This window comes from Halictus rubicundus, chromosome 2, assembly GCF_050948215.1.
Source record: "Halictus rubicundus isolate RS-2024b chromosome 2, iyHalRubi1_principal, whole genome shotgun sequence".
In the NCBI taxonomy this organism is placed as follows: domain Eukaryota; kingdom Metazoa; phylum Arthropoda; class Insecta; order Hymenoptera; family Halictidae; genus Halictus; species Halictus rubicundus.
Window position 1 is genome coordinate 5870496 of NC_135150.1, and position 1153433 is coordinate 7023928.

Here is a 1153433-nt window from a genome sequence, read left to right on the forward strand (position 1 = left end):
GTATCAAGTATGAAAATTGAAAAAAAAAGAATCCCACTAATTTTTTGAACGCTATACCATGTGTTCTTAAATAGTAGTACACATCAACTTGTAAATTACAATATACATATGAACTAATAGTGGAAACGGTAATCGTAGATTATCTTTAAGAAATAATTCTTAATATGGCTTCAAAGAATCAATTAACCCCCAAATACAGGGTGATTTTTGGGATCACATTTAAGTCATATCAGACTCTTCAGGGTAAGATATTTGGAACCTATCTTTTGGATAAACAAATTATAAATCTCACTATACTTAAAATTTAAAATGACGATATTTGAGTTTTACTTTTATGAATTGACCAGCTGTCCAAGAAGATTATATATTGATACGAATAAACGTGCTGAAGAAACTACAAGAGAGAACAACATTCCCGCGAAAATGAATTTACAAGCAGCTGCCATATGCTATACAAGGTGTTCATTTGAACAGTTCGCACAGAGAGCTGTTCCAAAATTTGTTTTTATAAATAAAGTAATATTTATAACCAGTGGAGTAAGTACGTATGTTCTATTTCAATACTGTTATCAAACAAAAGTTAATCTCAATCTAGTATTCGTTAAGCACACAATGATCGTTAGATCAAATCCTTGAAAAAGTATAATTGGGCATAGAATAGTTAAACAAGTGATACATCTATTTGACAGAAGCATGGAAAAGAACACCTTCACTATTTCTATTGTATAGGGTAGGTTATAATTAATGATATAGAAATCGATTAAGGTTGATATGAGTCACGAATAATTGAAAATAGTAAAAATTGTGAGAAACTGCAATTTAAATAAATCGCTAGCGCAAAATTCAAAGTTTATTACATCTTTTATTGCCTGCAGCTTTTTTATGTTCAACCGATTTCGATGAAACATTGTACATGTATTTAACTCTATGAGATTTACAGAAGTCGTGTTTTAAATTTTCGTTACGGGCACAGATAGAAATGTTGAAAATCGTGAGCTTCACTTTTTCGCAATCCCGAACAATAGCAACTTTAAAAAATATATTTTATACTTTACCTAGTGAACTAATCCTTCCAATATCTCAAAAAGCCTGGAGTCGCTTGGTAGAATTTTAAAAAATAATTTCGTTTTCAAAAGATGTTCACTTACTTTTGTCTCCGGTTGTATTTCATAAATGCATCAAATCCGCAGTCTAGTGATTACAGAAAAAAAAAAGAAAAAAAGAATGATTAACTATTTTCCGTCACATTATCGCAAATCGGCAAAAGAATCGTGCGGACCGTTAGATTGAACAAGTCTCGCGTAGTTTTCGCGCGCGCGTGCGCGCGCACTGCCAAAAAGTTATCGAGAGAAAGCGCAATGCTAAGTGTATCCGCAATAATAATCCACTGGGCGATTGATACAGAGGTAGGATGATTGCGGTGTACCTGCGGGCCGATTGTGGCGGCGTTAGTGAAGTCAGCGTGAAGGTAGGGATATTAGAGGTTAAAGGGCGCACCCGCCATGTTATTACGACTCACACCTGTACCGCAGGTAGGCCAGCCGCGGCCGAAACTTTTCTCCGGAGAATCTACTTAATGGTTCCAGGATATCGTAAGTCGGAGCTGTAAATAAATTATTATACTGCGCCCGGTGGTCTTTAATCGGACGTTGCATAGATATTGCCCTTTAATCATGCGACGTGTAACAAGTTGCAATTTCGAAACGAGATTACGTACGCGCGTTCCGGGTATATTACCACTAGGATTCTATTATAGTTTCGCGTTACGTTACGGAACAGCTGCGGGAACCGATTCCATACCCCGATTGCGTAGGTTCCCGCGCGTAATCATTTCGGAATGATACTTCCACCGTTGATTTTTTCTTCTTAATTAGCAGTGCGAGAGAGCCGTTACGCGTAATCGCCGCTTTTACCAATTCGAATGCATCTACGGGAACGTTTCTGCGAGCTTCAACTCCGTTATTCGTATTGATTACGGGCATCTCGAGTCTTTGGTTTATTTAAGCATTCTAATAAGGAATGGCGGAATCAACAATTCCGATTCTGGTGGCAATAATTGGTTAAGTACGTTATAAATATTTGTCCAGGCGTATATTTGGAAACATGAAATCCTATTTATATACCTTACTGTAATAGCTTTTATTTTATCGTTCCAGATGTTGAACTATTTTTTAAGATTATAAATAGTATAAAAGCGTTTTTATTAAAATTTAATATGTAAGATGATTTTAAAAATAATATTTAATTAAAACATTACCTTTTTCAATTTCTCGAATCTACACCCTCTAAGAAATTACAGTTCATCACCGTCCACAGCAATAAACAAATTTAGAGAAAATGACTCGATAACGTAGATACTAATATTGAAAATGAAGGGTAGCTGGAAAATAGAATTGTACTGTGCATCAGTTCTTATACTTGCGTATCTCTGTTTATTAAAATTAATTTCACTACCTACCGTTTATTGAAACTACTATTATATCAGAACTAATTGAAAATTTTAAGTCCCATTGAACCCTTGTTTATAATCATCTCGCAACGCTGATACGAAAATCAGTATACAGATCATTTTACTGAGATCGCGAGAGTCCCCATACCAATTGAAATGATAAGTGTTCGTTAAATAACAATTTCAATTAAAGATTTGAAAAGGTCATCTCATTTGCAACAGTCTGATAGGTAGACTCTCATATTTAACACTAAACCTACCGACACATTTTGTATACCTATTCCTACCGTGCGCGGTCAAAATGAGCGGTCCTTATAAAAAGTTATTGTTAATATAATTAAACGTAGATATTAATCGATTTGTTTTACTGAATGAATTAGTAGGTGAACAATTTTCATAAAATGACGATACAAATTTATTTTTATATAATTTAAATTATATCAAAAATATTGCAATGCTCTCTCCTCGATTTACAAAATTGTATTGTGTCGTCCATTTCTCCGGTTTGGATGTATTTGTCATGAAACGTGTGTAACTTGATAGCGTCTTATTCAATAAGGCGGCTCATTTATTTTGAGTTGGCCACATTGAGAATAGCCTTTGTTTTATACCGGGTTTTTAGGTTCAGAAGAGCTATTTAAATACCATATTATCTCGTGCGGTCAAATTGACCGGCCGCGGTAGGTAGGACTGGTTACAAATATTTCTTGAAAAAAAAAAAAATAATAAAACGGGAAATAAACACTGAAAAATTCATTGTATAGATACTATATGAAAAATCGTAAAGATAAATGTAATTGTAATGTAAGGTCTAACCATGTTGTATGTACGAAATTTCATCGAAGTGTATAACGTCGACTGACTTGAACAGTGCCGGTGTCACTCGCGGCGTACTAAAAGCCGCCCCTTCCCCCAAACAGTTAAACAGCGAAGTCGACGGCTCTAATTTGTAATTTACGAGGTGATGAGGGAGAAGGTAAGAGTGCGAGTGACGCGACCACTGGCGAGGCCAGGCTTACTGCGGCAAATGAGCGAAGACAAGAAGTATTATTTTTTACAGGGGACGACCCCCAAGCGAGCAAATGGCCTGTGTCGCCTCTCCTCTATGACTCCTACGGGATTCTTTTCCTCTCTATCGTCCCGGAGACCCATCGTTTAAGTAAGCAGGATCGTCTTTTCCCCACCCCCTCCCGCTCTTGCCCCCTTCCCAAGCGACCCTCAACCACCCAAAGGGTTGAGACTGGGCGAGCTGTAAATTACCAAGAGGGCATTTTGATTAAATTTTTTATTGTAGCAGCCCGGCTACAACAGGAGAGCCGAGGCCAGGGTGATTTAACCTCTTCTGTCGGGTCCCCGTTTTTATTTTCCATTCGCGTACCTGAATCACTGATTAGAAGTAATAATTCGGCTCCCGTGAATCCCTATCGTGAGAAAGTTTGCGAATAAATATCAACGAAATGATTGTTCGCATGATTGTTGCTTGTTTAGCAACTTTATGTAAATTCGGATTGTTGTAAACAGGTGTAAATAGACTTTTGTTTCCTTGGCTAATGAGTTCGATAAATTGGAAACAATGTTACTTTATATTGAATTTCATTTGTGTCTCCCAGTAAATAAATGATTCTAGTTTCTTTAAATCGAAATGGATTCGTTAATATTCATGGATGATTTTAATTACGATGAAATCATAATATATTAGAAAATATGTGTTAATATATTTTTGAATCTTTTATGTACTTGAAAAGCTATTTGTTGTACAACTGCACAGAAGTAGTCTAATAAAATTGTAGGTATTTGTGTGCACTTTAAGAATCAAAGCATTTCTTTCAAACTTGAAATAAAATGAAATTTGTATTAGGGCAAGGTTGGTCAAGTCGTACCACTGCCTAAATCGTACCTTCGGAATTTTGGACTTTAATCAACCATATTGGTTCACGTGGTGTATGTCTGTCATCAACGTTGCAGTAACAAATTCTCTCAAAAAGTGAGGTTACTGCTGTTTTCTTATCATTTTCTGTATATGTTTGGTAGTTTATACAATAAGTAAGTTACTGATGAAGTCACACTTCTTGTTATGTAGTATTTAAATAGTTATTTAGTACAAACAAAATCGTATTAGTTTCATTCAGTGTTTTCTTATCTTCATTTGGAATAAAACTTTTGCTGTATCTTAAATCGTACCCATATGAGATTCTGGCAGAAGACATCGAAGAAAACATGCTTCAGTGCCTAAAATGTAAGACATGGGTGCATAATATGATAAAAATATTTGCATTTACGTACGACATAAGGTGTATGATCGGTATCCTTAGTCGTACCAATTCTAACTTTGTGTATATGTGCTAATAATTACTATTTCCATGAATATTTTTTGATTTTGATGTTACAGTATATTCAATAAAATTTCAATTGATACAAAAAGACATAAATTGTATTCATTTCAATTTAAACCAACCTTACCCTATACAGTCAAGAGCGAACCACAATAAAAATAAATTAAGAATTTCCGTAATTCTTGTTATAATACTTGCATTCTTGTATTTTGACGCATTGAATACCTGCCATGTGCATACAAAATAATTGCCATAACAGTATGTTATTGTTGCACTTATTTCCTCTCCTGGAAATATGACAAGAAATCTCGAAATTCAAAACGGTCTAATTTGTAGTCTAAAGTGATATTATACTTACACGTGAAAACAAAGGTTCTGGAGACTGTGTCAATTGAGAAGTAAATTTAATATAGAGATTTAATTTATATTGTAAAACAATATTTTTAATTTTACTTTCCACCTACATTATAATGTAGACAATTGGGGCAAGTACTTTTAAAAATAATTATATAATAATCATATTATTATATTTTTCTTGATAATCTTTTCTCAACGGCTTGGTCTCGTTAGCATCTGTTAAGAATTGACAGAATTGTCAAAACTGTCGAAGAATCGATACATATCTGAGAATTAGGGGAAGTGGGATGGAATTATGTGAACGTGCCTCGCCTCTCATATTTTATATATTTTTCCCAGGAGTCTCAACCCGTAGTATTCAGTACCTCACCTCACTACACATAAGATCTTGTATGTTGAAAAATGTTAGGAATAACCGAATACTAGAAAATCTATTCCTTACTAACAAGAAACCAGAATTCTGTTATATATTTTAGTATACTAATTACGTTTGCAAATCCACTGTCCACATCTGTGAATGACTTTATTTTAAAGATTAAATTTTCCGAATGATTAGATTTATTCAGAATCTTTCAATCATTGTTCCAAGCAATTCAATTACACTATTCAATATACTCTATGCAGAATTGATCAGTGAACTAACGGTGGAGTACTGTATACTCAACAATGAGATAACAGAAAAACCATAGTTTTCTTAGTCTATTTAACTAAATTCTGTATTACATACACATCACTTTCAGTTACTATTATTATACCTTCTATGTTTTACATTTATAACTGTTGAGATGTTCAGCTTCGCTGTTTTATTACTTTATCAATTATATTCGGATTAGTTGTAGAGGATTTTAACAATTTCAACAAATTTTCACCACTCCGACTCCGGATTTTATGGATTTATGACAAAAGCGAGTAGGTGCAATTTAAAACATTGACAAGATTAAACGACTTGAAGAGTATTAATGTATTATTTTCACTGTGTTCAAATTATTCGCGAAAGATATATATTTCCATTTAGCTTCTGTGTCTTATAATTGATTGATTGAACTTTTTATTTTGCATAAAGTTCCGCAGTATACAAACAACGTATGAGCGAAGAAAATAATCAAGTCTACCGTTCAACCGATTCAATTGCAACATTCCACGGCATTCCAAGCGTCCTGGACATAAATTTCCTCCCATTTATCCATGCCGAGAACGATCTGGAGCACGGTGGAACACGGTCGAGATAAAAAACAAAAAATCATGCACGGTCCGAAAGTCTTGCTGCGTATAAACCGGTCCGTGCTGATAACAGAAATTCCTTTGCACATCCCTTGGTCATTTGCGAAATGTCCAACGAGGGACGGCGGTCGGTTGCGGGGGTGAACCGACTCAACAAGTGTTACGTCGGAACGAGTTTGCGTCTACGGTTCGGTCGATTCGCGGGGGTGTCGACATGCATTCTCATTCCGCGTCTCGTAATCGGAGGCGGTTCCTGCGCCTCGCAAGTCTCATAGGTTGATGGTAGGAGTTACCTGGAGGTCATAGTGCAGCTACGCGAAACGACTAGGGTGACTGGATACTAGAGTGTCCTGTCCACTGAATGAACACCTCCCAGCGAATGGACATAATTCTTATTAAACGAAAAAATAACATTTACGATGCCTTCTAACAAAATCTATCGTCTAATCGTAAACGATTAGCAACTTGTATTTTGAGGTCGTTCGATGGTCCTATGATAAGTTTGCTCGGATAATTATCATCCACCGAGGTACCTCTGTTCATTCGTTAGAAAGTGATGATCGTTCATTGGTCATTCGGCCCATTTTTCATTTAAACCTACACCAGATTTTGAGTACAAGATACAACCATCGAATATTAGCATTATGTTCTGGAGTGTAAGAACTTAACAATGACACAGGCTTCCTATAGAAATAGCATTCGGGAAATGAAATAACGATTTCGCGAATACTAATTTCAACATACATGCAGCTTAAGGGCGTTTACGCACTGTCGACCAGTCGACGAGTCCTCGAAAGTTGTCAGAGTCGCGCAGATCACCATATAGACTCCCATTTTTCTTGCCTTGAAGCACCTTCAGGTGAAAAAGTATTGATAATTTCCCCCCATTTGGCACTTTTAATATCCCGCTTTGCGTAATTATTATCGGATAAATCTCAAATCGCACGAGATTTAATTACTAAAATAAACTGTTCTGTATCCATACTCATTTGATGCACGTAGTCCCCTGGTCGCCAAGAGGTTGTTTATCGTGCAATGCATTTCAACTATGTTTTCGTTGATTGCGACGACTCGCTGGTTGCTGCAAGTAACAAGAATTTTTTGGTCTCTCTAATTTTCATCTACTAATCTACTAATTTTTTTGTCCATGACCGTATACACCTAATATAGTTTTGTCGCGGGACTGTAATAACACGATCGTTACTAATAGCCCAGCTTGACCGACCCCAACAGAAGAGATAGGGAAACGAGGGCAGCGTCCCGACGCTGTGAATCGAAGCTCTCCGGGTGCAAGTTCCGGATGCATCGGTCGGCGCGGCGTCGCGTCGGTATCGACGGTGCTTGGTCAGGGCGTCGGAGGCGGCGGCGGGGTGGCGGTGGCGGTGGATACGACGTTGGTGGTGGGTTCCGGTGGTGGTGGCAGCTGGCGTGGAGAGCGGGGCCGAAAGGAGGGAGAGAGATCGCGGGTCGCGGCTAGGTAGGAAGGACGGTCGGCTCTCCTGTGTGGCAAAACGCTCGGAGGGGGAGGGTGGAGGCGGTTAGGTGTCACGTGGGCGCGAGTAGGCCCCGCCTCCGCGAAGTAGCTCGAAGTAAGTACGGTGCGTCATTCATGGCCGAGCTAAAGGCTGCGCCACTCTCCGGGTCCGTCCAGCTGCAGCGGCTCGCGAGAGGAACCAACGGGAACACCTGTCTCCCCCGCGTAACCGTGAGCATCCGGCGAGGACCGCGCCGGCGACGACGACGTCGACGTGTGATAACGCGCGATTGTTCCGCGAGGGTGTCCGGTAGGGCCGTGTTCCGGGGCCAGTGGCAGGCTCTCGGAGAGGGGCCCGAGAACATGTGCCGGCAAGTGTGTCTAGTGATCCCTAGCCGTCTCTAATAAATATTGTTTCGTTGTGGAACGAGGTATTTGGTGAGAGAAGCAGAGGGGGAGGTCTTGTGGAAGGATTATTCCACGCGGTGTAGTACACGATTGTTCGAGATATTTAGTATAGCTCGCCGTAATACATACGTATATCGGGTGACGAGAGTTTCACGGTGTAAGTTTGTTCGAGAAGACGAGACGCTCCGCGACAGACGGAGAAGTGTTTTGTTGTTTAACGTGCACTGACAGGTGGAATCGCGACTTGGGTGTTAGAGGGCCTATAGTGTTTCCACGGACGGGCGACATCCACGTTCGTGGTGGAGGGCTGGCTGATGCACCGCGGCGGCGGTGTCGCCGGAAGCGGTGCTGGTGGAGCCGCTGGTATCGCCGGTGGATCGGCCGGAAGTGGCGTGTTACCCACTGCGAGCCATCGCGGACTCGAACTGGAACATCCGTCGGCGATGCCGGGTGCGCCGGGGTTCCACTGGGGAGCGATGCTCGCGGGACACCACGCGGCCGCCGCGGCGGGCATGATGCAGCCTCCCCTGTCCGCTGGGGGTGAATACGCCCCCGCGCCAGCACATCACGGGCCCACGCACCCCGCTATGCCCATGGACCTTCATGTTCATCAAGGATTCCCTTACTACAGGTTAGTCCTAATGCCTCCGTCACTGATGGACACCTACCGAAATTGCCATAATACTTATGAGATACTCGGGTACTCGGTTACCTGGGACATCCATGACATTATCTGGTCAAAAATTATCTGGTATGCATGATTTTTCAGGGGTTGTTTTCTCCTTCGCTTGTTGGAAAACTCATTGTAGGAAGATGAAACTAAAAATGTTATTATTTTTGTGTAATATAAGTAATTGCTCTCCTGTGTTTCATAGACGTGCACATGACGTCAATGCATAAAGATCCGGAGTCTGTTCGTGAGATACCTGAGTGTATGAGATTATTTTTATTATTATTATTACATGAGCTGGTTGAGAATATATTAATTTCTATTACTCCCTAGCCAGTTAAGTGATTGTATACTCGTTATGTTTACAATCTGAATAAATATTCTACTCGTATTAATTTATATGTTGATTTGGTACTTAGATTATCCCCCACACGCTCCTCAGAAATAATTGCGTAAAATAGTCCGGGATAATATTTTTTCCATTTTTGGTTTAAAATTAAAGTCGACAAATTATGTTTCATTCGCAATATCACATTTTAAAGAAATATATTTCACAATACAGACAGAAGGAGATCAATCATTTTACAGTATGTAAAAATAGTAAATAGATGAATTTTCACGCTGAGAAACGTATGAGAGTTAAGAGATAAGGATATATAATTCATTGCCTAAGTATTCGACATAATCATATACATTATCCGATACATTATAAGCGTCTGGGTACCACGAAGAGAGTACTCTGGTGAATCGTGGAGCGGGTTGTTTTTCTGATTTTGAATACCTCTGGGTAGTCGATGTTTGAACTAACATCGACACTATCTGATGTAAATACATCAGATCTGATGTAAATACAACAATCTGATGTAAAATTGTTCATCTGAGAAACCGACGGAGTTAATCCGTTAGGACGACGTCTATGCTCTGTGCTAACTCTGACGAACGTTTCAAAATACGTGGTCGGATTGTTAGACACGATACACTTTCATCCATTATTATTGCTTTCCAGGAATTAAAGAGAGCTATGAAAAACAGTAAAATGTCTATATTACCTAGTGATCATGATAACATCATGCAACGTCTTGTCGTAAAGGGTTTGCTAGGGCTTGAAACGATTCGGAAAATAGCAGTCTAAAATACTTATATAAACTTTGTGATTATAACATGCTTAAATCACAATATACATAACATCATTGTGAAGAACCATTATTTCAAATAACTGTTATGAATAAGCAAAATTTGCAACCGTCTTCTGTTTGGGTTTCGGTTCTTGAATAGGTTTTCATTTTGGTTCTATAACTGTTATTTTGTCAGTTCAATGTGGGATCTGAAATGGCTCTAGTATCGGTTCTTGTTTATTTTCTGCATTACAATTTGTTCTGAACTTTCACTTTGTTCTTCACCGCTTGTCAATGAAGTCAGATATCGTAACTAATGTTCTACTGATCCACCTAAATATAATATCACAATCACAGGATATTTAACGAATTATAATATGTATAAGCAATTTATATAATATATATAATACAATTTTGTATTGTATTCTTATATTTTATTTGTTACATAAACAACAGCATAAAATGCAATACAATTGAAATGGGAAATGTAGAATGCTCGTTTGTGGAAAACTTTGTTTGAAATCTATAATATGCCCTCAGTATTCCTCCATTTTTTTTTTGATAGATACCGTCAAAATGAAATCGGACGTGAATCCATAATTCGTTGCGGGTAACTTCTGCATGCCTTTATATGTACATATATCAGTTTGTCAAATTTCATCGAGTAGCGAAGATCAACAGTCTAATTGAAGAGTGATTAGGTTGTCATGCGATTTGACAGCGAGTTTAGAAGAATAAAAGACGAACGCGAAATAAGTGTTCCTTATGACGTTTTCTTATTTCGAAAAATGAAATTACAGTTCACGTTGAATAGAAACTGGAGAAATTAATTTCCTGAAAACAATTGACAAAAGAGAAGACTACTTCGAAGGGAACGGCAGCCAAATTTAAATTCACTGATTCATAGGACTTTCATAAAATGACTCGGATTTCTTTTCACAGTTTCTTCCATAATGTCAAAACTTCACCGTTTGAGCTTAAATTTCATTTTTGGAAGCAACACGAAGTCATAAGACATGCCGAAGTATTCTCAATGTCTGGTCGTTTTCTCGCTTTTGTCCTTATTGTAATTTCAGGTTCATTTTCAAATCGCAGAACCACGCGATCACACTACTTGTCGTATACACAGTTTTTGAATTTATCGTATACACAAGATCATAAAGTAGCGACCCGCAAAACTGTTTTATAACGCAGAGAAACTGATTGAGTCTAGTCTCTTTTTGATAGTAACAATGAAGATACTCTATCAGAATCTAGATACTCTTAGCAATCGAATGGTGACTATAAGGCATCACTAAAAATTGCAATATCATTGTTCAAAATATTTTTTACATTGTTAAATTTTTACATTATTAAACATTTCAGTATTGTACGCGTAAATTCCACCATTTTCGTATGTATAACACGAAAAAAATATATACAAGGGAAATATTATAGGTAGGAAGAAATGTTTCGTTTTGGAGTTAAAATAGCTTCGAGTACAAAGGGTTAAAATAACACATATGTAGACTATATACAACCACTTCCTATGTGTACGCAGCATACTCGGTTTATGAAAGAAATTACTTTAACACACATGGCTCTAACATTTGACCGGTTGTATAAAATCCCGAATCTTGCTAATACTTACATTAAACTTTCTGCATTTTATGCAGTTGTAAATTGAATTTTTAAGTCGTTGAGAGCGAAACAAAGCGACTATTTTCGTTGCGAAATACAAGGAAATTTCATGATGTTCGAGTTAAGGGATGTGTAGTTGAAAAATACAACTTCACATAGCCCAATGAGTTTGCAACTGTACGTAATAACTGGACTGCATTTATGAAGTAATTGGTTGGGTGAAATATAAAACAGTAAAAGATTAGAAAAATTTAAGAATATTGTAATGTTGTTTTTAATATAACAAAGTGATTGAGGGATGAAATCAGTTTTTCTTTCACTCCTGCTGCCCACAATCAATGCAGACCATTTTAATTTTGCATGAAAATCCGCAGTCTAGTAATAATTGAAACGAAAACCAATGAAATATCTATTGTAATGGAGAAATTACCGGCCGTCGTCCTTTTACAATTTAGTTCCGTTGTTTCCATACCGGATTCAATGTGTGGATAAGAGCATAGGTAGGTAGTATTGGGTTTGGAAATGTACCCTGTAAATATTTCTCTGCTAAACGAATACTCCCATGTTTACCCATTTCGAGCAAACACCTTACTTAAATACCGTGCTGTCCGCTGGTTTCTATTAGACGAACGATCGAGTTCATTGACGTTCCACTGATACTTTACAATCCGTTTACATCTTTTACTTCGACTCTCTAATTACTTCTTTCGCATTACTTGTTTATGTTTCGTATGCTTAATGTTTCAAGCAAAATACATTTATTAAACATATTATTTTATCAATCATATCAGTGACTTGTTTATTCGTGTATTTACTACGCTGAGTAAAATCGTTTCTTCCTCTTTTCTTCGGGGGGTTATAAAGTAATATATTTATTTTACTAGTACATGCATGCGTGATAACGAAAGTATATATGATTTAGAGTAATGTGTGTTTGATTTAGAGTTCCCGTTATCATATCAACATAATCTGGAAAACAAGGATAACATTTCCATGAAAAGAGCTGCGACACAATGCATTATTTTTCAGAAAAATCGTTTCAATTACATTAGCAACTACATTGTGACGAAACAAACTCGAATAACTTAAATCCACTGGAGCAAATTGGAAAAAGTTATTGAAAGGTTAATAATGACTAATGAGTAGAAAGTGACATAACTTTTATGCGATAAATACTTAACTCGTTGGCTGCCACTGTTACAGATATATGACGGTCTCAATCTCGCAATTATTTTAAATACAGTCAATTGTATACACTTTGTTGTCTAAAGTCGTAATACACAACAGAACGTTGTATTTAGTAGAACATTTCGCAGTGAAGATGGACAACGAAACAAATTCCGGTAGCTAATGCGTTAGATCATCAGGTAGCCAATACTCGAAGGGCAATTTTCGAGTGGACCATAAATTGTCGATGAAATGGTAAAGTACCGTTTATCGGAGTGGCAAGAAGCGCGACATCTGAGAACACGATGCTATTTAAAAGAAAAACGAGTGAAATAGCGTGACCCCGAGGGGTGGATAGGTGGTTGGGATATCCATAAATTGCGCAGAAATATCGGTCTTTTGCGCGAATAATTAGACGGCGTCCGCGACCCCCTTCACGTACACGTAATAAATAATTCCGGAAGATCGGCAAACGTACATAAATGAATAATTTATGAGACAGGATACAATAATTAAATGAGCAATAGCTGGTTATGTAGTTTGATGGCCGAGCGTGTTCTTCCCCCGTGGCGGTTTAATGAAACATAGACCGCGCGGGCCCCGAGTTACTTTTCATATACTTTGAGGGGCGATTACGCGAAATAATATGTCCCTTGTTCGCATCGCGTAAATTACGGCGAAAACTCTATACCGGCCGGCGCGCAGATCCGTGAATTTTATTTCATGAAATTGGTCGGCCTAATCGCATCGCGGCGAGATATCGATGCCCCGGCATGCTCGACACGTACCGGCTTTAATGTAATTTGGCACGTGGTAAGAATGTACCGTGCATAAACAACTCTCCTAGCGCAAATGACAGAAAAATCTCGTTCTGATGGGGATGCTAGCGACTCGTCTTGTTTTGCGAACACGATACTGCCGTGCGTCTTCATCTTCCCGATTATGGGCTTTCAACGGTACCCACTAAATGATTAAATCGCTGCAGGTGTAGCTTTGTCCGAGCCCTATCTTGCTTGTTGACAGCTTGTCGTTCCCATGTAGCATCACGATGCATCGTATAGATCAAAAGGAAACGGAAGTTTCTTTTATATTTTCTTTCGCATCGAGACTGCTACTTTCTGTTGTGTATTAAAATTAAATAAATGCGACATCTTAAAGGAACCACTATTTAAGGAGTAATTTTTCATTATAGAAAAATGGGTGGGTCAACTACAAAACAGGGAATATATTTGAAGCATTCAAAAGTGTTCTTGCGTTATTTCCAACTCATTAATATTATTAAGGAATTAAATAAATGTCTATGCAGCCTCTGTACGTTGCAATTAATTCAGACTATTTTTATTTTGTATAAAAATCCGCAGTCTAGTTATCACTAATTTCCTTCAAAAAGTTCGTTTACTCTATATAAACATGAAATAAATGAATAATAGTTTTATGTCAAAAAGAAAGTCAAATAAATGTAATATGACATTTGTGTTATTATATTCTGAATAATAATAATAATTATTATTATTATCTAGGCAATTATTTATTGAATAATAAACGTGCGACCAACATTTTATAACCAACAGTGTAATTCGTTACCACGATTGTGTTGCGTTCTAAAGTAAGAATAGAACTGCGAGCATCGCGCACGCTAATGTAAATTTATGCAAGCCGAGAATAGCAATTGTATTTATGTTGGAAGAAAAACTTTGAGATTAAGACATGATGTACAAAGTAAGAGAATACTTTGAGAGACGTGTCAATTCGCTTCGTCCTTTTCAGTCACAGATAGCGATCGCAAAGAACAATTAAATCCAAAGAAAACAGAAGAGTTCTTTATGGTACATTGTTCGGTCTTTCAAGAGTTCGAATTTCTAAATACCAAATTATTTTGATCTATTATTATAATCAAAACTGATACCAAGCTAATAGAATGTATCTTACTCTAACATATTTATATTCATTAAGCCTCGTACACTCTTTACGTGAAAATTCACTCATTCTCTGTTTTAAATTCTTAAAACTTTTTTATTTCTATATGACTGTAACGTAATTTGATGCGGTTGATTGACATACGGAATTATGGATAAAGAATAATTAGTCAAATGAAACTGTGAAACAAAAAGAGACGAATGTTAACTGAAAATCTTTTGTGAAACTATTTTTGGGAAGTGTACGAGGAATGAACGTGATTAAATTACACTTGAAATTGGAATTGACATTAACACTAACCGTACCACGACCGGTTCCACATTTTTTATTTTGTAATTAGTGAAATTACAAGTAATTCATTACAAGCAATTAATTAATTAAATTTGGTTCCATTAGATGTTGTCAAATAAATTTCTTCAATCAACCACATATTGTTAGAAAAATTGCGAGAAATCGAGATAAATCCAATCTTGTAATTTTTATAAAACGTATACCTGTCACATTTCATGTTCGGTATGGTTAGTGCTAAATTTCGTTTCTCTTGTGATGCAATCTTCCAAAACATTATAACAAAAAATTTTGATTAGTATATTGCATATTAGATTTTCCGCTACAAAGCACCGGACAACATTATGTCACAAAATGTAAGCTAATTCCAATCATGAGAACAATGGAAGACAATTCACATACGTCAGCCAGAATTCGAAAACTACGTGTGTTTCATGCAATTAAGTGACTCGTAACTGGACAGCGGATTTTATACATTCATGACAAAAATGAGTAATTTAAACCAGAAAAAACATTTGAAGAATTGGAAAATACTGTTATATTATTTTGAACCTATTCAGCAAATTAAGTCCGTTGCAATTCAAGCGGGAAACTTTTATTTTGCAAAAAGATCCGCCGTCTATTTATAACTTACGTGTAGCTAGTTCCAGATAGGATGCCGCCGACACATGATCGACGTAGAAAAAAGTCGGCCGCGTTTATGCAACTGACGCTTGTAGACACAACGCGCCAGAAGTTTTGAAATTTTCGGGATCAGCACGAGCCACTGCGCGGTAACTGGTTCGCTGATAACGCAACGCTGTCAGCGCTTGTACCGTGAAACCTGTTCGCCGTTGAACAAGCGTATCTCGTATAATATTTATAAACCCGATTTCGTCTCGTTCGTAACACGAGCGCGCGCAATGTTAATAAATTTCAGGCAGACAAGTTTATCTAGCATCGGGCGATCCTATCGCCCCGAATATCTACCAGAACGCGCGCAGTGTCAACGGAAGGATTCAATGAAGTGTCACATATCCGATTCAAAATTATTTTCGAGTACTTTTTGTTTTTATTTGAAAGCCTAAGCGGAACTCCGCATTGGTAGTCATGCACGAGAAACATTAAAAACTTCAGCTTCAATTTTTATTCTTAAATTAAGTCGCATTCTGATAATGCACAGGACTAAAAAAACTGAAGAAACAATGTCTAATAAAATTGAATGGAAGCATCAGTACAATTTCAACAACTGCAAAGTAATAACATTGAAATCGGTCATCATGGGTGATGGTGGGTTCCGTGTTAATGCTCGTACAATTTCACCTGCTGATGTATTTCATACTATTACTAACATAGAAAATGATTTGAATAAAATTTAAGTCCTTTCACTCTGATAAAATGAAAAGAAAAAATCAATTTCGAATGAATATCGTGGTCGTTAAAATTTCTTAACTTTTTTTTTAAAGTGTTATAATATGTTTTAACTAACTCGCGACCTCATGCTTGAATTTCTAGCGCCGCGTCCTCGAGGAATTCCGGCAAATTCAATTAAACGCGTCAGATAGATCGTGCCAGCGGTCTTCTATATATATAATAGATGTCGATTCCATAATTTACAGGGGCCGATACACGGTTCCTTGTAATTGACACAACGATCGATAGCGTCGATCCGTAGATCTAATCGAGATTGCCGGTTCGATAGGAGGTTTCTCTGCCCCCCCCCCCCTCACCCTTCTCCCACTCTCTTGCGAGGGAGGCCTTTCGAAAAGCGGTAACGTTGCTCTTTGTTAATCGTCGCGCGCGCGCGCGTACATGTGCTCATTGCTTCCACCGTCTACTATAATTATTCACACTCCATAATGCAGTACATGGCGATATGTAATCCCCGGCCCCGGCTCGAAAGGAAGTGTACGAGCAGTTCGTGTAATTATACACTTCACGGACTTAATCTCCTAGGAAATTGTATTAAGATTTTTACGGAATCCGCATGCGTTGTGTCGTAAATCCATTCCACCGCCGCGCCGAGAGGGAAGCGGTGTACGGGCAAATTGAGCTTCGGCGGTTTTCAATAGTACCGAATTAATCGCACGCCTGTATTATTTGCGCACCCCTTTCTGTCGGCTATCTATTTGCCTTCTTTTCTCTTCGTTTCCGCACGATGCGTGCGTACGAATATCGATGGGGACGGTCGGCCGACTACCAAAACGGAGAACTAGCTCGCCGTCAATTTGCTTGCTAGAAAAATAGAAAATATAATGCCATATCATCTCGTTCCATTTTTTGATTGTGAAAAATAGTCCCACTTTAAAATACCGGGTGAACCACGAATCGTGACCAGTAGAGATTACTCTGTTATTAACAGTCCGATCGAATGATCAGACATAGACTTTTATCAGATATAGCATGGTTTCAAGAGAGCTTTCATGTGATTATAGCAAATTTATGGTCAACTACTTTTTTTCATGATTTTTCAAGGTCACCTTCTATATTTTGTAAATACACCTAAATTTTACGCCTATCTGTTAGAGAATTTCAAGATAAATTCGGTAAGTATCATAACATAACATGTGTTACTTTTTTTGTCATTTGGGTCGAGAAAAGATTAAAGGAATACATATTCTATACGCGTTCCGATGTTGTTGAAAGATCGAAAGTATTGATTTGAGCTCTTACCTACTGTTTGTAAACATTTCGTTCAGTACATTGGAACACATCTAATGATATCTGAACAAGTGAATCGTTAGTAGTCTTTGCGGTATTCGTATGTGTACACGTTCCATAATGAGTTACAGTATCGACGAAAACTTAGAGATGGTTTTGATTTACGGGGAGTGCGGGCGTAATTCAGTGTTAGCTCAACAGTTATACGCTGCACGATTTCCAGATTTCCAGAGAATTGTAGATGTATGCTCAGCTATCAGTGCAAAGGTCATAGAAGGTGATAAACATTCTTTTATTTGTTCCAATGTACAGAACAAAATGTTTACAAACCGTAGGCAAGAGCTGAAACCAATAATTTTGATCTATCAACAACATCGCAACGCGTACAATGGCGTAGCATATGATACCGTTTGTAATATTACAGTTCTATTCTAGAATATGTATTTCTTTAATCTTTCCTCGACCTAAACGATAAAAAAATAACACATGTTATGTTATGATACTTACCGAATTTGTCTTGAAATCCTCTAACAGATAGACGCAAAAAAATTTTATGTGTATTTACAAAATATTGAAGGTGACCTTGAAAAATCACGACAAAAAGTAGTTGACAACAAATTTGCTATAATCACGTGAAAGCTCTCTTGAAACCATGCTATATCTGATAAAAGTCTATGTCTGATCTTTCGATCGGACTGCTAATAACAGAGTAATCTTTACTGGTCACGATTCGTGGTCCACCCTGTGTATTATTCGAACGGTCTCCGAGTGTTCAGGCAGTTAAGAATTGCAGTTAAAACGTAATGTTAAATTCTTAAGAAATTAAAAAAACTTTGGTAACTGTTACATGCTACCATTTCATTTAATATCTCACAGATGCCAGAGAAAACGGATGAAAATTCGATCAGGATTGTTATAATTTTTCTCAGAATCTCTGAAACGTTTGAAACAATGATACTTCTGGAGTGTTACCGAATTTTCTCCGCTTTTTAATTTTAAATAAATTACATTCATCGGTTTCTGCATAATTATTTAAACATTATCGAACATTGTGAGATTTGAATTCTGATTATGATTCGGCGTGAAAGTCCGAAATTGTTGCTCGTGTCCGCATGGGAGAATAATATCGCAATTTTGTACATGTACAGTGAATTCTCCATATATGTCAACAACGCGGGTCTTGCCAGAGTCATGTATCGTCCAGGAGACATACCCGATCCGTGTTATGTTTACACTCCTCGGCGTTCGAATCCTCTCGAGCTTCGTGGCACCTCACGGGGTACACCCCGCGGGAGTGGGTATAGTTCCGCGACGTTTATCATCCAGACCTTGGCGACATATATAGAGAAATCACTGTATTACTTACACTTGTTAATTTTTATCAATGCTTAAACCAAAATCAGTTCTTTAACGAAGAAAATCATTCAGCAGATGATAGAAACTATAGTTACCTGTAATTTAACCCTTTACGGACGAGTTTTTTTGAAAAACTAAGTATATTTTCCTCGGATAATTATGAAATGTATTGAAGTCTTAAATACTGAGAAAAGTAAAAGTACTGATCGCTTATTATATATATAATTCAATTATTTATTTACTGCTTTAGAAATTAGAATTCATCGATATTCCTCCCGAAAGCATTAAACAATTTGTTTTTGCATGTCAGATAATTCATAAAACATTGAAATAGAAAACAAACGACAACAAAATAGAATTGTACGTCTAGTTCAATTTTTAATTCGCACTTTCAAATAGCAGGTATCGATGAAACATTGGAAAAATTGGAAACTGTATATCGCTATTATCACCACTTTATTATAGGCCCCTCTGATAACTAGTATCGACCGAAGTTTGTCATTAACTGAGGACATACAATTTTAAGCAAGGCTGAAACTATCAATTTTGCTAACACCTTCACGGTATCGATCCAATTTTGACATTTCTTCCGATCCCTGGCTGATAACTTCGAAGACAAGAGCGCCCTATTGCAGTTATCTCGATTAGATCTCGCGATCCAGTCTATCGATCGTCGTGTCAGTTACTCGGAATAGTATATTGTTCCGTGTATCTAAATTATGGAATAGACATCTTAAGTATAATAACATTGTATCGAGAATGTTGCTGGTCAGAAAAATGTAATCGGAGCTTGGATTACCGTCCACGTTCGATACCGATTCGTGTGGTTTTCTCGTCCGGCAATCTAGGAAATTGATAATGAAAGAAAGTCGTTGGTGAATTTTTTCTTACCGGGGGAATTGTGCGCGATCTGCCCCGCCGCGCAGAAAATTGTTTCGCGAGTGTTTCAATTTCATTTGGAACGATCACGATTCTGCGTCGATGATTTTATCGTACTATCAATGGTCCCATAACGGCGTTGCGAAATATTAACTGGTTGCTCGTTACAAACATTACTGATGATGGCGAATACCAATTTAATAACTTGTTAAGAATACCTACGTTATTGTTATTATGTAAATCTTTACAAAAAAATACGAGTAAACCTTAAACTACTTCAAAAACAATTGTAATAAAGATCGTGCTTAGAGTATCGATGCAAAATAAAAATGAGTCAATTGTCCGTAATAAGAATGAAATGAATGAATGAATGAAATGCTTCTAATGTCTTCACAGCCTTATATTTCGCATATTAGTTTTTATCATAAAAACATAAAATCCGCAGTGAATTATGTTATACATACATACATAACTTTTAATTTTGCCGAGGTTATGGCTACTCTGACAGATACACGCAGAAACATCATATAAATATTTTTCCCCGTCAGAGTATAAACATAAATTTGTTGGCAACAACACATTTTAAATGACCTTTATGTATCTTTGAAATGTACTACAAGGTTTGCAAGGTTAAACATGAGTTCTTCTCATAAATATCATAACCTCATTAATCTCAAAACATATTCACATAACAATATGTAAATATTACATACATTAAATATGCCACATCGTTTGCAACATTAACCATGCGTTTGTCTCACAACTAACGTCCTTCATACTCTTAAGTAAAATTCAGAAACATAATCACAACAAAATAATATAGAACACTAAAGGTTGTAATAATGTTTTTATATTTCACTTAAAAGTATGAAGGAAATTCGCATTAATAATGGGATGACCTTGTATAAAAATCTAGTTTGCTCGAATTAATTATAAAACAGGATTAGTCGTTTTATTGTGGAAAAGATTTCAGCCTCTGAGGTTCGGTATTGCAGATTTTCGTTTAATGCATCTACTAAAATAAATAGTTGTAATAAAGCCGACTTTTACGGCCACGTTACAAGAAATCTAATAAGATTCGATCGAGCTTGAATGGCGTGTAATGGTATGGAATTAAAAAAGCCAAGGGATATGCCATGAAAAACTACCCTACCATTTGTCCTTATTCACCCAGATTCTCGTCGATTAATTAGCATCGGCGTGATAAGCTGACGGAGGGATCGATTGTGACAGCGAGAACAGTGGCCGGTCGCAAGAAACGGCACACAAGAAACTTATTATAATCCGTGGCTCGTCCGGGTTATTAGCATTCCGCTATCAATTATCCAGGAACTCCAACGTTCAAAATAACGACTGCAGAGACGTTCGCTGTTCGACTCCGTCGGCATCTTTCTTCTTTCAATCGGCGGAGCAAACACGTTCTTTAATCACTTGAAATCATTCTGACCTAAAACATATTCGGTCATAAACTAAGTCTTCCTGCTTTTTTCTCCTCTAGACTCTTTCTTGTTAGAAATAGAAAATATTTATCGATCAGTTGCACAGGGTGTCCCAGGTTTTCACGGACAAACTGCGGTGTTGCGTTCTTTACATAAAAATAAGAAGAGAATGTTAGGGGGTGTTTTTCAAGTACCGAACACATGAGGCTCTCTCAAACTACACGAAATTAGACAGATCTTCTAGATCTTTTCTTTGCATTAACCACGGATAACCAACCTTTCGGAAAAATGATGGCGAATTACATTTTTGCCGAATGTTTCAATTAATAAAATCAGAACCAAACCCTGTAACTTTAGTTTCGTTCATCCCGTTTCTTCATAAAATAAAATATTTTTGCTGTCGAATATAACAAATTGATCTTTCTATACATTTTCGCATGTATAGTTTAGTTACCTAGGGTTACATTGCAGCAAGAAGTTTAAGTATTCGATCGAATAAACGAAATAATCAGAAGAAACAGACTTACAGTTTTAAAGAAGCAAGTAGTGACACTTAATGTCAGACACTTTAAAAAAATATGTTAAATTCATTACTAATGATTCGAACATTCACATCCCATTTTTGGCAACTCGAAAGTTTAATCCAATCTTTATCATTGCTCTATAAGCAAATTATACATTCAGTTTCTTTAACAGCCACACCAGCTAGAATGATTTAGTCTCATGTAGTTTTTAAGACCTGTGCTCGTTCTATTGTTTTCATTTTGTTTATTTTGTGGAACTCATTAGTTTCATTTGGATTCTTTTAACCTGTTTTTCACAGGTTACACCTTTTCGTTGTGTCATTTAGAAAATGTCGGTGTAGTATTATTACCCCGAATTCTGCAATGAATATTTTGTTACTGAGCTACAAGCAAATAAATATTGCATACGTGAAATATCTGGTAATGGATTTTCCATTGCAGTACAGGAAAAGTGTTTGTCTGGTTTTGTTGTTTACATCAATTACGAGAGGAGGCAGATAAACATTTAATTCTGTCATTAATAATTTTAACAAACCGAAAGTAATATATCGATATTCTTAAATTATTTTATCTCTCTACCACTATCAATTGCATGTACTCTTTGTTAAGAATGGTGTGTCTAAGAGAGCTTTTTCACATTTTGTACTTCATTATCAAATTTTCTTCATCGTTCAGAATTTCAAGGAAAAGAAAAAAGAAAATTTATATTTATTGTATGCCTATGTTTTCTCCAAAGGTTATACATCGACTACAACGAAACAGAATATTATTTCGGTTTAAAGGAAATTAATAACATACATATTTATTAGACTCTGTTCAGAATCTTCGTCACGAGTCTGACTCGATATTGTGGGGCAATCTTTTCTTTTTTGAGTTCTGGAGAAAAAATCGCAAGAGATTAGAAAATTACTTAATTATTGTCCAAACGTTTAAAGAAACCCCTTCGCTCTAACTGGCCGGAGTAGAATACTCCCTTACGCAAACATCCTACTTCTCCTTTAACTTTGTTTTCCCCCTCTCCCGCCTTTAGACTACATTCAGGTTAAAATGTCTCGAAAGAATTCAGACGACGACGTTTGCTTTTAACACACCGTTCCCGATGGGTGTTTAACGGATAGATTTAAGTGGTGCTCGAAATATAATGTCACAGAAGTTGCTTCGCGGAAAAGTATGCCCATCCTTGATCCGCGAGAACGGGAATACGCAGACAGTGTTGACCTAGCGGTGCGTCGAGCACCACTTGTTGCCGTGTCGTACCTTAAGTACTTCTGTCAGTAGACTCCGCTAGATCTTGTGGTTACTCTCAAGATGGCCCCGAACCTCTATCTCGTGTATTGACGGATGCAATCGTCCTGTATTTGCATCAGACTAAACAGTTCTGATAATCGTTGCTCGTTAATCTCCGCTTGTCTTCGCTAATCGAACTTATACCGCCTCTCCTCCTCTTCGTACACGCGCTGCGTCTGCTCGATAAGTGTTCCTACATAGGGTGTAACATATGAAATCTCATATTACTTAACGCTAAATCTATCGAGTATTATCAAATTGGTGACCGGAGACTCCAATTGGTGCTTTTAATTTTTCGAACGTTGTTAAATGGTATTTTATGCATCTTCATTTTTTACGATTCTGATAAAAACAGGTAAGCACGATTCCTATTAGCACTATTCCTATATACTTGATTTATCACTTCACGTCATATGTTGTGAAAATGTGTATATTGGAGAAATTCGTCTAACATGTACAATTTTTATTCTAAAAGAACGCTGTAAATTGTGCGCATAATTTAATTTAATTTATCAAGCGCAAGCCAACTTATTAAACTAATTTAAATATTCAATCATGTATATTTGTAATATCTAAAAGGAATGTCCACAACATTTTTTTTAACATAGTACTATACACTATAGTTTTTAAATTAGTTAATATCTATATTCAAATTACACTAGTCTTTAATATCTATATTTGGTATAAATATACAAATTTGGGATTTGTTAATCAATAGATTGTTTAAGTAGATAATCTTTTTAAAAATCGCCAGAACAAATGTTTAGAATTGTCGGCACAATAATAATAAATTAATGCAAATACTTGTATTAGGAAACGATTTAAATATTCCACCGATGAACTTTGAAGTAGAACGGACGATATCAGTCTTCTTACTTGGCCATTACAATAATTTCTTAGACATGCTACCTTAAAGGGCTCAGTTTCCACATTAGGATATTACAATTAACTCTAATGAACCTCATCGTGTGTTGACCTACTTACATCTTACCACCACAAGCAAGACGATGATTAATGATCTGTATGGACCGTAGCAGCAGTATCTTTTCTTACATGGAGATGCAAAATTATTCTCTCACGATCTATAAAAATTTCCTGGCTAAAACGATATATATATATTTAATTTTCTCCATGCAAAAATTTCTATTATGCCATTATATTATTGTAACATGCTTTAAGAAGTTCGACTAAAAACATTTCCGGAATGCTTATACTTATTTTCATGTTTTACAATTGACTTATTTTAAGTATGAATTTTTGTACATGAAAATCACTATTTAACGATTTTCGACTATTAAATGTATTATTTAAAAGATTAATTAAAAGGCATGAAATCTTTCAAATTGAAAGAGTCTGTTTTCATAATGAGTGCAATGCTAAACGTAACGCGTTGAAATCGTCATTTTTGTCAGTTGTCCTAAATCGTTGTGGCAAGTTTCTACGCCTCATACGAATATTGTAAGACGTTTAATATGCGAGCACTGTTTGCCAGCCATTTCAAATTCTCACATCGTAATTCAGCGGAACAGTTTCGTAGAAGCTTTCATGAAATTTGTTAAAAGCAACACACGTGAGAACCGGTTACACACGTGCCGAAGTGGCGAAGTAATAAATATGAAAGACTTAAGCAGCATGATAAATCACGCGAGAGGACGCGCGACATTGGATCCTGCTATAGTAGAAAATATTTGTAAAATCATCGCTTTGGTGGAACGAATCATGTTTATGACTTTCGCCTCTGAATTTTATAGCTTTATTAACTATATTACGTTCACTGTTCGTGCGTATCTCTACTAGGTTCTTTTTGTTTTCGTGAATAAATGGATTTATAACTCTGTTATGATCATCGAACATTACATACTTCATTTAAATGCGTTTCCCGATTAAAATTTTCCTGTCATCGAAATTGGTTCATTTTGTTAATACTAAAACTACAGTAACCGTCAAAATAACAGATTACAATTTTTTAAATTTAAACTATTGAGTAAATTTATTTCTTTGAGCATGGATTATGATAAAAATCGTCGGATTATGATAAATCGTATAATAGTGACTTTTAATCCTCCGTAAATGTAGTGTTAATAGTATTTTACTTTTAAGAAAATTAGTGTACACTGAAATGTCGTTGTAATCGATACTAATAAAATTAGTTCACTATTGAATAATTTGCTATTACAATACTGGGAGGATCTCTAGATCTCTAAGATCTCTTGTTAACTAAAAATGGCAATGCATAATATTAATCGTAATCTTACATTTATAATTACACTATCAATTGCGTTTCTTCGTCAACAGTCACTCGCAGGGAATGATGAATTAAATTGCAGAGTCTGGCTGTGTATATAATATCATTGGACTGATGGTCTGGCGATAGACAGACAAACCACAGCCGACTCGTCATCAAATCATAACATTTCGTCACGAAAAAGAGTAAGCCACCGTTAATTCATCTACATCTGAGAATACGAAATCATTAGTAAATATTTTTGTTCTCGTTTCGAACTGTAAAGTATAATTTCTCTTAGCTAAAATCAAATATTGTATTTTTGTTAAAATATACAATACTATAACTAGACTACAGATTTGATGCATTTATTTACGACAAAAATGGTGTAATTTAAATCGTTAAAAACATTAAAAGAATTTAACAATGTTATCGTATGATTTTCATGACCTATTAAACATATTAAAAAGGAAAATAACTTTCTATTGAAATAGAAGTCAATAGAACTCAAGTTTGTCGCAATTGAGGTAGAAAATTTTTATTTTGCGTAAGGATCCGCAGTCTAATTATAACCATTAAAAAACGGTGAAACTGCACTGAATGCTTATTATTATTTTATGGAGTATTTATACTTGTGACACGCGTTTTCTCTTTTAACACATATCATACCGTGTAGTAATCAGTTTCTGAGAGATCCAACGAAAAATGAAAATACTTTGGGGAACATCAAATAGTGCTTAAAATGTGAAGACTATATTACGAGTCGTCCGCAATCCCACGGTGTCACTGACGCCGCTAAATGGGACCGTGTCGCTGAAGGGCTAAAAATGCCGATTGAACAATCGATCAAATCGTCTGTTATGACACGTAACGTGCAGTGCCAACGACTTAGCCAGAAAACCTGCACCTACACTGTCCGAAATTTCTATAAAGCCACCATGTTTTCTGATAAATTCTTATTATTACTCCATAAGAATGAAAAATTTGTGTTTGGTACCGTATTCCTATTAATTAAAGAAAGCGTATACCTCGGATCCAAAAAATAAATACACCATTTATTTAAAGGAAAATATAAAAATATAATTCAACAGAAAAGGAAATGCTTTTCAGAAATACATTCAATTATTTTTCCCCTATTGCTGTATTAATAATTAGTGTAATCTCCGTTTTGTTGAATAATATCCGAAATTCGGTTTGACATTGATAAAATTAACTTTTGAAGCGTCTCATTTGTGTCTGATTTGCAGCCTCTGGTCCATCTAGATTTAACTTTTTCCATCTGAAATGATAATCGATTCCAATTTCTTCGAACCTGTTTATGTTTTTGTTTCGAAGGACTGGTTTGCGTAGCAGCCTCGTTGTATTCTGTTTCACGTAGGAGAAAATCAAAACAATCCCAGAATTTAAACATAGCATTGTAGACAGCACAGTCTATGTACACTGGCTCACGAAAGTGTTCGAACGCTCTTTAAAACAGTATAAAGTTTTTTAAATTGGACCAAACGGCCTGACTTTTTTTTAGCAATTAGAAGAATTGGTTTACCGAATGGCGTGCAAAAAAGATTTTGAAGAAATTTCAATTACTAGGAATTATAAGAGCAAATAAAAAAGGCACTTTCTAAAACTTTTTTATTTGAACCTGTAATGAAAATTTAAAATATGCGTCTTGTAGATGTATGTTAGTTATACACATACAGAAAATTCCACCGAAATCGGTTGACGCAGATAAAAACGGCACGCATCCAAAGATGTTAGAATCTGTGGATTTTAACGCTAAACCTATCACGGACGGTCAAATTGACGTTTCAAACTTCTGGGTACAATTTCGTACATACGACATGATCACATCGCTATTTATCTTTACGACTTTTCTTATAGTATCTATACAATGTATTTTTCAGTATTTATTTCTCGTTTTATTTTTTCTTTTTCAAGAAATATTTGTAACCTGTCCTACCTACCGCGGCCGGTCAATTTGATCGCACGAGATAATATGGTATTTAAATAGCTCTTTTAAAGGCTATTCTCAATGTGGAATGGCCAACTCAAAATAAATGAGCCGCCTTATTCAATGAGACGCTATCACGTTACGCACGTTTCATGGCAAATACATCCAAACCTCAAAGGTGGACGACACAGTACAATTTTGTAAATCGAGGAGAGAGCATCGCAGTATTTTTTATATAATTGAAATTATATGAAAATAAATTTGTATCATCATTTTATGGAAGTTCTTCATGTAGTAATTCACTCAGCAACAAATTGACTATTATCTACGTTTAATTATATTAACAATACCTTTTTTTAAGGTCATTCTGACCGCGCATGGTAGAAATAGGTGTACAAAAAATGTCGGTAGGTTTAGTGTTAAGCAGAAACTGACCAAAAGTCGTGAATAACTACGCTTTTCACCATTTTTAACTATTTGTAACTCGTGTGTATCTGAATCGATTTCGATAAAATTTTCAGCATGTGTATAACTAACATAAATCTACAAAACGCATATTTTAAATTTTCATTACAGGCTCAAATAAAAAAGTTGCACAAAGTGCCATTTTTATTTTCTCATGCAATTCTTACCAATTGCAATTGTTTCAAAATCTTTTTTGCACATCATTTGGAAACCAGTTCTTCTAATTGCTCAAAAAAGTCAAGTCGTTTGATCCAATTTGAAAAAAGTTATACTGTTTTAAAGGGCGTTCCAATACGTTCGGGGGCCTGTGTATCTGATTAGCAAGAAAATATATACAGATCCAACGGGGGACAACATAATTAGCAGTACTTTCAAAATATTCCGTGAAAATGAAGGTGGCTTTGTAGAAATTTCGGGCAATGTATTCCGGATACATTGTTCGTGCGATCGCGTGATCAATCCTTCAGTTTGTGTCAATGCACTGATAATGCAGGGTGATCGGAGGCTCGCGGGGTGGTGGGGGGGTCGAATTTGATCGCGAGTCGACCAGTTAAAACTGGCGCACGATTATCAGTCGTACAACGACACGCGTGGCCGACGCACACGGACGGCAGAGGGACACGGTCGCACAGGCATTGAGAGGCATTATTGAATGATGGCTCGTCCAACTGCTAATGGGGCCGGACGCTCGCGCGACCGGCCAGAGAAAGAGAAAAAGACGGCCAGAGAGAAAGAGACAGGACCCAGGAAAAAAGGCCTCGTAAGAAACGCGCTGTTCGCCGTTGTTGCTGTTGCACCGATGCATCCGATGGATGCATTCTTCCGCCGTTCCCCGAACCATTCGATGCCAGCAGAACCGAAGAACCCGAGACTCGGTCTGGCCTGGACCTGAGTCTCCCCTCTTTCTCTCCTGTCTCTTTCTCTCTTTTTCTCTCTCCCGAGAATCAAGCGATAGTTGCAAGACTCTGCAGGCGTAGCCAGGCTGGCTGCTGACCAACCGATAAATAAAATAACCCTGCGCCCCCTCCCTCTCCCTTTCTCGTTCTATCTCTTTCTGTCTTGCTCTTTACATCTCGGTGTATGTATGTACACGCGGTTCTCTCCGTGTGGGACATCTCTCCGCGACCTTCGAGTAACGTAATGGATGAGATTACACGAAATTGAAGACCATGGATACACGTTTCATGAAATTTCCGTTTCGGATTCAACGATTGGTTTAATCGATGTTGACTCGGTGCAAAATTAGCTCTGCGGTGGATTGAAAATGTTAGAGGACCGTTTCAATAGATGCAGCTGGAGGTCCGACGGTCAGGGCTTACCAATAGGCTAACTTGAGGCTGTAAGTTAACACGTTGACTGCCATGTCACCCATATGTGGGTGACGGAATTATTTGTCCAGGTTTTGAAATGAATTTTTACGTTAATATATTCATTGCACCAAATTTGATTAGGATCTGTAAAATTCAAGAAAGCTGAAGGACTACTTAATATCACAAATTTAATTTCTTTCAATTTTTATTTCATTAAAAAACTAACTTTGATTTTATGGAACTTTTTAGGTTTCTAGTTTGGCGGTCAAAGTGTTAATAGTAAGCAAACCTGAATGAAGTGACATTTTTTGGCCGAACTAAGCCCGCTGCATTGCGATTTTTTTCGCATCTGCGACGCTTAGAAATTAAGATAAGGTTACAACTTTCTAGAAGAACGAGAAAATTTCTATTTATGTCTACGCGTAATATGTCCAATATGTGACTATGTGAAACTAGTCGAACTAATTTTAGGCATGCTGTTATTTATAACCATAGATCGTCACATCAAACCTCTTATATCTCTTAAATAAATGATTTTTTCACATAAGTAGATCAACACTTTCTTGTCAAGAATATCAAGATGCGTTACGTGGTGCAATAAAAATTATATGTTTACATTTTTAAAAAAAGTTAATGACCTTCATATGTCTTCTACACGTCTACCTACAAAAAAAAAAAAACTATTAACGTCAGAATGTGCCTTCATATCATTCAACGCTACGTGAACCATTTTCCGTTACGAATAATAATAGTCATGTACATCTTGCATAAAAATGATGAGGACGTATGCATTAAAATTTTTAGCGGTTTTTATTTTTATTTTTTAAAGAAATATGTATATTGAACAGTTTTCTACGAATGTGTCTTTTTAGGTCCCGCAAACCTAGTGTGTTAATTTTCCTTAAACCGAAATAGAATTCTATTTTATACAGGTATATAATATGCATAAGTTCTAATCACTGTCTAACCATAGAATAAATCGTTATTAATATTTCATAAAGGAGGTTTCATTTAATAAGACATTTAAACAAGGACCGGCATCGAAACAAATGGCGGTAGCGGACGTGTTAATGTTAGCGGGGCAGAATTTTATTTCGATTTGAAAGAATTAATAACATGCATATTTAATAGAATATGCTAGAAATCTCCGTCACCAGTCTGACTTCATGTTGTACAGGACGGGGCTAATGAACAATTATTATTCTGTGTAATAGTTATGTATCCCAGTAAACAATCTGCTATGAATTTGACATCAAAAGTCTACAAATTCCTAGTCGTCTGTTTCCGAATTAGGCTCGGTATTTGAGTGCAAAGTTTGCAGCGAAAGTTCCATACTAAATTGACGCCAAACCTTGGCAGCAGCTTACAACCTTCATTACAGAGGGCAGGTCGCTCGTACTAAGAACAGACCTAACCTTGCTGTAAGACCAAATGTCGGGCAAAATCGGAGTAAACCTTTCTGTAGGAGGGAAAATGGAATTAAATTATTGAAAATACATGAAACTTCAAATTATATAATTTAGAAGTTTAAATAAAATTCCGTTTTCCTTCCCACAACAAGGTTTACTCCGATTTTGCCCGATATACTCTTACATCCGCTATAAGTGGGACCGACCTGCCCTCTATAACAAAGCCAAGGTTTGGACCCAATTTTGCATGGACTTTTGCCTGCAAACTTTGCACTCAAATTCCGATCCACCTGTTTCCGCATTTGGCTAGGAATTTGTCGACAAGTTTTGGTGCCAAATACATGCAAAATAGGGACCAAATTCTGCTCGAAGCAGGGTTTGGTACTAAATAGACAAGTCTTTTGCTCGCAAAAAAACAGCATTTGGCTAACTGGATATAATCTATGGCTGTTACCAAGGCATTCGATGGATGTTAAACAACGTTTGCACGCTGGTATTTTGCAAATTGTGAAACAAATAACATTGATCGTACCGTTAATAATAACTTATTATTAATAAAATTAATTATTATTAATATTTTATGAAACCATATATCCGTTTCATGTTTTGGAACTCGAAGGTAATTATAGAAAATGTCGGAAACGACTTACAGATTATAATAACGTCGTAGCATCATACAACGTCGATTATACAGAACGAAATTGACGATTCAGTCGTCATTCTTGAAGAATTAAGGGTATGAAGGAAGAAATATTCGAAGTCGCGTATTACAATAGGTTATCTCTATCCTATGAAAGATTCTTTTATACCGTTTTTACCATTTGCTCTCTTATGCTTTCGATACAGATTTCTTGGAGAACTCGTTCACGGGCAACTAGTTTCTTCGGATTCGTTTATCAGTAGAGTTGTTATTTCCTGATGAGAGTATGAAAGGGATGGATAATGGATTTTATTGGGCGCTGTTTTGCCTCGTTATGTTCGTGTTTGTAGGCTTCGCGGTGCAGCTACAACTAGCTTGTCTAGCAATTTCCGGTTACAGAAAGTAACCAGTGTCTTTATGTTTGCAGACGTAATTGTGGATACGGTTTCTGACCTCGTAACAATTTTTACTGTAATTATTTTCTTCGTGTCCAGGGTGTTATTATTCTATTTGTATTAGCCATTTAATCCGGTGATTCGGATGCGTCTGCCTGAAATAATTTCTAGCTTCCCTGATTCCTGTCACTACTCTTCTTTACCTGTATTCCTTAGACGCGTTTATTCTGTTCACGGTTCTACGAGTTTCGTTGCTGCATGAATAATTTTCTTGCTCTTCATCTTCAGTAGTTAATTCTTTAAATTTTATGCGGTACTTGTTACAAACGGAATTCTATCTCCATAAGATGTTGAATAAAATAAATATTGTAAATGTTATCTAATTATATACTTCGCGACGTGGTTATGTCATTGTGGAAAATGTCGTTTCATTCAATATAATAAACATATATTATTTTTCCAAACCCATAAAAAGAAGAATAATATATAAGGAAGATAACTTAGAAGTTATATATTAGAATATTTAGTAACTAATAAAGAAATGATTCTCTTAAAAGGAAAATAAACCTTTTCCCAAGTTCCACTTTTACAGTTTCAGAAATTTAAGAAAATAATCGTATGTTATTAAAAAATTAGCGTTTCACTTCTCAACATTTTTATATGCGTTTCTCATACTTTTAAATACAGAGTTATTAGTGTCACTTGTCGGAACTAATTATTCAAACAACCGTTCAATTGAAATCGTAACAACCAATTTCTGAATGAAAATCTAGCTGTGCTGAATACTTACAATCTTCTTCTGAAGTACAGTGATTTCTCTATATATGTCGCCAAGACCTGGATGGTAAATGTCGCGTAATTATCCTCACTACCGCGGGATATACCCCGTGAGAAACCACGAAGCTCGAGAGGCCTCGAAGACGGAGGAGTGTAAACATAACACGGCTCGGGTATTTCTCCTGGACGATACATGACGTTGGCAAGGCTCGTGTTGTTGTCGTAAATCGAGAATTCACTGTATTGATATTTGAAAATTATAAATGTTTAGCAAGACTGTAAGAGACATTTTGTCAGATGGAGAAATGGTACGTTCCACATACTTTGGCACTAATAATTTGATCGGTACAATTTCCAAAAATTGTCAAAGAAGCGTTTAACGCGATTGACCGAGCGTAACCCTTTAAACTGGAGAAGGATAATTGGCAGTGTGCAGCTACACTATCTATAAGGATTCAAACATCCACGCTGCGATAACCCGCGCGCCACCCGTTAATTTCAGCGTCGCTTCCTCACACTACGCAACATCCACTCTGTGTTCTCTGAAGGTCTTTTATTTGCTCTTCGCTTTGCTTTATCTGCTAACTTTTGACCCCGCGAGTACCCTTTTCCATATCCCCCGTGCACATTTTCCCGTGATCCTTTACCTGTTCGCAATCCCATCGATCCGCATCGAGTTCCCCGTAGCTTGGTGTTCCTACTCCCTCGCGATGCCCTTTCCCTCGGCCGAATTCTCCCGATTGTTCTCTCTTTTTCTGTTGATCGGCCGATCTCCGTCCCACCACCGTCCGTGTCCCTCCCGAATCCCTGGACCAAGCTGCATGGCGGGGTACCCGTGTGCAGCCCGGTAGTTGGAAGCGCGAACTTTTTTCTCAGCTATCGGCCAGTGGATCGCGCTGCGATGCTGGACTGCAATCAGAATTGATTATAGCCTGCCGAAACTGCGCCGCGGCCCGGCGCGTTCATATTATACAACTCGCCTGCGGCTCTGCCGCGTTTCTCGCTCGCGCCAACAGGATACCAGCTCGCTCGCTCGCACGACGGCTCCCCCTCGAGTCAAGATCATTCGGCCGACCCCCTCGATATGCACGGCTGTCCCGTGCCCGACGTCACTGACCCACTCGTGCCGAGCCTCCCGAGGGATCCTCGTCCTTTGTCGGAACGTTGCCCGGCTTTCCTTGAGCTTCCTTTTTCCTGTGCCCAGCGACCTACACCACCCCGAAAAACGGCCCGTCCTGGCCGTACGCTGGATCCAAGAATTTAGTCACATTTTGCCAAAAAATCTAGATTCTAGCGGTGTTATTGGGCGTCTGATCGTCGAAGAATTTCTTGTATATCAACGTCGTTCCTTGTACGAAATAAGACAGATTCCTGTTTTCCCACTCAATTTGAGCATCCCCCAAAATCTTCCAAAAACCAATGACTTATCACTAGACTGCGGAAGTTTATGCACGATAAATATGTAACATGCATATGACATTTATGCACGAAAAATATGCAAAATATGCAAAGTATATAGATATATATAAAATGTAGTATAATAAGCAATATATTAGTATGTTACAGAATATTCATGCGTATTGTTCGCGTGACAATAATTACAAGCATTTTTCCAAATCTAATGTTGTTAATTGGTGGTGTTTGTCTGTCAAAATTAATTTATACGCGGGGAATGACCGCTCTACGTTACACGAAGTAATCGGTGCGTATTTAAATTTACTCCAACATTGTTCTGGCACACTTATTGGTCCTTGAACGCCCTCGTTATTTAAAATACTTGAAATCTTCGATAATGTAGAAAACCGTACATTCTTTTCTAAAGTAGTATTATATTTTTATTATACTACTACGTATTATACTACTCATATATATTCCGATTGATTCATTTAACGTTAAACTTATAGTTTCCAGTTTCCGTATTGTACATTAAGTGTTAAGCAAGTTGATCTTGCTGGTGCACCTCTTGTGCAATTGTAATTGCGGTAGCATCCTTTGGCTTCAATGATTGAACTACCTATCAACATAAATGAAATTTCTGGATAAAATTGTATTCAAATCTAAAGAAATTCTTTATTACCACTCACGGGACTTTAAAAAATCTTGACAAACCTCTTGATTTTAACGAAATGGTCAGCATAAAATAATGCTGCTTCAGTCCATGTACCCCACCTGGTTAGGACTGGTTCTGGCGGCAAAGAAATATTTTTTAATTTCTTCCGATATTCTTCTATCCGAAGTGGGGCTTTTAAAAAAATCTTGTTTCATATGGCCTGTAATTGTGTGGACACTACACAATTATGATATGAAAGTTTGGTGATAGACGAAACTAATTTGTCAAGATAGATATTTCACATAAGCACGATAAATAACATATGCAATATATTATTGCATATGTTTTTAAACATAAATACACAAAGCATATGCATTATGCAAAAAATGTAAAATAAAAAATGTATTTTTATAGTACTCTAATCACAAAACAAATTTCTGTCCGGGTCCCATTCTTTTAACTATTTCCTATAAAAATATGCATTTGCATAAACTTCCGCAGTCTACTGGCGGAACTCTTGACTTATTCGTTCATAAAGTTTTGGTCTCGATCTCTGTCGCTATGCTTAAAAATAATATTACAAGGAAGTATATTACGAAAAAGATCACGTTCGAAGGTACGTGTGCACTACAATTTGTTCAATTTCCTCTCTTTGTGTGTTTGTCATATGATGCAGGTCATAGGGGCCTCGTCAAAGGTCAAGTGTATACCGACAACCCGTAAATCACCGAGAAGCTCAAAAACGAAATTCCATAATTGGGCTACAATTATGTGAAAATATAAAAAATCTAGACAGAAAGATAGCATTGTGAAAAAAGATGGTCATTTGGCCGACATTGTGTTTCACGTAGAATTGTAACCGATCACAATACATTTTATAATACAAATTTTCTAAACCTGAATGTAAGAAAGGTAATTGTGCATAAAAGGTTCCTGCTCACCGACTTTGATAAAATTTAAATATGTTGTAAAACTCAACACTCTGAACAACTTTTCATATGCATACAACCGCCGTTCAGCCTTAATTTTTGAGATACTCGCGAAACACTGCAGCTACTACCACATTGAATTTTGTCTATACGTACACGTCCGAGGCGTGCGTATGAGTCAGCATGGTGCGACCGCTCATCAACGGTTTTTACAGATATATCACCACGATTGTGAAACGATCTATATACCTCGTGAACTTTTTACAACAAATGATGATGAAGGTTTGGTTCCTTTCATACAGAACATTACGGGCTGAATTTTATCTTTTCTAAAAATTATAGACTTTTATTCTTTTTAGTAGTTTTCGACGAAATTTAATCCAACAACGACACCATAAAAATTGGTTTGAGTTAGTTTTGGGTTAGAATATGGGGTAAACTTGTCGAAACACCTCTTCCTCACTGATTTTGATGAAATTGAAATGTGTTGTCAAGGTCATCATTCTGAATACAGTGGTTTCTCTATATATGTCGCCAAGATCTGGATGATAAACGTCGCGAAATTATTCCCACTACCGCGAGGTATGTCCGTGAGGGTCCACGAAGCTCGAGAGGCCTCGGACTTCGAGGAGTGTACACATAACACGGCTCGTGTATGTCTCCTGAATGATACACGACGTTGGCAAGACCCGTGGTGTTGACATATATCGAGAATTCACTGTAACTGTTTCCTATAGATGTAACCGGCGCGACCGTCTCTTTTAGTTTTCGAGATATTCCCCGAGCCAACCCCCTGCATCCCTCTCCGAAAAACCTAACACAAACTCACACTGAAATTTATTTAAATTTGATCGAAAGTCTTCAAAACTCGAGTTACTTTGTTGTTCTTTGTTTTACTAAGTTTGTGTTAGGTTTTTCGAGGTGGAGCTCCGCCTTAATATACAAGGAATAGATGTTCAGAACGATGACCTTGGAAACAGATTTCAATTTCTTTAAAATCTTATGATTCCTAAACGCCACCGCTCAAAGGGTCTAGCCGGTAGTCAAAAATGCCTTTCAGCCGATTTTTACCGGAAATGACTTGTTCGATAGCTTACCAAGACAGAACCCTTGTGACTAAGTTTCAGCCCTATACCTAGTCTCTAAGTGTGGTTACGGGGATCAAAGAAAACCCCAGTTTTTGCCCTATTTTCCCATTTAATTGCATCTAAAAATTCTAAAAAAATCTGACACATTTAGCATATGGAATCACATATTGGAAAATTTTTTCCGATTTTTTAATTGCAGACTTTAGCTGTAAAAAGTGAAAAACTAGTAAAATTGGAAAAAATACAAATATCGTATTGAAGCTTAAAAGCAACCTCCCTGGAAATTAATTTAACAATCTGGCATTGTCATCAATATTAACTCTAATTTTTTTATATTTTTATCTAGGGTGCGTCATAGTTAAGAAAAAAAAAACAAATAACACCTTTAAATAAAAACTTTAGCTTGATTTTATTGTCTTAATAACTGTGATAATTCTCAATTTTAATTAATCATGCTCTGTGGCAATTTTATGCACTCGCTGAATATTACTGTCAAACTTTGACTTCTCATGTTTAATCATTAATACAAAAGCTTTTACCTAATGAAGAGACAGAGATTTTTCTGTTGTGAAACTGCGTTGTAAAGATAGATGACATGCCGCCACATTGTCAATTTAAACATTTCTGTAGGTTTGAGATCCCGTTGTTACCGGGATTGTTTTCTATGAGAGGATGCTTTGTACTTTTCTTGTATTATACGACCATAATTGCATTAATCATGCGTGGACATCCAGATTTTATATCAAGACTGCCCACGTACACCGCTGCGCTATAAAGTCGTTAAAAATCGCGTACATTGTCACCGAAATTACAGTTTCCTTCAATTCCCGGACAGGCTATCCAATCAAAGAAATATCTCGGGAATGTTTCTCGCGGTACAGGGGCAAGTAATATTCTGCAGCATCGGAAACGTTAATTAATGGGTCGTACATCAGTGAAACCGAAGGGTGTGTGCCGCAGAAGTGATTTAATATCCGCTTTAATTAGTTTGAAAAACGCCCATTCAGAAAAAGGGAACGCTACGTCTTGCACGCTACTTCGCTACGTTTTATTTCGCGGCACTTGGTATCAAGGCCGTGTGCGGTTTAGAGTTCAGCGTTCAGCCAGGTGTTTCAGGAACACTGATGAAACATTTTGTACCTCGCAGACTCCGAGTCGAATCTACCTGAAAGAGTACACAAGTGCGGTTGCACAGTATTTTTTTTTGTAAATTGAATTCCCCTCCAAAGTCAGATAATGCGAAATATTGGATGAAATTTAATTGATTTTCTTTATACAGGGTGGGCCGCCACATTTTGCCATCTAGATTTACGTCATTATTATTACGCATAGCAAACAATGTTTCAGATGAAGTTGAATGGTTTTGAGAGGGGCACATTCTGATGGTACATTTTTTTGTAGGTGGACGTGTAAAGGACATATGAAGGTCATTAATGTTTTTTTTAAATGGAATCATGTATTTTTTATTGCATCGGCTGATGCTCCTTCACATTCTTTACAAAAAAGTATTAATCTATTTGTGTAAAAAAATCATTAGTTTAGGAGATATTTTAATTCTAATTTGTTAGGAAATCTCGACTTTCTGGTCAATATTATGAATTCAATGTGATAATGTAGTAGGAGAGCAAGAATTATTAATATAAATATTTACATTTTCTGTGTTGATAATTCTTGCTCTCCTACTTATTGTGAAACTTAGACTTATTGGTCCATACTTTATCGAAGGATCACTAACCGGACCAAAATATGCACATTTTTTATCAAATACTCTATGGACATTTTTAGATGATTTACCATTGCATACACAACAAATACTGTGGATTCAACAGGATGGTTGCCTTGCTCATTATTCAAGAATAGCAAGGGATACATTAAGTCGAATGTTCCCAAATCGTTGGATAGGGCGAGGTGGCCCCATTAATTTTCCGGCAAGATCACCAGATCTAATGCCCCTCGACTTTTTCTTGTGAGGCTACTTAAAAAATAAAGTGTACGCTGAGTCTCCGACTACAATGGCTAATATGAGGGATCGTATCACCAATGAGTGTAACAAAATAACATCAGATACACTACGCAATGTTAGTGAGTCATTAACTTCTCGATTCAGAAAGTGTTCTGATGCAAATGGTCGCCACATTGAACCTTTTTTGTAAAGAGACATTACAATTGAAATATCTCCTAAACTAATGATTTTTTTACACAAATAGATTAATATTTTTTTGTAAAGAATATGAAGCAATAAAGGTGCAATAAAAAATATATGATTCTATTTAAAAAAACATTAATGACCTTCATATGTCCTTTACACGTCCACCTACAAAAAAATGTACCACCAGAATGTGCCCCTCTCAAAACCATTGAACTTCGTCTGAAACATTATTTGCTATTTGTGCTTATTTGCTATTGCAAAATGTAGCGACCCACCCTGTATACTGTGATAAATTATGTTCATCGTGAGACTTTCATCATATAAAATATCATATAAAATATAATCATACATGATATGATAACACAATAAACATTAAAAGAGAGATATATAACATATACAAGGTTGTCCGTTTAAGTAAGACCACCTAAATATCTCTTCAGGTTATTGTGATGCAAAAAATATTTGTTACGTAACGTGCACGGTATGAGTGGATCAAATATCTGGCAAAAATATTTTCTTCCGAAAGTAATTTTTTTCGGAGTTATCAAGGTCATCGGTGTTTTTTGATACATAACTATATTTTTTTATTGCATCGTGTAACTGATCAGAAAGTACATCCAGATATGTATAATAACATGACCTTGAAATGACCTTGATCTTCGAAAATTAAAGTTTTACCTAGAACTGATGTCTATCGAGATCGTAGGCTTGACCAAGACTCTACAATCAAGAGCGTGAATGTAAATAAACATGTGGAGTGTAAACGTCTGGTGTGACATTTTAAATAATCAAATAATTGGTCTTTATTTCATAAACGGTACTTTAAATGGAGAAAAGTATGCAATATCCTTGCAAAATGAGCCACAAATACTTGTAGAAGATGTACCACTAGACATTCGTTTAAGAATTTGGTATCAGCATGACGGTTGTCCGACACATTCGACACGTCTTGTCAAACAAATTTTGGATGTAAAATTTCCAAATCGATGGATTTGACACACACACACACACTCACGCACACACACACGCGCGCGCACACACACGCGCACACACACACGCGCGCGCGCGCACCATGCACACGCAAACACGCACATGCACACGCGCGCGCACGCACACACGCATGCACACGAAAACACACACACACACACACGAATCAAGGTCAATTGAAGGTGATGTTATTATACATATCTGAATGTATTTTTCGATCAGTTACACGATGCAATAAAAAAAATGTAGTTATGTATCAAAAAACACCGATGACTTTGATATCTCCGAAAAAATGACCTTTTGAAAAAGATATTCTTACCAGATATTTGGTCTATTGACACCATGCACATTGCATAACAAATTTTGAATCACAATAACCTGAAGAGATATTTTGGTGGCCCTACTTAAAGGGACCACCCTGTATATATTTAATGAAAAAATGTAATATCTCTTTCTTAATATTCCGTATGTTCTAAAAAAAGTATAATTAATATAGGCACAATAATTGGAACCCCCACAGTAATTGGTTCCCTTACCCTACATTTCATTCGAGAAAATTAATTATAAGCCTACCGGAAATGTTTGTGCTTAATGTATATTCACTAAAAATGTTCAACATTATTAACGAAACTCATTCTTTGCTCAAAAATTGTTTGTCGCTTATTTCTTTTAATATAAAATCTTTCCAATAATTTGATAATCTTCAAACTTGTAACACCGTGGGATGTCGATATTATGGCTTAGCATTTAACGGCTTAGTATTTTACGGCTTATCCTAAATCACCTGACTGTAGCATCTACCGTTCGGAGGTTGGAGTGAGCGTTATGCTCGATCGAAGTTACTTCGAATCTTTCATCCCTGAAAAATCTGTCAAAGGTCTTGTGGAACTGGATAGTTTCAGCCGTGGTCTCCACGCGTCGAGGCTACCGGTATTCCGCGGCTGGTTATACGTAACGCGCGCAAGAAAGCAGACATGTAACTGAATAGACTTTTTTAATGGCCACTAAATTCTCAGGAAATTCCAACGTTCTTGAGTGGCAATCATTGGCCGTACCCGATATTTCTCATAAATCGAGAACTGTATCGCCGGAGTCAAGGTCCGCTGCGGGAATGCGTATTTCGCAAACGTCCAACTGCCAACTTTGAGGAACAAAGTACCATATTAGTCGTTACTCGCTGGGAAGCGGGTAAAAGTCGCCGCCCGTAGCTTTGTATCTTTACGGCAATATACAGTCTCCATTATCTTGACAATCATTGCGTGTTACGGCAATTTGTAGTTTATTCGCCCTTTACGGTGCGACGCTTGCACCTTTTACATGCATTTTTTAACCGACTGCGTGGGATAATTTTTATCATACACAGTCAATAAGAACTGTCTAAAATAACTCGTGACAACAAACAAATCTAGCTGCATCCACCTAATAAACGTCTCCAAATGCAACGTAATTAGTTTGAAACTTATATTAATTCTTACAGACAAAATAAAAACTTTTTACACCAATTTTAAGCAACAGAGACCATGTTGAAATTTATTTCTTTTTTTAATAACTTCATTAATTTGAAAATAATATATCGATCTTCTTAAATTCTTCTAATCTTTCTATTATTCTTTTAAATTTCATATTCACTATTTTAACATAAATATGCAAAATTTGCAGTCTAGCTACGAACATAATTCTGGAAAAAATTATTAATTAAAATTCTGGAGAAATTAGTTTATGGTATACTCTCTTTTACACAGTATTTCTTCTAAACATCTTTATAAAAACGAGATTGTATAACATTGTTCAAAGTCAGCATATGTCTGACAATGGTAGCATACTTCAAGCCGCATTACTCTTTTGAATTTATTTATTTATAAAATATGAAACTATAGTTTATTTCTATGAAATTTGGTGTCCACTAAAAATTGGTTTAATATTACTGTTATTGCTTATTAGCATCAGTGAATTTTGATCAGTGTGTAATAATGTTTAGCAGATATGTGTAGCAACTGCTTCCACAGTGCAGATGCGTTTTTCCCACGTAAAATGACACCGAGTGATATGCGCCAGCTATGAGTAATGAAGCCCGTTGAACCGTGAAATGTGAGTTTTTATATCAAACTTTCCCGTTGTGCTTCTTAGTGTTCGGGCCAATATCCTTTTTCTGGATTTATTACGTCAACCTTATTACAGCTTATGCAACTGCTGATAGAAAATCGTACTCGAATATTGCAGTGCGTAGATGGTTGTTAGTAGAAAGTTATACCCATTTACGTGACACGAGAATGTCTTTGAGAATCACGCTGTGCGAGTCGATTTTATATGCAAATAAAAGCTATCGAACGCTTTAAAAAACTATCTAAATATAACGCTGCTTGTCAGTTCACATGAATTTTGTGCAACGACGCTGACACATGCTACATTACATTTTATTGTTTCTTGAAACCGCTCCATTACGATACGTTGAAAACGCAATATTTTCTTGTATCGTCTTTGATGACATACCACTAGACTGCGAATTTTTATGCAAAATAAAAATGGTCTAAGTCAACTGTAGGAAACAGAAATGAAATAAAAATGAATTTTTTCTTTTAATATTTTTAGTAAGTCAAGGTTAGTGTGATAACGCTCGTAAATTCTTTTAACGTCTTCATAATTTTGTATTTCGTCTATTCATTTTTGTCGCGAATGCATAAAATCCGTAGTTTTTTTTTGTGATATATGGAAAGTTTTAATGAAGCTCGTGGCATTTTGACGTCCCCAAAGAGTTAAAAAAGAAACGTTGTATTACCAATATAAATTGATTATACAATAAATAATAACAAGAATTTAACTAAAACAAGAAAAATACCTGTAGTTCAAGGTAATTCGTTTACATCTCCGAAAAGGCCTAGTTCCATATGTCTAATAATTACTCTAAAAATAATTCTTAAAAATCACTATATTGTTTTTGTCGTTACACGAGATAGAGCCCCCCCCCCCCCCAGCATCAGCATGCAAGAAGTGACCCTTGCGAGCGTACAATTGAATGTACCTACTCGACAATGAAGCAAATGAGAAAATACCAGTACAGCGGGGCAATGGCTGCTGCCAAATCCTGCGAAGGCTAATTTTTACACCCTGTTGGAAGTTAATAGGAAGGCCGCGAAGAAAGTGTGTGTAAGCGGCCGGTGGATGTCGGCAGCTCGGCGCGTTCCTAGGGGAAGCGAGTAAAAAAAAATGTTTCTACAACCCCTCGACAGTTCTGACTCCCTAAAGTCTTCGGAGCGTAACTTAGCATACTTTATTTGATTTTTTGTATTGGATAATAGTCTCAGGTAATAGGGTGCCTGCGAGCCGGCGCGAAGTTCAACCCGAGAAAACGGGAGGAGTGCGCGAGGAGGGGAAGGGAGTGGGGGCGAGAGAATTTTCACGCCCCCACTACTTGCATTAACAAATTTACATTTTTTAAATGGAAGGGTCGTCGTGCTCTCGGGGTGATAACTTGCGGGCCATTTGTTCCTCGAAGAAATGAAACCGCCCGGCGACATTGCGTCTTAATAAAGAATCGAAGGCGTTTAGCATGTTAAATCGCAGACTTCGCGTGCCTTCGTTTCTGCTATTACCGCGAATACGATACAGATCGGGTTTCCTTCCTTATCGATTATTTTACGTGTTTGCTACATCGGCGCATCGTTATTTCGGCAACTGATTCGTCACGAACTGTATCTGATTTCTAATATTCTGCTGAATTTACCATTTATCTCCTTGCTACGAACTACAATCTCTACACGATAAATATCCCAAATATCTAACCTATTATTGTCCCAGAACTACCCCACTAGCGCTCCAAAGCTCGAGTGGCCTCGGTCGCCGAGGAATATAAACATAATACGGATCGGGTATATCGTTGTGAGACCAAGAGACCACTACTAATCCAATAAAAAAACTTCTTTATTATTCATTATTTTTTTATAAGACTTTCACCAACATATTCGTGGCATTTTTTTAATGAAAATGATAGCTATTTATGATAATATTTATGATAGATATTTATTTGTGTGATGGACGATGAAAGTTACTTCCCACTGCAATTATATTAACGGAAAATTAGTGTAAATATGATCCGAATTATACCGTATTTGGTATCACTTTAATTGGAAAAATTTCACAAATATATTGGTGAAAGTTCCATAAAAAAAAATAATGAAAAATAACGAAGTTTCGTTATTGGATTAGAAGTGGTCTCACACGATCCTTATTATGTTTACATTTCTCAGCGACCAAGACCCTCGAGCTTCGCTGTCCTTTTCTACGTTCGGCAGTGTATCAAAGAATAGTATCTTCCAGCCGATATATGCCCCTAGTCGGTCCCTTGTTTTGGACATATGTATATCGAGTAAACACTGTGTACAAATTAATGTGAGGAAGGAGGACATTCATTGGTACATGTCTGGTGCCAAAGCCTTTTTAATAGTAATTGTCAAGAGGTACCATTTCAATAATATAATATTACATTTAAATTTGGAGTGTTTTATAGAAAAAAAAGAGAATTTGGGATTGATTGGTCCCATTAGCAATCAATATGTAGAACACGAATGAGTTGAATATAAACTGTGAAATTGTGATTTTCGTATTGTCTAATAGTGGTCTCTAGTGAAAAAATAAAGAATCGCAATGTTGTTGCATATGATGTCTTTTTACATGGGCATGTATATTTTTATTCTCGTCGTATAATAGTTAATGTCAAGATCAATCCAACGACCTGCGAATATAAAAAATAAATGGAAATAGACATAATTAAGAAATAACTATAACAGAAAAATCGATACTATCTAAACTAATGTATCGAAGTTTATGGATATTATTTTGAACTTTCGCTGAAATAAAATTCCTTTACTGATGTTTCTGTTATACTATTTTTTAATTGTATCTATTTTTATTCATTTTTTATATGTGAGATCACACGAAGTTATCTATATTATGTGTCGTTGGATAAAATATAGATTCCTATTCTTAAAAAAACACCAATGACTTTGAAATATCGAAAAATATGAATTTGTGAAAATTTGTTGCTTGCCATATTATTTATCCTTTCAGAACAGATCATGTTCTCCCGTGACATCTTTTTCTATTAGCAATAATAACGGAGATACTTGACATGTGTAAGTTAGATAGAACACTATGTACATTTTTATTTTACCAATGGTTTAAAATATAACACGCTATAACAGTAAAATAACGTAATAAGAACAACATACAGTTGATTTAATGGAGTGGCGCAGAAGAATTTTGTATTCATTAAGACACGCAGCAGTGCAACTGGTTTGACAAGCTGCACGAGCCGAGCATTTGACAAAAATGCATTACTGTATATATATAATAACAACATGGCTGTGTTTTGGATTTTTAAAATTCATAATACTTATGTACTTGTATGTAAACTGTATAAAACCAAATTCCTTGTATAACGTTAGATCTGTCACTTTTATTCATTAACTTTTTTTTAACAGAGATTGATGAGAAACAATATATTGCAGTGACTGCAATGCAGTCCTTCTAATAATAAGGAGCTGCTTTTTAGATTGAAATTTAACATAATTAACGGTTACCTTTCGTTGTCATCAATCCAGGAAAAGAATAAATGAAACATTCAGTTTGAGCATGTCGAGAACTCGTAAACTCAGTTATTAGAACAGAAGAAAGTGCCCATTAACGTATAAAACGTCCATTCTATTCGCAAAATCGGGCGAATCACGGTCCCCGATACGCTTTACTTTAACCAACAAACGAGATCTCGTTTCGCCGAGTAGGTTCCCTTCATAATTTGTCCGGCGTGCCTTGTTTTTCTCTCCTTAATGTCTGCGCATTTACCCGCTATCATATTAACCTTTTCGTTTAAGTACATATTAGGCTGCAACGTGCGCCCATTAGCATTACATGAAACCGCGACGATAAGATCACGGACTATTCTATGCGAACGCCGATACGTTTAAACGGACGATCGACGTCCACTTACGGATCAAACATGACCTCATTACCTAATGATTGACTGACGGTAGTAAGTCGGAATTAATCGGCCCGAAGACATCGGGGGAACACGTTAAAAAATTGTCCTGTAAATTCTTCGTTGTTGTTAGCGTCCAGGAGTAATAACGAGACACTTATGCTCACAGTGCTCACAGCAGGAAAGTTATGTCGTTGGAGTTTCTCTTCATTAAGATTGTTGTAAACGGTGCACGAAAAATGTGCGTATAATTTTTCAAGAAATTTCAAGATTGAAAAATGTAAACATACAATGATTATAATGCACAATTTGATTATAATTTGTAATAACAAGATACATGAAAATAATAGTTCAAGATAGTTGTATGGTATATTGATAGTTATCTCGAAAATTAGAAAACTTGAAAAGTTACTACAATAAGTATTAAACAATTTTATATCCTCTATAATGCCCTACGAAATGAATATTCCCTATAAAAGCCCCATAAAATGAATGCCTTTATATCGATATAGTTACATATCTTGAAAATTAGAGAATATAAAAAGTTGTTGAAATAAGTAATAAATATTTTCACATGCTCTATGAAACTCTAAAATATTTCATAAATAAAAGTGTTGATAAACACGTAATTTTAAACAAATTTGATCGCGCAGTATTACAAAGTACAAGAGACTGTTAAGTTAGTAGTTTAAGTGTCGAGGTTCTTCCCGCAATAAACGGAGGAGGATTGAAAGAGGAAGGATGCCGGTCTCTCGTCGAATATCGTCCTCGAGGGGTCAGAACAGGGGCCACCGATACGGTGGGCATCAATCTAATAGTAATGAGCAGTGATGCTGGGCGGAAGACTTTGAAATATACATTATGCGGGGGATTATGTTTATGCATGCGAAAAAGGCGGTGAGAGCATTTTTCTTTTGATATGCGTTTCGCGCCTCCCGCGAGGAGCGTCTCTCCGTGCCGCGGGATCAGATTTGAATAAAAGTATCTGCCGAGTCACTCTGCCGGGGAGCAATTCGCCAGCTGCTTTTTACAACTGTGTGCTCTCATTAAATATGTATAGATTCGCGCCCCGAGCGTGTTCCCCCAATTCGGCTGGCTCTCTTATATACCTCTTCGATAATAGAACCGCGCGAACGATTACGAAAAACATATGTTTTAAAGATTGCACGCCGCGGGACAAATATATCGTACATCCTATCATTTCTTTCCAGATTCACCCGATCCGGCGCGCACGGGTCATACTAAATCGTTAGGATAGATCGGCTCGGTGGAAAAAGCGATAATTTTCAAGTCCAATACGGTCGCGTGATTTATTTAATCCGTACGACAATCAATGGGCACTTTCAACACGCGCCCATCATTTTTGCTATATTCCTGTTTAAAAATCCTAAAACCGCTGTTGCTCCCCGTATTTTGCATGATTATACATTTGTTTACGTTCATGACATAAAAACCTATACTAAACGTCTTTATATGTTTTATGTATACAGGGTGCCCAACGTTTAAAATCCAAACATTGTCTGTATATCCTACGGGTCAAAATAAGAAAAAAATGTTATATACAGGGTGAGTCCGCAGAAACAGGACACCTAAATATCTCCGGTGTAAGGGAAAAAATTTTCAAGGTCATTTTTTTATGAGATATCAAGGTCATCGATGTTTTATTTAAATGGAATGATATATCTTCGTTAACATAATGTTGTAGCTGACAAAGTAACAGATTCATCCATGTAACACAATATGACCTACAAATGACCTTCAACCCAGAAAAATGGAATAAATAAAATTCAACGTGTAAGATTCATTTACTTTATTTCTGTTACGCAAAATGTTCAAAAATATTCCCTTGAGCTGCTATACATTCAAATGTATCGCAATATACAACATAATAACAGATTCGGTGTTGACAGGAAGACATTTATGATATACCTTCACCTATACATTCGTACAGAATCGAATTTATCAACTATTAATTACTCTGAAGACCTTCTTGCTATCAGATTTCCACTGTTTCTAAGATTTCTAATCTATCAGTTTCTCGATGAACGTTTCACAATGAGTTACTCGAAGGAAGATAAGATTGATATGATTTTCATTTATGGAGAAAGTCGACAGTGTTTAAGAGAAGCAGTGCGATTGTACACGGACCGATTTCCTAATCGTAATTGTCAATCAGTTTCCGTTTACTCCAATTTGATAAATAAATTCCGTGAAACTGGTAGTGTTGAAAATAAAAAATGTACGAAGGTGAGGACTTCACGACTAAATGAATGTATAGCAGCTCAAGGGAATATTTTTGAAAATTTTGCGTAACAGAAATAAAGCAAATGAATCTTACACGTTGAATTTTATTTATTCCATTTTTCTGGGTTGAAGGTCATTTGTAGGTCATATTGTGTTACATGGATGAATTCGTTATTTTGTCAGCTACAAAATTATGTTAACGAAGATATATCATTCCTTTAAAAAAAAACATCGATGACCTTGATATCTCATAAAAAAATGACTTTGAAAATTTTTTCCTTTACACCGTTACATGTGGCCCTTCGAGCAGTGTAACTTTGTCCTCAGAAGTTTTTTTGTACAACGAAAAGTAACGGAGATATTCAGGTGTCCTGTTTCTGCGGACTCACCCTGTATAATATAAATGATGTTTCGTAAATATCATTAATACGAATTAACAATCAATAGAAGAAATATTGTTAATATCAATGTAAAATATCTTTCATGACAAAAACAGAAACGAAATAATTAATTGTGATAATTAAAAACATACCCGTCTCTATCACAATTGTTGTTTTAAGGTTCCATTGACTCCTGTTTTTCAATGCGAACTATTCACTTCGATTAGTACTAAAACAATGTATAATAGATTAAAAATAGATATACAGAATTATGAAATTTTATTTTTTATATTATTCCTGTTTACTCGTTTTGCAAGAAAGAATTTATATTTAATAAGAATTGGCACCCTCTGTCATTTACATTCTTCCCATCGTCATAATGTGTCTAAATTTGATTGTTAGTAAATAAATTGGTAAATATAAATAGCTCACTTTATTATTAAATGAAGCGAGTACCATGAAATCTGTCCCCACTAGGTTCATTTGCGCTGACACTCTGGGATAAGTGTCACGATTTTACTAATTACTCTGAAAGTTAATCTTGGGGACAGTCATGAATATTAATATTAAGTCTTTTTGTCATTGATAATAACATTGGCGCTTTATTGTATCGAGAGGCGACAAAATTCATGCTTTCTTTTGCTGTTCAGTCCGTTAAGCCGATAGTTAATTATCGGCTAATTGCTCCGACCGATAATATCCGTAGACGTCGAAAACGTTAACTGACGTGATTAAAAGATAGTAATCCATCACCCCATCCAATTCAATCCATGATAACGCACTTAATATGAATAATATAGATGACCAGGAGGGATCAATGAATATGTGATCGCGGGCACTCGATTGAGATTAATTGGTAATTACGCACGAGCGATAATATTTCTCCAGAAATGAAAATTCTCTTCAGTATACAGGTCGTTCTAAAAATATATTTATTATTTAGGGAATATCTCTATTATAGTTACATTCGCTTATACGAGTATCCACTTATTTTTAGAATTGTGAAATGTGTCACTTTTCTAGATTTCTGTATTTCTGGACTAATGTACTTATTAAGATGTGACCGACATTTATTACAATATGCGTACAAATGTATAAAATTATTTAATAATTTTTATAAATGCAATTTAATGATTTTATTTATTATGAAGAGACGTTCAGAAGTTTAGAAGCAGTTCAACAAAATTTTAATCAGATTCAGATTGTTTATTCTACTGACAATCTTATGCATTGTAGTGACAAATCTATACATACATTATACGTAAGAGGGTCAACTTAAACGTAACAAATGAAAATATTGTTATTAAATTCCAGTCTCGTCAAAATGACCACCTTTTTTTATAACGTCTAAACAAAAAATGGTCCTACATACTAGAAAAGTTATGTCTACATAAAAAAGAAGAACTAGCCGAATACACACACACACGTAAAAGAAAACAAAGAATTTACAAATTACTTATACATATAGTGAATTAGCCCCACTACCGCGGGGTATACACTGTGAAGGGCCGCGAAGCTCGAGAGGCGTCGCACAGTGGCCAATTTGGACAAAATCGGATTCAAAATCAAAGAACTTTCGATAGAAATGAGGTAGAGCGATGAAATTTTTTTAAAATGAAAGCTGAAACTTTGTAGAATATAGGAAAAATAGGGAGATTATTACCATCCAATCATTTCAACGAAAAAATGACTTCATTAGTTTTTGTCACAAAAATCTATTTTTTGCAAAATCCTGAGGTCGTAGACAAATTTTGAGACCAGATTTGAAATCAGCGTGAAAAAATCTATGGGAAATGATGTATAGCATGTTAAAAAAAAATTTTTCCGCGCGTGGTATTGGAAAAACCATAATTTTCTTGAAATTGTGCAAGTTTAAGGAATTTTCTCAAGGTTAAAAACGTTCGTACCATAATCTCCCTATTTTTCCCATATTCTACAAAGTTTCAGCTTTAATTTAAAAAAAGTTTCATCACTCTACCTCATTCCTATCGAAAGTTCTTTGATTTTGAATCCGATTTCGTCCAAATTGCCCACTGTGCGTCGGACGCCTAGGAGTGTAAACATAACACGGCTCGGGTATGTCTCCTGGACGATACACGACGCTGGCAAGAATCGTGTATGTCTGTATATCGAGAATTCACTGTATTTAGAATCTATAATTTATTTGTTAAACTATTGAAAATATAGAATAAGCTTTTGCCATGGACGGTTACTTTACTTTTAGCGAATCAATTTAGTGTTAAATTTGTTTAATTAAAAAATGTAACTGTTTCTAAACTTTCGAACGATAGTGTATGTTATGGTCCAAGCATTAACTATAATTTCATCGGAGCTCCTTCTTAATTGAAATATTATTGTAAAAGTTATCTGAATTTAAACATCTATACTTTCGAAGACACTTGCAGTTCTCTTATGGCGTCATACGTTTCAACATTTTTTTAAATGTAATGTTTTTGTTGTAAAGTACATAACAATGGCTCACTCATTTCAATGTAAGAGAAATGTAACGCGAACGATCGTATCACGTGTAAATTTCAAATGAATTCGGATCGGTGGCGTTGGACGCTCGTGAATCATTGAAAGCAAACTTCGACATACATAAAAATGAATGACTCGCGCGCGAAACGAGATAATAATGAGACGGTCCGCGCCGTTTCTCGTTGCTCAGAACGCATACAAATCCAAGGGGTTCTCTGCAGCAGTCCCGCAATATTTCATCAGAAGTACGAACACGATGGTGTGGATATCTCAGTTAAATCCAATTTTAATGTATAAAGCATTTTTACATTGTACCTTCTGTCGGCCGTTGAAACTTTTCCGATCTTTGTGAAATCGATCCCCTGATACAATGCGAGTAATCGGATTCTATTTCTGTTTACGTGAGAGTTGAAAGATCATTTTCAGATTTTCTATTTTAAAATAAGTGTGTAGTGCTCAAACTTTCATAGCACCGTACAAGACGTATCCGAAATTATGATACATGCGGTCGGGTGGTATTTGCAGGAAAAGTCGAATTAAAAGAACAACATCTGTTTGTTTAAGGCTACATTTTAGAGTAAAATGAGTTTGAACATTCATCAGTAGAATAGATCAGTAGACGGATCCTTATGCACGATAAAAATTGTCTGCATAAATTGTTGGCAACAGGATACGAATGGAAATTTGATTTTTCCTTTGACGACTTTAATAAGTCGGAAATAATACATCGAAGTTGTTTCCGGTCATCCGAAGTAGATATGGCAAGCCATGAACAGACATATCAGCCGATTCTGATTTAATTAACGAGAAAGTTTTATTCCTTTTTCCGACTTGTTTTTACATGTAAAATTACAAAAAGAAACCGATGGTCGAGCGTCACTCTTAAACGATGAACAAAAATAGTAATAAATCATAAATTATCTAAATGTTAACCTATTTTGGGTTAAATCATTTACAGATTCACATGACACTTGTAGTATTTCTCAATTATCCTAAATAAGTTATTAATAGTACACATGGAAATATAATTGTATTGACGTTATAGCAAGTTCTGAAGTAAAAGAAAGAGAACGCTGTGGACCACGAGGGGTTAAAGTCTAAATCATAAATAGATTACGGTAACATCCGTCGATAACATCATACAACGTCGATCATGCAGAAAGAAATTGACGGCCAGTCGTTGAAGGGTTAAAATAGAAATAATATAAAAACATTAATAAATCAGAAATTTGTAACATATTAACCTTGTCTTAACCCTTACTATTTACTGATTTACCCTGCATTCATCGATAATGTCATAACTACACGATATGTAAAAACAATTGTGTTACCTCTCAACTGTTCCACATAAGTTACTAAAATTTCATAGGTGAATACAATTGAATTACGGACGTTGTAGAGAGAGCAATTTAGATCTCAAAGGGTTCAACTGATACATAGAAAATTTCTATTGCGATTGAACCTCAATAAATAATTTGTTTCCGCGTCTTAAACCTCTAGAAACCATGCGGTCGATCGCCGAACCATTCTATCGTCGGAGAGTTAATATTCAAATGTTGTGTAGTAAATGCAGAGGGCCAAATGAGAGTGCAACGGGCATCGCAGTCTAAACGACTACTGTACGGAGCAATTCGCAACACTTTAAGCGGGAATGATTTGTTCGGGTGCTTCAGGTAGCTGTTTACGAGCGGAGGACCATCATCAGGGCGTCGGTGAATACACATCCGATTTCTTTAGGCCGCGAGCGTCGCGAGCTACGCGATTGCACAGCACAGAACAGAGCAGAGCAGAGCAGAACAGAGAAACGTGAATGTAGGTAAGCGCGACTCATCGGGCCCGACACCGGTTAGGTCGAGTTGAATCGAGTTGATAAGGTTAACTGAGAGCTACGGGGGCGTAGGGAGGTCAAGTGACCATGTGGGCGGCACTGTTCGTCGTCGTCACATACCGTCGCGATTAACTCCGTGTCGGTATACATGTATATTCTAAGTATGCACGTCTCTATAAACGTCCGTGTAAACGCGGCTTTCGGCCCGAGCGCGAACCTCTGATTAGACCAAACTTCCGATTAAACTGCCCCAAGAAAGCGTTTAACGCTTCATTCACCGACTTTTCTCACCTAGACTGCGAGACTCGCGACGAAGACTCGACAGCTCGAGATCATACTACGTATCTAATAGATCATCTCACAAGTTATCCGATTTTTTGGACATATCACTTACAAGGGACATCATCCAAGTGTAACACGCCGATTTTAATGAAAATACAGGATATAGTTTGTTGAAAAGTATTTTACACTCATTTTTTTTATCTGCAATCATGTATGGATTATTGGGGGGTGAAAATAGTACTCAAAGTTTGTGGTGAAAACCCTATTTTTGCAAATATCTCGGGAACTTAAGGGTCTAGGAATGATTTTCTTTGTAAATCTGCGCGTTTTCGATCGATGAATGTAGTCATATAAAAAGATTTCAGAAAAATTATTTGTTTAAACAATATTTCAAAAATTCATCTCTTTTTCTGAAATCTTTTTTATGATTACATTTCTTGTATGATTACAATCCAAAAATGGGGTTTTTACCACCAACTTGGAGGGCTATTTTCACCGCTAAGATGTGGATCATTGCAGACAAAAAAAATACGTGTAAAATATTTTCCAACAAACTATATCCTTTATAAATTTCACTCAAATCGGCGTGTTACACTTGGGTGATGTCCTTTGATAGGTGAAAGTGTACAATTGACTGGACTGTGCAATTAAATTTGAATGTAACAGGTGAGGTAAACCTTCTGATATGTGACTTTTTGTCTAACAATTATTTAATACTGGATCTATAGATTACTAAAGCTGACTATTTTACATTACTCTATAAAAATAACAAGAATGAATTTAATCAGATTTTTACTGATTTTTAACGTAGTATAATATATCTTAAGAGATAAGCTTACTGTATAAATTACAGTGAATTCTCTATATATGTCGCCAAGGCCTAGATGATAAACGTCGCGGAATTATCCCCATTACCGCGGAGTATACTCCGTGAGGGGTCGCAAAGCTCAAAAGGCCTCGGACGCCGAGGAGTGTAAACATAACATGGCTCGGGTATGTCTCCTGGACGATACACGACGCTGGTAAATGCATCTTTGTAATCGCAATAGGTGATTGTAAATTAACAAATTTGAAAGCCGCCATTTTGACGTGTTCTAATATTAAATCATAAAGGTAGAGATCGGAAGAGTAATGGGATTTTTTAGTATGTCGTATTGCCATGCAAGGCATGTGGGACTTTTTAAAACATAAGTTCTGATATTGTAAGTTTCGATGAGAACCGATGGAGAAATATTTTTGAAAATAAAAGTACGTTTTGAATAGATCTAGAAGAATATAGAAATAGAAATTTTTCTGTAACAGGATTACATACCTTGTTTATCAATATAGTACAAGTTCTGAGACATGATAATAAATACCGGACATCATTCAATAAATAGAATTACGACAACATTAAATAATTCTTCTAGTTGAATTTTAAATTGATATGTAGCTTACCTAAAACATAAGCCAAATGTGCAACAAGATATTTTGTCTACTGATTTAAATAACATAATAATAAGCAAATGCATGCTCACATTTTCTATCATAAAAATGTACATATTATATATAGTTGTATTTCATTTAAGTTATACAAAAATTTTGTTCGCGTATTATTCTAAACAAGTTCTTTTCTAAAAAGCAGTTTTTGTTGTATAGTTTTTAAAATATTTGTCTAATAAGAACACTTTTCAAAGAATTAATTTTGTAGCAATTAAGAAACACTTTATAATAAAAATTGTTATAAAAATTCCACGGGAACAACTGTTTCGTTAATGATTCCGATACATTCTTTTATTTTTTTCTTTGATTACAATAAAATTCGGTAAGTAAACCTAGTATCTACAGTCATACCATTATTGGGAAATATTACCAAAAAGGTTATACTGACAATTAGTACTACTTATTTACAGTATATTATGTTATAAATTATCCTTAATTTTCTGTTACTTTTGGAACAGATGGTCATCCTTGTGTTTCTGGTTAAATATCCGAAATTTGTTGCACTATTTTTGACACTAACAATAAGGTAGTTTACAATGATTGGCATTGTCAGATCTGCTAATAAATAGACCACTACATGTTTTAATATAGTATATTTATATTGAACAATATCAGCATTCGATTTAAAAAAAAGAGCTATCCATAGAATACAATATACATTAATAATTAACATTTATTTTTTTGTAGTTTTTGTAGCAACTAGATTTCCATCATTCTGTATCATTTGTGTAGGATATTATTTTTAGATGTTGCACCTATTAAATGAGAAAGTGTAATTCAGTAGTAATAGCAGATTTAATACTATCAACAAGGGTTAATGTCGTTAAATAGGGGGTCAGAAATGCATAGACTGTAATCATCCACTGCATAATTAGAGTAGTAGAAATCCTAGTTAGTCTAGAGTGCTATTTGAATAAAGATTTGATGCTAAACCAATTAAGTAGTACTGTTATTAATCGTGACTATAATAATTACTTAAATATAAACATTTTTGGAAATTTTTGCTTTAAACATTTTTATATTATGGGGTAATACATAAAAAAATTTAATTAAATCGGTTAACTATTTCTATAGAGCTACTTCTATTAACTAATTTATAAAGCTATTTTTATTTCGAATTTATTAGTATTTAACCTATGTATAAAACCTAACAAAATTTAGACTTCAATAACACTAACATTTTAGTAAATCTTAATATATCTCGAAATTTGTACATTAAATTTTTATTTGATCGCTGTTCTATTGGAGTCTTCGATAAGTATTTAAGAGAAATATGTATGCATATTTTAAAGGTTGTACTAAAATAAAAAGTATACTGAAAGTTTACCAGATTTTTAAGTACATAACAGTTTAGAAATTCTTATATTCCAGAAGTGCATGACATTTGTCGTCTAATGATGAGTATATGTGCACCGTGAATGCATCGTAAACTTTGGTGTGAACGCGACCTAACCGCGAACAATTTCAAACAAGCTATGCCAATTGGAAGGATAACTGCGTCCGAGTTGAATAAGGGTTTTCAGCGTGTCTACTTGACAATTCTCTATTCAAAAATGTGATTTGCTATGCTCCGTTTGTTATCCTTTAGCGGTGCAATTTTCTTATGCTACTTATCAAGACACCACTCGATATTCATCGATCGAAACACGAACTATGCGTCGTGTTAAACGTCGGGGTTACTACTTCACGAGTAGGTCAGTAGCCAGTCATGTATGAAGCCATTAAGCAATCAGAATACCTATTGTACTTAGGCTGATTAACAATGACAGTATGGTAAATACCTTGTCAGATGAATACTGATTGTTTAGAGACTTCATGTGCTGCAAGTACCAATTGAGTAAATGTAGTAGAAGCTTTTTTTGGACAAATATGTTCTGGCAGGTTAGTCATCAAATGCATTTCAAATTCAGTAATTTTCTAATATGTTTTTATGCAGTAATTATTTTTTATTTTGTTCATAATATCAATCACATTGTGTTTAATGACTGCACTACGGATCTTTATGCGAAATAAAAATGTTCTGCATCTATTGTAAAAAATGGGAGCCACGTGGAAGTTTATTTTTTGTTTTAATAATTTTACCGAGCTTGAAAAAATACATCGAGATTCGTTCCCGAATTCTCTAAATTCATCTACATACTTTCTTATGATTATTTTTCAACTTTTTGTACTAAATTCTTAAAAATTTGATGTGTTTGTCTAGAAAGGGCTTCACTAAATAATTATTACTTTTAACCACTAAAATGTGCCAATAAAATTAATCACATATTACGATAATCCAAATTTTGCGGAACTTAAAGGGCAAAATTAATAAAAAACAACTTACAAAAAATAAGATTACAACTACCCATAAGTACGGGAAGGTTAATCGCCAGAAATAATATTGTAGCCTGTTATTAACTTATTGTAAATAAAATTTCCCACTAACATGAATATGTATAAATCTCCATTGAGATTTTCTAAATAAAAAAAGAAAGAACTATTTAAAAATATATATAAATCAGGATCACAACAGCCAAATTGTTCTAGCTTGATATAAATGCATACTAAACAGTCAAATATCAAATTTCAAATAGAAGTAAATTGCAAGTTCCATATTGTTACTACATCTATTATACGAAGCTTTCGAACTTTCGAAAGCGAAGCGAACTTTTGAGGCAACCTAATATATTATCAAGTTTTATGCACATACTTATACTTGCATGCTATACATCAAATATGTTAGGGAAATGATGAACTGAATCTAAAAAGATTCAAAATAATTCACAAGTTTAAGAGCATAGGAGGCTTACGTAAGGCACCTGCGCACATCCAAAAGAGTCACGAGGATTCAGATGATTCAGAGAACTCGAAAATAGACATTATCGAACGAGAATGCCCCATTTTTAAATTTTCATCACTTATAAATACACATTTTAATACAATGGAAAAATTTTCTGCATTCCTTGCAAGAAATAGTTCATTTCGATAGGTTGAAAATGGCGTGACAGTATTTTCAAATACTAGAACTACCGGTCCAAACCACAACTGATACTGTATAATGTTTTATAATAATTACAAGGGTCAATTCAGTGAGACTTTATACGATTTTTATTTTAATATGTGCTTCGATAAACAACTTCATTGAAAGCTAAACAGCTTCATTGAAAATTTCTCATGAAAGAACTTTTATAATTTCAATAATTGTAAAAGAAGATATCAGGAACAAGTCATTTTAGCGATTAAATTCTTTACATATTGTTACGGATTTATGTTTCACCTACACATTTTGTCATGAAAGCATAAATCCCTACGCGAAGAGTACCCCGATTAATTTGGTCTCCTACAGACTATCGTTGCAAACGACTAAACGAAGATATTCCTCAAGACCACGTCTCAAGAGAGAAACAGAAACCACAGATGTAGTATTAGTAGACGTACAGGTTGTAAAGAAATTTTTAGTCTTGGCTGCCATGGGCGTATTTTACATCTTCGGTTCGATGAGGAAGATATAGAATACGATTCGAAGATATAGAATACGCCTAAGGCAACTAAAACCAAACATTTCTTTATACCCTACGCATAACCAAGAAAACTTCCAGTTCCGGTTTACAGAATTGTTTGTATATCAGCATCAATGGTCCGAGTATTCGAGTTTGCCACGTATCGATAAATTCTAACGTTGAACCGGCGTGCAAGTCGAAACTGTCGCGTCCATCATCCTCGGCACATAAATATCGTACGAATGCTTCTCGCCACCATCAGCATCGCAAATTGCGGCTGCGGCGGGTGTGCGGCGGGAACGTCACAAAATATCGGCTGGAAACGTACCGGCTCGATAAATTTATTTCTCCTATCGATGAAATCTGTTGACAAACGGCCGGGCACAATAAGAGCGCAACGACGCGCGGCAATGCGCCGTGATGCGCTGCGTCCGCGGCCGTTCTTTGCGCGTCTCGCTACCTGCTGAGCCATGACTTTCGCCGCATGATGTGGTGGTGCATACCGTCGAATGGGTGTCCTTTCTTGCGGGAACTGGTCCGCGTTCCCTGAAGGGTTGATAATACGCCGATTAAATTGAAAACAGCAAAGCTAATTGCGCTACGCCTGTATTATTCATTGGATCCAGCGGTGGGGCTCGCCGGTAGGGATGGGATCAAGTTCAATGCGGACTCACGAATCCGAGTCAATTTGAACATGTACTCAGAAGTAGATTCCGGATTTTGTACATTTGTAAGAAAAATGAGTAGATCAAATTTCAAACGGTATAAACATCGGAGAAATCGGAGACCACTGTCCTGTTATGTTGTTGTAGATGAAATGTCCGATTTTAGAATGCAATGTTCTAAAGCGTTCCGATGAAGAAATACAGTGATTTCTCTATATATGTCGCCAAGGTCTGGATGATAAATGACGCGGAATTATCCCCGCTACCGCGGGGTATACTCCGTGAGGGACCGCGAAGCACGAGAGGCCTCGGACGCCGAGAAGTGTAAACATAACACGGCTCGGGTATGTCTCCTGGACGATACACGACGCTGGCAAGACCTGTGTTGTTGACATATATCGACAAGTCAGTCTGTTCTATTACAATTTACAGGTTCGTTATACATCACTTTAAGGTACAAAACTGATCTTTAAGACCTTACCTTCAATTTTTATTTGGATATCCAACTTTACTTTTGAATAAAGTTTTTTTCAATATCAACCAATGTGACCGCAGGCGTTGACAATCTTTTTGTTATACTTCTAACCTGTATGAGCTAGTTCCAAATCCTAATGTATAAGTAGTCTGCTCTGATAGCTGATGCTACTACTGTTCGTCCGACTTCGCTGTTTGTCTGGTAGTTAAAGTACTCATAACAATAATTATATTCTCCAAAGTAGTCATAAATATTTCAAAGCTAACCGGTCTAAATATAAGACAGCTTATCTCATCTTACTTGGTGAAAATCAAACTAAACACAACATGATTTCGGCAATATCCAATATAATCATTATTATTTGAAAAATACACCTATTATAAGTGGTTTACGTAAGTCGTGTCAGAGAGTATTTCTTCTACCAGTAGATGGAATTATTAAGATGAATTTCAAGTGGAAATTATACTCATTTATAACTACGTCAAGACAGCTTACAGGTAATGTGTTAATATAATGAATAAAATGATGAATAAAACGATATTAATTGTCTTCGCCAAACGTAACTGATTTTGCTGCAATCACGTAAAGTCTTTATTTTTTTTTTATTTTTGCATCGTTTATAGGAAATAGGAGCTAAATAGATTATTCTTTATTCCTTCAATATTTTCGTAGATTGAAAATACTATATGCATATCGATATTTGAAAATTCTTACAATTTGTTTTACTGTTCTAAATTTCACTACATAAGTTTTGTCATAAACGCATAAAATCCGTAGTCAAGTCATTATTCCAGTTACACTTGAAAAATGTTAGATACGTTCTTCGTAAAAATCGACAGCGATTGTTAAACACCTCTATAAGTGTGCAGCACGGTAGTAGCCAAAGCTCGCGGTTTCGCCCTCTTACTCGTGCAGTACACGACCGAATACGGTGGTTATTTGAGAAAAACCACGACTTTCCTTCTACTGCCGCGTTCTTGCTGCGTACATGCGTTCAACTTGGTGTAATTGTTACTTGTTTTTGTTGCGTCGTCGGTGGTTCCCCTTAATGCTTTCAGAAATTTGTTGAATTACAACACGCGCGACGTATTGGGGCATAATGTGGTGGTTTTTATTGTTATCAAGAGATCTGCCGTTACAAGAAACGATTTCTGGCCAAATAAGAAACACCGTTCTCTAATGTGGCTTTAAATATTTATTTTGTAAAAGAATACATACTTTTTGGAAGCGAAACAACACAATTCTCACAGTTTTTCTAATGTTTTAAGTTACACCTACTCATCGTTGTCATGCATCAAATCTGCTCTAAAAGCGTAAAACAAAAACGGACGAAACATCATCAAAGGCTTTTTCATGCAACCATTGGGTTAGAACGATAGTTCGTAGTGTCTTTAAATTAAAATTCAAAGATAATTGCAAAGAGTATTTTAATTAAAAATTTTAGAATTGTACTTCAAAAACGCTACAAACTTTCGTTCCAGTCCAATAATTCTGAGGAGCGTATAAGAGGGTTAAAAAATACAGTGCTTGTTGCGCTGAAATATTAATTCGATCATTAGATTGATAATAATCGGGTTCCGTCGAGACTTTCCCGAACTTTCTCACTGCAGTTGACACGCTGAAACGTCGAACGTCGTTCCGCCAGTTATCGGCAAAACGAAGAGGAGCGTAATGATACGACCGCGAAAACGTGGAAAAGCATCGGGACGCGTGGTCGTCGAATTGTTATTAATAACAACTGGGGCCGGCTCGTAAATCGCGGCTAACGATTCCGAAATACGGCTGCACGGTCGGCGACCGACCGGCTGAATGATAATCGCCCCTAATAACACACGCGGAGCGCCGCGCCGGCTTCGGATGTGAAACGGGGGATCTCGCCGCGGCACCCGAAAAGTATCACGGCATACCTCCACGCTTCGGTATATTGAAATCTTTCTGGAAACGGTGTTGGAGCAAGTGTGCGGAGAGGGGGTATCCCCTTCGAAAGAGACGGGAACGGCGGCGGCAGTTTGCGTCGACAGCCACTTGCCGAAACGACCCAGTACGCACCCCGTGAAACGCTAAAAGGCTAAAAGGTTTCCGTCACGGGACGAAACGACCGGCTGCGATCGGTACGATGCCGCGATGCCGACGACCCAGGTAGGAGGGTTTATTCCGAAGGACGGTATTATAACTTACCAGGTGGTATAACTCGGACGGAGACGAGAAATTAGCAATTTTTACCGGTCGTCCTGGCATGGCACCGCGTCCCGGGAGCGTTCCCCGAGTTCCAAAAGGAACGGGCCCGGGTCCCCGTCGCCCGATAAACTTTCCAGGCAGAATGATGATAAGTCTTATGCATAATTTCCCCGGGTGTACACCGCGAGATTGTACTTGAGATCCGATAAAAATTATATGATATAATGTGGTACCGGGTGATTCGTAGCCGGCGGCCGATCGACGCTCGGACCAGCCGATTCGTATCGTATGGCGTTTTTTATCGGGCTCTCTCGAGCTCGAAAGACGATTACTCGGTGGATCATGTCTTTAAGCCGCGGTGCCGACGATGTTTTCTCTCCCCCATGGACAGCGATGCCCGAGCTATAACGTACGCCATAAAAATCCTTAAACGAGATAAGAAGCTTGTTAATCGATCCACCGTGAACGAATAACTGCCCGCTTCAAATGGCAACGATAGTTTGACTGTGACTGAATAAACGTAACCGGACCCGTGGCGACGGATAATTTCCGTGATTATATGCGGGCCGTTTCTTGCCGCGATGTTGGCGAGGACTCTCCGATCGGTGATCGCACTGTTCTTCCCCTTTTTTGGCTTTTCTTACGCATAGCGGGATGTAGAACATGCGGAGTTGTTGTAGCACCGCCGCTCAGCGCCGCGCGAATTGATATTAATGCGTTTAACCTTCCTGCTGCGAATGCGAAGTCCTACGGCTGTTATGTTATTATTAGACTGAGGATCTTTATGTAAACTAAACATTGTTGGCATCAATTGCAAGGAATTGTAAAAAATTCTTTTTTCTTTTAATGTTGTTAATAAGTTGAAGCTAGCACATTGATATTATTAAATTCTCTTAATCTGTCTACAGTTTTAACACTAGGTTTACGGGACCCGTCAAAATGACGGGTTCTAATATTTCTAATTTACGATCATTGAGATTGTGAAGATCCGTCTACGTGGAATTATTCAACACATTTATTCCTTTGGGTACATATTATTTAAAAAATGGCTACAATCTTGTACAGAAGCATTCTTCTTATTTTTACAAAGTAATGTAAAATACTCACTTTTAGTGCTCCGTAAACCTAGTGTTAAACTACACGAACTCAGTTTTGTCAAAGATGCATTAAATACACAGTCTAGCTGTTATCGATACATTTATAAAAATCTGTGGCTATTAAGATATTATTACAACTTTTATAAAAGCTTCTTTGATATTAGGTTATTATTATCGCTTTTATAAAAACTTATGGCTATTAGATTATTAATAACAGATGAAACCTTTGACTATTAGGTTATTATTAATACCTTTGTAAGAATTTGTAGCTGTTACGTTATGATCGATACATTTATTTAATCATCTCTATTTTTTATATTCATGTTTTTCCTTTTCTTTATTATGAGTATAAACATAATTACATTACATACTCCCTTACTTATTTATTGAAAATGCTTTAATTGAAGATTGCGCCTATTAAGCGTAACAAAATTATTTTCTCAATGATGTTACAGTCTTTACGGAGTTTAATCCAAGTGAAACGATTTTAGTAACCAGCAAAACAAGTATGAAGTATAGTATATATCCTACTGCACAAGCAATAAAATCTTTTTCTATAAGCAATGTTCAATTAATGGGGCAAATATTGTACGAGAATGTTTGCAGAAATGGCTCGAGAAACCATAAAACCTTTCACGCTGTAATAAATGCTTTATGATATTGATTACTTTTTTTCACAGTATTAAACGAGTTACCAGTTCTCGAGTTATTATACGTTTAATGCATTCGTATTGCTGATTTTATGAGGCAATGAAACCATTTTCATGTATTTATATTATAATGTATAATGAAAATGGTAAATCCTGACTGTTTAAGGTCATTTAAATTAGGAATTTAATAAAATTTTGTCAATCATTTTGGTAGAGTGAAAATAAAATAACATTACCGAAAATTTTATTACAAATTTTAATTTTTTCGTTTATAAGAGATATGCAAACGTTTACTGTTTAGTCGTAATCTATAATAACCTTCATGTACTGCAACAGTAACGCAACACGTTACTAACGCTACACGTTTTTGATATGAGAAAATTATAATACTACAAGATATTAAAAAATTCTTTTCTTAAACATCATACTGTTTCTATAGAAAATTCTTTTTTTGTAAGTGAGCAACAGTAACGAAAAAATTCGACGGTGCTAATCAAACGTGCAAGAATGTTCAGTTAAAACTCAAAGAGACGCGAAAAATGCTTTGAAATGCGAGGCACGTAAAAATTGTTTCGCGCGAAAATATTCAGTGGATAAGTGTGCGAAGAGTTAAACCTTTATCGTGTCTGTCAGTCACAGAAGTAGTTTATTAACGCGAAAATAATGTTATCTGTTTAGCGAGTCCCTCTTTTAGTTGAAGGAAGTTAATTAGGCTGCGGCAATTATGCAAAGTGTTGCGACCACTGTCCTCGCTGATAAGTTACAGCCATTGATTGTCGCTGTTACAAGATACTTTGAACACTGTATCTTCTTATCTCTCATTGATTCTTCTTTTTTGCGCTCTGCCCACGAAATCTTTTCATTAAGAGAAAGTTGAAAGCAAGATAGATATTTATAGAATACATTTGGAACGATTTACATACCTGTAACAGCACCAATTTTCTATTTTGTCAGCGTTTTTTAAATTCCAGCTGAAGACACATGTAAACAATAGTTATACTAGTTAATGTTTTCCTTTTCTAAAAATGTACTCCACTTAAAAGTTTCTACTAATAGCTAGAACTGATAATGTCACCGAATTTATTAACAATCAAAATTTAAATTTTCTGAAAGCAATTAAAACAAAATACAAAATTAAAAAGAAAAAACAGGATAACGAAAGCAATGGATAGGGAACAACATAAGCTTTTCATACACCTTAATATTTTGTAACTGGCGAGCTTTTGCCTAAAGGAGAATGCATACGATGTATTTGACTCGTGTGAATTTTTCATATTTATGATAATTGTTGCAGAATGGAGACCATGCCTACCTGAGAAATACCTGTAAATAGGACATTAACATTATTTCTTTACGACATAGAAAAACAAACTAATGAGCGAACAGTGTTTCAGAGAACCATTAAGAGACACATAATAATATTACAATAACTCTTCGCTTTTGATGTAATAAGTACAGAGCGGATCATTGTGCAAAATAAAACTTTTCTACCTTGAATTGCAACAAACTGGAGTGAAAAAGAAATTAGTCGATTCCTTAATATATTTAATAGATTGAAAATAATTGAATAGTACTTATAAATCCTTTCAACATTCTTACTGTTTTAAATTACGTCTACTGGTTTCTGTCGTTAATGCATAAATGACTCATGACATGGAAAAACAACATTGCTACACTATTTTTCAGCTATCCAACTATCTTCGCAAACAGAAATTTTTCATTTTAGATAAACTTTTTGACCTCACATTTTGATCAGTATTTCGTGGGAAATATATCGCTGGTGCTGGTAGAGGTTCAGTGTTAAGTTTTCCAAAGACCACCGGGAATATTCGTGTCGGCAATTTCGTGACAGGCATTTCATGGCGAAGCATTCAAACAGCAATATAATTCACGTGTCGGCTTACGCGTTTGTTCAGAATAGCGCAGAAAATTTCCGCGAAGACGCAGGCGGCATTACATTGCCGACAATCTATCGCCGCGGAATATCCTCGTTGGCCTGCGAGACCCTTTTACTCGGGAGGCAATACCGTCCGAGTTCCAAGTGAACCATTTATCCTGCTCACCTACAAAATAAATACTCCGGCACGTCACCGCGCGGAGCAAGTAAATCGTCACGGCGACTCTTTCCCGAGCGGTCCATCATCCCAATTACAGGTAAAACCGTGGTTGCTTGTGGATCCCGCGCGCGCGAGCCACGCAAAAGGTTCTCCCACGCGCGACTGAAGAAACAGACGATTCCCCTTTGCCAGCTGACGAGGTCGTGGCAGAGAAATGGGATGCATCGAGTGCGGTGGCCTGTTGGAAGGCCGTTCTCGTTCCGTATTCGAAATATCGAGGCCAGGATAGATAACGGGGCGAGGAAAGCCGAGGTGTCTCCGAGTGGAACTGTCCTATTACCGGGCAATACGGTAATGAATCTCCAATCGGATGCAAATGAGCCAATTCGGGGGAATATGGAGGCGTGCGGTCCGTACAGGCGGATACGGGCGGGTACGGGCGGGTGTAGGCCCGAATCGAGGAACAGTTGGTGTGGTATCGGGGCCCGTGTAAAGGGTCGGAGCAAGGGCCGAATGGCTCGGGGGCACGTGCACGCAAGAATACATTAACACGCGCGTGCTTCTGACGGACTGCGAGCAACCAGGGAGCCGTGGAGCGGATACCCGCGGTCAACAACACACGCAGACGTTTAGGCGCCACGGCCTTCGAGCCAATAAATCCACGCTGCCTCATTACTAAGCTTGTCTCTTTAATTGAAATCTCGTGTTTTTCCGAGCAGACTTTTTTGCCGGTCCCGCGAGTTCCAGCTTTTATTTAAACTCCGCGCGACACCTCGCGATATCTTTCCCTCGCCGCTCTCGGTCCAGATGCCACCGCTTTCTGTCTTCTTCTTGTACCCGCGCGCAGACCACGGGCCCTCGGGCCCCCACGATTTATGCGTCTCATTCGGCCCGGCATACGTTCCGTGATCCGTTTCGTCTCTTCGCTCTTGCTAATCGCTTCGTCACGTCCAGTCGAGGTTTTTCAGCAAAACGCGCCTCAACCGGACCATTTCGGTTAAGAGGTGACAAACTTCTTGTGAATTCGGTGGTAATGATGGCCGCGACGCTGCTGCTCCCTTTCGCAGGTACCTCGGTGCATGAGCCGGAGCTCTAACCCCTCGGCTTACGTGTTCTCTGACAATTGGGTTCGTTGCAGATCAAGTTCCTTCCAAAGTAGCATATCTAGAAGTCTGAGGGATGCTGGAAGAATAATGAGAATATTGTGAGAATGATTATTTAACCATTTAACTGAGTGATCTTGCAATTGAACATATTCAAAGACCCAGAGAAAGGCAAGCAACATCGAGGTAGTAGACATTTTGCAACATTCGACGTAATTACAATATATTTGCAATGAGGAGCAAAATTGAACCGAGGAAACCATTTATTTTAAAAATCGTTATCCGTGTATTTATTAACAGTAAACCTTTGTCAAGCACAAAACATGAAAGTGAAACGCCTTGTAGAACTGATAGTTCTGTCGAATTTCCAATAATTTTCCATGAAATACTTCACCATATGAGCCTAAGCTGCAACCAGAACATAGCAATCAAAACATAAGAACTAATATTATTATAATGTTGAAGAATTGCGATTTATAAAACTGATGAAAAAAATAAGTATTTTAATTGTTGGTTTTACTTGTGAATGATTTATAGTAATATCATAATACGGAGCTATTAGGCAAACTAAATCCTTTGATTAATGTTCTGATGTATGACTCTTTTTCCGCGAAAAGGCCCATAAAAACTGATTAAATTAACAATATATTTCATAGATACAGTCATTTAAAACTGTTTTTTATAAAAAAAAAAACAACTATACGTACACGTGAAAAATATTTAATTTTATTAATTTTGTATAATTTCTACTTACAATTAGCAATGGAAGGAAGTATCTAGAAAAGATTGTGCATGTGTCTATCACATTAGTAGCCATATGTTTAACAGCCAAACTACATTTCAGAATAGAACGACGCGATTTCGCTCTAATACAGTTCGATAGTTGGAGAAATCCCTTCCACACAATACGCTATTGATTGATTCAGAGATACACGAGCCATTTACAGACATTTACAGAAGATAAATCGGTCAAATCGTTCGATGGACGCTTAACTTTTCAGATTTAGCATAAAATTTCTTATTGAATCACGAAGATTAAAAGAACTTCTAAACATAAATGTACATACATATACTATTTCATGAATTTTCTTTATTTTTCGTTTTGTGGAGTTAACCGATGGCAAATGAGCGATTCACATAACCGGTAAAAGTTGATCTTGAGAACCAAGAAATATACAGAAAGGGATAAAACTAAAATCTACTTTCTAAGTATACACTGCGGAGCATGACTATAGCACCGCTAACACTTTTAACATTTTCGACCTGTAAGAAGATAATTCGGAAAAGCCAATCATATGATTTGAAAGAGGATTGTAAATAATGGAACCAAAATACTTTTCGAAGCACGATTTTGGTGGAGGCACACTTATGGTGTGGGGTGCGCATTCTGCTCCAGTGGCAAGCTCAGCTTAGCTTTTCCAACTGCAAGAATGAATAGCGCGGAGTATATTGGAATACTCCAAAATCATTTATTGCCGTTTATTCATGCATACGATCACGTTTCATGGACTTATCAGCAAGACAATGCTGCAATTCACAAAAGCCGACAAATTACAGCATGGTTTGAAATGGCCTGCATACTCCCCAGATCAAAATCCAATCGAAAATCTATGGGGTATCATGGTACGGCATGTTTATAAAAAAAAATCGACAATTTTCAAACATTTCGAAGCTAAAAACAGCTGTTATTGAAGCGTGGAATGATATTACTGAAGAAACTTGGAAAAAACTAGTTGACAGTACGAACAATCATCTTTTTGAGTTAATACATGAAGAAGGTCTTACTCATTATTGAAACTGCTCACTTTAATAACCTAAATTATAAATTTAACATTTTATTGACATTAATATTATTATTACGTTGCACATTCATTGGCGCTTTAGTTATGCACCATTGAAATACTTATTTTATTAATATAGTTCATGTGAAATAGATGTTATTTTTGTTCTTCTTTCATTAATTATAATTTATTTCTGGTCCCTTTCGCGTGGTATTATCAACATTTAGAAATCATTATTTAGAACTTCAAAATTCTTGAAAATTGTAGTGGTGCCATAGTCATGCTTCACAGTGTAGTTTACCGAAAAAAGGGATAAAGTTCAAGAGAGAAGTTCAGAAATTCTTAATTTTTTGTTCAGAAAGCCTAGTGGTACAAAAACAGCATACTTTTGTTACATCTAGAAACCTAACTACCGTGTTACGGGAGGAAGAGACGCGTCTATTGTGTTTTCTTCAATTTTAAAGGCACTGGAACGAAACTCCGAAGAAGTATATGTACTTCTTTGGACGTAAAATTCACTGAGCCGTAAAAAGATTGTGGGTGGACCCGATGCATAAAAAAGTTGAAGAACTTAATTTCTATACAATATCGACGGTTAAATGCTTCGGCACAGCAATCGGTACAATGGAACGTGTTCTTCGGTCCATTACTAATTTCGATTGTCTTGGCAAAGAGCGGATTTATCGAGTGATTTTGGTCCATTGTGTGCAGGGTGCTGCGCGAATGGAAGACATATTTTTACGCGAAATAACGGAAAGTAAAAAAGCGTGTTCGATTAAAGCGTGAAGGTGTCATGGCGCAATATGGAGGGGAAAGCGGCGTTATCGAGCCGAACGCACTGCCGCGGCTAGTCCCTTTCGAAAAGCTGATTTCAATTCCATCCATTTTTATAGGCACAAAGTGATTTCGATCGTGGAGCCGATGTGTATTTCGCAACAGGCCGCGGGAATGTCATAACGCGTGTCACTCTCGGACGCGTTTCTTACCTGAAAAGTCGGTCGCGTTCGAGCGGGGCCGAGCTTTTTCTTCGTGGCCAGCGAAGCGTAATCTTAACCAGGTTAACGTAAAAAGCCTAATCATTCGACGAACGCCGGTTTTTCGATAGACCGACGGAAACGCGATGAATACGCATACACCGGGGAAATTTCACCGTGGAATTGGACGATTTTGCGGGAGTCGATTGAGATTGAAAGCTTCTTGCATCTCTGATTATTATGTCGGTCGGACAGTGAATCCAAGAAATATTTGAACTACAAATTTCTGATTCTTGAAAAATTTACAATATTTAACCTCTTGTGATTTCGTAAAAAAACAATCCTATAGTTACTTTCGTACACCATTATTCATTTTACTCTAAGACATTTTTACATGTACCAGATGAGAAATTGAAGACCCACTTTGTTTGAAAAGTACTATGCATTGTAACCTTTGTAAAAACTTTAACAAATTTCTCTCGCGAATTTTTCACACTTCACTTACTCTTCTTGCTACTTTTAGTACTTGGTGGTTCAATGTTAAATGGATCACAATTTTATGTAAATTAAAAAGTAGCTTTTCTAAAATATATTAGGTAGACGTTTCGCAGAGAACAAGGTATTTGTAGAAACATAAAATGTCTTGGAACAACTTCAAAATAAGACAACTGAATGGATAAAATGTGGAAAATTAAAATGGGTGTAAGAATATTAGCTTGTACCTTCTTTCACTGTTACACATATTACATGTTTACAGAAATTTAACTGAACAATGCGACAAACTTATTGCAAAAGATAGCATAAAATATCTTGTTATGCGTGTGAACAAGACTAACGTGGAAGAATGGCCTAAGAATGAAAAGAATGCAACTGCAATAAAGTCTCTGTTACACGATTGCCCTTTCACAATACATCAAAGTATTACCGTACACAGTCATAATTATTTCAATATGGCGACCTAGTATCCAATTTTGGGATTGTATGAAAACAACAATTTAGCACATTTATTAACTTACGTATGGCAAGAAAATTATTATAACTTTTTATAACCAATTAATATGTCTAACTGTTGGAGTATCCATTATAAATATATTTAAAAAGAAATTAAATTATTTGTAATGTTAAGTCCATTTTCCAGTAAAAAATACATTATTCAGTGCGAATGTATTAAGGACAACAATAGCTATCATTAGAGTGTAGATTTTTATACAACATAAAAGTTGTCCAAGTCTCTTGGGAAAAAACAAAAGTTAGTAAAAGTGCATTTTAATAATTTTAATAAGCGGAGAATAATCATTCAATTTTTTCAATAACTTTACAAACTTGTATTTGATCAATTCACTTATACCATAAATGCATAAAATCTGCAGTCCAGTTATTAGGGTAATTCCGGGAAAGATTCACCCATTTTGCTTTTTGTTTATAAAAATTTTATTGAAAATAATTGAAAGTATAGGCAGGCATAGTTTAATTATTTTTTAAAACGACGTTAAATGAGTAAAACTTTTATTTCAATATATTAATATGCTATTTAAAAAAGTTCAAAAAAGTGCATCTCTCCCTAAAGCCTGGGGTTAGATGCACTCCTAATTGGGGATAGACACACTTCTGATTGGAGATAGACGCACTCCTTTCGTTTATACCTTCTCCTCCCTACTTGTATTCTTTTTTTTCTGTACCACATATTACATAAAGAAGAATACATAGTACATGTTCCATGGAGCCATATAAGGCATTCTAAACAAGAAATGCAATCTACTTTAGGTGTGGTTGAATAGTCATCTTCTAAACATTCAATACAATAATTATTAGAATCTACTAGACAGTAGTTTTTGTTAAAAATTAAATATTTCCTTTTTAATTACCTAATTACAGAGCAATAAATTAATCAATTTTAATTAATTAAAGTGTAAGATATTAACATATAATGTGGCGAAAAAAAGGGATGCTTCATTTTTTATAAAAACGACTGCCTAGTACACTTACATACACCTACATTAAACGCGCGTCTGTCCCTAAATTGAGGGCGAGACGCACGGATACGAAAACAAAAACCAGTACAAAAATTTTGTCAAAACACGACAAAATTCGTAAAAGAGAAACCATGGTCACTATTTAAGTCGATACTGATAGTTAAAACCATATCATAAGAAGGTAATAACATTTGTACTGACCACTTACAAAAATATTTTACCAGAAGTTTGGGGCAGTAAGAAGTTTTTATACTTGTGTTACACGTAAATAATATAATACACGTGTTCTTCCTTTTGAGATTATTTACAAATGTTAAAATGTTATAAATGATAACAGAAAAACAGTTGAGAATCGTCCAGTATGCCACAATAATAACTGGTGCATCTCACCCTATGGTCTCTCCCGGAATTACCCTATATACGTGGTCAGTAATAACACAATTATAGTCACAAAAAAATCTTAACAAACTGGTTAAAAATCTAACATAAACTCTAGATATCAGAGGTTTAAAGAGAGTAAAGCCGTACAAGACGACAGAAATTATAATAGTGAAATGTTAGTACTCGTATTTTTGGTAGTTGACTCGATAAAGCCAGTTGTAAATATAATGTAGATGAGAAAATTATCATCTCTTACCTATATAATAAAGTCAGACTCGTGATGAAGATTTCAATCTATTAGTTTTCTTTCGATATACATAGGACGATGGCTCAGGACGGCTTTCGCTGTATTTTGGATGAGGGTGCCTATGCGGCTTCATTTTGTTCTTGAGTGGGCCTAGAGAGAACACGGAGAAGGAGTATAAATATTGTTTTTCTATTAGAAACCTATTAACCCTTAAGCAAACTATTGAGGTCGATGCGGCCCCAATGAAATTTATGCTAATAATTATTTAATGTGTATTAAAAATATAACTATTTGTAGATTTCGATGAAACTTTACTGTTTCACTTGAGATGAAATATAATTTAATCGAATCATCGCATTTTTAAAGTACATTTTGAAGGTCCACTTAAGAGTCAATAATAGGCAAATAGGGAAACATGAATATAATAGTAAAATAATAGATAATGATGAGCTAGCTCCGTCGAGGGCAGCAGCGAAAGAATATGCAAGTCTCGGTCGGAAATAAATGACAAACCCGCGCATCAGTAGGTCAAGCCTTAGCGACGTATCGAACCGATCAGCGACTCTTCTAGATCACCGCGTCGACTTCCACATATATTTTCGGGGTACGTGATCAAGCAGAGAGGCGCGCACGACGAAAGAAAGGAAAGAAGAAAGCGAAGAAGGAGGAAGAAGGAGTCCATATCAATTTATCTCATCGAAAAATAATCGTCGAAGCTACCGGCGCACGGCAAAAGCACGGCCGCGAGAGCGGGCCGGTCGCAGGCGGGTTTGCTCGTTAAAGATCACAGCTGAAATATCGCGGCCCGTGTTCGGGTATATTTGAGCCAGACTTCTGGTTACGCGTCCTCGGGGCTGTCGCCGGGAAAAAAGTTTGAGTCCCTTGCAAGACAGCATCCTGCCGGTCAGTGATCCTGGCGACGCGTCGGCTCGGCCGTGGCCAGGCTGTTTCGATGTAGGTAGGTATATTCAGCACGGACATGGGCATGGGCACGATCCATGATCCACGGGATCCACGTTCCAAGTTGCGGACGCCACGGCAGCCCACAAGCAGTCTCTCCCGACGAGCCCGTTCGGTGGTGGATCGAGCGGGGAAGCATAGCTGGCGCATTATCACATACGTTAAGTTTTTCTGGCTCTATTGGCCCAGAGCCGGGTCACGAAAAACGACTGATTAATCGAACCAACACGGCGAACATTCTTGCGGCCTCATATACAGCCACGGGAACCAGTAGCGGACCACTGGCTGACTGGTACCAACACCACACCCTGCGCTCCTACATTCGCACGGATGTCGGGAGAAGAGACACGAGCGGCTCCCAGAAAAACTCTCCCAATACCATCGGGAGGCCAGTTCCGCCAATGTCTTCGGGACGAAAACCGGAATGCGTTTCTTAGGGGTTTCTCTCTCTCTCTCTCTCTCTCTCTCTCTCTCTCTCTCAGTGCGTCGCGTCCTCTGAACTTACAATTAACGCGGTACAATATCGTATGCGCGCGAAAAATTGATCGCCTGTGTGGTTCGCGAACGAAACCGTCGCATCTGCTCTCGGTGGAACTTACGGTCGTTGATCAAATTATCGGAGCCACTTGCATATATTAACACGTTCACTGTCCACTGTGAAATTTAAGCAGTCCCAGGAAATCAAAGTAGTTTAACCCTTTAGCTACTGATATATATTCACAAATGTATCTGTCTAAACGCAAAAAAAAAAAAGAAGAGTTGTACAAATGCTGATACATTAAGTTCTGATCTATATGTGATGATTTATGTACATAAGAAACATAAACATTCTACGTACTTATTGCATCGACGCGATCTCGACAAAATAAATAAAAGTCATTAAGGTACCACCGTTCCCGGCATAATTCATCAAATCGCTTATTGACGACAGCCGTAGTTAAAGAGTTAATTAACCCTCATCCGTCCTTCATTTTTGCAACTTAACCTCTTAACGCACAGTTTTTTTGAAAAAACCGGCCAATAAAAATCAATTTTTGATATACTGCGCTTTTGTTCCATGGAAAAAGGCTATATTTTATTCTTGAATAAATAAGTGTTACAGCTTACAATCCCATGTAAATGATAAATATCAATAAAACGATTTTTTTCTTTGCTTTCACATTGTTATTTTCAATTCTCGATTATATTCGAGTGTCAAAAATTATAGCAGCATAAAATACAACGCCGCTCGAATTATCTCGAGTGTGCACAGTTTGGCCTGTTTAGCGCGCTCGAATTAACTCGAGCGTACAAGTTAAGGGGTTAATGTGTCCCTCGTTTCGCAAATTGACACCATGGTAAAACATCAAGTGAAATGAAACGATAAATAGATAACTTTGCTAATTATTTTATTGAGAATACTTACTACTTATTCACGGTACAGTGAATTCTCGATATACAGTGACTCCCAAAAATATTCGGACACTAGCTATAACTAACTTTACGACTTGATAATTCCTTTGTTAATAAAGCAATCGTCCCGGGAATTGTTTCTAGAAATAAAAGATCTATTAATGTTGATAAGCATAAATAATTTATTTCAAAAATATACATAAATTCCACAATAAAAATTAGTAAAAGAAATAATGTACCATTTTTGGCTCACAAAAATATTCGGACAATATTAATTTTTCAATTTAGATAATGTAATTTAGCATTATAAAATTTGTTTAATACTTCGTGGCATAACCATTTTGTTTAAGAACATGTCTTAACCTGTTTGGCATATTGTTTGTAATTTTTTTTAAATATTCAACAGTTATATTCGACCACTCAGTTGCAAGTCTTTGCTTTAATTCAGCTATCGATGTAATTGGGGTTTTTCGAATTTTTCTATCCAATTCATCCCATAAATTCTCGATAGGATTAAGGTCCGGTGATTGGGGCGGCGAATGAAGAATTTTGGGGCAGCGTTATAATAAAAATTCTTGCACAATACGTGACTTGTGCTTGGGGTCGTTGTCTTGGTAAAACTTGAAAGTATTATTAAGCCCCATTTTTTCAGCACTTTGAATTAAATTATTTTTGAGTACATTTAAATAATGATTTTTATCCATGATACCGTCAATAAACACTAGGTTACCGACTCCATATGACGAAATGCAACCCCAGACCATTACGCTGTCTCCGCCGTGTTTCACTGTACCTCTTGTATTTTCAAAATTAAACTCTTTATTCGCTTTCCGCCACACCATAGTTCTTCCGTCGGAATTGTACAGCAAATATGACATCCTTCCACCATGTCTCATCCTTAGAAATTAGCTCTCTTGCAAAAGTTTTTCGTTTATTCCTATTCTTTTCGTTGATAAATGGTTTTTTTCTAGCTACTCTTCCATTGTAACCAGCTTGCCTCAGCACTCTCCGAACTGTTTCGGCTGAAACATTTTTGGAGCTTTCTCCTAATAGCTCACTAACTAGTTTTGGGGCACTTAAGCGCGGATTTTTGTTCACTTTCCGAATAATTTTGCTTTTCTCCCTCGTACATAAGAGACTTGCTCTTCCAGTTTGCGGAATAGAATCAATGCGATCCTCAATATAAAATCGTCGACAGATATCTGCAGCAGTACTTTTACTTATACGAAGCATTGCACTAATATCGCGATAGGTTTTTCCTTTTTCTCGATGAAAAATTACAAGCTGTCGCACATCAAAACTCGTATTCTTTCCTTTGCGACCCATTTTGAACGAATTCACGTTTACTACTGACAGTAGTGAGGTGGCATGGACATCTAATGGTCCACGAGATTCTGTTTGTAAATACACGTTTTCCCGTTCTTGGAATATCGGTTCCCCAGAAGGCGATTGCCAGAGAAATATAATACGTGTCTGAATATTTTTGTGAGCCACAAATGGTCCATTATTTCGTTTAATAATTTTTATTATGAAACGTATGTATATTTTTCAAATAAATTATATATGTTTATCATCCTTAATAAATGTTTTATTGCTAGAAACAATTTCCAGGGCGATTGCTTTATCAACAAACGAATTATTAAGTCATAAAGTTAGTTATACCTAGTGTCCGAATATTTATAGGAGTCACTGTATGTCAACAACACGGGTCTTGCCAGCGTTTTGTATCGTCCAGGAGACATACCCGAGCCGTGTTATGTTTACATTCCTTGGCGTCCGAGGCCTCTCGAGCTTCGTGACCCCTCACGGGGTATACCCCACGCTAGTGGGGATAATTCCGCGACGTTTATCATCCAGGCCTTGGCGACATATATAGACAAATTACTGTATGTTGCTACCATATTCGCATTTTTCGATGTCATTCACACGTGACTTTGTCATAAATTCCACCGCATAATATGCCACTTACTTTTAGATTTTGTGAATAAACAGAGTGTAGTTCTGTGATTGCAATATTCAATTGGTTTTTGTAGCAAAAGTTTACGCTGTCACCGATAAGAAATTAGCGGATCAGTACTACTTACATAAACATAGTTTCACCACCTTGTTACGTTGAAGTCGCTAAATGTAAGTTTCACTGATACGGCTTCGCTCGATAGTAACTTAGCAAAAGCAAGCTTGATTGACACGAGTATTATTCAATGACAACGTTGATGGACACTATCCTCGATCAACGATAAGAAGTGTATATAAATACTTTGATAATTTCGCGGCAAGAATACATACATTGAAAGGACATTACTATCGGTTAGTGTTGCTAACGGGCAATGCAAGTGTCAATCAAACTTTCGGTGAATACTTACCAGTCACAGTGTAATATCGGTGAAACCAATCGCTGGTTATTTCAATGTACTATCTTTTTCGCTCATTGCAAGTCACGATGTCTCCAATCTGATTTCTATTGGCCTCTGAAGCGTAAACAGAAGGGCTTTGTTCATTTCTTCATAATTCATATCGGCATTACAGAGTTCGCGTATCTAAGACTCAACTGATTATCTAAAATTCGGTACTTAACGTGTTCTGCTGCTTCAATTTCTTGAACGCGAAAATCTTTGAACTTTTTACAGAATAAATTGTCAAGATTATTACAAGATATATTTATAACCACGAGAAGAATTGTCCAGTAAGACGACACACTGGCGCATGGTTATAATCAAGAAAGTAGTTTTTTGAATGAGAAATGTCAAAGGTAGATTGTTAGCAATGGCTATGATATTAAAATTTATCTTGAGATAATATTCTGTTTTATTGTGCATTCTTGATTAGCTAGTAAAAGAATAAACAGAAATTTGAATCGAGATTTTATCCTCTCAGATTTCATTTCTCATTAGAAATGATATTATGATATTATTCTACGTTTTTTATGATACTTATTTTAAAAAATATTCGACATTAAAATATAGAATCCTATTCTAGTTGTATTGCCCAGATAGCACGTGACGTCTTAAAGACATCTTTATTAGGTCCATTTTACGTCTGAAAAAAACATCTTTAAGACGTCTTTTTCGAAATGTTTTATTTCAGAGGTCTTAAAGATGTCTTTCTAATTTTGTTATTACTTGGAATGACAAAAAAAAATAAATTTTATTTATTACAAACACGTGGATTAAGTACATAGTGCACAATACAATTGTACATATATACGCAGTAATATATACAGTATAATATATATAAATTATATTTGTGCTGTAAATGTGCTGAATATATGTATATACATATATAAACGATTACTCCAGATGATTGCTGGCAACTCGAAGTTGTACCGGGAACCGACGGGCGCATTCGTTGACTCCTGCCTCGAAGTTTAGGGATCTTTTCTATGGCCTAAACCTACGGTTGTGCCTCTCAAAAGAATAAGGACCACACGTTCTTAAGGGACCTGGTCACAGAGTGGGGGAGGACTTCTCTTCAGTTACCCTAGAACTGTTCAGGGCCGTGTTTCGTTTAACTTTCGAGCGATTTCGTTAGGTCTAGTTCAGACACGGCGCGGCGGAAACTGCGCGGTGCCTATTTACATTAACGTCTTCATATTCGTTCAATTGCGCTGTTTCCGCTGTGCCTGAACTATCCCTTAGTGTTGTGAGTCGTCGAGTGTTGTGAACTGGGCACTTTGGACAGCATTATTCCAAATCGTTATTGCACGTCGTTATTTACATATTATTTAAACAAGTAAGTATTTTCATTGCTATTATTTGTACCGTTGTTGTTTTTACTTATGCCCTTCTGCTATATTTATTTCAGTGTTGTTTTATAACTTTTCTTAATTTTCGTTCATTTTTTTTAGGATACAGTTTGTCTGATTGCTACTCGAAGTGTTGCTGTAGGCTAAAGTGCCTAAAGTGCACAAGAGGCGAAAATACTTGGAAGCCAAAGGAACACCTAGGCATGTATGCAGATGTGGCTGACGAGGTCGGCCGATTGTATTAATTAATAATTGTTAAAAACATATCTTAGAATTATTAACAACATTGTATTAATATTTAGGTACCCATAGTTACGATAGAATAGCAAAATTATAACAAATACACATGGAATACTTTTTGTCCATCAAAAGAAATATCGATGGTATTGTACTGCTTGTGGTAAAAGAATCACGAATTTTAATTGTATTGTTTAAGTTTAATTTTAATGTTTAATTTTAATTTTAATGGTTAATGTTTAATTTTAATGGTTAATGTTTAATTTTAATGTTTAATTTTAATTTTAATTGTAATGTTTAGTTTTAATTAGGAATGTTATTTTATTATTAATTAAGAATGTTATAATAAATAGTAACAATAACTATAAAATATTGCTTTATTCATTTAAATTTATTTTATTTTAATTAACATTTATGAACGTCTCTATGACGCTCTATATAGGCGCCCTCCGTGTCAGAAAGCCAAACTACGTCGAGCGCCTATAGGCGCTCTCAGTATCACAAACGCAAAATTTCTGAGCGCCTATAGGCGCCCACAGTAGTCAAAGGGTTAACAGCATATTACAGCCCTTGTTGTCCCATGCATCTTTTGTTTTGAAAACTTTTCTGCTACTATCATACTTTCGGAGTTATTGTAGGTGGCAATAGTTAATGTCTCACCCTGTATACTGTGGTCGGTAAATGTCACCCAGATAGCACAGAGACGTCTTAAATATTTAAATATTAAATAAAAATCAAAAAAGGAAAGTTAGAGGGAGTGGAGGCATGCGCACTGCTATTCGTATCCTCAGAAGCAAACAATAAGCGAATTTTGAAGGCATAACTTCGTACTGTGGTAATTATGTTCTGCTCAGTGAATCATTCCATACCGCCTGATCCCACAATTTAAATTTAAATTTAAATTTTACAATTATTTTCTTGTTTTATCCCTAGAATGAAAAATTCGACCGTACCGTACGGCCGGTGCGTGCCAAAGTCTGCCGTAGCCAAAGGGTTAATCCTTTTTTCGTAGGTGGAGTCGCTTCATTGATCTGAAGGTCACCTTTGTTTTTTTAAATAGAATGCTATGTTTTGGTACCTGTTTTCTGATAGCGGATATTGAGACGAATCCAACGAGGTGCAACATTAAGGTATTTGAAAATCAGTAAAGGTCATTTGACAAAAAAATTTATTAGGTTTTTATCTCTCGCGACGGCTACAAATCTTACCATTCTTATGTCCTGCGATATCGTTCAGAAGTGTTTATTTGTCATTGCTAGGTTTAGTAAATACGCTGGAAGATGTCCTCAACATTCTCACCCTACATGCCGTATAATTGAATACATGTATACAATAAATTGTTACAGCATGTGGTTCGATAAGTGCCGAAGTGATAAGAAATGCTACTCAATCCGTTGTAATAAGATTGCAGCTCTGCATTGATACGAATGGCAATCACTTTGAACACCTTCTGTAAATGCAAGTTTATTTCGCCTTTTTTGTCAAATGATCTTTGCTGGCCTTCAAAGACCTTAATATTCTACCTCGTTGGATTCGTCTCAATAGCGGCTATCAGAAAACAGATAGCAAAACATAGCATTCTATTTAAAAAAACAAAGATAACCTTGACATCAATGAAGCGACTCCACCTAGGAAAAAAAGTGTTTCGTTGCCGGTTGGCACCGAAAGGCGCTTTAAAAAATTACTATGCCTATACTGTTGGCGCCTATCTAAACTTAAAACTTTAGATTTTAGACTCTAGTAAGACTTTAGTAAATTTCAAGAAAATCTGAGCGTTAAGAGGGGTTAAATGGTGGATTATTGGAATAATTACCTTACGGAAATCACATCACGAACTCCAACAATTTTTTGACTAGAATTCGACGGAAACGTGTCGCCATTCTAAACGCGGCGAGTAGAACGCTTGTTAAAAACGTCGGCGGCTGCGGGAAGCACTTTCCCTTTCGCAGTTCGTAGCGGGACAGAAAATGCCACTTGTTATGCCGACACATCGCTTAGTTATTACGTCACGCGTATCCGTTCCCCCTCGTTCGACAGTTCTGCTTTGGCGAAACGGCCGTTTCTGCGTTTGAGGCGTCGTCGCCACCCCGGCCTCGTACTCGCGACCTCACCCCCGGAAAACTGTCGTTCCGCTCGTGGCCTCGCGGCTGATCAGGAAGCAGCCCGTCCTCGGGACAGACATTCCGTGCAGCCGGTGTAGCCGAAGTTAAACTTTACACCGTTTCGTCGCCGACTCGCCCCGGACACGTGATCGCGCCATGTGTGGACGCAAACTTGTCCCCCGTCCACATACTATCACTGCTCCCGTAGGGCACGTTTGCGGTACGCCCCCCCCCCCCCCCTACACCCCGGCCCGCGTTAAAGAATTTCGTGCCATTTCGACGAAAAATCTATTTCCCCGTATCTACCAGAGGTGTATCTGTTTTCAGCGTCCATCAATCTCGAAAATGGGGAGATTAGGGACAAATGTAACATTGTTTACATTTCTTACCCAGCTGCCAATTACTTTCTAAAGATATACGAAAGAAAATAATGTCTTATGAAAGTATATTTATCGGTCTATCAGCTCACCCAGCTTTAGCCTTATATGTATGTGACAAGTGGTTATAACTAGGTTGCAGATCTCTATGCAAAATAGAGTGGGATAGAAATTAATTTTCTTTTTTATTGTGTTTACTAGGTTGAAAATAATATTCTTTGAATATTTTTACGATTTTTAATTACATCTAAACGTTCTTGTCATAACTGCGTAAATGCAACAACGCAGTCTGGTTATAACAATTTTTCGCAGTTTCTGTCATTGTTACTCTGGTCCCTCAGGACCAGGATGCAATTAACATATTTAATATATTATGGGGACAAGAGTAACGTTAATTAATTTGAGGCGAATTAAATAAAAATATTTCTTCCAACGCGAAACAAGATTTTTTATTAAAAGACACATTTAAATAAATATATTATAGTTTACGTTTATTAAAGGTGTGGGCGACACCTTTTTGTTCGAAACACTTTTAAGATTTTTAGATTGTAAGTACTGTAATTAAAAGTTAACGGTATCAACGATCTATGAACTTGTGTTTGCTTTCGAACCAACGAACTGATAAAAACCAACCTAAAATGCAATCATACGCATCAGCAGCAACTTCAAACCCCTTCCCCCGAAACGATCAAGCAATAATATTAGAATCAGTTGAAGGAATACCTATCAAGGACTACGTGAATTCTATTTCTAAAATAATACAACCGAAGCAAATCATTCCATGTCACGAATATCAAATGGTAGAGTGTGTATATATCTTGACTCTTCACAAACAGTCTCACAAATAACCTCAAAATTTAAGGAGCTAACAATTAATAATCATAACGTCCACCTGAGATCTCTAATAACGCCTTCTCAGAAAATTATATTATCAAACGTCTACCCCTCGATACCTCATGATGTTATCCAACTTGTATTCAAACAAAATAACATCCGTACCACCTCAAGTTTGGCCTTTATCAAAGCGGGCTTCAAAGAACCTGAACTTGCACATATTACAAGTTTTAGTAAGAGGTTATAGTGGAGTGGCGAGGCGAGCATAGCGGAGAAAAGAGCTGTGCGGTGAGCAAAGCGATGCGGTGCGTGTTTATAGTGACGCGGATAGCAACGAGAGGAACAAACCATCTACTTTTTCTTTGGTATGCATCGAAATGTCGTCACGAAAACTTCGAAAGCTCATGTTGGCCAGCAATATTCTTACTAAATATTATATATTAACTTCAAATTGTGTAGGACGCAGAATTAGGAAGTGGTCAGTCCATCCGATTAATAAAGATAAAGAAGAAAGTGGGGAATTTAATCGTTTATATTTTAAATTGAGGCAGCACCCCGATAAATTTAAACAGTATTTTAGAATGTAGATCGTAGCATTCGATCGGATTTCCAATGTCCAATGGACAATGGAGTAATTTTATTCAGACTCCAATCGGTATTGATGAACGCTTAGTTATTACCATAAGGTAAGTCAAGCTAATTCCGTATTATATAAAAGGAATAAATAAATCATTTCTACTCATTAAAATTTGAATACATTCGTAATATAAATAATTAATGATACGGATGAGGAATTTCATTGAAATTCCATTTCTTTGTTGAAGAACTTGCTTTTCACTATTTTTTTTTATAGATTCCTTGCGACTGGTAGAAGCTTCCGAGATCTTTCTTTAACATTTAAACTTGGCTATACTACCGTCAGAAGAATTATATAGTCAATGGTACATTTATTATGGGAATGTCTGCAGCCCATTCATATGAAATCACCAACTTTAAACGATTTTTTGAGAACCGCATGTGATTTTTATAATATTTGGAATTTTCCGAACGTAATTGGTGCAATTGATGGGAAATATACGCTTGAAATGTCCACCAAACTCTGGGACAATGTATTATAATTATAAGCATTTTTTTCAATTGTTCTACAAGCGGTTGCAGATGCTCTTGGAAAATTTATTATTGTGGAAATTGGAGGATATGGAAAGCAAAGTGATGGTGGTATTTTTCGGGCATCAAAATTCTTTGATTTAGTGGATAAAGGAAATTTAAATATTCCTCGAGATTCGCCATTGCCAGGAACATCAGATCCAATGCCTTCTCTATTTATCGGAGGTGAAGCTTATCTACTATTAAGGCATCTGCTAAAACCATATAATCGACGAAATTTGGATCCACAAAAAAAGTATTTTAACTCTCGCTTTTCTAGAGCGAGACGTATTGTTGAATGTGCATTTGGAGTTATGACTGCAAAATGGAGAATTCTTTGGAAGCTAATTGAAACATCGTCTGAATTTGCTGACAATATTATCAAATGTATATGCGTTTTCTCTATTTCTATTAATTGGGATTCTATTTCCTGATTAGTTGAAAGATCATTCGATCTTTTTGATTTTCTCGTGCTGCTACAGTCGGCAACAGATAAAACCGGTGAGGACGGTGTAGTAGATGGCGGAGAAAATATATTAATATTAGCATCTTCGAATAAGTTTTCATTCGGATCTAACAGTGTATGATCGACTACTAAATTTCCGTTATTTTTCCGAGGGATTTTATCTTTAAGAAAACTTAATGAATCAAAATACTGCCATGAAGATAGTGGCTCTGTATGATCCAAATGATTGTCAGCGTCATCTAGATTTTCGTATTCTTCAGTTCCAGCTCCTGATCTTGGTTTTACTTTCTTTAGCATCTTGGTCCGAAATTTATCACGCAAATTTTTCCATTTGCTTCGTACAATTTTACCTTGAAGTAAAAAATTAATATTGTAGCATCGTAGAAAATGCGAGCACATGACGCGGGCTATTTATTTGTTCCTTTTTTGAAGAACTCGCTTTTTACTACTTTTTATTATGCGCTATTAAGGTATCTGCTAAAACCATATAATCGAATAAAGCAATTGCGTTTTGTATAATGCAAAAAAAAAAACTTAAAAATGTGATGATTTATCTTCTATGTATATATATGTTATAATTACTTGTAAATTTCATTTCTTTTGCTACTTCTTCCCATAGTTTATCCAGCACGTATCTATTGTGATGATTTTTGTCCTTCTGATCCCATAAAGGACGATTTTTAAAAATTAAACTAATTAATAAATCAAGTGGCATGGTACAGCCGAAACATTTTTGTTTCTATGTGCACCGCTATTATACATCTTGCTCACCGCTCTCGTCACCGCTCCACTATATACAGTTGCATTTGATTACATTGGTTTGATTTTGCCGCGGTGTTCACCTCATTACTATCCTCGATCTTCACCGCTCCACTATAACCGTACTCTTAGACGTTTAATTTCTACGTAAATTCGGAAGACGCTTCAAAAATTCCCCAAACTTTTCTAATCTCACACGATAACACGCAATATAGAATCTTTGCAAGTTCAGATAAATTAAAATGCTTTTTCTGTGGCTTCGAGGATCATGTTGCCAAACAGTGTCCTAGAAACGAAAACATCCAGATGAGCAGTGACGAATCAAGCAGCAAGAAAGACACAACTTCGAATACTAAAAGCATTCCCACAATCACAAACAACCCACAATCTGTGAATGCGACCACTTTAAAATAAACGTAGTGTGGCGAAATATTCATGTACAGGGTGAACCATGAATCGTGATCAGTACAGATTAGTCAGTTATTAGCAGTCCGACCGAAAATGTTTTTATCAGATATAGCATGGTTTCAAGAGAGCTTTCACGTGATTATTGCAAATTTTTTGTCAACTACTTTTTTTTTCACTTATAATTTTTTTACACCTATCTGTTAGAGGATTTCAAGACGAATTCGGTAAGTGTCATAACATAACATATCTTACTTTGTTTATCATCTGGGTCGAGAAAAGATTAAAGAAATACATATTCTAGAATAGAACTGTAATATCACAAAGAGTATCGTATGCTATGTCATTTTATACAGTGACTCCCATAAATATTCGGACACTAGGTATAACTAACTTTATGACTTGATAATTCGTTTGTTGATAAAGCAATCGCCCTGGAAATTGTTTCTAGCAATAAAACATTTATTAAGGATGATAAACATATATAATTTATTTGAAAAATATACATACGTTTCATAATAAAAATTATTAAACGAAATAATGGACCATTTGTGGCTCACAAAAATATTCGGACACGTATTATATTTCTCTGGCAATCGCCTTCTGGGGAACCGATATTCCAAGAACGGGAAAACGTTTGTTTACAAACAGAATCTCGTGGGCCATTAGATGTCCATGCCACCTCACTACTGTCAGTAGTAAACGTGAATTCGTTCAAAATGGGTCGCAAAGGAAAGAATACGAGTTTCGATGTGCGACAGCTTGTAATTTTTCATCGAGAAAAAGGAAAAACCTATCGCGATATAAGTGCAATGCTTCGTATAAGTAACAGTACTGCTCTCTCTCTCTGCAGATATTTGTCGACGATTTTATATTGAGGATCGCATTGATTCTATTCCGCAAACTGGAAGACCAAGTCTCTTATGTACGAGGGAGAAAAGCAAAATTATTCGGAAAGTGAACAAAAATCCGCGCTTAAGTGCCCCAAAACTAGTTAGTGAGCTATTAGGAGAAAGCTCCAAAAATGTTTCAGCCGAAACAGTTCGGAGAGTGCTGAGGCAAGCTGGTTACAATGGAAGAGTAGCTAGAAAAAAACCATTTATCAACGAAAATAATAGGAATAAACGAAAAACCTTTGCAAGAGAGCTAATTTCTAAGGATGAGACATGGTGGAAGGATGTCATATTTGCTGATGAAAGCAAATTCAATCTGTACAATTCCGACGGAAGAACTATGGTGTGGCGGAAAGCGAATAAAGAGTTTAATTTTGAAAATGCAAGAGGTACAGTGAAACACGGCGGAGACAGCGTAATGGTCTGGGGTTGCATTTCATCATATGGAGTCGGTAACCTAGTGTTTATTGACGGTATCATGGACAAAAATCATTATTTAAATGTACTCAAAAATAATTTAATTCAAAGTGCTGCAAAAATGGGGCTTAATAATACTTTTAAGTTTTACCAAGACGACTCCAAGCACAAGTCACGTATTGTGCAAGAATTTTTATTATACCGCTGCCCCAAAATTCTTCATTCGCCGCCCCAATCACCGGACCTTAATCCTATCGAGAATTTATGGGATGAATTGGATAGAAAAATTCGAAAAACCCCAATTACATCGATAGCTGAATTAAAGTAAAGACTTGCAACTGAGTGGTCGAATATAACTGTTGAATATTTTTAAAAAATTACAAACAATATGCCAAACAGGTTAAGACATGTTCTTAAACAAAATGGTTATGCCACGAAGTATTAAACAAATTTTATAATGCTAAATTACATTATCTAAATTGAAAAATGAATATTGTCCGAATATTTTTGTGAGCCAAAAATGGTACATTATTTCTTTTACTAATTTTTATTATGGAATTTATGTATATTTTTGAAATAAATTATTTATGTTTATCAACATTAATAGATCTTTTATTGCTAGAAACAATTCCCGGGACGATTGCTTTATTAATAAAGGAATTATCAAGTCGTAAAGTTAGTTATAGCTAGTGTCCGAATATTTTTGGGAGTCACTGTACGTTCCGATGTTGTTGATAGATCGAAAGTATTGATTTGAGCTCTTGCTTACTGTTTGTAAACATTTCGTTCTGTACTGTAAAAGAAACATCTTGCGCTATCATGTATACACGCATATATGTCCGTTACACGAGAAAAAGTGTCGTTCCTCGAACAATATTATGACGCGCAGTCTTCGCCCCCTGTTTCGTCACACGCAATAGCTGATCAACGACGACTCGCGCTATAAGGGCAAATATATAAAAACTGCGGACAACCAGGTCTTCGTTTTCGAATAATCCGTTTGGGAAGAACCAGTTAACGTTCACACTCGACAGAGAGCAGTCATTAAAGCATTTCTACATTACATGTTTCAATCTCTTGAGAAAACCCTTCCACTCTACAGTACATTGGAACACATAAAATAATGTTTAGCATTTTCTATGACCTCTGCACTAATAGCTGAGCATGCATCTACAATTCTCTGTAAATTTGGAAATCGTGCATTGTATAACTGTTGAGCTAATACTGAATTACGCCCACACTTTCCGTAAATCAAAACCATCTCTAACTTTTCGTCGATACTGTAACTCATTATGGAACGTGTACACATACGGATACCACAAAGCTACTAACCATTCACCTGTTCAGATATCATTAGATGTGTTCCAATGTACTCAAATCAATATCTTCGATCTATCAACAACATCGGAACATGTACAATGGCGTAGCATACGATACACTTTGCAATATTGCAGATCTGTTCTAGAATATGTATTTCTTCAATTTTTTCTCGACCAAGATGATAAACAAAGTAACGTATGTTATGTTATGATACTTACCGAATTTGTCTTGAAATCCTCTAACAGATAGGCGTAAAAAAATTATAAGTGAAAAAAAAAGTAGTTGACAAAAGATTTGCAATAATCACGTGAAAGCTCTCTTGAAACCATGCTATATCTGATAAAAACATTTTCGGTTGGACTGCTAATAACTGACTAATCTCTACTGGTCACGATATAAATAAATAAATAAAGTGTTACTATATATAAATAAATTTATTAGGAATAATTAAATTTAATTAAATATATATATAAATAATTTATATATATATGTATATATAATTTAATTAAATATATATATATAAATAATTTATATATATATATGTATATATAATTTAATTAAATATATATATATATATATAACCCTTAGACTAATGGACAAAAACTGTACGATTTCGCGCATTATTAGAGAGATTAAGAACACGATAATTTCTGAACATTAGACCAAGTGGCAAATGCGCGTAGTACTACGTGCAGTAGAAAAATAGGATACAACCATCTATTTCAAGCGAAATAATTTGAATTTCCTTCACGAAGATTGCGGAGTTCGTGGCTAATAAAATTTGAGTAGCTCGAAAGACCTCATCATCAATATCGCACGCAAATCAACGCGTAACCATCAATTTGCTGCACGCGATGCGGATCATCATCAATGCGAATCTTTTCTGAAATATTACCGTTGCTCACTTAAAAGCTCTCAAGTGAAGTAAAAAAATAACGAAGGTCCGCTAAAGTATTCGAAAATTGTATGCTGCCGTAAATTAAAAATTAACGTTCCTGGGCTATAAATAGATTTCGTTGTCACGTAATTACACGAACAACAGGTTCTTTTAATGTGTGAATTACCTCTTGAACATAAAAAATCCACTGACATCTTATGCAGATTATGTCAACAGTTTAGAGGTGAAACGTTGGTAAGGACGTACACGTTTGTTGCGCATAAATCGTTTGCTAGTTGTTGGACGTCAACAAATTCAAAACACAACATCAAAAAACACTCTTTTCCTTCGAGAACTGAAGAAAAAATTGAAAAGCTATATTGGACTATTGTTGAACATTCTCTTCACTGCCCAGATTTATAAATTATTCTTAAAACCAATTAGTTTCTATTACCATTTAAAAGTAATTTATCGCACGTCTCCTTTTACTTAATGTTACGAAATGTACAATCTACATATTTCTTTTACTTCTGCCCTTGTATGACCTTCAAAGTCATTGTGTTACATGTGAGTGAATTTGTCTTGATCCACGCTTTCATAGATTCACGCTGACATTAGAAAACATATAACATTCCATTTAAAAAACTGAAGGTTATTTTCTTTTCTCGAAAAATCATGTAAATGAAAAAGTCGACAGTTCGATCTTTTAAAAATACTGTTTGGGAGAAAAACGCAAGTTCAATTTACCGCAAACGCCCTGTATAAAAATAACAAGAAAGTAGTATAATTTGTTCTATGCAATATATTCATGCTCAGTCGCCAATAACTATTAGTAGTTTTTAATGGGTCAGCTACGTCCTTGTTGATGACGTCAGGGATCTTCACTAATTATTCAGTATATTTGTAAGCGCACTGTATTAGTGCGATTTTAATTGTTGTTGAAGGCAAGATCAACGAATACCCTATAGCGAATAGCTGTTTAAAGCGATGACCTTGCCAACACAGTTCAAGGCCATTGAAATCAAACATCCTAATAATTATCTTACCGTCATGTTCCAACGTCGAGAGCCCTCTTTCTTCCAGCTTTGTGTATCGGTAAAACATGCACGCCACGCCTAGCAGGGCCGGCGCAGAGCGGGGCGTGTTGTGAGGTCGCGGATGGGAGTCTGAGCGATTTGGTGACATCAAAGTTTAATAAGCGCCATAAGCCGATCCGAACTGCGGCTAAAACTCGCCGAGCAATAAAACCAGCAATAAAGCGTTCGCCTTTCTCACGTCCCGCGGGTGGAGAAGCGACCGGAGCGTAGCGGGGATGGTGAAGGAAGCGTGCCTCGCTTGCATGGTGGTTAACCGAAAGGTTAGAAGGGCGGGAACACATTAGCGGTAGAAGGTGGCGTGCTCATAGAGACGTCCGGTCGCCCAATTACTCCCGCATTAAATCAATGTTCCTCCAGGCTGGGCCATTCCAGCATCCCGGTAATAAACCGTGGGCAACATATCTGCACGACTTACGGCTCATCCCTTATGTCGCTGCCTCGACACCACCCCACCTCTGCGAACAGGCAGAGGGGTTGAACAGACCGAGGCTGTCGAGAAATGTGCTTTCTGTCGTAATATTTGGCTTTAAATCATGTCGCGCTGACAGGCCCCACTTTCTTCGCACCTTCTGATTCATCCGCGACACCGCTTGCGATCTTATTCTCACGTTCCCCGTTGCCACCCTCCCTGACCCTCGTGTTCGACGGCATTTTGAGTTTCAGTTTCTTGTAGACGGTGACACGGGCGATGTAGATCGGTTTTCAAGGGAGCTTCGTCACTTATCGGAACCCTTTTGGGGGAATTCATGTTTTATATAACTTAAGTGCTTGTTTCACTTAACACATAATATTGTAACTGCAAAACTGCAAACATTCTTTCAAACTATTTCTCCCTTTAACATTCTAAGTATTGTTAGCGAAGTGTCATACATTATTTATTAAAGTTAGCATATAGGGTGTGTGTTGGGTTCTCGAAAAGAACTCTCTCTTCGTATTTAATCGCGGAAATAAATATATCTTTATTCAATTAAATACAAGCTGTTGCCGGCGGAGTTTATCTTTGGGCAACTAATTCCAGTAGTCGAATGGACGATGTTGTGTTTACAAGTGTCGGTTGAAATTGAAATAGCCTTGTCTCCGACACGAGACGTGCTGTTCGCGAGAACGTTAACAATTTCTTGAAAGACGTTGTAAGTGTCTAGTCAAGCCGGAATATCGATATAGTCTCGGAGAGATCTAAGGACTATCTGCTGCCCCGAGGTCCGCTGTTCTTTTTTGTCACCTCGGTGGTGACGCTATTTTGTGGCCATGGGCCCGTTTTCGGGGGAAGAACCATCCCTATTCGTTAATTTGACTTGAGGGCGGAGGATCTTCTGGAACGGCCCTCACCGGTGGAGGAGGAAGTCCCACCTCAAGTCAAATAAGGAAGAGTTCCCAAATTGCGCGATTTATGGGACCCCGGAGCAGCGCGACGAAGGCCTAAGTGGCCCACGTAAGCCGTGCTAGCCAAGTGGCTAGCAGCTAATTTATTGCCCCTTGGCCGAGGCCCGGTGACGAAGACCAAGGGCTGGAAAAACGTGCGTTTACTGTCTCTGGTTTTCGTCCGTTTGACGAAAACCAGAGACACGGTTATTGGGGTTGTAGCGAAACCCGAGCGTACCTCGCGTCGTGCGGAAGAGGATTTACGACCCCTTGGCCGCCGCGTGTAGTGGGCCATAAGGCCCGCTGTGTCCGAATCCGGAACCCTCAAGTACCTCGCGGACGGTACACGGTGTGAGGGTCGCACGGATTGACTTATGGCCACTTTTCCAATGCCATCAGCTCGAATCCTCAAGCGCCTCGCATGCGGCAACTCAAGGATTAGCATTCTTCGTGATTAGTCGAAGGACGGACAAAAATCGGAAAAGGGCCTTCAACGACATCTGGAGAACGTGAAATTACGCCGTAAAAATGAAACTACGATATTCTACGGGGGCCGCGGCATGCATCCTCTCGGAACCGTACATGCTCCCCCCGTTGAACTATACAAGTAGTTCAAAAAATCGCGCAATGTCGTTAATTACGATAAATCGAAAGGAACATCACATAACATAAACGTAAATCAAAAACTAAATATAAAGAAAAACCGATATACAAAACGATACGTAAAAATACGAAATATTCGAGAAACACGTAAAACGAACGAAACATAAACGCGTATAATATATTAATAATATGTGTCTAAAACTAAAATGCATAAATGATAAACGAAATACAAACGAAATATTAAAAATTCGAAAATTAAGGTTTCACGGGCTCGATCGGTAAAGGCGCGAGGTGTCGAGTGTTGCGTTTGTACGTGCCGTGAGTTGTGCGTACAGTTACCGCGCGTATTATGTCATCCTTGCCTGGATGAACCTCGATGACCCTTCCGATGTTCCATTGGAGTGGTGGCAAGTTGTCGTCCTTTAACACGACAATCGTCCCTTCCTTGATGTCATGTGAACCCTTTGTCCATTTTGCTCGTACGTTTAGGTGGTTGATATATTCCTTGTACCACCGGCTCCAAAAGTCCTGTTTTACCCTTTGAATATGTTGCCAGGTGGAAAGCCGATTGGTAGCTGTCTTGGTAAAATCGACTTCTGGTATGCTCGTCATTACGCCACCAATTAAAAAATGACCGGGAGTCAGGGCGGATTGGTCGTTAGGGTCTGAAGAAAGGGGTGTCAAAGGACGTGAATTTAGGATTGCCTCGATTTCGGTAGTAAAAGTCGCAAATTGTTCATACGTAAACAGTTCGTCGCCGACAACGCGACGTAGGTGGTGTTTGAATGACTTTACCACTGCCTCCCACAATCCCCCGAAATGGGGAGACAGCGGAGGTGTGAAGTGCCACGTAATCTCTTTTTCTAAGATATATTGACGGATTTCTTCATTTTCGCTTAAGGTCCGAAGCAAATCCGTCATCTCATTTTTCGCACCGACAAAATTTGTTCCGTTATCGGAATAAATGTTCCGACAAATGCCGCGTCGCGCAATAAAACGTTTTAATGCGGCTAAAAAGGCTTCCGAGCTCATGTCGCTGACGACTTCCAAATGTACGGCTTTTGTCGCGAAGCAGACAAACACAGTAACGTAAATCTTAATACGGTTACGGTTGCGGTATCGTCGTTCCTTTATATAAAAAGGACCGCAACAATCGACTCCGACATTCGTAAATGGTCGGGATCGCGAAACTCTAGCGGCCGGTAGATTCCCCATGACATAATTAGTCATCGGAGGATTACATCGAAAACATTTTATACATTGGCGGATAATTTTTCGCGTTATGTTTTTCCCATCGATGGGCCAATACAATTGTCGAACGTGGTAAAGAGTAGCTGTCAAACCCGAATGATAACCTTGTACATGAGATTCGCGAATAATGAGATCGGTAATATGATTATTTTTCGGAAGAAGAATCGGATGCATTTGATTAAACGGTAAATTTGAATTTTGTAAACGACCTCCAACACGTAAAATGCCCCTTTCGTCGACAAATGGGGATAACGGTAGCAACTTGCTTTTTGAATTTAATTGCGAACTCGTTTTTAAATCCTGCAATTCTTGAGCAAATGATTGCTGCTGAGTTAGCGAGATAATTTTTTCTTTCGCGCGTTGCAGTTCTTCGACAGAAAGATGTCCGGTGATTCGGGGTCTCGATATGAAACGTAGACAATAAGCGATGACTCTGGTTAATCGGCGGATACACGAATATTTACTTAAAATTTCCAAAGGTTGTACGGTGGTGGAGATTAAACACGTAAGTTTTCGTACTTCCGGTAAAACTTCTGGAATTTCGAAATGCGAAATTGGCCAAAATGTTTCGTCTAATTTCAGCCACGGTGGCCCATAACGCCAGAGACTGTTTGCCATGAAATTTTTAACGTTAGAACCGCGTGAGAGTAAATCGGCAGGATTATCGATCGATCGAATATGTCGCCATGTCTTAATATCTGTCGTTTCTTGAATATTGGCAACCCGGTTCGCGACAAAGGTTTTTAATGTATTCGGAGACCGTTGTAACCAATGAAGAACAATTGTAGAATCCGTCCACAATACGGTAGAGTGGATTTCCCTTCGGATTATTTGTTTAACATTGGTATACAGTTCGGCAAGCAATTTAGCTCCACATAACTCTAATCGCGCTAAACTAATGGTTTTTAGCGGAGCTATGCGGGATTTGGCACAAATCAAATGAACTGCGATATTTCCAGACATGGATATAGTGCGTAGATAGATATTGGCTCCGTATGCGCGCTCACTAGCGTCACAAAAGCCATGCATTTCAATTCGTTTAACTTCGTGTTGCGAAATATGCCGTGTAAAAGTGAAATCTTTTAACAGCCTTAACTGCGCTTGATAATTCGACCACTCGGTTTGGATATCTGCAGGTAAGGATTCGTCCCAATCTAGTCGCAGTTGCCATAAACGTTGCATAAGTATTTTCGCGCTTACTGTTACAGGTCCAAGGAGACCTAATGGGTCAAATATTTTGGCAATAGACGAAAGGATTATGCGTTTAGTATGCGTTTGCCTGTTGTCAATAGATACGGTATATCTAATTGAATCGTCACGTGGATTCCAGATCACGCCGAGGGTCTTGACGGATTCATCGCCGAAATACTTCGGATGAATCTGATCTTCCGATAGTTCTGATAATAAATTTGGGTCATTCGATACCCACTGTCGAATGTTAAGTTCCCCTTTCTTCAACAAATTAATAATATCGTTACGTAATTTACGGGCTTCGCGGAATGTTGCAGCACCGGTCAAAAGATCATCAACGTAAATGTCCCTTTTAATGACCTCGGATGCTGCGGGATAATTGTCCGATTCGTCGTTCGCTAATTGGTGTAAACACCGTATTGCCAAGTATGGGGCTGAAGCTACACCGAAAGTGACTGTATTGAGCTCGTATGTAGAAATTTCGTTTTTGTCGTTCCGCCAAAGAATCCGTTGATACGGACGATCTTCGGGACGCACGAGAAATTGCCGATACATCTTCTCAATATCCCCGGTTAGCACGTATGCATGACTTCGAAATCGCAATAATAAAGAGAAGAGATCGTCTTGAATCGTCGGACCAACTTCGAGTGCATCATTTAACGATATACCGGTATCCGATTTAGCCGACGCATCGAACACAACTCGACATTTCGTCGTCGAGCTGGTGGGTTTGATGACGGCGTGATGCGGTAAGTAGAAACCGAAAGAATTGTCGGGTGAGTCTATCTGTGTCATATGACCTAACGTGATGTACTCATTTATAATCGCGGTATATTCCGTCTTTAGATCGGGATTTCGAGCGAATCTGCGTTCTAAAGACATAAATCGGTTTAATGCTTGTGTTCGGGATTCGCCGATGTCTCGCTTCTTCTCGTTGAACGGAAGCGCGACAACGTATCTCCCGGATTGTTCGCGTGCAACGGTACGGATAAAATGGGATTCCACTTCATTTTCAATTGCCGACAAGTGATATTGTTGTGGTCCCTCTTCGATTTCCCAGAATTTTCTAAGATCGAAATTAACGGTATTGAGGAATGTTCGCGTTTTTCCGATAGAAACAGTAGGTGCGCTCCCCCCGATGACCCATCCGAATTGGGTTTTGTGCAAAATCAAATCTGGTTTTCCCTTCGATTGAATCTGCAGTTGACCGATACTGAAACTAGATAATGTTGGTCCTGTTCCAATCAACATATCTACAGGGGAAGGCTTGTGAAAATGAGGATCCGCAAGAATAATATTCGAAGGAATTCGTAATTTACTGCGATTTATTTGGTGGTCTGGTAAGTGTCCTGCGATACGCGGTATGATAAAAAAATCGAGAGTGCGAGAAAATTTATTTAATCGAGACATAATCTTGACCTTTACAATCCGACTCGTAACCGTTTGAAGTTCATTCAACACATCGATATTCACCATTTGCATGTTAGTAGGTAGATTTAATTTTGCTGCAAATTCTTCGGTTATTAGGTTCGCGTTAGAACACGTATCTAATAAAGTGCGACATTCGATAGGTTGTTCTTGGTTGTCAAATGCACGTACGATTGCAGTCGTTAACAACCCGTGAGTAGCTCCGTCTGTTATTAAAGTTTGATGATTTTCGAATTTGGTCGGAATATCGATGTGGTTAGTCTGGCGTCATTCTTGATTGTTTAATTGCGGATCCGAACGAGATTTGATTTTTTCCAAAGGTGCGTGCGCGGTTTTATGCAGTCGTGAATTGTGTTTTAATTTGCAAAATTGGCATGTCCCCAACCTGCATTTATCCACCGAATGACCGGGCAACAGACAGTTCAAACATAATTTCGCATTTTTCACGGCTTCGATACGCTTTTCTATATTCATGTCTAGAAAATGAGGACATTGATACGTACGGTGCCCTTCGTTTTTGCAAAAAGAACAGGGCCATACTCGCGCCTGAGTTGCAAAGGCGGTCCGGCGTTGAAATTTCGGTGACGGAGGAGGTGAATTTCGCGATCGCGTTTGTCGAATGTACTGATTTTCACGTTTGTAGCTCGTAGGGCGAGACGACGTATATACGGGCGGTTTATTCATACATGCAATCGATGCATAATCCTGCGATTGGTGGGAAGCATTATGTAAGTGTTTGAATATGTCGTTTACTTTCGGAACTTCTGTGTCTATTAACGTATGCTCCCACGTCTTTCGCGTTTCGTCTCCCATCCGAGAAATGACAATGCTAGTTAAGAGATCATTAGCTATGTCTTCCCATGTTCTGCCTAAAGCTTCTAACGATCGAATATGAAGTTGCATATGCCGAACTAATTCTCGAATCGCGTCAGAAGAGTCATTTTTCATGAACGGGGTTTCCCGTAATAACGTCGCATGTCGCAGAACTAATACGCGTTTATTGTTGTATATTTCTGTTAAGTGGTTCCATACCACGTCGTAATTTTCTTCGCTTATTGTGAACGCTTCTATCGATTCTTTGGCTTCCCCGGTTAACGACAAAGTGAGATACGTTAATTTTTGTATCTTTCTCAGACTTGTGTCTGAATCGATCATCGATAAAAATGCATCGCGGAACGTTACCCATTTCTCTATTCTTCCGTCAAATTTTGGCAAATTGATGTTTGGTAGGTTTACAGAAATTTTATTCGCGGTTATTTTATGTTCGGATAAACTAACATTTTTATCATCATTCGGTTTGATTGACAGCGAATCTTGGAGCTCGAGAGCTGCCGCAAGAACTTCGTCATACGCATTCGTTATTTCCTCACGTTCTGATTCTATGGCATCATAATCCTCGGTTAACATACCCAGTTCGTCTTGGTTGTCGTTAAATTTTAGAAAAAGAGATCGGATTCGATTTATGCGTTCTTGTAATTTAATAAGTTCTCTTTTTGATTCTGTGAATGACTCGACAAATTTACCTAATGAGGTGATTTGAGCTTTAAAATAACTTCGATTCTGTTTAATCGAACGAACTTGTTTTTCAATGGCTTTGTCGGCTTTCTCGATATGTGCCATTTTTACCACGAAATTCGAGACAGGGAAACGAAAGGATAAATGGGAAATTTAATTGGCGCGAAAATTAAACGAGCCTACCTTCGCCGGTGCCGTCGTCCACGGAGTTGTCCCTGGTCACGATAATGCAGGAACGTCTCTGGAGTTTCGGAGGTTGACTGCTGACGTCGTCGTCCACGGAGTTGTCCCTGGTCACGCTAGCGCAGGAACGTCTCTGGAGCTTCGGAGGTTGACTGCTGATGCTGTCGTCCACGGAGTTGTCTCTGGTCACGGTATTGCCAAAGATGTTGAACTTCACAAAGTTCGTATGCGAATATGTTCATTGACCGACACTTTATTCACTCCAATTACGCCACTGGATCCGGTTCGAAGGACCATGTGTTGGGTTCTCGAAAAGAACTCTATCTTCGTATTTAATCGCGGAAATAAATATATCTTTATTCAATTAAATACAAGCGGTTGCCGGCGGAGGTTTTCTTTGGGCAACTAATTCCAGTAGTCGAATGGACGATGTTGTGTTTACAAGTGTCGGTTGAAATTGAAATAGCCTTGTCTCCGACACGAGACGTGCTGTTCGCGAGAACGTTAACAATTTCTTGAAAGACGTTGTAAGTGTCTAGTCAAGCCGGAATATCGATATAGTCTCGGAGAGATCTAAGGACTATCTGCTGCCCCGAGGTCCGCTGTTCTTTTTTGTCACCTCGGTGGTGACGCTATTTTGTGGCCATGGGCCCGTTTTCGGGGGAAGAACCATCCCTATTCGTTAATTTGACTTGAGGGCGGAGGATCTTCTGGAACGGCCCTCACCGGTGGAGGAGGAAGTCCCACCTCAAGTCAAATAAGGAAGAGTTCCCAAATTGCGCGATTTATGGGACCCCGGAGCAGCGCGACGAAGGCCTAAGTGGCCCACGTAAGCCGTGCTAGCCAAGTGGCTAGCAGCTAATTTATTGCCCCTTGGCCGAGGCCCGGTGACGAAGACCAAGGGCTGGAAAAACGTGCGTTTACTGTCTCTGGTTTTCGTCCGTTTGACGAAAACCAGAGACACGGTTATTGGGGTTGTAGCGAAACCCGAGCGTACCTCGCGTCGTGCGGAAGAGGATTTACGACCCCTTGGCCGCCGCGTGTAGTGGGCCATAAGGCCCGCTGTGTCCGAATCCGGAACCCTCAAGTACCTCGCGGACGGTACACGGTGTGAGGGTCGCACGGATTGACTTATGGCCACTTTTCCAATGCCATCAGCTCGAATCCTCAAGCGCCTCGCATGCGGCAACTCAAGGATTAGCATTCTTCGTGATTAGTCGAAGGACGGACAAAAATCGGAAAAGGGCCTTCAACGACATCTGGAGAACGTGAAATTACGCCGTAAAAATGAAACTACGATATTCTACGGGGGCCGCGGCATGCATCCTCTCGGAACCGTACAGGGTGTCCCAAGAATGTTGTAGTTCCTTGAAAGTGATGATTCATTGGCACGGCCAATGGCAACGCAACGCTCAGCGGGACTTGTCGCTAAGTCGCAATCCGCCCGCTGTTGCCGCGCCCTAATTGGTCCGCGTTTTTCGTTCATAACTCCTTAACAAAGCCACGGAAAACATTTCCGCAAAGGAAAAAGCTGTTTCAAATGACCTCAGGAATCATCCTTTTCAAGGAAGTACAACACTTTTGGGACACCCTGTATAATTACAGCGATTCCCGTCTTATAAAATAATTGAAGCATTAGGGGTATCACTGCATTTGTCATAAGACAAGCGTTGTGTGTTACACTTTTGCTCGTACACGTTATGTGTTGCTGAACCCTTGAAGTGAATTGTTGAGACTGTCAGATTATTCAAAAAGCTGACGATTATCTAATGCTCATTTAAATTTCACTCTACTTTTTGTACTAAATAATAAAATTAATTTAAATTTACGAGGTTGATAAAAATAAAAATTTAATTAATTGTTCAAATCCATATTGAAATTCTACTGAACACATTAGGTGCTGTGTTAGTCACCGACGATACAAAATTTAATAACTAACATCCTTGTATTAAAAGTTACGAAATTTCAGGATTATGGAAAAAGAAACATTTATCCGAATACTGGTGTTAATGGAAAGATACTAGGGTGGGGAAAGATAATAAAGTTAATGGTTAAATATAGTTCCATTGAATTAAAATATTTTTGGAACTCGCGATGTGAAAATCCTGCAAATTCGCTGAATAGGGGACTTTTCCACGGCATCTGCACGGGACGAACTCAAACGAACTGAAGTCTATAGCCGCGTTCAACCGTGAGATTAGCCTCGCGCACAATTTACGACGGCGATCTTATTCACCTCTCAGCTTCTATATAAAAGCTTTTTCCTGTAAGCTGCGATACATCCTTTGGACGTCGGGGCTCGCGTAAGAAGAAGCCCTTTGGAGATCGTACACCATAACAAATTAACACTACTTGCTTATAACCGATGCTAAGCTACGAATCCTCCGCATTTATGGTTTGCGCAAATATATGAGATACGAAGAATCGAACGTGTGTATTACGGAAAATGTGATCGTCCAATAATCTTAAATATTTACTCGCCAATGTAAGTAGATAAGAAAATCGTCGCACAAAAAGACTGCGGATCTTTATGCAAATATTAATTTTTGTTGCCTAAATTTTAAATTTTGCCTAAATTTGTTTTCCTATAGTCATATAGTTTTCTTCAAAGGTGGCGACTGCAAGGAAATAATTAGACAGCGAATTTTATGCATTCATGGCAAAAATGTTTAAATGAAATACAGTGTAGTAAAGATGGCAGAAGAATTTAAAAATATACACAATCTTCATTTCATTAAAACTATTAAAAGAAAAAATACATATTTATTTAACTTCTTACAATTGATACGGAAAATTTTTATTTTGCATAGAGATCCGCAGTCTAATAGTTATTATCTGTTTATCGCAGTTGTTGGCACATAGATATTAGAGGGAAACAAATGACAATGAAATAAAGATGCACATTTTGTATAGCAATATATAAATTCATAATAGTTACGATCTTGGTTATGAAATTATAAAAAATTTTGCACATTTAAAAATTATTGTTACACGAAAAGCTAATATAAATGAGTATAAAATTTACAAAGCAGTGTTCATACATAAGAATCGTTGTCACACAAAAAGTTGATAGAAGTGTCTTGGATGTTTCAGGTACCGAGATGACGCTCTCTGTTGGACAGACAGGTAAGACTTGCTCGACTATAAAAACTTAAATGCAACCGAAATTAACATTTACAATATAATATTATTAATTCTATTCTTTACCGCAACGTGCATTATTGCAAAATATTTGACAAATTCTAAGTTACGAATGAAAGCCTTAATGGACTACAGACACAAATTATGAATTCAGAGGCGCACAAGTACGAATCAAGAAATTAACACTAAACCTACCGACACTTCTTGTACACCTATTCCTACCGTGCGTCGTTAAAAACAGTTATTGTTAATATAATTAAACGTAGATAATAGTCAATTTGTTGCTGAATGAATTAGTAGACGAACAACTTTCATAAAATGACGATTCAAATTTATTTTTATATAATTTCAATTATATAAAGAATACTGCGATACTCTCTCCTCGATTTACAAAATTGTACTGTGTCGTTCAGCTTTGCGATTTGGATGTAATTGCCATGAAACGTGCGTAACTTCGTAGCGTCTCGTTCAACAAGGCGGCACATTTATTTCGAGTTGACCATGCCACATTGAGAATAGCCTTTCTTTTATATTGATTGTTTAGGTTTAGAAGAGCTATTAAAATAGAAGAACTATTTAAATACCATATTATCTCTTGCGGTCAAATTGACCGGCCGCGGTAGGCAGAACAGGCTACAAATATTTCTTGGAAAAAAGAAATAATACGAGAAATAAATACTGAAAAGTACATTGTATGCATACTTTAAGAAAACTCGTAAAGATAAATAGCGATGTGATCATGTTAGGTTTGTGTTAGCAATGTGATCATGCGACCGTGATAGGTTTAGTGGCAATGTGTCACAAACATTGCTGAAACTATCGATCCTTTCAGTCCGTTTTGTGAAGTAAACATACACACGAAGACCGACTCACGACACAAAGATCGCCGGGCCAATAAAATCATTATGATCAGAAAAGTCGCTCGGATCGCACGACCGACACTTCGATCGTCGGAATTCCCTACGAACCTTGAACTGATATCCGTGAAATTAGAGGGACCGTTAAATGTAACATGGAAGACACACGCGCAAGAGGCGTTAGCCGGTTCGATGAAAAAGGAGCCGCGGGAATGATTTTAACACCGTTTTAAACGATCGCGGTACTTTCGATTTATTTCTGTTTTCGCCGGAACGGCCAACACAGGTACCGTGGAAGGAAACGGGAAGAGGGGACATTGGGGAGAAAGAGAGACGGACGTTAGGACGAGGGCGAGGTGTGTCAAAAAGGAGAGACAGAAAACGTGGCAGGAAAGGGGAACGGCTAGGGATATAAAGGAGACAGCGCAGGAGCGAGGTGAATAATACAGAGAGATAGACGTTGCGAACGCAATTCCATTGTTCAAAGTGAGTACAGAGAGCCGGAGGAGCGTTCGCTAAAGCAATGAGCAAGGCAACGAGCTTTTGCCACGAGGTTCTTGCCCACCGGTATAAATCAACTCGCGAGTGACCAAACCACTCCGGCTATACGATCCGCCGTATACACCGGCTACATCAAATTAGCGACACTTCTTTCGATCGACATGTCGATGCCGAGTTTTTGCTATCCGCGGAATACTTTCTCTCTGCTCTGACTATCCGCGGCGTCGGATCCACTTTTTGTTTTCCTTTTTTTTTTCTTTAAACCGAGACTGTGTTCGGTGGTCCTATACCGATCTTCTGCGGATCCGTGTAAATTATTGGCCCAGCACTCAACGAATTTTCTTCCTAACAATCGAGACGGATGAAATGAAAAATGTTTTTGGCGGTTTGTTTATCGACGCGATCTTTATGGAAATTTGTACTCTTATGAGTAAACAGCGGATATTATGCGTTTATAACAAAAATGGGTAAGTGTCATTTAAAACGGTAAAAACATTAGAAGAATTTGCAAGTACTGTTATACTATTTTAAATCTATTAAACATATTATGACAGAAAATAATCTTTTCTTCATTCCAGTTTGTTGCGATTCGGGTAGATAATTTTTATTTTGCATCAAGATCCGGCTGTCTACTTATGAGATAATGTACGAATGCTATAGTAAAATGGAAATTTTGGTTCTAACGTGCCATGCTAGTCTATTTCAAAATACAGTGGAACTTCCATTATCCGAACTGAACAAGAGAGTTCTTGTAATAGAATAAAGTGTTTACTCGATGTATGTCCAAAACACAGGTCTAGCCAGGGGCATGTATCGGCCAAGAGATACTATTCTTTGATCCATGCCGAACGTAGAAAAGAACAGCGAAGCTCTAGGAGTCCTCGGTTTATGGCCCTCGTGGGGTATACACCGTGGTGAGGATAGTTCTGGTACTTTTATCGGCTAGGCATTTGGGACATATATAGAGTAAACACTGTAGTTACTTAATGATAATAGGAGATTAAATGTAAGGAAATTTTTATTAAGGTATTTATTCATAGGTTTGTTCAATAACATGATAGGTTATCTCCAAAATGGCAAAAGGTAATAACGCAGTATGGAAAATATGTTATTGAATAAATCTACGAATAAATATTTTAATTTTATCTTTCAATCTTAATTTAAAAACGCTAAATTTTTTCGTTCCATCCCAATAATTTAATGTTCTTTACGTCGAATAGAAAGTCATGATTAGATTGCGGATTTTTATGCAAAATACACATTATTTTTGCGTTAATTATAAAAATCAGGAGTCAAATAAGAAATTGTATCTTTCAATTTTAGTGAATTAAAAATGTTCCTAAATACTCTTAATCTTTTTACTATTTTAAATTGCACTTTGTTATTTTTGTTATAAATGTATAAAATTCGCAGTTATGATTATTGTGCACGTGTGACGATGATGTAGAACGTGTTAAAAGATCGTATAATATTTAATTTGCGAATAAATTTGGTTAACAAAAGAAATATTATGATCATTATACAAACACTAAATGCTATAGATAGAATTTAAAATTCAAGCAGCGTTTAAAGGAAAATCCATTGTAAATGGCTCGCACGGAAGAAGGGAAATAAATTAATGACGACACCTGGGTCGGCGTAATCAACTAAAACCGAAGCGACGTTAATTGCGAACAGCCGAACCCGCCGCGATAATTAATAACTGGCGCGACGTTATCAACTCCGGGGCCCCTGTGTCGTATCTTTCGATCTTTTTGCTTGCTCATGAAACGCCGACGGATCTTCGTCCGCGCAAAACGTAGGTACAGCGTAATTGGTCCGCGCGATTCGATCGCGAAAAAGAACGGCCACGCATATTACACGCCATATCCGGTCACGCATATTTTATTCGGCCATTCGTAATTCATCGAATCGCTTTTTTATAATTCGATCATTCGAGTAAATCGCGGCTCGATCGTTCCCAGGGTATAAATCGTTCCTCGCTAATGTCTCTATCGTAACCGTTTGATTACACGTTCCGAACTACGTTCCTCGATGACTCACGAATATGCATAAATGTTTAAACGCGGTATAGGAATGTTGCTATCAATTCTGTTTTATTTTTTAACTCTTTAATCACCTACAGATTTTGATGTAATCCACAAAATTCGAATCAAATGTAATGCAACTTCATTATATTTTTGGCTCATCTACAACGAACACAATAAAAAATTGCCTCATTTTTGCCCCTCTAATCTATGTTATAAAATGTTTTGCAATTTATATTTTTATTTTACACATGGTACAATTGACCACAGTCAGGCAAACGTGTTACAAGTGCACCAGTAAATCAATGAATGATCATTTTGCATTTTCGTATACTAAACTATTTGTTGAAAAAATAAATTCCCAGTTAGTCCGTATATACGATACAATTTTCAAAACATACTAATTTCTTTTAGAATCTCAGCACAGTTACTTACCCTAAAAACTAATTGTTGGAAGAAAGTTTAGATATAGTTTGAGAATGTGAAAACTCATACCTATTGAACAATCAATTACTCATTATAATATCGATTAAATAAGTAATATTTTCAGATACAAATAATTTTTTATTAGACGTAACTCTGATTCGTCAAATCCGAACAATATATTTTATTGAGAAAAATTAACTTTGCATTACAATATTGTCTTTGATACTAATTGACAAACTGATTTAGGGGTATAAATCCTCAACTGTCGATTTCCAATGAATATTAATTTATCATAATCCATAACTTTGCTGGAACATCGTTTTTGCACGTACATACATGGTCCGACTTCGACGGTAATCATTATACAAACATCATGCCTCTGTATTACAAACAGCTACGAAAAAGGTAAAATAGAAAATAGTTTTTATATTTGAAAATATTAATCTTTTTATCTACATGCGAGAAAATATATTTCATGCGTGTAACATGTTTTTCATGTGTCTAAAACCTTGTACGTCTTATGATCCCATAACTAATCGGTTAAAGTGGTCTAATAATATTCGCATTGTAAAAATAAAATGTGAAAACTTTAATGCCTATAATTTCTACTCGATGTAATCTAGTAACGACAAACCGAAGCCAGTTTCCTTAATTAATTTCTTACGTGTAAAACATTATATAATCCCTACTTTGATTAGAAATATACTACACATATGTATACATTCATTTATAATAACACTTTGTACAAGTAATTGTATTGTTCACAGTGAGCTATTTAAGATAAGGCGAATTGTTTTAAACAAAGCTGTTTAGTTTATGAGGGATAATTAGGTGGTGAATAAAGTTTTCTAAGAAGTTACATTTTTAGTAATGTTATAATTGAAGTCATTGAGAAATGAAATTTTTAATCATGTTATAATTGAAGTCATTGAGAAATGACATTTTTAGTCATGTTATAATTGAAGTCATTGAGAAATATAATATTATGCAAACTGCTCTAAATTTACCATTGTTGGTCATTGTTAGCAATAAGAGGTTACTGCTCATTAGTTTTTACAGTCTTTGCTTCGTCTTCCCTACCATTTGTACAAAAAGGGAAGAGGCATTTTCTCGGTGATTTTTCAAATTAGCCAGACACCTTTAAAGAAATGAAGAATGTTAATCGACGATAGGTCCGTAGTACATTTTGAAAAAATAGAGTATGTCGCTAAAAAGTTAAAATAATACGTACGCGGCCGGTTAATGAACAGTTGTTTTCAAAGAGATCGTTAGAGACGGGTGATTTATAAGTGGTGAAACAAAACTATTAGGATGGGAATTCGTAAAGCGGGCAATCTGCGGGGCCCTGTTCCGTAGCAGGTTAATAATTATTGAACTATCGATTAAATGTTCGGCCAAGCTGATTGATCAGCGTTTATATCGCGCATACATCGGCCGCGTCCGCTCCCTACAATTTTCAACCGGGCGCCCATCTTTCAAGTGCATCACGATCTTTTAGCTCACCAAAGGGCGCTTCACTACTGGCCTAATGGCGTTGTTCAGGGAAATTATCGATAATGAATAAAAAACGTGTCCAGATTATCGTTCCCTCCTCGGCTTCTTGTTGGATCTCGAACGGTATCAGTTTATCGGCTAATGATTTTAATTGATGTTACCGCCACGCCGAGCGAACCCTGTTGATTGTGACACTACAATTTTTCAGCCGAAACTGAGTTAATCAGGTGTTGCGATCCTGCCGTCGACATTCCTCGCCAATTTGACAATTTTAATTGATTCGTGATGATTATTGCTTTAGGGAAGATTGACGGAGATGTCATTTTTCCCGAATCAAACAATACAGTGACAAATTCTCTTGTGTTTTGATTTCTATAAAAGTGTCTGAGAAAGTATCTGCATAAAAATTATTTTTGCTTTAGCAAATCTATTATGTTATTAAACAATTTTACTATTTCAATCTTAAAACTCAACGATACTCGGGTAAAAGAATTCCCGTTTACTGGGAAAAATAAACGAATACTTAACTTAATAATTAATAAACAGTCGAATACTTTTCTTATCAACATTTGCTTAAAGTTATTATGTATTGTATTGGGTTGTAACATAAATTCGTACTCATTGCAAATGCAAACAACTGTGATTAAATAAAAACTAATTACAGTCAACGATTTTATAAATAATTGATAGTAATTTTCTACTTTGTTAATAAGTAAAAAGAAGATTGATCGATCCATCGTTGTACACTTATTATAAATACATAAAATTTGTAGTCCACGTATACAATAATTGTGGGATACATATTTTGCTCGAGTTTTGCTATTACACTACATTAATGCATTGTTGTTTCATTTAGTTTATTTCTAGTATATTTAATTGACTATGATCAAATTTTATTAACAAGCGGAAAGTACAAAATAAGGCAAGCAAATATATCCGGTACGTGATCTATAAAGTATAGAATAAAACACAATATCTCAACAACCAGAATTTTTGTGTAAAAGAAGATTTTTAAGGTTCCATTTGGCACAGCACAATTATTGGAAAGCCTGTTCATAAGCTTCCGGTAAGTAAATTTTTAAGGGTTATGTAGGTAATTTATTATGCATACTGTCATGTACAATACTTCATACACGCTCTGGTGATAGTGACGAGGAATAGGGACACGACGATTCGGATAACTAGACTAGTTCGGGTAACAGGAGCCCCCTAACTCTCCCCTCCACTACGGTTTCTTCGTTCTTATAGTGGCGGTTCATTTAACTCGATATACTCACCTATTTGATATATGCCGCGAGTAGTCAGTTCGCACAATAGGAGCTCAGATACGAGTTCGGTAAAATGGGTATTCGATGCTGGTTCGAATAAATAGAGTCCCACTGTAAGTGTATGCTAATTAAATTTTGGATACAGTGCTTTGCGCGCGTGTAACCCCGAAAGACAGTTAGCCACACCTGACCATCCGAACTGATTTCTAAAACCTACAATCTCGGGCATCCCGGGCATCTCGGGCATCTGAGCGAGGATCTCTCCACTTCTGTGGTCCGCGGAGCGGTACCAATCGGCCCCATGATTTACACTCGTTAAAAACGTCGATCAGAAATCAGTCGCGTACCGAAACCGGTGGCCGGAGAGATCGGACGTAATAACAGGGGCTGGAGTGCGCACGGTGCGGCGCGGCACGGCGCGATCGATTCTTTGCCGGAAGCCGGATCGGATGGATCGAGTCGCAAACAGGAATATACGCATACCGGCCGGGTTAGCCGTCTCTTAAACAACCACAGCGTATTTTTTTGCTGGCGTTCGATTTAACTGGATGTCGTTACTACGCTCGGCATTGTTGTCCGCCGATTCGTTCATCGATTCATCCTTACTTTCCGGCTGAACGTTGCCCCGCGTCTTCTCTTCGTCCTCCACGCAGTGTGTGTGCTCCTCTCCTTCGTGCTCCCTCTTTCTCGGGCTATCTTCATCGCTCTCCCGGCCTGGCGAGTGCCTCGGTCTCCCTCTCGCTTCGGCCTGCCGATCCGATCCGATCCGATCCTATATTTATTGTATCGAGGAGACCAGAGCCGCCGCATTCCTCGCGCATGCGCCGCCCGTAATGAGCGGTCTCCAGTCCTGTCTGTCTTTCCATCCCGTCCGTCCATGGGTCTGTCCAACCGACCGGTCGTAGCCCCCCTTGCTCACCCTTTCACCCTACCACCTTGGCCTCCTCCACCTCCACCTTCTGCCGATGCTTGCTCCTCCGCCGCCTCCACCGTCGTCCTCCTCATCCTCATCCTTATTCTCGGCGTCCTCGTCTTTCCACGTCAACTTCTGCTCCTACTTCGACGGATCTTTCTTCTTCTCCTTCCTCCTTCACCTTCTCCTTCCCTTCCCTTCTTCTTCTTCTTCTTCTTCTTCTTCTTCTTCTTCTACTTCGGTTCGGGCTCCCGCAGAAGTCGCTTCTGATTCATCTTGGTTGGAGGAGGGGGGGGGGGCAGATCACTTCACGAAAAGCAGGATACTCAAGTGAACCGCCTGGTCTTCGAGAATTTCGATACATTTTCACAAATCGACTGTTTTCTGGAAATAGAAAACTGGGTACAGTTGCACTCCATTTGTTGGAAAAATATTTTCTCGAATAACCGATGAACCCCTCGAACTATAACGTCGAGTCAGACTCGTAATGAACATTTCGAATGATATCTACTAAGTAGGAATGTTACTCCTTTCTTTTAAGACGAACTAACCCTTACAGTTTTTACTCAGATTACGAAGTATCGTACTAGAGGACCTTCCTAGAATCGGTATAAATTTTCTCAAATAGGCTTTATAGTATAGTATAGAATAGTATAGTATAGTGAAGTATAGTATAGTATAGTATAGTATAGTATAGTATAGTATAGTATAGTATAGTATAGTATAGTATAGTATAGTATAGTATAGTATAGTATAGTATAGTATAGTATAGTATTGTATTGTATTGTATTGTATTGTATAGTACAGTATAGTATTGTATTGTATAGTATATTAGAGTGAGTATAGTATAGTATAGTATACTATTTTATAGTATAGTATAGAATTTAAGGGTAAATAATCCGAATGTTCTGACAAAATTAAAAAAGCTTGACTTTAGCGATTATCGTTCAATACAATAGCGAAAGTTAGTGTACAGAAATGTTGTTGGAGTCCTGAGAGACCCCCGTACAAGTGTACAAGTTAAGGGTTAATTCTATTCGTTTGTAACGAATGTTTGAGTATCAAAGTAAATGTAAGCGTACAATGAACATAAACTTTCTTTCCTCTTATGTGAACTATGAACCCTGAACTACCACGCTGGCAGAAGGAAGGACAGTCTCACGTGGTATTATTACGTAAAAGAAGATTTTTAAACTTCGTTTTGGTACAGAATCATACTTACATTCATAAACATTGGAATACTGCTATAATCCGCGAAATGAACTAGGCATGTGACTGAATCCACTAATCTGATCGTGAACTCTGGTTAATTGAATGAAAACTCGCAAGAAGTTGAGAAACTGCATGCAATTATTATACTATGAACTTCCTAGTCAGATGAATTGTTTGTTCCCCGACGGGTGTATACAGAGTGATCGGTAACTGTCGGTACGATGGAACAAAAGGGAGTGATTCTACATAAATAAATAATTCGAAAATGTAGAATCAAATTTTTGCATACGAGGCTTTGTTTTCTAGAAAATCGTCTTTAAAAATTCCGTGAACACGCGTGTTGTTGAATAAGAATCGTGTGACGTGTCTGTTCATGACCTAACATTTCCACTTCTTACAAATGCTAAGCACATGAACTTGACGGATTTTCAACGTCGATTTTCTCAAAAACGAAGCCTCGTATAACAAAAATTTTATTCTACATTTTCGACTTATTTTTTTTATGTAGAATCGTCCCCTTTCCGGTTGTGCCACCAGTTAACGATCACTCTGTATATTTAATGACGTAATAGTGTAATATAAGTGGAGCAATTTGCGAAGACTTCGCTTCGGTTTAAATTGACTTCAACAATTACGGAAGAATTGAATAAACACAATTCTTATTAACATTTATCTACATAATTTCCATTATTTTACCCTCCGCCGCACATAATTCCTAATTGATCATAATATTCCTTCGAATTTGTATTTTTCGTGAAAACAGGTTAAAAGGCTCTTAGAATGTTTTTAAATGCTTCTAAGACCTCCACCCCCCTCCCCCCGCCCCCAAAATAAGAAATCAGGATAGAGAAGGAAAGAGCCATTGTGCCGATTACGTTAGTAAAAAGCCATATTGCCGGCGGAAGACTGAACAAATAATTCAGTAAATGAGCTTAAAAAAGTTAAAAGTTAAGAAACAATTGAGGAGAGCAGGAAAATATACCATAAGAGCGAGCAACCACAGGAATTATAAGTATCGGTCGATGGACAGAAAATTGATCACTTCGTTATCCGTTACTCGAACAGAAGTTCTGTAAAATAAAGAATGTCGCAACACTGAAAAACGTTAGTGTCCATTCATATTGGTACAGTGTTTGAAAAGGAGCGGCGTTCGAATTCTCGGCGCGAAACGAGAAACAAGAGGACGAGAGAAACTGGACGACAGGCGCGGTTAACGCGTCACCGGGCAGACCAATAGGAAAGATTCGCTTCCGTGGTTTGCTTATCGATTCAAATCGCGTGCAGCGTGTATGAATGAAGGAATGAGTGGGCGAGCCGAGCCACCGGTTGAATGGAAGCCCCACGGGTGACCACAAGGCACACGCGCGCGTACAAACTCCTCTTTCTTTCGTTCTTTTACACGCTCCCTTTCTCTCTCTCTCTCTCTCTCTCTCTCTCTCTCTCTCTCTCTCTCTCTCTCTCGCACTCTCCGCGCTGGCGCACCTTTTTTCTTTGTCCGACAGTAGTCTCGTACACTTGACCCTTGTGGCGAAGAACCGATGAAATCGTTCCTAACACTATCCGGCTTCAGACTTTACCGTCCACCGCCATATCTGTTTCGATTCATCTTTTTCCGAATATGTTCCGTTTTAGGGTTGCTTCTTCCAGTAACTCGCCCCAATGAGATGAAAGATAATTTTCTTTGCGTTACGTATTCAATTTCAGCGGGATTTAAAAAGTTACGTATATTTTTCAAAACGTATCGATTATTGACATACTATAATTACATTAAATTATATCGTATATTAAATGTGCCGTTTAATGCATACCTGGTCAGGTCAAAACAGTTAATCAATGGATAACAAGGAATTACAATTATTACAGCTATTACAATTAATCATGATCAAATCCTTAGGGTGTGATGTCAAATCAAACCGATAAATATTGACCTATTTTCGGGTTCTCCTATTTTAGGATTTGTAAAATCGTCCAAATTATTTTACTTCCCCTTATAGTTCAATGCAAGATCGAATAAAGTATAACAGTTTGGAACAATTTATGTGTATTCAAAAATCCATTTAAAGCTATTGTGCCACATATTGCTCATTAAAACAAAACCGACGTACAAGTTCTATTTCATTTCAATTCTATAAAATTCTGTCTGATTCAGGTGTACAATTTGAATCTCACTTTTTTATCTTCCACTTTTACACTCGCGTTAGTATTTCGAACGACTGATTCCAAGAAACAATACAATGAAAATAAAATTCAAGAAAATAAAAGTCCGATACGTTCGAATGCTCGGCTTGCTCGGTGATTCGACGACTAAAGAACAATTCGTCGAACAATCTCGGTCGCAGGGATGCGATGAGGCAACCGAAGGAAGAACCTCGCCTCGAAAGCCGTGAAAATATCCCCTTACAGCCATTATTTCGTTCAGTTTTCGTTTCTTCTGACAGTTAGCCGCGCGATAGTTTTACATCCGAACGTTCATTAATTCAGAGCTCGTCCGCAAGACGTCTTTTATCGGTGGCTACCGTCGAGGTTAACGATTCCACGTAAGAAGCCCCGCTCTCCCTCTAATAGCTTGTATCGGCATTCCAGCGATTCAAAAAATGTGCCAAACCGCTTCCCTTACCTCGGCGACTTTTGCATTCCGGGTTTTTTCCTGGCCTACGTCGTCGATATATTTGCTGCGCGGCGGATTTTCTTTTTGGCCGGTTCACGGTATCCGCTAATTAATATAATCGCGCGCGCGACTCGTTGTTCTTCTTGTCCCCTCGTCCTTTAATGGAAATTGCGCGTGCTTCGGCCCGAGGACAGCACTTTTGAAGAATATGGCGGGGGGTTCGGCGATGCGACTTTTGTAACAGCGTTTATTCACGCTGCTAACTGCTCGATGGACGTGTAGAACATGTTACCCAATGCCTCGAGATGCGTGAAAAAGATATTTGCGAGAAACTTACCCCCACTATCCACGCACCCCTTGAGGGACCAAGAAGCTGGATCGTCGAGACGTCTAACAGGATTAGTGTATAGCCGGGACAATACTAATGATTAAACTTTCTTGGCTTTAATTATTTTCTTGTGAAACTTTTGTCAACATATTTGTGACATTTTTCTGATTAAAATGAGACCAAACATGACATAATTCAAGGCATATCTGCTTGTTCGTAGAACGTCGACTATCCGAATCTAAATTCTCCACTTTCCGAATACGTACTTCATATTTCATACGTAATCTGAAGCGATCAATAGACAACACTGTACAAATCAATAACAATTTAATCCAAAACTGTAGCTAGGAAACTGTTCCATTATCCGAACACTCGTGTTTCGCCGACTAGTACATAAAGAATGAATAATAGACGCACAAACCAGTTTAAGAATCGTTTGGACAAGGTACAGTATTTAGAACAATTTTGATGGACAAAATTATTTCGATTTCATTAAAGAATACTGTACAGAAAGATTTAGAAAATTGTTATAAAAACGATACGAAAAATTTAAAGTTGTATTTTTTCTGAAATAATTAACATATTTAACTAATGTAATGTAGAGTATTACTAATTAGATTTAATGTACCGTGCTATAAAAAAAGATAGCAATGATTTATACAAGAAGTGTTGGTACATAATGAAAGATATAAATGATAAAAATAAAATTAATTTATTTCATTTTGATACATTATGTAAATTTGAAAAATACAATAAAACACATACAAAGCTGAAAGGTGAGGAATAACTGGTGTCACTAATTGTAAGAAAAAGAAATAGTGTAATCCTCGGTATAACGATTTAATGTTGTGATCCCCCATTTTCCCAGAAAATACATAATTTAATTTTTTTCCTGTTTTATGAGAAAATCATTTTTATAGGTTTTTGGGGATTTCGGACCTTTCACTGTGAATATCCTCTGAATGATTTTTTTCGACTTTTCAGAGCAAAAACATGTCATGTCATGAAACATTAAATCGTGTATAAATAAACGAGTACTAGTATAACAAAGTAAATAAAATTATTAACCGTTTTACAACGCTGTATAACTTTGATACACATTCGTTACATGAGTTTCATAAGTCACGTTTTATTTTATTACTAGAAGTTATCATAACATTTTATTATTTTCCTACCTCCTTGTAACCAAAGAATTTCTCTAGTGAATATTTATCAAACCATTTCACGTTATGCATAGGTATATATTTCGTTCTTGCTCGAAAAATGATATTGTAGAGGAATGAAAGCAACATCCAAAACGTAGCATCCCCTAAAGTTGAAACGTCCCTCCAATTAGCGGGAGCTTCCAACATGCTTTCTGAATCACTTAGCACAGCGATCTTTCTTCCACCCGACAATTCTATTCGGCAAATATCCGTCGCATTGAAACGGTTAAATGCAAAACGCGCGAATGAAACGCGATCAGACGGTGGTGACGTAAGGTCGTTCGCGGTGGGACACGCGTATCGCGGCGAAGCCAATTTTCGAGCGCTTTGTGCCGCGCGCGCTGCTAAAAATGCGTGTCGAATCGACAGCGAAGATCAACCTGACGAGGCAGCTTCGAGAGATCCGTCCGGTACGATCTCGAACGGGCATCGGATCCTCTCAAAGCATTCCATTGTAGTGGCCGTGCTTCTAGAAACAATTCACCGATCGGCTCGGATTCGTCGCCGGTTTTTCACCGGCCACGTAAAAATCTTTCCTCGCTCTCCAGCCACCTGATCAACGTATTACAGTAAAACCTCGCTAGTTACAACCTCGTACATTGCACGGAATCCTCGTTTGTTGTATCTAAGCGATTCCCATCAGGAGGTGTTCAAGGCTTTGGAACTCGCTGCGGGGATCGTCGTGGCTACAGTCAGGGACAAAAAGATAGGACAGACTATTAATTTGTTAATTTTTATTTATTAGATAACATGAAATGAAATTTCTTGTACAGAGATCGTTTTACACTGCTTTTATTTATATCGTTCAGTTGGTAAAACTAAAATGTTCCTCCGCGTGAATTCATCTAGAAAAATGTAAATTTTCAAAATATTAATGGGACTAAATGGACATGTGTTTAAAAATGGAACGAACAAAAAAGAATATACCAGTTTCGTTTAATGTTCAATATTTTATAGAGCCTCCTTTATTGTTTATCACAAAAATTATTCGCTTGGACAGAAATTTGTATAATTTTTTAATTGTTCCCTGCCTTAATTGGTGCCATTCATGTTTAATACATTGTTTTAACTCGTCAAGAGTTATAGATTGTCCTTGACATATAACGCTATCGCAAGGTTTCTTCAGATATTTTTAGTAATGTTAAGATCCGGACAACTTGCTGGCCAGTTCAGAATTTGAATTGTTTCATCATTGATTAATAGTGTGTTCATTTACTACCACATTTTGACCGGACATCGCATATGCTATCGTCAACATGCTTATTTGTCCACAAACATTTATTTGAAACAAACTTTATTTAAAAGTAAAATTAAATATCTAAATAAAAATTGAAAATAACTATTTCTTGATCAAAACATTTGCGTTCTAAAGTCAGACATTTCATATGCAAGAACCTAATAGAAACCTTATGTGGTTTAAAGCAATAAATAAATAATAATAATAATAACCTAATAGAAACAAAGAAAGATCCATAGCTACATTTTTCGTTGCACAACCTCGATTTTTGCACGCCTTCTCGGTCCCGTTTCGTGCAACGAGCGAGGTTCTACTGTATTGGGTTCTTCTCATCAGCTGAATACGAGCTCCAACATTAACTAGCCAGCTTCCGTTGCCATGCGTATTCATGGTGAACCGGTACGCGTGTATTAATTGACAAATAACTTTTTGCCCTGGCTGCACCGTATACGGACCGCATTGTCTGCGATTATGTACGTCCCTGTGCGATGGCTTTTCTTTTCTCTTGGCTGTCGTTGTTCTTTCTTTTCTTCTCTTCTCTCTTCTTTTTTTTTTTTTTTGGTCGGCCAGAGCGGCAATGAAATGCTGTTTTCCGAAAATGGCGCTGGAATGAGGACAGGTCTCCGGTAGCGGCACGCACCGAGTCCTATCATTTAATTTGGTATCGGGATACTTACGGTGTGCCCTCCGTTGAAACCCCTCGGACGAGGATTTTCTTTCTTGTCTACTCCGCCGACGGACGAATTCCGTCCTCGCGGATTTCGCGAGCCGTTTTTTCACCGGACGATCCGATCTGCAGCAAATCCATTTTTACGACACCGTTTACGCTAGTTCCCGATTCCTCTGAAGCATAAAGCGTGTCCTGATAGTCACGAATTTCCTGATCTGCCAGATCGACGAACCTTCGGTGTCGGAAACTTTGAGATTTATTGCTAGACTGTGCACTTTAATGGAAAATAAAAATTTGCCAAGTCAAGGAACAAATTTTTATTTTGCATTAAGTTCCACAGTCTGGCAACAAATCTGAAAATTTCCGACATGCATGCCTTCTTTAATTAATTTTAATAAGTTGAAAATAATGTAGTAATATTATTATGTTCTTTCTAAAGTGTGCACTTAATAATATACTCACAGTTGTGTGTTTCACCTGTTCATTTTTGTCATTAATGCATTAAATCCACACTATCACGTGTGTTTGACACCTTATGAGTTTTTCAAAAACTCCTGCTCAGGTTTTGGATGTTTCTCCATTTCATTTCATTTTTTATGAAATTCGTCTACGTTTATTATTATGTGTGTGTGTGCGCGCGCGCAGAAAGTATGAAAAAGATTCTCCCTCGGTTTCTTCTCTATCCAGGCTAGCAGACATATTCGTCACAATTTTTCAAACTTGTTTCTCCATTTAGTGAGTATCATGTTTGATTTACACCTTTTTAGTCTATTTTGTATTGTTAATGGTAGTTTGAATGGTGTTGTCTATTATACAATGCTGCACGAAAGTATTGGAAAAATACAATTTTTAGCATAAATGTGCATAGCTATGAGAAAATTGAATTTTTGGTTCAAAATATATTTATTAATACATTAATAAATAAATTAGTAAATAAAATTTTAAACATTAGTAAATAAACATATGTGCCCCAAGCGTTTTACATAGAAGGACAAAAGTATCGGCACATTTGAATGATAATGTGCATTTGTAATTAAAAATAAAATACTAATGTTTTCCTGTTGGTCCCTTCCTTAAAGAGTTTTCTGGTCTTAAAATCAAGTCTTAAAATTTGTTTAGTACGATTCTTTTCATATGCTCAGTTGTATGAAATTGTGCGAGTCGTTTATCAATGTCAAAGATGTCTAAAGAAACACATTGCAGCAATTAAAAAAATAAAACGAATTCACTCATTAGTACTTATGCCACAAGTAAGTCGGTGGCAATGAGCATCATCGTGTTGTAATAGTACATAGCATAGGAAACGTCCTCGTAAAAGGCAGTCAAAGTGGTTAGCTCCTAACTACTCTCGTAGATGTCTACCAGCCGGACTAGTTGCCGGTTAAGGAGTTATAAGAGCTAGTGTAACCAGGCTACGCTTCACTTTTTCTTTCGTAGGAAAAGTATCGCTCGTTTGCTAATGGGACGCAGATACATGCTTCATTATTAAACAAGTGAAAGTGCCTTATTTTGTTTTTCCGTCGCACGTAACGTAACGATTATTAGATTTCGATATGACTGACGGTAGATGTTTAGAAAACTTTTGTATTCTATTGTCACATAACTTTCGCAGTACTGTTACATGGATTAAATTATTTGTCGGTTCACTGATAATTTGAAACGATAAATTACTAATAATAAAATTTCAATTTTTTGTTTTTAATGCTTATTCCACTTCAATGGATTTCCAATTTGGACAGTTGAAAAATTTTGTAATTATTAAACAATTTTTTAAAACAATCATAATAAATACATTAGCATCGATTTTTCTGGCAACACTTACTAACTTTTTAAAAATTTCATGTACTGTTATGGCGATTTGAGTTTAACACTATACAACAAATATATGTTCAATAGTTGTCATAAAAGTCGCTGCCCTTATCTGAAATAGACAAATCAAAAACATTGTTACTCTGTACGAGCTTGGCCATCGTTTAAACTAAAATAAATAAAAAAAAGAAAGAAAGAACAATAAATAATAAATAATAATAAGAATAAATAAATAAAGAACAATAAAGAACAAAATACGACAGTATTTGGAAAGCAACATTTAAAGAAAGAAAGTAAACATTAAATTTTAGAAATATTGATTTAGCTTATGCTTAGACGAAAAAACAACATTTGGGCACTAAATACATTTGCCGATTTATAAGTAAATCGACATGAGTATTTATTAAATTTCTCGTGGAATCTTTGTTTAAATAGATAGTATATTGTCGAGCGCTCCGATACAATTTAAAATAGAATCTAAACAAAAAAATAAATCGGAAGTGTAAAATGGTACGTTTTCAAGTATATTTATTTCGAAATAAATCGATGTTCAAAATTTATCTGTTGCACATGCATTCTTGCAATCAATAATATAACTTTCTCAAATACTAAGTGTCATAAAAAACATGCTAAATTTTTACTTATTTCACATTTACTTAAATTCAATTCAGAAGAAATTCCACATAATAAAAATTTTACCAAAAACGCAACCTGGAACAGGAGTGATCACAAACGTTGACGATCATGCTTTTTTTAACGTGCTACAGAAAAAGTCGGTGCTCCATCTTCATTTGCCTGAGATCAGAAGGGCCACGATGCCAATAAAACGACCTATCTCGATAGTAGTTTGTGTGTCTGTGCCGAAACCACGACGCTACCCCTCTAGTTCTACTCAACTTCGAAGGGAAGATCATCGATTAAACTGCGATTAGAATATACTCTTACAAGAGAACAATCGCCAATTTTTATACAACTTTGAAAAAATGTAATCTTTACAAAAACATTCTATATCTATTCTTTTATGGTTTGTCGTTCATATTGAAGTGAGAACAAATCGTACAGTTTAGGCGAGAAACGCTTCAAGTGTATAAATATATATACAGGGTGGGTGAGCACATATTACCATAATATAATATATTATTATTCGTAGCGGAAAATGGTTCCCTTAAAGTTGAATGTTATCAAGAAAGGCACACTCTGACTTTAATAGTTTTTTTGTTGGTGGACGCGTAAAGGACACACGAAGGTCATTAACATTTTTTTTAATGGAAACATATACTTTTTATTGCACCACTTAACGTATCTTGATATTCTTTACAAGAAAGTGTTAATCTACTTAAAGTAAATTAAAATTTGTGAAAGTACAAGATTAAACGGTAAGAGTGCAGTGCACAGACGACATTGTTGAATGATTAAGAACATCCTCCGTCAACTAAAGGCCGCAAAAGTTTCTGACAATTAAAAGTGGACCGGTCTCCTCTCCGCAGTCCGTGAAACCGGCGAGCGCGAAGGCTAGGGGTTGAACAGCCCCCGCTCCTCTAGGGGTAGGAAAGCGTGCCGCTCGTGGAGCGCGCGCAGCAGTCCTGTTCGTTCGGTGGGGATGATATTTGACGGGGGTGGACGTGGCAAGGCCGAGCATGAGGCCGCCACGCGCCTCCACTCGATGACACTTATGCACACGCCCTCAGACCGCGTGCGTGTTGCGCCTGTCAAAAGTTCTGACCTCACTCGCGTCCTCCCTTTCTTTCCCTCTTCCTCTTTTGGGGGCTGTGCCTAGTCACTGCAAGTTGAACTGCACCTCGACCACGTGTCCCTCACCTGCCCTCACCTGCCCTCACCTGTCCCCTCACCGGAACCTATCAACCGAACTGCTAAAATTATTTTTATTCAAAATTTTAAGGAAAATCGTAGTCAGTGATTTCGATAAACGGTAAAGTGAGACGCATCGAAGTGAGATTGTAATTTAATAGTGAATTTGTTGTCACTTGTGATTGTTTACGATAATCGTGGGCCTTGTGAAGATTGAGGATTATTAGGCTGGTGATTTTTTGGGCGGGAACAGTTTTCGACATTGAAAGAGCTTGTTAGAAAGATTTGACTAATGGACACGCAAATGTACAGCAGAATGTGGCAAACACCGAATCTGTACAACACCTATAAATACCCCGCCATTATGCAGCTCCAGACGAACAATAACGAATTTCATTCGTGGTTTCATTCTAGGAAACCGTCCATGGACGATGTCGGAAATCCTACCTCTGTCAACGCACGGTGAGTACGTTTACGATGTTGAGTAACTCGGCGGAACTTGAAACGTGTCGTGTTCTCCGGAATCGCTGACAGTTCGGATTACACGTGTTCGAACAAAGATTGATTTGGTATTTGCGCTGTCATTCGATGACGGACCAACGAAATTTTTTATTTATGCGCAAAATTTTTGTTTTATTTGTTTAATAGACCATCCAGTTAATTTTTGTTTGGTTCTAGTCACACAGATTATGTGTGTATAAAATTAAACATTTATTATGCCATTACAAAATTGCATATATTTAAATCATTGTTCTAGCTACTGGATTGATTGTTCAGTGATTGTTACAGCAGTTCCAACGTTAAAATTTCTCAACTTTTTAAACCGATTCAGGTACACATAACTCGTTCAATTTTTTCAAACATTCCCAACATTGTAGAGCTTCGCCAAATTATTATAATACCATTGCTATATAAAACTGCCTTCAATGGTCCCAATAATTTTAGACGCAGGGTATACAAACTGTTATAACATTGACTTCAGTTTTCGAAATATTCACGATTAATCTTTATTTCGATGAACTGTTATGAAGAATCGAATTTTTAATTATTATTTAAATACCTTAACCGTTATTTTTCTTGTATCCACTTTCCACGAGAAATTTTTTAATATATCTTTTCTTAGGAGTACATGTTACCATAAAAATCGTATGAAACCTGAACAAATTCAATCTTGTTGTTATTATAAAGGGATGAATGTAAGTCACGTTTAGGGTTCGGTAGTTCTAGTGTTAATAATAACTATCAATATTACTGTGTATGTGTATATAATTTAACAAAACCATAAAGGAAAACCTGGAAATATTTATGCATAACACTGATTCCTAACAAAGTGCTCAACTAAATAAAACAGCTACCTACTTTTTACATTCAGTCTACCGGGTGAACCACGAATCGTGACCAGTAGAGATTACTCTGTTGTTAGCAGTCCGATCGAAAATGTTTGTATCAGATATAGCATGGCTTCAAGAGAGCTTTCACGTGATTATAGCAAATTTTTAGTCAACTACTTTTTTCATGATCACCTTCAATTTTTTGCAAATACACCTATAATTTTTTCACACCCGTCTCTTAGAGCATTTCAAGACTAAATCGGTAAATATCGTAAAATAACTTTTATCTTAATGTAAGCGATGTTCAAAATGGTGTCCGTCAACTACAATGACGAATGCAGACGAATAAAATGGTGTTTAGCACTTTCTATGACCTCTGCACTGATAGCTGAGCATGCATCTATAATTCTCTGTCACATATCTTCCGGCGTTGGAGGACTGCTAGTAACAGAGTAATCTCTACTGCTCACAATTCGAGGTTAACTCTGTATATTATGCAAGACAAAAAGTTTACAAATAGAAGTTTTGACGTCTTATTTCCCACTTTTATTCTATTTTATGTAATGGTTGTTACAAAATATGTAATATAGAAAGACCATCTAATAAAATTAATGAATTACACATATTAAAATTCGGCAAATGCAACTTCTTGTATATATCAATTAAACAGTTGGAGATCATTTATAATGTCTGACTACATTGACGAACGATGAGACTTCAAAATAAATGTTAATGTGGGGAAGAAGCAAGATTCAATTTTAGAATTGCTTCGGAACTGACATTAAACTGAAAAAAATGAGATGGGAGGAATTTTAAAAATATATTTTAGGATGTCGAAAAATTGTTTAAATATATTGCTTTCAAAGTAAAATTGAGATGCGTTGAGGTCGGGCGACCTAATCCACAACTAAACGGGAACCATAATCGAAACAGATAATAGTTGGAAATTTCAGTAACAAATTATTTTGCGGAACCGTTCCGAGCCTAGATTAACCGCTTCGAACACGACTCGGACAAGTTAATCGTCTCAATTAGTCGAAAATCTGCGGCGATTAGTGCGTGCAGCCTACGGGTTCGACGACAAACAGGTTAAACGTCGTGTCACTCGGGCAATCGTGGCGTCCGTTGGCAATGCAAATTCAATTAACCCATCGATCGAACACGATTCCGGCAATGACCGGTAATAATCTGGCAAACAATCGGAGAGCCCGCTGGAATATCGATATCGGCCGGCTATCGGCGTCGGAAAAGGTGGCAGATCCCAGGTAAAATCGTCCTGCTCCCCCCCCCCCCCCCCCCCCAATCGGAATTATCGGTTGTGATCATCTACCCCTCTCATTCGGCATCGAGGAGAAGAGCCTATCTGCCGCCGTAACAATTGAACCTGTAATAGAATCACATTTATTCTTATTACCCGACGAGGTCAACCGACCAGCGAACGTCCAACCTTCGCCGTGGACCGATCCGACTTCAGATCAGCTTTCCTAAGCCATTCCACGAGCTACGTTATTTCCCCCTTGGCTCTACGCACACACACGCGCGCGCGCACACGGCCACGCACGCACCCACTCTTTGTTTAGTCCTGCGGTATCCTCTCTTCCGTTGAGAGCTTGTTCCTTTTCAAGAGAATTAACACTTCACCTGTGTTAACCCCTTAAGGGCTTGTTTAATCGTGAGATGGCTTATTTATGTCGCTAATTTGTACAACCCTATCTTAGCACTGCAAGCCAAGGACCAGACACGACAATTATCCAAAAAAATGATTGTAAACCGTGGATTTTTATTTATAAACTGTTCGAATAAACAACTAATTTAATTTCTAATCGCTACAAGGCTTATCATACTAAACAAATTCATTCAAATAATTGATTTTCCCTTACACATTTATTATTCAGAACTTCTCCTTTCATTTCAAAACATGTATTTTATTTTAAGACTACTTAAATTGGTTCATATAAATTTATGCTCTATAAGTTATTCGGTAATTCAATGTTAACGTACAATACCACTTTCAAAACATGTATTTTATTTTAAGATTACTTAAATTTGTTCATATCAATTTATGCTCTATAAGTTATCCGGTAATTCAATGTTAACGTACAATACCATTTTCAAATTTTCAAATATTAAGAATATTATTATTTATTTCTAAATATTATGAAGTACTAACAGTATGACCTCGCATTAAACATGCAGGAATTGCTTGTTCCCAAATCAGTTCCTGTAAACAGACTACACTTTATAGAGTGCACTTTATATTCTTGAATAGTACAAGAAATAGAATAGACATGATCTTGTGTAAAAAAAAAAGTGATAACGTGTCATGGTTGTACCTATAAGTTAAAAAAAAGTATTGTTTGATTGGAAGAATGGATACCGAAGGATAGATTTTGCTTGAAGGTGTTCGAATGCGAAAGGGTACGCGAGATCAAGAGGGTATGCTAATTTTGTCTGTGTCGTGTGGGGTAGATTAGGGCTACGGTAATATTTGTAGGGGTTATCGTGTAATTTAAATTAATGAGAGACTGAAACCCGAAGATCTCATTATGTTCAGTTGAAATGTGTCCCATTGGACATGAAGAAATCTTGTAATTATGAAAATTTTCGATATCTGCATTTCCATGCACGCAACTATTTCATTTTATTATATCAAAATTTGCTGCAACGAACTATTATAGAATGTTTAAGATATTAATTGGAATAATTAGTTCGACCAAAAACATTTTTTGAATTTAAAGAATAAGTTTGGTTTTACGTAAGAATTTACGTCATGAATTTACTATTCAAATTAAGAATACTTACAATTTCTTTGAAGCTGTTGTTTTCACACGATAATCTGTACACAATCATTCAGAATAAACATAGCAAATGTTTACAATCGTGTCATATGCAATAATCACGTCAAAATTTGTGTTTTTTCCGTGCTTAAAAATAATTTTCTTCATAACGTTATAAATAGAAATACAAATGGAGAAAAAAGGTGATGCAACTCTGATTCCCTTCTTGTTTTTGAAGATCAACAATTATCAAGATCATGAATGAGGAACTTGCTTTTTCAATGAAACAAAATTGAAAATCTAGTAGTCAAGAAACTGCGATCATAAGAACTTTTTGTAAAGAGCCGAGAATAAGAATGCGCGTGGACACATCAATTATTTGTTAGAATTTTTCATGTCTGACAGTTCTTAACGAGGGCTTATGCACTGCTCGGTTTTTGTTTAATTAATACAACGGTGACTCATGCGCCTATGTCACGGTGCGCAACAAAGCATCTACCACACACTGTATCTTATTCTCCATCTCGCCGCGTTCTTCAGGACTGAACCTACAAGACTATCAAAACCTTTGCTCGCGTTATGAAGATGCCGCCTTGTAGATATATATAAAATTTCTGCGGAAAGTCCTAACCCATTCTGATGTTGACAATAATTCATCAGCCTGTATTGTTGTATGGTCCGAGGCAGAAGGACAACGCGGTCCCCTCTTATCTTTCCCCGAGATTCCGTCAAAATCCAAGGTCTCTTCTCCGGCGAAACATATGTATGTATATTGCCGAGATTATGGTCACTTTTTAAAAACTTGCGAATTATGAATATTTTTAATAATGACGTTAATTAACACGTTCACTGCCGAGTCACAACCTTAAAAAATTTCAATAAAATCGAAATAATTTAATTAGAGAAATCAAAACTGGAAAGACGAAATTTATCATACTAATTCGTCCTTCAACCGTGAGTATCTTACATTACCAGTTTGTATCTCATAGTTTCTATCTTAATTTAGTTTCTACGTTAATCAAATTTAGTAAGGTTCGGATAATCGAGGTTCCACTGAATCGTCAATTAAACAAGCAAACATGGTCGAAATTGTATCGTGTTTGGTCTCATTTTAATCAGAAAAATCTGACAAATGTGTTGGTAAAAGTTTCATAGAAAATTAATTAAAAACAAACAAGTTTTTCGTATCATGTTGCACTTCTCAATAATCGAGCTTTCGACTTAAGGGGTACACACTGCGACAGTGAGGATCAATTTTTCACAATTATAGTGCAGATCTCTTTCATATACAGTGGCGGCCATATCCTTTCGTACACTTCATATTTTAACTTTAAAACCTGACTTATTTCGTATCAACAATTTATTTCTAAGAGTGTTAGACCCTGATGTACATATCTGCAGTAGAACTTTGACTTATTTCGAGAAAATAAGTATTTTGTAAACATTTTATTGCGATCTTTCTGTATCGCACAGCTAAGCCAAATGTAAACAATATTTACTAGTATCTGCTGAGCAGTGTTTACAGTTACATGTATTACAATAGTGCTGTGATGAGTAAAGGAAGAAATATCACGCCAGAATAGCGGCGATTAGTGCAACAGCTTCGGAAGGATGGAATATCCTACCGAAAGTTTTCGCAAAATTAGAAATATTCGTTATGGCTTGCCATCATTCTATACAACATATCAAACTTCGTGGAACACCAGACAACGTTCCTTGTAAAGCGACACCTCGAAAAACTGATCAAAGAACTGATCGCAAGATTCACCGATTGTTTGAAGCGGACAGATTCAAAACTGCAGTTGCCATTCACAATGAAATATCAATAGATCTCCATGAAAGAATAAGTGTTAGAACTGTCCAGCGAAGCTTTAGTGAGTTTCAATTATACGGACGCGTTGCCAGAAAGAAACCGCTCATTTCAGAAAAAAATCGTCGGGCTAGGATTGCTTTCGCGAAAGAACATTTAAACTGGACGCCCCAGCAATGGTCCAGAGTAATTTTTACAGATGAATCGAAATTTAATCGATTTGGATCTGATGGTAAAGTGTACGTGAGACATCGAAAAGGAGAAGAATTTCATAAAAATTGAATTAAACCAACTGCAAAAGGAAGTGGTAGCTCGGTACTCGTTTGGGGGGCTATGGCAGTGAAAGGTACAGATCCTATTCATCGGATAACTGAAATCGTGGACAGATACGTGTATTTGGATATTGTAAAGAATGTATTGCTACCATTCGCCGAAGAATACATGCCAAAAGAATGGATCTATCAAGCGGATAATGATCCGAAACATTCCGCAAAAGTCGTCAAGACATTCTTGAGTGACAATAATATTCACGTAATGAAGTGGCCAGCACAATTTCCGAATCTGAATCCAATCGAGATACTGTGGATTGATGTCGACAAACATATAAATAAACATAAACCGAAAAATATTGATGAATTGTACACTATTGTAGAGGAAGCATGGAATTCGATACCTGCTAGCAGATGTGCTAGACTTATCGAATCCGTGCCCCGAAGATGTGTCGCAGTTATCAAACATAAGGGTTTACATACGAAATATTAATGTATTATAATTATGAGTTAAAGAAACATGTGAAAATATAGGTGTTTCGATGTGTACTTAACTATGTGTCCGCAGAAAATTTGACACTTCAGTATAAAAATATAAAAAACTTTTTAATTATAGTAAATTAAGGAAAGCTATTTTGATATCTTATTACATATATTGTAAACTTATAAAAAATATAATTGATTTTCGTATACTTGTTTAACGTATAAGTGTACAGGAAATAATATTTAATTTTATTAACTGTACGTAAGTATATGGCCGCCACTGTATATTGAGACTGGAATAGTGACTGGAATCACAATTTATCGAAATCGCTGATCATTCCGGCCCTAGTCCCGTGCGTTATCTATACCAAGATTAAAATATCCCGGTAAAGTGATCGGACGTTCGCACGTACTAATGGCGGAGGTGTCCGTAGCAGGTACGGCTCAACAGTTAAACTGCGGAGGTTCGTGTAACGCGGCGGAACGACAAGTAACCGTGAAGGTGCGATGATAAAGGAAAGGTACCTACGTGGGCGTTAACGGGTGGCGACCTCAGAGGCGTAACCAATGCTCCAGGCGACAACCTTATCGAATGGCAAGTATGCCTCTGCTTCTGCTGCCAACCTAACAAGCTGCCGCCTGGAGTCTTTGCCACCGTTAAAATATTACAATTTTGAAGAGAAACGGATTTGCAGAGCCAACGGTAACCTCTATTGACGCTTCGATGATAAGCCACTTTAGGTTTTCAGGCCTCCCTTGTGATATTCAAGTCAACCAGTAGAATTAAATTTAGGATAGATGAGTAGCCTGGCGAACTTTACTCGCATTTACAGATTTATACAAGAATTTGAAATACAAATTCCGGTGAAATTTTATTTTCTTTGTTGTCGGTCTTAGGACATATAAAACAAAGGTTCAGTTGGAAATTAAATAAAACTGATATCTCGATTGATATTTTAAAAATTAATTATTCAATTCAAATGAATTTTTAAGCTTGTTTCCACTTTGTTGGTATGGAAAAACACCACACAACTGCACGTCTTCCGTGCGAAGCTCAGGTAAGCTCGGGAATCTTCGGCGCGTGTCGGTTACCGAGTCTGCGAGCGTTGGCGCGTGTTGAAGCGTATGGTTCGTTTTTGTTCGATGGTCGGTGAACGAGCTCGGGACGTTCACGAATTATTGTTAAGAAATAAACCGTTGTTATATTGTTGGCCGATAGCTGCGGAGTGTTATTTGTGAGTCCTCATAAATCCTACACACTTGATTGTATCCACAAAATTGATGTCATTGGACTCACTGTGGTAAAAGTTCTTGTGCATCTATTGAAAACAAAATGAACATTTGAGTTAAAAAAAATTGATAACGTATAAAACCGTTTCTTGTAACCGCGTGCAAATTAACCCTTTGCACTCTCGGCGCTGTTTTCAATCTAAAACTAAATTTTTCTTCCGTCTTACAAAATTTTCATTTTATTCGTACGAAACTGATCCGATTTCTACATATAATATTGAAATGTTTAGTAATATATTAAATACAAATTTTGTAATGTAACAAATATTTTGTAATATTTTTTGTAATTTCTTTGAAATAATGCCACAACAATTTCTAGTGGTGCTTCAGAGTCACCACTCGAGTGCAAAGGGTTAATTCGCAGATGATTCTTCATGAATTTCCTTCTATTCTTCGAAATCACTCCGTTACAATTACTCCATTCTACAAGCGACTAATGAATCTGGAGTTAACCCTCTCAAAGGGTAGGGCTATACGATTAGTTGACGTAGTAGCGCATCTTTCTCGAAGAAGAATTATAAAATTATAACATTCCACTAGCACTATGCAACTTGAAAAATTTATTTCTCAATTTTTTCCGCAAAAGGTTCCCCATTCTTAATTTCATGCATGTTATATTATACATACAGCTTGCTCTGACCGTACAATATTAACCCTTTGCACTCTGAACCATTTTGAACGTTGACTATCAGCTACTCAGCGCTATTTTGTGGCAGAAACGTGCATTTACAGACCCTCGTATTATTTAGTATAGTTTTGGAACCAAGTAACGTATTATAATGATATTGGACTTATATGAATTGGTTGACATCGAGAAATGTATATTTGCAAAATTATCAATATTTTATTTTATATAATTTTGTACAGTGTGATAAACCTTAAAACACTCCCCAATATGCATTGCAGGCTGATTTGTGCACGTTTGACAATAATAAGTCGTTTGACGCCTCCCACCAGGTGTTTTCCGGTCAGAACAAACAATGCAATCCCGTTTTCTTTGTCCCACATCGGGAATATGTAGTTTATTATCTAATCTATTGAAAATCACCTCTCAACTGGTCAATGAGTGACTTGACAAACTTGTGGTGCGTCATTGGCGTTTGATTATTTGTTTCTTTTGAGATGCGGTAAATAATGTAGAAGTTAATGACACACATTTTCAACCCCGAAAAAACTAACTTCCTCCACCATTTACTTACGGAGAAAACAATACGTCGAAGCGTCACTTTTCCGATTTTCTCACTCGTTAGATCTATCTATACCGCTCGACGCTTCAAACCAGAATGAGCTCAGCTTTGAAAATCTTTTCCTCCAGTTTTGGACTTGTTTATTTATATTTATAAATCTCACTATACAGTGCGAGTACCGACCTTTCTTCTACAAACTCTCCTTATCGCTCTTTTCAAGTGCGATAAAACCGGCTGACATTTTTTTTATATACCTTAGTAATTTTACTATATTTTAATTTGATTTCTTGCGCCATTTCAAGTGAAAACTTCAGGGAAACATGCATGTCTCAAAAAGTTGCGCTGAAATAACTTAATTCCCCGTAATCACTAATAAACTTGAATGTCCCATGAGAGGGGACAACCGAGTGATATGCTAGACTTACGATGTTCCATGAGAGGGGACAGCGGAGTGCAAAGGGTTAAGTTAGACCCTTCGGCCAGCAAAATGTTAATAAAACTGCTATTTCAAAATCTAACTGCTACGTCTCATTCAGAAATAGTGCACGAACTTTCACAACCATCTAACACAAACTTACGTGTACAAAACAAGCCTTGTCTTCGATACAGTAGGACTCCATACGAACCTGTCGGGGACCCTATAATAGGCGTCCACCTGTCTCCCAACACTACGATTTTTCGTTCGTTCGATAGGAGTTCACGTTCCTATAAGAGGATTTCGCTCGGTTGACCACGGGCACTGTCAAAATTTAGTTCATACAAACTGTGCCCGGAGAATTTTTCCCACGCCGGCCACATTGAAATCTGCTGCGCAATGAATTTTTGCTGGTCGCGCGAAACCAGCTGGTTGGGATTTTCGTCGTTGGAAGAAGAGAGTAGTCTCTTTGGTGAACGGCTCACCTGACTCCGCAACCGTTACGGAGGGCTCCGTTCGGTGCCACTATTAATATTAATGCATTCCGCCGTTCTTGCGGCATTGTACTCGCGTCGACGTCGCGGCCGCATCCCAGCGACGACGTCCGACGACAACGTCCAACAATATCCTCGCGACGCGACATCCACAGCCAGCAAGCATGTGCGCGCTGCCGCGAGCGAGAGCGTTCCAGTAAAGTGGCAACTCTTCTGCCGGTTGAAGGCGGGTACCTATGTCCACTGATTGTCCCGACGGTTTTGTCCCGGTGCCGGCTGAATATTCAACCGGCCGATAAATAACGCTGAAAGGAAGAGAAACGAGCGAAACAATGACGAGCAAGATTTTTCCCCGCGGCCCCGTTCAACTCGTCGCCGCGCCGCCGCTCGTCGGCTCCGGCTCCAGCTCCAGCTCCGACTCTCCGGAGGAGACTTTTCTTATGCCCAGACACCTCCGGGAGTCCACCCTGTTCCGAGAGAGCGGCCTCTCTATTGTCGCGCGATTTCCTCCCGTCTTATGAAACCTCGACAATGCCCGTTTCTACGCTCTCGCCTACCGTAACCAATCCCGCGTTACGCTCCAGCCCGACGATCTATACCACGCATTCTTTTCTTTTTAAGTATACCTCCTCGTGTGTCTGTGCACTGTCCTCTCCTCGTTGCCTCGCGTCGTAAGCCCTCCTTTCCTTCGGGTCTCTTGAAGTGACTGCTTTTTTTCTTCGAGTTTTTCGCTGTTTTTTTCTTCAGTCGAACGCCCGTTTAAACGTTTCTATGTTCCTTTATCGGTGATCGTTCGTAGTCGCTCGGAAGTACAGGAGACCCGGTATGGTTAGTATCGCTAGACTGCGGATTTTATGCATTTATAACTGAGTGGATGTTTCTAATGCGAAACAGTGACATTTAAAAAACTTAAAGATATTGTTGAATTCTTCCCAATTCACTAAAATTAAAAGAAACAAATGTACCTTGCACCTTGCTTGCATATGCTTGTACCTTGAAATTAATGCAGACAATTTTTATTTCAAGCTATAGCTACTATAAATGTCATTTTGACAAATCCAATATAGACTAGCTACGTCTAACTTCATAAAAGAGATTAGCCTCGTGGATATTATCAATAAGATTGAAAGTTAATTTATTTTTAATTAAATTTTTGTACGCTAACTTTCCCTACTGTATAATACTTTAATAGCTTGGGTTTCTGTCATTTCGTCAGAATAATCGGATCGTTTAATCTTAAAATATATACTTACAGATATCTAAGAAAATTTACACAGAATTTTAGGAACGTACCAGTTTGATTCATCATAATCCGAATAAACACTGTACCAGTTAAGGGTTAAACTATCTTTAGGAATTTAAGAAAACGAAAACACTGACAAATTAGCTAAAAATCATCTTCGGTGTGTTCCTCTAAAATTCCTTAGACAGATTTCAAAGAACTAACCAACGATATATCAGAGAAAGCTACCCCCTACATCGTCACTTACGAAGGGTTGATCAAAGGAACAAACTATTTTAAACGTGAAAAGTCCAAACCACGGTATACAGGGAAAAAATCTAAATAGGGCAATTTTAACTACGATCGATAGATGTAGATCAGACCATTACAACTTGGCCTTCTCTTTAGCTAGAATAGGAATAATAAGTGATCCCAAGTGCCCATGTGGCTATTAAAAGTAGGACTTTTAGTCCATGTACTATGTCAATGCTATTTATTCAAGGATTAAAAGAAAAGCTGTATTGAAAAACTCAGGAGGCTTAATTGCTTCCTCCCATTATTGCTTCCTAAGAAATTGTAACTTTTCAATCTAACAATAAAACAAAAATGAATTTGTAATCTCCGACACATGACAGGGGAGACCGGGGAAAGTTGATACAATGAAATTATCTGGACACTGTGTATATGTAGCACAATTTTGACTATATATATATGTATCAATATACTTCACAGCAGTATCAACTTGCCCCGCGGTAGGACAAGGTTTAACACTTTGACTGCCAAACTAGAAACCTCAAAAATTCCATAAAATCAAAGTAGGTTATTTAATGAAATAAAAGTTGAAAAAATTAAATATATTTTTATAAATAATAAATATAGTTTTAGAGATCCTAATCAAATTTGGTACAATGAATATATTAACGTAAAAATTCATTTTAAAGCCTGGACAAATAATTCCGTCACCCACATATGGGTGACATGGCAGCCAACGTGTTAATCTGCAAAAATTAAAAATATAGAACGCCTTTGTTTATAAATATGGACCAAAATGGAAGATTTAGGGAGCTACCAAGCAACCATGCGACTAGCCATGGGGCGCTGATGCTTCTTCACAAATCTTTTTCCTTTGATCGACCAATATAAAGAAAGGATTATGCGAACATTCGGCTACAGTATCTGTCATCGTGAATTATCACGCCGTACGTTAGAACATTCGCGAAGACTTATTATCTGACATGATTTAGGAGTTAAAAATTTACTTGGCCCTTCCCAAGAGTACGCTTCCACAGGCAAGCTTCGCATATTTTACTTGCCATATACGTTATCGCGAAAGTATCAATTGAATGATAATCTGATGATTAATAGCAATGATTCAGGCCACCGACCGTTCTTAGCAAAAACGCACCGCTGCTTTTCGACAGCTAGGTTCACGAGGGAGTAATACATTCTTTCTAAATAAATATTATCTTTCGATAAAGAATCACTTTACAAGTGTGAAATCAACTCTTAGTGTTTTTGTATTTCGAATGCACCTAATTTTCAAATGAATTACAGTGACAGTCTAAGACGCAATAAATCTTGATTCGTAGGTCAATGTGATTTCAATGTTTGATTAATTTTTAGTCTGATAGATTTTAATTATGTTCAATTTTCTCGCGATGAAAAAAATTGCAGAGAAAATGTAAAATAAGTATGAATAATTAACTTATACATTTAATACACTGATGCATTATTTTATAATCTAGGTTCCGTAAAATATTGCTGAAATTTTAAAATGGTAACGAAAAATCTTGTAAATGGAAGGTGAATTCGCGTTTTATGTCAGCAGCCCGGATCCTGTCGTCCTTTAAGCTAGAAAGCCACTATTCTTTGATGCAGTTCCGAACCTAAAAAAGGACAGCGATAATCGCCACCAGTTACCGCTCGCCGCGGTCTGTAAACACGTCCTAATTCGTATGTCTTACACGTTACATGTCAAAGTCACAGCGGGGAAATGCTGCCGACGAGATCCTATTATTCTTTGATGCCGTGCCAGACGTAGAAACGAACAGCGAAGCTCAAGAACTTCTTTATTTTTCATTATTTTTTGTGGGACTTTCACCAACATATTCGTGGCATTTTTCTAATGAAAATGATACCAAATATGATATTATATCGATGATATTTACTTGTGTAATGAACGATTAAAATTAAGGACGCAAAGAAGAACAGTGTATGGGAAAGAAAGAGACGCGGAGAGTCGAGGTGTTCGAGAAAGATGAAAGATTGGCGTGAGCTTAGGCCTTTAAATCAAAACTTGAACTTTTTTATTATGAATTATTTTTTACGAGATTTTCATCAATATATTGGTTGAATTTTTCTGATTAAAATGATAGCAAATACGATACAATTTGGAATATATTTATACTAATTTACTGTTAATATAATTGTAATGGGAAGTAACATTCATCGTTCATTACACAAGTAAATATCATCGGAATTATATCATATTTGGTATCATTTTTATTAGAAAAATGCTACGAATATGTTCGTCAAAGTCCCATAAAAAAATAATGAAAAATAAAGAAGTTTGGTTATTGGATTAAGTCCAGTTAAGTATACTGTTCTCCAGGTCTCACAATCCTCGGCGGCGGCGGCGGTTCTCGAGCTTCTTGGCCCCTCACGGGGTATACCCTGCGGTAGTGGGGATAATTCTGCGACCTTTATCGTAGAGGTCTGGGCGACTTATATCCCGGATTCACTGTACCTAATGTGAATCACTGTAATGTGCAAGGTAATAACCAGACTGTGGATTTTTATGCAAAATAAAAATTGTCTGTATTCATTACAGGAAGGGGAGTTACATAAAAATTTATTTCTCTTTTAATAATTTTAATGAGCTATAAAATAATGTACTAGCAATATTAAATTCATCTGATGCTTCTTCTATTTTCTATTCCATCTACTTATTTTTGCTATAAATATATCAAATCCGGAGTCTAGCGAACCTTCATGAAAATTTTCGTCTTCAAGGACTAATTGGTGAGAAACGAAAATTATATTGGAGCTTGCTACATTTTTGGTGCTTTTTTGTTACCACTTACACAAAAATCAGTCAACATTCCATTGCAATAAAATTGTTATATTCCCGAAAATTATTCAGTAGCACCTAGTGGAAAACAGTTCTCAGGTTAATAATAATTTAAATTTCTGGTTTTATACTAACGCTCAGAAAGAAACAAGTAATTAATGGTGACGAGTCAAGCTTGAAAACCTCCCCACTCCTTTCAAAATTAACGAAGATATTTAAACGAGTAATCATTTTTATAACTACAATGACCACTTATTACGAATACAATAATTGTGACATCAAATAAGACAAGGATACTGTAAAGTGTAAAATATGTAATCATGTGTACAACAAAAATTTGGATCATATACGTAACAAATAATTAATGTAACTAATGCACAAGTTTATCAATCCAATTACAAACGTACTATCCGAGCTTCTAGCGCTGTAATATTTTTAATTATATCATGCTAAGAATCTACCTTTCTGTGGTATTATTTTCTACAGATTTAGACTTTCCAACTAGTATTTAACTAGTATTCACTAGTATTACAATATGACAAAACTTTAAAATAAATCATAGATTCGCGTCAATTTTGAAACTATTTCGAAAATACAAAAAGTGGCATGGAATGTTATGTCTCAATATCATGTAATTTTAAATATTCCGTAACGTAGCAATGTTATTGTGTGCCTCTTCTGCAGTGTAAAATACAACAACGACAAAAGAGGAGAATAGTGGGTGCAGTGTTTCAATGTGATATATGGATACAGTGTGAATGTGCTCGTTATGGCTCCGGATGTTACACCTGTAACTACTGCAAGTAAATTTTAAGGCTCTGATTGGAAAAATGAACAAGAGGAAGTTGTTTCTTAAACAAATTAAGATATTTTCAATCGGGTTATGCAGCTGGATTAATTATTAAAAAATACACATCTTGCTATTTACACCATTCCTATAACTCTAATACAAAACTGCCGGATAAATGAATGGATGTCTAGTACAGTGGTTCTCAAAGTTTTTTGTCTGGCGGCACACTGAAATCATTAAACAAAATTCACGGCACCTCTATTATTATTATTTTTTGGATTTTAAAGTTAGTAGAGATATAAAGGATGAGACGTATTTGCCTTTTTACACATAAACAATTCAAAATTTTGCGGCACCCGAAATCTACCCACCCTGATCTAGTAGAACGGCGTATACTATATTTCATAATATTTACAAGAAGATGTAAAAACAATTCGATTCACTCAACGTAAAACATATGGTGATAGTCAGGTATAGCTCAATGTATGACGATTGATGATAATTGCAGGACACTGATACAAAGAATATACATGTATACACGGTGAGTCACCTGACGTTTGCACCTTAAATATCTTTGTTGTTTCCGAAGATACGTAAAATATGGTAAGGACAAAGTTGAATGGTACAATGGGGCTGACACGATGCCATAAAAATTTTGTATTTATGTCATTTTTTAAGAGATATCAAGGTCACCTTGACTCTTTTAAATGGAACCACCCTTTTTTTAAACACCTACAATGACAATCCCTTTCATTAGGAATTCAGTGACTATATTATTCCAAGGTCATTCAAGGTCAAGGACAGAAAAAACGTATAAGATTTAGAATATGAAAGCAGAATACGTTTATCACGGTTGAGACTTATAGTAAATAGTAAACATACTATGGTCGTAGTTAAAGTAAGCATACTAAGGTCCTTCAATGTTATTGTTATTCAGCATTCTTATTTACTATCAGTTTGTTTCCAAACGCGATTCCGCTATGTCTTATTCAATGACTGAAAAGTGTGATATGATCACGATTTACTGTGAATGTAGACAAAATGCAGTGCAGGCCCGATTATTTTATGAAGAAAGGTACCCCGAGCGAAACACTCCTTCTAGACATACTTTCATTAATACGTACAGGTTATTTCGAAGTACTGGAAGTCTACATGCAAGACAGCACAAACGGAAGAATCCCACGACTAATGAAGACAATGAAATCCATATTTTAGCACCTAAAGCTGTCAATCCTTACGTGAGTACGAGAAAAATTTCCTGGGGAGCAGGCATAAGTCAAAGTAGCGTAATACGAATTCTGGCCCGACATAAATTTCATCCGTTCCACATATCGCTCTATCAAGAATTGCACGGGAATGATTTTCAAAATAGAATTAACTTTTGTCAATGGGGATTGCTTCAAAATCATTAATTTTTTTCTAATGTCTTGTTTACGGACGAAGCAGCATTCACTAATCGTGGCTCAATTAATCTACGGAACGCCCATTATTGGTGTGTGGATAATCCGCACAGGCTGCGAGAAATTGATCATCAAAGACAATGGAGCCTAAACGTGTGGTGTGGTATTTTGAACGACAAAGTAATTGGACGATATTTCGTTAACGGAATGATAACGGGATAGAAATGCGCTCAATTTTTGCAAGAAGATCAAGAATGATCTTGGATGAATGATTTTGGAGAATTTTGTTAGAAGATGTCCCTTTACAAAATCGCTACGATATGTGGTACCAACATGACGGTTGTCCTGCTCATTATGCACGAGTAGCAAGAGAAACGTTGGATTCTCGATATCCAAACCGATGGATTGGACGAGGCGGAACAGTTTCATGGCCAGCACGTTCGCCTGATTTAAATCCACTGGATTTCTTTTTATGGGATCTGCTAAAAGAGACCGTGTACATGGACGCTCCAATAACAGTTGAAGATATGCGTCAGCGTATCATCAGAGCATGTACGAATATCACCTCTGATGTACTTATCAGAGTTCAACATTCCTTCGGAACTCGTTTACATCAATGGATCGACGTAGACGGCCATCATTTCGAACATTTATAAAATACAGGTATTCTGCTTCCATATTTTAGTTTTATACGCTTTTCTGTCCTTGACCTTGAATGACCTTGGAATAATATAGTCACTGAATTCCTAATGAAAGGGACTATCATTGTAGGTGTTTATAAAAGGGTGGTTCCATTTTAAAAAGTCAAGGTGACCTTGATATCTCCAAAAAATGACATAAAAACAAAATTTTTTTTGCATCGTGTCAGCCCCATTGTACCATTCAACTTTGTCCTTACCATATTTTACGTATTTTTAGAAACAACAAAGATATTTGAGGTGCAAACGTTAGGTGACTCACCCTGTATATGTATTATATTAATATATAAGTATGTATATTACGGCATACGAATAGGTATGAAATTTAATGTGTTTGTATCTTAAAAAGAATGGAATATCTGCACCTAACATTTTACATATACATATTAAGTATAAGTGAAAGTTCTTTCATGTTTTGTTATGTCAACTTTCAAGAAAAGGATTAAATATCTACCCCCAAACATTTTTCACGTACATATCAAGTCACCTTCAAAGCTTGTAGCTAATAAGTCCACACATATCGCAACAAAACTTGCGTCAGTTTTGAGGTTATATATCATACTATACTCAGTAATAGAACTTGGTTCAGTAAGCTATTATTTTATGATATTCATCTATTCGACAACTGCATATTGCATGAGAACCAAATAGAAAGTAACGGTGTGAAATCAGCAATAACTTATGCGGTGTATTTGCCGAGGCCGCAGTAACTTCAAGAAGATGATAACAACCCTAACCGCGAGACGGTGCTACGGACACGGGATAGGATAATCGGGGCGTCAAAGTTAACGAGAGCGAGGTGCTATTCGCTGTGCGTGAATCAATGGGCAGCGTCTCGAAGGGGGTGAAAGGCCCCCACGGTTAGGGTTTAAGCAGTCCGGCGACGTCTCGCAAATTATAAGAACGTGCGTCCGGCGAATGCACGTGGCGCAGCCGAATTTCTGCACGTGGGTCGAGCGGAATTCCTAATAAGTCAGTGACTAGACAGAAGTCTCGCGCTCGTATCGGCGTGCAGCTTGCCTCGCGGCGGAGATAGAGTGACGTCACGGATACGTGGGATTCCTCTCGAGCAGCTGGATCACGTGCTGCGGCCGAACGTGAGGCTAACTTAAATGCGGATCAGGGAGAACCGTTCCAAAACCGATCCCAAATGAATGCACCGGTCGCGATTCAAATTGTTTTCACGTTCTTCCGTCGCGCTATCGACCCTCGCCTTCAATGAAGCTGGTTTCTTTAGAGGTCAATAGCTCTCGAGACGCACCGACGCGACGCTCGTCCGCGAGCAGATTGTCACAATTTACGTGCTCTGTCTCGGGGATCACGCGGCAGATCCTTTTTTTAATGCTCCTATCAAGTTACGCGGTGATCGCTATGGGAGGCATCGGTCACGGTGATTCATTGACGGACGTTGATGGTGAAACGAGCTGCAAAATGGAGATAAGAATCTGGTAAATAAAAAACGTAAAAAACTAAAAAATTCAATTTTTATCGTAATACAATCGAAAAAGTAAAATTCGTTGATAAAATATGTCTTCTTCAACCAAAGATGTCGCTGCTTGACGATTTTATGGTCTGCCGGACAACTCATCCCCAATACATCGAAAGCCATCTCCGAGCCATCGTCTTACATCGAAAGAAAACTGGATACCGCAGCAGTCGAATGTTACAATTTTGAATTAATCACGGACTAACTGCAATTTCATGACCACATACTGTCACTCCTCTTTCGGAAAAAGCTGTTATAAAACGCAGTGCATTCACTGAAACACTTTCACTCTGCCCATTTTTGTATGAGGAAAATTTATTGTCTTGAAAGTAGAGAAAAGTTCTAGTTAAACGGGAACATTTATTCTGCTCTTAAAATGTTAAAGTTGTGACAAGCAAATTTTCATCAATTACCATTTTTACATATGATAAATGGATAAAATTCACAGTTTAATTATCAGTTACTAGGAGAGGAATACCATTTCTATATTCTGAATTTTTTACAATAATGCTACTCGAAGTATAGTCAGAAGCTGGAAAAAATAGCATTCGCTGGATTTCTTTTAGGTGACTCAGAAAGATCGTTCGTCGGCCAGAAACCGGCGTTATCTCGATAGTCGGCCAATTTACACGAAATTGGGGGCTGTGTAAATAGAAGCACGGCTGATTTAATTTCCCGTAATGGCAATTGACTGCGGCTGTCGCGGTCCTCAACGGTCCCAGTAGAGACCCGTTGTTCCTTTTCCCCCCGCGTCGGAAAAGAGAATCGATAACGAATCGAGGAAGACGAAATTTCTTTCGACGCACGGTTCCCTCGCGTGAATAGATATCGCAGAAATCGTTTTTTAAACGTTGCCTCACAATAAGTCAAGTAGGCACGACGATTGCATAAAATGTACGTTCGAAATTATCTCGTGTGTTCGATTTCAAAGCGGGCGATGTTCGAGTTTCTAGTGAAACATAGAACAGTTCAATATTATGGAATACTTCGTGACTCCTTCATTAATCATTTTCGTCCACTCTGTAAAATCTCTGCGACTACACCGTCAGTTTTACTTACTTCGCATGTATGTGTAGAATACAATCAAATAGAAAATTAATACGTTCGCTATCAGCCGTCACATTGTACGTGTATATAAAGACCATAATGTGGCGTAAAGAAAATCAATCTAATATTTTTTGCGATTTCTTTAAATAATATTTTTTTCGTGTTTTGTGAGATGATATATTGCATAGAATACAATTATGTAGCTTATTAATGATAATAAACGATTGTAGTGGATGTGCTAATTTTAGTAAATGTTCCTCATTCTAGACACTATCTAATAGTCAACCTTCCTGAAAACTTAAAAATAAATAACTACTAGCAAACCCTTAATTTCAATTAGCACAATGGTCAGCCCATTCCTTACTTCCAATGTGTAGGCTTGTATCCCCATATTATACATTTAGGCAATGCTAAAGATGGCTAAATACTAGCCTGAAGTGACTGAATACTGGAACAATTCGATGGCTCCAATTTCGAAGTATTTCATACAAAGATTGTTCCGTCCGATACGGAACACCGTACTTGGGGGTTCTCTGTGAGGGCGCATGGAGCACCGTACAGAGGTTTACTGCTTCCGCATGTCCGAGGGGTACCACAATAAACCGCCGCTACAGGCCGAATTGGGGTAATTCTAAGTTATCGTTACGGTCTGCAAAAATCATATTTCGAACTGTTCCTAAAACTCTTCCAAGGCCAACATGTGCAAAGCGTCTTTTCCTTTATCTGCCAACTACCCCTATCCACCCCCTTCTCCTTTCCAATCCTATATATTTGTCTCCACTTTCCTTAAAGAAGAGAGAAGCACAGTAACCGTCACGCTTAAAACATCGAAACTGTATCTCGCTGCTACTGTCAAAATACATTATTCAAACCTCCATCGACTCGTTTCAATTAAGTTCTACAGTCCACTTAATATACATCTCGATAGGATTTCTACCGCAGAAATTCCTCCGCGTCGTTTGATCGTCGCTAAAATAATTGTCGACGCCGCGACGTACAAAGATATCCAAAAAATAATTCTATATGATTCTATTGGAAAAATACTTGCAACATGAGGTTACTTAAAAAGTTCGTGTAACATGATTTTATTGAAAAGTAGCGTTCAATATAATTTTATTCCAGTAAAAATTCAATACGATTCTAAGTTTCATGCAATTCATGAACGTGGCTTGAATAATTATTATTTACATATTATTATTATTTTTTTAAGAGTTCCAAATTCCACTACTGGAATAGAATTTTATCCAATCCTCTCATGAGGTAGAATTATATTAAACTTACTACCGAAATAGAATTTTATAGAGCGCCTCTCTAATACAGGTTCATAGAAAACTCAATGCCAAATTGGAATTATATTGCGGCTGTAATAGAGAATTATATTGATCTATCATGTTAAATGGAATCATATTACACGCACTTTTCACATAGCGTCAACCTGGAAGCATATAGAGATAGAATCATTTATAATTACTTTTCAAATAGATTTCAATTCGATTTTCCCCCGAAGTAACATTATATGAATAGAAACCGTTCTATGGGCCTTCTATTAGATACCCACAGTGGGTGTAAAAAATATTCGTAAACTATAAAAAAGGAAAACTTTTTTAAAATTAGACCAAACGGCACGGTTTTTTTTTTTTTTGAGATGTTAGAAGAATTAATTCCCTAGGTTATGCGTAAATAATTTGGTTTTAAAAAGTGCTATTGGTCGCAATTGCGGAGAAGAAAAGAAAGGTCATGATTTTTAAGCTTTTTATCTGTGTCTATAATGAAAATTTAGATGTCTTTCGTAGATCTAAGTAAGTTACACACGTGCACAAAGTTTCAACGAAATTGATCATGGTTGCTGTGAAACATAATTGATTGAAAAAAACAAAAATTGAAAGATACTAAGAGTTTGCGATTTAAATGAATCGCTAAATTCAAATATTTTCACCTCTTATAATGCATATAGCTTTTTTATGCGTCAACCGATTTCGATGAAAATTCGTATGTGTGTATAACTTGCTTAGATTCACAAAAAGCACGTTCTAAATTTTCATTGTAAGCGCAGATGAAGAACTTGAAAATCGTGACGTTAACTTTTTTCGTCGAAATTTTGTAAAAAAAAATTATTTACGCATTACCTAGTTAACTAATCTTGACATTTCAAAAAACTTCAAGCCGTTTGGTCCAATTTTCAGAAAGTTACATTCGTTTTCAAAGGGAATACTCGTTACACTGACTTTATTCGAATATGGAAGTCCAGTACATAAATTGTTAGCATTCGATAGACAGATTCAGATACATCCGTAACGACGACGTTTCGAAAATCACGGGGCGTCGAGCGCCGTGGTGTCGTTTTTTGTTGATTTAATTCAGCCGGGCTCGAGCCGAAATAGGAAAAGTACACGGGAACAGGGAAGGGTGAAACTCGGCGTAAAGAAACGCAGTAATTACGTGTTCAGCCTAATACGTCCGGGCAGTGAAATGCCACACGAGGCCGGGATACTGCAGTCGCAAAATTTCTCCGCGCAAAACCAACGGAGTAACAATGGGTATTTTCATTAGTCGAGTGGTCCGGGCCGAACGGTAGATATTTGATTCGGTTTTTATCGGTTCGGCCGACATTCCGGTCCGCGGGCTCGCTCCGCTCGATGGGATCGGAAAAACGGCCGCAAAGCTGACTTCTCGATCGCGATATCAGAAGAAGTTCCATTTAGGAGAAAAATAGCATTGTAAATGTACCGTGTCAAGCGGAGCTTGTTTGTCGTGAACTTGAGTTTCGACCGGCAAAAAGTTGCACGCCCGAGAGGTACAATGCCCCCCCTCCTTCCACCCACCCCCTCAATCTGTCGGTTGGCTTCGATTACCGGAACGCGCGCCGATTTTGTGGATTTGCGAATCACAATGCGCACCACATTCCATCGATTACAGTAGATTTTCGAATTAGGCTGCTGTGCGAATAATGTATTTTCTATACTTGCGCCATGATAAAATTATAGGATTTAAAACCTTGCCTACCGGAAGCCTATTAACACGCTTTTTAATGGCCCAGCTGTATGTAAACAAAGCACGATAATTTTCAACAATTCCGTAAGAACATGTTGCATTACATTAATTCTAAAGATTTGTTGAATTATGAATGAAATTGCTGTCACTTTTGAACAACTTATTGAGAAATTCTGAACTGATGATCTTCGATTTGCAAAAAACTATTAGAAAACTGTCGGTAAGTAAAGTGTTAAGAATAAACTTAACTTTTTGAATTGAAATATTTTTATTTGATCATTACAAAAACATGAGAAAAATTAAAATTTTGTAAGGTAATTTGTACAGTCTTCTCAGCATACTTTCGATACATTTCATACAATTTATTTTTTGCTTTTTATTGTCATATTGAAATTAAACAGTCAACTAATTGTTGCTTCAATAGATTCTTGATTGCGTTGAGATCTGGATAATTTCCAGGCCAATCGAGAACCTTAAATATTTTTCTGTAAGGAATTTAGGCGATGGCAAGGCACAGTATCATGGATGCGACTAATAATAAGAATTTAGAGAAACTAGGTTTCCAATTAAGAATTCGTCGATTAATGTACTAAACTTATTTCAAGTGTCCTAATCATTTCAGCATCCACTGTGCTAGATGCAGAAGGAAAATTCCGATTTTTTTCGGTAAAAACTTCATTAAAAAAATAATTATGGAAAGTTAATTACGAAATTATTATTATTAAGAATTACTAATAATTACGACATATTAGTTATCCAGGGTTAAAATTGCTGAAATTTTAGACTCTTTCATGAGAAATGATTGAATATATTGCTCTATAGAGTACACAGGGTGTCAAAAAATGCCGGAAAACCTTGAGAGGGTTGGTTCCTGACGTCATTTGAAGTAGCTGTTTGCTTTATGAAAATGTTCTTCACGGTTTTGTTTTCGAGTTATTAACGAAAAACACGGACCAAATAAAGCGCAGCTATAGCGAACAAACTCGGCTCGGCGACTGGTCCCGCTGAGGGTAGCGTTGCTATTGGCCGAACCAGAATCCGTCCACTGTAACCGCGCTCTGATTGGTTCGTGTTTTTTATTAATAACTCCCTAATAAAGTTAAGAATAAAGAAAAAAGAATCGCAAGTTACTAAGACTCGCAAAAGAAATAGTAAAAGTTGGTTTTTTCAGCTTTTTTATCTGAGCCTGTATTGAAAATTTAAGGAATGTGTTTGATTCGCTCGAATAAATTATATCCATGCTGAAAATTTCACCGATATTGGTTACTTCGGTTACGAGTTATAAACGATTACAAGAACAATCACTATGATAAATTTGATCTTCCCAGTTTTGATTTTATTACATAGTTAAAATACTTTGATTCTATTGGATTTTCTGGCACTTGTAATTTGATAGTGAACGTGTTAAAACCAATTGACGTTTACATTTATCATGAAATGGTCTTTTTCGTTCTACTTTATTTTTCAAAATCATGCGGTTAGATCGGGGAATTTGAATTTTGTTATTATGATGACGCTCTAAAAATGTAAAAGAATAAAAGAATTTTCCAAAAACATGTATAAGTTACTAATCAATAGAAAATTTTTGCATAAATCAAATATAATATTCATTACAATTGTTTAGTTTCTTGAGTGATATCGGTTGAATGAAATTGCGTGTTGTTTATGATATTTTATAATAAATGTTTTAAGACTTCTCGAATTTTGTAATCTCATTTGAAGTGTGAATAACACTTTTATGGCATTGTAAATACATAATTGTTAATTGCATGAAAAATTTTGATGGGACATTTTGAGTAAATTCAGTTTATCTGGTACACATACAATATTAACCTGAACTAATGGCACTGCAAAAGAAAAAGAATTTTATCTATGGAAAAATGTCTAGTTAAAATTCAAATTCAATTGTTTCAAATACACAGACAGTTTAATATACAGTGTTTACTCTGTATATATCCCAAATGCCTAGTCGATAAAAATCCCAGAACTATCCCCACTGCCACGGGGTATATACCCCGTTAGGGGCCAAGAAGTTCGAGAGACCTCGGTTGCCGAGGAATGTAAGGTCGCGTGGACCAAAGAATAGTAGTAGTGGTAGGTAGTCTCCTGGCCGATATTTGTCCGTGGCTAGACCCGTGTTTTGGACATATATCGAGTAAACACTGTAATTTTAATCGACTCTGTCCATTTATTCTTTTATGTGCAAGCGCCCCTCTTTAAATTGTGCTACCAATTTGGAAATAACACTTCTTAGAAATTTGGCAATACCAGTCTGACTCCAAATCTGCACAATTTCCATAATTCCATGTAATCAAAATTACCATCGCAAGTTAAAACCCCCGTCCACAATTATCGAATTCACTTACGCGCAAACAAGAACCCCGCAACAGACATGAAACAAGTGAAACGAATGACGCTACAATTTCAAACTGGTTAACAAATTGAAGAAGAAAAGATGGAGGATGAGGAAGGGGACAGCTAATGGAGGTGCAAATCCCGTCCAATAAAAAGACGCGACAAAACTGGAACGCCAATCGCCGCGCACACACTTGCTCGAATTTTTTCGAGTCGGACAATGTTCGGTCTCGATGTCGAAGAGCCCGGCAGACTAAACGGACTGGTCTTATCTAATCTCAATATAATTACGAGTGCACATCATAAAATTGCTTATTATACTATGGAAAAGTTGATTCGGGGACCATAATACGGGGTTTGGGAATTAACCTTACCTGTCTGCCTACCTACGCTGGTGATGATTATGTCTACTTATAGGTATAACTACTTATGTGCACCAAACTACCCGTCTACCGGCTCAAATAATCTTCGCTGTGCTCTCCCCCCTCCCCGTCCCCCGTGTGCTTCTTCTTTCTCCACCTGCCTTTCTACCTTCCTGCTACCCCATCACTTTGTCCTCCATCCCCCGGCGTTCTTTATTCCGTCCTTCGTTCACCAACTTCGGTCTCTCTGTTCTCTATCCTGTCTGTCTTTCGCCTCTATCTTTCCTCTTTTCACGACGGGAGAAACTAGTTTATAAAACGAGTCGGGCACACCGGCCCTTTTTTTCCGTTTCGAATGACCCTCGTGTGCCGTGTCCCGCACTAATGCCGTGTAGTGACAATGCTTGTTTATGTGTTACAGATTTGACGAGAGACACTACGCTTTCGAAAGGTATGCTAGTTTTAGTTTCGAATGCATGCCCAATCTCTCTCACTCTCACTCTCGCTCTTTCTCTTTCTTTGCGCCGCTCAAACACCCTTTCTTTCACCAGTCTTTTTCGTTCTTCTCGTTTTCTTCCTCTTTTATCGTCGCTGCGTTTGGTATACACTTTGTTCGCTTCGTCGTCGGTGGGATAGTTTTATCTTTTTATCGGTTTTGCGAGACCCGGCAGTAAATATAATTGGCAATTATGGATATTGGGAGAGAATGTCGATTTGTATTCGATTACACTTTGAGTGGTTGGTGCTGTCTTATTATTAATGCGCAGTGAAAAATTTCTGCGTCCGTTGCGAGAAACAGGAGACACTCGGAAATGTCCTTCTGTTTTACATAATTTTAGCTGATTGAAAACAGTAATCAATGTTCTTCAATTCTTTAAATTTTTCTACTATTTCAAATTACTGCTCAGTAACTACTCCTTTTATTGCATAAATACACAGAACTCGCAGTGCACATATTGCAACACAATTCATTGATTGATCTTGAACAGTCGTTTTTATAGTAACAGTCAACGAAAGTTTGTTGGAATTTATGAAACGCAAGATGACAAGTGTAAGTAATTGCTGTGATGAATGGCGACTGTGAACTTTTTCTTTCAGTAAACAGATAAATTGTTTCAATTTTATTTGCTTGTAATATTAAAATAAAGTTACAACTGGTTAGTTGCAAGGACCACGAATTAATTTATACATCTATTATTTCTGTTTCCACAACCATTATTGTTAAATCTCCAGGAATGACTGAGAAAAATAAATTTGATAAAATATCAAAGGTTTATGGAAACGACACACCAATTAAAATTACATTTTATCGCTACTAGTAAAGAAAACAAATAAGATATATGTACTTCACAAACCTATCATACGTTTTTAATAGGTATATACATTAGTAACATTATATATTTTAATAAGAATCGGGTCTGCAGAAAATCTTGAGAATTAAAGAATATTATTAAAAAAGATATAGGATATAAAGATCCGTTTGTTTAGCTATGTATCCTAAATACAGAAATAACACGATTAAATAAAATACTTTTCGTGTGGTAATTTAACAAAATGTCCAATTAAAATCGTGCTGTCGAAACGACGGAGACTCGCAACCGCCAACAACAGAAGATTAATGGTCTAGAGTAAAAGTCTCGAATTTTTGTTGCAAGAAGTTTCATGCGATAAAATTAAGAAGGGTGGCAGGTCCCATTTGATAGATTCGACGAAAATTTGAAGCAGCCCACAGCTGCGCAAATTGAGGAGCGCATGGACCGCCCGAAAATGAGGAGTAAATGACGTCGGGAGAGTTTTTAAGGTGTCGAGTCAATTTTTTGCTCGGATGCAAATTGCCCCCGGGGGCACGTGTGTACTTCACGGTATGACGAATTTAATGGCAATCGCCTTTTCGTGCAGGTGATCCATAGAGAAATGAAGTGGGTCCATTGAAGTAAGTAATTATTGACGTTAAAAATGTCTGTCGGAAGATGACTGTAATTCAATATTTTTATTCACAAATGCACCGAACAATGGAACGTTTAGCATTCTCGTAACAATTATTTTTTGTCACTTGATATAATCAGTTTTATTATTCGGGAAGTCCAGGAATACCTGTTATCAATGAGCAGAATTTTTAGTAAATTTACTGCAACATAAAATACATCACACATACAGTCTTTCCATCGCGTTATACAGGAATCTATTGTATAAGTATTCAATTCCTTTTCAAATAAATATAAATATATGTTAAATCGATATTTACGAAAACGAAGATTTATAATTAGAATAAAAGTAAAATGAAAATTGAGATATGTAGTACAATGAATTTAATTTTATTTAAAATAGTACTAAAATTCAATATTTTTACTCGCAGGGTATATACGTAATATAATAAATAGGCTGCGGAGTTCTTTTTTCGCGAAATATAAATTTTTTGCATTAATTGCAAGGACCAAAAGTGCAGTGTATTCTTGTCTAGTTACTTTCGTCGTGTCTCGTAATAAAAAATTAAGAATTTCGCTTAGTCCCCTTTAAAAAATTTTTAATTAATTAGATAATTTCACATACACTGTGAAGGAAGATCTATTTGTAATGCAGCACACAAATAAATAGCAACAGGTACGATAAATGAATAGCTTCTCAATAATTTATAGTTTGTACTATTTTTTGTATAATTTAGGGGCTTGGTTACTTCTATTTCAGGGATAAATTAGAATTTCTCTTGAGTCATAAAACCTCGTATTTTTACGCAGACGGCAATCGTTTCGGCAAATTCTGTCGCTTGAGATTCAAGCAGAAGATCAAGCACCGTCCCCATCCGGGCGGATTCGCATAGAAACTCCTTAGACGGGGGAGCCTGAAAGTAATTATTGCGCTACACGACAATTAACTTTTTTTAAAGCGCGAGCGGGCGTGCGCACACAGTCTCGCTACTCTATGATTTCGCAGGTTGTATCAGAGAGATAATAACGTCCGAATATTCCCGGGCGGAATGGAGAATGGTGCCCGTGTTAACCGGAGCTCACGAAAGAACCCCGCTTCGTCTCGGCTTGGCTCTGCGTATTTTCCCTTCTCGTCCGAAAACACCGGCTCCAATTAGCCGGATAAATCGCTACGATAACCTAATAATGATTCTATTAACAATATAAATGGGACTAAACTGCGACACGGTGTGGTTCGGCCGTAATCGCGGAGCATCGCGCCGATAATAATGCCTACATTATGATCAAAAAGTATCAGGAATTTGTCAATAAAACAAAAACGGTGTAATTATTCATCGATATTTATTTTATTCCCTTCAAAGTAATCTCCATCGCAAGCAATACACATATTCCAACGCTTCCTCCAATCTTCAAAACACTTTTCATAAGCCGATTTTGGAATCGCCTTCAGCTCCTTCTGCGAATTCTCCTTTATCGCCTCAATCGTCTCAAAACGCTTTCCGCGAAGTGGTAACTTGAGTCGTAGGAACAGGAAAAGTCACACGGGGCCATGTCAGGTGAATACGGAGCTTGCGGAACGGTATTAACGTTGTTTTTGGTCAAATAGTCGCGTACAAGATGAGATGTGTGAGCCGATGCATTGTCAAAAATTCAGCACTCTCGACACAAGCCGCGCTTCAACTCGTCTCATGCCCAAAACATTCGAGCACAATTTTCTTAACTTTTTCGATGTTTTCGTCAGTCACAGAGGTGGATGGACGACCGGAACGAGGCAAATCATCAACCACAGTACGGTCTGCTTTAAACTCTTTCTACCACTCGTATAGTTGTGTTTTCGACATTGTCGAGTCCCCGTAGGCTACCGTTAACATTTTCAACGCTTCCGCACATGATATTTTGTTATAAAAACAAAATTTCAGGCAGACTCTTTGCTCGACTAAATTCGACATAGCGAAATTCGCAGAGTACACCAAACAATGACTTGTTTACAAAGCTATTACGCACAAACTATCTGACAGATTGTGCTTAAAAGTGCAATGTAAACAACTGACAGATGTACCGACCTAGAAAAGAAATGATCTTGACAATATCTCAAGCGCGGTTCGTTTAAATGAGAAAATCATAAGGTATTACCGAAACTTCTCGCCTCGCGTTTTATTTGCGCGCCGGCGCAACGACTGCAACACCTAATTCCGTCTGCATCGCGCATAATATAAACGCATAATACTTCCTACGGATCTCCATAATGAACGGTTCAAAACGGGTCCTATGAACTGCGATCCTTTACGTGGGCTTATGCAACCACCGTCGCGCTGTTACGGGCCGGCCGACTCGAAAATTGTGTTCGCACCAGCTCCACCCTGCTGGAATGTGGTTGCTCTATTCTGGACACAGACTCGAAGATAGCTACCCGACAATTTATACTGCTTGTCGATCTCAGAATGTTACTCTTGCGGTTGTAGAGTCCGTAATTGACGCGGACTTGAAGGGTAACATACTCTGCAAGTGAAAAGTATTTGTACACTTATGTGTACTAGCAACAGTATTCAGTTGATGATACAATCGCACGGATTCCCTTGTGTCGATCGAAAATGTATGTCGCAATATAAAATGTACATTGAACACAATACCGGAAGCTGGTTGTGTGATTGTTCTATGAAATTATAAATTTAAATGGCAGTGTATTACAATGAAAATATTAATCTTTGAAAATCAATGGATTTTGATTTTCTAATTTGTATTATCTAATTAATATTATACCTCTCGAATATTACGATAATTTAATGTTATTAGTAGTTAATGTTATTAGACGGTGAATCTTTATAGAAAATAATAATTGTTTGTATCAATTGCAAGACCAAATAAGAATTAATTTTTCCCTTTTAATAGTTTTCGTAAGTAGTAAGTGACGTGAGATATTATCAAACTCTTTTGATTTTTCTACTGTTCCAAATCTCACCCATTTTTCCGAAATGGAAAAATCAAGTCCGCTGTTTAGTTATTACATATTTAGCGTTACTCACTCGAAAATAAAACATAAAATTTAATATTTCCCGATAATAAAAAACTTGAATTCAAGAAACAAGTTCCCGCAAACCCACGTTTTCGCATTGTTGTCACAAGTTCCTCGCTCATAGCCATGAAAGGCAGAGTATTGTTTAAAATTGATAGAACATAGAATTTCATCAGCGCGCACCCCTATTTATAATATTTCCATAATGCGGCAGTTGGAACAGTGATTCCGCGCGTCGTGTCGGCGTCAATTATCGTATAAATATTATCCGGCCTTGCAACGCGATTATGTAAAAATTCGAAGCGCAGAGCAGAATTGCAAAACAGCCGCGCGCGCGAGCCGTCGACGTCGATTTTAAGTTGTGGGATATGTTTAACGTGTCGTTGTATTATAATGCGGCCAAACGAGCGCTTTTGTTTCCCAGAGGACCGCTCGGACCCCTCGTTCATCTTCCGCCGCTCGTGAGATGCTTCATTTTGTCCCTAAATCTTCCACCTTCTCCGACCTATATTTCTTCGCAATTCCGATCTTTATACATTCAATGGCAATTAAGTGGAAATCGATTTAAGTTCGTTGAGACACCGAGCTTGAAAAGTTACTTTTAATAGCTCGTGCTTGGCAATGGATATAGAATTTGGAGCATTTAATCACTAACTTCAGGTAAAATTTGGAAGAAAAGTGTTTTTGTAGCTTAAAATATTTTTTAACTCTTTGAATTGAAAAAGTTACTTTTAATAGCTTATTGTTGGCAACTTTATAAAATTTAAACCATTTAGTCACAAAATTTTAAGTAAAATTTTCAATAAAAATATCTTTACTGTTTCAACTATTTTTAAGCTCTTTGCGTAGTACAGTCTACGCATTTTAAACCTTATGTGACCTCTGTACTCTCTACCTGTAAAGTCTCTATCTCTATACTCTATCTGTGAAGTCTGTACCTCTTACACTCTCTATCTGCGAAGTCTCTACCTCTATACTCTCTATATCCTTTATACTCTCTAAGCTCACCCTCTGTTCACGTTTTGTGTATATTCTTTTCACTGTTCACATATACTCTCTACATTCTCTAACACTCTATTTTCCACTTTGTATGCTGCGCATACTTGTTGCACTCTCTACACTCTCTATATTATTCGCTACTTTCTTAAGCATTGATTATACGCAGCTAGTATAGGAGAGTTCAAGGTAACTTAGCTAATGAGGTTAGTTGACTAATTAATTCTAATTATTGTATTATAGAGTGGATGGTTTAAGGTTCAAAGGGTCCTTACAAATGGTTTTAATCTTTAAACGTGTAGTAGAGTCAGGAATCAAACATTTTCTTATGTGTTTTGCAAATTCTGTTGTGCAAATATTCTTATTGTGACTTTTGTAATACATGGTATATTTCATGAATATCTTATGGAAATTTGATACTTTGAATATAATTTACGGTATTTTAGTTTATCAGACATGTTGAGGTGTTGTTGGCTCGGCCCTTAACACATTAAAACTAGAATACTAGTGCATTAAAAATGAGAAGAAATAGACGCCATGCCATTTTAACAGATTTTGTAAAGAAGTATTGCAACAAGAAAAAAGACACATCCATCAAATAGAAAGTGATTATAAAGAAAATTCAAAAAACAATGATGCATGAAGTAGTCAAATATTCCTTAAATATTTTTAAATAAATGTTAAGTCAACTAATTATGTAGCCGGGGTTTCTCTAGGTTTATTGCTTTTACTGATCTAATTATGGCAAAGACTGCAATCTAGGCTGAATTAATACAGTTTGTAAAGTTAAAAAAATCAGTAAAACACTAATAATTCATTCATAAAATTAGATATGTTAATAATTAGTAAACCAGCCCTGGTCTCCTTTACTTGTTGCAAGCGAACGAGCAAGTCATAGTAAGCGTAGCGAATATCAAGTACAGTGAACTCGATCGTTGGCTCGCTAGGTGTTTTGTTCAACATCGAATGTTTTGCGCATCGTAGGTTTCTGTGAGCAACAACACACCGACTCGTTTCTTCGCTATATAATTTCACACGTAATCATTTTTGCTATGATTAATACATACGTCAATACCGATTCGCTCTGGTCGTTCGCTGACAAGTTTACTATCCCTAATTGATTGCATTGAAAGGGTGATTAATACCTGCAAACGATATCGCTCGGAAGCATCGAGCGAATTAGCTCCACTTTAATATACAGGGTGCTCGAAATAACGTGTTAAATACTATTTTCCCCACAACCATAGCAAATGTTGATTCTATTTTTCTTAATTAAATAAATTAGAAGGCGAAGTAGAATAAAAAGATATGATAATAGATAGATAATATGTGATTCTATTCGAAACTTGAAGAGGTGCTTTGAAGCATTCAAGACTAATAGAAATTAGTAATGGAACTAGAAAAATCGGATTAAATGTGTGGCATCAAAAAATTTTCTGACACATTAGTAAATAGTTTGAAATCTATATTATGTTTTTCCGTTTCTTCCTTTTTGTATCAACGTCTATCTATACATACACAGGGTAAGTCTAATAAGTTATTAGACTTTATCAGTAATATTATTAGTAATAACGCGACGATCTCAAATAGCTCGTAAGTTATTTGTTGTACGAAAAAATGTTTCCAAGAAAAGTTTCATGGTTTCCTGGCGGACATACATTGCTAAAATCTGTTTTTTATCGCCTGGCTTTTTTATCGGGATATGAAGGTCACCTTCAGTTTTTTAAATGGAATGCCTAACATTTACCAACGAATTGGGATAAAATATCAAATTCTGCTTTAAAAAGTATTAAACCAAATAGGGCTTATTCGATAAATGACTGCGACTTCATGGAAATTTTTGGAGAAATGCTTTGGTAGTTAACCCCTTGCCCTACAATATCGAGTCATACTCGTGATGAAGATTCTAAACAGAGTCTAGTAAATATGTATGTTATTAATTTCCTTTAAACCGAAATAAAATTCTATTTTGGCGTTGTTAATGTATAGCTACTGAAGATCATATAGCCATACAATAGTCTCCTTTCTTTTAGGAAATTACGAATTACAAAAAAAGTTCTAATCCTTGAAACCGTAAAATTAGTCGTAGTGCAAGGGGTTAACTTGTTAAGTAAACAAAAATGAACGATTAGTCGTTATCCACTGGGGTGTCGGAATAACATTTGCTAGACCGAGCCTGTTGTTATACGCTTTATTATTCGTTACAGATGTCGCGTAGAATTAGAAACAGCCGAAGGCGACGTAACTGATTGAAATCGCGCGAAACGCGTCTCTTTTCGAGGGGAAGCGAGATAAATCGGATATTGCTCCTTTAGCGGCGTCAAATTGTCCACGGTTCATCGCATAAGTATAGACACGAGGCGTCGGGTTTCTTATTAAGGTGGAAAGTAGGAATGCAACTTACGGAGCATCGGAGGGTATAGAGTTCAACGTTCGATTCAGCTCGGCACAATTCCACCAATCCCTACGAGCGTCTTAAAAGGCATTTTAAATCGGCGTGTCGTGAAAGAATCTCATAGAGATGCGGCGTATAAAGGCATTCCACTAAACCCTCCTCCCCTTTCTCCCCACCCCCCTCCTTTTCTTTCGCCTCTCGCCAGTTCAACGTTTTGATCTATCATCATCGGGGACTTTCTTCGGTTCCATTCTTTTCCTGTTATTACACCTACGTACTCTCTTCTTCATTACGAGCGCCAGGAACGATGAAATCTCTACTCCTATGGAATGACTTTCAGCCTCTGACTAGTTCGCCAACTAACGACGCTGCGTACGAACGCTGAGTCTTTTCAAATCCCATCGCTTTTTCGAATCCTTCCGTTTTTTACAACGTGATCTAAAAGTCACTAAACCGTTTTTAAAATGGAATAGGATAATTCCGGGAGAGATATACCGCCTTTTGTTTTCTGTTTATAAAAATTTTATTGAAAATAATTGAAAGTATAGGCAGTCATAGTTTAATTATTTATTTAAGTCTCTTTAATAATATATAAAGTTAAATCAATAAAACTTTTATTTTCATATATTAATGTGCTTAAAAATATAATATGTTTAAAAAAATTCGGAAAAGTGCATCTCTCCCTAGGACCTGGGGTTAGATGCACTCTTGATTGGGGATAGGCGCACTCCTTTTGTTTATATCCTCTTTTCCCTCCTTGTACTCTTTTTTTTTCTCTACCACGTATTATACAAAAGAGAATACATCGTACGTGTTTCCTGGAGCCATTTGAGACATTCTAAACAAGAAATCCAATCTGCCTTAGATGTGGTTGAATAATAATCTTCTAAACATTCAATTCAATAATTATTAGAATCTATTAGCCAGTCATTTTTGTCAAAAATGAAGCACCTCCTTTTTAATTACCTAATTACAGAGCAATAAATATAAACTAATTAATTTTAATTCATTAAAGTGTAAGATGTTAACAAATAGTGTGGCAAAGCACAAGTCTCAGGTTTAATTTATCGCTTTTTAATTAATTAAAAAAAAGGTGCTTCATTTTTTATAAAAACGACTGCCTAGTACATTTACATACCTTAATGGTGCGTCTTTCCCTAAATTGAGGGAGAGACGCACCTATACAAAAACAAGAACCAGTACAAATAATTTTGTCAAAACACGATGAAAAATCGTAACAGAGAAACCATTGTTACTATTTAAGTCAATACTGACAGTTAAAACCATACTATGAGAAGGTTTGCACTGACTACTTACAAAAATATTTCATCAGAAGTTTGGAGCACTAAGAAGTTTTTATACTTCTGTTATACGTAAATAATATAATACACGTGTTCTTCGTTTTGAGATTATTTAATATTAAAATGTTATAAATGATAACAAAAAAAAACAGTTGAGAATCGTCCAGTATTGCCACAATAAAAACTGGTGCATCTCTATGGTACGTCTCTCGGAATGACCCTAACCCTTTTATTTTTTTTTAAACTTACATTTATTCTTTTGTGAAAAATTTGAATTTCAAATGGTCTAGTGACTCCTAGCCACCCTATATTTATAAAGATTTATTATGGATTACTGAAATGTGTACACTGTTTATACTGTTTTCTTTACTAATCAAATCACAAAGATGTCAAACATCCAAATTTTCATGGATCTTCAGTGTTATTAGTTCTATAATAAATTAGTTTAATAATAATAGTTTACGACAGCATATTAAATCCTCGGAGTACTAAATAGATTTTTCTGAGACCGACAAATAAAAAATAACCATTTGATAGTGCTTTATAAACATTCCAATAGTTCAGTATGCTTAATAAAATTCAATGTTCTTATTTTAATTGAAGTTAGTCTTATCTTTTTAATCAGATCGCAAATTTAATTTTTTATTATATTACTGAAGACATTCGTGCGTAAAATTATTTTGTTTTGGAATAATCCGTAACAGGTCAATACGTGTTCATAATTTTCTTCAATACGAGTAATAATTATTATATGATTGCAATTATATAAATTATTCAGCACTGTCTTCAAATAATACAATTATTCATTCTTAATATAATTATTCAGAAGTCACTGAACACAGTAATTGTTAATCGAACAGTGTCAAACGACTTCACCGGGTTGATTACTGTTTTTCAATCATTTAAAAGACAGGATTCATAGAAGTTCAGATTAAACAATGTTCGAACTTATACTAGAATGAAATACACAATTTCCCGGTTGAACAAATTCTTGCTTCGGCATAAAAACCTCGACGGATTACGAGGAAAAGCCAAAGCAAGATGCAATAAATTTATTCTATTAAGCAACTACAAGAATTTCGCCGTACGAAAGCCCAGTATCAAATAGTGTTTAAATATAGATAACGAGGTTAGAAAATCGGCGTTTCAAGCAATTTACATGCTAAAGGACATTTTAGTCTAAAACTAAGAGAGCTCTCTTACCGTTAATACTCAAGTCTCTGCGCGTAGTGATCCACAGCAGAGTTCCACTGGAACTCTGCACAATTGCCGGCTGGCCCATAGGGCACTCCTCTGCCGGCAGCACTACGGCTAGCCTTGCAATCCGTCCCAGCTTCGGGATTCACTGGAAAGGAGCTTCAAAGCTGCCAATGCCCTTGGATCTGTGAGCCGGCCTGGGAGGATTCAAGTATTGCCGAACCGAGTGCGAAACCAAATCTCCTATTACCCGGAATCACTCGCGTGAGCATTCAAACCAAAAAAGCAACTCAATTTTCAATTACGAACTATCGCATGAAGGACCCGAGTCGACTCTCTCCTTCTGACAAGTAAATTCAACCTTTTTTCTCAACACACTCTTTCTTTGTTTTCGACCGTTTCCACAACAACGCCTGCTTGTCAATCGCGACCACCGTGAATCGCTCGCTAGACTCGCATATATATCTACATGACGCGATTATCGTCTTCCTTCGCGATGATACGATCGACATTACAAAATCGCCGCGAACAATTACATTTATTACTCTTTTAATTTTTTTATATTTTGCAAACCTTAAATATCTATTTAAGATTTGATCGTTCACTTAGTATGTATATAGTATATAGTATGTATATAGTATATAGTATGTGTATATAAAATACAGTATGTGTATTTATAAAATACAGGTATTCTGCTTCCATATTTTAGTTTTTTACGTTTTTTCTGTCTTTGACCTTGAATGACCTTGGAATAATTATAGTCACTGAATTCCTAATGAAAGGGACTATCACTGTAGGTGTTTAAAAAAGGGTGGTTCCATTTAAAAAAGTCAAGGTGACCTTGATATCTCCAAAAAAATGACATAAAAACAAAATTTTTTTTGCATTGTGTCAGCCCCATTGTACCATTCAACTTTGTCCTTACCATATTTTACGTATCTTTAGAAACAACAAAGATATTTGAGGTGCTAACGTTTGGTGACTCACCCTGTATATGCAGGGTGGCCCACATAACTCTGAACAGCTCAATATCTCGAAAACTATGCCATCGATTTTAAAGTTCTTAGTCTTAAATTGCATGGAACTGAAGGGCCTTTCTGACTACATAAACGTGAAGTAGCCTCCCTTTCCCTTTAACGGGGGAGGGAAGGTACCTTTGTAATTTTAAATGGAACCCCCTATAAAATGTTACATATTTAGATTCTACAGGAAAACACAAGTCAATTTTGTCTGAAACATTTTTTTGTCAGATACTTCCATGATGAGATATAACAGTTTGAAGTTTCGAGTTGTAGGTACTTGAAGCGCTCGGAAATAGCGTTATGGAATTATACGCGTTTGAGTCCTTTGCTTATTCGTGAAGAAATAAAATGTACTTTAAATTAAATGTTCAAAATGTCCACCACGGGCTTGTAAACATTTATTTACTCGAAACATCAAAGTTGTTCTAACATTTTTTAACATTTCGGGAGTCACTGAAGCGCAAGCGTCACGTATTCTTTGTTTCATATCCTCTTTTGTCGTCGGTGGTTCAAACATAACTTTGTCCTTTACATATCCCCATAAGAAAAAATCTAATGGTGTTAGATCGGGGGATCGAGGAGGCCATTGACGAGGTCCCCCACGACCTATCCATTTGTTCCCAAATTTTTTGTTCAAAAATTGCCTGGTGATGATTGCAAAATGTGGAGGAGCGCCGTCTTGTTGGAACCACATTTCTCTTCTAACGTGCAGTGGCACATCTTCCAAAAGCGCAGGCAAATGATTTTTTAAGAAATCACAATAACTTGCAGATGTTACAGTTTCGTGAAAAAAATAAGGTCCAATCACAAAATCTCCTATTAGGCCACACCAAACATTTAAAGACCATCGATGTTGAAAGGGAACACATCGCATCCAATTTGGGTTTTTCACGGCCCAATAATGCAGATTATGTCTATTTACATGCCCTGAATTCATAAAAGTGGCCTCATCGGAAAAAAGTATTTTGCACAAAAAGTAATTTTCCACAACACCCTGCAGCCACTCACAAAATCTTACGCGGTGATCGTAATCTGCTATCGAAAGCTCTTGTGATAAAACCATGTGATATGGATGATACTTTTGCCGTTTCAAAATTCGTTGAATTGATGAACGACTAATATGTGATGTTTGTGCAAGTGTACGTTGACTAATATGTGGATTTAATGTAATTGCAGCAAGAATACTGGCACTATTATTTTCATTAGTGACAGCTTTAGGTTTATTGCGAGTTTTTTTACACAATTCACTGTGCTCGCGAAGCCGCTTTTCTAAATTATGAAATGTTGCATGACATTTTTTGATCCCATAACGTTCAAAAAACACCTAACGTTACTAACATATTCACTTGTGTGTCAAAAGTAGCCATAATCACAATGTTACTGCTTGAATAACAGCTCTAAACTGAAAACGTTTTCATAGATAAGTGAGTCAAACTCAAGAATTGTAAATATTATTGTTTGTGTTTCTTCATGAATAAGCAAAGGACTCAAGCGCGTATAATTCCATAACGCTATTTCCGAGCGCTTCAAGTACCTACAACTCGAAACTTCAAACTGTTATATCTCATCATGGAAGTATCTGACAAAAAAATGTTTCAGACAAAATTGACTTGTGTTTTCCTGTAGAATCTAAATATGTAGCATTTTATAGGGGGTTCCATTTAAAATTACAAAGGTACCTTCCCCGTTAAAGGGAAAGGGAGGCCACTTCACGTTTATGTTGTCAGAAAGGCCCTTCAGTTCCATGCAATTTAAGACTAAGAACTTTAAAATCGATGGCATAGTTTTCGAGATATTGAGCTGTTCAGAGTTATGTGGGCCACCCTGTATATATATATACTAAGGCAACCATAGTCATTTATGACAAATGTGGTAGGCAACGTGTAATAGGAGAGTACTCTCCTACTTCTGAGGAGAGTTAGGTGGTATGTGATCTGACGGCGTATGGTTAAATGAAAATATGGTTAACTGTACACGGTTAGGTTTCTACACGATTATGTGTGCAAGAATGCTACTAAACCTCACGCTTTACACGCAGTGTTGATTACTGTAACTGTCGTTGTCTTTGCAAGTCGTCACTAGGCACCTATTGATGCTCCAATGTGTATACCAAGCCTTAAATATAATTTTAAAAGACATATGCTAAACAGTTTGTATTATCTCTTAAAAATACAAGTACTGAATGTACACAGATGTCCTAAATGAAGAATATTAATAATTCAACTGCAGATTTTATACATTCATGGCAAAAATGAGTAGGTGTAACTTAAGCCAGTATAAGGGATAAAATGATTTAAGAATGTTAATTTATTATTTTCAGCTCGTTCGAATTATTTACTATTATTTGACTCCAATCTCTTACAATTGACGCAGACAATTTTTATTTGGCATAAAGATCCGCAGTCTATTAATAATTAATATTTTCGTTAAATATCATAAATGCATAAGTTCGTCGTCAATTAATTAGTAATGAAACTGTTATGTTGTAAGCTAAGTTTTTATTTATAAATGACTTTAATTTATCAATTGAGTAAAAACCTCGAATAAGGGTCTACGTTCGAACCTTATTCGAGGTTTCTATTCAATTGTAAAACCGTTGATTTTTTACAGAAAAATTGGAGCGCTAGCAGAAATTGTGTTATTAACTATGGAATGGTTTTTACAATATTTTTTGTAACAAGGAGTACAGTAATAAAAACACACTGACTTGGTTTAAAATGTGATATTATAAGTAAAATTAATAATATTGAGAGATTCAAAAATCCAAACCATATAGTTATACAAGTCCACGGATTTTTTTATAATCTAAAACATATTCAAAAAAATGTGTATCATTCCACTGGGAGAAGTATCAGTGATGTTTAAATCTCTGAAAAATACAATCTTGGAAGAAATGACTTTACATATAATCATTAATAACAGACAGGCATCTCCACTTAAATGGCCCACCCTGTATTGTTTAATGATTACAAATCGTGTCCATTTTAATAAAATTAAACTGCAATAAAAATTTCTAGTAAGGGTTTCTAGTTAGGGTGCCGTCACCCTAACCTGCATAATCTTTCTCATATTTCGTTCGTTTATGAAATTTTTAGTTTACGTTCCCATTGTTGGGTCTACTGTATAGTGACATCGTGAGTTTCTGAAAAAGTCGGAGGTAAATAATGCTCTGCCAACGGAAGGCTAGGATAATGGAGCGAAGGTTGAAGGTTGACAGAGGGGTGAAAATGACTACAGGCTATAAACACTCTCCGCCACCGCAAGCCCGAGATTCGATAAGCCGACTATGGCCTTTTATTAGGATCCACTCAACGCCGGCAACGTAAACTCCACGCCCTGTTGAAGCGGTCTTTCTACTAGCGTATTTCTCTAACTATATTTCCATGTTCCAAATCGCGCGTGGAATGGTGCATTCGCGCGGAGGAGAACACTGAAAAACAGGAACCCCACGTTTGTGTCTTTCATTCGAAGGGGACGAGGTAATACCAAGATATTTGATCAAATTTCTTCCAAAAATATTAACTATTTTTATTACTAGGTACTTCATCCTAGATAACCATCTCCAAATCTCTGAATCTCCAAATGCTTCAATTAATAAATTCAATACCAATCTTAATTTTTAAATTTCACATATTCTATTCATTCAATTATATTCGTTTTCCTAATTGGCGTCGTTATTTCCATCCATAATTTAGTCATCTAGGGATGAAGAATGTTACATTCAAATGATAGCAAATAATAGTCGTTCACATCTGTTGGCATATCGATTATAATATATGGATAATGAAGATATTTGTGCAGATTTCAAAATTAAATTTTGAGTGTGTTCATTTTCCTTACGATTTTCGAAATACCGAAGGATTTATAAAATAATTACTATTGTAAACTTTAACTTTTCTTGTACATTGTACAAATTACTTTCATTTTGTGATTGTTGGATCGACGGTCAACTATTAATATTGCTACTGAAAATGTTATCGAGTTGCATTTATACCGTAACAATAGTTACTGCACACTCAGAAAACTTCTATTCGCAACACAACATAGCCATCATTATGATAGCTACCATTATCATTTTAAAAATTTCTCCAAACTATATCATTTGGAGAACATTAAGTTTTTGAAAAAACTGATCTAATTCAAAATTAGTCTGACGACGTCTCATTAGAGGGTCCACTATGTGCAGTACTTTTGAAGTGTTTACATGTTTACTATCAACTCACAACCCCCAAAACATTACAAAAAAATCAAAATAATTTAGTCAATGAAACTGAAACTGAAAAGGTTAATTTTAATATAGTGATTATTAGACGGCGGATTTTATCACAAAAATGGCTACGTACAATCTAAATCTGTGGACATATTAAACAGATTTAAGGACATCTTAATAATACAATTAAAAGAAGAAAGAAATTCGCCTCTTGGATCTTGCGATCAATGTATAATTTTTTCTTATTTATAAAAATCCGCAATCTAGTGATTATTTTCTCAACTTTTCTGTATCATTCGAATTCCAATATTTGGTTTACTAGTGTATATCACAATAAAAATTTGTTTTCAAGCCTAGTCAAAGAATAATATTAATCATATATGAGCATACATGAACGTGTATGAATTACTACTTACAATTAATAATGCCAAAAAGTTGCCCGACACAATTCTCGTTTCACGTTGCCGAATTCTTCCATTTCGAAGGCATAGCAAGCAAACGGCATTTATTTATTTATATTTGCATTTATCCGGATCTGCGTGCGTTAATAATAGAACCGAAGCACATACACATGCCGTCCGGGTGTGTTCACCCTGAGGAGGCATCGCGCTACTCATTTATTCCATAAATCTGACAATAAATAACGGACATATTGGGGTGCTCGTGCGGCTAGGGGTATCCGTAGCTGCTTATCGTATCCCACAAATGCGCCGGAACGCATTTAAAATGTATTGAACTGTCACGGGGCAGTGGTTTCCCGGATTTTTACATTTTTCATCGGCGCCGCCCGGCTGCAGGTTCGCGCGGATTACTGAATTATTGTTGTCCTAAGTGTGTCGGTCAAGGGGGAGTAAACCCCAAGTTCCTCGGAGTCAGGGGTAATCCCTGACCATAACAGCCCCGAGCCCCGGAACCCTCGATTCCCCACCATCGATGATCGTCGCACGCCGCCTTCGCTCACCCGAGGAAAGCAGCCCTTCCTCACGAGCACGCGCCCCTTTGCCAAATCGTTGGTCGTTACGCGGCTACGGGCCTTTACGTCCGCGGCTGCATACTTCTGCATCCGCAACTGTCGTTAGTCTTTAAACGACGCGATTCGCCACGGCTTCGACGGCCCACGAAACTCGACATCTGCGGATTATTCGCCGGAGATCGCCTCCCTCTGATCCGCCGCGGTCACCAATCCATACTAGCTAACAAACTCTCGTCTGACGAGTGTCATCTTCACTTATTCCATTTCATTTTCAGAAACTTTTTCATGACGTATCGAGTGGGTAACTAAGGACCCTAGAACCCACTTTCCCTAGAAATGCTATTAAATATCAAACAATTTTTCCGGCACGAATAATCCATACATTTGAAGATTAAATCCTCCTCTTTACGACTCGTCAAAAATTCACATACGATTTTTCTTCACTGTTTTATGGATAAAAATTGGGGGCAGGTTTGGTTGTATGTTACTGTAAAGTTGGTTGTACACCCTTCATTCAACCCTCAATAAAACAATTAAAAATATCATACGTCAAGTTTAGTTTATGTATTTGTCAAGAGGAGGATTCATTCTGCAAATCTACGGGAGATTCATCAACGAAAAAAATTTGTCAACCTTCTTAGCACTATTCCTACCGACACTTCATGTATACCTATTCCTACCGCGACCGGTCTTTAGCACAACTTATATTTTTTAATATAGAATGAAGATAATAGCCAATTTGACAGTATAAAAATATAGTTTCTTTTATTTAGGAGTATATAATGTATATTTTATTCGTTTTCACCGCATAATATTTCGTTTACTATACCCTCTTGGGCCTGATGTTCCCCTAAAAATATTATGAATAGGTGCTCTTCTTTTACTTCTTGCCAAACAGTTCCGTCTACAGCAGTTTCGATTACCTCTTCCTCATTCTCAATGTCGGAAGTAATTAAAAATCTCCTTCTCTTTCGTCCTCTACGTACGTTCGAAACATTCTCTTCGTCCTCATCGGTGTTCGAGTCGTTGTCAAATAGATCATAATTTTCCGTATTGTCATTTTCAATATCAAAACTTTCGAACGTCTTGACATTTTGGGAATGAATATTCAAGGGATAAAATAAAAATTCAAATATAAAAATGTAAATCAAGATGGATAAAAAAATGAACAAAAGATAAAATGTGAAACTTACTACGAAGTATTGTTGGTTTGTTCACTTTTTTGAAAATGACACTTATAACACGTAATACAATATAAAATAAAAGTAGAATAATAATAGAATAAAAATACAAAATAGTAAAAGACTGCCGAATATGCTCCTTGTAACTTTCACGTTTTGATGCTCTCTGTTCAGCTCACAAGACTTTACTGATTTGAATTCGTGAGAAGACGTCTAGGCATCTCCTTCGGCTATGACTTTATTTATTTTACAGGCATAGTAGATAAGACGGTGTAAGAAAATCCGAGATTCTGGACCGCTTCGGATACCAATCAGGCAAATAAACACCGCGAGGCCGATAGGCGAGCGAGAACTGTAAACACTTTGAAGTGCCGTAAAGCAGTCCCTGGATGGCACTTTTCGGCTAAAATCATACCACAACTGCCTTACCTTTCGTTTGTAACGACTTTATAGTTTTGGAATTGAGTCTTTGAAAGAATACTATTACAAAAAGATATAAATCGTTCTACCGGTCAAATGACCGGTCGCGGTAGGTAAGGCAGACTACAAATTTTTCTCAGAAAATAAACAATAAAAAAAGAAGTGAATATTGAAAAATGTATTATACGCATATTTTAGGAAAAGTCGTGAAGTTTAAAGGCGATTCAATTACTTTGTATATAAGAAATTCTAATCGAAATTTTAAAAACGGTCATTTGACCGGTCCCGGTAGGAATAGTGTTAGAGACGCTGTTAGAGACAAAAGTAGCCATGGTTGGCAAAAGTAGAATCCTCAAGCTTTAACATTAGGCCAGATTTATTATTGCACTTTTTTTTTAATTTTTCAACGAAATAATCATAATTTAAATATCACCGGCTTCTCGAGAATGGAAAATTCAGTATTCAAACAATTTCTGGATTGACTGTACGTAAGTAAAAGCGTGCGCACTGTACTTTTAAATTACGTATACTTTGTTCATTTTATTGCATTGAACATTTATTAGAAAAGTCTAGTCTTATTAGAAAATTAATTTAAAAGATCTCATTGATTGCTATAATTGTGTTTTTCGTTCTAATGAATATCAATCACATTAAAAAAGATATATCAATTCTTCGGAATCCAAGTTATTGTTAGAATAAAGAAATATAGACGTATGAAAAGGAACGTAAAATTTTGTTCAATATTATTGAACATCTAAGCTTGTTTAAATTTGAAAATATTGACGGAAGGGGTAAGTTGGATGAAAAGTATGTTTGAATTGGTGACGATCGGAAAGGACAACGGGAAAGGGTGACAAGAATTACGCTATTAGAGGATAGAGGGATATCGGCAATTCGGTTTCAGCAAGGGTATACGTTGCAGTGAAGACGACAGATATGGAGCTTTGAATTTGTACCTCATTTTCATACATACACATTCTCATGGCGTTTATAGCGGAACTTTTGCGTATATACCTGTTACATGCCTGTTATGTTAGCGTTACGTCCCACCGTTCCCTTTAGAACGGTAGTCGTGGGCGCCGCGAACTGAGAACATTCAATTAATGGCAATTAAAATGTAAGAGCATTCAATCAAATTCCTATAACCTATATGTCTTTTTACACAGTAGTTTCTTCTACACGATTCCTTTTAATACGTTTCATCCACTGTTGCACGATTTCTTAACACGTTTCGTTCATAGTTACATATTTTTTTACACGTTTTATGCACATTTAAGCAAATTTTTTTGTTCCGATAACAACAAAAGATTGTGCAAGAGAAGATTGTTCAATCATTAAAAACTGAAGTTAAAAAAGATTAGAGAAACATTTTTAGTAAGATACATGTTTAAACATGTTTAAAATAGTTTTATTATCGTAACAGATTTCTAACCGTTTCATTGATACTCAATAAAGTGTATTTTATTACTTCAATGAAATTAAGAAAAACCTTGACAAGATCAAAAGATGGTTTTTTTTTGTTAATTGGAATTCCATGAATTTTGAAAAAATAAATTGAGTAACTAAAACTCAGATTAGCGTTACCGGGATAGTATGTATTGAATACAATATCGTAATTTTATTAATTACGGAGCATGCATAGTTTGCGAAACATTATTATGCATGTTTTAATAAGATTAATACTAACCTAATTATAACATAGGCCTTTACAAAGTTTTTTAGCATTTGATTCTGTTTGATTTTAAACTGATATTCTTGAAAGAAATCATTAGCAAATTATTTGTCTGACTGTTTGACGTATTTTTATGAATTAATAGATTTTTTAAAAATTTCTTCTTGTACCGTAGTTTAGTTGTTGGAAGGACAGCTATCAGTTAGTCTTTTAACTTAGAAGTAAAAATTACTTTTTAAATAATACTCATACTTTGTACAAGATAGAAATTATACTATCAATTAATAATTTTTCAATTCGATAAAAACGAGTAAAATCGTTTATAATTTTAACTGAAATATCTAAATCGAATTGTGTTTTACTTCATTGTTAAAACACGACATTGGCTTGTAAATCGCTCGGGGACACAAAAATGTGTCGACGAATAGAAAACATGAATGCTACATCGAGAGCACAAATCGAACTCGCGACATTTTAATTCCGTCCGGACAATTCGTCCCAATTAATCGGAACACGCGACAAGCGAGAAGGACCCCGTTAGGCAAGGGGAAGGGAAGGGAAGGATAGACAGCCTCTAATCTGCATCGGCAGATTGCTCTGAGAATTGACACCGTGGATTTTGCCTCGCCCTTCGAAGTTGCTACACTTGACATCTCATTTGAAATCAAACCGTCTCGGCCAGCTCCTTAGAGGTCCCTCTCGCGCGCCTTCCGCAACAGGACACGAACTCGATGCATACATTAAGCAGCTTTAATTGAGTAGAGTTCCCTGGACGATCCGCCGGCAGCGAAGTAATAACCTCGCTAAATCTTTTCCGCCGGGGGTGGAGCCACTTCACTGGAGACACTTAATGCGTCAACTTCCGCAATCTGGGGATCATATTCGAGGAATAATCCGCCTCTCTCAAAACTTTGCATTGCGTAATGTACAATTATCACTCCAATGCACTTGCTAAATTTTAGAAAATATATGAGTTTTTCTGTCTTCACCCTTTATAAATAATTTTTCCCGAGGAACGAAACAGTTAAGTATTGTTTAAAACGTGGATTGTAGAACTTTTTTATGTTATAAGTTTTTTGCTTGATCGCAAATTTTATGCATTTATCAGAAAAATGAGTGGGTAAAATACAACAAGAACCGTAGAAAAATTTAACGAGAAAAAATAAATTGTTATTGAATTCTAATTTCTTATAATTGCTAGTATATCTCGTAAATTAATCCTCACATATAAACAAATATTCAAGTCGTTTGGTCCAATTTTAAAAAAAGCTATTATTTTTCCGTATCCGCGTATAATACACTTTGTATATGGAAATTCGTAAAAAAATGTATATTTCGAATAAAATAGAAATGAACATATACAATGAGAGTCTTCTAGAATGTTTCTGTCCGCGTCCTATTTCTGTACCCTTTTACAAAAATGCAGAGTGTTCCAAAAGTTACTTCCTCAAAACGAGAGATTTCTGACGTCATTTGAAGTAACTTTTTACTTTGCGAAAATGTTCTCCGCCGTTTTGTTAAAGAGCTATTAACAAGAAACACGGTCCAATCAGACGGCGACTACGACTGACGTTTTCCGGCTCGGCCAATGCCAACGCTAATGTCTGCTATAGCTGCGCTCTGATTGGTCTGTGTCTTTTTTTTAATAACCCCTTAACAAAGCCATCGAGAAAATTTTTGTACAGGAAAATGTTACATGAAATGACCTCGGCAATCCTGTTTTTCAAGGAAGTACTACATTTTTCGGACACCCTGTATACATTTTCAGAAAATTACGCAACGTAATAATAACATTAATATCGGATAACAGTCGGATAGCGGGGAAAAATCAGTAGGCACTTGTTGCAATGACGTGCAGCGTCAGTTCAATTCCCATAAACAAATTAGTTTACGCGGCAGGAGAACCCTGCTCGGTAAATTAATATGTACGCGTATCTTACAGATGAAACAGCCCGTGCTATCAGGGAAATACGAGACTGTGAAAGATGCAGCCTATTTTCTCGCTGGCGAACCGCCCTCGGCGTAATAGCAATTCGCCATCGGTCCCATTGAAATTAATGGTTATTAAAAGCCACGCTCGCTCTCCTCTCTCTCCACGGCGGACGAAACTTTTTCGCATATTCAGTGACTATCGATACGATGCCTGTAACCGTTCACTGTTCCTCCCCCGCGTACCAATGGGAGAACTGATAGGCGAGCCTGCCTACCGTGAATTTGACAGACGATTAAACATTCAGGACCTGTAGCTCTGATTTTATCTTCCACTTACGAAACGCAGGAATTTTCTTCTTTGTTTCTCGGCCGGCGAGTCCCCAGAAATTGAAAGCTTCAATGTCTCGTGGAATTGTATCCTCCCGTTTTTCCTTTTCATTTTTTCGCCCTCATCTGCATGGCAATGTCCGAAAGAAACTGCTTGCTCAATCGCAATTTTCAAATTGGATCGTACGAACAAGGTTAAAATGTTAAGGAGAAATTGATTGAGCATGCGTGAAGAAATTTTGTTCGCAAGAAACTCGATTTCGAATACGACTCGAATTTCTTGGAACGAAAAATTTCGCTTTTATACATTCAACACGATCCCTTAGGGGAACATGTGTATTACGATGACCAGACTAGGAGTTTTATATACTTTCAACATGGTTATTACATGCTTTTAATATGCTTATTTAAAACTGAATAAGGTAAGGGATCCAAGTACTGTGGGTCTACCAATTACTGTGGCTATATTAATTATACTTATTGTTAAAGCATAATGAATATGAAAAAAGAAATATTAAATTTTCTTCGTTAAAATCAGTTATTATATACACTCCCGTCCATAAGTCACCGGACACTTATTAAAATTGGGATGCAGATGATAACTTTGTTATTAAATGATTTGTATTATGAAATAAAAATGGTACTTATTAATATTTTCTAATGTAGAGAACATGTAAATCAAATTGTATGTCAAAGATTTGACCAAAATATCTCATTTTTTCTTTCCATCAATACATCCGCTTGAACTAATCGTGGCATTCTGTCGACTAATTTTTAAAATTTTTGTGGGATAATTATTTTCGATTTTGTATTCTAGAGCTGTCCATAAACGCTGTTTTGATTTTGGACACGCTTCTCTTATTCTATCTAACTCATCCCACAATTCTCAATCTCCTTCTTCCAACATTTATTCAAATTGTATATGTATATTTTTAATTCTGCATTCAAATATTATCGTGTAGTAGCTGCATATAACAAAATCAAACAATAAAATCAAGCTTGAAACTTGTATTCTTGTTCTAATTACCAATTTGCTGAAAATAAGTAAATTGTCCAGTTGAAAATAAGCATAATTAATATAGGCACACTAATTGGTACCCCCACAGTAATTGGGTCCCTGTCCCTAGGTTCAAAAGTGTCATTCAAATCGTATTTATGGAAGAATTTAATGGAATAAAAATCAGCTATAAGTTGACTTTTATCATTGTTAGATGCAATGAATAACAAATAAAATTAGCTAGAATTAAATTTCATTAAATTTTGTATTTTACAAAGTACTGATTTGTATGCTGTAAATGCATAAAGGTTTGCAATTAGCTCTGAATTAATTTTTATTTTGCATAAAGATCAGTTGTCTATTTATTAGATTCTTTAAAGCAGGCCTGAAAAATCTGGACATACATTCTTAAGAGGTCAAAAAGTCAAAGAGGAGCACGATTAGCATTCCATCGTTTACATATTCTTTGAGAATCCGTTCCAGGGGGAGCAGCCTAATCCGTTTCAGTCGTTCAGTTTATTCCGCATTGTGCTAAATACACGTACAGTATTCCGAGCTGCATAAGGCACGGTGTGCACGTGGAACAGACGCGCGGGCTATTCAAAAGTTAGTATGCAATTGGAGAAAAATGCGTGTCGTCTCGCGTCGGCACCCGCTCAAAAGCTTGGGAAAGCATTTCCATACATTTACAATTCTATTATGCACTTCTTTATGAGGCCGCCCGGTGTAATAAGCGCAGTCAAACGCGGAGGCTTATTACCAGTTATCGGTCAATGTTCGATCGACATTTCACGCCTGATCGTTGCTTTAACGATATTAGGCCGTTTCCTAACTTCATTCTTAATTCTCCATTAACACTTTGACTGTCAAACTAGACACCTCAATAACTTCATAAAATCAAAGTGAGTTATTTAATGAAATAAAAATTGAAAAAATTAAATGTGTGATATTGAGTAGTCCTCCAAGTTTGTTGTGTTTTACAGATCCTAATCAAATTTGGTACAATGAATATATTAACGTAAAAATTCATTTGAAAACCAGGACAAATAATTCCGTCACCCACATATGGGTGACATGACAGTCAACGTGTTAAACAGGGTACCCTAATCCACACTTAATAAAACCAGTTACAGTCTCTGGCAAAATAATTAGGACCGCTCACAATTTCCAACGTTTTTTGTGTATTTAGTCAAATCTTTAGGCTTGAATGGAATTTTTAAAAAAAATGTATACAGGCAGCAATATTTGAATCTTTTGAGCATAATTTTTGAGCAAATTTATTAATTATCAATTCGTCTGTACGGCTGTAAGGAAGTCAGTCTTCAAATGACTGAAACCTAAGATTATTATTTACAAGCTGTTTTAATTTGACAAATTCTTAATGGAGCTAAATGTACAATTTAGGAACACTGTAATATTTATGTAATATAAGCGACATGTCAAAATATTGTATTTGCTAAACAAAGCGCTTGGTTTAAAACAATAATAAATAAATAAGTAAATATGTAAATACATAGATACACATTTGAATTGCGCCAAATTTCATTTTGATATTATTCCTATATTTTAATTCATATGCAACTAGATATTTCCTATTTTCGTTGTTAATTTAAAGTTGTTAAAAAAAAAAAATCAGCTGTTACGTCGCGACATAGCAGTTAACGTGTTAATCAGAAAAATTACAAGGTAAACCTACTTAAGAAACGGATCGAACAACGTGGCTGTTATTAAAATTGACATTTTCTCGTTAGAACGTTAGAAGGTTCTCGCGAATGTCTCGCAGGCCGGCGATCAACATGCATAAAAGAAGCGGCTCCGCACAGTCCCCAATTCCAGGGATTGCGGAGAGCGATCGCGATCCGGAGCCCCGTCGATGGGATTTCATTAGAGTCCCGTCGATATCAAGGCGAGGAAGAAGTCAGGCCACGATTAATAAACGTTCTCGATCGGCGTCGTATATCAGGATGGGTAATTAAGCGCGTAACTATAGAATCTCGAGGCGTGGCGGCGGTGTGCCGGGTAACCTGTTGTGCCACGACGAGGAAGGGCGGTATTATTAGTCGCAAGACGCTATAAATATAAGCCGTTACGAATTAAAGGAACCTCCTTGCCTTTATTACAACATTTTTAATTACTGCGAAATGGCTGGAAATTTTTTTCTCGCCTCGCTTCCTCCCTCCAATTCCCTTTCACACTCTGCCCCCCCCCCCCTGTCTCTCTCTTGTTCTTTTGCGTTCTCTTTCCGACTCGTTGCCGCCGAGAGGCGGCCAGCTATCGCCGCTTCCTTTTACGAGCTGCGAGAAAACACACGGCGCTAATTAAACGAAACGCTTCAAATGCCGAAGCGCGTTAGATCGGGCCCCTTCTCACTTTTAAATGCCGCTCTTCGATCCTCTCTACCCGGAGAGGAGTCAGTCTACTTCTCTCTACCAGGGGGGTGCATCGGCGAACCGTCAAGCCGATCCCGATCGTTCCGAGGGAAATGAACGCGTAACGAGAATCGCTTGGCGGAATCAAGGATGCTGAATTCTGAACGACTATGGTGATCGGCCTGGTTCCTGGAACTGGGGACGCCTGACGAGTTTGCAGCTCTCGATTCGTTAGCTTGTAAGGGATCGAGAGTAATGCAATGTCACTTTATCCTTGTGTAACGCGGCCTCTAACAGTCACACGAACGCTACAATACTGCGGTCTAGAATAGTTGGAGAAATTCGACGGTCTAACCTACATAGCGCTCGCGGATTACATTATACTAACGTTGTTTTTTTTTTCTGTTTCGTTTCTCTCAGGTTTTAAAAGTCACACATCAACTTTTTGATTTTTAGCGAACCGTAGTCTGTTCTGCTGTTCTTTCTCCTACATTCTAACAAATTATCCTTTCATTTTTCATTAACACGTTGATCGCCACAAACTAGTCTTCATAAAGGTCACGAAAAATTCAGTTTTATGTAAGAATAGAAAAGAAAAGATTCATTATAACTGCGGATGTTTCAGCAAAATAATTGATTGCAAGAAACAGGAACTGCATAGCAATTTATTTCTTCTTTTAATTATTATAACGGGTAACAAATAATATAAACGAATGTTTACATTTTTCTGAAATTTGTAATGTTTAAAAATCCATAAAATCCGCAGTCGCATTATGACAATTATTTTCTGAACCTTCTTGTACCTTGTACGTCCTGACAAAGTGTGCACTTAATTACAATGATTCATGTAATTGTTCATGCATCCTTTAAATCAGAATAGCCTGTTTAAAAGTGAACGAAACGAATTGAGTTTTTCTGCGAAACTGGAACGAGTAGTTTAGTCGATAATGTGCAATGAGAATTATGAAAATATTGCATTTGGTCAGAGTGGCAAACAAAATTGTATTTTACAACTTTTTTTATCAGAGCCTCTGATGGAAATTTAAAAAATACGTTTTGTAGAGCAATTAATATACATTCTGAACATTTCATCGAAATTTGTTAATGTTGTTACGAGTTACAAACAATTGAAAATAGTAAAAATCACAAAAATCGCGGGAAATTTAATAGTTTACAGTCCAATTAACCAACTTTGATGAAATATTCAGCATATATACAATTGACACGAATCAATACATTTATGCACAAATATTTTTTTAACTCTTTATTACTGATATAACAAATCAGACCCACAATGAAAACTTAAAAACAAATTTTAAGTCCAAATAACATTTCTTTTTATACTAGGAAATTGTTAAGAACAAAGGACTTCTACTTTTTATAACTGTGCAAAAAAAATACGAAAAGGGGTTCAAACGTACGAAAAGACATCAAATGAAACCGCTTACGAAAGAAACAAAATTTTACTGAACTACGGTAAGGGATCCAATTACTAGGGGGTACCGATTACTGTGCTTACATTAATTATATTTATTTTTAAGGTAAAAAGAGTATTAAAAAAAAATGATATGAAATTTTTTCATTAAAATCAGTTAATATATATATCACTTTTTTAATATTCATTATGCTCTAAACATAACTATAATAATATAGGCACAGCAATTGGGCCCCTTACCCTATTTATTTAATGATTTCATTAAAACCTAAAGCAATGTGAAACATAAAATTTCACAGTCTAGAAATTACCATTAAAATAGTGGTAGAACCTCGTTTGATCAAATGGACTACCGCGTGTATAGCAGCAAGAGAAGAACGTATACCATTTTGAACTGGATATTTCTATAACGACATATTAACTTTTATGGAAATTTTCGGTACCAATAATAAATTCATACAATATAATTAGTAAATTATCTAAATATCATGTTGCATACAGTTTTGCATATCTCTATATATGTCGCCAATGCTTGCATGATAAACGTCGCGGAATTATCCCCACTACCGCGGCGTATACCCCGTGAAGTGCCACGAAGCTCGAGAGGCCTCGGACGCCGAGGAGTGTAAACATAACACGGCTCAGCTATGTCTCCTGGACGATATACGACGCTGGCAAGACCCGTGTTGTTGACATATGTACAGTGTGTCCCACGAGCTCTGCCCACTTTTTTTTTTTTTTTTATTAAGCTATAAAACCCCACATGGGATTATTAGCAGCATGCACATGGCTGTGCATGCTAACTTTACATTACGTAGTGGCTTATAACTAGGATTGAGACAATAGAATGAACGTTTTCGAATACAATAATAACACTAAGGATATAAACAGTGAGACTAAAGAAATGAATGTATGAGAAAGATCGAATTATTTGTTACTATTAAGCATAGTTTCCACGCCAATAAATATGTCAACATCCTCTAAATATTTTTGGAGTTTAACATTGCAAGTAGACATGCCTGTGCAATTCCAAAAGACAGCTTTGCTCGAAATATTAATATTCATGAATAGTGTAGATAAGCTTAAGTTTTCTGTGGAATGTGAGCAAGATCTTCGAGAGAGAGGGTCACATCGGAGTCGGTTCCAAGGTCTAGAGATGTATTAGAGATATCTTTTTCCTTATCTTCGGACCAGCTGTTGTTAAGTTCCAATTTCTTGATAATTCTAGAGGTTCTATTTTTAATAGATCTACTAGAGAGACTAGAGTAAGTTTCCCGAAGCATCTTCACAAGTTGAGATAGGTCGTCAGTGAAGGAGTGGGCCAGTTGAACGATGTTTGAATTACTCTTGGCTTTTGATAGAAATTCTTTGTATTGATCGTATCGTAAGATATATGTATCAGGATGTTGACTAAGAATATGCCTAATTGGATCCAAAGCTTGGTCCAATTCATCCATTGTCTTAGAGCTAACCATTTCACTAGAGTTCTCAATTTTTTTCTTTTTCTTAACTGGAACGACTGACCTTTTAGCTGAGATAGGATTTGAGAAGTTTGCATCAGCTAAGTCATTACCTGAAGTAATGTTCAAAAAAACAGTAGAGTGTACTTTTTTTAGGTTTCTCCGAGATGCCGTGTGAAGTATTTGACGTTGTAGAGGAGAGAGGTCTTTTACTAAAACCTTTGGTTAATCAGGAAAGGTTTCTTGCAAGTCTTTTTGGTTGATTAATTGAGGACAGTTCATCGTGTCCACGTCAGGATTCTCTACACGAGTCAATAAGGAAGAAGCGTTATACTGTTGAATTGGATTATAGATAGAGGTCGGGCAGTGTTTAGCCACATGACCTTCCTTCTTACACAGGAAACAAGTTAGACTATCCGTTGAGATGAAAATCCAGTATGAAGTATCCTCGAAGTTAACTTGTATTTTCTCCGTAAGTTTGCTTACATCATCTGGATGGATGTAGATTTGTCGACGGAAACTGAGGATATGTGAGAATCCTGGTTCAGAGAATCCCACTCTAATGAAGGACATGGGTGAAACTGTTCTAATTCCCATTTGTTTAAAAGAGTCCAATATCACAGCATGTGGGATGCCAGGGCACACATTAGAAAGAGTAATGCGTTTAGATTTCATGATACAAGGTCTAACAGATACTAGACGGCCTTTAATATTTATACAGTCATTTTTTGACGTGATCTCGGCTACTAAGGATTTCTCAGATAAGTATATACATACTCTATTATTAGAGATTCTTGAGCCAAACCTTATATTGATAGGATTGGTGACCTTTGCCACTGCAATTATGTATTCTTTGATGGTGATGTCATCATGTGCGTCTAGAACTATGGCATATTCTTTCGAAGGAAAACAAACTTTTTGCATTACACTGGCGTATGTAGCTACTGTGGCGTTCTTAACTTGCAGTACATTTTCTGTGATCATGATTTCTGTGGGAGAGATTCCTGTACACAGGAATATATCTCTCGACAATTAGAATTTAGGAATACAAACTCGCGATTCCAATCGCGACGAGCATCGGTATAAGGAAACACAACACTCACTGTATCCAATGGCAGATCATAACACGCGTACCTCGTGGAACAAGACAGACGTCTTGACTCTTTGAACGTCAACACGCGACTGTTGAGCTCTGCCCACTTGAATATCTTGGTTATTTCAAACAATACGAGAAAATGTTATTTATAGAAGTTGTAGGGTTTAAGAAACTACATAATATGGTATAAATGATATTCTTTCAAGTGGAAGCGTAGAGAAAATATAGAGGTCACCTTTGTTTTCTTAAATGGAATGTCCAATTTTTTATGCTCGATTTCGATAGATTGGCGTATTTTGAGTATAAAAGTACTAAAGTGTATTTGTCCTAAAACTTACCGTTGCTAAGATATTTTACTGTTTTCATGAAGAACACGTTTTATTATTGGAGCGTCTATTGTAGCACACGCTGCGATAATTCGTTGCTTCATATCTTCCGGAGTTGTTGGTGCATCTCGATACACAACATTTTTCAATGTTCCCCACAAGAAAAATCTAGGGGTGTTAAATCTGGACTTCGTGCTGGCCAGCAAATAGTGCCACCGCGTCCTATCCATCGATTTGGGAATATTTCATTAAGTGTACTTCTCACCCTGCGAGCGTAGTGTGTTCGACATCCATCGTGCTGATACCATAATGCCTGACAAACGCGTAATGGCACGTTTTCTAGTGAAAATGTATTTCTTAAGAACGTATCATATTTTTGACCAGTAAAAGTGCCGTCAACGAAATAAGGCCCAATTATTTGTTGCCCTATGAGTCCACACCACACATTAATGGACCAGCGTCTTCGATGATCAATTTCTCGTAGGCAATGAGGATTTAGTACTGACCAATAATGTGTGTTATGTAAATTACCACGCCCAGTACTGGTAAAAGTAGCCTCATCGGTAAATAGTATTAAAGAGAAATAAAGTGGATTGATTTATAGCTGCTCTTGAGCCCATCCACAAAATCTAACACGATTTACATAATCCATGTCATGTAATTTCTGGTGAAACCTAATGTGGTACGGATGATATTTGTGACGAGTGAGAATTCGTGATAAATCTGACGTACACCGATATGAGGGTTATGATGTACCATTGCAACAACATTCATTTCATTACCTTCATCACTACATACAGGCTTCTCACGTTTCATCTTACGAACAGCGAGACTTCCAGTTTCTTTTCATTGTTTACACAATCTTTGAAAAATCTTGTGTGAAGGGCATATGCGGTTTGGATATCTTTCACCGTATATATTTCGAGCCACAATTGCGTTTCTCTTACTTTCTCCATAAATTAGAAGCATCTCCAATTGTTCTTCCAATGAAAATTTCATATTGACTATCTTATGTTCACTAACTGAGAAACTGACTGACACTGAGAGACGTCGAAAGCCTACCAATATTTACATATGACGTAGCGAGCATATCCTTGAATATGTTCCACAATGAAAGTAATAGAATGAAAACAGTCAAATATCTCAGCACCGGTAAGTTTTAGGACAAATACACTTTAGTACTTTTATACTCAGAATACGCCAATCTATCGAAATTGAGCTTAAAAAATTGGACATTCCATTTAAAAAAACATAGGTGATCTCCAGGTGATCTTCTCTACGCCTCCACTTGCAAGAATATCATTTATACCATATTATGTAGTTTCTTAAACCCTACAACATCTGTAAGTAACATTTTCTCATTTTCTTTTCGATTCAAGTGGACATAGCTCGTGGGACACAATGCATATCGAGAATTCACTGTATTTATCAACGTTTTGTCGTGGGTTCGTAGGAATGTAGGAATTGTAGTGGAGCGACAATCGACGATTGAATGATTAAATGATTAAAATGATTAGAACGATTTTTTTGTACGCAAGAAAGTAGAAGTTTACACAATGGTGATATATTCTGGCAGTAGGTACAAATACGTTGGTAGCGAGGGCAGAAGAATGGCCGTGGTGATATAAATCCCACTTTAGTTCGAGATACGTATGCGTTTCAGATAGAAGCAGTTATTCATAAGCAATGGCGCATAAATAATACAGTACACTGCTACGTTACTGAAACATTGAAAGTCCTGTAAATATTGCATCTGTTCAAGGGTGAATCGAGATACTTGTTATCTCTCTCCTTATGCATTCTTCACTTGGAGCTCTCTTGCTTCTGATGGTTCCACCTGAAATTCTTTAATATGAAAAATGTTTCGCAGCGAACAATACAAGCGCCCCAATATTCCACATTTTAACTCTTACAACCGAATCTTAAACATTTACTTTTCTCTCTTGCAGTAATTCTCGTGTAGACATACTATGTCTTAAGAGAACTTTTTTTCGTATAATTAGTAATGTTATATGCAATACTTATCATTCTAATAATGATTAAAATAGAAAAAGTTTCATTTATGTTCTCTTAAAAAAGGACATCCATAAAAGAAAAGAAATTCCAAAAAGCAAATTGAGTAATTATTTTACCAATTTAAAAGACTTTTCATGTGACATTAGACCTCTACCGTTTTTAAAAATTTGAAAATAAAATTTTTCTAATGGTAAAAATTCGCAAAACAGCTCGAATTACACTCATTTTTATTATAAATGCATAAAATCCACTAATTGTTGATAAAAAGTTTGCAGCTCCAAGTTCCTATGATATTTGTCTATTTTTGGTATCGGCAAAGTATACTGTCAAAATTTAACCACATACTTCGATGGCACTCTTTACATTCGCATAACCGAACTTTATTAACACAACAATGCATTCGTACCAAGGTACTACATGGCAATAATGCTCTGTGTAAAGATTAATCCGTAAGCTTTGCAGAACACTATGCAAATCGTAATGAAACCTGCAGACAAATTTTATAATAAGCACACTGGCGTGCATTACGCAAACGCGATACCGCACCAGAAATGGTGCAATGTCGCTTTATGGCAGAAAGAATAAGGAGAGATATTTAGCACATAATGTTACGGGTACTCATGAATTACAAGTGCCGCATATTCGTTGTGGATATCTCCGGAACATTTATCTGTTCACAAAGGAACGCATATGGCGCATTCGCGGTTATAAATTTCGTGTCTTAAGCCGCGGTATCATTTTAAATAGAGGCAGTATCGTAAATAATGACGCACGCTCTTTCGAAAGGAGCCATTCTTCTTCTAGAAAAAGATTAATAAGAACACAGAGTCGAGTTTTTTGCGCATCACAGAACTACACACGGCACAGTTTGCAAACAATATTATACAACATATTGTGCGAAATATTGCGATATGTAACACACGAAATTCCATCACGTTCGGTTCTTATCATTCCTTGGAGTAAGTAAACATTCGTGATACCTTTCGAAACGTCGAATTACTCCTGCGCATCCAAATTTTATATTGTCCTTTGAGGATGATAGTGTCCACATCTTGAATGCTTATCAGTAGACTGCGGATTTTACGCTTTTATGATAAAAATAAATAAGTCAAATACAAAACTGAAAATACAGTAGAAGAATTTAAGAGCATCGTTTTATTAATTTCGACTTTCTGACTTTGACCTGGACAATTTTTATTTTGCATAAATATCCGCAGTATTCCACTCGTCAGTTTTAAGTGGTTGTAGTTAATTTTGGAGATTCTAAAACGAGATAAATTTTAATTTTTTACTCAGATCTTGTGAAACGCCAAATCTAATAAATAAATAAATGTTTCTGTTACAATTGGTTGTATCATTAATACGGTATTTTATTGTAATTATGGATAGAAATTATAAACATTATGTCTTAGTTCTTGTTTAAGTAGTACAATATTGTGATACGAATTTAAATGGCGACGGGTATTCCAAATTTTTAAATGTACATTTGCATAATTGATCTGCTCTGAATTTGGACTGTGGATTTTATGCATTTGTGACACGTATGAGTAGGCGAAATTTAAAACAAGAGAGAGACCAAAAATGTAAATGCGTCTATAATATCTCTACCAACTTATTGATATTATTAAAGGAAAAAAGAAATTTTTATCTGACTCCCGTTTTTTGCAATGAAGGGAGACAATTTTTCATTCACATAAAGATTCGTAGTCTAGTGACCGCATGTCATGCTTCAATTTCATACATTTTTATTTCTTTTTACTTTTTTTCGTATATTTCTTTTTATTTATTTTTTTTTTCGTTAAATTTGGCTATTAAAAATGTCACAATACAAGCTTCGTTATTGTTTTATTATACACGACTGTTTTCACACAAGTTTCATCTATGTTATAAATAGATGTGATCAGCATAGTTAATAAAAATAGTTAATCGCTAAAGAATAAAGTCCTCACTTTACATTATAATCTAGTTAATTTCAGCATTAATAACGTTCAGTAGCATTAGTTTTATAATAATGATTATTAATGAATTCTATAACGGCTGGTCGCCGATGACTTTTATGGCATGCCACGTGTTAAAGTTAAAGTTTTCGGAATTAAAATTAGTAACAAAATATCGTTTGTTTGAACGGACCAATTACAAAACGCTTGTTTAAATCGTCCTCGGAGGACAGTCGATGGGAACACGGAAGGACATTAATCAGATAGTGGAACGTCATTATGCGGAGCGCCGTTCGCGCAGCAATCTTGTAAAACATTATTCTAACTAAACTGTCATAAACGAGAGGAAATGAAAAGAGCTACTTAATAGCTTATGTATGCAAATGCGAGGCGGCAGATTGCGCGGAGTGCTCTCGAGTGAGAGAAATAGCAGCAGCCGAGGAAACGGTCGAAAGGGTGGCTCTCGTCGCCGCCCTTCAGACGACTGCTCCTCCAATTTCCAATAATAAGTCTTGCCCGCCTTCAACCGCGGTTATACTACTTCAGTGAAAACCCTTGGCAACTTACAAAAAAGGTTACAAAAAGGTTCCTTGTAATTACTTAGAATTAAATACACATATATTTTATTTTTATAGCCCAGTTTTTTTTCAATTGTGTTTATTTGTGAAAGTGGCATTGTCACCGGGGTCACTAGCGACCACATTAGTTTACATGAAATGAATCAGTTGTTTGAACAAATCAATACGAAAGTGCACTACGAAACATGTTATAATTAGACTGCGGATTTTGCGCCTTTATAATAAAAAAGAATACATAAAATACAAAACTGTAAAGATGTATACGTAAAATATGTGTTCCACTACTATACTGAAAATTTGTATATAAATCAATATTTTTTTATTTATAAATATAAGTATTATTAAAATAATAATTTTAAAAAATTCAAGATTTTATAATTTTATTATGTAAATATTATATTATTTATTACCTTTCGTATTAATCGTTTCTATTCGCATTTTTATATAACAATGAACCTGCTTAATGAAATTTAATAACGGCGGCTAATGCTCAAAAGTGATTAATATAGAATATTATAGCGACTAATAATAAATATAATTTGGTAAAGTTTAATTTCTAGTTAGAGTCTAACTTATTATACAAGAAGTATTTTATGTTTCGTCAGTATCATTATAACACTGGCAGAAATTTCATGCTATTATATTCATAATTTAATCTAAAGATATTGAATAAAGTAATATAAGTGTAGAACATTTTCCTTCACTCGAGTTATGTTAATGAAAATATAAAGGATAATACAAAAATTCAAGAAGTCCGAACGTAACAATGTCCATTGAATGCGCTTTAGAACGTTCCCAAAGAAGTCAAATTACACGCTTGTCGCCTTAATGCCATTACCGAGTGACTGCAAATGCAGCCCAGTGAATAATGATTCACGAAAGGTATGTAAATTTCAAAGACATTTCCTACATATTCATACCGCGATTCGCGGTTTAATGAATGAGTTAGAACTTCTATTAACAAATCGAATGTTTACATTTCCTCTTTTAAAACCATCGTTCACTAACCTCGAACCAAGCGCAATGCTGCGACTTGGTAAGATATAAAATAATTAATTACGAAGACTAGAAAATGCATAACTCATGCAAATCATCGGTGATAATGAATGCTGATGTAAAATCGTTTGTCATTCTGTCATCCGACGGTCCATATTATAATTCATCATGGAAGTCCAATCATAGAACTGATATGTACGTATCTAAGCAAAATCATGTCAAAAAATCATTTCACCGTGGACCTAGTAATTGGAATATCAAATTTTATCGACTACTGTCTATCTATGTATGTGAACAGTGATCTGAAAAGTATTTAATGTCCATACAAATGCATTTATAAAAAAACAAATCGTGTTGTGAAAAGATTAAAATTGAAATTGTCATAGTCGTTCACCCTTTTTACTATACATCAGTTTAATTGTACTTCACAATTTTCGATATTTTATTAATTAAAGTTTAGTATATCCTCTGCTATTTTAGATTTCAGACAGTCGTATAAATTATTAAAAAGTATTTTCAGTCTATTCTTGACGGACAGTGGCTCCGAAAAGTATTTAAACATCACATTTCCAGTTCTCGAAAAATTATCGGTACATGTAAATTGTACAACAAATAGTACAACCATAAACCCGGACTCATCCTAAAGCAGGTTGCTTTCATAAAATACTGTTCATTTTTCTTTAAGATATTTTTGCATGATGTAGCAGGTAGGAAATTGCGAAATCATTTTTCCTCAAATATGCTGTAAATTCAAACGTCTCCAAAAACGTCCAAAAATTTTTCTCACAAATGAGACTGCATAGATTTGAAGATTCAGCCTCCTCTTCACAACGACTCATAAAATCCTCATGATGTAACTTACACTACTGTAAAGTGTCGCTGTAAAGTGGAAGTATTAGTCTTTAAATATAAGGTGGTTTCAGTCACGAAAAAAATTTATCAAAGTTTTCACAGACGTTCGAATGTGCAAAATTTTTTGGAAAAATCGCGTCAAAATTTATGTAAATACTATTATGTAAGCATAAAACAAAAGTGTATCAATATGTTGTGGATATATTCTTCCCGTCGCATTCGATTGCTAATTATAAGGGATTGTGTAGTTTGTTCTCCTCGAAATGAATATTCATGCCGCAATCATAGCCTCCTAAAACTGTCGTTGCCGAGTTTACGCGCGATCCTTATCCCTGAAATTCATTATAATACTCGTCCGCGAGTTACAATTTCTCCCGGACGCTCATTTCTTACTCGGCTGAAGAGACAGATGACCATTACCGGGAATAAAAATGGCAGATTTTCAGCTGACCGTTTCAGGCCGCGTAAGAAAATTATGCAAATCAGGATGCAAAGTGCTCCATACAATATGAAAAACGACAATTGAGTTTTTACAACGAGACTACCGAGCCTTCCTATTTTAGGGAAGCTTATTCGGGCTTCATTGAAACGGGCATTTAACGTTCCAATGTAAAATTATTATAAACGAGCGTGGTAACGTGAAATGGCGCCACTTATGCTGCGACGCGATATACATACAATACAGGGTGTCCCATTTTATTGTATAAATGCGGTAAACTCCAAAATTATTCGTTATTTGAAAAAGTATTTGATATAAAACTTTTTTTGTTTCGAGGACGATGGAATCCAGTACCGCTATTTTGTTTGTAAATGGCACACGGAAGTCATCTTTATTTTTTTTTTTTTTTTAATGGAATCATATAATTTTTTATATATTATTCGATACATCTCGGTATTCTGAATAAAAATGTATGAACCTATTTATGTCGAGAAACTATTTCTTTGAAAGATATTTTAATTGTAATATTGCGAGTCCCTATTATTAGTACATGAGTGTATGTACACTCGCGTGGTATTCTATGACTCGTGGTATAGATGAATACATGTTTATTCAGAATACCGAGATGCATCGAGTAGTATATAAAAAATTATATGATTCCATTAAAAAAAATAAAGATGACCTTCATGTGTCCTACATGTGTATTGTCCTTCACTTATAAACAAAATAGTGGCATCGGTTTACATCCCTCTCGAAACAGAAAAAGTTTCGTATAAAACATTTTTTCCAATAACCAACAGAACTGGAGAAAGTTGTATTTATTGGTTAAAATAGGATACCCTGTATTTGTGAATATTTAAGCAGTACATAGCTTTCCGTAAAGTAATGTTTCATATAGGAACGCTAAGATTTAATCTACGACGTAATCATCAACGGATGTGGAGTTTATGTTTTTTAAAAATTGATTTTTTATTAATTATGATGTGGACCGGTCAGACAACTGTGCATAACCTAGTATGGAAGTTTAAATAAAGATTATCACAATGTAGTTCAAATAATTATTTAATTCATATTCGCATTTATACTCAATGTAGATATTATTTGCTATATATAGAAATAATATATATTTATTTACAATTTCAATTTTAACAACTGTTTAACTTACGCGGAGTTTGTACATTTTATGGATGTTATTTTATTCATCACTTAAAAATAAATAGATCTTCAAAAGCAAAAATGTTTCGTACACAGTTGATTACCACAAATTATAAATAATTTAAATAATAAAAGAATGAAAGCTATTTAATGTGTTTTCTTTTGTAATTATAAAAATAAATTGAATATAAATTCTACTAACTTGAATTTGGATATTTTTATAACTCGAATAAAAATGAAAGCTAAGACTCTCGGCTAGATAAACAAAATTTGCCTATCGATTATGCAAAACTATATAAATTTTGTTATTTAATGATATTGTTATTTGAGTGATTGTGATTTTGTATCATATTTGTCCAAATAACTATTATTACCGAATAAAATTAAAAACAACGTAAAGTGTGTCAACAACTGGTTCGATGATTTTAAAATCATGAATATTAAAATTGTACATAAACATGTACATTAGTATTTAAATGATGCGTGTTTAAAGTCTCACTAATTTCTATCCTATTCCGTACTTCAGAATTTTTGAATGCGGTTGAATAATAATTGGAACGCGTTCCGCGGATTGTATCGCTATTATTGCGACATGCTAGAAACTCGAGAAGCATAATTAAACTAGGGTTGAGTTCCCGCTATACACCGAAGGAGGATCGCTCCTCAATCCGGCTCCTTGATCCAATTAACGCGACAGAGTAATCCCCCGGTTCGTTCCTGTTCTGCCCAGGTACCGTCGACATCGGTTCAGCCTAGCTTCATCTTAAACAATTTCATTTGCATAGCAAATAATCAAACAATTTGCTTTGACATTTAAATTAGCGAAAGAAAAGCGGTGCACGAAACGCTGCGGCGCTGTCTCTAATTTTCGAAGACGCCAACTAACCGAACGTAATTTCTCATTTGCATGTTCCGTTTTCTGCGATCCTTGCGATTCGATGTTGAACAAATTACATTTTCGTAAAAACATCCATCTTTTTCAGCCAAGCAAATTTCTGCGAAACCATATACTATTAAAATGTATATAAAAGCATTTGGCATTTTGCACAACATGCTCTTGATTATGACTGAATTTTTATGAAAATTCGTTATGACAATGAATACTAAATGAACGAGATTACATGTAGAGATATTTATTATGTTGATGTGATTATTCATCATGCTACAAATCAAGTTTGTACAATTGTAACGAAACATTTAGTATTACATATTTTTCGAAAAAATTATTAGAACATTACATATCGTTTGCAACATGTTTCTTTTTTAGAAAAAGAAAATTTTTGTATAGAGATCTGCAGGCTACTCGTTATTAAACACTTGATAATTGCATAAATTTCCATGCTCCCCGATTATCGTATATAAACTAGAATAAAGGAAGACTGTCTTCTTTAGCAGACGAGAAAACTCACTGTGAGAAAAAATAAAGGAAAACAGAAATCGTATTAACTTCGGATAGACTTATCCAGCTGCAACGTTTGACCTGAACAGTTTTCAAATTCGATCAAGTCCCTCGCCTCTCCGGCGTTCCTCAAAACCGATTTCTCATGACTACGAGCCCAGGAGGCTGCTCCCAGCTGTTCGACAACGGTCCGCATCAAATTGGAGTTGGATTTGGTCCGCCGAAACTTCGATACAATTGAATGCTGATCCGTCTCAACGGCGAGAGAGGCGGGCCATTCTTATGTATGAAATCCACGTGCAGCCTAGATGGAGAAGTTTCGGGATGACGCGGCGCGACGGTGGTCGCTATCACATATAGATATTATTGTTATTGCAGCATGTAAGCATCGGTCGCGTAGTAGGGTGGCTCTGTCGTGTGCTCCTAAGGGTAGGTTTCCAAAGGGCGGAAGGTGGTTCAACGGAGTTTTTGGTACGGGGTCGAACCGTAGAGGAGACTTGGTAGGGCGGAGGAGGGAGGGGGGCAGAAGCCGAGTGTCATTATGCAAAGGAGATGGTCAGTTCGGTAATCCAGGGATCCCGGTGGCCAAAGGTCGTCGCATTCCAGACATCTTGCGGAATTGTTTCTGCAAGATTGTCTGTGAGAGCTACGAGCTCGGAACCGCCGCCGCTCTCCGTTCCAAAGTCTGATGGATGTCCCGCTATATTGAAAGAAATATCTCACGTGAACTGCGCCGGTTATATTCCATCCTTTAATGGGGTTCTTGCTTCCCGAGACTGGCAAATGTAACTACTGATGTCTGCATCTCTTTTCAGTGAAATGTGGCGATCTCTACCACTTGAAATTTTGCAGAAATTGTAGAATGTGGTGGGGGTGAAGGAAATCGTGGTGGATCTGTGAGTCCGATTGCTTTCGGCCATACCGTATGTCATATCATGTCTGATGGTAATTTTCAATATGAAAAAATTAATAACTATATTTACAGACGCGATTGACAATAAAACTTAAGTCCGTGATTGTGTATCGATTTGTCTCATGTTTCGTGACCAAAGAATTTTAAATACATTATTCAATACATTGTAATTATAATTTAGAATTTTTTGGAATAGAACAAGACATAATTAATATTGACAAATATTAGAGATTTTACGTCTCGCTAGTTTAGTATCCAATCAAATTTATAATCAATAAGGCAATATTTGGAAATATAAAAGAAAGATTGCGTCCACTCTTTCTTTTTCACTGAATGTCTACTACTACCAGCTATACAATTTATGCAAATTTTAAAACATGAAATTTGAATAGCCTTGAGGTGTATTTTTCATACATCACGCGTTTCAAGGTCACCTTGATTTCTTGAAATGAGAAGACCTACCTTCTTTATCGTGAATCGATGGAGTATCAAACTCTGCGTAAAAATTTGTACACCATCATACGTCCCAAATCTGACAGTTACCGATGTATTATCCACATAATTTTGAAATACTTATTCACTATCGGAAGTCAGTAGATGCTCGAACTAATGTCCCTCAACTGGAATATGATAGGTACGTATTAACAATTATTTCGCTAATATCTCGTTAACTATTAGGACATAACATAATTCAATACTCTCCATCGATTTACGATACAAAAGATGGGCCATTCCATTAAAAACAATCGAAGTGACCTTAATTTCTCCAAAAAGAAAAGCATGTACAGTATGTAAAGTGGTCTTCAACTACATTTAAATTCCACGTTTTAAAATTTTCATAGAGTGTATAGTTTCGTAGTTATTCGACGTAAATTAAGTTCATCGAAACGCTCCGTATAAAAATGAATGCCCTCTGCATGGACAAGCGTCGTCACCCGGATGATCAATAGATTCGCGCGCAATAAACATTTAACGGCGTGAAGCGGTATCGGCTGATCCCGAATTGCGCTATCAAGCATCCGCTCCCTCCGCAAAGCAGCTCAATTCCGCGAAAAGCGCATCGCGTCGCCGACACTGAAAACGCTAGCAAGAAGAAGAAGAAGAGGAAGAACGCTATATCAAGAACGACCCCCATCGGACAGTGGAAAGGAATGAAAAGAGAAAGATGGAGGTGAAAGAGAATCGCACATAACGCCGTTAACGTTCTTGGGCGCGAGAGAGTATTCGGTTAGCCGGTCGGTCGGCGGTGGTGCACGAGGTTCCATTGAACGGATTTAGCGGCTTAGGAAAAGTGCGAGGAAAGAAACGCGGCCGAGGACTTAGCGTCGCTCGTAAAAGGTCTGGGCTGGCGATGATGAGCGTGGCGGTGGCACGCACACATTTCCAGCTGAACACGGGCCAGGCGCACTTAGGATCCATAGATGCGATCGGGAGCCACTCTGAAAACACATCGGTGCCCGGTATCGCGTCGTATCTAAGGTATGGATGAATCATTTATCGGGTCCATAACCCGGGACGGCCGGCCAACCGGTCAGTTTTATGCCGGCGCAGTAGAATTTGATCAAACTTCGTTTTGCGGCCACTCGGGGAGCAATAAGAGACCGGCTCGCCCCTAAAACTCTAGCCCCGAAGGTCTCGTACCTTCCGCCACCCGACGAATCAGCCCTACTTCACCCACTTCCCTGCCCACCCCTTGTCCACCTAGCCCGCCCATTGAATCCCGTTTCTGCAACGAAATGACACCCCCGGACGACCACAATCGTATCATAATTACTCAAACACGGGAACACCCTCGCTCCATTTACAAGACACTTCTCTCTTGTAAGGTCGGGACGCCGAGATCGGCCGGGGAAAGTCCTCTCCGAGACGGCGAACTTCGCTTTGGCGATGGTTTCATGGGTATCTTTCGGTGAAACGGGTTCTGTGCTGAATTCTAGGGGTGAAATTAGACTGTTTGGAAGAGCTGCTTTCCTGGAGGGTGTGAACTATGTTACCGAGGGTTCGAATAAAAACTGTTAAAATTGTCGATTACTTATGAACCAACTGCAATTTAATGATTTTGATCTTCTCTGTTCCGAGAAAATTGTTTCCTATTGTTAAGACGTGCTTGTCGTATGGTCGGCTCGAATTTCAGTTTGAGTCTACGCTGCTGTCGGGTTTGTTAAGAGTCTTTGTAGTACCTATCTCCTGACCTTAGACCATATATACTTATAGACCCGGCATGCCGGGCATAGGTATAGTATGTGTATAGGAAAGCCAAGAATTCAGTGAAGCAAAGATTGTTGAATTTGTGACGTCGCAAGATAATTCTGAAGATAATTTCAAAATGGCTGACCCAGCAGACCGACGCCGATACTACGCCGCCACGCCATTACACATTGTACATCACTTGAATAACTCCGTTTACTTCCTCTAAAAACCAGTTAACACTCACATCAGTTAAAATATCTTATGCCAAAGTCAATTACAAAAATTGTAAATAATGTTCGCCCCTCGGTATTCCAGGACTATAGCGAACATATGTATGACGCTAGTATGCAAACAAATCATATTATAGAATTAATAAAAATAATGTCATGTAAATATTGTCATTTAAAGTTGTATTATATAGGTAAATGCACACTTGATTGTAAAAAAATACGCAGTAGACTAACGAAAACGATTTTATTTTGTAATCAATAAGTCTGACTACTTTGAAATTTTGTGTGAGTGTGTACATATATAATAACTTGACTGCGAATCTTTATACAAAATAAAAATTGTCTGCATCGATTGCAAGAAATACAAACTAAATTGAATGTTATTTCTTCCCTTAATGATTTTGATAAGGGAGAGATCATATATTGATCTCCAATTTTTAAAATTTTTCAACAATTTTGAATATCGATTCCTAAAATAGTTACAATGTAAAATGCATAATACAATTATTGCTTCATACTTCACTGTAATTAGTGTTCCTTCTCGAGAATTCTTTCTCGAGAATTTCTCGAGAAATTTAAATCTAGGAAAATTCTTATGAATCTCATTTATTTTATAATATGTTTTCGGAAATGAATTTTTAGTTAACTCAAATTGCATATTACTAATCAATCGCGTACGTACAAGCATATCTACAGGCAGCATATCAATGTCTACGTATGCATGTTTGCAATGTGAAAATTTATAATAATTGTTGCGAATGCAGTTTGATGTGAGGTAATGCACTTGGTGCTTTAATGTTCGCTGCACGACACAATGTGATACAATGTTTAGGCGGCACCGATGAAACTTCGGAAAAGTGACGATCGCGTTACTCGTGATTCTCTGTTTTGCGTGAACAAACAGGCAGTCTACGATTGAATTCCAAAGACGAAGGTTTAGTTCTTGTGTACGTTTCTGCATAGTTGGTGTCAAGTTAGTTATTGCTACTATAATTTATTTGTTGTAATTTTTATGATTTATTATTTGTATAATCTGGTTAATCATAATATTTTAGCCTGTCAGTATGAGTAAGACATACAAAGATTGCTGGGAATATTTTTGAAAAAATAAAAACAAAGAGTCTGCTACCTGCAATATTTGTGAAAAACAGCTTTCATGCAAAGGATCGGCAACCATAGGTCTTCGTAGGCATCTTGAAGGTGTTCACAGTTTTAAAAGAGTAGAAAAGTAAGGATGAACCAAGTACCAGCAGTTCTAGTTTTAAATCCGTCAAACGATTTCGGTATTCAGGTGACAATGAAACAATTAATAAATTTATTACACGACCAACTTTGTCGGAAATAATATCGAAACTGGCAGCTGTTGATAGATTTTCATTTCATCAAATCACTAAAAGTGAATTTATAAGACACTCTTTTTTATCGCTCAAAGGATTTAGTCTCCCTTGTAATTCATCAGATGTAATGCAATTAATGATGGAGTATTCGCAAAAAAAAGAAGAATTAATTCAAAAAATAAAAACACTAAAATTAAACAACAAAAAATTCAGCATTTTCTATTGATGAATGGACGAGTGTAAACAATAAAAGATATATAGATGTACATATGTATTCCAGTAGCAAGGAATCTACCAATCTAGGGTTAATACCAATTCATGGAAGCTGTACAGCTGAAAAAACTTTAGAAGTACTTAATGTAAAACTAAATTCTTTTAGTCTTTCACTACAAGATGTTCTAGCTGTTGTGAGTGATGGGGCGTCTGTTATGCAAAAATTTGGACGACTCTCTCCGGCATACCAACAGCTGTGTTATAATCATGGGATACATTTAGCTATTTTAAAAATATTTTATGTAAAAAAAGATACTGATGATACCCAATCTGGTGATTCGGACGAGAACAATAGATTTTTAGAAAACGAAAATAAGGATTCAGCCGATTCAGATTCCGATGTCGAAACAATAGAAACCTCAAATGTTCAATTACGACCAACAATCAAATAAACAGTCACAGCAATTCGAAGAATAGTAAAAATATTTAAAAATTCGCCGGTAAAGAATGATATTCTGCAGAAATATGTAGATTAAGAACAGAATACAAAATTTTGGATTGTAAAACTAGGTGGAACACTATGGAGGCTATGATTAGACGATTTTTGAGAGTACCGAATCCTATTAAAAGAGCACTGTCTGAAATAAATGCAGATTACATGTGGAACGATTAATATATTAAAATTGCCGAAATTTTATTAGCAACATTAGAGCCTATAAGAATTACAATAGAAAATCTTAGTACAGATTTAAATTCTTATTTAAAACTTTAGAAAAACTGAATACTGAATTGAGTAATGAGTTTTTTGTTGTTATTAAAGAAGAAATATCTAAAAGAAGAGACAAGATTGTTGTATTCCTTATGAAATATCTGCATAATCCAGAATCTCTGCAAAAAGATTCAGAAGATACATTTTTTTATTTAACATCCAAGGCAAATATGTAATATATAAAATGGCAAAACAAATTCTAAGCAAACTTTTCGGAAAATATAACAATGATTCTTATGAAAATAGTGACAAACTTTCAGATTCTCAGAATGAGGAACTATCACTGGAAGAAGAGTTAGAATTAGAAATTGCCGATAGCCTTCAAGAATTTAGTGTCAAGAGTTTAGCGGCAGAAGAAAATAAATTCCGGGCTATAACAAAGGAATTTCAAATTTTCTAGTCCACTGGAAAAAGGACACCCAATCTTCAGCAACTTTTGGATGTTCTGTATACGATAAAGTCAACATCCACACAAAATGAGAGAAATTTTTCTACGGCTACAGATTTTGTTAAAAAAAAAAAAGAAGTAGATTATCTGATTCTACATTAGACGCATTATGCTTCTTAAGAAGTCATTTGAAAACAAAAGCGTAATGTTTCACTTTATAAAAGTTTGGTTTTAAATAAATAAATTTATCGGTTATATTTAGCGTCTATTTTTTCCTTGTTTTTAAAGTTATGTACATATTGAACAGGGATAAACACTGAGTTAAAGTTTTTCGCCCTTTCGATAAATATTATTAACGATATTCCAAATATTATAAGTTTCCCAATATTTTTTATTTTATTAAAAATTCTCGAGAATTATCGAGAATTATCGAGAAATATAGTCTTATTTCTCATTTCTCGAGAAGTGAAAAATGTTGAGAAATCAGGAACACTACTGTGGACAAACCGCTGTGGATTTTCGAAGAAACAACGAAATTTCAATATTTTGTTCCAAGCTGTATTAAAAATGATTCGGCCTATGTATGATGGTGGAAGGTAGTCATAAACCAAGGCGATGGACGATTCTTTAATTTGTTTACATTGCAAGAGAGTTGAGGGGTTACGGGGGTTGATTTCATCCCTCACAAGTATCGTTTCGCCGCCTCCGAACTACGCATACGCGACGTAAAAACGCGATAAAAAACTTCCTCGCTCGTAACTCAAGATTATATTCATTCTTCTCGGGTCTATCGTTCCGATCTTCATACGCGAACAATATACGCGTAAGTTTTTGGCTTTGGATATATTGATACTAGGGAAACCTTACAACTTTTATTAGACATTCTTTTTCTAAAATGAATTATTTTCTAGAGTAAAGTGCCTGATAATTAACTGAAATAATTTCTAGACCTTGGTGTCGATATTTGACAGCAAATGTATTGAAAGAAATTTTAGTCTTATTGTATTTTTAATTTATTGAAACCGATATCGATGAAAATAAAAATCTGTTGAATGTTTGTTACTTTAAATCGTTTTATAAAAATGTAAATTTGTATAAAGATTCGCAATGCGTTTATTAAGATACTGAGGTTCAAATAATTGTGTAGGGCTGATTCCTGATGTTATTCGAAGTAACTTTTTCCTGTACGGAAATGTTCTCAGCGGTTTTGTTAAGAAGTTATTAACGAAAATCACAACCAATCAGAGCGCGGCTACAGCGGACGGATCCCGGCTCGGCCAATGCCAACGCCACGCTCAGCGGAACCTGTCGCCGAGCCGAAATCCGAAGGATATCCGATAGGATGTTCTAATGAAAGTAACTCGGTTGTACCACGCCAACTGAGCAGCGCAGTGACAGACCGCTTATTTTGGGGGCCTGGGCTCACACTGTTTTGGGGGCCTACCCAATTAATCCGAATAAACTCAAGTACCAAACATTTTTGTACAATTTATCTTTAAGTAAGTTTTCGATTCAAATTGTTTTCATTTTTATTATTCTGACCGCAAAAGGGGTCGTTTGACTGAACGGGGCCCTGGGCTGCAGCCCATGAAGCCCATGCCTAGATCCGCCGCTGCAACTGAGATTCTAGAATGGAAAACGCAAGACACATCGAACCGAGAACGGTGAACAAAACGAGCGGTGTAGTTGCTTCGCGTATCGCGTTACGAACAATTCGAAACAATTATCCGGTTCTCTCGCCACTTTGGCCTCTGTGAATATTCATTAAACTATCGCGTTTCGCGGAAACAGTTTAAAAATCGTAGCCCGGCAATTACCTAGCGACGATATCGCGGAGCGGGAGCAAATTAAAAAACGCGGCCTAACCGCTGACCGGTGATCACCGGGGCCGAGCGCATCGCAATCATCCCCGATTGAATTATTGAGAGATTGCCCGGGCACGTGTAATTACCGATGCGAAAAGTGATTCTTGGCCGGTGAACAAGTGCGTCCGAGATAAATGAAGTCAAAGCTCCGCGTGGGGGAAAGAAAAGGTGTGCGAGAGCGGTTCGTGATATGCTGCTTGTTCTTCCTCTTTCCCCGTGTACGAAGAAGCCGATCCTGTCCGGTCCGTACAAACTCATAAATCTCGGTGCAAATAATTGCTTGGCTACGCTCCGTGTAAGAAAGAAAGAGGGAGGGGGAGGGGAAGGAGTCAGATCAGTGGTGTTGATTTAGCGGTGCTCAGAGGTCACGTGTTTTCGTTACGGCGGCTACGCCAATGCGTATGCCCGATCGGGAGAACTCGAAGCTATTACCGGACACAAATCGTTTCTGCAGGTGTACATCCACTGCGCAACCACCCTTGCTTCGCGACAAATTGATCCTCCTCAACACTAATGAGAGAGTTCGCAGGAATTTTGTTAAGCTACATGCTACTTAGGCGGTACAGGCTCGACCGAAAGTTACATTTTTTCGCTCTGAAACACTGTATACTTCACTTGTAATTCCTTCTTCTTTCGAAATAAAGCTTAACGGAATACTTACTTGAGAAACTTGAGAAACAATTGCTCGAGTTTGGCTTGATGTTAGTTCAAATCGATCAGACATGGCGGTACAGTTGAAGTAGATTGAGTGTATTGCACTGTATTATTTTAAAATATTATATATTTTTTGCTTTCAAAATAATTTTATAGCAAATTTAACCCTTAGAACTCGAATGGCGAGTGTAAGGCGCCACTAAAAATTGCTGTATCATTATTCAAAATATTTTTTACATTATTAAATTTGTTTGTCTTTAATAAATTACTAAACATTTCGGTATTGTACGAGTAAATTGCACCATTTCTGTATGTATAACATGAAAAATATATACAGGGTCAGTCATCAAACGTTAGTACCTCAAATATCTTTGTTGTTTCTAAAGATACGTAAAATATGGTAAGGACAAAGCTGAATGGTACAATGGCTCTGACACGATGCAAAAAAAATTTTGTTTTTATGTCATTTTTTTGGAGATATCAAGGTCACCTTGACTTTTTTAAATGGAACCACCCTTTTTTAAACACCTACAATGATAGTCCCTTTCATTAGGAATTCAGTGACTATAATTAGTCCAAGGTCATTCAAGGTCAAGGACAGAAAAAACGTATAAAACTAAAATATGGAAGCAGAATACCTGTATTTTATACATGTTCGAAATGATGGCCGTCTGCGTCGATACATTGTTGTAAACGAGCTCTGAAGGAATGTTGAACTCTGATAAGTGTATCCGACGTGATATTCGTACATGCTGTGATGATACGCTGACGCATATCTTCAACTGTTGTTGGAGCATCCGTGTACACGGTCTCTTTTAGCAGACCCCATAAAAAGAAATCCAGTGGATTTAAATCAGGCGAACGTGCTGGCCATGAAACTGTTCCGCCTCGTCCAATCCATCGGTTTGGATATCGAGAATCCAACGTTTCTCTTGCTACTCGTGCATAATGAGCAGGACAACCGTCATGTTGGTACCACATATCGTAGCGATTTTGTAAAGGGACATCTTCTAACAAAATTGGCAGATCTTTTGCAAAAATTGAGCGTATTTCTGCCCCGTCATCATTCCGTTAACGAAATATGGTCCAATTACTTTGTCGTTCAAAATACCACACCACACGTTTACGCTCCATTGTCTTTGATGATCAATTTCTCGCAACCAGTGCGGATTATCCACAGACCAATAATGGGCGTTCCGTAGATTAATTGAGCCATGATTAGTAAATGTTGCTTCGTCCGTAAACAAGACATTAGAAAAAAATGAATGATTTTGAAGCAATCCCCATTGACAAAAGTTAATTCTATTTTGAAAATCATTCCCGTGCAATTCTTGATGGAGCGATATGTGGAACGGATGAAATTTATGTCGCGCCAGAATTCGTATTACGCTACTTTGACTTATGCCTGCTTCCCGGGCAATTTTACTCGTACTCGCGTGAGGATTGACAGCTATAGCTGCTAAAATATTAATTTCATTGTCTTCATTAGTCGTGGGATTCTTCCGTTTGTACTGTCTTGCATGTACACTTCCAGTACTTCGAAACAACCTGTACGTATTAGTGAAAGTATGTCTAGAAGGAGTGTTTCGCTCGGGGTACCATTCTTCATAAAGTAGTCGGGCCTGCACTGCATTTTTTCTACATTCACAGTAAATCGCGATCATATCACACTTTTCAGTCATCGAATATAACATAGCGGAATCGCGTTTGGAAACATACTGATAGTAAATAAGAATGCTGAATAACATTGAAGGACCTTAGTATGTTTACTTTAACTACGACCATAGTATGTTTACTATTTCCTACAAGTCTCAACCGTGATAAACGTATTCTGCTTCCATATTTTAGTTTTATACTTTTTTTCTGTCCTTGACCTTGAATGACCTTGGACTAATTATAGTTACTGAATTCCTAATGAAAGGGACTATCATTGTAGGTGTTTAAAAAAAGGGTGGTTCCATTTAAAAAAGTCAAGGTGACCTTGATATCTCCAAAAAAATGACAAAAAACAAAATTTTTTTGCATCGTGTCAGCCCCATTGTACCATTCAACTTTGTCCTTACCATATTTTACGTATATTTAGAAACAACAAAGATATTTGAGGTGCTAACGTTTGGTGACTCACCCTGTATATATAGAGGGGAAATATTCAAGGTCAGAAGAAATGTTTGGTTTTGGAGATAAAATAGCTTCGAGTGCAAAGGGTTAAGACTGAAAAATATGTTAGCACCGAAAGGAAGAGGATGGTATATGTTCTGAAAACTAGTACGTACAAGCTAATTTTTTATCAATCGATAATATAATAAAATAGTTTATGACTTACTTTGACCACATAAATTAGTTAGAAAGCCAGAAAATTCCTATTAAGCATCTTCATCTGCAACAATAAGTCAATTCAACAAATGCGATAGCTTAATTTTATAAATGAATGCATAACGTTACAAGGAAAGAATATGTAGCGTTTTTATTGATTTGTCGAAACCTACAATTTAATAAGGTGTTAATCCAACTTAATCCGACTTCGATTTTTTTTATATTCTAAACTCTGATCTATGACTTCTAAAACGACTGTGCATTGCCAACAATTATTTTTGTGGTCATGATTTAACTACATATATGATTTCCTATACTTATATCAAGTATTATTGGTATTACAAATTCATTAACATATTCATTTTGCCATTAACGTTTATTTCTTAATGGCTGGTTTTATCGAGAAAATGTCAGTAGTATGAGAATTAAAATGAAGGAAAAGTCAAGGAATAAAAAGGAACTTATTTTCTACTCGATTAATAATAAATACAGACTAGTATGAAAGAGTTCAAATTCATTCAAGAGAAATTCAAATTCAGTCAAACGCATGTGCGTCGAAAACCCAGTATTTAACCAGGAAAAATTTGAATTCCATCAATATTTTTATTAGATTAGTAATAAATGTGTGTGCTTATCGAGTATATATGCGTTAAGAAGAATCTGGAAGGATCTAGAAGAAACAATTGAGAATAGTATGAGAGAGAGATGGAATGAGTGAGGAGTGGGAAGAACGGAAAAAGAAGCGAATCGAGGAAGCGTTGTTCGCGGGTTTTGTATGAGATTGAATGTGGCCACGTAAGAGAGTGCACGTGTTATAACGTTTGTTGTATACTTGTTATTAATATATTATAACCAAAAGGTAAAACGAAAGAGTGAGTGTTAATTTAGTAGACAAAAATCCCCAACAATAAAGGCCACTAATAAAGAGATCAAACTGATTGATGCCAATTTAATAAAGATTTCTTTATTAATTTAACAGAGATTTCTTTATTAATTTAATGAACATTTCTTTATGAATTAAATAAAGATTTCCTTATTAATTTAATAAAGATTTCTTTATGAATTTAATAAAGATTTCTTTATTATTAATAATAAAGAATTCAAATTCATTCAAAAAAGTTCGAACCCAGTCAAATTCATGCATATCAAAAGCTCGGAATTCCAGAAGAAATTTGAATTCCATCAAGTTCACATAATATACCGTCGAAAATTCACCAAATCAAAAGTTTCAATTTGTTCAAATTTAAAGGATAATCAGGATACGCCGGGAAGAGGAGAATTCAAGAAAAAAGTGCAAAGAAGCATTTGCGGTCGGAAGGTCAGGCTGGAAGGGTGATTCCTAAAAATTTAACGCCATTCCGTCCAGAACGGCCATGCATCTTCTATGAAATACGATTTCTGAATTTCGCTCGATGGTTTCCGAGAAGCGGTAACCACAAAGACAACAGGCACACCACTTTCTTACCCGAGCGAAGTTCCCGAGCCACTGATGGACACTTCTGCTGTGTTCTAAGAAACGCTATCGGTCCGGTAAACGCACTGTCCTCGGTTAGGGACAAAAAGAGACCCGGGCCCGTCCATGAACGTAGAGATTTCATCGAACCGGGCTGTCATTAACAAAATTTTAACTAGTTCAATGTAACGAATGGTCATTATGTGACAAAAAGGGGACGAAATAAAAAGTGTCGATCGAAATAAGTAATCTTTCGTTTTTAAAGAAATTACGGTTGACCTTTGTCCATTTCATTTAACACAATGAAATAAGGCAGTTTAAGTTATTTGTCTAAATAGAAAAAAAAGGAAAAGAAAAGAAAAAATCGAAATTTTGAAAAAATTTTGCGCAACGTGAAAGACGTAAATAAAATAACTTATAAATATATATAAAAATTACATTAAAATAATACATATCGTACACATTTCAGAGACCTATAGTACGTAAGATATGCTGCTGTTGAACATAGATAATCAAACAATTCGTTTTACTCAGTTAACCAGGTTAAATGACAAAGAAATGATTATAGTTAAGGGGCTTTAATAGAGTTAACGCTCTACTCTTACAACATCGTGTAGTTTTATTTGAAGGCAGAGAGACTTCGAGACATTAACCTTTCGTCTTTCAAATTGCCATATAGTAAAGTAGAAATTGTACGACCAATGTCAAAAATTTCCCCAAACTAGAGAACACTTTAATTTATTAAAGCGCTATACTACAAATTTTCATTCCACTTTATGGCATTCCGTATTTGAATTAAATATAAATGTAATTTAAGTAGAAATGCCCCTCACTGGAAACTTATCTGAACAAAACTGAATTGTCACTGAATTAAAATGGTACTACATTTGGTAATTTGTGACCCAATGTACCGATTGCACACGAATCCCCTTGGTTTCAGTCTGGAGTCGTTCGTCGAATGCTGCACCGACAAGTCTAATATTTGTAGTGCTCGAACGCGACTCGCACACATGTCGCGAAAATAGGTGAGAGTATTACGTGTCCTTCTGGCGTCAGAGTACCTGAGAATCCGCCTCGACATCGGTAATTGTACGTATAACACGAATACTGACTACCCTTGCTGGAAAGAGAAGGTTTTCTTCCTTCATTCGGGTTAACATTTAAAACCGGAGATCGAAACAAATTTTTCCTTCTAAAAAAATTCGAACTTAATGTTCGTTTAGACAAATATTTTAGAATCTGAGTAATAAAGGATCCGTAAAAACAATTTATTTCAAACTTCTGCAGTTAATGGATTGCAGAGCTTGATGCATCTACAGCGTGTAGAATTTAAAAACATGCGTACATTAACATACATTGGTAGGTACTCCTACTTTACTTTTACCATAGAGAATCGTTTAGTCAACGAAACAAAATATTTCCCTACCCTATAAAATGATTTATAGAAATGGGAACTTGCATCAAGAACCGCGGTCATGCTATCAGCCTCCAATATTTTACCCTATCTTTACAAGCAGAAAAATGTAAATTTATTTCTGGTTTGTGCAAATTTTCATTTTAACAATGACACTAACAGTTTTATTATCCTAAATATTTTATAAGAAAAATTTGTACGAATTGTATGTACATAATCTAGTTTGTTCCTTTAATGGTTACAGAATATTGTCTCATTGTTAGACCATTTGGTTGGTAGTGCATTTACAACAAAAACATTCTATTAAATTCTTATGACTTGTAATTAATGCAGAAAATTTCTCGTTTGCATGAAAATTTGTAATCTAATCTTCCATTGTGGGTTCACTTGTTATATCGCCACTGCATGGCTGCAGAGGACTACTGTTAAGAGAACTCGAGCATCAACGAATTAGAAGGTTTCGGTCGAAACAGTGACAATAAGAATCCGGTTTCTATTTTCTTCCGTCCTTTCCTTTGTCACGCACATATTTCGCCCACTTCATTTATCCCGGAGGGAGCATTTCAGCCTATGTTTACCTTCAGGCGACATTGCTGCCTGGAGACTTCACGTAAGGTGAAATGCAGCCTCGTCTCGACAAAATGCAATGGAATATTTAGCGAATCATCATGGTTCATATCGTAACATCAATAAGTTATTCTTTCAAATGTATCTTTTGGGCATCTTACGAGTACATCAAATTTCTTATTGGCTTCAAATTTTTCCGCTAACGCTATCCTAAAGAATATTATTCGACAGAATGCAAACGGAAAATATTTATATTGGACAACATCTAGAAAAAATCAGATAACACTTATTGTAGATAATATGCATATCTATTACGTCTAACTATAATATACTTTAATAATGACACTAATATATTCTACTCTAATTATAACGTTATGTATACTGTAGATTTTATGCATTTGATTTTTATACATTGAAGAGGATTGATATACCTACATTCGACCTAGTAGAATTATTAAAAAAAGAAAGAAATTCTTGATTTCTTGCAACAGATGCAGAAAAGATTTATTTTGCATGCTAGTTATGATTTAAAATTAACGTACGCCAGTGCAAATGTTAAAAAGTAAAATTTCTGAGCAACTTAAATTTTTGTAGATCATTCTTTCGACCCAAAACTGTGAGTTTAAAAGAAAAGACGTATCCAAAGCGAAAGTATAACGTTATTGCATATTCAACGCTTTCACCCCCTGTCGCATTACACCGTGCAACCCCGAGCGCGTAAACCGTTCCCGACTTTACGATGCTATATACCAACGAGTTTATTCTTTTATTACGAACATCATGTTTCCGACTTTCGGGGCCCCATGCATCACACATTCTATGTATTACGTACGTACGTCTCCTACCGTCTTGCGTGATCCTTGCCGAGTCTTAATATGTTTTCCCCAAACCATTCTGTTTTCTCCAGTCTAATACAGCTTCCACTTTATCTAAAAGCTCTGGTTAGCGCGGCTAAAAAATAAATTGCACGAATAGATTATTTTACGCATATCCGATCGGCATTTTGTTTCTATTCTTTCTTATATTTTTCTAATAAATTGTGATTTAATTTTTCGTTAATGCTCACGGCTTATTTTGATTCACTTGGAAACTAGCGTTTTTTATTTACTGACAGACACAGATGCTAGTGACTCAGGGCAAAATGTCTACTTTTAGTTAGATATGTGCTAACATTGTAGTATTTACGCTGCAATTAAATATGTCGTTTAATTTAATTCAGTTTAGTTTAATTCAATTATGGACTGACTGTAATAATGAGACTGATTGAATAAAATAGTAGCAGTTTTCTTTAATATTCTGCACGGACAAAAATTTTAAAAATAAAAACGGAAATGATTTTTAGTTAAACCTAATACTTTATTCACAGTAGTGATAAGTGTAATTAACCAGCGAATTTTAATGATTTCCTATTTTAAACTATAATTTTATCGCTTATATTACTAAAAAATTTCCGTTCGACGACATTTGTGTTATTGTAGTCGTTTTTGTGCGTTTTACCGGCGTCTGTTAACAACGATGATAACATTAATCAGTTTCATATAGAATCGCTACCTTAAACAAAATTGTACTACACGAAATAACAGTTGAAAGCGTTTCGGTTCCGGTGATTCGCGCGGGTAGACTGTTTCTGAAAAATACTTGACAAATGTAGAGCCATGATAACAGCCGCAGTAGACGAAGCCTTCGGACAGACCGGTATTTCTCCGCTGCGCTAACGCAGATGTCAGCAACGATATCATCTACCATGCGTTAAAGTCTCAGGTTACCTCTGCACCGCATGTTGCCGGGTCATTGGGGCCGCGTTTCATCACAAACCGGGCCCCTGTACTTTTACTTTCCTCTCTGCATACCAGGGTAAATGGCGTCACTCGTTTATCTGACAAATTTACCTTCAATCCGCGCGTTAGTTATTCGACTACTCGTTAAATTCAATCATTAGCGTGTCCTACGTACTCTCTCATAGTAAAGAGGAAAACGAGAACTTCTTTTCTAAACGTATGTATCGGATAACTGCAAAAGTTCATGTCCGATTTTCAGAGACATTTTTAACGTATTTTTAACCTATTTACATCATAAGAAATAATAAAAAATAATACCCTTATCACTAATTGTCTTTTTAGTAAATTGAAGTACAAAAATTTTGCAAAGTAATTGAAAACATTCTATTTCAGTAATTTTGTACACATTTGTTATAGTACATATTGCCAAAATTGCACGTATTATGTACGCACTGACGACAGTGACCAAGAAAGTACAGCGTTTGCATATGATGCAAATGGGTTAAAGAAAAACCGTGTAGTTTTAACGAAATAGAAATCCATTAGCTTAAAAACGTTGGGAGAGAATGGTGATAACCATGTAATTAATTAATAAAACTGTTATAAATCAGTTCAGTATAATTATAATTTCATTTCTTACTCAACAATAATTGTAATCATATGTGCACTTTCCACCGGAATATACAAAATTAATTAATTTAATCTCTGAACTGTTAATGACCACGGTCAAAATGACCGGTTTTCTACTTCACAATTATTGAAATTATAAAAACGTTGTAATAGGAAATTACTGAATTGACTTCTTCGTTTAAGCAGATATTATAATAAAAATCCTACAAAATTTAGGTAAATTCAATCTTCTCCCTTCTATAAGACGTTTCACTTTTATATGTTTTGTGCTTTCTAGGTTTAATGTTAATTCTCGTATTTGTTTGCACGGAGGTTCTTGTGTTAAATTGTATTATATTGTTTTACCATTATGTCAATTGTGACATACAAGGGAGACATTAATTTGCGAAACTGAGAGACGGTTGAAATTTGCATAAACGTATGCATTCTAATCTTTCGTATCATTAGTCTATCATTATCAAACGTTTAACCGCGCACTGCAGCAAAGATGCGAAAGGAAGGAGTTGTCGAAGGCCCGCCGGTCAATCCATCGGATTCATTAACGCCGGGGCTGGATTCGCGTACCAGTGACGTCACTGCAACCATCGAATTACTCCGGAAGTCGTCTCACGTTCCGGCCAGTTCATTCTTCACTCGTAGGTAGCCCTGGTAGACTGGTTGATGCTGTGACGCCCCTTTTATAAAGCTTGTCCTACTGCTCCGCGTGTACCTGTAAAGCCGGGCAAGAAGAGCCGCCTGCCATAACAGGGTCTCGTGGTATCTTCGGCACAGCTCCGATTCCGATGATCTTTCACCAATCTCGTCTCTCATCTTCATCTTTTTATATCATCTCCTCCGCACTCCGTGCTCTTCTTCTTCTTCTCTCGGGCCCTCCTCCCCCGTCGTCGCGCGTCGCTTCGGAAACCAATCCTCTTGTCTCTCCTCTTCTTTCTGTAATTTCCCGTGCGAGCTGCTATCCTCCTGTCCGTCAACCCTCTCCTTTTCTTTCGCTTCCTGCTTTTTTCCCCCTATGTCAAAGGTTTGTTTGCCGTTTAACCTCTTAACCGGGGGAACGATCAGCCCGCACCTTGGTTTCAGTCTAAGATGAATTCGCTGACTTTTACACTGTTCCAAATTATTACGTGGTTACGTAATTATGAATGACGGTTTCAAAGTGTGCTTAACAAATAATTTCAAGGGATAAACATTTGTTTTTAATCTTTTAATTGAATTCGCTATTCGAGTTCTACACCATCTTTTAGAAGCTTTCTATTTTCTTCTTAATTCAATACATCATTCGTTCAGTCCATTATGTCGTGGTATTCATATTAGTAAAAACTAGATTGTATTTACGTTGATTATGAAAAAATTTTTATCACCCCAATTTTATTTGCCTTCCATTATAACTGTTTACGATTGAGAAGTCGTCCAGTTAATAGGTGAAAGAAATAAAATCTGTTTTGCAGTGTTAGCGTTTTAATCCACGTATGCATATGCACAGAGAGCATGGGTATTTAATATTATATTCATTACTGCTCAAAAGCATTTAATCGCTTATGGTAATTACTAGACTGCGGATCTTTATGCAAAATAAAAATGTCCTAGTTCAATTTCCAGGAACAGAAATGAAATAAAAATGTACTTTTTCTTTTGATAACTTGTGATTATTTTTGGATCATCGATTAATGAGTTAAATACGCCAAAAGAAACAGTGCAAAAATTCGCATTTCAACGAATATTTGCATCTTTTTTGTCAAAAATTTAAAGATTTATTTATATCCTCCTCAAATAATCTAATATTTATCTAAATAAACAGAATGTTTTTTCAAATAAATGAATGAAGATACTTGTCATATTCGTTTTTGAGAAATAGCATTAATTTTGAGAATTGACCATTTTGTATTTTTCTGAACAAACTCTGTAATGAATATAACAAAATTATGTGATAAAAATTAAGTAACTGCATAAAAAGTAATCTATACAAATTTTCTATGGAATTGATTTATTATTTACCAGGATATTCTTGGTGTACGAAATTGTCAATACAATTTATAAAATAAAAATTTTAAATCCTTAAAAATTCTCGATTCAGACGTAATAGTGCAAACATATTTCAAAAACTCGATTTTTTTGCCAATCCAGATGAATGCTACATCTGAAATATTGTGCTTGTCAGCAATAATTATTCCCGTCGTTCATATTATATATGCGTGTGCGTATAACTTATTCTTAACGTGTCAAGTAACGCAATTTAAAATACAAATAATAATGGCGGTACGAAAATCACGCGGCCTCATATAATAAAGATAATTAACGCAGCTTCGTAATCGTGTAAGCGGTATATGGAGGGCGGGGCTGCTTGTGTGTGATTTAGGGCTTAATATTGCACATCGAACGTTGACCACAGATGAGTTTTACGAGTTGGCACAGCCGTACAAACGAAGATTTCAAATGACGCTTTATGGCGTTGCCTGGGTCGTCTGTTCGATAAAAATTTTATTATAATTTAATCCTACATAAAATTATTTCAACGGAACAACTTCAATTCTCAATGACTATGTGAGAATATTAATTGTACAAACAATATTAGTCAGAAATTGATATGCTAGGCCAACGTTGGCTAAGTGTCCAAGCTGCTCAAAAGAATTTACATTACATAAATATTTAGCTCTTATTTGTATTTTGGATTTTTGGCTTTTTAAATAGCTTGAGAGCTTGTTTCATTACACAAAACTGATTCACATCGTCAGTTTAGATATGTAAATATAAAATGGCATCAAAACTGTTTGATACACAGAAACTTCTTACACACGATTCCAGCCATCATGTCTTAAAATAAAAGGTACTACTATGTTACTAACTTATACTAATATATACCAACAATACTACTAATTTTTTAGGTTTAGTTATTATTCGATAAAGACAGGCACAAATAGCAAATCTTTAAAGCTGTCATAAAATTCAAAATACTTAAATTAGAAACATCTTTTAAAATATATCTAGAGGCACTCGTTAATTTACATGCCTACTATCACTGGATGGATATGGCTATTATCACCATGGAGCACTAAAAGTGACTAATTTATATTATCTTACAAAAATAACAGGAACACGTTTATTCAGATTTTTAACCATTCTTAGGACGTATGTATAAAGAATTAAATTATTGAATGAATTCACCATAAATAGATATTTACAATATCAATAATCGTAAATTAGAAGATCTGGAACTCAAAGATCTGGTGGCCTTGTAAAATAACAACATTGAATGTATTTAGATATTCTGCAACTTTTATTCCAACTGGACAGGAAATTTTTGTGAAAAATAAAAGTAATTTGAATTAATCGGAAGATATAGGAACTATATAGATATTCGTTTCTTTTCTTAATAATTTTAATGGATTGTAAATGATACAACTGTATTTTCAAGTGGCATAAATATCTTCACTGTTTAATATTTAGCTACTCATTTTTATCATAAATGTATTTCTATAATTTCAGTAATTGTCCAGTAAGAAACCGATCGATTTGATTATGATAAGTTTAGCGTTGAAGCTTCAGTATTTATAATTAGACCATAGATCTTTATGCAAAATAAAAATTGCATGCTTCAATTGCAAGAAGTTTGAACCACGAAAAAATTTCTCTCCTTCTTTAATAACTTCAAGAAGCTAAAAATACTACGTTGTTACTTTGAAATTTGTACACCTTCAAACTACAGCTACCCATTTTTGCAATAAATGCATAAAATCCGCAGTCTATTGATAGCAGAAGAATATAATTTCATTTCAACTGAAAGCAAGTGAATAACACTAATGTTTAGGAAATTCTGTTGGAAATGTTCGTCACGACCCTGACTGAATATTATATGGCAAGAGTTAATTCAGTTTAATAGGAGTTTATTAAGAGTTAACCAACTGTTGGTATGTGATACGTTAACCCTTGGACTCTTATGAGCTCTAGGCCTATGCCGGAGTCGTTTCTGACCAACACCAATATTTCACTACAGTTTTCTTTAGATATAAGGCGATGTTTCGGGACCGGCTTTCGTCGTATTTCGGATGAAAAAGAGAAAAGAGAAGGGGATAGCGATTTTCTTATTTCGAAACAAAAATTGTCGTCTTATATCGGAATAAAATTGTACATATCGAGTTTATCCTCACCGCGACGGGTCACGAATGACTCCGGCATAGCATACGGAAAGTTAATAGAAGAATGTCGAAGAGCTTAGCAGGAAAAGACGTTGTTGCTAAATCAATAATATCGCCCGGATGTGGCATCGTGCACGAAGACGTATGCATTTTTGAAATTATTAATTCTCGCATCATGTTCGTCGCGGCGATGGATGTTGAATAAAATAGCCTCGCGCAGGCCGAGGATTTAGGATCGATCCATGGGGCTGAATGGAAAAGGAGCGAGAGAGGAGGGAGAGGAGCTAGAGATTTAAATGCGTCGGCGTACACGTGCAACGAACATTGCATGCTATTATCAAGGATATCCGAGGTAATGATCAGCCGATCGTCTTCACTTGTTTATGGCGGTGGTTTGCTCGCGATCTTGCCTCTGTAATTAATTTAACCAGCGCATTTCTGTCTATTTCTCTTCAACGGCCGGAACGAGCGGGCACGGTTCGCATATACGCGCGAGATGCGAACCGTTGATCAACTCCTCTTGACTTACGATGATGCACAGCCTCTTATGCGAATTTATCCGGCCTTTCGCTCCTTACCAAGAAAGAAACTATTAACTGGCGACTATCAGCGTCGGACAGGTGAAGTATTATGTACGCGGCCGGACTTTCGCGAAAAATCCGAAAGCCAATTAGCGCGCCGGGCCCGCGCTTGAATAGTTACACCGAAAATAGATGTTCCTTTCGAGAGGCGGATGTAAATCAGCTGCAATTAAATTCTTAATTAAGAGCGCCCACTGTGCCGCGTTGATGAAGTTCGCAATTAGACGAGAACATGCTTTCTTCCCCTTTATTTTCTATATTTTTTCCCCCCGACCGTTGTTTTTGTCTTTTTCCACTCTGGTTTCTTGTTGTTGTCAGTTTTGCCTTACATTCCACGGGGAATAGTTGCAGTAACAATCGGCCGTAATTTGCATATGAAATGGACCGTATAATCATTTCGTGCTGGCTGTTTGAAATTAATCCTCACTTCATCTTCTCTTTGTATTATACTTCGTTTGATGTTGATTACTACTATGTTGCAAAACCACCCTTTTCGAAAAATAACCAACACTCCGAAGGAATTTACGTTCTGCAACACGCTTGCACCGGATCACTTTATATTTTGTCCGCCAATCGAGGATGATGACTTAGTTCGTCATACTTGTTGAACTTACTAGTTACCCTTGGTAGCTAATTTTCATATTTCTTTGCCTAATGATACTTCCACTTAATCATGTTACTTATGCTGACGTAAACCATATACTAGACATGTTTATTGAAACTACTTCAAATTGATCTTCTTCATGCTTAAGTATGTCGGCATAAGTGCTTAGAATTATACAGTTTCTTGGTTAACGAGGATTCGCTGCATACAAATTCGTGATTATTAAAAGTTGGCTATGTAGCATAGCCTTTGTGATTGAACGCGATGCAAATTGTTCAATTCATCGACATAATAATTTCCTAAAGTAATGTATTGTTACGACATGTAATTTTATGGAAATGGTGCCATAGTAGAATGTTACTAATTATAGTCATTGCTGGTAGATAATTGCATACAGAGTATGTTTCATTTCTACAGCATGACATTAAATCGTTTAGTTCATAAAAACATAAAATATCACTTAAACCGTGGCTGCCAACATTTGTTTCATTGTTTTACTGTGGAACGTATTACTAGTATTACAGATTAAAACCTAAAGATCTGCTTGCCTGGACAACAGCAACTGTAAAACATTTGTAAAAACATTGATAAGTTCTTTTTATTTGGCTTTGAACAAGCATGAAGATTAGCAAGAAAAAAAAATATGTTGTAACATAATAATTGTACCGGTAGCAAATCTAAATATGTTTTAATTTTAACAATTTAGTTGTGACTCATTACAAATGCAGATAACTGTGATTAAATAAAAACTACTTACAAACAACGATTTTATAATTCATTGTACTTCTCTACTTTGTTAATAAATGAAAAGAAGATATTGATATTGATATTAATGCGGAAGATCGATTATGGTTGTCACAAATGCTATAGTACAGAAACAATTGACAGTCAAAATTTATTGATAGCTCCGATAAATTTTGTCACATATTTTCGACTACTATATTTTTTACTTGATCTTGTAGCTTAGAGTATTTTCTAAGTTACTTTAATGACTTTAGTGCATTATGTAATACAGACAGGTTAGATAACTTAACCACCGGGGGCAGTACATGATGCCACAGTACATTCAAGGTTATTTGTCACATGTGACAACCTAATGACTCTGGTGATTTAATTCAATTTATTGATTTTGATTAGGTCTGCTGACTTATTAATTAGCCACAGTATTTAATAAGATTCTGTTATGAGAGGTATCGAACAAATTATATGTGAAACATATTTTTATCCATCAAACAGCTTTTAATAGAATTTAGGTGTGAGGTATTGAAATATATGTGAGGCTGTATCTCCTCTATTTCCTTCCCGCAACATTCTCTCTCTACACTACCACACCAGCACACACACACATCTTTCTACTGCCGCGCCATCTCCCCTCACATATATAAAACTACCTCCACATGTTAAACTATTTTTATTTAATCGTAATGATTATTTAAAATAATTTGCAACCGAAGAATTTTCACAATTCTTAATTTTGTTGCAACAAGCATTTCAAAGTTTAATTTTATGTGTTATATGTAGTCTTTCAGATGCATAATCATATCAACAAAATGAGGTTTCTAATTGGTTTTCTTATAAATATTCATAAGTTTGATTTTGTGTTTGAGACTGTGTAACATTTATAACAACCACTTACGTAATGCCGTCAACAATAAAGATAATAGTTTCATAATTAAATGGACTTTTCATTAATTAACTTCGTTATTTAAAATTTGTGACAATCAACCCCAGATAGGGTGAGAACCAACGCAAGCTCGGGGTGCATTGTCACAAAATCTTTCCTGAAGATAATTTAAATTAATTTTCAATCGTATTGATAATATCCACGAGACTAATTTTATTGACAAAGTAAGCAGTTTATATTAGACTCATCAAGGTGGTGTTTCCAGTAGCTATAACTTGTAGAAAAATCAAAGTAGAGAAGTGTGACAACCATACCCAATCTCCCCCATACTGTTTTGTGGTTTGAGAAACAGAGATCAAATTTCCCGGGCCATAAGTGCGCATAACGCGGAAGAAAGGCGACGATTAGTCACGAGCTATTAACGAGGAATCCGGCCTGTAAACTAAATTGCCGTATTACAAGCTATTCTTATATTACGAAGTTGCAGCGAGGCCGCTCGTTACCTAAATCCGAGCGTTAAGCATTAAAGTCTCGACCGGCTTAAACAGCATATTAAAGTTCGCGGAACAAGAAACATTAGTGAAAACTTAGCATTCAACGAAGCAGCCTCCCTCGTGCGTAGTTCCATTCTTTAGAACGCTGGGTTTTAGGATGCCCGGGCGAAGTCTATTATTCAAACAATTCTACCTTTTCAGCTTCACGATTTTATGCTTTCCGTAAATTCTGCGTAACAACGGCCTTCATAAATAATACGTGAAACAAATATGAAAGGGTGAATTTCTTCGCATTAAAACATAACATGTAGGCATACGCAATCGCTTTGTCCATTAGATCTAGATATCATCGACAAGAAGATAAAGAACATAAAAATAAATATTTGGAAAATCACTTTTAATCATAAAATCAAAACCCAAAATTTTCTACGACATTTAGTAAAAATTACAATCGTTAAACCTTATAGTTATAGCGCAGATTTTAATTTAAATTGTAAACTTAGTCTGTAGTTATCCAAGAAAGTGGAATTTATAATACCTACTTGTCAACAAGAACTGTAAAATTTTTAAAACCTGGGTGCTTAGTCATTTAATGGTTCAAAAATATAGAGTACTTCCAATAAATAATTTTGGAAGATTGAAAACATTAACTTCTTATATTATATGTACAAGATTGAAAAAAGAAGATTGATGTTAATTATATTTATTTATGAATTTCTTGTTCGAAAGACAAATTTAAACAATTGATGACATCACACAACATTGTGAAAGAAGTAAATGCGGTTCTATTTAAAAACAAAATGATTAACAAATTAACAGAACGTTTATACTAATTCTTAACGAGGTATTCGTCATGAACTAAATGGTATTGGAATTTATTGACGAGTAAAAGGATATACACTAGAATGAAGAACAAAAAGATATGATAATAATTTTACCTAAAAAGGTTAAAAAATGAATATTGGAGGAAAGAAATTATCCTCGAACACTTTCACCAAACAATTTACTTAAGGGTGTGGACTACTTCACTAGTGTGCGGCATACTCACACCAATTAGGTCAGCAGACATGCATATACAGGGTGAGTATGGCAGGGTGAATAACTTCTACATTTTTTGAGATAGGAAGAAACGTTTCAGACAAAAATTATTTGGTTTCGATGGACCCATTACGTGGCGTATGTAATGTTTTTTCAGGTGGAGATGCTTAGGAAAGTTGAAGACCAACTTAATTTTTTAAAATGATTGCATTACGCAGTAAAGTGCGCGATGATTAATAGCAGCACAGGCTCTTTTTATGCGTTCCTGCGTTTTGTATCTGTTGTGACCAGATTATTTTGGATCGAAGCAGTTTCTTTACATTTTGAATTGACTTGTCAGTTTGATTTCATTAATAAAGCTGAAAGTATCATACTACGTAAACATTCACAGTGAATTTATATTTTTCGTTCTTTTTTCTGTTTATGACCTTAAATGACCTTGAACGACTATATATGTGGTTCCATTTTTTAAAAAACTAAGTTTACCTTCAAGTACTTGCTTCGGCAGTACATATACTAAAATTGGAATGATACAGAGAAGATTAGCATGGCCCCTGCGCAAGGATGACACGCAAAATCGTGAAGCGTTCCACATTTTTAAATATGGGGGACTGCTGCAAAAAGCCACATATCCAAACTTGAAGCACTACAATCCATTATCCTTAGAACCATTGTAAATGCACCGTGGTACGTGAGAAATGAGCAAATTCGCAAGGACCTCAAGGTCAATTCCGTGGAAGAGGAGATAAACCGACTATGCAACAGATACCAACTCAGACTGGAAAATCATCCAAACGAAGCAGAAAAGAAGCTCTATACAAAAAACCTGCCTAGAAGACTACGCAGGAAGCACCCAACTGATCTTCTACACAAGGCTTAAAATTGTGTTCTCTAAAAAGATATTTTCTACTGGGAAAATATCAACGGGCTAAATTCACTTATCTTGTTAAAACAATCTACCGAATGTCCTCTGGGACAAATTGTAGAGTTTGAGGGAGTTAATAAAAATAAAAAAAGTTTACCTTCAAATCTCCTAAGCATCTCCATCTGAAAAAAGTTATGTATACCACGTAATGGGCAACCACATAACTATGGAAACCACATAACTGTTGTCTGAAACGTTTCTTCCTATTTCGAAAAATGTAAAAGTTATTCAGGTGGCTTGTCTTAGGTGCCTCACCCTATATACGAGAATTGTAAGGGTTCCGAATATTACGCTTTTCGCCACGATAACGCAACGATGTGAATTTTGAGTAAATTCGCGCGCTAGATAAAAAATCAATCTAGCGTGGATAACCCCTCAGAAGTTTTACTTTTGCGTATATTTTGTTGATTATTTACATATTTAATTGGTGTGAGTATGCCGCACATTCGTGAAGTCAGTTCACACCCTTAACCAAAAAATAAAATCATTCTTCATTTAACACAGTTCTGATGTTAGTTGAGAGGCTAGAAAATTGTAGTTGAACATTAAAAACCGGTAATTTTGTATAGGAAAAGTGCAGCTCAAAGTATATCGCGTGTAATTCCGACGGTATCATTCGGACGAAGGGAACGGTGCAGCTTCTAAGGGTCGCTCTCCATCTAATCTAGTAATGCGACACGCCTAGGGACACCGGAAAGCTTGTCCAGGAATGCCGGGAAAGGGGACATCATCATGGAATCGCTCCAATGGGAATCATTGTGTCTCATCTTTCTACCTTCTTGCTTAGTCATACTTATAACTTTCTTGCCTTATTGTTCTGCACCTTCGTCCCAGAGGAGTGAGACACACGCGCGCTGGTTTCACTTACCTCCCTACACCTTCTCCTAACTTTGAGCACAACATAATGCTACGTGTCCACGTGAGATGAACTCTCGTGAATAGAACTCTCTCATGATCTAATTCCTTTGGTCCCTTGAATGTGGATTCCATTCAAACTCGTTGCAGCAGAGTGATCACTGTTGATCTCTATGGAAAATGAAAAATTGTCTGCTATTAATTACTAGAAACTGATATTACACAGAATCTATTTCATCATTTGGTAACATTCGTAAATTGGAAAGTAATCTCTCGACATATGTGAACATTTCGGGACCAAAGTAGCAATTATATCGTGTACGAAGAAAAGAACAGCGGAGATACAATACTAATCAAGTGACAAAGCTTTTCTGTTTTTAATTATTATTTAATGAAATTTTTGCCTGCATATTTGTGAAATTATTCTTATTGAAATATCACCAAACCATGTGATTCATATTTATCTACTTCTTTAATTCACGGGATAGTAAAGTCTCCATTATCTGTACCAATCAGTGGAATTTGTATGTTTGCAATTGATATATGCAATTAGAATATTGAAAATATGTGATATTAATAGCAACTTTGTGGTTGAATGTGATTTTTATTCTAATAACAGTGCAATAAAAAAATTTGTTTTCTGTTTCCTGCGGATTTTAAAGTTCTTTCTTTTCTGAAGGTTTGAGTGATGTTTGATGAGGTTAGTGTTAGGTTTAAATTGAAAAATATTACTAAAAACAATTTTATCAGTTATAATTAAGTGTATACCGAGTTTAATTGCGAAAATTCTCACGAAACTAATTTTAATATACTATGTATTGTATTGTTTGAAGGAACTAAGCAATGTAAGGACAAACCTTAAAAAAAATAATTTGATGTATAACTTTGAAGATAAAGGAAGCGACGATTATATTCATACGCATGTGAACAAAATTACTTACAACATTCATCTCAATAACAAATTTCAAAGTAAATCAGTATGGCGAATATAGGCTATATTGTACTCTAGACTATTACTTTATTCTGAGAATGAAAGTTTCAAGAATTTATTCTCCAATGAAGATACAATAATTACTTTTGAATTTGTTTCTTCGGAAATGAAAGAGTCTAGTATATGTGACTTATATTCATTGAGAGTGAAAGTTCCAGAAGCTTACACCCGAGAGACGAAGTCTACTTGCAAGCAGAGAGACGTAATATTACTTTCCGGCAGTTCTGAATTTTATTTTTGAAGATAGAACTCGCAAGAATCAACTCTCATGTTTACACAGGCCTGAGACCAACTTCCAAAGATTGCTTCCGCGCGGATAGAAAGTATAAACTGTTGTGAAGTTACCACCAGGACCGTGTCTACTCGGCAGTTCTAGTTTTCTAGTAAGAAAAATTCACCAGTGGACACGTAGCATAGCACGAGCAACCCGGAACGTAGCCAGACATAAATTACTTCCGGAGTGTCGCCTTCGGATAATAGAATTTCTCGTGCTTGAGAAGATTCTACGCCAGAAAACTTTAAACGTATTGTCATGTTTTTATTTATTATTTTTATGTATAAAAAAACTATTTTATTAATATTTTTATGTATTATTGTTACATTTATTTATGTAAATAAAGAAAATAAATAAAATATGAATGTAGATATTTTTACTTGATTCTAATAGTTGTATGTTGAATTTAAGCAAAATAGGAAAACAGTAATTCGTTTTCCTTTGTTTATTCGTTGATAAAATAATTCATTAGAATTGTTATAATGACCTCCCCATATACTCATATAATTTTTGTTTGTTTTCAGGTAAGTTCCTCGTATTTGGTGACTCACTCACTTACACACCTGGTGAGTCCCATTAATTACAATACCTTTTCAATCTTCAAAGACAAAATAAGTTATAATTTTAAAATAACTGCATAATGAGGTACTTTCACCTAATACTTATTTTAATTAATAGATTAACCCTTTAGCCACTGGTATATATTCACAAATGTGTCTGTCTAAACGCAAAACAAAAAAAAAAGAAAAGTTGTACAAATGCTGATACATTCATTTCTTATCTATATGTGACGATTTATGTACATAAGAAACGTAAACACTCTACGCACTTGTTGCATTAACGCAATCTCGATAAAACAAATAAAAGTCATTAAGCTACCCCCGTTCTCTATTGACAACAGTTATAGTTAAAGCGTTAATGATGACTTATTTTTGTTTGAAACATTTTTCTGCCAAATCATCGGAAAATCGTGAAAGTTTTGAAAGTCTTGAAGGTCTTGAATCGTATATTTTAGACGTCGACACACAAGACGTTCAGACGTGACATTCGACAGTCTACATACGATGGCAACACGTACGTGCACCAACGTCCTCATGATATCGACAACTCATAGATACCAGTGCTGCTTAATCCCTAAATCGACTAACAAATGAGAAATAATGAATGAATGTCGAAGATTTATTCGTGAATAACGAATAACAATTTTATTGGAGGAAAAGTTATTTGTTAGTTACAAATAAATCTGATTCTTATCCATTAGTTGTCGATACTATGAAGCCATTGGTGTTAGTGTGTTTCGACTGCCGACTGTCGTGTCTCGCGTGTCGTTGTCTCTATAGCATACAACTCAAGACGATCAAGAGTTAAGAAGACTATTAAGACTATCAAGACGATGAAGACTTTCAAGAGTTTCAAGATTTGCAGGAATTTCAAAGTTTCAAGTTACGAATCAGATTCGAAGCGGTTCGAAGCGTCTCAAATCCCATCGCCAGTTAACAGAAGTAATACGAGTATCGGATAGATCGAAGAAAAACGCGTAACTGTTTCAATAAACAATAAGACAGCTAAAGTCAGAATAGTCATGGACGGTAAAAACCGAAGCAAAGCGTATTAGCCGCGGCGCCGATCACGGTTACGCGTTAGGTCCGCGCTATCAGTGACAAGATGCATCTTCATATTACTTAAATCGTGATGTCTTCCCACACGGGGACGACGCGACGGGGCAAAGCGTGCGGCGGCAAAGGAACGAATGGACACACGGACGAACATACAAGTAGACAGATTCAGTGAGCGGAGCGATGCCATGCTGAGGCGAACCCGAGCCGCCCCTGTAATCACAATTGAAGGCTATTTTCTCACCGCTCTGATGATGCACTCTGATGATGCCTACCTCGCATATAACCTCATAGGATCATCTCCATGGTGAGCATAGAGAGGAGGCCGAGTTTAGTTCCTCCGCCGCGACCGGTCTGGTGGTTCCGAGCAGAAAATAAGTATAGAAGATGATGGACGCTCCGAGTAATTCCCTCTAATAATTGAAATGTACCCGCCGGACCGCTTGGCCGAGAGCCTGTGCCAGTTTGCGGTGCATGCGTATGGGTTGATACATAATTGCGCGCGCACTATCAAGTCCAAAACCAATTTCGATTTCGTCCCCCGCGCAAAAAGAGGAGACCGATGCGGATGTGCCTTCTACGGCCGCTGACGCCCCCGCTCCACGCTCCGTAGAATCGGCAATCTAGATGGACCAAAGTTTTTTCGGTGATCGTCGCGAGATCCTCGTATTAACTTACCGAAGAAAATCTTAAACTGTCAATCTAGCTCGGCCAAAAGTCTTTTTTTATAACTATTCTAGGATCTTCTAATTCTTATTGTAACTTACTGAAGATCTCCAGCTGTTTTACATTATAACTGCGGTTCCTTTATGTAAATGGAATAAAAAATTCCCGTAAAATGGCAGGAAGTTGCAGATAATCAAGGCAAATAGTAATTTGAACATTCAAACGTGTTTCCTTTACATTGTTTGAAACTTTCTCAGAAATATGAGCGAATTATGGACATTCGCTAATTTTATAAAGCCCAAGAACTAGACAGTGAATCTCTACGCAAAATATCTTGCATTAACTGCAAAAAGTAGGATTTAAAAAATTTAATTCATCTTTTCACAATATTAATAAACTGCAAACAATATTACTATGGTCTTAAATTGTCCTAATGTCTTCTCTATTTTTTATTCCGTCTGCCCCTTTTTTTTTTGTAAATGTATAAAACCTACAATCTATCGATAGTGGTATCTATTCAAAGTTGATTCTATCAGAGGTGTGTTTTTGAAATAATGTAGCTCGAATTGGTAACATATTTTCCTGTTTTATGTCGAATATTTGTTCACAAAGTTTATGTTTTAAGATATATTATACCTATCTTATAATATGTTCTTTAGTTAACAAGGACAGATTAATTTCTTTAAAAATGAGATTTCTATTCATATTTCTCGAGTAACTGTGCTTACAATGCCAAGAGCGAAGACCCAACAATTTGTTTACTCTTGACGAATCAAAACAATGCATTGAACATAAATGACACCAATTAAGACAAAAACCAGTTAAAAAATTATAATTATTATTATTTATTATAATTATGATTATAATATTATTATAATTATATTATCATTATTATAATCATTATTATTATTATTATTATTGTTATTATTATTATTATTATTATTTTACAAATCGCTGCTAAAACGAATAATTTCCGTGATAAAAAATAAGAGGAGGTTCTACAAAATATTGAATATTAAACGAAACTGGTAAATTCTTTTTGTACATTCTATTTGTTAAACACATCTGCTGTTATTTTATCCCATTAAGTTTTCTTGAAAGTTTACATTTTACTAGATAAATTCGTGCGAGACGACATTTTAATTTCACCAACTGAATCAAATAAACAAGAACAGTGTAAACCGTGTACAGTGATTTCTCTGTATATGTCGCCAAGGCCTGGATGATAAACGTCGCGGAATTCTCCCCACTACCACTGGGTATACCCCGTGAGGGGCCACGAAGCTCGAGAGGCCTCAGACGCCCAGGAGTGTAAACATAACACGGTTCGGGTATGTCTCCTAGACGATACCCGACGCTGGTGAGACCCGTGTTGTTGACAGATATCGAGAATTCACTGTACATGGGAATTTTCATTTCTGTTATGTGCTACATAAAAATGAAGAGATTAGTAGGGTGTCCTATCTATTCGTCTCTGATTGCATATCCCGGTCAGCCAATGCATTTCATCCAGATTTGAGCGAAAACAAGAGTCGAGAAAAGACAAGGCGTGTCTGAACAGGGCAGAGGTGGAGAGGAACCAGCTGGCGCTGTCCTGTCGGGGGCATTAATCATCGAAGTATCTAAATGACGGGATTCCGATGTATTACCATATAAATGACATCATATTTCTGGTCAGGTTTCCCCAGTTTGTCGGGTCGCCCTCGCGTGATGTATGGACGACGGCATATTGGCGGGGCCACCCACCCACTACATCACCCCTATCGGCTCGGACTCTTACGCTATCGTCTTTCCTATCACCGTTGCGCGACGTTACCCCGTCTAACCTACCCCGTCCTACCACGATATTGGAACGTCTTTGGACAATGAGAACATCGATCTCGTTATTACGTACGTGTCGTTTATTGACTTCGAGATGATGAACACCTTTCCCGGACTTGACAGTGTTTCGAGGTTCAATCGTGGGGTCACGAACATGTTCTGCGGATTGAACAGATGTAAAGACGCTGAACAATTTTATTGGTCGAGTATTCGGTATACCGGATTAACGGATTGTCGTTACTAAATTTTTCCATCTTATGTTTACGCAAATTCCCATCGCCTACGTTTACATTAAGACTATTTTGAAATTGCAATTAGCTACACACAATTTTGATCATTCTTTTTATGAAGAATTGGCGATCGCCATTTGAAAATGTACGTTAGGAATACTATAGGCAACATTATCGATCTTATAGACAAAAAATATGTTTTTTCGTATGGTGGCTACAATAATTCGATCACCTACTCTGTGATTTTTAGTGATTCAGTTAATGTATCCTGGGTTGGCAAATATATTTATTTTTTATCTAAGACTCGAAAATGGTTGTTCATAGTTGTCAGAGATTAGACAATTATACTAATAATTGCAATATTATTATTACAATTTACAGACTTCTGAACTAAATTAGATTCTTACAGTGCTCAATTTACTATTTTCATGTTTCTTATGAGCGTATAGACATTATCTTTAGTAACAACAATACTCTTATTTATAGCCACTTACGCTCCCATGTAAATGGCCGTCTAAGATTATTTATCTTTTCGAGAATATTCCCCATCAGGTGTCTTCCCCTTAACTATTTCACTTTTTCATCTCTTTTTTAATGTATTATCCTTCTTGTCTCCTTTAAATATATTGTAACAATTCTATTTATTTTTAAACAATAACATTCATTAAAAATGTGGAACATTACAGTTGCCAATTGTAATTTGAACAATATTACAGATATCAACTTCGAAAAAATGATATTTGTAATACTGTTCAAGTCACAAGTGTTTTGGAGAAATACACAGCATACTTTTGACCCTCGTAACTCAAAAAATTTAAACCGCCTCTTATTATAGACTAATTGTAATCGAAGAATCGAGTTCTACAAGTCCGTACATAATAATTACACAAAAATTATGACTTCGAGTATGCAACGTGCGATCACTTGGTGTCGAATGGCCTATATCACTTTGTTTTTAGTAGGTTATAAATTTACGTGCTTCGTAATTGTTTTCGACATTCATCTCTAGGCTGGCTACCCATAAACTTCTAATGCTTGTGTGTTCACAATAATGTAAAAATATTTACAAAGTTTAAAATAGGTATTCTATTTTATTGACCAGCCAGAATATGAACGTAACTGAAGCAACGTCATGCGTAACAGAAATTCCCAAACAGATCCGAAACGCTAAGTACAGTACAGTACTGTCTCGATATGCATGTGTGTGATAGATATGTGCGTGACATACTCTTGAAAAATATATACCCACAACATTGATTTCTCTATATATGTCGCCAAGGCCTGGATGATAAACGTCGCGAAATTATCCCCACTACCGCGAGGTATACCCCGTGAGGGGCCACGAAGCACGAGAGGCCTCGGACGCCGAGGAGTGTAAACATAATGACAAAACTTTTATTATTAATTATTTTTTTATAAAACTTTTACCAACATATTTTTGATATTTTTCTGATTGAAACGAGTTCAAACATGACATAGTTTGGAGCGTATTTGCTGCTTGTTCAATTGACGATGAAGTAGAACCTCCCTCCATTAACTGAAACGATAATGTCTGAATTTTCTACTTGTTTCTCATGTAAACAGTTCAATCTAAATCGATCCATGTCGTACAGGGGGATTGGTGGAAATGGATGTAAGAAAGATGCCGAAAATTAAGCTTGACCTTGAATCACAAGGTCAAAAGGTCAATTTTTCTTATTGCACCTTATTCTACTCACCACAAGGATAAAAAGTGCGAATGGACTCAACTTTATGGAGACTCAGTAAACACTCAACTGTTCTCTTAAAAAATTGTGGTGAAAGTTTTTTCATTATCAACCTGATATTCATTTATATAAAAATTACTTGATTTCGCTATCGTTAGACAAGAAACCCCCACTTAATTGAAACGTTGATATATAAACAATAATACCATTCTTCTAGTTAAAATTAACTTTCCTCCAGAGAATGAAGCAGAAAAATTCGAACCACTCGAAGCGCTAAAACCGGAAATCTTTGTTTTCATTCAATAATGACCCAACCAGCGTTGGGTACTACAAAAAATAGTCAACATTAGACTCATCGATCGTTCCCCTCCACGGAAATCTTTAGTAAAAGGCGAAAGATTTATGCGTGATCTGAAGGGAAACCAGAGTGACGAGCTAGTCACCGCACTGTCTAGATATAACCCTGCACTGACATTTTTACCAGCGAGAAAATTCGCCATCTAGCGGAGGGAAAATGTTCAACGTTGGGCACATTTCGAGCAGAAAAATGTCAAAAATATATTAATAAAATATTGACATCGAGAAATAATGTACGCGATATAAGTGACATTTCGGTCCCGAAGTTGTCACAAATATCGAAACATTACCGTAATTCCGCTTACAAGTGTTTCTCGCACCCAACCTCGGATCGGTACAAGCGATCCATAGATCAGAAGGCAACGGTGAATTAGATTTTGACTTGTCCCGCGCCAGCGGGACATCCTGACACCACTAAAAGCTTAATTGACAGGAATGACGGAGACCCATGCGGTGATCGATCATCGTGGAAGAGGATGGTTTGTCACTGGTTCAGTCTCCCAGTCATCTCGTTTCTTCGACGGGCCGGGGCAGGCGTCAACTCTTAACCACCCACCCTACATTGGTCACCCCTGAGTTACTCGATTCGTACCTTTCTCGTTCGCCGTCTCGGGGGCGAGCATTATGGATACCGTTCCCGGGGGCTCATTGGTATTCCGCGACGGCCACGGTCTCGCAGCACTTTGCGAAAAAATTTGAAGTTAATAAGAAAAGCCGACGGAAGCCAGATGGCTTTCGTTCTACTTCGACTTCGTTGGCCCTTTGCGCGCCGCCACTCCGCCTTCACCCCCGCAGCGCTGATTTTTCTCCGCCTTTTAGCGGCGGCTGCAGAGGCGATGAATCGTGGAAATTTATCATTGTTTTCAACCCGCCGGAAACTTTTCTTACCGAACACCAGGGAAGATTACTGTCCCCTGACACCGTGACATATATCCTCTTTATTGGGTCTAACGAATGGTGGAAAATGGCAACACCTTTTCTTGTGACTGCGGGGTGGTGTACACGACAGTGGAGGTATGCATGGTTAGGCTCGTTGGTGAGAGATAATATTTGTTTCTATAAGTTAATCTGTGAATAACGTTAATAAACTGTAAAATGAGTAAGTTTCGTTGCAAGTGTAAATATGTTCTGGTTCTAGGAATTTAGTTATGACACTATGCTCCTTTTAATCAATAACCACTTCTAATTAGTCAAGAAACCAGTTTTTAATGAAACACTTGTTTCCATTATGGTCAAGTATTATATGCTAAGCTAATTACGTAACTAAGAGATGGCTATATCAAATGTCTTATGGTTATTTTCTAACGTTGCGGATCTTCAATAATTTATACCGAATGGAGTATGCAGAACACAATGAAGTATAAAGTATAGGCAAATACTTCTGTGGTAGTGGTTGTTTTTTTAAACAATTCTATTTGTATACAGTCTGTTTAAGCAATTTTTTATCGAGTTATACGAAAGTGTATTGTACATCTTTAATTAGAAAAGCGAATTTATCAATATTTTTATCATGTTACAACTTCCGTTTCACTAAATTCTTATCAAGAAAAGTACCACCAGTGACGTAAACGTAACGTATCGAGTAAATCTCATAGATCAGAATCAAATCAATCCGCCGAGTTCCATGCCAACAAGCAGGAAGAAATTAACGCGAAAATGTTCGCGAAGGATCAAAGCCGCTCGGAACGATCCGGCGACATTTCAGCGTCATCGTAGACATCGGAAGGTTCACGGCACGGTGAGAAACGACAGCGGTGAAGTTAGCGGGTAATTGTGCGGTTAGAACCCCTCTTGTGGCGTAATGAAGGAGTCGTCAACGAGGCCTATCTGCACTCAATTAGCGTGATTACATGTTCCCTCCTTTCATCGTCCGGAATATCCCGTCGCGACATCAGCAACCGGGTAGGTCGGGGTGTAATTGCGCGACACGTCCGAGATTGAGCTTTATAAAAGTTCCGGACGCCGCGTAGTCGTGGAAATCCTTCTCGCAAAATCGGCCGGGCGGGCAGCTCGTTTCGTTCCTCGGCCGAAGTAAACGGCCGAAAACGAGGCCTTGAGAGGGGAAAAAGGTAAATGCGCGTAAACGTGGTCACGAAGGGAAGAACCGCGACCGCGGTCTACATGTTCCTCGTCACGTGGATCATTGGTAACCCCTGTTCAGAAGGGAAGAACTTCTTTTTAAGAGCATCGCGGAATCACGGAACTGAAATAAAATCCGCTATATGATATACTCTCTGCTTATATGAACTCCATTTATATGAATTAAATTTCAGCAGTGCCTGATTAAAGGAATACTAGCTGGGCGATATCGACTTATACCAACGTGAACTCCTATTAAATGAACTAAAAATCATAGTCAGTAGTGGAAGACAGGTGGACTCCTATTATATGAACCACCCGATTATGTGAACCAACTTGTCTCCCGACAGGTTCATATCAATGGAGTTTTACTGTAATCGGAACTTTTTTTATGTATGTGTTTCACGACCCATCGACCTTCTAGACATTAACGACAGAATAGTGAACTTTAGTTTTAAGAATTTCGGTGCAGCTTCTGCGTGTTCTTCTGACGTGAAAGCTATGGATGATTTTATCTTGTTCAGCTGTCTTGATAACTGGAATCTCTTAAATTCGCATAAGAGGTAGCATGTTTATAAGTAGATTTCGGATCTCTACGCAAAATAAAATTTTGTTACATCTGTTGCGAGAAACAGAAGTCACTTGAAAATGTCTTCCTTTTTGTAATAAATTTGATAGGCCTAAAATAATCTATCAATACTCTTCAATTCTTTTAGCTAAAAGATCTTTCAGTTGTTGCTATTCAGTGATATGACACCAAGATATTAAACTAATTTGTTTTAAATTAGACGAAGGCCGTTAATTGATTTGACCAGTGAAAGGCGGAAAATTAAAAAATATATATTCTTCTTGCTTAAATATATACTATTACTTTATGCAGATGAAAGTGAAAAATAGAGATCATAAATTTTTAAAAACATATCGCCCCTTTTATGACGAACGGTGCTTAAAATTTCTAATGTATCTGTAATAGTTCTTTCATTCATGATCTCGTATTTTGTATAAATGAAATAATGATGTATGCAGTAAACTCACACGTTGTTAATTTAACAAGTCAATAAATTATGAACAAGTATAAATTGTATATACACTGTAGATGCGTCTGCCATCGCACGGCAGAAATCGGTACTAATGAATTTCATTATGATATACTCCGTCGGTACTGCAGGTTTCTTCAGAAATGCAGATGTTCATTACACGAAACATATCTAAAAAATGAAAATAGTAATTCTATTTTATTGATCGACTTGCAGACAATATTTGTTTAATATAATATAAATATCTGTTTGGTTCAAAATCGGATATACATATGTATTTGAAAATATGTATGTTAAAACATGTCTACATTGAAGCAATGAACAGTAATGAACATTTAATTGCCCCATGTTACTATATGTTTTTAAACGAATACGATATTTCCTTTTTAATTACATTTTGACTTCTGCTATAGCACCTTGAATAATTCTTCTGGTTTTTCTGCAATTATTCTTCTGATCAAAATTTCACAACAATTCAACATAAAATTTCACATAATTTTTTGGGCATTAAATTATAGATATTTCATAGATCTAAAACCCTCGCAGAAAAGTCAAGTTACGTTCTACGCGGTTAATTTCGAAGGAAAGGGAATTGAAAGAATCGATTGATCCTCAATCCATAAACGGTGCGTGCGAAGCCGGTAACCGAAGCGATAAATCGATGATTCGATGTCCGCGCTGTCGAGTGACGAAGTTACCTCCGGAATGTACAAGAAAAAGTAGCAAACCATGATGAATCGCTATCAAAGTGTCACGCTGTCTGGGCACGACGCTCTCCTGTCGCTGTTGTGCTCGTTTTGTAAGATGTCGATGTGCTACGTTTACAACCGAGGAGGCCAAATTAATGTTCCAGACGATGATTTGTCTTTCGCTTTCCTACTGCAAAAATTTAATTCACTTAACTAGTATAACACTTAATTAGCTCCCTTGCGAAGACAGCGTGACAACAGTGAAAATCAGTACAGTTCCATCAAACCACCCTCAATAAACTTTCAAAGCAGCAAAAATTTCTTGAACGAAAAACAGTGCAAGGACATATGCATAATTAAAACACCAATGCTTAAAAATTTACTTTTCTCATTCATTGTAGAAGTTTTCACATTTTAAAAAGTTTTTATTTCATGGAGTATTTAATTAGTTTTTAAAAACACCAGATCGAAAATTACAATTTTATGATTGAAGAAAAATATTCTGTTTTCCAATACTACTTAATCTATTCTAATATATATGATGCAGTGACAATGACAGTTTCTTTCTCAACGAATCATTTTTCTGAAGGATTTACCAATGTTTTTCCTGATATTATTATTACAATACTATTGCATGTAATATAAATATTATTGATAATATTATACTTGTGATATCTTATTTATTTCGACACAACTCCAGTGCAATCTCCTCAAAAACAAAATATCGTGGAAAAAGTGTTATTGAACATCTTTCATTTGTTTTTTTTCACATGGAATTGTAAAATTATTGTTTATAATAGACTCCCGTACAACGCGATTGAAAAAATTGTTTAAAAAGACTTGTATTTTAGGTGGCAATAAATGTACGATAAATGTACAAATGATTACTTAAAAAGTCTTCTTAAACAATTTTTTTATCAAGCCGTAAGAGAGTCTACATAATAAGTCTATATAATAAGATCGGGACAGATCCGGGCAACATGTTCGCGGATATTTTGGTACGATGTCATAGGATGCATTAATATTGCGACACACGTTCCCGATATTAACAGCACGCCTTATTGGGGTGGCAATGTATTTATGAGTATTTCTTACCTTGCACCCTTCGCTTCATTAAGACCTTCGTAAATCCTGTTACGATCTGACAGACGCGAAATATCAGCTATATTTGCCCAAGAAGCTCCGACATATGATTCCGGAATTAGCGGGACAATGTAATAAATGATTCCGGATAATTTGGGGACATTACATGAACCATTGTGTCGCACTATATCTCCATTATAATAATCTTCGTTAATAAACAGGTCGATATTTTCTCTCGAGATATTACATGATGTTACAAATAATAGTTTTTATAAGAACATACAACTGTGGAACAAAAACAATTTTCGTGAACTTTTAATTTCTATTGTAAGACTATTATATTGATAACTATACTGATAAAAATTATATTGATAAAAGTTAAAATAAATTGTAGATGCCTTATAAAAAGATTATTAAAATATTTTTAATTGATTAGTATTTATTCTTGTTCATAAATTAGTTTTGCATTCAAGAGAAATTAATGAATGAATTCATACTTTATATGATCTCTGCGAAAGAAAATTTTGTAAATATAAAATTGTATTTTATAATGTTGTATAATGGGCGTTATAATCAAATTGTAAGTGTTTACACAGATTAAAACAATTAGAGGGTAATTTTTTTTCTATCCAATTAAAAAATGTCCTAAATTTGAGCAGTCTATGAATCATATTTTGTTTTATATATGCTCATAATAAAAATATGTGAAACGTTCAATCATAATTTACTTATGTACCTCTATAAATTAAATATATTTCCATAGAGTAACCAAGCAAAAGCAAATTTTCAAGTAATAAGTAAAATGTATCAATAGACTGCGGACTTTATGCATTTACAATAAAAATAAACAGAGAGATAGATAGATAGATAGATTCAAAGAGTTCAAGAACATGTAGGTTCGTATTATTTTCAACTGATCAAAATGATTAAAAAACAGAAACGTCTGTTTAGCTCGTGTTTCTTCAAATCGAAGCAAAAACATTTGTATTTTGCATGAAGAACCGCAGCCTATATATCAATAATAAATTCTCCAATTTTCTTGGCAAAGCTTCTCGGCTTCCGAACGTGCCAATAAAACAACTCCCGTCTCGCGAAGAACCTAACAGAAAGCGTGTGATCGAGGTACACCGGGCTCGCCGAATAAGTTCATAAATTTTAGCGAAATACGGATTGTAAGAGAGAACGAGCCGCGACATTCCCGGCGAAGATATCGGCCGGAAAATATGGGACGGTCGTTTAAGACTGTTACTGCCAGGATCAGAACGTTCGGGGGTAACTGGGGTGGCTACCCCTCCTGCGTTACATTGGTCGAGCAGTTTAAAAAGCTATTTCACGGCGGCCGGGGTGCATCTGTTTTGAAAATCTCACAATTTTAAAGAGACACCGGGGGTGGAGGCTCCCCAGAGAGGACTTGTCAGTCGTTTAAGGGTTCCCGCCACCCCGTTTCACCCCGGAAGTCATTGGCTTGCGGCGTGTGTCCGTGTCGTTACTGTCGTTACATCACGACGCCAAACGCCAGAAACAAGTGCTCCTCGCGTGTACGAGGATTGTATTTTCGAGTCGAATCGAAGGTTTGTATGTAATTGAGGCGAAGAATAGGCTTCGAGGGATTTAAGCGAGATATGTTTCACCCTCTGGAAATCGATAGCAATAAATGTACATATTCGATTTCGACCCATCTATCTATTAATTAGAGAAAGTACTAAGTTGTGCATTAAGTCCGTTCGCGATTGACACACCAAGATTATTTTAATGTAAAATAACGGATTTGTGTGATGTGTGTAATACGTTCACAATTTCTTTAGTAGTATATCTTGGATAATTTATTAATGATTAATGCCGTTGCGTTTTCGATTGTTTAAGTCAAACTCTCCATCTTCAAACTTTCTGATTCAATGGTCCGTTCATTGATAGCAGTTTCACCACAGCACTGCAAAATCTTTTTTATAATTTCTATAACTTTTACTTCAGAAAATAGAAAATAATTAAGCATCGAAAATAAATTTTGTATTCGCTCCTATCAAAAATGCACTTTACTCGATCGAAACAGATGGAAACACATCTAGAGCATAACTAATTCAATGCGTATAAACATTGCAGTTAAAACTTGCAAAGTTATCACACAATTGAATACTTGCTTAACTTTTGAATTTGCACAAACTTACTGTACCATATATGGAATGGGAGGTTTCCAGCAACCGTTATATGAATTTAATGTTTTTGTATGTCTCTGGTCTCTGCTGATTTTCAAACGTCCTTAGTTGCATTTATGATGAAAATTCCATGAAATTTTGACTAAATTAGTTTCAGATCTAAATGGATTAATATATTTCAATTCTAAATGGATTAATATATTGAATTTATATTTGGAATAAAAGGGCTTGGGATAATTTTTCACCTATTTTTGCTTTATACTTCAAATTTTAAATCAACAAGATATGTTTCATTTATAGTGTCTTCTTTTAAAGAAATATGTTGTGTTACAATACGGGGGGAAAGGGATTAATCATTTTACAATATATAAACATAGTAAATGGATGAATTTTCACCCTCAGAAACATATGGGGGTTAAAGTTATTTATACATCAATTTGTGCCTTTGCCTTTAACATGATAAAGATTCTAAATTGTTTTTTCCATTAGATACAGCATCTAGGGAATTGACTATTTAAATTAACGAAACAATTATGTTTAGTTAATTGTCATTTAAAAATTGGGAAAAATTGAATATTCTATAGCTTCTATAGAAGATTTTATTTAGTAACGAATGAGGTCGAAAATGAGTGAAACCTTCATTTAGCTTCTAGTTCGTCACTAAACTACGGATTTTTATGTAAAATAAAAATTATAAGTAATTATAAATAACATGTAAATTTATTACAAAAAATAAATTTATCTAAAATAAAAAAATAAAAAATAAAAATGTTTTTGCTGTTTTGCATATTGCCGATTTTTATTCTCGCTATCTATTTATCATATTCAATAACCATGTTGTGTAAATCTTTACAAATCTGTTTTTAGTTCAATCAAGAATTCTTCGTACAGTGATGTTATGTTAAGAGAGATACATAACTTAGTTCTACTTTTATCAGAATAAAGTTTGAAATGGTAATTTAATAAACAATTATATTTCCAATGTTCTTAGATTGAACATGTTCCATGTATGTACATCATAAATAATGTACAATTGCTTATCACATCATTAAAAGGTCGATTATTTCAAACAAAATTTGCGATTTCCATAAATTTCAATAGTCATTCATTTTCTCAGCCATTTCAACCGAATATTATAACTAGAATGTGGATTTCATGCGTTTATGAGCAAAATGATTTAATACAAAACAGTAAAAACATGTAAAGAATTTTAAAATACCGTTCAATTTTTAACTCATTAAAATAATTATGCGTACATAGCTTCTATATCTTGAAACTAATGCTGACATTTCTTATTTTCCATAAAAATCCGCAAGCTCATTCTAACAAAATCATTCATCAAAATTGGTTCTAGTCATCGAGCGGACGGTTTAAAAATTCACCGATTCGTTACACTTTCTGTCCTCTGAAACTTCCTATCCCACTTCATCCGTTGTCTACCATAAATCCGCTTTCGATTATGTTATCTAATGGGAGTATTATGCAACGTGATTGCTGGCTTTAAAGTGTCGTTCCTACAGCGGTGTGGGGTCGCCATGAAGTCTTGGAAGAATCGTGTATCCATTATAGAGGTAATTAGGTGTGCAAGAGAGATCAGTAGAGTGAAATGAAAGAACCGCATCAAAGACAAAAATGCTTTTATCGTCGCGGACAGTGAAAAATCAAACAGACAAGAGGAAAAAAAAATTGTTTACGTATAATTTACACGAAAATAAATAATAACTATATGTCATTTAAAAGATTTACTGAAATGTTCATATTCTAGGGTGTCAATATACCTAGTACGCAAATTAAATGAAAACCATTTTAAAAGTAAATATTTACAAGAAACTTATTTCTTATATTAAAGATTTTATTAAAACATTGTGTCTTAACACTAAACGTGCCACCATCGGTCAAATGACCGGTTCTAGATTTTTTATTTTACAATTATTGAAATTATAAAGATGCTTTCATAAGCTATGATTCAATAAATATCTTTAATAGTGCACACATTACAATAAGAACCGTGCAAAGTCTAAATAAATTAAATCTTGTCATTTTTATAAGGCAACATGTACGTGTTACTTTTATAGCTCGGTACGTTTAGCGTTAATCAAAAAATTGTTCTTTCAACATTGAAGTAATTAATAATATTAACATAAATTTAATTTGGTGGAATTTTTATAATAGCTTTCTATAAATCACAATAAAAAAAGATATCACTTTCTAATTTACGATTTATTTGATAGACCAAAAAATTTATGAAAACTAGTACAAACGTCACTTAGTCATTCTGCCACTTAAAGAACACAGATTTTATACATAATTGTGTTGACTAATGCAATAGGTTACGGAAGAGGTGAATTCTAATTTTCTACTAACCATAGGAAGGTCACCATTGGTCTGAAAGAAACAATTTGAAAAATATGGGAAACAAATATTAATGCACGAGAATTGAATAAATCTAGCCATGGCTGCCATGAAAGCATCAAATGCATTCACTCTCGAGGGTTAAACATTAACTACCGTAGAGAGAGGCGAGACCACAGATTTCCGTTGTTCGATTTTTTATCATGTTCCAACGTTCCGCAACCATGAAAAACAGATTCTTCAAGATCCACGACGCGTCTAGCCATAAGTCATCGGTACACACCCGATCCACCAGAACCGCTCAACCGTCTCGCTCGTTGCCAAATAAAGGGTTGATCGTATACTAAATAATGCATATGTTCTCCCCCCCCCCCCCCGCCCTTGTCATTAATAACCAAGACAAATCGCAACTGCGTAACACGTTGCACAATTCTGGTATGCATGCTCCTCGTTACGCGTGGAACAGTGTGCACACTTTATTGAGCAAGTCTCATTCACCGATTCGGTTGATCGTGTGTGCGATCGTTACGATTGATTCGTCGTCTCTGTTACTCCCACCCTAACCATTGCGTATCGCTTCGTTCCCGTCAGTCCCTTCTTCTTCGTCTTCTTCTGCTTCTTCTTCTTCTTCTTCCTCTTCTTCTTCTTCGTCTTCTCCTTCTTCAATTGTTCTCCGGCTATCGCTTACCCTTTCCGGTCAATCAAAGCCAGCGTACGTGTCGTACATTTACGTACTACTAATTTTCAGTTATTTATACCGAGGCCTGTACCAATGACACCAGGCAAGAAGCTGATAGGAGCATGGCTGTTGAACTTGCAAGAAAACGCGATGGATTCGATCATTCCGACCTCCTAGAACCTCTGGGAAATTATAAATTAAACATTTCTTGTTTGGACACTTACTTCAAGTTTAACACTAAACCTACTACGGCCAAATGACCACCGGTTTTATACTTTACAATTACACGTTGAAATAAAGAATAAATAAAATGAAGAATAGATTTTGATTTAAGTCGGAATAAATCTTTAGTTCTTTTATTGCACAGATCAGCGATTAAAACCGAGCACAATTTGCCAAAAGATAATTGAAAAAGCAATGGGCCCCGGTACCATCGTTGCGTGCACTTAATTAAATGTATATGTAGATGTTGGTGGAACATATAAGGGAGAGAAGTAATGCTTATACGTGGATTGAGATTAGCTTGAAGAATTATGAAGCGAGTTAAATCAACTGTGAGATTAGATCGGTAGGTACTGTTATCTACCTCGCTCTCCGTCGGTCCCTCCCAGTTATTTGCTACATTAAGATAAGAATTCTCTGGCTAACATCGAATTTGCAACTGACTTACAAGTGCAGCAACAAGACGCAGAGTAAAGGGAGGGACTCGGGAAGATAAGTAAATTCCGGGAGAAATTTTTTATCGTTTCTCGATACCGATACTTATCCTTTTCTCCCTCCGCTCCGCTCCGTTGGAACTGCTGGTTTACAACGGTGCGACATTACAGATAAAAAGGGAAAATGAGAACTTATGAATTTCATCCGAGGGGGTGGATTTTATTGCACATAATAGCGTTTGTCTGGTTTATCACGATCGTCCCTCATCTGCGAATAAGCGGGGGAAGTTTGCGCCCGGACCAACCCTTGCCTTCTTCGGAATAAATTTTAGAACTTCGGGCCGCGGACCTGAGCGGCGACAAATAACCTGCAGATTGTAATTTCGGGTAGTTAAGATTGCCCAAATTTTTCTAAACATTGCTCCGTGTATCTCGAAGTTTTATGTTTTAACCGCGAAGCCCAGCAAACTTGTGTTCAGACGCGAAAATGTTTATTGTATCGGAAAGATATTATAATCAATTAAAATTGGGTGACGTTGACATTCATAGCCTTGGCAAGTGTATGCAATTATACAGTGTAGAAATTAAGTTTATGAGGTATTAATAACTTTTCAATAACTGGAATTTCTTTATTACACAACTCTCCTTAAAATAATTATTTTAAAGTGTAATGTCACTTCTATATAAACTTATCAGCATATAGCAAATTGATACTCGAAATACTTTCGAACTCTTCTTGAAATATTGTTCTCAAAGAAATCTATCCTAGTAAATTCCAGGTATTGAATGTGACATCTTAACTTGAAAAAGTCTTCCTGTAAGGGTTGTACAATATTATTTCACTAAATTTAAAAAATTTTTTATCTTTGCTTACTTATTTTCAATACTGTTATTTAAAGATAAAGATAATATTGATTTATTTGAAATAATAGCAATTTCGATATTTCTTTATTTCATGTTTGTCAAGAGAAATAATCCACAAAATAATATGCAACAAAGTGTGTTACTATAAACTGGACACAAACCTGATACTCCGGTTAGCTGATATAATTTTGAAAGACAATTTTACAATTATCTGAAATACTTATAAAATAAAATAATATGTTATTTCAGAAGTGCCAGGTCTGAAACATAGGAATCTAAAATCGTCTCACAAACAGCACGTCTACGATTACGGGTCAAGTTTGCGTACCAATGTATTTAAAAAAAAAAAGAACATCATGGTCCCGATACTCGGAGATCTCCCCCTACAGCTTCTCTGCCTAATCACGATTCATGCGGTCAATGTGTAGTGACCTAGACGAACGTGTTAAGTTCCCTCGAAATTCCAGTAACAGGGAAATCAAAGTGCACCGACGAGGATGCTCGGCGTGTAGAGACACGCGCCGGCCGTCGAGCTGATCGATCGTATAGAATTACGATTGGACGGGCCGGCGATCCGTAGTTATTCGAAAAAGGGAAGACGCCGGTTGGGGTCCATTTCATCGAAGAAAGGGCTGGCCAGCAGCAGGGCGTCCGAGTGTAAAGGTATTCGAAACGCAACTGGAACGCTCGGCTGGAAACGGCGCACGAAAAATCCCCCAAGGGGTGCTCTCTGCCGTGACGCGGTACGACCCTTCCGGCTTCTCCAGGATCGCTGGCTGCGACACCTCATTTCCTTATCTTTAACAGGCCGTTACTTTTCCGTGCCTCGTTTCTCGATACTCTTTTTATCTTGCGGGAAAGAGAGACTGACTCTCTTTTCCAGGAAACCCGCCGCGATACGACGCGACGCGACGATAGGCTAATTATACCACCGTTTCTGGCCCGATCTTCGACATTGTTTTAGAGTGAAAGTATCCCCAACCCTTCCAAGATGGATTACCTTCTCGTAACAAGCATACGGTAAATAATTTAAAAATGAGTTACAGATTTATTGATGTTACGCGGATAAATAGTTTTATTTGGAAATTAATATACGATTCTAACTACAGACTGCAGATCTTTATGCAAAATACAGAGTTTCGAAATCATTTACAAGGCACCGGGATCCAGTAAAAATTTGTTTCTTCCTTCAATAATTCTAATGCGTCAGTACTCTTAAATTCTTTTTATTTTCTTACTGTTTTATGTCTCAACCATTCCTTTATTTTTTTTTATAAAAATAAACATATTTTATTTTTGAAATTATATATCTTGTTTAAAATACTATTTCTTTGTTAACCCTTGGCTCTGGTATATCGAGTCATCGAGTCTAATAAGTATGTTATTCATTTTTCCTTTAAATAAAATTCTATTTTGTTATAGTGGATATTCGCGAAAACATAGGCATACAATAAATATAAACTTTCTTTTTTTTCTATGAAATTCTGAACGATGAAGAATTTCTAATCACTATAACCACAAAATGGAGGGAGGGAGGCGTAGAACAAGGGATTAAGCCAAATAAAATCTGAAATTTTTGGGTCCAACTGACCTCGGCCAGCATCGACGACACGCAACCGTTTAATCGCATTTACCTAAGCGTGGAAATCGGGGGTAGCGAATCGGCGATCGTATCGTCGGCGACGGGACGGTTCATCAACATATAGAGAGAGCGAAGCAGCCAGCGATGTGTCGCTGCGGCGGAGCGGAAAGCGAAAACCATCAGTCAGGTCGAAGGTCTTCGGAGGGTGATGTCCGTTTTGGTCTTCGGCTGCCGGCCAATAACACCCACTCTTCTGTACCCCCGTTCCGCCTCTGGGAAGTCGACCCCCGGGATCCAAAGTCGACGCACCCCGTGAAAAATGATCGTTCCTAAATTGCTTGCTTACATGATAAATATACTGTTCGTTCGCGTACATATTGCTCGCGCGAGATACGTATGTCACGCGGGGGGTGTGTGCACGGGTGTGGGAATTTAAATGCGGATACTGCCGGTGGCTGTCCCGCGGATACTTTGCATCGAAAGAGTCCTGAATTTACTAGCTTGTTGCACGGGAGACGCACTGTTAATCGGCTGAAATGCGCGGGGGTCGGCTACTGTTCGTAAGTTACTTACAGCCACGCGAGAGGGTTACAGTAGCGTGTGAAAGTGTCGAGCTGCAAGAATGTCCTAGCAGTACTCTTCCTTGTTGCATGGAACACTGCCAACCAGGAGATTCTAATTTTAACCGCATCGCCGGTTACTCATTTTCCCAATTTTCTTTTTTTTTTTACGTGTCTATGGTTGTTATATGTATTTCTTTGTAAAGTTTGGTTTCCTTAATTTAGGAATCGTAACTTGTGTATCTTCTTCCGAGGCTATGGCTGGTTTTATCTGATACTTATATCTTTAGTTGACGAGATAACAATGCAGCAGTCAATAAGAAAATAATGCAACACTCTTTTGCTGCATATATCGTATGAAGAATACTGTATTACAACGTAATTTAATTACGAAAATTAAAATTACTCTATAATGGAAGATCGGTAAAACTTCACCTTGGCAATCCAGAATTTTTTAACTCATTTTTATATAATCCTGTAGATCTTGATGAGAAAATACCAAAAAGCGAAATTTTAATGCGAGCTTTAATATGAAGTCTTTATAATTTCAATAATAGTGAAGTAACAATAGGTCTAGTATTAAGGGGGGAATCTTGTGTAAATGGCCTGTTTTTCAAGAATTGTTTTTTAAAAATGTAATGCGTAGATTGATTTAATATTTAGTTAGTCATTTATTTATGTCATAATGTAAACAAAAATATTTTTCATAAATTTTAATCGTTAATATCAATGGTGCAATGGCGGCTTGAAAATGGCATCCTGGAAATGCGCCGTGCAGCCTACACTACACAAAAATGATCTCAAACAAAAAAATCAAAATGAAATCCTTCTTTTATTAAAATTTGCAAAATTGCAAAAATGGCGAAATTTAAAAAAAACGGATTTTCTGTTATGATTTTCTATTAATAACAATGTTTTAAATAGAAAATTAAAAAATCGGATCTCGTCGTATCGTGGCCAATTATTTATAGAATATATATACCAAGTTTCATAAAGATCGAGTAATCAGTTTTTGAGGTACATTGCATGGCGTGCGAAATTTTGCGTTTCGAGAAAAATGCGTTTAAAGTTGAATAACGTGAAAATCACATTACCTGTTTGTATATCTTGAACAAATCTTAATTCATTTTACCTTGCCGCGGTTTTTTGCTAATCTGCTATTTCAGGCTCATAGAACAGATCTTTCTCTTCTTCAAAAAGTTCTTACTTCAGCCGTTTTTTCTTCTTTTCGAGAAGCACGAGCCTTTTCGACAAGAGCCCGACTACGTGAGCCGCTCCGTCCAATACAACCGTCCACTTTATTTTAGAAATAACGTACAAGAACATCTCTGATCGCTATCTAACTTTTTTTATCGTACTCCTGAGGAAATTTTCTATCGATTTAAACAAGAAAACAAATGCTCAAAAATTTCATTTCACACAAGGTTCCCCCCTTAAGAGAAAAACAGAAGAAGATCAAACATCAAGCAGAATATATCATTTCATATTCGGGATGGCACGGGGACGAAAGGGAACCGGTACATAATAGAACGGAACCGGTCGAGTCCCGTTAAGAATGGTGTCCCAGTGTTGACGGAGCTGTGCACCTTGCGAAGTTTGGGTCTATCGTTGATAAGCGACTCAACACGCCGGCTATCCAGTCTATCTCTCATCGGAAAAGCTGGTCCGGGGGATGCCAGTGACACGGGGAAGTACTGTATATTTCGTCGTTCCGAGGCATTGTCAACGAAAGTATCTACGAAAATCGAGTGTCGCTTCGCTTGCACGGCATGAATGTTCCAGCGAAATCTATGGCTGGATCTCGATTTTCCGGCCGGTGTTGTGCAGTGGTAGCCATAGCAGGGCGAAGCTAACGGTAAGTTGTTTGTGTCCGGCGATATATTATACCCTGGTACCGCTGTACCAGTCTCTCCTAACGTCTCTGTTAGCGCGACCGAAGATCGGAACGGAGATTTGCCCTCCCACCCCTTTAAGGGTGACAGTGTCACGGTACAAGTAACGGTACGCGGTGCCACTTCAACCTGTTACGACCCTGTACACGACTCGCTCCGCCGTGTTTGTGCTCCGTATCGTCTCCGATCTCGTTCGAGTTTCCAGAACGAGGACGTCCTTCACCCCCGGCTCCGTGGACACAACTCGTGGCAAGGTGTCGAGGGTGGAGGACCGGCCTGATTGCCGGCATCACGCGTCGGCCTGCGTAATTTGTAGCGGAAAATGAGCGGGTCAATTGGATTCGCTGGATTCCGGCCTGGCTGTTTTGGTCGCTCAGTAATTGTTTTGATGCCGATTAGCCCCTCGAGGACTCCGAAATGACGCCAGGAAATTGTTGCACGATAAAATACTCGCATTGTAGTTGAACCGCGACTTTCATGCATTCAAGCGTACAGAAGGCTTCTAAAAAATTGTTTAAAAAGACTCTTTATAATCTATTTTATATAGTAGTAAATGCACAAAAATTGTTTAACAAGATTGTATGCTTACTGCCACAGAAGGTACACAGTCTTTGTAAACAATTTTTCAGTCACGCTATGTCCCAAAATTTTCTTTCTTAAATACACAATGTGAGAATTTACGTGAAAACTTTAACACGTAGGAACACATTCTTTCTATTTTACAAACAATGAGATGAAAAATGCAATGAAATTGTTCAGAATTTTCTTTACAACATAGTTTACCACGACTGCTATCTGAGCTTTCGTATAGCTGTTATATGATTGGCCGTATTTCATAAAAATGATTAGAAAAATGAGTAGATCAATTTCGAAACAGTGAAAACATTCAAAGAATTTAGAAATGGGATTTATTAAAATCATTGAGAAAAGGAATAAATATGTAGTCCCTGTATTTTGCAATGGACGTAAATTTTTATTCTGCATAAAAATTCACAGTCGTGTTATTAGTTTCAAATATTTATTAGTTCTAGGTATTAATAAAGTTCTTACTTCATTGTTTATTCAATAATGTTTTTAAGAAAAGCAATGGATTTTAGTTTAACTACTGTCCCTGTAGATTGATAAGATAATTAATGTACGTAATGATTCATGATGTGTTTATGATACTTCTTGCAAGCTAACATTTGACTGTTGACGATATGTATGTTGACGATAACGCAGATATATCAAGTATAATAAACACAGTCGAACCACAGCAAACTCTCAAAAAACTGCATTCAATCGATCCTCAATCAAATTGACCTACGTGGTGCAAGTACAATTTGCAAAAGACAAAAACGTAGCCAACTGCAATTACACCCCCCCCCCTCCCACTCAACCGCTGTTTCAATTATCCACAACGAATGCACACTCGGAAAACACTGTGCACTCCTCCCCCGGAGAAGAATTCTCGAACCGCTAACGCGATTTACAACAAAACCCTAAACAAGAACAGTCCCATCCAGAAAGGACAAGGCGACCTTAAGCTTGATTTCCACTAGTGCGCAAGGAACATCCGTTCACAATTCCGACGGGTGGAAGCAAGAATGCAGACAATTTTAAATCCGCAGTACAGTTGTAAGAATGGTCCGTCGTTGTCCAAGGTTAATCAACATAGTATAAGGGACCCAATCACTGTGGGGGTATCGATTACTGTGCCTATATTAATTATACTTATTTTTAAAGCATAATGGATATTAAAAAAAAAGAAATATTAAATTTTTTTCATTAAATTCAGTTAATGTATATGTTATATATCTCTTTTTTTAATATCTACTATGCTCTAAAGATAAGTATAAATAATATAGACACAGTAATCGGTACCCCCACAGTAATTGGGTCCTTTATCCTATGCCAATCTAACATTTTTAGGCAGATTTATAGAAATTTCAATAGGTATAATTGAGTAATGTTTCTTTTCATGTTTGATAATTTCATTAAAGTGAAAAATAAGATAACGCTGAATTCAGTTTTACCACAATTGTTAATTCATTAGATTTTCAAGAATTTTAATAGCCACAAATGCATAGTCTTCAAGTTCAAGTCATTCGGTCGAATTTTAAAAGAGTCATTCTGTTTTAAAGAGTGTTTGATCAATCACGTAAATCACTGCATTAAAAAGAATAATTGAATGCTAAATCGAATTATAAAAACGAAAGAAAAAATGGCGACAAATTGAAGATACGCCTAGGCAAAATAATAAATCCAAATATGTGTTTTACCGTTTAATTGAAGTATTACAGTAGTGTCTCGATATATGTGAAATCTTCAGGACCGAAATATGACTTATATCGTGTACACAGTGTACACACACAATTCCTTGATTCCTTATTGATGGGACAATACTAATCGAGTGATAAAACCCTTTTGTTTTTCGTTATTTCTTTATGTATCTTTTACCAACTTATTTAATTACAGCGATAGATTAGATCCTGACTGATTTGTCGTGTTGTATACGAATCTCGAGAATCTCGATAATCGAGAGTTGAAACGTCATCCGTTCGGATAATCGAGGCGCTAGGGAATCATCAATGGAGCGAGCAAATATGCTCCGACTTGTGTCATGTTTGGTCTCGTTTCAATCAGAAAAGTGTCATAGATATGTTGATAAAAGTTCCATAAAAAAATAATGAAAATAAAAGTTTTGTCACTGATCGAGACATTTGTATCTGTGTTTTACTGTATAACACTGTCCAACACCAAAAAAATTTTGCAATTCCTGTTGGGTGATTCTTATACACTTTGTCATCCTAAAACCGAATCTGAAAGTAGAATTGCTTCATCACGCAACGTTTTCGAAAAATTTTGGTTTTTGTAAAAATGCCCGATTTTGATACGAAACGACGTGTTACGCAAAAACTAAACACGCGAGAAAGTTCAAATTTGAGTCAAGAGATAGAGGGGACTCTCTTCTACATATTCATGTAGTCAATTATATTTTTATGTACTTCCTAATAGTTGTAAATGGTTGTTAAAGTTTGAAAATGTGCCGACGCGGGTACTTTGTACGCTCTATTTTTGTATTTATGTGAAAAATCCTTTATCTAGCAGGAATTTACTATACAGGAATGCATTCTACAGACATTTCTGGTAAAGAAACCATTCACGAAAAGTATTTGGTTCCCTTAATGTACGAGAAGGATCAGAAAATGTTAATTGACAGCGTGTGCGCGACGCGTTCGCGCCAGACGGCCATTGCAGCCTTTTCGCGACTCGCCAGGGCCGTCGCTATGCGTAGTCGACGTTGGTACCACTCAAGTATGTCTTTGCTTACTATTTACATACATTTTTTTTGTCTTTTTGGGTGCTAATGATTACAAAAGATTATAAAAATAGGAGCTATATTCACATTTCATTGTGGAAATGCTTAATAAAGAAAATTGACCGCAGCAATGTGGTGACTGGAAAATTTTATTTTCAGTAATTGTTGTCTTATCTTTATAATTGTAATACCAATGGACATTCAAAATTCTTCCGATTAAAATAAGTCCAAACACTATGTAAATGGGACTATTTTTATCGATTTTATTGATCGAAGTACATAATTAAGACATAGATTGCTCTATATTAAATCGATAAAATGTCGCGGAAGTGTATAAATCAGCCGGACTGTTTTTGTTATATTCATGACGAAATTATTTTAAAATCAAAACAAGGAATACAATTCCAGCATTAATCTTTCATCAAGATATTTCAACAATGGAAAAACGTTACAAAGGAAAACACTTATGTGCGGATGCTTGCTGATTACTGCTGGACACTTATTATTGAAAATCGGGATACCAGGAACAAGCGTCAAGCAAGGCGGAAACATTTTTAATTTGTTTACATCAGAAATAGGTAAGTTTTTCTATTCAATTTTCTTTATTAAGCATTTCCACAATGAAATGTGAATATAACTCGTATTTTTATAATCTTTTGTAATGATTGGCACCCAAAAGGACAAAAAAATTGTTTTTTTATACCAACAGGTATTGCAAAACTCGAAAAAAGTTTAATTTTGTTGGACAGTGAATCGAAGAGTTACGTGCTTGGCAGGCTGAATGCCATTAAGAATCAAGCTTTACGTTTCTCGGCGGAGGAAGATTCGAACACGGTGTCGGGTCGATTATTTCCATACCGGAAATCCGAACTCGGGAGCCGCGTCTCACGGTGACAGAAGCTCCGAACTGTTCCGCTTAACACGCGTCTCTTCGATCACCGCGACGCGGCGACGACGACGACGACTGTCCTCCGCGGTCAGGCAATAAAATCTTAATATATAGATGCCAGCCACGGCGCAAAGCACCACCGTGCGGTTTGCGGCTGGCCGGTCCGGTGAGCGATGTAACAAGGGAGCGGTGCAATTTTAAGCTACATACCAACGAGAATAACGCGCGACCGCGCGATCATGGCCCGGGACCCGGGACCCGGGCCTGATGCGAGGCCATGTATATTCTAGTATGCTTTGTAATTCTCGATTTCCTGCCGTCGTTGATCCCGCGCCGATGCAGTCCGGCAATACCTCCATTATCACGAGCCCCCGGTGCGGTCGCCTTGTCACCTTTTTCCATTGCTTTTTAGCCGTGAATACCTTGCCCGACCGGCCGTTCCTCGTTACATGATCCACGGCGATCTCACGCGGATCTCTTCTACCCTCCCACCGGCGCACGATGATCGATGCGTTCCTTGAAAATATCAAAATTGATTCGGTAGCCGAGTATCGCCCCCTCGAGAACGATCGTGATGTAGTTGGTATTGTTAACTCTTTTATGGGAAGATCGACGTCAATTGGTCGCTCAAGGATACTTGCGGGTTCACCTTATTGCTCTAGGTGTCTCACGTCGATTAACTCGACGCTGCTATTGTTATTCTAGTTACGATCTTCCGAATTATTTAGACTGTTTGCGGGAAGGCAGATTCATCTCTGAAAATCAGGGACCATAACTGTTGTAATCAAAAAGAAAAAAAGTCACGGAATAACAAGTATTTCATCGACTAAAATTGTATTGATTACAAATAAGGATTATAAGTAACTGAACATTTTTTCTCTTGTTAGTAAATTTTATCGTTGAGAGAAATTCATTTCGATCACTTATAACAGTTATCAATGAGAGAAATTTATTTCAATCGCTAATCGCTAATACTTAACAGTTATTTATCAATGTGAAGTTTATTTGCGTCGCTCGTAACAATTGTCAATAAGAGAAACTTATTCCGATCGCTCATAACAGTTATCGATAAGAGAAATTTATTTCGATCGTTCATAACAGTTATCAGTGACATAAAATTTCGATCGCTCATAACAGTTATCATTGAGAGAAGCTCATTTCGATCGCTCATAACAGTTATTAATGAAGAAAATTTGTAATAGTTATTATTAAATAGTACAACTTTCAAATGATAGACAATCAATTAGTTAATAAATTTTTTATTCATAAAATTAATTGCTACATTAAAAATTTAATGTGACAAACATGAGTTTTTCCACATTTTCTCCTGACAAATTACACCGCAAATCATCTAACGTTAATTTTAGAGCAGAAAAGGTTCGTTCAACGCTAACCTGAGTTGCGGGCACAGCGTGATATATGCACGCTAGTTTTGATAAATACGGGAGTCTATATTTCTGATTTTCCCAGTTAAAAAAATTTTGAAGATTTTTTTTCAGATTTTGGGTTGTTATGGTCTGTTGATTCGCCTTGTTGTACGAAACCTCCTCAATAAATTTCACAGCCTTGCTCCATCCGAAAAAGAGTAGACCAGCTCAGTAATTAAATAAGCACCTGAAATGAATTTTCTCATCAATAATTATTATGAACAAATGCCAAGAAATTCGATCAACGATAACTGTTATGAACGATCGAAATAAATTTCTATTATTGGTAACTGTTATGAGCGATCGAAATGAACTTCTCTCACGGATAACTGCTTTGAGCAGTCGAAACAGTTTTTCTTTATTGACAACAGTTATCGAGTAGGATCCATTTTTTTGGACACAAATAACTGTTATTTGTAACCAAAAAGTATGAAAATCGACATTTTTTAATCTTTTTGTTCTTCTCTGTAGATTATCTTAAATTTCAATAACAATCAACTTTTTATTAATGATTTTTATCGTAGAAAATTTTAGAGTAACTATTATTTTCAGTCCCAGCTGAAAATTATTCGATCATCTATACGATATATTCATTGTATCAGTCATTTATGTTTTAGCGTTAAACGAATATTTCTAGTTTCTTTCAATCGAAATGCGCTAAAATCGACGTTAATGAAAGATGAAATCATAACGTATTAGGAAATAAAACAAAGAACAGAAAGATGATCAACAGAGAACTAATGCTAGTCTTTGTTAATGTATTAACCAGTTGACGTTGCTTTTATGAACATTACAATTTTCAAATTTTTATAAGTTCATTTTAATTTTTAGTGTACGCACGAAAGACAATTCGAGGGTTATCCTTGATAGAGTCTACTATGATAGAGTTGTTCCGCGTGAAAATGAGTATGTGAAATTTGAAACAGTAAAAAGATTAAAAGAATTTAAAAAGATTAGGTAATGTATTACTGTTATCTTGTTAAACTTATCAAAGGAAGAAATTTCTATTTGGCTCCAGTTCTTTACCACCGATATAGGACAAATTCGCATAAAGATCCACAGTCTAATGATTAAATCATTATTTAACATTTCTCAGAGTTGCCCAGAATTTTCCTGTAGCATTCGCACGACATTTTCGCTCATAGAGGCGATCGTTGAGTAAATTACAAAGATACTATCGTTCCCGTGGAGAATACCTGTATATCTCGTTGCACGATCATGAAACAGGACCACTGCTACTCTTGTAGATCGGAAGATGGCACGGATCCGTTCGCTTCACCCCCACTCCCCCACCAGGTTTCGAGGGTAGTTTCTTCCGACCGCAGATTAGTTACGGGGAGTGTCTTCCTCGCGGTCCGCAAAAATAATAATTTAACAATTATCTATGATCTCCTTTTTCCCCTGACATTCCGTTATTTTCAGCGAGAAAAATATACACAGGGTCCTGGGGTCCGTTCCCGATAACTTCGGCGTACAAGCATGATAAAAAGTCATAACTTAAGAACGCTGAAAGTATCGTGGAAAACCATTTAGCCGGTAAACGACCTCGGGAGAGAGCAGCAAATGATTTTCAATCGTTGCGATATTAATTTCTGACACGCTTAATCACTTTGCCGCATGTTTTCTCTGTGTATTAATTAATAACAGGTGTACTGAATCTCTGAACTGGATCTGAAACAAACAACCGATCTCACCAAATATAATAGTAACAATCATGATAAGCGTTTTATTGTATATTAAAAGCACGTGTAAACATCTTGCACAGATATAAAATTTCAGTTTATTAGTTTATAAATACAGTGTGTGTAATTGTAATTATAATTGTTCTTATCGTTCTATTAAGAATTCTGCTTCCCTATTATTAGTATAAATGTATATGAGCACTACAAATACTACACACTAACCCGATCACTAAACTAATTCGTTATATGTGTATATAACGGATTATTATGTCGAACAAAAATCCTGCTCTCCACGAAAATATTCACCAATTTTAAGTATAAAATAAATTACATGTCATAAGCTTGGATAACGTTTTATCTCTTTCAAATTTACTGAAAGTTTAAACTCAATTACGCCCTTCCAATTCGATTACGAAGAAACACTTTTCTAATATTTCTATATTGATCGTAGTGCCAACTTGGACTTTGGATTGTATGCATTTATAACAAAAATACATAAACGAAAAACGAAATGGTGGAAACATCAGAAAAATTTTAAAACACGATTTACCTCAAACTCGCTTATCACAATTTTTAAAAGGAAAAATTTTCTATATTATTTCTGTTTTTTGCAAATTGATACAGAAAACAGTTATGTTGCATAAAAATCCGCGGTGTACCATTGGTAAAGAACCGAGCCCATGAAACTCAACTTAGAGTGTATCTTTAGAAATTGTAGGAACAAAATCAATAGTGTAGATAATAAATATAATGACGAGTAATATAAGACTGTACTAACAGATGAAAATGGTGTGCGACTTGTCGGTCACGTTTTTCTGATAATTGGATATTCGCGCCACGATTTGTTCCAATTCCCCCGATGGATCATATGAGTTTTTTTCACTGGGCGCGTGGATCATTTGTCTTCGTTTTCGGCAGTCACCATGGATCGACGTTCCTCCAGCCATGGTTGCGTTTGTTCCATACTGTCAACGGCGACGTCGTTTGCTGCAAATCGAAGATTCGGAGAACAAAAGGATGGAATTCGGAAAGGGAGAGGAGAAAAGAGGGATCGTGAGACACCGTGGTGAAAAAAAAATACAGCGACCGAGGGGAGACAATACGGAGTTCAAGGAAGAGAGGAGTACGGTCACCTACCGTTGAAAGAAAAGACCCTGCACTTAAATACCTGAAAATGACTTTTCATGAAATACAAAGAAATAGTGAGAAGTGTTATTGAAAGCAATAAGTAAGGATTTTCTTAAATATGCAAATATAGAGGCATAGTGTGAAGAACCCAATTGCTGTGACTATACTAATTATACTTATTTGTAAAGCATAATGCACATTTAAAAAGAAATATATAACATATATACTAAACGAATTTAATGAAAAAAATTTAATATCTCTTTTTTAACATTCATTATGCTTTAAAAATAAGTATAATTATCATAATATAGGCACAGTAATTTATAGCCCCATATTAATTGAGTCCCTCGCCTTATGTATGTTAAACATTTTTAAAAAAATATTCTTCGACTATTAAAAATTTGGTGTGATTTACAGCGTTTTTCGTCTTACACCCTCGTTACGCATTTTCTCCTCAGCGATGGTGAACCGTTTTACTATTCTACTCGCGCAAACCGAGGTGATTTACGAACTCTGGAAAATTTGTTGCACTGTTTTAATAATTTCATTTGATATAACACCGTTTGAAGAAATTATGTCCACATAAACGAACTTTACGGATAAGTTCACGGTAACCTTCGCTCTAAATGATGTTTATTGAAATTACTATAATTTTAAATTACACCTACTGCTGCGACTGCTCCTGCATCGCCTTCTTTATCACTAGGGTGCGGATTTTATGCATTCATGACAAAATTGCATAAGTAAGATTTAAAACCGTAAAAAGTTTACAAGAATTTAAGCAAATCAATATATTGTCTTCAATCTATTGTAATTATTGAAGGAAGGAAGACATTTCAATTTTTATTTTGTGCTGTTACTTGGACTAATAATAAATTGATTAAAACCATAGCCGAAAAGAGTAGAAGAAAATTACAAAATATAAAAAATATGTTTTTTCTTCCGTATAGAATCTGTCAAAGAAAATTATTTATTACTACTGTTCTCGCTAGTGTACACTAATGCCTTCGAGATTAGCATTCAAAACATACTTTTCGTTTGGTAAAGAGATTAGGTTTCAAAAATAGCACCGGAAATACACAATTACGTACACCGATAAGTTTCTCAATATCAAGACCTAGCCTTTCTAGTTACACATGAATCCTGGCCTTGAATTATATCATGCCTGATCACTGAAACAGCATAAATTATGTTCATAAAGGAGAAAAAAAACGAGAATAGGAAATTAGAAAGAGGGAAACAGAAATATGAAAATAAAATCATGAACAGAAAGAAGAGAAGTAGTCCAGCCATCATAAGCGTTGTTATTGTTAATGCACTATTTTCTACATTTTTAATATGCTGACTAGGAGCCATACATTCAAGGTGAGGTTAAGCTGACTATTGTATTTCTTTAAATTTATAGGCGTTTCTTAATACATTTCTCCCCTTTTTAAACAATTTATTTTCAGGAAGGCTAACACATTTACCATAGCATCTTCAATATTAGTGTGTAAAATATATTTTCCGCTTTGTAAGGTATATTTTCCAAAAAGAGCATCGGAAATAAACAATTACATACAGTTGCTTAAAATGCTGGCCTTAAGTTATCATTTGTTAGACATAGACACAGCGTGGGTTAACATCGTGGAAGGGAAAGAAACGAGAATAGGACGAAGCTCCGAAAATGTACAATAAAGGGACAGAGGGAAATTGAAAACAGAAACATGAAAATCGTAAACAGAAAAGGGGACAGAGAGAGCGAGAGGGTGAAGAGAATCGGGGGAGGAAGAGATCCGCAAGCGTATCTGTTGGTGCGCGCGAGCGTAGCACGGACACATACACGCGCCGGCTTGTCGGCGTACAACCTCATAAACAAAACGGCCGCGTTTTATTGGAATGTCAAAGCGGAATATTGGTATTCTTCGCGAGGACTCCCCAAAATATGTACGGTCGCGGGTTGCATGCTAATGGGGGCTGCCGGGGGAGGGAGCTCACGAGCCGGGTATCGGTCTCTCTTCTTGCATCCGGTTGTCAGCACCGGTCGTTAGATCACCGGCGCCACGGCAGTTGATAGCCACTACGAAACTCACCTTTCCATTCTAAGTTTAGACAGACTACGGCTACGGCTTCGGCTAACCCAGACCCGACGCCTTCCTTTTCTGATGCCCGATGGGAATAACGGAAATCGGCCGGTGATAGCCGCAACGCGCGCCGCCGACCCACATTTCCGTGAACCACGCGCTTCGAGCCGATCGGGACTGTGCTGATTTCCACGAGATCGCGCTAACCCTTTTGCGGATCCCTTCAAACAATACCGCAGGATCCCCTTATTCGCAAATTCAATATCTACGGGTATCATTTATCCGTAGTAGACTGTCCCAAACTCAACGTTGTTTTTTTATCATTTTCTTATGTGGGCCTAAATTTAAAAAATACACTTTGTAAATCTGCATCAATCATATATGTTCTGAAAATTTCATCAAAATTTAGTAAAAAATTGCGTACAAGTTTTCTATTTTAATGGAACATAAGTTTTGCAAGAGGACATCGCGCTCGAATGACGACTCTAAGACGCCATTAAAAGTTACCATATCGCAATTCAAAACAACTGTCACATGAGATTCGTTTGTATTTCATGAATTGCTGAAAATTTAGGATTGACACGAGCAATGAGAGAATATGCAACATTCTCGAACTCTAGGTTCTGGAATTAAAATTATTTAAATAAAAAAAAAAATTGTTAATATACCACGTTTTTAAGGCGAACTAAAAAGCATAAAATAATTTTCCTAACCCCATACAGATAGTACTGAAAATTTGTGATTGTGAATTTTTGATAGCTATGAAAATACTTGTAAGAATTAAAACGAAAAACGTGGGGCGCATGCAATAAATAATTGATGCATGAGTAGTTCACCTAAGTCACTAACAATTTTATTGCACTGCAAATGATATGAACTGTTGTGTGAGTTTTCTCAACGGCAGCTACTCTCTACACTCCTTACTATTATCTTGCGCCCCACGTTTTTCGTTTTAAATCTAACAAGTATTTTCATAGCTATTGAAAATTCGTGTAAAATTTAAAATGTGTGTTGTCATCCTGTTTTGAGCTATGTTTAAAGATTCAAGTCTCTAGCTCATCGGGAAGTTAGTTCAAAATCAATTGTAAAATTTTTACCGAACAGACAAACAGACAGACAAGAAAGCGAGTTAATAAAAACATGGTAAAATAGCTTCAAGTATAAGGGGTTCACTTAACAGAGTATAACTGTCGCCAAAAGAAACGCAAAAAAAATTGTCAAAGGAACTAGTAGCAAATATGTTAAATGCCCTGTCCCCACTTCTAACTGCCGTTCTAATACGGATATTTAGTTGACGCCATCAGACCATGTGAGTATAATATCGTTGTTCATGTACGGTGAGTTTCACGTCATTCGCAATAGTCATTCATGCTGTCCTCCATATTAGTCACGGGACGTCGTTCAAAAAGTTCACGCTGTTATACGATTTGTATGGGCAAGAAATTATATTCAGCGCATATCTATAGACAATGAATTTTTAAACGAAATACTTTGAGCCGTCATTCAGTCATTAAGTGGTGCAGAGTATTGAGATGTGTAGGTCAATCGACGATAACTTTTTGCAACCGCAATGCGTAACTTACTTCCCCGTTACGATAAGTGTTTGCAAATGATTGATGAGTTTGTAAAATAAATATAGATAAACGTATGTACATAATGGTAATGGAAAAGATATTTTTTATCCGCTTCTGTTTTGAAAAGGGAAAAGAGGGAACACATATTAACAAGTCCAATTATAAATATACTCTTAAATAATTGGCAGTGATAAATAGAGGATCTTATGCATTTATGACGAACATAGGTAACCGCAATTTTAAATAGAAACATTAAAAGAATCGAAGAGTATCGACCCATTATCTCTGTCTTAACAGTACTAAATAAAAAAATTTTTTATTTGGTCCCAATACCTTATGATTGATGAAAAAATTTTTCATTTTGCATAACAATTCGCAGTTTAGTGATAAACATATTTTAAAATATTATTCTTGTTACAATTAGACACAACTGGCTCTCGATTCAGATTTCAGAAAAGCGTGACAGTTTGGATAAATATTCTCTAACATTACCGAGACATGCCCACTTAAAATAGATGTAAATAATGAAAACAAAAAAGCCAACAACTTTTTTTAATACGCACTCTGTGCAATCGAATGCTTTGTAAGTAAACTATTGGAAGTAGTTTTGTTTGAAATCTTAAGCTGATTAGGAGGAGAAAAATAAAATTTAAACAGAAGACAAATATATTATCCTTCTATGAAAATTAAACTTTTATAATTAATGATTGCGATACAAGAATAAAGGAATACAGAATAAATAAATAACAGTTACCGTTAAAATAAAGTGAATAGCGTCATTTTATCTTAACTCTTAACTGATAAGATGCATTTTCTATATTAAATTATATCGATTCTTTTTTTTTTTGGTAATAATTATGGTAATATTTCCAGAACCGAATGGGAAGTGTTGTACTTCTACTTGGTATATTTGTTTCCTTCATGTGCATCCATGTATTATACACCAGAATTAAAAGCATATGTTACATAAATTTAATTCGGCGCATCCGAATTCCGCAAAAATCATGGTAATAGTTGATGCCAGAACGAAGAATGTATATGGTAATGAGAATCGATCGGTGCGATCAGCTGTTGTCCTAATAGCCTTCGTGAATTCTCCCCGAGCGAACGGCACAGATAAAACCGGGTTCCCCCAGTCTCGAGGGAACATTTCTGCGAGGCTCGTACTCTTATAAATATTGCAAACGCCTAAACAAAGCGGAAAACTGCCATACCGTCGTATGTCAATCCGTAGACCCGACAAGAGTTGTTGGTAGCCACCAAGCGAATCCGTAATTTTCATCGATCATTTACGGCGTATTCGTCTGATTTATTGTGCGGAAAACGAGAAATCGAATGAACAGTATGTTCCATAATACAGTTCAAGCAAATTTTCATTGTTCCGATTGTCGTTTTACAGTCTTCATTACAAAAATCTCGTAACGTGACAACTGGACTACGGATTTTTATGGATAATAAAAATTGTCTGTATTAATTGCAAGATACAGAAGCTGCATAGACATTCATTTATTTTCTTAATAACTTTATAGAGTTGTAATAAACACAATAATATTGTTTATTGCATTTAATCTACTCGTTCTTGTTATAAACGCATAAAGTCCGAAGTGTAGTGATAACGTAATGTAAAGTTTTTTAAGAAATTTGTGAAGTATAATGAAAATGGACTAAAATAAAACTGATTCGTTAAATTCAACTATCATGCTAACTTTTGTAACTAGGTTGAAAATTTTGATACATGTGATTAGTAATGGCCCCAAGAGCCCAAGAGCCTCGGCCCTTGCCTCTTCTGTGCAAGTTTTTTTTATGTCTAATCCGCATCAGGATACTATATTAGGTTCTCATGTTGTTGAGTGAAACATTAATACAAATATGACTATGTAATACCAAGAAAGAAAGAAAATCTCTAAATGACACCTATATCTTGCAAACAGAAAATTTGTATTTTTCATAAAGATCCGCAGTCTACCTCTTATTAACACGTTGACTGTTACTTCGATTGTACGAGTGACATCATTCATTTATCAGATTCACACTAAGTTTTATTAGAGCTTATAGAATGTTTACAGAACTATTGGGTTGTTCGGAAAGTAATTTCGTTTTTTTTTTTTTTTTTTTTGGTGAAAATGGAACACGATTTTCTCATAGTGTATAAATATTTTATTTTATTATATATTCTCCATTTTGGTGCAATACCAAAGTACCCAATTTTGTTATCATCTTCCACTGGCCTTCTAGAACGTGGTGCATCTTCAACATCAAAACCAGCAAACCAGTTGTGGCACTGGCGTTCTATCAATACATCTTCTCCATGCACATGGAATAATTTTTTTCTTGATTGAACTGCATTTTTACTTTTTCGATAGTAAAAAAGTAAAATATGCCGAAAATGCTGCATTCGACTTTCCATATTTGATAGGGCACCAAACAAAAACTATTGCGCAGAATCAAACAAACTTTTTCACAAACTAGACTTGCTATATCAGCTGTCAAAATATATAATGACAATGTTGCTTAAGTGTGAAGTTGGCTGCGAAAAAATACAATTACATCCTCTGTGGGAAAGAACAAAGTTACTTTCCGAACAACCCAATAAGTACCACTTTCGTCGATTTGAATTGTTTTGATTTCCTTAACTAAACTACTTATGGGGGAACATGTCAGCGTTCGCACGAATCACAGATTATACATAACCCGAAATGAATATCTTCTAAAAAAGCTTTCCCATAAAATATTATGATTGCTTCCAAGGTGGTCAATTGGCTGCGACCAACTTGTAACCAACGCCTCGCAAGTTCGCAGCGAGAATCCAAGGTCGCACGCAAATGAAAACCGGCGAACGTTATTCTGCCGGTTGTATTCAATTATCGACCACCTCGGATACGGATATTAAAGGGTTTCGACGGTCGTCGCTCCGGATACGCATGAAAGTCGCGTTCGTCGGCACGTAACTCGATTTTCGTAACCCGATCCCGTATGGTAATGCGCCATGCGTCGAAACCGGGTTAACGTAGGCGAGAGAATGTTTAACCTGGTCGACGAGGATGCGTATTGTTATTTTAATAGGCATTATTTGATTTTAAAGTTCAGTGAATGCCAGTGTGTTCTTGAAGGGGGATTTGATTGCTCCGCCGATAGGGTCGGACCCTATTATTTCGTTCTGCAATCCCTATTTCTTAGCAGCGGCGGCCTACACAGGAGCCCGTCGACGCAGGACACGCACATTCAGAAACAGCAACTTTTTCCTTTATCCCGCGGGAAGCAACGTCGACGACCAAAACTGCGGAACGACGGGGGACTTTCTTTCATGACTCGCGTTCCTTTCCACTAGGAACACGTAGATCTAATTTTCTAAGTCTAGTTACCGTAGCAAAGAAAGACCAACTGTTTTTAGGGTAACGCGTCTTCTTAAACACCGCAGATTTACCGAAGAATAGAGCAAATGTGCTTTATTTTAGCCCCTACTTAATAGTCAGCTTTTCTGAGAACAAATTACTTAAAAGTGAAAAATCTACCAGCAAACTCTTATACTTTTCAGTGGGCACAGTGTTCAGCTTGTTCCTCACCCCCAATGTCTTTTTCAATATTTAAACAAGCTTCCTTTTTTTATTTAACATTTAGTACAGGTTAATTTCACAATCAGCACACATTATTCAATCTAAAAAAAAAACCACTTAAGACTGCTGACGACTTGACCTTAAATGGCTGACTACTAGAACAATTACCCTAATTTTCTCCGAAATTCTTACGTACTTGCTCGTTTCTTTACTTTTGAATTCACTCCTTGCCTCGTAACTAGACTCGTGAATATTCCGAATAATTATCCAGCAGAAAATAAAATTAAATATTAAGTTGTAACATAAATTATTTTTAATTCTCTTTGAATTATCTTGAAATTCTTCAATGAATTCTTGCTTTACTAGGAGCATTTTTATACAACATTGCAACAATAGCATTAAGTAAAAGTAGCTCTGAGCTTCATTATAATCATATAACCATCCTCAACATGTGTCTACCTTAACTAATAATAAAGTAAGCTTGCATCTTTGTCATTGATGTAGCTCTGAGTTTTTAGAAGAAATGTCAACGAAAGAAACGGATACCCTTGACCGGCGCACTGGAGGGTTAAACAATTTTCAGTTAAAAATTGTACGAAGTCAAAGCGATCTCTATGGCACAAATAAAGGTAGCAGACAGCAAAGATTCGTATATAAAATTTAGTATTTCCAAGTTGTTAACGTTTTCCCCTCCAGGATATTTTATCAAAAGCATTTCGGTCGATCCGGCGCGGTCGCATCCCGGTCAGAATTAGCGGTGTGCTAGGAAAAATCTGCCCGAAAGGACCGTGCGCCTCTGTATGCCGGTTGATTTGCCACAAAGGGGACGAAATAGACTAAAGGGAAGAGGGGTTGAGCCGCTAAACTCGCCTCCAGTAAATAGAGTCTAATCAACTGCGGGTCTTGGCCGATCGGCCAGATTTCGACCTAAAATGGCCCCATTGTACCACACTCGTACACTCTACGCGCTGGCATTTCAACTGCACCTACTTCGTTAAATAACGGTACGTCGGAGCTTTCTCTTTCTTTTCCGATTTCCAATTTTTTTTTTCGCTAACCTTTTCGAAGAGACAGCGCAATTTGGTATCAAATATTTCCGATAACTGGACTGCGGGCTTTTATGCAAAATAAAAGCTGTCTATCTCATATCGCAATGGAAACTTTACAAGATGCAAAAGACTAACTTAGAAAAAATAAGATTACAAACCCTGCCCTTAAGCACAGAAATGTTAATCGCTAAACCTAACGTTGTAACCTGCTTGTACACTGTTTCTTTTCTAAAAGAATGTTATTTCTGATCTAGAGACTTGTGATCTAGATTGCTTTTATAAACTTGTAAACGTGAGCACACTTACACACTTGCACACGATAAATCTCAAGATTTTGTAAATTAAAAGATACCAGACACAGCAGCTACATGGACATTCTTTTGTATTCCTTAGTTATTTCACTCGGTTGAAGATAAGACAACTGCATTGTTAAACTATTTAGCTTCATTTATTTTTTTATTCAATACTTACTAGATTGTTAATATATTATTTTCAGCTTACAAGAATTGTTCAAGTAAAAAGTTCTTGTTCGTTACAAATGGTATGAAACATTTTTATCTCTCATAAAGATCTACAGTCTACTTATGAAATAATATTTCATCGATCGTGAAGAAGTTAACCCTCTATAGCTCGAATTTTGGTTATGAATGTAAATCAATGTCTGTAACTTAAAAACAGCAAGTACCATCCTCTAGATGCAAATGAACAATGGAGTGACAGTATTAAAAAATTTAATTTAGTCTCATGTGTGAAATAAGTATTGACAATAACGATACACGCCATTAATCGATGCTCCATGGTTAAAAAGGAGATACAACGGAACAATTGTGGCTAAGAATGAAAACACTGATAGACAGTCAGTCTCATAATTGATGACTAGACTGCGGATTTTATGCATTTATGACACAAATCGACAGGTGTAATTTAAAATAGTTAAAACATTAAAAGACTTTAAAAATACTATTACATTATTTTCGACTTATTAAATATATTAAGAAAGAAAATCAATTTCTATTTTCCTCCAGTTTGTTGCAATTGAAATGGAATATTTTTATTTTGCACAAAGATCCGCAGTCTATTGATGGCACATACTTGAAATCAGAACGACATGTTTACGAATGTACCAAACGGCTTCAGTTTTTCTGCGAAGTTAAATGGATTAGTTCACTAGATGATATGCCATGAAAATATTGGAAAAATTGCAATTAATCTGAAATACGAGAAAAAATAAATACTAACAGTTGCTTTGTAAAGTGCGTTTTTAGATGTTTTCCATGAAAGTTACGCAGCGCGCCGTTGAAAATAGCGGAATCAAATGACAGGCAACAAAAGGAAATTCGCGCGTCAGTTTCTTCTGGCAACGTCGACGTTAACAAAATCCTGATCCTAGACAAATAATGGGCCGAGGAGAATTTCGACGTAGGGGTCGTCGTCCTTGCGAAACGAAGTTAGACCGATCGGCTCCTTGCGGGGCGAACAGAGTCGAGGAAGGATAATTAAGTAACGCAGAGGGGTGGCTCGTTTGGATGGTCGTGAGACGCGACCACGAGACGCTCCTACCCCCCGAGAAGGTGCAGGGTACTTTTTTTTGCCGACACTGGAAAAAATATTGCACGATATGTATATATAGCGAGGCGATCAGAAGGGAGCGAGAATTCATTTTGCTAATCTGTTTCGACGACAGGCGTAATTGAAAAAGAAGACGATTATGAGACCAATGCGTGGCGGAACAACGTGTCCGATAGGTCGCTGTGATAAATCTCTTAGTTTTTTACTGGAATCGTTCATCGATTTGTCATTGGACAAAGCAATATCGACCACTTGTGAGCTGGCGCGGCGTCGAACTTTTGTTGTAAGACATTTATTTGTTGGTCATTTAATATTTCAGTGGAAATCCTACAATTAACACTAGAACTACTGGACCAGTCAAAATGACTGGTTCCTAATTTTTTCTTAATTATTGAAATTGTAAAAATGTTTCATCGGAAATTTTTTAATGAACTCCTTCATTGAAGCACATATTACAATAAAAGTTGTATGAAGTCTGAATGGGCACAGTCTTGTCACAATATACGTCATTTGCATTTATTGCTCGGTAGTTATAGTGTTAAAATACTTCATATTTACTTTTACTTGAATTTAGTTTAAAAACCATTAGAAAACTGAATTATATATTCATATAGAAAAGAAATAATTTTATTCTTAAAAGTAAAAGTCTAATCTCATGTAACTTGGAATTTATTTAACATAATATCTTTTTTACAGAATTCATTGTTTTGATATTTTTAAATATCTACTAAAAATTGCTTTTTTGTTAGCCAATTTTTTGGAAATTTTCATGTATATAGAGATACTCATTCATAAATATGTGTATATTTAACGACTGTTTATAAATTAATTACACATTGCTTATAAATGTATTTATAAGTCTGTTATTAGTTTTGCTTTAAGTAAAGCGATTTGAGCGACTTCACCGAAGCTCGAAAATATAGCGGCTCGCCTTCGCCGGCGCAAATTCAGTTTGTACAATTACATTGGATGATGCCTGGAAAATGTAAATGTAGAAGGGATGCGTGAGGAAGCATGCTAATAGCATGACCTATCTCTGCGATAGTATAACATTAAATCTACGTTATAATCCTGGCATCTAATAGAATCCAGTCCTATGCTTTCAGTTTGTTATGTAGAATTGTAAAAATTGTAATTTTGTTCCGCAAGCTAAAGAAGAGATATATGTGAATACGTATAATATAAAAGATAATTTCATTTTGTGAATACAATTTGATATAAGAAGAGAATTTAAAGAGTGACATAAAAGTGATAGTTCAACAAAAATGATCTGGATAAAAATAGTTTGTAATAGTTGATAAAATAGTTTTTATATTACTATCACGATAATGAAGTTTGTAATAAAAGGAATAAATCAATGCCGAGTCTGATTCTTCGTGAATTACTTTATAATAATTTGTAGTTACCTTAAAATCACAAATCGATTCATTACTCTTGTACTTTTACATTTTATGTGACATTTAATATCCCACTTTCCTATTACTAGATGCAATTGTAATTCTACTAATTATACAAGCAGATTAAACAAGAAAATTTAATAAAACTAAACAGAAATATACTTCTTAGAGAACGTGTAAAATATGTCTACGTTTCGAGGGGGTATTCTCATCTAGAATTTCAAATCAATTTGTTTATTGCATTTTCTTGAGATAGATGACTTCAAAACCATGCCTGACTGTTGCGAACAGTTGAGAAAAACTTTAAACACGTTTTTCTCGAAACCTTATTTTCTCCACTTGACTTCAAAGGACAGAATCTTTAACAGGCTTGTCGCTATCGCCCCTGTCAGAATTATCAATAAATCTTGGTTTCTCTATTTTTATATATATATACCAAAGGCGAGGAAAGAACAACATTTCACCTCCAAAGTACCGCCATTTTGTTAAGTAATGAGATATTTAATTTATTCGTTTTAGATTAGTAGAGTGGTTGGAATCATGTCAGCCAGGAAAAAATTTTCTTTTAAGAAGATCTCATTCAAGCAACTGTAGCTCGGAGAATTTTAAATACTTCAAATACTAGTGAAAGTATGTACAATAACATCAATACAAAATAGGCTTTTGTTTTCCTCTAAAGAAATCCTAAAAGAGGTCCAAAAAATACGAGTTTAGACCACAGTACCCCCTTAATACACTTACTATTGTTCAATTTCGCTCGAAATTCTTTATTACTAATACATAAAGCAAGAACAATTGAATTTGATTTTTATTCACCACCCACTCCCCCTTTCACCCCCGACCTTCTGCCCTGCGGACGGAAACGTCCATCCCCACCTTACCCTCATCCGCCCCCGCATTCGTCCCCAAACCCCCATCGAACCTCCTCCCCCTGGTTCTCGCTGGGACAAGGGGTGGCAGCCGGCTACTAACGAGAAACGAAGTTATTTGAGGGTTCTGCAGAAAGGAGTCGAACAATCATAATAATCAAGTGCGATTCGCGTTTATTGTCGGCGATTATTGCCCGGCACCCTCTTGGAAATTAAGCGGCGTACACCGTCGTGTCGCGTCGCTCTTCCTTCTTCGCCTAAGGGGATGAACGAGCCTGCTCGGATAAATAATAATACCGGGCGCGAGCCGGGCCCACGGAGTTAAAAGGATACGGAGAGATGACAGAAGAGTTGGAAAATATATTTGTCAGAGGGGGGTTACCGGCGTTGCTCGCGAGGGTTGATGAGCCGACAACAAATTTGTGGTACGCGCGAGAGCAAATCGAATTAAACTCGAATTATTCGCCGAATACTTTGGGTGAGTAGCCATCGAACACTTGCGGGATGAATTGTGGTTAATAGGCTACGGATTTCATACATTTATGAAAAATGAAACGATTATTATTTATTACATTATTTATCGGCAATTATTTCATAATTTTTAAAGGTCAACGTCCATGGTTAAGGATTTGTTAATACATCTTGTCGGATATGTCTGTATACAGGTGTCCCAGAAAGAGTGTAGGAAAAGATAAAAATTCCTGAGGCAATTCTAAGCAGATTTTTCCATTCATTTAGATCCATTTTAGATTATATCACTGAGAGTGAGTCATTGGTTCACGATTGAAGTTGTCTCAGCCACGGAAAATAAACTTTCAAAAGTTATGAAATAATCGCCGGTAGATGATGCGTTAATAGGCTTGCGGTAGATAAAGCGTTAAGAAAGATTATTTGAAAATGATTAATGTGCTCTACACGCTCCAGTTCCGTAAACACATGAAAACCACAGATTAATATTTAAGAATTTCTTTTCCTAAATAAACTTGTTCTCTTTTTTTAGTCGGCTGCCACCCCTTGTCCCGGCGAGAACTGGGGGTGAGGGGTGGTTCGACGGGGTTTGGGGACGAATGTGGGGGCGGATGAGAGTAAGGTGGGGATCGACGTTTCCGTCCTCAGGGCAGAAGGTCGGGGGTGGGTGGTGGCGAACGACTGCGTTGCAATTTGAAAAATTACAGGCGCCGACGCACCCCCGCGCGATACACCCCCTGCTCGATCGCGCGCGCCGCTCCTAGCCTCGAGGCGAACGAGCCGCAAAAATGGAAGGCGTTCTCACGGCACGCGATTCGCAACACCGACTGAATCGCGATTGAACGGCGAATCGGCGATTTTCTGTTCCGAATCGCGCCCGGGGGTTGCTCGTGGCTGGGATAGTTGCTTCCGGTGGAAGGGAGCCGCTATGCCAAGACTTACAAGTGTATCTGGAATTTCGAAGTGATTCGAGAAGTTCGGTTTATTGACTACGTCCAGTTTATGCTTCGAAAAATATCTTTGGGTTCGTAGAGCGGAGCTTAACAATTTGTAACTTGAGTCATCAATATTTGAGTCGCTCGTTTGCCAAATAGACTCACTCCACAAAATGAAAGATAACGAAAATTGATGAAATACATACAGAATGCACTTATTCTTTAAAGTTCTTTCAATGTTTGATATTTTTGTGAAATTAATTATTAAGAAAATTTGTTTGAAATGTAAATAGTGACTGAAGTGCTTGGACAGTAAAATGTTAAACATGTCGAAACGTAGATATAATCGTTTTGGCTTGTGGACAGCTTACTTATTGTGTTCTCAGTAGACTGTAAATATCTTTATGCAAAGTAAAAAGTTTGTAAATCGATTGCACGAAACACGAATCAAGTAAAACCTTCGGTCCTATTTTTGTTGTAAATGCATGAAATCCGCAGCCCAGTTATGATAGAAATAGAATAATTCTGGTATTGATTAGAAGTATTTTAATCCATTGCACTACGACTAATTTTACGGTTTCAGTGATTAGAACTTTTTTGTAATTCGTAATTTCCTAGAAAAAGGAGAAAATTTATATCTATTGTATACCTATATGATCTTCAATAGCTATACATAAACAACGCCAAAATAAAATTGTATTTCGGCTTAAAGGAAATTAATAGCATACATATTTATTAGACTCTGTTCAGAATCTTCATCACGAGTATGACTCGATATTGTAGGGCAAGGGCTTAAAGCGATATTTTTAATTTTACAGCCAATACATAGGTACTTTAATGGCGGAACACTTCATCGAGGTACCCTTACTGCAATTTTGCGGGCCATCCCCGATCAACTCAACACGCCGAGCAACCCTCGTATAATCAATCCGTTTAATCGGATTAATTCGTTAGCAGAATAAGACGCAACGACCCGGTTGTTTTCACGGGATCGCGTGTCTCTGATTCTTGTTTATCTTTCTGGTAACATCGTTTGAATACTCTTGCACCCTTTCAGCTTACGAAATGTATACAGATACGTCTCATAATATATTTACTAACAGAATATACTGAAATGATATGAATTCATCAAAATATAATTTAGTTTTCCTATCTGGGTAATTCAGAAATCTGAAAAATAATTATTTTTGTGAACATAATTATAAAATATACGTACATATATTTCACTTCAACCGATCAGGTGCCATCTTTAAAAATGTCTCATTCGCAATTTTTGTATTGATTTCTATTATTTCAAAACAAATTTAACTCTTTAAATATTTTTTGTTGCTAAAGGGATCAGATAAATATCACACGTTCGGTGAAAGGTTAAAAATAATATTTGTAATCTAGCATAGTCACTTACCAAATACATTAGAAAATGTTACTTTTTTATTATTGTTTTAATGACAAAAAGCAACATTATTTTGCATAAAGCATTAGCCTTATTATAATCATTATTGGAGAATTGTGTTATAGCCATACAAAATAATTTCACTCATCTCAATTATTACAAGCTTACAGATACATTTATATAAACTTACCACATTTATTTCACATGTAATACTTGTATTTGAATGTATAATTCATTTCATTGGAAAATATATCAATTAAAAATAAAAGTGTAAGCCATAAATGCAACGACATTGTTTAAAACGTATGAGTCACAAAATACTTATGAACTTCTACATCTACATCAGGTCTACATCTAGATATCTGCCTAAAATTATAAAAAGAACGTAACTGTTTAAACGTAATCTTGACAAATTTGCATTTCAAAATGAACAACAGCGCAGGTTTGTTTTCATCGTTACGACGTCTTTATTTCAAGTTTCGCCCAACCTTTTCGAAAAGATCCCCCAACCAGCTGGTCTAAGGTACAAGCAAGATCCTTGTTGATACACTTCGCATTTCGTAGCAATTGTTATCGCGTTGTCCAATCTTCCCCCGAGCAAGAAACTATATCATACTGCACGGCGAAACTTTTACTTGACTTCTTCATGGAAGCACACCATAAATCTAAGCACTTTCCCGATACGGGAGCTCTCTAAAACAGCGATGGCAAACTACTAGTTCCAGGAACAAATAGAATAACAAAAAAAACCAATCAATTGACTGGTCTGGTCTCCACCGACGATCCGAGATGCGCTGATAGAACTGTCCTTAGGAGAAAGCTTTTTCTTCACGCTGTTACTCGGACATCTTTATCTCGGCTGTCCGACAATTATCCTTTCCTTTGAGGTACAGAAGGAGACTTTCCCATCGATACACCGAAGATCCGACATCTTTATAATCATACCTACTCAACGATAAAATCATTAATACCACAACTACGGAATCTGTTACAATGATGGGTTCAATTTTGTTTTCATTTTCTATTATTGATATTCTAAACATGCGTTTGTGTTTATACACTTTCGATTTAAAAATCGCTGCAAATCAAAGTGAACACACCTTTATCATTTTTATAAACTGATATAAATAGTCACTCTTATTGCTCCATAAATCTAGATACTATTAAACAACTTCTTTTACATATTACTTACATTATTTATATTTTATTTACAATAATAGCAGATCTCTTCTTTTATTTTTAATGGAACAGTTTTCTATAGCAAACATAAACTTTTATATCCATTACTAGAAAAGCCGTTTCCATCATAAATTAAAAAAAATAAATTAGTAATATCAGGCCATCAAGTTTTTCGTGATTGTATGACAAAATGGTAATGTAGCAAATGTCATAATGTATACGGCATAATTTATACATTTACTTGATACATTATTTACTCGTTACTATAAAATAAAATTATTTACATGTATATCCTTAAATCTTTATTTAATACATTCACAGTCCCATGTCCCACACGTGGATTATGCAGATTTGATATAAAACCCAATAAATGATATTTAATCGAAGATTACAAATTCTGAAAATAATCTTCATAGTCATCAAGAGCCAATTGAAATACTTGAAACAATTTGTCCGGGTGCCTGATCATGAAGATACTAATGAGAAGAATCACGAAAGAATCACTGTTCACATTGACATCTCAGTCGACGGCGTAACACAGACAGACCGTGAAAAGAGCGAACAAAACTTAGGATGCATCAACCTAATATCATCGCGAGCTTTATGCAGAGCTACAAGTCTTGATCTTTTCCAATCTTGATAGGGAAAATCCTTCTAGCGGTTAGAAGAAGGTAAATCAACTAATTCCATTGTAGAGCCGTAAAGAGTCTCGTCCAGGTAACGATCAGCGTGAAACTCTAGTCAAAGATCGAATTTTCCCACCGTTCACCTCGCGACGCAGAGCGCAAGGGATGCGGAGGGACACGTGCATGGTGTAAGTCGAGCGAGTTGTACCGATGGTCCGATCGCAATCTCTCTGATGATGCCGGTACACCGCAGCCCGGTACGTGTTTGTCGGAAATTCTCGATTACGCGAACGAAGAGGGCCGGTTTATTACGAGCACGTGGGAGGACTTGGCGTGGCACGTAACACGGTAGCTAGGTAATACGTGGTGTACCGAGGCGAAAGCCCGCTGGTTACTGGTGTCGCTGCGAACACCATAAGATAGGGTCTCATTATTGTAGCTACCGCCGCTCCTAAATTGCCGCCCTAGGCTTGGGGGTTACCGTCGCGGGAGCCGAACGCTCGGCCTCCGTCAGACTAAACCGGTCGACCAATTAACTTTCAATTAGAGAATGGAGATAACTCTTATCGCGTCCGCGGGGGCGGATTTTATGGGGCCCTTCTTTAACCCCCCGGACGACGTTTATGTCCGCGCTGATACATGGTCCTCGAAAGGGTTAGATAGCGATCGCTACACACATAAAAGTGATATTATCGGATTCAAGAAGCGACCGGTTACGCGACTATGAGCCATCGTTCAATAAACGAACGGCAGAGGGGGTGGCTCAGGGCTGAACACAATAAGTTCGATCTTCACGGCTGATGCAAGGATAGAGGATGCTTTCTGATGTACGATAAAAGTTATTGAAACTTTGTGATCATTGTTACTTTCTTGACACGTCGTGGAAACGCGACGAAACGTTTTCTATTAGGTTGTTGCAAAGCGTTGTCGATTTTAGAAAGAAAATTAAGAAATACTATTGCAGCCTGCAAGTTTATTATACAACCATTTTTACGTGTAAGGCGGATCTTTGATGTCTTATCTTCATTTTGTATTCAGATGTTCAATTTTACTTTTAAGTTTATTTTAATGTCCACCAATGTGATTGTCCCGTATGTTCTTCATGTAAGTGAGAAAATACATATATTGACGACAGCATTACGTGATATTTGATCAAAATGTGATGATAAATGAACGCACTGTACGTCGATGATATTTTTAAGAAATTGTAGAAATGAAATTCAAATGCGTATTATGCTGTAAATGAATGTAAGTGAATTTCTTGATTTCGGTGTATGATTTTAATAGCTATTTGCTTCATGGATAACATCCAAAGTCGATGTTGCCGGACAACTAATGTTGTCGATTTTCAATAAAATTACATCACCCAATATCTGTAATCTGATGAAAATATATAAGAAATTTCATTTTTAAAAATTGCGAATGACAATTTACAACTCCAGAAAATACAGCTTTGAAAGAAAAATTGTGTTTATGACAAATATTCTAGTCTAACTGTTAAGTGACTCATTTTGTATAGTTCCCAAATATTTTTACAACTACATAGTACATTATACATATAGATAATTTCATTTATCCAATTTAACAGCTAAAATACGCCCACACCTGCACCGTTCAAATTATTGTAATTCCGGGAGAGACGTAGCACATTTTGTTTTCTGTTTAATAAAAATTTTACTGAAAATAATTGAAAAATAGGCAGACATAATTCAATTGTTTATTTCAATTTCTTTAAGAAAATCCTCCCTAGAATCCTCCCTCCTCTTTAAGAATCTCTCCCTAGGGTATGGGGTTAGATGCACTCTTCATTGGGGATAGATGCACTTCTTTCGTTTATACCTTCTTCTCCCTACTTGTACTTTTTTTTTCTCTACCACATATTATACAAAGGAGAAAACATAGTACATGTTTCATGGAGCCATTTGAGGCATTCTAAACAAGAAATCCAATCTACTTTAGATGTGGTTGAATAATAATCTTCTAAACCTTCAATACAATAATTATTAGAATCTACTAGCCAGTCGTATTTGTAAAAAATGAAGCATCTCCTTTTTAATTACCTAATTACAGAGCAATAAATATAAATTAATTAATTTTAATTAATTAAAGTGTAAAATGTTAACAAATAGTGTGGCAAAGAACAAGGTGATTAATTTTCTCCCAAAATGCTCCCTAAATTGAGGGAGAGACGCACCTATTCAAAAATAAGAACCAGTACAAAAAATTTTGTCAAAACACGAAATTTAATTTGACTATCTTTAACCCTTAAGTGAACTATTGGGGCTGATGCGATTTCACTCAAATTTAGGCTAATAACTATTTAACGTGTAGCTGTTAATAGATAATATTAATATTTGTGGATTTAGATGAAATTTTACTATCTCACTAGATTGCTTTTTACCATGTCGGTAAACATTAAACATAAATATATTAGATGTAATTTAATTGAATCATTGCATTTTTTAAGTACATGTCACATACCTCTGACAGTGGTGGGAAACGTATTAAGAATAGTAGATTCTTACGGTAGACTCTTTTTACACAATTTTTATTTTAAAAACCCGCATAAAGTAAACTTTCTAAACTGAAGTATACCGAATTTTTTACCTCATTTGAATCATAATAAAACTTTGCTTGATTCCTATTTTCGTAAATTCGTTACTGCGGATCTAAACTTATACGACCGCCCGCAGTCTGCTAATCGTCTGCTCATTTATGCCTGGTATCGTTTCAAATGCAAAAAGAGTACTGCCAAGATCCACGGCAATGTATTTGTAACAATCTACCGAACATTGCAGCGGAATATATTCGAAGGAGCCAGCGGTATTCCGTAGATGCGCGTAGCAGCGGTGGCGGCGGCAGCCGCCATCCCCAATTACTCAGACAGCGTGTCAGAGCCATGAAAACGGCTCTAAACCGCAATGGCGGCGGGCCGATTAATTGGCCGAGGTAGCGACGAGGTAGCCACGTAGGCAATTGAGAATTTAGAAAGCCGCGCGCGCGGCTTATTCCCTGGAACCCGTTTCTTCCTGGATTTCGACGAAACAGCCCCTGTTTATCGATCTCGCGCGCATACCAATTAACGAGTAGGCGGCCACGATGCTTAGAAATCGTTCCGTTTTGCCTCGTTACCGATCGCACGACCTACGGACAATGGCTGCTATCGTTCGTCCGCGTAAACACAGCGTGGTCAAGCGACGAACAGCCAACGAACACGGGACATCCATATGTATGATTATGAGGACGTTAGGAGTTATCACCGAACGGAGAAGAGCGGGAGATATATATATAGGAAAGGAGAGAGAGAGAGAGAGAGAGAGAGAGAGAGAGATAGAGAGAGAGAGAGAGAGAGAGAGAGAGAGAGAGAGAGAGAGAGAGAGAAAAAGAGGGAGACTCGGCGAAGAACGAGCCCGCAGCTAAGTTCATATTTGTGCATTACGCTCACGTGCAACGATACAATAAGGAATCCTTCGTATCGGGGGATGCATGCTAAGTACCGCTCGCTCGTTGCACCCAGCGACTGCGGCCCGCGTCGCTCTTCGCCACGATTCTTTCTCATACACACCGTAGCCCCGCGTTTCCTTGACGCTACCACCGTCAACCTGATCGTTCGATGAATTCACGCCCTGACTACTTCAACCCTCGGACGTCGATCCATCGGACAGCGAACTCGCCTGCGTTCGTAGGACATCGCCGCCTGATCGGTCAATTCTGCGCTGTTTTATCCAATTTACATCTAATGTCTGCAGCCTGTTCACTTTTATACGTGAAAGTTGTATGTTGAACATTTACGTTGCATAGCATTTCTTTATAAAATTGATAATCAAGTTTGTACATTTGCACTTTCACTCTATTAGTTCAGTTGTAACGTCCGTTGCCACGGACGTCCGCGGACGTACGTTGTCCGTTGTCCGTTTGCCAAGTTGATTAACTTAACCCTTCGCCAACAATACGAGTTGCCGAGTTTCAGGCGAATTCCCATTTCGTCGTCATTTTACATCGAATTTTTATTGTAGTTGCTGAAAGGTTTGAACATCCGGCTGAAATATCACTCGCACATTCAATTAGAAACCACGATAACGTATTTCGGAATTTTGTCAGATTTTTAAAAGCCCGATAAAACAGGAAATCTGGCCATTATGCAGACCACATTAATGAGAAAATCGGCAGCGGAGGGTTGACTCTCAAATTCCGAAAACAATCGAGACGGGTCAAAATCATGTGTAGATTTTGTCACTATTTTGTTAATAATTTTCGAAATTAAAGTACTGTCCCTATCACTTATGTATATTATACACGTGAAGGTTCTGTTACACTTTTGTTAATCATTTTCTGATGTGCACTGTTTCTGTCACTCTGGAGTGCATACTTCATAGTTTATGTTAACTTGGCATTCGTTGAGCGAGGGTTTACTCTACAAAATAAAGAGTAGAGAAAATCGATGAAATAGTATACATTCATTTTCAAAAGTTCTTCCAATGTTTGTTATTCAATGGTATCCAGCGTAATAGTTACGGAAAACTTTAACACGTTGAATACCGAAGGAAACAGTGAGCACCACTGGATATTAATTGATTAATATGGCTGATGGCTAACGGTTGTTATTAACTTTCTACTTGCAAAAAAATATAAATGTTTCTGATTTACATGTAAATGTAAGGAATAAAAGTTTCGGATAATACATGGCATTTTATAATTGTTTTTTCACAACACAACAGATAATAGTCATAAAATTACAGTTACTTCCTAATTAATTGAAAATTTTTATATTTTCATTCGACCTTTGCCTAATACAGTGTTTATGATGTGTGAGAAATGTGGGGTCTATGAAAACATTTGAAAGTCTATGAAAACAGTATTAACCCCTTGTACTACAATTTATTTTATGATTACAATAATTAGAGAACTTGTTTGCTGCCTATAATCTACTAAGCAAAAATAGAAAATTAATATTTATTCTATAACCACGTGTTCTGTAATGGCTAAATATTGACTACCATAAAATAGAATTTCATTTCAATTTAAAGGGAATTAATAATATACATATTTAGAAAATCCTGTTCGAAGTCTTCACCACGAGTCTGACACGATATTATAATACAAGGGGTTAAACCAAAAAGTGATAGAGTTCAATGGTATATCATTCGTAGACGAACAGATAGAGCGTAGTAGGTCGAACACACAAATATTTATCTGGGGTCCGCAAACACCATCATTTGAATTTCTAGGAAAGTATTCCTAGGAAAGTTACCTGAGTTTTCCGATTGCATTAAATGTACAAGTGCTATTTCACATTCGACGTATGTAACTGAAGATAAATAAAAATGTGTTTCTGAGTTTCAGGGGATTTTTAGGAACATGTTAATTTTACTGATAAATCTAACTTTCCTGGTTTCTGTACCCTTTACAGGAGGAAGAAAATATTGTAATGTGTATTCTAGACAGAATCGTGGATCATTGGTTGTATTTAAACATGCTAAAGCAACGTTTAGAATTAGAATTACTAAAATGATTGGAATAAAAGAACAGGATCATGTTTTAACAAGACAACGATCCGAAACATGCACGTTTAGAAATGATACTTTGATTCCTAGAAATAAACCTATTAAAAAAATCAATAGCAATAAAATGAATATTTTGAAAACAGTTTCTACAAATCAAGAGAAGTTAAAATTGCGGTTCATATAAAAGTTAAAAAGAATTCCATCGAACTGAAAAAGAACTTGACGAGTATTGTTGCATATATTAATCAATTTATTTATCTATACTTATAATAATAAGTATCTATAAGTGTCTATGCTTATAGTAATTTTGTCTTTGTTATATGTATAACAGCTATGATAAAAATCGTATGTTAATTTCTAAAACTTATTCCTTTTAATATATTAGTAATTTTTTTTACTTGTAATTGAAATCTTTTGTACGTATTTTCTTCGCGAGTCCATGCAATTCACTCCATCATATTAAAGTAGTATTATTGTTTTATGTAATCTTGATGTATACTGAGTTCTAAGATCAGACGAGAGTGGAGTATTTTGGAATCATAGAACGTCGCCTAGACGTTGATACGAAACCGACTATTTTAGCGAATTGTAAATTATTGTTTATGTTTATCATAATTTTATTGTAGATATTCAGTAATATACCGAATAATTCACAGACACATCACGTCGATCAATTGTGCATTAATGTACGACAGATTGAATTTAATTCAATAATGTACCATGCTATTAACAATTTTTATTTTGCACAAAAATCCACAGTCTAATTACAACTCTTGAAACCATAAATGCGCTTCTATGAAAATTTGTAAAGTTAAAAGTTTATTGAATTATGCATACGTTACTGTGAAAAATTAGCCACTTAAACAGTACGGCACGTGCTGCACGTTGCAATAAGAATAAACGATGCGTTAAAATCTTAAAAATCACTCGAATTTATCAATCAAACAATAGTTTCTACCGAGCAGTTTCACTTAAACACAGAAGTGTCTCCAGCGACCACTTGCAAGAAACATTTGTAAAACCAGTAAGTACGACGTCATTATTGTCCTGACACGATCGAATACAGATTAGAATTTCCATAAAAAATTTTATCGGCCTTCCGCGTTTAATATGTTCACTGCGGCGCGGTGTATTTGTAGTGTTAACGAGAGCAAAGAACGCTCTCTGATTTTGAAAAAGCGCTGGTGCCACACATCAGTATGTGCTAACGGCGCGCTATTACGACGGAGCAGCATCGGGCATTTGCACGTATCGCGCACCTAATCAAAGAGAATCATGGCGTCTCGTAAGGGCGTGGGTGCCTGCAGTCGATTACGCGCGTGTGTGGATACCTGTTCTCCTCCCACCTGGCCGCAGAGTCGCGAAACACCGTAGCGTTATTTTCACCGGGAGATATCACACGAGCAGCACTGCTCGTCGTTTCTGTCGCGGTTCTCTTCGTCGATTTCTCGGTTATTTTATTTTTTGTTTTTTTTTATTCATGTGCTGCGCATGCATACCGAGTAATCGCATATATGTAGACGATGTGTGCGATAAATCGACGATCGCCGATTAAGTAACAGAAAAAGTCCACGATCTATGAATATCCATGAGAGACGATCGGCTTCTTACTTCACGATCACTCGGGGTAAACGGAAACGACAAGCCAACATTATTCCTAGCCACTGTCGCTTCCTGTTTCCCGTTCTGCCAACTCTTTTGTCTGCTCTTGCGAATTCTCATTCGGAATCTATCGCTGGAATGCAGCGAAACTAGAAACGGTGGAAGTAAATTGAAGGAGAACGGTCGAAAGAAGAGTTGCGCGATTTACGAATAGGAAACTTGGATTTACAATTAGCTCTATAAGTTATTTTGCAGTATTTTCAGCATAGGTACTGCTCCTCAATTATATTAGACCGGTAGATTGCGGATCTTTATGCAAAATGAAAATTGTCTGCATTGACGGCAAGGAACAGGAGCCAGATGTACATTTCATTCTTTCCTCAATTGTGTTAACAATTTAAAAGTAATAGCTATATCAACATTCTTAAATTATTTTAATCGTTCTACACTTTTAAATGGCACCTTCTGTATGCATAAAATCCATCGTCCACTTGGAAATCATTCACCTGAAGCAAACTCACTTATAAATATTAATGGTAATTCCAATTTCTAGAGTGTAGAGTTTCGCATTAAAGTTCCTTAAAGGATGTATGGAAGTTAAAAGTTCTTCATGAATCCCTACAATATGAAACACGCAGATAACCATGATCATCGTTCATTATATCGGAAATCAATATGGCGAAATTACGTTCGTCTCTGAATAAATTAATACTTGTTTTACTGTTTAGAAATTGATATACTTTAACGCAAAGCTCCAACTATGAAGTTCAATGATTTCCGACAAGTTCGTACAAAAAGTATTCCTGTCCTACTGTTATTGCAGATGCATAAACTAATCACAGATCACCGATTTACTTCGAAATGGGTGAAATGAACATTCACTCTCTAATGGATTAAATAATTCCCCAATCTTTAAAGCATAGGATTTAGTAATAACAATTCTAAAAGTTAAGATACTCTTTACTAAAACATATTTTCTGTGATAATACTTCTATATTTTGTGTATAGAAAATTAACACTTTATCTACCGAGGATTAAAAAGATAAGGGTTTTCTAAAAATTAATAATTCGTAGCTGATTACTTAATCGTTAACCAAGACAACCATGTCGGCGACACAATTTAGTGAAAATCCGAAAAACCGAAAACCGAAAATCCGAATTCTTTCTTCTGGAATTATTCTTAAAAAAAGAATTATGATCCTTTTTGATGTAGCACATTCATTGAGAAGCCTAATCACAATCGTCTGGTTATTAAAGTATTAAATTGACTAAGAATGCGACCGATCAAAAAATTCAACTTCTACCGAAGTATAATCGAAAAACTCGTCGTTTGTTAACAGAATATGATGATCACATTGGTGCTTATTTGAATAGATAAGGTTTATTCAAAGGAAAGCTATGTTTGCTTAAAGTTACTGGTTATGAATCGGATAGTTCGTATGCAACAACCTAATAAAATAAACAATTAAGAACAATGAAGGTAATAAGTAGAGTTATGGAAAACTAAATATCCACCGTAAACCGATAGCAGGTCGGGTTAACGGGTTGAACAGTCTAGACACAGAAAAATCCGTTGCCATCCGTCGGCCGCGACACCATAGTCGTCGGCGGAGTGGTGTTCCGCGCGAGGGTTAAGAATCGGCGGGCGCGCACGTGGCCGCTTACAGGCCACTTCCGGGGAACGTCGCCCTTGGCTCGCGACAAGGTAGCCTCTCCCGCGTAGGTGTACGATCCAACCTCTTAACCATCCGGCAAGTGTCATTAGCAATAGTGGGCGGGGCTTCGGTGACGGCGAGTTCGTGCGGCATCGGCATCGGTGTGCGTTCTCTTGTCGCGGAATCCGTCTGTCCGTCAACGGAGGGTGCAGCGTGACGCAAACACGGTGAGAGTGTGCGCGGTCTGCGAAGCCCGCGGGTGCCCACGGTAGGTGTGCCCGAGTCCGGCGACGGTGGCGCGCGATTGGCCGGGCCGGTGTGTCGTGGGCGGGGACTGTGGAACCACGTCACGGCGCACGCTCTCGCGCCCTCTTTCTCGCTCCTCTTTCCACCGCGAGGTGCTGTCTCTCTCGCCCCGACGGGCCTCGGCGCACGGCTCACGTTACAGAGCCCGGTACAGTCCGGTCTAGTCTGTCGTTCGGTCACGAACCGGCCGTTTAGCTGTCTGCCTGCAACCCCCGCGTCCGACGCGCACAACGCGGCCGCGTGATCCGTGCGATCGAAGGGACCCGTAACAGCTGGTCCACGCGAGAGAGCGTCCGAGTTGTTGACACGCACGTGCGCGCGCGTGAGCTACCATCGATACGCGCGTACACACCAGCATAGGCAGCGTCGAGACGCGTCTGCTGCGACTGTCGTCTCCTATCTTCCCCTCTGGTTCAACGCCGCTCTCGTTTTCGTTTCCGTTTTTCGCGTTCTCCCGTTTCGTCTATCCGCCTTGCGGTACCCCTATGTCGGGACGGTCGGATCGGGACACGAGATCGGGACGTGTCGCGCGATGGACGATGACGATCCACGGGATGATATGACTGTTCCGGGGTGGTGTGCCGCTAGCTTTATTCCTTGGTGCCGGAAGGTGAACTTTTGTTGTTGAAACGTGGGTGCACGGACTATCGCGGAGAATAGTGGTGGCAGTGCTAGGCGAAGAACGAAGAGGACGACGAAGGGGGTGGAGGATTGAGGGAGAAAAAATATAAAAGAGATATTTAGAGGAGAATTAAGGAGAGGGAAATGTTGCCGTATCAGGTGGCCATGGATTATGGGGGCTTTCAACGACAAAGCCCGGTCGGGGTCGGTGTCGGTGTCGGCGTCGATGTCGGCGGACCCCATCAGGGGGCCGCTGGGGCGCTCAACATCAACCCCGCGTTCACGCACTCCTGGTTCGTACCGGCGGACCTCTGTGTCCCGTACAAACAGAGTCAGGGTCCTCTCCTCGAGCCAGGGCATGTTGTTTCTCTTATACTTATTTTTCTTACTACTTTTACCTTACGGCCTCGTTAGTTTTTCCTAACGCGTTACGATCTACCTAGCCCATTCACTGCGACACCGTCGCGACGGTTCGGGATTGCTCGACGATCGTCAGCGCCGCTACCCCTACGTAGCGACGACGCGTTGATTAGGGGACAATCGCTCTTGTCTTTGCAAGGGGGAGCGAGGGAACGCGGTGAACCGTTCCGCTGCCGTATCATTGCTAAAGATTTAACTAATGGAAGGGAAACCTTGCGTCTGATTTGTCGCACCTTGCGCTCATTGTGTTGAGCCTTAATGGGGTGTCTCGCTGTTTGGATGAACAGCTTGAGCCCTTCTACACAACCCGCAATAAAGACACGGGTTTTCATAACGATTTAGTTTAAATTTCAATTGTTTTGCTAATAACGATAATTTCTCGCACCCTACGTTTACTGTTATAAGATTTAACCCTTTGCGGCCCAACGTGTTCCCTCCGTCTTACTTCAGAACTTGCTACTCTAATAATTAGCTCTATTAACATATTTGAAACAGATAAAAAACATTACAATTTTGATTACGTACCATGTAATTCTGACATTATTGACGAATTTAGTAGAAAGCAATAGAATAAAGAACTATTGGCCAAATTCAATGTCGGGTCAATGTTACCAGTAATAATTTGCCACTTTAACATGGACTTTGATCATTTAAATGAAATTTCAATTGTTTGCAAATAACAAAATATTGTGGGAGAAATTTTGAATTTTTTTTAAATTTCTATGTTTCGTCCAATCCTAGAATAGTCAAATATTTGATCAATGAACGGTATACTCACGTTGTAAAACGACGTAAAATACGTTGCCCGCAGCACCGAACGCTTTCCCGTTGCCTCCGAAGTAATTTTGTGAAAGTTCCAGATTGAATTATCATCCCGTGCCAGTAATATTTCATCAGACATATAAACATACGCGATCACGTTTCATGACGTCTTGTAATGTATTTGCATACTGTTCTCTTGAGGTAGAACGGCTCGCGGCGATCTATTTGTAAGAAAGCTGCAACCCGAAGTAACAGAGCAAAGAAAATGGAAACTGTTTTAACCAGCGACGGCTGTATTCAAGCGAGATCTGTTTCTCTTTCAAATTTCGACCAAATTTCCCACAAAAACTCCTTAAGTGGACATGCTCGAAATGCGTCTCCATAATTTGTTCCCCCTAGGCTCTTCGCGAGAAAAAATACTGGAAACTTTTAACACTTGAACGGGCTATTGGGGCTATCGCAACCCTACTCGAATTTATGCTGAGATTTGTTTACTACGGTTCTTGCAAAGCAAATACAAACATGAATGTTAATCCTCCACTGGCAATATGGTTTTCCATTGACACTAGATTTACGGAGGACTAAAACTGGCCATTTTAAATTACTTTATTAAAATAAGAAGAAAGTGGCTATCAAAACTTTTAGCCATTTTTTTAAATAATATATATCCAAAGAAATAAATTTATTGAATAATTCATCATGGAAAGGTGCATCTTTACAATCTGAATAATTTTAAATTAAAAATATTAGAATGTAAATTTTTCATGAGATGATTTCTTGTTTTTTGTTTTTTGTGCTTTTGAAAAGTCTGAAAAAGTTCTTAGAGGCCTATTGTAATCTCTGATTTAATGTGCAAGTGATATTTTAGCCAAATATGTAAACCCTTTTACAATGAAAATATAAATTCGATGTACAAGTATAAAGAAACAGAAATTTTCCTGGAACTTGTTATATTTCTTGAGTCCATTGTAAAAGTCTCGTGAAAAAGAAGAACGCGGGAACATCCAAATTTATTTGAAAGATCACGTATTAATTGCAATAATTGAGCAAAAGAATTGCACATTTTACTGTGTTTCAAACAGATTGCATTTAAAATTTAGAAGTCGCAGATTTTAATCGTGTAACATGAATACAAAGTAAAAGAAACAAATAGAATTAATCAGAGAGGGTGAAAAGTAATTACAATTCACAATTCTTTGGCCTGGATCGGATGTTAGAAACATTGAATTCATTTAAAATGAGAGAAAAATATAATACATAATTTTGAAAAGGGCACATTAACGAGTTCTGTGCAAATCGAATATCAGCAATTTCAACCACGAATCGACGACGTGTATTTGTTTGCAGCAGTGAAAGGGCTAGAGACGTGTAGCAAACTGCTCTCTCGAGGTAGATCGCGACGATTTTTACGATCACTTAATCATAGGTATTTAAACGCTCCGATTAACACGATTCTTAGGACAGTAATAATAAGAACAATACATTTTATCGATACATTTCAGAGAAAAAAACAACCACAAAGGGTGAATATAATCTATCACCACAAAATCACATTGGACGAGTATAATTTCTCTTGTCGACGGTTCGGTTTTTCTTATCGATGCGCTCAGCTCTCGATTTTGTAATTCAAAAAGAGCAAGACATTAATATGTGACGTACGTAACATCGACGATGACGTTACGGAGCGTCGCTGTAAATAGTGCGCCGTAAACCTGACGTTATAACTGTAAATCATTCCTCGTGTACAGGATGTCGAATTTTTATCAGGTCATCAATCACCTTTTTTATCGGGCTCGAACCAAGTGTGGAAACTTTATAGGGAGCATTTGAATTTTTACGCGAAACGTCCGGGGCTGGTCTTTTCGTAAAATCGCGGAGCGGAAGGAACACGGAAAAACGCGTCCGTCGGTTTGCTTAAGGTGAAAATCATGGCCGATTCGAGGATGGAACGAGATCTCGGACTAAATTTTGCAACGGGAATTAAATATTCTCGGTTTCAATTGCTTCATTCCCGCATTTCCATACGTATCGTCGATCTTTTATAGTCGTACGTGGACATCGCGAGCCCGTGGTACCGGTTGCACGAGAGAAATATCACAAAGGTGTACCGGTAAATCCAGCTTTGTTTTAACTTCGATTAAACGGCGTTGCGTAACATGACGTTTACATTTGTCTATTGCACCGCAGACAAATAGTCTGGCTCGAATGTGGACCATCAGTTGGCATTCGATGCAATAAGAACCCGCGGTTGCATCTGCGAACTCTATATTATTGTTAAAACAATGACTCTTTCGAATAAATCGCGCGACCTGCATTGAGAAACGTAATGGCGGCCGTTGACGGGAGATGGCTTAACCCCTTTTACCATTAACATGTTTATAACTCCACCTTTGCTGCCTTACACATTTTAAATTTCATACCTGTTAGTAGTATATGATTACTATATAGGCTGCGAATCTTAAATTTTTCATCTGACATACAACAAATTGGAGTAAAATCCACAGTTTAATGATTACTATTTCTTTTTGGATTTATTGCCATTTGTCACTTTATATATTTTTCTTTCGCATTTGTTAAAAGTAACTAACTCGCTATCTGTATTCGCTGCTCTTTTATTGCTGTACGTAGCATAATGCTTGGACTATTGTGATCAAATGTTCTATCAACTAAATATTATAATATTTAATATTAAAATACGAATATATATATTTATATATTTTGTTATATATCTTTTGTATTTTTTTAATTTATTATAATATTTAGTTGATGGAACATTTGATCACAATAGTCCAAGCAATATGCTACATTCTATAGACGCTATTCTATAGAATATTGAAACTAATACAAATTAGAAAAATGCAATTGGTAATTGAAAGATTTGGTTACAGACTCTGAATATGTCGCAGTTCTTGTTAAATTTTGGAATAATAGTTCAATTTTGTATCTAAAACTTTAACATCAAGTGTTTACATGGAATCTATTAAACTCAAATTGTTACAATTTCTAATAAGCTGCTAATTGTATTTCTTGCAAAGTAAACTATTTATTGAACTGGTTCATGCTTGAGATTTCTTCGTCGTCACTATAGACGTAAAAACACGACATAAGAATTATAATTTAAAATATTATTTGTTATAACATCCAATATTCCAGACTAAATAAATGAAACGAAATTTTTTAGATTCCTTCGCTGAAGAGGACTATTTACACTGCACTGAGAGTATTTTACATTGTTTTATCAAAATAACAAGAATGTTTGTATCCAAATTTTTAGGCGTTTGTTTTATACCCAGAGAAATAAATTTGTGGAATAATTCCTCATGGATCTTTACAATCTCAATAATCGCAAAATAAACATATTGGAACCCGCCATTTTGACGGGTCCCGAGGTAAACCTAGTGTTCATTAGCATGTCACAATAATATTCAACAACTAGTGCAACAACGGGTTATTACGACGTTTTTTCACGACTGTTGTGCAAATTCTTTTAGGACGAATTTCATTCAGGTTGACGCGAGAACGGAAGCGGGACGCATTAAGGACGTTAACGTAATTTCAGCAATATATTACAGTGATACACGGCGCGCTTATAAACATGGTTACATAATTGGCCGGTTATTACGCCCGGATGAGTCATTTTTCTTCCCCGCTAATTGGTATTACGGTCTCCACGTAAAAACAAAAAAAAAAAAAAGAAATGAGAACGGGCAACGCTATCCTGAGCCCCAATACTACGAGATTTTAAAGATAACGGAACACCGTGTTTAAACATCGGAGATTACAGGGCTGCGGACAGTTCAGTGAAATAAGAACTGTGATAATTAAAATTAAGCGATCAACGACGTTTTATGGAGAAAGGGGGATGGTCGAGATCGTGATCGTGTCCCACGCGTATCAACGATTGTAATGAAGTTTTACGAGCTTGTAAAGTGGTTGCAAATATGGACGCGTGAGTTCCGTTTTTCTTTTTTTTTTCTCTCTTTTTTTCTCGACGCAGCCGAGATATGATTTTATAGGGCAATATCCGTCCCCTGTGTTCTTTTCACAGGCCATTATCAAGTCAATAATTCAGGGACTGGTACGGATAAAAATCGCATGAAAATTGACTGCTCTCTTCGCGAAACGCTTAAAAATGTTATGGAGACCTTAAATTTGAAACTTTGCAAGTCCCATTTTCCACGTTAACGACATTACAGTTTGATTCAATTTAAAGGTGCCGTAGAACATCCATTATCCGAACTAAACAGGTAAACATGACTCAGTTGTAATGTTAGATTCAATTTTTATTGATTTGTGTAAGAAATAGTGTTGCATGCGAACCTCCTGAGATTGAGCTATTTATATTAAAGACTTCATACATCGGAGGTTCGGATAATAGAGGTCCTATTCTATTCGATTTATGAATATTGTATAATACTATTTGTTCTTTATTTTCAAGCAAGAATTAACAAAGATATAACTTGGTATTGCTGGTAACAATATGGTGGGAAGGTCTTCTTCATTCTTTTTATGGTTTCTCAAATTCGTTTTTCGTCGCCTTTTAACAGTGTTTCGCATAGAATAAACCATTAATGGAATATATGTAGACATGCATGTCATAAGTAGACCTTTAAAAATCAATAAGAACATTGAACAGAATACAAAGCCTACGATTCTAATTATAAACATACTTTTAAAAAATAGACGCCCCCTCTGAATCATTAAACTTTAACATCAAACTAAAATGAAATATACACATACATATGTGTATTAATTAAAACGTAATTATCCTCTTATATGAATGTTACTATCAATAAGAGCCACTGATTTGTAAATATAGAAACTTCACAATATGTACAATACCGTTTGTAAGTTGGTACCCGGACACTTAACAAATTCATATAGATTGTATATTTATGTTATAATATCGTGACTATTTCTCAATCAATATTTATTGATCATTTAGTTGCTACGAAATCATGTGAAAATATTTAAATTAGTTTCTCGTCTAAAGATCCTCCTCTTTTTTAAATGACTTGCTAATAAAAAAAAATGTTCAATGTATTAAATATTGTCAACAGCTGTTTTTTCTTTCTTTTGGACAGTTGGTGCTGGTTATTCTGTCTAATTCGGTTCACTGAGAGAAAAGAATGGACAGATGACAAAATTGTCTAATCGTGCTCGATACTCTCATACCACTTCTTCATATCATTTATAAATATAGTATATTGATTATTTAATAATAAATAATGCTTGTATTAGCCTAGAACAGTATAAAAATTGTAGCGCCATAGAAATGAGTCATGCAGTACCGATCGCAAAATTTTGCAATACTTCGCGTTAGAATCGGTAAAATTAGAAACTAGGAAATGGGGATCGTAATGCAAATGCATTTGAACAAAAGGAGATAGATCAATTTCGTCGAGGTTAATAATAAAAATAGATATTTCGCGAGAGAAGAAATGTTGTAACTTCTTGGCAATGAAAAATTGACGTCCGGTGCTGACCAATTATTTAATACGTGAATTTTTCACGTCGAGTAATTAACAATGCTAAAAACGATACTTAAGTATAGGACATTTCCAAATTTTGCAATAAATATTCTTTTGGTCTGCACATTCGACGCGTGTAAAAATTTGAAACAAAATCACTTCGATTAATTTTGGTCGAAATCGCTTCGAGTGCAAAAGGTTAACGTGGAATAACAGTTGAGAAATAGAAATTTTTTAAAACTGTTTCGACACATTATCTGGTACGCAGTCCTCCTAATAGCTCTAAAAAAATTCAAGTTGTTCAATTTTAAGGAAGTTCTTTCTTTTCGAAAGGTTTACGAATACTTTTGTCAACCACTGTGAGTGTCCGGATACTGGTGGACGGGGTTGTACGTCCCGAAGTTCGATCTGATCCCGCTATCACCGTCGAGGAATGACGGTAGAACGAAAAATCTCTATTTTGACATGTCCTCGTCAAAGCGGACACAGGGTCCAGTAGGTGCGGCGCGGCGGGGCGCAAGAAGAATCTGCTCGGTCCTTCGCGAGGATAGCGTCGGGAGGAGCAGGTCCCCGGAGAGCTCTGTCACAGCGAGTGGATAATGGGAATTGTGATGGCTGGTGGTGGGTACAGAGGGTTGAAGGGTGGTAAACCGATGGTGCAGATGAGTACGTCACGCCGCGGCAGTAAACCCGATACGATTAGAGGAACGCTGATGCTGACGGGGCATCCCGGGGAGCCGTCAACACTACCTTCGTATTTTCAACCCCGCCTCCCCTTTCTTCCATTATTCCTCCGTGTTCGTTTCGGCCAAAGTCTTCGGTCCACTTCGGACCACCTCGACAAGCCGTGTCCCATTATCGCGCGCATAGTTACGCTGTGGACATGCGTAGCTCAGGAACGATTGTCCCCGCAGGATGAAACTGACTGAATCGAGTTCGGAAGAGAATGAAACCGTCAGGGATGATTGGATTCAAGGTGAACCGGAGGTGATGTGATACACCTGGGTCAAGAAGTTGATTGGAATATTGGTTGATGGTTCAAGTAGCTGTTCTTTTTAGGTGGTATTAGAGTCGATAACCTAATGCTTTCGTCCGTTTTATTGCTATTGTTGATTTTATTTAATCTGAAACGATATAGTTGATACCAGAACCACCGATTATACGTTTATAAAACAGGGTTAAATTCTGATATAATTATTATGACTTTCCACGTGAACTTGGAACTTGCTTAAATAGTATCTTTCGATAGTGGCACATACAACTTGGATATATCTTTGATTATGTGGATAATGAGAGATAATTAATGCTGTCTTGCATGTCTGTTCTCTGATCCAGTGTTACGCAATAATTCTCGGGTATACCTAAGAGTTCTTCGACCTTTCGATTAATAACAGGAAACAATGTATTGTGCTTACATTCACTCAATAAGTTTACTTTATAATTGTTGGAAAAAAGTTGTATGTATATGCGGAGATTTATCCTGTATGGTGCCCGCAGTAGAATCAGTCAATGTTTAACCCCCGGACGACAACATTACGATCTATTCTGACACAGAGTTGCGATCGTTCCATCTGAATTTTATGTTTCTCTCCAATGAGTTTAAATTATGAGATATTTGCATTATATCCAAAGAAGCGAGTTCAAGAATGTGTAAAAAAGTTATTGATGCGTTAAGATTTTAATAAATCACGGCTATCATGAGATCATCAAAAGTATCCTTCTTGCGAGGACAGAATCAAGTCTCCTTATTGTTAGCACTGTCTGTCCGCGCGACGGACATGTTTCAAAGTTCAAGTTTCACCTGTCCAGTAATTTCGACCCGAGCATAGAACCCTTTGGAATCTTCCTTGTTTCCGTGCATCCGCATAAATTTCTTTCGTTCGCAATCTACTATCTGCGCTCGGATCAAGGTTGTAGGATCCAGCAGGTATGTTTATCGCTATCAAACAAAAGCGCGGAGGGACAAAGTGCAGTGACCGCAAGTTGCGTCTGCGTTTGGCGAGGGTGTCGCCGTTACGGGCCTCACGTTCCCGGAAGTAAGGACATGAGAATGTCCGGATACAAGTTGTGAACGTGCGTCCCTTAGGAGGCTAGACTATCCAGTGTTCCTCGTGCGTCAAACTGTCGATAATTATTCGAGGCAGGAAGCGAAACAGCAGTTCTTTTTGTTATTTTTTTTTTCTTTCTTTTTTTCGAATGCATTCAAATAAGATTTAGTTTCTTCCCGGATTGCTTCGAGTCGTTCGATTTGAACGTGCTGAGGTTGTTGATCGAGGATTGAATCATCTTTTCCTTCCTCAGATAATAGAAAAACGGTTCGTCTCTTGCGAATGCGTGTGTGAATTCCTTTGTTCTTTCTTGAGCTGTAAGTTATTTTGAACGCGTTGAACATTTAGGTTTCTGTTTAGTTTTTTTGTTCCTCTAATAAAGCAAATCACAAATATTATTCTCCGTACAAAAAATGAGTAATGTTCTTGAAATATTACGTTTTCAGATGAACTCATCGTTAACCCTTTGCACTCGTAGCCATTGATCCTAGACGCATAATGTCCCCTTAGAGGGGACATCCGAGTTCAAAGGGTTAAATACTGTTCAAGACTTTAAGGGGGGAACCTTGTGTAAATAGTCTGTTTTTCAAGAATTTTTTTGAAAAATGTAATGCGTTGATTAATTTGAAATTTGAGGTATCATTTATTAACGTTATAATGTAAACAAAAATATTTTTTATAAATTTTAATCGGTAATGTAAATGGTGCAATGGCGGCTTGAAAATGGCATCCTGGAAATGCGCCGTGCAGCGTACAGTGCACAAAAACGATCTCAAACAAAAAAATCAAAATGGAATCGTTAATTTATGCAAATACGCACAACATAACATTCTTCTTTTATTAAAATTTGTAATATTGCAAACATGGTGAAGTTTTGAATAAAATTTTCTGTTATGATTTTCTCTTCATAACAATGTTTAAACGAAAAATTAAAAAATCGGAGCTCGTCATGTTGTGACCAATTATTTATAGAATGTATATACCAAGTTTCATAAAGATCGTTAAAATAACGGATTCTAAATTTTAAGAATTTAAAATGAATGAATTTTTTAAGTAAGGATGTAATCTTTGTGCTCTGTATTATTGTGTAAGGAAGTATAAAATTTTTAGCACTCTGTAAACCTAGTATTAATTTAAGAAATTTCTTCTGTCGTCTGAAAAAATTGTACATTCTTAAAAAAAAGTCTTACGTCTCAGGTTAATAGCCACTTTGTGAAAGAGATTACTAAATCTTCTCAACTACGTCGTTGGTGACTACAATGCACCTATCTTCTATGTTAAAGTGATATGAAAAGGTGACGAAGCAGCCACGTCATCGGATTCTCCATTCCTTGAAAATAACATAGTTAGTCCATTAAAACGCTACTGTCATTCACTTCGCACATTGAGCATCACGAAACACGTAGAATATCTAACAATACTTGAACGCAATAAATGGTTTTTATTGCACGATGAAACAGGTATATAGAAAATAAATACCTTGAGTACCGTCGTGCGTATACAACGCTAGTACATCACAAAAGTTAAAAGTTTGTATGTGTATGAGAGCATTTTCATTGACCATACCATTCCGTATTTCCGAATACACACGCTGCTTGCAAATTTCTGCTGAAAGCGTGCGTTGTTATCTGACAGCTCATATTATAGTGTGCACGGTGTCCTAAACAGGGAGGAGACAAACATTTGTTCCACTATAAAATATACGACATATTCGACTGAAACGTGAAGAGCTTTGTCTAGTGCATACTTACCGTGAACATGAGACGCAATCATGGTTTCTCGAGCACGATTGACTTCACTTATAGCTTGCTTACGAACCATTTGACAAACGGAAACGAATCTAAACTTGCAAACCTTTAAAACCACCAAATTCGTTAGTGAGTAAAAATCTCTCAAAACTCTTGTAATAGAGTAATTTCATTTATGTCAGCAGTAATACTCAGCGGTGCCAGTAATGTCAGCAGTCAACATAATTACTATGGTTTATGAACGCAAAAGTCGAAATCCGCAAACTAACAAAAAGATAACCTTTTTAACAATGTTTTATAAGTACTATAGAAATTATACAACATTTATTCAAGCAATGCGGTTCATTTTACAAGGAATATTTCATGACTTCTACTTCATAAATCTCGAAAATTCATTCATTCAAGCTCATGATTACAAAGTCTCTATTACCTTCTTCACAAATTCTTTTATTCGCTTTGCTAATAATGTACAACTGTAAATATTTTCATCCTACTGTTATACTTACACCCCTTTTTTCTGACTCTTTTGACACGATATCTTCTCAATGTCAGTAACGAGGATATTCCAAAGGACAATCTTTACTCGATATACGTCCCAAATATCTAGCCGATAAAAGTCACAAAACGTAAAGGGCTAAGAAGCTTCGCTGCCTTTTTCTACGTTCGGCAGTGTATCAAAGAACAGTATCCTCTAGCCGATATACAGGATGTTTGGGAAATCGTGATACAACCGGCAAGGGGATGATTCCTCAAATAAAATCTAGTTGAAAATAAAATTCGTTAGGTACGCGTGTACTTAGACAGAGTCTGCTTTGTTCCCTCGGTCTAGCCCGCAATTTCCGTTTGTATCTGTAAACAGTATCGTTTAGGATATGGTATGACTTGAATTAGTAACAAGGAGTCTCTATATTGTTTATAAGCACAAGCGGCAATGGAAATTGCGAGCTAAATCGGGCGAATAAAGTAGACTCTGTCTAAGTACACACGTATGTACCTAACGAATATTCAAGCTCGATTTTCTCGAAAATGAAGCCCCGCATGAAAAAACTATATTCCTTATTTTCGACTGGGTTTTATGTGAGGAATCATCCGATTGTCGGTTGTACCACGATTTCCTAAACACCCTGTATATCCCTGGGTAGACCCATGTTGTGGACATATATCGAGTAAACACTGTAGTCCAATGTAGTTTATTAAATTTTTCTTGTGTTAAAACGGCTGCTGAATCAACTGCTAATTGACTTAAATTTTTTCCGTCGCGATGATTGTTTGAAGGATATGTTACAATTCGACGTATTCGTGTCCAGCAAACGATTTATGTCAAGCAGCGACTTGTGTCCTCAGTAATATCTCATCCGTAAATTGTTGATGCTATGTGTGCGAGATGTATATTGCACCTTATATAGTTAAAAACGTGATAATAATAAGTTGAGCAATGGAAGTCGGTACTATTCGCTGACGCATCGTTGCGGCTATCGAGAAAAAGTCAAGTAGAATAGCTCATGATGAAGATCGAGTGTAAGACATGTCTACGTGAACTTCCTCTTGGTGTTATCTAAGAACAGCTGTATGTACAATACAAAATCTGGTTAATATTTGACTGAGCCTCGTACGATGTGAAATCAAGACATGTTATTTTATTTACAAACAAAGTTGTTGTTTTATAGAGTTGTTTACGAGTTATAGAGGTTCTAGTGATCGACGCTTGAATGTGTACATATTGTTCACTGTTGATTAGAAAAATCTCTATCTTGTACAAAACCGAACATCGGGGGTGCGGAGGGAGGGGATGCAGTCGCGCCACCGGTGGAGAGTTTTCGGAGGTCAGTGCCGAGCGATTAAGTATCGAGCGTGTCCCGACTGTTGTACCATCGAAAATGCAAAGGGGGTTCTTCCGGCTGAGGGAAGGTACGTTTCGTCCGAGTCTCCGGGTACGTTTACCGAAAGTTCTCAGGCTCGACCTCCGCTCGGACACATCGGGAAGCACATCACGTAGACTTTAAGCCCTCCCTTATCTGCGCGTCATCAAGAACCAACTTCCCTCTGTCTCTCTATCCGGCTCCTCTGTCTTTTTTCCTCCGATTCCCTACTCCTTTGCCTACGCTCCACGCTTTTTCTATCTTTGCCGTTTCTTCTGGATTTCTTTCTCTCTCTCTCTCTCTCTCTCTCTCTCTCTCTCTCTCTCTCTCTCTCTCTTTCTGTTTCTCTCCACCGGTGCACGAAGTACACATGCGCGAGTTTCTCGTGATTTACATCGCCGGATGTGCTGGGATAATTTAGTGGTTATCGTATTGTCTCTTTTTCCCTCCCCCCTTCCTCCTCCCCGCGGCCCCTCTCTCATCTACCACCTTCTGCTCGCTTTCTTCTTTCGGTGGAAGGGTTTCATTGAGACACCGCCTCGTGTACAAAATATTTTTCCGAAAGCGGGCTCCTTTGTGCTCGTCGTTCACGTGAACAAGCCGGAGCCTCTCCGGCTTAGGGGAACTGCGGTTCAGGTTCCCCTCCTGGATCAGAATGATGACGTACGCTAGACTTTCGTGAATGATCTGGAAATGACGAAAGCCCGGCGAGTTCAGGGAAAGTTCGGGGAATAATATTATACTACGCTACCGACGAATGATATTAAAAATAGATGCCATTGATAAAAGTGCTTTCCTCGCTTTATGCAATGGCTTACGAAATTTAATTAACTTACGCTTCTTTAGATTTTAGTAAACGCGGTTGTTCCAGATGTGAAATTTTTGTAGACAGGATTATTGTATTTATTGTAACTTTGCGTTGACTGCTACCCCCGGAATCGTTATGAACTGAAGCCAGAAATAGAATGGTTCGCTAACAAATTGAATAAGATACAATAAAATGATCTCTGCGGATTTTTACGCAAAGTAAATCTTTTCTTTTCTGGAAAATTTTGAAGGATAAGGAAGTTCTAATTATTGCGGACGTGAAAATTCTCATTGAAGGGGGACCATCGAGTAACATTCTATGCAAAAGCAAAAATGATTAGGTGGGTCAAAGTGGCACACGGCGACGATATCACTGAGCTCGCAGGAACATGTCCAGGGTTTCCATCGCGGTCCCTCCTCCCGGGGCTCGTTATCGAACGGCCACCGGAAATGACATTTTCTTTGTCGAAGTGCTACAAAAGCTTAGGCATCCGATAGCCAAAAGGGCCGCGGAAGAAAATTATGTCGAAACTGGAGCCGTAACATTAGGAGCATTGTATTGTAGCACGAGGCTACGGCTCTCCGGGGAATAGGCAGGCAGGGAGCTCTCGGCCGTTTGGTCCTTCTCCAGCTCACGTTTTCTCCTCCATATCGGTGCACACTTGTAATCGAACACACAGACACGAGGCGAGATGCGCGGACGGAATGGGACGTGCCCTCAGGTGGTGCTTCGGACCAGCAAATGAATTGTTTAATTGAATTAGCCGGCGTACTTACTCGGCCTACCGCGGCCATCATAATTCCCCCGATGCCTGCTAATTGCCGCCTCTTTCTCGCGATTATTATGTATCGAATCGCTTCCACGCGGCGGGAAATGCTTTCGAGGTTGAAACCATCGACGGAAGCAATTTCCATCGGCATCGAATGTCATTAGGCACTCTTCGATTCGTACACAACCGGGCTTTTCCGAAAGTACGCGTTTAGTACAATCGACTAATATGGAAACAATTTTATACATTTTTCGACTTTCATTATCGTTTGATTGTTTCCACGAATGTGAATAACTTAGACATGATCGTTTGTTAGTTCTACATATGCTTTCTATATGTTTCTTATCTTTCTATGGAAACGTTAAAACAGTTTAACAAATGGATTGAAAAAATTAATTATATTAGTAAATATTAGCAAATTAATTATATTACACCTTTGTTTTGAATTTAAATTGGTTACCAGAGTCATCGGTTTCATGTAAAATGCAGCAAGTGCAAAATGTTGGGGATTATTTTTAAAACTTTAATGTATTTTGGTTGTTTGTAACGGAACAAGCTATGAATTAAATTATACCTAATATATGCTCGAAAAGAATTTTGAAAGAACTGACGCAAAATAATATTCATTTTCCTTAGTCACCATAAATTACAAATAAAATGAAATAGTATTACATAGCGTTAGTTTTTGTATTTTATTAATTTTTCCGAAGATATACATTATAAATTTATGAAATTCTGCTGTTTAGTTGTTAAACATTACCAGGTTGTGAATGCTAAGTTTTCATTTTCGGGAACTAAATTATAAACGTTAAAATAAAAGAAAAATTTATATTAGCCTATTAAACGGTTTATTAGGTCAGTATTTATTAAATTTTCTGTTTCATTCTACATTGTACGTATGAATGTGTTATAATGAATATAGTTGATTATTAAATATTAATGCAAGAATATACCGCAAAATGACCTAGGTAATCATTTCAGATTATTTAGAATGTTCAAGTAAAATTTATTTCAACTTAATATACAATATATAAAAATGTATGGAATATATTGATCGAATTTTCACAGTTAACGAAATGGAGACAACACGTTAACTTAAGTACTGAACCACGAAGTTGAAGTAAGCTTACAATTATTAGAATTCACTGGTTCCAACGAATTCCAATGATATTGAATCGCAGATTCTGTGGATCTAATAAATTGTTGAAATTTGTACATTCCAAATCTGCACTGCAGTTCGTGAAAATAAATTTCCCAGGCAATGTGAAAGCTGCACCCTTAAGGCTATGTGTCAAGTTCTTCGATAAATGATTCACCTTTAGTATCACGTCGTTCGTTCAACCTAGCTATGTGGTTTCAGCGTCTGATTAATGATCGGGTTTTCTACTGAAATATTTCGTTACGTACATTGCTACTTCAAGGTATATTGATCGACCACAATTTTAAAGGACATTATCAAACTAAGAATTAGGCAAGAGGAATTCATAAATACTTACATTTTCATAGAACGCCAAACTTTTAAATGGACATTTATTTTAACAGTGGTTTCATTTTGTAAGATGTCAATACTTAATCCATATCAGACTTTATTGTAATTGTATTTTATCTTATTTTACTCTCAATTACTTACATTTACCATGAACCTATGAGGCGCGATACAAAATAAACCGGACTTAGTCCATTTTTTTAAAGTCAATATCAGTTATAATATACAGGATGTCCCCAAATTATTGTATACCCTTGAAAGGGGCGATTCCTAAGATTATTTTAAGTAACTTTTTCCTTTACGAAAATGTTTTCCGTGGATTCGTTAAGGAGTTATTAACGAAAAACACGGACCAATCAGAGGCTCGGCCAATGCCAACACCACGTTTGCTGTAGCCGCGCTCTGATTGGTCCGTGTTTTTCGTTAGTATTTCCTGAACAAAGCCGCGGAGAACATTTTCGCAAAGGAAAAAGTTTCTTCAAACAACCTGATATGAAGGATATGAAGTTTATTGATTTTGCATATTAGTTCTCTAGACGCTTGGGTAGGTATCAGTCTGCCAAGTTTCATAATTTACAAGCAACTTAATAGAACTATGGCTTTGCTATTTGACAATGTACCTGGAAATGGAGGGAGACCAGACTAGACTTACCAATATACTCTTATCAATCAACCAATCTAAATTTGACTTCCATTCACTTGGTAGCAGTTTCCACCTGCGTTAATATAACGATTCCGGCGGTTCTGAAATGACAAATGTTTTTTGAAAATTGTTTTCCTCAAATGTGTCAAGCATCTGTTGCGATTCGACTCCTAGTTCTTTCACAGTGTTGAAACTTATACAGCTTCAACACTATTGGAAACAAGAAGAAGTTGCAAGGAATAGAAATGTTGAAGCACTTTGAACGTTTCTGTTTCAGATTTATTGCAATTCGACAAAAAACTTCACAGACATTTTTGTTTTTTCGGGCCAAATGTTACATCGCAGACCCACACAATCAAACTCCTACTGAACTACCTATAGCACACGTTAGGACATTCACAGCTCGAGGAAATTTGGCAGACTAGTACACAAGGATATGTAATTTTTTTCTAATATTAATTCGCTCCTGTTCAACCCGATTCAATTACACAATTGCACATCTTCCACCCAAAGCAGGGTAAAATAGTATTTGAAATAGTAAATAGTAAATAATCCTATTTATTCTAAAGCATGCGTACAACTTTGAAAATAAAATATTTTATTTGATGCAATAAGTTTTTAAAATAGTAATCTATTTGATAAATATTAAAAATATTTGAAATTCATCTCGAAATATTTTATTTCTTTTGTTTTCAATATTCTTGCCGAAAATACTGGTTCGTATTCAATATGAGTATTTTTTATGCTAGATTATTAAAATAAAATATTTGATTTTGTGTTTCAGAGTGTTCATTTTATTTCGTGCTTTAGATTGTGAAAATAAAAATATTTTACTAAAATATTTTACTCTAAAATATTAAATAGTATTTGAAAGATTTATTTCGCCAAATATTGGTCCATCTCTGCTTCCACCGTTATTATGTTATATTCCATATTACTGCAGAACGAATCACATCGAATAATCGTGCGTGCATTTTATCTGAAATTGACTTTGATATAGTTTGGTTCCACCATAATGGATGCAATCGTTCAATGCATCGGAATTGCAAAAATCTTAATCCTTATTCGCGAAGACGTTGTGTGCTAATGTAAGGAAGTGAATGACACCTCTTAAAAGAAAGAAGCACGCGAAAAACTCGTCTTAAAATAGTGAACGGTCAGGGATAGGAACTATGAATTTATTATTGGTATAATAAAATACGGACACTTGCTACGAACGACAATAATTATAAACAAAATTGCAAAGACCTGCGATTATTGGCAATAAGTATTCGTACTTGAGAAAAATGAACATCTATTAAAATACACTAACAATGCATGTAAAGTATTAAACTGAATCTCAAATTCATTTGAATTTTTGCTTAAAATATAGATAAACTAATAAGGATACAATGTAACCTTGAAAAATAATTTCATTGAATTAATATGTTTTATGAAAATAAGTAATTTATGGATCTGTTACAAAAGTGATGGTAAATATGGCCCCGTAACAGAAATCGTACAAAATCACTGTTTTTGTTAACCTTTCGAGATCAACAGTAAATAAATAAATCAAATTCTTTTCTTTATATACAAAAATTGCACATGTATTCTTTCTTGCACGAAGTACGCTCACTATGTGCCTATCATTTACATGAGAGGCATTGAATACCTATGTATTTGAGGTATTGCTCCATGTTGGTTTATTGAATGACGTTTTTCACAAAATGTGCATTTTACTTTAATGTCAACTCGCATATCTTCAGAGACTTTAACTATATCTTTGGAAATATAAATAATTAAGCAATTTCACTTATGGATTATATTCCAGCACACAACAGTTTGCGCCACTTAATTCGCAAGGAATAGTACATTAATGAAACGACGAAAAACTTTTGTTCTTCAGGTTATCTTACTTATGCATTAGCATTATCTAGAATAAATTAAAAAATTTTTTAATTATACCGTTCTCCGCTAAATGTTTTTGTTGTAACATGAAAAGTGAGAAGGGGGCGACATTACGATATTTTCAAACGGTCCGAACAGATGCGGCAGGATCAAAACAATTAGCCCCACTACAAAATCCTGAAAACGATCGTCTCGATGACCGAGAGAGTTGGTGCGGTCGACGAAGTTCGGTCACGGAACGCGGGCCAAAGTGCGATTAGAGTGTCTTCCGCTGCTGATTGTGCAAAGATAAAGGAAACAGGGGGTGTAGAGCCGGCGCGTGGGTGGTTGCGGAAGGCGCGCTAGGACAAAGGAGGAAGGGCCTCCGCGTTCGTTTCGGGTCCGTTTTTCCCTAGAGGTCGGTCGAGAGAAGAAAAAGGGCCAAACCGGGGCCGTCTGCAGACGTGCGAAAATAAAATTACGCCCAACTTTCGGTCAAATTTGTTGAAATTGGGCGGCAGCGTGGCAAGTGGGGCAGGGCAAGGGCTCTCGCGGCTCCCACGGGACACGGGATGGAAGAGGTCCCTCGCGCAACTGTCGGTATGGCTATATCTGCAGAGCCATATCGTTGAAGGGTGGCAACACGCCTTGGACACATAAGGATCCTCGTGCTCGCCGTGCTAAGTGCCGGCCATCAATAATTCAGCAGCGGACCCTGACGAGGTTACCGGCGTTCCTTTCGATCGGTGCCCGCGCGTCCCTGGATTTTTCATCCGACAACTTCCACCTGATGGGGAATTATTAATGTCGGCGAAGAAAAGGGTGGTTCGCGATTCCCGGGTCAGACCCGAGGATCTGAGGCGGCTAGGTGACTCTCATTTCGTTGGTTTTGATTTGGAACACGGGGCACTCGCAATCATTTTTGTCATAGATACGGACACATTATTAAGAAATAACCCTCTGATTACAAAGGTGCACATGTGCGCTCTCGTAGGGCTACTAATATCCAGGATGATCGGTAACTGGTGCCATACCGGAAAAGGGGGCGATTCTACATTAAAAAATGAGTCGAAAACGTAGACAGAAAATTTGCTCATCAGGCTTTCGCATCAGGAAATCGTGTTTGTCTATTGTCTGAGTATAGTCTGACGCGTCTGGTCATGACCGGCCGGTTCTACTTCTTGCAAATGCACGCGAACTTGACGGATATTCAAAGCCGATTTTCTCGAAAAGAGAGACTCCTATGAAAAGATTTTATTCTACAATTTCGACTGACTTTTTACAAAGAATCACCCCCTTTTCGGTTGTACCACGAGTTACTGATCACCCTGTATACAAAAATGTTAGAAATGTATCGAAAATATTTTAGAGTAAATAGAGGCAAATATTATAGACGATAAAAAAACGTGTGTTTAATATTTCATAACTGACGGGCAACAAAGGCCTCGTTTTCAGGGTCTCTGTGCTTAACCATTACGCCGATGTGAAAAAAGTTTTTCGTGAAAATCGGCGTTAAATATTCGCTAGCGAGGAGACGATAGACAAAACTGTCCGAGTTGTCGATGACGATTCCACCGTGCCGGGCGCCTCGAGTTTGAACAATGAGAAGGTCCGATCCGTCGCGGAGCCTCCATTTGACGTAACTCACGGCGAAGTGCCCGCATTTTAGTAAGCATCGTTGCATACGGTCCCACATGCGGTGCACGTACCACCATGCTCGTTTCTGCATTCGCCATCGTAAAAAAGTCCGCGCGCGACCGTCTATCCGTATCCGAAATTCCAACGGAACCCCTTGAACCGATACGAGCAATAAAAAAAGGAATCGTACGTTTGTTTATTGCTCGTCGGACAAGTTTATCCTGCAGACGGAACACGATGTTCCGTACCGTGACACGCTTTGTACTTGACAAACGATAACTTGAACTTCTTCGACGAGCGCCTCTCAGGACTGGACATTTGTTCTCGATAGTGTATAGACTTACAGTTTATTTATTTTACAAGTCGAAGCGTTAGAATGTTGCTCAGGGGACTTCATTAATTTCGCAAACACCGAATTATTAAGTTGTTCATTATATTCATTCAAGAAATATTGCAGCTGTAGATGTAAAACAATACCTATTATTCTTCGTGTTGTGTGAAATTCTACTTTATTGTACGACGACAGGTTAATATATTTGCTTGGGCTACATTCAATTCTTCTTCCCTAACATTTTTACTCCAAGGTTATCTAAAAATCAGAATAACATATACTCGCGAATTTTGTCGATGACGAAAACCGTAAGGATTAAATGTATTCTTTTTTAAGACAATCAGTAATTAATGTTAGTTACTGATATTTTTTTTAATACTAATATATTTTTCATTAATTTTGTAGCTGATGACGTCATCTAGTTTCTACTGAGAAAATGTATTGTCTCTGCTTATGGGGAATATTTCTTGCGACTCATTGTCAGTCGAATAATTTAAAAGAAAGAAACTTCTCGAAGGGAGATATTATGATTTTTAACGCCTTTTATCAAAATATATGCCCAAAGAAATAAATTTATCGAATAGAGTCACCATAAATGGATCCTTACACTTTCAACGATCGTAAAGTAACCGATTTGGTATCCGTCATTTCAACGAGTTCCATAGTTCCATATTTCTGTAAACAGTAGAACTACCAAGCACTAGATGTGACGAGTTTATATTGACTTTTAACCCTTTCGCTTCGGCAGTCTAGTCCGCCGAAGTGCCGTCACCAAACCGAAGCATGCGCCAGAAATGTGCACAATGCGCGTGGCTTTTTACGTTCTTCTAAGTCTTAAATAATTACTATGCTTAATAAAACAATTATTGCTCTAATATAGCATGTATTCTTCATATTTTTAAAATTAAAAAATGTATACAATATTATATTAATTACGGGCACTCGTACGCACAAGTCGTCGCGCGGATGCCGGATATATCCGGCGCTCTAAGCGAAAAGGTTAAAAATATCAAAATCGCATTTATCGAAATATCGTACTTCCAAAATAATATCTTTACACTCTCAAGAATTATAAAATATTGAATCTCAAATCCGCCATTTTGACGGGTTCGGTAGTTCTAGTGTTAACGGAGATTCTTTTATAACAAGCAAGAAGGAAAGGTTTGACAGTTATTACTACAAATCTTTTAAGGAAATATATTCAAGTTACACGAGTCGACTTTTATGAAACTCACGCGAGCGATAGTTCTTAAAATAGAAAAATTCTTGAAAAATTGAAAATCGAAGGAATTCCAAACAGTTGACCAATAGCATGCGTCAGGGTAGCCACCCACATAAAATGAGTACCATTCAGGGGGATTTAGCAACTAGGAACTAGCAGGAATTCATTCAAATGATATCAGAGCGCAAGAAACTAAACTCGCAACAGGAAGTCTGCAATCCGCTATTTCGCCCCGGTACGTAGTTACCACGCGAGACATCCGTGATGCGAATCCCCTATCCGAAGGCGCACGGGAACTTCGGGATCTCCCAGCCAGTCGAACTTTAAATTGCTCCTCGGGATTACTTTAACGAGAGAAAGAATCGCGTGGCCGGCATCGGTGTCAAATGAAATTTCGTTCCGGGCATCCCGGTGTGTTTTCGAGTTCCCGGTGGCACTCTCGTCAGCGGAGCGTTCAACGAGCCACCGGAAGGGGGGAAGAAGCGTCCTATGATTGTCCCAGTGGGACCAGAGAAGAGCCCTGGTAACCGAGGCGGTCGTTGGCGGAAGGAGGCTCGAAAGTCACCGGGACCCTTGTAAAACGCGAAAACAAGACGGTGGCCGGATAGCGGATCATCCTCAGCCAGCTTTACCCTCACCCGCCTTACCTCCAGTTTTTACGACTTTTGACTCCCGTGGCGGTGTATAATAATAGGTCGACGTCGTCGTTCCGGATCGGGCTCCCCGCCGATCAACGAAAGGGATGAACAGCGGGAGCGGTGTCGTTTTACAGCCGTTAAGCGCGATAGCTGCCTAATAAAAGTCCCATCTTGTTTTCAACCCTTTCGACCGACTAATGGCGCACTTAATTGCCCCCGAGCTTCGGTTTTTCCGTGGCCTCGCGGACTTTGTTAACCCTTTATGTCCTGTTGGTACTTCAAAGCACCACTTTCACGGTGAAACGATGCAATTAACCATTCGTCCGAATTGTGGACGAATTAAACGGCAAAATAACATGGTCTTTTTATTCTGTTCGTTACCATTATTCGTTATGCTGCCTACCCTTATTCTTCAAATATTTTATTTAATACAATGCACCTCCTTTATGAAATATTACAACAATTTAACAGAAGATCATGGACTGTCTGAATATTGTGCTGTGCATTATCCTTTTATTATTTAATATATCTAAAATTAAATGACGATTTTTCAGTGAACTTCAAGATCGTAGATGTTACATGTGAAGGTGGTAGCGAACGGTAGTAACACCGTTTCAAGCTAATTAAATTGACAATTCGAATTGGAAGCAATATACGCATTAATGTCAAGGGCTGTACAAAAAATTTGTAGAGTAGAATCTAAAATATAGAATAAATTCAGACCTCTTAATGAGTTGGATTTGAGTTGATTTAGTTTTTTTTTTTTTTATTTAGTAAATACACTTTTTCATGAGGTCAGTTCGAAGCAAAACTGAACATATAATATCATTACTCTCAACTAAATAAATATAGTTGATTATTGATTGTGTTTCGTTGCAATATTACGTTCTTATGGACACGATAAATTACTTAACGCAAATCAATGACGACCTAGACGTGAAAATATTCTGCTTTATATGTGTCAAGGTATTGGCTGAACATTTCAAGGTTCGAATTGGATTATACAACGCCATGTAGAATTTATTTACATATCTACTGTCTCGTAAAACAATAATTCAACAACTTTTTACACATTCATTTCCATTGTAGTTGAACTACGCTTAATTTTGTAATGTAACTGTTTTGGCCACTTATTACAAAGTAAAAAGCATTAATGCTTAAAGAGAAGAATACTCTATTGTATTAATTACTATTACTAAAAATAAAAATTACCTTAATTATTAAGTAATTCTCATCATCTTTTTTAAGACTTTTGTAAGCATAATATCAGCATAAGTTTGATTATTGCAATAAAAAGATTTCATTGAAGATTGTTATTATAAAACAAACAAGAAATTTACAAAGCACTCATTCACTCAGCTTCATTTTTTTGCTAACTCAAAACACCAAACTTCTAACGACACTTGTATACAAACAGAAATCACACAAAAAGATATTTATGAAATAAAAAAATCTGCAGCTGCAAATATGATAATTGAGTGAAGTAGTACAACATATTTTTTGGTAAATCAAATTACAAAATACACATTCAGATAATAGTACTAAACTTCATGAGGCACTTGATGTATCAAATTACCCGTGATTTTTTGAAAATTTCGCTGCTTCGATGTCAACAGGAGACGAACGCTGAAACACGACCTTTTCCAATTTATCCGTAGAAAATCCAAGTAAAATACAAAGACATTTAGAGTAATGTGCGGATTGTTTCAAATTATGGCGTGGTAATTTTTAGTGAAGTCTCAGACGGAACAGTCGAGTGCAAGAGGTTAATAAGTAATTTTATGTTTAATTCCTACAGTTATAGACGTAAGGAAAAGCATGTTCCATTATCCGAACCACCTCGGCCAAAATTAATTGGAATAATTGGTGCTCCTCTAGCTTCCCGTTCAACGTGAAACGTCGAAATGGGACCTCTATGAGCTGTACTTCATTTACAATGTCAAAATTAACATATTATTTCGACGATGATTCCATCCTGTTCAATGTAAAACGCATTTGCATGGTCGCGCCCTTTCCTCCTCGTCGAATGGAGCGTATGGGACGGGACGCGGTGGCGGTGGCGGGAAATCGTGATGATTGAAATTTCGATAGAGCCACGGCGGCGGCGGCGGCGGCGCGTCGGTCGATGTATCGCTGCGAGATGGGGGCCGATTCGCTGGTTAACAAAAGGTTAATGACCGGGAACCGGCCTCCGTTGGAGCGGGGGGACGGGTTTCGAATAATGCGGATTACGTTCGCCATTGGTCAGCGTTTAATGTTTAAAATGTAAAACCGGAATCGAGGGGCCGTCCACGGGGCGTGGTTAATGTTACGTCGACATTCACCCAGATACATTCGCTGGCTTGTCAGCAAACACAGGCATGATAGCGTTTGAATAATGTATGCCTTCGAAGCGGTGGCGGCCGGGCCGCTTTTGCCGCGCGTTTGCTCTCGCGCGGCTCGCAACCGCCACGCCTCTCGTTCCCGCGAATCGTGCCACGTCAAATCATGAAACATTCGATATTAAACGGAATGTAAATATCTATGCCCAGAACCTCGTAACCGGTGGCACAATCTCGGACCCGGTGATTTTACGTGCAAAAGGACGGCGAAAATGCGGAATCGCATTTCTTTCTATGAGCCACTGATTACAAATTATTATCTTTTCCCTTATAATGCTTGCAGTACCTACATTCTACAAATAAATGAGACCCGTAAATTAATGTGTTATCATGTGTCGGGTACAGTAATCACTTCTTTCCGATGCACAGTTTCCTGGCGAGAGGGTTTGTTCAGAGTGGCCTGTATTCGTAGCACGCATAAAACTGACGGCAGGGACCTTTTTGGAGAAGAAAATTGGGAAATATTAATTCACCTGACTTACTATTACGTCAGCCACTCCCATTTTTACTTTTAAAAAGACAACTTATTACGTCAGCTACTCTCAATTTTAGCTTTTGGGAAGACGTATTACTACGTCAACCGCAAAACAAGTCTGTCGTATTCACGAACGAGGAGGAGGAAGTAATTAACATTTCTTGTGATACAAGAAATCTCACACAAATATGATGCGTATCGCGAATAATATTGCAAGTGACACCCTCTAACGAATGAAATTTGAGTTCCAATCGTTTCCCGGTTATAGACAAAAGAGTTTGCTGAATTACGGGTCGAATAAATCTACATTTGGAATCGATTAACCTACATGAACTGTTAGCCCGGGAACGAAGAGGAAGAATCGCCCAGGGGTGCCTGCGTACTCTAGGTCAATAGCTGTAACACGATTCCGGCGGAGCAGCTAATTCGCTGCCGGCATATCAAGTGCCGGGAGTCCTTGCAGAAGGATTACGCGAAACGAATACCTTAAGGAACCAACGAATATAATTGAATTTCGGACAGGAACCGAATCGTATTTCTATTCTGCGCGCGCCAACGGCAACATGCTTCAATTTGTCGTAAACGTGTAAAGGCTTCGACCTCGAAAAAAGAATCTTGTACGGAGCTTCGTGACTCGTTCGGAGTCATCGATGACCTATATTGCAGGTCGGGTCGCTCCTTGACCTTTTAACTGGGTGACTTTTTTGATTCTGAACACTTGCAAAAACGTGACGAAAAACAAGTAAAATTTTTTTGCAGTTCCCAAAGCTGTAGATCTTTATCATAAAATTTAATTGCTACCCATGCGTATTGTGTAGGCTTAAAATACTGTGATTAGTAGACTACGGATTTTATGCATTCGTTGTAAAAATGAGTTAATGCAATTTAAGATTCAAAGAATTTAAGACTGTTAATATATCATTTTAAACTTATTAAGACCACTAAAGAAAGAAAGAATTTTTAATATAGCTAGTGTCTCTTGGAAGTGGTACAGACAATTTTGCATAAAGATCCGCAGTAATTACCTAATGACCTAGATGTTACCGCGACCCTTATAATAAACAATATATAAAAATCCTTTGATCATAATCGTCATGAACACAATATAGTTTGTGCAAATATGAATACTGTGATCAGTGCCGGATTAAGCATCTAGCGGGCCTTAGAGAAAATTTAAATTAGGATCCCATTTGTATAAGTTGCTCTAAAGAAATCTTAAATAAGGTCACTAAAAATTGTTAATAAAAAAATTGTTGTTTTTAATTTATTATTATTTATTTTAATTTATTTCTCCGTTAAAGACTATGATACAATGAAATTAAATAGTTTATTCGTTGAATTATGAAGAAAATTAATAGTTTCTGAATGACGAATGACATAAATAATTCCTGCTTCGAAAAATAATTAATATTTTAGTTCAAGTGTTTAGTATGGGTTCAAAGATATTTTAATCTTTAGCCTAAATAGCAATCGATTGCAACAATACAAAAACTCAGATGATTAATTAAATTAGATGTAGGAATTACATAAAAATTTACCTTGTCTCTTGAATTATTAAATTGAAAATAATATGTTATACTGAAATTCTTCCAATGTTTTTGCTGTTTCATATTTCACCCACTAATTTTTGTCATAAATGCATACAACTCACAGTCTAACAATAAAAGTAATCATATGCAAACAGGGAAAATTCAACGCATTTGAACGCTGTTGTTAAGTTTATCTGTACAAAACTCTCGTATAAATAATTAAATAACAAGAAAAATTTATCTTCTGAATACCTAATTTTTTGTTCCCCTTTTGTGGTTGACTAATTGTCAAGTATACATTTTTCCACAACACAACAGCTCGACCCTTTTGCTTGAGCTATCCAGCAAATCTCTTATGACATGATCGAATAAATAACCGGAAAAAAATTAGATTTATCCGAATCCCGTGACTTTTACCCGTCTAACGTTCGTTCGTATCTCTTTTGTTACAGTATTCTGGAGTTGCGCAAGGAGAAGAGCAGAGATGCTGCCAGGTCTCGACGAGGGAAGGAGAACTTCGAGTTCTACGAGTTAGCGAAAATGCTGCCATTACCGGCGGCTATTACCTCCCAGTTGGACAAAGCCTCCATAATAAGGCTAACCATCTCGTACCTCAAACTTCGGGAGTTCTCGGGTCACGGAGACCCGCCATGGAATCGAGATGGGCCTCCGCCAAATAAACCTGTCAAAGGTAAGCGGTTCAGCTTCGTTAACCTATTGAGACCGGTGTCCCAAGTAGCTTTCGAATAATTTTTAGAAGTTTTTCTAAATAAATGATACCTTCGAAATAACTTAATGTTTATTCTATTTTACAATTAGAAATTTACCTTGACAAATGAGAAAGTAAAAAAACTAAAAGATTGGTCAAAATAAACGAATTATGGATGGCCGCTCGATAAGTGAGAGATTTGGGGCTCTCGAGACAGAATTTCTTCTTCAATAAGCTCAATAGCAACCACTGCTTTCTAAATTCTTCGAAATGTTTCACAAACTTTATATTCATTAAAAATATTCGTGTATTAATCTTTTGCATCCGGAACACACTTTAAAGCTCCACTTTCATTCGATATTAATTATTTTGTCATACTTAACACGTTCCGTACCACGTGTACCATCGGTGGTACACGTTAAACTTGATCTTCAGGTCACGTGTACCACCGATGGTACACGCAGACGTATTTATTTAATGCCCAAACATTAAATGACCTGAACGACAAGTCAAGCAAAAACGGCTTGGCATGGAACGTGTTAAACAGTCTTGGTATATTTAAAAGGAAGATTGGCAAGTAAAAATTAAGATTAATACCATCCAGAGGTAAATATGGAAGGAAAGGAGAGGATAAAATCGTTTGTTTCTTTGATTTTGAATGTTGATTCAAATTTCATAAAAAATAAAATAACGTAGCAGTTACCGTTAACCACAAAAGAGAGTCCGTCAGATAAAATATGACTGATAAAACTGATAAAATATATTAATAAAATTGAATCCCGGTAAAACTCACTATAATGTTAGATTACGATGTGACATATTACATACGATATAATGTTACGATATGAACATTACGTTTGTAGCTATGGGGAAAAGCGTACGAAATAAAAATAAATTTTATTTGAGAAAATAAAAATGCAATATTTTAATATTAACGACTAGAAACTGAATACCAAACGATTAAGCTGAATAAAAGAATGTCTTGTGTTCGCGAATCCCTCACAGTTGCAGCAGCGTGGAAACTGCACGGATGATTGGACCCCTGTTTATTAGAAAGTGTATCTGCTGGTGATATCTTCTGATGGATCAGTATTTAACCCCGGTAGGGGAGTCAATTCACTGTTGAAGATCGACGACCGTGTACTCGCCTGGCGAAACGTGTTGTCGGGGTGAAAGCATCGGAGAAAGTCAAGTTTATTGCAAAACGAAACTGTCATTAAAACGCGTTGCTAATAGTGCGATTACTAGCACATAAAATAACAATTTTTGAAAATAATATTTTCCTTTTAGCTGGAAAACCTTATTAAAAGCTCGCAGATCTAACCCTAGAAGTATGCAAAGTAACAAATATTTAAAACACGATATTTATCTGGTCTAGAATATTTCAAAATAATTATTTATTATCGTCTTTGAAGTTATTCTTACAAATATTATGAAGGTCTTTTTATGAATGTAAGTGTCGGCCTAGGGAAAAAATTGACATAAAATAATGACAATGTTGACATAAAATAATAAAGTTAACTAAAGTTTCAATAGAATCATAAACCTACTAGTTACTATAGTTGCCAGCAGAGTCGTCAGATTAAGACTTGTCTCCCGACTCTATCTTCACATCACATCTTCGGTCACGTGACGCGTTTCGTCTCTGTCGTGCATGTGTCACAATGTCAAGTGACTGATTCGATACTGACAGAGAGAGAGAGAGAGAGTAACTTTTTCCCCTCGATTCGAGTCAATTCCCCTGATCTGGCGACTATGGTTGCCAGTAGACACAACAATGTACCTAAAGATTTACCGAAGTGTCTAATTTATTTCCAATCTAATGAAATCATTGCTGAAGAAACTAAATTAATATTTAATCCCCCTGTAAATAGACTGATTCATAGAAATCTGTATTCCTGCAACTACAAACTATCTGTAACGTTATTGTAAACTGAAATATTTTCGAAATTATCTTACAAACTCGAAAATGAGATAAAAATCTTGTAAATCTTAAGCACCAAGAAGAAACATGAACATGTGTTGAGCATTCGTTTGAATTTTCTTTCTATCGTGTTCAACATGCGCGAGAATGCCGCAAACGCATAAAGTCCTCTGTCTACTGATAATCATAGTAACAATCGCGCAGCTCTATTCCAATCAAACAATCGAACAACCCCAGAGTGTAAGGTAATTTAATAAAAAGGAAAAGGGTAAGGCAATTTCCGCAGTGTCGCGACTTAATAGCCAAACGATAGAAACAAACGTTCTGAATCAGCCGTATCGTTGATTCATCGAGATACGAAGGGTGGGTTGTGAATTTCAATGGAAATTCACGGTACACCGGTATCGAATTAACTGAACAATGGTTGTCCGGCAACGTTCTTAAGAATTCGCGTAAGCAACCCGGCAATAGATCGAGTTTCGCGATACCCTTTATAACTCGGGTGACCACGCAGCCGGCACGAGATTCCCAGATACATAGTAATAGAGAATTGTCGGCTATGATCGAGCGATAGCATCGCCATTGGCTTTCTTCATTTTCGTGGTTCATTTAACGAAAATGGGAGCCGACGGACCAACCGGGCGAAATCATCTTCTCTTGCCTGACTGGTGGACACTGAAACGCTGAAAGATCTGTGCACCTCCCAAGAGGCTTCGCAATCGAACTAGGTTACAGATATTCGCAGGTCTTGCTATTCGCTAAACATAATCGCCACTGGTAATGCCAAATATTACTATTTTTAACGTATTTAAATATTACTACACGTATGACATGATAAAAAAAAAATATTTTCCCTTCATGCACGTTAATTCTTATAATAGGGTAAGGGATCCAATTACTGTGCCTATATTAACTCTACTTATTTTTTAAGTATAACGAATATTTACAAAGAGATATATAACATATATATTAACTGATTTTAATGAAAAAAATTTAATATCTCTTTTTTAATATTTGTTATGCTTTAAAAATAAGTATAATTAATACAGGTACAGTAATTGGGTCCCTTGCCCTACGTTGATTAACAACGACGGGCCATTTTTACAACTATACTGCGGGTTATGCAATTATGCAAAATAAAAATTGTCTGCATTCATTACAAGATGTAGGAGCCACATAGACCTGCATTGCTTTTCTTAATCGTTTTAACAAGTCGGAAATGGTACAACAGTATATCTTTAAATTTTCTGAACATTTCCACTGTTTTGTATTTTGATCTATTCAGTTTTGTCATAAATGCATAAAATCCACAGTCTGTTTATGACTATATTATGTTATATTTAGGCCCATTCACTGCTTTGTTTATCAATTTTTTAAATCATATTTTTAAAGGTACTTCTATTTGTAGACACGTTCACCCTTCTATGGTTCCTAACACAGCAGCGGTTCATTTAATTTGAAGTGTGAAACGAAATTAGGCGAAGTATACTAATGTAGGATCTTTCATGCAACTATTTTTAAAAAAGAATTCTTCTGGTTACTATAAAGCTATAAATAGACTGCGAATAGTGGATCAAAGCGCAAAACAGTCTAAAGAACAGTCTGTATTAATATACAGACAATTTTTATTTTGCATAAAAATCCACAGAAAATTTATAACATGCACGAGTTATCAAATAAATACAGATTAGTAGTTGCATCTATTAATTTTTAAAGTTCAATATTTTCAGTGTAACGAGTTGAATAGTGATTCGATTCATTGAATCAAGTCATAAATACTGGAAATATTTGTCGCATCGCTGGAATACTAAGCACGTTGCCAATTACACCCCTTGTATAATTAGCATTCTGAAATTAATTGAACGCGATATCGTACCTATTACATTAAATGCATCGTATTGATATGAAAACTATGCATACTACGTAAAATCGAGAGTAATACAATAAAGCCTGGGTCGTAGACAGTGAAAACTGCTTTCAATAGACCGGAAATTTTATGCGTTCATGAAAGACGACTCTGTATAGCCGGAAGTCAACGGAACTCTCAAATTCCGGCATGCGATCTTCCAGTGGAGAGGAGCGAAAATACGGCGGTGTTGAAAGAATTCACTTATTCATCGGCACTACTTTCAGAATCGGGGGTGGTTGGTTGAGTTAATATTTGTCGTGGCGCGGGTGGTGAATTGGGGTGGAAAAGAGCGAGAGAGGGTGGCCGAGAGAGAAGAAGAGAGAGAAAAAGAGGAGGGGCATGCAGGATTCGACGCGTACATATAAAGCGGCACACATAAAGGCTTAGGTGGCTGCAGCACCGCTACCTACATGGAAATCTAATCACAGCAACCCCTGCGCTGGGCCTCGCGTTACCAACCGCCAATGTAACTAAACTAACGAAATTGAGTTAGGCACCGTCCGCACATCGCCGCCGCAGCTCCTCGTCAAACTGAATCCAGTACCGCCGGTTCACCCTCGCCGCATGTCAGTACCACAAGCGGAACGAGACCTCTCGACTTAACGAAGTAAAATGCGTTAAAGATTTCCAGACACGTCGGTTGATTTATTTTTCTTTCCGGTGCTCTTGACAGAAACTGACATCGCACTCTGTCTCCTTTCTCCCGATCCTTTGTCTCAATTTGTTTCGTTCGGAGACTCGAGAGATTACGCACTGTTCATAAGTATTTTGACACATGTAAACTTTCACCAACGGGGTAACCTGTCCAGTGAATGAGCTGCATGTCTGTTGAAATTAATATTCGCAAATCGTTATTTCATCTCCTGAGTGAGACATAGAAGTATTGGCATTTCTAATATTTTCATGATAGGCCAATTCCGGCAGAGACGCACCATAGGGTGAGATACACCAGTTTTTATTGTGGCAATACTGGACGATTCTCAACTGTTTTTCTGTTATTATTTACAAATGTTAAAATGTTAACATTAACATTGAGATTATGTTAATCTCAAAACGAAGAGCACGTGTATTATATTATTTACGTGTAACAGAAGTATAAAAACTTCTTAGTACTCCAAACTTCTGGTAAAATATGTTTGTAAGTGGTTAGTACTCCAAACTTCTGATAAAATATTTTTGTAAGTGGTCAGTACAAATGTTATTACCTTTTTATGGAATGGTTTTAACTATCTGTATCGACTTAAATAGTGACAATGGTTTCTCTTTCACGATTTTTTATCGTGTTTTGACAAAATTTTTTGTACTGGTACTTGTTTTTGCATAGGTGCGTCTCTTCCTCAATTTAGGGAGAGACGCACCATTAATGTATATAAATGTACTAGGCAGTTGTTTTTATAAAAAATTAAGCACCTTTCTTTTAATTAATTAAAAAGCAATTTATTAAAACTGAGACTTGTTCTTTGCCACGCTATTTGTTAACATCTTACACTTCTATGAATTAAAATTAAGTAATTTATATTTATTGCTCTATAATTAGGTAATTAAAAAGGAGATGCTTCATTTTTGACAAACACGACTGGCTAGTAGATTCTAATAATTATTGTATTGAATGTTTACAAGATTATTATTTAACCACATCTAAAGCAGATTGGATTTCTTGTTTAGAATGCCTCAAATGGCTCCATGAAACATGTACTATGTATTCTCCTTTGTGTAATATGTGGTGGAGAAAAAAAAAAGAATACAAGTAGGGAGAAGAAGGCATAAACGAAAGGAGTGCATCTATCCTCAGGCCCTAGGGAGAGATGCACTTTTTCGAACATTCTTAAACAGCATATTAATATATTAATATAAGAATTTAATCGTTTTACGTTATATTTTCTTAAAGAGATTGAAATAAACAATTGAACTATGCCTGCCTATTTTTTCAATTATTTTTAGTAAAATTTGTACGAAACAGAAAACAAAATGTAGTGCGTCTCCCCCGGAATTACTCTAAGTTTATGTAAAAATATGACATTGCTGGTTTTTCATGGCATAACGGTAATGGGTAAGTTGTCCTCTCTCAGTAATGTACAAACACTTGTCTTATCTACTTTTACTATTTTATCGTATATAGAAATATGACTAATAATATGTGGGGTTTTATAGCTTAATAAAAAAAAAAAAACTATAACAGCTTGATAACTTTTTACTAGTAAACATTTGATACTGTCAGAGATCATAGAATCGGATAAACGGATTTTACGAAGTTGTGCATAAATTGACATCTTTTGTATTAAAAAAAATAAATAAATATATCGTGTTTGCGTGATTTGGAAAATTCATACCTATTTCGGTAAAGCAATTCACCTCGAACAGAGAGAATCTTAAAAGCAAATTACTGTTGGTTCCCATCGCGGTATTAAATAATGCAGAATACCATAACATTTCGGGCATGAAACAATTATGCGGAAAGTGAAAGAACCTTCAAATGGTAATTTCACTTAGCAACTCGCCCCTAGAGGTCTGCCGTTTCCGCCGAAGTCGCATGGAAATTGGCAAAGCAACCGGAAACGACGGAGCGGCTTCCAAACTGTGCATCTTAGGGACACTAGATTGTGCGGAATAGCTCACGTAATTTCAAATTGATTTTTCATGACTTCTATCCGAAATTCTGCTACTATACTTCTTCGTTTTTGCCTCTTCGTGTCACCTAATTTTCATTGCGACTTTGATAAAAAGATATTTCAATGTAAATACATCTGTAAATCAGACCACCACATCCGATTCTACATCTGTACGTCAGTGAATTAATTCCCTCATTTTATGTAGTAATATTTTACACCGATGACTAAAATGCGACTTTCCACAGGTATTACTTAACAACACTCGGATCATAATAAAAGAAAAATACATTTACATTTAATAATAGTTTTATGCATTTTTAACGAAAAACATATATTTCTCTTCTGTGAATTATTGCACAGGGAATGTTAAAGTGTGTCTGATAATTACTTACTCTTTGGAAATATATTTTTCTTTCTTAGTATCTTAGTAACTATTTCTAAGTATTGTATTTTTAATGTATAAATATTTTACAATTACTATGGATAGGAATGCGAACCTTTCAGTAAAGATAGCGAAATTAAGATGAAAGCAAGGAAAAATGGATAAGAAAAATATGAAAGTAGAATGCTCTGTTCGAGACAGAAGAGGAGACACATTAGCACGTTCGATCTTTCCTAAATTGATCGTGGCTATAGCGCAGATATTTTTTCATCTTCCCCAAGGAAATATCCACCGGCTACAGTCCCGCACATTTCGGTAAAACGACCCCTTAGTTATTTATCAAAATATTACGACAACCGACGGAAAAACGTGATACCATTGCTTCGCTTTTCTCGAAATTGATTTTTATACTGGCCGTTGTGCAATACGATGACTGCATACACAGGCTCACGAAAGTATTCGAACGCCCTTTACAACAGTATAACATTTTTTAAATTACATCAAACGACCTGACTTTTTTTTAGCAATTAGATGAATTGGTTTTCCAAATGATGTACAAAAAAGATTTTGCAAAAATCAATGGAATTGGTAAGAATTACATGAGAAAATAAAAATGGCACTTTTTACAACTTTTTTATTCGAGCATGTAATGAAAATTCAAAATATGCGTCTTCACACGAGCTACAAATAGCTAAAAGTGGTGAAAATCATAGGTTTTCACGACTTTTGGTCAGTTTCTGCTTAAAATCCACAGATTCTAACATCCTTCGATGTATGCCGTTTTTATCTGCGTCAACCGATTTCAATGAAATTTTCAGTGTGTGTATAACTAACATAGATCTACAAAACGCATATTTTAAATTTTCATTAGAGGCTCAGATAAAAAAGCCTTTCTTATTTGCTCTTATAATTCATAGCAATTGCAACTTTTTCAAAATCTTTTTTGCACGTCATTCGGTAAACCAATTTATCTAGTTTGGTCCAATTCAACAGAAGTTATACTGTTTTGAAGGGCGTTGGAATACATTCGTGAGCCTGTGTATATAACTGATTAATCAAACAGTGTACTTTCTAGAAAATCAGTCAGATAATACATTAAATGAATTCTTCTAATAAAGTTAATTTCGATGGTAAAGACCGCTACGCCAAACAGTTCAACGGCAACCAGTCGCAGAGGAATCCAAGCTGACAGATCGGCAAAGAGTTAATAAAGACACGATGGGTAGAATTGATTGACGGCCAATGATCGGGGGCTACCTTCCGTTTATTTTGACCAACCAAGTGAGTCACACTATTCACCCCGGGAAATAGGCTGCTGACCGTGCCCCCCGGTCACCCCTTCGCGTCTTCTTTCTCCCCTCGTTTAACAAACAAGACGGCCGTCTTCTTACCGTAATAATAAACCCACCCTCGGCCGGGTTCCCGTAATGAAAGACTCAGAAGACTCGATCAAACTCGACGCGAACCGCTTAATCTGGTAAGCCCCACGGAGAAAACGAGCCCGAAGTGCCGAGGCTAACTTGCCGGATTGATGAGCCTCTGCCTTTGCCTCTGCCTCTGTCTACCTTTCGCTGTTCGGTCAACAAGTTAATTCTGATATTTCGGACCCGGATCCCTGAATAATCCGGTCGGACTTTCGCCTGTCCGACGCGCGGCGGTTCCTCCTACAACGACGTCGTTTGTTTCATCGAGCACGATGCATGAATACCGATTCAACTTTTACCGATCACCACGTTCTCCCTTCCCTCCGCGCACTGTTCCGAGAAACGCAGTCTCTCACTCTCGCGACAACATGGTCTCCGCGAGGGTTGCACGGCGAGAGACTTCGGTGGCGGATTGCGAAATGATGGTTTGTCAGGCTTTGTAAGAAAATTTAACGCGTTCGCCAGCACCGTTTGTTTCAGTAATAGCCTCCACAGTTATATGGATATTGCACTAACTACAGTGAACTCTCGATATGTGACAACAACACGGGTCTTGCCAGCGTCTTGTATCGTCCAGGAGATATACCCGAGCCGTGTTATGTTTATATTCGTTGACGTCCGAGGCCTCTCGAGCTTCGTGACCCTTCACGGGGTATACCCCGCGGTAGTGGGGATAATTCCGGGACGTTTATCATCCAGGCCTTGGCGACATATATAGAGAAATCATTGTGTTTCAGTGCGAACCGAAAAATCAACATGTTCAATGCTACACCAATATCCATAAAAGTAGCACAAAACTGATTCAATAATACAAAGACAGAGTTTGTCATAATAATAATTTTTGTAAACTTATCGTCCTCACAAATTATAATAAAATTTTAATCGAGTTTAAGAGAAATTGTTTTTCAAGTTTGGTAAAAGAATTTTGTGGCCACCCACTTTTGCCATAACTGCATAAAATCTATTAACGACTTACATAGTTCCACAATAAATGCAACGACTAGACTGCTGGTTTTCATGCAAAATAAAAATTGTATGTATTAATTTCAAACTTCTGAAGCTACATAGACTAACGGTGCGTGTCCATTTGAGAGTAAAACTGTCGCGAGTTACTCTCGAGAGTCAAATTCGTCGGTGTACACGCTATTGAAAGTGCTATCAGGGAGTGCTATTTCTTTCGTAAAATAAGACATTGACCAATTTTACTCTTGAGTGTAACTCGCGACAGTTTTACTCTCAAATGGACACGCACCCTAAGGCTAAAAAAGGTTTCAGATATTGTATTTTACAATCATTGAAATTATAAGGATGCTTCTATATATTGAAAATGACTGTAACTGTTTTGCACTTGATCTTTGGCTCTTACTCTTTGGCTGTAATTATTTGTATGGAATTTCGAAGCTTATACATTTGTGTCACTTTGTTTTAGTCACTTTATTGTCCACTTCAACATGAAGCATTTCTATACAATTATTACCGTATTTATACAGAGTGTCCCGGGGTTTTCCGGCCAAACTACGGGAGCATATTCTACAAGTAGAAATAAAAAAAATATTATTTGAACTGTGGTTAGAAACGCTTCGTTACAAAGTTATAAACAAATGAAATTGAATTTGGTAACGGCGGATTTTACTTCGCAGAGTATGAAAGGTCGAACATGATTATCTTATTCGTCGATAGTTATCATGTTTACTATCTTGGAATGATTCAACATCAGTGTCACTTTTACCACAACACCTGTTAGATCAAGAAATCGTGGTGAAAATGCCAAGAGTGTTTTCAGATGAGGAATACGCTGATATTCATTTCGTGTACGGAAAAATCCGCCCTTACCAAACTCAATTTCATTTGTTTATAACTTTTTAATAAAGCTTTCAAATAATATTTTTTTATTATTTCTACTTGCAGAATATGATCCCGTAGTTTGATCGGAAAAACCCCGGGACACCCTGTATTTCTTCACTAGGTTAAGAACATGTTTCGAAAAGTAATTACTAGCCAATAAATGTCTTGTATGCAAATAATCATTCTTGAAACAAGAGAATAAGTAAAATATATTTATTTGCCTCGTAAAGAATTAAAGAGATTTAAATTTTCTTACTTAAGATTCACCTACGCATCTAGTTCTTACAAAATAGGAACAGTTCATCTTATTATTTTTTACATAAAAAGCCAACTTTTATTCAGGTCAACGTAAGACACATATTATGCGTCAGATAGCTTGTAAATTTTACAGAAATTCATTTGGACTTTTATTAATTAATATAATAAGTATAAGTGTTTACAAATTTTACATTAACTAGTGACACAAACTCATATAATTTACTAAATTTATACATCTATGTGATTTTAGGTGCAAATCGAGGAAGGTCTCCAGCATCTGCTGCGGTGGACCACTTCGAAGTACATCAAGGCACCCATATACTTCAAGTAAGCTTACAATTTCATCGACTACTTCAAGGACACTAAATTTAATTCATATTAATCCTTTGTACCCGAACAATTGTGCATTGATTGCAGTAAATATAATGTCTAACTCATTCGTGAAAGCAATTAACACTTTGACTGCCAAACTAGAAACCTCAAAAACTCCATAAAATCAAAGTAAGTTATTTAATGAAATAAAAATTGAAAAAATTAAATGTGTGATATTGAGTAGTCCTCCAAGTTTGTTGTGTTTTGCAGATCTTAATCAAATTTGGTACAATAAATATATTAACGTAAAAATTCATTTTAAAAGATTGTTTTGAGTGCAAAAGATTATGTGGCTCAAAATGTGGCTCCTTGACTAAAAAAATAAGTGAATTCAACAGCAAAATTTAAAACGTTTGCTACCACCATCGCGCGTATACAGCGTTCACAAACTCGCAATTTATTTAACACTAAAGCTACCAAGCACAAAACATATAAAAGTGAAACGTCTCGTAGGAGGAAAGAGATTGAATTTACTTAAACCTTGTACGATTTTCATCATAATATGTGCTTAAATAAAGAGGTCAATTCAGTGATTTCCTATTGAAACGTTTTTATAATTTCAATAATCGTGAAATAGAGAACCGGACATTTTAACTGTGGTAGATTCAGTGTTAACGATACTCAAATTAACTTTAAATAGCAAAGAGTATAAAGTTAATTTGAGTATCTTTAACACTGACTCTACCACGGTTAAAATGCCCGGTTCGTCGTAAAAGTCGTAAAATTGAAAGACCCCCATGACTTTCCCCTGTTAAATGATTTCAATATCTTGCAAAGGAGGTGCGTTTAATAAAACATTTCAATAGCAAAGGTAAACAGCAAAACAAACGGTGCGGTGGTAGCGAGCCTGTTAAACTATCCAGTCTCACAACAAAAGAAAAAAGTAAGCAAAAGCTATAAAGTCTCGCTTCGAATGTCCCAGGTAATAAGTTGACGAAGAAATCCCAATAAACTTAATAAAAATTTCATGTCCCCGTTGGTTGGAACTCCCTCGGCCCTAACTCTCGGAACAGTTGCCGCACAAGCTTTATAACATTACGAACGAAACATGGACTGGTTCCGCGAGATTAGAAAGGAAGATAAAAAAAGAAAACAACTGTCAAACCGAAAGAATCTCGGAGAAAGTGACCGACCGAGGGAGGTCCAACGAAGCCAGGAGCCAGCGTCCCGGAAGCAAAAGCGATACCAGTGGCGGCGTCGGTGTAGGCATCGGTGTCGGCGTCGGCGTCGCAACCGGGGCGGTGGTGTTCCGGCTGAAAAGAGCATAGCATAGTCCTCGGACACGATAGCTACAATATTTTTCGTTTCAGTCGCTGGACGGCTTCGCGATGGCGGTCGCCGCTGATGGACGGTTCCTGTACATATCCGAGACCGTCTCAATTTACCTTGGACTCTCACAGGTGAGTGTGTAGCGGCGTGTTGTGTAGCGTCGTTGTAAGCGTGACTCGTTCGCGGGGATGTTGATGGAAGGTCGGTCGGGGCTGGAAACATGGAGGAACGCGGGGGCGGCAGAGAGGCCGGGAGCAGAGAGATAGGTGATGGTGGGAAGGTGGAGGAGAGGGTGAAATGAAGCGGAAGACATATAAGACACAAGCATGCACGCGAAGGTGGCACGTATGCGAGCCGGAAGGGCAAAGATAGTGGCGAGGGAAGACGGTCGGCGGAAAAAGGAGAAGCTGAATGAAGAGGGAACGAAGGGAACGACGAAGAGTGTTCGGCGGAGTAGGTGGCTGCTGCCGCCGCTGAGAACGAAAAGAAGCGAAGAGAAAGGGAAGCAAAAGGGAAGGAAGGCGAGAATAGAAGGAGCGTGGTTGGTACAGAGAGACAGAGAAAGAGGTGGATAAGGACGAGAGAGGTCAAGGGAGGAAAAGAGGAGAAGGTTGTATGAGTTGGCGGCCATACTGGCTGGCACCAAGCATGACATAGACGAGGGAAGGATGGGTGGTTGGAGGCGGGGGTGGTCGCATGCGGCTCACGTAGCCTCTGCACGGCGGCGTGTTCGCCATTCCTAATGCTGCCCGTGAAGGTAGATGGAGAAAAGAGAGAGAGAGGAGGGGAGCAGAGGGATACAGAGGGGAATAGACAGAGAGTGGGAGAGAGAGAGAGAGAGACAGAATGAGAGAGGAGGGAGGAGAGAGAGAGATAGATAGAGGAACGCGATAGCGGGAGGAACAGGAGGTGTACGGGAGGTGACCGGTGTACCAGCTCGGTTCTGCGAGACTCGTGGAGCAATCAATAGGGTGTTTCGGGGATTCGGGAAACCGGCGCCGACGTTGCCACAAACATGGCCGCCGGCAGCCCCTGCGTTCCATAGGTATTCCTACGTGCCAGAACCGGGCACAGGAATGCGCGAAACATTCCGGACTCTGACGCTTTCTATCCTCGGGAAAGAGACACTCTTTTAAGAACGGAGACCTCCTTTCATCTGTTCTACGAAAATCCCAAGAACCACCGACCCTCCCAACTTCCGTTTCCTCTTCGACGACGATCTTTAATTGCAAGCTTTTTAATAGGTCGCGGGCTTAGACCGGGGGGACGGTACCGCGAATACCGACGCTGAGGTTTTATTATTCCGCGGGCAAGTTCGATTGAAATTAAAGTTTCCAAGCTGATGAAATTGACTTCCGTCGGAATTAAGAGTTTCGTTCCCCGGGCGGGAACCGTGCACCGCCACACCGTTGCCGCGCCGGTAATCTACTCCGCAGGATTTACATACCTTGTCTTTGAGCGGTTCGGGAAATTCTGATCAGAGGATCCATCTATGCGACGCACGTAATGATGGATTCGAGTTTGTTTATTTTAAACGTGTTGGCGACGACATTGTCGTTAAATTTGCGAAGAGATATTGTTGTTCCGTAAACATTATTTACGTTTAAAAGGCGATAAACGCGCATGTTTAACCACAAACGTAAACGGAATATAATTTTATATAGTATATGATTTTGCATTTACAAACTATTATACTAGTGGGAACGTCGTTATAGTGAAGAGAAAGTTTTACCCTTCTCTTTCTTATGTTATAAATTTAATCGTATTCTGTTCCCACTGCTTTACAGTTCTTTTACGAGACAATTTTCTTTGAAGTGTATTCTATTCAATGATCATATAAGACTATTCAAAATTTACTATTTCAAAATTTATTTATTAGTTCGATATCTATGTTTAAGAAAGCTATCTTTAAATATTTACAAGAATAAAAAATTAAAATGTCCTTGTATCAATAACATTGAAATACAGAATTCTGTTATCGAAGGGATAAAGTTTTCATTAATTAGTTCCACACACACATTGCATTGTTATAAGGACTGTACGGTAGGTAACTATTTAAAGAACATGTTGTCTCCTTTCGGAAGTTATTAAAGTTTGTTCACGTATGCTCCATCGGAAGCATAAAAGGTTGACCCCAGTACGAAACTTCTTTCAATTCGATTCCTAAGAGAAAAGTTAGGATTATCATAAAGACATCGGTTAGATGTCAAGCACCAAAGTCGGTATAGTTTATTTCATTCTTTCCATAAACCTCGTAGAAATAGTAGGAAAGCACAAATAACTTTAATAGTAATACTATTTTTGTTTTTTTAGTCGGTTCCTAAATTGGCTATATCTTTATACAATTTAATTATTTAACACTTGAAAAATATAATTAATACATTCTGTTGATAACTTTTTGAATAAACACTTTACATTGTACGAATTAATCCGATTCCAAAATTATATTAAAGTATCAGTTAACGAATGTTCATGATAATCTATTTATCGTACACTTCTGACGGTTATCAAATTAATCTATTAAAGTGAACCTTATATGCCAAAAATCACGGGTAATCATCGCAAATCTCGGAGATTGCGGTTTAATCAGACCTCCATGAATAAACTGCTGTCAAACACGTATACGCCACTTATTAAGTAACTGATTGTAAGAAGTTCGATATTTATCATATTTTTCTTCGATTTATCATTCAGAACTTTTCTTAAAAAGTTGAAGTAATTTTTGTTTAATAATTATAGAAGACAGCTAAAATTCATTATATAGCTAAAAAGCTGTAAATCCGAAGCTTCAGATATAACTAACAATCTCAAATATCCTTTCGTTAATCATTGGTTTCTAAACTATTTTCATGTATCATTATAATTTTGTTCGCCAGACGTTTTATCATGAATAAAATATTTTTGAGATTTTCGATATTTTATTTTACTCTTTTAACCAGTTTTTTAGAATCACATTCTACATTGTGCATTCTTTCTAGCATGTTTCATTATACTTTTTATTCGTATTCATAACTTTGTAATTTTATAATATAAGAAACAACGGAATAAACAGCTAATAATGGAATATACCACCATTACCAAATACCATTGTCAAATATTTTACTTAAACATAAATATCTTAAGTAGGAAATTTTATCAGAATTTTAGAATGTAAATAGCATCCTCTATGATAAATTTTAACTTTCTAATGTCGGTTTCGTTAACTAAAGCAGTTTGATTTTGAGGAAATTTTTTGGGTTAGAATTCAACACTTAACGTGTTAGATGTTACGTGAAGATGTGTTGTAACTTTAAACCTTATAATGCAAAATTAAAGTAAATTAACTAGATTTATTCGCTACATTTTCAAAGGTTTTATACTTTATACAAACGATACTCTACACACACTGAATGAGTACAGCTATGAAAACTTATTCGAAGACTTAATTGAAATGGTAGCTAATATGTTAATATTTGACTACTCAAAGCCTATTCGTAGGATTTTCTATGATTATATTATATCTAAATGAAACTTAAGAATGTGCTTTTAAATAATAATCCCCCAAAACATTATGACACTACGTTTGTGGAAGTGAGTTCGAGCGAAATTACTTTAGTTATGAATCATGGATTACGAAATCTATTATGTAACTTCCGGTAAATAGCATACAGTAATCTCGATATACGTGAAAGAGATATGCACGATATTTATGAAAAATGTATCCCTATTATGTGGTGTATACCTCTTGAGAAGCCGGACAATAGTAATCCAACGGCAAAAGTTTTTCCTTTCCAATTATTTTTTACAGCCTGTTCCACAAGAGCGTGGACGCGATATCTGAGTGTAAATAAATCTTTTCTCTAAAAAAGATTGTGTAGGTCGAAAGTACATTTAAAGAACTAATACCCACTTGCTTAATAATGTGTCCTATCACAACCATTAACGATTATTGCTTCACAACGTCTTTGCAGCGTATGAGACAGGAAGAGATCTCCATATTTCTCGAATACGTCGAACTAGCGTCTTCAATTTTAAAATACATTTTCCTCGGAGTTTGTACTTCATGAAAGACCCAACATTTTCGATTGGATTGGCATCGGGGGACTGAGATGGCCACTCCAACACGTTGGCACCATTCGCTGTTTTCCATTCCGTTTATCGTTTTCCGTTTAGCGTATACGGCACTCATCCCGAAATGACTCGAACTTCTCAGTGACAAATGATACGAAGAGAATTGGGGCTATTGCGTATTAGAGGAGACATTGTATGTTTGGACTGGCACAATCTTTGCTGTATTGGGTATCAAATTTCACAGATATCGCGTCCACGCTCTTGTGGAACAGACTGTATATATAATTCGGAACATATTTGATTGTGCAATTGACGATTCAATAGAATCTCGATCATCCGAATCGATGATATTTGAATTCTTCAAAAGTTCAACCCAGACCGTATACATATACAATCGGATTGAATGCGCAAATTAATGAACATTGAATCTAGCATTGTAGCTAAGTAACCATTCTTATTCACTGATTAGTGCGGATAATCGAGGTTCTACTGCATCGTAAAGTACAAGTAAATATGATCCAAATTGTGTCGTGTTTGGTGTGATTTCAATCAGAAAATTGACACGAACATGTTGGTAAATATTTCATAAAAAGAATTATTAGAAACAAACAAGTTTAATCATTGAATTAGTATTGTCCTTCTACTATTGCCCTTTTCTTTTCTACCGGCTACCTCTTTTCGATGCTACCGGCAATTGATCAAGGAATAGTGCACGATACAAATGACATTTCGGTTCCGAAGTTTTCATATACATCCAGATATTAGTGTGTACGAATAGACTGCGGATTTTATAAATTTTTGGCGATAACGAATAACTGCAATAGGAAACGGTAAAAAGATTTTAAAAATTCGAGGTGGCGGCTTTTCACCTATTCAAATTATTCAGGAAAGAAAGTGCTCAGTGGCTCCTATTTTTTGCAGCAGATGCAGAGAATGTCTATTTCTACATAAAGATCCACAGTCTAGTAATATGTGAATTTGAGAATTCCGTTTTGGAGTACGGACAGTAGCTGGTGCCTAGATTAAAACGGCGCGTGTGCTTGGATTTCAGGTAGAGATGACGGGATCAAGCGTTTTCGATTATGTTCATCAGCAAGACCACGCGGAAGTCGCCGAGCAGTTAGGCCTCGGTTTAACATCGTCGACCAATTCTTCCGGTCCGCACTCGTCAAGCTCCGGATTGGCGTCGCCGAGCAGCGCGGCGTCCGAAGAACACGGTTCATCTTCCACTGCGAATCCCGACGGTAACTGTTCAAGTCGTTTTGCTGAAACGACGCATCTCGTCGCTTAACTACGCCGTAACAAAGCCATCAGAGTTAAGATTATCGGCTGATAAATTCCAAATGATTGCGATCGAGCCTCGAGTCTTCTTGAGAAAGAGGAAGATATACGTGAGAAACAAAGATGGCCACCGTCTGCAGTGTTAGCTTGAAGCGGCCTTTTAACGAAGTTCTATAAAAATGCCAAATAAAGTATTGAAATATGTCGTGTTCAGTTAATCCTTTATCTTTCGCCTTATAGAAAATAATAGAAATCATACAATATTGAAATACGCATGTCGAGTTAATTCTTTATCTTTAATCTTTTGCAAATAGAAATGATAAAATATTAAAATATGTCAATTATTCATTTAACCTGTTATGGTTCTTATCTTTCGTTTGTATTCCAATTTGTGGTTATTGATATTATCGTTACATGTGACATTTACAATACAGCTGCGGCACTTTATTTAATAATTTATTTCTTTTCCCATACTCCCGTTCTTTCGTGTAGTTTTGTGTTCTTAGTCTATTAATTTTGCTAAGCGATATCTTTCAGAAAGCAATTCTGAAATAATAAGAACTTTAGTTGTTTAGAAAACAAAATTAGGACAACACATGTTTTTACTTTAGATTATAAATTCATACAGGATGAACGAATGATCTTATTTACAGTAGCCCTTTTTCATTTAACTGCAGTGTCGTCGGTAATGTCCTTGTCAGCCAGCGGTCTTTACAAAGGGTATGATCGAGCGTTCTGCGTCCGGATGAAATCTACATTAACGAAAAGGGGGTGCCATTTTAAGTCTTCTGGATATAGGGTAAGTTCGCATAATTCTTTGAATTTTGCAACAATTTTCATCAATAGAATATTTCATATGGAATACATTTCTAGTCAATTTTGATTTGATATAAACTCTAAACATGAAAATCCAGGAATAGTAACATCATGTTGTATACAATTTGTGAAAAAGACAGTTGTAAAATGCAGTAGATAGCCCTATTTGAAATTTCCACTTTAATTACCACGTGTACGATTTATATTTAAACGATTAACAAAACCTTCAACTTATGTTGAAACAATCGTTGGTAAAATATTTCTTCAAGTTGTATATGTAGAAGTGTAGAAAAACAGTATGCAACTATACCTATACTTATGCAAGTAATATTCTAATCATAGAATTATCTTGCTGTGGAACTTCTGCAGAATATTCTACAATCTCGTTTTTAACATAGAGAATTTGAAAAAAAACGAATTTCCTTATTGATCCTTCAAATGGAACTACATTCTGATTCCCCCGACCAATTTTTCTTCTCGAATAAAACTTTTTGCAATCAATTACGACCAATTAACGAAGACCTGGTTCTTAATTGACTATTATACATTCAGGTCGTACTGTTACTGTGCCGTTTGAGACCACAGTATACGTTTAGCCATACAAGAAAGTCTGCGCCGCCATTGATGGGCATGGTTGGACTGGCAATCGCACTTCCTCCGCCGAGTGTGCATGAAATTCGTCTTGAAACCGACATGTTCGTCACTCGAATTAATTTCGATTTTCGGATAGCACATTGTGAACCTAAGTGAGTATAACGACGATAATTATACTAGATACCCTTTCTTGTAATGGCAATTAACAGACTGTGAATGTTTATAAAAATTCAAAATTCTAGAGACTAAACAAAAGGATAAGAAAGCAGAAACAATTTCATTTCCTTGTACTACGAATTTAATTGTGCTCGTAAAAATATTATGTCTAGAGCAAAACTTTGGCTGTATTTTACGTGTCAGAGTAAATACTAAATACATGGACATCTGCAGTCTAATGATTAATAACTATTTCTATCTCATAATTCCGGTGACATTTTCTTAAAATGTTTTTGTACGTTGTCTTGCAGGGTGTCTGAATTATTAGACTATACTGCTGACGAATTAACAGGGAAAAATCTGTATACATTGTGCCATGGAGAAGATGCGAACCGTCTTCGGAAATCGCACATCGATTGTAAGTTTCCATTGGTTTATTCTTATTTTCATAAGCCAGAAAAATGCTATTTTAAAATTCTTTTACCTAATATGTGGTCCTTTGATGACCTTAATAATAATTCTAAATATTCATTTCGGTAACACTTGCTCCTTCGGATCATTTTAAAGTATACAATTTCCAAGATATTATAAAACATGCAAACGGTCATTAAAGTAAAATGTACGATATTTCGCAATGGTTTTGTTGCCTTGTTATTCTGTTTAATGCATGAATTCTACAGGAAGAATTTGGTTTGTTCCAGTAATTCACAAGGGGCAGGTGTTGACACATTACTATAGGCTGATGAACAAAAGTGGAGGATACACGTGGCTGCAAACCTGTGCCACTGTTGTGTGCAATACGAAAAACGCAGAAGAGCAAAATATCATCTGTGTCAATTATGTCATAAGGTAACTGACTAATTCTTTAAACAAATTCATTTGCAATCGTTTCATCACATTTCTGCGCGTGATAGTATTAGGTCGTTGCATATGAAACGTACGATTTATAACAGTAACATTAAACAAACATAATTTTCTCTAAATAGAACTTATCGATTAAAGTAAGCATCATTGTAATCGTCATATTCTGTAAAAAAATGACAAGTTTTTCGATTATACTATGGTAAGTATTGAATTTTTTGGTTGTTCACCTTCCTCGTTTATTAGATTATTATCTATATTTTTTATCTTTTTCTTTCATTGACTACTAGTGCATAATGTTCTACTACTACTATTGCATAATGTTGTCAATATGCTTATTTTTTCGCTCATATAGATATACAGATAGAAACTGAAAGTAGGACTTGAAAGATTAGATTTGTACCTTTAGATGTTATACATAATAAACCTTTAGATTATAATAGTATTTCTTGATTAAAACACTTAATATTTGCATTCTGAAATCGGTCATTTCATATGCAACGACCTAATAAAATATTGAAGAAGACTGTGTATATTGACATATTCGACCACCATCTTTTCTCTGTTCATCTTTATGTTTCTTCTTATCTTTTCTAATGAATTATGATGTTATACTTTGTTAATGTTCGTGAATTATTTTAATTCAATTCGATTACAAATAAAAAATTAGCAATATATAAATGAGTGATACGGCTAATATTTAGTTATGCTCATAACCCTGTTATGACTGATATTGCTAATATTAGAAATTTTTTCAGTTATTTTTAATTTCCAGTCATTTTTTTTTTTTTATCTGAATGAAAATTCTGCTTTATACAATTTTCTACAGAGAAACGATTAAGCGTTAGCACTTTCTTACAAGATTGTAACATATTATTCTCCTTTTCTCAGTGGTCGCGAATATGAGAATTTAATTATGGACTGTTGCCAATTGGAAGACGGCGTGATGGGTGTCAAGCGGGAGGACGCTGCTGGGAACGATCCAGAGAATGGATCACCGGATGCCGACAGAGGAGGTATGTGTCTTAGAACAGAACGTTTCAATAAATCTTTACAGTGACAAATTCGAAATCAGGAAACTTAAGAATAATGGAAAACGAAGTCTTCTTCCGTGGAAAAACAACGGTTTTCATTAGACTTCTCTAGAACTCCACATTCGTTCAAAATTGTCATATCTCCATTAATTTAACACAGTTCTAACAAAAACAGTAACGGACACTCTAAAGAATAAGTAATCGAAGACGGTACTTTTTATCAAATTAGTAAGAAATTAAAAAATGGCATTATACATGACCAATGTTCCTGATTATTAAATGTTACTCAGGATTTTTTCAGTTCAATCACGTGTTCATTACTTTAAACTCGTTAAAATATTCCCAGTTTCTTGGGAATATTAAAAAAATTTGTTTATGTTTGAAGAAATATATATAACAAAATTGTTTCTCATATATGTATATACTTCTCCTCTCTCTTAGCACGTTCAAAGTCCAAGAATCTAAGCTCGAATACAAAGAAAGGTAATAGTATTTTTAAAAGCAATAATAACATGTAAGAATGATTAATAATAATTATATTTGTAACTATACAATTTGGGTTGCCGCTGGCCGCATCCAGTTTATTACATAAATCAATAACATACGACGGTAAAATTGACATTGTAAATTCATGTTTTTCTCGCATATGTTTCACAAACAAATCCACACATTCACATTCATACTCATGTAGGATCATACGGACCACGGAATGACAAAAAACCTTTGGTATTTTAAAGAATGAATATATTTAACAATAAAGGAACAAAAGACAAGGTATAAACAAGAGATATTAGAAAGACGCCTCGAAGCGCGCTTCTCCGCGTCTCGACGAGAACTGCCCGATGCCGAACGTTTCTCAAACTCGCCAGCTCGTCCACATTGTTTGTTATTGTAACGCGGCGGCCGCGTTCGGGCCGCCTGGGTCCGTGCGGGTCCTTTACTCCCGCCGACAAACGATGCCGCCGAACGCGCGCGGAACGAAGGCACAAGGAAACGACACAGCCGCGCACGGGAGTTTATCTTTCACGCGCGGCACTCGAATCATTCTCGGACACGCACTGGACCTACACTCATATTTATACGCATACTATTTCTAACCAAGTCTCCTTCTAAGACTTCATGCAATTCTAAACACTTTGAGAAGGCTTTAAAGTTAATTTTATTTTCAGAATGTATTGTCTTCGAACACGTATGATGTATGAAATCTTTATTCTAAGTCTTCATGACCCATATATGGAACATGAGACTGCGAACGTGTTAAGATAATCGCTCACAAAAATTGTATACAAACGTAGATCACTAATGCCCATCCGAACGGTTCAACACTACTCTATAATATTCATAGACCGATATGTTTCGTTGCAGAAGGCAGAAGTCGTGGCGGGCCACCAAACCAGCATCAGGAGCACTCGCACAGGTCTCCGCCGGAAGATCGAGAAGACACCCGTGGCTCCGAAAGCGACAAACGAGGCAGTAGACACCACGACATGGCGCAGCTGCAGCAAGACTCTCAAACCAACGCAGGGAACATCAACACCTTGGTAGTGAAATTACGCGGTCACAAGCGGAAGTTGCACGAGGAGGACAGCAGCTCGAACGAGGAGGAGGAGGACGATGAGGACTCGACGGCGAAGGTAGTGACGAACGAAAGGAATCATGCCCTCAGTCCAGCCCCCTCGAATCATTCAATTTCGGGTGGTGACCAGGCGCTCTGTTCATCCAGTCCGAAGTCGAGGCGCGTCGAGGACAGGACGACCAACGCGGACAGTACGGGCACCTCGGTGAAAGACCTCGAGCAAGCAATGTCCAAGCATCTTCCGGTTACAAACCTAAACAAGGCGCATTCGCCGACGCTTCATCAGCCGACGGACTTCAGCACGGACGCGCTGCTGAAGCAGCAGCAACAGAGGAGCACGATACAGTGGATCGGCGCGCATCATCATTTAGGACACCTGAGTCCTCAACAATCAGCCACTGCCCCGTTGCCAGCCTCGGCCCTGCTGCGGCAACTGTACGCCAATAGGGAGAGCGTGATACGAGCGAACGTTCACGGAATCACTTCCAGTGGCAGCACTCGGACCCCATCGTCCGGTGGAACATATTACACCGGTGACACAACACCGAGCGGACCCTTACCCACTCCGCCAGGTTCGGAAGGGTCCAGCACCTACGGCGAACACCAGTTCGTTCTAGGAACGCATAATCAGAAAGGTACAACCGGAACGAGTTGCGCCGATGCCTTCACCAGTTTGGTGTCCTCCTACTCCACCGCTAGCGGTTACACGGTCGACTATCATTCCGCGATGACACCGCCGTCATCCGTGTCGCCTCGGGATAAACAGCAGCAGCAACAACAGCAGCAACAGCTACATCCCGTGAACGTAATCAGCAATTACGAAGGCTCCTCTGCTTACACCGATCCCGTGCTACGCCATCAGTACGAGCCGGCGCAACCGTTGCCATTGAAACCACAAGTGTATTCAGCTGCCGTTCATCCGAGCGCGTTGGATGCAGCCGCGGCATATGCTTCCGCGGGACTGACCGAGCAAACCCAGTTTTATCATCATCCAGCGGCCGGAGCCGGCTTCCACATCTACCATCCGACTAACAAATCGACGACGAACGGCTGGTATAGTTCGACGTCCTAGTGGCGTAGTCCCGTGCGCGACACTCGTGTACTTAAGTAACTGAAATCGAGCCCAAAGCCCTCACATGCATATCAGTGATATCGTATTCACCTCGACGTCTCTGTGTCCATCCCTGTCTCCCATTGTTTTTCCCTTTACCCGTATTTTTGTTTGCCCATGTTCTGCGTGCTGGTCGCAAAGGGAGCTCGCAAGTGCCTCTTGGGAAATTTTTAATATGTTGACACGAAAATTTTCAGTGACAAGTCGTGACGCATACTGTTTCGTTAAACATTTTATTTTGATGAAAGAAACGGAGCGAAACCCTCAAGTTGTATTCATGTAATGATTACACTTGTACGTTCTCCGAAATGGTAAAACATGTAAATTTGTAGTTACGTTACAATATGTAAAAATGCATCTTCTGATCGACACGTTAAATATCGATATGTTGATAAGTACTTTTAACACTAAATCTACCAAACACCCAAAGCAAGTTAAGTGTTACCTTGTAAAAATTATGACATTGAATTTACTTGGACGTTCCATGATTTTCAATAGACGCGTAAATAAGGAAATTTATTCCATCATTTCGTACGAATTTATTTCTATAATTATAATAAATATTTTGTCGAGCCAAAAGCCAGTCGTTTCACTTTGGTATGAGTTTAGTGTTAACCCTTATAGTAATCGCGCCTGTGTTGAATCTCAAATAACATCATATCTTTTCGTTAACTGTTCTCCGTTATCTTTGTAATCATTCCCTTCGACTTTAAGCCTAATTTCGCCCAAAAAGCGCTCGTCTAAATTGCGATCTCCCCACGATCGCTACATGTTCGTTTTTTCTCTTGTCCCCTAAATTCCAATCCCCTTACTCCATTTTGTCTTGTTCCTCTCGCTCCTCCATTTCTTCTTCATCGAACTCAGCGATTGTACACGCGCATCCAATGTGCCAACCGGACTGTAAAAAAAAATATCTGCGAAATCGCTGCTCTCTATCTCGACTATGTAGAACGACTTATTGTAATATAACAAAATAAATTATTATGTATGTTGACAATTCGGAGATATTCGCGTGAACGTGGAGAGAGAAAGAGAGAGAAAGAGAAAGAGAGAGAGAGAGAGAGAGAGAGAGAGAGAAATAGGTGTTTACCGATGACCGCCGTGCGTGTTCGAAAATGAGGAAAGCGACAGAAACGACGTCGACGTCGACGACGACGCCGGTGATGTGTGACGCTCAATGAGAATGAAACGTTGAAACGAGGAATGACTATTTAGTATAGTTGCGGCTCGCGTGGCGAGGTCAGTCACGCGGAATGGGGTAACGAAAGGGGGAAAATTAAAAAAAAAAAAAATAAAAGGAGAACAAAAGACATTTTATCAGCGTTATTGCTGAGCCAGCGTGGTTGTTTAGCGATAATTACTCGAGAAGCCGTACTTGTCGTAATTTTTTATACTGTAACATTTTGTTGCGTGGAATACGGAATGACTTTAGTGAAGTCGACAGTGCAATCGTTACGAGTTTTATGCGTTAATTTAAGGGGCAAAAAAATGATGATGTTTATCTTGCTTTATATGAGAATGAGAGAGAGAGAGAGAGAGAGAGAGAGAGAGAGAGAGAGAAGAGAGAGAGAGAGTGTGTGAGAAAGAGAGAAAAAAAGGACGAGGAACGATTGTTTCTCTGCGCGAAAATATGTAACATTATTGAAGGGAATCGCTATCTCTAACATTGAAGTACGTTGTCTGAAGTTGTTAACTTATTTCGCCGCTTGTCATTTCGCGTGCTGGTCGTTGCTCGTTGATAACCCTCTGTTTTATCGGGAATCGGTATCGTTTGCTGTCGCTGTTAATACATATCAAGCAGTTCCGTTTGGTAACAAATGATATCACTACCTCGCGGAGTAAAATTGACTTGCAATGATCAACGAGACAACACGGAGAGACGCTCGGCTCCTTATCTCGCAACGTGCAATCGCTTTAGAAAATAAATTCCCCTTTTGTTTAGATTAGACGAGCGCGTAGGCAGCTTTTAAAGGGACAGTTTAGGAGGAATAGTAAGAACTATATTGACCAGAGATAGCGAGTTCTTTCAAAGAGATTATTATGTTTTGTTGTAAATTGATGAATTGTTTTTTGACGAGTACACGTGTAAATACAATTTATGTGCTGTAAGATCCACCTGTTGAATATTTCTATTCATAATTTTTCGGAAGTTTCTACGAAGTTTATTTTCGTTGAAAGGACATTGTAAGGCAGTGACTTAAACACTAAAATATACGCATAACATCTTCATCTTGATAAAAAGAAAATATTGTGATTCCTGCAATTCACCCTGGACAGTTCGTTGCAGACACTCGGTTTATTTAAATAATCGACGAACACGATCATCTTCTTACGACTAATGCAATACGAAACGTCGGTAGACACTGTAAAAATCAAAACACATATTTTTCAAAGACGAAATGTACAAAAGATTCATTTTAATTCGCTTCGTGTACTGCATTTTCGTTTTTGGTAATCTGAATTAATCGCGTGATTTGGACCGATATCAACAATTTCTAATATTAGACTACGAAGCACTTCGGATAGGTGAAAATCAGCGTTTGCCAAATAGCAATGTTCTGCCTATAAATACATTTATAAAAAAGAATGCATGTATGAAACAGTCCGCGCAGGAAAACTCGATGATTCCACGAGTTAACGAAAATTCTAAAAACCGTGAAACACGGAGCATGCAGACATTTGCCTTACAAAATTGTTCTTCAAAAACATGTACATAAAAAAATAAGTTCAGGTGTAACGATTACAAGACTGATTATAACATCTGCTTCTTCTACTCTATTGTCCGAGCGAAGAATGAACTCGAATCGAAGTGCATAGGTATACCCATAGATGTTCACATCCCATTATTCTTCATTTAAATGACCATGATGTAATGTAAAAAAATAAAAAATACACCTGAATCTTTGACAATGTTGCAAATTTTTAATCATTCTATTACTCTAGTATTCTCTTACTTCTAATCTGAATGTATAAAGCATAGTATTCATAAATTAACGAAATTTTCGTAAACTATTTTACATTATTGAATAAACGGAAGAAAAAATAATGCACTCTTTTCATTCTAATAAAATGTATTAATATTGATCGGTGTCTTTGAAAAATGTTTATTGCTCAGGATAGAATAGCATATAAATCAAGCGATATTTTCCGCTTGAAAGCCGATTTGTAGCCTAAGCATGATGAACTATTTAAACTACATACAGGGTGTTCCCGAAATCATGGTACAAGCGGCCGAGTGATGATTCTACATACAGAAACAAGTCGAGAAAAACAAAAACATTTTTTTGTTGGCGCATCGTTTTCGAGATAATCGAGTTTAAAAATGCGGCGAATACGCGTGTTATTCGATGGAAATCGTCTGACGCGTCTGATCATGACTGACCAATTCTACTTCCTCCGCATACTAAGGCACGTGAACCCGACAGATCTTTAAACTCAATTTTCTCGAAAACGGGACACTGAACAAAAAATTTTATTCCTTCTTTCACGCCACCACTTATACCACGCTTTTAGAAACACCCTGTATATGTACAGTCCGGAGTAAAATTAAGTGGACACCCTTTAAAACCTAATCATTTTTTTCAAATTGAATCAAACGTCTTGAGTTTTTTTTACATACTAGAAGGATTAGTTTGTTAGATAACGTATAAATAAAATTATTTAAAAATTACCATTAGTTAAAATTGCAAAGAAAAAAGTGAAGGTCACGATTTCTAATTTTTTTAACTGTGCCTATAAGGAAAATTTTAAATATGCCTTTTCTAGATCAAAATAAGTTATACAGGGTGTTTGGGAAATCGTGGTACAACCGATAAGGGTATGATTCCTCACATAAAATCTAGTAGAAAATAAGGAACGTAGTTTTTTCATGTGGGGCATCATTTTCGAGAAAATCGAGTTTGAAGATTCGTTAAGTACGCGTGTACTAAAAAAAACTCAAGTCGTTTGATCCAATATTTAAAAAGTTATTTGTTTTAAAGGGTATCCACGTACTTAAATTTGCCCCCGACTGTATGTACTCATGTTGTACACATCCACATGTGCTGCAGCGCACTCTGCCATTGAAGTCGAAAACTACATGTCGAAAATCAGACGGTTAATAATTCGACGCGTATGTCATTACTTGTTGAACTATAAATTTCCTTAGATATGCTATTAAAATTATAACAAAATCGTTGAACATTCTTTTCGGTATCGACAAGGTGTTATTACATTCGAAATAAGTGAAAATAATGAAAAATGTTTATCGTTCTACATAAAAGTGAAATGTACGTGTACGGAACATAACATATTTTACATTATATTTACACAGATGAAATCTGATATTTACATCTAAAACCAGCTGCTGCGATACAACAGTTTGATACAACATAAAAAGTGTATAACGTGATTCGGTATAACCCAACCTTACCGAGCATATAATAAACTCTTATCACTTTTATTAAAACTTCATAAGAAATTATGCAATTTGTATCTTCTTTATGATTCCTTAAACTATTTAAAATGAACTTGTAAAAAATCATTCATTATTTATTGTAAATACTTAGAAATACTGGACCATCGCATTATAAAGGCGTTCAATTATGCATTCAAAAGGAAAATTAAAAACACAAACATTTTACGAAAGATTGTATGACATCCTTGAATTTTATATAAAACTACACTGTGTTACAATTCTATCGCGAGACAGTGTGTAAATGTTAGGTTAGGTTCAGCGATGATAAGAGAACAATCATGCCCACCAAGCGTAACCTCATATTTCAGTTCGATGTTCGATATATTGACCTCAAGTCGACTAGCTTAACGCTCAATCGTCATTGGAGCTCGTTGTCCGTCTTTGTATTACTTCCCGCAGATACGCGCCTATATAAGAGATGGAGCGTCCAAATTCAAAAGCAGAACACAAGTGTAACAAATTCGGGACGACACGCAAGAGTTTGTTCGACGCAACGAGCGAACATTTACCCTCATAGTGAATAGTCTTGAACGCGAACCGGAGTCATGATTTTGCGATTGACAATCTTCGTCGCTCTCGCGATCTTGACGATCGAGGCGCAAAAGTATCCGCAAATTTTGGAGGAGCAAGAACAATGGAAAGAGTTCGAAGAATTCCTCGAGTGGAAGAAAGCAAGACAACTTGGCGAAATTCGATCACATGAAAAGAAATACAAGAAACCGTACTATGAGAACCGTAATGTGGATAAAGTTTACGAAAGCAACGAGCAACCCAACGCTAACCCACCACCAGTCGATCAGGCTGCTCTAATGGCAAGATACATTGTCAATCAAGCTGGTAAGAAAAACGCATCTATAGTAAATATTAATTCGCAATTGGAATTGTCACTAATGTCATGCGCTCGCTGGTCTGGAGCAATTCAAACAATTCAAAAGCATAACGTAGGAAATAAAAAGAGAATATTGTGACTCATTAAATGGATATTTCTAAACGTGAAAAACAGTGAGTGTGCATGAATTGCATGAATACCTACGTACGTATAAATGTGAATATGCATATGTTTCCGAAACGTACAGTAGATATGCTATCTACACATTTGATATACTTCACGGTACTCTAAAATTAATATTGGATTCGTCTGCACCACTTTGGCAACAATCCAAATTTTCAATTTTCTTGCACAACATCCGCCATTACTATTGTTTTTTTTTCATTATATTTTTCCATTTACAAGATGTTTTCCATTGCAACATATAACGAATTCTTACCAAATTGAAAAGCTATCCTCAAAAGTCTAATTTTAAGCAAAGCATTGATAAAGTTAACAATACAGATATTCTAATGTAATTATCATTTTATGAAAGTACTTGGTATCTAGACCAGTTGCGACATTAACATAAATGAAAAACAATTGTTATGTTTTAAAATTCGCCCTTTCCGTGCGTATTCATTTCGTTCGCGAAGTGATCTAAACAAGTTTTTCGAAGTAAAACAAATACACCGAATTACAAGTTATATACAATATTTGACTTGGGCAGCATACACAGACAGTCTCGTAATTAATGGCAGTCATTTTAAATTAGAATACATTTTTTTATAAATGGACCAAACGACTTCAGTTTTTCTTTCAAGCTAGATGGATTAGTTTACTAGATGATATTGAAAATTTTAGAAAATTGCGTGTAGCCTGAATTACGCAAAAAAATATAGTAAAAGTTGCTTTTCACAACATCTTTACTGGGGTTTGTAACGAAAATTTAAAAATATGTTTTGCGAATTCATATACGTTATACTGCATATGCTGAAAATTTCATCGATATTAATTGGTTTACGAGTTATAAACGATTAAAAATGACGAAAATTACAGTTTTTCACGATTTTCAGCCTAATTGTGTCGTTTTATTCTATTATTCGAATTCTAATTTATTCTAATTTCGATTAGATCGAATTGACAAATCTTCAGCATGTACATATTATATTTTATATGAATCTACGCAACACAGTTTTTAAATTTTCGTTGCAAGCCCAGGTGAAAATGTTGTGAAAAACAACTTTTACTATTTTTCTTTTCGTAATTCCGGCTACACGCAATTTTCTAAAATTTTCATATTATATAGTAAACTAAACTATCTAGCTTGACAGAAAAACTGAAGACATTTCGTCTATTCATAGAAAAAGTTATTCTGATTTAAAGTATGTGCCATCAATCAAGAAACTGACTGTAGATAAATATATATTTCTCTTTAATAAAATGGCAACATTGTAATATTAACAGAATCTTTTACATATTATCATACATGTGTTGCATACATATACATATGTCTGCAATTTCATTTCCTCGGTATTGTATGTTCGTGGCATATAATGGAAAATTGAAAACATTAAATACTTAACGTACAAAGACGTTTTAAATACGTCCTGTGTTTTTGAAATACAATATTGTTTAACATTAATATCAATTGATTTCAATATAAATTTTTAACTTTTTCTTCGCAATTACTATACCTTACTTTTTCGAAATAGGACATCTGAAATATCTTTGACTATTCATATCTAATGACTGTTCAACACACTCGAATTAGTTCACACTTATAACATAGGAATGGGGTCGATAGCTATTATGACTGTCATATTTCATCTTTCGGAAAACAGATAATTAATGATTATAATCATTATTCAACTCTCGGGTGCGTCTGGGCCCAATGTTATAAAGGCTGCCTCTAATTTCTCATTTTCTGGCTGTTAATTTAGTTACAAATTTTTTAAGCTTAATAAAGCCAATTCCATTAGCATAAATGATAAGTGAAATTTTATATGATCCTAAATATTGCCGCCTACAAAATCGATATTTCAGGATAACGATCAAATTGAGGAAAGCAATTGTTTTCAATGTCAGTATAAATGGATAGTCTTGCATTAGTTAATTCGCATTTTCCTTGAGCGTCATTCACACAAACTATAGACTCGTTTCTACATGTATGTATAGTACGATAACTTTTGCTGAAATGAGTAATAAGGGGAACAATGAAAAGATAACCGTTATCTTTGTCACTTTATTGTTGACATCATGAATACTGTTAATCTTCATGTTATAATTTGATAATCAAATTTAACAATTGTAACCATCTCTGTATGTACATACTTCATTACTCAGATTGGGTGTCCGTGGCAACCATAAGCACGCGGAAGGAAATCGAGTCGTATCCTGCCGTAACCTTAGTCTCGTATAGCGACGGTGAACTAGGAAATGGGTCGGGAATTCCATATTTTTACCTCACTCCCTTGGACTTTACAGCTCAAGATCTTGCGGTAAGTAACAATCTATCCGCACAATTCATATGTTTGTAAATCGTCAGATTGCAAATTAACGTTACCTCCGCCGGATAAGATAGCGACTATCGTTACAAATCAAGCGACATTATTTTAATCGATGTCTAAACGTTGTTTTCGTCACGTAGAATGAGGAACCAGATATAAATTCTAATCGATCCTATAATCAAATTTCTTTCCTCTTTAGATGAGTATGTCGATCTGATAATAATTTTCTAATCGCAGAAAGATAATCGAGCATCGCTGATGATGACATTGGCCCAGGGAAATTATTGTAAATCGAAAGAATGGGACCCGATGGATCCTCGTTGCGCCAGAATACTTCTGAGCGGGAAAATTAAAACGGTCAGTAACCGCAAGATATTTATCTCGTTAATGTGGTCAGTAAAGTTCTCCATTGTTTAATGATTGTATTTTGTTAACAGTTGAGGAATGATACCTCAGAACTCGATGTAGCCAAACGGGTATTCTTCAATCGTCATCCGAAATTAGTCAACATGCCACCAAGTAAAAATCTATTTTCTAATCAATATAATTTCATTGTTTTTAACATAAACTACTACATAAACTATATAAAGTACTACTATTACTATGCGAATTATTTTACAAAAATTGTTTGTATTAAACAATTTCAGATCACAACTTCTATTTTGCCAAACTTAAAATAACGAGTATCGCAGTTTTGGATACTTTTGGCGGGCCAAAGTACATCAATGTGAAAGACTACTTGCATCCACCAGTTAACAACATTACCGAAGAATTTAACAGGGTTTTCCCTTTGGGATCCGGCAAGAATGATTGGCAGCAAGAATACACGCCAGTTTCTAACTACTTAAATCCTGTAGTCCGCGCTATATAACATCAGATAGAAGCGTTAATTCAAATATTTTTGGATATGCAAGAAACATGGAACATTCTGATGAGATTACAATTTTTACATTTTTTAATATTTTGTCATACTCTGCACAATTAGCAATTACACGAATTGATGTAATTATTGTACGAGATGAAATCTGTAATAAATTTCAAAATTAATTTTAATCAGTTTCAATCATTGAATTTAAGTTTACCAATTTTAGAACTTATCCTGTGGTGAAAGCAGCCAATTGTTATTGTTATCAATTTTCTACGTCAGGAATTAATTACATTGTGACATTTTGAAATCATTATTCCTGTATTATATATGTATATGTTCACAATGATTCGAAAGAATTGGAAAATTAAAGACAATCATACTTGACTCATATTCGTTTATCATCATACCCACGCTTAATTAGAGATCTGGCTCCCATTCCGTTTTGCGTTTCCGTTGTTCGACCCGCAATCAGTCGCCACATATACAAAATTATAAGAGTAGCAGTGCTGACAGTGCTAATTAGCGAACATGGCAGTAAAAATTTGGTGTCCATTCCATTAATGAGAAACTATAAACACTTAGTATCAATAATATAAAAAAATCATACGCGAAGATTTCTAGATACAATCGGTGTACAAAGTATTCGTACACCTTTTAAAAACAAATAACTTTTTTAAAATTGGAGTAAACTGATTTATGCATTACTTAGTAAACTAAGCCTTCTAACATCTCCAAAAAATTCAAGCTGTTTGCTCCAATTTTAAAGAAGGTGTTTTTAAAAGGTGTATGAATACTTTGTACACCGATTATACATACTAAAATTGAGCGAATAAATATGATTCTTCAAAAAATTATTAAAATTCAAAAAGGAAATCATGCCAGGTGTTATATTGCATCACAATTTGCAATAATTAAGTTACTGTTGAAACAGGAAAAGACTCTCATGAAAACTTGTCGGAAACTGTATCGTAGTTAAACTATTCTCAAAAAATATTTGCTAATATAATTTGTTTATATAATTACGTCAGTTTTCATTTATAAAGTTAATTTGAGAAAGTAAATACCGATTTAAGAGTAGTACAAATTTTATTGTATTTAAGGTAATTTAATATCATTAATTATATACAACTTTATAACATAAAAATTACATGTTTGTAAAATACACAAAAATAAAACATTGCATAGTTTTTTTTTTAACATAGGACAGCATAAATTACAGTGATTTATAAAATTGTGACGTCCAAACTATGATATAGGAAATTACATTTTTCTATATACATTCTATGTAATTTACAATAGAATACGATATTTGCATTATATATTAACACTATAATTATATATTAACACGTGAACTATTAATATGAAAAGTTTGATCATTCATGTTGACTACGTTTTCTTTACATTTGGTGTGCCTTTACCATGAACAAGACTGGACGAGCTCAATATAACAGAAATTTGTTCTGGTAGTGGACAAGCAATTAAAAGAAGCTCCTCAGCATTATAATATTTACTCAATATCTGGTGTAATTGTGTAAATGCTGCGCATACGTTATTTTTTATTGGTCTAAACAGAATAAACTCTGTTTCTTTATTGGATAGATATAATTGCATCGATTGTTGAATTTCAGGACATTTAGATTTAATTACTCTTAATACCGAAGTGATTATTGCAGCAAGCTCTTGTGGACTTCCAAAAATATGTTCTTGAGGTTTATCTGAATTCTTAGTATTAACAAATAACTTTTCTTTATCTAATAATTTTAAAATTACATCTATCAACAGAAATGTTGCATGCTGTATAAGACGTTGACAAGTACATTTCAATTTACTATCTACATGTTTCCTGGAGTCTATTAGCTGTTCCTTCATTTGCGGTGCTCCTTCTAATAAAAACTCTAACAATGCATTATTTGACAGTGTAAACAGTCTGGAACTTTTTTCCAGTAAACCAAACGCTGCAGTCTTAACTTTAGAGAAGTCTAGACTGTACTCCTTTATAGTAAAGTCCACTTGAAACGGTGCAATTTGTTCACGTAATATTAACAAATGTTTTATTTGGAATAATTCTGCGTCTAAAGTTGATGCTCGTTTCTCAATTTCGTGCCTCGCATTTTCTATACTTTGAACACAGAGGGATATTGCTTCTTGACTCAAAGACTGAAAAACAGATCTATCTACGCATCTATATAATCTGGACAAGCAAACTAACGTTCTACGGACTGTAGGATACCACATCCCATGAAGATCTGCTGGCGAATTTCCCATATGCGTTTTTTGATAAATAGAGTCCATTATAATATGATTTCTAGAAACAGGTTCAATGAAATTGTCATCATTGGATGACACTGATATCCTTTTCATTTTCGTTTGCCGTGTTTCTTCTCGTATCGATTCTGCTATGTCCTCCATCATTTTTAATTTTTCTGGGTATGCTAAATCACCCGGTGATGGATTGTAGTTCAAAACATCAGATTGTAAGTAAAGGTGTGCACGAAAAACAAGTCTCTCCTGTACATCGTGCAACAGTTGTAGACAAATATTTCCAAACCCATCCAAAGGTTCAAAATTATTTTGTACATGCTCATCCAACATTTCAATTCTCAGAATACAACAAATTTCAGCCAATGTTTCTAAGTGATTAATATGAATAATAAACGGTCTTAGTGTGTCATACAAAGATGTACATAAGCTTTCTAAGTATGCTGTTAATCCACTGGATGTCTTAGAGAAGAATTCATAAAATAATTTGTATTCATCCATCGATGCATGTAATAATAGTGCACAAGAATTTCGTACCAGGCTACAATGGTCGCCATTGTATTTTTCTTTTACAGACATTAGGGATTTTTGTACACTAGAGCCTAATACTAATCCTCTTTGGCTCCAATAATACTGATGACACTCTGTCAATAAACTGTCATATTCTTGTCGTTTGTATGACTTTACTTCTATTTGTTCTATAACGGGCCTAACTTTTGATAAAATCGTTTGAAATCTTCCATAGAAAAGTGCTAACGCTGCATCAGCATTATCATGGGAGTCATTGCTATCCCTCAAATTTAAGATACTCTCTGTTGTTTTACTAAACAGCTGAAATACATAATTTTGTATCATAGATATTGCCTTGGACTGACAATGTTTATACTTAATTAAGTATGTATTACTCTCCTTAAATGATGGATTGCTTTGCACAAAGTCAATATTTATATCTATTTTATCCAGTATATTAAAGAACATCTCACTGTTCACTGATAACGTTGGCGCCTCTAATTTTTCCATCATCATATCAATATCTTTGAAGTATTTCACATACTCAGCGATGTTTTCTATAGTGGAATTTAATTTCCTCTGATCAGAATCGAGTTGTTCACTGGCATTATAAAGGGAAGTTGTTTTATCAGAAACTTCTGAATATTGTTTATACAAAGTTGTGAAGTCTTCCATTGCCTCTTCAATCTGCAGGCAAAGTTCATGGCACTCGTGTCGTCGATTTTGAAGTTCTTTAAGATATAACATGTACTTTATATCTTTTTTATCCATGCATTCTTTTTCTAATGAACTATAATGTTCCAGAAGGTCCTGATACCGTTCTATTTCTACTGACTTCTTATTTTTCTCGCTTGTGCTTGGAGTGTCATTTATATCATCGCTCTCCAGCGTCCTCGTGGAAGAGAATTCGTCTTCTAAACTTAATAAACAATCCTTTTGATGTTCGGTTAACGGTGCCAGTGGATCCTCTGACAGATCCCATTTGGTTAAGTTATTCGAAATGTTTTTCATTTTAGACATGATTTTTTGTCAGTAGGAATAACCGTTATAAAACGGACACTTTTGAGAAAAGTAATAGAACAGCGTATACTATAAACATGCCGCTTTGCAATATAAGTTAAAAAATTCACTTCAAAAAACTGACACCGCAGCAATTATGAACCATAACCATGAAGTTATGAGATTTGGATACCATAATGCAATCTGACCACCGGTAAGTACGAAATATGAAAGTTTAGATTAACGGTAACAAATTCTACAAACAAAATAAATTACAGTCACAGTACATTTCTTAAGTTTAACAATACTTATAATTACAATTGCATTATCCTATTTTATATAATTACTAATATCTTCTACACAAATATATATTTTAAACGGAATGGCAGCTAGGAAATTTTGCTTCGTCACGAATTCCACTGAAGTCCACTTCTTTCATTGATCTATACAGGGTGTCCCAAGAATGTTGTACTTCCTTGAAAGGAGTGATTCCCAAGATCATTTGCAGTTATTTTTTTCGTTATGAAAATGTTTTTTCCGGCTTTGTTAAGGAGTTATTAACGAAAAACACGAACCAATCAAAGCACGGCTACTGCGGGCTGATTCCAGCTTGGCGACAAGTCCCACTGAGCGTGGCGTTGGATTGGCTGAAACGAAATCTATCCGCTGTAGCCGTTTTGATTGGTTCGTGTTTTTCGTTAATAATTCCTTCATAAAGTCGTGAAGAACATTTTCGCAAACAAAAATGTTACTTCAAGTGGTCTCAGAAATCACCCCTTCCAAGAATGTCTACGAAACCCTATCCGATTCACAACTCTCTAGGAAAGACCAGGTCGCAGCTACCCGCATCCGAACAGGTCACTCAAGATATACTCACGAATTCCTGATAACTAAACAAAACCCACCGGAATGTACAACTTGCGCCGTGTCCAACAACATCCAACATATCCTACTCGAATGTCCTAAATTCTCTTCTCAACGATCCAGATTTTCCATCGAAAATGACCTTATGACAAATTTAAACGAGAACAATATTGGAAACGTCCTTTTGTTTTTTAAATCGATTGATATATATAAAATGTTATAAATTTGTTTTTGCTGTAACACACCTCAATGTAAAAATAACTGTAACCTTCTCTGTTATATTCAATTGTAACTGAAGTGGTCGCTAATGACCTAGTCGTTAATGCGACCACTTTAAAATAAACGTCTACAAAAAAAAAAACATTTTTGAGACATTCTGTATAGATCAGTCGCTCCTTTTCCTACTGGCATGGACATAAAGCAGACGAATCTAGCGTGCGCACGATACTCTGTTCTGAACTCCAACATCGAGTTTTAGAAATTAAAACTGGAAGCGATAATATAAAAATACAAAAGGTAAAGATTTATTACCTTTATTCATTATTTATTTATTAAAAATATGGTTAACGAAATGTATTATTTATTTCCCAAATAGTGAATTGAATAATTAGTAGCTTTGAGATTGCCGTTTAATAGTCACAATTTATTAAATTTTCTTCGAATTAAAGTCATATTATTCGTAATTATTTTAAAAAATTATGTGAAATTTGTCGCATACTTTGTAAATCAGACATGTTGATTTCCGGCGCGCGCGCATGAAGCTTGTGCGACAGACTCCTATTGAAAACAAGATCGTATCTCCTTCTGTGCGTGTGTTCGAGCCGTGAAGGTTTGTGTCAAATTGTATCGATAAATATTCTTGTGATCTTTATGAAATAATAAAATCTTCATAGTGAGACATACTCTTTCATGCCACTGCTATATAAAATATATAATATTGTCATGCAATATGAAGTTTTTATCATTCAGTGCATTTTTGTGTTCTAACCTCTAAATCTTGCAGTGTTATTTTTCCAGGATGGCACCAAGGTACGAGTTAGCTGTTGGTCTCAACAAAGGCCACAAGACTACAAAAATTCGTGTGGCAAAAAATGCTAATGAAAAGAAAAAGACGGTGTGTGTCTTGCCAGCCAGATTTAAAGGGGTTAGTATTTTACAAATGACTTACACATTGACTAGATTTAATGATTGGTTATTTATCTCCTCATTATATATTGTATCTACTTGGTTCGTAAGAATATTAAAAATTTATAACAATTAAATGTAATTCATAGTTTCTGTTTATAATATTTGATTTTCTGTATAAAAAATTACATTCTTCATTTTCCTTTTTGTTTGTTTGCATTTTTGTTACTTGAATTCTAACGTCATTCTGAGAAATAATGAAAAATAACGTAGCCACAATCATTAATAAGTTTCTGCAATTTTATCATTTTAGAGACAAACCAAACATAGCAAGTTTGTCAGAGATTTAATTCGTGAAGTAACGGGTCATGCTCCGTATGAGAAACGTGCTATGGAATTGCTGAAAGTTTCTAAGGACAAGCGTGCATTAAAATTCCTGAAGAGGAGGGTAAGTTCTTAAACAAATTTCAAAACTGAAATTTAACATAGATAAACAAAATGTTCAATACTTTCATATATTTAATTTTATAGCTGGGTACACACATTAGAGCTAAAAGGAAACGTGAAGAACTTGGAAACATCCTTGTCCAGATGAGGAAAGCAGCTGCTCATCATTAAGTAACGCATAATTAAATTTTTATAATATTACATATTAATAAAAATATATGTAAAACATATACTGACTTCTATTTTAATGAAAAATTACCTATCTCATATACTTTGTAGTGAATCGAAAGGTTAAATCTGTTGTCTAGGTATCGTGAATTACTTCATAAGATGAGCACAGAAATTGCATTTTACCCCTTTCCGGTTGTATCACTTATAATAGGGGTTATTTTGTTGGGAGATTCCCAGACTTCGACCAGAAAGGTTTAAGTTGCATTTTAACATTGTTTCTTATAGATAATTAATATTGCTAAACAATATGTACTTGTATAACTAATAAAAATTATATTTTATGGTTGGCTTAAAACAATGAACATTCAATGTAATTTTATCGTTTTAGCGTTTTTATAGCAAATAATTCTGTATTCTTATAATGAAATTCTTGAACATGGAATTTTGTTGACTATGAATGTCACATTTTAATTTTTTGTGAACTATTACATGTAACCAAATGTTTGCATTTACTGGTATATATACAGGGTGGGGCACCTGAATAACTCGGTTGCTATTGATGATAGAAAAAAACGTGTCAGACGAAACTTGTGTCGTTTTGAGGGTGCCATAATTCCATGTTAATAGTTTTTTTTTGTAAGTGGATACGTAGGGGACACATAAAGATCAACTCCGTTTTTTAAATTAGTATGATGCTCTACTTACAAAAAAAAAACATTAACATGGAATTATTCCACCCTCGAAACCACGCAAGTTTCGTCTGACACATTTTTTTCTAGCAACAACAGCAATCGAGTTATTCGCGTAGCTTGTTTCAGGTGCCTCACCCTGTATATACAATACAAGATGTGATTAGCTACTGATTGAGAACCACTGACGTTGAAAGTTATTCATTGAAGTAAATCTATAGTAACATAACCTTATAAAGAAACTGGGAAAATAATCGATGTGGAGTAAAATGGATTAATATATTTCTAAAATCTTCGATTTATACTTTTATATTAATAACGAATCTTTGTAAATCTAATCAGTGTAGGTATTATTTGTGTACAAGTGTGTTTTAAAACTAAATGCAAGAGAAAACGAAATAAATCTGTATATATACATAGTAATTTATGTAAAAGAAATGATATTGAATACAATATTTCAAATCAAAACATTTTGACAATTTTTATTTTCATATTCTTATTACATCATAGGATGTCCGATTGTGGAACTACTAAATATTAACTATGAACAGTAAAGGTTTTGTGCTATATTCACTGAAACAAATTAAATCATCTACACCGTATAATAATTTAACAAAAAGATGGTTTAATGAAACATATTCCACTCGATTTAAAAATGTATGTTCTCATAATACACAACATCGGACCTTGCATGTGACTGCAAATCAATCGCATTCTTCCAAAGAGATCAATCAAAAAACTATTACCAATCTGGAACAATTTAGAGATTTATCAAAAACTGGGCCTTCATTGAAAGATTTTATAGCACATGATGCCATACCTTTAGATCCCATCAGTGCACCGAATATCCCATATATAAAAGATATTAATGGCAGTAATCAAAAAGGTAAAATAATTGTGTATTAATATCTCCTTTATTTGTTACATAGTTTTGTTTATGTTGCAGTGTATTTTGAAGTTTATGGTTGTCAAATGAATGTTAATGACACAGAAATCATTTGGTCGATTCTAAAGTCACATGGTTACCAAAAAGTAGACACTATCAATAAAGCCAATATAGTTTTACTTGTTACATGTTCTATCAGAGATAGCGCAGAACAGAAAGTATGGAACAAATTAGCTAATTTGAATGGTATTAGAAGAAAAGAAAGACGTAAAATGAAAATTGGTTTACTAGGTATATCTACACATTTTAATATTTCCCAAGTTTCGTGACAAGTTATAAGACATTTATTGTTACATAAGGTTGCATGGCAGAACGTTTAAAGGACAAAATATTAGACAAAGGCAAGCTCGTTGATATAATAGCTGGTCCAGACAGCTATAAGGACTTACCGAGACTTTTGTGTGTGCCAGACGATGAAACTGCTGTCAATGTAGTTTTATCGTTTGACGAAACATATGCAGATATTACACCAATAAGATTCAACAAAGAATCCACTAGCGCATATGTGTAATGTTTTATGATATACTTAAAATTACATTTCATTTTATTAGCAACAGTCGATCATTGATATAATTTTTTGTTTTCCAGCTCAATAATGCGAGGCTGCGATAATATGTGCACATATTGTATTGTTCCATTCACACGAGGTAAAGAAAGGTCCAGACCAATGGACAGTATAATTAAAGAGGTCCAGTCTCTGTCTGATGAGGGTGTAAAAGAAGTGGTACTACTTGGACAGAATGTAAATAGTTACAGAGATATGTCGGAAAGAAATTTTCATATGCCTAATAATGAGGAAACACATTTAGCTAAAGGTTTCAAAACTGTATATAAAAGTAAAAAAGGAGGTCGGAGATTCAGTGATTTATTAGATGAGGTCTCTCGTATTAATCCGGAAATGAGAATAAGGTATCGCAGTTTTATACTATTTTAAAGACATGTATTTTTAAAAGTTACACAATTCATGAAAATCATTCTTAGATTTACATCACCACATCCTAAAGATTTTCCTGATGAGGTTTTACAATTGATAGCAGAGAGGCCAAACATTTGTAATGAAATTCATTTGCCAGTGCAAAGTGGCAACTCTATGGTTTTGGAAAGGATGAGAAGAGGATACACAAGAGAAGCATATTTAGATTTGGTGTACCATATACGCAGTATACTTCCTAATATATATATCTCCAGTGATTTTATTACCGGATTTTGTGGTGAAACTGAGGAAGAGTTTCAAGATACATTATCATTGATGCAATTAGTGAAATATAACAAAGCATACTTATTTGCATATAGCATGCGCGAGGTGATCTATAATTACATACGTTTCATCAATTAAGGTACGATATTAGTAACTATTATTACAAGAGATCCTAATACTTTTAGAAAACTACAGCTCATCGTCGCTATGAAGATGATGTAGAACCAGCTATAAAAAAAGACCGTCTTGAAAGAATGATTTCAACACATAGACCTATAACAGAGGAATTAAATAAATTACAGATTGGTCAATTGCAACTTATGCTTATAGAAGGGGTAAATCAATTTGAAATAACGCAATAGTGCTGTAACTGTAGAAATAGTAAATCATGTAATAAGTAAATAGGATTGAAACATAATCAAATTTTGAATTTTGTCTTAGGTTAGCAAAAGATCAGATAAGTTTCTTCAAGGAAGAAATGACGGCGGCACACGAGTATTGATTCCGAGTATGGACATACCTATCGAAAAAGACGCTGATACTAAAAGGCTGGTAAAGAGCGGTGATTACGTTGTTGTAGAAATTCAAAGCGCTAATTCTCATAGCTTGACAGGGACACCGTTGTATCATTCATCGATTACGGAATATTCATCGTTGCACGGATTATAAATAAAACATAACATTTGTTTTTCATCTTTTCAATTATTTAATCGTATTTTATCACTGCAGAATACATTCAGTTTTGAAATGAAAGAGACAAAGATCTACTTAATCGCACGAAACTAAATTTACATATTTGTTACTAATGTGATAATATTGTGAATAAAACAATCATGTACATAGTATTATACATGTATATAATAAATAGGCAAAACTTAATCTAATTTTGTGGTACATGGCAATCTATATGCAGACAATACATAACACACTTTTGTCGTAAAAGCTACACTTATGATACTTAAAATAATATACACTAGAGTAACAAAAAGATTATGCAACTAAGTTCCTCTTCTATTTAGCCAAATTTTGCTAAAGATAATTCGACATTTTTTCATCCTTGTGGAGTTTGTGTTAACGAATATTTTATTTTTAACCCTCCGACAGCGGTGCCCAGGTATATTATGACCCATAGTATCAATATCGTCATACAATTACTCAATATTGCTGTTACATTAGAAACAACAGAAAGAATAATGTGCCGACAAAAAGTAACATAAAAAATTTGTTTAAAAAATTTTTAAATAAACCCATAAATCAAATTGAAGCATCATCAATTCTACAGTCACAAAATTGGTTCGCTGTCCAAGGGTTAAATAAATATGTAATCGATAAAAGAGGTGTAGAAAATTTTAGGGTTGATGTGTAGTTTCTTACAGTTTGCCATATCTTAAAGTCCGACTATACAGGGTCCGGCCGAATAATATAGACTTACAGGGGGGCAGCAACATTTTTTTGTTTGACGCCTCGTTTTAGAGAAAATCGAGTTTAAAGATCCATCGGGCTCGCGTACTTTATATGCAGGAAGTAGAATTGATTGGTCATGATCAGACGCGTCAGACGATTCCTATCGAATTAGTTAGCACATGAACTCGCTGCATTTTCAAACTGGATTTTCTCGAAAACGAAGCTTTCGACGAAAAATTTTATTTTACTATTTTTTTCTTATTTTTTCATAAGGAATCACCCTGTACCCACCTTGTACATGTTATTCGGCCGGACTCTGTACATTATTTACAAAATGATAACGCAAAAATTCTTCAATTAAAAATCATTTTGTAGATCGTGACCTAAACAGAACAAACAGGTTCATTTGTACACAATGTTTTTGTCAACGTACGAACACCTTATTAGGTATACTAAAAATTACGTAATGTCGATGTGTCTTTGGAAGTATGAAAATTACGATACGCAGATAAAATTTTAAAGGTCTTAAACGAGGCTCGCGGTTCCGATATTAATGACAACGTTGTCGGCGCCGCGTTCGTAGACCGTGAGATCGTGGTTCCTGGGTTGTTCTAACAATGCCACCAGTTGTTCCCCGCTAGGAAATGTGTTTGTTGTGGTTGGAAGAATCACATCGCATTCCAATTGACCTGAAAGGTGGAAATGTAATCTTTTGTAAAAGTGCTGGAACCAAAATGACAGAATTAATTGAAATTAGAGGAATTCCAGTTTCTTCGTATTCAATGTACAACGTGAGCATAGACGAAATTTAGTCAAATTCGAAGAAAGAAAATATGAAAAATCAACTGTTCTACTTCTCATTGAAAAAAGATTATTACACTTTTCAAATACTATTAAAAATTAACAAATTTTTGCGTTAGAAAATCGCAAAATTGCTTTAAGTCTCTGTATTTCGTCTTTTTTTGGGATAATTTTACATCGATTTTCATTTGCGGCATAAAAATATCACTAATGCGGGTACTTCGAAATTTTTTAACGTTGGTAGAAGATTATGGCTATTGGTGTTAAAGGTCGCTGCAACTATCATGCAATTAATACAGAGTAACTCTTACCTGATAAGGAAGGTGAAGCACCTTTGCTAGAACCGTACATGCGGGTGCTGTACCCTGAATCATTGTGTGCATCATGCAAAGGCGGTGTCGGGCTATAAACCGCATTGCGGGACCTATATGGCATTCTGGCTATGCTGTCGTAATGCACGTGCTCCGATATCACTCCTTTTCCAGTGATCGCCCCGCTAAGTGCTTCCGGTTGCTCGTCCTCGTCTCCTTCGCTGCTCTCGCTATCATTACCTACGTTCGTTGCGATAATATTAAAAACGTTCCCCGGAATTATAAAACGACTATGTTGAACCCACGCTTATTAATCGAACATTTGTAATCATCTTTTGCATTAAACCTTTTCAAGTTATCGGTTCGCTTCATTTTTTACTACAACTGTCTTCAGCTGCATAATCTTCGTAACCTGTATTTCGTTTTACATTATTTTACTTGTTAGTTTTGTTCTTATTGTTGCAGTCCTATTTTCCTCTTCTTTTTCTTCAGTTCTTTAACCCTTCAGGACGACGTCTGTGCGCCGTACTAACTCTAAAGAATATTTCCAAATTTATTATACAAGATTAGAATCATTAGAGGCGGCTTACTTTCAAATATTATAAGATAAAATCTAAATCTTCAGGAGATTATAGTAACATTTGTAACATCATACAACTTTGGTCGTACATGATGACAGTCCGATGTCGTCCTTGAAGGGTTAATTTCGATTTTTAACTCTTATTTATTTGAAGTATAGTATTAAGGCTTTAGTTTTAGCTTTCATTCACTTACGAAGAAATGACCTTCAATACTTATTATACATTTTTAAAGGAAAAATTAAATACGATCGTCGCGTCAACGTTGAGTATCGTTAGCGTGACATGTCTTGCAAAATATGTATTTTGGAAATGAAACATAATTTGTAACTTCAACCAACATCATCCACAAGATGAAAGTTCGCTTCAGCGCTTGGAGGTAAGATGCATGATTTTCTCTTACATGTTTTAATTTTTAAGTAAATCGAAGAATCTCCGCCAGAAGTGGCGCATTTTAGGGATCTTCCAAATTTTAATTATTGTTTAAACATGTGTGAATATCGCCTTATTAATGAGAATCTATAGGATATTCTGCGAGAATATTCTAACTTCTCTATAGAATATTCGTAGTATTATCTAGCTACTATTGTTAAAACACAATACACCTTCGAAGTAAAAAAATTGCATTTTCCAAATTCGATATCTTGAAAACTACACATAGGGATGAAATAAAAACTTTCCAGATTCGTATTCAACTCGCGAAGATCTGTTTGGAATAAATCTACAGTCAGTGTCAAAAGTATTCCTACACGTTTTAAAAACAAATAACTCTTTCAAAGTTGGACCAAATGGTGTGAGTTGTTTTCGAGATGTTAGAAGGAGTAATTTAGAAGGTTTTAATAAAATCTAGAAGTTTTTCTCCTAAAATTTAGAAGTTACACGAAGTTTCATCGTATTCGATCAAGGTTGCTATGAAATATAATTCATTAAAAATGGCAGAAACTGCAAAAATTGCAATCTTGCAATGTCTACAGCTTTTATAGGCACAGATAAGAAACTTAAAAATCGCGACCTCGACTTTTGCTTCGCAATTGCGGCCTATGGTAATTTAAAAACAAAAAAATTACATACACATTAGCTAGTAAACGAATGCTTCTAATATCTAAAAAAATTCAAGGTGTTTGGCCCTATTTAAAATAGCTATTACACTGATTACTTTTGACACTGAGTACTTTTTACACTGATCGTAAGTATTGAGCACTGTTGTTTATTTTCTGATAAACTGATGTTAACCCATTGCCCTACAATATCGAGTCATACGATAAAGATTCTGAACAGAGTCTAATAAATATGTATGTTATTAATTTCCTTTAAACCGAAATAAAATTCTATTTTGGTGTTGTTAACCCTTTCGTTACGGGTGCCGACTATAGTCGGCATCCACGTGACGACCTGTGTACAGTGAATTCTCGTTATGAGTCAGTTGCGCCGTTCTGGTGACTGACTCTTACAATTAGACGAAATCTGAGGTTGTCGCCGAGTGTCGCATTTCAAATACACAGGGCTGGAAACCTAAGAGTCATATGCGTCTATAAGTTATAAAAGCCTATGACTACTAAGCGATAGTGACAAGAAGACTGAGAAAATGTCTTTCTCCGATACAATGTTGCACGTAGCTCGAAAGACGGCTCTCGAGCTCCGGTCCCTCACCACGGTGGTGTGGGTAGTTCCACTGAGACTCCAAATTGTAAGGTTGGCACTGACTCACTAAGGTTCCACTGAGTGCCGACTATGTGCACACCTTTTGGCGCGGTGTCACGTTCAGTGGTGGTTCTCCGGCGGAGCGGACTGCCGTAACGAAAGGGTTAATGTACAGCTATTGAAGAACATATAGACACACAATAGATATAAATTTTCTCTCTTTTTTTTTTAGGAAATTAGAATTACAAAAAAGTTCTAATCACTGAAACCGTAAAATAAATCGTGCAAGGGGTTAAATATGTTTTTACCTTCCCCATGCCATCCGTTTCCTACACCACCCTGGGGCTGGACCCTTTGATTTTGAGAGCACTGGCTGTTCTCGGGGCTGGTTGGTTCACTGCTTCCGGAACGCGTGCCTCGCCAGCCGTTATGCATGCCAGGCACTTGTTGAAATCGCTTGATCATCTCGTGAACGCTACGTCGCCCGGAAGACCTCCATTCGTTCAAGTTGTCGTCGCTCTTCCGCGTTGTGCTGCTTTCCTCTTGGCACGAGTTCATCCCGTGATCCCGACTTGATAGATCCTGTTAATTGAAGATCATAATTGTTCGGGTCAAACGATACCGAAACTGTACCTCCGTTTCGAAAATTATTTACAGAACCTCTGTTCAACCCTTCAGGAACGACATCGGTACATCATAGCGATATCGTACATCATATCTACTTTCTAGAAATTGAACATGGTTATGAAAAACATCAAACAGTCTAAAGTACTTACAAATTACGGTAACATGATTTAAACTACTCATTTGTATCATTGCGCGTAAAAGGATCGATTAATGAAAGGTCGATTTTTATTGATAAATAAATTTAATAATAACGTTTCTAGATACAAACGTTTATCAGGCAAACGAACAAAAATAGTAGCGAAAAGTATCGTATAAATTAATTACGATCTAAGTATTTAACAACAGTAATTTAACATATTTAATCGATAAAAGCAATTTGTATTGTGAACCAGTGAATCCACCCTGAGTAACGTAATCTAATTATTTAATTTCGGATTATTATACAGGGTCTACCCGTTAAGTTTTGTCACCATTTTTTAGGCATTTCCGGTAGTGCAATTAAAAACTGTTTCAGACAAAAGTTTATCAGTACTTAGTGAACTACATGTTTGTATATTCCTAAATCTGAAAAAATACTTTTTACGTAAAAAAGTAAAGGATTTATAGACATCATAGGATTATTGCTGACCTCGAGACGAATTCAATTGTGTATTTTACTATGACCTTGAAATTACGTCAAACTCGAAAATTTTGTGCAAACGTAATTTTAATGAAAAATTATTTCTTACAAAATAAATCAGGTTACATCAGATGTTCGAACTGCGATCCATCTTTTATGATACAGGACTTCGCTCTTTGTATTAGATTTTTCGTTGTCGCCATAATTGGGGCGTCTCGGTTTATGTTTACTTTCGTAGCTTTCCATATTACATTTGTATTTATCACGTACGCTTCAGAATCATCAGTTTGTCATCGTGTCATCGATCTAATCAGCTTATTGGCAGCATTGTTTCAGTCGTAGTTTAGTGTATCACGATTAGATCTTTCAGGGTGAATAAGTTTTCAAATACAGAAAGATGTGATATGTTATTTATTTTCATTGAATGTGGAAAAAGTGCACGCACGGCGAAAAGATTGTACAAAGAACGATTTCCAAACAGGGTTTGTAATTCTAGAGAAACGTTCCGTTATCTTCAAAAATCATTGCTTTTACGTGGTAAATTTCCTGATGGGAACCATCCTAGTCTCAGTAGACCCGTCACAAATGAAGACAATGCAATATTAGTGCTAAGTTATTTTGAAGCCAATCTGCACGTATCTCTTCAACAAGTTGCAAAAGAATTGAATATGTCAGTTAGAAGTATTAATAGAATTACAAAAAGATACAAATATCATCCATTCAAAATGGCATTAGTTCAAGAACTGCGTGTTACCGATGGACAGTGGCGATTAGAATTTCTGGCGTGGCTAGCTGCTGCTAATGATGAGGATCTTGAAATTTTTATGAAAATTATGTAGACAGACGAAACTAAATTTACAAATAATGGTGTTTTCAATAGCCGAAATCAACGTTATTGGTCAACAGAGAATCCATACTGGACGTGAGATCGCAGCTTTCAAATTAAAATTAGTGTCAATGTTTGGTGTGGTATTTTAACTGGTCACTTAATCGGACCATATTTCTTTGAAGAAAATTTGACAGCTGCTCGATATTTTAACTTTTTGGAAGAAAAACTTCCACACTTACTGCAAGACATTTTACTGAACATTAGGAACGATATGTACCTTCAACAAGATGGGTGCCCTGTCCACAATGCTGTTATAATTACGGGATATCTTAATAACACGTTTAGAAATCGTTGGCCACCGCGTTCTCCGAATCTGTCTCTGTTGGAATTTTATCTTTGGGGATATCTGCAATCCGTTGTACACGACATACGAATAACGTTCCAGAACTTCGGAATCGCGTACCAACTGCATGTAATAACGTAAAACGAGATGACCTAAATTATGGCGACAACGAAAAATCTAATACAAAGAGCAGAGATCTGTATAATAGAAGATGGATCGCAGTTCGAACATCTGTTGTAACCTGATTTATTTTGTAAGAAATAATTTTTCATTAAAATTACGTTTGCACAAAATTTTCAAGTTTGAGGTCATTTCAAAGTCATAGTATAATACGCTATTGAATTCGTCTCGACGTCGGCAACAATCCTATGATGTCCAAAACATATGGTGCCATTTAAAAAAGTCAAGGTGACCTTTAATGTTTTACGTAAAAAGCATTGTTTGAGATTTAAGAATATGCGAAGATGTAGCTCATCAAGTACTGATAAACTTTTGTCTAAAACATTTTTTAATTGCACTACCGGAAATGCCTATAAAATGGTGACAAAACTTAACGGGTAGACCCTGTATAAGAGAAGATTTTTAAGCTTCGTTGTATAGAGAAGCCTATCAATAGGTTTCCGGTAGATAAAGCGTTCAAAAGATAAAATATCTGATAACTAGCGTTTTTCTTGAATTCCATACCGTGGCATTAACAAGATGTTCAGAGACACGACTGCCGCGTAGCTCGTTAGAGCCGCAGCCTAATCAACACCTCCATAAAACGCATTGTAACTAGCAGAAGAAATCCGATTGCACACTCACGCGCTGTTGATGGACCTGTTGTCTGGATCCGATCGACGGCGAGGAAGCTGCCCCGAGCGGCGAGCTGCGATCCTGCTTGATCACACCGTCGAACGTCTCGTTCAGCCTGGGCGGCACATCGAGCACCCTCAAGGTTGACCTCGAGATACCGGAACCCGTGGGTAGATCTCTCATGGATTTGCTAAGTCTAGGTATGGCGGGTATATCAAGATCGTCCAAGCTGCCGCGGTGTATCGGCGTCTCCCCCGGGATCTCGAAACTTCTATCATGGGGTCTGTCGTCCAGCAAATCCTCCAGTGATCTGGCTCGAGCCGGTGGTAGGGACTGATCGTTGGCGAACGAGGGTTTCGCCGGTCTCTCGCTGTGCCTGCCTCTTCCGCCGCGGGACAAGCGTTGCTGAAGATGCGTGTGTCTCTCGTCGCACTTGGACCTCTCCGCCGCCACGCATCTGGTCAACTCGGAGATCTGCCCTCTGGTTCTCCTCTCCAGGTTGGCCACCTTCAGGTCGAGCCTCTCGTGAGCCAGATCTATGTGCGCCTTCAGTTCCGCTTTGTCCCTCTCAAGCTTGGCTTCCATGTGTCTGAAGAACGGCGCGCAGTAGCAGGTGTAACCGACTCCCACCGGACCTTTCCTGATATTGCCAGCGAGGTCCAGGTAATACTGTTCTCCACGGGCCAGCGGATCCGGTGGTAGCGAGTCCAAACGCGGTTGCGGAAACGCTTCCGGGTCGGGATAGTAGTGGCATCCGTACGGGGACCACTGCCTACCCATCACCGCTTTCTCGAAATGGACCTTGTTCTGCTTGCCGGACGATTTGTGCTTCTTTTTCTCCTTCTTCGTGCAACTGTCCCTACTGCCGCTGGTACCACTACCAGTCTTCTCTCGCTTCTTCTCGCTCTTGTTACTCTTCCCGTCGACCTTGTCTACCGTCGCGGCGGAGTCCTCCTCCCGACTTTTACTCCGCGTTCTGCTCTTGCTTCGCGCTTTACCGATTATCTCGAGTATCTCTGTCAGGTTCTTGCGCCGGGCTATGTCCTTCGCTGTTTCCCCTTGCTTGTTCCGTAGGCTACGGTCGCAGCCGGCCTCCAGCAGGATCCTCGTCAGCTTTCGACGGCCCATCGCCGCCGCGATATGCAACGCCGTGTCACCGTTCTGCGTTAAGATAATCGTTAAGGCCGATTTGTACTATCCGCTCAAACACAGAACGGTTCCGTTTAGCACCGATCAGACAAACATTCCTTAATGTATTTAAATATTGCATGTACACTGTACCGGCAAAAATGAAGAAACATAAAGATATATACTCTGATATTCATACGTTGAAATAAGAAATAACGTTGAAGAGGTTACATTCTATGAATTTTCAACAAAATTATTTATCGCTACCAATAGTTTCAAGATTTGCATACCTAGATAGATTGTTTAATTTTTATGCTTAATGTTTTTGAGGCCAATTTCTACTATTAATTATTTGACTTACTTTGTTTTGATCCGAGACCCGACAAAGCGCAGAGATCAGGATACGCGTGACTCCGGCGTGACCATATCGCGCAGATGTGTGAAGAGGCGTGTCTCCATACTATAAGAAAATTTTTAATAATACAATAGAAACGGGTAAAAAATTTCATGCCAAATGAGGTAACTTGAGAGTTATGATCTGACAGCAAATAAATTGTTATTTACAGTACAGTTACAGTAATGAAACCGAACTTAATTGTAATTAAGAGTAAGAGTAATAGCTTTGATAGTACTATATTATCTTTACATTTAATTACATTATTCTGCAAAAGATAATGTAAAATGGTATTTCTAGTAGAAAGTGTTTGATAAAAATCGCGAATATGATAACCGAATGTATTATTCGCATGCATATTAGACATAGAAAATGCGTGCTGCATGCTGTATAAAGATTTTAATTAAAACAGTTATGAAGAAGCTTTGAGCCGAATAACAGTTACGAAGAAATTTTCAAAGATACAAAAAAAGAAAAAAGACAAATGAGATATTAAAGCATGAAACACAAAGGACATATGGAATCTCCATAAGAACGAATTAAGACACAAGATGTGGGACGCACGCCACTTTGCCAACTTACGTTTTCTCTTTTATTTTCATTTAACCCTTTGACTATGAAAGGCGTATATATACGCCTTCACAAGTCTTTCAATGTATACGAAAGGCGTAAATATACGCCCCATACGTGCGAATAAAGCGCCGTCCCTATTAATGGATTACTCCGAGGTCGCGCCGCAGTCAAAGGGTTAATTTTATCTAACAAAATTGAAAATTGTTTTCGTTTTTCAAAGTATATGGATGTGCTATTATAAGAAAAAATAAATTGTTTTAAATCGTACGAAAACAACGTTGTTATTCGCAGGGACCAAAAATAACAGTTACTCTAAACTTTTCTACGATAAAAATCATTAATAAAAAGTTGATCATTATTGAAATTTAAGATAATCTACACAAAATATAAAGAAAAATATTTGAAGAACAAAATGATTTAAAAATATCGATTTTTATACTTTTTGGTTTCAAATAACAGTTATTAGTGTCCAAAAAATTGGATCCTCCTTGATAACTGTTACGAATGAAGAAAAACTGTTTCGATTGCTCAAAGCAGTTATCGATGAGAGAAGTTCATTTCACTTGTTCATAATAATTATTGACGAGAAAATTCATTTCAGTTGCTTATTTATTTATTGAGTTGTCTACTCCTTTTTCGGATGGGGTAAACCTGTGAAATTCATTGAGAAGGTTTCGTACAACAAGACGAATGAACAGACCATAAGAACAATACAAAATCTGAAACAAAATTTTCAAAATTGTTTCAACTCGGAAAATGAGAAATATAAACTGCCGTATTTATCTAAACTAGCCTGCATAATTCGCGCTGTGCCCGCAACTCAGGTTAGCGTTGAACGAACCTTTTCTGCTCTAAATTTAACCTTAGATCATTTGCGGTGTACTTTGTCACGAGAAAATTTGGAAAAACTCGTGTTTGTCACATTCAATTTTGATTGTAGCAATTAATTTTATAAACAAAAAATTGATTAAATAATTAATTGTCTACCATTTGAAAGTTGTACTATTTAATAATAACTATTACCAATTTCCTCCATCAATAACTGTTATAAATGATCGAAATGAATTTCTCTCAACAATTACATTTACAAAAAAGAGAAAAAATTTTCAGTTACTTATAATCCTTCTTTGTAACCAATACGATTTTAGTCGATGAAATACTTGTTATTTCATGACTTTTTTGCTTTTTGGATATAACAGTTATAGTTTGCTTATTAGCTTCTAAAACAAAAGCGTGGTGTCTCTCCTACACTCCCAAAGAAAAAGATAGCACACGCGTGCTATCTTTAATTTCTCGCGTTATAATTATGGTACAGGAAATGTGCCAATGATATAGAAAGACTACCTTCTACTAATATATAAACGTAACTTTTATTGACTTTTCTTCAACGAATTCTCGTCGTAAAAATACAAATACCCAAATGAATACAGAAAAAATGATAGCACATCTGAAAAATATTCCATATTGTATAAATTTAAAATAGACAAATATGAGAATGATATAGCTGTACCTGTGTTTAATAATGTGTGGAACCTCCGTGGTTCTCAATTACTTCTATCATCCTTTTTGGTAAGGATTTATACAGTACTTTAATTGAAGATTGTGATAAATTTTTCCATTCCTCTTTAATACTGATTTTTAAGTCATTTAAATTTTCAAATTGTCTACCTTCTGCGTAGACAGCTCTTGATAATAATCCCCAACAATTCTCAATTATATTTAAGTCCGGGGAGCACGCCGGCCATTCCAAAACAGGAATTTTCTCTTTTGAAAAATATTCATGAATAATTTTTGCCGTGTGTACGGCAGCATTATCTTGCTGGAACACAAATTTTGGACCTGCAATGCATTGTGCATACTTATCAATTTGGTTTTTTATTAATCTCAAATAACTTGCACTATTTATTTTTCCTTGTATAAAATTAATATCCGTTTTTCCTTTGTAACCTATACCGCCCCAAATCATTATTCCACCTTCTTTCATTTGTCGTCTAATTCTTGTTAATTGTCCTTTTCGAATGTCATGATAATAGTATGCACTATTATCTGGACCATCCAGACAAAACCGTTTTTTATCTGTAAAGATTATATTCCTCCAGGTTTTCCTCTAGTGTATATGTTTCTTCGCAAATTCAAGGCGTGCTTCCTTATGCTTCTTTGTTAATCGTGGCTTGGCTTTTATTCTTGATCGGTTCATAATATTACTCATTTGCAGCACACGTCGAACATTTTGAATATTAGTTTGTACACCAGCTTTGCAAGCAATTTCTCTTGCAGTAGCACAAGAATTAGATGCAGCACGAAGTATTGCTGTTGTGTCACGGTGCGATAGGGCTGCTGGCCTTCCAGTGCTTTTCCTTTTACCGTAGTTATTCACATCTTTTAATACGTTATATACAGCTTTTCTGCTTCGACCAATTTCTTTCGCAATTTCTGTAATCGTTACTTTCCGTTTTCTTAAAATAAGAATTGCGTTTATTTCACTGTCAGATAATCTTTTACCACGGCCCATCACGAAATGCGACAGATACCAATATCAAGAAGCACTGAACACCGACTGACCACTTTAACTTCCTTAAGCCTCGCGACATATTGAAGAAAATCGAAATAAACCTTGAATTGACCATTCCTCCTAAGAGAATATCTCGTAGAAATTCCAATATAGGTAGAGTTTACATATTAGTAGAAGGTAGTCTTTCTGTATCATTGGCACATTTCCTGTACCATAATTATAACGCGAGAAATTAAAGATAGCACGCGTGTGCTATCTTTTTCTTTGGGAGTGTACGTTTACCCTAATAGTTTTGAAGCTCTGCTCGAGAACCGTCCCGCGGGAGCTACTCGTGTTCACCGGAGGCTCGTATTTAATCCGGCGTTTAAGTTGAATCAAACGACTCGTTCACAAATGGAGGATAGAGAACTCACGCCGGGCCTATTACTCACGTTGTTTTGAAGGTCAGGATTGCACCCCGCCAGGAGGAGTTCGCGGCAGCTTTGGTTGTGCCCGTTTTGGCAGGCGAGGTGAAGCGGCGCGAATCCGGCGAGATTCCTCGCGTGCAAAGGGGCACGCTGTGTCCCGAGGGCCTTCGCCAGGGCGGCCACGGCCCGGCTGTACCCGCGCCAGGATGCCTCGTGCAGCGCTGAATTTCCATGCTGAAACATGCATTGCCGATTGATGGAACAACCTTGCTTGAACGCCCGATACTGATCGATCAAACCCGGTGCACGTCGGTCAACCGGGATGCAACCAGACAGCGGTTTGAAAAAATGCGGGTAGAGGGGGACGGATACACGCTATTGCACGCGCAACTTTCCGGCGAATCAGATACCAATTGAAATCAGGCAAAACGACCGTGCGTCGTTAATCACGGGGGCCCGCGATTCTCAGGCCGCATCTCGAGCGTGGATCAGAACCAAGTACCGATTAATTGATTTATTTGCCCGGGTGAAATGCAATCCTGGAAACGACAAGTTAGAGAATCGGTCGCAGATAATTTGTACGGCTCGAGCCGCGATAAGGTGTTTCTCGGTCGCTCTGATCCCTTTGCTAGGCTTGTTACGATACCTGTCGCGAGTTAAACGCGCTGTTTCTTCGCAATTGATCGGACACGATGTTTACTCTTCGGGAACGACGAGCGATGCTCGGTTTCTTTCTGTACGAACACGTCTGGTGTTGCAGGTGTTACCGTAGTATGTGGATTAATTCGATTTTTTCACATTTTATACAAATTCCAACTTTCGTAGATTATTTCGTGAAAACCAAGATGAGAAACAAGTTCAATTTATCTACTAGGAAGTTTGTTATGGCGAGAATATAGTAGAGGTGTTACGAATATTTGTTACTATACAGGTGTTCTTGTATTTAAAAAATAATTGCATAGAGATCCGCAGTATAGTTGTATCTGTCCTCAACTTGAAGAAAGTGAGCACGTGATGGATGGAAGTGTACTGGATCTTATAATATGGTTTCGTATAACAAACTTTAGGGTACCCGTTAGGGTAAAAACTGTAGAGCGGTAAAGCCCTTAGCTATAGCCTATATAGCTATAGGGGTAAAAAATGTTTGTTGAGACTTTTTAGTCTAACTCCCCGCCCCTAAATTGTGACACCTGGCGAGAGGATTATGCGTGCTTTTGGAAGCAACCGGACAACGGGAACCTGTGCCGCATTTGCGTTGAAGTTCTACAATTTTTATTACTTCAACCAATTCATAATGAAAATCAGTAGACTGTAGATTTTTATGGAAAATACAAAATTGTCTGCATTAATTTCAAGCTGCAAGAGCTACATAGATATTTATTTCTGTTCTCATTTTACTAAGCTCGAAACAATGTAACGGTACGTTTAAATTCTTTTAATATGTCTGCTGGTTTGCGTTTGGTCTACTCATTTTTGTTCCGAGTATCGAAGTTGAATGATTCGATTTCCCTAGAGGTGTAATGGTTAATGGTTTATTCTTCTCTTTATATATATTACATAAAGTTGGCGTTGAAGAGCCTGAGCTTTATCTGCCCAACACAAAAACGGTCCTCATATAGTATTGGTAATCTAATTACTTACACATTATAGATGTAAATATATGTGTAATATATTCATTTCACCTTATTTTATCTATTATATAATCAATATTCAACACTAATAAACTGCATATTTACATAAACACATATAAAATATATAGAGATATAATAAATGTTCTGAACTAAGAATTAATACTTATACTCTATTCTTCATCTCCCTTTTCTAGAGGTATGTTTAGATTGATCTATCTATTTGTATTAAAAATATTGCTATAGCCCTCAAAATGGAATCATGTAGTTTATAGATTAATTTTTCTTGAATTGGATTATCGTTTAGTGTGAAACATATTACGAAAGACTTCTTTCGTGCGACAGCCCTGCAGCTTCGAGAATTATATTTGCAATCCAGTAAATATGTCAATCGCCAGTGCGTGTATACAAGAACACGTAAACGAGCCCGGGGGATTCCGAACAAGAGGTAATGGAGATGTGAACCGCTCGAACGTAGTTGGAGATACAGTCAGCATAGCTTATCGTGGGCGGTTCCCTTCAGAGTGGGTAATGTCGCGCACTATATCACAAAACGTCTATTCAATTTAGATCAGGCCGGTACGTAAGCGCGTAAGGGACCGTTTCGTTCGCCACTCGTCGGGATAAACGTCGCCGATATGCCATTTTGCGGATTCGTGGCTACGGAACGACGCGATTTGCGTTTCTCGGTGTTCTTCCGTCAGCTATTACGACTATTTATGTCGTTATTACAGCTTCATGCTTTGGGCGACTTAAGCCGTTTACGTCATAAGGAAGAAAGAAAAATAACGTCCTGATTATCAATTTCTTTTATTCTATCGCAATAGAAAAATTTCAACAAAGTAAGAATACTTTGTGTTTTAGTAATTTGTACATATTGTTACGTGCATGTAATATATGATTGTTAATAATAACAACAGTGTAGGCTGTTGTGGACAGGAAAGCAATACATTAATGATGCAAATGGGTTAAATTGATTGTTTTTATTGAATGGACGTACGCAGATTTATTTCATAAGCTTATCTCACGACGAGATTAAATTTTCGCGATTTCTAGTTATGAAATTGTGCTGATTTCTAGCTAATTTCTCTTTGCAAATAATTATCCAATATTCTTTTGCAATAATATTGGGTTGTTCGGAAAGTAATTTCGTTTTCTTTTTGGTGAAAATGAAAGACGATTTTCTTGTAGTGTATAAATATTTTATTTAGTTATATATTCTCCATTTTGGTGCAATACAATTTTGTCTTTATCAGCTTCAACTGGCCTTCCAGAACGTGGTGCATCTTCAACATCAAAATTGCCGGAACGAAATTTTGTAAGCCAGTTTTGGCACTGGCGTTCTATCAATACATCTCCATGCACACCGAATAATTTGTTTCTTTCTTGACCAGCATTTTTACCTTTTCGATAGTAAAAAAGTAAAATATGTCGAAAATGCTGCTTTCGACTTTCCATATTTGATAGGGCACCAAACAAACTTTTTTATAAACAAGCCTTGCTACATCAGCTGTCAAAATATATAATGACAATGCGGCTTAAGTGTGAAGTTGGCTGCGAAAAAATACAATTACGTCCTCTGTTGGGAAAAAACGAAATTATTTTCCGGACAACTCAATATAATCGCATAGCATGGTCATATTTTTCTACGTCGGAATACTTGAGATATACGTAAAAATGTTTCCTTTTATTACTAAAAGCAGTAATGTATCTAACGCATACTTGACATTTTTTTGTCGGCGGAAAATTCTATCGTATCGAGTCTCGCGCGATTTGACGTGGAATGACTCGCATACCACGCTCAGAAGTATTCCGTACACGATTTTCTCTCTTTGTATAGGTAATTTGCCTCCGGTGTCCCGCGGCGAGAGACCCAGCCCACGTATCGGTTCGGTTTCGTGCAATGACGACGATGATCCCCCTCATCGTTATATTACCGGTATACCCTTTTCCAAGGGCTCGGTAGGTCGCGCGGGACCGACAAGATCCTGCTCGTCAGGGATAAATCTCACGATCGTTCCTCGAGTTTGTTCGCGGTTCACCGAGTAGGTTAAAGTTGAACCAATCGGTATGTATTGGCTGACGATTACACGCGAGGGAAACACGTTCGCGTGAATTTCAGGGAGAGATTCGCCGAGATAGGCGACAGCGATCTCTTGCACAATTATAGTAATGTAATATTTCTGTGTATTATTTCTCGCATCGTGGACGTTGATCGCAGGGGAACTGTAGAAAAATAGTATTTGTATAGTTAATGGCAGCGTCTGCCGTTATTAATTGCACGTGAGACGAAAGCGTCTCTAAGTATCCGGAAAAATGTGATGTCGAAATATCTTGAAAAATTGTTAGTTGGCACTTAATCAAGGTTTTAAAGTACCAAACTTTGTCAGTATATTCTATGGGCCTATATAAGAAAAAAATATTATATAGACATAGGTTGTTTAACGCTTTATTAAAAAGTTATTAACAAAAATTGGGGAATCTTGCGATACTTGGCCTTTATGTATGGAGAACTTTACAAATTGCACTTGCACGCTCAACACAACGTTAATCCAATTTTGTAGTGACACGACAAATCCGAACTAGAAAGTCTGAAACACAACGTTAACGTTAAGAAACACAACGTTTGTTAACGTTAGATACTTCTGTCAAAATTGGCATCCCGACAAGGAGTACTTCTCAAAGCGTTCTGAGAGCGAATGTCCTTATAATTAGTGTCTTGGCTGGTGGCTAGAAATATTTTAGAAGGAACTTTTCCTTCCGGGGGAAATATTTTAAACCTTTCAAAATGGAAAAATGTATAGCATCGTCCATCCTAAGCATAAAGAATTGGTCAGTAGAATCTATACATATAAAGTCAACCAACGTCCTACGAACAGCTTAGGGATAACCCATATTATGATCATCTAGTGCACGTTCAGTACCCGGTGTTCATTAAGTGTATGGTAGGCATTATACCTAACCAGCTAAAGGGACGGCAACCAGGTAAAATACCAATTGAGTTGTGGACGTCCCCTTAGTAGTGATCCACATAATTATGTGTCATTAACGAAGGAGTCTTAATCCTCGAAACTAGCAAACACGTCCATTCGCATTGTATACCTATTGTAAATGGATGTGAACTGAATCTGTAAATAATGTCCTTATCAGTTAGTTTTTCATATAGTTCTCGAATACGAGGTCTCGATGAGGTGTACGTGGGACGAGGAGGTCTTAAGAGATTCTTATTTCAAGTTTGCTGTATGAAATAATTATGATACTCGCCCGTAGTCGCGTTAATTTTTGCATTAATATTAAGAATGGAATATGTAGTTTATCCTCCGATCAATTTTGGGTCTGGCAAACTGCAGAATCGATCGATTTGGCATGCAATGACCCACAAGTTCTTCACTTCACGTGGCGCGCCGCAAATTTCGGCATAGTGACTGCACATATATTGTTATAACTTTCGTAGCTGCAAGCGGGCATTCTAACGAATACACCCGTGTATAGATTTATCGTTACCCCGCATTAATTCCGTGTCGTAGGTCCAGTTAAGTGTTAAAAAGCAGGAAATAAAAGGGATTCGCGAAAGGATATTGTTTAAAGGGTGAAAATTATTATTGTTGCTTTCATCTTTTACACACGTGTAGCTAGAAGATTGCTCTTTAACACTACATGAGTAGATTTTAACTATTTCCAATCAATCACAAAATATAGTAGTGACTTTACGCCAATTTCAGCTCGATATATAATCCATCTTTTTTTCGCTTACTTCAACGCTATGGAAAAGAATTCTGAGTGACTTAGAGCTACCCATATGCATGTCAAGACTTACTTCAGACATATAAGAATTTATATTTCCCTCTTTTGTTTGAAGATTTTTCTAGGCGTTAAATAAGAACTGTGTTTAATAAAACAATGTTTCTTCCAGCAAGAGTCGATTATGCATAGTTTTAACACAAGAACTACCGAACCAGTCAAAATGACTGGTGGATGATTTTTTCTTTCACGATTAGTGAAACTATGAAAACGTCTTACGAGAAATTTTTAATATATCTCTTCTTTGGAGTACATGTTACCATAAAAATCGTATGAAACCTGAGCAAATTCAATCTTGCTGTTATTATAAAGGGATAAGTCTAAGTCACGTTTAGGGCTCGGTAGTTCTAGTGTTAATATTAAAAGACAGGCTGTCACATGGATGCCGGATATATCCGGCGTTCATACCGAAAGGGTTAAATTGGATCAAACGAACTGAATTTTTTGAGCACTTAGAAGAATTGGTTTCCCAAATGATGTGCAAAAAAGATTTTAAAAAATGGCAATTAGTAAGAATTACATGAGAAAATAAAAATTACGCTTTTTATAACTTTTTTATTTGAGCTTGTAATGAAAATTTAAAATATGCGTTTTGTAGATCTATGTTAGTTATACACATGCTAGAAATTTCATCGAAATCGATTAATATACACACGAGCTACAAATAGTTACAAGTGGTGGAAATCGTGGTTTTTTACGACTTTTGGTCAGTTTCTACTTAAAATCCACAGATTTTACCATCTTTTGATGCGTGCCACGTTTATCTGCGTCAATTTGAATAAAGAAAAAAAACTTTTATCTGCGTCAATCTATTTCGATGAAGTTTTCAGTATGTGTATAACTAACATAGATCTACAAAACGCATATTTTAAATTTTCATTACAGGCTCAAATAAGAAAGCTTTGGAAAGTGCCTTTTTTGTTTGCTCTTACAACTCCTAGCAATTGTAATTTTTTCATAATCTTTTTTACACGTTATTCGGTAAATCAATTCTTCTAATTGCTAAAAAAAGTCAGGTCGTTTGATCCAATTTAAAAAAAGTTATACTGTTTTAAAGGGCGTTCGAATACTTTCGTGAGCCTGTGTATGTCAGTAACACGGGTCTTGGTGACGTTTATCGTCCGGGAGACACTATTCTTTGATACGCGCTGAACATAGAAAAGGACAGCGACGCTCGCCGCCGAGACCTCGGTCGCCGAGGAGTGTAAACATATTCGTCCTATACTCTACATGTCAAAGTCTCAGTCTGGTTGCGACAAATGCCGTCTACAAGATACTAATATTCTTTGAGGCAGTGCCGAATGTAGAAAAGGACAGCGAAGCTCGAATGGCCTCGGTCGAGGAGTGTAAACATAACACGGGTCGGGTATATCGGTGTGAGACCAGAAGACCCTACTAATCCAATGACAAAACTTCTTTATTTTTCATTATTTTCTTATAAGACTTTCACCAACGTATTCGTGGCATTTTTCTAATGACAATGATATTTACTTGTGTAATGAACGATGGAAGTTACTTTTCATTACAATTATATTAAAGGAAAATTAGTGTAAATATCATGGGAATTATATCATATTTGGTATCATTTTCATTAGAAAAATGCCACAAATATGCCCGTGAAAGTCCTATAAAAAAATAATGAAAAATAAAGAATTTTTTTTATTGGGTTAGTAGTGATCACACCGATATACCCGACCCGTGTTATGTTACACTCCTCGGCGACCGAGGTCTCTCGAGATTCTTGGCCCTTCACGGGGTATACCCCGTGGTCGTGGGGATAATTCCGCGACGTTTATCAGCCATGCTTCGGCGACACATACATATACCTACAGAACTCACTGCGTACACGTTTAGTAAATTCTGCTCGAAATCTTCGAGTTTTACTTGATGTTGCAGCGCAACGGGTTAAAAAAGCTTGTAGACGTCGTGCCGTGTCTTTTTGACAAACGTCTATCCTTATGCCAGATACAGGATTAACTCGAGGAGAAGAAAGTGGAAAGCATATTCGATCGGCACGGAAAAGAGTTATACGACCGGTCCGTGACAGTTACGCGATAAACCGCGGAAAAATGTGCAAAACATGACATTGCACAGCGAACGTCAAATTCACGACCGCCGCTACCGCATATATTACGCGTTTTCATTTCTCTTGGCGACGTCGTTGCTTCCGCTTCCTCGTGGTTCGCTTGTGCAGCCATTCAATCAAGGAAATTAATTCCCCTTTTCCGTTGCGTCGCGTCGCGTCTATTTGGTGAAAACAGTGCGCGCGCCATCCCGACAATAATACTGCAACGCCGGCATAATGCATTACACATGATTTATGATATATTTATTCAGGATGTTGAACTCCGTGGTTCCCTCTATTCATCGTGGCCGCGCATCTTCTTGCTTTCACTGTTCTAGGCCTCCGGTGACCCTGAACGCCGCCGCAAGATCAGGCCAAACCGCGTCGATGTCGATATATACTAGGATCGAGCGAGAAAAACTTTTTGTTTGGCGATCAAATTCTAATTGTGCGGAAAAGTTGCCTACTTGGCCCAATGAAACGTGTAAAAAATTTCAGCTCGATCGGATAATTTCTTCTGTGTGCAGCAAAGGCCTTAATTTTTTAAATTTTAGTAAAAAAACTCAAGTTCAACTTTATTTCGCTGGTGGGTTTTACCTTTTCTTTTAATCTAGGACTATATTTGTTGCGCAAATGAAGCAACTTCGCGTTGAGATAAACACGAAACGATGGTAAATGAAATTTACCGAATTCAGCAAAATTAAAGTTGAAATAACTGTTAGAGTAATTAATTTTTCGACATAGGTTACTACTTTTTTTATAGGGAATGACGAGCTGCGTCGAATAGTGTATAGAAAAATATACGCTTCTATTTAAAAAAATGAAGGTGACCTTGAAATCTTCGAAACTCTTTCACCTACAAAAAACTGATACAGTTATATTGTAGTCCTCTTTATACTGAAAAGCTTTGGTTAATAAAGTTTCTTCATACTTTGAAAGATAACAGAGACATTCAAGTGCTAATTTTTACAGGACCACCCAGTATAATCTTCACACGCTCTTCCAAAATAGTTTCGCGAAAGATTCTCGGTTAATATTCATCCAGTTTAGTTTTGCAGTGTAAGCGAACCAACTATGTTTCATTTATAATGTCATATTTTGAACAAACACTTTAAGTCATCAGACAGCCAAAACAAAAAGGCAGAAATAAAAAGTGTTACAGTGTCTAAAACAAAAATGGATGAATTTTCATCTAAGTTAAATATGTACACTGTTGCTTAGAAAATGTGGACATATTGCAATTATCTATTGCTCGGTCTCGGTTTTTAGTAACTTTTTATTGTCTCCTAAATTCAACCAATTTTGGTATCCACTGGATACTACTAGAGAAGAAGTATATAGTAATTGTCAGACGATCGATACGTTTCTGAACTTCTGTCCGTAAGTGTACCTTCGTAGACAACGCCGGTCAGGCGATGGGTCAACCGTTGCACTGGGTTTGGAAGCACCGAGGGTCACGACGATGTTATCGCTCAAACGGAGAGAATGAACGTTACCCTTTGAAGCGCGCGGACGTGTATGTACTCGTTGCAGACAGCACCGAAAGAAGTTGCTGGGAACGGTCATGCATCATCCGATTTTTACCCCCGAGTTCGAGCTATTATGGACACGATGGGAGCTTTCAGAGTCTCATGGTTCCAATTATTATAATTGAGTTTGTTTCAGTCTGTAGATGACGCGACGCGTGAACACGCCGCGTTCTTTTATCGTAGAAGACTGGTTTAATGTTAATGTTGACGTTATAGCTTCATTAACCTATTCAGCATGGCGCAGGTCAGCCTCAAAGTGCTATTCAGTGGTCTAAGAATAATACGACACATCTTCACGATGAATGTTTCTTTTGTGTTGGTATTATTATTATTATTATGTACGGGCCATAATGCCAGAAATAAAGACTGGAAATGCATTTATGTATGGAAACAATCGGCAAGTAGCTTCCTAGCATGTTCCGTGACTAGTGCCGGCCATATTGAACATTGGGCAGTTGTTGTTGGCGATTTTAATTGGCATTCCTTTCGGAAAGATAATGCTTTTGTCAGTAGGGGTCACTATCTCGTTTTGGTAGAAAGTATTTCATTGAAATCGTAAGTACGATTATTGGAGGAATTATTTGGATGCATATGAAAAACGAGAAGTAGTATTGTGTGCGTACATCAATCAAACGCACTGGAAAAGTTAATAAGTAGACTGCGGATCTTTATGCAAAATAAAAACATTCTACATCGATATCAAGAAAGAGGGACTAAATACACATTTTATTCTTTCTTTGATAGCTTTAATAAACAAGAAATAAATCTCTTGTATTATAAATGCACAACCCAAACTATACAGGGTGTCTCAAAAATGTTCTATTTCCTTGGAAGGGGTTATTCCTGACGCAATTTGAAGTGACGTTTTCCTTTGTACAAAACTTCGCTCCACCTTTGTTAAGGAGTTATTAGCGAACAACACATACCAATCAGAGCGCGGATACAGCAGGCGGATTCTGACTCAGCCAATGCCAACGCCACGCTCAGCGGGAGCTGTTGCCGAGCCGGAATCCCTCTGCTATAGCCGCGCTCTGATTGGTCCGCGTTTTTCGTTAATAATTTCTTAAAAGATACTTCAAATGATCTCAGGAATTATCCCTTTCAAGGAAGTACAACATTTTTGGGACACCCTGTATGTAATGTAATGTAATTCAAATGTGGTTGCTAATAATATTTCCAATCCACTAATATTTCCAAAAGTTACACATTTTAACGGTATCATTATTCACGAAAAAAGTTATAAGTTAATATTACGTGTTTCGTGCTAATCTCAAATGTGGTTCAAAAGTTATGTGAGAATGCAGACCTCGGCACCCTAAAATAACAAATTATTTGACATATTATTTCAGACGTCGTGTTATTTGATTTTATAATGACTACCATTCCTGCGATCACTTTTGAAATAACATTACTTGAAATACTATTTCAAATATCATGTTATTTCCTTTTATAATTATTTCGAATAATTATTTTAAACAATTCGTTAATACCAATGATCTAATGATATGGATTATTTTATTGTTGTTAGTTTAGTTTATACTGACAACCTGTGTTGCATATTATTCTGAGGATTATCTCTTTTGACAAACTTGAAATAAGGAAATATCGAAATAGTATACGAATTTGCTATTATTTCAAATAAATCAATATTATTTTTATTTTCAGATAACAGTATTGAAAATAACGGTGCGAAATAAATTATTTCGAATAGTTATATCTTATTTTTATTTTAAATCAAATTTACCCAGGTCTGTGTGTACCAGGTCTCGCCTGGTAGCTTTGTCCTATTTTCAGGTAGGCCGTAGCACGCGATTCCCGTACAGAAAAGTGGCCACGCGTTTATTCCGGCCACATCGATTCCGGGCCCATCAGTGGGCCGTATCGTGCATCGTGCGTAATAACGAGTGGATATCGGAGAAGGACGCGTGTACGCACACGGGTGTCGTTGGTTGCGTGTACCTGGCCGCGTCGCGTGTTCCACGGTTCATTGACCAGCGCGTCTGTTCGCCAGGTACGGTCAGGTCTGGCCGGTCGGTTGAATGCCGGGCCGGCCGGTCGGCTGAAAGTCTTCCTCTACCACCGTATGGCTTTTTTCCTTTGTTGCGCGTACTCCGCTCTACACTTTCTGTAAGTACCGACTGCGGTTGGCTGGCGGTCGTCGAATAAACCACAATGTAGCAGCCAAGGGCGGACAAGGCGCGAACCGATCGCTCTCAGCCTCCTGACATTCTTCTAATTTTAGATGAGTCCAACGCGTCCGCGGACCCGGTTCCTTCGATTATTCTTTCGTCGATCCGATCGGACAGCACGCTTTTAGGAACCGGTTCCTCTCGCAGTATTTACCCTGTTACATTTTAGCCCGCGATCAGTAACAGAGCCAGAGTAACATAATGCAGCCCCGTTCCTTTTGGAGGTTCCTCGTTCTCACGCGGTGGTTGGCTCATTGTTTCGTCTCCTGCTCGCGTAGCCAACCGTCCATAAGGATTTCAACACTTGCTGCAATCTTGTAATCATCGTCGCAATTTTGATGCCGGGGGAGAGTAGCTTAATTTGCGCCAGTGTCTGCGTCGAACCACCGTGTATCATTAATCCTTTCTTTTAAGTCGAAATGAAATTCGCTTCTTTTGTTATCCATATTTTGGCTATCTGCATACAATTAATATTTTCTTCCTCATATGGGAAATTATTAAGAACGAATCTCTAATCGTTGTAACCGTGAAGGAAATCCGTGAAGGATGCAGCAGGAGGTTAACAGAATTATTTGGCTACGAATTTTGCTTTGGTTTTGATTTAACTATGTATGTTAAATAATGTTTATAATGTTATAATGTTATAATGTTTACGTTGTAATAATTTTGGAGCTAATCGTGTGCCAATAATAATGAAATTAATTATGAAGTTACTCGAATAATATTATAAAGCTTTTGAATATCAGACATTACTGCTAATTAATAAATTAAAACTATCATGATTAATTAAAATTATGAATTACATGTGAATGAAGACGGTGACATTCAAAACTTGAACGCTCTACCCAGATATTAAAAATATGTTCTTCTTACAATTAGCGAAAATTGGTTTACACAGCCGGAAGCAACATATTGTATTTTAAGGCGTCTCACATTTCAGTGAGCACAATTCAGTTTATTTTTATTGATACTCTCGAAACTATAATAGCTTTAATCCAATCACTCTAGTAGGTAAAGAAATAATAACGATGTGTTAAGTACATTTTGAAGAGACAATATTTAGATAATGAAAAAATATAATAATTCTATGTCTCCTTGAATTATGTCTATATTCCAATGAAATTTATATGTGTACATAAATTTATAGACATTTTGTATATATATATTTGTATGAAAATAAATAAATATTACAGTTGCAATCAAACATATACTTAAGAGTTGTAATTATCCTTCGCGATGACTGATAGTTAGCAATTCTGTATTCGCGTGTCTTATTTGCGATGCAACGATAGTAGAACCGTCTCGATCAATTAAAGTCACCGTGAAATAAGGAACGTCGATACAACATGAAATGTCTATATAAAGGATTTCTATAAATAAAAGATCCACGGATTCTCTATTTAATAGATCGCCAGAATGCCTGCCTAACGGTTGCTGGCTGATAGGCATCTGACATCTATAAACAGTCGCCTAGAAACTTTATATATATATGTGTGTATGTGTGTCGTAATCAGACTTGGTACGTCAAAACAGTGTGCTGATTTATGATCTGACCCATGAGTTGCACTTTTATACTTTTATTTTAATTTAACCGTTCGATTTAAGTTTGATCGGCACCAAGATGTCTATACTGGGTGAATTAATTAATCGTAGCACCTAAATTTATTTAAGAAGGCGACCTTAAGTATTTTATTATAATGAGTAAAATTTGAAGTTTATGCATATATTAAATAATTATTAATTAGAAAAGTAAATTCCTATTTCGTCCCTGTGTCTCGTAATTGGTCCAAACAACTTTTATTTTACATAAAGATTCACAGTCTAATAAAGAGTAATATATTTAACTGCGAGATTCGAAAGAATATTAAATGCTGACTAATATAAGTAGCCGGATATTTTTCAATGAAAGATGATGGAACTTCTGACATACAGAAGTTTTGAGCAGATCGTATACCTTAATAGCTTTTTACGCAGCATTGAATATTCTTTCGAATCGCATGGTCAGATATTATACATCATAAAACGAAAATTCACGGTAACCTTTGTGTTAAAAAGGTGAACGGTTAAAAATCTAATTGTCACATTGTATGCCCCACTCAATATCAAATATCAATATCTTCTTTGAATTTCTTTATACAGCAAGTAGTTTATGAGTAAACTTAGGTGTTATAGTTAAGTGACTCACCCTTTATGCTATGAGACGGTTATGTCGGTTTGTTAACTTTTCAAAGAAGCAAAAAGGTGTTCGTTAAGAAAAATCAATAAAATGGGGTAAGGGATCCAATTACTGTGGGGGTACCAATTACTGTGCCTGTATTAATTTTGCTTAGTTTTAAAGCATAATGAATATTAAAAAAGAGATATTAAGATGTTTTCATTAAAATCAGTTAATATATATGTTATATATGTATATATATCTCTTTTTTAATATTCATTATGCTTTAAAAATAAGTATAATTAATATAGGCAGAGTAAGTGGTATCACCACAGTAATTGGGTCCCTTACCCCTAAGCATTTTCTTCTTAATATCAGTTTTGAATCTTTTTTCTTATTAGAACAACAACGAATTGTGGATCGAGGTTCTACTGTAGTGATATTTCAGTAATATTTTGAATGCTGTTTCTCCGAACTTTTTTACCCACCTCTGGTCCTAAATTGTATGTTATCCGCAGGATCTAAAGAATGCAAAAAGCAGAGGATTCTTTGATGCGCCCCTGACACGAACCACTTGGAAAGCCGATCGGTGGCTTTGTAAAGAAGATCCCTGCTCAGGGCTTTGTTGCATGTGCATAATACGCCTAAGCCATTATGCTGTCTTGCGCCGCGCCGCGCCGCGCGCCGTGGAGATTTCGCTTCTCCCTCTAGCAGATCCTGTGCTGTTATTATGATACTCGCTTATCCGATTTTAGAATACACATATAGGAAAGTTATTACTAAATTACATATGTTGATGGCAGCTTCCCAATTTTATACACTAATTCACAAAAAAAAAAACAATTGGTTAGAACTTTATTTTTTACAGTAAAAAGTTCCTTGTATTTAAAATAACACGTAGGTGTATAATTTCATCAAAATGGAGACTTTCTTTGCTCTTCAATATATTTAATTTTTAATTGATGAAGTGGATTTTTACGTACTCCATTTTTTTTCTTCACACTGAACAGTTTTTATATTTTCTTCGAAATTTCGTGTATTAATACATTGACTATCAAAAATCAATGACTGAGAGTTAATTTTTTAGATTTCCAATCAGTTCTTCAATATTAATAACACCTTCGATCGTTTACTAAAAAGTTATCTCGAGCGCAATCTAATAAAACTTTCTTTTGGAATTATTGCAGAATAGAAAACAATTACAGACACTTTTTGTATGTTAATAAATTTTCAGTAAGTAATATTAAAACAAGAGACTCAAAATGTTGTATATAAGAAATATATGCAAATGATTATTGATTTAAATAATTTTGTGCAGTCAGTAAGACTTCGCCTTAGCAGTTGAGGGTCACACAAAATGCAAGAAATATCATTACTCAATATTTACAAAATTACACTGCAATTTTTATTTAAAATTTTGAATAATTGCAATTCCGTTTTATTTGTGATAATGGTAATATTGGAAATACTGTTTTATAATTTATAAAGAACTCAATCATAAATGAAATAGTAAAAACTCTAGATTGGCAAAGGTTAATTTTTGTGAAACGAAAGAGTATCTGTAACGTGTGTTTAATAAATTATCTGTTCCATTTTGTTCGCAATGATTCAAGTGCTACTTGAAGAAATCTAATTGCTTCAGGTACTACTAACTTTAGAATAATCATTACGAAGTAATATTCTTACGTTCCATCATTTCAATAATATTGCTCGTTGAGAAATAATAATGCCTTGGCCGAAAAACTGATCATAACTGTATGGCCGGTAGCTTCAGAAACCGCAATGCGAAAATTCAACACCGGCCGAGGCAAAAAAACAAGTTTAAGAAGAATACAGAATGCCGCTCTATACAGTAGTTGTAATTTGTGATTGCTCGAAAGATTTAAAATACACGTCGTTTTCACAACCGCAACTTGTTCGTGGTTTTACTGTGAAGATTTCTAATTTGTTCTGCAGGGATGTTTACTCGTCGTTTAGTTCCCCTTCAATGATTCCAGAACAACAGCACCTGTAATGCCTCGCTATAAGATATCATTCACCGATTCGTTCAAAACAAATTCCAACTAAACGATTTGTATTATAACGGTTTTTAATTTCAAATACCTTAGCAGAGGATCCGAAAAATATTTAAACACTACATTTTCGATTCTCAAAAAATTGTCAATATTTAAACTGTGATCATTTCGTAAAAACAAATAGTACAGCCATAAGCCTGGGGCCATTTTAACGCTCGAAGCATCTCCTTTCGTAAAGGAGTGTTCATTATTCAGATATTTTTTCATGAAGTAGCAGGTGGGAAACTAAAGACACATTTTTCCTAAAAAATACTGCAAATTCAAACGCCTCCAAAAAGTTTCAAAAATTTACTGACAATTACAAAATTTTTTTCTGACATCCAGTGTTAATAGTAATTGAAGTATAAATCTGGTAACTCAGAGAAGACATTTGAAAATATATTTTAAGAATTGTGTGGACAGATAAAGTGCACAAATACATAAAAAATGTTAATTTCCCAGTCAACCAAACTTGCTTCGAGCAAATCTTGATCACTGTTTGTAATTGTACTTTGCGAGCACAAGCTGGTCATTTTAGTGTCAAAAGCATGCATGCAAAATGCCATGCCAAATGGAGAGCAAATGGAGACCAAACCTTGGCCTCCTTATAGAGTAAATATCGGGAAAAGTAGGAGGAAATCTTTCTATAGGAGGGAAAACGGAATTCGAAATTAAATAATTCTAAGTTTTATTTACTTTTTAAGACTGAAATATTTACAGATCTTAAAATTATAGTGTTTTCTCCTGTACAGCAAGATTTCCTCCGATTTTGCCCGATATTTACTCTTAGTGCGACCGAGCTGCCCTCTATAAGGAAGCCAAGGTTTGGTCTAAATTTGCTTTCGATTTGGCATGGAATTTTGGCTAAAAACTTTGCACTCAAATACCGCGCCTAGCGCGGAAATAGATGGATCGCAATTTGTAGATAAATGGTGGCAAATTCAAAGCGAATGAAAGGCAAACTGTTTACTGGGATGTCAAAACGTCGATTTTTATTTCGAAATCGACGTAACAAAGAATGAGATTCCAGATAATATAGAAAATATAGAACGTGGGTAAACAGTCACTCACATTGCCTACACGAGGATTAAAAATATGAAATCTCATAATGTTCGCAAAACGCGTATAAAGCCAGAATGTTCTCGAAAGTATTACACGGTACCCAATGTCTTCGTCGCAGATCAAGCATGAAAAATAAACAAATTCAACGAATCGATTATCGCCGGTGGTACACCATCAGTGATTTTCGTAACCGACAGGTTCGACAGCTTTTCATGTGCTGATTTGCTACGTTTTTATTACAGCTTGTCAAAAACGCTTAAGCGCCTTTCTTGTCGGCCGCATTCGAGAGAACGCATTAATGACGCGGTGCGTAACGTGCACCTGAATATTATGCATATTCTGTACTTTGTATCACACGTTCCAGGAAAGTCTCTTATGCCCGCACCGATCATGTCACACGGATTATTGTCATTTTGAAACTTTATGTTCATGCTGTCCTTACTCATTAACACGTTTTTTCGACGGAATACTCGGCTGAAATTGCGTGGGGACCTTTTTCGTAATTTTATTTTTAGTTGTCGTTGTTTATTCTAACAACAGCTTTCTTAAAACCGAACAACATTCGTAACAAGAAAATTATTTAGTTTATAACTCTGCGTCGCAAATTGTGTATTTTGATTGTAAGCAACAGGAACTGAACGACAATGCAAATCTCATAATGATTTTAATAAGTCGAAAATAATACAACAGCATTCTTGACATCTTGCGATGTCTGTATAGCTTCGTATTGCGTGCAGTCATTTTTGCCATAAGTGCATAAAATTCGCATTCTAGTAATTATTGCCGATTTTTATGTAAAATAAATATTCTCGTGCATCAATTTCAAGGAACAGGAACTACAGTGTCTACTCGATGAGTGTCGAAAACGCAGGTTCGGCCAGGGACAATTATCGGTTAGAAGATACTATTCTTTGACCCGCTGCCGAATGTAGAAAACATAATGTAAACATAATAAGGTATGTTCGTGTGAGACCACTTCTAATCCAATAACAAAACTTCTTTATTTTTCGTTATTTTTTATGGTACTTTTACCAACATATTCGTGGAATTTGTCTGATTAAAATGATATTTACACTAATTTTCCGTTAATATAATTGTAATGGGAAGTAACTTTCATCGTCCATTGCACAAGTAAATATCATGGAAATTATATCATATTTGGTATCATCTTCATTGGAAAAATGCCACGGTTTCACACCGATATACGGTATGTGGGGATAGTTCTGGAACAATTATAGGCTATATACGCACATAGAGATTTATACCTTTTCTTAATCATTTTTGTGAGAAATGAATAAAGTCCACAGTCTAGTGATAGCATTCATCGAGAGAAAAATGTCTTGTTAACGATCTTAAATTATTGCTGCACGCAGTTCGCAGTTTTCGTGTTTTTCTCTTAAATTCGTTGATGGATTGCAAGAAAGAATAGCTGGCCGTAATCGTTCGATGAAATCGATTCCCTTTACTTCCATTTTCTACCGAAGGACATCCGACTCCTGTTCTTTACGAGCCAGCTGCGTCGAATCACCGTAAGATTGATCATCGCTGTCTGTTCTGGCACGCTGAAAATTACAGAAACAGATTCCGGTTTCTAAGCGCACTAAGTGTCCCGCTTGTGTTTTTTCACCGACGGCAAAATCATGGAAAAGTGACCACGGTCTTTCCTCTCAACGTCTTCTGGCCGTTCTCGCCGTTTTTTGCTACCCCGTAGAAGGATGTTCCTCGCAAAACGCTAACTATGAAATTGCTGAAGCTTACTGGAGCGGTTTACGTTTCGAAAACCTAGAGTCCATTAGGTTCTCTTTGTCTAATCGCCAATTGTAGGGATTAGAGGGCACTGTTGCGAGAAGCACAATAAAACGGCAGCGTTCACTTACAACATAAAAGTGACTCATTGTGAAACTGTTGTACTATTTATTTAGGCCATAACGAGTACAACGTTACTCTTTGTATCAATCCTCGAACTACGGGCCATTTTTGTACCACTGAGGATGTGTAGGACCATTTGTCAATTGTTTCAATCATATGTTTGAAGCTACTTCTATTAGACGCGTTAGTATTTATATCGTTCATAATGCTACAGCTGTTCATTTAATTAATTCACCAATAATTCAGCAATGAAATTACGATTTTGATATTCTGCGCCAAAATCGACCCTGACTCCGCCGTCAGAGGGTTAAGATAATTTGGTTATTAAATACTTGTTCATATAATAATTAGACTGCGGATTTTTATGCAAAATAGTAATGATTTGTATCAACTGTAAGACACAAGTATCACATAAGAATTTCTTTGATTCCTCATTGATTTTAAGAAATTAAAAATTACGTATCGATAGCCCCCAATTCTTTTAACCTTTCTACCGGTTACATTTCTCCTACTATTTTTCTCATAAATGCATAAAATCCACAGTCTAATAATAATAAAACGTAATCAATTTTCTATACTATGATGCAATACGCAACGAAGAAAGTGGCTTTTAAGAATCGAGTAATTTTATCTCTTTAATACAGTAGAACTTCAACAATCTTGAAAGAAGACATAGTTTGCACAGGAAGCTGTCATTTTCCAGAATGCTAATCCTAAGTTTCTTCTCTCAACCTCAGGTTTCTTTTGCCATCTACAAACAATCATTTCCGTAATCCATCTAAAAACGTTTCACTATTGCCCGTGCGACCATCTGTGGCTGTTCCGCGAAACTACAAAATTGTCAACGTGTACGTTACACATTCTTTTAGCATGTGTTTGAATGCATGAATATATTGAAATATTTGCGTTTTAATTATCCTTTCTTTAATAATTTTAATAAATCGGAAATAATGCATTGACATTCTTAAATTCTTGTAATTTTTCTACTATTTTAAATTTCATCTACTCAGTTTTATCATAAATGCATAAAGGTGTAATTATTACTGATTATTATTATTATTATTATTATCTAGTTATAATAGACGCGGGCAACTTTTTTTACTATAGGATTAGTTATTTTAAAACTGATTGTGCGATTCAAATATAACATACCACGGCGTTAGAGTATTGTGTGTCACATATCTTAGGTCTTAGGGAATGATTAGGCTGCACAGTCAATATGTGATTGTGCCTGACATCTTAAAAGATTTTGATTCTTAATCGAAAATTGGAGCTTCTAAAACGTTTTCTAGATCTTACTTCTTCTAGCCAAAATTTTACAGTGAAAGTTTAGTTTTAAGGTAAAATTCAAAATAATAAATTATAGCAGTGATTTCTGTAGATTCTTATGGAAACATTTTTCAGAAAAAGGTTTTCAGGGTACGGGCTGCATCTCTTACAAATATTATTATTTTTTAAAGAAAAAATTAGTGATATTTGTTTGATACATTATAAGATGAAATAGCATTTGCGAAAATAACCGCAAATTTTTTTGCAAAGGATGTATGTCTCTGAGCCTCATAGATAAGCGTAATTCTTTAATACAAAATGAAGAGTTCCCAATTTATGAATTCATGACGATTGAGATCGTAGAGATGCATTTATGGAACATTTATTTCTTCGGACATATATTATGATAAAACTCGATTAGTGCGTAGAATAAGTATAATAAAGTATCAAGTTTGTTAAATGAAGTATTTTCTTGGTCTTTTAAAGTTTTATAAATGTTCTTTCATTTGCTTATAAATTAGACCGCGAATTTTATGCATTTATGATAAAAATGAGTAGTTGCCGTTTAAAGCAAGAAAATGTGTATTATGATAATTTAGGAACATCGATGTATTATTTTCAATTAATTAAAATTTTTATTTTGTATAAAGCTCATCTCCTGGCTGGTAAAGCTGAGATTAATAAATGGATAATAAAAAATACATTCTTATTATTTTTATAAGGTAAGTGGTTACTTTGGTACACTGTAAATCTAGTGTTCAGTATTAAATCCATGACCGACGGGTTTGTGCTGACCAGGCTCGGCCAGAAAATACCATTGGAAAGGCGGTTAGGTTCAGTTCGCTCAGGTTCGAGTTCGTTCCTCAGTTTCGCGTAAACGGATATCTTCCCGGGTTGATGCATTGCGACCGGTGGAAACGTCAGAAGTTAACAATGCCAGGTTTTGCCGGTGATTTAGAACCGAGTGGCTGGTACCTCGTGGGCGTGCGTGCATTTGTCCTTACCCGTGTGCACGCTGCTGCGTTCCTTACTTAGGTTGTTACAAAGCGGCCGTGTACAGATGGGGAACAAGACCGCGGCCACGATTTTTGAGAATTCCTACGCGGCGTATCCTTCCCCTCGAAACGCATGTCGCTGGAATGATAATGCACCGGTTCGTTACGCTTCGGGTTTCGTTGCCGCGTCACCGGCAGAACACTGTCCTCTGAGCGCACAGTGTATATGTACAGTGGCGGCCATATACTTACGTACAGTTAATAAAATTAAATATTATTTCCTGTACACTTATACGTTAAACAAGTATACGAAAATGGATTATATTTTTTATAAGTTTACAATATATGTAATAAGATATCAAAATAGCTTTCCTTAATTTACTATAATTAAAAAGTTTTTTATATTTTTATACTGAAGTGTCAAATTTTCTGCGGACACATAGTTAAGTATACATCGACACATATATTTTTACATGTTTCTTTAACTCATAATTATAATACATTAATATTTCGTATGTAAACCCTTATTTTTGATAACTTCGACACATCTTCGCGGCATGGATTCGATAAGTCTAGCACATCTGCTAGCAGGCATCGAATTCCATGCTTCCTGTACAATAGTGTACAATTCATCAATATTTTTCGGTTTATGTTTATTTATATGTTTGTCGACATCAATCCACAGTATCTCGATTGGATTCAGATTCGGACATTATGCTGGCCACTTCATTACGTGAATATTATTGTCACTCAAGAATGTCTTGACGACTTTTGCGGAATGTTCCGGATCATTATCCGCTTGATAGATCCATTCTTTTGGCATGTATTCTTCGGCGAATGGTAGCAATACATTTTTTACAATATCCAAATACACGTATCTGTCCACGATTTCAGTTATCCGATGAATAGGATCTGTACCTTTCACTGTCATAGCCCCCAAACGAGTACCGAGCTACCACTTCCTTTCACAGTTGGTTTAATTAAATTTTTATGAAATTCTTCTCCTTTGCGACGTCTCACGTACACTTTACCATCAGATCCAAATCGATTAAATTTCGATTCATCTGTAAAAATTACTCTGGACCATTGCTGGGGCGTCCAGTTTAAATGTTCTTTCGCGAAAGCAATCCTAGCCCGACGATTTTTTTCTGAAATGAGCGGTTTCTTTCTGGCAACGCGTCCGTATAATTGAAACTCACTAAAGCTTCGCTGGACAGTTCTAACACTTATTCTTTCATGGAGATCTATTGATATTTCATTGTGGATGGCAACTGCAGTTTTGAATCTGTCCGCTTCAAACAATCGGTGAATCTTGCGATCAGTTCTTTGATCAGTTTTTCGAGGTGTCGCTTTACAAGGAACGTTGTCTGGTGTTCCATGAAGTTTAATATGTTGTATAGAATGATGGCAAGCCATAACGAATATTTCTAATTTTGCGAAAACTTTCGGTAGGATATTCCATCCTTCCGAAGCTGTTGCACTAATCGCCGCTATTCTGGCGTGATATTTCTTCCTTTACTCATCACAGCACTATTGTAATACATGTAACTGTAAACACTGCTCAGCAGATACTAGTAAATATTGTTTACTTTTGGCTTAGCTGTGCGATACAGTAGCGTACATAAGTAGTTGTCCGCTACAAAACAGACAGATCGCAACAAAATATTTACAAAATACTTATTTTCTCGAAATAAGTCAAAGTTCTACTGCAGATATATACATCAGGGTTTAACACGCTTAGAAATAAATAGTTGATACTACTATCTGACTTTCGTAGAAATAAGTCAGGTTTTAAAGTTAAAATATGAAGTGTACGTAAGTATATGGCCGCCACTGTAAGAACTCCGTCACTCGAAAACTTACCGAGGGAAACATCCTGCACGGTAGGCGGTAGCCAGCTGCTCCTTATTTTTCGACTTTCGTATTTTTCTTATCTTACCCGCCTAAATTGCGAGACTCGGTGAGAAAATTACGTGTGCGCAATTTGCAAGCAAGCGGACAACGGGACGCATTTGCGTTAAAGTTTTAAAATTAGAATGATTTCGTATGATTATCAAACGTAACTGTTATTACGTTATTTTGGAAATATCTTTTAAAATTTGTCAGTAAATTACTCAAGAACTTGAGTTGTTCTCAAGGACTTGAAGTTGGGAAAAATCAGTGAAAATCAACAACTTTGAGGGCTGTCCTCAACATTTTAATGTGGATGATGGCTGAAAAAAATACGTGTCAAATATTTTTCGGAAAACTACTTCTCAATAAAATTTCGTAGAAATCGGTGAGTCCAGATTTAATATATCCCCCAGGTTCTGTATCATACGCTTAATTTAATGGTTTAAATGAAATTTAGAGATTGTGTATGATTTTTGAAAGGAACACATCAATCTCACTGTTATTCGTCTAAGTCATGTTGTCTTTTACTGAAGAATGTTTAAGGAAATACAGAAGTTTGAAGAAAAATTGTGATTGGTAGGAATTGCGACAAAAATAATAAATGTTAATTTAACAGCTTTTTCTGTCTAACCAAAGATAATTTTTTACTATAACTTTTGTAAGCCTAGTAGGCGAAACCAATCTTCTTCCACTTTGTATTCTTTATAACTTTCTAATAAAACTATAACGAACCTGTGTTTCTTACATTTTCTTCATACTGTTACTTACAACATATATTTGCAATGTGGTGGGAAAAATATTGCACATTTTGTATATCTAACGTACATTTACTAAAACGAGGTTGAAAATAAAAGTATCAAAGTTCGTACGATTAATGAGATAAGCAATCAGCTTTTTAAGACCCCCTACTTCTCAGGTTGATTACAATATGTCTAGGAACTCGCGTTTCTTCCTCCCTCATCGTTTCTTATTTTGTTTATTTGTAATTAAACTGTATATCTACAAGGTTCCTTCGCAAATGATGACGACCATAACTATAAAGTACCTACTGTAGCTTGAATCATTCGTGTCATCAGTTTATACACATAATAATACAATTACAAATTTTCTTTTTGTAAAATCAAGCGTCTCGGATTTCAGTCAATTGAAGCCGCAAAATATCCTCCGTTCGCCAAAGTGCAATTAAAACCTATTGTTCCGGTCACGGACTTCTGCAAACGGTTTCTATAAACTTTATAGTATAAAGGATAATTTACATTGTTCATGCTCTGCAATTACAATTAATATCAATCTCTCATTACGCGTTCTCTTCGTGTCTGCCCTTGAGCAAAAAATTAACGCCAGCTCGAGATAGAAGTGCTTACTCGTAAAGAATTGATAGAAGGCTTAATATTTCGATCACGATCATAATATTGCTAATATGGCTATAATATATCCGCATCCTTACACGCGGAGAACACGAAACCATAATGGGAATCGTCGCTCTCCCTTTCTTTCATAAAACAAAATTATGGCAATAATCTCGATAATGTGGATGACCCAGGTTTTGTGTTTACGAGGTCTCGGTTTACATCAACAGATCGATATTCCTTTGTCGATCATTTTTAGCGAAGCAATTCCTGCATGAATATTCTATCTTGTTTGATTCGCGCAGGAGGAGAGAAAGAGAGAGAGAAAGAGAGAGAGAGAGAGAGAGAAAATCAACGGAGGGAAAGAGGGGGGGGGGGAGAAGCAGCAAGTCAGTGATGCGAGAAGGTAATGATCCTTTGCGAGAGAGGCCATCGTGGTCGCCGACTCCTCTAATGACTCGGGACTGATAGATAGCTCCGCGACGATCGACAACTTATGCTTGGTACCGCGGACCTTGAATAATAAGTTACATAAATTACACGCTCGCCCTGCCCGTTTGAACGATGCGCGTTCGGATAATGGCGAAACTTCCAGAACGTTGTTGACTCTCCAAAATCTATCAACCGATCGTCTAACATTTAAGAGTTTAACCCTTTACACTCGAAGCTATTATAACTCTGGAGTACACAAATTTCGTTACATAGAAGGTGAGCCAAATTTTCTGGTACAAATGAGGACAGGCATATAAGTACAGTTAAAAATAAAAATCGAGACTAACGAAATTGTGTTGGAATCCTTATTTCCGTGACAAGTGGACTGGAAGAGTCATCGAACACACGTGCTGCTGAATAGAAATCAGTTGAAGCGTCTGATCATGACCTGTCGAGTCTACAGCAAAGTCTTGAACTAAGCGCAATCCTCCGTGCTCCGACATAGATCGTGAAGGGCGACTATTTTTTTGTGACCTCACCGACCACGCCGAACGTAAGAAAGGACAGCGTGTGGAAGCACGGACCGCGCGGCCGAAGGCGCACTACAGTGAATTCTCGATATATGTCAACAACACGGATCTTGCTAGCGTCGTGTATCGTCCAGGAGACTCTCGAACTTCTGAGCCCCTCACGGGGTATACCTCGCGGTAGTGGGGATAATTCGAGTAGTAGGTAGTGGGAATAATAAGATCGCGTAGCTCAGTTGCACTTAAATCAAGGTTTCACTGTACTTCTTGCCAATACTGATGTATGAGAACCTGATGAATTTTTAAGGTCAATTTTCTCGAAAAATGAAGCTATAACATAACGTAAATAGTAAATCAATCCTCCTAATCATAAAAAAGTCATAGCTGATGATAAAAATAAATAGCTAATCATGGCTGCCAAGAAATTTGAATTTAGGTGGAATGTTTATAACCTTGCGTCAAAATGGACGCAAGTCCCACTATCCAAGGGTTGATTGCCTCACTAATCGTCGATGATCGATGCTCGTTCTCTCACTACGCTCACGGTGATCATCCACGACCGGTATCGATCATTTTTCCAAATGATTAAAACAAGCTGAACATCGTCAACTAAACAGTTTCGATCGACGTAAGTAATTGGATAATAATTATAGGCAACATTGCTGGAAAAAATACATGATCGGTACGAATACGTTTATATTTAAGAAACATATGTTGTGATACCAGAGTCTTCGGAGGTTCGGATAATCGAGGTTCTACTGTAATGCGAAGATCGTTTCGAATTATGATATGGTAATTTCGAATGGCTCCTCGAGACCACCATTAGGGCGTGAAGAAAGTATTCTGGATTTCATGTGCGATCGCGAATGTATCGTAAATAACCGTATATGTACAAATGCAGAAGGTATGGGCCACAGGATGAGCTGTAGAAACGATTAGAATGATTAGAAGCTTTAAATGTCAAACAGAGAAATTTGATGGTTGGAATTTATGGGGAAACATACAAGTTGGAGGAAAATTTTAACGAGCGGCGGCCACTCTCAGAGGCCAGTGCTAAGAACCTTTTGTGAGGAATAAAAGCGATTCCGATGGACCTACGCGAAGCGTATAGAGTATTTGATTTGGGGCCCATAAGAAAGCCGTAAAAACGGAGGAAACGGGGTGCGAAGTGAAGAGAAATCGTTAGGATTCAACTGGTCTCTTGTAATACGTTTTTGAAATTGAATTCGATCGTTCGATCTGTCCACTCCCGCACGGATAACGGGTATTTAGTTTGATGTAAATTTGAACAGCGTCCGGGGTTAAGGATTGCCGTAGACTCGTTCGTCGCTTTTTGAGATCAATAGGGCGGAGCAACCTCCAAAGTCCATATTGTTGTTTACGCGCAACAAATTACTTTGGCCTAATTGAAGATAAATATTTCCTAATAGTAGTACGTTTTATGTTTACAGCAGATCCAAAAACTATTTCAACACTACATTTCTGATTTGCGAAACATCATCGATATTTAAGAAGGTATTCCCATTCAGAGCCATCAATTTTAGATAATTTGTAAGGTAAAAAATGGTTAGGTTACTATAGATCAAGTGTTTTAAAAGTACAAGGATAATTCCGAGAGAAACGCACCACATTTTGTTTTCTGTTTAATAAAAATTTACAAATAAAAATCATTTTACAAGTAGAATGATTAAAACTTTTATATTAATATATTAATATGCCGTTTAAAAATGTACGAAAAAGTGCATCTCTACATAAGGCCAGGGGCTAGATGCACTCCTCATTGGGGATAGATTCACTCCTATCGTTTATACCTTCTTCTCCCTTCTTGTATTCTTTTTTTTTCTCTACCACATATTACACAAAGGAGAATACATAGTACACGTTTCATGGAGCCATTTGAGGCATTCTAAACAAGAAATTCAATCTACTTTAGATGTGATTGAATAATAATCTTCTAAACATTCAATAAAATAATTATTAGAATCCACTAGCCAGTCGTTTTTGTCAAAAATGAAGCATCTCCTTTTTAATTACTTAATTACAGAGAAATAAATATAAATTAAATAGTTCTAATTCATTAAAGTGTAAGATGTTAACAAATAGTGTGGCAAAGAACAAGTCTTAGGTTTAATTTATCGCTTTTTAATTAATTAAAAGAAAGGTGCTTTATTTTTTATAAAAATGACTGCCTAGTATATTTACATACCTTAATGGTGTGTCTCTCCCTAAATTGAGGGAGAGACGCACCTATACAAAAACAAGAACCAGTACAAATAATTTTGTCAAAACACGATGAAAAATCGTAAAAGAGAAACCATTGTCACTATTTAAGTCGATACTGATAGTTAAAACCATACCATAAGAAGGTAATAACATTTGTACTGACCACTTATAAAATATTTCATCAGAAGTTTGGAGCACTAAGAAGTTTTTATACTTCGGTTACACGTAAATAATATAATACATGTGCTCTTCGTTTTGAGATTATTTACAAATGTTATAAATGATAACAGAAAAACAGTTGAGAATCGTCCTGTATCGCCACAATAAATACTGGTGCATCTCACCCTACGGTGCGTCTCTCCCGGCATTACCTATATGTTTGACTATATTTCAAGATGACAGCGTAATTTATGTGGAATTACCTTTATTGTGATTTATATTGTTGCATGGCTGCCATGATATCTCAATAATGATTGCATCAATATTCATTAAATTTTTACACACATATAAAATAGAGATAAAATAGAGAACAACATTTTTCCAACAAAATGATAGTCGCGTAAAGCAATTTATTAAAATTGAAAATTCTTCTAAGAAAAAGACTGTCATCGATATTGACATACGTCTAGTTGACAACACAAAGGGGTCACGATTTTAGATGTGTGTAAACTTTGAAGAATATCGATCATTTCATTAATAATAAAATATCATGTCATGAAAAGTGATATGTTGCTCATACAATAATTTAGGTAATAATAAAGATAATTGCATAAAAATTACGATATTTTCGAACACTTGATCAGTAACAATTTATATCACAAATTGTCTAAAATTGACGACTCCGAATGAGAATACCGAAAAAAACGGAGTTTTCTTCGGAACGTTTCGAATGGTAATTAGATTCATTCATCTATATCAGAACAATAATCGGAGGAATACCGGTTCTCCCCTATCGCATCGGTAGATAGACATTCTGATAAGCCATTGTGCTGTTTTTTTGTCGGTATTGTAGGGAAATCAGCTACGCGTTGCTTCATCACTTGGCTTGCTCCGACTAATTCGCACCTCGGAACGAGATATACCGGTTTTCGCGATCGAAGCGTTCATCGATCAGTCAGCAGAATTGTTCTGAATTCATTAGCAACATGTTAGCGTTTGCCAACTCATTGCCATGGAAAATAAGCGAACATTTTTAGAACCATAGTCTCGGTTTATGTCAGGCGAATAGATTCATACTTTACGAATAAAAAATACGCGATACAAATATGATTGATTTAGTGAAGAAAAAGCGATGAAAAACAATTCTAAGCATAATTGTAGGCACTCTAATTATAGATTTGTTAAGACAAAATTAAGCAATTTGAACCGAAAATTTATTTACTTATTCTTCGATAATTCGATTATTTTTTCTTACATTATTTTAGTCATAAATACTGTTTGCGACTAATACAACAGTCCAATGAAAAGAAACTGGTAATATTTAATTCAAGATTTCTTATAAAAAACAATTGTTAAATAAATTTTCGAGCTTATTTGCGTTGCAGGAAAAACGTTTTCATATGCATTCACAGCAAGTGATTATCGTTCAACTCATGTGTGTCACTCAGCGAAATTGTCTATGTTTTCCAAATGTAAGACCATGAAAAATTACCCAAATAATGAATATCACAAATAATCTACCTTGTAAAATAATCTATCTTGTCTACATGGTTCTTATTTAAAAGTTAACAATCATTGTGAAACATTTATTGAAGCCACGAAAAAGAAAGCAAGTAACAGAAAATCCCATAAGCTCCCATTGCGAAGTTAAGATTTGAAATTCTTGTATCAAAGATAGTTACCGTAAAAAACGCTCAGCTTTTCCCACACACAAGTTACGCAATCGAATCGGCGGCGGCGCGCAGGTAATTGCCACGAGCGAGCCACAGAGAACAGGGATTCCCGTCACGATAAATTTTTCCCCGGCTACATTAACATTGAGCGTTATCAACTGGTCACTGACTGTGAATGCTGGCAGAATCGAAAGAACAAGTCTCGCGGAAATCGTCTGGGGGCACGTCGCGCCGCGTAACGACGTTTGGAGTACCGTTCCTAGCCGTTCGCCACTCGGTGGTTTCACCTATAACCACAACTGAACGGGCTGAAATACCGCGTGGTGTCCCATGGTGTACCGGTCGACGCTAATTAAACTATAAATTCTGATCCGGAAACGGCGCCGTTTCACTCGGTGGCTAACGATTTCGCGGGAAGACACCTTAAAGAGGTGAAAAGAAAACTAACACGAGCCGGGTAGCCCTGTGAGATATCCTACGAGACGAGTCGCTCGGCGACACAGGACACCGCAATATATATCAAACTCCGCGGCCTTAATCGGCAGCCAGATCTGTTCGCGGAAGACTCCACCGGGTTTAGCACGATGCGACACAAGCTACACGTCAGCCGGTGTCAGGGCTCGTGCGTTCCGGAACGCGTCGCGTGTGTAATGATGATGGCTACATAGGAATGGGCGTAATGGAGCACTACGACGATTATCATGTAATTGCGGGTGGCCTCCTGTTTTCAATGACGTTTTACACGGCCCGAAATTTCCATAAAGCCAAAATTTCCAAAAATGGCTACTCATCATCTGGGGGAAACTTTATGAGTGACTCTGATAAGCAGTATGGTTCTGCTGATCTTCGGTCTACAATGATATGCAATTGTTTTAACCATCCAAACTCGTGAGCGCGGTGTTGCCAGATTAATACTTGTCTCCAATTCTACGCTTCCCCGTCTACGACGCTATTCCCCCACGCTTAGTGTTCCTGATTTCTCAACATTTTTCATTTCTCGAGAAATGAGAAATAAGACCACATTTCTCGATAATTCTCGAGAATTCTCGAGAATTTTTAATAAAATAAAAAAATATTGGGAAACTTCTACCAAACTTTTCTAAAGTGAAACATTACGCTTCTCTTTTGAAATGACTTCTTAAGAAGCATAATGCGTCTAATGTAGAATCAGACAATCTACTTATTTTTTTTTTTTGTAACAAAATCTGTAGCCGTAGAAAAATTTCTTTCATTTTGTGTGGATGTTGGCTTTATCGTATACAGAACATCCAATAGTTGCTGAAGATTGGGTGTCCTTTTTCCAGTGGACTCAAAAATTTGGAATTCCTTTGTTAGAGTCCGGAATTTATTTTCTTCTGCCGCTAAACTGTTGACACTAAATTCTTGAAGGCTATCTGCAATTTCTAATTCTAACTGTTTTTTCCAGTGATAGTTCCTCGTTCTGAGAATCTGAAAGTTTTTCACTATTTTCATAAGAATCATTGTTATATTTTCCAAAAAGTCTGCTCAGAATTTGTTTTGACATTTTATACGTATCTGCCTTGGATGTTATATAAAAAAAAATGTATCTTCTGAATCTTTTTCATCAGGGATACAACAATCTTGTCTCTTCTTTTAGATATTTCTTCTTTAATAACAACAAGAAACTCATTGCTCGATTCAGTATTCAGTTTTTCTAAAGTTTTAAATAAAAATTTAAGAGAATTTAAGGATTTATATGTTATAAAATAAATGAGATTCATAAGAATTTTCCTAGATTTAAATTTCTCGAGAAATTCTCGAGAAAGAATTGTCGAGAAGGAACACTACGCTTTTACCACGGTTCGGTCACGTAACGCGTTCCGTCTCTGCCGCGTATTTGTCACGTCACGTGACTAATCCGGTACTGACAGAGAAAGGGTAACTGTATTCCCCTCGATTCGAGTCAATTCCTCTGATTGGGTGACACTGCTTGAGCGTCGCATTTCAGAATAGGCCGGTTTCGAAGGGGATATGTCGTTATTGATCAAGATTAATCCATTCTCCTGCTATAACACAAAAAAAGGATAGTTCCCGGACAGACCTTGTACTTTATAAATGCTGTTGCATCAAGTCCGCGAGCGTATGTGCCGCGGATCACTTATTCGCGAATGTGAATGAAATGGTAGAAATTGATGTTTCATGCAACTAATAATTTTATTTAATTACATTGATATTCGCTGATCGCAAATGCGAATAGTATCGAGTGACGGAAGAAATTATGTTTTGCAGCCGGACAAATTTCAAAATACCTGTTAAGTTTAATATCTGTTAAGTTTATATGATAATGGAAAAATTATACCATCCATTTCTACAGTTGTGTCCGGGATAAAAACAAGAAGAATCGAGGATGCAGTGTAATTCCTTTCGATTTCCAAAGATCACAGTCGAAGAACTGGGTGCGCCATTATCTCCCCCCTCTCTCCACCCTCAAGATGGTTGCTCTGGGAGCCCGTTGAATTCGCGGTATGTAGATGTCCCTTTCTTTCAGGAAGATGCATTGCACGCGCGAGGCATCCGAGCAAGCCCAACTGGGTGCACGGAAATCGGTGTTGTCGGTGAAAGAATACGAAATACTGCGAAGAATTCGCCGGTATTATTCACCGACCACACGAAAAAATGCCCCGCATTAATCCAGCCGGCAAGAGACCTCGGATCACCTGCTCGGTATGGCCGGTATACACACGCTATATTTCCATATACGCGCAACGGGTCAGATGCAGCTGCTGCGATGCATTAGCCTGTGCTGGTTTCTTTCCGAGCGAAGTGTCAAAAGATTCTTCTGAAATTCTTACCAATTATAACCTGCACTTGTAACAGCTACAGGCTGTTAACCATTTACAGAGCATGATCCCTACAATACTATTACGACGATATAAAAGATAACAGCAATGAAGTTCCCTGAGTTGGTACCCCTGAATTATAGGAGAATAAACAGACTAAAATGGAAATATTAATCACGATTGATATTTACTTATCATAAAGGAAATAAATTTTGGTTTGAAAAAGAAAACGATTATGTAATAGGTTGTTGCAAATGAAATGGCCGTTTTTGAATGTTTAACGTAAACTTTTATTTTACAAACTTTACTCATATTTCATTAATTGAAATAATTTCTATCGACATCAATGCACTTCTTCCATCGTGATACAAGTGCCCCAATGTCTTCCTGGTAGAAATTTAATAAACGTGAGGCAATAAATTCATCAAATGTAGTTTTTACAGCACATTCTTTTTTGAATATTTTTCCATTCAAAAAACCATTCAGGTGCTTGAAAAAATGGTAATCCGTAAGTGACAGGTCAGGCGAATAAGGAGGGTGAGGAGCAATTTCACACTTCAACTCTACTAATTTTTTTAGTTTGTTTCGCAATATGTGGCCGAGCATTATCGTGAAGCAATAATACACCACGTCTATTGACTAATGCCGGCTGTTGAATACGCAGTTTTTCGTACATTATATCAATTTCCTGACAGTATTTATCAGCATTTATGGTTTCCCTTTTTTTTTTAAATGAGTAATGCACAACACACTTTGCTCACCACCATACAGACACCAATGTCTTACGCAGACGAAGGTTGGGTTTCGGAGTATGTTTTGGAGTTTCGTCTGCGTCTAGCCACTGTGCAGAACGTCGTCGATTATCGTAGAGAATCCATTTTTCGTCAGAGGTGATTATCCTGTTTAATATGCCTTCATTGTTCTGTTGAAAAAGTAGTGAAGAACTAATCTCCAGACGGCACATCTTGGAAGTGTGTGCTAGTGATGGCACAGCTGAACATTGATCGCTAACGTAGACGGCACATCTTGTTTGTTTTAGTAAGTTCATGTGGGACCCATTTATCTAACTTTCTTGCTTTTCCCAAAGCCTTCAGATATCGAAAGTCAGTTGAATAGTGTATATTGGTTCTCTCCGCAATTTCCCGAAAAGTTAGATGTGAATCCCTCTCAACTATCTCTTTTAAATCTGAATCTTTAATAGCTGCTGGTTTATGACCACAAGGCTCATTTTCCAGATTTTTCTCACCGGAATGAAAAATTTCAAACCAACGCTTTATGGTCCGATTACTTGCTATACCTTCACCAACAGCAGCATTTATGTTTTTCGCTGCTTCAGACGCAGTCTGTCCAAGTTTGAACTTGTACAAGTAAATTATACGAATTTCCTTTTTGTCCATGGTGAACGAAAATCGATTTCGAATCACGTACACTGTACAATATCAATAAACTTATACACGCAAATTCATGTATGAGATATGTACTTTTCATATTGTACAACTTCAACGCCATCTGTCGTGGAAAAACTAAACTACAAAGAAGGGAAGTTTCAAATGTGAAAAACGGCCATTTCAATTGCAACAACTTAATACTTGTTTGGGAATCACAGTTTTTGATTTTGCTTAGACAAATGTAGACTTTAGTAACACAAGTTCGTGCTTATTGAATTCAAAATTGATATCATGATTGATGATCAAATAATTGTATGGTTTAAGAAACACAATGATATATTTTTATTATATTTTATTAGTTGCTGCTAAAATGTTTTATTAAATGTAACGTACCTCCTTTATGAAATATTAAGACTATTTGGCAGAGCAAAGTCATGGAGTCTTTGAATATTATACTGTACACTATGCTTTAAATAGCAAAGTGTATAAAATTCATTTCGCTGTTTTTAAGTGAATTGCAAGTTCGCGAAGGTCACATATATGTGTGACAGTGGTAGCGGACGTGTTCAACAGGCGCGAACAAATGAGGAAATAATAGAAAGCTATCAACGGACGACGACCGCATGATAAATTGACAAAATAGATTACACGCAATCACGAACGCTAGGAAATGCAACCTCAGCAATATAATTTGGAGAAAGTCGAAGTAGCAGGAATAACTACAATGCAGTTGAAGAAGATATCGTCCAGAAGAAAAGGATGTACCGTGTAAACAGAACGTGAGGGACTCGCTTAACACCCCAAGACCTATAGGTTCAAGGGCAAGTGCATTCCTTACTTATTTTACTACTCTCTTTATCGTTGCCTTTGTCCCGAACACAAAACGCGCTGTCAGGAAGAGAAAAAAATAACCCGTTAATCTTAACGTTTTACTTCTTTTTGTTTTGACCTTTTTCCTCGGCATTCATTTATTGTCTTCATTGTTTCCTTCACTCGTTTTGCTATTTTTATCCAGGCATTTTATCCTCCAACGCAATGTTACACCGCAAAAACTCGATAGTATGATGGATAACTAAAAAATGAGTAAATTTTGAGTAACAACTGTTTGATATTATTTAATTAGCATGGTCAAATAACCGGTTTTTTATTTTGCAAATTATTGCAAAGATCCTTGCATTAGGAATCATTGAATAAATCTCTTCATTCAAATATGTGTTATAATCAAATCCGTGGTAAATTCACATAAATTCAATTTTCTTATTTTCACGACAGTTACTTTTAGTGTTAAAAATCTCCTACTTTAAACAGTGTATTCTTATAAAAAAGATATATAAAAAAGAGGAAGGATGATGCCAGGCCCTAACACCTAATGTAAGGCTAAATTATTACAAATTTTTAATACATTTACCACTAAAACCATACGAATCAAGCTCAGACTAATTTATGATTTCTTATTTTGCAAGTACTAAAATTATGGAGACTCTCGCGTAGGAAATTATCGAATAAACTACGTTCGTGCGCATATTACAAGAATAATAACGCAAATAACAATAAACGCACTTTCCGTTTCCACAAAATGAACGTACAAATACACATGAATAAGTATGTTAACTGCAGTAAAATTCCACCAAATCATATTTATAAACTCATTTCTAAAATATTGAAAAATATGATGACAGAAAAAAAGTCACTAATTCCTCGAATATTATATGTGATAATTTTAACTAGCAGTGTCTATGCATAAAATTAATTTAATTTTCTTTATCTGAATTATACAGTCGTGGTCGTCATGTGTGTGTGTCGATGGGTAGCGAACGTGTTAAACACGTGGCAATAAAAATTTATGTATAAACGAATCGCGCATCCGTTCACGATAAACTAATAAACGTGCCGTGTGCACGTGCACACGTTAAAACGTGTCAACAGGCAATCCGGAGGTGTGCTAATTATTCAATGCGTCACCTAGCGGTACCTAATTCCTCATAGCACAGTAGAACCGCGCAGAATGTATCTAGTGCGTGAACGTCCGATGGTGAAGATAGTCATTGAACGCACCCAACCCCCGAAGTGACGCGCCCGGGGCGCATGCTCGTCCTCTGCAATTCAGGTAAATATGCACGCGACGCGACGATGCGTCGAGCCGGTGCAGTCGTTCGGAAAGTTGCATTCTCCGGTTGGCATCATGTGGAACGCTAACGGTTCCACGAGTCATTTTCGACTCGATTCGCCGCGGAGAAGCGTGTGTCGTCCACGATCTGGCGTGGATCGAACGAGATTTCGCGGGGGGATCAGGATGGCGCAAGGCAAACAGGATCAAGAAAAACGAGATCATAGAACGAGCGAGACGGGGAGAGAAAGAGGAAGAGAATATTAAGAGGATCTTAATCGATTTCTCGAGTCTCCTGCCAGTCCCTTTTCTATTCTGCGAACGCTCTTTCTGCGAACAGGAACGATATAATCGCTGCTGCCCCTCGAACCCTCGATGCAAATGCACCTTCTTCCTGCCCCTCTTTTGCGATTAGACCGCCCCCACCCCTCCTCCGTGCATTGTCAGAGAGCTACCGAAGGTGGACGGTATCGCGAAGGACAACGACTGGTTCTCTCCTGCATCGATTACAGGATGCGTACGGCAATGTAAATGAATTACGAGTCAATTGTGCAGGGTTATCGGCGACCCTCGAACACGGGAAGCGAAGACGCTCGGCGTATTATTTTGATTTCACTTTTGCCAGCTTGTGGAATGGCACGGTCAGCCACCGATCTGAAACGCTAAAAATGTCAATGAAATTTATAGAGTTGTTATTTGTACATTATTCGACCTTTCAAGGACGACGCCATCGTCGGTTTGTTTTTCTGTGATCGACGTTGTATGTTGTATGGCGTTACGGTCGCTAACATCCTCTGTTGATGATTTAGACTTTTATTTTTCATAGTCTCGTAATTGATGCACATACTCTAAATCAGAATAACTCTTTTATAAACGGACCAAACTACTCGAGTTTTTCTCAGGGACCAAAACCAAAAAGAAAAAAGGCGAGGAATAACAAGTGTTTCATCGACTAAAATTGTATTGGTTACAAATAAGGATTATAAGTGACCGAAAATTTTTTCTCTTTTTCTTTTTTGGTAAATGTTATCGTTGAGAGAAATTCATTTCGATCACTTATAACAGTTATCAATGTGAGAAATTTATTTCGATCGCTAATAACAGTTATCGATGGGAGAAGTCTATTTCGGTCGCACATAACAGTTGTCGATGAGAGAAATGTATTTCGATCGCTCATAACAGTTATCAATGAGATAAATTTATTTCAATCGCTTATAACAGTTATCAATGATAGACGTTCATTTCAATCGCTCATAACAGTTATTGACGAAGGAAATTTGTAATAGTTATTATTAAATAATACAACTTTCAAATGGCAGACAATCAATTATTTAATAAATTTTTTATTCATAAAATTAATTGCTACAATCAAAATTTAATGTGACCAACATGAGTTTTTCCAAATTTTCTCCTGACAAATTACTCCGCAAATCATCTAACGTTAATTTTACAGCAGAAAAGGTTCGATCAACGCTAACCTGAGTTGCGGGCACAACGTGAATTATGCACGCTAGTTTTGATAAACACGGGAGTCTATATTTCTGATTTTTCTAGTCGAAAAAATGTTGAAAAATTTTTTTTTAGATTTTGTGTTGTTCTTATGGTCTGTTGATTCGTCTTGTTGTACGAAACCTTCTCAATGAATTTCACAGGTTTACCCCATCCGAAAAAGGAGTAGACAACTCAATAATTAAATAAGCAACTGAAATGAATTTTCTCGTCAATAATTATTATGAACAAGTGAAAAGAAATTCGATCATCGATAACTGTTATGAGCGATCAAAATGAACTTCTTTCATAGATAACTGCTTTGAGCAATCGAAACAATTTTTCTTCATTCATAACAGCTATCGAGGAGGATCCAATTTTTTGGACACTAATAAATGCTATTTGAAACCAAAAATATAAAAATCGATATTTTTTAATCATTTTGTTCTACGAATTTTTGTCTTCATATTTTTTGTAGAGTATCTTAAATTTCAATAATAATCAACTTTTTATTAATGATTGTTATTGTAGAAAATTTTAGAATAAATGTTATTTTTGATCCTAGGTTTTTCTAGGCAAATGCTATGCAATGAAAATTTTCCGAAAAAATTGCGTTTCGTCTGAATTAGTTAAGAAGCACACCTGTTCATCGCCGAATAAGATCGACCTAATGATTTACTTAAATTCTTCATTTTTATCAGAAAGAAGATGCGTAGTTGCCAAGAATTCCAGTTACAACCATTTCATTCCATGATCTACAAGGTCTAATAAGGAAGAGCAACGAGCAGAGCTGGTAAATACCATAAATTAAATTAACGACGAACGACCTCCAGAACCTCTCCGAACGTGAGCAATCAGGACGCCGTGTAACCACTATTGCTAGACATTTGCACGTAACAACTTGCCCCCTATGATAACGCCCACAACGGAACACATTGATCGCCAGTGAGGGCTCGGTGCTGATTCTGATTCCCTGGAATCGAAGCGGTGTAAAACGGTTCTCGCAGCAAGAACTGTAACGTGGCGGGATGTTAGTGTTGATGGGAACAGCAGATGGTCAATTCACCCGCCACGGCATGCAAACGTTTCTTGTACAATTCCCGATAACTTGCAATAATTACAGCAGTAAATTGTTGCGGCCCACGGCATTCGAGCTCTCTTTCAAGCCTCGTCGGAGAAAGGCGAAGAGAAACAGAGGGGAGGGACAGCGAAAGATAGCCTCGTCTCGGAGAAATTTACATTTCTTGCCGGCGCGTTAGATCGTCTCACGTGCTTATATCGCGAGCATCACGCGAGTCTGCTCCAAATAAAAGCTCTCGGCTCTCCGGAAAATACATACGTTGCACGCAACGAACGCACCGGCCCGAGATGTCCTGGAGGAACGGGGCCGGGACAGTCCCGAGCCGGAAAATCGAGCGTGGAATTTATAACTAGCGGACTGTTCCCTCTTCTTTTTCTTCTTCATTTTGCTCAGCCGTTTTCCCCCCTTGCATCCTCCGGTTCTTTGCTCGGTCTCCAGGTGTTCGTCAGCGGAGGAAGCGAGGAGAGCTTATAACTGATTCTTGATTTCAGAGCACGGTAATTTCGTCCGCAGTGTTTCTTCGAGGGAGATGGCTGATCGAGCGCGGAGGAAGTCCCAGCCGAAGGAAGATTAAGAACGAGAGGGACTGCCGAGGAATGCGGGGAGCGACGAAAAGAAAGAAAAATTCTTCGAAGATGGCTCTTTGCTCGCATTCTTTTGGCTTTCGGCCCTGCTTTTTCACGGTTACGTTTTAATTGCTTCATCTGACTATTTGGTAGCTCGTATGGGAGATTGCGATCTTTAGACATTTTAGAAATCTTTCATTCGGAAGACAGGCAGTGGAGTGAATATCCACGGTCGAAATGTTTCGAGATAATTCGTCTTTTCACGAGGCACACCGGTGGAAAAAAAAAGCTTAAAATTGGGAGTTTCTGTAGATGAGTATCGATAAACTTTGGTATTAGATAAGGTTTTTCAAATTTTTGAGAACATTCATCTAAACTGGGGCATCATCGCCACTCTGTACGACATCAAACTTCATTGTCGTTTGAACAGATACAAAAGTCTCAAGATTATATTTTTCAAGATCTTGCAAACAATAATGCTTTTTTGATATTGAATAGTCTATCTTTTGTTTACCATTAAAAAGATGAGATCAACATGTATCCAACAATATACCACAGCCGGACTTTCAAATGACCTCTAGCCAAAAATTTTGCAAACGATAGAGATGCTGAAGCTCTAATTACTATAGAAAAGTTGTCACACCACTCACAATTTCCATTCATCTATATTTGAAATATTATAGAACTTTCGTTTCCAATATTCAAGTATGAATCTTTATTTATCACGTGTATGTATGCAGTAATGCAATAAATATTAGCAGTACGAAAGACCTTCTATAGTGGTTGCATAAATTTCAATATCTACATATAGTATGAGTATTAATAAACGTGTGGAAATAATTGGAGACGGGATGTGGACTGGACTCTTTATTTGGCAAACTGTAAAATACGTATAAATGTTGATGTGATTCGATTGCCAGATCGCGCGTTCGGTACTCTCTCCGAATGTGATGACAATTGCGTGATATTATATATTCGCTCGCGGTGAAGCGGGGAGAGGCGAGGGGCCTTTGTCTTCGCGGTCTTAGGTTCGATACCCTCATGATGTGTCAATGGTTTTTTCGCTTCGTTGCTTTTAGCTGCTACAAACGTCCTTCTTGCAAAATTTGTGACTGAAGGTCATTTTAAGGTCACGATACAGTATAATGTTCGATACGTTTTGATCTAAGTTGTTTAATAATAAACCAACATATATTATCATATTATTAAATATTATAATATTATTATTATTTTATTCATATTATATTATATAGTATATATTATATCATATTTGTTACTATTATTATATTATTATTCCATTTTAAAAAACATTGTTCGTAAGATCTCAAAAAATATGATCTTCAGAGGACCTTTATTACACTGTCCAACAAAATAAAACTTATTTCGTGTTTTGCAATACCTGTTGGGTGATTTTTATAGACTTTGTCATTCTAAAACCAAATCTGAAAGCAGAATTGCTCTATCACGCAACGTTTTCGAAAAATATTGGTTTTTGTAAAAATGCATGATTTTGATAAAAAATGACGTGTTTGACCAAAAAACACGCGAGAAAGTTCAAGTTTGAGTCAAGAGATAGAAGGGACTCTCCTCTACATATCCATATAGCCAATTATATTTTTATGTACTTCCTAATAGTTGTAATTGGTTGTTAAAGTTTGAAAGTGTGCCGACGCCAGAGTTGGGCAAAAATTTATTTTAAAATTTCGAATACAAATAAATGAAATCTATCTTTTATTCGAACTCGTTTCGCTCGGACACATATTCACCACAGTTTATCACACTTATTAAGTCTTTTCCTTTGTAACGTTTTTCCATTGCTGAAATATCTCGATGAAAGATTAATGCTGGAATTGTATTCCTTGTTTTGATATTAAAATAATTTTGTCATAAATGTATCATAGCAAAAACAGTCCGGCTGATTTATACACTTCGGCGACATTTTATCGATTTAATATGGAGCAATCTATGTCTTAATTATGTACTGAAGTCAATAAAAATAGTCCCATTTACATCGTGTTTGGACTTATTTTAATCGGAAAAATCTCGAATGTCCATTGGTATTACAATTATAAAGATAAGACAACAATTACTGAAAATAAAATTTTCCAGTCACCGCATTGCTGTGGTCAATTTTCTTTATTAAGCATTTCCACAATAAAATGTGAGTATAACTCGTATTTTTATAGTTTTGTGTAATGATTGGCACCCGAAAAGACAAAAAAATGTATGTAATTAAGCACAGTAAGCAAAGACATACTTGAGTGGTACCAACGTCTACTACGCATAGCGACAGCCCTGGCGAGTCGTGAAAAGGCAATGGCCGTCTGGCGCGAACGCGTCGCGCACAAGCTGTCAATGAGTATTTTCTTAATCTTCTCGTATACTAAGGGAACCAAATACTATTCGTGAATGTTTTCTTTACCAGAAATGTCTGTAGAATGCATTCCTCTCTAGTAAATTCCTGCTAGATAAAGGATTTTTCACATAAATACAAAAATAGAGCGTACAAAGTATCCGCGTCGGCACATTTTCAAACTTTAAGAACCATTTACAACTATTAGGAAGTACGTAAAAATATAATTGACTATATGGATACGTAGAGGAGAGTTCCCTCTATTTCTTGACTGAAACCTGAACTTTCTCGCGTGTTTAGTTTTTGCGTAACACGTCATTTTTTATCAAAATCATGCATTTTTACAAAAAACAATATTTTTCGAAAACGTATAACGTATACGTATAAACGTATTCAAAGTGTATAAGAATCTTGTATCTGCACAAGTAACAAAGTTATTAAGGGTGGCAGAGTTAGATGAGACACCCAGGCACAACTTGTCTATTTAGTGCCAAGCAGTATCTACAATTTGAAAAAAAATAAAGTCGTACGTCGAATGTAGCATAAAACACACGGGCACGTGTAGCTGCGGATGCGCTAATGATCCTTCAGATTTTAATGGCGGCCTAGAATGGCAATTCCCGGTTTCTGAGGTTCGAAAGTAAATCTTTTCGCTTCCACAAACGCTCGGGCACGGCAAATCATTCAATTGATTTTACGCATTGCGTAGAATTATTTGCGCTTGGTGTTTCGCCGAAAAGCGTCGCCGACGCGCATGCTTCTACCAAACATGTTCATTGTTGGACAATGATTCATTCAACCAGTTCCAGAGCGTGCTTTCTTGCGTGCGTATTCTCGTTCGTGGTAAGCAAACGGGCAACCGTATTTTCAAATACGTTTAATTGCAAGAAACCTGCCTTAATGCAACTATTTTTCATGATTGTGGAATCGCTACGCGTACTGTTTATTTAAAGATCGGGGCGTTTTATACCATTTTTAGAGTGCTTCGCTTGCGATAGCGCCGTAGAGATCACATTTTGATAAGTTTTTCCATAGAGCCTCCTATCAAGCTTTCGGTTCATTAGACAGGATACTCTTAATTGTTCATTAGCAACGCTAAAGTAATTTAGTGAAAAGGCTGAACTTGTGATAACAATGCGTAGTTTTACATCAACACAAAAGCAAGTCAGGCAACTTCAGCCCTTGAGACGACATCTTTGATATGTCATGTGTTTTTTATGACATTGTGTACACGTACACAGAAGTATAAGGTAAAGATACCAGTAGTTGATACGAGTTCAGAGAAGTTTTCCACGCGAACAATAGTAACCACGTGCTCTAAATAGCGAGAGTCGATGTTTGAAGACACTCTTTAAGTCTTCTAAATTATGTAACATGACCACTTTTTAAAAAAAGTTAAGTTATATAAATTTAAAAAACATATTTAAAAATTCAATAATTGCTTCAGAAGTTGACCACTCTTAAAAATGAAAAAACAAGTAATTGACCTGTTGTTCGTTAGTAGTTGACCACTTATACTAGAAGGAAGGTTAAAGCAACAATGTGTAAACATAACACGGCTCGGGTATGTCTCCTGGACGATACACGACGCGACGCTGCAAGACCCGTGTTGTTGACAAATATCGAGAATTCATTGTAATTGTTTTAAAATTCAACCAACACATATCGTGGCAACTTCGATTCACTTTCATCAAAAGTACACAAATTACAAAAACCTTATTTTTTATGTTTTTCTAAAAACTGGTCAACTATTGGTACCTTTACCTTAATATTGCTTAATATTAATAGAGAATATTACCAACAACTATTCAGGAACATATCTGTTTTGTATTTATACGAAAATTCATTATTAAGCTTACGCTAGACCACATATTTGATGCATTTATAGCAACAATGAAATCAGTAGACAGATAAAAGAATTTAAGATTACCAATACATATTTGTCAATTTATCAAAATGATCAAATGAGGAAGCAATTAATGTTTTACTTGGTTCCAGTATTTTGCAATTCACAAAAAGAATTTCTAATTTGCATAAAGCATTACATAAAACATTTTATAAGAGAACGGTTGAGTTGCGACCTACGGTTCCTTTGACAAGTTTGGTCCCCATGGCGAGTAGAATGCGATACAAGCATAAAAAATGTGACCTTGAATTTCAAGGTCAAAGTCAATTTTGCGGCAATTTCTTTTAACAAATCTCCACCCATCCGAAGGTGTACAACCATCTGCCAAAACCATGACACTAAATTTTGTTACACCCTGTATGTCAAGGAGCTAAGGGTAGATAGGCAGACATTTTAAACCGTACGCAATTGCGGGTTCGCAGAATACAGTAAATATTTCCAGAATTAGTAAAATAAAAATTTCATGGTACCTCTGATTGTATGTAAATCTTTCAATTAGATTTTAATGATCCTGTTCAGAAAGAGAATAAAAGTATTTATAGCAAGCAAATATGAAAATTGAAAAATCGGTGTGAAAGACCTGCAAATGCGTTCTGTTTTCACAAAATTTAACATTGTTACGAGGATTTCTAAAGAAAGAGAAAGAGAGAGAGAGAGAGAGAGTGAGTCTTAAAACTTATTACTAAATTATTTAAATCACTCGTCGCTAATGAGAAAGTAAATATACTAATTTCCTCGCGTGGGTTCGAAGCATTTCTCATCGTGTCCACGGAACGATTTATTGCGAGCGTAAATGAAAATCTAAATGCGGTTAGAGTTACTGGTTGCTCCAATCAGAGAGCAAAGAGTCACGTGTACAAGGGGCTTGTTGTGCGACAGGTTTACGCTGAAGAAGACTGGCGACCGCACTTCCGCTGATCTAGTAATGATACCGCGTGAAAGTAAAGGAACCCAAGTTAAGAATATCAAGGCTGAAACCATCAGTGTCTAGCCTTGCTGCGGGCGGTGATGGCGGTGCTTCCCATTCCATTTTGAAAATTCTTTATCGCGAAAAAATCGCTTGCAATCTTGATTATGACTCACTTTTTACTACGATAATACCGGAAGATGCTCAGAAAAAGTGCATCTATCTTCATGAGTATCATATAAACTTGATGACATTATCATCGACCAGTTAAAACAAGTCAGAGATTTACACCGGAAGATCGTTATAAATATAAATTTCGATTTTTCAACAACTTCGAAAATTCATGGGCATGATGGATTTCTTTATCCGTTACAAGAAGCTAACAAAGAAAATATGACATGTCATTTTCAGAGACATGTAATATAACACGTATTTTTTAATACAATTTTGGGTAGAAAATAATTAATCTGGGCTACACATACATGCATAAGGTGTCTCCTTGATTGACCTGTAATATGTTGACCTATGAAGGTCATTCATTGGTGTTCAAAACTTACCTTTGTTGAACTTTCTTGAAATTGTTATGTATCTCCTCGTGGGTATGTAAAGGACAATCTTGGACATCAGTACAATAATTTATTTTTTTTTTTTAATATGTAAGTTCCAGTTGAAATAATTTTATGAATAATAAATAGTTTGGTAAATAACAATTGAAGTGAGTCATCCTGCATCATTCGTTGACTTTTCATACCTTATGAATTTGATCCCTTGGATTATAATTTATGTTGCTTTAAAATCAATGTAAAATAGTTAGGTTACTAGTACGTATGTTAGTTTATGACGAAAAGTTTTGTATAATCAAGTTTGCCATCTAAAACCCATCACGCCTCTGCAACGTAATTTTAAGGCAAAATGTTAAAAATGATATAATCTTCTAGCGACCTAATTTCGTAAAATAGGAGAGTATTACCGTAATATTGGTGAAACATTGCAAATTGAACAGAAACAGTTTTGAAAACTTATAATGAGAATTATTCAATTATACTAAATGTATCATCCACATATGGTGCAGAGTCACTCAATTTTCCTAGAACGAACCCATATAAAATAATCGATGGCGGGAAACAATCCAGAACGGGTTTCCCTCTAAAATTTCTCCTCAGATTCCAACACTGTTTTACACGGTGCTACTACAGACGATCTCCGGCAAATGACGGCATAACACTTCGCACGAATGTTGATCTTTTTATCTGCCCTCGAAGTGTAATCTTTCTCGCTTATTTCGAGCGAACGGCGTGCGGTTTTGCAAAAACATTTTAACGAACAGCGTAATGTGCGCCTGCTCACAGTTTGCCTTTGACATCGACAATGCAACGCGTTTGTCCTGTGATGAACGTTTGTGTTGGTTCACCGTATTCAGAAGACGAACGGACATGTCGCGGAAGGCCTAACCAGTCATTCTGCGGTTTCTCTGCGGACTAAGAGCGACGGGATTTCGATTTTTCCCTGTTTCAACTATACACCATTGACGGAGAAGCCTCCGGACACCTCCCATGGTAGCCATTCATGTTTGTAACGGTTGCTCGGAGTCGTGAACAGTGAGTCGGCGACAACAACGAATAACAAGATCGTCGTAAAACGCAGATTAAGTAACAATTGCGTCTGGCAAAGTCACCTTCGGAAGGGATGAACATGACTCTCTAACCATCTTGGTGAATTGAATTGGTACCAGTGGGGACAAGGAAAGAGCAAGATGGAAGTGTCATATATTTACTGCAGAATATCATAATTACACTGTGGATTTAATGCATTTATAACGAAAACGAGTAGGCTTCAATCTTTAAATCTACGGTAGTTTCGTCTATGAGAAAAATTTTGTAAAATTTTTGGGACGTTTCAAGTTGTAAAAATGGGTCTTGGCCTATGGCGGAGTCGTTTCTGACCTACGCCAATGTTTTACTAATACATATTGACACCGTCGCTCGGAGCTTATCCTCATCGCTGTCCAGTGCATAGTCACCAGATTAGGGGAGGCAGCACGAATTGAGCAGAAAAAGTTACCCTCTGTGCCAGTATTGGGTTAGTCACGTGACATTGTGACACAGACACATCAAAGACGGAACGTGTCACGTAACCGAGCCGTGGCGGAAGCGTCGGGGAATAGCGCGGTAGGAGGGGAAACTAGAGTGGGGGAACAAGTCTTGATCTGGCGACTATGACTCAGTGTCGTCAGATTAAGATTTGCTTCCCATTCTCCCTCACCCCTTCTACGACGCCATTTCTTCATTCCTCGACGGCGAGCATCCCCACGCTCCCGCCACGGCGCGGTCATGTGACGCATTTCGTCGTACATGTGTTACAATGTCACGTGACTAAACCGGTAATGGCAGAGAGGGGGGGAAGAGAGAGAGAGAGAGAGAGAGAGAGAGAGAGAGAGAGAGAGAGAGAGAGAGAGAGAGAGAGAGAGAGACTGTACTACCTTTAATTTTCCCGGTTAGACGACACTGCCGCTACCGCGATGGGTCACGAATTGGTCACGAATGTCTCACACGTAGCATACGCAGGCTGAAAATGAGTCCAGGCTTATGGTTGCACTATTTGTTTTTACGAACATATCACGTATCTTCGAGAATCGGAAATGTAGTGTTCAAATGCTTTTTGGATTATCTGTACTTTCCCCATTGTTATTATTTTATGTCAGTTTTCAGTTACACCGAAGTTTCACATGTTTTTTCACTATTCCTAACAGTTTGACGTTGATCAGTTTCTCTACGCGCTTTTATCTGTTCCCATATCTTTGCTGTAAATTCTGATCCATCTCAAACAAACTGGTAGTTAAAATAAGCTGCATACTTCCTCTAATAAATACCTATCATACAATATTCATTTATCCTCACAATCAACTTTTATCGACACGGTCCCGTGATATCGAGCCGAACGTTACACAGATCTTAACGAGATTCCTATCAAGATGCTTCCGCCCCTTTCATCAACTTATACTCATCGCTCGAAGTTCTCACCAGATCTACCCTGCGCCATGGTTGTTTATTTCGCATCGGAGACAGATTCAGCTCGGTGTAAATTAGTCAGGAATCTGAGCGTCGCGATTACATCGTGACTTCCTCGGCGGCGATTCGTTACTTCCCTTACGAATAAACGTGACTCATTTACCTACCAGCACCGCGAGCATTCCATGATTAATTACTAAGCCGGGGATTTCAATCATTCACGTGTATCTGCATCGAATGCAATCGGACCTGTCCGCGTGTACGACATTACACTCTTTCGAGCTTTTAGAGATTTCATTAGCGGTCTTTCGCCTTTATTAAAGGATTTGGCTTCCGAAAGAATTTCACCCCTGCAGTCAAAAATGATCTCACTTCGGTAATTAAACCTTCAGGGGCGACGCAAATCTTACGAGTGTTTCAAAATTTATCGCACGTGGCCGAACTGTTAGATTCACTTTCATTCATTATTTCTTACTTCCTAGAATTCAAAACCAGCTAATGGTAAAAGGATTTTCGATAATTGTGCTGTACCAAAAGAAACACTTTTAACACTACATAACGTCTGTCCTACAGAAAAATACTAAATGCGTATAAGCTGAAATGCTTTATTGCCGAGAATGAAGTATTTAACATGCTTTTAAAGGTGGTTCATCAGTTTTTATGAAATAAAAAAAAACTAATTGAAAATTCACATGCATAAAATTTGGCGTATTTTTAATATAAATGCATAAATTGTCTTAAAATGAAAACACAGGAATATAATTCTTGCATTAAACTTTCATCACGATATTTCAACACTAAAAACGTTACCAAGGGAAAGACTTATGTGTGATGCTTGTAAATTACTGTTAGACACTTATTAGTGAAAATCGGGATACCACGAATAAGTGTCAAGCAAGGCGGAAAAATTTTTAAATTTGTTTATACCAGAAATAGGTAAGTTAGGTAACTCGTATTTTTATAGTTTTATGTAGCGATTGGCACCCAAAAAGACAAAAAATATTATAAATATTTACAAACTGTACAAACTGTCAATGAATATTTTTATGACTCGCTCATATAATAAGTGAACCAAATACTTGTCGTGAATGGTTTTTTCCCAGGAATGTCTGTAGAATTCATTCATGTATAGTAAATTCCTGCTAGATAAAGGATTTTTCACATAAATATAAAGATAGATCGTATAAAGTACCGGCGTCAGTTCTTTTTCAAACTTTAACAAGCATTTACACCTATTAGGAAGTACATAAAAATATAGTTGACTATATGGATATGTAGAGAAGCGTCCCCTCTTTCTTCTGACCCAAACCTGAACTATCTCGCATGTTTACTTTTCGCGTAACAGCTCATTTTTTAAAATTAAAATCATGCATTTTTACAAAAACCAATGTTTTTCGAAAACGTTGCGTGATAGAGCAATTCTGCTTTCGGATTTGGTTTTAGAATGACAATGTCTATAAGAATCACCTAACAGTTATTACAAATTAAATTTTGTGTTGTACAGTGTAATTGTATAAATTATTATAAACATTTTAATGTACAGTTTTGCGAAAAATTATGAAAGAACATTCAAAGAAATATATTTGTATAAAATAGAATGCTATTTCGTAAAAATAACTGGCTGTTAATGCTACACTAGAACTGGAAACGGCAAAAACAATGAAATAGTGTAACAGTTGACAAAAGTTTGAAATAACCACACAATTATTTACGTGTATCGTAAAAGAATGAATTAAAAAAGTAAGTAATTTTATTTTTATTTTCATGAATCGATTAAACAAAATGCGAATTAATTAAATATATCTTTGACACTCATAAGTAATCTTCCTTCTTTGTTCTCTTCTCTTCGCGCTGTGTTATTATTAATATTTGAATGATTCATTTGCATTTAGGTCTAGAAAAGAAAGTACGAAACAGAACTTTGAATGCACAAAACTATAAAATGATGAACCCCGCTTGGCATTGCTAATAGAAGTGGCTTCATATCAATCGTCACCGATCTCAAGCTTCTCATCCATCATATTATATTTCTGGCGAGACACGTTTGCTGTCGCATACAGGCAAACCAACTACCGCTTGAAATCACCTGGAACGACGTCTCCGAACGAAGTAACGAGATAAAATGAAGTGGAAACTTCAACCTGCTTTAGGTCAAACCCACTTGCTATGATTAATCATCCTCAGAGTTTTGTAGAACTTACCATCAATTTTACAATAATTAAATTTGCACGTGGGTAGCGTAAAACGTCGTGACAGATTCCACGAGATCAGAGCTGGGTTAAATAGTATTTCAAATAGTAAAGAGTAAATAATTTATTTTAAAATATGCGTACAACTTTGAAAATAAAATATTCTATTTGATGCAATAAGTTTTTAAAATGGTATTTTATTTGAAGAATATTAAAAAAATTTGGATTCATCTCGAAATATTTTGTTACGTTTATTTTAAATATTCTTGTCGAAAATAGTGGTTCGTATTCAATACAAGTATTTTATTTTATGCCAGATTATAAAAATAAAATATTTGATTTCGTGTTTCAGATTGTTAACTGGAAATATTTTATTTTATGACTCAGATTCATAAAATACAAATATTTTATTTCGTACTTTAGATTGTCAAAATAAAACTATTTTACTAAAATATTTTACTCTAAAATATTGAATAGTATTTGAAATATTTATTTCGCTAAGTATTGCCCATCTGTGCATGAGATGCAACGAAATTCTTTCATGAAATATTTAAATTTATACTAACAGCTTTTCTTCAAAACATCAACAAAGTTTTATTTGATTTAACTCACCGACTATTCTGATTAAACTGGGGGTTTTGTACATTTATGACAAAACAGGGTGGGTATAATTTGAAACAGTTGAAAGGTTGAAGGAATGTGAAAGTATCGCTAACTAGACCGTGGATTTTTATGCAAAATAAAAATTGTCTGCATTCATTGCAAGATACAGGAACTATAGTGTTGTGAATAGGTTCAATATAGTTTCTGCAAATTTCTTTGAATATAAGGATAATTTATTAAAGATAATTATTCTTTACAACTCTTAGAATGTACTTTGACTTATGCAAAATTCCTTCTCCTGGCCCCGTACAGGACCTATAAAAAGTAGTTAATTATTTGCCATAAAACCATTCCGTTTTGCTGTGAATAAATATAGGTTCAAGTGGTTGACTTATGAAACAATGTCAAAACAGCAATCTACTTGAAAATTTGATCTAACACTCTGCGAACCGACCTTTGTCCTTAATTACAGTGAACAACTTTGAATTTTCGTTTTCATAGTTTAATAGACATTGTTCTAATGCCGGCGTCGCACTTTTCATTCAGAGATCAATAATTTCGTTGAAAAAAAAATTGAAGAGTCATTTTACAGATGAAATTGAAAAATTTATTTATTTAGGAATAAGTTCATGATAAACAATAGTTTATTTCCTGTATTAATAGCAGAAGATTTATACAACCTAAATTACATGATTGTAAACGAATAAAAATCGGGGGAATGAGAACCTTGAGAATTCATTCGTTTAAAGATATGTAAAAACGAGTTTTGCTATCGGGTCGATTACGATCGACTCGATCTTTTTTTGTTTTGTTACAAGATCAAAGTGAAAGCCGGGCCGGCCAACAAGAGTGCAGCAGATACAGAGCAACTGAGATAATACAAGGGATTGCATCCTTGGAATAGCTGCAATCGCATATCTCGTCGATCTAATCGGTCATCGACATAATTGACATGCAACTTACAAGTTGGTACAAGTTGAGCAGATCTAGTGGCATCGAAGTAACAGTGATAAATGCAGAATGATTCAGAGCTGACTGCCGATAAATTGCGATGTTTTGATAACTTCTGATGGATACCTTCCGATGACACGCAAAGCGTTAAATAATATTTTAATACGCCCACCTGTATGCGGCACGGTCGAAGTCGAAGTGAAGTAATAATTTGAAGAAGTAGTACTAATTACCGATCGGTAGAGAGAAGATTACATACTCGAGAGTTTATTACCAGTTTATTCCTCGATTTGTTGACGTTTATTCAAATGTTTCGATTAAATAGTTTTCATCGATATAATTTACTTTCTACGTTATTTATTGCCCGATTGCGGATGTTTATGCAAACTCCCGTTTTTCTATATCGTTTTATGCAGCTTAGAATAAGAGAAAATCTCATTTCCTTGACGGGATAACTCCTGACGGTAGAAGCGAAGTAGATATATTATTTTAATCATTGTTAATGTAAACCGTGTCCTGTATTTTATCGATTTGCAAGTGTCTATAAATGCCGGTGTACTTATTACATGAAATTCACGACCGAATGATTGGGATTTAAATGTTGATTGATCGACACAAAATTTGCGACCCCTTTTTGCATAAGGTTGTGTTATAACATCGTAAAAAATGAAAATATTTGTGTGTTTACGACGGCTTCAATTAATTTCACTATCGTATAAAGATACGAGCTGTATTAAAAGTCCTACGAGTCGCATTTAATTTATTCGGCGTTGACCGGTTTCGTTACCTCCCATAATTCTTCCTTGCATTCATTATTGACACACTTTCGCCAAATGCAGACGTTATCCCAAGTCGTGTCAGCTGCCGCGAGATACTTCACGAAAAAAAAATTAGCACGGATGCAAATTAAGCAATTCCCGGACCCTGTGTTTGATTATTTGTTATTGCTCTTGGGTGACAAATATGTAATTACTAGACTGTGGGTTTATACATTTGTGACACAAATGAGTAGGTCAAACATAAAGCAGTAAAAATATTTAAAAAAATTCATTGATACTGTTGCATTGTTTTCAATTCAATAAAATTATTAAGGAAAAGAAATACGACATTTCAGACAATTGGAAAATATGGAATTTTCCTGTAAGAATTCGACACCCTCGAAAGATAAAAAAAGGACAGTAAATAAAAATTAATGACATTAAATAAAAAATGTTATCAATCATAACTAATCATACAATTCATAAAAGGTCCAAAAATTGAATTTTTGAAATATCTTTTTTGTGTTTGATCTATTAAATTTTCTCATAAATGCATACAAATCCGCAGTCTAATCAAATAAAATTCAAATTTATTTATTGTATCATGCGTTGACCAAACTGAAACATTTTCATTGTTTCGTTCCACTGTTCCACACAACCGGTAAACGCGTAAAATCCGTGGTCTAGAATTACGCGAGTTCAAGGTACGAGTCAATGAAACAATCGCAGAACTGCGACGGTCGACAGTCCTCTGCAATTACGTTAGCAGTCCCGTGCTGCATGACTGTGCATAGGGAAATATTCTATACACTTCCGCGTTTGATGCGCATGATACTTATTGTCAGCTTCCTTCCCGCGACAACGGAGACCCAGCCGAGAATGCCTATTTTACTCACAAATAAAGCAGGGGCACTGGACAGTGTACGTTTCACGAACGGTCCATTGAACGGCTCGGAAAAAACGAACACGTATACACTTTCGAAACAATTACGTCATGTCAGGAATTCTCTGAATGACGTGTACAAGCCATTAATGGAGCCAGAAGTTCAAGTTGAAAGGATCCCCGTCGTAGGTGCGTGCGCCAGGCGGCTCAACAGTTAACAATAAGTAGCCTTTTCGCATGTTGATTACACACGGAGCAGGCGGCATTACCATAACCCGACGCTGGTCTCTCGGAGACCGTCAATCGTAGCCGCAGCTTAACGGGTGCTGTTCCCGTTAGGAGATGACCGCTGCGTTGAACAAGTTTCGATCACGTTTCTTCACAGAATCGAAATAAATTCTGCCTATTCGTTAAAACCGCTGATTCCCAGTGAAACACTTTCCAGCGAATCCTGGTTGGTAACATGTTCCATCCTTCTTACGTTGTTACTTCTCGGCCCTTACACTAAATTCATTAAATGGATACTCCTCCCAGCAATGTGTGGGACTGCATACAGTGAAGTCTTGACCTGGTCGGGTCCGTGCTGTGACATAGATCGTGTAAGGCTATTATGTTCTTGTGACAGCCAGTGTCGCCAGATCAAGACTTGTTCCCCCATTCTAATTTCCCCTTCTACCACGTTATCACCCAAGTTTTCGACGCGTTTTGTCTTTGTCATGCATACTCCGGTACTGGTAACTTTCTCCCCTCAATTCGTGCTTCCTCCCCTCATCTGGCGACACTGGTGACAACGTCGACCGCGTCGAAGGCGCACTACATACCGTCAATGAAACCACTAAATACAGATGAAATAATATCGTGTTTACTGTCATTCTAATCAGAAAAATGCCACAGATAAGTTGGCGAAAGTCCCATAAAAAATAATGAAAGATGAAGAAGTTTTGAAATTGGATTAGTAGTCGTTCACAATGATATACCCCCGACCCGGTATCAGATGATTACGCGGCATGTTTGCACTTTACACTGCTCCGGGACGGAGGGGATAGGCGAACTGACTAAGATCGTGTAGTCCCGTTCGGCTTAGATCAAGACTTTACTGTATTACCAACTTTTTAGAACAATAGAATTTAAAACCGAAGTGATATAACTTCAAAAAATTCACCGTGTGTTTGCAACTATATGTTGCTATTGTTAGATATTTTGAGAAGGAAAGAAAATGTTCTCTACTGTGATGGGCTATTAATTAGAAAAAAGTATTTGTCTTATTTTTCGGATTTATACAAAAATAAATGGCATGAGTTTATAGTATAAGTTTTTAAGGTAAATCTTATCTCAATACAGTAGGTTAAAATGCTAGATCTTGTATGAGAAAAATAGTCTTTTCGATCGGTTAACATTTAGTTTTATTTTATTTATTTATTGCTTTGAACAATATAAGGTTTATATGTACAGCATATATAATATAAACTATACAACATGTAGTTATGTTAAAAAATGACGTTTAGTGTTATGCATTCAGTAGTATGCATCTTATGCCGGGTCCAGACTGGTGTTCACGAACAGTTCTACTCAGTGTGGACCCGGCATTATAGTGCGTGATTCAGATAGCAAATAAAGTATGTCGATTCGGCAGACGTACTTTACTAAATTTTTTATAGTAATAATATAAAGCTATTCAATAACAATCCGGTATTTAAGTGTCAGTTGAATCTGCATTCAAACGCACCAACAAACGATCTAACGAAAACATATATAATTCTTTGAAATAACGAAGCCAGGTATATTACAAAAAAAAAATACGTATAAAAAGAAGTCGTTTCCACTAAAAAGTTTCGTAGCATAATTCCTGTATAATCATTTTTTGCTACTTTTAGTACCCCCAGAGGCAGTGGCCTGTTAATATTCGAACGTAAACGCATTGCACGTCTTCTTCAATTTCACTCTGTAATGGGTTTTATAGTGCATATTGCATCTTCTTTACAACCTTGGAGCGACCTTGAACATCAGGAAAGTGATCAAGTACCAACTGTTTTATTTCTGACGGGATAACCTGTATAGCAACCAGCCGCGTTAACGGATAATGAGAATCCAGTTTGGAGAGGATACATTATCCTGACATTAGACGTGTTGAAGTTGCATATCCTTCGCTGAATTATAGAATTTTTCGGTTTGAATAATAAATTGAAATTGATTACGTATTAAATATGCAATATGTACCATACAGAAATCTTTTTTGACCCCTTGCCATATAATGTCGAGTCATACTCGCGATGAAGATTTCAAACGGAATCTGTATTAAGTATGAATGGTAGTTATCTCTTCGAAATTGAAATTAAATTCTATCCTGCTGTTTATTAATATTTAAATATTAAACCTCTCCACTCGAACTAACAACTGACTTTTAACTTAACTTGTAACAATTTACTTGGCAAAGATACATCGACTCTTCAGGAAATGAAAGGTACATTAATTCTTGCTTGAAAAAGTAATGTCCTCATCGCTAATTTTTTTTTATTATTTCGAAAAAAAAATTTTTTTATTTAGTAAAAAAGTAAATGAGAACAAAAATTTCAAAAAGTAAATGAGAACATCCTGTTTCAGTAATTAGTAAGTATTTGATATACATATTGTTGCGTACAAAACATGCATACGATCTGCATATGATCTTCTTGGTCTAAGCTAGCAGATTTTATACAATATACGCTAATGATGCAATTTAAGAAAAGATTTACACACTGTTCTATGCAATGTATGTAAAGAACGTAACCGGCTGAAAAATTGTGCTGTCACGAGAAAAAATTAGGAATCAGTCGCGAAGTGACAAGTTCAATGAAATGGTGAAATGCGTGGAACGATCGTGCCACGTCGTGAAAGACAACACGCAATGGGTTCGGACATTATGGACGTCAGGGGCCTCCGATTCTTCTTCCAGTGATATGTAAATGCGACGATAATGTAGGCGGCAGCCATTTCGAACGTTGGGGTTTAGGGAAAGGTATCTGTCGACGGCCTGGATAGCTCAATCGGTTAGAGCAGTTCGGTGAACGAGAGAGATCCGGGTTCGAATCTTTATCTGGCGGGCCGATCGATCGATTCTTTCTCTCCCTGGAGTAACTATTTAAGTAGCCGATCGGGAAGTAGACCTACAAACTGATTGAAACTCTCGTCGCCGACACGAGGGTGATTGATAACGTATCTAAACAGCGTTTGCCACTTCTGTCAGGAAATAGATCAACGGGTGAACAAAGATTGCGGTTCCTGGTGGATTTCGTTAACGCATATCCGATTGGCATTTTGTTTCCGTTCGTTTTTCTTCTTGTTTTTCTTATAATTGTTAGGTAATTATAACTTCGTATTTCGTTCATGTGCATGGATCATTTTAAATCATTTCGGTTCAAAGAAATTAGGAATTTGCAGCAAGACATAAATGACTAACATGACTAATACTATACATATACCTAATATGATTACATTAATATAACCACATGGGTAATTCCGGGAGAAACGCACCATAGGGTAAGATGCACCGGGTTTTCTTGTGGCAATACTGGACGATTCTCAACTGTTTTTCTGTTATCATTTATAACATTTTAACATTTGTAAATAATCAAACCGAAGAACACGTGTATTATATTATTTATGTGTAACAAAACTTCTTAGTGCTCCAAACTTCTGATGAAATATTTTTGTAAGTGGTCAGTACAAATGTTATTACCTTCTTATGGTATGGTTTTAACTATCAGTATAGACTTAAATAGTGACAATGGTTTCTCTTTTGCGATTTTTCATCGTGTTTTGACAAAATTTTTTGTATTGGTTCTTGTTTTTGAATGCGTTTCTCCCTCAATTTAGGGGGAGACGCGCCATTAAGGTATGTAAGTGTACTAGGCAGTCGTTTTTATAAAAAATGAAGCATCTTTTTTTTAATTAATTAAAAAGCGATAAATTAAACTTGAGACTTGATATTTGCCACACTATTTGTTAACAAATAGCTCTGTAATTAAGTAATTAAAAAGCAGATGGTTCATTTTTGACAAAAACGACTGACTAGTGGATTCTAATAATTATTGTATTGAATGTTTAGAAGATTAATAATCTTAATTTTCTGTGATTAATAATCACATCTAAAGTAGATTGAATTTCTAGTTTACAATGCCTCAAATGGCTCCATGAAACGTGTACTATGTATTCCCCTTTGTGTAATATGTGGTAGAGAAAAAAAAAGAATACAAGAAGGGAGCAGAAGGTATAAACGAAAAGAGTACATCTATTCCTAATGAGGAGTGCATCTAACACCAGGCTTTAGGGAGAGATGCACTTTTTCGAACATTTTTAAACAGCATATTAATATATTAATATAAAAGTTTTACTCATTTTAGGTTATATTTTCCTAAAGAGATTAAAATAAACAATTGAACTATGCCAGCCTATTTTTTAAATTATTTTCAGTAAAATTTTTATCAAACAGAAAACAAAATGTGGTGCGCCTCTCCCGGAATTACCCAAATAATTTTAATAATATGATAAATTAACCTTTTGCTCTTAACACCTTGTTTATTTTAGTTACAACTTCTTTGTAGTCTTTGTCGTTTGTAATTTCCTAAAAGAAACAGAAAATTTATTTTACATTATTTTAGTTTAGCAGTTACGTTCCGTGTCAAAGTGTTCAAGAATGGAGAAGCAAGGTATCGTGTGCGCGCTTTTGTATTACACAAGGCCAAAGAAAGTTCTTACGCATTTCTGAAATGCTGCCGAACAGGAGTCGCAACCTATAGCTGAAGGTTGCAAGAACACCCGTTTGGCAGGCTGGTCCCGACGACTTTGTTAATTGCGTGCGATAGAAAATGCTAACGAATTGTATTCGCAGCATGGGCAAGCGTGGGTTGCACACGTAATAACTCTACCTTTCACGCGATTCATTGATGGGAACAGATGTCACGCATAACCGGTGCATCAGCCAGTGTGCTGCATTTCTATGTATATGAGGAAATCTGGTCGATCCGCGGCCATTTATCATGCTTACTTTTAGCCTCGCCTAAGAGATAACGGTTCTGATTAACGATCGCCTATCGAACGCAACGATACGCGGACCGGAATTTTTCTAACGTAAGTGGTTCCGAGTAATTTGTTCACCGATCTAAAAAGACGGAATCGAAAAGGTGTCGCAGAATATTCTTGAAGATTATTCTAAGTACCGTAAACCGCCATATTGGGAAGCTTGAACATGATTTCAATATCTCTGGGATCGTACATTACATGCGACAGAAAATTTAAAAAGTTCGTCAAGAATGCTTGTTACTATCTCTTAATTAAAGCGTTTGTAGATAACGACAGTCGAGTTTAATAAAAATCTTTAAACATGTTTTTAAAGAAATGAAAATGTAATATAAATATGGTACAGGGTACGCAAGTCAAGATCATTTCAAGGTCATATTTCTAAGATCTAACAAAAAATAATTTTTTTTTTAAATCAGCGCAACCTACTTTTTGGTTTATTATTAGAAAGCTGAGATCAAAACAGATCTAATAATATACCGTACCAAAACCTTGAAATGACCTTGAGTCGAAGCTCTACATTGTGTTGGTACAAATTACAATACTATATAACAACAGTAGCGAAAATATATAAGTATTATTTTTAATTTATATATCCTACAAATAACAAAATGGATTACATTTTTAATTTCTTTCCTGAGAACGAAAAACGTCTCAATCGACCCTTTTGTTTATAGAAGGGATCATTATGATTATGATCATGAAGCGTGATTCAGTAACAGTAATAGTACCGTAAGATTTACTAATATGGAAATCTTGAGAACATTCCCTTCTGGAATCTGTCAAGATAGTCTCTGATAGGAAACCTGGCTAACCCTTCGTTTAACCCTATAAACAGAGATCCAGCTATAAACCTTCAACTTGTTGGAAACGACAAATACGAGTATGCGACTCCAATTTAAAAACAAACACCCCCTCTCATTTTTAGGGTATATAAACTCATCCATGTTCATCCTCTTCGGTTAGTAACTGTGCAGTAACATGCAGAGTCACGTCTAGTCGCGTTCGTAAGAGTTAGTTTCAGTGAAATCGGGCTGAAGTTCCCTTTTGTATCAATAGATCTTGATAATCCGTTAATAGTTCTATTTCGGTATTCATAACTGCTCTTATTCCCCGCATTGCCAGTGCGTCAACACCGAGCATCCTAGGTAAAATTACTTTCATTTTTCATTCAATCGGGACACCAACAATTGGAACACACATTCTAATCAGAATGTATTCGTGTTGTTTGGTAAATCGTGCAATCTATAAACCCTTATTATCGTCCAATATCCTAATCTAATAATTGAACGTTTCCACACGATAAAATCTTACTGCTCGGATTGTATCAATTAAATTATACTAAAGGGTGTCACAAAATGACCTGACATTTTAAATTGTGCGCCACTTTTTTTTGTGGCGAGCATAGAGTACTAATCTTTGACAGCTGGCATCAGGAAGTACTGAGGTTTAGTCATGGAAAATTACATGATCGAACAACGCATAGAATTTGTGAAAATTCACTACAAAAATGGTGAAAATTTTTCTACAAAAATGGTGAAAATCGATGGTGATTTTTCGAAGAAAATCATCTTCAGCGATGAGGCGCTTTTCCAACTTAGTGGCTACGTAAATAAACAAAATTGTCGAATTTGGGGGACCGAAAATCCACAAGTGATTCAACAGCTTCTCATGCATCAACCACGAGTCACTGGTTGGTGCGGATTTTGGGTTGGTGGAGTGATTGGGCCGTACTTTTTCGAGAATGCTTCTGGAAATGCGGCTACCGTCAATGGTGTTCGTTATCGTGACATGATATCCAACTTTTTATGGAATAAATTGAACGGCATGAACTTGGATTCTTTTAACAAGATGGCGTCACCTGCCACACTGCGGGCGAAACAATGCAGTTATTGCAGACGAAGTTTCATGGTCGTGTTCTTTGAGGTTCTTCTTTCTTTGAGGTTTTCTGAAAGGAAAAGTGTATGCCAATGATCCACAGACCATTCCGGAGTTCAAGAAAGCAATCAGACGACACACCATTAATGAAATTAGTATCTATTAGTCCGCAATTATGCTAAAATGTTATTGAAAATTTCGTCAAAAGAGTGAACCTTTACAAACAAAGACGAGGCGGCCATTTATCGGATGTTGTGTTCCACACATAACCTCCATGTTTGTACCTGATATTAAAATAAAAATATTCGTACTTTAATTAAAAAAAAATACGTTTTATTAATAAATTGAAATGTCAGGTCATTTTGAGACACCCTTTAGTTACAAGGCCTGCTAACTATCCTAGCGACTCCCTGATTTCGCATCAGGTTAGTTCGCGCCATGCCATAGTCCTACAGAGATTTCTCCAACCTAGTGGACCCCGAATTCGTATTGGGTTCGTTCACGAAGTTTCACACTCCTAGCAGCTGCCCGGTTTCGCACCGGGTTCGTCTGCGCGTTTGACTCTATTCCTAGAGCCTCCCAGATTTCGCATCAGGTTCGTCTTCGACGTCTATAGTCCTTGCGGCTCCCTGATTTTGCATCAGGTTCGTCCGTGTATCTAACTAACAAATTAAAACCATATTCCTAGGGCAATAATTCTCCACTGGTCTATCGCGTTGCTCGCGGGCAGTTTGTGCGTGGACCGAGGTTTGTTCGTTTTCACGGGAAAGTCGTGAACTAGCCGATGCCTGTTTCATCACCGGGTGTCACAGGATGGGTAAACAGAAGGTATTTGGAAATCGGCTCTGGTAACGTTTAATGATACTGATACACCTTGAGCGGTAAAAGTGTATCGTAGTGGGAAGAATATTAGTCACTGGAGTTTAAAAAGATGTGGATATGATATTAAAGTCTCTCATATATCTGATAACAACACAATATACAAATTCTTCATAAAAACACAGTAGGTATTTACAGTTGTTGATGTGAAATGTATTGTCGCGAATACTATTGTTCCTAAACTTTCGGTTTTGACGCACTGAGAAATGCAGTGGTTGACTTGGTTAACACGCCTTGAGAATAACGGTTTGTAGCGTTTTTAGACTGATCGAAGGGGACTATGAACTCGATCTCACGATGCGTGTCGCTCCGTTTTCAGTTTCGTACTAAGCCGGTTATGAACAAGCTAGAATCCTTTATATAGTCGAATTTGGTTAGAAATGGCAGTGGGGGATATGGGAAAGTCTGGAAGACATTCCCCGAATTTTCCCAGATGCATGTACTTTCCCATAAGGGGAGTGTTGTTTGTTTGGGCGTGTGAGCCGGACCTTCTACATTCTACATGAACACGTGGTTCCAAGAAGGGAGTAAAAGAATGACGTAGGCAAAGTCTCCGTACGTAACACAACATATATAGTTTCTAATAGAAATGTAATACCATAGTACTGTAACTGTTTTCATTATTTTAAACATTCGAAACTATTTTGCTTTTAATCGAAGAAAATTGACAGAAGGTAATGTATAAAGAACCCGAGGAAGAACTGTTTCCCTCACAAGTGGAAAAACCATTTGCAGAAGTAATTACACTGGAATTATAAAGACCTCTTCGCCAGCTGTTAATCGTGGTTTTAATTACTTCATTCTCCTGAGAGAGTAACGCTCCGATTGTTTTCTTCACGCTACCGATTTCAGGAACTGTTAGCTTGAGAGTGTAAGTTGATTGTTTGACCTTATAAATGAAATAACTTTCCTTTTCAATCGATAAAAAAGCTACGAGACAGTGAGCTAGCAAACAATTTCTTCATACAGTAATCAATAAAATGCACGTGCTTTTATCCAATTACAAAAACTTATATTTATTTCATCAAGTATTGCTTTCGATATTATTAGCTTAAAGGAGTTGTCTAATGGTGAGCATCGTTCTGAACATGAATCATCCGGACTACAAAGTGTTTTGTAATCTCTAATATAGTAACCATAATACAATAATAATATAATTTTATTATGACATATACGGTTTTATCGTTTTCTTGTATGACAAATATTTTTACTTTTTTTTAAAAGAATTTATCTCGACAATTGTACCTACTATGTAGGTAATATATTTTTGTTTAAGTTGGCACAAGTTTTCTTTATTTTTTATATTTCATTCACTTTTTTACTACAAGGTTTCGCTGGAAGTTCAATTTTGATGTACAACATGCATGTTGTAACTTTAAAGGAATAAGAAAAATATGCAAAGTTAGTTAAGATGTTGCTTATCGTTCCCTATAAATATGTTGTTTTCTACAATATTTTTATAGACGAAAAAAATTTTTGAATTCACCGAGTTCTATTGGGCTTCTAGAGTTACGCACCCTCTTAGTAGAAAGGCGACTCATTCATAGAAATTAATTTTTAAGCTAGAACTGAAGTTGGCAAGAGGCGGCATGGGTACTGTAGAGCACAGAGACACGCCGAATGCTAATACCCGTTCTTCGCATAAAATAGACAGTCAATTAGATACACCCCATCCAATTACTCGAATCCTTTCAATTGCCGGGTACGATTTTTAACCTCACGGAAGGATTCAATTTACGATCCACGGATCTCCGCCCGGCACTCCCGAGCAGCCAAGTTAATAGAACCGTGCACCTCATCTCGCGATCGGAGTTGCTTGATTAGCACTGTCTTTACAACGGAACATTCGCGGGAATCGCTACTTTGCGCGCGGCTCACATGGTCACCCGAGTTGACTGCGAAAAGGTCAATCGTAATGTCAACGATTTACTCTCGCCTCGCCGGCAATCCCTGGCGGATTAGCAGGTTACACGGAGGCGAGAAGCGATATTTTCGCAGGAGACGAGGGGAAGTTCATTCACAATTTGCATGCTAACGAACAGCTATCCTGAATTGGATATTTAATTTCCTCCTCGAGATTTCGTTCTCGATAATGTACTTACACATTCGCTTCGAGTGCCTACCCGCTTGTAGCCGCGGTTTTTCTCAACGCAAAACGTATTTGAGCTCGTGTTATATCTCGTTCGTGAATGGCAATAATAAGAATAATGAATGCGTTCATTATGTTGCGAAATAAAAACAAACAAATACAGAGTGTCTCGCCTAACTCGAGCATCTAAAATATCTCGCTTGTTTTTAATGATAGGAAAAAATTTCAGAGGAAGACACTAGTTGGTTCTATATGTAATAGTAGTATATGATAGCCAAGATCAAGACGAATCCAACGACCTGTAATATTATGACCTTCACGTGCCCTTGAGTATCAAAAATTCATAAAAGTAGGTCACTTGATGTAAACAGTGAAATAATGATGACAGAATAAATAACGAAGGAAAATTTGTTTCAGCAAGTGTTCAAAATTATGCCCATTAACTCAGTACATTTATATAACCGATTAATGAACGATTCTCTGACGCTCCTCATAACTTCATCACTGATATTAGCACATGCAGTTCTAATCCGTTCTTTCATATTTTCCGGTGTTTTGGGATGTCGTTATAAACTTCTGATTTTATTACACACCAAAGGACAAACTCCAGAGGTGTAAGATCCGGCGAACGTGCAGGTCGTCGAATAACTACACCACGACCGATCCAGCGTTGCGGGAAGTAGTCTAATACTTGGCTAGCTATTAATGCATTGCGTGCCGGACAGCCGTCATGTTGAAAAATCATTCGATTTCTTTGAAGCAGGGAAACGCTTTCCAGTAAATCAGGTATCACGTCAGTTAAAAAATTAAAATATTCTAGACCATTCAAAATACCATCGATGAAAAATGGTCCAATAATGTTATCACCAACGATCCCTCGTCATACATTTACACTCCATGGACGTTGGTGCACAACTTGTCAAAGCCATTTCGGGTTTTTAGTGCAGTTAAAGAAGGTAAGACTCAACGGACAAAGAATAACCTTGAATGACCTTCGGAGTTCACATATTATAGGTCAATGAATTCGTCATGGAACGAGCTACAAACCTACCTAAATAAACGCATACAATTGCATGTTAAATAGGGGAACTCGCCTTGAAATTTCTGAAACACGCTCGCCTAAGGAAAATCTGTCAAGCATAAGATTTCTCCCATACAGCTGGGTTAGTTTTACTTGATATATTCTTTGAAACGAGCTATAGTTTTAGAAATAATTGAGCGTGAAACTACAATTAGGATTGTTTGAATATACATGTTTATGCTCTGTATGAATACATGTTTATGCTAACAAAAACAATGTATGGCGAGGTCAAAATCTTTGGAGCTGGATCTGGTAAACATAATATTTGTATAAAAAAAAAAAATTATTTTAAAACTGAAATTCGGATTAGCTGCATTCATAATTTCATACCTAACCTGGCCAATCATTGAAATAAAGACGATATGAGAATATTTAATTGTCATTATTCTTCCATTGTATATTAACTTCTATATAATTTTATACTTGTGTTTCGTATCGCCTCAGGAACCAACTCTTTTTTCCCACACTCCTTTTGGGACACCCTATGTATTTCATATAATAGTTACCACTTAGCGATGCAAGACTGAATATCATTGTTTGTATTTGTTTCTTCTTGTTATTTTAGACAATAAAACCATTTATTGTTATAACGAAACATCGGAAACGTAAAATAAGAAAAGCGAAGCGATGCCACGTTTGAATAATCTTCTTACAACCATAATGTTTTTCACGAAAGAAATTCTTTTCAGCATCGAACATTCGAGCCAGCGCCCAGTGCGGACAAGCCGGGTATCTTACTACACGCGTATATCACGATGTACGATAAATTCCTTTGGCAAAACAGCAAATTAGGAGGAAATTGATATTATTAATCATTTAACAATCATTTTTATTCATAAATATTGTTCATTTTTTTCTAATTTATTAATTTTATTGTTAAATTTCATTTTTTGTGAATAATTATCATTACATTTACATTAGTAACCAAAAGAAAAGTGGCGAAAAATAGGTCATTTGTCCGCAGTGTGGCAGCGCAGCGTAGGAAAAGAATTTTCTTCTTGTTAGGAATGGCACAAACGCGATGTACACATATCGCGATGCATGGGCAAGTACTATATGGACTGTAAACATCGTAGAATGATAAACAATGATGAAGTGCATAATAACTGCCAGTATGCAGCGAGGAGTTAAAAAGAAATTACATCTAGATCAAGGAAGTGCAGACAAGCACATGGGTTCGCATCGAGGGTCCGATGCGCTTTGATGGACGCATGTTCTTCATACCAGAAGATCCGAAGTCTCCTTTTGGACTACGAAATTTTATGCACGCGTGACTAGAAAGATTGTGTTTGCATTAGTAATTGCACCCGTGCCATTCATCTGAACTTGCCAGGTGAGATAAATTTATAATACAAACATGGAATGTAAAAATTGGCTAACGATTTTTACATCTCCCTTGTGTTAGTTCGTTTGAAAAAATTCGAAAAGAGTAAAATATTTCAGCTAAACTTAATATAAACCGTTTTTTATATACAGAATAGATGTAGAAATAACCGACTGTATTTGTCACTACAAACTAGAAGTACGTTTAAGAACGTATGGAAAGCAGTCCCCGAAGGCCGAAAGAACAAAAGTAATAACAACAAATACAAATACACAAACAAACACAAATACAAATACAAATTATTATTTGTATGTTCTTATTTTCAGCAGCATGTTTTTGTAAAATTAAATATGCTGAGCTAATATAACTATAGAAATTCTAGTAATCATTGCTGAGATTTGTAATAAGTTATTAACGCCAAGATTTTGTAAAATTAAATACGTCAAATTAATATAAGTATAGAAATTCTAGTAAGAGGTTATTAATGTCAAGATTAATTTATAGCGAGAGAAAATTTCATTCTCTGAAAATTGATTTCATCGAAATGAATGAATTTAAACAAATTACCGTTCGAATCATCTTCGGATGCACGGTGTCGCAAACATTTCATAGAATATTTATGACGCGGGTCATCGAGCGTGTTGATCTTATCAGAGTGGTGTGAAGCGACTTCAGGAGTGGAAGAGATAGATAGAAAGGCGAAGAAGAAGTTGCAGTTAATGCAAGCCGGGTCACGACGGCTGACCTGGATTACAAGTTCGTCGCCGTTGTCGGCTTCGTGGTTGCATTAACATTATTGGCACCGTCATGGCTCATCGTGAAGACATTATCACGCTGGCTATTACTTTCGATATCGTTTATTCATGCATTGTTTTCCATTGAGCACTCCGCATCTCGAAGCGCTGTACAACCTTATCTTTCATTTATCATTCGAACCCTTTAATAATCGATACCATTATGTGTAAAATGCGAGAAACAAATAGTTGATAAATAATTAAATCTTCACAAAAATATTAAATGAGTCAACAAGAAATTTGCTACTTCTTTTAAGCAATTAATAATACGACTTCAAATAACACTATCTTCTGGCCTTAACTTTTTTAAAACGTGCTTATTGAATCAATTTCTTAAATGAGTATTAAATATGAGAAAATAAGTATTGTTAAACCTATTGTACGAAATCTTAATTTTAAAAGGAACTCTTTCATCAAAAATTGTATTGTTTATTAAAACAAATGTTTAATAAGATATTCTAACTTTACCAACAATACAAACTATATTTTGTGTAATTTCATGTAATTTCATATCAATATGCAATCTAAGAATTTGGCATGCTTTTTCCTTAAAACTCTGTATCAAAATTTATAATTTCCTAATCCATATTCTGTATAATATTTTACTGTTTTTCAGAGTAGAAAACAGCAGCAAAAAATAGTAAGTAAAAAAGTTTCAAGTACAGTTAGTTCAATTACAGAGATTTAAAAGACATTATTACCATAATGAGTAATATATTTAGAACTAATAGTATTCAAATAGTACAATGAAATGTGAGTTTATAGTGAAAGATATAATAAGGAGATACCTTCAAGAGCTGCCTCTTCATTGCATCAAATAATATTAAGCACGCAATGCTATCTATTGCAGAACCACCACACTTAGTAATTGAACATAACTCCTTTTCATACTCATCAAATGCAAAATCTCATTCTTTTAACCGAACTAGAATATATCCAAAATGTATTTTAAGGCTAGTGCTGCCAATCCTTAACTGTTTCAATCAATTTGATAATAATTAGTCATAAATATATTATTAACATATTGTATGCGGGACATGAAATAATATGTTTCTCATATATCTTATGTACTTTATGTACTTACGTACTTTATAGTATAATAACTTTTGATGAAACATAGTGAAGAAATAAAAAAGAAGTAGACTAGTAATTACAGCAAATTTTTAAAAAGCGTTCCATTGAAATTATCAAAAATAGCCTGCGTAAAATGTGTTAGTAATTAGAATGGAAAACTGTAAACTTTATATTTTTATGGATAAATATAAAGTATGGTAGGAAGGAGTAGAATTTTACAATCTTCAATTAATCAACCCAGTTAGCGAAAGAGAAGACAATTTATTTTATTGGATTTTAAAGAATTTAGTGTTCTATAAATATTTGAAACTTTTCCTACATTACAAATGCGTGAAGAATCGAAGTTTCCCAATGATTTATCGAAGAAGGCGAGAAGATGTAACCGAAGACCAAGACTTTGACCCCTGAAGAGTCAATTTCACAGGGCAGCATCTCTCCGACAACGCGTCGAGTCGCGCGATTCGCTGTTATCAATGTGGGTTAAGCTGATAACGAAGTAACGAACACGTGGCAAGTGGCGCGGACTGATCCAGCGGGCTGATAATTGGCCAATTGACGATTGTTGAGCCGAACAGAGAGATTTATCGCGTTGATAACGAAATAATTGACAACCGGTGGGTCCTGCTGGCAGATTTACGGTAGCCAACGCGCGCATAATACGACGAAGGGGAAGGTATATAAAGATCCCCACCGCTGGATAACGCATCTGCATGCCGGATTAAGGCCGAGCCAGACTCCAGGAACCGCGCCGCGCTGGACGAAACGTTCTGTGAGGTCGAAACCAGTTCCACCGTATCCGTTTAGACGGATCTAAGCGCACAACAGCATAATGCAGATTCATCTCGCCATATACTCTTACTTCCTCACCCCCACTACCTGGCTGTTTTTTCCTTCGTTCACTGCTCCGTCTGATAGCGACGTAATTGACAAGTGGTTAGATTGCGCAATTACGCGTCATTACACGCGATTTCTTACAGATACACGGGCACCGCGAAAATGCTCTATTAAACCGATACCGGCAAACAGTTTTTCATTACGTCTCTCTTTTTGGTTTCCCTTTTGGACCTAACCAAGGATTACGATCCGACCACGGACTTTCACGAATTCATATCATTTCCAATAAATTCTTTCCTCATTTTGGTTTCTATAAAATTAGCTACGGAAATGAGATAGGTTTATACCATAGTCGAACTGCTATAACTCGAAAACCTGTATGCGACAATAATTTTTTTTTATATTGATGAACAATGGAATTAATTACACGATAAAGTTCTTGAGAATTTTGCCGAGTTTCAATAAGCTCGTATCCGAGCACAAAGACAACATCTTGAGTTAAGGGTTTCAAAATACTTGGTTATTATTTTTAATTATTTCATACTATTTTGTAACTGTTTATGAACGAACCATAACTGTTACCACACAGACGTGCTCTAAGGAAACATGCGTAGTTCCATTCCGTAGTTCCGTTCCATGTATACAATATTTGTTTATAACTGTGCAACAAAGCGTTTCCTGACAAACTTTATATAACAGTTTTTTCTTCTTTTTATGTTTTCGAGAAAACTTTATAATTAAATAAATACTTTTTGCAATGTACTTGTTATCTTACACATTTATGTAGTAAAACTATAACTTGAAGTATTTAATATGTAAAATAAGTTACAATATGCAAAATTGTAATAATAATTCTATAATAATAGATGATGGACATACTATATTTAACCGCCTACAAAGCAGGACATACTATACCGAATGATATTGTATAAAAAAAAAACAATACAATGAATAATATCTGAAAAAATCGATAGCAATTATTTAATTTAGAAATGTTGTGAGTTGAATAAATAAAATATAATGTAATGCAACAGTAAGAAACGTAAAAGTTAAATGAAAATGTGTTTGCTTCTTTAATATTTTGGGAGATCGAAGAGGATACATCCTATGAATGCAAGTAGGATAAGGGACCCAATTACTGTGGTTATATTAATTGCACGTATTTTTAAAGCGTAACGAACATTAAAAAAGTGATAGGTATTACATTTTTTTCATTAAAATCAGTTTATATATTATTTATTTTAATTCGTATGTTTGTCAGGTCAAAAATATGGAATACTAGTTTTCGGTGTTCGATGACCTGTTCAATACAAATTACAGAAGTATTTCACATCTCGTAACACGATTAAATATAAAATTCCAAGACATTTGACAATTGATTGATGATAGAAGTATTCGGTAATTTACTCGTATTTTAATTATTATAACAGCATTCGACGCTGCCTGTCAGTGCTTGTGACTGGCAATTTGAGCAGTGCCAACACAGTGTCAGGATGGCCGAGCGGTCTAAGGCGCCAGACTCAAGGCAATACCTTGCCCGTACGACGGGTCTTCTGGGGCTTCTGGTCCTCTCTGAGGGCGTGGGTTCGAATCCCACTTCTGACAAATTATTTTGTAACTTTTTTAAATATTTATATTCACGGTACGTTACATACATACCACCCGTGCCATAACAAGCTAACAATGAAATGTTAATCTAATTTTTTAAACGATTTATACGTGAAATTAAATATTTATTTTGTAAGTAAGTACTCTGTAGTTGTAAATTCTTCCATTACATATTTATGTATACAATATTCACTATACAGTTACGTACTATTCTTATGTCAGTTTTATTGTTAGATTTGTCAACGTTCATGTAAATCCATATCTTTAGAGATAAAGAAATGAAATAATATTCTGTTTCCTTCATAAATAATTTCAGTAAGTGAAAAATAAAATGAAAATTCTGTTAAATGCGGTACGTCACCATTTTTATAAAATTTGTTGACCCTACAAACATGTAAATTTTTGCAATTTATACTACTACATGACTAATTCTACGTTAGCAACGTATTAAATTAACTTATTAATCTGTCTTTCTTCAACATTTTGCAGTTTTGAAAATATTATCATTCATATTCGTTATATCCATTATGCCAATTATAGTTAGTTATGCGCTAAGATTAAATCCTATATATATATATATATATATATATATATATATATATATATATATATATCTATATATATATGATAATATATATATATATATATATATCACTAAAATATTTATTGAATTTCTAAGGTACTATATTATGCAATTCTTGTTTTGAGATTCTTGTACAGTGCTTCTTAAAACAATGTAGTAAAGTGTACAGTATGATAAAATAAGGTGTATGTAAAAAACAATACATTGTAAAATATGATTTTATAAAGCCATTACCATTTTTGGCATATGTTCCGAATTCATCTAATACTCGTTCTCTGTTCGTGTCGTTATCATCACAGCTTCGATTGCGTATATGTAATGGTCCGTGAAAGAGATAAGTGAATTAAACAGTACTTATTTAATATTCATGATAAAATTGTTATTGTAACACATTAAGGCATTGGTTGCCGAATAATAATTTAGATTTTCATATGGTTCTATTTTTATCAAATTATACGTCGTAATTTATCATTAGATTATCACATAAAATAACATTCGATATTCTTTATGTTGAGTATGTATAAGATATTAATTGCTCGAAATCACATTCAAAATTAATTAGCAAAAGTTTCTTAGATTGTGAAACCCACTATAAGAATAAGCTTATAAAGACAGTTTCTCATTAAAGCAAATAAGTAATACCAGAATTAGATTCTCCGATCTTAGAAATCCCTAAAACCGTTCTTTTTTTGAATTAATAATGTATAAATAACAGAGACATGAATTTTGCACAGCTTTTTGCGGTTCTGGTCTACTGTGCGCTTGTTCCCTTGGTTATTTAACAAGTAGACCGCAGATATTTATACAAAATAAAAATTGTCTGCATCAATTACAAAAGACAGCAGCCATATACAGAGTGTCCCAAAAATTTTGTACTTTCTTGAAAGGAGCGATTCCGAAGGTCATTTAAAGTCACTTTTTACTTTGCGAAATGTTTTCCGCTGCTTTGTTAAGGAGTTATTAACGAAAAACGTGGACCAATCAGATCGCGGCTACAGCGGATGGATTCCGGCTCGTCCAATGCCAACGCGACACTTAGCGGACCTCTCGCCGAGGCGCAATTATGCTATAACCGTGCTCTGATTGGTCTGTGTTTTTTGTTAATAACTTCTGAACGAAGCCGTGGAGAACATTTTTTCAAAGAAGAAAGTTACTTCAATCACTCTTTCCAAACAAGTACAACATTTTTCGGACACCTTGTAGAAGTTTTTCCCATTCTTTAATCATCTCAATAGGTTCAAAATAATATATTGACATTCGGAAATTGTTAAATTGCACCAGCGCATTTTTTAAGTAAACGCAGAAATAGCTCTGCCCGCTGGTCCAATACAAACATTACCAGCATAAAACAATAATCATCGCTTTGATCGTTTATTGTAACTCCAGCATAAAAGCACCCGTTTAATTTAGTTAAGGATATTTACAAGCTATAAATGCATACGAATCCACGATCTAGTGACCATAAAAGGGATGTTATGGTTGAAACCGTTGATTCCTTTGTCAGGCATTGTGAGAAATATTACGGAACGGAGGTAGGGTACGTATTTGACGGCGTTTGAGAGTGGATTAACATTTATTTCCGTCGGTTTCACACCTTTCACCGTGGTTTCGATCGCGTTACTGTGGGTAACGCGGCAGCCATTAAGGCTTTCCGAACGATACTCATGAACGAGCTGAACCGGCGTGCATTTTCCTGGGAATTCACGATGTTACTCCTGACTCAGGCGTAAAGTAATTTATCGCTGGTTCTAAGAGACCGCCGATTTACGACCAAAAAGAGAATCAACGTCAGTAGTTGCCAGCAGCTTCGCCATTATCTCATGAACGCCGCAAGACTGCCACGGCGAGCTCGCAGGATTTCCAGACTGATAAGTGGTTATCGTCTTTGAAAATAATCCCGCTTCGAATACATACCCTTCCGTGCAATATAATGTCGATCATATATTTTGAGTCTCTCGAACAACGGACAGGGTGGGCCAACAATTTTGTCAACGTGAAATATACGTTCCCGTTTGCATAATTGGAAAATACGATTCGTTTTGGAAATTATGGAGAATCTCCTCTCGGTTAATTATAAAATGAAAGTATACTTTACGCATGAATTATGGGACTCTTGTAGCATTTTAAACTATTTATGCACCATTCGGTTTGATCGCTTTCGGGAAAATCAAGCTCTACAGCCAGTAGTATGCGCATACTATATTTAATTATCTGTGGGGAATAAAACACCCTCTATATAAGGATCTCTTTTAATCGATTTAAGATGTTATATATGAGTCGATCCTTTTAATGTAAACATGACTAAAGAAACATACTGAGCTACTGATAATCGAAGAAAATGTCAATATGTTCTTTTATAATTAGCTAGTGGAAGTGTATTACTTACTACCAACAGCGGAGTTTACTCAGGGTAAATTACAAAAGTTAGTATTTATGGTTGCACAAATAGACTACTTAGAACGTAATAGACTAGTTGATCGTTCCACTCTAACCCTATGACGTACAAAGATGTCTTCAATACGTTACGTGTTTCTTATGCCGTTGTACAAATTTGCAAAATATTGTTTAATATTAACGACAAATATTACTAGCATCATATACTACAGTCTGAGACAAAAGTAAGTGAACAGCCTTTAAAAACTAATTAAAAAACATCTAAAAAGAAACTTAAGAATAAATGAAACATACTTTGTTGCTTCGAAGCGTGAAACAAAAAAATGGGAGAAATATTATTTTAGGCTCTTTTATGCAACAATTTCTGAGGAGCGTACGAGGGTCAAGAATAGAAATAACTTTTAATTTGGCTCCAGTTTCTTACAATTGATGCGGACAATTTGTATTTTGTATAAAACCCCGCAGTCTACTCATTAATCGGAGACACTCACTTTAGGGGTAGCTGGAATGCAAAGAGAAAGCATCGTATAAGTTGGTGGTTTTTCTCGTTGTGCTCGGACATCAAGGAAAGTAAGTTCAATTAGTTCGACGGTAGCTGGCAATAAAAGTGGCACGGGTAAATATAGATAGATATATATTACAATATCAAGCAGGTGAGAGGGTTTGTTCACCTTCGCCGCGTCTCGTGTAACGTCGAGCGTTCATGGTCGACGCGGAGGTGCACAACAATCTTTGCATACACCGCACGGCTGCATTCTAGTTGCAGAGCCTCGAGCTGCAGACTCGTTCATCCGTTTGATCGCGAATCACCGAGATCTCGGCATTCCGCGTCGGTCACGGTACAGGAAGATATTTTTTTCTGCACTTCAACACAGTGTAAATTTACGCGAAAGGGTTGCTCATACAGTTTGACTGACGTTACGGGAATTTTCAGACGGGAAAGTTAAGGTCGATTCGTTCGGGGCCCTAAGAAACACAATAAATAGACTGCAGACTTGCGCGTAAGTTTCTATTCTTACAGATACAGGAGAAGATCGAATTCTTAGTAAAATTAAATGTTCTACTTTATCGTTTTTATGGAAACTTTTGCCACAAATGCGTACAAAGGGCATAGCCAGGTAAGTATATCAAATGTGCACCAAAACCAAATTGATCTTTCTTCATACCATTCGATAGAGTCACCACAGAACACTCTCTGTGGCAATTTTCAAGTCAGTAGCCCTACCATAAGGGTAGTTACAGGACTAGAAGGGTTTAATGAATTATGCTCAATTTCTTTCATTCTGCTTAACAAAGAATTACGAAAAAATTTATGAACATTCTACCTGATAGCACACACGACTGTGAATTTTTTCCAAATTTTTCACTGCAAAATCGAAGTTTAAAAAATTTCAGAAACTTGAAAAGGCTAATTTTATATTGAAGTTATCACATGATCACGTTCATATTATTCTGGCAGTTGCGTAATATTATGATTATTAATCTGTGTATTTATGTGTTTTTCTTGGATTTTTCGGATTAGGCAAAACGATTAACAAAAATTATAAATATCCACGAATCCGAAAAATGCATATTTCTCATAGAAGTTTTAGGAATACTAGTTTTATATAAATTCAGTGATTTTTATCAAATGGATCGTAGTTAATAAAATAAAAAGAAAACGATTTTTTACAATGTCAATTTACTCTGGACTCTTACTTTAATTGAACGCTTCTATATTCATAGAAACAATGTACATAATTAAAAATTCAATTCGAAATCACATAGTTTTGGAATACGCGTTAAATTCAATTACACAGTGAGTCTCAATAGTCCGGATTAGCGCAGGGCGGTAAGGTATCTGACTGTGAAACCTCTTTTGGCCGGGATCGAGTCCCGTGCCGAGTGTTCTTGCGATTTCTTCGCGTAATTTGTAACAGTTCCCCATCGTTCCTTCATCCCCTAACCTTTGAGGCGCTGCGGAAATGTCAGGAGACTCGAAAATGTTAACGAAGTTGACGCGGTTCTAAAGATCGTGGCACACGTTTTTCCCATATAAAGCGCGCAGAGAAATCTGGGCCAGCCCGGCGTAAAATAACAACCGTGTCCCCGGCGACAAACGTGAAATACGCGTCAACTTAATTGGATAAAAGTGCCCGGAGCCGGAGTTTGTGGTGTCGAGTATACATACATACATATATCGGCGCGGCTAGACACAGTTTTTCCGCAGACGACGATTTCTCCCGATCGCGATGGCAGACAGAAGATTGATAACGTGATTACCGCCGAAGAGAAGGACGGAAAAATGGTGCACGCAGAGACGAAGTGTGCGGCTGTTATGCCAATGGAATCGAATCGCGCAGAAAAAGTTGCGCAGCCTAACTGTATAAACAGTTTTTATCGATACACTTTCACGGCTAATTATCGCGCTTGTAATGCCATGTTCGTCGCAAACGACGTTTTTCACGGTCGCGTGTGTCGCACTTTCACTTTGGTTATCATCGCCCGGTAACGTCGCTAATAAATTGCGATGAAAGGCGACCCTTTCGCGAAAACCAGTCCACCGTGACGCGCAGGCAAAACAAGAGGAGTTTCAATTCTACGGCGCGCGATACCCTTGCTCTCAATTAACGTCGCATAAAATCGAACGACTTTTATGACGAATTCAATTTCACAGCTCAACGCTTGTAAACTTTTTATTCCGTGCGATCAACGAGATCTAATGCAGAAAGTACGTTCAAACGGGAAAAGAAATGCGAATTACTTTCGATTCCATTCCTGGTTACGTTTAATGACAGTGTTAATTCTTTGTTAGATCTCACGTTTTTTAATTGTATTTTCCTTAGACTGTTTTACGTTTACAGTTTCACGTTCTTATGCTCCTCTTTTGCGTGTTGATTGAATGACAATAGTTTTGTTGTAAATAGGCTACGAAATATTTTGTATTTATTTATATCACAATCTTCAAAAACTTGATAGAATAGATGTGACGGAATTTAACAAAATTATATACCGTTTCATTGCATTTACTATAAGCGCTGGCACAATAAAAACATTTAAATTCAAATTTAAAAACATTTTAATTCAGGTTTTTAAATTCTAATTCAATCACAATAATTTTGTTTCAATTGCAACAAATAGGTTTTAAACAGATATTTATCGTCTTTCTTAATGATTTTAATAGGTTGAAAATAATATGAACTTTTAAATCGCTTTAATACTTTTGCTATTTTCTCTTTTTTCTACCTACTTTTACAATGCACGTATAAAATCCGCAATCTAATAATAATACATTTTTGATCATCTGGCAATGTATGTATCAAAATACTGGTTTTAAAAGAGAAATAAACTACATTCAAATTTTATGGTACTCTTTAAATAATTAAATATTTTTTACAGCATAATTATTATTTTTAACGTACATTGACCTACACATAGTTAGCATGAAATGTGACGCGTAACAGTAGGAGGAGCCTCAGGTTACATTATTACTACCGTTAGTGCCTGTCAATTTTTAATGCACTTATCGAGTATACAAAAGTACAGTGTAGCCAAAAAGTATTTGATTAGAAAATTTCCAATTCTTAAAAAATTGTCTGCTTGAACTGGGATAATAGTACTGTGAAAATAGTACAACAATAAATTTGGAGTTTTAACGAAATGATCACACTTTTAACCAGTTAATTGTGTTTGACGAGTATACTCGCCATGAAGAAATGGCAATATTTTGTGTCATGACGAGTATACTCGTCAAAACAGCTATAATTCAAACAGCGGTTAATTTTTGCGACGCAACTTAGGTACACATTTTTTAAAGAGGTCGCAACAGCTAACTGGTTAATAACGATAATTTCTCAAAAATGAGAAAATTCTCTTTCCATTCTGTTCTATTTCTTAGGTTATTCCGCACTATTTGACCAGTCCATTCAAAATTTACGAGGTTGCCCGCGTGAGATCCCGTAAGGAGAGTAGTACCGGTTGGATACCAGCCAAACTTATTCTAGGCGACGATTCGATGATCGTAAAATAGACTCACGGTTGTAACTGCGGCTACAACTCCCTTGACACCCATAATGACATGCTGTGTCTTCTGTACGGGGCATTCCGAACAGCTAAGATAGATCCGATTTAATGACGCTCGTATAATAAGCCGGAGATATGGCACCTCTCTTCTGTTCCCATGCTATTGTCGGAGTTGTGGGTAGCTCCAGGCCCGACTCCAGTGCTCCTGATTTAACCGGTTTTATCAGGCATTCGTGTTGGATAATCTATTCTGCATGATCTCTCCGTGGTCACCAATGCTGGACGCTTTCTGAGCTTCTATCAAGGATTAGATTTCCTGAATGGCAAATGTCAATTGAGAATATTCAATGCTGAATTCGGTGCTGGTAGTTCAAGTCGAGGAAAATAGACGTTTCTGATAATATCATCATTGGCGCGTCTAAGAAAATGGCGATTTTCATTTCGATTCCTGCACCAGTTTTGTATACTTGCTCCTCCAAAAGTCCCGGATCGGTTAAATATTTAAAAACCTTCAAAAATTTTTTTTAAACATTTGTGTAAAAATTCTTTGTTTTTGAGATATTTGACTGTTCTGAAACTTTTGGAACATCCAGTGTACAGCATGCCTCATATGCGAAAGATAAAATGATTTATCTTTTTTATCGATTTTTACCTTTTTTACCCTCAATTTCTTAACTTACAGTTTTTTTTTAGTTTAAAATATTGCAATAAGGAATTTATCACACTTTCTATTAAGCGACACTAATTATTATTACTTTTTAAGGAATTTTTGTGATGAATCAATAATATTTGTTCTTAGACTTTAGTAACCTTTACCATGTTTGAAAATGGAAAAGACTGGGACTGCTTTGAAGTTAACCTATTACTAATTAAGAAAGTAAGGAATTACTTGATTGGTACAGCTAATATGATATAGTGTTTTATATAAATTGCTTTTCGTTGAACATTTGTTCCAGTTTTGAATCCTCGAAATTAATTTTAAATGCTTATTATAAATAAATTATTCACCTGCACAATCGAAGATTTCTCCACAAAGATTGATTATGTTGCCTTTTAAAACACTAAGCTTTTAAAAGCGTTCACTGTTCGACAGAAGAAAAAACACTTCCATTTTCCATGAAACACTGCACGCTTAGATCCCGAGGCAATGAATCGTTTTATCACCTTTTGTTTTCTTTCATTCGTTGTCCTTTTTAAGACAGGTCAATGACAGGGACGAAACTGAAGTTCCAGAAACTAATAAGAATGAATTAGGACGTGAGACGCGATAATGATGGGTTAGAACTGGTATACGTACGTACTTGTTCGGTTTATATGATTGTTAAAAAGGCTACACAATTTTTCACACTAAGACTGACTCTATTATTATTTATACTATATACTGCATACTATACTATACTATATATAGTATAAATAATATATTATTTATTTATATGAAGAATAGAATTTAGAAAAACAGTCTATTTTCTACTGAAGCATGTTAAAACGAATTCCCATATCGTTTATACAAATTTTATCGGGGAGAATTGTTTACAGTAGAATCTCGATTATGCGAACAAAATAGGGAAACATATCTGTTTGAATATTAGAACAGTTACTCAATTGTAATGCCAGATTCAATTTTATTATAACTAAATAAATATTAAAAACTTTATATTAAATATTAAAAATATTAAATTAAATTTATATTTATATTAAAAATATTAAAAACGATATTAAAAACTTCAGCCATCGTAGGTTCGAATAATCGAGGTCCTACTGTATTTCTAGGTTTTGAAATTATTTTAACAGTATTTATAACAGGTTTGAAATCTAGTTAGATTTATACATAATCTATTTAACACAAGGTGCATACTATTTGGTTGTAACTAAAATGTTACTCGGATCGACTCTATTACTATGTGTCCGTAGTTTCCACGCGCAGTATTGAATTCTGTGAAACCGGATTTCCAAAGAAACAAGGCGGTGGCTAATTTATTTTATAAACGAACAGATTGATCTACGAGACGTGCGTATAGTATTATTTGAGGTCAGTAACATTCGTACAACGTAGAATGATTTCATCATCTTGACATTAGATTAATTTCTGCGATTAGAACATTTATGCAAATCTTTTTGTGTAAAGTATAATTAAAATCTTGAATTCCTACATAAAACTCAATTATTTTAATTTTTCTATGTTCTTTAAAAAACTTTCATTTATTATTTTGTATCTTGTAGCTTTATAAAAATTAACAATATTTGATTAAAAAAAAGAATATTTTATTTTAAATCTATTTATAATCTCATCGTGTTTAATGCATTAAAATCATTATTATTCAAATAAAGACGTTTCCTTTAATAGTAAATTAATAGTAAGATAAAACTAGTTAACAACACTTTTGCGACTGATATCGATGGAGATTAAAATTGCTGAAAGAAGAAAAAATATTTTTTACAATACTGGATTATTTCATGAAATATAATATTCTTTTCTGTATGTCAGATACAGCACTCAATCATTATTAGTTGTAATAAGCAATTAAATATAAGAAAATAGGTACGATATTGTTAATATATATTCGTTAGTTTTAGTAAAATAATAATTATGATATTTATATATATACACCAGCGTACCCACGATAACTTCTCGATTTGTTCAATTCTTGTTCTGAATCTTCAGTATTACTATTTTTTAACATAAATTTGTAATACATCACAATAATGACAAATTTATATGAATAAAATATAGCTGGGTCTATGTGTGTTTAGTAGTATAATCATATAGTTATATATAGTATCGTACTATATAATGCTAAACTTAGGATTTGTTACCACAATGTCAGGATGGCCGAGCGGTCTAAGGCGCCAGACTCAAGGTTCATACCTTACCCGTTCTTCGGGTTTCTGGAGCTTTCTGGTCCTCTCTGAGGGCGTGGGTTCGAATCCCACTTCTGACAAATTCTTTTTACAATTTCTAATTAGATAACAGTATATTTTTTTTACACTAAACAGTTATTACATAACGAAAAGCATTGATTATTTCACGCCAAACTGCTATTGCGCTCGGCAACGTGGTGGCGCAGGTTCGAATCCCGGCGGCGTCAACATTTTCTTTTCTCCAATATTTCCCATGCATTTTATTTTTTCTTGCTAGTACATCAATATTTTTATTTCTAAATATATTTAAACATTTTAAATCATGTATTTTTAGGAATAATGTATATTTTATACATTTTTTTTATATTTTAATGTATATTTAAGAATAATATTATATATTTTATATATTGCAACAAGAAAAAATAATGTTAAAAATAATTGATAATTTACTTATGCAATTGTTATTTGTTGAAATAACCATTTTTTTTTAATTGTAATAATAAATGGTATTGTATTCCATCATTTGATGCTTTATACTTATGTATGTTTCTATGTTCTGAATGTGCACGATAAATACATTCAGTAGATATGATAACAATATATAAATACAACCTAAATTAATTAAACAAATTATTTTGACACATTTTATTGGAATTTGAATATGTTTAATTCGCACATATAAATAAAATATTAATGTCTGCGATAGAAAACAAAATAGTCTTTCTTAACCTTAATTACTGCAAAATTTGTAACAATTATTTGCAAAAAGTTGAAGTGAACTAAATACTCAATTTTATTTGAGCTATTTGATATTTTATTGATTAGCAGTACATATATCTCTTTTTTTAAATTTAAAAGTAAAAATTTTCGAATCAACATCTAGAATACAATTGACATAAAATATATTTATAAAAAACTAGGGCAGGAACAATACCTAGCAATGTAAAGGATCATGTTTCCTATAATAAAATTGTGATATAATGAACTCCCATTTACACGAACTAATCAAATTAATGTATGATCACGAACTCTAGCGATTTATTGCATCACTATAGCTATTCTGTCTAATGGTTAATACAGGTCCGACGCACGATTCGCAACCACTGTTGCGAAACTTACTGTGTTTCCGGGAGAACATCGACTATGGTAGCGTAAACAACAACTGTGCCTAACCTTCTTCGTTGTTCGAACTATTTTTGGAGTGTATCTATTTTTCCTCTTTCCCACACTGTGTACACGGTTACCAGCACTGTGACACAATAAGACTAACACAATGACTGTACACAATGACTTGAGAATCGTTTGGACGTTTCGCTACAGTGTGGCGTAATAATGTCCTTGAAAGGCAATGTGTGGCATTTCGAATAGACGAAACGAATTTGCACACGGCCTGTATTATTTTCCAACTGTCGCTCGAGGAAATTTATGTACCCTGAAGTAGCCTTTACTGCCGATGTACCATACTATGAAAACGTGCCTGATTTATAATTCTTAAAATCTAATCTAATCTGAAATACAGATCTAACTTTATTAGTATCACAATTGTGCATTTATAATTAAACTGTATATTTCTTTCCAAATTAAAAATTTTCTGTATCGATTGTAAGCAATAGAAATTTAATAAAAAATCATTTTTACTCTTAACACATCTTGCGCGGGCACTTTGCCGCCAAAGTCTTACCGTGTTGCATTCATTCTTGCAACGCACGTTTTGTATTTTTGCAACTCATGTCTATCCGATTTTATTATAAAAACATCACAAAAACCCATCGATAACAATAATCAATCAATAATCCGTGAAAAACGACTTTAGTCGCTTCCCGCTCAAGATGTGAAATCCGCACAAAACGACTTTAGTCGCTTTCCGCGCAAGATGTGTTAATAGTTTTGATAAGTTGAAAATAATTTAACAGTTAAATTTATTCGATGTTTCTACTGCTGTGTATTTCTTCTACTCATTTTTGTTACAAAAGCATAAAATTCGGAGTCTACTTATACTGTATAGAATCTTATACAATCTTATACAAAATTCCAGATTTCAAACACTTCTTTATAACTTTCCTGTATAACTTTTATAATCAACGTTAACCAAGTAAATATTCTTTTATATAACTGTAGATATTTGCTATAACTAAACTGCGGATCTTTATGCAAAAAAAACTTGTATGTATCAATTGCAAGCTTCAGGAGCTAAGTAAAAATTTAGTTTCCTCATTAATAATTTTAATTATTCTTTTAATCTTTTTATTACTTTAAATTGCATCTATACATTTTTTTTATAAATACATAAAATCCGCAGTCTGACTATAACATATTTGTTATGTTTCTACAGACCATTACATTATACGAGTATTACACAAACCATTAATAATGAATATTGACGTACGGAAATAGCGTATCATTTTCTAACTCTACACCTTTGAAAATATTGTGTATGCTTGAAAGTTAGGTGAAAGTTATTGGTAACCGTGGTTAATATCGTTACGATACTAAGAAACTTTAGTAATTAAGTTCGTAGAGCACCATGTTACGTCTTCATCGGGAAAATGAATATAGTCATAAACCGATGCAGTGAAAAAATTTTCTGACTTTCGATCTACTATTTCCATTAATCAAGAATATTATGTCAAACCGATCGTATATATCGAGTTTGACCGCATCCATTCATCATTCGAGAAAGAAAAAAAGAAGGAACTGTCCTCTAATCGATACATCTTCCAGCGGAGTGACCAACAATACGAGTTGAAAGGTTCGTTGCTTCGTTTCTATCGACCTAGATTAAAAGCGAAACGTCATTTGTTCCGTGACTTATGACTCCCGACTCCCTGCGCGTTGTTTCATTCAGCCCGTATCGTGTGCTCGACTAACGAGCACCATGCTGCTCCTGATTGATGTCGGATCGATTTTTCTGTAAAGAGTAACGGATACAGCGGGACGAACTTTATTCTCTCAAGCCGCGAACACAGCCGGTTTAGCGCAGAGTGTTAATAATAATTGAGGTACGATGTTTTCTTCGCCGGTGCATTCTGCACGTCAAAATAATGGCAAAATCCATATACGTCTGGGTCCCTTTTTATGGCTTCCACTGAAATCGCCGATATGTTTTAATCGACTCCAGATTTCACCGACGACGACTTTAATCGACAACAGCTTTAACCGACGGTAATCATTTCAGTACAGTATACTATACTATACTATACTATACTATACTATACTATACTATACTATACTATACTATACTATACTATACTATACTATACTATACTATACTATACTATACTATACTATTCTATACTATTCTATACTATACTATACTATACTATACTATACTATACTATACTATACTATACTATACTATACTATACTATACTATAGTATCAGTGTCAAAGTTTTTCTTTGTTAGAGCGTATGATACGATAAATTTATCAGAAAAAGTGCAGTTAAAACTAAGTGAGCAGAAAATATGTTGGCATGTGTATGCATCTTTGGCTGAACTTCACTTACGGGACCCAGAAATTTTTAACTTTTTTTTTTATATAATCCTATAGATTTGACGAGAAAATGCCAGAAAATCAAGTTTTAATGTTAGGAATTCACTAGTTCAAAAGTTATGCGTGTTTAAATTTGGTCGATTTCAATCGTTTTTGACAGGTAAGGGCGTTATTTTTGCAATGAAAAATGAATTAAAAAAGGGAACAAGGAAACCCTTAGAAACCCTTTATTTATATGAAGGGAACAGATGAAAGTCAAAAGAAAAATACCTTATAACCAGAAGAGTCAATCTATCTTTGAAAGCACCTTAAGCTAACTGAATGTATCTTTTCTGTTATAGGTAGGTACACACTAATCTTCATATTAAATGTCAATCAACTGGAAGTTTTGCTCTACCGACATTGGATGAGTTTAAGTTTACTTTGACTTGTTTCTTGATTTACGTTTACCATGGTTGTTTGTCTCGGTGTTACTGTATATGTATACCATATCGTATATCCCTAAGTCACCACAGTAAATAGAAGCAGTTGACGAACATCTCACTTCGCTAAAACTTTCGCTACAGTTAATCTCACACGCTTGGATTTATTAAAGCGATTTGTATAATATCAAGTTACTTCATTAGCGATGTTATTTTTTAACGATAATTTTCAGTTAAAAGTATTAAAACATACACATACCATTAATTATAGATATATTGACTATTGGTTTTTATGATCGCTGTTTACATCTCAAGTAGTTTGATAATTTATTCTGCGTTGAATTTGCAAGTTCATTGTTGCTTCCGCGAAATATTATAACAGACAGTTTGATTTTCGTAGACAGATTAATAATTTTAAAATAAAGATGTTTTTGACTTTCGTTTCTTTTAGTAATTATCTGTAATTACAAGTACAAAAGTTGATCTGAAGACTTTCAAATTTCGACGTTTAGATGAACATTTTATAGAAATGATTGAGAATGAGAAAGAGAAATATTGAGAAATGAATTATCATATTCTTTTTATACAACAAGTAGTTTATGAGTAATTGTAGATGGTACAGTTAAATGAGTCACACTGTATTGATTTGCATTACTAAATGTATGTTACACTTCTAACAGCTCATACGGTTAAGAAGTTTTCTGTTAAAGGCAAGAAAATTGTAAGGTTTGATTTTGCTAATTGAGAATGATGTTCCAGATAAATATCAGAAATAAATACAAAAAGACAGAATTCCTAGAGGAGCATTTTCTGACAGCGACCAGTTATACGCTAGGTTAACAGATGCTCAAAACCTAGCTGTATCTGGCATTTCTGTATAACCCGCCGTCATTTACCTTTCCTTTCTAATTTCTCGGCCACGGTAATTAAACAGACAGCGTATCATTAGAGGAAGAATTACTGGAGGGGCGGGCAAGTGGTTTTTACTTTTCGGCGACACCTCGTTATTAGATGAATCTTGGACCGTCGCTAACGTAGCTAACACTGCAGCTACGAACGGGTCACCTTGGAATGGTTTTATGTACGAACTAATTGCAGTCCAACATGGCCCGGTGTACCAACGAAGGTATAATCAATTTTTCTTTTCCCGTGTACAATGGCAGATGGTACTGCGCAACTGTATTAAATGTACTGTCGTTCCATAAATCAAATGGATAAAGATCTCGAGGAGCATACGTCTTAAACATTATTTTAATAACCGCAAACATCGTAAACTGTGATTGCGGAATTATAAATTATAATTATTTCCGTGATTCTGGTTAGTTTTACAGTCTTTAATTGTGATTTCTACAGGAGCCTATTTAAAATATGGGAAACTGTGCTTCGCAGACATTTTTTGTTTAGATCTATCATTATGCTTGTCATCCAAATGTAAAATATCTGCTCTTCGTACAAGAAAAGTTATTTTTCCTGTAGTCAATTTGATTGTCCTTTGAACTACTTCATTTTGTGCTAAATAGTTTTTCTCATGCATTTATAAATAGTGGACATCTTTAGGTGTTTCGGTTTAACATTTAATATCATAATCTAACACCTGTACTCTATGAATTGAAAACAACATGCTGTGTATATAGTCCAAGGACAGAAACATGTAGGAATTTTTCCAAGTAATAAATTGTCGATGCTCTCTATACTATTTAAAAGTTCTATTGCCTTTTTTCAAACGTATGTTGAATTACTAAATTTTGCGATTCCTTTACCTGCAGTAAAAAATTATGCAATCTTAAATTTAAAAATTAAACTCTTTTGCCACGTCTTTTTGTTTCAGTATACAAAAGTTAAAGTATACAGGGTGTCCCAAAAACGTTGTACTTCCTTGAAGGAGGTGATTCCCGGGGTCATTTGAAGTAACTTTATCCTTTGCGAAAATGTTCTCTACGGTTTTGTTAAGTAGTTATTAACGAAAAACACGGACCAATCAGGACGCGACTACAGCGGCCAATACCAACGCCACGCTCAGCGGGACTTGCCGCTGTGCCGCACAGTGGGCAATTTGGACAAAATCGGATTCAAAATCAAGGAACTTTCGATAGGAATGAGGTAGAGCGATGAAATTTTTTGGAAATGAAAGCTGCAACTTTGTAAAATATGGGAAAAATAGAGAGATTGTGGTACGAACGTTTTTTAACCTCGAGAAAATTCGTTAAACGCGCACAAATTCAAGAAAATTTTAGTTTTTCCAATACCACGCGCGGAAAAAATTTTTTTTAACATGCTATACATCATTTCCCATAGATTTTTTCACGCTGATTTCAAATCTGGTCTCAAAATTTGTCTACGACCTCAGGATTTTGCAAAAAATAGATTTTTGTGACAAAAACTAATGAAGTCATTTTTTCGTTGAAATGATTAGATGTTAATAATCTCCCTATTTTTCCCATATTCTAAAAAGGTTCAGCTTTAATTTAAAAAAAATTTCATCGCTCTACCTCATTTTTATCGAAAGTTCTTTGATTTTGAATCCGATTTCGTCCAAATTGACCGCTGTGTGCCGTGTCTGCTTTTGTCGTGTCTCAAAGCTTTTCGCAAAGGAAAAGTTACTTCAAATCACCTGAAAAATCACCTCATCCAAGGAAGTGCAACATTTTTTAGACATCCTGTAGATCAGTGTAAGAATTGTTCAAATATAGTTTTCCGGTTTCAAGAATTACCATTTTAAGCTACAACAGAAATATTTATAATAGTCCCCACTGTTTTCGATTATACTCAAATAAAAGAACATGTCGGAAGTCTTTGATTTTCTCAATCTAGAACTGCATAGTTTTTACTGTAAAACAATAGGAATTTTTAAACAAATTAAAATATACGAGATGCGTTTGGAAGAAAAAGAGTAGATTTTGAAAATAATATGAAATGCCTACAGAACAAAAGTTTATTTTCTATATATAATTGTGTTGAAACATAAATGACTTTTAAACAAACCGAACAGTTCGAATCAATTTCCCTGAAGCCACAATTGCTAACCTTAAATGAATCTTAATTTTTTAATTGGGGACAACGAGATTACTCGTCATTCGTGTTCGCTATTAACAGTTAAAATTTTTCACTATCTTCATAATTCAACAAATAATACTGTCACTTTATTGTGTTATAATTAGACTGCGGATTTTATGCATTTATAATAAAAATTGGCACGTATAACTGAAAATAGTGGACATATTAAAAAGAGTTAAAGACATCAGTGTATTAATTTCAGCTTAATAAGATAATTAAAAGAAGAAAGAACTTTTTCTTTGGTTCTATGTGTCTTGCAATCGATGTAAATATTTTTTATTTTGCATAAAGATACGCAGTCTAGTTAAAATATTTAGCTTAGTACATATAACATCGCATTTGCGTTATTTGTGGCAAGATTTGTGATTACGTCAATTTTATTTGTCTTTCTTTTTAATCGTCTCTCTAAACGTTCGTGATTGAGAAATCACTGAGTTAAAACTAAATCAATATGGAGAACACTCTATTGTGTTAACATGCTAATGCTAACATTAGCATCGATGCTACTTGTGCATCGCATTTTTCCTGGTTGCCACACAACCTACCACACAACCTAAATACCTCGTTAATTTCTTCTATGATTGCACGTGTTGCACTTGAATATGTTCCCGCGGACGAAGACGTGAAAGTTCAACAAATCATGTGACTGTGCAAAAAGTTGGAGAGCAGATAGTTACGTTCACTTTCACTCGATCAGCGCTACCGATAATGTTCAAGAATAGTAAGTATGTGTTTGTTTGAACCATCGATAATTTTCCGCTCTGGCTACGATACCCTATGATTTTGTATGTAACGTGTATATTGCTGCAATCTGGTCGGTTTGCTTTATGCTGCACTTTCAGAAGTGAATGATGAATGACGCGTTACATGATTGCTCGGAAGATAATATTTATATAGTAGAGCATGATATGATACATGATGTGTTTTTACACATCTCTATTTTCGAAAGAAGGAGAAATAGTTTTAGTTGTTATAATCTTAAACAGCTTGCACTGAAATATTAATGTATATAAGCATTTTCACAATTCTTAATATTTTGGAATACTAACATTTTTAATAATGGTATCAGAAATCGTCTTTTAACAATGATTTGATTTTTTTTTATACGACTTTTTCATTAAATTTTGGTTTAATCTTTATTATAGACTGTTATGTTATCTAGATAAATTTTTTAATATTTTCAATTTTGCACGATAAATTACTACGTACAGTCTGCACGGTCAATTTTGAAGTTTTATTTAATAGTCTTTTAGAAATAAACATGTTTCAATAATTAACTAGGTAATTAACACGATAACTGTATAAGATCTTGAAAGCCTGAAAAATTGAGATGAGTATGTCGAGAATGCTTTATCGAATGGCGATATATAATAATAAAACTGGTACATTTATTGCAAAGATGTACAGAATAATATTATCTAACAATTTTGAACATGCAGTTTTTGTGGCCGCTGTAACTTCTTAGTTCCCATGTGTCTGAATAGTGCAAAAATGAGTCTGTTTAATTAATCATTCAGCCGTAATGAATTCTATTGCGATTACTTTTCATAGTTCGCATTCCGCGGACTAATTAATCGATAGCACGAGTAAGATTTCAGTGAAGGAAATATCTTGTTTTATTAGCGTTATCGTAAAAACTCGGCAGCCCTATTAAGTAAATTACTCTGTATCTTTCGACGAAACGAATTAATTATTCTGTAATCCTGGTTTACGCCATTCCGAAAGTCGCGTCGAAACAGTCCTCGCGGTGAAACGCGTTGCAATATCATACTACCGGCGCAATTCAAGCAATTTTCTATAATTAAAATACCACGCGCTACCTGACTACGTGTTAATTCTGAACGGAGATATCGGATATTCGAGTTAATCCGATTTCACTTAATCCGGTTTGAAATCACATTTCCTGCGGAACTTGCTGTCCTGAACGATGCTTTAGTATATTTAGAATATTTAGTATATTTAGGATATTCAACCCTCGGACTCCTGCGAGTTCTAGGCCTATGCCACTACAGTTCTCTTTCGATATAAGGCGATGGCACGAAACCGTCTTTCGTCGTATTTCGGATGAAGAAGAAGTAGAAGGGGGGATAGCGATTTTCATGTTTCGAAATGAAAAGCGTCGTTTTATATCGGAATAAAATTTTACGTATTGACGTATAACGTACGGAGGGTTAAAGTTAACTTTGGAATTCAACATTTGGAGAACAATTCCAATTGCGCAATTCTAAAACGTTCGGAGTAGAATTCATAGTTTGATCAAACAAAATACTTCATATCAAGCTGGCATGTAACATATTTCATGTTTTCAATATTGATACTTGCCACACAATATTTGTACTACTTCAAATTGTTGAATTTTGCGAAGATAATAAGCGTATTACAGTTTAAACTAATCGTAAGTCTTTCAGGCAAATATACCAATAGCAATACCAATACCAGAAATACCCTAAGGTCCACCATCACGGGGATGATGACGAAAATGGACAAGGAGGAGGATGCAGCGCACCTGCAGCGGTTTCAGGCAGTGTCGTCAGACAGGGGAAATTGAGGGGAATACAGTTACCCCCTCCCTCTACCATTGCCAGGTATGGCATGCAAGGCAATTCATGACGCAGACGCTGATGCAACGCGAATTGGATGCGTGCATCCCGCAACGTGACGGAAGCGTGGGGATGCTTGCCGCCGGGAATGGGGAAATGGCGTCGTGGAAGGGGTAAGGTATAGTGGGAGACATAATCTGTCATAATCTGGCGGGGGTTTCTCGTTTGGCACATTTGACTCCACCATCGATGCTTCCGTAGTCCCAGCGGGCTTCGAAGGCCCACGCAACGTAGTATAACCGCTTAGCCAATATTTCGCTCGAGTCGTAAATACGTAACTTGGGGTGTCTGATCCCGCATTCCTCCCAAGGGACCTCTTTTCAGCTCCCAATAATACAAGCTCAAAGAGGTCGTGGCAGTTTGTAGAGGCTGCATCGAGTGATTCCATTCTTTACACTATTCGCTACTTTTGTACAAACTGGCGAAAAAAAAAATATATTAACATATCTCTGGTCTTTTTCTGACTTTATTCAATAACTTTTCTAGATTTATATCCACAACCGTGTGTACTGGCGATCCATTGGTACGCTCAATACGCATGAAGATACGTTTCAATGCATGGTTTCCGTGCGACCGGCAGTACTGTTTCGTACAAGACGAATCGAATCGAATCTTTCGGTAGAAAGCGGGCTCGGATGCACTTGCACGCCGCATTCCCATATATCCATTTCCTTACACGTGAATCGGGTTGCGACTACCGATTAAGGGAACGAAACGTTACACCGAACATCGTTGCCACGGACTTGCACTTTCGCTACGTGAACGATTAAGTGCACGCTAGATACAACAATTTCTCTGAACCCTATTTACAGAAGCAATTTATGGGGGTAGCGGCGGAGCGGCCGACGATCAATAAAGAATTCACGATCCGAACGTTCGCGTGTTCCTGCACGGCTATCCGATTTATAAGGTATCGAGCCCGTTTCGATACGCATTAGTTAACGATTACACATCGTTTAGATCGTGTTTCTTATCGCTCCGTGAACCCCGTTCTTTCGCTGATCCGTTGACCGTTGCGCTAACCGGCGAACGATGCTCTATTTATTTCGCCTATTTCCAACCAATTCCTTGCCCCCTACATGTTCTTAAATCATACCGTCGTTAATTGATTCTTGTTTAATCGGCTTTAAACGGCATGGTTCGCAAGTTCCTGATATAATCTTTACTCCATTGTAATAAAATTTCAATGATTGAACTTCCTTCACTTTGGCGCATAGTTAACTGATTTGTTGAAATGAGAATTTAACACATTGGGTCGCGTGACACCATTTACGACTTTTCTATACAGGGTGTTCCACATATGACTTTAACCTGAAGGGTGTACTCTGCATATGGAAAAATAATACTTGATTGAGAAATAATATGCAGAGGACCCCATTTATCCAAACCGTTCAGGGGATAAGACGATTTGGATAACTGGATAGTTTAAATAACAGGATAAAGATGTTACATTTTATATTAATCACTATGGTATGACTTAAAAAATAACTATCATCAAAGTATGAATAGGTAAAAATAATGTAATGTATATGGGAATAAGAACGGCGATACAATGTAGGGACCGATGAGCGCAGCGCAGAGCGAGCGTACCTGTGTGCGTGTGTGCGTATGTGTGTATGCGTGCGTGCGTGTGCACGATGGAAAAACTGACAATCGCCGAAGGTTCGAAACAGAAAGACACGCGACTGAGCGGGCAGTATTCATTGAGAAGTCGAGTGGATCAGTACACAACCTTATACATATTGTTATATTCCTGTATCTCGTTAAATATACTTAATTTGTTTGATTAAATACGTCGCGTCTATCTGTTCGGTTTGATTCTGATAACCCATCCTACATGTATAATAATAATAATAATAATAATAATAATAATAATAATAATAATAATAATAATAATAATAATAATAATAATAATAATAATAATATTGTATAGCAAAGAGCTCAGTCTGTGTCAGTACAATTGCAAGTCTAATATTTTTACGATTGTTCGAAACATAAAAGTAAGAAGTTAGTAACACTTTGTTTCGTAACTTCGAGAATTTTCAGTTAAATAAAGTGAAGTAAATATTTTTAAAATGTAAATACACATTCCTGGAGTGAAAATTCACCTATTTTCCATGTAGATATTGAAAAATTAGTTAATTCTTTACGACTGTGTTGTAATATACTTGTTTAACATATGAAGTTGTAAGAAAAAATTTTATTTCATACTTTTTACTTATTTTTTTTTAACGTAGCATCATCCCCTTTCCGGTTGAACCGCCAGTTATTGACCGCTCTTTATATTATGCGTGCAAGCTATCAGTCAATATACGATACTACTCTTGATATAAAAATTACTAGATATTACCCACAAAATTTGTCATATAGAAAAAATAAAAATTCGAAATTTTTAGTAACAACTGACAGCAATACTCATCCGCGCCAACATTGTTAGCATATCCAATTTACAGAATTCGTTTCAGAGTTTCTATTATACTAACTGTATACCGCTTATTCGAACGCATAACATATGCCAGAACAATAGCAATGAGTCTTTTGTTAATGCTAGAGAAATCTCATTATTATGTACGAGTAAGCATAAATCCAGTTATTCGAACATCAGTTGCTATTATACGAACGAAGAAGCGGCAGTTGATGGGTCAGTTAGTGGACTATAATTATCCGAACGATTCAGTTATTTCAATCGTCTTATCCTCTGAACGGTTTGGATAAATAAAGACCTACTGTATATTATTTTTCAATGAAGTGTTATTTTTTCATACACAGAATTCATAAATTAAACACATATACAGGGTGTCCCAAAATGTTATATTTCCTTGAAAAGGGTGATTCCTAAGGTTATTTGAAATAACATTATCCTTTACAGAAATGTTCTTCACGGCTTCGTTAAGGAGTTATTAACCAAAAACACGGACCAATCGGGGCGGGGCTACAGCAGACGGATTCCGGCTCGGCGACAGGTCCCGCTAAGCGTGGCGTTAGCATTGGCCGAGCTGGAATCGGTCTGCTGCAGCTGCGCTGCGATTTTTCCGTTTGAAGAAGCCGCGGAGAACATTTTCGTAAAGGAAAAGGTTATTTCAAATGACCCTGTGTGCAGTACCCTGTAAAGAAAAGTCGTAAATGATGTCACAAGGCTCAACCTGTTGAACGTCCGTTTCACCAACTCCTTCAAAAAAATCTAGTTACATAAGTCTATCTGAGTGCAGCAACATTAAGTTCCGACTGCCGATTCCGAGTACCACGGCCGTATACAGTCACTCGCAATAATATTCACATTTAAACAGACGATAACTGTTTCAATGCTAGACCGTACGACTTGGATCTCTTTGAGAAGTTAGATCAATTGAGGCTATATTGAAATTTTAAAAAATAAATTTTGTGGATCTGTGTCAACTGTACACATTCCCAAAAATTTCATCAAAATCGGTCAAGGTTGCAATGAGCTACAGACGTTTAACACTAAACCTGCCGAGCCTTAAAAGTAATTGGTATATGTTATAAAAATGTCGAGATTGAATTTATTCGAACTTTGAGCAGTACGTATTACAACATGTAGTCTACTAAATATATTTATTTAATCATTTCCCACAAAAAGGTTCTTCACAATTTTAATGTAAGTAGCGTTAAAAACGGTGAAAATTGTAATTTTCCACGACTTTCTGCGTCTAACTAACAAATCTAGGAATTCTTAGATATTTTGATGCCTGTCGTTTTTCCCGCATCAACCGATTTCGATGAAACTTTCACAGTGTACATGTAATCCCACGTCAAAAAGTTGTAAAAAAGAACTTTTAATATTCTCTCTGCAATTCCGAGGAATTGTAATTTTTCTAAAATTTCTTTCTCACGTCATGTGCTAAATTACTTGGTCTAACTTCTCAAGAAGATCCAAGCCGTATGGTTCGATATTTAAAAAGTTATTGTTCTTTTAAAAGTGTAGGAATATTATTGTGAGTGACTGTATTCCTTCTGATTGTAGCCTAGAAGGATGTTCTGTCCTTTGCGCAGGTACGCTCGCGCAAAGCCTGATGGTTTTCGTTCACGAGAGACGCGTGTTCCTCGGATCGAGCGCTCAATGATCTTGCGCCGTTACGGCTAGCCACGTAAGTGAATTTAGAGCACTTATTGCCTCTGTCCGGCCGGGTACCGAGTAACTTTTACGATCTAGTAATTTCAGGCTTTGCAGCGGATCGCCGGTTTCCCAGTTAACCGCTTGCTTCGGTGTCGTGACGGACGATCGCGTGTCTGCGAGAGCACGGTTTACTTTACATGCGTGTAACCTCACGTGTCGCCTTCCGACACGGAATCTCGGCGGCCGCGGCCGGTGTGCGTTCGCGTAGTTATGCTCACGATTCGATTGAAGTACGCTCGCTGGAAACGCGCCGAGGAAGACATTAAGACGATTTCGAACGCGGTAGACAGTTTTCTAAACGTGCCCCCGGGCGAAACACACCTCGATGATTTGCGAGCAGCCGTCGGACTGGCCAGTATTCAAACATTAGGTGTGCGAATTAATTCGGTGCCTACAGAGTCGCACGTTCCTCATAACTGTTTAAAATTCAGATACTTTATCAACTCACGTCTGTCTGAAAGATCTGCCGTTTCCGTCTAGATAATGTCACACGACTTTGCTGAATGATAAACGAAATGATACGATGCCGCTTAGACACCATTTTGCTAGCTCTTGGGTTTCAGAAAATATATGTTGCGATGCTTCTGAACGTGACAGGGTTTCTTAATAATCTGGAGTGACTCATAAATAAAATTTAAATTTCAACAAGGCGACGAATTTATCCTTCAGATTGCAATGTTGGATACATTTTTTGTGATTTATTTGACTTCTTGTTCTCCGAATAAGCAGTTTTTTTGCTAAAGTTGCTCATTCATTTTTACATATTTCGATTTCGTTTAACTTCGTCTTCATAATCTTTTGAATTATTTTTAGTATACTTCATATTTTTTACATCAATTTCTACTGTCATCTGTCATGTTGTCGGTACAGGATTTAGCGCGTTCATTACTCTTGCCTAGACCTACGTCGGGTCATTTCTGACCCACACCGATATTTCACTAATACATATCAACACGATCGCTCGAGCTTATCCTCACCGCTACCCAGCGTGTAGTCGCCAGATGAGGGGAGGGAGCATAAATGGAGGGGAAAAAGTTACCCTTTCTCTGCCAGTATCGGGTTAGTCACGTGACATTGTGACACAGACACGACAGACACGGAATGCGTCGCGTGACCAAGTCGTGTGGGGGAATAGCGTGGTAGAAGGGGAAATTAGAGTGGGGGAACAAGTCTTGATCTGGCGGCTTGATCTTTCCTCAATTTCCCCACTTCTCATACTTCTCATAAGACATCGTAGGTTGTCTTATAATTTTGTCGTGGAAAATAGGAAGTGTTATCAGTTATTCTTATCTAGCATCCTAATTCTTAAAAATATTAATTACAATATCGCGTTGAAGAAAGCCTTCTCAAGTAAAACTATAGCACATAGTACACAAGGAAAAGAAATATCGTTTTGTAACATAGATTTGTATAGTTTTATATACAGTAGAAGTTAATTTATATGAACCTGTCGGATTGGGTCACATAATCGGGTGGTTCATATAATAAGAGTCCATCTCCTACTACTGATTTTCATTTGATAAGAGTCCACCTTCAGTATCGTATAGTAGCGGTGTGTACAACTTCGAACAACAAAGATAATAAGACCGAGACCGATCATAGAAATGGAAATTGAACAGACGAGTAATCTAGTCAGCGAAGTGTCAATCTCGTCCGTCAATCCAGTACACTTTCGCGATTCTTTTCCGGGTGTGGGAGAGGGGGAGGAGGAGGAGGGTAGCTAAGAAAAAGGTTGACACAGGCGATCCTTTTAATTAGACATCGCCGCACTTGAATCCTGTGAACTGGCGTCGTTATAAGTGGTATCAGGAGAATGCTCCTGGTTCAAGTGCACTAACAAAAAGTAAAGTGGATCACGCGCGGTAGCCTATAAAGAAAATCGCCTATCGCGAACATGGAAACCGGACAGTCGATCGATAGAACGAACCGATCGACTTTCGCGGTCACCCGAGCCGGCCATAACGTGTTGTAAATGTGACAAATAAGCGCAGGAGAAGCGATCAAGGTGACTCCACCTGGTTCTACGTAGAAAATCGTAGACATTGACGAAAACGGACTAAACCGATAACGGGTGGTTTCTTCGTTGGGTAATTACGTTGCTCATCAATTTAGTGATCGTGGCTTGGTTTTCGAAAAAAGAGATTCGAGGATGGCGACAAACGATTGTCCGTCGGTCCCACTCCTGTTGTTCACATACAATGGCGGACATGTACTTAAGTACGTTTAACAACATGAAACATTATTTCAACTGCACTTGAACATTGTACATTTATATAAAAATGAATTACATTATTTATAAGTGTAAAGTATATGTAACTAAAACACAAAATACTATTGGCTAATGTCATATAAATAAAGAGTTCGGATTTCTTTGTTCGGAGGTTTGGTTATCCACGGTCACATACTTACGTACATAGTAAAGTATTTGTATTTTTACAGCTTTTTGATACTTACTGTTGTGCAATTTTAATATTTAGTACATAAGCCTTTATTTCTAAGAACTGCCGTACACCTACGTGGCATCGATTCAATAAGTCAGATACATCGACTAACAGGTATTGATTTCCATGTTTCTTTTATTATGGTGTACAATTCTTCAATATTTATCGGATTTTTGTTTCTTACATGTTTGTCTACGTCAATCCATAACATTTATATACAATTTAAGTCCGGTGATTGGCCGGTCATTTCATTACATCAATATTCTTAAAAACGTTTTAACGACCCGCGCAGTGTGTTTCGGATCATTATCCGCTTGAATTTTCTGGCATAATAAATCTGTCCATGATACCTGTTATTCGATGAATCGGACCCGTACCGTTTATAGTCATGGAACCCCAAACCAGTACGAATTCTCCACCGTCTTTCACCGTCGCACAATGTGACGAATGGCATTTTTAGCTGCACAAAATTCTAAATCGCCTATTTTTCTATATTTATCGATTAATATGTTTACAGTTGTATAAAATATGAATAATTATTAATTTTTTACAACATTTAGTTGGTTTTTGTTAATTAAACAATATATTTTAAGTGATTTATAATTAAATATAAAATACAACAAAGTTAGTAATGGACCTATGTAACACAGAATGATTTAACAAGTACTAGATATTATCAAAGAAGACGTCATTTTTAATTATGGACAAAAAGAATGTAATTTTGGAAAAATTATAGTAAATGTTACTTCTTGGAGATTCAGACATATTCTAACGGGAAAGATTTATTCTTTGGTTTAGTATAAGCTTATGTTGTATATACCAATTTGTTTAGATTAATCTAAAAATTTATATTTCCTATTTAAACTTTTCATAATTTTTATAAGGGATGAAATGTTTTGATTTAACGTACCTGATTATATCTAAGGAAGATTTTGTTATAACGTTTTCACGTATAAAGTAATACCGTAACAAATAAAACACTAACAATAATCACAGTAATTGTAACAATAACAATAAAACAACAACAACAACAAAAATAACGAAACTGAAAGATATAAGAAAAACGCAAGGGAGATGTACACTGCACGCTGATCGCTCTGAGACTGAAAAAACGAATTTTCGTACGAAGAAAGTTCAGAGGAAAACTCGGGGATCTTATGATTGTTTACTGCTTCAATATACAATGAATGAGACCAATCCATAGGTTTCAACGAGTATACTAAACAAACCGCTAAGTGGCGACGGCAATCGGCATCCGCTGCGTTCGAAACGACCGGCCCGGGCTATGATTGTCACGAGCGTGTACGTAAAACGACGTGACTTCATTGTAAAAATTAGTATAGTTCTGCAACGTTCTGCAAGCCAATTTTGGTATTAAAATAAAGTAGAGAATCTCTACTTTATTATATGTAAAAATCATCGCGTGGGGCGACGTGGGGCATTTACTAATTCATTAACGAAGAGTAGTAACATGGGCGTTTCTGTGGAAAAATAAGTACCATCTTTGACACTTAATTTACAAAAATAGAGGAATGTTAACGGATATCTTAAGTTAATCTTCGGATATGACATTTCTTTCTTGCGAAAATGCTGCACTAATTGCCGTGGTTCTGGTGTGATATTCTTTCCCTTGGTCATTACTGTAATATTGTACGATGTCTAACCACGCACAGAGTTTACGAGATACTGAAAGATATTGTTTACATTGCAAGCATTTCGCGTATGTTGCATATAATTACAGTGTACGTAAGTAAATGTCCGACAAAAAACCATAGGTTGAAACAAAATACTTATAAACAGCAGCATTTCTTGGAATAAATAAAAACCCTAATCCTGGTATATACAGCGGGGCACCTATTTCTTAGAAATAACATATACACATGTCATTACAGGTGTTTCAAAAAATACACGAAGCATTAAAATTCAAATGGTAAGTGTACATAAGTATTGGCCGCCACTGTATTAAGAAAGCATTTATATTGTATTATTAACCCCTTGCTCTATAATATCGAGTCCGACTCGTGACGAAGATTCTGAACAGAGTCTAGTAAATATGTATGTTATTAATTTTCTTTAACCTTCCGACTCCTGAAGCGCGGAGTCCTATGCCGAAGTTACTCTGACTCACACCGATATTTCACTCATACGGACGCGTTTGCAGTTCCTCGAAGTTCGGCCAGGTATATATACGTGTTGAAAAAAAAACCATTCAATATTTATATGGTATATAGGATACATTGTACTGGGTAAAAAAGCTTTAGTAAACATAGGTCGAAAAGTCAACCGTTTCTGAGATATAAACATTTTTACTCGCTAACTTCATGATTCATTTACTACTGGCCTTTTGCTATTTACACAAGATTTTACACGTGTCTTCCTTCGTTCGATAAATAACTGACTGATTCCGGATGAAATCTACTGTCGGCACTTGAATAAGAACATTCAGAACGCGGTTTGTAAACATTAAAGTAAACATCACATGCGATGGAAGCAAATAAGTCAATCATGATACTAGCAAACAAAAATGTTTATATCTCAGAAACGGTTGACCTTTCGACCTATGTGTACTAAAGCTTTTTTACTCAGTACGATGTATCCTATATACCATATAAATATTGAATGGTTTTTTTTAACACCCTGTATATAGGGTATTTCGTTTATTTAAAAACGGAAATATCTCGTGACGCACTGAAGTTACGAAAAAAATTTGTTTACAAAAATTGTTCGGTATGAAGGGAACAATCTTATGGTGTAATTTTTTCAGGACTCGAATGGTGGTGCGGGTAATTTCCATGTCAAATTAATGTTTTCAAATGGAACCATATATTCTTTTTTGTCATAACACGATAGCAATTTCCGAGATGAATTCAACGACATATCACATTAGGTTATTTACTGTTACAAGACATTAGAAATTATGTTATAAATTTGTAACTTCTTAACCCCTTAACTAGTATGCTCGAGTTAATTCGAGCGCGATAAACAGGCCAAACTGTGCACACTCGAGATAATTCGAGCGGCGTTGTATTTTATGCTGCTATAATTTTTCACACTCGAATATAATCGAGAATTGAAAATAACAATGTGGAAGCAAAGAAAAAAAATCGTTTTATTGATATTTATCATTTTCATGGGATTGTAAGCTATAACACTTATTTATTCAAGAATAAAATATAGCCTTTTCCATGGAACAAAAGCGCAGTATATCAAAAATTGATTTTTTTGGCCGGTTTAAAAAAAAAACTGTGCGTTAAGGGGTTAAGTAGGCAATGGTAGTGCATAGCTAGTTGCCGGCTATTAGCTGCACTGTAAACAAAGATCGACCTTCTTGTCATTTGTTTTGAAGAGTTGCCTTATTTGTCTCGAGTCTCATTTATTTCATTTGAGAAAGTGCAATACTAGAGACTGTAATAATTTCGTTGAGTTCTGTTTGGTGCATTCGATGTTATTTAATTCCAGAACATGCCCTTCAGGAAAAAGTTGAATTAGTTTGTCTGAAGTTGTTTTGGTATTTCATAGACGGCATCCTTCTCAATGAAAGCCAACATTTAAATTAAACATTGATAAGCGCAAAAAATAATAAAATTATTTAATTAACTAATAAACAGAACAATTTTATTTACGTATACTGAATAAAATTGCTAAGGATATGAACTATAAATTTTGTTTATTTATTTCGGTAACTTAAGAAACTGAAGGAGACATATGAGGGTCGATCTTTGTTTATAGTGTGCAGCTAATAGCCGACAATCAGATATGTATATAGTATGTACTATCATTGCCTACTTAAGAAGTTACAAATTTATAATATCTATAATTTCTAATGTTCTGTGACAGTAAATAACATAATGTGGTTCCATATAAAAATATATGGTTCCATTTAAAAAAATTAATTTGACATTGAAATTTCCCCCACCACCATGCGAGTCCTGAAAAAATTACACCCTTCATTGGATTATTGCCTTCATACCGAACAAGTTTCGTAAACAAATTTTTTTCGTAACTTCAGTGCGTCACGAGATATTTCCGTTTTCAGATAAACGAAACACCGTGTGTATAAAAAAAAAGCTGCTTTGAGGTAACAGGTATAGGAACGTACGTAAGTGTCTCCAGCGCAAAAGCGGTGAAAGTGGTGGTGGGGAGCCTATGTCACTGTGTGCGTGGCCTGAAGCCAGAGGGCCAAAAACGACTCCGGAACAGCACTCAGAGGGTTAAACCGAGATAAAATTGTATTTTACTTCCTTAAATGGGGTTATTCCCGAGTTCATTTGAAGTAACTTTTCCCTTTGCAAAAATGTTGTCCGCGGCTTTGTTACAGCGGACGAATTCCGGCTCGATGAAAGGTTATACTGAGCGGGGCGTTGACATTGGCCGAGGCGGGATCTGTCCACTGTAGCCGCGCTGTGATTGGTCCGTGGTTTTCCTTACTAATTCCTCAACAATGCCGCGGAGAACATTTTCGCAAAGTAAGAACTTCTTACTTTAAACGATCTCAGGAATCACTCCCCTTTCAAGGAAATACAATATTTTTGCGACACTTTGTATAGCCTTTGGAGAAAATATAGGCATACAATAAATATAAACATTCTTTTTTTCTATGAAATGCTGAACGATGAGGAATCTCTAATCACCATAACCAAGAAATAAATAGTAGAACAAGGGGTTAAAATATAACAACATGTTTCATTTAGTCTTTCTATAAAAAATCTTCTAATCAGTGAAAGACATTTTGCTCTCAAGTCTGAGAAAATAAATTATTAAAATGAAAAATTGCATAAAGATCCACAGTCTAGTTATGAATAAATTGCCGATTTTAGGAATCTGTGACCAAAATGAACGATATACAGTATAAGAATCTGTAAGAATGTTTTCAGTTTATTAGAAAAAGGAATTTCTTTTCGGCTCTCGTGGTTTGTAATTTATACATCACATTATTAGTTTCAATAAAGGTCCAAAATCTATTTGCAAGTTTATTTTATGATCATCGGTGCACCTGTGTCTGTAGAAAAACAGATCATAGTGACAATACACATGGCGATAGTAATAAATGTGTAACTGGGTAATTCAAATAAATTACCTCTGGCTCTACAACTACACTTGTTCATCCCGCTTATTGCTAGGATTGCACGTTTGGTCGATCTTTTAGCGAAAGCAAGTCGCCAACTCATGAGGGAAAGGCAGAAGAATTTATCTGTAACTACATTCCGTATATGCCGAATTGATTGAATGTATGAAATTATTACTGTACTTGAAATACACTACTGACCAAAAGTATAAGTTGATTTTACCTTTTGTACTGATACTTTGTAAACCATTCATTTACCCTTTTGGTATATTCTTTGCTTATAAAAATACACTGTAAAACGAATCGTTTTGAAATTAGGTATAAATATAAAAAAAATATCTTGACCACCCAATCATTTCAGCATTCCAGCTGTAATAATTACTTAAAAATAGCTTTGATGTAGCTTTCAACTAAAATAGTTGACCTTTAAAAAATATTATCTTTATTATTTACTCAGCGTGTCTTAATTTTCTAACAATCACATATTGCTTTACAATGGGTATAAAAAATGCCAGCTAATGTTTTGAATTATTCTATTGGTAAACGAACAAAAAAATATTTTCATTATTCTCTATAAATTGAATGTCAGATTATAGCAATTCAGAATAACAAAAATACAATTCTGAAAAGACAGAAGAATTTTAGGATATTTTTGGTTACTTCGTTTACGAGTTATAAACGATTAAAAGCGCGATTTTAAGTCGAAAATCGTGAACAATGGCAATTTTCTCACTTTTAATCGTTTATAACTCGTAAACGAAGTAACCAATATTGGTGAAATTTTCAGCATGGATATAATTTATTCGAGCGAATCAAACACATTCTTTAAATTTTCAATACAGGCTCAGATAAAAAGACTGAAAAAACCAACTTTTATTATTTCTTTCACGATTCCGAACAATTCAAATTTTTGTCAAAAATTTTTACATCTCGTCTAATAAACTAATCCTTCTAACTTCTCAAAAACACTAAAGTTATTTGGACTAATTTGAAAAAAGTTATGCTGTTTCAAATAGTGTGTACTCAGTTTTGCTCCTTACTGTATATATTCGTATCGATTCTCTAGTAGATTACACGCTAAAAATTACAACCTAGGGCATAGTAAATAAAGAAATAAACGTAGACCGTGAGCACTTTAGTCAGTCCTCAGGCTCAAGCTGGCGCTTCTTGAACTCGGTTTCTCTCTTCGAGGACGTGGAGAGCACTCGAGAGACTTCGGTCCGCGGTTCTGTAAGAATTTCCGATGCACTTTTATGTCTGTTTGCTGAAGGTGTTTGCGCAGACACGAGCACGTCCTTTTGAATCATGGAATCGTGCGAATGGACACTCGATATGAGGGAAAAAATGGTTAAAAATAAGATTTTGTTGATTTTGTAAGGTATACTATTTCGTACACAGAAAAATAGAATTTAAACGAACCTTAGATGGAAAATTTAGAATGGATGAATACAATAAACAAATATCTAGATAAAATATCTAAATATCCTCTATCATTGATGATTGGAAAAAATGTTTTTGCTCTACTAAAATTTTACTTTGAATAGCAAAAGCAAATATATTTTCCTCCATGACGAGTATATTCGTCATTAACTTAGAAAGTGACATATTTTCTTGATCAGTATATTCGACATGAAACATAATATTCTAAAATTAATTTTTGTGCTAAATTTTTTTAAATTTTTTGCTAAGTAAAATGTTTATTATTGAAAAGATGTACATCTAAATAAAACGTTTTAAAATAATTCCAACATTGATATTCGAACTGAACGTTCAACTTCTTGGAAGTGAAAATTGTTTTATTAAGGGACAATGTACATTAAAACAATACATATTAAAATAATTCTTAAAATAATTTTTTGTACCAAATTTTCTAGGTTTCACACAAATATTAGAAAATATCTTTCACATATACGATACGGTGCGTTATAGATATAATTGGTAACGTCACAGAGATATTTTATTATTGTCCTGAATCAATTATTCCATTTGGGGAGTATTTCTCGCGCCCTGTAGACTGTAAACGATTAACTGCGTCGAACCTTTTTAAGTCACATTAAAAGGTAATAACAATTACAATTTCAGCCCCTCCATTCTCATAAGTGCCCGGACAGCAATGCAACGCGTGTTTCAAAGTCGAAAGCTCAACATATCGCACAGCGGATTCGATTATATTCAATTACACGGGCGAAGTGATTATCGTCATGGACTGTTTTGAACGGCGGAATGCGGTCTGAAATGCAGTCAATATATTGCCGGTAAGAAAATTTCTTCCTGCGAAAGAAATGGCGACTGCCTCGTGACAAAAGTCCGCTGTCTGGTGATGGTGCGAGCATACCCGTAAATTCTTACCGGCAATAAGAAGAAGTTATCGTTGTTCTGTCTTAATAGCAATGTCCAAGCTTTTTGTCTGACGCGGGGCTGCATTAAATCGAGACTCTAATGAATGAGATATACTGATGAATATTAAGTACTTTCTCTTGTACGCTAGAAAGCGGTTTATCACCCTGGAAAACGGAATAAATTTTCTGTGAACGGACTGGAGTATGATATTGAACCGTTTTAAGAGCATTATGACTCTTATATACGTGTGCGTTGTTTCGCGATTGTACCAAAAGAAAGATGAAATTATGTATCCAATAAACATTTCTTAGGTAGTCACATAAATTAGATAGAAGGTTAAGCGTAATAAAATAATAGTGGAAAGTGAACTTAATTATATAAGAAATAATAATATCGCTTTCATATTCATATAATAATATCGTACATATTATTCTGTTGTGAATAGTGCATCATATTTTTTACAAATGTTCTCCTATCATTTCTTGTACATACGGAACATTTGTAAACATATTTACAGTATTTATTTCTATTTATACATTTATTTCGCAATTCTTTTATAATGAGATTTTATAAACCTAAGTACAGTGGATCCAGAAAGTATTTGAACACTAAATATCCGACTCTCGAAAAATTTCCTACGTTCGAAAAACTGCTCGTACGAGTCCAAGCTTATGGTTGCGCTATTTGTTTTCACGAAGTGATCACAATTTACATACCGACAATTTTTTGAGGATCGGAAATGTAACGTTTAAAAACTTTTTGGATCCACTCTACATTTTCATAACAGAAATGTGATTGAATGTAAAAGTACGCATTAATTGACTCGATTAATTTGTGTGTTCATGAAGTATACAACAAAAACGTTTTTCTTTCTCTACCATGAATAACCTTGAACGACGCAGTTAAAAATACCAAAATAAAGTAATTATCAAGGTACACTAGCGCTCGGAGGTAGATTGTAATCCCTGTTAAAAAGTAACAAAGAAAAAGAAACCGATCGATGCGCGCGTAGCTGAAGAATCACGTAAAACCATCCGGAGGGACTGTAGAACGGTGTCCAGCATTTCAACGGTGCATATCACGCGTTCGAATCTTCGCGAGTCTCCGACTCTCTTTATTTCTTACCAGAACTGAAAAATCGGTTTGCAAGATTTATATTTACAAATTTCATATTTGATCGGTATACTTGTTTCATATTCACAAACATTGCCTATACAATTTTTATTTTTATAAGTTGGTCAATTAAACTGTGAATTCAAATCAATCTCTATCCAAATGTGCAACAGTATTATAATTAATTGCCCCGTCCTCTAACACATTGAAACTAGAATTTTGGATATAAAAAATATTTTATATACAAAAAGATTGTTGCATTTCTCTTGTTTTGCAACTCTTCAAAGATAGGTCAGATAGTTAGATAAAAATTAACTATAATCTAGTTATCCAATCTCTGAAGTGTTGAAAACATGAAAAATGCAACGAACTTTTTGTATAAAAATTAAAGAGGTATGCAATACATACTGCACAAATTATTTTGTAATATTTTTAGGTTCAAAGTCGAGACAAGATCACCTGATTATAGGTTTGCAAACTCCCCTTTTTAAAGACTACAAGATAACACTAGAAAAAATATACCTCGACCTTGAATAAATTTAAGGTGACTTTGTTATGCCGAGCTGGGTATGCAGGCTTATTGTATAACTTTTTTATTACCATCTTATTAGAATCAAATTCATTGACTTTGCTTATTTACATGCGTATATTAAAATAGTGAACGAGTTTTTTACAGGATCAACTAACAACAACCTACACGTGTAATAGGCAAACCAGTTAATTTTCTACAATAAAATTGAAATATTTTATAATTTTCTATTTTGGCCTCGTAGTTTCAATAATTCTTCCTTTTACTTTCTTGCATACTTTTATATTACTGTCTAATATAGTATTTTCAGTATTTTTTTAGTCGGGTCTACATGAGTATCATTGGTGTAAGTTTTTATAAACACCGTAGGAGGGTTGGAACGTTCCTTGATGCAACCATGAGTCATTTTCGATGGTAGTTCTTATTGACTCACTCTGTATAATCACCGGTAGAAACGAAACGTTAAGAAGTCACGAAAACCGCGAGGAGTTATTTCTGATGTGTACAGATAGTTTGAATCCGGTTGCTAGTCGCGGGGGCGTGCATGTTGAGAGAAACGTGTCCCGGTCCTCGGTTTCGGAAAAACAACATAATCGAAATTTCAGGGGGGCTGGGGGACGGGGTCGCGGTCGGAACCACCGCAGCATCGGGACGCCTCCAGCTCGAAGAATGCATATCCTGCATCGACAAGAGGAGATAGCGAGAGAAAAGAAGATGCAGCTTGGACACGGTTCCGAGGTAGCGCATTACCGACGTTTCTTTCTTTCCGTTATCGAGAATCAATTCACGAGCGTCGATAGCCCTCCGCCGACCGTCTCCTGAGACATTTTTCTTTTTTTTTTTTTCGTTGCACCGTCGCGAATCTTTTGACATTTGCATCTTAGCTGCCGCGAATGCGCTGGATGCCTGCGCGATATCGAGCCGTCACTCCTCTGGATAACATCGAGAGAACGTATTGCCAACGACAAACGGGATAAGCTCGAGGAAGAGGGTTGAAGACTCCCCGTTGCGCGAGATTCTACGTTTGAATGTTGTTCAAATCCTCGCAGCGCGCACGGATGAAGAAATTTCTTGTACGATTATTACTTTCGAGTCTCGCATCGAACGATTTGATTTTTTTTACGCTCCGGAGATTTCAACTTCAATCCCACGCCATACAATTTTTTCCCGGTTACAGTAATTAAAATTGTTCTGCCTTTAAGAATTTCCTGAAAGACGAATTAACGAATGTTTAGTCTATATCTACATTTAGTTTAATCCTGAAATGTGGATTATAACAGAATAGAATTTTCTTTCGACTTAAAAGAAACGAATAACATATTTAGTACAGGGCTGACGACACAAGTCCAGAATTGTTTCGACCAGTCGTATAAAAAAAGAAGATAAACAAATATAAACAAAGCAATTGTTGAGGGCAACTGTATAGCCCCCTCAATTCGTTCTTTTTCAATCGCTATCCTTCGATACGTTCGGCACACTGCAAAGAATGTATCACCTCTACTAGAACTGCCGCTTGGCAGATCCGACGATACGGCATTTACGGAGAGACTACAGTATTTTCCTGAAATTTGAACTTTTCCAAATTTTTTTTATCCATTAACTTTTCCAAATTTTTTTTTATCCATTATACCGAAAGGGGGAATCCAGTAATGTGGATATGCTTCGATATCATGCTTTTTTCCTACAAGCAATTGTGCCATTAGATTGCTGCATATGAAACGTCCGATTTTTAACAGTAATGTTCAACAAGCATAACTTCCTTTTAACACTAAACCCACCAAGCATTAACAGTATCTGGTAAACGTTACCTTATAAAAATGGCAACCCTAAATCTATTGAGATTGTCTGTAATTTTCAATATAATAAATGCTTGGACAAGGAAATTTATTCCGCTATTTTCCATAAATGAATTTTTATAGTATCAATAGTTGTAAAATATAAATCCGGTCATTTTGACCGTGGTAAGATTAGTATTAAACAAAGTTTATTGTTCAGAGTAAGCTAAAAATTGAAGTGTTTAGTCTTTCAGACTAGTGCGTTCCTTTACTACCACGTTTGAACCAAGCATCACATAATGCTATCGTCAATATTTTAATTTTTCTGCTAATTTAAAAAGAAAATACGACAATCATATTGATTGACATTGAAATAATCTTTAATCAAAAGTGTAATTTGATGTCTAAATGACATAGCATAATGAACCTATAGATTATTATAATTTATCTTGATAAAAGCACTTCATAACATTCGCATTTTAAAATCAGAAATTTCATATTCCACAACCTAATAGGAGATTGCAGAAGTATATGTTGCATATGAACCCAAAGTCAATGCAGTGCGATTCTGAAGAAAAACTTTTTTGTGGAAAGAACATTTTTGTATCCATGCATAGAAATGGGGGATAAACCTATTCTGTAATAATATTGATTGGGAAATTTTTATAACTAACATATTGAAAATTAATAAACGTTTGAAAAGGTTTGGAATTCTATTATTTTCTTTGTTAGCAGTTAATATTATGTACTATGACAGGCAGTTATATAAAAAAGAAATCGAAAGACATAAATTGTGCGTGGCAAGTCATTTATATCCTGGCTACTATGAATATCCTAGATTCCACAAATTATTGTGCAGACACGTGTAAAAATATGTAATGTATGGAAAATTCCATCTGTTCACTTTTCGAAAACTGCAGATTAAGTATACGTTTTGTTAAATAACTACTGCACATTTATATTCTTTATAAATTAAGATAAAAATATTTCAGTAGAATATTTTAAGAATTTGCGTTCCATAGATACTACAGACAAAACGTATGAAAATATACATAAATTCAAGAACGTATCCTACATTTTTTTCTATAAATATGCATGTTACTAAATCGTTGGTACAAATATCCTAACCGGAAACATCATATGGAACACATGAATAACAAAATTCCTAAAAATAAGTTTCGATAAAAATTTGTTGTATCATTTATAAGTTCATGTTACTTTTATTGGAAGTATTGTTATAAAAGAATCAATAAAAGGATTGTTCAAAACAAGGAAGACGATAAATAATTCAGTAGAATGAAGTAGACTAACCTAAATAATAACTAGGATTTTTTAAACATAGAACTTTTCCAAAATTGAAAAGCAAAATGCCATATAATTGCTTTTCGTTATTACTGCATGATCAAGGCATTTAGGAATTTTTAAAAGTACTGAAAAACAATCAAGTTTGAAATTTCATATCTTGAGTTTGATCGCATGGGAATTTCTACGTTCTATTTCTTTTACGAGCACGTTTACGCAACCTTGCTAAGGAATCCGAAAGCTCGATCGTGCACGCATCTACTACATAAAATAATAAATTCCTCGTTTTCTTGCAGCAAGCGTTTCCTGAAATAACCGATTCATCTTGTGCGTGTTCTCGCGAATTCCGCGAAACTGGAGGTAGGGGAAAGGGGATAAATATTTTCAGCCAGTTAATACCATGCATTACGTTCCGTCATCTTGCCGCTCCTACCAACGTAAATACGTGTCCGATGCTCATTAAACGATTCGCCCGATACGAGGTAACATTACAGGCGTGATAATAATCAATCGAAAATGTTTCGTTCCCTGCGCGACGCCAATTAATCGATTCTAAAACGATTTGCAACCTCTTCCCGTAAAATATTCGATGGCTGGGAATTCACACATTTCTCACATTTCCTTTCTACAACACAATTTTCTATTTATGGTGGTCGGTATGGCGCTCATACTTACTTTGGGATTCAATAGTATTTGAAATGTGTGTATCATTACGGGGATATGACTCTTTGAACTAGAGAATTTTTCAGAATTGAAATAATTGTTTCCTTCGTAGTGGTTGTTTTTATATTTTATTACTAAAATGGCGAATAGTACTTTGAATATTTTCTTCGCATAATTTATTCGATTACATTAGATGTGATAATAAGTAAAAAACTTAATAAGATTAGAATTTTAATCTAAAGAAATGAAGGAGCTATTATGAATACATTATGCTATCATCATAAAAACAGAAGAGCATAATACAGATAACTAGACTGCAGATTTAATGCATTTATGACAGAAATGAATAGAAGGAACAGAAAGCAATAAAACGATTAGCCGAATTTAAAAATATTGTCATATTATTTTCCACCTATTGAAGACCTGCAGTCTACTGATAACTAAATTAATAGAAGGAATCCAAAATATTGCTGTCACACACAAGAACGCTGGATATTAATATTTTTCAAATCTTCTATGACTGAATATCCTGCACACTTTCTTATCACTGCAAAAAGGAATTAACGTTTCGTTACGTTTATGTAACACTTACTACCTGAGCATATAATAAAACAAATTTCAATTCCCCTTATAAGACTTACAGGATCATTTTAACTCCTTCGTGTACCATTTTCTTCATGGTTATAGTAATTACAACTTCTTTGTCATTAATAATTTCACTGATGAGAAAAGAAAATTTGTTTTTATTGATTTATGATTACAAAATAATTGAATTTTATTTCGTCTTCAACGAAAGACATAACATTCATACTTAGCAGATTACATTTCAAGTGTTCGTCACGAGTTTGACTCGTTATTATACAGCAAGGGGTTAAAGAATGAATATATGTAATACACATACATACGGAGCATATGATACATTCATATACTAAATACGTTACTGACGAACGATAATTTAATAGCTTTTTATAAATCAATGATTTCTTGTTAAAATTCCTTCATAAATTTTAAACGTCGATCCCGACCGTAAATAAACTATACATTTTGAGTTAATCATGATTTAACCATTTTCGTCGAGGCTATTAATTAAAGGGAAGTTATTCTGCAACTTATTAAGTTGCAAAATGTTAATAGGTACAACATATTCGCGAAGTTATGCGTATTTTATATTCGATTTCAATTCCAGATAATTTTTTCGTTTTTTTCGTAAATCGTTCCACGCGAAACGGTTACATCAAATTACGTTCTTTTTTTTTCGTTGTCTAAAAACTGATCGTTTCGGGTAACATCTTCTGACGATATTATAAATACCATTTAAGAAAACATCAGACCGTGTTTCGCAGTTGATCGCTGGAATCGCGGCGAGTTTTAAGATCAATCGCCCGGGTATTCATTAAGACGTAAGGCATACACGCCTACCGTGATTTTCGTGTCGTTTATTTCGCGTATGCGGTGTCCCTTCGCGAAATTGCCGCATCAAAATGGAGCGGACAGTGTCCTCGGGGAGACCGAGAGCGATCGTCGAATGTGTTCCTTAACGCGAACCTGAGTAAACGTGATACAATATCGGTAATGGATAGCCATTAAGTATTTTACGATATAATGATAGCGGGAATATCGATCGGTATATATTCTCTGACCTCTGGATCTCGACGGCGTCATCGTCGTCGTCGCCTTGAACAAGATAATTGCCAATGAAAGAGCAACTATGTGTTCCGCGCAGTTCGTGTAACGTTTATTCGAGACGAAACCAACCGATGGTAGACTGTGCATTCCATTTGCATATGATATTAACGAGACGCATAGTCGCCCGCCGATCGAACAAGCGGCTACAATCTGTTCTTTAACAATTATCGTGCTGCATTCGAAACACGAGCGTGATTGCAGTTTATGAGCGAGTGACAATTGCTATGGGAAGTCGATGTGTGATATTAAAAATCATATTTCAACGAATTTAAAAGGTACATTCTAACTATATAAAGTTTTCCGAGATGAATTAAGTTATCTCAATTTCATTTAATTGAATAAGTCTAACTTTATTTGATTAAGTTGTATCAAAAGTTTTCTCTTCGACTATTACCTATAAAGCGAATTCAAACTCCTTTTTTAAACACGTTCGCCACTGTCACCATACATATGCCACCTGCAATTTCCTTAAAGATAGTCAAATTAATTTTATACACTTTCCTATTTAACACTAGAACTGTCAAACAGATCAAAAGCTTGTTTCAATCATATTTTAACACTGTTCGTCTAATAATTATTTCTTTTTAACATCATTCAATACTTTTTCTTACCTCTGAACGTATGAATAATACTGAACATTGTTAATAAAAAATACAATGTAGAGGAATAGGTATCAATCCTTTTAAACCGAACTGCCCTTTCTTTCTGTAAACAACAAATGATATCCAAAAATGGTTCAAATAAAAATTATACCGTTTCTTGAGATCTATAAAGCTGCGTATAAACTTTTTTGAAAAAATCATTCTTCTTGGAATATTAAATTCCCAAATTTAATAATGTGTATGATGAATTAAATAATTTATATTTTAATAATACATGTGCACATTTCGTGGAAAATGTTGTTCAATCGGCCAACGTAGAGGAATATGGATCAGTGCCTCATGTGTAATTAATGGGCACATAGTGAGCGTATATCGTGCCAGAAAGAAGTATATGCGTGCGATTTTTGCATGGAAAAAGAAACAATTTGTTTTACCTATTTCCTCTTGATGTCGAAATGTTACCAAAAACAATGATTTTGTTCGATTTCTGTTAGGGGGGTCGTATTACTCCGATTTTTGTAAGAGGTCCAAAAATGACTTACTTTCTACATATTAAATTCAATAAAATCATTTTTCTTTTACTTTCACCTTTTATCACATGTGATTTTGTTAGTTTAGCTACATGTTAAGTTAAAATCCAATGAATTTAAGTTATTTATCAGATTTTAGGAAGAAATATAAAACTGGGGGGTGGGCACATTACCACCCCTCCCTCTACCAAAAACTGTTCTGATAATGTTCGCCTAAGGTCTTTTCAACGTCATTCGTTATTTACTCTTATCTCTGAACGAAATGGATGACACTAAAAATGGATGCTGATGTTGATAAAAGAATAAAGTGTATGTGTATGTTATCTGTGACACTAATAAGACAATTGAAATTTTCGGGTAAAAGTGCAGGTAAAACCCTTCGATTTCTTAATATATTACGCTACCGTTCGTTTATAACTGCTCTCGTTTCCCGTCTATACTCGCGTGTATCAAGCGAACGGTCCGCAGGTCTCCAATTTATGTCAAGTGTCGTGTTCTTGCTAACAACCACAGAAACGTAGGACACTGCGAAACGCGCGTAAGCGCCACGCTACGCTGCTGCTGCTGCAACGAATAAAATCCCAAGCCCCCAGGGATCAGGCATCGAGAAAGTGATAAAAGACCGGTGCCAATGCGACCGTGCAAAAATTCTCGTAAATTGTTCCTTATAAAAGAACGTGAAATTATTGCCGTCGTCTTCGCTCATTCCTGGTAGCGATTTCTCCTGTTCCCCTTCCCACACACCCTCTTCTCAGTCTCTTGTTTTTTTCTTCTTTTTCTCTTTCCGTGGACCGCGTGCTGCGTGCTGCGGGCTCTTATTACGAAGATACGCGTATCAATGTACATAAGTATATTCCCGCGTAAAGTTGCTTGTGCGGCCGAGAAGAAAAACGAGTTTATGCGTTTCTGACGTGTGAGTTATGTTTTTCTGCCGCCGAACCTTCTGAATCCGACACGCCGCTTCTCTTCGTATCGTATCCCATTTGAGCTCGCTGTAATCGCAGCCAAATTGACGGGTGAGCGCAGTATCGAAATAGTAATAGCTACATAGATGCCACCGGTAATGAGTAGGAGAGACCAGGGGCTGCTTGCTTAATGAGTTTATGTATATTACTATCGTACAGGGTGTTTCAAAACTGTATCTCATGACCACTATAGCGCGATTCTGCACCTCTGGATCGGTGGAGATCTGTTAAAGAAGTGGACCGCAAAATTGACCTTGACCTTGTATCTCAAGGTCAAAATTTGTTATTATTGCTTTTTATAGTACTCATCTCGATGAACAAAAGTCTCAAAGGAATCATGGGTCTTAAGTCAATCGTTCTCTTAGATTTCGACTTTAAAGTTTCGCAAACTATTTTATTCTATATGTCTACAGGTTGTCGCAAGATGGTATAAACGTGGAGGGGATGATTCTACATGAGAAAATATAGATCAATTTTTTTTCATTCGTCTCCTTTCCGAGAAATTTGAGTTTGAAAATGCTGATGCGTCTATTCATGACCTACTAGTTCTACTTCTTATGAACGCTTGGCACGCGAACTTGGCGGATTTTTAAAGTCAATTTTTTCGAAAACGACGACGCGTCAAATGAAAAAAATTTATTGTATATTCTCGACTTATTTTCACATGTAGAATCATCCTCTCCACGTTTATACCATTTTGGGGCACCCTGTAGACATATGGAATCAATTAGTTTACGAAACTTGAAAGTTGTTTCTTAATAGAACGGTTGACTTGAAACCTATAGTTCTTTTGAAACTTTTGTTCTTTTCAATTTTTCAGTCCACTTCTTTAACAGATCTCCACCTACCCAGAGGCACAGAATCACGCTATAGTGGTCGCGACATATAATTTTGAAACACCCTGTACAATACTAAAATGATAGAGTAGGTGATAGTTTTTATTATGACATTGAAACGTATAAATTACTAGTTCGCCGTATGTGTCATATGTAGAAAATCCGAAACTACTGACATTAAGCAAATATTGTTTTGATTATTTATGAATTTCTGTTCTCTAGGTACTGCTTGACATTCTTTTCATGAATATTTTGTGGAAATGTGATACTATGCATTGATTTGTTGGTTTTTTTTTTTGCTTGGTGTGTTGGAATTTTATTCATACAGTTCTAATATATAAAAAATGGCAGACGGGGTTCCTGGATTAAGCAGGTCAAGCTAGGATTCGTTACTTTATTTTAATATGACGAAAACTACAATCTAGACTCAACTAAAACGATTTTTAATGATTCGTTTATAAAAATGAATCCACTAAGTTTCTTCTCCTTATTTAAAAAAATTGTACAATTGTATTACACTATTAATGTATGCTTACATATAATTATACGATAATTATGCATATGTATATAAAGTGTCTAGGAAGCTTTGAAACACTGTGTCGCGCTTTGCTATGCATTGAAATCCCTGCGATACAGTTCACCAAGCATTGAAGTCACAAATATGTGCTTCATCGCACACGTATTGAAGCTTGAAGGAATCCAATCCTTCCTTCATATTATATATAATCTAACAAATTTAATGTCTATATTGATATACTTTCATTGTATTTTGAAATATTCTCATTTACATGCTATTTCCCCTTACGTTTTATTTTTAAGTTTTTGTTCGGTGTTGTATGCACAATAATTTATGTATTGTTAGTTTTAATGAAGTATGTTGATCTACTTAATATTTACACATTTTTAAATTGTTTAATTTTTCAAATTTGCTCAGTTATTTTATGAAAATTTGTGTCAATCGACTGTATGTTCATATTTTTCTTTAGTCTAAGAACGATTGACAAAGTAAGATCCAGTACTATTTTCTTCGTTGTTTCATTAATAAAAGTTCATTAATAAAAGTTTTTAGTGTTTCTAAAGTTTGTTTAACACAAAACGATTGACGAAGTACACTTAAGCAAGTGAATGGTTGATCATACAATTATCGTGTAACGGAAGGTAGTACTAAGTAAGCAGGTAGCAAATTACTCACTTAAATGAAAATTAATATTTACTCACCACTGTGTCTTGGCGTGCGACGTTTGCATTGTACTTCAACAATAATTCAACTACCTCTAAATGACCTTCCGAGGCTGCCTTCTGCAAAGGTGTAACGCCAGTCTGAAATAAACAAATAAAATTTTCTATTTTCGCAGATATTCAAAATGAATCCTTCTATTGTATAACATTAAAGTTATAATTAAATACACGTTAATGTTACAATTGTATGCTTAAGTATAATTAAATAAAGCTATGGTTAAATTAATTTAAAATTTTAAAGTAATTAAGATCACAAAGTAACATAACTTTCACATTGAAATAATTTCTTAATTTTCAAAAGTATTCTTTATATTTCACTGGCTTCTTTTCGTCTTTTATTTTTGCTAATATCGCTAATACTAACGAACCTGTTTCTTAATTTGAAATGTTTTAATACGCATTGAGCGTGTGTTAACCAAGAATGTATCACTATTTACTAAAGAATAATTAATTATGCTTTCTCTTTAACATTGGTTGATAAAAATTTTATTATGGGTCATACAATGTTATACTTACTTAACCTATGAACTGAGAGATTTTTCAATCAAGAACATTTGGAGAGACGTAGAACAAATAACATTGATATAAGACAAACGTTGTCATACTCAACGCAAATTCACTTTTGTTTATACTAACAATTGTAGTACAATATAGTGAAAGAATTATTTGTTGAATTAAGAAGAAAGTGAACAATTTTTAACAAGTGATAGCGAATACGGTTAAAAAGTTAAACTACAATATGTAATGTACAGAAATGTTGCATGCATTATCTTCGATTTTTAAATTGCACATTGTTAAAATAAATGAAGACCATTCAGTGAATAATATACGGTTGTCTTTAAAATTCGAATTTGTCTACATTCTGATTAATTTCAAACAAAGTCTTATTTTCTCACAAGAAGAAGCTGTAAAAAGAAACAACGAAATAAAGTGGTCAACCTAGGCGGTTCAATCCCATTAAAAGATAAAATAGTCGTAAACTCTAAAATTACTTCCACTTTTCCTACGGTCACAAATTAAGCAGTTCCATGGCGAGAAACCTATGTTACCTGTGTTGTTGCTCGAAGGGATTAAGACGACCGTACTTTGGAAGAAAGATTCACTAAAGATATAGAAACTTTTATATAGCCCACGGGCAACCAGTCTAGACTCCAGACTAGAGGAAGCGACCACGCATAAATCAGTAAAGCTGTCTGGCATGTTCCGTGTTCTTTATAGAACTCTATAGCCTCCGAATGTATATAAAAATGTACTGTTATGCGTAAGAAAACTTTTATAAGCCACCTTCCCAGATAAACAATAGCACTCGATTAAGCAAAAACAGTATTTAATTTCCACCAAATAATTGTTGATTTTTAACCCTCGAACGACGGAGCATTCTTACAATTGCATAAATGATGTTCAGAACTATTGCTTTATTTATTAATTTTATAAAACATATTTTCTGTTTAGTAGAAAGAGTTAGATGAATGTTATCCAGATTTGGAAAACCATTTTGCGCTAAAGTTATTAACAACCATCTGCAGAGATTCTAATTTTAAATATTCTTTTGTCAGCCTGTGTGCGGGTTAATGGGTTAAAGCCGCCACGTATCAAGGATGTTTCATTTACAAGCGTTTGATGGTCTCGAGAGCCAATAAAAATGTTGCGAAGCGCGCGTGAAAATGAACACGGTTCGTGCATCAGTGTAGCAACCAGATCACAAACGGACAAATGACCGGGGAGACTGTTTGACGTGGCGAGATACTACCGTCTTACAATCAGGACGACAACCACGACGAAGACGTATCAGGGCCTGACCAATAATTCCGACGCGGTAGGTACTCTGACGCATCTTCCATAAATCATGAAGGCATCTCTTCGAGCGAAACTTCGCTCCCCTTTACCGCGTGGCTACAGGTTTACAACGAGCAGCTGAGAACCATTGACAAGCCCTACATGAAAATCGCAGGTCTATCGCTGTAAATGGAAAACCAATTTTTTGCGAATCTGTGACGTGTGCACTCATGAATCATTCAAATTGCCCATGACTCTCTCTCTCTCTCTATTTCTTAATGCAAAGAGCGATCTGTCTTCAACGAGGAGAAAACCCGCGACATTTCCTTTCCTAGTGTCCTTAACGTGTTCTGCTTTTACCTAATTATAATATTCACGCTGCGCGAACACTAAGTTAACTAGAATCCTAACATAAGAATAACACAGACAGAACAATCAGAATAATTAGTTAATAATTATCTCCTTGTATTAGGTACACATATTAATTCGTGGGTCTCACAGTTAATCGATTGTAGCTTTATTTTAACGCTAGAACCAGCCAAAATGACTGTGTCGCGCACTAGGGAAATTAGAGTTCGATGGATTGGAGCAGACCTGGGCAACTTGCGGCCCACGGGCCACAGACGACTCCTCTCCCTACTCCTGGCTTCCCCACATCAAACTTCTGCGGAGTGTAGATGTACTATGCGGCCATTAGGAGATGGCAGCGAGAAACTCGTAGGTACCACATGATATCCCTACTTCGCGGTACACGTCTTCCGCTATTGGCCGAATCGCTTGACGAAGACAGCAAAGCATGTATTGAGTGTGACTGGAACAGAGCGATGTGGTGGCGCTGAGCGCCTATGTCGACCGTTCCCGCTAGAGCCTAAACGAAAGAATGGGGTCCGCCACCTGGAATCAAGAGTGGGGCCTCGCAGATTCCTCTGTACCCCACTGTCGAAATCACTGCTATCTCCTAATGCAGGCCTGCTCAACGAAGGTTCGCGGAACAGATGTGGCTGCTTCTCTGCTTCGCTTGCTCGGCGAGTCAGTCCCCAACACTGTCGCCAGGTCGAGAAAATCGACGGGAGTACAATGTACCCCCTCTCTGATGATCAGAGTAATATGTGACTTTGCCTGTAGCTGTGCCCAGGGACAACGGCGGGCGCCCTTGCCCAATAATAGGCATATTGAACAGCTCTGAGTTTAGAGTTTAGGTGCTGGGAAAGGGTTTACATACACCAAACGAAAGAAACAGATTTACTCTTGAAACACGTGTATTGAAACACGGAAGGAAACCAGAACTGTTGCCGTCAAACACGGCGAAAAAGAGCGAAAAAGAAGAAGGAGGTCCTTCTCATGCTCGCCGGTACAGCTATGTAAAACGTAGGTATGCAAGCAAAGAGTTGGTGACGTGTCACGATACCCTACGATATGGAGTTCTAACGCGTGGTTCGCGAGCTTAGGTACTACCCCCATTCTTAGACTTCATCGTTATGTAGTAACAGTGCCGCTAGATCAAGACTTGTTTCTCCACTCTAATTTTCCCTTCTACCGCGCTATTCCCCAAGTTTCCGATGCGTTTCATCTCTGCCGTGCATACTCCAGTACCGGCTGAGTTATCGTATACTGTGTAGTAGTGCATAAAACTTCGTCCCTGTTACCGTGCCGCTACAGCCACCCCAATAACTCTACGGCTGTGCATACGTACAAGTGGGAAGAGGTTTGACTAATAGTGGGGACCTTGCAATTTTTGGGAGGGGAACAAGTTAGAACTCCCTGTCCTAGGACGAAATGTCGCGGGAGAGCCACTTACAATTAGTCAGGCCGACAGTGCGTTAATTACGCTAGATAACTTCCTTACCGGCATCGACGCCGCAACAGACTGGTTACTAATTTGTTTGTTTCACAATTACCGAAATTATAAAAATGCTTTCAACAGAAATTTTCGAACGAACTTCTTTACTGAACCATATAAAATAAACAACTTACGTTAATAACTACGAATAGCGATCGTTATATTCAAACACCAAATTAATAATACGTTCTCACAAAATGTAAAAATCCGATGAGTGAGGATAATGTGAGCCGGTCTCGACACTAGAAAGTGTGAAACGCTTCGCTATCGGGACCTCATAAAAAAGATTCGTCGTAACAATAAGCAATAAATTTAGATAGTTCATGGTATGTTAAAATTGCCACGATTCAGCAATAAATAAGCCGATAGCAATGAACCGTCTAACGACGATGTTACTGTGAATGGATTGGAATTATTGTCCGTAGCGATTCCGTTTTTACAGCTTTAATCAATAGTTATGGCGTCGTCGATCATTTGCTACCTTCGACGGCCGTTGGGATGCAGGTGAGGCGGCAATAACTAGCCCCTAGTAATAATAAAATGGCTGCCGAGTGCTAGCTATCTTTCGTTCGTTGCTGCTATTACAGGAATGAAAGTCTCGGGACCGAATAATTATTAATTAAGCCGTGGTTAGTTTGCGGTCTAAGGGTCAGTCTCGGTTAAGATTCCATAGCTCGAAGAATTCCGGTTATTTTCAGCTTCCTCGAGTTGACGGATACGACACACCTTGGAATGATAAATGTAAGATTATGTTTAAAAGCTGTTCTTACATAGAAAATTATATTTTATTGACACATTACCTATCGGTAATTAATTAATACTCTTTAAAAACCTATAACTCGGTTAATAGAATTTAGTTATAATTAACCTAAGGATTTATGTTAGTAAATTATTCAATTTTAGCACCAATTTCAATCATGAATCGTCGAACCACTGATTACTATAATCTAATCATTTAATTTGATATTACTATTTAAGAAAGATTTCGGAACTTCTTGATGTAATGAACAGCTTCAGAAGCCTATTTAGTATGTTTTTCGATGACTGTGCTGTATGTGAAGGAAATATTTTTGGATAACAATTCCAAAAGAAATCACTAATCAACATTATTCGATGTCAAAATTAATTTTGAAATATGTCAAAAAATAGTGTCCCTCATATATCACCAACGTGGCAGGGAAAGTGTTAAAAAAAAAAAATAAAAAGAAAGATTTTTAAATTTGAGTTTGGACCAATAGCAATATTTAATCGTAAACCGTGTAAATTATAAGAATAAAATATTAAGCCCTTGCTTTAGGTCATCTTTTGCAACTTCGATGATTGGATTTTTTTCGCTAACAATTTCCTGAAAGACAAGTTTCTTTCGATGGGTACATCTTCGTAATAGAAACTTTGAATTTTGTATCAAAAAGTATTCGAACACTAAATTTTCCAGTCTCGAGAAATTGTCGATGTTTAAACAGTGACGTCTTCGTTAGAACAAATAGCATTAATTCTGGTCTCATTTTAAAGCTTCAGACTTGTGTTGTTATCAACCATCATTAATCTTTGTCGAGGATAATTTCGCACGATAGGTGGAAAACTGAAGACATGTATTCTCTAGAAAATCTTTCCAATCGAAGCGTCTCTATCAACATTGAAAAATTTTTGTCGTGAATGAATCTTCCGTCGATTTGAAGATCGAAGTTTCCCCTTTACAACGATACAAAAAAACTTGATGAGCGATTTTTTTTAGTCGTTTTATTAAAGTCTAAATGAAAAGTGTACAGGTAACTCCACAACGACATAAGGTACACCATGAGGGGTTTGCACCACCGCACTTGGTCCTCGTTATTCTTCCATAAAACAGTGAAAAAAAATCGTCGGGTTCTCGAGATTCTCGAGTCGAGAATCAGAAATTTTATGCTTAACACGTTAAACGCCATGCCGGTCCCTAGGGACCGGCGCTAGACTTTCCGTACGGACCGGCGCACAGTGCGGACAAGTCGTCACATCTCACTACATGTTTATTTAACGGTGTATGAAAATTTCCTTTGGCAGAACTGCATATTAGCAGGAAATTCATATTATTATTCATTTAAAAATCATTTAACAATTTTTTTATGCATAAAAATTGTGTTTCTTTTTTCAATTTATTAATGTGAATGTTAAATTTAATTTTTTGTGACTAATTACCATTACATATGCATTAGTAACCAAATTTAGATTTTTGTAAAAAAAATTTGGCCGTGGAGGCACTCTCTAAAGTGCCAAAAATCGAAAAATATTATATTAACTGTAAATGAGTGTGCAATAATAATTCTGTGTAATGGAAAGTGCTTACCAAGGAATATGCATTCTTTATACATTTAATAAAGTAGATTTATTTTTTGTACAAATTTTCAACGGTGGTTTTATTTGTTAATTGCATATAAAACTTCAAATTAACATAAAACAAAAACGGCAAAATATGTCCTGAGATTTATGCATATTCGGATACATTACTTATTATAGTTTAAGAATTTCATAGTTTTGTTGTCTGCCACTTTTTGCGACTCCCAATTTTATAAACTTTTTAAGAAGTGAGCATATCTAAAGAAGCGACCTAGCCTAGAAGTGTCCTTTCCTTTAGGATCTGTGGTGTGGGTCTTGTTCAATGAACACGGATATTTGTTGTGAAGGATTTATTTCAGAACGGACAACTGGCAGAGTGACGTCTAGCCTGGTAGCTAATGACTGACTGAATGACTCTAGGTTTCCATCGCCCATTAACCTACTATTTACATCTTAACCTACTTATTACTAAAGTTACTGCTAACTTCCGATTTGTAGACGATTCCGGCTCTGCCGCAATTTCGTTTCTAACTGGTAAAAGCTGTGGTTTTAAGTTATCTTTAACTACATCGTTTACTATAAAGCTGGCTGGCTCGCTTACTGTAAGCTGGCTTAAGTCTATCGATTGATACAGTTGTATTTGTACCTTTAACAAAAATAACAAAAGTCTTATCGCTACGAGAGACTACTGGGAACGGACCTTCATATGGGTTTTGCAATGCGTTTTTTGCTGCATCGACACGCAAGAACACGTGTGATGCTGTTTTCAAATCTTTGAATACAAATATTTTCCTATTTTCATGACGTGACCCTGCTGCTGGTTGTAAATTTTCGAAATGCTTTTTAAGATCTCTAATTAATCCTATTGGTTCGCTGTGGTTTTCTGGAGTTTTAACAAAAAATTCCGTAGGTAAACGAAGGTTTCCGCCATGAACTAACTCTGCTACCGCTGCGTCTAAATCCGGTCGAAACGCTGCTCGCAACCCTAATAAAACTATTGGTAGTACGTCTGCCCAACGTTCATCACCGTGACACTTTATTGCACCTTTCAATTGTCGATGCATTCGTTCGACTAAACCATTCGCCGCAGGATGATAGGCTGTGGTTCTAAGGTGTTTGGTTCCCAATAAATTATTTAATTGTTTAAAAAGGTAACCAAAGAACCGGCGTACCGAACCTTGCTACCCAGCCCATCATAAATTCTCGCGCGACCGTTTCGGCCTCTATGTTTTCTAAAGGAAAAACCTCAGGCCAACGCGTAAAACGGTCTATACAGGTCAAACAATACCTATAATTTCGCGAAACTGGTAAGGGTCTAGTCGCTTTCGCTAGCCCACTCGCGACAGTCTTTGTCCATTGCTGGCCATACAAAACGCTCTTTTATTAACTTGACTGTAGTCTTAATGCCGGGATGGGCTAACCCGTGAATAGAGTCAAAGATTTGGCGTCGGTATGGTTTTGTAATAAAAGGTCTACTCCTACCTGTCGCGACGTCGCAATAAACCAAAGTCTCAGATGTCAGACTGAGGCGGTTTCAATTGCAACGCGCTGCCTTCGGATTTTAAGAATTCTTTTAATTCCTCGTCAGTTTCCTGTGACTTTGCTAATTCTTGGTAATCTACTGCTTCGGTAATTGATTCTATTCGCGACAATGCGTCTGCGACTTCGATTTCTACCCCTTTAACATGTTTGGTATCGGTTGTGAATTGTGCTATGAAATCTAAATAACGAAACTGACGAGCAGTACATTTTTCTAGCTTCTGTTTAAATGCGAAAATGATGGGTTTGTGGTCGGTGAATACAGTAAATGAAAGGCCTTCTAACACGTGGCGGAATCTTTTAATCGCCGAATAGATCGCAAGCAATTCGCGGTCATATGCGCTGTATTTTCGTTGTGCACTCGTCAAGGATTTTGTAAAGAAGGCCATAGGTCTCCACAAATCTCTTTCGCGTTGCTGTAACGTTGCACCCAACGCGTAATCAGAGGCGTCGACCATGAGCGAAAGGCTTGAACCGTTTACAGGATGCGCTAGAAGAGTTGCGTTACTCAACGCGGCTTTTCTTTGGATCAATTTAGGGGAGCATCTCCTTTTAATTTCGCTCCTTTTAATAATTGATTTATAGGTGACTGTAACTCGGCTGCGTTAGATATAAAACGGCGATAAAAATTAATCATTCCTGAGAATCTACGTAATTGTTTTATCTGGTGAGGTTTTGGAAAATCTAATATGGCCTGAACCTTTTCTCTCAATGGGCTCGTACCTTGTCCATCTACGGTATATCCTAGAAATTTAACTTCGGTTTTCGCAAAAACGCATTTAGCTGGATTCGTTATTATTCCATACTTATCCAGACGAGCAAATAACTGACGCAGGTGTTCTATATGTTCTTGTTCATTCGTGGAGGCTACCAAAGACACAGCAACTAGAAAAACCACAACGGGCTATGTCATACTATATGGAAATGGTCCAATTAGTTGGTGTTCACGCAAGCAATCTATCGTTGCTCTGTCTACAACGGAATCTGAATATATAGCAGCAGCTGAATGCTGTAGAGAACTAATATATCTGAAGGGTGTATTAGAAACGTTAATTAATAAAAAGGTAAAAGCCAAATTACTCATTGACAATCAGAACGCGTTAAGTTTAATTAAAAACGGTATAATACATAAAAGAAGTAAACACATAGACGTCCGATTTCATTTTATTAATGAAAAGTATAATGATGGTACGATAAACCTAGAATATTGTCCTACTAACAAGCAACTTGCAGACTTACTAACAAAACCGCTAAGTAATGTAAAATTCGAACAATGTAAAAATAATCTAGTATGTACGATATAACCGTTGTTAATATAAGTATAGTTTAGGATAAGTATTGTTGTTAAAAGAAGAAAAAAGGTAACAAGTCTTTCTTCTGTAATAATCACAGGAACTTACAGTTAAGAGGAAGTGTTATATATACACATATATACTTGTAACCGTAAGCTATCGATAAGGTAGAGATCAATGTAATACCTGTCTAACGACATCTGTACAATTATAAACATAATACTGACACGCGTCTGAACAGCGCACACGCGTTGACCTAGTCAGTCGCTCTAGGACCTTCCTACTATAAACATACTTAAAAGTAAGACTACGTTGTTGTACATTCACATCCACTGCCATATCCTTATACCTAATTATAACAATACGTTGTCTTTGAAACTCGGTCTTTCACTCGCGTACGCGGATATGCGCACAGATCCGAGCCCGTGTCCGCTAAAAATTCGTCTCTAGTTGCACGATCGACGATGAAAAGGCGGCTTGTTTTACTCCCGTCGCCGATAGCCGCGTTCAGTGGCGTGTGTCGTCGTTCCCCGAACTGTAGTTGCAAGGGGGCCTGCACTTTTCCGGCCAGCACTTGCTCCCGAACCGGTAATGGTACCAGCAAAACCTTGCCCCGGAAGATGACCTTGGACGCCTTGCACTATTTCGAGATCGAGACCGCGGGCGATATCCTCTTTTGGGGGATCGTCCTCGTGATTTCGATAACTCAGCTACTCGGAGTTCCATAGCTTCGAGTCTTTTCAACAACACGTCCATCGCACTTTCCGGCACAACACTCGCGACACTCGGTCGACTCGTCCCTTCGTGGATTTCATCGGCAATTTCTGCCAGTTTATTCAACTGGAGATCAGCGTGTGCCGTAACGATCGCGCGAGTCAAATTCGGAAGTCTACTCGCCCACAAAATTCGCAAGAAGTCTTCATTCACTGTTGCACCCGCCAAATTGCGCATATGCCGGAGGAACTGTGAAGGCGTTCTGTCGCCCATTTCTTCTTGCTCGAGGAGCTGCCGTATCCGCTGGCTCTGCGATGCTGACAGTCGAATTATTAACTCGCGTTTCAGCGTTCCATATTTGTCGGTCGTTGGTGGATTCTTGAGGATGTCCTGTGCCTCAATCGCGTATTTTGGTTCCAACTGCGACATGATATAATAAAACTTCGTTGAATCCGTAGTTATGCTATTCAGAAGGAATTGTGCTTCCAGCTGGTTAAACCAAAGTTCTGACTGTTCAGGCCAAAATTTCGGCACTCTGATTCCAACACGATTGACTTCCTGAGCCAATGTTTCAGTCTTCGTGTGTGTTCCCGTCCATTGTGAATGGTAGTGTTGTACTTCACGTTAACACGCTTTCCCAAGAAAGAATAATCACTCACAACAAAACTTGTGATCACGTCGGGAGTCTTGTTCAATGAACACGGATATTTGTTGTGAAGGATTTATTTCAGAACGGACAACTGGCAGAGTGACGTCTAAACTGGTAGCTAATGACTGACTGACTGACTCTAGGTTTGCATCGCCCTGTCTACTTATACTTCTCTCTGTCCTTTGTGGAAGGGAGAAATCTTTTCGAAATAATGCTGGTGTCCTCCAGACCTTACGCACGTGGGGCTCTTCCGGTCGCGGACGACCGCTGCCCTCTTGTCGAAGGTCCTTCGGCACTCCACGATTTATGGTACCCGTGTGCAGCTATTGAGACCGCGACTAACTCGAACTAAATCATGCTAGGGTCTGAAACTAAACTATAAGAAAAATAGCTTTGTCTAGTCACGTATACCATAAATCGTGTTCAGCAGTTTTCCAACTTTCTCTAGTCCCTACAGATCTATCGTGAAAAATTTGTTATTTTCTTTTTAAATGTATTAGTTATATTGTTAAATTTCATTTTCTGTGAACAATTAACAATAAGTATACATTTGTAAACAAATTTGGTTGTAAAAAATTTTGCCATTTGTTCGCCACAGTTACAGTGGGGAATTTACTGGAAAAGTTCAATATTCGTGTATATCACGATATGAAATACATTTATTAGGATGTAATTATTAGGATGGATTAGGGCGTATTAGGATGGAAGTTGTTAATAATAATCATATAATCATCATTTTTATGCATAATATAATTTTGCAATAATTATATACCAATCATTTTTATGTATTTTTAATTTGTTTTTAATATATGTTTTATAACTATTGAAAAAGTAATAAGAATGTAAGGATAGATCGAAATGTGCAAGATCACAAGAGTCGATGATTTTGGGTCTCAATCAAAGTATTGATAATGACTCGGATAGCGAATAGCGTTTTGTTAAGTTTATTCATTTTATTCACTGGTATTGTAATTTGTTTAAGTTTATTATTGTTAATTTTACATATGGTTCATTTATTATTAATTTTGTTCTAAACTTGTCAGTTTTTAAAAATAAATTTGTTAATTTTTAATAATAAATTTTTTTTTCCAAAAATTATTTTTTTTGTTAAAATTATTAACTATATTGGAAAATATAATTGTCTGTAAAAAATTTCCTCTATATATACATTAACCCTTTGCACTCGGCGTTATTTTCATTCTAAAACAAAATTTTCTTCCGTCTTAGAATATTTTCATTTTATTCATACGAAACTGATCCGATTTACACATATGATATTTAAATGTTTAGTTATCTATTGAATGAAAATTTTGTAATGTTACAAATATTTTGTAATATTTTTTGTAATTTCTTTGAAATAATGCCACAACAATTTCTAGTGGTGCTTCAGAGTCACCACTCGAGTGCAATAACCAAACTACGAGAAGTGCCTTTTGTCCGCACTGTGCGGCGCGCAGTGGTGCCAAGGCGGCAAAAAATCCATTTTATAAATTTTCGATTTTTATAAAAATAAAATTATTTTTGAATAGCCTAATAGTGCGTGCATGATGTGCCAAAGTCAGATTTTTGAAAAAAAAATTTTTTACGGAGATATACGCATGGTAAATAACCATTTCCTCGCTCCTGGGAATTCATCAGTTTTCACTGCGATAGTTATGTAATTACTCCGTCTATAATTGAATACTTAGGGGTCTACAAATCATATGAGCTATTCCAAATGGTTTCAACTATTAACTGGCATAAAAAAATTTCCAAAAAAAGTTGTTTAACATTAAGTAATATGGACTAACCTGAAGCCCCTTTGCGTTACGCTCATTTTTTATTTATGGAGGAATACAAAAAATCCTTTGAATAGCTTCGATCTGGAACTAATCGTTTTGGCAAGTTATAATATTGATCTAGCTTTGTGCAAAATTTCATGAGATACATCGAGATGCTTTCGCCACAATTTAAGTTTAAATATCAACTTTCGGAGTATCCAAGAATGAATCGCGCTGAAGTCACGATTATTTGATGTTTCAGGTGAAATTTTTATGGGATACATATCAGGTAATAAAAAAATGTGACATTCGTACATCTAAAAAAATATTTAATAACAATTATTTATGTTAAATAAACAAAGTTTTCGTTCACTGGACCACTGTCGCACAAATGCAACAGGTATTTTTTGGTAGTGCTCCATTGAACGCTATAAAAATAATTTATGTAAGATAAAAAAAATTGTTATTAAATATTTTTTTGTACATAAAAAATTAATAAATCATATGCACTTCACATTTTTCTTTACTATTTAGAAATATTCCTAAAAAATTTCTCCTGGAACATCAAATAATCGTAACTTCCGCACGATTCACTCTTGGAAATTCTGAAAGTTGATATTTAAACTTAAATTGTGGCGAAAGGGTCTCGAAGGGTCTCATGATTTTTTGCACAAAGTTAGATCAATATTACACCTTGCCAAAACGATTAGTTCCAGACCAAAATCTATTAAAGGATTTGTTGTATGCTTCCATAAATAAAAAATTGGCAGAAAACAGAGATTTTCGATTAGCCCGTATTACTTAATGTTAACAACTTTTTACAAAATTTTTTTTCCAAATAAGCGTTGTACCTGTGGCAATCTCTCCACAAATTTTCAAACAAATTCGTTGGGTAGTTTCGTTTTTACAGATTTTTTGCCGCTTTTTGGCCATTTGGCACTACTATGCGGCCTGGTGTATAACGTGTTAGATACTTTTTGGATCCACTGTAGGCATGCAGTAAATTTTCATGACGAACCTCGCTCGGCGTTATACAGCAAGCGGTTAAAATAGAAAGGTAGAAAAAGCTAAAATAGTTTTCGGATAATATCATGTTTCCGCATAAAACCAAAGAGTAAATTGTTTTACAAATATGAAAGGTCCCGTACATCGGAAACGATAAACGTTTTGTCGTGTCCGGTTTTATAAGCGACAGGATGCTATGGACGCCTTCGGTCCCGTTGTAAAGTTGCAGAACGTTTTACACGAAGGCGTCGATTTCACGCGACGTTAGCCCGGGTAACTACCGAGAACGAAATAACAAGGGTAACACATTGTGTGGACGAAAATCGTGTTAATGTGCTTCCAACATCCCTTATCGTGCTGAACAGCAAACAGCTTTTAAATTAATTCCTCGGGGCGTAATCACTCTCCTGAATTGTAGCAACCTTTGTGTGTTGAACTTATTCGCTTGAAGGGTGTGTATCTACCCATAAATATTGTTTTATTTTTTCATGTTTTCTGGATACTATTCAAAGCACTAGTAATATCAGATTATATTTAAGGCCCTTTTTTAACAAATAGCCGTTTACTATTGCTTCAGGTTCAATAGCAGCATTTGGAACAAATAATTTTAGGTCTAATTACAGGATTACTTTTGTATGGTTCAGTTTTGTTAAACCAAAAATGACCAGTATTATATATTTATAGACTGCGGATCTTTATACAAAAAAAGCATCCATTACAAAAAATAGGAATCAAGTAGAAAAATTTTATTGGAACACCTTTCTATTGGAACATCTTTTGTTATAATGCACCGTTAGCGAATTCATCGCAACCGTTTTGTGCAGTAAGAAATGCAGCGTGTAAGAGGCAGCCAATAAAGGGCTCACACCTTGTCCCTTCTTTTTCGCAGGAAACGGTCCCGTGTCAGCTGCAAACCAGACACGCATAATCCGGCAGGGTATTAGGCAAGCATCGGACCGGGTTTCTCCCTTCACTGTTAATCACTAAAAATGTGAGAATGGAAAGTAACGGTGATCGGTTCACACTGATAAATTCTAATAAGATACGACCACTGATCGCGTATCGACTATCGGTTAAGGATAATATTTATTGATAGGCGTGCACATCAAGTCCTATACAGCAGCCTGTGTAATTAAGTAGTATCCAGGCACGTGTCGGCTCTATTAAACCGGATTAATCTCAAGTGTCACCTGTAGAATGTATATTAATGAGGGCTACTGGGAATCTAATGAAGCATAACCCTGACCATTTGAAAAATTGAGCTATTCAACAGCACTTATGTATGTGAGTGTATAGACTGCAGATCTTCAAAATATCTGTCGAAATAAAAATGGTCGTTTGTAAGAAAAATTTGTAATCATGGGAAATATATGTACAGTGTTTACTCGATGTCCAAAACATTGGTCCAGCCACGGACATATATCGGTCAGGAGATATTATTCTTTGATCCACGCGACGTTACACTCCACGGCGACCGAGGTCTTTCGAGCTTCTTGACTCCCACGGTGTATAACCCGCGGCAGTGGGGATGTTCTGGGACTTTTATCTGCTAAATATTTGGGACATATATCGAGTAAAAGACTGTATACTATTTTAAGTTACCAGTATTATAATTCTAATTTTAGATCTCATGTACACTTTATGTTATACAGTGTGTCCCATAAACTCTGTCCACCTGAAATGTGTTCGTTATTTTAAACAATACGCGAAAATGTTTCAAATAGAAGTTATAGAATTTAAAGTAACTAATAATATAGTAATAGCAATTTTCAATCAAGTGGACGCGTAAACGAGATGGGAAGGTCACTTTCGATTTTTTTGATGGAATGATGTATTTTTTATGCTCGATTTCGATAAAATGGTAAATTCTCAATGAGAAAGTACTAACGTACATTTGCCCTAAAACTTGCCGTTTCTGAGATAATTTGACTTCATTCATCCTACTAATTTCCTCGTTATTTACAAACACGGAGAAATCTTTTTCAAACTAACAATGCTCACTCAAATCGCACAAGCTTACACATCGAAGTCAACTCTGTATTGAACGGTCATTTCTTTTTATGTGCTGCTTACTTATTCCGTAAGATAGCAAACTCCGGTTTCAAGAAATAGTTATTTCGCGGAAGCTCGTCCCGGTTTTTGCTTGTTGCGGGAAAAGACAACTGGATCACAGGAATCATGATAACTAGCGAAATTGTAAAACTGGGCGCAGCTATAGTGTACAATCTGTTACTATCCATTCAGTATATCTGTTTTGACATTGCGGTACCGATCATTACCTGCGGGATAGAGGAGAGGTATAACAGCGAAGGTTTGCTATCCTGGTTACTGGATTCCACGGCAGGAAGTAATGATCTGTGACTGATTCGCGAAACCGACAGGAAGGCATTTCTCTGTTTCGAAAAAAAGGCTAACATTCCGTAAGCATTATGCGAAAAACACAAGAGGCATTATGGACACCTATCGATCAACTAGCTGCATGCTGCCTGCATGATTCATGTGCCGCGCAATCTTTGTATTAGTCGCTTCCGTATGAAAATCAGTTAGATGAATTTGAACATCAAACCCAAATAGCTTCTCTTCGCAAGAACAATTGAATTTTCTTTCGTTCGCCTAATTAAGCCCGTCGATTTCCATTAACGAGGCGTAACAGTATAACAGCAACTATTGGCAACTTGGAATATGCTATTTATTTCGTTCTCGTATTATGCAAGCTGTTGTTGTTGTATATGCAATTAATAATTAATAAATAATAACTAGATTGCGGATCTTTATGCAAACTAAAAGTTGTCTGCGTGAATTAGAAATAATTGTAGAAATAATTACAAATAATGACTAGATTGCGGATCTTTATGCAAAATAAAAGTAGTCTGCATGAATTGTAAGAAACAGTAGCCAAGTAAAAATTTAATTATTTCTTCGACAATTTTAACCCTTTCGGTACGAGTGCTCTGTCCGTCTTGACACTCCTGCTGCACGAGGCGCCGCGCCGCTCCGAAAATGCACACATAGCGCGTGGTCAGTCCTCTTTTGTGTGAAGATTTTCGTAAGCGTTTAATAAGGACTGTGGTTAATAAAACAATGTTTCTTCTAACAAGTGTCACTATAGATGGTGCTCGTACATAGAAGCTGCCACATGAATGCCGAATATATTCGGCGCTCGTACACACAGGTCATCAGATGGATGCCGGATATATCTGATGCTCGTACCGAAAGGGTTAATAAGATAATCTTAATTTTACTTACTAAATTGACATCGATATTCTTAAATTCTTTTAATCTTTTTATTGTTTTATATTTCACCTGCTCATTTTTGTTATAAATACGTATGATCGGCAGTATAATAATAACCGATAAACTATAGAGAAATAATAGAACCATCATATCTATCAATGCCTACTTCACTGTTTTGCTTTAAAAAATGATGACAGTTTAATATTCACAATACATTTTATTTATTGCGAATTTGATAAAGTAGTTTATTTAGTAGCGTTGAGGAAGAGGTGCAAAAAGAAATTTTATTTAAACTCGTGAAATTCAAATTTCTTGGTACAATTTTAATTTTCGTAGTGATTAGCGTTATTTATGCTGAAACTTTAAATACATGTATCTCTAAATAAAGTTTTCAAATTGGTACCAGAAATATCTGAAAGACTGCGGGACCAATTTCGGTAAAATTTTTCAATAATATTCCTACGACACTTTTTTCCTTTTTTTTTTACAAAATGATATGTTTGAGGTCAAATATCTGTAGTTCTTTGAAAAATGGATTCTTTCCAAAACGTGTTCGACAGTGACTAATTTTTCTTCCGTAGAAATGGCTTTAGGAAAATACCGCGTGCTTCTAGTTTACGATATTCAGTTCAATTTTCTAGAAAATACTGCTTAAATTTCACATAATAAGATGTAACTATTGTTTTCTCAAAGAAACCTAATTTGATATATAAAAAAGAAAATTGTAGAATTTCTCGTATTTTTCGATTGTTCCAAGACACGTAGCTCCTTAAGGAGCTAAAATCCTAAATAAAGATAATTATTTTGTAATCGAGTGATTACTAATCGAATCGATCTCCGTATTTCTTCGACGCACTGTCGAAAATAAATTGTACCGAGTGTTCGCCGCTCCGAACAAAGCGGTTAATTTAGATTCCTCCGTTGCGGTTCGTCCGGCGTAAAAGATGTCGAAACATCCGTGAACGATCGCTGGCTCGCGCGCGCGCGCGTTTCAACGTTTACGTGATGGAAGCCCATACACCGGACTAGACCGCGTAATTGACGTAACAACGTGCATCATGAACTTTCGCATAGCCACTGCCCGTTTTCCATTTATGGCGTTAACTAACGACGGGTGGCATAACGCGACCAAGAAGGCTGCTCTGGACATAGAGGAGCCAGCCCCCTTGGCTGATACTACCGAGAGAGACCAGGGAGAGAGAGGGAGAGAAACCCGATTGCCCCGGTGAAAGCGGACCATTGTCTCTGCCCGCGGTCGTTTCGAGCGAACAAGTGTTTCCGCGCTCGCCGCGACGCATCCGCTCTTTGTGATTTATTCGCGCTTTGTGCGCCGTTGGGCCCTAGTATCGACCGCGATTAACCCCGCCACGATAAATCTCTCCGATCGAGCGGAACGTTCCGCTTCTACTACTTACTCGCTGACTGGACCCAATGACGACTTTTCAACCCTTTACTCGAGATCTAGAATGGAAATCGATCAGAGTCCAAAACAACGGGTCCGTTCTACTTGACCGACAGTGATTTCCTCGACAATATTTACGTCGACACTATTTCCCCAATACACAGGGTGTCCGATTTTGACATTTGGTTTACGTCACAGGACAAACAGATGGCCGGTGACGACTCGTTCTCTAAGCCTAAAAATATAAAAACCGCTGGGCATCCAGGCCACCGTTCGAGTTAAAATGATTTGAAAAGTCAGTCAAGAAAAGTATACTCGACAGAGACCAGTACCTAGTAAAATATATTCCAGTCTTGCACGTTTTGATCTCTCCTGAGAAAATCCATCCACTCTACATATGATATGCAGCAATAATATTTTGTGTGACTTTTTAATGGCTACGAGGTGGACATATTATGATACGATTAGTTTCTTTGTAGGGGGACGCGTAAAGGTCACGTGGAGGTCAATCTTGTGTTTTTAAATAGAATTATATATTTTTTAATGCACACATCCAGGCTGCATCGACATTCTATATGGAAAAGTATTAACCTGTACACGTCGAAAAAATATTATTTTAAGAAATACATATCGTAAAATAGTTATCTCACCAATAGCTTGAGTAGGAAGGATAGAATTTTCATGACAAGGTTCAGAACAGGTCACTCCAAACGAGTGTCACTAGACGAGGAGAGGGAGCCCGATTTGAGGGGAAAAAGTTACCCTCTCTCTTCCAGTACCGGAGTATGCACGACAGAGACGGAACGCATCACGTAACCGGAATAAGTCCTGATCTGGCGACACTGCTCCAAACTCGCACGCGACTATTTGATGAACGAAATAGATCCACCATCATGCAACATATGTAACCAAATTTTATCAACATATCATCTCTTTGTTGAATGTAACAGATTCCAGATGCCAAGATGGAAATATAAAATAGGACTACCCATAGCTCTGACATCAGAAAGATACCCAGAAACTTTACCAAGAACTTTGATCACTAGACTGCGGATCTTCATGAAAAATAAAAATTTTTTACCCTAATTGCAACGAATTAGAGTGATATAGAAAATTATTTTCTTTCTCATTGTGTTTATTAAATTGTAGATAATATAATAGTATATTTAAATTCTTCTAATATTTTTCCTGTTTTAAATAACACCTACTCATTTTACTCCTAATGATGACCACAGAAAGAAGCATAAATGTACAGGATGTCTCAAGAATGTTGTACCTCCTTGAAAGAGGTGATGCCTGAGATTATTTAAAATAACTTTTTCCTTTGCGAAAATGTTCTCCTTAAAGGAGTTAGGAGTTTAGGAGTTTATTAAAGAAAAACACGGACCAATCAGGGCGCAGTAATAGCCCACGGATTCCGGCTCTACCAATGCCAACGCCACTTTCAGCGGGACCTGTCGCCGAGCCAGAATCCGACCACTGTATCCGCGCTCTGATTGGTCCGCGTTTTTCGTTAATAACTCCTTAAGGACACTGGGAAGAACATTTTCGTAAAGGAATAAGTTATTGTAATACTAAACTTACCACGGCCGGTCAAATTGACCTTTTTATCACATCGGTATTTATCTTTACAATTTTTCTTAAAGTATGTATACAGTATTTGTTTGTTATTTTACAGTATTTGTTTCTCGTTTTATTTTTTTTTCCAAGAAATATAATATGTAGCTTGCCCTACCTACCGGGGCCGGTCAATTTGACCGCACGAGAGAATGTGGTGTTTACTATTCCAAACCTAAACAATCATTATAAAAGAAAGGCTATTCTCAATGTGGTAGGGCCAACACAAAATAAATGAGCCGCCTTATTACATGAGAAGCTATCAAGCTACGCACGTGCCTGTTGATAATGTCGTTTCATGGCAAATACATCCAAAACGCAATGGTGGACGACACAGTACAATTTTATAAATCGAGGAGAGAGCACCGCAGTATTTTTTATATAATTGAAATTATATAAAAATAAATTTGTATCGTCATTTTATGGAAGTTGTTCATCTACTAATTCATTTAGTAACAGATTGACTATTATCTACGTTTAATTATATTAATAATAACTTTTGTAAAGGACCGGTCATTTTGACCGCGCACGGTTGGAATAAGTATACAAGAAGTGTCGGTAGGTTTAGTGTTAAATGACCTCAGGAATTACTCCTTTCAAGGAAGTACATCAATTTTGGGATACCCTGTATGTAACAAGTCCAAGTCGTCGCTAATTACCAGAAAACAAGTACATACTGCACTCTGATCTTGTTCATATTTATTATGTTGTTTATTATGTTTCGGACAAACTCTCTACTGCGACTGATAATGAGTAAGCATTGTGTGAGAAGTCCCTAATTGAACACAATGACAGTCTTTGACGTACAGTGGCACCAAGATGTGTTTGAACACTAAATACCACATTTTCGAAAAATTGTCGATATTTAAGCTGTGATAATTTCCTAAAAAATAATCGTACGAAAATAAATGTGGACGCATTTCAAAACTGGAATCTTCTAATTTCATAATCCATCAGTTACTTTATTCTGAGATCTTTTTCATGATGAAGTGGGCGAGAAACTGAAGACGCGTTTTTTCTAGAAAATGCTATTTTCACAAACATTTCTGTGAAAACTTCGAAAAATTTTTTTGTAACTGAGGTCACCATAGATTTAAAGATTGCAGATGATTGCCTCTGATTGATTTGATTGACTCTTCACAATGGCACCTTACAAATTGATGCGCTTTTTTTAGTCGTTTTATCGAGCTTATATTGTATATGACAATGTTGAGGGACCCAATTACTGTGGGGCTACCAACTACTGTATATACATTAATTATACTTATTTTTAAAGCATAATGAATATTTAAAAAAAGAGAGATATATAACACATTAACTGATTTTAATGAAAAAAATTTAATATTATTTTTTTTTTTGATAGTCATTATGCTTTAAATAAGCATAAGTAATATAGGCACAGTAATTGACACCTTGACAGTAATTGGGAACCTTATCCTAGTCATATTCTAATTTCAATATTGCTATCTTACAATTAGACACACTAATGTGTTGTGGGAAGTCCCTTGTTACACGTGCTGCATGATAATCAGAGAGTAGGTATATTTTTTCTCCCCTGCGAATAATCTGATAGTCTGACTTAAACGTTTCGTCGAATTCGCTACCGCAATTCTATCTTAAACATCGAGTTAAAATAAGTTTCGTCAGCAGAAAAATTTCGATTTATTCATTAAATTATGTTCTTTTTTTGAAAAGAAACAATCTCTAAACTTCGGAGTACGAGCTGTCGTAAAGAAAGAATCGCATTCCTAAGAGATAAAAAGAACAAAAACAGTTTCTCATGAATTTATACAGAACCATTCATGGTTCGTGAATTATGGATTACTGCAAGATTGTCCAAGCCTCACAAGTTCGAAGATCACAAGCCATATTGAACTTTTATATTTGAATGAATTTTTACATTGACGTCAGGTACTTTTGAAGGAGATTTTATTCTGACTGATATTCTACAAGTTCCGTTTATTAGACGTATTAAAATGAGATCATTCATTATGTTCCATATGTTGATTTTATTCTGTACCAATCAATAAAATTCATTATTTTAAATGCTTGTCCCAGAAGAATTAATTAGTAACATTATATTTTATATAATATCGGTCGTGCGTTAGAGGAATTAATAAATCACGTTTTTTATTATATGGCTTTTGGTCTATGAGAATTTCTCAATTATGTTGCGTTAATTACTATTCACTATTTACTATTATTCTCAATGTATGTGTATGCGTGATAATCTTTATAGTTTCGATTTTTGTTTATTAATTTGTGGAGTACAATGAAGGAATTTGTATTAGTAAGACCGTTATTCATTTTTAAAATGGTAGCACGATCTGTGACCTTCTATAGAGTAGTTTCTGTTCCAAATTAAATCTAAGCCTTTTGATTTAATATTGTTCATATTTCTTGTTATCGTTTTAATTTCCTTTTTTACACATATCTGACTGCACGACTAAATTTAGCTATTTGACCGTCAATTACCAACGACTAAATGACTAATATTAACCATATCAACTAACAAAGAAATGACTAACATGACTAATCTTAAAATACAGTTATATGCAATCAATATTAGTCACTTATAAGTCATTTGTATCTTGCAGTAAATAAATAACCCTAGTTTCTTCAATTCTAAATAAATTAAAATAATCCATGAACACCAACAAAAAAAAAAAAGAAATAATAATTTATTAAAAATGCTGGATATGTAAATATTCTATCCTTTTCTCTTCGTTCTGGATATTTCTCGTCTTGTCAAATACTTTTATTAATCTTGTTATGTTTTACTACATTTTGAATCACTTCGTTTCACTGCAAATGTACTTACAGTAATTAGATAAGCTTAATACGTAGTTTTAGATCGTAACGATATTTTAAAATATTCTGTTATTATCTCTTAGAATGAGAATGAGCGAAAATTATCTTATTAATGTGGCAGAATGAAGTCATTATCGGCGCACATGGAAATTTTTAAATAATATATTTCTATGAAATAAATGTTGTGCGGGTGCGTGCAGGACGTTCACAGAAATGCGCTCTCCCACGCACGATCGACGAGTATCCGGAGGAGTGTTTAATGTATTCACCCCTCTTTCCAGAAGAGTCAGCCGAGGCATGCTAATTGCCTTTTGGACAATAGTGGGATACCACGTTGGCATGCGATCCTCTGAGCACGTTCTACCCAACATCGGGAATAATTTCATTTCGTTTCAACCACGTGTGATTGTGACTTTTCAAATGAATTTCAAGTGAATTTTAAAAATGAAACATTTATGTAAAAAACAAAGTAAAGAAATAAAAATTGATTTTCGCGATTTCAAGACGGCTTGGTACGCATATTGATTTATGTAAGAAAGTATTCTTGCATTTTCAATTGAAAATGACATAAAATATTTCAGTACGTTTCTACTTATACAATAAATTACAATCAATTGATTACATCGTATATTGTATTATTAAATGAATTAAATTCAGTTCAATTATGTCCTATAAATTGAACTAATTTTGAAGAAATGTTTTGAACTTGCTATCACTATATTGTTGTAGCTTGTGATTTACTTTATTTTCTTATGCTTTTGATACGTGTTCATTGTTAAATGAAGGTATAAACGAGCAATTCTCAAATAGATTTTAAAAACTAGTCACAGGTTGTAAATTAAAAAGTACTTCTGTTATATGTAAATTGCTCACTGACATGAAGCTGTGGCATAAAATGAGGTTAAAAATGTTGTTGAATACAATGAACTATAGATTCATTGTCAACATGTTTCATTGTCAATATGAAGTGTTCCATCAGAATTTGGTCACTTATGTCTACATCTCTATGAAAAAATTGTATCCCAAAAAAATTTTAATATTAAATGAACACGAAAAATTGTAGAACAATAAGACATTAAAAAGCGTCAGATTCAGTGTGTGGTAGCACACCCTGAATACTTCGTGTCGAGGAGCATTGTTGCTGATCGATACACGTCGGTGAATGCGTGTATATGTAATACTGATGTCGGTCAAACTCGTTTCCTGTGAATTCTTGTCGATCATGACGGTATAAGCGTAACTTGCCTCGACGATTTCAATGTAACTTCAGCTATATAAATTAGTAGTATTTTTATCTATTTGCGGTAGTATGACAGTGGTACATCAACATTTCGTACATGTTTATGACCAGCTTTTTTTAATTTTCATGGTTGAAGGTTGAGCAACAAATAAAATACTTTCAGTTAACTTCTCAGATGCTTTTCTCAAAATAAACCCAGCCAGCCAAATCTGCTTCGAGCAAATTTTGATCAATGTTTGGTCAATCTGGTGCTCAGATTGTGCAATGGCGGTCATTCTGGTGCTAAGACCATGCTTGGAGCAGAATTTGGTTCTCATCTGCTATGAATTTGCCGATCAAAACTTATCGACAATTTCCGAGCCTAAAACAGATGGCTCGGTATTTAAGTGCAAAGTTTGTAGGCGGAATTTCATGCCAAATCGAGGGCAAATCGGGGGCAGTTTCTGCCCTCGTGTACAGGGCAGGTCGGTCGCACTAAGAGCGGACCTGATCTTGCTCTAGGAATAAATATCGGACATAATCGGAATAAACCTTGCTGTAGGAAGGAAAACAATTTAAATTTCTAAATTATATAATGTGAAGTTTCATGTATTTTAAATAATTTAAATATTTACAAATCTTAAAATAATGACAATAACGATTTGTCCTAATTTTTTAAAGCGAGGTTAGGTCCGCTCTTAGTGCGACCGACCTGCCCTCTTCACGAGGACAAGGTTTGGCCTCGATTTGTCCTCGATTTGGCATGGAATTCCGTCTGCAAACTTTGCACTCAAATGCCGAGCCTAATACGGAAACAGACGGGTCGGAATTTCTACACAAGTTTTGGTGGCAAATTCATAGCAATTCAAGAGTAGATTGCTTACTGGGTAAGTATAGCCATTTAACCACTCCTTATGGTAAGTTTTTACAGTATAGTTATGTATGGTAACTTTATGGAAATTATTATACATAGAAACATTCTTTCTCATTCCCTTACTACCATGATTACATGCAAACACAGTATCTTTACAACAAGGTTTGCTAAGAAGTGCTGAGAATTGAAAGACTATTTAAAATAGTACATTACCGCAATGAGTTGTACCATTTTATGAAATTTTGAAATATATCCCTGGTTAAAAGTACACATAAGACACACTAAAGTAAGAGATTTGTCAAGAAGACGAAATTGTTCGAAAGACGACGTGTTCAACAATGTTAAAGACAATTAAAATGGCTTATAGTATTAATGCTAACCGTATCACGATCGGTTTCACATTTTTCATATTATAATTATTGAAATTACAAAGATGCTCGCACTAGAAATTATTGAATAAATTTCTTCGTTCAAGCACATATTGTTATAAAAAATTGCGAGAAATCGGTACCGTTAGAATTTGCTCGGTACCGTTAGTATTAATATTAATAAACATAGTTTGTATAGCTCAAAAAGCAAAATGTTTCAGTTACATTATGGTCTGTTTTCCATAAGAAGATAGCTGATGTTATAGTAGCTGTCTTCTCCACTCCTACGTTGCAAGTCTGAAGTAATTGGAGTGGGTTGGATAGCTATTATGATCTCTGAAGGTATCTTCTTCCGGTAAATAGATTACATTTAGTTTAAAATTTGGACAAAAAAGCAGTTTTTCGAATAAAACCGCGTCAGACTTTTATCGTCCACGTCGCTATTTTTCATGTAATTTCATAACTTTTATAGTATATGTATATACAAATGATGAAGTTTATTATAGTTACAAGAAGTGCAATTTCGGAAACTATTTCTGATAGATGCTTTCACGATATATCTGTAAAATTTATTGTTGTCCTTGATTTCCAAATAGCAAAACAATAATGTTCAAACGTTCTCTCTTTCATACAAAAATATTGTTTGAATGTAATTCTGTATGCAGGTGCAAAGATGTTTTATGGTTGAGATATAGATTAGCTCAATACTTAATTTGTATATTTTTAATTTCCAGTAATTATGTTCCTTTTGTTGTCATTTTGTTCTCGAAGTAATAGTTTTGGTTTGAATAGAACTCACAAAACATAAAAATAAAAATTGTTGCGCCGTCTATCGTTGCAACAAATGCTAAATAACATTGAACGGACAGCATTGTAACACGGTTAAATAAATATCCAGTTAAACTGACATTCTGAATATGTGAACACTTGAAATTCGGACAAGCAGGCATTTGTTGAGTCAGACTTTTATCGTCGAAATAAAGGCGAAAGATCTCGGAAACTCGGCAGTGAAACACACGAAGAGAGAAAGTTTTCAGAGACCGAAGGAGACAGAGGAAGGACGAACGACAACGTAACATTTGTCTAACTAACAAGCTACACACCGAGGCGGGAACTGTTAAATCATCCTGTATCAGTATATTTACCGAAGGATAAAACGTCCGTGGTCTTCTGAATTTATTGCGCGGCCTTGATTTATCTCGCGAGAGGATCCCTGTTAGCCATTTCGTGTGCGGGTTGCAACGGAAGAAATCGCAACGAGCAACAGAGACCGGGGCCCGCGTATTTATCGTCGATCAAACCGCGTATATCTGCACGCGAAATTGTTTTTACCAAGACGATCGGTGTCCGCCTAACTGCGATCGGAGGTAATGTTGGTCGCTGGGGGCGTCGGCGTCGGCGTCGACGTCGAATCTTTGAACGTTAATTACCGTATGTCTAGAGCTTAGTCGTTAGTTTCATTAAGTCCCGCTCGGAACTACGAACGAAACGAACGTGATTATATCTGAGAGCTCGAGAGGCAAAAAGGGTGCAGCTCAGACTTTTTAAGGAATATCGGTTCAAGTATTAATGGAGCCGCGCAGTATACAGGATGGTCAAATAACTTTGACCACCGTCAATATTTCTGTTATATGTAACGATACGAAATAAATGATACAAAACTCGCACGGTAAAGAGGGGGAAATATTGCGATGCAAACATTTTTTGTATGTGAGAAGACGTTTCGGAGATTTCAAGATCACCTTGATTTCTTGATAGAGTATAAAAAATCTAACAGAAATACATCAAATGAAAATCTTACACGTTGAATTTTATTTATACCATTTTTCTGGGTTGAAGGTCATTTGAAGGTCATATTGTGTTACATGCATGAATTCGTTATTTTGTCAGCTACAACATTACGTTAACGAAAATATATCATTCCATTTAAAAAAACATCGATAACCTTGAAATCTCATAAAAATGACCTTGAATTTTTTCCCCTTACACCGTTATATGTGGCTCTTCAAACAGTGTAACTTTGTCCTACGAAGTTTTTTTGTACAACGAAAAGTAACGGAGATATTTAGGTGTCCTGCTTTATCGAATTCACCCTGTATAGCCTAAAGCAATTAATACTAGAGAAACAAATATTGAAGAATATTAGGATTTAGAATATGTTTCTTATAAATAAATTTGAGCACTTGTTATCTTGTACCACAAAAAAGGAATAATGAAATTACTTTTAGGCAACATTGAACCACGTTTAGGTAACATTACAGTGCAATTGACCATTAGATACTAATTAAGTAGCTATTGTAACTAGTAGAAAATATGCATAAATTAAAAGAAAACTGATACTAATAATTTATTATAACATTTTAAATGACTAGTAAAAGTATTTTAATAAATTGGCATTGGAATAGTGCTGTGCTACAAGTAGAATATTATAATAACAAAGATTAGTTAGTCAACTTCATTTTTATGAAAGAGAAAATTCAATTTTTGTTATTGGAACAAAATCAGAATGTGGAAAATATAATGAGATGCCTTTATGCGAAATCTTCGTAGTATCGTAAGGTTATGATGGCTTTCAAACGCCCATGTGCGTCCACCGCACTCAACAAGAATTCCAGTGAATATCTATGTGTATTTGCATGAAAAAGAGGCAATAAAAATACTACGTTAATATTGCAAGTTATTTTTAAATATATAATCTACGTGTATAATAAATTTACTTTTACAATATTTCGATAAAATTCCCACTGCAAGCATTCCGTTATTGATTTATGTACAAAAATAAAAGTACAATCGTGAAATTTCGAAATTCACATTTATATTATTAATATCAAGGAAATATGGTAACGAATTGTATTTACTCAAGGCAAATATATTAATTACTTACTAAAAAGATGCAATTATAACGTATATTATGAGTAATTTCATATTTTACAAAAATTATAATTTTTATCGATAGTAATGATATTTCATATTAATAACTAAGAGTCGAATTTAGGGACACTAGGATTTAAATAAATAAATGTATATTAACTGAGTTTTAAAGACATTCAGTATCGAACTGTACGAAGGGTTTCATCTTTGGGGTAGCTACCCTTAACAGACCGTGTGGCCCAACGGATAAGGCGTCGGACTTCGGATCCGAAGACTGCAGGTTCGAATCCTGTCACGGTCGAAATCCTTTTTTTTGGTTTCTTTCTCCCTACAATAATGTAATTATAATATTACATGAGTTATAGTAATAAATGAGGGCCAATAAACATATCCAAGTATTCGGAATCCTTAATATATGTCATTATTGCGACAAATAATAGTAAATGTCCATTAAAATTTTAATTTTAGTTCAATTAAAATGCAAATAAATATCTGTTCATTAATTAGTATTATATAATCCATTCATTGTCACATTATTTTAAGTAAAGTAAGCTTCATTTTCGTGGTAATAGTTGTTTCTTGAGCGAAATATATGCCCAATATGGTATTGCAATAACGTCGGTTAGGAAAGAGCCTATTCAAATAGATTATGTACTTTTTTAACCACCAAACACGATAACGTTAAAAAAATGTCGCTGTAAGCGGTGATAAGCTGTGTCACGATTGAAGTGAGTGAAAGGGGTTTTAGTAAATGAATAATCTTACATAATTGTTAATTATGGTTATGTTAAATATTTATTGTAACATATCAATACAAAACAATGCAAAATTGCAAGGCCGCCGGATGAAAAGATGTAGATACATTACTATTAATGGACAAATAGGTGGATTTTGTTTTCACAAAGTGGCAGTGACATTGGCAGTGATATTGTGATTCATGAAAAAATAAAAATATTCGCCTGTATAAATACCAATTATCTCAAGAACAGTAAGTTTGCTTTACATTTCATTTATCATTTTATTTTTCTTTAATTGTACTCTTAGTTTTTTAATTATTATGCATTCGTTTATTATTAGTTTGATGCATTTGTGCATATTTTTACACGAAAAGGGGCATCTTAAAATACTTTTTTTATTCAAATAAATTTTTAGTAAAGAGGTTGCACAATATACATTCCATACTCTGTTCAAGAATTTTAATTTCACGTTTACAATATTTATGTTCCATTTATTATCCTTTCAATGCAATTATTTTTCAGCGAGATTAAAATTCAGTGAATCTCTTTATTAATGTGTATTAGGTTTTAATTTTTAAATTTTTAGAAGATGAAATATGGAAATATATATCACAAGCATTAGTCTTTCCTAGATTACGGAAAATGTGAGAAAATACATAAAACAATAGTGGTTGTTCTCATGTATATTTTTATATTTCACTTGTTAAAAATACGAAGGAAAAATCACAATACTTATGTGATGAACCAATACCTGCATACATACAAATTCAAATGTAATTTTCTTAAACCATGTTCTTTAAGAATTTAGTAACTATGTAATATCTAAGCTACATGTTACATGGAATAAACCATTTACCTAAACCAAATAAATAGATTCAAATGCAGGTATTTATAATATTATATAAATAAGTACAAGTGAAGCAATATAGTAGGCAAGTTACACATATTACTAGGTGCATGCAAAGGAGTTAGTCTTTTTTCAATCACCTTTATTTAGAAATTATTTAGACACATTGACACTAAACAAATAATTGCACAAAAAGACAACATTTTGAAAAGAACTAGAAGTTCTTACATTATACTTCCTTAATTGGAAAATTTATTTAAAAAAAAAATGATTACCCATAATTTATCTTAATTTTGGTTTCAATTAAAAGATAACATCAAAAATTACAATTGCAAGTCAGTGTGCGTGAATGATTGAAAGGGACTAAAACTTTTGCATACACCTGATATTGGTGATAATAGTTTTTTGCATTTTACATCGTTTAAATTGTTTTTCTACGAGGAATGATCGATAGTGATGTGATCATAGCGACCGAAAGTAGTGTAAATGGGACCGGGCGCAATTACCATCGTATACTGGTAATTACGTTTGTTACACGTGGAAACGGGACCCGCTGGCATAGGTAGCGGCGGCGTGCAACTCGTTTAAAACGGACACCGCAAAGGTTGCGCGAACACTCTATAATTCACTGCGCATACGCTCGGTATCGACCTACGATAGTGTCGTCGGTTAATTTGTTGCTTTCACGACTGGCCACGGTCGCCAGGCGCCGATACAGCAGAGAAAATAAAATTATCCGCGTTAAGTAGGCGTTGCGATGCACGCGCACGATGAACGAAGAACGAGAAATAGACAAAGAGCAGGAAGAGGATAGCATGAACGGTCGATAGGGGTGGCTCGGCCGAGGACAAGGAAGAACAATGCTTGGCGAACAAACTAAAACGGGGACAACTATGGATTTCTTGCACAAAAATTTCATCGAAGGAAGAATTTGGACTATTCGTAATACACATTTCATAATATCATGATTAGACTGCGAATTTTATGCGTTTATGATCCAAATGAGCAGATAAGATGTAAAATATGAAACACACTTAAAGAAATTTAAAATATTGTTGTATTGTTTTTATTTGATTATAATGATTAAGAAATTATATAAATGTCTATATAGCTTGCGTATCTTGGCATTAATGCAGACAATTTGTATTTCGCATAAAAATTCGTAGTCTAATCATGATTAAATTAAAATGGAACATCCCCTTTTGCATGATGCAGTGTTCGGGTTAAGGGTGCGACCTTTCCAAAACTCTGGTTGATAACCTCCTTTTGATAAAAATTTTCGAAAGTTAATTCTAATTGTAAGAAATTAAATTAAAATGTGCTTTTTCTTTTAACAATGTTGTTAAGCCGAAAATAGCGTAACAATGCAGTGTTCTTAAATTCTTCTAATGTTTTCTCAATTTTGTGTGTCACCTGTTCATTTTTTTCATAAGTGCATGAAATCCACGCTCTAGTTTTTCACGATTTGCATCAGTTTTAATCGTTTATAATTGGTAATAACATTAACTAATATCGAAGAAATTGTCGGTACGTATACATATACCTGACATGAATCTACAAGACATATTTTAAAAATTTTCATTACATACTCATTGTCAGAGAAAAACCATTTTCTTCTTTTTCAAAATTTTCATTACGCGTCATCTACTGAAGTAGTCCTGCCAGCTTCACGGAAAAACTGGAAAGGGGGTGTGAACAATTATGTAAGTCACTGTACGTATGATTATTTATTATTCGTGAATTTAATACAGAGCAGAAGGGAAAAGAGAATAGAATGGAATAGAGAAACATGAAACGCAGAACAAGAAAGGAGATGCGAATGGCGTAAACGTCGGAAGAAAGGGAGAAGAGTCTAGTTGACCCATGACCGGAAGTCGTACGTGCAGGCTTTGGAGGTAAAGAAGTGCGCACATCCGTTCGCGAAGGATGGACCGAAGCGAGGGGAAGAAAAGGGAGAATCACTATAAATCAATGCGTAGGCGTTACGCTCGCATCTTGCGAGAGGTTCCCCTCTGATTGTTTACACGTACTATGCGGCAAATAATTGATTTAACCGCTGGGCGTCGAAATATTTCCACGAATTATGATCGACCACAAATTCGGGCTAGTATACTTGTGGTCGCCGAATTTATATTTCGATGATTTTTAACAATGACAACAGCAGGAAATTAATATATACCTAATATTTTAGTTATTCTGGGATTTAAATTCTCTGTAATTGTTCTAACAGATTGATTGGAAAATTCGCAGCGAAATTACTGCGAAACCGGAACTGTTATTAGATGATTTTACACTAAACTTACCAAATGATTGGCTTTTTGTGTAACAATTATCAAAATTAGAAAAAGTGCAATCACGGAAAACGGCGGAATAATGTTGTTGTTCTTATAAAATAACACTTACACTACAGGAACATTATCAAAAATATGAGATCGATAGAGACTATATGAAAAAATTGAAATTTGTTTAGCAATTAACCTATTAAATGGGTAATTGCGTAAACCATAAGCGTGATTCGAGATAAAATGTAACCAGTGTTTATGCGGATATTTCAATGCGATATAATTGGAGAAATGTTTGCAAAATAAGGTAAGAAAATGAAATATAATCCAGGAAATTGATGCAACATAAATGGCAGGGCAACTTGTCTTCCTTGGTTGATGCCATAAAGCATATTTACGTTCAATTTTTCTCTAATGACATAACTTTGTATGAAAGCGCAGACTTGTTTAAAACATGTTCAGCTTAATGCCACATTGTGAAAAGTACATGGTGTCAACTGAAACCAGTATTTAGATGTTATATGTACATACATCTGTGAGTACTTTCTCTTGTTACTATATGAGCATATATTTTATCGTAAAGAGGAGTACATTTTCAGTTATATAAATTATCCATACCATAATTTCTTCTTACATCTGGTTACCTGCTAGACCCTCATTTATCTGACTTATCTGTTTCCAGACAAGAAAGGATTGTTCAGTGAACCACGTGCAAACTAATCACTATTACCGCTCGATAATTCTATAATTGATAATGCGTAAACTGCGGATCTTTGTGCATTCGTGGCTTATGGAAATTTTCAAAAAATGCTAGATTATAAAATTCGATAGAGTTTACTGTTCCTATTTAAAATAGGATTTTATTTCATTCCACTTTCTTAAAGTTTGTCTATAAAAATTGAAAATTGCATAAACATTCGTAGTCTAATCATGAGGAATGAATTGCATTTTATTAGAATATTATCTTAATAGTCCAAGTTCAGAAATATCAAGACGATACTTGAGGATCTTTTCAGTGTTTTCTGATTTTGTAAACAATTTATTAATGCTTCACAATTCCCCGAAGCTGTTACTAATATGTATAATACATATAATGAGAAACACTAATACATTAAAAGTATGCAAAGAAAAGAAGTTATGTCTTTTATAGCATTAATTATACGATCTTAAAATAATCGTAAAATAATCGTCAAGATTAATAACTAAATCTGTATTTAAAATAAAAATTGTCTACTAGAATTATGTACAACGAATAGGAATAAAATTGAAATTTATTATTTACTTAATGAAACGAAAATTGAAAAGTTAAAATGTGTGATACTAAAATACATGTTTAACCTCCTTTTATTTTATAGATCCTAACCAAAATTGGTACGCTCAATGAAATAGCGGACAAAATTAATTTTTAAAAGACAAATAATTATATTTTTCTTACTTATAATTATATTTTATATAACGTATTACACGTTAATACGTTTAATCAATTGGAAATAATATACTAGCATTTTAAAGTTCATTTGATTTGATTACTGTCTTGTATTTCACCTGCTCGCTTTCGTCACAAGCGCATAAAATCCGCAGTCTATGGCTTGAGGCTTCTCGTTCAATAAAATGAAAACTTGTGTTGTTATATTAGATTGCAACACATAAAAACACCGTAGCTCCTTGGAACTCCAATTAAATTCTGTTTACGTAGTTTTGGTGATTCGTATGGTCTGTAATTTCTTGGGCATTTATAATATCCGGAAGAAGCGTCATCATTCGCAGGACGCGCGTGTCTTCGGCGGAATGGGAAGTTGATTAAACGGCGGTGCAGTAATTGATTGTTTCATTTATTACATTTTGCAGTGTTTAACGTTTAATAGTTCGTTCCTCGAGCGGCGTTAAATCACTCAATAGCGGAAGAATCGTCGGTAGAGATCGCTTCATCTGCTACGTCGCGCGTCGTCCGCGGACTCGGGTAAATCGTGCTTAGGAGCCGCGATTACGAATTGATTTACTGTGTAAAAGGCTTTTCCCGGCGCGCACTTTCATGTCGCACAGATCGCAATGATCTGTTGTCGCATCCCTGACAGCCGATATATTACCGTCGCGCAACGATTAATAACGCCGTGGCCAACAACATTATTACACACTTACACGTTTACTCGGGCTTCTCAATGCCTCTACACTATCGTTCTATTGGTAAATGCCATTTAGTAAATGCCCAAACTGATTCTTGTCGTGCAAACCTCTATGGAACTTCAAACGTGTTGTCCGCGAACCATCATTCAATCCTTATTTGTTCTTGCTGACATCCATAAATCGCCTATGCAACGTAGAGTTATGGTTACCGACATACTCTGGTAATTTAATTTGTTAAACAGGAAGAAAGGGATTCAACTCGACCTCCGCATTCATCCTTTCAACCGCTTCTTGTTTTTCTATGCATTAGTTAGAAATTTCTTGAATATGTATTACAGTACACGTGGCAGAGTAAATTTAATTATACATTGTGAAATGCACGAGTACATAATATATGTATAAGTTCAATATATAATTGAATATATAATAAATGCTTTAGATATACATACAAGGCGGTCCAATAACTTTGACCACCTTTAATATTTTCGTTATTTGTAACAATATGAAAAAGTGGTATACTCAAAACTTGCATGATGTAAAGCGGGAAATATTGTGATGCAAATATTTTTTATATGGGCGGAGGTGTTTCGGATACTTCAAGGTCACCTTCGTTTCCTTAAGTGAATTAACCTAACTTTTGTTTGATTACCATTGGTAGATTGCGGATTTCAGAAAAAATGAATAGGTGAAACACAAAATAGTGACGACGTAAAAAGATTTTGAGAATTGCAATGTACCATTTGTAATTTGTTAGAATTATTAAGAGAAGAAATAAATATTGACGCAGTTCCCGTTTCTTGCAATCGATGCATACAATTTTTATTTTGCATAAAAGTTCATGATCGTTACTCTGTGTACTTCTTACTCTAGTCATTAATCTCTAAAAACATTATTTAGCACGAAGGTCCGCAGTGTAATTGTTTCTAGCTCAGATGTGTCATTCTAGCGTTTTATTGTACACGTCGCAAGTAGACAGAATAACATACAATCCGTAGTTACTATGAGAATGAATTTCTTCTGATCGTTAATAATAAAAATCAACAGCGCAGCGGTGCATACAGTTCAGTCTCGTGCCTGCAATCTAGCATTAAAGCGAAACGAATAAAACGATTCCATCTGGGTTGCCATTGGATCGACGACAAAACCACGTTTAGTGCACGATGACCGGTTGGATCGCGCGCGATTTCCACAAAATCGAAATTGCGTCCGATAGATCGCGGCCACGAACGAGGAAGTCCATATTCACGAGAGAAGAAACGCGTACGTGAGCTGAAAGGGAATACACCTGGGTGGGAGTCAGCTGAAGTCATCTCGGCCGGTGATGCGTCCGCGAAAAAAGAAGAAAAACTCCCGGCTCCGAGTGGTCGCGACTCGTTTCGTCTGATCTTCGAGCTAGATGCGCACTGACAGCGCGACTTAAGTACATCATCAAGCGTCCGGTTGCGCGACAATTACGACGCGAAGTCATTCAATTTTGGTCCTCGTGTCCCAGCTTGTACATGTCAACGACGACTGGTCTCGGACGCAGTTTGTTAGTCACTCTTGTTCTTATCAAGGTGTCATTCTCATCTTTATCTCCTCGCTCGATATATCGACAGGTACTTCGCCCGGTTTATGGAAAGAGTATTTAGCGATCTACACTGATTAACAAATAAAAACATTGCCCTGATTCCTTAGAATCCGACGGCAGAGTTGCTCCACGCTAGATTGTGGATTTTTCTGCGAAATAAAAATTGCCTACATTGACCGCAAAAAATAGGAAAGGTAGAAATTTCATTCTTCTTTCAATAATTTTCATAAATCGATATTTAAAAACTTTTTTTAATCTTTCCACCGTATGAAAATTTAAAATTCAATTCGTTTTTGTCATCAAATACGACTTTTAATGAAAACGCTGCGAAGTTTGATTTATTATTAATATCTCGGTGTGTACAGTTATTACCAGATTGTCATTCAAAAATGACAATTTTCTTCATTAATTTCAAGAAACGAAAGTTGAGAAAAGATTAATTTTTTTCTTAATTAATTAACCAATGTTAAAATTAACATTCTTAGCAGATGAACGAAAGAAAATATGTATGTATATATCTCCTTGAAACTGCAGCTTGAAAAGTTTGCAATTGTATTTCGAAAAAGAGATGTGTATCGAATTTGAAATACACTAGTAAAAAATTGATTTTTGTATAAACCGCTAATACAGTTGTATGTCAAGTTTTTCGTATCGGTTTCATGCCAAGTTTTTTTTTCTGTTGTACATACGGGGTCCAAGTTTTACACTGTGTTTCTGTCCATGTCTCGATCGGAATGTTAGAAGCGGTATGTGATTTCATCTTGAAAGTCGAAATGGCTTCCTAGCGGTTTTTACGTCGCGAACGATAACTGTACCGCAACTGAACGGCGCTCGAAGAAGAGCACGTGAGCACGTCGCTCTTAATAAATACGTTTCATCGGCCATAGTAAGAAGTGACAGGACGAGGTACAAAACCTCTCGTCTTTCTCACTACATTGCGATAGGTTTAGATTCAATCTTTTCGCCACAATTATGGTTATGCTAACGTTGCTGATGAAGCATTCTTGAAGGAGACTACCATCTGTCTACATATATCAACACCAAGTTATTTCTACTGAAAAATAGGATGGTGGGGCATCGTGTCCCAGAGAAATTAAATGTAAGGTAAGTCAATGTTACACAAGTGCTAAAAAATATTTGGTTATTTATTGGGTTTATTATATTCGACAGTAAACAATATAAAGTAAAACATTGTAAATCAGTTACAAGGTTGTTAACATTCAAGTGGAGTTTTAAATTTTACTATTTATTTTTACGTTTATAAGTGAAAATCAATTTTACTTTACAGCACTGCAGTGAGCACAGAATTATTGAAATTGTAAGGATAAAATAATAATAAAATTCCCGAAAAATCCGAATGAATTAAGTCTTGTTCCTTCTATAAAATTGAACAAGCCAGTCATTTTTATTATTCGGCAACTGTAATGTTAAAGGAAAATGCAGAAGATGTTATAGATTACACATGATCAAATTGAGCAAGCATAATTACTAGACTGTGGATCTTTATGCAAAATAAAAATTATCTACCTGAATTGCGACAAACTGGAGCATTTTTAAATTCTTCTAATGTCCTTACTGTTTTAAATTACGCCTGTTCATGTTTGTCACAAATGCCTAAATTCTGCAGTCTACTAATTACTATATACGACACTGTAGGAAATTGTTAGGTAAACAATATGAAATTACAAGATAGAACTTTATTTTCCGAATAATACAATTCTTGAAACAAAGTGATTGGACTAAGAGTTCATTGCATTCTCGATAGCCTAAACCATTTTTAATAATATACGAAGCTGTTTCATAAAGTTTCTAGTTCATTTTGCCTTGGTCAAAATTTTTAGTAACAGAATAAAGTTCTTATCGATAATCATTTCTGTAAATGTCTAAAATGAAGGTATAAAAATAAAATGAATGGTGAAACGAACGCGCGCGTTATATTTGACTGAACAAACACTTTAATTGGCGAAGTATCCTTCCCATTAGTTTCGATCCTTGCAAAGGATCATACGAAAATAAGAATATTTGCATGAACATTTAAATTTGCAAACTAGCAATGAATATGCATCGCTCGGTCGACCGTAATGGTAATTATAATACACAAAGAAAGGTAGGAAGTGTGTTCATTAACGGGCACGTAGGTATCGGGGTTATCAAGACAGGTTTAGCCTCGTGGTGTAAAGTTTAATGAATGAATCTTTTCCCTTCTTTTTTCGCCGCCACCGCGGTGCGCTGCGCTGTCTCATATGCATATAAGTGAAAATGATATCGGCGGAATAACCGGTTTCATAGAATTCATAATAGAATGATGTTTATAAATAGGCTTATTATTTACGAGCAATTGAACGATTTGAAAAGCATCCACCATCGCTTCTTTCCCTTATATGCTGAAAGGGAAATTGAAACACCGAAAATTTTGTTGATACAGATTCTAGGAACATTTCGAACGGAGTCGCATGTGTGGATCCTTAGCAGCTAAGGGTCAATTTCACCCTTCGCAGCGACTCGCGGTCATTGCCCGAGTTTCTTATGCGAATAACTGTAAAGTCGCGAGCGACGCGCAAGGACGCGTCTCGACGCAACAGTGGAGCGTTCATTCTCGGCCGTAAAGAGTGATGGAGCACACCTACCGGATCATTTGCTCTAATGCAGCTCGGACGAGCGAATCCTCTCATTATCCGGATGAGGAACATTTAGCTGAGCACCTATCCAGTGCGGCGCTGGACCAAGCTACAAATTACAATCATCTCGACAGATTACGGCCGGCCACGTCGGTCTCCCTGCCCTGTCTGTGTACATCGCAAGCATTAGGCGTTCTCCGCTGACATCGATTAACTTACCGAGTGAGACATTTGGCCACGGACGAGGTACATATCTCGTCCGTGATTTCGCGTAACTTCCGATCGCAGGACTACCGGTCTACGTATCCCTCTGATGAGTATAGGGGTTTCGGTGGCAAAAAATAGGAAACACGAGCCTATTGCTTCATTAGCACTTTCGGTGCGTCTTTCCGTTGATACTTATAATACGCGACGAGACGATAGCACATCCCCGAAATTGTAGAATACAGAACCGTCGAGGTGAATCCCGTAAAGTCATTGTATTAAGAAAAACAGTTCAAATTCCAGGAAAATGTCAATACAGTCTTTACTTGATATACAGTGACTTGATACAGTGACTTGATATACAGTGGCTCACGAAGGTATTCGAACGCTTACGTTTACAAATTTTAATGAATAAAATAAGATGTACTAAGCTAATCTGTATAGAACAATTTAGTATCTGTAGTAAGGGAGAAATCTCAAGATTATGTCAGTAAAATTTGAAAAGGATTCAACAGCGTAGGCAGAAGTTATGATATATTTATTAGAAACACGCGTAATAAGTGACTCACAAAAGTATTCGAACGCTGTAACGCTGTTGATATGTTTTCATCTTTCTTCGGCATCGTTTCCGTAACATCAACGTAGAACTGTGCATAGTAGTAGTTAAAATGAAGACTAAAAAGTCAGAAGCACAAAAGTGTAAAAGAGAAATGATACTTCGATTGCATAAGGATGGAAAATCATATAACGAGATTGCAGGAATTGTAAACAGAAGTAAGTCTGTTCCGTCGTAAAAACCCTCTGCAAAGGGACGTCGGTACAACCGTGAAGGTCAGTCAGACTAACCACCCGCGGCATAATGACCATGACCGCCATAAAAAACCTACCATAGTTTGGCGTAGTCAAAAATCCGAATAACCTCAGCTGACGATCACATGTTGACCTGCGAACCGTTAGCGTACCGAAATTTATAGTTTTTATAGCCGTAGCCGCCTATAACCATATGTACCTTCCACTCCCACTCTTCCTAATTTTCCACCACTTCCAACACTTTCCAAACACATCCTTCAACCAATCATAGACAACTTCCTAAGACCACACCCACATCCGAGCCTACCTTATTCCAAAATATTGTAACAACAACAGAACTGTTTGATACACCGAACTGTCTAGTACACCGAACTGTCTAGTACACCGAGCTGTCTAGAACTATCGAAAACCGAATTCCTTCAAACACCGAGCTGTTTAGAAGTTACCGAAGGCAAACCGAGTCTCGCATTTAGAAATAAAGACCAGTTCTCCGGAGTTTGAAATTACAATCATTCGCCGTTAACCCTTACCCAGTCGCGAGCCGATTCTCCCCAATTCCGGGATCGACGCGACACCACAAAGTCTACAATACATTATATTATTAAAAAATGAAAAAATGAAGGAACAATTGCGAACAACCCTCGACCAGGTCGACGAAAGAAATTAACTGAAAGAGAACAGAAAATTATCATTCGCGAAATAAAAAAAAAATCCTACTATATCCGCTCCTAAACTCACAAATATGGTAGCTGATATGTTTCATGAAGAAGTTCATCCCGAATTATGTCGACGAATCTTACGAAATAATGATTTTCATGGCAGAGTACCACGAAAGAAGCCGTATATTAATGCGGTAAATCGAAAAAAAGACTGGCTTTTGCAAAAGCATATCTCAATAAAGATAATTTTTTCTGGGATAAAGTCATCTTTTCGGATGAGTATAAATTTAGCATCTTTGCCTCAGATGGTCGAAATTATGTTTGGAGAAAACCAAATACGGAATTGGAAATCAAAAATTTACACTAAACAGTGCAACCCGTAGGTGGATCGGTTATGGTGTGGGGGTACATGGCAGCAAGTGGCACCGGAAATTTGGTATTCATTGATGGAATACTCGATAAATATAAGTATTTAAATATTTTAAGGAACAACCTTAAAGAAAGTACCCGTAAATTAGGATTATTGGAAGACTTCCACTTCCAACAAGATAACGATCCCAAGCATACTGCAGGAATTGTAAAAGAATGGATCATATATAACACACCACATATGTTAACTACTCCACCGCAAAGTCCAGACATAAATCCAATTGAAAATTTATGGGCTGAAATCGGAAAAAGATTAAGTACATATCAAATTACTTCAAAGGAGGTATTGAAACAAAAAATCATAGAAGTATGGAATTCCATTGAGTGTACTTTTACAAAATCATTGGTTTATAGTATGGAACGTCGATTGAGACACATCGTTATATATACTGCTAAAGATGGTCCAACAAAATATTAACATTAAATAATGTACAAATATATGTAGCGTTCGAATACTTTTGTGCGTCACTTATTATGCGTGTTTCTAATAAATATATGTTGTTGAATCCTTTTCAAATTTTATTGACATAATCTTAAGACTTCCCCATTACTATAGATACCAAATTGTTCTATACAGATTAGTTTAGTACATCTTATTTTATTCATTAAAATTTGTAAACGTAAGCGTTCGAATACTTTCGTGAGCCACTGTACAAGGCCTGGATGATAAACGTCGCCGAATTGTCCCCACTACCGCAGGGTATATCCCGTAAGGGGTTACGAAGCTCGGGAGGCCTCGGACGCCGGCCCGGGGTGTGAGCTGACCCGGGCCCCCGGGGGGGAGCATAGCTCCCCCCGTGATAGGCCGACACCCCCCGGGTTAGTTTCCCGGTGTAGGGGGGTGTCGGTCCGTCCCTCCCCGATTGGGGAGGGGGATCCGTGGGGGGTATTGGGTGAGGAAGGGTCGGGGCGTGCCGGATCACGCCTCCGACGGCCCTTCCTTCCGGTGGCGGCGTCCTCTTGCTCTGGCCGGGGCTGGTTCCTTCGGGACACTGGCCCCGAGCGGGGCACGAGGACTCCGGGAGCTGTGGGTGGACCGAGCTGGGGCTCGGGAAGCCCAATCCGAAGGCTCCAGGGATGGGGACACCGGGCGGGTCCCTCCGCCCGGGGTCTTATAGCGTAGGCAGTGGGGGAGGCTAACCCCCTCCCCCGGGGTATGATGATAGCTGGGGGGTGTCCTGTTGAGTACTCGCGTGATCCAGGCACCTCCCGTGTAGCTTAGGTGGGCGTGAGGTTTTAGTGGGTAGTCTCCGGGGGCTCCGCCCCCCGGAGAGAATCCCACATAACCCCGGCTTCCCCCAGGGAGTCGGGGTATGTATAAAACATTTCCTCACGATAAAAAAAAAAAAAAAAAAAAAAAGGCCTCGGACGCCGAAGAGTGTAAATATAGCACGGCTAGGGTATGTCTCCTGGACGATACACGACGCTGGTAAGACCCGTATTGTTGACAAATATCGAGAATTCAATGTATGTTCCAAATATTTAGCCGACAAAAGTCCCAGAACTATCCGCACTGCCGCGGGGTACACCCCGTGAAGGGCCCCAAAGCTCAAGTGGCCTCGCTTGCCAAGGAGTGTAACATAATACGCGTCGGGTATATCGGTGTGAAACCAAAAGGCTAATATTAATCCAACAACAAAACTTCTTTATTTGTCATTATTTTTTTATGGGACTTTTACCAATATATTCGTGGCATTTTTCTAATGAAAATGATACCAAACGTGATATAATTTCAATGATATTTATTTGTACAATGGACGATGAAAGTTAATTGCCATTACAATTATATTAACAGAAAATTAGTGTAAATATAATTCGAATTATATCGTGTTTGGTATCATTTTAATTAGAAAAATTAGAAGTTTTGTTATTGGACTTCACTCTCCTTTTCTACGTTTGGCAGTATATCAAAGAATAGTATCTTCCAGTCGATATATGTCCCTGGCCAGACCCGTGTTTTGGGACATATATCGAGTAGACACTGTATACAGTCCACGAAATTACCGTAGTTCCATTTTTGGAGTACTTGTCCCTATTAATGTGCTTTCATATTTAAATAAGCAGTAAACATCAACTTGGAAAATAAATACCGAAACTATTCTTTTAAATTAAATTGATCTATTAATGTATGTGTTATGAAGGATAAAATTTGATTTTTTAACTCATGAAGTATATTGAACATTTTTTCAAGGATGCACATTACACTTTCGACAGATTCACCTAAATACCTTGTCGAAAAAGCTGAGGAACGTTTATTGAATAGAACTAAATAAATGGATAATTAACATACTTTTAAGATTTGGATAAAATCTTTCATTGATGCTGTAACTGCACTAAAATGATCTTTGATCTCTATTAACTGTCGAAGAGGGGACCATTGTGTACAATTGATGATGATCAGAACTATCCACTGCTTTATTTATCAATTTTTTGGAACAGATTGTTGAAGGTACTTCTTGCAGACACGTTAGTCTTCCTTTTGCTCCTAATGTAGCAGCTGTTTATTTAATTCAACCGTCAGAAACTAAGTAATTAAATGAAGATTTTGATATTCTGGGTCGAGATAGACCCAGGCTGCGCCGTCGGAGGATTAAACGCTGTAAATATCAAAAACAAAATAATATGTGGCTTCGAAATTAAAAAAAAAACTGGTAAAATAGAGTGTGCTATCTTTTCGTAGATTCTTTGTTGGACGACTGATTAACAACATGCAAAACCATTATCAATTTATTTATGGTGCATGCCATAATCTTTATTGCTCAGGTTTTCTGCCTTCGTGCACTTCAATCAAGAACTAGAGTGTCGTTCATAATCAATTGGAGGACGGAGATTTTATACTTTTTTAGACATCAGCAATCATAATATGGTCTAGAAAAATATTGATATATTCACCTTTTTTGTGGAGAACTGCTTTATCAGAAGAACTTCGACGGTATCTTCATATTGAATCGATTATAACTTCGTTTTAATTGTAAATAATTCCTTAAACTTAATATTTAATACTTGGATAGTGTTTATGCAAACGATACAAAATATGAAAATCAGGTTGGTGGATTTTCTATGAGTATAACTTGAATAATATACAAAATATACAGAGGACGTAAAGTACTGGGCACGGTTGGGGCCCCTCAAATGCTTGCTTTCCCCATTAACTTCGATTTTTTCGTATATCTATCCTTTTTAGGGAAAATTCAATCAGTCAGTTTATAAGAATCACCCTGTATGTGTAGTTTAATGATTATTTTATTCAAATAATTCGTTTTTACTTATCGGATGTAGCCGATCGTGGTGTACCAGCAACGATCACGACGAAACAAATAGAAGCATCACGTAATTACCAACAGGAATGACACAAAAAGACATACGTGCATTAGGAGCAACTAGATGATAGTTCATTTTCGGAAAATAAATGATTTTCATATCCCGCGGTGTTAAATACCTGCTATAATAATAAGTACCGTCGCCGGAAGATTAATGGCCCTTAATAAAACTTATAATGGGCAGTACACGACGCTCCCTGTCCCGTAATCACCGATAAAAAAGGTATTTTCACTACATAATTAAAGAACTGTGATTTTCTTAACACCAATCGTGCAATAATCATCGACGATCATGTGCTGCAATTTATTCCATATATTTACATGCATATACGATCGACATAAAATGAGACTGGGTACTACACCTACAGTCGGTGTACAAAATATTTGTACACCATTTAGAAACAAATAACTTTCGTAAAATTAGAGCAAACGGCATAAATAATTTTTTTAAAAATTGCTATTGGTCGTAATTGCAAAGAAAGAAAGTAGAGGTCATGATTTTGAAGTTTTTTATCTGTGTCCGTAACGAAAATTTAAAAGGTCCCTTTTATAGATATAAGTAATATAATTGATCGAAAATAGCAAAAATTGTAAGAAACTACTACTTAATCCCTAAATTCAAAGATTTTTACAGCTTACAATGCCTACAGTTTTTTAATATGTCAACCGATTTCAATGAAACTTTATGCATGTATGTAACTTACATAAATCTACAAAAGGGACCTTTTAAATTTTCTTCTTCTTTTACATTTTAACATCGCCAAAAAATTCAAGCCGTTTGGTTAAATTTTAAAAAAGTTATTTGTTTTTAAAGAGTGTACGAATACTTTGTACACCGACTGTAAATTATGAGTATTAAAACTTCGGTATTCTAGACATTAATTTACTCTCATCTTCGTCAGCACCTTGCAGTCTATTCTTATATTTCGATTGCAAACATTTACACATGCTCACAAAAGTATTCAAACGCCCTTTAAAACAGTATAACTTTTTTTTAGATTGGATCAAACGACCTGACTTTTTTTAGCAATTAGAAGAACTGGTTTTCCAAATGATGTGCAAAAAAGATTTTGAAGATATTGTAATCGGTAAGAATTACATGAGAAAATAAAAATGGCACTTTTTACAACTTTTTTATTTGAGCTTGTAATGAAAACTTAAAATATGCGTTTTGTTGATCTATATTAGTTATATACATGCTGAAAATTTCATCGAAATCGATCAATATACACACGAGCTGCAAGTAGTTAAAAATGGTGAAAATCGTAGTTTTTCACGACTTTTGGTCAGTTTCTGCTTAAAATTCACAGATTCTAACATCTTTCGATGCGTACCGTTTTTATTTGCGTCAACCGATTTCGATGAAATTTTCAGTATGTGTATAACTAACATAGATCTATAAAACGCATATTTCAAATTTTAATTACAGGCTAAAATAAAAAAGTTTTGCAAAGTGCCTTTTTTATTTGCTCTTATAATTTCTAGCAATAGCAAATTTTTCAAAATCTTTTTTGCACATCATTCGGTAAACCAATTTTTCTGATTGCTCAAAAAAAGTCAGGGCGTTTGGTTCCGATCTTAAAAAAGTTTATACTGTTAAAGGCGTTTGAATACTTTCGTGGGCCAATGTATGTACCTATCTCGAGCGGAAACATTTTTAATCTTTTCCGGTGTAGTTGTTTTCCCAGTTTGCTTCCTTTACATTATCATCGTTTTTCCAGTTTCAATAATATCGCCATACCAGAAGCGATTCAAGAATTTTAAAGAATAATAGTGTTGTCATATCAATGATGACCTCTAAATGCAAGGGGTTAACCCCTTGCCGAACTATTTTCTTTACGGCTATAGTGATTACAACGTCTTTATCAGCACAAATGTTACAGAAGAGAAAAGAAAATTTATATTTTTTATACAGGTATATTTATTCCAATGCTTAAATATTCACATATTTAAATGCTCAAATATTAATCTTTAACACGAATCTAACACAGATATCTATTAAAACATCCTTAGCCATGGACCATAGTGAACGAAGTATATATTCTGATTATAGAACAATTTTTCTTTCATTAATTTCTTTTTTCTATGAAAACTAGAACTTTCAGTTTTAAAAATTTTTCTGTCTATTTTTATCGGAGCTCATAATATAAAAACGTTTTCCTTTAAAAAGTGGTCCGCAGTTTATATTCTAAATATTATAGAATCTATTAAAAAGTTCTATAACTCTTTCGATCCCTGGATACTACAATATAATACTTATTGCTAGAATTGTTAGGTACTTGAGTACCTGAGTACTTCACCCTTAAATATATTTATAGCACTTCGCTCAAATATTGTTAATGTGGGATTAATGTTCATATAAAAATCTTCACTCTGAGCATGAAAATGTTCCAACTAATAAAAATGTAATATTTACTAATTGGTAATCTTCAATTTCGACAAATTTTATATGTATATACTATGTACGTATTATTGCAAATATAATCTGAAAACAGATACACAAAATATAATAATAATTTTTCAAAAGAAAAATGAAGGATTAAATAAGAAGTATTAGAAATATATATTAATAAAAATAGACAAGTGAATAGAATTTAAAATTCCTAAAACTTGTTATTTATTTCGGAAAAATTCAAAATACCATCGAAATTCGAAGTTTTGAATGGGAACACCATTCTAAAGAAAATGCGTCAGAAATGACACAATTTCGTCAGTTGAAGTATACGTTTTGAATCTCTCTTCATTAATATCTCGTCGGGCGTAAGAAGGGACTCGGGAAACCTGAAATTAAATTTCGCGCCATCCTGCGTTTCCTGCGCATACGCTACATGGTCTAATGAGTTTCTGATGCGGCAAACATACATCACTGTCACCGAACCGATTAATACTTCCACTCGGTTGTGTGTAAACGGTATACGTACACACGAGTGATCGTTAACAATATATAACAAGGATGGAGTACTAGTATAGCTTTTAAAAATCTTATTTCCTGAAACTGGGCAGTAACATCCTTCCGAATTTGTACTAACTTATACTTTTGTTAATTCGGACAATAGACTTCAATTTCTCTGTTCCTAAATAATATTCGGCACATTGTTATCAAATTTTTATGATAATTATGTTAATTATGTTAAACTTATATTTTTGGCATTTTTTAAAAATATATGTAGCGTCCGGTCGCACGCACACAAAAGAGTCTTTCTTTCGTGCAAACGGCCAACGCAATTTACGACTCTCGTTCGACGAAGCTATTTTTGAGTGGACATTTTCCAGACCTAGTCGAAGTATGTTTATTAGAGTTTTGTCCCAAAGTCCTCAATAGCAAACTGAGACCGTCATAAATTAAGAGACGAACCGAAGGGCACTTGAAGCGGACCCAACGTTCTATCGACACTTGGGTCAAGCATGAGTGGCCCGGAGGAAAGTCCCATCATCTTCTCCGATCACCTCGCCGTTCCGAAAACAAACACGCCAAGGGCGGAAGGAACGGGGGTGAGACGAAGAAAGAACAGCTCTGATTGGAAGGACCCAAAGCGTGGGTTAGCCAATCAGGGTTGTTTAGGATTTTTACCAGGGCAAACGAAGGCGTTAGAATTAAGTTGTACAGGACTTTCGAGGAGTCACTCAGAAGTCGTCGCGAGATACACTTCGCATAAAATTGTACAGTCGCGAACGATACCTGTATATATAGAGATTAAATTGAGTTCGCCAGCAAAGTTTAGTTCACGATAAATAGACCCTATCCACATTGGTGACCACCCGACGTGATCCTTGTGCTGTGCGAATTAGACATAGTGTTCGCGGACAATTTTTTAGTTAGTAGTGTAACATAGTTTTTAGTTTCTTTGGACACAACGTGCCGATAGACATATAATATGAATCCCGTCAACGCGAGTAACAACAGTGCGATGCCGGAAGTATACCGCGTCGGTATTCGTGTGCCGCCGTTTTGGCCGGAACAGCCAGCCGTCTGGTTCCACCAGATAGAGGCGCAGTTCGCACTGAACGGCGTCACGGTAGACGCGACTAAGTTCTACTACGTGATGTCGCAGTTAGAACCGAAATACGCGTTGGAGGTGCAGGACATTTTTGCGACACCTCCAGCAGCGGACAAGTACGAGACGCTGAAGCGGGAGCTCATCCAGCGCCTATCCTCCTCGCAAAGCAAGAGGATTTTGCAGCTCCTGGAGAAGGAGGAGATCGGCGACCGTTCTCCATCGCAGTTCCTGCGCCACATGCAGAACCTCGCCGGGAAGACAGTGTCCGACGACTTCCTGAGGACGCTTTGGGCCAGCAGGTTGCCCGCGATGACCAGGGCCGTTGTCAACGCCCAAACGGACCTACCGCTCGCGAAACTCGCAGAGATCGCGGACCACATCCAGGAGGGGGCCGCGCAGAGTCAGGTGGCCAGCATCGCGACAACCAAAAAGGACCTCACGGAAATTCTGATAGACAGACTAGAAAAATTAGAGCTGAGCGTAGCCGAACTCAGCCGGTCGCGTTCTCCCCGGAGGCAAGGCGGATCCAAATACCGTGGTCGCTCGAAGTCCGGAAGGCGACGGCGAAGCGCATCGCCTAGGAACAAGGAGCACTGCTGGTACCACCAGGTGTTCGGTACGCGGTCGACGAAGTGTCGCCCACCGTGCTCGTTCCATTCGGGAAACGCGAGTGCCCTCCACTGAACGCGGCAGTCAGTGATGGCCCACGTACCTGCCGCCTTTTCGTGCTAGAGCGGACACGCAATGAGGAGTATCTCATTGACACCGGATCGGACCTCTGCGTGTACCCTCGAGCTTTCATAAGGGGTCGGCTGTCCAAGGAGAAATACGAGCTGTCTGCTGCCAACGGGTCCGTGATAAACACGTACGGATTGAAGCCGGCGAACCTCGATCTGGGTCTTCGACGAACCTTCACCTGGAGATTCGTCATCGCAGACGTGTCGAAGCCCATCATCGGAGCCGATTTTCTTTCCCACTACGGACTGCTGGTGGACCTCAAAGGCAGACGACTCCTGGACGAGACGACAACCTTGGCGACAACGGGGAGGATCGCCGCGGTGGATATGCCGTCGGTCAAGGCGATCGTTGGAGACTCGCGGCATCAAGACCTCCTGGCGGAATTCCCAACCCTTTGGCGCCCCAACATACGCAGCGAACGGCAAGTAACGCATGACGTGGTACACCACATAATTACGACACCCGGTCCCCCGATTTTTAGCAAACCGCGCCGGTTATCACCGGAACTGTTTAAGAGCGCCAAGGCAGAATTTGAGGATCTGTTAAATCTCGGCTACATCCGTCCTTCTAAGAGCCAGTGGGCTTCAGCCCTTCACATGGTGGCGAAGAAGGGCAACGGATGGAGACCTTGCGGAGATTACAGATTGCTCAATGCTCGCACAGTCCCCGACCGTTACCCGATTCCTCATATTGAGGATTTTTCGAGGATGTTATCCGGAAGGAAAATTTTTTCGACTATAGATTTGGTAAGAGCTTACCACCAAATTCCAGTCCATCCGGATGACATCCCGAAAACCGCGATAACGACGCCGTTCGGATTGTTCGAATACTTAGTCATGCCCTTCGGTTTGAGAAACGCTGCGCAGACGTTCCAGCGGTTTATAGATACCGTGATAAGGGGACTTGATTTCTGTTACGCATATCTCGACGACATTTTAGTGGCGTCGAGTTGTGAGGCGGAGCACAGAAATCACCTGCACGCGCTTTTCTCACGTCTTCAAGAGTATGGCGTGGTAATCAATCCGAACAAGTGCGTGTTCGCGGAATCGCGGGTAAAGTTTCTAGGTTATGAGGTCAGCGCCGAGGGTACCAGACCACTGGCCGAGAAGGTCAAAGCTATTCAGGAGTACCCAAAACCCACAACGGTTAAGCAACTGCGGGGGTTCTTGGGTATGGTAAATTTTTACCGTAGATTTATACCCGGCGCGGCTTCATTGCAGGCTCCGCTTAACCAGCTGTTGCGGGGAAGCAAGCTGAAGAGCAATGCTCCCGTCCAGTGGACGAGCGAAGCGGAGTCTGCCCTAGAAGGGCTTAAGACTGCCTTGGCGAACGCAGCATTATTGGCTCATCCGTCGGACGATTCGCGACTCGCGATCATGGTAGACGCATCCGATTTCGCGTTAGGCGCTACCTTACAGCAACGACAAGGCGGTTCGTGGCAACCGCTAGCTTTTTGCACGAAAGCCTTGTCGCCGGCACAGCGAAAATATAGCGCGTACGATCGCGAATTGCTCGCCGTTTATACCGCGATTCGACATTTCCGTCACGCGGTAGAGGGTCGCGATTTCACGATATACACGGATCACAAGCCAATAGTGTTCGCGTTTAAACAGAAACCGGATAAAAGTACACCGAGACAGTTCCGATATCTCGATCTGATCGGACAGTTTACGACGGACATACGGCACGTCAGCGGGAAGGATAACGAGGTCGCAGATGCACTTTCGCGAATTGAAACGGTAACCGCGCCGCTGAATTACGCAGAATTAGCGGACTCGCAAAAGCGAGACGTACAGTTACAAGGTTTCTTGAATGCATCTGATACCTCGTTAGACTTAAAACTGATACGCATGATCAACAACGATGCACCCGTTTATTGTGACGTGTCCACCGGGAACCTGCGTCCGTACGTAACACCCTCCTTCCGACGCCAAGTTTTTGACGCCGTACACGGATTGTCGCACCCGGGAGCGAAGGCGACAGTCCGTCTGGTAAAACAGCGTTTTGTTTGGCCGTCAATGGAGAAGGATTGTCGAGATTGGTGTCGGAATTGTCTCGCTTGTCAACGAGCAAAAGTCGGTCGACACGTCTCGAGCGAGGTAGGCACCTTCGCGCCGCCGTCGAGCAGGTTCGAGCACGTGCACCTCGACCTGGTAGGACCACTACCTGTGTCCAGGGGCAATAAATACTGCCTTACCTGCGTCGATAGGTTTACGCGTTGGCCAGAAGCCTTTCCACTCGAGAATATCGAGGCCGAAACTGCGGCGCGCGCCTTTGTTTCGGGGTGGATAGCACGTTTTGGGACACCGGCGAGAATTACCACCGATCAGGGCCGGCAATTCGAGTCCCATCTTTTCAAGCAATTGAATTCATTGCTTGGGTGCTCGCACCTGAGAACTACCGCTTACCACCCCGCAGCAAACGGTCTAGTGGAACGCTTCCACCGACAGTTGAAGGCCGCGATAAAGTGTCGCGCCGACGATCGGTGGACCGATGCGTTGCCTGCCGTTCTGCTGGGTATCCGCGCCGCGCACCGCGACGACCTTAAGTCATCCGCGGCCGAGTTGGTTTACGGCGAAAACATACGCTTGCCAGCGGAGATATTCAGCGACGAGCCGATCGGAGTATCCGATCCGGCGGAATTAGTACGCCAGCTCCGCGAGCATTTTAGAGACATACGACCGGTGAACGGATCACGTCACGGACAGAGGAGGATTTTTGTATTTAAGGACTTAGAGACGACATCGCACGTCTTTATTAGAACAGACGCGGTGCGAACTCCTCTACAAAATCCTTATGACGGTCCATTCCCAGTCGTATGTCGAAACAAGAAAACTTTCGTAGTGCGGGTTCGAGGCAAAGAAACTACCGTCTCAATTGACAGGCTCAAACCCGCCTATATATTAAATAACGACATAGACGAGGAACGCGACCAGAATCATGTCAAAGTTCCGGATAAACCACAAGCTGGTACGCGAGAATCTGTACATACTCGTTCGGGTAGGCGAGTATGTTTCCCCGACCGCTTACAGGTCGGATTCTAACGCTTGTAAATAGTCGAGATAAGTTTTTTGTATATAGTAGTTTTAGGTCTAAACGTAAGTTAGTTTATGTAGGATAAGTAGAATTAGGTAACGTTTGCACTGGTAAGGGGGTGATGTAGCGTCCGGTCGCACGCACACAAAAGAGTCTTTCTTTCGTGCAAACGGCCAACGCAATTTACGACTCTCGTTCGACGAAGCTATTTTTGAGTGGACATTTTCCAGACCTAGTCGAAGTATGTTTATTAGAGTTTTGTCCCAAAGTCCTCAATAGCAAACTGAGACCGTCATAAATTAAGAGACGAACCGAAGGGCACTTGAAGCGGACCCAACGTTCTATCGACACTTGGGTCAAGCATGAGTGGCCCGGAGGAAAGTCCCATCATCTTCTCCGATCACCTCGCCGTTCCGAAAACAAACACGCCAAGGGCGGAAGGAACGGGGGTGAGACGAAGAAAGAACAGCTCTGATTGGAAGGACCCAAAGCGTGGGTTAGCCAATCAGGGTTGTTTAGGATTTTTACCAGGGCAAACGAAGGCGTTAGAATTAAGTTGTACAGGACTTTCGAGGAGTCGTCGCGAGATACACTTCGCATAAAATTGTACAGTCGCGAACGATACCTGTATATATAGAGATTAAATTGAGTTCGCCAGCAAAGTTTAGTTCACGATAAATAGACCCTATCCACATATATTTGACATGGGCTAAAAGTAAAGTTGCTCCATACTATATTGGTATAGAATAATGATTAATACTCTAGATTCTAGATCCACAATCTAATAATAGTTACTTCAATTGTAAGAAATTGTTAAACTTTAATCCATAGTTCAAGGTCATTTGAAGGTCATGTCAGAGTACATATTCGAATGTATTTTTTATGAGCTACGCGATGCAACACGAAAATATATGTAGTTATTTAAAAAAAACTCGATGACTTTGAAAACTACGGAAAAAAACAACATTACAAAATAAAACAACCCCTGCGGGATACTGCAGTTGATACCATTCAAATTACACATAATAAATTGTTTACTTTGACAAAATTAAAGAAGGTAGTCAGTAGGTCACGCTCAAGTGAGACACCCTGTAGACAAATAACAACGTAATCAGAAATATCTTTCATCCACGTTTCAGCGGATGAAACGAAAGAGCGTATTTCTTCGAATACTTTGCCGAGGAAATATTGGTTCCGGCGAAGTGTTTCAGGTCGTGACTTTCGAGATGTTGACCAGGAGATCGTCGAAAGGATCGGCACGAGCTCTTCTCGGAATTCATGATTTCGTTTCCGCGGGTCAACGGGTGATGCTTATAATTGCTTATTAAAACGGAACATCGAGCGACTAACGAGGCCTATACTCGCGAAATATGAGTGCGTGATAACAAGGATTTGTAACGTAATGAAGGGCGTCTTCGTTAGCTGCAGCAACTTCTAAATAATATCATCAACCGCGCGACTCGGAGCGATATATTTCTCACATCCGCCCGATTTATATCGAATAGTACGATTCTCTATATCGCCCGGACATTTAATAAATACTAGATAATTAATGCGTTTATTGCCCGTATATCTACGTTCTAATTAACAAGAGAAGAATAAACAATGTTCTTGCAAGAAGTCTCCACTGTCATCTCACTAAATGACTTCAAGGTTGATTGATTAGTTTGCACTTTAAAACTGATTTTTTCTCTTTTTTTTTTAAACAAACGGTATACAAATATATTTTTAGGAATCTAGTACAAGAATACACATTATCAAATTAAATGAAATTGTGGAAAATACTATTTATTTTGTAATTTACTATACGTGTAAACTTAAATCATTTGTTTTTATTACACTGCAACAACGAAAGTAACTAACAATAAGATGCGGTCGCAGTACTTATAAGTTACAAGACCGTGAGATAAACAATTTTACGAGCCAGACTTCATTGTAAACTATAGCAGTTTAAAAGAATTCATAATTTATGTGTAAATTAGCGTGGTCTCGCGAAACAAACATAATTTATAACGCAACAGTTGCATTTTTGTGGTGCAGATTTATGTTTCCAGCCTCCATCGAAGAGTCCGCGGTTACCTGGTGCATTGCGGGGACTATATCTGAGAACATATATGCTCTACGAATGCAACGTATTTTTCGTGTCCGTGCGCACGGTATTACTACTATTAAATCCTAAGCCTTGTTATTAATAAATTTAAAGATCCGTGGAAGCAAATATTCGTGAAACTACGTACCCCGAGAGATTTATTGTGAATGACGATAATGATTGAATGGTTTTCACGATAAAAGACACTTCTCGTGGGTAATTTCTCACTAACAATTTCCAGTAATTGATCAAAGGTCAATGCGTTCAGCTTTCACGTACGTTTTTTACGCTAGCGTAACCGAGCTTATGCATTAGCAAATTATGACACTAATCTCATGTCATTCTCTCCGAGATTCACTAGTACATAGATTACGGATGTTTAAACGTATATGATGCGTTTGCAGTACTTAGCACTTCTTTTTTTAGAAATTTTTTGTTATACAGGGTGGAGTTAAATATTTCCGTTACTTGCAATTATATGAAATAATTATATATACAAAAGTTGCATGTAAACACTTTTTATGTGCGCGAAGGCGTTTCGGAGATTTCAAGGTCATCTTGATTTCTTTAAATAGAAATTCCAGATTTTGTATCGTGAATCGATAGAGTATCAAATTCTGCGTAAAAATATATTGACCTTCAAATGTCCTAAACCTAATGTAGTTAACCAGATATTATCAAAATAATTTTCAATTTGTACCTACACCTGGAATCTAGTAGGTGCTCGAACTGATGTCCCTCAATTATAACAGAATATGGTAAGTACATATGGAAAATATGTATTGACCTTCACACGTCCTAGATCTAATAGTTAACGAGACATTATCGAAATAAGTACATTTTTAATGTATGAAATCAGGGTGACTTTGAAATCTTCGAAACGCCTTCGCGTACATAAAATGCGTACATATTATTGCGAGTAACGGAAATATTCAAGGTTGACAAAATTATTGCACTACCTTGTATGTATACAATGGATCCAACAGGTATTTGAATACTAAATATCCGAGTCTTTAAAAATTGCCTATATTTAAACTGTGGTAATTTCGTAAAAAAAAATGATAGCACGACAATACATTTGGACTCGTTTTGAGGCTAGAAGCCTCTACTTTTATAACATATCATTCATTTTATTCTAAGATTTTTGTTCATGATGTAGCGAGCGAGAAACTGAAGACGTATTTTTCTTCAAGAATTCTACAAATTCAAACGACTGTGAAAATTTTGAAAAATTGTTTTAGTGACTAAAATCACCATAGATTTAAAAATTGAAGCTTCCTATTTACAACGATACCTTGGAAATTGATGTACGATTTTTATTAGTTTATTTCATTGAGCTTTGAATGAGAAATGTGCCGCCAAATTTACAGTAGTACAAGTTACACCATAGGGGTTTTACACGACCGAACTCGTTCCCCATTTGCGTCCCATAAAACAGTGAAAAAATCGTACATCAATTTTCAATAAGTCTTTGTGAAGAGGAGCCTTTAATCCATAAGGTTTTATGGGTGACCATAAATTTGTGACATTGCCTTTTAATAGCGTTTTATTGGTTCACTCAAATTACTTGAAAGTGAAAGTGTTCCTTACTGCAGCAGCCATTCGAATATATAGAATTAAATGATAGTTCATGTTTATATTGCCACGTTGTGAATGTGAAATTTGCTTTTTTATATTTTATCAAAAAATTTACTGTATCAAACTCAATATTAAAGAGAGTTACGGATGGGGAATACTAATGATCTTAACGATTGAGAAACAAAATGAAATTTTATTGAATCGTAATTAATCGTTATTTTATCGCTATTCGTGTATTATATAAACTATTCAAGATTTTTGCACATTTATACGCTGTAAATACATATAACTTCATATAATACATATAAATTTTGGTCTAATGATGTTTAAAGAATAGTGACATTGGTATTTTTTGTTTATGGTATAGTATTTTTTCGGAATGTATGATTTACACAATTTCTTAGAGAATTTAAACTATCTAAACCAAATAAAAGTTCTGACATTTTCTATTACTCATTTATTGCTTTTAAATTCAGTAGATTCTAAAAAAATAGCAATGTACGAAAACTATGATTGAATTAAAAGTAAAGTAGAAATATTAGTAAAACTTCTCAAACGTTTCGTTTTATTGTATTTTAAGAACTAGTATTTAGAGCTTATATTTTTAACGCGTGTGAGTTAACATTTTAAGTATATTTAAAAGACACAAACTGATTTGTTTATTGGCAAAAACTGATTTACAAAGATTAAAAATAAGTAGAAATCTAGTTTCTCTATTAACTCTTTGCACTCGAGTGGTGACACTGAAGCACCACTAGAAATCGTTGTGGCATTATTTCAAAGAAATTACAAAAAATATTACAAAATATTTTTTACATTACAAATTTTCAATTTAATAGATTACTAAACATTTAAATATTATACGTAGAAATCAGATCAGTTTCGTATGAATAAAATGAAAATATTGTAAGACGGAAGAAAAATTTAGTTTTAGATTGAAACTAGCGCCGAGTGCAAAGGGTTAAGGTCTATATTATCTTAAAAAGTGAGCAAGTGAAAAAATTGTACGTTAAAAATGGTATTTAAATTTGTCTAAAGATTTTAATTTATAGGATTTGTGGACAATCTTTTAAAATGATTATTTATCGTTATGAGAAACTTTTGAGCACGTTAGAAATTTTCCATCATACTAATGGACACAAATTATCGCCCAATTACGGATCATTGTACAATGTCCCATAACACTCGATTCGAGTCGTAATTAAACGGGACGTTATAAAAATGAAGTAGCAAACGTATAATTCACTTTAACCGTCGGTCAGTGAATGAACTCTAATTAAACCATGCTATTTCACAACACAAGATCGCCCTCTACCACCATAAACGATAGCGTTTCATTACACTAATGCCTGTATTTCACCATCGTACGAACCTAATCTCAAACTAAATGTGCCCCGTGTATAAAACTCATTTCGCTCGACACGAGCCGAGGTGAGGACGAGGAAGCTTTATGAAACCGCTTACTTCTGTTAATAAAATTATTCCACGTTATTTTTCTCGACTAAATTATGTGTCAAGGCATGATTACCTGCATAATTAATGTGTTAAATGCACTTCAGATTTTAGCTTGGTGTATTAGAACTAGTTAATTACCTGCACTAGTGAAAGTACACGTATCTATCGATTATCCTTTACATTTTCAAATTCCATTTCTCGTTTTAGTTTTCTTGACAAGATAAATGTACAGTGATTTAAGTTGTGATAGTTATGTCAAAAAGAATAATACAACAATAAACCTGGTCTCATTTCAAAGCTTGAAATTTCTACTTTCACAAACTATCATTCATTTTTATCTAAAACAGTTTCGCACGATACCACGGGTGGAAAACCGAAGAGATGTTTTTCCTCCAAAATGCTATCAATTGGCGCGTCTTTAAAACTGTTAAAAAATTTCTCCGGTGAATAAATTGATAACAGATTTTAAGATTTAAGTCTCCCCTTTGCATCGACATAAAAAAAACTCATTTACGATTTTTTGGGGCCGTTTTTTTATGCATTCAACGAAAGGTGTACTGCCAAATTTACAGCAATATATAGTTTCGTATAACCAAACTTATTCCTCATTTTTATTCTATGAAACAGAGAGCAAAAAATCATACAACTTCTGAGACGTCGTTGCGAAGGTGAAACTTCAATTGTGAAATCTGTGCTGAATTGTGCGCGTGTCAAAACTGACCCACCTTTGCACAACATACATAGTTTCTTCACCCTATAAATTACTTGGCTCGCGCGAACTTTTAATAACCTCTAAAATATCGTCGACCCGTTATCGGTTATCCAGACCCGGTAAAATTGATACCAGAGTTGGGCAGTATCCGATGAAAAATTTATTTGAAGCGCCTTCGGATACAAATTCTCTGTTCTTTTGTTTCTATTCGAAGTCGGATGAATCGCGAGCAGTTATTTGTATCTTTATTCGACGAGCGTCTGGTTTCGAGATTTGTATTCGATGTGCCTCCGGATGATTTTCTGGCTACGTCAGGATTTATTCGGATGGTCGATTGCAACGCCCCCATTTATTCGACGGATTTATTTGTAGATACTCGGCGTCCGCCGACCATCCGAACGATTTTAGGCGTCGAATAAAAATTAATTTCAGAATGTATTCGAAGGCAGATGTCGCGGCGAAATTTATTCGTAACTTTTATTCGATATCCGAAGCTCGATGTGGCCAGACGATTTATTTGAGGATTTATTCGGGACGAGTATTTGGCAGAGATGAAAATGAAATGTATCTTTTATTCGAAATTGTATTCGATGGTCGGATGGCCGACTTTTTTATCCGACGTTGCCAAGCCATAATACGTAAATACGTACCACGGTACAGTGACTACCATTAATAATCGAACAATTTTTATCGTTTAAACTTTTAACGCTTGTTTACATAAATAAATTTTGATTATTTAAACAATTGTTTAAACAAATAAATTTTTGTTATTGAAACAAATGTTTACACCAGTACATTTTTACTAGTTAAACGCTAGCTTACACAAATAAATTTGTATTATTTAAACAATTGTTTAAACAAATAAATTTTTATTATTGAAACAAATGTTTACACCAGTACATTTTTACTAGTTAAACGCTAGTCTTCACAATTAAATTTTAATTATTTAAACGATTGTTTAAACAAATAAATTTTTATTATTAAAACAAATGTTTGAACCAGTACATTTGTATTATTGAAACAAATGATTAAACCAGTACATTTTTATTACTTAAAATATTGTTTAAACAAACACATTTTTATTACTTAAACAATTTACGTCACGTTTTGCAGTGAGTAAAACTCTTTATAAGAAAAGGAAATGTCATTGGGTTTCACCATTGGTACTCTGCTGGATGTTAAGTTATTAAGACAATTTTATAAAGAACTCTTTAGATTATGTATTATGTACAGGTACACGTACATATGTAGGCATTGCATGCTATTGCATTTTTCTGTCTACGGTTCTGAATTACCGACTCTGTAGAACATGCTCTGGTACGGCAGCGGACTCTATCGAAATGGAACGGTCAGCTAGTGAAATAAAATTCGTTGATAAACTTCGAAGGAAACGTTTCAATACTGGCACCGTCTAACTTATCAGATTTGTGACGTGTTTAGACTTGTTTTCATCAGCAAACTATTTGCAATCGATTAATAATGTTCCCATGGCAGAATTATGAATTGTAACACACATTTTATTGTTATTAATAAGTGATGGTGAAACGCTTACATTGTTGTCTCCAGGCGGCACATGACGCGACGCTCCATATGGTCGTGATTCAGTATCAGAGGCAACATTGTAACCAGTAGCGTATTGGCGTTTACCAACTATATCTAATATTATTTCTTATTAACGTTACCATAATGATATCATTACCTACCGATTGAAAATGTTTTCCTGAACAAAATAAGCCCAAACATGGTACAAATCGAATAATAATATCATCGGGTTGTGCTGCCTTTTTCTAGCGCCTTCGGCCACGCGGCCGTGTTTGCATGCTGTCCTTTTCTATCTACGTTCGCCGCAGTCGAAGCGGCTACAAATATATGCATATATATGTGCAATCACAGGCGACGATATACATATGTTTATGTGTGCAACGACAGACGTCGATCCCTGCCGAATGATTCCGAGAGTAGAAGAACGAAACATGTGTTACTTTCTTTTTGGCCGAAGGTGTGCGTTGTTTTCAACAAATGCAATCTTTTCATAGAAGGGAACTTTTTAAAAATTTGCAAAAAAATGAGGATATAGCCCCAAGTGTCCTCTTTACAGACCTGTTTTTTAAAAAGATGAACATTTTAAAATTAACGAAATTAAAATTATCTGAAGCGAATGCTGCATCGCGATACACAGCCTTGGACGGCCGGACACTGTGCTGGGTCGAGAAATTTCGTGACATTTTACAATAAATGTTGAACCGTAAGAGATATCAGCATGAAATTTGCAGTAAACTTCGTTAAAAAATTATGCCTATCCACTGATAATTGTCGTCATAAATATATATTTTCAGTAATAATTTTTTAATTCATTGTTTCAATGGTTAACTTGTTATTTATTTAGTACTGTTCCAGATAATTTAAATCATCGATGTCTTTGATTCTAAATTTCTGCATGTTCTACAGAGTCTGTAATTCAGAACCGTAGACAGAAAAATGCCATAGCATGCAATGCCTATGTACGTATACCTGTACATAATACATAATCTAAAGAGTTCTTTATAAAATTGTCTTAATACCTTAATATCCAGCAGAGTACCGATGGTGAAACCCAATGACATTTCCTTTTATTATAAAGACTTTTACTCATTGCAAAAGGTGACGTAAATTGTTTAAGTAATAAAAATGTGTTTGTTTAAACAATATTTTAAGTAATAAAAATGTACTGGTTTAAACATTTGTTTCAATAATAAAAATTTATTTGTTTAAACAATTGTTTAAATAATAAAAATGTATTGGTTTAAACATTTGTTTCAATAATAAAAATTTATTTGTTTAAACAACCGTGTAAGTAATAAAAATGTATTGGTTTAAACATTTGTTTCAATAATAAAAATTTATTTGTTTAAACAATTGTTTAAATAATAAAAATTTATTTGTTTAAACAAACGTTTAAGTAATAAAAATGTATTTGTTTAAACAATTGTTTAAATAATAAAATTTTATTTGTTTAAACAATTGTTTAAATAGTAAAAATGTATTGGTTTAAACATTTGTTTCAATAATAAAAATTTATTTGTTTAAACAATCGTTTAAGTAATAAAAATATATCGGTAGAAAGATCTGATTAAATAATAAAAATTCATTTATTAAACTGTCATTTAAATAATAAACATTTACCTATGTAAACATCTGTTTAAATAATACAAATCTATTTGCTTAAACAATCGTTTAAATAATGAACATGTATGTGTTTAAACATTCGTTTAAATAATACAAATTCATTGGTTTAAACAATCGTTTAATTAATAAATAGTGTTTGAATATTAATGGGAGTCACTATACCATAGGACGTACTTGCATATTACAACGTAAGTATTATGATTTGGCAACGTCGCTCGGTCTTTTATCCGAACTTCGAATACAATTTCGAATAAAAGATACATTTGATTTTCATTTATTCCTCATGCTCGTCTCGAATAAAAAATCGAATAAATCATCTTCCCTACATCGACCATCCGAATAAATCTCTGGGCCACGCAAAAATCGTACGTCGAAAATCTAAGATACATTCTGAGTTGCGAGTATCTGACGAAATTGACCGTCGAATACATGGGGGCGCTGCTAAAAACTATCGAATAAAAATCAAAGATACTTTCCAACTCATCAGCTGTATCTTCGGATACATTCTCTCAAATAAAAAATCTCGCCGCTAGAGGCATCGGATACGCATAGCCGTTGCTCCGCAATTCGGATGACCCACGGACGACAAATGAAAATCGTGAAAAGTATCCGACGGATAGACTGCGGTGAATATGTATCCGAGAGAAACGAGTTCGAATAAAAAATAGATTTCATTTATTTGTATTCGAAATTTTAAAATAAATTTTTGCCCAACTCTGATTGATACCAACCAGTTTCTCAGGCTACCTGGTCATTAGCGAGCAAAAGCGTGTCTCTCGGCCAACACGTGCGCATACGTACGTACAGTACCGCACATAATTATTCGGACGACTTTAACACGTTCTCTACCATCGCCACACACATTTCTGACAACCACGATCTCATAATTTGCGCAAAGAATGCCAAACCAATTTTATGCGCACGGATGCTGAACATTATAGTTCATATTGTAATGTACAGGAAAGAAATGATTTCTCGCTTTACATATTTTGCAATACTTCATAGAAAGTATCAGTTTTATTTATAAAAAAATATTAAATACCCGACTAAATGATCACTTACGACAATATTATATTTATAATTACCATTCGAAAGGAGAGTCAAATGTGAAATCTCTGTCGTTTCAATAATTGTGAATTAACTACGGATTTCATGCATTTATAAATAATAATACATTGTTTTCTATTGTTTTAATATACATACCATACATTTAATATATTTTAGTGATGTCTCAATTTTATTTGTGGTCTAACAGAGTCCAAAAAGAGATACAACTACATACATATCATAAGTACATATCGTGTGATTCTCGCATCAAATGAACACTCACTATGATCAGGATGCTTGCGGGTACAGTGCATGTGGCAGTGTTATTTATTAACGAAAACATAAATGTTACCATTGATTTATCACGCTGGTGACCTTGATACTGTACCGGTACGACCTTACACTTTATAGTTTATGCGTGAGAGTACTCGCACAGTTGATAAATGATATATTCTCCCCGTGGCATTCCACTGTCTATTATTTGCGATATTAATAATCATATATCTTTATATCAATGAAACGTATTTTAGTTCTTTGGTTATTTATTTAATTCATAAGAATTGTATTTATATAAAAACTGGATTGTAATCAAAGAATATTGTTTAGTCCACGGTATTCCGTGACAGATAAATTATTTTTCAACTGGTTTAATGTTAGGGGCACGACGACACGTAAATTGCAGCAGATTTACTGCAGAATGTCCCAGAGATAGTCTTTGTAGATCGTATTTCAGCGGGTACTTTCTAGTACTCTGAAATGAAAACGCATTAAATTCTAAAGGTTATTCGTTTCCACTTAACCGTGGCTCGTGTGCGGCACAGGATTATGCAGAAAAACCATATATACACAAATGTCAGCGGTTACATCTTTCTGTTGATAATTTAGAGGAGTCAAAACATAACGTGATTGTCACTCGCAGTGATGGAAAAGAAGCGTACCAAAAAATATTCGTAAAACAAATACATTATCAACTTGTAATTTATTTTTCTTCTTAAATATATTTGGATATTATTAGAGTTACGATAAGAATGTGGAGAAACGTTTTAATGCATATAATATTTAATTAACGTAACAGAACACATCGTCCCCAATAGTAATTAATGAACATTGCATGGGATGCCCGAAACATATGTACACTGGCGCGCGAAAGTATTCAAACGCCCTTTAAAACACTATATACTTTTTTTTAGCAACTGGAAACATTGGTTTACCGAATGACATGCAGAAATGATTTTGAAAAAATTGCAATTGCTAGAAATTATAAGAGCAAATAAAAAAGACACTTTCCAAAACTTTTTTATTTGAGCCTGTAATGAAAATTTAAAATATGCGTTTTGCAGATCTACATATGTTAGTTATACACATACTGAAAATTTCATCGAATCTGTGGATTTTAATCAGAAACTGACCAAACGTCGTGAAAAACTACGATTTTCACCACTTTTAATTACTTATAGCTTGTGTGTATATTGATAGATTTCGATCAAATTTTCAGCATTTGTAACTAATGTAGGTCGACAAAAAAAAAATATTTCGAATTTCCATTACAGGCTCAAATAAAAAAATTGTAAAAAGTGCCATTCTTATTTTCTCATGAAATTCTTACCAATTACAGTTTCTTGAAAATCTTTTTTGCACGTCATTTGGAAACCAACTCTTCTAATTGTTCAAAAAAGTCAGGTCGTTTGATCCCATTTAAAAACAGTTATACTGTTTTAAACGGCGTTTGAATACTTTCGTGAGCCTGTGTATGTAAGCGGGAACCCCGATCTTCATCTTATTTCCAGTGTTACCAGATTCAGTTATGCGGATTCTATAATTGTATTTTGTTACGTCAATTAAATACCATAAGGGTGACCCAAAAATACTGCCTTGAAAGGGGTGATTCCTGAGATCATTTGCAGTAACTGTGCGAAAATGTTCTCTGCGGTTTTGTTAACGAGTTATTAACAAAAAATGGGGACCAAATAGAGCACGTCTATAGAGAAGATTCCGTCTACTGTAGCCGCGCTTCGATTGGTCTATGTTTTTCGTTACAACTCATCAATGAAGCCGCGGAGAACATTTTCGCAAAGGAAAAAGTTATTTCAAATTACCTCGAGAGTTAACTTTTTCACGGAAATGCAACATCTTTGGGACAATCAGTATATTTAAAACATTTTTGACATTCTTATCGTAACTCGAACAGATATTGTATTTGTTTATTATGTCACTACAATACTTGAAGTTTTCCTTTGAGTGTTTGTTGAAAATCTTGCGAAAGTAATGTTGTAAGAAGAATGTCATACATTAGAAAACCGCTGGAAAGCGTTACTACTCGACTAAACCATGCGATTCGTGAATCACGGAAGTAATAGAAACTGAAAATAGGCTAAGTCGAATATGAAGACTCGAAAGCAGCACGCGAAGGCCAACTTATCAAGTCATGAATGATCCATTGAAAAGATATGGATGAAAGCCATAAAGAAAATGTCTCATGCCGAGGAACTGCAGCATATAGGATCATCAGGCTCCGATGATCAGTGTTCGCGGCAGAAGACGAAAACGGAGGGCAAATTAGCCGCGTAAAAATGCGATTTACAATCACTTCCACCAGGCTTTTTATGGCCTCTCCCATGCGATCAGGCCCAATTACGGGGATCCCTCAGACGCCACAACCAGAAGAATAATAAGAATCTGCATAATCTGATCTGGAAGATATCGCCGAAAAATGTTTGCACCGACTGAACAGTGCTTGAGATTGCGAACAGCATGGCTGCCTGTCAATTTAATGAAGATCCCTCGACTTTATTGAAAATTATGTGTCCAATGCAAATCAAAGTAGGGTCTAATGATCGTCAGAGGATCGTCAAAGAAGATGGCAGATAAATAGAGAAGAACGAGCGGACGAAAAACTGGGATAACGAACGAACTTGTATGTCAAAGTATCCAGCGGCCCAGGCATCGATGACATTGAGGAAGACAAAAGATTTTTTATTCTTTAATTTGGCCACAGCATTTCACTCTAATTTTACAGAAATTTCAAGTTCAAATTAATTTTAAAAGAATTATTATGAAAAGAATTATCTTTTAGCGTTACGTGAAAGCTTAAATACGATTTTCTCGAAATATTGTTTTCAATACTAATATCATTAAATATCAGATATACAGGGTGTCCCACAGAACGCTTTTCACGATTTTTCAAGTACTTGCGATGATCTGACAAACAAATATTTTCAACAAAAGTTTATCAGTTTTCGATTGGCTATACATTGCAATAAAAAAAGTTGGAAAAAATTATTTTTTTATTATTGTCAAGGTCACCTTTATCTTTTTAAATGACACTTTGTATTCATGACTTAACAGTATTATCGTCTACAAACTACATCATCAACAAACTCTTAGAATAAAATAAATAATATATTACGAAAGCAGAAACTTCTAGCTTCAAATTAAGTTCAAGTTGTCGTAGGATCATTTTTTACGAAATTGTCACAGCTTAACACTAGATTACCGAAGCCAGTCAATTTGACTTATTTACGATTTTATTTTTATTGCTATTACAATAATTAAATTTTTGTCACAGGGAAAAATTTACAATAATTCAGTTTATCGAATGTGTGTCTTAGTTTTGTTTGCAAAGTAATTAGAGATCAAGTTACAAGCTTCCTCAGTTCTTTGTGTTTCAATATTCAAGTTAAGGCAGAAGAGAGAATGAATTCTGTGAATTTTCATTTATTAGGGCGTTTAATTCGTTGATTGAAATTACAGAACAGAGGATATCGTGCCATCGTAGAAGCATAGGTGCAAGTAGGCGTACGTTTGATTATGCCGACCGGGTGAATCATTAAACCAGTCTATTCGCGTAAACCAACAAGATTTACGACCTTGACGGAATCGAGAAGAGGAAATGTTCTCTCTGCCCAATTATTCTGTGCTACTTTTGAGCTGATCCCGTAAATGTGCTGATATTTCCCTCGATTTCCGACTTTACGCGGCCCTCCTGCTGTGTTGAAACTTTTAATCTATGCCGATGGTAATCACGTTCCGTTCCACAGAATGTGCCCGCAGTTTCTTGAATCGGCGGCTGAAGCAAATGCAATATGCACTCGCGAATATCAATCAATACGCTGTCTAATATTCGTTCAGCTTTTGATTGGTTTTCACATAAAGTAATTTGCTCCTCGATAAACTGCGGATTTTGAATATCAAAGTGGTCATTACGCTGACGATTGTTAGAGACTGTTTTTCGCAACGGGACGTCTCATGTACAACACCGATCTATCTATTTGTCTACTACAGGACTCCATTTCATGGATACTCTAATACACCTTTAATTAACGCGCTCGAGTTTCAATTCGTTTATCATAAAAATTATAATATTTATTCCACGACCTGCACGTGTATCTAGGAAACAATCGATAAGAATATTTAGGGATCGACTGTAATATTTCTTTAAGAAAATTAAATATAAATAAAAATTAAGTAACGAATAATTTAATTAACTTTTTACCGAATAATTCATTGTAAACCCTTGCAAAATATAGACAAAATTTCTTATTATATTACAGTGCATAATTAATTGTCTGTATACTGCCGTTATAAGTGTATACAATATTTCCTACATAAGGTAAAACGAAAAATAATTAGACGTTATTAAAAAACAATTTCTTTTCCTTTCAAGAGATTTAACGAACAGAATGAATTTTAGCTCGTGTTTAGGATCAATGAAAAATCGATTTCACAACAATGTGCTTATTTAGATACCAAAAGTTTATACTAAAAATATAATTGAGAAATTAGTGAAAATAACGATTCCAAGTACGAAAAATCGCAAATATAAATCATGTTAATTTTGAATACATTTTTACACAGAATCGTATCGATGTAGCTCACATTGTCAAATAAATATAGCATATTTGTCACATAACTTTTTCATTTCTTTCATAATTTTTGCATAAAAATCATAATGTCGCTCCTTAAGAAATTGAAATCCCAAAAATATCTAATGACAAGTGCTAGTCTTAGCACAAAACTGTCGCGAGTTACTTTCGAGAGTCAAATTCATCAGTGTTTTATTTTGCACGAAAGGAATAGCACTCTCCGATAACATTTGAGAGTGCTCAAAACAAAACACTGACGAATTTGTCTCTTGAGAGTAACTCGCGACAGTTTTACTCTCAAATGGTTACGCACCCTTAGGCACCTGTTATAAAGGAATGATTTACTTTTTCGATTCCGGTAAACCTTAGCATATCCAGTACTGCAAACATCCTTTCGAAAATAAAAAGAATGTTGTGAAATTATGCTTTTATCGTTCCTAGTTGAATACAACACTTTATTAGTCATTTGATAAAAACAATAATTAATACGCCTTTAAAACGTTCGGCTTACAGACCATTCGACGAGAATAAAAATTAATATGCTTTTGGAATAACGAGCGCGTAAACGTTGGGAAACGAAGCTTTCGAAATGTCCGATATAAATTCGCCCCGTTTATGAAACGGCAAACGTAATAAATAGCTTAACGAGGCGTTCGCCCGATCAATTTTTTTAAACGAAGCGAAGGTCTTGTTCAGATTTCACGCTTACACGTACCGCAACGTTTCCTCCTATCGTCGGTGTATGTATACTCGTTACCTGAAAACGCGCGGAATACATAAAACTGGTTAATTAACGACGTGCGCGTTTCCAGGTATACCGTCGGTCTTCCAGAACGAGGAACAGGATGCGTTTATATGCGAGCCGAGTGGAATCCGCGCGTGAAGGACCGCATCGGCGTTTGTCTGTGCATCGCCTCCGGCGAAAGTCGCTAATCTCACCGGCGAACCTGGGGAAACGACCACGTAACTTTCCCCTGATCGGGGCCTGTTGCAATTTCGATCTACATACTAACACGTGTACAGTCGGGGCCGGGGATCTCTGGCGCGGCTATCGACGGAACATCGTGATTCCTTATGGTCACGAACCATTTTCTGATCACCCCGACATGACACGGTGCTCCGTGCACACCCTCCGATGCCTTTGTCGGTGCATACACAATAACCCATCGACGCCCAGCCGGAATCTCTAGGTTCTAAAAAGGTGTAATCTTCGATGCGAATTAGCCTGTGGACGGCGAACTATGAAACGCAAACCCGCTATAGGATAAAAGACCCAATTACTGACACTTTAAGAAATGGCAGTGAGATTATTGCATAGTTTTTATATTAATTCACCGAAAACATGGGTTTCCATTTGTGTATATTATTACTTAAAATACTTAATTGAAAACAAAATCTTTTGCTACTTCCTCAACCTCTACTTTTGGTTATAAATTCATTCGTTTCAGAAATATATTCCGGAAACTATTACTGTCACCCGTAAAACGTGTTTCATCGAATTACCGACACTCTAATTAAGGTACAGACACATCTCTATCACGTCACCTGAGCTTACGTGCTATCACGTTACACACGGAGGACACAGTAACGTATACAAGGTTTCCCAAAAATGTTGTACTTCCTTGAAAGAAGTGATTCCCGAGGTAATTTGAAATAACTTCTTCCTTTGCAAAAATGTTCTCCGCGGCTTTGTTACGGAATTATTAATGAAAAATATAGACCAATCAGAGCTATAACGCCACGCTAAGCGGGACTTGTCGCCGTTTATTTGAAAGGGTCGCATAGATATCTCGGTCATTAGCGACCACATTATAAAATTACATTACATTATATAATTTAATTACAGTATTTTGAGTCTACATATACATATACAGGATTTAAGGAAATGTTTGGTCTTGGCTGCCATAGTGCGTATTCTACAACTTCTGCAAAAAAAAAGTTGCCGCAAAATTGTCCTTGACCTTGAATTTCACGGTCAAATTTTTTTATTGCTTTGTATTCGTCGCGTTGTGAAAATAAAAAAATTTGACCGTTAAATTCAAATTCAAGGACAATTTTGCATCTTTCTTCATCGATCCGAAGATGTAGAATACGCCTATGACAGCTAAGACCAAACATTTCTTTGCACCCTATACACGTAGGTAACAAATATATATGTATAACTAGCATAATATCCGTTGAAAAATCAATGGCTGCTTTACTTCTGGAGGTATAGGTACGTTTAATGACATATTTAATTTCGTATTAGTAACCGTTTACTCAATAGTTGTACCAATTTGTTGTTGATTGTTATTGTAAATCTTATTAATATACATAGGGACACAGGTAGCCTTTAACCCAAAGGGGTGCACCAATGTGTTTTTATCCCGGAAATCCTTCGGGATTAATTGCTAAAATAAATTAGTCATTTCTCTGTCCTCTGTAACGGTAAAAAAATCTCGAAACACAGAAGACATAGAAAGCTGAAATTTAGTACACAGTCAAACGATTTTAAATAATCGTTGTTCCATAATTCAAATAAAATACTTTTTGAATATGTGCGCTCTCCATTATAGAAATCACGATAGCGAGTCATTAAAATTGTCTTACTAAAATACTTCTCTGTTAACATAACGGTATTGCCTAAAGGTGGTGTGGAAATTCGCGACATTAATAAAATTTTGTTATATTTAGTTACGAACTATAACAATCAACAACAAATTGGTACAACTATTGAGAAACGGTTGCTAATACGAAATTAAATATGTCATTAAACGTATACCTCCAGAAATAAAGCAGCCGTTGATTTTTCAACGGGTATTATGCTAGTTTTGTAATAAAAACCTATAGCTTTGAGAAATCCAAGAGCAAACACAATTTTTTTTTTTTTGGCTGTAAAGACAGTCACCGAGACTGGTTGGAATGTTAAAGATTAGTCGTTGCGGCTGACGTTCTAGGCAATCGAGAAGAATTTTCTTAGATAGGTTTGCGACATTCAACAATACAATTCTCATCTGCGGCTGTTTCCGCAGGATTGAAGTCGCTAACCATCGTCATCTGAAACTGTGGCGCATGTTATTAGCACGCAATAACGCAAAACAAAGAAGAGAGGCGGGAAATCGTTTGAGAAGACACTTCGGATAATTTCCCTCGCAGCAGCAGCTAAATGGCCACAAAAGCTGGCAGAGATGAGAAAACGTGAGTTCCAAGACGGTCGTTTAGTCGGCAATTAGTTTTCCGTTGATTTGCAAGCGGCCGTGCAGCATGGCGTTCTTAGGAACGGACGCGACCACGGCGCAATCTGCCGGTAGATTATTATTTACGACAGCTCGATAGAGAAATTACCGCGATTTCCTAGGGCCGGGGAGCCGCCTCTGATCGATTTTTCCTGTTCCCAAGCAGAATATATTACCGACGCGCAGCCTGCGATAAAGACGAGCTGATTTATCGTTTAACTATTACACCGCTTCGAGGGCCGTCCTCTGAAGACTTGCTTAAGCTTGACCGACATACCGTTGATAGACAGGTTTATTCGACGCTTTATCTTCGCCCGAGAATCTTCGGCGCAAACTTTATTCTTAATAGACTGGCTCTGCCAGCTGAAATGCCGTAATTCTATATCACTACTTTTCCTTCTTGTTTCTTTTCGAAGTTCTTCGCCGTTTTCTTATGCGAACAATATACACGGATCGATTTCCAACTAGTATTTGCCTTTCATTCCACGCATTTTCTACCATAATAAACAAAGGGTGTAACCAGATAAGGAGGTCAAAAATGTCCCCAAACCAAAGTGAATTTGCAATAGGCCATTCGATAGCTTATACAAAGAAAATAATTTGTGTCAATTTTCAACCCTATATATCTACATGGGGGTAGTAATGGGGTGACAAAGAAGATCAGGTTTTCCGTAATTTCGCTTATCCTCTTTAATTGAATATTCTGAAAAAATCAGGCATATTTTAGCTATTAGAATACACATCTATGAATTTTTCAGAATTTTTAGCTTCGCAACCGAATTTTAAAAAATAAAAGAACTTTTGAAATGCCGATTTCTGGTAGAAGTTATAAGAAACTAAGTCTATAAGTTTAGAGTTTTACCATCTCGTTATGGTTGTTAACGTATAATTTTTTCAGATTTTTCAAACCGAGGACACATAGTTTAACAAATCAAAAACCGTAATCAATGATGACAGCGACGAAAACTAATTCAGCAGAGGGGTAAGAACTCTTCCATGGAAATGTACGCATATTATTTAGAATTTGATAAAATATCCACCTAAGAAATTAATTATACGAGTCATATGAACATGGCACTTTTGCAGGCATGGAAAAGGTAAAAAATAGCTGATTTTGATTTTTTCTAACTATTATATTTCTAACATATAGGGTCAACATATAGGGTTGAAAATTGGCACAAAGTATTTTCTTTGGATAAGCTATCAAATGGCAAATTTAATTTGGTTTGGGGGCACCTTTGACCTCCTTATCCGGCTACACCCTTTAACCCTTTGTACTAGGATAGAATGAGGCTAAAAGTTCGGCGGGTAAGAAGTCCCGTGATATATTTCGAACAGAGTCTTAATCCTCGGACTCCTGCGAGTTCTAGGCTTATGCCGGCATTTCACTACAGTTTTCACTCGCTACAAGGCGAAGACTCGGGGCGGCTATCGACGTGTTGCGGAAGAGGGTACCTATTCGGCTTGACATTGTTTTTGACTGGACCGAGAGTTTATGGGTCCTACGAAGTTGTCCGGCAGACCATAAAGTGATCAGCCGAGCAGCGATATCTTTCGTTCAAAAGAAGAAGAGGGGAAAGAGATTTTCTTGTTGCAAAAAAAAAAAACATTGTCGTCTTATATCAAATGAAAACTGTCCTCCCATTTGGAGCCATAATCTTCTTCCAGCGACCTTCCCATTTGCGGAAGCGCCTCTAAAATTCATCTTTTGGAATTGTGAACAGCAGCCTCGTCGCGTTTCGTTTGTCTTCTGCGTCCTCAAATCTTTGCTCTATCAGAAGATTTTTCAATTTCACCAGCAATTGCTGGACAACTTGCGACAAATGGGCAGGTGATTCTTTGCTCGACACGTTCGTGCTCTGAAATGCAACGCTGACTAGTTTTGGACTATTAAAGCAATTGCGTATCTGCTTAACAGGATCACTCATAAAGGTTCCTCCTAAATTATGAATACTCATTTTTTACAATATTACACTGAAGTACACAGATATATAAAGAAAGGATACTTCACAGGCAAACCTCGTATAACTGGCCGCTGACGTGTGAGTTAATTGGCCGCAAAATGGTCCTATAACGTGGCAATGGCTGGTGACTTATCGCAGAAATAAAGGCTCGCTGTATGGCGATCGAACCACAGACTGCCTGTACAGTTACGTGGCTCGCTTCCTATGTTTTATTTATCTTGATTCGTGCGCGGAGAGCGCATGTACCCCGTTCGATCGCGATCGATTTCTTGCAACGCATCATACCTACGCCACCACCTTTTTATCTGACACAGCCTTGCTCCGATAGTGAGCCGAAGATCGCTGATATTCAACCCTAACGGGCTAGACGGAGGGCATGATGGAACGCTAAAAGAATTAGTGTAGAACATCCTACAGTAGAGCCTCCCATACTCGAACTAATAGGAAGACAAAAGTGTTCGGATAACGGAACAATCACTTTTCTCACATTAACTTTCATTTATTCAAATAGAAATTGAGAGACTTTATGAATTTGTATAGTACTTATATGACTCCAAATATTTTAGGCTGCTAAATTACATGTGTTTTTCAACGTAAATAACTGTGCAGATTTACCTACATGCTTGTTGTGCTTCAAACCATGGAAGATCCTACTTCAAGAGCCTCGAATGCTTCGACGTGCGTCCTCGACGAGAGTTGTCGCAATGTCAATTTATTTGAATATACAAGCAAATGAGTAACCATTATCAATCAATAACACACGCTGAACGAAAAGAGAACAAAATGTCGTACTGTTATGCCGCAGGAAGGGGTAGATGAAGAGTATCCTCGAATAAACTCCAAACTCTTCCAGCACAACTTAGGTTTTATTTGGGAATGGGTCGCCAAGCAAGAATACAAGCGATTTTGTACACGACGAATGACTTTGTAACAAACGAGTCGACTGACGGGCTACTTGTAGCTTCTTCTCTGTCTCTGTCCGCGCCCTTTCGCAGGGCCTTATATAAGAGTACAACTATGGAAGTTTGGTGGGGATGGATGACACTAGCCCTTAGAGATAGGGAATGACGTGGAGGTCGGAGTTTTCGCAGGGTTGGACTTTAACATGAAATCTCTGTACCGGTGAATAATTTGCCTTAGTCTAGTAGATGAGAAAGCCCGTGAGTTCTGACTCATCTATTTGTCTGACTTATCTATAGAGAATAGATAAGTCTGGTAGTCTCGCATAACATCCCCTTCCTTATTTTAAAAGAATATACCTTGGTAAGGTATGTTCTTTTTACAAGATTGGTTTGAGTACGGTTTTACGCTTTGACGGTTTTACATAAATTGGTACGGGTTCGTCGCTAAGTTCCTCAACAGTGAATGCTTGGTCATTTTGAGGTTTTGATGTGAACCTGACAGAATACTGAGGTGACGGTGTCGTTACATTTTCGTTATAAACGTGGGTACCTCCTGTATTGAAACAGTTTACATACTGATTGCAAGGTTTGAAGCATAAACTTATGAGTTTCCAGACTTTTAATTTGCATAATACATATAATAGAGCTAGTAGGATTAAACTAACGGTGATAATTTTAAGTGTGGTCCAGATGGTTTCGGTTATACCTAAAGATATGTGATGAATTAAAATATCTTCTTCTTCTTTACACGTTTAGAGTAAAGTTGTATCCAGATGGGATTTAGAATTTTGATGATGGATATTTGACATTTTCTACTTTCTGGGAATATATGAATTGCTTGCGCTATACATTGGTCTTGAAATGATGAAGTGAGAACTGGAGTCGTTCTTTCACAAATTCGGATTTTCTCGAAGATTTTACAATTGTGAATATCCATAGACTCGACAGGGCTGTAGTATTTAGTTGTGCTGTCTAGTAGTATATATCGAACAGTTATGCTAACTACATACATTAGTTTGTCCCGAATAAGGGGGATTGGTACTAGTTGATAAAGGTTATATTGTTCTGGTTCAAGAATTGGAATTTTCATTTCAAAGCAAAGTTGTGTATCATGTAAGACAAAAATATTAACTTCGATGACTCGTTGATATAGGAAGGCTGATTCTTTCGTGGCAGGAAATAGCATCCTTTCAGCTCCAAATTTAGATTCAATGCTTTTTAGAATTGTTACTAAGTCTACTGAATTTAGCAATGTGGGGTCCAATTTTCCTTGGATTCCATTATTGATTAAACTTCTGAGTTTGTGTGTTAATTCCCCGTATTCAGTTACAAGTTCAGATAATAAAGTTGCTGTACTGAGTTGAATTTGTCGCTGTTCTATCTTATCTATAACCTGATAGATTGCTTCAGTGGTTACATTTATGAATGATTGAATTCTATCACGATAATTGGAAAAGTCTTTAACAATGCCTTTTACAATGGTTGTTTCTTTATCTAGGTGTACGGCTAAACTTTTACTATCTGTATAAAGTTTATCAAGTTCCGAATCGTAATATTCGGCGTCCTTTTGACTAAGGGTTCCGAATAATACATTGGCTAAATCTCCAATGGGATTCAACCAACCACGTTTTACATGTTTACTTCTATTAGGTAAAGTTATGCCTATACTGTATAACATACGCCATTTTTCATTAATATCGCGGTTAAAACGTTCGTGTAGGAGACGATAAGTTTGATTAATTACCGGATTTCTACTAAGTGCATCAGCGTTAGAATTCAAACATCCCTTTTTGTATTGAATCTCGTAATCATACTCTTCTAAAATGATCCTCCATCGCGTCTGCATGGCAGTTGGGTCTTTCATGTTATTTAGCCATTTCAGTGGCTGATGATCAGTAATTATAACGAACTTTCGACCACATGAGTAGGGGCGGAAGTGCTTTACACTCCAAACCATGGCAAGCATTTCGCGATCCGTGGTTGAATATTTTTGCTCAGCTTCGTTTAGGGTCCGACTTGCAAAGCTGATTGGTTTTTCTTTTCCGCTCTCATCTTTTTGTGCCAGTACCGCTCCTAAAGCTTCACCGGATGCATCAGTAGATAAAATGAATTGTCTTTTAAAATCTGGGTACATGAGTACACGATCTCCGCAAAGTTCTGTCTTCAGATGTTGAAAAGATTCCTCTTGTTGTTGCTTCCACTCGAAGTTCCTGTCCTTTCTCAGAAGCGTATTCATTGGTTTAGCTAACTGCGAGAAATTTGGGATAAATCTCCGGTAATATCCTGCCAATCCTTGGAACTGCTTGACACATATAGGGGCTTCATCTGTGACAGGTATGCTATGCTCGGTCAGTTTTGTCATAGGCAGTGCGTCGCCTGGCAAAGCAAAGATGTCCTCAAACTCTCGCGATACCTTCCTGACTAATTCAATAGCTTTCGGATCTGTCAAATGGGCTACCCGTGTATTTTCGTCTAATAATTTTAAACGTTTTTCTCGACCCTCAATCGAGTCCTTACTAAAATGTAGGATCCTATGCAAAGTACCTGTTAGTTCTATCGTCCTATGCTTGGTATCTATCTCGGCTTCCTCCCCCTCAAGGAACGGCATGCCGAGTAACCCGTCTTCTTCTATAGGAAAACTATCTGGTACTATTGCTAAAATATGTTCACGATTTCCTACTGTAAGTTTAGCTTCTCTGGTTGAGACGACTTCTCTATCATCAATTCCATAAAAACGATTGATTCGCGCTCGTGTAGGTAAAACAACTGCTGCTGCTGCTTTTATTAAATTTATTCTCGCTCCTGTGTCTAGGAGGAATACTCGACTTGACCTGCTTTGTCCCATTCGGAGAGCGATTGTAAGGTTTCCTCGATTTGTAATTCCTCGGTCAGATCCCGTGGGTTTGTTGACTGTATAAACCTGTCTTGATTCTTTCGTTCTCCTGAGCAAAACGCGTTGTTCGTCCGTTGACCGAAAGGAGCTGTCACTTTCATCATCTCTGATTCTAACGTTTACAGGTTCTAGTGGTACTGAAGTTTCCCCATGTCGTAGTTCGTCGATTTCTTTCCGTTGCTCTTCGCAGAGAGTCATTAATTTGAGACATTTTCTCAGTAGTTCAGCCATTTGTTGTTCAAGGCTGCTTCTAACAGGGCTCGCGGGTCGACTCATTTTCTCGAGAGTTTTATGAATAAAACTATGTAACGACTCGCTGCTATCACTTTCGGTGTGAATTTCTGATTTCGGGTTCCAATATGTGTGAAAAGGCATTCACTTACCCGAATAGAATTTTCATAATCGTCTTATATCCTTCCAGATTTCGTCTTGTCGCCTTGTTGACCTCGGTCTTCTTGCTGAATTGCGGCCTATCCCACCGCTGCCACCAAAAATTAGTCCTCTGTTATGCCGCAGGAAGGGGTAGATGAAGAGTATCCTCGAATAAACTCCAAACTCTTCCAGCACAACTTAGGTTTATTTGGGAATAGGTCGCCAAGCAAGAATACAAGCGATTTTGTACACGACGAATAACTTTATAACAAACGAGTCGACTGACGGGCTACTTGTAGCTTCTTCTCTGTCTCTGTCCGCGCCCTTTCGCAGGGCCTTATATAAGAGTACAACTATGGAAGTTTGGTGGGGATGGATGACACTAGCCCTTAGAGATAGGGAATGACGTGGAGGTCGGAGTTTTCGCAGGGTTGGACTTTAACATGAAATCTCTGTACCGGTGAATAATTTGCCTTAGTCTAGTAGATGAGAAAGCCCGTGAGTTCTGACTCATCTATTTGTCTGACTTATCTATAGAGAATAGATAAGTCTGGTAGTCTCGCATAACAGTACACCGTAATTACAAGTAATATGAGACATATTACTAGACAAGTTAGGGAATACAGGATTCTATGAATATTACTATGAAAAGTATAAAAATGGCGATCACATATGCAAAAAGGCTAATAAGTTTGCTGAAGGATGGCACTATTTCCATAATAAGACCAGTTCAATTTTGCTCGTCTTCCTCTATTAGCTGCTCTATTTCTCCTCTCAAATACCCTCGCTGTCACACTAGATTCTTACTTAGGCTAGCAATATCCTAGCAATATCTTGGCAATAACCTTAATGCAGGATGTTCGTAAACGACGCAATACATTTTTCTTACAATGTTTGCTTAACAGTTAACGGTATCACTTTTATACTGTTTTTTAACTGAATAAAACTCTGCTATTGGGTCGTTTATGTCGTTTCCTGTTAAGCATCTTTAAAACCCTTCCGAGAAATAAAATATCACCTTGCTTTGATGGTCGTATGCGTCGTTTCGCACGCATCTTCTTTGCGACTTAAAAAGTGCACTCAAGTAAATGGTAAACAAAAAAGTAAATGGTTGGACCAAGAAATTTTATTCATGGAGTATGTAACAAACACAAATTTTCATGTAATTGTATTATATATATATATATATATATATATATATATATATATATATATATATATGTGTCGGGGCGAGGCGCAGCGACGTAGCCCGATGGCAACGACGTGTAATGCTCGTTGTAATATTCTCTTATAACATTTGTTTTATTGTTTTATTTCTTTGCGGATTGCGGAAAGAGAGATGCGAGATAGGGTTCCGTGGAAATATGGCCTGGAGCCCTGTTGAACGTGACCACGGGTGGCGGAATAGCGTCTTTGTATTTTTGAGAATAGTTTCTGTATTTTTGTTGTCGTGTACATCTCTGTACACGCTCCTGATAGTCTGAGCGAATTTGAGTCGTAACAGGCCATGCTCGGTTTCCAGAGCAATATCAAGAAGCGATCGACGTTGCGTTGTTTGTTTGAATGCTCGTGGCATTCTTCTCGTAACCTCGTACGGAGTTGCATCGCATTTTTGGAGTCAGATACGCAGCGGAGAGACATAAAAGCAAAGACGTAGATGTTCTGAGTGACCCGTGGGCTCGTTAACGTGTCTCTCAGTCCTTTGCGAGATTTTGTATTGTTCAAAGTGTGATCGAGTTGTGCTTCCGCGGTGGAATTTGTTCGTGTGATTGTGAACCGATCGTGTGAACAGAGCAATGAGCGCACCGTTTGGAAATACTTCCGACCAACCTCCGACATATATATGATAATACAGTTGTTTGAAAACAACAGAAAATTGTAAAAGTATGCGAAAACTATAATTTCCGGCGAAACAAAACACAAGTTGTAATCGGAAATGAAATTTTTGTGAAATACTATCTTTATTAAATATTAACCATTATAAACATGATAAAATTTAATTCATTATTATGTAAAATAAAAATTGGATTACATAAATAGTGGTTTCTACTCTTAATAATTTTAATAATTTGTAAATAATGTACCAGTAATATTCAATGCATCGGATTTTTCTTCTATTTTGTGTAACAACTATTCGTTTTTCTAATAAAGAATAAGCCTGATCGAGACAAATGTTTTCATCCACTTTATTAATTGATAAGTATACGAGATACTGGGGCAAAGTAAGTGATATTAAATGCTGTAGGTGCTAAATATTCTGGGTAATAGATAATAAATTTAGTAGAAAGTAGCGAATTACTCATGCGTGTCTTATTACGTGTGATGTGCCTAATATAAGTCTCCTTCTACCTACTGTAGTCTAACATTAATTCACTTGTCTAAGGTGACTAACGCTTGTCTCGGGAATAACCGGCTTCATAAAGATGTCCTTTCATTTATTGAGAAATAACGTCTTCATAAAGATGTAATTTTATTGATTAGAAAATAACGTGGAATTATCTCGTATCGGGTTGAGCAATGAGTGCCACCACTTTATTTGCGGTCGTTTGGTGTCACTTGCGGTTCGGATAATGAAAGGATAAAGTTTAGGGTGCTGTATTACCTGTGGCTTTCGCGTTATGGTTGAAAGTTGAATCGCAATTTCATCGGTAGACTGCTGAGCTTTATGCGTTTACTGTTCACAAGAAACTTCGAATAATATGGTCACAACTCTCATAAAATCAAACTCTGTCCCGTGTCATTTTCAATTCACATTGCATATTTAACATTTTAACGGTCACATATGACCGACACGAATTTTTTTACCAAACTTGACAATTAATTTTTACCATAATCTATTAACTAAGTAAAATAAATTTTAAATATGAACCAATGAATAAAAGTCATTGTTATAATAAACTCTGTCTTAAGTTTGTCTTTAATTTAAAAGTTATCTTGATTTTGTGCGACTTTTACGGCCGTTCGTGTGGCAGTTAACGTATTAATAAAATATTTTTAAAATATTTTACCTAACGTTCGACTGTAAATATGTTAATCAATTTCTCTTACTAAAATCTGTTACTAAAATGTCACATGTTATTACAATAAACTTTTACGTTCTGTGCACATCTTGTGCAAAAAAATAATAAAGTAAATGAATTAAAAGGTTTTTATTCCCTACTGATTTTGATTTATTTTCATAATTTCCCATACACAGATAGTCGCAAGGAGACGATTGATTCATGTAAAAATTATCTACGTGCTTATATGAAAAAAATTGTGCAACTGAATATCGTAAAGGCACAATAATAATTAATAAATTTCGATGAAATTTTCAGCATGTATGTATAACTTACCTACAAAACATATTTTTTAAAGTTTCGTTACGAGCTCAAATAAAATAGTTGCAACAAGCAACTTTTACTATTAATTTTTTTTTTGTTTTTCGTAATTTAGAGTATGCGCAACTTTTTCCAAAATTTTCATTACTCATCGTCTAGTAAACTGATTCATGTAGCTTGTCACAGAAACTGAAGTCGTTTGGCCGTTTTTTAAAAAAATTATTCCCATTTAACGTGTGTACCACGACTTATGAGACTGACTGTAGATGTTCTGCAAAAAAAAAAGGGAATTACGATCCGTGAAAACTGCTTTCTCCGCAACGATTCGTACAAACGAAGCAGCGTTATCAGATTCTGTGATCCCGTGACACCTAGTTCATTGTCGGTACGCTCGTCCTATTGCCATTTGCGTCGTGACGATTTCACGTGGATACAGAGACCGCTCTTTCCTTAAACAGTGCAACCAGTCCGCGGTACTGGCGCGGTTTACTGTTTCGCACGTTTTGCGCCGTGAAATGGCCGTGGTATCTTTGTCGTCGCATCTCACGCTGCGAGGCTCTGGCTGCGATCTCATCAACCGCATAATAGGCAGACGTCGCCCGACGAGCTCGACGTGCTCATATTTGACTCGCGAGCCACGATCGCAATGGCAGCTCCGTTCCCGTGCGTCTTATAGGCTTATACACGGTGTCCCAAAACTCTAAACATTGGTAATTAGATACAAGGTGTTTTAACACTTTGTGCTCGAATGGTAATACGCAGGCGACACCAAAAGTAATCATGCCAAAATCCGAAACAATTTTTAATCGCTAAACTTGTTTATATTTAACGAATCAGTAAAAACTTAACTGAACTGAATTTCATTTTGTTTTTAGAAAATGTTCTGGGTCGAACAGAGTTTCTAAATTTAATAAAATTTCTACGGACTCAAACTAGCTTCTAATGCAAAGGGTCAAGTTTTTGCTCATAAACTGTGCTGGTTTATTCTTTGTATAACAATTTGACTCATGAGCCACGATCGCAATGGCAGCCCTGTTCTTGTCAGAGACGCCACATCAGGGAAATCGAGGGGAAAAAGTTACCCCCTCTCTGGTAGAGTACCGGATTAGTCACGTGACATCGGGACACATGCACGACAGAGATGAAGTCACGTGACCGGGCCGTGGCGGTAGCGTGGGGGAATAACGTCGTAGAAGGGGAAGGTAGAATGGGGAGACAAGTCTTAATCTGGCTACTCTGGTTCTCGTGCGCCTTAATATACATAGTGTAGGCTTCTACACGGTGTCCCGAAACTCTACACCTTGCAAATTATATAGGAAATGTATTAGCTTTCACTTGATAAACTGCGATAGTTTATTCTTCATATAAAAAATGAAGAGAATAAAGTAACACAATGTTTAGTAATAAACGTTTTGTTGCAATGTTATAAATAGACTGTAGATTTTATGTATTTATGTCAAGAATATGTTGATCAAATACCAAACTGTAAGGACCTTAGAAGAACTGAATGATGTTTTATTATTCTTGACTAATTAAAATGATGAAAAGAGAACAATTTTTATTTTACATGAAACTGTGAAGTCTAGTTAAGAGAGGTCTGGATTGAAAGTAATAAGGGATAGAAAAAACATTGTAAATATAATTCAAAATCAAATCGGAAACATTGTAAATAAAAAATTGCAAATTTTAGATTTATGATGCAAAATTATAATTGTAAATACATCCATGTCTTAACAATATAAATATGCAATTACTTTTTCCTAGTGCCATAAAATTGTCATATGAATATTTCTCAATCTGATCTCTTGGAATGTACTACTAATCGTTCCACAGCATTAGTAAACGCTTCGTTAGTGAGAATTTGTAATCTAACAATAAGTTCAGAAGCATGGTCGGGGATTGCAATCAGCAGTCGGGATCGAAAGTAACGTTACTCGTACTGAAACTCGAAGTAGTTATAGTCGAAACTATGCAAGATGAACACATAAATCACCGAGAGTTCACATGAGAAATAGTAACCGGTAAAATCATTTCATAAACCTCGAAAAGATTTAAACAGAAGCAGAGAGAAAAGAAAATTGGCCATCAATACTGACATTTGTCAGAAAAATAATCAGAATATAATATGAAGAAAAACAAAGAATAAAAGTGAACAGAAAGGCACATAAATAACCCAAAATTGTAAGCAGAAAGTTTTAACAGCAACAAGAGACGAAGACGAATAAAATTCACATAAAAGTCACATGAAATCAGAACAACTTCTTTCACAATATAAGAACAGAAAAAGCAAGATTTATTATAGCAACGGCTTTTGTAACCTTCTTGCACTTTGTAAATTCTAAAAAAACTCTGTTTACCCAATAGATCGTAATGAAAATTGATTTTCAAACATGATTATCACCCATATATGACAGACATGGCAGACAAAATGTTAAGAATACAATGCTGGAAAAGATAAGGAATATTATTGCCTTGTGCGTCTCGATTCATAGATTCTCAGTAAGCCAAGTGATTAATGGGCATAATGCACGAATTAATTTTTTGAATTGATTTTAATCCTCTGTATTTTATAATTGTCGATACAGTTCGGTATTCTTGCTTTTATTTGCATTCTGATGTGCATTCCACGCGCCCAAAGTAGATTGCATCCATTCCTGCAGGTGTGAAGTAGTCTGTTTCAGGATTTTCATCGTGTATCCTCTGCAGCCGATGCAATGTCCCTGTAATAGTAAATAACCGGTTCTACAAACCCAAGATGGTTTGTTTTTGGTTCTACAAGTCCTTGTGTCGTTTATTATCTTTCCAATTACTCTGCGGTCTTCTGTACTGGTTTTGCTTAGTGCAGGCTGGTTCGTATCGGCGTTTACGAACCCAAAGTCGTCTGGTAGAGATCTTATTGCTATGAAATATTCTATCTTCAGCGGTGCGAGCCTTGCTAAGTCTGTGTCGGATTCTACAAGTCTGAGAATGTCTGCACTGGTTTCTATCCGTTCGCAGTAATGTGTAACAGGTTCTACAAATGCATAACTGTTTGTCTCGTATCGTATAATTCATGTCGTGCCATTAGTCATCAATATATGATTCCACGGTTTGAAGTGATTTATTTTCGTATCGTGACATTATAGTCGTCGATATTGATTTTCGAATGTCCGAATGCTATGTGCATGTTTTATTCATAACCGATAGTAATATTCTAAGTGCCCTTTTTATCCTAGAACTTTCTTGCATTGCTTCGCTGAAGTATTCTATTCCGCTAAGTTGAACGTTCGTTGAAAAATCTACTCGCGATAAAATGGTAAAATGTCATGGCGTGCTTGAGGTACCGACATTTATGATTTCATTTCACAATATATATTACAAATTGTCCCTTCTCTCTATCTGATATATCGGCGAAATTGCTTTAAAGTTCAATATCCCAGTGGTGTTCTAATAAATCTCCTCGCGGGACTGAATTTTGCAATCGTTTCAAATACATTACATTGTGTTCGTAACTATTGAGTTACATACGAACTTGCTTCAATTATTATTTTAAACCTTAAAATTATTTCAACCCCTTGTTTTATTATTTAGTTTCTTTAACTGAATCTATATTTGCATAAATCCATCTTGTATCTTCGTAGTTATTCTAAAGATAAAATAACATTTATATCAAAAACGATTGTTGAATTACTTCTTCTTTGACATTACCACAAACCTAATTTGAATATGTGTCTTCCTCTTCATTGCTTTCTCTATTATGGTACACTTTAATCCTTCCTATAGAATTATAACATTTAATAATTTCATCTTCATTTCTGGTACTTGTTTTGTCATTTTTGCCTTCATGATAGTATGTATGAACAATACGGAAACTGACCGACCATGTAGAATTAACACTTGTTAATCATTGTATTGAAACACATAAGAATGCCTATTATGCGAACTGCAAACATATTATTCTAAAAAGTGAAATATATTTGGTGATTCGTGTCTTCTATTTAATTAATATTCATTTGTTATAAGATGAGTAGTTTCTAGTTGTCTTTACAAATTTTTTAGGTGTACCATGATACCAAAGTTTGCTCTGGACAAACTGTTCAAATGTTAAACTTGAAAATATGCAGAATATACAGCTGAATTAATTCTTCTGAACTCGGCTCATCGTGATTAGTTTCACGCTTATAATAATATTCTATTGAAGTCCAATCATGCTAAAAGTTTTCTCAAATCTTGTTATTTGTCTCACCTTTCCTTGAACGCTTCAATGTCTTTTACACAGCTAAAAGAAAAACAAGGCTGTCAGCAATTTTACGGTTTGAGTTCATGTGAACTGATGATTGATAATGTTGGGAAGACAGTTTTTCTGTATTAATAGCATCAAATGGTCGACTTCCTCAAAACATGTATACATACTCATCCACGTTCTAAGAAACTACACATGCCGTTATGGATAATGAATAGTTATGAATAGTTATTCACTTAACCAATAAAGTCTCATTGAAATTGAGAAACACTCGAAGCGTAACGCTTTCATTTTATTGCACGCAAAGGTTGAATAGCAAATAGAATAGCAAATAGAACGTAACAAACGAATAGCAAATATCTCTTGCGAAAAAGTAAACAAGCAAAAGTACTAAAGTTCTCGAGAAAAGTGGAGCGTAAAAACAAAGACGCTGCAGAGAGAGAGAGAGAGAGAGAGAGAGAGAGAGAGAGACTCGTAATGGCTATTTCGCAACAAAGAGAACACGTCGATTGAATGATACCCAACAGTGATAAGGACAAACCAATTTAGCGTATATTATCCGGTATTAATACATAATAAGCAAACTTCTTCGGAACTTTCTTGCACTGTTTCTTAGTTTTGTTCGAAGACGGATTTGCATAACACGATAATTTTAAGGACCGCATTGCGGCAGCGTTCCTGCACTTATACAATTTTTTCTTATAAACAACATGCACTGCGGCGCATATAATATTCTTGTAAATTTGAAGTATTATTCCAATAGTGGATATTTCTTCGGCATGCCTAATAGGCAATAAATTACGCCTACCACGACAAACTCTTCTGAATACTAATATGGCGTTGAGCTGTTGAGAAGTTAAGGTTTATTTTATGGTCGCGTATATACAGCGGCTGGAAAAGTATTCGACTACTAAATTTTCAATGTACACAAAATAAACTTGAAATCATTTCAATGCTTGAAACCTCTACTTTCACAATCTATCCTCTATGTTCTTCTACACTTTTGCATAATAGAGCGGGTAGAAAATTGCAAATGTTTTTTCTTAAAAATATTACAAATTTAAATACCTCTGAGAACATTTGAAAATCCTTTACCTGAGAGCAGCTATCATAGATTCGAAGATTGAAGATCACTTTACAACAACCCCGTTAACTTGATGCACGATTATTGTATCTTTTTTTTTTTACAAATGTAAATACATGCGAAATTATAATGTCAAAAGAAACTCAAAAATAATTATAGATTTTTTCACGCAAAATATAAATTACATCTTACGCTCGATGTCATCGAACCCAGATGATTGCCCGGCTAGATTACTCATATCAAAATTATATTGAGCTGAAAATTCGACGAACGTAGCATTTGTTTATATTTGTAAGATCGAGTAAGCATTCTTTGAGCATTTTAAACGTTTGACGAATACTTGAAGAATGCTCGTTTGAATTTCAATTTTTTCGGAGAGAGGACCGAACGAGCATTCGTTCGTTTGGCCTAAACACACCATGAGAATGTCGAGAGAGGACACAGAGTAGTCCTCGCATTGTTGTTCCGTATTCCTAATTAGGTCATAATTTTTATTTGATGTAAAAAAAAATTGCGAAAGGAAAATATTTAAATGAAGCTGAAAAATCAGTAATTATAACTTTAAAAAGGGGGGGGGGGTCGAACCGTAATGCGACATTTTTTGAAACTTGGAGAAAATTACGGGAAAAAATATGCTACAAAAGGCAATACGGAAATAACAAAACGAGAACAGAACACAATCATATGTGAAGTGACAAAAAATACATTACTTGCACGTCAAATTGTTAGTAAATTGCAATTGCCAATAACTGCGAGACGTGTACAACATATTTTGCACAATGTACCAAACGTTGTTTTTAAAAATCCTCAAAGAAAACAGATGTTAAAGGAACATCATAAAGCTACTCGGCTACAATTTGCAAAACATCACATGCACTGGACCGACGAACGGACTTCTCGGACGAGTCATCTTTTCCGATGAGAAAACGTTTAATTTAGATGGTCCAGACGGATGTTCCTGATATTGGCACGATCTCCGTCAAAAGAATGACCCAAGATTAAGCAGAAATTTTCATGGTGGAATTTAATGATTTAGGGAGCTTTTTTTCATTTGGAAAATTAAAACTTTGTTTCGTTTCCACCAAGATGAATTTGGAAAAATACATAGACATGCTCGTTAGTCCCATTTTTAGAAAATATAGTTGGTGAAAATGAATTTATATTTCAGCAAGACAACGCAGTGATTCACGTTTCAAAATATTCCTGTGAATGCTTTCAAGCACGGAACATTTCTGTGATGGAATGGTCGCCATGTAGCCCTGATATGAACCCCATAGAAAATTTATGGGGCACACTGGTAAGGAAAATATATGACAATGGTCGTTAATTCGCCAATATTTACAGTTTAAAAGAAGGAATTAAACGCTGCTGGGAAGAGATTTTTAGTATTGTCATAAATAGTCTTATAAATTCAATGACAAATTGAATTTTCGCTTTAATTCAAAATAATGGCGGCCATACTAAATATTAAATTTGTAATATCCATATATTTTCAATTTTAAATTGTTTTTTTTTTCAAACGTGCGTGTAAACGAATTTCGCACGAAAAATATAATTTTGTTTGTAAAAATTTTTGCATAAATGTTTAGGTAAATATATATGTACAAATGTTATAGTATATAAATATATTTATAATCTTCAGTTATTATTATATGCTTCTGTTAAAATTTTGAACCTTTAGCTCCAAAATCCTTATTTTCTTACGTGCATTTAAACGAATTTCGCTCACTGTATAGTGGACCTTATCAAGATGTCCCGAAAACGTGCAGAACGTCCGGCACGTATGTACATCGGACATCCATAAGATGTCTTTGAGTTATTTGGGTTGTTTGATCGAATAATTTTCGCCAGTGATACACTTCTGTTCCGCTATAAGACGACGATGTTCGTTTCGCAACAAGAAAATCTCTATCCCCTCTTCGTCACCCTGTGCGAACGACTTACAGCGGAACAAAACTGTAGTACAGACGCCGTTTCGTTCGAAATGAACGTTTCTAACACCGTTTCTAATGTACAAATTAAATCTGTTACCACAGATTAGAAATTAGCCAGCTCCTCCTGCGTTCATTTTTTATCACCAGGCCTTCCATCATCCGAGTAATTACTTATTCCTGGTATCAGCGCGTGTGAAATCGTAAAGCATGGCTCGCGATCGACTATACAGGACGTGTCGGTATTCTCGTTATGAATTTCAAGATCCAGCGTCTAGTGTAACGACGGACAGGCGAAAAAAGGAGTGGTCGCGAGCTCCCGATGTCGATCGGCGCAGCAGCCTTTTTTGTTTAAAACGCGCGAGCCGTGCATCCTGATCCTGATCGAGGGGGCATGCAGCAGCCTCCTCGTTCCTTCGAGAATGTCGTTTTATTGCAGAAATCATTCTGCTAGACTCGGAATCGTTTGATTCATAGCGAGCTGTCGTAGGAGTAGATAAATGGCACAACGATTTGACGAACTTATGCCGTATTATTTTTCGCGTATTTATGGCACGCTGCCCGAAATTTCCATAAAGTTGCCATGCTCCGTGATATATTGTTCTAATTATTCTATTCTATAATACATTTTATGATAAAAAAAGCACACAATTTTTACAAAAAAGGAATCCACCAGTTTGTAAAGCATTGGGAGACAATTCTAGAAAATGATAGTGTATAATAAGTTAAAAAATCTGTTATATTAAAATATAATCATTTGTACTCTGTTTTCGAATTCAATACGAACTTTTGCAATCATCTAGTATATTATATTCAGTAAAATCGAAAACGCAATGAAGCCTTGCATTTTTTGCAATTTATAAAATTCTGTAATCCCAAACAAATCTGCCAATTCTTCGAGTAAATAAAAATATTGTCAATGGAGTGTCGCAAAATCAAAATATTATTATCTTTAGATAATCGATGTAAAGGTGACACTATTTGCAAAAATCACGATTTTCATCTATAACCAGATACTGGAATACTAATTTATCAAGTTACAGATGAATTAGGATTATATTATGCAGAGTAATAGTTGTTTAGTCGTGCACCTTTTGAGTGGTGCAGCTGGTGCAAGGAACACTCTTGTGCGTGTCGGTTTGCACTTTCGACTCTGACATTAACAGAGCCGAAGAAATAAAAAGAAATACGCGGATTTGGTGGTGGACTACGACTCTACGGTTGCTCGGAGGAGTAGTGGTTTTTTCGAGGCTACTTGGTTGACTGGTCTTGTCGTCTCTTGTCTCCTTGCAGCTAGTCTCGGTGTGGGTGGGGTCTAAGAATCTCTGTCTTCTAATTTGTTCGTGATTGGTTGACGCCTACCATTGCCAGAGGGAGGGTGACCTTGTGCCGAGGTGGCCGCGTGGTACCCTCACTCGATGGGTCCGGAAAGGCGTTATAAACCTGGGCCCGGTAGGGTGTTGTAAATTTTGTCCCGGGCCGCTACCATAAATGCTAGTGCATTACAAACGTGGTAGACTGGAGGTAGGCCGAAGTCTGCCACCCAGATGTTTGTTTTCGTCTTGTGACGGAACAATAGTTTACAAAATTTTTCCTCAGATTTTACAACCTGTGTTTATAATATGATGTATATTTACTCATCTATATTGAATGCTTGAATGATTTCCTGTTCTTTCCTGTGCTTCCTGCTTTTTGTCTGATTATAGATCTATAATATAAATACGAACGTTTGTTTTATGTTAATAGAAAGTGCGTGAGTTGTATATTTTTTCACGACTAAAATGTAATTGTATTTTATAATGAATCGATCGGCCAAAGTCCACTGCCGCTGATCCGGAATATGTCAATCGACTTGCCAAACTTGTTTCGACGACTTACATCGTAATAATTTGCTTCGCGTGCAAACCCGAGGTGCGCTAATAAATCTAATTATCGCACGAGAAATGATCGTCTCTGTCATGTCCCACGTGTAAACGAGTCTCTACGGCTTAATACCAACGACCACTACGACGATCTAACGCGCCGTTCTGAATCATCAATGCGAGTATGACATATTCAGAAGTTACGTAACACTTACTCCCGAGTTTTATTTCAATCGCACCATCCTGTTTCACTCGTTCGAACGTTTATTACTTTCATTTTCGTCTACGCAAGCACTTTCCAGTTCCCATTCATTTTTTTATTCGACCACTAATGGTATCTGCCATAACTATTTTACTTTTACGGTCTTCGTTAAAAAATATGAGGCGCGTTTCACAAGTAACATTCGTTTTAGCATAAAAGTGAATACGAGGAATATTATCTTTCCACATAGCTGTTTTTTTTTAAGAACTTTAGATAAATTTTCAGTTTGGTAGATTACTTATGAAAAATCGAATGTAGTCGTTAACGTCTATTAACAAATGATGTTCTGAATTTTATAAATTGTCTGAAGCCATAAATACGCCATAGTTTCGCTGCATTACGTAAAGCCGACGCGACGCAAAATTTTTTCCTTTCTTAAAAGTTCTTTTTTATCAAGCTAGCTCTACTCATTTCCTCTTCCTCAAAGTTTATTCCTCTCTATCCCAGAATTATGGTAATTATCTTCATTAGCGTTAGCAGGAGAATAATAATAAGATAGTTATATTTATATCTGATGAGCGAGCAACAAAAAAGTATAAGTCGGAGTCATTAGTACGGCAGAAAAGCACACTTAAAGTGCAATGTAGGGGAGAATAGGATAATCGGGGTCAGTATTATTATTAGAAAATGACACGTAATTGCAAATGTCTGTTATTGCATTATATTATAAAGCGTTATTGTATTATAAATATATGACTAATAAAAATTCTTGTTTCTTCCGATTGATTTCATTAGAATAAGATTAAAAAAATAAACTGGTATACCTTATTGGGCTACTTTTCTCTAATAAAGGTACAATAAGAAGAATTTCCGCCAGAGAAATTTACCAGCTGTCACCGATACGGAAAGAAGCTGCGCGAATACGGTACTGATACGTGCGAATCACTACCATTCAGAGGAATAATGAGTCGCTTCCATATGGTTGTCAAAGAAACTAATGCGCGATAACGGCAACAATACGGAGATGTAAGGGCACAATTAACCAGCCATTCCATGTCCAATCTTCAATTACGATTGCACGTAGTTCCCTGTTTTTCCCCCGGGGAATGCTAGCCGGTGCAGGGTCGCTTATCCGGCGGCGTATCGTACCTCATCGCGGATGCACAATAGGCGAGCGACGGTGCACGAAGATCGTTGCAACGATGCTCCACATAAAGAGTGATCGATCTCTCTCGATGCCGTTCGCTCTTGGGAAACGGCGAAGAACGCGACGCGCATCCGCGATACTCACAATAGACGCCATTTTCAGCGGCGCGTTCAACAAACTACAATAGTTCGGAGGAAATGAAGCTAAAAGCGCGTATACAGGGTGATTCGACCAAAGTGTGCCACTTAAATTACTTGTAAACCGTTTCGAGGCGAAAGTTATACGAGTTATAGCAGGAGAAGGCCTCAATCTTAGTCAATCACGACGATGTTCCCTTCTATGTACAGTTTTCTTTCGATATGAGACGATGGATCGGGGCGGGTTTCAGCGTATTGCGAACGAGGATACCTATTCGGATTGACATTGTTCTTGAGTGGGCTGAGAGAGCTTATGGGTCCCTGCCAATATTTCAGTAATTATTACTTTTTCATCCAATATATGTTCATACTTTTTTTTTAATCAGGATTCAATTCTCTCTTCAACCACAAGATTAACATTTACTCAAGATAACCTTTATATCTCGATAAGAAAGCAAAATTATTATATTGTATGCCACTTTTCAAACCGTACATCTTTCGTTTCAACCATGTTCAACTTGGGCTGTACATTCAGCTGAATCATCCTGTATTGCCCGCGCGAGGTTAGTAGAGAGACAATAGAAATTATTCGGAATTTATGAGTGAGGGAGGAACCGAATAGAAAGTGCAATCAATCTGCAATCTCGGCTCGCGTTTTTTAGTCCACGCCGCTGGAAGATTCATCGCGGTTTATTGTTGAACGTAATTTCCATTTAAGGTCCATTATTTTCGTCGCGATTAAGTGAGCTGGTACTATCGGTAGAATGCGTTGCGTAATCGAGCGGGTGAAAGATTGTATCAAAATGTCTGATCGTTTTTTCATCGTACCTGTACTTTAGGTAATGAGAATATAAACTGCTTTTCTTGAGTTTATGTTCCCATAGGTTACGTGAAAATATAGTATTAGCTTGACAGACCATAGAGTTTATCAAGAAATTGCGACAGTAGTTCCAGTTAAGAGAAAATAACTTATTTTATCATAATATATAATTTTTTATTTCGATAAGATTACTCTCGTAATTATTATTCGTACTTACTTCGCAATTTTTATTATTAGCTTATTTTGCAACATAATTAGCATCATTCAATGTAAGAAACATCAATTTGGAACTTATGTGGATGTGGAATTCATTCACAGAAAGAGTAATAAGAAGGTATAAATATATTTTCATAATAATTCATTTAATTTTCAATTTATCGAGACTAAATCAACTGGAAAATACGAGGTACATTAATATTTTATCATTAATACTTACCATCGGGAGTCTAAACGGGTCCTCAAAATATCAATTAATGTCATTAGTAGACAGCGGATCTATATTCAAAATAAAATTTTTTACCTGAATTACAACAAACCGAAGTAAAATAAAAATTTATTTTCCTTCTTAATATGGTTGATAGATTGAAAATAATATAACAGTATTTTAAAATTCCTCTAATGTTTTTACTGTTTCAAATTACACATACTTATTTTGATCATAAATTCACAAAATCCGCTGTCTAGTCATTAGGTATTGAAACTAAGGGGCAAAAAATCAATATGCATATTTTTGTAAATAATGGATTCAAATGCATAGTTTAAAGAAAAATTATTTTGTCTAAATACTTAACGTATATGTGCATAAACTATATACATATAATTTTACCCGCTAATTATAGCGGTAAAGATTAGTTTACGTTAACTTTATTCTATTGTTTTAATTAAAGTATACGTACAAGATGAAAGGAGTTATGGATTAATGTTAACGAGTTCCAATGAAAGTAAGGATATTAAAAGTATCGTCGATGCCTGGACAACCTATCCCAGCAAAATCTTTACACTTTCTCCTAATTAAAGCCGTTGCACGGTTCAATCAACGAAAACATGAAAGCGTGACAGCTTCGTAGCATCTCGCAACCTTTTCATCATGAATTGTGAATACGAAATGTATTTACATAATTTTTACTTCATTTTTTAAATTTATTTCGGGTTACTACAATTTCAAAAACTGATTTTTAGCCCACATTAAATTGTTCTGCTTAAAGAAAAGCAAACCGAATTAATTTTAACAGAGACAATCTGAGTGATAGAAATGTCGAATAATGCACGAAAGAGCTAAAATACTTCCATGTGTTGTGTAAACATCTTTCTTCGGTCAAGCATATAATGTTATACAAATTTCAAATGTACAGAAAATCAGCTTCCATTTAGTTTTACAATGTGCACTGCAATCTCGATTACACAAACAAGTTAACACTCAGTATGAAATATTTCAATGTTATTTGATCTTTTAATTAGGGATGATTAATTCGTCATTCGTGTTTTCCATCACCTTTCCGAATTCTTTAATTTTCTTTTTATTTCAACGAATAATTCTTTCGTGTCATTGTGTTATACCTTCCATATTCGTATAAACTCTATTGTACTACGTATATTATACTTGGACAACAATTAAATTGTTGTCATCTCAGTTTCATTTGTTCCTTGTTATGTCTTTAAAAATGTTCATAATTCAATCATCCGGTTCAAAGGTTGAAATTCTTCCGCAAATGTTTTTTGCTGAAGAAAGCATCAACGTGTTACACTTTCTTAACCATGCTATAAATTATTTCCTAATGTCTTCTTGGAACGAATTATGAAGTTTATTGGAGATGTAAAAAAAAACTATAATATTTTGAGTCATTTAAATAATCATATACCCAAACATACTGAATACATCGAGCTCCATTATCCATGTGATTTACTTACTTATATCCTTTTTATGAAATTGTTGAAATGGATTCATATCGCAGAATAATCGCAAAAATAAATTTTTCATAACTTCAAAAATTTGCGAGATAGTCCAATGTTTTTAGTTAAGTATAATACACTGTCCATTGTTCAAGGGTATAATATAGACTCTATATTTACTCTAGATTTGTTAGAGTGTATTTAATTCGCGTGCTACGTTTTATGTTGGCAATCCTGTGTGTTGCTGCGTGTAAGAGATTGCGTCGCTGCTTGCTGTGTCTCTCTTCTGTTCTGTCCCCCGAGCCGATAACACGTGTTGCTTTATAAGTTGTTATCATATTCATACAAATATATATATATATACAAAAGTGCATTCTGCTATTAACTTTAACAAGATTTACTTATTTATATCTCTCTTTCACGAAATTGTTGAAATGAATTCGTATCGCATCGACCGAATCCGTTCCATTCATGAATCGGTTTGAAAACGTTATGAAAATCCTGTCGCGTGACGTCGAAACTTATCAGTTTCTGCAGCGAGAGGAATTTGAAATTGCGAGCATACCCTTGGCCGACGATGCTGCAGGCCGAGTGCATTGGATCGTGATACCGTGCACGCTGCGTTCATGGAGTGGGAGAACCACACCAGTCAAACTGGTATCATTGTTCCCGGCGTGCGCTGACGCATACATATGCATATCGCTGCATCCGTGCACTGTGCACTATCGTTCAATATCTAGAGTTTAGATTTCCGTGAATTTTCTTTACCAAAAACCGCGTTCCCTATCACTAATTCTTTTGATAACAGTTTTCACAATGAATTTAATATTTTATCAAATGCAACCTATCCTTAAATCTCAACTAAAGAATACGTGTTTAAAGATAAGAAATATTAATTTGTTTTTTCACAGAAAATACGGGATCGTGACTATCACACATATGTAACTCTAATACAGAATAACATATATTCTTTTACAATGAGAAAGGTTGTTGAACTCTGTAATATCTATTTAATGCCCATTGTTCATACGTCTGTATCAACTGCAAAAACACAGAAGCCACGTGGGATTTCTTTCTTTAATGATTTTAAAAGGTTGAAAGTAATAGAATGTATCCAAAAATTCTTTGAACAGTGTATCTTCTATTTTCGAGAAATCGTCGATATTTAAATTTGCGTTAAAAAGAAAATAGTACAATAATATATCGGGTCTCGTTTTAAAGCTTGAGGCTTCCACTTTTAAGAACCATCATTCAGTTTTGCCTAAAATAATTTTCCTAGAAAATGCTATCAGTTGAAGCATTTCTAAATACGTTGAAAAATTTTTTCGCAAATGAATCTATCGCAGATTTGAAGATTCAAGTCTCGTTTTATAACGACACTAAGAAAACTTAATGCACGATTCTTTCCCAGTCAATTTTGCAGCAACATAGGGTACGCCATGCTTCATACGACCAAACTTGTTCCCCATTTTTTATTCATAAAACGGTGGAAAAAATTGTACGTCAATTTTTTAGCAGTCCTAAATGGAACACTTCAAGCTTCAAATCTATGAAAAATTCATTCACGAGAAAAATTTTTTAATGTTTTTACAGAGGTTTTAAGTTATAACATTTTTTAGGGAAATGGCTCTTTTAAAGAAAAAGAATAACGGTATGAGAAAGCAGAGTGTTCAAGCTTAACTATGAATCCAGGTTTGTTACTGTACGATTATATTTTACAAAATTACGCCAGGTTAACTGTCAGCAATTTCTCGAGAATCAGAAACTATGTTCGAATACTTTTTGGACCCACTACTGTATATCGACAGACTTCAGTTCTTTTTACTGTTTCTAAATACAGCTACCCTTTGTTGCGTCGTGTCAGAGACGCATACACGTACGCGTGGCGTAAAAACTGAAACTCAAAGTCTACGTATGTGTAGAAATTAATGCAGGTGTGGGTGAAAAGGGATATGTACATATATGTGATCACGGCATCGTACGCTAGGCGTAATGGCGACTGCATGTAGCGACGATTACGCGACGATGACGCTTCGTGGACAGACGTCTATTATTTTACATTGGTTGCAGCATCGAAGCGTACAGCAAGCAGCATTTTGTCGCGTACGCGTCTCTGACGCAACGCTCCGTGGACAGAGGGCCTTAAGAATGATTAAAAAAGCGTAATGAGAAAGAAAGTAATAAAAAGAGTGAAGTAAAATACGCTGTAACCGCGACCGTTTGTGTAATTATAACGTACACGCACGCTACATGTAACGTAACGTGAGTAAAATTTTCATTACATTTAAAACTCAAGAGAAACCTCGTTAAATTATGTAAATTTTTCTTCAGAAAAAGATTTTTGTTTATGTGCTCTTTAAAAAATAAGGGCAACTTAAAAGCGTAGGGATAACAAGGTTATAAATTAGTCCATGAAAATGAGAAATATTGCGCTGTTAACACGGATAATAAATAATTACTTCACTAATGAATAATTAATTATGTAGCACGTGTAGTTACGACTCAACCTGAGCAAATAACTCTCAGCATTCCTGAGGAATGTTGCATATATGGATTTAATAAATCTAATATCGCTCCTATCGGGGAGTATAAATAATCTTCACGCATTCTCACTTCGACTGTGACTTGGTCGACGATCTTTCACATCTGTAATTAAGTTTGTACTTCATCAAGTTAGATCTAATAATAATAAACACTCATAATTTATAACGCCAATCCTGCGTTCATTAATACTTAGATACGGATTTTTCTTGCAAAGGTATATAATCTCGATGGATTGAATTTCATAATTGATTTAACTGAACACGATGAAGCAAATGAAAATGACTCGAAGTAAGAGTTTAATTAATTTCCCTTTTCTTGTACTGAATTCATTTCCTGTACTTAATTGCGATTAAATACTACACGGTAAGCTAATGTAAGCGCAACTTGTGGATGTAATTAATTGAAAACTTTTCTAAAGTAAATAAATGTTTGGATATACTGGGAGTCTCATCTAATTCGACTATCTAAAATATCTCGCTTGTTTTTTATAATGGAAAAAAATTTCAGAGGAAAACATTAGTTAGATCAGAGGGGCAAATATTATGATAGGCAAAAGAAGTTCAATTTGTTTATATTTTTTGAGATTTCAAGATCTTCAAAGTTTTTTTAAATGAACGTCCAATTTTTCGACAACTTATAGTAGGATCAATATTGACTGTAGACAATACAAAAGTTTTGGCATCTTCTCTAGTAACAGGCTTTGATCGTTTTTTGCTCAGTGATTTAATACTCCCTGTTTTACAAAACAATTAAACTATGCGGTCAAAACTTTCTCGAAAAGGATGATTTTTCTCAAGGATCATCTTTCTGCGTACAGTTGAGATGCTTGTACTGAGTTATTTTTAGCCTCACTAAAAAAAATGTCTATCTTTCCTGCAACATTGTACACCATTGTTTCAAAGAAGTAATGTCATCTTTCACAATCGGATAAATCCCAATGAATTTCTTAAACGTACTGATTAGAATCACCAAAAGGAGAAGAATTTGTATCAGTGTTTACAATTTATTTTAAGCGTGTTCACAGTCATTAGTCAAGGTTCAAGAACATTTCTTGAAACCCTAGGGACATCATGTCATCGTTATTTCACTATTTACATCAAGTGCCCTACTTTTATGAATTTTTCATACTCAAGGTCACGTAATATTACAGGTCATTAGATTCTTCTTGACTTCGGCTATCATATAGCGATAATAAAAATATATCATTCCATTTAAAAAAACTTCGATGACCTTGAAATCCCAAAAAATATAACCTTGAACAAATTTTTTTGCCTGTTATAGTATTTGTCCCTCTGTACCAATTAATGTTTTCTTCTGAAATTTTCATCTATCATAAAAAACAAGCTAGATATTTTAGATGGTCGAGTTAAGTGAGACACCCTGTATAAAAAAACTGAATTTAATATAAATTTTATAGATGAAGTTTTTAGAACTTTAAATAAGAAATTCCATCAATTTTTTGTATAAAAGATGTAAATCGTTCACCGATTCGTGAATGAAAGCTCTGTTTTTCTTTTAACTTATTGCAGCTTTGAATTATACAAATAATTGTTAATTTATCGGAAATATATTACTATTATTACTAATAATTATTATTATAAAGTCAATTAAAATTGGAATCACATTTCTCTACATAAAGTTCTAATTCATTGCTTCAGAAACTCCGTGGACATCATTATTTCGACCCTCCTAATTAAATACAGAATGACGACGTGTTGCTTATTGGCTACCGGGCAATCAAATTTCGTCAAAACGAAACTAACACGCTTTGTGAAACTAGCGACATCGTTTTACACTCTCACGAGGATCCTAAATCGACTCTTCCGGGTAGTAAAAATGTTTAGATGTAGATTCCTCGTTCGCGAACGAGTTCGTGTTACGTTCTAGCGTAAAAGGATTCGCGTAAATTAAATCCTCGGTTACTGTGAATGCCAAGATCACCGGCCGATTAATATGAAAACAAGCAATTCTATTTCCATCGACGAGAAAAATTTCAGTGAAATCCGATACAATTTACTACTGAAATTTTTATAAGGTCACGTACCAAAAATCTTGTCAATATTACACACACTAAGTGGATGAATTAATAACACAGGATTTTTAATCACTGTGTCTATTGATTTCAAAGAAAGTAGTAAACCTTGATTGCATTCTTTAATATTTTTAAACGTGTTATATTACCATTTCAACGAAAAATTTTGACTGTTTAATTCTTATTTACAATTACTTTTATGCGTTTCGTTATTTACAATACACTTTCCTTAGATGTTTTAGCCGTGTTTAATTATTCATTAATTAGCACGCACAGTCTGTTCCGACTCCTATTTACTGCTTACATATACAATAGAAATCTTTTATTTTAAATTAGTTTTCAATTTTTATTTTTTATCGAGAATTTCGATATCACATATTATTACATTATCAAAATTTTATTTCATACTCATTACAATACCATTGGCAATATCTTTTTTACTGCACAAGAAGTAAATAAATAGCGAAACATATACAAATAGAAATAAACTAAGAGGAAAAATTAAACAAATTGATCATAATAAAATGTGGAAAAATAAAAAATAAAGTACAAAGGGAAAAGGCATTCTTTTTCGAAAACGGTTAATTGAATAATTTTAGGAATTTTTGGATGAACTGCTTAACGTGATTAGGAAAAGGAATAATGAAATAAAAATTGCAATCAATTAACAGTAACTTTCAAGCGTAGAAAACATTTCTCGTCAAGTAATACTCTTGCTTCGATTTTCAAACACTATAGTGCACCACTGTTTGGAATACAATGGCTGCACACGCGGCGCATTTCACAAAAAAAGAAGACAAAAGATAATATAGAAAACCGCATCGAAGACGATACTTTTCACAACAACAATTAAACACGAAAAGCCCAAGTTCACTACGGGCGAAACCGTATCGTAAATCATCGATTTCACCATAACCGAGACCGCAAAACCATCTTGCCTCTATTATATCATATACATCCTGATCGTAAAAGTGAAAGCCGCCATAACCGAGAACACATTTTCACTTCTTCCCGCGCAATCTCTGCGTCAGAACGAATCTTGTCAGAACGAATTGATCACTGATAAAAATGGAAATTATGGTACAATATATGTATCAATCTATGATTAATTAATTTCTTCTCGCAATGAATCTTCTATTATAATTTGTGCATATATGCTTAATATTGTATGTTGGCCAGGAATAATATACACATTGATACACGTACATATCTTTCCACATGCCAGAAACCGATTAAAACATTTTTGACTGATTATACTGAACAATAGAACGATAGGACAATTACGTATTGCATCTTTTGATAAATGTTACATTCCAAAATTGTTATCATCGGTTCGGTACGCAGATTGTATACAATTATTCTATTATTAACATTAATAACATTAAGGCGGTTTTGACGTATCCTATATACAACCATATTAAAAACCACTACTTGCATTGCACCCTCTTTCCAGTACACAAAGCAAGTTTCGCAATAATAACTTTTCCACGACTTTAATAATTTGCAAGATATTCCAATATTTTCAGATAAGGATGCTATCCAAGGGCAGAATTATACGTGTATACAGGCTGTCCCAGTGCCAAACTTTGTCAGTATATTCTATGAGTCTAAATATGAAAAAAAATGTTATATAAACATAGGTTGTTTAGTGCACTTGAGCTTTATGTATGGAGAACTTTAAAGGAGAAAATTTATAAAACACGTATAAATACGCGTAATGAACTGATAGAAAGAATTCGTGATTCATTCACTGAGATGAAACAAAATACCATGGAACAAAATTTTGAAACGCCGTCAATTTTGCATTATTAAAGACGGTGGCCATTGTGAAATCGAATAATAGTTGCATCTACGAATTTTGTATTGAAATTGGTATCAGTACTAATAATTAGTATTAAGTCATTAGTAGTCATTTATTAGCATACAGTGTATATTCGTTATAAATGATCGGAATCGTGAAAAGAAGTTATTATACAAATTCTATAGAAGAATATTTATTTAACCGAATAGGACGTTTTAACAACTACGAAATAACCGATTTATTTTCAAAGTAAATATAGTCGCAAGATAATAAATTACTAAAACATGTCACAAGATGATAAATTACTAACAGGTGCGCCTAACATAACTGCATGAAATTCACCTTTCAATAATTCATATCAACGTGGAATATTCGACATAGTATTAAACAGCTTCAATCGTACAAATTGGTTTATTATATGTATATTCTACGAAATCAAAGTAATTTTTAACTTCTACAAAAAGTAACATTTTTGACTAAATAATATGCAAATTATTGCATATATTGAAAATATATGTGAGATTCATTATATACATACATCCATTTCATTATTTACAATATTCATACACTGGATACATCAGTATTCAAAATTATACAAAAGTAGAATTGGAAGAAATCTTCCAAAAATCAACATTTTTTCATCATTGTTATGTAAATGCCGAAATATTTATGATCTTGACTCGTTATTATGAATCATTGATCCACCAATCATTATTCAACCGGTCGTCTCTCTGATTTAGGCAGCTGTTTCCGATAAGTATGTACCTTTTTTAAATCCTCTCGACTATTCAATCATGCTCCAACGAGGATAACATATCGTGGCTAGTCGCTGCAATAAATTACGCTCACGCAGCTTCCCGTTTGCTTGTTACGGCGTTTAAAGGAGCCCACGAAATATTATCCAGGCAACCAAATAAACGAAATATCATGGACGAAAGCATTGGACCGAAGTCACGTCGTTTGCCAAATTAAATCTCACTCCACACGGCAAAACAACGCGAATCCCTACACCATATTCTTTTTGGGTCGAACCCTTTTTTGAGTTAGAATCCCTGGGGCACACCAATCTACAGTTTTTACCTGTTCAGATTCTTTTAGTGCTCCATAACCCATATACAATGGTATGCAGTATACATAGAGTGTAGAGTAAAATAGTATTAACCCATAAACTGTTGGTATTTTTTTTTAAATATTAATGGCCAATTTCTTATTTGCATGGATTCGCGTGAATGTTCGATTGAAAAAATGATTGAGTATGTTTTCATCGAAGAGCACTTAAGTGGATGTCATTTGTATGTATTTGGACGAATAGAGAACTTACGAAGGTCAATTTTGTATTCCTAATCGAAACCGTACATGTTTTGCACTTCAGATGCAACATGTCATTCATCGCAGAAGAAGTATTAAGCCTATGTCAAAAAACCAATTGTTGTCATTTATGTCAATTTCAATGTTCTTGTATTGTATTAATAATACAATGTTTTCCATGTTATGAATTAACGATTTGAAAGAATAAATAGCTCAAATCCTTCTAATATTGAAAGCGTATGATTTCATTTAAAAATAACTGCTTACTTTCATACATACAACTTAACAAACTTGAATTTAAATCAAATTATTAATTACTTGAAACCGCTCAACAATAACTTATATTAATCTATTAAAATATTTTTCGTATGATCATCGGTTTCGATAATATCCCTAGGTGTTTATTTATATGAGACACTTCCTAATTCTATAGATTTGAATTGTGTTCAAATAATTTTAATCAAACTATTTTGTAAAAGTAACAAATAATTAAATTTCCCTATTAGGAGAGACAAGAACGCACGCTACCATCTTTGATAACAAATAAAGGCTACGTACATTGTTTACGGATCCTCTGCTCTATGTAACTGAAGAAAAATGATAAAATCACAATCATACTATGATATACTATACTATACTATACAGAGTGTCCCAAAAATGTTGTACTTTCATGAAACAGGTGATTCTTGAGATCATTTGAAGCAACTTTTTCCTTTACGAAAATTTTCCTCGCGGCTTTACTAAGGAGTTACTAACGAAAAACATGTACCAATCAGAGTGCGGCTATAGCGAACGGATTCGGACTCAGCCAATGCCAACGCCATGCTCAGCGGGACCTGTTGCCGAACCGGCATGCATTTACTGTAACCGCGCTCTGATTGGTCCGCGTTTCTTGTTAATAACTCCTAAACGAAGCTCGGAGAACATTTTAGCAAAGGAAAAAGTTACTTCAAATAACCTCAGGAATCACCCCTGTCAAGGAAGTACGACAAAAGGTTTAATAAATGTCTTACCTCATTCGTAACCTAATAAAATGCCCAAAAGAAACTACAAAAAAATCGTACCAATTAAAGATCCACAGACTAGTGATCAAATCATTTTTAACAGTAGTATTTTGCGCATATCGAGCACAGCTTCCTTTCCTAATTCAAAAATTCCACTTGTTATCCAACCTGCCATAACTCTCAATCCTTTTTGCGATAAAGGGCCTAGCCGATTAAGATGGTCAAAACTGCCCTTAGAGGTTTTTCAATGATTAATGAACCATTCGAAAGCTGACCCAGAAAAACCCCTCTGAGCAAAATTTCAACCCCCTATCTTGCCTGTGAGGGTAGTTACAGGGTAAATTAGATTTCGCGCTTTTCCGCGCATTTCCCACACTCTGATGCTTCCTAAAATTCTGAAAAAAATGTGGCATATTTTGGATCCTAGGACAGATTTTTGAGAATTTTTTCAGATTTTTTTCTTGCAAACTGTGGTCGTAAAAAATGAAAAACCTCAAAAAAATCGGAAAAATGTACATTTTTCAAAAATATGAAAACATGCTATTTTGCTGTTTAGTGCCCCGATAAAGTACCATAACAGGCAGTGTCCTCAATTTTTTTTAGATTTTTTCTTGTGGGCACTTTTTGTCCAGACAAGAAAAACCGAATTTTTTCGCCGTTTCTGCTATTAGGAGGAAAGTTACACTTGTTGGTTTTACCGCAGGTATATATTAAGTCATTTTAAACATTATTACATTGAAACAAGTAAGTGTTTGGCCTAAAAAATGTTTTAAGAGAAAAAATGGATTGTGTTTTGTACGGTATATACCAGAATGTTCGTAACGTTTACAACATCGCCGGTTGGCACAGCGGTTAGGGCGTCGGACTACGGAGCGGATACGCTGGTGTTCGAATCCCGTCGGTGGGAAAGTTTTTTTTCCATACGTCATCTTTATTTTTTCAATTTCTTATATGGTTTATTTATGTGATTTTAACAATATTTTTTTAATGTTTTAAAAATATTGAGATAACATTTTTAACTAAAATACATACAAAAATAGTTTCGCAGTATCTATTATTTCCTCGATTCTCTAATTGTATATGTTCATCATTGCGGTCCTTTTTAACATTGTTAATATTAAAATTCATTAATCTAGTTTCTAAGCCTTGCGTCTTCAGAAATTAGGGAGGTAATAAGAAGAACTCTGAATAAATAACACGCAGCAAAGTATTGGTTTTTGTCAAATTGAGAGAAAAGGGCTACATACTACCACTATTTTGAAAGTGAGGTATCAGGTACAAATAAGCCTAAGCCATTCCTCTTTATTGTAAGGTACATGAGGAAGTAATTCCCGTTTATAGTTACTTGAATGAAAGACTTGTTCTGTGGACATTTATGATACGGATCAGGAAGTTCATTATTTTCGGTGGGATGCAGAGGCAATTCATAGTATACTAGGTCAAAAGTACCAGCTCCTACACAAACAAGTAGACAACAAAACCTTTCCAAAAATTGGAAACAATTGGAACTACAAAAAGACTCCATTTCAAACAGTATCCTCGGTAGATACTCTTGATTTTCCGGAAATGGCAGAAGTAGATTTAAAAATTCTTTTCACGGAATCTTACCAATTTTCACAAGCAATTTCATATCTGGCAGAAATCGTGGACGAACACAATAATACAAATATTAATTTATTGCCTAATCCAAGAAAATAATATCATTAAATTCGAAGTAAAATCGGAGTGATATAAATAAAAGTTAGTTAAAAATGTTACCTCAATATTTTTAAAACATTAAAAAAATATTGTTAAAATCACATAAATAAACCATATAAGAAATTGAAAAAATAAAGATGACGTATGGAAAAAAAACTTTCCCACCGACGGGATTCGAACACCAGCGTATCCGCTCCGTAGTCCGACGCCCTAACCGCTGTGCCAACCGGCGATGTTGTAAACGTTACGAACATTCTGGTATATACCGTACAAAACACAATCCATTTTTTCTCTTAAAACATTTTTTAGGCCAAACACTTACTTGTTTCAATGTAATAATGTTTAAAATGACTTAATATATACCTGCGGTAAAACCAACAAGTGTAACTTTCCTCCTAATAGCAGAAACGGCGAAAAAATTCGGTTTTTCTTGTCTGGACAAAAAGTGCCCACAAGAAAAAATCTAAAAAAAATTGAGGACACTGCCTGTTATGGTACTTTATCGGGGCACTAAACAGCAAAATAGCATGTTTTCATATTTTTGAAAAATGTACATTTTTCCGATTTTTTTGAGGTTTTTCATTTTTTACGACCACAGTTTGCAAGAAAAAAATCTGAAAAAATTCTCAAAAATCTGTCCTAGGATCCAAAATATGCCACATTTTTTTCAGAATTTTAGGAAGCATCAGAGTGTGGGAAATGCGCGGAAAAGCGCGAAATCTAATTTACCCTGTAACTACCCTCACAGGCAAGATAGGGGGTTGAAATTTTGCTCAGAGGGGTTTTTCTGGGTCAGCTTTCGAATGGTTCATTAATCATTGAAAAACCTCTAAGGGCAGTTTTGACCATCTTAATCGGCTAGGCCCTTTGCTCGACCCAGCAACACCATTAAAAACCTTTCAATGTCGTATGATAATCGCTTTTAGGTCTAAAATGTGATCCAAAGGGATATCCTGGCCTAAACCGACCGACGGATGAAATCCGGTTTGAAAAAAAAAACAATGCGTCGGGCGTCTATGTTCCTCTAAAAAGCTATTTTCAGGTCTCTCATAATTATAGACCTTCTGACATCGGGCTAAAGTATAATGCACGAAGAGGAACGTGTGCCAAATTCCTCCAGGCAGAATCTTTCAAAAATGCGCGAGCCATAAGCTGCGCGTATAAATCTTTGCCGAGAAGAAAGGAGGATCGAATAGGGCCCATGGTATCCAACATAAGCGCTAGAACTTTAGGTATTCCTTCCCACCCCGACGTCTTTTACTATTTTATTCTTATTTTCTATGCCTCGGCAGTCGAGGGTTGAACTGTAATGTATACTTTTAACACGTTCGCTACCAGTCATCATAGATGCTTGACGACCATGATTTTACATTTTACGTATAGAAAAACAAATTAATTTTATGCACGACGTTATACGAAATTATAACACACTACGCGATATTAGGGCACTCACTTTTCTGCGAAAATATCTTGTCCATATTTTGTAACTGGATTGGTTGCATTTAACTATCATACGCTCCCCGGGATAATGATTCACCTATTTGTTTCACCTTTTCATATTAAGTCAACGAATTCTGTTTTATATTTACATATATTCATATACGATATACTTACTTCTTCAGTACCTGAGATGCCGATTATCTTATAAACAATGCACAATATTACTTTTTACCAAATATGGCTTTGACTGCAAATGACTCCTACTTAATAGTTAATACCCGTTTATAGAGAATAAAAATCTGCATCAATTACCGCATAAAAATGTATATGATCCCATTTAAGAAATCAAAGTTGACCTTCAGAAGTCCTTGACGCGTCCACCTACTAAAAACTAAAAATACCAGTATATTCATCTCTTGAAACCATTTAATCTCCATCCAAACATATGTACAACTTCATGTGCACTACAATGAATTAAATAATAAGTGCATGGATACATTCAAAAGTGTATTTCTTATACTTTGTAATAAAATTATCGTCACATATAAATATAATGTTAGTAATGATGTTTTGGCGTGTTTAACGTTACGCTTGAAAAAAATTTACGAAAAGATACTAACAAGCAACATTTGCAAATATATCGTGAATACGAAATGTGAAAGACGTCGATTTACATCTCTCGTCAGTGGTGTGCTAATAAACCATCCACACACCCATAAAGACAGCTACCGGAATAAATGACGATAGCCAACGTGCTAATCAAACATGCAACTTTAACTCCGAACAAACGTGGACAGAGATAAAGCAGGAAGAAAGTACAGTTAGTCGGTGTTTTCGAATCGCTTCTAACTTTAGTCCTTCCACCTTTTACATTTGACTGTATCTAATTATTTCAACATGCAAAGAAGAGAACAGAGTAAAATACGGTGATCCGTCTTTAAGAGTAGTCAGACCCCATTCCGTGTCACATATTTCACGAGAGAATCTTGAAACATGAACGTGTAGCCTCGGAGTTTATCCGAAGTGACCGCCTGGCCACTGCCATGTCGAAACTCACTCGGATTTATTCTGCGCCGCGTCGGATTTTAGATCCAGTTCGGATATCACGGTGCCCCGAAGACTTACGAGGCTAAACGAATGGGAGAAGCTTATAGAACTTATTAGGCGACATGGGTCCCGGTCCCCGTTACTAAATAACTTCACCAACCTACACCTTTTTCGGACCACTTGACATTCTTTCCGCCATTATATTACGCTATTAGTGGCTGCAATAAATTCGAAGATTTCGCCCCTCTAACGATACAGCATTGTAATTGGAATAGTTAGTTTAACTTTTACATGATAGTCCATGTTCTCGTTCGTTTATCAGTAGACTGCGGATTTTATGACGAAAATGTTGTATTATTAGGACTGTTGTGTTATTTTCAACTGATTAAAAATATTACGCAAAGAAGTGAATGTTTATGTAGCTCCTATGTTTTGCAATTAATACAATGTTTATTTTGCACAGGAATCCGCAATCTATTATATCGTGCAATAAATGTAAAATTATTTGAAGATTTACTGACGTACACAGGGTACAGAGACGAAAGATATGGAGCGCTAACTCGAAAATGGTAAAAGATAGAAAATGATATATTATAAATAATCAATACAAGGTGTATTACAATTACCTACTTGTTGAAATAATGTCTAGAAAATAATAATTTAGGAATAGTAACATCAACCATGAAAAAATAAGCAAGCAGTATTTTCACCACAGTTTACCTGTCTAATAAATATTATCAATGAGAGCTACAGAAATTGTTTATTTCATTCTGTCTTATTATTTTATTTGCCATAATAATAATTGTTCCTCACACATTTCGTCGTATATTGAGATATCAATTTTTTATACCACAGATATCGAAAAGTTTTTTAGTTTATTGAATACTTCAATCTAAGTTCCAAATGTAATACTTCATTTGTTAATTTTATTTAAGCTTATGTTAATTCATTGATTACTTAGAAATGCATATTCGAGTGTTACATATTGTAACGATTATGGTATACGTATGTAATATTAGTAATAGAATAACGAATTCCATTATCCATTTATTAAGACTTTCAGATTTTTCAAAATATTCCAGTAGGAATTGATTAACAGAAAAATTAATATTAATGAAGAGAGAAATCTAGATTATACATACATCTGCATCAATCTGATATTTTTGCGTCTCGCAACAAAGGTAATACAAACCATATAAATAATTCTATTGCTATAATAGAATTCTGAACATGCGACAGAAAGCGGTACTGCGTTAATAACGAAAAGTTGGGAATGATAATAATAATTTTCTTCCCAGTTGTAACTAACGTAAAATATGGATACCATGTATTCTCAACAAATGGTAGAATTACGAAGTAGTCAAGAATATTTTCAGACGAACGCCGTGGCAAGAACTATTCGAGAAACCAACTTACAATACACGCAAACTTGAACTGCAAAGGAAATAGCAAGAGGAAATGCTTGCGAATGGCATTTATAACCGTAAAATTTACGACGATTTACAAGCGTTCGAGTTTTGCTTTCATTTGCGTGGCATACCTCGCAGTACTTTAGACCGATATTCACGTCGGATCGGCGAAGACTTCGAGAATTCCCTGCATGCTATATTCTGAAAATTTACGACGAAATTTTTTAAAAGAAACATTTAGGAAAGTTAATAATACAGTTGGAATATATAATAATAAATGCAGAGTGAGGTAGCTACTTCGGAACGTTTGTTTTTCTGCTCTCTCATTATTTGCAAAAGAAAAGTGCAATTGCTCGTTTGGGACTAGAAGAATGCATAACATTGTATTTTAGTATACATATTTGATCTCACTAATATTATTGTAAATGATTATTGTACTGTTAAAAAGTATGTAAAAAGCTAGAAGTTTAAATTGAACATAAAAAACTTTGTATGCTGAAAAAGCTCCTTTTGCCTCAGTGACCTTTTTTACAAATTCCATTAGAAATTTTTTAATATTCCATTCATAATATCTGAAATAATGTATCTCTGTGTTCTGGATTATTGTTGTTAACTCTCCGTTCCGAAAACTATTAAATTCAACTCGGGAGGACTAAAACACGGTGAATGATTTCGCACTTTTTATTGGCAATTGCACGCGCGTGAAAGATTAGATCAACGATGGATAAAACAATTTCGTTTGATTCCTTTGAGGTTCTTTACTAGGGTCCACCATTAATTACATTCGAGATAAAAACATTCAACATAGTCTGCGAACGTATCGCCTGGCAACGAATGCCGAATCTGTCGGGAGACCAGTTTGCGCTTCATCTTTCCCCAAGGCGAAAGAACAACCTCGGCCGAGCTTCCGTGAAAGCGTGGCATAATGTTCCACGAGTTTCCATAATCCTAGCAGCGCACGTGGAAACGTATCGAAAAGGGCATGTAGAGGGGACCGCTGTACATTTCTTCGTCGATTACCAATAAATATCGAACTTTCATTTGCAGATACCGAGGGAACGTACTGTGTTGCCACTGCACTTCACGGGATTGCCTTATACAGACAAAAGGTACGCGCGCATTCCGGCCACTGTTCCCTGATAACTGTAGATTCCAAATCGTAAAAAGCTTAAGTCAAGTGTTGTATTGTGCGAATCAAGAAGGCAATTGACCTTTCGATCTAAATTGTGTTCGTTAAGTTAGAACCACCTATTCAGTACCCTCCGAATGCAGAACAACGAAAATTTGTTTTTCAATGAGCAAATACAACAATTTCAGCTTAAGGAGTTACATTTACCTACAGTGAATCCAAGAAGTATATGACCCCTAAAGTTTCAATTCTTCAGAAATTCTCATATTCTCAACTATGATAATTTGGTTAAAAAAAATTGTACAATTGGACTCATTTTAAAGGTCAAAACCTCTACTTCCGCAGACCATGATTCATTTTTTCTAGGATATTTGTGCATAATATTTGCAGGTGAAAAACTGAGGGCACGGTTTACGTCGAAAATGCTACAAATTGAATCGCCTATAAAAGCTATCAAAATTTTTTTTAAATGAATCTATTGCAGATTTGGAGATTAAATTAGAAAAAAATCTTAGAAAAAAATCCATTTTTTCGACCTCTGATTTCCAAGATATCTCAAAAAATGTGGTTTTAACCCCCAACTATGAGGGCAGTTTTCAGCCCTTCTAAGTGGATCGTTGGTGGAGAAAAAAAACACGTGTCAAATATTTTTCGAAGAATTATGTCTCACATAAGTTTGTACCTCGAATATGTTCTCCTTGTTAGTCTACGATTTTGTTTGGCTGTGTCATAAAATAAAATAAAAGCGATTTTATAATTTCAATAACTGTGAAGTAGGAAACCGGTCATCTGACCGCGGTAGGTTTAATGTTAAGGTAATTTCATTAGGCGATTAACCCTATATAGAGGATCTTCTTCAACTGGTACTACAGCCAGTAAAGGAATTGATACTTCATTCCAAATTCCAATATAAATCGAAAGCATTTTCATGCAGAGACTGTTCTCTGCTTGTTTTTGCTTTTGTTACCTACATTAGGTAATGAAGAGTCTAGGGTACATAAGAATTAGCTCGCATATGGAAAACACAGTGTTATTTGGAATTTTATATATTTGTTAATCTGACAAAACTGCTAACGTTACAACGTGACAACAAATGGAAGATCTACAGAAATAAAATTCGAAATCGCACAAGGAAATAAAGTCAAGTCTTCCAACAACAATATCCAGCGTAAATTAATTACGTCCATTTTTCGAATCGTCTTCTTCCTGGTTTCGCTGCCTTCTGCATGAAATGGACCCCCACGTCGGTTCACGTTCACAACTCAATTACAATTAGTATTCTCAAGGAAACTAAATATCTAGCTTCATTACCATCTCCTCGCGGAACAGTTCGCTTCATTACAAATTTCTTCGTTGGGGAAGCATAACCTATCCCCACATCCAACGTATACGCGGCAAGAAAACATATGTATATCTGCATTATTGATCAACCCCGCACGATAACCTCTCTCTTCCTCTTAAAATGGTCAGTTAACTGGCATCGGGCTATAAGTACAAAATGAAACCAAAATAAAAGAAAAAACAAAAATAAAAAAACCGATGAAAGGAAGATATAATTTCTGCCACAGTATGCGGTGGAGCAAGAAGATATATACGAGAATTTAGTACGAATGTTCCTTGGCCACCAGCAGCGCGTAGACCGAGTCTAAATACAGACACCCTGGTACCCCTTGCTGGTAAGATCTAGCCAAACGTGTTCTCGAGTGGAGAAGGGGGGAGATTGGCCGTCAGTCACACTATGGCAATGGATGTGCATTGTACCCAGGAAGACTATAGAGAGCCCTAGCCGGATCTCCTTACGCGATAACAAAGATGATCCCGATCGCCTCTTCGATGTTTCGAATGAATCATTGTTTTCGCTCGTTACGGTATCAGATACACAACGAACAACCCTTCTTTTCCCCTTCCACGTGGACGAGGAGTTGCTTAATCTTAACACGTTGCCGATGGGTAATGTTCTCCCGAAGATATACTGAGTGAGTCGCTTAACTGCCACTACCTATCAGGTGTATGCAAAAGTTTTAGCATTTTTTCAATTCTATGTTATTTATTTATCTTTACTTAACACCCCTTGCCCTACAATATCCAGTCAGACTCGTGATGAAGATACTGAACTAAAATTCTACTTTGTCGTATTCGGTGTGAACTTTCTTTTTTTTTTCTATGAAATTCTGAACGATCAGGAATTTCTAATCAGTATGACCACAAAATAAATAGTACTGTGAAGGTATAATTATAAAATGAATGTGCGAAATTATAACATAATAAAACCAGCGAAAATTTATGCGAACTTATTTCACACGTTTGTTTTAACCGTTGACCAGAGATTGTTTTCTTTGTGAAATTTAATTAATAGTTCGTTATTTTATTTACAGGTGCATATAATTGGATATGCTTTACAGTTCATTTGCAGTTCGTTGACAATACAGTATCTACTCGATAATTGTCCAAAACACGGGTCTAACCAGGAATAATTATCGACTAGAAGATACTATTCTTTGATCCACTGCTGAACGTAGAAAAGCTTTTTTATTGGATTAAAAGTGGTCTCCTGGTCTCACACCGATATACCCGACCCGTTTATGTTTACACTTCTCGGCGACCGAGGCCTCTCGAGCTACGGGGTATACAACGCGGTAGTGGGGATAGTTCTGGGACAATTACAAGCTAGATATTTGGGACATTTATCGAGGAAAGACTGTGTATACAGTACTTTAATTTCATAATTTCTTAATGAAAACATGTTTGAAATTAATTAAGAATTTTCTTCACGTTTCCGACTAGCGATAAATCATGTTTAGATATCTACAAATATCCTGTCTTGTCTCATAATTAGAGATAATTTAGGAGATCGAGTCATGAATAATCGACACGATTAACAGTATGACTGATGCACCGACGTCTCGCAAATCGATACCTTGTGGGACTCTTTTTTATCTGCGTATTTCAGATGCCGGTATCGAATAAAATTGCAGCGAGTGGATCATCCTTCCTTCGTCAACTACGGAAACCCATAATTATATAGTAATTATCGTTGCACCGTTCATTAACCGGTATATTCGTACTGATATATCGCGCAACTGACATGCAGAACAACCCACCCAGACTTGTGAATTATTATCCAAGTCCGAGTTGTTCACCACACAGAATTTAGTGTCTGTACTTCTGGAACCGTTAGCCACGGTGTAACAATCGTATTTTACTACATTTTCGCCACGGAACTCGAAAAATTTCTAGTCGAACATTAAACCATAGAAAATGTCCGGCTGAAGTTAAAAAATTATTAAGACGAAACACTAAACACTATCGTATAATAACGTCTGTAGGTAATAAACTACACTCCAATGTTTCTAGTTTTTCACAAAAAGAAAGGGAATTATTATATCTACATGTATTACGTCACTATTAATTTAATAATACTGTAGAATGTGTAATAGACACATGTATTTCACAGATATGCATTAACAATAATCATCAAAAATATTCTCGTTAGATCGATGTATAGGCTATCCTTAAAGTAATTATTGATGATTAATCACGCGGCAAGATTTAGAAGGAAAAATCGTTCTCATGTTCATAGAAATAAATCTAGTAAATTAAGTTACCGCACCTAATAAGTTTCAGTAAATGGACAGAATTGAATTTTTGCAAACAACATATTTGTTGGATTTGTTGCAGCAAATTTCTAATAATTACAAAGGTTCCGTAATTTTCCTGTTTTCTCTAACGATGGTCGCACCAATAACATTTAACATAATTGTGTATTTAGTATAATAGCATGTGAAGGACGAAAAACTTTGTAAACATTACTCACATTATCGGCTGCATTCACGTCGATTTCTCGAAGAAGTAACGCTTCACAGACGTCTACATGACCGGCTCCTGCTGCTAACAGAAGAGGTGTTCTACCATTCTGAAAAAAATTTATTTTTCTCAATTCACCGTCAAAAATCAGATAGAGCAAAATTGCTCGTTATGAATTTCCAGTTTTATACTAACTAAGAACATAAACGAGCTTTTGCAAAAAAGTATTAGATAAATTCATTTCTTTATGCACATATGGAAATAAAAGTGATAATGCTGCAATAACGACGAATTATTGTATTTACAGTTTCTGTACTGCTCATAATCAACTTATAATTAATTTAATCCATCTTTAACCCACACTTTATGTATTTTATTACTAATGTACTACTAGCGCATCTCTATGCAAAATAAAAATGTTCTGTATAAATTGCAAGACGAATCAAATAAAAACACTTCTTTGTATCTTTAATCATTTTAGGAAGTTGTAAAATTGATATCGATATTTTAAAATTCTTTTAATATCTATATAGTTTTAGAGGATGTAGCCGAATAAGGAGGTCAAAACTGCCTTCATATCAAATTCAATTTGCAACAGGCCATTCGATAACTTATCTAAAAAAATACTTTATGCCACTTTTCAACCCTATATGTAGACATAAGGGGTAGTAATGGGGTGACAAAGAAAATAAAGTATTTCCGTAATTTCTCTTATCACCTTCGATTGAAAATTCTGAAAAAAGTCAGACATATTTTAACTTTTGGAATGCACGTCTATGAATTTTTTCAGAATTTTTAGCTTTGAAGCCGAATTTTAAAAAGTAAAGAAACTTTTGAAATTCCGATTTCTTGTAGAAGTTATAAGATACTAAGTTTATATTTTGTACAGTTTTAGCATCTCGTTATGGTTGTCACAATATCCTTTTTTCAGATTTTTCAAAGTGAGGGCACATAGTTTAAAAAAATGAAAAATCGTAATCAATGATGACAGCGACGAAGACTAATGTAGCAGAGGGGTAAGAACTATTTCATGGAGGTACATGCATATTATTTAGAATTTGATATAATATCCATATAAGAAATTATTTATATGAGTCATATAAACATGGTACTTGTACGGACATGGAAAAGGTAAAAAATAGCGGTTTCTGATTTTTTTAAATATGTATAGTTTGAAAAATCTGAAAAAATTATATTGTGACAACCATAACGAGATGCTAAAACTGTAAAAATATAAACTTAGTATCTCATAATTTCTAAAAGAAATCTAAATTTCTAAATCTAATCTAAATTAATATAAATTGATTTAAAAAGTTTTTTCATTCTTTAAAATTCGGTTTCGAAGCTAAAAATTCTGAAAAAATGTATAGATGTGCATCTTAATAGCTAACATATTCCTGATTTTTTTCAGAATTTTCGGAAAAGCCTGATTTTCTTTGTCATCCTATTACTACCCCCCATGTCGACATGTAGGGTTGAAAAGTGGCACAAAGTATTTTCTTTGGATAAACTATCGAATGACCTATTGCAAATTCAATTTTGTTTTGGAGCATTGGTGACCTCCTTATCCGGCTACACCCTTTAATCTACTCATTTTTATTATACATGCGTAAGATCCGTTCTTTAATTATTACTTATAAAATATGGTATAACATGAAAGGAACGATTCTATATTACAAAAGTAAGCCAAAATATGCAATTAAATTTTAATACATTATATTTTATAATCTAGACAATTGCGTTGGAAAATTACATTTAAATTAGGCTGTCAGAAATGTTCTTAATCTTTTCATAATTTGCTTGAACAACATGTTCTATCGAATTAAAATCCTTTACAGAAGAGTTATTATAAGAAAAATCGAATCATGAATTTTTGTTGTATCCTTTTCTATATTTAATTTCATAAAAAATTTGAGAAAAATTTTGCATAACGCAGACCCCGAGCCACATATTAGCAGATGTTCTACAATCTTCTGGCTAAAAATCCTAATTTCTAAAAAGTAGTGTGCGCGTACTCTTGAATAAAAAACAACTAACGCGCATATTCATAACTCAACGTATTCATTTTTTGCGGATGCTAATACATGCATATCGAACAAACTTTCTAGTTCAATCATCTCGCATGAACATGTTTTACTCCAGTTTCGCACAAAGTGTAAACAACCGGAAACAACGTTTCCGAAATAGTCTGGTGCGAATTCAATTTTCGCGATTTAGCTAGAGGAAAGGGTATCCAATTAGTGTTGTAATTAATAGATAGCCGCTATTTCTCGTGTCAAATTAGCTGCTGTGATCGAACAAGACGCGGCCTTAATTAGCCGAAGAGTAGATCGAACAACGCTGGCTGATGCCTGTCTCCTGCTCGAAGCAGTCAGAGGACCATCCTTGAATCCTAATTTGCAGCCATGAGTCCGTTTGTTTTTGAAACTGATTCGTGCTGGGCATTTGTATGCGGAATGCTAATAGGTACGATAGGAAAAAGTTGAAAACAGTTAATCAACCCTAATAAGCGACACGTCGAATTTAACACGAAATTGAATGACTCGTCTGCAGAATATAAATGGTCGACTATGTGAATATTGTAGACTTTTTCGGATATACAGGGTGTTTCTGAAATCGTAGTACGAAATGGAAATTGTGTCATGAGTTCGGACACGTCTTGCAGTTAGGAAATAAACAATTAGTTGTCGAGAGGAAGTATAGTAAGCGGCTAAAATTATTCTTATAAGAACATGTCAATAAAAAGATATTTCTGTTATAAAAGTTGTCAGCATTAATTTCTATATAGATTCGTAATCATTTGAACAATTTGAAAATAATACAGTGTTTTTGTACTGTGCAAATGTTTTTGTTGTTTTGCATGAAATCTATTTTTTTAAAATCCACAGTGCACTCATTAATGACTGCACTTATTCAAGAAACTGGTACTTTGTATGCATCAACTTTTTGTATGACGTGTAAGAGATTAATCACTGGTGTATTAATCATTAATACCCTAAGAGAATAACAATTCCGGTAGTTACAGTTTGCTGAAACTAACACGTTACCGCAACACTTCGATTTTTCTGTGTTGCGAGCTAGAACATATGTTGCGAAAATTTAACAAATCACGGTATACATCATTTCGACGTAGTAGCATCCTATGTCCGGATTTCCTGCAAGGTTATGGCTCGTTGCCTGAAGTAATAGAGCGAACCAACTTGCGTGTTAATGAAGAAGTATATTTTATCCGTGCACACTAGTTACGGGAAGCATAATCTATCACATAATACATATTAGTCAGGATAAATCAACCGTATAGAAAAAGGCCCTACGGATAGCATAAACTCCATTCAAACCAGCCTTACGATTCCAAGAAACTTTAACCAGAAACGCTTAACTACATTTTGCAAAGGAATGCGATACTATGTTCGCTTTATCTATATATAATACGTTAAATTAATAAAAGGATTATATGAATGTTTATTCTCTTGTGCTTCGTATTACTGATATAGATTGAGAATTTTTAGGAGCTACGTAGACATTTATTTCTTTTTTAAATAACTTTATAGAGTTGAGAACAGTACAGCTTCCAAGACAGTTTCCAAATTAGTTTCCAAGACATTCGCAAGAAACGCAAAAATAAATCCAGATTGCGAGTACAGTTTATATATTTCAAAGTCAAGTTCACTGGAGCTGGGTCCCATTTTGTAAAGATTTACCAAAATTGCTCAATGTTGGTTCAGTGTCGACGTAGCATTAGATTGAACTATTTATCATACAACAGAAGCATGAAAGGATACTGAAGACTGCAAATATTAGAGCTTCGGATAATCGAGGCCCTACTGTAACTACAATTATCGAATTACCGAAATACAGAAAAAGTCTTACCTTTTGGGACTTCCAAGTGATTCTTAAATGAGTTCTATAACGCGTTTTTCAGAATCTCTTGTGCCTTTCTTTTTCGCGATTTCAATCGCTAATTTAAGATTTCAATTTTGCATATCCATCGGTGTTTCTTCAAACGAAATGGTACGGATGTAATGTGCCGAAGAATTCGAAGCATTCCGCGAACACGATACCGGTCGTAGAGAAAAATACTTGGCTGCTTGTCCCCCCGATATCGTGACCGATCTCCATTATTTGAATTATTTCACGCATTTGATGTCGATGTATCGCGCCGTAGCATCTCCACCGGCTAAACGTAATAAAGCACTTTAGCTCAAAGATCGCCAGCGGTGAAGAAAAAGCTATACGGCGATTAATTTCATCGGCGCAATTAAGGAGGAAGTAATTGTAATGACCGCATGGATAATCGTCCAGATTGCCTGGCAGCCAGTTTCGAGAGCAACATTTTGACAAATGCGTCCCGACCACGCTTATCTGCATTCCCACCGACGACGACCGTCTCAACGGAGATGCAAATACGTAACGTAATTAATGTACAGCATTCTCGGCGCTTCATATCTGGAGGAGACCTCTGTTCGATCAATCTACGACTTCATCAACGATAATTAAAATTCGGCCGGGCATCCGCTCCAGGCTAAATGCTTCACGAATCTTATCACAGTTTTGCTCTTTTCTTTCAATAAGTATACCAAAGTATTTTAACTTACTATATGCAAGGATAATCTTGTTAATGCAATTCTCAGCGCTGTGTCACTCGAACTTCTCTTTTTAAAGTCTTTGCAAAAATTATCCCTTTCAAAGAATCTCTCTGAATTATTACTACTACTACTACTACTAGAATTAAAATATATACACCGGGTCCTGATATCATTTTTCCCATATTCTACAAAGTTTCAGCTTCCATTTAAAAAAAATATCATCGCTCTACCTCATTTCTATCGAAAGTTCTTTGATTTTGAATCCGATTTCGTCCAAATTGCCCACTGTGCGCCGCGCTCAGCGAGACCTGTGGCCTGGTCGGAATTCGTTCACAGATAGCCACACTCTGAGTGATCCGTATTTTTCGTTAATAACTCCTTAACAAAGCCGAAGCGAAAATTTTCGCTAAGGAAAAAGTTACTTCAAATGACCACCCCTTTCAAGGTTTTCCGACCTTTTTGGGACATCTTGTACAGCGGGTAAACAAAACATCGATACCAGCGTATCAATGAGACAATACTTGTGACACTTTCCTGATGATTTTACTTGTTCAATTGACGATACAGCAGAACCTCGATTATCCGTACTAATCAGTGGAGTACGAGTGTTCAGATGATAGAACAGTTACCTAGTTACAGGGGCAGATCTAGGCACAAGCTTTATGGGCTGCAGCCCAGGGCCCCGATCAGTCAAAGGGCCCCCTTCACGGCCAAAAAATAAAAACAATTAAAATTAAAAACTTGAGAAAAAATTAATTATATAAAAATTTTTTATACATGAGAGTTAATTCGGATTAATTGGATGGGCCCCCAAACAGTGTTTGCCCAGGGGCCCAAAATTAACGGTCCGCCTCTGGTTATAGTGCTAAGTTAAATCGTTACTGCTTTATACAATCGCTTTATGAATCGCGTTGTACATATATGGATCGCTTTAGATTGAGCCATTTTCATATAATGCACGTATTTGGCTAAAGAAGAGTTCTGTTCTACTGAATCGTCAATCGAATAAGCAAATATGTTCTGAATTGCGTCATGTTTGGTCATATTTCAGTCGGAAAAATGTCACAAATATGTTGATAAAACTTTCATTAAGAAATAATTAAAAACAAAAAAGTTTCGTCATGGGGTATGGTCTCTCCGATATATCTAATCACTAGACCGCGGATCTTTACGAGAAATACACATTTTGTGCATTAATAGTAAGAAAGCCAAGTAAAAAGTTCTTTTTCAAATAATTTTAGTAAGTTAAAAAAAAATACATTAATGTTTCTAAATTTTCTTAATTTTTTACTATTTTAAATTGTACCTTGCCATTTTTGTTACAAATACACAAAATCCGCAGTCTCCATTCGGTAATTGAATTTTTGTGGGCCAATTAACAGGGATACAATTTTCACAAATATCGTGCACATCTCTTTCACACATATCGAAGCATTAGTGTAATCAATTTTTTTTTCTATTTTTTTTTTATTGGCACTTTTGATTTAAACTGCAAATATTGAGAATTCCTGTTATAGAAAATCATTTTTTATTGCTTTTTATTTATGAAGCAACGTTGTAGGTTTTCATAACAGAGTTCCACGTATAACTGTTAGTAACGCTGTAGGACATCCAGTAAGATCAACGGATGACCACAGTGCACCGTAAATAGTGTTTTGTTAAAATTTTGGTTAAGAGTAACCTTTAAAAGTTTTGGTTAAGATTATACTTTATCGCTTTGTAACTTAATTTCGGACTGTACTACACATGTATTAAGTGCGTATATGTTTAATTATAAATCAAATAGCCTGTTTAACGTTTACTTCTTACTATTTATCAGGCATAACCTCCAATTTTCAGGTGCCAACGAATGGTTCATTTATTTGAATGGAAGTTTAATTAATTGGCAGTTATGCCAATCACTGGATATACAGTTTTGGGTTTTTTTTTAATATTCGAAAAATTAATGCTTTTGATCTTTAAAACAAATCAGAAATATGACTTTAATTCTTTAAAAATACTGATGACGAATACGCTGACTTACCCTTAAACGAATGGATACACTTGAGTACATCAAAGAAACTGGATGCGGCAATGTTTAAAAGAGACAATAAAAATATAAAAAGGATAGATGCCAACAACAATACTGAAAATACTGTTGTTAATCTCAAGACAGAGAAGAAAGAAGAAAATTCAGAAAAGGCTGCAGTAGAAAAAAAGAAGTCAGAGATCGTATCAATCGAAGTGATTGTTCCACCATGTACATTATATAAAGATCTTCTCTTAAATAAAAAAAAAATTATTCGAAATTTACACAAGAGGAACATTCACCAAAAAGGAAGAGTTGAATCGGATGACCCATGTAAACCATAAAATATTTTTTCTTTTTTTTTTAGCATTATCTCTGTCTCTTAAGTTATTTCTACATATTAAGCAGATGATATTAGTTCAGTCGTAAATTATACATACTTACATACTTACATACATACTTACGCCTACATGCAGTACAAACTGGTTTCATTATTTTTCTTCATTAATACTAGGTTTACGGGACCCGTCAAAATGACGGGTTTTAATATTTTTAATTTAAAATTATTAAGATTCTAAGGATGCATAAGTAGATGAGAAATTATTTAGCAAAATTTCGTTCTTGGAATTTTTATAAAATAATGTAAAACAGTCACTTTTAGTGCTCCGTAAACCTAGTTTTAAGTTAACACTTGACATGAGGGCAACGTACTTTTACGTTTTTTGCAGTCTGTCACTGGAGCGCGGGTCAAGTAAAAATACGTATTTAGTAGATTTGTGTTGGAGGACGGGTATCGTATAAATACGATGGGCATTGTATGTATGGTGTTTGTGTTGCTAAGCAACGCTTTGCATTGTTTCTTCTCAGAAGTTTTGTTTGTCGAGCTGCACACGTAAGTCCGTGGCGAAGTATACCCGCATGCCAAATGTTAATAATTCCTATTCAGTTCTTCAGTGCCAATAACTGATACATGTTGTGTCAATAACTATATCAAATGTGCCAATGACTGTAATATTTGTCTTACGATTGTTATTCACTGAATATATTTTGTAATAAAAGATTTATTACTCATAAAACTGTTTGGTTTTGCTGAACAATCTCTAGTAGCTTATAATAATAGCAAGTTAAGCTCATTTAAACATTTCAAAAAAAGATAAAAGATTTTTACTACGATTTTGGCTTAGGGTGCCAATGTACAGAAATGTTTGGTCTTGGCTGCCATAAATGTGTTCTACATCTTCAGATCGATGAAGGTCTGTAAAAAAAGTTGCCGCAAAATTGTCCTTAACCTTGAATTTTAAGATCAAATTTTTGTTTATTGTCATGACGCGTAGAATATAGTGTGATAAAAAGAAATTTGACCTTAAACTTCGAGGACAAGGATAATTTTGCGGCAATTCTTTTTTACGGATCTTCATCGATCCGTAGATGTGGAATACGCCTATGGCAGCAAAGACCAAACATTTCTTTACACCCTGTACAGTTTACCCTAGCTGAGACAGGCTGTATAAGTGCATACATGGTATGCTCATGACGTAATCCAATAAAGAGACACATTCACGGGCCGTAGCAAGTGCGTTAAACAATTCGTGTACACCCAGGGGAAATAATTGAGCGGAAAGGGACTCACCTCATCCGGTAACGGTTTAATATCTTCGTCAAGTAGACGCGCAACTCGCGCAGCGTCGCCACGTGCGGCTGCCTCGCACAACTTTTCTGCCATTCCAGCCACGCATCTGCAAAAGAACAGGAAATGGAGGAACATTAGCGGAATTCGTTTCAAGCGATTGCTTTTCATGCAGCCTCGAATTGCTTTCCAGATTGTTATGTCAGATATATCGATGCCGTACGTTTCTTGCTAAACATAAACGAATTAACGAGAGGCTACGTTCTTAATGTACTATACTAGTTTGCCGTTGATGGACGATTTTTCAAACTCGTTCTAACTTCGCTTCAGTTTCATTCGTTTTGACCACCATTGCTTTACTTGTTCGACTCAATATTAAACGATAAACATAAAATTTTCATCGATTCTGCACTTTTTGTACATTTTCCATTAAACTTCGATAGTTATTAACATTATCTTCCCATTTGTGTCAATATTTACAGTAGAGTGTCAATTTTCCGTACCTCGACTATCCAAATATTATTTCAAATATGTTATTTTATTTTATAATTGCTTCCACACCTGTGATCACTTGTGAAATAACATTTGAAATGTTATTTCAAATAACATGTTACTTTACTCTATAGTTAATAATTTTATAATTTTTATTTAATTTTACATCTTTCATTTACAAAATATCTTGGGATAAATAAATGTAAACAATAAGTATCAGCAAAGACACCTTTACAACCTCAATACTTGTGATATAAAGAATCTGAAATCCGCCATATTGATGGGTTCGGTGTTCTAGCGTTAAACATTATTAAACATTGTAAAAAATTGTGGTTATTGACGCAAGGCTTGACACACATTTGGTGTCATAGTTTAGCCAAACTTTTATCTTAAACTGCATTTCAATACTAACTGCTGAACACTACTGTTGTTCGCATGTATGAAAAAATTTGTTTAATTGTTCTCGTTGATGAATATTCAACATTGTAAGTTTCATTGGACAAAATATGTACCTGGATTCAAAATTGCGTACTGGTATAAGTTACAGGCTCAGTGACTCCAGTTTCCGCCGGAAGTCAACCGGTTAAATATCCTACACACGTATAGTACGCGTGCGACACAAAATGAAGTTCCAGCAAAACTCGGATTTGCGTCGATGGCGACAAAGATAAAGAGACTACTTACACTTTCATCGAGATAATTTCGATGAAAGTGAGATGTCAAGAAAACCAACGACTTTCTAATATGTGACTTCGGGATTAACATACTCGTGAGAACAGTATCCTGAACCGCAACAGTAAACTGGCACTCTAATAAAATACATTATTCAATCAGATAAAGATAAAATTACTAGTTCCTTATCGATAAAGCAACGTGCAATTGTTTTATCGAATAAGAAATAATTTGTAACTACAATAATAATAATTTATAAAATAGATCTGTTAAAAGTATTATGTCTTCTAATTAGACCGTACATAGACTATACTATATCTTTATCTGTGTGTCCCTATCTTAGCAGACTATTTACCATAATTTTAACCTATCACCATTTGGTTGCTTCTTCTAGTGGATTTGGAGGATCTAGTGAATCTCAAAGTTCCAAACGGATATGCATAAAATAAAAATGAAATAAGAGTTTCATTGATTCCCGTTAATGTTTTGAAGAAAAGTAAAAATTATTTTAACATACCAACGAATGTAATTCTAGAAAGTATAATTTCACTTCAGAAGTTTAGATTCATAGTGGCGTGTAATCTAACAAATTCTAAATTTAAAATTTTAATGCTTAACATTTTATTTTATAATAAAAATAGACAGATTATCAAATTACTACATGAGACAGTTAACGGATAAAACTATTGTATGCGCAGACTTTTTTTAGCTCACTTTATATTCTCGTTACGTTTCTTCGAAGACAATTCTTCATGGTAAGAGACCTATGACGCGATTCGTCGAACGTGTATCTTCATCTAAATTAATATTACACACAAAATCTCATCCATAAACCATAAAGGCAGATCTTCATTACAAAAGAGGGAAGGGCGTGACGACGAAGAAGAGAGGCGCGTATGCTTCATTGAAGGAACAATGATACACGACGCCATTGTTTTCGGGGACAATGGGCACTGTAGATATTTTCGGTCGGCCATTAAACTAAACCCTAAATCCCTTCCAACTAATTCGCACTTGTGAACTTGTTCTGTATTTAAAATTATACTGATTGCTCGCGCTAATGCTAACGTGAAACTACCCTAAGAAGCATATGAAATACATAAACGTAGGAACTTCGAATGAAGTGCGCTTGAAGAGTACTTGGAACCAACGACACGAGACTTGTCTTGCTGATGTTCCAGGTGTTCTTGAAAAAGCCGCAAACTGTTGTCGAATATTTCTGCAGGTTTCTTTTCCATTCAAAGCGATTATTTTTTAACTAAATTATCATAGTTTAAATATTGACACTTTTTCGACAATCAGAAATTCAGTGTTCAAACACTTCTTGCATTCACTGTATTTATGTCAATTGTATTGGACTGGAACAAAAGTTCATAGCGTTTTTCAATTAAAATTCGAAACATAAAATTAAGATATTTATTCATAGATTTATCTAAGAACATGATAAGTTACCTCACAAATGGAGAAAAATATTAGAACAGAATGGAAAAATATGTGATTAAATAGATTTATGAATAAATATCTTAATTTTATCTTTGAATTTTAATTGAAAAACGCCACGAACTGTCGATGCAACCCCTTACTAAAACTTTTTCTGTTTCAATTTTACTTGTCTTTTGTTCCGTCTTCGTAAGTGTTCATAATCGAAAAGTCGACCAGTTAAAAAGTTAATAAATTCACTTCTCACTTTAATAAGTATAAGGATTCCATGAATTTATATTTTATCCAAGATAGTACAAAGACGTCTTTAAAACGTCTTAAAGACGTATGTTGATGGACATTCAGACGTCTTAAAGACGTCTTTTTAGGCCGTAAGACTTTCAGACCTAAAATGGACGTAAAATAGACGTCTTGAAGACGTCGCGTGCTATCTAGGATAGTCCAAGAGTTATAGCGCACTATTGAACCTCCTAAGTCAGTGAATTAATTAATCATTATGAATTCGTATTTGATCGAATAAAAACATAATAATAAAAGGAATGCCTTTGAAACGGTTATATCAAAAAAGAACAAAATTAATTATAATAAACTAGCAGATTATGATAAATTACAATACAGTATATTTCGTCTACAAAAAATTTATTACAAATTTGAGAGTTAATAAACTAGAGCGAAATATACAATATTTCCAGGAGTAATTTGATACGTCGAATTTTCAATGTCTAGCGTAAGAAATTAATTGTTGCTGGGTTAATTTATTGGTCAGTTTACATGTTCATTAAGATATCTTCGTTTAGGTAATAAAAGCAAGAATGGCGGAGCAAAATGACGAAACACTATTCGATTGGTAGAAGCGACTGCTTGTGTTTCTTTTCTTACTCTAATATTCTGCTTTCGAACGATCATCATTCACAACAGGAGATTGTATAATACCGGGTCTTGATGTAAAAGCCGCTGATCATTATCCAATCAGGAAGCGGTCAGTGGCATCGAGATGAGTACAAGGTCGATTAGTTAGTATTCTAGCCATGCGATACGGACCGAACGGTTATGGATTGCGCGGTCCATTACCGGCGTAAATTGTATCCGCGGTACTCGTGTGAACAACATGCATAAAAGCGCCCACGTTTCATGTAATGATACACAAGAACTTCGGTATCTCTATGAAATAAACTATTCATCGAAACGTTCGAAACAATGTACAGTAAAGTCTCGATACATGTGAAACCTCGGGACCAAAATATCACTCACAGTAAACCCAAGAAGTAGGGTAAGGGGCCCAATTACTGTAGGGGTGCTAATCACCGTGCCTATATTAATTATACTTATTTTTAAAACATAATGAATATTATAAAAGAAATATAATAACATCTATATTAACAGATATAACACCAAATACCTGATTCTCAAAAAATTGCATGCGTTTAACAAGTGATAATTTTGTGAAAAATGATCGTACGATAATAAATTTGAACTCGTTTTAACCTGTTAACCTGGGAATTCCCTTTTCAATTACGCAGCATATAACGGGTGCGAACTCTTTCACTAGGGCGTGTAAATACGTCACGCCCGGAGGATGTAATTTCATATTATTATTTTTTTTTATTTATGCTTAAAATGAATGAAAAGACTATGAAATATATATTTTTTCATTTATTTATATATAAAGCACAAAGGAAAATACAAAATTACAAACAAATAGAAAAGGACGTATTCATATGTCCTACCCATACCCAATATTGTTTACGTTTAACGTATTTGTACGTCCCGCTCGGTTAACAGGTTAAGAAGCCCCTAGTTTCGTAATCCATCGTTCATTTTATTCTAAGATTTTTTCAGAACGTAGCGGACAAGAAATTGAAGACACGTTTCTTCCAGAGAATGCTATACATTCAAACGTCTGTGAAAACTTTGAAAACTTTTTTTCGTAATTGCAACCACCATAGATTTAAAGATTGAGGTAATTTGAAGTAACTTTCTCCTTTGCGAAAATGGTCTCCGCGACTTTGTTAAGGAGTTATTAACGAAAAACACAGACCGATCAGAGCGCGGGTATAGCTGAGTGTGGCGTTGGCGTTGTCCGAGCCGGAATCCATCCACTGTTTTTGCTCTGTGTTGCACATACACTGTATTTTTTGTGAATAACTCCTTAACACAACCGCCGAGAATATTTTCGCAAAGGAAAAAGTTTCTTCCAATGACCCCAGGAATTGCCCCTTTTAAGGAAATACGACATTCTGGGACACCCTGTATATTGAGACAGTGCTGTAATATGTTTGTGACAAACGAATCATTCTGTGGGAAGTGATACAGGAAATGTAGAACTCAGTTGACTTGTTAAAGATGACCCAGAATGCATTTAACTTGTTACGAGATAGCTATAAATCGTTGAAGTAGAATACTAGAGAGAACTATATGCTAGTACGCTAGTAACTGGTGGGATTATTTCTATACTATTTCACAGAATTATTTCTTACTATTTCTTACCAGTTGCTTCGTAATAAGTTTTCATTCGTCAGTAACTTGAAGTTGCTAAGCCTAGTACACATAGGAAGATGAAAAAGTAATGATAATGATTTTTCAATCAGTTATAATTATTAAACAAAATAAAAAATATTTTGTTATAATAGTTCCTGGTTTCTAGTAAATTAGCAGTCCTAATTCCAGGAAACTTAATATGCGTAGTCTGCAATTTGTAGACATATTACAAGCAGTGTTACTAAACAAATACTACAGTCTGCTAAGACAACGTTAAACCAACTATATCCACTGGGACTATATCAGAGAATCTATTAACAAATAATAGTATTAACAGTAATACAATTAGCAAAATGGAATCCGAATATCTCAAAGACTTCAATCTCGTACACGAGGAAATGCTTTCCATCGAGATACACCTACTTAGTTAAAGTTTTTTATACTGTATTTTATGTGCTTTCAATAATTAAGACTTCCGTACGTAAGCCGTACCCAGTACTGAACGGATATAATTTCACTAATCTAATCTTTAACTACTCATATCGGAAGTGCACTTTACTTAAACACTGCATTAAAGAACGCTCTAATAATATAAATCGTGAACGAACATAATCTTCATGAAATATTGCATTGATAATACGCCTTGCATTTTTTCTGCATTTAAGGTGAAAATATACTTGTTCCTTCATTTAATACTAGTTCTTGTAGTTTCTTTTACACTAAAACATTATTCAACTACTTTCACCATTTTATTACAATTAATATATACGGTGTACAGAAAAGTGTGGTACATCCAGTCTCATGGTAATTCTATTTTTCTAAACATCTTTCCAGTAAAGACTTTGCTTTGGAGAAAAATTAGTTTGGTACTATACCTACAAAATTTTATTTTATTTTCACACTATTTTTGTATGTAAGGAGACAGAAAGAACATATCTTTCTACAGAACATATCCTGTTCTTTCTCAAGAACATATCTTTCCTAGAATTTTTATAGTTTTAAATAATTTTCTCCTTTTTGAGATTTCTTTACAAGTTAGGATTTAGCTTACCAGATGAAGTGAAAAGAAATTTTGCAGAAATTGCAATTGGTCGTTGCCACCTACAATTTTTTTCATCTAGTCAACGTAAAAAGTGCATTTTGTATTATACACGTTCTGAAATTATCAAGAATTTCATTGAAATCTTATTTAGATTTATCACATACTCGTTTTTACCATAAATGCATAAAATCTGCACTCGTTTTATAATACATACATTTTCTTTTAGATATTATATTATATTAGTATATTACTATATTTTACACTTTTACAGTAACACGATATTACTATATTTGATCCCAAATTTTGAAACCTTCTAACACAGTTCCATCTAAATTGCAATTCTTACCAACCAGTCTAAATCATTAACTATTTACATTACTTCACTAAAAAGATTAATATTCATCTAAAAACGAGTAGACTCAAAAATGTGTAAAAGAAAATTGCTCCATAAAGATTTGAACGAAGTTAGCTTTGGTTGCCATAAGCAGTCAAAGTCCTCCACCGTTCAGGGTTAATACAATTACGGTTTATAGTAAGCGTTTCAATATACTGTTTCTACAGGGTGTCACAAACTGTTGTAGTTCCTTGAGAGGGGTGTTTCTTGAGATTATATGAAGTAACTTTTTCCTTTGCTACAATGGTCTCCTTGCTGTCCTTTTCTACGTTCGGTAGTGTATCAAAGAATACAGTGATTTCTCTACATATGTCGCCAAGGCCTGGATGATAAACGTCGCGGAATTATCCCCACTACTGCGGGGTATACCCCATGAGAAGCCCTCGAGCTCGAGAGTTTAAGGGTGAAAGTCGAAGATTTTCGACCTTACCAGGGAATTTCGCCCTTATGTGATTATCTTGAAACGTTTGTAGCTCATTGCAACATTGACCGATTTTTATGAAATTTTCAGTATGCATATAAGTTATCGAAATATACAAAACGTTATAGGCTCAGATAAAAAAGTTGAAAAATCATAATTTTTTCATTTTTTTATCATTGCAACCAATTGCGATCTAAAAAATGTTTGTTTAGTCATTCTCTAGCAAACTAGTTGGTCTAACATCTAAAAAAGATTCAAGTCATTTGGACCAATTTTAAAAAAGCTATTCCGCTTGAAAAGGTAACAACATACTTTCCGGCGCGAGTGTATGTACATATATCGAGTAACCACTGTATTGCACATTCCATAACGTGATTAAATGCATAAACATACAATCCAATAGAAGTATTTTTTAATGGCATAAGAATCGATTACAAGATCCACTTACATTTCGCATTCGAAATGAACAAAATCAATTGCAAGTTAATAATGCATTTGTCATTCGAGTATTTTTTGAAATGCTTTCTGCCCGTCGCGGACGCCAGCAAACTTGAGAACCACTGTACAATCCATTCCGGATTTAGGAAGAAACAGATTATTTGACGCGGCGCGGCGTTTGATTTTTCAAAATCTGATCTATTAATTTCCCGAGTAGCGACCGCCCGTAAATTAAAATGATATGTCATGTAGACACACGTGTACGAGTACGCGCAGGTGCATCAACATCACGTAAAATTTTCAACGGACGACGTTGATTAATGATACACGGTTTCTCTTTAACAGCCGAGCTGCGCTAACCGCGTATCTACTAGTCAAAGGAATTTCACTCTGCTCGGAAGACCATATCGCGAAACAAAAGCAAATGAAACTTGCGGGAATACCGGTGCCCCATTCGAATCCCCGTGTAACGTGTCAAAGTAGGTAATTAAAATACATCGGCCAAATGTTCGCGCGCCCAAAACCATCAGGTATTAATTAGTTATCGCTCGATCCTCATTAACGGTATTCGAGAAATCGATTCGTTGGCGCTTGTGTATCACTCACGATAAAACGTAAAAACACCTTAGTCTCATTGGGTGCAGCAAAGATTCATCGAAAATAAATCTGCATTAATGAATAGTCAACGTTACTTTTAATTGCCTTGAACCAAAAGAGAACCATTAAAATGTACTTCAAGAATATTTAATATCCTCATATTTAATATCTTTATATTTAATATCTATCTCTATCGAAATGGTGAATAGAAATGTAGCGAAATAGTAAAATTTCATCTAAATCCGCAAATATATTATTAACAGTTACACTTTAAATAATTATTAGCAGAAAGTTCACTTACGGGTTAATATTCATGGACCGTGGAATTTTATGCGAATTAAAAGTTTCTTACATTAATTTCTCGGAACAGGGGAGTCACATAAAAATGTTGTCCTTCTTCTAACTAAACCTACCGAGCCTTAAAAGTAACTGATACATGTTGTCTTATAAAAATGACGAGACTGAATTTACTGGATTTTGTGCGGTTCGTATTATAATATATGCTTTACTAAATATGTATGTTTATTTAATCATTTCCCACGAAAGCATCTTTATAATCTCAATAATTGTAAAATAAAAATCTGGAACCGGTCATTAGCGTTAATAATCTTACATTCTTTTGATCCTTCTACTATTTTAAATTGCATCCACTCATTTTTTTCATAAATGCGTTAAATCTGCTATTAACGACTATGATCTTATATCTTCTGTTTCCAACTCTGTATGTTTCTACAGGGTGTCTAAAAAATTTTGTGTTTCCTTGAAACGGACGATTCTTGAGATTGCTTAAAGTAACTTTTTCCTTTGCGAAAATGTCCTCTACAACTTTGTTAACAAGTTATTAACGAAAAATACGGACCAATCAGAGCGCGGCTACAGCGGACGGACTCCGGCTTGGCCAATACTATTGCCACGCTCAGCGGGACCTGTCGCCGGGCCGGATTCCGTTCGCTGTTGCCGCGCCCTGGTATTTTTCATGAATAACTCCTTACCAACACCGCGGAGGACATTTTCGCAAAGGAAAAAGTTACTTCATATGAACTCAGGAATCAAATACAATACTTTTAGGACACCCTGCATATTTCTGTTTGTATTTTTCTATTTTATAAGAGAATTGGTACAGATTCAACTAATTGTAAGAGTTAAAATCTTCATATTTTATAGCGAATATATCTTTAACATCGTAAAGGAGAGTAGAAGAATTTTATACAAGATTTTATAGAAAATTTATAATACCTTGGAAGAATTATTGTTATGTTTATTTGGCGAAGTATATTTTATAGACACACTTTCAGAATGTTGCATAAGTATTCAAAGCAAATTCGTTCGAAGTAGAAACACTAAATTTGAACGGCAACGCGGTTTTTGTTTATTTTGATCGAGCATTGCTCCGAGATCGAACAGCCAAGGTAGCAATCGAGCCCACCTCGCAAGAATGTTCCCTGGTTCCGGCGGCGATTTAATTATCGCGCATCCATCCCACGTGATCGTGATCAATAAAGGAGGAACGTCTTTCACCGAAGCAATCAGAGTGTTCAGCAACGCAGCTTAATAACTTCGGAAGAAGAAGGCGGGAACCTAATATATGGTACACGTTTCTGAATATCATATGAATTGCACTTTAAGAGGCCAGTTTAAGACCAGTAGAAGGAAAAAGGAACAAAATAGTTCGCGTTATCAATGGTTTATATAAATTCCACAAATTTTTTGGTTATTCAATTTTTTTGATTAATCGGTAATGAATCCGTTTGAACACAACTGACAGCACTTCGAATGTTACGCCAGAAATAAGGGCGATTCAGCTAAGCGTGCCACCTACAGTGGCTCACGAAAGTATTCGAACGCTTACGTCTACAAATTTTAATGAATAAAATAAGATGTACTAAACTAATCTGTATAGAACAATTTGGTATCTATAGTAAGGGGGAAATCTCAAGATTATGTCAGTAAAATTTGAAAAGGATTCAACAGCGTAGGCAGAAGTTATGATATATTTATTAGAAATACGCGTAATAAGTGACTCACAAAAGTATTCGAACGCTGTAACGCTGTTGATATGTTTTCATCTTTCTTAGAAAGGAATGTACACATTACTACTAAATGAAAACATTGGTACGTTCAGTTGATGCTAAGGCATCGTTTCCGTAACAGCAACGTACAACTGTGCACAGTAGTAGTTAAAATGAAGACTAAAAAGTCAGAAACACAAAAGTGTGAAAAAGAAATGATACTTCGATTGCATAAGGATGGAAAATCATATAACGAGATTGCAGGAATTGTAAACAGAAGTAAGTCTACAATATATTATATTATTAAAAAATGAAAAAATGAAGGAACAATTGCGAACAACCCTCGACCAGGTCGACGAAAGAAATTAACTGAAAGAGAACAGAAAATTATCATTCGCGAAATAAAAAAAATCGACCTTCGCGAGCGAGTGTCGATCGCATACCTTTGACTGACCACCTCTCCCTCGCGTCAGTCAATTGTTTAACAGATGGCGACCGCCCCCGGAGCCGATCTTCACGTGTTTCTTTGCGGTTTTCCGAGGACGGTCGCCGCCGCGTTTACAACGTATATTGGCGGTTCTTCGGCGTGTTCTTTGCACGGGCCGCCACACCTCAGATGGTCAAAATTGTGTTTGGAGAAAACCAAATACGGAATTGGAAATTAAAAATTTACACCAAACAGTGAAACACGGAGGTGGATCGGTTATGGTGTGGGGGTGCATGGCAGCAAGTGGCACCGGAAATTTGGTATTCATTGATGGAATACTCGATAAATATAAGTATTTAAATATTTTAAGGAACAACCTTAAAGAAAGTGCCCGTAAATTAGGATTATTGGAAGACTTCCACTTCCAACAAGATAACGATCCCAAGCATACTGCAGGAATGGTAAAAGAATGGATCATATATAACACACCACATATGTTAACTACTCCACCGCAAAGTCCAGACATAAATCCAATTGAAAATTTATGGGCTGAAATCGGAAAAAGATTAAGTACATATCAAATTACTTCAAAGGAGGTATTGAAACAAAAAAATCATAGAAGTATGGAATTCCATTGAGTGTACTTATACAAAATCATTGGTTTATAGTATAGAACGTCGATTGAGACACATCGTTATACTGCTAAAGGTGGTCCAACAAAATAGTAACATTAAATAATGTAATAATATATGTAGCGTTCGAATACTTTTGTGAGTCACTTATTATGCGTGTTTCTAATAAATATATCATAACTTCTGCCTACGTTGTTGAATCCTTTTCAAATTTTACTGACATAATCTTGAGATTTCCCCCTTACTATAGATCCTAAATTGTTCTATACAGATTAGTTTAATACATCTTATTTTATTCATTAAAATTTGTAAACGTAAGCGTTGGAATACTTTCGTGAGCCACTGTAAATTACACGTAAACTATTCGGTATATGAAAAATTAGTTGAAACGAAAGTTGCATGGCTTTAAGAGTAGCATTCAATGTAGTAATTAGTTTTTTTTCTGTTTTGCTTTTTTTTTATAACAATCACTTTGAGTTTCTTTGTTGTAAAGGGTACAGTTCAATCTTGTGGTTGAAGAGAGTAGTGTACTCTGAATAAAAAAAACTATACGGGTATATGGGTGAGGAACTAACAGTTACTGAAATATTTTCTATAAATAATTTTTATCGCAAGTAATGCACAAAATGTTCTCCATTGCATAAATAATTTAACCTTTTATGAACATATTTGTAGTTCGAGTATCTAAAGTGTAACTTAAAGTGGAAGACTTTTTAAGAAAAACAATAAGTGACCTCCTTTAAAATTAAAGTCATTTCACTAGTTTCGACATGGCTGCCAAGTTAACCGTACTTGCAATACTTGTCCTCAATTGCATCTTATTAACTACTAAAAGGACATTAATAATACTTAAAACACATATCCCGTTATGTTCCATATATTCATGCGCGCCATAGTTAGCAAAAGCTTCGAAATAACAGTAAAGTAAAACTAAAAAATTTAAACGCTTGGACGGCTAGATAATTGCTAGGACGGTACGCTAGTACGGTAGTTTATGCAAATCTAAGTTCCTGTAAGATTATTTAAAAAAGCTGAAATTATACATTCGATTTCCTGCGTGGATCATTCAAATAGATTATAAAAACCATCTATTTCATACTACATAGCCTTTGGAAAATTTTTATCTCAACACATTTCGGACTGCATGACTAAAATTAGTCATTTCACAAGCTATTCATTACTAGCTAAGCATTGACAGATTTCTTTCGTTCAATACAGGATTGCTTTGATTAAAAATAAAATAATGATATTATTAATTTTTATAAACATTGTCTTATATTTTAGGCATGTTCTACAAACGCATAAAGATCCATAAATAGCTAATATTAATCAAATTAGTCATTTATATCTGTTAGAGTGTATTTAATTCGCGCGCCACGTTTTATGTTGGCAATCCTGTATGTTGCTGTTTGTATGAGATTGCGTCGCTGCTTAGTGTGCCTCTCTTCTGTTCTGTCCCTCGAGCGGTTAACACGTGGTGTTCTATAAGTTGTTGTTATATTTATATAAATGTATATATACATAAACATATATCCAGAAGTGCATTCTGCTATTAACTTTAACAATATCTTGAAGTATTAGATCGTTGCGTATGATATGACGGATTTCAGAATGCAAATTCTATGAATGTATTAATCAAGTAGTACTATCAGAATCTACAGATATATTATATATCACTTGAAGATCTAATCTTTCACATCTTATCTTCAGTTTCTGTTTACATATCTAACTTTACTTTTAAATAAAGTTTATTCCAATATCAGTCGACGCGATGGTCGTGTATTTTTGTATACGAGTGAAAATAAATGAAATGAGTGAAATGTATCGGCGACAACTGTAGTCAATGATAGAAAAAGCTCAAAATTTAGTTCTTAGCTCATTATTCATGATAGAAAACACTCAATATTAGTATAATTGAAAGACTCTTCATTTTTTTGACAAAATATACTTCAATCAACTATTTAGAGAAAATTATGTTTCTTTAAAGTTAAATAACTCTAGTTTCTTTAGATCGAAACGAATTGACCCAGAGTATCAAAATCGTCAATTCTGTGATTGTTTCTGTATTCTCGTCGAATACAGTGATTTCTCTATATATGTCGCCAAGGCCTGAATGATAAACGTCGCGGAATTATCCCCACTAACGCGGGGTATACCCCGTGAGGGGCCACGAAACTCGAGAGGCCTCGGACGCTAAGGACTGTAAACATAACACAGCTCGCATATGTCCTCTGGACGATACACGACGCAAGCAAGACCCGTGTTGTTGACATATATCGAGAATTCACTGTATGTGTTACATTCGGAACACGTGAAAGACTAATCGGTCCACAAAATGTACTGTCAAAAATATCTTTAAAAAGATCGATAAACAACGCTGTGAATTCCCAAAAATGATCCGTCCGAAAGTCAAAATAATCCATGAACGAAAGATGAAATCATAATTTGTTAGAAAATATAAGAAAGGACAGATAGATAAACAGAGAAAAAATACTGGTCATATATGCATTAAATCATCGCATATATGGTATAGATCTTGCAAGACGTCGCATGTTCAAAATCGGCTATCATACTTGAAAAAATCATCATAGGTTGAATTGACAGACCAGAGCAGAACTGGATTGAAATGAACTCGAGCGTTAACGTAGACTCTGTGTGTACAGAGTCGTCTTCTTGATCTCACGATCCGATTACCATATCGTTTGATTGCTTTCGGAAAAGCGACAGGAATGTCAGCTGTCATGATGCACAGAGCAGGGTAGCATCATCGAAAGAGAATACGAAAAGTGACCCTTCTTTCCAATTTCACGTCCGAGAGCATGTGATTATTATTCTACTAACCCCTGCTTTTGACATTAATTTATCATAACAAGAAGGAGATACGACTTCATATCCTATGTGAAGAGTTTCATTCTGTTCTTTGACACTAGAAATATCTAACATGGTAAGACTGAATCGTTCTTTTATTCTTCTAAAAGTGACAAGAATATATTCATTAAGAATAGGCATAAATAACACATTTATGATTTCAATGACCATAAAATAAGGAATCTGAAATATTTCATTTCACTTTACCTGCTGCAACTGGTATATTACAGTGACTTTACTTCAGAGTAATTATTTAATATTAATTTGCGGAGCACTAAAAGCGACTATTTTGCATTACTTTATACAAATGATAAGACTGTATTTATTCGTATTTTTGCGATTAGGGGAGAGTAGCCTAATTTGGATCAACACCTTGGTTGAATCACGAAATATTTTGAGAAAGAAAAATATTTCAAGAGTTAATAATAGTATCAATTGATTGAAAATTATGCTCTGAATCTGCTTTAGTCACTATCAAGAAAAATACTTACAATATTACTAGTGGTGCTAATGATCCATATATTAGTTACAACCTAGGCGCTGGTCTAATTCGGCTACTCTTCCCTACAATTATATATCTAAAGAAATAAATGTATTGAACGACTCCTTTTAAATGTATCTTTATAATCTCAATAATTGTAAATTGAAAAATCTATATTTATTCAGAAAAATTTTTGGTCCTCTATATGGCAGTTTAATCAAATGTGGAACTCGCCAAGTTCTACATAGTGTTAAACAAGACAGTGCTGGGATTAGTTTCATTAGAACTCTCTCATTAGTTCAATCGTCTTTCTTGTCCGTGCCATGAAATTTCTGTAGAAATTCCGTTACGTCCACCAATAGCAATAGCGCCGTTTTCCTCCCCTCGTTGCGAAATGTCAATTAGGAATACACGGCGGAGCATAGGGAATTTTAATCGAAGCGGTGCGCAGGTGGATAAACATTCAATCAAGACACGATCGGCGTACCGACACCGGAAAAGCGAGGGTTTACTAGCCAATCTCCGCAAGAAGCCTTGAATCACGACCGCGAACGATCAATGTGCTAGCGACCACAGGCAGTTGCTTCGGAGACAGGATCGTAAAGCATAATTTCTTCCCTCGGTTGTCTTTCACCGATAATTATACGGGAAACTATCGCGAATGCACAGAAAATTATCGTCCCGGAATATATCTTACAGCGCTTGCTGCACCGATGAAACTCGTACGGAAAATAATTTCACGACGATGGATTTGCACGATGTTTATTTGCACATCTGCGCGAAACTGGAATACGAAGACATACCTACTTGTTGTTGGTTTTGTCGTAAACGTAATGTTTTAAGCACACTGGTTGCGAAAGAAACAAGTGAAACTTTTGCAATAGAATTATATGCACGCTAACAATTATTTCGTGCACACTGTTCGTAAAATAAACAAGTGGAACATTTAGAACAGAATTATATTGTTGAATGTTTTATGCACACTGTTCGTAAAAGCATCGAGGGAAACATTTAGAATACAATTATATGCATACTGTTAGTGAAAGAAAACACAATTGAAACATCCAGAACAGAATTTTCGAAGTGTTTGGTGCTATCTTACATTTTATTTACCGCAAACACGAAGACATATGTAAAAGACAAATTTTCAACATATGAAAAATGTCACACCACATTTTTTGTATTCATTTCTCCATTGCATTTGGTACCATTTATTTATTCATCTCTTTTTGAGTTATATTAACAGTTTCACACCACGTACACTCTAAAAAAATAACAATGTATATTAGAATTAATATGGACTTATATAATTAATTATCACGCTATGCTGCAGAACATTATTACTACTGTTTATTATAATACAATAAGACAGCACACGTTAACTCAAATGAGAATCGAGAATTGAGATGACACACAAACTCAAATGGTAAACAACATCAGCTTTTTATATGTAGATAATTGTATAACGTAAATTTATAATGTTTATACAAAAATTTAATACTTGCAATTAGTTTTTATTTCTTTGGTTTTCAACGATAAGAGGTTACGAAAACAACTGATGATTATATTGTAAAGTTGTGACGAAATTAAGTATCACATAATTATACACATACATATAAAAGGAGTGGCATATAAAGTCGTTTTGTGCGGATTTCACATCTTGAGCGGGAAGCCGTTTTTCACGGATTATTGATGGATTATTGTTATCGATGGGTTTTTGTGATTGATGTGTTTTTACAATAAAATCGGATAGACATGCGTTGCAAAAATACAAAACGTGCGTTGCAAGAATGAGTGCAACACGGTAAGACTTTGGCGGCAAAGTGCCCGCGCAAGATGTGTTAATATAATTTGCGAGCAATACTATTGAACACGTACGTATTTATTTGTCAACAATACAAACATAAAGAAACTATTGGGAATTTTCTAATAGTTTCTTTGAAATCAAAGTGCTACAGTTAAGAATTTCTCAAATTTTTCAGTTAATTATAATCCAAAAAAGTAATAATTTCAGAATTGATGATTACTGAGGTTAAATTGATTTTTTTATTTAAATGATTAAATTTGCTTTGATTACTCAAGTTATTTATTAATCATGATTACGGAATTACTTAGTAATCGTAATCATTAATCATGAACATGATTTCGCGTTAGTTACAATTGTTAATCATTGATCAGATTACTTTTTGCCTAGTTCTGATATCAGGTAAGCAGAAATAGTTAATTATATTGAACTTACATTATGTATGCACGAGTAATTCCTCCTTCAGCGTGTCCATACATATCTAACAAAATGTTGGCTCTCGTTCGAGGCATCTATGACCCTGTTTCCACCACAAAACGTGTAACAACGTATACCCGTTACGTAGCCCAATTAAAACTGTACCATGAAACTGGGAACGTAAAAAAGGCGAAGCGTGTTTCTTTCATTAGAGCTGGATAGTTTTTGCTTTTCATGGCAAATTACACAATACATTATTTCTGGACCATCGATTTCGTAATTATATAACACGATCACGGGCTTCCCACTTTATGAGCTGCATTTTTCATAAACTTTCTACAATTCTTGTTCAAGACTGATCATATATTGACTGTTATTATTCTTAACATTAGAACTACCGAGCACTAAACGCAACTGATATATTTGTATGGCTTTATAATAATAACACGACTGAATCCATTCTGATTTTCTATGATTTTTATGTATATGCTCGAGAAAAAAAGTTTATTAAAAAATTTCTTGTGAAGACATTCTCCTAATTTCAATATTTCTAGAAGACAAAATCAGGAACAAATCATTTTGACCCATTTAGTAATTCTAGTACTAAAAGAGAATAAAATGCTTTTATCCGTTTTGTGAAACAATAATATTTTCTAAGAACTTGTTCTTCATATATTACTTGTTCTTATGGTTTGTTTTAGTTAATTGTTTCAATATTGAAGAAACGAATTATTTTAATACGTTGTATTTCATTTGTACCTTAGGTATTTGCTAATTGTGTTCAACATGTTATACTATGATTTTTATTATAATTATTGTGTATTTAATCCAACATCAAAACTAAACTAACTTATTCTGATATGCCCTGTATACTCATCATATGTTTCCGCAGAATAATGTCGATAGACATTAAAATTCCTTAAATAAAAAGAAAATATGTTTACTCAATAGGTTCAATATTCATAAGCACAAAATGTTATTTCCATCCAACTGATATGGACTAAAGAATATTCAATTTGATAACTTTACTATGCGTCTAACTCAGCAGAAGAAGATAAGAGGTTAACATAAAATGCGAATTTACTGATGAAATCCAAAATATTATTAGTCACAATAAGATTAATTTAACTAAAAATAAAAAACACTTGTAGTTCAAGACTATCTGTTTACATCCCAAGAAGGCCTAGTTCTATATATCCAATAGTTATACTAACAACAAATTCCTAAAAGTCACTTGTTTTCACTGTCGTTACACAGGAAGTCCCCCTCACTAAAAAGAAAAGAATTCTGCATACTTAACCCTTTGGCGTATAAAGTCTCGGATACGTCGTGTTTCTTATAACATTGTATCTACCCATTTCAATAAAATAATTACCAGCACATTGTCTACTATCATCCCAGGAACACATATGTCTTGAATTTATACGAAAATTCTAGTGTATTCTAGTATATTCTAGTATATTCCAATACATTCTGGTATATTCTAGTATATTCTTGTATATTCTGGTATAATCTATTATATTCTAGCATATTCTAATATGTTATATTATATACTATAATATAGCATATTCTGGTATATTCTAGTATGTTATACTATAATACAGCATATTCTGGTTCTGGTATATTCTAGTATATTCTACTATAATCTAGCATATTGTGGTATATTCTAGTATATGCTAGTATATTCTTGTATATTTTGGTATAATGTTATATTCTAGTATATTCTAGTATATTCTAGTATATGCCAGTATATTCTAATTTGCATAGTCTGGTATATTATGGCATATTCTAGTATACTCTAATATATTCTAGTATAATGTAGTATAGTCTGGTGTATTCTAGTATATTCTAGTATATTCCAGCATATTCTAATATGCATAATCTGGTATATTATGGTATATTATAGTATAATCTGGTATATTATAATAAATGAAACCTTCAATCACATCAAATTTCCTTTAATTCGTACGTGAATGGATTAATAAATGATAATAATTAACCGGAATATGTTCGCAACGTCTTCAATCTATTTCCCGAAGCGATTGGACTTTCAATTATTTAGTTACAATCAGTCTACGGCCTACAGTCTCGGGAAAGGTATCGAACGCGAACGTGTTAATTCGAATGCAGATAGTCCTCTGCGCTCCAGGAGAGCGGTTTGCAGGCGATTAAAATGATCGTGTTTCATTTTCGATAATTGCCGCACGATTTGCATCGCTAATTATCCATTAACTGGGATCGGCGTCGATTGAGGACCGACATCGGTACCCATCGGCTGGCATTTCGATCGAATCTGGACACGTTTCCCGTTGTCTTCGAGCGAAGGCGGGAACGGGAGACCTTTTAATTAGAGATCTCCCGAGATAAGAATGTCCCTCCACCTCCACTTTCGCGTTATCCGTCTCCCCGGGCGGAGACTTGGATGGCGAACATTCCTTCCGTGATCACGACCGCGTCGAGCGACTCTTCGCCGACGGCAAAAACCGCAGGAACAAAGCGTTCAATTAAATGTTCATTCAGCCCCGGCGAGCTCCAACTGAGAAATCAACTTGACGCCAATCCCATTGGATGACGCGGGCAACGGAACGCGAGATACCATGTGGTACCATCGACCGTGCACGAATCGCATTTGGTTACGGTCCTTAAACATCCTGTACGCTTCTCGAAATTAAATTCAATCGAATACTCTATAAATTCAAAGGCAAACAAGTTTTTGGTAATATTGCATCGTGTAGTAGTTATTCGTAGAGAAATATACATGCATAAATATCTTATTGCTTAAGAATTTGGTGCATTTAAGACATACCACAGCAGACACGAAATAATTTCGATTGTTCTACTTCCAAGGTTAGCAACATGTTCGCAAACCGGTTCTTCTTGCTCCGCCCGTAAAAAGGCTATCTGTTCGCTATTGTAACTAAAACGAACAACGCGGATGGATCGCAGTATATAATCACAATATTTATTTATGACGGTGTCCGGCACCGCCGACATAAAAAAAGGAAAGAAGTTTCGAGTGTCATACGCCGCACCAAGTTATCATTGAAAACGAAAGTGTTCCCTCAATCAACATGATCGTGGGATAATCATAATCGCCAAAGCTAAATTCAATGCGCCTAAACAAGAAAATGTACAGAGTGAACCACTTAACCGTACCACCTAAAACTCATGAACTACTTGATGTTTAAAAAAATTTCCGAACGAAACTTGTTTGATATCGAGCGGTGCATGTAATGTGATCATTAGTGTCTTGGGTTTTTTATCGAGATATGAAGGTGACCGAGTTTTTTTATCATAATGTGTAATGTTCGACCTTACGATTCGAAAGAATATTGAATACAGAGTAAAAAACTACTAAGGTACACGTGGTCGAAAATTGTTAATTACCGAGATATAAGGACAAGAATATGTATATGTAGAAAGATTATACACATGTATATCTTACGCGCATCTTACAATTAAAGAATACATTACAACAAAGAAGATGAAATTTTAAAGAAAACCTAAATGTAACTAAAAACAACCTCGGTTAAACTGAAAATATTTAAGGTTAAACTAAAAATTATAATTGCAGATACTGCAGTAAACTGAGGATTTTATGCATTTATGAGGAACAAAGTACGTCATCCATAAAACAGTAGAAGAATTTAAAGAACTTAAGAATGTCGATATATAATTTTCGCCTGATTAAAATTTTTAAAGGAAAAAAGAAACTTGAATATGGCTCCTATTTTTCGCAATTGAAGCAGAAAATTTCTATTTTGTATAAAGATCCACAGGATAATAATAAGTAATAACGAATTCATTCACAGGATACGATTTAGAAGACCGATCCGCGTTTGGCACCGTTGCTCTATGCGTTTGTTAGATTTCAATGTTTAGTATTTTATAAAACAATAATTTTATTCGACGAAAATCTTACAAGTTTAACGTTAGACGTATGTAAGTGATTCCCCATTTTTAGCTTATCCTGAACGAAAAATGGGAAGTCTGATCTACGAGATAGTGGGGGGTTAGGAAAACTCAAGTAGTAATTCTTGGATGTTACCAGGGACCAAAAATAACAGTTATCCTAAAATTTTCTATAAATAAAATATCATTAATAAAAAGTTCATAACAATTATCAATGATCGAATTTCTTTTCACTTATTCATAATAATTATTGATGAGAAAATTCATTTCAGTTGTTTATTTAATTACTGAGTTGTCTACTCGTTTTCGGATGGAGCAAGCCTGTGAAATTCATTCATTTCTTAAAACAAGACGAATCAACAGATCATAAGAACAACACAAAATCTGAAAAAAAAAGTTTTTCAAAATTTTTTTAACTGGGAAAATCAGAAATATAGACTACGTATTCATCAAAACTGGCGTCCATAATTCATGCTGTGCCCGCAACTCAGGTTAGCATTGAACGAACCTTTTCTGCTCTAAAATTAACGTTAGATGATTTGCGGAGTAATTTGTCAGAAGAAAATTTGGAGAAACTCATGATTGTGACATTAAATTTTTATCATAGCAATTAATTTTATGAATCAAAAATTTATGAAATAATTGATTGTCCACCATTTGAAAGTTGTACTATTTAATAATAGCTATTACAAATTTCCTTCATCATTATCTGTTATGAGCGATCGAAATAAATTTCTCTTACCGATTACTGTTATGAACGATCGAAATAAATTGATGTCACTGATAACTGTTATGAACGATCGAAATAAATTTCTCTTATCGATAACTGTTATGAGCGATCGGAATAAGTTTCTCTTATTGACAATTGTTATAAGTGAGCGAAATGAATTTCTCTCGTCGATAACATTTACCAACAAGAGATTTTAGTCGATAAAATACTTGTTATTCCATGACTTTTCTTCTTTTTGGTTATAACAGTTATGGTCCCTGTATGTTACTAAGGATTGATGATTGAGAGGATCAAAGACATGACTCGGGATCGGTGTGTAAAAAGGTCACTACTAAAAGTCGGCGGGATGCCGGTTGGAGTAGCGCGTAGATCCTGATACTCGCCCATGATCTAGGGTTGGCGTGAGGGACTTAGTGGGTAGGCCTGGTCCTTCTGACCGGGGAGTGCCACATAACCCCCGCTATCCCCCACGGGGAGGCGGAGTTATCCGTAACAGGGTTACTGGTTAAAAAAAAGGTCAAAACTACGGTTCCCGGGGTAGTATGTAGGCGGAGGAGTGCCAGTTGCAGTTGCGCGTAAGTCCTGACACTCCCTCATAGGTTAGGGTCGGTTTCCGTGAAGGAGTTAGAGGGTAGGCCTGGTCCTTCTGACCGGGGAGTCCCGCATAACCCCCGCTAACCTGCACCGGTGAGGCGGGGGTATCCGCAACGGGATTACCCTGACCTTTAAAAAAAAAAGATCAAAACTATGGTTCGGGACTGATGAGTAATTATATGCGAAAGAAAATAAGAAATTTTGGGAGTATTTATCTTAAACTAAATCCTAAATATTACCTAGGTTAGAGCGGTATCTCACACGTTCTAGCCAATTCATTTTTTAGGACAACAAGTTTTACGATGTTTGTACAACGAAGACAGGTAAGGAGATAAGTAAGTGAAACAGCGTCTCGAGCCATTTTCTCCGTAGATCTTGGTTTTTTCATTGCTCGCGAGACCTCGTTCTGAGCGTAAGCAAAAAGCGAAGGGGGACACCGTTTCATTGATGTATCCTCGCGGCTAAGAAGTAAAACAGGATACTGTACCGATGGAAATTCGTGACCAATCCATTTCGTAGCCGACGACCCGGCGAATGGTACCGTTCCGAGGCGTTGAAGAAATGGTCTGACACGCGTTTTATTTTACCTTAAACGGCCCGACCGAACGAAAAACGCCGTGACGGAATCTGCAGCAAGGGAAAGTAAAGCGTTCGAACTCGACGAGAAGAGGAACGTCGGATACGCCTAACGATGTTTTACTGAGAAATGGTGTCCCGTCCTAACGAGGTATTCAGTCAAAACCGATCCACGAGCTCAGATACTGGCTGGCATTTCAAATGCGCTGGTTCCCGGTACTATTTGTAACATATTTGCATAGATACAATACCGCCGTTTACTCTTTCCGCATATTAACACGCGACGTGTAGCGCACAACACATCAAGCGATTCTTTTTCACATTGTACAGGATCGTTGAGGTAAACCCGGAAAAGCCATTGTATGTACGAAGAAAAACAGTTAAAATTCCTGGAAAATGTCAGCATACTTTTTCGCTAATTTGTACGAAAGTATGGTATAAAGACTGGAATTACTCGACGTAGCCTCCATTAGCTGTCACGCAATCTTGAATACTGCCAGAAATTTCCATAAAGCCAACTTCATTTTTGCTTATATTTTACAAATGCTACCAATTTCGTTAGTTTTTCTCGTCTGTGGAATTAAGTCTACGTGGAATGCTTCACTTGTTCGGCTATGTTCACATCTTGGTCTGTTTTGATTTTTTCTATATATGTATAATACATTTTGTGCAGATAGCTACTACAATTCGTGATCAAATAAATTCAAATGTAAGTGTTAGTGTTAAAATTATTCTCTTAATTTATAGAAGTTGTATTATTGACGGACACTGCTTATAAATCTGTAGAAGCAGTACGCTGTAATTTCTTTATGTCAAAATATCAGCATTTAATGATTCAAGTATATTGTAGATTATGGTGTATCTAAATTCCTATACGCCATAGAAATATTATGAATTAAGTTGTTCAAAGGTGGCAGTAGAAAAATGGAAATAATCTTGGAAATTTATGTACAGACGGTACCAGAGGTAACTGACTAATAAATATTCATAAGAACGCGTGATTTATTCAAACCACATTCTTCGAGACTACGTTGACACTTTTAGATATACTATATGACATTCCCAAAAATATTCAACCAGAAAATTTTGCAATTATTTCTAAACAGCGCAAATATATACAAGGTACAATAAATGTAAACATAAAATACAAGTAACCCCGTAATAACACGGTACTTGAATCACGCTTCAATTGTACTTCAATTATATGGTTTTTAAAGTTCCCGTTTTAATAATTATCAGAAGAACGCATCTGACTAAGATTCTTTGAGTTAACACAAATGCATTCTAACAAACGTCTCGTATAACACGATTTTGACTAAGATGGAACCAATTAACCGTGTTATTCAAGGGTTAACCAGTTAACTGCGTTTGACGTGTATACTCGTGTAAAATAAAAAATTTCCATTTACTATACAAACTGAAAATTTCGATAAGATGTAATAAAAATGTCATTTGGTGGTATGTTTCCTTTACATTACCAATAAAACTGCTATGTATTTTAAAAAGAAAATTTGATTATTCTCTTTAGTACATTGGATATTGCGCGTACGATGTATTACTTTTTACAAGTTAAATTGATTATTTTTTACCTTGTTTTGAAAAATACCACACTGAAGTCAACTGAATTTCTTAAACTTATTTTTTTCTTTAAATTTTCTTGTTTATGAATTTTATTATTTTTTGAAAATTTTAAATTTGACTTTCCGTTCACGCTGCAAGTACAGTCGGTCAGGAAAATATACCACTATAGTTTTGACTATTATAGTCCGTACTTCAGAAATTTATGCAATAAGAACAAAAAGAGGTTTCACGTATGTTACTATGCAGTGTATAGTTAACAAAAACATAAGAGATATTTATTATGAAAAATGGAAAGTACGCTCATTTTCATGTCACGAAAATATTCGGACACTTGCTATACTTCTCAAATTTCCAGGTTCCAGGAACTGACTGAAACAATGTTTGTGAACATATCATTCATACTATGTACAGAGTAACATACTATGTTAGAGATCGAATATTTGTCAGTCTTGCTCAAAATTTGTGCCAAATGGATCGGAAAAGTAAGAACACGTCGTTTGATATGCGACAATTAGTAATTTTTCATCGGGAAAAGAGGAAATCGATTCGCAAAATTGCAAATTTATTAAATATTAGTAAGACCACGGAATGGGATATTGTGCGACGTTACAAGAACGAAGATAGAATTGAATCTATCCCTCAAGGCGGACGCAAACCGATCCTCAATACTCGTGATAAACGCTCCATAATTAAGAGAATCAAATGTGATCCTCGGATAAGTGTTCCAAAGTTACCAGCTGAATTAAATAATGACCGTGGAATATCAGTGCATCCGGAAAATATAAGGAGGGTGTTACGATCAGAGGGCTATAATGGAAGAATAGCTCGAAAAAAGCCGTATATTAACGCGAACAACAGGATGAAGAGACTGAATTTTGCAAAAAACTATATTTCAAAGGAAAGTCAGTAGTGGAAAGACGTAATTTTCGCGGACGAGTCCAAATTTAATATTTATGAAAGCGATGGAAGAATTAGAGTATGACGGAAATCGAAAGAAGAATTAAATCCGGGACATTTGCAGCCGACTGTGAAACACAGTGGTGGGTCTGTGATGGTGTGGGGCTGTATTTCAGCCCATGGAGTAGGCGAATTAGTTTTTATCGACGACATCCTCGATAAAAATAGGTATCTGCACATTTTGCAAAACTATTAAAAAAAAGTGCTGATAATATGGGACTTCAAAGTGGGATAAAATGTATCAGGATAACGACCCAAAGCATAAATCGCGTTATTGTGCAAGAATTCTTATTGCAAGAATGTCCTCTACCCACCAACGCAATCGCCAGATTTGAATCCCATTGAGAATTTATGGGATGAATTAGATCGCCGAATTCGAACAACTCCCATAAACAATAAGGACGAACTAAAAAGACGTCTGCAAGAAAAATGGCTACGTATTGAGCAAGATTATTTAAAAAGAATAATTTGTAATATGCCAACGCAATTACGGCACGTCATAAAACATATGGGATATCCAACAAAATATTAATTTATAAAAACAAGATTTATATATAGTATTATAAACTTGCCCGACTGTAACTGCAAGTTTGTCTCTAAACAGAAGTCACCTCTCCGAGTCGACCGACGCGTCGCCTAAACGAAAAGCATGTCAGTCCTCATGGACCGACGCCGCCTGAACGGAAAGTTCCCTGGGACCGACATAATGTTTAACATGTTAAGCGTTTTTGACAGGTAGGGATGGCAGCATAAGCACGCGCTGAAGTCGATGACGTATATTTGCAAAGTATACTTTTGAACCAGTGAATTTCTCGCCTCAAAACATTGATTTTTAGCATTTTCTCATCAAGATTGGGTTTTCAAGGTGAAGTTAAGCCTACTCGAAGATTGCTTGGAAGTAAAACTTCCAAGAACGATAACTAAATTTTTAATAGATCTTCTTAGATTACGAGTCATGGTAACAATTTAACGCTGCAGCAAATGGTAATAAGGGAGTAAAAAGAAATCTTAATTAATTTCGACAAAAACTGTGAGTCTGTTTAAGACACGAGTATGGTAAGCATCTATATTGCCTCGTAAGACCCGTTTCGCAAGAGCATGAGAAAAGGAGGACGTTGCAATTAAATTGGAAACGACAGGACTGGAATTGGTCAGAAAAAATCAACCGTACGAGATATAATTCCTCCTGAAAGTTCTATAAAACCGTGCTGTAACGACGAACAGTGCCCGGTTGATCGTCGCTTCGATAGTGTCACAATAACTTTACGTTTCGGATTAAGCTTGTATTCGACGGACCGATGCGTTTCAACACGTAGCCAGATTTTCGATGGTTTGACGATAAACGATATAGCAAGGTAAAGCAATAATAACAGTTAACTACCGAGTTACTGAGAGACATTTCTGGAACCATGCTACGCAAACTTCGACGATCGGTGTATTGTTTCAATAGGAATATTATGTCCTCTTCATGACTAGAAAATAGAATTTAATCCTAAGCATAAGAATGAAAATGATAGGTCACTTTAAACTTGACATTTTATTCATTTTTAGTATTGAAACCAGCAGCTGAAATTAACAATAATAACACCTGTCGTTTTTAGAAATACTGTATTCGAACTTATATGTATATTTCATTTCAGAAATAAACGTTCTCATGGAACAGAAATTTCAGAATATGTGTAATAAAAATTCTAAGAGGTCAAGATTCTATAACAGAAGTAACGTGTTCAAATTGGCCATTAAACTGTAAGAATTCTTTAACACTAAAACTACGGAGCAGAACTAACCGCGATTGATACATTGCTTCATAATAATAACAATATTGAATTCAATCCGATTTCCTACAATTTTGGTTATAATTAGTGCACGAATAAAAAATTTTATTTACAATTATCCACGAAAACATTGTTACAATTTCAATAAGTGACTTTCGAATAAAATTTTTAAATAAAATTTCAATACGACTAAAAGAAAAAATAAAAAACCAGTCATTCTGAACCATCATTCTTCCCAAGAAGAATTCTCTACTCGCAATTCAATTTTCCTGTAAATAATACCTTTCCTAGTTATTGTTATAATTAGAGTTATAGTTATCATTGAATTTATATTGATAATATGGTTACATGAAATATATTCTGCCGTCACGTTCACTTTTAACGCTTGTGATAACGGCCACATTTAACATTAATAAATTGAATATTGCTTGGGGTAGGCGTATATTTAATGTGGAAAGTTAAAAATCTAAAGTATTCATTTGTAATAAGAATTAGTAAAAATTATAAGAATAAGAATTATTATAGTATTTATCTACTTTTGTAAGATATACTACCTCTATAATCTAATTGTGCTTCACATATTTAATTAATATATAACACATATTCACATATTTTTTTCTTTTTCATATTCTTTTCTTTTTTAATTTTTTTGGTATTTCAAACTTCTTCATTGCAGCACAATGAATAGAAATAACACAAGTTTAAAAATGAAAAAGAAATATTTTTAACAAAACAGCATACTAATTTACAACAAGAGTGCTGCCACTACAGCGTGTTACTCGGTAATTTCAATGCACGGTGATAGCTGAATCTCGAAACTCATCATTATTTTCGGTACTTCCCATACGAAATTACAAACCAGTTATCTTGATCCTTTCACAAATTTTCCTGTTCACGTTATCTTCACAGCCCCTATCAAACGTCGTTAATTAGCGCCAGAATTCTCATTCCTTCTGAAGTAAACTGCACCTGTGCACATACTACACTTCAGTGCCCCAATAAACTTAGTGAAGTACACGTGAACTCGCATGGATCCGATTTCTCCTGATCAACAAGCGAATATAAAGTATGTGGTACAAGACGATTTACTTAAGTCGAGAACCTAGAATATATGTGCTGTTTTTAATGACAGAGAAACATTTCTAAAGAAGGGAACAATTTTATTTTTTTTATTTTTACAATTTTAAACGTATTCATCAACACAACTTGTTACCTTTTTTATCGATGCCTGTCAAACTATTTATGCGTAAAATTCATTACTTTAGAAGATATTTTAATTGCAATATAACGAATTGCTATAATTAATATAACGTTTACCTTTTTAAAGTGTACATCTTCCAACATGAATGCAGAAAACTCGTCTCTAATAGTAGAACTAAGTACGGGACCCGTTAAAATAATAGGTTCCAAATTTTGTAATTTGTAATTATTGAGATTGTAAAGTTAGGGAATTATTTAACAAATTGATTTCTATTAACATATATTGGATAATTGCAAAAGTTCATGTCCGATTTTCAAAGACCTCAAGGCCTTGTTTGCTTGGAGAATGCTGGGAACAATTGGTGACTACATAATTGATTCAAATACAGTGTAGGCGGTTAGATATTAAAATAACAATTTTATTAATTCTCAATCGGGAATCTGAAAGAATAGATAGAGATGTAAAACGATTACTAGAGTAAATAAAAATTTTCTGCATCAATTACTGAAAACAGAAGCCAGATAAGAAGTTCTTTCTTTTGTTAATCATTTTAAAAGGTTGAAACTAGTGTATTGAGGCTCCTAAATTCTCCTAATGTTTTTCCCGTTTCAAATAGCACCGACTCAGTTTTGTCATGAATGCATAAAATCCGCAGTCTAATGATTACTTTTGGAGTTCCGTAGATTCAGTGTTAAAATTCAAATACAACTTCCTAAACTGCCAGCGTTAAATGAACCACTTTACTTCTCCAAACCTTCCTCGTGTCGTTACAAACAGTACAAACATGTTAGTTTCTGGTCTTAGGTAACTCACCCTGTATAGGTTGCAGTTGGCGTGCGTGCAAATAGTATGGATTTATCGGCAGGTGTAAGCATCGCGGCGAAACACGCTTCTAGGTAGGTTAGAGACGCCAAAGGGGAAATAGAGTCAACGAGATGCGAGCGAGATAACACACAAGGAATGACTGACGTGCCCGCGCAAGATTACGGTCCTGTCTTAAAAGGACGACGCGACGCACCCTGTCCGGTAGCGGTGCTCACCTATCGATTACGTGACACGGTCACGCTCGTGAACGTTGAATTTGAATAGAACTGAGACGCTTGAATGGAGCTCTCCCTCGCTGCTTGAATTATCTGCGGTCGCTGCGTCTTTTATTGAGATCGCGTCTACAGGGCTGTCGAGATACATCCGAAATCTCTTCAGACCAGTCCCACAAATAAGATGTAGGTAAGGCGAATATAAACACAGCAATTGTTGACAAGGTAACTCACTATAAAAGCCACCAATCAGTGAACAAGTGGGACATCGTCAGCCACGAATACTCGAATCGCCCGTGGAAATCATCGCGTGGTTTGCCTACACGAAGACGCAAGTTTGCAACCTAGCTGGAAAATTCAGAAAATGTGACAAATAGTAGGATGTAACTGCACCCCGGGTAGCTCATAGGAATCGTTCTGATCGCATTCGCTACTTTCGTACAGACTAGCAAGAATACACTGACATTATTCTAGAATTGCGACAGTTACGAATATAATACTGTACAACTACTTTTTCGGCTTTACCTCGGCGACCTCATACTTGTACGGGGAACTCGTGTCTGCATTGCTAAACGGCTACCTCGACACTACGCTTCAAAACGTATGCCAATCAGTAGAATTAGAGAATCGGTAGAGTCATAGAATTACGTAGCGTTCCAGTGTCAAGTGCAAAAGAGTTTTGAGAAATGGAACTTCTTGATAGGTTCTCTCTCTTTTTGATAGGTTATGTTGTGGGTTTTGATGGGAATAGATACAGAAAAATTCTGAAAGATAATACAGTAATGTCTCAATATACAATGATTTGTATGATAAACAAGGCCTGGATGATAAACGTCGCGAAATTATCCCCAGTACCGCCGAGTATATCCGGTGAGGGGCCACGAAGCTCGAGATTAAGCATGATTTGTTTTTGTCAATTATTACAACAAGGTAGTAAGTTGTAATAATTCACAAAAATAAATGATTCTTAATGAATAAATTATTTATACAATCAAACAGTTATGGTAATTAGGATAAATTAAGTTCTCCTGCCTTAACTATCTATAAAATAAATTATTATTATAGTTTACCTATAATTGCTAGATCTAACCTAGAATTTCATCTAGATCTATTTAAACCGGACTATGATTGAAATAGCTCGAGGTTAGTACTTCACAAGAACATGAAGGTCTCAGTTAGATCTAGGTTATGTTTTAGATTTAATTAAATTTCATAACTAAAAATTGTGTATTAAGAAGGAGCCTTGCTGCAAAACTGACACAATTTAAAAAATATAATTTTCGAGTTATCATTATGAAAATATGTATTGCGGAAACACTCATTGACCATTTATGAAAAACTCATTCATATACGATCATAATTTGATCGATGGACAGCAGTTACGTCGCTCTCCTTCCCACTGCGCTGTACCAATTGAATTTGTTTTATCAGCATCACTATTTTTGCTCATAAACTTGATTAACAAAATACTGACTAATTATGTTTACAAAGTTTGAGTTCACAGATTTTCGCTTCTCCGGGAAAACTCACTGTTTTAATTGATTCACTATTAAAACTTATAGTATGATTAATTTTTTGTCACATTTCATAAGCGAATACGTTGCATTTTATAGAATGTTGTAATTACATATAAATGTTGTTATCGAAACAAACGCTGAAAGCACACATATTATTTAAGACAAAATAAAAAAAATGTTAAAAGGGTATTCTAGTTGCACTAGAGAGATCAATTATCAGAGTACAATAAAACATACTAATAATACATTTTTCTTTATATTTATGTTCCCTATTTTTTATTTGAACATACTGCTAGTTTGTCCTTTTCATAAATTGGATGCAGTGAAAGGGTCATGCATAATTATAAAAGAAACAGTGTAACAAATCGGAGTAGTATGTTTTCAATTCTTATTTCTCGATCCATTAAAAAAGTAATGTTATCGGCTTTTGGTTTTAATCGGCAAGTTAAGAAACAAAGAATAATGTTTTTACCAAAGAAGAAAGCATAATGCTTAAATGAATAAAAACTACGCTCGCGTCGGCTCGCGAAAACATTTCGTGGCCCCTTCATGAATATCATTCATACTACACAAACGTGACAATCTAAATTTTACAGTAATAATATTATACATTATTATTTTTCAATAAATATCTGTTCGGATGCAATAACAATAAAATCAATAAATAGTATTTGCACTTCACAATACATTTTATATCAGAAACTTCATTTTTTTGGAACGAAAAATTCATTCGTATATTATTGGTACATTTAACGTGGCAGCGATTTAAACTAGATTTGTTTGAGCAGGTCTTATAATTTCTACGAAACAATTATAATTTCATAGTGGAAATATATTTTATTTCCAGACAATTGCAATGTCCCTTTCAGTACCCTACGTTATTGTTTGCTTAATGTTAAGACACTTGCTATCCAACTAGGGCGATCAATAGAAAGAAAAAGAGATATTTGCCTTGCTTTATTACATTTTACTTTTTGAAAGCAGGTTCTGAGGTATCTGACAGTAATAATAAGTGTCCACACCGCTTCCAAGCATCTAAAGATAGGGTCAAAAACCCTATAGAACTATCATTCAGTCTGAATTTTGCATCCATAGAGTGTGTAGCGTCGGACAAACAACAAGAACACTGGAAATACTTTGTCAACCTAGCAATTAAAGCCTAAAAGTAAACTATCCCTCTAGTAATAATAGTCCTCTCCTCGTTTGTGAACTTATCAATTATCCCTACTACCAATTGACTAGTATATCTTAATTACATCGGAGTTTTCAGTGCCATGTCGTAGCTAGAGAACAAGGAGGCGTAGCCATTGACATTATCATATTTGAGATCATTCATCTCATCGTAAATCAAGTTGCAAACTTGTTTGCAAATTTAAAACTACGCAACGTAATGGAGCAGCGTTGCTATCGTGTAACAAGCGATGAGAGAAATCAAGGTTGTCGTAAACGCAAAACGAACATCAGCATACAAAGTAGACTTTACTATGTTCAGTGTCCTAATTTTAGTGTTCTAATAATCCTTGCTTGATATCAAATATAAAATTGGTATCCGTTGCTTACCCTGGTTAAGTAATAATTAATTAAATCTTCGTTTCCTGGTAAATTCGATGCCAAAAAGTTTTATACCCTAAGTGTTATGAATAATGTCTGTATTAAAGTTCTGTTTCTGATAGGTATTAATTTAATTAGCAAACAAATTCTTATTCGTGAACACAAAATATGTGGTACAATACTAATTAAAAAGGGTAATCGGGTATTTATAGAATTCATTATACAATATATTACTCTGTTGAAAAGGTCGGCAGAATAATTTTTTTCCCGCCATCTCACTAATGTTGTGGCGGTCTTCCGTCCGAGAAGTATTGTTTATTGTCCTATTTACAAACAGACGAAATTTCACGAGTGTAAGGTAGGCTATTCGGTTATAGCAACGCCTTTAGTATACCTATATTTCCTTCGATCGTCGCACGGCTTGAAAAATGTTTCGTAGAAACATGCATATGTAGAGAGTGCTATGCAGCCAACAACCATTTACGTATAAGTGAAATGTTTCAAGAAGAGAGAGAAAGAAAGGAAATAGACGGATTCTCCGTTAAGGTACCGACTCACACGTCAACTCTTGTGCGTGAATTTCTCGCATGTTTTAACGTAATCATTCTTGATCACCCTCCACATTCACCTGACCTAATCCCGTGTGACTCTTCCTCAAAAATGTTATGTAGGGAGGACATACGGATGACGTTAAAACAATAAAACCAGTAACGACAAGTGCCCTGAACAGAATTTCACACGAATATTTCCAGCACTATTTTAAACAATGGTAGTATGTACCGTTGGAGTAAGTGTACCGTTCGTAAGAAGACTAGTTTTGAAGGGGATACACCATCGACTTGGAAGAAATTTGAAACGCCGAATTTTGATTCTATAAATTTTTTGAACGGAGCATTACATACAACGAGCTGTATAATATAGGACTGAAACTTATTTTGCTATGTTGACAAATAAAAGATTATTTTATAGACATTGAAATCGAGAAAAATATTATTTGATTTATTAGAGGTTTCATTGTATTCCAAAAAATAGGAAAATATTTTCGAAACATGTCAACATACCGAGTTTTAACAGATGTAGAATCCTATGAGTGCATGAAATCGTCAACCTTGTAGCAAGTAATGGAGAACCTTTCATAGAAACGATATTGTTCAGTAGACTACAGATTTTAGGCACTTACACTGAGTAGGAAAAATGGAAAAACAGTAAAAGGATTAAAATAATTGAAATGTATCGATATACTATTCTCAACTCATATAGATCATTACTCGATGAAAGAAATTTTTATTTGGCTCCTGCTTCTTACAAATGTTTCTGAGACTGTTAAAGATGTAAAGATTGTAAACTGACTATAAAGATTGTTTATGCGAAAAAAATTGTTTGCATCGATTACAATGAACAATAGCCAAATAGAAATCTCATTGTTCTATTTTTTGTATTTTTAAAGTTGCATCAACCTCACAAGGCTCATTAGCTACTGCTGTTCCTTTAATAATTTTAATAAGCTGGGACTTGTACATTGAAGCTCTTAAATTCTTTTAATCTGTCTTCTGCTTTATGGGGGGAATCTTCTGTAAAATGAAATTTTCGAGCATTTTTTTTGTTTTTTTTTGTTTAAATCCGTAGGAAATTTCCTCAGGAATACGATAAAAAACGTTAGAAAGTGATCAGAGATGTTCTTATACGTTATTTTCAAAATAAAGTGGACGGTTGTATTGGGCGGAGCGGATCACGTAGTCGGGCTCTTGTCGAAAAGGCTCGTGCTTCTCGAAAAGAAGAAAAAACGGCTGAAGTACAACTTTTTGAGGAAGAGAAAGATCTATCCTATGGCCCTGAAAGCGTAGATTAACAAAAAAACCGCGGTAAGTAAAAATGAATTAAGATTTTTTCACGATAAACAAACACGTAACGTGTTTTTCATGTTACTCAAACTTTAAACGCATTTTTCTCGAAACGCAAAATTGACGAAGTAAAGAGACGAAGTAAATTGAAACAGGGCCTTTGCAAAATAAGTATCATAATCGGAAATGTCTTTTTTCTGAGGATAAAAAATTAGAGGTCCTTTTACATTTTGAAGAAAATCCGACACCTTCGGTCAAAAATTGAAGGTCACCTTCATATCTAACAAGATAGTATAAATACAAAAAAATTACATACGCCACTGTGTTGCGTATAAAAAACAGTACTGCTTTTTCCTCTTGCATTTTTTTCTAATATTTACTATTAACAAGAAAAACGCTAACTAGTAATAATGTGAATACCCTGTATATGTTCTATAAATAATTGGCCACAACATGACGAGCTCCGATTTTTTAATTTTTTATTTAAAACTGTTATTAACAGAAAATCATAACAGAAAATCCGTTTCTTTCAAAACTTCGCTATTTTTGCTATTTTGCAAATTTTAATAAAAGAAGAATGTCATGTTGTGCGTATTTTCATAAACTAACGATTCCATTTTACTTTTTGCTTGAGATCATTTTGCGCACGGTGCATTTCCAGGATGCCGTTCTTTAAGCCGCCATTGCACCATTGATATTAACGATTAAAATTTATAAAAAATATTTTTGTTTACATTATAACGTTAATAAATGATACCCTAAATTTTAAATCAATGTACACCGCATTGCATTACATTACACGACGCATTACATTAAAAAAAAAATCTTGAAAAACAGGCCATTTACACAGGGTTTCCCCCTTAAATTGTACCCACTCGTTGTAACCATACATACATCACATCTGCTGTTTGGTAATGACTTATGAACATGCGTTCTGCCGCTAGCGATACATCATAGCAAGATTTACAAAAATGTGAAGAACACGAATTTTGAAGAATTCATTGCACTAGTGCAAGCATCGCTCATCCGACATTAGCCCGTAGTGATCTTCCATAGCTTCACTCTATTTTAACCAGAAAAGGTATTATCATAGGTGCCTTGCCATCGAAACAAGCTGCGATACGGCCAAAGAACTTTCTGCCGTGGTCCTACCTTCGCCATCAAGCGTAGCTATCGGCACCAGGTTAACGAAATTGCCGTTGTAAGTGTTTCCAATCGATTCTCCCGAGCCTAACGACTTAATGCCAAGCTAGCAGTATCAAGGTCTTTATTAATTATTATCCGCGGCCGAGAAATAATAACTCTGGTTCTGGACGGAACAACTCTGTCGCGCATGATTGCCGGGGAAAGATACCCGGACGAACCCACATTCCCTTACCTGTAATCGACGGACGTCGGGTAAATGATTTCTCAGTAGGCATATTTCAGTAGAAAATTGCAAAGATAATAATTTCAGATCGTGTATATTGATTAATGTACAACAATGTGCGCGATGATCATTAGTGACGATACTTCATTTGTCGATACAAATGCGACCGATAATTATAAACGATTATTTGCGGTTAAAAGCGAACGTGCTGTTTTTTTTTTTTTTATTTAGAATTACTTTAAAAGCAAGTACAAAGCACTAAGTTCGAGTTAGAGCTTACTTAAATCTTTCGGTACGTTTTTATTAGCTACTAATTCAAATGAATGACTTTCTTCTTGACCATACGAAAATATGAGTGTGTTATAACAGGTAGACTACGGATCTTTAGGCAAAATAGAATAGGTTCGAATTATAAGAAACTCTGAAGTTAAATGAGCATGTGTTTCTTCTTCTAACACTAAACCTACCGAGTACTAAAAGTGACTGGTATGTACTGCTTTATCAGTTTGACAAGATTGAACGATCTCTCCACAGTTTTTATTATAATACAGGATGTCCCACCTAACTTGAGAGAAAAGTGTCAGCTGGAAACATTATTTTGTTCGAAAGGGCAGATACTGTGACGGGATAAAAATTTTTCTGAAGATCATATTTTTCGAGGTCTTAAGGTCATTGGAGTTTTTAAAATGATTTTTTAAAGTTTCACTATCACAATACTACAGCTGAGGTCAAGATGTATCCAACTACCTATAATGCCATGACCTTAGCGTGACCTTGAGTATAAATAATTAATGAACACTAGGGAATTGATGGAAGTAGTGAGAGAACTACAATCAATTTAGAATATCACTTTAATAAGTCCGAGTTGATGATTGAAATTTATACAGTAATTCCATTGCAAGTTCACAGAGCTCTCACTAAAGAGATCTAATTTTTTTTTTATAACCTACTCGCCACTACATTACTTTATTTAGGAGCTGTTCGAACGACATCCCACGTATTCGAGGTAAGTGTTGTCGTCAGATGAGCCAATTGTATTTTGAGGTGGTTCAATGATCCTATGACAAGTTTGTTTGGGTAATTATCATTCACCGGGGTACCCCTGCTGTTCATTCGTTAGAAATCGATGTTCATTCATTAGTCATTTCACCCATTTTTCATGTCATCATAATTCAGTAAGCAGAAAACGAGCGTGGATATCAAAAATGCGTGGCATCGCATCGGAACAGTGAACTTGAATATCTGAGCGCTTCTCCATCACCGAGCTCGTAAGTCGATTCTTAACGAGTACAAAGCGGCATATCGTCGATTCTAATTCTATACGCACTATTGTATGCCAATTGTACAACGCGGAGAACGATGAGGCTGCGAGAGGTATACTACAGATAACATGCAGCGATATGTACGCGGTCAGAGACACGGAAGAAAAAGGAAGGTCCCGTGGTAGAATTCAGAGAGCGTCATCGAAGACGCGAAACCACAGTATCGAAACCTTATTGTTCACGGATGGCATTGTCTTCGTGACAATGCTCTGAAGTTTTAAAATTCGCTCGGACGATGATACCACCGTTCGAAATTTAACCCTTCAGTGACAACGTCTGTGCACCGTACTTACTTTAAAGAGTATTTCAAAATTTATTACACGAGATCAAATTGTAAGGTGAAATACACTTTCAAGCAGAGACCATAACTGTTATAACCAAAAAGAAAAAAAGTCATGGAATAACAGATATTTCATCACTAAAATCGTATTGGTTACAAATAAGGATTAGGTATAAGTAACCGAAAATTTTTTCTCTTATTGGTAAATGTTATCGTTGAAAGAAATTCATTTCGATCGTTTATAACAGTTATCGATGGAAGAAGTAATATTTCGATCGCTAATAACAGTTCTTGATGGGAGATGTTTATTTCGGAAATTTGTAATAGTTATTATTAAATAGGACAACTTTCAAATGGTAGAATGCTACAACCGAAAATCATCTAACGATAATTTTAGAGCACAGAAGGTCCGTTGCGGACACGGCGTGAATTATACACGCTAGTTTTGATAAATATGGGAATCTATATTTCTAATTTTCCCAGTTGAAAAAATGTTGAAAAATTTTTGCAGATTTTTTGTTAGTCTTATGGTCTGTTGATTCGTCTTGTTGTACGAAAACTTCTCAATGAATTTCACAGGCTTGCTTAATTAAATAAGCAACTGAATTGAATTTTTTCATCAATAATTAATATGAACACGTGAAAAGAAATTCGATCATCGATAACTGTTATGAGCAATCGAAATAAATTTCTCTTATTGATAACTGTTATAAGTGATCGAAATAAACTTTTCTCATTGATAACTGTTATGAACGATCGAAATGAACTTCCCTCATCGACTGTTTTGAGCAATCGAAACAGTTTTTCTTCTTCGATAACAGTTATCGACGTTACGGTGTCAGTAGTTTAGAATAGCGAGATTTTTTATAATTATTTTGTTTAGGATTAAGTACGTACTACCTTTGTTAATTTTGATGAATTTCGTACGATTATAAAATTGCATCGAATTGTGATATAAATGTTGATGTATTACGAACAGCATAACGTTAAGCGTAACCGGAGATTTGAATGCCTGCATGGAACCAATTCGCTCTATTCATGCTAATTAGTAGTTAGTAGTTTTAGAATATTACTGAAGATAACGATAAAATATTACAGTTAAAGTTCTTATATTATGCTTAACCGAATAGAACCTGTATGAAAAATAAATTTCTTTACGATCTTGTACAACTAAACTGGAAAAACTGGAACTCTCGCATTCTCCATCTACTTGTTAGAATACATACAGCCAGAAGATGTCGCTTTGAATTGCAGAATTGAAAGTCAACATCCACGCAACGAATCCGAAAAATTCCGTGAACTTTTGTGCCGAGTCTAATTTTATTGCTTGTAAACCTTATTGTTTTCGTGTGTCATTAAAAGCATAGGAAGAACGTGCACGGCCTAGCTCTAATCATACATCAAAGACCGATCCTGATGAAGAATCTGCGCGCGGCACCCAACTCTATAATCTCCGACTCACAAGAGGATAAATTGTACACTGGCGATGAATTGACGGTGATCGATGTCCTCCATCGACCGGGATCATCTTCGAAGGGAGGATGGAAAAAAAAGGAAATGGAAACCATCGATGCCTATCTACGAGACCGGAAAAATCAGAATGCGCTTCGAATAGTATTTATTTGCAGCGTGATAGTTCGCGACGGAAGACGAATCTTGCGCACCGGAGTGGAAATCGAATAGATTATTTATTTGAAGAATTTTGCAATCCTGTCGATCTATCTTTTACACTCAGTGCCGCCGCGTCGTTGCATGCAGGGCGATCAAAAAGTATGCACAATAATTTCTATTTTTATTCATTTACTATGAAGAGGATTCTATATTCTATTATCCGAACAGAGTCGTAATTGATGATTCAACCAAGCGAATTGTAATTATAATAATTTACTTCAAAGCTTTGCATATGTTGGTGAAAACTAATTTAGCAGCCAAACCGGCGAGTCCATAAGTGTTTAAACAAACTATCAGTCTTTCCGATGTTTATTTTAATATAAAATCGTATTTACTGGGAAACAGAATTGATAGCGATGCTGTTAAAACGCGTTCAATCTTTCTCTCGATTCTTATGATTATGATTCTCGGTATATTACAAGATAGTGTCCTAAAGTTTGTAATATCCCAACAAACTTAAAATTTAAATAACCCAATCTAAGTTGATCTATATGCAACACTATTGTACAGGGTGTAAAGAAATTATATGTCGCGACTATCGTAGCGTGATTCTACACGCTCGGTTTGGTGGAAATCGATGGTACGGAAGGTACTGCAAAATTAACCTTGAATTTCAAGGTCAAAATGTCAACATATTTTTTTATTGCATCGTATTCTACTAGTCACAAGGATAGAACGTGCGAAAGGAACTATGGGTCAAAATTGAATCGTTCTCTTCAAAAATTATGGTGGAGGTTCATTATCAAACTGATTTTATGTATAACATAAGAAGTGCTTAATCCTTAACCCTTATTTAAAGATGTTTGTTTTCGTATTACTTCGCATAAGTTGAACTCTATTGCAACTATATTGCGAAAATATTGTACACTATCGAATACGCATATGTCTATCGAAAATATTAATCGCGTTTGATTCGAAATTACGGGGCAATTCTAAGTAGTCGGTCTGCGAATGTGCTGTAACATCCGTTATAAAAGTATAACAATAACGCTTTTATGACCAGAGCCTCGAAATACAATTTTTACCGCGTTGATAAGATTACAAGCAAGCACTGAACCATACTGGTTCATTATTTAACAGAGCCATGGAATAGTAATCGTCGTCTTAATGGACCAGAACACGAGGCAGACAGGCGCAAGCGTGATTACCCCGGTGCTTTGAATACAATCCAAATTATACAATGTTACAGGGTCGCCGTAAGTTATTAGTCGGTGACCGATCGCCAATTAATTTCACCAATTCTTCTGGCAACTAAGATCAGGAATTTTCCTCGAGACAACCACACGTTGTCCTTTGTGCCGTTAATCCTGATGGACAGGATAATTGCCCATCCCAATGGGAGTGGTTCCGCGGGACAACTGTATAAGGAGCACGTCCGTGGATCGGCACACGTGTGCTCGCAAAATATATTGATAGCCACGTTGTGTTATCACGCGTGCGGTCGCGCGGAGAACAAAAGCAAAAAATAAACAGAATCTCCGTTCCCTTTCTCCCACGTGAGAACGGATCTGGAGTTCCTGGAAGCCAACGCACGACACGTATGTACCTACACTGTTTGCTGGCATTAAATGCTAGAATTTAGTGCTAATGGAAACGCTTCGCTTTCGAAAGAAGCTTGTGTGACCGCTAAACCGACAACAGGTCTCGGCTGAATGCTTTAGCCGAGATTTAAAACAAGGAAAGCTTCCAGGCCGTTTCTTTACATTGCCACATAAAATATGTAGGTGAGACTTTGAACATTCCGTTATTGACAATGCAGGATAGAATTGCGTTTTAGATCGTAAATTGTCTACTTTATTTTTTGGAATAGATTTGTAAATGAGTAGCACAAATATAGTGAAGATTTCGGACTATTAGGTTACCCCGTAAACAAAGCGACTATATTTTCCAATAGAGAAACAATCGAAAGTTTATTAGTTGCACCTGTCGATAGAATTAATACGCAAATGTATTAATTTCGGGGGAAGATATTTTGAGCATTACCTACATTAAAAATTATTTATAGAAAATATCTCAGTAACTATTAGTTGTTCATCCCATATACCTGTACAGTCTTTTATTCATGATTCAATTCTCTCTTCAATCACAAGATTAAAATTTACCCTTTACAATAAAGAAACTCGAGATACCCTTTATACCTCGATTAAAAAAAAAGCAAAATAGAAAGAAACTAATTTTCACATTCTATGCTACTAAAATCTATTTCTAAAGTTTTGCCCACCATTTATAAAACACCCTGTATATTGTTCTTACTATTCTTTTTTTTAAATAAAGTAAGTTGTGAGGAAATAAATACAGATTTCATATTATCAATATCTACATTAAAATTTAACTTTTTTCAAATTATAATTGACAAAATAAGTTAGCACTATTTAAAATAATAAGAGTAAATTAAACATGATCGAGTAATAAAATTAAATATTTAGATAGAATGAAATACGGCGACGACTCCTCTTCCCCCTCTAACATTTTAGCTTCGCGGTACTGCAACTTCTCAACAGACTACAGCACCTTGCACAACCTTGCTCACAACTAGTGTTCCTTCTCGAGAATACTTTCCTGAGAATTTCTCGAGAAATTTTATAATTGATTAGTTCTCATTTCTCGAGAAATTTCAGTATTTCTTGAGAAATTTGAATCTAGGAAAGTTTTCGTGAAACTCATTTATTTTATAACATATTTTCGGAAATGAATTTTTAGTTAACTCAAATTGCATATTACTAATCAATCGCGTACGTATAATGTGAGGTAATGCACTTGGTGCTTTAACGTTCGCTGCACGACACAATGTGATACAATGTTTAGGCGGCACCGATGAAACTCTGTTCTGTGTGAACAAACAGGCAGTCTACGATTGAATTCCAAAGACGAAGGTTTAGTTCTTGTGTACGTTTGTGCATAGTTGGTGTTAAGTTAGTTATTGTTACTATAATTTATTTTTTGTAATTTTTATGTATTTATTATTTGTATAATCTGGCTAATCATATTATTTTAGCCTGTCAGTATGAATAAGACATACAAAGATTGCTGGGAATATTTTCGAAAAAATAAAAACAAAGAATCTGCTACCTGCAATATTTGTGAAAAACTGCTTTCATGCAAAGGATCGGCAACCATAGGTCTTCGTAGGCATCTGGAAGGTGTTCACAATTTTAAAAGAGTGAAAAGTATGGATGAACCAAATACCAGCAGTTCTAGTTTTAAATCCGTTAAACGATTTCGGTATTCAGGTGGCAATGAAACAATTAATAAATTTATTACACGACCAACTTTGTCAGAAATAATATCGAAACTGGCAGCTGTTGATAGATTTTCATTTCATCAAACCACTAAAAGTGAATTTATAAGACCCTGTTTATCGCTCAAAGGATTTAGCCTTCCCTGTATTTCATCAGATGTAATGCAATTAATGATGGACTATTCTACGCAGAAAAAAGAAGAATTAATTCAAAAAATAAAAACACTAAAATTAAACAACAAAAATTATGCAAAAGTTATGCAAAAATTTGAACGACTCTCTCCGGCATACCAACAGCTGTATTATAATCATGGGATACATTTAGCTGTTTTAAAAATATTTTATGTAAAAAAAATACTGATGATACCGAATCTGGTGATTCGGACGAGAACAACAGATTTTTAGAAAACGAAAATAAGGATTCAGCCGATTCAGATTCCGATGTCGAAACAATAGAAACCTCAAATGTTCAATTACGACAACAATCAGAGAAACAGTCACAGCAATTTGAAAAATAGTAAAAATATTTAAAAATTCGCCGGTAAAGAATGATATTCTGCAGAAATATGTAGAGGAAGAACAAAATACAAAATTAAAGCTCATTTTGGATTGTAAAACCAAATATATGTAAATATTCCAAATATTATAATTTTCCCGATATTTTTTTTTTTCATTAAAAATTCTCGAGACTTCTCGAGAATTTTCGAGAAATATAGTCTTATTTCACATTTCTCGAGAAATGAAAAATGTTGAGAAATCTCGAATTGTGAGGAACACTACTCACAACCGTCATCTGGTAGATGATATAATCTTGGGACAGGGCATGTTATCTGAAGCCGGGTCTATAAGTATATACGGTCTAAGGTCGTGCATGTGTCACAATGTCACGTGACTAATCCGGTTTCTGCCTCTGCCTCCCTCTCTCTAGAGGGTAACATTTTCCCCTCAACTCGAGTCAATTCCCCGGTCTGGCGATACTGGTAGTGATGGGATCGATAACGTATCGATGTTGTCGATACCATTCTATAATATAAGTTTCGATCTTTATCGATATACATATGTATCTAAGTTTAGGATATTTGGTATTAATTGTCGATACCAATTTTTCTTGAATCGATACCAGTACAATACCTTACCGAAATAAAAATGAACGTATCGATACTTGTTTGATATCATACTACATACTTCATATTATATAGGGTGTCTCACCTAACTCTAGCATCTAAAATATCTCGCTTGTCTTTTGTGATAGAAAAAAATGTCAGAGGAAAACGTTAATTGGTTCAGAGGGGCAAATATTATAGTAGGCAAAAAAGTGTTCAAGGTTATATTTTTTATTATCGCTATATGATGTCCCCTACTTTTATAAATTCTTCCTACTCAATGTCACGAAATATAACGAAAATATATGATTCCATTTAAAAAAAACTTCGACGTCCTTGAAATCTCAAAAATTATAACCTTGAACAAATTTTTTTGCCTATCATAATATTTATCCCTCTGAACCAACTAATGTTTTCCTCTGGCAGTTTTTTCTATTATAAAAAACAAGCGAGACAGTTTAGATGCTCGAGTTAGGTGAGACACCTTGTATACGTACTTAAAGATGTCACACGAGGAAAAATTTGCATTTGCTATCAAATAAAATTTAAGAGATTGCGCGGCGTAGTATGAAAGGGAAAGCACAAAAGTAATGCTAACTTAAAAATAATTAAGCACACAAGAGCACGTTGTTAAAGTGAAGCAAAACAGTTAACAGGTTAAGGAAACATAATTTTATATATTAATAAAAATTGTTGAATCTCTCTTATTTTTCAACCGATCAAAGGTATACAACTCCTTAAGAACACGTCAATATGCCTTTCGATTAATTAGTAATTTATAACCCGTCGCACGATGCTCTCCGGTACGGTCCACTGAAGTAATCGAAAATATTGTTATCTTGATGCGCATCGAACTTGGGGAGATGCTCATAACGTTATCTGAGTCGGAACGTTCGGAATCACGGGTCGGTACTTGGTAGAAACCAGTAGCGCGGCGCGCGACTGAAACTTCGGGCCTGCGAAATGAAAAGAAAGCATAATGAAGACATGGTCGCAGAAGAAAGGCGTGCCAAGAATCCAATTAAGCCGCTTTACTTTCATCGCTATCTTAATCGGCGCCCATTAAATTTTGCCGTCCCCCGATAAACGAGTAACCTATGCAATCATAATGTCGCGGGCGTTACGCCACGTCGCGTCGACGAGTCGGGAGTTTCTAACAGGAGACATATTTGTGCGAGCCATTTAAAAAATGGTCGTGCCTGGTGAACAAATTTCGCGGCGAACAACATCCACGATCGATCGCTACAATCGAAATTAAGCAATTAATGGTAACGACGTAGTCGACGGGAAGCGAACTTGATTGATGAAATCGGTAACGCCGTCTGTAATTAAGCGCCGCGAAAAAGCCATAAGCAAGGCACACGACCATCCACGAACAAGTTAATGAGTTACATACACACGTGACTAGTGTAAACTGGAACATACGTTCAATCAATATTTATATTAAATAGCAGCTGAACACAGTGTGCCCGCGGTTAATTGCCTGAGCAGGTACGTTGCGGGGCTAGCGACGAAAAAAGGTAAATTATTCATTGTATGCAGCATACGATCTGGGTGTCGATTAACAATTGGTATCTGGAAAATGGTTTAAAGTTTCTTACGAGGCTTGTAAGAAAATATAATGCTGTGTTTATACAAGGTAGGTCGTCGTAATTGCTCCACGCGAGTATCGACAAAGTTATTAATTGTATCAGGTTGTTTTTAGACGCAGAGTAGACGAAAAAGGTAAAACGTTAAAAATAATAATTAACAATTTTTATGATTGTAGCAAATTTCATAAGTGAAAAACAAGTTTTTGAACTATTTTTATATCAATGAATTTATGGTACAAAAGTTCAGTATACTATATTTTAACACGATGTAAAATACAACCATACTTATTTTAGGCTTACGACACCCGCCAAAGTGACTAGTTATAATATTTTGAGTTACGATTATTGATATTGTGAAGATGAAATCCATGAGGAATTATTCAACTTTATTTCTTTGGGTAAATATATATAGAATAGACACATTCTTGTTATTTTTATAAAGTAACGTGAAGTAGTCGCTTTTAGTGCATCGTAAACCTAGTGTTAATATAGTTTGTGCAATCTGAAGGTTCAGTACACCATTTTACTATAACTTTTGCAATCTAAAGTTTCAACGTTCCATTTTAATACTGTATTTGGTCCTTTGTCCCTGTAATCAATATACAAGATATTCAAGCTAACTTGTATAACTCGAACAACTACTAAACCATACACTTTATGGAAATTTAAATGGCTTTGAGGGTCACTTTTCATAAAGTACGTGTTTTTTATGGGTGGAGGCGTTTCGGAGATTTCAAAGTCACCTTGATTGTTTTTTAATGGAATGACTGAGTAGAAATATATTCACCTTCATATGCCCTAAATCTAATAGTTAACGATATATAATCGAAATAATTTTCTAGTAGGTTGCTGCATATGAAATGTCCGATTCACAAAAGTAACTTTAACAAACATAAATATTTACAGTTTACATTTTTCTGTAAATAAAACTTATTGATTGAAGTAAGGTACCATTGTAATCATCATATTCTGTTAACAAACAACGAGTTTTTCGATTACACTACGATTGTCACCTCTATTTTTAAGCTTCTTGTATCGTTGACATTAATTTTGTTCACTAATATAGAAAGAATGCATGACGATCACATCGATTGATATCGAAATTAATTTTATAAACTGATAGGATTTAAAAGATTAACTATGTACCCTTCAAACGGTATGTAAGAAACCTGTAGATTATAATATTATTTCTTGATGAAACCACTTCGTAATATTTGCATTCTGAAATCGGACATTTCATGTGCAACGACGTAACAGTATATGCTCGAACTAGTGTCCGTCAACTTGAACATGGTAAGTACGTATTCTGTACTAGTTCTTGATTGTGTATACCGCCAATTTGCATAACACAGCAGAGAATCAGAACCGTGACATTTACAGAGGTTGTCCGCATTTTTTCCCGCATGAAGATGTCATCGAGTTTCTAGCGTTCCGCAGTTTGATGAGTTTCCGTAGGATATGTCGGAGATTGTTTTTTAGGCTGCAGAGAATATTGCCGTCCCCGTCATTCCACGGTTAATTAGAAAAATGATTTCATCCGGGTGTAAGCATAAGAGCGCATTGGAGACAGAGAGAATCTGGTGTCGGTACGCTCTGGCCGAAAGAAATAGTGGACAATTATCTACTCATCCCTTTCACTGTCTCGGGAATGAAACACGCCGGTCCACTCTGCTACGCATTCCTGTGCATTCCTGCCATTACCATTATAGTGCTCACGAGAAATGCCGATTCTCATAATAGCCTACCGTGTGTAAGTACGCTTTATTCGAGGATTAAGGACAGAAATTATGGCTCGTACAGGGGTATAAAACATTGAGCAACGTTCGCGATTGCGCCAGCTAGGATATCGATATAATAAAATAGCTGCGAGACAATGATAAAACAACCAATATCTCTAAATGAATGAACTGACTATCTCATTTAGACACTACTGATGTTATGCGCTAATAGCGTGCACAATTCTTTGGACATATAAACAGTTAATGAGTATGGTTTTTGCAAACTCTTAACCACAGCAAACAAGCTTCCGATTTATTCCTGTCTTTGCAATCAACCCATCAACAACTATATTTTCGTAACGATGCGAAGTCTGCTTGTTAATCATCACAGGATGGATGCGTAATTATATTTTCCTGATGGTTGTAAACTCTTTAGAATGCATGGTATGAGATATCAGTTTGATTCTTTTTCTCTGATGTCTTTGCGATCTCATCGATATTTAATTTGTTAAGTAGGTCCCTCCAAACCCACGGGTTCAAAATTTATTTTCTTGGTTACATATGTTAACACTAATGCGCTTGTTCATTGAACACACTAATAACGTTCATGCAGCCTCTGTAAATAAATAAACGATGATAGAACAAAACATTAAAATTGTGATAAATGAGATTTAAACTAAACTCGTATTCTTGAATTAAAAATCGATGTATCTTAAATTACAGTATACACGAGCTGAAATCGTCGAACTATTATCAAAATAATTCGCACAATGTTATCGAAATAAATCGAACTCGGATCGCGTAACCAATGACATAATTAGTTTTATCTCTGTTTAACGAAATGTAATTTCAGTATCCAATCTACCTTAATGACGAAAAGATTCACTTAAAGTGCTTGTTTAACGTGTTTTGTGCGATTACTGCTGTGAGCTTCTGTGATGCCATCTAATCACTCTTCCATAGCGTGGGACGCTTGTAACTTGGGTAAAATGAGGCTTGTAACTTGCAAATGAGTGTATCCATACTTCTAGACTCGTTAGCATTTAACTATCCCACTAAATTTTACTTTGCGCTCAAATAAAATTACATATCACTCATATAAAATTGTACTCCTCGACTCTCTTAGATTTGAAAAAATGTTCAAAAAAAATTCAAAATAATTAACTCCTAATAATTAGACTTCGAATGTTTATGCAAAATATGTCAAAAGTTTCTGCGTTAGTGGCAATTTACAGGAGGGCTAAATCTAAATTTATATTTTTCACTAATAATTTTGATGTTGTGAAAATAATATATTAATAATCTGAAAGTCTTTTAAACTTTTCACTGTTTTAAATTGCACCTACTCATTTTTGTCATAAATGCATAAAATCCGGAGTCTACTAATAATATTCATACATTTCTATAAATATCTATCACTATGCAGTAACCTGCATTTATAAATACAATGGTCATGCGAAATGAAATACGCTTACAATCTACATTAATAGAGCCGGATGTCAACATCTTGTGTCAAAAAATACAGAACCACTGCATTTATTAAACTTGCTTACGTAGTAATGATTAATAAATTAGTCATTTATCCTACTGAACCTGTATTAAAATTGTTTCATAAAAGAAATGAAATAATGTTTTTCTTTTCATTTTCCACATACATCGTACACAATATTGACAATTTTTTATCATTGTTTAGTGCATTTTTAATAATTTTTTCTAAAACTGATAGGAGTTTTAGAAAATAATTAATATACTTAAATATTCCAAAACAGTTTAAAAACCTCTAATCTAAACCATAATACTCTCCTATGAATATTATAAACAATAAATAAATTCGTCGAAAAATGACAAAAAATTAGTTTCGTAAAGTGTGATAAATCTTTCCACCTTTCGAATAAACCTACACAATACTATTATACAATAGTGTACCAAAAATAAGCTTCTATATACAGTGATTTCTCTATATATGTCGCCAAAGCCTGGATGATAAACGTCGCGGAATTATCCTCACTACCGCGGGGTATACCCCGTGAGGGACCACGAAGCTCGACAGACTTCGGACGCCGAGGAGTGTAAAACTAACACGGTTCGGGTATGTCTCCTGGACGATACACGACGCTGGCAAGACCCCTGTTGTTGACATGTATCGAGAATTCACTGTATTTGAGTTCTAATATTATCTATAAATAGAGACGCGAAGATCCAGATTGCAATGTTTACTTGCAACTTCGGCTTTAGGATCGCAGGTCTGGAACGATCGTGACTCATCCAATTATCGCATCGTGGTTCGTTAAGATCATCGATATTCGGTTCACGAGTAGCCGACATTGATGACTATTTCTGCCCATTCATCCTCTATCGGATGTCCGGTAATAACCGATGATAATTGTCGGGGTCGTGTCTCCGCTCGAATCGCAGCGAATTTCGTTCCAGACAACTGCCACTGATTATTTGATTCTATCTGTACAGCTAATTTCTAACGATACAAATCATCCATGCACTACCAACGACGATCCACCATAGATTTCGTAGTCTATCATGCGAAAACGCATTGCGTAATTTTCTTGGGATCGGATTCATCTACGGAGGAAAATCCTGGTTCGTTGCGTCGATCTTCGTTGAAACCGGTATTGAGTCTTCCTGCCGTCTACGATTAATCCCCAGGAATAAAAAGAACTTGCACGTTTTTGATATTTCTTGCGATTTCTCAACCAGTTCTCTTGCGTCCTCTCTGCCTTCGACAAGTGAAACTGTATTGAAAGAAATAGAAGGGAAAGTTGTATTGACAAACTTTAATAGTTAAGTCAAGAACCAAGAAACTATCACAAATTTTATTTTGAAACAGCAATGAATTTTTTATGAATATCTACGTCTTATAAAACACTGGAAGCGAGAAAACTACAACAGGGGACGAAGAATTGGCGGTTTATTTAAAACAATGTAACGAGCAAAGAAACTGGGTGGACAAAAGTAGATTTAATTCTACATTTTTACGATTACAACTTTGATATTCAAACATTTTGTTAGTTTTATTGTTTTGTAGCATCTCCGTTGCCGTCTACAGTAGTCTCTCCTTAACTGTCGTATTGTCGGGTCTGCCGAGCGACAGTTATAGTAGAGATGCTACATTCTTTGCAGTGTGCCGAACGTAGGGAGGGATAGCGATTGAAATAGAAAGAGGGAGTGAGGTTTGACGCTTCGACTCTCTGTCTCTGTCTTTTCCGTTCGCCGTCCTCCTTCACGACCCTCACTGTAATCGCTTATTACACAAGTAATTATAATCGTAAATATATCATGCTTAGTGTAATTCTAATTAGAAAAATGAGACGAATACGATGGTCAAAGTTTCATAAAAAGAAAATGAAAAATTAAAAAAGTGACAATCTTTTGCTTTGCTTGTATTAGTCGAGCATGTATACCGCTTGACTGATTCCAAGAGTGGTGTGGATAATATTTTGATAGCTACGGTAGAAACCTTTACGTCAGTTAAGAAGAGAATACTGTATTACAACTTATAGCCTAGTTGGTATAGGTACTTGCAATTAACCGCTTGCCGTACGATTATCTTGGTGGTTATAATAATTAGAACTTCTTTGTTTGTAATAATTTCACAGAAGGAGGAAGAAAATTTATATTTATGTCTTCATATACTCTAATACTTAAATATCATGTTAATAGACATAATATTGACAAATATATATAGAAATAAATTCCATCATAAAAGATACACATAATATTCATATACGTTTGCATGCATGTATACGTGTATTTTGTACAGGGTGTAAAAAAATTATATGTCACGGCCACCATAGCGTGATTCTACACCTACGATTTGGTGGAAATTGACATAAAAAACTCCCCGCAAAATTGACCTTGACCTTGAAAATCAAGGTCAAAAAACAACAATTTTTTGTTTAATCGTGTTCTACTGGTCATAACGATCAACTTTGTGAAAGAAATCATGGGTCGCATCTCAACCGTTCTCTTAAAAAATGATGTTGCATTTCTTATAATTTTTGCAGCTTGTCTCTTTCATTCTGTAGTTAGGGAAATAGGAGTATCATGATTATGATAATTTCATACTCAACGAGATAGCTTACTGATGGTACCCGCTGTATGATGGTACGCTATTTACTTATATATGGGCGCTGGGTGTACAAAATTTACAAATAAAGAAGCTGCGAAAATTATAACAAATGCAACATCATTTTTTAAGAGAACTGTTGAGATGCGACCCATGGTTTCTTTCACAAAGTTGATCCTTATGAAGAGTAGAAAATAATTTAAAAAAATTTTTGTTTCTTTGACCTTGATTTTCAAGGTCAAGGTCAGTTTTGCGGGGAGTTTTTTATGTCAATTTCCACCAAATCGTAGGTGTAGAATCACGCTATGGTGGCCGTGACATATAATTTTTTGACACCCTGTACATCATTGCCTATTAGTAACGTAGACTATCTTCTATCCTGGTTATATCTCTAGAACTACTTGAATTTACTGATATCAATGATACGCTACTTCGATATCGATTTGATACCATAGCGTGTCACTTTATAATTGATACGTATTAGGATTAATAAGTGTGTCATTGAATTAGTTTCACCATCAGTCACAGCGACTTCGCTTCGCTTAATTTCTTCACCTCTATGAGATCTCAAGAATTTATTCGTGATACATCTTGTGTAAAAAAACGTATAAATGGAGCATCTATTTTAGTTATAATACGTTATTTTAAGTTTGTTATATGAACGAGTTTTTGTGATAAAAATAGAAGTGAAATTGAATTGAAATCAATTGAAATCAATTCAATTGAATTCAATTGTGTGATTGAATTGTCTACTTTTAGAATGTAGACAGTCTTTTGATGTTCACGAACAACTTTTCATTAAATTATTTCTCGATACATCGTGTATCTAAAAACTATTGCAAATAACAATGTAGTAATTTCATATGAACAATTTAAGTCGTTATAACTTCTTAAATTAGCAGCTGTTCCTCAAACTGAAAGATCGCCTCTGTATCGCAGAGTTTGAAAAATCTTCTTATTTATTAGACTCCTAAGTATTTAGTCGACAAACGTTATTATAAATTGTAAATAACGAAATTTAGAAATTCAGTAAATTATGAGTCTGACTCACTACCCCTTTTTTCCGTTTCCTCAGTTATCCTAAGGAAAAATAGTTTTATAAAACTCTAGGTAACAAGATTACAGTTAAAATGTGAAATACTTTTCAAGGCGTTGTAGTCTAAATCAAGGACCATAACTGTTATAACCAAAAAGGAAAAAAGCCATGGAATAACAAGTCGACTAAAATCGTATTTGTTACAAATAAGGATTATAGGTAACCGAAAATTTTTTCTCTTGTTGCTAAATGTTATCGTTGAGAGAAATTCATTTCGCTCACTTATGACAGTTATCAATGAGGGAAATTTATTTCGATCGCTAATAACAGTTATCGATGGGAGAAGTTTATTTCGATCGCTGATAACAGCTATTGATGAAGGATATTTGTAATAGTTGTTATTCAATAGTACAACTTTTAAATGGTAGGCAATCAATTATTTAATACATTTTTTAATCATAAAATTAATTGCCACGATCAAAATTTAATGTGACAAACATGAGTTATTCCAAATTTTCTCCTAAAAAATTACACCGAAAATCATCTAACATTAATTTTAGAGCAGAAAAGGTTCGTTCAAGGCTAACCTGAGTTATGGGCACAGCGTGAATTATGCAGGCTAGTTTTGATAAATACAGGAGTCTAAATTTCTGATTTTCCTAGTTGAAAAACTTGTGACATATTTTTTTCAGATTTTGTGTTGTTCTTATGGGCTGTTGATACGTCTTGTTGCACGAGACCTTCTCAATGAATTTCACAGGCTTGCTCCATCCGAAAAAGAGTGGACAACTCATTAATTAAATAAGCAACTGAAATGAATTTTCTCATCAATAATTATTATGAACAAGTAAAAGAAATTCGATCATCGATTACTGCTTTGAGCAATCCAATTTTTTGGACACTAATAACTGTTATTTGTAACCAAAAAGTCGGCATAAAAGTCGATAAATCGATATTTTTTAATGATTTTGTTCTTCGAAATTTTTTTCTTTATATTTTGGGTAGATTATCTTAAATTTCAATAATAATCAGCTTTTTATTAACGATTTTTATCGTAGAAAATGTTAGAATAATTGTTATTTTTTCTAAATCAAGATATATTACAAATAAAACAGTGACAAAAAATAAAAAATATGTAGAACCGAGCCTCATTTCTCAGCAGCTGACACTGAAACGAAGCTTATGCATCGTTTCGCGTTGCATCTATCTGTATATTAATGTTGTTACGTTCCGCAATTTATTAACCGACACTTCTACAACATTAAAAAATATTATTACGATTATTACCTTCAACATTGTAATAATCGCCGGTAATATTTTCGAGCGCATGTCAGACCTAACGCGCTCTCATCGCACGTCACGCCAACTCGTTCGCGTTATTTATCTCGAAGCAGCTTTCGTGGTAAGATTATGCTTTCCGAAGCAGTGCCGCTTTCTCAGAGGAACCGAATGAAAGATGTTCACTCGCGTAGGGGTCAAGCTCATCACCTAAGTCGACGATCTTCCCGAAGGAGCATTAAGCAACGTTTGCAATACGCGGTGGGCGTGTCCGGGCTTGCTCGATTAAGTCGAAACAACGCCGAAACAACGCAGTCCGTGTGAAATGATGTCCATGAAAAACGTTTACGAGAGTCGGAACACAGCTAGGCGAGCTAACGATTGCGGCTGTTAGCCCGTGTTCTACCCCATCCTTGATTGAAGAAGCAGCTACAAGCACACCGACGTCGCGACGGTGAGATATGATGCGAGGAGCTGAACTACTAGTTTCGTTCTCGAACGGTTTTTGATCCTATGAAGTGTTCATTTTCAACTGTCTCGAGTAAGAATCGCGTCCACGATTAGTCGATGTTAACTGGAATCTTGAGGAGTTCATCGGTAGTAATGTAGGCTAGAATTAAGGTAATGGTTGTTGCGGATCATTATTAGAGGCGGAATGCGCATCACTGTAGGGTGAAAATAATGTGTTGGGAGTAAGGAATGGGAGGCACTGTATACACAGGGTGTACGAAAATTGTATGTCACGACTACCGTAATGGGATTCTATACCTCCGGATCGGTGAAGATCTGTTAAAAATAATGGACTGCAAAATTGACCTTGATCCTTTTATCAAGGTCACAACGTTTTGTTGGTACTCATCACGCTCAAAAAACAACCATGGGTTTCAAGTCAACCGTTTTCTTAAAAAACGACTTTTAAGGTTTCGTAAACCATTATATTTTATTCCATATCCAAAATGGTATAAACGCGGAGAGGGCAATTTTACGTGAGAAAATGAGTAGAAAATATAGAATACATTTTTTTCATTTGACATCTCGTTTTCAGAGTTGTGACATAATTTTTGTACACCCGGTACGTACAAGTAACCTCTGTGCAACACAGTAGGTACAAAAAACGCATTACGCGTATTTTATGTGGAAATAAAATACAAGTTCTAAGATAAAAGATACTAAGGTACGTTTGTCCTAAAATTTACAGTTTCTGAGATAGTTCGACTTTATTTATCCTATAGAATAAATAAAGACATTCCCTATGAAGTTATACTGAACGATGAATTGCAAGCCTGGACAACTGCCCAAACAACGAAAGTAATAGTATGAATAAAGTCAAATTATATCAGAAACGGTAAATTTTAGGACAAATGTACCTTAGCACTTTTCTATTCAGAATGTACCTGCAATTGGAGTACAATTATAAAATACTTTGTAATTAAATTACATAAAATAGAGTTACGTGTTATGAACGAGGATATGGAATAGAAGATACGCCGCATAGACAGCAAAGTATATGAAAGAAAAACATAAAAATATATCGCACTTCTTCAAAATTCTGGGCTATAATTTGGAAAACTGTATTTTAATTAAGTAAAATATTATTATTTATTATTTGAATTATGTTATTGTATTGTATTTCATTTATACATCTGATTAAAATAATTTGTAATTGAATTAATTGAAAGGTTTCAATTATGTAAATCAGTTACGACGTAGTTGAATTACTATATAATTGAAATACAATGTAATTTAATTGTGTAATTGAATTACAATGTAATTGAATTAGCAAAACTCTACACGGAAGTGACCTTCGTACCTTCTTCACACGTTCATTTACCAAAAAACTGTTACTACCATATTATTAATTGCTTTAAATCTTATAACTTTTACTTCAAACATCTTCGCGTATTGTTTGATATAACTAAGATGTTTCAGGTGGACGGAGTACGTGGAACACACTGTATAATGATACTATATAAAATTGTCAATTAATATTAAGACTTTCTAACAGACTTTCTCATCAGATTATGACATAAACGGTACTGCAGTCATTCTAAAAATTTAATAAAAATTGAATTTTCTTTCGATTGTGTATTTTAAGCATGTATACCACTATCATTCATAACCTTTTACCACATAAATAAAACAGAGATGTCTTACCTAATGAAACCATCTCATACAGTTATCTCATACCTGTCGAAGAACTACATTTTATTTTAACGAGGATATTATTTCCCAGGAAGCTTGTCGAAAAGGAGTAGTTGTGCAGACAAATAATTTTATTAGCGCCGGTGCTTATACACAGTTTCTCCCCGATTAAATGATTCTTCTTTATAAAATAATTAATTGAAGACTATAGGCTAATAGTTTACCGCATGCTACTTAAGAGTAATTGCTCCGACAAAACCTGTCTGTTATCCGCGTGCCTCTTATGCACCACATCATTTTATGTGATTACAGTATAACTGTAAAACGGCACAAACCAAATGATGAAGAAGCAGAGAACCGAGACAAAACATAGGACAGTTCGGTGTGCGTAGTTGTTGAGATCACTTCTGCTACGTCACGAAAGCGACAAACTTCATCGGTCACAGTTAAGGCAAATTGGCACTTCTTCATTTTTTATGTACACACATCCCGGATGATTCATCCACAATAAAGTGTATAAAGATGGTTTCCATCTGCGTTTCATCCAAAACGATCGTCCAAAGTGATTAAAAGCGACTTTAAACTGTTCACTTTGGATGTACAAGGTGTTCCAAAATTATATTTTGCGAGACTACTATAGCGTGATTCTGCACCTCTGGCTGGGTGAAGATCTGTTTAAAAAATGGACAACAAGATTGATCTTGACCCTTTTTTCAAAGTCAAAAATTTTGTCATTGCATCCTATAGTACTCATCGCGAAGAAGAAAAGTTTCAAAGGAACTATAGGTCTCAAGTCAACCATTCTCTTAAGAAACGACTTTAAAGTTCCGTAAACTATTTTATTCCATATGTCTACAGGATGGCCCAAAATAGTATAAGCGTGGAGGAGATGATTCTACGTCAAAATATACGTCTTTAGGGAAATTTGAGTTTGAAGATTCGGCGTACACGCGTGTTATTGAGTAGGAATCGTCTGATGTGTTTGATTATAACCTATTAATTCTACTTCTTGAAAACGCTAGGCACGCAAACTTGACGGATTTTTAATCATTTTTCTTGAAAACGAGACGTCAATAGAAAAAAAAGTATTGTATACTTTCGACTAGTTTTTTCATGTGGAATCATCCCCTCCATATCTATACGATTTTGGGGCGCTCTATAAACATAATAAATAAATAGGAATAAAATAGGTTACGAAACTTTTAAGTCGTTTTTTAAGAGAACGGTTGTCTTGAGACCCATAGTTCCTTTCAGACTTTTGTTCCTCACGATGAGTATTATGGAGCAACAATAAAATTTGACCTTGAGAAAAGGGTCAAGGTCAATTTTACGGTCCACTTTTTCAACAGATCTTTACCGATCCAGAGGTGCAGAATCACGCTGTAGTGATCACGACATATAATCTTCAAACCTCCAGTACATCGCGGATGAATCATCCGCAGTGAAAGTGAAATATAGAAGCTGGAATATTTATATTGTTCACTGATTGAATTCAATTCGCTAACTCTGAAAATGTGGGCAAATAAAGTAGTAACTGTCGGAATTGAATGAATAACTTTAGCTCTGGCAGAAGAATGTCGTAAAGTATTAGAAAAGGGGAAAAACAATTGATCCGGAACGTACATCCAAAGTGAAAAGTCTAAATTCGCCTTTACGAGTGGGCAACACGTAACCACACAGCTCGTTCGCATCACACTACTTTAAAATGATTAATGGAAATCGTGCGATCATCGGACAAGCAAACACACCGCGCATTACTCCGTGGCTACTAGAAAAACCGACCGACGACGACGACGCGACGCGCGACGTTTCGCTGGATAATTTCGTTCGGTATCTGATCGAGAGGAACGAGCCTCGACTCTGCCCCGGAACGTGACTTCGAACGCCATAAGCTAAAAAGACGAAAAAAGAGCCCAGCCGCCGCCAGCTTCGTGACGAATTTCTCGATTCCCGTGACAAATCCTGTTAACTTTCCTTTAATTATTTTCTTCCTATCGGAGATAAGTATCTGCTAATGATTGATCTGCTCTTCGAAGACGCAACGCCCGAGTATCATGTGCACGCCGCTACTGATCGGGTGAGATAAAAAAACTCGATGTCAAATGTCAATCCAATCAGAGTTGAATAAAGCGACTATGCGTATTTTTTATATTGCAAATCACTTCTATTCATGGGAAGACAGCACAGCACGATCGAGTTAATTAAGAGATATTTTAAGTTCCTAATTTTAAATGTTTCAAACCACCAATTATCGTGCGAGATATTCGAGAGAAGTTTTTGCGACCGATTTGATTTCTTTATTTAAAGAAGTTGACGAAGTTTCTTAATTTATTTCCCTGTAATTAGACTGCGGATGATTAAGCAGGTGCAGTATGCAGCGATCTGTAAAGCAGGTACAGCACTGGGCAAAAGTATTCACAGTATAAATCTGCACAACCACGGAAAGAATTTAGCGATATGTTCATTTGTTCAAATAAATGTTCCTTATATTTATATTTAATAAATATAATTCTATTTTAATAACATACATTGTAATAACATCTAATTGCAACAAAATAGCCACAACATACAATGTGTTATTGTTTTCCCAACATACTTTCAATTCACTCAACGTGTTCGTTCGACGACAGACATACTAATAGAATTTTTTTTTAAAAAGAGGGACCCACAGCAAAATATTAGTATTTTAGTTTTAATTATTTATGAACTTTATCATTCAAATACGCCAATACTACTGTCCTCTTATAAAACGCTCAGGAGAAATATATTCCTATTACTACTTTTAATATAATTTTATTTATGTTACTAGTTTTTGTTATATAATGCACGATGTCTCAAATTGAAGAGGGCATCTAAATTTCTCCTCCAATTATGATAGTGCAAAGAACTATTTCAAATCATGCAAATAGTATCAAAAAATCTGTATCCGGCAATTATATTTTCAATAATTTGAAGAGATATTTCAATGGTCTCCTTTCTTCTTAGACACTCTGTATAATTCCTTTGCGATAAATATTTATGATAACGTAATTCTTGCAAGCGTCTAGTCTCCAAATAGATTATAAATGTAAAGAATTAAAAATGTATCATTTACTTCATTCAGAAAAGATCCTAACGTGATATTCAGAGTTCTGATACTCAATCAGAATATATAACATTCACGAAACAGTGCGAAACAACACTGTATGATTGAACATTTTTAGACGTTGGGTTATTTTATCCAAAAAGTATCAATATGAATATGAAGTATCACAATATGAGTATGAATATGAATAAAAAAAATGGAAAATAAAAATTTTCCTGCGATTAATTTGGATTGATAACTATTCCATTAAGTGCAGTATAAAGATTAATGTAACTGGAAGAAGTACCTTAGGAATCGTGTTTAAAAAGAATGATAAATAAAACTGTAAATACAGTGTCTACTCGATAATTGTCCGAAGCATGGGCTGGCTAAGAACAATTATCGACTAGAAGATACTATTCTTTGATCTACTGTTGAACGTAGAAAAGGACAGCAAAGTTCTAGAGGCCTGTCATGGGGTATACTCCGCGGTTGTGGGGATAGTTCTGGGACATTTATAGGCTAGATATTTGTGACATTTATCGAGTAGAGATTGTAATCCTAATCATCATTCAACTACTTAGTTTCTAGCGATTCTAAATAGATCACTAACTAAAGAGCTCAGGGCAACAAACGGCCAGCTCGATTTCGACGTGACTGTAAAAGAACAAATTTTTTCGATAGTTCGATGCAACAAACGGTCATATGATGATTTTATTATTATTCCTATAGATACGTTCAGAGCAACTATTCTATATAGTTCAGGTTAACTATTTGAACTTTTCATTTATTGACTAAAATCATTAGAAAACAATTAACGATATATTTATTTTGTTGAACAGAATTTTATATTTTATTTAACATAATTTCCCTACTAGAAATTTTTTTACTAGAAATTACTAGAAATTTACTAGAAATTCAGTTTTCGTCACAAACCTTAACGTACCGATGATATACATATATTTATTTATTGCTTTAAACCAAGTGGTTTATGTAGCAAGTACAGTATTATTACATTTGGCTTACATTAAATAGGTTTACATTGTTTCTAAATTCTAACGGAACATTGTTTAAGGAAATTATAAATTATTTTCAGACCTTTTATATCAGGTTTACATAAGAAGGAACTAATACAAAGAGGGAAACAGTACTTGCCTTTGAGGAGCTTTGTTTCCAATGTATTACTTTAGTAGTAATACTATTGAATAAATTTTATTACGTTTTTAAATAAAAAGTATTTGTCAATAAATTTTACCGTATATAGAAAAAATAATTTTATCGTTTGAACGAAATCTCATTGCGAATCTTAACCGTTTCTTCTGGTCGCTTAGTTTTATCATTTTCATAATTATCTCGACTATTGAAATAAAATTAATCAGTAAAATGTAGCACGTAACTTGCATTTACAAATATTAAAAAATGATTCTTGTGATGATATAGTTGTCATTATACTTACTCGACATTTTTCGCTGGTATAAGATCTAGAATGTACGTATCTTGTGCGACTTTATTTTCTAAGGCATGCAAACGTTTAAATATCTCCAGTCTCTCTTCATTTGTAAATTTACGAAAACATTGTTTGCATGCACAAGGATCGCCGATTTGTCTTGCTGGTTTTTCTTTATTGCGTACAGTAATATAACCCTGTCCTTCTAAATCTGCTTTCTTTCTTTTATTTCTTAACCAATTCTCTGAATTTCGTTTTCTTTTTCTTACTTTGGAACTGTTATCACATTCACTGTCGTTTTCCATTTTTCACGAATACAGTCCGATCGCTTCTGTGTGCTGCACTCGTATGACTATCTTTACTTGGCGCTAATATCGAATAACGCACAAATTCCTATAAGGTGACCATGTGTTGCCCTGAATGTTTACAGTCGCTCTGGATGTTTGTCGCTCCAAACGATTAGAAAATCTAAGTGGGCAGTCATATCTAAATCGAGCTGACCGTTTGTTGGCCTGAGCTCTTCAGCTGTTCTATATAGAGTAGTAAAAAGATTGATTTGTTTGAAAAAATTACCTTCAAAAATCAATTTTAGAAAATGATGAATCAAGTTGCAAATAATCCTAAGCATCGTGAACTGTGGAGTTAATCAAAAGGGTCCGAATAGCAAAAGTTGTCCAACCCTTAAAGTGAGATATTGCAACTAATGCCCGGACTCTCGCCTTTCAACTCGCGTGCAGAGCATTAAGACATCTCAGTTTTACGATTGCCGTCGTAATAAAAGTTTTTTTTATCCCAGGATATACGAATTACTGGTGGAATATTCAATAAATCACGGTGAAAAAGAAATCTAAACGAGCAAGATGAGCCACGATCTACGGTCATTCCGCGGAGGCCGGGTAAAAGTAAAATCGCAAGCGGAACGTTAGTGAGCGTGCGTGGCAGCGTGTAAGAAATGCGTAAATTTACATCGATACCGACGTGTACACGAAAAGAACAGAAAGGGGTAGAGAGTGAGAAAGGCAGAGGTATGATACGCACACACGTGTCATCGCAGGTACAAGGTATACAAAGTGTGCAGTTAGGCGATGCGTGTACTCGTACTATACACGGCACTTCGGCGCAACACTGCGAGTCGTACGTAACATATTACACGGAACAGCGGTTATCGCGCTTTACAGCTGGTTACATTAATATATTTTATCATCGCAACGAGTCCAGTGGAGTTTATAAGAAACGTCTCGTGTGTTGTTCGTAATAACTAGACTACTATAATAACTAGAATATTTTGATACCGCAAACAATCTTTCAACTTCCTTACTCTTGGTACGCTGAATATACGGGCCGAAGTAAATAAACAATAACAAACTGCTTAACAGCAGTAACAAAACCAAACAGCTTTTTTTTCTTAAGGAGTTAAATGACGTAGAGAAATTAATATTTTAGAATGTAAAATATTGTGTACAACATTGTGAATTTGAATTTCTTAAAAGTGGAAAAGGTACCGCTCTCATTCTTTTCAAATGAAATGGCACATTCATTTTTTGATGTTCAGAAGAATATTAACAATCCTATCAATTCTTATCGAAGGCAATTTTTCTTATTCCATATACATTGTTGAACAGTTACAGCTTATAACTAAACTGCAGATGTACATGTATTTCTGACCAGAATGAGTTACATCGAATGAGAACAGCAAAAACATCTCCTTATTGTTTCATATAACAACTATTATTTTCGTCATGAATGTACAAAACCTGCTGTTTACAGATAGAAATTTTTAAAAAAAGTCCACGACAACCATAACAAGGCGACGGATGTAATAACGATTCTAAAAGATTTTATCGATCATTTTACTATATCTAGAAAATCGTAAAATGTCGGACGTAGTAGACTATTTTGATATTGAATCCTAGTTTGTGAAAATAAACCAACAAATGTTTACATCTACATAAACAGCTGTAATAATAGTTTGTCGGACGCTGTGGTTACCGCGATTTCCGTGTACGTTCTGAAAATAACATGAAACAACTGTAATATATTTTATACAATTACGACAAAAATTAATGGGTGCAATAGAAAACTATGAAGACAGTACAAAAATTGAAGAATGTTGTTATGTTGTTTTCAAGATAGTGCAATTATTAAAAGAAGGAATATATTACGATTTAATTTATGTTTCTTATAATCAGAGAACTTTTATTTTATATAAAGATGCGCAGTCTAATTATAGTAGTTTTAGAAACGTATCCGGAACTCAAAACATAAAATTACAGTTGGGAGAAAATCATTTTATGCATAAGAAATTCTGTTGTCATATAACAGTCCTCTGTTAATAACTACGAAGCTTTTTACATAGTAGTTTTTGTTAAAGTCAGGGACCATAACTGTTATAACCAAAAAGAAACAAAGTCATGGAATAACAAGTAATTTTTATCGACTAAAATCGTATTGGCTACATATAAGGATTAGAAGTATCCGAAAATTTTTTCTCTTGTTGGCAAATGTTATCGTTGAGAGAAATTCATTTCGATTACTTATAACAGTTATCGACGGGAGAAGTAATATTTCGATCGCTGATAACAGTACAAATGGTAGACAATCAATTATTTATTAAATTTTTTATTCATAAAATTAATTGCTACAATCAAAATTCTCCTGACAAATTACACCGCAAATCATCTAACGTTAATTTTAGAGCAGAAAAAGTTCGTTCAACGCTAACTTGAGTTACGGGCACAGCGTGAATTATGCACGCTAGTTTCGATAAATACAGGAGTTTAAACTGATTTTCCTAGTTGAAAAATTTGTGACATATTTTTTTCAGCTTTTGTGTTGTTCTTATGGCCTGTTGATTCCACTTGTTGTAAGAAACCTTCTCAATAAATTTCACAGTCTTGTTCCATCCGAAAAAAGTAGACAACTCAGTAATTAAATAAGCAACGGAAATTAATTTTTTCATCAATAATTATTATGAACAAGTGAAAAGAAATTTGATCATCGATAACTGTTATGAGTGATCGAAATCCACTTCTCTTTGGTAACTGTTATGAGCGATCGAAATGAACTTCTCTCATCGATAACTGCTTTGAGCAATCCAAACAGTTTTTCTTCATCGATAATAGTTATCGAGGAGGATCCAATTTTTTGGACACTAATAACTGTTATTTGTAACCAAAAAGTATAAAAATCGATATTTTTTAATCATTTTGTTCTTCGAATCTTTTTATTTATATTTTGTGTAGATTATAATAATTTATAATCTTTATTTATTTTTTTTTATTATTTCGATAATAATCAACTTTTTATTCACGATTTTTATAATAACTGTTATTTTCAGTCCCTGGTATAGATTACATGTTTCCCCCACATCGCTATGAGTCCCATCTTACAAATAAAAACGAACACAGAGTAAGAAACAAAATTCAGTTACCAGCTAACTGTTCGGAAAGAAACGGTTGCGGTCGGACCATGGGACGTGTGGTTTTCAAAAACGTTTTTACTTTTGCATTCACAACAGCGGTACCGGAGCTGTTTAGGTGGAAAGTAGAAATGATCCGTAACTAATACGGATGGAAAATATCGCTCGTCCCGGTGAGTCGCTATTACAAAAATTGGCGCCGTAACGAGGGCTTTAACCAGACCGTTGTTCGCATTACATCATCATTCGGTAACAGTCATTGAACACCCTAATGTCCGAGCTGGAACGTAGGATCATTAACAGTTTTTCTAACGGTGCTGCACCCCGCACTGTGGCCGTGGGATTACGGCGAGACGAGCGCGAATTTTTTAAAATTTTAACGATGGAAGCCCAAGGTGGCTTAGGTACAATAAGTGCTTCCTAGCATGGTCTGGTTCTTCCTCGTTCACTATATGCACATTCTATATGCAAGAAGATCCCTACAACAATAGCTGCCCACGAATAGGTGGTTGTCCGGATGACCACAAGCCCCTTTTCCTCGAGACCAATTACGAATAATGAGAGTAAATCGTGGTGTGTAATCGCCCGACTTGACCGGTCGGCCGCGAGTTAAGCAACAGGGTAAGATTTTAACGAATTTACATTCTACAGTGTGGGCCACGATATAAGCAATAAACAAAGTTCTTGTGTTGAGCAAGAAGCATTTCAACAAATATTTCAGTGACAAATACATTATTAACGTGTAATTTATCTTTTTTCCGAATGCAAAATGTATCTGCATATTGTATTGTTATGACATTACAAATGACAGCGTTTACTCTATACAGGGTGTCCCACATAAATGGGAACACCTAAATATCTTTCGTATTTACAGTCCTATCAGAAAACTTCAGAGGACAAAGTGACACTATTGCAGGGGGCAATATAATGGTGAAGAAAAAAATTTTTTATGTCGTGTTTTTTAATGAAATTTCAAGGTCACCGATGTTATTTTAAATGGAATAGTATATTATTTTTACGATAGCACGATAGGCAATAAAAAACTGAATTTATTGGATACCACCTTTTTGACCTTGAAATGACCTTGAGCAAGAATAATCATGTTGAAGCGGATGAAATGTGGAAGTTTAAAACTTACGTGTTTCAGCAAAGATTGCGCGTTGTTTACGTCGGGTTGACCTTTACATATCATAATAAATGTTCGAAATGTTGACCATCCACATTTATGCAATGTTGCAATCTTTTAATAAATGATCTGTAGGCATTGTCGATTTCCTGAGACGTTATTGAAGCACATGCTGCAGTAATCCTTTGCCGCATATCCTCTGGCGTTGTGGGTTTATCTTTGTACACAATACATTTTATCTTGCCCCATAGATAAAAGTCCAATGGTGTCAGATCCGGAGAACGGGCTGGCCATGGAATTGGTCCTCGTCGCCCAATCCAGCGTCCAGGATATTTCATATTTAGCACCGTTCTAACAACTTTAGAATAATGTGCTGGACAACCATCATGTTGAAACCACATGCCCTCCCGATCGAATAACGTAATTTCTTCTAAAAGGCCCGACAAATACTGGCGTGAAAATGCAGCATACTTTATACCAGTAAGAGTTCCTTGTACAAAGTACGGGCCTATTATTTTACTGCATAAAATGCACAATGCACATACGCTGTTTACTATGAAAACTATTTCGAACATTTATTATGATATGTAAAGGTCAACCCGACGTAAACAACGCGCAATCTTTGCTGAAACACGTAAGTTTTAAACTTCCACATTTCATCCGCTTCAACATGATTATTCTTGCTCAAGGTCATTTCAAGGTCAAAAAGGTGGTATCCACTAAATTCTGTTTTTTATTGTCTATCATGCTATCGTAAAAATAATATACTATTCCATTTAAAAAAACATCGGTGACTTTGAAATTTCATTAAAAAACACGACATAAAAAATTTTTTCTTCACCATTATATTGCCCCCTGCAATAGTGTCACTTTGTCCTCTGAAGTTTTCTGATAGGACTGTAAATACGAAAGATATTTAGGAGTTCCCATTTATGTGGGACACCCTGTATATGTCCCAAATGCCTAGCCGATAGAAGTCCCAGAATTATCCCCACTGACGCGGGGTATACCCCATGAGGGGCCATGAACCGAGGCATCTAGAGCTTCGCTATTCTTTTCTACGTTCGGCGTAGATGAAAGAGTAGTATCTCCTGGCCGATATATGTCCCTGACCAGACCCGTGTTTTGGACACATATCAAGTAAACACTGTACTCCTAGGGAATGCATAAATCAGTTGATGAATACCTTGACGTCCATAATCATGTTATGGAATGTGAAATACTTCTGTAATTTGTATTTAAGAGCTCATCGGATCAACGTCGCCAGATCAGGGGAATTGACTCGAATCGAGGGGAACACAGTCACCTCCTCTCGACCAGTACCAGATTAGCCATGTGACGTAACACATGCGCGACAGAGACAAAACGCGCCACGTGACCGGCCCGTGGCGGAAGCGTGGGGCAATGGCGTCGTAGAAGGGGAAGGGTAGAGTGGGAGACAAATCTTAATCTGGCAACACTGCATCGAATACTGAATAATAATCGAATAATGTGACGAAGATCTAAATACTTCTATTTACATTGTCACAGCCGAATAAGAAGTAAATTACTTTCTTTTTAGCACTGTTCTTCTAGCAAATGTTCTATGACAGTACCGCCTAAATAATTATAAAAATGTCCATATTGCCATCAAGCGGGATACGTTTTACAACCAATCAAAATAAAACACTAAAAACCAATTCTCCAATTACCAAGTACTGAAATCGCGGACGTTACAATCGTCAGGAAGTGCGCTGCTTCGTTAACGGTGTGTTAATGTACGGAGCAATACAAACGTTGTATTCTAACATCTTTTTCAAAACGTCGATTACACGCATGCGACTTTCTAAATTACAGGTTTCATATCCGATCGACGGGACGAAAGAGTATACCAGATGGCTAATATAATACTCGATACCCTCTAATTGTCGTGGTCAACGATTACGCAGTGGCAGCTACATTGGAACAAGTCGACGTCATTCCGACAACTATTCCGTCCGGAGCTACCTGCACGCAATAGTCTGCGCAATGGCAAAGATCGATCTACCCCCACGGCATAATTACGGCCTATAACGTCTCTAATTAATAAGAACGACTAGCGTTGACTTCGAATCGAACGCAGCATTCGGAAAATGGATCGCTGCAGCAGGTTGCGAGCACAGCGAGATGCTCTACCGTTTCATCGATGCCGAAGACCGACTAGATTTAAACCCACGTTAGTATTTAAATTAATTGAGGCACCCAATTTGCTGTAGGGGTATCAATTACTGTGCCTATATTAATTATACCTATTTTTAAAGCATAATGAATATTACACCAAAGATATCACACATACCGGGTATTTCCTAACTTGACCACCTTAAATATATCGCTTATTTTGTATGATAGAAAAAATGTCAGGGGGAGAAAATATTGTGTTCGAAGGCGCCAATATGGTGATGGGCCGAATTTTTTTCTCAAGGTCATTTTTTTCGAGATTTCGAGGTCATCGTATTTTTTTTTAACGGGACTGCATATTTTCACTACACAGTCTTATAGCTTATAAAAAAACAAATCCAACGAGGTGCAATATGTTGACCTTCACGTGACCTTCAGCGAGGAAATTATGAAATGTTTGCCAGTAACTTCAGTACGCGTTCGGGGACGGTAAATGAAGGAATTATAAGATATAAGACTGTTGTAGTGAAAATATGAAGTCTCTCTTTTAATAAGGCATTATTAGAAAAATATAAATTTTCTATTTATGTTTCTCATATAAAATAAATAATTACTGTTTCTTCACCATCTCTTGTAAGGGTATTCTGTCATGCTAACCAAAAAATAATACTGGTATCGTAATCTGCGACCCCAAAAACTCTTAACACTGTGCTGTTAATAAGTTTTTACGATTCTAGGCCAGTGTCAGACGCGAGTGTACGCTATTCGAATTAGAAGGGAGAATATGGCGGATCGCGGTCCCTGGTATTCGATATTAGCAGAAATTCAATTCAATTTACGAGTTCGTCGACGCATGGCAAATTACTACGTATTTATCGGGTCCGCGAGCACCGTGGAATTGCGAAATCCGCGGACGAGGTCCCGCACGGTTATGAATCCCATAAGCGAGCCATTAATTGTGCGCTTATCCGGGCCTCTTTCGCGGACAGATGCACTTCCGCCATGTTGGGTAATGCGCAGGGTGCCGACGGCTCGCTGTATTTATGACCGCGCGTAAACCATCGGGTGCGTGTACGAAATATGGAAATACGGTGGATACGAGAATCGTGGATGGAAATTTTAATTGCCCGCGCGCGCGCGCAGACTCGCCGGAGAAAGTACCATAAAATACGCTAAAAACCGACAGACAGGCACCGAATGCAGCTAGGATTCTATCCGCGCATCGTACGCATCCTTGCGCGCGCGCGTATCCACGTCGTTACTTTCCACGAAAGATATGACGATACTTCGTTTTTCTTGTTATCTCCGTCTGAAGTTTCAATAAACGCTCCTCTCCTCTACGGCCACGCGATGCATCGCAGGCGCTTGGCTTTATCTCGAGATCTAAGGACACGGGAACGCGGAAGTGGGTGTTAAGGTTATCATTTTCCTGTGTTATGGGCAGGGACGATTAGCAGTCGTGGTGTCTAATTAGACGGTTGCAGAGTCCCCATCCTTAGACTTGACGACGCGCAACACGATCCTTTCCCGTGCAATGAAAAGATTTTTACGGAGGCAGCGTGCGTTTGTACGCTCGGGGGAAGAAAGACGCCGCGCCGCGTACGTAGCACTGCTTTGATCCTTTTTATTTCTTCTCCTGAAAGATTTTTATAGTGTACGACTTCAAAGACAGAACAGGGAAAAAGAAACAAAGAAGCGCCGAGAAAGACTAACGAAGAAACCTACCGAACACGTGTGTCGACTTTAACACTAAAACTATGAGACAAATTGTTCCTGATTTCTTCATTTACAATTACAGCAGAAACTCAGTTTATGGACCATAAGCCAAGGATCTGTTTGGACAATAGAACAGTTAACTTATAATTAGTTACTGTGCTATACTCAATCCTTACTGATTCATGCAATAAACGTTGTTTCTACAGGATTGGCTTAGGACGAAACTATTTATATAGGAAACACAATTATATACAATTTAGAAGATTTGGGTAATCGAGGTTTCACTATATTTCAATTATAAAAATGTTTTCATGGGAAATCTTTGCCGAAACCCTATTTCTGAAAGACATATCGCAATGAAAGCCTTAGGCGATCTGTATAAATTCAATTTTGTCATTTGTATATGATGGGGCGTTATAAACAGGTCACCTGAATAACTCGCTTGATTTTGAAGATAGAAGAAAATGTATCAGACCAAAGTTGCTTAGTATCGAGGCGCTCATAATCTGATGTTACTAAATCTTTATATGTGGAGAGGTCAAGGAGATATGAAGGTCTACTCTGTTTTTTTTTAATGGAACGGTGTGGTTTCAAGACTAATACAATGACCTATTATGGAGATCAAATCTCTATCAAAGAGATCCCCTTCAAATGCCCTTGACGTCTCCACCTATAAAAAAATTTTTATCCATCTTCAAAAGCAAGCGAGTTATTCAGGTAATCTGTTTATAACGTCCTACCCTGTATACATACACATATCAACTGCGTTTAGTGTGCGGTAGCTGTAGTGCTAATCAGGCATAAAATAGTAAACATGAACATAAAATAGTTGTACATAATACAGTTTATAGATAGCTGTGGAAAAATACTTAGCAATTATTTATATACTTTACTTAGCAAATGTTTAATAGCTGTGATTTGAAACTAGATTCTTTTAATATCTTGGGAACTAGAGGGTCTAGACAATTGTATTTGTATTATATAAGTTTGAATAAAAAAATATTAGTAGTATAAATAAAACAATATAAATAAATAACATGTAAAAATTAGAATTTTTCTTATAATATTTTTTAATAAATCATGCATGTCTCTTATGAACCAAACTACAATTCTACACAGTTAGAAATAGAAACAATTAAAAATAGAGTTCTACATAGTATCATGAATTTTTACGAAACGTAGGTGGAGCATTCTTGCTTCAAAAAGAGGCTTCTCAAGCACTCTAGTTACAAATTATTTGTTACATATATGTTATTGGAGTACAAATAGGGAACAGACAATGAAATAATAGATTAGTGTGTAGATGAAGGATACAATAAAAGCATGTAGGATATATTAAATGTAGATTTTTAATAAGTATAAAGTTTGTCATGGGAAGTACAATATTTCCTAGTTCTTTTACGATTTAATAAATGTTTTTTGTTTGCTTACAAATGTTACATTAATGTAATTAGATAAGACCGAGCTTACCTGGCTGGCAAAGCTAAGATTAATAAATAAATAATATAATCTCATCTAATAGAAAATTAAAAACATATTTATTGCTGTTGTATCTTCGAGATTAAAATGAAATTTAAAACAATTACAAATGTACAAGATATAAATATTCCAGAAGAAGTCTGTTTACATTCACATGTTTATATACGCGCACAATTCTAGTAGCTGATTATTCGTCAACAGGAGTGCGTCTACTAACGGAACCAATCATATTTCACTACTAGTAGCATGAGCTGGGTGTGTTAGAACCTAACTCGTTTCGTCGTTTCCGCAAACCACAACATTTGAATTGCAAGTATCAATAAAAATTTCTTATTTTATATGATGATTATATACTTGCCCCGTACGAATAAGGGTTCATAAAATTATACGATGTTCCAACATTTATATAAATAGTAATCCATGTATTTGAAACGCAAAGTACTCCTTTTCAATTGTATATATTTTTTAGTTTCTTAGTACTAGATTTACAGGGTACTAAAAGTTGCCATTCTGCATTATTTTATAAAAATAACAAGAATATATTTAGTCAGATTTTTAGCGGCTTGTCTAAGTAATGCATCTATAACTGCATCTTTACAATTCCAATAATCGTAAATTAAAAAATGTAGAGTTAGTCATTGTTACGGGTCCCCTACACCTATTGTTAATTGCTCGCGTATTCGCTGAATTGTCAAACTCAATTTTCTCGAAAAGGCCTGATATAAAAAAATGTCATTCTACGACTTATTTTTTTACGTAGAATCACCCCCTTCTCAGTTGTGCCACTAGTTATCGATCACTCTGTATGATCTAATTCTTTAAAGAAAATATTCTTATTATTTCAAAAAATCCTTGGCCACAAAGGGTCATAACTGCATCAACTTAAGCTATATCGTTAGAGGTCAAGACTCCGTAGATTCGCGATAAGGTAGACCACGTTACCGACAAAATTAGGCGAAAAATGGTTTCACGTGCCTCAACTTTTCGTCCTTATGTAAGAATATATTGTCGCTGGTAAAGGGCTCACTCGAAAGAGGAAGGTTCAATCTAGTGCGCGCTGGTCATGAGCTGCCGAAATTTTGCAGATATTTGGTAATATAAGCGTTAGAAGTAGGCCAAAAATTGACGATGTGCATGCCGTGGAATCCAAGCATTTTTATGCCATTGGATGAGTTTTCTGGATGAAATCGAGAGCAGCGTGCACTAGAAAATATCTCCAGCTACAAATTGAGCTATATTTTGTTTTAAATAAAGCGAAATAAAGCGAAAAACTTGAAGCACGTTTCTGGCATCAGAATTCATAATATCGATAATACAGAGCAAAAAATGCGACAAGTTTAGTCACAGACTTAAGACCCGTCGGATCAAGACCAAGACGGATCTTAAGTCTGTGTCTGAAGGTTGTGAACAGAAATTGTACAGCAGTTACCGACCTGCTGACTCTGCAAAAGTCCAGAAGTACACTGCAAACTGCAAAAGTACAAACTGTAAACTATAACACTTCAGTGTTTGCAGACTCTAAATTATAACACTTCAGTGTTTGCAAACCAGTACAATTGATAAAATGATTTGATCGAGGTCAGATTGAAGTAGTAGAACCGTTTCGCTGAGCATACGTCGCGTCGCGTCGGTTCTGTTAGAAAATCTATAGAAAAAATTGGTTCAGAAACGATTACTCTTGAAACAGTTTTGTTGGACAATGTTGCCCGGTAACAGGAACGTGTTGCTCTAGCATTAAAGTATTCTGAAAACGACAGGATCGTTTGCGACTGCGCACGTTCTATCGCATGAACGGATACGCGAGCTCGGTTTTCTTGAAAATCCAGCAAGACGAGACGTTGGACGAGTTTTTTTCACTGGCGAATTGATGTCGTACCAAAGACAGGCTCGTACACGGAATCTACTAGCCGCGGTCGGGCAACACACGACGAACAGAAGACGCGCGGCTTCGTCATGGCTGGACACAACGACAACGATCTCCTTTACGACTCTAGGAAAAATCGTATTACGATCTTCGCCATTGCCGGACACCGCGCCGAGCCGCATCGTTTCATCGTGAAATAATAAGGCACGGCCGTGCACCGCAGAAACTACGGTGGCAACAGACCCATTTGCGAACACTCACACATCCACTCTACCCACATATACGCCCACATACATGGAACGTGCCGTAGCCAAAGTCGCTCGACTACCACGCCGATGGTAGTCTGTTAACTGTTGTATTCCGTTCAAAAGTCGTTTTCTGTTATTTCAACTCTCAAAGCATGTAGCTAATTGTAAGGGTAACTGTTTTGAGGGTAACCATGCCGGTAATTATGAAAGTGGTCTAGTCACGATTCTAAACAAATTTTAATGTTCACTTGTTTTGTGTTATACCGATTGTTTTTGCAATATTATGGACAATTTTTTTAAATTTTCATAAACTGTATTGTAATTGAAGTTAGTTATCATCGGATTTCATTTCATGTTCCGTTTAATTTGATAGTGGTCTAACATAAGTCATTCAGTTTTCTTTATGTCGTGTCATTTCCGAAGAAGTACATAATTATTTTTCTATTATGTCAACACTGATGACTCATCATCAGATAGCGGTTCAGATAAGTAAATTTTATGTAAGTTATTCATAATTTATAATAATGTAATAATAAAATATGTAATATTGGTTGCTGAAGATTATAACACGACATTCCGCATTTTGGATCTTTAAGGAAGACCAAAAATATATGGAAATATAGAAATTATCAATTTTTTATTGACAAATTAAAAACTGAGTGTAATACAGGGTGTAACCGGACGGGTAGTACGACCGGCGAAGGCTTAATTCTCCACATACAGTATTGTCTCCGGAACTGTCGCAAACGTCTCTACCGTAACTGTCAAAATTTATCCCCACCACTGGGGGTATCTCCTTAGAACCAGTCAAATATGATATATGATAAAATGATAAATATGATAAAGTATAATCGAATAGAATTTTAATATTCAAAATAAACGATTAGCATTTTTTATGAATGCTAGAAAAGTAGGAATTAATATTTATAATTGGCGGCAGATAACTAACTTCATTGCTAGATAGAATCCATTATGATCCTATCCTAATTTCTTTTAATCGTAAGTTTTCATCACATAATCTAATTAAGTTTAATCGATTGTTGTCCGGCACTCAGTAAATGAAACCATAAAGAGTTGTTTTTCCTACAATTGAATCTTGTGATTCAACTTTTTGATCGGTTTTAAAAATGTAGAGCATTCGAGATGTTCGATACCGAAGAGAACGTTTAACAAGGAATCTTAGTTCAATTCTAAATATAGTAATTCCACCAAAGCTTAATCAATCTACTTAGAGTAACGCTAATTACACGCGATTAACAGGTACAAAACACGTTGAACAGCTTGCTTGAATCGTTTGAAAAGTATGCAGTTACATACATGGTGGGTTACTTAACGGAATACTTGGTACAAGACACATTAAATATGGTTCTGTAAAAGTAATTCTCAAAAAATTCGTTACAAAAAATCTATCAAACGTGCAACAACATTTGTATAATTTGTGAACATTTTCACGTGAACATAATCATACATTTTAATTTTGCGACAGTGCTACCTACTGTTTGCAATAATTTCATTTAAGGGCCCGGTCTTCGTAGATTCAAATGTCAAAAAATGGTCAGGAGCCGCCGAAATTTTGCAGATATTTGGTAATATAAGCGTTAGAAGTAGGCCAAAAATTGACGATGTGCATGCCGTGGAATCCAAGCATTTTTATGCCATTGGATGAGTTTCTGGATGAAATCGAGAGCAGCGTGCACTAGAAAATATCTCCAGCTACAAATTGAACTATATTTTGTTTTAAATAAAGCGAAATAAAGCGAAAAATTTGAAGCACGTTTCTGGCATCAGAATTCATAATATCGATAATACAGAGCAAAAAATGCGACAAGTTTAGTCACAGACTTAAGACCCGTCGGATCAAGACCAAGACGGATCTTAAGTCTGTGTCTGAAGGCTGTGAATGGAAATTATTAATTAAAAAGTCACGTGAATATCTCGGGCCATTAAGTCGACATGAAATGATGTATACATGCGTAATGCACATTTAATGGAGACCAAATAACTTTTATTTCTATTTTTTAAATTTATTTCTATCAAATATAGATATAAAGTAGCTCTCAAAAACTACCTGTAGGAAGTAAACTACCTGTGGTGTGGTAAATTCATTCATAACGTTGTAGCTTTGTTTAGAATAGTACAATAAAACAACTTTTAAAACCTAGAAACCGTTATGTGATTTAAAACGTACTTACGGTCTGGGAGTAATAAAGAAAATACTGATAAGTTGAAACGTCTTTCGAGTTTTTCTAGAAATGATATTTTCGCTCATTTGGCCAACAAAAAATTTCTGGAACCCTACTATTGATTTGGTTTAAATTTTAAACGAATATTCTACATACAGTACTCTAAAATGTAGGCTTAGGATTTCTTTGATGTCTCAGATATTTTTGAGTTATACATGATTGAAGTCGATTTTTCATCGTAAAAAGCGATACTCTCGATTCAAACTGCTGCCATTTCTACAAATGATCGAATTTCTTAAAAATTCTACGCTAAATTTTAGACAATTCCTTCTACTGTGAGAATAAAAACAATTTTTCATTTCAAACGTTTCTATTTTTGTCAGCAATGGCGGTCATCCATCGTAATGCACCAATTTCAGCACCAGCGAATAACTCTGCCATTTTTTAATATTTTGTTTTTAAAAAATGGAGAGTAAAGTTAAGAGTTATGTTAACATCACTGTAAAAATCCGAATTTTTTCACTTGTTAATCATTCTTAAACAAATTCTCGAAAACAGCGATCTACCCTCTTAAAGTATCAATGTTTGAAGTTAACTTGAAACAGAAAATACATGCTTCCAAAGATAAAGGTTCGATAAGTCACTCTTCTTTATAAAATTTAATGGTTTTATTCAACCCCTGCTTAATTAGGTGGAAAGGGTAAGAAACGTTGAAACGGGAATCAAAACGGTATACACATCCTGTGGATACGCGCTAACAAGCCGCGAGAGCGTGCAAAAGCTATCTAGCTCGACTAGGGGGTTAAGTGATTCGATCGTTTTCTTACCGCGAATCCGATCCGCCCCACTGTGCGGAAAGCGCGAGAATCGTGGTAGAATGCCGCCGTGGCATTGTATAATTGTTATGGCGGAGTAATCGACCGTTTGGTTCTCACACGAGAACCCGGTCGATCGAGAATGCGATCGGCGTGAAAGTACTGACAGATCCTAATGAGCGCCGAGGAAGAAATACGAGGAAGATGCGCGACCTTCGGCAGCGCTTTGAAGCTGCTTTTGTTTTTAACCCCTCCACGGTATAGTTATAAAGAACACTCGCTACCGCGCAGATACTTTTGAATCTTAAGGCTTAGAGCCAGCATAATTCTTCCTCTTCCTTACCAAACGACAGAAGACACTGTCAACCATGGTGATTAATCCTTTGCACTGCGATTTATTTTACGGTTTCAGTGTCTAGAACTTTTTTGTAACTCGTAATTTCCTAAAAAAAGGAGAAAATTTATATCTATTGTTTAGAGAATTAGGAGGATTTGTTTAGGCAATTAATAACATACATATTTATTAGACTCTGTTCAGAATCTTCATCACGAGTATGACTCGATATTGTAGAGCAAGGGGTTAAGGAGAACGCGGACAGAACAACTACTAAAATACTTCATTATTATTATTTTTATTGTGTTTTATATATGAGAATACGATACACCTTCAACCTAGTGTGTTATCAAATCATTTCAACGAAAAAATGATTTCATTAGTTTTTGTCACAAAAATCTATTTTTTGCAAAATCCTGAGGTCGTAGACAAATTTTGAGACTAGATTTGAAATCAGCATGAAAAAATCTATGGGAAATGATGTATAGCATGTTAAAAAAAATTTTTTCCGTGCGTGGTATTGGAAAAACCACAATTTTCTTGAAATTGTACAAGTTTAACATTCTCTACGTTCGGCACACTACAGAGAATGTAACACCTCTGATAAAACTGGCGCTCGACAGACCCGAAGATACGACAGTTACGGAGAGACTACAGTTTTCTTTCGATATAAGATTTTTTTCGCAACAGGAAAATCTTTATCCCCTTTTCTTCTTTTGAAATTGTCCGCTCGACACCGCTTAGTGCCAGAACGAGAGGATATATCATTCTTTCGTTTCGCAACGAAAGATATCACTGCACGTCAGATCACTTTATGGTCTGCCGGACTACTTTATGAGTCCCCTAAACTCTCGGCCCACTCAAGAACAATGTCAAGCCGAATAGATACCCTCATCCGCAATACGTCGAAAGAAAACTGTATTCAAAAGGGAAACAAATTAATAATGCCAAGGATTTGAAAAAGTGTATGAAAGAAAAATGGAAATCAAGAAACAATAAAAAATGTTTAGTCATACAAAATAAACGCGGCACTACACATTATTAATATAAGGTAATATAAAATTCATCGTTTGATTCTTTCTAAAAAGTGTCGCAACTACAACGGCGTATTTTCATTCATTACTGAAGTTCTTTAAATCGTAGCTCTAAGAAGAGCGTAAATCTGTATAAAGTAGGGACCATAACTGTTATAACGAAAAAGAAAAAAAGTCATGGAATAACAGTTTTTCATCGACTAAAATCGTATTGGCTACAAATAAGGATTATAAGTAACCGAAAATTTTTTCTCTTGTTGGCAAATGTTATTGTTGAGAGAAATGCATTTCGATCACTTATAACAGTTATCGATGGAAGAAGTAATATTTCGACCGCTAATAACAGTTATCGATGGGAGAAGTTTCTTTCGATCGTTGATAACAGTTATTGATGAAGGAAATTTAGTAATAGTTATTATTAAATAGTACAACTTTCAAATGGTAGAATGCTACAATCAAAATTTATTGTGATATACATGAGTTTTTCCAAATTTTCTCCTGACAAATTACACCGAAAATCATCTAACGTTAATTTTAGAGTAGAAAAGGTTCGTTCACCGCTAACCTGAGTTGCGGGCACAGTGTGAATTATGCACGCTAGTTTTGATAAATACGGGAATCTATATTTCTGATTTTCCCAGTTGAAAAAATTTTGAAAACTTTTGTTGCAGATTTTGTGTTGTTCTTATGGTCTGTTGATTCGCCTGTTGTGCGAAACCTCCTCAATGAATTTCACAGGCTTGCCCCATCAGAAAAAGAGTAGACACCTCAGTAATTGAAATGAGTTTTCTCGTCAATAATTATTATGAACAAGTGAAAAGAAATTCGATCATCGATAACTGTTATGAGCGATCGAAATAAATTTCTCTCATTGATAACTGTTATGAGTGATCGGAATGAACTTCTCTTTGATAACTGCTTTGAGCAATCGAAACAGTTTTTCTTCGTCGATAACACTAGTAACTGTTATTTTTGACCAAAAAGTATAAAAATCGATATTTTTTAATCATTTTGTTCTTCGAATTTTTTTCTTTATATTTTGTGTAGATTATCTTAAATGTCGATAATAATCAACCTTTTATTCATGATTTTTATAATAATTGTTATTTTCGGTCCCTGGTATACTTAAAGTGTTACTATATAACGTGAACAATGACATTATGGCATTTCCTTATGTCTTATAGTTGTATCGCTGAGTTGCATTGTCATACGAGTATTTGTTTTAACGCTTTTTGCCCATCACTGGGTCTCTACTGTACCTCCTTCTCGGAGATCTGATCTAAAGAATCATTTACGCGAACCACGCCAAGTCCGATATTCAGAACCACTTAACAGAAAAACTTCGCAGTAATCTATTTGGAACCGACGCGACGCGACGCGACGCGACGCGACGCGACGACGACATCAAATGTCATCGATCATTACTCCCGTCCACTACCTATTCATTGGGACCCTCTCGCGGACGTATCGAGCCGACCGTATGGTGCACGAAACGCCCTGAGAAGCCCAACACTCCCGGAGCCCCTATAATCATCCCTGATTTCTCTATACCGTTGCGCGCTTTTGCCTGTGTTAAACTTGGAATTGAGTTTATGCAACGGTGATCACGGGGCCTGCATTAGCGTAATACGTGGCGATTAGCGGTGTAAAAAGCACGATAGGAGCCACAGAGAGAGCTCGTGCTCTTTCGTCCTCCGGGGGAGTGTTAAGTGGCAACGTCCTCGTCGTTGAGCGCCGTCACTGCACTTTCTGGAGGCGATCCAGTTCGATCATACCACTTTTTCTTCAGGGAACGAGGGTCGAGTAAAAAGTCTCGAGCCGAAGATCCACGCCCAACTACCTGTCAAGGAAAATCAACAAGTCCCTGTGAAAACACAAACGACGAAAAAAGAAAACCAAAAAAAAAGGAGAAAAACGTTACTCGTAGCCGAAGCCTTTCTCCTATCTTCCCACCACTGACTGATTGATTGCACATTATCTGCAGACACAGAGACTTATTATAACCTTTAGTTAAAATGCTTTTTTCGAACCCATTAGCCAGGCACGATCGACTGTTACCATTAATTCATGATATTTAGTACTCTGCGAATGGTAATCACGAATTGGTTACTTATTACCATCGTATCTGTGTTCAGAGATCGAAGAGACTAATTTCACTTTCTCGAGTTCTGCAAGTTTTACCAACCGGTTGATCGTTATTGTAAATCTTTTTATTCATTCGTGGCATAACGTACATTTTATATTTAGTATTTAATAAACTTGAAAATAGATTGAGGACGATTGGTGACGATTCGTTGAATACATTTGACCAGGCTGAGATTGCTTGCACTGACAATTACAATAAAATAATAATGAAATCTAACTGCACTAATAATGATAGTAACAGAACGGTTGCTTTATTTCCTTAAACCATTAATTTTTTAATTATTTAAATGGAATATTCATTGCTCTTTTACAGTTATAAAGCATCACCTTTAAAAAAAATACCGACTAAATGCCTTTTAATAAATACTAAATGCCGGTTTAAAAAAAAAACGGCCTTTTTCACTCTACTTTTTCATTCTAGTTCGCAATGCTATATCTCAGAACTTCAATATTAGGCAGTATTTTCGAAAACTATAAAACAGCTATAAATTAAAAAAGCTATATTAGATGTATAACATTGCGTTGAAAGAATTTATTTCTACACCTACTACAGAGTTACTTGCATTATTTGTATTAAAAATCGTTTTTACCACAAGTACCTCTACAGCTTTTTACTCAGGCTTCAATTCTCTCATCAACCACAAAGTTAAAATTTACATTTCACAATTAGAAAACTCAAAGTGACCTTTGTATATTGATGAAAAAGCAAAATAGACAAAAATTAATTATCACATTAATTATCAATTTCAACCATTTTGTCATATAGCAAATAATTTCCAAGTAATTAGGTGACATTCTTTAGCCGAATCATGCCGTACTTAAAGTGTTAAATAAACCGACATAATTCAAGCAACGAGCTGACGAATTATCCTTTCGCAAAAGGGAAGCTAGAGTTCTCTTAAAATCTCGTAAAAGGTCGCGCAACTCAGTGATTTGTGCAAAAGGTTCCGCGTGACCTCTGAGGATGATTTAACGTTGGTAATGATGTTCGGTAATAACTTTCCAAGAGAGAAAGTCTTACAATGTAATATTACAACGTCCGCGTTTGCGTATCACGGCGGAAGGCGAATCTTCGTTACATGTAATGACCGTGTAGAATCTCTTCGGTTAAAAAAAAAAAACTAAAGGGTAAAGAAAAAGTCGAGATTCCTATGATCGGGGTTCGGTACGATCGCGGTATCCACGATTCCAATAAATCTGTCGTTGCGGTAACAGGGGAACACGGCGTTAACAAGCGCGATTAGATAATTAGATAATTCGAAGTCGAATCGACGTGGAAACGAGGGTAAGAACGATAAGTCCGGGATCCTCGTGTGTTCTATTAACTACAGGCGAACGGTATCGAAGCTTCTTTGTACATGGAGATTTATACGTGCCCACGGAGATCCGAGTAATTTGAATTTTCGTTCGATCGCGTGGGGTGATTACTCCGTTGAACACGGCCGGTGTAGCGTGAGATCATTCTTTGCCGAACGGTTGCTCCTTTGAAATCGAAGGTCGACCATTTTTGCCATCCGGGTTCCTTTCATTACTATCACGTGAAACATAATTACTAGACCCTCGTGTCTCTACGCGTTTATATGGCCAATGCTGCCGTATGAAGCTCAGTAAATTAAACATTTTAACAAATCTGAATTTCCTTAACAAAATCGTTAATTAGTTCTATATACAATAATTCACGTGACTGACCCACCCCCCTCCCGCCACACACACACACACACACAGAATATCAGAATATCAGAATATTTTCATAAATGGATCGAACGACTTCAGCTTATCCGCAAAACTGAAAAGGTAAGTTTAATAGACGACGTACAATGAAAATGTTAGAACAAAATAGTAAAAATTACTAGTAATTGTTATTAGTAAAAGTTAATTTTAACCATTTTTTTGTCTGGATCCTGCAAATGCTTTAGTATTTTCTTATATCGTACTGTAGCCAAAATTGAACGATTTTTCTTGTGATACACTTTCAACATATTTTATATTTCTTGAAACAACAATATCGACAATCACACGAAATATCAAGAACGAAGTCCAGTTGAAATGAAATAAATTCAAACGAGGATGAGAAAATACAGTGAAAACAGTGATAATTCAAGGCGAAACACATTTAATTTAATTAGATCCAATTAATTGATGTACTTTAACAATTTCTGTAAAAAAAAACACAGAAAGCTTAGAAACATTTGCAAAAACAATCCGAAAAAAGACAAATACGAAATCTTGTCAAAACAATTATATCGTACGATGATAAATGTGCATGCAATTAATATTCAGTTTAACCTTGAAACAGCATTGTATGCTGAACCTGAAGGAACAGAGCAGTCTGTTTCAGTTGCGTGGGATAACTTGTTTAACCGATGTTCACATGTAGACTGCCGACAGAATACAACAAATAACCTTTTTTATGTCCAACGCGCTCTTGTCATTATAAAGTGTATATATGTGGGCTATACCTCGATGAAAAGCAAAAGAAAGCGAAGGAAGAAAGAAGCACGCTACATTTTTCTTACCTTCGTGTGGCATTTTAAGCTACCGCGTGTTTTGCACCGTTAATTGATTCGTGGTAGGCCTACCGTATTGCGTCAATTTGCATATGAAATCTGGAATTAATTCGTGAGGACTGCGCGCGCGTTAACAAGCTCGATTGAATAAGCAAATAGTTCGCGATCGAGTCGGCGCGCCATGCGCGAAGAAGTGAATTCAGGTAAGGTGAGGAAATCGGGCATTCACTGTCACATTCGGGTAGAAAGTTCTCGGTGCAATCATGCTCGGGAAGAAATTCCAGAAATCGAGGCTTTCGTTGCGTCGGGAAAGACGACTACGCCTTGGCGAGGTGCACGCCGTCGTCCCATCCGGACAAGATAATGACGTTGCACGAGGGAGAAAAAAGAATAGAGGACGTCCATGCGAGGAAGGGTAGCAAGAAAAGGAGGAAGAAGAAGATACACTCGATCCGATCCACTGCACGCATGAATCGTTTCGAAGATCGTATGCATAATTACCTCGTCCCCCTCTTCCCGAGAGCCCGTTTTCCTTTCAGCTCATGGGTGCCGTTTCGAAGACGCACACCGCTGTCCTTCGGTAGGATGGGGTATATAATTCGCGGCGGAGTAGAAAGTGGCTCCTTTGACGGGATCGAGGAAAGCGTAATTGATTTTTAACCACTTTTCTTTTTTACCTTTTCGGGTATATTATGTTCGAGAAGGATCGCCGCCTTTGTGCTCTGCGGCTGCACGAAAATTTGGGTCCCATGGAAATCACCGACTCGGGTTTCACCGACACAGATTTTGCCGACAACAATTCACTGACGCCAGTCTTGATCGATAACAAAACATTGACCAGCGATATGACTATTAATGATCGAGTAATGAACAACGTTGTTTATATGGACAGTTACGTCTACCTATCACAGATCAATATCTGAATTACACATTTTTGTAATATACTAGATTCATTGAAAGATTAGGGGTAAGTAACAACCATTAATGTAGGAGTGAGAGATAAGGCTGTTTATTTATTCGGAAAATTTTCAGCAATAAGGACGTACAGTGACTCCAACTAGTATTCGTACCCTCTTAAAAATCGCACAACTTTGTCAATATTGAACTATACTACTTGAATTTTTTTGAGAAAATTTATAATGCTATTGATAATAATATATATTATAAACAATATGCATCGTAATGAACATGTACAGTATTCTCTCTCTAACTGTCGCAAAGGTCTCTACCGTAACTATTATCAACGGTGAGACTCACACTAATATGCCAGCGAAGCAAAAGATTCCAACTTTTCTAATTTTCGTATTCTAGTATTCGCCTCGTTTTTTCTAATTAAAATGACAACAAACACGATGTAATTAAGATTTTTATTACTTGTGTAAAGAGCTGTTAAACTTTACGAAAAAGAAAGAGAAGTAGAGAGTTGAAGTCGCACTTTAGGTTCCCTCCATTTTTCAATCGCTATCCTTTTCTACGTTCGGCACACTACAATGAATGTAGCACCTCTACTAGAACTGTTGTCGCTCGGCAGACCTGACGATACGACAGTTACAAAGAGAAATGCAATGAAGAATAACTTCGGGAGTCAAAAGGAGTAGATTCCGCCGTGATCTACAGTCTTCTATCATCGATTCCGAAGAGTAATTTTCCGGATACACACGGTAAGTTCGCGACACGACAGAAATAGAAATGACCGAAGCCGCACAATATTTTCGGCACACAACCTGATACTTCGGTGTATTTACGGAGCATTATCCCTCCTGAAACATCTCCGAAACGCGACTGCTAAATTCCGTCACGCGTGAAAGGCAACAAAAGACGAAACTCAGTTTTTTCTTGCAAACGGCCACGGAATATTCATTCTAATTTCACGCAGACGGCCACTCACGGTTCTCGGAAGGAAAAAGGAAGCTGCAGGCACGCACAACGACAGAGAGTTAAAGGAGACGGTGGTAAAACGAGAAGATGCCGAGATAGGGGAAGCGTAGGAGAAAGGGGAGAGAGAAAAGGAAAAGGTGAAGGTAAAGGAAGCAACATGGCCCACGACGCGGTGAAACGGCCGAGGGACAGGCGGGTGAGGGTTGAAACGGAAAAAAGAGAAAACGTATGCGCAACATCGAGACCCCCTGGCTACGTGTTTGCTTAGCACTTTTGGCCCGAGAGGAAACAAGCGTAGGAAGGCAAGCCGGCGCAAGGTTTACGGCCGCGAAATAAATTATCGTCGGTTTCGTGCGTTCCTTCGAAATTTAACATACAACATACTCGCGCCGCCGCAGATATAATGGTTATGCCGAGTGTGACGTACCAGACAACAAAAGAAATGGTAGATCCTTAACCCACTTGCATCTAGAAAATGCGTATGCCTCGCAAGATGATTGGTATAGCTTCCAATCCTGAAATACTATACAGGCTGTGCGATTTTAACCCTTCGAGGACGATCACAGTGGTCTATTTCATGCAAATACAGTATTATCTCCGTAACTGTCAACATTTTATCCTCACCATTGGGGGGTGGGGCCATCGAGGGGTCGAGTATCGGTAAGACTCATACTAATACAATTAAAGCAAAAGATTTCAACTTTTCTAATTTTCTTTTTTTTTATGAAACGTTTACCATCGTATTCGTCTCGTTTTTCTAATTAAAATGACACCAAGCACGATACAGTTACGACCATGATTATAGTGAATTCTCTTATTCTCGAGTGTTATGTTTACACTCCTCGGCGTCCGAGACCTCTCGACCTTCGTGGCCCCTCACGAGGTATACCCCGCGGTAGTGGGGATAAAATTCCGCGACGTTTATCATCCAGGCTTTGGCGACACATATAGAGAAATACTCGTGTGATTAGTGATTAAAGTTTCAGGCGTGAAAGAAGACGGCGAACGGAAAACAAAGAAACAGAGAATCGAAATCGTCTCAGTCCCTCTTTCTTTTTCAATCGCTATCCTTTTCTACGTTCCGCACACTAAAAAGAATGTAGCACCTCTCTACAAATACTTACAAATTTATTACACAGGGTCAGATTATTAGGAGCGACACACTTGTATGTATCATTGTTTACTTTCTTGAATTTGAAGATGGCTATGAAAAATATCAAAAAATCTAAGCGATCAATTATGGTAGCATCCCTATTACAACACAACGACGACCATACATGTAAGTATATGTAGAAGGAAACTGACGATCAAGTGTCGCCTTTGAAGGGTTAATCTACAGAGCGTCCCAAAAATGTTTTACTTCCTTGAAAGGGATGATTCTTGAAGTCATTTGAAGTAACTGTTTCTTCGCGACTTTGTTAAGAAGTTATTAACGAGAAACACGGACCAATCGGAGGGCAGCTACAACGGACGGATTCCGGCCCAGCCAATGCCAACGCCACGCTCGACAGGACCTGTCGGCGAGCCGGCACCCGTCTGCTATGGCTGCGTACTGACTGATCCGTGTTTTTCGTTAGTAACTCCTTAACGAAGCCGCGGAGAACATTTTCGTAAAGGAAGGAGTTACTTCAAATAACCTTAGGAATCGCCCTGTATCAATGCGAGTTACTAGTAAACTATCTACTATATGAAAAACGATTCAGGTAAAAAATTAATGGTTTCGAAAGGGTCATAACATGGGTGTAATTAGTTTTCGTATAGGCGGACACGTAGAGGTCACAATGCAAACGTTTTTCTGCGAAACATTTTCGTTTTTATTCCCATCTTTATAGAGCATCTCACAAAAATATTCACTCAATTTGTACACAAGAAAAGCATGGGGGAACAATACAACGAACCAACTAGAAGCAACCAACAATAAGACAAAATATATATCCACCTTCTAGATACCCACACCGATTCATGGAACGTTGTATCTCGCTATCGTAGCTGACCAGCATCAATCCTCCCATTGCCGCATAAATAAATTTGTCGTGAGTCGCACTCCGTTGACGAATAGTCCGGCAACATGAAAGGGGATATAAATTACAACCGATATAACGTAATAATAAATTACATTCAGTCGATAATAGCGCTCGCCATTAACACCAATGGTGTCACTGCATAGGAAAGGAGTGCGAGCAATATAAATTGGTACACGGACTCGTTTCACGCTAAATGGGCCTGTCAACTTTTCCGGATCAACTTTTCCCCGATGATCACGCATGATTGATTCGCTGGATCTTTGGTTGCACCGACCCGAGATCGCTCGTGGAATACACACACAGCACAGGCTGCTAAGGCCAGAGATCCGAGAGGTACTCGAGCGGAAAATTTCCTAGTAGCAGATAGTAAAACCCGAGCCATTTATCTAATATCTCGTCACGCGTGTGTACATTCTTGTCCCGTACATTAATTAGCTTAATCGCGGCGGCGCAATCAGTATTCGGGGATTTGTGCGCACCTAAACCGTGCCCGCTGGCTCACAAAGTCCCGGGATAGATGGTAAATGGCGACACGTTCTAACTGTTACGCACCGTAGATGTGATCTTCACCCAACAAATCAAAACTGAGACCGCTTTTAATGTCGCTTATCAAGACTCGTTTTTGACAAATGATTGCCACAAGTTCTGAGAAGGGCTGTGTTGACGGCTGAAGCTGTTCTTGGGAAAATTCTTTTTAATTATACAACATATTTGGAATACCAGCTTGTTTGGGATGAATAGAGGACAAGCAAAAAATGAGAACAGATAAAAGCGTCTACTTAATATCACAGGAACACTATCACATGATTGCAAAATTTCGCGCCCGATTTGAAAATAAAACGCAAACGACTACATTTTTAAACCACTGTTCTATTAATCCATTATACAGGGTGGCCGATTTTAATCTTTATATGAAAATTACTTGAATACTATATATTGTATGAAAAAATAGTTTAGATAAAAAGCGAATAGATTTGAGGGGGCCACGGTCTGGTATAATTATTTTCGTCATACATATTCTGCAATACCTATAACCCAGGCCTGGGCAACGTCTTCCCCCCCCCCCTCGCTTCACGACCCCCACTACCAGTGTGCAGGTTCCCCCACCATTGACCACTTCATATTACCCTAACGAGCTTTTATCTCTCCTGGAGACAACCTCCTATATAGCCTCCTAGTCCCCCACCCTCTTTTCCCACACTCCATAGAAGTATGGTGGGGGGTCTCAGGAGTGGGAAGAGGACCCTTGAATTGTTTGATCGAATAATTTCCATTAGAAGTAGCATAAATACAAACATTCAGAAAACTATTAATAGAATTCCGGTAGATGAAATGCTACTGTTCGAGCGATGCGTGGTAAAAGCATAGTATAGAGAGTGTGCGTGATGACTGCAGCGCCGCTAGTGGATAGAATGTGAACTATTGGCAGTGAAAATATATATTTCATATTGTTGCATCAAAGGGTGCTCTAATTCTGTGGCAAAAATAAATGATACAAATGCTCCAGTTGTATTATTTTATCGTTTCCCTGCTGGGTCATTCCAGGCGAAATCGGACACTTTTTAGAGTACTGTTTCGTTTTCTGTTCAAATTTGAATATGTTGTAGTCTTTAGTAACCTACGAACGAATCTCAAAGGATTTTTCGATATCTTAAAAATTGTTGCTTTTACAGACGTGTAAAAAAACGTGTCACACTTTTTTCATTAAATTATAAGACTAGAACTAACAAACCAATGAAAATGAGTTTTTAGGAACCTATAGTGAAAACATAAGAATATCTACTAAAAATGTTGTCATTAGAAAAAAAAAATGTTTTTTCACCATTTATTTTGAAATTGTTTTAAACAAATGAAATGTTTTCGTAGGAGGTACCTTTTGAAAAACTTGAAAAAATCAGTATATAGTCCCAACTGTCCCCTTTACGGACCTGTTTTTAAAAAAGCGGACACTTTAAAATTGTGAAAAAAGGGTGACACGTTTTTTTTACACGTCTGTACAATCAACAATATTTAAGTCTTATCACTCAAATGGTGACTGTAAGGCGACACTAAAAATTGCTGTATCATTATCTAAAATATTTTTTACATTCTTAAATTTGTTTGTATTTCATAAATTACTAAATATTTCAGTATTGTACGAGTAAATTACACAATTTTCGATTGTATAACATGAAAAAAGTATATAGAAGGGAAATATTCTAGGTTCGCAGAAATTTTTCGTTTTGGAGTTAAAATAGCTTCGATTGCAAAGGGTTAAGATATCAAAAAATCCTTTGAGATTCACTCATAGGTCACTAAAGACTACAACATATTCAAATTTGAACAAAATCCAAATCATTACTCCAAAAAATGTCCGATTTTGTATGGAATGACCTGCTTCGAGTCTGCATTCAAAGAAAGCAAAGCCAAAAAATCTCGTTTGAGCCACAACATCGACAGTTATTGAACTCCCATTGTCGACATACTTATATTCAACGACATCTAAATCGTAGTCAGCAATAAAAAACTTCTGACCATTCTTTTTAACAAAATTCCCTGTAGCCTTCAAGCCGCACTGACTGAAAACCAAATTTTATAATTTTTTCCATATTTTTAACGACCTTTTTACAATTTTCCAAGAACCACATATGCTATTTTTACTGCCAATTGTTCCAAAAAATAACTGCAGGCGTCGCTACGTACACGATTCGCAACGCCGCGCCGTCTATAGTTGACGCACATTCCCTATAGCAAATTTCCAATCCAGTTTTCTAATTGACCGCAATAAACAACGCTGTGGCGTCATCTCGGTTGATGTTTAACAGACCGGTCTGCCCACCAAGAAGACCACGAAAAAAACGAAGAACGAAGGGATGGAAAACGGACGAGTGAAAACAAAGAAAAAAAAGAGTATAATCCCTACCGCGTATTACAGATCTTACGAGTACGCACCGAACAGTGATAGCAGAACCTTAAATCCTCCTTGCGGTTTCGCATCTACGATGCATGGTGACATCGCACATTTCTTAGACGCGCTGCTCAGTATCACCGACTTCTTAATCTTGGTCATGACAAATTACTTCGCCGTGCCAGGAAAGGCACATATTTCTTTCTCGCTTTGCAGCTCACGCGCCGTTTTACATGGCATCCCCTTCGCCGATTCGCTTGAGCATGATTTCAAAGCGTATTTGGAAGATCTGAGAAATCTCTCGGAACAAGTTCGCAGCACGCTAAAAGCTCCAATCGTGATTTCATATGCGAGAGAAATTCAATTTGCAAGATAAAGCCCATTAAGGTCTGGCTACACGCTAATGCGACACTGCATTTCGAAATTTTCTTGTTTCGGTCTAGGTTCCTGAACTCTGCTTATGTTTAAGACTGCAGTTGTGGAAGAGTTTCCCAAGGATTTAAGTGGGTATGCAACCCTGCAAGCCTAATAAAATGCAGTACATCTAACTTCTTTTCCGCATATAAAGATACCGTAAAAAAAAGTTTGTTGGGAACATTAAGTAAGCAACATTTTAGATTTCTAGATTTTTTTATCACATAAAATTACAAAATAATTTTGAAAAATGAGTAAATGACGTCTGTTAAAAGCAAAAATATCTTTCTCGTTGAAAAAAATTAACTTTTAATATTGTTAAAAATTCAGCAGATTAAAATATAAAAAAGTCGTACGCTACAGTGAAGATAATCAATTTTTGTTTAAGTTAATGCAATAATTTTTTATTTTTTATATTCCAGTCACTTTTACCGCTGGGTGCAAGCTACCAAGATTTTGCTGGACATGGAGTTAGATAGTATTATAAAACTCCACCATTTTTTTATTTTATGTGTTAAAAAAAATATAAAAATAAAAAAAAAATATACAAAAAAATGTTAGATCTACTCCATTTTATTAGTTTAACTGCTACAGTCCTTGGCCATATTAATGCAACCGCTTGTCTGCATTAAACAAAATCTAACTAACACCAATTTCCTGAAGCATAATTGTTATTTTTTTTTATGCCAAAACGTTTTTTTTTTTTTATTGTTATGGCAATATATTCTGTGAAAGTAGAGGCAATAGTTGTTTGTGTACTGAGAACAATGTAAAACGAAAACGGTCGAAGTTGGCCTAAAAAATGAGGGTTTTATGCATGTACTCCCTCTTACAAGTAATTAATATGCCTCCAATATAACGAGTACACAATTTGAATATGCAATAAAGTTATAATTGATTAATTCCGAAAACTACGAATTAATTTGTAATATAATACGGCATCAGTAGAATTATGTAATCGTAATTTGGATATTATATTGATAAATTTATTTCTTTTTAAATGCCTACATATTTATTAAAGCTACAATCTTCATATAGTTAATAGGACTAATGTAATGGAGGAATTCAGTTTCCGAAAAAAATTTGTATGTTCAGCGTCAACTTCAACATGGCTCGCCAGTAGATTGATTGCGCACGGTGTAGATAACATTCGTTGTACAGTTCTTTTTGCGTACTTAGAATGTATTCACGATACATTGAGTATGTACTTTTGAAGAAACTACATTTTGGTTAGTGCATTTGAAATCGCGGTTTTTAACGCTTAATACATTTCATTATAATTGTAACAGCAAAAACGATTACCTGATATCTTTAAATATTTATATTCATATTATAATTGAAGTTCATCCAAGTTTTCCCCTTTCCAACCAGTGCAGCCTTCAATCATGCTGTGACATTTTCATAATTGTGTGGCATTTTATTCGAGTCGAAACATAAGATTATATTCAATTATTACAATGTACAACATTAAAAGCATTTGAAGAATTTAAAAATATCATACTGAATTCTTTCAACAAATCAAAATGAGTAAGAAATTAGATGATTGTCTATCTAGTTTCTGTATGTTGTAATTCGTACAGACAATTTTTATTTTCCATAAGAATCCGCAGTCCACTTATGAGTTATTGTTACAATTTCGAGTCATTTACAAATAATAATAATAGCGATATGAGAGCCACTATTCAGTGGCAATAAAACATTACTATATTCCAAAAGTACACGAGAAAGCGTTGGGAACATTCGAGTCGTGTACGTATAGTTAGTTCGACGTCGCGTCGCAAAGAATTAATTATAGAGTACACGCTATTCGACCGAATATGTGTGTAGAGAGTTTCACATTCGTGTACCATCAGGACCATTGGAACGATGCTGAAAGTACCACGGGATAGGGAGCGCAGCAGACCGTCAATAGCATTAAATACACATCCCTTGATATGAAATACGACACAGCAGGCCCGTATGAACCTGCTTATCAATCTACACGCATGGACCACGTGTGTCTTTCTTGTTGTCTCGGAATACTAAATTATGGTTATGACAGCAATAATTCAAAATACTATGGACTTTCATCGTGTGTCTGTGTGTTCATCCCCGCAGCAAGTATATAATAAAAGAGCCGAATCTAATTACTGGCTGTCCCTGCGAGAAAGGGTAGTAATAACCTCTACTCGCGGTCGCGAGTGTGTACACTCGTGTAAGGACCTATGTAGAAAGAACGTGAGCATCAAGGATTAACTATCGAACGACCTTGAAACGAACAAGCACGGCATAATGGAGAAGATTGAACACAGAAGATGAGTACATATACATATATCGATTCGAAAAGTATAAAATTAAAATAATTTAGAATTACAAAAATAATAAAACAATACGAATGTAACTCTTGAGATGATGATGAATATTTGTATAAGCTTCCAATCATGTTCATTGTATCTTGGAAATCACAGTTTTCGTATGAACGAAGTACTTGAGTGTACAAATAAATAGCATCGTAATGAGATTCCTTACTTTATGCAGAATAAAAATGTTTGTAGAGTAAGGTACCCAATTAAGTGGGGTGCCAATTACTATGCCTATATTAATTATTCTTACTTTTAAACCATAATATATATTAAAAAAGCGATATTAAATTTTGTTCATTGAAATCAGTTAATATATATCTTTTCTAATATTCATTGTACTTTGAAAAATAAGTATAATTAATATAGGCACAGTAATTGCCATCGCCATAGTAATTAGGTCCCTTACCCTAAATGTTTCTGTAACAGTAGCTACATAGGAATTTCTTTCTTTTTTCAATAATTCTGGCAATATATTGATACTTTTAAATTCTTCTAATTTTTCTACTGCTTCAAATTGCAGCTACTGCTGACGTAATTATTACTAGTTTTTATTAATAATAACAATTAAAAGTGTAAAAAGGATGGTAGATTCGTTGACAAAGTGATCAGCCTGACCTGAAAATAAATTGGAACTTAAAGACGAATTGACCTTATAGTATCTGATAAATAATGTATCGAGTATTCAAAATTCAATAGATCAAATAATTAACTCTACTGCATTCTTGGAATTTTATATGATCCATTCACGTTTTCACTATTTGAATACTCATCCCCATTATTGAGAAATTAACACATTGATAAAAAAATAATTAAATAATAAAATTTGTAAATAAAAACCTGGTAGGACAAGTCAAGATTAAAATAAGATCTATGGCACTGTTAAAAAATAATAAATCGACATGCAGAATACACTATTTGTTCAGAAATGGTGAAAAATGTGTTAAGTCGATACAAGTAATGAATGAGAGTTATGATAGTGTAATATTTTCGACCTACTAAAGCTTCCAATCTTTTATAAGATGGTTTTGTATTTCAGAAAAATGTAAGCACGATTTCAAACGTATTGCTCAACCGAGCGTAAAAATCACGCGACTTAAAGAGCAAATGAAATTAAAACATAGAATTGCAATGAAATGGTTACCATTTTCGGAGGAGTATTTCATATTCGGCAACAAACTCCCGTATCGATAACCTTGCACTCGAAGCATGTAAGATGATGATGCAGAACATATAATACCCGATAAAAATGATGGTGGGTTCACAAGACTCGATACGAGCAGCCTCTGAATACTAACTTCAGAAACCACTGTTCATTAGTGGAACCCAATAGAGATAACGTCACACACTCGGGAAGTAATTCCGATAATCCTGAATTCGTGAAATACGGTGCACGCATCAACATTTTTACATGACTCCCTCCACCGAAGTATTCAGATACGTATGATATTTCATTAACAAAATAATCGACGAATGTCTAAAAGATCTAGGAACATTAGAGATACTAACCACTTTAGTTAGGTTCAAAAATTCCAAATCGTATCTTAGCTGTCACGTTTTTCCTGAGATATGAACAGTTTTGATAGTACAGAGGGACGTCCATTAGCCGAACTCCTAAGAAGACAAATTCATTCACTAAACTTCAGAGACAGACACTAAAGCAACCAAAATTAAACGTCATAGACCAATAAAAATAAAACAGTTTTCATATATGAATATGTAAGTATTACATGAGAAGAGGCGTTATAAGCAAAATCTAAAAGATAAATAAATTACTTTTAGACGTTGTAAAATATTACACCCCTCTACGGTGAATATTTAAATCACATCTATTCCCTTCTTTGTTTCCTATCTTGAGATAACAACTAATGAAGGAGGACAGTGTATTCTCACCATGTCTTCATTTTGTAATCAAGGATGAATGAAACAATATCATTCATAATTTTATATCCTGAATTGTTCCTATCTATATTCTATCATTCTTGAATATCACTGCGAATTTTATGCATTTATGACAAAAATGTGTAGATCAAATGAATATCATTAAAAAGATTCAAGCCATTTAAAAATGCTGTTGCACTATTCTCGTGAATACCATTAAGAAATGAAATTAATGTCTACGTAGCTCCTGTATTTGGCAATTAATGCGGACAATTTATATTTTGCATAAAAATCCGCAAATCATCATGATTACAGTTGTCAACTTCCGGTATGCTGCGTGCGTCAAATTTTAAAACTTCGATCGATTTTATTTTACATATGTAATTTACATTACCATTTGAAGCAAAGTGGAAACATATTTCAAAATACAAACATCGTCATAATTAATTAATTCGGATAATAGACGTTAAATAACATTTGAATAACGTTCTACTCTACTGATAGATTGATTTGTAGATGTTATGAAACTGTAAGAAATTTATTATTAAAAATTTTTTAAATCATTTGTATTAGTTCAACTAACTCATTGAACCTTTCAACAATTATTCACAGGAAAAACGACATAACTCAAAATATATTTATAAATAAAATTATAATAATAAATAAATAAATTGTGGTCTACTTTATAACTAGTGTACATGACAATTAACCCAGTATCTGAATAACAAAAAATTATTTTACATTTATAAGTTGGTTATATGCAATAAATAAAATTGACAATTTTATGTAATTTTCAAATAGCTCTTCTGTAAAATTTCCTTTTTTTGGCTTATGTCACTTTTCTTAGGGATGAACGACATGATCACCCCCCCCCCCAAATAATTTATCATAACCGTCTTAAGTAAGACTTAATAATAAACATTCTATACTTAAGACATTCTATACTTGGTACAGTATTTCATTAAACAGTATTATTCTATTAGACTTTATTAAACAATATTTGTCTTTAGCCACTTGTTTCAGATGCCTATAGGAGTCGCAATCATGGCAGTCATTTGGAAGAACGCTCAATTTTCGTACCTTGTTATATGTATATACATCATACACGACAAAATTATAAACATTGTTAAAAATACAATTACCTAAACTATTAGAAATAACGTAGTGTATTACACTTCCTTCTATTGCCCAGAAAAAATTAAAAGTAGGCATGAAACTCGCATGCTAATCTAGAATACTTCCTTAATACGAACATTAACAGGAATTATATCATATCAAGAAATCCAATCTTACTAAGGGTAATATGGAACACTATAATTCAAACGCTTTAGACTCGATCCGAACACCTTGTACTTATTATACTTGGTAAAATCCCCAGATACCGGGAACAATTTTTAAATTCAGCATACTGTATGCTAATTTTATTGAGCACAAAGCTCTCTGTGTCAGTTTTATTGAGTACGCGATGTTCAGTGCTGAGTTTCTTGAGTTAGGGGTAACTTGTATAAGATCTAGTGAGTGCAGATTGGCCTGTATGGCGCCTATGAATGTCGGGCCGGCCTGTACCGGTTTTCTAAAGTATCAGTTCTAGTAATTCTGGTTGGTTCGGAATCCTGATACCTGGAATTCTTAAATATATTTACAACTCCTGATATTCCAAATTTTTTGAATTTTCTATGGTACCATGAGTGTCCCTCGTCTCGTCTGTCTTATACTTTCTACCTTTTAGAATTCAAATGCGTATCTAGTTAAACATATCTCGTAATTTATTCGTTTTTATAGAGTCGACAGAACTGAAATTTAGCCTACGAACGTATGTATAACTAGTATCTGATTACTAGACTCCAAACGTTCATGAAAAAAAAGTTTGTGAAATTTTTCACTAGTAATTTTAATATAGCGAAAAAAAAATATTAATGCTCTTCAATTCTTTTAATCTTTCCACAATTTTAAATTACCCCTACTCATTTCTGTCAAAAATGTATAAAATCCGGAGTCTACTGATTACAGTATAATTGGAATCATCAGTACACAGTGTCATCTAGTTGTAAGCACTAAATCTTACACCTGAAATTATCAGTGCTACTGTACATTTATAAATCGTATGCAGTAGAATATTTCCGAAACATGTTCTACTTGCATAGAACGTTGTTGTTTACAAACAGTAATACCTACATTGCCATATAGTATGTTTTAGTAAACATTTAAGAATAATGGTATTTCTAGAAAATAATATTCAGAATCTTTTATAATTACCATGATTGTGGGAAACAGGAGTAAAACAAAAATTGATTTCATCCCTGAATAATTTTGTTGCATTAAAAACAACGTTACAATATTCTTAAATGTTACTAATCTTTTACTGTTGTATATTTCACCTTGCCAATTTCTATATAAATGTTGGAGCTTCAACCAACGATAAGTGTAACAACGATACGAGATTTGATACACCGGTGAGATAGTACTAACCGAATGACAGAACTTTTTTGTTTTTGATTATTTTTTTTTTATGAAACTTTTACCAACATGTTCGTGACATTTTTCTGATTAAAATAAGGTCCAACATAACACAATTTTCAGCATATTTACTTATACAGATACAGTAGAACCACCTCCATTATCTAAACCGATGATATATAAATTCTCCATTATCCGAATACATGATTCAGATGTAAATAATTCAATCTAGAACGATCCATATACAACACGATTTATTGTACAAATCAATCAAAAATTTAATTTCACACTGTAGCTATGTGCAACTATTCCATTATCTAAATACTCATATTCCACTGATTGGTACGAATAATAATCGAGGTTCTACTGTATTGCGAATTAAACAAGTATGTAAATATGACCCAAATTATGTCATGTTTGGTGTCGTTTAAATCAGAAAAATGCCACGAATATGCTCAGAAAGTTTTCGTTAAGTCATTAAAAATAAAAGAGTTTTGTAATAATAAATGCACTGGATTGCCCCACAGATACACTGGTGTCGAATTTTGTTATCCTTTTTTAAGTTAATCAACGAATAGTATCTATACATGATATAAACGACACTTTAGTCCCGGAATTTTCTTATATATCGATACATAACTCTATTAGGAAATTGGATCTGAACGAAACACGATTTCGATGACTCTTAAATATCATTTTTACTAAAGTCCCAGTAACTTTAACATTGCATAAAATAAAAGATATAATTGGATAACATTTTTTAATACCTTATTCGTAAAACTACGCAACTACTCTTCATTTAATTTTTTTCATTTAAGTGGATCACTGACCAAGACATGGGCATGCATTTTAACCGTGCAAGGCTGGTACCATTTTAAAGGCTCCTGTTTCGCTTGCCTGTATAAAAAAGCTGTCATTAATGCTGGGTTTTCGTCCATCGAATCGCGTTTCACTGAATTCTTTTACGGTTAGTCCCACAAGCCCATTGGGATCGACGGGGCCAATCAATCTGGAAATTGAGTCATCAGCAACGGTTAATTGATCCCGCTCCACCCGTTGCATCAGGGACCCGACTACTTTGATCATGCGAGACAGACTAACGTACCGTGTCTTGCGTGTTGATGGCAATGGTAATTTCAAAAGGAAAACAGCCAACCTACAAAAACACTAATTCCGAACCGTTAATGGAAATAAGAAATCTCACTGGCACGTAGAAAATAGAAACTGCTAAATATTAAAATTTACTATCAGACTATCTTATCTTGCATGCATTTTCTGCCATAAAACGTTCAATTTAGGCCATAAGCAACACATTAATTGCTTCTTGTTTACAAAAAGATTTTAGAAAGTAGTTCTCAAGAATATTGTTATGATCAATCCAAGAATCTTGCAACTGGAATAGTTTTGCTAATTTGTAAAGAGTTGTCGATTGTCACATTATTAAATTCAGTTATAGTCAATTACAATTTTCTTACAATTTAACTATTACACGCAACTACTACTTTAAGTGACGTTTGCCAACTATAAATGAGTTATCTTTAGGTTACTTTAAAAATACATTGACTTTGTACTCACATCTAAATTAATGTATGTGAATATTCAACACACCTTTTACAAAATTTTTAGATATAAACACTTACTACGTCGTGTAAGATATCTAGTAATAGAATGATAACGGCACACAGAGAAATAAAGAAGTATGCCGTTTCTAATATCGTTCGGTAATTAAAACGATTTTAATAGGAAATCTTGTCTTAACCGGAGCATAATCAGAGAACAGAATCACTATCGAATTCTTGATTTTGCCGACGCCATAACGGAAACCGTACGTAATCACACACGGCCGCTAATAAACGTAACAAATTCGCCCAGCACGAGCCACACGGCTCGCAGAAAGTCGCGAGAAAAATCGAAGAACTCGTTACTTCTGGATTGCCTGTTGATCTATCGCGGCGAAATTCGCGAGCCTCTCTGTGTTACATTCACCGATACAATCGCGATAATATATCTGTACTTTGCGAATGCGAATGTTACGCTCCGCTGCGGCCTACGATACTCCACACGGAATTCCCTAGAAATTTATTCCCCTCCAAGGCCGTCCTTTTAGTGCACCGAACATAAATTCAGCCCCGATACGCTGATTTACCGTACCGTTACTTTCTCAGACTCCTCCCGCACACCCACTTCGTTGCGCTAATTGCAACACGCGAAAAATCGAGCAAACGAAATTTTATACGATCGCGCGATATATCGTGTTTCGCGACCGTAATTCACGTGAAAATATGACTGCAGCTTCAGGACCGAACTGCTCCAACTATTATCGTATAAAATACAATATTTGAAAATCGTTATTCTAGAAAGAATTATTTGCGTATTTATCAACATTGGATCTATGTACAGTCACTTTTAAAAGGACGATACATTTTTTAATATTGAGCCATAAGACGGATTTATTTTTTGAAATGTTAGAACAACTAGTTTACTGCATAAGGTGGTAAAAATTAAAAAAAAAATCAAATTGGTCAGAATTACGGAAAAAATACTAATAGTTGTTGTTTACAACTTTCTTATGTGGGCCTAACATTGAAAATTAAAAAAATACGTTTTGTAGATCTGTGTCACTTCTGCATATTCTGAAAATTTATGTAAATAGCATAATCTGTCAATACATTCATATATCTTTAACATGTTCGATACGGAAAATCCAATCCCAATGACGAAGATTTAATTGTAATTGTAACAGGCTTGGGCAGTATCGAAATAAATTATTTGAAATAGAATCGTTAACATAATATTTTCTTATTTGTCTACATGCCATTTGAAATAATCATATAGTTAGCTTATTTGCCAAATAATTTTTGTTAAATTATTTGATTACTTGAATTTCAAACGAAATTTGAATTTCTCATCAATAAAAATGAAAATGTTTTCATACTATTTCATGAGTCAAAAAATACCTCTAAAGTTTCGAAAGTGAATATTAAATACTTTTTTAATAAAAACAATTTTTGTTAATAAATTTTAATTAATTAATAGATTTTTATTTAAAAAATCGCGTTAATTTCGGTAGTTTACACCAGGATACCCCTTTAAAAGCATCTTCCCCTTGATGTTAATGATAAAATCATCAATATTAAAAGTGTTCTGCATCACTTGCTTAATTAATAACAGTAATATGACTATTAGTAATAGTTAGAATGCGGATCTTTATATAAAATAAAATATGTCTGCATCAATTGCAATAAACAGGAACCAGATACAAACTCTCTTTCTTTAATAACTTCAATAAACGAAGTAATCATTTTTATTACGAATGCATAAAATCCACAATCTAGTAAAATTAATAGTTTCGCGTTCAGATATGTATTAAAACTTTTTAAAAAGCCTTTCAGAGTTTCTTGATTCAAGATGTCTCGAAATTATTTTAAATTCATCGCGCAAGGTCATGCACATGCCACGAGTATCTCGAACAAAGACTTCGGGACTCTTGGTCACCACCGGAAAAGTTTAACAGGCCGCCATTGTTGCGTGACCAACGACAGACGCGCGTTATAACGCGCCTTGCAGCAAACCGGACGCACACTGAATAAAGAACGTGAAAAATATAAACACGCGCCGGTTTTACACGTGTGCAGGCCTGCACGCCTGCCAGAGAATTCAGGATAGGTTCGTTGAGCGGTGCATGCACGTTTCGCGGGTCGTCAATCCCTCTCCGCGTGAACAGAAACATTAAGCTGCATCCTCACTGGCTCGCTCTGGTTATGGCGGTTCTACCAAACGTGTGCCAAAGCATATAATTTGCCATATGGTTCGATTATTTCGCGTGACTTCTTCGTATGGCTTCGACTATTTGAATGCTTGCCCATTGCTAATGTCTCAGTTTTGTATAAAAATATTGTGATGAGTAGACTTCGGATCTTTATGCAAAATAAAAAGTTTGTGCGTCAATTGCCAGATACAGAAGCTAAATATAAATTTATATTTCTCACTAACAATTTTAATCTAGTGAATATAATATATTAATACTCTTAAAGTCTTTTAATGTTAAGTGAGCCACGTCGGTCACATATAGGTAACATCAATTTTTTACCACTTTCAGAAATTCATTTTCATGGTGATATGTACTATGATAAATTTGAACTTTTTAGTTTCGCTTCAATTTATTAAACTATGTACTTAAACTATGTATCTTGTGGATAAAAATGATTTCAAATTGTTCAACTGAATAATTAACACTAACCCTACCACTGCTGGTCAAATGATCAGGTTCATATTTCTTATTTTGCAATTATTGAAATTATAAAGGTGCTTCTACGTGAAAAGATTCAATAATTCTCATTATTTAAGCATATATCGTAACAAAAATCGCACAAAATCTTAATAAATTTAGTTTTATTTTTTTTTATAACGTAAAACATTTCAGCCACTTTTAGTGCTTGGTAGCCTAGTGTTAAAATCTATCGTTGATTATAGTTGTCCTGGAGCATGAACAAAGTACAGTAGAACTTTGGTTACTTGTACTCCATTTATCTAAACAAGATCATGATCGGTGGTTCTAAACATATGGACTCATTCAAACTGGCAAGCACAGATAGATAAGGGAATTAGTGAGTTTCTATTATCGGGTCTTTTAGCATGTTCAAATAAAAAGATTTTCATTATAGGGTTTCCCAAACTATGAAGAGAATCAAGAAGATATGCAATTGAAGGACTCAAAATCATCAAAATCATTAAGTACGTTATTTATTCATATTTTTATGCTTGTATTATATTATAGTTTTATATTTAAAAATAGTGTTTTAATAACATTTTTTTTTATTTTTACTAGTAGGAATTAACCAATGTAAAAAATAAGCTAAATGTTCCGATAAATTTTTCGCGTTTGCGAAGTGTTCCATTGCAGAGAAAGTTTGGGAAACCCTGCTATGCACTATAAAATGAACCAGCAAACACCATACGTAATAGTACGGGATAGTGTGTCCCACAATTACATTGTATAGTTTAATTAACGATGATTTTATTAGTCTCTAAATCAGTGCAAATCCCCGATCTACTTTTACAATGTTCATACAAAACTGTTCTCCGAAATAGACGAAATTATGTCCATAGGATACAAGCTCTGCGTTTGACGTGTTAAAATAGTTAAACTTTAAATACGCATAACTCTTGAATCAGTGAATTCCTTACTATAAAACTTCGATTTTTGGCATTTTCTCGTCAAGATGTACAGGATTATATAGTAAAAAGTTCAAAATTTCTGGGTTGCTAAGGTGAAATTTAACCTAGTTGGTAAATATTATAATAAAATGCATCGCCGTCAAAAGGGTAAAAACAAAGTATTGGTTAAAATTGTATGTATAACTATTTCTGTTTTTTACTTCACAAATTATTGTCTCCGCACGTTCATGTAGCAAATCCCGGTGATAACATTTTGGACACTGTGGGTGTGGCTTTAGATTAAAGACTTCTATGAACAGACGGAGCTTTTCAAACACAGCTGCGTGTTATGTTCCGCTGTTACTTCAAGGAAGGAAATGAACAAGCAGCCATTTGCCTCGATGCTGGATGGAGGAAAACCGTTTTGATTTGTTTCATTTAAATTTGAATGAAAAACTTCGAACCCCCTAAGTGCTGGAGGATTCGTTTCAATTATAAAAAAGAAATCAATTGATAACATTATAGCTTTATCAAATATACCACAGTATTTTTTATAAATAGGTTGACAATGCATAACACGTGCTGAATTGATCGATTTGTATGCGTCATCCTTTGCACCTGTCTTCATTATTTCATATTGTAACTATTGTTACGTACGACTTTTATGATTAAGTTGAATCCGAAAGTGCTAAAACTAAAAGAACTGAAAATATCGGGTACTTAAGTCCTCAAGTTGTATTTGAAATTCGTAAATAAATTAAAACTTTATTTGATACACTCTCCATCTTAAATTCGTTCCTTTGTTAAATAAATTGCTATTGTTATAGCAGAGTACTCACCAGCCATACACGTTTTCCAGAAGTTAATTCCCAATGTTTATAATCCACGTACAAGTGTAAATCACACCATTCACTAAACACACTATATATCAATAAAATGCCCAAACACACAACTCTTGAAAATAAGACACTTCAATCACATAAAAGAAGAATCAGTTAAGCGTGAAAACTATTTCTCACTACAAATCCTACTACATCAATGTCAAACTATACGAATGGCACTTTTTTTTCACTTTTGATCGTTTAGAAATATTTTAATTTTCAAACACTAACGTACACAACACTTTATTTAACAAAATGTGTCGAAATTTTATATTCGTAAACGTTTGAAGTTTATCAAGAATAAGAAGTGCTTTTAAAATATTAATTATTTAATGAATAAATTTTTAAACAATTATTTAATAGTATATTTAAATTCAACTACTAACTTCTTAAAAGTCTTGTAGATTTTATAATCTACATTTTTCAAATTAATTATAGAGGAAAAAGATGAATAATTGTATAATTCACATATAAAATATTCGCACGAATTGTTGAACAAATAGGCATTGCATAATTCATTCAACAGTTATCGCGTTCTATTATCTACGTAAGTATGTCGCTTAATAGAAAAAAGTTAATATAATACACAGGCTTCTTGTTTTATCCCATGCAAATGGTGCAACAGTGCATTGAACAAATGATCTTGAATCATAATCAGCTTTCCTATGCTGACATTGATATCACCGTAGAACATGTTTCATCGCGGCATGCGTGTCTGTATATTCTATCAAACGCAAACAAAATATAACAATTCACTTCAAAGATGCTAAAAACATTAATGTCAATCGATGTAAAATTGAATTCTCATAGTTCATTACATGCATTTTATTTCTATTCTGAACTGTAGAAATTGATTCAATGTTTTTATTACAAAACGAAATTACTATGAATTAAGATCATGCAATGTTTTCTCGTTTCACTTTAGAATCTCCAAAAAAAAACTCAAAGCTCTATATTCCCTACAAACCGTTTGCAATCAATTTTATTATTTCACAGCTGAAGCTAACTTTCACATTGAGATTAATCACATAGTCATGCCAAATTAGTATCGTTATAGAAAACATGCTCTACGAGGATACTTGTACTATTATCTCACCGTATATAAAAGACATTTTGAACACATTTCTTAATATAAGTATCGCATTTGTTAATCCCTCCGAATGATTTGATATATGTGTGCTATTGCCACTCACAAAGATTAAATCAATTTTCAAATCTGTCTATGTCAGATTCGCCGATATACTCCAATCAAACTGTTTTATGAAGACATGTATTATTTCGCACAATTATAACTGCAAAATAATATAACACACGCCGAGTGCGTTCACCATACAGAAACATAAACGAGTCGGGATACCGCTTGCGCGAGCATCGAAGTCACCGAGTATCCAGGCGTATTTCGTGCACATACACAGTTAATAAACAATCCGTCGAACGAAGCAACAAAATCCAAGTCGCACTACTCACTAATCGAGTATTCTATCGCTGCTTCACTCCAAATCCCCATATGATACGTTATTTACAGCGACAAACACACGTATCGCGCAATCGATCACGTTTCTCCGGCATTTTCGAAAACTCTGAGCAACCAGGAAACGTGGAAGTACACGCAAAACGAACGTCACAATAAGATTGTTAGGTTACAATCGGTAAAAATGAGAAGGTAAACCAGAACCATTTAAATCGATTAACCGTGACACACGTTCGAAACGGTAGCAACCGGTTCGAGGGGACGGTTGCACCAAGACTGATCCATGGATCGCGACTCGGAGCAACGAAAGCCGCGAATCGAGCATGGATCCCCACCACCACCTGCTTCTCATCCCCTTCTGCCTTTCGATTCCTCGCTCATTTTCAACCGGCGGGAACGGTTTCCTTTTTCTTCTGGCCCTTAACCCTTTTTCTCGACCAAGAACCAACGATTTCTCTCTCGAGCGCAACTCGCGAGACGCCGCGATAAATGCGAGTCGAGAACCGATCCTCGCTCGTACGATTTTCATTCCTACCTTCGCGTTTCACGGCGTTCGGAAGATCTTCCCGTTCGTGGGATAGCGTTTTCGAGTTTATATCGCAGTGAAACCCTTTCATCGGCCGCACCAAAAGGCGGAACGATACCAGCAAATACCACAGAACAAAATATTAGGTCGGTGCATACGGCATGTCGTTTTATCAAATCGAATTTTAGCTTTCCTTTACTATCTCGTCAGGCTTGAACACAGTTTATATAAAGCAAGATAACGAATAGTCTTAATGTAGAAAAATCAAAAATGTGCGTCGAAGAAAAGTGGAAGTGTTTTAATCAGAAAGCAATTAAAACAATTACATAAGTCTATATCAAGAAGATTATTGTATGTTATAAAAAGTAAAGGTACATGCTGTCAGTGAGTGATCAAAATAAAGTATTCGTATTCAGTTTTTACAAGAAACATTATGTCTTATGGTTTTGTTTGGCTAAAAATGAGTTTTTAATTTTATTGGTCTTATTATTGTAATTTTTATAGTTATAAATTATTGTTTACGGAAAAACATTTCTCACGAAGTAAACAATCACTTTGTGTATATGGACAGGACAAATTCCTTTTCATAACACAGATTTGTATTGTTTTGTATAACGTTTTATAGTATCGTCGCGGAGTGTATTTTATCCTTGAACGGAAGAACCCATTTCGATCTGAAGGACAGGGCGGAAAAATACATGATGTTACGATAACTGATACATTCTTATGGTTTCCATACAAAAAATATAGGAGAAGCGTACACTTCATCATAAAAACGTATCAATCCTTCCTAGTTTCCTCTGCAGAAAAAATGACCAGGAACCGAAGAATCTTGCTCCTGCCAACCTAAAATGAAGCGTAAACCACAAAACAGAGAAACCTACCCTGAAGTGGAAGTCAAACACGAACGGAAGAGCTCTTTTTATCCCACCCGCAAACAAGAGGACCAACTTTGAATTGTTTAAAACCGGTTTGGTCTAGAAATAGTTATAATCTACTAAAACCGATTGGCAACTACTAAAACCGGTTGGAACCTGTTAAAATCGATTAGTAGCAACAAACCCGATTTTAGCTACTAACAATTTACAGCTGCTAAAACCGGTTAGCACTTATCGAAACCTTTGTTGTTTATTGTCTTGAGTGCAAGAATAAAAGTTATTAGTAGACTACGGATTGTTGTGCAAAATAACAATTGTCTGTATAAATTACAAGATACAGGAGTTACAGTGACACTTTTCTTAATAATTTGATAGAGTTAAAAACAGTGCAACAGTACTTAAATGATTTTAATGTTTTGCATTGAATCTACTCATTTTTGTCATGAATGCATATAATCCGCAGTCTAGTTATTAGTAATAGAGCGACATGTATAGTAACTACAGTAACTGCAGAGCCCTTTTTGCATGCGAATGGGAGGCGTTCCCAACAGTTATTTACGTGGCAGCTACTTATCTAACGGTTGCTATGTTCTTCGATCTTGAGATTTTTTCAATTTGCTATGTCTTCGAGACACACCTCGTTGCCGAAAATGAGCATTGCAGATAGTTTTTCAACACACTGACCTAATCTATGTTATTATCTGAATTATAGTGCGTTTAAACCTATTACCATCAGGGAATTATATTCATTTGATTGAAGAGATTTTCACTGCATAATTATGCATTGTAACAAAAATTTGAATTTTATTAGTAAATGGTAGACAAGAGTATATGGACCTTGACATGTATTGTAAGTTATAATTGGTTGCCATAAATCGGATAAGGTGGACTACGTTATTATTAAATCGTTTCCTGCAACTACCTTTATTTGTAGCTTTCAACGACATATTCTAATTTGTAATTGGAATATCAACCTATAGATACATATATGTATACAGGGTGAATTCGATAAAGCAGGACACCTAAATATCTCCGTTACTTTTCGTTGTACAAAAAAACTTCGTAGGACAAAGTTACACTGTTTGAAGGGCCACATATAACGGTATAAAGGAAAAAAAAATTTCAAGGTCATTTTTATGAGATTTCAAGGTTATCGATATTTTTTTAAATGGAATGATATATTTTCGTTAACGTAATGTTGTAGCTGACAAAATAACGAATTCATGCATGTAACACAATATGACCTTCAAATGACCTTCAACCCAGAAAAATGGTATAAATAAAATTCAACGTATAAGATTCATTTGATGTATTTGTATGTTAAAATACACCCTTGAACATTCGTGAAAATATGTGGTATCAACATGACGGATGTCCGGCCCATTCTTCCCGTGTCGTAACACAATTCTTAAATAACAAGTTTCCAAATCGTTGGATAGGACGTAACGGGCCCGTATTATGGCCAGCTCGCTCACCAGACCTTACACCCTTGATTTTTATCTATGGGGAAAACTGAAAGACGATGTTTATAGTGAACCACCAACGACTATAGACGACATGAAAGAAAGAATCGTCCAGGCTTGTGCGTCGATTTCCTCAGAAATGTATTACACAGCAGTACGTTCTGTAACTTCACGGCTGAATGAATGCATAGCAGCTCAAGGGAATATTTTTTAACATTTGGCGTAACAGAAATACATCAAATGAATCTTATACGTTGAATTTTATTTATACCATTTTTCTGGGTTGAAGGTCATTTGAAGGTCATATTGTGTTACATGCATGAATTCGTTATTTTGTCAGCTACAACATTACGTTAACGAAAATACATCATTCCATTTAAAAAACATCGATAACCTTGAAATCTCATAAAAATGACATTGAAATTTTTTTTCCTTTACACCGTTATATGTGGCCCTTCAAACAGTGTAACTTTGTCCTACGAAGTTTTTTTGTACAACGAAAAGTAACGGAGATATTTAGGTGTCCTGCTTTATCGAATTCACCCTGTATATACATCTATACTTCAACAATTGTCATATTGCGATTGATTATCCCTTCCTTAATATTATCATACGAAAAAATAATAACTTCCGTATTAAGCTACGCTGTTTATTGAACAAATATTATTATAACTTTATAAAATTTAGTTTACATATTTTATTATAATTTTACACCAAATTTTATATCATGAAATTCATTAATTCCACAATAACACGTTTTAAAAAGCACACGAATTAAAAATTACAAAATATTTAACAATTTAATACTCGCATAAAAAATTTTGAAAAATAAAAATGATTTTGAACAAGTCGATGAATATTCATATGATCTTTTAATAGAATTATTTACAATTGAAAATGTTATGCTTTAAATTGCAAAACAATCTGCTTCTGAATTTTGACAACTTCGAAAAGCAGGAAAGACGTTGCTTGAATGCTTTTGCTTCTAACATCGACAGTCTTCGTACGGATATAATGTGGCAACATTACACTTTTAAATCTGACAACGTTGTAAAATCTAAACTCCTCGGACACACACTTTCTGTGGTGCAGTTTCTGGTAGTTCACTAACTGACCGTTCCATTTCGGTAGAGTCCGCTATCGTACTAGAGCATTTTCTACAGAGTCGGTAATTCAGAACCGTAGTTGGAAAAATGCATTGTATTATGACAAATGAGGTATAGGAGTAGTCTACTAGGAGCAGAGTTGGGCAAAAAATTATTTTAAAATTTCGAATACAGATAACCGCAAGTTATCTTTTATACGAACTCATTTTTGTCGGATACATATTCACCACAGTTTATCCGTCAGATACTTTTCACGGTTTTCATTTGTCATCCGTGGGCACCGACGAGATATATACAATAAAGACTGCCAGCCTTACGGGAGAATGTGTCGCTCGAAAAACACGTTGTTTTCTACCGCCCTCTAGGATAGATTTTGGCTGGAGTAAGAAACAGAAGGCCAACGACGGTATCTCGTCGGTGCAGAAGACCACGAAGGAAATTCTCGTCGGTGAGAAGGTGAATCATCACGGAACCATATCGATTATCAAATGTTACATTCTCCGACAAACGTATTCAAATTAAACAGATATTTTTTTTTAGTGTTGCTTTTTAAGATTTAAAATATTAAAAGTAAAACTAATATAAAAGACGAAAAATTCGTAAAAATATTTTACGTAAGAAATGATTAAAGCATAATTTTAGGAAAATCAATTTCTACTTCAAATTTCATATGAGATACCTTAATTTGTAATTTAAAAATATTTCATGAACAAGCATTATTTCCTTACACTTTTTTTTATAGATAATTGTTCCAAGAATCGATCTGTGGGAACAGAAATATGTTGAAAACCAGAGTAGCGTTTATTTAACGTACTATTCCGAATAGTATAGAGTTTGAGAGAGAATCACGTGGATGAATTAATATAATATAAAATCATATAATTGTAGGAGCAAAGATGGGCAAATTTTTATTGAAATAGACATTTCAAACAGCGAATAAAAGATAAAAAAATGATTTGTTACGCGTAAAATAAAAATAATTATGTTATCTCTATTCCACACGTAATGAATTTATTCGACGAATAAAGATTTTTTTATAAAGACCGACCAACCGCCTACAATGTAAGCAGATGGAGAATCCAACATTATTGGCAATTTATGCTTTTATGTTTTTAATCAGAACAATATTGTTAATACGAATGAGTTGTAGAGCTCATCCCGATCAAAATGAGTCCAAACACGACATCATTTGGAATGTCTTTAATGAGATAGTAATTTTTATCGTAACATTACGTATCAGTGAAACTTGTTCGATTATACTCGAATTTCACCTCATTTTCATCAGAAAAATCCCGTCCATTCACTCGTCACAATTTTATGAGGATATATTGAAAAATCTAAAAGTTTAAACTTTCATACGTGCGCGATTCTCCATCCGCTTACATTGTATGTCGTCTGTCGTCGCTGGGTCTTTGAAGCTCGGCGCTCGGTAAAAGTTATTCGAACATTTATTCGAAGCCTTCGAATAAAAGATACAGATGAAAGATGAAAAAATTTCTCGAAGTTTGAATAAATCCGCTTCGAATAAAAAAAAGTATCTGTATTCGTCGGATAAATTCTCGTCGAATAAAATTATTTATTCAATACTCGTCGAATAAAGATATCCTTTTTTATTCGAACCTTCGAATAACGAATAAAGATGGAGTATCTTTTATTCGAATTGTTATTTCAATAATTTTTTATCTAAATAATGCCCAACTCTGGGCACACCAAAATGACTGGTATTCAAACGGAGAGAATATCCGTCTCCGATATAATGTTGCACGGAGAAGCGGACAGCGAAACTCGAGAACCGTCGTGTTATCGCCGAGGAGTGGGCCGCACATTGTCGGCTATATCGGTGTGAGACGAGAAGACCACTACTAATCTAATTACAAAACTTCTTTATTTTTCGTTATTTTTTTTTAACTTTTACCAACATACTCGTGGCATTTTTTAAGGAAAACGGTACCAAATATGACAAAATTCCGATGATATTTACTTGTGTAATGAACGACGGAAGTTTCGGACGCAAAGAAGGACAGCATATGAAAAGAAAGAGACGCGGCGAGTCCGTCCCGTCTCGAGTTCGACAGCTTGGTTTTCGCCGCGGACAAATAGATTTGGTCACTACTGTATATGTATTGACAATTACTCACAGAAAATTAAATTTAACAATACAATGAATGATTATACATAAAGTTTATTGCTTATAAAATATAAAGAATATTAAATGTAAAGAAACAATTCTATAAGGTATAAAAAATAGCAAACAATATAATTATAATTAAAACTTAAAATGACAGACACTTTTCAAAACTTTTATCTCTACCTCTATGTTAGTGATATACAAACTGAAAATTTTATCGAAATCGGTTGACGGAGAAAAAAACAACGCGCATTGCAAGATATAAGAATCTGTGTATCTGTGTGTTTGTACAAATAGCAATAATACTGCCACCAAATAGCTTTATATGGATAAGAGCCGTCGAAAGTTAGTTTCATTACATAACACTTTTATTTCGTTACTACCTCTACTTGAATAATTGCAGTCCAGCATTAGAAGTGGTATTATCGGTTAAATAAGTAAAACAATTAATTTTCTGTTTTTTTACTACGGATCACAATAAAAACGATTGAATTTTGTCATTACTTGAATATTGTATTTATTCTTTTTTTTTATTCTATAACTATTACAGAATATATTTTGTTGAATAATCATTATTTTATAAATATTGCAATAATTTCCAAATTAATTAATTACACCTATAAACTATCGATTATAAAATAATGATTACAATGGTGAACAATATGGAAAATAAGAAGGCAATAAGAGTGTAATGAAATTATACAATAAAAAATAATTATTTTCATTCTATCCATTATACGTTTATTTATTGCCTATGTCACTGACGTTTCTTCCGTAATTCACGAGCAAATGTTCTATTTAGGTAGTGAGCGCGGCATGTTTAGCGATGTTGGTATTTGAGATCAGTGATAGTTCCACGTTCTTAGTTCCACAACTGACGAGAGTATCTCGACGTTGGGGCCGTTACCGACCGCTCCCAGTACCCACCTGGGACCCACTTTGAGACTCGCAGTTTAACACGTGGGCTGGCAGTCTTTATATACAGGGTGGCCCACATAACTCTGAACAGCTCAATATCTCGAAAACTATGCCATCGATTTTAAAGTTCTTAGTCTTAAATTGCATGGAACTGAAGGGCCTTTCTGACTACATAAACGTGAAGTGGCCTCCCTTCCCTTTTAACGGGGGAGGGAGGTACCTTTATAATTTTAAATGGAACCCCCTATAAAATGTTACATATTTAGATTCTACAGGAAAAAACAAGTCAATTTTGTCTGAAACATTTTTTTGTCAGATACTTCCATGATGAGATACAACAGTTTGAAGTTTTGAGTTGTAGGTACTTGAAGCGCTCGGAAATAGCGTTATGGAATTATACGCGCTTGAGTCCTTTGCTTATTCGTGAAGAAATAAAATGTACTTTAAATTAAATGTTCAAAATGTCCACCACGGGCTTGTAAACATTTATTTACTCGAAACATCAAAGTTGTTCTAACATTTTTTAATATTTCGGGAGTCACTGAAGCGCAAGCGTCACGTATTCTTTGTTTCATATCCTCTTTTGTCGTCGGTGGTTCAAACGTAACTTTGTCCTTTACATATCCCCATAAGAAAAAATCTAATGGTGTTAGATCGGGGGATCGAGGAGGCCATTAACGAGGTCCCCCACGACCTATCCATTTGTTCCCAAATTTTTCGTTCAAAAATAGCCTGGTGATGATTGCAAAATGTGGAGGAGCGCCGTCTTGTTGGAACCACATTTCTCTTCTAACGTGCAGTGGCACATCTTCCAAAAGCGCAGGCAAATGATTTTTTAAGAAATCACAATAACTTGCAGAGTTTACAGTTTCTTGAAAAAAATAAGGTCCAGTCACAAAATCTCCTATTAGGCCACATCAAACATTTAAAGACCATCGATGTTGAAAGGGAACACATCGCATCCAATTTGGGTTTTCCACGGCCCAATAATGCAGATTATGCCTATTTACATACCCTGAATTCATAAAAGTGGCCTCATCGGAAAAAAGTATTGTGCACAAAAAGTCATTTTCCACAACACCCTGCAGCCACTCACAAAATCTTACGCGGTGATCGTAATCTGCTATCGAAAGCTCTTGTGATAAAACCATGTGATATGGATGATACTTTTGCCGTTTCAAAATTCGTTGAATTGATGAACGACTAATATGTGATGTTTGTGCAAGTGTACGTTGATTAATATGAGGATTTAATGTAATTGCAGCAAGAATACTGGCACTGTTATTTTCAGTAGTGACAGCTTTAGGTTTATTGCGAGTTTTTTTACACAATTCACCGTGCTCGCGTAGCCGCTTTTCTAAATTATGAAATGTTGCATGACATTTTTTGATCCCATAACGTTCAAAAAACATCACTACTGCAGGTCGATAATTTTTTTGGCATTCACCTAACGTTAATAACATATTCACTTCTGTGTCAAAAGTAGCCATAATCACAATGTTACTGCTTGAATAACAGCTCTAAACTGAAAACGTTTTCATAGATAAGTGAGTCAAACTCAAGAATTGTAAATATTATTGTTTGTGTTTCTTCATGAATAAGCAAAGGACTCAAGCGCGTATAATTCCATAACGCTATTTCCGAGCGCTTCAAGTACCTACAACTCGAAACTTCAAACTGTTATATCTCATCATGGAAGTATCTGACAAAAAAATGTTTCAGACAAGATTGACTTCTTTTTTCCTGTAGAATCTAAATATGTAACATTTTATAGGGGGTTCCATTTAAAATTACAAAGGTACCTCCCCACCCCCGTTAAAGGGGAAGGGAGGCCACTTCACGTTTATGTAGTCAGAAAGGCCCTTCAGTTCCATGCAATGTAAGACTAAGAACTTTAAAATCTACCAATCACCATCAAGCAGCAACCGGAAGACGAGTCATCCGACGAATCAACGCCTAGCCAGAAGATTCTAATTTTCCTATTGGCTAAGGAAGGGAGACGAGAAGGAAGAAGCTGGGAAAGGATATAAAACTCCAGGATGAAACAGAACTCATTGTAGAACTGAGGGAGTTACAGCTTCTAATAAAATCTACAACAGTTTTTCGCCTTTAACTCGGTGTACAAAGTTTATTTCTTAACTTCCACGAGCAGAGCGCTTCAGCGCTCCACGGGCACTCGAACCCACAACCAAAATCCCTATTCACCACACTGCGACGCAACGTAGCAAAATTTTGGTGCCAGCGGTGGGATTTATTAAAAAATTTTGGAAAATCAACTGGACCATACATTTGATGCCGGCTTGTGGAAGGCTCTGGAAAGGTGCAATCTCTCTCTCCTGGGTTTTCGTACGGTTTCCCCAGGAGCTTGGGTAAATACCGGAGAGCGAGTGACGTCAGCGGCCGTACAAGACACCCTGCCTGTCACGTGCACCCTTGAGGAATTCAAATCATCGAGAGGATCCAACGATAAGGAGAATCCAGCCGGGAGAATTCAACGACGGGGAACCGGAAAGGAGAATCCAGGCGGGAGAATTCAACGGCGGGGATCCAGGAAGGAGAATTGAGTAACTGCTGATAAGGAGACATCGCAAGGCCAGGAAAGCGTGATTGGTGGTGGATCATAGCGGTGTAACCCGGGCAGCGCATCCCTCGTAAGTTTAGAACATAAATTTTATTATTTTCGCCACGCGTAGAATGTCACGTAGCTTTAAAATGTCGCGTAAGGGTAGGAAAGTGCGTAGGATTAACTTGAATAGTAGTGGTAATTCCTTTATTGTTGACGATATAACGTTTGTGTCACCTTCAATAGAAACTACGGTTGCCCTCCCTCAAGTAAGCTCTCTGCCATCTCATAGTACTGTTCCAATACAGAGTACCCCAACTAATTCTTCTATCTTTTATGGTACAACCGCTTCCTCTAATGGTCTCGCAGCCATCGAAATAAGTCCTGTTAATTTATCTGAGCGTTCTTTTCTGCCACTGAAACTTGCTATCGACCTTATACCTCAGTTTGATGGTCAATCTTGTTCGGTGACGAAATTTATAGGGCAATGCAAATTAGCCAATGATAGAATCAAACCCGCCGATAAGGATAATCTTCTTGCTCTGATTAGGAATAAAATCGTGGGGCATGCTGACTTCTTAATTTCGGGCCACCGCGAAATTAATAGTTTTGATGAGCTAGTAAAAATCTTGAAGGAGTCATTCGCGCGATTTTTCAAGGTAGATTCGATTCATAACGAACTGAGAAACATACGGCAAGTAGATAATGAGAGAGTTGAAGTTTATGGGGCCCGAGTTAGCGAAATTCTAAGTAGGGGAATTGAAGCGGCAAAAGAGAAATGTACTGCGGAAGAATTTATAGGCGCGAAGGTTGTCCTCAGTCAAGCCGCGGTAACGGGTTTCACTAAAGGATTAAGCGACCGCGTAGCACGAATGATAATTTTAAAGGATAATTTACAGACTTTAGAATCCGCTATAAAGACGGCAGTTCAATTAGAAAGTGAAATTTTTGAAGAATATCGACATACCCCTCCGAAACTCACTGTACGCGACGCTGGATTATACGTGACCAATACGCGACCTGATAGAAGGTGTTTTAGATGCGGCCAACCAGGGCATGACCGTGTTCATTGCACCGATAACCTTCCCAATCACCCCCAGAATTCCCGGGAAATTAGATGCCGTTTATGTAGGAAGACCGGTCATGTAGAGTCCCAGTGTTACGCGAACGTCTCAGGAAATTCTCAGGGAAATAAATTTAATCGACCTTCAATATCCCGGTTTAATGGAAACTCGCAGTCGTTAGACTCGCGAGGACCACCGCGTCGAAGCGCACCGCGGAACGAAGCCCTTATCGCGCGCGCCGGTTCATCCGAATCTGCTTAAATCTTGACGCCAGTGAGATTGTCCAATCACCCGCTATTACGTTGAAACACCAATCTTTTAATGAAGGAATTGCTTCTTTCCTCATAGACACAGACGCTTCCAATTTCGCTGTAGGGGCTGTATTGAGCCAAGGGCCTGTAGGGAAAGACCTCCCCATCGCGTATGCATCTAGAACTTTAAATGAAGCAGAATGTAATTATTCTACTATAGAAAAGGAATTGTTAGCAGTTCTATTCGCAGTAGACCATTTTCGACCTTATCTCTACGGTCATCAATTTACCCTGGTAACTAATCATCGCCCGTTAGTTTGGTTACACAATGTCAAAGATCCCACATCGAAACTTATGAGATGGCGAATTAAATTGAACGAATACGAGTATGACATTGTGTACAAACCTGGTAAGGTGAACTCCAACGCAGACGCATTGTCCCGAAACCCTGTAGACCTCCAAAATAATTCAATGTTCCAAACAAACTTAATAGATCCTTGTCTGGAAAATTCGGGGGTGGCTCTCGCAGGCGCCGGCGAGGTGTTGCTCACGAACCTCCGGACAAACCCAAATCCTAACTCAGACCAAAGTTTAGAATATTACTGTGAGGAACGGGTTGCCTCTGTTTTCCTTGCGCGCGGGGAGCAGTGGTTGGAAATGAGGTCGAAGACAGTTGCAAAACTTTTAGTAGTAGAGACAGTGATAATGACGACAGTGACGATTATCATACTGCTGACGAAGACGAAACGCCTTCACCCTCAATAAAATTCCATGTAGGAGGGAAGGAACCACTCTCTGATCTGTACGAGGTCGTTGAAAGACACGACAACCGTGAAGAGAGTGTAGATATTCGGATTCTGCCTCGGGCATCGTTGGCTTGCGGTGACTCGGGCGTCTGGAAAATCGGCAAGCCGGAAAACCTCCTGACCCCGTTCCAGGCACCGTTAGGCGCAAGGACAATGCTTTCTCTTTCTATCCCTTCTTTTCGGCGCTCTAGCTGCCCTGAGAATATCGGCAATCCGGAAAACCTCCTGACCCCGTCTCAGGGAGCTATCGTTGGTGGTGTATTACGTGGTAAAGCGCAGATTTTTCAGGCTGAGGAGCCGGTTATAGGGGCACAATCCGAGATAGGGCCGACCTCATTCAAACCTGAAACACAGATAGAGAATCTATATGATACAACGCAGAAAGCGAATAAAATATTACCTATTAGAGTCACGGACAGTATATCCAACCCTCATCCTACTTTCCTCCCGACTTTTAAACATTCTAAGGATTATCTCTACATGCGTAAAGATAACCTTATACATTTCCTCTCTACTGATTGTTCATGTGCTACAGAGACAAGCAAGGATCTCCCGAAACGGGAGAAGTTTCTTATCCATCGAGTACAATGTTAATGTTGGAGAAGACTTAACCATACGGATGAGCTCCTGCTCACCCTCTGCATAGCAGATGACACCCTGGTTTATGCCGAGGGGGAGGACTGGAGGAGAACCAGGCACCTGTGTGAGGCCGCCCTGGACTGCGTGGTCTGGCGAATCCGCAGGATGGGGTTGACCGTGGCCGCCGCAAAGACGGCGATTCGATGGACACTTCGAGCTCCTGGCCCCCCGACTGGAGAGGACGGCAGCCGCCTTGGCGCGGCTGCTGCCGAATGTCGGGGGGCCGGATTTGAAAGTACGCCGCCTCTATATGGAGGTGGTGCGGTCTATTGCCCTATATGGGGCCCCCGTGTGGCACCGCTTGCTCGGGGCCAGCACGGCCAGCCGCAAACTCCTAGAAAGAGTGCGGCGGCGGCTGGCCCTGCGGGTCATACGGGGGTACCGCACCATCTCCACCGAGGCGGCGGGACTCCTCGCCGTGATTCCACCCTTCACTGTGGTGGCGGCGGAGCGGGCGAAGTTATACCAGATCGCCCGCTCCTTCCGCCGCCCGCCGGGGGTGGAACTCACGTTCGAGGAGGAGTTGGAGCTCGAGGGCCAGAATCGCCAGGCCCGGACGGAAAGTTTTTCGGAGTGGAGGGCGCTGTTAACGCCCTCCACACGTCCGATTGTCCGGGCCCTCCTGCCCATATTTTATATATGGTGCAGGAGGCGGGGAAGGTTGACCTTCCGCCTCACGCAGGTGCTCTCCGGCCACGGTTGCTTCGGAGAGTACCTGCACAGAATGGGGCGGGAGCCGACTGCGCAGTGTCACCACTGCGGCGAAGATGTCGACACGGCGCGGCACACTCTGGAGGAGTGCCCAGCTTGGGCTGAGCCGCGCCGTGTCCTTAGAGCTGCGGTGGAAGGGTGGGACCTCTCGCTGTCGGCCGTGGTCGACCACATGGTCGGCAGCGTGAGGTCGTGGAAGGCGGTGGCCTCCTTCATTGATGAAGTCATGAAGCAGAAGGAGGCCGAAGAGCGGGCCCGAGAACGGGACCCGGGCTCCGCGAGGAGTATCTGGGCGCGGGGGCGACCCCCCCCCCACTATAAAGCGCTGACGTGTGCCCCCCAGGAGGGGGGCGGCGAGGGCTGGGAGGGCGCGGGGGTCTCCCCCGCGTCAACGTGTGCCCCCGGTGGTGGGGGGCGGAGTGGGGTTGGAGCGGGGAGTTTCCCCGCGCCCTGTCATGCCCCCACAACTGGGGGCGGCGAACTTGGTGCCTGGGCCGTGAGCTGACTCGGGCCCCCGGGGGGGAGCATAGCTCCCCCCGTGATAGGCCGACACCTCCCGGGTTAGTTTCCCGGTGTGGGGGGGTGTCGGTCCGTCCCTCCCCGATTGGGGAGGGGGATCCGTGGGGGTTTGGGGAAAGGAAGGGTCGGGGCGTGCCGGATCGCGCCTCCGACGGCCCTTCCTTCCGGTGGCGGCGTCTTCTTGCCTCGGCCGGGGCTGGTTCCTTCGGGATACCGGCTCCGAGCGGGGCACGAAGACTCCGGGGGCTGTGGGTGGACCGAGCTGGGGCTCGGGAAGCCCAATCCGAAGGCTCCAGGGATGGGGACACCGGGCGGGTCCCTCTGCCCGGGGTCTTATAGCGTAGGCAGTGGGGGAGGTTAACCCCTCCCCCGGGGTATGATGATAGCTGGGAGGTGTCCTGTTGAGTACTCGCGTGATCCAGGCACCTCCCCTTTAGCTTAGGTGGGCGTGGGTTTTTAGTGGGTAGCTTTGGGGATTTCCTCCAAGGGCAGTCCCACATAACCCCGAATCCCCCCAGGGAGTCGGGGTATGCGTAAAGCATTTTCCCACGGAAAAAAGGCCTTAACCATACCCGGGGATAGATTTTATATATTTCACTTATTCATTAAAACTACCTCTGAAGAGAGACCTGACTTTCAGAATGTCGTAGCCTCATTGAAGTCCCTCAAATGCCTCGTGGATAGGACAAACATAAAAACCCTTAGCATTTCTAGAGTACACAATGGAATAGGAACTATTGGTTGGGATCTCCTTGAACAATCAATAAAATCCATACTTACTGACCCCCAATATATAATAACCATTTGTCCCGGAGAAATAATCATCCCTGAAATATCGGATAGACTAAAAATTATTAAGGAACATCCTGATACTACCATCGGTGGTCATCATGGTATGACCAAGGTATACGACAGTATTAGAGAAAATTTTTATTGGCCTAGATTTGGGATGTTTTCATATAACACTTCCGTACATGAAGCTACAGGATTACAGGGCCATACCACGTAGTTAATGTATATAACGACTTAACAATAGAGATAGAGATAAGTAGTAATAAATTTGAAACGGTCCATGCGAATAAGTTAAAACTAGCCTGTATACGATTAGATTAGTAAAGCAACTGAGTATAAAACGGTTGTATAAATAAACTGAACCCACCTTAAACGATTTTAATGTAATATATTGTAACGTGGACCTCCACTCGCCGCGTGGGAAGGCGGGGGCGGGGTCCACTCCGGGAATTTATGGGCTCAGAGGCCGGGCCGCGTACGGCCGTGAATACGCGGTCCTCCCGGTACTAACCGATTCTCGAAGGTTCTCGGAAATCGAAAAGAGCCTGCTGCTCGGGCGCCAGGCACCGGAAGGGTGCCACGCGAAACGTGGACGAAGTCCGCCCTTAGCCGAAGCTGGGGGCGGGAGGTGAACCTTCGGGAACCGCGAGAATGTCGAGAGGCGCGAAAAGGGTCGGGGGTTCGGACACGGAAGGGAGCGAGGACAGCCCTCACGGCAGGGCGGATCGCGCAGGTGAAAAGATCGGTAGTCAGGCTGGGCTCTACAATTTTATTGGCGTCGGATTTTACAAAGCCGCGGCCACGTGGCCGCACCCGAGAGCCCGCGCTCTTCGTACAAAGTTTGCGGTAAGGTGGAGGGTTCGCAACGCGCTGTTGTCGGTCGGTAAAATACGCCGCGGGGGTGCGGTAGATCGGCACGAGAATAGCCCCTCGCCGAAGCGAGGGGTTCGCGGCACGCAGGTGGTCGGCGCGATTACGGTATGACTGTCGCGGCGCGGTTTCGGTTCCGACGGACGGCGAACGCTCGGCGAAAACTTCGCGATAGGCTACGCGACGGCTCGATAGGAATAACGCGAAATGTAACGTAACAAACGGGTGGTTGCAAACGGTAACGGCGGCAGCTCCTCCGAGGAAGACTTCCGCACGATATTTTTCCGGGAACTCGCTGCCGAGGCTCAAGGTACCGGTGAATTCGGTACGAGCGGAATGTCCGAGGCGAGAAGCGCCTCGGCGCGCGAAAACTCGGGGAACGAGACGCGATATTACGCGTCCGACGGGCGATCCGCGAGCTCGCGTTGCCGCGAGGGCACGGAATCGTCGTCGGCCGACCTCGTCGGTTCCCCGACAGAGCCTGGCGAACCAACTCGCGACAAATAAACGAAAACGGTCACTTAGGGGACTCACCGTTCCTGCCGGTAATTTTTCCGCCCTCTGTCGCGGTTCTGCCCGTCTCGCTCGGGATGGTCCTCCGGTAGTTCGGCTCCTGCCTCGCAACGGTAACAAGATCGTGGTCCCGCTGTAGCTCGGTATTAGAACTGCACGCACGTCGCGTGTACGATAAGAGGACGAATCTCGGTAATATAAGCAACACGGCGGTCCGGGCTAATTCGATAGTTTTTCTCTGTGCGACACAGTACGGAAGTCACCGCGACAGTAATTCGGCCTAGTCCGTTCGCGTTACGGCAGGGTCCTCGCATCCCCACTCCTTGCCGTAGTCCGGCTTTTCCTCTAATAGGGCGCGCGTCTGGCGCGAGATTCGGAACTCGCAGGATCGTGCCTACGTCGGGTCCTTGGGCCCCAGACCTTACGCGAAAATCATTCCGAAATTGAAACGCGGGGCAGATCGGTGACCTACCCCGGTATGGAGGGGGGGGGGCGCCTACACCACCCTCGCCGAAGCCCCTTGCAATTGGCTAGGTGAGGCGACGGCAGGACCGCGAAATAGGTTGTCGGATGGTCGACAGGGGCCTTCGTCCCGCTTCGTCATCTCCGGGTTGTCTGGCCCGTGTGTGGCGTCGCCCATTCCTCGTTATTACCGGTGCACCGAATTTGCGTATTGGCCATGGTTTGGCGTAGGTGGTCCCGCGAAGCGCTGTGCCCTTTCCTCAGGTCGGCTGGATACCGGGGTGCCGTTCGCCTACCTGAAACTTGCCGGGCTCGGCGCGCGCGAAAGGGTGAAAGTGCGAGTTTCCTGTCGATTCGGGAGTTCCTCGGGGAGCGCTTCCTAACCTATCGAGCCGTGGTTCTATTCGCGACAACGTTGTTTTCGGGCAGTCCGGTCCCTTCGTTCGGTTGTTAGGGGCGCCTAAGGGCGGCGGGGTTTGTGCAACGACACAATATACATCAGGAACTCCGAGAGTAGGTACACCTGCGCACACACACATATATAGTTATTCTAAAGCAGACTCAAATCATGCGCCGTCTATATAATCAATTAGAATAGAGTAGTATCAAGTAGTATGTAAAAGCTGTTCCCATAGGAAACACCTTTTCAATAAGGGGGAAGGTGTAGCGTGGCCAGTTGACCACGTGAACATAGTTAGATATATATAGTATCGATTAATGGCGCGGAGAGGCGAATTTAAATGTAAGACGTAATCGCGTATTTCATACATATGTATTTTTTTGGGCGCGATAATTTAGAGCAGGACCGGGAGGGTTCCATAGAGATCCTTGACGAAATTCGAGTCGGCGAGACTAATTGCGGAATTTAGAGAAAGTCACGCAACAGGTCCAATACCTACTGTTGCAATACCTGCTGAGCCTTCGGATTGGGCTTCCCGAGCCCCAGCTCGGTCCACCCACCCACGGTCCATCCACCTTTCTCTAAATTCCGCAATTAGTCTCGCCGACTCGAATTTCGTCAAGGATCTCTATGGAACCCTCCCGGTCCTGCTCTAAACTATCGCGCCCAAATAAAATACATATGTATGAAATACGCGATTACGTCTTACATTTAAATTCGCCTCTCCGCGCCATTAATCGATACTATATATATCTAACTATGTTCACGTGGTCAACTGGCCACGCTACACTACATAGTCCATCGCTTTCTAGTGTAGAGGGTGTACGAAATCGGCTGGTTGTAGGGCGGTCGGGGGACGAGCCACCGACCGTACGGGTTATACCGTTTGGTATAACGCACGGTATACAGTAAAGATTCGAGTTTTGTCACTTTTTCGGTTCTTCAGAGTGACAAATCCGGGGAACGTCGGACGTTTCTCGCCGGCGTCCCAGGTGGTGACGGCGAAACTCGAGAACCGTCGCGGCCACAACATTGTCGCGTATATCGGTGTGAGGCTAGAAGACCACTACTAATCCAATTACAAAACTTCTTTATTTTTCATTATTTTTTTATGAAACTTTTACCAACATATTCGTGGCATTTTTCCGATTAAAATGACACCAAATATGATATAATTCCGATGATATTTACTTGTGTAACAAGCATTAAAAGTTTCGAACACAGAGAAGGACAGCGTATGAGGAAGAAAGAGACGCGACGAGTCGAAGCGTTCGGAAAAGATCAAAGCTCGCGTGAGCGCAGGCCTTTAAATGAAAAATGTAACTTCTTTATTATTAATTATTTTTTTATGAGACTTTCACCAATGTATTCGTGGCATTATTCTGATTAAAATGATACCAAACGCGTTATAATTCGGATCACATTTACACTAATTTTTCGTTAATGTAATTGTTATGGGAAGCAAGTTTCATCGTTCATTACACATTACACATTACATAATAAAAATATTTAAGTTTTAATTTAAAGACCTGAGCTCACGCAGGCCTTTAATAACTTTACGCGATGTGGTCCAATCAATTTTGAATTGAATTGAATCTTTACCTTTACTTTATCCTTTGAATCTATCCTCCCCCAAAGCTGGTCCAATCAATTTTAGCTTTCCTTTTTATTGATGTAGCAAATCGAATCTAGGATAAAAGGAACGAATTGTAAGTTTAGACCTTATAATCACATGAAATAATTAAGATCTAATTAATTGTAATTAATGATTTTACCTAACAAGAATGATCTGATGGCTCTCAACATATGGTCTAATACTGGCGTATCGTTGTATTCTTCGAGTACCGCTAAAGAACTCTCAATTCTCTGTCTATCATTTGAATTTAAAGGAAATTTGTTCCTTTGCTGGGTAACGGCTACGCCTTCGTCTCTGCATTCATCCTGGACAGAATTTTTTACGTCTTCTATTGCTAGATCATGCGGTAACATTTGAGACGTTTCTTTGTTTTCTTCTTCTACTTCTTCTATTCTGGCTTCTCCACGAATTTGTGTGGGCGGAAGAAGTTTATGCCAGCAATTTGCGATGTCATTATTTGTTACATCTGCCCAGGCATTAGCCAGCAGAATTATACAGTCTCTTATGGTGTATATTTTATAGAATTCTGTTGTACCACCTCCGTGTGTTATGATGCGTCGCATTAATTTAAGCCTAAATATATTTTTCGTTTTTGCAATTATCCCTTGATCCATAGGTTGGATCAAGGATGTCATATTTGCAGGCAAATATTTGATTTCCACATTGGTGTTCGTATAATTCATAGGAACCTTATGTTCTGTACAATTATCAAGAAGTAAAATTACTTTACTACATATTCCTTCGCGTAATTGATATAATTTTACGCTTTCTGTAAAATACGCAAGCCATTGCATAAATAATGTATGGTCCATCCATGCATTTTTTTGTGCTGCATAAATAATTGGGAACTGATCCGTTCCGTTTCTTAAAGCTCTTGGTTTTTTGAACTTATGTATAAAGAAGGGCTTGAGCTTATGCGTTCCACTTGCATTTGCGCATAACGCAACGGTAACCCTCTCCTTCTTCTCCTTGCTGCCGCTCAAATTGACTTCTTTCTTTGTTGCAAGGGTTTTCGACGCTGGAGCCTTCCAAAGTAACCCAGTTTCGTCCATATTATATATACAATTCAAATCGATATCTTCTTCCTCAATTTGTTTCTTTAATTCTTTTATAAAACTTTGAGCTGCAGCTTCATCGGCGCTTGCTTTTTCTCCATACAGATGGACTAAACGGATATTATTACGTCTTTTAAATTTTTGAAGCCATCCATAGCTTACATTACCAGCAGATAGCTCACGAGCTTTTTCTAACAGTAGTGCATCAGATAGCACGTCTCCCAAGGTTCTTCTTTCTACGAACCAAGAATATAATTGTTCCTCTAACCGTGGAAATTTCGGTTTGCTTTTCCTTTTTACATTACTGCTGTTCGCACTCGCTACTATGTTAGCGGTCTCCTTTTTTATCCGCAAAACTGTTCTTGTACTTATTTTGTGCGCTACAGCCACTTGTTTAATTGATGCTGTCTCCAAATCCTTGACTACATCCATGCGTTGATTCATGGATAAAAAAGTGTGTTTGATACCTGACATTATGTAGATAATATAACACGTCAATCACTACCACAATAACAACCACGTTAACGATAATAAGAACTTTGGAAAAAAACTCGACAGGGGTTTCTGCACTCTATCGAAAAACTACCAATTCCATTCGACACCATACACTGCGACTGTGTAGGCCCTTTTAACGAGTCGAAAGATGGCTATAAACACATTATGATTATTGTAGATGCTTTCACAAAATATTTACAACTCGTGCCATTAAAGTCCTTGAGTGGGCCTGAAACCCTTCAGGTATTCCGAGAACGTCTCACTTTGTTTGGTACGCCACGGCAAGTAGTTTTAGACCGGGCCACTAATTTCACTTATAAATCGTTGAAACAGTTTTTCGAGAGCCATGGCGTACATTTACATCTTATAGCCACAGGCGCGCCTAGAGCAAACGGACAAGCCGAACGTTACGTATCTACCATTGTTAATTTACTGACTGCAGAACTGTCTAGGGGTACAGAATGGCCGAGCAAGCTTTCGAAGATTCAGTTGTCTCTAAATACGACTATACAGAAGTCAACTGGGTTTTCACCTACCCGGTTATTGTTCGGAGTGGAGCGCAGCGCAGGTAATGCGGTAGTAGCTGAGAGGCAATTGCCGGATATGGAAGAACGAATAGATTTGAATCAGGATAGAACTCTTGCGGCGAGTAGATTAAAAAAAAAAAAATGCGGAATTGCAAAATGTTAATTTTAACAAAAAACGTAGAAACAATAGTATTTATAAGGTTGGAGATACGGTTTTTGTGCGCCCAGCAGACACTCGACGAGCGAAACTAGAAAATAAATTTGTCGGTCCGTTTACAATTTTGAAAACATTGGAAAATGATAGATTCGAGACAATAGGAAAGAGTGGAAAATCACAAATAGCCCCAAAAGATCGCCTACGACCCTAGAAAGGCGAATGGTCTGGTGATTGCAAATCGGAGAGTGAGCCTGAACCGTGTTAGCGTATGTTAACTAAAATAGATATAAAATCGTACACCAACGAAATGATACTAGACTAGTGTAGCTTAACAATGTTATTAATATTATTCTTACTAGTATTGTCGGTACTCCTACTATTCCTATTATTACCATTACTTTCACTATTTATTATTAGCTTCTCCTTTAAATTCTGTTCACCATTCACATTTTTTTTTACTTACTATTTTTGTTCACAAATTTGTCACTAAATATTTTACCTTCCTATCAAAATTATGTCGTACGTTTATTTCTTTTCAACCTCTAAACCTGAAAGGGAAACGTCTTTGTTATCCTGTGTTGAGACTGGGTCCGGGTACAGGATGCGTCCGCTGAGACTGGGTCCGTGTACAGGGTGCGTCTCTGTTATCTTGTGTTGAGACCGGGTCCTGGTACAGGATGCGTCCGCTGAGACTGGGTCCGTGTACAGGGTGCGTCTCTGTTATCTTGTGTTGAGACTGGGTCCGGGTACAGGATGCGTCCCCTGAGACTGGGTCCGTGTACAGGGTGCGTCTCTGTTACCTTGTGTTGAGACCGGGTCCTGGTACAGGATGCGTCCGCTGAGACTGGGTCCGTGTACAGGGTGCGTCTCTGTTATCTTGTGTTGAGACTGGGTCCGGGTACAGGATGCGTCCGCTGAGACTGGGTCCGTGTACAGGGTGCGTCTCTGTTACCTTGTGTTGAGACCGGGTCCGGGTACAGGATGCGTCCGCTGAGACTGGATTCGTGTACAGGATGCGTCTCTGTTATTGTGTGTTGAGACTGGGTCCGGGCACGGGATGCGTCCGCTGAGACTGGGTCCTTGTGCAGGATGCGCCTTTGTTATTCGTGATGAGACTGGGTCTGTGTAGGGGATTCGTCCCTGTTGCCTTGTGGAAAGACTGTGATGGGAAGGAATCTGAGCGATGCATGTTTACTGATAATGATTCTGGTGTTGAAAATGTGGCCATTAATTCGGCGTAATGATTGCGGGAAACGTATGAAAGTATTCTGTGTGGCTTCGAAACGCCTGTATTTCGACGCTTCTCGAGAGCGTGAAGCAGGTCAGTCTGGCCGTGTTAGCGCCAATATGTTTCGGGCCCAATCAGGGACGGCTGCCGATGCTTTGAGCGGCGACCTCTGAGAGTCGGCCGATGCTTTGTCCGGCGACCTCTGAGAGTCGGCCGATGCTTTGACCGGCGACCTCTGAGAGTCGGCTGATGCCTTGAGCGGCGACCTCTGAGAGTCGGCCGACGCTTTGAAATAGGTGACAGAGACGCCGATCCCTAATTGCCGATTGCCGACGCTACCGTTGACGCGACGTCATCGGTGACGTGTCGGATGAAGAAACAATCGAGATGATTTCGGGGCGGATCTGGCCACGGAGTGGGGAAGGCAAGCATGCCTTCCGGTAAGAGGACTGTGGGAGACCGCTCAGCACTTACCCCAGAACCGCTGGACGATACGGGTTTCGATAGACCTCTCTGACATTCCCATAACAATTACATTAACGAAAAATTAGTGTAAATGTGATCCGAATTATAACGCGTTTGGTATCATTTTAATCAGAATAATGCCACGAATACATTGGTGAAAGTCTCATAAAAAAATAATTAATAATAAAGAAGTTACATTTTTCATTTAAAGGCCTGCGCTCACGCGAGCTTTGATCTTTTCCGAACGCTTCGACTCGTCGCGTCTCTTTCTTCCTCATACGCTGTCCTTCTCTGTGTTCGAAACTTTTAATGCTTGTTACACAAGTAAATATCATCGGAATTATATCGCCGGTTCTCGAGTGGTGTGAGGTGTCCGGGTGACAATAGCTGGGAACGTCGGGAGTGTCATAAGTCGAATCTTCACTGTACGTCGCTTCTGGACAGGAGATCGAAGGACGCAGTCTCCTACGGCAACTGCTTACTCCTAGGATGCAGGACGTGAGGTAGCGGGAGAATAAATCCCACGGCTATTCCCGTCGATAGGTGAACGAGCGTTCACTGATATTTATTGTGTTTCACGGCGCGCACAGTGATTACTACACGATTCGCAAACTCGGTTCTACGACGATAGAGCTCCGCCATGTGTCTGCTCTCGTCGGCGTCGTTATACACTCTCCTCGTTCGCGCGGCGGCGCGCGCGACGGTTGGTAGCCGGTGCTACCAACTTCGTCGCCGGATAGCGGTTGGGGAATTGCCTGGGGACTTTGGGATTAAATCCCTATGTTCCCCACATGGTTTGTACCGATGTCGGTATTTCAGATCGTGCAACACAAAACGCCATGTGGTGATTGGTCTACCCCTATCCCTTGTCTGTGGTCATACATTTTTGTTATTTTGAAATAAGAAAACTATTTGACGTTCAGGAACATTTTTTGCTGTAAAAAGTTGTACTTAAAACCTTTTGGTATTTCACTTAATATATTATTTTATGCTGCCTTATAGAAACAAATTTTATAACTATCAATGTTATTGAGGTTAACCACGAGGTAAGAATTTTGCAACTTATCACGAAAAGTAGTATTGTATTTATATTACTTTCTAATAAATTTTTAAGCGAATATTTGTATTTTTAAGAAAATGAAAAAAGGAATCGATGATAAAGCCACTGGTGGTGGTGATTCAAAGTGGTATGAGGAATATTCAAAACAGGAAAGACCATGCAAACATTCTAAATCTGAAACAGAAGTTTCAAAATTAAAAGAGGAAGCTAAAAGATACTTAGATGCAGAAACATCTGTTTATCAATTGAAAGAATCAAAGTCTCGTGATTCGGAAACAGCATGGTTAAAAACAGCATTAGCACAAGGTACAACTTCAGATAAAATTGCAGCTGCTATTGTATTAGTTCAAGATAATCCAAAACATAATTTGGCTAGACTTACAATGCTTATAAATCAAGTGCGGATAGCAAAGCATAATCAATGTATCATGGTAATTAAATCATTAAGAGATCTCTTTTTATCTGATTTACTTCATCCGGAATTTAAGCTACTCAAGTTTGAAGAGCAAAACTTGGACGAAATTGATCAAAGCAATGATAAGGAAACAGTTGTAAAAACAGATGCATCAAAGAAAAAATTAATGACACATTGGTATTTCGAAGACCAGTTACGTGAACAGTATGAACGTTTTATTATGTCTTTAGCAAATATTGCTTCAGATACAGTGGATGCAAATCGTGAAGCAGCAATATCAGTGATGACAGATTTGCTGATTGGAAGTTCAGAGCAAGAACACAAGCTTCTGGAACTGATTGTAAACAAAATAGGAGATCCAAGTAGTAAAGTAGGATCTAAAGTTATATTTTGTTTAAATAAATTATTACATGAGCATCCAAATATGAAACTTGTTGTGTTGCGAGAAGTAGAAAAATTGTTGTTCAGAAAAAACATGGCACAACGTGCTCAATACTATGCAATTTGTTTGTTAACGCAATTCATTTTGAGCAAAGAAGATGAAAAGATTGCATCTACCCTTATTGAAGTGTATTTTGCATTTTTCAAAGCTTGTTTAAAAAAGGGGGAACCAGATAGTAGAATGATGGCAGCAATTTTAACTGGTGTAAATAGAGCTTATCCATTTGCAAAAATGGACTCAAACATTTTAAATAATCATATAGATTCTGTGTACAAAGTTGTACATATTGGATCATTCAGTGTTTCCCTGAATGCACTTAATTTATTACATCAGGTATGTAGCTGTACATTATACGAGGTACTTAATGTATGGGAATTTTTAAATCTGATTCTTATATTTCTTATGTAGGTCACAGGGAAAGATCAGGTTCAATCAGATAGATTTTATTCTACATTTTATAGAAAGTTACTAGACCCACAGATTGGAGTAGTAAATAAACGTGCATTGTTTCTTAATTTATTGTTTAGAGTTCTCCAAAAAGATAAGAAGATACCACGTTTATATGCATTTATTAGAAGAAGTTTGCAAATTGCATTATACTTTCCTGCAAATATGACGTGTGCAATTTTATATGTAATATCTAAAATTATTCATACACATAAAGAATTGAAAAATTTATTACTAAAGTCACAAACATATATTAAAATTGAAAACGAAGATGCTGAAACTAAAGATACTTTGTTCAGTACGGAAAATGTTGATGAACTCAACAAACCGATAAATTCAGAAGATTCTATTTTACTAACAAATATTGCAATTGGACGTGATGAAACTGAGGAAACAAAATTTGAGTTCAAAGTAGATGATGATGTAAAAGTTGAATCATCTAAAGAAAAAGAGTATGATCCTTTTTACCGCAATCCCCTTTATGCAGGAATAACTCAAGATTTAAGTACTGAATTAATAACGTTATCTAAACATTATCATCCGAGTGTCGCATTATTTGCGAGTACAATCATCGAAGGTATTTTATTCATGTATATTAGTAACATAAACAATCTAGCTCAGCATTGAATATACATTGGTAGTAAATGAAATGTATTATTTTTATACAGGAAAATTAATTGATTATTCTGGTGATCCGTTAGAAGACTTATCCTTAATGCGTTTTTTGGATCGTTATGTTTTTAAAAATCCAAAGAAATTAGAAGATAAAAAGGTACAAAGGAGAAATGATCCTTTGGCTCAACGTGCGGGATATACACCAAAAGGTATCCGATGTATACCAGTAGATAGCATCACGTATCTTAACGAAAGAGAAGAACGGATACCAGTTGACGAATTATTCTTATATCGGTATTTAAACAAGAAGAAGGAAGTGAAAGCCGAGTCTAAAGCAGACGATGATGATACAGAAAGTATTAACAGTGAAGAATTTGACGATATGTTGGGAAGGTTAACAGACGGTAAAGACTTCGAAGATCTAGACATTGCAGCTGACATTCAAACCAGGAAAAAGAAGAAAAAAGGTTTGTCACATAATTCTTTTTCTTCTTCAATATAGAAATTCTTTCTATTTCAGCTTTACAACTTTTAAGTATTTTTTGTAGATACTGAAGAAGATGATGAAGATTCAGAGGACGATGAGGAAATCGATGATTCTAATGACATAAATGATTCAGAGCCAGATTTAGATGAAAATGAAGGCACAGACAATCAATTACAAGATTTAAATGATATAGATTTAGATGAAGATGATGATATGAGTGATATAGATTTTGATGATAATATGAGCGATATAGATTTTGATGATAATATGAGTGATAATGAAGATATATTTGATAATAAAATTTCGCAAAGTATCAAAAATAAACAGACAAAGAAAAATCAAGGACAAATTAAAAGAAGTAAAAAGTCAAAAGGAATAGATAGTAATATATTTGTATCTGCAGAGAAGTTTGCAGAAATGCTTGAAGAGCACAGTAAACAAAAGGGTAAACATGGTGGCACAGATACGTTTAATACAACAGACGGCGCAAATGCTAAACAAATAGATTGGGAAACAAAACGACATGAAAAACTTAAAGGTTTTTTCAATAAACACAAACGAAAAGGTTCTAAAACTTTCAAGAAAAATGTAAAAAGGATTAGGCATTAATCGTACAGTAAAAAAATTTTTGTAAATTTTTAATGCCCTTTCTTTCTAGATGATTGTGTATGCATAAGAAATTAATACGTTTTATACATTATAAAAAAAACTGAGTTTAATTATAATTTCACATAAAGTAATAAGGCATATATGTATGTACTTATGATTACTTACATACTAAAAGATTTGTCTGCATCTTTTCAAGTACTTAAGAAACGAATATTACACATTACATTAAGTTACCAATACTGTATCATGCTAGAAAAATTAAAAAAAGATCTTAACCGTCGCTAACTTTAATACTTTTCAATTTGTAATAAACGCATGAATCTCGTGCAGAGATTGAAAGGGTCTTGGATAAGAAATTGTTCTTGTTTTGTCATAATATAAATTTTCTCTTACATAAAAACTGGTGCTTGTACAGTTATACTTATCGCTAAAAACATTTTTACACTTTTAAGGAAATATGATAACTGGTTCCATTCAAATGTCTGTACGTATTATACATTGTCATATTATATTTAAATAATGTCATGAAGTTCTCAATTTCATCATAAATATAGAGTAATTCTTGTAACGTTGCGATTTTAAAAAAAGAGTATAATATACTAATGACATTATTATATTGAAAATATCTCTGTATGTTTGCTAATAGCTGTTTTACGCAAAATTTCATGTTTCACTCATATTGAATAATAAATATTAGGCACTCCATTTAAAGAAATGAAGGTGACCTTCCTATTGCGGTAAAAAAGCAAAATAACAATATTTCTTTACGGTTAATAATTTAAAGAGTTATTTGAAGTCGTCACGTGTTACAAGGATCACTATGTATACAAATTATCATTAAATTGGAACTAATAAACATTAGAATTATTAGAAATATATTTAATAGAACTGCAGGTGCTTATTGTAAGAAAGTACATAGTAAGAATAACTATTATTTTCTAATAGTGACACATGTATGTAATATGACTTGTCTATTGTTCAAATATAAGTTGGTATTAATTGTAAAATACATTGAAGTCCACATTGTTATTACTGTGCAATAAACTTTTGAACTTTCATTTTGTACACGCTAGTTGGTGTGTTATATGCGACAGATTCTAATGCGTGTTGTGCATGTATACCAAAAGGCTGGACGCTACTCTGGATCAGCTTTTGTTGAATTCTCTTCATCGTGAGTAGGACTGTGCCATGTTAATCGCTCTTCGTAGAACTTGATCACAATTTGTGGACATTTCTCATTAGCAATTCTAGCAGGGACTAAGTCTGCGTCATCCGTTCCTTTCCACTTCATTAAAAACATAAGCTCCCCACTTGAATCTGTTGCACCAATAATTCTTTCTGGTTCTAAGTTTCTGTCAAAACCTAAATCAAGTAAAATATATTAGTTAAGTACAAATTAAACACATTAATTATGCTTTTAAACAAGCTAATATAAGTAACAAGAACCTTCAGGTTTTTTCTCTTCTGTCATTCTTTTTTTGGTGTTTGTCGGAATAGGTGTGCTTTTTCGTTTCTTTTGTTCTTTGTCTTCATGACGTTTACCAATGGCAGCGGCTTCTTTCTTCTTCCGTTGTTCTTCAAATTGTGCAATTAAGTCTGGACAGTCCAAATTTTCCTCTGGTTCCCAAGTATTGTCCTCATTGGAATATCCTTTCCACTTCAGAAAGTATTCAACCTGAATTCAATAAATTAATTAATGTTCCATAGAAATGTCATAAAGCCTTTAACACGTTGACTGCTGTCGTGGTCATCAGTGACCAGCGCTGAAAAACGATTGTCATAAAATAAGTGAAACAGAATATCAATGGATTTGTTCTGAAATTAATTAAACTACAGTGTAATGTGCAAACTTCATAATCAAGTAACTAGTAATAATTATTAGTAGACTACGGATCTTTATGCAAAATAAAAATTTCTTTTTTTTTAAAAGTATTTTAATAAATTGAAACTAGCATATCAATGCTCTCGAACTCTTTCTTTTTACTGTTTTATATTTCGCCAGGTCATTTTTGCCATAAATGCATAAAATCTGCAGTCTAGTTAATAGTAATCGATTAGTAATACAAATGAAATAGACATGATTTGCGCGAAACATATAAAGTTCCCGCGATAGCCAACGTGTTAATTATAAGTTACAATAAAATTAAACAATAATATACAAATAATTTACCTTTCCCTTCACCACTCTTCTATCCAAAACTTTTTCAACACTGAACTCTTCTCCACCCTCAGTCTCGGCAGCAGACGAATCTTTACTTTTGCTCATAACTGTTAATAGTAGTAAAACTAAATGTTACAACTGAATAATAAACAAAACTATCAAATTGTATAACTTTAAAAAACTGGCAAAAATAATACGGGAAACCTATTGATAGAAATGTCCCATTCAATTTAATAATGGACTTATATAAATTACGTGTAGAAATTATGAATTATTTCTACAGATAATAACAATATATTTAACGATTGTACGTAAATAGTGTTTCTAAGATGTAAAGAGAACTGAAATGATCACAGCGCAAAATGGCGGTATGGCTGCCGGGAAACAGTCGTACACTTTATTCATTGAACTTATAAAGTAAGTCGATAAAAAGTAATATGAATTTATACCGTTTTCTTTTATGATTACTTTAGTTATTATCTTATCATACCTAATTTATAGTTACGATACGTACTTAGAAGAGTAAAACACCAAGCAAGCACATACGCAGGAACGACACGGCGGGCTTTCTTTTGCTTTAGCGTCTTATGTGGTCGTATGACTGCGTTGCCGCGAAAAATTGCAGGCTGACCACCTGCAGAAATTTGGCTGACTATGTTTCCTATTTTTTACCCTTAAATATTATTTGTTTTAAACATAAGTTAAACTATACGTTTTCTTACTTGAAAAATTAACATATCTTTTATAAACTTTACAATTATTTTAAAAATACAATAAAAGTATAATATAAATACATAAGTAGTAATGTTTTTGTTTTTAAAACTGTTTTCAACCAATCATTTTAAAAGAATTGTACGTTAAATTTTAGCAACAGCATGATTTGCTCTTTCCCATGAAACAATAAAAGGAAGATTTACGATAATTCATTTAATTGCATAAAGTAAATATTGAATATCGTCTAAAACTAATTTTTGGAATTATAACATTCAAAATATATATTAATGCAGTTTTTCCATTAAACATGACATTTTTAAAATTTGATTTATACATTATTCAGTTAATATAAACTATATATAATGTTCGTATTGAAAATATTGTTGTTATACAGTGTGTCCCAAAAATGTTGTATTTCCTTCTAAGGACTGATTGCTGAAATCATTTAAAGTAACTTTTTCCTCTGCGAAAATGTTCATGAAAAACACGGATCAGTCAGGTGATACGTCTCGCTGAGCGTGGCGTTGAATTGGCTGAGCCGGAATTAGATCGCTATAACCGTGCTCCGATTGGTCCGTGTTTTTCATTAATAACTCCTTAACAAAGCTGCGGATATATATATATGTAATATTATATTAGAAATATTAAATCCATTGTTGTTTACTAAAATCTAAAATACTGAAACAAGAGGTTGTGTTTTATAATAAAAGAGAAAAATTCTAAATTGTTGCATTATTAAAACAAAAATCAATCTCGCAAAAAAAGAAAAATTTGAATTCAATTTTTATGTCAACTGATTTCAACATTATCCAGATGGCGCTATTATTTAAAGTTTCGACGTTAATTTGCCGTTCTACAAAAACCACAGTTCAAACGGCGCTGAAAATTCAGAGTTGGCAAGGACTTTCAAGGTATTGTTAAAATAGAATTTGCAAAGTAATAGAGTATGTATTTAAAAATCAATTAATCTTCTTATACTATTAAATATTGTAAAATTGCAGTTTAATTATGATCTATGCGTAATTTACAGACAAATATTCGTAATGGCTGCTCGATCCGTTGTTAAATATTTACGTCCGCAAAATGTTGTATCTCAAATTTACCGATGTGCTACCATGTCTGCATTCGAAATTCAACACAAAACTCCAAGTATTAAAAAAGTAATGCCTATACCAAAGGCGCATTATGGTGGACGTCACGCAGTTACTCTTCTCGCTGGTGCAGGTATTGGACCAGAGTTAATGACCTATGTTAAAGAGGTATGAATAAACAACGTTCAATTTTCAGCTCAAAAAAAGACCTTTCTATGCTGTATTATTCTGCCGTGTGAAATATTCTTTTGAATTATAGTAATATGTCTGGATGAAGGAGAAGGATAAAGTTTTCATAATCTATATAAATGTCTTACATAATTTTTTTGTGTACTTTTTATAGGTCTTCTGTTATGCTGGTGTACCAGTAGATTTTGAAGATGTAGATATTGATCCGAATGCAGATGACAATGTTGATCTACATTATGCTATTACATCAATTCGTAGAAATGGTGTAGCATTAAAAGGAAATATTGAAACTAAAAGTACAGAAGCCGGAGTACTTTCTAGAAATGTAGCTCTTCGAAATGAATTGGATCTTTATGTGAACGTTTTGCATTGTGTATCCTATCCAGGAGTAAATTCACGTCATAAAAACATTGATATTGTCATTGTCAGACAAAATACAGAAGGAGAATATGCCATGTTAGAACATGAAAGTGTATCCGGTGTTGTAGAAAGCATGAAAGTCATTACACGCTCTAATTCTGAACGTGTTGCTAGATATGCGTTTGAATATGCTAAACGACATGGAAGGAAGAAAGTCACTACAGTTCATAAGGCAAATATAATGAAACTCTCTGATGGATTATTCTTAGAAACTTCAAAGAAAGTTGCTAAAGATTATCCAGAGATTACTCACAATGATATGATCATTGATAACACCTGTATGCAGCTGGTCTCCAATCCACATCAGTTTGATATTGTGTTAACAACTAATTTATATGGAGCAATTGTATCGAATGTAGTATGTGGTCTACTTGGTGGAGCTGGATTATTAGCTGGTAAAAACTATGGTGACCACTATACTATATTTGAACCAGGTACTCGTAATACTGGTACTAGTATTGCTGGGAAAAATATAGCCAATCCCATTGCAATGTTGAATGCTGCAGTTGATATGTTACGTCATCTTGGACATAAAGATCATGCTACGGTAATTCAGAGTGCAATCAATAAAACTATTAATCAAGGTATTCAAACTCGTGATCTTGGTGGACAAGCTACAAGCAGGGAAGTTGTTGATGCTATTATGAAACACATTAAAGTAGCATCCAATTAAGACTGACAAAATACGTTTTGTTGGATATTAAAATTTGTAGAAAAATACCTGCGTACTATTAAATTTTGCTTGTTAGCAAGAATATTCCATCGATTGTTAAAGTATTACATTGTCATTTTGATTGACAGAAGTCATTATACTCATTAATCTAAAGTCACATAAGTTGCACAGACGTATACATAATAAGTTTTAAGTAAATTAACAAAATTCGAATCGTATTAAATATAAATATTTTATCTAATGTGACTATAATGAATTATTAAGATATAAACTTTGTAAAATATTCAGTGTAAGTATTAGTATTAACATATATAGTTGTTCAAACACTGTAATTATCCTTGTAGGATACATTCGACATGTAAACGATTTTTTATAGATGCATCTTATTAAATAATATTGTCTTGTTATTGAGTAACATTGATATACACACAAATTAGATCTGAGTTAATGATCAAATATGAAATTGTTTCCATTAAAGATGTGGCGATAAAGATGAATTCGTTTCTGTTGATAAATTCTTTAATCAGATTGAATTTGTTTACATGATCGTAAATCTAGATAAAAATCAATAATGACATTGACAATGTTGTATCATAACACCTAGAAAAAGAAGATTAAAGACTTATTCAACAAATTTGAAAAATTTGACACATTCTTATTTAATTTTGCAAGAGTTGTAATGCTAGTTCCTCGTCCGCTTTTAAGTGTGTGTTCTCTATGCCAAGTACTGTTTTTTGTTTTTTCTTGATTTTTTTGTATTCCTTCTGTGTTAAAAGTTTCCTTTTAGGAGGCCTGTAAACAATAAAAATATAAATGCCAAAGATCAGCATAGTATTACGAATAAAACAGGTATATTTTTATAGATATGTTTAGTACTAATTATTGCAATACGTACCTATGTATTTTGCTTTCCTCTTCATCTTCCTCAGAGTTAGTATTTTCGGATTCTTCTTTGTCACTTTCATCCTGTTTACCATAGATTTTATCCGGATCCGGTAACCATGATAAATCCGGTCCACTTTGTTCACTTTCACTAGTATTATCGTTGTCATTATTTTCCACATCTTCTTCATCACTATCGTCATCCCTGTTTTCTTTCTTGTTACTAGTTTTTAATTTTCGTTTTTCTTCTTTGTGTTTCTCCTTAATTTTTTGTCTAAACCGCTGCTTATCAAATTTATCTTCTTCGCGCAATATCTGTTTAGCTATTTCTATGTTAATACCCGATTCTGTTTCATTTTCATATTGCCTTGCTATTTCTGAAATTTTAACCCTAGCAGGATCCAGTACTTCCTAAAAATTGAAAAATTTCGCAATTACATTTAATTATACATATATACAACTGTCATGTAAGTACAAGTTTTATTTAAGAAAAATCTATAGAACCTCTCCATCTTCGTCGAAAGTAGTTTTCTTATTTGGTACTATTTTTTTTCTAAGAATTTTTTTAGCAACTGCAGCCTTTGTAACAACTTTCTTTTTATTTGAATCTAAAATCTCATCGTTAGTGGGAATTCCAGGTATATCATCAATGTCTATATTTTTTCTCTTCAAAGTCAATATATCATCATCATCATCATCATCATCATCATCGTCATCGTCATTGTCACTGTCGCCTATATCAAAACACAGTATAATCAAATATTACGTTACAGAATATAGAAATAATTTTATAATTACTAGCATTCGTTTCCATACCAAATGTAAATTTGGTTGCTTTCGTTTTATGATTTTTAATACTTTCGTCGTCTTCTTCCTCAGATCCTTCATCACCAGTAGATTTCGATTTATTTTCTTTATGTTTATAATTATCCGGTTCATGATTTGTAACTGGTTCTTTGTCTTCGAAGTTTTTATTAGACGACTGTCGTTTTTTATCCATTCTTTGCAAAAACCGTATCCTTGGAGGTATAGCTAACCCTAAAGATCTAATAAAAAATAAATTTAAGATCTAATTATAGATTGCAACATAAATTTATTTTTAAAATTAATTACGCAAATTGATTTAATAATTTACGTGTTTTTCTTACCTCGCATAAGCATCAGTATTTAATGCATGAACATTAAAAACTTCTTTATCTTTCATTAAGAAAACTGATTTCACATATGATACAAATGCTCTTTGAGCACTTTCCTTTAATGATACATCCCTCGCTAATAATGCTTCTATTTTACGTTGGGGATTTTGTAATTTGTTTGGATTTATCCTAAATAAAAGAATGTTAATACCATTTACTATTCAATTAACACGTTCCGTGCCAAGCCGCTTTTACTTGACTTGTCCTTCATGCCATTTGATGTTTGGGCATTAAATAATGCTGGCGATGTAATAATGATGCTGGTGATGTGGTAATGTACTATCGGTGGTACACGTGGCACGGAACATGTTAACATTTCCTTTTTATTATTTTTAACTTACTGGATCATGGATATTGGAATTTTGCGCTCCTTTAATTTAGCAACCATGTTTTCTTCAGAAGCCAATAGAACTAATAAAGATTCTCCACCGCTTTGAAACCTAGCAGTTCTACCAGCACGGTGTATATATGCATTTTCATCTTCAGGACAGTCCATTTGTACAACCCAATTTACGTCAGGAAAATCTAGAATGGAGTAGAATAGAATACTTTATCCCGGCTTTGCGGGGACTTCGTTACAATTTTAATACTTTAAAATCATAATAAAATAAAAGTACAATAAAAATGTATCAACAAAAAATATAAACAAACAGTAAAATAAACAAAAATCTAGAATGGACTATGTTACAAATAATGTCCAGAATAAAAAATAGTTAAATATTTAATGTCCAGACTTTTACTTCTTTCTTTGCAACTTCGACCAATAGTAATTTTTTATTTTTTTTTTGTTAGATTACGTAGTAAACTAATCCTTCTAATATCTCAAAAAATACTCAAGTTGTTAGGTCCAATTTAAAAAAGTTATTTGTTTGTAGAGGGTGTTTATTTAATTTTGTTTCCGATTGTATATTCGAACTGGACAATTTCGTTGTAGATACAGTCCTTACATACCTAATCCACGAGCTGCAATGTCAGTGGCAAATAAAACTGCAAATTGTTTTTTACAGAATGTTTCATAGATTTCCATTCTTCTGAGCTGATGTAAGGTACCATAAAGAGCTAACAAACTTATGCCAGGTCTCAACCTGCAGAATACTTCATACACATATTTTACCTAAATAGAAATAACGTTAGTATCTTTGTTATCTGTAGAGTTATGCAACAACCAGATGGTCAGGACGAGTCGAGATGAGTGCGGTTCTTGAAAATTTCAGGATTCCCAAGCACATTTGGGCTCTCGAATAAAATTCTTGATCCAACCCGACCCAACACTTTCGGGTTCTTACATGCCTCTAGTGATTTGATATTACAAATTATTACGTTGAATGTTATTGTACCTGTTTACAACTAGAGAAGAATACAATAATTTTTTGCTTCAAATGATTTCGTAAAAATGACCATATCATTGACAGTTTATCTTCTAAGGCACATATAACATAACTTTGTTGAAGAGTTTCAGGTGTAGTATGAGCAGCATGCTCATGTACAGATATATACATAGGATCTTTCAAACTCAATCTGGCTAAATCTCTGACAGACCTAATAAAAGTAATAAGAATAGTTATTGCAAATAGAAAAATACTATTAAAATATTAATAAACTTACTTCGTTTGAGTTGCAGAAAATAGGAGAGTTTGTCTTTTTGGAGGTAAATTTTCTATAATAGAATTCATAGTTTGTTCAAAACCCATATCTAAACAACGGTCAGCCTCATCTAATACCAATACCTATAATGTAAAAAGTGAACGAGTATATAACAATATTTGATACAATGAACTATGTACACTTTTGTATAATTATACCTGCATATTTACGCAATCAAATAATGGATTTTCATCCATATGTTGCAATAAACGTCCGGGTGTACAAATGATAATGTTACACTGATCCAAACGTTTCTTTTCAAAGTTCAAATCTTTTCCACCAATAATAAGACCAGCAGAAATATCATGGTGTATACCAACTCTACGTAATGTTTCATATATTTGATAAGCAAGTTCTCTGGTTGGTGTAATGACAAGTGCACCAAGTCCATCCAATCTGGTCCATTGTTTGCAATATAAAATTTCTAAAACCTTCAACAATTACAAAATTATAATTTCATTCTACACTACTTTTTTTATATTTTTAACCCATTTATCGCGTAATCTTTGATTCTTTATTTATTAAAAAACTAACCAAAAAGATGTTTTTATAAATGCTGTTTAATTTCTGTTCTGAAATTATAGATTTTGGCTAAAATGTGACAATTGAGTGACAATTGATATGACAAAACTATTTTTGTGGATATGAGAAGCATGCATTATTGATGAAGTAAATAATTAGTTATTAATCTTGCAAGTAGTACTTTAAACAGAGAAAAGTGTGCACTATTCTTGCAAATGAGCTACACATGCTAATGCATGATGTACTGCAACATCATTTTTATCAATTGCACATTGAAACAAGAAAATATATAGCAGAATGCAAAAAACTGTTGATTTGATTGGGCCTTTGGTACCATTTACACTATATAAAAATATTTTTTGCATCATTACAATTTAAAAGGATATACAGATGGCCTTACTTAAAAGAGAATGTAGTGACAATATACCGGGTGGTTCACGAGAAACAGGCCACCTAAATAGCTCCTTTAGGCTTAGAAATAAAAGAAAATGTTAGAGAAAAGTTGTGCTGTTAAAGGAGGCAAATATGATGATATAAAAAAATATTCCAATAGCAGTCGTTTTCAAGGTTTTTTTGAAGGTCATCGATGGTTTTTAAATAGCACCATATATTTTTAACTTCACAGTGTTGTAGCTGATGTCAAGACGAGTTCAATGATGTAGTACACTATGACCTTTAACTGACCTTGAACTATAAAATTTATGATAAAGCAATGATAACTTCAAAATGTGCAATAATTTTATTTGAATTAAATTAAATGTTCGAAATTATGACCTTGAGCAGTAACACAAGCATCTAAACTTTTTACAAGGCAATTAATTGTACTTTCAATTGTTTCTGTTGGAATTGATTTACAAGATCTAATTATTCTTTTTTGCATGTTCTCTGGTGTAGTCGGTTGATCAATATACACATCGTTTTTGAGTGTTTCCCACAAAAAGAAATGAAGAGGAGTTAGATCGGGTGAACGAGCTGGCCATGTTATGTGTCCATTACGTCCTATCCAGCGATTATTGTTCAGAAATTCTCTTACGGTACGTGAAGAATTAGCGGGACAGCCATCGTGTTGGTGTCACATTACCCCATAAATTTCTAAAGGCATGTCTTCTAAAAATATGGGCAATGTTTCTTCCAAAAACGTAAAGTATCTTGTTGTGTTTAATGTGCCGGGAATAAAAAAGGAATCAATTAATTTATTCTTCAAAACTCGCAGCAAACGTTGATAGTCCAGGGTCGTTCTTTATCTGCTTGTCGTAACCATTGTGGATTCACATTACTCCAGTAATGCATATTTCTTAAATTAACTTGACCATGATTTGTGAAGGAAGCCTCGCCAATAAATAATATGTTAATAAACAATCGGCTATCGTCATTTCTAATTTGCCACAAACCCAACTCACAAAAATTTACGCGATTTTCAAAAATTTAATTCAAATAAAATTATTGCACATTTTGAAGTTATCATTGCTTTATCATAAATTTTATAGTTCAAGGTCAGTTAAAGGTCATAGTGTACTACATCATTGAACTCGTCTTAACATCAGCTATAACACTGTGAAGTTAAAAATATATGGTAGTATTTAAAAATCATCAATGACCCTGAAAAGACCTTGAAAACGACTACAATCGGAACATTTTTTTATATCACCATATTTGCCCCCTTTAACAGTACAACTTTTCTCTTTAACGTTTTCTTCTATCTCTAAGCCTAACGGAGCTATTTAGGTGGCCTGTTTCTCGTGAACCACCGGGTATATATATTGTCACTACATTTTGTATTACTAAATTTTATATATAGTAGGTACTCGCTCGTTGTATGGAAATGGGACTGGAATTTTAGGCAAGATCTAACATTTTTGCAATGAACAAGGTATCCTATTAATCACACAAGATTTCCCACTCATAACTTTCCTACTATTAGATAAAAGCCACGATCAACGTGTACATACAACAATATAAAGAAATAGCTGCAACACCTCCTTTAAGTTACATTTCTCATCTTGTATGAACAAAATGCAACGAACAAGATTCGCATAAAGAATGGGCATTTGATCAGGTGTGCAATGAGCGAAAACCTACTATATTAAAATATATTTAAATGTTTTCTTGTTCTTAACAATGTAATTTTTAGGAGTGCTGCAGTTATAATTTGTAAATTGTTTTCATTAGTCACAGTAGTTGTCACATGAATATCTTGTAGCAAAATGCTACAAGAGCACACAACAATGCTACAAGGGCTTTGAATTAAAGCATGTTGCAGTCAAAGGATTATATATGTTTAATCAAATTTCTTACTGGGATGAGGAATGCTAAAGTTTTTCCACTACCAGTTTTCGCAGCTCCTAGAATATCATTGCCACGCAATGCCAATCCAATACTTTGCTTTTGTATATCTGTCATTTCAATGTAATTATTCTCTGCCAAACCTTTTAAGGTTTTTGGTGATAGAGGGAGGTCTTTAAATTTTGTTATTTTCGTTTCGTCAATCTATAAAAATATAACGATTAGTAAAAGTAAGTTGTATAGTACATATTTAGAAAATATGTATAAAAATATTAGTGCTTACGTCATTATACTTGGATTGTAATTCTGTGATTACTTTTATTTCAGAAACAGGCTTCTTCTTCGTATTATAAACTTTAACTTTCTTTTTGTTAGACATTGTCACGATTTACACACAAAAATTCTACGGGTTATGTTGACAATTGTTCATGAAACCACATGGCAAATGGCGACACTGGCGACACAGTATGATATTTTTTGTACTTCAAAACATTTAAACTGTTGGTAATAAAGAGTAAAAAATTAAAAGAATATTCAAAAGAATCAATAATGATACAACAATACAACATTCTCAAATAAATAAATTTTTATTATTTTAATGACCTTATATTTTTAAAACTATACAACTTTAATCACGGTCGGTTGTTGATCATTAAGACGACGCACAGTGCGGACAAGTCGGCACATCTCACTACATTTTTATTTGACGATGCACGAAAATTTCCTTTGGCAGAACTCTTTATTAGCAGGAAATGCATATTATTATTCATTTAAAAATCATTTAACAATTTTTTTTATGCATAAAAATAATTTTTTTTCAACTTATTAATTTTATTGTTAAATATAATTTTTTGTGACTAATTACCATTGCATATGCATTAGTAACCAAATTTAGATTTTTGTAAAACAATTTGGCCATGGAGGCACTCTCTAAAGTGCCAAAAATCGAAAAATGTTATATTAAATGTAAATGAGTGTGCAATAATAATTCTGTGTAATGGAAAGTTCTTACCAAGGAATATGCATTCTTTATACATTTAATAAAGTAGATTTATTTTTTGTACAAATTTTCAACGGTGGTTTTATTTGTTAATTGCATATAAAACTTCAAATTAACATAAAACAAAAACGGCAAAACATGTCCTGAGATTTATGCATATTCGGATACATTACTTACTATAGTTTAAGAATTTCATAGTTTTGTCTGCCACTTTTTGCGACTCTCAATTTTATAAACTTTTTAAGAAGTGTCCATACCTTTCCTTTAGGATCTATCGTGGAAAATTTGTTATTTTCTTTTTAAATGTATTAGTTATATTGTTAAATTTCATGTTCTGTGAATAATTAAGAATAAGTATACATTTGTAAACAAATTTGGTTGTAAAAAATTTTGCCATTTGTTCGCCACAGTTACAGTGGGGAATTTACTGGGAAAGTTCAATATTCGTTTATATCACGATATGAAATACATTTCTTTTGCAAAAAATGCGTATTAAGATGGAAATTGTTAATAATAATCATATAATAACCATTTTTATGCATAATACAATTTTGCAATAATTATATATCAATCATTTTTATGTATTTTTAATTTGTTTTAAATATATGTTTTATAACTATTGAAAAAGTAATAAGAATGTAAGGATAGATCGATATGTACAAGATCACGAGAGTCAATGATTTTGAGTCGCAATCAAAGTATTGAGAATGACTCGGATAGCGAAGCAGCAGCAGCATGCTCGGATAGCATTTTGTTGAGTTTATTCATTTTATTCACTAGTATTATAATTTGTTTAAGTTTATTATTGTTAATTTTACATATGGTTCATTTATTATTAATTTTGTTCTAAACTTGTTAGTTTTTAAAAATAAATTTGTTAATTTTTAATAATACATTTTTTTTTCTAAAAATTTTTTTTGTTAAAATTATAAACTATATTGGTAAATATAATTTTCTGTAAAAAATTTCCTCTATATATGCATTAATAACCGAACTACGAGAAGTGCCGAAAACAAGCGATATTTGTCCGCACTATGCGACGTTTCGAACGTCTTCCGAACGGCTTCTGAACGTCTCCTGAACGGCTTCTGAATATCTCCTGAACGTCTTGTGTTACAAAACGGTACGTCTTTAAAACGTCTTTAGGCCGTCTCTTACATGTCTTAAAATCAAATGTACATACGAAATGAGTCATGCGAAAAGGGAGTGGGAGGGAAAATATAAAAACTAAAAATACAAATATATAACACATATTTTTTTATAACACAACTTACGAGAGAAACGAGTTTAAAATAAAGCAATAAATAGAGAGACCAAATGTGGAAATGATATGATAAGTGAATGGAGGAAATATGTTTCTCATCTTCTGATTAAAGAAATACATTTCTTTATTACTATTTATTATAAAATGAAAATGAAAATTAAACATTAAAATTAAACATTAAAATTAAACATGTAACGTAAGGATTGCGATGGAAGTTTTGGAATGACTGGAATCTGAATATCGGGGGACACAGGATATATTTTCCAAAATATATTTACAAACGTTGGGAGTTTGGTTCGATATACAAAATAGAGTTTTGCAAGAGACAAAGTGAGCAACGAATTATTTAAAAAAAAAGATTATTTATCTACATATTAGGCGATTCCACCATCAGGCGTTCGGTATATTTCAACCGTACTCTCCGTCTGGGATGGAGGCGCCTTGACGTTATCTCGTTCCTCGTCGCGTTACAAACATTAAAATTAAACATTAAAATTCAAATTAAACATTAAAAATTCAAATTTTTTACTAATCCATTTGTTGCGGTCGGCCGCCCTCTTAACACGTTAACTGCCACGTCAGTCACATATGACTGACAGTGATTTTTGACTGGGTTTAGATTTTTATTATGTGATATCCAGATAAACCGAATTTTATTGCAATCTTTCGAAGTCAAAAGGGTTAAGACAACGTCCCTATAATACATTTTAAATTTTTAGTTTTGGTTTCATTAATTAAATTACTTTGATTTTGTAAGAATCTCTGGGGTTGATGTTTGGCACTTAACGTGTTAAGCTACATTTGTATCGACGCCTCGGCGTCCTTGCGGCTTCCAGGCACTTTAGCCTCTTTTGCTGCACCTTGAATAAGAATTTCTTTGTTCATTCATTTTTCTACGAATAATCATTATAATAATGATACTAATATAAGGGGGATAATCACATACAACGAGTTTCGCAGTTTGGTAGTGATTGAAGGGTTTCTTCCCCTTTCTCTCCAACCAGCTGTAAGACAGCGCCAAATTGGCGCTCAGCATCGACAATGCCCTCTTGACAAAATTGTAGGAGGTTTCGCCTTCTATTTTGTGTACTTCCGCAACCTAAAATAAAAAGTTGTTAATATTACATTCTGTTAATTAAATGAAAATGAAAGATCAATTTTAGTTATTTTAAGTTAAGCGAAAATCTCTTAGTACTTATATAATATTTCTGTATTTTATGTTTTATTGTCATTTTAAAAATAAAATGATGAAATAAAAACTTACGTAACTTTAACCTGCAGCAACACTTTGAGTAACAACAAGAAAAACTGTAGCCTTAAAAAAATTAACGAAGATTAAGAAAAGTTATAGCAATGAAACAAATAAAGCAGAAGGGCATAAGCAAAAAGACTAACGGTAACAAATAATAGCAATGAAAATACTTACTTGTCTAAATAATATGTAAATAAGGACGTGCAATAACAATGTAGAATAACGCTGTACAAAGTTCTCAATTCACAACACTCGACGACTCACAACACTAAGGGCTAGATCAGACACAGCGATAAAATAAAAATAAAGAACAAATAAAACGATCACACTTTTTTTGCATTTCCCTGCAAGTTTGACCTTGAATGACCTTGAATCATAGGTCATTGAACTCATCTTAAAACGCACTATTTGATGGTGGATAAAAAAACATATCATTCCACTTAAAAAAAAATTGATCTTCACCTCATCTTGAAGTGTCCACCGGGAAAAATAAAAGTCCCACCACATGATGCCCCCCTCGGTACTGAACAACTTTCATCTGAAATATTTTGCGTATAATAAATATTTTTAGAGATATTCGTCTATAACGCTTTATAATTTCCACTCTGTATACTTATATAGACGATTATATATTAAAAATTTATTTTTTCTTAAAGATTTTTAAAATTTATATATATATATACAGGGTGAGTCACCAAGCGTTAGCACCTCAAATATCTTTGTTGTTTCTAAAGATACGTAAAATATGGTAAGGACAAAGTTGAATGGTACAATAGGGCTGACACGATGCAAAAAGAAAATTTTATTTTTATGTCATTTTTTTGGAGATATCAAGGTCACCTTGACTTTTTTAAATGGAACCACCCTTTTTTCAACACCTACAATGATAGTCCCTTTCATTAGGAATTCAGTGACTATAATTAGTCCAAGGTCATTCAAGGTCAAGGACAGAAAAAACGTATAAAACTAAAATATGGAAGCAGAATACCTGTATTTTATAAATGTTCGAAATGATGGCCGTCTGCGTCGATACATTGTTGTAAACGAGCTCTGAAGGAATGTTGAACTCTGATAAGTGTGTCCGACGTGATATTCGTACATGCTGTGATGATACGCTGACGCATATCTTCAACTGTTGTTGGAGCATCCGTGTACACGGTCTCTTTTGGCAGACCCCATAAAAAGAAATCCAGTGGATTTAAATCAGGCGAACGTGCTGGCCATGAAACTGTTCCGCCTCGTCCAATCCATCGGTTTGGATATCGAGAATCCAACGTTTCTCTTGCTACTCGTGCATAATGAGCAGGACAACCGTCATATTGGTACCACATATCGTAGCGATTTTGTAAAGGGACATCTTCTAACAAAATTGGCAGATCTTTTTGCAAAAATTGAGCGTATTTCTGTCCCGTCATCATTCCGTTAACGAAATATGGTCCAATTACTTTGTCGTTCAAAATACCACACCACACGTTTACGCTCCATTGTCTTTGATGATCAATTTCTCGCAGCCAGTGCAGATTATCCACAGACCAATAATGGGCGTTCCGTAGATTAATTGAGCCATGATTAGTAAATGTTGCTTCGTCCGTAAACAAGACATTAGAAAAAAAAATGAATGATTTTGAAGCAATCCCCATTGACAAAAGTTAATTCTATTTTGAAAATCATTCCCGTGCAATTCTTGATGGAGCGATATGTGGAACGGATGAAATTTATGTCGGGCCAGAATTCGTATTACGCTACTTTGACTTATGCCTGCTTCCCGGGCAATTTTTCTCGTACTCACGTGAGGATTGACAGCTATAGCTGCTAAAATATTAATTTCATTGTCTTCATTAGTCGTGGGATTCTTCCGTTTGTACTGTGTTGCATGTACACTTCCAGTACTTCGAAACAACCTGTACGTATTAGTGAAAGTATGTCTAGAAGGAGTGTTTCGCTCGGGGTACCTTTCTTCATAAAGTAGTCGGGCCTGCACTGCATTTTTTCTACATTCACAGTAAATCGTGATCATATCACACTTTTCAGTCATCGAATATAACATAGCGGAATCGCGTTTGGAAACATACTGATAGTAAATAAGAATGCTGAATAACATTGAAGGACCTTAGTATGTTTACTTTAACTACGACCATAGTATGTTTACTATTTCCTACAAGTCTCAACCGTGATAAACGTATTCTGCTTCCATATTTTAGTTTTATACGTTTTTTCTGTCCTTGACCTTGAATGATTTTGGACTAATTATAGTCACTGAATTCCTAATGAAAGGGACTATCATTGTAGGTGTTTAAAAAAGGGTGGTTCCATTTAAAAAAGTCAAGGTGACCTTGATATCTCCAAAAAAATGACATAAAAACAAAATTTTTTTTTGCATCGTGTCAGCCCCATTGTACCATTCAACTTTGTCCTTACCATATTTTACGTATCTTTAGAAACAACAAAGATATTTGAGGTGCTAACGCTTGGTGACTCACCCTGTATATATATATATATATATATGAATATATACATATTCAGCACATTTTTAGCACAAATATAATTTATTCGAGTCTATATACCTCGCGTTCGCAGAAGAAAAGTTCTTTATAAGGAACATCAACTCGGGAAGTAACTAATTAAAACCTTCATAGTTAAACGATGATCGCATTCGCTCGCGGAACAATTAATAAATCCAAATCTATCGCGTTATAGTCTATTCGTCTCACTTCCTTCTATCTATCGTTTCTCCGCAATCCTCTTGAATAGATATAACTTAAGTTTTTAAACAATATATGTACAACAGAAAATCATTTACTTTGCTGTACATGCTTATCAGAAACATTATTTGAACAACTGTTCCCTTTTAAATTACAGCTGTAATTGTATGTTTTGAACAAGTTACATAATTTAAAGAACTTACTTACTTTTCATTATTAGAAGAACATAGACTTCATTGAGTAACTCGTTTCGAATTTCTAGCAAGCGAGAAATCAATCTATCACGTGGGCTGTTACAGAGGCACAACTTGATTCCATAATCATGAAACAAGTATTTATTATAAAAATGTATAGTTGATTTTATTAATTTAATTATTACAGTTTTCTCGTCTTTTCTCCAAAATTATTGTTCTTAGATGATCACAATTAAGCAGAAAACAACGATTTCTGCCTAATAACCCAGAAATTTTTCTCTAACAATGACGTCCGTCCTTTAAAATATAATGGCATTTACTTCGATTTAATTTCATTTTTTCCTTGCAGAATATTGTACAAATAAAAAATCTGACAAATTTATTATTATCTATAATATTGCATGCTTACTATTAACGCTATCAATCTAAATTCTCTACTCGTACCGTTCAGTTTGCCTACCTATCGTCTTATAGTTTTCTTGGTTAATTTGAAATATTTTCAGTAGAATCCTGATTTTATGTATATATGACAAAAATGAGCATGTGCAATTTAAAACAGTGAAAAAGATTAGAAGACTTTAAGCGTATTAATATATTATTTTCACCAGAGTCAAATTTTTATTGAAAAATATAGATTTATATTTAGCTGCTCTGTATTGCGATTAAAAGTCAACTGCATACGGATAAAGAAATTCCTTCTTGTAACCATAGATTTGTATGGTTTTATACGTATAGTGTCTTGAGAAAAATAAAAAATGTAGAAAGAGAATTGCCAGTGTTCTAGTTCTTACGAAAATATGTCTGTGGACGAAACGACCCCCACCCCATCGGTGTCTCGTTGCACCACGTGTTATCCGAATCAGTGTCAATAGAAGGGACGCGGAATTGTCATTAAAAGACACATGTGTGGAATGCGTGCAAGACGGTGCATCGGCGCCTATGAAAAAGAAGAGCGGGGAGACATTAGAATTCGAGAGGAGGGATGATGTGAAGAAGAAGAAGAAGAGTAAATACTTGGGATGGGTGACTGTACCGAGACGGCTATTACATTCAGATAGTTCCGCGGCGACAGCACGACGATCTATTTGTTAGCAATATTGCAAGTCCGCTCAGTGAAGTATAATTCGGGGGAATTCGTTGTGAGGACCATGATATGACGAGGAGAGGATAGCATGCGGTGGTACCACGAGAAGAAGCAATGGAGAACACTGCGATTGTTTCGCATCATCAACTCCGTTTCTTCGGTGCTGTGCTTTCTGTTAGGTTTGGGGTTGCACCCGTTGGTAGCCGGTATCACCTTACAAGATATGGGTAAGCGCATTATTATTTTTAAATAAAGTCGCTGATCTTTATCTAGATGAGGTTGTTCTAGATTTTGATAGAACGAACGCAGAAACTCGACAATGGTAACTTTAATGCAGTTGATAATATAACTCTTGTAGGTACAATACTTTATGCAGATTACATGCATGGGCGCGAGCATTGAAATGATTGTGCAGGTCGTACAATAAAAGTCGTCGCTAGTGAATGTCTTTTTAAGTGATCTCTATTACGTTAATTGAACTCGTAGCATGCAAAACTGCGTGTTCCACTCTAGAAAAGAGGACTTCTTAATGGAACTGGTTTAAGTGTTCGGCGTAACGCGATGAGTTACGTCTTTCGAGTTCAGGGGTTATTAGGTTTCCAGTTCTTTATGTTCCCTTTACCGCCTTTACGTTATTACAGTTTTCCGAGATATTTATAGATTTTACGAGAAGAATGATTCACTGCTATTAAGAAGATTTCACAGTTTTGGGATATTAGATTTAAGAGATATTGAATCATTTTTTTCAAGAAATGAATTACTGTTTGTCTCTATAGCTGTATTATTAAGGTTCATTTATTGAAGTTTTGGAAAATAATTTTTTTTAATTCGTACTAAGATTCGCAGTGTTATGCTGATTTTGGACGAGTGATGTTCAGATGATTTTTGTTTCATCAGTTCAGTCCCTCAATTTCTGCGATACTACCGGATGACTGCACAGTCCGAAATCGGAAATTAAACTTGATTTATAATTAGACAGCGGATTTTTATGCAAAATAACATTTCTTTATGTGAATTACAAAAAATTACAGTGAAGTAGAAATTTATTTCCTTTCTTAATATATTTAATAGGTTGAAAATAATATAACAGCCCAGACAGCACACGACGTCTTAAAGACGTCTTTTTTACGTCCATTTTAGGTCTGAAAGTCTAACATCCTAAAAAGACGTTTTTTTCCAGATTAAATAACTTGAATTTCTTGGAGATGTTATGATAATGGCTATCTTACTGTAAAACGACTAAAATACTGTTTCTTAATATTGGTATCACTTGTAATGACAAAAATAATAAATTTCATTTATTACAAGCACATGGATTAGGTACATAGTACACAATACAATTGTATACACACACTAATATATACGGTATAATATATATGTATATATTTATTTATAATATTATAGTGATAAATATAACATAAGACTTTTAAAACACATATTCGAAATTTATTTATTATTATTTACTTTATGGCAGAAATTCACTGACTTGTGTTTGATTTAATCTAAGAACTCTAATGACCTTTATTGATTTTTGCCTACTCCATCTTTTTCTTCCTTGGGAGTATATTTTTGATTGTCTTTCTTTCTTTGGTTGTAATCCTGACCTTTTTGGAGATCATTCGCGAGGAGTTCTGAAAGTTGAATTTTTATCTCTCATAGCAACTAAATCATAACATTTGTAAGAGTCTGAGGATTAAGAAAAAAAATCAAGTTTTTGAGTTGTTGGTATTAGAAAATCTCCTTAAATGCTCACTGTTCTTAAAATTTTGTTCAGTAGTGCTCAGGAGACAATCTTGGGAAAGTAAAATTATAGGTATTACAGTCAATTCTCGTTGCGAGTCAGTGCCAACATCGCGGTTGGGAGTCAGTGGAACTACCCACACCACCGCGGGGTACACTCCGGTCTCGAACTTCGCTGCTTGGTTTCCAGCGTGCCCTGTGTATCTCAAATGTAACGCTCGGCGAGAACCTCAGATTTCATCTAATTGTCAGTCGCCAGACCCGCGCAACTGACTTATGACGAGAACTCACAGTATTATGCACTAAACGATATATCTATACTGAAAATCATTAATTTAAAGAAAGATACTTTCAATACCGTAGACCCAAAAGTATGTGAACACTAAATTTTGAATTCTGTAGAAGGCCCAGTTCAGACACGGCGGAATCTGCACGTTTCCGACCGCGCTGTTCGAACCGCGAGAAAATTAATAGTTGTTCAGCAAGAGGCGGCGACCGTGCGGATATGCAGGAGAGAGGCGAAGTTTTATCTCAGTGTTGACATGGAAGTTGAAGAAGCAATATGTTTGTGGTTGCTCCACAAAAAAACTAAAAAAAAAAAATAGGAAAAGGCAGTATTGGGTGTATCAGATATTAAGAGATCGGTTCTCACATGGCCTATTTGTAACTCTATATTCCAAATTAAGAAATTTTGCGCCGAAATTCTTCAATTATTTGAGAATGTCGATAAAATTTTTATAGACTTTATTGGAATAATCAGCACATTGAATATCCCATATCGCTGGTATTTTCTCCACTTTTCTCCAGATGTAAAACTGAAGATATGTTTTCCCTAAATAATGCTACCAATTGAAGCGTCTCTAAAAACATTGACAAATTTTTTTTGTGAATAAATCTTCCGGAGATTTGAAGTTTGAAGTATCCCCTCTTCAACGACACTTTTTACTCAGATTTAAGTAGGAGGTGCACAGCTAACTTTACAATGACATAAGGTACGTCATGAGGGCTTTATATCACCGAACTTGGTCCTCATTTTTGTTCATAAACAGTGAAAAAAATCTTACATAAATTTTTAAGATGTCGTTGTAAGAGGAAGGCTTCGATCTTCAAATTTGTGGAAGATTCATTCACGAAGAAAATTTTCTGAAGTTTTTACAGAGATTTCAATTTATAATATTTTTGAAAAAAATTGGGTTTTCAGTTTCTCATCTGCTACATCGAGCAAAAATATCTTAGAAAAAAATTAATAGTGGTGTGCGAAAGTAGAATCTTGAAGCTGTAAAATGAGACCAAGTTTATTGCTGTACGATTGTTTTATACGAAATTACAACCAGTTAAATATCGTCAATTTCTTAAGAATCGAAAATTTTGTATTCAGATACTTTTTGGATCCACTGCGTATTGATAAGCAGATAAGTTTAAGCAGTGACATTAACACTGATTATGCGATTTATTATTATTTAGTTTGATTTTCAAGAATGTCAAGCTTGCCTTTTCTTCTTCAATGATTTCAGAAAGCGATGCTGTAGACTTGATAGAAAGAACTGGTATGCAACAGAAACCTCAAGGAGTGACAGTAATCGAGAGTCGTTGTCACAGGAACGATACGATCGCATACGAGATCGCAAGCAGCGCGTTACTGCCAAACAATACGAATACTCTGTTCCCTAACGGCATATCTCGTGATTTTTCCATATTAGTTGTGGTCAAACCAAAAATCGGTTTGTAATCATTTAAATTTATTTCATTTATTTCATTTAACTCATATATACGCAATCGAGTACCCACCTACTACGTTTCTTTCAACAACTTACCTAAAAATGTTGTCAACCCCCCCCCGTCCATTAATTGTTCATTATTATTTAGATTGATACTTTCAAAATCAAAATTTATGCGATAAATGTTAAATAATAAAACATTAAAATTATTGAAAACATACTCGACCTTAATTGTATGTAAAAATTTAACCATTTAAACTATCTTTCGAAATATTCAAACCTAGAGTGAGTGAATCTTTTTAATAGTTTTTTACTTCTACAGAGTTTCTATTTTTAATTTTTTTATTGGATTTTTTTAATTAGATACGCAAATATCATTGATGCCATTTGTTTTCAATACTGTAATGTGATCAAATATAGTAGGATCTCGATTATCCGAACTTACAATGTTTGAAATCTTTAGTATCTCAACATGCTGCGGATGTAAATAGCTCAATCTAAGGCGACCCATACGCACCACTATTTAGTGTACAAATAAATACAAATTTAATCTAGCATTATAACAGAGCAACTGTTCTAATGTTCGAACCGTCAGGTTTCTCTATTTAGTTCGAATAATCGAGGTTCTACTGTAGGTAGAAAACAAGTTATCTTATGATACGATAAAATTAGGATATCCGGTTGGCACACTGTTTGCCATCTACAGTGACAGTGGTGAAGAACAGTTGGTGCTGTCATTGGGTAGTGACGTAACCCTTTACTACAGCACAACACCGGATGACGAGGACAAACCTATTTCATTTGGAATTGATATTTCTGACGGGAAGTGGCATCGTTTAGGAATCAGTATCAAAGGGGATGCTGTCACGATGATCGTTGATTGTAACCAGCAAGTTACGAAAGAATTACGTAGAAATGCCGAGGAGACGATCAGCACCAGTGGCATTATAATCATCGGTCAGCAGATCGTGGACACCAACGTATATTTGGTTCGTAAACAGAAATCAAGTAAATAAATTGAGATTGCACAAACTGATACTTATCTATCTCCATGGGTTCCATTAATAGGGTGGTTTAGAGTTGTTGAAAATCGCCCCAGTTCCAGACGCAGCTTACGAAATCTGCACGATATTCGCACCGGATTGTAGGAATCAGACGAGATACTCGTCAGAAACAAGTAATTACCCAAATGTTCAAAATTATGGCTATGTACGTACTACTTTGTCTAGTTATTATGACAGAGCGGCAAGCGCTGGTACGGGTCAGATAGTACGGAATTATGACTTTTCCGGAGGAACATTTCCGACTAATAGACCGTATTATGGAACAAACTACAACAATATCAATTTATCTAGAAATTATGGCAGAACGTCTACTACAATATCTAGTTTAAATAATTTCCTTCACAACCAAAATGAAACTTCTGGCAGTAGATCAAAAGAACTTTACTCACAATCAGAGGAAAGTGAAGAAAATAGCCGGGAAACATCGATCGATGATGACTCGAGATCAACTGTCCAAACGTTTCAAGAAAATCAATATGTTGTGAGTCATTTATCGTAATTTTATTAAATTATGTCCGGATACAGCAAGGTCAAGGTTTACTTCTTGTCTTCTGCTTCTTTAATTATATTATATAATTTATATAGGTTTCTTATTTTATTATTATTATTATATAGCTTCAACTGTACTAAAAAATTCATTTTTATAGGTTGATGGTGTTGGCTCAACTGTAACCGAAAAATACCAAACAACGATTTCAGAAATACCTGAGGATACTGGAAATTCGCTGGGTGCAGCTCCAGAGACTCAAATATTTGCAAAAACTGTTCAGTCAGCCTATTACAGTCCCAACTATTATAATAGTCGAGGCCCACCAGGTCCACGGGGGTTTCCGGGACCTCCGGGAGTACCTGGAGGACCTGGTAACAAAGGAGAATCAGGAAGAGATGGGATAGGGGGTTTACAGGGTGCGCCGGGTCCTCCTGGTAACGTATTTATAATACCATCATTGAGTCAGCAAGGCAACGAGAAAGGACCAGACTCGCAAGCGGAAGCTATGAGGCAGATGCTGTCGCAGCATTTGTCGGCTATGAGAGGAGCCGAAGGACCGACAGGCTTGACGGGTCTGCCAGGTCCTGAAGGTCCTCCTGGACCTCAGGGTCAGAAAGGAGAACCTGGTGAAGTTGGTGAACCTGGACCGCGCGGCGAAAGAGGTGCGGAACAATTTTTCTACATCCTCTACTTCTCGAGATATACATATATTTACATGGATGGCTGTCGGTGTAACAAACCGCGTGAAACATTTTTCGAAAAACAACCTCTAACATAAATTTCATCAAAATCGGTGTGTCCGAGTTCGGTATGTTCCCTTGCAAGCTAAATAATCAAGTTCTTACATTTTTATAGGAGTACCTGGAACACCTGGTAGAGAGGGTAGACGAGGTCGACCTGGAAGAGATGGTGAAAGGGGTGTAAGTGGTCCGCCTGGAATAAAAGGTGAACAGGGTACGCCTGGTCTTCCAGGATTACCCGGTGATAAAGGCGAAAGGGGACCTCCGGGTGCGACCGGTGAACCTGGTTTGCCAGGTCACGAAGGAATGCAAGGTGACGATGGCCCTCCCGGATTACCTGGTGTACCTGGCGAAATGGTAATGGAAACACTATGAAAGATACTCTGTAATTCTATAGCAACAGTAATGAAATCGTATATTTCTTCGAGATCATTTTAGGGCCCTAGAGGATTCATAGGACCTCGAGGTTTTCCGGGATTGCCAGGTAACCCTGGAATTCCTGGGAGTGAAGGCCCACCTGGAGCGAAAGGCAATACAGGGCCGCAGGGTGCGCCGGGCGGTCCTGGACCAATAGGATCATTAGGACCTGTCGGACCACCTGGACCACAAGGCCATTTAGGACCAACTGGATTAGTGGTAAGTTTCCCTAGGGTTTGTGTTTTCGGGAAAAAAGATATCTGACGGTTTGATAGTTGGATGTATTTAAATGTCGTAGGGACCACAAGGAAAGCCAGGAATTCCTGGTCTTCCAGGAGCGGACGGACCACCTGGTCATCCAGGGAACTCCGGAATTCCTGGAATGAAAGGTGAACAAGGGCCACAAGGACCGCAGGGTGCAATAGGTTTTCCTGGGGTCCGTGGCGTGAAAGGTGATGAAGGGAAACGTGGAACGTCTGGTGAGCGTGGAGAAAAGGGCGAAAGGGGAGCAGACGGAGAAAAAGGTGATGCTGGAGCAAAAGGAGAACCGGGATCAACTGGGCCACAAGGAATTCCTGGAATGGAAGGTTTAGAAGGTCCGAAAGGTTTTGAAGGACCACGGGGTGAAGCAGGATCAGTTGGTCCACCTGGAGAGAAAGGTAAACTTGGCTCTCCAGGTTTCGTTGGATATCCTGGAAACGCTGGAGAAAAAGGTGATAAAGGTCAACCAGGAAGACCGGGACCTAGTGGAGATAAGGGAGAAAGGGTAAAAGATCGAAGTCGTGTATTTTATCAATACACTTATTGTACAATGTGAAAGTTAAATAAAGAATTCAATGCAAAATTGTTGCATTCTAGGGAAATAGTGGTGCATCCGGAGAACGTGGCGAAACGGGACCTAGAGTAAGTAAAGAAAACCAGTTCATATCTATTCAAATAATCTTCAAGGATAAGACTTTTGATAAACCAGTTCGACAATAACAATTTCGAAACATATGAACACAACAACGAGCAGGGAAAGATACAAAATGGCATACGTTTATACAAACTTTCTCTTTTTATAAAGGGCTTTAGAGGTGTTCGTGGAAGGCGAGGTGCCGAAGGTTTACCTGGACCAAAGGGTGATACTGGACAGCCAGGTCCTCCAGGATTACAAGGAGAACCTGGTCAACCCGGCATTGAAGGTCCTCGTGGCTTCGTAGGACCTCAAGGACAAGCTGGTTTTGATGGGAAGGATGGAATTCTTGGTCCACCTGGAGAACGTGGACCAGTTGGTGATTCGGGACCACCAGGACCTTCAGGATCACCCGGAGTCATAGGACCTCAAGGTCCAGCTGGTGAACCTGGTCAGCCAGGGGAGCCTGGAAGTCCTGGAAGTCCTGGAATTCCTGGAGAGACGGGGCCACCAGGAGAACAAGGAAAAGAAGGATCACCTGGACCACCAGGTTTGCCTGGTAAAGAGGGCCCACCCGGTCCTGGAGGTTTGCCAGGATTTCCTGGTGAACGAGGACAGAATGGTTTACCGGTTTGTCGTATAAGAATATCTAAAATATCTTAAAATTTTTGTTTTTGTATAAGTAGATAAATCTATAAAGAATTTTATTCCAATAAACCCTTACTTTCCGTAAATCAAAACAATGAATGTTTTCTTTTTAAATACAGGGAATGCCAGGTGAAAAAGGGGAATTAGGATTGCCAGGACTTCAAGGTCCATCAGGCGATAAAGGCGCGCAAGGAGAACCTGGGAAAGATGGCAGTACGGGACCTCAAGGCGCTCAGGGTCCGAAGGGACCATTGGGACCAACTGGTCTGAAAGGGGAAAGGGTACTAATAGTGACATATAAGCAACAATTGTGTGTATCCAGCGTATTTCACCTAACTTGACCTATCATATAAAATAAGCGAGATATTTAAGAGGGTTGAGTTACATGAAATACCCTGTATAATAAATGGAAGGAAAATATATCGTTGCGTGTTTTGATGCTAGGGTGAATCAGGTCTACCAGGACCTACCGGGCGTGATGGTTTGCCAGGACAACGTGGAGTACCTGGTCCTCCAGGTCCTGTTGGTGTTCCTGGAGAAGATGGTGATAAGGGAGATATTGGTCCACCTGGTGAGAAAGGTTTTAAGGGATCTCAAGGAGAAATGGTACAAATAATAATATTTTGAATACCTGTTTATAAAATACGAATGTATGTATTTCATGCACCATTGAAACCTTCTACAGGGTCCTCCTGGATCACCTGGGATACAAGGACTTCGAGGTGAACCTGGATCGATTGGTTTACCTGGTGAAAAGGGACCACCAGGAGAAATGGGGAGACAGGGTCCAAAAGGTGAAGATGGCCCTGTTGGTGCACCAGGTACATCTGGCCCAGTAGGACTACAAGGACTACCTGGCCCAGCTGGTTTGAAAGGAGAAGTTGGGGATACTGGTGTAACTGGTCCAGCTGGACCAGCTGGAAGTCCTGGGGAACAAGGTCCGAGAGGACACAGAGGTCCTGAAGGTACACAAGGCCTTCCAGGACCAGAAGGACGTCAAGGAGAGAAAGGCGAAAGCGGACTGCCAGGACCTCCAGGAGCGATCGGTCCTGAAGGAAAAATGGTAACCCCAGAAGTACAAGATGTGTTCAAACAGTTCGGGAACTTCTGTTATATATCGTTTATTCGAAGATTTAATGGCATTTACAATATGTCGCCTTCAAAATATGCTACTTCTGCACGTATATATTTATAGAATCTTTTTGCCAACTTGCAAATGCCTTCTGGTAAGCCGATTTCGGAATCCGCTTCAGCTCTTCCTATGATTTTGTAATTACGTCCTCTCGAGTATAGAAACGTAGCCCTTTCAGTAACTGGCAACAAATTGGGCGAATATGGTGGCTGCAGGACGACAGGCAAGGAATTTTATGCTGGAATACTCCTTAATGCCGTTTTCTTAAGATTAGAGCAGAATTTTAGGTACGGTCTCAGCTCGCGGAAATCACTCATCTTAAAGAATCGCCGAAGCTCCAATTCACAGTTCATATGCTGCGACTTTCATTTTTTCCTGTTGCTCTTAAAACCATCCGCACCAAAAGTCCCAGAACTTTTTAAATGCAACTTGTATATATTTTTCAGTAATTTTTCTGTAACAGCAATATGCATAAATATGCATAATAAATATGCATATTCCTTAAATATGCATAATAGGGTGAAAGGGGTCCTGCAGGCCCTAAAGGAGAAGAGGGAAAAAGTGGACCACCAGGACCTCCGGGTATTCGTGGAGTAAGTGGCCCAGAGGGGCCAAAAGGTCACGTAGGGCCTATCGGCTTTCCTGGACCTCCTGGGGAGCCAGGTTTAGTTGGTCCAAAAGGGGATCCCGGTAAATACGGCGAGGATGGCAAACCGGGCGATCCTGGACCACCAGGAGAAACTGGACCTCTAGGGAAAGAAGGATTGCCAGGACCACCCGGAAAACCGGTACTAAATTAACGCCTAATCTTTAATTTCCAAATTTATTAAATTATATTAATACACATGCATATGTGAATGCATATTGGTAGGGTCCAGAAGGTCCGGCGGGATTGCAAGGAGGTCCAGGCTTGCCGGGTGAAAAAGGAGATATGGGTTTACCTGGGGTGAAAGGACTTCCAGGTGATACAGGACCTCAGGGTTTACCCGGACCAGAAGGTTTGCCAGGTTTAAGAGGTCTTCCAGGACTTGCAGGAGAAAATGGACCACCTGGTATGTCAGGAGCAGTTGGTGTACCTGGAAAGGCTGGACCAGTTGGACCTAAGGGCCCGAAGGGTGATAGAGGTAGAAGGGGATTAAAAGGACATCGTGGAGACCTAGGCCATTTAGGTATCAAAGGCGAGCAAGGTGAAAAAGGAGAGCAGGGACCACGAGGAGCTCCTGGATTCGAGGGACCTAAAGGTGTTCAGGGCCTGCCTGGATTGTTTGGACCTAAAGGAAATGATGGGCCTCCAGGTCTTCCTGGTATGGAAGGGCCACCTGGACCAAAAGGGAATGCTGGGAGCGACGGACCAAAGGGTGAAACGGGTCTTCCGGGTCCTCCTGGTCCACCTGGTCCACCAGCAGACCAACCAATGATTCCTCCAGAATTACTGTTCAGTAGGGAGCACTTACTGAGAAGGAAACGAAACGTTTTGGATAATATGTAAGAAAATTGAATCCAATCTTCAATGAAGTATAACGTGTGAAGATATTTTCACAGGTCTACAATGCTTCGATCATTGCAGGGATGATTCAAACAAAAAAGATAAGATTTCAGAAGCTTTAAATAAAGATAATCTTACCGAAGAAGAGTTAGGATCTAATTTCTTGGACATGTACAGTTCGATATACTCTATGAGGCAAGAATTGGATCGAATACGTAAACCAATTGGGAGTCGAGAAAATCCTGCACGAACTTGTAGGGACTTGTTTTACGGACATCCACACTTTAATGACGGTTGGCGTTCTCTTGATCATTACACGTAAATATTTTTGATATTTTTCATGAGATAACAATTTACAAATGTTTAAAACACAGGCTGGTACTGGATCGATCCAAATTTAGGAATGGCCGATGACGCTGTGTACGTTTACTGTAATATGACGAAGATGGGTGAAACTTGCGTGTTCCCTGACGCTCATGTGAGTCCAAAGCCAACCATTCCATGGAGAAAAGAAAACAACGAAACAGATTGGTACTCGAATTTGCATGGTGGATCTAAAGTAAGTTTAGATGTATTAACAAATGTGCGAGAGGCATGGAAACATCTTTTTTATTCTTTTACCAATGTTACAGATTACATACGAGACCATTGGCGTGGTGCAGTTAAATTTCTTGCGTCTACTGAGTGAGGAAGCTTATCAAAATTTCACTTACACTTGCGTCAACAGCGTTGCGTGGTACAATGCTGCAAATTTAAATTATGATACCGCGCTGCGGTTACTCGGTTCGAACGAGGACGAATTTTCATATACTTCTACCAAGCCGCAAATCATAGCAGACGGTTGTAAAACGCGTAAGGGTAAAGGAGAAACTATATTCTTAGTGGAAACGAAAAAATTAGAACAATTGCCGCTGGTTGATTTTTATCTGATCGATTACGGTTCACCTCATCAGGCGTTCGGTTTTACGTTCGGGCCAATTTGTTTCCGGTAAATTGAATGATCAAATTGTCATTGGCAAGACTGAATTGTAACTATACATTATGTCTTCCATTAATTTCTCTTTGCGACAACTTACATGTACTATCTCGCGCGGAACGTATGGTTAATTGTAAGGAGCACACTAGTGAGAATGTCCAAGTATACTGTAAACTTAACCCTTAACTGGTACATTGGGGTCTCTCATAACCATAATAAAATAATAAAATGTCTCTAAAGTACAACTTTCGCTACTGTATTGTACGATAATTGCAAACATCAAGTTTGTTTAACTTCTGTAGAATATTTGCATTATATAGTCTTCAGTTATACATGGTGTGACCGATCTGGTGGTACAAGCCGCAAGTGAGTGAATCTGCATAGAAAATTAAGTAAAAAAAATGTATAATGTCTTTTCGTTTAAGGTTTTGTTTTCGAGAAAAATGAATTTGAAGGTCCGCTGAGTTCGTGTGTTCTAGTATTTGTACCAAGTAGAATTGGTCGGTCATGAGCAGACGCACCAGTCGATTCCTATCTAATGGCACGTGCATTCGCTGAATTTTCAAACTCGATTTTCTCGGAAACGAAAACATAAACAAAAAAACATTATACTTTTTTCGACTTAATTTATTATGTAGACTCATCCCGGGGCGGCTTGTACCACCAGATCGGTCACACTCAGTATACTTAGAGGTATCTAAGAAAATTTATACAGAATTTTAGAAAGGTCCTAGTATGATACTTCCTAACCTGAGTAAACACTATACCATTTAAGGGTTAAATCTTTTCGGTTTACATATGTACTTGAGGAAACAAGAAGCGTGCCATTCAGAACTTAAGTCGAGTGTAAGGTAAACGATTTTATTTATATAGAATACCTTACTACGTGTCGAAATCAGCTTCACTGCCATTATAAATGTATGATGTGTATCTACATGATATTTTACATATACAGGCCGACTATTTCATATGTTTATAAATAAAATGCAATAATACAAGCGGCTTCTATTAGTTAACGAAACCACTTTATTCTAGCTACCGATTACGATTTACTTACTGGGCCATTCCACGCGAAATCGGACACTTTTTAGAGTACTGTTTCGGTTTACGTTCAAATTTGAATATGTTGTAGTCTTTAGTAATCTATGAACGAATCTCCAAGGATTTTTCGATATCTTAAAAATTGTTGATTTTACAGACGTATAAAAAAACGTGTCACCCTTTTTTCATTAAATTATAAGATTAGAACTATCAAACCGATGAAGATGAGTTTTTAGGAGCTTATAGTGAAAACATAAGCGTGTCTATTAAAAATGTTGTCATTTGGAAAATTGTTTTTTTTCACCATTTATTTGGCAATTGTTTTAAACAAATGCAATGTTTTCGTAGTAGGTACCTTTTTAAAATTTTGAAAAAATTGAGGTTATAGCCCCAAGTGTCCCCTTGGACCTACGGACCTGTTTTTAAAAAAGCAGACACATTAAAATTGACAACATGAAAATTATTTGAAGTGAACGCTGCACCGCGACATACAGCCTTGCTCGGTTGGCCCACGGTAGAAGGTCAATGTATACCTCACAGGCCAGGCCGGCGGGCATAATATTATAACCCTGGTTTCGTATCTAGCGTTTAGGAGCCGACAAGCCTGCCAGGTTTAGAAACAGATTTTCTTCTCCGGGCTGTGGGGCCATTTAGCTCGAACGTCTGTGTATTTCCAGATGGCCTCCCGAGAGCGCATTGACAGTTCCCTGCTCTGCATGGCACAAAAAAGAATATTTTTAGGGGCTCCTCCTAAACTATCGGTATCTCTCCTTTACAACATCATGGAGATAGGAAACGTTCCTGTCACTTGGTGAAACAGCATCACACATCCTTATATGTATTATTATACGTAAATTATACATATAAAATTCTTCTTAAATAACACTGTCCAACAAAATAAAACTTTTTTCGAGTTTTGCAATACCTGTTGGGTGATTCCTATACACTTTGTCATTTTAAAACCAAATCCGAAAGCAGAATTGCTCTATCACGCAACGTTTTCGAAAAATATTGGTTTTTGTAAAAATGCATGATTTTGATAAAAAATGACGCGTTACGCAAAAACTAAACACGCGAGAAAGTTCAAGTTTGAGTCAAGAGATAGAGGGGACTTTCCTCTACATATCTATATAACCAATTTTATGTACTTCCTAATAGTTGTAAATGGTTGTTAAAGTTTGAAAATGTGCTGACGCGGGTACTTTGTACACTCTATTTTTGTATTTATGTGAAAAATCCTTTATCTAGCAGGAATTTACTATACAGGAATGCATTCTACAGACATTTCTGGCAAAGAAACCATTCACGAAAAGTGTTTGGTTCCCTTAGTATACGAGAAGGTTAAGAAAATATTAATTGACAGCTTGTGCGCGACGCGTTCGCGCCAGACGGCCATTGCAGCCTTTTCACGACTCGCCAGGGCCGTCGCTATGCGTAGTCGACGTTGGTACCACTCAAGTATGTCTTTGCTTACTATTTACATACATTTTTTTTGTCTTTGCTTACTATGCTAGACAGTCCAAGTGATGTCATGTTTGGACTCATTTTGATCGGGATAAGCTCTACAACTCATTCGTATTAACAATATTGTTCTGATTAAAAACATAAAAGCATAAATTGCCAATAATGCTGGATTCTCCATCCGGTTACATTGTATACCGTTTGGCAGTCGCTGGGTCTTCGACGTTCGGCGCTCGTCGGTCCTCGTCGGCCCTCGTCGCCGTTTATTCGTCGAGCTGGCAAAAGTTATCCGAAGATTTATTCGAAGCCTTCGAATAAATCTACGGATAAAAATGCTAAATACAGTCCAATTTGTACCGTGTTTAGTGTCATTTTAATCAGAAGAATGCCACGAATTAGTTGGCGCAAGTCCCATAAAAAAATCATGAAAAATAATGAAGTTTTGCAATTGGATTGGTAGATGTTTCACACCGATATCTCGCGACTCTGCGAGCTCGGAACTTCATGTAAGCAGATGGGGAATCCAGCATTATTGGCAATTTATGCTTGTATGTTTTTAATCAGAACAATATTGTTAAGACGAATGAGTTGTAGAGCTTGTGTTCAGATCGAAATGAGTCCAAACACATCATTTGGACTGTCTTTAATGAGATTGTAATTTTTATCGTACCATTACGTATCAGTGAAACTTGTTCGATTACACTCGAATTTGACCTCATTTTCATCAGGAAAATCCCCTCCATTCGCTCGTCACAATTTTATGAGGATATGTTGAAAAATCTAAAAGTTTAAACTTTCATTCGTGCGCGATTCTCCATCCGCTTACATTGTATGTCGTCTGTCGTCGCTGGGTCTTTGATGCTCGGCGCTCGGCAAAAGTTATTCGAAGATTTATTCGAAGCCTTGGAATAAAAGATACAGATAAAAGATGAAAAAATTATTCGAAGTTCGAATAAATCCGCTTCGAATAAAAAAAATTATCTTTATTCGTCGGATAAATTCTTGTCGAATAAAATTATTTATCTGATACTCGTCGAATAAAGATACTTTTTTTATTCGAACCTTTGAATAACGAATAAAGATAAAGTATCTTTTATTCGAATCGTTATTTAAATAATTTTTTATCTAAATAATGCCCAACTCTGGCCACAGGTGCCTTTTGGAAGGACAGCCCACCTGTTATCTAAACATTCTTTTAAAGTCCTTTTTTTACAGTTGCAGAGGAAGAAACGCTCTGTATTTTGGATTTCAAGTAATTGTAGACACTTGTATGATTCTGTTATATATACTACTTTGACAAAATTAGAAAATAAAAATTATGTGGCGTGTGTAATGTCGTACAAAGTAGTTTCAGATGAATGATAATGTGTTCAGGAACTGTTACAGAAATATGTAAGATCACCCTGTCGATGAAGTATCGAATGCGGTTTATGACACGAGCGACTGGAATCCACCTCTTTTGAGGAGTTTAGTACACACTACATGTCTAGCCTTCCTTTAATTAGTTTTGGAGGCAGGTCTCTGGAAGTTGTGGATGCATTCGCTTGTACGGTCTGGCTTGCGAGTCAATAGCAATTGTTAGCGTACCATAAAACTCCAGATGTGACACAGAACACAGGTAGGTGTGCTGGGCGCTACGTCACCAACGCACTAAAGGACTGAAATGAAGGAAACACTTTTGTTTTTTCAATGATCGTCGCAAAAAATTGTTCTTCCTTGAATATGGATGGTACCATGGTATTGAGTTGTAAAAGAGTGTTAAACAGAGATGCAATGCAGCCCATAAGAAATTAGTAGAACGGTGAAATAAAGAGTAAACTAGAATGTTTTCGAGTAAAATTATTTAAAAATAGTTCTAATGTGTTTTTAAAGTCATCTAGTAAAAATCTTATGGTGCTGAGGTGGAAAAAATATTTATTCATGAAAGAAAAATTTTTTAAATTAATAATAACAGTAGCTAAATATATGAAAAAATTTAAGATAGTGTTGATGACAATAGCTCATTATTAAATTAATATTCAGGTTGGACGCTTTTAAACTTCGATATGAGATCTGTATTTGTTCGAATTTTTCCGGATTTTCCATTTTTTACAACTAAAGTTTGCAACTACAAACTTGGAAAAAAATAAAATACGTATCATTACAATTAACATTATTCTTAATTTATATTATTTAGAGATTTTGTACACAAGATTTACATGTTAGTTACATATTTCATATAAAACAATTAAGCTGTACGTTCTAATCCTGGTTAAAAAAATAATGTGCGTTCCGTTTTATACTAAAAGACTGACCGGTTCTGTTCCAGGAAAGACTGACCGGTTCTGTGCCATGCTAAAAGACTGACCGGTTCTGTTCCAGGAAAGACTGACCGGTTCTGTGCCATGCTAAGGCTGAGCAGATGTCAGCACTATGTCGGGAACGCCGAAAACCCGGGCGTGAGTACTCTCATTTCTCTCTGGTATAATAAAAAAGAAAAAATATCTGTCGCACCATCTAGCGATGATTTTAGTAACTGCAACTCCGGCCATGTCAGTTACAACGATAGAGGGCGCGCTCTAAAAACGACTATTTTTCATTACTTTATAGAAAAAACAGAAATGTATTTAAATTATAGTTAATTTATTATAATGTATTATGATTAAAATACTCGTTTTTAGTCCACTTTTAACCTAGAGCTCATTTAAATGTATAATTCTATATGCGCATCCTCTATCGTAGTAATTGAAAGTGTAGAAATTGCAGATTCACTAGCGAGTCACTAAAATCGTCGTTAGATGGTGGCAGCTGATAAAAATCTGCTGCTAACAGACTCTGCTTCCAATATTGCGCTTACAATTAGTTGCGGAAATAGATGGGTAGACCAACCGCGGTCGTATTGCTGGTCAAATTTATCAACATTTTGCTTACTGGGTTAATTCTACGTAATTGTAAATGAAAATTGTAGGAATTGCCACCGAGGAAGTACGTGAATGATATCGTAGCAGTGTGTCTGTCTCGTTCGTAATATTGGTTTTTATCCGACGATACCATCAAAATTTTTCATTGATAACATTGGTATTTATTCGTTGCTATCGTTGAAGTTTGGTTTGGATTTAAATGAATTAATTGACATTATTGGAATGTTTTCTGTTGTCGTATTGTAATAATCTTATAAAAATTTATGAACGTATATTCCAAATCGATAAATTCCGTATTCTCTTTACCCTAACCCGTCTCGCATGCCAATTAGATGCATTTTTCACGGATTCTAATTAAATTGTATATTCTCCATATCATTTTATTATGAATAGACTGCAGATTTTACGCATTTATGACAAAAACGAGCTGGTGCAATTTGAAATGGTATAAAAATTAAAAGAATTTAAGAACCCTAATATATTATTTCCAACTTATTAAGGCAAAAAGAATATTCTATATGGTTTCTGTTTTTTTTTTGCAATTAATGAAGACAATTTTTGTTTTGTATAAAGAATCGCACTCTAATTATGAACAACGTAAATAATCTTATTTTAAACTGATTTCAACTTACCTTAGCCCTTTACTTTTAACACGTTATTTATACAGACAAAGATTAATTTTTATCTTTGTTTACGATCTGTGAAATTCAAAAGGAGAAGTAAAAGTGTCTATTTTACATTACTTTACAAAAAGAATAAGAATGTATTCAATCAGATTTTTTAGCGATTTTTATCACAATATGTGTTCAAAGAAATATATGTATTGGATAAATTCTACATAAATGTGTCCTAATTTTAATAATCGCAAATTAAAAAATTTGGAAATCGTCATTTTGACGGGTCCCGTAGTTATAGCATGAAATATGTTCTTCGAATGTTATCTAATTTTTGCAGTTACTCATACACTCTTCGGAGAAAATTGCATACAACATTTGTTCCGTAATTTCCAACGATTTTTATTTTAAACTCACATTCTGGACAAATACAGCACATTACAACATAGTCGAATCGAAATAAAAATTGCGAAAGTACTGTCCCAGCTTCACAAGTATTCACTCCAGACGGCACAGGGGCAAGAGGGGTCCACGCTCGCACCCAATGGTTAGGTTTTGACGTCACACACTTTAGCTAATAATTCGGCTAAAACCGAAAGCTCGTGTGGAATCACCCAACCGGACGGCTTGCAGCCGAATTCCTGCCAGATGATTTCTTGTGATGCACGCAGAGTACCTAGAATCGAAATAGGGTGAATTTTTATCCGAGGACTAAAATAAAAGTTGCAAAGTGTATCTTTTATTTTTTTTTATTTAATTTAATTTCGACCTCGCGGTCAGGAAATCGGACTTGGTTTACAGTTTTAACTTATGCCACATCTCATACCATTCCCTAGTTCTGAATATCCCTGATAACACTAATCTATCCTAATACCTTAAATCATAAAAGTTGCAAAGTTAATTATTCATGTTTTCGTTCCGATTCGTTTTAATTATGATGTATAAATGGGGAACGGGTGGACGGAGATGTTCAGTCGAAGAAAATATTTATAATTCGATGAAAAATTTGTGTCGACGGCTCGGGTATGGCAGCAAACCTGCTCCGGCCATTTTCCGGCGAAGGACTTTCACTTTTTCTTCGTTGGCGGTGCTTCTAACCAAGCGGCGATTCTTTATCCGAGGGAGAGAAAGCATGCCGCCGGAAGAATTTACGTAGCACTTAATCTCACTACTTAGAGGCCTTGGCGGAATCACCCTACTCCGCATTTCTTGCTACCTATTCTTCTTCGCCTCGCTGTTCCTCCAGCACCACTCATCATCCTGAACCTCTTCGTTACATTCAAACACTTTCGCGAAAACTCTCAATTCCTAACGAAGGGAAGTTCGCAAGCACACCACCGATAATCATTTAAGACCACATTTTGGTTTTGAATGTCATTTCTTTTCATCAATTTTTAGAAATTTTTCTGAGAAGAACTATTATACTTTTTGCATTATAATTTTACACACATTTAAAGGAATTTGAAGTATATACATGATTTTTTTACGGTCCAACATGTTCCCTCTCTTTTATCACAGAACATGCTACCAAATTATATAATTCAATTATATTTCCTTAGGGTAGCTCTACTAGTCTATTAGGTTGTCCCAAAAGTTTCTTTCGCAATGTCTGCGCTTAATATTGTTAACTAACACGGGCATTTACAAACAATATGATAATCTGTTCGGTAACGTTTTATAGCTTCCTAAGCTTCCTTTTTCACAGCCACGCAATTTGCTTCTTTAACAAACTAGGTTGTTTGCATTAACTGAAAATAAAATGAACTTTTAGGGCAACTTAATGTTTAGAACGGTTAAGAAACACAACAACTGTTCTCACGTACCATATGTATAATTGTGAGGTTATTGATGAACATAATGGGAATCAATAAAGTAATGAACTATTGGAAGAAAAATCAATGTCGAGTCTGACTCGACATAGGACCGCAAGGAGTTAAAAAAATATGTTGACTATTTCCACGATTTTGCTCCTTCTGCTGATCGAAAAGAAAAAAAAATGAAGATGTGTCTTAATTAGTATAAATATGGGACTATGGATTGAACCAAAATAAATAAAAAATTTTGAATATTTACAAAATGACAGCATTTTGAATTCAGATTGTTGATTTTTTAAATATTTTTTCGGCCTTTAGCATGTTAAAGATATAAGAAAAGCGACGGATTTTTAAATATTTGAGCTGGTGCGATAACAGGATACGTGCTGAAGATCCTCTCAAAATTTCGGGTCAATTGGTCTACTAGAACTCGAAATATCGTGGCAACAGTTTCAAAAAATGAGGTTTTGCGAGAAGTGCGTTTAAAGTGCAAAGTTGTTCCACTGTATGTATATATTCAGTTTGTCATAACTCTTTCGAAGTTTATGCCGAATATATTCGGCATGAAAATATGGCAATTTTTTAGTTAATTTCGAATATACTCGTCATGGAGAAAAAATTCGCTTTCGCTATTTAAAATAAAATTTCGGTACAACACAGAGATTAAGTTTACAAAGAAAGTGCACGATCAAGAAACAATGATATAATTCTTTCCGCTAAAAACAAATTACATTTGTGACTTCTTCATTTCCAAATATTTTTGATTATTTAGTATAAAAATATTTGTAGTTTCGAATTCCGATTACTTTTCATCTGATTATTGATTATTACTTTTGTTTACGAATGAACAAAATTTTAAATTCTGTTAATGAACCTTTGAAATATAGATATTACAAGGAAAAAACAATTGGTAAAATTTGTCGTTTTATTATAATTTATTTGAATTTGATAGTAAGTGCATTTACTCTGCTTACGTCATCGCTTAAGATCCTAATTAAGCGCGCGCATATACACACTTTAAAAATTAAATAAAATACCCGAAGGGTTCGCCGCCATTATTTCGTAAGAATGGAATTCATGGTTCATAAAGACAGTGCTCTGAGCAGTACAAAATCGAAAGCAATCGTATATTATATGAGGCGCAGGAAAAGGGTCGAGGGAAACCTCGAATCAGTCATGAAACGAATCCTTTAATCGCTTGTACTAAAATATTATAAGGCGCGTAATCGCCGCGATCGCGCCGAAATCCGACAACTAATCTCCTAACCGTAAAAGCGGTTTCATTTACTCATTCACCTGCCCTTACTGGGTACTTCACTCGCTGCTTTCCCAGATTTTAATGACAGTCGCGACTCGGGTGTTGTGGCCATGGCTATACGGAGTTAGTTACGAGAGATAGAGCACTTAAATGTCTTTCTTGCAGCTATATAGAGGACAATAGTTGTATTGGTTGACGTTGCAAATATGGTGATTAGACTGCAGATCTTTATACACAATAAAAATTCGTCCGAGTCAAATGGAAAATCTCTTCTATTAAAAATGTTAATAAGTCGATGCTCCTGTAGTTTCAGATTTCAGTCCATGTGACCTTTTTTTTTCCTCTAACAATAAAAAATCATCTTAAAGGACATATTCGGACACTGGACAATTCGATGTACTAACAAAATCACGGTGTCCGAGGACACAAGAATAATGAAAGAAAGGAATCTAGGAACGACACAGGTGATCGACCAGTTGGGCTCGATTTCTCTTTCTTCTGGCACAAAATGAATGAAGGTGGCTGCCCGAAAGAACGGAGGAAGAAGGGTTCCCGGGTAACCTGCGGCAGATGAGATAGGATTGAATGGACGTCGTGAAGACGCGGGATAAGGTGCGGAGGGAAGATGGCGGAGGGTTGCTGAGGAACAGCCGTGCCCGAGAGTGGCGAACGAAGGCACCGAGGCATGGAAGGAAGAAAACGGTAAAAACCTTCGGGAGGATGCGAACGAAACGGGACGAAGACTGAGAAAACTGAGAGAATAAATGAGGAGACGCGGGCAAGCAGACTGAGAAAGAAAGAAAGAAAGAGACGCGGCTGTTACTGGGGAGACGGGACAGCAAACCTAAGGGTACGCGGGGGAAAATGAAGAGGATAGGACAGGAAAAATCAGAGGGAAAGGGTGAAGCCGAGGCACCGATGGGCAGAGTTGGTCCAACGGTACACGGGCGATGAGACGAGACCAGATGAGATGAGATGATAGTGTTGCATGTAGCGCGTGCGCGTACCGACTCAATAAACATCCGTAGAAGCCTCGGTAAGACCTTGGTCTGCGCTCTGGATTACCGCCGCTACTTTCCTTTATTTTCCGGATGCAATGCCTCCCTCTTTCGACTCATCTTTACCGTGACTCTCTCGCCCTGTCGAAAAAGAAACCGGACTCGTCATTCTTTATGTACTTCTTCCGCCCGGCTCGGTCTCCTCGCTGAACTGGATTAGGAGGTGGGCAGTGTGTTTGCGAAATCACTGCATCCGTCGGTAATCGATTTGCTCTTTACTTGCAATTTCCGTCGTTCTACCTTCTGCGGGCGTGTGACATTTTTCTATTCCATTTCCAGATCGGTAGACTACGGATTTTCTGTGTTTACGACAGAAACGAATGCATGAGATGCAAAACTATTAAGACATCGAACAAGTCAAGCGTTTATCGTTGTGATTAGTCAATTATTGTATTTATACAATGCGGAAAATATTTCCATTAACCCCTTGCCCTACAATATCGAGTCAGACTCGTAATAAAGATTCTGAACAGAGTCTAATGAATATGTATGTTATTAATTTCCTTTAAACCGAAATAAAATTCTATTTTGTTGTAGTGGATATATATCCTTTGGAGAAACAGATAGGCGTACAATGTAAACTATCTACTAAATGTGAACTATCTTTTTTTCTATGAAATTCTGAATGATGAAGAATTTCTAATCATTATAATCACAAAAAAAAATAGTAGCGCAATAAAACTTGTTATAAACACGTCAGGTATTAATACATATAAAAATGAATATGATTGTTTTCTCGTAATATATAAATTGAGCAAATTGGAGGTTTAATCATACCGACTAATACAGAACATTTTTTCTTTGGCAATGTCTACGTCTACAGTCGTCTTCATTATTAGAAATATTAAACAGTGTTGTAATGCTTTGTTATGTTACTTATCTTAATTTCTTTATAATTTTCACATACCGGTAAACGGTTTATTATTTTGTAGTTGTTAAAAAGGCAAAGGAATGCATTATTTTATTAATATTTTTTAAAAATATCATTACCTCTTAATACCATACTTGTCCAATATACAGTATATTCTATAGGTCTAAAATATTGTGTTGTAACAGAAATTCGTTCGCTTGCAAATATAGGTATGTTCTAATTTTAACGATTTAGTTAAGACTCATTGTAAATGTACGTGATTGAAAAGAAGCCACTTTCAGTCAGAAATTATACAATTGATTGAATATATCTCTTCGATTCTTTTAATCTTTCTGTTTTTTCCAATAGAACATTTATATTACATGAGAATCTGAGAAACACAATGAAGTTTACAGTTTCATTGAATTTAACATTGTCTTTATTGTTGTGCCAATACATTCGACTCGCTGATGACAGTTCTTGTAAATTACGTAAAGGTATAATCCATTGTCGAGTTACGAGTATTTGACTGGTCTATTTGAAAGATTATTAATACTTGACAAAATTTCTGAGTATAGATTGATCTGCGATCAGATGCATCTGAATGGAAGACAATCCATTATTTCGCCACCCGCAGTTTGTTCTCAGATAGTGTAGATTTTAAGTAGATGGATACTCAGTTTTCTTGTTCTTCGCCGACAAAAAGTGGAACTTCATTCGTCACGTACTTTAGTCTCTTGTCCGCGTTTCTAGAGCAAATCGATATGCTTAAGGTTTTTCATACATACCATTTCTCGCTATGCACTTGTGTCCTTCAATCCTGCTTCCGAAATCGCAACACCAGTGAAAGAAAGTTGCGACTGATAAAACCTCGGCTGCAGATTGCATCGATCAAAGAAAGATATTTAACATGTTGACTGCCGCCCGAATTTCGTGTATTTCGCAGAAGTCTCGCCTATTTCGTTTGTATAAACGTCCGGAATTATTAATAATTATTATTAGTTACTTAACACTAGTCAAGTTGACTCATTTACGATTATATTGCGATATATATATATGGAAAAACTGAAATAATTTCTTTAAAAACACGTTGGTTTTTAATAGAATTATGAAGGTAGGTATCTGATCATCCTCATTATCATACAAGACCACCAAACTGTCAGAGGGAATCATTACCTGGCCAGATACCTTCTTTTTCATCCGGCAATCTAGTGTTAATAATAAATTTTGGATCTTACACTATACTTCAGTTCATTTCAGAACGAATAAATTCATATGAAGTGCTACTAATTATGACAATCATTTTCAAATAAATCAATAACGCCGGTCACGAGTGACCGTCAAGGTAGTGAACGTGTTAAATATGGCTTTTCAAGCTTCAATTGTGTAATCGATTTCGACAATCGAATGTGGTTGTGTCAACGTGCGTTTGCCACAAATGAAAAAACTGATTGGAAACGATGTAATCGTTTTCCGTTTAAATATTTATCGAATCGTGTTGTACATATTTCCGGCTAGAGATTGTACGAAAAGTGGCATAAGTGCTGCGTAAATAACTGTCGAAGCCAATTAAACCGATAGATATACCGTCTTTCTCATTACCGTCCGCGTACATATATGCCCGACGTGCTACAACTGTCGCTTAGCCTTCCGTATCTTTACAATAATCTCACATCATATGCGCTCGTTATCAACGAGTAAACTACCTTTTCGATGGGTCGATCAAGCGCACGTGTTCCAATTCAAAATTTATCTTCTTCATACGGTTCGTGGTTGCAGGACATTTATTAATATTTTCATCACCTCAGTGTTTCATTCCTCGCATTAATGTCACGCGAGCTTCAACTACCTAGGCACAATTTCAAATGCGCGAATGAGAAAATCGTTTTGTCATAGAAAAAATTTGTTTCTTTGTTGTTCTATGAAGATGTTGTTCAAGAATTGTCAACAATTGTTCAAGAGGATATGATAGGAAAGAAGAATTTCTCTATCTCCAAATTTGTTTCCTGCAATGGGAACTAACGTCTAATTTTGTCTATTATGTAGACCAAGTTTTGTACTGTACAAAATAAATTTGTACGGTATATTATTGACTCGCGTTTCCTTTGTTAATATAGTTTGGTCTAATTGCAAGTCTATATCTTCATCTTTATTGAAACTAAAAGTGATTAACAATAGTCTACACTACTGTCAAAATAATAGGTGTACGTATTAATTCGTGGCTTTATTCCTTATAGATTCATTGTTCGTTTACACACAACCGAAGTTATTTTATGATATTAAAATTGTTATTGCTGGTTGAGAGATCAATTAAAAGATCCTTACCCATGGATCACAGATTTCTAAGAATTATGAGATAATCGCCGGTAGACAATGCGCAGATTGCAGAGCTTTATGCGAAATAAAAATTGTTTGCATCGATTACAAGAAATGGCAGTTACATACATTTCTTCTCTTAGTAATTTGAATATGCCAGTAATATTACATTCACTTGATGTTTCCTCTATTTTGTGTTTCACCCGCTCATTTTTGCCGTAAATGCGTAACGCAGTCTAGTAATTCGCGACGGGGAGAAATACTCCATTTTGCTCCGGTCTGTTACAATTCAGGTAGATGATTTTTATTTTGCACGAAGTCCCACAGTGGTCGATCTAGCGATCAATTTCGCGGTACAACCGCCATTAGTATCTAAGAAATTCGAATTCCACCGCAAAACTGGGTACTCGTTCGTTTCAACACCTGGCGTGTCTTCGTCGGAAGTGCGAGTAGGTTGCTTCAACGATAGCCACTCACCCCTTCGTTAATTGCGAAATTCCAAGAGTCGTAAGGTACACCAGCTCTGGGTCTTTTGGCCGTTGGGTTCAGTTAGCAGGAAAACCGAGACCTTCGCGCATCCGTCGAGCGTTTCTTCTTCTTCTTCTTCTTCTTCTTCCGTTCCGCCGTTCTTTCTTGCTTCTTCAAGCCCCTCGGAACCGTTCACTCGGCGTGTTCCACTGTAGAGAATTAGAGGCGTACACAGGACGAGGAGGACGACAACGATGTCGACGACGAGGACGCTCGAGAGTTCCCTACGTTGCGTCCCCTTCTTTCCCTCAGGACCTTTTGTTTTTTCTCCGCGAGGCTACTCCTTGCTCCGTCTCTCTTATTCTCCACCTCGATTCTCAGTTCTCCTGCTACTTTATGCCGGGAAGCCTCCATTAAATTCATTAGGCCATTAGTGGCTGCAACCCTCCAAGATGGCTCCCGTCGCCTGGCAACGCTCTGCTTCTCCACGCTCCTCTCGGCTCGTGGTCTCTCCTTCTTCGTCGTTCGCAGTCTCACCCCCTTCGCTATTCGACTGTCCCTCTGCTCTCTTCGTCTTCTCCAGCCTTCGTCCACCTTCCGTGTCCCTCTTACCAGCCCGAACAACCCGTGTCTCCCTCTCGAGCGGGTGGGTCTTGGCGGGTGTAATTAGATTCAACGAGCGAAAAGGGAAGGCGGTGGGTAGGTTCGTAGGTCGGAAAAGGCGGCGGTGGCCTAGGAGGGTAGCTTCGCTCTCGAGCTACGTTACTGAAGAGGGCCATTGCCTCCGGATGTCCAGAGTCTCTCCTCGTTTCTCTGCCGAGCACCACCCCTCTCTACCACGGCCACCCTCACCCCTCCCCTCCCCATTCACCTCTACCCACCTTTTCTCAGTCTCACAATACGTGTTTTTTTGACGTGGTTGCGCGGAACGTTGAGAAAGAAGTTTAGTGCGAGGATTATGTTATTCGAGGGACCCGGCCTTGGAAGATACAGACTACCTTTCCGGTCGAATATTGGGCTTTCAGTTTTACTGACTTCCCTGAGCAAGGGAGACCTTGCAGCTTGACGAGCTCGGTAGAGATACGTTTCTTATTGACCGAGAAGTTTTTGGTTCCTACGAATTAGGACCTGATGAGATATTGACTGTGAGCGTACGGGGAACGAGATTGATTATATGGAAAGTATTAGGCTGTTCAATGAGAGTAACTTCGGGTTTTCAAGGGAAAATGGAAGACGATTTTTCACTAGAAATTTTATTCGGTGATGCAGTGACCATTTTGTTTCGTTTTTTTTTTTTTATAGAAAATCTCATATGAGATTTATTTCAACATGATATAGGACCATACTTGCAGATTCTATGCTCGTAGAATTCTTATTTTCTATTAGCAAAAGAATTGAGTCGTATGACTTTTGACACCTTCATTTGAAATTAAATTTGCATCGCTTGCAGAGTGTTTAATAGAACGAGATAAATGGTAATCCGGTGGTACATCCTCTTCGTAAACAGCCACAACTTTTTCCTTGCTTGTACTGCATTTTTACCCTTGCGGTTATAAGAAAGCAAACAATTTTCCATATTTGATACGATGACAAAGAAAATTCTTGAAAGGTTATAAAGCATTGTGAGACACGAAATGACGCCCGAAATGTCAGCTGTCGAGATATGCAATCATTTTGTGACTTAGTACGAGGTTATAGTGAAGCGGCGAAATGAGCATAGTGAAGAGGAGAGCTGTGCGGTGAGCAAAGCGATGCGGTGCGTGTTTATAGTGAAGCGGATAGCAATGAGGAACAAACACGCTACTTCTTCTTTGGTATGCATCGAAATGGCATCACGAACATTTCGAAAGCTCATGTTGGCCGACAATATTTTTACTAAATATTATTTATTAACTTCAAATTGTGTAAGAAGCAAAATTAGGAAGTGGTCAGTCCATTCTATTAATAAAGAAAAAGAAGAAAGTGGGGAATTTAATCGTCTATATTTAAAATTGAGGCAGCATCCCGATAAATTTAGACAGTATTTTAGAATGTCGATCGTAACATTCGATCGGACTTTAGAATGGGTACGTCCAAAAATTAATGTCCAATGGAGTAATTTTATTCAGAATACAATCAGTATTGATGAACGCTTAGTTATTATCATATTTTTTTATATTTCAATAATCCGTATGTATTAAAATTTGAATACTTTCGTAATATAAATGACGTGGTAATAAGCCGAATGTTTTTCTACACGAAAAACCTAATTACCTTCCACACAACCCAATAAGTAAGTAGTTTTGTTGCAAATTGATGCAACTTGTACATCCCAAATCAAAAGTATGTGGACACTTATCGTTTTTATAAAATTTTTGAAGTTGTTTTTATAAATTCATTTATTATTGTTCAACGATATTTTGTCGTTAAATTGAAGGGCAAGTAATTAATTCTAATAGTAACAAATAATACAATAATGAGATACAACGAGATAGTTCATAATAAAGTTGGTTATTTAGACACATCGATAAGGAAAAAATGTACAAAAAAAAAGATTAGAATTATTATAAGTAATTATGCATAAAATTAAAATGAAGATTCAAATTATTGCATACACTTAATAAAATGGTATTACCTTCAGTCAGCGTCTAAAATATTATGCGGTGTTCAATAACATTTGAGTTGTTAGACTTCACAGTTTCAGCACACGTTTTTAAGCCTCAAATGTAAATCGATTGATAATTATCCCAGTATGTAGAAATCTATAAGAATTTTGCTAATTTGTCAACAGGAACAGGTAAAAAATTTTAAAAACCAATTGAAAATACACACCCAAGTACCCAGGTATGAATGTAAGGGTTAGGAGCAGACAGTCGATCTCATTAACTAAATTACTTTGATTTTGTGAGATTTTAAAGGATGGGTGTTCACCTTACATTAAAATTTAGTGATCTCTCGGTAGAATGAAAATATATTTTGTATCACGTGAGCAAATGTTCAGAAGGTTGATTGTTAGACTTCTAATTTTTATGCAAAAAAATTGTTTGCATTAACAGTAAGATGCAGGAGTTCCATTTATTTCTTTCCTTAACCCTCGGACTCCTGCGAGTTCTAGGCCTATGGCAGAGTCATTTCTGACCCATGCTGATATTTCACTACAGTTTTCTTTCGATATAAGACGATGGCTCGGGACTGGCTTTCGTCGTATTTCGGATGAAGAAGGAGAAGAGGGGACAGCAATTTTCTTATTTCGAAATAAAAATCGTCGTCTTATATCGGAATAAAATTGTACATACTGACGGTCGCTCGAGCTTATCCTCACCGCTGGGGGTCACGAAAGACTCCGGCATAGCATGTTAGTGAATTCAAAGTATTACCTTTAATATCATTTTTTAATTCTTTGAATTTTTTTACTGTCCTGTATTTGGTCTGCTAATTTTTGTCATAAATGCATAAAATCTGCAGTCTAGTTACGATTGTTGTTAAATGAAAACTTTCTTGATTATTTTATTATTATAAATAAATATTACTTATGCGATCAATTTGCGCCTCCAATGATAAAAATTAAGGATTCGAACAATCGAATTGATGCTTGCATTACTGTTAGTTTTCCCGAAAAAGACGGGAACGTTTGCAGCCATTTGCATAATTGAAAATGTTCCCCCGAGTGTGTGTAAAATACAGATTACTTTCATTCTTCCGTAGATTATTATGCGATTAAATGTTCGGTAGCAGGAGTAGTGTTCGTTGAAGAGGTTGATTATCCGGGGTCGACTACGAAGCTTTTGTATTTCTGCTCACGTTCCTCTTGCTTTTCCCCAGTTCTATTTGAATCTGCGCTCTTCCACTGGGCCAATCTACTAGAGACCAAATAAATGGAATGATTCCGGTCGTCTCCATCTAATTACATTGCGGGATCAAGTTTCAGAATTATTCGATGAATGATAAAAGAAGTAAATGAATTTTGGCTATATCGGTGTCATTAACATTCAGCTCGAACCAAGTAAAGGATTATTTTGCTCGTATTTTTCTAGTTTACATTTTTTTAGTTCCTTGATATTAAAAGAATATGTACTTAAAAGACAATTTTGTAATTTCAAGAATTACTAAAGTTATACGCTTTCAAGTGCCAGCGTATTGTCCTATTACCTTCATGCAAAACTCGTTTTTCTCGAAATAGTACTTTTCGAACTGCGTGGGATAAATATCTCAAAAGCTAATTAGTCAATTAAAGAGTATACTTTTTCCAAGGTAGTAAACTTTGAATATCTTGAGTTTGTTCGAATCTACTAATCTTTAAGGAATTGTGAAAAACTGAGACAAAAATGATGTTTATCTTTGAAGCATCAGAAAAAGGATGAACATCTTTTGTTGCAAGTTTCGTAGGTTTAGTTCCTCGGAAATTGCATTCAGTTTAAGGACATATTTGGTTTTTCGTTTAAGATTTAGAGGCGAGGAGGTGATGCTTATTAATATTTGGGTATACTCAAATCTATACAGTATTTATTCGTCCGAAGGATGTACAACAAATACAGCAAATGATATACAACATAAACAAAAAATTCCGAAAACCACATATTGTTATCTTGTTTATTTTGTTAGAATTAAAATTCTGGACATGATTGTTTCTTTAGCTGCCCAGACCGGAACCTCCCTTTAATTACTGAAGCAGCGCCGGACGATTTCGTCGAACTCGCCGATAGCAAACGAGGGGGATCAAGGAATCAGGAATGACGATGGTTTCGGTGTTGCATTCCCGTCGCGGGTCCGAGTATTTGTACGCGGCTGTTTTCGGGGGTGGCAGAGCAAAAGGGACTCTTAAAATACTCCAAGAGCTTCTAAATCATGGAGGCTTAGTTGCCGTCGTGCGAGCAGGGATTACCTACCTTACTTCAAAGTGCCCTGCAGGTGCGGGCTCTCCGTTTCGGATCTTCTTCCACGGCAGAACGTTGAATGATGTGTCAGTTGCATTTAACGGCACCCTGCGTGCGTGCTCGTCGACTATCTGCTCCTTTTCCGAAGACAGACACACGTATTTCCCTAGGTTTCGTATTTTGTCCCTTGTTTGCAGGATATTCTCAGCAAAGAATCTTCGATTCGCGGTCTCCGTGTTTATTCTGTCATTTAAACCGCTCGGTAATTGTTGGGATACTACGGCGAAACATTGGTCCATCTCTGTGAAATCTTTGGGGGTGGTCCAGGTTTGATTTGGGGGATTCATTTATGTTGCTCTGACACGTTATTTACCGGTGGCCTATAAATTTAGTAATGGGTACTGTATCAAAAGGAAGCTCAGATCATCTTTCATATAATAATCCCAAACGAAATTATTAGATTAGGGAGGAGGAATTGAAATTGATATTGCTGTCGATGGATCTATTAAAAAATCCTTAGCCATGGACCGTACAGATGATTTAATTATGTAGGGATATGGTTAGAGGTGTCGGTTAAGATGAATATCCCACGTGGTTTTGACACTGCTGGTCTTTATTAAAATCTCCGCTCTGGCTCACAGTTACTCGCTGTCTTTCGATTTCTCACTATCTCTCGATTTCTCGCTATCTCACAATTACAAATGCTCTCTCGAATTACAAAACGCTCTCTCTCGGATTACAGAATGTCCCGTCCTTTGTCGCTCGCTCGCTTATATGCCTACATACGCACACATACCTACTCACACTGATTTTGGCGGTCATCGCTCTTTACGCCGCTGTCTTTCTCGCACGCACTCGCTCCGCGGCCGCTCACCTGTCGGCAATGTTTATTATGTGTGTCGTTGACACCGGTGAGCGGCTTCTCCGCGCGTCCTAGCTATTGTATACACGCGTTTTTACCCTGCTTCTAGCGGTCGCTGCCGGGTTAGCCTTGTCAACGGTTTTTCGTCTCCTACAATTATTAATAATAATTATTTTCTAAAACCCACGATCCATGATTAAAGACTTTTTCACCAACAACAGCAATTTCAATCCTGAACCAACAACTCACCCCCGTAATTTAATAATTTCGTTTATTATGATTACACAGGGTGTTCCTAAAAAATGTATACACAGTTTGAATCTTGGTCCACTCACTATTTCCAATTAATTACACCCTGAAAAGAAAGAAAAATCAGAAAGTTTTGAACCGTTAAACAGTGTGTACATTTTTTTGGGACACCCTGTATGTATAAAAGATGATTTCTACGTTTCCTTTTGGCACAACCCAATTACTGAAAATCCGATTAATAGGTTTTCGGTAGGTAAAGTGTTAATTCTCGAAATACAAATGACCAAATTTCCTGTTTAGTGTACAAAGGTGACATAACATCGGCAGACACAAAATTGAAGATAAAAATTACACATGGTACAACTTGGTAACTATGTGGTATCAAATTTCCTGCTTTCAGTCGGTGCGAGTAACTCGCTAACTCGTCATCCTGGGTGAAAACGTTCATTTTCAAAATACGAATGTCCAAGTTTCCTGAATAGCGTGCAATGGTAGATAGCGTCGACGGGCATAAATTTGAAATTAAAAATTAGATCTGGTAGAACCCGGTGGTACGAAATTTTCTGCTTCGAATCGGTGGTGGTTCCAACGCAACGCAACGGCAAGGCGCGGCGCCTGCGCGATTAAAGCAAAGAAGGTAATCGTGAAACCGGAACAGGGGCAAGGTTGAATCTTCAATTCTATTATCCGGAGCCGGGGCTTCCGTTACTGAAAATACTCAATTACCGGGATACCGAGGAAAATACCGCACCGTTGAGGAACACGGAACCGGGAGAGCGTAGCGGGCGAGATTATGCGCGGCGGCAAATTCGAAAGCACGGATAGCGATTACCATGCGAATTAAAGGAGCGTCGCCGTCGTCGTCGTCGTCGTCGTCGTCGTCGTCGTCGTAGTCGTAGTCGTCGTCGGGGCGACGGCAGAGAGCGGCCATCTTAGAACGCGGATCCCGGGGCCCGAGTAATTTTATTTTCGAGGGGAACGAAGTCGCGGAGCAATACGCTCGATTCTCTAAGTCCCGGTCCTAAGCCCTCAATTTCACTAGAGTAAAAGCTGAACGGAGAACGTGATAAAACGGCATCTTATTCCGGCGTTTATATTCAATCTCGGTCGACTCGGCCACAAAGGGATCCATTTGAAACATGTTAGTCGATGCCGTATATGAAGGGATAGATACAGCCCAGCACGTAAGTGGAGAACGCCGGTGGGTGGCCGGGGGATGGGGAGGGGAGGTGAGGGGAGAAACGCGGCAATGCATTATGTAGCACCATGCTGATCCTTATATGCATCTATGCATGGGGTTGCAAGGCGTAGCAACTTTATGAACGACCTGTACCCAGCACGTACGAACGATCCGAAAAGCGTTAATGCACAAAACCGGCTTCAACCCTCTCTGAACCGTTTCCTCCCCGTGCCGGCATATTTCAACTGGCTCCTTCCCGAAACTTTGCCCCGGTGCTCGAGATTAGTTTTATCGTTTTACTTCGGAGGATCGTCTCTCGAAAAAAGTTCCCGGTGAAATTATGCGACCGCTGGGCCGCGTGTGTCCCGACGCGCAAGTGGCCTTTTTAACTTTCCCCGTGAACACCGGCGCGGCTCGGCCGCCCGGCTAAATTAATATCTACACCCGCCGCATTTTGAACGGACGAGCCCAGCGTTTGGGAGTCAAGACGTTATGGCGTCGCGAGCCCGCAGGGTGATACGATGCGATCGGATGATCGAGAGATCACGTAAACCGACACAGGGATAGTACTCGGTTAAGGGGTATGGACACAGTGACGGGCCTGAAACATCAATGAATTAAACAATTTTTTCTGTATAGAAAGATAATTTAATGTCCAATCGAATTGACAGCACTCTTTACAACATACGTTAAGCTACTTAAAAAAATTTTTTGGTGTTTTTTCGACCCAAAATAGCGGCGCTACCACTTACGGAACCCCTAACACGCTTTTTTGGAAGGTGCTCCGCGGCCTAACATTTTCTAGCGTCCACACATTTTGACATAGAACAAAAAAAGAATTTCTTTCGGATTTACATACATTAAAATTCCTACAGAAGTACGTATTTTTTTGTATAAGCGTGGAAGGGTTGATTCTACACAAGAAAACAAAACTACGGAAGACTGTTTTTTCAGTTAAGGCTTTGTTTTCGAGAAAATCGACTTTGAAGAATGTGTTTGTGCTTGTATTTGTGTCAGACGATTCCTATTCAAAAGCATGAATAGCGGGCGTGTTCGCCGAATTTTCAAACTCGCTTTTCTAAAAAATGAGGCGTCAAATGAACAAAACTTATTCCACATTTTCGACTTATTTTCTTACGTTGAATCATCCCCTTCACGGTTGTACCATCAATACTGGGACACCCTGTATAATCGATCGAAAGTCACATGTGGTGTTATATCGCATGATCTTGATGGCCAGTTCACAGCAGCATTGCGAGAGATTACACGATCACAATAATCGAAAAAATTCATTGTTCTTCATATAAATTTTAACATTTCTACCCGCTGTGCGACTGTATATTTTTTCCATGATAAAATGGAAACCAATACTCAACTCAGTTGTGAAATCTGGAAAAAAGAAGAAAAAATATGGCTGTAGTAAACTGTCAAAGATCTATAGTCCTATTTTGATAATCCTGTATTAAGACGTTGTTGTACTGTTACACCATTCCTAACGTATTGAAATGATTAAGAGTATAAACGAATTTTCGAATGTCGAGTTTGAATGTTTCGAAGTAAACTGGATACACCTTGCTCTATCCATATTTTTAATAATATCTTTTCTTAAACCGGAATTGTTAATTTAGTAACAATCTTGAAGGCATCATAATTTTATGATTTTTCAAAGTGTTTCGCCTGGTGACTCTAATAGCGATACAATCTGAGAAGAGTAGGCGTGTTGTTTGGACTTCGTCAAGTAGTCTGTCTATTACCTGCCGTTTCTACTTGCACAGTGTTTCACGTTAATATTCGGACACACTTCGAAACAGAATAATTTTCTAAAAATGACGTTAAACGATCTGAATCTTTTCGAGAAGTGAAAAGGATTACTCTTCTAGATGAGCTTTTTTATGGTAGCGTGAGAAATAAATATACAACGTATTCGGTTTGCGTATTGTATTGCGTATGTATAACGATTAAAATGCAGAGCTCATACACGAATTGTATAAACAGTACGACGTATGTGATCCCCTGTAACTAATTTTTACATTTCATCAAAGCACATAACCTTCAAAGTGTCGCATCGCCATAGGTTCATTCGAGAAAAGAGTGTTCCGTTTATGTTAGCGTGCATACGAAAGTACTACTACGTTTTGCACTCAAGTTGATTGCGTCTCGCAGGGACTGTCGAGTGTATTAAATGGAGAACAATCGGTGCAGCGTAACAATCAGAAGAAGTAGAATGGACGACCACTTAGCATTATTTCGGTAAGTATTTTTAACAGGTAAACTTCGGTAGATGTTCATGTAAATTGAAATTTATGTCAACAGATTTGGAGGGACAGGGACTAGATAAAGTTTAATTTTCTTTGTTAATGATTTCAGTTAGATTGAAAATAAAACATATAATTCGTAAGTTAATAAGAAACGAATAATTTGACATATTTTTTATTACACTTTTGAATCAACTATAATGCGTCAAACAAATCAATCTTTATATTAGATTTTTTGAATATCTTCATTCCTAGTTTTTAAATGTTCACATATGTAAAATAACGTACAGTCTCGGGGCGAACATGCAAATTCTAAAATAAAATTGTTTTGACTGTGTACCCCGACTTTTTAACGGGCTCTGATAATAAAGTGATAATGATAATAATAATAATAACCCTTTGTGCTAGTGGGAGAGTATATTTTCATAACAATAGTAAGAGACGACTGAGTGGGGAAAGCCGACACAATAGGATGCAAGAACCAAAAGACTAGCTGAAAACTTCACAGAGTAATCGACCTGCGACTACTAAAATTGAAATACGTATTCTCATTCTAAGAAACATACACAGTCTCATTGTTAGAAAAAGAGATATATTTATTAATAATAATATAGCAACGATTGCGTCCCTTGAACTGTAAATTGGTGGAAAATTTCTCTATCTTATTAATTTCAAAAGACAGGTGCTAAACATTTTTTTTCTCTTTTAATCATTTGACTAAGTTGAAAACAGTATCGCACCTCGGCACGAATAGTGACATAACTAAAAAATGCAATATTCTCACAATAACGATTTTAAGAAAATTATAAAATTTCCATTGAAATAGCACGGACATCTTTAATCTTTCGTTATTTTCTGAGTAGTTGTCACTGTTCTTGCCAGGGTGCGATATATTGATGTACTTAAATTCTTTTAATCTTCCTGCTGTTTCAAATAGCACTCACCCAATATTGTCATAAGTGCATAAAATCCGTAATCTAGGCATAATTTATCAATCTGTTTACATCACCCAGAAATCATTGATCGTGTTCCTCCTCCAACTTGGTCACTTTCACATAAATTAGGAGGCAAAGCCAGACATATTTGCAAGAAAATCATCGAGGCAACTTCAAAGATCTATAAAACAGACGAAAATAAAAGATACATATACGTTTTTGAATTTAATGGAGGTTGATCTTTTTTACACAATTGTAAATGAAACGATGTAATAGTATACCATGCGTTTAATAGTGCAATTAAGAGTAGATACAGTGACAAGGAATGTAAACATAACACGACTCGGGTATGTCTCCTGGACGATACACGACGCTGGCAAGACTCGTATTGTTGACAATTATCGAGAGTTCACTGTATTATCAAATAGCAACTTCACCTTTTAAGTTGCATTTCCGCAGCTACAAGCCTGCAAAGACTTTTATAAAAACCACGAAGCGATAGCATGTTCCTTGAAATACGCAAATAAAATCATGCTGTCAGCTGTAAAAAGTATTAACATAGTAATATGGAGAGGACTCCTTTGTTTTTAGCTTATATGCGTCTTTTTGATTCACACTGTTAGCATAAACAATTCGATCTGACTTGTCCTGCCGTTTGGTAGTTTCAGAAAATGTTCGTTATGTTATCCCTGGACAATTTGACATGATTTCCTCAACTTTTCATCTAACGTATGTACGTTTTTCTTATCATCGACGCTACAGTGGATGATCCAAATATTAAAACCTAATTTTACATTAAAATAATCCATTTTTAAGTAAAAATAGAATTTCTTTCATTTTTACACCAAGGGTAAGGGACCCAATTACTGTGGGGGTACCAATTACTGTGCCTATATTAATTATACTTATTTTTAAAGCACATTGAATATTAAAAAAGAGATATATGACATATATGACATATTAACTAATTTTAATGCAGAAAATTTAATATCTCTTTTCTAATATTCATTATGCTTTAAAAATAAGTATAATTAATATAGGCACAGTAATTAGTACCCCCGCAGTAATTGAGTCCCAACCCTATTGATGTTTGCAAAATACAAATGCACATTTAGCAGCGCTATAAACAACGTTATACATCGCACGGTTCAAAAATTTGTCATACTTAGGCTATAATAACTTTATTACTCGTTGTATTAAAAAAAATTAAAGTGACCTGAAGTTTTTATCAAAAAGACCATACCTCTACAATTTTTGTTTATAATATTTTTGTGAGAATACGAAAAGTAAGTAAAAAAAGAAAAACCTGTGGAGAAAGTTTTGACCTCCCACGGGCACAGTTATTTTTTTTTCACTGTTTTCGGCATTCAAGAAATCTGAAAAAATGCCAGGATACTTACCGAAGTCTACATTAATACTGTTATCGATAAAAAATAAAAGTTTTACAGGTTAAATTCGGAAAAATGCTGGCCTCCCCTCCTTTCCCTTTGAAAAGATTCAAAAGTGAAATTTTCGTCTAAACATAAACGATCCAGTTTGCGTACGGAGTGTCAATGACGAAGGCGCACGTTTGATTTCTTCTAAACCCGATTTCAGTGATTTTTGCTGATCGGAACGTCATCCCGTCGTCTACGAAACCTTCTGTTCGGTCGTGTTTCAATATGATACATCGTTATAAGGGTAAAAACACAAACAATGAACGACAAGTCTGTATTTCCCGACCGGTTATCCGGCAATATTTCACGAACGCTTCTTCCTCCGCGTCTTGTTTTATTTCCGCTCATTCCTAATTTTGAAAACGTGACTACCCTATTAGTTTCTCGCAAGCAACTTCCAGCGAGCCAGCTGGTTTCGAATGTAATCCGAAGACGGAGTACGGTCCGTTGGTTTGGTTCGATTCAAGCCAGCGTACCGCCAATAAATAACGTGCTGCCGAGATCCACTCTATACGGTATATACGGGATCACCGTGGCATAATTCGTGCAGGGGAATCTGAGCAGGGGAGGAAAAATAAAGTAGTAAACATCCGACGCTCGAAATCATTGAATTTGACGATTCCATAGCCTGATAATTAGACTAACCTTCACGCAAAGTAACAATTTTCTGTATTGATTGCTAGAAGTTCATACCGAATAGGAAGAAATAATTTTAATAGACCGAAAATCACATTGACGACTATTGACAATTTTTAATTTTTTTAATATCTCTGTTATCTTAAATTTCACCTGTGCAACGTTATCATTTATACAAAATAAAAATTTTCTACCTGAATTGCAACAAACTGGAATAAAATAGAAAATTATTTTCTTTCTTAATATATGCAAATAGATTGAAAATAATATAACAGTATTTTTAAATTCTTCTAATGGTTTTACTGTTTGAAATTACATCTATTCATTTTTGTCATAAATGCATATAATCCGCTGTCTAGTAATCATAAATAATGCACGAATCGTTCATTCATAAGAAAAGTGACACACCTAAAAAATTTTTTAAATTATTTTTATTGGTTCACTAGCTTTGAAATCGCTCTAGCTTTTCACAGTAAAAACGTCACAACTCTAATTCCACCTTTCAACAATTATTCGCAGGAAAAACGACATAACTCAAAATATATTTATAAAAAAAATTTTAATAATAAATATATAAACTGTGGTATACTTTATAACGAATGTACATGACAATTAACCCAGTATCTAAGTAACAACAAACTGTTTTACATTTGGTTATATACAATAAAAAACTGACAATTTTAGGTAATTTTCAAATGGCTCTCCTGCAAAATTTCCTTTTTTTGACTTATGTCACTTTTCTTATGAATGAACGACATGCTTCATCCAACTTCTATCAACAAGCCTGTCACTTGATCATTATGCATAAACTTGTAAATCGCCAGTATACAATAAAGATGCAGTACTTTCAACGATAAAGACAGGTAGTGGTATTATACTTAATCATTTTTGCATATCCACTTACATTTGATTTGCCTACATTGAAAAAATCCTTCTCCAAAATTATAATTCAAAAATAGGAAGTTATGATTGTTTTGATAAGGAATATACAACAATGCGTTTTGCTAGATTGAAAAGAAATCAACATTAGATTGCAACATTTGAATCACAGCGTCGAATAAAACGAAACGACAAAGAAACGATTCGGAACTCTAATCATCTTAATTATCCAGAAAAAAGAAAAAAAAAACACGAGGCCACAACGGTATGCAGTTCAATAAAACTATAATGAAATCGAATAAGTGAATTATAAGAAACAGAACAGATTGCAGCTTCGATTAAGTTGATTAAACTGGAATTAAGTCGATTAGAACGCAGCGGCTTGCTAACAAAGTTGATAGCACACCCGATTAAACGGAACACAAAACAGGAAGTTTCTCGGTAACGGGACCGTTCCGAACTGAAACTAACAGTTATTTATGCAAAATGCGTCGAGCTCGATCTCCGTCAGTTGTAAAATCTAAAAAACTGCAACCTCGTTTCGCGGCTTATCATCTCCAGACTCTGTTTCGTTTTGAAACACGCGTACAATGCTCGCTCGTCAAATTAGTTTTTACGTGATTCAGTAACCGAAGGTAAAAATCGTTCATCGAGACGAATTCAACGAATCTACAACTTTGCGCGATGCCAAAAACTGTTCAAAATCAATTATTGCGAAGATAATCAATTTTATCTAATGGCATCAACGAACAAAAAGACACCGAGGAGGATAAGATCACCAAGGAATTTGATCTCCGAGCACCGTTAGTGATCGCGAATTAAAGTTGAAAGTCACACGAAAAATCCGATGATTGGATCGTGGCTGTTTCGGACGTGAAGTTTCGAAAGGAATATCGGGAAATCGTCCGACATAACTGATCTCGGACAAAGCGGATTGCAAACTCGTTCGAAGGCCTCCGTGTGAATGTTTGCGCGTATGTGCGTGTATGCGTACACGTTCAAAAGCTACGCCAATGGTCGCGGACAGTGATAATGTCGCGGCGATGTTAGCGGAGATACGGGCGGCTTGGTATCTTTATTACCCTAAGCGAGACACGTTGCTCAAGTTAATATTAATTGCCATTTTATCTTGCTCAGACGGCTGATATTTCGAACGGAGTAATCTTCGAGAATTTTATGACACTCGAACCACTAGCGGAACCCAGACCTTCGAACTCTGGGAACAAACTTCGAACCGGTGCGGTGCGGCAGTTTCACTTAGTATTTGCAGACTCCGATTCCATCGACAACCTATTTTCGCGAGCGCGAGCGCGCGCGCCTTAATTTAACTGCTCGACGTAACCTCTTAAAAAGTTTTACGACCGACGGAATCACTCCGACGTTATATTGCATCTGCGCTGTCGCGCGGTTCTCGCGAACATCGCCTCGCCAAATTGAACGGTGAATAATTGCTGCCCAGTGTCCCGTCGCGATCAGCTCCCAACGAATTTCACGTTAACGCTAGCTTTACGGAGCATTCAAAGCCAGTATTTTTAATTACCTTTTAAAAATAACAAGAATCTGTCTATCCAAATTTTTAACCATTTTTTTTTATAATATACATCCAAAGAATCAATAATCGTAAATTAAAAATGTTAAAACCGATCATTTTGACTGGTCCCGGAAACGTAGACTTAATATTTCAGCACAAGTTATCTACGTTGGTCAGATACAGGGCGTTCCATTTGAAGCGAACCACTCGCTAATCTCTGAAATTATTAATGGTATCGAAAAATGTTTCAAAGAACAGTTCTATGTTAATAGTTTTTCTGTAGGCGGAGGAGTAGAGGGAACACAAAGGTGACTTTCAATTTTCTTTTAATGGAATCATAGTTTTTTAATACACCAATCGATGTAGTTCATTATTACCCATAACAAATTGTTAACCTTCTTGTATCGAAAAACTATTAGTTTAGGAGACATTTTAATATAAAAGTGACTGGAACGAGTAAACTGCAGGCTTTATGCATTACTAAGAAAAACGAGCACATAAGTGGAAACATCAGAAGAATAGGGTCATGTTATTTTTAAATAATTGAAATTATTAAGAGGAGAAACGAATTTTTATGTAACTGCCATATGCTTGCAATTGATGAAGCAATTTTTTATTCGCAGTCTGCCAATCTGTCTAATAGCAGATTCGAGTTGAAACATATTTCACAAAAATCATTTTAAATAGAACAGCTACAAGATTACTGTATAGATTTCGAATAAAAATCGAGGGGAAAAAATTAAACCTTCGACTGCGGTTCCAGGGTCTATCTTAACCCAGGCATTAAAATGATCAACTTATTACTCAAAGTCTGCTGATTAAATTAAACGAAAACTAGCCACATTAACAAAAACAGAATGACTAATATCTTGTACATACAAGATGGTACAAGAAGTACCATAAAAAATATGTCTAAAAAATTGATAAGTAATGTTGTGAATGGTGACAAACAACATCAATTGTATAGTTGCAAATATGACCTCTGTCCGAGGGTCAACCCCTAAGTGGTATAGTGTTTGCTCAGATTTCAAAATATCACAGCTAGGACCTTTCTAGCATTCTGTCTAAATTTTCTCAAATCCTTTAAGTGCATAATTTAAGACTAAATAATTCAAATGTTCTAAAGATGTTAAAGAAACTTCATATTTCCAATTATTGTACAATATAGTTTTAATACAATTACAATAGTTGGTGTACAGCATTTTTGTTGAAGCCTCGAAGGTCCCCAATATACTAATTAAGGGGGGCTTCTCGTGTAATGACAGTGAAAACAAGTGATTTTTTAGAATTATTTTTAGAATAACTATTGGATATATTGAACTAGGCCTCTTTGGGATATAAACAGATAGTCTTGAAGTACAAGTGTGTTTTTTTGTTTAGTTAAATTCTTCTTATCTTTTATTGTATAATATACAAGACTTCTTAACAGTTTCGGCAATGTAAGTACTGTTAGTGTCTGTCACAGTGATAAAAACACGGAAAGTGGAATATTTTGCTTAAAGTTAGATACTTTATGCTGTGATCGAACCTATTTTGAGAAAAGAATATGAAAAGTTAGAAAAATTATAGGATTAAAACAATATTATAAACAGAAAATCAAATATATAGTTTAGGTCCAATCCCTAAAGAAATATGTAAAGAAATGAATGGACTTCGTTCCCGAAGTTTATCACTTTACCAGTTCTGTAGTTATCGTGCACGCCAGTTTAAAAACCATAGTCTTGAGAAACGCGCGTATTATACAATAAATAATAAAAAGAATTGAACTACAAAAAAAACCTGTTGTACTTCAAGACTATTTGTTTATATCCTCGAAAGATGTAGTCCCATATGTCTAATAATTATTGTGAACAAATACTTAAAAATCACTTGTTTCCGCTGCCGCTACACGAGCAGCCCCCCTTAAGGGGGGATCTTGTGTAAAATGAATTTTTTGAGCATTTTTTTTTTATTTAAATCGATAGAAAATTTCCTCAGGAATACGATAAAAAAAGTTAGACAGCGATCAGAGATGTTCTTGTACGTTATTTTCAAAATAAATAACGATTGCATTGGACGGAGCGGCTCACGTAGTCGGACTCTTGTCGGAAAGGATCGTGCTTCTCGAAAAGAAGAAAAAACGGCTGAAGTACAACTTTTTGAGGAAGAGGAAGATCTGTTCTATGGCCCTGAAATCGCGGATTAGCAGAAAACCGCGATAAGTTAAAATGAATTATGATTTTTTCACGATATACAAACACGTAACATGTTTTTCACGTTATTCAACCTTTAAACGCATTTTTCTCGAAATGTAAAATTTCGCACGCCGTGCAACCTAGCTCAAAAAATGATTACTTGATCTTTATGGAACTTGGTATATATATTCTATAAATAATTGGCCACAACATTACGAGCTCCGATTTTTTAATTTTTTATTAAAAACATTGTTATTAACAAAAAATCATAACAGAAAATCCGTTTTTTTTCAAAACTTCGCCATTTTTACAATTTTGCAAATTTTAATAAAAGAAGAATGTCATGTTGTGCGTATTTGCATAAGCTAACGATTCCATTTTGATTTTTTTGTTGAAGATCATTCTTGTGCACTGTACGCTGCACGGCGCATTTCCAGGGTGCCATTTTCAAGCCGCGATTGTACCATTAACATTAACGGTTAGAATTTATAAAAAGTAGTTTTTGTTTACATTATAACGTTAATAAATGATACCTCAAATTTTAAATCAATCTACGCATTACATTAAAAAAAAAAATTCTTGAAAAACAGGCCATTCACACAAGGTTTCCCCTTAAGGGTTAATGACATTTGTTCGTATTCAATTTTCTTTTCGGGGCTCACCGAGCGACCAGGGTCGTCAGGTTTCCGATCACACTCGGTATTGTAGCAACCGTTGAAGTAAATGACTTCGCCGGCTCGGTGAGAAACTGTCTCAGGTTTGAAACGAGCTGTGATATTTGTTTCTCCCGTCGAACGTCAGAGTTCCAGGCGATTCACGGGGGAGAGATCGTCACCATGGGGAAAGACGGGACAACATATTCACGAGGCTGCTGCCTCGGATTTTATTCCGTCGCTATGTCCTGAAATCTCTGCGGGACCCGGTATTCCCGACGTGTTTACACCTCCGCGAGGGCAGTTCTCGTTTCGCAGTCGAAGAGAAAGACTGAGAGAGAAGTTTCAGAAGTAACGTTCATGCTTCCGAAAACACCGTCTTCCCCCGACTGTCTTCAATGGAGACAGTCATTTCACTGAACTTCCACCAATGACACTATTTCCTATCAGTTAGAATATTTGTTAGGTGTGAGTTGAAGTTTCAGTCGTTATTTCAATTATTCTCTTATTCATACACGGTATACGAGGTATGTTATCATAATACAGTTTGTTATTTAGAAACATCGACAGCAAACAAACAATTGCAGAGAAAGACGGAAGATTATAACCGTTATAATTATAAGTATTGACTGTGGAACTTTATGCAAAATAAAAGTTGTTCGTATCGATTGCAGTAATCAACTCAATAACTTAAAAATAATATATTGATGCCAATAAATTTTTTTAATCATTGTACTGTGTGAAACTTCACTCACTCATTTTTGTCATAAACGCATATACTCCGCAGTTTAGTTATTATGCATCGACGATTGAGAAAGATGGTAGAAATGTATAAATACACCCTTAAACTGTAAGAAACCATTTTTTGTTTAGTTGTGTTTGTTTGTTTATTTATTCGAAAAAACAATCGTGTCAAAGTATTAAGTATCTGTAAGCCATAACTGCGGGAATCAAATAAAAATTTACTTTTCTCTTTAGTTTTAATCAATTTATTATTAATGTTTATCAATTTTATTGTATAAGATTTGCAAAAATCTCTTTTCGTCCGTCAAAGAAGAGAGACTCTTTGCCTTGTGTTTATACAAATATGTAACAAATTTGAATTTATAGTGACTGAAACGGTTGTGAACAATACGCAACGGTAATTCGAGATTATTTGAATACGGTCGTTGTTTAACGACATAATTATATCAATGAGAATTTTGTAAAATAAGATTTTTTATAATATTGCTAGGAAAAATTACGAACTTGAGGTATTTGTTGATTTCTCCACTTCTTTGTAAATTAATGTTACTATTTGTAAATTGAATAGTTGGAAGGCACGTGCCGTGGAAAGGAAGTGCAGCGAAGTTTAGTAGAATGTTCATTTTACGCGGGCATTTTTTGGTGTAAGTGTGTCGTGCGCCAGATAGGTGATAAGATTACGGAAGAAGATAAGTTGCAGAGAGATAAAACGCACTTTGTACATTGGACTTGTAATTAATAGAGTTTCAAAGCGTCTCTTGGAGTCTCTGTGAAATTAGTACATCAACCATAGACACCGCAACTCCCACTAAACTGTTTCCTTTTCTACTTAATAATGAATACATTCAATCCTGTCTACATTATTAGCAAACGCAACCCTGCAAACCGAGCGACAGGTTAACCACTAGGTCTTATGTCAATACTGAACATTTTCTACGACGTTCAATAACGCTGTAATCGTTAGACGTCAATTTTTAAATTTATGTAATTTATGCACTTGTCAATAGGCATACAAATTTGAAAGACAAATTAATAATACAGTTGGCCCGAAAAATAAAGGGAATTTTTTATTTTTCTCTCTGGAGACAATTGAATTTTCATTACTGTCAAAATTAAGCGATACACAATCTTTGAACAATTCTCTGAAATTTAATTAGGGCAGTATTCTGGTTTTGGAGATCGTTTTGATTTTTAAGAATTTTTGTCAGAAGAACTATTTGCATTAAAATTTAGCAAACATATTTACATGTATTTCATGTATATACATTATTTTTTTTTTGGTAAACATCAAAACTACACGAGTTCTACATTTTTTGATAGATTACGTTTTGGAAAACATGTGTCGACTGTTGCCATAATTCCGGTCCTGCTGAACGAAAATAAAAATACGTGGAAGAATATTAATCAGTATGAATGTAGCTATTGTCTCTAACAAAATAAATAAAAAATCTTGATTATTTCCAAAATGGCGGCATTAGGATATTTTTCGCCTATAACACGTTCAATAAATGATTAAAAATTTTAAGACAATTTGTCAACTAGAATTTGAGATATATAATAATATTTGATATATATATAAACAGTTTCGAAAAAGTGGTTTCGAGAAAAACGCGCTTATGAGCTATGAGAAATACGTGTTGCACTCTTCATGCGCGTATAAATAAATTAATTTTACAAAGAGCATTTAAATTACACATAACGCTTGTACTTAAAGAAAATGCAAAAATAGTTGATTTTTGAAAGTTGGAAATCAAATTACACCCTTAAGAAAGAACGTCGTTGGAATCGTCCTAGTTAAACGCATTAAATTCGGCGAATTCGGACCGGTGTCGTGTGTAATTGGAAACATACGGACTGTAATATCTTATGACTGCCATGCCATTAACGGCACGACGATCATCGTAATATACGTTTAGTTTAGTTTAGCGGACGGAGGGGTGCCAAGCGAGCGACCCTTCGCGTGCCACCGGAGGGTGCATAATTTATCGCTTTTCCCCAACCACCATAATGCAACACGTTACACGCTTGGTATGCATGTAGATTCCGAAGGTTATCGATGCTCCCTTAGTATCTGGGGGTATAATGGGCCGTCTAACTACCGATAAATAGCCTAATCATCGATTGGAATTCATTGCCATGGCTTTTCTCTTAATTCAATATCTAACGCGTAATTAGAGTAGCGAGCCGGTGAACGACGGGAAAGATTATGCATGCCTTTGGACACTCGAGTCATCTTCTCTGGGTTCATTAGGCTACCTGAAGTTTGTCTCAGATGTTAATCTTCAGTGATGACTAGACTGAAGATTTTATGCATTTATGACAAAAATAGGTAGCTACAATTTTAAACAATCGAGACATTAAAATAATTGAATAGTATCGACACGTTACTTTTATCCTGCTAACAGTACTAAAGGAAGAAACAAATTTTTATTTGACTCCAGTACCCTGTAATTGATCAGGAAAATTTTTAGCAATAACTAAATAATATATTTTTTAATACTAGATAATTTATTTTTTAGTAATAACTAGGTAATATGTAGTAATAACTAGATCGCGGACCGTTATACATTTATGGCACGCGCGAGAAGACGTGCAATTATACACTGACATTTTTAGTTTAGTCTTCCTACAATGTATCTGCCACTAGCGAAAGAGATATTTCTCTCAATTTAATTGTTAGAAAACGAACTATGGAAATGAGAAATTTCATAACGATCCGACGTTAGTAAGATAATAAGAACTTGATTATTTGAGTCACAGTGTGAAAAATGTATTTATTTTCAACGTATAAATAAAGTTGCCTGTAGTGGATATTTCGTAAAAAAAAAAATAAAAATATTTGGTGTAGTTAGTTCTATTTAAAAAATGATTACTTTAATGCAAACACGTCAATTTGTGCAAGTGGCTCTAATAATTTGATCATCCATTGCAATAAATTACAATGATTTGTATCTTTGTTTTAGACTGTTGATTATAACGCGTGAAAACCAGAAGTAACTCTTTCGCAATTTAGTGAGAAAGAGAGTTATTGTTGTTCATAGTTAATATTATATACTGAATTTTCATTAGTTCTTTTTATTTGCAACTGCATTATATAATATATATGATGTAGGAGTCTCATTTAGTTTTTAGAAAAGATATAATTTTTTATACTTTTTTAACCAATTAGCTGTTTTTGACGAGTATACTCGTTATGAAGAAATGGATATGTTTTGTGTTATAACGAGTATACTCGTCACGCGTAAAAGGTAGTTACAATTTGCTGTTTAAATTGCAATTTCAGTGAAAACTAAAATATATTCGTAAACTTCAAGATGTCGGAAATATTGGGAGGCCAAAACGAAATAAAAGGAACAAATAAAAATGTATAAATAATTATTATGAAAAAACTGTATATAGTACGCATTTTTTTGAAAATGCATTGTTTTCTTTTAATAGTCATCACCAAAGCCATTACGGGTTCATATACCGGGTGTCCCAACAATATTGTGCTTCCTTAAAAGGGGTGGTTGCTAAGGTCATTTGAAATAACTTTTTCCTTTGCGAAAATGTTCTACAACTTAATTTCATATTATAACAGTCATACATATTCTGTGTTTGACGAGTATACTTGTCATCGTTTAATTTTTGCGACGCAATTTTGGTACACATTTTTCAAAGAGGTCGCAACAGCTAATTGGTTCAAGCAGGGAATTTTAAGAAATATGAATAACGGGAAAAGTTATATGATTCGGAAGAAACGTTTACTTTTTTCGGCCGATTAGTTAAATTTATATTATTAAAAACAAATATATTATAAATAAACAATCAAATATACATTTTAGGCCCAATCCGTAAAGAAACATGTAAATAAATGAATGAGTTGTCGTACACACCAGTTTAACAAATATGGTCTCGACAAACGTGCGCATGATACAATACATAATAAGAATAATTGAATTGAAAAAAAACCTCGTGTACTTCAAGGCCATCTATTTGCATTCCCAAAAGGTCTGGTCTCACATGTCCAATAATTGTTCTAAAAAAAATTCTTAAACATCACTTGTTTTCACTGTCGTTAGACGAGAGGCCCTATAGCCATCGGAGAGTACGTAGGCGCACGGTTGATGTAAATTTTCTTTCTTTAATCACGGTAACCGTAACCGTCACGGTTAACGTTCGAATTTTGAAAGTTTGATATTGTATGAAAGACCCGTCTGGTTCATCAGCGTTGGAAAAAAGGCCGAAAATGAGACCAATGTTTCGACGAACATAGATCCGAAGGGTTTGCTGAAAACATTGAAGGTTTGTGAAACAACGGAACAACTTTGCTTAGAATAGAATTGGTTTTTATTGTGACTAGATTACAAACGGGGCCTTTCGGCGCTCAATATCGCCCAGTAGGAACGTTTACACGTAGTGAGTGAAACGACAACGGGAATGAGATCATTCTATTGCGGGCATTTTTCCAATCACTCACCGCGGGAACTGGGATATGTGATTACGACGAACATTTGTACGACATCGGGATTCATACAAAATAGCGGTCGTTTCTTACGTCTAACTTACGTCGATAGTTGATGTATAGCGTTTAGGTCTATATCGGCTTCCGAAGTTGGTCGACTCTGTCTCGTTGAATCTCGTTCGCTGTCACACCGTCCACACGACTTTACTATGTAAGCGTTGCAATATACTGTTCACGATTATGTTTATGTTTCATAGCTCTCGATATTTATCTGTTTCTAATGTCACCCGTATAATAGGAAAAATCACGTACATCACAGAACGAATCGACGCACCTCGGAAGATCGATTTACACGCGCCCTTGAAAGGGTGTCGAATACAGTTTATAATTACTCAATAATGTTAATAATATTTATAACGTACGCTTAGCCGATAAAATGATTTCTCTCCTCGTACACTATACAAAAGCGACGTCGGAAATCGCGTCGCCCACCCATTTCTCCTTTTACTTACAGCCCGTAATACGTTTCTTCTTCTTCTTCTTCTTTTTTTTTGTTGTTGTTGTTTTGGTATCCTGCTGTATAATGTTATTATCATCATTACAATATAACAATTTCTGATAGATATTTACGAATCGCGTGAAATCAGCGTCTACTATACATATATCTACAGAATAGTGAGTACGTGATCCGCGACGGGATCTTTTATTAAGCATACTCTTATTCCCTTTCTCGTTACCAGTCTAAATCGCAACTCAACTCTTTCTTATTCTGTTATCGTTCGAGTCTTCGAGGGACAGTTCCGGTGTGAACTGTGATTCCGTGTCACGAGCGATGCAAGCGAAGTAAACGTTTAAGAAAATAAAGCTCGTCCTCTTTCTCTCTTGCCTCGTCGTTTATACTTTTTCTTTCCGATAGGTTGTGCTCTCAACGACGAGCATTATCATATTGCACTTTGGGGCTCGAGTATTTGTCAAGAACCGAGACGAAACGTGTGTTTAATCGAAAGGCAACTAAAGCTTAATCGATCCGCGGGGAACTTAGAATCCATAGTACGCTAACGTGACTATCTCTCTCTCTCTCTCCCTCTCACTCTCTTTCTTCTCTCTCTCTCTCTCTCTCTCTCTCTCTTTTCCTCTCTTTCTCACGGCCTCTGTAAACATTACGGAAGAAGCATGCGCCTCGAAACATGTTAAATATACACCAATATAATCGTTCGATCGTCCATGAGTTTACATCGTATGTACAACGCTGTTTTTTCGTTCACCCGTCCGGCTGGGAAGAGCATGGTTTAGTCGCAACGAATAACTCGACGGTCGTGGCTGAGAACCGGAAGTCGTTGTTATTGGATCGTTCGCGAGATGCTGGTGCGAAGCAGCTAGACCCAGAAGTTGCACGACGGATCCTCGCGCCGCTGTGCTTACAGCTGACAATCGGACAGTACGGGGATCAAGAAACGAAGAAGGATACAACGGTCTCGCGACCAACTGTTCGGATCGATGGTTAGTTACAAGGACAGCGCAGTGGTCGTGTCGAGGACCACCGTTCTCAGTTCTCCTCCCGTGGCAGAGACAAGGTTTGGGAACCGAAAGCGATCGGCGGCATGGCCCAGCAGTCGAGCAACGAGGGGCAATAACTAGCACTGGTGGCGTGCTGCCAGTATCCAGCCAAACCCGTGCCTCCTCCGGCACCGGTTCCAGAACCGCCTATCCCGATGCCAACACCGACGCCGATACCGCCGGTTGTCGCGACGACCTGTTCGCTCCCGATGCCATCTGTCTCCATCGCGTTTCTGTCGTCATCGATCTTCTGGTCCGCCGTGGTCCCGTCGTCGTCGTACATGAGGTAAAGGGGGTGCGAGATGGTCGACGAGGGGCTCGACGACAATGTCGGAGAGGCGGCGGACCTAGGCCTGGGTCACTCTTGCGATCTCAGCTGATTGTCGGTTTGCTGGTTGCCGGAGACACCGGGTGCTGTCCCGACCGGCACCACTTGGCTGCCTCCACCCAAGGACCTTGCCGAGCCGGGCATAGAGCTTCCGGAATTCGCGGTGACGCTGTGCTGATGGGGGCTAGTCGTAGCCCCCGCTTCACCTCAGACTTGAGCCCTGGCGGTGGCGTTGACGTGAGCTTCTGTGCTACCCGGCGAGTGCGGGTTTCCTTCGCCTGTCGACGCCAACGCGTATTGACACGCGCTCAATCCACCACCGCCTCCGACCGAAGACGCCCTGGAGCTGACCGGGCTGCCAGCCGCGGATACCGGCGTGCTGTCTATGCTGAAGGAACTGCCGCTCAGGCCGCTGTACCCGCTGCTGTGCTGCCTGGCCTTTAATCGTAACGAGGCGATGCTACTCGAGGTCATCTCCGGAGCCACCGTTGTCCTGTGATGCGGCGTGTAAACCGGTGGCCCGTAAGGATGGTGCGGCGCCGCAGGTGTCGCGTAAGGACACGCTGCACCTGATGCTGCGACCGGCGAACCCGCCACACCTAACCCCGAGCCCATCCCAGGTAGCATCGATGTGGCTGCCTGTCCGACGGACACTGACATTCCGCCCACGTGACTCCCAGCCACGGACGTCGCCGCGTTGAAACAATTCACCGGACTGACTTGGGTGTGGTGATGATGATGCGACGCCGTCGGCACCACCGAGCCCAACGTGTTCACCCACGGGAAGTTTTTCGTTGCCAACGGAGATGGCACCTTCGCCGCCCAATTGTTGTATGTGCTGTACGAACTATACAAAGCGTCCGGGTCCGCGAACGGCTGACCGATGAAACCGTTCAAGCTGGTCGTGCCGAAACTCGCCTTGAACTCCCCAGCTGCTGCCGCGGCCGCGTTCAACGCGTTCCGTTCTTTCTTCCGCCATTTTGCTCTCCTGTTCTTGAACCACACCTGCAAACAGACCGGAGCATTCCGTTAAATGGTGGGATGCGAACGTTTGTATTCGATTTTGGGATTGGCGTCGGTATGGTTTTGATATCGGTATTACGTCAGAAAATCTAATAAGGTGGAGTGGGGTAAAACCGACATAGAAATTGTAAAGTTTACTTTAAACTGATGTATTTTCTATCTATTCCACTAAAACCGAATAATCTTGGTGTTTTTATTTAGGGCATGGTTTATTTTTTAAGTTGCATTAATTTGGATTAAAAATATCTTCTGAAACTTATGATTTTCGTAATAAATTAAAAACAGTGCTGCTAGGGCGGACTTCCCCGGAACTGTGGCAAAACTGCACCTACCTGTTTAGAAATTATTGAATCTTATTTCCTTATATCATGGGGCAAAAGCGGAATTATTATTAGTAATAAAATAACATAAAAATAAAAATTCGCAGAATACATGGCAGCCATCTATGTTGATCATTGAATACTAACCAAAGGAAGATTTCTACCTTACAGTTGGTACAATGCAACGTATATTCAAATAAATAAGGGCCTAGTGCGGATTTGCCCCGTGTACGGATTTACCCCACTGCACGTTACCCGAATGTCTGAATGTCTAAAAATGTTATACTTCCTTGAAAGGAGCGATTCTCAAGGTCATTCGAAGTAACTTATTCCTTTGCGTAAATGTTCTTCACGACTTTGTTAAAAAGTTCTTATCGAAAAACACGGTCCAATCAAAGCGCGGCTATAGCGGACATATTCCAACTCTCTCAATGCCAACGTCACGCTCAGCGAGAATTGCTGTGGCAGCGTTCTGATGTGTTCGTGTTTCTCGTTAATAACTCTTTAACAAAGCCACGGAGACCATTTTCGCAAAAGAAAAGGTTACTTCAAATGACCTTGGGAATCGCCTCTTTCAAGGACGGACATTTTTGTGTCATTTGTGTAAGCTGAACAATGAATTTACGTATACATTCAAAACAGATATACTCGTGGGATGATAATCGGCATATTGTTAACAATATCTGCTGTTAACATTAAATGATATTTTACATCAATGTGTACGCATCCAGAATGTCTTTGTGCACACATGAAGGGCTCAATTCACGATGCAGTAGAACCTCGATGATCAGCACTCATCAGTAAGACATCATTTCGGTTTGGATAATAAAGTAGTTACCTAGCTGCAGAGCTAGATGAAATCTTTATTGATTTGTACAACAAACCATTACGAGTACGAGTGCATCATTAGTACCTTCGAAAAACTAAATAACATTTAAAAATGTCGGCTTTGTGTTTGCGTCTATTACATTAAAGTAACTACCTATACATTTTAATTCGGTATAAGCGAATTACGCATATACATATTTTTAAACAGATATAAGATGAATATTTTCGTAACTAAAAAGTATTTTTTCTTTTTGAATACATCATCTGTGGTGTATAATTAGTATGACAAATTACTTTACTCCGGCGAGAATGTAACTAATAGAGAATGCTATCACGAGGGCAACGCATAGTAATTATACAATCAAATTTTTGAAGCACGTGCGAAACGACTTATATTTTTTTCCGCCAGGAAATTCTGGTACACAAAAACTGAAAAAACGTTCACGAGTACATCAATTAGCAGCACTTATCTTATCTTATCTGGTACGAAATAATTATGACCCGTTGGAGCGAAAATTACACCGTATTAAACAAACTATCGCATTTAAAACGATTATTTTTTCAGTTATATGTCTCAATTAGATCTTATCTTAATTTGTCGTAGATCACTCTAAGTTTTTCAATTTCGTACAATTTGAATTCTTCGAAATCGCTACAAAATCGTCCTTCTTCTGCCAATGAAATGCCGTTGCAAAACAACACAAACACAATATATCGAATGTCATTTTAGATCGATCGATCGATTATTTTTTTTTATTGCATAAGTTTCATGCAAATTTCAGTTTTTACATACTCTATACACTTTTGATATACAGGGTGTCCCATTATGCTGAAATTTAAAATCATTTCCAGCGTCAATCCTATCTATTCGTTCAAATGAACAAAATATATATTTGAGGAATATATTGGTTGTGATATTATTTTGAAAGTTTCTACATTTTTTAAATTTCTTAATGGATAATACAGGTAGATATGTTAAAAACAAAAAGAAATTACAATAGGCACGGGAAAATAATATCTAATTAGATAGCGGTCTTCTGCACAAAATAAAAATTTTCTGCATCGATTGCGGGAGACAAGTACTAAATATAAATTTTTGTTTTGATAATCGTAGAAAGTCGATTTCAAGATAACGGTGTCCTAAAAATAACTTTTGTCGTACACAACACCAGCGTAGACGTAGAACTTTGGTAACAATAAGAAAAAGAAACATTACCGGAATACGTTATTCGGAATTATAGGTATGTATGTAGTATTCAACCATTTCTCCATTGATAGTGTAGTCAACTAACGATACGACTGTTCCCTACCGTGTGCATCTCACATACATGCATCGTATATCGAGATAGACTGTGTGACAAAAAGATAACACACTTTCCATTTTTTAAAGTTTCGTAGTAAAAACTAGTAAAAATACATTTTCCATATTGTTACCAGTTTTTGGCGTGTCTGTATGTGTAACATGCTCAATATTGTCCAGAATATTCACTTACGCAAAAGTTTACGGATATACATATGTATAAACATTTTTGTAGCACGCAAACGTGAATGTACTTGCCGCTTGGAATTCTCTTATACGACACTACCGGATTATTTTTATCTAATACCGAACAATAATTATACGCATACTGACTCGATTGTACAATCAAATTGTTATTCACGATTCGAGCACGGTGCAACAGTAACGCTACCGCCCAGTAAAATCAACCGTCGCGCCGCGATCCGTCAGCTGTGATTGGAATCACCCCTTTCAACGAATTGGAACATTTTTGGAACACCCTGTATTTATGAAGAGAAAATGTTGAAGAATCACATTTACGAATAAGAAAAGATTCAATTTACAACTTGTTACATGAATATGATAGTTTTAATTATTACTATTATCATTTGAGACAGGAGCAATAAATTTCCAAATGGAAAGTGGCGGCGTAATGATTTTGTCCAATATTGGTTATTATGGGAAATTGGACATCAAATTTATTGCTGGAAGAATGAATAGCGTAAAGTATTTAGAAATTATTGATGAACAAATAAACGCATATGCCACAAGTGTTGCTTCAGATAAATTAATTTTCCAACATGAATACACTGTGGTTTCCTGATTTCCTTTTCCCAACATTATTAAAATTAGTTAGAGCAATCTTGTCAGAGTATTATACAAAAGCAGCAGACTATTTGAAGCCGTTGAATGATTTTTAAAAAATGTATTCAAGAGAAGTGGGAAAAATTGAGTCGGAAAAGTATTAAAAAATTATGTATATGTCTTTATGTAACAGAACCGCTGCTATCATTAAATGTAAAAAAGACGCAACGAAATATCATTCACAAATTTGTTAATATTTTAGGTTTCTATACACGTGTATTATTCTGACAAACATGTTATTTCTGTCAAGTACATATAAAAAGGTTGGTAAAATCCAGTTTGGTTGTACATATATGTACATGTTATTAACACTAATCCTACCAAGCACAAAACATATAAAAGTGACATGCCTTATAGAAGTGCGAAGATTGAATCTACTTGAACTTTGTTTTTCATTCTATGTATGTGCTTAAATAAACAAATTTAGATATTTCCTATGAAAGCGTCTTTGTAATTTCAATAATTGTGAAATAGAAAACTAGTCATTTCACCGTGGTAGGTTTAGTGTTAAGAATTGAATGGATAAAAATTATTTAGTGAACGATATTGCAAAAATATTAGGAAGAATCCTATGAATGCGTTTTTATAATTTCAATTATTATGATAAAAAAAAAATCAGCTATTTGAACCTGTAGGTTTAGTGTAAAGAATTGAATAGATAACAATTATTAGAGGTACCCATAAGTAATCAATTATTTGCAAAGAATTTGTTTTGCCTTTAGTTCTGTACCGATTGTTGAAGAGGAAACACGTATTGTTTTACAGTTTTCGGTAAAGTGTTCAAAATATTCTAAAAAGCATAATTTTTTTTTACAACCCTGTAATAAAATGGCGGCGTCCGTACCTTCCGAGAATCATATTCGTCATTGCATACTTTTTCATTTTCATGCGGGATTTAATGCAACGGTAACAACAAAGAAAATTTGCGATGTTTATGGAGATGTATTCACGGTCAACAAGTGTCAATGTTGGTTCAGAAGGTTTGCTGCTGGTGATTATGACCTCTCTGACAGGCGTCGAAGTGGACGACCAGTTGAATTTGATAATGACACCCTAAAATCTCTAGTGGAAGCTGATCCAAAATTAAGTATACAAAAATTATCGAGAAGCCTTGGGTCCACATGGTCAACTATACAAAGGCACCTACACGAAATGGGAAAGGTATATAGGCAAGGAATATGGGTACCGCATCAATTATCTGAGACCAACAAGAATATTCGTCGATCAATTTGCACTTCATTGCTATCCAGATTTCGTAGAGATCCATTTCTTAGCAGAATCGTTACCGGAGATGAAAAATGGATTCTTTATAATAACATAAAGCGTTCCAAGCAATGGCTTTCTGCAAATCAAACCGCAATATCAACCCCTAAACCTAGCTTATCACTTGGAAAGGTGTTACTGTGCATTTGGTGGGACTGTCGTGGCATAATTCACTTTGAGTTGTTGAAACCTGGAGAAACAGTTACTGCTGAGTTGTGTTGTCAGCAATTACAACGGCTGTATTTAGAACTATTGAAAAAGAGGACATCTTTAGTCCACAAAAAAGGTGTAATACTGCAAATTGACAATGCCCGGCTCCGTACAGTGAAACTCACTCAGGAAAAATCAAAGAATTACAATGGGTAGTTTTACCACACCCCCCGTACCCACCGGATATTGCTCCCTCTGACTATCATCTTTTCAGATCTCTGGAGCATTATTTAAGAAATAAAACATTCACTTCTGTAGACGATGTAAGGAGGCACCTTGAGTCATATTTTGCTTCATGAACCCTGGATTTCTATAAGAGGGGTATTGAAAATGTGCAGGAAAGATGGCAAACTGTCCTTGATAATGATGGAGATTATATAATAAATTAAGAAATAAAAACATGAATTCACTACAAAGTTTGTTTTAGATTTCAAAATAATTGATTACTTATGGATCCCCCTAATATTTATTAAAGGATATTGCAAAAATGTTAGGAAGAATTCTATGAAAGCGTTTTTATAATTTCAATCATTGTGATAATAGAAAATCGGCCATTTGACCGTGGTAGGTTCAATGTTAAGAATTGCATAGACAAAAATTATTTAGTGAAGGATACTGAAAAAATATTAGGAAGAATCTTATGAAAGCGTTTTTATAATTTCAATCACTGTCAAAAGAAGACCGGTCATTTCACCGTGGTAGGTATAGTGTTAAACATACCCTGAAGTAGCGTATACAAAATTTCAGTTGCAGTGTGAAAATAAATGAAAATCATATAAATTTTAATACGTGCTATCATTTTGTCGCTCAGTGTGCTAATGTAATCTGAGTGTCAGGTTTCGAAGTGCATGAAAACTGGTGAGCGACGGGGCCATTGGAAGGTGTTTAGGGCCCTGAAATACCATAAGAAATTCTGTTCTAAGAGGAGGAACTGAACGAGACGTTCACGCGACTGCTGTTTCTAGATTTTGCCAGATTTCGCGGGGTCCCATCACCGTCGATATTACTCATAGAGCGAAAGGGGCAAAGCGAAGGCGTTTACGCTGGGTAGACGACGCCGAGTCCCGAGACAAATGGCAAGAAAACCCCGGCGTGCTCCACCATCCTGAAATATGATGGCGTTAATTCAAGGCGGCCCTTTCCCGCGCTCGATACTATACGAGGATCGTGGGCGTAGGGTGGTCGGAAGAGGGTGAACCCCGTCAGCCGTTTCCACCCTCTTCCCGTTCCCATACGCCCTTCAACCTCGACGCCGAGCCGCGCCGCCGTCTCCGTTCCTCGTTGTTGCTTTTCCCATGACGCCCAACCTGCTCGTCCCCGACAATTATACGGGTGGTTGCACTTAGATACACGTCGCTCTCGCGTAACTGTAAGGGAAGGCAACGAGCGGCGGAATGCTGCCTGCCAGAGGAGGGTTCGGAGCTGGGAACTATCTGCTGCTGGTGGAGGGCAGCCACGGGCCAAAAAGAACGAAGGAACGAACGAACGAACGAACGAAGGAAGATGCTAGGGGAGAAACAATGACGGAGGCGGCTCGAGGATTCTCCGTAAGATGGATGGGCTCACGATCACGCCGTGGAAACGCTAAGAGGCGCGACGAATCATTGAAAGAGGGGAAGTAGACTGACTAATGAAGAATTATGCTTTTCCAAATCGCGATCAGCCTCGAACACTTCCGCGTTTCGGCGGATTCAAAGAATCATTGGGTGTCATTAGGCAAAGCGTAGTCCGGGAATTATGTTTCGTTAACACATTTTAATTACCGAAAGGATATTAGTAGACTGAGAATTTTTATGCAAAATAAACATTGTCCAAGTTGGAGGCAACAGGAACTAAATAAAAATGAACATTTCAATAAGTCGAAAAAGTGTGTGCCAGCATTTTCAACTTCTTCCAATGTCTTCACAATTTTGTACATTATTCCAAAATCTTTGGAAAGAAACAATTAGTTTACGTTCCCGAGGATGGTTTGTTGGTTTATAACCAAACTTTCCATCGCCGTTCAATGATTATTTTACAAATTCTCACCTGTGAGTCGGTAAAGGTTTCGAATTTACTAAACGTCACTAAGTAATGCGTTAACAAATATTGTTGCTGCAGCACTGCGAGCACAGTTGTGTACAAAGATCAAAGCAAACGGAGATTCGACATCGATTCTGTTTTCTGAAAGTTGAAGTCCTTCTTCCTTATAGACGTTCGTCCTCTGTTCAAACCCCTAATGCATCTAGTTACCGTTGACTCTCTCATGGCATTTTTCCACGTTTTCATAATACGGACAGCAGATTGCATTTTGCGGACGGCGGTCCGCTTAATTTTCCTGAACATATTAACCCCTCAAAACGATGCGTTCGATGATCCGATCATTTCAAAATTGCGTCTGTAGCTTGTCAGTGGATTAAAACGTTCGTTACCTTGCGTAACGTTCACGATCTCGCAGTTTGATTAAAAATGGTCAAATTAATTCTACACGCTTGGTTATTTCAAGTCATAGTACGTGGCATAATATTCGGAGTGTTAATGTCATTCTTCTGCTAAATTTTGTTGACATTTCATAAAGTTGGTACATAATAATTAATAATATAACACCGAAGGAAGCAAAGTAACAATTGGTGGTAGCGAACGTGTTAACAAACCTAACATGCGTTCGTACAACCAGGGATCGAAAGTCTTATGGAACTTCAGATTTCATGGCAGCCATTTCGAGATTCATTCAAATCTTCTTTGAGATCTATGCAGATCTTCTTATTAAATCTAATACAAATAGCCAATGACACGAATTGGCTACTGGGAAGTTTAAATTAAGATATAACATTTTGCAACGCCGGGTACCACAATTTCATGGCAGCCACAACTAATTTCATGTATGAGATCTTTGAGATCAAGGTAGATCTTCTTATTGGACCCACTACAAATAGCTAATGACAGGAATTGGCTACTAGAAACTTGAAATAAGAATAAAACTTTTGTAATCCCGAGTAAAATGGAGTAAAATGAGTAAAAGTACCACCGTTCGAGGATTAATCCCTTCAAGGTTCATACTTTTCATTATTATGACAGCCACGGCTAAATCCATTCGAATCTTCTGTGAGATTAACGTAGATCTTCTTATTGGACCTAATACACATAGCTAATGGCACGAACTGGCTACTAGGAAACGAAAATTTAAACAAAACATTTGCAACGCCGCGTCAAAATGGGCGCAAGTCCCATCATGCGAGGATTAAGCATCTCATCAACAAGAATCTAGCACCGGGAACCCCTAAATCACCGAGGGCACGGCGCAAGCGTCTCTCCCGGCTACTTGAAGGTGGAAGAGAGAAAGAGAGAGAGAGAGAGAGAGAGAGAGAGAGAGTGAGAGAGAGAGAGGAAGAGAGGGAGGAAGAGTATCGCGAGAAAGAAAGGTGGTACGGCATGGTAACGGGAAAAAATATTTCCCGGCCGTATAACCAAACTTTTCTTCGCGAGGAACATCATTGGATTTCACGAAGCAACCCCGTAGACATGACACGGGGCGTCGGTAAGCCAAGAGGGGGAGTAAACTCGATAGGGCAGAACGGCAGCACGGTGGGCGAAAGATGCCGTGGCTCGAGAATCAATAAACTCTCGGAAGGCGCGCGCGGGTCGTTGGTATACACACAAGGCCGCGCCCATAAACTTTAACAGCATCGCAGAATCGCGGCGCCGAAGACAAGCTTGTCGGGAACCAGCCCGATGCCCGATTCGTGGCTTATAAACTTGATGAGCGAACTTTCCGACCCTGGAGACCGAGAAGCCTCGGTTCACGCGTCAGCCATCGCGCTCGATGACTATGATGACAGGTCATTTCTACCGCGCAGGCTGACCTGTCCGCTGAATGTACATAATTGAAGAGTCCTCGCAGAAAACAATGGAACTGCCGAAAACTAAATTTTTCAGTAGAGTGAAAAACTCCTATTGACTTTAAATTATTTACGAAATCTGATTTGTTTCGATTGCTAAATACGCTTAAACCCTTCCCTTACAATATCGAGTCAGACACGTGATGAAGATTCTGAACAGAGTGTAATAAATAGGTATGTTATTAATTTCCTTTAAACCGAAATAAATTCTATTTTGTTGTAGTTGATGTACATATATTCTTTGGAGAAAAACATAGGCATACAATAAATGTAAACTATTTTTTTTTCCATGAGATTCTGAACGATGAAGAATTTCTAATCATTATAATCACAAAATAAATAGTAGTGCAAGGGGTTAAGTATTCGATCACCCAAATGCATCACAACAACACAAAGATCCGCAGTTTAATCATAATTATGTACATAGTTAAAATTAGAACTTATTTATATTTGCAACTTTCTAGAACTATCGAAGAACGACAAGATTGGTTTAGTAGCTCCTATCTCTTGCAATAAACTTGCAGAAAATATTTTTGCATAGAAATCTGTTGTCTACTAAGAAAATATTGGGAGCGTACTGTTAATAAATTGTATTAGCGAGCGTCTTAGTAAACTGTGCGCGTGATGGGTTGCGAATTGTAAGACACTCAAAAAAATAAATAACTACTTGCGAATACTAATCTCACCAGACATACAGCTTAAGTATTACTGGTCAGATCAGCTTACAAAGAAGACTAATGATTAGAATTGTTTCTTCGCATTTCGCCATTCAAAAATGTCAAACAAAATTCGCATTACCAATGGACCCACCCAATACCAACGAATAAAACAGAAGATTTCCAAACTAATTTTAAGTTTCCGGGACGCACAAATTCGCATGAACATCTGCTACAGTCAGTCTTATAATCGATGCCCAGCATGTTAAATCAGAGTAACTTTTTTATAATCGGACCAAACGAGTTTTTTGCGAAGCTAGATGGATTCATTTATTAGGCGATATGTAATGAAAATTTTTAAAAAATTGAATTTAGTCTGAATTATGAAAAGAATAATAAAAGCTGCTTTTCACAACTATTTTATTTGGGCGTGTAACGAAAATTTGGAAATCTGTTTTGTAGATTCATATAAATTATATACATGCTGACAGTTTCATTGAAATTCATTGATTGGTTTACCAGTGATTAAAAGTGATGAAAATTACAGTTTTTCACGATTTTTAGTCTATTTTTGCCGTTTTATTCTATTATCCGCCGATTGTCACTATTTTCAATCGTGTATAACTCGTAAACCAATTGACCAATTTCGCTGAAATTTCTAGCACGTACATAATTTATGTGAAAAATAAAAAAGTTGTAAAAAGTAACTTTGACTATTTGTTCGCTAACTCAGACCGAATGCAATTTTTCCAAAATTTTCATCGCGTCTAGTAAACTAATCGACCTAGCTTGGCAGAAAAACAGAAGTCGTTTGGTCCAATTGTAAAAGAGTTATTCTGATTTAAAGTGTGTTCCATCAATTATAAGACTGGCTGTATATAGTTTAGTATTGTCTGCAATGCTCTTCGTGACGCGCCGATAATTGTAATTCTGCCACAATAAGATGTAGTGAAGGGTGTTGCGACAGACGTGTGTCGCAGCAGTCGAAACGAAACGAATCGCGTTTATCCGATTGTTCAGGACCCGTTGTTAAGTCTCCAGATTACCTCGTATGAGGCAGCGTTTTCGAGGGTGTCTATACGCTGTCGAAACGTATACGTAGCGCAGAAGGAAACCCAGGGAAAAGCAGTGGCGCACGGGACGGTGATGTAGAAGTTGGTCGGCGTGGGGGTTGATTGATGAGGTAGCCCCGGTCACGGTCTCATTACATTTATATAAGCTTTCGTAGATTGAGCCGTGCGCGGAGGCTTACGCGGTGGCGAGGGGTCGTGATTTGATGAGGTTTTATTGCTTGGATGACGTGACGGGAGCCATTGTTCAAGCGGTTGTCGAGCGGAAAACATTGGATTCGATTTATCGTGTCTGCCGGTTCTCTTCGTGGACCAGGAAGAACTTCGCTATTACATCCAGTAGCCATCTTTCGAAGAATTAGTTATTAAGGGGGTACTTCTGGTTTTTTTTTCCGAAAAATCTTTTCTTGCATTTTCTCTTACGTACAAGTGTTGTAGAGTATGCGTGCAAAAGGGTTGAATTCGTAAAATTAACGTAGTTGTAGGTGTTGGATGGACACAAAATGTCATATAATTCATAGTTGAATCTTTACCACTAGGTTTACTGAGCTTTGAAAGTAAGTATTTTACATTGCTTTATAAAAATAACAAGAATGTGTCTATCGAAAATTTTAGCCATTTTTTAAAATAGTATACTACACAAATAGCAACGAATAGAATGAAATATTTGCGCATAAATTTATATTTAATACGATAATACAGCATGATGAGTTAAACGCATCGTCGCAATATATTGCACTTCTTGTAATTACTTCGTTCGTGGTGTCGAATGATCGTATTATCGGTCGTCCGTCAGATTTCGATATTCAGCAATGTCTTCAAAATTCAATATTCATCCTAATTAAAATCTACGTTGTATTATCTACTTCGGGTAATTTACCAATTTTATAGTAATACTGGATTTTATAAAGAACTTACCAAAACATAATGGCCCGTATTGTGTCAAAAATGGAATAAACAGTACAAACGTTGGAATAACGCATATAAATCATATAAACAAAAATGGAAGATCCATTCTGCGCTTAGTACTCCTAAATTATCTGCCATTTGCAAACCACATAAACAAAAATTAAAATTGCGTGGCGGTGCAAACGGCTACAAATTCTTTGTACAATTCAAAACCCATTGTGTGCACAGCTTACTGTCACCTGTGCTACCATTTGTTAAAAATTTTATAATATTAGATAATATAATAATATTTTATAATTTTATAATATTAGAAGACAGTAAAGATGGGTGATGCGGTTTTCAGTGAGTAGTAGTTTTCAAAAAAATTTGAAAAAATTCTAAATTGAGATTATCACAATGATTTTTGACATAAATAATAATTAAATAATGTGTGGAAATATTTTATATTGTAAATGAAGCGTGAATTTTACAAATTGTTCGAAACCGTCCGGCCACGAATGACGCCTCTATACACTTTAAGAATTGATCTGAAACGAATAATATTTTGAATTTTGAAGCTTCGAAGGGTAGCTCTACGGGAAAAAAATATATTTTCAAAATATCAAAAATTTGACTTTTAGCCGCGAAAAGCAGGTTTCCAGACCACTGTGCGCCGCGCCGTGCGGCACAGGCGATTCATCGGCTCCGATCTTACAAAAGAACCCGTTGTCCGTGATCGACGAATCACCGTCGCCCCTGGCATGATAAACAATCCGCACGATAGAGACGCACGCGTCGAATCAAGCGTATCGAGGAGGCATCGTGTCGAGCCAGCAATTCGATTCCTACCGAAGACGTCGGCGGCAAGAACGACAGAGATAGAAAGAGATAAAAAGAGAGAGGAGAGAGAGAGGGAGAGAGAGAGAGAGAGAGAGAGAGAGAGGGAGAGAGAGAGAGAGAGAGAGAGAGGGAGGGAGTGTGTGAGAGACACATGATGATAGATAGAAAGAGAGATGAAGAGAGAGAGAGTGAGAGATAGAGGAGTCGGAGGGGCACACGACAACTGTAGAGAGAAGGTTTGCAGGGTGGAGACGACGATGGCGGTGGAGAACCAGAGGAGGAACGAGGGGAATACCCGTGGGAAGGTTGCTAGACGCCGCGGGGAGGGCGACAGAGGAGGAGAGCCGAGGTAGAGGTGGAGGAGGATAATATTGATCCCCTCGTAGCCCCGCCCCTCCTTGCCAAGCCGACGCCATCATTATATTATCCACCATCCCTCCGTCTATCCGACATATGCGCACACCTACGACCTCAAAATCTACGGGATCTCTGGTCCACGCACATCTGCTTGTCACTCTACTCTCGGAACGGTTCCTCCACGAGGAAAAGAATACGCAGTTTTAACTTCCCTTTTCCCCTTCCTACGCCTCTCCTTTCTCCGCGTCTGTAATACTTACAGTTACGCTGACTGATCAAAATAAATACCAGGGTCGGTCAAATGTTAACCCCTTGCACTACGACATATTTTACGGTTACAGTGGTTAGAACTTCCTTTTCGTTCATAATTTCCTAGAAGAACAATGAAATTTATATTTATTGTATATCTCCAATGGCTAATATATCGACGACAACAAAGTAGAATTTTGTTACGGTTTAAAGGAAATTTATTAGATGTCTATGTATTCTTTTATTATATCGGCAAAATAGAATTTTAAGGAAAATAATGTAAGGAAATTCATGACATACGTATTTAGTAGATTCTGTTCGAAATCTTCATCGCGTGTCTGACCCTATATTATGGTACGAGGGGTTAACTGGATTTTGTATTGTGCAACAGCATACGGTAGAACCTTTAACCCTTTGCACTCGAAGCTATTTTTACCCCAAAACAAAACATTTCTTCCGACCTAGAATATTTCCCTTCTATATATATTTATTTCTCATGTTATACATGCGAAAATTGTGCAATTTACTCCTACAATACTGAAATGTTTAGTAATTTATTAAATACAAACAAATTTAATAATTCAAAAAATATTTTGAATAATGATACAGCAATTCTTAGTGGTGCCTGACAGTCACCATTCGAGTGCTGAGGGTTAATATTTGAATTCTTTATTGTCTGAATAAATTCCACGTGCAAACGGTTCAGGATAAAACGATCTTTGTACAGCACGATTTGTTAAACAACTTATTAAAGATTCAGTCTAGCACTGTAACTATTGTTGCACTGTTGTTCTCCTGATTAGTTCGAATAGTCGAGGTTCTGCTGTAGTTATTCTTATCTAGGTAAGACCAAGTGGAAGTTTAAGTAGACATGTCTTGCACTCGATCTGAATCATGGGTTATTCTACTTAACCGTTTTCTCGATAGCTGGGACGATGATTGAACGGACAGTATCGACTTTCACTGCAAAAGGTACTACCGTCGCATTGTTAATTGTCGAAGGTGTGAAATCTATTGAAATCTTGCGTAGATTGCGTCAACGATTTATGGATGAGACGTTAGTGAGGATAAACTGCTTGGCATAAATCGTTTGTTAGTGGACATTAACATTAATTTGCGTCAGTTGACGATTTTAGAAACACTTAAAGAATAGTTTTTCATTTTAGCACATGTTGTTATGATAATTGCGAAATATCCAAATAAATTCAATTTTAGCAACCAGTTCAGTGTTAAATACGCAATACAAATTCCTTTTTCTCAGTAACCATTCGGTCGATCGAGCTGAAATTTTTCGTGCTTTTATTACTTGGCGCGATAACAGAATATCTACTGAAGACTCTCAGAATTTCAAATCAACTGGTCAACTAGAATATCAGACATTGAGGCAACGGTTTCGAAAAACGTAATTTTGAGAAATGTGTATATTTAAGATTAATCTGTAAGTGCAGGACCATACAATAAACCTCATGCTTTTTAAATAAATTGTTGGTCTCTGAATTTTTCTTCTTTTCGTCTCCACAGTTTGCAAATACAGTGAATTCTCGATATAGTATCGTCCGGGTGACATACCCGAGTCGTGTTATGTTTACTGCGCTAGCAAGGATAATTCGTAATCTTAGTAATTGGGATATACGTATTGCATTTTAGAATTTCTCATTACTATACACACAGCCAAAAATATTGCAATTTGGAATATTAAAAACGAAATATTAGGGCATCCAATAAAATACCGTTTCGTATCTCAGTTTCTATAAACATTTATATCAAGTTTTGACTAACAACGGTCGTCTGATTTCTTTAAAAAAATTCCCAAGCTCGGCCTACAAAATGTCGCTTTAGATCAAAGCCAGAATACATTCTTAAAGGGTGCTTGAACAATTGTGTGAGTCACTCTGAGTTCACTAAATATGGTTATACTAACCCTGGCTGCAAATTGTGAATGTGATTGATGAACTACTTCGCTTTTTACCAAATAATAAATAATACATTGTTTTCCTGTATGAGAAAATTATAAAGAAATTTCCGTAGCATAAAAAAGTAATAGAACATTTTTTAATATCTCCGCGGTGATGATGACAATAGAAATCGCCATAAAAATGTTCTGAACGCTTGAGGGTATTTGAACCCTCTCTTAAATCAGTGTCTAATTTGCAAATTCTGTACATTGTGAGAAAACAAACATATTCGTCGTTATACAGTATGAATAAATATTTAATAACGCGCCATCGCGCCAGTAGAAACGGTCGTTCAACGCCTGCCGAAAAACTGATAGCGGGGAGGGCACTTCATTAAAAATAAATTCCCGGGAAGGAGTCCCGTTGGATATCCGGGCGGCTTCGCGAGGATTTCGCGGCCGCGGAACTTGCCCCCTTTTCTTTCCGCAGCGCCGCAGACACGCCGCCTTTTTAACTCTATACATCTTCGACGAGCCCGTTTCTAGACGATTACCGCCCGGACCCACCCTCGCCGCTCGCCATCGTTTACACCGTCACGGATGGTAGTCGACGGAATTGTGGAAGAACGTTTTCCCCGTGGGATTTATGAAAGAGGCTGCGCGCCGAGCAGCGTAGCGTCGCGACGTCGTTCTGTTCTTGCCGTTGAGCTTCTGGATGGAATGCGCTGACAGAGAATTAGCCCCGGCCGCTCCTCGCGAAAGAGCAAAAGCCCGTGGAAGATAAAGCGGGATGCTCGTGAATTACCGTTGCTCGATTCCATATTTTCGCGACGGGATTGATACACTCCTGGAACAAAATGGTAGCACAAGTCTGCCATTTTAATTCTCTCGAAGACACCGAGAGAATTTCCGAATGAAACGACGAAATATTCCAAATATTCCTTTTTATTCCAATTGTTACGACGCAGAAAGAAGGAACCTGCTAGTAAATAAAGTTCTCGTCGTTGGTTTTTAAATGCCTACATTTTTTAAAAACGGCAATGGATGGCGAAAGGGAGCCGTGAAACGTATCTAAGTGCTCGTGAAATACACCGAATATATATACCGTATATACCGAAAAAATGAACAATGTTCGATGGACAAATATCAAAAGTTACAAACAGAAGTCGTAAAATTATAATGAATTTATTGAAAGATTCAGAAAATTATGATAAAAACGACATCAAATTCGAAGACGACTGCGAGACACGTTTCAAAAAAGTACAAGCACTTAGAAATGTGAACATTGCAGAAGAATTGTCGGAAATCGTCTGCAATTTGCAGGAAAGCATATATGTATGAAGAAAAGATGCTAGAGTCATGTGTTAGATTTTCACACTTCTACAGATTATATTATTAGAAGTACCAACTGGTAAACGAGACTGATTATAACATATAAATAAATAAACAAATTTCAGTTAGAAATCTTCTACATAAGTTGGGTAAAGGACTCAACTACTGTGCCTATATTAATTATATTTATTTTGAAAGCATAATAAATAATAAAAAAGAGATATTAAATTTTGTTTCATTAAAAACATTTGATATATATGTTATATATCCCTTTTTTAATATTCATTATGCTTTTAAAAATAAGTAGAATTAATATAGGCACAGTAATTGGTACCCCCACAGTAATTGGATCCCTTACCCCCTACTTTCCCGACTTCACTGGTTGAAAGAAACATGAAATTGAAAATTTGACCCACGTGAGACTGAAAATAAAATTTTCATTTTTTGGCCAGAGCTGTCATTAAATTATGCAGAAAATGAACCCAGAGTAAATTCCATTTTTTCTCTTAAATGGGTTCATATAATTTTATAAAACAAAATTAATAGAAACACTTCATGAAACTGTACAATGGAGTTTGTCTTTTTGTTCCTTCACTCGAAGACTTCTTTTTATAGCGAATTCCTATCTGCTTTTTTTGTTGTAGACGCTTTCGCGGTTTTTCTCTCTTGTTTTAACGTATGGGTGTACATCGTTGCCTATTTTTCCGCGACTCTTTTTTTACCGTGTTTGTTCCTCCCCCACAGTGCACCGAGGCAGTCTGAGTTTCTAGCAGCACCGTCTCCATAAATCTCACTATAACGGCGAGATGGATCAGGCAGAATGGCCACGTACCACGTAGAGGGAGCCGACTCGTACTTGTATCGTATTTCCGCGAATATGTGTGCCCACTTGGTCGCGCACGCGCTAGTATATCCTCAAGGATTGCTATGAATATGCGACTCCATGCGGAGAAATCGGGCTGTTGCGACTGGATATCAAGGGAAAATCGCCCTTAGCCGCGATCCATCAAGATAATTACCGGACATTTGGCAAACACGCGCGAAAAATTACTGCAAATTCATGTACTCCTTTAAGTGGATGAAGAAATCAATCTTTATAAAATAATTTATAAAATATAACACTAATATTCCCAAAGAAAATTCACTGGAAATGTAGTAGCCTTGTTGGATTATTCAGTACAAGTATATTTTTTGTTTTTTACTAATTCTGTTACCTGATTACGAATTTTATTTTGTTTGATATGAATTACAAAATTTAATAAAAGCCTTATCTACCAGAAGAAGTTTCTACGTTGCTATAGCTTTTATTTTATAAACGATGATACAGTATTTCTTGGTTTATAGAAATTATACTCTCTGATTACCAATTTTATTTTATTTAAAACGAATTACAAAATTCCTACCGAGGGAACCTATATTGTTCTGAAAGCTGTAAACAAATTGGTTCCATTTGAATTGTGACGTAAGAATTTCTACATAATTTTCAATAGCTCTTGCAGCAGAAGCTTTTCAAATAAAAGACGAGATTCTCCTGTCTGTCGAAGAGAAGAAATTTAAGACAATTATCTCTGTGCTACAAAATAAACGACATCATTAAAAATTCATTTTTCATAAATACAGTCTAATTTTCGTCAATTTCAGAAATGCCATTTTGTTTTTGAGATTATGCATGTTACCATTGGTAGGAGTTTATCGATTGGTAAGTGGAGACTCCTTATGAAAATCACGGTAAGCGCGACAAGTTTCAATCAGGAGACAGACAAATATTCCTCAAGTTTGAACTATTCATAAAATTTGCTTTGTTTTCACTACAAAATATGCTGAAATGTATGTATTTATAGCAACTCATATCGATTTCAAAATTTTCTATTTTTGTTATCAATATGGTCACGACTCATGAAAAAGAATTGTATTTGTATAAAACCTTATATGTATGTACCACCTTTTAGTTGTAGAGAAAACTGAATGTGTCGGCCACCTAAATTTGCAAGTACTGTAAGTGTCAATTCTGTATAATCAGAGCCAGTTTGCGTAGAAAACCGAAAATACGTTTTGTCATTATGTACCTTTTATTTTCACTTGTAATATAGAGTACATCATTATAAGACAAATGATGTTTAGTGTCCATACACACGCAATTGCTTTCTACAGTGACAGCATTGAGAGTTACCAGCGTTACAGTCATTTACCATTACTATTCACTGTATGAAAAAGAAAATTGCACTAAAATTGTACACTATAATATTGACATGACCACCTAAAATATTTACGTAGAACATTTGCATGGAGTATTTAAAAAGACATTTTTCTTGGCACATGTACAGTCTTTACTCGATATATGTCCCAAATATCTAGCTGATAACAGTCCCAGAACTATCCCCACTGCCGGGGGATATACCCCGCGGGGGCTCTAAGGCTCGAGTGGCTTTGGTCGCGAGGAGTGTAAACATAATACGAGTCGGGTATATTGGTGTTAGACCAGGAGACCACAACTAATTCAATAACAAAACTTCTTTATTTTTTATGGGATTTTCACCAACATATTCGTGGCATTTTTCTAATAAAAATGATACCAAATATGAAATAATTCCTACATTTACTTGTGTAATGAACGATGGAAATTTTGGACTTGAACGATAAAGAAGTTTTGTTATTGGATTAGTAGTAGTCTCACACCGTCCCTGGGTAGACTCGTGTTGTGGACATATATCGAGAAAATACTGCACAGTGTTTTCTGCAAGGGGTATTCAACTGTAGAAACATGTTGGGCGTCGCTGCGGAAGCTTTCAGATGTGAAACGAGAAACGTAACAAATATTGCGACTGGGAGAGAGTTAATTAATCAGATGTAACGAAAGGTCCATCTGTTCAAGGAATTACCCGACACTCCCGGAAATCTTGAGATCTTGCGGACAACGCGAGGACTTTCACGTCGTCGGCTGGATCACCGCCAAGACGACCAAACAATTTTCCGGAATGTGTCGCCGGCATCCGCAGTTTCGTGAACGTTCCGCGAGCATTTTCACGTAATCAAGAAAACGCGACGTCATCGAAAAGGGGTATGATATAAATTCGTCCGAATTCAGAGCGCGATTTCGTCGAGAATAGAAAGTGAACAGATACAACGTCCAACAACAGTCGGTGTTTCTACGTTGCAGATATTTTAAGAAATCAATGTTGGGCATGTTGATCTAAAAATCACTACCTCCTAGACAACAATTATTCACAAACCTGAATAATTTGTGCTAACTTAATCTACGCACAATTCTTGTGATTGCTCTGCTCATTTATTCGATATATAGTTTCTTTAGGAAATAATTTGCATTTTAATTGCATATGTCTAACGCTTTAGTTATACTTGTTGCATACTAAATTGTTTATTGTTAACACGTTCACGGACAGTAAAAATTTCAGTGAGCTGCAAAAATAGACAGGCAATTTTTCTTGAAACTAGTTGTACTATCCGAAATTTGATTAGACATAAACAATAATAATAAGATAACTGTCATTAGTAATGACAGTTGGTCATTACTTTGAAATGTATATTAATTACAAAAACTTAAGGTTGTATAAAATTAAATGAATAAAAATTGGCTTTAAAATTTGACTGCTATAGCATTGATGTCATTTTGCATCACTATGAAAATGAATGCTATAGCATTGATATCATTTTGCATCACTATGAAAATGAATGCTATAGCATTCACGTCCGCGAACGTGTTAAAGGCCTAACAACAACCCTCATTCTCGTAGATCATTTCGTTAGCTTGATTTCAATTGATTTTTTTAAGGAACCATTTCGGCTTTTGTTTTGTTCAGTCTAGTACGGTGAATTCTCGATATATGTCAACAACACGGGTCTTGCCAGCGCCGTTTATCATCTAGGAGACATACCCGAGCCGTGTTATGTTTACACTCCTCGGAGTCCGAGGCCTCTTGAGCTTCCCGGTCCCTCGCGGGGTATACCTCACGGTAGTGGGGATAATTCCGCGACGTTTACTATCCAGGCCTTGGCGACATATATAGAGAAATTACTGTACTTTGTTTCGTTGATGAGTCTTGCTTGTGTATTCGTCATAAAAGCTAACCAGTTAGTTTTCCTAAAAATGTTAAGACGATAAATAATAGTTTGAGTTATGTGCAATTTAAAATTCGTTACTTTTCCATAGTTCTTTGCAGCAAAAACGTAACAGGCAGGGAGACAGTGGTGTCTTATTTTTGTCATTCAGTGTACTTTCTCTATAAAAGAAGATTAATTTTTTTTAGAAGAATAATAATTTTTTTACTGCTAGAAAATACGGACAGATTCCGACTCGGCGACAGGTCCCGCTGAACGTAGCGTTGGCATTGGCCGCGCCGGAATCCGTCTGATGCAGCCTTGGTCTGATTGGTCTGTGTTATTTGTTAATAACCCTTCAACAAAGCCGAGGTGGACATTTTTGCAAAGGTAAATGTCACTTCTAATGGCCCCAGGAAATGCCCCTTAACCGGTTGTACGGCATTTTTGGAATACTCCGCGTAATCGTTGGAACGTCAAATGTTTAAAGCACAAAATAAATATTAGAAGTGTACGACTATCAAATAAAGAATTTTTGTAAAGTGCCTTTTATATTTTATCACTAGACTGCGGATTTTATGCATTTATGACAAAAATGGGTAAACACAATTGTAAGCAGTGGACATATTAAGAAGATTTAAGGGCAACAGTGTATTGGTTTTAGCTTAATAAAATAATTAAAAGAAGAAAAGCTTTTATTTCGCTCTTGTGTCTTGCAATCAATGCAAATATTTTTTATTTTGCATAAAGATCCGTAGTCTATTCATCACGTAGTTCCTACCAATGGAAATTTTTTCAAAACCTGTGTTTCACGACAATTCGTAAATCAATGCTTCTGATTGGTCGAAAAACCAGTCCAATCGTTTGGTCCAATTTTAAAAAAGTGATTCTGATTTAAAACGCGTTCTAATACTTTCGGTGGGCCACTGTAGTCCCGTAATGGCAATTGTTTCACGAACCGAAACCAATCCATAGCAATTCTCGTTAATCGGCATGGTAATTAGCGACGGGTAGACTTTCGATCGAGAATTCTTGACGACACGCGAAGGAGAAAGGTGGTGGGTGGGCGAAACGAGGAAAGAGAGAGAGAGAGAGAGAGAGAGAGAGAGAGAGAGAGAGAAAGAGAGTGAGGGGGAGGGAGCGAGTATTATCGTTTGTATTAAAGTGGTCCGGAGGGCAAACGCTGAACGATACAAACGGCATATGAGCGAGCGTACGACGTGGAGTGGGTAGCTAGCTCTCCCGGTGTGTGCAATTTTATGGATTTTTTTATCGTTGTGGTAGTGGACCGTACAGCTGCAGCCAGTGGGATTCGGATATTCAATGTCGGCGTACCTGTATGGATATTAAATTAACACCCGTAAGCCGCGAGTATTAACAACTTTGCAAAAGATTATACGAGATTATGAGCTCAAGCGGAACACGTGATTTTTAATGTCGTCCCGCCTAGCTCTCGCGCCTCTTCCACTCTTTTGTAATTTATAAATAGTTACAGCTCATTGCGCTCCGCCCGCCCCTGTCGCTATCGATTCCCATCGAATTGAAACCGCTCTTCTCATTTCTTTTTTTCTTTTCGTCGGCTTTACCTTTTCGCCTACGTGTGCGTTGTTCTTTTTTTCTTTTTTTGCTATTCGATCGATCGGAACTTGTTCCCGTCTCGTCGCCCGGACTCACTTCAAAGATTGGATTGAACGCGTCGTCCTGATGCCGGAGTTTACGAGACATCGTTAACCGGATAAAATTACTCTTTCCCGGAGCTTTTCTATTGCTTCGACCGATTTTTAACGTTCCACGCGGGAACTCCGAACACTCTGTCGTCACGGACATCGTAGACAGGGCCGATGGGTTTAACGCGTTCGTTATTGCGCCTCACGCGTGTGCGGCGATCACGATTTTGTGTTTCCGGCAGAGAACATGAAATTAATCCGCGAAATTATAATGGACTCCCGTACAACCCGATCGAAAAATTGTTTAAAAAGACTGTGCGTATATTTGAGCCGTTTATTTTGAAAGTGGACTAAGTCCACTTATACTTAAATTGAGATATTTAATGGTTTGTGTTTCAATAAAATTAAAAATATACGTATAGGATACCAATGTGTCATACTGCTTAAGTGTATCTAATACAGTTAAATTTACAGTTCCTATTAAAATAATAGCAATTATTAATTGAATAATATGTGTTTTCTTACCAAAAATGGAGTTAAGCCACTTTCAAAGTTAACAACCATATTCGTTATAAAATTTGAAAGAGCACAAGTCCATTCGATATAATTCAAAATGCTTCAAATTGAAAAAGCAATACTCAATTTACTTTATATATCTTTACAACACTTCAAAAACACAATTTATGCAATTCAGGACATTTTCTAACTACATAAATTACATAACAATTTGCTGCTCATCTACATTTTATGTATGCGGGAGGGATTTGAAGAAGACATGGTGCTCCGGTGGTATGTATCGTAGTAAGCCCATCATGTCCTTGTATTTCGCTGTTGTAATTCGTCTTATATTTTTATAAAGTGGTGTCAATACAATATTGTCGAACTTTCTTGGTCTACCCCGACGTGATAATAAATTCAGGATTTTAAATTTTGCATTCTCATCCATTGATATCTTATAGAAAATTTTATATGGTTCATCTCTAAAAAAACGCATCCAGCATATTTTTAACCAATTTATTGTTTCTCCGTTAGAATTCTTTATTCTTTTAAAAATTGCGTCCTCCAAAAATTTTGTTGATATGAAATCCTCTTGTTTCATTTCATTTAGAATAAAGTTATTACCTTTCCGGTATTTTTTGTCCGAGGGACATTATCAATAATGGATTGGACTTGGGCCACTTTCAAAGTGATGCTTTTAATTATTGAACTAACTGCGAAAACGTATGTGTCAAAAATTATCGTATATACTCTAAATATACTTAACCGCAAATGTTGTTTATGACAGCTAACTTGAAGTTGTACACGTAATTACGGGAAACAGAAAATAATTGACAAATGAACTTAGACCACTTTCAAAATCGGCTCATTTATCTTTTGTGGTAGTAAGCGTACAATTTTTGCAAACAATTCTTTATATTTGGTTGTTGCATATGAAATATTTTGACGTTACGATTAAACAAACATAACTTTTTCCGACACAGGGTGTAGGAACAACTAAAGTGTTACTAGCTGTTTTCTTACTTAGTCTAATGATGATATCGACTTCATTTTTTTTTAATTAAATGGTTAAGGGGGCCTAATATTTTACTTTGTATTACATTTTCTGGGTTAACTTTTGGGGGACCCCCAACATTTCTTTCAATGGAAATTAATATTGATTTTCTTTTGTTATTATGATACCTCTCATTAAACTGAATAGCATTTACTCGAATCATTTTTTCGATCGTTACCGGAAATCGAATTGATTATATGTATGGAATTATCAAATATTCGCCACAGAAATGAACTTTGAAGCTAAACTGCAGATAAGAATCAAATGCACGACGATAATATCTTTTTTTACCGGCAAACTGTATTTTTATCTCGTACCACAGATTATATGTAATTATAACGTCATCTCAATATTGTAATGTAGACATACACAGTTCAGGTCATAATTATTTAAACGACGAAGACTTGATACATTTTACTTTTAATAATAAAATATACGTATCTTTTGTCGTGGTTATCATAAACGATTCTTTATCAGAATAATTATCATTTCAATACTCCTTATATTCTACAATGCTTTTAATTGTATTTATTATGTTATGATTAATTGTAGTTTTATTAAAATTTTTAAACACCGACAATACAAAACTAGCTAGAACATTACTAAAATTAGTTTAGTTTATGCCAAAATGTTGTGTAATTATGGTAAGCGTTACTCAAAGGAAAATTGATAAATAATTTTCTAAGTGTTGTTATAAGGTATTCTTGTGTATAAGTATGTTGTGCGACTTAACACTAGATTTACGAGACCCGTCAAAATGACGGATTCGAAATTTTTAAATTCGCAATTATTAAGAATGCGAGGATGCACTTGTGAAGAATTGTTCAATAGATTCGTTTCTTTGAGCACATATTACACTAAAAATGACTGAAAATCTAAATAACTACAATTTCGTTATTTTTACAACGCAATGTAAAATAGATACTTTTAGTGCTCTAAACCTAGTGTTAAAAATGTCACTGCAAACTTTTATCCAAATTAGTCTAGTAGTGTTTCAAATGTTTCTGGTACCAATTTCGAAAACTACATTTTGAGAAAAACGCGTTTAAAATTTCAATTATCCACTATGCAATACGACTGCATTTTCGGATTTATAAATACAGAAGTTTTACGAATTCTCAAACAAAACTTTGGGAGGATATTCAAAAACGATCATTCTAATTTGCGACTATGCAATACGACTGCATTTTTGGATTTATAAACATAGGAGTTTTACGAATTCTCAAACAAAACTTTGGGAGGATATTCTATAAAAGATCATTCTAATTAACCGACTGTATATTTGGATTTATAAATCCAGGACTTACGAATTCTCAAACAAAATTTCGGACGAATATTCCAGAAGGATCACACTAACAGAATATACAATTTTTAAGAAATCGATTTCATTTGTGTTACGATTGGTGTGTAACCACTTAATGTTAGGGCTTCTTCGGGCGTGTCAATCCTATAATTTACAATGTAACGCGTTATTCCACGGAGATCCTGTAGACAGCGTTATTGGAAATAAATCTGGAAATTCGATCCGTTACTTCGGGGCTACAATTCACCGTAAAAGGTTAATATTCGGCGCAGTAATCCACCAACGAAATATCGCAGATCACGCATAGCGGCCTTCGACGTTTTCCAAGCCCGTCCGCAGCGGTATTAACTTCGCGCGCGATTTACAGTGCGCCGGTTCGCCACCGTTTCGCTGAAACTCGAAATCTCCGATAGAACCGTCATATCGTTTCATGAATGAATGCGTTCGGCTTAAAATCCTCGAGTTTCGACTTCTGATCCCCCTGCGTTCGCGCAAACCTCCGCTTTAACGAACAAAAACGTTACGCTGTTCGTGTGTTACGTACTCGAACACAGACGCAAAGAAAATTTCGTTGAATTTTAACACCAGAACAACTAATCATTCAAAATGACTAATTTCCACTACCCCTGGCTGAAAATATTCGATCAATATCGTGAATATAATTGTTGAACGAATTATTTGAGCTTATATTAGCCCCTTGCGCTACGATTTTCTTTACATCTACAATGATTAAAACTTCTTTATCGTAAACTTCTTTATTGTAATTTCCTGGAAGAAAAAGAAAATTTACATTGTTCGTATTTCTATATTTTCACTGATGGTTAAATGTTGATAACAGAGAAATAGAATTTTATTTGAGTTTATCAGACATGAATAACATACATACATAGATTTAGATTTTGACATATTTAGATTTTGTTTGAAATCTCCATCACGTGTCTGACTTGATATTATAGGGCAAGGGGCTAAATACGAAAAATAGTACTCTATGTGCACTGGACAAATACGGTATTAGAGTTAATAATATTTTAGAAAAATATTAATGAAATGACGGATCCTTTTGCCTTTTTACCAAATATAAAATAATACACTACCTCTACCTTCTCTCTATGTGAAAATTATTAAGAAATTTAAATAGAATGATAAAGCATTAGAACACTTCTTAATGTTTCCTCTTTAATAAATGCGTAGGGATGATTAAACCCATTCTTAAAGCAGGTGTTTAATTTTCTCATTCTGCACATTAAGAAGGAACATACATATTCATTCTTATATTAATATTTTCTTTATATGAGTTTTATAATTACACTTGCCTTTATCGTTAATGGAAATATTTTCCACATTGAAATTATAAGTAATTACATTGATAGATACTTGATTTGTTTGATATATTCTTTGTGCTATTCATGTTGAAAATACAGTAACTCTATTGTAAGTTTACAGATGTCTCGCTAAAGAGTTCTTTTTGTAATAACCAATTTGGCACTACACTAGTTTATTTAGTTTATTTAGCACATTTACTATACTAGTTTTTTGTTCGAATGATAACTCACATATTCAAATTAAGCGTTCTTATCGTGTAGTCAGTAATTTGTATTTTGAGGTATTTCAATGATCTTATGATGAGTTTGTGTGTGCAATTATCATTATCTGGTGCACTTATTATAATATTATTAAAAAAAGTTATATTATTTATAATATTATTTGAAATACTATTTCAAGTATCATGTTATTTTATTTTATAATTATGTACTTCCATGCCTATATATTATTTTATAATTATTTCAAACAATTGTGAAATTGTTCTTTAAAATTATATTAGCTGACCTGATTGTTAGTATTGAAAGTAACGGTGCGAAATAAATGATTTCAAATAGTTATTTTTTAATCCCATTAAAAATAAAATCATCTTATAAAAATAGCACTCAAGAAATTAAATAATGCAAAATACTAATTTCAACAGACATGCAGCTTAAGTGTTCATTCGCTGGCCAGGTCTCCCTATAAGCTTGAAAACAAATGTACGTATAGGATGAATATAAATTTACCTGTTCTTACGTGTAAGCAAGACGATTATTGTGTATTGTAAGGTAACACAGATTATAAAGAATAAATTGATTATAGTAATTAGATTTTATGTATTTATAATAAAAGCGAGGAAGTGAAATGGAAAGCATGGGAACTTTAAGAGTGTTGATATATGTATGTATTGTCAACTTATTAAAATTACTATCGAAGGAAACAATTTTTATTTCGTTCCGGTGCCTTATAATTAGCGTAGACGTTTTTAATTTTGCATAAAGATCCGCAGCCTAATAATAATATTGAAATATACGTACTTATATATCTCGCATAAATTACACATATTGTTCGAAATATTCCCTACATATTTATTGCATATTGTTCACTTTTTCGCGCACGTGGGTCTGTTTTAGCCCCATAAAAATCCGCAGTCTACGAATTAGCGATCTCAGAGGCCGTCGATTGTCAAGTCCCCAGAAAGATCTGAGGAAACGTTAGAGATCCGGCGAGCGAAAGTCAAGAGCACCGCGCGTTCGCGTGTTGGCACGAGGATAAAAGGCCCGTGGACAATCCCCGAATCAAACGAAGCAGCGGAAAGCGTCGTAACGCTTATCCCCGAATCCCCTTGTATCAGCGTAACAGATATCTACGTTGTCGCGGGCTCAATCAGAGGGGCTCGTTAATTTCCGGACCTGTGGCCGCGGGTCGGCGGAGGCTTCATAAACGCGGCACGGATCGGCGCGGTGGCGGCCGACGAAAATCCCGAAGACAGCCCGGTTGAGCCTTTGTGCACACGAGAACTTACGAGCTGGCAAGTGCACGGCCGGCTGCTGCTGGCGATTCGACGCTAAACCCGCGTAACTGGAATGCTGGAGCGAGAGGGTCGGCGTGGAAAAAGATTAACCACACAGAGAGATAGAAAAGCGAGGTAAACATGGTAGAGAAGAGCGAGACAGAGTGAAAGAGCAAGAGAGGGGAGGGGGAGAAGGCAAAGAGGTATGAGAGAAAGAGAGAGAGAGAGAGAGAGAGAGAGAGAGAGAGAGAGAGAGAGAAGCGCAGCGTTCACATAGTAGATGCAAATCGGCCTATGGAAGAGATATGCACCTGGCGACCGCAGTGCAGTGCAGCAACGCGTGCATCGAAATGCAACCAGCCGCTGCAATGGCAAAGGTAATAATTGATATATAGCGATGGCATTGGCCGCTGACAGCCGCTAACCCGGCCGAATACGGATGACACTCGGTAATCCTCACTCTCATACCGGTTAGTGTCCACCTATATTCCGCGGCGTCCCATTTCCCATTCCCATGGCGTGTAAGCTCGGTCTCTCCCTCGTCCTTCCCTCTCTGTTTTCGTCTCTCTCTCTCTCTCTCTCTCTCTCTCTCTCTCTCTCTCTCTCTCTCATCGTTGCCCACCCTCGTGCTCTGTGCATTACATATATGTAACTTCTCTCCTACCCCTTGCATCACCTCCCCCAACAGATATACCAACACGGATCAGCGACGTGTGTCCGTCCCGACAGAGCAAGCCTATTGGAAGAAGAGAGACAGCGATCCTATGTCGACCGAAGTGGACAGAGACAGAGAGAATGCACCCGGTCAGGTGAACGGGGGGGGGGAGATGCATCGCTGCATATAGAGAGTCCTGTGCTGCGACGCCACCACGCGGTATGCGATGCAACCATACTAATCCGCCGATGGATTTATGGTCTTAATCACCGGCGGATTATCTCGGACGGCCGCGCTCTGCTGCCACCGACCGAAACATACGCCTGCCTCTTTGCAGATAACTGTACCTAGGCGACCCTCCCCCCGAGTGCTCTCTCTTTCTCTCTCTCTCTCTCTCTCTCTCTCTCTCTCTCTCTCTCTCGCTACTCCTCTCTGCTTTCCTACGACCCTCCCTCGAGCTGCCACCTCTTCTCTTCCGCCTTCTCCATTTTCCTCCAGAGTGCTCGTTCCCTGTGCCACGTCCGGATCTTTTATCTGTCGCCAGACCGCTGCAGTCCGAGCATGAATTGATAGAGACCCGAGAACAAGGATATCGATTCCGGCCACCTGATAGTCCTCGCAAGATTCTTCATTTTACCCTTACCACATTTCACGACGTGTACCGTCGCTGTTCGATGTCAGTCGATCGATCTTGGTAAACTCCGATGCATCTCCGATTAGTCAGCAAGTAGTACAAAATAAGGTAATCGACAAATCAAATCAACCCTTGGCCCTTTCCATTTCCTTTCAGGTCAACCATTCTTCCCTCCACGTCGTACCCGAAATTCTCAACATGTACATACAACCCTTTTTTAAACACCTACAATGATAGTCCCTTTCATTAGGAATGCAGTGACTATATTATTCCAAGGTCATTCAAGGTCACAGACAGAGAAAACGTATAAGACTTAGAATATGAAAGCAGAATACGTTTATCACGGTTGAGACTTGTAGTAAATAGTAAACATAGTATGGTCGTAGTTAAAGTAAACGTACTAAGGTCCTTCAATGTTATTGTTATTCAGCATTCTTATTTACTATCAGTATGCTTCCAAATGCGATTCCGTCTTATTCAATGACTGAAAAGTGTGATATGATCACGATTTACTGTGAATGTAGACAAAATGCAGTGCAGGCCCGATTACTTTATGAAGAAAGGTACCCCGAGCGAAACACTCCTTCTAAACAGACTTTCATTAATACGTACAGGTTGTTTCGAAGTACTGGAAGTGTACATGCAAGACAGCACAAACGGAAGAATCCCAAGACTAATGAAGACAATGAAATTAATATTTTAGCAGCTATAGCTGTCAATCCTCACGTGAGTACGAGAAAAATTGCCCGGGAAGCAGGCATAAGTCAAAGTAACGTAATACGAATTCTGGCCCGACATTTTCATCCGTCAATATCGCTCCATCAAGAATTGCACGGGAATGATTTTCAAAATAGAATTAACTTTTGTCAATGGGGATTGCTTCAAAATCATTCATTTTTTTCTAATGTCTTGTTTACGGACGAAGCAACATTCACTAATCATGGCCCAATTATACATTTATAAAATACAGGTATCTGCTTCCATATTTTAGTTTCATACGTTTTTTCTGTCCTTGACCTTGAATTACCTTGGAATAATATAGTCACTGCATTCCTAATGAAAGGGACTATCATTGTAGGTGTTTAAAAAAAGGTGGTTCCATTTAAAAAAGTCAAGGTGACCTTGATATCTCTAAAAAAATGACATAAAAACAAAATTTTTTTATGGCATCGTGTCAGCCCCATTGTACCATTCAACTTTGTCCTTGCCATATTTTACGTATCTTTAGAAACAACAAAGATATTTGAGGTGCAAACGTTAGGTGACTCACCCTGTATATTGGAATTCCCGAAATTCACGAATTTTCAAACTCGATTTTCTCGAAAATGAAGCCCCGTATGAAAAAACTATATTCCTTATTTTCGACTATATTCCATGTGAGGAATCACCCCCTTGCCGGTTGTACCACGATTTCCCGAACACCCTGTATACAGTGCACAACCGTATTTCGAAAATTCGAACACAATTAGCAGACTATTAACAGTAGCAGTTGAGATACCAGCGTTCCAGCACAACTTGACAATCCCTGGTCGCAGTTAAATTTTCTTGTACAGAAATTGTTTATACTCGATTTCTCAACCTGGAATCCAATACCGCTACAAAGTTAATCATTACTTTACTACGGATGTTTACGCGAAATAAAAATGATTTGCATCGATTAGAATGAACAGTAGCCAAACAGAAGCTCTTCTTTTTTTTTAAATACTTTGAATAAGGTGGAACTGATACATTGATGATCTTAAATTGGTCCTTTGCACTCGAAGCTATTTTAACACCAAAACGAAACATTTTTTCCGACCTAGAATATTTCCCTTCTATATATTTTTTTTTTTCATGTTATACGTACGAAAATGGTGCAATTTACTCGTACAATATTGAAATGTTTAGTGATTTATTAAATACAAACAAATTTAATAATGTAAAAAATATTTTTAATGATAATACAGCAATTTTTAGTGACGCCTTACGATCGCCATTCGAGTGCATGAAATCAGCAGTCTACGCATTATTGTTTAAGTATTGTCGAATGGGGTAGGTATCAACATCTATGTGCAGGACTTTAATCACATGCTGTGGGAGTCTCTCCTGTCTTCACACAAAATAGAAAACCGTCCTTAACACCAGAACTACCGAGTGATAAATGCGACTAATGTATCAGGTTGAATAAGTTCGTTCGCATCGAACCTATCACGTAAAATACGTGTTTTTCATGAAAACATACCAACATTTTATGAACAAGGTACCTTCCAAACAGACGGAAGAAGTTCATAGAATAAAGTGGCGCATATTTAATTGGTGAAAAAAGTTTTATACGAAATATAGCCAGATTCCTGATACGTGTGTCTGGTAACTATTTTAAATTATAACTCGGTTGTTAATGAAAATAGAATCAAATCGTACAGGAAAGCTTTGCATTGCTTGATAAGCTGTATGATCCCATAACGTGGCTTTTTATGGAACTGGCACAAGTGTAAAGTGCAATTGCACTCGTTTTTGCTACTCTATGAATTTTTTATTTTAATCAATCTATCGTACTATTCTGAATAAAAAAGTATTAGAGTACAATCGTGAAAAATTTGATACTTTCCGAAATATTTACCCATTTTTTCCTGCAGTTACTATAAATGATAAAACGTTCGTGTGTGGTTAGTAGGATTTACACTTCGTAACTGCAGCAATGCACTTCCGCTTAAAATCGTGTTACAGTATGATACTTTGGGGTGCAATAATGCAAATTACATTATAATTTGTAGCTTCGGCTTCTGGATCACGTCGGGGATCTGGAAGTTATGTTCTCAGTAAACAACAACATTCTTTATTTTAGCGCAAAATCGAGTCTGGGCCAACCGGAAGCCAAGATTCGCGAGTCAAAATCGTTGGTGAACAGACACTTCAGGAATTGCGATAGCGATTTGAGGCCAAGGCATTTCGACGGTTAATGCGAGCATATGATTCAATTACCCGTGACTGATGGAAATCCCCAGATCAGATTTCAATCGATTATCAGCGGCGGCCATATTGTAAACTAATGCTTTAATCTACATATCACTTTATCTTGAGAAGAAGTCATAATCGAATTAGTTTGATTGAGATAGAACACCGGCGCGGCGCGTGGAAAGATTTAGTGCAGTTTTTCAGTTCGATCGACACTTTTACAGGATTGTAAGTATAAATTCAAAACGTGATATTTTTGTTTTTACGATGGAATATCACGGACCTATTACGCAAAGCCTGCAGATATTTGATTTAGACTTCGGGTTTTATGCATTTATGACACAAAATAGTAGGTGTACTTTCAAGTAGCAAAAATATTAGAAAAATTTAAACATACTGTTACATTATTTTCAATCTGCTAAACATAATAAAAAAGAAAATAAATTTCTATTTCATTTCAGTTCGTTGCAATTCAGGTAAAAAAATTTTATTTTGCATAAAGATCCGCAGTCTAGTTATTATAGAAACTTGTAGATCACTACTTTAATGACTTAAAAAACGCCTTGTTTATTATTCGGTGTAGAAAGTAATTCGGCACCTTTTAAAAACTTACTATTTATGTGAATAAAACTCAAATTCTTAAAACATTTGTCAACTGTTAATAATTTCTTTTATTCACTTCTTTAACCGATTTTAACAGTTGTGTATTAGCTGCTGCAAAAATGATTGCAATTTTTGTTGCTTTAATCTTCGGCGTTTGTTTGACGAAAAATTCTTGTTTGATTACATCCGTGTGTCGTATAATTAGCCCTTTATAATCCCAAAATTGGAGGAAAGTGTTTCAAGTTAAAATGGTTTTGTGATTCGTTCGATACAAAAAGCACCGAATTAATATCTGCACATAATATAAATTATAACCTTACATTACTTTAATATCACCAGCAATAATTTCCTTATAGCACATTGACAGTTGATGACAGAATTAAAGTTTACAATTGCACAAAACGTAAGTAATAATTACTACGATTTTTCCGCATGTATAACAAACGCGAGTAGTTGGAATTTAAAATAGTCGAAAAGCAGAAGCAATTTTTGTTGATGTATTTCCAGAATGATTGAAGGAACAGACATTTTCTAAATGGCTCCTGTTTCTTGCGATTGATGCAGACAAACTTTATTTCACATAGAAATCTGCAGGCCGGTCGTAATAGTAGAAAGTATTATTTTTCTATTCTTTTTATTTGCAATTTCAAAAGTGTTTGGCAGTCGGATACGTCTATCGAAAGAAAAATCGGACTTACCGATTCGAACGATCCACTGTGCGGTGCACTGGTTGAATTGCCATTCAGGTTTTATCCGCAATTCCGGTAAATCCGAGGACAAAATAGATAAGCTTTGACGCATTTATCGACGAGCATTAAATGTTGCATTGGGATTAATTAAGCGTATCGGAATGACTAGAACTGAGTAAATGCGGCGCAATCGCGCCCCGTAAATTTTAGTATCTCGAAGTTCGTGTAACGCAGAAATTTCGACCGAAGAATCACCGCACGGTTCAACGAGTTGAACAACGATCGAGGCGCGCACCAGGGATGATTATGGTACAAGCAGGACGGTCCACTGACAGGAACATCGACAGCACTATCCACGATGTTCACCAAACCCCGAAACCCGCGAATAGTCAACGACTAATTCGTTTAGCCGACAACGGCGTGACTCAAAAAGCCCTCAAAATCGACCGTTTTCGGAATTACTATCAGACGAGCTATTACTCACGATGACTCGTGAACGCAGTCACCAACAAATAGCAGGTACTTATAACTAGATTGCGGATTTTATGCATTTATAACAAAACTGAGTCGACGAAATACAAAACAGAGGACTTGAAGAATGTAAAGGTATTGTTACATTATTTTCAACTTACATATATTGTACGAAAACTCGAAAGGCGGTTAATAGAGGTTTGCGAGCACCCGAAATTTTGGGTTAGGATCAGGATATTTACTTTTGGGGTTTTAGGATGAGAAAGCGACATACTCGTGTTTAGGATCCTCAAACTTGACTCCATCTGGCTGCTTCGGGTATCCGAACATTGCAAACTTTCGGGATTCCGATCCGACTCGACCCGACCGGAACCCGAAAGAGTGACCCAAAATAAAGGGTTTTTGCCCCTTCTGGATCCCTCGAATTTAGCTATAATTTTTATGCCAAATGATAGTTTATGTCAAGATATGGATCACTGCAAATTTTTAAGTCGAGTTGACAATCAGATTTGGAGATATCACAGATCAAAGTTCATTAATGCGTCATATCGCACTTTAGAATGTACGACCTCTTAGACCATTCCGATGACATCAATGATGATGTCATTCTGATGACATCTTTATGAAACTGATTATAAATATTCGTAACATAAACAAATGTCATGGAATTTTTATCTGAAACATTTTCTCATGATGCGTTTAGACCAAACGAACGAATGCTCGATTGGCCCCCAATCCGGCAACATTGAAATTCAAAAGAGCATTCGTCTATGCTCGTTAAAGTAATCGCCGAACGTTCAGAATGCTCGAAGAATGCTTACTCGATTTCATGAATATTAACAAATGTTCGCCGAATGTTCAGCTCAATAAATAATTTTGAGGAATACGGCAGTATGTTTATTATAATGTTATAATTATATTACACTCACTCGCGTTCGTCAGTTAAATGAGCACGAATTTGTCGAAGTGGGAGGCGAACGAGCATTCGTTCGTTTGGTCTAAACACGCCAATTGTTCACGTTTTTCCGTATGTTTGAAGTTCGCAATATATAAGTTTTTCATCGTGATAACATATCTCAAGGATGACGAGCTTTTTCTCCCCCGCGGGCTGCTTTGTGCTTTAACGATTGGCTTTTGTGGCCATATTGTGACAATTGTGTGGTATCTTGGATATTGTAAATACAATATCCCAATACCTGTATTGTGATACAGGTACCAAACCCTGATATATGAAATATAAAAAAAATTCGTAAGTTTTAAGTCGGTGCGTTAACGAACGTTATCCTCTGGTATCTCAGAAACAAATTGTCAACTCAACTTAAAAATTTGCACGGATTCATGTCTTGATATAAGCTATCATTTGGCACAAAAAAGAATTTTTGGGTCACTTTTTCGGATACCCGCACATCCCTAGCAGTTAATCGATTTGACCTGCGAGCGGCTCAATTAGAGCAGGTGACTGACTGTTTGAAAACGAAACGAATGAGTTCCGAAACGAACCAGCGGTGGAGGTGAGGGTTAATCCGACGCGATCTCTTCGCTTTCATGGGTCTTAAAACATTCCCGGAGCGAGTGGAGGTAAATACAGGAAAAAGGCGAAGAATGCTACTGTGGGAACGTTACGATTCGCGGACGCATCCGTGGTTTCGCGATAGTTGGGATCCGCAGCATTTTGGTACATGGCGTATAGCACCGTGGCGGGAACACCGTGCCATGCTCTGTGTGGTTCTATAAATCCAGGAGGGCTTACCGGCGCAAAGCTTCCCTTGTGAGCTGCGCAACCCCACGTGACCTCGTGCCTGCCCACCACCATATTCCCGTTTCTCTTCCAGCCCCCATACCAACGTTTCTTCTCACTTCGAACGAGCCCTCCTCATCCCGTGATATGATCGCTTCGAGATGTCTTGCTGAAACGCGCGGAACCGCGAGAGACTTGTCAGCCCGGGAAAAGACATGTCTTGCCGGTTGATCCAGCTCAAACTGTTAGACAACCCGTGGACAAGGCTCGCGTTTCCGAATACATTCGGATCGACAACTTACACAGGCCATGGGCGCGGCTTAGAGCCGATTTTCTTGAGAACGAAGCGTCGCATGATGGTCTCAAATCAGGATTTAGCAACTCCGAATTAACGCACAACACTGGACAATATAATAAGATACTTTACGTATGCATTTACGCTGCGTGACAAAAAGGTAGCACACCTTGCATTTTTCGAAGTTTTCTAGTAAAAACTGGTGTAAAAATACCTTTCCCATGTCATTACTATTTTTCGGCACGCCTGTATGTACTACTGTATCCAAAAAATAAGGTGAATTTTGTTATAAAATGAAAAATCTTTATCTTTTCTTTCAAATCAATTTACTGCTGGCTGTGGAACAATATGAGTCGAATTTTTGATCAAATGATCACAAATAGCAAATGCAGTGAGACGGCGCATTATTGTGGTGCAAAAACCAAGAGTTGTTTCGTCGCAAAAACATTTTTCTGACATTTTTTTCGACGTACCCTGGTTGCCGAAGGCTTTCCGCAACATTTCCAATGTTTCCGCGGCAGAATTTTGATTCCGCAAAGAAAATTTAATACAAACCCTTTGCTCAACAAAAGTATTCATTATGAAAATCCCCGAATGCATTTTTATTAATGTGGATAAACAAGCGTATCTCAAAAACTACTGAAGATAATAATAGGAAATTTGACAGAGATGATAGTCACAGAGCTACCAACCTACAGAAAAAGTAGTCAACAATAGTACAAGATGCTCAATATTGTCCAGAATATTCACTTGGGAAAAATTTTACGAATGCAAATATAAATTTTATGTTAGGTTGTTGTAACTTTAACTGCTTGTGCTGCAATGACGTGCCACGCACATCGAAAATTTATTTTCTTGGAATATTCAATTCTTTTTATTCTTTATGTACAAGTTATGCACAAGCATAACTTTTTTCTAAATAAAACTTATTGATTAAAGTAAGCACCATTCATCATATTCTGTACACAAATGATGCACTTTTCGATTATACTGTAGTAAAAATTGAATTTCTTCGTCGTCCACCTTTTTCATTAATGAGATTGTCATCTTTATTTTGGAGTTTTTCAATCATTGACTAACAGTGCATTCATTTACTACTACATTTTGATTAAACATCACACGATGTTGTCGTCAATATGTTCATTTTCACACATAAAAAAAATACACGACAATCACGTCGACTGATATTGAAATAAACTTTATTGAAACGAAAAGTTGAATATGTAAATTGAAACTAGGATGGGGCTTGAACGATTAGCTTTGTACCCTGAAATGATGAACATGTAGATTATAGTAGTATATCTTGGCTAAACCACTTCATAACATTTGCATTCTGAAATCGAACATTTCATGTGCAACGACGTAATAGTAGGCAAACAGGACAAAATGATAATACAGTCACAAAATCTACGCTTCTCAGTAATACATAAACTACTGAGTAACAAGTATCGAACATGGAACGTAGTTAATAAAATGTATAATAACATTTTGTGATTTATATTGCTTAAAAACAACAATAACCACATCGAAACTAAAAAATGAACAGTATTAAGTGGTACAAATAACAAAAGCCACAAACAAAAGTCGTAACATTATAATGGATTTATTGAAAGATCCAGAAAGTTATGGAAAAATGAGTTCCAGACATTCTCAGATCCTATCTGCTCGCGAAAAACGGGCAGTAAGAAGAACAACATGAAATTCGAAGATGGCTGCGAGACAAATTGTATAATGAATTCATATTGCGGAAGAATTCTTATTTGAACGAGCGACATAAAGTCAATTGTCTGCAATTTACATGAAAGCATATACAGGGTGAGTCAGCAAGAACTACTATCCAAGATAACTCAGTGTCTATTGATTGTACCAAACATTTTTAAATGAATTATGTAGCATTTTAAGGGATGCGTCGAACGAGTGCAATTTGATTTTTCTATATCCCACTTTTTCTGAGATATCAAGGTGACCTTGAGATTTTTCATAGTCAAAGCACCTTTTCTAACACCACGTTGTTACCGACAGAAGGACGAATTCAGCGAACTATAATGTGGTGACCTTGAGTTGACCTTGAAAAAAAAATTTGAGAACACTCAAGTTCACCAAAATGTGATACAAAAGAATCAAATTGTACTCATTCAATAGGTTCCTTAAAAGACTACATAATTCGTTAAAAAGTTTTTTGATACAACCAATAGATACCAAATTGTTTTAGGTAGTAGTTTTTAGTGACTGTATGTATGAAGAAAAAGTACTGAATGCTATTTACAAACGAGAAGAGATTCAATTTACAACTTGTTAGATCAATCTGATAGTCTCAATTATTATCATTACGATTTGAGACAGGAGTAACAAATTTACGTCATTGCCAAATAGAAAATGGCGGCATAATGATTTTTATAAACATTGGTCATTATGGGAAAATGGGCATCAAATTTATTGCTGGAAAACTGAATAGTACAAAGTATTTAGAAATTATGAATGAACAAATAACCGCATATGCCACAAGTGTTGCTGAAGATAAAACAACTTTCCAGCACGAAAACGCTGTTTATACTGCAAAGGTAGTGAAGGAATTACTTTTCCATAAAAAAAATTGAAATTTTAGATTGGCTAACAAAATCACCCGATCTCAACATTATCAGAAATAGTTAGAGGAAGTTTGTCATCTTTGTCATTTTTGTATCGCGATGCGATACAACTGAAGTAGTGGTGCTATAGCGAGAATGCGTGTGACTCAACTGTATATGCCTGGCCAATCAGACGGTTTCTTTGAGAATTCCTTTCGCATTTCTTCCGAGTATAGTGAGGCCTCCCGAGCTACTTGGCCTCTCACGGGGTATACCCCGCGGTAGTGGGGATAATTCCGCGACCTTTATCATCCAGGCTCCGGCGACATATATAGAGAAATCACTGTATCACGTATGAGGCACGGACGATACACGTGTGCTATCATTTTGTTCCGCTAAATTGTGACAAAATTTGTTTGTTGTCCGCAGACACTTTGCGGACAATTGTCTGTCAATCTAGAAAGGCCTTATTTGTACTTTTATCTTGAACTTACTAAAATTCTTAGGGAAAGAAATAAATGCAGTTCCTATTTCTTGCAATCGATGCACAAAATCTTTATTTTGCATAAAGATCTGCAGCCTATTAATAAGGCTAGAATAGAAAACACAAAGTTTATTATAGCAATGACTTTCATAATCTTCTCACGCCTCGCAGATTCCAGCAAAATTTGATTTACATTGATAAAATAGATTTTCAAATTTGATATAAAAAATAGTGTTAAACATGTATTGGTCACGTGGCAGTCAACGTGTTAACGGGTGTTGAGAGGAAACTGAAATTATTAGCATTGGCAGGCAGAAGTGCCATTTTCCAGAAGCAAGCAATGGACACGGTACCTCGAGGTATCAGGGCACAAGAAGCATGAATTGTTGGCTTTGTAATCGATACTTCATGGTATCAATGCGTCCATTGTGGGTTGCTACTTCGATCAACCGGGACCGAAGTTGCTAGCATTCGAGTGTAGGCGACGCGACGCAGAGTTTTACGAGTGGGCACATTCGGGCAAGTCATTTGCACCAGGACACGCGATACACGCTCGATTAGAATAGATAGTAACGTTTCCGTTTGCGCAGAATTGTTTGTCCAGAATAAAAAATATGATCGATAGAGGTTCGATCAGACCGATAACGCGGGAAGAAACCGATAGCGGTGCTTTTCGACGGAAAATAAGAAATACCACCGCGACGACCGACGGCGCGCGTCGACTCATTTTGCACATTTAATCGAGAAACAATTAGTCACGAGGCGACGTGAGTCATTAGCTTGGATTGGGGCCTGGGTCTCCGAATCTTTCGTCTGCGCAATCTCCGATAGAAAATACCGTCCCGATTATTGGCACGATTCGATGAAAACGTCAGACTGCGTCCAAGAGATTTCGAAATGTGTACTTTACGCATTCTATCGCTTTGGAGATCTGTCGTCGAAGATTACTCGGCATTGACCGACTACGGTGATCTACTACCCCTGGCAAAAATTAAAAATTATTCATACGATGATTGTGGAGAATATTTCCATTAACAATAACAGTAAATTCAATGATAAAACATGTCACATAAAGAAAATATGAATATAACAATCAATACGTTTGTTTTTCTACAATGTACGGAATAAGCAAATTAATGATTACTAGACTGTGGATTTTATGCATTTATGGTAAAAATTTAAAGCAGGAAAAATATTAAAGGAATTGAAGATCTCCATTGTATTAGTCGCAGCCTATCAAAATTATAAAAAGAAAAAAGAAATTTCTGTCCGTTCGTCTTCTGTTCATTGTAATCGATGTAAACAATTTTTACTTTACATAAAATTCCGCAGTCTAGTGATTACTAATTTATGGAAGGGTTTAATTACCCTCAAGCATTCGGAACATTTTTAAGGCAATGCCTTTTATCAACGTCGTCGTTGAAAATATTAAAAATTGTTGAATTACTTTGTCATGTTATTAAAATGTCCTCAAAATTTTCTCATACAGGTAAACAGTTTATTATTTAACATTTGGTAAAAGGCAAAACAGTTCATCATTTTATCTTACCCCATATTTGTCTAATAAACTATACTATTATGTATATTTGATACACGTCCAATAATTCGTTCAACAATCAAATTCACAATTTTGATCGAATATTTTTTTTTTACCAGGAGTAGTAACATCAGTTGCATGGATTGTTGCAGTTCAAGGAACAATGACACTATCCAACACCACTGTTGTGTTTTGATAACCTATAGGCGATTCTTGTAGACTTTGACACATTTAGCATGAATCCGAAAGTCATTTTCACGAGTATTCTCAGTTTTTGACTAACGTGATTATGAACAAAGGCAAATTTCAAACTTCAATGTGATTGCGACAGAAGGGGGTTTTAAAAAATCGTTTTAGTTACTGATATTTGTGAATTTTTAGACCATCTTTGTTATTTCTTCACCATAAACAATTCCCTTGATGATGTCTTACTATCAAAAGACATTATTTCATAAAATATAATACTATTTTATACAAATAAAGATACTCGCCCACATTTCAACCGATAATACACGAAAGACAAGTACATTAATTAATTGCAAAAGTTGAAAATTATGTTACTCTTCTCTCAACTCTTCTCTTCAATTATTGAATTAACTGAGGACTATAACAAGTTTTGTTACATTTTTGTTATGGATTAAACAAAGAAACATTGAACTATTTGCTTCTACACCAGTTTCGAACGTTTAGTATAATTTTCACGGTTTATAGAAAAAAAAAAATCGGTCGTACCACTAGGTATTGAATTTTAACACGTTATGATATATGTGTTATAATATTTATAATACTGCAGAAGTTATAATTAACTCTCTGTCGGCATTGTGGGTCGATTAAGGACAAACGAAAATATTTTCGTTCAATTCCTTCCTTCGAATTGTTATTTTTATCATTAAATTGATTAAACATTTTGTTTAACTAACACATAAGTTAAATTAGAGGCTTCAATAATTGTCTCAGAATTCTTTCAGATTTTTTTACAGCCTGGAACAATGAAAATTTAGTTCCAAGAAAAAAAGACCTATAAGAGTAGTTGAAAGTAAAATATGTTTATTTCAACAAATTATCGTCTCAACACGTTCCATGCCATTTGATAACGACGATTCGAAACGGCCCAAATCGGAAAGTTTTGTACAGGATATCTCAAAAATGTTGTATTTGCTAGAAAATGGTGATTCCTGAGGTGATTTGAAGTAACTTTTTCCGTTCCGAAAATGTTCTCCTTAGCTTTGTTGAAGAGTTATTAATCGTCCGCAACTCTATCTCCCAGCGACGACGCGCCTGGCCGCGGACGGCACAAAAGCCGCTATAGTGGCGTTACCGTTCAAACTGATACTTTCCACGGAAGCCCTTATAGTGGCGTACAAGGTTAAGAAAAAACGCGGACCAATCATAACGTGGCTACAGCGGACGGATTCCGGCTCGGCCAATGCTAACGGTACGCTCAGCGCTCATCCACGCTGATTGGTCCGTGTTTTTCGTTAATAACTCCTCAACACAGCCACGGAGAACGTTTTCGCAAAGGAAAAAGTTAGTTCAAATTACCTCAGGAATCATCTTTTTCAAGCAAATGCAACATTTCCGTATACTTTTGACGTACATAAACAATTCTGCGCGCTTTTATCATGAGTCGAATGACGTCCTCTGTAAGAGAATCTCCGAATAAAAGCGGCTCGTGAGAGATGCAGAACGTAATTGATGTTGTTACTTACTCTGACTCGTGACTCTGCAAGCCGCAGACGCTGACCCATCTCTTCTCTGCTTGGCATGTCCGGGTACCGATTCGCCGTGAAATAATACTCCAGTTCTTGAAGTTGTTGCGAAGTGAAATGTGTCCTCTGCCGCCTTTGGCGTTTGTTCTTCTTCCCGTCCTTATCATCCGCGTCGTTTACACCAACCACACCAACGGGGGAAACCACCCCTCCGCCAGCGCCCAATTCGTGTTTCACTTCTGTAGGTGTCCGAACACCTGAAACGTGTTAAGATATCACATTCTCAACGAAGACAGCGACGTCTTATTCTACTAAACACGTAACCCATCCCGCGACAATAATTAGCGGCACGTTTTCTCGAAAACGGTGGCCAATGCGCAATACCAATGACATTACCATTTTCGAGGAAAAAACTGGATAATGATACCGCGAACACCCGGCATACTTCCCTCGACTTTCTACAATCCATACAGGGTGGACCAATTGACTTTAATCACCTTCAATACTTCCATTATTTACAAAGGTATGAAAATATTATTTTTGCAAAACTTGCATAGTATAGACGAGGGAATATTGTGATTGGGGTTTTGGAGATTTCAAGGTCACCTTGATTTCTTTCAACGCAATAGCCTACCTTTTAATCGTGAATCGATAGAGTATCAAATTCTGAGTAAAAATGTATTGCTCTTCACGTGCCCTAAACGTTAACTAGCTATCATTGAAATGATTTTCCATATCTACTAATCATTACTCAAGTGGAAGGATATCAGTTCAGGCACCTACTAGTTTCCATGTGCGTATTGAAAATTATGGCGGTAATGTCTCACTAACTATTAGGTTTAGAACCTAATCTACAGCCTGGATCGTTTATGTCCTGAACGAAATTTCGCTCTAGAATTTCTTTCTTTCCAATATTAATTTTTTCCCATAAATATCACGAACATTTGACAGTCCAACAATTATGTATTAAAATAGGGAGAATTCAATACGTATTCCAGAATTTTTTTCATTTTTTGAAAGCCTAGAACAGTAAAAGAATTACTCGCGAACATAAGCGTCTCAGGTTGCTCACGAAGTAATGAGGAGACAGCGGACCTTTATGCAAAATGTTCTACCTGAATTGCAATAAACTGAAGTGGAATAGAAATTTATTTTCTTAGTAAGTTTAATACGTTGAAAATGAAATAACAGTGTTTTTAAATTCTTGTAATGTTTTTACTGTTTTAAATAACACCTACTCATTTTCTTTCTTAGTAGTTTATAACGTTGAAAATAAAATAACAATGTTTTTAAATTCTTAATATTTTTACTGTTTTAAATTACACCTACTCAATTTCGTCATAAATGCATAAAATCCGCTGTCTAGTAATGAGAAAAGGACATGATTAATATTGAAATGAATAGTACGTCGGTATTGGAACATGAATGCGTGAACCAACGAAAATCCCGTAAAGTTCTGATCGTTCCAAGAGTTATCTCTGCTCTATGGCGGTGCTACATCCCGTTGTTCAGGAGTTACCACGAATTTGTTTGTCATGATAGTGACAGGTGAGGGTATTCCGCTCCTGGCCCCGCGACGGCAAATCACCAACCTCCCTTACTCGCATTGACAACCGTGTGATCGATTGCCTACTTTTTCAAAGAGTGCCGCTAACACTGCGTCTGATCATGCCGCTAACTATCTTTTAGGTAGGAACGACCCTGCCTATTTACAGAGGTGCCTAACCGACATAAGGTGGCGCTGATATCGGCTACGGTCCGTATATCGAGATCGTTCGATTTCTCTATCGCTACATTTAAATTTATTTAGTATTAGCTAGCGATGGGACCACGCCGATCGAAAGCAACATCAAAAACTTTCTATTCGTTGCTGGAAACACCTCTGTATAGTACTTCTTCGAACTATTGTTCTCTTAGATTCTGCACTTCCCGCGCTAATAAATTGTCTAACGTTTTATATCTAAACAATTTATTCTTTTAATCAAAATATCAATGGAAATTAATTGAAAGTTATTGTTTAACAAATACAAAAGATCATTTAATTATCTATCATTAAAAATGGTTTCATTAAACATATTGTTAGTGGAAATTTCATTGCAATATCTTTAATGGTTCAAAAATTATAACAAAATGTCACTAAATTCTCCGATTCGGTCCATTGTGAGACGTGGCGCGTGACGGGATAATTACAGTTAATGCGTGTGCGTGTGTGTGTGTGTCTATTCCAGACAAGCGAGTGTTTTATTTGCACCACCATCCTCTAGGCCACCACTACGTTCCACCGTAGCGGCACAAGATCAGGAAATAGCATCTGTACACGATATAAGTGTCACTTCGGTCCCGAAGTTTTTTACGTGCATCGAGGCATTACTGTATTTGGAACGACAACTATTCGTTGCGTGCTGCTCGGTGATAGACGGAAAGCAGTTCAACGATAAGGAGTTTTGAATCCAGACACACTAGCGAGCTTTACCGGTAACAAGAGGTACGTGCTGGACTCGCGTAAGGAGTACGAGAGGCTTCGCCCTCGTCTCGGGATTACAACGAGTGAAGTGAGATCCGTCCCCGGGGTTTGTTGTTAACCAAGACCGTAAGACTCGGAGAGATATTTCAATTTGCGGGGATTTGGGGCGGCTGCGAGAGCGTCGGCTAAGTGCCGAACAAACGTGCAAACAAACGACGGCAGCATTTTCCTCACCTTTCTCGCGCCGCGCCCGACGACACTCACTATTATCATTTGATATCGCCGACCGTGAGATTGGTCGGGGATGATCATAAGGAATTTCACCACCACCGAAATTCATTCCGACAAATTTTAACGAATCTTCGATAAATCCGTTGGTTCTAATGAAATTCATTCAATCCGACGAGGTAACGAGGTAAACAATCTAGACTGCGGATCTTTATGCTTTATGGATAATATACGAGAAATATGCAGGAAATGAACAAACAATATGCTAACATTATGCCAGATATATAACACGTATTACAATATTATTATAATCAATTCGTCCTTCATAACCAGGATTTTTAAAAATGTTATAAGCTTCACATATAGAGAATGGTCGCTAATAATCTGTGTTGTTGATGCGACTCTAAACTTACAATAAAATAAAAAAGAAATATGTAACATATTCAGACATCTGTTTTTAATGTGTGCAAAACATATGCAGTACAAAAAATATATATTTGCATAAATATCCGCAGTCGAATGATCGCATAAAGTAAGATTTATCACAAGTATGAAATAGACATTTTCGTTAGACAGGAATATTTGGACATACTGATTCAGTTTCAATAAAAGTATGAACTTTTACAATATAATGCATTTATAAGAAAAATTTTTTAAAGTCTCATTGAAACGGACATGCAAATAAATTTTGTGGAACTCCATACGGTTGTTTGAATTTGTAAATTTTTTAATGAAGAAGTAACCAAGGTTTCTGACTCGGTTACATAACAAAAAAGGACTTTGAAAGAACTGGGTTCGGGGATGTGATGGAAGAGAATTCACCCTTTAACTCTCGGATGACGGAACATGTGTCCATCTGGGCATAGACTTAAAAACGTTTATTTATTTTGATTAGGATTTCCTACTAAGATCAATGACTGACCAATATACAGGGTGTCCCACCTAACTCGACCATGTAAAATATCTCGCGTGTTTTTTATGATACAAGAAAATTTCAGAGGAAAACATTAGTTGGTTCAGAGAGTCAAATGTTATAATAAGTAAACAAATTTGTTCATGGTTATATTTTTTGAGATTTCAAGGTAATAAAATTTTTTTTAATGAAATGGTATATTTTTATTATCGCTATATGATAGTCGAGGTCAAGACGAATCCAACGACCTGTAATATTATGACCTTCACGTGACCTTGAGTATGAAAAATTCATAAAAGTAGGGCACTTGATGTAAATAGTGAATACTTCTGTGAAACGATAGCGTACAGTGATGCAGAAAAGATAGAAATGATTTTAGTTTATGGTGAGGCTAGAAATAACTCAGTACAAGCATCTCAACTCTACGCAGAAAGATACCCTGAGGGAAATCATGCTTCTCGAAAAAGTTTTGACCGTTCAATCGTTTTGCAAAACAGGGGGTATTAGATCACTGAAAAGAAAACGATCAAAGCCTGCTACTGGAGAAGATGCCGAAACTTTTGTATTAGCTACAGTCAATATTGATCGTACTACAAGTTGTCGAAAAATTGGACGTTCTTTAGGCATTATCAAAACAACTGTGTGCCGAATATTGCAACGTCATAAATTTCATCCATACCATATTTCCTTATATCAGGTTCTTGATGACAACGACTTTGAGAATCGTGTTGCTTTTTGTATATGGGCATTGCAGCAAATACAAATAAATGAACATTTCTTTTATGACGTTCTCTTTACTGACGAAGCTATTACGAAGCGACAACTGAATACATACACATAACACGCGTTATTGGTGCACTGAAAACCCGAAATGGCTACGACAAGTTGTAAATGTATGGTGTGCAATCGTTGGTGATAACGTATCAATTTTTTGTATTCAAGGTTACGCGAAGGTCATCATATTACAAGTCGTTGGATTTGCCTTGACCTCGGCTATCATATAGCGCCAATAAAAATATATTTTTCCGTTTAAAAAAACTTCGATGACCTTGAAATCTTAAAAAATATGACCTTAAACAAATTTTTTTGCACATCATAATATTTGGCCCTCTGAACCAACTAATGTTTTCCTCTGAAATTTTCTTTTATCATAAAAAACAAGCGAGATATTTTAGATGGTCAAGTTAGGTGAGACACCCTGTACATAAGCACCAAGAAAAGACTTAGACATTTTGTGTAACATGTTGGTGTACATAGAGAGTGTCCGGAAAATGTTGTACTTCCTTAAAAGGGGTGATTCCCGAGATAATTTGAAGTAACTTTTTCCTTTGCAAAAGTGTTCTCCGCGGCTTTGTTAAGGAGTTATTAACGAAAAAGACGGACCAGTCAGGCCGCGTCAACAGTGGACGGATTCCGTCCGCTATTACTGCGCCCTAATTGGTCCGTGTTTTTCATTAATAATTTCTTAACAAAACGGCGGAGAACATTCTCGCAAAGGAAAAAGTTACTTCAAATCACCTCAGAAATCGCCCCTTTCAAGGAAGTAGTTTTTGAGACACACTGTATAATTACATTGGGTCATTGCAAAAATTCTGACACGTTTCTAACAAATGGTGTTATTCCTGTAACAGTGGGATTGTATCGAATAAATAGTATATATGTATGTATAATACCATTGGAAGGAGTATACCTTCAGTTGTTTTTTGACAGGTTGAGGTTATTTTTATAGCGTTTTCGTCATCAAAATTACTCCGCCCGAAATGACTGTGAAACGATGATGATTCGCGAAATTTAGACTTAGTGAACGTGATCTATCGGACAAACCAAGGTCTGACCGCCTAAGCGACATTGACGATGATTTAATCCCTGAGTTACCCGAAATAGATTTACGAATTTCCAACGTCAGATTTTTCTCCGTCTTTCGTTCTTTGTAAAGATACAGTTTTCCTACGATATAAGAGGACGAAGTTTCTTCCGCAACAAGAAAATCTCTATCCCCTCTTCTTCTTTTAAAGTTGTCCGCTCGACAACGCTTACTGGCAGAACGAGAGAGTATGTCATATTCTATCCTTTTCCAACGAAAGATATCAGTCGAGAACAATGTCAAGCCGAATAGGTACCCTCATCCGCAGTACGTCGAAAGCCATCCCGAGCCATCGTTTTATATCGAAAGAAAACAGTGAATCCAAAATCGTGTCAAAACTTGTCCAATGACCCAATATACAGGGTGGCCCACATAACTCTGAACAGCTCAATATCTCGAAAACTATGCCATCGATTTTAAAGTTCTTAGTCTTAAATTACATGGAACTGAAGGGCCTCCCTTCCCCTTTAACGGGGGAGGGGAGGTACCTTTGTAATTTTAAATGGAACCCCCTATAAAATGTTACATATTTAGATTCTACCGGAAAAAACAAGTCAATTTTGTCTGAAACATTTTTTTGTCAGATACTTCCATGATGAGATATAACAGTTTGAAGTTTCGAGTTGTAGGTACTTGAAGCGTTCGGAAATAGCGTTATGGAATTATACGCGCTTCATAATTTAGAAACATTTCATAATTTAGAAAAGCGGCTTAGTAAAGCTGTCACTAATGAAAATAATAGTGCCAGTATTCTTGCTGCAATTACATTAAATCCTCATATTAGTCAACGTACACTTGCACAAACATCACATATTTGTCGTTCATCGATTCAACGAATTTTGAAACGGCAAAAGTATCATCCATATCACATGGTTTTATCACAAGAGAATTCGATAGCAGATTACGATCACCGCGTGAGATTTTGTGAGTGGCTGCAGGGTGTTGTGGAAAACGACTTTTTGTGCAAAATACTTTTTTCCGATGAGGCCACTTTTATGAATTCAGGGCATGTAAATAGACATAATCTGCATTATTGGGCCGTTGAAAACCCAAATTGGATGCGATGTGTTCCCTTTCAACATCGATGGTCTTTAAATGTTTGGTGTGGCCTAATAGGAGATTTTGTGATTGGGCCTTATTTTTTTCAAGAAACTGTAACATCTGCAAGTTATTGTGATTTCTTAAAAAATCATTTGCCTGCGCTTTTGGAAGATGTGCCACTGCACGTTAGAAGAGAAATGTGGTTCCAACAAGACGGCGCTCCTCCAGATTTTGCAATCATCACCAGGCAATTTTTGAACGAAAAATTTGGGAACAAATGGATAAGTCGTGGGGGACCTCGTCAATGGCCTCCTCGATCCCCCGATCTAACACCATTCGATTTTTTCTTATGGGGATATGTAAAGGACAAAGTTATGTTTGAACCACCGACGACAAAAGAGGATATGAAACAAAGAATACGTGACGCTTGCGCTTCAGCGAATCCCGAAATGTTAAAAAATGTTAGAACAACTTTGATGTTTCGAGTAAATAAATGTTTACAAGCCCGTGGTGGACATTTTGAACATTTAATTTAAAGTACATTTTATTTCTTCACGAATAAGCAAAGGACTCAAGCGCGTATAATTCCATAACGCTATTTCCGAACGCTTCAAGTACCTACAACTCGAAACTTCAAACTGTTATATCTCATCATGGAAGTATCTGACAAAAAAATGTTTCAGACAAAATTGACTTGTTTTTTCCGGTAGAATCTAAATATGTAACATTTTATAGGGGGTTCCATTTAAAATTACAAAGGTACCTCCCCTCCCCCGTTAAAGGGGAAGGGAGGCCACTTCACATTTATGTAGTCAGAAAGGCCCTTCAGTTCCATGCAATTTAAGACTAAGAACTTTAAAATCGATGGCATAGTTTTCGAGATATTGAGCTGTTCAGAGTTATGTGGGCCACCCTGTATAAATTTTTCATAAAGAAAATTCAAATTTCCAATGGAAAAATGCCGGCCCTCTGAAGTTTAAACAATATATAAGAAAAAATTTATGTGTACAAATTTAAATTTTAGTCACCGAACTCGTTGAAAGCATCTGTCCAGCGAGGGTTACCATTAGCATAGGCAGAATATTTCATGAATTTTGTCCATCCATTTAATTTTGCGGAATAGTGTGTTTATAGAAGAGCTTTTACTGTTGCTCGGGTGTAAAAAAAGGTTCCCGTCCGAATCCACGAGGAACCAGATTTTCGATAGTAATTTCAATGTAGCCCGATAACTTCGGTTTGGAGGACGATTTAGCAAACGAAGCTTCTCGCAATAGAAGTTACGGGGAAGGGTAAACGATAAACGGGTGCGATAGAAAAGTTTGTAAAGTGGCTAGGCCTACCTTTTCGGATATCCGGCCTGTGTGTTGTGTTCGTGCGGGACCTGGGCGGTGCGGTAGAAAATCCACCGGAGGGTGCTGTAGGTGTCGCACCCGGTTTACTCGGGTTGCTACCACCGGGTGTGTGAGATCCATGACCCGTCGAATCGAGCCTTGCTAAACCCTCGTTCGTTTCGTCTCGGAATTCCCCCTGTGTCCATACTGCAAAACGCATTACACCCTCTTGCAACGTTGTCTAACTTGTCCATTATCACCATTATTCAGAACAGACCCGAAGCATACCAATGTCTCGACACATGTGAAAACCTCGGGATCGGTGTGGCACTTGTATCGTGCACAGACACCTTACTCGAACAGAACATCGACACCAGAGCACTAGTGAGACAAATCCAATGATAGAACGTCTCTGTTTTTTGTTATTGTCTTATGAAAATCTTACCAACATATTCGTGACATTTTTCTGATTGAAACGACAGCAAACACGGTACCATATTGATGATATTTACTCTGTTAATATATGTAAAACCTCAATTATCCGAACTGATCAGTAAACTGCGGACTTTATGCATTTTAAGATACAATTATGGAATTTGAGAATATGAATGTATTATTTTTAATTTACAGGAATTATTAAAGAAAGACATTTGTATTAGTACCTGTTCGTTGAACACTTTCATCGTGCAAAAATATCCATCTACTAATCAATGAAACATGCGTGTTCGGATAACGGAACAGTTATCTGGCTACAGTGCTAGATTATATCTTTGATGAGTTGCACAGTAAATCGTGTTGTGTATGGTTCGCTTTAGATTGAACGTACAGAGGGTTCAGGTATCGCCGGTTCGGATAATCGAGATTCTACTTTATCGTGAATTAAATAAGCAAATAAGCTTCGAGTTAGGTAATGTTTAGTCTCATTTTAATCAGAAAAATGCCACGAATATGTTGGCAGAAGTTTCCTTGAAAAAATAATTGCAAACAAAAAAATCATGTTACTCTTCTTAAGGATCGAGCTTCTGGGCCCCTCAAGCAGTACACCTTGAGGTGGTGGGAGAAAATTTTTTAAAAATATCGCGTAAATCTTTTTCACATATATCGAGACATTACTGAACAACGCTAATCGTAATGCACATCTATCTAACTCGCTCCTATTATTTATAAACATACGCTGTCATATGACAGTAAGCAAGAATAAGTATTAGTAATAATGTGTTATCAAAGGACGTAACAAAGAGAGAGATAGCGATTAATACTGAACCCACCGAACACTAAAAGTGATCGATATGATGCGAAAAGGATTTGACTTCAAATTCTGCACGATTTTTATCGCAATAGGCGTTTAAATAAAAAAAGTTTATCCAATCGTTTCCCCTGAAAAATTTAATTTGAAGATAGAATAAAGAACAATGAACAAAAGACATTCTTTGCATTTAGTATAAAATGAACAGGACTACAGACCTAAGAATTCTCTCTGAGAACTATCAAATTGTTTCTAAATCAAAATAGTACCATGATGGCAAAATTTACGACTTATTGCCACATGAAAACGTACTTGAACCTATACATCATGAGTTTGAAGAAATTGGAATCAAATAGCTAGATATTATAAATATCAATGTATCTCGAGTCTCTTCTTCCGAACAACAAACAGTAATTGTTTAATAATTAACCTTTAACTACTGAGATACAGTCTGGCGCACCTCATTACTTGTTCTTCGGTAAAATTATATTAGTTATTTCGGAATCAATCATTTACATTTCATTTGCAACAAATCAATTCAGGTTATTACTGGTTGAAAAAAAGTAGTACTTTTTGAGACTCTGCTCCGAGAGTTGAGTTAACCTTCATCCGTACCGACGACGCGTGGACGTGATATTTTAAACCAATCTGAATTTGTGAAAGCAAGGGTGGAGCTGTTTACGGTTCATCCTGATATATGAAATTCAGAATGAGATTTTAGAACGCCTTGAATCGTGTGGGAGTGAATGTATAGGCTTTCTAAAATGTAAGCTGATTCTCCCGCTAGAGATCTCAAAAACAATAGACGTCATAGATTGTATTTTAATAAAATTAAAGATTTCTCGTGTACACGTATACAGTTTTATTTTAAAAAATCTTCTTTTTGTTCTTGAAATATCGAGTGACAGATGGTACTTTATGCATATTTTGGACGTTTTTCTTTCCATGCTCGACTTAAGTTGACTAATTGTTCCTCCTATAGCGATTAGCAGTGATGGTTTCCGATAATAGTTTAAGTGTCTGATATGTATCAAGAATATCCTTCGTCTTATAATTCTTAAAACGTTAAAACCAATCTCTACAACTTCGTTCGGACAACGTACTGTTTCCATGAACTTCTACAAGCACGCAGTGATTTTGGACTACACTATTCTTTAAAATGAGATAATGCAGCAGCACCTCCAGAAAATGCTATTTAGCTGAATATAATTCAACATTATTAATGTAATGAAAACACTTGCCGTTTATCCTAGACTCGGATCTCATACATAAGGTAAGAAACGCAATTACTGTACCTATATTGTACTTATTTTTTAAGCATTATTAAAAAAGAGATGTATATCATATATATAATATTAACTGATTTTAATGAAAAAATGTAATATCTCTTTTTTAATATTCATTATGCTTTAAAAATAAGTATAATTAATATAGGCACAGTAATTGGTGCCCCTACAGTAATTGGGTCCTTTACCCTATACTAAGTATAAAAGGTTATTTATAGTACTATCGCATACATACATCTCAAATTACAGACAGGTACTATTAGTTCCGATATCTACTATTTGGAATTATTTGGACGTATATGAAATATGAATAATAATATCATCTATATAATAGACACACATGGGGTAAGAGCTAATGATATTTTAGAAAAATATGAATTGTTTTTCTTTTTACCAAATATGACATAATAAACTGTTTAACTGTATCAGAAAATGATAAGAGCATTTCAATAGCATAACAAAATAATAGAACATATTTTAATATTTCTAATGGTAACGATGACAATAGGCATTGCTATAAAAATGTTCTGAATGTTTGAGGGTGATTACTCTAATTTGCTCATTCTGTACATTGTGAAAAACAAACATATTCATTGTTATATATTATCTTTTATTATTGCATCTACTACTATTGTTGACGGAAATATTTTCCACGTTAAGAATATGCATAATTACAATGATAGACATTTGATTTGTTTGATCGAGCAATTATTGCCAGGGGTCGTATTAGTAAACCGCAGAGACTTATTCGAGTCCCACCAAATAATTTTTATATAGTAAAACATTTCAGTCACTTTTAGTATTTGGTAGGTTTAGTGTTACTGAGCCGTCTTTTATTGCATGGTGAGCCCTAATGGGTGAAATTACTGTGATTCTGTTGCAATCATTTTGTGGGATTTGATATTCGACACTCAACGTTTTAAGGCACCACCATGTAAATTTAAAATTATTGGTATAATTAAAAAGTTTTCTTTTCAGTAATTATAAGATTCAGTAAAATAAAATGAAAATATCTTTTTAGGGGATATTTAGCAACACCTTGACATCCCTTTCATATCTTTTTATTACTTAAAATTACAAACTGGCGATGTTGTACAATATTGTCTATCATTGTGTTTCGCGGGTCCTTAAAAAAAATTGTTCACACTGTTTAATGAGCCAACGAAATCTAAAATTTCGAAGTTGGATGTCAAATGCTTTTTCTTTATAAAAAATTCCTAAAATTCGCATTCATTTTAGTAGTTTACACCAATATCCCCGCTTAAGGTTGTAACTGTAACACAATCGGCAATATCCTGGAAGAGTGACACGCGTATCCTCGTCGTTGGTAGCATGCGGCAGCATGCCACTAAATCAGCCCGAGTTACGCGCCGACTAATTGTGAACCACGTCCCTCCTCTTTTCCGCCCCCGTGGAAACCAAATATAACTAAACGGAGCGAAACTTAACGACCAGGCCCGATTAACTTCTCCGTTGCCCGACTACCACTGACAGCTCACACACTCGCGAGCCCTATTCTCGACTACTTTTCGCTTCTTCTCTTTTTTATTCGCGTCGGAATACCCGCGCGGATAAATAATTACCCGGGAGACAGAGAGAGATTGTGTGCAGGCGGGGCATGGCGGCGGTGCTGGCCGGATGATTTGATCGTTTGAGACACGGCGCCGTTGCCCGTTGACAACGAAAGTTAGTTTATGACGAAATAATACTGTTCGTCAGACTCGCCCGACCTGCGAGGGGTTGGACAGCATAATGGAAACAGTGCTTGTACGTCGTGCGTTGTCTTTATGAGATGCATACAGCCATAAAATCTCACATCCACTCCCCAATACATGAATAGGGGTTGCCTATATTTTTATTAATAAATATAGGTCCGTTTCTTTATAACAAATCGACTGTCGATTTCTGGGCACAAAATAAAAATATTTTGCATTAATTGCACGAAACGGGAGCTGCATACAAATTGGTCTCTTCTCTCAATCATTTTAACCCCTTGCCATTTCTTTTGTGGTCATAATTAGACTGCGGAATTTATGCATTTATGACAAAAATGGGTGGGTGCAATTTCAAACAATAAAAAGATTATAAGAATTTAAGAATATCATTATATTTCTTCTAACTTGGTAAAACCACTGAAAAGAGAAGTAAATCCCTGTTTCGTTCCTATTGCAATTAATGTATACGACTTTTATTTTGGATAAACATCCGCAATATAGTTGTCACGATTGGAACTTTTTTATTCCGAATGATTTCACGAAAGAGAAATAAAAATGTATTCTTCTTGTATGCCTACATTTATTTCAATGTCTGGAAAACTGAGTCCTTCATACTCGGGGGGGGGGGGGGGTTAAATTTTGTTTGTTAATAACTTTTCTATTTTTCTATTTTGATTATATAATTTACAGCATTCGAATACAGTTTAAACACGTGACCGATTCTACGTTTTGACAATCGTTCTCGTATAATCGACGTTCTATTGTGTCTCGAATACGTCCGGCATTAGTAAACGTTCCGCTGCAAGTAAATTCGAATTTCGCTGATAACGCTGGCGTTGAATAAACCGCGCGGAATAGTTTCTTAATCTACAATAGGCAAACAGATCGGTTACCTATTTGGTGTGCTAACCGTGGAACACGTGTAAAGACCTACGAACGGTCATACGAGGATAAGCCGTGTTGCTGAAGAGGGTGGCCGAGTGGTTTGTTTGCTAGGCCAGTCCCCAAGGAAAAGTGAGCACGTCGCGCTGATGTCCCGTTATCGGTGATGCCTCCTCGGCAAACAACATCCGAGCTCCGAACATGAACTTCGTGCAATTTATCACGGATGCACGTAACCGAAGAATGTGAGCGGCACGACACGACGTAAATAAACGTTCCTACGGCCGAGGGACACGCAACGTCGATTTTACGCAATTCGTCGATACACTCACACTGTTACGACACGCGATTAACACGTTCAATGTCGAACAATCATCTCCAACAAATCCCAAAAAACTATAACCTACCCTCCTATGTATAACTCGGTTACTTCGTTCAGTGTTCTATCAGAAGTAACGCAAATCGTGGGAATGTATAGTAAAGTAGCCTAATGTGCCACCCATTTTTTTAAAGAAATCATAACTCTCGATTCAGAACACTTTTATTAAAAATTACTACATGTTTTAAAGGTACAGAAACCTATTGAAAAAAAGTAAAAATGATTCGGATTTTTAACACATTATTTACCAACGGTTATTCCACAATTTTTGGAAGTGTATGGCCCATGGCTGAGGATTTTTAATAGATCCTTCAACAGCCACAGAAACTTCAATTGTAAACCAACAACCCATCCTCAATAACGTAATCTAATAATTTCGTTTGGTATTATTGTTTAAAAGGGGATTTTTAAGTTTCCCTTTGGAACAGCATAATTATTGAAAAGCCTCATAGACTTCCGGCAGGTAAAGAAATAAAAATGGAATAAATAATGAAATGAATACGGAAGTGGTAATAAAACACGGATTTAAAAAGTGGGCTTCTAATATGAGACCCGGTTTGTTCATATTTTCTGTAGTTTGTCATATGTTGGGCGTATAAAATCTACTTGTTCAGCCCCCGCAGTGCTCGTGGGCCCACTGGTAACATCACAAACATCTAACCCATTGTTCACTCTGTGCATCTGAAGAGTAAACAGCTATGCAAAACAAGCACAATTTACACCGTCAATGGTATAAGAAATTGAACTACGTCACAACAAAGGATGCACAAAGTACAGAAGCTGATTCGTGTGTTTACGTTTCCGGAAAGGGTGAAAATAGAGTAATTATGGTTATTTATGTTGATAATGAATTATTGTGGGTTGTAAGGTGCTGATGTAATATGTTTGATTCCCCCATTGGACAGAAATTCTTGGACATTTCTACTTGCGAATTCAGTCCCATTATCCGATAATATTGTTTTACTGCCAATTTATAACATAGTAGCAGTTCTCTAACTGCTTTAATCGATAAAATTATTTGATTTTGATTTCACTCCATTTTTTAATCCCTTGCCCTACAATACCGAGTCAGACTCGTTAAAGATTCCGAACAAAGTCTAATAAATGTGCAAAATAACCACAATGGAGGTTGATAATGCTTAAATAAAATACAATGTATGTTATTAATTTTCTTCAATCCGAAATAAAATTTTATTATATTTTATTATATTTATTATACAATAACAATAAACTTTCTTTTTTTTCTGTGAAATTCTGAATGATGAAGAATTTCTAATCACTATAACCACAGAATAAATAGTAGTGTAAGAGATTAACGACACCCACCTCCAAGAAAATTGGGTACCTGATGTGAAACCGATCACATAATAGGGTAAGAGACCAAATTACTGTGGAGGTGCCAATTACTGTGCCTATATTAATTACACTTATTTTTAAAGTATAATGAATATTAAAAAAGAGATAATACATTTTAATTCATTAAAATCAGTTAATATGTATGTTATATATCTTTTTTAATATTCATTATGCTTTAACAATAAGTATAATTAATATAGGCACAGTAATTTTGCACCCCTACAGTAATTGGGTCCCGTACCCTAGTAACTTCCTGGGGTCTCATATTGGGAAATAGTAACATGATAACCAGAGAGCGGATTTTTATGCAAAATAAAAATTTTCAATCTAGATTGCAACAAACTGAAGTGAAATAGAAAGTTTTCTTTCCTAGTATGTTTAATAGGTTGAAAATAATATAACAGTATTTTTACATTCTTCTAATATTTTTACTCTCTTAAATTACACCCACTCATTTTTTCCCTATATGCATAAGATTTGGTGTCTAATGATAACTGTTAAATAGCTACAAGATTATGTCTTCATTATTTAATGATAAAGAACTGTCAAATCTTAAACTTCATGGCATGCACTATACAGCAGTATTTATGAAAATGATTATTGATTATACACTTACCGTTTTGAAAGTTATTCTAACTTAATCGAATACTTAAAAAAAACTTTCAGTAACGTATTTTACAATATGCTCTTTCAAGACGCTTATTTGCTTCTAACCCCAATGTGCAGATAAAAAAACCAACAAATGCTCAGTTATGGGTACAATAAATTCAAGAATTCTGTATCGGTGATAAGCATTCGATCTCATATTAGGAAAGATCTTTTACTAGGCTTCTTTTCCCTACTCTGTGTTATATCGGAACCATGTTTTCGGAGAATCGTGATGTATCGAAACTGTGTTAAACGAAATCTAAATCTACATTGTTCTAATACTTTGCCATGCTACTTAATTTCTTTATGATTTGTACATAGGCACAACATAATTTTATAATACTCGTTATTAAAGAATAAATATTTCGTTCTTATCCACATTACAAATACGTTTCACGTATTATGTGGCTGCAGCATGATTTTTCTTATATTATTCTTAAAAATAGATCGCAAGCATTGTTATTTATACGGATCTCATGTTCGAATCGTTTAAAAAAAGCTTCAGGAATACAGAAATCACCGTCCGCTTATTTTTTCAATTCGTGAATTCGGCTGACTCGGGAATCGAGTGTCTAAGATAATAAATATATAGCGATAAATATTGGGACTGCTTTTGTCACCCAAATCATGGCTTTTATTCTTTCGGAACGTAAATACGTTCGTAATCCGGTATAACATCGGCTCGCCGAGCGTGAAATGTAGATGTAGAACGATGGAACACGGTATTTCGATGGTCGCACCACAAAAATGTATTTCTCGATGGTGTTTTGATAAAAGCAGCGTTACAACGCAACAGCCGAACTTCCTCGTTCCGACGCTTGTGTATTATTTCAAGATTAGAGTTAATCTTATAATCTACATCCTGATCCGACACGCACTATTTAAGCGACTTGCTCAACCGGGCGAAATTTATAGGACGCCATCTTTCACGTTTCAATATCTAACACTATCCCTTCCGCGCATGCTTCAGCCTTCTCTTTGTTATTTCATAGAAAATTTGTAAATTGAGAGAAGCAGCAAAAATTTAGCCTTTTCAAAATACAGCACAAAGCAGGGATCGAAAGAGTTCTAGAACTTTCTATGTTTTATTTAACACTAAAAATTCCGGTTAGTTAATAATATATTGCTTTGTAATAATGATAAAACTGCATTTATTCGGACCTCGAGCAATTTTTATTGTAATTTGTGCTGCAATAAAAAAGTTCAATCGAACAATTTTATAATTTCAGTAATTGTGGAAGAAAAAATTAGGAACTAGTTATTTTGACTGGCAGCTCTAGTGTTAAAACATGAACCGTGGAACTGTTTTTAACAATTAACCTACCACCGCCGGTCAAATGACCGATTTCACGTTTTTTATTTTGCAATTATCGAAATTATAAGATGCTTCCATGGGAAATAGTCCGATAAGTTTCTTTATTCAGGCACATATTATAATAAAGGTGGCACAAAATCTAAATAAATACAGCCTTGTCATTTTATAAGTTAAAACATTTCAGTCACTTGGTATGTTTAGTGTTGGAAAAGTGGTCTAACAACATCACTATCGACGAGAACAGAGAAGCTCAAGTTCTTGACAGTAAAAAATTTAGTTCGAACATCAAATATCAAAATAAACATTTTTCCGTATCTGGAGCACATGTTTTGTTTATCAATTTTAAAAAAGTTTTGAATCATTGCTACAAATACTGAACATTGTTCATTGAATAATGCTACAACAATATTAACCGCTTGTAGTACGATTTATTTTTGGGTTGCAGTAATTAGAACTTTTTTTTTCGTTTATAATTTCTTAGAAAGAAGGGGAAGTTTGTATTTATTGTGTGCCTATGTCTTCAATAGCTATATTTCAACAACAACGAAATAGAATTTTTTTGGTGTTTAAAGGAAATTAGTAATAAACATATTTAGTTGATTTTGTTGGAAATCTTCATCGTACTCGATGTTGTAGTGCAAGGGGGTTAAATAATTTCTACAAATTAATTAACATTCTAAATGCGTTATTTATTTGTAACGTTTAAGTGAATAATTCAAAGCTCAAACATTGTTTTCTGTAGAAGCTTTTGTAGTAAACGTTCTAAATTAATTCTTTTCTTATGCAAGATTCTAAAGTATCTGTTCCATGAGAACACATTTTAAAGAAATTTCTAGGGGTAGCACTATTTATAAAAATTCCATAGAAACAGATGTTTTCCAGAAGTAAACAAGAATTTATTTTCAAAACAAGAGACAACTGTTTGCTTCGATGTCTGAAGTGTATTTTTCCGCGACACTAATCCGGAAATGGATGTCAGAGAGTAGCAACCCAAATATTGATCACGTTAATCGTAAAATCCAAGGGCAGCGAGTATCGCGAACAGAGAGAGGCCCAGATCGATCTCTGGAGGGCACTGATATCCTCTGCAAACGGACTAGCAAAAGAACAAGTCCGTGGAGCAGGTATTCGTAAATTTGCCCATAGAGCCTAGTCGCAGCAGCGTTTTTCATCGTCCTGTTCCCGGGAACGAGAAAAAGAGAACGAGGACCGTTTCCGAGGGTCAAGTCCGTGGTCCCTATTTTTTTGTAGAAACAGAGACAAGAGAGAGAGAGAGAGAGAGAGAGAGAGAGAGAGAGAGAGAGAGAGAGAGAGAGAGAAAGGAAGGAGGAGAGGTGTCCTGTTGCATCGGTTCGCATGTGTTTTCACGTGGAAAAAATAATCGGAGTGTCGCACATTTGGCTCGAAAACCTGGCCAAAATGTGATGTCAGAAAGTTTGTCTAAAACGAAAAATTATTGTTTGCTAAGGTAGTTGAATACCTGAAAAATAATGTAGCAATGTTGTTCTTTCATGTATTCACTCATGACTTATCATATTGACAATTTGAATGACAATACTACGGTTTTAAACCACGAAATAATGTTAAAATATTTGCGTCGCACAGTGGTCTACAACGTTGTTTTAACCCTTACCTGGTATACTAAGTCTCTCACGACTCTAACAAAATTTTTTCACATTAATTTTCACTACTGTATTGTAATTGAAAATATTACATCTCTTTCGATGAACATTTAGAACATTTAGACTATTTACTTTTAAATTATACAGGGTCTCCTAAAAATGTAGTTCCTTGAAAGGGGTGATTCCTGAGCTGATTTGAAGTAACTTTTTCCGTTGCGAAATGGTTCTCTGCGGCTTTGTTAAGGAGTTATTAACGAAAAACACAGACTCCGTCCGCTGTTTCCGCGCCCTGATTGGTCCGCCTTTTTCGTGAATAACTCCTTAACAAAGCCGCGGAGGACATTCTCGCAAAGAAAAAAGTTACTCCAAATTACCTCTGGAATCACCCCTTTCAAGGAAGTATATTTTGGGACACCCTGTATATAATACTTAAAGCTAAAATGTTAACAATGACACCGCCTTCTTATACATAGAAACAGCTCTCAGGAAATCAAACAACCATTTGCGAATATTAATTTCAACAGACATGCAGCTTCAGTGTCAGTCTATATTGATTCTAAACTGCTAAATACTGATTTGTAGTCACTGCGTGTCGCTGGCGAACGCGTGTACAAACAGGGATATAGGGTAGAGACTTAGAGACGGGTCAATGGTGAAATAAAGAAAGTAGAGAGAGGCGAAGGATGCTAACTGGAGGAACGTCGAGGCAGGTTGTAACTCACAAATTTATTACTTTTCTCTGCTGCCGTGTACAAGCAGAGGGGAGGACGACGAAACGAATATCTCAGCTGCTTCGTCGCATTTTTACACCCGCGGGATATATTAGTGGACCGCTAATCCGCACGGATTTTACGGAGCGGCTGTGCATGCGACCGGCGACGTCGCTCTCGGCCAAGAAGACGACACCGAGGACACCCGATGTACCGTTTTCGTTTTCGACTCGAATAAACCCCATTGATTCCCATCCGAATCGAAAGAATTTCGTTAAAATTCAATTTTTATTTTTATTCTGACGATACAGCAATTTATATTAACCCTTTGCACTCGAAGATATTTTAACTCCAAAACGAAACATTTCTTCCGACCTAGAATATTTCCCTTCTATATATATATTTTTCATGTTATACATACGAAAATGGTGCAATTTACTCGTACAATACTGAAGTGTTTAGTAATATATTGAATAGAAACAAATTTAATAATGTAAAAAATATTTTGAATAATGATACTGCAATTTCCAGTGCTAGTTGAATGCTAGTAGATTAGTTATTATATAATTTAATTTTCAATTCGAATAAACCCATCGATTACCGCCCGAATCTGTCCGTAATTTGATTTTCATTTTTAGTCTGACGATACAGTAATTGATATTATCACTTCTAATGGTTGTTGCGTGCTAATAAATTAGTTATTATATAATTTGATTTTCGAGTCAATTGAATCCTATGAACAAAACCAACAGTACTATTTCCTTTCGTAAAAGATCGAAGTAGTAATTGCATTTTTATTATTCAACGTATACACTGCGTTATTATATTGAACTGTTATATAATTTAATTATATAACACTCAATTGTATTTTATGTAAAATTTACAATGTCGTTACAATGCAGCATTTAATTAAATTTTTGTTGTTCATAGTGTAGTCGTAAAAAGGGATTTCAAAGATTTTTTTCATATTTTTCATCACTGTATCTCCTTTGACCTGGACCCTAGCGTATTTTATATGTATAGTGGGTTTCCATATGATATTCAGGAGCATATCACAATTTTTACATTTCTGTAAAATAGTGTGTAAGCTATGTTGTGTTCATATCTTACGCTATTATAAGTTAATTTATCAATACTTTCTTATACACTTCCATAAGTAAGAACAATTGTATTATACAAATATGTTCTTATTCCATACTTTGGGATTTTTAATGAGTTTAATATTCGGACACCTCTGAAAACAGAATACTTTTTCAATACTAGGCCAAACGACTTTTTGAGAAATCAGAAAAGCTAGCTTGCGAGATGATGTGTAAAAGAGCCCTTACAGAATTGCAATAAAATAGAAAACATCGAATAATACCGAAAACCTAATAATGAATTTGCATAAAAGCAAAGCAATATATTTAATGAAATAAAAATTGAAAAGATAACATGCATAGTCCTGAGTACTTCATCAATCTTATTGCATTTTTCAGATCCTAATAAAATGTGATACACCGAATATATTACATCACAATTGACTATTTTATATTACTTTATAAAAGTAGCAGGAATAAGTCATCCAGATTTTTAGCCATTTTTAAAATAATATATACCCAAAGAAAGAAAGGTGAATATTTTCTTATGTGAAAATGCGTCTATGGACGCATATTTACATTAATATCTGTAAATTAAAAACATTGGAACCCGTTATTTTGACGCATCCCGTAAACTTAGTGTTAAATAATAAATTTTTTAACTGTGTCAGAAAATTGGGGCATTCGAACAGTATAATAAAATAATAGACATTGTCATAAAAATGTTCTGAAAGCTTGAGGGTAATTAAGTCCTTCCTTAAATCAGTGTCTGATTTCTCATTCTGTGCATTGTGAGAAATATATTCATCGTTATAGTAATATTTTCTTGTATATGACATGTTTTGTCATTGCATTTTTACTATAATATTATCGTTAATGCAAATATTTTTCACATTAAAAATAATCACAGTGATAGACATTTGATTTGTTTGATGGAATAATTTTTGCCAGGGGTAATATTACAATGATTGGATCGGACAATCTACGTTCAACCACTCTCTAGATTCCTCGAAAGTGCGCTTGCACTCAAAGATTAATGAACGCATGAATTTTCCCGGAAACATCTCATGGTTTTCGGGAAAAAACGTACATCATTAACTTTTGGCGCAGTATTTACAAAAGTTGTGCTCCGAGTCAAGTGCAAGAATTTTGCGGGAATGACTAATTTCGTGCGACTTTCGACGGGCCCCCACAGCTGCTGGATACGGACATTTTAGCGACCCTCGCAACCCTCTTCGATGTTGAGTTACAATTGGGACACGGTCCACTAAACACCCACAATTTTTACAGTACATGTCATTTTATTCGTGTCCGTGTGCAACCGTCTCATTGCCCGGCGATTATCGACGAGCTGTCGTCAAGCATGAAACATTTTTTCTCGCGCAGCACTTTTTTGGAATGACGCCATTAATTGCACCAGCTGCCTTAGCATTCATGATTCACCCCCACAATAATTCTAATATTGAAATTTATTCGTCACTATTACTTTGGTAGTCGAAGTTGGTAGCTCTTTAGACCAAACATTATGACTGACAAGGGACATTAGCCAAGTGTTGCAGCCAACTTGTTGCTTTTTAGAGTAATGAAATAAATAACGATTCTTAGTGACCACAGAATAGCCACTAACAAGAGACATTACCCATGTGTAACACGCCCATTTTTATGAAATTTATGCAGGGTGTAGATGGTTTAAAAATATTTGACACGTATTTTTTTTATCTGCAATGATCCATATGTAGGGTGTGAAAATAACTCTCAGAGTTGTGGGTAAAAACCTCGTTTTTGCTAATATCTCGGGAACAGATGGTCTAGGACAATGATTTTCTTTTTAAATTTGTGTTTTTTCGATCAAGGAACATACTCATATAAAAAGATTTCCGAAAAAGGTGAACTTTTTAAATATTTTTTAAACAAATAATTTCTTCGGAAATCTTTTTATGACTACATTTCTTGATCTAGAACACACAAATTTAAAGAAAATCATCCCCAACTTTGAGGACTATATTCACCCCCGTAGATATAGATAATTGCAGATAAAAAATACGTGTTAACTATTTTTCAAGAAACTATATCCTGTATAAATTTCATTAAAATCGGCGTGTTACACTTAGGTAATGTCAATCGTGAACTCTTTCATTTTGTGTTTTACAAGTACTTTTCGTAGCAAATTCTACTGTTTATTAAGTGTTAGAAAAATTATTTTACGACAGATAGATTAAGCAATACAGCATATTTGTACATTTAAGTTTAATATTCCGAAGTTCCGTTGATATAGGAAAAAAATTACAGTGCATAGAAAGGAAAAACCAGACTACGCATCGCGGCGTAAGTACACCGGCAATGACGCGAAGCAGATCCCAACACTCCTTTTATCTCCAAAGAATAACACATAATCCCAGAACCAAGAATTGATTCACAGAACTGATTGGCAAAGAACGATTTTCGTTTTCAGTTACAGTCAAGCATTCAATGCAGTCAGAAGTGAATATTCATTCTGAGAGAAGAGAGTTATACAATATCTATTCTATAACTTTCTATTTTATAAATATACATTTAAATACAATGTGAAATGTTCATAAAGTATCAGACACTTAAATATTACATCACTTTTTTTCAAAAACAATTTTTTAGGAGAAATGAGTAAAGAAGAGTATGGATTCGAGAGAGAGCCCCCCCCCCCCCCCCCCGACAATCGGCATGACGGCTTAAGGCTTGGGACTGCTAGGGTTAATGCAGATATGCATGTAGAAGACAATTAAGAAGGATGACAATGTATTGTGATCGAAGAATTTATCAATACTTCACCTACCGACGCGATTTAACTTTTTAGGAACCTTGGATACATAGTTAAGGATTCCTTAATAAGTTTTGCAATAGAAATGCAAATTTTAATCGTGAACCAAGAATAAATTCTTTTGGGATTATTATTTAAAAGAATATTTTTCAACTTCTTTTCTTTTTAACAGTCATTGAAAGTCCCATTAAAACAGTCTTCTGGTAGTGATCAGTTATTATTACTTGGAAGAAGCACAAGTCAATTAATAATTTTGAGGAAAAATATACTTCCATTCACACGCAGAAAGAATTCTATAATCATAATTTTAAGGTAATAAAAATGAAACAAAATTTACAAGTTCGTGTTGATTAGTTTGCGAAATAAAATTCGTAGTTCATCAAAATAGAGGCATCCCATGCCTAAAACCATAAAACATCGCGGCAATGTTTCATCGGCTCGGAAACGGCTTCGCGAAAACTATTTAACGTCCTCCGTTAATAAAACGATTAGATGAATCTGTTGGGAAAGAAAATATTACGGTAATAGTAAATCCGTTAACGGTAAATGTCAGTCCTCGTCAAATATCTCTTGATCGATGCCGCGGATATTGGTACAAGCTTTATTGCCAGCGCGGGTAAAATTTCCGGGTAATGAAAGCAGGACCGAAATAACGCTCCATCGATAATTTTATATCGGAGATTACGGCGCAGTGGTTCGGATTATAATCCCTGGGTTTTATAACTCTGACAGATTGAATTCATTAAGATCTGGACTGGTTTGCAAATCGGAAAACGGAACACCTGCGAATTTTGTTTTAACCGCCTAGATAATTCTTCTCTCGATGCGACAAAAAGCAAGCAAATTTCTAACGCAATCGGCACCGAATGAAATTGAATTGTTCAATGGTTTAGATACGTTCGAAGATATGATTATAGGGTATCCGATGAATGAACACTTTACAATCGTAAATTAACTCAAAATTACTCATTTCACTGTCAATCACCAACGATCAAATAACTAATATATGAATCTTTGCTAATCCATTACACGGCGGTAGTTTTTTGTATTTATGACAAAAATGAGTAGGTACAATTTAAGATAGTAGAAAAAATATAAGATTTTAAGTATATCAATATGTTACTGCAAACTTATTAAAATTACCTCGCTAAAAAGTTTCTTGCAACGAACTGACGAAATTTTGGTTTTGCAGAAACATCTGCAGTCTATTAATCATTCGTGTCTTGCAGAAAATAAATGACTCTAGTTTCTTTAAATTGAAATGTATTCAAATAATCCATGAACATTAACGAAAGATGAAATCATAATTTATTATTTAGTTGTCAGGAAAGAAATTGCGGCTTTCCTGTCTGTTGTACCTACAGCGTTCGTGCACCTGACATTTTTAATTTATGTTTATTATGCAATAAGCCATTTTAAAGTGTAAACGTCGCTCTGTCATTTAGTGTTTCATTCAGTCTCTATTATAAGGTACGTTTCTGTATTCTGCGTTTGTTTTATCTGACTACAAGTAAGTAAATTCGTACAATATTTCTATATACATACGTATCTAAATTCAAAGTAGTACTTGAAGCAGTAGAAACTGATCGTAATGTTAATCTTGCAGTTGCTCTTACAGATGCTACGAGTACGTATACAGTACAATATTAACACAAATTATTTTATAGCAAAAACAACAATTTCTTAAAATTTGAAATTTATTAATTCTGGAGTTCTTGATTAGTATTTTATGAAATAAAAAACCTTGCAACATTTTGATAAAATTGTATGGAGTGTAATAAAAGTTAATTCAACTGCATAACTTAAAACTGCAATTTGTTTCTGGACGATCCAGTAGAAAGTATAAGAAACAATAGAAAGATGAAGGGAAACAAAATGCCGGTCGAATGTATGTTAAAAAATTTGGAACTCGTCGAAACGACCTACAGTGGGCCAGAATCGTAAAAAGCTGAACACAATTCATGTCTCTGTTAACTATACATTAGTAATTACAAACAGAACGATTTTAAGGGCTCTTGGAGTCGTAGAATTGAATTCTAGTATTTACAGTGTTTTCTCGATATATGTCAACAACACGGGTCTTGCCAGCGACACATATCGTCCAGGAGATACTATTCTTTGATCCACGCTGAACGTCGTACCCGACCCATGTTGGTAGTGGGGACTGTGGTAGTGGGGATAGTTCTGCGACTTTTATCAGCCAGGTATTTGCGACACATATCGAGAAACGACGGTGCTTATTTGCTACAATGAGAAACTGTCTTTATAAAAATATATTCGTAGGGAGTGTTTTTGTCTAAAAACTTGAAACTTTGCCAGTTGATCTCGAATGTGATTTAAAGCAATTAATGCCTCATGGACGTACCGTCGGAAGTAAACAGTTAAAGAGTTAATGTTGACGAAAGTTACGATTTTTGTGAGTTTGACACGACTAAACAAATTTTAAAAGAATAGAGACTCAAAATTGCAAAAAAATGCAATTTGAATAAAAGTTAGCATTGAAATTGTTGTTAGCCCACTGCGCGACAGATCCAGCGTTAAACTTATCGTTCGCTCGTCGCGAGTTCCGTCAACAACAGTGAAAATTCTCAGCAGAAAGTCAGGGCACTGGAAAATCGACACGGGAATTTGGAAGACCCGCCCCTAGGAAACACCGACGTGTTTCCCACAGGCAGAAACCGCGTGTATTTCCGGTATCCGTGTTTCGAGATCGAGTCACGCCCTCGAAAAGTCAGAGTGTGTCACGTAGCGAAGTGTGTGGCAGCGTCATTGAGCCGATCTTCGAATGACGGAGAAGCACAGTCGGCCAGTCAATAATTGCCAAACGAGGACATCCCGTCGGGGTAGGAAAAACCATGAGGGGTTGAAGTACGACCGCGTGGCGGTAGCACCTGTGAACGCAGGCTGCTTACGATCGCCTAATCTCGTAATCCTTGGCTTCCTTAGGAAGTCGTTTATTAGTCAACCGTGCCGGCCGCCAGCGTGTCGTTGGGACAACGACCGAGTGTACTTCTTGTATACGAGGCTCGGAGTCCTGCTCTTTTTAGAAATATTCGGAAACGCTGGTCGATCGATGATATTTTTGGTCCACGCGTCCCTAGAAACAGACTTTCCCCATTTAGGATGGGGACATGTTGAGACTAGGTGTTGTCCTCCGATGATTAATTTTTTTGGCCATTAACGCGCGGTTGACATGCGAGATTATGGTGAAAATTATTTCCTACAAAGCTTTATCGAAAGTGTACTTTGAAAAGTAATATAGAACTTTAACACGTTCACTGACCAGGTCTTTAGCATCCCATGGAACATTATGCATTTATGTCGAAATTAGGCGACATTTGAAATAGTGGGTCGATAGAAAGAATTTATTTATTTGTGTATTTTACTTTTGAATTTATTTATCTATTTGATTTCTATTTCCTGCAATCGATGCCCACAATTTTTATTTTGTATAAAGTTCCGGAGTTTATTGGTCATTCTTTGCCAACATTTTTCCGTTTTTAACTCTTTTCATCGAGTGATTTATTAAATGTTGTATATAAAGATTATTCGATGTTTATGGTGAATGTGAACCACATACGATACACGGGATAGTGAACACACGTTAAAATAATATGGAAGAAAATATTGACACCAGTCAACGTTGGTGGGACAATACTAATTCAGTGATGAAACTTTGTTATTTTTAATCATTTTTTTATAAAACGCTTACCAACATATTCGTGGAATTTGGACTGTGGATTTTGTGCATTCTAAAATGTATGATTTTGAATAAAATTCGAAGCATTTATGGAATTTAAGAATACGATGGATACATATTCAATTTACCAAAAGTATTGAAGAAAAAATACTGTTTATGAATAACAAAGAGTCGTTTATCTCGACAATAACGTTTTAGATGGTTGAATTTTAGATTATAAACACTTTCAAAAATTTTTAAAATAATCAACCTGAATACAATATAGTTTATACCAAAATACGGATACTAGGACACGATTAAGTGAATTAAGAAAATTGAATATTTCTGAAAGGAGATAGCGAACTCAAATCACAAATTAACTCTTGAATGTCGGAGCTTGAGTCCATTTTTACCGTGTGAATCAAAAAACCACCATTTTACTGCTCAGTTTCTGGTAAATCATTGAATTTGGTAGCTTTTTCATTGGGAGTAGTAGAAAGAATGAGATGTCCAGAGGATGTCCATTGTGTAGTTAGGAAAATGGTCTGTCGTCCGAGGGTTAACTCGTGATCCCCAGTCGGAAGGTTAACATGCGACGTTTCTGCTTACTTCGAAACTTGAAGCAGAGTATTAAGTAGTCGTTGTTCGAACAACAACGAGTGCCAGTGTACAGATTTGTGAGAAGCTTGATAGCTTTCACTCTTCTAAACTATCCCTCTACATTCGACAGTTTTCTTAAGAACTACTCGAATGTCTTCGAGTTATAAAAGCTAACCCATAATACGGCTGGCAAAGTTTCGCTTTCTTCGGGAAACTTGCTAGACAAGTGTCAAGACAAACAGTATATAGGTTTGTTTATCCGACATGGCGGGTCCGGGACCGGACAGTTCCATGGATAAGGTTCGGCAGCGCTTGTTAACCAATTTGTTTAGTTTCAACTTGACACGACGGCGGTGGGGGAGGGGGCGAGCACATGGGACCGATAAGTAATCCGAGACGCAATGTGTCTTTCCAGTTTAACACGCGTGTCACAAGCCGTTTCGGAAAACTCCACGGATAGAATGTCGTACGAGAGTTTTAGACAGCTCGACGCTACCTAGGAAAACCCCCTGCGACCTATGGGGGAACGGAGCTAATTAATTAGGATACAACGATGCTTCCTGGTGTCTTGGAAATAAAACATGTGTTTGCGTCAACGTTACACTGTTTTATGAGTTCCTGCACGGACTTCTCAGTGAACGAAGGGATCTAGAAACTGTGCGACAGAATTTTTCAAATTAACTTCCGACACAATATTAATACAGTATATCTAAGTACTACTTTGATCAAATACTCTCAGAGTATACTTCATTCGAATCTCGTTTTTGATTAAATTGTCCAAAGAACCGACTGACGGTAGCATTAGCGCTAATATAATTACTAGACCGTGAATGTTATGCATTTATGCAACAAATGACAAAATACTAAACTGTGAAAACATTAGAAGAATTTATGACATTATTACACTGTGTGACAAAATAGCACACATTAAGATGTACACGAGTGTAATTTATTTTCATGTTGCAACATTTGTTTCTATACACTATTTCAAGAGACGTTTATATATAAGTAAAATTGGATTTTACCAGCATGTACAGCTTCATTTGACAAAAATAACAGTTTTGCCAAAATCTAACGGGACAAAATGATAGCACTCATGCATAGAAATTTAAAATATTAATTTGTGACTGATATTTTGTTGCGCCTTCTTTATATCTAATGACAGCTGCAGTTCGGTTACGTGAAAATTTATATGATCTTTTCAATGCTTCTCTGAGTCATGTTTGCCCACTTCACTTGAATACATTGTTTAAAATCATTCAACAACTTCAAATAGTCTGCTATTTTTTTATACTACTCTGAAAAGGTTTGTCTAACTATTTTTAATAATATTGAGGTCAAATCTTTTTGGTCAATCTAAAATTTGAATTTTTTTTAGTATATACTACAGCGTGTTCATGTTGAAAAGTGAATTTATCTCTAGCAACACTTGTGACATATGCGTTTATTATTAGGGGTACCCAGAAGTAATCAATTATTTGCAAAGAATTTGTTTTGCCTTTAGTTCTGTACCGATCATTCAAAAGGAAACATATTCTTTTACAGTTTTCGGTAAAGCAGCCGGTGTTCAAAATATTCTAAAAAGTATAATTTTTTTACAACCCTGTAATAAAATGGCGGCGTCTGTACCTTCCGAGGATCATATTCATCATTGCATACTTTTTCATTTTCATGCGGGATTTAATGCAACGGTAACAACAAAGAAAATTTGCGATGTTTGTGGAGATGTATTGAAGGTCAACAAGTGTCAACGTTGATTCAGAAGGTTTGCTGCTGGTGATTATGACCTCCCTGACAGGCGTCGAAGTAGACGACCAGTTGAATTTGATAATGACACCCTAAAATCTCTGGTGGAAGCTGATCCAAAATTAAGTATACAAGAATTATCGAGAAGCCTTGGGTCCACATGGTCAACTATACAAAGGCACCCACACGAAATGGGAAAGGTATATAGGCAAGGAATATGGGTACCGCATCAATTATCTGACAATGAGACCAACAAGAATATTCGTCGATCAATTTGCACTTCATTGCGATCCAGATTTCGTAGAGATCCATTTCTTAGCAGAATCGTTACCGGAGATGAAAAATGGATTCTTTATGATAACATAAAGCGTTTCAAGCCATGGCTTTCTGCAAATCAAACCGCAATATCAACCCCTAAACCTAGCTTATCACTTGGAAAGGTGTTACTGTGCATTTGGTGGGACTGTCGTGGCATAATTCACTTTGAGTTGTTGAAACCTGGAGAAACAGTTACGGCTCAGTATTGTCAGAAATTACGAGGGCTGTATTCAGAACTATTGAAAAAGAGGACATCTTTAGTCCACAAAAAAGGTGTAATACTGCAAATTGACAATGCCCGGCCCATACAGCAAAACTCACTCAGGAAAAAATCAAAGAACTGCAATGGGAAGTTTTACCGCACCCCCCGTACTCACCGGATATTATTCCCTCTGACTATCATCTTTTCAAATGTCTGGAGCATTATTTAAGAAATAAAACATTCACTTTTGTAGAAGATGTAAGGAGACACCTTGAGTCATATTTTGCTTTATGAACCCTGGATTTCTATAAGAGGAGGATTGAAAAGTTGCAGGAAATATGGCAAACTGTCCTTGATAATGATGGAGATTATATAATAAATTAAGAAATGAAAACCTGAATATACTACAAAGTTTGTTTTAAATTTCAAAATAATTGATTACTTATGGGTTTCCCTAATAGTTCATCAATAATTTCGACATACTTTGCGCTATTCATTTTTCCAGCATTTCTTTCTTCACCGCTGAGAGTTGCATTCTTCAAACGCCTATAACTAAAGTAATTTTATGAATTGAAACAAATCGTTTCGTACACATGTTCAAGAACACTCACGCTTAAAGAAAGAGCAGAGAAATGTATTTTTTCATGGTTCCAAACCAGAATACCCCCTTCAATATTGAGACGTAAATTGCGTTAGTTGTTTTTGGGTAGGTGCTATGTTTTGAGAAGCTTCTAGAATTACAGCGTCGAATTCTACCAGAGGTTCGCGATGGTTTCTCATGGGCTCGTTCGGTTTCCACGGTTCTCACACGTTCGGCACGCACAGAAATTTCCGGGACGAAACGACCCCCGACACCACCTACCCTGCCCACTTCAATCGAAACCCACTTGTGAGTACACAAACCTCGTTCCTGAGCAAGGCGGGCAGGGGTCGGGAGCTTCCACCTTGCCGCGGCAGCTGAGATAATGGGAAGGAAATCAGTTCATTTCTATGTTGATCCTACGGGCTTGGTTCCTGTCGCGCTTAGAAGACCGCCACGATTGCCTCGGTGATCGAGAAATTCGAGCCGGAAAATCGACTTGATAGCCCGGCTCATCGAGAGATTTAACTACCCTCGGCGACTCAATAATATTCGTACTATGCCTCGGAAAAGCTGACTGGCGGGTACAATATTGCTCGTGGACGTCTCGAATTCTTCTGAAAAATTCTGCTTTGTCGTTCCGTTTCTCAGAGATCAAAGATAAATTCGGACGAACTTGTAAACAAACTTGTAGTTCAATTTTGCGAGTTATGGCATCGATTGCAGTTATTCGTGTCTATTAATTAGAAAATCATCTAGTTCGAAATATGTTGCAGAAATACTCAGAGTGTTCGAGACGAAAACATTTTAAAAGAATTGAGTCGGTTTTTGAAAATGTGATATGATCAAATCTTTATAGAGAATAAAAATTCTCTGAGTCAAATGTAAGAAACAGAACATACATTTCGCAATACTTACAAAAAATGGAAAATTTTATAATAATTTTAAACTCTTTTAATATCATGAGAATTCATTTCTTCTTTAATCTATACATTAGAAAAATGTGTAGTTAGGAATATATTTCAGAAATGATTGTTTAACCCTTTGCACTCGAAGCTATTTTAACTCCAAAACGAAACATTTCTTCCAACCTAGAATATTTCCCTTCTATATATATTTTTTTTTTCATGTTATACATACGAAAGTACTCGTACTCGTACAATACTGAAATGTGTAATATTGAATTTATTAAATATAAACAGATTTAATAATGTAAAAAATATTTTGTATAATGATACAGCAATGTTTAGTGACGCCTTACAGTCGCCATTCGAGTGCTAAGGGTTAATATCCTATATTTTGTAATCGAAAGAAAGAAATTTTGGAGGGAACGAGTCGGTCGTAGTAAATATTCGAAATTCGACTTTTGCCCCTAAACCAACACTACTGTAACGCATATGTTCGAGTTTCTCAGCCGGAGCTCTAATCCAAAGGGTGGACCATCTTATTTCACCAACGCATTGATCTGAAAGATCGAACGTCCAAATGCCAAAGCGTCTGCGGCGAGAAGAGTTTCAGCGTGGCTTCTCCCTGGGGAGACCTAGCGGCTAGCCGAGCAATTTGTCAACACCATTAGAGGAAGGCAACAAGGGTTGACTTTGGCGCATCTGCCAGGCTCGATCACAGAGGCATCGCCATAATAAAGGGGTAGTTAATGACTACCGGGGGGCTCGATCGGAAGGCCGGTAGAGGCCGTATGCCAGCCTGTTGACAAAATATTGGGATATTGGCATTGACCGAAAAGGATAACAGATTTTCCGAAGGGTTCCTTTCTCCTGATTTGACCACGAGAAAATTACAGTCGGATTTAGACGTAGGATAAACGTTCGGTCACTGATCCAGAAGAACGAAATCTTGTTAACCCCCGCACGCTCAGAAATAGTTGCACGACACATCGTCCAATCGTTGTTCCCGTCCATTTTCGTTTTACACTTTAACGCATCAAGAACGAAGTTATGCTTCTTTTTGTACGGCCAACCTCGTACGAAATTACAAATGTTACTATAATTTGTGGTAGTCTTAGACTGTTTGATATTTTTCATAATCGTCCTTCAATTGTATCGTACCTAACAATCTGATCTCGTGGGATAAATTTTAAGATACTCCGTAGAGTCATAATTACCAATTATACAATACTTTATTCAGAAGTATGAATAAATATATAGATCAATTACATTGTATTCAGAATCTTGTACCATTTAAAATGACTGGTACGTGTCATTTTGTAAAAATAACAAGATTCGACTTATTTTGATATGGATAAAATATTTGGTGAGTAATAAAAAAACTAGCAACACTTTAATTTTTCTTAGCAACATTACATATTTTTCATTAATCGATGTACTTTCGGGTCCTCTTTAAAAAAGTATTGAGGGTCTTGGGTCGGATACGGATTAGTTTAGAGTTATTAATTTCCTGCCGACTTCCGTAAGAGTTCGAATGCTGTGCGACTGCTCGTGGCTCAGTACTCCTGGGGTTAATGCGTAAAAATGGTAAGCGAATTGGCCAGCGAAGAAGACGTGATTGCGGAGAAACTATAAAACGGTTTATCATTCTGCCGCGGTTATAGGAACCGAGGCAGCCGATCTGAATCATCGGAAATCCTCGATTCACTCAACTAATCAACGCGGCGCGGTGCGGCGGCAGCGCGTGGGAAGGGTCTCGAATTAATCGGATCGGTTCCTGAGCAGGGGTTGTATGATTCGACTGAACGCGGAGCAGAGAAAAGTGCGCGATTTCGTAAAGAGATGAGCCGGGTACCTGCGGTCTAGAAGTGGGAGCTACCGGCGGCGCGGCGGCGGCACCGGGACTGAAACTGAAACGGGGATAGGTGGGATGCCATTGGAATAAGATCGGGTTTAGCCGCAGTGTCGGGTTCGAGCCCCGGATAAGTCTGCCTTATCCCGATAAGCCGGTGAGTTAATGAATCACAAAACAGGTGGTGGCGCCACTGAGAGATTGTCTTCCGTCCTCGACTTGCCCGCGAGTGTAACGAGCAGCTTGAAATTCTTCCGCCGCGGCGCCGCGCCGGGCGCCGATGAGGAACACCCCGTCCACTCTCTCACTTATTTTTTCCCTGGCGTTGGAACAGGCCTGACTGATACCAGAAAATTTCGCTTGAATGTTTGTTCACGCACCCGCTGCCTTGGCTCTTTATCTACGGCTCGACACATCGACCCGTTCGCCCGGGCTATTTCACTTTCAAATGAAACATTCGGCTGGCTTGCGACGCAACCAAGCCGCCTCGAACCGCCTAGAGTCGAGCGACGATAAGCACCAACGGAATCCTACTCGATTTTCTGTTATAGACCACCAGGAAACGAGAACAGTCTGTTCCTTAGCTGCAGGCTCGATAAGAACGAAGACTGCCGATTTTAGGGATCTGGTCAATGCAGGATGAGCGGACCAGTAAGTGACTGAGCACCCGTGAGTGACCGTTTTCACATAAATACTAACAGAAGAAGACTTTGATTAATAATTTTTAACAACTGTCGGTATACAGGGTGGCCTAGTAACTCTGTTACAAGGCGATATCTCTGCTATCTTTTATGTTACGCGAAATGTCAAAAGGACAAACTATATGGTTCGAGGGGACACGTATTATGGTGATAATAATTTTTTCATCATGGTCATTTGTTTTCCAGATTTCAAGGTCATCGGTTGTTTTTTTTTTTTTTGGTGTGTAATTACATATTTTTATTATCACTGTGACGTGATAGCTGCGGTCAAGACGAAACCAATGACAATGTCATGACCTTCGCGTGATCTTCAGTACCAAAAATTTACAAATTTTTGGAACTCGATGTGGATAATGAAATGCCTACAATAGAGAGATTTGCGAAGAGGAATTTATTATAACACCGCTGTAACGCCACAAGGTTTCATAATCGAATTAACAAATGTTTGGAAGTCTACAGATATCATTTTGAGCATACATTACAATAAATTCTTCGCAAATCTATTTGTTGTAGCTATTTCATTATTCGCATCAAGTTCCAAAAGTTTAGAAATTTTTGCTACTCAAAATCGCGCGAAGGTTATAACATTTTAGGTCATTGGTTTTACCTTGCCCTTGACTATCACGTCATAGTAAGAAAAATATGTAGTCACATACAAAAAAAACATCGATGACCTTGAAATCTGGAAAATAAATGACCTTGATGAAACGATTATAATAATTTGTCCATTTGGCATTTCGTGTGTCTTAAAAAATAGCGGAGATGTCGTCTTGTAACAGAGTTAGTGGGACACCCTGTATATGAAGATCAAGCCTGCAAATTCTTTCTATCATATAATAATCTGTAGTTGAGTATGTTGACGTTATAATGAATATAAGATATATTTTATATGGGTAACATTCATGACTTACCGAATATTGTGAATAAAGGCATTGTGTTGTTATCTTTTTGTCATTTTGTTATTGTATTTACTTAGTAGGTGGTCACATGGTGGATCCTATTCTATGGTCACTATCAATCGTTATTTATTTAATTACAGTAAAAGGCAACAAGTTATAAATAATTGTAGCATGATCTTACTCTTGACTGGTCACTCACTGGCACATTTATCCCAGCGGAAGAACTAATCTCTAACACTCGACCTTCATTCTGTTCACTAATGTTGGGTTCACACAATGGTAAAAAATAAATATTTAATGTTTTTTCGAAAACCTTGTTCTTTGACATTTTATTGTCAAAGCACTCCATTGCTGCTGAATTTATTACATTTTGAATAGATTCTCTTACTGGAGGTTTTCGGGCTTACAGCATCATTTTGTAGGCCTTGTTTGGAAATTTTCCTAAAGATATCAGATGACTGTTTTGTATTGTACTTTTGTATACATATTTTCTATTATTTGGACTATCTAATATAATTTTTTTTATTCAAAATACTTGAAATTGTGGGAGTTCTAGTTCCTTGAAGATGGGACATACATATAACAAGAAGTGTCTTATTGGTTGATACGATTCCAGCCGTTCTATTGGTCTCAAATGAAAAATTGAGATAGCATTTTAATTAGTGTGAATGTAGTTGTAAACGAAAAGAAATAAAATATTTCATTAGTTGACAAAATGTCGGCGTTTTGGATTTCGAATTTTTTAGGCTTTTCCTTCACGTTGGGCATAATAAAAAAATAGATATATATCAATATTTGTTGAAGTTTTTTAAATTTTAAGTTGATCTGGAGTTTCTGATTGTTCCTTGATTTTAGGTTAACACAATGGTAAAAAATCAATACGATAAAAATATAATGAGCCTGTCCTTTGATATTTTACTATGAAAGCGCTTAATTGGTGTTTAATTTTTTAAAAGTAGAATAGATTGTCCTAGGGCAACTGAACACTGTTTTCAGTACATTGAAAGTAAGCCAACTTCGTGTTCCTTTTTCTCGGAATATACTGCAGCTATCAATTTCAAATTTGTAGCGCATCTAATACCATTCTACATGTGCATTTTAGTCGAATAGAATCTTGAAATACGGAATAGAAAAAATTATACAACTCTATAATGTGGGTACTTTTTTGCACTCTTGTCTTCAACCTAGATGAATTCAGCATACGAAACAGAAAATGGGTGAACTTTAGCAGGGAAGCGTATGAACCTTTTACCGAATTGGAAATGGAATTGTTTTTACCTTGCAGGGTCAAGAACGTAGTAAAATAATAAAGGATTATCTAAATCTTTCAATGATTACACCAATAAATAATTATCGGTATAGATAGAGTCGTGGTGGTCTTAATAGTTCACTTTTCTATCTACATCAATTGATTTCTCCGCAAAATTTGACAGTTTAGAAATAAAAATCTAAATATTTCAGTAACCGTACATTAGTAAATGTTTTCTTAGTCGTTGTGTCAATAATTTTGTGGACTCAGTAAGTTTGCAGTGACATTTTTATTTTTAAAACATGATAAATCTTTGTTGTAATCTTCTCATCTTAGAAATATACAAATTTGTACGAGCAATGCACACATGTTGCAATGGAACCACACAGAAGCTTATCTCTTTAATTGAATGTCAAGTCTGATCCGAATCAGTTCGCAAAATATTAATCTGACAATCGTCCAAACCAAATCATTAACCCCGGTCAAACATATATAATTTCCTGCAATTTGTTTATAACACTAGATTGAACAGATCAAAACTTTTGATCGTGCACAACTTTCTACACAGAACGAGAACATAAGACAAACACAGTGTCAATTCTACAATAACCTGAATATTGTCAGTTGTACAGTCTGTTATCATAGAAGTGGCAAATTTTTATTCAATCTTTCTCCCTTTTGTTGCCGATTATAGTTATTTTCTAAATTTTGGCAATCCTCCTGTAACTTCTCTATTTAATTCATCCTACAATTTTCAACTGTACGATTCTAATCTCGTGTATTAATTTTCAGCTTTTCAGATTCGTTTGAACGGATTAAAATATCCAACTCATGTCGCCAATAACCATATCCAACACGCTGATATGAAGAGTGGGAGTAAATCAGGAGATAAGGACGCTCAAAGCTGTATCTTCACATACCATCTTCACGTGCAAGTTTTCGCTCAGCATTCATAGTAACAACAACAATAACTAATACTCCTAAAATCAAGAATATCTAAAGAATATTTCGATCATATCCGCGAACAGATCTAGACATTTTTAGATAGTAGTCATCGGTCACTTTTGAAAGAAAGTCTAGCAAAATTAAGAATTACTAAGTTCATTCCCGGACCATTTTCATAAACTGTAAAACTATAATGTTTAGAACCAATCACCAAATTACTTATAAATTTTTCAGAACTTATTTTTAAACTGTACTTCTTGTGGGCACGTTAATCTTTCTATCGCTCCTAATGCAGCAACTGTTCATTGAATTAGTTTGCCAAAAACCGAATAACTGAACTTCGATACGCTGGGTCAAACTAGACCCGGACTCTGCCGTCGTAGAGTTGCAGCGATTGTACGAAGGATTTACTCGATTCACCAAACAGTCCGCGTCCATGTCAACGAATTCCGCGATTGTATTATTCACGGAACGAGTCCGAAATATTGTTCGTCGCGTCGTATCTGTGCTGGAATAACACGATGGGCGCGGTGCTTATCAACGCTATTCGTACTAATGTTTTATCTGTACTCGGCTGACACCTGACAAGAACCGACGTAGGTACAATGTTACTTTATCGCACGAAAATGTTCGGTGATACTGCAACGAAACTGTCATCGAAGTGTTCGGGTCCGTATCGCAGAACGATTTACCGGAAAAATTACGAAAAAACCGGGTTTGTATTCGAAAATTACGAAAGTTCAACTACCCGAAGCTAATCTATTGAACTAACACGATCGAGAGGAGATATCAAGACAATTCTCGAATTTGGATTGCTTTGGATTTTATATTAGCGTTGTCGCCTCGCAGTTTCGCTCCAATCTTTGTCGGATCTTTCGAGCTCGCGGACGGTCGCGGGATTTCCGCGTGCGCGCGAAGAATCGATGGTAACGTTGAGAAACAAAGTGAGACGGACGCGCGATTTCGCACGACGGGCGCCGCGCCGGTGCGCGCAAATTTGCTGCGTCAAACGATACGAGATTTTGTGGAATGATGCGCGATAACGAAAAACGACACGACGCAGTGCACGATTCCCGAAGTAGAAGCGCGGCGAGTATTTGTCGGTCGAACGGACGGAATCGATAATATCGCGAATAACGAAATCACACGAATTGACAAGCTCCGTACAAGTGATTATCGCGATAACCGATGAAGGAGAAAGCAACGGTTCCCGGTATCTCATTTCAATCGACACACGGATAAAAGCAATTATGCTCGTGACATCTGTAAACCTCGTTAATATAATTCCTCGGAAACTTTCTCGCGCATTCCTATCCGATCGAACAATACCAGCTAGCAATACGTGAAAACGTTAGATCTTCTCTGGCAGTTCAACACACCGTGAATCGCAAAAGTGTAATTATCGGATTATGCAAACGAATTTTGAGTACTTTGCGAACAAGTTTCGAAATTGTTGGGTTAACGTTGATTTCGTCTTAAATGAAGCGTGACTCGCTTAAATGTTGTCCTGTTAACTTGAATTATGATCAGTCATTTGTCCGAAATTTTTATAATCTCTTTTCTACTTTTTCGACTGGTAAATCATTTTCTGCAGAAATTGTAAACTATAGATATTCTTCTGTGCAAATTACGTACACCGTGTAGGCTCCGCTTCGAAAAATAAATTTGCTCACACTGGGCTTTACGATGCCGAAGGAGCAGTATAAAACACGAAGAAAAGCAGCGTCGACATTCCCCAAATCTATCAATACCCAGAAACTAAACAAATTCAAATATTCGATACGTATTTAACACATCAGCCCATGGAGAACTTCGGCACTTAAATGGTCATGTGCGTTGCGTCCGATTAGTATAAAATTGATTCACAAGTCGTGTACACCGGCATTCGAGTGAAAACATTTCCTAAAATGCTGCACGACAGAATTTACTTCCCGATCTCGGCTGTCCAACTTCACGGGATAGCGTAAAAAGTTGCACGTGGGGTTAAACGTGTCGGAATCAGCGAAGTCGTCGCACAGACTACGTTGTACAGAGTGCGCCAAAATAACAGAGTTAAAATTACAGTTGTTCTAACAAGTAGATTCTATACCGTAGCCAACCCTACTCTCGCGTTCTTTGTATTTTAATCTATGTTTATAATTTCGCTTTGCCAACTTACGATTTATAGGATGCTGAACTATTGTCACTATTTGACACTGAACGAACCGAACACTGACAGTTACTGGTGTATATGTTGTCTTATGAAAATGAGAAGTTTGAATCAATCTCAATTTTCAGTCGTTTCTCTTGGAAGCGGCTTTACAATAATCATTCAATAAGAAACCTAAAGTTACCTTAATTCACTGGACTGTAGCGAATAGGCAGTTTCGAAGACCCACAACATACGCTAAACGCAGTATTGGGTTAGCTAATATGCGAAATAAGCACGTGCTTAGGGCATTGATGAAAAAGGGGGGCACCGTAGAAATTTTCGAAATTATAAAATCTTTTGCATAGTAATGATATTGAAAACGGACTAACTTTTATTAGAAACACTTGGTGTCTTAAAAAGTGTTGAATGTATGGTGTTTCGAAGTGTTTAGGGTCTCTAAAGGTGTTAACCTCGCACCGGCTAAATGTCATGAACATTTGGTGTAGTTAAAATGATCCCAACGTTAAGAACAGGACAAAATGTCCATGGAGAAGATGCGGCACGTAATCGAGAATTCAGAAAATCGCTAAATACGTCAATACCTATACACCCAACCCTCTCATAACGCGATTAATGTATTTCGTGTTATATCGGAACCGTGTTAAGTGAAAGTTAGAAGTAATTCATGTGAATGCGCAGGGCTGTACGGGGGTTGTTCGAATCTAAATACGCCAATGCGGAAACCAAGTTGAAAGCTGATCGCTTTATAGGAATGTATTGTTCTGTTATTCTTCTGTTTCGCTGGTTTTCGGACTTGGTTCAAGTATGTTCGACGTCAGTTATTTGGGCGCACCGTGTACAGGAGGAAAGCATCCTTTGGTATTGTGACCGACTCACCACGTTTCAGTTTTTCCAACGGTTCGTGCAACTGATGAATGGAGTTGTGCACCATTGAGGTGTCGTGGTGCGAGTTCCCGTGCAGATCAGGATGGTGCATCGTCCCTTGAAAGTGGTCACCGTGAAGGCCGGCCATGGCGGCTGTGGCGGACCCGTGCTGATGATGCTGTACCGATAGACCGGTTGTCGATCCCGTAACGAGATCCTGAAGGCACAAATCCGCGTTGCCACCGCCGACTCCACCCCCGGCGAATTCGAGGCTCCCCCCGCCCCCGCCTCCCCGCTCCATGCTATAGAAGGTTAACGTCGTGTTGACTGATCTGTGCAACGCGACTCAGGATCAAAAGCTAGGCCTTCGTTGAGTCCAGGTACCGCGGGAAATCGCGTCAAACGGATACGCGCCTGGGAGGATGTTGGTGTCTTCAGGATCGCATTCGCGCCGACGAGTATCCGAAAGGTGTTCCCCTCTTGTTTCGTCGACGGCTACACTGGGCGACGGCCGTCGGTAGTAGCGAACGCTCGGTTACATCGATAGCAACAATCCCCGGCGTTCAACAAACCTGCCCGCAGCGAGCGTGTCCCGTCGGCGACGCTGAAGACTCTATTGTCTGCTGCTGTCCGTTCTTTCCAGCAGGTTGCCTCGGCATAGGTTGTTCAGTTGACATCAGTGCTAACGGACCGAGCAACCCGTCAGAAGGAGAGCCCGGCTACCCGACGTCCACCGTCGCTGCGCGTCAATCTGCGCTTCGTGAACGACTTCCTGTGGCTCTTCGACACGTACGCGCTAAGGATTCGCCCGTGGACTGCGGGGATTGTTTCCATGGATCGGTCTCGAAAGGAGCCACCAGATCCCTATTACCCTGATCCCGGCTGTCCCGTCGAAGGACCCGGCAGAACACACGTGCTCCAGCACTTAGGTACGGCCGACTAACAAAATCAGATAACCGCGGGACCGACCACGGCCGACGACGCGCGTTACGTAAGGATCAACGGGACGCAACGAGAATAGTGGGAGATTTAGAAACACCCACAATGGAAACTAGGTTAAACGGCTCGCACTACGGCCGCGCTAGGCAGCGATTTTTATTAATTTCAGCGTACCACTTTTGCCCGCGAACGGAACTACGTTATCTTGGCAATGTCAATAATCACAGGGCATTCGTTCCAACGGAATCTTCGACGTATCCACTTACAGACAGCGTAGTAGTAGCAATCCACCGTCCCACAGAAAACGTTATCCTCGAACCCTGTAGCCCCGTTTCTCCTCGCTCGCCTGACACCCAGCGATCCTCGCGAAAACTCGACCAATGCGTTTTCACACGATATCCTAATACCGCACTTGGTTTCGTACGCCGCGCCGGATCAGAACAATATCACTTACTCGCTTAATCCTCTAGATCACCACCGAATACGCCACGAGACACCCGGAACGGCCCGACAATGTAGCACTTCCCGACGGGATGTTGTATATTGGTCACTGGGACGCGATCGTTCACGAACGATACCGGCAGGAGGACTACTTATCCACGCAGGGGGTTGCACCATACAGCCAGAGATCGGGTATATCCTTCCGTCAAAAGTCACGAGTAGTGCCGCGCGACATCACGATCACCGGGGAAAACGTTGATGGTGGACGTCGACGACGATGCGTTCTCGTCGCCCGTTCGCTCTTCTTACCTTCGCGGGCACGCGTTAAGGAACGTCGGGTCGGCGACACAGTGGCAACAGAGAGAGAGAAAGAGGGACAGACGGAGGAAACGTAAGAAAGCGCGAGTGGTGCTGCAGGTCGCGGTAGTATAGTCGGTTTTCGTAGTAGATGGAACGTGTAGTGGCCGCACGTCGGTAGTAGGTGGGTCCGCCAGGCTTAGCCGGTTGAGCCTTTCGGACTGCCTGCCGGCTTAAGTCTCTAAGTCGGTAAGCCGAGCGGATCTAGTGGTCTTGGCTGGTGCACTGGCTGCCTGCTATCCTGCCTGCCTGCCTTCCTTGCTTGCCGGGCGGTCTGCCTGACTGTCTGACTGCGCCTCTCCCTGGCTCGCTTGCTCTTACTCCCCTCCATCCGCTCCTTCTCTCTTCCGCTCTCCCACTCTGCTTCTCGCTATCTCCGTTCGATGCCCGTCTCCCTTCCTCCGCTGCGATTTCTCACATCCGCGCGCTCCCTTCAACCCCCTTGGCATACTCGTCCTTTCTCCTCTATCCCCACTGTTCCACCCCAGTTTTCGTTCCCTCTCTCTCCCTCTCTCTCTCTCTCTCTCTCTCTCTTCCACCCAGTCGTCCTTCTCTGTAGTTTCAGTCTCTCGCTCTCTCTCTCTCTGTCTCTCTCTTTCTCTCTTCCGCGATCTCTCACGCATGTATCTCCTCGCTCCATCCCCCCGACTTCACTCCCCGGACCACGAATTCGACCCCTATCGCACCCCTACCAGCCAACATGTAACGTTGCTCCGTCTCTGTTGCATCGCGGCGTGATCTCTCACACCGCTGCCTTCTCGTTTCGTCCAGCGTGGTGCCCGAACCAGTCGCCGATTCGCCTATGTTCGGTATCGTCGACGCACCTCTCTTCATCCATCCCTACCAAGCAGCCTGGCTACCCCTCCAACATCCTCGGCATCGCCCCTCCTACGTACACACGAACGTGACACGTTCTCTCTGCTGAAACGCACGCACATACACCACGCATCCTCCCACCTCGTTCTCCCTCGATCCCCTCCCCACCCTCCTCCCGGGCCCGCTGTATTTCCCTTTTTCCTTTTGTTCTCTTTTCCATACACCGAGCTTCGTCTACCTTCTGATTATTGTTTGTTTCTTCTCGTCGACGTTTGTCTTGGTTCCTCGCGCGTCAGCTTAATCTTCAACGCGCTTCACTCCCCCACCCCCTGTCGACCCTTCCTCGCTGCTCCTCTGGAAATAGCATGCAACCCTTTCTTTTCGGGATCCGTGCACCGACGACAGTGACTTCTTTGTTTCCGATCGACTCGATTAAAGAGACGCCACCGGTCCGTGACGTCTCGTCAAGTGGCTCCGCCATTACTCCGCGGAACGTTGTGAAATTTCTAGACGAGCTAGGAAATCTCCTAAGATACCGCGAGCCGAGTCGAGTCGAGTGCACGCCGTTATCGCTTGTCTTATCTATTGGAGCAAACATCTATCTTGGTAGACTAGAGCACTCCGCGGGGCTGGGCGTTTCAAATTGACCGAGAGGTGTGTCGCTCGTCGTTCCGTGTAGATTGTCAAAATGGGGTCTTCGCTGCGCATTATCAAATCAAGTTTTCCGTTACCTACTCGATAGAGCAATTGCCGCGCGACGATTGCGAAGTCCGAATCGCGATCCTCTTCCGCGATTTTATCTATATCTATCAATTTCATCGGAGTTGTAATTGAATTTTTATTAACAGGAAACAGATACTCGACCGTTATCGTCAGCTTTTTTCATTCGTCGCAGATTATTACACTTGATGAGTACCGGAGCGCAGGCGATAAACGCCTTCTTTTCTTCGCCCCCTCCGATTATCGAAAACAGTAATCGTCATAGTAATCAGATCGAAAAAAATTCCATGTGTCGAGCGTTAATTTGACCATTTCTAACCGGTATTTTATCTCCTTGTCTTATCGTCATTCAATGACGCCGTTTCGAGTGTATAGGACAATACCTGTGTATATGTATGCCTCACGACGGGACAGATTTTCTTTGGATTCGAGCAGTTTTGCGTTTTATTAGATTTTTATAGATTTTTTACAGTAACGTTGAACTAATCAACATATTCTGTCAACGAATTACAATCCTCGTGATTGTATTAGTTCTTCATTTGCTAGATTGTCATTCCTAGTTAAATACTGTACTAACACTCAACCTACCACGGTCAAAAGACCGGTTTTCTATTTCACAATTATTGAAATTACAAAAACGCTTTCATAGGAAATTACTGAATTGACTTCTTCATTTATAGTATAATAAAAACCGTACAAAGTTTAAGTAAGTTTAAACGTCTCTATCAGGAGTTTCACTTTTGTATGTTTTGTGCTTGGTAGGATTAGTGTTAATGAATTGATACATTTTAACCAAACCTCGCGTTATGCTATCATCAGTATGTTATTTTTCCACTCGTATAAAAAGAATACTCGACAATCACATTGATTGACATTGAAATAAACTTTATTTAAAAGTAAAATTGGACATCTAAATACAAATTGAAGGTAAGGCCTTCAGGATCAGTTTTGTACCTTGAAGTGATGTATAATGAACCTGTAAATTGTACAGGAATTTCTTTACCAAAATGCTCTCGCTCTCGATCGCGATTTAAACTGCAATAACAGTGTACATTGTTTAACCCTTATATTAATACCAAAGATTTTCTAACGGCATTCAGTAAAATTGTATTCCTTAGACTGTATAGTTTTGACGCATATTTTTATGCAAACATTTTATGTACAATTATCCAAGAAAAATAGGGCTTATACATTCAGTCACAAAAGTCTCTATACACCCTGTGTAAAGTGATATAACTGTTTTAAAAGTGGACCGCATGACTTGAGCTTTCTTAAGAACATAACAGGATTAGTTCGCTAAACGATGTAAAGAAATTTTAAGAAAATCGCAATTGACAGGAATTGCGAAGAGAAAATAGTAAATATTAATTTTACAACTTTTTTATCCGAGTCTGTAATAATAATTTTAAAAATACAGGAAGAGTTAAATTCATGAAGACTATTGTTGATGCTATTTCCGAACGTATGGTTCAAATAAATTTGATGTTGGACACAGACGTCGATAGTTAGCACAATACAACTAAACTTAAGTGCAGGAAAAACTAAACCGGTATAGTTGAAACAAACTGATGTTATAAAATTGTATGTACCGTGCAGAGATCGTAAGTTGCCGAGCACCTGCAAACTGTATTAATGTGTTATTCTAAACAATTTATTATTACAAGCAATCTATCAGATTAAGCTCGTTCGAGGAGATTCGGTAGAGCTAGCACCCTAGTTGCTATGTTGTTTAGTACTTCTGAGGCCTTCGGTCTCAGAGTAGAAAGGGTTAATAGTAGCACTGATCAGCGTATAATAAGAATTGTTATAACTGCGTCTGAATACGAACTATTAATTCCCCTATCTCTATGCTGTTCAGTTTGTAGATGCTCGAGAACTTTTTCGTACAACACACCGATCAGCTTCGGAAGCCTTCACTCAGTCTCGAACTAGAAAGGGTTAAGAGTAGAGTTGATCAGGGCACAATTAGAGCAGTTAGAAATGCGTCGAAGGACTAGAACACCAGGTGGTACCGCGCGGGAGTTCATCAACGACGAAGCGGGAGTCGCGAAAGTAAGAGATCGGGCCCGAAGGGCACGAAGATAAACGCGTCGAATGACAAACCGGATGATTCGGTGCTCGAAAGGGAGAGAGGGGGGAGGGCGTGGAGGTGGGGAGGCCCTTGGAGACGATGTTCAAGGAAGAGGGCATCCTCAGAGGAAGAGGAGCGGCCCGGTCGGCGATGAAGAGGTCGCCCGTGGAAGACGGTTGCGCCAGCAAAACGAAGAGGAGCGCGATACGAGGCGAGGGAGGCTGTAGTGGCAGTACATACGTCAAGCTAGGAACAGACCGCCATCCCCGGGATCCCCTAACGCCTCGGGAAAAGTAGAGGAAACAAATGACAAGGTAGCCACGCCTACCGTGTCGTGGCGTGGGCGTTGTGAGCCTGTGTGTGCGTGTGACTTCGAGCCGGCCCGGAGTGGGAGCGACAGCGGTGCTGGTGGGATCCGTGATATCCATGGAACGCAGAGGAGACGTCCAGGGTATTTCCTGATTTTTGAAGCGTCCGACCGAGTTATGGACGTCCCTGCTAGTACCGCCTGCTGGGAATTAATAGACGATATCGTTAAGGACACCGCGCGGGTCCAGGCACCCTCGATGACGGATCGCCGGGATCCTCGGCCTGCTCCAATTTTCCACTTCTTCGTCCGAAACTCCGATGAATCGCCCTCGAAGACGTCGCACGATCTCGTTAACTTTTTCAATGTGCGCATACAGTGGGACTCCGTTTATTCAAAGCGATCGGAGGACAACGCGATTCGGATAACTGGATCTTTCGGATAATAGAGGCTCGCTAACTCTCCTCTCCGCTAGCGTTTCTTCGATCGTACGTCAAAAATTGATGTTCGTATAACTGGATTCATGATCACCTAACACTAGAATAATTTCTGAAAGGTGATGGCACACTCCAATGACGAATTAAAAGCTTAAGCAGGAATTCTCGTGTAACAGAGAATTGTGAATTTATTTATTCATTGCTTACTTAATATTGCCTAGACTTATTTAATCATTCTCCGCAAAAGTATCTCCATAGTTTCAATATTAATGGAATAAAAAATCTAAAATGTTAATCTATTTGGTAGTTCTAGTGTTAACATTAAACCTACCAAACATTAACAGTATCTGGTAAATATTGCTATTAAAAACGGCAACCTTAAATTTATTGAGATTGTCCGTAATTCTCAATATAATAAATGCTTGGACAAGGAGATTTATTCTACTATTTTTCATAAATGAATTTTTATAGTTTCCACAATTGTAAAATATAAAAACGGTCATTTTGACCATGGTAGGTTTAGTGTTAAAGAGGAGTTCAACTATTGCGTCAGAATATTTTTAAACTATACGATAGATAAATTTAGAATTTAGTCACTTTAAAATTTTATTAAAAAATTGTGGCAACAATCATTCTTTAGTCGTAGAATGCAGCATTCTTCAATTTTTATTTTACACGTGCAACACTTTCTAACGATTTTACAATGCGAACAGTATGAATTAAACATAACAAATTACAAATTGTTGTAACAAAACTAGCTCACAAGTATACAATAAAAATACACTGCACCGAAGCTTCAGAACACACGTAATTTTATAGCTTTGCAATTGTTACGGTGGAAAAAGGAAGAGAGGTAGAACACTGGAAAACGGGTTTTAAATTGTTCGAATACCGATCACAAATTATAATTAATTTCATATTTCTGATCTGTGATCAGACGACGGCCGGGATGACCGCGCTCGACGTTTATGTAAAATGAAATGGATGCGCATCAGTGCGGCATGCAATATTCCTATTTATTGTAATGCGGTAGCAATTGAAGGATTATAGATTATCTCTGAATACAGTCGATCGACAGCGGGGCTTTGCGGCTAACCTGAACACGAAGCCTGCCGCACGGTCAACGACTATTCATAATTGGTTCCCTGACGCGCGATGATGTAATCGGATCTGCAATACATACACACTGAATCCTGTCAGTTTTATTACGGCCGTTCACGAAAGAAATTTTTTTTATCCCGACATGACATCGCCACTACGCCGCTCTCCGACGTCTCATTTATTTTTCGTAAAATTATAGTCGCGGTTATCTAACCGGCGCATGGTCAAAATTCTAATTCGCTCTTGCTCTAGCAGCACGTCACTATTATTTATACTTGCTCGCTTGATATCGGTAAGACGATACCCATAAACTCGGTTATTGCTGCGATGCCATAAAAGGATCAGATAGACATTTATCAGCTACGAATGGTTGGTTATGTGTTTAACAACGACATTTCGATATAACTATACAACTCGCGTTAAATACTACTCAAACACTACCAATTGGCCGACCATTTCGCAAGCACCGCGAAATCTACAATCGCGCAGAAGTAGAATATTTTTAGTCGTTCCTGATTTGTTCGCGGAGTTTATGGATATACGACTTTACACTTTTACAGAACAATTCGAAAGGCACGGATAACGAAACGCACTGTATTAAATCGTACTGTAATCGTACTGTATTATATGTACATTAAACATATTTATATTTGATAAGTCTATCAAGATTTTCATTTGCTATGAGCGCAAGCAACTTCTAGTTATTTGTAACCATATTCAAAGATATTGACCCAGACATCAGATTATAATTACTGTTTGCATTATCCATAATGCATTTCAGATGAAATCGAATTTTCTCTGCTAGAATTTCAAGTTTGTATATCAATAATAAATTTAAATTTTATTGAGAAACAGTAGACCTTGTTCACATAGCATGTTTAAACGTTTTGTTTAGTAATGCGATAGTGTAAATTATGGAATTATGTGAATCACGCTTCTTCGATTCATTTTCAAGTGTATAAATACGTATTTTGTGTTCGATTTTTATTTTGGTAATTATTTATCGGTATAAGATGCATATGGTAAGCGCAAAATTTCGTATTAGAAAACGAAGGATACAATATTTCAGCATGCTCAATCTGAAATATGTCGACGGTGCAAGAGCATGCGATAAGGCAGAAATAAATTCAATTCCGTTGATCTCTCCTAATACGCCAACAAGCACCTAAGCAAGTAACGGACTTATAAAAGTAAGCTGTGAGAAGACAAATCGCAGGATTCAAACAGTATAAATCTCGCGTCTCGTCATGAACCTCTCCGGCGAAGTCTTAACATTTTGTCGATCGGCTAGGATTATAAGGATCGTAACGTTCCCTAACCGCGTTGTTTCCAACACTTTATGAAGCCCCTTCGCCACGATATCAAAACCGAAAATTCTCAAAATTCTCGGAACAATCCAACCGAGTCTTCTCGGTGGAGAATTAAATCATTTATTCAGAACTTCAGAAATTAGATTTGTAGTCCCGACATTCGTGTTGAAAGGCTTAATTTTTATATGTGGAGAAAAATATAACATAAACTCTTCCAAACTTGTTCCCATAAATGCATAAAATCCACAGTCAATTAATAAAATAAGAATACAAAAGACAAGATTCATTACAGCGATCACCATTGTAACCTTCTTGCACCTCATAGATCCCAAACAAGTGTGGTTAACTTGATGGATTGTAACGAAAATTGATTTTCGAGTTTGATAAAAAAGATTGTGTCATCCGTGCTCGACTGACGTGGCAGAGGAAGCGTTGCACATTTAGTTCTTTTCGCGAATGGAATTACTTCAACATTCGATATCAAGAGACATCCATATGGCCAATAGATAATAACTAGCAAGCTCTGCGTTGGCAGCTCTTGGGACGGTCATGACAAGATTAATTGAAGAAACAGACCATATTGACAACGCCTAAATTGTGAGTAAGTTACATGCCAAACCAAATTATTAATTATTTGATACTGATGGATATAGGAGGGAATGCTACATTTGTGATCTTTCGACTACGGATTGTATGCACTTATAACAAAAATGCGTACGTGCAATTTGAAAAAATAGGAAGATTAAAAGAATTTCAAAGTATGAATGTATTATTTCGAAGTTGTTGAAGTTATTCGAGAAAGAAGGAAATCTCTACTTGGTTCTTGTGTCTTGGAATTGGTGCAGACAGTGTTTATTTCGCATAAAGATTCGCAGTCTAGTAATCTTTCTAACAAGGCTTCTTCATACAGTCAGGGACAAAAAGATAGGACACCCTTTTATTTGTTCGTTTTTGTTTAGCAGGTAACATAAATGAAATTTCTTGTGCATGCATCGTTTTATACTACATATTTGTTCCAGTTGGTGAAACTAAAATGTTGTTACGAATTTATCTACAAAAATGTAAATTTTTAAGACAAATTGATGTGACAAAATGGTAGGACATGTATTTAAAAACTGAAACGTGGGAAAAGAATTTACCAGTTTTGTTTAATATTCTATATTTCGTAGTCTATTATATTTATTGAGATTTGTACAAGTTTTTAATTGCTCTCTGTCTTATTTGGTGCCATTCATTCCAGTCATGTTCAATGCATGGTTTTAATTCAAGGGTTAAAAATTTTCCGAGATATCTAGATCGGCAATTAGTCTAGTGGACATTTTCGAGTCCGATGCTGGTCTCAAAACTGCTCGCTTTTGTCGTAACGTTAACGCACGAGAGTGAGCAGAACTTATTTTTGTGCCGCAAATTTTCTGATTACGTTTCTACTCCGACTTAAGATCAGCAATTTTGACAATAGAAAACTTGAAACAATTTTGGAGCGTTTTCCATTTCAGACGCGCTCAATCTTTTTTTTCTGCTACTATCAATTTTTGAACCAAACAAACCGAAGTATTTGTATTAAATACTATGAACTGGAGACTTTTTACATGTAATATTAACGCTTCCTGTGCAGATTTACGACTGAGACGAAAAATACGACGCGTGTTTCACGTCTTTCTTTATAACTAGACTGCGGATTTTATGCGTTTATGAATATGTGACTGTAATTTCAAATAGTGGAAAGATTAAAGGAATCTACATTACTAAAATTATTAAAGAAAGAAACTTCTGTGTCTACACTGTGTCTTGAAATTCAAGGAGAACATTTCTATTCTGCAAAAAGATCCGCAGAATACTCATAACATTTCTTAGAAACGGACGTTACGCGTAATCTACTTGTATAATATAATTGATTTTTTAAAATGTACATGTTCTTCCGACATCATATGGAAATACAAAGAAGTTCTATCTTTTTCTCTGTGGCTGCATCGAACTTCTTTACAAGCTCGTTTGATCGTTCCATCTTGTTTCAAGTTCTGTTCACGACACGCGCTTTCAAAAGAATTCGTTGGAAAAGAAATCACTATCGCGGGTACGAATGTGCCGTTAATAGAACATCTTATCACCGTAATGGCAATGATTCTATGGCGATAAGCCGATATACAATCCGGGATCGATCGTTTTCTATCGTTCGCGGACGGGGAGATTCTGTTTTCCGATGAGAAAACGGTACTCCAGTTAGATGCCGGCGGCGTCGGCGTCGGCGTCGGCGTCGGTGGCCCGGCGCGGCGCGGGGCAGCGCAGCGTGGGGATCTATCGACGGACCGGAATACCCTATTTAAAATACCCGGGGACTCTGAGTAAACAGCTGGGCCGGTCGGGTGTTGGTGCCATAAAGGATCTATCGGTACACGAACTATTTCTATGGCCGCCGCGGCGGCAGATCAATTGCCGCCGACACGAGTCGCTCGTGTTTTATTAGCGATAGTAAACCGTCCGTAACGCAAACAATCGATATTTCGCTCGTAATATCGTTTTCGAGATTCGTATCTGTACCCGTGATAACGTTCCTTTGTATGTACCTGCTCTCTCGCCACTGCTCGCCACGAAATTCGAACAAAGAGGCGATGACGAGAACGGGACCCGTGTGTGTGCCCGTCGTCATTGGTACCGGCGAAGCTAAATGGCTGGTGTGTACAGCGAATGATATCGCGACGGTTTATCTGCGCGCCTTTTTTTCGCGGAATGATACGCATCTACCGACATTTATTGCCAGGGTAATCGATTATTCGGATTTTTAGGCGATCTGACGGCCGCGATGACACATGACGCGTACGGGCCGAGATAGTATGTCTGGTCTCAATAAGTTCACGACCAGACTGCGGATTTTTATGCAGCTGAAACCGATCCGCATATGCGATAAACATGCGAACAGTATACGAGAAATATGCAGCAAGCATACGAACATTATGCAACACGTGTACACATATTACAATATTGACTCCTTGAGCTATAATATCGACTCAGCGATGAGGATTTCGAACAGAATCTACTAAATATGTATGTTGTTGATAGACAAAAATTGCCTGCATCAATTACAAGAAAAGGAGGTTTCATAAAAATTGATATCCTCTATTAATAATTTTGAAAGGTTGTAAATGATGTAACAGTAGTATCAAATGTTATGTTTCACCTGCTAATTTTTGTTACAAATGTATAAAATCCGCACTCTGGTGATTAATTTCCTTTAAATCAAAATAAAATTCTATCTTGTTGTTGTCGGTGTAATATTGCCATTGGAGAATATACAGATATATGATAAATATAAACTTTCATTTCCTTCTAGGAAATTATGAATGACAAAGACCATAAAATAAATCTTGGTACAAAGGGTTAATGATATTATAATACTGCAATACTATGTAAGATAGTCGTTAATAATGTAAATTAGAAAGTAAAATTAAATAAAGAATTCCAAAGAGTCGCCTCTCCGTTACAAAATACTTTGCATAGAATAATACAGCCTGAAACCAAATCCTCCAACTTGTAATGACTAACTGTGGTGACAGTGGACCGTTTGGACCGTTCTGTGTATAAACTGCTATGCATTGAGGAGCTTTTAATTATACTTATTTTATTGCTAATACGACTGCATTGACTATAGAAAAATGGACTCGTACTACTTTCGTCAATCTACTTATTCCATGTAACAAACGCGTTACACATAGCATTTTTGGATAGAATATTTTCAAATTTTTGCCAGTCTTTAACATATGCGGAGTTGCATCTCTCACCTGGAGCAGAACTCTTTTGTTACAGTAATTTTCAATAGTTGAATAGACGAATTGATCGATGATTTACATTCTCTAACTGCTTAGAAACGAGCAAACGTTTTTCCAATAAATAAGTTACCGCTACAGCATTGTTTACAGTTTCATTCACAGAAATTCAATCGTTACATTTTGCAATATGTCTTCAAATGTACTGTACTGTACAAAAATTAATAAACACTTCTATCGACTCGGAAATCGATGAAATAAAACTTACTAATGTTAAATTCCAATTATGTCGAAGGCTTAATATTAAGTGAACTTACAATAGTTGTATAGCAGTGTCGTTAATGCATGATTCATGAATTCTTGTAAAGAGACCGATGACAGAAGAAAAGTTTGCAAAATGTACATGAAATGTGTAACATACTCGTTCATCCGCATTTAATGTAAAATATGCAGAAACATATGCAATATGAAAAATATTGCATAAATATCCGTAATCCATTCATGACTACGAAATGAAATGACCGTAGGCCATCAGGATGGACCTTAGCTATAGCTAGTGAATTATTCCATTTGGTAAGAAAATAATTCCTGTAATTAATTAAGTCGAATGACTTTACTATGAAGTAAAGAAGACAGCAGTTGATCGATGTTTAACTGTTTCCATTTGAAGTAAATGTCCTTAGCAATTCGATCGAGCACCATCGAGTGGCAAAAATTGAAAGAACGTTTCAAAATGGAAGCGTCTTCATTTTAGGGAGTTAATCGATTTGGTGAACGAGTTGCTGAAACATCAGCCGCAAGCAAAAAGGGGAATCGAACGTATCGGCGAGGTTCGAATTGTGAGGAAACGATTCCGAGAAAGATATAAGACCGCCACAATAATTTATAACTCCGGTCAATTCTTTTGTTTCTGCGTCGCGAGATAAACACAATATCGAATTTATTGCACCGTTGTAAAATATAACGTACGCCGCGATAAACGTGCGTCGCGCGAAGATTATAACGCGTAGCAACGGGCGTAATCGCGGCTACCTATCGGCGAGCAATTTCTAATTAATCCGATAATAAAATGGCTACCCGAAATCGCCGTAAAACTTTCGATAAACATTTGCAATACCGTGGAGAAATGGCGCGCGCGCGCGCGCGGCAACACTTTCCCTCTCCGCAATAAATTTTCACCGTTCGATCGACGAGGGGTTGGAAGAAAGGGAGGGGAAGGAGGGCCAAAGAACTGGACGGAATAAAAGTGCAAAGACGGGGAAGTGCTCGGCAGACGGAGTCCCGTACATTTTACGCGCCCATTTTCGAGCTTCCCGAACTGCCACGATTTTATCTTCATGCGGATTCATATCGACTACCGTCAAGGACGACGGTACACGGTCTCTCCTAGCTGCTTCGATTTCGTTTACTACTCGCCACCCTGTGTGCCCACCCCCCTCGTGCACCGTCCTCCTCCTCCTCGAACACCCCCGCCCCTTATTACCCGACTGTTTCTCTCCTGAAGTTTTCCTTCTTGCATGAGCCCTCACCCTCGTCTCCTACTCTATAGGACGAAGCCGTTTGGTCGTTACGCCGCTCCGTCTTTACAAATTTTATATCATTTTTATGAGGCATAAAGTCGTCGAGAAGCCGACCAAGGAAGAAGGAGGGTTAGGGAATCAAGCACGGTCGAGGGGTATGTAGGTCCGGACCTACTCCTCGTTGTTCCCCTCACCGCTCCTCCGCGCCCCACCATTCCGCTATACCCCCTCTAACGACGACCGACTCCCCAAGGGTGGCTGCAGTCACGTGGTTGGGCGGAGCAGTTTTCAACCCCCTCGTGCTCGTCCACTGGGTTGGGGTGAGAACGGGGGAGTCGATCGCCGGGCGTGGGGACGGCCAGGCGCACAAGGGGAAACATGCGATCCACCACCGACGGGCTCCATCAAGAAACGCTTCTCCCGTGTCCCGGCTTATTAAAAATTTCGTAATCGTCTACGGCACTTTGCTCGCGGAACTGTAAATTACCTTGCTTCCTCCCCTACTCGCGAGCAATTCCTCTTCCCGGTGCGAAAAACTGCGCGATTCTTCGAATAACCGGGCCCTTGTCAATCAATTAACACATTAGGGTGCAGCAGCCTAATAAACGATCTCTCCTAATTCGAGACTCCTGCTTATCTCCGATACAGAACTCTTGGATTTATAGTAGCGATTCGGTTTTGTTCCGTAACTGAGCATTTGTGTTTGCTGTTTTATCCGCGCATTGCCGTCAGAAGCAAATAAGCGTCTTGAAAAGCATATTCGGTTAAGTTAGAATAATTTCGAAAATGGTATGTGTAGATATATCCATTTTCATAAACGCTGTTGTGTAGTGCGTGCGATGAAGTTTAAGATTTCGTACTTCTTTATCACTAAATATTGAAGACATGAGCTTGTAGCTATTTAACCCTTTGCCGTATCATATTCTTTACGACTACAGTGATTAGAAAAAAACCTCAGACGTGAATAGTAAATTTGTACTTTTTCTATAGCTACATTTTCTTTAATGCTTAAATATTGATTACAAAAGAACAAAATTTTATTTCGTCCAAGGTCAAACGTATAACATTCATATTTGTTAGACTTTGTTTAAAATCTTCATCACGAGTCTAACTCGTTATAATATCACAAGCAGTTAATAATTATGTTATTATTTCCCAATAGGGGACCCTAGGAAGTTACTGTAATAACACTGGACTTATAGTATGTGCCTAATTTTTTTTAGGAGAGTGTTGTTAAAAAACGAAAAACACGTTGCTATATATGCTATATATAACATGCATGTTAACTGATTTTTGTGAACAAAATTTAATATCTTTGTTTCTCGTATTCATACTGCTTTAAAAATAAGTATAATTAATATAGGCACAATAATCGGATCCCTCACAGACTAGTTATACATATAATATTGATCAATGTATCTTATTATTAGGATCTAGGGTAACGGACCCAATTGCTCTGAGGGTACCAATTAGTGTGTCTATATTAATTATACTTATTTTTAAATCGTAATGAATTTTTTAAGAAGAGATATATAACATATACATTTATTAACAGATTTTAATGAAAGAAATTCAATATCTCTTTTTTACTATCCATTATGCTTTAAAAATCAGTATAATTAATATAGACAGAGTAAATGGTGTCCCCACAGTAATTGGGTCCCTTATCCTACACTGCGTTAAACAAAATAAATAAAATAGGTGGAAAAATGAAGGTACACTGTAACTTTGATCATACAAATTGATATTCAAGTAACGAAATTGTTCACATCACCAAACGATAATGTTTCGATCACAGTGACAAGAATGAATATTTACTGAATCGTTATCAGGCAGCATTATATTTTATTTTGTTTTTGGCTTTGTTATCGATGGTGTAGCTACTCCGTTTTGATCAATATGTGTCATGCCAGAAATGAACTGTCTTCGAATGTTTTATTCGAAGCAAAATGAACTATTTATTATTTCGAATGAAAACCGGTACTATGTATTATAGTTTGGATAGCGAAAGAATGGTTAATGTCGAATCAAAACTCTAAAAACGCATGGCAGAAATCGGCCAGTCTGAGACTGTCCTGGGCCACGCCGATTATACGGTAAGGATTATTCCCAGTTTAAGGTTAATCCTGTTTAAGATGAACGGAAAGTAGGCGAAAACTTGGCTTCTTGCTCGGTCAGCCTTTCGACGATAGTATGGCTTAGTCGGCATTAGAGTCAACGATCTCGTTAACGAGCTTTCAATGGAGCCGATTTTCACCGTAGACCTGTCCGTGAACATTTTCAAAAAAATCTCGTCTAATTTGACGCGTACGCGTTATTTCGTGCGTGTCTTTGCAGAGAAAGCTTCTTCGAAAGTAATAACATTACTTCGCATTTCCTTGTGATGACTAAAGGATTTCTCGAAAATCGGGAAGCCGTAAATCATTCGCGATATCGGTTTGCTAGAGAAATTTTTCCAAGACTTATCAGATCTGAATAAAGACGAATACAATCACAAGTGAATAATTCAATTCGATTGGAATAATCAGACTGCAGAATTTTATGTAGAATCAAAATTGTCCCCATCGATTGAAAGGTATGGGAGTCATATAAGAACTCATTTCTCTTAAGAATTTTATTATTATATCAATTTGATTATATCTTATATTCTTCCGATGTTCTTACTGTTTTGTATTTTACGTATTTATTTTTCTTGTGCCTAAATAAATCCTCAGTCTAGCGATAATGGAATAATGGAGGCAATGGAGAGATTAAAAAATATATATTTTATGGATGGTATTAATTATGACTAATTTCATTCGACTTTCCCGTTTGTATTGCAAAAGGTAGTTGCGGTTTTGAAGTATCAACTTTAAAACGATAGACCTGTCAATGTGCTTCGATCGATGTACGAAGAAATTTTAAAACGGAAGTCAAGAATATTTGCACAGATCAATAAAGTGAACTGTGCGCTTTACGATGGTACAACGTGCGAACATATTCAAATATCAAGGGTTGATTAGTATGCACCGTCTTATGCGACCATTATTTTTGTGCACGGACCATAGAATTCAATTAGCACTACACCTACCACTAAAAATGACAAGACTAAGTTTATTTAACTTTTCCATTACACTTATTATAATACATACTTGAATAAACAATGACTGTTACTAAAAGCGGCTGCGATGTATTGCCTTATAAAAATGACAAGATTGAATTTATATAAATTTCGCGTGATTATTATTCTAACTGCTTGTATGTGCTTGAACTACAGAAGTTATTCAATTATTCCCCATGGAAAAGCTTTATAAGTGCAACAATTGTAATATAAAATCTATAAAATTTCACCAGCGGTTGTAGGTTTAGTGTTATTACTAGACTGCGAATTTTATTTATTATTCATTTTTAAGATTTATTTTTAAAACAAGTAGTTGCAATTTAAAATAGTAGAAAAATGAAAAAGATTTAAGAACATGAATATATCAATTGCAGCTTATGAACATTATTAAAAGAATGAAAGAAAAATGTATTTGCTCCTTGTTCGTTGCAAACAATTTTTATTTTGCGTAAAGTTCCGCAGTCTAGTTATTACCTAGTCCTATTTTCCAAAATTGTTAGAAAGCTTGAAAAGCTCTCCAGAAATAGAAATGATTTTGAATCGGCTTAAAGTTTAATGTAGAGTAATCGCAAGTTGCATCGTATTCAATATTTATTCGAAAATGTATTGAATATTTAAAACATTGTCGAGCCTATTGTTGATGCTATGCCATTTATCTCTTTATCTAAAAATTTGGTATTCACGCGTAAAAGGCACCGCTCTTTTGCGTGTTTTGATAAATGAACCGCGAGCTCCGTCATCCCCTTAACCGACCTCTTTCAGCCCTCGTGATTCCACTCCATCAATTTTCAATCACAAAGAAGTCGCTGCTCCGTTACCGTGAATATAGTAGCTCCTTTAAACGATTCACTGTAGGTGAACGTTGTATACTTACGTCATACCTTTTCCATATGTTCTTAACATCGTTGCTTGTTCTTGCCCCACATTTCACGGTCGACAAGTGCTTTCTTGTTAAATCAACTAAACAGCACTAAACACAATTCATATAAAAAATTACAAGAATGCGTTCATTAATATTTTGCGCAAACGAGTTTATCTCATAATCACGTACAAACTTTCGCAAACTTCGACCCGAAGTGTCGGGCCAGGATCCCGAAAGTTTTGACAGTTCAGGTACTGGAAATGGTAAAATGGAAAATTGGATAGAAAGGAAAAAGCGTCGTACTCGTGTGATTATAAATTTTTGGGATGCTCATGCTTGACTCCATCGGACTGCAGCTTCGGGTACCCGGACATTGTAAACTTTCGAGATCTCGGCCCGATTCGACCCGATTACAATTTTGGGCACCCGAACACACCTAATACAAAACATCTTGTAAAACAGGAAATTCAAAGTTCTTTCCAGATGTTTTCAGTATGAGCATCTTCAAATTAAAATATTTTTGCAAAAGTATATGCAAATATTTTGTGTTTGAGAAAGAAGTATTTTTTTTCACTTGGATGAAAAGTGAGAAGATTAGAAAGCGTTTATTAATAGGATATTCTATTAAAAATGTATGCGGAAAATTCATTTCAATGTACAGTGGGTGATCAAAATATTGGTGCGTAAAATGAGTTTACATTAGAACAATGAATTTCTAAATGGAAATCTGAATTGAATTCTTGTGACCTTCATAAAGTATTTTATGAAGTATTAAATTGTAAATGTACGTTTCACCTGTTAGCTGTGCATGACGAGCATACTCGCCACGGAATAAAATGGATTGCTTGCTATTTATGTTAAAGTTGTAGTGAAAATTAAAACGGATCCGCAATTTTTTGGCATTTTAGAATATTTCGAATCAAAGACGAAACCAAAAAAGTCGAACAGAGGTCGGTGTGATCAATTTACAAATTTTTAGCAGTCACTAATAAAATCGAGCTACGCAGCTAAGAGGTTAACAATATCATATACAACATTATCTGTTATTTTTCTAAATAAACATATTTGTCGTATACCGCGGCTCCTACAATTTCATCACCCACTGTGATACGTTTTATTTTGTCCGAAAATATCGAAATTCATCAAGCTGTCCTGGCTGTTGATAAAAACTTTTTTTTTTTTACCGCTGTTGCATTGGTGGATGAACGGATACTGTTCGAGATTAAAGGGATAAAGAGGGGCGTGCAAGATAAGTAAGTTTTTTATTATTGGCAAATGGTCGAGACGCGTTCGCGACTAATCCTAATGAAAACTCGCGAAGCACGTCGGTTACGTTTAAACGTTCGTACTGCCGATAAATGTTCGCAGACGACAAGTATTAGCGATTTGAATGATCGACCTTTGTCGCTTGTAATCGATAAAAATCGAAAATAATAACAATTTACATGTCGCTCCGCAACCTCTGTCGTGGAATATTCTTCGCGTTATAAAATCTTCAACGTTTTCTTTCTTCGACGTTTCTACTTTTATCGGACGATAGGAAAATGACGGAGACGACTATGCACGCTATAATACACCGCACAAATCCGTTCATAAATATCCGTGCACTAGGTTTCGTTCACGCAACTTTAGGAGTAAATCATGCCAATATGCGAAAAGTTAAACTCGTTTCCAGGTATAATATAGTGTCTTTTATCATCGTATGACGCGGGTCGTAAAAAGTATACAACAGGTACTTAATTTGAAGTTTCTGCCTCGGCAGAGTTCCAATCTCTGATCGCCATGAGTAACACGACTTTATGCAAACATCAGATATAATTATAGCGAACCATAATTTGTTTAGGCCGACGATAACAAGCTGTTCGGCACAATTTATTTTTAATCGTATTACGGATAATCAAACGATCTCCCCTCAGACTTTGCTTTCCGTTCACTTATAGGTGACCTTCTGCGATTTTACTGTGCCATTGCAGTCAATATAACAGTTTCAGAAAAAACTAATAAGAGTCTACTAACGCTTGATTGTCAATTACAAACTCAGTCTTTCGACTGTCTTTCGCGACAGGTAACGAAAACGGAGCAAGAAATCTCTTCAAAATTACGATCTAGCTAGTACGAGACGCGTTTTTGCCCCCTTTTCGTCCCTGAGAAACCGAGAAAAAGCTCTCGGGTCCTCCACGAAATTACTTCGGCGTAGGTGGATTGCATCCGTGTGCGTGTATCCAGCATCGTTGTGTAGTGATACACACATGCGTTGAGCTCTCCCTGTTTTTATATAGGGTGTACATAAATTGCTGGTCCGAGGGACTTCGTACGGATTGGAATAAGCTAATCGAACGACGCAGGAAAGTCTTGAAAAGCATTTCGGGAATTGAGGTTCGTTAATTCTTTCAATTTCACCAATTTCTATTTAACTATTGCACAGACGATTCGAGGTTTTATAAGGGCAGCTCTTTTATCGAGAGTACTTCATTTTATAATGTTATAATTGCAATATTAAAAATTCGTTCTCGTTACATCACCGGAGTACAAGATAAAAAAGTAATATTCGCACAACGTTAAATATAGTCCCGATACTTGAAATATACTAAACTTTATCAATTTTTCATTTGCAATTTACAGTGGGATAGATTTTACAAAATTAAATTCCACATTAAAATAATAATTAGTCCTCGTACGATTGAACCTAGTACCCAAAACGTACGGATTTTTTTTTGAGAGAAATATATGTGCTACCGAAATCAATATGATCCGCAACGATTCCGCGGAAATCGAGTATTGGATACTTGGTTTTCTTTTATTAGCAGTAAAATTGCGATTTCCGACTTTTGGTCCCCACTTCTTCGGTCGAACTACCGATACAAATGTATCTGCAATAAAATGGAACAGTCGGACAGATTCTCGAAATAATCGAAATTTTATAACTGAGTTGAGTGTAAACACATTAATGCCCAGAACAGTTAGACTCTTATGTCCAGCAATGATCTTCGTTCCAATACGTCATGACGAAAGAATGCTCGACCTTTAACATAAGAAAAACGTTAATCTTCCAATGCAGTCTGGTTGTGTCTGCGGTGTTCAAGAATAAATTCTTACTCTTCTGCCCCTCTTTAGTTTTCTTTAACCCCTTGCACTACTTTTTATTTTGTGGTTATAATGATTAGAAATTTTTCATTGTTCAGAATTTCATAGAAAAGAAAAAATAGTTTATATTTATTGTATGCCTATGTTTTCTCCAAAGGATATATATCTACTACAACAAAATAGGATTTTATTTCGGTTTAAAGGAAATTAATAATATACATATTTATTAGACTCCGTTCAGAATCTTCACCACGAATCTGACTCGATATTGTAGGGCAAGGGGTTAACACTGGAACTACAAGAATCCGTCAAAACGACGGCTTTCAATTGTGTAATTCACGATTATTGAGACTTTAAAGTTGCATCTCTGCAAAAATGTACTCAATTACATTTGTTTCTTCATTGATCGTCAACACAATAACCGCGAAGATTAATATAATTAAAGCGATTTATTTAACGAAACGAGAACTGCGAAGTTAAGATTTCGGGTGTTAAATAGTTTGTTCAATACCATATTTTAACCAAATGTTGGTAACGCTGCAGTCAAAGTATTTATAAGCTTCCAGAAGGCAAAGCGCTAATTCTGGGAATCTGATTATAAACATCAAGATTACCTTTAGAGTCCGTCACTGCTTTGTCGAGATTTTACGATGTTCAACATGGCCGAATTATTTGCCTTATAGTATACAGTGCTTTTATTTTTATTTTCACTAAATTGTGAATACCTACTAAAAATGATTGAATATTTTTGGCGATGTTGTGCAATCGTAGATAGCCGTATAGTTCATTCAAACTCCGCATAAAATATGCGGGAATAGTTGTCAACTGGCACTATTTGCTACCCCGTAAACAGTGCATTTACTTCTATTTTCTCCGGACCATAAATAGCAAAAATGATCAAATATTTCCCGGCGACACAACGCATCCGTAGGCGACCGAATAATTTATTCGAGCTCTGGACACAATCCCCAAAAATAGTGCCACATTGCCCACACTATTTACTCTATATATTTATTTTTACATTCTCTTGACCACAAACACTATTAGGTTGTCCCAAAACTTTCTTTCCCAATGTGTATGTTCATAACCTTCTTTTCTATATTCAATTGTAATCCACGTGGTCGCTAATGACCTAGCTGTTAATGCGACCACTTTAAAATAAACGATATATATAATAATAATAATAATAATACCGTTAAATAACGCGAGTTCATACGAACAACGTGAAGATCTCTTCGTTAACGTGTTTCATTATTTTTTAAGCTTCCCTTTACATAGCCACGCAATCTGCATTCTTAACACAGTAAGCGCGGAGCTTGTATCTATAGACTTTCGCGCTGTGAGTAACCATAAGTTTGTATCTAAACAGAAGTGACCTCTGCCAGTCGTCTAAACACGAAAAGCCTAGTACCGGCCCTCGGAGACCGACGCCGCACAGTGGGCAATTTGGACGAAATCGGATTCAAAATCAAAGAACTTTCGATAGAAATGAGGTAGAGCGATGAAACTTTTTTTAAATTAAAGCTGAAACTTTGTAGAATATGGGAAAAATAGGGAGATTATGGTACGAACGTTTTTTAACCTTGAGAAAATTCGTTAAACTTGCACAATTTCAAGAAAATTATGGTTTTTCCAATACCACGCACGGAAAAAATTTTTTTTTAACATGCTATACATCATTTCCCATAGATTTTTTCACGCTGATTTCAAATCTGGTCTCAAAATTTGTCTACGACCTCAGGATTTTGCAAAAAATAGATTTTTGTGACAAAAACTAATGAAGTCATTTTTTCGTTGAAATGATTGGATGGTAATAATCTCCCTATTTTTCCCATATTCTACAAAGTTTCAGCTTTCATTTAAAAAAAATTTCATCGCTCTACCTCATTCTTATCGAAAGTTCCTTGATTTTGAATCCGATTTTGTCCAAATTGCCCACTGTGCGCCGCCTGAGCGAAAAGTTTGATGTCCTCAGGGACTGATATGACGCTTAACGTGCTAAAAAAAAACAAGGTTGAATGTTCCTTGCGTGCAATAATGGAAAACAAACTTTTCGGACAACCTAATTAATAAAAATGATCGAATATTTTCTGGTGATATTGTAGAATCGTACAGTTTATTCAAACACCGCATAAAATTTCCCAGCTAATCTCCTAGTTCCCAACTGGCACTATATTTACCCTGTAAACAGTGCATTCACTTCTATTTTTTCTGGACCATAAATAGCAAAAATGATCGAATATTTCCCGGCGACACAGTACATCCGTGGATGGCCGTATAATTTATTCAGACCTTGCATACAATCTCCAGAAGCAGAAGAATCCACGCGCGGGGTTGTCAGTTGGCGCGTCCGTGTGCGTCCGTTCGCGTGTGACGGTGAATAAACGTCCGGCCGCGTGTGCGAGCGCGGTGCGGCGCGGCGGCGCACATCAAAGCGTACGGCGGGTCTGTGTGGGAGTCACGGACGTGCGATAACTCCCCTCCAGCGAGCTGTGGTCCCGTGATCCCATCAGCCAATCGGGGAAAGAGTTCGGGGCGGCGCCTCGGACGACGGCCAACATGGCAGCTCTCTGTCTTTCTCGGTACCGGCGAATGCAGTGCGGAGCGCTTTGTACGTCTCTTGTCTGTCGAAACTCTCGTTCTTTCTGTCGTCGTCGTCGTCGTCGTCGTCGTCGTCGTTGTTGTTGTTATTATTGTTGTTGTTGTTGTTGTTCTGATTGTTGTCTGAAAACCTGCCTGTCGTTTCTGGTGACTCATCGAAGCCCATTGACCGACACGAGGGTCTCAGTGATCAGGAACGTCATCCCCCGTTTTCAGTAAGGTCGCCACTTTTATTTTTGCTCGACAGAACGAACGCGAGTGAAAGTGGCGCACGATGCTGGCGAACAATCGATAGCAACGTTGTATCGGTTTGGTGCACACGAGATTGACAATCGAAACGGGGAAGTTCGAACGTTCGATTCGTATACAGATTTTACGAGAATTTTTTGATAGCTGATGCTTTCCCACCCTCCACTCTCGAAGAAAGTTCGAATCGTATTGGTTCGGTTGACTATTCTTTCGACGATTTTATGTATATTTGTCTATACGACTGAACAACTCTTTCGCTGCGACTGTACCTGATTCTACTGTACGCTACAGAACTACCCCGATGATAATAATTAGACTCCGGATCTTTATGTAAAATAAAACGTTTGTGCATCAATTGCTAGCTCACGGGAGCTAAATGTAAATTTATATTTTTCACGAATTATTTTAATGTAGTGAGAATAATATTATTGATACTCTCAAAGTCTTCTAATCTTTTCACTGTTTTAATTGCATAAAATCCGGAATCTAATAATAATAAATAAGACTGTATACATATATGGCTCCGTTCGCTTTTTGTCGAGACTGTCGATTTATTGTGAAACACTGCACAGTGCTACGAATTGTCAATCGGGCTGGACTAGTTTTGATTACAAATTACCACAGGTACGAACAACATCCGGAACAACTGAGAAAACGTCTATTAATCCCATGCCTTGGAACGTCGAGTCACATTCGTGGTAAAAATTTTCCAAAACGATCTATTAAATGTACATGTCATCCAGCTCTTTTAACCCGAAATAAAATTCTATTTTACTGTTGACGACCTTTAGCCATTAGAGAAATATGGGTATCGATTTCTAATCACTGGAGCTGTGAAAAAAATCAGAAGGCAAGGGGTTAACATGTTACTGCTATGTCAACACGAAGAGTGCATGGTTCTTCTTTGAAGGTCTTGAGGCCTCTGAAAATCGGGCAGGAACTTTTACTGTCATCCAATAATGTAAGGGACCCAATTCCTGTGGGGGTACCAATTACTGTGCCTATATTAATTATATTTATTTTTAAAGTATTATGAATATATAAAAAGTGATATATAATATATATATTAACTGACTTTAATGCGAAAAAATTCAATATCTTTTTTTTAATATTCATTATGCTTTCAAAATAACTATAATTCATATAGGCATAGTAATTGGCACCCCCACAGTAATTGGGTCCTTTGCCCTACTTTTTGTTTGAATAATTTTAACGAGTTGAAAGTAAGAGAAATCCATTTAATGAATTTGCTATTTTACAATTGATCTACTCATTTCTGTGGCAAATACATAAAATGCACAATCTATTCACTGTCATCGAATTGAGCAGTGTCCCTCGTAAATATATCAATTAATAAATGTAGAAAAATCGCCTATTTTGGATTTTGGCCAGTTCATCCTTTTAGTGTACAACAACGATGTCTTTGTTGGTTGCACTTTAAAAAGCCATTCTTCTATTCAAATTTATATAGGGTAAAGGACCCAATTAGTGCGCGTATATGTATTATGTATACTTTTTTTTAAAGCAAAATGACTATTAACAAAGAGATATTAGATTTTTTTATTAACACATACATTAACTGATTTTAATGAAAAAATTTAATACCTCCTTTTTAATATTCATTATGCTTTAAAAATAAGTATAATTAATACAGGCACCGCAATTGGTACTCCCACAGTAATTGGGTCCCTTATCCTATTTCTGATAATATTAGAATCGATATCTTACTCTAATTTATAGATTCCTCTTCGGTATCGTCTATTTGGCTTAGCATTTTTCGCTCAAGTTTAATAATTTATCCTCAATTATTCACTAAAAGGGTTACTCTATTGACAGGTTGAAAGCCACGCGAATTGTGTGTGTTTCCTAGAAGTTTCATTTATTTCATTCGTGGTAGCGATCAACGTTATTAATAACAATTGTTAGTTACTTGATAATGAAAGTCCCGTCGTACAATAATCTAGTGTATAATCTGGTGTATTTCAGTATTGATACATTGATATTCAGTTGCATTCATTTTATGGCAATAATTTATAAAAATTCAAGGTGTTACTCGACGGATCGCTATTAGTATAGTTCTCTAAGACTGCGCTGTAAAAATTTTAAAAAACTAATCCCAGAAAAGATAATTGGTTTTCGAGGGTGACTTATTGGTCCATGATCAATGAATAATTTTTTCATAAATTTCCACCTGTGAATCAACAACACCACCTTTAAGATTTATAAAAGAGTTTACAAAGGATTTACAAAGAAAAATACAAAAAGGATAAATACATGAAATATTTTTATACTACTGTTTACACCTCCTATTTGACGTCAAGCTAAATCGGTAACGTGACACTTGAGCGAGTATGTCAATAAATTTTGTAGAATGAACTACCGTATACGGCACCATACGTTGGAATTAGTGAAATTTCAAGAAATTGAATGACTCACAATTTTCTTTCTAAATCCCAAAGACCTAACTCGTGAGGCTTAAAATAACAGTATAGGATAAGGGACCCAATAGGTACCTATTACTGTGCCTATATTAATTCTACTTATTTTTAAAGCATAATGTAAATTTAAAAAGAGATATTCAATTTTTTCCATTAAAATCAGTTAATATATATGTTATATATCTCTTTTTTAATATTCATTATGCTTTAAGAATAAGTATAATTAATACAGGCACAGTAACTGGCACACCCACAGTACTTGGGTCGCTTACGCTACCTTTTGTTTAGTTGTACTGATCCAAAACTGAATTATGATGTTTAAACGGTTTCTTGAGTTTCTTCTTCAAGCCTGCGAAACGACTGGTCCCTGTCACCCTCGATCATGCTAATGATTCTTCTGTATCAGATACGAGGAACGCGTTATGCACCGGCGATGGACAGTTTCGTATGCACCAACTAGAGAAATCCAACTTCGAAAGTAAATGGTATTCTCCCGAGACTCTTCACTTTTGAAAATAAAGTCTTTTGCTATTTTTATCACGACCATTTTGCAGGCGACGTTGAAGTCTTAAATGTTTCAAATAACTTTCGATCCGCCGTTCTGCTGAAAATATTTTATTTATGTGTTCGGAAAGGTCCATTATGACAAAAATGAAACTGAAATGTCCTACGTGTTTGTTGACCCCTTGCTTCATGATTTCTTTTGCAATTGCATTATTGTAAATAATTCCGTACAAGGCAAAGAAAATTTACATTTATTCTAATGGCTACATCTACATAGATAACAAGAAACTAGAATTTGATTATATTTAAATGGAATGGACACATGCATATTCTATACATTTTTTTCGAAACCTTCAACATTTTTTGCATTCTTCATTTTTGCAAATGGTATAAATGCATCAATATCCACAATTTTATCAGACTGCGTATGCTTGTGTAAATACTAATTTTGAAAGTATTTTTTAAACTCTCTTAAATTACGAAATAGAGTTGCGACGAAGGTTGCAAGGATTTTTAGGTTAGGTAATATTTTTAAATCGATCAAATATTCCATGTATGGTATTTTATATTTACAATTAGTATTTCTGACAATTTACGAATGATTGTATTTGATTAATAGCCGCTCTGTAAAAGTATCTGTCATCTAAACCTGCAACAGGTTTTCACTTTTTTAAAGAGCTGTTTGTTTATGATTCTATAAACCTTTCACTGATCTGCAGCAAATCACTGATTCATGTCAGATTTTTCATTGAAGTTAATATTCACTCTCTTTAGAGCAGAATTCGCTCTACATGAATAATAATAATCGAATGATCTGTTGTATCTTGAGTTAGGAGTGAGAGCATCCCTCTCTTAACACTAAGTTCACGTGACCCGTCAAAATGACGGGTTCCAATATATTTAATTTACGATTATTGAAATTGTAAACATGCATCCGTGAGGAATTATTTAGTAAATTTATTTCGTTGAGTGTATATTACTTAGAAAATAGGTAAAAATTTGGATAGACACATTCTTGTTATTTTTATAAAGTAATGTAAAATAGTCAATTTTAGTGCTCCGTAAACCTAGCGTTAAATAATCATTTTCCCCAATAAATCTACTATGTCAGTTTCGATTTCCCAAAGAGTGAGAATTATTATATATTAATTTTTTTTCATTGAATACGTACACAAGGGACAGAGCTTGCAGATAATAAACTTTCGAACTCCGACGTTGTAACAATTGCTTCCGATTTGCACCAAAACATCGTATAAAAGACGCTGACTCGTGTGGCATGACTTTCAAGGATTCCTGAAAATATCACAGTTTTTAATAATCCGCAATTTCAGAACTTTATACAATGTCATGAAAAACATCAATTTAACAATGTTTGATCTTCGTTACAATGACTCTTGAATTTACTCGAAATACGCTGAAATTCAGCGTCCCGTCGGATTTGTTTGACGTGCTTAATTACCTCATTCGAGCACACGCGCATACGCCAATTCCTCGTTCATGGAGTGTTAGATTCGATAATACGAGCACATTTAATATTCCGTACTTCTTCATTGAATATTTACATACGTAAGTACCCTACAAGTGTGTCGTGGTTTAACAATATATCATTACGGGATTTGAAAGAACGTTACCGGCACAATTTTTGTAATGGTCTCCGGCTAATCTCTTATGTGGATAATAATGACTGGTAAAGCATTATACGTCTGCCTATGGGTTACGGAATTCATTTACCGTGAAGCTCCGCATAACTTATAATGGCTTAGGTGATGCCGCAAATTATTTTCCTACCGTGGCGTGGATTAAGTAGCCTGTACCTAAAATAATTATCCGGACCCTATTTATACTGATATTGCTATAAAAAAACCGCTAGAATGCGCGTCTGTACTTGGTCCTGTTAACCCTTGCTGCCTATTAAACGCAACCCCCCACCCCCGCTAGTTATGGCCGATATTAAGTTCCCGGGAAAGGTTCTGATGATTTCTCACGCAATAAACTCAATATTCAAGTGATCTGCAAATATTTTACAACTTCGTATGCATTGTTGTAATTCTGTGACCATTTTAATACATCAGAGGATAGTAATAATTAACTATACACACATTGAATTCTTCTATTTGCACTTTTATCACAAGACAGCGCAGTTTGGTAATCATGCTTGGAATCATTCAAACAAAATCTGTTTTGACGTGTCGCAAGCAATTTTCGAATGTTTATGCAGATTCGAGAACTTTTAGATTCATATTTTACAATGATTGCGGAATCAAATTGATTTGTGTAGACGAACATTCTGCGAAGCGCTCGATAATTTCGATAATCATAAGTGGACATCGGATCTTTATTCAAAATGGAAATCTATATTTTTCACTAATAATATTAATGTAATGAAAATAACATATTAATAATCTTAAAGTCTTCCAATTTTCTCACTGTTTTAAATTGCAGCTACTCATTTTTGTCATAAATGCATAAAATCAGGAGTCTAATCATAAGTCAACCTTTTGTCAACAGTAGACTGCGGATTTTATGCATTAAAAATTTCTATCAGGCTTTTGTCTCTTGCAATCGACGCAGAAGATCTTTACGTTGTACAAAGAGTTGCAGTTTGATCGACGGAAATGGTGAAACTATTCACTGTGATGCTACATACTAAAATGTTACCAAATACTGATTCAAAATTTATTTCATACTACTTAGAAACCATCCATGTTAAGAAGTTTCACGAGAAATAATTAACAAGGTTTTACCCAAATGTTAAAAAATTGAATGAAGGATCTGGTGTCCAATCGATTCAAAGCAGCACTGTCTGAATCAGGATGATCTACGCAAAATATAGGATAATCGAGTCTTAAATCACCGACTATATCAGTGCTTTTAATTCTAATTGTGTGAGTACAATTTTCGCATAACAGGAAATCGGAGGCCACCGACAATATAAGTCGTATTTAAGTCTCGTTGCGAATACAATCCACGTACACCCTGCGACAAAAGTATAAAACATATAACAAAAGCAATGAAAAGTTATTCTAATAAGAATTTTCTTCTTTCTTCACTCATAATGTTATTGTTTACATCGTATTGTAATACGCTACAGGGTGCCCCAAAAATGTCGGGAAACCTTAAAAGGGGTGGTCCCTGAGGTCATTTGAAGGAACTTTTTCCTTAGCGAAAATTTCCGTCTCGGCTTTGTTATTAACGAAAAGCGCGGATCAATCAGACCGCGACTATATAGCGACAGATACCACGGAACGTGACGTTGCCATTGGCCGAGCCACAATGCTTCCGCTGTTGCCGTGCTCTGATTAGTCCGTGTTTTTCATTATAACTCCTTAACAAAGCCGAGGCAGACATTTTCGCTAAGGAAAAAGTTACTTAAATTAATCCTAAGAAACACCCCTCTCAAGGTTTTCCGACATTTTTGGAACACACTGTATACAGTTCCACACCTTACTTAGAACTACGTACCAAGAATTCCAATAAGAAATGGAAATATGCTCTTGTCACTGCGTCTTAAATGGTTAAGTAATTAAAAAAAAAAACTAAAAAAACTAAATGAAACTGAAATCAGCTTGATTAACACTAAACCTACCAATCACATAACCTATGAAAGTGAAACGTCTTACGGAAATGAGGAAGATTAAATTTATTTAACCTTTTTACGGTTCTCATATATGTGCTCAAATAAAGAAGTCAATGATAGCGTTTTTATAATCTCAATAATTGTAAAATGGAAAACCGGTCATTTGGCCGTGGTAGGTTTAGCGTTAAGAATTTAATAGATAAAAATTATTTAGTGAAGGATATTGCAAAGATATTAGGAAGAATGGCGATAATTACAGTGAAAAACAAAAAGGTGGTTTGTCTTCCAATCAGGACAAACAGGAGGTCGTACAAAATGAAGGTGGTACTAAACATTATTAAGTAAAATCAAAAATGAATGATTTAATTATTTCTATAAAGTGTTACTTGTCTTACAGTTTTATCGCAGCTACAAGCGCGCATTTTCACTTATTATTGGAAGTTCTTTGAACCGTAGCTTTAAGAAACGCGTTAGTGTAACTACACGACGTAAACAGTAACATTAGAAATGAAGAAAGAAACAAATTCTTATTAGAATGCTCTTTGTATTTATTTCCTTGTGTCTTCTAAATTTGTCGCGGGGTGTATAACAGGAAACGAACGGTCACCGACGCTATCAGTGTTATTTAATTCTCGTTATGCGAGAATGTCAGAGTGGAACGGGGGAAATCGAGGAAATAACGGTTACGACGATAATTTTCTCCGGCGGAAGAATGCGGGGACGTACACACGTATTATGCAGCCATATGTGTACCGAAAGTACGTTCAAGGACCGGCATAAAGATAAGTTCTTTCCACGAAGACAGTGAGGACAAAGATTGTAAGAAGGTGTGAAACGAGCCACGTGCTGGTCCGTCATATATCACGACCCCTTCTTCGCACTCTCTCTCTCTCTCTCTCTCTCTCTCTCTCTCTCTCTCTCTCTCTCTCTCTATTTCCATAGCTCGGCTGTCTTTCTTTCCGTGGGACGGCAATGGATTCCCGGGGCTGTGGAGTGTAGTCTATGAATATTCTGGCTTCCGCAATAAAATGATGAACGACACCCTCCACCCCGTCAATTCGTAGCCCCGTCTTACCGAACCCACCGTAGGAACGAGTTCTCTGCATGGTCGGATTCATTCTGCGTGGCATGCGAACCGAGCCATCGGTTCCTCGAATTCTTTCGCGGGCCCCTTACACCCTCCCGCGTCATTTATCAAAATCAAGTCGCCGCCGGCAGCGCGCGGCGTTCGCATAATTGACCGAGAACCTAACGAATCGCTCGGGGAAACCGGCGACCACCGAAATCTGACGAAAATCGGTGAAACAAACGTGAGTCTCTGGATTGGTCTTATTCAGCGAGCCAGAATCATGCACCGCGGAGTCGGTCGAGAAACTGGAACACCCTTCAACCCTTCTGTTCACAACCGGATACTCGGGTGCCCATTTACTATGATTCCAGTAACACTTTTCTATGTTCTCCTAAAAATATCTTATAACCACTCTGAATGTCCGTTCTTTGGATAATGTTACTTGAATCTGTAGTTCCAAAATCAAGATTTCGGCGAGGGATTTTAACACTGGACTGCCGGATGAATCAGAATGATGTTTCTGACTCTCTCTTTTAGAATTATTGAAATCGTTAACCCTCCGTATGCTATGCCAGAATCATTCGTGACCCATCGCGGTGGGAATAAAAGCTCGAGCGACCGTCGATATGTACAGGGTGTAAAGAAATGTTTGGTCTTGGCTGCCATAGGCGTGTTCTACATCTTCGGATCGATGAAGATCTGTGGAAAAAAGTTACCGTAAAATTATCCTTGACATTAAATTTCAATTTTTAGTGATTATATTCTATGCGTCATGTCAATTTTTAATGATTATATTCTATGCGTCATGTCAATAAACAAAAATTTGACCTTGAAATTTAAGGTCAAGGACAACTCTTTTTTACGGGTCTTCATCGATTCGTAGATGTAGAATACGCCTATGGCAGCCAAGACCAAACATTTCTTTACACCCTGTAGAATTTTATTCCGATACAAGACAACGCTTTTTATTTCGAAATAAGAAAATCGGTATACCCTCTTCTTCTTCCTCTTCATCCGAAATACGACGAAAGCCGGTCCCGAGCCATCGCCTTATATCGAAAAAAATAATGAAGTATCGGTGTGGGTCAGAAATGACTCCGGCATAGGCCTAGAATTCGCAGGAGTCCGAGGGTTAAAATATTTCAATGAGAAATTTGTGAATAAACGACTTCATTCCAGCACATAAGGCGACAAAGTATTAGTTTTATAACTGATGTATGAAATATACATTTCTCCACAAAAATTCTTTCTGTCTCTGGCTAAATTCCTCGAATAAGCAACAATTTCTGGCAACGAGGACTAGATCAAAAAAGGTTACTGTTGCGATAAGGGATTCAGGATACAATGTCACAGCTACTTACCAAGAAATAAAGGCATAATACAGAAACTGGTTAAGAGGAAGTTAATCAATATGCATTTTTATAACGAATCAATGCATGAGATTCTAACCTAAGATTCTCAGATTCTGAACAATTTCAGAAAACTTTCAAGCTAATTTCATACCGTCAATATGTCCACGTTATATACCAAATCAACCCCGCTTGGCAATATATTAAACCATTTCACAATAACAAGTTATAATTTTACCCGTTCCTTCGAAACGCTTCTCTTTTGGCATTAACTGTATCCAAACGAGTGCTTATTTCTTAAGAGATCGACTTAAACTACCGCTCATAAGAGTCGCAGAACATCAAATCAGCCTATTCAACCCTCATATGTTCCTCGGTGTCAAAATTCACCAATTTACTATTTTACATACTGTAAAATGGTTGATCTCTTTTTGTCTGTGTCGTGGGATGCATTTCCCTGAAATGTGGCGTAGATGAAATATAATTTGTTGATTTAAAGTGATGGGATCTTTTGTGCAACTACTTCTGAGGAGCGTATGAGGGTTAGTAACGTAAAAATAGAAAAGACGAGATTTATTATAGCAATTCTTTTCGTTATCTTCTTATAGCTTATGGATCTCAACGAAGTTTGGTATATTTAATATATTGTAATAAAAATTGAGATTAGTCAAATTAAGGTTAGTTTTTACGTGGGTTAGTTCGAATAATTTTTGGATTTCACTGTAACGAAGTAAAGTCCTTCGCAACGGCACAAGACATTAAACCCATTAATACGAAAAATGTGTCACACTCGCGCGCAACGATCTCCGCAAAAAAAGAATTCATCCGTTCGCAAACTCGAGCCAGAGCGTCACCGAAACTTTTCCACTAAAAGTGCAGGGCCCGGTATCAGCAATAATTCATAAACGAACAATAAACATTGCCAAAATGATCGTCTCCTGTAACGGCCGAAAGACGTCAGCAATCCATCACGTTTCGCTAATTTGAGCAGCAATAAACCAATTCGCTGATGTTCATTATCGGCGGCCGTGGAATTAACAAAGCCACGTTACTCGCCGTTGTCGAATGGCGTCTCGCCCGCGCACCCTCTCCTCGCCCGCAACAACCCTCCCTCCCTCCCCTGAACGCCTAAATTCTTTTTATTTGCGAAGCAGACACATTTCTTTCGGCGTTTCGATTTTCAGCAGTGAATTCACGTCGGTTGGACGGGACATGATATCAACTTACTGATTCGGCTTGCCGCGGCTCGTCTCGACGATGACTGGCGGGCCATAAAACCTTATCACGTGTTGTTCAGACACAAACGAGCAGTTCTCCCGCTCGCTATCGCTTCTCTTCGGTTTACGCAAATACGAGAAACGATTAAACGTGGCCGATCTCGTCAGCCTCCAAACATTTCTCCACGAAAATTCTTCCCGTCTCTGGCTGCAACCCCCTGATCAACAGGGTGGTCTTATTATTCCGACATTGTGACACTTGGCACGAAAATGATGTGCGTCAAATTTCGATATACGGAAATTGATCAAATTATTATGAACACGATACTACTTTGAAGTTCGATAACAAATGGAATTAATATTGTACTTGTAATAATTCCTCCTTCATCACAGAACATATTATTATGTTTTCAATAACATACGATCACAATTTTCTTTCGCTTTCGAGTTATTCGAGTAAACCAACGAAAAGTGATTAAAAATCGAGTTCTGTTCCACACGTGCTATCAATGCTTTTTTACTGTTCCAATTCATGCAATTTAAATGTTGGAACTGCTTGGAGCTACTTTTATGCCAAAATAGTAATCACTCGTTAAGAAGATTTAAAAGAGAACATATTTTATTTTAATCATTACTTAAGAGTAATGCATTTAGAAATATACTATAATATTTTACACTATTATAATACAATAATCTTCATGAAGATAGGAGGTACCCTTGTGCAATTCCATCTGTTTATAGTAATTTGATCACTCCCTGTAATTGGTCGACGGAAAACAGCGTCGCATTTGAGGCAGTTTTCAGATTTTATAGATATCACGCAACTTTTGAACATAATTGTGTTTCGTTATTTTGGAATTGTTAAACGTTTTTGAATGAAGGCACAATGTCTTAAATGAATAATAGTAATATTTATATATTAACGTCTTTATAAACATGTTGAATAGGTTGATATTCAAATATAAATATGTTGAACGTCTTTATAAACGTTGGAAAATTTTTTTTATAAATCTATCATAGAGTATAAATCTAGTATATAGTATAAATCTATGAAACTTGATGTACGATTCTTTTAGGTCATTTTATGCAGCTATGAATGAAAGAAGCAGTGCCAAATTTACGGTAATAACACTGAACGTGTTCCTCATTAATAAACAATTTAAAAGAAATTGAATCAGTGAAGAATATGACAAACCCATCACACGAGGAACGAATAAGGTTTAACCCTTACATAATGATTAGAAATTTTTGAACGTTCAGAATTTCATAGGAAAAAAGATAGTTTATATTTATTGTATGCCTATTTTTTCTCGAAAGAATATATGCCAACTACAACAAAATAGAATTTTATTTCGGTTTAAAGGAAATTAATAACACACATTTATTAAATTCTGTTCAGGATTTTCATCACGAGTCTGATTCGATATTGTAGGGCAAGGGGTTAAGTTAAAAGTATTTTCGTTTTATTGGTTGATCGTTACATTCAGCAATATGTTTAATTGAAAAGAAGTTTTAGATTACGCTTACCGACAAATGATTACGCAGATACTGTCGAGATTAAGATATCTGTCGCATAAATGTCTTTATAATCATCTAAAATTGTTTAACTGGAAAGTTTCGTAGCTGGTACATATAAAGAATTTTTATTATAAATTTATTATGACAATACATTTTACATTTACTATTTCATGGAATTAATAAAAATTAAGTAAACGATGTTTCTGATAAAACAATAACTTTCTAATATAAATAAAACGTTAAAATATTTTCAATTACATACTAGAAGAAGAAAAAGGAAGAATTTTGCCTCATTTACGCGAGAATAAAACGGCCGAACAATTCTTAAGATAATATTTTAATGAATCCAAATAATTGTTGTAAGGCAAACACGTTTAAAGATTTAAATGTTATGGCAATCAGAATTATAATTTCGGTACTGTAAGAAGTGACCAAAAATTTCGTAAAAGTAGAGTACGCTGAAGTCGAAAATAAAGAAACGTTTTTAAAGTAATGAGAACTTTGTTAGCCTAACTTTTGAATCGTTTTTATTTGCGATACTTTGAGTTTCTTTATTGAAATACTTTTTACTAGGGGTAGTATATTCAACCTCGTGAAAATTCCGGTCAAATACGCGGTTGAACAGTGGTCATCGAGCTTAATCGCGCGATCGAAGCTCTAATCTTATCGCAGATCGTGACAGTGCGATTTGCACAACGTTCGTGGAATATCTACGGGAAATCGTAACTTCGCAAATGAACGAAGTTTGTCGTGGTGGCAGCACGTTCTATATGAGCGAGAAATATTTACAACTTTTGCAGTGCTGTGTATCTTATAAATAAATATATATTATTCAAATACTGGATAATTATTGCTAGATCACGACGGTTCATGCATATATTTTCACAGAAATATAACGAAAATAAATTTCCTTCGTGCATGGTATCAAGAAGTATCACGAAGTTGTTTGAGTTTCAATAAAATTTGTATATTTTTGAAGATTATCGTACAATATAACTATATATAATGTTTCAGAGACTAGTTACACTTATAATATTGATTAATTATTAGCATCTAAGGTAAGGGACCAAATTATTGTGGTGGTACCAATTACTGTGCCTATATTAATTATACATACTTATTTTTAAAGAACGATGAATATTTAATATATATATATATATAACGTGAAGGTCATAATATTACAGGTCGTTGGATTCGTCTTGACCTCGGCTATCACAAAGCGATAATAAAAATATATGACTTCATTTAAAAAAATATCGATGACCTTGAAATCTTGTAAAAAATGACCTTGAGAAAAAATTTTTACCATCATCAAATTCGCCCCTTGAAACAGTACAACTTTATTCTGCATAGATTTTTTGTATGACTAATAATAACCGAGATATTTAGGTGTTCCCATTTAAATGTCCCACCCCGTATATACCGCAGAGGCTGTCCTTTTAAAGTCCTTTTTAAGTTTTTAAAGTTCTTAAGTTGAAGGTCATTTGAAGGTCATGTCACAGTACATATTTGAATGCATTTTTTTATGAGTTACGCGATGCAACACGAAAATATATTTAGTTATTTAAAAAACTACATCCATGACCTTGAAAACTACGAGAAAAAGCAACATTTAAAAGATATGTTGGGGGTCGTACTTATGCGAGACACCCTATATATTAACTAATTTTAATGAAAAAAATGTAATATCTCCTTTTTAATATTCATTATGATTTAAAAATAAGTATAATTAATACAGGCACAGTAATTGGTACGCCCACGAGTAATTGGGTCCCTTACCCTATGGATTGATGTTTTATAATAGATAGTAAGTTGAACTGTGTGACAGGAACATCGTAACTTATGTTGTGAATTAGAGAAAATTCACTTTTCGGAAAACTTAAGGGCCCGGGATAGTCACGTGACTTTTTAATTAATAATTTCCATTCACAGCCTTCAGACACAGACTTATGATCCGTCTTGGTCTTGATCCGACAGGTCTTAAGGGGGCCGGCAGGCATGTGGCCTTGACTGTCATGCTATGTTACGCTATGCCTTTTTTTCTAGACGTTTTACGTTTTAAATAAGTAAGTAATCAAATAAAAATGCATACCATCGTGTTTTTACATGTCTTTGCTACGTCTGTACAGAGCCTTTTTTCCGATACGAACACTAAATCTCTCGAAATTAAGAGAATCTCTTTGCGGCAGCCATCTTGTGACGTCATACTTGCTTCAGAAAGCGAGTTTTCTGCCGAATATTACAAATTACTCCACGATGAGGTAGAAAATGTCTAGAAAAAAGGCACAGCGTAACATAGCATGACAGTCAAGGCCAAATGCCTGCCGGCCCCCTTAAGTCTGTGACTCAACTTGTCACATTTTTTGCTTTGTATTATCGATATTATGAATTCTGACGCCAGAAACGTGCTTCAAGTTTTTGGCTTTATTTCGCAACGAATCAAGACAAAATTAGCTCAATTTGTAGTTGGAGATATTTTCTAGTGCGCGCTGCTCTCGATTTCACCCAGAAAACTCATCCAATGGCATAAAAATGCTTGGATTCCATGGCATGCACATCGTCAATTTTTGGCCTACTTCTAACGTTTATATTACCAAATACCTGCATAATCTCGGCAGCTCCTGACCAGCGCGTACTAGATTGAACCTTCTTCTTTCGAATGAGCCCTTTTCCAGCGACAAAATATTCTAATATAAGGACGAAAACTTAAGGCATGTAAAACCATTTTTTGACGGTAATGTAGTCACTCTACCTTATCGCGAATCTACGAAGACCGGGCCCCTAAAACCATAAAATAAAGCCGCATTGTTAGATTACAGTATCAACAATATAAAATGATAAAATGCTATGTCGTCTGAACTTCTTGGTTGAAACGTTGCTCGATTGTATTTCTTATTATTTATGGATTTTGTGTATCACTATTAATCGACAAGCAGCAAAAGCTGCATCTCGGAGTCGTAATTCAATTGTCTGGCCATCGGTGACAAGCTATTATACCCCATCGAGGTTCCCCGTCGAATAAGCAATTACAACGTATCTCGATCTGCATTCCTTCATATTTTCCGTTCGGTCTGGTCCACGTATTAACGTCGCCTAATTCGTTCCACGGAGCACGAAATCGTCAGATAACGAATTGCCTTTTACCCTCCGGATATAAACGTGCTGACCTGACGCAAACGTCAGTCACTTTCGCGCTAGTAATTCTTGCGCACACGCTTCCCATCGGCGATTCGTAACTTACAGATCTATTATACGTGTTGCGTGCTCTCCGTGCCTCCCATATTTTCCACGTGTCTGAGCCGATGCGTGTGTTTCAGAGAAAAAGCGGCAGGGCCGACGGCCTCGAGGGGAATAAAACAAGAGGGGAACGATAGAAATGTCAAAATGCTCACTTTCAATTTAATATAAGGAAGACCGTTTAATCCCGGACAGGATGGTTTGCAGGCGGAGCTCGATACGTTTGAAATAAAAAGTATTGGAAATATAGCAATTTCTCGATATATAATGTGAAAAATTCCAGACCGAAATGTCTCTTGTACCGTGCAAAGACAATATTCATTAATCGCTTATTGCTAGCGTGGAACATAAAGAAAAGAGTAAATAAAACGCTGACGTCAGCGGTAGCAGTCAGATTAATCTAATGAGAAAACCTTCTTGTTTTTAAGTATTTCTTTGCACTCTTACGAATGAATTTGTGACATTTTTCTGACTAAAATGAGACCAAACACGATACGATTTCGATCATATTTACATCGTTTTAGATTGAACTGTTTATACAGGGTGTGCCAAAAATGTTGTGTTTCCTTGAAAGGGGCGATTCCTGAGGTCATTTGAAATAACTTTTTCTTTTGCGATAACGTTCTGCGCGGCTTTGTTAAGGAATTATTAATGAAAAACACGGACCAATCGGAGCGCGGCTACAACGGACGAATTCCGGCTCGGCCAATGCGAACACCACGCTCAGCGGGACTTGTCGTCGAGCCGGAATCCGTCCGCTGCAGCAGTGCTCCGATTGGTCCTTGTTTTTCGTTAATAACTCCTTAACAAAGCCATGGAGAATATTTTTTCGAAGAACAACCCTTTCAAGGATGTACAACATTTTGGGGACACCCTGTATTCGGATAATGGAGAATTCCAAACGTTATCGGCTCGGATCGATCAACGAGGTTCGATCAACTCGACAATTGAACAATGAAATATGCTCATTCCATCATTTTAATCAGAACAATGCCACAAAAACATCGACATTAATTTCATAAGGATATCTATCTATTATCTCATAATCATAAACAAAGTTCTGTCGTTGAATTAAACTTAATTAAAATTAACCGTTCAAAAAAGCTATTTCAGCTCCAAAACCACACATTTCTCCCAATCTAGAATATTTCCGTTTCATCTGATTCTTTTCATTTTATGAAACTGATCCAATTTACACGTAATATTTAAATATTGAATAATTTATTAAATGTAAACTAATTTAACAATGTGAAAAATATTTTGAATACTAACACAGCAATAGTTAGTGGTGTCTCCCCAGATAGCACGCGCTTTCTTACATCCATTTCGCGTCTGAAAGTCTTACGTCTGACGTAAGACGTCTTTTTCGAAACGTTTTATTTCAGAGGTCTTAAAGATGTTTTTTTCGAGACTAAATAACTTGAATTTCTTGGAGATGTGATAGAGACTAGTTAAGACGTCTCTGTGCTATCTAGGTCAAAGTCACCATTTGAGTGCAATTTGTGTAAACTTACCAAAATGATGTTTTACAAATAAAGTGTCACCGTATTAAACTCAATTAAAAGTAATTTAAGTAGACTTACTAGAGAAATATTTTACAAATGAATTCATCATTCGAATTTCTTCTTTTTAATAAATTGTACAGTACAAGCTCGCAATTTTTAACTATGCATTTTCTTCTAGAAATAATTGATTCTTCAATTCTGTGAGAAACACTTTTCATTCGGCACGGCGACGTTTTCGGAACGCGAATAAGAGGAAAAAGGCTAACAATGACACTCTGAGTTACGACGCCGTGGTACGAAAGGGTCGGTTGTCGGGGAGCAGGAACGCATGTCCAAATTCCCACGTGACGACGTTGCAGAATCTTCGCACGAAGGGTGCATGCACCCCTGTGTCGTCATACTGTCACATTTTCCACTCGTACAAATGCAAAACATATATTTGCGCTTCTTGCACCCGTAAGTAGACGACACGAATGCAAAAGAAACTCCAAACATTTTCTGCAAACAATCATTCCTATCAAGCTATTGTATTCTAATATTTCTATACAAATTTTCAATTACATATAAATACACTTTTCTCCAGAAGTTCGATTGATAGATAGACGACTGCAATGGCGATGGTAAACATTTTTAGTTTAATATACGTAGCTTCTTTGAGATGATAGAAATACAATATTTCTAAAATGTAATCAAATGTTGTAAAATTAATTTGAGTGGTTGCAAATTGCAAAGTGCAACTTACACATCATTATTCACCGTTTCTTCGCCGGAAATCAGTTTTCTCCAAGTTTAGAAATAGTAACAAATTTTTTCTGTTTCATCGAAGAATAATATACGCGTTGCAGTAAATTTTTCGGCAAAGTTTCTCAATCTTTTGTATAATTCCTTGGACCGTGACTAAGGAAGTGATATTTCATGGAAAATATAAAACTGCGCAAGTGGTGTCCGTTATCATTCACATAACTAGCACGACGCACGACAATAGTTCATGGTATACTAGTAGTCTACCAACAATCTACACATCCAGAGTGCGTCTCCTAACATCACGACTTAAAAATAACTCGTAAGTTATTTGTTGTACGAATAAATTTTTCAAACGAATGTTGCATGATTTCCAGGGGACATACAGTGCTGTGATCTATTTTTTTTTTTACTTTGCTTTTTTATCGAGATATGAGGGTCACCTTCGGTTTTTTTAATAGAATGCCAAATATTTTTATAATAAAATAGGGCTTAAAATCATATTGAGATATTCGCAAACTTATTTTATTTTTTAAGTATTAACAAGTATGAGCACGTATTATGAGTGCATAAAAACGCAAAGTAACAAAAAAAAAAGCAGATTACAGTACTGTAAACCATTCAACATTTGTTTGAAAAATTTGTTCGTACAACAAATAACTTACGAGTTATTCAAAGTGGTCATGTTAGGAAACTGACCTTGTACAATCGGGCACTTGCTAAAATTACGTGAATGAAGTTCTACTGTAACATTGAAATAAAAGATTAATGCAAGCTTGGAAAGAGTAAGATAACTGCCACCCCATTACTCGGTCCATGCACCGCAAAGCATAGAACCTTGAGCAAACAAATAGACGAGTAGAAATAAATAAATAGCCCGCGTCGGCGATGTTGCAGCGCGCTCTATCATCCGGTTCTATTTCCGATGGAACCAGAAAAACAGTTAGCTGGTATTGCTTCCTGCACGGGGGATAGCGGCCACCCTCTTTTTCCCGTCGGTCGAAAGGAAGCCGGATTAAAAAGTGAAACGCGGGTAAAAAGAGAAGTTTCTAAACGACGGTGGAAGGTCAAGCCCAAGATTACGAAAGGCTCGCGCGACGTTTGCTCGTTAATTAGGGAGTTCTAATTATAGTAAATGCGTGAGCAGAGACAAGGTACGCGGAGATCGTGCCACAGTGGAAGCTCCAGGGATCAAAATGCAACCCTCCACGAACGAGCCAAGATTACCTTCGAGGGTCCTCCGACGCCCTCTTACCAAGGCCCGGGCCAACCTGCGACGAGAGAAGAGAGTACTCCTCTCTAGCGCCCAGCCACTCTCAGATATCACCTAAAATAACATCAGCCTGGATCCACTCGCCCGGATAGATTTTACTGCCCTGTGTATAACAAATGGATTAGTATTTCGGTAGACGCCTCTAATCCCCCCTTTCGTTATGAGCCCAGAAGATTATACCGATTATCTGTCCCTGATTTCGGTCAATCGTCGCCGTCGTGCTATTTACGTAGCCGGTTGCTTTTTTCTTTCAACGAAACAAATTACCGCGGATCTCCGTACAACGCGATCGAAACATTCTTTAACCCTCCGACAGCGGAATCCGGGTCTGTTTCGACCCACAGTACCAAAATCGTCGATCGATTACACCAAACACTTTTTTGTAGGATTTTGAAATAACACGGTCCAAAAAAAGCTACATACATATACAGACCTGGCCATTTTTGAACAGTGACCAATAAAATCATTGATAAAAATAAAAATCATTGATAAAAAATTGATTATTATTAAAAGTTAAGATAATCTACACAAAATATAAAGAACAAAATGATAAAAAATATCGAGTTTTATACTTTTTGGTTGCAAATAACAGTTATTAGTGTCCACAAAATTAGGTCCTTCTCGATAACTGTTGTCGACGAAGAAAAACTGTTTCGATTGCTCAAAGCAGTTATCGATGATAGAAATTTATTTCGATCACTCATAACACTTACCAACGAGAGAAGTTTATTTCGATCACTCATAACAGTTATCGATGATCGAATTTCTTTTCACTTGTTCATAATAATTATTGATGAGAAAATTCTTTCGATTGAAAATTATTTCAAATACCGTGTTTATTTTATTTTATAATTATTTGGAATAATTATCTCAGATAATAGCGGTTGTTCTTCAAAATTATATCAGTTAACCTGATTATTACGTTTGAGTCCAATTTACATTAACCTTTGTTGTGTATTATTTTTATATTATTTTGAATAAAGAAATATCGAAATAATATACTATTTGAAATTGCTATTATTTAAAATAAATCAATATTATTTTTATTTCCAGATAACGGTATTGAAGATAACGGGTATGAAATAAATTATTTCAAATAGTTCGTCTTTTCATTTCAAATAAAATTTGCCCAGGTCTGGGATAACGATACTTCATACGATACGATAACGACGACTTCAAATAACTCGTAAGTTATTTGTTGTACGAAATGATTTTTCAAACAAATATTGCATGATTTCTGGGGGGACATATAGTGCTATAATTTGTTTTTTGTTACTTTGATTTTTTATCGAGATTTGAGGGCCACCTTCAGTTCTTTAAATAGAATAGCCCTTACTACCAGGCAAACTTGCCTCGGACCCCGCACCTAAAGGATCCCATACTTATTGTTTAGTTATTCCAACATTTGAGAAAAAATTAATAAGCGTATAAGACTGGTCTGCCTTCCGATGGTTAAAAATCAAGGATCTAATGAAATTGTTAAAGTTTCAATCAGTCATGTATAGACTTCGGATTATGTGTAGGGTAAGGGACCAAACTACTGTGGGGGTGCCAATTACTGTGGCTATATTAATTATACTTATTTTTAAAGCATCATGAATATTAAAAAAGAAATATTTAATTTTTTCCATTAAAATAAGTATATTTAATATAGCCACAGTAATTGGCACCCCCACAGTAATTCGGTCCGTTACCCTATATGCATTTATCGCAAGAATTATTGAGTGCCCCATTATACTACTACCTAACTGTTTCTCTGGTTCTATCGGAAATAGAACCGAATTGCAGAGCGCGCAGCAACGTCACGAACGCGGGATATTTAGTTATTTGTGCTTGTTTATTTGTTTACTCGAGACTTCATGCTTTGCTGTGCATGGACGCAGTAATGGATGGAACACTAGACCACTTACTACAGTAAACATTATGCATAATAATAATACGACCACACAAGACAAAATTCGAGAACAAGAAAGGCAAGTTAGACGATAATATAAAAATACAACTTTAAGATATTGACAAAGAATTGATACGGAACGTTAGTCGATACAATAAACACAGCAATTAAGTGTAATTATTAAGCCGTTAAGTTCAAACAATCTAAAAAAGACTTGCACTTACATCTTTAAGTAAAACCAAGTAATTTTACTTGTATTTTATTTTAATTACTAACGTATTTTGTTTTTCTGGATTTTTGCAATAGCGTAATATTGAATTGTATGTTAACCTTACCTCTAATGAATATTAAAATGTTTTATTTAGTATGAAATCAAAAATAAAAATTAATTAAAATTAATTTATGGAGTGAAAAATAAAATAGAAGCTTGTTAATACAAAATTTCGACACATCAACGGAAAAGGAACAAAAGAACATGAACATCTAATTTGTAACACGTTACTCGTACAGTTTGTAAATCGTGCTGAGGAAGTATGTCGCTTTTTGCGAGTAAAAATAAATAATGCGAACAATAGAATGAAACATGCACGATTTATTTATTTAAATAATAGAGAGAGTCGCAATAGCGGCACGTTCTCATAGAATCCGTGATCACACGACCGTGATTCCGTCCCCCCTGTTCTAATAGAAAAGACAATTGAAGCTGAAACCCCTCGAGCGGAACGACGGCGGTCGCGAGCTGTTTTGAAATAAACTTTAAAACGTTGTACAAACACTCCAATGGCGTGGAAACATATTGAACAGAAATTAAAAAATAAGCTTCGTAAGCTACCATTCATATAGATCTGACCTCCTAGAACGCTGGGTGGTTTTCTCACTGTATATTGCCAGGGACTGAGAAACCAGATCGACACGAATAGAGGGTAAACTTCCGACCACAAACCTTCTGCTATTTGATTAAGCACGTACGTACCTCATAAGCTCTCTGATATTTATTCTGGCAAACAGCGAAGTCGCAACTTAATTCAATTTTAATAATATAGAACTGTTCGTCCGAACGAACGATGATATTTTTGAAAGCTTTGAAATGCATAATTCACTTTGGTAAAATAGAAAAATGTTAGTAGGTACGCTCCTTTTCGATAAAATCCTGGATGAAATTTTAGAGTAACATTTTTCATTATCTGGTCTTTGACAAAGCGGATTTTTAATTCGAACATTTTTCTTTTTTTTTCATGAACGAAAGAAGCCGAAAATTTTGAACTATTGTAAATATTCATTATCTCGAAATCGACGTCACTAAGGATTAGCTTTGTTTGTCTAGTTTAATGTAAAATTTAAACAAGACGTGTTTCGCAGAAACGAATTTGGGAAAATGGCGGCCACAGATTTCGTTCAATTTTTCTAAACATCATTTTTAAATCAATCTTTTTAAGTATCATATAATAAGATGTACATATTGATTTTTTAAAGTTTTATATGTAAAAAAATTGTCAGTGAAGTAGTTTCTATTTTATTTGAAAATAGATTCGCTCAAAGGAATATAAGTTTACCTAAATGTTCGTAGTGTAATAATAGTAATCAACTGATACAATTTTTTTTCATATGTGGAACGATGTGATCCTTGATAGAAAACAAATTTTCATTTCTGCCTTATTCTTTTTTAGAAGAATTTTGATAAATATTAACATGAATGAATTTGGTATATTCTAGTTTGCGAAACACAAAGACAAATATACATATACTACCAAATGCAGTTTTTTATTAAATTTTTAGAGCAAGTAATTTATTAATAGAACAATAAAAATTGTTCATTGTGGTGATTTTTATAAAATAACGTATACAAACTTATGGAGATACACGCTATTCTATTATAACAAATACGGTAAAATTATTTTCTATAAAAAATTAAACATGTATTTTTTATAATAATTTTAATTATTTTAGTAGCTAATAAAAAATTACACCAATTCTAGATAAAATTGCCTTGTTGTAATAAACATTGTGCAGTCTTATTGGTTTTGCTGTTACGATTTAACAAATATTCAACGAGAATTTAATAGACACGCAAAATTCTATTTTCTGTAATCGTTCTTTACTTCTGCAAAGTGCGTTACGTTTTGTAAAATCCCCTGTCGTTACTAGGGACGCAAATTCATAGTTAAAGAGATTTTTTGGAGGATTTATCACATACTTCATTTCATGAATGGCAAACGTCGGGAAAAATCACTGACGTCGTTCGTTTAATACAGCCTATTTCTGGCTGTCCTTTATAACGTCGTTTGCGGCTTTGTCTTGACAGTACGTAGGTGAATAAAGTCGAGGAAGCAAAAATGGGAACGAAACGAACGATAAAACCCGACGGGTGGTGGCAGTGTGCACCGCGCTGATAAATAGAACGTAACAAGTTCACTGGAATAACAACTTCATCCCGCCAGGATCAATGAGACTTTGCCGCGACTTTTACGCAGAATTTCCTTCCGAATAAACGTATGCGCGCCAGAAATCGAAAAGATAGCAAATCGATCATTCCTTCCATTACCTTCCATTTGTCACAGTTACACGAGCGTTCACAGTTCAACAAATCTAACGTGTATTTCAGTAATAGATCAAATAAAGTGAAAATAACTGAACTAAACGTCTTAGATACGTGTTTTATGACAACAATTTACTTACACGAGAATTAAAAAAAAAGTACTAAAACAGAAATTTTTATAAAAGTAATAGTGTTTAATCCTATTCTCCATTAAATATTTTTCTTTAACTGCTAAAAATTTTATTTCATTCTCAGGTTATTCTTTCTTAGATTATTTTATGTGAGAATGAAATTTTATAAACTAAATATACCTAGAAAATGTTTTTGGTCATGACAGCTGAGCGAAAACTAAGAACACTGCACTTATTGTTAGAGTAAATCGAAATAATTATTTTTGACAAAATTGAGTAAATGAAATCTAAAACCGTAGAAATATTGAAAAACTTAATAGAGTAGAAAATAAATAAAGTAGGAAATTAAAAAAGTTAAAAATTAGCTACTGTTTCTTGTAATATGTTTATTTTACATTAAAATCTACAATCTAGAATCTAGAACATACAGATTTTATATAAAGTTTAAAGATAATTCCTTCGACTGCCACAAATCTGTCGATCCAATAATTGAAGTTAGTAAGGAAAATCTTTAAAATGAATATGCATCTTCACGAAGCTAAGTATGCACATAGTTCGACAACGTAATTCAAAGTGTCATAAATTCGCGGAGTATGGAATTAAAGGCCTTACAAACGAATTACATTTCTCTCGGAGCGACTTCGATGATTTGTTTATTTGCAGGGTTCCACCGTAATGTTCAGACAGATTTTTCTTTCATATTTCTTGTCGAAATTAATTACGGCCGATGCATCGCGTTACGACTGGTGAATTCCGCAACGGCGTAGAAATCTTCCATTTCGTTAACGGATCCCCCGACGAAGGAGACCGTAAAAAGTAAATTAAATAAGAATTAAATACAAATAAAACCGTTCAGCCAAGTAATTGGCTGGTTACCTCGCTCGTTACCCACGACGGTCTGAGATCGCTCTGCCCTTATTCCCAGCGCTTCCCGCGCACCCCATCTGGGAAAGAAAAAGTGTCCATGTCAATAGACATTCGACGCGGTGTAATTCACGAAAGAATTATGCGATTCGGTGCCACGATTGACGCTTACTCAACGATGCAAATAATGCTCTTCGAACGAGAAATTATTTATACCTAATATCTGAGATATGTAACATGTAGGACAATACTAATCTAATTACGAAACTCTTTTGTTTTCAATTGTTCTTTTATGAAACGCTTGCAGAGATATTTGTGACATTTGTCTGATTGAAATAAGACCAAACATGACATCATTCAGAGCATACAGTGTTTTCTCGATATATGTCTACAACACGTGTCTACCCAGGGGCATATATCGGCTGGACGATATTATTTTTTTATGCACTGCCGAATGTAGAAAAGAACAGCTAAGCTTGCGGGTGTATCGGTGTGGGACCACTACTAATCCAACAACTAAAATTCTTTATTTTTCAGTATTTTTTTATGAGACTTTGATACCATGATGAAAATGATACCAAATATGATATAATTCCGATGATATTTATATGTTGGTGAAAGCCCCATAAAAAACAATAGAAAATAAAGAAGTTTTGTTATTGGATTAGCAGTGGTCTCCTGCTCACACACCGACATATCCGACCCGTGTTATATTTACACTCCTCGACGACCGAAGCTACTCGAGCTTTGTGACCCCTCACGGGGTATACCCCGCGGCAGTAGGGAAATTTCTGGGACTTTTATCGGCTAGATATTTGGGACATATATCGATAAAAACTGTATTTGTGTATTCAGTGGTTTAATTAACGGTATGTAGTGCGCCTTCGGCCGCGCCGTCCGTGTTTACACGTGCTGTCCTTTTCTACGTTCGGCGCGGTCACAAGAACATACATAGTAGCCCTACACGATCTATGTCACAGCACGGACCTGAGGATTCGGCTTAGATCAAGACATTACTGTATGTACAATCCGATTTATTATACAAATGTTTAATCTAGCACTATAGCTAGGTAACTAGTCTATTTTATTCACACACTCCTGTTCGAAAAAATAGATTTTTTGAAGATGCAAAACCAAAATACCCCCTTAATATGATATAATATTCGCAGTTACCCCGCGTTTGTATTTCCTCCAGGGGTTGAATAAAAACTGTAAACTTTTATATTAAAAAATTGTTTGGTAAACATTTAACATTTAAATTATTTCTGTTTTAAGTTAAGTTAAATATTAATACCTTAATTCTAAAAATAAAGTACAATTATAACAATTATTTTATATTCGATTAATAAAAGTTCTAGAGGAACATATATTATTAAACAGATATTTTAAAGTAAAATACAAAAGTTTATATTATTTTCACACACAGCATTATTCAAGGAATTGAAAATAGGATGAATATATGTAGACCAGTAATTTAAAAAAGTCGTGATTTGTTTACCGTTATTTAGTGTACTCTGAAATTGAGAGGAAAACTGGAAAAAACAAAAGGCATTATTTACCTACATATTCAGTGTCCAGTGTTTAGTTTTGTGAGTAATACATTCTCCAAAGCACTTTCGTTAATACCCGTTCTTAAATCACTAAGAATAAATTTCAAAGCACTAAATTTGTGTAGCAGGAACACTGTGAAGTGCTAATGCTAGTTGACTAAGGAATGGTCTTTTAAATTGTTAATGAATCCAATGTTCTAGTATTTACTGTTTTTGGGTTATATGTTTCGATTTCAATTGTAGCTGCTTGTAATTCAGAGTTGTTTTCGTTTCCTTCGTTAGATGAATTACTGGTAGCATCAATTCCATTTAGATATTTGCTGAAATTAGTTGTAGACCTTCTAAGAATTGTTAGTTTTACAAAACAGAATAACTGTTATTGTCAAACGAGAACATTTTCATTTCCCGAAAAAATAAAAGTTCTCTTCCTATACGTATAGTTGTGAAACAGAAGTTTCAATAAGTACACATTTTTTAGAACTGTGCTTAACATTATATTTTTAGAATTGTTTTCTTACAACAGAAAAGTTTATAGTCAAGAAACCGCTATTATATCAGAACTGATTGAAAATTTTAACAGTTTCATTCAACCCCTCGTTTCCTCGCTCTCCCTTATTATTGCGGCCGCTCGTATCAGTCTCTATCGTGTTGACAAATTTGTTTGGCAGATATCGCGATACCATAATGCAGTCCCTCAGGAATCTTGGCAACGATCTCCCGGTCGCAGCTTCGGTTTTGCGCCCTTTCGTTCTCGAAGAGAGAAGGAGAGTGAGAGAGAGAGAGAGAGAGAGAGAGAGAGAGAGAGAGAGAGAGAGAGAGAGAGAGAGAGAGAGAGAATTATACGGTCGCGTGAGTCAGTGCACAGGACGTTCTCACTGGTGAGCAGCCGAAGGGACAGAATGTCCCATTACCCGGGTAATCCTTGTTTGTAATAAACCAGCGCCCCGCTGCCATAGGGGGTGGCAGCCACCCTCGCCGCATAACGTCGCAGAGGTGGAGCCATCTCCGCACGCATATGCTCCTCATGGAATATCATTTATGTTTCACCCCGTGCAGACGTCTATCCCCGTTTGACCTGCCACGACCCCTCTAGGCACCCTCTTTCGGTAGACACCTCGATCCTTATACATACGCCTAATCCGGCCATGATTGCCGCGGCGACCGTCTCGTCACGAAAGTTCCTCCTCGGCTCGTGCCCGATCACCCCTTTTTCTTTTTCATTGGCAGCGAAATTGTCTTTTTAACAATTCTCCGAGGCGAATCGAACGGCAATGACAAACACTACACCTTCACGATTACCCCACCGTCTTCGCGAAAGATCTTGTTCGTGTCCAACGTGACAATTAGGTTGTCCCGAAAGTATCTTTCGCAATGTGCACGTTTAAAATTGTTCGGTATAACACGAATATATACGAAAAACGCAATTTATCTTTTTCCCAAATTCCCTTTATTCAGCCGTGCCATTTGGTTTCTAAAAAGCTAGCCTGAGTTTGCATTGAAAGTGTTCATCGAAAACGGAACAAACTTTCGGGGCCACCTAATAAATAAAGGTGTGCGAGAAACTGAAAATACAAATGTGCGAAAACCCGAAAATTTCGGGTACACGATACTCGGATCGGATCGGGAATTGTTTTAGTTGGATAATTTTCTAGTAACATTTCTGTACGATAAAAATGAACATTAATCAATGTTAAAGTATTATAAAAATTAATCGGAGATCGTGCGTTCACAGAAAGCCACTGGCGAGAATAGAAACTGATTAATGGAATGATTGCGAATTAATACTCGTTCATAAACACATAAAAGTGGTTTTTGGGGAATCGACGCTACCAATGATAATCATAAAATCGTTGATTTAATTTCCTCAAATACGATTGTTAGCTTAGCTTCGCCGGCCGGAGATTCCATTTCAAACATCGTACAAATCCGTGTTTAAATACTGTAAAAAGTTCCGTCGATTTTGCGACTGTATCCGGGATTAGATTGAACCGAGTGTGGACCGGTGATATTTAATTTCACGCTACTCGGATGAACTCTTCGCTCTGGCATCGGGCCACGATAACAATGTTCCAGTAACATCGAAACCTCATCTCTTTTTTCGTCGTCTTCGGCAGAAAGTGTCGGTGTCCTGTATGTCTAAAGCAAATGCAGAACAAGGAATTAATTCTAAGCTCTTATAGTTTTAAGAACTATTTTGCCATCATGAATAATTAAATAATATTTACTGAATGTATGCGTACGCTATAATTGTTTATAATAGATATTTCTGTTTATAAAAATAACTAAAATTAGTCATTAATTCTAATGTTTAATATTATAATCGTTTTCCGCGTACTCGGCAGAAATTGTTAGCGTTTAGTAAATCTGAAATAATTGAAGAAAGATGTACTAACTGTAACCTGTCAAGGTGCTAGCAATTATTTAGCTATTATATATTAAACTATATTCTAGTTTGTCACGCTATATTCTATTATATTATATTATATTACATTATATTCTAGTATACATATTATGTATTATTAAGAATACAATATATACAATATTTACTCAAAGCATATGCACATTGTAGGCTAAATACTGTAAACTCCTAAATCGTAAAACTACGTACAAAACTAACTAAAATTAATCATTAATTTTATGCGTTTAATTTTACGATTCGTATAAACCTATAAGGTAAGGGACCCAATTACTGTGGGGATACCAATTACAGTGCCTATATTAATTATACTTATTTTTAAAGCATAATGAATATTTAAGAATAGATATATAACATATGTAGGGTGTCTCACCTAATTCGAGCATCTAAAATATCTCGCTTGTTTTTTATGATAGAAAAAAATGTCAGAGGAAAACATTAGTTAGTTCAGAGAGACAAGTATTATGATAGGCAAACAAATGTGTTCAATGTTATATTTTTTGAGATTTCAAGGTCATCGAAGTTTTTTTTAAATGAAATAATATATTTTTATTACCGCTATATGATAGCCGAGGTCAAAACGAATCCAACGACCTTTACGTGACCTTGAGTACGAAAAATTCATAAAAGTAGGGCCCTCTGAGCCAACCAATGTTTTCCTCTGAAATTTTTTTCTATCATAAAAAACAATCGGCATATTTTAAATGCTCGATTTAGGTAAGACACCCTGTATATTAACCGATTATAATGAAAGAAATTCAATATCTCTTTTTTAATATCCATAATGCTTTAAAAATAAATATAATTAATATAGGCACAGTAATTGGTACCCCCACAGTAATTGGCTCCCTTACCCTAGTTCATATAAAATTGACGAATCATAGAGACTTTATAAATATTTACCTCGATCTTATTTTTCAAAACGCGCCACGTCTTCTTCCCTAACGATTCTGGTTGCATAGTAACATACACTTTGGGTACCAAAGTGTCTTCGTTGTGCACGTAGATCGTCGTAAGTGTCAAATCGAGAGCATCATTTGGCACCTAAAAGAAGAAAATTTTAAGCAGTTTCTATCAGAGCTTAGATCAGTTTCGAGGTTAGAGATTAACCTGTAAGTTTTGATTCGAGAAAACCACAGCGAAAACTTGATTAAAAATGTATTAAAATAGTATGATCCTACCTTCAATCTGAGCAGTCTGGTATCCTTTCGAATACTGTTTAACGTGTGATGGGCAAAAAGACGTTCGTGAGGTTTCAAATTGGCGGTCCAGCCTCTGTCTTGCGGAAAAACTTTTTTACCCAGAACCGGTTGTCGTATCCAATCTCCTTCGCGAAATACTTCCGGCAAAGGGTAAGGGTTTCGGACATAAACTTTCTCCATGATAGAATTGCTGACAGCTTACGCAGATTCCTTTAGAATGATAGAAAATTGTATAAAATAATATTAACAAACCTCTACCCCATATATCGAACGATAAAGGAATCAATTTAGTCGCGAATAGCTTGAACGACGTCGAAGAGTCTGCAATCGATTGATGAAAACGATACCGATGAAGTGACTATAGTCGGGTCAAAGAAGTTTACTTTGCAGAGTCCTTATTCTTCCAAGTAACGTTCACAGCAGTGGAACCTCTATTACCCGAATCTCTGATTTATTTATTGTCTATTGTCCATGTACGTTCTAATTAAATTGAGTGATGTAAGTAATTGTTCCGTTATTTGAACGTCCATGCCCTTCTGATTAATTCGGATAACCGAGGTTCTAGTGTATTTTGTAATTTCTGTCAATAATGTCGGCAAAAATATTGAATACAATACTTTATTGCAGCTAGAGCACTTCAAGATTTCCTTTGTATACATTTTTATTTTGAGATTAATTGCTTACTGTTCTCAGTAATGAGGATAGTTACACTCGAATCGTGTTTGAAAACATTGAGAAAACCATTAGGCCGCAATACAAAATTAAATTGTCAATCCGATTTTTGAGAGTAATTTTGAGCATAGTTTTTCATTACAAATTCGCGCGGCAATCAACGTGTAGAGTATTCATTCACTGAATAGATCACCCTATGCAACGAAATGATTCAATTTCTCTTACTTTCCAAAAGTATCGTTCGAAGGTACAGCTTGTCCAGGAAAAGCGTGCTGGTGATGTCTCTGGAAATATTAATATATTTGTATAAAAAATACCTACATCCAGAACACTGACACGCTTTCTACTTAATAATGGACCGAATTTCCTCCATTGTAGACTACTGATTTTTTTCGTACGAAACAAATCTCTATGCTTTTATTTCGTAATTTTTCTCTATGCTTTTATTTCGTAATAGACAAAATATTTTTTGTGGGATTTGCGTCTAGTGACAGGAATAGCCAAGTCGATCGCAATGATACTGTCGTGTACTCTGTGCATACACGGCTTCAAAGTTTTTAGAAATTATTCTTTTACAAAATCCATTCGCTTCGAGTTGAAGGTACTATCGATTTATATTATATTCTTTCCGAGTACACTATTTTTTGCAGAGATATCGCTGACGCGTTCTTGTAGGACGGGCTGCGTGTAACTCCTTGAGAGAAGCCCGAAGATCTTCGGGCTAACGATATCCTTTGCCTTCTCAATTTCGGCCGTTCGAATTCAAGGATGAACATCCGGTTTCGCTTCCGTTTCACGAAGATTAAGACGCGGCTGCTGTCGAATGCACTCGAAAGGTTCATCTTCCGTGAAGAAGAATTCCGTTTCGGATCTGGATCCATTCATAGCGACGAGGAACGGCTTTAATTCATGCCGTCCGAGGCAGTGTCTGCATCCCGTCATTCTCCGCGGGGTGTCCACTTATCGAACCCGTTCCCATTCCCTCGTTTCGTTCATTCTCGCCTTTACAGTCGCTCAGGCTACTTCCCAAGGGCGTCTCGTAAGACTCCCCGAAGTCGCTTACAAGCGGTTCCACGTTCAGCAGCCGTGAAAGAGCTTATTGTGAAATTTAACCGGGACTTTCCTCGAATACCGCCATTCATATACGGCCACTGCTCTGTCTTCATTTACATTTAAGCAGCCCAGCTGTTGTATCCCGCTCGATGTAGTGATTAAATTCTTCCTACACCCTGTTGAAATATTGTCCCGTAATCGCGGACACGAAACTAGGACAGTGCTGGGTGTCATTTCCAGGACGAACACGGCGAGTCACAAAATTGCTGGCGCACGCGGAGAGTTCGCGGAAATACCACAAATTAAAAGATAATAAAAGAACTTTCAATACTTTTTATTTGAGAAACATAATATTTAGACTTCGATGTAATAAAACTGTATAAAAAACGACAATATTATCGTTTATAGTTACGAACAAACGAAGTGTAACAGTCCCTTTCTCTGTATTAGATCACAAAATGAATGACACACTTGCTAAAACTTAATAATTTTATTGCGATTAATATTCTATAGCAGCAACTGTTATGACCAAAAAGAAAAAAAGTCATGGAATAACAAGTATCTCATCGACTAAAATCGTATTGGTTACAAATAAGGATTATAAGTACTCGAACATTTTTTCTCTTGTTGATAAATGTTATCGTTGAGAGAAATTCAGTTCGATCGCTCATAACAGTTATTGATGAAGAAAATTTGTAATAGTTATTATTAAATAGTACAACTTTCGAATGGTAGACAATCAATTAGTTAATAAATTTTTTATTCATAAAAGTAATTGCTACATTAAAAATTTAATGTGACAAACATGAGTTTTTCCAAATTTTCTTCTGGCAAATTACACCGCAAATCATCTAACGTTAATTTTAAGAGCAGAAAAGGTTCATTCAACGCTAACCTGAGTTGCGGGCACAGCGTGATAAATGCACGCTAGTTTTGATAAATACGGGAGTCTATATTTCTGACTTTTCCAGTTGAAAAAAATTTTTTTTTAGTTTTTGTGTTGTACTTATGGTTTGTTGATTCGTCTTGTTGTACAAAACCTTCTCAATGAATTTCACAGGCTCGCTTCGTCCGAAAAAGAGTACACAACTCAGTAATTAAATAAGTAACTGAAATGAATTTTCTCATCAATAATTATTATGAACAAGTGAAAAGAAATTCGATCATCGATAACTGTTATGAGTGATCGAAATGAACTTCTCTCATTGATAACTGTTATGAGTGATCGAAATAAACTTCTCTCATTGGTAAGTGTTATGAGTGATCGAAATAAATTTCTCTCATCGATAACTGCTTTGAACAATCGAAACAGTTTTTCTTCATCGACAACCCAATTTTTTGGACATTAATAACTGTTATTTGTAATCAAAAAGTATAAAAATCGATATTTTTTAATCATTTTGTTCTTCGAATTTTTTTCTTTATATTTTGGGTAAATTATCTTAAATTTCAATAATAATCAACTTTTTATTCATGATTTTTATCGTAGAAAATTTGAGAATAACTGTTATTTTTGGTCCCTGTTTTATAGGGTATCTTTTCTGTTTTATTACATTTGCAAGTCTTTTTTCGACTTTGATTCTATGAATTCTTTGACATAACCTTCTTCAATTTTGTACCATTTTTCTTCAAATTTATTTTGCAAATCTGTGTCGTTAATAATCAAATGTTTTCTTCTTTTTCATCGATTTTCATCTCAATGGGATTTAGGTCCGGTGAGCTGGTGTATTAGGGTAATTCGACATTAACTATATTTTATGCTTTCAGTCATGTGAACTCTGTTTCTAAAAGTCTTGTTTTCGTCATAAACCCGAGAGAAGAACTGAAATTGTGTTTCTTCGTTTGAAAATGTAGTGCTCGAAACTTGTGGATCATTCGCTGAAAAAGGAGTGGATAGAAAGTCCATATTAATCAATAATCTATTAATGACTAATTTTATGAAGATAAATGAAACTTATGTGAGAATCACTCAGTTTTTATTGTCCTAACATTTAAAAACCGCGCCCTTAATATTTTTGCGAGAATAGAGAGGGCAATGGGAAAAATGGCTGCCCCGACTTTCTAGCTTAATACTTAGCTCAATTTTTCAGCAAACATGAAGACTTAAAACTTTTAAGAAACATGATTTTATGCATTAAAATTTTGAAATCTGCTTTCAGCCGTTGAAATTGTAGTAATCCCATAAATCGCGCGAGGTAGCATTTTATTTAAAAAATGTGGGGGTTGATAGGAAAAACAAGTGTTAATAGGAGGGCACCTGAAATCGAGAAGAATCGAAGGAAGCACGCATTGGGGCCGAGTGTGACTCGTTCCCCGTATTTAACATGTTTTGCTCAGGAGGTGGTCGGCCATGGCCAACGTCGACGTCCAATATTAAACCCGCAGTAATTTATGTTAGCACGAGCGTGCATAATGCTGTTTGTATAAAGCTGCGCTGCCACGTGTCGGCTCGTGCCGGCGCTGTGTATCACTCCTACCGTCCCTATTCTTGCTGCTAGCTCGGTATACTACACTCGTCCGTGGACACGTTACTGCGATTTTAAATGTCCAATTGTTTGCGAAAGATACGGTGCATTGCTCCATCCCGATCCCGTGTGACTTCTGCTACCTATGGACATGCACGCTTAACTATGCCTCTATTAGAATCATACTACGGTCTCTGTCATTCAATTGATCTTTAACCCACGGATGCCGAGAGTTGGATACATTTTTCACCAAGAGTCACAAACATTCCATCTAAATTTTAGCTTTTTAGCAGCCACTTGGAACTATTAGCTGCTTAGAGTGATCTGTCAAGTAAACGGACACTTAACCTGCGTGTTTTCGGGAATTTTTTTGAAGGATAATTAATAAGTGCAAAAATTACGGTTTTTCGCAGTGACATCGACATAACTCTTAGCTTTATTCTCCATTTTTTCAGAAGAAAATATTGAGAAATAACAGATTTATTCTCTGTTTGTGAAACGATTTTTTATTGTGTACATCGATGGATGGCTGCTATGGCTGACAAAAATCGAAACGTCGGAAATGAAACTTTTTGTTTTATTCTCAAACTGGAAGGTATTAGCTAAGACGTGGCATTGGATTTCTGTCGATATCATAAATATGTTTTGAGTTGTAAACGATTTAAGCTGGTTTTTCAATGTAAAAAGCGATTTTTGCGATTCCAACTGCTGCCACTTCTACAAATGATTGAATTTGTTACTCATTCTATGCAAATGACGAAATTAAACTAATATGTCGATACTTTTCTATTATTCCATAATGAACATTACTATTTACGTTTTTCTATGTTATGGCGAATTCAAATTGTTTTTAGCATTTTTTTATTAACTGATCTTACAATAGTGGCATTGAAGTACCGTTATAAGTATCGTCCGCGGATTTTGTGCATTTATGAGACATAAAACTGTAAAGACATTCAACAAATGGGAGAACTTTATTGCATTACTTTCCACTGATTAAAATTATCAAAAGAAGGAATACGTAAGTAGTCGAATATCTAGTCTATAATTGTCCCAGAACTATCCCCACTACCGCGGGGTATATCGGCCCCTACTAATCCAACAGAAAAACTTCTTTATTTTTCATTATTTCTTTACGGGACTTTCACCAACATATTCGTGGCATTTATCTAATGAAAATGATACCAAATATGATACAATTCCGATGATATTTACTCGTGTAATGCCACGCGTATGTTGGTGAAAGCACCGTAAAAATAATGCAAAATAAAGAAGTTTTGTTATCGAATTAGAAGTCGTCTCACACGGACATACCCGATCCTTATTATGTTTACACTTCTCCTTTCTACGTACAGCAGTCCCTGGCTAGATCCGTGTTTTGGACAATGATCGAGTAGACACTATTTGTGTAATAAGCGATTAAAGTTTCGGGCGTGAAAGAGGTCGACAAACAGAAAAGAAAGAGAAACAGACAGTCGAAGCGTCGTCCCTCAGTGCCTCTTTCAATCGCTATCCTTCTCTACGTTCGGCACACTACAAAGAATGCAGCACCTCTCCTAGAACTGTCGCTCGGCAGAACCGACGATACGACAGTTACGGAGAGGCTACTGTATTTAGGTGAATCCCACCCGGATTCCGAGTGGGCCTAAAGGCCACAAGAGTTACACCGGAACTACAATTTCATTGTCGTGATCAAATTGGTAGCAAAGGTTGAATTTATTTTCCATCTTATCCATCTTAGGAAGATTTACTTTTTTAGTTTTTCTCCCTTCCACCTCAATCTTTTTATAAGTATTTTCTTTACATTTTTCTGATTTCTTCTTTTTCCTTCATTGAGCACTATAGCCTGCATATGCATTAATTGATAAAACCGAATATTAAACATATAAATCAAAATGTGAATTTAGACTCTCGGATTTATAGTACATTCATGTGTAAATCAAGTTAAACTAAGAATTATACGAATAAAGAATGTTATTAGAAAAAAAAATACAAAACATTATTTTACTCGAAACATCATGCATGTGGCTTACACTAGTATGATTCTCAGCCTGTCATATTACGTCTATCACGCTGAAAACCAAAATGAAGATTATTTTTCTTCGCTGTTAGCCAATGGTTGAGTGGGGATCGTGCACGCGTGCGGCAAACGGTGTAATGTAAACAAGAAAAATAAAAAACTTCAGACGTGTCATTTTGTAATAATAATTAACCGTCATGTCACCGCGAATACACTATTCCCCCTTAGATAGTGTACGAACGAAGTGAACTTATGCAACTCACTGTAGATTTGTGAGGATAACTATCGAAATTGCCTGAATCGACAGATGCGCGTTTGTTAGAAAATCGAGCAGGGGCCCGTTTAAGGGTAACGAAAGAGTCTTCCGCGTCATTGGACGCGCGCACGCGCGCGCACGCCCGCTCACAGTATCATCCACGAGGCGTCTCCTTCAGCACCCCCGTAACCGTGATACCGGAGGCCGACACGCGTAATCGCGTAATCGCATAATCGAGGCGCGTGCTGAAGTTCGGGTTGCGGGAGCTTTGCGTACGTCCACATCGGCGCACGTGCGACGTTACTCGCATTGAATCAACACCGATCGCGAATCACAGATTTATCCGTGAATACCGAATGGGCAAAGCCTTGCCAAGCGTTTTACGAGATAATTGTTGCGACGACCTGATCTCCGATAATTACGACCGTTCAGATAAGTAGGCGTTTACACGGAAGAACGCCCGGCTTCGTTTACCGAACAATCGAAAGGTCGCACAAATCAAATTCCATTACTCGAAAAGTGTAGGCGACACGAGCAAATATTTCCGATGAAAATTGTAGGATATACAAAAGAGTACGTAGTAATTGTATTCATTTGACATTGCAGTAACCTTGAAAAACTCTGCAGAAATTACAATTGAAATTTTTGGTGGGCACCTATATTTTCGATTACGTATTCTTGAAGGTGACACCAAGAGGTTTTCAAAACACTAGAATACTCCTGTTTTTGCATGATCTATTGTCGAGATATTAGTTAATTTTTTAATTGGAACTTCTTTTGTAAACAGTTAATTAAAGTACAAGATTTCAAAGAACTTTCGAGTTTTTCTGTTTTGGATTGGAGCAGGTATGCGCAGTTATATCTTGCATAATTTTTGACAGCATATGTCTACGCATATTTCCATAAAAAATCACGGAGGAGTTTTGAGAGATATTTTCCGAAACCTTAATTAGAGTTATCAGTAGCGTTTAAATTCACATTGTTAATTTGATCTCAATAAAGTGGAAAAAAATAAACAAACAAGATTCTGTATTACCTTGCCAGCATAAAAAGTTCTACAAAAGTCTGTGGGAATATTTAACGAAGAGTATAAAGGAAATAAATTCGAATCTTGTTTGGACTTTATGAGAATATCCAGTACAAGATTTAGAACAAGAATTCATTATTTCAGCGAACAATTGCGATAGGTGAAGAAATAATTGGTTTTATGATGAACTTATTGTTCTCTTCTTAGCTATGTAATTTACAAAACCAAAATCTGCAGTATTAGTGACAAATTCTCAATAATAAAAGAGTAACAATATCGCTAATGCGTACAAACATTATACGAGTGAACAAATTCTTTTATTTTTACTTTTTGTTTTCGAAATGATGGTGGCTGATCAAAATATTATAACCACTCTGATAAGTGAAATCTATACTGAATTCTCATAATTTTGTATGAAGTATTTATGTCCGAAGATTACAAATGTACGTTAAGCAGCACTGTAGACAACATTATGACAATGTTTTGTGCTGCGGCTTTAACAATTTGATTGCCTACTCTAATTTCGGATCTAATAAAACTGCATAACAATAATAACAGTGACAATAGAAGTAATAACATTGTCTTTTGTCCATAGAACTGTGATTGTTAAACCGTCAAAGTGTCTCTCGTTGTGGTATGACCGCCTCTCATAGTATTCTTTCCGATTTCCCTTGAAATCCTAATCCCATAAGATCCTACGGCCGATATATCGACATCAGTAATGGAATCGTGCATTCAAATGGACATCGTTTCCCACCGAGTGTAGGAGGCAGGTCGCGGAGAGCAATGCCGGGGATGATATTGCCAATATTTGGTTGGATTCTGGTGCGAATGTGCAGGGTGTATACCAAGGGTGTGCTCGCACCCCCTTAAGCGCGAGCACGGGGGTCGGAGGATTGGTGTATGTTAGACGCGCGCCGATTACCATTTGAATGTATCTACCCCCGGTCAGCCTTTGTCAACCCTCCTGACAGTGACCGCACCTATCTATCTACAAAGGATCCGTTCTCCTCCCTGCTCTTCCTTTTTTCTACCTCCGTATGTTCGATGATAGTTCCTCGGCTACGGAAGAATAGCCTATTCTTAACCGCGCGTAGTTTCAAATTACCTGCCACGCCCTCTTCATCGGTCTTTTCACCTGAATTTTCTTATTAACCCATTTGGACCTTTAAGTATTTATTAGTTCTCTTATTTATGATTATTTATGGTGAAATCCCTCTTTTCCCTTGACCTCACAAAACTATTATTATTATAAAATTCTATTATTATTATTATGCGCAGTTCTTTGCAGAAGCAATTACAATATTATTGAAATCTAAAATAGAGGAAACCTCTCCTCTTCTCCTCTCTATCTCTGATCGAAATCTAAATTCATTGTTTGATCCTTCAGGAGGAAGGAATCCAATTCTTTATTCATATTTATTTGAACTCTTTGGACATCTAGAAGTTTAGGGGAGAGTCGTACCATTACTTGAGCTACTTTCAGTAAAAATCAAATTTTAAAAAAATGATTTATAGTATATATACACAGGCTCACGAAAGTATTCGAACACCCTTGAAAACAGTATAACTTTTTTTAATTTGGACGAAACGACCTGACTTTTTTGAGTAATTAGAAGAATTGGTTTACCGAATGACGTGCAAAAAAGATTTTGAAAAAGTTTGCAATTACTAGGAATTATAAGAGAGAATAAAAAAGGCACTTTCCAAAACTTTCCAAAGCTTTTTACTTGAGCCTGTAATGATACTTTAAAGTATGCGTTTTGTAGATCTATGTTAACACATGCTGAACATTTCATTGAAATCGATCAATATACACACGAGCTACAGATAGTTAAAAGTGGTGAAAATCGTAGTTTTTCACGACATTTGGTCAGTGTATAACTAACATAGATCTACAAAACGCATATTTAAAATTTTCATTGCTGGCACGAATAAAACGTTTTGGAAAGTGCCTTTTTTATTTGCCCTTATAATTCCTAGGAATTGCAATTTTTTCAAAATCTTTTTTGCACATCATTCGGTAAATCAATTCTTCTAATTGTTCAAAAAAAGTCAGGTCGTTTGGTCCAATTTAAAAACCGTTATACTGTTTTAAAGGGCGTTCGAATACTTTCGTGAGCCAGTGTTTATATAATTTGCTCAGAACTATAGTGTTAATTCGTTTCTCCATCGATAATGCGGTTAATAGAAGTGAGATGCTGGTACGCTTCAACAATGCTCTGCAACCTTTTATCTTCCACGGCACACCAACGTTTTTTCGACAAGTCCGCAGCACACCACAAGTAAAAGTTTGCAAATACATAAATTACTATTATACGTATATGTTTTTATTAGGTAAAAAACACAATAAAATAACTCTATGTATGTAGATCAGTGCTCCGAAAATCGCCCCTATGATACTGTTACAGAAAAATTCTTATTTTCAAGAATATTCTCAACGGAGCTTTATGGTATGAGAACTATTAAAAAAAATTCCAATTCATTATTTAATAGATTATGTAGCTTGTTAAAAAGACTCAGAGCTCTTTCGAACAATGCTGTTCACGAATAAAAACGTTTATCTGTCGTCATAAAATATCACGGAAGTCTATGGAATTAGTGTTTTCTAAAAGGACGATTTGACAATCGAGATTCGTGGAGGTACATGGCCCTGAGAAAAACTTGTGTCTTCATCGACCTATCCTGACCCTTCGTGTAGAATAATGTCTTACACCCTGCGTGACCAATTCGATGAAACCAATGGGGAGTGCACGACAGCAGTGCGACAGGTGGCCCGTGAAATCAGTGCACGAGTGCGCCGTTCCATCGACCCTGGGTGTCCGATACGGTTCATTAGGAAATTAAATGTATAATAATTAGAATTGGGGCGCTGATGGGACACGTTAAACGAAAGTCTTTCTCGCTGACGCCGCGCCGCGGCGGAACGAAGAGGGGGCTAAACGGAGAGGAAAACCACGGCGAAAATACACCAGAACGTTTCCAAGCTACCAATTTTATTCAACTACAGTTTTCAATGATAGAATTCGCCAAATTTTTCATCCGAGTACAACTTATATTCACTAGAAATCGAACGATCTATCCGAATCTACGTGATCATTCACTTCACTCAATTTCTCAATTTTTTCACGAAAATTTAGTGATCCTTTGATTTTGCACAACAAGTACCATTTTGAACTTTTAATTCTTCACAACTACAGTGTTTACTCTATATACAGGGTGTCCCAGGTTTTAATGTTCAAACTTTGACAGTATATTCTATGGCAGTGAATAAGAAAAAAATGTTATATAAACATAGGTCACATAAAGCTTTATTAAAAAGTCATAACAAAAATACAGAATAGAAGAAATATAGGAATAGTAACCGACTTGCTGTTACTGCAAGCATTGGCTCAAATAGATCAGCAATATTTACATTCAGTGTGTTTATCTAAGCTGTGTTTACTATCTGAGGTCACTTAAGATTGAAAGTAATTTTCGCCAGTAATAGCTTTACTATAGCTTTGCTATGTTTACATAACATTTTTTCTTATTTAGTGCCATAGAATATACTGACAAAGTTTGAACATTAAAACCTGGGACACCCTGTATATCCCAAATTCCTAGCCAATAAAAGTCCCAGAACTACCCCCTCTGCCGCAGGGTATACCCCTTGAGGGACCATAAACCGAGGCCTCTAGAGCTTTGCTGTTCTTTTCTACGTCCTGCAGAATAAAGAATAAGTAGTATCTTCTGGTCGATATATGTCCCTGTCTATACCCGTGTTTTGGACATATATCGTGTAAACACTGTATTGCCTACGTTCAAAGTGTTGGAACTTCCTGGACAACGTCGGAGAACTACTTTCGAACCTATCGTTCGTTTTTCTCAACAAAATATTTTACGCTACGGAAAGGGCTGAGGAAGTGTACATACTTTTTTCGAATATTTTGCATATTCAGACGTTCGTACAGGCGTTAAAAAATTTTGTTAATGAATAAACTAACGTAGAATTAAAGATTCGAGTTTCATCTTTAAAATCACCGATGATCCAATGTCTAATAAATTATAAACACGATCATTGAAAGTAAATTATTAACTATAATTAAGAACAAAGATCGTTGTACAAAGTATTAAATAAAATATTCAAAGTAAGCTGCTGTTTCGGCATTGTTTTATGAATAATCAAACACTTGAACCTTATTTACAGCAAAACCGAATGGTTTAATTGTAAATAATTAACTACTTTTTATAGATATACGAGACCAGGAAAAAGAATATTACGTAAGTCAAGGTTCATTCTAAGAGTTGTAAAATATAATTAACTTTAATAAATCATCCTTATATTCGGAGAAATTTGCTCATTCAGAGATATTTTTTCTCATTCTAATCCTGTTATGTAAATCAATTTACCAAATGTTCCTATGGGAAAAATTGTGCAGGTTCTAGAATATTATTGGAACAAAATAATAAAAAACGTGATTATTCATAATGAACTTCGGGATTCCAAAAATTGTGAATTTAAGCGAGCGCTACTGTAATTTCCGAGAGCGTTGAATAAAAATATAAAATGTCGAAGATTTCTGCACCGCCTAAAATTTCTCACGGCTGACAGTTTTTGAAGCAAAGGGTGGAGGAGGGTGGGGGGTGAACGAGACGCGTACCCCTGCACGTGAAACGCAATTTGCATACCGATGATCGAGGACCCGGATGGTGGTTGCACATTTTCGCGTGTGTTGCAGAGGCTATGGCGCGGGCTCACCGGCGCGGCGCGGAGGCGGAGAGTCATCGGTGTATTTTAGCATTTCACGTTTGTTTCCATTTAAATGGTAATCGAGTTCATAATGTAATTGTATTCACCGCGTAAGCCGGGTCTCACCGCAGCGCTACGTCCCCGCCATTGTTTGCATTGTTCTCCTCGCGGCGCGAACAATCCGCGCGGCAGCCTTTCAGCCTCGCGTTTTGGCGGAATCTAAACCCCTTCACCACATCCGGAGATGATATTTTGCCATGATACGAACGCCAGACTCTACGTTTCTGACGGGTATCGATGAAAAACGTTGACGCGCCCGCGGGAAACAATGCACGATGCCACCCGTGCGCCGAGATTTTCCCTAAATCGACTGCAGGCATATTTCTTAAAACAGTACGGGACCATAAAATTGGCTGCTAGACAATGCTAAAGAGACCCCTTTGTTTGCCTCGCTGAAATTTATCAACCAATTATATGTTTCCAGCTGTGTCGTCGAAACTATTATGCGCAAAAGCGACGCTATTCTATATTTTTAACCCTGCAGTTGTCATTCGCAACAGTCGTTCGTTGTAATCTTTGCAATGATATTAGTAATATTTACATGTTTTGTAATCCTAATGTTAACCTGGTGTCTCTGAAGATCTTCAATTTTTCAACAAAATGTTTATGTATTCTTAGTTCCAACTTTTTGGGTTTGAAAAGATAACTGTCAAAAAATTTTAATCAATTATTATTAGACCGCGCATTTTTATGCAAAATCAAAATTTTCAAAGTCGATTGTCACAGACTAAAGTTATATAAACGGGGTATTACCAGTTTAGCATTTGATCTATTCATTTTTGTCGTAAATGACAATTTTCTTCCGCCCAACATTTTACCTACTAAACTAATCCTTCTAACATCTCAAAGAAGGTTACAATTTCAAAAAGGTTATTCGTCTTTAAATGGTGTCCGCCTTTTTTTACTTAACCCTCGCACGAGTCAAAAGTTTCCATTTTTTCTTGACATTTCTTCGAAAAACTCAGAGCTTTTCCCACACAATGCTATTGTTACTATGTTATTTACGGAACTGTTTCAAGGGTTGGTTCTCTTCGTCCATCGCAAAAGTAAGAGCGCCGGGAGCACTGTGCGGCGACCACTAAATTACAGCGTGTTTGTCATTTCGTAACACATTTTAACAAAATTCCGTATGCATCCCGAATTTACAGGTCCGACGTAAATCATAACAGATGGGGAGGCAACGTCGTCCTCTAACAAAATTTTTGCCCGAAAACGCATTGTTATACAGCTCACGGAGGAGTCGCAGAATTCGTCGAGGTGAACCATAGGCGGGAAGGGATAGCGCACGCGCGCAAGAAACAGAGAGAGGGTGGAAAATAGGGAGAAAGAGAGAGAGAGAGAGAGAGAGAAATCGGGGGTCGCGGAAGAGGGTTGGACGTTATTGTTACGCGGGGGATGTGCCTGGTCGGGTCTGTGTTTGCGCGTGTAGCGGAGTTGGCTGCCTTTCTCTCATACATATTCATCAAACGCTAATTAATCATCGCCAGGCACACCCACTGCAAGCCACCCTCTTGGCAGCAAGCGGAGCGGACGGGAAAAAAATACGAGATCCGCGACACAGATACCTCTGCATACACCGATGTATAGGTATATACATATATCCAGATGTCGAAGCCGGCGGCGTGGCATGGCGAGATTTTTAAACGCAATTGACAACACTGAAATCGTTCGCGATGATTAACAAAAAATTATGCCTCTCTCACACGCACACTTGCGTCCACTTGGATTACGCGGAAACTGCGGGGCCAGATCGCGAGACCGAACATTTTGACGCGTTCTCTTTGATTTTCCGAGATTCGAACGTTTTTTCCCCGTGGTAGCATAGCTCGAATACAGTCGCGTTATCTCTCGCTCTCTCGCTCATCGATCCAACCAGAAAAAATTTACGGTGCTCGCGATGCAATTCTCGTAACGATAGAAGACACTCGCGAAATAAAAAATAATGTTTCGTTCTTGAAGAAATTCTGTACAGTCTTGCATCTGCCACTGAAGGATGCACATAGGGTAAACCTTATTTTTCTACTATGAAATTTTGAGCACGCCACACAGTGGTCCAAATCGAGGAATTAACTTCATTATCTTTTGTTCATTTGATAAAAAAGCAACTTGCTCATATCGATGTTTATTGCATGTACATTGCTTTATAAATGTCCATGACATTCGAAAACGGTGAAATTAACGAGATTTAGTAAAAATTTTTCACCGAAAAGTACCTCATTTCTTGTTGATATCCTGGAGAATCTATATAATATTGCGTGTCCATTCTTGTTTCAATTGAATAGTATTTGTCTATATTGAGAGTACATCTCGAGTACTAAGATTTAATATTTATAATTTATTCAAAATAACAATGATCAGCAAACTAAAGAGAATCTAAAAAGTTTTCTATCATTGGTAAAGGATATCTTTCGAGTTCCATATAGTTCCGCATTGTATCAAAGTGCATTATTTTCAGTGCACGTTTCTCTATAAAATCATGCATAATATATAATATAATAATAATATACTAAATATCATTCATTATTCACATCTTATCGCAATTTTTCGGGCATTTCCAGTGCTCTGACAAAAATGTGTTCTTTCTCTTATAATCACTCTTTTATAAAGTTCAATATAAAAAATTAAAAAAATTCTTTTTTAAATAAACAATTAATGTAACCTTGAGTTTTTAATTGTCACTATATATTTTTTACTTTATAATGTTATAGTTGACGTCAGGACGAATCCAATTACCTACTTTACTATGGCTTCAAGTCTTGAAACAATGCTAAAATCTTTGTGAACAGCTAATTCCTCAATATGGACCATTATGCGCTGCCCCCTAAACTGGTTCCTTTTCATGAAAAAATTATACATATGTATAAAATTTTAGATCGATTGGGCATCGGGGTGACGTAGCACATCAAATGAAAAGTTTTGAAATAGAAATAACTGCACGCTAAATGTAAAGAGTACAAAATGTTAAGTATTTCATACCTTCAATAATATCATAATTCCTTGCATGCATTCAATCACACTTTGTACGAATAAAACTAATTTCTCTAATTTCTGCCCACCACCTTCCCGCTAACAAGTCCGTTTTCGCGAAGCATAATACCGGTGAGAACGACGCGTTCCAATTGTTAATTGCTAATAGCTTTGCGGCGTGTTTTTGAGGGAACAATGTTTAAATCATCTGGACTTAACATTCCTATATTTAAGCTGTTTCAAGGATTTTGGTCTGAAATAAATAAATTTAATTTTAGATCGGAAGTTGAAGATGATGTTAAAGGATCACTCGACAACGCATTCGAAATAATACACTTTGCATCGTACAATTTGAAAGTTAAACAACCACGCGAAGACTATCGAGAGTTTCTTGAACTACTAATAATTTTTGTTTTTTAATGAAACCGTTCCACAATTTTCTTTTCGAGCACCAGGAGTCTACGGTTTTAATTAATATAATAACAAAGCTAAAAGAATTGATAGTTTCAATAAAATATGTAATATATATGTACAAAAATATGAGCATTGGTTATTTGTTACATTGAAAAAATGACATTGTGGTACTATTATCATAAATATTTTTGCACAAGAAGAACGTTTGGTCGTAATCAAAAGTCTTTCGTTCATTCATATATACCCATTCATATAACATTTTATATTTATCGTAACTTTAACGTGAATGTGCCACGTCTTCCTCCTATCCGATTAACTTCATCTTTTGAAGGATTATTTTGTCACCCACTGAAACAAGTACAGGAGGCGGCGTGAAAAAAATGTCACTAGGTATAGCTAAAGTCCACCCTAATGCACATACACTTAGATGGATAAAAAAATTCGATTTTTCAAAAATATTTTTATTCGATTGTGTAACCATTCGACTATACTTTGGCGATATTTCAATGCAAAATTCGTAAAATTGACAAAGTTATGGTCCGGGCATCGACGATTCAACGTGAGCATGAAAACATGCACTTCAAACGCGTTTTTCTCAAAACAGAGTTCCTCAAAACGGTAACCATCCTATCTCAAAAACTATTGGATCAATTTCTTTGAAATTGTTCACAAGCATGCTTGACACAATTATCTAGTTTTTGTTATAGGATTTTGTTCCCAAACAGCATAGTTATTTTTTAATATGATATATAAAAAACCATCGTATTTTTCGTGCAAAAAACAACTTTTATGTTCAAATGTACGTCATTTTGTGAAAAATAGAGATAACCGAAATCGGCTTTTGGAGAATTTACTTGATTGATTCGGATAAAAAATAGCAGTACAATTTGTTAGCGCGAACGCCTTCCTTGAAAAACCGTCTCATAAACATGGTTGCTACCCCACTTCTATTAAATATTTTTTAACGAAAATTTAGTATTTTGTAGATAAAAGTGTGGCACAACTTGTATACCTTTTAATATAATCATTTGTTGAACTAAAAAAAATTCTCAAAGTGAAGCTCACTTTTCGACCTCCTAAATGTATACCCCCGGCCCTAAGGCAGTGTTGCCGTGAAATGTTTAAGGAAAGAATAATTCCAATTACTTCTTAAACTTTTTTAAGAAGCGTTTTCATGCAATATAGATGTTTTACAATCTGTATAATATCACTATGCCGTCCGCATGCATAATCTGAATTCTTTTGTTTGGCGCCGGTAGGACTCGTTCGCATCATTTCGCGATACCAACGTGGTGTCACCGGCATTTAGCCGATTATTTTCACGGGACACCAACGTGGTGTCACCGCACGACATAGGGATATTAGATGATTGTAAAAGTTCGCGGCCGATTTTGAAATACAATGCAAATGGTTGAATAACAGATTAGTTCTAATTGTAACAGTCATGAAAGAAACGACAAGGAATTAATAGATTCACAGTAATATGATCTGACGGTTATGTATTTCACCTACACATTTTTGTCACGAATACATTAAATCTGCAGTCTAGTTGTCACGTATAGACTCTACCAAAATAGAATGTACTACTGACCGCCTTGAAAGGTCATTGATTAAATAAACTGTACAGCAATTATTTATGAAAATATCCTAATAGTTTTCTGATTAGCCTTGGAGAAGAATTCAGAGTCCATCTCTTGGTTTCTCATCCGAGTAGCCATTTTTATCGAAAATACATTAAATCCGCAGACTAATTGTAACCTGTGTTACATAACAGCTACTCACGAAAGTATTCGAACGCCCTTTAAGACAGAATAAATTTTAAATTTGGAGCAAACGACCTGACTTATTTTTTAGAAATTAGGAGCATTGGTTTACTACATAATGCGCGGTAATGAATGAGCCCGGTAATGAAAATTTAAAATATGCGTTTTGTAGATCTATGTTAATTATACACATGTTGAAAATTTCATCGAAATCGGTTGATGCAGAAAAAATCGACACACATCGAACGATGTAAGAATCGATGTAAGAATGTAAGATAGATAAAATCTACCAGAGTAGAATTAATCATTACCCGTCCACAAATGTGATTTGTTAAACAAAGTGTACAGTAATTATTCATAAAAATATCCCAACAACCAATCAAACAATTGGTATCTCATGAATTTATTATGAATACATAAAATTCGCAATCTAATTGTCACCTGTGCCGCAAAACATAATTTTTAGAACAAACTATACTATAAATTTGGAATTTATTTCTTGGTGTCTCATCTGACAATGAGTAGCCAACACCAACCACTGGGACACTTTCGCGAGAGAAACAGTTACGTCGAGGTGACAAAATTCTAAAAAATGTCTCGAGCGAAACGCGTTTTGACGCATGGGTTTGCTACACGCAAGAAAAGAAAACGTTCACGGACGATCAATCTAAATTATAATTTTGTAATCCCATTAAGCAGGAGACCACCTTCGCGCGCACTTGCTCGGGGGTTCGCGCGTTCAGCGTTCACGCAGACGGGACGCATATAATTAGGTATCGTTTATTTTACACCGAGGCACCGCAGTTAGGGTGACACTTCCAGCTTATAATATATACGTTCGTGGGGTCCCCAAGCTTGCATAGACGTGGTCGCAGTGGTGGTAGTCGCTCATAGAACGCTTCACTGCTAATGTGATACGATCATCGCCACCCAGCCGTCGACCATTGATATTATACATCGTGGGGATTCCCCCTGTTCCGTAGCCTTCCGATGTTTTCTGCTGTTCGAGCTTCTATTCCTCTTTCTACGATCATTGTCTTTGTTATCAACCCATTTAACCCTAGCACTCCCAATGGGCGGGGGAGGAGAGGATAACTTTTGGAGCCGACAGGATGGAAAACTTTAAATTGAGACTATTTTTTTGGGTAAAACATTCTCAAAAAATGATTTATTGTCGTTTGTATATCTAAGTTTAATATTCCGAAGTCCCGTTGCTGTAGGAAAGAAATTACCCCAACGCTCCCTTTATCTCCAAAGAATAACAAATAATCCCAGAACTAAAAATCGAATCACAGAACTGATTGGCAAGGAACGATGCAGCATTTTCAGTTACAGTCAAGCATTCAATGCAATCAGAAGTGAATATTCATTTCGAGAGAATAAAGTTATATATCTACTTTCTATTTTATAAATGTACATCCAGATACAATGCAAAATGTTCAGAGAGTATCGCACACTTAAGTATTACAAAAGTTTTGTTGAAAAAACAACTTTTTTGGGAGAAATGATTAAAGAAGAGTATGGGCTCGAGGAGTCCCCTGCCCCTACCTCACCCCCTGTGGCGGCTCGAGGCATGCAAGTGTTAATATATTAATGTATTCGTTTCATTCCCGAAAATAATGGCTGGACTGCGAATTTTATGCATTTATAACAAAAACAAATAGGTCAAATATAAAATGGGAAGGTCACTAATATAAGGACAATGTTACATTATTTTCGACGTTCTTCACACGACGTTTTTTAACTTCGGTTTCTTACAATTAACTTGGACAATTTTTATTTTGCAGAAAGATCCGCTATCTATTGTCGCCGTCAAATTTTCGTTTATGTGATGGCAAGCGACAGCAATTACTTGTTGTTCAAGCAAACATACTACGGCTATAATCGTCAAACAGTTGTTTAATAAAATTAATATAAATAGTATTAATTACTCTTTATAAACAATGTTTCTCTATCTAAGTCCACGTACCGACAAAGGAACATTTTTTACCACGATGACTACCACGCAAATGCCCATAAAAGTTTCACAGAATCAAAAATCTTATTTAATAAAGAAGACAAAATTTACCATAACAATGATTTTTATAACTATTTCACACCTCGTAGATCCTAATAAGATTTCGTTTACTTAATGGATTCCAGCAAAAATTGATTGTCAAGTTTGGTAAAAAGGTTGCGCAAGTCATTTCTCTGACTCCCGTGACAGTCAATGTGTTAGGAGAGTGTTTCTCAACGTCATTGAACTCACACCATTGAACTTAATAGGCTGAACTAATTTCTTGTACAAATAGATCTTTTAGAATCTGTATAATAAAAGCTCCGTAAAGACAAATGATCTTAGAACGTTTATTTAAAAGGAATTCCATAAAAGAAACACAAACGAACTTCGAACTGTGAAGTATCTATACAGGGTGCGGCCGAATAACTTGTATCCGCTTACATTGTATGCCGTTTGGCAGTCGCTGGGTCTTCAACGTTCGGCTCTCGTCGGTCCTCGTCGGCCGTCGTCGCCGTTTATTCGTCGAGCTGGCAAAAGTTATCCGAAGATTTGTTCGAAGCCTTCGAATAAATCTACGGATAAAAATGCTAAATACAGTCCAATTTGTACCGTGTTTAGTGTCATTTTAATCAGAAGAATGCCACGAATTAGTTGGCGCAAGTCCCATAAAAAAATCATGAAAAACAATGAAGTTTTGCAATTGGATTGGTAGTTCTTTCACACCGATATCTCGCGACTCTACGAGCTCGGAACTTCAAAGACCAGCGACCGACCAACAGTCTACAATGTAAGCAGATGGAGAATCGTGCATTATTGGCAATTTATGCTTTTATGTTTTATAATCAGAACAATATTGTTAATACGAATGAGTTGTAAAGCCTATCCCGATCAAAATGAGTCCAAACACGACATCATTTGGACTGTCTTTAATGAGATTGTAATTTTTATCGTAACATTACGTATCAGTGAAACTTGTTCGATTACACTCGAATTTGACCTCATTTTCATCAGGAAAATCCTCTCCATTCGCTCGTCACAATTTCATGAGGATATATTGAAAAATCTATAAGTTTAAACTTTCGTTCGTGCGCGATTCTCCATCCGCTTACATTGTATGTCGTGTGTCGTCGCTGGGTCTTTGAAGCTCGGCGCTCGGCAAAAGTTATTCGAAGATTTATTCGAAGCCTTCGAATAAAAGATACAGATAAAAGATGAAAAAATTATTCGAAGTTCGAATAAATCCGCTTCGAATAAAAAAAATTATCTTTTTCGTCGAATAAATTCTCGTCGAATAAAATTATTTATCCGATACTCGTCGAATAAAGATACTTTTTTTACTCGAACCTTCAAATAACGAATAAAGATAAAGTATCTTTTATTCGAATCGTTATTTAAATAATTTTTTATCTAAATAATGCCCAACTCTGACTTTCTACATATAGTAAAGCACACGAACCCGACGGATCTTTAAATTCAATTTTCTCGAAAACGAGGCGTCAAATGAAAAAAATGTTATTCCTTCGTTTCGGTTTGTATTTACATGTAGAATCACCCCCTGCCTGCTTGTACGCGTTGTTCGGCCGCACCCTATATAATACCACAAATAAATGTTATTATAATAATTATTTAATATCGTTGTAGTATCATTCATTGGATACTGTTCAGTACTGGTCATATTGACAACTTTACTAAATTGACAAATAAAATACCTGTCCCTGTTACTGACAAACTTTTATTCTCATAAATTTTCAAAGTCGTATTCAAAGTAAAAAGTTTTACTTTCGAAAACTTTTCTTTATCTGAATTTAAGGGGGTATTCCCATTTAATGCCATCAATTTTAGACAATTTGTGAGATAAAAAATGGTTAGGTTACTGATCAAGTATCTTAAAATTTCATGTATGTGCAATTTTTCTGTATATTTTTTACATAATTATCTTTAATATTATTTAAATTATTACATGATTCTCACAGCATATCATTTTTCATGACGGTCATGATATCTCAGCAATGCATTCATCAATATTCTTCAAATGTTACGCAAATATGAAATAGAGATCTGTTTGTCTTATGAACTAAAATGATGTCTTTTAAAGCAGAAACTCATTGAAATTGAAAATTCTTCAATTAATAAGAAAAGAACTGTCGTCGATATTGACATAATTCTAGTTCACAAGGCAAAGGGGTCTCTATGTTAAGAGTGTGTAAAAGGCCAAGCTTCGGGAATCACACAATAATTTAAAGAAAAATAAAAAAGACAATTGGATAAAATTTACACTGTATCAACTTGAAATGCAGCCAAACACGTACCAAGTTTTAAAACATTGATAAGTAATAATGCAATTATCTTTTATCTCATAAATTGTCTAAAATTAACGGCGCTCAGTAAGACCGTATCTCCAAAATGGAATTAAACGGAACCTTTCAACATTGTCCTAATTCTTACAATCCCTGTTCCTAATCATTTAAATGTTTCGCTGTGAAAAAAACAAGTTCGATTTTGAAACGAATATTGCACACGTGTTTTGACTGCCGGCATCAAATCGCAACAATGCCAGATTGCGTGCTGACAAATGAGCGGCCCGCGCTGGGATGCGATACGCAGGAGACATATGGCCCTATAAAAAAAAACGCGAGAGATACAAGAGATGGCCTGCAGTAACCATCCAGTCGATCCGATATTAATGGAGACCAAACACCACACATTCTGTATAGCCTCTGTCCCCGTTGTGTGTACACATTGGTGCGCCATTATGTCCCCGTTATAATGTATATACACACACCCCCTTTGCAACAATGGAATGATCTATGATCGTGGCAAACGTAGATCGCCAATTCAACTTTTTGCCCTTCTGCTGATCTTTTTGTTTTTTTTTCTGTCGACGCTGAACGGTCTTTGCTTCTTTTTACCCGGAAACGCCTCTTATAGGTTTGCCTTGTCCATTAAAACATACTTCTCTAAATTATTAGTGAATAATAAAAGAAGGGCTAGTTACTTTCAACGAGATTGGATTATACAGATTTGTAGATCCGTAACTGTTGATTCTGAAAATTTCCACGACTTTCGAGCGATACTGCCATAAATTAAAAGATTTTTAAAACATATTTTTAAAATGTTCTATACAACCCTGGACAAAAGATTTGTAAAGTGCAACCTGTAATGTTCTTCCACTATTCTGACCAATTGAAGTGCTTACAAAATTACCTATATACATGTTGTCTACTATCCTTTTAACTTTCCAAAAATAAATCCAAGTCGTTCAGTCAAATTTTAAACAAGTTATTCTGTTTAGTAAAAATCCATAATAGTTATGATTTAAGAAAAAAACTAATACTGCAGTAAATGAAGTACGCAAGATATGAATATGAAACTGGTGTAAGAAGAGTGAAACTGTAGCATATACTTGAACGAATGAAATTTAGCGTTTGTAAATAAAGAAAAAATATGAATATTGCTCGAAAAGGAATGGAAAAGTAGTCGAATCGTGGTTGTGTAGCGAAAAAGTGCTGGTCTGAGTAAGACAAAGATTTAATACAGATTATTATTATCCAGTTCCATATTAACACAGGAATAAACAAAAGCTTTAAATATACTGTTAATTTTCATCTATATCTTATAAATAGGCCGCAGATTTCATGCATTCATATGTAGCTTCTGCATATTTGTAAAACACAGGAAAACATATACAGGGTGAATCACGAATCGTGACCAGTAGAGATTACTCTGTTATTAGCAGTTCGGTCGAAAATGTTTTTATCAACTTTTGCATAGTTTCAAGAGAGCTTTAAGGTGATTATCAAAAATTATTTGTGAACTCTTTCTTTTATGTTTTTTCAAGGTCACTTTGAATTTTTTGCAAATAAACATATAATTTTTTACGCCTATCTGTTAGAGGATTTCAAGACGAATTCGTTAAATATCGGAACATAACTTTTTTCATCTGGGTCGAGAAAAATACTGTTTGTAAACATTTCGTTGAGTACATTGGAACACATCTAAATGATATCTGAACAAGTATGTCGTTAGTAGTATTTGCGGTATTCGTGAGCGTACAGGTTCTAATGATAAGTTACAGTATCGACGAAAAGTTCAGTGTTAGCTCAACAGTTATACGCTGAACGATTTCTCGATAAACGTCACCCTTCGTGATGCATTTTTTAGCGGATATTGAAAACACTTCGGGGGACTTGTAGTTTACTTCCGCGAAAGAAAAGTTATCCAAAATCTAAAACGAACAATGCAAATGAACGTATTATTTTAGCTGCAGTAGCAAATAATCCACAGATTAGTTCCCGTCAAATAGCACATGAGTGTAGCATATCTCAGTCAAGTGTCTTGGGTATTCTCCATCGTCACCGTTTTCATCCTTTCCATGTATGATTACATGAAGCACTTCATGGAAATGATTTTCATAATCGTATAGTGTTTTGTCAGTGGGCATTACAGCAACTCCAGACTGAAGCTTCATTTTTTGATAAAGTACTCTTTACGGACTAATCGATGTTTACAAATCAGGGTCAAGTAAACTGCAGAAATTTGCATTACTGGTCGGTAGAAAATCCTCATTGGTTACGAGAAGTGGAACGTCAACGACTATGGAGTGTTAATGTATGGTGTGGTATCATCGGGAACTGGATAATTGGTCCTTATTTTATCAATGGTACCGTAAATGGACAAAGGTATGCTAATGTATAATGTACGATAATGTATCATACTCAGATGTGGTATCAACATGATGGTTGCCCCGCACATTATACTATGGTAGCCCATCAAATACTTGACAGAAAATTTCCTGGACGTTGGATCGGCCATGGTGGTGTAGTTAATTGGCCAGCTCGTTCGCCCGATCTTACCCCATTAGATCACTTTTTATGGGGTACATTAAAAGAAAAAGTTTATGCAGATGCTCCAACAATACCGGAAGATATGCGACGAAGGATTGTGGACGCATGCTCAATTGCTCAGCCATCAGTGTAGAGGTCATAAAAAATGCTAAACAATCTTTTATTCACCGTCTACGCAAATGCATTGCAGCTTGTGGACAATGTTTTGAACATCGCTACAATTAAGGTTGGTAAATTTCGATTTATCAACAACATTAGAACGCGTACGACGGCGTAGCATATGATACTCCTTGTAATACAAAGTTTTTTCATTTCTCTCGACCCAAAAGCTTTTGTTTATTTGCAAAAAATTCAAGGTGACCTTGAAAAAACATAAAAGAAAGAGGTCACAAATAATTTTTATAATCACGTTAAAGCTCTCTTGAAACCATGCAAAAGCTTAAAAACATTTTCGATCGGATTGCTAATAACAAAGTAATCTCTACTGGCCACGATTCGTGATTCACCCTGTATATTAACAAAAATTGATAATATTTTCGTTTGATTTTTCTAGAAGAAATGTTTCGGCTATTAGTACGAAATCTACCACTCTGATTTTCTTAATATGGCCTATGACAATTTGAATTTGTTAATTACAAAGTACGATTTAGTTGTGCAGAAGTGTTCAACGGGTTATTCTGGTTGTAAACTTTCAAAGATCAATCTTTCTGGAATTTCTTTCACAGTTTAAACAATTTGTCTGAAAACGTTCAAAAAAATATTTTCGGATTATTTCCGACCTTCTAAGATGATTAAAAGGGAAATATACTTTTATTTAACGGTAGTCTTTTATAATTGACTTAGACAATTATTATTTTGCATAAACATCCGCGGTCTAGTTATAGACGTTCAACATTAGACCTCGTATAATTTTTATTGTAATATGTGCTTCAATAAAAAAGTTCATTCGAAAATTACAGATCACATCATTTTTATAACATATACTCCATAAAAAGATACATAACTGAAGTAATTTTTATTCCTTTTACTTTACAAAAACACGTAGTTGAAGTACTTCAAATACACATAAATATGTATGCAAAATCCTAATACAAAACGATTAATAACTTTTTCTAAAGAAATTTCGAAAAATTGGTAAAAAAAAATGTCATTCAAAATCAGAACAACCTCCTTAACCGTAAGCGAAAAACGCTGTATCTGGAAGTAAATTCCACCTGTCGAAGTTTGCATTGATGATTACGAGACATGACTAAATTTCTCAAAATCGTCGCGTACTAGCGATTAACGTGCCACGGTCGGGATCGTGTAATTCCGGATTTCCTGAGCGTGCAAACAATAAAATTGGATTTAGCAACCCTCGCGGCCGCGTACGTGGCACACGACACGGAGGGTGAGTTTTCAGAAGGTGGACAGGCACGCTTCTGGGGGGCTGCGAGATCAAAGACGCCCTACGGGCAATTCCGTAGTTTCTACGTGACATATTGGGTAGAAATTGACGGCGACAGCCACGTTGTTACGCGGCTAGGAAACTTTGATCACTCCACCTGTGGGACTTGTTCCTACTTGTGAATATTATGACTATGCGATCGGTCCTCACTCGCCTCTGTGATTACACTGCGAAAACGGGCACGAAAACGGCACGATGGTATCGAGTTTCTTCTAATGCTATAACCAGACGCGAACCCTACGAGATTCCATCAAGTTCTAAATAAAATAACAGCTCATTAGTGTCTGCTGAGCTCTTTGTCATATTTTAGACGATCAACTGTGCTACAAATGCAAATGTCTGCAACCCACATTGGATCATTGTGTTCAATTTTCTGGTGTATGGGTTCGAGGTACACAGTTTCTTCTTTATACATATTATTTCTTCCAATAAATTCCGATTTTTTAATACGCAATAAAGCTGCCGCTTTATAGCATAGGACGACTGCAGACAAAAAAAATTTATGCAAAAATTTCAAAAATGTTGAATAAAATTTAAAGGATTCCTTATTTTCTTCGCGAGTAATACAAACCAATCCTTTGCGCCAAAAAGTTAAAATATTCAGATATCGTGTTGGAATGCAAAACAGTTCACTTTGAAAAATAATTTACAAAAACTTTCTTCCAACTGGTAATTGTATTGTTGTAAGAATACAATATAGATACTTCATTGCGTTTCATATTAAAATATGTAGAATATTACCTTGTTATTTCGGTTACATGTGTAGCATGATAAAAATAATAAATAAGGTGTGTTACTACGAAATCCTCAAATTAAACACCAGATTATATATGCAGTGTGATAAATACTGGTTTATAACAACATGAAAAAACATCTTATTATTATTTGCGCACCAATTGTTAATGGAAGGTAAACTATGATAAACACACTGATAAAAACAAACACTAAAATAAGAGGTACACACCTTTCTAGAAAAATTATAATCTCCTTACAGACGATAATGCTAGAAAGATCACAGAATATAGACTGGACAAACTTTTCTTAGCAACGCGTTCAAATACTATCCCTTATGATATACACATATATACGCAAAGCAAAATTAAATCGATAAAGTGTATTTTCCAAGGAAACCTTACAATAGTCGCAACATTATGTATTGTTCAATGTTTCTTCAGTCAGTGAGTTGTATTGATTTTATCTGCAAAATAGAAATCTTCCCCATCTACAGATACTAAGTGCGTCCTTTTTAAATAAAACAATTATTTATTGAATTTCGCTTGTGTTTCTTCGAAAAAGTTATCAAAGAACAAACAGTTTAACTGAATTCTTGAATTCTTTATATATTTATTGCCAAATTGTTCATTTGTATTCAGAGTGCAAATTATATCGATAATTTATACAAAATGTTAATCAATTTCATGATAAAAAGGATTAGTGGAAATGCAATGAATTTTTAAAGATCAGTGCAAACATTGCATGCAATCACAGACGAGGTATATTAGTAGGGCAATTACCGTATGGAGTTTTGTGCCTCACGTTCTGAAATACCGACGTGACTACAAACACTCGATTTCTTACGCCCTCTACACTGAAGAACGCCAAATGTTGGAACTAGATCCACGTGAACGAACAAATCTGATCAAATACAATACAAATGACCAGAGAGGGTATCTCTGAAGTGACTGACGACACCGATGAGATATATATATATATATATATATATATATATGTATATCTATAACATCGCTAAAAGTTCGACCTCTACCTAAATATAACCACAGACGAGTTATAAGGATAGACCTAACATCTTATGGAACTTCGTGTCTCGTGTTCTGAAATATTGACTGTTCAAAAACTCAGAGGTTTTGGTATGCCCTCTACGATTTAGAGTGGTGAGTTTAGGAATTATATTGAATTACAGCACCGACGAGATATATATTCTCGTCGGTGGCCCGGTTCTGTTCCAGGAAAGACGGCCCGGTTCTGTGCCATGCTAAAGCGGCGATGGCACGAAAGTGGGAACGCCGAAGCCCCGGGCGTGAGCACTCTCCCATCCTCTCTGCCTATACCTCGTCTTTGGTTCCAGTTGGTAATACAGGATGTGACACGAAAACGGTAATGGGGTTACGTGACCCCACAAAAGTGGGACACGAAAATACATTGGATGATAGGTCTATCCTATATCTCGTCTGTGGTAAAAATCTATTGATACGGGTGCCGCCTTAATGCGCCACGCACAGTTCGTATGGTACGGGCCTGAGGTGGCTCGAGAACTTGACCGTCACGGGGAGTGAGACGCACAGCGGGGTCTTGCGGGGAATTGCTATTAATTCCGAAGCCTAGTTTACTCTCTACTCCTATACTTCGTCTTTGATAAAACGATGAAATACTAAAACGCGATAAGCAATAATTATTGATTTACCAAATATCGTTGGGCAAACATCTTTAACCATATTCTGTTCAGTTTTTCGCTATCTTCTGTATACGAATTCATGTCATAGTAAAAAATAATATATATCGTTGATTATGAATATACGAAGAAACTGTTATTTTAATCAGGAAGAGGTTAGAAATCACGATCGATCACAATTATCTTTTCCAATAACCACAAGTATTGGTCGAATTTCAATATTTTATTAATCGTGTAAGAAAATCTCTCGATCCTCGATATCTCGTTAATCGATGAAAAGTGAGTTCAGTGCGCCACCTACGGAACATATTCTTTTTAGATGGAAAGAGAACAGCGTAAGCTGTTTCGTTCGTTAGGGGTATGTACCACGGTTGATTGCAAGAGGATCCTCGATGTTGTGAACGCAGACTCGCTTGACAAATATTTCTGGATAATGCATATCTCCGAAGTAGACGAATTTTGAACTAACAATTTACTGGCGACAGATTAGGCAACCTCGTAATGCATAACGAGTCCATTAAATTCCATAAAAGAACGGTCCTGTTGAATTTTTTAAACTAAACACATTTTGATCGTGCCTTAGGCCGTTCGTTCGGTCTGGCGACAAGACCTCTCAGATCTGCCCTGCTCTGTTGACATGGCGGTCGTCGAGGAATTTGATTATTTGTGTCGTTTATGCGCGACCAAGACTGGTATTCTAATGGGATTACCGATCTTCGAAGCCGGTGATCAAATGCGTAATATTGACAAAAAAATAGCCGCGTGTTTGCCAGTGCAGGTAAAACCATATATAAAGTAGAGGTCCGATTTCACTGCAGTCTTTAGTATTCTGTCCTCACCCCCTCTTCCTAATTTAACTATAAATAGAGAACGAAAATTGGTGCAAGGTTTCACGATCTTATAACAATGATCATCCTGGCTATTAGTTTTGATAACATGCAATTTATATAAAGACTACCATACTAGTTCATAAATGTCTTAACGAGAAGAGTATTGTGTTAGCTAATTAATTGTTTTCAGGTGTCTATGAGCGATCAGTTGCCGAAAGTGGTCTGTGAGGAGTGCGCTTATAAATTGGACCAGTTGTTTGATTTTCGTGAGAAATGCTTACATACAGAAGGGATGTTTATGGAAATGTTAAAGGCAATTGCTAAAGAAGAAGTTGTTCGCATAACAAAGCATGACTTGGATGAAGTTGAAGAAATGAACAGAATTCAGAGGGACATAGATAGAATACAAAGTAATATGGATAACGTACAAAATCCTCAAGAGACAACAGAAACTACTATACACACGATGCAAGTTATGGATGAAATGGACTTAGCAGGTGGTGAACAAGTTGTTACGCAAGATCAAATAGGACAACAGGATGCCAGTATCGAGGTTACAGGTATCGACTGTTTAGATGGAGATACAGTCAGAATGGTCAACGAACACATACAAGAAGTAAATACACCAGCAAATTCTACAGTTGTGTCTCGAGAAACAGCAGTGGCTCGGAATTGGCTTTTGCCATTTCTCGGATCTGAATACCTATTCGGCTTGCCTTGTTCTTGAGTGGGTCAAAAGTTTATGGGTCCCATAAAGTTGTTGGCCAATTAGCAATATCTTTTGTTGGCAAAGGATAGAATATGACATATCCTCTCGTTCTGGCAATAAGCGGTGTCGAGTAAACAACTTCAAAACAAAAAGAGGGGATAGAAATTTTCTATTCTCAAAACAATCATTGGTGCCGTTTTTCAAAATAGAACTGTATATGGTTACATTGTGCTTGCTGAAATAGCATTAGAGAACTAAATTTTATTTGTTAATAATAATTTTGACAGCAACAACATAATATTTCAATTATTATTTATGCCTCTATAACTTATTTATATAATGATATTGTAGGTTTCCAATCATCAAATAGCTGTACATCTAGAAGGAGATATGACTGTAGTCGGAAATTTAACAGTGAGCGATCATTTGGGTCAATTAGGAATAAATTATGTGACTTCAATAACTCCGGAAGATCAAAATAGAGGGCAAATAGTACATTATTGCGAAAATGTAAAATTCGAGTCTGTACCAATAAAGGAAGAATATCATAGATTGCAAGAAAGATTAAATGCGGAAGGATCTACAAATGTACTGGAAAATAATGTAAGACAGAACAATATAATAATAACTTTTTGAATAAATAGACTTGAACAATGAAATTTATATAATAATTTTAATCCACAGACATCGCACAGTGATTTTCCTCCAACTCGCTCAGAAGCTGATAGCGATATAGAAGAGGCACGTGTTGTGGAGACTGAAACTTCTATGCATACAACTACTCAAACAGAGACTTTAGCATCAACAAGTCAAGTAACAACTGGAAGCTCAGAAATATTAGTGGAATATACAAAAGACGCAAAAAATTCATTGTTAGAATCTACATTAAATAATCCAACGATCGATGAAACAGGTTCTCATTGGTATGTGTGTCCATTTTGTAACGAAGCTATTTTAGAGTCAAGTAATATGGTAACACATTTTGAGCAGTACTTTGTTTGCTGCTCGTGTGGTTTAAATTATACGAACATAGATGCGTTGAATGTACATAAAGAAACTTGTGATACACATAAAAGTAAAACACTCAGTAGTGAAGTACAAGACAAAGAATTAGAATTGTCACCATCTCAAAATGGTGTGAACACAAATGAAAAGAAGCAAGCGCCAGTAAGACAAAGATGGACACCAAAAGTTTGTACCCACTGTGGGAAACAGTATAGGACAAATTACAAATTGCAAGAGCATATGCGAAAACATACCGGTGAAAAGCCTTTTCAATGTGTGACTTGTGAAAAAGCATTTAGAAGTAAGATAGGGCTTGCGCAACACACAGCTACTCATACGGGACAATTTGATTACAATTGTTCTACATGTGGCAAAGGTTTCCAGTCAAAAAGCTATCTTGTTCTTCACCAAAGAGTACATTCAGACTTGAAGCCGTTTCCATGCAATACGTGTGGCCAACATTTCAAAACGAAACAATCTCTATTGGACCACCAAAACAGACATCTCGGTGTTAAACCGTATGTGTGTGAAATTTGTGGTAGAGGTTTCATAACTAAAGGACTTTGTAAAAGTCATCAAAAAATACATTCGGGTATGGATAACCGACAATATCCGTGTGTGGTATGCAATAAGATGTTCGTTAGTAAAAGTTATCTTAACACACATCTTCGCATTCATACTGGCGAGAAACCATACTTGTGTGAGGTTTGTGGAAAAGGATTTTTAACGCGAGTTGACCTCAAAATCCATTCGACAATGCATACCGGGGAAAAAAGCTTTAAATGTGATATGTGTGGAAAGGTGTTTGCTAGAAGGGCCGCATTACGATGTCACAGAAGATTGCACACGGGAGAACGACCCTACAGGTGCGATATCTGTGGCAAAACGTTTACACAGTTTACTCCGATGGCTATTCACAAGAGACTGCATACCGGAGAGCGACCGTACGAATGTGACGCGTGTGGTAAAACGTTTGTATCCAGATCAACCATGATGTGTCACAAGAAGAAACATCATGCCACTGTGCAAACTATGAAAAAAGAAGAACCAGTTCCTCGTCAGAATGAAGTGAAAAATGTGTTACCAGCTGAAATTGTGCTTCGAGATTCGCAAGAGGGAATTCAGATTACTGCTGATTGAATTTTTGAAAATAAACACAAGGAAAGTACTGACAATGTTGAAGTTAATATAGACAGACGAGAGAAAAGAAAACATTGAGTCTGCATTTTACAAGAAGCGGCTTTAGTCACCATAATGTATTCCTTTACTGTAGCATATACGTTTAAAACTGTATACAAAGAATATATTTTCGAGAATTCTTTGTAAGGGGTAAAGATATGTTTTCTAAAATTACACACAAATATGGGAAAAGAAGTGAAATTGAACAATCACTTATATTTCCTTTTTATATCGGTATGAATATTTTACCGAATTATGTCGATACTTTTAAATGATCTACTTTTTGTATTGTCCTACAATATGTTTGAAGATGAACGGTTACTGTTAATTGAGCCACAAAAGATGTATACACGTATATATGTGTATATATAAAAAATATATAAATATATTTATACATACGTATGTATATGTGTAGTTATAACTATGTAGTCAACAACTTAAAAATAAGTTATGAAAGAGATACGTACGTAATAACCGCTTCAGTCTATGATATTATAGTCTTTTACTTATAATAATCAATTTTCCCAACAATGCATATTAAAATGCTTCTTAATGTAGAAATCTATGATAAAACAATACTTGTGTTTTGTTTTAGTGAAGAGCTCAACTATTTGATCAATCTAACAGAAATGAATATCATTGAAATGAAAAGATTTATAATTTAATTTTTAATGTATTTCGAAGAAATGCGATCACGCATCACTCGTAAAACAACAAGAATCATATTTACTTAAAAAGATATTCAGTTATGTTAACACAAGACAGTTTGAATACAGAACATATTTACAGTTCACACTTTACATGTATTAAAGCATTGTTAAGAATATTATTGGAGAATTAGATAATGCAGCTTTTACTGACTATAATACAAGAAACATAATTATGATAAGGAAAACGAAATATTTTCTTATTAAGACTAGCAAAATATTAAAATATTATTTAATAAATCAAAGGCTGATAGCTACGTTTATTATGCAAGGATTCTATTAAAAAAGTGATTATATCTCGTCAATGGCGTCTCAGCGATGCTCTTTAAAGTGAAACAGCTTTCAGCACTACACAAAGTAGAAATTGTGATATATTATTACTATAAATGAAATGATTACATTATTTGTAAATTTGTGATGATTGTAATATTACTATTCACAAACCCTCTCGGTATAAAATACAAGAACTTTACAGTCAACTTTGGAGTTATTTTAAGTACACATCATATACCTATTCACGTTATTCATATATACTTCTCTCAATGTTTCAGAGAGGGAGACTGAAAATAGTAACAAATATCTTTCACTTGCGGGAAAGGTTTTTGTTCAATTTTGTTATCAAGTAAGGGAAATCCTGCTTAGTGAAAAACATAGTCGAGTTTAGTAAAAATTATTTTTATTTCGAAACGGTATTAAATAATAACGTCAATTATAAGGGCTGCCAAATCAATACTTGACTTGCAATCGTTTCTTAGCAGCAATAACATTGTACGAGTGTTACACGCGTATGCCATTCTTTTTTTTACACCTTTTACAAATGGACATAAACATATTTTTGCCTTTAAATACATTATTACACTGACTTGTTATACAACTATTACATACGTACACCCGTGTGTATGCATAATGTGTATGCGTCTAGCGTGATAACTTCAGTTACAATCGATGATCATATTGATCTACATCGTTCTACAATTGACGACAAATATTTAATCTATAATTTGACATTAACTACCTATGCAAGGCATCGATGACGATATATTTTTTACTTTGTTACGCTGTGTCTTTTTTTTTTCTACACTATAAGCTAGGGGCCCCTAACATTATTAGGATAGTGAATTTAATGGTTACATCGACTGTGAGGATTTCAGGATCATAACACATTAGTTTGTCATGAACTTATTTTAAGCATACGTCGTGCGTTCCCCCGTTGAACTTCGGTAAATACAAAATACATATAAAATTGTAAATAGCCGCGATAAAGAGAGAAACTTATAGAAAAATGTAACAATGTAAGATACAAAATACGTCCATCGTTGTTTGACATACATACGATCTCCTGTCGGCGTAGACGCTCGTGACTCGTTCGCTTTTTCTCTTTTAGTTTCCTTTTTACATCACTTCGCATTCGCTACGTCCAAACATTGTTATTATATAATTATATTGTTGTAAGCATGCAGGTATAGGGGCCCTCGCTAAATCGGTGGTCCGATGGCGTTAATAAATTCTCTAGTTTGCTTTCAAAGACTGAATTTCACACATCGGGTCTCGCAGTCCTTTTTACAATCTCCTTGCACGTCTTCCTTCGAACAACATAACGTTCTGCTTTTAAAAACTCAGCGACCAGAAAGCTGACGAAAATACTTTACACCAATTCAACACAATCTTGCGCTAACCAGACATCCGATCATGACGTATTACAAATCTGTTTTTTAAAAGCTCATTATTAACCGTGATCAAAATTCTGGTACTGCTAACGAGAAAACGTGTCAAAGTGACATTCGCCAATGTATTTTTATGTAACTCTGGTAGAAAGCAGTTGTTAAAAAAATATTTGATGCTTATATTTTTTTGTCGACTATCGCTTATGTTGAAGGGGTGAAAACAGTGCATTTACATATTTGATCGAGCATCTTGGAAACTACTATGTATAGCTAGAGGTATGTTTTACATATTTGTAAAACTAGTAATTCAGCAGGACTGTGCTAAATGAAGCTGTGGAAACAGATTTGTTTCAGTGATACATTTAACGCATTAGCTATCAACGATTATTTTACAATTTTTAAAAGTTTATACTTTATAGTTAAAAATTGATTCTATTTACTAATAGAACTAGCAGTAGTGAGCTTACTAGCTCACTTGTAAGACAAGAAGATTTTTTAAGATCCTTTTTGATATAGTACAATCATGGAAAATATCATTGATAGGTTTTCGGTAGAGTGTCAAAACAGTACTTTTTTTATTCATTTTCTAGTCCAGTGTCCAATTTAATGATTTACGATATTTAAATCCCTAACTTTAGGAAGCTGTTCTCACATTTTCAGTATAAACGATGGCCAATAAAAAAAATGTACACGTAATATATTTTTATAAGAGCTACTTTTTAGCAAAATTGCGTGAAAATCAGTGGTTAAAATTGTAAAATTTTAAGCACCATCACATCGACCTCATATTACTTCGTTTGCCTCTTACCCTCATAAAAATAGCCAATTGGTAGTAAATAACATTTACAAAAGGCGCAACACATACACGCCGAGGCTTCACGAAAAAAAAAAACTGTAATCATAAAAGACATCGTGGACAAGACCAGAACAGAAATCGTGCGTTACACAAGCAATTTTTTATAACATGGACCGTCAAGTTGTTTAGAAGAAAGTTGTTTTTGCCAATACGTTTATTTGAGTCACGTGTACTGCCCTTTTCGGCCAGGCTCATCATTCATTTGATGTAGCCTCGGTCGCGATCGTAGCGAATTCATTCAAAACCTCCGATAAACGGGACGTTACATCTTGTATTCGATTATATACATATATATCTTACAAAGCACCATGAATCTCTTTCTATACAATACATATAGGGTGTCTAACTTATTTGATACAAAGCTATAAACAGTCAATCAGGACGTACAACTCTTACATTTTACGTTTTTCTTCGATTGTTTGCTTAAATACACATATCTACGTGTATAAATTTACATACAAGGTGTTCCAACAGTCTATCACTTGAAATATTTTCGTTATTATATTTTCAAAATGTTTCTTACAGAAGTTGCATAGTTTTACTTGATCCATATTTTATTTTTCTCTAAACGCAGCCATTTTGGAATAAATTTAATGACCTACAACTCTAAGTTTTTACACCTTGTTGTAAATATCATAAACAGTTTCCATTATGTTAACAAATTCAAAGAACACGTTTAAACTGTTCACCGTACATTTTAGTACACTTTATACATGGTTTAGATAACAAATACGTAAGACGTTGTTTTATTTTGAAAAATAAGTCGCCCTTCTATCTATATAATAAGACAGGAATGTAGTTCATCCTAGTCGTTATTTATTATTTCATATCAAGTACGGTTTCTCGCTTGAAATACTCTGCCTCGTTCAGTTTTTTTCCAAAAATTTCGAAAAGTACATATGGACGGTGAATTTCTGTCAAAACATCCTTCAACATACTAACATTTATTTATACTGCGTTCCGAAAGTATTTGTAACAAATAAGGTCCATTTCAAGACTTTTTTCGTTGTTGTATTTTACTCTGATAATAATTCCATGATTCATAATTAAATGCAATTCCACACTGGTTGAAACTAATTAAATTTAACCCGCAATAAGCGGTAAACAGATACAAAGACTGTTGAACATTAGACAAAATATCATTTTGTAATAGGATCAATAATTATCTTCAAAACGGCTATTGTATCTATCTAATATTTCATAACACTTTACCTACCGACCATGACTTAATAATCTGTCAAAAATCAAATGTTCACAATTGTTGAGCTTCTTAATTCATTTTTCAGTACTGATAGGATTATTATTCAGAAGAAAATGGTTAAATTTCTTTTAGATATAACAAAGTTATTAAAAACCTACTAATAGACTTCCAGTAGGTAAAGTGTTAATAGAATAATGTTACTGTTGTTACATGTCAGCCATAGACCTATGAAATTTCTGTAGAAAATAATTTCAGAAAGTTCTGAGAATACCAACAAAATATTTTAAGTGATAAAGTTGGATGAGACACTCTGTATACGTGTATACATACATAGAATTTTCAGTATAAATAGAATTTCTCCGTTCGTTGTACAGATGAATACTAGTAAATTTCAATACATGAACAAACAACCAAAAAGACAGTCACAGATAGCGCGACATTCAACACCCTATATATTTTGTCTAGTTTGTCATTTATACAACAACAAGCGAACGAATACTTAATTAGACAGTTTGATTTAAACAACCTAAAACGTTTCGATAGGATCAACAACGGATTATTGTTATACATATTTTCGTCGACAATATACATATATCTATTTCACAAATTTCCGTCCGTCATTACATTGATCCCAGAAACTAATTTGTAAATTTCTACCACTTACGTACAAACTTATCATAGTCACAGCAATGTGTTTAAATTAGGAACGCAAGTGGATTATTCGAAAGAAACGTTTCTTTGTCGTAACAAAATTAAAAAGATTCTTATGATACAGTGATAAAGAAATCAACTCGAAAAAATAAAAAATATACTTAAGCGATTTGAGAAAACACGCAATTGCTCGGTGCACTTACAACCATAGGACCAAATTTCCATTTTCTTAAAAATTTATTACTTAATAAATAAAAAATTTTTATTATACTTAAATACATTTTACATGAAATGTTTCACAGACAGAAGTAAATAAAACTATACGAAAACACTACTTTCTATAAATATTAATTATAGAAAATGAATAGTACGTAGTTTTAAATTCTTCTATTACAAAAAAAGAAATTTGATTTTGGTTATTGGGAACAACAAGCAAAGAAATAGTAAACGTGTTATATAAATCTCGTTTTATTTATACCTTTCATTATTAAATTGAAAACGGTTTTTTTTTGGATTTCCCTCCGATCAATCGAACAATAACATTACATAGTCCAACATTTATAAATAATAAAAAATCTAGTTCCGCGAATTTAATAAAAATTATAAATTATTTTTCTGTAAAACTTAAATATGATTCTGTATGTATATGCATGTATGTATAAATATATTAGGCAATAAAAAAAGAAATCAATTGTTTTTGAAAAAATATAATTTGCTTTTGCGTATTTCGCTCGTCACATATTTGTGAAATAATGGTGGGATTGTAAAAGTCTGTGTTTATTGATACTGCAATGGGCGATAGAGCTACAATGACAAAAACTAGAGAACATAATAAAAAATAAACTACACTCTGCTCTTAAATAGCGGCGATACTATAAAGAAAATGGTTCACGTAGACCAATGATTTATTTTAAACACTCACAGATTTGAGCACTTGTATATTAAATTAAAAATAACTTTGTTTCCTTTCTCCACATTACAATTGTACATTTTTGCGATTCTTGTTCTGCTTTGTTTATGTTTTTCTTTTTCTTACATTTCTTCAACCTGTTTTAATATCTCGATCGTTCAGCAACATAAAATTGTCACCAATACTAAATTATTCACAATTGTAATAGCGATGTAGTCCATCAGTCTTTCTCTCATTTCAATATCTGTCATGGTTCATTTCTTTATGTCCGTTATAATGTATATGCATGCTTGTGTCTGTGGTGGTTCGAAGCACTCGTGAGCACTATAAAGCCAAATATTCGTTTCTTTTCTATCATGTACTACTTTTACATCAAACACGAATAAAATAAAAATTAAATGGTAAGAGGAAGGGAGCATGTTGGTCCTCTTTTGATATTTGCTGTTATATATACACACTTTTTGTTTATACTCCAAACAATTTTTAAGTTTCCACGAATGCTGATTAAGTTTGCGAATGACACATAGAGGCTACAAGTCCAGAGTGAAGAACACCTACATTGAATGGAAGCATCGTTCTATTTTCTTAATTTACATTATCGTTTAATAAATGGACGTTTTTAATTATTAACATTTGGTTTAGAATCGTCTATTTTGTAAATGACGCGTTTTCACTGTAATACGAAAAGTATTCATTTTAATTTCAATAAAGGCACCATCCACAGACACTGACGAAAAAACACTTCCTTCTCTAACTTTTAGTGAGTGCACTCACTTGTTTAATAATTTCTTCTAATTTTGCTTTAATCAATGACTTATGGTAAAGTGAACGTGGTTCGTTACTTGATATTACTATTATCAGAGTAAATTCTCCTAACAATCTGCCATATATGTAATCAAGCAATATCAGTGTACAGCATTTTCTACTTTTTTGTCCCCTTTATGTTCCATAACAGTTATTTAATTTTAATACAAATTATAAACACTTCTTACTAACTTGCACAAATGTAATTATTGTGCCAAGCATTCGTTCTCTTCTATTTTTTAAAACAAAATTCACGAGACAAATATACGGAGGTGGAAATTAAATTTATGAAGGATGAAAGACACTTTTACATTCTTCTTCCCTAAGAAACATTTTTGCACAGCAAAATATGCTTTTTTAATCGTAATTCTGTCAACAGTATCAAATAGTCTTCATCACTCATCCAATCTAGTACAGTAATGGTGAATATGATCGAGTTCGAGGTATACTTAGAAGTAACGATATAGTGAGGTAGTATCCTAGCAAGACCATAAACAAAGATTTGGATTCGACAATCAATAAGGGGAACCATGACATTAGGAAAGTGAGACTTTGCCCAGCGCTGTACAAAGATAGCCCCCCTCTTAAGTGAATTTCCTTCTCATATCAGCCTTGGAAGTAATTTTTTAATTACTAAACAGTCATAGATTCAAAGATCTTAGGCTGTGATGAGTCGATAAAAGAAGCTCTTTGTTTACTCTTGCTGGGTTCACTACCTCACTACATCGTTAGCTCCTAGTATAGATATAAAGTCGTCGTCTGCGCATATACCTGCTATTATTGCTCCAAAACTACAGCACTGATAAACGGATCCAAAATGTTGATCATTGTGTTCAACTTTTCTTCATCACAGGGTACAGTAAATTTAAGTATACCACCCTAAAATAAATCTCATGTATTCGCTGTATTTCTTGAAGTCGACTAGATTTAATTGAAATTCCAATTGAAGATATTGAATCGTTTTAGAATTATCTGTGATATGTAATACCTTTTCACTTGTTGCTTGAAAAATGACTTTTAGGTTCGGTTTTCTCTCTTCGTTAAGTATTAGTACGATAATAATTTACTTACGATGCTACTTAACGTCTAATCATGTCGGTGAGCATCTGAACAAGATGGCGCATGAGGTGACTGCCAACGTCGTGAACCTCAGGCCATTGATTGAGCACGAACACTATGCCCAATACAACAATCGTTGTCGTTAATATGCGCACCCTGCACATGAAACAATGAGGCTTATTACAGCTGCAACAGAGATGTGAAAACAAAATAAAACAATGAATGAACAAACATAAAAGTCGAAATGGTATTGTTACGTGACGAAGAGTTTATGAATCTATGAATAACATGAGAATGGAAAACACCTGCAAAAATGATGTGATCTGAATGCATAAACAATATTAATCATTATTATGAGTTTTTAACTTTTATGCAATAATTTATGATAATGTTGTGTCTCTATTGTTACGTTTTATAATCCCGTGAATTAACGATGCACAATGTCACGCACTTTAATATATCTTAACTTAACTGGAAAAGAAAAAGATTATTTATAATAATAAAATAACTATACCTGGTCCTTAAAAAAGGCGTCATTATACCAGCACATGTTGCAACGACAAGTAGAATAACTTGCAACACTGTTAATACTATGTTTATGAGTTTTACATCTAATGCCCTCGCATTGCTATTATCTAAACCTTCAAGAGTCACATACTGTTGGTGTTGTTGTTGTTGGTGTTCCATTCTACAAATTTTTGTTTGACAACTCTCCAACATTTCGTGTATGTCTCTTAAGCGGTCTTCACTTTGGTATTGCACTTTCTCTTCCGTATCAGTTATGGTTTGCTTCAAATTTTCTACTTCGTTTTGATGCAACTCGGTTAGATCATTAATTTGTTCTTCTAGACGCTCACTTCGGAAACGTTCCTCTTGCAATGCATGGGAAAGAAAGGTCACCTCTTGTTGTAAAGTCTAAAATTATTTAATAACAAAATGAATAGTGATTTACTGAAACCGGATTAATTGTTCAACCCTCGCATACTTCTCAGGTGAGAATTCATTCATTTTTTGCTGTTAAATACTATCAAATCTTTGAATTGTGCATAACTATTTATGTGTAACTATTTCTAAGGAGTACACAGAAGTTAATAATTTATATCAGAGACTTCTAACGGAATGTAAAGTACCGGTATTTTTTGTTTGTGCCTTTGAAACCCTTACAAATATTGAAATATGAAAATACTGGTATAATATTTTCGGTTTCACTATAATTATAATAAAATTTATCATCATTTCCAAAGTATTTTTAAGCGCAGATTTAGAACCACTACTATTTTATTGTCGATATTATGCTAGCAAATATCGAAACTAGTATTCAGTACCACACAACTCCCATGATACCAAAATCAGAGTGATTACCAGCATATTTATGATAATATATATGCTATGTTTGCGAGTGGAAAAGAATACGATATGACAATTTACATACATATTTCTTTTGTATACAATGTTGTGATATCAATACCAATCTCTCTTGCAACCGCAACTACGCTACAATTTGGAGACAGGAGGAAAACCAGAAAAAATACCGGTATCAAAATCATACCGTTTTAAAATGAGTTATATTAAAGAAAGACTAACAAACCTTTAAACCCTCCAATTTTTCCCTCATTCTATCCAAATTTTCTCTGTACTCTTGTAGTTCCAGGAATATAGATTTAAGACTAAGTCCAGCATTGTTACTGTCGCACGTGTGTGCCTGTCCTCTACTTCCAGGTCCACTTTCACTTGTAACACTAGAACACTCAGAACCTTCCTCCGATGGAAATTTCATTGCTGCTGCGCTATGAGTTGATCCCAAACTACATCCACCGGGAAGGGTAGCCGAGCCATGGTGTGCTTTATCATCTTCAACACTAGCGTTATCTCCATTACCTGCACGTGGTGTATCGTTTACATAAAAAGTCGAGCCATCTGCAGAGACACAGACGTCGCATGTTAGAATGTTATCCAATACTAAATTATTCGCCTTTGTTATGAACTACCGTGTTTAGTCTAATTCTTCACAATGAAATGTTCTTGTAGTCCTATAGAACTGAATATAGCCTTACGAAGTTGTTAGTATCAAATTTAGGTACAGTTTTGCTTGTGTATATGTAATGAGTTCCAAACTCCAATATGGTAAAACATCGTTTTCCTTGTGTTGCTTCAACTTCCAAGAATACATTCTAAACATGTATTCTGTAGGTGTATTGGATAACGAACATTTAAGAAAAGCAAAATTTTTTATTCATGAAAGCCACTAAATATAAAGCAAAATTGGTGAATCACACAAGTCATAATGAAAATAATAAAAATATTGTGTTTGTAATATATGAATTTAGCAATCAGACATAAAAATTGTTATGTAGTTTAAGTGTATATATAAGTATATCTGTTCTACGAATTGTTTAAAATAGAATATTGATAGCAGTATTATGTGTTTAGGTATCTAAGTTTATATTAGAAAAATTAACATAGGTATTGTACATATAACATGGAACAGAATATTTACAATTTACACAAGGGAAAGGAACATAGTAGAGTATATGTGGAGGTATGTAGAAGAGTATATAATAATTGAGCCAAAAATGTTACTTACTACTCTCAACTGCCATGACAGCGCAAGAAAATTGAATAATATTTATCCATCAATTATTAATAAGAAATTAATTAAGACAAGACTGACATATATTACATTCACAGTGTATTTACACATTATATGTACCATATACTTATGATAAGTACATGACATAGTTGTGGATCATTTCTTTCATAAATGTATATGGTAAACAAATCAAAAGTGTGCACATTATTGCTTGTAAAATTGAAATTTGTTAGCATAAAGCACTCGTGCCAGTGACAGTACAGTTTAAAACACAAAATGAAATGTATTTAAATAATACATTTGTTAATAAATTGTATTTATAAGTTAAATAACAAAATACGAATTTGAAAATATGTGATCTCGTGTTAGTTAACTGACGTACTTATTACAAAAATTACTCACGTGATAATGTGTTTATATTATCAGCACTACCAAATTTATTTTTTATTAGATGTGCAAATTCCCGTGGCTTCGACATAACAGTCCTAAAACAATCAAATGAAACTGAAATAATAACAAATAACATAAGAGAAAAGGTTAATTCTCTCTTAGAAATTATATGTTTCATATGTCATCTTTAAATGTCTCAGTCCACTGACAATTCTAGATACATAATACATGTACTAATATAAAACTATATTAGATATGAGTACAACACAACTATTGTTGGTACACTGCCTATCTTCTCTGCAATTTTCTAATTTTTACGAGCAGATTTGCAATAGCACACGCAATATGGAGGAATACTCAAGTGGTATTAATAAAATCTATTTTCACATCAACACTCACCCTGAAAAACCAGTGATTCCATCCCTAATATTGCCACCCACGTTTCTGTAAGTGATTCTTAAATTAGATGAAAGAAGAAAGGATTCTCTGTATTTATCAGAATAAAAATCAAATTAAAAAAGAAAAGTATTGAGGTCAAAGCGTTTGTATCCAACCTAATAATTTATATATAAAATGTGGTAGAAATTTATTAGTAAACAATAATATTATTATTAAATATGTATATGTATATATACATATACGTTTTATATGTTTTATAGATAAGAATATTATAGATTAAGTGATTGCCATAAGCAGCCTAATTACTGATCTATAGTATATCATTTCTAGTACTGAGAAATATTAACATTAGCAACTATATTTAAAGTAGCTGAACTGTGTAATAGCTCTCACAAATACATATTTTTTACTATTATACTACTACTAATATTTTGCATTCCAGTGAAGAAAGAAGGGTTGCACTTACTTAAGCCCCTGTCCCATATCACGGAGCACTTCCCTAGGTTGTCTATGACTTGCAGGTGCTCCATTTAACTCGTAATTTTTTAACTTTTTTGTATAACTATCCAATTTCTTTTGGAGTTGAGAAATACTGTGCGCTGACTTTTGATTCTTTTTTTCGAATACTGCCTTAATTCGAGTAAGTTGTTGCTTGTCTGCATTGGCAGCTAATTTTAGATATTCATTTACATTTTCTGAAAGAAAATGTATGTTATTACATACTTTCTACCTCTTTGAGATTTATCTATACATATAGTAACAGATCAGATGTATTATCATAATTTGAACAAGTTGTCCAAATGTTGTAGTTTGTGGTCAAGATTGGTTCTGTACTAGATAACTCTTAATTAATGAAAATTACCATCACGTGTGGTTTGTTCTATTCTTATCAGCTCTCGTGTTTTAGCAATTTTGCTTTGGATATGCTCGATAGCTTGAGAAACACGAGCAGAATTTGAATCAACGTCATCAGTTATTAATTCAGAGGATCCATTCGACAGGAACGATTGTGTCGCGTGATACTGTTCCTGTAAATTAAATGACATTTATATTAAAATATTCCTTCTTAATTTGCACATAACACTTATAAACATTAAATACCATAACAAATTAATTAGAAAGAATAAAACTCATTCCTCGTGTACAATAATGTACATAGTGCCTAGTTTGAGACTATACTTTGAAGTCTTGAAGATTAAATTCTGCAGCTTCAAGACCACTTAGAACATTATGCAAATAGCTATTTCATTTCTTAACCTATAACCCTGATTATACAGTTGTGGTTGATGACCTTGCATTACAGTGTAATTGTCACAGCGTACACAACATCATCGCATTACATAAGCAGCTTTGCATTACATAAAGCAAGATTAGTATTATTGATTTTATATTTTTAAACACATAATGTGAAAATATCCAGATTGTAAACGTATCTTTGTTATTAAAATTATATCAAATTCATTATAAAACATCTATTCTTGATAAATTTATTACTTGAAAACAAAAAGAAAAGACTAAAACATATGTATGGAGCATCTAATGATTTCACAGTTTTCAAGAACTAAAGTTATTTTATAAAATGAATTACATACTCCTTCGTCATCGGTTGGTGGGTGAATATTTGGCACAAACTCATCTGGTTCGGCAGTGATTAAATTGGTAGTTGCTTCATCCATAGCATCTCCTATCCGAATCACGGTTCCTGGTGATTTTTGCCTACTACCTTTCATGGCGATACTACCTCCACCACCACTACTTCCACTGCCTGTACTACCCTCCCCTGTTTGGGAACTGCAAATCATCACATTCAATTTTATACCACTGTCTATTTAAATATTTGTCCTACTTTTGAATATCAACGAAAATGTGTAAAAGTACGTTATACAGGGTGTCCCATTTAAAGTTTTCTATGCAATTGTTTCTCAAACTATAGCTTGTTGTAAAAAATATTTCAAGTAAAGCACATCCACCTAGAGAAGATTTGCGACTGCCATAAGATGTCTTCCCCGAAATAGAGTAAGTTTTATTCAAAATATTTTTTACAACGAGCTATAGTTTGGGAAATAATTGAGTGTGAACCTTCAAATGGGACACCCTGTATGTGTTTTATTCTCCCACAAAATACTGTTAAAAAAAAAGGTACTTTTAATTTGAATGTATACATTGAATACGAATATTTACATGGTATATCTAAATATAGATAACGAAGTCTTACAGTGAAGCATTACGTGCTTTTGGCGGATGATCCAAAGTAGCTGATAATTGTTGATGTGAGGTCAATGTATTTCCTCTGTTGGGCGATGTACTGCGAGAACTATTCTTACTTGATGCAGTTACCATCAAACTAGCCATTCCTTTATTCTGAAAAAGTTTTCATTTGTCTACCAGAATAACAACAGATAAACTATTTTTATATGTAATCCATTCTACTCTACAACTCAAAATGTTTGGAGTCCGTAAGTTGTTTCCCACTTATTTTATAACTTATAATGGAAGAAATAAATGATGTTTCAATTTGGCAGTATTTGGGACAGTGTACGAATTTAGCCTCCATGGTATAACACTCGGATAAATGCAATGAGTACTCTATCTGGTCTTATCATACTCCTAAAAGCACATTTTTATCAAGTGCTATCAAAATTTGTCTCAACATTTTTCCGTATTCGATATAGTTATATAAAAACTTCGGGCTATATTTCCAAAAACCGGTCACGTCCTATTTGGCTGAAATTTTGCAAATAGCTTCATTTTACATAAAAACAAATGTTTGCGAGAAGAATTTTTGACGACTCGAAATTTAAGGCCCAAAATTTTGCGAAGAATGTTTTTACCATTTTAATGTCACTCCCTGTAATTTTGAAAACTTCTATCTTCGATTTCGCTAAAATCCTGAAAACAGGTTCTTTTTACATAAAAACACTAATTGCGAGAAGAATTTTTGGTTCGGGTTTATAAAAATTTTAGGTCATAACTATCGAGTCGCCAAAAATCTTTCTCATAAACATTGTTTTTATAAAAATGAGACTATCGAAGTTTCGCCAAAATTCTTCTCGTAAACATCGTTTTTATACAAAATGTGAGTATCCTCAAAATTTCAGGTAAATCGGGCGTGATCGGTTTTCGGAAGTTTCGCTAAACTTTGTAATTATCATTAATTTAATTTAATAATTTCGAATTACATTACATTAAGAAAATACACATATATGTATATGTGGGTAACAAATAAGAAGTATTTTTGCTGTTATAGAACAAATAGAGTCATTGTGTTTGCTTTTATATGTCTATTTTAAGCTACAATTTTCTCTAAGGGTGATATTATCTAATCTGAACCTTGTGTATATATGTATATGGATTTATACTTCTTGTCTAAAAATACTATATAGAACAATCTGAGTAAAAGCTATCGTGAATATATTCTTTCTATTAAAAATATTATTTAGTGTTAAAGCAAGTATTTATTGATCAATTTAAAAAATTTAAAAACTTACAATATTACAGTACCTTCATTAACATAATACATCACACATATGAATTTCTGTTAAATTTTGAGAGATTAATGTTAACGAAATGTTCACCCTTAAGTAAGAAAATAAATAAATGGTTAGACTAAAAAATGTCTTGTCCTATCAACAGAGAGTCTGAGAAAAGATTCAAGATGTAATCATTCACATTCTATCACCTTTAACCCAATCCTTTAAACGATGAATCATTCTGATTATTATAATTAGACCAGCCACATTGCATCTTAACTGTGACTAATACAATATACGGACAAAATATGTGATACACAAAAACAGTTGAAATCTCAATTCTGAAATGTTCGAAATTTTTATAAAATAATAAAAAACAATGATAAATATGCAAAAATTTGCAATAATTAAAATCGTTAAAATTACTGCGAATATATACAATTTATTGTAGAAATGTAGTAATTTTAAAAAATTACATTTTACAACACTGGATTTCTTAATATGCGATAACAGGTTCATTCAATTATACATTCTTCAGTTCATACATACTCCATAATTCATTGATAATGGTTTAAAAAAAAAAAGAGATAATAAATGTAAATACAACGCATGCATAAAAATGTCGTCTAAGAACATTTGAACTGAGTGACACAAATTCCGATATATTACTGTTCTTATGTAAACCGTGTATTTGCAACAAAAATAACAATGTTCGTTCGTTCAGTTACGAAGCACGCAAAGTAAAAAAAAAAAGAAATCTCGTTAAACGATATGTCCTGAACCAATAAATTTTATCTAAACGGCAACACGTTTCAACGATGAAAAAGAAACATTAACAGCAGAATTTAAAGTACGGGTGTATACATTGACCGACGAGTGACAATATGCAGCAACCTGTGATATTACGTTACTATCGCAACTTGTTTCCGTACATACGATATTATTCGTGATTGTGTGAGTTCAAAGGAGGTATTGGAACCGATTGTCCCACCCCTCTCGCGATAACATCGTGGGGAAGGGTATGGATGACGAATAAAAACAAACGATCTGTCAAGAATTCACGGTGCGCTGGCACACGATTTATAGAAGAATTCGTGACACTTTACCTTCGTTACCGTCGGGTGCACAGAGCTCGTGGTTGAAGCATGTTTCATTCGGTGTCGGTGTCACAGAAATTCGGAAAGAGGGTTCCTCCTCTCGCGGTTATTCCGTTTCGTCCGAGTTTGTGTGTTTTCTGGTCAATCAAAGGATCACACACACACACACATTCACCGCCGTTATCGTTTTTCACGGGCGTGTCATCGCTCACCATTCGACATCGTCACACTAACCACTGCAATGTTAGCCACCGTAGTGTACCATGAGGTTCTCATGTACTTGATCGATGATAAACTCATTCAGAAACACAATAGAACGCGCACACGATGCGACACATTCGCCGAAACCGCTTCGTTACTTCACAACTGGACAGTGGAATACGCCAAACGAGGCATGGAGCAACGAACGCGGAAGAGGGGGTAAACACAATCGATATTACCACTTGCACCGGAGTGATCTTTCGATTCCTAGGGATATTTTCTAGTAGCCTGCGATTCGTCGGTATCCCACTGCCGTATCTATGGACATGGAACCGGGCAAATTCAAAACACGCGATTGCACATAGCAATTCCTACCGTGCGTGCAACCAAAATATTATTTCGAATCTACACAACCAAGACCGAGAAATGATTTCAAGAAAAATCAACTCCTCAACAACATGGTGTACAAAATGTCAAGAAGAAGTTTTAAAAATGACATTTTTCATCAGCCTCTCGTGTCACGAGATTTATTTCCCGATAAATTTGGAAGATGCTTAACATATAATTTATTTAGAAGACTTTCTTGATGTTATTCAACGGTTTACGTCGGGGCACGTGGAAACATCGGAGCATTTATTACGACATATCTAACACGAGCCTGTTTCTATAAATTATTCGGTAACCTAAACTAACCCCGTTCGTTATTATCTATAACAGAGAGGAAATTTCCTCTCTGCCTATACCTAAAACTTCCATTGCGTTGCTTCACTGTTCGTCACTCAACTGCTGAAGCTTGTCAAGGAGGGAATTGCCAAAAGAATTTCGGTACTGGGGGCTGACAAAGTCTAATAAGCTATAGGGCGTTTCAAAACGTTCGGTTCCCACGTTCGACGTGTTGTCGTGCTGGGTACCAACGATGGAGAATCCAGCACCGGACAACTCGATGCAGAATCTCAGTCCCTCCAACGTGGTCAAGTTCAAATAAATAAACTGATTTGTGCTTTGCAATTTCTCCGACAACTTGATGTCCGCTACATGTTGCTTTACGTCATTGATGACAGCCTGAGCTTCAAGCTTCCACTGTTCCTTGTCCAACACTTTATCCTCCTCTTCCTTCATTCTTTCGTCTTGGCAACGGTGACCGGCGGCTTTTCATCGATGAGCGTAATATTCTCGAAAGAATTGGCAACGGGCTTAATGTTGTTCACGTTCTACACCGTGATCTCGTGCGTTCTTTACGCGCTGATGCGGCACGTGGGCAAGCTAGATTCAGGGTCAAAGACCTAGATCAGACGATTATGCAAGCAACTATTCAACGACGTATATATTTCCCAAGAGGTGTACGATATCGCTGCGTGGTAGCTACTGTGATCCATGGTCAGTTTAGTCCTTGACACTGCGTACGTTATAAACTGCGTTACACTCTCAGCTTCGCATATCCAGTCAGTGCACATGCACTAAATGCACTACGCATACTGACTACCGAGATTCTGCACGCGCAACTTCTCGCCTCTTGCTGCTCCATCCTTTTGCGTTTACTTGATCTTCAAATAGGTGTCGCTAGAATCGGTGCTTTTTTAAGGCGTCGGTACTACAGATTTCTGACGTTCAAATCCTACAAGATCACAGATCTACGTATTTTGCAGTTCTTTTCTGGTTCGATGATATCGTTCGAGATTATCCGAATGCAAATCTATTGAATATATTCCAAGTATTTTCACGAAACTAGACTAGTAAAAATCAGTATCAATATTTATTTGAATAATAAATTACCTTATTATTTTTAAATAATTGAACGTTAGTGTATTTGTATATATGTGTATATTTTTTTCTACAGATTATTTTAGTATTTGTCTGTCGAATGGATTTTATTACTTACTTATTTTGTGTTTGCATCAATTTTTATTTAAATAATTTTACGTTCTCTTAGATCAGATGAATAATTTAATTCTTTCAAATAAAAGATTATTTGGTTTTTACACAAAATAAGGTATTTTGAAAAGTAAAATAAAATTGAAATATTTAAATAATCCTATACCTTTTAAACTACATTTAAATTATAGTCTTTTTTCAAAATGATTTGCTCCTTTAAAAGAAATATTTTTCGCCTTGGAGTTTTTATTATCAGTACAACGAAAATACTTTAATTTTTTAATTTTTCCTTCGTTATATGCGCGCAATCTCTCATTGAAAGAAAATGTTACACAATTCCCTTTGTCCGTCCGTGTTAATAATATCCAATGCATATATAATTGTCGCAAGAACTTCTTTGTCATAAATTTTAAATGATTGCCAGATCAATTTTTGGCGGGCCCGAATTTCGTTCTGATTTTCTGCCAAGTTATTCGCGCAGTTGAGATTAATTATGAAAACGCGTGTGCTCGTCGAGAAAGGCACAGATACTTAGAATATAACAATAAAGAACCAAGATTTTCCATGAACTTGCTGATCTTCGCAGACCTTACTACCTCCTACGCCTACTCTCAACATTTTCATTGTACTTTGACCTATTTCTGGCACTCCTCCAATTCTTTCTCGTCTTGAGTTTCTGAATTTTGAGTCCTCTTTACCCACTCGAGTTCCTTTTAAGCCTCCGAGCTTGCGATTTTGAACCTCTCTTCGCTCTCTTGGCTTCCTTTCAAGTCTCCAAGCCCACTTTATCCTACTAAGTGCCTATCTATGGATCTTTAAGTCGTTCACTCTTGTTTCGGTATTTGTATATTGTGTTTGCGGGCTACCGACTCTGATCCCACCTGAATTCGGTGCCATGTCACTATATATCCCGCTTACATAACTGCAATACGTGTTGTTATTTAATCCGCGATTTTTCGAACGCTTCCTGTTCATATGAATTCGTAAATATTACGTCAAACGCAGATATCGCTTCCGTCGAAGAAGCGTGTCTATATCATTAAAGTGTATAGTCTTCGAGTTTCAGTATCGTAGGGTTAAGCTAATCGTATGATCCAACGTATGCGTCATACGATGACTACGTCTGCCTGCTTATTTCGCCTTTGTGCCAGTCATTGTTCCCATGTGTAAGATGAATGATTGGATTCGTGATTGTCTTTGAGGTTAGCTTTATTCTGAAACTTTAGCACATTCCCGCAAACGACGGCTATAAGTAGCTGTTCAATTATCGTTGATGTGCTGGCAAATGACAACAGTTTTTGTTCTGGTAAACAAATAATGACTGTGGCCATCCTAAAGGGTATAGAATCAATATAAATCAAATTGATCTTTTTTCATACCATTTGATAGGACCCCCAAAGAAAACCTTCTGTGGCAAGTTTCAAGTCGGTATCCCTATCACAAAGGTAGTTATAGGGTGAACGCGGTTTAATGAATTATGCTCTATTTCTTCTGATCTAGTCAATAAAAAATTATGAAAAAACTCATGAACATTCTACCTAATAGTACTTACGAACGTTAATTTTTTCCGAATTTTTTACAGCAAAATCGATTTTTAAAAAATTCTGGAAAATTAAAATTGCTGATTTTATATTGACGGTATTAGGTGACCACGTTTATATTATTGTGGTAGCTGCGTCTCGGTTATTTTTTCAGATTTTTCGGATTAGGCAAACATGTATAACAGGTTGAACGCCATCATGGTCATCGGTTACTGGCACCGTTGTATTGTTTAAGATTGATTACCATAATATTAATGGCATTGAAGAAAAGAATTAACTAGATTATAGTGTAAGATGAGAACTTCATTGTCCAGTAACTAATAATTGTTCTTAATAACGCTGATCATTTCTATGGACGAAATAAATGAGACTTGCGCGAAGCACACGAAATGCGTGACATCAAACGTGTTAAAAAAATTGAAAATCTCGAAAAATCCGAAAAGAATGCATGCTCTTCTTAGAAGTTTCAGAGATATTCGCCAGTTTTATATACATAACATATGCAATTTGTACTCGGGATTGTCCCAATCTTGGATCTGTCTCTTTGTCATTCGTCAAGAGACAGCTCTGTATGCTCCGCCACGCAAAGCATAGCTTGTCAAGATATTAAGAGCAATAGTCGAAAGTGATGTCATCATTCTATCGAAAGATGTAATAGAGATTTCAGATATGATTGAGCGGTTAAACAATGTATCTCTTTCATATTCTTAAATAACTTTGATGTAACATAATAAAAAAGCACAGATGGAAATAAACAATTATCTTTTGTTTTTATTTGAATTATTTTTTATGAGCTACGCGATACAACAAGAAAGTATGAGTAGTTAGTTAGAAAAACATCGATGACCTTGAAAACGACGAGAACAAACAACGTTAAAAAACAAACCCTGCGGGATATTGATACCATTGAAATTACACATAAGAAATTTTTTACTTTGTCAACATTAAAGAAGATATTCTGGGGGTCATACTTAAGTAAGACACCCTGTATATACTATGTTTTGTGTTTATATATTTCTTTCGGGAAAATATCCTGCGGAATTTTTATAGAAAAAAATGATAGCTTCAGAAATTTCTTTAAAAAGGTATTTTAGACTATTAAAAATGGTATCACAACAGAAACACAAACAAACTATGAATTATTTACGCAAATATTGCAAATTAATAACCTACTCAGAATATCTACGTGACTGTAATAATTAGACTGCGGCTTTATGTATTTATGGTAAAAATGGATTGATGAAGTACCAAACTGTGAAGCCATTAGAAAAATTTAATGATGCTACTGTATTATTACTTCCAACTTATTAAAACTATTAAAAGATGAAATGCACTTTCACTTAACTTCTGTTTCTTACACTCAACTTGGACAATTCTTATTTTGTATAAAGATCCACAGTCTACTAATCTAGGTAATCTTAGAAATCAGTCTAATTATATGTATAATATTGTCGTAGTATTATTTACCGAACAGTATTCAGTATTTGTCACACCGATTGAAAACTGTGTTAACCCTTTGATGACTACTGTCGCCATTTTTGTTCCTTGGCTATGTATCTAATTTTTAAGGTTGCAAATAAGTAATCAAATTATGTACTTAACAAAAGATCAGTACATACTTTCATTTTTTTTTCAACATGTAAGACTTCGTTACAGGATTTTAGTTCTTCGAGAAAACTATTCTTAGTATTTTAAAAACATCCTTATCTGCAAAGAATGAAGAATGAAGGAGAATGAAGAATGAAGATTCTTTCTGATGATTCTTTTATTGATGAATCAAGTGTCTGTTCCTGTTACAGCAAGAGAATATAATACCTACAGTAGAACCTCGGTTAACCGAACTATTCAGGGAAATATGGGTGTTCGTATAATAGTACACTTATTTGGGCACAGTGCTAGATGAAGTTCTTATGCAATAAATTTTGTTGTATGTGAACCACTTTAAATCGAATAGTTCAAATATGAAACACATTTTGATACCAGAGAGTTCAGACATCAGAGGTTCGGCCAATCAAGGTTCTACTGTATTAATCCTCGAACAGCGAACCATTTTTAGAACGGTATACTTGATGATGTTTAGGATCTTTATGAATTTTAATTAATTTTAATTTTTTTTTCTTTTTTAATTTTTTAAAATATATTTTTAAAGATACAGTTTTCTTTCGATACAAGACAACGATGTTTTTTTAGCAACAAAGATAATGATAATAATTATAAAAATAATTAAAATTTAATTTTATGAAATCAAAAAATATCTAGCCGTGGTACAGTACTGAACTCGTAACCTAAGGTTACGTGTTCAAATCTATCTTACAATTAATAATTTTTGTTAGTTTTATGGGTTTCTTCGTGTTTTTAATTTCAATTTTTTATCTTCATTCAGAGTTTTAAGCTTTGTTTCTCTTTTCTTTATGGACAGACCACTTTATGGTCTGTCGGATAACTTTATGGGTCCCGTAAACTGTCAGCCCATTCAAGAACAATGTCAAGTCGAATAGGTACCCTTATTCGCAATACGTCGAAAGCTGTCCCGAGCCATCGTCTTATATCGAAAGAAAACTGTACTTCTTGTAGACACATTAGTCACTGAGTCATTTCCAATACAATAGTTATTTATTCAGTTCAATTGCTAAAAGCTAACTACATAAATTACTAAATTGGTACGGTGGGTCAAAATAGACCGAGGCACTACCGTCGAAGAGTTAAAAAGTTCCACAACTCTTTCAATCCTTGAAACAAAGAATAAAAAATATGCTTCTCAAATAACACCAAATATAAGTTATGAAATATGAAACGGGTATAGCAGATTCAAGCTGAATTTTGGCAAAAACACCCGGTCATTTTCATTCGAGGGGTTACTCAACACTTTACCCGACGAAATCCTATTAATAGAATTTTCAATAATTGTACCGTATCGAAAGGAAGCTTAAAAATCTTCTTTAACATTATAACCCCAAACGAAATTATTAAATGAAGTAACTGAGGCTAACTTGTTGGTTGCAATTGAAATTGTCGTTGCTTTTAAAGGATCTATTAAAAAGTCTTTAGTCACGGCGTATATATATATTTAAAAATTATGAAATAAACACCAGTAGGTAATGCGATTCGAAGTGCACTTCATGGGTCTAGTTCCATGTGAACTCGTGCAGTTGATCGCGAGCTTCGACTGACGATCGACTCGATATTGACGACGGGGAAAGCTGTCAAAGAAACCTGAACGAGGTTGCAACAGCTACCTCAGCCACGTAGAGATGAAGACGGGCCAAGCTGAAACTGGGAGATGTGGGATCAGCTGCCGGAGCTGATACTGACGCAGATATTCAGTCACCTCGATCGTGAGGATCGTGCCAACGTTGCGCAAATTTGTCAGTCATGGAACCGTGCACTTTCGTCGCCAGTTCTTTGGCGTTCCGTCACGGTCCTCATCGATCGTGATCTACGGGGTGACTTTCCATTGGCGGGAGAACTAGCCGTGCGTACTGCGTACACTTACAAGGAACACTATTCAAATGGTGATAAAATCGCAGAAAATGTTGTATGCAGATAGAAAATATATATTACATAGTTCAGGGAAGTGTAAGTTAAAAATCCTACGTAAAACTGTTCTGACCTTGGCTGATTAAACAAAGATAAAAGAAAGGAAGGGAGTGACCAATATTTATGTGGCTCCCGCAACTTGCAATTAATGCAGACAATTTTTATTTTGCCAATTTTTATTTTTATTTTTCCAAATATTATCAACCACTAATTTAATATCTCTCATTTATTCTAGTTTATTTTAGATTGTTGTACGATTCTCCGTTACTCACATAGTTTCCTTCCTTCGTTCTACCTTTACAATTGATCTCCCAAGGTCAGAGTAGCTTGTGGTAGCATTTGATATTTACATTTTTCTGTTCAATTAACATTTTCTGACCTTACTGATATATACTTTTGATGTACATGAACAGATCTATGCGATTTTATCATAAATTGAATAGTGTTCTTTGTTAGGGTGATCTGTCCAGCGAATGAACACTTCAACAGCGTGTCCGCTGAAATTAGTATTCGCGAATCATAACAGTGGAACCTTGTTTATCCGAACTAAACATGAAAACGTGAGATTTCGTATAATAGGACAGTTACATAATTACAATTTTTAAATTTGAAGCGTGTTAGAATAATAGAGACTTCAGACATCAGAGATTCGGATAATCGAGGTCCTACTGTATTTAATTTTCAGAGTACTGTTCTCTATAAGGAAGCTCTACCATTGCTATGATCACACTTTCCAGAACACAATTCTAACAATATTTGATGGTTATAGTTGCTATTAAAAATCTGGTATAAAATGAATGAACATCAATTTCTAATAAATGAACAGATGTACCTCACTGAGTAATAATTATACAAACAAACTTGTTATAGTATCACCAATCAAACCAGCTTACAATATAAATTGCTGATTTCACAATAACATCACTTTGATACGTGGAATGTTGTTGGAACAACTTCTAAATAAATTAACGTAGCGCTGAATTGCTTTAAAAAAGGAGAGCTCTGTAGTGGAACATCTGTGATCTTACAATAGAATTAATGTATTTTCAACACGAGGAGGGCGTCATAAACGTTATTTTCTCTTTTAATACCAATTATATTCATTCACTGGATAGGTCACCCTACTAATCAAAAGACATAGACGGAATTCGTCTAATGCCGGACACTTTCTTTATTTTATTTTTCATAAAATGATGTATAAAAGTGACCATTTGCATAGAAATGCGCAGTCTACTAATAATGACAATGAATTGATTATTATTTTGAAACCGTCCGGCGTTAAGTGGCATTATTTGTTTCTCGAAAATTGTACATCGAAGTTAAAAGAAGATTTATGTTAGTAAATACGTTTCTTTCCTACGATACTTGAGATTGGTAATATATTTTTAAAAGAAACATTACATATCCGGTACTAGGAGAAGTTACTTTATTTAAAAATTTATCGAGTCTCTTCGCTTATAACATTCTGTGAAATATGCAGTAGAATTTGTTTTATGTCCATAGACTTCTAAAAGAAGTTTATTTTCTCAACAACGTACGAGCGTTACTCTCGAAATAGATGGGAAACATTCTTTTTCAGTGAAATAATAATTTTAATGTTTCAAGGAAACATATAATTAACGTATGTAGGCGAAATATGGACAACACATGCGTATCCTAGAGCTCGCCTGGTCACGACCATATATTCTGACAAGTGAAGCCCGCATAACTCGCAACATTCAAGCCGAAGCTGGTACCGATTTCCTTACGGTTATACGAGCCAAGAATGTCCAACTGAAAAAATTGATACTCACCGACTGGATCTTCAGTTGCAAATGGGGGAACAGAGGGAAGCTCCTTTATGCCCTCGCAAACTTTTTAGGGTAATTTATCTGCAGTTTCCATACACTCTATTAGTTTTTGAACGTAGTATAATTTAAGTGTCGCGAGCGAAAGGTCTATCAAAATAATTATGATTCACAGCAAAACCTTCTACAATAATACGAGACGATTTCTAGCTGGACTATACAGAGAATAGTAGAAAATAACTGATATTTCATTACTAGATTGCGGATTTTTATGCAAAGCAAAAATTTCTGAATTAGTTGCAAGACACATGACCTACGTAGACATTAATTTTTTTTCTTAATAATTTTAATGGAAATAACAGAACACTATTTTCAAGTAGTTTAACTCTTATATCAATGACCAGGTACCCACTTTCAATTTGTTTTGAAAACTTTTTTAATATGTTTGTTGGGAAATAGTAAAATTATCGTACATTTTTATGTTCTTGGATGAGCACAGACTAATTTACATTTCAGGCTTAATCGTATGGATTGAAACTATAAATTGCAATATCATCAAATGTCGTAGAAAATGTTTGTCATTGACATACGGTCTAAATATTTCCGCCGTTTTGCATTTGGTCTAGTCATTTCTATTACGAATGCCTAAAATCCGCAGTTTACTAATTACTTACCAAGAATTTGACCGGAATGGTGTAATAAACATCGACTTTGTTTAAAAAAAACTACATAGTCATTAATTTCCCACCATTCTCCTATAAAAAATAGAACTACCCAGTGAACAATTTGTTCCCGAATCCGCAAGTTTACTAAAAAAATTGAACAGCAAATTTGAAGAAAAAGCCGAGTAAATTTTGCTTTCTTCAGAACGAGTTCCTACTGGAGCAAGATTTGCTCCACTTTCGTCTTGAATTTGCTTTCAGAACTTGAACGACAAGGTTTACGCTGTTTGCATACATACAAATTCCAAGCTAATTTAGTTCACCGTCAGGCTCGGAATTTGTTGCAAGCTTCTTACGAGGCAGATCTTGTGACCAAATTAACAATGTTTGCTCGCAGACATATAGTGCTGACGTTTGTCGAAATCTGCTTAGAAAAGATCTGGCTGACTGGGTAGACAGCGATTCTAACTTGATTAGTTAGCTTCAATTGCTTGTGTTCATAATCGATACTATTACGCAGCTGTCAGCACAACTTGGAAACGTTGAGTTTGCTAAATGCGAACCTCGGTGTGAGTGACGTCCTGCGGCTTCTAGCGAGCGTTTCCAGGGGTTCGAGTGAACATTTGACATATTTAGACCTTCGCGGTGCGTTCCGAGAATGGCAAGCACCTCATAGCAATTCCAGGTACAAAACTTAGTTCATAATTAACACTGGCTAACTAACCTTTCATAAAGGTGACGATCCGAACGTTTGCATCGTGCGATATCGGATGATCCGCCGCATGTTTCAATTGATCCTCCTACAGCGGTGCCTGGGTCTATTTAGACCCATAATATCAAAATCGTGGTACAATTACTCAATTTCTAACGATTAAATCACAGGTTCAAAATAACAGTTATTTTTAAAATGTTATCAATGAATAGAAAATTTATATTTACAGTATTATCTCCGTAACTGTCGCAAAGGTATCTACCGCAACTGTCGAAATTTTATCCCTACCACTGGAAGGATCACCCTTCGAACCAGTCAAGCGGTAAACACGCTCGACGACCGACTCACACTAATGTAAACGGAGCAAAAGATTTTTATTTTTTATTTTTTTTAGGAAGCTTTTACTATCGTATTCGTCTCGTTTTTGCTAATTAAAATGACACCAAACACGATAACAATCAAAATTACTTGTGTAATAAACAATTAAAGTTTCGGGCGTGAAAGTGGCCGGTGAATGAAAAAAAAAAGAGAAGCAGAGAGACGAAGCGTCGAACCTCAGTCCCTCTTTCTTTTTTTATCCCTATTCTCTACGTTCGGTACATTACAAAGAATGCAGCGTCACTAGTAGAACAGACGCTCGGCAGTCTCGACGATGCGACAGTTACGGAGATAGCAATGTATTTAAATAACTGCCAGTTATCAATAAATCTGAACGAAATTTTCCAAAAAATAAAATGATTAAAAAATAATTTGTTTGGTTACTAGTAACCAATGTAACTCACTGAAATTTTTTTCGGTTATCAGCAACCATTATCGATGACCGGAATTTTATTTTGGTTACCGATGATAATCATTATTCAGGAGAACAAAGTTTTTTAGTTACCGCATAATCAATATCGTCGGAACGTTCTGGTTATACATTCGACTACTGCGAATCGCTAACCTTGCTGATAATGTTAAGAAAGGGGTATGGTAATATATGAAATGAAAATTAAAGTAAAAAATATTGGAGAACAATTATACTTTCACTACTACGTGTGCATGTATATTTTTTACGTATGTACATTCATGTTTGCTTATATATGTTTTATATTTTAATATAACAATCTTATATAAATAAATTTATCAATTTTATAAAATAAATTTAATGAAGGTTGATGAAATTCAATATTGACGCTGATAAACTTTCCTTGTAACTTTCTTTCGCGTTCTTCCAATAGATTCTCTTGAAGGAGATAAAGAAGCTACTATGTTATACGTAGACGTAGTAACTATATTTATTGAATTAATTGCTCTTTCACTTTTAAAATTAGATAATGTTTTTTTCCGACGATATTAGTTAAGCCTGCAACCAAAAAACTTTGTTCTCGTGAATAAAGATTATTGGTAACCAAAAAAAAAATTCCGATCATCGATTATGGTTACTGGTAATAAAAACAAAATTCTGGCCAATTCTGATTAATCTATAGTGAGACTGCATTCGCAATTGAATTTAGAAATTGTTCACTGTTCGAAAATATTTTAGAAAACCGCGATGTAGTGGAAATGTGCGAAATGCTTCTATCAAGGAGAATGTTGAATCAAGGAACGAATTCACTAACTTCTCGAAAATAAACTTTCAGATATTTGCGGATGCTCGGCCGGTTTCGCGCGTTGACTGTTCTCAGGCTCGATTATCCAGCTCTGTCGGATCAAACGCTGAACGCTTTGGCAAACGCCGCGCCAAAATTGCTAAAAATTTTGCACATATCTGTGCGAGACTCCGACTCCAGACATCACACGGTCACGGACACGGCCTGGCACAATTTGGCCATTGTGTGCCCCGATTTAACAGTCTCCTACACTATAGGTACAAAATGATACAGAGTAATGTATTAAGTCAGGCCAGGGCAACTGGAGTCGTATTCCCAATCCTGGGACCCTCTACCATCCTTCTATGAAGTGTGGGAGAAGGGGGGGGGGCTAGGAACCTATATAGGAGGTTGCCTCTGATAAAAGCACGGTAGGGTAACATGAAATGGCCAGTGGTGGGCGAACCTGTACACTGATGGCGAGGGTCGTAAAACAACGACGGGGAAGAAGTTGCCCAGGCTTGTACATTTGGTTGTGCAATAATTCCGTTCGCATTTCACATATTAACACATCTTGCGCGGGAAACGACTAAAGTCGTTTTGTGCGGATTTCACGGCTTGAGCGGGAAGCGACTAAAGTCGTTTTTCACGGATTATTGATGGATTATTGTTATCGATGGGTTTTGTGATCGATGTGTTTTTACAATAAAATCGGATAGACATGTGTTGCAAAAATACAAAACGTGCGTTGCAAGAATGAATGCAACACGGTAAGACTTTGGCGGCAAAGTGCCCGCGCAAGATGTGTTAAGTTTTTTTAATTGTACTGTAACTGATTCAAACAAAATCTTTGATTTTGAAAGGTTAAATTCACAATATCATCCAAAAAATTAATCATTGATAAATACCATTCCGTTTTTGATCGTCTAGCAAGAAGCTAAAATTTCCGTCTTTAAACCTTTTGATTCACTTTTTCATGGTTCGTTCATTTTAAGCAGTATCACCATAAACGCTACAAATTTTTTTTATAATATCCATATTTTTTATATCTCCTTTTTAATATTCAATATGCTTTAAAAATAAGTATAATTAATATAGGCACAGTAATTAGTACTCCCTCAGTAATTGGGTCCCTTACCCTAGACCGTACCTAATTCCATTCGTGTAAACATTGCGTACGCATTTCGGGAAGTGTTATCTCTAACTGTTGCAAGTTTTAACTGATGCGTACCACCATCGATGCGAACGAATTTATTACACAACCTAATAAAAGTGATCGTTAAATCCTTTATTTAACATTAGAACAATCGAGTACCAAACAGGGTTAATTTGTTTATCCAGACATTTTTACAAAATATGTCTGAAAAAATAAGTGTGTCCAGTAAGTGCCCTCAAAAACGTCCTTAGAATCTGAATAATTGTAAAACAAAGAATCTGAAATCCGTCATTTTGACGGGTTCGGTTGTTCTAGTGTTAAGACACACTACCAAACTGCGAACCTTTATACATTTAGGTGCATACTCATTCAGTACTCAGATTATCCAGTTTTTAAAAATCTATAATTCATTAAAGATTTATAATAGCTAACTTTTCAGTAGCAATAGCAATGTCAATTATGAACTGACAAATAATACTGAATAATATTATCTATTATTTTCTTTTGGGATTACTATTTAAAAGAAGCTTTCGAAGGTTCTTTTTGATGTAGCACAATCATTCAAAAGTCTATTAACTAAAAGAAATTGTCGGGACCAATTTTTTAACTATCCTGCATAGTTGCTTTAATACTAACCGTACTATGATCGATCGAATAACTGGTTTCACATTTTTTATTTTATAATTGTTGAAATTACAAAAATGGTTCCAGTAGTAATTCTTAAATAAGCTGCTTCAATCAAGCACATAAAAATGTAAATGAAAAATCTAAATGATATCAGTCTCGTAATTTTTATAAATCAACTTATACCAGTCATATTTTGTATCAAAGATGAATATTACGTAAACAAATCATAAAGAATACGATTGTATACACCTGTGATGAGCACGGTAGGGGCCCCTCAAACGCCTGATTCTCTCACCACTACTCTTTCATGCAGCGCGCATCTTCGTCGCGTTCGCTGGTGTCTCGCGTCGTCGTTGCCCCACGGTAACGGCGCTTACTGGAAGGGAACAGTGGGCACTATGGTGGGGACGATCTTTTCTCAATTGAGACAAAAATGCCCATCCCTGCTATACACTATACACCATTTAGCTTTTTAAGTTTGATTTCTAGTTAATATCTCGCATTACGAGGATATGTGCTATTTGCTGCTACCAAGCGTGCCATTGGCTAGGTTTCAAATGTTCAGCGGACACGTGTGGGATCAGAGTAGGTCACGTAATTTCCGAAGTACCGTTGGATTGCTCATCACCCATTACACCAACACGCTAGGTATATAATATATTTTTCTGAATTCTTATAAAATATACCGCCTTCAAATATTTCGCACACATTTCCGCGGTGTATTGTGCAACAGGCTTATTAACAATATGAGTATAGAGAAGTCTAGAAAAATAACTATAGCATCACAAAATGTTGGTCGTATTTATGAAACAGCCTTGTTCTTGTCAGAGTTGTGTCAGTATCTAGGAATTATTTTATTTTTGAAACTACTATTGAAATAACATTACTATTAAATACTTTCTCATAATTGAAAGTATAGCGTTTAACAACAGGTGGGAGAAAATTTAGGAAATGATTTTTTATGACAATGTAAAATGACAGTCAACAAATGAAAATTTCGACTTTGTTTCAAGGCTAGTAAGAATTAACATTCGCCAACAGTGTAAAACCTTGCCACTGGGGCATTCTTCCGAATTTTTTAAATATTTTATTTCATCAAAAAGTTTAATCAATAATTATAAAACAGTATTGCTGCGAAGAGTCACCATAAATATTTAAAATTATTTAAAATTTTCTTCCATCTGTTACCCAACACCCTGTAGATAAAAACATAATATAAAATATTAAAGATTTACGTTCTCATAATTCTTTTAAAAATGACATTAATGCAATGATGAGTGTCTACAATATTTTACCTATCACTGTAGCGGAAGTAATGTTACAATTGAGAAATAATCGTGAAATGTTGGATGACCTGTTGATCTGCATGTTGGTACACTGTAAGCACTTAACAAGATTGCAGTATGACGGTATACTGAGGAATCTCGACACTTTGCGGGACATATGTCAGCTCCAAGCTGAAAGCAAGACCCGTAAGTAGAAAATATTTATTTGTAATAAATAGACATAGTCGCGCATAGTAGGGATCGAAATAAACTCTCTCGTTTCTAAAATATTTCTGTTCGGACTTATACATACAGTGAATCCAACAAGTATTTAAACACTACATTCTTGAAGAACTGTCGATATTTAAATTCTGATAATTTCGTAAAAACAAATAGGACAACCATAAGCCGAGACTCATTTTAAAGCTTAAAGCTTCCACTTTCGCAAAGCAGTGTTTACTTTTCCTCTAAGATACTTCTTCATTATGTAGCAGGTGGAAAAATGAAGACCCATTTTTCCTAAAAAAAATGCTGCAAACGTCTCGAAAAACTTTAAAAAATTCTTTTCGTAAATGAAACTGCTTAAAAATTCGTGTACGATATTTTTCACTGTTTTATGGAACAAGTTCGGTCGTGTAAAACCCTCATGGTGACTTATACTGTACAGTTGGCGGCACACCTATCATTCAAAGCTCGATAAAATGACTAACAAAAATCATATATAGATTTTTAAGGTGTTGCTGTAAAAAGTAAGCTTGAATCTTTAAATCTATGATGGTTTCAGTTACAAAGAAAATTTTTCAAAATTGTCACTGACGTTCGAGTGTATAGCATTTTTGAGAAAAAATGCGTTTTCAGTTTCTCGCCCACTGCATCACGAACTTTGAATAAAATGAACGATGGATTATGAAACTATTAAACCTAGAAGTCTCTAGTTCAAATGCATTGCCGTACGATTGTTTTTCTTAAGAAACAGTGTTGACATACTTCTCGGATCTACTGTATGCAGTCATTAATCGTTGTATCCCTTTTGTGATCATTTGCCATAGGTTTTCGTACGATTCACGTGAAACCCCGTAACGTTAACACTCGAAATCGCATCATTTTGAACGACATCAACTACCAATACGATCACAAGATGGCGGAACAAGGTGTAGATTTTCGCATTGAAGATCCTGCCTCGGTTTTAGTGTTCTATTAATATGTTTTTGGACGATTTTGGCTCTCATCGACCGGTATCTATGCCATTGACATCTCACGATATCACAGCCAACAAATAAAAATGTTATCTGCCTCTGTTGGTACAATTGTTACTTTTCATTTTAGAAATTTACTTTACCGATTTTGATGAAGTTTTCAGAATATGTATAATCGACACAGATATACAAAACGCATCTTTTAAATTTTTAATATAGGCCCACATAAAAAAGTTGTAAAATACAACTTTTATTATTTTTTCTGTACATCCGTCAAATTGTTTCAAATTTTCTTTTCACGTCATGAAGCAAATGAACTGTTTTCACTTCTTTAAAAAATCCAAGTCCTTTTAATAGTATGCGAATATTACTGTGATTCACTGTACTTATTCCTTGAAAAAATTTGACCTTATCGTTCGAATAATACTCGTTAATAGCGTTGAGTCTTCGGGAAATAAAAAGTGGAAATTATAATGGGAATTATAATTATAATTAGGTAATAAATTCACTGTATTATGGAATTCCTTTGTTTTTATTCGACATAGAATCGTTAACAATCGCACCGACGTTATTTCCGTGATAATAAATACAGCGTTATAAAATAGTCCCACTATAACGATTTGTAGAAACATCTAAAAAAGCCTTAAATAATCTTCTAAAAGTTGTTACAATACTATCCCTGGATCTGATTAAAATTGTTAGTCGAAAATTAGTTAGACGAGTATACAGTTTTGAAAATTTTAATTCTAATAAATAGGGTATAAAAATCGTGTATAAAAAAGTAAAAAATCTAAATTTCTAGATTATCACATTATGTTAGTACAACAATGTCATTTGTAAAATATTCATCTAATTTAAGAATATCCAATATTTGATTCGATATACATACGTTGGATATCGAGACTTTATCGAGATTAAAATCACGATAATATTATCTTTAGAAGAATACTAAAAATTATTTTCTATTATTACAAAAGAGTGTAGAGAAATTCTGATATCGCAGGAACTAGATTTATAAAGACCAGTACTTGAATACTAAAATCAAGGACGGTATTGCGGTTGCAATAATTGCAAACGTATATTACAAGCTTCGACGAATGAATTAATCACAAATTGACAATCTCCTCTGCTTTCGATGATACTGTTCATGTACGATACATACAGGGTGCCCCAAAAATGTTCCAATTCCTTGAAAGGACCGATTCCCGGGGTTATTCTAAGAAGCTTTTTCCTTTGCGAAAATGTCATACGCCATTTCGTTTTCGAGTTATTAGCGAAGAAGACAGGCCAATCACAAATGACGGATCCCGGCGCGGCGCGGCGGCTGACTCTACTGAACAGTAGCGTTGCTGTCGCGCCGGGCTCGAGTCGTGAATAATAATTTAATTGTATTAATTAATTATTGTTCGGTATTAGATAAAAATAATTCGGTACTGCCGTATAAAAGAACTCCAACCGGCAAGTGCATTCACGGCTGAATATGCGAGTTTTATTTAATTAAACTGCTACTCCTTCTCTTACTCACGATTCGAGCAAGGCGCGATAACAACGCTACCATCGCTCTGTAGATTCAGCCGCCCCGCCGCACACTGCAGTGGACCGACGAATTAAGGTCCCCTGATAACTTAAAAGGATATATCCACGAATGGACTACTCGAAAACCATTAGATTTAAACACGTGTCGCCGCAATGCAGCTGAGAACTATGTCAAATCACAAAGTTATAATAAGGCATATTTCGATAAAAAACATAAGCCCCCTTATACATAGGCAGTAGGAGACTATATCATGTTAAAAAACTTCGAAAGTACCCCGTACGTGTCTCTTACTCCCTTCTTGAAACCACATGTTTTTTTCCTGCAGGAGATCCCGGCCATATGCCACGATTAAACAATTACGCCATTAGGGGAAAGTACACGCATATTATGTACTTATGTTTCAGTGTAGTTTCTAATCCAAATATATATTCATACTATCCTCGTTAAATTCAGTTCTTAAGGGGGCCGGCAGGCATTTGGCCTTGACTGTCACGCTATGTTACGCTGTGCCTTTTTTTCTAGACATTTTATATCTTAAATAAGTAAGTAATAAATTAAAAATGCATACCACCGTGTTTGTACATGTCTTTGCTACGTCTGTATAGAGCCTTTTTTTCGATACGAACACTAAATCTCTCGAAATTAAGAGAATCTCTCAGCGGCAGCCATCTTGTGACGTCATACTTGAAATTCGCAATTTGGGCTCTATACAGACGTAGATTGCACTTTTAGGAAACACAATTGACCACTTCTAAACTGCTCATTGCGATATTGAAGCGGCAGTTTGTCTAGATTTTGACCCTCGCATACGTATATAGATTTCAAACCATGCCGGCCCCCTTAAGAGTTATTACGAGTTATTCCTGACATTCCCGTAAGAGACTACTACACTATAGTAGTGAGGAAATCGGTGATGAAACAGGCATCGACTAGTCCACGACAACCTATCCCTTTGAGTTCGGTGTGAACTGGTGCGAACAGCCGACGAGTAAGGACGTGTTATTGCGGCGGAGCTGTCGACGAGTGTGTTTACTTTGTTTTGGTTTGGAATTTCGCTATTTACAGAAATTCTCCGAAAATCTCCGAAATCGGAAATATCTAAACAAGACATTATAATACAATTAGAGTCCGCTAAAGAAAAAATTCTCGCTGAAATTGATAAGTACCACGTAGATTTCGACAAACTGGTAGATTTTTTTGTATACCCGCTACGATAATCCGAATACCTTTGTTAACGCGCTTAGATATACAAATGACATTCCGGTTTTGCTTTCGGTTGTAAAAGATCTACTTACTGAACGCAAGATTAAAAGTCGTATTGTGAGAATTATTAAAAAACTTGTGAATTCCGACCCTGAAGCGAGTTCCAGTACGGAATCGTGCTCCCTTGAATTTCAAGAAGCGTAAATCAGTTATTGTTAATATATTCTATTCTTTCCTCATTCTAAGTTTAGTAAATTGACCATAAGTGTCTTAATATCCTATTCTGCAATGCCAGAAGTATTCTGCGGAGATCCCAAGAAATTCGCTTTCGTCTCTCTAACGTAGACATATTTATTTGCGTGGAATCCTGGCTGTCCTCATTGAGGACATTGAGCATCTCCCTGGCTCGGAAAACGTCGTTGCTGATTCATTATCGCGAATCGACTCGCTGCGGCTCGCCGCGAACTTTTCTCTGGATGAACTGTCCAAAATGCAAGAGAGCGACGACGAGCTTAAGGAACTACTGCGCTCCGCTGACCACTCGTTGTCCCTGCGACAGATAAGGTGGGGACCTTCCCACACTGCGATCGCGTGCGACCTCACGGGCGAAACCTTGCATCCGTACATTCCACAGCCGGCTAGAAAAAAGATTTTCGACACTTTGCACAACCCTGCGCACCCCTGTGCTAAGATCACAGATCGGGTAATTCGGAAACGTTACGTCTGGCCGGACATGCATCGCGACATTATTAAGTGGTCCAAAGACTGCTTGGACTGTCAACAGTCCAAAGTAACGCGGCATAACCACGTGGCTCCTGCGGAATTCGTAGCCCCCGACAGCCGCTTTAAACACGTCCATATGGACATTGTCGGTCCTTTACCGGTTTCCGATGACAATCGCTATTGCCTTACAATAATCGATCGTTTCTCGCGATGGCCCGAAGCCATTCCACTTCCGGATATCGAAGCAACCACCGTGTGTAGAGCTTTTGTAGATCACTGGATCTCGCGATACGGCGTGCCAAAAACGTTAACGACTGACCAAGGTAGTCAGTTCGAATCGAAATTGTTCACAGCGTTGTTGCAACTACGCGGTTGTCACCGGATACGTACTACCGCGTTCCATCCTGCCTCTAACGGCATGATCGAACAATGGCACCGCTGCCTGAAAACTGCGATAATGTGTCACGCGAACACGCAATGGTCACGAGTCCTGTCTACCGTGATGTTAGGGTTGCGAAACAACGTGATGGACACCGGGTCCTCACCTGCCGAATACATGTACGGCACGACGTATTCCGGGAGAGTTTGTTCTTCCCGACGACGGTCCGTCCGACCCGCAAATATTCGTCGAAGAGTTTCGCGATCACATGCGCAAAGTGAAACCAGTCCCTGTGGGACAGCGACATAAAAAGCGCGCGTTTATATTTAAAGATTTGTCAACATGTTCGCACGTGTTCCGTCGCGCAGGCACTCTCAAGAAATCGCTAGAACGTCCATACACTGGACCGCATAAAGTCTTGAAACGCGTCAACGACAGAGTTACCGAAATCGAGGTCAATTGTAAACCGCGTCCGGTATCTGTTGAAAATGTAAAACCCGCGTACGCAGTTCGCGAATCGAACTTAGAAGCTGCCGGCGACCCTGCAGTCGTTTCGGGAAGCAGCACGATCCGCACGTATACAAATAAAAAGCGCGTTACGTTCGCTGCCGAAGCGAGTAGAATTACAAAAAGAAAATTGTAAGTGCATGCAGTATGTGTAACACTTCTCCTTGTTAAAACAGCGGTTAATTTAAATGTCGTATACACTGGGGGGGGGGGGGTGTAGGAATATTGACGCCACCGCGCCATTCCCCTAGGCACGCGCCTAGAGAATATGCTCCGACGAGGTTGGCACCGCCAACCTCGGGCAATGCAGGCGAGAGAACCGCCTAGGTACTCTCTCGCTGCCCGACTCTCGATCGAGACAGACGTCTCGATCCAACGCTCTCGAAGAAAAGTCGAATAAAGTTTTCGTTGCATACACGAGTTAATCATTATCGATAGAAAGTCTCCCAGTGGTTCTGTGCAGAGTAGGCTGCATCTTGGTTCCGCATTTATCCGCGGGACCCTTAAACCTACACGTACGCGAATAAAAAGCGCGTCACATTCGCTGCCGAAGCGAGAAAAATTAAAAGATTGTAAATGTACGCAACTATATACGCATAGTTAGTAAGTGCATGCAGTACGTGTAAGACCTGTTCTTGTAAAAACAGTGCTTAATTTAAATGTCGTATACACTCGGGGGGGGGGGGGATATTGGCGCTGCCGCGCCATTCCCCTAGGCACGCGCCTAGAGAATACGCTCCGACGAGGTTGGAAGTGCCAACCTCGGGCAACGCAGGCGAGAGAACCGCCATTTACTCTCTCGCTGCCTGACTCTCGATCGAGACAGACGTCTCGATCCAACGCTATCGAACCAGAGTCGAATAAAGTTGTTTCGTTACATACACGTGTTAGTCGTTATCAGTAGAAAGTCTCCTAGTGGTTCTGTGCAGAGTATGCTGCATCTTGGTTAGGCATTTAACCGCGGGACTCTTAAACCTACACCCCTGTAGGGAGTATGGCGCTGGTGTCACCATTCCCCTAGGTCGCGCCTAGGGAGATCACCGTTAAAGAGTTGGCAGCCCTACTCCCAACGGTCCTCGTAGCGACCGTTACGCGAGGCTTCCCTCGCACAATTCGAAATAGTAATTCTTTGCGATCGGATATATCTGAACTCTTCCTGTTTTACTGCGTTACGAGGCTTACCTCGTTCACGCAGGTGCTCTCCGGCCACGGTTGCTTCGGAGAGTACCTGCACAGAATGGGGCGGGAGCCGACTGCGCAGTGCCACCACTGCGGCGAAGATGTGGACACGGCGCGGCATACTCTGGAGGAGTGCCCAGCTTGGGCTGAGCCGCGCCGTGTCCTTAGAGCCACGGTGGAAGGGTGTGACCTCTCGCTGTCGACCGTGGTCGACCACATGGTCGACGGTGTGAGGTCGTGGAAGGCGGTGGCCTCCTTCTGCGATGATGTTATTGAGCAGAAGGAGGCCACCGAGCGGGCCCGGGAGAGAGACCCGGGCTCCTCGAGGAGTATTTGGGCGCGGGGGCGACCCCCGCGCCGACGTGTGCCCCCCAGGAGGGGGGTGGCGACAGCAGGGAGGGCGCGGGGGTCTCCCCCGCGTCAACGTGTGCCCCCGGTGGTGGGGGGCGGAGTGGGGTTGGCGCGGGGAGTTTCCCCGCGCCCTGTTATGCCCCCACCATTGGGGGCGATGAACTTGGGGGCCCGGGGCGTGAGCTGACCCGGGCCCCCGGGGGGGAGCATAGCTCCCCCCGTGATAGGCCGACACCCCCCGGGTTAGTTTCCCGGTGTGGGGGGGTGTCGGTCCGTCCCTCCCCGATTGGGGAGGGGGATCCGTGGGGGGTATTGGGTGAGGTAGGGTCGGGGCGTGCCGGATCGCGCCTCCGACGGCCCTTCCTTCCGGTGGCGGCGTCTTCTTGCCTCGGCCGGGGCTGGTTCCTTCGGGATACCGGCTCCGAGCGGGGCACGAAGACTCCGGGAGCTGTGGGTGGACCGAGCTGGGGCTCGGGAAGCTCAATCCGAAGGCTCCAGGGATGGGGACACCGGGCGGGTCCCTCCGCCCGGGGTCTTATAGCGTAGGCAGTGGGGGAGGTTAACCCCTCCCCCGGGGTATGATGATAGCTGGGAGGTGTCCTGTTGAGTACTCGCGTGATCCAGGCACCTCCCATTTAGCTTAGGTGGGCGTGGGTTTTTAGTGGGTACCCCTTGGCGATTTCCCCCGAGGGCAGTCCCGCATAACCCCGACTCCCCCCAGGGAGTCGGTGTATGCGTAAAGCATTTTCCCACGGAAAAAAAGGCTTACCTCGTTGTACACATATTCTCCGTCGTACCGATACGACGGACGTAATTATAGTTACAAATAAAATACAATTAAATGGTTCTCGTTGAACTACAAATTCAGTGAGTTTATTAAAATCCTAACCACGTGGTTCCGTGTAAACGTAGAGTAGGCTACGTTCTTCGGTACCTTTCCTGAAGCTTCATATATTCTCCCGTGGGAGAGATATATACTAATCCTACAACTGGTGACCCCGACGTGATGTCTCCGATCACCAGAAGGAAGGAAGTAAACGTTCCCGGTCGCCGAGTCAGTGAAGCGAGTGAGTGCCGTGAAGCCGCCATCTTGTTCCTTGAAGGAGGCGTTCAACGGGTGGAGTCACGTTGCGTATTTGAAAATATCGTTGCGTTTGCGCTAGCGAATCAGGGCGCATTGTATTCTCGACGCGCGCACATTTCTGTTGGGGAAGTTTAACATCCATCGCCGCGGAACCTGTTTTATTGCACCGCATACTTGCTCTTATAGTCAAGATGACTGCGCCGGGACCACTTCCTCGTCAGGAAGAAATCCTGCGATCGCTTCTCGAGAAGCATGTAGATTCGTACCGCGTACCGAAGATTCCCTCATTTTTCCGCGAGGATCCGTCGCAATGGTTTATGCAGGTAGAATCATCTCTCGCCGCTTAAAACCACGCAGAAAACGATGGCCGACGTCGTCGTATCTGCGTTGTCGTTCGACCAGGTAGCCGCGATTAAGGATATTCTCTCCTCGACCCCGCAGCCTCAGGATCTGTTTGATCAGATCAAACCGCGCATTATATCGAATTTTTCCACGTCAGTGGAAGCGCGTTTACGCCGACTTCTCAGGGGTGAGGTGTTAACGGAAGGAAAACCTTCCCAAATACTGATGTGTCACGTCGGACAGTCGACGTGTTGCTGACGACGTCACCGGACTCATCATAGGTTAAGATAATGTTAAGATAATAATAAGATATTGCATATATATATATGTAAGTTTGTATCTACGCGCCAAACTTGGTCGCCTGAGTCACACAATTGGCACAACGTGGTAAGAGGCAACGTAGAGAGAGTGAGAGTCACAAGCTTCAGTAATAAAGTATTTATTACTTACTATTAATGACAATTGTATTGATTCAGGTATAATATTATTAATTGTTTTTGAAATATGTTATTAGCCGTGAGCTAATCTGTAAATATGTTTATTTATTAAAACCAGGTATATTTTCTGCATCAATACGTGTCTACGGATAACCTATAATTCCAAATCCTATATTGGCGAAATTTAAATTTGTGTCTTACATATATATATATATATATTAGCGACAGTTTGTTTTGGGGAGAAATCGAAGGCAGATAGCCCGACGCTAGTCCGCTTTCGGTTAATTTATGATAGGGTCGGGGGTTTGCGTAGCCTCTCGAAGCCGTAGTTCCTGTCGACGGACAAACCCCAGATGATGTCTGGCAACTCGAAGTCGTTCAGGTACTCGATGGGGCGCATTCGTTGACATATGTTTGGAAAGTTTGGAATCTTTAAGTATGGCCGGCGACCCGACGTCGTACTGCTACCTTAAAGAACAAAGATAGTCCTTATGAAGGATCTGACCACGGAGTGGGGAAAGGCAAGGGTGCCTTCTGGTAAGAGGACTGTGTTAGACCGCTCAGCACTTACCCCAGAACCGCTGGACGATACGGGTTTCGATAGAACTCTTTGACATATAGACGATTAAATTCCTCACTTTCTTCTTTATCTTTATTAATAGGATGGACTGACCACTTCCTAATTCTGCGTCTTACAATTTGAAGTTAATAAATAATATTTAGTAAAAATATTGTCGGCCAACATGAGTTTTCGAAGTCTTCGTGACGACATTTCGATGCATACCAAAGAAAAAGTAAATGGTTTGTTCCTCGTTGCTATTGTGACGACTTACATTATGACGTTACCTCTATAATTTGTGCCGGTATGTATGCCATGTGATTGCGAGTGCAATATAAAAAGCCATGTTACCCATAAGTTTAAATATATATTATTCCACACATATTACATTCTGAAATCGTGGTTATCACCCATTCCTCTACCACATAATTAGCACATGACTAACCCTTTATACTCGGTACCCACGCACAAAAGATCCGTTCCGAGTATCGATAAGATTAGATAACGTATTTAGTATATAAGGATCGCCCGAAAGCGTACTCCTTAGTCTTGATTTGGAGCCGAGGGTGCGCGTAAGCATACGTACCGCAAAGTGAATATATATTGTAATTATTGTACTGTGAATAAAGAGTTAGAGTGTTGGTCTGCGGCTCAACATCTCCTTTTTTTTTTTGTAAAGTTTCGTGATTAATTACGTGACACTATCCGCGTCACTATAAACACGCACAGCATCGCTTTGCTCACCGCACAGCTCTTCTCTCCGCTATACTCACCTCGCCGCTCCACTATAACCTCGTACTAACTCTTTGCATGAAAATAAGACGTGGATACTCGTAGAAAACCCAGAAAAGCAAAAGGTTATTAGTAGTAGGTGGGTTTACGTAAAGAAATTTAATGAAGATAGTAGAATACGTTTCAAAGCGCGATTAGTTATTAAAGGTTATTCACAAAAGGAAGGGATAGATTACAAAGAGACATTGAGCCCTGTTGTACGTTTTGATACAGTTCGATTTTTGTTAACCACTGCAGCTCATAATGGATTATATCTTGGACAGTTTGACATAAAAACGGCATTTTTATATGGGGATTTAGAAGAGAATATTTTTCTGATGCAACCGGAAGGGTTTAATGATGGGACAGCGGGGGTTTGTAAACTATTAAAGAGTCTTTACGGGTTAAAACAAGCTCCAAGGTGTTGGACTGAACACTTTTCAGGTTTTGTAAAAAGGTTTGGGTTTCATCAAAGCTCAGCCGATCCTTGTTTTTATATTTATGTAGGTTCAGTGCGTGTCTGAGAATGATTCGAGGGAGGAGAGAGAAAATCATAGTGCCGCGCGTGAAAGATAAACTCTCGTGCGCGACTGTGTCGTTTCCGTGTGCCTTCGTTCCGCGCGCGTTCGGCGGCATCGTTTAATATTTGTCGGCGGGAATAAAGGACTCGTGCGGACCCAGGCGGCCCGAACGAGGCCACGGCGTTGCGATAACAAACAATGTGGACGAGCTGGCGAGTTTGAGAAACGTTCGGCATCGGGCAGTTCTCGTCGAGACGTGGAGAAGCGCACTTCGAGGCATCTTTCTAATATCTCTGTGTATCCCTTGTCTTGTCTTTTGTTTCTTTATCGTTAAATATATTCATTCTCTAAAATACCAAAAGTTTTTTGTAGTCCGTATGATCCTACATATATATTTAAGATCCTTTAATAACACTGGCAATTGTTACGTACAATTGTTATGTGCTAAATCTCGAGTGGCACCGGTTAAGATCATGACCATACCTAGGTTAGAATTATGCGCGGCTTACTTATTATCAAATTTAGTTAAAACGGTAGCAGATGCATTAAAGTTAACATTTAGCAAGATTCATTTGTGGTCTAAAAACATCCGTGGCCAATCGCGTAGCAGAAATTCAGTTAAAAACGAACATTAATGATTGGCATCATATTTCTACTGACGACAACCCCGCGGAGATCTCTCTCGCGGTCAAAATCCTTGTGAATTCGTTAGAAACACACGTTGGTTACAAGGACCCACATGGCTTACTCAAAATGAGAGCCAGTGGAAAATACGAGTTGCGACAACCCTTCTGGTTGCAGGGCTGGGACAAAATAATTTAAACAATGCAATCTTAAATAAGTCGGAAGGCGCGGAAAACACTACCTACTTGCAAGTAAGAAATGATACATTTGAACAATTTTCTTCCATTAGCGCTTTAAACCGATTTGTTGCACTTTGCCGTAGAGCCGTAGCGAATAGAAAATTAGAAAATAAAATAAGAGGACAACATGTAGTCCACGTGAGTTGAAACTCGCGGTCACAACGTGTGACGCAAAGAGATGCGTCTTGGTACGTGCGCCTATCGCGAGCGCCTATCGCGCGAGTGTGGGGCGGCGGCACGGTGGCGCGTATGTTGCGCGTTTGTGCGCCTGCGCCGATTTTCATATTCATGGGACGAGTCGCATTCGTCGTCGACTCGCTCTCTCTACGGCTAACCGTTGTACAGTTAAGACGCGTTGTATATTCGCTCCGAGAAATTATAGTGTTCCGCCGTGCCGGTCGACATTAAGTATTGTCGCGACTCAAGTTAGAGTTCGCGACCGATTGCCCGTGCTCCTAAATAAACGTTGTTGATTCTATCGTTCTCCATCGTGTGTTATTCGCGTGGTGTGGGCCGCGCGAACATAACCTCTTTTCCCTGCCGCGACCATGTGGCGTGTCCATCTTGGACTTTCTTATCTTGAACGTTCTCGTCCGAGAACGTGTGGCTTCTGTCCACTGGTGACCCTGAGTACTCGTTTGCTACGAGATTCATCTCTTCGGTCCCCACGAATCGTGGAGGACCTTTGGTTCGCCAATGTCGGGCTGGTGATTTCTCCACCACTCTACGCGGGCCACAAGCACCGGGGAAATCCCTATACCGGTGCCTGCTATACCCGTCCAAAATCCCCACAGTGCTGTGGGGCCGGCGGCGCTCACGCGCATGTGCCATGCGGCACGCGTTAGTGCGCCTGCGTTTCCCGCGTTTTCCGCGGCGAGGAGCGTCTCGTCGACGACTCTTTCTTTTTCGTGAAAACCACGCCGCCGTAGATAGTCGCGTCTTTCGGAGTTGAATTTGATATATGTTGGATAGAGTGTAGGCATGTATAATGCAAGAGTGCGCGTATTGACCGCTAGAGTGCGTGGATGAGCTTCATCTGAGAGTGAGAGAGAAAGACGGGTAGTCCCAGGATGGTTCCGTGTATGAAAGTCTGCTGTACGCACGTGTTTATTTCACACTGTATAATATCATAGTACATTATATAAATATATTGTTTGTGTGCCAAAAGCAAGTGTTCATTTACTATAACAATATATAACGGTGTTACTACGCTGTCCGTACTGGACGGACCTTGTATCTCGCGTCTAGCTGTTTCGCGAGTTTCCTCGTTGCCATTCGGCGAATAAACGTTGTTATTTGATCGTTACCTGACGCCTTTGTTAATCGTGAGGTGTGGGCCTCACGCAGTTAACCTATTCCGACTTCGCCGCGAACACGTGGCGCGTCCATCTTGGACTATCATATATTGCAAGCGTTCTCTCTCGAGAACGTGTGGCCTGTGGCCACTGGTGACCCTGTTTTCTGTACCTCGTGCTCATCGTACAGTCCCCACGTTCGTGGAGGACAGTCTGAGTCTACGCTCACCGATGTGGTGTGTACCACTACAGAGGAAGTCGACAGACAGACCACTTCAATATATCTCTCTCTAAAATCTCCACAGTGCCGTGAACGTGGTGCCATCTAAGCTGATTCCCTCGCAAGTATAGAGCACCGCGGGGGTGAAGAGGACTACGGGGGGATGTAGTACACCGGTGTATAACTGGCGGCGCTGGCATGTAAAGCCACTTCAATTCGTTTCACGGCATCTCGAATCCATAGTATATATATATCAGTGCGCGTTATTCGTCGCGTCCTCCCACTACTCTGTGAGAGCGTCGCGTCTTGTTCGCGCGTACGCTTGACCGCGTCGGATTCACAATTATATTTGATTAAAGGTTTTTCTATCACACAAGTGTTCTCGTCATTGTACATTCTCCATCCTTAATCCTAACAGGTTATGGGGCCAGAGATACGCGATTAAAAAGTATTTAAAACATTAATTTTTCTTTTCCTCGTGAGCGACGTAACCGTCCACGTGCAGAACGACAATGAGTGTACCGGGAACAGTGAGAATCGAACTATTAAATAAAAACAATTACGATACGTGGAAGCTCCAGATAAAAGCTATCCTAATAAGGAACGATCTGTGTCAGGCTATGCAAACGGAACAGTTGCAAAACCAGAGGCTACGGACGAGAATGCCGCCGCCACGGACGCATGGACGAGAAACGACGGCAAGGCTATGTCCGACCTTATCTTGGCCATCAGACCGAGCGAGCTGAAACAAATTAAAAATTGCGAGACGTCGAACGAAATATGGCTAAAGCTCCAAGCCATCTATCAATCAACGGGACCGGCCAGAAAAGCCACGCTGCTGAAGAAGCTGACGCTGCAAAGGATGGCGGACAACAGTGACTTGCGTGAGCATTTAAATGATTTCTTCAATACCGTCGATAAATTAGCCGATATGGACGTAAACGTACATCCCGATTTACTAGCGATCATGTTGCTATATAGTTTACCCGCGAGTTTCGAGAACTTTCGATGCGCCATCGAGTCACGCGACCAATTACCGAAGCCCGAGGCCCTACGTATAAAAATTATAGAGGAGAACGACGCGTGAAAAAACGAAATACGCGCGGGGGCGTCGTCATTGTGACTCCAATTAACAGCCCTGCCGGTTCACCCGACACCAGGCGATATCAGACCTAGACGTAAACGGTCCGGCTTATCGCTCCCAGGAAACACCGACCGTCGGTTGTCGAATTTCAATAACCACTTGTATAAATAGGACCACTCGACCTGGCGACAGTCAGTAATTTTTCTCGTCTCCAACCTGCGACATATCGTGCTACTATTGTAAAAACTGTGTAATAAAGGTATCTTCTGGTACGCCAGAAGAACTCGCATTTTTTTTATATCATTCCATTAAAATTTACGTGACATTTTGGCGATCCTGCCAGGATCCACTAGAGTCAGTGTAAACGAAATCACGCGTTTCGGCCCACGGGAACACTCGACCCAGAGGATCAGCGGACCACACCACGAGCTGCATACGTGCACCTTTGGAACCACGCAAAACGAAGAAAAGACCAGAAGTAAGTAACTCTGGATCCCTTTATAACGTACAGAACTAGGAGAGATAGCTTCTCTAGCAACAGTTCGAGAGACAGTGTAGATTCAGTTAGAATCATGAGGCAGAAATTTAACGGGCGTGAGCATGACTGAAGATGACGATGCGGATTATACTTCCGTCACGACCGAAGACGATTCCGTGATTAGATCTAAAATCAAAACCACTGCACCACCTGCCCCAACGCGAGAAAATGCACCTGGCGAAACGAGCTCGCAGAGCTCTAACCTGAGAGCCAAGGATGCTATAAGTTACATCCCGACGCTCAACGGAGATGATGATGTAGGAGTTGAAGATTTTATTAAAGAAGTCAAATCACTTCGAAGCATGTGTATGGAACGGATGCTATTGTTGAAAGCAATTAAAGTAGGAAAGATAGTAGGCAAAGCAGCACAAAGCATTCGTAACATGAATATTGAAACGTATGCCGAGCTTTACGAAGCACTGCGTACTAATGTAGCCACACAGGCTTCTGCAGACGAATTTAGCGAACAACTTCGGGAAATAAAGCAAGGAGCTACCGAAACCGTGCAGAATTTCAACATTCGATTCCGTAAAACTTTGAATAAACTAACGTACGCCATTACTAACGAGTATCCACAACCCATAACCAGAAGAGTAATGATGGAGGCAACCATGAAGAGAGTTACGAAAATCTACATAAACGGTCTCAAGAGAGAGATCGGACACATGATATTCACCAGCAAACCCACGACTTTGATCGAAGCTGAAAAGGAAGCTGCCGATGTGGAGAGATACCTCCGAGAAGAACGCCACGACTCATTCCGTCGCCAACGCCCAGCGATGGTCAGACCACCCGTTATTCCAGACAAGAGATACCAGAGCTACGTACCGCCGCGCACGCCGAAAATCAATTCTTAGCGATACCCTCTAAACCAGTAGAAATTGACGCGATATGTTCCACAAAACATAATATTCAGACCATTGACAGACCATCTATAATTAGCTCTAACGATTCATGCGATTTATTGTTTAATAACGAGTACATGCGAATAGGCGAAAGCAAAACCGAACTGGCTTACGATATGAAAATGAAAACCATAGAACTTAATAACAATGATAGTTACATTCACATTTTGGAGAAGACCAAAAAAAAAAACACGCCGAAAATTATAAGCAACATTGCCTCGTACCGAACTTCCGCGGATCAACTCGATAGCGAAATATCAAAGCTAAATTTCGAACATAGAATAAAGACTTTGCGATCGTATGGTATGAGTACATTACAAATAATAGGATATGTATCGGTAGGATTGATAGGTTTGTACATGCTCAACAAGTTAGGATTACTCGACTGCCTGAAGAACTGCGTCCCCAGAAAACTCTGTTTCCACCTGCTCTGCTGTAAGATCAAGAAAGGGCCACAAATCCACAACGACTTCCAACCAACGCAACCGAGTGCGCCAATCAACCTGTACACCACTGTAAGCCGCCCTTTGGCAATCGAAGACAATGAGGGAGGAAGAGTCTTGATACAGCCCCAGCGGGTCCGCTTCAAGAAGAGCATCCTCAAAAAGAACTTAAGGGACTAAGTTCAATCTAAGAAGGGGGGAATGTGACAGGGACCACACCTGATTATGGCCCGTTGCACACGGCAACACCTTCGTTGCACACGGCAACACCTTCGTTGCACACGGCACCACCTTCGGAGAAGTCCTGTTGATAAGAAGGGATCAAATATCCTCAGCGGTCAGTTGTCTCCGACGGTATAAGAGGCCGCCGCCCCAGGGCACGAGCGTTCAGTTTTGTTTTAGTATCGCCTACGTACGTTCTCCGTGTATTTCAATCATTGTAATAATCTTTGTAACTAACTCAGTGGTACTCAACTCCGGTTGAGCAATAAAGTTTTTTTTTATATTTTCTTCTTGATTATTACGTGACAACATCGTCGTCGTCGGACGCCATGTTGGCGAAAAAACACGCGAACGCGCGCGATTGGCGAGAGCGGAGCGCAGCGCCCAATAGGAACGGTAATCCAAAATTTAAACGACCGAATAAATCTGCAATTCGATGTTATAAGTGCAACCGTGTGGGTCATACCGCGAATAAATGCTACGCGAGAGTGAACAATAGAGAATCCGCGAGATGTGCCGAAGATGTATGTTTGAATACCGTTGTCGCTTCACGTGCCGACTCGATCGACTGCGATCGAAAAAGCGATCGAAAATGGTGCCTCGATAGTGGCGCGACGTCACATTTATGTCATGAACTACATAATTTTAGTGAAGTAGGTAATACGCGGATCGCGGATCGCGGATCACGGTGTTTTGAACTTTGCCAACAATTCGTCAACCGAAGTCACTGCAATCGGAACGGTACATTTAGAAGCCGACGTTTTCGGCGAAAGAAAGAATATTTTTCTCGGCAATGCTTTGCACGTACCCGATCTCAGAACAAATTTATTGTCAGTAAGCAAAATAACCGACAAAGGGCTAGAAGTTCATTTTAAAAGGGATAAGGCATTTGTTTCTGTAGTCCGCGTGAGTTCAAACTCGCGGGCATACCGTGTGACGCAAGGAGATGCGTCCTGGTACGCTAGGGCGAGCGCCTATCGCGCGAGCGATCAGGGTAACGCGAAAAACCTTTTTGCGAGCGAGACAGCAGTCGCGAACGAACAGTCCACGAAGTATAGTCTGCGTGACATAAGCTGATAACATTAAATATTCCGTAACGTGTGATCGTTATATTCACAAATATACATATTTCATTTGTTCCACCAAAGCGTACGCTGAATTCACCCACAAACTCCAACATAAACGAATGGGCCACGCGAATAGAGGAGTCATCGAACAAATGAAAAAGGAAAATCTGGTAACAGGGATGAACGAGGATAAGAAAACTAAATGCGAATCATGCATAGAAGGGAAGGCATGCAGAAAATCTCATCAAAGATTGAAAGAAGTGAGGACAAAAAAAAATGGAACTCTGGCACACTGATTTGATTACTGAATAAAAAGGCTGAAGCAGCAGAAGAACTGAAGAAATTGATCATTAACATGGAGAACCAAACCGAGCTGAAACTGAAGAGAATTAGATCCGATAACGGTGGCGAATTTGTAAGCAAGGATTTAAATGAATGGTTTGAAAGAAAAGGGATTATACATGAACTGAGCCCTCCTATGACTCCACAATGCAACGGAGTAGCCGAGAGATGCAATCGAACGATAATTGAGACTGTGAGAACAATGCTGGCAGATTCAAAATTAAAGTTGAATTTTTGTGGAGAAGCAGCGAATACTACAGCATACATACGAAACAGAGTTAAATCAAAAGTACATGGAAAAACTCCGTATGAAGTATGGTATGAGAGAGTGCCTAATATACAGCACATGAGGAGATTCGGATGTGTGGCGTATACACTAAAAAGGGGAGGAGCGAATAAAAAATTCGAATCAAAAATCCATAAAGGTATATTTGTTGGGTACAACGAGAATAAAACATATCGTATATACATACCTGGTACGAACAGAATAATATGTGACTGTGATGTGAGATTTGATGAAGAAAAGAATGGTTCAGAATTAATGAAGGAGATACACGATAATAGAGGTAATAGAGAATGTGAGACTGAGCTAACTGTAATCGGATTGGAATCAGATGACGAGAATGAACAGAACTATGTCGTTCCGGAAATACCAAATAGAGAAGAAAGCGAAACATATGAGATGGAAGAGGACGCACAGAGTGGAACAGAGGACAGCGACTATGGAGATGCAAGAGTGGAAATATTGAGCGATGATGATCAAGCAGATGTAATGAATAGAGAGGAAAACATGGAACAAGAACCATCGACCACAATGACAAGAGTGGGAAGACAAAGGAACGTGACAAAGGAAGCGATACAAGTGAGAGAACATTTAGAGAGACAAGAGAGAATGAGAGATTATGAAGAGAGAAATGTGAGAAAATCGGCAAGACTTGAAGAAAGGAGAGCTATGAAATGCTTTGATAAAAAAATACCAAGTACGGTGAAGGAAGCGAAACAATCATTGGAATGGAAGTATTGGAAAAACGCGATGAATGATGAGATAACATCGTTGAAGAAACACAGAGTGTGGGATATAGTCAATCGACCTAGAGAAAAGAAGGTGATAAAATGTAAATGGATCTTCAGCCTGAAGAAGGATCCTATTACGATGGAAAAAAGATACAAGACACGACTGGTAGCCATGGGTTGCACACAAAGACCAGGTTATGATTATGGAGAGACATTTTCACCTACTGTGCGAATGGAAACGGTGAGATTACTTTTTAGTCTGGGTGCTGAAAATAAAAGGAAATTAAAAGTGTATGATGTAAAAACAGCTTTCCTACATGGATCACTGGATGAAGAAGTGTATATGGAAATACCGGAAGGTATGCAAAAATCCATAGGACAAGTGTGTAAGCTGAAAAGAAGTATTTATGGCCTGAAACAGGCAAGTCGTTGTTGGAATGAATATCTAACTAACACCCTTTTGCACATCGGATTTAAACAATGTACGTTTGACCCCTGTCTATTTTTTGTCAAACAAGGAAGGCATTTTTTGTATTGTGGAATACACGTGGATGATATGACAGTGGTGATTAACTCGGATTCATTCGAAGATAAATACATGAAAGAATTGTCCACACATATAGAGTTGAAAAATCTTCGAGAAGCTAATCATATTTTAGGAATGGATATCTACCAGGAAGAAGGAAAATTGACATTCAATCAGAAGAGTTACATTGAAAATCTATTGGAATTCTATGGGATGACTGACTGCAATGATGTAAGCGCTCCAATGCATACAAATCAAAAATTTGATGAATGTGAAGAGAGTCAACCATGTGAGCAAAAGAGTTATCAAGAACTAGCCACTAGATTTAGACATTTCAAACACGAAGAAAACTTTAGGAATTTTTTGGAATCCTTCTGAAGATAGCATTATTTATAAAAGCGACTTGCCCGACAACAAACCTCACATAACGAAGCGTCTGATTCTATCGGAAATTGCACAATTGTTCGACTCACTTGGGCTATTAGGACCTGTGATTATACAGGCGAAAATGATTATGCAGGAGCTGTGGAAAACACAGATCGAATGGGACGAAGTAGTTCCACAACCTATTTATTATTCCTGGATTAGGTTCAGGGATCAATTGAGATTTTTAAATCATTTCTCCATACGGCGCCCACTTCTCGTTACGAACCACACTGACTGTTAATTGCACGGGTTTTGCGACGCCAGTGAATCAGCATATGGGGCTTGTATATTTATTCGAGTTACGATGGGAAACATACAGCATTCTGTAAATCTTATACGCGCCAAATCTCGAGTCGCGCCAATTAAAACACAATCATTACCCAGACTCGAATTGTGCGCGGCTACACTTTTATCAAAACTAGTTGCGGAGGTTACAGAAGCTTTAACACAATTAAAATTTAGTAAAATCAGACTATGGACAGGCTCAACTATTGTATTACATTCGATTAAGACTTCTCCACAGTTACTCAAAACCTTCGTGGCAAATCGCGTAAGTGACATTCAAGCATCAACTGATACGAAAGATTGGTTTCACGTTCCGACGCTGGATAATCCAGCAGATTATATATCCAGAGGACAATGTTGGAAATGTGCTCTAATATCGCGCGCCTTGCGCCATTGTGACGACTTACATTATAACGTCACCTTTATAATTAGCACATGATTAACCCTTTGTTCTCGGTACTGGTCCCTTCCTAGTATCGATAAGCTTAAGATAACGAATTTAGTATATGTGGCGGACCCCTTGGAGAAGGGTTCATCGGACCCAGGTAGGAGCGTCGTTTGCAGGCTGGGACCTTGGACGCACTTGGTCGCCAGGCCCAAGCTTTTCCCGAGCGCACACTTAGTCGCCGGAAGTCTGTTCCTACCTGGGGTGCACATTTGGCGACCAGGTTCGGGTTTTTCCTTGGCGTGCACATTTGGCCGCCAACCCTTGACTTTCGCCAGGACACGGATGTTCGGTGCAAGGACACGAACTTTCTCCAAGGGGCACGTACAGGAAGCGACATCCCCATTCCAGAAGTTTCCTTGTTCGAAGGAAATTCCTGGAGGCGCGGGACTAGATATAAGCGCGGATTCTGACGGATGACGAGGTCAGTCTGTAAAGTCAGTTTGTCAAGTCAGTCAGTCAGTTCATTCGCCGTCAGTTGTTTCATTGTTATTTCATTTGTTGTTCCTTGTTACGTCGTTGAGTTTTTGTTGTTTATTTAATAAATGGTTATTGTTATATTGGGTGAATTCTCTATTTAACATCCAAACCACAACACATACCAAAGTATATAAGGACCACCCGAAGGCGAACTCCTTTAGTCTTGATTTGGAGGCGAGGACGCGCGTAACGATAAGTATTATTGTACTGTGAGTAAAAGTTAGAGTGTTGGGCTGCGGCTCAACATCTCCTTTTTTTTTGTGAAGTTTCGCGATTAATTACGTGACAAGGTACGCGTGTTATGATCTGCCATTGGTTACAGTGAGTGTTGTGTTTCCTTATACCGATGCTCGTCGCGATTGGAATCGCGAGTTTGTATTCCTAAATTTTAATTGTCGAGAGATATATTCCTGTGTACAGGAATCTCTCCCACAGAAATCATGATCACAGAAAATGTACTGCAAGTTAAGAACGCCACAGTAGCTACATACGCCAGTGTAATGCAAAAAGTTTGTTTTCCTTCGAAAGAATATGCCATAGTTCTAGACGCACATGATGACATCACCATCAAAGAATACATAATTGCTGTGGCAAAGGTCACCGATCCTATCAATATAAGGTTTGGCTCAAGAATCTCTAATAATAGAGTATGTATATACTTATCTGAGAAATCCTTAGTAGCCGAGATCACGTCAAAAAATGACTGTATAAATATTAAAGGCCGTCTAGTATCTGTTAGACCTTGTATCATGAAATCTAAACGCATTACTCTTTCTAATGTGTGCCCTGGCATCCCACATTCTGTGGATTAGGTTTTAGGAGCGAGACGCGATGAGAATAAGACATTAGGTTATATATTGAAAGCATGCTGTGCGGATGTCATTCTATGTTCTATAATGTTTATGTTTGAGTACGTTGCGAGCGAGAACCGGGAGAGCGGAGAGTATACCACGAAAGGCGAGAGAACAAACATTGATATAATGTGAGAGAGAGAACTAAGAGTGAGACGAAGTGAGAATAAGGAGAGAGAGAGAGAGACCGTTGTGCGAAACACGTGTCGCGAGAGTTTGTGATAAAACGTCTTACTGTAACTATTCAATCCGATATCTACTTATTAAACAATTATTCATTTCTTTGTCTAATCCGCGACTCGTTTATTGTGATCACCCACACATTCTGTGATATTGGACTCTTTTAAACAAATGGGAATTAGAACAGTTTCACCCATGTCCTTCATTAGAGTGGGATTCTCTGAACCAGGATTCTCACATATCCTCAGTTTTCATCGACAAATCTACATCCATCCAGATGATGTAAGCAAACTTACGGAGAAAATACAAGTTAACTTCGAGGATACTTCATACTGGATTTTCATCTCAACGGATAGTCTAACTTGTTTCCTCTGTAAGAAGGAAGGTCATGTGGCTAAACACTGCCCGACCTCTATCTATAATCCAATTCAACAGTATAACGCTCCTTCCTTATTGACTCGTGTAGAGGATCCTGACGTAGACACGATGAACTGTCCTCAATTAATCAGCCAAAAAGACTTGTAAGAAACCTTTCCTGATCCTGGTGAAGCTAAAAATCTTGGATTAACCAAAGGTTTTAGTAAAAGACCTCTCTCCTCTACCACGTCAAATACTTCACACGGCATCTCGGAGAAACCTAAAAAAGTACACTCTACTGTGTTTTTTAACATTACTTCAGGTAATGACTTAGCTGATACAAACTTCTCAAATCCTATCTCAGCTAAAAGGTCAGTCGTTCCTGTTAAGAAAAAGAAAAAAATTGAGAACTCTAGTGAAATGGTTAGCTCTAAGACAATGGATGAATTGGACCAAGCTTTGGATCCAATTAGGCATATTCTTAGTCAACATCCTGATACATATATCTTACAATACGGTCAATACAAAGAATTTCTATCAAAAGCCAAGAGTAATTCAAACATCGTTCAACTGGCCCACTCCTTCACTGACGACCTATCTCAACTTGTGAAGATGCTTCGGGAAACTTACTCTAGTCAAAATAGAACCTCTAGAATTATCAAGAAATTGGAACTTAACAACAGCTGGTCCGAAGATAAGGAAAAAGATATCTCTAACACATCTCTAGACCTTGGAACCGACTCCAATGTGACCCTCTCTCTCGAAGATCTTGCTCACACTCTACAGAAAACTTAAGCTTATCTACACTATTCATGAATATTAATATTTCGAGCTATCGCATTAACACTAACCTCAAAGCTGTCTTTCGAATTGCAGAGGCATTTCTACTTGCAATGTTAAACTCCAAAAATATTTAGAGGATGTTGACATATTTATTGGCGTGGAAACTATGCTTAATAGTAACAAAAAATTCGATCTTTCTCATACATTCATTTCTTTAGTCTCACTGTTTATATCTTTAGTGTTATTATTGTATTCGAAAACGTTCATTCTATTGTCTCAATCCTAGTTATAAGCCACCTACGTAATGTAAAGTTAGCATGCACAGCCATGTGCATGCTGCTAATAATCCCATGTGGGGTTTTATAGCTTAATAAAAAAAAAAGTCGAGAAATTATCCGTCCGAGCACATCGCATTATTGTAGTCCGATCGTGTTGATAAGGAAGAAAAACGGACAATATAGAATAGCTGTGGATTACAGAGACTTAAACAAGTTAACGTTACGAGATAATTTTCCTATTCCTAGGATAGATTGCGAAACAAAACGTATTTTACTCGGTTAAATTTGAAAGACGCATTTCACCACATTTTTATGAAGGAAAACTCAATTAAATACACGGCATTTACATGTTTTATGGGTCCATTTGAATATCTACACATGCCTTTTGGATTAGCAAACGGCCCATCATTTTTCATGAGATTTATAAATACCGCATTTCGAGAATTATTAAATCAACAAAAAATTTTGATATACTTAGACGATATCTTAATTGCCACCGAAACCGCTTGCGAAAAAGAGATACTGGCAGAAGTTTTTAATGTAGTAACCAGAAATTGTTTAGATTTAAAATTAGCCAAATGTGCTTTCCTGCTTGGAAGTAGTCTATCTAGGCTATCGTATAGACTCGCAAGGCATTAAACCGAGTGAAGAAAATCTAAAGGCTGTGTACGATTACCCTGTCCCCAGAAATTACCGCGAACTACAGAGGTTTTTTGTTGAGAATTAATACTCGACAGTTATTCGCGACATCCGCATGAGAATGCGTCTATCGGACTGATCGTCTTTTGTTTTCTTGCGGTGATTCCGTTTTGTATGCGTTCCTTCTTTTCTGGAACACTCCACATTCTTCTCTACGCGCGAAAGCATGTAATTTTCGTATATCAAATAAAGTGTGTTAAAGTCTACCATTAGATCCACGTCCATATAATCCTAACATTTTTGGGTTTAGTTTCTTATTTTAGGAAATTCATAAAAAATTTTGCAGTAATAGCAAAACCGCTGTACTGTTATGCCGCATCATCCTCCAACCTTATCTTCGCCCTTTTTGCCCGGCTGATTCACCTATTTGACTGGACTAGGAACGGCGGAGTTACGTGTCCGGTCACACATATTAGGGTTCCAAAGGTCTTTGGAAAAGGGCCATATAAGGAGCCTTCTCATTAAACGACTTCCACTTCCGAGTTAACACTTCTATTGCACGGACGCATAATTTCTGTAAGCGCGAGTTTCTTGTAAACAATCTGTTGGCGTGTGTGTGGCCTACTCAATAAAAACTTCAGGTTATCAAGAAGACAAGGACTATTTCTCGAGAGAATCCCATCCTTCTTTCTTCACGGCATAACAGTACGACTTGTTGAAATGCAAAGTCGGTTTCCGATGGGACGACGAGTTGCTAAATTGTTTCGAAAATCTTAAGAAAATATTAATGTCGGAACCCGTGTTAGCTATTTACTCTGTATCTGTACACGCGGAGACTGAGTTGCATTGCGATGCGAGTTCACACGGATTTGGATCGGTACTATTGCAAAAACAAGCAGATGGTAAATTCCACCCTATCTGTTATTTTAGTAAAAGAACGACTCAGGCAGAGAGCAGATATCATAGTTTCGAATTGGAAGCATTAGCAATAGTTTATGCGCTGGAGCGTTTTAGAATTTACTTACAAGGAATACCGTTCAAAATTGTGACGGATTGTAACAGTCTGAAATTAACATTGGAGCGAAAGGAAATAAACCCACGAATTTTGCGATGGTCACTAATTTTGCGAAATTATCAATATACGTTCGAACACCGAACGGGAGATAAACTGGTACATGCGGATGCACTTAGTCGTGAATTTAGTGTGTTGTGTAATGCAATTAAAGAAACTGCGAGAGGAATTGCAAAATTCCGAAAATAAATTTTACGAATTGAGCAATGGATTGGTTTATCGGAAGGTTAATAACAAACGGTTATTTTGTGTTCCATCTTCAATGGAGGAACGGAAATACCAAGCAGAACCTCTTCTTACTATTGCGAGAGACTGCACGTCATAACACAATTAAATTCCACGATCGCGACTGACGACCACGATTATCGTGAATGAATAGGTTGTTTAAACTACCTGTCTTCGTGCACTAGGCCCGATATTACACATACGATAAGCTATCTGAGTAATAATTCACACAGTGAAGAACACTGGCTTGATGCAAAGCGTGTTCTAAGTTATCTAAAAGGCACCATAAACCATTGTTTAACGTATAAGAAATCGAATCTTGAGGTTATAGATTTTGCCGATGCGGATTTTGCTAGCGACATATCAGATCGCAGATCGTATTAGGGAACGGAGCAGTGTCATGGGAAAGCAAAAAACAAGCGACGATTTCTGTTTAGACTTGTGAGGCTGAATATGTTGCTCTATCAGAAGCTTGTAAGGAAGCTAAATTCCTAAGTAATTTAATTTATGAGATTACAAATGTTAGAGAACCTATAAAAGTATTTAATGATAATCAGTCAGCACAGTTTTGGGCAACAGGGAGATTACGTCACAATCGAACCAAACACATTGATGTTAGAAATCATTTTGTGCGAGAGGCACTGAATTCCAACATTGTGAGTCTGCATTATATCAGCACGAATGATATGATTGCAGATATTTTTACTAAACCCTTAACTAGAGATAAGCATTCAAAATTTGTAAATGCGTTGCGTTTAAAGTCAGAAATGTAGCGATTGGGTGGGGGGGGGGGGATGTTGGAACACTAGCAACCATGTGTACTAATCGCGACATCTCTGATGTTTATTATGTGGTATCGGGAATATGCGGGCACGCGGTATATAGTTTTAAGATAAGGAGCAGTGGGGTAAATCCGTATGTTCCGTCGCAAAAGAACTGTCGTCTTAAGCACGAATCGTTTCTTCATAATATCGATAAACGAAAGGGTCTTACAGAGGGTCCTTGTTCGTATCTTTTTCCTCTCAAAACATTCGTGATTTAGAGACGTAACCAAATAGCAACCTTGGCCTCTCATAATCTCGAAGCTGTTTACCATCGGACCGACCTAACGATGTTTGCATTCACAAGACATGGGCTGAAGAACCTCCGCATTCTTTAAATACGGCCCAAGGATGTATATCCTTCGCTCGCGGCCACTAAGTACGGTCAGGCCATAAATTCATGACACAGTTCAAGGGTCTACGACAATCGACCTTTCGACAGCGTCGAATTACCGAAACGCATCGTTTTTCCCAAGTCATATATTGTTGTATACCCGATAACCCTAGGCTCTAGTTAAACACCAACGCATCATGATAATCATGCCATAGACACGTCAGCCAAAACCCTTGAATCATCAGAACCAAACAGACCCTTAGACTTTGTCTCTTCCACGTCATCCTTTCCACAACAAGCCTTTTCTACTCCCTTCCACATTTTCCTCTCAAAAGCTACATATATATTGTAGGAATCTTGGGAAATGGGGAGATTAATCTCTTTGAAACACGTTGCTGAATATTAATATATTTAGAATAAATAACACTGACACGATTAACGCTGTTTCTCGCAAGGCAGTCGCAACTCTACTCTCCGCTCTTACCGAACATCCACGCTTTATATTCTTTCACCCTCTTGCATTCATCTCGCTTGCACTCTGTTTCTTGCATCCATCGCTTTCATTCTTAGAAATACACAAACTCTCCTATCACTTAGACCTAAACACTTTTCGTTCACACCTCTTCAGTCACTCGAGTTTTCCAAACATACCGGCGCCGAACCGTCGCAACATGATCCGGTCGCCCGCACGCACGCACGCACAATGAACCATTCATCCCACACTCGGCCGTCCTGACAAAAAATACCTGACCTCAGGTATCGGACCCTGTGTCATTGTCAAACTCATCCGCATCCGATTCGCTCAAGTCTTCATTATCGCATGCCCACAATTTTAAATGATCCGCCGCAGTTGAGGTAGTTAAAGGACCCTCGTGATCACCAATTCTTTCCACGACATAACGATCGTTCCGCAATTCTTTAATTATTTTATAAGGCCCTAAAAATTTATTAGCAAGCTTTAGACCTGGGCCTTGCTGGGTTCGCTTTGTCGCTACAATATCGTTTACAACGTATTTTGTCGCTTTCCTTCTCTTCCTATTGTGAGTTCTACGATTTTCTTTTGCCTGGACGCGAATCTCATCCCGCCTATTGTGAAATTCGGCAACCCACTCTTTCTCTAGCAACTGTCTAATTTCATGATTTTCTCGCAACCTCGTGTGGGTCCCAAACAATATACGGAAAGGAGACGCGCCCACGCTTCGACATAGAGTGGTGTTCAAACATTGCTGCGCTGATTCTAAATATCGAAACCATTCTTCGCGCTTCGGGTGTGACATTTTCGCAAGAACTGGTATTAAAATCCTATTTCTTAATGAATCAATATTAGCATCCTCTTTTTTGTTATCAAATGGATTCGACCGTCTGATGTTATCTATTTTATTGCTCTTAAGCTCTGTTTGATCTTTCTTATGCAAATTGATTATTTCTTGACTAAATAATTGTACACTCACATCTGAATTATTGTCTGTATTAAATCTACCAATCATGTAAGAAGACTCATCTGTGGTTTTACCTATCTGATGTACCTCTAACTCATGACCAGTGAAATGTGCTCTCAACTGATATAAATACGTCATTACAGCTAACTTGTCAGGTACAGTTAATATATCCATATCCGCTGGTTCTATAACTCTACCTATACCAAGAGCTTCACCAGCATCAAACGCTTTCTTACAGTTACCTTTCACATCATGTGGTAATAGTGAATCTATGTCTATAAGATCTGGTCTAAAATTATGTATGATTGCACAAAATGCCATTCCATTTCTCCAAGATATCGTAAGATTAGTAACCTTGACACCAGGATAACCTTTAGTTACATCCTTACACCATTCCAATAAATCCTCGCCTGGTGTAATCTCTTTTAATCTAGGAATAGTAACATCGTTCCTTGTTAGTTCTAATGGTTGTGATGGTAATCTCAATCTCTGTTCAATGTTTTTATCATTTTCAACGGCAACACTGTCTTTCAAAGATGATTTATCCTTAAAGGAATCAACAATGCCTGTTAGACTAATATCACGAATGAAGTGGTCATTATCATTTACAAGTGTAGTACTGTCCTTTGATAAACTCGCCGCACTTATCGGAGTGCTAGGTAATTCGCTTTCGCTAAGACTATTTGTCATTAAATCAAGTTGTGCAGAAATATCTAGAATCTCGTCCAGATTTTTCACAGATACTTCCTCAACATCCTCAGGTATATCCTCATTATCAACATCGTCTAATGGTGCTATATCGCTATTATTGTTAACTGACATTAAACTAGCTATGCTCTGCATGTCCTCATCTCGGAGAATAATTCTCATGGACGATCGAGGTTCAAGATTTCTACGCGGCTGATAATTATTTGTTATCCTTTCTACTTCGCGACGATCTTCGCGATTCACAATATACGTGTCCACTTCCGAGGAGTTATACGCGACGATATTAAAAACTTCTGGAACTCTTTCCGCAGTTGGAATATTCTTATCCGCCTTAGATATAGAAACGTGATTATTCTCGAGTGATACACTTAAATTCCGTAAAAAGTCGGCGCCTATGATCAATGCAGGTTGCATAAGCCGGTCGGAAACGACGTGAATCGTTATCGGATACAATTCTTTATCCACGATAATTTCGGTACTAAAAACGCCATACGTCTCGTTGCCGTCAGAGCCTACTCCGCGAAATCGTAAACCCGTTCGCTGTAAACGCGGCGCGCCTAATTCTGCATGTACCGACGCACGCATTAAACAAATATCGCTTCCCGTGTCAATTACCGCTATTATTTTACGCCCATAAATTACCGTTTCTTTCTCGTACTTTGCCGACCGTTCCACATTGTAACTGCTGCAGATTGACGGCAGTTTTGTCGGACAACGGGCTGCAATGTGTCCGTACCCTCGGCATCCGAAACACTTGACGCCTTTTTCCCTGGTTGGGCAATCAAAGAGCTGGTGTCCCAGTAGCCCGCAGCTTGGGCATCTCCGTTCCAATGCACCTGACTGCAGATGTCCTTGGGGCTGGTACCTCCTGCTGTCTTCCTCTTTGACCGGGGGTCTTCTGCTGCTGTACTCCTCCGCTGTATTCTTCGCAGCTGTTCTCTTTACAGCATCTCGACTGCTATAGCTCGTTCCTCCCAATGTTACTTTTTCAAACGCTTCCATCAAATCTGCTGGCGACGAAAATCTTTGAATGTGCGCCTGATTCCGCAGCGTACCATTAGGAATTCCCTCGATGATGAGGTCAACTATCTCGTCTTCTTCTATGGGCACATTATTCGCCAAAATCACTTTATGATGGAAGTACTCGCTGAAGGATTCATTTGGTTGCCACACACGCTCTTCGCACTTCCTTCGCCTGATGGTTTTGTTAACCCGTCGAAAAAACATTTCGCGCATCCTGTCCATCAAATCGCGCGTGGTTAGCTCCAAGAATTCCGGCTTGGAATAAAACCATTCTAACGCCTTTCCACTTAATCTGCTGCCCATCAGCACCTTGCACATTTCGTCAGATAGGTTGTACGTAAGGGTCAGTAGACGCACCTGTTTTTCCCATCGATCGAACTTTTCACCGTCGCCGTCGAAAAATGGGAGAAGCCCCGCAATCGTGGTAATGTTGATATTACCTACGATGCTATGTCCAAACGCTGGGGTGGGTGGAAAAAAAATAGGTTGTGGTGGGGTGTTTGATTCACGTTCCTGTAGCCTTTGTCGCATCGCTTCCAGTTCCCTCATTAATTGGGATTCCCTCGCAGTCATCTCTGTTTCGCCAGGAACTTTACTAGATCCGTTTGCGGGATTTTCCAAATCTTTTGTTGCTCCCATTATTCTGGCTATCAACTCGACTTTTGACCCGCTAGTGCGCAGATTTAGTTTTCTAAGTTGTTCCTTCAATTGTATCACTTTTAAATTACTCAGGTCCACTTCACTCATCGGCACGCACAAAGTTTGTAATGTCTCGCTAATTGTCAGTCGCTAAATCACTAATACAGTCGCTAAATCACTAATACAGTCACTAAGTCACTAATACAGTCGCTATGTGTTAACGCTAATATCACTGACTCTTTCAATCCCGGACGAGCCCCCAATTGTAGGAATCTTGGGAAATGGGGAGATTAATCTCTTTGAAACACGTTGCTGAATATTAATATATTTAGAATAAATAACACTGACACGATTAACGCTGTTTCTCGCAAGGCAGTCGCAACTCTACTCTCCGCTCTTACCGAACATCCACGCTTTATATTCTTTCACCCTCTTGCATTCATCTCGCTTGCACTCTGTTTCTTGCATCCATCGCTTTCATTCTTAGAAATACACAAACTCTCCTATCACTTAGACCTAAACACTTTTCGTTCACACCTCTTCAGTCACTCGAGTTTTCCAAACATACCGGCGCCGAACCGTCGCAACATGATCCGGTCGCCCGCACGCACGCACGCACAATGAACCATTCATCCCACAATATATAGCAGCCCGTCGAAACAGAGTTAGAGCTTCTTCTTGCATATTTGAGTGCAGAAGGTTACATCGTTGTACCTTAAACTCGCCACCGTGTATACACTTAAATAAAACTCTTCTCGATTTTATTATAAACTGTTGTACTCGATTTCCAAACCCGGAATCCAACAATATCGCCCCACTCTTCCTTCCAACCAGGCTGCCGCCAGAGCTTGTGGAAGGGAGTTTGAACAATTAAGGGCATGCTGATTGGAAAATGCAAGTTTTCACGAACCAATCCGGAGAGCTTCCTCTCTCATCGCAACGAGCGACACATACCTCTCCTACACCTAAGGCCAACCTCTCATCCACGAGGAGCCTAAGACCTCGAGTTGATTCTGAAAGTCGTCGAGCTTCAAAAACAGTTCATACAAGATCTTTGGACTAGCAACACTAACCAGGTCTCAACCGAACGTTACATCTTCGCGTTGAGTCTGGAAGTCGAGCCTTTGCATATAGTTCATTCACGATCTTCGAACCCGTGACACTAATCAGTCAATCATACCGAGCGTCGTATTGCCTTGCAATCACAATCGGCAAGGCGAATACAATACGGATCACACACAGATCCGCGCGCGTCTAAGGCAGGACCTGTCGGAATAGCCTTACTGACGAGTCCTCCGGCAGGTTCGGGACGAAACGCGATTCCTTTCTATTCTAATCCAAAGTCTTCCGTCTCCGTTGAAATAGTTGCCCAATATTAAGTTGGCGGGCAACGAACGCGAAAGTACGTCGCGAACATTTTTGGTCCTTCGAGCCGGATACGATGGCCTAGTGACAGTGCAGTGAGTGCAAAGACAAACTAGTGTGGACAAACGGATTAAAGGAGTCAGTCAGCCTTAGCCGCGATCAACCGCCATCGCTGACCAGCCAGTGTGGACGAAAACAGCCACGACCAACCATCATCGCTGACCAGCCAGTAAAACAGCAGCTGACGAGACATTCGGCCAACTACATCAGCTCAAGGTAGGCACGTTATTTTGAATTTACCGATCAGGAATATCAATTGGCAATTCTCAGTAAGACAGCGAAAATGGCTAACGCGATCAAAACGAATCAACGCATTCGCGCCCTCAAACACAAACAACGCGTTTTTACCTCGAATTTGACAAACTTCACCACCGAGTTGTCAGAATATCAAGATTCCGCGACCGCACGTACGAAACTACGCGAACGCATAGATCGGCTGAGAAAGCAATTCGACGTGTCACGTCCGGTGGTTCGATCGCTCATGAATAAGACAAATAAAAATTATGCCACGCGAGGAGAGAAGAATAAATAAGATTAAGATAAGCCTTAAGATTCTAGAAATCATAAGACGATGCAGACATATCCCCGGAGGTCTTCAGGTTAGTAACCAGAAAGTGACTTTCTACATGCTCCGAGGACACTTACTACCTGCTGAGTAAGGCTCAGAACGCAAGAGGCTACTGATATCTGGCGAAATCTCGCAGATATCCGAGTTGATCATTTTGTCATAGACGAGACAGTATTTGATATTATACCAACTTTTGCCCAGGAGTGGCCTAGGTCACAAGATGAAACCATTTTAGGGTACTACGAGGGGAAGGCCATACAATCTCCAGAGAAGCCGAGAGGCATGATTGCTGGAGCCTTGTTCTGTTACTTAACATCTTTGACAAAGGAAGCAAATGTCACCCAAGTATGGGTACAGCGTCGGCGCCTACAATTTCAAGAGAGATAGTAAGCAAGGAGGGATTTGAACTCAGCTACTGCACCACAATACAACTGTGCAACAATAACTTTCCCAGGATAACTGAGGTCATTTTGATCAAGTTGAGTTAATCAGTGATTACTTCGAGTAGAATTTCATCATGGCTGAGAGGAGATCACTGGCACAACGATTGTCCCAGGCTCGTAATAAAGGGGTACCATCAATCGTAGCAAACTTCTCGCGCTTAATGTCATCTTCAGGTGATTCAATCATTCCGTCATAAAGTTTGGACCGGATCAGTCCGTTATAGTGTCAATTTCAGTAAAGTTCAAATTCAGTGAAAGTTTTATAAAGTTCAAAACCAGTGATAATTGGAATTGGTGAAAGTTGCAACCTGCGACCTGCGAACCGCAGCAACTGCGATTAGCGGTATTCCCATCCTGCGGTAACTGCGATCTACGGAACCTGCGACTTGTGGACTTGCGGTGTCCACACCACGAAGCGAACACAACAACTCGGTAAATTAACATTACTATTATTGAACGAAATATTTGTAAGCTATCTAGTTTATGCGTTAACTACACATAATCTCTATTTGTCAAATCATGTTTAAAACTTCTGATTCAGCACCTAATTTTGAATAAATCAATAATTTTGTTTGTTTTGGAAAATAAGAATACAAGTTATTTAAACAATCCTCAATTTCCCGAACCGTAGCCGGTGAATGCAGGTAGGTTCAAAACTGCGTCCTATCTCATAAAAATCATAATCCGTCCTACCTGGGACGTAACAATACCCAGTTTATAAGTGTTGATTATTGATTATATAATAGACAAAGTAAGGCGAAACGAATTTATTATATATAGAATTACAGATATTTTCATATATAGTATATAAGTAATTAGATGTAGATCAACAATACTACATAAGGACCGTTTTTGTATTGGGCAGATAGAGTTCAGGCTCTTCAACGCCATCTTTATGTATATAAAGAAAAGAATAAACCATAACCATAACCACATCGGGCATCAAGTATATCCTACATTGGTGACCCGAGCTCCTACATTCCCCTAGACCGCGGCGATCACTCGAGTTTCCCTTCTCAGTTCCGCCACGCGAACTTCGCTCGAGAGAACGGAAACTCGATCTCTTTCGATCGATATCTATCGTCGTGATCGGATGCGTTTCAATATCTGCTCTCTAGTCTTTTTGTATCTTCCGAGATCCCCTCGGACATTGAATAAATCATGCTCTCTGGTTCAAGTCGAACCGTAAACGCGAGTGAGTTAATATATCCTACCACGTGGCTCCTTAACCTCAGAAAATACGTAGAGTAGGCTACGTGCCTCGTTAACCCTCCCGAGGCTGCAGATGTTCACCGCGGGTGAATATCTCAAACATAAACCTACAAGTTGTGTGGGGCCGGCGGCGCTCACGCTCGCAAAACGGTAATCACCGCGTACGACGACGCACTAGCGAGCGCGATACAATTATCGGAAAGTTTCTCATTGACACCAAGTCAATCTATGAGAACCAAGACCGATTCGCCGGCACCGTCCACGTCAAATAGCATCACCGGAATACATCTCCTGAAGATCAATCTTCCTCGTTTCGACGGTCGCCTCGAGAAATGGCTGCCGTTTAAAGACGCGTTTTTAAGCTTGATCCACGGTCACACCGGACTCACTGACATACAAAGATTTAATTACCTGAGGTTATCAGTATCAGGACAAGCCGAATCCGCCATCGAATCGTTCACAATGAGCGAAGAAAATTACAAAGCCGCGTGGGCTCAATTATTAGAGACCTATGACAACCAACGCGCGCTCGTTCTACGGCACACCGCACTATTACTCGAGACACCGGCAATGCCGGACGGTACGCCAAACTCGATCAACAATTTGATCAATTACATGCAATCGCACATCCGTTCGTTACAATCGCTCGGCCGATCTTGGGAGGATATCGCAAACGATTTCATCACGAGCATCGCGATCGATCGCATGGATCACGAAACGCGCCGTACATGGGAGCAAACCCTAGTCGACACGCGCATGCCTCACGCGGCAGAGATGTTCAAACATCTCCGCAACGCATCGCATCAGAGTAGCTCTCAGAACACAACAACAAACGCGAAACGGATAAGACACGCGTTACCGGAAACCCAACGACCGTCGCCAAACCTTCGATCGCGAGCCCCGAAACGGACATTCGTAACAACGACCAAAAGGACCTTGTCATCACCCATTCCGAAAGGACGAACATTCGTGACAACGACCACCACCCAAACATGCAAGATTTGCAGGTCAACGACGCACCGAACGTACTCATGTTCTAAATTTATAAACATATCAATCGAGGATCGATGGGCAGCTGTGCGGGCAGCAAACCTATAAACGTGACGACTGCACTAAAGGTGAATGTCACGTATATGGAGAAGGACATAATACAAGACTGCACACAAACCGAAACCCAACTGCTCCAGCTGTAGAAGCATGACTAGCACCGGGAATTGCAGATCACTTATCTCCTCACCAGCACACCTTCTTTTCAAACGGACTGACGAACGGTCTATTAACGACAGCATTAATTCGCGTACTAGATCGCAACGCTAGCCCGGTATTATGGCGTACGCTGATTGACACTTGTTTCAACGCAAATCTTATCACAGACGAGCTCGCGAAACGGTTACGCCTACCAACAACCCGCCAAACCGCAGTCATTGAAGCGTTGAACCAACTTAACACTACAACAAGCAATCTCATGACCGCCTCAATCAAATCACGATTAACCAATTATCAGCGGGCGCTAACATTTTGCATAATACCGCGAATCGCAGGATTATTACCCGACAATCATGTCGATAGAGCCAATCTTCACATACCAGCAAACCTACGTCTAGCCGATCCAGAATTCCATCGCCCGGGAAAGATCGACATGCTGCTCGGAACCGGGCCTGCATTATCATGTTTAAGCATCGGACAAATTAACTTGTCGAAACAACGCGACGTCGATCTCGTTTTACAGAAAACTGAATTCGGATGGATTTTAGGAGGCGGTTGTGAGTGGTGATTGTTTGTATTGGGTGTGTGTGAGCGCGCGTGCGCGAGAGAGACGCCGGAATGAGGTTACGTTCGTAGTACGTGGTGCGTAGCGTGTCGTTGTGTGTCCGGATTTACGCCATGTGATTGAGAGTGCAAGAAGAGAGATATGTTATTCATACATTTAAATATATATACAGTCCGCGACACTTGATTAAACGCAGTGTTATTTTCATAATATTTTAATGTAATAAAGTTTAAATTAACTTTTTTTCCTTGTGCATTCTATTTTTCAGATATAGTAATTAAAGCTTACGCACTTTGCTTGAAGAAATTGTTTATTCTGTATAAAAGTATTCGCTTTTTCTGAAAACAGTCGAAATGCATATGCGACACTTGATTAAACGCGGTTCCTTTTTTTATAGTCACGGTCCTGTTTTCTGCATTTCTTTTGTTTCATTTCGTTTCTTAGCAACCAATGTATCATGTCCAGAATTATACTGCAAGAGCAAGCTAAAAATTTGTGAGAAAAACGAAATAATGGGACGTGCAAAGCAGTTAAACGGTATCGAAATTGGAAAGATTCAGGCGTTAAAAGAAGAAGGGTATTCCAAAAGAGAAATTGCAAGAAGATTAAATAGAAGTGAATTTGTCATACGTTCCTATTTGAAGAATAGTGAAAATTATGGAAAATTATACAAAGGCAGAACTAAAGAGGCTCTATCGCCAAGAGAAAAAAGGTCGGTTTTGAGGATTGCATCGAATTCTACTTGTAGTGCGAAGCAAATTGCTGAGAAGGCTAATGTTTCAGCGAGTGTACGAACCGTACAAAGATATTTAAAAAAGATACCCACCATCGAAAGAAGATGCATGAAGAAAAAACCTTGTTTAAAAGACCGTCATAAAAAGGATAGACTCGAGTTCGCCAGGAAGCATATGGATTGGGTGTCACAATGGCAAAAAGTAATTTTTTCTGACGAGAAAAAGTTTAACTTGGACGGTCCAGATGGGTACTCCTATTATTACCACGATTTGAGAAAGGAAGAAAGAATTTTTTCTCGAAGACAGCATGGAGGAGGATCCGTTATGATTTGGGGAGCCATAAGCTCTAAAGGTGTCGTGGATTTGAAGGTCATGAAAGGGCGGCAGGATTCACAAAAATATTTGGAGATATTAAGAGCAGCAAAAATTAAGATTTTTGGTGTTATTAATGATAATGATTGGATTTTTCAACAAGATAACGCTGCAATACATACTGCCAAGATAATCAAAAAGTGGTTTGAAGAGCAGGAAATAACGTGTTTAGAATGGCCAGCACTATCACCCGACATAAATATAATAGAAAATGTTTGGGGATTTTTGTCAAGAAGGGTCTATATGAATAATAGACAATTTTCAAGTCAAGAAGAGCTGATAACCGCGATTGAAGAGGAGTGGAGAGCCATACCACAGGATTACATAAATACATTGTATAAATCATTACCAAATCGCATATTTCAAATCATAAATAAGAATGGAGGATACTCAAAATATTAATAAACCATGATTGTGATGATAACAATGTGTTTTAGCGGTTTAATTACAGTGCGTTTAATCAAATGTCGCAAGATTATCCTTACTTTTTTTCAAACAAGCGAATAATTTTGTACTGCATAAATAATTTCTCGAAGTAAAGTATGTAAACTTTTATCAAATAGAATCTATCATATTGAAAACACAAAAATGATAATTTAAATTTCATTTAGTTAAAATACAGCAAAAATACCACTGCGTTTAATCAAGTGTCGCGGACTGTATGTTATTAAATACATACTACATTATAAATCGAGGTTATCTCCCATTCTTTTACCACACTTGTAGTGTCCAAATTACAGTACTTTGATGCAGATCTATTGATTCGCCATGGTGTCCCTTAGAGAATACTGAATTATCATCAGAGGAATGCTAAATTGAAATATTAGGTTAAGTAAAAAGTTCTGAGCGTTTTTCGCTAGATGTCTTCAGCGAGCCATATCTCACGATGTTCACATCGTATCGAGTCATCGAGTTACGGCAATTTCAAGGTGATATTACGCATGAATAAAGGTCTTTGTTAGTTTTTTGTTTTGGTGAAGCCAGTTGTGTGTTACAGCGTTCGAAAATGGAGGTAAAAAAAGAGAAAATTCGATACATTCTTCAGTACCACTACGACCAAGGTGAAAAGGCGGAGCAGGCAGGCAAAAAAATTTGTGCTGTTTATGGACCCAATACAGTATCGAATGCAACAGCAAAGCGGTGGTTCCAACGATTCCGTTCTGGTAATATGGACGTCGAAGATGAGGCACGCTCTGGTAGGCCAATCGTCGAAAATGTGGACAAAATCATGGAAATCGTCGAGTCGGACCGGCATGTAAGCACTTATTCCATTGCCCAGGAACTGAAGATTAGCCAGAAAACCGTTTGGAATCATTTGCATAAGGCAGGCCTCAAGAAGAAGCTCGATGTATGGGTGCCACATGAATTGACGCAAAAGAACCTTTTGGACCGAATTGATGCCTGCGATTCTTTGTTGAAACGTAACGAAATCGACCCATTTTTGAAGCGGATGGTGACTGGCGATGAAAAATGGGTCACATACGAGAATAACAGCCGAAAAAGATCGTGGTCCAATCGCGGTGTGCCGGCCCAAACGATCGCCAAGCCTGGATTAACGGCCAAGAAAGTTTTATTGTGTGTTTGGTGGGATTGGAAGGGAATCATCCACTACGAGCTGCTCCCATCGGGCCAAACACTCAATTCGGACCTCTATTGTCAACAACTGACCAGACTGAAGCAGGCCATCGACCAGAAGCGGCCAGAATTGGCCAATAGGAAGGGTGTAGTTTTTCATCAAGACAACGCCAGGCCGCACACATCTTTAACGACGCGTCAGAAGCTCCGAGAGCTTGGCTGGGACGTTCTATCGCATCCGCCGTATAGTCCAGACCTGGCACCAAGCGATTATCACCTCTTCAAGAATTTGCAAAATTTTCTTGATGGTACAAAACTGGCCTCAAGAGAGGCTTGTGAAAATGAGCTGGTCAAGTTTTTTACCAATAGGGACGAGGACTTCTTCAACCGCGGAATTATGAAATTGCCTTCAAAATGGACAAAAGTTATCGAACAAAACGGCGCATATTTGATCTAAATCGAATAATCCTAACTATGTTAATTTCATCGTCGAAATAAAGCGAAAAAGCGCTCAGAACTTTTTACTTCACCTAATATAATCATCTGTCCCAGTAAGTCACGATTTTTTTAATCATAAATTCCATCGTCATATCTTGAAAACTATTAATCGCATCGACTTCATTATGGTCTCATTCAATGTAGAATGAAAAAATTTATAAATAACGGTATTGTGCTCAATAGAAAAAACGATTTTAGTATTTTTCCTCCTAATTCGTCGATTGGGACCACTGTGCGACGCTGGATAATCCAGCAGATTACACTGTCCAACACCAAAATCGTTTTGCAATACCTGTTGGGTGATTCTTATACACTTTGTCATCCTAAAACCAAATCTGAAAGCAGAATTGCTCCATCATGCAACGTTTTCGAAAAATTTTGGTTTTTGTAAAAATGCCCGATATTGATACAAAATGACGTGTTACGCAAAAACTAAACACACGAGAAAGTTCAAATTTGAGTCAAGAGATAGAGGGGACTCTCCTCTACATATTCATATAGTCAATTATATTTTTATGCACTTCCTAATAGTTGTAAATGGTTGTTAAAGTTTGAAAATGTGCCGACGCGGGTACTTTGTACGCTCTAATTTTGTATTTATGTGAAAAATCCTTTATCTAGCAGGAATTTACTATACAGGAATGCATTCTGCAGACATTTCTGGTAAAGAAACTGTTAGAAATGGTGTTCGAGGTGCCCGCGCGGTTGCGCAGTGTGCGATGCGGGAGAGGATGAATGTGCGCATGCGTTTGAGCGACACCGAGTTGAGTTGAGTGTGCGGCACGTTCGAGTCGAGTTCGCTAACCGGCAACGTGCGAGATATGTATAATTTATATTGCTTATCAATAAACCATTATCATATAACCATAAGAACAGTCGCGCTCTGCTAACGTGAAACAGGTTATGGGCCCAGGTTACCCAGGTTACCCAGATTACCTATAAATTAAAATTAATAAGCGTTGAACAAAGTTAGGTTAGCTTTACCACGTGGCGCGTACTACACGTGTAAAATGATTCCGACAAGCATCCACCAAACTGAAAAATTAGATAGCAACAACTATGAGTCCTGGAAAGTTCAAATAAAAAGTATTCTAAGGTATAATGAATTATGGGGCTACGTAAATGGAAGTATAGTGAAAAATGAACAAAACGAGGTGGCGTGGACACAGAAAGATGAGAAAGCGTTGGATACAATTATATTAAGCATGAATAAAACACAATACAGTCAAACACAATACAGAGATGTTCGATTTCACGAGGAAATTAATGTAGATACAGGCAGTGATGTATTTACATTAGAGCAAAACGGATCAAACGATGAATCCAATAAAACAAAGGTGATTCAGCATCCTACGGAAGAAGAAGACGAAAAGGTAACCGAAGATGACGAAGAAGGAGATGAAGAGGAATCTATACCCGAGAATGAAAGTACTGAGGCAGTCAGAGAATCGTCAAATTATAAAAGAACAAGAGGAATGCCGAGGATACAACGTACCGGCACACCAGGTAGACCTAGAAAAATATATAATTATTCGACAGATTCTCAACTTACAGAACCCAGCACCCTAACGGAAGTGATGAATGGAAATGATAGACTCTTATGACTAGCAGCAATGGAAAAGGAGTACAATTCACTTTTAGAAAATCAAACGTGGGAATTAATTGACAGACCGAAGGGTGCGAAGATATTAACAAGTAGGTGGGTGTACAAAATAAAATATAATCAGGACGGCACTGTGGACAAATTCAAGGCAAGGTTAGTAGCCAGAGGAAACGAACAGAAAAAGGGCATGGATTACGACGAAGTGTTTGCCCCGGTTGCAAGGCACGACTCAATAAGAACGCTCTTGGCCAGTGCTGTGCAATGTAAAATGCACATACACCACATGGATGTAGTTACAGCCTACTTCAAGGAAAACTATCGGACACTGTTTACATGTATCAGCCAGAATTATTTGAGGAACCTGGAAAGGAGGAGAAAGTGTGCAAACTCAATAGACCTCTTTACGGCTTGAAACAAGCGGGACGTGAATGGTATCAGACATTGTTCAGGAATCAGCCGTTAAAATTTCGGCAGCTCGCGCACCATACAAACACGGCTCGATCCACGCATCGATCATGCGTATCGATCAACAGCGCCACGTCTAACCGTTACAATTACGAATCGAGTCGACCGTAACGGGGCATTCCTCGATCGACACCTCGCAGAGTATACACGCAACGGTGACAAGCGGCTTCTTCTCTTTTTTGCTCGATTATTATAGCGAACGACAGTGTGTAACCGCGCCTATCGCGTTCTGTAAATCGCTCTCAATAAAATTGCGGCAATTAGTGTTCTCGTGCTTATCGCGGAGCTCTTGACAACCGTGAGCATCACGATCCTTTCTTTTCGCAATAAAGACAATTTTTAAACGTGATCAGTGATCCTGCTTTCCTTCTAACACTCCCACTGAATATCCTCGTCAGGATAGCTCCAGTTATCCACGCATCTTCGCCACGCGCAAACAGACATTAAACGAATATTTACTCAGTATAAACCTACGAAAATCACCATTGAACCCGTGTATATATATAAGTCAAGATAATTCGGCAAATGTAATATTAATAGTATATGTAGATGATATATTAGTAGCTGCTAAAGACTTGGAAGAATTAATTAAGATGAAGAAGGTACTAAAAAGTAAATTCAAAATGAATGTGTTGGGAAGCGAGTAAATTTAGTTCCAATGAGCGGTGTGAGAACCACTGTACGAGTTGAGCGCCACTGAACGGTGCCTGCGCGGCGTGCGATACGTAGATGCGTGTTAGTTGGATTTCGGCGCTCTCTCAAGTAAACACGAGGTGTTCGACAAATGTAACCTTTATATATTCACTACATTATTCATTATTATACTCCACATTACAACATTTAAATACAGTGTTAGATCTCTTCCTGCACACCACCTAATCATCCAATAAGATCCAACATTCAACATGGTAGCAGAGGTCCGTGGTTGGCTGATTATACTGGTGATTGCAACAAATTCGGAAGAGTTCTAGAAGGTTATGGGAACACGTGGAGCTGGAATAGTAGACGAATCTAAAACTAAAGACGAAGTAAGAAAACGGTTTGTAAAGTGTGTACAAAAGGTTATAAAGTTAAATAAAGTGGTAAAAGTGCTCAAAGAAATTGAACAGGAAAACATAAAAGTTTTGGAAGAAAGTAAATGGGAAAATAGACAAGTCAACATGGCGGATGAATTCAAGATGACGCTACCTATTTTCGATGGAAAAGATTACAGCACGTGGAAGAAGAGAATTGTGATTTTTCTAAGAATGAAAAAATGTGAAACAGTGATACAACGCGAGAGAGCTGCAACGGAGAATGAAGCCACGTGGAACGAGAAAGATCTAAAGGCAATGAATTACATTTATAGTGCCTTGTCAAACAGACAAATGGAATTAGTCAATGACGAAAATACCAGCTGTGAAATAATCAAGAAATTAGACAAGCTGTACCTACGTGAGTCAACCGCATTACAAATCTGTGTAAGAAATAAACTGGAACGGTTAAAATTAAAAGACTTTACTGAAACAAGTGAATTCTACAGTGAATTTGAAAAATTGACAATTGAGCTGAAAAATGCCGGTGCTACGGTAAATGAACCAGAAAAGTTAAATTATCTTCTGAGAACGCTACCAAGTTCCTTAAGCCATATTGGTGATTTAGTTGATGTGTTGCCCGAGCAAGAAAGAACTGTTGACTATGTTATAAATAAAATAAAGTTATACGAAGAACGTGAAAGGGATGAAAATCAAAGTTCAAAAATTAAAAGTGGCAACTCAAATGTATTTCGAAGTGAAGTAAAAAAGGACAGAACGTGTTACAAATGCGGTAAGCCAGGACATTATCAATATGAGTGTACGAGCCAGAACAACGGTGGAAACTTCTGGAGAGGTTCGAGAGGAGGAAGACAGCAGCAAGCGCCAGGAGGCGCGAGATACCAGCACCAACAGCGGGGAAGAGTCAGCTATAGCAGAGGCAGCAGCGCGTACCAAGGTACAGGTCATCGAGGACGAGGCTGTCAACAACGGCGAGACCGTCAGATCGCAGATCAAGACACGATGACATTCTTGACCGAGACAGAGGGTAGAGTAAGCTACAGTAGCGAGGTAAATAATTGCGAAAATAAATTAGAATGGGTATTAGATAGCGGATGTTCGGACCACATTATAAACAACGATAAATATTTTGTAAAATTAAGCAATTTAGACAATCCGATAAATGTTAAAGTGGGAGATGGCCGAACATTAAAAGCGACTAAAGTAGGAGACGTTAAAACAAAATTTATAACGAATTTTAACGAAAAGGAAATAATATTAAAAGATGTATTCTTCGTTAAAGAGATGGATAGAAATCTAATGAGTTTTGGTAAAATAGCAGAGAAAGCGAAAATAGTTTCAGTTGGAAATAATTCAAAGATTTACGCGGGAAATAAATTGATAGGAGTCGCGAACAAAGCAAATAATGTGTACAAGATAAACACAGTAGTCGAGAGTAAACAGAGTTATATCGCTGAAGATATAAATAACGGCATGACTTTGAAAGAGAAATTCCATAGGATTCTTGGACATGTAAACTTTGGGTATTTGAATATTCTGAGTAAAAATAATTTAGTCGAAGGCTTACCGAGTAATTTAGAGAATGAATATCTGAGATGCGGTACATGTATACAAAATAAAATGACTAACACTTCTTTCGAAAATAATAGATATAGAGCGAAGGAGATAGGAGAAATTATACATGCAGATGTAAACGGACCGCATAGCACAGTAGGGTGTATGGGAGAAAGATACTTTTTAGTCTTGATTGATGATTTTAGTAAAGCTGGAAAAGTTTACACAATGAAAAATAAAAATGAAGTATGCCATTGGATTATAACTTATGTTAACTTAATAGAAAATTTAACAGAGAAAAAAATTAAACGGTTTAGATGCGATAACGGTAAAGAATTTTTGAATAAAGACATTTACGAATTTGCGAAGGGAAAAGGAATTTTCATTGAACCATGTCCTCCGTATGTTCACGAATTGAACGGAACTGCTGAACGATATAATAGGTCAATAATGGAAACAGCAAGATGTTTACTAGCAGACGCGAGAATACACAATAGATTTTGGCCAGAAGTAGTTAAAACAGCAGCATACTTAAAAAACAGAACGTTAGCAAATACCTTGGAAAAAAAGACTCCATATGAAATTATGATGGGAAGGAAGCCCGATATTAAAAATTTGAAACTGTACGGGAGTAGAGTTTTTGTTAAAGTTCCGGAGATAAAAAGAAAAAACAAATGGGATAGAAAAGCCGATTTAGGAATTTTAGTCGGTTATGAAGATGTAGGCTATAGGATTCTCATAAATAATAAAATTGTTGTAGCCAAACATGTAGATATTATCGATGAAAACGTAAAGTTAGTTGGGTTCAAAGGTAACGATGAAATTACTGATAATAGTTTAAATGGAAGTGAGATAGATCAACAAAGCATAATTGATGAAAATGATAGTATTGAAAATGATGGTAGGGAAAATAATGGAAACAATGTAAATATTCAACCCAATACAAGTATTCAAAAGTTAGAACCAGTAAGAAGGTCAGAAAGAAAGAAAAATCCTGTAAAGCGATATGGAGATCCAGTAACAAATTGTATTTACGTAAATTATGTAAGCGTAGATAGTCCGGAAAATTACAACGAGGCTATAAACAGTAATGATAGTGAAAATTGGCGAGATGCGATGAACAAAGAGATTGAATGTTTAAAAAGAAATGATACGTGGAAATTAGTTGAGAAACCAAAAGATAAAAAAATATTAGATTTAAAATGGGTGTATACAAAAAAGGCTGAGAATCAGTTTAAGGCTAGAATTGTAGTAAGAGGGTTTCAACAAAGAGAAATACTTGAAGACATTTATTCGCCAGTAGCAAGGACACAAACATTAAAAATTCTGTTAAATTACTGTGTGCAAAACGATTTAGAAATAGACCAAATGGATGTAGAAGCCGCATTCCTTAACGGGAAAATAAAGTCGGAAGTGTATGTGAAACAACCTCAAGGTTATGACGATAACACAGGGAGAGTGTGTAAGCTCGAAAAATCATTGTACGGACTACGCGAAAGTCCACGCGCATGGTATGAGTGCTTGGATAAATTTTTGTTAGATTTAGGATTTGAGAAGAGTAAGATTGATTATTGTTTATACATTATAAAAATTAATGATAAAAAAGTTTACTTAATTATTTTTGTTGATGATTTACTAATTTGTGGTCAAAGTAGAAAATTAATGGAATATATTAAAAGGAAATTAGCAGTAAAATTTCGAATGAAAGACATGGGCCAAATAAGAACGTATCTAGGCATAAATATTAACTATGAGTATAAAAATAAAAGTATGACGCTAGATCAGGAAAGTTATATTAAATCATTGGCAACAAAATATGAAATCAAAGATGCAAAATTATATGCGACGCCGATGGAGCAAAATTTAAAATGTGAACCCGCACTATCAGCATCAAGTGACTTAAAGTATAGAAATTTAATCGGTGCACTTTTATATATAAGTTCGAGTACTAGACCGGATATTTGTTATTGTGTTAACTATCTAAGCAGATTCCAAAATTGCCATGACCAAAGTCATTATAAATACGCTTTAAGAATATTAAAATATTTATATTACACCAAAGAATTAAAGTTAAAATTTGAGAAAAATCTGAACGCAGATATATTAGATTGTTGTGTAGATGCTGATTGGGCGGGAGATATAGTTGATAGAAAATCCACGACTGGATATGTAATAAGAATGTATGGTAATAGTATTTTCTGGAAATCAAAGAAACAAGATGTTGTAACAAAATCATCCACAGAAGCAGAGTATGTTGCGTTGTCTGTATGCGTGAGTGAGGTTAAATTAATTAAAGAATTATTAAAGGATTTTGAAATAAAGATTAATGAGCCGATACAAATTTATGAGGATAACGCAGGTGCAATCAGTATAAGTAAATTTGGAAATTTAACAAAGAAATCTAAGTACATAGAAACGCACTATCATTTTGTAAATGAAAATTATTTAAATAGAGAGATTAATGTAATAAAAATAGATTCAGAGGAAAATCCTGCAGATATCTTTACTAAGTCATTAGGACGTACTAAGTTTGAAAAGTTCAGAGAAGAATTAAAGATTTGTTAAATAAAAAAACTAAATTTAAGGAGGCGTGTTGGGAAGCGAGTAAATTTAGTTCCAATGAGCGGTGTGAGAACCACTGTACGAGTTGAGCGCCACTGAACGGTGCCTGCGCGGCGTGCGATACGTAGATGCGTGTTAGTTGGATTTCGGCGCTCTCTCAAGTAAACACGAGGTGTTCGACAAATGTAACCTTTATATATTCACTACATTATTCATTATTATACTCCACATTACAACATTTAAATACAGTGTTAGATCTCTTCCTGCACACCACCTAATCATCCAATAAGATCCAACATTCAACAGAATGACACAAATGTAAAGTCACAAATATATTAGGAATCCAAGTAAACAGAGAAGGGGATACAGGAAACATAAAAATAAGCCAAAGAAGATATATCGAGGAAGCTCTTACAAAATTTCGTATGGACAATTGCAAATCGGCACTTACGCCCTTAGTACCAAAGGAAGTGTTCAACCAAGTCACCACGGGGAGCCAGGAGATGGAAAACGTTCCATACCGCGAGTTAACAGGTACACTTACATATTTATCTAATGCAACTCGACCTGATATAGCGTATGCGGCCAGCACCCTCAACCAATTCAATGCGAGTCCGACAACGTACCATTGGAAGGCAGCAAAACAAGTTTTAAGATATTTAAAAAGTACGATAGACTTTGGCATAACATATTCAAGGAACGACAAGGAACTGGAGATGTATGTCGACTCTAATTGGGCAGGAGATGAGTCCGACAGGAGATCACGCTATGGATACGTGGCGATGTTAGCGAATGGCCCTATAAGCTGGGAGTCCAAGAAGCAGATGTCCGTGGCTGTATCCACCATGGAAGCAGAGGCAGCAAAGGAAGTCGTGTATTTAAAAAGACTATTGTTACACATGAACTTGCGTGAATTAGCGAGCGATAAAATTAATATATATTGCGACAACCAAAGTGCAGTACAATGGTCAAAGAATAATGTATTTCATCGCAGAAGTAAACACATAGATATCCGTTTTCACTACACAAGAGAATTACAAGAGAATGACGAAATTAATGTAGGGTTTATAATATTTTGACGAAATCATTGCCAGTTGTATGAATGTATTGATTTAATGGGTTTAAGACAATAGTTATAGCGTAAATAAGAATGCCAAAGATATGAATGTGCAATACGTGTATCGGTGTAAAGCGTGAGGGGCACTCTAATTGAGATGGCCCGGCGTATGATCTTACAAGGAAATCTACCAACCTCACTATGGGCAGAAGCAATTAATAGTGCAGCATACATTAGAAACCGGTGCCCAACGAAAGCCCATGGAAACAGCACTCCGGAAGAAAAATGGACTGGTCGTAAACCTTACATACAGTGGCCGAAATAATGATAGGTTCACTAGTCTCGTCGACGTGTTTACTGCTGCTACTTTTGTTTACGTTATCGAAAGTGTACTGTGGTGCTTGTTATTATTCCGCAAGAATGTGCCCTACACACTGTAGGAGCGGCCAGTCGAATATTAAAACCGTTAGTGTGAAGACGTACTTCTTTCAAAAACACTCAAAATTCTCGGGTACAAAATACGAAATAATCATAGGTTCACGGTGAAATATATAAAAAATACTATTGATAGTGCAATTTGTTGAACGTTTTTGAATGGTAAGTATACGGATTTATAAAGTTTAAAAATTATAAAAAATATTTTATGTTCGTTTAATATTTTTAAAGCACAATGGGACGGGGAAAATCGTTAGATGATAACGAAAAGGGTCAAATTATTGTTTCTCACAATATGGGTCTCTCTAACAGAGAAATTGCAAGAAGAATTAAAAGATCCTCAAATGTTATAAACAATTTTTTAAAATTAAAAGAAAAATACGGCAGTAAGAAATCTACAGGGCGTCCAAAAAAGTTAACACAGAGGGATAAAGGGAAAATTTTTCAAGAAGCACGGCAAAATAAACTTAATGCCTCTAAAATAAAAACAAAATTAGGCTTGCCAGTTGGTGTTCGACGTGTGCAGCAAGTTCTGAGATTGAGCGGAACATTTAAATACACGAAAAAAGCGAAAAAACCACCGCTAACTAAATTTCACAAGGAGGAAAGGTTAAAGTTTGCAGAAAATCATATGCCATGGACTGAAAAATGGAAAACGGTGATTTTTTCTGATGAAAAAGAATTTAATTTGGATGGCCCAGACGGGTTTCAATATTACTGGCACGATCTGCGTGATCAAAAAGACGTAAAAATGACTAGAGTCCATGGAGGAGGATGTGTAATGGTTTGGGCTGCATTCGGCTACAACGGTAAGACTCCGATAATGTGGTTCCCGCCAAAAGCCAATGCTGAAAAATATCAGGAACTACTAGAATACGTTCTGGATGAATATGGTGACGAAATTGGTGGACCTAATTTAATATTTCAACACGATAATGCAGCAATACATCGTGCAAAAACAATTAAAAACTGGTTTGAGAGGGTAAAAGTTGAAATTTTACCGTGGCCATCAAGGAGTCCGGACTTAAATCCCATTGAAAATCTTTGGGGAATATTAGCACGAAAAGTATACGCCAACGGAAAACAGTATTGCAATGTTTACGAACTAAAAAATGGGATTAGAGAGGCGTGGTCTGCAATTAAACTAGAAACATTACAAAAATTAATTGAAACCATGCCACGCAGAATATTTGAAGTAATAAAAAACAAAGGAGGTTCAACTAAGTATTAAACTATTTTTATTTTTTTTTGTCATTATGTTTTTTGTGTAAAAATATATAATGAACCTATCTTTATTTCGTACATAAATTTGACAGTTTTCAATAAAACATTTGTAATTGACACAAATTATATTATGTTATTCATTTGAATTATGTATTTTGTTAATTGTATTAGGAAGAATACATACTAATAAGTAAACTCAAAAATACCATGTCAAACACATGTTTATGTTAATAAATTAAAGTGAACCTATAATTATTTCGACCACTGTACATTGTATCTGCAGTTAATATACATTGTATGTTGTCCCCGGCATGGGACCCTCGATCCTCTGATGTTCATATTGAACTGTTGCTCCTCTGTTTCGTTTTCTTGTTTCATTCGCGACGTTTCTCTCAAACCGTAAAGACGTGTCTGACGACGTGCTATTAGAGAATTTGTTGAAATATAATCTCTATTCTGTGTGCTATAAAAGAGTGTGCTTTCTTTATATATATACCCATATCCCAATATTTCCATCTACGTACGTACAATAGTTTTGTTTATATTATATTATAATAGTTTCAGTTTATATATTAATACTATTAATAGTTTTCATGGAAAGACGGTGATAGAAGGAGAAGGTGATGTAAGGAAAAAGAATTTGTAACCCTTAGGGGAGACAAAAATAAAAGTATATATATGTCGTAGATTAAGCATAGTAGGTTAAGCATTTGTCGCTAAAGAGAAGTGGCGCGGCCGAGACGTTTGATCGGCCGCGACAGTCAGGATCGGTTTCTCCGGCGCGCGCCCGAAACGTTTGATCGGCTGCGACAAACAGAATCGGCTCCTTTACAATGCGTGCACGTGGACGGAGTGACTCTCCGGAGTGGGGAAAATGCGAGGCAAGGCACTCGATGGCCCTAGACCGGGCGACAGATTTGGTTTAGCTCTCGAACCATCGTGGTTAGCGTCTCCGCAGAGTCAAACCGTCAGATCGCTTAGCAGCCCGACACGCGACAGTGAGACGGCAGAACACCGAAGCGCACGGGCGCGTTCCAACGCTCGCCCTACGGCATATATATATATATTAATAGTTTTCATTTTTTTTTTACAAGTTATATTTCATTAAAGGTTTTTCTAACACACAAGTGTTCTCGTCACTGTACATTCTTAATCCCTAATCCTAACAGGTTATGGGCCCAGAGATACGCGATTAAAAAGTATTTAAAATATTAATTCTTCTTTCTCTCGTGAGCGACGTAACGGTCCACGTGCAAAATGTTAAGAATGTATGTACTAAGAGATCTCATTTGAATGAGTAAGACTCGCGCGCTTCTCTCCTTCTTAGTTCTGATAAGAGGGGATGCGTTACGCCTATTGGCTCTAGCGATTCGCGAGGAACCGTCCTCACCTTTAGTCCGGTATGAACACGAGTCTACCATAGTCGCTTTTCCAATGTACGTCTCCTTTGACTTTCTATCTGTGCTTTCTGCTTTCTTATATTAAACCTTTATTTGATACTCTGTGCTGCAAAACTCTTTACCAAAAAACCTCAATAGGTTATGGGCCCAGGCTTGCTTTAAGTCAGTTTATCGAGTAAGAAAGTTAGTGCAGTTGAAAATGGAATCTACGCAGTTAAAGATCGAGAAACTTCGAGACAAGGACAACTGGCATCAATGGCGGTTCATTGTTCGCACGTTATTGGAAAATGAAGTTGATCTCCTGCACGTGTGCGAAGGTAGGCTAACACGACCGAAGTTTGATAAAGCGGATAGAGCTGCTCGAAGATTAATCGTTACGACGATTGAGAAGAAGCCATTAACTCTTCTATTTAACTGTACCCCTGCAAGGGAGATGTGGAAAATACTCAACGCAGTATACGACATGAAATCAGATGAGAATCTGTCGTTGATTCAAAAACAATTTTATGAATACGAATGGGACTGCAATGAGGATGTTGCGCATAATTTGGCGAAGCTGGATCAGCTTGCGACCAAGATGAAGAGCCTAGGTGGCGAAATTCCGGACTCAATGTTACTATCACGTGCTTTAACAAGTTTACCATCAAAATTTAACCACTTTCATAGTGCGTGGGACTCAGTCGACGATTCGAGAAAGACGTTGGAAAATTTAACGGCACGTTTAATGTCTGAAGAAGCACGACTGCAAAAACAAGACACAATGGATACAAGGTCAGTCGCTTTGATGGTAAACACGAATGGCAAAGGACGTTCAAGATGTAACGGCTCTAACAAGCCGTTTCAAGGTGCGCAAACAGTGAAGAAGAAAGTGCCTATTTGCTATACATGCGGTTTAAGAGGTCATGTTAAGAAGGATTGTGTTGGCTGTTATTCCTGTGGATCGAAGGGTCGTCTAAAGAAGAATTGTCCAAAACAAGGAGAACGTTCGAGTTCGCGAGAAGGAGCAGAATATGTGGGAAATGATTCGACCGTGCGACAAGCGTTCGTCGGGAGCAGTGACGGTGCTGCTGTAACGCCCAAATTTCTGTAAATTATCGCAGATGACGTCACCCCTAATTTTTGAACACAAAGGATCGACTGTTGACTGGACTACGTCCAGTTGATAACAACATAGGACAAACACAGGAGAACGGATGACATCACCCCTAATTTTTGAGCCACAAAGGATCGACCGTTGCCCGGAATTTGCCCGATTGATAACAACATCTTATAAATACAAGAGAACGGATACGGATCATCAGTCGCTAAGGAACCACAAAAGTACGCGGATCGAAATACTGTCGGTTTATTTATGTAATACTGAATAAAGAGAGTCAATGCTGGACAACAGTCTAGCATCTGCTTATTTTTATTAACAATCGAGTTATTATTACGTGACATTTTGGCGATCCTGCCAGGATAGAGTCAATCGCTTTCCGGAAAATCGAAGTTCGCGAACACTACGTGCGGTTCTACGAATTCGAGGCTACGCGCCATACCAGGAAACAACGATTCTATACCGAGCTGACCATTGTTTGTAAGGAAGACCAGCGCTGTACCAGATCAGTTCAACCGGAACCTTCTACGGGAAGACCTGCTACGAAGGACTGAATTAAAAGGTAAATACTGGATTCCTTTACGTTTTATAGAAATCGGAAGAACAGTTTCGACACACTTAGCGACTCAAGTGACATCATGGCTCAACCACCGAAAAAGGAAGAAAAGACCGAGCTCAGACAAATCTTGGATCTGATGCAATCCCAGTCAGAGAAGACGGAAATGGGTATGCAAGAACTAAAGAAAATGATTTTACTTGCGAATGAGGAAAACAATAAACGTGCGAAAGAGATAGAGGCACTAGGCAAAAGTCTCGCGAGCCTACAGGTCGCAGGAGAAAGCCTGTGCACCTCTGATTTCACTTCGGTTATGACGGAAGGAGGACGACGAATTACGCGTTCGCAGCCCAGGAAAGGAGCAGGAGCATCGAAGCCTACAGAGCCGAGAGTACCTAAACCATCCACCGACACCGAAGATGAAGTATTTGAAGACGAATACGACGCCCATCCGACGCATGTCGCTAAACTATCAGTAAAATTCATTCCAGTGCTGAAAGGGCGTGACGACATCGGGGTGGAAAGATTCATAAAAAAGGTGCGTAAAGCGCGAAAGAATTGTAAGGAACGAGACGAGTTACTCGACCTGATATTAGCTACGAGGGTCACAGAAGACGCAGAGAGGAGCATACGCCACCTCGAAATCGAAACGTACGAGGAACTATTCGAAGCGTTACGACAATTCGTTAGCATCCCGACCACCGCCGATAGCGCAAGGGACAGATTGCGACAGGTACGACAAGGTGCAACAGAGAGCGTGCACAGTTATATAATTAGATTCAGAAGATTAATGAACGAGCTAACATACGCTCTACAATACGAACATAAAAATGAAGTGGAGAGAACAATTGCAATCGATTTAGAGAACCGACGATCAGTCAAGATTTTCATTCTCAACTTGCGAGATGATATTGAGACACGAGTGTCCGCATCGTCACCACAGACGCTAATGGAGGCCCAGGAAATAGCCTTCCGTGCCGAAACCCTAGTAAGCGAAAAGAGACGACTACGAAGCTCGCAAGGAAAAACTGTTTTTCAGCCGACTCGACCCCCAGTACGAGCCGAACGCCCACAAGGACCCCCACCAAGGCCAAATTCATTCCAGCGCGCCGAGAACCGACCGCTACAGGAACGTAAGGAAATGAAATGTTTCCGCTGCAACCAGACAGGACATCTCGCTAGCCAGTGCGCAAATTTTCGCGCACCGAGTCAACAGGTGCAACCACCACGAAGAGTCAACCACGTAAACAGTATGACCAAGGAGGAAGACCACCTACAGACAGAATTCGAGTTAACACAACAACAGGAAGATTACCCAGCTTCAGCATTAGAAGAAATTCCGACGGAAGAATCGAGCGACTACTCATCGATTCAGGATCAGGGATCAATCTGATCAAGCGACGAACGGATCACGTAACAAAGCATTGCGAACCACGCGTATTTTTTATGGGAAACGACAAATACACCGCGAATGAAAGCATAAGCATACGATATTTGAACAAAACCCATACATTTTATATTGTCGAAAACGAGTTTCCATTAATTGAGGACGGCATTGCAGGCCTACCTTTTCTCGAAAAGTATGAATATGCTCTCACCAATAACTCTTTAACATTAAACCACAATATTATTCAGTTGCAGAAACCGGTCGTGGCACCACCAGGTGAAACCCGTGTTCAAACCATTTATTTCGAAGGCAAACCGACCCGAGTATGCTTTATCAACTCTGGTAAGACAGAAAGAACAATTTCTAATGATATCGAAAACACACACGAACCCGAACACATCGCGAAATTCAAAGAATTAGTTAGAACATCACACATTGAACGGGAACTCAGAGACCCGATCGAAAAGATTTTACTACATTATTTAGACGTGTTTAACCTAGAGACAGACCTACTCCCATGTACCGACCTTGCCAAACACACCATAACGTTAAAAGAAAACAAAATTATTAATACTAAATCCTATAGACCACCGGAGTGTCATAAAGCAGAGATCAACAAGCAGATGAAAGAAATGCTCGACAAGAATATTATAGAAGCTTCAGATTCCCCATATAATTCACCGGTTTGGGTAGTACCCAAGAAATCAGACGCTTCAGGAAAACAGAAATGGCGCATCGTAATTGATTTTCGTAAATTAAATGAACTCACAGATCAAGACGCTTACCCTCTTCCAGAAATCGACGATATTCTATCACAGTTAGGCAATTCAAAATATTTCTCAGCATTAGATTTATCTTCAGGTTTCCACCAAATTCCCATGGACAAAGGTTCTAAAAAGTGTTGAGAATAGGCGTAAATTTAAAATTAGCGCGGTAGTATAGTATGCGTACAGCGCTCAGTGTGTAAGAGAGGAGAACTAGAACAAGACAAAGCACTGCGCGTAGAAAGACCGAGAATACGGTTCTGTTCTGTTCCTTTGTAGACGTCGTATAGAGAAGACGTTAGAAGACGTGTTACGTATAAAAGTGTATTAAGTATATATTAAATAAAACATGTTAATTATCCACGAATATTAACATGGTAGCAGAGCGTGGTTACCAACTTTTGTTATAATAATGATAAACGTGGGCATGAAAGAAATAGCCGGTGAGAGCACGTGGCAGAAAAATGAAATCCAGTAATGAGAAAGAAATCTCCAGTACATGAAGAAAAATTAAAGAAGGAACTATTGAAGAAATTTGTGAAAGGTGCAGCAGAGGTAATATTTTTAAAAAATCTGATATACAAAGCTAGAGAAATTTCGACAGGAGACAAGATGGCTCAACGTGCTGCAGTCGATGATGTAAAAATCTTTTTACCGGTATTTGATGGACAAGGCTACCCGATGTGGAGAAAAAGGATGATAACTTTTTTAAAAATGAAAGACTGTGAAAAAGTAGTCACTGCGGAAAGAGAAAACGAAGAAGAGGCTACCTGGAAAAGGTTAGAATTGAAAGCAACAAATTATATATATAGTGCTATTTCTGATCGACAGATGGAATTCATCTGCGATGAGGAAACACCACGTGCGATTATAAAAAAATTTGATAGAATGTATTTAAGAGAATCTACAGCTTTACAAATTTGTGTGCGAAGTCAATTGGAAAAAATAAAGTTATCTGACTACTCTGAAAGTAGAGAATTTTTCAGTGCATTTGAAAAATTAATTATTGATTTAAAAAGTGCTGGTGCGACAGTTACGGAAAAGGAAAAGTTGAATTATTTGCTAAGAACACTGCCAAGTTCCTTGAGTCACATTGGCGATCTTATAGACGTTATGAAAATAGAAGATCAGACAGTTGAGTTTGTTGAAAATAAAATAAAATCGTTTGAACAACAAAATAAAGACAATGGTAAAAGAGGCGAATGCAGTTCCAACGCTTTCAAGAGTGAAAGAAAAAGAGACGGAAGATGTTTCAAATGCGGCAAACAAGGACATTACATACACGAGTGTACAAATACAAGTTTTACTACAAATCCGGTACGAGGTGCAAGAGGAAGTCAAAGGCGAGGAGGTGGAAATTTCCAAGAGACGCAGCAGAGGCATCGTTCTTATCGAGGCTCATGGCAACGTGGTTATGGTGCTAGTCAGAGAGGAAGTGCGCAGCATCCAGGCCCACGACGTTTCAGTAACTACAATAGCGAGCGAAATGATGATTGTAATTCATTTTATGTAGAAGTTAACAACAAAAAGGAAGGTAACAAAGTTGAAGTAAACAGTTGCGAAAATCGGGTTGAGTGGATATTAGACAGTGGGTGCACTAACCACATAATTAATAATGATAGTTATTATAATGAGTCGATTATTTTGCAGAATCCTGTAAATGTAAAAATAGGAGATGGGAGAATGCTGAAGGCAACAAAAGTTGGACAAGTAATTTGTAACTTTGTTCTAGATGACAGCATGCATGAGGTGACAATTAAAGATGTGTTCTTTGTAAAAGAAATGGATAGAAACTTAATTAGTTATGGAAAGGTAACGGTTAATAATAAGATTGTTTCAAAAGGTAAATTATCTAGAATATTCAATCCAAAGGGAGAATTGATTGCTGTAGCTGAGAAAGTGAATAATCTATATAAAATGCAAAGTTTCGTTAAAGGAAAGTTTACTTATAATTCAGAAAAAATGATTAATAAAATGACAGTTAAAGAAAGGCTTCATAGGTTGCTTGGTCATACAAATTTCAAATATGTAAGCATTTTGAGTAAAGAAAAATTAGTTGATGGTATACCGGAACAAATTGAAGAAGATTATTTAAAATGTGGTACATGTATACAGAATAAAATGCACAATATAGGGTTTGTAAACAATAGACAAAGAGCTCAAGATATATTAGAACTTATTCATGCGGACTTGAATGGCCCACACAAGACAGTAGGCCTAAATGGAGAAAAATATTTTTTGACTATCATTGATGATTACAGTAAAATTGTAACTGTTTATCCGATTAAATCTAAAGATGAAGTTTATGCGTGTTTTGAAAAATATATTAATTTGGTAGAAAATCTAACCGGAAAAAGGATAAAGAAACTTAGGTGTGACAACGGAAAGGAATTTTTGAATGCTAATATGTACAAACTTGCAAAAGAAAAAGGAATTTACATTGAGCCGTGTCCACCTTATGTACATGAGTTAAATGGAACAGCTGAGCGGTACAACAGGTCGATTATGGATACCGCTAGATGTCTATTGTCAGATTCTAAGTTAAACAAAAGATTTTGGCCTGAGGTAGTAAAAACTGTTGCTTATTTAAAAAACAGAACATTAGCAAACACTTTAGAAAGAAAGACTCCTTATGAAATTTTTATTGGAAAAAGACCAAATATCAGTAACTTGAAATTATTTGGGAGCAAAGTCTTTGTTAGAGTACCAGAAAGTAAAAGAAATGATAAATGGGATAGGAAAGCAGATGTAGGCATCCTAGTAGGTTATGAAAATGTAGGATATAGAATATTAGTAAATAACAAAGTCGTTGCTGCTCGTCACGTTGATACAGTAGAAGAAATTGAAACATTAGTAGGTTTTAATGGAAATAATGACATAAATGAAAATTCTGAAATTGAAAGTGTAAACTCAGATAATAGTAATAAAAAATTTGAAGATTTCGATGATAAAGGTAATAGTGAGGAAACGCATGAATTAAGAAGGACTACTAGAAACAGAAGGAAACCAGACCGATATGCGCCTGAAGCAAATGTTAGTTGTATTTATGTAAATTATGTAAATGCAGAAAGTCCAGGAAATTATAGTGAAGCGATAGAGAGTAGCGAGTGTAATGAATGGAAAAAAGCAATGGATCATGAGATCAAATGTCTAAAGAAGAATGATACTTGGGAACTTATTCCTAAACCGGAAAGTAAGAGAATTATTGATTTAAAATGGATTTTTACTAAAAAGACTGAAAATAGATTTAAAGCTCGATTAGTGGTTAGGGGCTTTCAGCAGAGAGAAAAGTTAGTTGACTTATATTCTCCAGTAGCAAAAATGCAGACATTAAAAGTATTATTAGTTTATTGTGTGCAATATAATTTAATTATAAATCAAATGGATGTCGAATCTGCATTTTTGAACGGAAAAATTGTATCAGAGGTTTATGTTAAACAACCAGAGGGTTACGAAGATGGTACTAACCGTGTATGTAAACTTAAAAAGGCTCTATATGGCCTGAGAGAGAGTCCTAGAGCTTGGTACGAGTGTTTAGATAGATACCTTGTAAAACTAGGATTTAAACGAAGTGATCACGATTACTGTTTATTCAGTATGAACGTGCAAAATGATAAAATTTATTTAATAGTTTTTGTAGATGATATGTTAATCTGTTGTAAAGATCAAAGAAATTTGAACAATATTAAAAAGCTGTTGACTGATAGATTTAATGTTAAAGATATGGGGAAAATTAAAACGTACTTAGGAATAGACATCGAACATGACGAGAAAAATAGTGAAGTGTCATTGAGTCAAAGAAATTATATCGAGTCGTTCGGTAGAAAATATAAACTAGAAAACACAAAGTTATATAACACTCCAATGGAGCAAAATTTAAAGTGTGAGCCAGCACACACGTTATGTGAGAATATTCAATATAGAAATTTGATAGGAGCGCTTTTATATATAAGTACCGGAACGAGACCCGATATAAGTTACAGCGTAAATTACTTAAGCCGTTTTCAGAATTGTTATGATAATAACCATTATAAATACGCATTAAGAATTCTAAAATATTTATATCTAACCAAAGATTATTATATTGTTTTCGAATTTGTATTTTAAATTTAAGGAGGTGTGTTGAGAATAGGCGTAAATTTAAAATTAGCGCGGTAGTATAGTATGCGTACAGCGCTCAGTGTGTAAGAGAGGAGAACTAGAACAAGACAAAGCACTGCGCGTAGAAAGACCGATAAAGGTCGCCCCAAACAAGACGGGCAAGATGCCGAAGTTGTTTGGGCGGCCAGATTCAAGAACACGGGCTAGAAATTTGCCGGTCAGGAATTGGTCTTCGTGCTCGAAATCTTTCCGGGGTCGCCCCGACGTCGTTGGGGCCATAACTTTGAACGTCCAGATGGCCTTTCGAGAGCACGTTGACACGTTCCCTGCTGTGCATGGCACAAAAAAAATGTTTTTAGGGGCTCCACAGCTCCTTAGGTAAACTATCGGTATCTCTCCTCTACAACATCATGGGGATAAGAATTGTGCCTGTCGCTTGGTGAAACAGCATCACACATCCTTATGTTATACGTGAATTACACAATTTTTTTAAGGAAATATCCCAATTAGGAAGGGGGTCATTCCATGTGAATTAAATCTTTTTTTGGGGACCATGTTTCGAATTTGGATGAAACTGAAAGATTGAGCCATCATTTTGTAATCTTCGAAATTGTTTAAAGGATACGGACCATCAAAGTTTGCTATTTGGGATGAGTTTTACGAAAACTGCCTACACAACACATTTTATACCACAGATAAAAGACATAAAAACAAAAAGATAAAAACAAAGATAAAAAACATTTTCTTTTTTTAATCATCATCGCAAGAGACTGTTCTTTTTAAATAATTCATCATTTTATATTCGAATGTGATTACTTAATGCAAAAATATTACTAATATCTTTGTTTTGCAAATTTTACCATCGGTTGAAGTGTTAAAAAATGTGAAAAAAAATATTAACAATTTTCATAACAAAATTTATTTTTAAAAACTAACAAATTAAAAACGAAATTAATGATAAATGAATGTTATTCGCTATCCGACTCATTCTCAGTACTTTCAATGTGATCCCTGTTCACGTTCTTCCAAACAATCTGGATCTATCTTTACATTCTTATTATTTTCGGATAGGTACGAAACATATAGTACAAGCAGATTAAGAATAAATAAAAATGATTGACATATTATTATTGCAAAATTGTTTATGCATAGAAATTATTATTATGATTATTAATAACAATTTCCATTCTCATATACATACGCATTTAGTGTCATACGCATTCTATGCAAAAGGAATGTATTTAATATCGTGATATACACGAATATTGAATTTTTCCAGTAAATTCTGCACCGTGACTGCGTCCGTATCCGCAGAGATTTCTAACGCTGCTCAATCTTGTCTGTGGGTTGCCCGTGGGCAACACGCTCCAGCATAGGCATCTCGGGGGTGTAGAGGGGAGTAAACAGTTCTGCGGTTTTCGGCACTTGGCCTTTGTTGCGAGGACCGTCGAGCGCCTCTCAAGTGGCCTGTCAGTTCGCTCGGTCCTTATGGACAGCGACTTCGGCCGCCCAAACAACTTCGGCATCTTGCCCGTCTTGTTTGGGCGGACCTTAATACGGTCCTGTTCCTTTGTAGACGTCGTATAGAGAAGACGTTAGAAGACGTGTTACGTATAAAAGTGTATTAAGTATATATTAAATAAAACATGTTAATTATCCACGAATATTAACACTATTTTTATTTTTTTTTGTCATTATGTTTTTTGTGTAAAAATATATAATGAACCTATCTTTATTTCGTACATAAATTTGACAGTTTTCAATAAAACATTTGTAATTGACACAAATTATATTATGTTATTCCTTTGAATTATGTATTTTGTTAATTGTATTAGGAAGAATACATACTAATAAGTAAACTCAAAAATACCATGTCAAACACATGTTTATGTTAATAAATTAAAGTGAACCTATAATTATTTCGACCACTGTACATTGTATCTGCAGTTAATATACATTGTATGTTGTCCCCGGCATGGGACCCTCGATCCTCTGATGTTCATATTGAACTGTTGCTCCTCTGTTTCGTTTTCTTGTTTCATTCGCGACATTTCTCTCAAACCGTAAAGACGTGTCTGACGACGTGCTATTAGAGAATTTGTTGAAATATAATCTCTATTCCGTGTGCTATAAAAGAGTGTGCTTTCTTTATATATATACCCATATCCCAATATTTCCATCTACGTACGTACAATAGTTTTGTTTATATTATATTATAATAGTTTCAGTTTATATATTAATACTATTAATAGTTTTCATGGAAAGACGGTGATAGAAGGAGAAGGTGATGTAAGGAAAAAGAATTTGTAACCCTTAGGGGAGACAAAAATAAAAGTATATATATGTCGTAGATTAAGCATAGTAGGTTAAGCATTTGTCGCTAAAGAGAAGTGGCGCGGCCGAGACGTTTGATCGGCCGCGACAGTCAGGATCGGTTTCTCCGGCGCGCGCCCGAAACGTTTGATCGGCTGCGACAAACAGAATCGGCTCCTTTACAATGCGTGCACGTGGACGGAGTGACTCTCCGGAGTGGGGAAAATGCGAGGCAAGGCACTCGATGGCCCTAGACCGGGCGACAGATTTGGTTTAGCTCTCGAACCATCGTGGTTAGCGTCTCCGCAGAGTCAAACCGTCAGATCGCTTAGCAGCCCGACACGCGACAGTGAGACGGTAGAACACCGAAGCGCACGGGCGCGTTCCAACGCTCGCCCTACGGCATATATACATATATATATATATATATATATATATATATATATATATATATATATATATATATATATTAATAGTTTTCATTTTTTTTTACAAGTTATATTTCATTAAAGGTTTTTCTAACACACAAGTGTTCTCGTCACTGTACATTCTTAATCCCTAATCCTAACAGGTTATGGGCCCAGAGATACGCGATTAAAAAGTATTTAAAATTTTAATTCTTCTTTCTCTCGTGAGCGACGTAACGGTCCACGTGCAAAATGTTAAGAATGTATGTACTAAGAGATCTCATTTGAATGAGTAAGACTCGCGCGCTTCTCTCCTTCTTAGTTCTGATAAGAGGGGATGCGTTACGCCTATTGGCTCTAGCGATTCGCGAGGAACCGTCCTCACCTTTAGTCCGGTATGAACACGAGTCTACCACAGTCGCTTTTCCAATGTACGTCTCCTTTGACTTTCTATCTGTGCTTTCTGCTTTCTTATATTAAACCTTTATTTGATACTCTGTGCTGCAAAACTCTTTACCAAAAAACCTCAACAGGTTATGGGCCCAGGCTTGCTTTAAGTCAGTTTATCGAGTAAGAAAGTTAGTGCAGTTGAAAATGGAATCTACGCAGTTAAAGATCGAGAAACTTCGAGACAAGGACAACTGGCATCAATGGCGGTTCATTGTTCGCACGTTATTGGAAAATGAAGTTGATCTCCTGGACGTGTGCGAAGGTAGGCTAACACGACCGAAGTTTGATAAAGCGGATAGAGCTGCTCGAAGATTAATCGTTACGACGATTGAGAAGAAGCCATTAACTCTTCTATTTAACTGTACCACCGCAAGGGAGATGTGGAAAATACTCAACGCAGTATACGACATGAAATCAGATGAGAATCTGTCGTTGATTCAAAAACAATTTTATGAATACGAATGGGACTGCAATGAGGATGTTGCGCATAATTTGGCGAAGCTGGATCAGCTTGCGACCAAGATGAAGAGCCTAGGTGGCGAAATTCCGGACTCAATGTTACTATCACGTGCTTTAACAAGTTTACCATCAAAATTTAACCACTTTCATAGTGCGTGGGACTCAGTCGACGATTCGAGAAAGACGTTGGAAAATTTAACGGCACGTTTAATGTCTGAAGAAGCACGACTGCAAAAACAAGACACAATGGATACAAGGTCAGTCGCTTTGATGGTAAACACGAATGGCAAAGGACGTTCAAGATGTAACGGCTCTAACAAGCCGTTTCAAGGTGCGCAAACAGTGAAGAAGAAAGTGCCTATTTGCTATACATGCGGTTTAAGAGGTCATGTTAAGAAGGATTGTGTTGGCTGTTATTCCTGTGGATCGAAGGGTCATCTAAAGAAGAATTGTCCAAAACAAGGAGAACGTTCGAGTTCGCGAGAAGGAGCAGAATATGTGGAAAATGATTCGACCGTGCGACAAGCGTTCGTCGGGAGCAGTGACGGTGCTGCGGAGGGCGACAGCTGGTTGATCGACTCAGGCGCAACGGATCACATGTCGAAAAGAAGAGACTGGTTTTGCGATTATGAGAACTTTAAAATACCGGTAATGATTAGGTTAGGAAATGGAGACGAGACTCCTGCTTATGGTAAAGGGAATATAGAGGTAGAAATGTTTGTTGATGGGTGCCGAATGCCAGGTATGATATACGATGTGTTATATGTTCCGAGACTCAAACGAAATTTATTTTCTGTAAAGGTAGCTGCTAAGAAAGGTATAGATTTTTCTTTGAGAGAATATGGTCAGCGTTTTGTGTTGACGCGCAATGAGGTGACAATAGCGACCGGCTCGGAGAGCGGCGGCTTATACAAACTCAACATGCGTGTTGTTTTTCAGAAGGAAGTGTATACAGTCGATAAGAGCGATGCTGATTGTACCCTACAACTATGGCATGAGCGACTTTGTCATCAGGACAAGAGACATGTTAAAGGTTTTTTGCGAAGCATAGGCGTTGATGTTCCAGAGTCTGACAGTTGTTGTGAAGGCTGTGCGTATGGCAAGCATCACAGGTCGAGTTTCCATGAGAGAGTCGAAAGAGCTACAAAAGTACGTGAAGCGATACACACCGATGTATGCGGACCCATGCAACAGGAATCCCTTGGTAAAAGGCGGTATTTATTAACTTTTAAAGATGAGGTTTCAAGTTTTCGAACAGTTTACTTCTTGCGAGAAAAATCAGAGGTTTCTGAGAAGATAAAGGTTTTTTGTAATGAAATCAAAAGTCGATTCTGAGAAAATGTAAAAGAAATCCATAGCGATGGAGGTACCGAATATGTTAATAAGGAGGTAAGGTGTTTTCTAGAGGCTGAAGGTATTAAACATACTGTAAATGTTGCGTACACGCCGCAACAGAATGGCGTTGCAGAGCGAGAAAATCGCATTCTTGTTGAAGCTGCACGTTCGATGATTTATGCAAAATCAGACTTGCCTCTGTTTCTGTGGGCTGAAGCGTTAAATACGGCAGCGTATGTACTTAATCGAACAGGTCCCACAAAGTTACCAGGTAAAACTCCTTATGAGTTGTGGTTTGGAAAACCGGCGAATGTAAGTAACTTAAAAATTTTCGGAACCGAGTGTTTTATTCATGTACCAATCGAAAAGCGTAGGAAGCTTGAGAAGAAGTCTGTAGAAGGCGTTCTTGTAGGTTACATTGAAAATTGCAAGGGCTATAGAGTATTCGTGTCTAGTTTAAGAGATGTTATTTTAAGTCGAGATGTTCTGTTTAAGGCAGAGACGATTATCCCACAACAGGCCAAAATAAATATTCAGGGAGAGCATGTAGCTGCAAGTAATTCGGAAATAGAAAGTGATGTCGAATCTTTCCGGAGTGTGTATTCCGACGATGAGAAGTCAGATGAGCTAGAAGCACCCTTGCAGTCTTCAAGTGTAGGTAACTCCAATACGAGGGAATTGCGAGATAGAACTAAGATTAAACAAACAGATTTTTATGGTTGTCCACTTACTTATTTGTCGGAAGCTTTACCATCGAATTATAATGATGCCATTAAGTCACTGTATCGGGACAAATGGAAAGGAGCGATGCAAGAAGAGATGAATTCGTTAAAGGATAATAGAACTTGGATACTTGTAGAAAAGCCGGAAGGGCACAAAGTTATTAATAGTCGATGGGTTTTTACTAAGAAACTAAATCCAGATGGTAGTGAGCGTTATAAGGCACGTTTAGTCATAAAAGGGTGTTCGCAAGTCGAAGGAATTGATTATACAGAAACCTTTAGCCCTGTTTTGCGGTTTGACACTGTGAGAGTTTTATTATGTATTGCAGCGCGTGATGGTTTGCATCTAGCCCAATTCGATGTTAAAACTGCTTTCTTGTACGGAACTCTTAAAGAGGATATATACATGAAACAACCAGATGGTTTTCATGATGGTACTACGCGAGTTTGCAAATTGTTAAAAAGTCTATATGGGCTCAAGCAAGCACCAAGGTGCTGGACGGAACATTTTGCTAAATTTCTCGAAGATTTCGGTTTTCTCAAGTGCTCAGCTGACCCATGTTTTTATGTTTATAAAAGGGGGAACGAAAGAATACTTCTTTGGCTGTTGGCTGCAACAAACGAAAATCTTTTGGATAAGTTTTTGAATCAATTATGTAAACGGTTTGAAGTTACCAGCACGAAGGATGTTAACCTCTTCCTTGGTTTAGAAATTCATAAATTGGACAATGGCTCCTTTTTTATAAGTCAGGAAAAATATGCAAATAAGGTTTTAGAGAAGTTCAATTTAAGTAATGCCAACAGTGTGTCAACACCTATAGATGTTGGATGGGATTCATCTGTTTTCGGAAAAGGAAGTAATCCAGTACCGTACAGGGAAGCTGTAGGAAATCTTATGTTTTCGCAGGTTGTTAGTAGACCAGATATTAGTTTTGCGTTAAATATTGCTTCAAGAGCGTTAGAAAATCCGAGTGAAGCGCATTACTCACTTGTCAAGCGAATATTAAGATATGTAAAAGGTACATTAGATTTAGGTTTACTTTATTGTGAAAAAGGCAATTTAGAAGCGTACAGCGATGCCGATTTCGCTGGAGACAAGGAGACTCGTAAGTCGACATCAGGTATAGTCTGCAAATATGCAGGCGCTGCAGTAACCTGGCGAAGCAAAAGACAAACGTGCATTGCACTCTCGACGACCGAAGCCGAGTATGTAAGCGCGGCAGCGGCGGCCAAAGAAATAGTGTGGCTCAAAAACCTAGTATTTGAGTGTAGCAATGATTATAAAAATGATGTCTCTTTATTTGTGGATAACATGAGCGCTGTAAAGCTGGTAAAAAATCCAGAATTCCATCAACGAACAAAACACATAGATGTTAAATGTCACTACATAAGACACTTGTATGCGAGGGGTGAAATTATTGTTTCTCATATTAAAAGTAATGACCAACTCGCGGACATATGTACAAAGGCGTTGGCGAAGCCAAAATTTATAGAATTACGACGAAAGTTGGGACTTGTTCACAAGGGTAATATATGTTAAAATAGCGGTCTTATATTCCATCAAACTATCGATCTAGGGAGAGTGTTAAGAATGTATGTACTAAGAGATCTCATTTGAATGAGTAAGACTCGCGCGCTTCTCTCCTTCTTAGTTCTGATAAGAGGGGATGCGTTACGCCTATTGGCTCTAGCGATTCGCGAGGAACCGTCCTCACCTTTAGTCCGGTATGAACACGAGTCTACCACAGTCGCTTTTCCAATGTACGTCTCCTTTGACTTTCTATCTGTGCTTTCTGCTTTCTTATATTAAACCTTTATTTGGCGCGTACATGCGCGTATGTGCCACTGATATATATTGTCACGTCCGGCGGTTCGCCGATAAACGCCTAAGTAAGGACCATTAGTACTATCACACGGGAAAATAAATAAGATCGAAATATACGTGACAACCTGACGCGGTTGAAGAGACGCCGACTGATCTTCCTGCAAGACACGCAGATGAAGACCAGATTACAAATTAGACGCAAAAGAGGAAAATATCAAATTACGCCGAACCATAAGAAAAGACGTCGACTTCATCTGGGCAACACACAGCTGACGAACCAAGAAAGATCGGGAAGCAGAAACGCTAAATCAGCACTTCAAGAAAACAAAGGACCGCCCACATTATAAAAAGGAGACCAGCTCTTCAATTAGGATTCACTCTGTTCAAAACCAGTGCTACTGTACAGTTCCGTCGACAGGCCCTTATATCATACACGCGTCGCGCCGGCAGTCTAACAGTGTCACCGAAATTCGAAAACCCTTGCGTAAAGTGTCCGCATGTGCCCCAGCGTCCAGCGGCCACAATCAGCGAGCGCCCCTTCAACGCCCACAACCAGCGAGCGCCCCTTTCAACGCCCACAACCAGCGAGCGCCCAAAAACCCCACAACCACGACCTGCGAGCGTCTACCAGCGACTAGGTAATTTAAACGTTTTATTAAGCGATTTGTTATAAGTGCTCTAGCGTATGTGCTATAAGGATTCACCCATGTATGAGCTGATTCAGAACTAGCCTCTAAATAAACCAGGCATTTCCCGTTTTTATATAAAAACTAAAGTACAATTTATTTAACCAGCCCTCAATCTCCCGAACCAAAGCCGGTGAACGCAGGTAGGTTCAAAACTGCGCCTTATCCCCGGAAAATTATAAACAGCCCCATTTGGGACGTAACAATATATATACTATGGATTCGAGATACCGTGAAACGAATTGAAGCGGCTTTACATGCCAGCGCCGCCAGTTATACACCGGTGTACTACATCCCCCCGTACTCCTCTTCACCCCCGCGGTGCTCAACACTTGCGAGGGAATCAGCTTAGATGGCACCACGTTCACGGCACATCACGTGATTAAACGTGATTGGACAAGACTGATGTTCGAATCTTTGCTGCTATTGGACGCTACTATTGCCGCCAAAACCACTGCTGTATGAATGTGTATGTAGCGTCCAATAGCAGCAAAGATTCGAACATCAGTCTTGTCCAATCACGTTTAATCACGTGATGTGCCGTGAACGTGGTGCCATCTAAGCTGATTCCCTCGCAAGTGTCGAGCACCGCGGGGGTGAAGAGGAGTACGGGGGGATGTAGTACACCGGTGTATAACTGGCGGCGCTGGCGTGTAAAGCCAGTATCAATTCGTTACAACTTCTCTACGGCTGGCTTATGGGAATCTCGTATCCATAGTATATATATCAGTGAGCCAGTATCAATTCGTTACAACTTCTGTACGGCTGGCTTATGGGAATCTCGTATCCATAGTATATATATCAGTGGTATGTGCCGCCGGCCCCATAACCCTGTAGGGATATTGGCGCCACTAGCGCAAATTCCCTAGACTCGCGTCTAGTGTTAGTCTCCACGAGGTTGGCACCTCCTACCTCGAGCGATGGAAGCTGAGAGGGAACACAATCTAGCTCTCTCAACTGCCAACCACCGATCGAGTAAGACGCGTCCGTTTTTGAATGCTCGATCGGCCATCTTTACATTTTGTTAAATATACAGTGTTAAGGTTACACCTACGTGTACCATTTATTTCCTGACCTTCCTAAAACGTGAAGCAGAGTAGGCTGCTGTTAGTACCGCGTTAGTCCGCGGCATTGACTCCTACAGCCCTGTGGGGAATATGTGAAGGGGAAGTTGATGGGTGAACACCCGTCCCCGCACAGTGGTGCACCAATGCTCCTTCACCATGAACGCGGCGGACGGTTACTATAGACACGTCCGAACACTACGAAAGGCGTCGCAAGAAGAGAATGACTCGACGGCGACACGCGTGTTACCGCGATCGCGCAAGCGCAGTAGCGCTTACATGCTATTTAGAGTCCTTATTCGCGAAAAGCGGTTTCTTTTAAATCGTAAATGTAGCGAGACGCTGGCCTAATCGCGTCATGCGCCAGAATCTTATTGTGATGGTCATGAAGGATGTACATTGTAAATGCGTTTTGGCATGTTATTTTATATACTTTGCCCCCTTATTTTTGTTAATCGTGCTTTGCACTGGGGGGGGGGGGGGAGTGTGTGGGCTCGCCTTTACCCCCGACCGATGGTGGGGTACCGCGCCTGCGCGCTCGCCGTATTCCGGCATATTCTGCGAGCCATGCGGAATGCTCGCCCCATTCCGTTCTATACTCTCGAACGAGTCGCACTTATCTATCGGCGCTCAAATCACCACGTTTCGTGTCAGTTAAGTAATATTGTACTAGCGTAAGCTCCGGGCATCGCTTAGATGCGTTATCTTTAATTCTGCATTGCTCGATATCTTTCGCTGCACTTGGAGCGGGGAAGTGACGTGAATAAACCTAGATCGTGGTAACTCTCCTTGTGGTGTTTTTATAACCATTGAACACGTGGAAAGGATGTCGGCTCTCCATTCTCTTTCTGTTTTCCACATCGGGCATCAAGTATATCCTACATTGGTGACCCGAGCTCCTACATTCCCCTAGACCGCGGCGATCATTCGAGTTTCCCTTCTCAGTTCCGCCACGCGAACTTCGCTCGAGAGAACGGAAACTCGATCTCTTTCGATCGATATCTATCGTCGTGATCGGATGCGTTTCAATATCTGCTCTCTAGTCTTTTTGTATCTTCCGAGATCCCCTCGGACATTGAATAAATCATGCTCTCTGGTTCAAGTCGAACCGTAAACGCGAGTGAGTTAATATATCCTACCACGTGGCTCCTTAACCTCAGAAAATACGTAGAGTAGGCTACGTGCCTCGTTAACCCTCCCGAGGCTGCAGATGTTCACCGCGGGTGAATATCTCAAACATAAACCTACAAGTCGTGTGGGGCCGGCGGCGCTCACGCGCATGTGCCATGCGGCACGCGTTAGTGCGACTGCGTTTCCCGCGTTTTCCGCGGCGAGGAGCGTCTCGTCGACGATTCTTTCTCTTTCGCGAAAACCACGCCGCTGTCACAGGGACCACACGGCACCACCTTCGTTGCACACGGCACCACCTTCGGAGAAGTCCTGTTGATAAGAAGGGATCAAATATCCTCAGCGGTCAGTTGTCTCCGACGGTATAAGAGGCCGTCGCCCCAGGGCACGAGCGTTCAGTTTTTGTTCTAGCGTCACCTACGTACGTTCTCCGTGTATTTCAATCATTGTAATAATCTTTGTAACTAATTCAGTGGTACTCAACTCCGGTTGAGCAATAAAGTTTTTTTTATATTTTCTTCTTGATTATTACGTGACACGTCCCCCGCCGAGTTCATGTTCGGCACGACACTGCGTTGACCGGGGGAATTCTTCCTCCCGGAAGACTCCGCTCCGGAACCCAACGTGTTCCTGGATGAGTTTAAAAAATATATGCGCGAGGTGCGTCCTATTCCGGTCGTTCACAATTGTAAATCACGTGCGTTTATGTACAAGGAACTGCAGTCCTGTACGCACGTATTCATGCGCCGGATGGCCAAAAAGGCCCTCGAGCAGCCTTATTCCGGGCCACATAAAATTGTTAAACGCGCCTCGGAACATGTCTACCGACTGAATGTAGACGGAACTGAGCGGGCGGTTTCAACCAGCCTACTGAAACCGGCGTTTTTCGTTCCAGAGCGTCTGGAAGAACAAACGTCCAGCCCAGCTGGGCGCCCCGACTGGGTTGACAAGGACCGTCCGGTCTTGCGAACATATTCGCGGAAGGCTGTAACCTTCGCGCCGTGTACTCGTGCGCGATAATTCTACGCGTCGCGTATCGTGTACGTTGTCGATGTACTATGCTCATCTTTTGTCAAGCGCACCGACCGACTGCGCTTCGCGCTGCGTCAGTTTTGCGTCTTGTGACATAGCACATGCATTTTTCTTTGTTGTATGAACATTACAATGCATTGTAGCATTTATTACCATGTACATGCACTCGTTGTGCAAGGGTTTGTTGCGCTTCCCCATCGGGAAAAGTTTTTTCTTTTTGTACATATTTGCTATGAGCCACACGGCCCTCCGACTTCTGTATATAGGTATTTTATTGTATGTATGTCGTGCGCCCGTGTGTTGCGCACTGAGGGGGGAGTGTGTGGGGCGGCGGCACGGTGGCGCGTATGTTGCGCGTTTGTGCGCCTGCGCCATGTTGCATACTCTTGGGACGAGTCGCGTTCGTCGTCGATTCGCTCTCTCGACGCTTGTCCATAGTACGAGTTAGACGTGCCACATAGCTGCTTCCTAAACGATTATATTTTGCCGTGCCGGTCGATTCTGTGTATCGTCGCGATTCTTGTCGAAGATCGCGACCGACCGCCCGTGCTCTCAATTGTTGGAAATAATTTTTGTATAAGTTGGTATGTATGTGAACCGATGAATGTAAGGAAGAACGTGTGGTATGAGTGATCGGAGTGAGAGAGTAAGTACCGCATTGTATGTACGCGTGTGTAAGCCGGTCTGCTAAAAAGAATTGAATAAAATATATATTAAAATAATCAAATGAAAAGACAAACACAACAGGTTATGGGCCCAGGTCTCTTTCTTTGAGCCTATAGTGCAAACGTAATATAAAATTTTCTTTGAAAAGTAAAAGATTAAGAACATTCACTGAAGCCACGCGGTGAACATAACCTAAAAACGAAATTAAAATTGCGTAGAAGAAACAAAGTAGGAAAGAATAGAAAAATGGCAAATGCAAAAATAGATGAACTGCAACAAGTGGAGAAACTTTCCGGTCATGAAAACTTTCAAATGTGGAAGTTTCAGGTTAGTATAATCCTAAAAGCACATGGTCTGTTCAAATTGCTAACAGATGACGAAATGGATAAAACCGAAATGAAGACGCGAGAAAATAAAGACGCGAATATACAAAAAATAATAACCATGACGGTAGATAAGAAAATATTAATACATCTGATGACATGTGATTCAGGTCCACAGATGTGGGCAAAGCTATGTCACATGTTTGAAAGAGAAACTGAACAACAAAAATGCAACCTGCTTCGTGAATTCTTTACTTATTCATATGATAAGAATACAAATGCAGCTTCCAATATTAGCAGATTGATAAATTTATCAAACAGATTAAAAACTATGAATAAAGTTATAGATAATGATATGCTAATCTCAAAGATTCTGGGAATTCTGCCGGAAGGATACAAACACTTTACAAGTGCTTGGGAGTCTACAAGTGCACAGGACAGAACCCTGGAAAATCTAATCGCCAGACTAGCAGCAGAGGAAGAGAGATTGACTGGCAAAGATGAAACAATAAACCTGGTGGCGTACAAAACCAGTGGAAAAAGATGTTTCAACTGTAATTCGGTCGGTCATGTTGCAAAAAATTGCAAAGGAAAACAACATGAAATGGAAAAAATAAAATGTTTCAAGTGCAACAGAACGGGTCACTATGCAAGTGCATGCAGACAAACCGCGAACAACAAAGCATGCAGCATATGCAAGAAAACAAATCATACAGAGGAGAGCTGCTACTTCAGAAATAAGAACTGTAGTCCGCGCGAGTTGTAATTCGCGGTCAAGACGTGCGACGCAATGAGGTGTGTAGTTATACGCTAGGTAGAGCACCTATCGCGCGAGCGAACATGCGAATACCAATTATCGAATGTGCTGAAGAGTCGCGAACGTGTAGTCGTAATAGAAAGAACTTTCGTTGAATTCTCCATCAACCTCTAACAAGTGGTAGCAGACCCTGGTTAATAATCGACAAGCAAGTGCCACGTGGTGAATTCGCGAAACTCTAAGATGGACAAAGGGCCGTTACCGGCAATTCCCCTGTTGACCGGGGCGAATTACCTTGTATGGGCAATGAAGATGGAAGCTTTTCTAAGCCTGAAAGGATTAGATCGTGCCATATACGAGACGATACCAGGAGAAACAGCAACGGAGAAATTGAGAACCGAATGGGAAACAAGGAACAAGAACGCAGTGGCGTACATACGACTACATCTGTCTGACGATCAGGCATTACAGTTCGCGACCGTTACTAGTGCGCAAAAATTGTGGTGCACGATTAAAAGAGCTTATGCGGGAGAAGCGGAAGATCAAAAAATTGATACGAGTAACGATTTGAAATTCCTACGCATGGAAGATAAAGAATCCGTAGCGGATTACATTGCCAGAGCACGTGGTCTCAGGACGAAGTGTATCTCGCTGGGGGTCGAAATATCGGCAAGAGAACTCGCATATTACACGGTGCGAGGAATAAACGACAATTATAAGGATCTTCGTGAGATATTGAAGACACAAAGAGACAAATCTATAGAAGAAATCCAGGAGATTCTGAAAGAACGCGAAAAGGAAAGGAAACGGTGGGACGGATATCGACGAGAAACGGAAGGCGCCGCCTATGCGATACATCGAAGAAGCGACAAGAGGTGTTACGAGTGCGGAAAAGTCGGCCATCTTGCGAAGAAATGCTGGCACAGAAGGGAAAACAAACAAGCATACCGTTCGGGGTACAAAGGAAACAGACGAGAGAACGAGCCTGCCCTGAAGGACGTTGGTAAGAGAAGGACAGTAAATAACGTCACAAAAACGGTCGACGACGACAACAAGGTATACGCGTTTAACATAGGTAACTCAACCGACACAGGTAATATCCAAAACTCCTTCTATACATGGGTACTAGACAGCGGAGCGTCAAACCACATGGCTAATGACATAATATGGTTCGATAATATAAATTTACAGCGCGGCGAACTCTGCCAGGCGGGAGAGAAATCTAAAATATGGTACGAAGGCGTGGGTACCGTCAAGATCAATGTAACTAGCGATGCGGGAGATAACATCCAAATAATGATGGAGGACGTTCTGTATGTACCTGAATTGAGACAAAACCTCCTATCCACAACTACGCTAATGTTGCGGGGCTACACCGTTATGCAGAAAGGCCAAACGACCACAGTATACGACAGTAAGGGTAACGAAGTTATAACCGGGAAACTGTACGATCGGCAAGTAAAATTATTAGCGAAACCTTGCGCGACAAAACATTTCGAGCGTTTATCGTGTAATGTAATAAAAGTAACAGATGCATACGAAATCTGGCACAAGCGTTTAGGTCACATAAACGACGAATACCTAAAGAAAATGTACGATAATGGCATGTTAGGCGAAGCGGACGTTGATTGCGTCAACCACAGTTACACGTGCGATAGCTGCGAACTCGGTAAAATAACAAGAAAAACGCATAAACGATTAATCCTAGATCAAAGTAGAGCACCCTTAGAGCTGATTCACGCGGACGTATGTGGGCCGATGCCAGTCACTTCTTTAAACGGATCGAAGTACATGCTAGTATTTGTCGACGATTTTTCGGGAATGTATTTCACTTTCTTTATAAAGCATAAGAATGAGGTTGTTGAACGCTTAGCGGCATTTATAGAAAAATACGAAAACTTACTTGGTAAACGAATTAAACGGGTGAGGACAGACAATGGTCGTGAGTTCGTCAATAAAGAAATAGATGAATTGCTAGAGAAAAATGGAATTTCACACGAGAAAACCGTTCCTTACAATCCGGAAAGCAATGGCAAGGCAGAACGGGCGAATAGATCAATATTAGAACGGGCAAAAATCCTGTTACTCGATAGTAAATTACCAACAAATTTTTGGGCGGAGGCAGCGGCTTGTGGTAGCCACATTAGTAACATTACCCCACGTAAAAATAAAAATAGGACTCCATATGAGCTATTTTTTAATAGAAAATCAAATGTTAGTTATTTAAGAACCTTTGGATCCGTCGCTTACTTTCACGTTCCCAAACAGAAACGAGGTAAACTCGATGTACCTGGAAAAATCGGCATTATGGTAGGATACTCGAGAGAGAGACATAGCTATAGGATATACGATCCGGAAAGGAGAATAATAATAGAGGAGAGATCAGTCAGATTCGATGAACGAGCTCTTGGGAGTAAATTCATCCGAGATACAGAACAGTGCGTAGAAACGTATCAGCAGAATCAAGAGAAAATAGCGTACGACTCGAATCATAATCTTTCACTCTCGGACATAATCGAAGAACGCGTAGATACAGAACAATCGCCTGTCACAAACTCGGATACACAAGTACAGAGATCGGATAATAACGACGAAGTATCAGAGGAAGTAATAGAAGCACCGCGAGGGCGAGGTAGGCCAAAAGGGGCAAACAGGGATCAGATAGAGCTAGGAAGAGACTTGCGAAGGATACATGAACTCGAAAGGGATATACGAAGCGGAGCCCGGAGATCAGATAGAATCAAAGAAAGAAACCAGGTTAATCTTATAAATAACAATAACACACCGTTAAATTATGACGAAGCCAGACAGAGTAACGAGTGGCCACAATGGGAGCATGCTATGAGAGAGGAGCTTAGGTCGTTCGACAAACTTTCCGTATGGGAGGTTGTACAAAAAACCAATAAGCTAAATATTATCAAAAGTAAATGGGTATTATCGATACGTCACAACAAAGGAAACGAGAACGTTAAATTCAAGGCGAGACTAGTTGCCGCAGGGTATAATCAAACTAAACGACGAGACTACGAAGAATCATATGCCCCCGTAGTATCTATCGAAAGTTGGCGTCTTTTAATGGCTGTAACAGTAAAGCTTGGTTGGAAATTTAAATTCTTTGATGTTAAAACTGCGTACTTACACGGAGATTTACGAGAAACCGTCTATCTTGCGTTGCCACCAGGTTTTGAGAAGGAATACGGAGAACAAAACGTACTTAAACTAAGGAAGAGCGTGTATGGACTTCCTCAGTCGGGGAGGAACTGGTATATAAAATTAAAAGATACACTGTCTCTGATAGGGTTCTCAGCGTTAGCATCAGAAAATTGCATTTTTATTCTTAGAGAAGACAACAAAAAAGGTATTATATTAGCTGCGTATGTTGACGACCTGACGATAGTTTACAACGACGACGAGTTATATGAGAGGGTAATTAGACAATTAAGCAATACATTCGAGATGATCGAGATAGGTACTAGCACGTTCTTAAATATAAAAATTGAGATTTGTGAGTCGGGAATAGCATTGTCCCAAAGGGAGTATATAGAAAGGCTGTTAACTAAACATCAAATGATTGATTGTAACGCGGTATCGACACCGATAATCCCCGGAGAAGACAAACCTTGCGAAAAAACTGGCGTGGAAATGGATAGAGATACTTATCAGGAATTAATTGGCGAACTTTTATACTTGGCTAATAGGACTAGACCCGATCTGTCGTTTGTAACAGCGTACTTATCTCAATACAATCATTGTCCAGAAAAACGACATTGGCTATTGGCGAAGAGAGTATTGAGGTATCTACAAGGGACTAAAGAGAGAATGCTTGTTTACAATCGTGATCAGGGAAATTTAATAGCATACGCGGATGCTAGTTGGGGAAATGCTGAACAAGGAAAATCCTTTTCAGGGGGAGCGATCATGGTCGCAGGTTCATTGATCCTGTGGCGTAGCAATAAACAAAAAACTGTTGGCCTTTCTACATGCGTTGTAGAGCTAGTCGCTTGCTCCGAGATCGTTAAAGATTTAAATTGGGTTACTAATATATTACTAGAGATAGGTTTAAACGAATTTTTATGCGATACCAATGTATTATATTGCGACAATACGGCGACCATCGAATGGTTAAAGAATGCGAGATCGTCAAGTAAAACCAGACATGTAAACTTGAAGTTTCATTTTGTACGCGACGAAATAGAAGAGGGAAAACTTGTAATTCGACATGTAGACACGAAGTACATGATAGCTGACTTCCTTACGAAAGCAGTCACTCGAGAAAAACTATCATGGACTCTAAACGAAATCGGATTAATAGATATCTCGATGTAATATTAACTCAACGAATTCGAGTTGCGTCACCCGTAGGGGGAGAGTGTAGTCCGCGCGAGTTGTAATTCGCGGTCAAGACGTGCGACGCAATGAGGTGTGTAGTTATACGCTAGGTAGAGCACCTATCGCGCGAGCGAACATGCGAATACCAATTATCGAATGTGCTGAAGAGTCGCGAACGTGTAGTCGTAATAGAAAGAACTTTCGTTGAATTCTCCATCAACCTCTAACAAGAACAAAAAGGAAATTGAAAAGAAAAATGTGGTAAGCAGAGTGGCATATTTAACTGAAAAATTGAACCAAGGAAGTGAGTGGATAGTTGACGAAAGACAGAATCCACCATAGGTGTGGCGAAACTTGGCCTTCCCTCTTCTTCTCCGAGTCTTCGTCGAGAAAACTACGCTGCGCACAGAGCGTCTCGTCTACGTAAAGTGTATCCTGCGGCGTGGTGCCGCAGGACCTCCGGGTTTTCCGTATATTGTTATCGCGACTCGTTCTGGAGTGTCGCGAGCTCTCATTCTGAGTTTGTTTAATAAACCTCGTTATTTCGGTCGTTACCCAACGTGTTTATTACTCGTGAGGAGTGGGCCTCACGTACTTAACCTATATCCTCCTTGCCGCGACCACGTGGCGCGTCCATCTTGAACGCAGTCCGTCTGGACATTTGTTTCGTGCGTTCTCGCCAGAGAACGCGTGGCCTCCGGCCACTGGTGACCCCAATCTCTCGTGTGTTACGAGATCTATGTTCCTAGTCCCCACGACCGTGGAGGACCGTCGGAACTCATCAGTGCGTACATCTGTACGCCTCCACCAATAAAATCCCCACATTGGTGACCCCGACGTGATAGTCGATAGGACGTGATCGTCGATAGGACGAGGGAGCCAAGGAGGACGGTCTCGAGGAGCCTTGTGCACCTGCTGCTGTTGCAGCCATCCTTCACCGGCACGGAGCCCTGGGCGGCGTACGGACGGCGGCGAGGGAGCATCACGGCGTATGGTGAGGTTATGCGTGAAGCCACCGACACCGGCGCCTTTTCAACGTGACGCCCTAGCAGCTCGTCGTTCCGGAGTTGCCGTTAGCCGATTCATCCTATTGCCGTCGATTGGACGACGCGGGGACAGGCGAGGGGACTTCCGCCTCACCGGCAGTGTAGTGCAGTTTTGTGCGAGTGCAACGTGCCGGGTGTGAGCGTATTTTGCGTCGTGCGACGTTTTAAGCGGTTATGCGAGGCCGCGTGTCGTTATACGGCGCGTATGTATGTGAGAGTTTGTCTCCGGTTTCGTAGAGAGCGTTCATTTTTCGTGTTGCGACTCCGCGCGTGTTCATTTCGGCTTTTGGTTGCCCATTTGGGTTGTTAGTATTTAGAATGCGTTTTTTTTCTCTGTTGCGCATGAACGCGTGTCGTGCCCGCTGCCTCTTAGGGTCTAGGCGCCCTCGGCGTGCGTATTGCCCGTGGTTGCCGTGCGCGTTTCGCGTCGTTAAATTCGCGTTATTGTTCGAGGTCGTCGTAACCTTCGTGCGCGCGTTTTTGCCCGCGGTTGCTGTGCGCGTTTCACGTTGTTCCACGCGCGTTGTTGATGTTCGCAACCTTGCGCAGTCCTATACGCGTTAGTTTCAATGTCGCGTTGTTTTTTTTTTTTGCGCCTTCATGTAGCTCGCCGCGGTAGGCTCGCGGACACCGCGACCTTCACGCGTGTTGATGCCCGTTGCGCGCAAGACGAGGACGTCTTGTCCTTCGCACGCACGTTTTTGCCCGCGGATTTACAAGCGCGTTTCTCGCGTTAATATACGTAGTTTTGCCTTTTTCACGTTAGGGCGTGTGCGACTTCGTGTTTAGCGAATTGTTTTTTTCCTTTTCCTATGTCGATTTATTCCGCGCGCTCTTTTTGACCGTCGCGTCGCGAACATGGCGTACGTTATCTCGGCGCGTGCCAGCACGGCAACCGCCGTATTTTATAACGTGTTTTCGTCGCGCATTCCGCGTCCGCGCATTCTTTGCGAATTTTTCGTTGAGCGTTTCGTATTTCGGCGAGTTGAGCTCAAATTTTGCGGTGCGAACTCGGGTTTCGCGTTTTTGCGACCCCTTTTTTTTCTTTCGCAGCTCAGGGTTGTGCGTAATTCCGAGCTCCAGGCGTGACCTTACCATTGTAACACGCCCGAGCGTTATCGTGTTTACCTTCTTATGTTCCCTGAGTCTGTTTGTGTGCGCGAGCGTCCTTCGGACCAGCCCGCCGTTCTTGTTCGCGCGTGCTTAGATTTCGGTTAGGGAGCAGTTTCCGTTATCGTGGAATTTTGTTTCGCTTCTGTTTGCGTTTGCGAATTATTTAGTAACAAGCTTCCAATTTAACCAATTAATCCAATTTAACAAGGTGACCCGACATTGTCGTCGTTTCTCTCAGTTTTTGCTCCTGATGTTCGGTTCAATCATGCCTTCAGGGCATTATCGGTCATATTCCGTCGTCAGTTAGTTTCGCGCATTGCGTAACCTTTATTGTTAGTTTTTTTTCGCGTAGAAAAGTCCTGGGCTCGGGTGTTACCCCGAGAGCTGCTCCAGGCCAACTCCGCTCTCGGAGGATTTCGTCGCGATCTTTATAGCCCGAGCGCGGACCTCGTGTGCTCGTTCGCGAATCTTCGGCACTCGCCGATTGGTCCGAGCTCGGGCCGAATCGCGGATTGGCGCGCGGCTGGTTCCCGGCGCTGATTGGCGCGGGCCTGGTCCGTGATCGCGGAGTCGCAACGAGACGCCGAATACGTCTCGTTGCATCCGTTAATGGGTCTACGTGGGATAGCTCGTCGAGTAGGAATAAATCATATGATAATCCGACGAATAATTCGTGAGGAAGGTTTACGACCTTACCGAATTCATCGTGTCCAAGCACTGAGGTCAAATGATCTTACCGCACGTCGACGTTTTTGTCGGTGGATAAAACATAAATTACAACGTCAGCCAGACTTCTTGAAGAATGTGCTATTTACAGACGAAAGCAGTTTTTCTAGCAGTAGCATTCTGAATCGACAAAATGCTAGGATTTGGGATTACAGAAATCCACACGCAATGATCCAAAGGTATAATCAGGGACGTTTCACCATTAACGTATGGGCAGGAATGATTGGAAATCATATTATTGGGCCTATTTATTTACCACGTCTAACAAGTGCAACATATCTGCGATTGTTACGGACGCGCCTCTTGAATGAACTACGACAAGTTATACCACAACACAGGCGTCGCTCCATTTACTTCGTGCATGATGGTGCTCCTCCTCATTATAGCCGACCAGTCTGTTAATTTTTGGATGAAATGTTTGGAACTCGATGGATAGGACGGAGACCTGCTCCACACTTGTGGCCTCCTCGTTCGCCAGATTTCACAACATTGGACTTTTTTCTTTGGGGAGCAGTTAAAAACCGTGTTTATCGTTCAGCCACAGAAATTCGAAATGTGCACGAACTAAAACATAGAATCGAACAGGCGTTCCAACATCTCCGATCCATACCAAACATTGGTAATAAATGGAGGAATAATATGGAAGCGAGGATAAGAAATTGCCTTGACCAAAATGGTGGCCATATCGAGGCTAGTGCACAAGCACGACTTTTAAGATCCATAAGTCAAGACGGCGCTATCCTGTGGGTTCGTCGAAGAAACAGGAGACAGAAATCGTAGAGGTAAAGAAACCGAAAAATTACTTTTACTCAAAATTATTTTTTATGCACATTCTTACCTTATATTTAATTTCACTTGTAGACGACCAATAACACTAAAAAGAAAGAAAAAAAGTCCGGGAGTGTCAAATCTGGCGAACGAGGATGGCTCCGACACTAACGATAATAATCCGTTCCACTCCAGCAGTTTAGTTAAACTTTAACATTGCTTTTTGAGAGAACGATTAAGTTCCGACCTATGGTTCCTTTGACACTTTTTATCCTCTCGTTGAGTAGAACACAATGCAATCATAAAAAATTTGATCTTCAAAACCTTAAAAGTCAGCCAAGGACAATTTTGCGGGAAGTTTTTTAAACAGATCTTCACCGATCATGACGTGTAGAATCACGCTATGGTGGTCGTGACATATAATTTTTATACACCCTGTACATACCTAATAGCTGGCCCCGTACGACCGAGAAATTTCCCGCGGACGTTTCCGCATCTGGCGGAGTTTCCGGTGACGACCTTCGTCTCCCCTCCATGGGGCTCGTTGTCCTTTGTAGAGGACGAAATAAATAGCCCTCGGTGGGCGTCAGAGACTCTCATGAATCACACTACCTTGCGTCCTTCTAGTCTGTACTGATTGTGTATACATTACGCGAGCTTTGAATAAACTTTGGCTTTGCAAATCCGAAAGTCGATAGTCTTTATCGGTATCTCGTTTCATCCGCACCCTATCCACTTCGGAAAGTATATCCGAAGAAAAGAGATGAAACAACAGAAAGCAAAGAAAAACCAAATGCGTCAAACAAACCACGGGCACCACGCTGCAACACCTGCGGAATACCGGATCACGAAGCAAAGAACAGCCCAGAACGCGGAAAAGGACCGAAATGTTTTAAATGCAACAACTTCGGACATATCGCAAGTCGTTGCCCAAATCAAGAAAACAGCAACAACGCAGTCAGTGTAAACTGCATGTCCATGTCAAGAACGACACGCGATATACAAATAAACGATATACAGTGCCATGCTTTGATCGATTCTGGAAGTGAACTTTCATTGATTTCGAAAGTAAAATATCAAGAAGCAAGCAGTCCCTCTCTCAAAGCAACACCCACGGTTATTACGGAAGCAGGTAACGCAATGACGCAGGTTATCGGCACGTTTGAAAACAACGTGAGGATAGAGAATGAAGAATACAATCTGAATTTGTTTGTGGTATCGACGCAAGATTTCTTGGCAAACGTGGAAATACAGCTACGACAAGGAGAAATAATAAAAATGCAGAGGATACCACAAACAACTGGACAAGCAGAGGAAGTTCCAGCCAAAGTCACCCACAGGAAGGAGGAAGCAGCAAAGGATCGAGAAGAAGCAGGTGCGGAAAATAACAGTGAAACAGTGTGTAGTGAACTGGTGAGAGTGTTGTGCGCTGAAGTGAATGCGAAAGAATTAGACGTCGAACGTAAATATAAGGACAGATTAGAGACTGTAATTGCGGAATACACGCCTGAACGTACGGTAAGCACAAAAATCGAAACAGTTATATCGGTAAACGCCAGTTAGATTGAAACCGCGGAGATTGGCACCAAAAGAAAAGACCGTGTTAAACAAACATATAGATGAATGGTTGAAGGACGTAGTGATCCAACCGAGTAAAAGCGAGTATGCGAGTCCAGTAGTTATTATACCGAAAAAAGACGATTCGTATAAGGTTTGCGTAGACTACCGCGAATTGAACAAGCGAATTAAGAGAGATCATTTTTCAATGCCGCTTACAAAGGATAGAATAGACGAATCAAGGAAAGCCCGCATCTTTTCAGTAATAGATTTGTAGCGGTCGTTAACCTACCAACCATTCTATTAATGTTAATCCTACAATCCAACAGGTTATGGGCGCAACATTGAGCCAACAATCTTTCTTATTAAATTGAGTCTAAATATTAAAAGAACGACCGCACCATTCAAAGAGCACCGGCTCAACGGTCGAAGAAACATTTCATCGTCCTTCACGACAAACTAAAAGTCGGTGAGTTTCGCACGTTACTTTAATACAAATAACAGTTGAAATCGTTCTTTTGTTGCTACGGCTGCACAAATTAAGAGAACATTATTATAAATTTCTCTTTCCAAACTAAATCTTCCATTACGTAATACAATGACCTCCCAAACAAGTCCAATCACGCCTATAAATGTACTTAGAAATATACCATCCATAGATCTAAAATTAAACGGTACCTCTGTAGCGACCATGGTGCGTGGGAACGTGGAATTTTCGGACGCGGAAATTCCATCCCTCTCAAGTGCGTAACATGGGAGGTCGGGTTGAGGGCCCGGTCATTTAAGTGACGATTGCCAGAACCTCGGCCCGACCGTTACAGTATCCTTAAGAGTGAAGTCCCCGGATGCAGTTGTTTCGGGGGAGGAAACTTTCTCCATGCCCTTGTTGGGGTGGAGAACCTCCCCTTTATTCTAACGGTTTTCGGGGACCTTATTAACGCGCTCTCAGGAAGCAGAAGGCAGAAAGCTACGAACCTTTGGCAAAGACGCGTCGCGTTACGTCTTCCGACCCGTCGATTCCGCGTGAGTTGGTAGCATTTTCTCACCCACGCCATAGTCTAATAAATCGTTTTATACCACCACGCGTCGTACCTATCATTGCCTACTCCCAATATCCTAAACCTCAAATTATTCCACCTGAAAATTTATAATAAAAATGACACTTATTGGGTTAGACTTGTGGGATTGTATTACAGTACCAAATGAAAGTAGCACAGATTCAAAAAAGGATCAGAGGACATAGGCGGTTATTTGCTTGAACGTACGCTCACATTGTTATGTACACGTAAAGGACGAGACAACAGCCAAACTTGCGTGGGAAAAACTAGCTAAAGCCTACCAGGATAACGGTTTCTCACGCATTTTAATTTTAATGAGAAAGTTGTTTAAATTAGATTATGCAAACTTTGAAAACGTGAACCAGTATGTATCAGAGGCTTCAAATTTGTCTGAAAAACTTGCAGACGTCGGTAATTCAGTAGAAGATAAATTACTGGCTGTTATTCTATTGGCCGGTTTACCACCGGAATATAAACAGATGGTGATGGGTCTTGATAGTTTGCAGGTACAAATCACAACGGATCTTGTAAAAACTAGGCTATTGTAAGAAGATGTGAAAGATCAGCTTGAAAATAACTCAAATGGCGTGGCATTTGCAATAAAATAGCAACAAAAGTATCATGATTGTTGAATATTCGAGGTAAATGTAATAATCTTGACCGCCAAATTATTGAAGTCTGTAGGGTGGATGGCGCCACCGTCGCCATTCCCGTAGGCCGCGCCGATCACCCGAGTTTCCTTTCTCACGTCGAACACGGGAACAACTCGCGTGCGAGCCGAAACTCTCTCTTCTTCCGCTGTATCGCGAAGTAAACGGACGCGTCCGCGAAGTACTCTAGCTCTGTTCTCTTGTAATACTCAGGTCTATCCAAGACCGTTGAATAAACGTGCCTACGAGTTCTTACAGAACCGCAACGAAGTGTTCACTTTCTTCCGCGATCCAACCACGTGGCTTCCTAACATAAACTTAACGTAGAGTAGGCTACGTGCCTCGTTAACCCTCCCGAGGCTGCAGATGTTCACCGCGGGTGAATATCTCAAACATAAACCTACAAGTCGTGTGGGGCAGGCGGCGCGCCGCCTGTGGACCACTGTGGAGATTGTATATATCCCCAGTCAATGCTAGAGGATGTACCGTCCACAAGCACTGCAGCAAAAGTAGAATCCTTTATACCAATTTATAAAGGAAAAAAATCATTTGACCAATGCAGCACAAGGGAAAAAATTCGAAGAGGTCGTTCCTTGTGCAACAATTTTTCGTTAACGGAATTGCTATACGCGTGCAAGATGAGTTTTCGAGCAAACAATATGCAGCACATGGCAAATCTGCTTCAAACGTTAGAATGCAATGATTATTGTATTAGGAATGTTAAAGGCATTTTTGGAAAAGAACCCATGCAAAAAAAACTGTATACCCCACAAAAAGCATTATCTATACTTGTTATGGCGCAATTATCAAAATTTCAGTATAGCACGATTAGAAACGAAGCAATCAAATGTGGAAATAATGTATGGCCTTCTTATAATACATTGTTAGTGGAAAAAAGTAATTGTTATCCGCATAAAAACAAAATAGAAATCACGGAAATGTATGCTAAAGTTGATTTGCAGGCATTACTAGACCATACAGTTTCCAGAATAATAAAAGGGGTGCAGACATTAAACGACAGTACTGACACTGCTAATCTTGTATTAATATGCAAATGGGGATGCGATGGGGCATCTGGGCAATCACGATATAAACAAATAGCTCATACAGATGCAGATATAAATGATGATACAGTTTTTATATCAAGCGTAGTACCACTCAGACTGGAAAATGAAATAGATTTAACAATAGTATGGGAAAACTCGACACCATCATCACCCTGGTTTTGTCGGCCAATTCAATTTCAACTGGTTAAAGAAACTAAACACGTAATTGATGAGGAAATCAAACGAATTGAACACGAAATAAAAAATTTAAAAGTTACGAACATAGGAAATATCCGGGTAACATATAAAATGCAGTTAACTACGGTTGATAATAAAATTTGCAACACGATTACGAACACCACTTCGGCTATGAGGTGCTACATCTGCAAAGCATCACCAAAGGAAATGAACAATTTATCATTAATAAATTCTAAAGTCTGTGATGAATCAAGGTATTCATTTGGTATATCATCGCTACACGCCTGGATCAGATGCTTAGGATGTCTAATCCACATAGCATATAATTTACCATTTAAAAAATGGATTGCCAAAACTACGGAACTAAAAGAAATTCGAACAAAAAGAAAAGAGGAAATACAGAAAGAATTCCGACAAAAAATGGGGCTTTACATTGATTATGTAAAACAAGGATGGGGATCAAGTAATGACGGAAACACAGCACGACGTTTTTTTAGAAACGCACAAATGGCCTCAGACATTACAGGACTAGATGTAACGTTGATTAAAAACTTTCATGTCATACTACAGGTAATTTTTTCGCTGCATCTAACATAACATTAATTAGAAAATTGTATATTATACTACATTACAGGTGATCTCTTCCATTCATCGAGTAGACGTGGAAAAATTTCGAATATATACACGAAGTACTGCGGAACAATTTGTAGCGCTATATGATTGGTATCCCATGCCTGCTTCAGTCCATAAGTTATTAATGCATGGTGCAGATGTAATAAAACACGCATTATTACCAATCGGACAATTATCGGAGGAGGCTCAAGAAACACTTCACAAAGACTTTAAACAATTTAGATACAAACATACAGTCCGCGACACTTGATTAAACGCAGTGTTATTTTCATAATATTTTAATGTAATAAAGTTTAAATTAACTTTTTTTCCTTGTGCATTCTATTTTTCAGATATAGTAATTAAAGCTTACGCACTTTGCTTGAAGAAATTGTTTATTCTGTATAAAAGTATTCGCTTTTTCTGAAAACAGTCGAAATGCATATGCGACACTTGATTAAACGCGGTTCCTTTTTTTATAGTCACGGTCCTGTTTTCTGCATTTCTTTTGTTTCATTTCGTTTCTTAGCAACCAATGTATCATGTCCAGAATTATACTGCAAGAGCAAGCTAAAAATTTGTGAGAAAAACGAAATAATGGGACGTGCAAAGCAGTTAAACGGTATCGAAATTGGAAAGATTCAGGCGTTAAAAGAAGAAGGGTATTCCAAAAGAGAAATTGCAAGAAGATTAAATAGAAGTGAATTTGTCATACGTTCCTATTTGAAGAATAGTGAAAATTATGGAAAATTATACAAAGGCAGAACTAAAGAGGCTCTATCGCCAAGAGAAAAAAGGTCGGTTTTGAGGATTGCATCGAATTCTACTTGTAGTGCGAAGCAAATTGCTGAGAAGGCTAATGTTTCAGCGAGTGTACGAACCGTACAAAGATATTTAAAAAAGATACCCACCATCGAAAGAAGATGCATGAAGAAAAAACCTTGTTTAAAAGACCGTCATAAAAAGGATAGACTCGAGTTCGCCAGGAAGCATATGGATTGGGTGTCACAATGGCAAAAAGTAATTTTTTCTGACGAGAAAAAGTTTAACTTGGACGGTCCAGATGGGTACTCCTATTATTACCACGATTTGAGAAAGGAAGAAAGAATTTTTTCTCGAAGACAGCATGGAGGAGGATCCGTTATGATTTGGGGAGCCATAAGCTCTAAAGGTGTCGTGGATTTGAAGGTCATGAAAGGGCGGCAGGATTCACAAAAATATTTGGAGATATTAAGAGCAGCAAAAATTAAGATTTTTGGCGTTATTAATGATAATGATTGGATTTTTCAACAAGATAACGCTGCAATACATACTGCCAAGATAATCAAAAAGTGGTTTGAAGAGCAGGAAATAACGTGTTTAGAATGGCCAGCACTATCACCCGACATAAATATAATAGAAAATGTTTGGGGATTTTTGTCAAGAAGGGTCTATATGAATAATAGACAATTTTCAAGTCAAGAAGAGCTGATAACCGCGATTGAAGAGGAGTGGAGAGCCATACCACAGGATTACATAAATACATTGTATAAATCATTACCAAATCGCATATTTCAAATCATAAATAAGAATGGAGGATACTCAAAATATTAATAAACCATGATTGTGATGATAACAATGTGTTTTAGCGGTTTAATTACAGTGCGTTTAATCAAATGTCGCAAGATTATCCTTACTTTTTTTCAAACAAGCGAATAATTTTGTACTGCATAAATAATTTCTCGAAGTAAAGTATGTAAACTTTTATCAAATAGAATCTATCATATTGAAAACACAAAAATGATAATTTAAATTTCATTTAGTTAAAATACAGCAAAAATACCACTGCGTTTAATCAAGTGTCGCGGACTGTACAAGAAAATCAGACAGAATATTAACAAATGAAGATGTATTTTATAGACTTTTATTGACATCGGACCCGCACATGTCAGCAATGCGAGTGAAATCATGTAAGAAAAGAATACAAAATTTAGAACCAGAAGCTGAATTATTAATAATTAAATAATAGAAAAAGCAGGCTTTGAAATGGATGGACTATAAAAATAATGCTAGACAAAACCATTTGAGAATGAAGACTGACAAAGTATAAACAAGTATTATTTTTTCATATTTCATGTTATTATTATTATATTATAAAACCATCATTGTTATCACATTTTTATCACAAAAGATTTACAAAAATGTTACTAAATTATTTTATATTATATACAATATTACAAATATTATCAATTATTATAAAAAATATCTTTTGACACAGTTATGTGACGTTTTTACCTTACCCGACTCCTCAAATTTACATTTTTCCCAATTCATTAAACATTGCATGTGTGAAACAAATATAAAATACACACTTAGAAAGAAAAAATGGTTTGGAAGATTGTATTTAAACAATTTTTTTTTAGTGAAAAATATCAATGAAAATTAATAAGAAATTATTGTTTAACAAATTTAAAAAATATTAATTTTTCTTTAGTTCAAATTGACTATTTTTTAAATGAATTTTAGTGCAAATTTCATCCCGATAATTCTTATGGTACAAAAGTTATAACAAAAAGTCACTGAATTTCTCGATTTGGACCACTGTGGAGATTTTATTGCGCTCGATTTGGAGCGCCGCGGCGCTCACGCGCATGTACCATGCGGCACGCGTTAGTGCGCCTGCGTTTTCCGCGGCGAGGAGCGTCTCGTCGACGACTCTTTCTCTTTCGCGAAAACCACGCCGCCGTAGCTAGTCGCGTCTTTCGGAGTTGAATTTGATATATAATGGTGTTACTACGCTGTCCGTACTGGACGGACCTTGTATCTCGCGTCTAGCTGTTTCGCGAGTTTCCTCGTTGCCATTCGGTGAATAAACGTTGTTATTTGATCGTTACCTGACGCCTTTATTAATCGTGAGGTGTGGGCCTCACGCAGTTAACCTGTTCCGACTTCGCCGCGAACACGTGGCGCGTCTATCTTGGATTATCATATATTGCAAGCGTTCTCTCTCGAGAGCGTGTGGCCTGTGGCCACTGGTGACCCTGTTTTCTGTACTACGTGCTCATCGTGCAGTCCCCACGTTCGTGGAGGACAGTCTGAGTCTACGCTCACCGATGTGGTGTGTACCACTACAGAGGAAGTCGACAGACAGACCACTTCAATATATCTCTCTCTAAAATCCCCACGGTCGGACACTCGTGGCGCCATCTATTTGGCTGGATGATTAGCAGAGTGCGCATGTCATATAGCCGCACCTTGCTCGACGTAATGCGATGTAGTTGAACGTGTTAAAACTTTAGTTTTTGCAATATAAGTACATAAATATTAAAACTGTTACTGTTATGAAATATTAAATAATATACTAACGTACAATCATTTACGACCCAAACCGTCTGAAAATCCCAACAATGATAAAAAAAGATTTCAGTTTCAGAAAAAGGCTATAAAATGTAGCACAATTTGTAGAAATTTGAAACCAGAGTCGTCACGAGAACATTCAAAATCTTCAAAAGGTCAAAGGAATTACAACTGGAGCTTATTGACTGCTTTGATGGCAAATAATAAAAGACATGGTTGGTACATCGACTCAGGGACCACAAACCACATGTCGCCAAGTAAAGATTGGATGAAAGATTATACTGCAGGAGAGAAACAAACTGTAACAGTTGCAGACAATAAAATTCTCCATACCACAGGAAGAGGAAACGTAGTCGTAAAAATCAAAGGTCAATCCGAAAACAAGATTATACTAATTGTTTTACATGTGCCTGATCTAAATGCTAACTTGCTGTCAGTAAATAAATTAGCTAGCAAGGATTTTATATTGGTATTCGACTCGTTCAGTTGTAAATTGTACAAAAACTCCAATTTCCAAGCAAAGGGACAAGAAAGGAAAAGTTTGGTGGCCGGGATCCAGTATAATGAGTCTAATAAAAAACCATGTATAACCTGCATCAAAGGAAAGCAGACCAAATTACCATTTGATAGTAAAGGTCGGAACAGAGCAGATGAATTTTTGGGAATTCTGCATGCCGACGTTTGTGGTAGATTTCCACAACTAAGCTGGTGTAACGGCCAAAATTCCCGATGACTCACCAATCTATTCTCGGACCATCATCTCGCCCACGTCCACCAGATAAGATAAGATTCAGTATATTAAGACTGCCGAAAGGCCACAGTCTTCAGTCTTGATTCGATTCTCCGTTCATTCTCCGTTCATTCTCCGTTCGGAGTTTGTCTCATCATCAGTTTCTCTTTCCATTCTAACTGCGGCAGTCGCTCAGCGAACACCTCTCTCGAGCACACTCACCATTGCAGCAGTGTTGTGATAGTAATAGTGACCGGTCCGGGACTCGGCCCTCCCGCGTCGCAATCCTTGCGTCCTACGCAACAACTGTCCTTCTCAGGACAACCCAAGGACAGTCTAAATTCACTAAAAAATTGTGACATTTGTCTTCTGCAACGGAAGAACCAGGATCCAGCAGCCATGTGAGCCGTAAAATCGGCGAAAAACTGAAGATCCTGGATGACCAAAATAACAACATCCTGGTAAACCCATCACACCAACAACAAGAGGCCAAGAGGCAGCGCACCGCCACAATGGTCAACCCTAACTTAAGCAATGCTTGGGTCAGTACCACTAACCTAACAACAAGCAACAGATTTGAGATCTTCTCAACTGAGGCTTTCAAAAGTTTTGCTGACACCACGGGCCAACCAAATGACGTAAGTAAAAAAAAAGACAACAACGGGCCACGTCCCTCCGTCCCTAACCCAAATATCCCAAAAAACCCCGTCCGACCTCCACCCATGTACAACAATGCCCCTGGACGAATTGCTGGCAGCAATGAAAGACGGTTTCGACCAACGACCAAGTAAGGCGGATCGTCTTAGGAAGTTTGAGGCAAGGACGTGGCAAACAAACGAGTCATTCAATAATTACTATCACGAAAAACTCATCCTGGGTAATTTAGTACCGATCGAAGAAGCCGATCTGATAGACTATTTGACGGACGGAATACCTGATTAAACATTACGGAATCAGGCGAGAATGCAAAATTTCACCAATGTGAATGACCTGCTCCAGGGGTTCCGAAAGATTTCCCTTATAAGCCGCGTTAAGAGAGATGCACTACAAGTCGAGAGATCCACGACCGACAAGGTGATGGACAGGTTGAAGCCAGAAGCGAGGGTACTGAAGACTTCGCTGAAGGAAGAAACCGGCGGAAGGCAGGTGAAATGTTACAATTACAACAAGGTGGGGCACATTTCGAGAGACTGCATAAGACCTCAACGAGAACGAGGATCATGCTACAACTGCGGCGAGATGGGACACGTTGTGAAAAATTGCCCAAATGGAGAGCCAAAGGAAACGAAGGAGAAGTTCCAGGTATCCAGTGTATATGAAGATCCGGCAGACGAAGACAGCGTTAAACGCCGGAAAACCGTAACGTATGAGATAAAAGACTCTAGTTTACAGCGAGTGTTATGTTTAGACACACTTTTAGACACCGGTAGTCCGATTAGCTTCGTGAAAGAGCGTTTTATTGAGAAGCACGGGCTTCTACCGTTAGATTCATCGGATCGAGACTACTGCGGGTGTAAACAGGTACAACTCGATCTCTTAGGAAAAGTTTATGCGACGATCTCAATTGGTGATATTTGGAAAGAGAATCTTAGAATTTATGTGGTGCCCGAAGACACGTCGGTGATACGAGCTCTGTTAGGCCGCGATGTATTGCGCAAGTTCGGTATTCGTTTGACGCTACCGACGGACGATTACGCATGGCGAGAAATATTAAATATCAATATAATCGAAAACGAGAATAACTTGGTGAAAGATTTGCAAGTAAATTCCGTGGTACCTTATGAAGCGGAAGCAGAGTTGAAACAAATTTTTCGAGATATGTATGTAGATTATCCGAGACCGCGGGTGCCAAAGACGAAGGCCGAATTAAATTTACGATTAGACAATCCGCAACCGTTTTACTGTACCCCGCGCAAACTCGCTTATGATGAGAAAAAAAACTGCAGGTGATTTTAGATGAATTGTGAATAGTAGGTTATAATTCGCGCCGCGAGTAGTTCGGAGGCCCACCACAGCGCGTCGCTTTGTATGCTGCGTCCCGCGTCGCGTTGATCGTTGTACGACATGTTAAAATGTGACTGCGTAGAGCTGATAGCTTTCATTTATTATGTTCATTATATTACTCAGTTTGTATAATTTGTAGTCTTGTTAACGGCATTCGGAGCCCATGTGTTCGGGCCTATAGGGTCGTCACGTTCAATCGTGGCTGAGTTGTAAAATAACGGAACTCGCGGCCAGGCAACGACGGCCAGTACCCCGAAATTTTAGGGGGGTGCAATGCTGAGCGTTTTTGCTAGACAGACACAGCGCAACCACGGGAGCGACCAGTCGGCTCTCCAGCGAGCCGTGCCATCTTGTTAAATATACCGATACTCGCATTATAGTAGCACGTGGAGTTTCTTTTTAGTTTAGATCCTGACGTATCCTAGAGATCCTCCTCTTCTCCTACACAAATTAGAATTAAGAAGAAAATTTGAAGAGCGTGTTTGGAAACCGAACGAACCCTTTGTGGAATATTACCACGACAAAATTGTTTTGGGTAATTATATACCTGTGGGCGAAGAGGAGATGATTGAATATCTGGTCGATGGAATACCGGATCGGCAGATACGGAACCAGGCGCGGATTCAGAATTTCCAGTCGACTACGGAATTATGGACGGCGTTCGAGAGCATCACACTGACGGACGGAAAGCAGCAGATGCATCGAGAATTGGCGTTCGGAAGCAAGACAGAAGTTCAAGAAAACCAACGACAGCATACTGGCACAACATGCATTCTGGCAATCGTAATCATCGCGTGTCGCGCGATGGGCATTGTTACAGTAGGAGTTCCAGTACACCGTAGAACACCGTACAGGTAAAAGCCTTATGCATGTGGATGCCTTGAACCGAAACCCGCTTCCACCGTGCATGCTAGTAGGCGAGAGCGAAAACAGGCTAATTACTAGGCTAAGAAAAGTATAACAGAAGGACCAAGGTATCCAAAAAATGTTTGAGTTGGTAGAGTCAGGACAAGCCGAGGGTTTTACGATTAGGGGTGGCATCTTATTTAAGGAAATCGACGGGGATATACGCCTTTTAGTGCCAAAGACAATGCGGACACCAATAATAAAACGCGTTCATGAAAACTGTCATTTCGTGTCCGGAAAAACCGAAGCATTGTTAAAAAAAGACTATTGGTTTCGGAATATGAGGGAGAAAATAGACAAGGTCCCGCGGAACTGCGTTGATTGTATACTTGCAGAAAGAAAGCAAGGTAGGCAGGAAGGATTTTTGTTCGCAATAAATAAAGGTGAAGTGCCGTTAGATACTTTCCATGTGGATCATTTAGGGCCGCTCCCGTCGACGAAGAAAAAAAGACCACTACATCTTCGTTGTAATAGATGCATTTTCAAAGTTCGAGTAGTGGTGTTACGGCTAACAACCCAGCATAAACACAAACCCCTATTAAGATACAGCAAAAATGTAAGATTTGAAACTTCCCAAATGCCGGTCGACTAAATGACTTTATTCCTCAGACTTGACGAAAATGAATATTAGTAGCTTACAAAATCACTTTTAGAATCCGCTAAATTACTAAAGCACATTTCAATCAACATTTATTACCCAGACGGACCATACCGTTGCGTTACCTGAGTAAGGTACTCCACGCGGACTTGAACCGTTGCCACGAAGTCTTGACACCCAATCAAAAAACGTCAAAACCGACCGTCTACAATTTCCACATTCACCAATCACAATCCATAGACCAGGAAACTCCTTCCAAAAACAAAAAAAAAAAGTGCAAGCGTTACAAAACCATCCCCAAAAAACAACTTCCAAGACTCCAAGTCCTCGGCACAATCGTCCCACGACTTCAGTACTGATCGGTCAATCGATCAGAAAAGACACTGTTAAAATACATTCACACGTCGCTGTATAAAACTACCAATTATTAGTTCGTTTGTATTGTTATAATAAATTTAAGTTACTAGTTCTCCTAGTGATTCATTCAACATCCACTCTAGTCATAATAAATATTCACTCGCCGTTAATTCAGCGAGTGAAGCGGAGCATCCAGTGAAAGTTTCTTTCAATTACATAATAACATTTTTTGCTCACACCACAACATGTGGCATTACACCACGAAAAGTTATTGTTGGGGTCACGCGCATGCCCAGCCGAGCACGGCCGAACGTGCACGAGCTGGCGCGCGGGAAGAACAAGTTCCCATCAAGCGATGATGCTGTCTTGTGTTTGCGAGTTTATCGTTTACCTTTCGTGTTATATGTAGTATCATATCGTTAGCAATAAATGTAGTTTACAGTACGCGTACTAGAGTGTCTCCCCGAATACCCCGGAACATCCCAACCTCAACAGTTGCAATGCGGCAGAAGTTATAAGTCATCTAAGGAAACAAGCAACCCTTATTGGGAATCCTCGAAGAATCATATCGGATAGAGGTGCCGCGTTCACATCGATTGCGTTCGAGGATTATTGTAAAGACGAGCGTATAGAACACGTGCTGTTGGATGTATGTATTTCGAATTAGCGCGCGAATCGGTTGCGTTTGTCGGCCGCGTGTGGCGCAGGGTCTGCATCTCCCCGGTTGAATCGGTTGTACTACGATCGTCATTCGTTATTCGTACGTCGTACAAAGGATTAAAGTTGTATGTGAAGCACATTCGTAAAATGTAGATTAGTATAAATCTCATAACTCTAACAGGTTATGGGCCCAGAGTGCGAAGTATGAACAGTGATTAAAAGAAAAAATAAATAAATAAAAGGGAGGGAAAATAGAAAGAAAAATTGAGAAGTGCAAAATTGAGGTTAGGCAAACACGTGGCACGATGTCGGCAAGTATCGGAACATCGAATCGGATCGAGCTATTAACAAAGGATAACTACGATACGTGGTGCATCCAGGCAGAAGCCCTGCTGATAAAGAATGACGGCTGGGAATATGCGAATGAACAAAAACGTAGGCCTGCAGAAATTGATGCAGCCTCGGGAATAGCGGCTCGTGCATGGGATGCCGCCGATCAGAAGGCAAAATCTGATATTATACTTGCGGTAAGCGCTAACAAATTAAAGCAAATAAAAGGATGCAAAACGGCTCATGAGGTATGGGAAAAGCTGCAATCTATATATGCGTCCAAAGGTCCGGCGAAAAAGGTCGCGTTACTGAAAAAACTGACTAGTCACCGCATGGCGCATGGTGCGGACGTGCGTGAACATATAAATAATTTTATCGAAGTTGTAGATATACACTCAGTCAAAAAAGTCTCCGTACAGTACCATATTTGAACTTCAACTATGTATAACTAAAAAAGTATACTTGATATCAAAATTTTTAATGTATTATTTAAAAGTGCGTTCTTCCATTAACTCATATACATGCACTTATGTAAATCCTATAATTAGTTTTGCTATACTCAAATGTTGAATACAAAGTGAACGGATATAGCGTCAAATAAGTTTCCGTACACTATCATAAAAGTTCGTGTTGTCAATAAACATATTGAGAAACTCGAGTCATATGATTCGTGGAGGTCATACCTTCCTTCAGTTTCCTATGATCAAGCAGAAAGTACGGATCAAATTCATAATAACGTACAAAAATGGAGATACCGGTTCCAATTCGCGAACTAATTATAAAACTACGAAAAGATGGAAAATCCTTAAGAGTAATTGCAGGAATAGTGAATAAATCTCGTTCTACGGTGCAATACATTATTAATAAATATCAGCAAACAAATTCTCTTGAAAATCGCAAACGTACCGGTCGTCCAACAAAATTAGAACACCATCATGAGCGTGCAATTTTGAAAGTTATACGCAGTGAACCGAAAACAAGTGCTCGCAAACTTGCGAATATGATTCACAATGATTATGGTGTTAAGGTTGTTCCTCAAACTATACGCAATGTGTTAAAAAAGTCGGGGTATAATGGTCGTACAGCAAGAAGAAAGCCCTTTATCAGCAAAATAAATAAGCAGAAGCGTATGGATTTTGCTAAAGCCCACATGTATAGGCCAAGGGAGTTTTGGAATTCAGTAATATTTAGTGACGAATGCAAATTTAACCTGTTTGGGTCTGATGGACGTGTAAAAATTTGGAGGATGAAAAATACAGAAATGGAATGCAAAAATCTGCGTGCAACCGTAAAACACGGCGGAGGGAGCATAATGGTATGGGGTTGTATGAATGCTGCAGGTACAGGAAACTTGGTATTCATCGACGGTATTATGGACCAAGATGTGTATTTGAATATTTTAAAGGATAATTTGGACTATAGTGCAAGAAAATTGGGACTGGATCGGAGATTTATCTTTCAGCAGGATAATGATCCAAAGCATACCGCACGACGAGTTAAGGAATGGCTTCTGTATAATACGCCAAAACAGTTGCACACACCACCTCAATCGCCGGATATTAATCCAATAGAACACCTATGGGACGAAATAAAAAGGCGTTTACAAAAACATAATATTAAAAACAAAACAGAACTGAAAAATGCGATATTACTAGAATGGAATAGTATTACGAGTGATGTGACAGAAAAATTAATTAATAGTATGCAAAAACGAATGTTTGCCATACATAAAGCTAAAGGCGGTCCAACTACTTATTAATGTTGCGAAAAAAAAAAAGAAAAAATTCTATTATTCTATATTTCTGTCTTTTTATGTTCCTGTACGGAGACTTTTTTTGTTCTGAATTGGTTATGTTTGCATATATGTTTAATTTTCTTGTTAAATAATAATCGTATGACAATAGCATTTGCCACGTGAATAAAAAAGACAATTAAAAAAATAATTGCAGAAGAATTACTCATTTACTACCACGTAAAATAAAATTATTAACCATTTAAATAGTATGAGTTAGGTGTACGGAGACTTATTTTACTGAGTGTACTTGGCGATATGGATATAGACATTCATAAGGATCTGCAGAGTGCAATGCCGTTAAATAGTTTATCTGATACGTACGAAAACTTTAGATGCGCAATGGAATCTCGTGACGAGCTTCCAGATCTTGAAACATTGAAAATAAAGATTTTAGAAGAGTTTGAGACCAGAAAACAGAAACACAGTGAGGAACCTGGTGCGATGGCTGCTAAGCAGAACGAACAACGAAAGGGAACAGGGTGGAAGTATAATAAGTACGACAATAACAGACATGACAAAAATACAAAAAATAGTAGATTGCCCATGAAATGTTTCCAATGCGGTAAGACAGGGCACAAAGCGATTAACTGTTATGCAAGAAGAGGCGCTGTCAATAGACCAAGCGCAGGTTCGGTGCAAGAGATGTTTTATGTAAACTGTTCCGTCCTCAACGGACTTCCTAAACTGCCTGGCATTCATCAAAACTGCTGTTTAGATTCTTTTAGTCGAACTAGCTGCAATTTAAATTTAATGGCTTTAGTACACGAAGACGACTCATTATTCAAATGGGCGTTATTCCTTTAGTAACATTAGGTTTATTGTATATATAATTAAGTTATCGTAATCAATGCCGTCGAACCGTCCGGCAATAAAACAATTAATACGCGTGCGTTCTATGTAGATTAGTATAAATCTCATAGCTCTAACAGTAAATCGTACGCTAATACCGTTATTAGCCAAACTGTCGGCGCCGAAACCTGAAGAATGGTACAAATATTTGGAACGATGTCAGAGATGTTTTAACACAACCCCGAGTCGAAGCATAAGAATGACACCATTTCGAGTATTGTATGGGGTAGACCGCAGGTTCCGGGACGATCCTCGGATAGTCGAATTACTTGAGTGTGAATGGGAGACTGTATTTATAGAAAATCGAGACGAATTGCGGGAAGAGACACGGCAGAACATCCTCAAAATTCAGCAAGAGAATAGGAAGTCCTTCTGTTCCGTCGCAAGGAACGATTCAAGTGGTGCTTGCCTTCGGACAATTATTTATGATACGCTCGTAACTAAGTGATCACTTTCAACGATTAGGCACGGCGCAACATGTGACGACCATTCAAGTCACAGCCTGCCTTTCCTTTGTTTTCAATTCCTATGGTTACGGGACGTCATAAATTAAGTCCTACGAAGGACCACCCAAACAAAAAGGCACAACCGCCCAAAGAAGGCGGTTCTGAAGCGTCGAGGGTCAGTCTTGTTGAGAGACCGGCATCAGCTTACGATCTCCAGGGCAAGGCCCATTCAGCTCACCTAAACAGGGTGACAATCAGTCAAGGATGCGCTGATTGGGTAACGCAACATTCAGCAGAACCAATCAATGCACTTCCTCTTCCATGAGGACCGCCCTCTCAATACATAGAGGAGCCTCACGAGACGGAAGAACTGAAAATCGAAATCACTCTCGAGTTTTACTCAAACGTGAAACACTCAGTTCCGAGTCTTTTCGAAAAACGGATCTCCAACAACCATGATCCGACGCGAAACGCTCTCGCGATCGCTCACATACAATCACACGAGACGAAACCGACGCGTCTAAGGCAGGGCCTGCTAGATCAGCCTTACTGACGAGTCCTCTAGCAGGTCTGGGACGAAACACTCTCCCACTCAATTCAGTCAATCAAATATTGAAACGAGTGTCCAAGATTAATTTGGCGGACAGTAAACCTCGGTGGTATCGGGAGTGTTAGAAAAATCGAAGTAAGCAAACGGTCGAGGCAGGCCATGTATTTTTCTCAGTGCGTTGCCCCTTCCTAAGGGAAAGTCCTTTTTGCTTGGGGGTGTCATAAACAAAGAGGCATACTGTCGAAGGCGTTCTCACGGCTGAGGACTTTTTGGGACAGCAGGACATTCTTATTCTGACTGTCGTCGTATACGGTTGTCGTGAATAAAGATTCTTAGTATTTTGCAATACGCCCACATTTATTTAATTTAACCATATCGCGTTATCCATCCTCTCGGTGTTTCTTACAGGAGTGACGCGTCCGCGATCCAATCGGGCCCAAGATTTACGACCTTCGGTGGAACAATCGTCCGCGTATCGCTTCCAAAATTCGCATCCGAATACCTTCAATAAAAAAAGAATCAAGGGTAGGAAATATCGAGAAGGTGACCTGGTCGCAATTAAACAAACCCAACAGGGTCCGAGTCTAAAGTTCGCGTCGAAATACTTCGGGCCCTACGAAATAACAAAAGTGCTACGGAACGATCGCTACATTGTGACAAAAATCGGTGAACAAGAAGGGCCATGTCAGACCTCCACAGCCGTAGATTATATTAAACCATGAGTGTGTGAAGATAGTGATGACCTGTGTAGTGATACCGAAGAGACTTGCGATGGACCATGCGATATCTGAGGTCAGATATTCTTGCAGGATGGCCGAGTGTGGGTGTAAATAAATATATTATCATTAGGTTACGAGCGTTTAGGTTTAACCCAGATAGCACGCGACGTCTTAAAGACGTCTTTTTTACGTCCATTTTACGTCTGAAAGTCTTACGTCTGGAAACGACGTCTTATTTCAGACGTCTTTAAGACGTCTTGAAATGTTGGATTTTTCATATCTAATTTATATATAAGCAAAAATAATCTCTGTGTTGAGAAACACTTTAGAGTGCCAGGAACGCGGAGCCTGATTATTATCCTTAGCAATGGGTCTCTGGCAGTACCCCCACTCTTAAGGGTCGGGGGGTGTCATAAACACATTTCAGGCCCAGGCCTTTTCTTTATTTCGTTTCTGGTTTCAAACTTAAGCAACGGTTTTCCGTTGCACATTTTTTCGTCAGTCTCGTCCAGAGTATCGAGGTATCAAGAGTTAAAAGAATCCTTCCGAGTCTCTTTGAATAAATTAGTTTTCTTATTAAAATCAACTGTGTGTTTATTATTGTAGGGTTATGAATGCGACTATGTCTAATACGGGATGCACGTGTGCGTGAGCGGCTTCGCTTCTCTACGCGAGACGCTGAGCCGCGTCGATGTCGCTCGATTGGCGATAGCGTTCTGTTCGATTGGCGATAGCGTTTTGCTTTTCGACGTTAGCGTTTGGCATTACACCAACTTTGATCTCTTTAGCGGCTATTATCAAGTATTGGTAGATCCAAAAGCGCGAGACAAGACAGCATTTGTTACGCCGGATGGCCAATATCAATTTAAAAGTATGCCTTTCGGGCTATGCAATGCAGCTTCGGTCTTCCAACGAATGATAAATACGGTACTAAAGGAATATTAATATCGAAACCAGTCCTTACCTTATACGACTCCAGTGCGAAGATGGAAGTGCACACGGACGCATGTACGTCAGACTTAGGTGCGGTGCTGTTACAACAGCAAAATGAGGATTGGCATCCAATTAGTTTTTATAGTCGCAAAACAACGCCTGAAGAGGCAAAATCTTTCGAGCTAGAAGCCCTTGCCATTGTTTGCGCTTTAAAGCGATTTCGCGTGTACTTGATAGGGATTCATTATGTTATCAAAACTGTGAATAGGTTATAATTCGCGCCGCGAGTAGTTCTGAGGTCCATCACAGCGCGTCAATTTGTATGCTGCGTCCCGCGTTGCGTTGTTCGTTGTACGACATGTTAAAATGCGACTGCGTAGAGCTGATTGCTTTCATTTATTATGTTCATTATATTACTCAGTTTGTATAATTATTCTTATATTGTGTGTCGTAAGTAAACTGTGTGCCTATAAATGAGTAGTTCACTCTAACCCCATTGCGCCATCAAAAACAGATTGCAACAGCCTAAAAATGTTAGGTAGCAAAAGGGATCTAAACCCTCGCATCGGTTCGTCAAATTATCGGAATTTGACTACTCAATCGAATATCACACTGCCAAACAAAATGACGTAGCGGACGTGTTAAGTCGAAACCCGGTAGAGGAAGCACAGGAAACGGTTGTCACAGGACTTCCAGTTCTAGATATAAAAATTAATACCGATTGGGTAGCGGCGATGCAACGAGCAGACGCGTAAATTTTGGCATTGCGTGATCGTTTAGAAGCAGGCGAGCGAGACGCCCATGATAAATTTACTATGTACAATGCGCGAGTGTACAAAATCACAAAAGGGCGTTTGCGATTGTACGTATCGACCGTACTACGACACGAGGTACTAGCGGAAGCGCATAAGTCGTTAGCTCACTTGGGAATTGAAAAAACCTTGAACAAAGTGAGGAGACGTATGACTTTCCGAAAATGCGCGATTTTGTTACGAAATACGTGAATAGGTGCATAAGTTGCTTGTATTATAAGAATCCCGGCGGCAAGAACCCGGATTCTTGCACCCATTAGATAAAGGTAATACACCATTTCAGAGCGTGCATATAGACCATTTAGAGCCACAACCGACCATCGAACAAGGAAATAAATATATAGTCGCAACTATATGCGGATACAGTAAATACGTGACATTACAGGCAGTAGTAGATGTAGGCGCAGAAACTACGTTAAAATTTCTATTAGGTTTCATGTCTCATTACGGGCGACCAAAAAGGATTAATGTATCGCGTGCGTGTAGTGTATAGCTATATCAGAGAATTAAAGTTATTTCAACAGGTTATGGGCTCAGTACAATATTAAAGACAGATAGTAGCTAATTGCCTACAGATTATTCTTTTGTGTTGTACAAAAGTACGGTGAAAAAGGAACATACGCACGTGCTCACGCGTGAAAGAAAGTTCTCGAACATGGCGGAAGTAACACGTGTTGTGGTAACCAAATTAAATAATAGCAATTACCATTCATGGAAATTTAAAGTGGAGCTGTTATTAATTAAAGAAGACTTGTGGGAATTAATTACCCAAAATAGACCAACGACTCCGGATATAGACTGGTTAAATAAAGACGGTAAAGCCAGATCCACAATAGGCTTGCTGGTGGAAGACGACCAATTAATATATATCCGAACGGCTAAAAGTGCAAAGGAGGCTTGGGAATCATTGAAAGAGTATCATCAAAAATCGACATTATCAAGTAAGGTATTTTTATTAAAGCTTGAGGAAAATGGGAATATGGAAGACCATATTAACCGAATGATCGATTTGAATAATCAGTTAACCGCTATCGGGGAAGCCATTAAAGAAAATGTATTTATTGCAATGATACTCTGTAGTTTACCGGAATCATATTATAACAGTTTAATAAATGTTTTCGAAAGTAAATCTGTAGGGTGGATGGCGCCACCGTCGCCATTCCCCTAGGCCACGCCGTACGGTCGAGTTTCCTCTCTCATAGCGAACGCGGGAACGACCCGCGTGCGAGCCGAAACTCGACCTCTTTTCCTTCCGGATACCTCGCGAAGTACACACGTGCCCGCGAAGTGCTCACGCTGTTCTTTTGTACTTATCGGCCTCACGTGGCCGCGTTAAATAAAACTGAACATTCAGGTTCTCGTAGAACAACACGGGAGTGTTGTCAATTCGGCGTTCCCGCCTCGTGCCTTCCCATCACAGAATATACGTAGAGTAGGCTACGTGCCTCTTAGCCCTCCAGAGGCTTTAGACTTTCACCGCGAGTGAATCAACCACGTACAACCTACAACTGGTGACCCCGACGTGATCCTGACGATCACCCGGAGGGTTTGAGAAGGCGTCCAACGACCGAGCCGGTAGACCATACCGGTAACCGCTACGAGGACGAGTTCGAAAGAGCAGCAACACGTGGGTGCCCAGAGAACCACGTGTTAACGGATACTGACTGGCCGTATCTGCACCGTGGAAGCCCCGCCGTGTCTGCCCGACCGGGCGCATCACGCCCTGAGCTACGTTCTCCGGAGGTGAACGAGCCGACCAGGGCCTGCCGTTCGCTGAATCTACGCAGCAGGAAGGACGTCCTTCGTTCGCCATCTTCGCCGCAGCCGGAGCACGCCGCCGGAAGCCGCCATCTTCGCCGCAGCCCGGAGACGCTGCCGGAAGCCGCCATCTTCCGCACTTGTCTCAGCGAGGCGAAATAGCGTTGTAATTACGTAAGTGCGAGCGTTCATGTAGAAAGTCTTTGTCATTCGGTGCGTAAAGCGTGCGAGCCGTAATTCCCCAGCGCGCGTCACGCGTCCCGCGCGAAAATTCGAATCCGGTCGTACCACGCGATTCAGCGTCGCGTCGCACCGCCGTCGCGTTCCCACTTGTGAGAATCGCGCGTTCCGCGTCGCGGATTTTCCTTTCGTCGCGTAGCGTACACGTTCGAAATCTACGATGTCTACGCCGACGCCGATTCCGGGGCAGGAAGAACTCCTGCAGTCGTTGACTCGTACCGCGTCCCGAAAATCCCAGCGTTTTTCCAGGAGGACCCTCAGTTATGGTTCATCCAAGTCGGGTCCTCGCTCGCCGCGGCGCGCATAACCTCTCAAAAGACGATGGCCGACATCGTCGTGTCGGCGCTCTCGTACGACCAGATCGCTTCGGTACGGGATATCCTTGCCGCTTTCCCCCAGCCGCCTGATCTGTACGACCAGATCAAGGCACGAATAGTATCGAGCTATTCGACGTCGGCCGAGGCGCGTTTACGCCGGTTACTTAAAGGCGAAGTCCTGACCGAGGGCAAACCCTCGCAAATTTTAACGCGTCTCCGGAATTTAAACGACGGGTCATGCCACGACGACGTAATCCGTACGATCTTTTTGGAGCAGCTCCCTGCTCAAATTCGGGCGATCCTCGCCATGTCCCGGATCACAGATCCTCACGAGTTCGCCGAACTCGCGGACAAAGTAGTGGAAGCCTCGGGTTCCGCCTTTCCCTCCGCGTCTTCCGTAGCGTTGCGAACGTCTGATGCCACCGCATCGGCCGTTTCCTCCGAACCTCCGTGTAGCTCGTCGATCCACGAGCTCGAGGGGAAAATCACGATCCTTTCCAAGCAGGTAGCCGATCTGGCAAATGCTGTGAGGAGGATCTCCCGCGACGTTCGTCGTCGAACCCCTTCTCGCGGGCGATCAGGCGCGCCGAGCAGATCGCGCGAAAACACCCATTGCCATTTTCACCGAAAATTCGGGAAAGACGCGCGGAAGTGCGCGAAACCGTGCACATGGCAATCGGGAAACTAAGCAGCACTAGCCGCGCGGAGGCGAGCGCGCCGAGTGCTGATTCACACCGCCTCCACGTTCGAGACCGCGATCTGGGCCTTAACTTTCTCATCGACACGGGTGCCGACCTCTCACTTCTTCCCGTCACTGACGCCGCGAAGAAGCGTGCAGCTGAGTTGAAGCTGTACGCGGCTAACGAAACCAAAATCGCGACTTACGGCGAGAAGCGCCTAACCCTTAATTTAGGCCTTCGCCGTGCGTTCACATGGAATTTCTGCGTAGCCGCGGTACCCTACCCGATTATAGGCGCGGATTTTCTAAATCACTATAGCCTACTGGTTGACCTGCGTGACCGCAGGTTGATCGACCCGTTGTCGCGGATCTCCACCGTCTGCACGAGCAGACCGTCGCCGTTACTGGGCGTCAAAACAGTCGACCCCGCATGTCCCTTTGCGGAAATACTCTCCGAATTTCCCGGTGTTATCGGACCCTCGCAGTCACACCGTGACACACCGCGAGACGTACTCCACCACATCGTGACCGAAGGTCCTCCCGTCGCCGAGCGTGCGCGACGTCTCGCCCCGGACAGGCTGTCAGCCGCAAAGGCCGAGTTCCGACGGCTCGTGGCCGAAGGAACGTGTCGTCCGTCCAGCAGTCCGTGGGCCAGCCCAATCCACCTTATGCCCAAGAAGGATGGGGGCTGGAGAATCTGCGGTGATTACCACCGTCTAAACTCCGTGACCGTTCCTGATAGATATCCGGTGCCTCACCTGCATGATTACTCGATTAACCTTTTCGGGAAAACGATCTTCTCCAAGCTCGATCTGCAACGAGCATACCAGCAGATTCCCGTCGCTCCTTCGCACGTGGAAAAAACTGCCGTAATTACCCCTTTCGGCCTATTCGAATACACTGTAATGCCCTTTGGCTTACGAAACGCCGGGCAAACTTTTCAGCGGTACATATGCCGTGCCCTCGGAGACCTTGACTCGAAGCTACTCCCAAAGAAGCCTTGTTTCTTAAAAAGCCAGAAGAGAAGAAATTCAAACAACCTTGGAACGATAAGGTCAAACCTAATCATTGCTTTAATTGTAAGAAGGTTGGACATATGGCCAGAGACTGTCGGTCAAGACCCGAGAGAGAAAAAAAAGGTACGAGCCAAAGCCACGGAAGGATTACGATACATTTCTTGTATCAGTGAACAATGTGGACATGGATGATGCGTGGCTACTGGACAGCGGATGTACACACCACGTATGCAGAAACAGAGAATGGTTTACAAAGTTCTACGAATTGAAATCAGAAGTACTAAATACTGCGGCGGACCCAAATAAACAAATCAGTGCAAACTTGAAAGCGAAGGGAAAAGGGAACATAGCCTTAACAACGTTGGTGAATGGTAAGAAAAATTCCATTATATTACTGCGGGAAGGGACGAAGGGGTGCATCGGGGCGTTGCGACGGTAATGTTTGGGTTCGCGAGCGGAACAGAGACCGATGCTCAAAAACAATTAATAGTTTTAACAAGCGAACAGAAAGCAGCGCAACTTTCAAGGCGGCGGATTTTGGTGAAACGCGATCTCGGCGAAAGACGTTTAATTATAAAAAGTAATCGCGGTCGGCGAAATATAGACGATTTAAGTGATTAGACGATAGACGATTAAGATTTAGAATTGTTCGGTTTAATTCGGTGTATTTCAGTTTAATTCAGTGTGTTTAATTGTTTGATATTAATGTAATCGTTGTTTATAAAATATATCGTCATTTTCACATTATCTTCCTTGATCCTACAGAAGTATAAATAAAAACGCATCAATTTTCACTGCGGAACCTACAGCCTTGCACGACGCAGTCAAAATAGCTTTGAATCATCCCAATCAGAATTTTCTCATTTTTACGGATTCTCTTAGTGCACTACTCTCGTTGAAACAAACTAATATAAGCACAAAAACGAATCCCTATATCTTTGAAATAAGAAAAAACGTTTTCAACTTCGCATCCGAAACCACAAACGATAGTAAAATTAAATTCTACTGGGTACCATCTCATATTGGGATTCTGGGTAACGAGAGTGCAGACACATTAATTAAAACAGCTGTTGTATATGAACATGCAGCGTTTCTATGTGAGGGGCCGGCGAGGGCAACGCCATCTCGCGGCCTATCTCAGTAGCGTGTAGATGAAGAGAAGTTAGTTAAAATAAAGCAATGGAAACGAACACGCGGCTTGTTTACTATCCCGAATATACATATGTAAAAACAGCAACCAACACGATAGCCTCATTCTCCGTCAAAATTCCCTTCTCAGATCTAAGAGAATCGGTTAAATCAGCGGCAACACAAAACACATTTGACATCATAGAGAAAGAAGGTTTATCTAAAGGTGTAAACTACTTCACATACTTCCACAACCGAAAATCTAAACCGTGGTACAGTCACACAAATCTCCAACGTGAGATTGTCACAACGATAAACAGATGCAGATCAGGACAATGCAATCCAACAGATGCAATCCACAATGTCAGTGCGGTTATGAGAGTCAGGATATCGACCACGTGCTATGGCAGTGTCCCACGTTTGATGAACGGAGGTTGGAGTTTATCAGACAACTACGGAAACTGCATCTTTTTCTTCCAATGCAATTTTCTCATGCAATGTTCTCCTATCCAGACCTACGGTTGAAGTATGTAAAATAACCTACTCGTTTTTGAATGCCTGTGAGCTAAATATCTGAGAAAATTGTACAGTTTATAATAATGTATAATGTATAGGAAAATAATGTATGGCAAAATAATCTCTACTTTGAGATTCTAATTGCATTAAATAAAAAAAAAAGACCTTAGTGTGTCACAGAGGTTGTGTTGCGCTACGCACTCTCTTGCACTCTCTACGCTCTCTCTTGACGACCGCGATAGTGCAGACGGAGGATGTGACTCTTGAAATGGATTAGCTCGTTGTTCCGGATCAGAACACCCCATATGTCGTCATAATCGGAAGAAATGTGTTGGCGGATGGGAATCTCCAAGAAGACGGAATCTCCAAGTTGCAGCGATGTCCGACGAAGGAGCAAGAGCCAGCGGAAAAGATGCAGGTGAACTACATCCTCGCGAGCACCGACGGTATCGAGGCCCAGCAACTTTCTACACTGCTACGATGATTTGAATCGATGATGCTAAGCGACGGTATTGCTACACGAAAGGTAACCACAGGCGAAATTAAAATTATTGTTAAAGAGAACAAGATCGTAAACTATCATCCCTGCCGTTTTTTGTTGGAGCACGTCTAATCGCGCCATCTCTTATTATGTAATGCAAGCCGAGCGTTGACACGTGACAGATTGTAACGCGTGTGCCGAACTGCGTATGGAAAGATCGCTCTTCTCTATTCGTCGCGTCGCGACACTTCAAAGTGAGACGACGATAAATCGTAACACGATTCCAACGGGCCTAACAGCCAAACAAGGCGAAGACCGCGTCCCGCCTACAACATACATTCATACGAACAAGCATATGGTGAAGATCGCGTTCCACCTAGCTTATACAAATATCGATATAAACAATAAGGTGAAGATCATGTTCCACCTACGGTGTGCACACTTTATACGAATCAGCGTCAGGTGAAGAACGAGTTCCGCCTGTAACGTCTATCAATACACAACCCGATTAAATACGTACAAAATACGATTAAACAAGACTCGACTCAGTCTGAGACGTCGTCGCAGCCTATTCATAATATAGCTTAAGCCGGACGATGGTCTGGATAATAACATCTGTCGGCCGCATTTAGGCAATCGGAGACCCACCGTTACGGGTTTTCGGTATTCCATTGTACAGCGTAGCGTAGTTTATGACCCGAGGAGATATGCGTTCCTTCGAGTGCTTGCACGTAGCCGATGGCTCGACGTCATCGACGCTACGTCATAAACACCTGGTCATGGAGTGGGAGGTCCGTGCCGAAGTTAGTTACTCTAGGACCTTCTAGACGGGCGTATTGCGAATTAGCATAGAGAAAATCTCTGTGCAACTTCATCGCAGCGATAAATCAGTCAATAAACACCACGCAACTGCAAGAGTAGTCTTTCTTGCATTACGAAGCGAAACCACGGAGCGTGCAAGATCGTTCCGACGTGTAGGGGTTCCTATACACAACATTTGGTGCCTCCTGTGAAGTTCTGCATTTCACGAAAAACTACAATTCAAGCCACTGAGGGGACGACCACGTGCCACAAAGCACAGAGCGGATTGCCCTGCCACGATCAAGGACTACATTAGCCGCCTGCATCAGATCACGTGAGTCGTTCGTTCGTTCCAGCATCCTAACATCATGTCCGACAGGATGAAATTATTAATACAAAAACGTTCAGCCCTCAAAACGCAAATTACAATCGTCGACAATCTCGTAGAAAAGGGAAAATTAGATAACACGACATTAAGATTACGCATCGCCCGGTTGACGGATTTATTCAACGCGGCCGAGGATGCTAATGTCACGTCCGGCGGTTCGCACGGTTCGCCAATAAACGCCTAAACAATGACCATTAATATTATCACACGGGAAAATAAATCAGATCAAAACATACGTGACAAACCGACGCGGTTAGAGATACGCCGACTGATCTTCCTGCAAGATACGCAGATGAAGATCAGATTACAAATTAGACGCAAAAAAGGGAGATATCAAATTACGCCGAACCATAGGAAAAGACGACGACTTCATCAAGAAGATCAAGAAGCAGAAATGCTAAACCAGCACTTCAAGAAAACAAAGGACCGGCCACATTATAAAAAGGAGACCAGCTCTTCAATAGCACTCACTCTGCTCAAAAACAGTGCTACAGTACAGTTCCGTCGGCAGGCCCTTATTTCAAACACGCGTCGCGCCTCCAGTAAAAACAGTGCCACCGCAATTCCGAAACCCTTGCGTATAGTGTCCGCGTGTGTCCCAGCGTCCAGCGACCACCATCAGCGAGCGCCCCATCGACGCCCACAATCAGCGAGCGCCCCTTCGACGCCCACAACCAGCGAGCGCCCAAAACCCCGCAACCACGACCTGCGAGCGTCTACCAGCGACTCGGTAAATTAAACGTTTTGTTAAGCGATTTGGTATAAGTGCTCTAGCGTATGTGCTATAAGGATTCACCCATGTATGAGCTGATTCAGAAGTAGAGTCTAAATAAACCGGTTATTTCCCGTTTTATATAAAACTAAAGTATAATTTATTTAACCAGCCCTCAATCTCCCGAACCAAAGCCGGTGAACGCAGGTAGGTTCGAAACTGCGCCTTATCCCCAGAAAATTATAAACAGCCCCATCTGGGACGTAACAAATTTGGTGACAGCGGTGGGATAGAGCGCAGGATTGAGGATTGGAAAAATAGTTCTTTTCAATTGATTCAAAATGGCAAGCCCGACTAATAGCGGAGCAGAAATTAAAGGTCCTGAATCAGAGCTATTAAAAATGGCCGTAGAACAGATCAAAAAATCCCAAGAGAGCAACGCCTTCATATCCGATCTCGGTACTAAATTCAGGGAACTGAACCAGCAAATATCGCATATGCAGGACGCACTACATTCAATAATTAACCGACCGCAACCGATACTGACGAAACCCGAACAGACGACTCCCGGAAAACCGACGCACATCTCGACAGACCCACTAGAGAACCCCATCCAAATCAAAGACGCGTTAGAAACAGTACCCGTGTTCGATGGTTATAAACCTTCCTTATTTCAATTCTTAAAGGCCTGCGAGAGAGCCAAAGCCATGCTCCCGCCAAGTAAAGAACCATACTTGATTAAATTACTAACAAACAAACTCAGAGGACATGCATTTATAGCCATCGAAGACGCAAGCGTAGACACTATAGAAGAATTCGGCGCGAAACTAAAACTCATGTTCGGACCCCAAAAAACGGTCAACCAATATAAGGGCGAATTAGGGAACATATTCAAAAAACCCCACGAAAATATCTTGGACTACATAAGCCGCGTAAAGGATCTGCGACTCGCAATCATGGATGGAGAACGAGACACGCACGGCGTACTCTCAGAAACGCTGCAACGCAGCATAGACTTCGACGTTACAGAGGCTTTCTTAAAAGGTCTACCATCAGAAGTCCATATAAGACTACAGTTGGAAGGCTTCACCAGCCTAGAAGAGGGATACGCAAACGCAATCAAAATCACAAAGCAAATTCAGCAGGAAGAAGAACGGGTCAGAACATTCCACAGAGGAGCGGCTCTGCCACAGCAGAGATATCAAATCTCTTCCAACAGATATCAAGGCTTTCGGAGACAAGACGACTACGCCGGAGCACGCTGGCGTTCCGATCCTTCGTCGTACCGTACCAATCCCCATGATAATGGCAATAAAGGAAATTTCAACAACAAACCAACAGGAACCGATAACCGAGCTAGGGGAGCCGATCCACCTATCACCTGCAATTACTGCAAAAAGACGGGACACGCGATCAGAGATTGTTATAGATTCAAGGCAAAGGTGGAATCAGGTGAGATAGTACCCTATTCCCAACGGAAGTCGGGAAACGAGAGGTACTCCCCAGGGACAAGCGGCGCACCCGAGGGAGCCAACCTCACAGAGCGCCGAGCAGTAAAGAAAATAAACTTTGCTCCACCCGCACCAACAGAAACGACGTCGCTCAACCTACCTCAACCAGAAGAATCCCCGGAGACAGAGCACTACAGGGTGACAGGCAGCGAAGAATCAGAAACGAACCAGGAAGAGATCGACCTAGAAGGGCTATCACTGTTCGACTAGACTCTGCCAAATATACCCCAACAATAATGATCACTTCCCCAGACCTCCAAGGAATAATTTCACTTTTGATCGATTCAGGCTCAGAAATCAACCAAGACCTAAGCTCACACGTTGCGAAATACGATCCCTTAGATACACACCAACAATGCCAATTCCAAGACCAAGCTACCTCCCGGAGAACGAAGAGCTGGAGGAGTATTACGGACCCATAGACGGGGTAGTGCCCGCGGACTACCCCGACGCATACAGGAGCCTCATGGACCTGCAATGCGTGGTGGTGTCGCTCCAGGCACCCTCACACGTGTACCACCACCATCGGCTGTGCCAGGCGTGCTACAATCGTCTGACGCACGTGGAGCGGCGGTATTACGAACAGGGAGGCTGGCACGTTTTGTGCCGCCGGGACGTCGCGGGACCATGGGCAATATGCCGAGACTGCGGCCTCCAACTGGGAGCGATCCGACCAGCGCACGAGTGCACAGAGTGCATCGAGGAATACCTTGAGTTATCAGCCGATGGATGGTGGATGATCCGCGCAGGCTATGTAGTAGAAGTCGTCACCCGGTGGTGACGAACCCAACCATCGACACAGACAAACTATAATATTATACACGAAAGCCAGTTACAACAATAAACGTCCACTCCCACAAAAGCGCGTAGAAATTATTACCCCTACAAAACCACAAACAAATAACACACAATGGTACTAATCATAGAAATAAGCAAGCGAAAACCCTAACCTCAAGCTAGCGGACGAAGGCCCGTTACCGAATAAATAACAAAAATAAAATACTGCTTCATACGCATAACAGCTACTCAAGGGCCACCAACAGGCATTCCTCCGTTACCTTCACACTAACCCACCATAGGACGCTAAAAGATACGCGATAATCATTGTACTAGTATTAGGAGACCGAATGCGTTTGTTCACAGAAAATGTTAAGCCTCTGGCTAATATTCATGTCGATACAACCCTCGCGCGCCGTTATCGGATACGATTGCAACGGGCACCACCTAAACGTCACTACTCTATCCCTCAAGACCGTCGACGACTGTAATATCGAACACGTCGCTACAAGGACAGAAGAGGTCTACGTCCAACTACTACAACTATCGGATTACAGCTACGCAGACACTATCCAATGCAAAGTCATCATATCTAGAACAGTCAGCTACTGCGGTATGCATTCTCACACATCCGCAGTACAGAATGGAATGAGCGAATATCTAGAACAGATAACAGAAGAACAGTGCAAGAGAATGCACCTGTATGGTACCATGTCCGTAGGAAGAAACACCTACCTCAGCGGTTTAAAGGTCAACGCCACGGTGACCAGACCTTTCACGCTGGCAGGGGAATTAAACATCAACGGCAAATGCCAAGGAGTCCAATTCTCGGACCCATATGGGTCTTGGGATAACGTCATCGTACAGGCTGTGGCTACGATAACATTACGAACAGCCTCCGTACCAGTGAAACTGGAGGCCAACAAGATAATGCTAAAATCAGGAACCATATGCGCCTTCCAAAGTGGAACCTGCCTAGACGACGACGATGGGTACACCTACTGGAAACCCTACCCAAAATCAACCTGCAAATTCGAACAATACGATGTCCTATACGAAGGATTAGCGTCAAGACTCACAGATAGCATGAACCAGGAAGAATCCCCATCAGTATTTGCCCTAACCCAGGGAGAAATTACATTTGCATTAACGAAAATGGGAGAAACGCCAATATGCGGTTACACGCTGTTCCAAACGGAACACCCGAAACTATTCATCCTAGAGACAACCAAAGGAAGAACATTCGCTGGGAAAAAGGAAATGCACGTAGAGAACCTTGACATCTTCACTTACATAAACTCAAAATTCGTCTACATAGAGAGGCACATAAAGAATCAAGTCAACAACCTCTACAGGAACATGCTCGCGCAAAAATGCAATTTGGAAAAACAAGTATTGACCAACGCCCTCACCCTAGCAACCATAAAACCTGACGAATTTGCGCGAATAGTCACGAAACAAGCCGGACACATGGCTCTCGTAGCTGGAGAGGTGATACACATCATTAAATGTATCGCAGTCGAGGTAAAAGTTCGCCAAACCGAAGAATGCTTCACCGAACTGCCAGTCAACCACGGAAACAAATCACAATTCCTAACACCCATAACTCACATCCTCACCAACCATGGAACGCATAGGGATTGTAGTCAAGTGCTACCAGTAATGTACGAAATTGACCAAACCTGGCACAGACTCACACCAAGGCCCATAGAAGCCGTGCCACCTCGAACACTAAAACCCCTCAAGGAACCCGAATGGCATTATGTCAACCCATCTAACCTGGCCACTAGCGGAATCTACACCCAAGGCGACCTCAACAACCTAAGAGACCACATCATGTTCCCAGCCGAAAAGTCAGCCGTACTAAACTCCGTGGCTCGAGGCATAACTGGTAAAACCTTGCCAAAAAGGAGACGTTTGTAATTCAGAATGGTTTGTTGTTCCGACTGGGACCGTAGGAGTTAAGATAGATGGATTTTCTAAGGGCTTCAAGGTTCCGATGGGCATCATCGATAGGGGAAGGGTGATTTTCTTTGTGTCGACTAGGAGCGATTGCGAAAAATTGGTGACATATGCGTCGAGGAATTGTGGTTCTGGTAGGCAATATGTGGCGATACACGGCGGTACTACATTCAATGTTCAGGACATGTCATCCGACTGTTGGTGTTTTTGCACTGACATAGTTGGGCAAGCCGTCACAGTGCCTGGTTGCAGGGTTGTCGTAGACTTGATGGAAGAAATGAAACCTTCCACTACTCTAATAGCCTCTCACAATGGCTTAATGTATAGACACGAGTTGGTTAGGCGTAGGATAGGAATGTCGACTTCAAAACAAAGGAAGGGTCGGACAGGTAGGACGAATATGGGCTGGTACGTCACCCCCAGAGGAGTCAATGCCATTATGGACTATCCAATTGATAAAAGAACCGCCGCGGCAGCCATGTTGCAATTAGAATCCGAGCGAAGGTTGGATTGGCACACAATTGAGCAACATCACGATGAACAATTGGTTAAGACGATGAACGATATCAAGTGGATATTACCAGGAGAGATTGTCAAATTAAAGATTTGGCAAGAAGCCTTGAAGAAACTTGGCGTAGATGGTCGCGTTTCGTTGGGACCAGGTAAGAAAGCATTGTCGAATAGTATGTTGAGAAAATTGGATCTAATCAAGGATGCCAATGGAGATTTGCTATATCTGTATTTGACACCACTAATAAGTGATGAGCTGATACTCATGACATCGACCCAGCATGACAGAGCTAGAACCTCCGACTCTCAGGGAGAGACTGAGTGGTATAGCATGTTTATGGATTACGTTTTTAAGTGCAGCGACGAGAGACTGAGAGCGGAGGTCTTGCACGATCTTGGCATTGTGGTAAATAGTTTCTTAGAGGACACTTCTTTGGATAATGAAAGGAGCTTCGAAATTTTCAACAGAATTGTTGAGCGTCCTAGTTTAACAGATCATGTGCAACATAGTTGCGCTGGGCTATTGGGGGGATCTTTGGTAGCTGTAGGCGCTACAGCTGTGTTGTTGGGGTCGGTGTACCATCTCACTGTTAAGAATGCTTCTAGACACGTTTCAAGGGTGCATCCTTTTAGGAGGACATATGCTGCCAGTCATTGCAAGCACCTCGCGGATCTTGGGGGGCTCAATATAGATGGCATAGACATGGCCAAGACATTCTCAGAGAGGGCTTTGGCTGCCGTTATGGCAAGGAAAGACCAACTTCTAACCTGGATTAGGAAAACAGGTTTTCCAGTAACAGAGACCCAACATTCTATTGGAGTGCCTGCTTTGTCAGCAGTATACACCACGGCAAAAGCATTTTTGATGAGCAAGTGGGCCCTCATACCAGCTTCTTACCACGTTGGCGCCTTTCCTTCACTTTCAGCGGTAATGGGAGCTGCTTGGATTGGTTCCACATTTATTAGCTTGGAGAAGGTACTGGGGCGCTCAATTGCGGTGGCGTTGTTGGCGATAGTGAATGGCATGTTGGCATTTTTTACCACAACCCCACTGGCGATAACGGCTTGCGTAGCACAAGTAATTGGGTTTGTGTTTAGGGGGCTAACTAGTGGCAGCCTGGTCGACTATGATTCTTTTGGTTCTCCTGTTAAGAGTGGTGATAGAGCTTGGGACCTTGTGTTTGGCATGGCTGGGGGAGTCGGCGCTGCCTTGTTGATTAAAAATCAACTACTGGTTGCATCTCAGTTGATACTTCCTGGTACTGTGACGTCTTCTATAACAGCCGCTACCCTCGGAGTAGGAGCCGGTAGAAGCACGCTTTTCGGGGCAAGTGGAGACGCCGTCGTGTTGTTGAAACAGGTGTATATGTTGTTCACAAGGGTGCAGGATGGAAATTTACCCTGGAGTTCTTTGGGTGGTGCGATGACAACGATGATGCAAACGATGACATTGGACATCACAACGGGAATCTTATGCACAGTGATAGCGGCTGCGTTGTTGGCCATTAGGACAGGATTAAGAACAGCAAAGTTTCAGGCGGGGGTTTCCTCGAAGAGTGTCCGTCAGCCAGACGGCACTAATGCGTATGTCGAAGATTATTTTGGGTCCTTCGACGCATTCGCGATGAATTCTCTATGCGTCGGCGCTGTGTTGGCGAGTCCGAGTTCTTTGGCTTCGATAGCCTTAGCATGGATAGGCAATTGCGTTAGGAGAGGAGAGGTCGCTAGAGGATGTTTTGTAGATGCATTTGAGGCTTATGCTGGTGTCCCGATAGCCTTGGCTGTTATATCGGAGGGGTTAGTTTCGCTAAGCAGAAATGATGGGAGAGAGCGTCATGGTCTTGATATATTTACATTGGCTCTTGGCGTCCCAAGTTTCATAGCTGGCGTGTTTGGTTGTGTGTATTGGGTAAAGAACCCCACGGTCATACATGCAATAACTGACGTGTGGAACAATTTCAAAGGTTTTTTGGGGTTCGTTTGGAAGATGGCTAGAGATTCGATTTGCTCAGCGGCTAACTATATAGGGAATGCGGTTGGGGATGGCATATTGTCTAGAATAACGAGCGGCCTACCTGCTTGGTGCAGGTCGAAGACTGACAACCTCACCATGGAGGAACGCTTTTCGTTGGCACGCCCCGAACCCATTGAGGTTAACTCATGGTACTTGAAGAGAGTCAAGGAGGGGGGGCTAAGCATAATAGAGAGGTTGCATTACGCAAGATCAATATGCAAGTTTGACCACTATGGGAACATACTACCTTTGAGTTATCTTCGGTTTGTCAGAGACAACAAGCAAGGATTGTCTGTTTGTAGAAAATATGAGTCGGACGTCCCTTTCGAGTTCTTTTGTGTTACAGCCGAGGATCTCAAGGCGATAGTGCAATGTTTTGCTTCTAGTATAGATATCGATGGCACTAGCGTTTCGTTAGTTAGGGGCGATTGTAAAGTATCAATAGAGCTCTCTTATAATGGTAGAGCCGCCGTTCACTTTGTACATATTTCAAAGGGCTTATTTAGTTTTAGTTTCTTATTAATAAGCGTTCCTATTGGGACCGGTAGCATCAACTATGTTCTTGCATATAGAGTACCTGGTGGGTTGTTGGACACTCTCTTTGTTAAATTGGCGTGTCTGCATCCAGCAATCAAGGCTGTTTCCGGACCATGGGCGGAGATGACGCCGGATGATCTTGTCGTTGAGACTAACCATGTGTGCAATTGGGATGAACATGGTGTCAAGCCGGCTTGGCATAGAATGTTCACGGCCGCCATTATAGGCGTAGTTGACAGGGCCGCGAATCTTTTTGGGCTAATAAGCAAAATCAAGGAAAACGATTTCAACCTTGGACTTATTCCAGCTGATTGGTGCGATTGCCCGGCTGGCCTTAGCACTAGGGAATGGGCCTTGTATCAGTGGTTGCTTTGGTCTCATTACGAGAGTGGCACGTTGATAGGAAGCAATGTTGAGGCATTAGACATCAATCTACACTTGCCAGCAAGAGTTTTGGACTGTTGCGATCACAAGTGGCGCAAAGTGGGAGGAACCCCGACAATGGATAGTAGTGAGCTTGAGCTCAAAAAGTTCAAGGGAGGAAGTATAAGACTTACTAGACCTAGCTGTGATAGTGACCCGGAATTTCGTAGGACGGACGTTGGCTTATCTGTCGGCCGCATTTAGGCAATCGGAGACCCACCGTTACGGGTTTTCGGTATTCCATTGTACAGCGTAGCGTAGTTTATGACCCGAGGAGATATGCGTTCCTTCGAGTGCTTGCACGTAGCCGATGGCTCGACGTCATCGACGCTACGTCATAAACACCTGGTCATGGAGTGGGAGGTCCGTGCCGAAGTTAGTTACTCTAGGACCTTCTAGACGGGCGTATTGCGAATTAGCATAGAGAAAATCTCTGTGCAACTTCATCGCAGCGATAAATCAGTCAATAAACACCACGCAACTGCAAGAGTAGTCTTTCTTGCATTACGAAGCGAAACCACGGAGCGTGCAAGATCGTTCCGACGTGTAGGGGTTCCTATACACAACATTTGGTGCCTCCTGTGAAGTTCTGCATTTCACGAAAAACTACAATTCAAGCCACTGAGGGGACGACCACGTGCCACAAAGCACAGAGCGGATTGCCCTGCCACGATCAAGGACTACATTAGCCGCCTGCATCAGATCACGTGAGTCGTTCGTTCGTTCCAGCATCCTAACATCATGTCCGACAGGATGAAATTATTAATACAAAAACGTTCAGCCCTCAAAACGCAAATTACAATCGTCGACAATCTCGTAGAAAAGGGAAAATTAGATAACACGACATTAAGATTACGCATCGCCCGGTTGACGGATTTATTCAACGCGGCCGAGGATGCTAATGTCACGTCCGGCGGTTCGCACGGTTCGCCAATAAACGCCTAAACAATGACCATTAATATTATCACACGGGAAAATAAATCAGATCAAAACATACGTGACAAACCGACGCGGTTAGAGATACGCCGACTGATCTTCCTGCAAGATACGCAGATGAAGATCAGATTACAAATTAGACGCAAAAAAGGGAGATATCAAATTACGCCGAACCATAGGAAAAGACGACGACTTCATCAAGAAGATCAAGAAGCAGAAATGCTAAACCAGCACTTCAAGAAAACAAAGGACCGGCCACATTATAAAAAGGAGACCAGCTCTTCAATAGCACTCACTCTGCTCAAAAACAGTGCTACAGTACAGTTCCGTCGGCAGGCCCTTATTTCAAACACGCGTCGCGCCTCCAGTAAAAACAGTGCCACCGCAATTCCGAAACCCTTGCGTATAGTGTCCGCGTGTGTCCCAGCGTCCAGCGACCACCATCAGCGAGCGCCCCATCGACGCCCACAATCAGCGAGCGCCCCTTCGACGCCCACAACCAGCGAGCGCCCAAAACCCCGCAACCACGACCTGCGAGCGTCTACCAGCGACTCGGTAAATTAAACGTTTTGTTAAGCGATTTGGTATAAGTGCTCTAGCGTATGTGCTATAAGGATTCACCCATGTATGAGCTGATTCAGAAGTAGAGTCTAAATAAACCGGTTATTTCCCGTTTTATATAAAACTAAAGTATAATTTATTTAACCAGCCCTCAATCTCCCGAACCAAAGCCGGTGAACGCAGGTAGGTTCGAAACTGCGCCTTATCCCCAGAAAATTATAAACAGCCCCATCTGGGACGTAACAAATTTGGTGACAGCGGTGGGATAGAGCGCAGGATTGAGGATTGGAAAAATAGTTCTTTTCAATTGATTCAAAATGGCAAGCCCGACTAATAGCGGAGCAGAAATTAAAGGTCCTGAATCAGAGCTATTAAAAATGGCCGTAGAACAGATCAAAAAATCCCAAGAGAGCAACGCCTTCATATCCGATCTCGGTACTAAATTCAGGGAACTGAACCAGCAAATATCGCATATGCAGGACGCACTACATTCAATAATTAACCGACCGCAACCGATACTGACGAAACCCGAACAGACGACTCCCGGAAAACCGACGCACATCTCGACAGACCCACTAGAGAACCCCATCCAAATCAAAGACGCGTTAGAAACAGTACCCGTGTTCGATGGTTATAAACCTTCCTTATTTCAATTCTTAAAGGCCTGCGAGAGAGCCAAAACCATGCTCCCGCCAAGTAAAGAACCATACTTGATTAAATTACTAACAAACAAACTCAGAGGACATGCATTTATAGCCATCGAAGACGCAAGCGTAGACACTATAGAAGAATTCGGCGCGAAACTAAAACTCATGTTCGGACCCCAAAAAACGGTCAACCAATATAAGGGCGAATTAGGGAACATATTCAAAAAACCCCACGAAAATATCTTGGACTACATAAGCCGCGTAAAGGATCTGCGACTCGCAATCATGGATGGAGAACGAGACACGCACGGCGTACTCTCAGAAACGCTGCAACGCAGCATAGACTTCGACGTTACAGAGGCTTTCTTAAAAGGTCTACCATCAGAAGTCCATATAAGACTACAGTTGGAAGGCTTCACCAGCCTAGAAGAGGGATACGCAAACGCAATCAAAATCACAAAGCAAATTCAGCAGGAAGAAGAACGGGTCAGAACATTCCACAGAGGAGCGGCTCTGCCACAGCAGAGATATCAAATCTCTTCCAACAGATATCAAGGCTTTCGGAGACAAGACGACTACGCCGGAGCACGCTGGCGTTCCGATCCTTCGTCGTACCGTACCAATCCCCATGATAATGGCAATAAAGGAAATTTCAACAACAAACCAACAGGAACCGATAACCGAGCTAGGGGAGCCGATCCACCTATCACCTGCAATTACTGCAAAAAGACGGGACACGCGATCAGAGATTGTTATAGATTCAAGGCAAAGGTGGAATCAGGTGAGATAGTACCCTATTCCCAACGGAAGTCGGGAAACGAGAGGTACTCCCCAGGGACAAGCGGCGCACCCGAGGGAGCCAACCTCACAGAGCGCCGAGCAGTAAAGAAAATAAACTTTGCTCCACCCGCACCAACAGAAACGACGTCGCTCAACCTACCTCAACCAGAAGAATCCCCGGAGACAGAGCACTACAGGGTGACAGGCAGCGAAGAATCAGAAACGAACCAGGAAGAGATCGACCTAGAAGGGCTATCACTGTTCGACTAGACTCTGCCAAATATACCCCAACAATAATGATCACTTCCCCAGACCTCCAAGGAATAATTTCACTTTTGATCGATTCAGGCTCAGAAATCAACCAAGACCTAAGCTCACACGTTGCGAAATACGATCCCTTAGATACACACCAACAATGCCAATTCCAAGACCAAGCTACCTCCCGGAGAACGAAGAGCTGGAGGAGTATTACGGACCCATAGACGGGGTAGTGCCCGCGGACTACCCCGACGCATACAGGAGCCTCATGGACCTGCAATGCGTGGTGGTGTCGCTCCAGCCACCCTCACACGTGTACCACCACCATCGGCTGTGCCAGGCGTGCTACAATCGTCTGACGCACGTGGAGCGGCGGTATTACGAACAGGGAGGCTGGCACGTTTTGTGCCGCCGGGACGTCGCGGGACCATGGGCAATATGCCGAGACTGCGGCCTCCAACTGGGAGCGATCCGACCAGCGCACGAGTGCACAGAGTGCATCGAGGAATACCTTGAGTTATCAGCCGATGGATGGTGGATGATCCGCGCAGGCTATGTAGTAGAAGTCGTCACCCGGTGGTGACGAACCCAACCATCGACACAGACAAACTATAATATTATACACGAAAGCCAGTTACAACAATAAACGTCCACTCCCACAAAAGCGCGTAGAAATTATTACCCCTACAAAACCACAAACAAATAACACACAATGGTACTAATCATAGAAATAAGCAAGCGAAAACCCTAACCTCAAGCTAGCGGACGAAGGCCCGTTACCGAATAAATAACAAAAATAAAATACTGCTTCATACGCATAACAGCTACTCAAGGGCCACCAACAGGCATTCCTCCGTTACCTTCACACTAACCCACCATAGGACGCTAAAAGATACGCGATAATCATTGTACTAGTATTAGGAGACCGAATGCGTTTGTTCACAGAAAATGTTAAGCCTCTGGCTAATATTCATGTCGATACAACCCTCGCGCGCCGTTATCGGATACGATTGCAACGGGCACCACCTAAACGTCACTACTCTATCCCTCAAGACCGTCGACGACTGTAATATCGAACACGTCGCTACAAGGACAGAAGAGGTCTACGTTCAACTACTACAACTATCGGATTACAGCTACGCAGACACTATCCAATGCAAAGTCATCATATCTAGAACAGTCAGCTACTGCGGTATGCATTCTCACACATCCGCAGTACAGAATGGAATGAGCGAATATCTAGAACAGATAACAGAAGAACAGTGCAAGAGAATGCACCTGTATGGTACCATGTCCGTAGGAAGAAACACCTACCTCAGCGGTTTAAAGGTCAACGCCACGGTGACCAGACCTTTCACGCTGGCAGGGGAATTAAACATCAACGGCAAATGCCAAGGAGTCCAATTCTCGGACCCATATGGGTCTTGGGATAACGTCATCGTACAGGCTGTGGCTACGATAACATTACGAACAGCCTCCGTACCAGTGAAACTGGAGGCCAACAAGATAATGCTAAAATCAGGAACCATATGCGCCTTCCAAAGTGGAACCTGCCTAGACGACGACGATGGGTACACCTACTGGAAACCCTACCCAAAATCAACCTGCAAATTCGAACAATACGATGTCCTATACGAAGGATTAGCGTCAAGACTCACAGATAGCATGAACCAGGAAGAATCCCCATCAGTATTTGCCCTAACCCAGGGAGAAATTACATTTGCATTAACGAAAATGGGAGAAACGCCAATATGCGGTTACACGCTGTTCCAAACGGAACACCCGAAACTATTCATCCTAGAGACAACCAAAGGAAGAACATTCGCTGGGAAAAAGGAAATGCACGTAGAGAACCTTGACATCTTCACTTACATAAACTCAAAATTCGTCTACATAGAGAGGCACATAAAGAATCAAGTCAACAACCTCTACAGGAACATGCTCGCGCAAAAATGCAATTTGGAAAAACAAGTATTGACCAACGCCCTCACCCTAGCAACCATAAAACCTGACGAATTTGCGCGAATAGTCACGAAACAAGCCGGACACATGGCTCTCGTAGCTGGAGAGGTGATACACATCATTAAATGTATCGCAGTCGAGGTAAAAGTTCGCCAAACCGAAGAATGCTTCACCGAACTGCCAGTCAACCACGGAAACAAATCACAATTCCTAACACCCATAACTCACATCCTCACCAACCATGGAACGCATAGGGATTGTAGTCAAGTGCTACCAGTAATGTACGAAATTGACCAAACCTGGCACAGACTCACACCAAGGCCCATAGAAGCCGTGCCACCTCGAACACTAAAACCCCTCAAGGAACCCGAATGGCATTATGTCAACCCATCTAACCTGGCCACTAGCGGAATCTACACCCAAGGCGACCTCAACAACCTAAGAGACCACATCATGTTCCCAGCCGAAAAGTCAGCCGTACTAAACTCCGTGGCTCGAGGCATAACTGGTAAAACCTTGCCAAAAAGGAGACGTTTGTAATTCAGAATGGTTTGTTGTTCCGACTGGGACCGTAGGAGTTAAGATAGATGGATTTTCTAAGGGCTTCAAGGTTCCGATGGGCATCATCGATAGGGGAAGGGTGATTTTCTTTGTGTCGACTAGGAGCGATTGCGAAAAATTGGTGACATATGCGTCGAGGAATTGTGGTTCTGGTAGGCAATATGTGGCGATACACGGCGGTACTACATTCAATGTTCAGGACATGTCATCCGACTGTTGGTGTTTTTGCACTGACATAGTTGGGCAAGCCGTCACAGTGCCTGGTTGCAGGGTTGTCGTAGACTTGATGGAAGAAATGAAACCTTCCACTACTCTAATAGCCTCTCACAATGGCTTAATGTATAGACACGAGTTGGTTAGGCGTAGGATAGGAATGTCGACTTCAAAACAAAGGAAGGGTCGGACAGGTAGGACGAATATGGGCTGGTACGTCACCCCCAGAGGAGTCAATGCCATTATGGACTATCCAATTGATAAAAGAACCGCCGCGGCAGCCATGTTGCAATTAGAATCCGAGCGAAGGTTGGATTGGCACACAATTGAGCAACATCACGATGAACAATTGGTTAAGACGATGAACGATATCAAGTGGATATTACCAGGAGAGATTGTCAAATTAAAGATTTGGCAAGAAGCCTTGAAGAAACTTGGCGTAGATGGTCGCGTTTCGTTGGGACCAGGTAAGAAAGCATTGTCGAATAGTATGTTGAGAAAATTGGATCTAATCAAGGATGCCAATGGAGATTTGCTATATCTGTATTTGACACCACTAATAAGTGATGAGCTGATACTCATGACATCGACCCAGCATGACAGAGCTAGAACCTCCGACTCTCAGGGAGAGACTGAGTGGTATAGCATGTTTATGGATTACGTTTTTAAGTGCAGCGACGAGAGACTGAGAGCGGAGGTCTTGCACGATCTTGGCATTGTGGTAAATAGTTTCTTAGAGGACACTTCTTTGGATAATGAAAGGAGCTTCGAAATTTTCAACAGAATTGTTGAGCGTCCTAGTTTAACAGATCATGTGCAACATAGTTGCGCTGGGCTATTGGGGGGATCTTTGGTAGCTGTAGGCGCTACAGCTGTGTTGTTGGGGTCGGTGTACCATCTCACTGTTAAGAATGCTTCTAGACACGTTTCAAGGGTGCATCCTTTTAGGAGGACATATGCTGCCAGTCATTGCAAGCACCTCGCGGATCTTGGGGGGCTCAATATAGATGGCATAGACATGGCCAAGACATTCTCAGAGAGGGCTTTGGCTGCCGTTATGGCAAGGAAAGACCAACTTCTAACCTGGATTAGGAAAACAGGTTTTCCAGTAACAGAGACCCAACATTCTATTGGAGTGCCTGCTTTGTCAGCAGTATACACCACGGCAAAAGCATTTTTGATGAGCAAGTGGGCCCTCATACCAGCTTCTTACCACGTTGGCGCCTTTCCTTCACTTTCAGCGGTAATGGGAGCTGCTTGGATTGGTTCCACATTTATTAGCTTGGAGAAGGTACTGGGGCGCTCAATTGCGGTGGCGTTGTTGGCGATAGTGAATGGCATGTTGGCATTTTTTACCACAACCCCACTGGCGATAACGGCTTGCGTAGCACAAGTAATTGGGTTTGTGTTTAGGGGGCTAACTAGTGGCAGCCTGGTCGACTATGATTCTTTTGGTTCTCCTGTTAAGAGTGGTGATAGAGCTTGGGACCTTGTGTTTGGCATGGCTGGGGGAGTCGGCGCTGCCTTGTTGATTAAAAATCAACTACTGGTTGCATCTCAGTTGATACTTCCTGGTACTGTGACGTCTTCTATAACAGCCGCTACCCTCGGAGTAGGAGCCGGTAGAAGCACGCTTTTCGGGGCAAGTGGAGACGCCGTCGTGTTGTTGAAACAGGTGTATATGTTGTTCACAAGGGTGCAGGATGGAAATTTACCCTGGAGTTCTTTGGGTGGTGCGATGACAACGATGATGCAAACGATGACATTGGACATCACAACGGGAATCTTATGCACAGTGATAGCGGCTGCGTTGTTGGCCATTAGGACAGGATTAAGAACAGCAAAGTTTCAGGCGGGGGTTTCCTCGAAGAGTGTCCGTCAGCCAGACGGCACTAATGCGTATGTCGAAGATTATTTTGGGTCCTTCGACGCATTCGCGATGAATTCTCTATGCGTCGGCGCTGTGTTGGCGAGTCCGAGTTCTTTGGCTTCGATAGCCTTAGCATGGATAGGCAATTGCGTTAGGAGAGGAGAGGTCGCTAGAGGATGTTTTGTAGATGCATTTGAGGCTTATGCTGGTGTCCCGATAGCCTTGGCTGTTATATCGGAGGGGTTAGTTTCGCTAAGCAGAAATGATGGGAGAGAGCGTCATGGTCTTGATATATTTACATTGGCTCTTGGCGTCCCAAGTTTCATAGCTGGCGTGTTTGGTTGTGTGTATTGGGTAAAGAACCCCACGGTCATACATGCAATAACTGACGTGTGGAACAATTTCAAAGGTTTTTTGGGGTTCGTTTGGAAGATGGCTAGAGATTCGATTTGCTCAGCGGCTAACTATATAGGGAATGCGGTTGGGGATGGCATATTGTCTAGAATAACGAGCGGCCTACCTGCTTGGTGCAGGTCGAAGACTGACAACCTCACCATGGAGGAACGCTTTTCGTTGGCACGCCCCGAACCCATTGAGGTTAACTCATGGTACTTGAAGAGAGTCAAGGAGGGGGGGCTAAGCATAATAGAGAGGTTGCATTACGCAAGATCAATATGCAAGTTTGACCACTATGGGAACATACTACCTTTGAGTTATCTTCGGTTTGTCAGAGACAACAAGCAAGGATTGTCTGTTTGTAGAAAATATGAGTCGGACGTCCCTTTCGAGTTCTTTTGTGTTACAGCCGAGGATCTCAAGGCGATAGTGCAATGTTTTGCTTCTAGTATAGATATCGATGGCACTAGCGTTTCGTTAGTTAGGGGCGATTGTAAAGTATCAATAGAGCTCTCTTATAATGGTAGAGCCGCCGTTCACTTTGTACATATTTCAAAGGGCTTATTTAGTTTTAGTTTCTTATTAATAAGCGTTCCTATTGGGACCGGTAGCATCAACTATGTTCTTGCATATAGAGTACCTGGTGGGTTGTTGGACACTCTCTTTGTTAAATTGGCGTGTCTGCATCCAGCAATCAAGGCTGTTTCCGGACCATGGGCGGAGATGACGCCGGATGATCTTGTCGTTGAGACTAACCATGTGTGCAATTGGGATGAACATGGTGTCAAGCCGGCTTGGCATAGAATGTTCACGGCCGCCATTATAGGCGTAGTTGACAGGGCCGCGAATCTTTTTGGGCTAATAAGCAAAATCAAGGAAAACGATTTCAACCTTGGACTTATTCCAGCTGATTGGTGCGATTGCCCGGCTGGCCTTAGCACTAGGGAATGGGCCTTGTATCAGTGGTTGCTTTGGTCTCATTACGAGAGTGGCACGTTGATAGGAAGCAATGTTGAGGCATTAGACATCAATCTACACTTGCCAGCAAGAGTTTTGGACTGTTGCGATCACAAGTGGCGCAAAGTGGGAGGAACCCCGACAATGGATAGTAGTGAGCTTGAGCTCAAAAAGTTCAAGGGAGGAAGTATAAGACTTACTAGACCTAGCTGTGATAGTGACCCGGAATTTCGTAGGACGGACGTTGGCTTATCTGTCGGCCGCATTTAGGCAATCGGAGACCCACCGTTACGGGTTTTCGGTATTCCATTGTACAGCGTAGCGTAGTTTATGACCCGAGGAGATATGCGTTCCTTCGAGTGCTTGCACGTAGCCGATGGCTCGACGTCATCGACGCTACGTCATAAACACCTGGTCATGGAGTGGGAGGTCCGTGCCGAAGTTAGTTACTCTAGGACCTTCTAGACGGGCGTATTGCGAATTAGCATAGAGAAAATCTCTGTGCAACTTCATCGCAGCGATAAATCAGTCAATAAACACCACGCAACTGCAAGAGTAGTCTTTCTTGCATTACGAAGCGAAACCACGGAGCGTGCAAGATCGTTCCGACGTGTAGGGGTTCCTATACACAACATTTGGTGCCTCCTGTGAAGTTCTGCATTTCACGAAAAACTACAATTCAAGCCACTGAGGGGACGACCACGTGCCACAAAGCACAGAGCGGATTGCCCTGCCACGATCAAGGACTACATTAGCCGCCTGCATCAGATCACGTGAGTCGTTCGTTCGTTCCAGCATCCTAACATCATGTCCGACAGGATGAAATTATTAATACAAAAACGTTCAGCCCTCAAAACGCAAATTACAATCGTCGACAATCTCGTAGAAAAGGGAAAATTAGATAACACGACATTAAGATTACGCATCGCCCGGTTGACGGATTTATTCAACGCGGCCGAGGATGCTAATGTCACGTCCGGCGGTTCGCACGGTTCGCCAATAAACGCCTAAACAATGACCATTAATATTATCACACGGGAAAATAAATCAGATCAAAACATACGTGACAAACCGACGCGGTTAGAGATACGCCGACTGATCTTCCTGCAAGATACGCAGATGAAGATCAGATTACAAATTAGACGCAAAAAAGGGAGATATCAAATTACGCCGAACCATAGGAAAAGACGACGACTTCATCAAGAAGATCAAGAAGCAGAAATGCTAAACCAGCACTTCAAGAAAACAAAGGACCGGCCACATTATAAAAAGGAGACCAGCTCTTCAATAGCACTCACTCTGCTCAAAAACAGTGCTACAGTACAGTTCCGTCGGCAGGCCCTTATTTCAAACACGCGTCGCGCCTCCAGTAAAAACAGTGCCACCGCAATTCCGAAACCCTTGCGTATAGTGTCCGCGTGTGTCCCAGCGTCCAGCGACCACCATCAGCGAGCGCCCCATCGACGCCCACAATCAGCGAGCGCCCCTTCGACGCCCACAACCAGCGAGCGCCCAAAACCCCGCAACCACGACCTGCGAGCGTCTACCAGCGACTCGGTAAATTAAACGTTTTGTTAAGCGATTTGGTATAAGTGCTCTAGCGTATGTGCTATAAGGATTCACCCATGTATGAGCTGATTCAGAAGTAGAGTCTAAATAAACCGGTTATTTCCCGTTTTATATAAAACTAAAGTATAATTTATTTAACCAGCCCTCAATCTCCCGAACCAAAGCCGGTGAACGCAGGTAGGTTCGAAACTGCGCCTTATCCCCAGAAAATTATAAACAGCCCCATCTGGGACGTAACACTAACAACGAAATCGCGTTGCTAGAGCCGGACAACGGTCACGACGACATCTTCACGGAGATTACGACCCGTTTCTACGATCTCGCGGGCCGGGCCGAGAACATTCTAAATCGCCCAGACATCTCGCGCGCAGATACCGACACTGCAAACGACGGCAGAAGCACAGACGATGCGAAAGGTCGCCCCGTTAAATTGCCCGATGCCTCATTGCCGACTTTCGACGGTCGTTATGAAAGTTGGTTGTCGTTTAAAAACGCATTTAATAGCATGATCGGTTCACGCCGTGAACTAGACGACGTGGCGAAATTGCAATACCTCCGGTCCGCGTTAGTACAGGAAGCGGCAAACAAAATTCGGCTCTTTGACGTCGACGGGATCAGTTACGCGAAGGCATGGGATCTTCTGGAAAGAGCGTATGAAAACAAACGCCTTCTGGTATCGCGGCATATGTCCATGCTATTCGACATGCCGACGCGAAATAAGGAATCCACGATCGGCCTGACGCGGTTAGCCGACGACGCTCAACAGCACTTTGCGTCGCTACACGCGCTGGGAGCACCGGTTTGCACACAGACCGTCTCGTTCACTTACTCGAGAGCAAACTACCTAAAATCACGTACGAGAAGTGGCAGGCAGGCTTAAGCCGACAGGAATATCCGAGCTTGGATGAAATGCTCGAATTTTTGTACAAAACCGCGGTTTGTGTATCGCGCACAGACAAAATGCGATCTGGCGATCGAGATCGCGAGCGCGAGAGAGACGACCGCGCTCACAAACGACGACGCATACATCCGCTGAATCGCGCATTCGTCACCCAGGAACGCAAGTGCGTCGCGTGTAAGATTGGCTGTCATCCCCTCGTCACGTGCGCCGCATTTAAGCGCTTAACCGTCCCGAAGCGCATCGAGCTTGTAAAAACCGCGAAAGTTTGCTTCAACTGCCTACGTTCCCATCGCGACGCTCCGTGCCGGTATTCAAGTTGTACAATCTGTCAAAGACGGCACAATACATTACTACACAACTCCGAATTTGCGAGCTCGAGCAGAACCGATACCTCAAAACCCGCGGTGACAACGCGGACGCCGGAAAGTCAGCATGACTACTCGTACCGAGCGGGGAGCTGACGATTAGTCTCGTGACGGTACTTCCTACGGCGTCACCGCAGTTGATAATGAGCGCCATAGTGGAAATCACTAGTAAAAACCGATCGGTGATAAGAGCCCGAGCCATATTAGATACATGTGCAACGGCCAATTTTGTCACTGAGGCGCTCATACGGCGATTAGGTCTACGGGTAACCGAGCAATCGTTTCCCATAGGTACGTTAAATGGCACGCACACAGTGTCGAAAGGCCTGGTTAAATTACAAGTACGGTCGACCTTCGACGGGTTTGAAAAGGAATTGACGTGCCTCAGTATCCCGAATATCACGGATCTGGTTCCGTCGGAGGTGTTTCCACGCGACTCAATGACAATTCCGCGTAACATCCGCCTAGCGGACGCTGAATTCCATCTGCCGCGTCCAGTAGATTTGCTGATCGGTGCTGGAGCGACAGTTTCGCTATTCCAGGTTGGGCAGATTAACCTCTCGCGCGAAGGACAAGATTTGTACTTGCAGAAAACGCGATTGGGTTGGGTCGTGACTGGTGGCGTTGCGCAACAACAAGCAACAATAGCCGCGTGCCACTTGTCGACGCTTGAAACGCAACTCGACAAGTTTTGGCAGATAGAGGAAGTCGAAACGGAAGGACCGCGGTCGGAGGAAGAAGTCGCGTGCGAAATGCATTTTCAAAAGAACGTTAGTCGCGATCCGTCCGGTCGGTACACGGTACGTTTACCATTTCGCGGAACCCGCGAACGGCTCGGCAATTCGCGAAATGGCGCGGTCAAGCGACTGTTATCCCTTGAACGCAAGTTAAACGCGAACAACCTATTGCGAGACGAGTGTCAGCGCGTTCTCGACGAGTACTTGGCTTTAGGCCATATGTCTTTGATGGAGGCTCCCGGTGACGAGGGATTCTATATGCCCCATCACGCGGTAGTGAAAGAAGCTAGTAGCACCACCAAAGTTCGCGTGGTATTCGATGCGTCTGCGAAAACAACGTCCGGCGCGTCACTAAATGACATTGTTCTGGTCGGACCCACCATACAACCGAAGTTGTTCGCGCATCTACTTCGTTTCCGCACGTACAAATATGTGCTAACGACAGACATCGAAAAGATGTATCGTCAGGTACTCTTGCACGAAGACGATCGGCCGTTCCAAAAAATATGGCGCCGGAACGAAAAAATTGAAACGTACCTACTAAATACGCTCACATTCGGCGTTTCATCGTCACCGTTCCTCGCGATCCGGACCGTGCATCAACTAGCCGACGACGAACGAGAGTCGTGTGCGAGAGCCGCTAAGATACTAAAATCACACCTATACGTTGACGTTTATACGTGCATCTTTATACGTGCGGTCGACCGGGAAGGACGGGATTGTTCAGTGTCATTTATTGTGCGCTAAATCGCGAGTTGCGCCGCTCAAGACGGTGACCATTCCACGATTAGAGTCATGCGGCGCGTTATTGTTGACCCGACTATACCGCGAGGCGAGCGACGCGCTTGTTATCTCACCTGATAAGGTGGTGTTTTGGTCCGACTCGACCGTGGTTCTACATTAGATTCGAACGGCACCGCATCGACTAAAAATGTATACGGCCACGCGAGTCGCGGAAATTCAATAAATTACCCGGCGATCATACCCGGCGACACGTCCGCTCAGAGTACAATCCGCCAGGCGCATTATCTCGAGGCCAATTACCACACGCGTTTCTATAGAATCGTGCATGGTTCGTCGGTCCGTCGTGGCTGACTAAAAACGCGGACGAATGGCCTGACGAAGTGCGGCAAAACATCGAGATTCCCGACCTCAAGGCGGTCACTTGTTTCGTCGCGAACACGAACACGATCGATTTATTCACGCGTTGCTCGTCATATACCACATTACGAAGGGTAATCGCATATTGTTTACGGTTCCGTTCACGTGGTCCGCGCGGCGGTTTGCTGAGCGCCCAAGAAATTCAGTTGGCCGAGACTCGAACTATCCAAAACGTGCAGACATCGCAATTCGGAAACGAAATTAAGTGTCTACAAGCCAAAAATACGACATCGAAAGGCCGAATCGCGAGCCTCAATCCGTGTGGAGGTAGTTTTATATATGTGAGGGGAGATGGCGCGGCAGTAGAAAGATTGTGGGGCCGGCGACACAGCCGCGCATGTGCCGCGCAGTAAGCGCTACTGCGCCTGCGCGGCCGGGAGATAGCGGCAACGAGCGCGTTGCCGACCAGGGAGTGCAAGCTGTAATGGAAATATTTCAACCACTATGTTGCTCCCCTGGTTCATAGGCGGCGTTGGTGGCGTTCTACAGCGCATGCGCAGAACGCTTGCTTTGTTCTGTACCCACGCTGACTGACGCTGACGCTGACCAGCTGACCCGACCCACGCCACGCTTATCCGACGTGTAAATAGCGTCCTCGTTGTTCCTCGTGGTCAGAAGTTTAAATAAGTTTAAGTGGTAAATTTTTCAGTTTAGTGAGAAGCCATGGAGGGAGAAATTCCAATCCGACATGTTCATTGTTCACAAATTATTACAAGAGTATATTTATAAACAACTTCGGTAAAAGGATATCCTGCAAAGGAAATTGCGAAGAGGACCAGTCGGATTATTTTATTCACACAAAGAATATCATTAATATGAAGAAACAAGATGTGGAAGCAAACCACTCTTTGACTAATATAGAGGTACATTTTAACAGTATAAGCGACGCCCATGTGAAAGATATTTTAGTTGCTGCTATAAAATATATGAAAATAGAACAATGCGACACGTGTAAAGCAGTATTAAAACTCTCGGAATTGGAAAAATTATTTGACACTAGTTTAGTAATAGATATTTGTCATTCAATCATTATTAATAATGTCTGCGAAAGCAATTTAAGTCAAAAAGCATTAAAATATTTAAAAGAAACTATATTATTTTATACAGACCACACGCAACATATCGATGTATTAAAATATACCATTTTTTATAATATATTTCACTATATTTTAAATAGATACATAAAACATGTCAATCAAATTCTAAATAAAAAATTAAAAAATGTACAAATATCAGATATGTCAATTTTCGACGTAGCGTCTGACTACACCAAACATTGTAAATTAAAATAAGTTTTTAATAAATATTTAATTTCATTTAAAGCTGTACCAATTTCTACCCTTTTCACTCGTGTACGCGTGTACATTAAAGTATATATGTATAGGTACGGTATATAGAGTTGTGTGAGTGACGCGAGTATCTGTGTATAAGTATGTAGCGTTTATATCTATATATACTGTCATTAGTTCTCTCCCCTGACTCCTAGGCGGCGCTAAAATACTGGTCAGATTTTTAACACGGCAGCTTACCCCCCCTGTTGCCGACTCTTCCTTGCTCTTCTCGCGACGCCTCTTAACGAAAGCAGACGTGTTTTGTATACCGTGTATCCTGCGGCTTACTGCCGCAGGACCGTGCCGGGTTTTCCATATATTGTTATCGCGACTCGTTCTGGAGTGTCGCGAGCTCTCATTCTGAGTTTGTTTAATAAACCTCGTTATTTCGGTCGTTACCCGACGTGTTTATTACTCGTGAGGGGTGGGCCTCACGTGCTTAACCTATATCCTCCTTGCCGCGACCACGTGGCGCGTCCATCTTGAACGCAGTCCGTCTGGACATTTATTTCGTGCGTTCTCGCCAGAGAACGCGTGGCCTCCGGCCACTGGTGACCCCAATCTCTCGTGTGTTACGAGATCTACGGTCCTAGTACCCACGTCCGTGGAGGACCGTCGGAACTCGTCAATGCGTACATCTGTACGCCTCCACCATTAAAATCCCCACAAGATTGTGGGGCGGTGGCACGGTGGCGCGTGTGTTGCGCATTTGTGCGCCTGCGCCGTGTTGCACACTCTTCGGACGAGTCGCGTTCGTCGTCGATTCGCTCTCTCGACGCTTGTCCATAGTACGAGTTAGACGTGCCACATAGCTGCTTCCTAAACGATTATATTTTGCCGTGCCGGTCGATGCTGTGTACCGTCACGATTATTGTCGAAGATCGCGACCGAAGGCCCGTGCTCTCAATAAATACTGTTGACGTTACCGTTCTCCCGTGTGTGTTACTTGCTCGGTGTGGGCCGCGCGAACGTAACCTCTTCTTCCGCCGCGACCACGTGGCGAGTCCATCTTGGACGATTGCATTGCGAACGTTCTCGTCCGAGAACGTGTGGCCTTGGCCACTGGTGACCCCGAGAACTCGCTTGCTGCGAGTTTCGTCTCTACGGTCCCCACGAATCGTGGAGGACCCGCGTTCTGCCACCAAAAATCCCCACAAGATTGCAGGGGCTACGTGCGTTTCCGCACCCTGCCGCAGCGCTAGCGTCGCCGGCACTAGCCGCGTGCGAGCGGCAAGAGCGAGTCGCCCCTCTAGACTCTGCGTGTTTGACAACGATTCACAATCTCTCTTGTACAAGCCTTCGTCGTGATAACACGTTAATAAAGTTTTCTGTACTGATACGCGCAACGGTGTTCTTCCATCCAATTTCTGGTTTCCCGGCGGTAGTAGGCCGCAGTCTGGAAATCCACTAGACCGTAAACCTACATCTGGTGACCCCGACGTGATAGTCGTGTTTTCGGAAAATTTTCGAAACTGTGACGAGGCATTGGACGCCTCGTGGAACGGACATCGCCTGTTGCTGCACGTTGTAGCCGCCGAGCGTGAAGCCATCGACGCCACGTGGGTACCACCGTCGCCGCCATTGCTGCCGCCACGAGGGTACCATTATCGCTGTCATTGCTGCCGCCACGTGGGTACCGTTGCTGATGTAACGTCCTAAAAATCCCCGAGCTATACCAGATCATATTCCATTCGACACCACAGCATTTCCCGAGTCATTTGCACAAGTCAGCATTCCCCGAGCATTCACCTCGACACCACAGCATTTCTCGATACACGCGTACGCAACAGCATTAGTCAAATCACATCCGCCTGATTTCGAAAGCCCCCCAAAAAATGCATTACTAATCAATAAGGTCAAGCTATAAGTATGGGAACATTCCCAGGGCAGTCAATCTTGGCTGAACCTCCGTTTTGTAACTTTGTCTTAAATAAACTTATACTTTTTGTCAGTAAAGAACGGGATAAAGAGCTGGGTAACTCCCACTCTCCTTCTTTCAAGTATTTTCACCCAGTTTACGTCACACTGACGCCGTTGCCGAAGCCGTGGAAAGCTGCCGTCGTGGAGAAGTGAGCGTATTTTTTAAGTCGTTTTTAGTTCCGTTTTAGTTCTAGTCTCGCGTGTGAAAAATGTCGCAACCCACGCCCGAAGATAGAATCGCACGGTTAGAGGCGGAGCTCGAGGGCGCGCGCGAACTTTTAAACGCCCGTTCTGCATCGGATGCCGACGCGTTCGCGAACCGCGTAGATAGTTATCGTGCGCCGAAACTCCCCGTATTTTTCAAGAACGACCCTGCGCTATGGTTCGGACAAGTCGAGGCGTCGTTTCGAAACGCACGAATTACGAGCCAGACCACAATGGCCGACACCGTAATTGCCGGCCGGGATACGGATACCGCGTCGGTTATATCCGATCTCATATTGTCACCGAATCCCGTCGCGCCGTACCATCGAATCAAAGAGCGCATTATTTCCACTCTCTCCACTTCGGCCGAAACGAAACTCCGGCAGCTCCTCAAGGGGCAGGTAGCGTCGCATGGCAAACCTTTGCATATCTTGTCATTTATGCGTAATGTTCCCGCCGCGGCTAGACCGTAGCCTCATTTTAGTGATGTAATTATATCGTTCTATAGTTAGTTATCGTTCTATCATTCTGTTATGGTTATACATTGGTTCTTGGATTCCGGGTCCCCCATTGTGCTCGGGGACGGATTATAAAATAAAACACCGAAGCATTGTGCCCCATGGTCGGGACCGAGGTTTGCCGGTCGGCGTGAAAAGCCGCTACGACCTGGGGACAAATAAGTCGGTAATCAGACAAAAAAAAGGGTCGCGATCGAGGTTTGCCGATCGACGCGAGGTTTGCCGCGCAGCCACGCGAGGCACACAGTCTCCTGCGGCAGTCTTGCGTGAGTTCTTGTAGAGATCGGATGTACAGAATAAAACAGTGTGTGATAAAGAAACCATTCCAATTATTAAAACCCATTTCCTCTCGCGAACACGTAATTTAAACAATGGTGCTTGCGCGGATAATGTGCTAAAATCGATTTTTTCGACCTACTGCCCGAGCGCGATCCTAGTCGCGTCCAGGCATGACGACCTGCAGGAGATGGCCCTTCTGGCCGATAAGATCGTCGAGACGATACAGCCAGCGAGCGCTTCTGTCCTCGCAGCAGCTGCCGACGTATCACGGCCGGGCTCCGTGCAGGAGCAGTTGGACAAACTCTTCCGTGAGGTAGCTAGATTGAATACCGCGATCGAGCGTGTCTCGCGGACACGCCAGCGCAGCCCCGGGAGAAATGTCGCTTCGAGAACGCGGAATAGGTCCCAGAGTCGCGACCCTTCCGGTCTCTGCCGTCTGCATGCGAAATTTGGCGAACGCGCGTTCCGTTGCATTAAGCCGTGCGCGTAACTCAGTCCTCCTAGAGCGTCGGAAAACTGAGGCCACCCTCCTCCTCGGAGACTGTTGGAGAGTGTTATGCGTCCTCGAAACGTCTCCACATACGCGACCGTAGGTCAGGCCGTACCTTTCTCGTAGACACAGGTTCGGACATGTCTTTGCTGCCGGTTTCAGCTGCGTCGCGTGCGCGTCCCAGCGCGTTTAAATTGTTTGCCGCGAACGACACCCGTATCGATACGTATGGCGATATTCGCGTTGCCCTCGATTTCGGATTGCGTCACCCGATCGAGTGGAATTTTTGCGTAGCAGCAGTCTCGTATCCCATCATAGGAGCCGACCTGCTGACGCATCATGGTCTCACGGTAGATTTGAAGAGGCGTCGCCTGATAGATTCTGCTACCGGTTTGTTTGTTTTGGCCGGTATCGCGAGCTCTCCCTCTTCATGCGTGAACGTCCTTGGACAGTCGTTCAAGTACTCTGGTATATTAGCTCGTTTTCCGCAAGCCATCGGACTCGAGCAACCGACTCCTTTCGAGTCGCGCGGTGTGTATCATCACATTTCCACCACCGGTCCCCCCGTCGCGGGGCGCGCTCTGCGTCTATCGTCTGAAACACTCAAGGCCGCGAAGGCCGAGTTTAAACACCTAATCGAGGCAAGAATTTGCAAGCCTTCTAGCAGCCCTTGGGCTAGTCCCATCCACTTAGTCAAAAAGAAGTCCGGTGAATGGCGGGTATGCGGAGATTACCGCCGTTTGAATAGCGTGACGATACCCGATTGTTACCCCGTGCCTCACCTGCACGACTTCCCGGCTAACCTTCACGGCAAGACCATTTTCACGGCGCTAGACCTGTACAGAGCGTATCATCAGATACCCGTAGCCGCTGAAGATATTCAAAAAACTGCTGTCATCACTCCTTTCGGCCTTTCTGAATAGTGTGCGATGACCTTTGGCCTCCGCAACGCGGGGCAAACCTTTCAAAGATATATAAACCGTGCTCTTGGCGATCTCGATTTCGTTATCACGTTTCTCGATGACATCCTCATCGCCTCTTCCTCTCCGGAAGAACATGAGACTCATCTGGCGATCGTCCTAGAGCGTTTACGTGACTTTCATCTGCGCGTGAACCTCGATAAATGCCGTTTCGGCGTATCCGAGTTAGTTTTTTTGGGACACCTAGTTAACTCTGAGGGGTTTAAACCCACTCCAGAGAAGGTCGACGCTATTAGTCGTTTCCCCAAACCGCGCACGATCGACGACCTGCGTCGTTTTCTAGGAATGGTAAATTTTTATCGGCGCTGTATCCCTCACGCTGCCGCCACTCAAGCTCCGTTGAACGCGTACATGCAGGACGCGCGTAAACGCGATAAGCGACCCATTGTATGGACGCCCGAAGCCGAAGCGGCTTTTGTTAAATGCAAGAATGATCTTGCGAACGCTGCCCTTAAAACGCACCCCTGCGAATCGGCCACCGTGCGCCTCGTCTCAGACGCCTCCGACGTGGCCATGGGTGCAGTTCTCGAGCAGCTGTGTGGCGACAGTTGGAGACCGCTCGCCTTTTTCTCGCGTAAGTTTTCCCCGGCTCAGTGCAAATACAGCACATACGACCGTGAGCTTACCGCAGCATACGAAGCTGTGCGCCACTTTCGCCACTTCCTAGAAGGTCGCGAATTCAATATCTACACCGACCACAAACCGCTCATCTACGCCTTTTCGTGCGTCTCCTCGGCAGACTCAGCAGTTGTGCTATATAGCGCAATTTACGTCGAAAATTCTCTTCTTGCCCGGCAATGAAAACGTCGTTGCCGATTCGCTCTCGCGTACTGAGGCAATCCGTCTGCCGACGCAATTCGATTTGAATGAGCTCTCCCGCGAGCAGGAAAACGACCCCGAGCTTAGGGAAATTCTTGCATCGCCAGACCACTCTCTCGCCCTTAAGAGGCTCACGTGGGGCACGGATCACTCCCCTGTGTATTGCAGCGTATCTGAGGAGTGCATCCGTCCGTATATCCCCGCCTCCATGCGCGAGCGACTGTTCAAGCTCTTCCATTCTCCCGCACATCCGAGCGCGAAAGTCACTGACCGACTCATACGACAGCGATATGTCTGGCCCGACATGCACCGCGACATAGCTCGCCAGTGTAAGTCGTGTGTTGATTGCCAGCAATCCAAAATTTCTCGACACGTCAAGCTGACTCCGTCCCAGTTCGTCGCGCCCGACCTTGTCGGTCCGCTGCCGGTCAGCGAAGGTTTTCAATACTGCCTTACCATGATCGACAGATTCTCTCGCTGGGCTGAGGCCGTTCCCCTGAAGGAGACGTCCGCTCAGACGGTCGGCCGCGCCTTTTTCGAGCATTGGGTGTCACGTTTCGGCGCTCCTGAATTTTTGACGAGTGATCAAGGTCCGCAATTCGAGTCACAGCTTTTATCAGCCCTTCTGGCGCTCGTTGGCTGCCGGAGAAAAAGAACTACCGCGTATCACCCCGCGTCTAACGGCATGGTTGAGCGCTGGCACCGCGTCTTGAAGGCAGCAATCATGTGTCACGCCAATCAGCAATGGTCGCGCGTCTTACCTATTGTACTGTTAGGGTTGCGTACCCATATCCGTCTCGATACCAACGCTTCTCCTGCCGATTACGTTTACAGAACCTCGTTGCGTCTGCCGGACGAATTTTTCCTATTAGATAATTTTAGCCCTGATCCGCAGCCATTCCTCGAGGAATTCCGACAGTATATGCGTGCCGTCAAGCCTGTACCCGTAGCGCACAAGCGTAGCGTTAAAGCCTTTGTGTACAAAGATCTCGGATCATGTTCGCATGTATTTATGCTCGTTAAATCCGTGCGTAGACCGTTGGAACGGCCTTACACAGGACCCCATCGGATGCTCCAGCGTATTTCCGAACAAGTGTATTCGATCGAGGTCAACGGTTTACCGCGCATCGTCTCCGTAGAGCTGTTGAAACCCGCGCATAAAGTTTGTGAGGCACTTTCAGTCTCAGCATCGAGCGGTGCCCCGTCGTTGCCGAGCGTGCCCGTGCGCACCTACTCGCGAAAAAGAGTCACTTTTGCGGACTCCGTACGTTAGATTAAGGTTTTTGTAAATATACGCGTAGCATGTAAGTCGTAGTTTATAGGAGTCGTTTGTAATTTTATGTAGCCTTAGAGCGAAATGTCTGTTTTGTTCGCTGCCGCTCTTCCTTGTGGGGGGGGGGGGGGGCTACGTGCGTATCCGCACCCTGCCGCAGCGCTAGCGTCGCCGGCACTAGCCGCGTGCGAGCGGCAAGAGCGAGTCGCCCCTCTAGACTCTGCGTGTTTGACGAGTCAAGGCGGATTTGCCGCCGTTAACGATTTACAATCTCTCTTGTATCAGCCTTCGTCGTGATAACACGTTAATAAAGTTTTCTGTACTGATACGCGCAACGGTGTTCTTCCATCCAATTTCTGGTTTCCCGGCGGTAGTAGGCCGCAGTCTGGAAATCCACTAGACGGTAAACCTACAAGATGTGTGCGTGGTGGTGTGGTAGTGGTAGAGAGAGAATGTTGCGGGAAGGAAATAGAGGAGATACAGCCTCACATGTATTTCGATACCTCACACCTGAATTCTATTAAAAGCTGTTTGATGGATAAAAATATGTTTCACATATAATTTTTCGATACCTCACAATTGGTAGCAGAGCGTGGTTACTGGTGAATAGATTAGAACTGTACTGAGAAACACGTGGTTTAGAGGTTAGGATTGCGAAGAAAAACGTGGTAAAACAATGGCAGACACGTGGAATATTTCCAACATTGAAATGCTTAAAGATAGCAATTACTTTCTGTGGAGCGAGAAGATAGAAGGTGTACTTAGATGCAAGAAACTTTGGAAAAGAGTAATTGGTGTGAAACCATTAATAAAACCTGAGGAAGGTGAAGAAAACTATGCTGAAAAATTGTATATACATATAATATACAATTTTACAAAAAATACCAAATATAGCTCCGGATGCATGTCATATGTATTGAATAAGGATGGTAAGAACACTAAGTTTGATCCTAAGACTACGAGTGGAATATTTTTAGGTTATGGAGTTAACAACACTTACCGCGTTTATATTCCAATGAATGACCGAATAAAATGTGATTGCGATGTCAAGTTCAATGAAAATTTAAATGGATCAGAATTACTGAAGAATATAAATTCAGTAAATCAAGACACTGTGAACAGAGAATGGATCCAGATAGGACTAGATCAACATGATGCAACATCAAATCTAGAGCCGACAGAAAATCTTGAAATTGAGAACGAAGAGTATGAGACGAGTGAATATGAGGATGCGGACATGAATGTACAAGACGTCGAAGATAATGATGATAATATTTCTGACCAGGAGATCTCCATGGGAACTGAAGATGAAGTTGAAGTGCAAAGGCAAAATGTAATAAATCCAGAAAACGAGCCGACAGGTACAAGAGGCACAGGAAGATTAAAAATTGATGATAAAGAAATAAGACAAGTTCAGGATTTTATTCAACGTGAAGAGGAAGAAAGGAGAAATGTTGAAGTGGGAGTAAGAAGATCGTCACGCGTTTAGAAACAAACAGTATACAAGATTACAGATCAAGTACTGCCTGGCAGCACATTACGAAGGTCTGCCAAGACTTCTGGACACGCTGGAACAAAGAGTACTTGAACGAACTGCAAAAACGGCAGAAATGGGCTAAGGACGGCCCAAACATCGAGGTCGGTACCCTCGTGCTGCTCAAGGACAAAAATCAACCCTGTTCGCAGTGGGCACTAGGCAGGATCACGGCCTTACATCCGGGCGAGGACGGAGTAGCGCGAGCAGCTACGGTAAAAACAGCAAACGGGGAATTCAAACGGACCACACAAATCATGTGTCCGTTACCCTCCGAATGAACTCTCCACGGGCGTTTCGTCAAACACAAACTATCGAGCTCAATCGTTAGCGAATTACCGACTTAGTCAGTACTTATACCACCGACTCCATATAGACATTGTACACTTCTGAGTCACGATTAAAGGCGCAATAGTTGATCGTACCCTCTCAACGGGGGGAGTATGTCGCGTCGCGACACTTCAAAGTGAGACGACGATAAATCGTAACACGATTCGAACGGGCCTAACAGCCAAACAAGGCGAAGACCGCGTCCCGCCTACAACATACATTCATGCGAACAAGCATATGGTGAAGATCGCGTTCCACCTAGCTTATACAAATATCGATATAAACAATAAGGTGAAGATCATGTTCTACCTACGGTGTGCACACTTTATACGAATCAGCGTCAGGTGAAGAACGAGTTCCGCCTGTAACGTCTATCAATACACACCCAATTAAATACGTACAAAATACGATTAAACAAGACTCGGCTCACTCTGAGACGTCGTTGCAGCCTATTCATAATAGAGCTTAAGCCGGACGATGGTCTGGATAATAACATCTGTCGGCCGCATTTAGGCAATCGGAGACCCACCGTTACGGGTTTTCGGTATTCCATTGTACAGCGTAGCGTAGTTTATGACCCGAGGAGATATGCGTTCCTTCGAGTGCTTGCACGTAGCCGATGGCTCGACGTCATCGACGCTACGTCATAAACAGGTGAACCCAGACCTGGTAATGGAGTGGGGAGGTCCGTGCCGAAGTTAGTTACTGTAGAACCTTCTAGACGGGCGTATTGCGAATTAGCATAGAGAAAATCTCTTTACAACTTCATCGCAGCGATAAATCAGTCAATAAACACCACGCAACTGCAAGAGTATTCTTTCTTCTATTACGAAGCGAAACCACGGAGCGTGCAAGATCGTTCCGACGTGTAGGAGTTCCTATACACAACACTATTCGACCGTCGAAGTGTTCAGATGTGATTCCTACGCTCAATATATATATGACGTAGATTTAAGCGTGTGTATTAGGTTAAGCATTTGCCGTTAGAAGTTGCCGGAGTCGGTTGCCGAGTGCTCGCGCGTGTATTTACATTGTAGCGCGGCCGAGACGTTTGATCGGCCGCGACAGTTGGGATCGGTTTCCATTACGCGCGGCCGAAACGTTTGAGCGGCCGCGACAAACAAAATCGGCTTCTTTGTAATGCGTACACGTGGACGGAGTCACTCTGCGGAGTGGAGAAAAATGGGAGGCAAAGCCCTCGATGGCCCGAGATCGGGCGGCAGATTTGGTTTAGCTCTCGAGCTATCAACATCAGTGTCTCCGCAGAGTGAATCAGTCAGAGCAACTCGATAACTCGATATCTCGGCAAAATGAAGCGCACGAACTCCGGGACGCGTCATAATGTTCGTGATACGACATATATATATAAAGAGAAAATAAAGAGAAAATATTCTCTTTAATTGAATCTGAGCGCGCGTTGGATGCTCAGCGCACGCTCCGGAGTGTGATTGACAGGTGGCGCATCAGTTGCGACTGGGCATGAAAGTGAGAGAGAGAGAGAGATAAAAAAGTGGAGCACACGTGCAATCCATAATTATCCGTAATTAACTTACTATAAATTAAAATTAATGAGAAGTTAGATAAACTAAACAGAGAAAAGGTGAAAATTAACTTTTATTGCCGTTTCTCTGTTTTTCAGGTAAGACCGTTGTACAAACTGTAAATATAATGTAAATAGTATAAATAAAATAACTCTGTTTTTCTGTGAAACAATTATTGGTTGATTTCATAACCTGTTCAGGAAAAGAAATTTATAATAAACATTATATATGTGTGTGTGTGTGTGTGTGTGTGTGTGTGTGTTATACTCCACTGTACTGTTTAAACATAAAATTCCATCAGGTTATGGGCCCAGGCCCAGGAATTTTGCAAAGGAAAAAGGCTGTCGACGGTCTGGATCAAGTGCTCGAACACAATTTGTAAGTTCACCACTTTATAAATATTTTATTGGGGAGCAAATTGCCCACGTCTATTCAATCATATACGGCTTGCTTACGCTGTAACATTCAAATATGGCGACACAACAAGCAACTGATTCCACGTTTATAATTGGAAACATACCGAATATTGAACCGAAGTTAGATGGGTCTTCAAATTATAGTTCCTGGAAATTTATAATGAAAACGACTCTCATGGGCTTAGATTTGGGGGAATGTGTAAATGCTACCGATATTTCTCAACCCAGTGCAATAGAGCAGAGGAAAAATCAAAAGGCTTTAGCCTGCATATGTTTGAATGTTAAGTCGCATTGTCATGTACATCTCAAAGAGTGTCTAACTGCTAAAGTGTTGGAAGTATGCGGCGGACAGATGGCGTTGCGCGCGAAGTGATCGGTTTGATTTTGCGTCATCGCGTGCCGATCTAGCGTTCCATATGGTCATTTCTGTTTCTTCTCGATTTTTCCGTTCTTCTGCGTTGTTCCTTTGTTCGGTGAAGAACGTGCGGTTCGCAATAAGTTATCCTCCCGAGTTCGTACTTTTAATAGGTTATGGGCCCAGTGCACGTGGCGCGAAATAATGGCAAACATACGTTTCTCAGTCACAAAACTGAATAATACGAACTACGAGATATGGAGCAGCAAAGTTGAATTATTTCTAATTAAGGAAGACTTGTGGCACACGATAAATGAAGATAAACCTGTGGATGCAGACGAAAAATGGCTTAAAGCTGACGGTCATGCCAGGGCGCTTATCGGACTTCTATTGGAAGATGACCAATTCATACATTTCAAAGGAGCTGCCGATGCAAAAGGAGCGTGGGAAGCACTAAGGAAATATCACCAGAAAGCCTCGTTGACAAATCAGGTACATTTGCTCAAAAGAATTATTAATCTAAAGTTAGACGAGAACGGCGATATGGAAAGGTATATCCATGAAATGTTGAGCCTCGTGGACAGGCTTGCTGCCATAGGGGAAAATGAGTTGACCGTGGAACTCGTCAAGGGCAAATTAGTAGACGAAGCGGCGAGGCGCCGAAATTTGAGAAGTGGGGTTCTAGAAGAAGATAAAGCTCTAAAGGTGACCCAAAGGAACACAATAGGACCAGGAAAAACTACAGAGATGCCGGGTCTGTATGCATGTTACTTCTGCAAGAAGCCAGGTCATTTGAAGAAAAATTGCATAAAGTATCAAAGGTGGAAAGAAAAGAATCCAGTCAAGTCGAACCAGAGGGCGAGTCAGGTTATTAGTGAGAGAGCACGTGCATACTCTAAGGGTCCTCACTCTGCAAGCGATTTTTGTTTTCACGCCGAAGTCAACAGCGTATCGCGGAATAAAGATGATTGGTGCATCGACTCCGGTGCCACCAGTCACATGTCTAACAATAGCAATTTCTTTCTTGATTTAAAGAGGTGCCGTAGCGAGAACGTGGGGCTGGCGGACGGCTCCTGTGCGGAAGTTGAAGGCAGAGGAGATGGAAGAATTTGGTGCGATGACCCCCAAGGAAATCCTCTTGCCATTTATATGAAGGATGTGCTTTATGTGCCGTCATTAAGGGAGAATTTGATATCCGTCCAAAGGTTGACAGATAAGGATTTTGAGGTTAACTTTACCAAAGGGATGTGTACAATAAAGGGTAAAGACAATGTTCTAGTCAAGGCCGAATCATATGGTGGTTTATTTAAACTAAGGAATACCAACAAGGCTCTTGTTGCCGCGAGACAGCATTCTTTAAGCTGCCTGCACACATGGCACAGGAAACTAGGCCACAGAGACCCTGAGGCAATACGGGAAATGGTGTCAAAAGGAATAATAAAGGGAGTCAAAATTAAGGATTGCGGATTAAGGCAAGTATGTGACACTTGCGTAAAAGGGAAAATGACCAGGAGACCTTTCCCTCAGAAGTCTGACAGTAAGTCTGAATCAATATTGGATTTGATACACACTGATGTATGTGGACCGATGCAGACTAAGAGCCCAGGTCAGAAACGTTATATATTGACTTTGATTGACGATTTCAGCAGGTATACGACAATATATTTGTTAGCTCATAAATCTGAGACGGTTAACAGAATCAAGGATTTTGTACAAGAAGCGAAGACAAAATTTGGAAAAGTTCCTAAAGTTTTCAGATCAGACCGAGGTACGGAGTATGTCAATAAAGAATTAAAGGACTTCTTCACATCCAAAGGAATAAAATGTCAATATACGGTCAGTTACACCCCGGAACAGAATGGTGTAGCAGAGAGGAAGAATCGACCTCTCATGGAGATGGCAAGGTGTCTTTTGATTGATGCCGGACTAGAGCGGAAATACTGGGGTGAGGCAGTCCATTTTTCAAATTATTTACAAAATCGACTGGTCACCAAAGCTACGGGTACCTCTCCAATGGAGAGATGGTGTGGGATAAAGCCCGATCTTAAGGACATGCATATTTTCGGATCAATAGCATATGCGCATGTACCCAATGAATTAAGGAAAAAGCTAGATGACAAGGCAACAGAATACAGGTTCGTAGGGTTCGATGAAAATTCTAAAGGATGCCGTCTTTTAGATACAGACACAGACAGAATCGTAGTCAGCCGCGACGTGAAGTTCACAGATTCGACTCAAGACATAAATAAAGAAAGGGATTTACCTAAGGAGGATGAGAACAATGATCTGATAATAGAGTTTGCAAATAAAGCTCCAGAAAAGGAAGAGATTGATGGAGAAAATGAGGACGACCCTGAAGAAGGTGATGGTGATGAGGCTGGTGACAGCATAGAACCGAGGAGAAGCCGCGGACGCCCTCGGATCATGCGGACTGGAAACCGAGGCAGGCCGCGTAAAGTATACTCGGAAAGGATAAATAATCAAGAAAATTTCTTAGGATACACGAGTGAGATTCCCCTGGACGTTGCCACGTCTGGCGCAGATACGGATGAATGGATCTTGGCAATGGTCGACGAAATAAAATCCATGTTGGAAAAGGACGTTTGGGACTTGGTTGAGCGACCTGAAGGAAGAAATGTTGTGGATTGTCGCATGGTATTGACCAACAAGTATGGACCAAATGGAGAAATCGACCGAAGGAAAGCCAGATTGGTTGCCCGAGGATACAGCCAAAGACCTGGGATGGACTTTAACGAAACCTTCGCGCCTGTAGCGCGCTTGAGTTCGGTTCGTTTAGCTGCCGCTTTGGCTGCCCATTACGGAATGAGTATCAACCAAATTGACATAACGACTGCATACTTGAATGGTTCGCTAGACGAGGAAGTATATATGGAAACGCCCAGGAACTTACAGACCATACTGCGGAAAATAGCGGACTCAGCGGACAGTTGCCGTCGAATTAAAGTTGCTGCCAGGAAGATGTTAGAGCAAGCACGGTCTGGGAATAAAGTTTGTAAATTAAAGAAGGCCATATACGGTCTTAAGCAAGCAGGTCGACAGTGGCATGCCAAATTGGACAAAGAGTTAAGACTCTTGGGGATGGCCCATCAAATTTCGACCCCTGCGTGTACCGCCGTGACAAAGGGGAAGACTTGTTATTGGCTGTCGTCTACGTCGACGATATTCTAATTCTATGCAGGGATTTGAAGAAAATTGAACACATTAAGTGTGAATTATCTAAGGTTTTTTCTTCCGTTAAAGATTTGGGAAATTTGAAATATTGTCTAGGGATCGAGTTTGCACTAGCTGCCGGAAAAGTTAAGTTGAGCCAAAAGGGATATATCCAGAAGTTACTTGAAAGGTTCAACATGGTGGAGGCCAATCCAGTTAAAATGCCCTTAGAGCCTGGGATTGCATTGGTTAAGGAAAATTCGGAAATCCAAAGTAAGCGGTATCCTTACCGCGAATTGGTAGGTAGCTTGATGTATCTCGCCGTTGTGTCTAGGCCTGACATAAGCTACGCGGTGAGTTACCTCAATCAATTCAATAATTGCTATGGGAAGGCACACTGGGAAGCCGCTAAAAGGGTGTTGAGATACATCAAGGGGACCCAGGATTATTGTTTGGTTTATCATTCAGGTAACGAATTGTTAACAGGGTATACGGATGCCGATTGGGGAGGTTGCCAGATCGATCGACGCTCCTATACTGGCTACGTGTTTTATTTTTGCGGAGGTCCTATTACTTGGGACTCCCGGAAGCAATGGACAGTTGCGTTATCCTCGACTGAGGCTGAGTACACAGCCCTTGCGGATGCCACTAAAGAGGTCCTTTGTCTCTCCAATACATTCAAGGAACTTGGAATTCAGACTGGGCGCGCTGTGGATGTTTACAACGACAATGCGAGCGCGTTAAAGTTGGTCAAAAATCCAGTATACCATGCGAGGACCAAGCATATTGCGATTAGGTATCATTTTTTAAAAGAGACTTTGCGTGAAGAGAAGGTTAACTTCAAGTACCTGCGTACAGAGGATATGGTTGCCGATGTGCTGATCAAACCTTTAAATGGTCCAAAGCACGAGAAGTGTACCAAGGCATTAGGTTTAGTTAATTAAGCTCGCTTTAAGAATACGGTTATATATATATATATATATATATATATATATATATATATATATATGTATGAAGGTAAATTTAAAGTTGTATACATTTAAATTTAAGGGGAAGTGTTGGAAGTATGCGGCCGACAGATGGCGTTGCGCGCGAAGTGTTCGGTTTGATTTTGCGTTATCGCGTGCCGATCTAGCGTTCCATATGGTCATTTCTGTTTCTTCTCGATTTTTCTGTTCTTCTGCGTTGTTCCTTTGTTCGGTGAAGAACGTGCGGTTCGCAATAAGTTATCCTCCCGAGTTCGTACTTTTAATATAAAGACGCTTGGAATAAATTAAGTACTGCATATGAAGACAAAGGGCTACCTAGAGTGTTAAATTTATTACGAGCCTTGTTTGAAATAGATTTTAATAATTTTCAAGGCATGAATGAATACGTGTCCGAAGCATTGAGCTTGTCCCAGAAACTTTCTGATATAGGAAATCCAATTGAAGACAAACTGCTTGCTGTTATAATTTTAGCGGGTCTTCCACCCGAATTTAAGCCGATGGTAATGGCTTTAGAGAGCTCGGGCGTACATATTACAACAGATTTTATTAAAAACAAACTCCTCCAAGAGGAAATGAAAGGTCAAAATAACAACAGCTCAAACCAGATAGCATTTATGTCAAAGTCTAATCAAAAGGACACAAATAAACATTTTCAAAGAAAACAAGTTCGTTGTCTTGGCTGCAATAAACCGGGTCATGTAATTACCCAGTGTAAAAGAAATCAGTCGGAAAACAAATGGAATAAACCAAAATTTTTCAAAATTCAAGCTAATCAAAAATCTAATGATTGGAGCTTACTTTCAGCCTTATCAGCAAGAATGGATAATAAAAGTTGGTTTATAGATTTAGGTGCCACTCAGCATATGTCACCGAACAAGGATTTATTCAAGGAATTTAAGAAATCCGAGGAAAATTTTATTACGATTGCCAATAACACCAAAGTAGAAACCACTGGAGTCGGCGACGTAAACATAACGCTCAGCGCAGCGGTGAGTACGTAAACAAAACAGTTTCAAACGTCCTTTATGTACCGAATTTGATAATACAAAATGCAAAATTTATAGCAAAAATGATTGTAAAATTTTGGGCGAAGCCGTAGTCACAGGCTCAGTCGAAAATGGTTTATATAAACTTGATGTAAAATCTGAAAGTGCTTTAGTTACATATGGTAACACTCGTAGTTATCAACTCTGGCATAAAAGACTTGGCCATCTCAATGACAGATGCATGTCACTTCTACGTACAGGTTTAGCAAACGGAGTTGAATTTGATAACTCAGATAGAGTTCCCTGCACTAGCTGTTTAAAAGAAAAACAATCTAGAACTCCATTTAACAGCCCTGGACGGGAAAGAGCAAACTCTTTTCTCGAACTTCTTCACGCAGATGTTTGTGGACCAATGAAGGTTCAAAGTTATTCAGGAGCAAAATATTTCTTCGTAATAATAGACGATTTTTCAAATATGACTTTTGTCTATTTCTTAAAGAACAAAAGTGATGTTGCATACGCCTTTAAGACTTTCAAGGCGTGGGTAGAAAATGAGAAAGGAATAAAAATAAAAACCTTCAGGAGCGACAACGGCAAAGAATTTGTCAATACTGATGTAGCGGCCAGCCTGGGACATCTGGTTATGGCATGGGTACTGCTTTACGCTCTTGGAACGTGACTTTGGGGATTTTTAGAAATTAGGTACGGAGTGGCCTTGTCACCGTTTTAGCTAATTTCCCATTCGTGTCCGTTCCCAGGGCGTAGCACTTGTATATAGTTTTGTAGACCCATGCCATAAATCTGCCAGAGGTCCCATCCTGCCCTTCTCTAGTTTCGCACTTGACGATTGCCAGACGCCCTGGGTTTTTCCCAGGCTCTGGCAACTCTTCACCCGTGGTGAGTGGTTGATGGCCCTTGGTTCATCAGGATGGCCTTGCGGCCATCATGATGTTCCTCGGTCCCATCTCCCACTTTCCAAAACCCCCCCCCCCCCACCCCAATTGGTCCTCGTCTTGGCCAATCCGGGATATTTCTTGTCATCCAGGGAAGGGAGGAAAATCCCGAAATAGAGGGAGGATGTACCCTTACGTGGGTTCTTGGCTCGATCCTCCCAATCAATTCGAGTCCAAGCACGCTAGGGAAAACGTCGTTCCATAGCTGCTCACTTGTACGCTACGTCTCAATTTGTATTCGGTTACGGCTCAATCATTGTAAATACAGTCCACTTCCTTTTTTGTTTGTTATATTTGGTCTCCTTTTTTACAAGAGAAAAACTCCTACCCTTAGTCGACACATCACGTGTAAATCCACATCAAAGGCTCGAACATCCTTCGGGATAACCAAGAGCAATAAACAACTGAACTGAATTCATTTTTCAGACAAGAAGGGATTCGCCATCAGACAACAATACCGTATTGTCCAGAACAAAACGGTGTTGCAGAGAGGGCCAATCGCACCCTCGTAGAGAAAGCTCGTTGCATGCTCGAAGATGCAAAGCTGGGTCAACGCTTTTAGGAAGAAGCAATTAGGACTGCTGTATACCTAAAAAACAGATCGCCCTCGAAGGCTCTAAAAGGAAAAACTGCTTTTGAAATATGGAGTGGAAAGAATGTTGATTTATATCACTTAAAAGTTTTCGGTTGCAAAACATTCACACACATTCCAAAACAGAATCGTACAAAATTCGACTCTAAGTCAAAGGAAGGAATATTTGTTGGATACAGTATAAACTCTAAAGGATATAGAGTGGTTGATCCAAATAATCCAAATATTATATGGAACACGCGAGACGTCACATTTCTAGAAGATAAACCAGCGTGTTCCGCCGCAAGGAACAATTCAAGTGGTGCTTGCCTTCGGACAATTGTTTATGATACGCTCGTAACTAAGTGATCACCTTCAACGATTAGGCACGGCGCAACAGTGACGACCATCCAGGCTCGCATCACAGCCTGCCTTTCGTTTGTGGTCACTTCCTATGGTTGCGGGACGTCATAAATTAAGTCCTACGAAGGACCACCCAAAACAAAAGGGCACTGTTCAAAAGTGTCAAGGGTCAGCCTTGTTGGGAGACCGGCATCAGCTTACGCTCTCCAGGGCAAGGCCCATTCAGCTCACCTAAACAGGGTGACAATCAGTCAATGATGATTGGGTATTGAAACGGCTGTCCAAAATTAATTTGGCGGACAGTATTCCTCGGCGGTATCGGGAGTGACGCGTCCGCGTTTCATTTCCAAAATCCGCAAGCGAACATTTTGGTCCTTCGAGCCGGATCAGTGGCCTAGTGAGTGCAGTTCGTACATAAACAATAAAGGACAGTGGTCTGCAGCAGTCAACCCAGCCACATGAAAGGAAGCAGCGTCCAGCCTTAGTCACGTACGCAACGTCATCAGCATTTGAGCGACCAGCAGCCTTCAACATTGGGACAACATCGAAAACAACAGTCGATCCCGAAGCATCGCGTCCGAGTTATATCAGATCAAGGTAGGCACGTTATTTGAATTTACCAATCAGGACCTTTCAGTTGGCAAATTTGCATTTTCGTATTCAAACCCACCTCGCGACGAACAATGGCTAACGCGAACGAGACGAGTCAACGTATCCGCACCCAGAAACACAACCGGCGTGTCTTCAAATCGCAAATAACGACCCTCGCGAAATACATCGATGAGTATCAGGACTCCGCGACGGAACGCACGAAACTTCGCGAATACGTGGGACGATTAAGGAAACAGTTCGACGTTTTCAACGATGGTCAAGACGATCTAGGCCAATACGAAGATTTTGACGCGACCGAGGTTGAACGCGAAGCCGTGACGGTTTTATACGACGATGTAATTGCGAACGCGGTCCGAATATTGGACGGATTAGATTCAACACGAATTACAAACGCGAGAATCGCGACCGACTCGCCTGCGCCGTCCACATCCACCAGCGGCATCGGAGTCCATCTTCCGAAGATCAACCTCCCACGTTTCGACGGCCGCCTCGAAAAATGGTTAACCTTTAAAGATGCGTTTTTGAGCCTGATTCACGCTCACACCGGTCTCACCGATATACAACGGTTTAACTACATCCGATTGTCAGTTTCCGGAAAGGCTGAATCCGCGATTGAGTCCTTCACAATCAGCGAGGAAAATTACAAGGCCGCGTGGGATCAGCTCGTGGAGACATACGACAACCATCGCGCCCTTATATTACGTCACACGTCGCTATTATTAAATGCACCCGCTATGGCGGATGATTCGTCGGATTCCATCAACGATCTCATCAGTAGCATGCAATCGCAGATCCGATCATTGAAATCCCTCGGACGATCATGGGAAAACATCGCGAATGATCTAATCACAAGCATCGCGATTGATCGTATGGGTCCCGATACGCGCAAGGCTTAGGAGCAAACCTTAACGGATACGCGTATGCCTAATGCTGCAGATATTTTTAAGCATCTTCGAAACGCGTCGCATCAAGGCAAATTACACGCAACCGTAGCAAACGCGAGACAAACGAAACACGCGGCGCCAGAAGCTCAAACACTTGCAGCGAATCGCCGGTCGCGAGTACCGAAACGAGCCTGGGAATTCGCAACACCCTCGAAAGGAAATTCGTTACTGCCACCACCAAAGAAACGAACATTTGTGACAACCACCTTGTCACGAGCTTGGAAGATCTGCAATTCGGCAGTGCACAAGGCATTCAGGTGCCCTAAATTCTCAAAATTATCAGTTAGCGAAAGATGGACAGCCATCCGTGCGGCCAAACTATTGGGTTGGCAAATAAGTTCGTTCGGTTTTTGTTCCAGCGTAGGTTTCATTCGTATTTGCTTTTCTTTTGTCAGCGCTATCGTGCAAATCGAATACACATTTGAAAGGTTATGTTTCACTGTTCATGTTGTGCTTTGTTTGGTTAGGACAACCTCAATATTGTGTGTGCTACCTAGCTGTGAACATGGAGATAAATATCGTGCATTATCGTCACATTTTGCTCTATTATTTTAAAAAAGGCAAACGGGCTGCGGATGCTCATAAAAAGATATGCCGTGTGTATGGAGATGATGCCTTAACAGAACGCGTATGCCAAAAGTGGTATGCCAAATTCCGTTCTCGAAATTTCGACGTCAATGATGAGCCCCGCTCCGGGCGCCCGGCCGAGATCAATTCAAATGATGTTAAGGCTGTAATCGACGTAAAACCATCGCAATCGGTACGAGAGATTGCTACGACATTGAATATATCTCACACAAGCGTAGAAAACGATTTGCGCGAGCTGGGTTACGTTTCTCGGCTTACTGTTTGGGTGCCGCACCAATTAACCGAGGCTAACTTGACCTCACGCATATCCATTTGCGATTTGCTACGGAAAAGCCAAGAAAACGACCCATCTTTGAAACGAATGGTGACGGGTGACGAAAAATGGGTCGTCTACGATACTGTAACACGTAAAAGATCATGGGGGCACAGCAGCGAGCCACCACAAACAACCTCGAAGGCGGGATTACATCCAAAGAAAATAATGCTCTCCGTACGGTGGGATTTCAAGGGTGTCATATTTTACGAACTGTTACCGGCAGGCAGAACGATTGATTCATCTGTATACTGTTCGCAATTAACGAAATTGGACCAAGCAATCCGCACAAAACGTCCTGAATTGGCAAATCGAAAGGGTGTCGTCTTCCACCACGACAACGCCAAATCTCATACGTCATTGACCACTCGGAATAAATTGATTAGGCTTGGCTGGGATGTTTTGCCTCATCCTGCGTATTCACCGGATCTAGCCCCGTCAGATTATCATTTGTTCCGGTCGCTACAGAACTCTATGAACGGGAAAACCTTCAGGGATGAAGAGGCCGTTAAAAACCACCTGGATTGGTTTTTCGCCGATAAGCCCCAGACGTTTTACGAACGCGGTATAATGAAGTTGGTGGAAAGATGGCAAGAGGTCGACAAACCGCAATCATCGAAGCACTGAATGAGATGAACACTACTACGAACAACCTGGTAACGACAACAATAAAATCGCGATTTACAAATTACGAACGCACACTTACCTTTTGTACGATACCGCGAATTGCCGGGCCGGTACCCGATAGCCAGGTAGATAGATCGACTCTTCACATTCCGGCAAACCTCAGACTAGCAGATCCTGAGTTTCATCGTCCAGGAAATATCGACATGCTTCTCGGAACCGGTCCAGCATTATCATGTCTCAGTATCGGACAAATTAACTTATCAAAACGACGCGACACCGACTTCATTCTCCAAAAGACCCAGTTCGGATGGATTCTCGGAGGCGGCATCTCCACCACATCACGATCGACACACAAAACCCTGACAATAAATGTACATTTCGATGTGCAGAAGTTTTGGGAGGTCGAGGAAGGATTGGATAAACAGTTTCGAACAACAGAGGACCAGGCGTGTGAAAATCATTTCGCTGCAACCGTGCAGCGTGATGATTTCGGACGATACATCGTGGCACTACCGTTTAACGACAAGAAGGATCAACTCGGCGAATCGCGATCACGAGCCTTGAATCGTTTTTTGTCACTCGAACGAAAATTGCAACGCGATCCGGAATTGAAACAACAGTACGTGAACGTATTGGAAGAATATCTCGCTCTCGATCACATGAAGCAGGTGGAAACAGTCGACGCGCCAGGTTTCTACCTGCCACATCACGCCGTTGTAAAACCCTCAAGTTCTACGACCAAGGTTCGCGTGGTTTTCGACGGTTCCGCACAATCAAGTTCAAACCTATCATTAAACGACACTCTAATGACCGGCCCCACGTTGCAAGACGATCTTTTCGCACTCCTCTTACGTTTCCGAATGCACGCATACGTCATTATAGGAGACATAGAGAAAATGTATCGTCAATTCTTAGTTCGTCCCGAAGACCGCGCATACCAGCGAATCTTGTGGCGAGATCGTAGCGGTCAGATTGCAACTTTCGAATTAAATACTGTCACATTCGGACTCGCGTCGGCGCCATATCTTGCCACCAGATGCCTACACCAACTCGCGAACGATGAACAGCACAATATTCCGGAAGTTTCAGCCATTTTAAAACGATATTTATACGTCGATGATCGTCTTACCGGACAGAATCGATTAGAGAACTGTTGGAAATCGGCCTTAAAGGCTTGATCGTTGCGCCCTCCGACGGGCCCATCTGAATGTGTGCCTAGAGAGTTCTTTTTTCGTTTTCTCGCTTCTTGTTCGGACTCTCGTCGCGTACACACGTGTTCTAATAAAGTAACCTCGTTTACGTGAAACTTATTTCTTTGACCTACGATCCACATCACCTCGGAAAACCTCACAAGAACAAGGAACCATCCACCTTAAAAACCTTCGTCGCAAATCGCGTAGTCGAAATACAGCGGAAAACGGACATTTCATGTTGACAACACGTTCGATCAACAGAAAACTCAGCTGATCTTCTTTCACGAAGAATCACACTGACAGAATTTCTCCGTAACGTCTGCTGGCATCACGGGCCAGAATGACTCGCAGAAGAGAAAACCACGTGGCCTGTCACGCAGATCACCATTTCAACTGAACTACCAGAAATTCGAAAGGTTACGTGTCTTGTCAGTTCAACCACTCGAAACGATGACATTCTCACCCGATATTCTTGCATTCGCAAACTCAGGAGAGTCGTCGCGTATTGCCTACACTTTCGTCCTAAACATCGTGTCGCAGGACCTTTATCCGTCGAGAAATTACAAGAGGCAAATCTGCGCATCATCCAGCTTCTTCAAGCCACCACATTCACACACGACATACACGAAACTTCAACCAAAGGCAAACTCCTACCGTTATATCCATCCTTCGACGAGAAGGGAATCTTACGTGTAGGAGGCCGATTACGGAACTCCACCTTATTATTCGAGCAGAAACGTTATGACGTGCGCCAGTCTTATTGGCCAATCGACGGAAAACATACTACGCGTCAATCATTCGATAATGCGTCAGGTGTTTCCGGGTCAAAACACCCGCGGTCGAGAACATTCTGGGCAACCTACCTGCGGCACGCGTCACTGAAGGCCGACCCTTCACAAAATCGGCGTGGATTATTGCGGTCCGTTTTTCGTGAAGGAACGACGCTTTAGAAACCGAGCCCGAGTCAAGGTTTCCGTCGCAGTTTTTACCTGTTTCGCGACAAGGGCCGTCCACGTAGAAATAGCGAGCGATCTGACCACCGAGGTGCTGCTCTTCATCGCTGCTCTCAAACGGTTCGTCGTTCGACGGGGAATCTGTTGTAACATCTATTCCGACAACTGCACAAATTTCGTTAGACAATTCTCATGATTTCGTCACAATTCAGCATTAGAGATTTGGGAGATGTAAAGATGATACTAGGCATTAGAGTTACCAGAGATAAAGATCAGATCCATTTAGATCAAAAACATTATATTGAGCAAATATTGCGTAAATTTAACATGTATGACTGTAAGTCAGTAGCTACTCCGTATGCAGTCGGATCTCAAGTAAATTCAGCGATCGCGACTGACGATCACGCTTATCGTGAATGAATAGGTTGTTTAAACTACCTGTCTTCGTGCACTAGGCCCGACATCACATATACGATAAGCTATCTGAGTAAATTTAATAATTCACACAGTGAAGAACACTGGCTTGCTGCAAAGCGTGTTCTAAGTTATTTAAAAGGAACCATAAACCATTGTTTAACGTATAAGAAATCGAATCTTGAGGTTATAGGTTTCGCCGATGCGGATTTTGCTAGCGACATATCAGATCGCAGATCGTATAGTGGTTACGCGTTCTTATTAGGGAATGGTGCAGTGTCATGGCAAAGCAAAAAACAAGCGACGATTTCTGTTTCGACTTGTGAGGCTGAATATGTTGCTCTATCAGAAGCGTGTAAGGAAGCTAAATTCCTAAGTAATTTAATTTATGAGATTACAAATGCTAGAGTAGATCGCGATCTTATTCGTAAACGCGCCACGATAAAAACGAAGTTATCGACCTTTAAAAAATTCGTATCGGCAATCCACGAGTCGGAAGAGATCCCAATGGATCAGCTAAGGTTACGCATCGCGCAAATCGAACACGACTTCACGACCTTTCACTCAATCCAAGAAGCTCTAGAATTAAACGCAGACGATAACAGTTTCGAAGCACGACTTAGCGAACGAGAAACATTTGAATGTAATTACTATGAATTGCTAGCTACCGCGAAACGTATTGAACGCGAGCATGACAAATCAAGAGGTTAGGTAGATCCATCGACTTTCACAGAGACTCAATTTCCTTACGGTCCACACCCTTCGGGTTCGAACGATAGACCTTTTACACTACAATCTCCGTTCACCATTGCATCCGAACTCCAAGTGAAATTGCCAAACATGCATCTGCCGAGATTCGGCGGCTCCTACGAAGCTTGGTCGAGTTTTTCTGACACATTTAGAGCTGCGATTCATGATAATCCCAACTTCCGCGACGTCCAGAAACTAATTTACTTAAAATCATGCTTAACCGGAAAGGCCGCGGAGAAGGTCGAATCATTAGAGACAACTTCGGTAAACTATTCTATAGCCTGGAATATTTTAGAAAGGCATTACAACGATCCAAGCATCGTTATCAATAATCGAATTCAGGCCTTTTTCGAGCTACCGACATGCTCGCGACTCAACTCCGCAGCGCTTTGCGAATTGACCGACGAAGCGATGAAACATTACAACGCGTTAAAGGCTCTCAACAAGCCATTTTTAGAGGCATTCCCGATTTACGCGATAACGAGCAAGCTGGATGAACAAACGCGGCTGCGGTGGAAGGAAAAGACGCAAGGTTCCGATCCTCCGACCATGGAACAACTGTTAGATTTTCTACATAACCGATGCAGTGTTCTTGAAACGCCAAAAATCGAACCGATCAAATCAGTAACCCGTTCCCAAACAAATGCGAACATTTCTAATCGCCAAACGTCAAATTCTAACATTCGACCACTCGTTCACTCGTGCAAGCGCGTTGCTTTATGTGCAAGGGAAATCATTTTACTCAGTATTGCGAAAACCTAACAAACGCGAGTATCGATCAACGAGCAGAGTTGGTTCGGAAAGCAGGTTTATGCTTTAACTGTTTACGATCAAACCACGACTTCAATGCATGCACTGCGGGATCTTGTAAACGATGCAACGAAAGACATCATACCTTGCTGCACAAAGAATCGTCGCCGGTACAATCGGCTGTATCTTCCCTAAACGCGAATATCGGTAACGAAACTCTACTCTCAACCGCGATCGTGCACGTACAGGATAGGCAGGGTCTGCTGCACCCGTGCCGCGTCCTATTGGATTCGGGATCACAGTCACCCTTCATGACAAAACGTTTTGCTACGAAATTAGCGTTACCACAATCTAAAGGCAACATTCCGGTCGTGGGAATTAATCATAGCATCACGAAAACGATGAACACCACGCGGGCAACTATCCGATCACGCATCAATAATATCTCCGCCGATCTTACGTTCCCAATCTTACCCAACATAACGGAAATCTTACCGTCTCATCCAATTCCTAAAACTCGACTCCAGATTCCATCTAACATACCTCTCGCTGATCCCAATTTTAATACTCCTACCGAAGTTGACGCATTGGTCGGCGCAGAAATATTCTTTAAACTTCTTTGCGTCGGCCAGATCACCATCGCAAACAGTTCCATAACGGCACAGAAGACGAAATTAGGCTGGGTGCTCGCAGGAACAGTAACTGACACGAAATCCCTTAGCACAACGCGTTGTCATGTGGTGCGCAACTTCTTGGACGATCAGGGCTCAAAGTTCCGGGAGATTAAAGAAGCACCGCAAGAAATCATTTTGTCTGACGAAGAACGTGCATGTGTGCCTCATGATAAGCAAAATACAACTCAGACCGGTCGTTTCATTATTAATGCAACTCCGTGATTTCGGGTTTATCGAACGTTTCTCATCCTTCCATCGTCTCAAGCGCGTCGTCGCCTACATGCTCCGATTCAAGCAAAATAGCTCAAAACAGGCTTTGTTATCCGTACCATTAACAACAATCGAGCTCCGTGAGAGCGAACAACGCATAGTAATGCTCGTCCAACGGCAAGTCTATCGAAGGGAAATAAGCGCATTCAAATCAACGAATCGATCCTCTAGCTCAAGCTTATCATCACTATCTCCGTTTCTGGACGCCGACGGAATGTTGAGAGTAGGCGGACGATTATCGAAGTCACAGCTATCGTACGGAGAAAAAACCCATCATCATCATGCAAGGGTCAAGGTCTACCTAGCCATCTTCACGTGCTTCGCAACCAGAGCAGTTCATATAGAAATCGTGTCCGATTTGTCAACCGAAGCCTTTTTAGTCGCGTTGCGCAGATTCTTCTCTCGCCGAGGCAAAGCGAACGATCTGTATTCAGATAACGCCACCGATTTCATAGGCGCAAATCACGAACTCAAGGAACTTTACGAATTCCTTAAAGATCCAAAAACGAAACGAAGCATCATTGAACGACTATCAAATCAACAGATCAACTGGCATTTCATTCCCCCTCGATCACCACATTTTGGCGGCTTGTGGGAAGCCGCCGTTAAGTCAATAAAACACCATTTAACACGCGTAATGGGTGACACGTTGCTATCCTTCGAAGGTCTCCTGTCAGTGAAGGTGGGTCTTATAAGCGTCAGGGACTTATATCATGGTATAACCCTGACGCACCAACCCCTCCTTCACGTGGTAGGACCTGGACACCTTCGGGTGACTAACGGGGCTCTGGTAAGAGAGTTCCTGCGAGAGTTCTCGCCATGCGACAACCGCAGCTCTGGGAAGAGAGCTCTTGCGGAGTTGTCGCATGGCGGGGACCGCGGCTCTCAGAGAGCTCTGCGTGAGTTGTCGCTCTGCGACAACCGCGGCTCTCTCATTAAGAGAGTTCTGGCGGAGTCATCGCCTTGCGATGACCGCGGCTCTCAGGGAGCCTATGCGTGTGTTATCGTTCGCGATAACCGCGGCTCTCACCCGGAAGACTCCCCTCTGCCGCGACGACCCACCGGATACATCCGGTGGTATGTTGCAGAACGGGAGAAACGGGGGGCTTACCTTAGCCGGTCGGCCTAACGGGGAGGCGAACCCCTTGAACAAACCCTTAACCTCTAAGCTGAGAACGCGGCGAAAGAGGTCCCGTGTTTACACGGGCGGTCGGTGGGTCCATCGGCCATTAGCGCTTCCTCAAGACCTGGCGAAATCTTGAGCGTAAAAGCCTTCTCCCCGGAAAGGGCGTCACCCGGGGAGCGACCGTCTTTCGTCCCTACTCGTGGGAACAATCATGAACAAACTGACCAAAACACTTAATAAAAAGAAGAAGACGGGAGGAAAGAAGGAAAAGAAAGGAGGAAAGAAGACGGAGGTGGAAAACGAAACGACCCAGACAGACAGGGACATAGCTACTGTCTGGGACGACGAATCAGACGAATACACGGACGATCCCTACGATTCAAGAGTGGGACATAAGTCAAAAGGACTTTAAATGGGAATTTCCCAAAAATAGAAAGAGGAAAAATCAGCGACCAGGTGACTCGCGCAGCGAGTCACACAAGAAGCTAATTAAAGAGGTGAAGATTGAGCTGGAGCGGTTCGAAGAACTGCCTCTAAGCCCAGAGGAAGAACTCAGAAGGTTCCTCAGGGGACTCACCGAGCCCGAACGTGAGAAAGGAGAAGAACTCCTCGACACCCTACTTAGGGAACACGAGGAGGTAGAGACGGAAGCCAGGGAGTTCCGTCTCGAATTAATAAGAGACAACAAGGCTTTAAGGGAAAAGCTAGAAGCCCAAAAGGAGCAGAGCTCCATGCAGGAACAAATGGACAAAATGACAGAGAAGCTCAATGAGCTCTCTGCAAAGATAGATTCCATGCCGGAGAAGAGCCGCGGCCAGGAGGTTCCACCCTCCAAACCGTTGCTCTACTCCGACATAATCAGAGCAAATAAGACAACTAAGCAGCTGGCAAAGAGGACTCCTGTGGCTAAGCCCAAGCCAGCTGCAGCCATCTACCCTGTAAAGGGTAGCAATATAAAGAATAGCGACGAGACCAAGAAGGTACTGTCGGATTGCATCAATCCGACAGAACAGAGAATAAGAATACGGAACCTGAGGAAACTCGGGAACTCCGGCATTCTTATAGAAACCGAGACAACCGAGGACCTTGAGCAAGTCCTCGGAAATAAGAAACTGAAAGAGAAAGTGGACATTGGTCCCCTCCCCAAGAGGAGACCAAAAGTCATAATATTTGGAATCCCCTCGGAGACATCCGAGGCGGATATCCTAAAAGCGATCAAGAATCAAAACCTTGATCTCGAACCAGAGGCAAAATTAGAAGAGGAGTTTAAACTCCTCTTTAAAACTGGCAAAAAAGACTGTGAAGCCACCAACTGGGTGGCGGAGGTGTCAACCAAGACCCGGAAGATCCTGCTGGACAGGAACCGGGTCTTTATAGGGTTCCAAGCCTACGGGCTTAAAGATTACATAGCTGCGACACGTTGCTTCAAATGCCAGTCATTTGGGCACGTGGCAAAGCATTGTAAAGCGAAAACCGACACGTGCGGGCACTGCGGTAAAGACGGGCATACGTATGACAAATGCCCGTCGAAAGAAGAGAAACCTTCTTGCATAAATTGCAAGAGAGCAGGCAGACCATCTAATCGTGGTCTGCGAGACAAAAATTGTGCGGCGTTTAAACACGCAATAGAATTATGCCTTAGTAGGATAGACTTCGGCACATAGAGAATAAAGGCAAAATAACCCTGACGATCCTTCGCAGGTAATACCTCAACAACTCGGTATTCGGGATCGTAGGGTGAAATAGTCATGAGAACGGCTACCACACCGTTGACGAAACCTGCTAGAGACCGAGCGCTAAGCTGGTAACTCCGCCTCCTCGTGGCCCCCGCTGGTAACGCTCCTGGGTCGGCGCAAGTCGATTCGGTAGCGGCTAAGCGAGTTACTTCCCGTACGGGACGGTCTACCTTTGTGATGATCCTTAATTGGTGAACGAGGGGTTTTTCCAATGCCCAAGTCCACAACACCTACGGGCTGTTTCCTTTGCAACTGATGGAGCTAGGGGTAGAGAGCCTAACATGAACGGCTGACTTTTCCGGTATGGGGCGAATCCCCGAGGTACGGAACTCCCCTCACGGGGGGTAGTCAATACTACATGTCAGTGAAGGTCACCGAAGATCCAAACGATCTAACAGCCATAACACCCGATCATTTCCTAATTGGCGAATCACTGACCAACGTGCCTGACCACGACTATACGAGCTTGCCCGATGGTAGACTCTCGTCGTGGCACCATATACAGAAAATTAAGGCCCACTTCTGGAAACGGTGGAGAAACGAATATTTGCAGGAGCTGACAGTCCGCAAAAAATAGCACATCAACGAAGCAGCCGACTGTGAGAGGTTACAATCGTTTGCTGCGTTACAGGTCGCTTTTCAAATGTAGCGCGTTTTTATAGACGAATCGTCGATGTCGGGTATTATCGGGTGTTGTCGGCTCTCGCCGCCGTCTTTGTTCTCGCGAACCGTTTTTGTCTCAAATTCTTAAGTGATGTGTCTTGCAGACCTTCGTTGCGTTCTTGGTTCTTGGCTTTGGCGTCGTTATCGTCTCGACATATTTTTGTATTCAGTTATTATGGTGCTGATCAACAATTGTGATTATGCAGGTTATATTTTATTTTAAAATAAACTTCTCTATTGGGTCTGTATGCGACCATCACCGATGTCCACGCATTTCTTTTTGAACATAACCCAACAATATGGTTATGGGCCCAGACACACGTGGCTTCGAGTGAGGTTAGAAATCATAAATTCTGGGGCCGTGGAATAAGTGGAATTGAAATGGAGGAACATACAGTGTAGGGATACGCACGTGTGCGATCGGCAAAGCGCGGCGGCAACGTGCGACATTGTAGTTGCCGGCCAAAAGAACCGACGATCTCGGCGGAACGCGGCGGCCGCCAAAGACGCCCTTTGGTGATCTGCCGACTTCGCCATATAATGTATGTGCGATCGAGTATAAAAGGACTGCATCGACCGAGAACAGTCAGTCAAAATCTCGCCGTCGAACACGCGCCGTCGACATAAATAAAGTATATTGAACCAGATACGTTTAACAGTTACTCGCCCCTACACATATTCTTAGTCAACATCCTGATACATATATCTTACGATACGATCAATACAAAGAATTTCTATCAAAAGCCAAGGGTAATTCAAACATCGTTCAACTGGCCCACTCCTTCACTGAGGACCTACCTCAACTTGTGAAGTTGCTTCGGGAAACTTACTCTAGTCTCTCTAGTAGATCTATTAAAAATAGAACCTCTAGAATTATCAAGAAATTGGAACTTAACAACAGCTGGTCCGAAGATAAGGAAAAAGATATCTCCAACACATCTCTAGACCTTGGAACCGACTCCGATGTGACCCTCTCTCTCGAAGATCTTGCTCACACTCCACAGAAAACTTAAGCTTATCTACACTATTCATGAATATTAATATTTCGAGCTATCGCATTAACACTAACCTCAAAGCTGTCTTTGGAATTGCAGAGGCATTTCTACTTGCAATGTTAAACTCCAAAAATATTTAGAGGATGTTGGCATATTTATTGGCGTGGAAACTATGCTTAATAGTAACAAAAAATTCGATCTTTCTCATACACTCATTTCTTTAGTCTCACTGTTTATATCCTTAGTGTCATTATTATATTCGAAAACGTTCATTCAGTTATAAGCCACCTACGTAATGTAAAGTTAGCATGCACAGCCATGTGCATGCTGCTAATAATCCCATGTGGGGTTTTATAGCTTAATAATAAAAAAAAAGCTAAGCATACAAAGTAATGTATTTGGTAATCCCGAAAAGATCATTTCCGATCGAGGAACGGCGTTCACATCTACAGATTTTCAAAACTATTGTAAAGAGGAAGGTATTGACCACATATTGACCACGACAGGAGTTCCAAGAGGAAATGGACAAGTAGAGAGAACGATACGAACAATAATTCCAGTTTTGACAAAATTATCCTTAGATAAGCCGGAACGATGGTATAAGAATGTAGATAACGTACAACGATGCATCAATAGCATGTATCAACGTGGAATAGGAATGACACCATTCGAAGTCATTTTCGGTACGCGAATGAAAATTAAACACGATCACGATATAATTACGTTACTCGAAAATGAAACTATTCAGATGTTCCAAGAAGACCGCGACGAACTTAGAATAAGTGTGAAACAAAATTTATTAAAAATTCAAGAAGAAAATAGGAAGGTGTATAATCGCAAATGTAAACCGGCGAGGAAATATAACGTAGGCGATTTAGTATTTATTAAGAGGACACAATTCGGACCGAAATTAAAAATAAGACAGAAATATTTAGGGCCATACAAAGTTACAAAAGTTAAGCGAGGCGACCGTTACGAAGTTGTCCGTCAAAACGATAGTGAGGGACCATACACAACGTGCACAGCGGTAGACTTTATGAAACCGTTTCAGTGCAACAATGTCGAAAGCGACTAGCGATCTTCGAGGACAAAGATCAAGCAGGAAGGGCCGAATGTAGGAATGGAAGCGGCATAGCAACACGCGAACAAACGCCACACGCGACAAGCGAACATAGGGAAAAAACACGAGAGGAAACAAATGGAAAATGCAACGGACAGCAACGTTCGAAAGAACGAACGAGACGATAGTCTTGCACCGATGATCGAACTGTGTGGTTCGAATCCATTGTACGCACATTCAACCTCTTATTAAATTTAGTTCATACGATTAAAAGCTGAATTAGACCGTTACCCAGTCCCAACCCTACATTAGTATACTGTAATTCTGAGCATATGATTGCAGATTTGTTAACTAAGCCGCTGGAGAAGATAAAATTAAGGGGACTGTCAGCAAAAATTGGATTGCAAATGATAAAAGATGCTGGCGACGTTGAGGAGTGTAGGAAAATACACACGAGACAGTGTGACGACTTACATTATAACGTCACCTTTATAATTAGCACATGATTAACCCTTTGTTCTCGGTACTGGTCCCTTCCTAGTATCGATAAGCTTAAGATAACGAATTTACTATATAAGGACCACCCCAAGGCGAACTCCTTTAGTCTTGATTTGGAGGCGAGGACGCGCGTAACGATAAGTATTATTGTACTGTGAATAAAAGTTAGAGTGTTGGGCTGCGGCTCAACATCTCCTTTTTTTGTGAAGTTTCGCGATTAATTACGTGACACTGGCGACGTTGAGGAGTGTAGGAAAATACACACGAGACAGCAACGACGCCATCCTTCGGCAGCAGGCGAGACTGTGCGGACGTCCGACGTGTATAAATGCGCAGTGGACGCATTGTGAGGTCGTCTAGACCAGGAATCGGTCGTTCATGAACCTATGTATCGCGTACGCGTAGTGTATAGCTGTATCAGAGAATTAAGATTATTTCAACAGTTTGTATTTAGTAAATTATTAAATATGTCGGTATTGTACGAGTATGTTGCACCATTTTCGTATGTATAACACGAAAAAGATATATAGAAGGGTCATATTCTAGGTCGGAAGAAATGTTTCATTTTGGAGTTAAAATAGCTTCGAGTGCAAAGGGTTATTTGATAATGTTGCAGATTGTAGTATATCCGCACCATGCATTAATATTTTGTGTAAAGTTGATATCATATAATCCCACTCATATTCTTGAACATATAAATGGAAAGTTTCCATAGCATATTCATTAAATAAAACGGAACTTGTCAGAGCTGCTAAAATTGTGCTATTTATTAGGTCTTCATTTACACCTGTAATTGTAGCTGCGAGAACGTAATTATGGTAAAAGTTTCTTGCAACGTTTCTCGTATTAGTAGTCCCACAACCCGGCTTTGAAACATTTACTAATAGATTCATGTTTTCTTTTAATTGTTCTTGAATAATTTTGTTTTCTTGCTTCATATTTAGCTCGTTCGTCCATAGTTCGTACTTGCCATTTTTTCAAATGAACACGATATGCAATATGCAAACTGCATTCCATACATTTTAAACAGGCATGAATAATGGTTATACCATATTTATATAGGTCGGCGTTTTTTGATAAAGTTTGTAATTTATGTAAATTGTTCATCATCTTCGGGGTAGCTTTATAAATTGAACAACTCTGTGTTGACGATTCCGTAACAACACGTAATGCTTTACCATCTATCATCGTTAATTGAAAATCATATAATATTTTTAATTAATTTGCTTATTATTTGTTTTAATAATTAATGGATTTAACTTCAAAGTGTGATATTCTATTTTTCTTGTTTCATGTTTTATTAGCTCATTTGTTTTGTGTTTAAATAATATTTTGATCGGCCTACAAAATTTAGTTGATCTAGAACTTGGGTTTTCCCATACAATTATGTCATTTTCACTTGACTTTAAAGTTAACGGTACCATGAATATAGTAAATAAATATTGGCCTCCATCATTATTGTCTGAAAATGTTTGTCTACGTATATTCAGAATGGCCAGAACTCCCGTCGCAGCTCCATTTAAACTTAAACGTTAAGATTTCTGGCAAATTTTCGGTGCCTATAGAATTTTCTATATACAGTCAGTCAAAAAAGTCTCCGTACACCGTACAAGAATTTATTTAAAGTTGCATAATTTTAAAGGAAATGGTAATAATGTTCAGAAATATAACATTAATTATTAGTGCAAACAAAAAGATGTTATATGCATTTGTTAACAAATAAACGAACGAAAATTACGAGCATAACAAAAATGAGGTCAAAAAAGTCTCCGTACAGAGACTGTGAGCGTGTAAATTTATTTCCTTTGTTAACGGTTCAGCTGAATGTTTACAAATAACTCTCAAGAAAACACTCTATGGTCAAGTACAATTTAGTTGCTTGGCTGTTAGCAAGAATAAAAGACGTTTTCGCGAAATAATTTCTCCGAAATGGAAGTACCACTTGCGACCAGAGATTTAATTATAAAATTAAGAGAAGATGGATTATCCATTAGAAAAATAGGTCAAATAGTAAAAAGGACACATTCTTCAGTACAATATATTCTTGAGAAATACGCAAAAACTAAATCTATTCAAAGCTTACAACGTACAGGTCGACCACAAAAATTAGGTACTAATCATAAACGTGCAATCCTACGAACAATTCGTTGTGATCCACAAACGAGTGCACCAAAATTGGCCAGTATGCTAGAAAATGACTATAATATAAAAGTAGTGCCTGAAACTATTCGAAATGTTATAAGAAAAGCTAGATACAATAGTCGTACAGCCGGGAGAAAACCATTCGTAAGTAAAGTTAATAAAAGAAAACGTTTTGAATTTGCAAAGGCACACGTTAATAAGGATTAAAGCTTTTGGAATAATGTTATATTTAGCGATGAATGTAAATTTACTATTTTTACTTCGGAGGGAAATGTTAAAGTGTGGAGAAAACCAAATGAACAGATGAAACTCAAAAATTTACTCCCATCCCTTAAATACGGAGGCGGCAGCGTGATGGTGTGGGGGTGTATGAGTGCAGCAGGGGTGGGAAATTTAGTCTTTATTGACGGTATAATGGATCAGCATAAATATTTGAACATTTAGAAAGAAAATTTAAAAAACAGTGCCAGAAAATTACATTTTGAAGAGTCGTTTATCTTCCAGCAGCATAACGACCCTAAGCACATGGCTAAGAAAGTAAAGGAATGGGTATTATACAATGTCCCGAAACAGCTGCATACACCTCCACAATCTCCCGACATTAATGCAATCGAACATTTGTGGGGAGAAATAAAAAGAAGTTTGAAAAAATACACAATAAAAAACAAGGAAGACCCAAAATCTAAAATATTGTTGGAATGGGAAAATATTCAGCTAAGTACAATGCAAAAATTAGTTCAAACAATGCCAAAGAGGATGCAAGAAATTATAAAATGAAAAGGCGGCCCAACTGATCACTAATTAACAAATTATGAATAATAGTGTTACATGTACGGAGACTTTTTTGACCTCGTTTTCGTTGAGTTTTAGTTTTGTCTTTGTTTATTTGTCAACAAATAAATGTAATATAGCTTTTTTGCACTGTTAATAAATGTTATGTTTGTGAACATAATAACGCAAGAATTATTTATTTATTACCATTTCCTTTAAAATTGTGGAACATTAAATAAATTCTTGTACGGTGTACGGAGACTTTTTTGACTGACTGTATTTAAAAAATCTTTTAGTCGTGTGATCTGCAAGATCCTAAATACCGATTTAAATATCGGATGAAATATCGGATACTTTCATGTCCAATGAGGGATAACAGTCCTGCTTTGTTTGGAAGAGACGTTTATGTGATGGATAGATGTTTGCGTATCTATTCATAATACCTTTACGCATTAAATTGTAATAAATTTTAGAAAGGTCACCATCAATATGGAGAGCTAGAGCTTCTTTTGGTGCACATACAATTGGTTCTGCAATATGCTTTTCACTTTTCGAAACTATTTCGACATCATTAGACTAATCAACCGCCTCTCTTATTATCCCTGCAACTTTCCATTGTCCACTTTTATATAAAGAAGTGGTAGCAGCATACGTTAATTCACTTGCCGAAAACTACGACTCCTGTATTCACTGAGCGGTAGCGATGCTGTCGCGCCTTGTTCGAATCGTGAGCAAGAGAAGCAGTAGAAATTTATTTAAATAAAACTCGCATATTCAACCGTGAATGCATATGCCACTTGGAGTTCTCTTATACGGCAGTGCCGAATTATTTTTATCTAATACCGAACAATAATTACACGCATGCCGACTCGATTGTACAATCAAATTATTATTCACGATTCGAGCATGGCGCAACAGATACGCCAGCGCTCATTGTCAGTGAAATCAGCCGCCGCGCAGGGCGGGATCCATCAGCTGTGATTGGCCTGTCTTTTCCGTTAATAACTCGAAAACAAAGCGGCGTGTGACATTTTCGCACCGGAGAAAGCTTCTTAGAATAACCCCAGGAATCACCCCTTTCAAAGAATTGGAATATTTTTGGGACACCTTGTTTAACACAAGAAATTTTAGCATTGTGAACTAATCGTAGATAAGTCGCTCGTAGTTCTATAGATAGTAATATCCTCCTGTAAATCAGGGACTCGTACCGGTATACGAAATACTGATATTATACCGGTATTTACCAGTAAACTTACACAACCTTTATAGGAACCGAAATACAGAAATACTGGTATGACGTCATACCAGTACAGTGAATTCTCGATATATGTCAACAACACGGGTCGTCCAGGAGACATACCCGAGCCGTGTTATGTTTATCGAGGTCTCTCGAGCTTCGCGGCCCCTCATACGGTATACCCCGCGGTAAAGGGGATAATTTCGCGACGTTTATCATCCAGGCCTTGGCGACATATATAGAGAAATCATTGTGTACGAAAATACCGGTATATTTACTACAAAATATTAGTATTATACCGGTATTTTTCGGTTGTATATTACGACTTTGCGACATCAAGGCTTCGATATTGATACGTTGTATTCTTCTTTGCGGTCACGCTGCAATTTCCGACATAAAATAGAAGTGGAACGTAAACAAAAGTCCACAGGTAGCGCTGAGTATTACTACCCGGCTCACGCACCCTGTTACAGCTCTATTATACAGGGTGAGCCGCCTAACGTTTTTACCTCAAATATCTTTATTGTTTTCAAAGATACATTAAATGGCTTGAGGACAAAGTTGAATGGTAAAATGGGGCTCACACGATACCAAACAAATTTTTGTTTTCATGTTAATTTTTTTTTAAATGGAACCACTCTTTTTTAAACACCTACATTGATAGTCCCTTTTATTACGAATTCAGTGACTATAATTACTCAATGTTATTCAAGGTCACGGTATCTTTGAAAACAACAAAGATATTTGAGGTGAAAACGTTATGTGACTCATCCTGTATAGGCGTCGCGTCGTACGAACGACATTGTATTGCGAGATATGAAAATAGAAAGACAAACCGAAAAATACCGTTATTTTATATCGGTTTTCGGTAATTCAGATTATACCGGTATTAAGTCGTAGGCGGAATACCGGTATGAAAATTTTACCGGTATTAAGTCCCTGCTGTATAGTAGCGTACTCTTGTGCTACCTAGTACATCTACTAACCAGATGGATAAAACAGAGTAATTAAATTTAACATCCTTCCTAACATTGGTATCATTTACACTTCCGCTTTTTTTCGCTTCTAAACTAACAAATAATCATACATGTTGCCATATGAAATTGCTAAATTTACCCGATTATCACGGATAGATAACAAATTCGTACGCAAGAGTTGCACCGGTTCCGCAAAAATCTTGCAAAATTATAATTTATATTCGTATGTATAGAAATTGCAACATCGAAACATCAAGATCATCAAAGTGATGACTAAACTGCGGATTTTATGCATTTATGACAAAATTGAGTCGGAGAAATACAATGCAATAAAAACATTAGAAGAATTCAAAAATACTGTTATATCATTTTTATTTTGTATAAAGATCCGCAGTCTAGTGATGACCTTGACAACATACTAAGGCATTGTAAGCGTAGCATATGCTAGTACGTTTTTCGTATACTGTCGGTTAGTATATAAAAATGTAACTTTGTTTGCATGAAATATTATAAAACAAATAAGATAAAATAAAAATTCACAGTACATGTATTAGTAATTAGAAGCATTTTCTAAAATAATTTTTTGGCGCAGTCAAATCGTCAAACATAGCCCACAATGTGTTAAGAAATTATCGAAATTGAAGGGTACTATTTTGTAAATAGGCCATTTATTCCAAAAGTGGTGTAAGTCACTGTTTATCTGTTTAGTTTGACACCACGTTTCAAGGATTTAATTTGTAATTTAACGTGGCTTGCATAAGACAAACGTTACATTCTTCGATATTATTTTGTTTAATAGAACTTTCACTTCATTCCTCATTATCCAATGATTAACAGTTTTGCCTCAACGGCATTTTTGCATCAAACGGCTCCAATATTAGGTGTACAAATTAATTCGTTGCCTTTTCTCCTTTAATTTACTGTTTATTCTGGAACAGTCAGTTCAGTGGAACATTATTAATTGATTATGAGAGCCACGAATTAATTTGTACGCCTAATATTTATGTTAATTTATTTCAATTTTGCAATTAATATACACAGAGACGTACTAGAGGCGGACTGTCGAGAACGGTGCAAACGCGGCGTAGTTTATTTATCAAAATTACATGACTTACGGACGAAAGCTTCAACAGTAGTGTTCTCCTCAGCGACAGGACTTCATATGAGTGTTCAAAACGGTCCTCGTCACGAATCCTTTCCCGCAGCGTGTGCAAACGTAGGGTCGTTCGCCGGTGTGATAGCGTTTATGAACCACCAACGTCGATCTCTGAGTGAAAGCTTTGCCGCACTGATCGCACGAGTACTTCCGTTCGCCGGTGTGCGTCACGTTGTGTGTTCTGAGGAGAGTCTCGCAAGCGAAACATTTGCCGCACACCTCGCACGTATACGGTTTCTCGCCTGTGTGTGAACGATTGTGGATCTCCAGGCCCTTCGCGGTTTTCAATTCCTTGCCGCAAAGGGCGCACAGGTAACGGCGCCTCTCGTAATTAGGCGTGTCACCGTGAGCCTTCACCTTGTGCTGCTTCAGCACCGACTTGTATTTGTAAACTTTCCCACAAACGTCGCACTTGTGCATCGAAGAATGTTGGCCTCCCTCGTCGACCTTCTCCTGCATCACGGCCGCCGGGTCGTAATGATAGAGTCGATTGTGCTCCTTCAGACTACACATCAATGCGATTGATTAAATCGCGTCAATATTTATAGTATAAATTGGGAGTAAGGGGGGTGCGTGTTTCGGTTTTGAACTTTCAAAAACCCTCTGTGGACAAGCATGTTCTTTGCACCTTCCGTGGGCAACCAGGGTTGTTTATGATCACGACTAATTTTTTGGTTCTAGTTATACAGGGTGTCCCACTTAACTCCGCCACCCCTAATAATTTCGTTATTTATACAGATACAAAGAAATGTTTGAGGAGAACGTTATCGTATTTGGAGGGGGCATAAGTTACTGTGGGTAAAGGTCATCTCAAGGTCACATTTTTCGAGATCTTGCGAACAGTAATATTTTTTTTAAATGGAATGACTTGCCTTTTGTATCGTGAATCGATAGATAAATTTAATAACTAACGACATATCAACGAGATTCAGTGGCCCCAATTGCTCACGAAGGGTTAAGTACAAGTGCTTTTGAACATATTTACGAAAATATTTGTTTGAATTCGGAAAATCAATTTAGTTACAGTCATACCGTAACGGAAGATATTTTTTTTCTCTTTCGTTGGAACTACGTAGACGAAACATAATACAAATGTTTATAGAAGGTGCCTCAGGATTTGCAAAAATAAGTAAAAAAGAATAATATTTTCTCGGTTGACGCTTCGTTTTCGAGAAAAACGATCTTGAAAATTTGCCGGTTACGCATACCGTTGAATAGGATTATTCAAACCGGATTTTCGTTGATTATTCAAACTGGATTTTCGAAAAAAACGAAACGACAACCGAGAATGTGTTACTCTTTTTTTACTTATTATTGCAAATAGAATCACCTCATACCCGCTTGCACCATCCATCCTGAGACACCCTGTATAAATTAAGACAGGAATGATGTTTCACAGGATGACCTAATATTTTGTTTTTGATAGGAGATCTAAACATTCAGCGCGTTTAGTTTAGCTCATGGTCAGTCTAGTCCGAATTGCAACATTTTATGCTGTGTGTATATTTAATGTAGGATTATACAATCTGCTACATATATTCGAGGCACTGAGATAAGGTGATTTGTTTTTTAAATTGTTATCTACGACTTCTATATGTAATATTGATTTTTCCAAAACAGAATGATCAAGAAAATATATGGTGTTGTTTAAAAAATACAAAGTGATTCCTGTCTTGTCTGAAAAAATTATCGTTTCTAAAACTCCTTTTACATCTATAAATTTTTTATTTAGTACCAACGTCCTTTCGTTTCAATAATTTGTTTGTTAAACTATCAAAAATAACTCATGACGGTCGACTCATGGAGTAATCTGTATACGTCATTATTTGTAATGACTTGTTACCGTTTATCAGGTAGCTCGAGAATGGTGAGTCATTAGTATGATAAATGTATCATTATACTTTGTTCCTAGAAACGATCATTATACATATATGACTCGACCTAATTTCATTTCATTTTGTTTATTACATTATGCGCAACTGCATTGAAAATTTCTAATGTTTTATTGTTGCACAGTGATGGAACAAGTTGAAAAACAAGGTGTTGGTTAAGTGATATATCATTATTACTCAACTGTAGAATTTTATGCATCTATAGCTTATAGAAATTTTTAGAACATTCCAAGACGCAAACTATAACAGCATTTCAATATTTCATTTTGTTTTTAAAATGTGTTTTTAATATTGTATTTAAAACGTGATTATTAAGAATTTATGGTTCATAGTTGAGGATTTATCTTAATGAATTTTACCCATTTCTTTTTTAGTCATTCATTCCTGGTAGAGATAAAGCATCATATAATTGACTGATATCATCGACGAAGACAATCGAATCTTATTTAATCTCGGTGTACTCAGAGGTTTCATGGTGTAGTTATACTTTAATGTAGGTGTCATTCCTCAAGTACTGTTTTTCAAAGGATTTCGTGCAATCATTAAAAGATAATGTTCCTTTCTAGCAAAGTTCGCTCGATAGTACTTTATCAAAAGAGAAACTGAAATTAATCTAAAGAAGCAAATACCTGTATATGTCATCGAATGTGCTACCGCAAGCGTTGCACTGTTGATACTGCATAAAGTTGTGCATGGTCGTGTGTGTCATCAGCGAGTCTTTGTCAACGAAATTCTCGCTGCAGATTTCACAGGTGTACTTGACATCTCTGTGATGCCGCTTTGTATGCCTTTCCACGTCGATCGCGTTCACCCCCATAAAATTGCACTGGCCGCAAGGGATTGTTTTCGGCGTGTGGGATTTTTTGACGTGAGCGTTCAGCATAAATTGTTGCGGGTATGTTTTCTCACAGGTGGCACACTTGAAAGGCCTATGGATACCGTGGACGATCCTCAAGTGAGCTACTAGCCTAGTAGCGAAGTGAAACTTTTCTTGACAGAGGTCGCACACTTTCTCGTTACCCTCGAATCTGTAATTTTTCAAACATTTCAAGTATATTTCAACGATTGTCCTAACACTCGTCAGGGCAAACTTGTGTAGATTTGCAATTGAATTACATCGTGAATTATAACTGTAAAGTAATTCGAGTACAATGTATTAAATTATGTTGTTCAATTAAATTGCAATGCAATTCGTTTTCACAATTGAAATACAATTACAAAGTACAATGTAATTTCGAATTAAGGGGGCTGTATCATGTAAAGGATGTAACATGTAAGAGGTTCTACTCTTCAGGGTGTTGCAAAAATGTTGTACTTTTTTGAAAGGGCTGATTCCAGAGGTAATTTGAAGTATTTTTTTCCTATGCGAAAATGTTCTCCGCTGCTTTAAGGAGTTATTAACGAAAAACACGGACCAATCAGAACGAAGATACAGTGGACTGATTGTGGATCAGCGACAGGTTCCGCTGAGCGTGGTGTTGACATTGGCCGAACCGGAATCTGTCCGTTGTAGCCGCGCTCTGATTGGTCCGTGTTTTTCCTTAATTATTTTTTAACAAAGTCAGAAGAAGTAGTAGTATGTATTTTTGTTCCCTTACGGGTTACGAAGAGATCCCATTCCCTTTACATGTTCTTTCTTTTCGCATTCACTCTCTCTCACTCATTCTTCCTTTCACTCCTGTCTCCTAATTTCTCTTCCTCTCCTTGGTACTTACCATCCTGTATTTCTTTTCTCTCCCGGTCTAATTTTTTCATCCACTCTTCCCTCCTCCTGTCCTCCGCCAGTATTTCCTTCACCTTCTCTTGAATCCCTACTTCCATTCCTTGGTCTCTTGAGCACCTTTCCAACACGTGTTCCCACGTCTCTTCTTCATATCCATACCTTCTGCGCCATTTCTCCTCCTCTTCCTCTCAGTACCTTCCTCCCCTCATTTCATTCCCCAGCCTGTATCTTGCTATTCTCGTCCATTTCTCTTCATTTGTTCCTTTCTCTAAGTATTCAGGCCTTTCCTTCACTCTTATCTCTTTAAACCATTTATTGTATTTAGACTCCATCACCCTCTTCCAGTTTTCCTCTTTCTCTTTCTCTCTTTTCTCTATCCTTCCCCACTCTTCTTCTCTCCTTTCCTTATCACTCCCCTCTAACATTCTTCTGTTCCCCCTCTCTTCTATATATTTCTTCCTTCCTATCTCCTATCTTGATATCTTCCTTCCTCCTCTAGCTCTCTCTTCTATCTCTTTTAGGCATTATCTGGCCTATTCGCTTCCTTTTCCAGCTCTCAACCTTTCTTCAAACTTCCATGCCCTCCTCGCACCCCTCGCACTCATTTTCTCTCTCTCTGTTTCCTACCTTATCATATACCCTGGTGTTGTCCACTCTAACCCTAGCACCCATCTGATATATCTTTCATGCATCTTTTCCACCACCATTCTTTCTTACCAGCCCCAAATCTCCACACTGTATGCCATCACTGGCCATACCAGTGCGCCAAAAAATCACTCTCTTCTCTTGTACTTGTCTTTAAAATATCTTTTCCCTATCCCCCACGCACTTTTTACTACGCCTCCTCCCTTCCTTGTTCTGTCTTCTATTTGTCTTTCCTGTCCCCCATTCTTCTTGAAGATATATCTGAGATATTTCTCAGTCCCAATTTTTTCTTTTCTGCCATTACTCTTCTTTTCTGTTCCATTGTTGCCATCTTTACCACTGCCCATTCTCCTTTTCCTATTCCCTTTCTGCCTCTTCTCCTTACTTCTTCGGCCTCGAATTTTTCTCCTATTGCTTCTAACAACTTTTGCACTTCTTCCTGTCCGTCGCCACTCTCTTTTATCTCCAACCCTTTAACTACCGTGTTCCTTCTCCTTATCTCTCTTTCTTTTCTTTCCCATTTCTCCTTGTTCTCTTCCTCTCTTTTTTCTATTTATTCCAACGTTTTGTCTATTTTGTCCTCTATTTTCTCTTCCAGCTCTATCTTTTTCACTCTCTCTTCTATCTCTTGTAACAATTTTCTGTCTCTCTCCCTTTCCTTCTCCCACTCTTCTTTCATATCCTTCATCTGTCTCATTATTTCCATCATCTTTTTCCATCCCTCTGACACTTCACTTATCTATTTTATTGTTCCTTTGAATCCCCCTTTTATCTCCTCTCTTATTATCTCTCTAATGTCTTCTTGCTTCCCTCACCTTTCTTGTCGGTCCTCTCCTTTCACCTTCTCCGGCAATTTGTCTGTCTTTCTACTTTGTCTGAACGGATCCTTTTCCTTTTCTTCTCTTTCCCCATTCTCTTTTCTTATCTAACCACTTCCCTAATCCCTCCACTTTGGATAGACTATTGCATCTTGTTCTCTTATCCTCATTAACTTTCTTGTTGTCTCTCTTTCCTGTTCTTTATCTTCCTGTTTATTCATTTCCTTTCTTATCTTCTCGTCTTCCTTCTTTACCTACCTTCCCGTCGTCAGCCTCAGCACTTCTTTCTTTTCCCACACGTGGCGCTCTCCCATCTGCTTCTGCTTCCTCTGCTCTCCTTTTGATTGTGCACCTAACCTCACTTTCTTCTCTTATCTCTTTCTCTATTCTCCTTTTAGCCTTTCTTACTTTCCTTTCTTCTTCCAGCTACTCCTCTGATCTTCCACCACCCCTGATCTCACTCAATCCACCTCTCCTTTAATTTCACTTGCTCTCTCACCTCTTTATCTGCTACTCGAAATATCACACCTTATCTTCCTATAACCGGAAACGGAACTCTCACAAAGCCGGGAAAACATTTTCGTAAAGGAAAAAAGTTACTTCTAACAGAGAGGAATGAGAGTGCTCACGCCAGGGGTTTCGGCGTTCCCACTTTCGTAACATCGCCGCTTTAGCATGGCACAGAACCGGTCAGTCTTTCCTGGAACAGAACCGGTCAGTCTTTTAGCATGGCACAGAACCGGTCAGTCTTTTAGCATAAAACTGAACGCACATTATTTTTTTAACCAGGATTAGAACGTACAGCTTAATTGTTTTATATGAAATATGTAACTAACATGTAAATCTTGTGTACAAAATCTCTAATTAATATAAATTAAGAATAATATTAATTGTAATGATACGTATTTTATTTTTTTCCAATTTTGTAGTTGCAAACTCTAAATGTAAAAAATGGAAAATCCGGAAAAATTCGAACAAATAGAGATCTCATATCGAAGTTTAAAAGCGACCAACCTGAATATTAATCTAATAATGAGCTATTGTCATCAACACTATTTTAAATTTTTTCATATATTTAGCTAGTGTTATTATTAATTAAAAAAAATTTTATTTCATGAATAAATATTTTTTCCACCTCAGCACCATAAGATTTTTACTAGATGACTTTAAAAACACATTAGAACTATTTTTAAATAATTTTACTCGAAAACATTCTAGTTTACTCTTTATTTCACCGTTCTACTAATTTTTTATGGGCTGCATTGCAGCTCTGTTTAACACCCCTTTACAACCCAATACCATGGTACCATCCATATTCAAGGAAGAACAATTTTTTGCGACGATCATTGAAAAAACAAAAGTGTTTCCTTCGTTTCAGTCCTTTAGTGCGTTGGTGACATAGCGCCCAGCACACCTACCTGTGTTCTGTGTAACATCTGGAGTTTTATGGTACGCTAACAATTGCTATTGACTCGCAAGGCAGACCGTACAAGCGAATGCATCCACAACTTCCAGAGACCTGCCTCCAAAACTAATTAAAGGAAGGCTAGACATGCAGTGTGTACTAAACCCCTCAAAAGAGGCGGATTCCAGTCGCTCGTGTTATAAACCTCATTCGATACTTCATCGAAAGGGTGATCTTACATATATCTGTAACAGTTCCAAGTGCATGCACTTTGTTCATGATACACTCTTTGTAATTATTAAATTCAATTAAATATTAAGTAAATCTTTCACGGTGCTAACGGCCCTCGCAGAGATGGGCATTATTTGGGATAAAAAATTATTTAAATGAAAATTTGAATAAAAGATACTTTATCTTTATTTGTTATTTGAAGGTTCGAATAAAAAAAAGCATCTTTATTGGACGAGTATCGGATAAATAATTTTATTCGTCGAGAATTTATCCGACGAATAAAGATAATTTTTTCTATTCGAAGCGGATTTATTCGAACTTCGAATAATTTTTTCATCTTTTATCTGTATCTTTTATTCGAAGGCTTCGAATAAATCTTGGAATAACTTTTGCCGAGCGCCGAGTTTCAAAGACCCAGCAACGACGGACGACATACAATGTAAGCGAATGGAGAATCCCGCACGTATGAAAGTTTAAACTTTTAGATTTTTCAATATATCCTCATGAAATTGTGACGAGCGAATGGAGGTGATTTTCCTGATGAAAATGAGGTCAAATTCGAGTGTAATCGAACAAGTTTCACTGATATGTAATGTTACGATAAGAATTACAATCTCATTAAACACAGTCCAAATGACGTCGTGTTTGAACTCATTTCGATCGGAACAAGCTGTACAACTCATTCCTCTTAAAATATTGTTCTGATTAAAAACATACAACCATAAATTGCCAATAATGTGCGATTCTCCATCCGCTTACATTGTATACCGTTTGGCAGTCGCTGGGTCTTCGACGTTCAGCGCTCGTCGGTACTCGTCAGCCGCCGTCGCCGTTTATTCGTCGAGCTGGCAAAAGTTATCCGTAGATTTATTCGAAGCCTTCGAATAAAAGATACAGATAAAAGATGAAAAAATTATTCGAAGTTCGAATAAATCCGCTTCGAATAAAAAAAATTATCTTTATTCGTCGGATAAATTCTCGTCGAATAAAATTATTTATCTGATACTCGTCGAATAAAGATACTTTTTTTATTCGAACCTTCGAATAACGAATAAAGATAAAGTATCTTTTATTCGAATCGTTATTTAAATAATTTTTTATCTAAATAATGCCCAACTCTGGCCACAGGTGCCTTTTGGAAGGACAGCCCACCTGTTATCTAAACATTCTTTTAAAGTCCTTTTTTTACAGTCGCAGAGGAAGAAACGCTCTGTATTTTGGATTTCAAGTAATTGTAGACACTTGTATGATTCTGTTATATATACTACTTTGATAAAATTAGAAAATAAAAATTATGTGGCGTGTGTAATGTCGTACAAAGCAGTTTCAGATGAATGATAATGTGTTCAGGAACTGTTACAGAAATATGTAAGATCACCCTGTCGATGAAGTATCGAATGCGGTTTATGACACGAGCGACTGGAATCCACCTCTTTTGAGGAGTTTAGTACACACTGCATGTCTAGCCTTCCTTTAATTAGTTTTGGAGGCAGGTCTCTGGAAGTTGTGGATGCATTCGTTTGTATGGTCTGGCTTGCGACTCAATAGGGATTGTTAGCGTACCATAAAACTCCAGATGTGACACAGAACACAGGTAGGTGTGCTGGGCGCTACGTCACCAACGCACTAAAGGACTGAAATGAAGGAAACACTTTTATTTTTTCAATGATCGTCGCAAAAAATTGTTCTTCCTTGAATATGGATGGTACCATGGTATTGGGTTGTAAAGGGGTGTTAAACAGAGCTGCAATGCAGCCCATAAAAAATTAGTAGAACGGTGAAATAAAGAGTAAACTAGAATGTTTTCGAGTAAAATTATTTAAAAATAGTTCTAATGTGTTTTTAAAGTCATCTAGTAAAAATCTTATGGTGCTGAGGTGGAAAAAATATTTATTCATGAAAGAAATTTTTTTTTAATTAATAATAACAGTAGCTATATATATGAAAAAATTTAAGATAGTGTTGATGACAATAGCTCATTATTAAATTAATATTCAGTTTGGTCGCTTTTAAACTTCGATGTGAGATCTGTATTTGTTCGAATTTTTCCGGATTTTCCATTTTTTACAACTAAAGTTTGCAACTACAAACTTGGAAAAAAAATAAAATACGTATCATTACAATTAATATTATTCTTAATTTATATTAATTAGAGATTTTGTACACAAGATTTACATGTTAGTTACATATTTCATGTACAACAATTAAGCTGTACGTTCTAATCCTGGTTAAAAAAATAATGTGCGTTCAGTTTTATGCTAAAAGACTGACCGGTTCTGTCCCAGGAAAGACTGACCGGTTCTGTGCCATGCTAAAAGACTGACCGGTTCTGTTCCAGGAAAGACTGACCGGTTCTGTGCCATGCTAAGGCTGAGCAGATGTCAGCACTATATCGGGAACGCCGAAAACCCGGGCGTGAGCACTCTCATTCCTCTCTGCTTCTAATAACCTCAGGTATCAGCCCATTCAAGGAAGTACAACATTTTTTAAACACCCTGTATATTAAACAAGTATATGGAATCCAAATCGTTTCGTGTTTGGTCATATTTTAATCAGAAAAATGTCACATATATATTGGTAAAAGTTTGATAAAGATTTAATTCGAAACATAAAAGTTTATATCGTAAATAACGTACGCATTTCTGTCACGTACATATGTATATCAAGGCGTTACTGTTATAATTTTACACATTGCTAAAGTGACTAATATTTGAATATCTAATATATCATAATAAATCAATTTTATTAAAGCATATTTACGAATTAGTTTGACAGAATTATGTAAAAAACTCACTTCTGTTCTGAATCCAGAAGAACGTCTAGGCTCCTGAGTTTGAATTCATCGCAATCCGCGTGCTTGTCGGTATCAGTGATCCAGTGGCTGGAATTAGTTATACTTCATTGATAATGATTCACATTTACAAAAAGCATCATGAATGCTTTAGACTTTAGATAGTGGTAATGAAATGTTATGTATACATATATACTATCGTTCAAAATTTCTCGTTGAAAATACGTGAAAGAAACTTTCGATGCTTTTGTAAATACGAGTATACAAATATCGCGTCACATTTTATTCGAAAAAATTAACTATAATCAATAATTCATGTAACATCACAATTCTTGGACTAGGTTTGGAAGG

At 37.4% G+C, this 1153433-nt stretch overlaps 20 protein-coding genes, 5 non-coding genes and 1 pseudogene across 40 annotated transcripts; 15 read left to right on the forward strand and 11 right to left on the reverse strand.

The window, feature by feature from the left end:
* Nucleotides 1-7984: 7984 nt before the first annotated feature.
* Nucleotides 7985-319829, forward strand: LOC143363844 (protein trachealess-like). 4 transcript variants are annotated; one of them, XM_076804378.1, is made up of 14 exons: nucleotides 7985-8873; nucleotides 98894-98926; nucleotides 117720-117767; nucleotides 143204-143233; nucleotides 293991-294229; nucleotides 304849-304925; nucleotides 306281-306370; nucleotides 311341-311533; nucleotides 312248-312369; nucleotides 312939-313132; nucleotides 313448-313554; nucleotides 313838-313985; nucleotides 314889-315013; nucleotides 316397-319829. In XM_076804378.1, the coding sequence occupies exons 1-14, from the start codon at nucleotides 8557-8559 to the stop codon at nucleotides 317677-317679; spliced, it is 3006 nt and encodes a 1001-aa protein (XP_076660493.1). In that variant the 5' UTR covers nucleotides 7985-8556; the 3' UTR covers nucleotides 317680-319829. The 4 variants fall into 4 exon arrangements, with proteins under 4 accessions (XP_076660493.1, XP_076660494.1, XP_076660496.1 ...); XM_076804379.1 differs by lacking the exon at nucleotides 143204-143233; XM_076804381.1 differs by lacking the exons at nucleotides 7985-8873; nucleotides 98894-98926; nucleotides 117720-117767; nucleotides 143204-143233 and adding an exon at nucleotides 266993-267800.
* LOC143352183 (U6 spliceosomal RNA) lies at nucleotides 208079-208185 on the forward strand. Its single transcript, XR_013081872.1, has one exon. It is a non-coding gene; the product is annotated as a U6 spliceosomal RNA (small nuclear RNA).
* LOC143352187 (U5 spliceosomal RNA) lies at nucleotides 216979-217101 on the reverse strand. The gene has a single exon (XR_013081876.1). It is a non-coding gene; the product is annotated as a U5 spliceosomal RNA (small nuclear RNA).
* Nucleotides 319830-322221: 2392 nt separating the features above from the next.
* Nucleotides 322222-326545, forward strand: Creg (Cellular Repressor of E1A-stimulated Genes). The gene is made up of 5 exons (XM_076804163.1): nucleotides 322222-323011; nucleotides 325329-325483; nucleotides 325730-325849; nucleotides 325930-326011; nucleotides 326140-326545. Exons 1-5 carry the CDS (start codon nucleotides 322720-322722, stop codon nucleotides 326361-326363), a joined length of 873 nt encoding a protein of 290 aa, XP_076660278.1. The 5' UTR covers nucleotides 322222-322719; the 3' UTR covers nucleotides 326364-326545.
* Nucleotides 326546-327444: 899 nt separating this feature from the next.
* Cog3 (conserved oligomeric Golgi complex subunit 3) lies at nucleotides 327445-330490 on the reverse strand. The gene has a single exon (XM_076804165.1). The coding sequence runs from the start codon at nucleotides 330147-330149 to the stop codon at nucleotides 327747-327749; it is 2403 nt and encodes an 800-aa protein (XP_076660280.1). The 5' UTR covers nucleotides 330150-330490; the 3' UTR covers nucleotides 327445-327746.
* A 1194-nt stretch (nucleotides 330491-331684) lies between these two features.
* On the forward strand, nucleotides 331685-332794 carry Rpl36 (ribosomal protein L36). The gene is made up of 4 exons (XM_076802657.1): nucleotides 331685-331821; nucleotides 332010-332136; nucleotides 332431-332565; nucleotides 332649-332794. Exons 2-4 carry the CDS (start codon nucleotides 332011-332013, stop codon nucleotides 332733-332735), a joined length of 348 nt encoding a protein of 115 aa, XP_076658772.1. The 5' UTR covers nucleotides 331685-331821; nucleotide 332010; the 3' UTR covers nucleotides 332736-332794.
* A 683-nt stretch (nucleotides 332795-333477) lies between these two features.
* LOC143363938 (CDK5RAP1-like protein) lies at nucleotides 333478-336273 on the forward strand. Of its 2 annotated transcripts, none has more exons than XM_076804470.1 (8): nucleotides 333478-333771; nucleotides 333935-334310; nucleotides 334371-334601; nucleotides 334670-334877; nucleotides 334959-335279; nucleotides 335352-335673; nucleotides 335754-335903; nucleotides 336010-336273. In XM_076804470.1, the coding sequence occupies exons 2-8, from the start codon at nucleotides 333968-333970 to the stop codon at nucleotides 336235-336237; spliced, it is 1803 nt and encodes a 600-aa protein (XP_076660585.1). In that variant the 5' UTR covers nucleotides 333478-333771; nucleotides 333935-333967; the 3' UTR covers nucleotides 336238-336273. The 2 variants fall into 2 exon arrangements, with proteins under 2 accessions (XP_076660585.1, XP_076660581.1); XM_076804466.1 differs by having other exon boundaries at nucleotides 333480-333767.
* Nucleotides 336274-336605: 332 nt separating this feature from the next.
* Nucleotides 336606-680834, reverse strand: Dgo (ankyrin repeat domain containing protein 6 diego). 2 transcript variants are annotated; one of them, XM_076804448.1, is made up of 10 exons: nucleotides 680702-680834; nucleotides 580599-580704; nucleotides 572385-572483; nucleotides 461613-461714; nucleotides 348555-348764; nucleotides 345006-345104; nucleotides 343526-344677; nucleotides 340612-340885; nucleotides 338085-338324; nucleotides 336606-337661 (listed from the first exon to the last, which is right to left on the reverse strand). In XM_076804448.1, the coding sequence occupies exons 2-10, from the start codon at nucleotides 580689-580691 to the stop codon at nucleotides 337498-337500; spliced, it is 2433 nt and encodes an 810-aa protein (XP_076660563.1). In that variant the 5' UTR covers nucleotides 580692-580704; nucleotides 680702-680834; the 3' UTR covers nucleotides 336606-337497. The 2 variants fall into 2 exon arrangements, with proteins under 2 accessions (XP_076660563.1, XP_076660567.1); XM_076804452.1 differs by lacking the exon at nucleotides 348555-348764.
* Trnal-caa (transfer RNA leucine (anticodon CAA)) lies at nucleotides 416887-417004 on the forward strand. Its single transcript has 2 exons — nucleotides 416887-416924; nucleotides 416960-417004. It is a non-coding gene; the product is annotated as a tRNA-Leu (tRNA).
* Trnal-caa (transfer RNA leucine (anticodon CAA)) lies at nucleotides 426807-426925 on the forward strand. Its single transcript has 2 exons — nucleotides 426807-426844; nucleotides 426881-426925. It is a non-coding gene; the product is annotated as a tRNA-Leu (tRNA).
* On the forward strand, nucleotides 489146-489218 carry Trnar-ucg (transfer RNA arginine (anticodon UCG)). Its single transcript has one exon. It is a non-coding gene; the product is annotated as a tRNA-Arg (tRNA).
* A 24354-nt stretch (nucleotides 680835-705188) lies between the features above and the next one.
* Noc1 (Nucleolar complex protein 1) lies at nucleotides 705189-709490 on the forward strand. The gene is made up of 5 exons (XM_076804171.1): nucleotides 705189-705432; nucleotides 705521-706636; nucleotides 706712-707327; nucleotides 707419-707832; nucleotides 707914-709490. Exons 2-5 carry the CDS (start codon nucleotides 705524-705526, stop codon nucleotides 708459-708461), a joined length of 2691 nt encoding a protein of 896 aa, XP_076660286.1. The 5' UTR covers nucleotides 705189-705432; nucleotides 705521-705523; the 3' UTR covers nucleotides 708462-709490.
* On the reverse strand, nucleotides 709320-711204 carry LOC143363624 (chromobox protein homolog 1). Its single transcript, XM_076804189.1, has 4 exons — nucleotides 711137-711204; nucleotides 710632-710729; nucleotides 709908-710136; nucleotides 709320-709823 (listed from the first exon to the last, which is right to left on the reverse strand). The coding sequence occupies exons 2-4, from the start codon at nucleotides 710725-710727 to the stop codon at nucleotides 709597-709599; spliced, it is 552 nt and encodes a 183-aa protein (XP_076660304.1). The 5' UTR covers nucleotides 710728-710729; nucleotides 711137-711204; the 3' UTR covers nucleotides 709320-709596.
* A 945-nt stretch (nucleotides 711205-712149) lies between these two features.
* Idh3g (Isocitrate dehydrogenase (NAD(+)) 3 non-catalytic subunit gamma) lies at nucleotides 712150-714573 on the forward strand. Of its 2 annotated transcripts, none has more exons than XM_076804180.1 (3): nucleotides 712150-712247; nucleotides 712367-712595; nucleotides 712771-714573. In XM_076804180.1, exons 1-3 carry the CDS (start codon nucleotides 712150-712152, stop codon nucleotides 713707-713709), a joined length of 1266 nt encoding a protein of 421 aa, XP_076660295.1. In that variant the 3' UTR covers nucleotides 713710-714573. The 2 variants fall into 2 exon arrangements, with proteins under 2 accessions (XP_076660295.1, XP_076660300.1); XM_076804185.1 differs by having other exon boundaries at nucleotides 712160-712280.
* LOC143363609 (putative ATP-dependent RNA helicase DDX10) lies at nucleotides 714211-720705 on the reverse strand. The gene is made up of 12 exons (XM_076804173.1): nucleotides 720520-720705; nucleotides 720249-720440; nucleotides 717590-717862; nucleotides 717393-717514; nucleotides 717125-717326; nucleotides 716739-716901; nucleotides 716129-716312; nucleotides 715740-715916; nucleotides 715408-715637; nucleotides 715096-715325; nucleotides 714605-715002; nucleotides 714211-714501 (listed from the first exon to the last, which is right to left on the reverse strand). Exons 1-12 carry the CDS (start codon nucleotides 720613-720615, stop codon nucleotides 714369-714371), a joined length of 2400 nt encoding a protein of 799 aa, XP_076660288.1. The 5' UTR covers nucleotides 720616-720705; the 3' UTR covers nucleotides 714211-714368.
* Nucleotides 720706-727632: 6927 nt separating this feature from the next.
* On the forward strand, nucleotides 727633-740399 carry LOC143363767 (uncharacterized). Its single transcript, XM_076804308.1, has 18 exons — nucleotides 727633-727959; nucleotides 730987-731193; nucleotides 731863-732179; nucleotides 732259-732735; nucleotides 732902-733406; nucleotides 733600-733841; nucleotides 733923-734120; nucleotides 734200-734667; nucleotides 734760-734804; nucleotides 734968-735426; nucleotides 735564-735725; nucleotides 735889-736050; nucleotides 736130-736507; nucleotides 737095-737364; nucleotides 737448-738061; nucleotides 738144-738355; nucleotides 738437-738621; nucleotides 738695-740399. Exons 1-18 carry the CDS (start codon nucleotides 727821-727823, stop codon nucleotides 739052-739054), a joined length of 5400 nt encoding a protein of 1799 aa, XP_076660423.1. The 5' UTR covers nucleotides 727633-727820; the 3' UTR covers nucleotides 739055-740399.
* Nucleotides 740400-775516: 35117 nt separating this feature from the next.
* On the reverse strand, nucleotides 775517-777489 carry LOC143364138 (uncharacterized). Its single transcript, XM_076804640.1, has one exon. It carries the CDS (start codon nucleotides 777487-777489, stop codon nucleotides 777196-777198), a length of 294 nt encoding a protein of 97 aa, XP_076660755.1. The 3' UTR covers nucleotides 775517-777195.
* A 249-nt stretch (nucleotides 777490-777738) lies between these two features.
* Nucleotides 777739-860060, reverse strand: Ptx1 (pituitary homeobox homolog Ptx1). 2 transcript variants are annotated; one of them, XM_076804480.1, is made up of 4 exons: nucleotides 859775-860060; nucleotides 828045-828242; nucleotides 820195-820451; nucleotides 777739-778539 (listed from the first exon to the last, which is right to left on the reverse strand). In XM_076804480.1, the coding sequence occupies exons 1-4, from the start codon at nucleotides 860058-860060 to the stop codon at nucleotides 777742-777744; spliced, it is 1539 nt and encodes a 512-aa protein (XP_076660595.1). In that variant the 3' UTR covers nucleotides 777739-777741. The 2 variants fall into 2 exon arrangements, with proteins under 2 accessions (XP_076660595.1, XP_076660593.1); XM_076804478.1 differs by having other exon boundaries at nucleotides 859772-860060.
* A 50501-nt stretch (nucleotides 860061-910561) lies between these two features.
* Nucleotides 910562-939221, reverse strand: LOC143362462 (cilia- and flagella-associated protein 276). The gene is made up of 4 exons (XM_076802667.1): nucleotides 939140-939221; nucleotides 912436-912666; nucleotides 912158-912298; nucleotides 910562-910974 (listed from the first exon to the last, which is right to left on the reverse strand). Exons 2-4 carry the CDS (start codon nucleotides 912634-912636, stop codon nucleotides 910771-910773), a joined length of 546 nt encoding a protein of 181 aa, XP_076658782.1. The 5' UTR covers nucleotides 912637-912666; nucleotides 939140-939221; the 3' UTR covers nucleotides 910562-910770.
* A 1331-nt stretch (nucleotides 939222-940552) lies between these two features.
* On the forward strand, nucleotides 940553-946891 carry LOC143363626 (uncharacterized). 2 transcript variants are annotated; one of them, XM_076804195.1, is made up of 4 exons: nucleotides 940553-940943; nucleotides 941606-942031; nucleotides 942476-942727; nucleotides 942809-946891. In XM_076804195.1, exons 1-4 carry the CDS (start codon nucleotides 940905-940907, stop codon nucleotides 944267-944269), a joined length of 2178 nt encoding a protein of 725 aa, XP_076660310.1. In that variant the 5' UTR covers nucleotides 940553-940904; the 3' UTR covers nucleotides 944270-946891. The 2 variants fall into 2 exon arrangements, with proteins under 2 accessions (XP_076660310.1, XP_076660306.1); XM_076804191.1 differs by having other exon boundaries at nucleotides 940555-941363.
* Nucleotides 946892-949837: 2946 nt separating this feature from the next.
* On the reverse strand, nucleotides 949838-960253 carry Dmtn (transmembrane and coiled-coil domain 2 protein Dmtn). Of its 5 annotated transcripts, XR_013083862.1 has the most exons (12): nucleotides 960116-960253; nucleotides 957755-957900; nucleotides 957132-957330; nucleotides 956402-956567; nucleotides 956006-956234; nucleotides 955540-955584; nucleotides 955153-955235; nucleotides 953749-954077; nucleotides 952675-953075; nucleotides 952173-952346; nucleotides 951873-951980; nucleotides 949838-950621 (listed from the first exon to the last, which is right to left on the reverse strand). XR_013083862.1 is itself a non-coding variant. In XM_076804211.1 (11 exons), the coding sequence occupies exons 1-10, from the start codon at nucleotides 960161-960163 to the stop codon at nucleotides 952181-952183; spliced, it is 1773 nt and encodes a 590-aa protein (XP_076660326.1). In that variant the 5' UTR covers nucleotides 960164-960253; the 3' UTR covers nucleotides 949838-951980; nucleotides 952173-952180. The 5 variants fall into 5 exon arrangements, 4 of the variants coding, with proteins under 4 accessions (XP_076660326.1, XP_076660322.1, XP_076660317.1 ...); XM_076804211.1 differs by having other exon boundaries at nucleotides 949838-951980; nucleotides 953749-954038; XM_076804207.1 differs by having other exon boundaries at nucleotides 949838-951980; nucleotides 952173-952316.
* On the reverse strand, nucleotides 960116-963039 carry LOC143363654 (GSK3-beta interaction protein). The gene has a single exon (XM_076804219.1). It carries the CDS (start codon nucleotides 961424-961426, stop codon nucleotides 961073-961075), a length of 354 nt encoding a protein of 117 aa, XP_076660334.1. The 5' UTR covers nucleotides 961427-963039; the 3' UTR covers nucleotides 960116-961072.
* Nucleotides 963040-966825: 3786 nt separating this feature from the next.
* Nucleotides 966826-976502, forward strand: LOC143362469 (F-box only protein 39). Of its 2 annotated transcripts, none has more exons than XM_076802674.1 (7): nucleotides 966826-967192; nucleotides 968887-969119; nucleotides 970227-970391; nucleotides 972041-972267; nucleotides 974262-974420; nucleotides 975080-975244; nucleotides 976087-976502. In XM_076802674.1, exons 1-7 carry the CDS (start codon nucleotides 967001-967003, stop codon nucleotides 976236-976238), a joined length of 1293 nt encoding a protein of 430 aa, XP_076658789.1. In that variant the 5' UTR covers nucleotides 966826-967000; the 3' UTR covers nucleotides 976239-976502. The 2 variants fall into 2 exon arrangements, with proteins under 2 accessions (XP_076658789.1, XP_076658798.1); XM_076802683.1 differs by having other exon boundaries at nucleotides 967057-967192; nucleotides 968863-969119.
* Nucleotides 976503-1012777: 36275 nt separating this feature from the next.
* Nucleotides 1012778-1013892, forward strand: LOC143362479 (histone-lysine N-methyltransferase SETMAR pseudogene; annotated as a pseudogene).
* A 1046-nt stretch (nucleotides 1013893-1014938) lies between these two features.
* Nucleotides 1014939-1015943, forward strand: LOC143361962 (uncharacterized). The gene is made up of 2 exons (XM_076801711.1): nucleotides 1014939-1015434; nucleotides 1015570-1015943. The coding sequence occupies exons 1-2, from the start codon at nucleotides 1014939-1014941 to the stop codon at nucleotides 1015941-1015943; spliced, it is 870 nt and encodes a 289-aa protein (XP_076657826.1).
* Nucleotides 1015944-1072294: 56351 nt separating this feature from the next.
* Nucleotides 1072295-1147303, reverse strand: LOC143363659 (uncharacterized). Of its 3 annotated transcripts, none has more exons than XM_076804224.1 (4): nucleotides 1147185-1147303; nucleotides 1146099-1146497; nucleotides 1143537-1144082; nucleotides 1072295-1072499 (listed from the first exon to the last, which is right to left on the reverse strand). In XM_076804224.1, the coding sequence occupies exons 2-3, from the start codon at nucleotides 1146350-1146352 to the stop codon at nucleotides 1143566-1143568; spliced, it is 771 nt and encodes a 256-aa protein (XP_076660339.1). In that variant the 5' UTR covers nucleotides 1146353-1146497; nucleotides 1147185-1147303; the 3' UTR covers nucleotides 1072295-1072499; nucleotides 1143537-1143565. The 3 variants fall into 3 exon arrangements, 2 of the variants coding, with proteins under 2 accessions (XP_076660339.1, XP_076660335.1); XR_013083867.1 differs by lacking the exon at nucleotides 1072295-1072499 and adding an exon at nucleotides 1142485-1142550 and having other exon boundaries at nucleotides 1142583-1144082; XM_076804220.1 differs by lacking the exon at nucleotides 1072295-1072499 and having other exon boundaries at nucleotides 1142485-1144082.
* Nucleotides 1147304-1153433: the final 6130 nt, after the last annotated feature.

Excerpts from the sequence above, each read along its gene's own strand:
- LOC143363844 (XM_076804378.1), top strand. The coding sequence starts at position 8,557 with ATGCACCGCGGCGGCGGTGTCGCCGGAAGCGGTGCTGGTGGAGCCGCT. Across the intron at positions 98,927-117,719 it reads GCTCTCTGTTGGACAGACAG|GAAACCGTCCATGGACGATG; the intron begins GTAAGACTTGCT and ends GTTTCATTCTAG. Across the intron at positions 312,370-312,938 it reads TTAAGTCTTCTGGATATAGG|GTCGTACTGTTACTGTGCCG; the intron begins GTAAGTTCGCAT and ends TTATACATTCAG.
- Idh3g (XM_076804180.1), top strand. The coding sequence starts at position 712,150 with ATGGCGCTATTATTTAAAGTTTCGACGTTAATTTGCCGTTCTACAAAA. Across the intron at positions 712,248-712,366 it reads AGTTGGCAAGGACTTTCAAG|ACAAATATTCGTAATGGCTG; the intron begins GTATTGTTAAAA and ends CGTAATTTACAG. Across the intron at positions 712,596-712,770 it reads TAATGACCTATGTTAAAGAG|GTCTTCTGTTATGCTGGTGT; the intron begins GTATGAATAAAC and ends TACTTTTTATAG.
- Noc1 (XM_076804171.1), top strand. The coding sequence starts at position 705,524 with ATGAAAAAAGGAATCGATGATAAAGCCACTGGTGGTGGTGATTCAAAG. Across the intron at positions 707,328-707,418 it reads TGCGAGTACAATCATCGAAG|GAAAATTAATTGATTATTCT; the intron begins GTATTTTATTCA and ends ATTTTTATACAG. Across the intron at positions 707,833-707,913 it reads CAGGAAAAAGAAGAAAAAAG|ATACTGAAGAAGATGATGAA; the intron begins GTTTGTCACATA and ends TATTTTTTGTAG.
- LOC143363654 (XM_076804219.1), bottom strand. The coding sequence starts at position 961,426 with ATGAAGGAAGAGGAGGATAAAGTGTTGGACAAGGAACAGTGGAAGCTT.
- LOC143363609 (XM_076804173.1), bottom strand. The coding sequence starts at position 720,615 with ATGTCTAACAAAAAGAAAGTTAAAGTTTATAATACGAAGAAGAAGCCT. Across the intron at positions 715,917-716,128 it reads ATTCCAATATCCATGATCCA|GATAAATCCAAACAAATTAC; the intron begins GTAAGTTAAAAA and ends TCTTTTATTTAG. Across the intron at positions 715,326-715,407 it reads AGCAACCAAATTTACATTTG|GCGACAGTGACAATGACGAT; the intron begins GTATGGAAACGA and ends GTTTTGATATAG.
- Rpl36 (XM_076802657.1), top strand. The coding sequence starts at position 332,011 with ATGGCACCAAGGTACGAGTTAGCTGTTGGTCTCAACAAAGGCCACAAG. Across the intron at positions 332,137-332,430 it reads TGCCAGCCAGATTTAAAGGG|AGACAAACCAAACATAGCAA; the intron begins GTTAGTATTTTA and ends TTATCATTTTAG. Across the intron at positions 332,566-332,648 it reads TAAAATTCCTGAAGAGGAGG|CTGGGTACACACATTAGAGC; the intron begins GTAAGTTCTTAA and ends TTAATTTTATAG.
- LOC143363624 (XM_076804189.1), bottom strand. The coding sequence starts at position 710,727 with ATGAGCAAAAGTAAAGATTCGTCTGCTGCCGAGACTGAGGGTGGAGAA. Across the intron at positions 710,137-710,631 it reads GAAGAGTGGTGAAGGGAAAG|GTTGAATACTTTCTGAAGTG; the intron begins GTAAATTATTTG and ends TATTGAATTCAG. Across the intron at positions 709,824-709,907 it reads AGAAGAGAAAAAACCTGAAG|GTTTTGACAGAAACTTAGAA; the intron begins GTTCTTGTTACT and ends TACTTGATTTAG.
- LOC143362469 (XM_076802674.1), top strand. The coding sequence starts at position 967,001 with ATGTGGGATCAGCTGCCGGAGCTGATACTGACGCAGATATTCAGTCAC. Across the intron at positions 974,421-975,079 it reads CCATTACACCAACACGCTAG|CGGAAGTAATGTTACAATTG; the intron begins GTATATAATATA and ends CTATCACTGTAG. Across the intron at positions 975,245-976,086 it reads CCAAGCTGAAAGCAAGACCC|GTTTTCGTACGATTCACGTG; the intron begins GTAAGTAGAAAA and ends CATTTGCCATAG.
- Dgo (XM_076804448.1), bottom strand. The coding sequence starts at position 580,691 with ATGGCAGAAAAGTTGTGCGAGGCAGCCGCACGTGGCGACGCTGCGCGA. Across the intron at positions 461,715-572,384 it reads ACGTGAATGCAGCCGATAAT|ACTGGCGTTACACCTTTGCA; the intron begins GTGAGTAATGTT and ends TGTTTATTTCAG. Across the intron at positions 338,325-340,611 it reads AAACGGATGGCATGGGGAAG|GTAATGATAGCGAGAGCAGC; the intron begins GTAAAAACATAT and ends CAACGAACGTAG.
- LOC143363938 (XM_076804470.1), top strand. The coding sequence starts at position 333,968 with ATGAACAGTAAAGGTTTTGTGCTATATTCACTGAAACAAATTAAATCA. Across the intron at positions 334,311-334,370 it reads TAATGGCAGTAATCAAAAAG|TGTATTTTGAAGTTTATGGT; the intron begins GTAAAATAATTG and ends TTTATGTTGCAG. Across the intron at positions 335,674-335,753 it reads TTGCATATAGCATGCGCGAG|AAAACTACAGCTCATCGTCG; the intron begins GTGATCTATAAT and ends TAATACTTTTAG.
- Ptx1 (XM_076804478.1), bottom strand. The coding sequence starts at position 860,060 with ATGGAGCGGGGAGGCGGGGGCGGGGGGAGCCTCGAATTCGCCGGGGGT. Across the intron at positions 820,452-828,044 it reads CAGGCCGGATATCCGAAAAG|GTGTTCGGACACCTACAGAA; the intron begins GTAGGCCTAGCC and ends AACACGTTTCAG. Across the intron at positions 778,540-820,194 it reads TTGCAGAGTCACGAGTCAGA|GTGTGGTTCAAGAACAGGAG; the intron begins GTAAGTAACAAC and ends GTCTGTTTGCAG.
- LOC143363659 (XM_076804224.1), bottom strand. The coding sequence starts at position 1,146,352 with ATGCTGAACGCTCACGTCAAAAAATCCCACACGCCGAAAACAATCCCT. Across the intron at positions 1,144,083-1,146,098 it reads ACATTCGATGACATATACAG|TCTGAAGGAGCACAATCGAC; the intron begins GTATTTGCTTCT and ends ATTGATGTGTAG.
- LOC143363767 (XM_076804308.1), top strand. The coding sequence starts at position 727,821 with ATGCGGTGGTACCACGAGAAGAAGCAATGGAGAACACTGCGATTGTTT. Across the intron at positions 734,805-734,967 it reads GTGGCGAAACGGGACCTAGA|GGCTTTAGAGGTGTTCGTGG; the intron begins GTAAGTAAAGAA and ends CTTTTTATAAAG. Across the intron at positions 737,365-737,447 it reads CAGGACCACCCGGAAAACCG|GGTCCAGAAGGTCCGGCGGG; the intron begins GTACTAAATTAA and ends GCATATTGGTAG.
- Cog3 (XM_076804165.1), bottom strand. The coding sequence starts at position 330,149 with ATGTCTAAAATGAAAAACATTTCGAATAACTTAACCAAATGGGATCTG.
- Dmtn (XM_076804202.1), bottom strand. The coding sequence starts at position 960,163 with ATGAAACATGCTTCAACCACGAGCTCTGTGCACCCGACGGTAACGAAG. Across the intron at positions 956,235-956,401 it reads AGAACAAACCACACGTGATG|AAAATGTAAATGAATATCTA; the intron begins GTAATTTTCATT and ends ATTTTCTTTCAG. Across the intron at positions 955,585-956,005 it reads GATATGGGACAGGGGCTTAA|AAACGTGGGTGGCAATATTA; the intron begins GTAAGTGCAACC and ends AATCACTTACAG.
- LOC143362462 (XM_076802667.1), bottom strand. The coding sequence starts at position 912,636 with ATGGAGAAAGTTTATGTCCGAAACCCTTACCCTTTGCCGGAAGTATTT. Across the intron at positions 912,299-912,435 it reads CCAGACTGCTCAGATTGAAG|GTGCCAAATGATGCTCTCGA; the intron begins GTAGGATCATAC and ends TTCTTCTTTTAG. Across the intron at positions 910,975-912,157 it reads TTTTGAAAAATAAGATCGAG|ACATACAGGACACCGACACT; the intron begins GTAAATATTTAT and ends CATTTGCTTTAG.
- LOC143364138 (XM_076804640.1), bottom strand. The coding sequence starts at position 777,489 with ATGTACGACGACGACGGGACCACGGCGGACCAGAAGATCGATGACGAC.
- LOC143361962 (XM_076801711.1), top strand. The coding sequence starts at position 1,014,939 with ATGATTCCGACAAGCATCCACCAAACTGAAAAATTAGATAGCAACAAC. Across the intron at positions 1,015,435-1,015,569 it reads ACAACGTACCGGCACACCAG|AAAATCAAACGTGGGAATTA; the intron begins GTAGACCTAGAA and ends ATTCACTTTTAG.
- Creg (XM_076804163.1), top strand. The coding sequence starts at position 322,720 with ATGATTTTGCGATTGACAATCTTCGTCGCTCTCGCGATCTTGACGATC. Across the intron at positions 325,850-325,929 it reads TGAGCGGGAAAATTAAAACG|TTGAGGAATGATACCTCAGA; the intron begins GTCAGTAACCGC and ends TTTTGTTAACAG. Across the intron at positions 326,012-326,139 it reads ATTAGTCAACATGCCACCAA|ATCACAACTTCTATTTTGCC; the intron begins GTAAAAATCTAT and ends AAACAATTTCAG.
- LOC143363626 (XM_076804191.1), top strand. The coding sequence starts at position 941,223 with ATGGCGGTCGTCGAGGAATTTGATTATTTGTGTCGTTTATGCGCGACC. Across the intron at positions 942,032-942,475 it reads TCAACGAACACATACAAGAA|GTTTCCAATCATCAAATAGC; the intron begins GTAAATACACCA and ends ATGATATTGTAG. Across the intron at positions 942,728-942,808 it reads CAAATGTACTGGAAAATAAT|ACATCGCACAGTGATTTTCC; the intron begins GTAAGACAGAAC and ends TTTAATCCACAG.